The 1,153,433-nt window shown below is 42.5% G+C and overlaps 16 protein-coding genes and 1 non-coding gene across 43 annotated transcripts; 6 read left to right on the forward strand and 11 right to left on the reverse strand.

The window, feature by feature from the left end:
- Positions 1–1,297: 1,297 nt before the first annotated feature.
- On the reverse strand, positions 1,298–63,265 carry MUC2 (mucin 2, oligomeric mucus/gel-forming). Its single transcript, XM_069857122.1, has 58 exons — positions 63,196–63,265; positions 61,342–61,606; positions 59,633–59,747; positions 58,843–58,937; positions 58,353–58,455; positions 57,903–58,119; positions 57,327–57,452; positions 56,508–56,625; positions 56,051–56,189; positions 55,314–55,424; positions 54,277–54,346; positions 51,562–51,699; positions 50,822–50,983; positions 50,121–50,215; positions 49,115–49,245; positions 48,211–48,462; positions 47,254–47,306; positions 47,006–47,115; positions 46,344–46,495; positions 45,743–45,881; positions 45,099–45,209; positions 44,641–44,820; positions 43,396–43,635; positions 42,369–42,525; positions 41,590–41,718; positions 39,579–39,726; positions 38,655–38,698; positions 37,879–38,076; positions 36,621–37,106; positions 35,534–35,737; positions 33,820–34,401; positions 32,094–32,675; positions 30,367–30,948; positions 28,056–28,637; positions 25,745–26,326; positions 23,434–24,015; positions 21,692–22,288; positions 19,978–20,559; positions 18,251–18,832; positions 16,524–17,105; positions 14,776–15,378; positions 12,690–13,876; positions 11,357–11,531; positions 10,052–10,299; positions 8,937–9,120; positions 8,597–8,801; positions 7,757–7,935; positions 7,037–7,106; positions 6,145–6,245; positions 5,949–5,980; positions 5,592–5,769; positions 4,914–5,018; positions 4,296–4,336; positions 3,517–3,639; positions 2,977–3,075; positions 2,183–2,311; positions 1,721–1,760; positions 1,298–1,431 (listed from the first exon to the last, which is right to left on the reverse strand). The coding sequence occupies exons 1-58, from the start codon at positions 63,263–63,265 to the stop codon at positions 1,298–1,300; spliced, it is 14,226 nt and encodes a 4,741-aa protein (XP_069713223.1).
- Positions 63,266–94,968: 31,703 nt separating this feature from the next.
- On the forward strand, positions 94,969–166,154 carry LOC138720783 (mucin-6). The gene is made up of 43 exons (XM_069857123.1): positions 94,969–95,170; positions 121,127–121,367; positions 122,956–123,082; positions 124,054–124,141; positions 125,280–125,389; positions 127,162–127,369; positions 128,257–128,379; positions 129,319–129,439; positions 130,339–130,477; positions 130,635–130,739; positions 131,805–131,877; positions 132,137–132,274; positions 132,371–132,532; positions 133,176–133,270; positions 133,795–133,927; positions 134,822–135,071; positions 136,110–136,162; positions 136,259–136,368; positions 137,056–137,207; positions 137,925–138,066; positions 138,523–138,633; positions 140,597–140,782; positions 141,199–141,438; positions 142,405–142,561; positions 143,299–143,439; positions 143,926–143,988; positions 145,996–146,169; positions 146,981–147,244; positions 147,920–147,967; positions 149,349–149,396; positions 149,837–150,265; positions 150,836–151,276; positions 152,187–152,627; positions 153,292–153,732; positions 154,643–155,083; positions 155,770–156,210; positions 157,328–157,768; positions 158,414–158,848; positions 159,942–160,382; positions 160,985–161,425; positions 162,095–162,910; positions 165,697–165,799; positions 166,148–166,154. Exons 1-43 carry the CDS (start codon positions 94,969–94,971, stop codon positions 166,152–166,154), a joined length of 9,522 nt encoding a protein of 3,173 aa, XP_069713224.1.
- A 4,410-nt stretch (positions 166,155–170,564) lies between these two features.
- Positions 170,565–214,900, reverse strand: AP2A2 (adaptor related protein complex 2 subunit alpha 2). Of its 4 annotated transcripts, none has more exons than XM_069857753.1 (23): positions 214,719–214,900; positions 199,571–199,639; positions 191,599–191,741; positions 190,821–191,014; positions 188,992–189,121; positions 187,894–187,995; positions 186,416–186,524; positions 185,768–185,915; positions 185,151–185,319; positions 183,947–184,084; positions 182,840–183,022; positions 181,293–181,390; positions 180,893–181,124; positions 180,005–180,178; positions 177,956–178,119; positions 176,161–176,238; positions 175,165–175,247; positions 174,350–174,439; positions 173,452–173,575; positions 172,533–172,649; positions 172,255–172,324; positions 171,532–171,666; positions 170,565–170,716 (listed from the first exon to the last, which is right to left on the reverse strand). In XM_069857753.1, the coding sequence occupies exons 1-23, from the start codon at positions 214,783–214,785 to the stop codon at positions 170,639–170,641; spliced, it is 2,895 nt and encodes a 964-aa protein (XP_069713854.1). In that variant the 5' UTR covers positions 214,786–214,900; the 3' UTR covers positions 170,565–170,638. The 4 variants fall into 4 exon arrangements, with proteins under 4 accessions (XP_069713854.1, XP_069713853.1, XP_069713856.1 ...); XM_069857752.1 differs by having other exon boundaries at positions 185,768–185,918; positions 214,719–214,899; XM_069857755.1 differs by lacking the exon at positions 176,161–176,238 and having other exon boundaries at positions 214,719–214,899.
- Positions 214,901–225,658: 10,758 nt separating this feature from the next.
- CHID1 (chitinase domain containing 1) lies at positions 225,659–336,346 on the forward strand. Of its 2 annotated transcripts, XM_069857850.1 has the most exons (12): positions 225,659–225,820; positions 227,236–227,385; positions 228,214–228,346; positions 229,346–229,390; positions 230,692–230,798; positions 233,943–234,004; positions 241,931–242,023; positions 262,717–262,818; positions 266,903–267,058; positions 329,120–329,200; positions 332,509–332,551; positions 336,100–336,346. In XM_069857850.1, the coding sequence occupies exons 1-12, from the start codon at positions 225,668–225,670 to the stop codon at positions 336,196–336,198; spliced, it is 1,224 nt and encodes a 407-aa protein (XP_069713951.1). In that variant the 5' UTR covers positions 225,659–225,667; the 3' UTR covers positions 336,199–336,346. The 2 variants fall into 2 exon arrangements, with proteins under 2 accessions (XP_069713951.1, XP_069713952.1); XM_069857851.1 differs by lacking the exons at positions 329,120–329,200; positions 332,509–332,551; positions 336,100–336,346 and adding an exon at positions 276,235–276,274.
- A 21,267-nt stretch (positions 336,347–357,613) lies between these two features.
- Positions 357,614–733,970, reverse strand: TSPAN4 (tetraspanin 4). Of its 4 annotated transcripts, XM_069857861.1 has the most exons (10): positions 733,872–733,970; positions 653,055–653,139; positions 630,170–630,240; positions 562,471–562,550; positions 426,466–426,657; positions 408,124–408,198; positions 373,491–373,592; positions 365,316–365,447; positions 363,556–363,639; positions 357,614–360,818 (listed from the first exon to the last, which is right to left on the reverse strand). In XM_069857861.1, exons 4-10 carry the CDS (start codon positions 562,531–562,533, stop codon positions 360,750–360,752), a joined length of 717 nt encoding a protein of 238 aa, XP_069713962.1. In that variant the 5' UTR covers positions 562,534–562,550; positions 630,170–630,240; positions 653,055–653,139; positions 733,872–733,970; the 3' UTR covers positions 357,614–360,749. The 4 variants fall into 4 exon arrangements, with proteins under 4 accessions (XP_069713962.1, XP_069713961.1, XP_069713963.1 ...); XM_069857860.1 differs by lacking the exon at positions 630,170–630,240 and having other exon boundaries at positions 653,059–653,139; XM_069857862.1 differs by lacking the exons at positions 630,170–630,240; positions 653,055–653,139; positions 733,872–733,970 and adding an exon at positions 563,157–563,241.
- CD151 (CD151 molecule (Raph blood group)) lies at positions 612,338–849,068 on the reverse strand. 2 transcript variants are annotated; one of them, XM_069857869.1, is made up of 8 exons: positions 848,948–849,068; positions 843,350–843,453; positions 842,023–842,214; positions 836,490–836,564; positions 833,950–834,054; positions 832,923–833,078; positions 830,641–830,727; positions 827,681–829,812 (listed from the first exon to the last, which is right to left on the reverse strand). In XM_069857869.1, exons 2-8 carry the CDS (start codon positions 843,431–843,433, stop codon positions 829,753–829,755), a joined length of 759 nt encoding a protein of 252 aa, XP_069713970.1. In that variant the 5' UTR covers positions 843,434–843,453; positions 848,948–849,068; the 3' UTR covers positions 827,681–829,752. The 2 variants fall into 2 exon arrangements, with proteins under 2 accessions (XP_069713971.1, XP_069713970.1); XM_069857870.1 differs by lacking the exons at positions 827,681–829,812; positions 830,641–830,727 and adding an exon at positions 612,338–612,350 and having other exon boundaries at positions 832,853–833,078.
- Positions 805,884–810,462, forward strand: POLR2L (RNA polymerase II, I and III subunit L). The gene is made up of 3 exons (XM_069857884.1): positions 805,884–805,963; positions 806,210–806,317; positions 810,010–810,462. Exons 2-3 carry the CDS (start codon positions 806,223–806,225, stop codon positions 810,116–810,118), a joined length of 204 nt encoding a protein of 67 aa, XP_069713985.1. The 5' UTR covers positions 805,884–805,963; positions 806,210–806,222; the 3' UTR covers positions 810,119–810,462.
- Positions 849,069–866,287: 17,219 nt separating the features above from the next.
- CRACR2B (calcium release activated channel regulator 2B) lies at positions 866,288–899,376 on the reverse strand. Of its 3 annotated transcripts, XM_069857757.1 has the most exons (19): positions 899,200–899,376; positions 897,654–897,773; positions 896,320–896,575; positions 894,895–895,006; positions 891,023–891,197; positions 888,470–888,616; positions 888,076–888,166; positions 887,853–887,945; positions 883,642–883,829; positions 882,895–882,966; positions 882,418–882,547; positions 878,229–878,308; positions 875,872–876,163; positions 875,551–875,692; positions 875,245–875,326; positions 872,649–872,763; positions 870,863–870,970; positions 870,041–870,117; positions 866,288–868,626 (listed from the first exon to the last, which is right to left on the reverse strand). In XM_069857757.1, exons 3-19 carry the CDS (start codon positions 896,530–896,532, stop codon positions 868,542–868,544), a joined length of 2,202 nt encoding a protein of 733 aa, XP_069713858.1. In that variant the 5' UTR covers positions 896,533–896,575; positions 897,654–897,773; positions 899,200–899,376; the 3' UTR covers positions 866,288–868,541. The 3 variants fall into 3 exon arrangements, with proteins under 3 accessions (XP_069713858.1, XP_069713857.1, XP_069713859.1); XM_069857756.1 differs by lacking the exon at positions 899,200–899,376 and having other exon boundaries at positions 897,654–898,101; XM_069857758.1 differs by lacking the exon at positions 899,200–899,376 and having other exon boundaries at positions 882,418–882,472; positions 897,654–898,100.
- An 18,401-nt stretch (positions 899,377–917,777) lies between these two features.
- On the reverse strand, positions 917,778–947,866 carry PNPLA2 (patatin like phospholipase domain containing 2). Its single transcript, XM_069857759.1, has 9 exons — positions 947,654–947,866; positions 931,704–931,936; positions 931,438–931,503; positions 927,254–927,463; positions 926,254–926,314; positions 925,087–925,254; positions 924,521–924,653; positions 923,660–923,782; positions 917,778–923,117 (listed from the first exon to the last, which is right to left on the reverse strand). The coding sequence occupies exons 1-9, from the start codon at positions 947,838–947,840 to the stop codon at positions 922,853–922,855; spliced, it is 1,446 nt and encodes a 481-aa protein (XP_069713860.1). The 5' UTR covers positions 947,841–947,866; the 3' UTR covers positions 917,778–922,852.
- Positions 947,867–953,135: 5,269 nt separating this feature from the next.
- Positions 953,136–1,129,252, reverse strand: RPLP2 (ribosomal protein lateral stalk subunit P2). 2 transcript variants are annotated; one of them, XM_069857883.1, is made up of 5 exons: positions 1,129,249–1,129,252; positions 957,177–957,300; positions 955,414–955,462; positions 953,668–953,766; positions 953,136–953,253 (listed from the first exon to the last, which is right to left on the reverse strand). In XM_069857883.1, the coding sequence occupies exons 2-5, from the start codon at positions 957,297–957,299 to the stop codon at positions 953,177–953,179; spliced, it is 348 nt and encodes a 115-aa protein (XP_069713984.1). In that variant the 5' UTR covers position 957,300; positions 1,129,249–1,129,252; the 3' UTR covers positions 953,136–953,176. The 2 variants fall into 2 exon arrangements, with proteins under 2 accessions (XP_069713984.1, XP_069713983.1); XM_069857882.1 differs by lacking the exon at positions 1,129,249–1,129,252 and adding an exon at positions 957,654–957,763.
- Positions 955,139–955,269, reverse strand: LOC138721660 (small nucleolar RNA SNORA52). The gene has a single exon (XR_011337591.1). It is a non-coding gene; the product is annotated as a small nucleolar RNA SNORA52 (small nucleolar RNA).
- Positions 962,219–979,929, forward strand: PIDD1 (p53-induced death domain protein 1). The gene is made up of 16 exons (XM_069858389.1): positions 962,219–962,222; positions 962,323–962,694; positions 964,417–964,830; positions 965,510–965,713; positions 966,548–966,602; positions 966,795–966,996; positions 967,730–967,858; positions 968,170–968,349; positions 968,989–969,136; positions 970,157–970,292; positions 970,517–970,667; positions 972,195–972,318; positions 973,049–973,167; positions 975,942–976,052; positions 976,979–977,184; positions 977,879–979,929. Exons 1-16 carry the CDS (start codon positions 962,219–962,221, stop codon positions 978,114–978,116), a joined length of 2,793 nt encoding a protein of 930 aa, XP_069714490.1. The 3' UTR covers positions 978,117–979,929.
- On the forward strand, positions 998,357–1,048,655 carry SLC25A22 (solute carrier family 25 member 22). Of its 5 annotated transcripts, none has more exons than XM_069857865.1 (10): positions 998,357–998,377; positions 1,020,401–1,020,516; positions 1,023,783–1,023,908; positions 1,027,422–1,027,477; positions 1,033,139–1,033,229; positions 1,041,777–1,041,895; positions 1,043,597–1,043,768; positions 1,044,563–1,044,717; positions 1,045,590–1,045,665; positions 1,046,527–1,048,655. In XM_069857865.1, exons 2-10 carry the CDS (start codon positions 1,020,497–1,020,499, stop codon positions 1,046,678–1,046,680), a joined length of 969 nt encoding a protein of 322 aa, XP_069713966.1. In that variant the 5' UTR covers positions 998,357–998,377; positions 1,020,401–1,020,496; the 3' UTR covers positions 1,046,681–1,048,655. The 5 variants fall into 5 exon arrangements, with proteins under 5 accessions (XP_069713966.1, XP_069713965.1, XP_069713967.1 ...); XM_069857864.1 differs by lacking the exon at positions 998,357–998,377 and adding an exon at positions 999,328–999,348; XM_069857863.1 differs by lacking the exon at positions 998,357–998,377 and adding an exon at positions 1,002,083–1,002,241.
- On the forward strand, positions 1,052,144–1,056,623 carry IRF7 (interferon regulatory factor 7). 3 transcript variants are annotated; one of them, XM_069857836.1, is made up of 11 exons: positions 1,052,144–1,052,232; positions 1,052,324–1,052,483; positions 1,053,339–1,053,501; positions 1,053,584–1,053,687; positions 1,053,810–1,053,855; positions 1,053,959–1,054,081; positions 1,054,169–1,054,327; positions 1,054,483–1,054,608; positions 1,054,815–1,055,195; positions 1,055,374–1,055,492; positions 1,056,100–1,056,169. In XM_069857836.1, the coding sequence occupies exons 1-11, from the start codon at positions 1,052,210–1,052,212 to the stop codon at positions 1,056,148–1,056,150; spliced, it is 1,455 nt and encodes a 484-aa protein (XP_069713937.1). In that variant the 5' UTR covers positions 1,052,144–1,052,209; the 3' UTR covers positions 1,056,151–1,056,169. The 3 variants fall into 3 exon arrangements, with proteins under 3 accessions (XP_069713937.1, XP_069713935.1, XP_069713936.1); XM_069857834.1 differs by lacking the exon at positions 1,056,100–1,056,169 and adding an exon at positions 1,056,185–1,056,623 and having other exon boundaries at positions 1,052,145–1,052,232; XM_069857835.1 differs by lacking the exons at positions 1,053,584–1,053,687; positions 1,056,100–1,056,169 and adding an exon at positions 1,056,185–1,056,623 and having other exon boundaries at positions 1,052,145–1,052,232; positions 1,053,339–1,053,539.
- On the reverse strand, positions 1,056,793–1,064,614 carry LOC138721112 (malignant fibrous histiocytoma-amplified sequence 1 homolog). Of its 4 annotated transcripts, XM_069857806.1 has the most exons (11): positions 1,064,473–1,064,590; positions 1,062,589–1,063,468; positions 1,061,682–1,061,973; positions 1,061,061–1,061,247; positions 1,059,794–1,059,984; positions 1,059,206–1,059,693; positions 1,058,556–1,058,713; positions 1,057,869–1,058,028; positions 1,057,373–1,057,443; positions 1,057,173–1,057,279; positions 1,056,793–1,056,943 (listed from the first exon to the last, which is right to left on the reverse strand). In XM_069857806.1, exons 1-11 carry the CDS (start codon positions 1,064,489–1,064,491, stop codon positions 1,056,926–1,056,928), a joined length of 2,571 nt encoding a protein of 856 aa, XP_069713907.1. In that variant the 5' UTR covers positions 1,064,492–1,064,590; the 3' UTR covers positions 1,056,793–1,056,925. The 4 variants fall into 4 exon arrangements, with proteins under 4 accessions (XP_069713907.1, XP_069713908.1, XP_069713906.1 ...); XM_069857807.1 differs by lacking the exon at positions 1,056,793–1,056,943 and having other exon boundaries at positions 1,056,975–1,057,279; positions 1,062,589–1,063,173; positions 1,064,473–1,064,614; XM_069857805.1 differs by lacking the exon at positions 1,056,793–1,056,943 and having other exon boundaries at positions 1,056,975–1,057,279.
- PHRF1 (PHD and ring finger domains 1) lies at positions 1,066,519–1,098,718 on the reverse strand. Of its 2 annotated transcripts, none has more exons than XM_069857761.1 (18): positions 1,098,584–1,098,718; positions 1,091,779–1,091,893; positions 1,091,327–1,091,449; positions 1,089,601–1,089,833; positions 1,088,567–1,088,650; positions 1,086,705–1,086,826; positions 1,083,131–1,083,228; positions 1,082,413–1,082,585; positions 1,078,878–1,079,007; positions 1,078,401–1,078,528; positions 1,077,381–1,077,568; positions 1,076,469–1,076,588; positions 1,075,370–1,075,524; positions 1,071,728–1,074,520; positions 1,070,946–1,071,022; positions 1,070,061–1,070,321; positions 1,068,701–1,068,829; positions 1,066,519–1,067,486 (listed from the first exon to the last, which is right to left on the reverse strand). In XM_069857761.1, exons 2-18 carry the CDS (start codon positions 1,091,867–1,091,869, stop codon positions 1,067,352–1,067,354), a joined length of 5,040 nt encoding a protein of 1,679 aa, XP_069713862.1. In that variant the 5' UTR covers positions 1,091,870–1,091,893; positions 1,098,584–1,098,718; the 3' UTR covers positions 1,066,519–1,067,351. The 2 variants fall into 2 exon arrangements, with proteins under 2 accessions (XP_069713862.1, XP_069713861.1); XM_069857760.1 differs by having other exon boundaries at positions 1,078,389–1,078,528; positions 1,098,584–1,098,649.
- Positions 1,108,241–1,135,823, reverse strand: RASSF7 (Ras association domain family member 7). Of its 6 annotated transcripts, XM_069857843.1 has the most exons (7): positions 1,124,917–1,124,935; positions 1,124,369–1,124,469; positions 1,113,066–1,113,219; positions 1,111,944–1,112,848; positions 1,110,853–1,111,021; positions 1,110,057–1,110,167; positions 1,108,241–1,109,344 (listed from the first exon to the last, which is right to left on the reverse strand). In XM_069857843.1, exons 3-7 carry the CDS (start codon positions 1,113,166–1,113,168, stop codon positions 1,109,313–1,109,315), a joined length of 1,320 nt encoding a protein of 439 aa, XP_069713944.1. In that variant the 5' UTR covers positions 1,113,169–1,113,219; positions 1,124,369–1,124,469; positions 1,124,917–1,124,935; the 3' UTR covers positions 1,108,241–1,109,312. The 6 variants fall into 6 exon arrangements, with proteins under 6 accessions (XP_069713944.1, XP_069713945.1, XP_069713943.1 ...); XM_069857844.1 differs by lacking the exon at positions 1,110,853–1,111,021; XM_069857839.1 differs by lacking the exons at positions 1,108,241–1,109,344; positions 1,110,057–1,110,167 and having other exon boundaries at positions 1,110,327–1,111,021; positions 1,124,917–1,124,936.
- Positions 1,135,824–1,153,433: the final 17,610 nt, after the last annotated feature.

The raw sequence follows: 1,153,433 nt of genomic DNA on the forward strand, positions 1-1,153,433 counted from the left end.
AATTAGCTACAAAACTCCTGTGAGAAGTTTAGAATAATATGTATAAGTGCCATAGTCATGGTTAACATAAGCGCTAAGCTCGTGTGGCAGAGCAGTGGTTGTAACTGTATGCTTTTAAAATTCATTGCATTTGCTGAGATTTTTTTTCTGGTAAAACAGTACCAAAGTCCTGGTAAAAAAACCCCAGTGAGTTCTGGGAGCTCAACTTCCTTAGATTTCTCTCATAGTCTCAGTGCTGATGGATGTTAAATACACAAGATCAGCAACTAAGGGCAGACAAAGCCCTGATCCAAACAAGAAAGCTGCATAGACAAGTGGCTACAATGCCATCTATAATGGCATCCTGTCAATCAACTGGCTACAAGGGCTACAATTCCATGTACCAAACACTGCAGTGTTAACAGGAAGCAGAAGAAGCAGATCTTCCTGTCCTGAACTCACAGCAAAGTATTTTTTGCAGCCTTGTATTCATCAGCTTCCCAAATACCATTCCTAACCTGTAGAATCTGTCAACATCAGGCTATAAACAATGTCAAGAGCCATCTTTTTCTTACATTTGTGTGCAGGGGCAACCACAGTGAGACTCTAAGGTGATAAGGTATTTCAAAATACTATTAAACCCACTGGCTAATTGGAGTCCAATCTGGGACTAAAGATCCATTTTCACCCATGGAATGTGCCCCGTGCCACATTCAGTGATAGGCAGCAAATGGCTGGGGAAGTTAGAATTAGATTTTTCCAGTACTGTACTAGGTGTCCTACTAGCCACTTTCTTTGAGCCACTTTCCTGTAGATTCATTTTGGAGAAAAATGTACAATGAAACTACTCTACTAACACCACCCTTGAAGCATTTGTTCTCTACTTTCTTTAGAGTATAACTACTGAATCTTCCTTGAAAAGATGTATGTATATTTTAGATGTTGAGAAGCAACTTTTCAGCTTACAAGAATCAGGTCTGGCAGCTCTCTGGGCTCATTCCCATTACAGGAAATAATTCATGTTCTTTTATGACGATTTCTAGCTAAGATGGTCTGACACAAATGACAGATAAGCCAGCTCTTTGTGGATGAATGGGCCTTGTCATAGCTGTAGGAATCCCACTACAATTGAAAACACTTCTCTGCTTTGTATTACGATGAATTGACTGTTTAGTAACAGATTTTGTGATTTTGTGCCTGTGATTTGGGGAGTTTATAGTTTCAGATCTTCTACAATTCTGTAGTCTGCCTATTTATTGTTCCTTTTATGTAAACAAGCTCAGTGCCAGAAGAGTTCAAACCTCTTTGATCAGTTTACTTACAGTGAGAAGGTTCCACATGTTCCTTCACATTCAGTCATGACAACACTGTGCTCAGAACGACAGCCCTTATAGATGATAAAGTCTTTTCTTTCACGGACAGAGCATGGTGTGGGACTATCCAGAGGTGCACCTACAGGGAAAGATCAGGAAACATTCAGTGATACTGCCCCAGAAGTTCCTTGCAGTTCAGTACTCTCTGGGATTCACCTGTGCACTCAAATAATTGTCTTAAGTGGTCTTTCCGATCCAGTTTAAACTTTCTCAGAGAGATTGGATGGTGAATGCTTGGAATATCAAACATAAATACAAAAGTATATATTTAATTACAAATATACCAGCTTCTATGGCTGAAAAATAGGTTGACTTAAGAAGAAAATTTATTCTCTGCATTGTTGATTCAGGTACATTGGTATACTTACAGGTTTTGCAACAACCATTAGGTAAGAGTGTAATAGTTCCCTAAAAAAACAAAGAAACAGGAAAAAGAGTATTATTTTCTTTACATGTACTAGAGAGGCTTCTAGACCAATAACTGAGGAGAGCAATGCCTCAAAGGCTGGAAATAACAATGAATACTAGCATTGATCTGAATAAACAAAGATAAAGGTCTCTTCCAGACTTGAAATCTATCCATTTACAAAGAATTGTGGAAATAAAGATAACGATTTGAAGGAATTCTGCAGTTAACATCATACAATTCTCCCTCAGATAAAATAAAAAAATGCTTTCTCAGGGAATTCTATTCTTTTGCCTTTGGGACAAAAAAACCTCAGTGAAACATCATCAGAGCTTAGCTTAACTTTTGTTGCTAGTTAGGTGGCTGAACTAAAGTGAAATAATCTATGCACTGGGCAATGAATAAGTTTTCCATATTTACTTACAGGTTTGCATCTCTCCTCATTGAATGCTGGGCAGGTAATCTCAGATGTGGAAGAGATAAATTGGTTGCGGATATTTAGACAGCTATAAATGGTGCAGTTGTTGTAAGGATCATTTTTAAACTCTCCAGGCTGCAAGAGAAATACAAAACATAATAAAGAAAGCCGAAGGGAGTTCAGACAAAAATTTTCATGTCCTCTAACAATTACTTCCCTCTTGTTTTCCAGTTGATTGTTTTTAGGTTAACAGTCATTTTGGATACACATTATTACATGTATTGCAGTATGCCATACATGCAGAGAATCCTCAGTTTTACATGGGGATCCTTTTGGAAAAGAAAAACTCCTCTAAAATATGTAGAGTACATTAGTGTTATTAAAGTCACACATGCCAAAGGATTTTGCCTAGGGAAAGCTAAATTTTATACGGTAATAAAGAACAATGCTAAACTTTCACCATACAGGGGTGATAGAATTGTTTCATATGCAGGGTTTATTAGTGTTTTCCAGTGCACAGAAATCGAATAATATAGAAAAGACCAGGCTTCTAGGCATCACAAAAAAACTCCTTCCAATGGTATTGGATTCGTCATTCCAAGAATAGCCTTCCAGAAAATTTGATTTCATGAGTCCTCCTTTCAGGCTAAAAATCTGTAGGTGGGCTTTGCTTTAGATAAGCCTTTAACCTTTTAAGTGCAAGCCTACACTAAGCCTTATTTCCGACAAGGAAATGTTACCTCTTAGAAGGCAAGGAGTTTAGAAATTTGGGAGAGGTGTGAGATGTAGAGCATACTTACACTCAAGATGAGGTCAGAACTGCTTCCTGTATGTATAACACACTTAGTCTGCACACATTTTCCACAGCATTCACCTTTCACTGGATGACGTTCATATCCCTAGATATTAAAATGAATTAAAAATGTAAACACTATGATAGATGCATTTTTGAGAAATAAGTGAAAATACACTAAGATATTAATTAATTATGCTTTGAAGTGCACTCTAGACTTGTGCCCTTTTTGCCTTTGGATGACAAGTAGGCTATAGATAGAATAAATTAAAGCACTATAATAAATAGTACTAATAATTAAATATCACTCCATTAAGTGCTCTATAGAAATTTCCCATCTAATCCTCCCAATGTGAACTGAATAATGTAAGTCACACAGTAAAAGTTCATGCAGTAGGTTGCTCAAGGACAGCTGGTATACATATTGGAGTTGGACTCTGAATTTCTGCTCCCTGTCCTTCGCTTATACAACTCATTGATGAAACTGCTTTTCATGTATATGGATATTTGGCGTGTGAGTTTTGTTTGTTTTAAGTTTATCACTTACTGGTTCACAATGTGTGTTGCATGGAATTTGTTCACACGAGATGATATTCAGTTGAGTGCTGATGTTAACTTCATTAGTGCAGATACAATTCTGACACTTATCAACAAAGACTGAGGAATTAGGCTGTAAATTTTAACAAAAAGAAGGTTCGTTTATTAATGAGCTATGACATGTGTAGCTGACATTTCTTAATTTCCAAAAAGTCTGTAAACCAAGCAGTGGAAAAGGAAATAATCATAAATACTATTAGATATCTACTTGACTAGCCATTTATGAAGAGAATATTTTAAATACTCAATTTAATTTAACATGTTTGTATCTTGAAGTCCTGTAAAGCAATGACAAACTCAGATATTAAAATGACAAGAGTCATACAAATATCTGTTATAAAACAACTATTAGACCAAAAAGAATTCATTGGGAATCTAAGTCTGTTTAGAAAAATATTTATGTACAAGGCTTTTTATTTTTGAAAGAGAGCCTTTAAAGTGCAACAATATGCTGTCAGTAAATGTGCATCATATTTTTAAAATGTTTGCACACTTAAACCTAAACCCAAATCTGTCTCTTATCCTGAAATACAAAGAGTTCTTTAGTCTCTTTTACACACAGAAATCTTTCAGAAAACATTTAGGCTTTTTGAAATTGATGAATTCTAACAGGAATTTGAAAATTTCTAATACATTGATTGTACTAGATAAAACTCTAATTACAGTACTGATTAAGTATACCAACTGGTCTTTTAAGCATTTTCAAAGGCTATTGAAAAGGGAACTTACCAAGAACTCTGCGTTCTGATGTACACAGACCCTCTTGGGAACTGTTAACAAGCAGGGAGTTAGGTGGTTACATAGAGGAGGGGAAGAAAATGCCCAAACCAAAACTATTTTCTTCCTCAAAGTACCACAATATGTTCATTGGTTATTCCCCATTTCTGGTAGCAGATATCACAAAATAAGTTATAAGAACAAATACTGCATGTGCAAAAGCAAATAAAGATTTGGCCCAAAATATGCAGTCCAGTTCATTGCTAAGAATGTCCAGTTAACACATACAAGTAGTTCCCTGTTTCAATGATCAAAACAGAACAGACTTTGTAAAGCTATCTTCTATTTGGGATGGTTACAGTGATATTTTGCTAAATTAAACTGAGAACACAGTCTTTATTTATTCTGTATATGTGTTCATATGTACTTACAACCAGGAAAATGGAACTTGAGGTACATGAGCTGTATCTAAATTTGCAGTTGTTTGTCATATCTATAGTAGTAGTAAGCAATTTGTAGTATCTGACTGTGTTTATTACCTTTCAATACACTAATGCATACAGTCTTACTGTGATGCTAAATTATGTAATATATAATGCTAATCATTGCAATATTTTTCAAGAGACTTACCACACTGGTACACAGGACAGCACTGACCACTGGGAATATGAGAATGAACTTCAAATCCCAGTGTACACTTGGGGACTTTAGCCACGCACAAGCTTGTATTACATTCTGGAGGAAAAAAAAAACAAACAAAAAACCAAAGCCAAAACATTAAATCATGACTACTAGAAATAAGCATCTACTAAAGCATTTAGGACTTTCCATTGTTAGGAAATAGTCCAGATTCGCTCCAAAGAAACAAATTGCAGAAAGACAATACATTCTTTCCTAGTGGGTTCAGGTACTGGATTGGACAACTGCACTAGTTTATGACTCATTTTCAGGTGTGTAATTACAAAGTATTGAAAAAGTATCACAACAGCTGCTGTCTCTAAGGTTGTAGGCAACTGACATGAAACAAAAACCCACATAGAATTTTGTAATCTATTTACATTTTACTTGAATAAGATGTGGTCCTGAATTATAGATCGAGTTGAGACCCATATTTGTAAATTCTGTTATGCTGGGTCATTACAATATTAAAGAATATTTTCCCTGACACTGGACAAACTGATATTAAAAAGCATGAGGAAAGGCACTCTTTCCTGACTCCCTGCTTCGGGTCTCTGGTGCTATACTAGTTCAGTAGTCTTTTCTGTTCCTAAAAGATATAAAAATCTGGAAACAAAAGTATAAACTCACTGCAGGTGACAATGGGGCAGCAGGAATCTTCAGAATTGACTTCATTGACTTCATAGAATCCTTCTCCATCACAACTGGTCTTATTTTGTTTGGCACATTCATGAGGTTGACATACAATGCCATTTCCACCTTCCAGGCAAACACAGTCCTGACAGTCTACTGTAAACTTTTCCCCAAACTGTCATTAAAGAAAATAAAGTGAGCAATTGTGTGGATATCAATTAAAATGAATGGAAGCAAAAAAGAGAAAGGGAGCAAAAAGTTGAGAGACCATAAAAAAAGACTGCACCAGTGAGTACACTCCCCCCTCCCCACCTCCAGCTTCTACTCAAAATACAAAAGCACATGGCAGCATACCTCTCTTGGTACCTTATCCACTCCGACACAGCCTGTGAAAATATCAAAATTAATTTCCATTACCAGTCATGTTACTGTAGACATCTGTACTATATGCTGTATGAGTACTGCGTATAGTCAGATCTATGTTGCGTATATAAGAAGGAAACAACAAAGCAGAAACAAATATGCATCTAACTGAAGCAGTAAAACTCACCACAGGTTTTCACACAGACATCTATGCCAGAGTCAAACAACATCGTTCCATTAGGACAGAAACAGCCTTCCACATATTTAGTTGAAGTTTCATTTTGTTGACTGTATGAGACAAAATGTTCAGAAAGCATCATTACTGTCATAGGCATGCAGGGGAAGATTATGCCAAATAATCCTTCATTGAAGGCAAATGATCTGCACATTTGTGATACAGTAATTGTCAATTTTCCTGTTTGGAATAGCCAAATAGCATAAACAGTACAGGCACCCAGATTCAGGACCAAACTGTGTTCAGTTCTGGGCCCCTCACCACAAGAAGGTTGTTTAGGCTCTGGAAAAAGTCCAGAGAAGAGCAACAAAGCTGGTGAAGGGGCTGGAGAGCAGGTCTTACGAGGAGCAGCTGAGAGAGCTGGGGTTGTTTAGCCTGGAGAAGAGGAGGCTGAGGGGAGACCTCATTACTCTCTACAACTACCTGAAAGGAGGTTGTAGAGAGGAGGGAGCTGGCCTCTTCTCCCAAGTGATGGGGGACAGGACAAGAGGGAATGGCCTCAAGCTCCGCCAGGGGAGATTTAGGCTGGACATTAGGAAAAAATTCTTCACAGAAAGGGTGATTGGGAACTGGAACAGGCTGCCCAGGGAGGTGGTTGATTCACCTTCCCTGGAGGTGTTTAAGGCACGGGTGGACGAGGTGCTAAGGGGCATGGTTTAGTGTTTGATAGGAATGGTTGGACTTGATGATCCGGTGGGTCTCTTCCAACCTGATTGTTCTATGATTCTATGATTTGACAGTCAATTTAAGACATGACAGAAGCCTAATTTCTTTTATCCACATATGTATTAGACATGACTGAACAGTTGTATGGGCTATAACTAACAGTGAAGGAATTATTTACCTTGATTTGCAGGTTATCTCTTTAATAGGACCACATGCTCTGTATTCTTTATTTGAGGGGCATTTATAAGCTGAAATGGAAGAATAAAGAGGAGGAAGAGCTCAGTAACAATATAGTACAAAATCTGTGTTCTCTTGTGCCAAGAAATTAAACACTGACTGCTCATTCTTCTATGTATCTTTGACAATCTTGAGAAGCAAAAGGAAAAAAGCAGATATCAGACTCATCTCTCTGTATGGAAGTTTTTATGCAATTCAGCCATAGAGATGTAGCATTTACTGTGCATTAAGGAGATAAAGCCAAGAGTCTACATCTTGCCTACAATTTTTTCATAATTTTGGTCTCTTTTACACAAGTTCTCAAAGGGGAGTGTATCCCTACTCTGTCCTCCTCTTACGATAGCTGAAAATGAATGCTTATGTCACTAAATAAAGAATGATCTGCTAATGGTCGCAAAACACAAAACTCAAAACACAGAACTGCCTGTGTACAAGGAAGTATCTATGGATACGTATGTTGCTGGTACAGTCAACGGATGTGTATTTTTGCAGGCTCATTTGTCACTTCAATTGTTAAAAATGTTACCTGCAAAAATTACTTAGGAAAGCAGCCAGTGTGATTTACTGGTGTAAGCAATATAGCTTACTATTAAGACATCCTTGCTGAAAGAGTTCCATAGAAGCTTCCCTAATAGTTCAGGATAAATAACCAAACACTTACAACAGACACCATCAGTATGATTTCTCCAATCGATGCATACACCTTGATCAGCACAGGTGGCAGCATAGATCTGCAGACTTGAACATTCCAGGTCTAAGTTGGGAAGTACACAACTATCAAAAACGCAGGCTGCATAGTACTTCTCCGGCTGGACAAATTTGTGGCATGGCTCAAACACACTAGAAACAGAAACGTGTGTCATTGTTATCTACTGAATAATCCATGAGTTCTTTAGTGTGTTTACCATACCATAAAAAGGCCACAGTGGCACTTAAGGAGATGTGAGCAAGGACAGTTACAGAGAGATTTCTACTAAAAGCACTTATCTCAATTGTAATATTTAAATATAGTTTGAAGTATTCTCCCCTCACCCGCAAAACACTCAGGCACCAATATGAGTAGTAGACTACTGAATATGAGTAGTAGACTACTGAAACTATGAGTAGTAGACTACTGAATGTAGTCCAGGAGCTACATTCATATTATCAAGTGTAGTCATGAGCTACTCGTTAAAAAAATATTTTGTGTTTTTTTTTGTTTTGCTTTAATCCTGACACAACATTCCAAAAATTAAGATGTCTGTTTTGAGTTCTTCTCCATTTTCTGCTAAGTGAATGTGGGAAAAAGCAAGAGCATAATTTGGTGGAGAGCACAGACCATAGAAGACTGTGAGAACCTCAAGAGAAGTTAATGTAGTAGCCAGAGGGTCATAAGCAAACTATCACCGAAGAATTACATCTAGAAACACTAAAAGTATGGAAACAACCCACAAAGCTACAAGAAATCGAGTAATACTTAATTAGAAGATCAAAGACATATAAATCCCAGAGGAATATCTACCTTCCCAAAAGAAGCTTGCAGATGGAAGATTCTTTGCAAGGTTGTGTTGGGGTTGTGCTAGGTGCTTTTGTTGGAATTAGGCCTGGAGAGCACTGTGGTTTGGAGGGATCAACAACTTGCCAATGATCTGCCATTGTTTCACAGTTTTCTGCAATGTTTCCATTTGGCAACATGCAGTCATCTGCTGTGTTGTTATTGCAGGTACCTAAAATCGGTAAGAGAAAGAATTCAATCACAGATTTTTGTTATTTAATTCCACTTATCTTTGTGGCACGGCTGTCATTTCCCTGTTTGTTGTTTTCTAAAAGTACAAAAATTACGTAAGTAAAGTAAGCCTTACCACACTGTCCATGAGTGTTGTTACCAAACAGGCTATAAGGCATTCTGATAGAAAAGGACAGGCCGTTGTAGGTCATATTCATTTTTAGTTCAGGAATGTCCACTACACAATTTATGCCAGACTTATAGATGCTCACGCCAAATTTTTTATAAGGTAAAGCCACTGCCTGTTTGTTTACTGTCACCTAATAAATCAAAGAAAACAGAAAAGATACATCTATTTAGTTTGATTTTAGAAAACAATTGATTATTCACTACTTCGCATTGAAGATAGAATGTAAAGGCAACTAATGTGCTTTTCATTTCTAAAAGTGTCCCTGCATTTTCTTTTATGTTACTAGAAAGTGGAACTTTCCTTCTCTGAATGAAAGAAAAGGCCTATCAGCCACTGATAAACTGTTCTAAAATTCAGAGTTTAAACCAGCTAAATTCTAACAGTAGCCATTATATACCTATGGAACACACACTACTGCTTTTACTCATCAACAGTAGGTTTCTTCACTCTGTAATAAAAAACAGAGATCTGTGCATTGCAAATTTTCAACGGTATGGTGCAACCTAACATATTATTCCCAAACACTAACGTTAAAAAAAATAAACCGAAGAAACTCCACAAAAGCCTATAACTGAACATTTCTTAGAGAGTTTTGAAGCCCCAGAGCTGGGATATCATTTTTATCAATGAAATAAACACATAAGAGCCCCTATTCTGAAAAATTAAAAAGACAACACCAAAGATATTAATGATATTTTTAAAAAATGCTTAAGTCTGGTACTTTAACTGTTACATCACATTTACGTCATATCCTGCCATTCAACATTTATTCTTTTCTTTTGCTGTTATGAAAATGAATTTATTTTATATCCTTAAATGAATTTATTTTATATCCTTAACTCTTATCAAATGTCCATGTTTGTGCGTTGTAGGAATTTTTCTCCATTTTCAGAGTTAAGAAAGGGGTCCTTCAAAATAATCTTATTTTATAATCCAAACTGATATCTCATCTAAAACATAGATTCCTTTTTAATTTTTTATCCAAACATTCTGATATAGTTTTCAGGTTGATGCTATGCTAATATATTAATCAAGAAATCAGAAGTAAGATTTTAAAATACCTCTACTTGTAGAGTATTTGGTTTGATTGTTGCTATGCGCACTTCCTGAGTCTCGTGTCTCACAATAAGTGTTCGAGGACAGGACACTACATCCCGTGTATCACAATGGTAGTTATCAATGTAGACACCAAAGTTATCCACTTTCTTATCAATCTCTTCCACAAGAACATATGTACAATTTCCTTGGAAGCTGTAGTACAGTCCATCAAATGTCATGTAATGTGGGTCTCCCCAGCCAGTGCAATAGCCTACAAAAACATACAGCTAGGTTAGCTTCTAATGGCAACATGCAGAATCAAATCAGACTACAGACAAAATCTGTAGATGTGGGATTCACCTCACCTAAATTTAAGCATTCATATTTTTAAAGTGTATCTGAAGTCCAACACAAAAAAAAAAAAATCCCGAGACTGTGCCTGTAACTCCTTTTATTTAAAAAAATAAGAAAATCAATTACAATCACCCTCAAAACAGTTCCTTCTGAGTTGACACACAGCTGCATACAATGCTACCAATGTACAAAGCAGTTCTGCAGATAAGTGTCTGAAAGGCTATTGAGGAACTGTCGTTATTGCTTTCATATCTTCTACTAATATAGCATCTTTCCTTTGAGCACCAATCTGATCTTTGGGTGAGGGAGCCAGGTCTGATGAACAGGGTGGGTGCTCAAGCACAGTGATGTTATCAGCTAAAAACTGCTTCACAGTCAAAGCATTGTGGGCTGACACACACTGACATTTTCCAGCTGAGGTTAAGAAAATATCTGTATTTGAACACACATCCACTCCCTTCCCACTCTTGGTTCCTGAGCTATAGGGTTACTCTCAGGATTTTTTGTGTCAAAACTCATATGTCAATGCATTAGCTCATCATCTGGAATTCATCTATAACAGAGAAAAATAGACACTTTCAGGGTGCAATTTCTGGTAGAAAATCCAACTTATTTCTGGTAGATAATTAAGAACAGGATTAACAATACCCTAGAGATACCTTTACTGATAGTTTGAACAAGTGACTTAGATGTAGGCTTCTAGCCTACAGATGTCTCCCTCTGGATGTGTAAATCCTACCTTGGGAGACCAATTTTTTCTACTAACACAACAGTTGTGTAGAAATGATGATAATCAAATTAAGTAAGAGTCCTTGATTAGCTAAAAAGAATTAAAGCAGCACCTCAAAAAGACAAACATTGGAAGTTCGCGGGTCACAATTTTGCATTTTACTTGTACCCTAATAAATATTGTTTTCTTTGCAGCCAGTACTGTTCCAACAAGAGATGAAATATTTAACAAAATATATACTTACAGTCACACTCCCAGTGCCAACAGCATCCATCCTCATCAATGACACGCACAGGAGAAAGCCCATTGGTACACGTAGGTTTAGGAGGTGGATTACAGATTACGGGAACCACCTGGATTATATCATCTTCTATACATATTGCCTTAGTGCAGTTACAGAGCCACCATGACTCACCTGACTGTGTTTGGAAAAAGAGGAAGAGGGGGAATAGAGAGAGAATACTTAGGAAGCTGTCAGACTGACAAATTACACCTGAATGTTTTTTCCAGACTTTCAAAAGACCGTATGTTTATTGGCAAGTTTTTACCCAGTAGAAATCTGAAAATGAGAAGGAAGCACAGCAGTCAGCATTACCAAGGCCTGCAAGATAAGCTAGCACTACTGAGAGCTGCTAATTGGAAGGCATTACTTTTAAAAGTCATGCCAGTAACTTGAAGTGGGAATTGTCTTTTTCAGTTTCAGCTATCTAAAAATCAGATATTTTGTCTAATATCATCACCTAGACTCCCTCTGTAATCAACAGTGAAAGACACTGATCAATATCAGAGTATGGTCAAGCCCTTTGCATGAATACCCGGAACAGATTAACATCTAAAGCTACAGTGAACATCAGCTATTTGGGGAGTAATGTCTAAGGCGACTATGTGCACAGCTGGTGATTGTATGCATTATTTCATTCTTCCACCAGTTTTTCAGCCACACATAATTTTTATTTTTATCTGTGGATCTACTGAGCAAGTTTCTAGAATCTAAGCTGTGAGGAGGCTTTAGAAATGTACAGACATTAGCATGTCTGTGTCAGAGGTGGAGAGTTCAAAAAACCTCAGAACTCTGGGTCAAATTTCATGAGCATTTGAATGTGGTAATCTGTTTCACAATCCTCTCCTGAGACCAGGCTAGGACCACATAAGCTTCATTCCAAACTCAGACTAGTTCAGCCCTGTGATTTCTTGTCGGTCTGTACTGTAAACACGCAAACAACTTTTCCCCACTCTGGACCTATACAAAAGCAGAAAGAGAAAAGATAGTTTATCATCTCTTAGACCCTGGTTACTTCCTCATCAAAGCTATCCACAATAAAGACAAACAATGAGCTGTGATCTAACTTCTTAAAGAAAGCCTTTTAAAAACCATCCTTGCAGAACTGATGGTTGTATATAAGCTATCAAGCCAAATATCATTTGGAAGTCATGCTGAAGCAAGAATAGAAATAGAATGGAGAGAAATTTCCTTTTCTGTCTGGATTAATACCTGCTCTATATGACACTAACATTTAAATTATGTGCCTTGTCTGCACCCAAATCAGAATGCTAGAAAAATTATGAGATCTACTCACCACGTAAGATTCATTAGGTAAAATAGAACAATTTTTTCCAGGAGTGATTGGTGGTGCACTTGTAGTTGAAATTGAAGCACTGAGTGGAGTAGAATTTCTTGTAATGGTGACTGCACTTGATGGTGCTGTTGGCCCAGAAGTACTAGTTGAGCCAGGGGAAACACTTTTGAAGGTCGTGATGGTGGTTGCAGTAATTGTGGTAACGTTACTAGAGGTTGTTCCCGAACTGGTAGTAAAAGATTCTGTTGAAGTTGTACTAGAGGTGGTGACTGACACAGGGCTAGTTGATACTGATGGTGTGGATACAGTAGTGCTGGCTGCTGACCCTGGGGATGATGGTCCCAAAACTGTGGTGGTGGTTATGCCAGTTGATATTGTCGGAATAGTGTGAGTTGCAGTTGTTGTCATTGGGCTACTGGTTTCTGCTACTGTCATGGTGCTGTGGGAAGTGGAACCTGAGGATGTAGGGCCTGAAGTGGTGGTTTTGATGGTTGATCCTGTTTCAGTGACTCCAGAAATGGTGAGAGTCACTGAGCTTGTTGATACTGATGGTGGTGCAGTAGTGCTGGCTGTAGGCTCTGTGAAGGGTGGTCCTGAGGTTGTGGTGCCGATGGAGGTGGTAGGTGAGCTGGTCAGAGTAGTGGGAGTTGCAGTTATTGTCACTGGACTACCTTTTTCTGTTGCGACTGTGGTGCTGTGTGAAGTGGGTCCTAAAGATGATGTGCTGATAGAGGAGGTAGCTGATCCTGTCAGAGGAGTCACAGTCCTAATGGTAGTGGTTTTGATGCTTCTTGTTTCTGTTACCATTGTGGTGCTCTGGGGAGTGAGTTCTGAGGTTGTGGTGCTGCTGGTGGTGGTAAATGGACCTGTTGGAGTGCTGCCAGTCTCTGTGGTAGTGGTCTTAAGACTAGGTGTTTCTGCTACTGTTGTGGTGCTGTGGGGAACGGGTCCTGAGGGTGTAGGGCCTGAAGTGGTGGTTTTGATGGTTGATCCTTTTTCAGTGACTCCAGAGGTGGTGACTGTCATTGGGCTTGTTGATACAGATGGTGTTGACTGTTGAATAGTGGTACCTGTGGTAGACACTGTACTTACTATTTCTGTCGTTCTAGATGTTGGCAGTGGGGTAGCTGAAGGGGTGACTGCAGTACTCGTCTTTGTTGATATTTCTGTTTCAGGTGTTGTACCCTCTTTAAGACAGGAAGGAAACAGTATTTTATTTTAAGTAGGTAGATTGCATTTGTTATTAACTTCTTTTCATTTTCTACTAAGCAAATGGAATTCAACAGACCTAAGCATAGAGTACCTAGATAGAAATAAATCAGAAACTCTTTTATTAAGTGTTTAGGGTAACTGAGTTATTTATAAAGTCTTCATCTTCCTTTGGAAAAATTTATGTAAACACTTTATCAATAATAAATGTCAGATGGAACAGCTGTCTGTAGTGTTAAGATTTCATACTGCAGCAGAGAGTTTGGCAATCCCAAACCCAGGGGAATTCATTGAGTTTATCACTGAACTCTTTGGTTAATTCTTTATTGCTGTCATGAAATTTTCTGTGGACAAACCATGGTTCCCTGTGCTACTTTGTGTGGCTTGTTCATTCTAGCACTGGTTATGCTCAGTCATTTGATTCTACTGAAACTGAGCAGTCACTGGAGTAATCCACACCTAAAACCCAAGCTTTCAAGTTTGCTTACCCGCAAGCTATTTCAGCGTGCTACAAACACCATATTCACTTTTCTGCTTCCTCCTTTTCAACTGACCAAGCCAGTTTTAGTTAGCGATATGGGCCTTAATGGAGAATGCTTTGAAATAGCTTCTTATTAGAATTTTAGACCAGCCTCACAGCCATCTGTTTGAGCTTATACAGCATTAAGTGAGACACGTTGTAGATAGAGAAGCGTGGTATACATAATGAGACAACAGTCATAATGCTAGAGCACAGGAGGAAGCAAGACATGATTCTGATTCTACGTGAAACACATAAAACTAAACTTAGACTATAAATACACATATGATAAGGGGAAGGAAGAGCTTAGATTCTCCCATAATAAGGTAAAAAATAAAAACACATTTTAACAATTACTTTGTTGTTCTTGGGTAGGAGCCGTTGGAGTTTTGGTGAGTATTATTGGTGTTGGAAATGTAGACAAAGTAGTCTGAGCGGTGGGTAGTGTTGTGCTGGACGAAGTTGTTAACACTGAGGTGCTGCTGGTGGTGCTGCTGGGTGGCATAGTGGTACTGGCACTACTGGTGGGAGGCACTGGTGAAGTTGATGTGGGAATGGTTGTTGACAGAGTTGAAGGGGACATTGTGCTTGTTGTAGAAGAAGTTGGGCCAGTTGTGGTGGTCGGGCCAGTACTTGGATGACACTCTGGTATGTCGGGGACGCAGCAGACACTGATCTCATAGTTGAGGCAAACCGGCATTGGCTCTGTATCTCCTGGACCCTGATCCCAGTTATTACAGATGAGGCCTTTGTCAACACTGCATTCCACCTTCTGCCCTAAATCTGTGAGGGGAACATCAGGGAATTTCTCTGCTCGGCATGAAATATTTTCGGCCTGCACGCAGACCCAGGAGGAGTCGTTCTTCCTAATATTCTCAAAGGTTTCATAGTCACCACTGTTTTTGTCAGAACTGTTTGGGTAACTCACATCAATCCAATCTGTCCAGATGCAGTCACAGCCTGGGGGACGACAACAGGACCAACAATTAGAAGCAGCAGAGACAGAGACAAGAAGCCGGCATACCAGCACTTTTCCAGTGGTGCTTAGGGGGTCCACTGCCCAGAAAGGTGCCTCTTGAGCACTTCTAACAAATGTCAGCAAAAGCTGGAGGCATCAAAGCTCACTTGGAAGGGCAGGACTGCCCTTCTCTGCCCTACAAAGCATGTTAGGGCCCAGTCAGGACACAGACACCACTGAGACTTGTGTGTCTCCCTGCTGCAGCCAGGGCACTGTTTCATATAGGGCTATCCATCTGCCAAAAACTCTCCCTTAAGGGCAACACATGAGGTGGAAAATAACCAAGCACGGACTCCCGCCACCCACTAATTTTCCTGCGCCGCTCACACCGCCTCATTCAGATCACCTCACTCTCAAGGAGAAATGAAAGGCTCATGACCACTGAGGAAGCAGGCACAGGACAAGCACTACTGCCAAAACATCCACTTGCTCCCCAGCTGCATGCGTGCGTCTCGAGATCAAAATTCATGGGAAACCTAGGTGAATCTGGCTACCCAGAGCTTGGCCCACAGCAAGGGGTAACCTGCAGCCTGAAGCATTCCCCCATGCAGTAACACTAAAACCCAGTCTTCTTACAGCCAGAACTGCAGGTGATTGGCAGCAATCGCCACGGAGGCAACGCAAGGGGAGAAAGGGGAGAAAGTCTGCACAGCTGTGCCCAAACTCTGCCCAATAAGACAGTGCCACCAAAATCAAGCCCCACTCCCATCATACACCACGGGTCCCACAGGGAACATCATCTCATGCTGATTGACGAAGCCCAATATCAGCAAAAGGAATTCTTGCTCTCAGTTCAGTATCTGGCTGAGCTGGGCAGAGCCATGAGTGAGCACGAAAAGCCTTCTCTGAGCCCTGCTCAGTCAGAGAACACAAGACCTTCAACCCTGACCCCAGCACCGTTCTCCTGCCTGAAAGAGCCAGCATAAGGGCTACCTCTGGGCACCAGAAGTTTCAGTGAAAGCACAACAGTTGATCGCAACCCTGATCCCACCCCTAATCCAACACAGAAGGCACAAGTTGAGGTGCTCATGAACCTTCATTGCTCCCACAGCCAGGCAACATGTGAAAGCACAGAGCAGACCCGTACTTATAGGTGTTGGAGTTGGTAGAGACGTGGTGTACGTTGGCGTGGGCGTGGATGTGCTGGTCATAGTCTGGGTGGGTGTTGTAGTGCTGGACACAGAAGTCGTTGTCCCCAGGGTGCTGCTGGTGGTGCTGCTGGGTGGCATAGTGGTGGTGGTGGTGCTGGTGGTAGACTCTGGGGAAGTTGATGTGGGAATGGTTGTTGACAGAGTGCTTGTTGTAGAAGAAGTTGGGCTTGGTATGATGGTTGGGCTGGTACTTGGACGACACTCTGGTATGTCGGGGACGCAGCAGACACTGATCTCATAGTTGAGGCAAACTGGCATTGGCTCTGTATCTCCTGGACCCTGATCCCAGTTATTACAGATGAGGCCTTTGTCAACACTGCATTCCACCTTCTGCCCTAAATCTGTGAGGGGAACATCAGGGAATTTCTCTGCTCGGCATGAAATATTTTCGGCCTGCACGCAGACCCAGGAGGAGTCGTTCTTCCTAATATTCTCAAAGGTTTCATAGTCACCACTGTTTTTGTCAGAACTGTTTGGGTAACTCACATCAATCCAATCTGTCCAGATGCAGTCACAGCCTGGGGGACGACAGCAGGACCAACAATTAGAAGCAGCAGAGACAGAGACAAGAAGCCGGCATACCAGCACTTTTCCAGTGGTGCTTAGGGGGTCCACTGCCCAGAAAGGTGCCTCTTGAGCACTTCTAACAAATGTCAGCAAAAGCTGGAGGCATCAAAGCTCACTTGGAAGGGCAGGACTGCCCTTCTCTGCCCTACAAAGCATGTTAGGGCCCAGTCAGGACACAGACACCACTGAGACTTGTGTGTCTCCCTGCTGCAGCCAGGGCACTGTTTCATATAGGGCTTTCCATCTGCCAAAAACTCTCCCTTAAGGGCAACACATGAGGTGGAAAATAACCAAGCACGGCCTCCCGCCACCCACTAATTTTCCTGTGCCGCTCACACCGCCTCATTCAGATCACCTCACTCTCAAGGAGAAATGAAAGGCTCATGACCACTGAGGAAGCAGGCACAGGACAAGCACTACTGCCAAAACATCCACTTGCTCCCCAGCTGCATGCGTGCGTCTCGAGATCAAAATTCATGGGAAACCTAGGTGAATCTGGCTACCCAGAGCTTGGCCCACAGCAAGGGGTAACCTGCAGCCTGAAGCATTCCCCCATGCAGTAACACTAAAACCCAGTCTTCTTACAGCCAGAACTGCAGGTGATTGGCAGCAATCGCCACGGAGGCAACGCAAGGGGAGAAAGGGGAGAAAGTCTGCACAGCTGTGCCCAAACTCTGCCCAATAAGACAGTGCCACCAAAATCAAGTCCCACTCCCATCATACACCACGGGTCCCACAGGGAACATCATCTCATGCTGATTGACGAAGCCCAATATCAGCAAAAGGAATTCTTGCTCTCAGTTCAGTATCTGGCTGAGCTGGGCAGAGCCATGAGTGAGCACGAAAAGCCTTCTCTGAGCCCTGCTCAGTCAGAGAACACAAGACCTTCAACCCTGACCCCAGCACCGTTCTCCTGCCTGAAAGAGCCAGCATAAGGGCTACCTCTGGGCACCAGAAGTTTCAGTGAAAGCACAACAGTTGATCGCAACCCTGATCCCACCCCTAATCCAACACAGAAGGCACAAGTTGAGGTGCTCATGAACCTTCATTGCTCCCACAGCCAGGCAACATGTGAAAGCACAGAGCAGACCCGTACTTATAGGTGTTGGAGTTGGTAGAGACGTGGTGTACGTTGGCGTGGGCGTGGATGTGCTGGTCATAGTCTGGGTGGGTGTTGTAGTGCTGGACACAGAAGTCGTTGTCCCCAGGGTGCTGCTGGTGGTGCTGCTGGGTGGCATAGTGGTGGTGGCGGTGCTGGTGGTAGACTCTGGGGAAGTTGATGTGGGAATGGTTGTTGACAGAGTGCTTGTTGTAGAAGAAGTTGGGCTTGGTATGATGGTTGGGCTGGTACTTGGACGACACTCTGGTATGTCGGGGACGCAGCAGACACTGATCTCATAGTTGAGGCAAACTGGCATTGGCTCTGTATCTCCTGGACCCTGATCCCAGTTATTACAGATGAGGCCTTTGTCAACACTGCATTCCACCTTCTGCCCTAAATCTGTGAGGGGAACATCAGGGAATTTCTCTGCTCGGCATGAAATATTTTCGGCCTGCACGCAGACCCAGGAGGAGTCGTTCTTCCTAATATTCTCAAAGGTTTCATAGTCACCACTGTTTTTGTCAGAACTGTTTGGGTAACTCACATCAATCCAATCTGTCCAGATGCAGTCACAGCCTGGGGGACGACAGCAGGACCAACAATTAGAAGCAGCAGAGACAGAGACAAGAAGCCGGCATACCAGCACTTTTCCAGTGGTGCTTAGGGGGTCCACTGCCCAGAAAGGTGCCTCTTGAGCACTTCTAACAAATGTCAGCAAAAGCTGGAGGCATCAAAGCTCACTTGGAAGGGCAGGACTGCCCTTCTCTGCCCTACAAAGCATGTTAGGGCCCAGTCAGGACACAGACACCACTGAGACTTGTGTGTCTCCCTGCTGCAGCCAGGGCACTGTTTCATATAGGGCTTTCCATCTGCCAAAAACTCTCCCTTAAGGGCAACACATGAGGTGGAAAATAACCAAGCACGGCCTCCCGCCACCCACTAATTTTCCTGTGCCGCTCACACCGCCTCATTCAGATCACCTCACTCTCAAGGAGAAATGAAAGGCTCATGACCACTGAGGAAGCAGGCACAGGACAAGCACTACTGCCAAAACATCCACTTGCTCCCCAGCTGCATGCGTGCGTCTCGAGATCAAAATTCATGGGAAACCTAGGTGAATCTGGCTACCCAGAGCTTGGCCCACAGCAAGGGGTAACCTGCAGCCTGAAGCATTCCCCCATGCAGTAACACTAAAACCCAGTCTTCTTACAGCCAGAACTGCAGGTGATTGGCAGCAATCGCCACGGAGGCAACGCAAGGGGAGAAAGGGGAGAAAGTCTGCACAGCTGTGCCCAAACTCTGCCCAATAAGACAGTGCCACCAAAATCAAGTCCCACTCCCATCATACACCACGGGTCCCACAGGGAACATCATCTCATGCTGATTGACGAAGCCCAATATCAGCAAAAGGAATTCTTGCTCTCAGTTCAGTATCTGGCTGAGCTGGGCAGAGCCATGAGTGAGCACGAAAAGCCTTCTCTGAGCCCTGCTCAGTCAGAGAACACAAGACCTTCGACCCTGACCCCAGCACCGTTCTCCTGCCTGAAAGAGCCAGCATAAGGGCTACCTCTGGGCACCAGAAGTATCAGTGAAAGCACAACAGTTGATCGCAACCCTGATCCCACCCCTAATCCAACACAGAAGGCACAAGTTGAGGTGCTCATGAACCTTCATTGCTCCCACAGCCAGGCAACATGTGAAAGCACAGAGCAGACCCGTACTTATAGGTGTTGGAGTTGGTAGAGACGTGGTGTACGTTGGCGTGGGCGTGGATGTGCTGGTCATAGTCTGGGTGGGTGTTGTAGTGCTGGACACAGAAGTCGTTGTCCCCAGGGTGCTGCTGGTGGTGCTGCTGGGTGGCATAGTGGTGGTGGCGGTGCTGGTGGTAGACTCTGGGGAAGTTGATGTGGGAATGGTTGTTGACAGAGTGCTTGTTGTAGAAGAAGTTGGGCTTGGTATGATGGTTGGGCTGGTACTTGGACGACACTCTGGTATGTCGGGGACGCAGCAGACACTGATCTCATAGTTGAGGCAAACTGGCATCGGCATAATACCTCCTGGACGCTGGTCCCAATTGTTACAGATGAGCCCTTTGTCAACACTGCATTCCACCTTCTGCCCTAACTCTGTGAGGGGAACATCAGGGAACTTCTCTGCTCGGCATGAAATATTTTCGGCCTGCACGCAGACCCAGGAGGAGTCGTTCTTCCTAATATTCTCAAAGGTTTCATAGTCACCACTGTTTTTGTCAGAACTGTTTGGATAACTCACATCAATCCAATCTGTCCAGATGCAGTCACAGCCTGGGGGACGACAACAGGACCAACAATTAGAGGCAGTAGAGACAGAGACAAGAAGCCGGCATACCAGCACTTTTCCAGCGGTGCTCTGGGTGTCCACTGCCCAACAAGGTGCCCCTTGGGCACTGCCAAAACCAGCCAGCCAATGCTGGAGACATCAAAGCTCACTTGGAAGGGCAGGACTGCCCTTCTCAGCCCTACAAAGCATGCTCGGGCCCAGTCAGGACATAGGTACTACCAAGCCTTGTGTGTCTTCCTGGCGGCAACTAGGACATGGCTCCATATTGGCCTTCCCATCTCTAAAAACTCTTCCTTAATGGCAAAACATGAAGTGGAACAGGACCAAGCAGGGACTCCCACCACCGTCTCACCTTCTTGTGCCCCTCACACCACCTCACACTCTCAGGGAGAAATGAAAACACCAGGAAGGCTCATGACCACTGAGGAAGCAGGCACAGGACACACACTACTGCCAAAACATCCACTTGCTTCCCAGCAGCGTGCACACAGCTTGAGAACAACACTCATGGGAACCCTGGGAGAACCTGACTGCCCAGAGCCTTGGCCCACAGCAAAAGGCAAGCGGCAAATGGAAGCCTTTCCCCACGCCCTGACAGTAAAACCCAGCCTGCTTACAGCCAGAACTGCAGGTGATTGGCAGCAATCGCCACGGAGGCAACGCAAGGGGAGAAAGGGGAGAAAGTCTGCCCAGCTGTTCCCAAACTCTGCCCAATATGACAGTGCCACTAAATCAAGTCCCGCTCCCATCGCACACCACGGGTCCTACAGGGAACGTTTTCTCATGCTGAATGACAAGGCCCAACAGCAGCAAAAGCAAGTCTTGCTCTCAGTTCAGTATCTGGCTGAGCTGGGTGGAGGAATGAGTGGGCATGAAAAGCCTTCTCTGAGCCCTGCTCAGTCAGGGAACACAAGACCTACTACCCAGGACCCCTGCACTATCCTCCTGCCTGAAACGGTTTCTTTTGGGCACCAGCAGTTTAAATGAAAACACAAGAATAGATCGCACCACTGATCCCACCCCTAATCCCACACAGAAGGCACAAGCTGAGGTGCTCATGAACCTTCATTGCTCCCACAGCCAGGCAACACACGAGAGCACAGAGCAGACCCGTACTTATAGGCGTTGGAGTTGGTAGAGACGTGGTGTACGTTGGCGTGGGCGTGGATGTGCTGGTCATAGTCTGGGTGGGTGTTGTAGTGCTGGACACAGGAGTCGTTGTTCCCAGGGTGCTGCTGGTGGTGCTGCTGGGTGGCATAGTGGTGGTGGCGGTGCTGGTGGTAGACTCTGGGGAAGTTGATGTGGGAATGATTGTTGACAGAGTTGAAGGGGACATTGTGCTTGTTGTAGAAGAAGTTGGGCCAGTTGTGGTGGTCGGGCCGGTACTTGGACGACACTCTGGTATGTCGGGGACGCAGCAGACACTGATCTCATAGTTGAGGCAAACCGGCATCGATGTATTACCTCCTGGACGCTGGTCCCAATTGTTACAGATGAGCCCTTTGTCAACACTGCATTCCACCTTCTGCCCTAAATCTGTGAGGGGAACATCAGGGAACTTCTCTGCTCGGCATGAAATATTTTCAGCCTGCACGCAGACCCAGGAGGAGTCGTTCTTCCTAATATTCTCAAAGGTTTCATAGTCACCACTGTTTTTGTCAGAACTGTTTGGGTAACTCACATCAATCCAATCTGTCCAGATGCAGTCACAGCCTGGGGGACGACAACAGGACCAACAATTAGAAGCAGCAGAGACAGAGACAACAAGCCGGCATACCAGCACTTTTCCAGTGGTGCTTAGGGGGTCCACTGCCCAGAAAGGTGCCTCTTGAGCACTTCTAACAAATGTCAGCAAAAGCTGGAGACATCAAAGCTCACTTGGAAGGGCAGGACTGCCCTTCTCAGCCCTACAAAGCGTGCTAGGGCCCAGTCAGGACACAGACACCACTGAGACTTGTGTGTCTCCCTGCTGCAGCCAGGGCACTGTTTCATATAGGGCTTTCCATCTGCCAAAAACTCTCCCTTAAGGGCAACACATGAGGTGGAAAATAACCAAGCACGGACTCCCGCCACCCACTAATTTTCCTGCGCCGCTCACACCGCCTCATTCAGATCACCTCACTCTCAAGGAGAAATGAAAGGCTCATGACCACTGAGGAAGCAGGCACAGGACAAGCACTACTGCCAAAACATCCACTTGCTCCCCAGCTGCATGCGTGCGTCTCGAGATCAAAATTCATGGGAAACCTAGGTGAATCTGGCTACCCAGAGCTTGGCCCACAGCAAGGGGTAACCTGCAGCCTGAAGCATTCCCCCATGCAGTAACACTAAAACCCAGTCTTCTTACAGCCAGAACTGCAGGTGATTGGCAGCAATCGCCACGGAGGCAACGCAAGGGGAGAAAGGGGAGAAAGTCTGCACAGCTGTGCCCAAACTCTGCCCAATAAGACAGTGCCACCAAAATCAAGCCCCACTCCCATCATACACCACGGGTCCCACAGGGAACATCATCTCATGCTGATTGACGAAGCCCAATATCAGCAAAAGGAATTCTTGCTCTCAGTTCAGTATCTGGCTGAGCTGGGCAGAGCCATGAGTGAGCATGAAAAGCCTTCTCTGAGCCCTGCTCAGTCAGAGAACACAAGACCTTCGACCCTGACCCCAGCACCGTTCTCCTGCCTGAAAGAGCCAGCATAAGGGCTACCTCTGGGCACCAGAAGTTTCAGTGAAAGCACAACAGTTGATCGCAACCCTGATCCCACCCCTAATCCCACACAGAAGGCACAAGTTGAGGTGCTCATGAACCTTCATTGCTCCCACAGCCAGGCAACATGTGAAAGCACAGAGCAGACCCGTACTTATAGGCGTTGGAGTTGGTAGAGACGTGGTGTACGTTGGCGTGGGCGTGGATGCGCTGGTCATAGTCTGGGTGGGTGTTGTAGTGCTGGACACAGAAGTCGTTGTCCCCAGGGTGCTGCTGGTGGTGCTGCTGGGTGGCATAGTGGTGGTGGCGGTGCTGGTGGTAGACTCTGGGGAAGTTGATGTGGGAATGGTTGTTGACAGAGTGCTTGTTGTAGAAGAAGTTGGGCTTGGTATGATGGTTGGGCTGGTACTTGGACGACACTCTGGTATGTCGGGGACGCAGCAGACACTGATCTCATAGTTGAGGCAAACTGGCATCGGCATAATACCTCCTGGACGCTGGTCCCAATTGTTACAGATGAGCCCTTTGTCAACACTGCATTCCACCTTCTGCCCTAACTCTGTGAGGGGAACATCAGGGAACTTCTCTGCTCGGCATGAAATATTTTCGGCCTGCACGCAGACCCAGGAGGAGTCGTTCTTCCTAATATTCTCAAAGGTTTCATAGTCACCACTGTTTTTGTCAGAACTGTTTGGGTAACTCACATCAATCCAATCTGTCCAGATGCAGTCACAGCCTGGGGGACGACAACAGGACCAACAATTAGAAGCAGTAGAGACAGAGACAAGAAGCCGGCATACCAGCACTTTTCCAGCGGTGCTCTGGGTGTCCACTGCCCAACAAGGTGCCCCTTGGGCACTGCCAAAACCAGCCAGCCAATGCTGGAGACATCAAAGCTCACTTGGAAGGGCAGGACTGCCCTTCTCTGCCCTACAAAGCATGCTCGGGCCCAGTCAGGACACAGGTACTACCAAGGCTTGTGTGTCTTCCTGGCGGCAACTAGGACATGGCTCCATATTGGCCTTCCCATCACAGAATCACAGAATCACAGAATAACCAGGTTGGAAGAGACCCACCGGATCATCGAGTCCAACCATTCCTATCAAACACTAAACCATATCCCTCAGCACCTCATCCACCCATGCCTTAAACACCTCCAGGGAAGGTGACTCAACCACCTCCCTGGGCAGCCTGTTCCAGTGCCCAATGACCCTTTCTGTAAAGAATTTTTTCCTCACGTCTAGCCTAAACCTCCCCTGGCGGAGCTTGAGGCCATTCCCTCTTGTCCTGTCCCCCATCACTTGGGAGAAGAGGCCAGCACCCTCCTCTCTACAACCTCCTTTCAGGTAGTTGTAGAGAGCAATGAGGTCTCCCCTCAGCCTCCTCTTCTCCAGGCTAAACAACCCCAGCTCTCTCAGCCGCTCCTCATAAGGCCTATTCTCCAGCCCCTTCACCAGCTTTGTTGCCCTTCTCTGGACTCGTTCCAGAGCCTCAACATCCTTCTAATGGTGAGGGGCCGAGAACTGAACACAGGATACAAGGAGCGGTCTCACTAGTGCCGAGTACAGAGGGAGAATAACCTCCCGGGACCTGCTGGTCACGCCGTTTCTGATCCAAGCCAAGATGCCATTGGCCTCCTTGGCCTTAATGGCAAAACATGAAGTGGAACAGGACCAAGCAGGGACTCCCACCACCGTCTCACCTTCTTGTGCCCCTCACACCACCTCACACTCTCAGGGAGAAATGAAAACACCAGGAAGGCTCATGACCACTGAGGAAGCAGGCACAGGACACACACTACTGCCAAAACATCCACTTGCTTCCCAGCAGCGTGCACACGGCTTGAGAACAACACTCATGGGAACCCTGGGAGAACCTGACTGCCCAGAGCCTTGGCCCACAGCAAAAGGCAAGCGGCAAATGGAAGCCTTTCCCCACGCCCTGACAGTAAAACCCAGCCTGCTTACAGCCAGAACTGCAGGTGATTGGCAGCAATCGCCACGGAGGCAACGCAAGGGGAGAAAGGGGAGAAAGTCTGCCCAGCTGTTCCCAAACTCTGCCCAATACGACAGTGCCACTAAATCAAGTCCCGCTCCCATCGCACACCACGGGTCCTACAGGGAACGTTTTCTCATGCTGAATGACAAGGCCCAACAGCAGCAAAAGCAAGTCTTGCTCTCAGTTCAGTATCTGGCTGAGCTGGGTGGAGGAATGAGTGGGCATGAAAAGCCTTCTCTGAGCCCTGCTCAGTCAGAGAACACAAGACCTTCAACCCTGACCCCAGCACCGTTCTCCTGCCTGAAACGGTTTCTTTTGGGCACCAGCAGTTTAAAGGAAAACACAAGAATTGATCGCACCACTGATCCCACCCCCAATCCCACACAGAAGGCACAAGCTGAGGTGCTCATGAACCTTCATTGCTCCCACAGCTAGGCAACACACGAGAGCACAGAGCAGACCCGTACTTATAGGCGTTGGAGTTGGTAGAGACGTGGTGTACGTTGGCGTGGGCGTGGATGTGCTGGTCATAGTCTGGGTGGGTGTTGTAGTGCTGGACACAGAAGTCGTTGTCCCCAGGGTGCTGCTGGTGGTGCTGCTGGGTGGCATAGTGGTGGTGGCGGTGCTGGTGGTAGACTCTGGGGAAGTTGATGTGGGAATGGTTGTTGACAGAGTGCTTGTTGTAGAAGAAGTTGGGCTTGGTATGATGGTTGGGCTGGTACTTGGACGACACTCTGGTATGTCGGGGACGCAGCAGACACTGATCTCATAGTTGAGGCAAACTGGCATCGGCATAATACCTCCTGGACGCTGGTCCCAATTGTTACAGATGAGCCCTTTGTCAACACTGCATTCCACCTTCTGCCCTAACTCTGTGAGGGGAACATCAGGGAACTTCTCTGCTCGGCATGAAATATTTTCGGCCTGCACGCAGACCCAGGAGGAGTCGTTCTTCCTAATATTCTCAAAGGTTTCATAGTCACCACTGTTTTTGTCAGAACTGTTTGGGTAACTCACATCAATCCAATCTGTCCAGATGCAGTCACAGCCTGGGGGACGACAACAGGACCAACAATTAGAAGCAGTAGAGACAGAGACAAGAAGCCGGCATACCAGCACTTTTCCAGCGGTGCTCTGGGTGTCCACTGCCCAACAAGGTGCCCCTTGGGCACTGCCAAAACCAGCCAGCCAATGCTGGAGACATCAAAGCTCACTTGGAAGGGCAGGACTGCCCTTCTCTGCCCTACAAAGCATGCTCGGGCCCAGTCAGGACACAGGTACTACCAAGGCTTGTGTGTCTTCCTGGCGGCAACTAGGACATGGCTCCATATTGGCCTTCCCATCACAGAATCACAGAATCACAGAATAACCAGGTTGGAAGAGACCCACCGGATCATCGAGTCCAACCATTCCTATCAAACACTAAACCATATCCCTCAGCACCTCATCCACCCATGCCTTAAACACCTCCAGGGAAGGTGACTCAACCACCTCCCTGGGCAGCCTGTTCCAGTGCCCAATGACCCTTTCTGTAAAGAATTTTTTCCTCACGTCTAGCCTAAACCTCCCCTGGCGGAGCTTGAGGCCATTCCCTCTTGTCCTGTCCCCCATCACTTGGGAGAAGAGGCCAGCACCCTCCTCTCTACAACCTCCTTTCAGGTAGTTGTAGAGAGCAATGAGGTCTCCCCTCAGCCTCCTCTTCTCCAGGCTAAACAACCCCAGCTCTCTCAGCCGCTCCTCATAAGGCCTATTCTCCAGCCCCTTCACCAGCTTTGTTGCCCTTCTCTGGACTCGTTCCAGAGCCTCAACATCCTTCTAATGGTGAGGGGCCGAGAACTGAACACAGGATACAAGGAGCGGTCTCACTAGTGCCGAGTACAGAGGGAGAATAACCTCCCGGGACCTGCTGGTCACGCCGTTTCTGATCCAAGCCAAGATGCCATTGGCCTCCTTGGCCTTAATGGCAAAACATGAAGTGGAACAGGACCAAGCAGGGACTCCCACCACCGTCTCACCTTCTTGTGCCCCTCACACCACCTCACACTCTCAGGGAGAAATGAAAACACCAGGAAGGCTCATGACCACTGAGGAAGCAGGCACAGGACACACACTACTGCCAAAACATCCACTTGCTTCCCAGCAGCGTGCACACGGCTTGAGAACAACACTCATGGGAACCCTGGGAGAACCTGACTGCCCAGAGCCTTGGCCCACAGCAAAAGGCAAGCGGCAAATGGAAGCCTTTCCCCACGCCCTGACAGTAAAACCCAGCCTGCTTACAGCCAGAACTGCAGGTGATTGGCAGCAATCGCCACGGAGGCAACGCAAGGGGAGAAAGGGGAGAAAGTCTGCCCAGCTGTTCCCAAACTCTGCCCAATACGACAGTGCCACTAAATCAAGTCCCGCTCCCATCGCACACCACGGGTCCTACAGGGAACGTTTTCTCATGCTGAATGACAAGGCCCAACAGCAGCAAAAGCAAGTCTTGCTCTCAGTTCAGTATCTGGCTGAGCTGGGTGGAGGAATGAGTGGGCATGAAAAGCCTTCTCTGAGCCCTGCTCAGTCAGAGAACACAAGACCTTCAACCCTGACCCCAGCACCGTTCTCCTGCCTGAAACGGTTTCTTTTGGGCACCAGCAGTTTAAAGGAAAACACAAGAATTGATCGCACCACTGATCCCACCCCCAATCCCACACAGAAGGCACAAGCTGAGGTGCTCATGAACCTTCATTGCTCCCACAGCTAGGCAACACACGAGAGCACAGAGCAGACCCGTACTTATAGGCGTTGGAGTTGGTAGAGACGTGGTGTACGTTGGCGTGGGCGTGGATGTGCTGGTCATAGTCTGGGTGGGTGTTGTAGTGCTGGACACAGAAGTCGTTGTCCCCAGGGTGCTGCTGGTGGTGCTGCTGGGTGGCATAGTGGTGGTGGTGGTGCTGGTGGTAGACTCTGGGGAAGTTGATGTGGGAATGGTTGTTGACAGAGTGCTTGTTGTAGAAGAAGTTGGGCTTGGTATGATGGTTGGGCTGGTGCTTGGACGACACTCTGGTATGTCGGGGACGCAGCAGACACTGATCTCATAGTTGAGGCAAACTGGCATCGGCATAATACCTCCTGGACGCTGGTCCCAATTGTTACAGATGAGCCCTTTGTCAACACTGCATTCCACCTTCTGCCCTAACTCTGTGAGGGGAACATCAGGGAACTTCTCTGCTCGGCATGAAATATTTTCGGCCTGCACGCAGACCCAGGAGGAGTCGTTCTTCCTAATATTCTCAAAGGTTTCATAGTCACCACTGTTTTTGTCAGAACTGTTTGGGTAACTCACATCAATCCAATCTGTCCAGATGCAGTCACAGCCTGGGGGACGACAACAGGACCAACAATTAGAAGCAGTAGAGACAGAGACAAGAAGCCGGCATACCAGCACTTTTCCAGCGGTGCTCTGGGTGTTCACTGCCCAACAAGGTGCCCCTTGGGCACTGCCAAAACCAGCCAGCCAATGCTGGAGACATCAAAGCTCACTTGGAAGGGCAGGACTGCCCTTCTCAGCCCTACAAAGCATGCTCGGGCCCAGTCAGGACACAGGTACTACCAAGCCTTGTGTGTCTTCCTGGCGGCAACTAGGACATGGCTCCATATTGGCCTTCCCATCACAGAATCACAGAATCACAGAATAACCAGGTTGGAAGAGACCCACCGGATCATCGAGTCCAACCATTCCTATCAAACACTAAACCATATCCCTCAGCACCTCATCCACCCATGCCTTAAACACCTCCAGGGAAGGTGACTCAACCACCTCCCTGGGCAGCCTGTTCCAGTGCCCAATGACCCTTTCTGTAAAGAATTTTTTCCTCACGTCTAGCCTAAACCTCCCCTGGCGGAGCTTGAGGCCATTCCCTCTTGTCCTGTCCCCCATCACTTGGGAGAAGAGGCCAGCACCCTCCTCTCTACAACCTCCTTTCAGGTAGTTGTAGAGAGCAATGAGGTCTCCCCTCAGCCTCCTCTTCTCCAGGCTAAACAACCCCAGCTCTCTCAGCCGCTCCTCATAAGGCCTATTCTCCAGCCCCTTCACCAGCTTTGTTGCCCTTCTCTGGACTCGTTCCAGAGCCTCAACATCCTTCTAATGGTGAGGGGCCGAGAACTGAACACAGGATACAAGGAGCGGTCTCACTAGTGCCGAGTACAGAGGGAGAATAACCTCCCGGGACCTGCTGGTCACGCCGTTTCTGATCCAAGCCAAGATGCCATTGGCCTTCTTGGCCTTAATGGCAAAACATGAAGTGGAACAGGACCAAGCAGAGACTCCCACCACCGTCTCACCTTCTTGTGCCCCTCACACCACCTCACACTCTCAGGGAGAAATGAAAACACCAGGAAGGCTCATGACCACTGAGGAAGCAGGCACAGGACACACACTACTGCCAAAACATCCACTTGCTTCCCAGCAGCATGCACACGGCTTGAGAACAACACTCATGGGAACCCTGGGAGAACCTGACTGCCCAGAGCCTTGGCCCACAGCAAAAGGCAAGCGGCAAACGGAAGCCTTTCCCCACGCCCTGACAGTAAAACCCAGCCTGCTTACAGCCAGAACTGCAGGTGATTGGCAGCAATCGCCACGGAGGCAACGCAAGGGGAGAAAGGGGAGAAAGTCTGCCCAGCTGTTCCCAAACTCTGCCCAATACGACAGTGCCACTAAATCAAGTCCCGCTCCCATCGCACACCACGGGTCCTACAGGGAACGTTTTCTCATGCTGAATGACAAGGCCCAACAGCAGCAAAAGCAAGTCTTGCTCTCAGTTCAGTATCTGGCTGAGCTGGGTGGAGGAATGAGTGGGCATGAAAAGCCTTCTCTGAGCCCTGCTCAGTCAGAGAACACAAGACCTTCAACCCTGACCCCAGCACCGTTCTCCTGCCTGAAACGGTTTCTTTTGGGCACCAGCAGTTTAAAGGAAAACACAAGAATTGATCGCACCACTGATCCCACCCCCAATCCCACACAGAAGGCACAAGCTGAGGTGCTCATGAACCTTCATTGCTCCCACAGCTAGGCAACACACGAGAGCACAGAGCAGACCCGTACTTATAGGCGTTGGAGTTGGTAGAGACGTGGTGTACGTTGGCGTGGGCGTGGATGTGCTGGTCATAGTCTGGGTGGGTGTTGTAGTGCTGGACACAGAAGTCGTTGTCCCCAGGGTGCTGCTGGTGGTGCTGCTGGGTGGCATAGTGGTGGTGGTGGTGCTGGTGGTAGACTCTGGGGAAGTTGATGTGGGAATGGTTGTTGACAGAGTGCTTGTTGTAGAAGAAGTTGGGCTTGGTATGATGGTTGGGCTGGTGCTTGGACGACACTCTGGTATGTCGGGGACGCAGCAGACACTGATCTCATAGTTGAGGCAAACTGGCATCGGCATAATACCTCCTGGACGCTGGTCCCAATTGTTACAGATGAGCCCTTTGTCAACACTGCATTCCACCTTCTGCCCTAACTCTGTGAGGGGAACATCAGGGAACTTCTCTGCTCGGCATGAAATATTTTCGGCCTGCACGCAGACCCAGGAGGAGTCGTTCTTCCTAATATTCTCAAAGGTTTCATAGTCACCACTGTTTTTGTCAGAACTGTTTGGGTAACTCACATCAATCCAATCTGTCCAGATGCAGTCACAGCCTGGGGGACGACAACAGGACCAACAATTAGAAGCAGTAGAGACAGAGACAAGAAGCCGGCATACCAGCACTTTTCCAGTGGTGCTTAGGGGGTCCACTGCCCAGAAAGGTGCCTCTTGAGCACTTCTAACAAATGTCAGCAAAAGCTGGAGACATCAAAGCTCACTTGGAAGGGCAGGACTGCCCTTCTCAGCCCTACAAAGCGTGCTAGGGCCCAGTCAGGACACAGACACCACTGAGACTTGTGTGTCTCCCTGCTGCAGCCAGGGCACTGTTTCATATAGGGCTTTCCATCTGCCAAAAACTCTCCCTTAAGGGCAACACATGAGGTGGAAAATAACCAAGCACGGCCTCCCGCCACCCACTAATTTTCCTGTGCCGCTCACACCGCCTCATTCAGATCACCTCACTCTCAAGGAGAAATGAAAGGCTCATGACCACTGAGGAAGCAGGCACAGGACAAGCACTACTGCCAAAACATCCACTTGCTCCCCAGCTGCATGCGTGCGTCTCGAGATCAAAATTCATGGGAAACCTAGGTGAATCTGGCTACCCAGAGCTTGGCCCACAGCAAGGGGTAACCTGCAGCCTGAAGCATTCCCCCATGCAGTAACACTAAAACCCAGTCTTCTTACAGCCAGAACTGCAGGTGATTGGCAGCAATCGCCACGGAGGCAACGCAAGGGGAGAAAGGGGAGAAAGTCTGCACAGCTGTGCCCAAACTCTGCCCAATAAGACAGTGCCACCAAAATCAAGTCCCACTCCCATCATACACCACGGGTCCCACAGGGAACATCATCTCATGCTGATTGACGAAGCCCAATATCAGCAAAAGGAATTCTTGCTCTCAGTTCAGTATCTGGCTGAGCTGGGCAGAGCCATGAGTGAGCACGAAAAGCCTTCTCTGAGCCCTGCTCAGTCAGAGAACACAAGACCTTCGACCCTGACCCCAGCACCGTTCTCCTGCCTGAAAGAGCCAGCATAAGGGCTACCTCTGGGCACCAGAAGTTTCAGTGAAAGCACAACAGTTGATCGCAACCCTGATCCCACCCCTAATCCCACACAGAAGGCACAAGTTGAGGTGCTCATGAACCTTCATTGCTCCCACAGCCAGGCAACACACGAGAGCACAGAGCAGACCCGTACTTATAGGCGTTGGAGTTGGTAGAGACGTGGTGTACGTTGGCGTGGGCGTGGATGTGCTGGTCATAGTCTGGGTGGGTGTTGTAGTGCTGGACACAGGAGTCGTTGTTCCCAGGGTGCTGCTGGTGGTGCTGCTGGGTGGCATAGTGGTGGTGGCGGTGCTGGTGGTAGACTCTGGGGAAGTTGATGTGGGAATGGTTGTTGACAGAATGCTTGTTGTAGAAGAAGTTGGGCTTGGTATGATGGTTGGGCTGGTGCTTGGACGACACTCTGGTATGTCGGGGACGCAGCAGACACTGATCTCATAGTTGAGGCAAACTGGCATCGGCATAATACCTCCTGGACGCTGGTCCCAATTGTTACAGATGAGCCCTTTGTCAACACTGCATTCCACCTTCTGCCCTAACTCTGTGAGGGGAACATCAGGGAACTTCTCTGCTCGGCATGAAATATTTTCGGCCTGCACGCAGACCCAGGAGGAGTCGTTCTTCCTAATATTCTCAAAGGTTTCATAGTCACCACTGTTTTTGTCAGAACTGTTTGGGTAACTCACATCAATCCAATCTGTCCAGATGCAGTCACAGCCTGGGGGACGACAACAGGACCAACAATTAGAAGCAGCAGAGACAGAGACAACAAGCCGGCATACCAGCACTTTTCCAGTGGTGCTTAGGGGGTCCACTGCCCAGAAAGGTGCCTCTTGAGCACTTCTAACAAATGTCAGCAAAAGCTGGAGACATCAAAGCTCACTTGGAAGGGCAGGACTGCCCTTCTCTGCCCTACAAAGCATGTTAGGGCCCAGTCAGGACACAGACACCACTGAGACTTGTGTGTTTCCCTGCTGCAGCCAGGGCACTGTTTCATATAGGGCTATCCATCTGCCAAAAACTCTCCCTTAAGGGCAACACATGAGGTGGAAAATAACCAAGCACGGACTCCCGCCACCCACTAATTTTCGTGCGCCGCTCACACCGCCTCATTCAGATCACCTCACTCTCAAGGAGAAATGAAAGGCTCATGACCACTGAGGAAGCAGGCACAGGACAAGCACTACTGCCAAAACATCCACTTGCTCCCCAGCTGCATGCGTGCGTCTCGAGATCAAAATTCATGGGAAACCTAGGTGAATCTGGCTACCCAGAGCTTGGCCCACAGCAAGGGGTAACCTGCAGCCTGAAGCATTCCCCCATGCAGTAACACTAAAACCCAGTCTTCTTACAGCCAGAACTGCAGGTGATTGGCAGCAATCGCCACGGAGGCAACGCAAGGGGAGAAAGGGGAGAAAGTCTGCACAGCTGTGCCCAAACTCTGCCCAATAAGACAGTGCCACCAAAATCAAGCCCCACTCCCATCATACACCACGGGTCCCACAGGGAACATCATCTCATGCTGAATGACGAAGCCCAATATCAGCAAAGGAATTCTTGCTCTCAATTCAGTATCTGGCTGAGCTGGGCAGAGCCATGAGTGAGCACGAAAAGCCTTCTCTGAGCCCTGCTCAGTCAGAGAACACAAGACCTTCGACCCTGACCCCAGCACCGTTCTCCTGCCTGAAAGAGCCAGCATAAGGGCTACCTCTGGGCACCAGAAGTTTCAGTGAAAGCACAACAGTTGATCGCAACCCTGATCCCACCCCTAATCCCACACAGAAGGCACAAGTTGAGGTGCTCATGAACCTTCATTGCTCCCACAGCCAGGCAACATGTGAGAGCACAGAGCAGACCCGTACTTATAGGCGTTGGAGTTGGTAGAGACGTGGTGTACGTTGGCGTGGGCGTGGATGTGCTGGTCATAGTCTGGGTGGGTGTTGTAGTGCTGGACACAGAAGTCGTTGTCCCCAGGGTGCTGCTAGTGGTGCTGCTGGGTGGCATAGTGGTGGTGGTGGTGCTGGTGGTAGACTCTGGGGAAGTTGATGTGGGAATGGTTGTTGACAGAGTGCTTGTTGTAGAAGAAGTTGGGCTTGGTATGATGGTTGGGCTGGTACTTGGACGACACTCTGGTATGTCGGGGACGCAGCAGACACTGATCTCATAGTTGAGGCAAACTGGCATCGGCATAATACCTCCTGGACGCTGGTCCCAATTGTTACAGATGAGCCCTTTGTCAACACTGCATTCCACCTTCTGCCCTAACTCTGTGAGGGGAACATCAGGGAACTTCTCTGCTCGGCATGAAATATTTTCGGCCTGCACGCAGACCCAGGAGGAGTCGTTCTTCCTAATATTCTCAAAGGTTTCATAGTCACCACTGTTTTTGTCAGAACTGTTTGGGTAACTCACATCAATCCAATCTGTCCAGATGCAGTCACAGCCTGGGGGACGACAACAGGACCAACAATTAGAGGCAGTAGAGACAGAGACAAGAAGCCGGCATACCAGCACTTTTCCAGCGGTGCTCTGGGTGTCCACTGCCCAACAAGGTGCCCCTTGGGCACTGCCAAAACCAGCCAGCCAATGCTGGAGACATCAAAGCTCACTTGGAAGGGCAGGACTGCCCTTCTCAGCCCTACAAAGCATGCTCGGGCCCAGTCAGGACATAGGTACTACCAAGCCTTGTGTGTCTTCCTGGCGGCAACTAGGACATGGCTCCATATTGGCCTTCCCATCTCTAAAAACTCTTCCTTAATGGCAAAACATGAAGTGGAACAGGACCAAGCAGGGACTCCCACCACCGTCTCACCTTCTTGTGCCCCTCACACCACCTCACACTCTCAGGGAGAAATGAAAACACCAGGAAGGCTCATGACCACTGAGGAAGCAGGCACAGGACACACACTACTGCCAAAACATCCACTTGCTTCCCAGCAGCGTGCACACGGCTTGAGAACAACACTCATGGGAACCCTGGGAGAACCTGACTGCCCAGAGCCTTGGCCCACAGCAAAAGGCAAGCGGCAAACGGAAGCCTTTCCCCACGCCCTGACAGTAAAACCCAGCCTGCTTACAGCCAGAACTGCAGGTGATTGGCAGCAATCGCCACGGAGGCAACGCAAGGGGAGAAAGGGGAGAAAGTCTGCCCAGCTGTTCCCAAACTCTGCCCAATATGACAGTGCCACTAAATCAAGTCCCGCTCCCATCGCACACCACGAGTCCTACAGGGAACGTTTTCTCATGCTGAATGACAAGGCCCAACAGCAGCAAAAGCAAGTCTTGCTCTCAGTTCAGTATCTGGCTGAGCTGGGTGGAGGAATGAGTGGGCATGAAAAGCCTTCTCTGAGCCCTGCTCAGTCAGGGAACACAAGACCTACTACCCAGGACCCCTGCACTATCCTCCTGCCTGAAACGGTTTCTTTTGGGCACCAGCAGTTTAAAGGAAAACACAAGAATAGATCGCACCACTGATCCCACCCCCAATCCCACACAGAAGGCACAAGCTGAGGTGCTCATGAACCTTCATTGCTCCCACAGCTAGGCAACACACGAGAGCACAGAGCAGACCCGTACTTATAGGCGTTGGAGTTGGTAGAGACGTGGTGTACGTTGGCGTGGGCGTGGATGTGCTGGTCATAGTCTGGGTGGGTGTTGTAGTGCTGGACACAGGAGTCGTTGTTCCCAGGGTGCTGCTGGTGGTAGACTCTGGGGAAGTTGATGTGGGAATGGTTGTTGACAGAGTTGAAGGGGACACTGTGCTTGTTGTTGATGAAGGAACTGTTAGAACAATCAAGGACAGAGAAAATTATTTAGTACACACGAGTGCAACGGATAGGCCTTGATTAGAAATTTGGATTTATGCATGTGCTGCAAATATATTGTGATGAGCCCTATCTTAGCACAGTTAAGATGTGTATCACTAGGTTTTCATTTCCTGCCAAAGAGAGTAGGTAAGACTGGTACATGTAGTGCACAGTCTAGGTGATTACTATGTCTTCCCCGCCCTGAGACTAGGGATGTTTAATTGTTCATAATGCCCAACAATGATTAAGACATGATGAAAGGAGTGCTCTGTGACATCTTCCAGCAGTGCCTTTTTATTTGCTACTTTTTACTGTCTCATGAATTGAGAGCTGAGAGAGGAAGCTGCGGTGTGCAAAAGAATTATTTACAGGAATTTGTTCATGGCTCACTGTCATTTAATTTCCCTGTGGTGCAAAGGCAGCCCCATCACTGCTTCACAGAGCACTAGTGAATCTCAACAACCAGCAACCTTAGTTCACAGCACTTGGCAACCTGCAGAGTGAAGTTATTCCCAAAAATGTGCCAAGGAAACCCTTTCTCCCTGGACTGATAATCACAGTAATATATAGTACTGACAGAGGGACAGTGGGAGAAGAAATAGGAACTTCTATACAGCCCCAACCCAGCAGTAGACAATGTCGAAAATAATGGTACTTCAAATTAAGGCTTACTAATCTTGCACAACTAGTCATTCTGGGAACCTTCTCTCCAACAGCAGGACAGAGTGCCCAGCCTGCCTAAATAAGACTTCCTGCCAGCTCAATATCTGCTATGGAAATGACACGTTTTCGTAGGTGGCATCCCTTTATCTCTTTTATAGCAAAGCAATGTCAAGGAGTATTGGCCTGCCAAATACCTGGAGAGGTTGAAGTTATTGGGGTGGAGACCGATGGTGTGGGTTGGCTTGTCATGGTTGGCGTGGGTGTGGGCATGGTGGTAATTGTTGGTTGCCTTGTTGTAGTGGTGATGGATACTGTTGTGCTGGTGGTGGTGTAAGTTGGAGTTGATGGTGTACTTGTGGTCTCACAAGAAATTTCCTGCCACTCACAACAGTTTACCCTGATTTCATAATTATAGCAAAGTTGCCACATAGTTGCATCTTGCTCCTCATTTTTACAGATTAGTCCATATGTAACATTACACTCTACTTTCTGGCCAAGTTCCTCTAAGCTCACATCAGGATTATCTGTAGCTCTGCATTCAATATCTTCAGGAGCTTCACATATTTCATTTCCATGTTCCTTTCTTATCTCATCATAGGTTTCATAGTCACCACCACCATCTTCAGGTTTGCTAACATCAAACCACACAGTCCAATCACAGACTAATCCAAAACATGGAGCTGCAAGAAAGGAGAGATTCAGCATTTGGACCTACAGAGGACATTCTGAGAATTTTATTTTTGTATTCTATTCCATTAAGGACTACAACAATGCATCACAACTTGTCATTATTCAAAGAGAAAAGCATTTCAAAATTGGTTCTGTATTGGCAGGTTTTTCAATAGGAAGATTTGCATCACAATAAATTCACCTTTAGAAGTGTTTAAGGGTCATTCTTCTGTCTATAATTATAACACTTTTTGCAATTTTAAAAAATTATTTATTTCTGTTTCAAAAATATTTTTATGTAGCAGCCATTGTTAATTTACTCTTCCTTTAAATGTTATTTTGACATTTTTTAACAACTTGTTTTTCTATTTTAAACTTACATGTAGGTTCTGTAGGCCTTGTAGTAGTAACTAAAATAGAAAAAAAAAAATTACTCCATCATCTGCAATCTTTAGAGGGAAATAAAACAGTAGTTTTAAATACTCTAATTATATATATTTTTTTCTGATACTGCTGAGAAAATTCTACCATCCTGGCTAGATATTGAGATGCTAACGTGCTTTTCAGAATTACAAAGGCATTCTGTACATTTATACTTACAATTTCTTCCATAGGAACTAATTCAGCTCAATGTGTTTATTTCTTAGTGTGGTGTGATAAAACTATTCGTAAGTGTTGCTCTGACTGTGTCAGCTATAAGTTCATACACTTGTATATTCTATCTTTAAAGTTTTTTTCTTAATGGAAATGATTTTTAGATGTGCATCTCTGTTAAGGATTTACCTGTGGTGGTAAGAGTGCTGGTTGGGAAGGACGTTGATATGGTTGTAGGTGAAATAGATGTCGGACAAGGATAAGTGCTTCCAACAACTATAGAACCATTTTCTGCACAAACGTATGTTATACATATGTTACCATCCTGTATTTGTGCCACAGTGTCACCCACTTGATAACTCGTTCCATTGATGACACAAGGACACCCTGCAAGAAAGAGCTTTACTGTATAGTTTTTCTACTACAGGTAGGAGAAAATGGTAAAATACATATGGACAAGCAAGCTCTTATGTGAGTCAAGCATGCTTCTTTCAGAGCTATATCTAGAGCTATATCTAGAGCTTAGATCTAATACGTTGCACAAATTTATCTTTACATTTAGAGAAACATTAAAACATAACTAGTAAAGCATAAAACACTTGGAAAAACAGACTTACAACACAAGTTTTAAAATATTTTGAGAGAAACAACAGCTGCAGTTTACTATATGGCACTTTTTTATAACTCCGCATGTTCTGGGAGTGCAAACCCTTGTAGTGAAATCAGTCAATGCGGATATGGGTCATGAGAAGAAAGAAACAGGGGACATGAGAAAAAGGTTGAACAATAACTGTTACACTAACAGCAAGGTTCAAGAAAAGTGCTGCCCAGTTTTCTTTGGCTATAGCTTTCACTTGCACTGGAAAGAATTATTCCATAGCAGTAGTAAGCCTTTTTTAGAGACAGATGTAATTGTTCTATGCATTTTTTTGGTTTTCATTCGTAGGAAAAAAGTTGTTATTTACCTGGGATTGGTTTACACTCTATAGAGCCTGAGGGGCCACAGACACTGAAAACAAAATTTTCAAAAATTAAAAAGTTGCAAATGTATTATGGCAACTGTGAGCAGAGCCAAGAGCACAGAAACATAGAAATTTGTCACTTGATCTTCATTCATACTACTGGATATTTTTCTAGGCATATTTTCCAATATTGGCTATCATTATTTCATTCAAACTAAGTCGTCATTTTTGTTGTTTAAGTGCAAAATCTTAAGACTATCATGAACCACTTTGTGTTGCAAGTTGCAAGAGTGCAGTAGTAGCAACTGTTTTTCAGAGCAGTTAACTTACAGCTAGATCAGGGGGTTTTTTTGTCTCTGGTCACCATGTGGAGCATTAGATGTCAGTACTGTCATTACTAAGGCATAGGAAGGAGCAGTTAGGACTCAAATATCTCTTTCAGGTCTAGGATAGATCATTTCAGATAACAGCGATTTCGAAATATCAGTTTTAAAATAGAATGCAAGGCAGAGTAGTCCCTCTGTTCCCAAAGAACTGTGAGAATCAAAGGATTATTCCAGCGACATACTCAGATTTCATGCCATTTTATCATTTATAACAATTAAAAAGTTGTATTTAATGAATTTGATAATCAGTTATTATAATGACACTATCAACCAGAAATCTGGATTGTTGTGGGTTTGGAAAACTATGAATGAGAAGTTTAGAATCTATACATATTGTAAGTGAAGCATTTTTTTTGAGTAAGTCTCAACTGGAATAAATGTTGTTGTTCCTCTGTTTTCTATAGATGAGTGCCAGAATATACCAGCTCTTCAGTTGAAGTTGCATATTTATTTGCTTAAGGCCCAGTAAAGTAAATGGGGGGCCGAGCGTAGATAAATTCTTTCCTGAATTTCTGCAAGTGTTTTCCCATTTTTTATATACCATTCTGTACAGTTCTCTTTGGTGGGTATTTTATTCCCAGGGGGAACAGGAACGTCATTGATGTAACACCAACATTCATCTTCAGGTACACATTCCTTTGTTTCTTCATTATAAACAGGCTTGTCCTTAGGGCATCTTGGGTAGCAACCTGTTGATGAGAACAACAATATACAGGAAAAGAAAAAGTGTAAACAGTTAACACAATGATGAGATACCTTCTGAAGGTAAATGATACCCATTGAATCAAGCATAGTGAAAGAAATAAAAAACTTCCAATTTAAATTAATCCATGGACAATTTGTCTTTCCAAAAGACTTAAACCAAACAATTCTGATTGATAATACTGGGATATGAAGGATTACATGAGAGTTTAGTCAGGAAAACTAGGGAAGCTATCTTTTCCTAATTAAAGTTCTTGGAGAAACGCCTGATTTACATTAATTTCTATGGGTAGTTAGTAATTTCAAGACAAAGTAATATCCTGATTTTTCAACAGATATTGAAATGTGATCACTACATCAAAAATAATTGTGTGAAGAATACGCAAGTGAATTCATTAACAAACAGATTTTTCACTATATATATTGGAATATTAGACCCTTTTTATGTGCCTTTAATAGATGAGTAATCTCTACCCCAACCAGAAAATTTATCTGCATTGTTCCGTATCTTTAGCTAGTGACCTAAACTCCACCTGTCAATTCTTATTGTATTTTTCAGGTAAGTGCACTCTTTAAAAAATATTGTGTCATGCTTCCTAATAAACTCTCATAATATCCAATTCTTAATTACATAAAATCATCTTTATACTGTGCTGGAGTCCTAAATAGCCTATAAGCTGAATGACCATGTAATTAACTGGTACTTAAAAGTCACTCCATGCTGACAGACTGTACTAAAGATGTCCTAACAAAAATAAGTATGCTCTATATTTCCACTGAAAATAAAACCCAAAACCAATTTAGAAAGTTAGCTGGACATATAATAACCTGCCTTCTAGCACTTTCCAAATCTTTCTAATAATCTAAGACAACCCATTCCAAAACACAGAGTCAATTTTTTTTAATATTTTGGTTAATTTTGGGGCGTTATTTTGCTTTGCTATCAGCACTTCAAGGATTAAAACAGTAAAGTCAAACCCTAGGCAATTCTTTCCAATGCCTAAACTGGAGATAAATACATCCACTCCAGTCACCAAATCCATGGCTGTTTTCTCTAAACTTCATCACATGGTATACCAGAAGATATCTGTGAAGTCATTCACACTCTTGGATCACTGCAGTCCCCGTAATGTGGTATTCCCTTTCAGTTATCAAGGACAAGGACTTTCAGGTGCTAATATCATATTTCTACATATTTGGAGAGATTCAGTAGAATTTAAAAGGCTTATGCATCCTCTAAGTGGGATGGAATGCAGAATAGCCTCTTTTAGCCTCACATCTTTGTCTTAAAGCCTAAACAAAAACTGTAAATTAAATATACTGAAAAGAGAAGCAGCCCCAGTAGGTTTCTGACATGTTGTGATCTCCATTGAGAATCCTATATATAGCACCCTCAGTATGTCTGGTATCAAAGACATTTTCCATTGTAAAGGCAGGAGGATGCTGCACATTAATCTAAGAAAGTCAAGATTGATTTGATGCATAAGAAGGATAGACTGAAAAAAACCCAGCTATTGATATATTGACTTGTTATTTGTCATTTAAAAAGTGTTTTCCTTCTCTTGAAATGTCTTCAGGATGGGATGCAAAATGACAACAGTATAGCAATCTTACATGTTTCAGGATAGTCTCGTAGCAGAGACCTAGTTTTATGGCTGACAGCAATGTAACTATCAAGCACTGATATTAATAAATAATAAATTACTTTATAGGAAAATTTTATGAAGACAAATTCGACATAACAGATTTAGGAACATCTTGTCAAGCTGACTGACTATTCCACATCCATTAAATGATACCTGGACAAAGTCATATGGAATAAAATATAAAAATGGCAAGGAATTTATTACCTTCTAGGTATGGTACTGAAAAGTTGGTGCTGACATTATTAATCATCCTGCAGGTCATGATACTACTGCCACAAGGCTCATAGTGCCATTCACACTCATTACGAGGGTTGTAGTAGTCACAAAATATTGCTGATGACAAAAAAAAAAAAAGAGAAGTTGCTTAAAAACATAGTTGCCAGAATGCAGCTCTGATTGGCTCTTTAACGGTACAAGCTAAATGAATCTACATGTTAAATCAGCAAAATTACTCTTGAGGTATAGGACCTGGATTTTATTCTACTATACTAAACACAGGGTACATCAAAATTAGAGGTCAAAATTCTGGGGACCAAGATTTTTATATTAAACACTCAAATAAAAATTAGTATTGATTTCAATTCAAAATTAAGGGTAAATTTCAGAGAGTATTTTTCTTCCTAGCTGCTAGCAAACCACTAAAAACCCTTGCAGTATATTCAAAATAGTTATGTCTTGCTGTATCACTGAGTAAGAGTCATCTTCAGCAGGCCAAGAGGAAGCGTGTATGATATTATGGATGCAACTTAAAACAGATTTCAGCTTAGATGGCTATGAACAGAGGAAAGAGCTTTTATGAACTTATGTATCAGAGTCATCTAAAATGTATAGCTTCTGTTTCCCTGACTTATTACATCTAAAAACTGCAAATAGCTTTAAGTCTAAGTCAAGTGACTTTTTAAAATAAAAAATTACATTTTCAGTATTTGATCAGCTTTCAGACAGCAGCTAGGAAAATACAGTTATGTTTAACTGTTACTCACGGCATATATCAGGAGTCCTCCAGAAAACACAGGCCTGAGCCTTGGTACATTCTTGAGCATATGCAGCAACTGCAGAACAGAAGCACTCACAGTCTCCACCACTGTCACAAGAGCAGGCATCATGAACACAGGCATCATAAAAAGGAATTGGGTCCACCTGTTGGGAAAAGAAATAATGCCTTTGTTCAGCTTCAAATTACCATTTTTTTTAGTTTATCCAATGACATATTAGCAAAGGATTTCTATGTTTTTGCTTGGGACTACAACAGGAGAAACTTAGAGTGGATTTTAGCTGCTGAATCAACATAGAAAAACATATTAAGTTAATTAAATTAATAATCCTTTGTGGCTTCTCCACTGAGAGTTAAGAACAAACTGTTGTTAATATTACCCTACTTCAGGAAAGAAACAAGAAATAAAGAGGAGTGTTTTCTGTGCACTGTGCTCTGGAAGCTGTGGGGCTGACATAGCGTATGCTATCACAGTTTGGCGGTACAATACTAGTAGCTGTCTAACTAATATTAAGCCTGTCTAACCTCCGCAATGTCAGTGGTTTCCAAGAAGAAGCCTTCTGTGGGTTGAACATTACAAGGAGCAGTGGTCTCTACAACAGCCACCTTTCCAGTATAGCATGTGTATCTGTCAGAAGATGGGTCTGATGACTGCAAGAACTTTCAGAACTTTTAGGAGTGACATTATCTCAACAAGAGATGGTGCAACTGCATCAAATGGACCTGTTCAGGCTACATTTATGACGTTAGCTTGCAAAGCAGTAGCAGTGAAACTGTGGTGATAAATGTGGGCTTGTACAGCTGGGGACAGCACCACTACTGACACGGTCCCGTTACCACAGATACTGAAACTACTTTGAGGGTAGCTGAAATGCACTGATACCTGTAGCTGTACTGAAGACTTAATTGACGATCACTCTAATTAACCATTGCTTTATTAACGTCTGATGACTGCTCTGCTTCTGCATTAACAGAAAGGCACTGTGCTATTTCGTTACTTACTACCCTCTACGAACCTTGGCATGACAAATTTTAAAGACTTCACTAAGGATGATGCTGCATTCTTTCTCCGCCCAGGACTTCCGATGTGGTTTCACATCACAGGGCTTTATCTCTTGTGTGGCATCTGGGCACATAGAAGACTGTTTCCAGGAATTCCCAAACTGCAGAGCATTAGTCTCCTGCAGCCCACTTCTTGTTGTAAAGTCGTTGTTAGACTTGTCATCAAAGTTGCCACAGAGACCACACACTTTGCCCTGAAAAAAATAATAAACATACCCAGAGATTTTAAATGTACCATGGAAGCAAGAAAAATACTTTAGTAAAGTAAGATCAAAATACTGACATTTAAAAGAATAACTGTCTCTCCGTGACATCTTTTCGTCTTTACTTCCAAATCATCTGTACAGAAATTAAACCCTCATTTGTCTGTGAACTCAGCAAACTATTCAGTTGTAACGTCTTCCATCCTTGAAACTAATTATAGTGTACCTCCACATCTCTGTGGCATCCTTTCATCCAACTTATAACACTAAAGAGTAGCTAAACCTCTTTCTGCTGAGAAGAATTAATTCATTTTCCATTCTTCTTGATTCATCCTAACTCATCTATTAATATAATCTTAAGGGAATTTCAGTCTGTTCAAAACTGTTTGTAATAAAAGCTTCTAATATAATGAGCATCATTTCTTCACCCACAGAAAAAAAAATGACAAGAATTCTTTTTTTCCCAAAGAATTTAGCAAGTTGCCCACAATAGTGATTTTTTCGTAGTGTTATTTAAGGTACATCAGCCCCCTCAAGCAACAGTAAGTTCCTGTTTATACAGTCTCACACCTCCTCATTCAGGTCAATGAATTCAGTACTCTCAATGCAGATTTTTGGAAATTAGAACCGTCTCCATACATTGCGTAAGGAGTCTGGTTTTAACTCAGGGCTGAGATTGCATGCAGGTTTCCAAGCACGTATACAGTCAGTCCCCTAAATTACTTTAAATGCTTAGCTGTAAAAATTCACAAACCTTGAATGCCTTAACTGTTTAGTTTTATTGCAGCCATATGCTATGCATCCTTTGCATTACTTTGTAATGGACTGTAAGGAACTCCAGTAGCAACTCTGCAAGCTGTGATAATACAAGCTAATCATCAATGCGCAGAGGATATAGGAATTAATAATGGAGTCAGAATAAAAGAATATTGATGTCTTCTTATCTCATTTATCTATTCATACTAGTAGTTTATAAAATGAAAGACAGGTCCTAACTTTGTAGTCAGGGGTCAGCTTGATGAAAACCGTAGTCTTCTTGTCCCAGATAAGCATCAAACCATTGGTAGCCTCAATAACGAGATAGAGGCCTACTGTCCTGTTCCAATAACGCACATCTTCACCAATATCTCGCTGAATTTCTTTATAATCTTTGTTCTCCAATTTCAGTTCAGTTTTCTGAAAAATAAAAAGAGAAATACTGTAGCACAAACTTTTACGATGAGAAAAAATATTAGATGTTCATAACAATACAACTCATTCTGAAAACAATACCTCAAATTCTGGGACGACTTTCAAAGGTGACAGAAAGTGATGTAGCACTTCAGTTTGAAAGATATTTCAGTACCTTTATAGATTAATTTTATAGGGCTCCTAAACTTCACTGATTATAACCCCTTTTACGGATGTGGCTTTAGAGCATTACTTTTTTTTATGCACTAAGTATCGTTACTCACCCCTATAAACATTTTAATAGCCTTTGAGCAGGTGACTCCTGTAGTTCCACAAGGGACATTCTCTGTGATGATACTGAATGAGCCACTGGAATTTTTATCACCACAAAAATCCTATTGAAAAAGTAAAAATGAGCATAAGAAAATTAGGCATAAGATTTAATTTTTAGTTCAATATCATAATGAATACATCATTTAAATCTCTGCAATGTATAAATCATTACAGCTGCTTCATTTGTGAATTCCTGCATACAAATATCTTTACAGATGTCTGAACAGTTATATGCATCTCTGCATGCATATAAACAGTTAATACAGTCTCATGTGTGGCAAAACTTGGGAAATAAGGCAGATGACAAAACAAAATGAGGAATGTATCTTTAAATATAAATATTTTTATTTGCCAACTTAGAATTCTGATTTTGCAATTGATATTGAGCTGTTAGCACTCACATACAATTTATGACCACTGTATCAGACAAAAACCACTCACGTCTTGCCTGCACTGAAAATACAGAATTTATCTTGGTGGAATGTGTAAACACTCCAAGATAATGATGCCAGACAATAAGTAATGACAAAACTGAAGAGGAAAGTAGATCTTCAAGGCAATCAAATGTCGTTTCATCCTTCCTTATCAGCATTACCTGAGTAGCCACGTATTCACAATTTCCATCAAAGTCATAGAATTTTCCATCAAAGGTGATATAATGGCCACTTCCATATATCATACAAGTCCCATAGCACACATCTTCAGTACAGCTCCAAAATCCTTTTTGGCAGGTACTAGAAGAGAGAGAAAGACCTGAATTTCCAGATCTCACCAAGACACTATTGTTTGAAAAACTGCAGAACAAACCAAGCAGCTACCTGATACAATGTGATAATGTGAAGAATACCCATTTCAGTGTTAAGAATGTCTTAAACCTCAACTTCAATAGTTTAGCCTGTTTTCAAGCCTATGACATGTTTTTTTTAATTCTATCCAGCTACATTTTTCAGATCTGATAGCATTTATATTTTAAAAATTACTGCAATTTCCCAATGATAGATGCCTACAGAAAACAGGCACCTGTTACTGCAGTATTTTTGGCACAATCTATATTTCCTCAGATAGCAGATAATGTGCCTGAATATAAAGGTTTATATTTGCAGCCACTGCAGCCATTGTAATATATAAGCCTAGACATGACTATGAATTTATTGCATAGAATATATTCTAGAAGAGATCACAAAATTCTAACTTACCAGGTGTTGCAGTCCACTGTTATCTTCTGTCCAGGAGAATACCACTGGTTGTTATGAATGCATGGGCAGTCGTTCCTCTTGACACAGCCCCCTTTCCCATCATCTAACAGACCTTCAGGACACACACAACCTGAGACACACTCTGCCTGAAACTAAGGAATATAAAGACAAATTGTTACTTTATGAAAAAGCACTGTGTTTTTCTTCTGCTCCTTCATAAGCACTCTGGTAAAAACTGCATTTATAAACAAACAAAACTAATAAACATTTATAAACATTTATAAACAAACTATTATAACTAATAAACTAATAAATTTATAAACTAATAAACATTTACAAACAAAACTAATATTGATTAGTTTTATAAGGTTTTTTCCTTTCAGATTTCAAATGTTTTTCTTTTCTTTTTTGATTGTCTAAAAACTCAAATCATATTTCACTTGGGAGATATTACTCTACTGAATACACAGTAAAAAGAAAAAGGAGAGGAAAACCATAAGGGAAATCCTCACGAAATTTGCAACAGAATAATTGGAAAGAAAAGAAAGGAAAATTAAACCAAATAAAACTGCTAGTTACAACTGCATTTTCTGTGTTGCACTGCATCATTTAAAGAATACAGAACAAAGGAAACGTGACATGGAGAAAAACTGAATGCATACATGATCAGCTTGAGGAGTATGACAGCTAAGTTGTACAGGTGTTCGTGAAGTCCACATTGGGGATGAATTGCAGTCAAAGTAGGTCTTGTTAGAAGAACAGTCTGTTGCACCTGAAAGGTACATTTTTGGTTTAGATTAATCAAGAAAAGACAAAGGAAATATGTATGAAAGGTGATACTTACTGAGATTGGGATTGGATTTTGGGTTATGGGGGGTTTTTTAATTTTATTTTATAGACTGTTGCTTACTTTTCATTCTTATTGTCACTGATGTACACTGGACCTTTGCATTTCGACAAACACTAGAAAAGAAGTGGAAGAAAAAAATAACTTAAAAAGTAAGCTCAGTGTCTTCAATTTAAATCTAAGGATTTACTTATATAAATTCAAGAGTATTTATTGGAGATGTCCTGCATAATTTCCACTGATATTTTTAGTGAACACTATTAAAGTGCACTCATGAATTTTCACTTGATGAAAAAGTAGCAAGATTTTAGGCACAACGTGCAGAAAGGTTATATTTTAAGAAATGACAGCTATTCTACTAATACTTAATATTATGCTTTTTGATGACTCAGAAAACAGATAATGAAACTGATAATAATGATAATTCAAATCAAAACCTTAATTTGGATACACAGTATATTTTCATTCCTACTCAACTCACGCAGCAGATTTATTGGTCTATATGCTTCATCTGCCAGACGAGGAATGGAAGTATTAATATTTCAGTTTGCACTGATGAATTGTGCTGCAAACTGTTGTCAGATTTCATGGTAGAAAATGCCAGAATCATGAAAGCTGCTTTCAAAAGCCTATGCTAAATACATATTGAGGGGACTTGCCTCCAGTGGAGAACAGCAGCAATCTGTCTCTCACAGAAGAGGAAACAGCAACATAACATTGTAGCTGGACTTCTATCTTCCTTTTACATCTCTGCTCAACAAAGGGCTATTAACAGTGCAGCTTCAGAATAACATTTACCTATGAAGGGCAGTACTCACACCTCCAAATAAAGATGCATTTCTCCATTATTAATAAATTACATTTCAATGGGATTATGTTTTTCTCAGCACGAAGATGGAATGAAGGGTATTACAAGTGTTTATTAAAGCACCAAAAAAAAAGGCTAAGCAATCTATTCCTAATAAGCAAATTTTAAAAGGGCATTTATCCCCAGAAATAAGAAGACACAATAAAACATACCAACGTTCTCCATCTTTTGTGACATATTCCTCAGGTTCCAGGTACGAGCCCTTGTAATAACAAGGGCATTCAGAGATAGGCACGCAGTTATCCTGGTTATCCAAGTATGTGTTATATGGGCAGCCACAGCCATCCACAGGGGCAAAGTCTTGCAGGCAATGTTTTTCACCATCAGCAAGGGAACGACAGGTGTGCTGGCACATTGTAAGATTGTAAAGGAAGATCTGATTTCCTGGGCAGGCAGACACTTCACTAGCTGGAGGGAAAACGAGCAAACTAGTAAATAAGGGATGCACCATGGACAATTTAACCTTGACTCTTCCGTGCTTTGTTTCTTTGGCTGTGTACCATGCAAAGGCAAAATACTGCCTTAGATTTTATTAAAGTACAAAAATATCATAAGTCTCAAGTAATGCTAGCCTAACTTATTAGTTCAAGGCTTCTTTTCAATTTATGCTATTAGTTTCTACTTTAGTACCCATATTTGTTTCATATACTAATAATCAGAGAGAGAGAGCACAACATAGTCTCAATGACAGTGTATTGTTGATGATAAGCAAGCACAATGATAAAGAAAGACATGGAAAAGCAAAGATGATGTAAAAGCCATGATGGCTGGGATTGAATTAGTCAAAGACAGAAAAAGCATTGTTATTTAAGCTGGGGGAAGAAGGTGGAAGTAAAAAATATGGCTTTTTACTTTTAAATATGTTGTGAAAAAATGGCATCTAAGGAATATCATATGATTTAGTGAACATGGTAAGCTTTGTCTTTTTTTAAGTCCATTAGACATTTCTAAGATACTCCAAATGCTTTAACACTGAGATCATTGACAACCAAATTCAGAGAGAACCCATTTATTTCTCATGTCTAATTAATTGTATGGGTATTACGGTTCCACTACTTACTGCAGACATCTTTTCTCCAGCCTCCCAGTATGATCCCTTTGAAAGCACAGGCTCTTGAGTAAGAGGACAGGGCAGCACACATGCATTCTTCACTGTCTTCACAGAGACAGGTGTCGTATTTACATTTCTGAAAAAGGAATGAAAGGGTTAGTAAGCCCACAGGAAAACAATGGGCAATGGTAACTCAGAAGCTGTGAAATATCCTTTGACATTCTTCTGATGATGTTTTTATTTATTCTCATGGTCAAAGAACAACTGAAGGAATGGATGAATACTAGAGACTGCTGCTTCATTTCATATACTTTGAAAATGCATGCTTATACTAACCTAAACCAAGCCTCTCAACCCTTCAAAAAGAGACAGTCTCCTAACAAGATCTTTCTTAAAGGATTTTGATACTATTATTTCTCAGGCACAACTTAGATATGCCGATGTCCATAAAAATTAAAAATCACAATGCCAAAATATTAACCAGATTTATTAAGATTTTCACAAAAGTTGAGCTCAGACTGAGTTCCAGGTGTAGGAATTTCTTCTTTTTTGCTCAGATAAACTTCACTTACCACTCAACAGTAATGAACACAGAGGAAAAAGAAACCATGGAAATGGTGGTATGAAAATGATTTGGTGTTACACTCCAACTAATAATGGAAAATTCCTCCCCCTGCCCCGACTTAATAGCAACCAACACGTAAACGCAGGCTTGAACTTTCTGCATACACCTGCATCTCTTGAATCTTCTTTGCAGTTCAAATATCCAATCCAATAAAATGTACATTAAATACAAAACAGAAGAAAACAGAAGAAGAAATTTACTTTCTTATTCAGCAGGACTTCAGAAGAATGTCATCATGGGATATTTTGGATACTAATCCGCCTTAAAATCTTCACCTTTTATGGCCAAGCTACTTAATAATGTCTCAAATGTTTAAACAGTGATAAACATCTACAGTGGTCTGTCTGAAATAAAGCAGTACTAAAAAGAGTGCAAGATCACAATACCTTATAGTATTCTGAAGGATCAATGATTGAATGACATCTTGCAAAAGGACCTTCTGAGTTTTTCAGCAAAGAACACCAATGCTCAGCGTAATTTGCTACAAAAAATGAGAAAAATGAAATTATATCATAATATTCATTGCATTCACTTACCTTCCTTGTGTAATGTCTAGTGACATTATCACATAAAAGCAATGCAACCACATAAATGTGAGAATTGTGTGCACTTTGGGGACCAGAGAAACTACATGCAATCACTGTACATGTACTTCTGTTTTCTGTTTCAGTTATCTAGCAGCAGACATGCAATCATAAAAGCAAAAATCATACTTTACTGCTGCAATTTGACTACATGGTATTGTGACAGCCCATTCCATTTGGGGATCAGAAAGCTAAGTTAAACATAGGGATTAATACTCAGAAATACAAACTGCTTTTGCAGACAATGTATATGAATGACCTTGCTTTCCTGTCTTCCAGCTCAGGATTCCTCTATAGTCACCATCTAACTTTCACTTCAAAATTGACGGGAAAACAGTGCTCATATGTATATATACATGAAGTCACTAATTATTAATTTGACAAACCTTTAAAAACACTTCAATGACATATTACAACTCTTACACATCTGTTGCAGTAGTATACAGGAAACAGTGCTCATTCTGACAGAAGTCAACCACCTGACTTATTAGTGTGCTTACCACTTTCAATGCTGAGACTGCAGGGGTCTTCCAGCTTTTCTGCCTGGTCTGTACAGGTGGACTGAGCTTTCCATGTGTTAGCAAAGGCAGATCCTGTAGCTTCTACCAGCCCACTGGTTGTTTTAAAGTCATCACCTTCCATTCCATTAAAGTTTCCACAAAGCCCTATTTAAAAAGAAGGTAAAAATGTCAGCTAGTTATTACTCAGTCTCATCCTAAAAAGGCATAGGGAAGGGAAGAACTGATCACAAATGTTAGAAAGAGAAGTTCATACAGCTTATTACTCCTCTTCAATATTAATGCACACCATAAGCACTGAAGATTCAGGAAACTTATTTTAGATATTTAATCTCTTGAGAAGAGTCTTCATGAAGAGATCTCTGCCTCAGGAGATCACTGCCCTAACCTGTATGTTTTCTGCTTTCTGATGATATTAAAACCATAAAATGCAGAAAAAGCCTTGGGTTTTTTGGGTAGTTAAAAATTAAACTGAATACAAAAGTAAGAAATATTCTAAGAAACATTAATACACCAGCACCAGAGTGATAGGTTACTTCAATATGAAATAATAAAAAAGCATTTCTAGTTTGCCTGAATCAATTCTCTTCCAGTGTTTTGGTTTCTGCTTTTAGTTTCCTCCCTTGGAATCAGAAAGAAACGTGAATTATCATCTATGTGAAGAATACATGGTTCTTCAGCTGTGGAACAGCGTGGCTTTTCTTCCTGTTTGAATAGACACTTGCCTTGAAGTTTTCCTTGAAGTGATTGATCCACAATTGCGAACAGTTGCATGAATGGAGACAACTGGATTTGGAGCTGAAGCCCCAAAGAAGTTTTTACAACAAGGTGGTAGGAAGATGGCTTGAACACTGAGAAGCTGGCTGAAAAACAAAACATGATCTATGCAGTAAATACACACATAGGCTGCTGAATGAAACACTCCTTATTAGATTATAAAGTGTTATCCACCATGAAAATTCTGAGATCAGGATCAAATTAATAATTTTTTTTCTCTAAAAATCCATGGCCAACTAGACACAATGCTGATTCCCACTAACTTCATATGTTGATTACTAATAATGACTTATCTCTGGGGTCAGAACTAAATTCAGATTTTCTCCAAGACAGCTTCACTGCTAATGCATTAATGCTGAGCAGTCTGAAGAGCAAGAGATTTTCTAAGAAAGTATTATGCTAGTACTGTTGCATGCAATAAGTAATAGGCACGTATCTACAAGCCAGTACATAGCTAAATACTACTAATAAAATGTTAGATGTTTATACATAAATTAATCAAGCAATTATAGAGAAATTGGCAGAATTGACATACAATACCAGCATAGTGGAGGAATCAGGCTTCATAATTGGAAGCATAGAATCATAGAATATACTGAGTTGGAAGGGACCCATAAGGATGACTGAATTCAACTCCCTGCTCTTCATAGGACTACCTAAAACTAAACTAAACTAAACATATAGCTTAAAACACTATCCAGATGCTCCTGAACTCTGAAAGGTCTGGTTCCATGAGCACTTCCCTTGGGAGCCTGTTCCAGTGACCGACCACCTACACAGTGAATAACCTTTTCCTAATGTCTAATCTGAATTTCACTTGAAGTGGCTTCATATCATTTCCTATGTCCTGTTGCTGGTCACCAGAGAGAGATCAGCACCTCCCTCTTTGCTGCTACTCTTGAAGATGTTGTAGACTGCAACAAGGTCAGCCATCAGCCTTCTCTAAACTGAACAGCCAAATGACCTCAGCTGCTCCTCACAAGTCTTGCCCTTGAGACTTCTCATGATCTTGTTCACACTCCTCTGGACACACTCCAATAGTTCTATGTCCCTCTTGTGTTGGGGCACCCAAACTTCACACAGCACTTGAAATGGGGCCACACCATTAGACTGGGATGCACATAGATTGGTACAATCACCTCCCTCGACCAGCTAGCTATGCTGTGTTTGATGCATCCCAGGACATAGTTGGCCCTTTGGGCTGCCAGGGCACACCGTTGACACTTTTTCAGTTGCAGTCATCCAGACACCCAGATCTCTTCCCATGGGTCTATTCTCCAGCCTCTCATCCCTCAATTTACATATGATGCATCCCTTCCCAGGCGCAGAATCCAGTACGTCCTCTTGTTCAGTATTATAAAGTTGGTGATTGCCCAGCTCCCTTATCTATGCAGATGTCTCTACCACTGAGGGAGTCTGCAGCTTCTCCTATATCTTCAGCTAACTTACTTAATGTGCATTTGACTCCTGCATTTATAAAAACATTAAAGAACAGAGGGCATAAAACTGACCCCTGGGGAGCCCCACTGGTGACAGGTGCCAGCCTGATGTAACCCCATTTACTGTAACTCGTTGAGCCTGATCCATCAGCCATTTGTTCACCCAATGAATTATGGACTTCCCCAGCTACATGCTGGACATCTTGTCCAGAAGGATATGATGAGAGACAAAGTCCAAACCCCACAACCTACCGGCTAATCAATTTCTTATATCAAATCTATTATTATATACTATATTTATCTATTTAATCTACTTATTAGATGGTCTATCTTTTCAATCTCTCTAAACTTTCAGCTACACACTGTAATTACTTTTGTGCAAGCATTCATGAACCTATCATCCCATTAACCGTTGTCCTTTCAGATAACGAATTACTTTCTTGGAAGTAACTTGCCATCTGCAGATGGGCTGGTAAATAAGAAGCAATGCATACAGTGTTAAAGTGCTACCCGAACATATCTAAAAAGGAGTGATAAAGAGAAGTCCTATATTCCTTTCAAAAGTTACTTCTAGAGCTTAGAGCTGCTGTTGAAGAATGATCTTCCACTAGAAGTTAAGCTCTTAAATTAGGCAATCTTAGTCTCTGAAGATGTCTCTCTGAATACACAGATTATACAAAAAGATGCTGACTTCTCAAGTGAGCCGGGAAGATGAGAGGGTGCTACATAGTACATCCTTCTTCCCTGCTTGACTGACCAGAAAATACATCAGTTAGTTCCCTTCTGCTAGGTTTTCTTGCCACAGGAAAAAGAAAAAAAAGCCTATAGGAAGGAAGTTGGGTAGCACCTCACGATGACTTAAAGTCAAGACATGACCATACTATGTAGCCAGAAATGGGAAGTGCTAAATACCCTTCTTTATAGAGAGGTTGACTTATCTGCTTTACATTAAGACATGGCAATTCTTCTTTCCCAAGCTACATGCCGAATTACAATCTAGATATATGAAAAAAATGAAGGGATTTTTTTTTCAGTCATCTGCTGTATATAGAGTAAGTCTAGCTATGCATTTTCAGTGGTGACTATCAAATCACATTCATCCTCAAGTTGTTCCGAAATCTGAACAAAATCCATGGGCTTCTCTTCCACTTTTGCCTCTGTAAACAATTCCCCACATAAGAAATCAGGTGTCTGACACATGACACACAAGGCTATGTCCATTACCTGACACATGAGGCACATTCACTGTCATCTCATTCAGTAACACACTGCCATCTGATCTGAAAACCACCACCTGTATAATAGCAAATATAATCAATGAGGTTCCAGGTACTGAGAGGAAAAGGAACTAATAAAAAAAAGGTAAGTGGGGAGAGATTATGCACATTTAGACTGCAACTAGAACTTAAAATCTTTGAAAGGAGAAATCTGTCTGAAAACTGACTGTAACAGCAGACCTGTGGGATACAAATCTTGCTATTCAGTGTTTCATATACATCTCTCTAAAACAATTTATAGCAGTAATGAAATGCAAAGCTCATTTACATTGGGCCCTTTAGTTTAATGGAGTAGAATAAAATATTGGGACTTTAGGATCTATAGCAAATTCCTATTCCATGTAAAAGCATGTGTGTCAGATTCAGTGTAATGATGTAGTATGGCATGATACAAAAGCAGCTTGTTAAATTTCCTTACAAAACAAAAACGTGAAATGAAGGGTTTCTGATCTGGTTTAGTTTTGCTCTAGTTATGTTGGCAAGAATGTGGAAGACCAGACACATGGGAGAAAAAAAATGTGTACATGTATGTAAAATTATGTATAAACTTGATATTCTTATAACCAAACAGAATACTAAAGCGAATGAAAATACAAATATTTAAGAAGTTTGGATTGTATCAACATTCAAAGAGGGAAGCTTTTCTGAAAAGAACTCAATTAGATGTATGAAATTATGTCTGAATAAAGAAAATACAGTGAGCAGAGGAAGAATGGTACCATTACTTTCAGCCAGCCTGAAATACAGTGAGAATAAAAATACAGCACAGAGCTGAGAAGGGAAGAGAGGAAAATGTCAACCTATTTGAATCTCATCTTTTGTTCAGTTTAGGTCCACTCAAGACAGAAGCCTGAATTGTTTTTCAGCCTGTCTGAGGTGTCTTATCTATCCACAATGATGACTCCAGAAGAAGTAGTTATTACGCCACAGTAAGGGAAATATGATAATTTTCAGCATACCTATGAGAACCCACAGAACACTTACATTTTTTTTGTGATCTACTAACAGCACAACAGTCTTCAAACAGGTCTGCCTGTTTGTGGAGCCACAGGGAGCCAGCTCTGCCAGGAGAGCATGACTGTCATTTACAGTATCCTATAATCACAAGGAAACAAATGTCCATTAGTTAAAAAAAAATAACTCACAAGAAGATTTACAAAACAAAGACTAAAGTCATCAGTTACAATAAGAATTACTATGGAACTCAACTATTAAGACCAGCATTTCATCTGGTCCTGGAAGTTAAACAGTCTTTCAAGCAAATTCAGTAAGATCTTTGTCCATTCTCCAGAAGAAAAAGCATTAGAAATGGTACGGACAGATGAACGAAATACCTGCCTAGTTCCTTTCCCTAACTAACTTTGTCACTCAGACACAGAAACAGCTATTACAGATCTGTCTGAGAGCTTCTAATCCTGAGAACTGACAAGTTTTGCAGTGTAGTTATCCATGAAGTCAGAGTAATCCTTTGAGTTCTTTTACATGAAGCACTTCACTGGGTAATGACAGTGTACTTAGTCTACTGACTAAGACAACCACCTACTGCCCAACATCTTCTAGGATTATTATAGCCCATCCTAAACTTCCCGCTTCAGCTTTTAATATTTCTGCTTCTCTCATCCTTTAAAAATGGAATAAAATAACAATTCACAGCTGTTACATATCAGTGCCCAGATACTTGTATTTACTCTATAAGGGAAAAGCCCAATGTTACACAGTACCTTGGCCAACACATAGTAACAGTCTCCGTGGAAGGTGTATTTCTTCCCATCAAAGGTAGTAATATGGGAACCTCCTTCCACTGAACATGTGCCTGGACATGGTAGATCTTTGCATGTCCATCTGCCTGAATCACAGGTGCTGTAAATAGGCAGACAAATCATTTAAAAATGCTTGTGGATATTACAGGACCTGAGAGCACTGAAAGCATCTGCATAACTAGCAAACAGCAAGATAGCCGCAGATGCCTTAAAACTGCATCTTGAATGATTTCCTGAAGATTTCTCCTCTGCCAGATGCCATAGATAGAAGAAATTTTTCAGAAAATTTATTGTATAGACACGCAACCTAAATGTTATATTCAGAACATGTTCAGAAAGTCTCCTGTGTCTAAGTGGAAGATTGAAAAATTCAGATCCATTTACAAAGAAAGGAGTATAAAAAAATCATGGTCCTTACCATTCTTCACATTCATTGGTAATTCTTTCTCCAGGTGAATACTCTTTTCCATGGAGTTTGCAGTGGCACTGACTAACGGGTATGCAGCCCTTTTCAGTAATATCATCATATACAGTTCCTGTAAAGCACAACAGTAAACTGTACCAGCTCTTTCTGAAATAAGCAATTTCCAGAGAAGAAATTCAGGGGAAGCCTGCTCTCAGCTTGACACAGAAAGCAGATGCTGAGACTGTCAAAACTGTGAAAAATGTTGTTTCTTTTTTTTGTAATATAAGATACATGGAAAACACTTCTATCCACTTTGAAAATATAAGTCTATCCATTTATATAACTATACACAGATGAAAAGCTGTATAAATAAGTATACAAGAACAATCTCCAAATTTTACACATTTAGATTTTCAGTTCTTCTGGCACACTTTATAGACTATCATTGTATTTTTTGCTAAGGTTGACAGTAAGTTTGAGAATTTCACCCACTGTCCCTCATTATCACTTTCTGGGCAAATTATGTCTATTGTCTCAGAAGTATTCAACCTAAAAAGCATGATTTTCTATATATCAGCAGAGGTCTATTTATTGAGAAGTAAAAGACAGATTTATTATCTGTTTCTCTATTAATATGATTTAACTATAAAATCAAATATTTCTTCCTTTTTTAAAAACATCATAGTCATGCTTCCTCTGGGGGAGGGAGGACAATGAGTACTACTACTAAATTTTAAGATATAATTTGACTACATTTAATATTTTAGCTGTGCCCTCCTTTGTCAGAGCTCTTGTTTTTCTTCCATGTACAACAGCTAGAGTAACACTTGCCTTCAGGACAGAAACAACCATCCATGTAGTGTTCCTCACAAAGGCTGCTGACCTCCAAGTGTGAGCAAGTATCCATGCAGGGTGAGCTGCTTTCTTTATAGATCATAGTATCAGGGCAGGTCTTGGCTGAAATAATGAGAAAGACACCTCCAGTTATTTGCATGTAAAGTACATCATTCCTCAGAAACCAAAGATCATATTCCCTGCTTCTCTCAAGTCAGTGGTGTCACAAGCCAGACTTTTATCTAGAAAAGCATATTTGCTTCTGAACTTCTTTCCCTGCCTTTTGCATTTTCTTCTTTTGGTCTCAAATGATTCAAATTACCCCACTCATCAACAGCATCAGACCTCACAGTTTTTTAACGGGAACAGTATTTCTACTTGCTGAAAAAGATTTCTTAATATCAAAGGTAATAGTAGAAGAAAACAGGAAAATACAGTATGTAGTTCATTGCAGTATTGGTTTGAAGTTTATAATACATGCCTGCAGTTTTGTAAAGAAGGAATGGACTTCAATGTTTCATAGTGCTACATCCAAGAAATATTCATTTCTTTGTAAAATATATAGCTACTTACGGCAAAAGTGCTGTGACCTCCATTCACCCGGCCGACCACCCGCATGTGAGCACTGGCGAGAATACTCAGCGATGGTACTGCAAAGGCAGAAGGAGTCCTCATTTCCACTGCATGCACACTTGTCCTGCATGCAGGCTTGGATGTACATTTCCAAATTAAGACGTAACCGACAATCAGCAAATGCAGAGGAAGTCAGCAACCTCTCACACTCATGACGCTGAGGAAGGAGAGTAATAATATTTAGGAGATTTGTAAGCACCTGAGCCTCCAGACACTTCCTATCTTTTCATAAAAACTATTGTCTTCTGAACACCAATAGTTAATTAAGAAAGGAAGAAGAAACCATTTGCCCTGGAAGGGACAAAGTCCTCCCAGCTCCTCACAAAGTCCCCACAGCCCAAGGGTGTGCTTATGGCCATGTAAGTGGAGTTCACCACTAGGAGTACTCACATGGCTGTTACAGCTTGGAAGAGCCTGACTTTCATCAGAATCTTTACATTCAACATTGGGTTTGCTGATCTTCTGTAAATTCCCATACGTAATTGAATTGTAGCTTGCATCTGTAAGCAAAAATTACAAAGAGGGCTTGCTGGGCCCAAAAATTGACAACATGGAGCATCTTGTTGCTGGTACTCTACTGATCAAGCAAAACAGTTACTATGGCATCAAACATGTCTGTCAGACTCAGATGTCTGCACTGAATTATGTCTATTATGTCTAAGTCTGCTTAAAAATGTAAAGTGGTAACAAGAAAAGAGGGCCAGTAGAGAAAAGAACAAGATGATTCATCTGGAATAAAATAAACTTAGATAAGGAATGCAGTACTGGAGCATAATATCTATTCTAGGGCAGTCACAGAAATCTGTCAGGTGAAATTTGCTCTCCTGTGATGCTCCTACGCACAATGCTTATCAGCTCATCTTCTATATGGTGGGATGACTCACCACCATTGATAAACTCATTGTAGACTGGAATTCCATTGTAATCCCCACAGAGACCATTTGTATGGTTATTAAACTTGCTGTCCAGCTCCACCTAGGTAACAGAAAATAAGAGAAAGAACAGAAAACAATTACTTGGAGCATAAAAACATTCCAAAGTAAACACGTTTACTTGAAAGGGAAATTGCTAACTGATGGAAGTAATGGTGAACTGAAAACTCTTAGATTAGTGGCTATTATAAATGAATTTGTAATACAGTTAATAAATACACACTTAGATGCAAAAAGAAACACAGAAAACAGGAAGAAGTGACTGAAGCTTCTGTATTTCAATAATGTCAGTAACCATCATGGGAATAAAGGTGAAAGAGAATACATTCTTACAATCACAGAACTTGCCCCACTCTCCCCAGCCCTTTTTCCACTATATTGGGATAAAATCTTAGTTCAGCTATAACTTAAGAAAGTTGATAATGACAAACCTTTAAAAGATAAATGAAGGAAAACGTGCATTGTATTGTGAGGGTGCTCTAGCAAAACTATTACCTATTTCTCAGAAAACTCTTTTGTCTCCTTCTTGAGACCAGTAAGATCGTCTGCATACCATACTGCTACCTCTATCAAATTCCAGAGAACAGATTTTTTTAAATAAGTTACTATGAACATTAGTTTGATGAGTCAGCATAATACTTTAGCTCTGTTTATTTTGTGAGATGCTACTTCTGTTCAGTATATAGTAGTCTGTTCAGTCAAGGAAATATCAATAAAAAAGGCTTGGATGATACATACCATCAGTGCATCTTCTTGATTCCATATCAGAATCAGGCCTAATTTTGCATAAACCTTGGTATAAAGGTCATTGCTCTCAATGAGCACACCAGAGCTGTAGTAAGGTGTCTTCACACTAGGAAGAAAATCGAAGAGTTTCCATTAGGACAGAAATGTAAGGGATGACATGAATGTATCTAATAAGCCAAGTACCCTAATGAATCAAGAAATCAATCTCTTGTTTACCTGATCCCATCCGCACAGGATGTCTTGTTTTAACAAGGCATAAAATTCTCTCTCTCTGACCCTTAATGTGGTAACTCATTGCCTTCAAAAGGCAAAGCAATTTCAGAGGCAAAGCCTACCTAAGGGTAAGGGTTCTTTAAGACAAAAGCAAAAACATCAGATGTCTTAAACTTAATCAATGGAAAATGCATCATCATTGTGATATTAACAGAAGATACTCAAACACTTTCTAAGATTTAGTGCAAGATGTAACAACATAAACGGCAGCTTTTCTTTACTGACAGATCTGACAACAATTTCAGAGAGAATGAATGTTCCTTTGCAAGGGTCCTTCTTCTCAAGACAGAGTTCAAAAAGCACAGGGAGATACAGGGACTGTCAACAAACATTTGAAAAGAAAGGAAAATGGTGAGAGGAATCCAGTAGCTTGTTTCAGATTCCAGATGACAGGACCAAGCTTGTTTATAGTGGCAGCAGGGCATGCTAACGTGACAGAAGGTATTTTGCAGAAGGCTGAGCATAGATGTTTTCATTTGATAAGGAATCAATTCACCAGATCTCTGTCCTGTTCTTGTATGTTTGTCTTAAAGTATGCTAGATAACAAGTCACACTTCTGAACTTCATTCAACAATAAAGGGATTGGGGCAAGCAGTGTCATCCTGTACAATCTGAAGAACTACTACTGTTTGAACAGAAGCAGTGTGAACTGGAATCCAGTAAAAACAACCAGTTCATTTTCCTGCAGTTTTGCCAGTATAATTGTTACCTATCAGGATTAATGTATACCTATGCACATCTCCACTTAACTAGTTTCTTGACTGTGAGAACTGATCTCCTAATTTCCTGTCACTGGGATTTTTCCAACTATTTCTCTGAGGCATTTTTAATGTGGGACAATGACTTACACATCTAAATCCTAGGCAGAAAATCAGAAGCCATTATTTCTACCTTTGGCTGCATCATTCATCCTCTGGAAAATGAGGCCTTAAAAGATCTTTTTTTTTGAGAGGGGTCATAAAACATTGGACAGATTTTTACCTTTCAGCTATCACTGCATCAGATAATTATCTTTTTTTTTCCTAATCCTAGGATTTTCAATTAAGCAGTGGATGAGGTATCAAAAGGCAAATTAGTGCCTTTTTCTGCTTCACAGTTTTCATTTCAGTAGTGCCAAATGTGGTTTTACATGACAATGGATCAAATGCCATTTAAAGAGCAACATGGGAAATTAAGTTCTACAAAACACTAAATCCCCCATGCAGCAAAAACCTGTTCTACAAGCCTTCTGTACTTAAATAATCCCTTATGCCAATGTAGAAAGGACAATTAATACTAAAGCCCTGCCTCAAAGCAATTTTTTTGGCTTGTGGAAATGCTCATAGTCATTACCTTAATGGTATACAGACAGCTGTGTAAAGAAACAATCCTACTTTTATCTTCCTGGGACATTTCCAAAAAACACTGTTATACTAAAGGAACTTACATCCGTCCATCCACCACAGGCACTTTTGGTCTGAGGTACACCGTCAAGTCCTTGATTGTTATCAGAATATACTGGATCTCAGGGTGGTTATTGCTATTCAGACCACGCTGAATGTGGACAGAGAACTCCTTGTAAGACTCTCGAGAGTCAGAAGCAAAATTATACTCGCAAGTGCCAGGGAAGTAATAGATATCTCCATCAAAAGTTTTGAAATGGTTGTTTCCCCAAGTGCTGCAGACATAGTGGCCATGGTTTCTTGTTCTTCCTGTTAAGAGATAAAAAAGAAATAGGCATGAAAAAAAGTGAGATGAATGAGCTAGCATCAAGAAAATTTAAGTGTTGTATTATACAGTAGAAACCACTTGCTATTGCATGCATAGTGATTCCACAGATCTCAAATCTGATCGAGCATATGCCTATTAGTCAGAAAAGATCTGAATCTCTAATGAAAATCAGACACTAACAAACACTGCTGAGACCTGAATATGCCTTATAATCCTCGCTGAGGTGAAGGAACTTTTCTGCATGAGGTGGGGAAATTTAAGCCTCTGACCACTAACAAGCTGGTGAATCAGTGCAATGAAGCCACTTTGCCAAACATATTAATTTATTCTGAATTGTAGCATTATTTTTGCAATATTAAACATTTCTAAGAACTATTTTCTTCCCCTATGCAATATGTACTAGACAGGAAACAGAGTTACAAAACCAAGGAAGTACCACTCCAACACTGGAAAGCAAATAGGTTAAATGTTATGAAAGAGCTTCTGCACAATGGCAGTTTTTAAAGAATTCTTTCTTTCCCTAACAGAAGTAATGATTTCTATTACTTAAGAAGAGAAATTCTTCAGAAGATGGATCAGAAAGCAACCATGGCAGGAGAAAAAATAATTTTTTTTGAAGTAGCAAAATATATGTGAAGATGATTATATTTGTTCCCTCCCCAGCTATCTATACCAACAAATTATACAAATTAGCGCAGTATCTGATAAATTTCAAGACTATAGATTAAGGGTGAACTTGAAAGCTGAGCATACTTGGGAAACTTGCCAAGGTACAAAAAGCACACATGCCACTCGTCTTCACAAGATTTTCTCGCAGTATTTAATTTGAAAAAGCAAAACAGCCAAGGAGACCTCTAAGTAATTGTATTCTGATGGTATTGATCATAGCAGATATACCCAGTTAAGCTTCTCTCCCCAGAAGGAAGGCGCTCAGATTTCTCCCAGAGTTCACAGCGGGGATACCAAATACAGATAATGCTTTCCTCCCATCGCTGATTTCAGGATGCAGCAGACCAAGACCAAATATCCTAGACCCAATCAGTGCACAAAATTCATCACTGATTCCTCAAAAAATAGGTTTTGGTATGAGAGCTCCATTTCAACACTTCAAACAACATTGATATCAAATAGAGTAAACTAGAGCTTTTACTGAAGGATTATTGTGAATGACAAAACGAACTATGTCCAATGTTACTACACTCGCTTTTGAAGGAAGTACTTATGTTATTCCAAAATAACAGAAGGCACAATCATCCACTTCCTTCACTGCTGTTACAATGAATCTCCCAAACTCCTGTAGCTGCTTTCTGCCAAGCAGTTGCCACATCTAGAAAAGTCTCAATATATAGAAAGAAATATTTTTCAAGCACATCAAACTAAAGATTAATGCAGTAGATATAGGTGCTAACCTCTCCAAAGAGAGGAGTATTTACTTATGTTGGCTGAGCCATGTAGCCTCAGTATTTGAAAGTTTAAGAAATTTAAAGAGTCTCTATCTCCACAGTGGTATTTTAATACTCTCCCTCTTTTCCAGGAAGCAATTTGCTACGATTTCATTTCTAGCACTTACCTTTTCTTATTTCATTTGCATAGGACAGAGCCAGACAGAATATAAAAAAGCTGGCAACTCTTAGCCCCATGGTGGCTAAGATGGGTAAACTGGGAACTTCACTGAAAACTATTCTTTATATAGTATTCACTGATGCAATTGATTCTGTCACAGGGGAGGAGATACAAAGGGAAGAGGAAAGCGGAGAAGTAAAAAAAAAAAATAGGTGTGATATTTACAGAAGATAAGAAGTAAACATACAGGTATTTTTCACCATAAATGAAGGAATTTAGTATGCAGGAAATGATACAACATTGATTCAGTAATCATGCACTTTTATTGCTCTGTTTCATTTATAGGATGCTATTCTTTTAAATCCTTCAAATGCTCATGCCAAGTTTAACCTTCAATAACTCCTATAACAAATAATGAATTTTGGAGTGGCTAAACAAAGAAATATATCAAAGGAAGTTTAGTACAAGATACTCTCAAACAATGGCTTCAAGGCCAAATCATTTTTCATTTTTTCATCATCACATAAAATCATTTATGTAAAAGTTAAACATTGTTTGTGAAGCTCCTTGTAGAAAACAGTAATCCTTACAAACAGAAATTGTACACTATGCATTGTAAAATCATTTTGTAGGCAATTGTTGGATTCCTTTCATTTGTAAAGTTTAGGGAGCATGTAAAACAATGGTATAGTCTACACTGTACCTAAAGCATGCCAGATGAAGTTACATGGTAAGTTCAAGAAATTCACAGCAAAAGAGATGCTCTATTGAACATTGTCCCCATGCAACAGAAAATCCATCAAAAAGACTGTAGAGACTGTCAGAATATATTAAGCTAGGGAGGCGGGGGGGGGAGGAGGAGGGCAGGGGAAGGGGGAACACATTACTGTCCAGACTGAATAACAATTGTTTTTAGACAGAATCCAACTAAACATCTTGTTCTTGCTTACCTTCTGCATGAATGGTAAATTTACAATCTACTGTCCCACATCGGAGTCTACAAAAGCTATAGGGTCAGCTTTGCTTTGTGCAGAGAAAGATGAACAGGTTCTTTGGTAGAAGATAAAAGCGAGAAACAGAACAGGAAAATATTTCATAATGCTGCTTCAGAGACACAAGATTTCCACATGCACTGTATTTTCCTTTGAAAAATTCCTTTAAGAAGGTGTTTCTGCAACTCTTTTCAGCAGGAAAAAACACAGGCTTTTTGAAGGAAAATACACTTATTTCACAGATCTTTAAATATAGCTGCTTCATAGCACTAACAGAATTTAGTTCTTAAAGTTCCCAGGCCAGGTTCTGTATTTTCTTATCTGAGGTTCCTCAGTGCAGTGTCTGGAAATCTGTAATCCTCTTAGTTGTTCAGCATGTTTCTTACTTTCATTGCTCAAATTACAAGTGGAATTTTTTTTTTTTTAAACACCAACAAAACTCTTCACTTAGCCCTTTTGGCTGCTCTAGTCAACTAGAAACACTCTTTTGTTATAAAGGAATGATCTTTAAATGTTGTTTCCTTTGTTTGCTATTTTTGTCTCAATTACAGACAAATCCAAACACCTTCCTGTTTTCCCCCAATACATTTCAAACTGTTTTATACTGTCTGCTTTTTGTATTTGAGGATGAAGATTTGCACTTCTCTCACCCTACATAGGGTATAACTCACTCAACAATCATGACTGAAGTGATTGCCCTAATCTTCTTTGTCAATCTATTACTAGAAGAGCACAGAACTTATTTCCCTTCTTGGAAAATAAAAATAAACACAGTAACAACCAGCTAGAACAAACCACTTAAAGAAAAAACAAAAGACACTGTCTGCAGACACCTTTCCTTGATTGTTGCTTTAGCAGGTCTAATTTCTTATGACACCTTAGAGACAACTCCAGTCTCGGAATTTTCTTTCCTTTACGCCACCATAACTTTCAGTTCAGAAATGTCTCCTAAAAATACTGAAGAGATTCCCAAAGGACTTTATTTTCAGCTTTTCTCTTCTTCTGTACGGGTTTTTTTTTCAGATAGTCTCCTATCTCACATACATACGTAACTTCCATATTTTCCATTCAGGTTTCTTTGCCATGAAATTTCTAGGTCTAGAAACTACCTCATTCGTATCTGGGACTGTGAAATGTTATCATCCTACACCTAAAGACGTATTATTCCCCTGTTCAATATGCTGGTGTTTTTCTCCTATGCCTGGTAAGAGATGCACCTTTCTTTAAGTGATGTGAATAGGACTAGCCTCTTGAAATGCTACTCTTAGCCAAACACCACTAAACATTAGTGACTGATTTTCTGTGCTCCAGCACTGGCCTGCCCGTACAGGGAGCATGATTCCATCTTGGGTTATCAAGTTAAAACAGGACTCTTTTCCTTCTCCAATCTTGTCTTCTTAGAGGGACCAACAACTTCTCATTGTCCCTTTTGACATATAGTTGCTGTAGCTCGCTGTGACATCCCAAAACAGAGAATAAGGGAAAGTAACACGAATACTGAGAATACTCTTACATGAATTTACGCTCAAGTTGGTCTGAGGGGAAGTGAATACAGGTCCTTATTTTCACAATGCCCAAGTATTTGCACATCTGTTGGCGTTAGAAAGTGTCCTAAACTATACCAGCTCTGTTTCCTTATTGCCAGAAGGGTAATGATCCTGTCTACCAGCTGCTTTATATGCCTTTCAGTAGTAGTCAGTATTTGAGGGAGGCAATCATAGCCTGTTTTAATTCATGCTCAGCTACCTTGAATTTTGTTGGATTGTGCGTTTTAATCCAGAAGAATCTACTATCAATGCACGGGGAACTCTGTGTCCATATGTAGCATTAATTTATTTACTTTTTGACAGGTTTGACAACCTGAAGTAATGGCTTCATTTTGGAACAAAGATAATTCTGCTTTAGCATTAGCATCTTTGCTTTAAGCTTACATCAGTTCTCCCCAAGTTGATTTGCCTGTGGAACTTCATACCATTCTTTGTTTCTGGTCACCTTAATCAGAATTCATCTTTCTCTTTCCAATACTAGGTGTTCATTTGTCTTTAATACCAATGATACTTCTTATTCTGCATGCACTTCTATCCTCTCCCAGCAGGGATGCTACCACTGAGAATATATGGAAATGTAACTGGATAAAAGCTGTGCTACAACAGCAAATACTGAAATCCAAAGTTCAAAAAAAGAGTTAATTGCATGACAAGTGCATTTGTTATAGCAACAGATGCCGAAGGAGAGATAAAAAATGTGGTTTGAGTCATAGCTATGTCAATGCATTGACTGTTCCTTGCCCTTAAACTTTTATTAGACTGCTTCTAATCATTCTATCAACATAGCTAACTTGTAATGTTCATTTTCCTCACAGTGTAAATTTATTTTGCAGTATACTTTCTGTTAAAAAGAGAATCTACACAGAAATTTATCTTCATTCGGACTCACGCTGCAGAAGAAAATGGCCTATATGGAAAATTTATTTTATTTTAAGATACAATTAGGCAGAAACCTGGAAATGATTATTGTTTTAGGAAGAATAAATTTTTTTTAAGAATTTGGAGTCTGTTGTTGTCTGTTAACATAGCAATAGGAAATCTTACTGCAGTCTTGACACAGTAATTCCAGAATGACCACCATAAAAATACCTCAGAATGTACAAATATATTTGCTGACCGAATTTTTTTCCATATCTGCTTTTGTATTCCTGACCTCTTGGTGGGCACAGGCTGTCAAACCGAAGTTTTATTAGTGACAGTGGTCTGCAGAATCAGCCATGGGATTTTATTCTGCTACTCTTCTGCCTGCAAGCATTTCACCAGAGCACCCAAAGCCACCCACATGAAGATCCAACTGCATGATGTATACATGACTCTATTTGAAGCACAGTGACAGATTGTCTGTACTCTCTGACAGCCAGTCTGAAATAGCTCCGGCAAAATACAGGCAGATTAAAAATTAAGAGATGTCTAACTAGCAATCACAGTTCTTCCTTGACCAAAACACCAGTAGGCATTCTACAGCACACCTGGTCAAAAATTAAGAAAGCACAGAGGAAATCAGCAGAAGGCTGAATAGTGCATTAAAGAGAGTGTTAAATTGATGATGTGGAAGTAATAGGGAAACATTTCCTTTTGATATGTATGCTTACAACAGATTAACCTAAAATTATCAACACAAAAGGAACCAGTATTTATATGGATGTAAAATCAGTCTAAAATTACTGAAATTAATAATTTATGCAGTTCACATTATTAAAGAGTTAGAAACAAGTGGCAAAAACCATGGCTATAACCAATTTATTGCGCTTTCAGACTTTCTAATAGGGAGTCACAAGTTATTATTTTTACAAAAAGAACTTTAATATGCAGAATGTCCATTTAAATGTATTCAACAGTCAAGCATTTATTTAAGGAAACATTAAAAAAAATCTACATACTTTTGATTGATCCTAGGTCCTTTCTGGAAATGGGTTCATACCATGTAATTACTTATCCTGTCATTTTACCCTAAGGTATTCAATTTCTGACTGGACTAACAGTAGCTCTACCACTAATTTCTTTGCTGTGACCTTGAGCAAGTCTTTGGGGTATTTGCATTCTTTTTTATTCAACCAAATAATATTGTGTAAGGTATGTACTGGTGCTAGCTGAAGCATAACATTCTCATATGCCCTTCCTTAAATGTTTTGTTATAGAAATTTTAAGATTAGCATCCATTTTCTACTCATAATACTTTCTTCTTTTTGTCAGTAGCTCATACTCTGAGCTTAAGGTGGCAAACCATTTCTTTCTCTTGCGGTTAAGTACAAATGATGACAAATACATGACACAACTGGAGATTAGGAAAATGCATAGTAAGTAATAACTTCAAGTAGGCATCAAGGGAATTATGATCCACATTCTTATCTCTTTGGCGATTTTACACCAGAGGAGTGGGATTTTCCAAACTTTTTATTTTCTCTCTAAGAAATAGTGGGAAGAAAAATCCTGGCAAAATGTGCCTATTTCCATCTGGTTTTTGGTTTTGGGTTGTTTTTTTTTTAAATACAGCTCCCTAAGAAGCTGGGAAATGTGTTAGGCAAAGCTTGTGCACCTAAACTTGTGTTCTCTCAATGGAGAGATATATCAAGAAAATGTTAGAATGTTAGAGAGAGTTTGAAAAAGAAACAAAGTGAGCATACTTGCTTTAATTGCTATTTTCCTCTACTAACATTTTCTGCCATCGCCTTGTCTCAAAGTTGCTGATGGTGGAACTGAAATAAATTTGCATTTACTTAATATTTTCACATGCCATATGGGAAATCAGACTCACTGCCACAAACAAAACTAGAAAGCAAACACTGTTCGCTTCCTTCTTGTAGCTGTATATTGATAAGGTCTCCAAGTCAACATTTGCTGTGACTTATTTTTTAGCTTTCAAAATCAGAATTTTTGAACATCCCTCCGAATATTACACTGAATGTCTGCTCAATACAATATATATCCTATTTTATGAAATGTCCAAGCTAGTCTCTTAGCCAATAGATGGCACTTCTCCCATTTTGCTCAACTCTTGAGGGAATGGCTTACTTAATACCACATAGTCAACACTTCTACTGATCTGGCAGAATTTCGTAAATTTAATATTTAATATATCAAAGCTAAACAATATTATGAACTGTGATATAACTATGGTGATGGTTCCACAAGACACTATGGAATCTTGAATTCACTTGCATGAACATTTAGCTAAGAATCTTTTGTTTTCCTCCTCTTACCACCAAATATTTTTATCCCACTGATACAATTTATTATATTTGCCATAGTTATGGCAAACTTTAACTTTTTTTTATGTAAATAAGCAGTTACATAATTAATAGTTCCTTCTATTGTGTGTGAGAGAAAAAAAATGTCAAATGCAAGAATATATCTGACTCATATCCAAGTCTTCCAGCTGCCATGAACATTTTCTGACATTATTTTTGAATCATCAAAAAGACAACATTGTCAATACAGAGCAAAAGCAACATTGTGAGCATAAAACCATATATTGAAGAACACTTTGAGAGCTGCTACTTCCAATACAGCAATGGAGAGAAACAATTAACTAGACAACTTAAGAAATATTTTTCTTCACACGCTTCCATGATATTTTGCATAGATTTTGTTTACTTTCCATGCATTTTCAAAATTTTAATTGGATCACTCATTAAGGTGCCTTTTGAAAGGGAAAAAATAAGGAACAAAACCAGTAGGAAAACAAAAAATACTTTTGAGCTTTCCCTAATACTTCCCCTGTTCAGTTACTGCTCTTGGAAATGTCAGTTCTCAGAAGCAGATCATCTGTACTATAAAAGACCAGAAGTGAGCCTGAAAGTCCATGCCATCTAGTGATGTATTGCATCTCCTAGGACTACCTACATTCAAATTTTGGGAGGACTGGATAAAAACAATTTGGAAAAAAATTCTGATTAGAACTTCAAATTATAGGTAATTGGTGTCCATAACTGTTTCCCAGTGTATCAGGATACCTCACAGTTTTGATGTTGTTTCCACAGAAGTCCTGTTCTAATCTTTAGAGCTGCAGAACCACGGAAGTATTATACTTGGGCAATATACAGCAAGGGCTCAAAATGAGATGCACATGGCCAGTCTTTTGAACAAGGAAATGCCTGGACAAGGCAGGCGAAAAATCTCAAAAGGAGGAGTATGTCTGGATTTTAAGTCTTTTCTGTGGAACATGTTTAATATTTTCATAGACATGATTCTTCATGAACATGGATGTTTCATGCCTTTCAAAAAAAAAGAGCCTTTTCTCAAAACAATGCCACGTAAGGGCTTTTCTTTCATTCTACTGCTCTCTGAGTCCTCATTCAGTAAGGTGTGACATACCTAAATCTGTCTGGGGACTCACATTCAGGTCTCTTGTGAGAATGCTGTTAGATTATTGTTACAGTTCATTTCTAGATGAACAATTCTGTTTTAATTCATGAACGCCTTAGCTCAGAGGCTCCCTTCTCCCTTTGAAGCTCCTCAGTTTTGCACAGAATACTTAAGAGATTGATTGTTTCAAGGCTAGGAAAGCAGGAGTGGGCATGACTCTACCACGCAGAAATTAGTGGGACTTGCTACTGAGAAGAAGGAGTGTGGTTTCAGTTAATCAAACATTTGATGTAAAATATAGCTCATGTCCTGGGAATAGAAACTGTGGTATGGATATTAGCTCAAATTGTTCAAGGTCATTTACAAAGATGCTTCTCAGTTTATGCAAAGAGAAAGATTTAAAAAAAAAAAATACTTTCTTATGTGGACCTGGACATTTGAACCCACCATAGCAGAATCTTGCTGATGTGTAAGAGCACACAGAACATGGACAAAAGAGCGAAACAGCCTTTCTCTGCCTAGTCTGAAGAACAGTTATTTTTCCAGCAATGCTGCTGTATCTTATAAATATTATAGAGAAAAAGTATTTCATAACAACTCTGCAAGGGATGTTTGCTGCAAGCAAATAGCTTAATAAAAAGGCTAAATTGAAAGCCGTTCCAGGACATAAGTGATAATATCTTCTCTGTACTTTCCCAAGGTAGAGACCAAAGTTCCTAATTCAAAACAGTACTTCGTCAATACTACTTTGAGTGTTGCTGCAGTCAAGCAAACCTTTAATGATATAAAAAGCTTCTTTAGTTTCTTGCTGTGGTGAGTTAAGCTTGAAATGCTGAGATTCTCACCCAGCAGCTCTCTCACTCCCCATCCTCTGTAGGAAAAACCTTCCTCCCTCCTCTCTCTCTCTGCTATGTAGCATTTTACCGTTTCTTAAATGTATTTCCACAGAGGTGCCATTGGCTTGGCTGATGGGCTCAGCTGTGCACTGCAGTGAGACCACTGGAGTCAGCTGGCAGCGTTTGTGTCAGGAACAGAGTAGTTCTTGTCTCTTCCTACAGAGGACCCCCTTGCAGCTCCCTTGCTACTGAAATCTTACCACTTAAACCCAATACACCAGTACAGAAGTTATTACAAAAGCACCTCTTTTTTTTTTATAAATAAAAGGACATCTTGTCAGTACTGTAAAATACTATGAAGTACACAGAACTCAAGTTCTTTTGCTGTTGTGACTTAACCCTGGCTGACAAGTAGGCACCACATAGCGAATCGCTCATTTCCCGCCTGGTGGGACAGGAGAGAGAATCAGAAGGGTATAATTAAGGAAAACTCATGGGTTGATATAAAGGCAGTTTAATGGGTAAAGGAAAAGCTGCATACGTAAGCAGAGCAAGGAATTAATTCACTACTTCCCATAGGTAGGAAGGTGTTCAGCTGTCTCCAAGAAAGCAAGGCTGGTTCCATCACAATTAATGGTTACTTAGGAAGATGAAACATCACCACTCCAAATGGAAGCACTCCCCTTCTTATTTTCATGTCCTGAATATGGACAGCTATGGACAGAGATTCCTATGTCTGTCTGTCTTCTTTTCCACCACTTTTTCCATTGCTAAGTGTATATGCTATATATATATTAAGTGCCATTGAGCATAGTTTACACTTTAAAATACAATGATTTCCAATAAAAATGGGGAAAAGTTTCCAGAACTATATAGTGGTGAGATCCACTGGTGCTCCAGTACTCTATTCTAAAACCATTGGACTGGTTTTAAAGACTTTTTTTCTTAAGGGATTTTAAAATTAGGTAAATTCACATTAGTGTAAGACACAGCAGGCTAGTGGGCACAGGCATGATATCCCTTGTCATGCACCTGAAACAAAATTGCTGATTCATCAAGTAGTGCCACCACAACAAGTGTGTATGCTGAACAACATATTTAAAGCAGGGAAGTGAGAAGCATTAAGCTTTGGAAAATATTATTATGGGCTTGGTTTGCTTACCATGAAATAGAGTATTTCTTCTTAAGTACTGAAACGCTTAAATGATGTTTTTATCCTGAAGGGTATCAATCATACAAGCATCAGCAAATTCCTCAGACTTGTTCTTGTGTTTGTGACTCTGTACTTGTTCATACAGCTTTTTTTGCTGTCAAGTGTATATGTGACAGGCTAATTCTACAGCCTGACCAAAACGGAAATAACCATGTAGAGTCACAATGAGGTGTGACTCCACAAAAAAAACTGTTCAAGGTGACAGATGAAGGTGAAAATCCAGTTCAGCCTAGCAAGACATTTTCAGAGACACATGATTTGGGAGTGGTGTGAATATGAATGCTATATGAATGGAAATGTTTTAAATGCTTAAATGTATTTAAGCACAGGAAGAAGCAGCAGAACAAGGCTTGAAAGAACAGCATAGAATTATAATGAATAACATTGTTCCAAAGATCCCAGGGATGAAGTGAAATAGTGTTGTTTACATCCAGAATAAAAGATCTGCATTCAGCTATGAACACAGCACAGATGACTCGACAGTGGGAGACCCTGCATCCTGATATCAAAAGGAGAGCAATGAAGCAGCAGCATGTTACATATACCGTTCCTTTCCCAGTAGTTCACCAAGAAAACAAGCTAAAGACATATAATTCAAATGGAGAAAAACAGACAACAAGCAGTAATCAGATTTAAGATTCAAGAAAGCTGAAATAAGCCATATTCTGTTGCAAAGGACATATAACTTAACTGCTTATGATTACAAAAGGATATACAGATCTAACCAAAGTAGTTTGTCATCAACAATCAGGAAGTGAAAAAATGCAATGGGGACTTGAAAGCAGCACCTCATATCCTCAACTTCACACACCAATAATCCTGGGCATAACTGGCAAAACCTGGTATCCTATGTGGGTGTACAAGGGCAAATGAGTGAAATTCAGGAGAGAAGGAATGTAACAGGGTAAAATAAAATGGTTTAGAAATTTTGTAAATAAGTATCTGTTTCCTTTTCTAAAAGAATCCAAATTTTACTTCCTTGTACAAGTTTTCTTACACAGCAATGTGCTGCTGATTACAAACTGATTGGAAGAGGGGACATGAGTGAGGAGAAACATTTTGTAACTTGTGATTCAGAGGCAGAAAGAGAAGCACAATTGTGCACATCCTTCATGTTCTTTATTCGTTCTCTGAAGCTAAACTACGCCTGCACATCCTGTTCTGAGTTTCTTATGCTCACTGTGTTTTTCTCATACTTGGAATATGTTTTCTAGAACAAATGTCTGAACTCCTGATTTGCGGTGTGAAGGAAGAAACCAAATAAGACATCACTGAAGTAGACATGAGCGTAGTTGACTTTGGATCTGATTTAAAATCTGGAAAAATCAATTACATCTTTAACTTATTATTAAGAAATAATAAATAACGCTGCAATTTACCTAACTTGCTGATGGCTGTAGTTCACAGAAGAAAATAAACATGGCTGAGTATTAGGAGGAGTGGGAAATCAAGCAGTTTCATGCCTGCAAATCTAACAGAACATATGCTACTGATCATCCACTGAAAGTACAACCAGCAACATGTCCATGGTAAAATTATTTTTTATTAGGAATTATTTATATATTCTTCTTCTTTATAATTCATATTTCCTATCTTGGTCCTGGCCATGGTGCTGAAAACAAAAACTAGCTCAGGCAAATGTTCTTATTAGTTTCTTCACTGCAAGATTGGAGGTGCAGGGCCAAAATCTCAACTGAAGTAAAATGGTAAAGTTTATTGGACCTAACCATTCCACAGCATACTGCATTCAAAAGCCTTGAGAACGTATATTAAGCACATGCTACTAGTCTCTAGTCAGTATTCCTCTGAAGAATTTGGAATGATGTACAGTCACTTGTACATAAAGAATAATACACTGCAAAAATAAAGGCAATTCAACATACCCTAAGTACCTTATCTAGGCCATTTCTATTTATGCAACCCCCTACAGCCTAACAATAATGCTAGTGATGAAAACAGGTCCTAATGGTCTAATGTAATATTTGAGACAGTCTTATCTCGTAACAATGGCAATTTTGATAAGTATTTCTTTCATTACGTCATTTTGTCAGTAAGCCACAATACAGCATTGTAGTATTTGCAGCACAGTCTCATAATTAGTCTGTCTGGCTTGAGAATTCCCAGAGTAGATGAACAGTCTACAGAAAGCATGTTTAGTCAGTAATTATTTTTTTTTCAAACTCATTATAAAGTTTTTTGGTCTTTTGAGGATGGTGGTGATGTTCTGTCCTGGTATGTTCTCAAAAGCCATTTCATTACCTTTGAAAAAAAAAAAAAGTTTGAAAAAAAAACCAGTGCCAGTTCTTTCAAACATAACCACTGTGCATGTACACTACTACACAGACACATGCTCTCTTACTCTCTCTATTCTCTCAGTCTCTTATTCTCTCAGTCTTATCTGCTTGCTTTCCTTCTTCTGACTCTTTCCTCCTCTTTTACCTCCTATGTTGAATGTATAATAAAAAAATGCATTAACATAGTCCCCACATGTAACCAGCATCTTCCCTAAAGTAGGACAGGATTCTGTATACAGTTAGCACTGTGATTTCTGTTATTACAGTGATTTCTATTCAGTTTTAGACACCATCCAGAGCAGAAAACGTTCTGAATTCATTTTGGGATTATCAGAAACATGCATTATGTTACTATTAGGCACTTTCTTCCAAGATTGCAATTGTGAAATAAAAGCTCCAATTTGCCTCACAATTAGAGCCACTAACTAGTCCTCTCATTCTGTTGGCTTGACTGCTTATTACTGTATCTTCCTATCAGTTTTGCCATGAGATGTTACTTAATGTGTGGGTACTTGATAGACTTCTTTTACAGAGTTCATATCTTGGACAAGATTTGCCTTTTCACCTCTATTTACCTACTTCATTTAAATGCATCCCCTTTACAAACTATAATTCTTATGTACACATAGTTTTACTAGTGTATACTAGTTCCTTCTTACGTCATAAAAGTTATTTCAAGTTATTGCAAAAAAGACCAACAAATAAAAGCCACATTAAGAAAGAATGAATATAAAACTATATTTGATCAACCACGCATATGTTGTTTTTTCCAGGCAAAGAATACAGACAAATGCGATTGAAAGATACTGCCTAATTTATTTGAATGCAGATACACACACTTCTTTTTATTGTCTCTGCTCTTTGCAGACACACCTGCTTTCTGAAGTATACTTTTTATTTTCTTAAATCTACCTGTAAATTACTCAAATGATGGCATTTCCAGGAGATTCTATTGTATAATTTCCATCTCTTATTTTTGAATTCCAGAACACATTTTACTTCTTGACATCTGTAGGTTTTGAGCAAGCATTAAATTTCCCTTGGTACCTATTTACAGTTCTAGTTTTTCCTTACTCATGAGTTAATCATGCCGATACACTGGGTAGTTACGCCCTTCTTAAACATATGGCCATCTTTAGTGTATAATAAACACACACATTTGTCAGGGACAATCTAATATTCTTCATCAACTGCTGCACAACATTCAGCTCAACAGGTGAAAGACATTTCATTTACCAAAACACAGACACATACTTGCAATTTATTGTACATGAAATACTTACTTTTCATTAACTGGATTCTCAATCAAAAGACAAGGCCATTAATAGTAAATGGTTGCTCTTTGTGAAGTAAAGCATCTCTGAAATTGGATCACTTTCGTTCAGAGAAAACTCAGATCACCTCTGGGGAAGAATTCTGAAAAGCTGATGGTTCTGAATAAATATTTTTTAATTCTCAAAGTGCTGTGGTAATGCTGAGATACTGAAAATAAAAACTCTTTTTACAGTAGAGAAAGAACAGCACTCTCATTAAAGTAGGTGCCTGGCCCAAGATAAACACCCAGTAAGGACAGCCATTATTTAATTACTGCCCAGTTTCCAAAGGGAACAAACAATGAATGTTCTGGGAGGAGCTGAGGAATTAACAACAGCTGCTTGCCACAGCTGATAAAAAACAATGATTATGAGATAGCATACATATGGAGTTTGCACCCATCTTCACATTCATGACTTGACTTAACTTATGACAAGTTCCTGCTGCCAGGAAAGGGAGTTCCCATTTTGTAAACAATTGTCCTTCTTACAGCTCAACGGATATAGGATTCTACCAAACATTTCCTAAGAAAATTAGCCTCTTCCTGTAGCACAAAAGCAGACAGCTCTCATAGAAGATAACATAGTGATATTATGTCATGTTTGTATGTAACAGAGCAGGTCAATGAGTTTTGACTGTGAATACAGGTTAAAATGCCAAATATTCTGTTGCATAGTGTATTTTGTTCTAATCATCGCAGTGAAATGAAGTGACTGAAACATTTGGGTTGAAAACAGGACTACAAACAGAATATAAAAATGTTAAAAAACCACCATTGTTCGGTTTATGCTCCTAAAATTAGGCTTGATAGTACAATATATAGTCCACTTAAATACATTTTACTTAATGTATTTAAGTGTATATACTATTTTCCAACATTTTAATCTGTGCCTTATTGATATTAATTTAAAATAATTTATATTCTTAAGTTTATGCAAAATTAGCTAATATTTTTTAATGACTGCTTTGTAACTACATCTGATTGGGCAGACTTAGACCAAGACAAAGAACTTTTAAAGATTTAGCTCTCTCCTTTTTTTAGCAGTAGCACAGACCTGTCCACCCAGACATTAATCTTTTATGCTAAGCACTAAACAACTTCTCATTCTATTATATTCTTAAACTCAAAGAACTTTTAATTCAATGTTAAAGCTAATGGCATGCACCTAGGGGCAACATTTTCATTATAAATGTTAATTCATTAATCTTACAGCAACTATCCCCACTGAGTAAAAAGCAGGTTTTTTTATATTCAAAATAATCCAGAAAAAAATCTTATTTTTTTAGAAAAAAAATATTTTTCTCAATTAGGAATAAATACTGTATTTTGGTTAGATCTATCAAAGGCAGTTTAGCTGTCGTGACTGAGAGCGACAGCTGAAAATCTTCATAAATTATTCAGGAAGAATACAGCAAGAGAAGAAAACTGGAAACCCTAGGCTATGTCAGGAGCTGGGCTAGAAATCCTCCTTACAAAAACATCACCTATTTTGGAACTTCTCACATCTCATATAAGAAGAGCATTTGTCATTTGGAGGAGCAAGAATTTTGGCAGCAAAAAGTTCTCTTGACAAATTATGCACTGACTCTAACACTTCATTTCACCACTTTTCAAAAAAAGCTCTTAATGCCAATTTCAAATGACTCTTCTGTACAATTTGGCTTGAGATAGCACAGTAGAGAATTAAAATTCTGAGTGCTTCCATGTAATGTAATTAAATACCTATGAACAGGGGCCAGAGTAAAGTAAATCTTAATGTTCCACAGCTATGCTCCTACTAAAGTCCCGCTCATGTGGCACACATTCACATTTAGCCACCTGAGAAGTGTAATGGTAAATACAGAGATTTAACATGGTTAAGAAATACATTCAGGTTAATACAGAAACTAAGAAAGCTGTTTCAGATTATTTATTTATCATGAATCAGATTATTTATCAGATTATTTATCATAAACCAGAGTGCTGACAGGTTTGCAATGTCATTCAGACACTTGCAGTTATTGTGCAGTACATTACAGTCACCAATAGGCAGTAAATCCAAGAAACAGTGCAAGCTTTGTGTTCAGGGTCTCTCTGCTTCCCAGCTGACTGGGCTCCCTTTTCCTATTAGGGCTTCCTTTGATTTAGTTACTGACTATCTCCAGCTCTTTTGCCTTAGCGGGAATAGAGGGATATCACCACCACATTCCCACAATTTTGGTGGTGAAGACATTCTAAACTTTTATATTTAAAACTTCTCAGGCTGCAGCAACATTTTTCAGAGTCAGCACAGTCAGATGGAGTTAGATATGTTCACAGCATGTCAAACATACCAGTCTCTTCGGGGAGTTTAAATGCAAGGTCACTCAGTTCTGGGATTGATAGTGCAAAGGAAGGAAGTGGGCCACATTAGACAGCTTAAAGCAAAGCCACTGATTATGAAGCATGTAACTTAACATTTCTTCAGGTACTTTGGGAATTTTCTGCTGGAAACCTCAGGCACTACACAGCATTTCGGGCAGCACTTTTTTGACTGATCTCATTTAGAGGCCTCTAGGCTACTTTAAAGTTCATCGTCTCCTTTCTAATGTCATTTTATAACATCACAACAAACCTTGGTGTTATATAACTGGGTGTTGCAGTTCACCATACAAGCTCTTCAGGAACTATACTCCAACAAGTTCAGTAGTTCCAATGAAGAGAATAATCTTATTTCCTGGCCTGCCAAGAAAAATCCATTTAATATGTTATACATAAGTAATAACCATTTCTCATACTATTTTAGCAAAGTGAATGATACTAAGGATGCCCTTACTGAGTAAAGTGTCCTCTAAATGTAGGTGAAGGGTCCAGGTATTGAATATGTTCTGCTGATGTTGGATAAGGATTCACTTCTGTATCAGTCTTTTCTCCCAAGTAACAAGTGGTAAGACAAGAGGAAATGGCTTCAAGTTGTGCCAGGGGTGTTTAAGAGTCAACATATAAGGAAAATATAGGAAAAAATTTCTTCACTGAAAGGTTTATTGAGCGTTTGAATTATCTGCCCCGGGAAGTGATTGAGTCACCGTGGCTGGAGGCATTTAGAAGAGTATAGCTGTGTCACTTCGGGACATGGTTGAGTGGTGGACTTGGCAGTGTTAAGTTTATGGTTGGACTCAATGATTTTAAAAGTCTTTTACAACATAAATGATTCTGTGATTCTGAGAGACATTAACAAAACAGGAATGAAGTCCAGTAAAAAGAAGCATTTAGTCTAGCTTTGCTAGCATTGGTATGGGATATATGATAAAAGACAGGAAAATATGTAGTATCGTTTAACTGTCATTCATTCATATTAAGACATTTTGGCTGATTTTCCAACAAGATTGTCCTTCTCAGAAGATTAATGTGGGAAATCTACTCACTGAGTTTGTAGATCCCAATGTCACTGATGCTATCACTACTGTAATAGATATTACCAACGCTAAATATTGGAAAGATCCTGTCTAAACACACAAAAGTAATCCCATTAGACTTCACATTAAGGTCTCATAACCTTCAGTAAGTTAATGGTAAATGTCTCTAAAAATTCAGCTTTACCTGAATGGGAAAACAAACTGAATAAACATGAGTGAAAAGCACTAATGCAAAACAGCTGTGCCTCCAAGTGAGACAGTGAGAAAACCATCACAAAACAGGAGTAACCATAAAGTGATCACTATAAAATAAGAGTATTGGCTGTGCAAGGATCTGAGTTGCAGTATCTGTCCACAAAGGTACATGGTATTGTCAGTTTAACCTATTGAAAACCCAAAACACAGAAAGTTTATGATTAGGGGTCTTAATCACTCTTTTGGTCTATCTTTATTTTTCCCAAGTACACAATAATCAAACTCAACCCAGCTGAAGAACAATCAACTCTCCAAAGGACAGAGAAATAAGGTGATTTGGATTTTAATACAAGAGCTCTTAATATAAAATTAGGCTACGGAAGTAACCTCGGTCATTGAAAAGTCTGCCCTAGCATTCAGGGCATCCAACTTCCCATTAGCATCCTCCCTCCCAACCCCAAGTTCCAAATAATCCTTTTTGTGTTCACCTCCCCTCACTCCTTCACCTCCCTCAAATTAAGTATACATGCTTTAGCTTCCTGCTTCTACTCTGATGCATGCTCCTTTTATCCTCTTCCAACCTCAAAGACCATACGCCTTCCCCCTGGGCTTCAGTATGAAATGGCAGAAGACAGCTTTATCCCTCAACTACATACAGAGAGTCCCCTCTTCCCTTCCTGCTCTTAAAAATCTGAGAGGATGGAGAAGCAATGGCAAGTCTGATCCAGTTTCAGCCATGTGAGACAAGGAGAATTATCTTTCAGTTTCTGCATTAATCCTCTTTTCTTCTATAAGAGATTCGACAAATACTTTCTTCCAGTATACACCCATCCAAACACTAGTCTATTCATTAGAATATTGTTGGATATGCTCTGTCATCTGCAGCCATGTTAGCCAGTTGTTTTTCTCTGGAGACATGGAAGGAGGAAATCTTCAATTCAAACAATGCCTGTAACTCATGCAAAAGCTAAGATCTCACAAGATTCCCATAACCTTCAAAAGGCATGGGCTTTCAACCACCAGCATCCTGAAACGTACATAAAATTTGTGAAATTAAGCAAGATCAAAACAGGAAACTTCCTCCATCTGTCTCCTCAGGATCAACGGTTTTCTGAAAAGAGGAAGAGTACTATTATTTACTTTGTGTTCAGAAGATAGAAAGCAAGTAATCTAAATGGGACTATAATAAAGCAAAATGTATTTCAGATAAGGAGAAAGGGCTGTTTACAGATCTTAACCCAGTGAAGAGAAAGGTCAGTTACCTTGGAATTACAGAGGGCAGACTTTGGACTTTTTAGAAGGCAGGCTGATAAAGTTCCTTGGGAAGCAGCCCTGGAAGGCAAAGAAGCCTAAGAGGACTCTCCAAAAAAAGAGTGCTCTTCAAAAAAGGAAGTCCTGGTGGTGCAAGAGCAGGCCATCTCTGCGTGCTGAAAAATGAACCAGCAGGGAAGAAAGCTAGCTTGGCTGAGCAGAAAGCTTTGGGTGGATCTCAGGGAAAAAAGAATAAAGTATATAAGCTTTGGAGGAAGGGGCAGTCATCTCAGGAGGACTAGAAGGATGAAGTGAGATCATGCAGAGAGACAATCAGAAAGGCTGAAGCCCAACTAGATCTGAAATTGGCCAATTCCATGAAAGATAACAAAAAATGTTTCTACAAATATATTAACAACAAAGGAAGGCCAAGGAGATCTCCATCTTTTACTGGATTCCCAGGGAACTGACAAAAGATGAGGATCAGGCTGAGGTAACTACTGCTTTCTTTACCTCTAATAGTATGGTAAGATGTCCTCTGGGTACTCAGCCTCCTGAGCCAGAAGACAGGAAAGGGGACCAGAATAAAGCTCTAATGATCAAAAAGGAAATGGTTAGAGACCTGCTTGGCCAATTAGACATTCACAAGTCTATGGGGCCAGATGGGATCAGCCCAAGAGTATTAGGTGAGTGGGCAGAGGTGCTCACCAAACCCCTTTCCATCATCTACCAGTAGTCCTGGCTGACTGCAGAAGTTCTCCTTGACTGGAAGTTGACAAATGATAGCCCCATTTACAAGAAGGCCCAGAGGGAGGATTCAGGAGGATTCATAGGCCTGTCAGTCAGACCTCAGTGCTGGGGGAAGTCATGGAGCAGGTTATCTTGAGTGTTAGCACACAGCACGTACAAGACAACCGGGTGGTCAGGCCCAGTCAGCATGGGTTTATGAAAGGCAGGTCCTGCCAAACCAACTTTACCTCCTTCTGTGACAAGCTTACCTGCTGAATGGCTGAGGAAAAGGCTGTGGATATAGTGTACCTGGACTTCAGTAAAGACTTTGACATCATTTCTCATAATATTCTTCTTGAGAGACTGGTTGCCACTGGCCTGGACAGACGCACCCTCTGCTGGGTACAAAACTGTCTGGATAGCCAGGCCCAAAGAGTTGGGGTAAATGGAGCTAAATCCAGTTGGAGGCTAGTCACGAGTGATGTTCCCTAGGGCTCAGTGTTGGGTCCAGTTCTGTTCAATATCTTTATCAGTGATCTGGATGAGGGGATAGAGTGTACCCTTGATAAATTCACAGATGACACTAAGCTGGTAGAAAGCGTTACTCTGCTTGAGGTTAGAGGCTCTACAGAGGGATCTGAAAAGGCTGGATTGATGGATGGAGACCAATGGTATGAAGTTCAACAAGGCTAAGTGCCAAGTCCTCTACTTGAGACACAAAAAACCCATGCAGGGCTACAGGCTTGGGGAAGAGTGGCTGGAAAGCTGCCTGGTAGAGAAGGACCTGGGGGCCTTGAGTGACAGCTGACTGAACATGAGCCAGCAGTGTGCCCAGGTGGCCAAGAAGACCAATGGCACCTTGAGTTGTATCAGGAACAGCATGGACAGCAGGACCAGGGAAGTGATTGTGCCCCTGTACTCTGCATTGGTGAGGCTGCACACCAAATACTGTGTACAGTTTTGGGCTCCTCACTGCAAGAAAGACATCTAGGTGCTGGAGTGCATCCAGGGAAGGGCAACAAATCTGGTGAAGGTGCTGGAGAACAAGTGTTAGGAGGATCATCTGAGGGAACTTGTGATATTTAGCCTAGAGGAAAGGAGTCTGAGGTAACATATTATCGCTGTCCACAACTAGCTGAAAAGAAACGGTAGCAAGGTGAGTGTTCATCTTTTCTCCAAAGTCACAGGCAATAGAACGAAAGGAAATGTCCTCAAGTTGTGCCAGGGGAGATTCAGCTTAGACAACAGGAAAAATTTCTTCACCAGAAGGGTTATCAAGTACTGGTACATGCTGCCTAGGGAGGTAGTTGAGTCATCATCCCTGGAGCTATTTAAAAGATGGGTAGATGAAGTGCTCAGTGATATGATTTAATAGTGGACAGGTATGGTTGGGTTTGATGATGTCAAAGGTTTTTTTTCCAACAAAGCAATTCAATGATTCTATGAATCCTTTATTTCTCCAACCTCAGCTGGTCGTCTGTGAACACAGCACAACGAATGTAATTTCAGATATCCTCAGATGAACCAGTACTCTGGTGTATTCACAGGTTTTTTACTGTTTCTGCAATCCTAGAAGTTATATTGAGATAACAGTCAACATCTGTGGAAATAAACAAAATGGAATTATAAAATGGATCCAAGTTTGATGAAGAAGTGTGTTAAGGCCAGAGTCATTTTGCAAAGGACCAGTGGCTTGAGATAAAAGATTCAAAATCTTATAGCCTCTGTGAACTAGAAGTTTCCCTCACACTGAGAAGAGGAATGTGAACTGCTCTTCCAGTCTGAAGAAAGAGAAGCCTTAGGATTAATATGACAGATATGGCATCAGATCAGAATAATAAAAATGTCAGAAAGACAATAATGTTTTTCTGTGTCTTTCTAGGCAATACCACTGATCAGGCATACCTAAAAAGTATATATTTCAATAGCAAAGAAGAACATGAAAGCTGTCACTGAATCAGTATCTTCTTCTATTGTCCATGTCCTTACAAGGCAGCAACATAGTCACATCGTCCTGAAGAGTATGTTATGACTTCCATTCATAAACTAGGCATTAAAAGAAAGGCCAGCAGGATCTGTGGGGTCTGTTATCTTTTTCTGTTGGCTTTATTGCTGAGATGTCTTATTGAGGTTAGAAGAGTCTGGATATTCAGTTTATTATCCAGACAATAATGTAAAAGACCTCCTGGCTTTGCAGCAAAGGCATAACTTTATTGCACTTTTCATAGGAAAACTTGCATTAAGACTGCTTCATTGTTTAATTAAATTATAATGAAGATCATATTATTAACATTTTGTTAAACTCCTTTATCAATATAAGGCCAATGGGTACTCGAAAGGAAGTTTCTGTATGCATGGTTTACTGATTCAACTCTTCATAACTCATGGACCTCACACAGAAATAATTGCCTCTGTGTGGTATTTATGACTAAGATCAACGAATTAAATACGGGGGGGCGGGGGAACTAATTTGTAACTCACTAGAGTAAGACACAGGCTTTATCAAGAACCAGACCGCAGAAGCAGTCTGTCCTCAGCCAGTAGATGGCATCATTATTTCTCTTTGTGAGAGATCACAGAAAAACATCTGCTTTATCAGCAAAAGCTTTGGCTACAGTGTAGATATTTTTTCTCTTTTATTTTTCTATAAAATAGAATACTTTCCTATAAGAGCTATTTTTGTATTCCAATGGAGAGTGACAGACGAAAGTAAGACCATATACAACCTGACAACACCAGAAGGCTTAGAGAAAGAGACAGAAAATACTGAATGTCACTGTAATGGCAGACTGAAGATCTGATACCTTCTGTCTGTGTAAAAGGTGAATAGAGAGAATTTATAGAGGCTGTCCTGCATCTAATATAAAATCCACAAAAAATCCAAAATGTCAAATAATTAATTAATAATCCTCTTGTGTAGATGGACTCAGGCTCTGAATCACAAGATTTTTTAAACATTTCTTCTATTTCTACAGATGGGTGTTGAGTGATGCAATTATTCATAAATAATCCTATTAAAACAGAACTGCAGACCAACATGATACATGATGGTGTCAAGCTACCTCAAGGGAAGTTTAGATTGGGCATTAGGGAGGTGTTCCTCACTAAGAGGGTGGTTGGCCACTGGAGGTGGTTGGCCATGGTGTCTGGATTATGCTCTTAATTACACAGTTTCATTTTAGGTAGTCCTCTGAGGAACGAGGAGCTGGACTGGATGATTCTTCTGGATCCCTTCCAATTCAAGACATTCTATGATTTGATGATATGTATTAATATCTATTTAATATGTAATATTTAATGTGTAATATTTGACATGTAATATTACATATTAAATAACTACATCTCTCTATATAAATTGGGTTGCAACAACCTTCTATCATAGGTTCATTTTAATTGAAAATGTTTAGGTTTGGTGCTGTATAAAGCAACATTTTATAAAGCAATGCACACTAGAAGAGGGTTTTTTTGAAGATAAATGGCACTTCAATAGAAATAATTTGTACCTATGTATCAATAAAATAAAACAGGACCTAAGATTCAGCATGGCTATAGTGCATAAATGGCTATAGTACATAAAGTACTTCATTGTCTCATTTCAAATATTTGGTTTAAAAAGATTTCTCTACTACTTTACAGAAGCATAACTGCATATTTTAGGATAAAGGTATTTGCCAGTTTAATTGAAACTCAAAGCTTTCTGATACCTGATAGCATTTTTTTAACATCTTCTAGGTCTTGTGCAGAGAGGTAATAATCCTAAATTATTCTTGTAACAAGTTGTTAAGGAAAAATAAACTATCTGCAAGTTAGTTTCCCTAACAATTTAAAAAGGACCCAAGTTTTAGAATCATAGAATCATACGATGGTTTGGGTTGGAAGGGACATTACAGAACATCTAATTCCAACTCCCCTGACATGGGCAGAGACACCCCCACTAGACCAGGCTGCTCAAGGCCCCATCCAACCTGGTCTTGAACACTCACAGGAATGGGGCATCTACAGCTTCCCTGGGCAACCTGTGCCAGAGCCTCATCACCCTCATCATGAAGAATTTCTCCCTTATGTCTAATTTAAATCTTTCCCCCCCTCCAATTTAAAGCCATTAACCCTCAACCTTTCACTACATGTCCTTGTAAAAAGTCCCAACCCAGCTTTATTGTATATGAACACTGGGAATAGCTGATGTCTTGTTAGGGATGTGACCTTGCAGTATTCCTGCAATATTCAGGAATTGCACAGCATTGGTTAAGTATCAAACATACTTCTTCTTAGTCCACTCCATCTCCAAGAACAGGATCCAGTGGAGACCAGCACATCATTTGCTACTTTATATTTAATTTCCTTTATTGTAGATTGATCAAAGAAATTACTGGAACCAAGCCTGTTAAAACACACAAAGCTGTTCTAAAATGACTGACAGTATTGCTCTGAATCTGCTCTAATACTTGCCTAAGTCATGTGATGACCTGGGTCTGACACATTCCGTGAAAAATACTGAAGAAAAAAAAATTGTACAAAAAGGAGGCGCAGGAAGTATGGCTTTCTGTCACACTCTTCAGAAAAACATTTTATATTCATGTTTGCATCTGATTTGATCTGATACAAATTACCAGAGAGCTTTCTGGGTTTCAGCACTGAAATAATTTCCTACCTGTACAATACAGAAGATGTCTGAACACATGCCTGCATTTGAAGAAATGTACTTACAAAAGCTGAGTGCACACAGCTACAATGAACCTTTTTGCTTACACTTCATCAACATTGGGTGGGGCCAATAAATTAAGATAATCCAACCTTTTTTTAGTTCAGCTTCTAGCTTACATTTTTTGCTTTACAAGTGTATGCATATATGTATATACACATACATATTCCTGTAGAGATTTTCAATGAAATCCATTTACCTATTATATTTACCCAGATACCTGGAATTCCTCCAGTAGTACTACAGCCACTACTCTTGCTTAGAAATACGAGTATAATTATCAAGAAGACAGACAGAAAACATTGAACATTATACTTCATGCTATAAGAAATTCCTGCATTCTAAAATTATTATTTACCCACTATTGAAATATAGTGATAACTGTTATGAAGAGTACAAGCTATTTAAGCCTAACAAAAAATAATATAAAATAGTTCTGGCAGTAATACGAAAACATATAGTCATCTGCAAGATTATTGTTTGACAGTAGAACATAACACCCCAGAAGACAGAACCCTATCAGGTCTCAGAGACAAAACATATTATTTGTGATGTTTAAAGATCATTCTAGGCCAAAGGTGTCTGAGCAATCAGTTCCATCCTTGGCATAACAGACAAGGAGTATCTGCAGCTCCTCCCTAGACTTCTTGGCTCCAGTGCTGAGCCACTGAAAGAAATGATTCCTAAAACCCACACAGCCTCCTGTCTGCAAACTGATCTCTCCTGCAACCACGCCAGATTCTCTCTGTAAACTGAGAGGACACACTGCGCAGGCAGAAGCAAGAGCTGGGGCTTGCAGTTCATAGAATCATAGAATCATAGAATCACCAGATTGGAAGAGATCCACCATATCATCAAGTCCAACCATTCCCACCAATCTCTAAACCATGCTCCTCAGTACCTCATCCACCTGCACTTTAAACACCTTCAGGGAAGGCAAGACAACCACCTCCCTGGGCAGACCATTCCATTGCCTAATGACCCTTTCTGTGAAGAATTTTTTCCTTATGTCGAGCCTGAACCTCCCCTGGTGGAGCTTGAGGCCATTCCCTCTTGTCCTGTCCACTGTCACTTGGGAGGAGAGGCCAGCACCCTCCTCTCTACACCCTCCTCTCTACAACCTCCCTTCAGGTAGTTGTACAGAGCAATAACGTCTCCCCTCAGCCTCCTCTTCTCCAGGCTAAACAACCTCAGCTCTCTCAGTCGCTCCTCATAAGGCCGGTTCTCCAGCCCCCTCACCAGCTTTGTCACTCTCCTCTGGACACGCTCCAGAGCCTCAACATCCTTCTTGTGGTGAGGGGCTTTGCTAAGGGGCCTGGTTTAGTGTTTGATAGGAATGGTTGGACTCGATGTTCTGGTGGATCTCTTCCAACCTGGTTATTCTATGATTCTATGATTGTGCACATTATTAAAAAGGGTAGAAAACACGAACCTGGGAACTACCCACATGTCAGCTTCACCTCTGTGCTTGGGAATATCATGGAACAGATTCTCCTAGAAGTTATATGAAGGACATGAAGGACAAGGAGGTGATTTGAGCCAGCCAGCATAGCTTCACCAAGGGCAAGTCCTGCCTGACCAGCCTAGTACCTTTCTAAGATGGGGTGACCATACCAGTGGTCACAGGATAAGCAATGGATGTAATCTATCTGAATTTCTGTAAAGCCTTTGTCACAATGGCCAACAACATCCTACTCTCTAAAGTGAAGAGATGTGGATTTGAAGGGTGGACTGTTCGGTGGGTAAGGAATTGGTTGGATGTTTGCATTCAGAGAGTAGTGATCAATGCCTTGATGTCCAGATGGAGATCCGTGATAAGTAGTGTCCCTCCAAGTTCTGTACTGGGACAAGTGCTGTTTAATATGTTCATTGATGAATGATGACACCAAGCTGAGTGGCCACACTAGAAGGATGGGATGTAATCCAAAGGGGACCTGGACAGGCTGGAGAAGTGGGCCTGTGGAAACCTCATGAGGTTCAACAAGGCCAAGTGCAAGGTCCTACACCTGGGTCGGGGCAATCCCCAATTTCAATACAGGACGGGGGATGATATGATTGAGAGTAGCCCTGAGGAGAAGGACTTCGGGGTGCTGGTTGATGAGAATTTTGACATGAGCTGGCAATGCATGTTCGCAGCCCAGAAGGCCAACCGTATCCTGGGCTGCACTGAAAGAAGCGTGGCCAGCAGGTAGAGGGAGGTGATTCTTCCCCTCTACTCTGCTCTCGTGAGACCCATCCTGGAGTGCAGTGTCCATTTCTGGAATTCTCAACATTAGAAGAATACAGAAATGTTGGAATGGGTCCAGAGGAGGGGCAAAAAATCATCAGAGGGCTGGAGCACAGGCTGAGAGAGTTGGGGTTTTTCAGCCTGGAGAAGAGAAGGCTCCAGGGAGACCTTGTAGTGGCTGTCCAGCACCTGAACAGGATGTACAATAAAGCTGGGTTGGGACTTTTTACAAGGACATGTAGTGAAAGGTTGAGGGTTAATGGCTTTAAATTGGAGGGGGGGAAAGATTTAAATTAGACATAAGGGAGAAATTCTTCATGATGAGGGTGATGAGGCTCTGGCACAGGTTGCCCAGGGAAGCTGTAGATGCCCCATTCCTGTGAGTGTTCAAGACCAGGTTGGATGGGGCCTTGAGCAGCCTGGTCTAGTGGGGGTGTCTCTGCCCGTGGCAGGGGAGTTGGAATTAGATGTTCTGTAATGTCCTTTCCAATCCAAACCTTTCTATGGTTCTATGAATGTGTTTTACCTTGCATTGCCTCAAACTAGGAATATGATTTTGAAAGATAAGTGGATGTGGGCAAATACACTGAAATGCTGAAATTATAATAGTATATCTAAACTCTAAAATTAAGAAGAAAGAAGTTTTTCCCTGTTTGGCTCCTAGTCTCCAAGAACCCTGGTCAAACAGCGATGTCACCTGATGCACTCCAGCACACCTATCTAGCAGCTACCTACTCAGCAGTGCACATGCCTCATCTCAGCAAATATGAAAAAAACTGAGCACACGGAACAAGTAAAGATGGATAAAAAGGTTGACTGGAAGCAGGTAAATACCAAAAGGGTCAGTGTAAACAGAAATTCCAGATTCAGCAGAGAATTAACTGTGCTAGCCATCTGGGGATGAAGTTGATTAGTGGGCAGAGGAGGAGTTTTAAAGGGTTATTCTGGGTGACTCTGATCAGAGCACCCCTACTTTCCAAATGAAAAGGTAAATTCCTTTCTTACAGATATTGTCTTCAGAGACAGCTTAGTACAGAGCTTCCTTTTCAGCCGTAATGCCAACATGGTTTGCAATTTTTAATGAGTCACTTCGTCACTTCTTACAGCAAAACTAACACCACTTGCCTCCTTAGCCCTGTGAGAAAGCTTACACAACAGACAGCCTTTATACTGTGTTCCAAAGATTAAACTATTTGGATAAACATTAAACAGTAGTATCCTGTCAAAATTCACTGGCAACATATGGTGGGGCTGAAAAAATAGACATTGCACAGCAAACATAAAATAATAGGAAGGGCCTTCCCCTGGTAGGAATTTGTACATCAAAGAAAGAAGGAAAGGGCAGGAAGTCTGCGAACAGTAATACCAACCTGCACTCATCATCATGTTTGCTCCCTTTATTCCTGGGCAAGCCCAAAGAACACCTAACCAATCTTGTTGCCATAGAAGGGTGACAGTTGCCAGTCTCATGCCCTGTGTGACCTCTAATTAGCTCCTCTGTCAGCCAGTTGTGCTGCCTAAATTCCAGAATGTTGAAGGAAAAAAAAAAAGGCAATAAAACAGTCTGTGACCACCAAAAGTTTGCTATTTACTTTTCTGCAGTAATGCACATGAGCTGCTGGTTTCCCATTGGCTTTTCACTGCCTATATTCCAACATACTTCAAAGTGGGCACTCAAAACAAGACACGGCGAACTACTGCATTGTAAATACACACCATGATCCAGGTCACTCACAATAAACTAACCTGAGGTCACTGTAACTTATTAACAAACTTTCTGTCCTGCCATTGTTCACAGTTCTACAGCCACAGAACTGATGGGACCCTGTTGCAATCACCAACAACCAGCCTATATCAGGAAGTTACTTCAGAGTACAACCAGAAGGAAAATCTGGTTTACACAGATTTCTTTGAAATAAGAGTAGCATGATAGCATCAAACATGGCCTAATAAGGATCCAGAATTAAGTTGTACATGGGCTTCCCCATGTAATGATTTATCTTTCAAATTCAGCGATGTGAGACACCTAACAAGACATCTAGTGTCCATTGACAATTTGTGATCTAATTTGGAGTGTTTTCCTTAAATTATAGTATTTAAGTTGACCCAATGCATTTTTGTTTCAGATACATGGAAGAACTATGAAACTGGAAGATTTTAAATTTCTCCTCCTGCTCAACATGGTAGGCAGAAATACAAGACAGCTGTTTCCCAGAAGATGCGAACATGTCTCGAAGGGAAAAAAGGAGCCATCAAACTGTTAAAGCAAATAATGCTGTTTGTGAAAATCATGCAATTCTACTGTACTGGTTAAAGGTGATTCTGATGTTGCTCCAAACAGGAAAGAACTGCTATTCCCAGAAGGAAGTGAGCACAGGATTTATTTCTGGAATCATGACATGCCTGGAGTAGTAACAGAATGGCTATTCCAAAAGGGCAGGATGTCTACTACCACCCAATGAAGTTATAATTAAAAACCATGAAAAAATATTGAAGCAATGTGAGCATACAGAACTAGCTCACATAGTGAGCAGTAGAAGGCAGCAACACAGCTAAGCTTGAATGAAGATGGAAAGAGAATGACATAAAGACAACTTTCTACCCACTTTCGTGTGTGCTGCTTACCCTGGATTGTTACAGGCAGAAGCTACAGATGTAACAGTAGGACTAATTAATAAGATAGAACAAGATAATGTATGACACTTTGAGGAATAACTTTTTTTCTCTTCTTTTGCCGGTCAGTAAAATCTGCTGTGACAGGAAAACCACCAAGATAACTGCACTCGCTTAATTACACAAGTTTTTTTCTTACATTGTAGCCCTCAGAAACCTGCAGTTCCCATTTCTTGAGGCAAGGATTCGTGGAAAACAGATATGCATGTACAAGTTAAAACCACCTCAATTCAGAATTGTCCACAAAAAAAAAAATAATCTTTTATTGGTTTCGGGTTTTCAGAAATAAGATTTGTAAGCTTTTAGTACTTCTGGTTTTGCAAAGGTCTGCAGTGAACACAGGAATAGGGTCCCGAGTCTTCCATGAACCTTGTTCATGAACCTCCCTAGCCTGGTGTGTGCAAAGTCCATGAGGACATACAATTTAATGCTTTCAAAATGACAGCATAATATAAAATTACTGAAATAGAATATTGCGGGGCCAAATACACAAATCTCTCCACCTCCCAGATGAATGCTCTATACCAGCAAGGTACAGAACTGTGCTCCTTTTCATTTGCTGTTTCATGAATCTCGCTGCACAGTGTCAGAGTATCAATAAGGTAGGAATAAGGGATACTGCTGCACAGACTAGGAGGCAGTCTAAGGGTGATCAGTGCACCCTGGTGAAATGTAAGAGATCTGGATTTGTATTCCCACAGACTGAGAAGGGAACAGAACACTGATTAACCTCTTAGAAAATACAGATTTTCTAAGATTTGCTTTTGGACACAAATCATTTGGTAAGCAGGAAGTACTCAAGAAGGATATTGAGAATGTATCTAATACTGTCGTATGTACAGCTTGTCAACTGCAAAAGACAAACGTTCTTATCAGTGAAAAACAACAAAGTTAATCCGTGCTCAAGAACAGATTGCCCAACGTTGCTTGACACTAGGAGCAATCATTCTGCTCATTTACTAGGTGTAATCATAGTAATGAGATAAAGTGATCTTTTCTGTCTTTTCCTGCATTCTCTTCATTATTCCCAAACTGTCATCACAGACAAATTAAGATACAAATGAGAATAGAAGAATATTATTACTTTTATCATTTAGAAATGCTATTTTCAATTGAAAATGTCTGTCTCAGCTGAAGTTAACACCAAAACGATTTCTAGTCAATAGGTAATAGCATAATTCTTATTAACTGAAAGAAATCTAGAGTCTACGTTTTTCAGAAGCTGTAAACTGCCTTTTTGAAAAAAATGCTAAATAAGAATGCAGAGCACCTTGCTTGATTCAGACTCAGATTTCCCCATTTATACATGGTACACACTGAGACCAGTCTCTTCTAGGTGCAGTAAGACTGCTCATTGTCCTACGTTTGAGAGTTACTTATTTTAAATTAATTCACCTGTATTTCCGGCTCTGATAAATGAGCAGGGTATTTGTTAATCTGCTATATGCTTGGCAAGGGAGAGCCCATTCCCATTTTCCACAAAAGCATGCCACATATAGTGTGCTCATTCACACTCGGCATACAGCAAGAGTTTATCCATAAAACTTTATTACTATAAAAACAATATTTTCCTTTTTTTTTTCTTCTCTACATTAAATCAGACTTTGAAGGCTAGATGGCCAGGCTGGTTAAGGAAAACTAAAGAAATTAAATAATCCTATCCTGTTGGACCAAGAGCTCCAGTCCCAGGCACTTTATGCTGCCTCCTCATTTGGTAGTTCTGTCTGGTTCCATGCATCCAATAGTGAAAAAACCCTAATGGATAGGAGAAGCTAACTTTCACTGAAATTTTGTATTTTCTTTTCTCTAAAAATAATTTAGGCAAAATGAAAAAAATTATGTACTTCCCCTCTCCCAGCTATTTGTTTCCTTTTATGACCAGACTAATAATGGATAAATTAAAATTAAATTCAAGTAATAAATTCACTACATGCAAATTAAATTATTTGGTGCTGAGATTTCTACAAATAACTTCCTCGCTTATATATAAGCAGGAATTAAAAAAAAAATAAATCCAAGCATCTATCACTAGGCACACCTGCTCTTCAGCTGCTAATAAAGTACACAGTAACCTCTTGCTTACTACTCATCAGGAATGAACCAGCCACGTTTGCGCAGTTCTTCATCAAAAAATATAATGTATCAATATGCATAAATATATATTTAGAAGTAAATTAATGTTGCTGTGCTACAGTTGCGTAAATATAGGGAATGACTCCTATGAAGCAGTAGAGCTTATCTATGTATGGCAGGCCCATTCTTTCTTGTTACATGTAAAACTGAAAACCTGTGAACCCTTTTTTCTAAATAATTAACTAGTACATAGATTGAAGATGAATTTTGTGGCTTTCAGACTCAAAAATGCCCAAATCACTTTGTACAATTGCATATAAAAAATGCTGTTACTGTGCTGTCAAATGTGACAGCCATTCTGTACTCAGCAGTATTTCAAATACCATCCAAATGCAACCATACAAATGTCACCTCTGCCTGCGGAACTTTATAAATGAAGCAATATTAATCAATTAAGGGACAGTGGAGTGCCTGCAGAAGCAGCCAAGTCTACTAGAGGATTACAATAGAGAGTTCTGGGTGGGCAATCAAGTTTAAACTGCAGAACTGCCAAAGCACACGGATTCTCTGTACGATAAAACGGATTTCTGTTCCCACACTGAGGGAAAATGAGAAACTTTTGCTTATAGCCAGACAAAAGAAAATTTTGCTATTACATTATTTATCTATTATATTCTGTTATACCATTTACCAAATCATTGTGGCTTCTGCTTACAGAAACATGTGGTTAGGTATGTTGGAGTTCATCCACACATTTCCACTCCAAATTTCTGAAGATAGCATTTTTATATGAATTAAAATGAGACAGAATGATACTCCTTTCCAAGGCTACTTGATAAGGAAAAGCCTGTCCAAGCCTGTCTAGCAGAAATTAAGACCCCCAAACGCATGATCTAATGTGAATCTGACCAGTCATTAAGTACCATTTGAATTAGCTAACTGTTCCCAAAAGACTAGACGATTAAAATATACCTTGCTGCTTTACATTACATGTACTTAACATGCTTAATGAAAAGATTTTTTCTTTCAAATTACCTCATTTGGCATTTCAGACCTCCTACTCCCGCAATGTTAGGGGTTTACTTCTGCAGAGAGGAAGTAGCTGCTCAGTATTACATACAACCTCAGTAAACTTGCAGATGACACCAAGCTGAGTGGTATGGCTCACACATCCCATCAGAAGCAACTTAGACAAGCTTGAGAAGAAGGCCCACATAAAGATCATGAGGTTCAGCAAGGCCAAGTGCAAGGTCCTATCCCTGGGCCTGGGCAAACCCTGGTATCAATACATACTGGGGGATGAAGGGATTGACAGAAGCCTGCAGAGATGGACTTGAGGGTACTGATGGATGAAAAACTGGACATGAACTGGCACGTGTGCTTGCAGCCCAGGCAGCCATACATACCCTGGGCTGTATCAAAAGAAGCTTGGCCAGAAGGGTGAGGGAGATGATTCTGCCTCTACTCCGTCCTGGTGAGACCCCACCTGGAGTGGGGCTTCTTATGGGCTCCTCTGATTTTAACCCTCAGGCACTCAATCTCCTCATCACCACAATCCATCTCAACAGTGTCCAAGTCCTCCCTTACACAGAGGGCTACCCTGCCTCCTCTCCTACCCTTCCTGTCCTGCCTGAAGAGTTTGTACCCCACCATAGCTGCACTCCAGTTATATGAGTCATCCCACCACGTTTCCACGATGGCAACAACGTCATAGCCTCCTTGCCCTATGACAGTTTCCAACTCCTCCTTATTACCCATGCTGCGTGCATTGGTGTAAATGCACTTCAGCTGAGCTGCTGAGCGTTCAGCCCTCTTAGAGGGAATAGAGTTCATTCCCAATTGCCTGGTTACTGGAGTAGCTAGTGCCAAAGTGCTCGTATCTTCCTTATCAACCCTAGGTGTAATAACCCCCACTTGCTGTGTGGTGATGTACTGGTGGTCCTCAGAGTAGCCCAATGGAAGGCAGATTTTGTGATGGGAGTCTGTTACAGACCACCCAGCCAAGAAGAAGCAGCTGAAGAGCTCTTCTAGAAACAGCTGGGGATAGTCTCTAGATGGATGCCTCTTGTTCTAGTGGAAGACTTCAGTCTTCCAGTTATCTGCTGGAAGTACAATACAGCAGAAAGGAAGCAGTCCAGGAGGTTCCCGGAGTGTGTGGAAGTGATCCAACAAGGGAAGGTGCCCTCCTGAACCTGCTGTTTGTGAAAAAAGAAGGCCTTGTGGGGGATGTGGTGGTAGGAGGACGCCTGGGACAAAGTAATCAGGAGATGATAGGGTTTTCGGTTCTAGTTGAGGTGAAGAGGGTGGTTAGCAGGACAGTCGCATTAAACTTCCAGAGGGCAGACACTGGACTGTGCAGAAGACTGGTTGGCAAAGTCCTGTGGGAGACAGTCATAGAATCATAGAATCATGGAATCACCAGGTTGGAAAAGACCCACCAGATCATCGAGTCCAACCATTCCTATCAAACACTAAACCGTGCCCCTTAGCACCTCATCCACCCGCACCTTAAACACCTCCAGGGAAGGTGAATCAACCACCTCCTTGGGCAGCCTGTGCCAGTGCCCAATGACCCTTTCTCTGAAAAATTTTTTCCTAATGTCCAGCCTAAATCTCCCCTGGCGGAGCTTGAGGCCATTCCCTCTTGTCCTGTCCCCCATCACTTGGGAGAAGAGGCCGGCACACTCCTCTCTACAACCTCCTTTTAGGTAGTTACAGAGAGCAATGAGGTCTCCCCTCAGCCTCCTCTTCTCCAGGCTGAACAACCCCATTTCCCTCAGCCATTCCTCATAAGGCCTGTACTCCAGCCCCCTCACCAGCTTCGTTGCTCTTCTTTGGACTTGCTCCAGAGCCTCAACTTCCTTCTTGTGATGAGGGACCCAGAACTCAACACAGGATTCAAGGAGCGGTCTCACCAGTGCCGAATACAGAGGGAGAATAACCTCCTTGGAACTGCTGGTCACGCTGTTTCTGATACAAGCCGAGATGCCATTGTCCTCCTTGGCCACCTGGGCACACTGCTGGCTCGTGTTCAGTCGGTTGTCAACCAACACCCCCAGGTCCCTCTCCTCCAGGCAGCTTTCTAGACAGACTTCTCCTAGTCTGTAGCACTGCATAGGGTTGTTGTGCCCCAAGTGCAGGACCCGGCATTTGGCCATGTTAAACCTCATGCCATTGGACTCAGCCCAGAGGTCCAGCCTGTTCAGATCCCTTTGCAGAGCTTTCCTACCCTCCAGCAGATCCACACTTCCACCCAGCTTAGCGTCGTCTGCAAACTTGCTAAGGGTGCACTCGATGCCGTCATCCAGGTCATTGATAAAGACATTGAACAGGGCTGGACCCAGCACTGAGCCCTGGGGAACCCCACTTGTCACTGGCCTCCAGTTGGAGTTAACTCCATCTACCACCACTCAAAATGATCAACAATTCCTCAAAGTTGATAACACATATGAAGGTGTGAGTAGTATTTTCTATCAGTATAAAGTTGTTCTCTGGAGAAATGACTGCAGCTCTGTGGTGCTTCTCAGCCTACACAAAGGCCTACATAGCACAGACAATACAAAGCTACATGGAGTATGTGACAGAAGCAGAACACTGGAAGATAATGACTCAAAGATTGCTTTTGGCATTGATAAAGCTGCCAGTCACTCAGAGTGACAGATTTTAAAGGTGAATAAAACAAATTTCCTATAGTACAGGCTGGTGCAGAGGAAGTAGTTAGTTTGTGCTGGCAAATAGTTGATAGGGGTACCCTGAGAGACGCAGGTCTTGCCGTAAACTCTTGTTAGTTGAACAATCAGTAAAGCCAGATCAAGTCTCTGTGCTACTTTTTCCTCTCCTAGTGTCCTGATCTTTGGGTTGGCACAAATAAATATCTTCCTACCTGGCAGAACGGTGTTAACAATATAGTGCTTAGGAAGTATAAAGGAACAGTTCAGTGGGAGTGGGAGTCATGAACAGAAGAGATTGAGTGATAGCTCCATTAGTACAAAAAAGGCTGGTGGTATTCAGGTCACAGGAGATGATCGTTCTCCTCTGTTCAACAGTGGTGAGCCAGTGTCCAGGTCTGGGCTCTCCAGTACAAGGCAGATATTGACATATTGGAGGTCAGCAGCTGGCTATGAAGATAATAAAGGGACAGGAGCATCTTACATATGAGGAAAGCCTGAGAAAGCTGAGACTCTTTAGCCTGGGGAAGAGAAGGCCAAGGGATGATCTTATCAACATACATAAATAATGAAGGGAGGGTGTTTAGAAGATTGGAGCCAGACTCCTTTCAGTGGTGCTTGGTGACAGGACAAGAGGCAACAGTCACAAACTTAAGAATTGAAGGGTCCATCTAAACATGAGTCACTTTCGTACTTTGAAGTGAGTAAGCACTGGAACAGGTTGCCCAGAGTTGTAGCGGACTCTCTCTCTTTGAACATATTCAGAAGCCACAGGGACATGGTCCTGGGCAACCAGCAACAGATTTCCTTGGCTGAGCAGAGGAGTTAGACCCCTTCCAAACTTAACAATACTGTAATTCTTAGATGTTTTTATTCACCTTTTAGCATGACTTTTATAGCCTTTGTAATAGGAAGGAAAAAAAAGTGAAAAATATAAAAGCAGGAAGGAATAAGAGACATGTTGAACTGAAATTCAGAAAAAAAGTTTTGAAGATATGCTGTTTAAGATTATTCACTAAGACCTATTTGGATACACTTCATGAAGAAAATATAAAAATATTTTCAGAGCAAAATAAAGTGATTTTTTTATTTTTGTCTTAGTCCTGCTTATAGGGAATGGACCCTGAATATAAAGTTTCTGTTGTGCTGTAAAAGAAAACAAAGTATCCAATTTCATAAAGCTCATACCTTTTACTTGATAATGCCTGATAATTAGCGACATACATAAACTGACATTCTGTTTTCCTACCTATTTTGAAATGGAAGTAGAGAACTTGCCTGGATCCAAAAAGCCAGATTAACTGGCAAGACCAATTAAAAATGCCAAAAAATCCTAAGTCCTTTTGACTAGTTCTCCTTTCAGATAAGTAAAAATTTACTCTGAAAGCTCTTCTATAAGTTCAGCACTTGACTCAAAGAAATACTGCCAAAAGATGTCAAATGGTCATTTTGTCCGCATCTGCTCTGCTTCAGAGGATTCAGTTTGGTCTTTCAAACAAAATCTATATAAATATCCTGAAAATTTCTTCAGGTACTATAGGTACACGGTGAGATATATTTGGCTATTAGACCAGCAGTGTAAAAAAACATGTATGGAACTTGAAGAGATATCACAGTCTGGTAGTAACAACATCATCACTGAATGCAAATACTAAATAGTGACTCACTGACTGCTAACAATATGTAAGCACACTCTATCTATTGATTTCGTAAGTAAAGTCCTGGAAACTCAGCTGAGAGCAAACATTTTACATTTTATTGGATTACTTGATATAAAAGCGATGCTAGAGATTATTAACCTACTCAGAATCCTGGATTCCAGAGACAGCAAAGTGCCTGTTGACCCTCTAAGATTTAAAACAATAATACTTACAAACAAAATTAAAAAACAAATGCACACTCACCAATTCCACAAAAACATTGCTGATCTACAAAATTAAAAATATTTTCAAAAAATCATTCCTGTTATTTAATTCCTCCACCAGGTTCCACAGGCCTGCATAACTGACAGGCAATTATAATTAAGCATAAAAATATTTTTAATTGCCCAATACTTATGTGTCATCCACACTCCACTGCATGTGATAACCAACTAGCCAAGGTGCTCCCAGTCCCACCAAGCACTCCCGGGAAGTGTCCTCTCTGAGTGGTGGCTTCAGAGAGCTCTGACAGACTGATGACAGGCATAATGGATCACAGGGTGGTCACTGACTCCAAAAGAGATGTCCGAGGGATACACCAGGGAGCCATGGCTGCAGGGAGGTTTCAAAGCTTGGCTTCCCTGGACTATTGACAGGGGAGTGACCCACTTGCCCTTCAGTGGTCAAGAACTTCTCCCACTGACTGGTGAAAGAAATTCATGTTCAGGCAGCTCCCTGTCTTCTGACTAAATATACTCATGTATAGGAACAGGAGGTAGATTTTAACACTAATAATACTTCAGCTCATTTTTCCACAGAATGCACCGTCCAGGCTCTCCCTGGTATTTCCACAAGTGACGTGTCTAATAACAGTAGCTGGCAAGCCATGTCAACCCACCTTCCTATCCAATTTTTCCAACTCCACAGTCTACTTACCTGCAATTTAGTGTGCATTCTACAGTATTCTGCCTTAAAAGAGGGCATTGTAGAGGCATTTCGTTGTGGCAGTTGCCTCTTGTCTGAACTGCAGCCCTGAGGAGAAGCAAAGATTGTCCTGAGAGCATCTGTGCATGCACAGGGAAGGGAAGTTTCTGGAAACATGATGGGGGAAGGGTTGTATCTGAGTTGGATGGTAAGTACTAAGAGAGAGCCTGCAGTATAGCATGCATGGCACTGTTCAGAAGGGTAAGGGGCAGCTATGCCTTCCTTGTACGTCTTGAGAACCCACAGGGTATTCTGCACAGGACGGCTGAGGCCACGGACGTTTGCTGGCAGGAAAATGTTCCTGAAGTTGATGGTGAGAAGCTGTGTTTACAGATTTCTACCGTTTTTTTCCTCTGTTACTTTTTTTGGTTTTGTTTTTGTTTTTGTTTTATCAAAAGCATTCAGAACCTTATTCTTTAAAATGGTAATTGTTCTAGTCAGTCTGTCAGGAAAAATTGATTTTATTGACAAGGCTGCTCTAAGCACTCCACATAGTCTGACTCTGCTTACCATAGTTGAAGGCTGAAAGCTCAGATGGAGCTGGTTTTGGTTAAATTCCCAAGTCCAAGAGGTGAAAGCAGTCCAGTTACTAAATACACCACCCCATGAGTCACAAACAATTTTTTAAGAATGCAGTGTGTTGCAAAAGATGCTTGCAGTGAGGCTAAATTCGTAAGTCATTTCAAGTAAAACTCTACTACCAGGAAGTTGACGGTTCCCTCTGCCCCCTAAAATGAGCCTATGAATAGTCTAGAATCAGTAGAGATCTTTGATCATGGTGTTTTGATCATTTTCCAGAGAAATGCTGAAAAACTATGTGACTCATTTTATCCTGAGAAGTAGTTTTATTGTTGATCACTTCCAATGTTTTTGCAGCAGTTCTGAGTTGCTAAACATAACTTTCAGCTTACATTTGTGACTTGCATGGATGTTTTCCTTCTACCATGGTTGAAGTGATCAGCTAACCTCTTTGAGGATAGCCTGCCATAAGGGCATTTCATTGAGTTTATAGGTTAAAATGTTTTGAGCTCACCAGATGGTATTCTTAATGAGGCATCCCCTCCACGACTGCATGATTCAGCAGAGCTGTTATTTCCAAGACCTGAGTCTATTCAAATATGCCGCAGCAGCCATCTTAGCAGATTCATGCTCAATTTCTTGGCTTGTATGTAAGCCTCTAGTGAGTGATCGGTATTTAGTATAATAGTCAATAGCGTTGGGGGTAAAAATGGAAGAGTTAACTAGTCACTGTAGAGATATATCATCTTTAACACTATATTTCACTCTGTAAAAACCACAAACAAGCTACTATAGCCATAATTACAGGTTTGGGATTTTTTTTTATTTCACTGATGAATGCTTCTGTGTCTGCTTCTGTACACTTCTGTTCAGTTAGTATCACTTTTATTGGATAGTAGGTTTTCAGTGTTTCAGGCCCATTTAAGTTGCTGAGAACAGCTCCAGTGTTACATGTCAGAATCTCACAGGTAATCACTAAAAGTCATATTACAAAGGATAGAATCACATCTCAGTAATGTCTTACTGCTATTGAATTCTACTGCCTATTTTTGCATTAATATCCATAGAACTTCAAGTGACAGAGAGTTAGGGGAGAACCTCAGCACTTTTTCATAATTTGGAGTAGAAGCCTGATAAAAAATGAGGAACAAAAAAATATATAAGCCTAGTGTTTGGATTTTGACTCCAGGGCATTATGAGTTGAGTTTATCTGATCAGTCCTTAGGTGGATGTCATGTTGCTTCAAAGTTCTTAAATCTGCTCAGAAGTTTCTTTCTCACATGATCTGAAAACAGAAATGTCAACAAAGCATGGTACCATATGGAATTTTGGAAACAGTTTTCCATGGAGTACTGGGAAAAAATCACAATAAAAATAGGAATTTTGACTTGGATGTGTCTGTCTCAGACTCATGATTTCATGAGCAACCACAATGCCTTTACTGATGGTAAGTTGCTGGTAGATTTGGACACTTCATCCTGGCAAAAGCGAGAAGTTGATTTGTTAAGATCACAAGTCACAGATGTTTCATTACTGCCTTGTTAACGGAGCCTTTATAATTTCCACAAATTCATATACTGTTGTTCTGCTTTTATTTTGCTTTGGATACAAGCTGCACAGCATCATTTTGTACAGGTGAACAGACAAAGGTTCTCTGGTTCAATGAGGTATTCGACTCCATAGCAACCTTTAGCCATCAGTCTCAAGGTATGTTATTGGTCTTTATGCAAATCATTATTCTTGTCAGACCCAGAAAGTGTTACCTGGATGATCTTTTATGGCTTCCAAGTCTGGAGAAGACACCTAGGGAAATCATGACGTGTCTTTTTTAATCCGTCTTCTTTAATAATGTGGACATTTCAGATGCTGATGCTTAGCAGTACGTTGCTTAGTAATGATGAGAGTCTTCCCTCCTCACCAGTAGCCATGAGTGAATATTACCTTAGGCAGAATCAATAATCTGGCTGCTCTGAATCCAGATGCTTCAAAATGGGCTGAACATTTGGAAAAGCAACATGGAAAGAGTAGATGAGTTGCATCTTCACAATCAAAAGCAATCAAAAACCCAGATTGAACTTCCATTTGTTTATTCTTATATTTGTATCCATTAGACAACATTGCTGTAAATATTTCAAAGCCTCAAACACTCAAGGATATCTTGATGTGGTGAATCGTTTATGTCAGTGTTAAGACACCTATTGACTTTGATGCTTGCTGACAAGAAATTTAATTGCAGTCATTTAACTACCTTCTGCTAGTCTCTTTAAAATCTGATTGAGCAAGTAGGCAGTATTAAAGTGCTAAATATGATTTTTCACATATTGTTAAAAAATAATCTTGAGAATTATAATCTCGATGCAACTCAGTGTAGCAGTGGAGACAGCAATATTCTAACTGTTGTGCTGCTTTTATGTGTGAAGTTGAAAAGAGTTTTCATGCAGGGACAGGCTGTATGGCAGAATACGTGCCTTCAGCAATCTAGTAGTTTCTCTGTCTAACTTAGTGTTACGAAAGCAATTGTTTACAAATGATCGTGTAAATAATTAATGTTCTCAGCTCAGATTGTCAGGAGATTGGCTGAGATTGTTTATCTTGTTTGCTCCAAGTAAAGTTCTTTCCAAGTAAGAATCCCATGATAAATGTTGCCTTAAGCAGAGTTCCTTTATGTATTCTAGCACTGCTACGTGAAATTGTAGAAAACAGTAGAAAGCCTCACCTCCTAACAGCAGCTACTCCACTGTTCTTTTTGCTTACTGTCAGTGCTCTCACCCCAAACAGGATGTGAGGAAAGGTATCTTATGAAAAAAAAAAAAATGCATTCAGGTTTATCCACTGTGAAAACTGCTGGAAAACACTGTTTTCTGCCTCTCACCAAAATTCATCGTCATTGCAAGCATAGCAAAATAGCAGAAGATATGATTAGCACTGGCAAAAACAGCAGAAGTGTTTTGATAGTTACTAATGTATTTCAGCTTAGTAACATCTTAATATAACAGTTTGTAGCTTGCAGCCACCCTGAAGTTTTCCTTTCTGCAGAAAATTTCCTCCATTTTTCAGTATTGGCTGTAATATGTAAGTATTCTCAGACAGCAGATACTGGCTACAAACAATTCTCTATTATCTCTTCTTGAATATAGGGATATATGGCTACTACACATCTTTGCAAGCAATGACACAGCCTTTCTATTGCTTGACTGGAAGAAATAGGGTATGCCTGGACATCAAGTTTTCAGTATATGGAAAATGGCAGCCAATGAAAAACTCTGCAGACCACATTCTCAGCAGTCCATTGCAAGTATATCATACATGTCCTTTATTATCTATGCTGCCTTCCCATACAATTTGAAACACAGGCCCAATCCTCAATCTTCAGCAGACTGTCTTCTCTGAATTCAATATACTTAAAAATCTGTTGAAAATTCTGTGAAATTGTAGTTACCAGCAACGCTCTTTTAGCAAATCGTTAGTCTTTTCAATAAGCTAAACTGCATGAGGAACAGAGAGCCTTTCTAGGGAGCCAGGAAGGACTTCTATAATGCTCACTGCTTGTCACGAATCATGTGCAAGGCACTGACCCCAACATTTCTATTACACTGAATAGTGTTTCTAAAACACCAACAAAAGTGTCACTGCATGAATCTTTGTGATCTTGGTGATAGAAAAAGAAATTGAACCAATGCCTGGCAGACACATAGTCTTATTTCTCAATGTGTTACTGGAGGATATTCAAGAAAGATCATAAATGTGATACAGCAGAAGATAGGCACAGCAGTAGTAATTAGGAATGCAATATGCTATTTGAAACAGGATTTGACTCAGTCCTCAAAGCTGTGTAGAAAGCCCACCTTCCCATATGAGGCCTAGCAGAAATTAATATAGATGCTCTGAGAATTAAACTCACTTTACTGTGGTTCTTGAAGGAGAAGAAAGGGAACCACAAAGGTCCTCCCATTATTTTCCGACTCTCTATGAAATATCTGACTTTGCAATGTCTGCTTCATATTGAAAATCCAGAGACTGTCAAACCACAGAGTAACCATAAATACACAGTTCCTCAGTGAGGACAAGGAATACATGACATTTCCTTGAATCTGCACGTTTACAGGCAACACTCCACCATATTGTGTGGGGTTGTAGTAATTGGTGAGAATATATGTAAACATTGTAGGATCTACTTTTCAGTTAAGATCAATGAAACACAGATAAATTGAGTTCTGCCTGAAAATGTATGGAAGATAGATAAAGCTGGAAAAAAAAGAAAAGCTGAAATTCTGCCTTTTTAAAAAAAATTGTCTTTACATTCTGGTACATCTCAGACATGAATTTTCCACTGCTTTTGAGACTTCACAGAATAGTATGTTTAAAGTACGTGAGAGTTACATCATAGAGTTCACCAACTGCCAATATTCTTGGGCGTATTAGTTTTGTTTAACTAAAAATATGTAAACATAGGAGCAGCTCAACTTGCCAGATTTCTTACAGGCAATTTCATGTGCTTGTATACCTCATATTCTCAACAAGCAAGTACTCTGCTGATATTCTGTTGAGAAACTAAGATAAGTATACTATATACAGATCAGCAGTCACAGGCATTGGAACAACTGTGGCTTTAACTCAAATGCAATTACTGACATCACATCAGAACTATATCAGTGGAACAAAATCTGGCCCTGCATTTTTTTCACATGACTTAAGCCACATTAAGTGCTTTGATTGGTCAAAGTTTTCGGTTCTGTATAGAGTTGTCAGCAAACTTGACAACAGCACAGTTCTCTGGACTCACCAGAAAAAGTCAAAAGAACAGTATGTATATGTATGTGTATATATACGTATATATATGTATATATATACAATACGTATATCTATATACATTTGTATATTTCTATGCATAAGTGTATATAGGTGTTTGTGTACACACATACAGTTTGTATATTTAGATACATTTATATACACAGTGTTAGCAGATGGAAAATATGTTGAATCTTGTTATTGTAGTGAAGTCATCTAGCTTATTTAAATAAAATCTTAGATGCATTTAGAAATGTATGTTCTGACTTCTCAGGAAAGTATCAGCATATCGCACCATAGATGAAAAATACTTCTGGCGAATATGCTGTTTGCATTGTGCTGTACATATAGAACAAATATTAATGTTTTTGTTATTCCTCCCACTGCTTGTTATTAAAGTGAACAATAAGAAACTAGAGTTTTCAAGTCAATAATTAAAGTAGTGGAATATGAAGGAAAGTAAGTCTAGAATTAACAAAGGTGAAAACAACTCATTGAAAGTAGTTACTACTAATTTAGCAATTACTTTAACAAAGAACACAAGGGAGTAGACTTACTCACATTCACTGGTGTAAGGACTGAAATTAAGTCTGGATCCTACTTTAGCTCTGTGAAATAGAATTTGTTCTGTACATTTGCATATAAGACATGTAAGACTGGCCCCAAAGGGACAAAATCCATGCTTGAATTACTAAAAATAAAACTACATGGCACAATGCAGCAGTATAGTGTTACATTATGCTCAGTCTAAAAGCTGAAAAGTGAAACTATCAAGATGAAACTACCAAATAAAGGCAATTTCATATTTAGTTTTTGTTTTTCAACTAATTCTTCATACTTTATTATGTTTAATCTTCCCTAGGAAACTTGGAGTATCAAAAGTGCACGTGCACCTAATTACAGAGAAGTTTCAAATAGTGGTTTTTTTTCCCCATGAGAATAACTGTTTTTACTGTAACAGTGTAACTGATAATAGTATATCAATTTGATCACATTTTATAATGTACATAAGTAAAGAGCTTTCAGATCTGAAGCCGTAACAAGTATTATGGTGAAAAATGAGGACAAAAATATCAAATCTCTGTGAGAAAACATCATGCTGACATCTTCATTCTATACAAAAATAAAGCTGAAATGGCTGCGAGTCTCCTCATGCCAGTCTTAATAGACTAAATGACCAGCTGACAGAGACAAGACAGAAACAGAGCTGTCTGAACTAAGAGGCTAAGCAGCTGTAAATAATAGTTGCAATTTGCAGCTGCAGTTCCATCATGTATTTGTACTAGTCAAAAGTAGAGATAGTCAAAAATGACATAAGTTTTTCATTCTTGCTGCAAAAGAATGTGTGATTTCTATGAATGCATTCTTCTTATGAGTCTCCATATGTAGTGTTCTCTGGACATGGAAAAAATAGCCATGCTGTTCTTTGAAACTGTATGCATGGAAACTACGTTCATTAATCTCTTCACACTCTTTACACCCTTCACTTTGTTTCGTTCTCTAGTTAACTTCATTTCTTTAGAACTGGAAAGAGGTTTCCAAATTTCAGAATTTGTTTTTTCAATCTTTTCCATCAACCTAAATCCATAAAAAAGATAAATTATCAGAAATTATCAAGTAAATGTTAAACAAAACTATATGCTTGACTATTATATCTTGGCAGAAATGTTGTATTAGTATCAATTGGAGACTATCTATTCTAAAATGCACACAAATTAAAGGGCAAGTCAAACATATGATTGCCACTGACTTCCGCTTCCCAGCTTTGAATATTTGTGTAAATACAGGTTTTATTTTACTTCCTCACCAGCAGAGGTCAAAGCTTGTGCTTAATGGGTTCCTGGTTCACACGATATATTTGCTTTTCATTCTATATCTGGTAATAAAATCTGATTATTAAATGAATAGTACTGTGATGTAACAAGTGGCAAATAACTTTATTTTTTATAAATCTGGTTTGAACATTAATTACAAACTACATTTACTGATTTAGCTCAGCTGCATGACAATTATAAGTACAGCAATTAGGAGAATTTAGGCTGTTTCCTGTTGTGACTTAATGAACTGAGTTCTAACCAAGCTTGAAGCATTTGAACCACAGTTGCCTTCATGTTTAGTTCCTTTACTGTATTGTATGGAGTCAAAATGCATGCTGCTCAGGAGAACTGTTGATGTATAATTCAGGACAATTCCAGATTTTCCCTTAGAAAAGGAATACTGATTAATTGTTAAAACCTAAAACCTGAAAAAAAAGAATTGACCTTCAATTTCCTAATTTTTTGCTCCTACAACCTAGAATGAAAAAAATGTCTTAGGAATTCTAAAAAATATAAATGTTATCAAAATTTTCTATTTAGGCAAGAAGGGAGCACACCAAGTTTGGATTTTATTCAGCATGAGGTCTAACTCGTCTCTAGACTTTGGTATGAGATCATCATGAATAGTCAAGAAGTAGTAAGAAAGAATACCTTTATTTTCTCTGCTAGGAGCAAATGAAATTGAGAGAATCAGTGTCTTTCTTCACAAACCACTTAATCACTAGAAGATGAATCTGGCCTTATGAGATACTGCAAAGATTTTGTTCATAATTATACTGTTTGAGGGAAATTTTAATTAAAAAGTCATACGGAAGTAGAAAGAGACAGAAAACACATAACAAATGAAGGACAGATTTCCTCTACAATTTGTCTTTCCACAATCATATTGTTCTGTTCTTTTCTGTCAGCACTGTTTCTAAAATGACCAGAATTTAGGATTAAGTGTTATAGAACAAACTATGCAGCCCAGAGTGTTCCAGAGATCAGAATGCAAACTAATATAAGTCCAGTGTCAACAAACTGAGTTCAAGAACCAGACAAGACAGTATGGGAGACAAGGGCAAACAGAGTTTGTCTTCCCTGTTTTCCTGAGCACAGAGGATATTGTGAGAGCACACTTTCAGAGTAGTGGGCTTTTTTTTTGTTTTGTGTGGTTTTCTTCCCCTCCTCCACAGCTTTTACTCCAGAAACACTTCAAATATTTTGTCTAAGTTCGTCTTCAGGGCAGTGGATATGCTTCAGAGACTGTGGGAGTGGCAGGATTTCTCAGTCTCTCACGTTGGCAGGACACAAAGAATGAATGACAGACTGAGTTCCCCACAGCTATAGTATCTGAGTTATTCATCAACGTGAATGCCAGAGGCATAAAGCCAACACAGGGAGGTCCAGGCCATTGTCCTCAGCAAATTATATTTAAAAGTAAAGTACCAATTGATGAAGTCTTTACCACTTCTAGAGGCATGTGTTTTAAATTATTTTCTAAATCTTTTTCTTAACAACTATACGAGAAAGACTTGACTTTACAGTCATTTAAGTGCAAAAGTGCTTTTGGAGCAGTGTAAGAGTCTTACTTTTGGAAGAGTGAAAGAGTGCTGTCATTTCTTAGTTTGAATTCACTTTTCATCTATATGCACTGTAAAACAAGAAACTAAATTCTCCATAATACCTATAGGCACTGTGTCTCTGCCTATTGCCACAAAGCATTATTTACGTTGTTAAATGAAGTTTACACTTCAATATCCGTAGTCAGATCACCAAGGACAGCAGCTGGCTCCAAGTGAATGGCAGCCCTAACAGTCTACTCAATAACATTTTTTCTTTTTGTGTGACATTTGCCAGTGACAAGTGGGGTTCCCCAGGGCTCAGTGCTGGGTCCAGCCCTGTTCAATGTCTTCATCAATGACCTGGATGAAGGCATCGAATGCACCCTTAGCAAGTTTGCGGATGACACTAAGCTGGGTGGAAGTGTCGATCTGCTGGAGGGTCGGGAGGCTCTGCAAAGGGATCTGAACAGGCTGGACCGCTGGGCAGAGTCCAATGGCATGAGGTTTAACAAGGCCAAATGCCGGGTCCTGCACTTGGGGCACAACAACCCTATGCAGTGCTACAGACTGGGAGAAGTCTGTCTAGAAAGCTGCCTGGAGGAGAGGGACCTGGGGGTGTTGGTTGACAGCCGACTGAATATGAGCCAGCAGTGTGCCCAGGTGGCCAAGAAGGCCAATGGCATCTTGGCTTGTATCAGAAACGGCGTGACCAGCAGGTCCAGGGAGGTTATCCTCCCTCTGTACTCGGCACTGGTGAGACCGCTCCTCGAATACTGTGTTCAGTTCTGGGCCCCTCACCACAAGAAGGATGTTGAGGCTCTGGAGAGAGTACAGAGAAGAGCAACAAAGCTGGTGAAAGGGCTGGAGAACAGGCCTTATGAGGAGCGGCTGAGAGAGCTGGGGTTGTTTAGCCTGGAGAAGAGGAGGCTGAGGGGTGACCTCATTGCTCTCTACAACTACCTGAAAGGACGTTGTAGAGAGGAGGGTGCTGGCCTCTTCTCCCAAGTGACAGGGGACAGGACAAGAGGGAATGGCCTCAAGCTCCGACAGGGGAGGTTTAGGCTAGACGTTAGGAAAAAATTCTTTACAGAAAGGGTCATTGGGCACTGGAACAGGCTGCCCAGGGAGGTGGTTGAGTCACCTTCCCTGGAGGTGTTTAAGGCACGGGTGGACGAGGTGCTGAGGGATATGGTTTAGTGTTTGGTAGGAACGGTTGGACTCGGTGATCCGGTGGGTCTCTTCCAACCTGGTTATTCTGTGATTCTGTGATTCTGTAAATCCCAGAATTATGGACCATTTTCTCTAGGCACTGAGAAAGAGAATTCTCTTGATTTTCTTCACCAAAAGGAGAGCAGGAAGTGTGGATTTCTACTAAAACCATAAGGTGGACTATATAGTGTCTGATGGCAGAGTCACACTGGGCTTCTTTTGGCTACTGTATGGGAGTTAAGGGGTACGTAAGCAAGAAGAGAGGTGAGTAGAAAAGCATACAGAAGCAACATAAATATCAGAGGATCCTACAGGTGGGACATAGGCTGAGGATAAGGGCATGGCTGATTACGATCTTTTTGGGAATGTTTCTCAGCTGAAAGCTTCTTATTTCCCTCAATTGGAACACACTCAGAATATATGTCTATTTTACTGTCAGTTTCTTTGGAAAGCATCTTGGCAGCAGGAGCAACCAGCTGGCTGTGTGGTGCACGCCTGCCTGCCTGATTGCCTGCCAGCTACTTAGATAACTAGTCAGGAACCTCTGATGTATGCAGTAAGCTTAGCCTAGAGAAGCAGCAGTGTATGTGACTCTTTACCCCATGGCTAAATTACCTGAAAGATAACAATGAGAAACAGGCAGACAACATGGGAGATTGTTTTCTTATGTTTAACATAGTAATGCCAGTTACGTTGATTTTTAAATTTATTTTGAAATAGTGGAATGGTAATGAAATTATCTCGTGGAAGGTGAAGCACTGATGTTTCCCCATTTCATTCTGACCTAATTAGTCACTGTATACCTCTTTTCCTTCGTGTCTTACGTTCACAATACTTTTCTGGCCTTTATTAAAATAATTTCATGTGAAATACCTAATACTGACAACTTGCATTTATTTCTTTAGTTTTTCATTTAAGCTATTTTTTATGAGAGCAGAAGACCAGGATATTGAACATTCAGTATGTTTTACAGCATAGGACTATTTCCTTTTAGCTCCATTCCACTGTAGCGGAGAAATCATCTGTTGTGTCAGCTTGCTATCAAGCTGTAGCCAGTATCTTTACATACCAGAAAGAGCAAACAGACCTTACAGGCAAATTTCTTGAACACCCACAAGGCCTAGGCCTAATCAAATGCTGTATTTTGGTGTGATGCTTTATAAAGATATGTATCTAGCTATCTAAATACATGGAAGGCTGTAAAAATCATACACAAAAAAGGAATATATTACTCCAAGTGGAATGTTTTCTTAGGGAACTTCAAAAAAGTATCAAAATATTCCAGAATTTATACACCTTTAATTTCCTACATTAATTAAACTGTGCAAGATTGTCTGTTACTTAGTTAAAGTATAACAACTGTGGTTTAACATAAATTTCTTCATCATTTCAAAATCTTCCAGAAGTATAAATGATACTGGAAAGTAAAACATCTGTGAAAACTGAGAAATTACTATTGGATAATGTGCATGGCCACAATAATATCTGCTTATCCGTACAATGCCAATTTCTGTCAGTTAGTGATATCAATGTTTGTAGATGTCTGCTTTTGATTAAGTGTATTTACATCATCTTTGCATGTTCCCATGAAAATACAAGTTACTTGATGAACCATTAATATTTAGGCTAATTCAGTGAAATTCCTTCCAGGATAGCCAAAGGCAAAGTCTTTAACCTGACTTCTCAGCTAGAGTAAGTGACAGCTGAGAACATTGCTACAAATATGGGGACTGAAAACAACAGTAGTTTGGATAAGTATTTGTAACAAATTTTGCCAGTTTTTTGCATTTCATGAGTTCTTCTTAAGGTTCATATAATAGGGGTATAAAAGGTTTTGGTAAACTTAAAGGCTGCAGAGAAAATCTTGAAGGTATGTTGATGGAAGAAAATGAGCTGTTCGGTGGTATATAAAGCCTTCCGTACCTTCTCGTGCGTTACCAGTGATCTTCGTTCCATGAGGTGTCAGTCTTGTAACTTTGATAGCAAGAATGTTGTTCTCAAGCACCCAGTTCTGGACTTGAGTGAGTCATAGAATGCTCAATGGTATCTGTTGTTTTAATTTATTACTGCTTGACAGAAAGATTATATAGACATGCAAATGAAATGAAAATATCAATTTGATAACAATGAATTTTTTCTATCTTTTCTCTCAGAGGAAGGTAAATCTCTGTATGACACCATCAGTGATCAAGTTTGAGTTGTTAGACAGCACTGTGGTTTCTGAACTTCATAGAGCAGTTATTTCCTAAAAGGGTGAAAAAAAAATTCTGGTTTGGTTTTCAGTAGTAAGAACATAGAGCTGATTTGCCAGAAATGAATGTAATACATACAGTTGTGAGATCTTAATAATAATAGATTTTCTGTAGTATCAATCTAATTATTCAGGGTATCTTGAGGACTTAATATTTTTGCACTTAGATCAAGATTTTCTGAAGTGACAAATGATACCTTTTGGGAAAAGGTCCCGTTTCTTCAGAAAGTGCTGAGCAGTTATCATGCACTTTTGAAGTATATGAACTCCTGCACCCCACAAGGGAGCTACATTAAAGTCACATATAAGATTTAGGTATAGGTGTCAAATGGTAATTCCCACATTATTATATTTCATCTTAGAAGTTCAATTATTTTGACTACATTAAGGTAAATTCTGTGAAAATATTCTGCAAACAAAAAAAAATATGCATTGAGTGCAACAGAGTGAAAGATGATGAGCTTGTTCTTGTATTATCTTGTGGACTATTTAATTTTAAATGTTCATAATCCAGTCAAAACCATGGGATATGCTAATGATCAGTAGGTAGATGTGGTCAAATACTTAGTGTAAAATTCTTTCTTAAATGTCAGGAGTTTAACCAAGCAGATTATTTTTCTCATCAAATATAATTTTTCTTTATTTTGTTCATTTACTTTGTTTTGTTATAAGGCTGATGCAGAAAATATTCAACAGAAATTTTGGAATTTGGGGTCACAATTCTATTGCCAACAACCATATACTTTACCCTTCAGTTGCCGGGGGGGTAGAAAAGACAATAAAAATAAAGCAGACCTTAATTTCAATTAAAATTTATTTTTTTAATTTTGATAACATCTAGTTTGAGCCAGGGCTGAAATTACATTAAAGGATGATCACTGTCTCTCCTGTGCGTCTTCACAGCCCTTACAAGGGATAAATCTGAAAAGCCAGATAACTGGTAAGGAGCCAGTTTTTAAGCAAAAAAATGACACCAGAGAAGGACAAAACAGTGGGAAATTATGCAAGTAATGAATTACATAAAATAAGTATTGCATAGGTGAAACAACAAAATTAATAGAAGAAGAGATTAATAAAGAGATGTAATCCACACCTTTTATATTTTGTGGGGAAATTTGTCTTCTAATTTCACTATTTTTTTTCCTGTGGTAATTATTGTGCTAGTGAAAAGTGACAGGATAAAGCAAGTAAATTTCTTGCATTTTGGTCAGTTCAGTGGTGGCAGTGACACAATGAACATATCCAGTGCATTCAACGTGTCACCTCTGATGTGGAGAGATCCAAGTGCTGTGTTAGAACTGGAAGTGATCTTTTGGGATGCTGGTGGGAATGTGGAGATGATCTTGTCGGAACTGCCAGAGTACCACAGTGCAATAGCCTTTCCCATTTTGTAACACAGATTGCCCTCTGCCCTTGGTGGTGCTATGGTCATAGGCAAGAGCTTACTTAGCTCCTGTACAAGCTCAGGAAAGAACCTGTATTATTCCTGTGCCTATACCATGGATGGCCCTTTTTACTGAGGCAAAGTTTATCATTTTGCTTAAAAAGTCACACAAGGGAGAGATGAACACAATCACTCAGAAAAGCAAATAAAAGGTAATGAAAGAAGAGTTAATAAAAAAATCTAAGATCGCTATCTCCATTCATTCATGCCTTACTGTCTTTTATCCACACATTCTTTCCAGGAATTCCCAAACTCCTGTACTTTGTTCTTGCTGGTTCAATATTATTCCTCTCCTTATCAGAAAGCGATCATAATTTTTGCATTATTTGTCTTTTTTTCAGATTGCTTTTGGGTACAACACCAAATTTGTTCAGTAAATGAAGTTAAATGTGTGTGAGCTGTTACAAATAGAAGCCATTCTAAAAACCTTGTAAGAATGAGAATAAACTGGAGAAGGTTTGTGTTTTCTTTTTTCTTTTCTATCTAAATGGCATTTAGTTGTGTTGAACTTGATAAAGAGGAGATCCTGTTTGGCGGGTACTCTGTTGTTGCAATTTCTGAAAGCCATGGGAGTGAGGGAGGGCATTGCAATTCTATATATAAAGCATCCAAGCTCGAAGAGGTAATCCTAGAAAGTGGCAGCAGCAGCGCTGCCCATTTGGAACAGAGAACAGTAGTGAAAAAAACCTCTCCAGCTAGGGCATGCATCATGTTTCCAACAGTAATATTGCTCATCTTCTGCAGTTTTCTGCAATCTGCTGGTAAGTCTAAGATACCTGGCTTCCTCTTGGTACATGATTTGAAGGAAAATACACATATATTGGTACAAAGTGGGTGTCTATTTTGTAATATTACAGCTCATTAGATTCAGGTCTTTCTTTCCTTTCCCACAATCTTCAGAATTAAGTTTATACATTTTCTTTGCCTTCACTGCATCTTAACAACTGTTATTTAATAAATACATGACTGAAATAGAACAATCTGTTCTTAACTTTTTTTAGAAAGGTGGTTACTGATTTGTTGGATCATTTCCTAAAACTGGTTCCCTAGGTACAGGGAATATTTTTTTAATGGACTTGTGTTTCCAAAATTCCAAGTGCCTTTATCTTTCAGATGTTCATGATCCAATGCTCTAGTGATGTCATTGTGGAAGCTGAATGTCTTCTGCTAAAGTGATGGTCAAATTCTTTTTCCTTTGTTATGCAAACTGCAAAAAGTATTAAGTATGAGCTATAGGATAGCATTATTTTTTTTAAGAATGGTGTGATGGAAAGAATCTTACATGACTCTCCCATATACAATTGAATGTAATTCTTCAGTCTTTTAATGGGTTCTATCTTACTATTTTGTTCCATCCTATCAGAATTTCAGATGACTGTGAGATTTTTAAAAAATACTTGACAAATAAGTTCTTTGACTCTGTAGCTGCTCTGCTTTCTTAGTAATTCCTCTTCATGTAGAGAATTCAGTGGATTCTTCAACAGTGAGCCTATTTTGGCATGGTTTGTCATTGCTTAAGATAATGATTTCTTTTTATCTCTTCTATATATTCTCTGTAATTATCTATTGTTACAATTCTGATTTGAAGAACATGGTACAAAGTGCTAAAAAGCATACATGATTTAGTTTCAACAAATTACATTTATTTCTTCTGTATTGTGTTTGCTACATTTAATGAACCGTGTAGTTCAAATTGCCACAGGACATTTTAGTCTCAAATTACTCACTTAAACTGCAGCACTAAAAAAAATTAAAATATAATCAACTCAACCCTTTTGTAGACTCTCAGAGCCAATTTTTAATCTAAGCTATATTGCTATAAATGAAGTATAACTTCATACCACTGCATTAACTCCATTGTAGCCAAGATCATCAAGCACCTAACCCAAACGTGGATGCTTGCGACTTCTTAATCTTCATGACTTCATATGTTGGATGAGCAGATGTATTACTATAAATACTAATATACACAATCAAATGGAAAAATACTGTCAAGCCCTGCTCAGCCACAGGCTTTCTGTATAAGCGTGGCAATTAGGAATAAGGCCTCATCTATAAAGGTCTGTGTCATCTAGTATAAAATTTCAGCTGACTTTAAGCATAAAAGCCTAAAAGCAGAATCTAGAAAATTCTTACAGAGAGCAGTCTTCTCACTTTGGTATGTATCAACATTTTGGGGCCTTGAAATGCCATGAGGTTGGAGACCAGGAAAACAAAACAGTCTCATTCTGTCAAGTAAGATTTTTAAATCTGGGGGCATATCTGAACCATAAGAGGCTGAGCTGTATGTTCTAAAACTGGCCAACATGCAGGATGCTCATTGTTTTGAACTCTAGATCCAAGTCTTGTCTTTTTAGAACTAGTTAAATCAAAATAAGGACTCAAATTCTCATCATGGATCTGCATCCAAATTTTGTACCTTGAGTCTGTCCCTACTAGAAATCTAAATATTAATCGCAACAACATATATTTGATGTGAAGTCTGATAGAAACTGGAAGATCCACTTCCTCTCTCCCTCGATAATTCATAAAAGCAGTAAACATGAACTATCCTGACTAAAAAAAAATACAGAAGTTTTTACCAGGTTAAAACTGTTCATTTATGGATGATCATTACATTCAAATTTTTAATCTAAATCCCAAATCTGGTGTATTTGTAACATTTGGTAACTGTTTGGCATGCTTAGACTTGTGAATTTTGAGTTTGAAAAGCTCACAAACAATCTTCGTTAACCAAACCATCTGTTGTGATCTAATATATTTCTCCATGAAATATTAAACCTTTTGGTTTACATCAAGCTCTTTAGATAGATCTCATATTTTAGGCATATCTTCAATTCCTGAAAATCAAATATGCTCTGAAGGCAGCTGTTACACACCCTTAAATCCCAGTAATGTACTGTTTGTGGATTGGGATTAAACTGTAGTGGTTGCAAAATTGTTAAACCAACAGTAACAAATTATTGAACAAGTTGAGATGTCAAAATCCAGGCATTCGAAAAAAAGCAGCAGCAACTCTAGGTGTAAAGAGTGTTAGCTCAATAGTCACACAAACTGACTTTATTACTTTTCGTGGTGCATTTACTGTGATGTGTGGCTGAATAGGAAATTTGAAGGACAGAGGAAGAAGCATGCTATATTCTGGAGATGCTGTTGAGTTGTAGGCTGACCATGGAGGTTGTACTGAAACACTGGCAAAATTTCAAACCATTATTGGCTACTGCTGACCAATTATAAAGGACAAAGCAGCATGAATAGGATCTGCAATGATTCTGATGAGTGTGTCAGACAAATGTGGAAGTTCAAGTGTTGGCTCTACAGTGAGTATAGCAGCTTGCAAATCAACAGCTAGTGAGATCACATTGTGATGTTTCTTTCTTGTGGAAATGTTCTTGCTTAGTTTATCAAGTTTTATGCTAGTAACTCACTCCAGCTTAGAAAAATTATGTTATATTCTACTCTTGAATTTCAGGTTTTCTTTGTAGAGCACCATCCCATTGAAATGGACACAATATCTAGGAAGAAAGATAGAGGGAATACATCTCACTGAAGTTCTGCCTTGGCTTTTACACCACAGATAGTCACATAAGGTTTCCTTTACGCTAGTGGAGAATGGTTTGGTTTTTTTTATACGATCCATTTTTTCCGTGTTAGACACATATTTTGCAAATCAAATTGTACTCAGTAAATTTGTATTTACTTTCACAACCTGTAAAAAGAGTCTAGACAACTGGCTAAGATAGATGTCAATTAAAGCTACTAGAAGAACATTTAGGGTGGGAGCTCTTCTGTCACAGAACTTATATTCTTGATTTATTTTCCTTCTGTCTAGCTATTCATTGTATACAATTCTACTACTGTAGTGTTTTAGCTCTTAAATGTATCGATTAGTTTATCCAGATAACATCTTTTTCAGTAAGTATTATTTCAAAGAGCAACATAGAGTGATGAAGACATCTGGATCTCAGATCCAAAGCAAAGGCATATGCTGAAGCTGTTATTCTCCATATTGCCCTCTTGGGCCTTAATCTTGGTCTGGTTTATATGATTAAAGAAACCTTCTGCCTTAGCATACGTTCCTATTTTCTCTGCTGCAAAAGATCCTAAGCATGTAATGGGGAATTCTATGGTTTCTACAGGATATTTACTCCTGCTATCTAAGAAATACTAGAACTGACAATATTTAAAAATGAGTAGCACATTTCTGTAGCACATGTCCTTTTTCCTGTAGTTTGCTTTGGTTGTTACCATCCAGCTATTGACTATACGAAAGCTCATTCCATGCATGCACCACCTCTATCCCCACACAAGGGCCCACTGCTTGTAGATTGGCTGTGGCAGCCCTTTTAAACACCTATTTTACTCTCTTCATAGTTCATACAGGAAGCAAGCTGCTGGATGAAAGAATCTCTGATACGAGGATGCAGGGCAGTTGTGCAAATGCCATAGGTCTGGGCCTGTGGCAGGAGAGAGACCTTACCACATTTGTTACACATCCTTGCATTCTCATAACTAGAACAGGCTTGGTGAAGAGGTGTATGGAAGGGAGCAGTTAACAGCTTTCATCATTCTGCCTTAACATGAGCAGCACAAGCAACTTCTAAGCCTGGCAATTTACTACTCTTCAGCTACAGATCCCACAATTCTTGTGAAGAATACTTGGGTCGTGACTTTTCCCATATTTTTCTAGTTTGGCTGTTCCTTCCACTACATCTACCCAGACAGTAGAAAAAAAATCCAAAAACACAAAAAAGGTTTATCTCACATGTTTTTAATGGGGAGCATAGAATTTGAGGATAAAGTACAGGAAAACACATATCCCATAGACTTTCTGGCAGATTTTGGTAGCATTTTACCTGTTGTAGAAGATTTTTTTGGGTTTCCACAATAATTCAGTTTTGTGTGGCAGGACACAATTCATATGTGCTGACCCTGCTTTGACTGTACCACGTTTAAAAATAAATAAATATACAAATATTTAACTTGTTTGTGCTCAGAGGATAACTTCTTCCTGTTGTCTTTTTCTTTTCACAGCTTTTGAAGGAAATTATTGGTCCCAGTATTTTTTTCAAAACCAGAAAGAATCTCTGCAAAGACGTAAGTTTCTGACCTGGCATTTAATGTTCACATTGCAACTATGAGTAGCAACTCCCCTTGGCGTCAGTTCTATACTGCAGAAGACACTGTACAAAACACATAATAAAAACAAGTCCTTCCCTCAAGGACCTATTTTAAAGCATAAATTCCAGATGAAGTGTTTGCCTGTAAATAGACAGTAAAATATTGTCTCACTCTAGTAAGTTTTACACTAATGGGAAAGAGTTTAGTGTGCCATGCTGAGGTTTTGAAGCCTAAGGACAGAAACTGTGAGCAGTTTAGTAACCTTCCACATTTAGAAAGTTGCTGCTGAGGTCATTTGTGTGATCTGTTTGATTTTCATTCCTGCAGATTGCTGCTTAATAGTATCTAAAAATTTAGGAATTAATTCTTTTGATGCTGCAAAATCCAGGAAATTAAATAAAGTTGATTATCCATATAGAATAGGTCTGTGAGATTATTTTAAAGATTGCAGGCTGAAACAAATCTATGTGCAAGTGAAAGATCAGAATATGGAATTTTTCTTCCTCACTTTTATAGCCAGTAGCCAGTGGGGTGTCAGGGTATGGATGGATCTCCACTTCAACACCCAGCTGTGTCAGATGAAGCTGTTGTGGCCACAGTTCTTGTAGTTTCCCAGAAGTTTTTCTTTAACTAGTAAGGACGGTTTGTGTGCATGCAACCAAATCTGTAAGCAAAATGAAATGCAGCCACCTACTTACTGTGAATTTGTGCTAGTATTTCTGAATCTAAGAAATACAAAAGAGTAAGATACTACTGTCTTACTTGCAGAAAAATATGTGCCATGCCAAAACCCTAAATAATTAGCTCATTATAGCTCTAAAGTACTGAAAATATTAACAATCATAAGTACAGTTAGAAAAGCAGATATCAATAACCTGTTAAAATATAATTAAAACAGTAACTTCTAACAGTAGCAATAGAGGTATTTTCTGTTACAAGGGAATTTCACTTCAGAAGGAGGGTGGACAAATACTTGGAAGACAGAGAGCAAGGAGCTAAGCAGACAATAGCTATGCAAAATTCTCTGATCTGAAAATAATTGGAGACTGAAAGAGTATCTGGGGAAGTGTATGTGCCTGACCTGATGGTACTCTTCCCTTGGGCCGTCTCTTAATCACCACTGCTAGAAATAAAATGCCAAGCTATATCAACCCTCAGTCAGAACCAATAGATTTTTCACATGTTCTTTTTTTAAGAAATGTGAGCTACCAACTCTTTGATTTACATTTCATTCATTAAACATTAAGTTTTCCCCATCCACGACAAGAATGAATAAATGCCATCATGCTAACGGTATACTGTGTTTTAAAGGGTGTGAGGTTCCTTTGCTAAGACAGAATACAGAAGGGTATAAACCTTCTGAAAATGCATTATATTCACTGGATAGTTTCCAAAGTAAATATGGATATCAGTGCTGGTATTGTCAACAATTTTTCTGTCATGTTCTATTCACATTCTTCCTAGTAATCCACAATCTTAATGTTCTGTATTAAAATACTGTGCTTTACTGTTGCATACAGATAAAAAGTGACTCCATGTACTCCAAAAGTTGCTACATTTCAGTAGCTGACAATGAAATTCTTCATCTAATTTGGGGAAAATGCAGAGGTGTAGAACAAAAAGAATTATAAAAAAATGCAAAATTATCATAATGAGGCAATAATTAGGTAAAAGCAGCAGACAGTGGCTTGAACTAGATGAATTCTCATTCATCATAAGCATAGAAAAGCTACATGAAGTTAATTATAAAGGTAAAAATAGTCGAGTACCTGGGATCAATCAAAAAAGAAAAATATTTAGCAGCTCATCTCTGTCTTCTACCTATTCTTACCACAAAAGGAGCAGTAGGGCATGGATATACACAAATTAAGAGAATCAATCCCTACATATCACTTAGTAAAAACTGAACTCAAAAGACAAATATATAATATAGTTTTAAACTTCCCTGACTTATTGTCATTCCCATTTGTTATTTTTCTCTGATATGATTTAAATAAAAAAAAGTACACTGAAGGCACTCCTGTACTTGCAGAAAGGTATACCTTTTGCACTCTGACCGTTGTGCAGCCACAGGTTCCTTGGCACCGTCTGAAAAATCTGGGGGTTTCTGGTCAGTATAATTTAAGCACAGTATATTAAACCAGCTGGAAATAGGCATGAAGGATCAATGATAACAATTAGCCAATTCTTGTCTTCCAGTCAGACTTTCTGGAGAGCACAGACATATGGAAGAGGAGTACTTTTTGCCAGCAAGTAACAGCTCATCAGGAAACAGTATTTTTTACATGACTTGAATAAGACCAGTAGTTTTCTGTAGTCATTTGACTACTCTATAGGAGTAAAAAAATGTTTCAGCTTTAAAGCAGTGAATCTAAATTGCAGGTACACTTTGCTAAAATTGCCTGATACTTTGTGCTTCTAAGACATATTCTAAGATATATGAGCTTCATATAACTCCATAAGCAAAAATAATTAAAAGCTTAAAATGTAGTGATCTGAGTTCTATCAACTTCAGAGTGACTGTTCAAAAGCTTTAAGTAGGTATAGAAATATCTAACATCAGTTGCTGGAGTTGTATCCCCACTTTATGATTAATTTCAACCTTCTAAAATCTGTCCATTCAGCAGAAAAATGATTGTTTTTAAAAAATGAAAACTGATTCAAACATCTCATATATTGACAAAGCTGGCTGAAATTTTGTCATACAAACACAGAGCCAAAAATGTGTGGGCTTAGAAGTGAGGCTTTGAAAGACTGTCTTTGTATATTTAATGATCTGACTGTGCAATGAATCATGGTACAATAATGCCATAGATCGCGGCATAAATGTTGTGCCTGAGATGTTAAAGGTCTCTCCAGAAGCAAACTGTTGTCTTTGCAAACAGATCGAACAGATTGAAATAAGAAGGTAAATTGTTATATTACCCTTGATAGAGATGTAAAGCTGTTTCAGAAGGCAGGAAGATACAGAGCGTTCCTCTGCTTACAGTAAATAAGAATATTGCTCTAACTCCAACTATTCTTTCACTCCCTGACTTGAGATAAAATTTTCATGTTACAATAAAAAAAAAAAAAAACAAGAAAGAAAAGACTAGGATGTTGTTTACATAATTAATCTGTGTAGAAACTTTCTAGATTTTCCTGCTATTTATATTTGAATTGGCAATTAGAATGGGCAAATATGCAGTTAGGAGACCTAAAACCAGTTTTCTCTTATACTTTCACAGTTTTGAGCAAGGATTCCTGTTCTACCTGGGGTGGAGGGCATTTTTCAACCTTTGATAAATACCAATATGACTTCACTGGGACCTGCAACTACATCTTTGCAACTGTATGTGATGAAACCAGCCCAGACTTCAACATTCAGTTACGCCGTGGACTGGACAAAAAAATTCAGAGGATCATTATTGAACTGGGACCTTCTGTTGTCATTGTTGAGAAAGACAGCATTTCTGTCAGGAGCGTTGGGTAAGTTTCTGCAACAAATGGGAAAAAAAGAAGTATTTAAAGAAGGCAAGGAATTATATAGCAGCACTTGCACATTGTATCTAAAGTGAATTTTAAAAATTATAGAAGTTAGCACACCTGAAGGGACTCTCCTCTATTTCTCCCTTTCAAGTGTGCACACTCTCTAGTTCATTTCATTTGCAGTTATTTGAATCAAGCTTAGAATACATTTTTGTAGGTAGAAGGGATAAACCAATACTCTGAGATCAAAACAGTCCTGACATTGAAACTATGGTCTCCTACATACTACTAGACTTCTTATGCTTGTTCCTACTACAAGCACAGATGAAATGGCTTATATCCTTTAGTAGATATTAGCTGAAATTCCTGTGTTCTGTTTAGGGTGCGTTTGATTTGAGACTTAGATAACTCTGAACCCTCTGTGCTAAAGATAACAAATATATAGGGTACCAGAGAAACTTTGAAGTGTTCAACCAACAGAGAAACCCTGAAGGAGCTTACAAAGAAGTCGTACTGTATGAGACAACTGACTGTTCACATTATTTCAAGGATTACTCTGTCCAAGAAACAGCTATTTTACTGAGAGATTAGACTGATGGGAACCTTTGGATTCTCCATCATTCATTCTTCTAGAGAAATTGCTTCCATACAAGGAAATTTCTCCAGGGAAGTTTTCAGCATTTTTATCAGATGGATGATGTTGAATTTTTGTCTGTGAGTACATGGGAAATAATTGACTGTGGATTATTGTATTTTATTATACTTACCTGAGTACAATGTACATCATGGCAAAAAGACAACTTGCAGCTATACCTTAATTTAGCAAACTGCCTTTAGAAAAACTTCCTTTGTTAATATTTGTTCCAGGAAAACTATAAAAGTCTATGAACTTGGCCAATGATCTGCAGTTTAAATTTTTGTCCTACATTCACAAGAACCAAATGCCATGACTGACCTGTTGCACATAAACTTGTTTCAGGTGAAAAGCTGGCCTGGGCAACTTCAGAAAGTCCCTTCCAATCAACTTTTCTATGATTGTGTCACATGCTTACCAAGTACTTAGCAAAGTACATCTGTTCTTTTGTGTTGTTACTCTGTAGCATTAGAATTTATTCCACAAGGATGAAAACCTAATTCTGCTGCAATATTCCTGTTACAGGTTTTCTAGCCTTGTCACTTTTCAGTGGTAGCAGTAATTCCTATATTAACAGGCTGTAGTCCATAGAAGCTGTTCAGGATAATCAGCAATAGTTCTACCACACAAACCGTATTGTTACAAGTTCTTGAAGCACATAACTATACCCCAATAGAAACGAAACAAGCAAAGATGCCAAGTCCTGTGCAAACATTTTCACTAGCATAACCAGTATGCAGCCATCCTCTGGTGATTATTCTATGAACCTGCTGACACTGCTTTTGAATCAACAGAGGGTTTAATATATTTTGAACTCTTACAGTTACAAAGAAAAAAATCTATTTCATGTTGCTCCATGTAATCTGATTGTACGCATGTTGAATCTAAAAAAGATAACCAATTCCTCCATAATATTAGTACGAGAAGGTCATCTCTCTTCTTGCCTTATTACAGTGTCATTAAGTTGCCTTACACTAGCAGCGGAATTCAAATAGCACCTTATGGACGCAACATCCGTCTGGTGGCCAAGCTAATGGAGATGGAGCTAGTTGTCATGTGGAACAATGATGACTACCTTATGGTTAGTAAAAAGATCTCATAAAGCAGAAGAGAATATTCTCATTACTTGAATGACAAGGTGTCTTTAAATTTAATGGCTGGGTTTTGCATTTGTTTACTATTTGGATGTTTATTCTTTTCCTGCTTCATTCAGTCTTGAGATAAATAACTTTGATTTCTACACTTACACACTCCTTTCATTTTCACCACTGGTAGTTAACTAAAGCCACTGATGTTGACATTTGTGGACACTTTCACAGATTTTAAACTTTCTTCAGGCTATTCCAGCAGCCACAAAATTTTGCTAAAGGAATGCTGGAGCTGTTTAAAGTTGTGGAGAATTTAATAGTGTGTGCCATAGTTTTGTCATTTCTACTGCACTTCCCCTGGACATCTTTTGGTTTCAAACATATGATGCTCCCACCATATTTACCAGCATTGCTATCACACATAAAACAGGAAATGTTACTGTGATGGGTACAAACTGTTCTATAGTCAGATTATTTCCCCTGATCTAAAGTTTTCGTAATAATTCATTGATTGTAGCAGGTAGTAATATTACCAATTTACTCTGCAGAGCAAGATATAATAGAATAATCTACTTCTGAAAACAGATTTTCTTCCTGTAACCTTTAATTTCTGAAGAGAACAAGCCTGACGTTCGTGCTCTGTCAACAAAGATATAAGCAAGGAGACAGCATCATTTCCTTTTCTAATTTTTTTTTGTGTCTCCTTAGAATATTATTGCCCCACAATTCTCTACAAATGTCTCACAATCTTAATCTTTTATTAAACAAAAAAATCACAACAATCACTATTTGCTCTTGGGAGAAGTTACTGCTTCCAAAAACTTTCTTCCAGGCAAGTCACTGAAATGAATGAGGATCACCTTCAGCTGGACCCTGGAATGGAATTTGTTTGAGATGGTTAATGCTATATAAGTAATTTTACTTAGCATGATCCTTTAAAATGTTTTGTTTTGTTTTATTTTAGGTTTTGACTGAAAAAAAATTTATGGGGAAGACCTGTGGAATGTGTGGAAATTATGATGGCTATGAATTTAATGATTTTGTGAGTGAAGGTAAGATGTAAGAGCAGGTCAGATGGAAGAAGAACCAGTTAAACTGAGTCAAGGTAGAAATTTAATATTGTACTAACATTGCTCTGACTGCTCACTCAGTCTCAGAATTGAGTAAAGCATTCCCATAGGTCACCAACATTCTGTCATGTGATTATCCTACACATTATTTTTTGCTATGATGATAATATTGTGGGTTCCTCAGGCAGATGATAAGAACTTTTTTATATTTTAGAAACAGGTGGTAAGGACCACACCTTCTCTCACCTAATATTCAGAACAATCTAGATTCATAGCAAGGCACAGTGAGGGAAATGATTATGTTAGGCAGAAGCAAGAATGAGGCCACAATAAAAAGAACACAGTGGACAAGAACACTAACAAGCAATGTGTCCAAACAAGGATGGATCTTTAGAACAAAATAGTTGGTGCTGAGGACCTGACATCTGTGCTCTATGGGGTTTGGGTGGTTCAATTCAGAGTCACTCTAATCTGGTCTGCCCATTAGCAGTTGAAGCTCATTACATACGCTCTTGGAGTACCTCTTCTGGCTTGGTTTTGTCTTAAAGGACCTTTGAATGCCATGATCACTCCACAGTGGAAATAAAATTATACAGAGTGGGGATGTTCGGAAGATTTGCATTAAAAACACACTGCTAATCTGAACTACAGTGCTAGTGTGGATGCATTAAATTGCACAGTAAACCTATCTCAGATCCAGCCAGTCAGATGCATTTTTTCCAGACATCACAGAAAAGAGTTCTAAAAATATACAATATCTTTGGGGGTTGTGATGAATTTAACCCAAATGTAGGGAGAAATATAAGACTAGGGAATAAGGAGAAGAGGCTTGAATTAGCAGCTGGCAAAAGATAATAAAGGTGGCAGAAAAACGGTAGTGGCTGGTGTCATGTAACGTAGTAGGTGTGATAGGTTAGGAAATAGCTCAGAGAAATGACCAAGGTGATAAAAATTTGCTTTACTGAATAGACTCCAAGTAGAGGTAGTTGTTATTAGGAAGATTAATTAGCAGTACATTTCACAGCCAAAGAGCAGAAACTGAGTTTTGCTATATCACAGCAACAATTAAATATATCCATGTAGGCTTTTCCCTGACAAATTATAACCCTTCAATTTACAGGTAAATTGCTGGATACATACAAATTTGCTGCATTACAAAAAATGGATGATCCATCAGAGATCTGCCTGTCTGAGGAGACACCAATTTCCACCATTCCTCACAAAAAATATGTAAGAAATATCTCACTGGCTTTTCTGCAATGGTTTTGTAAAACTGACTTCCATGAAAAATGGATAAAGTAAAAACTTGTATAGTTTTATATGAGAAAGAAAAGGAGTTCTTTGCATTAAAACACTTCTTGAAAAACGTCTCATGGGAATTATTGAGGCTGGATTTATATTCCAGTGTAAACCTACCAGAATTTAGCTCACAACTTTCTGAAATTTCATGCAGAACATCACAGAAAACTCATGGAAACCAGTGAAGTTTTAAAGGACATCGTATTGAACAACTAGAGACCTGGCATTATAAGCTGTACAGACTTGAAGACATTCAATGATGCTTTAAACATATTGCCAGATAACAGCAATCATAACAGGGCCAACCACTAGATTAAGAGAAAACCAGCTTACATGAAACAGGATGCATCCATGTAACTATGATTGAAAGAAGAAGCTTGGTAGCAGCAAAGAACAATAAAGCTTTTATTTCTTAGATTTTTCAGATGTAGGAATCAAATCCTACTTAGGATAACCATGTGAAGTTTCTGAGGGTAACTCAAATTTTGCATTCCCATACAGATTTTACAAAATCATAGAATTATTTAGCTGTGAAGGGATCTCTTTTGATCCTCTAGTCCAACTCCTCTGCTCAAGCAGGGGCAGCTCGAGCACACTGTCCAGGCCAATGTCTTGGGTTTGACACTCTCCTGAATGCAACCTCCAGACTGAAAAGATGGAAACTCCACAATTTCTCTCATTGACCTGCTCTTTTTTCTACCTAGGAGGTCATAAAATCACCATCTGCCTAAAGACAAGTATTCATTGCTATCCTCTAGAAAGCATTTTGCTTTACATAGAATGATTATGCTCTTTGATTCTGTTTGTACTTCACAAGAATGCTATCTTTGCAATTAACTTTGTGTACATTATTAAGGTTACTAGTAATTACAGAATGTTTAAAAAGCTTTCCATTGAAATAGAGGATTTTTCTTGTTTGTTTCTTTACCTTAGCAGCTTAATATTTCTAGCAACCTAAGAACCTCTTATTTTGAACATAGAAACCATTCCTCCTGTTAAATAGTTTAGCATTCGTACTACAGAGCAAAAGACAGTTGGAAGCCTTCTGAGATTTTTCTTTTCTCGGAACAGAAAAGCAGAGAAACATTAGTATTGTAGCATCTCTTTAAAAAGAAAAACAGTAAGAAAGAGCACAAGTTTCTGTCTCTTCTATCAGGAGGATGCTTTTCTGAAGAAGAGGGTTGTAAATATTACTTGTATTCACACCGAGAAACTACTTTGATCTAGTAGAGAACTTCTGTTGGCTGTTAGGGTTTTCACGTTGTGTCTCTTTGAGACCTTATACTGCAGTAGGCAACATGATAGACAATACAAATATGTGAAATGTTTGCTCAAAGGGGAGTGATTTTTGCTATCATCACATTGGGGAAGTTTGTCTTGGAACTGAATGTCCATGAGACAACATACTCCCAAATATAATGTTATCAGTCATTTTTAGGGGGATGATGGTACTGAAAGAATTACTTACTTTTTGACTTAGTGAGAAGTAGAATTAATTCAACATATCAAGATCCTTCTATTATAGAATGGATTTATATTCCCTTCTATTTGTGAATTTTTCATGAGTGCTAAATCAAACACATATAAAGAAACTGAAGAGAAAAAAAGGCAAATAAAACAAGAAAATTGTGAATAGCACATATATATTGTGGTTTTCACATGAGGGAAACATTACTATGAGCAATTTTCTTACTTTTTTTTAGGCCATGATCTGCTCTCAGTTACTTAACTTGGTGTCACCAACCTGCAGCGTGCCAAAGGATGGCTTTGTCATTCGTTGCCAGCTTGATATGCAAGACTGCAGTGAGCCAGGACAAAAAAATTGCACTTGCTCTACTCTATCAGAGTATTCAAGGCAATGTGCCATGTCCCATCAATTGGTGTTAAACTGGAGAACTGAAAATTTCTGCTGTAAGTTCAAATGATTTATTCATAGCAAATTATATTAACTGTGATATATTGTACATAGAGGGAGAATGATGATTAACTGGAATTTAAACTAACTGATAGAAAAGTCTCTACTGTCTTGAATCAGTAGAGAACAACAGTAGTCTTTGGTAAAGCATTAAGAAGGAGAAACCTCAGAGGAGAGAGAAGAAATATGAAACATAGATTCTACACTACTGTCCCTAGCACTTTAAAACTGCACTTCTTTCTAAAATAATTTCTCCCCTCTTCTTCTCCAAGGTTATCAACCTTACATATATCGGTAACCTCTTTCATTCTTTGGCAGGCTTGTTTCTAATTCTTCAAAACTGTAAACTTCTCATGGCATTTTATAGATTCAAATAAATATTAGTAAGGCACTGTGTGCATTTGCAGAACTGTACAATAATTCTTACTAGTCACAGTAAAATAGTAGCCTGATTTTCTCCAAGTCATAGAATTATTCATGTTGCCAGTAGACCATTAGTGGAACTGGTAGTAAAGTGACAAAAAGCAGAGCTTCGTTTTTTAATAAAAAAGGGACTGGGAACCTTTGTTTCCCAAAATCCAAAGCTGAGAATCAAAGAATTTGTAAATTAATGCCAAATATACAAAGGTAATGAACTTCTTAGTATTTATTTTTTCTTTGCTATTCGTTGCTAAATATCTCTCTTTCCCTGCATCTCTTATTTTTACACTTTCAGATAAGGAAAAATCCCTACTTGAAATTATCACGTAATAAAACGTATTGAGGCAGGATAAGAGAATATTAGTGCCAGAAATCACAAGATACTCTCCATCCCTGGTTGTATGTGAGAGATTCTTCACCGCTTACTGTTTAAAAACATTAAGATTTTTGCTGTTTGTTACAGCTGTTGGAAAATGTTCTGCTAACCAAATCTACGAAGAGTGTGGCTCTCCGTGTATTAAAACCTGTTCCAATCCGGAGTACAGCTGTTCTAGTTACTGTACCTATGGTTGCTTTTGTCCAGAAGGTATATTTTCTGTATTCAACATATTCTAAATGATCCATACAAAAAATTTTGGCATATAACCAGTAAATTGGAATAGACTTCTTAAAAATGAAGTAGCAGTGCATTTCAGGGCATTTCTCAGGTAATATAATATAACTGGAATCTTGAATCCTCATAGTCCTCAAAGATCCTTGGTCACTATTTGCAAGAATGGAGCTGTGAAAGCATGTTCCTCACAAAACTGTGGTTCAAGATGGGATAATTATGTGCTGCCTGCTTAAAGTTCTGTACTATAACATATATTGAATAAGTTTAATTTATTTCCTCTCCCAGATAGTCATATAGCCTTTCAGGCACCAGGAAGAGCACACCTCAGAGAAATTCTGCAGTGTTACAGTCATTTCGTAAAATCCCTTTAAAATACGTCAGTATGAACTTCCTATAAAAATTGTAATTATGAATATAATTTGCATAGTCTCTTGAAATGTCAGAACTGAAATATCTTGAAAGGTTACTGTGATGTGTGTATTTGCATCACATTTATATAGCAGTCAAAAGTAATGTGTTGTGAGCTTTGTATTAAAACTAGACTTAGTACTCAAGGAAATAGAATATGCCTATTCTTCAAAATTCCCAAGTTAATTAGAGTGTCATAGCAAATAAAAAAAAGAAAAAATAACATTCAAACATCCTGTTATTTCAAATTTAGTTTAAATTTCAAATGAAGACAATTGTGTGCATTTCCATTAACAAAGTAGCCAAATGCTGATATCACTTGTAGAGAGTCAGTTTTACTTTAATAAAGACACAATGTTCTGCACATGATTTCTCTAAGTACAATCACTGGCTGTACAAGCCTATAATTTTCAAGATAATTTTGGAAGACACTCAAACTATAATATCTTTAGTGCTACATAAGAATATAGGAAGGTTATTTATTTTGTATGTCTTCTTTGGCAGGAACTGTTCTTGATGACATCTCAAAGAATCGAACATGTGTTAATATTAAGCAGTGTCCATGTACACTGAACGGGAAGACATACGCTCCTGGTGAGACAATGAAAGCTGCATGCAGGACCTGGTGAGTAGTAACAGGTACTTTCTTGTGACGATGGAGAGTATCCTCACCAAGCAATTGAAAAATTTATCTTAAATATTCAAAGAGCAGCTGCAAATGTGTTACACCATCTCTGAGGCCACCTTCTTTGAGTGTCACAAATCATACATTTGTAAATGTACCTGTCTCATTTCTTCATTAATCTGTACAAATATAAATGCTCTTTCAGGCCACACAAAACAGTAGCATTTTATCTACTCTGTGAAAGTGAAGGTAAAATTATTACAAAACAAACATCCAGTATTTACAATTTACAATCTCTCTGACAATCTCAGCATTTCTGATCATAACTCTGGACTGAAATTGTAACAGAAACTTATTTAAGACAGTAATTTTTAATTTGCTTTTTTTTGAAAAAAAAGTGGAATATTATTTTGTGTGTATGCAATTTCTCTTGCTATCATAATTCTAATAAATAAAATAAAAGGTAAATAGTGGAATTTGCTCCTCAGAACTGTAACAATGAACACACTTTTTAAGATTAATATATTACTGACAATTAGTACTGTCTATTATGGACAATCCATACAAGGGTTCAGCAACTTCAAATTAAGACAGACATCTTCAACTGATACACATAGACAAAGAAAATCAAAGCATAGAATATACAGTGGGAAAAGCAATACAAATTATATATTCCATTACTAGGAAGTAGCTGAGCTTTTAAAGCACAAAAAAAAGGAATTTCAAAACACTGGAAATGGAAGTTCAGAATGTATATATATGTTACACTATGTTCACTAATCAATTTTGCATGTTGATCAGCTACAGCAAAATCTCCAGACAGGAGAATCAAATCCTCTGCTAGTGAACAATGCCTTAGTGTAAGAATAACCTTACTCGGAATTTCTTATTTTCCTCAGCAAATGTATGATGGGTCAATGGAACTGTGAAGACTTGCCCTGTCCTGGAAGGTGTTCACTGGAAGGAGGTTCCTTTGTTACCACATTTGATTCAAGATCATATAGGTTCCATGGGGTTTGCACTTACATTCTTATGAAGGTAATTTCCTGCAGTCTGGAAACACACAATATCAAATGGATATATCTTAATCTGTCTTCGGTTTCCTATTGGAACACAAATTGAGGTTTTACTGTAATATACTTTTATTCTACAAATCATTTTTATATTGACTTCCCTTTTCTCTGTTTTCCTCCAGAGTTCCAGTCTTCCACACAACGGAACCCTAATGGCTGTATATGATAAGTCTGGTTATTCTCATTCTGAGACGTCACTTAGTGCTATAATTTACCTATCCACAAAGGTAAGTATTCCCTCCACAGGTTCTATCCAGCATTTCAGTAACTAGATTAGCAAAATAGAAACTTAAAGTAATCACTAGTAGTCTGAACTGAAAAGATATGGGGAACAGATAATAAAGATACATTCCAGTCCACAGTAAAGATCTTAGTTGTCACATCAACTCAGGAAGTTAGAGTATGTTGAAAGTGAAAACTGAAGGCAGTATGGGTTAACATGTGAGAAAGAGCTTGAATCAAATTTTTCTGATTGTATCACATAAGAGAGAAAGGCCAGGAAATACTTTTGCAATTACATGTCGTTGACAATACAGTTGCTTAAGTTCAAGAACACATAGAATCATAGAATAGATAGGGCTGGAAAGGACCTTAAAGATCATCTAGTTCCAACCCACCTGCCATGGGCAGGGACACCTCCCACTAGATCAGGTTTCCCAAGGCTCCATCCAGACTGGCCTTGAACACCTCCAGGGATGGGGCAGCCACAGCTTCCCTGGGCAACCTGTGCCAGTGCCTCACCACTCTCATAGGTAAGAAATTCTTCATTGCATCAAGCCTAAATCTGCCCCTCTCCAGTTTATACCCATTCCCCCTGCTCCTATCCCCACAAGCCTTTATGAATAGTCCCTCTCCAGCTTTACTGTAGGCCCTTTTCAGGTACTGGAAGGTCGCTGTAAGATCTCCTCAGAGCCTCCTTTTCTCCAGGCTGAACAAACCTAACTCTCTCAGCCTGTTCTCATGCTCCAGCCCTCTGATCAACTTTGTAGCCCTCCTCTGGGCCCGTTCCAACAGTTCCATATCCTTCTTATGTTGAGAATTCCAGAACTGGACACAATATTCCAGATGAGGTCTCACAAGAGAGGAATAGAGGGGCAGAATGACCTCCCTCCACCTGCTGGTCACGTTTCTTTTGATGCAGCCCAGGATACAGTTGGCCTTCTGGGCTGCAAGTGTACATTGCCGGTTCATGTCGAGATTCTCATCGACCAGCACCCCCAAGTACTTCTCTGCACATAAGTCAGTGCAGATGATTACTCCTAATTCTACTGCTTCTGTCCTTTTTTTTACAGGACAAAATTGTGATTTCTCAGAATGAACTCCTTACTGACGATGATGAACTTAAGCGGCTACCTTACAGATCAGGTAAAGAAAAGGGAATATATATATAATATCCGTATTACATTGTCTGTTTTACACATCCCAGTGTCTTTTCTCTCAGAATTGCCAATAGCACTGGTTTTAGAGGAAGGTTAAAGTTTTTCCCATTTCATCTGTCCCTCTGTGGAGAGTTTTGTGCAGAAGATATCTTGTAGACGAAATACCCAGATATGCACTGAAATCATTACTTTTCAATAATCTATGCACCAAAAATCTCTGTTTCTAAATATCCTTGCTCTTTCAGGAGACATCACTGTTTTCAGACAGTCCTCAATGTACATTCAAATGTATACCACCTTTGGGTTGGAACTTGTAGTTCAAATGTCACCAGTGTTCCAGGCCTACGTGAAAGTTGGATCACAATTCAAAGGCAGAACTCTAGGTAAGAAATCTAGTCCCCACATGAAAGAAAAAAATAAAGGAATTGTAATTTTGAAACTTTAGTACTCATCCTTTAAGGAATTTCTGATGTTATTAGGTTTATGTGGCAATTACAATGGAGACACTACAGATGACTTCATGACTAGCATGGATATTACTGAAGGGACAGCTTCCCTGTTTGTAGATTCATGGAGGGCAGGAAATTGCCATCCTGCTTTAGAAAGAGAAACTGACCCTTGCGCTTTGAGTCAGCTGAACAGTAAGTAGATGATTCGTTCATAACTGATCTCTACAGATAGCTTTGTCTGCATCTCCATAACCTTTGTCTGACACCTCTCATTCCCTCAGGGAAATGTCTCTGCTTTCCCCTCTGTATGCTATCATAGGGGAATAAGAGAGTTTGAGAGAAGCAGAGACTGAAATAATTGAACATCATGAATTCTGTCGCCAACAAGACATTTCTGATTTCTAGAATATATATCTAGTGAGAGCTTATTAGATCCCACTCTGGAGGACTGGAATTGAGAGGATGAATAAGAAGGTTTTGTGACATTTCCAGTGACATTGCAAAGTCCATGGATGTCTTGGACTTGCCTAGCAGTGCTGTGACAGAAACTCAGGCTTTGCTTTCCCAGTACTCTATTGCCATTTGTCTAAAAAAAAAAACAAACCAACAAAAAAACCCCAAACAAACAGAGTTGTTTGAACAAAAGTATATTCTCCAAGCTAAGCTAAGAATCTGCCATTTTGTTCAATTCATCATTGCGAAAAGTCAGCTAGAGCAGTGTGGTAGTAGTCCAGGTTTTTTTCCATTTCTTTTTTGTTTGTTAGTTTGTTTGTTCATTTTTTCATTTGTTTTCCCTAACTTTCTCTGTTTAATGTCCATTATTTACTTTCATTAGAAATATCTGCTGAGACTCATTGCTCCATTCTTACCAAAAAGGGTACAGTGTTTGAGAAATGCCATGCTGTGGTCAACCCTATTCCATTCTACAAGGTAGGAAATTATGATTCACCGTGTACAGAGGGAGTTCAAATATGGATCAGAATGTATTCATATACAGTTTCCTACTCACTTGAATCAGCAATGCATGGAAGCAAATGAACAAGAATGTTTTTGAAAATTATGTCTCTTCCACACTAAAAGTCTATTTATTCATAGGCACCAGACTGAACCCTGGCACTTAGAAGACATTTTTGTCATGCTGCAGTTCTCTACATTGACAATTTTAGCTATGCAAAGTATTGATTTTCCCATGTGCATAATCAAGCTCATTATGTTTGACAATCTCCACAAAACATTTTGAAAATTAAAAAATCAAAAGCAGCAAATAAACAAAGGCATTTTTAAGGTACTAAGTATATTTTACTCATGTCAATCAGACAATCTGATGGTTTTCATCAGTTTTATTTACAAAATAATAGATACTTTGCATGACTTATCTCTGCAGTTCAGCATGTTTAGCCCTTCCAAATGTCTGGTCCCCAGTAACTGAGTACTCTCCACATATTGGGTTTCAGAGATGTGTCTACCAAGCCTGCAATTATGAAGAGACTTTTCCTTACATTTGTTCTGCTCTTGGATCATATGCACGAACATGCAGTTCAATGGGTTTAATCCTTGAGAACTGGAGAAACAGTATGGACAATTGTAGTAAGTAACTGAATCAAACTTTAATAATTTTCTATCAGATCAATGCAAGCATACCCATCTATCTGTTTCCATTTAGAATATTCCCATGTTTGATTCACCTGTGACAAACTTGAATAACAGCAAGAAAGTATTTTCAGACTACTTGTCAGTCATTAGAAAATAACCACTGACTGCTCAAGTGAGCCTACCAGCAGTGTTAAAATCCATATTCCTAGGAGCTGCTGACTTCACAGATGTGTCATAACACAACAGAAAACACAAATGGTAAAACAGTATTCAAAACAGTGTCCAAATCATCTTGAGAATAATGAGGAAAGCAGTGAACAGAAAGAAGAAAGCAGAAATGGGATAACAGTCATCCAACTTTTGAATACCTTTTTAGTCTGTTTCAGAAAAGGTTTGTTATTTTAATACTACATGAAGAAGATTACTCATATGCTTTAAGGCGAGCATGTGAATGCTTCCAGGCTGATGGAATAGACAGATAAATGAAGCTATACTGTAACATAAGGTGAGAAAGAACTAGGAAAAAATGTTTGCAGATGTGATTTTGCTATTGCACAACTTAGATATAGGCACAAGTTTCACAGTTACTCAAAAATACAGTGGTATTTCTGCAAAGCTTCTCTTTGCTTTATTTTATTCCAAGACACACAAAGAAGCAATAAGATATTTAACCTTCATAAAATTTCCCAACAGCTACGTGGTTGGTGGTAAGCCACGGTCTGCAATATTTTTTGCTGAAGTTCCACATCTACAGGAAAAACAGCAATAGGAAGCATTAAGCATTGAAGCTGTTAACACAATATGCAGAACATTATGAGCACAGTCATCTTTCACAAGGAAGAGGATGAATAAATGAAGTTTAACGCACTTTTTTATCTTGTTTTACAGCCATTACTTGTACTGCCAATCAAACATTCAGCTACAACACTCAGGCATGTGAGAGGACATGCTTGTCACTCTCCAACCCAGCCCTGGAATGCCATCCAACTGACATCCCTATTGAGGGCTGCCATTGTCCTGAAGGAATGTACTTGGACCACAAGAACGAATGTGTTCGTAAATCTCATTGTCCCTGCTATTTTGAAGACAGAAAGTACATCTTGCCTGACCAGTCTACACTAACTGGTGGGATTACGTGGTAAGTATGTCAAGTTTAAAAACTAACAAGCAATAAAACAAAATGGAGATGAGGGGTCTTAACATGTCACTGTTGCAGGTTAACAACAAGTAGTTAAGCACTACTTGAGCACTTGCCTACTCTTTTTCAGCCAAATGAGGGAAAAATACCAAAAGGGCAAAAGCAAGACTTTTCGACTTCTGGGTTGAGATGAAGACAGTTTAATAATTTTCTTCATTATTAATGAGCAAAAAAAAAGCTCATTTAATAAGCAAAGTAGCATGTACAATCAAAACTAAGTAAGGAAATAATTCACTATTTCCTGTCAATAGGCAGATGTTAAGACATTTCCAAGAAAACATGACTCCGAATATCTCTCTGTCTTTCTTCCTTACCAGAGGTTTTATTCCTGAGAATGATGTTCTACAGTATGGAATAACTCTTCGGTCAGTATAGGTCAGTTGTTCTGGCTGTACCCCCTCCCAGCTCCTTGTTCACCCCCAGCTCACTGGTGGGGCAGCATGAGAAGGACAGAAGGCTTTCACATTCTCCAGCAACAGCTGAAAAAAATTAACTCTCTTGTAGCCAAAACCAGTACAGCATCATTTACTTTTAATAGTTAAGATTTATTTTTTAAGACATACTTTTTGCCCTTTCCTAAGATTCTTAAACAAACACAAAGCATTTGACTTACCTTAGGCTTGGAAATGTTAAGGAAAAAAATAGAAGAAAATAGGTAAGATATGATTATTCCTTGTAAAAGATTTTGCCAACAGCATCTAGACAGCTACACACAAACCTCAATAGGCTACCAAACCTGATAGGCTACCATAGTAGTGAATGGCCTACTACTGGCTTTCAAAGCTGATTTCACTCTATACTACAAAAAGCAAAGAGAGGTAAGTTGACTTACATTCCATTTTGAAGGATAGAGAGGAGCTAGTAACATAAATTAAACATTTCCAATAGCAAGAAATATGAAACCATTTTGTAAAAAAAAAAATAAATTCTTTCTTAGCAGAGAATTGTATTGAAAGTCCTTTTTTTTTTTTTCCCTAGCTACTGTGTTAATGGGAGGCTAAGCTGCACAGGCAAACCTCAAAATCCTGCAGGTATGGGTCTGATACAGTTAGAAACATACCATTTTATCCTGTGTTGTAAAACTGCTACTTCATAATCTCTCTAATATTTACTTTTTTTTTTCCTAGAAAGCTGCAAATCTCCTAAGAAATACATATCATGTTCTGATAGTTTAGAAAACAAATACGGAGCTGCTTGTGCCCCCACCTGTCAGATGCTGGCTACTGGAATTGAATGTGTGAGTTTCACAGCTCTAGAATGTTTAACTTCTTGAAAGAGGAAGAATGTTCTAGTTGTTACTTAGAACCTGACCATTCCTTCTAGAGAAAGGAAATATTTCTTCTAACATGATAAAAACCATGGAAGCAAAAACCTTAAATATATTCAACAAGTGATTAAATCACACGAATAATGAATTAAAATCTATTAAATGAACAGAATGAAAATCCATTAAGGAGTCTTAACTGCATGGCTATGACCTCTGGCTCAGGTACTCCATAAGCAGCCTGTCACTGGAAACTGATAGAATATGTGGTTGATGTTTCCTGTTCTGTTCTTTCACAACTATCTGCTGCTTTAGCAGCATCCTGTTGTCACAGGATGGATTTTCTTATGCTTTTCTATTAGGGAAATAGACTAATTGGAAGAATTGTAATCAGCTTCCTTGATTTAAATAAACTTCTGTTGTACTCTGTCTGAAAGATTGGTAGCAATGAAAGATAATTTTTTCAGTCTTCCATTATGTTTAATATCTCCTACTCCAGTGAAACTAGTTCATTGACTAGTAGATTACTACGAGGAAAATCATAAAACTAAAATCAAATCAAAACTAAAATTTAGCACAGGTTGACTAGACACCATTCGTATACAAGTTAAAATGTATCTCATATCTCTCTTCATTTTACAATCTGTTGATCTTTATCAGATACCTTCTAAATGTGAATCAGGCTGTGTCTGTGCTGATGGGCTCTATGAAAATCTTGATGGCAAGTGTGTTCCAGCTGAGGAGTGTCCATGTGAATATGGTGGCCTTGCATATGGAAAAGGTGAACAGATTCAAACTGAATGTGAAATCTGGTAAGAATCAGTCTTTCATTGCAGAACCTCTGAACTGTACGATTACATAATAAAACCATTTAGGTGACAGGAGAGTAGGAAATGGCAACAACTGAATGAAAGAAAATATAGTGACAAAGCACAGAGGTGATAAAGAGAAGCTTAACATTTTACAATACATATGTATCAATCATGATACTGTCCTTCAGGGATAATTTCTGCCATATGCATATCCAGGAATAAGAGCATCCAGTAGGACCTGTAAACTACATAAGGTCAAAGATTAACAGCTCCTCTATATAAAGATGAGGCACAATCTTCCTTCTTTTCTGTAAGTAAAAACAACCCTCCAAAAGATTGTTTCCACCTCTTTACCAGCATTCTCAAAGTACTTTATTCTTTTTCCAGTTACTAACTTAGCATTAGAAAAAAAACATCATCACCAAAACTACACAGAACAGCAACATCCATTCCTGTTAAGAGCAATAATAAATGAGTTTTATAGACTTCCTTTCATGGGAAAAAAAAAGAAAGCAAAAATTACTTAAGATGTCTTCTTTATCATGAACTAATTTTTTAGGTAGTCCATAACTTTCAGTTATGGTTCCTGTATTAATTGTAACTTGGTCACTGTGTACACAGGTCTATTAAATGAATGTCTTATCTATGAAAGTGCATGTTTTGACAAAGAAGCAGATTAAGGTGAAATCTAATTATGCTTTCTCTTCTTACTCCCAGCACTTGCACAAAAGGCAAATGGAAATGTGTTCAGAAATCAAAGTGTTCATCAACATGTAGTCTGTATGGAGAAGGCCACATCACCACTTTTGATGGACAGCGTTTTGTGTTTGATGGCAACTGTGAATACATATTAGCTATGGTAATCTGCCTCTTACTGCTTATTTTGGCAGCATCTTAAGAATCTTAAATATCTTAAGAAATGGCCATTTAAAATATACTGAGATGCATCTATAACAACAAAGAACTTTGTATCTTTATAAACACTTAATATGGGTTTATATTTTATTTCAATACTTAAGATGAAAAGACTTCTCAAAAGCATATTTTTTTCATGCAATTACAACCAATTTTAGATTTAATAACATGTTAAAGTAGTCATTGATATGTATGTATTCTGTACCAGCCAACTATATCTTTTAGGGAAGTGAGGTCAGTTTGACTAGCAAATCAGAAGTCATCACCTCCAAAAACAGGCAGAATGAGAGTCATATTGTGTTTAAGCTTTCTTTACTTTATTATGCTTTCATATTTTAAGTTGGAAGACTCCAAACACAGAATCTATTGGGGTTTTGTGTTTTGTTTTTATTTTTTTTAGGATGGCTGCAGTGTAAATAGACATGTTTCCTCTTTCAAAATTGTTACTGAGAATGTCATCTGTGGGAAATCAGGTGTTACATGCTCCAGATCCATCAGTATTTACCTTGGGGTAAGATCTTAATTCTGCCATTATCCAGCTGAAGAGTTATTTTAAGCCTCAGTTTCTTTCCCTTTTGCAAGGTTTAGCTGGCTTTGAAGTGATGTCTTCTAAGTGAAACTATGTGCTAAACTTAGAGCTTTGGTTTTAGTAGGTATTGCCATCAGCTTTTTATCAACTCACATGACATTGTTTCAGTTCAAAAACTTCTTGCCTACACAGAAGCCATTAAATTCAGACTAGATATCAGAAAGAAATTTTTCACAGAAAGCGTCATTGGGCACTGAAACAAGCTGCCCAGGGTGGTGGTTGAGTCACCATCCCTGGAGGTATTAAAAAGACAGGTAGATGAGATGCTTAGGAACATAGTTTAGGGGCAGGTAGGAATGGTTGGACTCAATGATCCAAGAGGTCTTTTCAAATCCGGTGATTCTATGATTCCATGAGAATTCTGTACTTTACTGAGTCAGCTGTAAATTGCTTGGTCAAAAGATAATGATTCCCTTCCCCCTCAGCCTCAGGAAAACAATAGTATAAAATTGAGGAATTCTTATGATTGACAATGAGCAAACTTCTACAAGTTTCTCTAAGTCCTGGAAATATCTGCAATTTGGGATATATACAGAGCTTACCTGAGAGATATCCATGAAACTATGCCATTGAGCAGTTATCCACAATTCCACTGCAGTGTGACAGCATTCAAAATTGGGTAAATTTTACTGCTCTCAGTTCTATGGGACAGTAATGCCCAGTAGCATCAGATCATCTTAGAGTCCTTCATTATCAGACAGAGAGAAGGATACAGACAAATGAGATTTCGTCGCAAGAAATAGTCACTACAAACAGTACAAATTTCTCACATTGCTGACTAAATTCTGACAGTTTCAGCTGGTCGGTACTGTGGTGAAAACATTTGTTTGCTTAGTTTCATAAATGCATGCTCTAGACAAACCTCTCTGTTGATTATCTAGACATTGAAAGAATGTGGTATGATAGGAGGAAAGCTGTAAGGGTAGCATGAGAGTGGGAGATAGTAAGAGCTAGAGAGAGAGAGATATTTTCTCTGTAACTTTTTGATTATTCTTAGGAAGACATGAAAACATTTCCTCTACTCTGCTGGCTGCATGTAGATGACGATATCATTTCCACCAAATGTAGTAAGAGTCCTAGCACAAGTCCTAGCACAAGAGTCTAACAATGAGTATGGAACAATGACAGATATTTTTGTTTTCAGTGAAGGTATGCATATGTATAAAAGTTATTCCAAGGGGATAAAAAAGGCTGTAGAGCAGAGAAGAGCAGAGCACAATACAATACAATACAATACAATACAATACAGTACAATACAATACAATAATATGATATAGTTTGAGTAGGAAAGGAGACCTTTAGAGGTCATCTAATCCAATTGCCCTGCAATGACCAGGGACACTTTCAACTCGAGCAGAGTTATCCAGCCAACAGTCCATTAATCAAACCCATAGCTCTTCAATTTAGAGAGAAAGATGGTGTGGGGGACAGTGTCCAAGGTTTTGCACAATTGTAGGGAGATGGCATCCATAGCTCTTCACATGTCCACTGATCCAGTCAGTCCATCATAGAAGGTCACTAGGCTGGCCAGGCGAGACTTGCCCTGATGAAGCCATGTTGGCTGTCTCAAATCACCTCCCTGTTCTGCATGCCTTAACATGGTTTCTAGTAGGATCTGCTCTATGATCTTCCCAGGGGCAAAGGTGAGGCTGCCAGGTTGGTAGTTCCCAGGGTCCTCCTTTCTACCCTTTTAAAAATGGGTGCAATGTTTACCTTTTTCCAGTCTCAGGGGACATCACCCAACTGCCATGACTTTTCAAAAGTAAGTGGGAATGACAAGACAGTCTGTAATGGCATAGTGTCTCTCATGTTCAACAACGTGACTCAGGGTAAGGAAAATAATGAAACTTGTAAAGTTATAACATGCAGATAAATTTTCTTCCAGAATTTAACATTCATACTGCGAGATGAAACTTTCACTCTTTCTGGGAAAAATCCTGGAGTACAATACAAAGTGAAAAAGAATGCCCTTCACCTGATGTTTGATATCATTATCCCAGGAAAATACAATATGACCCTTATCTGGAATAAGCACATGAACTTTTTCATCAAGATCTCCAGAGAAACACAGGTACTGCAGAACAGCTTCCTCAGTAATTCAGATTGAACTGCACATTTGATGATGGTTACCTTGACTCTATGACTGCAAAGATTTTTCAGAGATGCTACAAGCATTCCATTTTCATCATTATCTCTATAGCAGCAGAGATTTTCACTAGAGACCAGCTTTTAAGACCTTACTGCATTCAGGGAGTTTTTGGGATAAGTGCTTGTGCTTTACACAACTGCACGGTGTAAATAATGAGAGTTTACAGTTTAGAAGAGAAACAAATTCATTCACTGGTGAGCAGAACCTCATGCACAAGATGCTAAGAATGTATGAGAGAGTATTTGCAGAACACATTTGCTACTAAAGTGTCGATAACCAAAAGGAAGGCAAATAATTATAACTTGTGGAACCGACATTGCTTCTTCCATTTAAACTAGGAGACTATATGCGGTTTATGTGGGAACTATAATGGCAATATGAAGGACGATTTTGAAACTCGAAGCAAGTACGTGGCATCAAATGAATTGGAATTTGTCAATTCTTGGAAAGAGAATCCTCTCTGTGGAGATGTATACTTTGTAGTGGACCCCTGTAGCAAGAACCCTTATCGTAAAGCATGGGCAGAAAAGACATGTTCCATCATCAACAGCCAAGTCTTTTCTGCCTGTCACAATAAGGTAAGAATCGAATTTGCCTTCTTTTTATTTACAGTCATAATCTGTATACTTCCCAAATGCTCACACACCAACACTTTATTTTCTCTTCCCCAAAATATTTTAATAAAATATAATTTAAAATATGTGGCTAAGTTTTAATAAAAGATACATAAAATTTATGTCATTTAAGTAAATCTTGATACTGCCTTATTTGCCCTTCACCAGCCCTTCTGTAAGCACAAAAGCTAGATATGGCATTAACTGATTAGCTAAAAATATTAGAGTAGAAAAAGGATTAAAACTTAAGTGTCAGAAATTAGTCAGTCTGTTGATGATGCCTGCTACTGATCAATGCACTGTTTACTCTTTGGAAACCATTTAGCCATTGATAGAAAACAAAACTTAAGAAAAGCCTGAACACCCTTGTTTTCATCAGTAAATCAACAGCATAACTTAGAAGATGCAGATCAGCCCAAGAGCAAGATATCATCAACCCTCCTATTTGTTTCAAGTTGCACACTTTGTGAAAATAAAAATATCACAAGGTTCATCAGAACCGGGCCTTCTGAAGGGAAATCTCTATTTTCAGGAGGTGAAAACAAGAAAGAAATGTGGATAGTGCTGCAGTGCTCATGCATATCCATGGAAGGTGTACAGCTGATAAACAGAGACACTTGTGTCTGAATGAATTTGAGGGGTTCGGGTTTTTTTTTAGCTGACCATAGATAATATGTTCAAGACTGATATGAATTTAGAAATACATATCCAGCAAAATGTCATCAGTTTCTTGCTGATGTGGAGACACCTACATTCTTGCTAAAGAGATTTGCGTGAAGTGGGATTGAAATTGCTTTGACAAGTATTGAGAGGAAATACTAGTTACTCTCACTTAATGGAATATGTATTGTTTAGCCCAGACTAAAACAATTTCTTAACAAGTAGGCATGAAATAATCCCAGAAAATGCATTACTTCATTTTCAATGCAGGTAAATCGTATGCCCTATTATGAGGCCTGTGTTCGAGACTCTTGTGGTTGTGACATTGGAGGGGATTGTGAATGTATGTGCGATGCCATCGCAGTATATGCCATGGCATGCTTAGATAAAGGTATCTGCATTGACTGGAGGACTCCTGAGTTCTGTCGTAAGTTTCTTTAAACTCTCCTAAAACAAATTTAAGCTATTATTGTCGTTACTGTGAGTATATAGATATGTTGACACAGGTATGCTTAATACCCACCGCCTGAGTTGCGTTTTCTCTATGGGCAAATAACGTACTTCAGCTAGCAGGGTTTTGAAATACGCAGTTTTCATTTGTGCTATATTAACCAAAACATTATATCTCTTTTTTACCATGTGGTAACAAGATAAAATAATGTGGTCACTGAAGGCAGACTGTTTCTTCTGCTTCCACTCGATAGTAAACTGGCAGCTTGTCAGCAGAGGGAGCATGAAATTGTGAAAAAATATGTTTCATTTGAGCTAAGATGAAATCATCTTCTGTGTGGATGCCAAAGAAATAAAGACAGCTGTGTTGGCTGGAACACTGTGCAACAGGAAAAACACATCACAGTGTCCCAGAATATCATATACTGGAGACAGAAGAGGATGAGTGTGTTATAAGCAAATGTTATAGTTGTCATCTTTGACGATTTCTTTTCAACATTTCACTATATTATGCTTTAAAAATTGCGGAAGTGCTGCACCATAAACTTGCAAAAAAGAAACAGACTTGTCCAAAGCATCAATTTCAATTTACCTTCAGTGACAGGATTTTTTACTCAAACTGTTCTGCTGATTTTGTACTCCTTTAGTCCTTTGAAACTGACATAACATTCATTTGAAAAAATCTGATTTCTCTCTCACTTTTATCTTTTTTAGCTGTCTATTGTGAGTATTACAATTCTCATAGCCAAACAGGAAAGGGTGATGCTTATTCCTATGGCTACAATGACAACTGCACCTGGCATTACAGGCCTTGTAATTGTCCGAATCAAAATTACAAATATGTCAACATTGAAGGTAATAATCCATACTAGTGTAAACAGGAAATGGTAGCATAGTAATTATTTTCAATGCTGGCTTTTAAATCATTATACCACAGTCAAATAAGGGTATTCTAAATGATTCTATCTTTGAAGCCATTTTGCTGATCTTTACATTACACTGCTTTAAAGACATAATCAATTCAGCACCTGTACTATATCTAGCATTATATTGAGATCAGCCTGTCTTGTAGAGAAATTCTCTGACTTGCACCAGATCAAAAGAATACACTGTACTTAGTTAAGAAAATTTGTGGAGACAGCAGTTAATATTTGTATATTAACATTGTTGGAGAAAGCAAAAAAAGTAGGAAATAGGCAGACCTTTCTTCTGAGTATGACACTGGAAATGTTTACGCGACGAGATAATGTTACAATCAAAAATTGTTTAAATAGAAATGTTAGATTATAAATAGTATAAATTAAAAGCTATTCTCAGAAACATCTCTTCACTTTTACTCAGGCTGTTACAATTGCTCTCATGAGGAATACTTTGACTATGAGAAGGGAAGATGCACGCCATGTGGTAAGCAGCAACCTATATCCTCATCCTTTTTCTCTACAATAACTGGAAAAAACAATAAAACATCTGTGTATTCTCAAATAAGTTATTTTTCCTGCTGTCTCTTTAATGAGTCTTCACCCAAACATAGCTTTCATTCAAAACAACCCTATTGCTGTACTTACGGTATGTAAAACTTCAGTTAATAAATAAAGGAAATAAAAGAAATAATTAAAAGAAGGATTTAGGGTAGAGAATATTGTAATACAGAAGCTGGATGCAGTTGACTGATTTTAGTTAGCAACAGGAAAAGTTAAGTTCATTTGTAAATGTGAGTACTTTTTCAAATGGGGGTCTTCCTGAAGTTTATTGGTTTTGTGATCTACATGAGGGGCTGCTCCAGCAGAGGTGTGGGTCTCAGATATATATAACACCTTTCATAAAAAAAAACCCAGAACATATACAGGAGAATAAGACATAGCTAATAGACTCTGTCTAGTGAATCTCTTTTTAGAGTTGGATGGGGTTTTTTTTTTAATTATTTTGACTTAAAGTTCATTACCATTTGGTTTACTTCTATGAAAATCAATCTCCTTAAATAATGTTTCAGATAGACTTTAGCTGCACAGCTTGGATTTTCATGCAGATCTAAAAAAACCCTCAAGGACAGTTTTTTCTCATGTTACAGAATTCTAATCTGTATAACTAGGATCTCAGCTAGTGATCTTGTTCGCATATAAAAAACGTAATTCTGTTATCCCTGAAAAGTCAGATGTTCTTAAGCAAAAAAACATAACAAAGGTAGAAAAACGTGCAAGTATTCATTATTTCTATTAGATGTATCAATTTCCCTGTTATTAAGCCCTTTTATGTGAAGTTTGCCCCTGAAATATGTAATATCAAGCATTTTCAGACATATCTCACTAATTAACACAATTCTTCGAATCCAATTATTTGAATCCAATGAAATTTGCTTTATTTGGAATATTGTAATATGCTTTCATTGACAAACTTAACCTGTTCTACCTTTACACAACAGGTGAAATCACTACTACTACTACACCTGAAACATCTTCACCTTCAACAGGTTAGTTTACACAGTTGATCAAACTAGTACTTACTCACTGATACATGTCTTGATATTTGTTTTTAAGGTAAGTTATATCCATTTTTGCATGATACAGTAGCATCATCTGTTTCACTTGCATAAGAAGCAATGATGAAAAATCACAATTATCACAAAGATTTCCCCAGAAATATTTGTTAGACATCTTAAAAAAAATAAATTATAGAGAGAACAGTGTTTCCTGAGTATACTTAGCCACTTCCAGACATCAGTAATGAAATATATCTGTCAGTAAATAAGGATTTCTTATTTGGATGGGGCTCTGAGCAACCTGCTCAACTTGAAGATGTCCCTGTTCATTTCAGGGCAGTTGGAACTAGATGACCTTTAAAGTCTCTTCCAATTGAAACCATTTTATCATTCTATAATGTACAAAATCTCACAAAAATTTCATCATAATTCTTAGTGATGACTGGTTGTATAACAGTTTGACAATTGAAGGAGTTCTTGGGAATGTGTGATTGTATATGCCAAATCCCTATAATATGTTTCAGGAAAACAATCTGCATATGGTGATCTTAAAATTGTTAAAATTCCATCAACCTCGCTGTTGGAAAAAGTGTTACAGTGTCAGGTGTTTGAATAATAAAATAATAATCCATCTCTGCTGCTAAGCACAAGTATTCATGCCAAATTCACTTTAAACTGATGAAGAAAAATATATAAATCTTCTGCAAGAATTCCTATTTAATGTATCCACTCCATATAAATAGCTAAAGAATAGATGGATAACTTTTCTGAACTGTTTCATCTAAAAGTAAGGTAATGGTCTCTAATAGTAGTTACTACTAATAGCTATTAAGGCAATGTTTTTACTTTTTTATTTATATAGATATATTATAAATAGATTGTTAAGAATTATTTCCTATCCTTTAATTTTGATTTTTTTCTCTTAGTAACAACAGTGCAGACTAAAGTAACAAGAAGCTCTACCACAAGCACCCTAGAAACAGTACCTAGTATTTCTTCTTCTGCAGCTACTTTATTAACTGAGACTACAAATCCAACAATAACATCAAAAATCACAGTTCCAAGAACTTCATCAGCACCACATCTTGTCACAATGAAGTCGACAACTGGTAGGTTTTTAATGTTACTGTATAAAATACATAATTAAGATATCGCTCTAATAGCATTGCAAGCTGTCTCAATATCCAAGCATAAAGACTCCAAGTCATGAAGTAGGCAACGCAGACTTCCAGAAAGGAGTTTGTAATCCAGAAATGTTCAGAAGTGTGGATTGAAGGTGCGTGGAGAGGGTAAGAATATAGACACTAGTTTGCAACACAACCAAAATCATCTATGTGATTCATCTGAGAAGAACATTAGAAGTTCTGTAAGCAGGGAGTCAGCTCATCTCTGGTTAGATTTACTAGCTCAGCTTCAGCCTCTTTTCCGCAATTGGTTCAGTTATGCAGTCGTATTTAAGGAGCACTCAATCTATTAACTCAGAATAACATAAGCGTGCTCCGAAGCTTAATCACACGGTATCAAGGAAGCAGCTTTGTCTAGGATTCTAGAGCCCTGCTGTCAGGGGGATGATTCTTCCAGCATAAATTACTTTCTGATTCTATGGCTTATAGAGACTCATAACAACATGTGGCTTCCCATCAGCATGCACTTCAAGTAATAAGCCACCCTGGACCCAGCCTACCAGGGAAAGCAGAGTTAAAAAGAAGTCCTACAGGAGTCAAAACTCAACCTCAAAGGCTTCCATTGTGAAAGATGATTTGTGCACTGGGACAAGAAAAGTCCTATAGTATGATGTTACTTAGCTTTGGAATACAAATTACAGAAAGCTGAATCTGTAGCTGATGTTCAAAACCTTCTATTTTTAATTGTTAAATGAATTGTTTACTCATTTTGTATTATTTACCTTTACTCCAAAAGAACATACAACCTCCATTTTTACCACACCAAACACGGCTACAACCATCACTACCCCTTCCATAACTACCTCAACAAAAAGAACCACGACCACTAAGCCAACACCTGTAAGCTCATCAGCTGCTGCTCCAAAAAAGATGGAAAAAGAAAGGTTCACCACACCACCCTTCATTACCACTATCAAAAAGGAAATGACAACCACCTCAATACCAACTCAAACCGCATCTGAGATCACAACTTTCAGCAATCCTGAACTAACAACAGTAGGTAAATACCATTTTTTATATCTACCAGAGGAAGTCATCACACACAAAACACTAGTCAATGTATTCCAGGATTCTTACTGGTTGCCTTAACATTGCAAATAGGTAGAAAATTACAGGGATAACTGAAGTGTAATAAAAATGGAAGGACATGTCTTGCCAAAGGAGCAAGCATCTGACATCCAAATATCATCTTAAACCTAGCATTTCTCTTTAAGGCCATACTCTACACTTCCTCCAAATTTAGGTGAAGTTTCTCTATACTTCAAAGTGAGTTCTTGAAAATTCACAGATGATGGAATATGTGTTTCTGGCCATTGTAACAAATTCTCCCCCAAAAGATTAATAAAAAAAGAAAATTACGCTTTGGCATGTCACAAACTAAATATGCCAATGAGGACAATCTCCTCTGAGGCTGCATGACAACGTGAATTGCTAGGTTAGCAATTGGCACCACAGGCTGGGACAGGGTACAGGAGGAAGTCTACTGTAGTGGGAGGGCAGGTATACACTCTCTCTCAATCTGTGCATCTCCCACAAAGTACTGTTGGGTGCAGAAATCTGTGTCTTATTTTGTCAGCAATTACAGCTTCCTCTGAGGAAGTATTCCAATCCACTTTAATTAGGAATCTTACTAGCTTCCAGACTTTACTTATCTCCATTCTTCCTTACTTTATAGAGAGTGAGGAAACCCAGGCAACCACTCTGCACCACGAAGTCCCAGTAGGTGAGTAAAAGGGAACTGAGAGATACCCTTGGCCTAAGATACACTTCATTTACACCAGCTTTCCCAGAGGATGTTCTTGCCCAGTCTGGAAAGCCTTGGAGGGGAGACATGCACACCCAGAGAGGCTCTTTTTACCCTCAGGAGCAACAGGAAGAGGCACAGGCTGCTGAACTGTCAGAGGGCACCCTTCAGGCCGAGTTCTTGCCCCATATTTTTTGGGTGGGAGCCATTGGCCCATTTCTCTGTCTTGCCCAGTAAGACTCAGTGGGGTCTGGCCCTTCCTTTCTTATTTCCACACATATACCCTGGAGATTCTGCATTGTAATTACCCACCTCCTCTGCTTTCCCCTCTTGCCTTGCAACCCTCAATCAACCAGTGCTTTTCTCTCTGCAGTTGTTACCCACAGAAGACCCATACAGCCCACACCTCCCTCTTGCCCAGCAAGAATCGGTGTAGCCCAGCACTGCCTTCCTTGCACATGACCCCACCCTGGGGCTTCTACCAAACTCCTTTGCCTTCCCCTCATGCGCTCACCCTTAATGGGACACCTGACAAGGACGTCTCCAACCCCCAGCTCTTTACCTGCCACCTCAGCCTCATCTTCTTCTGCCCCTTCTTCGACTGTGTCCTCAACACAATTGAGACCACCACATCCTGGTAAGGCTTCTTCCTGCCCTTCCTGCTGCACTGCCTGCTCCTTCCAGTTCCTTCAATTCCCTCCTAAGCAGCACATCCCGCACAGGCTTCAGTTCTGGTACTTGTTCTCGATTCCCACTGCCCTTGCCATGGAACTCCTGGGACCCAGGCAGGTTCTGGGATTGGCCTGCACATGACCCTAACTGCATCCTCCTCCTTTGCTGCTTCATCGATTTGGCTCTGGGGCACAGGCCTTTTTCAAGGTACAGACATTCACAAGTTCCTATCCTACAATGAGCAATCAAGGACAAGCTAACACATGCTCCCTCCCATTACAGTGGTGTCCTGGAAATATACAGTAAGGGGAACAGAAGGCAGTGAAACTGGAAACTCATGTCCAGTTTACATGTAAGGACAGTTCTGGATGAGAGACAGAACACAAAGCATTCTCTCCATCCAATGAATTTCCAGGCCTTGGTATACCCATTATAAGTGTGGGTCAGCAAGTGCCACCTCCTCAGCCAGTGCTGACCCTGGGTGAGAAAATGTCACTACAGGAGGGAGGGCAAGAATGTGTATCATTAACTTCAGGCTAAAGTTCTCCAATTTAGACTCACTGGGCTCAAAATGCCTGTGTTGTCTTGGTATTGAATAGGACCTCCTTTGAGGAGATACCACAAGATGCTTTGCCTAGAATCCTTCCCAAGACTCAATCATTCTTTTCTCTCGTCCCTTTCTTTGTAGCAAGGGAGCCAACCAGAGCTAAGACTCCAACTAGTAAAGTAGTAACAGGTGAGTGCTCTGGTCAGGAGAGAGCTAAGTCACCCATGGCCTACGCCTGTCGCTTCAGCTCTCCCATGAATCTTTTCCAGCACAGTCTGCAGTGGGCAAATGGTAGACTACCTGTCAACCAGTGGAATTGCATGCGAACATAGAGATACCTCTTCCTCTCTTAATACCTCCAGGACAGAGAAAATGGAGACATATTGATATAGAACATCGTAAAAATCCATTAGCAGCCTGCAATTCTGAGAAAGAGCAGGAAGGGATGGGCCATATTGGGGTTAAAATCCTGACTCACAACTGTTTAAAATGAACATAATAAGTGGGACCTGATACTACCTTCCTTCCCCTTTCCCTACTACAAAGCTTTTAAACCAGACCTACCCACATAACCGAACTTCTCTGCATATACCGTCAACTGCAATTAACTAGTGCTTTCCTCCAACCAGGCTCCACTCACAAAAAGTCAACCACGCCACGCAATGCGCCACCTGAGACCGCACAGACCACTGCTGCCACTAGCACCTCCATGACCTCTGTCTCCAGAGAAGCCAGCACGATTAGCAGCACAAAAGTCCCACTGAGAAAGATGACTCCAAGTCCCAGCTTCCCACCTGTCCCCAGAAGCACCTTCACAACCCAGCAGACCTCCACCACCACTTACACTCTCTCCTCCACCTCAGTCCAAAACACCAGCCCCAAGCCAACACTGACCACCCTAAGGCCCAAGCCTTCTTCCCTGTCAACGTCTGCTCCAAAAGAGTCACCTGCACCCAAGTTCTCGACTCTATCCACAGCAAAAACCAGCCCACTGCCTTCACTTGCTCCTTCCCCGTCCTCAACTCTGTCCTCAACATGGCTGAGCTCCTCACACCCTGGTAAGACTCCCTCCTGCCTTTCCACTGCTCTGCCTCCTCTTCCCACCTCTCACGCTTCCATCTTTCCTTCTTACCTTCCTCTCTTTTTTCTTTCTGATCTGCTAACACTGCATCAGCATTAGTTTGCCAGTTGCCTTTGTACCTACTTTCCCACTTCCTTAGTCATCAGCACCTTGGCATGGCCTGACTCCGGTATGGGCCAGAGGCTCATGCCTCTCGCATGAAGTTGACGTCTGCCTATTTGGAGGAGGCAACCAGTAAGCCCACTGTATTACTTGGACGCAGAAATACAGACCCGTAACAACTCCTCTTCCACACAGAGAGAGAGGATGCTTCCTTGTGTGAAGGCAGCATTTGGGTGCTGTCCTTATCCCATCTTTTGCGGGGAGAAACCATGTGGGAACCAGAGAGCAGCAGAGACAGTTCCACAGCTTCCACGTCCCCAGTGGGATGCAGTGCAGACCAGCGCTGCCTTTCTTGAACATGCCCCCCACCCAGGGCTTCTGCCCACCTCCTTTGCCTTGCCACTCTTAACCTCATCATTAATTGACCTGTGATTTCCTCCCACAGCCTCCCCTCACAAAAAGGCAACTATGAAACACACTGTGCCACCTGAGACCACGCAGAAGAGCACCACTGCCACATCCACCATCAGCACCTCCAAGACCTCTGTCTCCAGAGAGGCCAGCACCACTAGCAGCATGGAAATCCCACTGACGAGGACGTCTCCAAGCACAAGCTCTCCACCAGCTCCCAGCACCTCCCTCACCACCCACCTGACCTCTACTGCCATGTCCACTGCTTCCTCCACCTCAATCCCAACCACCACCCACAAACCTACACAGACAACCACAATGCCCAAGACCTCTTCCCCATCAACACCTGCTCCAAAAGAGTCACCTGCACCTGAGTTCTCCACTCACTCCACAGCCAAAACCACCCCGCTGCCGCCACTTTCTCCTTCCCCGTCCTCAACTCTGTCCTCGACATGGCTGAGCTCCTCGCGGCCTGGTAAGACTCCTCCTGCCCTTTCCACTGCTACACCCATCCCTCATGTTTCTATATTCCATTCATTTTCTCTTCTGTATTTCCTACCTTCATTCCTTTTTACTTTCCAGTACTCTAACAACACAGAGACATTAGTTTGCTACTTTCCTTTTGTACCCACATTCCAAATTCTGTTGTCATCAGTACTTGGCATGGTCTGACTCTGGTATTGCCTGGAGCTCGTTCCTCTCCCATGGAGTCTGGTCTGCCTGTTGGGAGGAGGCAGAGAGTAAGCCCTCCCTGTTTCTTGGAGGCAGACACTCAGACCGGCAGTGGCTCCTTCTCCAGGGACAGGCAGAGAGTGCCTGCTTGTGTGAAGGCCCCCTTCAGGCACTGTCTTTGTCCCCTATGGCGATTGTGCCCCTGTATTCAGCACTGGTGGGTCTGCACCTCAATGTCCGTGTTGAATTTTGGGGCCCTCAGTGCAGGGAAGATACAGAAGTTATGCGGCATGTCCAGGGAAGTGGAATGAAGCTGGTGAGGGGGCTGGAGAACAAGTTGTACGAGGACCACCTGAGGGAACCGGGGAGAACCTGCCTGTTGGGAGGAGGCAGATAGTAAGCCCTCCCTGCTCCTTGGAGGCAGACGCTCAGACCACCAGTGGCTCCTTTTCCAGGGAGAAGCAGAGGCTGCCTGCTTGTGTGAAGGCCCCCTTCAGGCACTGCCCTTGTTAAACCCATTTTAAGGGCAGAAACCAGATGAGAAGCAAAGGCCAGCAACAAGAGGACCATGCCTCTCTCTCTGCCCAGGAACACTCAGTGCAGCCCAGCTTTGCCTTTCCTGCACATCCCCCAAGCCCAGATCTTCTGCCTACCTCCTTTGTCTTCGTATTCTTGCCCTTGTCCTTAATGGATCTGTGCTTTCTTCTCACCAGCCTTCCCTCACAAAAAGGAAACCACGCCACACACTGTGATGCCTGAGACCACGCAGAAGACCACCGCTGCCACATCCACCACCAGCACCTCCAAGACCTCTGTCTCCAGAGAGGCCAGTACCATGAGCAGCACAGAAGTCCCGCTGACAGGGACATCTCCAAGCACAAGCTCTCCACCAGCTCCCAGCACCTCCCTCACCACCCACCTGACCTCTACTGCCACACCCATTGTCTCCTCCACCTCAATCCCAACCACCACCCACAAACCTACGCAGACAACCATAAGGCCCAAGACCACTTCCCCATCAACACCTGCTCCAAAAGAGTCACCTGCACCCGAATTGTCCACTCACTCCACAGCCAAAACCACCCCGCTACCGCCACTTTCTCCTTCCCCATCCTCAACTCTGTCCTCGACATGGCTGAGCTCCTCGCGGCCTGGTAAGACTCCTCCTGCCCTTTCCACTGCTACACCCATCCCTCTTGTTTCTATACTCCCTTCATTTTCTCTTTTTTTCTTTCTTTCTTCCTTTTTTCTTTCTTCCCTTTTTCTTTCTTCCTTTCTTTTTTTCCCCCCTTCCTTCCTAGCTTTCTTCCTTCCTGCCTGCCTTCCCGCCTGCCTTCTTTCCAGTAGGCTAACAATGCACAGATATTAGTTTGCTACTTGCCCTTTGTAACCGCTTTCCAGATTCCACTGTCATCAGCACTTGGCATGGCCTGACTCTGGTATTGCCTGGAGCTCACTCAGCTCCCATAGAGTCTGGTCTGCTTCTTGGGAGGAGGCAGATAGTAAGCCCTCCCTGCTCCTTGGAGGCAGACGCTCAGACCACCAGTGGCTCCTTTTCCAGGGAGGGGCAGAGGCTGCCTGCTTGTGTGAAGGCCCCCTTCAGGCACTATCCTTGCTAAACCCATTTTAAGGGCAAAACCAGATGAGAACCAAAGGGCAGCAGCAAGTGGTCCATGCCTTTCTCTCTGCTCAGCAACACGCAGTGCAGCCCAGCTTTGCCTTTTCTGCACATCCCCCAAGCCCAGAGCTTCTGCCTACCTCCTTTGTCTTCATATTCTTGCCCTCATCATTAATTGACCTGTGCTTTCCTCCAACCAGCCTTCCCTCACAAAAAGGAAACCACGCCACACACTGTGATGCCTGAGACCACGCAGAAGACCACCACTGCCACATCCACCACCAGCACCTCCAAGACCTCTGTCTCCAGAGAGGCCAGTACCATGAGCAGCACAGAAGTCCCGCTGACAAGGACGTCCCCAAGCACAAGCTCTCCACCAGCTCCCAGCACCTCCCTCACCACCCACCTGACCTCTACTGCCACACCCATTGTCTCCTCCACCTCAGTCCCAACCACTACCTACAAACCTACACAGACAACCACAATGCCCAAGACCTCTTCCCCATCAACACCTGCTCCAAAAGAGTCACCTGCACCTGAGTTCTCCACTCACTCCACAGCCAAAACCACCCCGCTGCCGCCACTTTCTCCTTCCCCGTCCTCAACTCTGTCCTCGACATGGCTGAGCTCCTCGCGGCCTGGTAAGACTCCTCCTGCCCTTTCCACTGCTACACCCATCCCTCATGTTTCTATATTCCATTCATTTTCTCTTCTGTATTTCCTACCTTCATTCCTTTTTACTTGCCAGTACTCTAACAACACAGAGACATTAGTTTGCTACTTTCCTTTTGTACCCACATTCCAAATTCTGTTGTCATCAGTACTTGGCATGGTCTGACTCTGGTATTGCCTGGAGCTCGTTCCTCTCCCATGGAGTCTGGTCTGCCTGTTGGGAGGAGGCAGAGAGTAAGCCCTCCCTGTTTCTTGGAGGCAGACACTCAGACCGGCAGTGGCTCCTTCTCCAGGGACAGGCAGAGAGTGCCTGCTTGTGTGAAGGCCCCCTTCAGGCACTGTCTTTGTCCCCTATGGCGATTGTGCCCCTGTACTCAGCACTGGTGGGTCTGCACCTCAATGTCCGTGTTGAATTTTGGGGCCCTCAGTGCAGGGAAGATACAGAAGTTATGCGGCATGTCCAGGGAAGTGGAATGAAGCTGGTGAGGGGGCTGGAGAACAAGTTGTACGAGGACCACCTGAGGGAACCGGGGAGAACCTGCCTGTTGGGAGGAGGCAGATAGTAAGCCCTCCCTGCTCCTTGGAGGCAGACGCTCAGACCACCAGTGGCTCCTTTTCCAGGGAGAAGCAGAGGCTGCCTGCTTGTGTGAAGGCCCCCTTCAGGCACTGCCCTTGTTAAACCCATTTTAAGGGCAGAAACCAGATGAGAACCAAAGGCCAGCAACAAGAGGACCACGCCTCTCTCTCTGCCCAGGAACAGTCAGTGCAGCCCAGCTTTGCCTTTCCTGCACATCCCCCAAGCCCAGATCTTCTGCCCACCTCCTTTGTCTTCGTATTCTTGCCCTTATCCTTAATGGATCTGTGCTTTCTTCTCACCAGCCTTCCCTCACAAAAAGGAAACCACGCCACACACTGTGATGCCTGAGACCACGCAGAAGACCACCGCTGCCACATCCACCACCAGCACCTCCAAGACCTCTGTCTCCAGAGAGGCCAGTACCACGAACAGCACAGAAGTCCCGCTGACAGGGACATCTCCAAGCACAAGCTCTCCACCAGCTCCCAGCACCTCCCTCACCACCCACCTGACCTCTACTGCCACATCCATTGTCTCCTCCACCTCAATCCCAACGACCACCCACAAACCTACGCAGACAACCATAAGGCCCAAGACCACTTCCCCATCAACACCTGCTCCAAAAGAGTCACCTGCACCCGAATTGTCCACTCACTCCACAGCCAAAACCACCCCGATGCCGCCACTTTCTCCTTCCCCGTCCTCAACTCTGTCCTCGACATGGCTGAGCTCCTCGCGGCCTGGTAAGACTCCTCCTGCCCTTTCCACTGCTACACCCATCCCTCTTGTTTCTATACTCCCTTCATTTTCTCTTTTTTTCTTTCTTTCTTCCTTTTTTCTTTCTTCCTTTTTTCTTTCTTCCCTTTTTCTTTCTTCCTTTCTTTTTTCCCCCCTTCCTTCCTACCTTCCTTGCTTTCTTCCTTCCTTCCTGCCTTCCCGCCTGCCTTCTTTCCAGTAGGCTAACAATGCACAGATATTAGTTTGCTACTTGCCCTTTGTAACCGCTTTCCAGATTCTATTGTCATCAGCACTTGGCATGGTCTGACTCTGGTATTGCCTGGAGCTCACTCAGCTCCCATAGAGTCTGGTCTGCTTCTTGGGAGGAGGCAGATAGTAAGCCCTCCCTGCTCCTTGGAGGCAGACGCTCAGACCACCAGTGGCTCCTTTTCCAGGGAGGGGCAGAGGCTGCCTGCTTGTGTGAAGGCCCCCTTCAGGCACTATCCTTGCTAAACCCATTTTAAGGGCAAAACCAGATGAGAACCAAAGGGCAGCAGCAAGTGGTCCATGCCTTTCTCTCTGCTCAGCAACACGCAGTGCAGCCCAGCTTTACCTTTTCTGCACATCCCCCAAGCCCAGAGCTTCTGCCTACCTCCTTTGTCTTCTGACTCCTGTCCTCATCATAAATTGACCTGTGCTTTCCTCCAACCAGCCTTCCCTCACAAAAAGGAAACCACGCCACACACTGTGATGCCTGAGACCACGCAGAAGACCACTGCTGCCACATCCACCACCAGCACCTCCAAGACCTCTGTCTCCAGAGAGGCCAGTACCACGAGCAGCACAGAAGTCCCGCTGACAAGGACGTCCCCAAGCACAAGCTCTCCACCAGCTCCCAGCACCTCCCTCACCACCCACCTGACCTCCACTGCCACATCCATTGTCTCCTCCACCTCAGTCCCAACCACTACCTACAAACCTACACAGACAACCACAATGCCCAAGACCTCTTCCCCATCAACACCTGCTCCAAAAGAGTCACCTGCACCTGAGTTCTCCACTCACTCCACAGCCAAAACCACCCCGCTGCAATCACTTTCTCCTTCCCCGTCCTCAACTCTGTCCTCGACATGGCTGAGCTCCTCGCGGCCTGGTAAGACTCCTCCTGCCCTTTCCACTGCTACACCCATCCCTCATGTTTCTATATTCCATTCATTTTCTCTTCTGTATTTCCTACCTTCATTCCTTTTTACTTGCCAGTACTCTAACAACACAGAGACATTAGTTTGCTACTTTCCTTTTGTACCCACATTCCAAATTCTGTTGTCATCAGTACTTGGCATGGTCTGACTCTGGTATTGCCTGGAGCTCATTCCTCTCCCATGGAGCCTGGTCTGCCTGTTGGGAGGAGGCAGAGAGTAAGCCCTCCCTGTTTCTTGGAGGCAGACACTCAGACCGGCAGTGGCTCCTTCTCCAGGGACAGGCAGAGAGTGCCTGCTTGTGTGAAGGCCCCCTTCAGGCACTGTCTTTGTCCCCTATGGCGATTGTGCCCCTGTACTCAGCACTGGTGGGTCTGCACCTCAATGTCCGTGTTGAATTTTGGGGCCCTAAGTGCAGGGAAGATACAGAAGTTATGTGGCATGTCCAGGGAAGTGGAATGAAGCTGGTGAGGGGGCTGGAGAACAAGTTGTACGAGGACCACCTGAGGGAACTGGGGTTGTTTAGCAGAGAGAAAACCATGCTGAAGGCGTACCTTATCACTGTCTACAACTATCTGAGTGGTTGTCCTTGTGAGGTGGATGCTGGTCTCTTCTCCCTAGTGACAGGTGACAGGATGAGACAGAATGGCCTCAAGCTTTACCAGAGGACATTTAGGCTACACATCAGAAAAAAGTTCCTCAAATGAACTGTTATTAAGCAAAGGACTACGGTTCCCGGGAATATGCTTGAGTCACCCATCATCCCTGCAGGAATTTAAAAGATGGGTAAAGTGCTTAGGGATAATATATGGCAGTAGGCAGGTCAGGTTGGGCCCAATGATTCCAATCATCTTTGCCAGTCTATGGATTCTATGATTCTTACTAGGTAAAGAAACAGAAAAGAACTAGAGGGCAGCTGGAAGATACCATACCTCTATCTCTGCCCAGCGAGATTCAGCACAACCCAGCGCTGCCTTCTTGCACATGCCTCAGCCCAGGGCTTCTGCCCACCTCCTTTGTCTTCATATTCTTGCCCTTATCCTTAATGGATCTGTGCTTTCCTCCCACCAGCCTTCCCTCACAAAAAGGAAACCACGCCACACACTGTGCCACCTGAGACCACGCAGAAGACCACCGCTGCCACATCCACCACCAGCACCTCCAAGACCTCTGTCTCCAGAATGGCCAGCACCACTAGCAGCATGGAAATCCCACTGACGAGGACGTCTCCAAGCACAAGCTCTCCACCAGCTCCCAGCACCTCCCTCACCACCCACCTGACCTCTACTGCCATGTCCACTGCTTCCTCCACCTCAATCCCAACCACCACCCACAAACCTACACAGACAACCACAATGCCCAAGACCTCTTCCCCATCAACACCTGCTCCAAAAGAGTCACCTGCACCTGAGTTCTCCACTCACTCCACAGCCAAAACCACCCCACTGCCATCACTTTCTCCTTCCCCGTCCTCAACTCTGTCCTCGACATGGCTGAGCTCCTCGCGGCCTGGTAAGACTCCTCCTGCGCTTTCCACTGCTCTATTAGTCCCTCAAGCCTCTTTATTCACTTTTTTCCATTTTTCTTTCCTTCTTTTCTTCCTTCCTGCCTTCTTTCCTTTGTTCCTTCCATCCTTCAATCCTGCCTGCCCACCTTCCTTCCTCTCTTTTTTTCTTTCTGATACACTAACAACACACAGACATTAGTTTGTTGCTCTACCTTTGTACCCATATTCCAAATTCCTTTCTTATCAGCACGTCGGCATAGCAAGATTCTGGTATGGGCCAGGGGCTCACACCTCTCCCATGGAGTCTGGTCTGCCTGTCAGGAGGAGACAGACGCTAAGCTCTCCCTGTTTCTTGGAGGGAGACACTCAAACCAGCAGTGGCTCCTTCTCCAGAGAGAGGCAGAGAGTGCCTGCTTGTGTGAAGGCCTCCTTTAGACAGTGTCCTTGTTCCCCTCATGGTACAGGCAGATAACAGACGAGAACCAATGGGCAGCAGCAAGTGGTCCATGACTCCCCCTCTGCCCAGCAACAATCAGTGCAGCCCAGCTCTTCCTTACTTGCCCATGTCGCCATCCCGGGGCTTCCCCCACCACCTTTGCCTTGCCACACTTAACCACATACTTAATGGACTTCTGCTTTCTTCCAACCAGCCTTCCCTCACAAAAAGGAAACCACGCCACACACTGTGACGCCTGAGACCACACAGAAGACCACCGCTGCCACATCCACCACCAGCACCTCCAAGACCTCTGTCTCCAGAGAGGCCAGTACCACGAGCAGCACAGAAGTCCCACTGACAAGGACGTCCCCAAGCACAAGCTCTCCACCAGCTCCCAGCACCTCCCTCACCACCCACCTGACCTCTACTGCCACATCCATTGTCTCCTCCACCTCAATCCCAACCACCACCCACAAACCTACACAGACGACCATAAGGCCCAAGACCCCATCAACACCTGCTCCAAAAGAGTCACCTGCACCCGAATTGTCCACTCACTCCACAGCCAAAACCACCCCGCTGCAATCACTTTCTCCTTCCCCGTCCTCAACTCTGTCCTCGACATGGCTGAGCTCCTCGCGGCCTGGTAAGACTCCTCCTGCCCTTTCCACTGCTACACCCATCCCTCATGTTTCTATATTCCATTCATTTTCTCTTCTGTATTTCCTACCTTCATTCCTTTTTACTTTCCAGTACTCTAACAACACAGAGATATTAGTTTGCTACTTTCTTTTTGTACCCACATTCCAAATTCTGTTGTCATCAGTACTTGGCATGGTCTGACTCTGGTATTGCCTGGAGCTCATTCCTCTCCCATGGAGCCTGGTCTGCCTGTTGGGAGGAGGCAGAGAGTAAGCCCTCCCTGTTTCTTGGAGGCAGACACTCAGACCGGCAGTGGCTCCTTCTCCAGGGACAGGCAGAGAGTGCCTGCTTGTGTGAAGGCCCCCTTCAGGCACTGTCTTTGTCCCCTATGGCGATTGTGCCCCTGTACTCAGCACTGGTGGGTCTGCACCTCAATGTCCGTGTTGAATTTTGGGGCCCTAAGTGCAGGGAAGATACAGAAGTTATGTGGCATGTCCAGGGAAGTGGAATGAAGCTGGTGAGGGGGCTGGAGAACAAGTTGTACGAGGACCACCTGAGGGAACTGGGGTTGTTTAGCAGAGAGAAAACCATGCTGAAGGCGTACCTTATCACTGTCTACAACTATCTGAGTGGTTGTCCTTGTGAGGTGGATGCTGGTCTCTTCTCCCTAGTGACAGGTGACAGGATGAGACAGAATGGCCTCAAGCTTTACCAGAGGACATTTAGGCTACACATCAGAAAAAAGTTCCTCAAATGAACTGTTATTAAGCAAAGGACTACGGTTCCTGGGAATGTGCTTGAGTTACCCATCATCCCTGGAGGAATTTAAAAGATGGGAAGATTAAGTGCTTAGGGATAATATATGGCAGTAGGCAGGTCAGGTTGGCCTCGATGATTCCAAACAGCTTTGCCAATCTAGTGATTCTATGATTCTTATTAGGGAAGAAAGCAGAAAGGCACTAGAGGGCAGCTGGGAGATGCAGTGCAGCCCAGCACTGCTTTCTTGAACATGAGCCCAGCCCAGGGCTTCTGCCCACCTCCTTTGTCTTCGTATTCTTGCCCTTATCCTTCATGGCTCTGTGCTTTCTTCTCACCAGCCTTCCCTCACAAAAAGGAAACCACGCCACACACTGTGACGCCTGAGACCACGCAGAAGACCACCGCTGCCACATCCACCATCAGCACCTCCAAGACCTCTGTCTCCAGAGAGGCCAGTACCACGAGCAGCACAGAAGTCCCGCTGACAAGGACGTCCCCAAGCACAAGCTCTCCACCAGCTCCCAGCACCTCCCTCACCACCCACCTGACCTCTACTGCCATGTCCACTGCTTCCTCCACCTCAATCCCAACCACCACCCACAAACCTACACAGACGACCATAAGGCCCAAGACCACTTCCCCATCAACACCTGCTCCAAAAGAGTCACCTGCACCCGAATTGTCCACACACTCCACAGCCAATACCACCCCTCTGCAATCACTTTCTCCTTCACCTTCCTCAACTCTGTCCTTGACGTGGCTGAGCTCCTCGCGGCCTGGTAAGACACCTCCTGCCCTTCCCACTGCCCCACCCACCCCTCATGCTTCTATAGTCCCCTCATTTTCTCTTCTATATTCCTTTCCCTCTTGCCTTACTTCCTTCCTTCCTGCCTTCCTTCTTTCCAGTAGGCTAACAATGTACAGACATTAGTTTGCTCCTTTCCCTTTGTAACCACTTTCCAGATTCCATTGTCATCAGCACTTGGCATGGTCTGACTCTGGTATTGCCTGGAGCTCACTCAGCTCCCATAGAGTCTGGTCTGCTTCTTGGGAGGAGGCAGATAGTAAGCCCTCCCTGCTCCTTGGAGGCAGACGCTCAGACCACCAGTGGCTCCTTTTCCAAGGAGAAGCAGAGGCTGCCTGCTTGTGTGAAGGCCCCCTTCAGGCACTGCCCTTGTTAAACCCATTTTAAGGGCAGAAACCAGATGAGAACCAAAGGCCAGCAACAAGAGGACCATGCCTCTCTCTCTGCCCAGGAACACTCAGTGCAGCCCAGCTTTGCCTTTCCTGCACATCCCCCAAGCCCAGATCTTCTGCCCACCTCCTTTGTCTTCGTATTCTTGCCCTTATCCTTAATGGATCTGTGCTTTCTTCTCACCAGCCTTCCCTCACAAAAAGGAAACCACGCCACACACTGTGATGCCTGAGACCACGCAGAAGACCACCGCTACCACATCCACCACCAGCACCTCCAAGACCTCTGTCTCCAGAGAGGCCAGTACCATGAGCAGCACAGAAGTCCCGCTGACAGGGACATCTCCAAGCACAAGCTCTCCACCAGCTCCCAGCACCTCCCTCACCACCCACCTGACCTCTACTGCCACACCCATTGTCTCCTCCACCTCAGTCCCAACCACCACCCACAAACCTACACAGACAACCATAAGGCCCAAGACCACTTCCCCATCAACACCTGCTCCAAAAGAGTCACCTGCACCCGAATTGTCCACTCACTCCACAGCCAAAACCACCCCGCTGCCGCCACTTTCTCCTTCCCCGTCCTCAACTCTGTCCTCGACATGGCTGAGCTCCTCGCGGCCTGGTAAGACTCCTCCTGCCCTTTCCACTGCTACACCCATCCCTCTTGTTTCTATACTCCCTTCATTTTCTTCCTTTTTTCTTTCTTTCTTCCTTCTTTCATTTTTTTCCTCCTTCTTTTTTCTTTCTTTTTTTCCCTCCTTCCTTCCTACCTTCCTTCCTTTCTTCCTTCCTGCCTGCCTTCCCGCCTGCCTTCTTTCCAGTAGGCTAACAATGCACAGATATTAGTTTGCCACTTGCCCTTTGTAACCACTTTCCAGATTCCATTGTCATCAGCACTTGGCATGGCCTGACTCTGGTATTGCCTGGAGCTCACTCAGCTCCCATAGAGTCTGGTCTGCTTCTTGGGAGGAGGCAGATAGTAAGCCCTCCCTGCTCCTTGGAGGCAGACGCTCAGACCACCAGTGGCTCCTTTTCCAGGGAGGGGCAGAGGCTGCCTGCTTGTGTGAAGGCCCCCTTCAGGCACTGTCCTTGTCCATTTTAAGGGCAGAAACCAGATGAGAACCAAAGGGCAGCAACAAGAGGTCCATACCTCTCTCTCTGCCCAGCAACACGCAGTGCAGCCCAGCTTTGCCTTTTCTGCACATCCCCCAAGCCCAGAGCTTCTGCCTACCTCCTTTGTCTTCATATTCTTGCCCTCATCATTAATTGACCTGTGCTTTCCTCCAACCAGCCTTTCCTCACAAAAAGGAAACCACGCCACACACTGTGATGCCTGAGACCACGGAGAAGACCACCGCTGCCACATCTACCACCAGCACCTCCAAGACCTCTGTCTCCAGAGAGGCCAGTACCACGAGCAGCACAGAAGTCCCGCTGACAGGGACATCTCCAAGCACAAGCTCTCCACCAGCTCCCAGCACCTCCCTCACCACCCACCTGACCTCTACTGCCACATCCATTGTCTCCTCCACCTCAATCCCAACCACCACCCACAAACCTACGCAGACAACCATAAGGCCCAAGACCACTTCCCCATCAACACCTGCTCCAAAAGAGTCACCTGCACCCGAATTGTCCACTCACTCCACAGCCAATACCACCCCGCTGCCATCACTTGCTCCTTCCCCGTCCTCAACTCTGTCCTCAACATGGCTGAGCTCATCTTCTACTGTTTCTGCGGCCTCCTCCACTTTAGTCCCAACCTCTAGCCCAGTGCCTATGCCCCCCACTTCTTCCAGATTTATATTGACTGAGAGTAGTACATCTTTTTACTCCCCAAACACCACATTTACTCCACACAGGGAAACATCTTCATCAGCAGTTGCTACCTCTATCTCTGCCAAGTCTGCTCCAGCTTTAATCCCAACCGTTTTATCTACAACGGTTACTTTTGCTCCTAGTGTTACTACTGCTTCTACAGAGTCATTTGAAAGGACTTCTTTGCGAACAACAACAATTACCACAACCCATACTACATCATCTTCCCCTTTCACCTCTAGACTTTCAACTTCCTTGTCTTCTGTTGTACCATTAACAGTGCCACAAGGTAAAGTATATCCATATCATTCCTTATTTCATATTTTGTGTTTTAGCACATCTTTTCTTTCACCATTCTATTAATTCCTATATTACATATGCTTTGGTATGATACTGTTTGTATGCATTGGCTCCATCCTTTTGTCCTTCTTGCAGTTATTTTTTTGTGGATTATATTTTCTAAAGCCTTCAATTCCATAATAACAGTTTCCCTGCTATATACTGATGTAAACATTAAAACATGTGTGTGTTGAGGAGGCTGACAGGTTGCGTATCAGGAGAGTCACAGAACCATTTGTTTTTTAACCCGAAAATCTCAGTTAAGCAGTGTAAGAAAGATAACTTTTACTTGTACAGGCTTCCTCTTTACTTACCCTGCAGTCTTCCTGTTAGCTCTCATACAACTCTTTCTGAACACTCGAGCATTTTTTGATATCTCTTTTGCAGGATACCATTTTCTCATTTTTCAAGGCACAGTTATGCTTTTTTTTTTGCTCCTGTATATAATTAAAGCCTAATATGTTTTGACTGAAGATATATCACATTCTACAATTTCTGTACAATTGCATGTAAAGGGAGGCACACAAAGCAACATCTCCTCTACTGGTTTTAAATGGAACTGTCCTACATTACAATCTGCAGTAGAGGAGTCAAGAACACCCATGTGAATGGACAAGATACACTATTTATTTTTAACTGTATCCTGTATAGGTAGCAGTGGCCTAGTTTCTAGTTCTAGTTAGAAAGAGTGAGGCAAACAGATTTTATTCAATGCTTCCTACGATGTGGATTAACCCTTCTAAAAATAAACCAGAATGACATGCATTGTTCAGTCTGTGAGCAGAAGATAGATTTCCTGTGCGGTTCTTTGTTATATATTTGTTTGATTTAACCACTGATTGAGGACCTAGAGAAGAGTTAACACCTCAGGTTCAGGTAGAATCATAGAATGGTTTGGGCTGGAAGGGACCTTAAAGATCATCTAGTTCCAACTCCTCTGCCATGGGCAGGGACACCTCCCAGTAGATCAGGTTACCCAAGGCCCCATCTAACCTGGCCTAACCTATTCCTGAACACCTCCAGGAATGGGGCATCCACAACTTCTTTAGGCAACCTGTTCCAGTGCCTCACCACTCTCATTGGGAAGAAATTCTTCCTTATATCTACTCTCTATGTTGGAACTAGATTATATTTAAGGTCCCTTCCAACCCAACTATTCTATGATTCTATGTCTAGTCTAACTACTACTCTCAGATGGTGATGTGAGAATCAATATATAGTCAGCTGTAGCAAAACCTTTCATTTTTTCTCACTGTTAACCTTGTCAGCAGAGGGCAGCTTGTACAGGTCAGTTAGTTCAGCCATAAGGAACAGGAGAATTATCTACTTGCAGAGCAAGCAACTGAATGAACAATCTGTCCTTCCTCCCACTGTAAAATATGTAGTGCAGTACTGAAGAGCCTGGTTTCAGGTTTTTCTAGCAGAGAGGAGGCTCAAATTGACTGTGTAAGCACCGAAAAATGACAATGTGACCCATCTTCCTTGCATCCTCACAATTCTGACCTTGCAGAATGGAACATGAGTAGGAACTCTCATAAGCAAGATTTTTCCACAGTAGAAATGTTTTTGATGTCTGCTTTAGATTTTGTTCATATTCTTTTCCTAAGAGAAGTACTTCAGAACAGTACATTCCCAACCATACCATTACCAGGTTTGCTACTTGCAGTTAACAGGTAGTACTTCCCAGTATTTATTTCATGAGTCACAAACAAATTCTTGTCCTTTCTCTGCACATTTTCCAGCCCTAAATGGAGTAATTTCAGTACTTCTTAGTCTTGCAGAATATTAACAACAGCTTTCAGTCCAGAAAGAAAAGTTAAATAATAGCTTAGCACTTCATTTGAGATACAGGTGTAGTACCCGAGTCTAATGTCCAGTTTACAGTTGCCTTACTTTTCAATGCCAAAATCCCAGATTCCTACTACCATATAAACTGAATCTTCCCTGCAACAATGTTCAGGTTTCATCCATAAGTTTTCAAGTGGGGAACCCGAATGTGCTTAAAAGAGCACTGCATGTGAACAATGTTAAAAGTGCGTGAATTGTTTTCAATGCATTCAGCACCTTTGTTCTCCTTAACATAAGCTTCAAACACTATCTTTAAATTAATCAGAAAACTTGTGTTTTCAGTCAGTTTTTTGTTTCATAAAGTACTTAGTACCTCGCTTGAAGTCAGGAGAAAATGCAAGATCAATACCTATAATCACTAACTACAATGTAGCATTACACATTCTGTCTGGTAAAGGAAAAAAACCCTGCAAGTAGGCGTTTCAGTTGTGAACTTCTGGCTGCCTACAGATAAATAAATCCTTAAAATGAGTAAGTTAAGCATTTTTTTCAAACAAGTAAAATCTATTACAAAGTCTGTGAACTAGAAATAGTTCCACCAGAATTAGACCACTGGTTGTTTTATCTGCATCTTTGTGTTCTCACCAGTGGGTTTGATTTTCTCCTGCTAGACTGAATTTGTTCTATATTCTTAACAGGACTTTTTTTTGCTCATTCGTAATTCCAGCAACTTACATTTTCTTCTCGTCCTCCAGGGTAACTATTCACACATATTCAGCGCATAGTTTAAGACCTGCTGTTGTTGTGTTACTCACTTGTGACTGTTTAATTGTCTCATGCAATAGGAATGGTATTCCATGAAACTGCATATGGACACTTTTGGCACCTAGCAAAGCTCACACAAGAAGACTAAGATAAATCTCAGTTATATTTTTTTCTATTTCACAGAACGTTGTAGGGAACACAAATATGAAGAAAATATAACTTACAAAGGCTGTTCTACAAATGTCACTTTAAGCCAATGTGAAGGATCATGTTCATCTTCAACAAAGTAAGGATAGTTTAGAGATTGTATAGTACTGAAGTTGTTCATTTTTCTTACTTGGCCATCTGTAGGTAGTGATATTTGTTAACTACTCCTCCTTTATAACTTGCAAATAAAAATGCAGTTGGCACCTACCGAGCAATATAACATTGCAGTATAAGCCATCTAACTAGAAACAACACTAACAAGGTCATTCAGTACATAGGGATTTAAAATTTAAATAAGAAAAGCTGAATGTTTGTTGGGTTTTTTTTTATATACAGACACCAATGCTGTAGTATTTTGGGGCTTTTTTTCTTGTTGTTTTGGGGTTTTTAGTAACTGGTTTGTTTTGCTTTTGGTTTTGTTTTTAAGGTGGTAAAGGTCAGTTAAACTATGAATACCTCTTTTCAAATAGCCAGGACAACAAAACCAAGACATTTTTCTCACCTAAATAAATGATGCCACTTTAGCTGCCTCAATGATCTCCTAACTGCGATTCAGGGATATTTTATAGTTACTTCGTGATATTTCACAAGTGTAAAAGAAGAATGGCGGAAAAAAATCCTATCAGTTTTCCAGTTAGGTCAGAGCTCTAATAGCTGTAAGCCCTTTGAAAAATCAGTCTTAGGAAGGAATGAAGGAATGTAGAAGCTCAGTACACCTGAACTCCAGCAGTAGTTACCATGAAAACTTAAAATAGTTAATTGCTGCACTGTCTGTAGTTGACAGAACCATTACACTCCAAGAATTGTGTTCTTTCCTCTGTTGGGTTTTTTTTTTCTTATGGTGGAATGTTTAATGTTCAGATACTTGAAAAGCTGTAAGCCTAAAATGCTGTATTTACATCCTAACTGATCCTCCTCTCTTCTTCCAAACAGGTTCAATGTCGAGAAGATGATGGTCAGCACAGCATGTGGCTGCTGTAGGCCACTTCAGCTCCTTAAGAAGGAATTCCAACTACCATGCCCAGATCCAGAAAACCCTGGAAAAAGGCTCGTTACAGAAATAATTGTATTTAGTGGCTGTGCTTGTAACTTTGACAGTTGTATAAACTAGCCAGAGCTCCAGATGGCCTCAGATACTAATCTTCTAAAATTAAACATCAATCACAATGACTACTTATTGCTGAGACTTCTCTAGTATTGATTATAAAGGATAGCCTTGCAGTAAGGCTTCTCAGCAGCTACGTGGGGTGTCAATGAAGTTAACTGATAAATTATTCCTAATGAGGAAGGGGGTGGGAGGGTGCAGAGGAGAAAAATAAAACAAACAACTGACAGGGTGGGACTTGGGAGAGAATACCACGTCAGAGACTGTCTGGCCTTTCTCAGGGTGGCTTTAATGAGAGGCTAAAAACTGGCCTATGCACTGTGCAATAACAGAAATTTTACTTTCAAATAAAGTAGAAGGAATTGAATTTGCTAACTTATTTCTCATTATTTGACCAATTATTTTAACTGAAAATAGTATGTTAGGTTCACTACAGTTGAACTTGGATCTGTGGAATAGTGCATTGCATCACTGGGAGAAGAGACAACTGAGGTTACCTGTTCCCATTCCTTCGAAAGTGAGCACACCACTTGTGCTTGTCATACATACACAGCTGCTGCCAGAAAGCAAGGTGCTACCTGAACCAAAAGCTAATTGTGAGCTTTCTACATGCACTCTTAATGCAGAGGGACATTTCCAGAAATGCTCAGCACAAACATGTAGTGGCTTTAGGACAAAGCAGAAATCTCCAAGGCATTGCTCTGCAAGAAATCAAAGACCATACAGGTCTAACAGGACACAGTTCGCTCACGAGCAATTTCTACTTGCTCCTATTAGTGAGCATTCTTTACTACGGTGTTCGCAATTCATTTAAGAAAAAGTTGTATGAATGCACAGAAGCTCATAGTGTCCAGGTATTTTTTTCTTTAGGTAAATTTTAGAGAAGTACTAAGAATCTGAAGCATACATTTAAGTTTGAGGGAGGTTATTTAGCAGTTTAGATACTCCCCTTTTACAGTGTCATCAACCTTTTTTTCACAAGTTCTTCCTGTATGTCTAACAGGTGTGTGGTTCACAGCATCTATCATATACCACTGTTACGCCAGTTTATTGTGGCATGTACTGTTAATATACTTACGGTTGTTAAGCACTATAGGAACAAAGGTTTTACAGAAAGGGTTGTGTTTTTTACAAAGCAGAGTATTTGTAACACGTGACCAAGCACTCAAACAAAAAAAGCCATAAACAAACTTGGGGGGGAGGGGAGCAAATATCTGCAGGCCAGGCAAGACTCAACTGAACACAATCCACCAGTTGTTTGCAGGAAAGAATTTACCCATTACATATCAATTGTTGTTCCATAACAACCATCCCATGCAAGTATTCTTTACACTTCAATAACCCCAGACAAAAAAAGGGACAGTCTAGTTACTGTTCTAATGATTTATTTCATCTTAATACGTTCTTCTGATGCATATAGTCTAATATATAGTCTTCTATATGAAAATTCTCCACTTAAATCGACAGAACTTTGTTTTATACAAATAAGACAATCACCATAAATGTTACATACTGGAGTGTAGGTCAAGAATGAACATAAGCTACCTGTTTTGCTATTCAGTTATTTTCACATGTCAATGCCTGAAAATACTGTACTTAAAACAATAACACTGTTTACTGCAGAAATTACTTTGTCTGCTTGACAGGATACATCACTTCAGTAAGTTAACCATCATTCACAAAAAAATAATGAAATATTTGTCCTTAATTTGTCTACTTTTCTGCTCATGGCTTCATTGAGCTGATATTTAATACAGAGTGAACAGTCATAAGCTTAACACAGTCACCACTGAAAAGACATTATCCCTTACCCCCCTCCTTCCCCTATTTTTGATGCACGTTTTAGCATGTCCAAAGCACACCAAAGCAAAGTGAACTAACATAGTGCAGTGTTTCAAGGTGTCCTTTAATGAGGGCACTGAATATTTTTTAGGGAGACAGATACACAACAGGATTTGGAAAAAAAGAACTAGAAGCTCCTCCCCTATCTTTGCTAAGACTCCCTTTAGCTCAGCACATCAGATTTTTAACATAGCAGCCAACAGCATGGTTAAGATAACAGGACTAATAGAGACATACGGCATCCAAAGGACAAAACATAAGGTAGCCCATTAGTATTCTGCCAACTGCCCAACCCCCATTGCAGAACTGCTCATGGAGACTTTCAAAAGACAATGTTTGTGATCAAAGGGCCTTGAGTAGCTACTCGAAAGGCAATAACAGGGCCAAATGTTCAAGAGAACTTTTGCACAAAGACCAGGACTGTAGCCAAGTTTTCAGTCATAATATCCGTAGTTAACAGCCATTTCTGGAAAAAAACACCCACAAATCTCTCCCTAAATCCACACACTACAGCCAAACCTTTGTTCCTCATTTTCCACTTGCACTCAAGTACAACCACTAGCCTTCAAACAAACAAAATTATCATCACCCCATTCCATTACTTAACTCAAGATACCAAAGAAAAAAGCAAGGTACACTCAATCATGTAGAATCCCGTCTCCTGCTTTGCACTGGGCAGCATGACAGGAGCTTCATTTAAATATACTTTCAGTGTCATGACTATCACTCAGAACCTTTATTTCATGGGCATATTTGGCTGTATGTGTTGTGAGACACCAGTCCCATGCATCCTTTAAATACCCTTGAGGAAATCTTGATCTGAGGTTCATTTCTCAGCAGCTGACTTCGTTCATCATGACCTGCAGTATTCACTGACAATTGCTGAGAGTTTCTAACTGCACTACACCACCTCCTTTGTTTCAGCAGCCTTTATTGCACTGCAAGGCTTGAAGAGCGTGAACATTTTCAGGCCTTCTACTGTCAGTCTCAACACAAGCCTTCTACATGATGTTGGATATTTTTACCAGTACTGACAGGAAACTGTTCAGATACCAGTTATTCAGCCTCTTGAGTTTAAACATTTAACATGGGGAAAAAAAATATTGTTCAAGGGCCCATTTCTTCCTCTTTCTTCTTTTATAAAATACCAGATTCTGCAGTTAGATCACATCATTGGGACTATTACTTGCTAAGTCTGATGGGAAACAGAAAAAACACAGAATATTTAACTTCTCTTCGACTTACAACGAACATGCTAACTCATTCACCATCTACTAGAGAAGCTTACCTCATTATCTGAGATAAGCAGAAGAATTAAGAATAGCATTTGCGTTCAACCCATTTTCCAAAGGCAGAAACCATTACTATGTAAATTCTTACAAGCTTAATAGTTTAGGACTGGTCCTGTGACATTTGTCAAAGGCTGGCAACACTCAAGATAAAATGTTCACACGAACTGGATTCAAACACATCTTGGAATCTGCCCATTCATCCAGTACAAGACTTGTGGTAATGTTCAATTTTGTAAAGTTTTGACTCTACATTAACATACAATGAAACCTTACTGAGCAGCATTATACTGGTTTCTTCCAGGGCAGGGCAGAGGGAGTACCTCTTAAAGGTACTAAGGCAGAACATTACTAGCCATTTTCAGTTGAAATCCTCGGTTACCACATCTAAATCAAAATTCCCTTTATAATTGTAAAAGCCTGACCTTTGCAAAATAAACAGAAGCACAAGACAGCTCTCCCACCCTCTGTGTACCACATCAAAAGCCATTTTTAATGTCAAAAGTCACTTTCCTGTGCTGTACATTTCATAGTCTTAACTTCAAACAAGGGTCAAATCCTATTAAGGCAGGGAGCTGGTATTGGTTAACATTGCAGAACTCAGACAGTGATGTACAAGACATTTATTTGCAGTGTGATGACAGTGATATAAATGGGAAAAACAAAACTGCCATGGTTAATATTAAAACTGTTCTGACAGCAATTCACATAATCTCTGAGATACAGCTTCTTTACTTGTTCGTAGTGTGAGCCTATACATCTGAAAAAGAACATAAGATTATTTATTGTTTAAACACAGTCTGGTATTATATGAATGCACAGTCAACTAGTAAAAGCTACTGGTTATTTCTTATTTGTTTTGCTGTATTTGGTAGGAGAAAGACCTCAATTTAAAACATTCGGAGGCAGCCAGCCACCAAGTAACACAGCTTTTTAATGCCACAGGCTGAAGTACACCTTCAAACCTTTGTTGAGTTACCATAGTTCTAATATTTGTAGGCTTTAACACCAAGGCATTGTCGAAAATTTTTCTTTAAGAGAAGGAAATGCTGTGGAAAAAAAAATCTCAAGACTCTCTACTACCAGTTCTTCAGAAAATAGAAGGCATATGGCCAAAACTTATTTTCAGTCCTCAGTTAGCTTTGAAAAAACTTCTATCAAAATCCTTGAAGAAAAACATTCTTAACATTGTATTCACTTACTTACGCCTTCTCTTTCAGCAAGTCATTCTTTTATCAATATAAAATGGCAAAAGTAATTATACTTAATCTTGTCCATGGTGCACAAAAGGAACATTACATGTTTCCAAACATCAAGAGATGAGACTCCACTGACAATTCACAATAATACAATGATCTCTTCCAACAGGAAAGAGAATTACTATGAAGCAGCAGCTTATCAAACTGGGCCAAGACCAGCTACTACAACTTAATTTCTTGTTGGAGTCTACATCCACAATTTGCTATTACAATTGTGATTTAAAATCAATACCTTAAAGGAGTCTAGGATATACACAGATATTTAAACATATGTAGATATTTATGTATTTAAATACACAGATATTTAAACAGATACCTGTGCCTGGAGGTTAGGTTCAAGGCGCAGCAAGCATCCAATCTGAGTAGTTTTCGTATGTATGATACCAGCACCAACAAAGTTAGCAGGATTGGGATCTACCTCCTCAAGTAGGGCTGATCCAAAACCAATTATCTATGAAAGACATCCAGAAGATTTAGATGTGGGGACAGTGGGACACCAAGTCTACCCAAGCACAGCCACAACCAACTAGAAAAACAAGTAGGAGAATAATTTTTATCTGAAGTGCTCAAGACATTAAAGAACTATCCACTACCGATTTGACAGTGACCCTGAAAATGAGCTGTTCCTAAAAAGAAGTTTCTTTGCAAAAACAACTGAGAAGTTAGATCCAACATAAGTCTCTCCTGGTTTTGATAAAGGCATTCTTGTCTTACACTAGTCACTTCGAAGTCACTTCTACAAAAAGTAATTTGTTGTCCTCTCTAACACCAATATAAATTAAGGCTTAATATACCTTTCAATTCAGGTTTAAGCACCGAATTAGTACTTTCCTAAATACCTTCAAATTTCCAGCTGCTATTGAAGACCATATCTAATTCAAGACACACTGAGAAACAGTCCCGTTCAACCCAGCACTGCCAACAGTCTGTTACATAACACAGACTTGCTCTTAAACAGGATGATGCAACTGCCATATAAAACAAGACGAACAAAGTTTGCATATACACTACAAATTAAAAATACCACACTACCACTCACCTTTGCTTTTGTGATCTCTGCATCCATTGGGTGCTTTGCTTTAAAGATATTCTGTACTTCTTGTTTTGGACTGCAAGACAAGGCAAGAAAAATACATGGTATAACACATGTATTACGTACAGCTTTGTTCCGTAGCAACTAATTATACATTGGGAGAGTTTATAACTCAAGGGGTTAAGTATGGGATGGAGCACTGCACCAGCTACATTCACAATGCACCTTTTTTCTTCCCTTGAAGGAGGGAAGAAAAGAGCTGAAGCCCAAGTACAAAGTCTTACTTGCTCAGTTGCTTCCAACGCTGAAAAAAGTCTTGAGAAGACATCTCTGTTGGCTGGAAAAATTTATTCAGTGTGATGGGTAATTTTACTGAAAGATTTTGAAATGTTCCGCCATACCTGCACATGGAACAGAAAGAACATGGTATGCGCAGCAGTGTCAGCAGCCACTCAACCTAAATCAACCAAGCATTTGGGGATGAATATTAAGGTGCAATTGTTTACAATCAACTGCATGTGTTATTTCTATGATACAGTTTTAACCCTCTGTTAAATAAATTTATTTGCTCTGCTAAAATGGCACATGAAAGTGAATTGGCAGAACTTCTCATAAGGATATACCTCAGTCTCAACATAGGTTGTTATATTTCTAGATAGCACCCATCAAAGAAGTGAAAATATATCCCTGTGAAAACATACCAGTAAGAAACAGATTAGAACAGATTGTAGGCCAGAAATTAGGATTTCCCCAAAGCTGATGCTGAACGGACATAACATTCTATTTTTGGTGGCATGCATTTCCAATTTGAGTTGTTTGCAGAAATGTTCTTTGCCTCCAAGAAGGGGGAAGTTACTGAGTATATTCCTGTCAAGATTTCTTAAGCAAACAGGAAGACTGCTGTTTTATACAGAGAGCGGAAAGAGAAGTCATGGAGACATTTTATCAGTAACTGCCTCTTGATTAGTTTGGGGCTGATTTTTTTAGGTGTTTTTTTTTCTTTTTTTAAAAACAAACAACCCACATCGTTCCAAGTGGATTCCCCACCGTCTCCAGTAGCTTAAAGCTTTGTTAGATCAACTTTTCAACTAAGTCGTCTACTCCAGACAGCTTTACGTGTCCATACTGTTCAGTCAGAGGACCAGGACATATTTAACATCTTTCATCTACTGAATTCACTAGTATTTGAATTCTGTGTTTTACCTGAATTGAATGTTCAGGATTGGAGCTTCCATGAAGTCTGACACACATTCAATGTTCACAACCTGTTGAACCTGTGCACCTCCATCCACTGTGGGGTCAACAGGTTTTGTCTGAAGATTCAGGCATAAGAAGTGGTCAAGGAAACTAATCAATGAATTGATAACTTTATAAGAGAGCGCAAATTCTCCAATAAGCATTGTAGTCACTCATTCTCTATATGCTATTCAAAACTCAGTTCCTGTACAGCAAAAAAGGATTTTTTTTTTTTTTACACTGACATACCCAGAAGCAACAACCAGCACAATTCTGTTATTTGGATATTCTTAAGGAAAGATGCCCTCAAAAAGGTATGAAAGCACAGACAAACCTCACAACAACCACCACGGGACTACCTCATTTTGATGTGAACATTACAGTGACGCTTTGAGACAGATAAGCTTGATTACATAGTCCTAGAAATCTTAAATTTGCAATATTGAACGTTAAGAACGTACTATAAATTAAGAGCTTATCTTAAAGTATCATCATCTTTGTGTACATGTCTTTTCTACCTCCATCTTAAGTCTTGCTAATGCAAGACTTCAAGGACACCACATCTATACCTCTTCTACTTCATGACAGTGGAGAAAGCTATAGTTACGTTACATATTTATTCAGTGTAATTCCTCTTATTTAAACAGTAAAATTTGTGTTTGTAACCAGAGTTTTAAGGAGAGTATCTTCCATCTCTGCCCAAGACTTGTTCTTTCTACCAGAACTTCAGAAAATTATCAGCCAGTTTCTCATCTCTTCATGTTCAAGGACATCATGTCTTGATCCAGCAGCTTTATTATAATTTTATGCAGCATGAAACACAAGCCCCAAGAAAGAATGGACATGCTATTGCATTTTAGGATATTTGACTGTAAGTCATCTGAGCAGATTACTGTTGGAGTAAAATTCAAGAACTGAGTTGATGTCTTATTACCATAGAAAATGAACATACGTCCTAAAAAGAAAAGAATAAAAGACATAAGAATTTTGTAGGTATGTCACATGTAATCATATTGAGTTACTTGTGCAGCAAGTATCTAACACATTGTCTTTCTACCCTGCTTTAAAACTACTTTTAAACCACGTGATGCGTGTTTTATCTTACCGAGATATTCACAGCTCAAAACAAAGTAACAGATTAAACCAAACCATCAGACCTCTCCCACAGTAGCTGTCGCACAGGCAGTTAAATCAGTGAAGTTTTTCAGTTGCTGAAGAACATTAACTTTTTATGTAAAGATGCAGAAAGGGAGAAGGAAACAATAATAGTGCTGATCTGTGTTCAATTCCCAGATCTTTCCTGCATGTTTTCAGTATCTTGTATTAGTCAGTCACATCTGAAATGTATTATCATATTATTACAATAAGCTGCAAGATATAATAAGTGAGGAGAATGGTTCTACATAATTCTGACTGTACCAGCCTTATAACTAGGCAGCAAAATATGGAGCTTACAGTACCACTTAACACTCTCGTTTCATATCAGCTACCAAACTGACCAAAAGGTTTTAGGAAACAAGGATCTACACAGAAGCCAAGGACACACAAACAGTGGAAGATCCTAAGACAGATTACACCTGGAATCACATTTCCCTCTTAAGTAGCTAAAAAGTTAAATTCTATCCCTGGCATTAGGGTTCATAATGCAGACAGCTAACCAGTTGGCCTGAAAGCTCTTACCCAGGTTCTGTCGAAATTCAGATTTCAATCCAATTTGTAGCAACTGATTTTCAAATAAAACTCCATTATTTTTACACACAAACCTAGGAGAAGAGAGGGAAAACATGTTTTAAATTGAGCCATGTTAAATAATATTTAGAACCACAAAATTCAGGTTTTACACAGTGGATGAAGATTGTAGTTAACCTAGAGTGCATCAGTCTGTGAGAGAGACCTTTGCAGAAAACTGCAGAGTTAGAAAAGACAATTTTACAATCAAAATCACCACTTGTAGGACACTAAAAGAACTGCAATTTCTATTTGATAGGATGTCTGAGAAACTATGAAGGAAGCCACAATATGCTATACAAACACACACACACTGTCTATAATAAAGGACCAGGCAACAGTCTAGGATTTTTCTTATTCATATTCTCGACAACTTCTGAAACTCATTAGGTTGGTGCAGAATTGAAAAGTTTGAAGCTTTGACTGCTTAAACCTGAAAGAAAAAAGAATCCCTTGTTTTATCAGTTCTATATCACATAAGTCAACTTGAGAGCTGTATCTTATTTTTCTTTTGGCATTTTAAGAGGAAGCCGATTCCGCGGTGATTTCAGTCCTTTCTGTCACCCTTCACTTAAAAGTAGAAGAGGTGGTCAAACATCAGCCTTTTGCATACAAGGCACTCAAAACATAACTCCCAAGTATCCACACTTTTGACAATTTACTCTTATGGTTCTCCTTTATTTGTGAATAGTCGCAAAACTTAATATACAACTGGCATTGCCTCATTTTAGAGCAGTGTGTGATAGCACTGACTCGCAAAGGCAACTCTAACCTGCGTATTCATGAGCTTGTCATAAAATCTACAGCATCTACAGAGGTGTTATAGTCACAAGTCTGACAGCACATGTTTCTCTAGTTTCGCTGGTATTAAGTTAATGCACGCTATAGTTTTGCTTTATAACTATATCTGGAAGTTGCCCAGCCTTGCAAGGTTTTAGTATTGCTTACTTGTGAAAAAGCTCATCAGCATCATGCACAGTATCAGCTGGTTCCTCAGAAACTACCTCAGATGAAGCCAGGTCAGGGCTAGTTCAGGCAGCACAAAGGAAGAAAGGCAGTAGCGACAGAGATAGCAGGAGTTAGTAAAGACAGCTTAGTGCTTAGTTGTTTCTTTTACCTCCTTCCTCAAAAACGGCACTGCTGAGTTTAATGCATGAAAAATTTATTAGCTGCCCTAGCTGAGTACACCTACAAAGGTTTTAGGCATTAGGCAATGTTTTCCCCCATTTCTCTCCCCCACCCCACCCCTCCCTGATTGTTAGGAACCAGCAATTCTTCCCAAAGCTGAAAGTGTTCAGCAGCTTAAATCTGTACCTCTTAAAGAACCAAGACCTTTTATGTGTTTAATTGTAACAGCAAAAAGTTTTAGTTCAAAACCATAAATGTAGATGTATATTAATTACTATGAATGTGTATTTGGAGCAGAGGCCTCATCAACATTAGCGGCACTTCTAACTACAGCTGCACAATCAGTTCTTAAAAAAACATGCAAGTATTAAGTGTAGGCAAGAATATACAGGCACACAGAGAATGACTTACCCAAGTAACAGATTAGAAACAAAAGTGACAACAGCACTAAAAAGAGGCAGGAAACTGTAAATGGCAACTTCTCAGTATCATTAGAGAAGCATTTCATCATCTACAGACAGACCAAGGGGTTGGGCAATGCTATACTTTCTTCTGCAGAAAGAGAAAACTTTTTAGGTAACTTTTGCTTATGAAGCTACTACCATTGGTTTCTTTTATCACCTCTTAAAAAAAAAACCTAACAAGCCTGTGTAGCTTCTTAGAGTCTTGGTATTGCGTAGCATGATTAAACATCATTGCCTTCCAAGGGAAACAAAATGGTCACCTCTTAATCACAGCAAGCCTGCAACAACGCATTACCTAGTATGAAACAGAAGTCTCAACGATCCAGGCAGGTTAGTTTCACTAATTATGTCTTTTATAGTCAGATGCACTGCAAATTTGCCATGACATAATTTGAAATTTGGTCCTTGATAATAGTAACATGCTCCTTGGTCAGTAAAGTGACAGATTTTTAAAGACATTCTGTGATCTTGCACTATTTCTTCCCTAAATTTTAGCCAAATAACATTTGAATGTAACCATGCAAGAAATTAATAACAGATTGCACCTACACTATTCTAAGTAATGTAATTAGGAATATACTTCTATCAAATCCCTTAAAAAATGAAACAAAACAAAACACTTAAGCACCTGGGGGTTTTTCCCCCCCTTTTCACACCTGTTTGTCAGACAGCAGCAAAACAACTTAGGTATATCATAAAATTCTGAGAACCAGTATCTCTGGATATAATCCACCTCATTGTTCCAGTATCAGCTTGGCATAAGTGGAGAGAGACAAGAATATTTGAGCAAAATAAAAAGAAACATTGATATCGGGCCAGATCACTGCCAAATTCAAGGTACTGAGATGCACAAGCAGCTCGGTTGAACAAAGAAGCAAAAACTGCACAAAAACTAGGCAATACTGTGTGACTAATATCCTCAAATTGATTACTACAAACTCAAGTTTTTCCATGAGCAGAGATATTATTCAATAAAGATAGCACATCCAGCACAGAGTTCAAGAACGTCTCTTCTGCTGCACAACTACTACCCAGGAATGCATTCAATAAGCTGGAATAAAACCAAAAGTTATTGTATGTACTTTTTTCCTCTAATCTGGTTTTAGCAGACAAATTCTTTTTCAGATTCCTTACAGGGTTGACTTAATTACCTCGCAAAGTTGTCATCAGAACCAGGAGCAAGAGGTGCAACTGCAGAAGCTGAATCCGAAAATACATCCACCAGCAGGCTACCACTAGAGGACGGTGGGGGAGCTGAATTGGTGAGAGGGGCAGCACCCAGACCCAGCAGATCCGCAGATGGAGAAGGAGTAGACTAGAGAAGACAAGATACTTCGGAGTTATGCTACAGCAAACCAGAACAAAGCTGTCTCTTCTTCATAAACAACTAAGCGATAGCAAAGTGCCCCAGATCAAGCTGCAAATGGACACAGGAGACTCTGTGAATACAGTTATCCTGCTTTTCAACTTAAGATCATTTACAGATGTGGTTTTCTTTTTTCCTTTAAGGAGTTATGTCTATTTAACTATTAAATCAAAAAACATTTTTCTGCCTAGAATCAAATTCTGCAGAAGAAAGATGACAGTGTCCTTCCTCTTTTCTCCTCCCCTTAGTTTTGAGGGAAATCAAGTACTGTAGGGAATGAAATTCAAATGCGTGTCTTTTCCTTCATGAAGAATCCAGGAAGAAAGGCACTGGATTTTACACAAACCTATACTAAAATATCACAGCATCTTAAAAATTGGCTATCAGTTTTGCCTTGGGTTTTTGAAACTTGACAAAAATTAGAAACAATGTAAAACCTAGCCAGCAAAAAACCAGAGCCTGTAGGTAGTTCAATCTGCAAACACTAAAGTAGTGGTAAGACCTTCAAATCTTTTTTTCTCAAATAGAACAAACCAAGTAGGCAGGACACACAGGCATGCAACAGAGGCCAGACATATACGCCCAAGTCACATGCAAGAACAAAACACAGACTGCTAAACAAAATGTTCACATATTAGATAATAGCAGCGTACAGTTTGCTAGATGAAAGCCATGAGATGCATTTGGACTGAGTCTGAAATTTTGTTTTTGTAAACCAATTCAAAGGTATCATATAGTCTAAATATTTAATTTAATGCAGTATACCACAAAAATCCCTGTGAAAAAAATTCAGAAGCCAATCAGCAAGAACTACTGAAAACAAACAGTTGAACTCCAATTTGGAACATACTCTTGGCATCTAAGCCAGGATCACACCAAAGCCACTAATGAAGGTAACATAACAGAGTTTCTTACATGGCTGCAACTCGAAGCGAAGCTCATAAAGCACAATATCATTTTAACTTCTAGTCACCTCAGTCAACTTGGCATGCAATGAAAATTAGGCAGCTTTTCTGCTGGAGTTTTTCTGTCCCTTAAAGATACTGCACTTGGAACATTTACTCTTACATACCATAATGAATAATAGTTAAAGGATTATGCTTTGACAAACCGAGCAAGTACTGTGCTACAATATTTCATCCTTTTAGGTAATCTACTACTACATCTCAAATATAATTACAAGTTATGCTACTCATTAAAACCAGAAACGAGTATTACATTATGGGAACAACTCATCCTACCAACTCTAACTGACAATAAAATGAGAAGTTTCAGGTCAGAAAAAAAACAGACTGTGGCCTTCTCTACCAGAATTTTTCTAAAACAATACTGTCAAATAAACAATAACATTGTACTGATTTAAGGACATCTGTGTTAGGTCATTGATTTTACTAGAATTGAATTACACTTAACCTGAAACAAGGTGCAAAATGTCTACCACGTTAGACAAAGCTAAAGAACAACTGATACTTTGAGATTCAAGTTTAAAGTGAAAAGCTTTTAAATATGTTAATTTTATCATCACATATTTATTGCAATTTCACTGGCAAGAAAATTCACATTTCAAAGTTTACAGCAATATTTTTCAAAGTAACAATGTAAAAGGGTTTTCTTTTAGGCCACATACATTTACATAAAACTTATAAAGGAAAATCACATCTAGGCACCGTGATGGGGGGAAGCAGCTGTATGTTCCCCTGTTACTTTATAGCAAACATCCATAGTCTTAAATTTGAGATGAGAAGCTTTAAACCCCTAAAAAGCTACTTTAAGGAAACCACTTCTCTTACTTGTACACTGCCTAACTTGGTTAAATAACAGCATTTTAACTCACAACAGCACTGGCATTGACAGAGGCAGGTTCAGCGCTTCCATTCATGTCAGAGCTCCTCTCCTTTTTTATCTCTTCCAGGTCAGTAACTGTGCCTGGGCCTTTCTTCTTCTTGAGTTTAGCCAAAATAGAAGATTCCCTCTCTGGAAAGGGAGGCATTTCTTCCAGCACTGTAGCCTTAGCACAGAAAAAAAAAGTGTATTAGCTAATCTTACAGAAAAAGCCAAACCAGCTTCTGAGTCTTCGAAGAGATATACCCTTACAGATCGCACAAGGCAAAGGCAAAAGTAATTATCTGCACAAAAAACGACTATGCAGTTTATCATTCAGTGATGGTATAGTAGATTTGCTTTTTAAAAAGGAAAAACTTATTTAAAACTCCAAGTCTTTCCAAAGCAGTTGTTTAAGAGAACAGGTCCATATCACCCCGCTCGTACAGTGTTATTAAATTAAAAAATACCCAACTAGATCATAGCAGACCTAATGGTCCCTAAATCACATACAAAATTCCAGAGACAAAAAAAAAAAAAAAAAACAGAATTCTACAAGATCACAAGTTTCCTGCCCACTATCAAGTAAGTCCTGAAAACAAAGCACTAGCTTTTTCATATCTGAATCCTGTAGGACTCTACTATGTCAGCTTTCACTGGATTTCTAGTTCCAGATTAGCATGCTTTCACAGTCATTTGTCCCACTAAATAACTTTGATTTTAGCTCTAAATTAAAGATGACTGCAGCTGAATCAGGTAGACTAAAAGAATCAGCATCTATATTGTGGATCCTTAATTCTGCATTAAGATTTCTCAGCAATCGGGGACAGTTTAGTGGAGCTTACTTGTTGACAGTAAGCACAACTTATGAGTTCTGTGTAATAAAAAGAAATCTACCTACCAATATATCAGTACTGGCAATAGTACTGAGCCTCAAATACTCAACAGCTCTTTGCTGCAGCTCAACATCAGCATTCTTTAGTTGACTGTCACTGCGCAATACATCTTGGATTGTAGTTTTGATTTCTGGAAACAGGTTCACAAACTTGATGTAGGTAGACAGAAGCAGAGCTCGGGTAGGAACACTACACAGATGAAACTTGGAATGTAGCAAGTTGAACTGGATGAGGGGACTTAAAAGGCAGAAAAATAGTATGTTCAGTTTTTATAGACATGTCTTAGAACCCACAATGCTTTACTAGCAAGAGCTGAGTCATTTGTTTAATTGGCCTTTAGGAATACTATGTCAACATTAAATTCTTAACAGAAAGTCTTACTATTTCAATTCAGTAGTGTTTTACCTTGATCTTGGATCACCTGCTATCAGATTTCCAAATTCTCCCAAGATGTAGCCACCTACTTTTACAAGATTCTCATGGCATGCTGGAGCTTGAAGGGCCTGTAAGAACATATTAATAGTCACCAATCTTTCTGTCACTTCCATATCCAGTTTCCTACCCTTATTTCACTGTAAGAGCAGACCATGGAGTACTTAGAAGATAAGAATGGTAGGTGGTACAATTTTATAGAAGAATCTCTAACATCAAGTATTATTTGCTTAAGAGCACTTTTAAATTCATATTGCAGCACTGTGGACTTCCAAGGACAGATACAGCTACTTAGGTTTCCCCTAACATCTTTAGGGGTCTCAGAAGGATGTTATTACAATTAATCTATGCCTTGCAAGAAAATGCTAGAGTTGTCAAACATAAAACTACTGTCTTTATTGAATATGAAGAAACACATAGCAGGGATGAGCTCTGAAATTCAGCTTAAACACTCAGGGATGGGGAAAAAAAAAGGGTGGAGGGGGCGGGGGAAACCAACAGTTAAGAGCAACAAGGCCAGACATTTCAAAGTGTTCTTCTTTAATAGTTTTGAGTTCCAGTTTTATCAGATCCTGAACAGAAGGAGTGGGTATACATGCTTCCAGAAGGATCACCAAGCCATCATTTTGGGTGTTTCTGATTCTTGGATGCAGGAAAGGGGGAGGGAGGGAGGAAACAACATGGACAGACAACCCCCAGAAAGGGGGGGGGAAGGGGCCAAAAAAAAAAAATGAAAGGGGAGGTGCAAAAAAAGGAGCGGGTGGCAAAACAACGAGGGGAGAAAGGACCTCCCCAACCAAATAAACATGGAGGGAGGCCCCCCTCAAAAAGGAAGGCTTGGCAAACAGAGGCCTTCCCCTCAAAAATGGGGGTGGGGGGGAAGAGAATGTGTGTAAAACAAAAGCAGGGGTGGTAGAAGGGAGGACCACCCAAAATAGGGAGGGGGGAAGATGGACACACACCCTCCTCCCCAAAAAGGTGGGGGGCAGGACAGGCACTATCCTCCTCCAAAAGTGAGGGAAGGGAGGGACCCTCCTCCCCAAAATGATGGGAGGGCAACCCCTCCCTCCAAAAAATATGATGGAAGAGATTCAAGAAAAAAAATCTCAAAAAAAAAAAACAGCAGCAAGCTGCCCTGTAAAAGGCTTCAGTTTTTACTACATTTCAGTAGTTTTCCAGGTAGTGTAGTTTTCCTACTAATCCATCCCCCCTCTATGCCACCCAGAAACAAACAAGAATCTTAGCATAATCCAGACTGCCCTTCCTCACCAAAACCAGAACAGTTCTGGGTGTATTCTACATTATTTAAGACAGAGAAGCTTCTCAGCAACTTCAGTCTCTGGCTCTGGAAGTCTGTGATGCTAGCTTTACAGAAAGCTTCAGCAGCACTTGTCAAAATATTCAGAATCATATTTTATTCTCCTCCTTAACACGGGGAAGCACACACACTTGATAGATCATGTGGTGTTTACTTTATTCCTACCTCATTTTGAAAGCAAATTGAAAACAGTTATTCTCACCTCAAACACAGTCTTTGCCGCATACCCTTGAACATCATCCCTGTTGATGACAATCTGAATAACACGATACCACACTTCTTCACTGACATAGTCACCAGCAATGCGAATCAGATTCAAGATTGTATCCACATACCAGGTATAATCCACCGCATACTTCTCAGCTAGAATTGCAACTTTCAGAACCTGAACACATATAAAAGTATAAAGAAGGTTGACTAGCTTCTTCCATAAGCTGCGTATCAAGGTTCACTTTCATATACACGCAGTGACATCCCATGGTACCCTACAGAAGCCGCAGTTTCAGATGCATCAGCTTGCTCTCTTGCTCCCACAGCTAAGGTGAAAGACACACAAAAAGTATAGCCTAGTGTAGCCTAGTATATGCATTTATAATGACCTATCCCTTTAGGATTAGTAAAAAAGCAAATTTCATACTTTTAATCTGCCAAGTTAGATTGTCAACAGCAATACGACTATACAAGAGACAAACCAACTCACACTGTATTCTATGCAAACTTCTCTGATCAAGAAACTTTAGCACCTAACAAAGCTACATAATTACTGTAAGTACAGGTTTTAATGACCCTCATAGAATGGTAGCCAAGTATTTCAATTTTTGCATTTTCTTCCTGCTGGGAGGAAGAAGATGGGTATCACTGCCTCTCTTTTAGCTAATTATATAGTATTGGTTTTGGGAATCCTTAAACTGGAGGAATGTTCTCACAGCATAAACAGTATGAACTTCTACCTAAAATTAAGTATTTATCAAACCGACTTTTTGAAGCTATTGAACAGCTGAATAGTGTAGGATATACCTCTCAGATCTAGAGATTACATTCACTCAAGCACTGGAAAAATCCACTTCACTTTCTGTATGCAATGCCCTCAGACCAAGATTAGTTTTTAAGATTCCTAGTTTCCAAGTGAAAAGAAAGAACATTCTTTGCTATTAAGACTACAAGCTTAGGGTTGGGGTTTTTTTTGCTGTTATTGCTTTTAAATCACCATGAAAAAGAATCCCTATCTCAGACTACACAACATACCAAACAATAAATGATACATGCTGAAGTCAGCTATGAAAAAAATAAAGAAACCCAAATAACTTACAATTTCTTCTCTAATGGAATAATCAGCAGTCTCCAAGTAATTCAGCATTTCAGCCACAATCTGTTGGGCATTGCTTCGGTCACACATTGCGTACAGAAGATCTACAGCTCTTTGTCGTACACTTACATCTCTTTCAGTCTGCAAAACAATACGCAGGAGAAGGTCAAGATGATATCAAGATTATGAAAAACTCAGATATACCCTTCACATAAGCTATGAGTTTCCCATATTATTCTCACTTTCAGACACCTACAAACAGGCCACTGGAGACTGAGAGCTTCCTGCTTTTTGGCAATATTACAAAAATTCATATCATCAGGTTTTGTTTCTGTAGCATACGTATTCAAATCTGTGCAAGTACTGAAAGGACAGATGAGTTTGTACAGAATATTCCACTATTACCCTAACTAAGGTGAATGAGATTGTGGTCCACTGTGCACTGGGTAACTGGCACCACTGCCTCCAAATGCAATAATTACTGGCTTAAGTTATCAAATTGTCACCAGGCTAATGGGCAATTAGGTACCTATGGGTTTAGTGTTCAGTTTGCCTTCTATCAATAGAAGCCCAGCTAGAACAGGTATATACTTTAAAGTTAGACGAATGTATTAATATGCTATAGCATGAGCTTGGAAGAAAACAATATATATAAACACTGAACTGTTCAAGTAAATGTACATGCAAATTGGTCTTCCTCTTTCGACCTCTGCTTTTTCACATAAAAATGACCTGGGAATGTATCTTTTTGGTTTCTTGAGTTTCTGACTCCACAGTGAAAGCTGATCTGCTCTACTGCTTCCCATAAGCTACTGCAGTGAAGGAGTAGTGTCTGATATCAGCAAGACAGTAATAAAACAAAGCCTTTCCAGCATTCTCCATTTTGAAATTCTACCTTTTGAAAGAATTATTTATCTTAAACCTACATCTTGAGGCTATATGAAAGTGTTACAAGGGCCATGGATACAAATATCAGATTTACTAGCAAGCAGCAGAAATAAACTGAAGCTGACTTCTATTACTGCCAGCACAGCATGGTTTTGCACCGCTAAGCAAAAAACCTAAAGCAGACTTTTGAAAACAACTCACTTAGTCCCTTACTATCATTAGCTCAATTGGGGATGGGGAGCTTGGGGCAGTAGGGGTGAGGGTATTGAGGCAGAGGAGAACACAACATTCAAAACAGACTCCACACTTAAATATTTACCTTCAATGCATTGATAACTGTTTCTATGTGTGTTTTCACAGCCTCATGTGAGAATTCAGAGCTCGCAAGCGTGCACATGCTTTCCAGTGCTAGGTAACGCAAATTAGTTTCTCGGTGCTGCAAGAACTGACCTAGCTGGTTACAGGCACGGACTAGTAGATTTGGCTCACTGCATAGAACAGGAGAGAAGGTGAAAGGGTTAAAAGCAACACGTTCAAGATCATCGAATACAGAATACTATTTCTGCAGAGGAAATTTCTGAAAATGCCTCAAAGTGTCTGCTAGAATGCCCCGCTGGTGAAATGAAAATTCAGATACTGCGAGTAAATAATCTCAACTGGATTAGAGTGATGGAGTCAACACAAAACAACAACAAAAAAAAAGCAGCAAGAAACAAAGCAATAAAAAAATATGCTGACAGTGACAGTTCATTAATATTGTGCTATTGGATTGCTGTGGTTGCATTCCAATCTAGCAAGCAACTTCATATTCTATTCACCCCAACTTCTCCCCTCCGCCCCCACCTCGAGCAAAATTCTAGTTAATGTTCACGACAAAGCCACAGCTTTTCACTTTAAAAAAAATCCTCTCATAATGGAAGTGTTCTCACAGCTCACCTGTCATGATGTATAATCAAGCTGATTGCCTCAAACAGCACAGCATTCTTTGCATTTGAGTGTTGTACTTTTTTTGACTTTGGTGGCTCCTGTGCTTTGTTAAGAATAGTTTCAAGGCATTCTGTTAGACGACCACGTACCGCAGGGTCTTCTAGAGAAGAACAAGCCGTTGGACAACTTCATTTTGCTCATCACCCTAATCACTACTTTAGGCCTTCCACCTTGCTAAATCTGAATAAACTGAAGTATTCTGATACATTAAAAACAGTTAACCATTCCTCAGTATACAGCTGGCAAAAGAATTCTAAGCGACAGTACTATTTGGGCAAGAACAAAAGCCAAACACTACCTGCACTGAAATATATTTCAAGGCTTTAATATATAACATCAAAGAACGTTTAATTGGCGGTTGCAACTGGTTTGTACAGATGCACACTGGTTTGACACTTTGCTCTAAGCTATGTGGCCTTCTGAATTATGTCATGTTTAACAAATCTGAAACACTCAAGAGCAGAGACTTCAGTATCCTTGTCTTAAAGATAATATGCTTGCACTCCAAGTTATGGTTGGTTACACCATAACACACTAGCTCTTTGGAGACAGTGTGCTGCATACGAGAGATGACCACTATTGTGATTTGTGCATTACCTGGAGGTGGATAGCACTGTAACAGCCTCAGAAGTTTCACAGATAACCAAGGAGCAGGAACAAAGTAGTATGTATAGTCCTGAAGATCTGTTGATGCAGAAGTTACAATCTGTAAAATAAGAGGACAGCATGTCAGCAACTGAAATTGTGTGATGCACAATTATGAGAAGGATCCAAAGAATACTGTAGGCTGCCTTTGTCTGTTAAAACAATGTCACTAAATGTTTAATTCAATAGATTAATATGGTACAAGTTGTCATGCCCCTAAAAATACTAACTGCTTTACAAGGAAGTCTCTTTCTGAAAGCATACTTGCTTTTCTTAAGAATGAGGATGGCCATCTCGATCAACAAAATATTTAACTAGAAGCTGAACTTTCTTTGGTTCAGCAATTCATAGGTTCAGCTAACAAGACTGCCTAAACATAGCATTCTGGTTGACTGCTGATAGGTGAATTTGGAATTCAAACACAGAATGCTATGACAGACTGACGTAAAAAAGAAGAACCAACTAACATCTTCAGTAATATTCATACTCCAAAACGAAGAACAGGCAGTTTTCACAGATTTATGTGCATAGTAAAATGTGATAAGGATTAGATTAGGTTTCAGAGGCAGTGTTCCTGTTTGTGGACTCCCCTCATGTTGAATCTACAGTAAGCACGAGTTTGACACAAGCTTTGCTCAAAGAAGTTCTAATTCTTTCTGCTCCGCTACAGAACAGCTATGCACTTCCCCCAGCACTCCTTAGCATGAAACCAAAACTTCATATTTGAAAAGAAATTAAGTATCTCTGAACTACAAGTAATTTGGGCTATAACATCACACAAATCTGGGTCCAAAATACATTTGTGAAACAATATCCTTCCATACCTTGCATACTTTCCAAAAGACAAAACTCAAACCAAACAGTAACAAGTTTTCTGGCATGAAGACACTAACTTATAGAAATGTCTCTCTACTCCTCCCTGCAACTTCTGCCCCACTTAATGCCCTACACCCACATAAAGAATATCAAATACTTATGATTACTAATCTAGCAGCAGGTCAAGGGAGGGAATAGGAAGCCTGATCTTGTAAGAAGCTTAAACTTAAAAGTCTGGGCTGCATTTTTGAGAGTTCTGTGCAGAAGTGCATAATTGGTATGATCCAACTACTCTGGTGTTACAGTAACATAAAATGAGGACCCTTTCAAATACTAGTAGCTGAGAGAAAAAAACCTTTTTGGTCCATAGACTCGAGGCATAGCAAGGATTACACCAAGAAAGTCTGGGCGATCTACTAATAATATTTTCCGCCCTGGTAAGCAACAAGTATTAAAAAAGCTGTAAGAAGCAAAACCGAATCTTCTTCATTTTTATTGGTATACTAAACTAATCTAGAAAGCTGAATACATAAGCAACAGTAAGCTAATCTGACCTTGAAAGCTGAGTTAATTCAGCAATAGTAAAGTATTATCAGGGTTATCATTGGACTCACTCTGCTTAATCTAGACACTGCCAAGGAGACTGAAGTTTTAAACTCTTCTGGGTTCTTCTGTGCCAAAGTGGTGATCAGACTTGTAGCTGCAGTAACTACACCCTAGAAAGAAAAAACAAAGCAATATATTCTATTTTGTAACAGCTTAAGATGCTGCACGTTAAAAAATACTTGAAGTGAAAGGTATTAATGTACAACAAAACTAAATTTATCTCCATGATAAAGCCCTACATTAAAAATCCCTTTATTTGACTAGCAGCTAAACTAATTACACATCTTCAAAATCCAACAGGATTTCAACAACATATTGCCATATTTGCAGGGCATTTACTGCTATTTTTGTATTAGCATTGCCTCATGATTGGATAGGACATTTAAATAAAGAGAGCCATATTAAAATAAAGCCTGGATGCAAGCTGTCTTATTACACAAGAGAAGCGTGAATAGAAGAACTAGGATACAGCAGATTATCCACAGAGCCCAAAGGATTCTGACAACAGAACATGAAGAGGGGGCTTCTTTGTGTAACACAAACATTTTATATTACACTGCAGACGAAAGCACTCTTATAACTGCTGAAATACAGGTCTTAATAGACTTACTTTATGAAAGGGGGAAAATTTACTCTCTCATCTAGAATAACAGTTTTTGCTGAACCATCAAGACTCACAGACACCGCAAGACAAGGAACCCCAAGCATGGACAAATCACACCTTGTATTTTTAGTGCAGGTCTAAACTTAAAAGGCATAGGAAAATTAGTATTACACCTATGCAATATGACTTCACATAGGCACAAGAGTAATTTATTATCACAACGCATAAGAGTAATTTATTTACAGCCAGAGCAAACGAAGAACTTGTGCATACCACTCTTACAGCTCTAAGAAAAAGGTAAACAAAGCTTTATTAAATACTAGTATGTACAACAACTAAGAAAGGACAATTCCTTCCATTTCCTTCCCCAAGCCTGAAGAAAAGAGCAATCATACTTGCTTGAAAGACTCAAAAAGGAATAGATTTATAGTGTATTTAACAGCAGAAGTGACATCAATTCCTATACAGATTAGGCCCGAGAAGCATAATGAAGCCAGTGTACCAAGTGCTGGTCATTGAGTAGATGCACCACTCTAGACGTCCAGTCTCCCATAGGGACAAGATCAGGAGAAGTTCTATATAAACGCAGCAAGCATAAGGCAGCACTCTGCTTCACACTGTCCATAGTATCTCTGCAAGACAAATGTGGATTTAAAATACCATGGTTAGTCACAGCAATACCTGAAGGCCACCATTATACTGATCTTTGTACTGACTCAGCCTCCCTAGCCAGTTAGCAACTTCCCAAGAGAAGCTGAAATAGTCAATTCTTCCTATGTTGCATCATTTCTTGTTCTTAATTTTGTCCAGCAAATTTAATTAGTCAAGTTTTCAACCATTATTTATGTCTAGTAGCCTCTATAATTATTCTTTGCAACTTAAGAGTGACATTTCCAATCTTTTTATCAGAACTGGAAGTTCATTGTTAGATGAGCATAAGCTCAACTAATGAAAAGAACAAGCTTTTTACAAACTGACTCAAGTCAAACAGTTGAAGCACATTATTACTATGCATACAACCAAAGCTGGATCTCCCAATAGGTCCTGCATATCACGCACAAATCATTAACTACTCAACAGCTTCAGTACCTACAGCTACCACGCAAGTCACGTAGCTATCAGCACGCATACAGCCCTCCGCCAGACCTGTTCCAACAACTCCATATCCTTCTTATGTTGAGAAATCCAAAACTGGACACAGATGAGGTATCACAAGAGAGGAATAGAGGGGCAGAATCACCTCCCTTGACCTGCTGGCTACGCTTCTTTCGATGCAGCCCAGGATACAGTTGGCCTTCTGGGCTGCAAGCACACATTGCCAGCTCATGTTGAGCTTCTCATCAACCAGCAACCCCAAGCCTTTCTCTGCAGGGCAGCTCTCAATCACATCATCCCCCATCCTTTACTGAAATCGGGGATTGCCCTGACCCAAGGGCAGGACCTTGCATTTGGCCTTGTTGAATCTCATGAGGTTCTCACAGACCCACTTCTCTAGCCTGTCCAGGTCCCTCTGGATGACACCCCGTCCTTCCACTGTGGCAAGTGCACCACTCAGCTTGGTGTCATCTGCAAACTTGCTGGGGGTGCACTCAATCTCACTGTCAATATCATTGATGAAGACATTAAACAACACTGGTCCCAGTACAGACCCCTGAGGGACACCACTCGCGTCTTATCCATAAGAGAGTTTAAATACACTAATTACACTCAGACATTTCACATTTCAATATAAATTAGCCCTACAATCACAAGTTCTATTTTAGATTTGCTTAAGTACAGCTCTAGACATTCACCAGGCCTAGTTAGAGACTTCTAGCACAGAAAGTTGGCAGTGACTATTTGCCATCCCTGCTTACATGGCTAGTAGAGGAAGGAAGAAAGAATTCACACAACATAATATTCTCATGTTCTTTATGGAGTCAGAACCATTTAAATAAAAGCTTCAGTTTCTACATAAATTTGTAGTGTAAATATCTATTTATGTTCCTTTATTTCTTCTTTTCATCAGAAGAGATAGGGAAAGTAAAACATACACATTTCAGGCATGTTCACTGCCACACATTTATACTGAACAAACACAAAGATCACAGATCACAACACAAAGCTGTAAAAGTCTATTTGATGTTGACATAATCCTAATTTCCATGTTGTATTTGTACACTTACACAAGCAACTCCATGGTCAGGTAAATCAAAGTGTCTGCAGCTACTGGAAACTGTCACTGTTTGTACAGCCCACTGCTTGGAGCCCAGGGCTGTGGAGCTCTAAACACGCATTAAGTTGCTGCAAAGGTTTATGGTGTTGTACTGGAATGAGGAATGTCATACCTACCCAGCTACAAGTATTTTTGGAATTTCTCCAGCAAATGCTTCTGCCATCTCCCGGCTGCCCACGTTAGCAATACAATGCAGAGCAAGCCCCATGAAGGTGGGGTTGCGGCTCGCCAGATCATTCTTGATCGCATTGTTTATTAAGCGAATGAGTTCACTGTTAGAGTTCACTAGTACGGAGATGAAGAGATATCCCTGTGATTCCAAAAAAGAAAATCAAAGATTTACTTTAGCTAACAAAAATTATATTTTCTATTAATACCGTAAGTAATTCTGCAAGATATACAATTCTCCTGCAATATCAAACATATGGGCGGAAATAGATATCCAGATATGAGAGTGAAAGCTAGAAACATTAAGAGAAGTAAACAAAAATGAGTAAGTTCAGCATTACCCTAATTAATCGGTTTAAGTGTTCATCAACCTTTTTCAGCATAATTTCGGATGAATGTGTCCAATAAAAACAACTTAGCCTAGGAAGATTTAAAGAGGTTCTGAAAATTAAAATATTACCTTTTAATTCAAGACTCAAGGCAGTTTCCTAACAAAAGGAATAACCGTATGCTGAGTGCGCATTCTAGCTTTTATAATTTAGTACAAGATTCCTCTGCGCACAAAGGCGTTAAATTACAGAATCACTGCTAGCTCCAAAATAAGGTTTTAAGGGGTGGGGGCACAGGGGCAGGGACTGGAATGAAATGAACTCCTTTACAGACTGTAGAGCCAAGGGAGGATATTAGACAGAACAGTTTGTCTTTTACAGAGACTAAGTTACTCACAATTTGTTTCTCTGTGTATCTATTGGAACTGAGCAGGTTCACAGCCTCCATGTGACCAAAATCAATGTCATGTCCCAGAAGAAAGATGAAAAGCAGTTTGCAGACATATTTTTTCTTACTGTAACCATCCAGAGCCTTATCACCTGAAAAGCGAGGAAACAAATAAGAATTAAGCCTGTATTGTTCCTATATCTGGTTCACCTCTCTCCTCAGCTTCAGTGAAGCACCCCATCATATCTTACAGTAACAGTTGCTAGATACAACTGTAAGTCTTTAAACTGATGTTTGACTTGCTAGATATCACCCTGCTGTAAAGGAACAAACAGATGGTTCAGCTATTACAATACCTGAATTTCACAGATTTTAAATGTATTATTTCTGCTTTTATTCACCCTACAGTGATCAAAACGCTAAATGCATCAATTTATCTCTGACTCAGACTGTAAGTCTTCACATCATTTTGTGCTAACACGTTAAAGTTATCACAAAGCATCAGCAGATAATAGACAAGCAAACAACTCCTGGGTTTTAAAAAAGTTATTCCCAGTCATAGAACACATCTAGCTTGTAGCTCTCCCTAATGGCCCAAAAGAGAACAATGCGTAACACTGAAAGAGCTGAGCTATGAGTGAATCAACAAGACATTCACATAATATAACTTTTAAATATTTATCCAAATCTGAAAACTCTTTATAAAGGAAAAAAAATTCAAACCTGAAGATTTTAGTTTTAATTCCATCTACCATTGTCTATATCCTAAAGGACAGTCATGAAATAATGCTGTCATCTATTCCCTTGCTAGGTCCTTAAAGTATTTTCTTCCTAAGAGGCATTACACATGTTTACTCAATTTTTAATTGTTCTATATTTGTTAAGAGGACCTGTAGGCCTTCCATACACATGTCCTCTTATTAAACCAATTATCAAACCTTTATCACAGTAAAAGGTCTTAACAATTCCTGATGTGTACCACAGCAGAGAACTGTGGTAACAGGATAAAAACAAGACAGTCTTTTCAGAAAGACAGAACGATAGAGGTATACCCCAAAGCCTTAAAACACAACTTAAATGAAATTGCCATGGGAGCTTTAAAGTGCTTGTAAAATAAAAGAACTCACAAGTGCTTCAGTTCTAGAAGAAAAACGCACCATAAACAGGTTTGGCCTTATGTTGCAATATTGCTGTATTTTAGAAGCTCATAAAAGCTGCATGGAATAAAGTACAGCAGCTTACAGCTCATGAGGCAGACCACTTCTTTTCCTGAAGAAAAAGGCTAAATATGAACATATGCTTTTTGTGGAACACTCTCCCTATCCCAAATCAGGAGATAAAGGAGTACCCACTAAATCAGACAAGCCTGAATGCTAGAGTTCAGATTGCTAGAGACTGCAGAGAGGGCAGCAAAATTTTGATCACTGCTGCTGCCTACAAGGTTATGAAGTTCTTTAGCCTCTGCATTCTGGGCCCAGAATAACTAGTCTGTCAGATCAGTGTGCATTCCTTAATGAGAGGCGAGTTCAGCCAGAATAGCACTGCACAAAGTAAATCTTAAATAAGACATACTTAACTCATTGCCCTTACCTAAAAAAGGTCCAACCTGCATTTTGTTTTCAAATGCAGATTTCTGCAATAGGTAGCTAAATGTACAATAAAGAATCTTTACAGTACAGAAGTTTCTCTTTCTTCCTTCTGGTGAAGAGGCAGGTTAGAATTCCCAGGCTGCATGCATCTCCGGTTCATGCAGATTTCATATTACATTCACTAACTGTATAAAAACAATGAAAACCTTACCACTACAAACTAAACTTACAGTTTGTGAAGGAATGAACATTGCCATCAACATGTGAAGCCATGTAGTGTCAGAGAATCAAGAGAAAGCTTCTGGGACATTTAAGTAGGCAATCATAAAACGGTACGTCTACAAGCTGAAATCATGCATTTTGAGGGGCTACTTTCTATTTTGACACTAGAAACTTTTTATTTTCTTTTGTTTCAATGGAGAAAATAAGTTTAAGTACACAACTGCCATTTTCATATGGGCAATGATACCACTCAAAACTGAGTGTTTAGATACCGACTGATAATTTTTTTTTAAACTGGCAGAGACAGTGAATCAGTTGCCAGCAAAGGAATCTCAACCTTAAAGCTATATTTACGCTACATAAAGAAAACTTGCCTTCAGGTCCATACCATGGGAGTCAATACAAGTCACATTTTACTTGGATACATGAAGTGTTACTGAAGATAATCACGACAGTGAAATCCTGCTATACTGGATCCTGCCAAGATGCTCTGACAACTGCCAGCTCTGCAGAAAGCAGCTCAAAGACATGTTTTCTTCAAGTCAAATTTACAGTTTGCTGCCACAAGGCTATTTTCCTGCTGTGTCAGCAGTCATAAGAATCCAGGCCATTTTGCTTTACTGGACATCTGAATTAACATTAGAAAAGCCAGAGTAGAGCATGGGAGTGGGGGATGTTGTATTTCCCGACCACCCCTCCTCCTTGCAAGCAATACGGTCAGAGGAAAAACTATTTTCAGCCACGTATGTCTATCTGCTATGGCCTTCAAACCATGGCTTAAGCAGCAAAGGAATAACTATTTAACTGTTCAATTCCTCTCCCCCTCCTGTAGCACTTACAAAAAGTCATAAAGGTTCTATTTAAAACATTAGTAACAAATTTCATTGCTTAAGTATGTGGTAAAAGAGCTTCCTCCAGCCTCAAACAAACATCCCAACAAGACCAGAAGGAAATTTCACATGTTCTGGTACCCTTATTGCAATACACAATCATTTCTTTTAACTCAGCTCATTTTTAAAGGCTTTTGGGAACATTTGCAAGTACTGCAAATCAAGTCAGCAGAAACAGGAAATAGTCAGAACACACATCAGCAGATTTTGAGCACAGTGGGCATTTCAAAGGCTACTTGCTTTCCCTGGGAAGTTTATTAGTCATTGTTCTAAGAAATAAAGTATTAACAACTGGTCTGCAAGTAGTACTGTTATTAGGAAAGAATTATTATTTTCACATTTCTGTGCATCACCTCTCTACCATGTCAACAGAGAAGCTTTGGTTTTCATTGCTCATCGGTATCTTTCACACAGCCTCCCAAAAAGGAACGTTCACAAATGCATTATGAGAACCTCTGGTTTCCAGGCAGCACCTTCTGTCTCTAATTTGGACCATGAATTAAATAACAGCACCTGCTTGTGAATCTAACTCGATATACATTAAAAACAGCCTGCTGCCCAGCTGCAAGAGCCTGCCAACACCCATAGGGAGCAAGAAGGCAGTCTAGTTCCCTGGGGGGTAAAGAGTAAGGAAGCCTGACAAGTTTAGTCTCACTAGCATCCAGATGGTTAATTGCGATCTCAAAGACAAAACAATCTTGCTTTTTAAAACTGCAGTAATGGCTTATGCAATGGACAATACCCTTAAGGGTTTCTATGCATTCAGCGTGCTTCCTTCCTAGGCTGACACTGACTTAGGTTCATGCAGTTGACAGCAATCCAGTGCTATACTGTATCAGAAGGACTAGCAGTAGCTTGAAGGCTAAGAAAAATTAAGTTGCTTTTTATAAATGTATCTAACACTTTGAGACAAGGTTTGCCTTTCCACAAGAGTGACTGTCCAAGCCCTCTAAAAGAAAGGCTGAATATTTGTGGCAGACAACCCATACAAATCCATAAGCTAGTAGTGAGTTACCATACTACTACCTTCAGAACAGAGTATTACTAGAACAGCCCTACAATTCGGGTAATATTTGAAGCCTGGTTTTACTTCCAACAATTCACTTTGTCAATGAATACACTTTATTATTTTACTATCTGATTGCCTTCATACATCTCTCAGATGATCAGAAGATAGTATGGTTAACCAAAATCAACTTAAATATAAAGACTATGCTTTCACAGCCTGCCAGAAAAGCAATTCACTGTTACACAGATTCTGTTTAAAACAGGTATTTAGAGGCTTATCTTGAACATCCTGCAAAGGGTTACTAGGTAGTTTGCAACAACAGAGAAGACTTGCTTGAACTTGCTCGAAAACAAGTGAGTTGAAGTTAAAAAAAAAACCCAGAGATTATCAAGCGACATTGGGATATTTCTGCACAAGTCAAAACTAGGATTTAATGCCAGATCTGGAAAAAAGAACAAGGCTGAAACAAGCAAAGAACAAAGTTCCTTTGACTGCAGAAGCATCATACAGATTTGTGGTCAATTAACACACAAATTCCACTCCAAGAGATCAAAATTATGCAGCACATTAATAAACAAGATATTTTTTCCACTCATTTACAAAACAATAACTTCCCTGACGAATAGACTTCTAGTTTGGCTCAAGCACAGAAACAAAATCAGCTTGCAGGCTTCACACACAGAACAAAAGGAATGGTATTTTTCCAGTTCACACTGAACTCCTACAACTTCTGCTTTATTATGCTGTTGTAGCTCTCTACTACATGCATCTTATCTCGGTTAATGCAAAAGCATTTAAAAATCAACCGTCAAGGACACAGTGACCTCAGCAATGGAGCTTCCTTGTGCAGAAACAAGAGACAATCTATCTTAGAGTACAGAGATTCTAGAGTCTTTCTGAGCTGGGAGCACAGAAGCATGATCAGAACACCACACCATGGTGTATGTTGCCTCAGTTCAAGAAAAGTATGGCTGTTCCAGAGATATACAGCCTGATCCCAACCCTGTTAAGTACAGGGGTGCCTTAAATAGCAGGCTATCCTAGAAATACTTAGTCTGTCTGTAACAGTATAAAAATGCATCTCGCAAGTTACATGGAGTGGGGCTCTAGACACTGTAACAGGGTACGCCACAGAGTAGAGAGGTCGAGATTCAGGAAAGAATACTTAGGGTATACCAGTCTCCTATGCTGTCTCAGGCATGAGCATATCTGTGTCAAGAGGTACTATGGCCTGCCTTGCTTCTCACAGTCCTTTTCCTGGTTACAGCAATGCAGCCAGTCCAACAGCTGCATCTTCAGCCCAGCAATTTACCCAGGGCCCAGTATTCCCCAAAATTATTTAGCCAGAGAGTTCACCATCACAAATTTGCCTTAATCCAAACTACTTATAAAAATTTTTACAAGTCAGAGCTACATAAAACAAGTGAGTTGAAGTTAAAAAAAAAGTTAAAAAAAATTCATTAAAGCAAGAATAAAATGCATTATCAAGGCCTGTTTGGTTTTGTTCAGCCCCTCTGCAAGGAAGAAGCAATCAGCACAAAATCCACATTGAACTTCTGCAGTAGAAAGATATACAGCTATCAACTCCTCACACTCGCAAGGCCTCGAGCAGTTACACAACAAGTTGTCCAAAGTCAGCTTCTTCAAATTTGTCACGTTTATGTCTAGTTTTCCTCCAGGATACATCAACTTAATGTCTTCCATTAAGTAATATTTTCCACCTAAAATCCACACAAATTCAGGAATAAAGTAGCCATAACAAAGATCAGCTTATGGGAAGGTTTGGTCATCTTTCACCCAAGGTACTGAAGGAGCACACACTGGTATTTATTCAGAACTATTTAAATTGTGCTTAAAGGATGGAACACAAGGTATGCAAGCTGAAGTCATTGCACTGCTTTGCTGAAAGCACCTCTGCTCCCTGTTCACTGCTCAATTCATGACTCTACATAAGCAAAGTTTCCCATGACCATTTCTCCTCTGCATGACAATTAACCAGAGAATTTACTGGAACACGCAGTAGGCAGTAAGGTTCTGAAGAAGCTTACATAACTGTCATTTTTTTCATCCCTTCTGATGTTTTCACATCTTCACTGCAAACTGAAAACTTAGTCTGATGAAAGCTTCCAGTTTGACTAGTGGAAAATTGATTAGGTTTTGCATAGAAGCTAAAGCTTGCCCATCAGCCAAATCAAGACTAAAAAGGTGGTGCAGCCTAAAGTTAAGATGCTGAAAGAACTAGGTTTCTGGGTTAGCATGACTGCAGCAAGGTTTCCAGCTAAGTATTAACCTCTAGCTGTTCTTGATGACAGAAGGGCATAGGTGGAGTAACTGCTAATGTATCTACAGGGAAAGTGACACGTTGCTTTCTAGAAAAAAAAACTCTTGTCTAAACAGTTAAGAAAATAATTTAGGGGCTGAAATGAATTTCAGCAACAGCTGAATAATCCTGCTATCTGGCAGCAAGTAGTTTTACAAACACAGACCAAAAAAAACCAAGCCGTCTCTGTGGCTGTATATTCCATATTAATCAACTTCATGAAATTAGCTGAAAGATAAAGTACATGAAAAGGTGACTAACTTCTTAAGCATAATTAAAAACTGTTTAAGAAGTTTCTGTAAACTCAATCCCTTTATCTGAAAGACCCACTTAATTGTCTAGTACAGATTTGCTTTGAGATGAAAATGTTTTATTTGAAAGTTACAATTTCATGCTTAAATTTTCTAAGCAGTAACAGGATCCACTTTGATCACAGCTGGAATTAAAAAAAAATGGCTGTTACTCTTCTATGCAGGTTTCTAGCAGCTCTTGAACTATGTGCTAGTTTCTCATTATGCGTGGAAAACTTAGTATATGAGGGCACTATCTGCTGGTCACTGTCTGGAAAACGTGCACAAATGGTCACTGACTGGAAAATTGACACAAGTTCTAGATTTGGACTGAGTGATTGAGAACAGTCTGTAGAACAGACTATGCAAAGCCTGCTACTTCTAGTAATAGGTAGATCAACATCAGTTGCAATGAAAAGGAACTGAAAACCAACATGACAGCATAGGGATATGACTAAATGACTGCTCCTTTTTCTACTTACCCTACAAAAACAGCCATTAAAATTACCTCAGTTAGCCTACGACTGAAGGTACAATCCTGGATAAAGTTGGTTGAAATTTTTAAGACAGAAATGTTAGCACAGAGGTATGTGATGGTTTCTACTTTTGAATAACTTCTTAACTTTTCTTGAGAGTCTTGCACTGTGGTCAACTTTCCAAGATGTTTTTGACAGTCTTAATTTTTGCAGATCTTCTTATGTCTTTAAGAGACATACCACTTAAAAAGTGGCAACTCTTCCCTCTGAAGTTCAGGAAAGTTATTTCAGGCTTTGTTAATGCACTGAGTATTCCAAATAGATACACTAGTCTGTCAGGATAGATAATTAAGGTAAATGGGTTGAATCCAAATACAGCAAATGCTAAAGCCACGACAACCTCCACGCTGCTATGCTTTATCTAGCAATACACACAACCCCATATCTATTCACACAAACAGAATGTTTGCCACAGCCACCACTGGTAGAACTCCATTCAAAAGCATCTCAACTACCCCTCAGAATCTTTAAAATTTGAAGTCACATACACAACTTGAACACAGTTACAGCATGAGTTATACCATGTGTTGTTAAAAGTGAATTATTGCCTCTTGGAACACACAAGGATGGAATTAGTCACTGCATATTCCTTGTTTCATATGAACAATTTATATAGCTGTTGCTTATGGTAGCTGTTAAGTGCTATGGTTTCATCAACTACACATTCTTATCTTAATTCTGCCAGAAGACAGCCTAACCCAGTGCTTTCCTAAAGGCGTCAGCGGGGGAAGAGGAGGGAAGGAGGAAAAGTTGAAACAGATTCTGTTTTACTGGAAATAATTACATCCACCCATGTATCTTCAAACTAGTTCATGGCCTTCTAGAAGAAAACAGGCTGAGCAGCCATATGGTTAGGAAGTAAAGTATTAGAAAAACCTTGTGAACAGTAGCTCAGTCCACTGATATAAGATGGACTTTTCTCCTGTTATGGCCAAGAGTCACAGGACTGTCAAGAAGTTCTGCAGTTAAAAGAGCATTTTCAATAGTTACTTTAACAGCCTGCTCTAGTATTTTTCTCACATCAGCAGTTGACAAAAAAGTCTAAACATGTAAAACCAACCCAAACCCCACAGAAGAGTGTTGTATGAGGAAATATGCACAGTTGAGTATGATTAAGTCACTTACCTTTAAATTTTGACCGAATGTTTGCTAGTTCTTTATTTATCCTTTTTATCTCCGCTTCTTTACTTTTGCCTGAAATCAAAAGAATAGACGTTAGGGTACACTGCTTTGGACAGCCCTCTGCCACCCTAAACTTCTTTCCACCCAACCACGCTATGCAAACATACAAATATCAAGAGGAATTATTACTCTCCCTTTCCAGTACCTAGACTAGATGAAGACAAACATCGCAGAGGTAACAAGCATTGCTTTATAAAGCAGTTTGAGAAGCTATTAGGATCTCCCTGTTTCAAGCAGCTCTGCAGACTTCAGATAGTATCAGTCACATATAATTAATCTTATATATCCATTTATTACTAACTTCCACAAAATGCTACAGCTTTTCTACTCAAACCGATAACAGAAAACTGAATTTTACTTCAAATTTTACTATTGTGTGGACTGTAATCTGAAGAGTCTCCTAAGCAAAACCTTACAAACAGCTTTTGCTATTCCTCACCTTAAGAGCAAGCCAATTTACTGTTTCACTATTGAACGCTCATTCGGTTCAACAGCTTTAAAATCTTAACAGACACTGAAGGAAAAAAGCAGTAAACTTATGAGTAGCTCAAAGACTCGAAAGACCTCAGACAGATAGGATACATACATAAGTTCAGACAATATGTCCCATGAAACTCACTCGAAAAAACAGAAATACTTAAAATTCACTTGTTATTAGGTGACTTTACCACCTTGGGTTTCTCAGCACTGTTTGTATTTCATATTGACTTCTGATTCCAAGAACAGATACTCGGATTTCTAGTGCCAATTCAAGTTAGATATTCAGAGAAATAAGTCACAGTTTAAATTCTGATAATGCAAATTTATTTAAATAATACTTGCATACTCCAGATCAAAGCAGATTTTGGTGATTGAGATTCTACTGAGATCTGGCTCCAATACCTTATACGTGAGTGAGTGCGGTAGGATTAAGCATCCAACTCAGACATTACACTCAGTTGCTTGAAGTTTGAGGGAAATAAGTGAAATCCACTTCAGCAGCACAGAACTGGTCATCTAGTTGTGCTGGAAATCCAGACCTGTACCTACTTTATCAATGAACCGGACAACAAGATTAAGTGCATCCTCAGTAAGATTGCAGATGACATCAAGTGATATGAGAGTGTTGATCTGCTTGAGGGAAAGAAGGCTCTGCAGAAGGACCTGGACAGGCTGGACTGATACACCAAGGCCAGCTGTATGGGGTTCAACAAGGCGAGTGTTGGGTCCTGCACCTGTGCCACAAGAACCCCATACAACGCTACAGGCTTCGGGAAGAGCGGCTGGAAAACTGAAAAGGACCTCAGGGTGTTGGTCAATAGGTGGCTGAATGAGTCAGCAGCATGCTCAGGTGGCCAAGAAGGTCACTAGCATCCTGGCTTTTATCAGAAACAGTATGGCCAGCAGGAGTAGGGAAGTGATCGTTCCCCCTGTACTCCGCACTGGTGGGGCTGTACCTCAAATACTGTGCTCAGTTTTGGGCCCCTCACTACAAGAAAGACATTGCTGAAGCATGTCCAGAGAAGAGCAATGAAGCTGGTGAAGGGTCTGGAGCACAACTCTTAAGAGGAGCAGCTGAGGGAACTGGGCTTGTTTAGTCTGGAGGAAAGGAGGTTGAAGGGAGATTTCATCATCCTCTACAACAACCTAAAAAGAAGGTTGTAGCAAGGCGAGTATTGATCTCTTCTTCCAAATGATAAGTGATAGGACAAAACAGCCTCAAGTTGCGCCAAGGAAGGTTTAAACTTGATATTAGGAAATACTACTTCACCAAAAGGGTTGTCAAGCATTGGAACAGGCTGCCAAGGGAAGTGGTTTAATCACCATGCCTAGAAGTATTTAAAAGACACATAGATGTGGTGCTTTGGGACATGGTTTAGTGGTGGACTTGGCAGTGTTTAGGTTTACAGTTAGACTTGATGATCTTAAAGGTCTCTTCCAAACTAAATAATTCTGTGATACTCAAACTTTCAGGCAGTTCCCAAAACATGAACTAGTGGCAGAAAAAGATAGTTTCCTTTACTCTTCATCACATATATTTGGCTACAAGTTTATGATTAAGTTTTCTGGCCCTGTTTTACAGTGGTCCAGCCTTATGAGTAGTGCCTTGCTTCCACATCCCATTTCACCCCACACCACTCCAATCACAACTACAGTCACAAGGAGGGTATGTGTAAACGCTTGAACAGCAGATCAGAACCAGTGTTCTGAAACATCTCCAATCTCACTCCTTTCTTCCATATAAGCAAAGCAACAACACACAGCATTTAAAAGTTCTACTACATTTGCACGTTCAAATGTCCTATGTCACCCAATGACTGTTAACCACTCCCTTACATTCCATAGTTCGCCTGACAGCAGGCCAGATCAAAGGTGATCAAGTAACTCAAGGAAACAAGTGCCTCAGGATCAGTTTACAGCAAAGTATTTGAAGTTTAAGGGAATCCCATGCCACATACAGATTAATACAGATTTTGTCACTTCTTGGTTTAGACATGAAACAAGAAAATGAAGTTATGCACTTCCAAAACCAGTTCTTGCATAAGATGCAGAAAACTAGTTTATATTAATATGCCTATAATGGTCAGAAGAGTACAGACAGGTAGCAAGACTAGCACACTGTACAAATGGAAACAAGACAGGCCCAAAGTAGAAGCAACTACTTCACTTTGCTTTGTCGTTTTAACAAAACATTTAGATTTGCTTAAAATTGGATTTTTCCATTCTACAACACTGTTTTATGAGGGGTACTGCTTAAAACACTGAAGTAGAGTATGCTTTGGCAAGCACTCTAAACGGCAACTATCTGTTGCTGTAACTATGACCAATAACATCCCCCATACCCAGCCCTGAAAAATTACTTACTTGTACCTACTTGTCCACTTACTGTGCTTATTAAGTCAGACAATTTCAGAGCTCAAGAACTCATGACACCTGTTCTGAAAACATAAACTGGAGTTGCTATTTGTATGTGTCTCGTTTTTTTCAGATAAACCAGGAGTTATGTCCAGTTTTAATTCGACCCAGGAATTCCAATTAAGTTCTAGAGTATCAAGGCTAGAGATCACAGCACACTGCCTTTCCTCCATTTATAAGATGCATCTGTTGGGATCACAAAGTTTAAATAGTTTTCACTAATATATCACACAACATGTTATGAGTTTTTTTCTAATCTAACTTGCCAACCTAAATGAAGTTGGCTGTAAAGAAGTAACACTATTTACTGTATAAATAAGCACCAGCTATTACAATCTAAAGCTTGAAGTGACTTTTACTGCATATTTTAGATTGGTCTTAATTGGATTAGATTATTAGTCCTGCGCACATGGCAGAAATACTCAAGCGTTCATGCCCAAGATACTTGCCAGCATTAGGAATTCACTGCTAGATTGAAGCATATTCTATGAACAGAGGGCCACAGTAACATACCACACACCCTCAGCCTGCGTCCCCCTTCCACCAGCATGCTTGTTGAGGTTGGAGAAACAATCGCTAATAATTCAAAGTAAATACTGCAATATGCTTTCCTTACAAACAGAACCTGAAGATATAGAGCAAGGACCTAGCTTCCAAATTTAGGTAGCTAAATATCCCACTCGGGGTGGCAGTATCCAAAACTAAGGTCTCTACCTCATTAATATAAATGAAGGGCAAAATCTCCAGATTTGGTGGTAACGCTTTAATGAGAAGCGCCCTTCACTTGGTAAAAGGGAAAAGAAAAGAATGGTTTTAGAAATCAAAATTTTCATCTGGAGCAGATGAATTGATGGAAATAAAAGTGTTTTCAGGTCTTCAGAAAGTATGTTAACTCGTTAGCTTAGCAGAATTGGAGTAGTGTTTGTCTATGTGTTGAGGCCCACTTTAAAAGAGAGTTCTTTTTTCCCAGCCCAAGTAATTCAAAATCACTCAGAGGTACAGACGCACACAGTATCTTTTACTAAACAAAGTGTGGCTTTTCTTAAGCCAAGATGAAGTCAAGGGTCATTTTTTTTTTTTTTTTAAATCACCAGAACCACTCAGTAAAGCTTTCAAGCAGCATTATCAGTTACTGCTAGAAACTGGGTTCTTTGTGTCCTTGGCAAATAACAGAGCATTAGGGGAAGCCTGACTAAAATACTTCAGGAATTTGTGAAGTCAGCACCTTTGCTAGAAATGGACTGCAGCCTCAGCAACGCAAAAGTCAAAATCCCACCCCCTGTGCACAGAACTGTAGCAGTGAGTTGACAGGAAAACCCACATTAAACAGCAAATTCACATCTAAAGGTTTATTGTCTCTTAAAAATTTGCACAACAGATGAACAAAAGCCTGTTTTGAATAATTTCTTCAGGCTGTCGTACTCTGAATGCAGTATAATCCCACCTAGACCTCGACCAAAAAAATAGCATAGCAACTAGCTGGTAATAGAAGTTTAACTCCATACACTGGAAATCAAGTTGAATGATTGTCTTGTTTCCTAATTACTGATTACAGTCTATACATGCCTGAAATTGCAGTTTTAGAGAGCAGCACTAGCACACTGGATATTAAAAGTCACTGAGGATAGTCACGTAATGTTTAGGATTAACTCATGAGTGAAAACCAAGCTCAAGTATCTAAAAACAAATTACCTGAATCCCAGTAGTTATACTGCATGGGAATCTTATTCAAACTTAATTTACATTAGAGGATGACAAAGCAAAACTAAACCTCACAGTGGCAGTTATCTTCAGGTTGCTTCATGTGCAGGGAAAAAGAAAATAAAGTATGAAACACTGAGGACCAACTTTTGATATGTGGGAAGGGTTGGGGAGTAGTCAGGGGCTGTTAAAGAAAGCATTTGATTAGCCAAGAAGTTTTCATCACATTACCCAGCCACGGTAACACTCACTGAAGAATTTCTACAAGTATATTTTATTTTTACCATCACTGGAAACATTTAAGTAACCCTAAGTATAGTTAGAAATTAAGATAAGACCACAGTTGATGACAGTTGAAGGACTGCTGTGGTACAGAACTAGAGAGTTACATTTCAAAGCTTGCTGCAAGGTAACTATTCTGCTGTACTTCCCAGGTTGTTACAGAACATCCAGTTTCAAGACAATACCAGAGCTGTATTCAAACGAAACATTCTGCAGCCAAGCTACTCAACTACTAAAGACTTAATAAAGGTTGTGTCATGAATACAAACTGATAGGTAGAACAGTATTCAAGCAAGAGAACAAGATTATATTCCAAATAGGTTCAGGCCACATCCTTCCCATTATCACTTATACAGGCTTTTTCCAGTTTAGTAAGACTATGATTAAATATTCATTTGCAAGCAAATAAGTTTTGGCTGGCTATTTAATAGAAAATGTACATACTATTTATAGGCTTACAGCTCTAGTATATGACTGCTGATAGTCTTCTCCAGGATGAGTACCTGAGCAAACAGATACCCAGACACAACATTATCTGAAGTACATACTAGTGAGTACTTAATATCCGGCAGTTTGCCAGTATTTAGACTCCACTGTGCTGCCTACTACCCTCATTAGGCAAGGTAAATTTAGTCTGCAGTGCACTATTATCTTTAATTACCATCTTGTTTAACAAAGACAGACTAGTGAACATCAAAAGTCATGCGGCTCTTCAGAGCACCTATTACTATTCTTAAATCTCCTAATAATTCAGGCTGCAGTCAGAGCTTAAGTACTGCATGAGCAACACCTCCATATCTCAGCATGTGGTTCTGAATTGCAATCTACAGAACGAGAAAACAGAAGTCTCAGGAAAGCGATTTGTTGAGTCCATTAATTTGAAGAGAACGTTTGACATACCTTAATACTAACTTGGCAGCAGGGTTGCAAGACTAAGTAAATACTTCAAGGTTGGAATTAGCAGGCTGCTTGCGACTCAGTGACCTGCTCCATCAAGATTAACATGTTTCTATATTAACTGCAAACCGCCTAAGCCAAGTTTGATGCACAAAGCACATCTGTGATGATTAACTAGAAATGCTACAAGTTCTTTGCTTTCCTACAAATCACTTAAGAGACCAGTATACTTCTGACTAAGTGTACACTTTTTATTTACTGAAGGAACAGAGCAGCACTTGTTCTACACAAGTCTCTACAGAATTACCGTAGATTTCTGCAGGCAAGTTCTTGAAAGACAGGTGTATTGAGAACATTTAAAGCAAAAAAAACCCAAAACAAAACACCTTCAAAAAGTTTAGATGTTCCCAGTGCTTATGTGGCCCAAATATGCTTATGGCCAGCTGCCAGCATAATTGAGCCCACCCAATAATTAATTTGAATTTATGCACAGGTCAGAACAGCTACATTGTGTCACCCCTTAGCCTTACTCCTCCAGTGGCTATGTCACAATCCTATGATCATAAATGTGCCATTATTAGCATGAAGAACTATAAAACATATTGAGTAGAAGGCTTTATTAGCGTAAGAAAAAGCTTGCCAGTATTCTGTCAGGCTTCTTGAAGGCAAGCAGTAGTGTCAGTTACTATTTGTGGCACTACCATTTGTCTAACAGAACATGCCTCTCTGTTCACATTCAATTACCAAACCAACTTTGAAGAAAGAACAACTCTAGTTTTCTTTTTTTGGAGAGCAGTAATACAAATTCTGCCAAGGCAAAGAGCAGCAGCTTCTCCTCTGAACTTCACAGTGGTTAGGAACATCGGCTTGCAAAGAACACAATTTTTACATAAAAGATAAATTCCCAATTTTAAAGATGATCTTAAGACAGTTCCCTTGAGAGCTGCGAGACATTGTTTTCCAAAATTAAGAACTTTTCTGTTTTGCTGTGTTTTAATTAGTCTTTACACTAGGAGCACATAAGCTGACTGACTTAATACTGCTGTAGGTCAGTTAGGGAGCCAAACAGCCAAAGGCAAAATTGGTTTATGCAATATGCAAAGGGTAAATCATATCAGCTTTACTGTGATAATGCCAGCAGAATACATGACTAAGTAGAGAGCAAGTTCACCACATTCACCATCCAAAAATACTACAGTTGGCACAAAGCAATGAAACTACCCATTTTTCTATTACTAAAACAGCTTACCAACATGATGCTAAGACTACACTGCATTCTTAAACCTGTCATGGGACAGAGAAAGTAAATGATTAAAGAAGGGGGCCACATCAAAACAAACATTAGTACCACTACTGTAAAAACATCGCAAATATTTACAGGGAAATATGCATTTGTGGTAGCTTTTATAATACTTACATCTTACATCAGTAAATTAAACCACTGCTTTTGCCTGACAGAAGAACAGACACTTATGTTACAGCTCTAGAGTATAGATTAGCCATTTGCTATGCAGATTATTTAGCTTCATGAAGTAAAACACCAAATCCATTCTCCATCTCTCTAATCTCTCAGATAGCTGGTTATTCAGCACAGGAGGGAAGAATGCCAAAAGGCAGGTGGGTGACATAACAATATGTTAGAGTGGTCTGTTTGTTGTATGCCTGCCCTCACGTTATGTGAGTTCGTCAGCATAAATTCAATCATTTGGCTAAACTACCGAGAGCACTACAATAAAGGTGAAAGTTCCAGGTTCACTGAAGTATGCCTGAAAGAGGCTGCTCATGCTATTATCTACAAACTCACTATGCAACTAACCCAACGAGACAACTACAGAACACCTTATCTTCATGTTAATATGGCTTCAGTTGTTCAGAAATTGATCAGTTCAAGGCTGTAGAACAAAACTGTGTTTAATGATGTTTTCGTTCATCACAGGATGTTTATACATGAGTGCATGCTGTCCTTTCACAACACGTTTAATCAGAGGAAAAGAAGTGCCTATCGTGTTGAAGATCATGAATGGCACAAAAGCAATTGAAGACTGTTGTGTCTTGAGACATCCTGTTGTGATTAGATATCTATTACTACAGGCAATGACATCAGTGGCCTACTGATCACATTTTAGCACTCTGTAGTGCACATTTTCCAATATTCTTCACAGTAAGTGAACTACTACCCACAGAACTGACTTCTTCCTCCAGTATGCTGCTACCTTTAACACCACTTCTCATGGAACAGCAGGGAGTCACAGGCTTTACTCTAATCCAGTAAAACATTTAACTCCTTGCTCTCATAAGGGAAGGGAAATAAATGCAAAAGAGCACACTGTACCTTCCAAACCCTATCACAATCCACATACTTTAATTGCAGCAATTTAATAAATGTTTAAGAATTTTAGGTGCCTTCCATGGATTTCTTTCTTCAATTAGGCACCACAAGTTAAGAAAAGCACTACAGTTCAAACTGTGAAAGTGTTTGAGGAGTAACTAGGCCGTAGGGACTAGTTATGACCAGATCTTTCCTGAAATAATTTGAAAATTTAGAGGAAACTTGTATCTACGTGACTTCATGACATACAGAACATCTATTTGGCAGTTCGGTTGACCAAAAGACATTGATTTGTATCAGAAGAGATGCTCCAAGCTAAGAAGATACGCAAAAGCAGACATGCCAGGTTAGGCTACTACAGAAAGCAGCTCTTCCTTCTTCCTTGACTGAGCAGCACTTAAGTAGTAATTTCCTTGAACAGTATTTTCACACTATACACCAGCACTCCCTTGAACAGCTTAACAGTACTTCCACGGACTTAGCAGAAGTCACTGTGGACTCTCTTCTACCTTGGCTCACGTTCAAATAACAAAATCAGTTTGAGTCTCCTAGTTTAACTACAAATTCTAAACTACTATTTCATAGGCCTTAAAAAAAAATCCTCTATGAGCCCAATGATTGATGCAAATACTCAACAGTCTCTTCAACAGTCCTCAACTTCCTCTTACCAGTCATGACAGGCAGCATTTAGCGAAAGATTTCAAATTTAGCAGATGTTACGTTTTCCAGTGTCTCTAAAGAAGAGGCTGGATGTCACATGAGATATTCCAACTCTTTTCTACCTCTCATCTTTAAATTATCATCTTTGCATACTCTCCACTTTTCTCAGCCAAATGTGCACAAATTCAACAAGTATAAAACAAACCAATCACCCCCAAAAAATTCACAAGTTCCATGAAATGACAGAGAAGCCACAGGCAGAACACTAGTTTGGTTTTACACATCCTCCTCAGAATAATCTCCTGCTAATTGTGTTTTCCTTAAACCACTCCCTGCAGATAGTAGCAAGTGATGCAAGACTTAGTGCTTATTATAGCTCTAAGCAGCACACTTAGGACTTTTTCAGGCCAGAAATTGCTCATATAGGATGAGTGGCCATAACCTTGCAAGAGAAATAGGAGAGTAAATCAAGATGCCTTGCTTTCAAATTTCTTTAAAGATATAAGTAATCTAAGAATAAAAATAAAGAAATGCCATTGACTGTCTATTGAAGTAACTCAAGCCTTAATTTAAAACTACAATCAACGCAAATAAGAACATACACCTCAGAGGAACAAAACAGTAGCTTTAGCTTACACACTGAAAGCCATACTACTGACATATAGCACTAAAAGAAGTTGTACATCCCCAGCTCACGCACCATATGTGAAGTTTGTTTCATTGTATGGCTGTTCTCACTGATAATAACTAACTATATATATACCCCCATGGTGATTTAATTCAGGTGCATGCTCCTCCCACATACACAGGTAACACACTACATTATCTACAATGCAGTCAAAATTATGATCATTGTATGATGAACTTAATTAACCAGCCTTTTAAATCCCCACTAGTGCATCTGTAACCTGATGCACCAGTCCAAATTCAGTGAAGCAAAGCTACTGAAGTCAGACTTCACGAGGCTGAACTTTCTCCCTGTCCGGTACAAAGAAGAATTAATGCATTAAGTTCTATGAGAAGAGACAGACCTTTGTTTAATATATCTGTTGGGTTTTATTTACAGAAAATATAGAGCCCAAGGAAAAGGAACAGTATCTTTGAAGAATACATATACACAAACTATAGAGAAACTAACTATAGATAAGAAACTAAAGGAATCCTTCCTCCCTCTGTCCAGCTTTGGAAGTGACACTGAAAAGGTTAGACAGTTATCTAAAGTAGTGATGGAAATTAAAAACTGTCTTGTCTTCCAAGCCTACGGCAAAAGCAGCTTTTGCCTTTGTGTAGACCCATCTCATAAAACCAAGAGTTCATGACTTCCTCATTTTTACAGCAGAGGGGATTATCAGTAGTACACTTAATACTGTAATAGAAACTTTCTATACTACCGCCTCCAAAAGAAAGGAGAGAAACAAGCTCTCCTAGTTTCAGAGTGAACATGTGATAATACTGCTGTTGCAACTTAAAGGCTTAAATGACAAATCACTTAAAAGTACTACATCACCAAATAAGCATATGGCTATTTTAAAAAAGGATGAAAACAGACTCCTGATGATGTATCCTTCAGCTAAGATAGCTGGAGAGTTTATAAAGCACCATCTTGCATAAGCCAAATCACTTCAGCAACTCTGCAGTACGTGCACAAAAAAAGATTTAACATAGTATCTAAGAATAAGTATTTCTTGCAGAGTCCATATGCTTATAACACAAGCGGATCTTCTTGGGTTTTAGTTCATGAGGTACTTCATCCAAGCAGTTACAAAGACTCTTCCTGAGGCTGAATTCCTAAGTCTGGATGGCATCTCACCAAACCACAGGATTCAGAGCTTTCCAGCTCCACTACCACCACAATCTATTTTACAGCATAGCCACACCTTGCTGTTTTCTCAGTGAGCCACGTTAATTCCTTATTAACTGGGCTATCTTAACCAAGTACCTCAGTTCAGCTTTCAATCTATGGGTTTTGTCTCTTCTCTGGTGTCTAGGAAAGCTAGGCTAAAAAGCTATTTGCTGTACTTTTTTTCATACATGTTAGAAAACAACACAACTGACCAAGTTTCTAGAAAAGTCCATACATCTACAGGCAAGTATTAGGCATCTTAAAGGAATATTTTCATTAAAAAAACACATTATTTTTCTGCTACCTGCACTAGGACTTCTACATGCAAATCACAGAGTACGCAACAAGAAACTGCCCTGAAACAAAATTCTGGAGAGTTATCAGGAACTACAGGATAATTCATTTTCTTATGCTATTCGATTATGAAAAGTCTCTTGATATTTTATGAATAAAAGAACATTTTGCCTTGAAAGTCACTCAATATTAACGTTTCACAGAAACTAAAGTATTTTAAACAGACTGTTTAAAGTCATGTAGAAAGTAATTTTTACATTTAAAGTCAAATATGGCATAGAAGGATTTAACACAGAGATTAAGAAGTTTAACAGATAACACAAGTGCCAAAAATACACCTAACGGAAATCTAGGCGATAACCAACCATTTAACTATTAAAAAACAGACAGACTGGCAGTGTGAACTGTTTGGTCACTCACAATTAATTAAAGTTGCAAGCACTAAAAATTGCTATCAAGTAAGACTTTTTTTGAAGCCTGTTTACAGGCTGGTAAAAACAGGCAGGCAAGAAAATCAACGCTCCGAAATCACTAATATAATACACTTGTAAAAGGATGATACATTATTTAGCGCTGCAGGTTTAAGTACAAAGGCCCCAAAAGTATGACCTGATGTAAGAAGAATAAGCACTTCCAAAGTTAGCCAGTCTAAATTTATATAATTATCCCCCTGAAGTTCAGGTTATTTTATTACCTTGAAATCACATGCTTTTATTTACCAGAGCACAGTTAACTGCATTTTTATTATTCAGCTAAATCTATAATGCAGATTTCTTACCTGTGCAAAATCTTTCAGAAAAAACACATACTACGTTTCAACATTACTCATAATCTGAAAGGACTGTAGGCAAACAAAAAATGGTAGGTCCTTATGGCAGTATTACAAGGAGATAAATAAGTACAATAAAGCAAATATTAAAACTGAAATTCATAATTCCAGCAGGCATTTTGTACATCAGCGCAACAGTTGGATATTTGGTCCAACATCAAGGCTAGAACAGAGGTTAAGACCTGCACTTGGTGCCTAGCTTCTCTCCCATCTCAGAACAGGAACATTATCTTAGCTTTACAAGTCAAAAGATTCTGTTCACCTAAACAGCTGCTGCTTTTTGTTCTTGACAAATCTCTAGCTCCTCACTCTGAGGAGGAGGAAGATGGAACTAAGCCAGTACCAGTGCGCCTGCAAAGCAGAGTCTCTAGAGAGTGTTCTTAAGTATTTTTGGGAATCATCAGCCCATGGTTAGCTGGCATCACTCAGAGATTCTTTAAAGGAAAAACATTCAAATGCCATTAGACAGCTATTTGGAAGCTGTATAAATCACCTACTAGTGGGAGCTATCAGCTCTTCTGCAACTACTTTGAAGATGTAGTTACTTTATTCATTACGAAGAAGAGAAAGACACAGGAGTAAATACAGCTCTCAAATGGCTATCTGAACAAGGACAAAACATTTGAGAAATATCAGTATTTGTTTAAACAGCAGAAGCATTAATATTTGATTTGTTTCACAAGCAAGTTACATCTTTGACACTGTTGCAGACACTGAGAGCATTAGAGGTTTGTTGTCCAATCTGGACACAGAGGTGGTTGTTCTATCAGTTCCCACAGTGCGTGCATACTGGCAAGCTTGTGGGAAAATCAGCAGTTAACTTTGTTCTGTCCTACTACCCCACGTCTTGTTATTCCACATATCTAAACACAGGCTAGGAATCTAATATCTTGAACATTTCTCTCTTATTCCCTTTTGCCGAACTCCACTTGAAAACAAGAGCAGACAAATACATTAACCGATAGCAAAACATAAGAGACACTGAAGCATAAAATTATATTGAAAACAAAAATGAAAAAAAATAGTGGGTAGAAACAGCAGCAAGTCATAAATGCTATGACACCAAGTTAAACTATGCCACACATGCAGCTTGCAAATTATACGAGGGCACTGGAAAATTTTCAGTAAACAGTTGCACCAACCACACAACGCACAAGAGCATTCAGGTAACTTTGAACTGATACAAAGCACATTTTATAAGACACCTTCTACACATACAGGATTGAAGTCTGAAGAAACCTAAAGACCTGCAACTCTGTTCTAAAAAAAAAAACATTGAGACAGCTTCTGCTGTAAGGAAGATTAACCACTTCGAATTTTACATACAAGGCCCCTGTTTACAGTGCTAGAAGCCCAAATCACTTGAATTTAGTTCAAGGAAAATCTGCATTTTAACAGTCTCATTGTAGCGATAAAATTTTATCCACAGCTTTTTGTATCACAGAATCACAGAATCACAGAATAACCAGGTTGGAAGAGACCCACCGGATCACCGAGTCCAACCGTTCCTACCAAACACTAAACCATATCCCTCAGCACCTCGTCCACCCGTGCCTTAAACACCTCCAGGGAAGGTGACTCAACCACCTCCCTGGGCAGCCTGTTCCAGTGCCCAATGACCCTTTCTGTAAAGAATTTTTTCCTAACGTCTAGCCTAAACCTCCCCTGTCGGAGCTTGAGGCCATTCCCTCTTGTCCTGTCCACTGTCACTTGGGAGAAGAGGCCAGCACCCTCCTCTCTACAACGTCCTTTCAGGTAGTTGTAGAGAGCAATGAGGTCACCCCTCAGCCTCCTCTTCTCCAGGCTAAACAACCCCAGCTCTCTCAGCCGCTCCTCATAAGGCCTGTTCTCCAGCCCTTTCACCAGCTTTGTTGCTCTTCTCTGGACTCTCTCCAGAGCCTCAACATCCCTCTTGTGGTGAGGGGCCCAGAACTGAACACAGGATTCGAGGAGCGGTCTCACCAGTGCCGAGTACAGAGGGAGGATAACCTCCCTGGACCTGCTGGTCACGCCGTTTCTGATATAAGCCAAGATGCCATTGGCCTTCTTGGCCACCTGGGCACACTGCTGGCTCATATTCAGTCGGCTGTCAACCAACACCCCCAGGTCCCTCTCCTCCAGGCAGCTTTCTAGACAGACTTCTCCCAGTCTGTAGCACTGCATAGGGTTGTTGTGCCCCAAGTGCAGGACCCGGCATTTGGCCTTGTTAAACCTCATGCCATTGGACTCTGCCCAGCGGTCCAGCCTGTTCAGATCCCTTTGCAGAGCCTCCCGACCCTCCAGCAGATCGACACTTCCACCCAGCTTAGTGTCATCCGCAAACTTGCTAAGGGTGCATTCGATGCCTTCATCCAGGTCATTGATGAAGACATTGAACAGGGCTGGACCCAGCACTGAGCCCTGGGGAACCCATCAGAAACATCATCATAAAGTTTTCCAAGATGGTTTGTGGTTATCCCAATATAACGATATAGATTATCATAATTTGCATTACAAAATTCCCTAAATCCACTTTCATCTGCTAGAGAGAAAATTTTACTGCCATTGCTTTTAAAGTAGCCTCAAGTAATCCAGAGACACACAGGTGGACAAAACAGAGCTGTTACATCACACCGACCACAGTGACCTTAGCCCTTCCCCAGGCAATTTCTGCCACATCATACACTTAGATCTCTAACTCAGATTAATATTAAACTGCTATCACTTATTTATTAGTAAAAAAGGAAAACTGAGCACTTAAGTGTCCCTCTAGACAGACACCCTTCCCCCTCACAGCAACTCCTCCTCTTCGCCCCGCACACCCACGGGGACGCTTCCTCACGCCCCTCTCTCCCGTTTTTAATTACACAGATCCTAAGTGCCGATTTTTGCCAAACCAGAATTTTAAAGCCGATTTAAGCCAAGCCTGGGCACACCCGCAGAGGGCCCTACTCCCCGCACAGAGGCCTGCTCGCCATCAATGACGTCTGGAACCGAACGCCGCCCCCGGACGCGTTTGGACACCAGAGCCGCCTCTCCCCGCCCCACCACGAACCCACCCGCACCCCGGGCACCCGCCGGCTCCGCTTCAGCACCGGATAAACCGGGGCACCGACCCCTCGGCACCCGGTCCCGGCGGGGGGTGCGGCGGGGAAACCCTCCAACCCATCGCCTCGGAACGCGCAACCCGGCCCGAATCCGCGGCCGAGAGCCCGAGGCTGCCCCTCACCCCGCCCCGGGGCGCGGCGCCATTTCGCGAGCCGGGATCGCGGCGAAAGGGCGGGGAGGGAGCGCCGGGGAGCGGCCCCGGCGCGAGGGCCCGCGGCGGCGCCCGGCGCGGCCCAGGCCCCGGCTCGGCCGCGCGATCCCGGCCGCCACTCACAGTTCCGGATATCGGAGATGAAGACCGCCAGGCCTCGCATCCCATCGCCCTTCGACACCGCAGGCATCGTGGCGCGCGATCCCGGCCGCCCAGCGAGACGCCAACCGCCGCCGCTGCCGCCGCGCCGAGCGCTCTCCCCGCGGGGCTGCTCAGGCCGCCGCCGCCCCGCGCACGCGCACGCGCCTCCCGCGCCCCCGCCGGCCGCACGGCGCCAGAGCGCCCCCTGCCGGGGACCCGTGGTGCCGCCGGGGGAACGCGATCCGCAGTCACCGCCGGCGGAGCGAAAGAGGGGGGCGACTCGGATTGAGGAGAAGCTCGGCATCAGCCGGCACGCGGCCAGCCGCACCCGGGGCTGCATCAAAGGAAGCGGGGTCGAGGGACCCCGACCGGAGTACAGGGTCCACTAATGGAATCCTCAACATAAGAGCGATATGAAGCTGTCGGAACGGGTCCTGAGGAGGCCACGAAGATGAACAGAGGGCTGGAGCACCTCCCATACGAGGCCAGCCTGAGAGAGCTGGGCTTGTTCAGCCTGGAGAAGGCTCTGAGGAGACCTTATAGCGACCTTCCACTACCTGAAGCAGGCGCACAAAAAAGCTGGGGAGGGACTTTTTACAAGGGCGTGTAGTGACAGAACAAGGGGGAATGGCTTTAAATTGTAACGGAGAAAATGTAGACTAAACATTAGAAAGAAATTCTTCATGATGAGGGTGGTGAGGCACTGGCACAGGTTGCCCAGGGAAGCTGAACACCTCCCATCCCTGGAGGTGTTCAAGGCCAGGCTGGACGGGGCCTTGAGCAGCCTGGTCTGGTGGGGGTGTCCCTGCCCATGGCATGCGGGGTGGAACTGGGTGGGCTTTAAGATCCCAACTCAAACCATTCTATGATTCTTTGATTTTATGACATAAGGGGTGGCAGGCAGGTGGCCCTTTTCCATGAAGGGTTGGCAGGGCCCCTTCAACTGTTGGGTCCAGCAACTGCATGCTCCATGCTCAGAACAGCCTAATCCCTTCCTCTCCCCATGCCCCTAATCATCAAGGAGTTTTATGATTTCTGAAGGACAAATACCGGGCTTTACAGGTGCCTCAGAAGTTACTTCTGAGGCAGGAGGAGAGGGACGGCAGATCGGGAGACAAGGAAATTACTTCATCAGTAAGCTTTGAGCAGTCTTAATCTAGGATCTTCTTTCTAAAACGTGGAGCATGGGGTATAGACTCTCTGTGGTACTGTACATCGTGCTTTCCACATGGTGGACTGACAGGCTTTGCCTCAGTCCTCCAGCTCAACAGGTGCCCCAAAACAGTGCATGGGATCTACTTCTTCTACCCTGCAGACTCATTCTGAACATCTGCAAGCCCAAGAGCTACCATATGGAGAGCTACCTTTTCTCACATACCCCTTGTGAACCTGCAATCAGTTGTGTATATGACACAGTCGTTTGGTGTTACACACAGCGATTTGCAGTCCTGTGACTGCCTGGATGTGCAGGTGTGCAAACCCAGGGCCACATGTTTCTTGTGAAGGCCATGAACAGACAAAGCAACACAGTCCCACACCGCTTGTACTCCTGAGCTTGAAAACATTTCAAGGTTAAATTGTCTTAAACATGCCAAAGAGGTAGGACTGCACAGAGTATTTAATCTCATCAGCTGAAAATATATTCAAAGGGTGTCAAAACTGGCCTAGTATGCCTAGCCAAAAGTATCCTGACAGTTTTGGTCATAATGCAAGTGATTAGTATATTTAGTTGACTATGCTAACCTGTAGAATCATGGGGTTTAGAGCTACTGGAGATCAAGCAGTTATTTAATCTGTTTTCCTGTATTCTTCAAGCCATTTTATTTCACCTGTTCTTCCTCTCCTCTCCCCTCACTCCCATCAAACTCCCCCAAACTGAGCCTAGTATCTAGCTTTTAGCCACAAATGATCTTCCAGAAAGGCACTCAGTATTGATCTAATACCATCGAATTTATTGTTTTCCTGGTAGTTTGTTCCCATAGTTATTCCTACTCATTTTGAGCTTGCACTTTATTTAAATTTAACAAGTTATAGCGCATTGAAGTTAATGATACATTTTTCTGTCATAAATACAGACCTACATAATATTTGATACTACCTCTCTGACAGTGGCTGTATACCTCAGTTAGGTCACCTGTCAAGAGTCTGTTTTCAGGATACATTGCTTTTTAGGTGTGTAATTATCTATTGGAAAGACAAGCTGGCATTATGTGGTAGTCACGATTAAATCCATTTCTGCTTAGACCCATTTTGGAGACCAAGTGCAACTACAGGCAAATGTGCACAATGAGTCCTATATTCAACTCAGGTGCTCTTCATGTGTAGGTGAGATGAAGAAAAGCTTTCCTTTTTCATAGCTTTACAAACAAATTTTGATGCTTAAGAATAATTTCTGTTTACCTTTAAAACTGAAAAGATGTCATCGTGTAGGAGTTTCTGTTTCAGAAAAAAAATTATCTTTTTTAAGCTAGCCAAAATGTAGCTACTCTTAAGAGCACAGTGACACCTAAAGGCTAAGGATACCAGTCCTGTCTGGCTGTATTCCAGTCAATCCTGCAAGTCAGGTAGGTACACTTAAACTACCTTTAAGTCATGGCTTATATACTGCTAGCAGCATAGCTGTGGCAGTATTAGGCTAAGCATGGGCTTCAAATTCTGCTTGAGAACTGGGTGGTATAAATACCAATCAGTTAACCCATGGGGATCTCTCTAGTTTTGTAACCGCACTGCTAAATATTTCATTTGAAGTGTCTAAGTACGCAGTACACATACCCTGGTTACCCTATGTCAACCTCCTTTGACTGACTTATGAGGCTTTACTATATTTGTCCTTGCTCCCAGTCTTCTTTTTGCCTCAACAAAGACTTGTGCAATGGTGGCAAATGTGTAGGTATTTGTCTGACCTTACTGACTCATAATTTAGAGCTTATTAACCCATTTCAGACAGTTTTGGTAGGGAGAAGACAAGAATGTTACAAGAATAAATAGCTGGAGGAAAGAGAGACTGTAATAGTCTCTAAATGTGTCCTGACTGAAAGAAATATTGTAACGTAAGCTCAGCTGTTTTTAATACAGCACAGAGCTCACACTAGGCACAGCCCTTTACAAATGCACTGAATTAATAAATCTGAAAAAATGTTTTGGTTTAAGCTTGACATCTATAAAAATGTCTATGAAAAAAACACGACTTCATTAGTTCCATCTATCTCAAGATGTTGAGATTTTTCAGGAGACTTCTAATTACTGTAAAATCAGCATTAAAGGGGAAATAGCCTCAAGAAGTGCTTTCCTATTGCACAAAATGTTTTGCAGCGCATTTGTTTGCCAAAAAATCCACAATGTTTATCCCTTCTTTTCCAGGCCATGTAATTTCATTGCACTTTTGTACAAAGACTTGAATAATTACACTGATCTTCGTAAAACTATTACTATCAACCCAAATAGATTCAACTGGTGAGTATCCATTTGTGGAAATTACAAAAAGGGAATTGTTCCTTTCCCTTTGTTACTTCTGTCAGATTTGTCCCTTGCCCCATGAGCTGTTGTTTTTTTCTGGTCCTTGTGGTCATTCTAACCATTACTGGAAACCTGGAAGCAGAAAGAGCTAAAGAGAAAAGAGAACCAGTGGCTTCTCCACATATATACTCAATTGGGTTTCTCTACATGACATCTGACATTCATTATTCGTTAACAGAGAGTACACACTTATCAGCAATGCCTTCTGCCATGTCAGAGTATCAGAAGTGCTGCTTTTCAAGAGTAAGAATGCCACACCATTTTTATTTTCTGAGTATGCACAGCTAGTTGCCAGGCAAACAGCTCACTTCTACTGTCCCCTAGGTATCCTATCTTACTCACATACGACTTTTTAAAGAGATAAGAGTGTACCAACTGAAAACACAAACAAAACTGATATGGTCCATCACAAGCAGAAACGGTGTGACCAGCAGGTCCAGGGAGGTTATTCTCCCTCTGTACTTGGCACTGGTGAGACCGCACCTTGAATACTGTGTTCAGTTCTGGGTCCCTCACCACAAGAAGGATGTTGAGGCTCTGAAGTGAGTCCAGAGAAGAGCAATGAAGCTGGTGAAGGGGCTGGAGAACAGGCCTTATGAGGAATGGCTGAGAGAGCTGGGGTTGTTTAGCCTGGAGAAGAGGAGGCTGAGGGGAGACCTTATTGCTCTCTACAACTACCTGAAGGGAGGTTGTGGAGAGGAGGGAGCTGGCCTCTTCTCCCAAGTGACAGTGGACAGGACAAGAGGGAATGGCTGCAAGCTCTGCCAGGGGAGGTTTAGGCTGGACATTAGGAAAAATTTTTTCTCAGAAAGGGTCATTGGGCACTGGGACAGGCTGCCCAGGGAGGTGGTTTAGTCACCTTCCCTGGAGGTGTTTAAGGCACAGGTGGACGAGGTGCTAAGGGGCATGGTTTAGTGTTTGATAGGAATAGTTGGACTTGATGATCCAGTGGGTCTCTTCCAACCTGGTTATTCTATGATTCTATGATTTAAACTTATTTTTAAACTTACTTCTGCCTCTTTGAGCTAGCCACAAATGCACAGAATTAAACCAAAAGACTTCTTGTCCCGGAGCATGGCGACCCAGAGCATGGAGGAGTGTGGCAAAGAGGTGCGGGGCACGTTATTGTCACGGGGCAGTTTGAGTGGCAGTTCGAGCAGGCAGGGTGAGCAGGCAGGGTGCAGAGAGGGGCTAGAGACTAGCCAGAAGACATGGAGGACCATGGTGGCCACCTGTCAGAAGATTAAAGCCGCACTGGGTGCTGCAGCAGGCAGGATGGACGCTGCCACCCAGGCAGAGCCTCAGTGGGTGCGTGCAGCTACCCAGACCCTGGGCTGCAGGCAGTGCCCCCCTCCCACATCAGCTTGTGCCTCTGGTAGTGGCTCCACTTGTGAAAGCTGCGCTCCAGTGGGGAAACTCCTTCACATGGTGGAGGAGCTAAGGGAGGAAGTAAAGAGGCTGAGGACTATCAGGAAATGTGAGAGGGAGATAAACCAGTGGAGCAGGGCCCTCTCACTAACTCAGCGGGCTGCTGGAGCTGGTGTGACTGAACACCACCCACCTGCAGACTGCAAGGTTGGGGGGAACAAGAGATGGGGAATGGCATTAAGTTCCTGCCAGATGAAGGAAACCTGTTCCCCTCACCCAGACACCAAAACCCCAGATCCACCTGAAGAACAAATATGAAGCGCTGCAAGTGGAATCCACCCCCAAGGATGAGGATGATGGCTCCCACAGCCTAGAATCTTTCCCTAGGCTCTACCATCCTCAGAAAAACATAAAAACATCCTCCATTAATAAGAAGAGGAGAGTGATTGTCGTAGGGGGTTCCCTTCTAAAAGGAACAGAGGGACCCATCTGCAGACCAGACCCGCTCCACAAAGAGGTCTGCTGCTTACCGGCAGCATCAGTGAAGGAGGTAACTAGAAAACTTCCTTCTCTGGTCCAAGAGACAGACTATTATCCTCTGATAGTATTCCAAATTGGTAGTGATGACATAGAGAACAGAAAGCCCAAAGCCATTAAGAAAGACTTCAGGGCTCTAGGGAAAATGATGGAGGGCTCTGGGCTCAAATAGTATTTAGCTCCATTCCATTGCTAAATACAGAGGAGCAAGAAGTCAAAAAGAAGAAATTGATTAATGCCTGGCTCCGAGCCTGGTGTGAGGAGAGGGGCTTCGGTTTCTTTGATCATGGGGTGGCCCACACACCCCCAGGCTTTCTTACTAGGGATGAGACGCACATGTCTCCTAGATGGGCTAAAGCCCTTGCTAAAAATCTAGCTAGGCTCATTAACCAAGCTTTAAACTAGATGTGAAGGGGCAGGGGAATAAGACCAGGCTAGACGGGAGTGAGCCTGGAAGTGGGACACCAGTGACTCAGAGATGGTGTGCTGGTGAGGACCACCAGTACATCACCACAGAACGAGTGGGGACGATTACACCTGGGGGCGGTAAGGAAGAAACTGGCACTCTGGCATTAACTACTCCCATGACCAGGCAATTGGGAATAAACTCTATTTCATCTATGAGGGCTGAAGGTTCACCAGCCCAGCTGAAGTGCATTTACACCAATGCACGCAGCATGGGTAATAAGAAGGAGGCTATGATGTTGTTGCCATCATGGAAACGTGGTAGGACAACTCATATAACTGGAGTGCAGCTATGGTGGGGTATAAACTCTTCAGGCAGGACAGGAAGGGTAGGAGAGGAGGCAGGGTAGCCCCCTATGTAAGAGAGGACTTTGATACCATCGAGCTTGGTTATGGTGATGAGGAGATTGAGTGCCTGTGGGTTAAAATCAGAGGAGCCCAAAAGGAGGCAGATTTTGTGATGGGAGTCTGTTACAGACTACCCAGCCAAGAAGAAGCAGCTGATGAGCTCTTCTATAAACAGCTGGGGATAGTCTCTAGATGGATGCTTCTTGTTCTTGTGGGAGACTTCAATCTTCCAGATATGTGCTGAAAGTACAATACAGTAGAAAGGAAGCAGTCCAGGAGGTTCCTGGAGTGTGTGGAAGACAACTTCCTCACACAACTGGTGAATGAACCAACAAGGGAAGGTGCCCTCCTGGACTTACTGTTTGTGAACAGAGAAGGCCTTGTGGGGGATGTGGTGGTAGGAGAACACCTGGGACAAAGTGATCATGAGATGATAGGGTTTTTTGTTCTAGGTGAAGTGAAGAGGGTGGTTAGCAGGACAGTCGCATTAAACTTCCACAGCTTCCCTGAGCAACCTGTGCCAGTGCCTCACCAATCTCATGGTGAAGAAATTCTTCCTAATGTCTGCCCCTCTCAGTTTATACCCATTGCCCCTAGTCCTACCACTACAATCCTTTGTAAACAGTCCCTCTCCAGCTTTCTCGTAGGCTCCTTCAGGTACTGGAAGATCACTATAAGATCTCCTCAGAGCCTTCTCTTCTCCAGGCTGAACAAGCACAACTCTCTCAGCCTGTCCTCATAGGGAAGGTGCACGAGCCCTTTGATCATCTTTGTAGCCCTCCTCTGGACCCATTCCAACAGCTCCATGTCCTTCTTACGCTGAGGATTCCAGAACTGGACACAGTACTCCAGATGGGGTCTCACAAGAGCAGAGCAGAGTGGCAGAATCACCTCCCTTGACCTGCTGGCCGCGTTTCTTCTGATGCAGCCCAGGACACGGTTGGCCTCCTGGGCTATCCCCGGGTATTTAGTCCTTGCAAGCAGCCCATGAAATAACGAGGTTACATCAAAACTACCCCTGAAGTGCAAATAGCGGTAGCACAGCCATGTTGCAAAATATGTAGGTCGAAACAGAAGATGATAAAAACCTCAATTACAAAAGCCTGTTAACAGCCGTTTGAGATTTGACTCCTCCTCTCTGCACACCCGGGGTTAACAGTATCGCTTGCTGCCTCTCTGCAGCCTGACCCTCTACAGCTACTACGCTGATCGACGATATCTGCAGCACCTCCCCGCCCCGGCGCCGAGCACCGCCCGCCGCGCCCGGCAGGGGCGGGGCCGCGTCCACTTCCGCGGCCGGCGGCGGGCGGTAGGTGGGGGTGGCGGCGGTGGCTGCGGGGTCGGGTGGCGCGGGGGCTGGTGCTGCTGACGTGCTGCACTGCACCGGGGGAAAGGGAGCAGTGTTTACGCGGCCTGGGAGTGCGTTCATTTTCAGTCTTTTCACTCCCCGATCTAGCTTCTGTTGCTTTAAGTTAAAAACGCGTCAGCCGCGTGCTTCCTGGGCTCCCTTGGCAAAGTGATGCGGACTCCTGTGGCAGGAGTTAGAATCTAATTTCTTCTTTAGAAATAAAATATAAATATTTATTCTTATTTCCAAATAGTTATTGTGCCAGCTTAGCTTCTTTGTGATAGCCTAAGTCTATGCCAGCGTTTCTCTCTTGTAGAAGTAAAGAAACGTTTAAAAGGGCAGAGTAAAAGTACATCGACTCAGGTGGAAACCCCAGCTTAACATTTGTGACTTGGCTTAGAGAGAAACCTCAATGTTCTAAACCTTAAGTAGTCCATAGTATCAGGTGAACGAGGACACAAATAGAATCATAGAATAGTTCGGTTTGAAGGGACGTTAAAGATCATCCAGTTCCAGCCCCCCTGCCATGGGCAGGGACACCCCCCACCGGACCAGGCTGCTCAAGGCATCATCCAGACTGGCCTTGAACACCTCCAGGGATGGGGCAGCCACAGCTTCCCTGGGCAACCTGTGCCAGTGCTTCACCACTCACATGGTAAAGAGTTTCTTCCTTATGTCTAGTCTAAATCAGCTCCTCTCCAGTTTATATCCATTGCCCCTAGTCCTATCACTACAAGCCTTTGTGAATAGTCCCTCCCCAGCTTTCTCATAGGCCCCTTTCAGGTACTGGAAGGTCGTTATAAGGTCTCCTTGGAGCCTTCTCTTCTCCAGGCTGAACAACCCCAACTCTATACAGTCAATCTTGATTTTTTTTCTTGCATTTTGCTGTGATACAGGAAATAAACAAGAGTGCCAGGATCATACTGTTCTGTTCTGTTTAGTTGGTTTGTGAGGAACTAAAAAATAATGACAGAAGGTTTGCACAAGAAAAATGTGATGGGAACCTGGTTTGGTAAAGCTTGAAAAATTCATGCTTATGTTTCCCATGAAGACCATTTAAAGTTTGACTAATTAATCTTTGTGCAGTAGAGCAATGCCGTCTACTTAATTTTCACTAAAAAGTTGTTGTTAAAAAGCAAACAAAATAAGATTCCAAATGAGAGTCAAATATTGGACTGTCACTGGCAGGAAGCATTTTGCCACGGGCTCGGTGCTTCCTATAGATCTAGGAGTAAATGTTGACTTAACAGTAACTGGCAGATGGATATGATCATGTCAAGGAAATGAGCACATTTTGGTGTCTAATTAGAATTCAGTGATTTTTTGTAAACTTCTTTCTTCAACTATTAAATGTTAACTTCCCTTAAGGGAAGTGGATGCTGTTGCTAATTGTTTCTGAAAGTGAAATCAAACACCTCCGAATCAATATATACAAGCTTCTGGAAGAATTGATAGCTTGTCCAAATAGTTAAGACTTGTATTGACTATGTAGGTTTTCAATTTGTTCCTCTCTGCCGTAGTTTATAGATCCTGCCAAGCTAGATGGAACAGAGTAGATGCTATCAAGAGCAACCTGCTTTGTCTAATTTTTTAGGATGTGGAATGTGGGTTACCAGTAACCTTGACAGCAAAGTAGAAGTGTAATACCTTAACTATTAATACTAATGAATTTCAGATGGTATAGCAATCTAGCTTTTATCCCACCCTCTGAATCTAAGAAGTATTAGAAGGCTTTCTGCTTTTATTTTGCAGTCTTTATAAGACTTTACTAAAGCCTTCAAATAATTTGGTACATGAGATTTTTGATGCACTATATTCTGTGGTGCTAGAGGCTTTGTTTCTTTCAAGCACTTCTGCTGCCATCATCCTCCTGCTTAGTTCCCTAATCATGTACTCTTCTTTTTTTCCTGCAGACTCTCTAACTCCTGCAATAAATATCTCTGCTTTTTACAACTTCACAGCCAGTCATATCTAAATACGCTTACATTCATTAAGTTGTTGATCTCCTATCTGCGTTCTACTGTTGGCCTGTAGTAGCTGCTGTTTCTCTGAGTACCCTTCTGTTTAAACTTTAAAGTTCCTTCTGCTGCCATGTTACTGCCACAGTACTTCTTTAGAGTGCTCAGACTGCTGTTGTGGGATCCCATACCTGATGTTTTGCAAAGCAGCAAAATAATCAAACTTCAAGCAGCACTTGTTACCAGTGCCAACAGAATAACATTCTTGTAAATGTGACTTGAAAAAACGAGCTTTTAAGTCTTTAAAGTGGGTGGTAGAAATGTTAATTCCTCGGAGTAATGCAGGTAGCACAGGTATTTTTGAAGTTTGCCAAAACATCAGAAAATTATAGGGAAGATATCCTTTTTATTCTTCCCCATTAGGATCTCATAATTATGAGAAGCAGCCTTATAAGTATCTAGAGCCACTAGTTTATTATAGATGAAAGCTAGTCCCATTTTGATAATTAGTTCTTGCAGAATTAGTAACAGGCTGCTTTTCTTTATTCTGGTATTTTGCCTCCTTTCACTCTGGTTCCCCTAATGATAAATATTTTTTCTCTGTTTTCTTCTTATCTGCTTCGGGGAACTGGGCTGGGAAACCAGTGTAACTCCTGAATGGACAGAGGTTGAAAAACAAGCTCTGGCTCTGTTTGAAATTTTTTTTGTGAATTCTTTCCTCTGACAGAACTAAGATGAAATATCAAAATAGCACAGAACAGGAAATGTTCTCTATTCTAAATTCTTTTATCTGGAGCTGGGACAAACTGTCAGAAGTCATTCTTCTAGACCAAAATGACCCTTATCGTTTTCAATTCTGCATGTATCACTGATGTGGCAAGGAATTGAAGGCAAAGTTCTTACCGGCTAGAGTAAACGCACATAGCTATAAGCAAATAGCTGTGGTTCTTTCTGTCTCTTAATTAATTTGTGACTTGCTGACTGGGTTAGGCAGGAGCAGGAACAAATGCTTATCCCTTATTTGCTATAGAAAAGGTAAAGGAGTCCTATAATTGCTATGGGCAGCAGACGTTTATCTCTGTTTCAGCTGTAAACTATTATACTTATTTAGGGATTCTTCATAAGGGAAGCTGTATCTGTCCAATAGACTTTCTCTGGTTTACACACACTAAAATAAAGAACAAAAACCATGGAATGTAGGAATCCTAGGAATCTCTTAAAATACTCTCAAAATGTTATTGTGTTGCCAGAGCAAAAGCACTATTAGAACAGTGCTGTCTTAATCAGTCTAATTCTAGAGGGCAGAAGGTAAGATAGTTGCTTGACTTTTCTTAGAGAAGAAAAATGAATTAAACTGTTACATTCTTCTGTTCCCAGAGATTTGAACCCTTATGTTTTCAGGGCAGGAGAATCTTGACATGGCAAAAAACACCATGAGGCTTCTCTGCACTTTGCTTTCTCTTACTGTGATTTGCTGGCTAGCTGAAGGCACCCTGTCAAAAACAGATTCAAAGAAAGGTGCTACAAAAAAACTGGAAGAAAAGGTAAGAGAAAAAACTGAAATGCTCTTCTTATCTAACATGGACCGTGAACTACGTGATCTTTGATAAAAGGACTTTTATTCTGTCAAAACAGTGTTAAAAGCAATCATGCATTTCTGTTGAAGCCTGTGCTCTCAAATTAGGCTACCTGGAAGTGTCCTTTCCTTTGGCTTTTATGAGCATCACAAGTGGTTCACTCCTTGAACAAATGCAGTGTAAACTTCTGAAGCTTTATCCCCCATGCAAGCTGCAGAAGCAGAAAGTTTCTGTCCCCTCTCACATTGCTATAAGAGACATTCTTCCATCCTTTTGGAAAGCGATGGAAGGGAGCAATAGTTTGAGCCAAGAGCACTAAGTCATATACTTGTGGAAGGGAACATGTTCTCAGCCTTGCCAATGGGAAGGCTTTATCCTGATAAAGAAATCTGAAGAGCCTTCTAACCAGCAGTTTCTTTGCAGGGAGAATTGGTTGAGTCCTGTAGCAATCTGAGCAAGTGGAACCAATGTACTGCAGTCTCTGTTAACATGCTGAGCAGGTTGTTTCCTGCCTGTTTTCTTTCAAAACTGCAAGAAGGAATAGCAGTGCGAGAGGAAGGCTGTGTATGGAGACAAAGTATATTTACCAGTGCATGTACCAAGTATGTGTACTTAGTGTTGCCAAGCTTGTTAGGTAAAAACATGGACATGTTCAAAATCCTCTTCATTATAAGTATAATTAATCCTTCACTATGCAGATACATCTCTCATTGTTTGTATTGTTTGCTTGCTCAGTGTTTGCCAAGAGGAAAATCTAGTCTGCAGGTGGTGAGGATAATACAAAGTGTTAAGACAGGCCATATCCATGAAGTTCTTGTGCTGAATCAATAGGTGATTTCTGCGTGCTCATCATACGCAGTTTAGTAGGCCTTCTCACACCGATTCTGCTGCTAAAACTATTTGTGCTGTTTTAGTTGAAGCAGACCTTCCTTAAAGAAAGGCGTTCAGAAACTTGGCCTTTGGTAACCTCATTGCTGCATACTCAGTCTAAAATATATCTGGCTTAGAAATACTTTTCAAATTCTTGGTTAAGAGCTCCTACCTCCATTTTATCATTTTGAGAGTAATATGCCAGAAAGCATTGACTGGAGAGCAGAACACCATCAGCTGTGGCGAATGATGTTCTTGAGTCTTATCACTTCCTGATTTTTTGTTTGTTTTTTGATTTTTGCCTTGCAAACAAAGTAAGTTTACTGATGATGACAAGTCATTTCTGAGCACTTTCCTCTTTCAGTGTTAAATCCATCCGTTCTGCATTGTTTAAAAGGAGTCCTTGGAGTTTAATGGTTTAATGATATGATTTTCTTTCCTTTTTGAAGTCTGTTGCTATTGAAAGTGGCTGCTTCATATGGCTGGTTCTAAAAACCCTCTTCTTCCCGCAGACACTGCATTCGGATAAAAATGTGCAGGACCTGGGACTGGTAGTTGTGGATCCAAAAGCAAAGGATATTATACTGGAACATAGAAGTTATTGCTCCAAGAAGGTGAAGGAAAGACATTTCTCAGGAGATGTTCTGGGATATGTTACTCCCGTAAGTTAATAAAGTTGGTGCATCGAGTGAATATGCAGCAGACTGTGTTAATCTCCAGTCTCACATCCCTGCTTTAAAAGCATTTTTATAATAATGAGAACTTCTGGTCAAATAGCCAGGGGATTATTTGAGAGTTGGCTTGGGATTCAGGTAGTCTCAAACCCTTATTATGCCATCCATCTCGTGGAGGATGTCTAGGTCATATTGTTTTTCTTCTAACTGGTAAAACAGATGATAGTATTCTCGTGTCCTGGATGAGCCATGTGAAGCTGCAACAAAGTCAGACTAGGAGGATTACTAAATGTCCTTGTACCGTGCAGCTACTGACTTAAAACTTCTAAATAAACAGTAAAAATTTTATGCTGCTGTGAAAATGATCTCCTTTGCTATCCAGTGTTACTATTATTCAAAGCATCATTTCTTGAATAATAAATGTTTTTTCCTTTTGTTTAGAGGATGCTTTTCACTTGTTTGTCTTACACTACTCAAAAGACAAATAGGTGCCCTTTTCACGTTTCTCAAGTTCTCTTGAATATAAATGCAGAGTCTGTAAATTCAGAACTGTGTTTGAATCTACATTGCAAATTCCTATAGTTCAGATGAATTGGCACAGTTTGAAGATTACCTTATAGGTAGCTATTGGAGTTTCCACACTGCTTTCTTATTTAAATAAAAATAATGTCCTAGAAGGTTTCTTCAAACTAACAAAAGGGGATCTAGCAAATGGTTACATTTGCATTAAAGAATTTGTATTGATCAAAAGTAAAGTGAACTGTATAGCTTGCTTTTCAGCCTCTCACTTTTTTGTTTCTTTTTTTCTTTTGCAAGTGGAACAGTCATGGCTATGATATTGCTAAAATATTTGGAAACAAATTTACACTAATCTCCCCAGTCTGGTTACAAGTCAGAAGGAGAGGGAAGGAAAGATTCCAGTTCACTGGGCTCCACGATGCTGATAAAGGTGTTATTTTCTTTTTCTTTGAATATGTATTGCAAATAAGATTGACAGTCTTGTTGCAGACTGATTTGCTTTGGTAATATATGTATATGTTTTTTTCTGGCTATGCCTCATGGTGAAGTACTTTTATCTGTTATGTTTTTTGGTGGAGTTTTCTTCGGAGTGAACTTCTTTATGTCCCCGCCTGCTTTCACATGTGTAGATAGTGTGTCTGTCCAAAGAATAAGTAGAAAGTTTGACTTTTCCTCCAGGCTGTCTACAAAGACCCCTTTGAAGGAAGGAAGGGACAAAGAATATGTACAGGCAGAAATAGTCTTTGGTGGTTGCACTGTGCCGTTCGTCACCTGTTGTCTTTTTTTGCCCCTGTGCAAAAACCTTTGAGTGAATTTGTTTTGGGAATGGAAGATAAATTTAATCTGAAGAGAATGTTTTCCTTCACTGTCAAGATACTGGCAGCAAGTTCAGATTTCAGCTAGTATGTTCTTAAATAGTAACAAAGTAGTTTATGGTTTTGAACTTGATTGAAACATTTGTCTGTGGAATTTCATTAGAAACAGCTATAGTTCTGACCATATTGGTGCCTATTAACAAATTCTTTCTAGTGCAATGACAGCCAAGAGGAGTGGATGGGACACTTGGAAGTACCATCTTAAAAAAAAAAAAATTCCTCCCAAGTGATGCTTGGTGACTACAGAAGTGTTATTCTGAGTAGGCAGTATGACAGTTTCCATGGTGAGGAAGAACTGTAAGCAGCAGGGAGGGGCTGGGTATGGACTGTTGTGAGGTTGTAGTAAATGCTAGTTATGCTGTGGTGTGGGTCAAAAGCTTCAAATTTTCCCAGTTACAGGATGTTTTGTCTATGTTTGCGATGAACTAGTAGTCTGTGGCAGGAAGACAGATAGAATGAAACTATGCTGCGTTATTTGAAGAATGCTTGAAAATACGCTGTTGTTGTTGACATTTGTATTTTAAGTTTTTCTCTCACTTGATACTGTTTGGCAGGCTGGATGAAAGATGTCAGAAGAACATCCAAAAATATCAAAATAGGTGAGCCTCTGTTTTATGTTTGTCTTTTATCTTGTTCAACCGCTAGAAGAGCAAAAGAAGGGTTTGTTCCAGGTGCATATGGGAGAAAGGGAGGCAACCTTAGTGTAGTTGTATGAGGGAAGAAGTCTGAGAAGAAAAATAAAAGCAGTTAAATATAAATAGTTAATTAACTGAAGCGTTTATCATGTTGGTATCCTAATGTTTTGCCTTAAGTTTGGATAAACTTTGGGTCACAGGTCCCTCTGTGGAGGGGTACTTTGTATATAGCACTGTGTGGAGTGGTCTTCAAACTTGTTGCTCAGAGGTTGTGCTTAGTTAAAAAGAAAAAAATTCCAAATCTGAATCAGTCATACTTTCCTGCATGACAATAGAAAGGTCCTCCTTTGATTCTTCTCCTCATGAAGCTGGGAGCTCAAGGGGTGTGCCACAGTGTGTGTCTTTGGGAAAAATGACAAACATGGCTATGGAGATAATACTGTGTTAAACTTCTCACATTTCTCTATAGAAGGAATTCTGTCAAAATGTGAAACCCTTCTTGATTCAGAAGGGAGTATGAAACTTGAAATACATTAGAAAAATTGAAAGCTCAGCCAGATATCTTAAATTACTTTTGCTTCCAGATGATAGAACCTTTGAGAACTCTTTAGACTCTTCTAAAATACTGTTTTAGATCCTTGGTAGTTAGAAATGGCTTAGGTATACCTCTGTATGAGTTGTTGACTTTTCCAGTGTGCATGATTATCAACAGTTCCAATGGCAGTTTTCCCAACTCTTGTCTGACTATGTTTTTAATGTTTTAAGTGTGTTGTTGGAAAAATGAATTACATGAGCTGAAGTTTTGCAAAATAAAAAAAAATTGTCATAGGTTCTCGAGACAAGTAGAAGTAATGTAGGGCTGTGTACAAAAGAGTAAATTAGAAGTGGAATTTTCTGTCTTGTTATTGTGGTAGAAGAGATACACTGTTTATAGAAAGATTGCTGTTACATGCTAGTGTTCTTTTAAGACTGTACTTGGGGCCCTAAGTGACAGTTCAATTAAGATAGTTTAGTCATGTGAAGGTATGTTTTCTTAAAGATTTAATCACTGCTGACCTTTAAACTAAACATAAATGAAGACTCTTATACACTGTCAATTTATCTGTCCTGCTTAAATTGCTCATGGAGCAATGATCTCAGTCATGGAATATATTGTTTGGTGGTATCTGTGCTTGCCATCTGCTGTGTTCTGTTTCTGCAGAAATATTTCAGTGTAAATAATAAATTCTTAATTTTAACTACTGACTAATGACCTCACTTGGTAGTGCCTCGAATTTTGTTTGATGGGTGGACTTACCAGGACTTTGAGAGTGTTTTTGGCAGTGAGGATGAGATAGAGGAGCTTTCCAAGAACATGGTTCTGCTAGCAAAGGTAAGAAGAGGTTTTGTAAATGCTTTTAAAATAGTGTGAGATGATATTTGATTCCATTTGTAGTGAGTATTTTCTCATTTTCAGCTATTTTATATTCTACAAAACAAAATCCTGCTCAAAACAATAAAGAGGCAGAATTTTTAAGAATGTGTCCTAGTATGTGTCTAATTCCTGTAAATGTGAAGTATAGCAACACTTAAGTGCAGCTAACTACAAGTTTAAAGTGAGGCTATGTAAGTCTGATCCAGGTAGTCTTGTTAAGTTATCATTCGTAGCTGCACTGGTGACTTTTGCTTGCTGTAAATCCTGATTGATAAAACCTACTCCAAACAGCTGATAGGCTGAATGTTACTGAGGGATTAGTGGATACCTGATAAATTTCTCATGGAGGTTGTGTAGGGAGCAGAATACTTCTTAATTTTTATTAAAAAAATAAATGTATAAAGCATGGGCTAAACTGATAAGTGATGTTTATTGATAGGCAGAAAAAAGGATCACGGGTGCAGTAAGTGCTGTTTTCTGCGTTAGAGGAGTACATTCAGGCTTGGTGGCTAATGAGCCACTTCTAATTCCAAGAATAACTCGCTGGATATAGAATCATAGAATCATAGAATAACCAGGTTGGAAGAGACCCACCAGATTATCGAGTCCAACCATTCCTATCAAACACTAAACCATTCCCCTTAGCACCTCGTCCACCCGTGCCTTAAACACCTCCAGGGAAGGTGACTCAACCAGCTCCCTGGGCAGCCTGTTCCAGTGCCCAATGACCCTTTCTGTGAAGAATTTTTTCCTAATGTCCAGCCTAAACCTCCCTTTCATACCACATGATACCACATTTCATACCACATTTCATACCACATGATGTCATGCTCAGCATATAAACTGGGGGGAGCTGGCAGGGGGCAGGATTGCTGGTTGGGTATGAGCTGTGTGTTGGTCAGCAGATGGTAAGCAATGGTATTGTGCATCTCTTGTTTCATATAGTCTTTTATCATTATTATTATTATTATTTTCTCTTCCTTTGCTATTAAACTATCTTTATCTCAATCCATGAGGTTTTTTCCCAGTTCTCTCCCCTGTCCCACTGCTGGGGATTGGGGGACAGCTGTGTGGTGCACAGTTGTCAGCTGAGTTTAAACCATATCAGAGGCTTTTAAGTATTGTGGCTGTGAGTGTTTCTGATATCTATTACTGTACAGTTTTTCTCAGGTCTGATAAACCAGTTTCCTTAAAATGTTAAGAGGCTGGGGAGAGAAGGGAATTTCCTTTAAGGAATAGTCATAGTTTGCTAAGGCTTTCTGGGCAGCCCGTTAACTTTAGAGCTGAGCATGTGTAGGACTAGACAAGCTTCACTCAGTGGACATTCAGCAGTAGTGGTTGATTTATAACAGCTTTGTCAGAGAAAGTTTTCTCACTGGCTACATTAAAGAAATCTTAATGTGTGCTAGAGGGAGAAGGATGTAGATGTAAACTGAATAGTTTATTCATTTGAAACTGATACATCAAAAAAGGTACTCAAATTACCCTTTGGACAACACTGCAGGGAATATGCAGTCCAGGAGGTTCTTGGAATGCATTGATGATATCTTCCTTCTCCAAATGGCAGAAGAGCCAATGAGGAGTGGTGCTATGCTGGACCTTCTTCTCACTAACAAGGAAGGACTGGTGCAGAATGTGAAGGTCAAGGGAAGCTATAGCTGCAGTGACAATGGTGGAGTTGAAGATCCTTAGGGCAGTGCGGAGGGTGTGCAGCAAGCTCACTACTCTGGACTTAAGGAGAGCAGCCTTTGGCCTCTTCAGGGATCTGCTTGGTAGAGTAAATAAAAGCCCTGGAGGGGAGAGGGGCCCAAGAAAACTTGTTAATAGTCAAGGATCCCCTCCTCCAAGCTCAGCAGCAATGCATCTCAACAAAGAGGAAGTCAGGCAGAAGCACCAGGGGGACTGCATGGATGAACAGGAAGCTCCTGGACAGACTTAAACTCAAACAAGAAGCCTACAGAGGGAGGAGGCAAGAGTGGAGAGCCTGGGAGGAATACAGAGAAATAGTTTGAACAGCCAGGGATCTGGTTAGGAAAGCTAAAGCCCTGATAGGATTAAATCTAATCAAGGGCATCAAGAAAAGTTTCTGTAGGTACGTCGGTGATAAAAGGTAGACTAGGGAGATCATGGGACCTCTCTGGACAGAAATGGGAAACTTGCTTACCCAGGATATGGAGAAGGCTGAGGTACTCAATGACATTTTTGCCTCAGTCTTCACTGGCAGGGGCTCAAGCCACGCTGCCCTAGGTGTGGTGACTGAGGAGGCTTCATTTTGAATCCTGGGTTCAGTTTTGGGCTCCTCCACACAGGGGCTGTGACATGTCTGGAGAAGGGAATGGAGCTGGGAAGGGCTGGAGAAGAGGGGTTGTGGGAGCAGCTCAGGGACCTGAAAGAGGGGAGATACAGATTAGATATTAGGAAGACATTTTTTCTTGTGAGGTTCGTGAGACATTGGAACAGGTTGCCCAGAGAAGTAGTGGATGCCCCATCCCTGGAGATGTTCAAGGCCAGGCTTGATGGGATTTGAGCAGCTTGACCTAGTAGGAGATGTCCCTGCAGGGGGATTGGAACCAGATGATCTTTAAGGTCTCTTCCAACCGAAACCATTCTATGATTCTATGAAGTATAACTTTCCTTGATCATGCTAAATATAAATTATCACATGTGAGATTAATTGTAGGAGATGTTTGGAATCATGCCTGTGCCAAGTTTGCATTTACATCTTCAGATTTAAGAGCTCGCAGTTTTTTCCCAATATGCATGTAAATATGCATCAAATTATTTGCTTAACAACCATCTTTAATTAATGTCTGAATTTTCCCGATCTGTTACTGGTTTATCCTGTAAAAGTAGAAGTCCTGGATAACTAGTAGACATTTTCAACTTTTGCATGTTTGTTTTGTAGTTTGTGCTCTTTTTTGACTTTTTCATGAAAAGCTACATTAAAGACAAGATGATATAAGAATATAAAACATGTTCAATCTGTAATAGTATAAGAAAGACTACAGTGATTGTGTGCTTTCATACTGTGCAGTCTTCTTTGATACAACCCTAATAAGCATGGTGATTAACTATGTATTGTTGCCAATTCAATTTATTTAGGATGAAAATTTTGATGGTTTTGTAGTTGAAGTTTGGAGACAGCTGGGAAATCAAAAGCAAACGTGAGTATGAATCTCTAGGATGCAGTTCTTAAAAATCGTCTCTTTTAAAGCATCTTTTTAATTTGTCTGGTTTGATTTGAATTTGTTATTATAAATGAATGCATTTTGTTCTTAAACAACTGGAGGTTCTTCCAATTATCCTAGAATGAAACAGAAGAGTTTACTGCATTCTACGTGAGCTCCAAGGTGACATCATTATCTTCATAGTAGACCTAGCAGACCACTACTTGAGTTCTGCAAGATGTTACTGTTGAACAAGGGTGAAGGAGGTACCTCAATTGCATTCTTACTTAGATATTGGCCCTGGCCTTTATTTTATGATTTGGTTTGGGTTACTGGGTGAAGCTTGGAATCGTGGGATGCTTTCAAGATGACCAAATCTGAATTGAATAGGAAACCTTCCAAACTTTTATATAAGTATTTTTCAGACCTACTGAAACTAAAACCAAAATCCCTTTTGGAAGCTCTTCTATGAAGTGTCAGAGAGTCTGAATTTATCGTAGCTGCTAAAACTTAAGGGCTTATCCATATTAAGTTGTTTCCTGACATATTCTTATCTGTTTTCCTTGAGCCTCTTGGCTGTCTTAATATCTTAGACAGAGTGAAGACAAGGCAAACTCCAGACTGCTGCTTCAGGGGGAAAAGGCAGGACATGTAGTGTAATAAAAGATTCAGTGAAGCTATGTGAAGATTTTCTTTTAGTTCTCTCAGGAAGTTCAGGCATCCATTACCTAAAGCACAGTATTCCTACCAGTTCCCTATTGCCCAAAATATCCAGGGGAAATTAGCTTAAAAGAAAGCTCCACAGAATGTAGTCTTCATTATAGAAGACATTCACCTTTCAAAAATGGTTACTTCAGGTTATTCTGTTTAGGGCAAATGTAGTAGGCTTGATAGCACGTAATAGTTATTTCTGGAACTGTAGGTGCTGTTAATGGAGTCCTGCCTTTTCCCTCTAACATTAACACTTGGAAACAGTGAGCTGAACTGCACAATATTTGTAGCTTTGTCAGGGACTCCACCATTTGCATTGGAATGAATAATCCTTATGCTAGATGCTCTTGCTGATAATTAGGTAATTTGCCAAGTTGATCTCTATATGATCTCTGAACCTATTATAATGACTTAGTAAGACAGCCAACAAGGTGATTTAAGCCATTAGTAACTGCCAGCTAGAAGCTGGGTGTAGTGGTCAGTTTATTTACTATGCTTTCTATATTTCAGTAAAATTCATGCTTTTCCTCTTACTTACATGAATGCAAGACAGACTACACTACTGTAATTTTAAAACTCAATTTAAGCACACTAGGATAAAAGTTCTGTATTGCAAGTGACACACATGAACAAAGCATCCTTTTTTTATTAGCTCCAGGCTGAGTTTACTTGTGGCATGGTAGATACGTTACACTTTGCCAGGAGTAATGCTGGTTCAAAACTGCATATCTTGTGTGATAAGAACTGTTTGTACTGCAGGAGGTACTGCTGTGTAGTTGCTTTAGCTTTCAGTACCTGAACATTATTTAGGTGAAGTAAAGAAGCACTGCTTACATATTCACAGTCTGTATGTTATTGATAGACAAGAGTGGGAAGTATTTTCCGTAACTTTGAGAAGGAAAGGGTTTTTCTCATAAAGGAGAATGGTAACCGCCTCCTGTGCTCTGAGTCACTAATGTTTGATCATATGTGGCCATCTGTGAACAAGACTTCGGGATTATCCTAACTAAAATGTGAAAGATGATGTTTGGCAGAAAAACGTGAATAGAAATAAAAGTTATGAACTGCAGGTTTTCCTCCTCAATACCAATTTTCATTTAAGTGCTTCATTGTAAACTTATCTGTGGGGTTTTTTACTTTATTGCCACTCCCCTAGAAATGGTTAGGGTGTTTAAGTTGCAAAATAGCTTGTGTTGGGCTTGGCTCCTCAGAAACAAGCATTCTGAATAAGGCTAATCTAGGCAGCAAGCTGAAGCTAGACTTTGTGTGTAGAATAACAGTTGTTTTGTGAAAGCAGAACTACATAATTACATTAAAATTTTGTCTCGTGATGCTTAAAGGTATGGGACTGATGTCTTCCTTCGTGAGATTCAGTCGCTTTGTCTATCACTTGTTCTAAAACTGGATGGCTTGGGGGTCCCAGGGGTTTTCCCTACCACTCTTTTTGGAGTGAACAGGTGCTTTGAACAGATCTTAAGGGCTAGAATTAAGTGAACTTAGCATTTTGGCAAGCCTGTGTTTTTATTGCATGTTCAGTGGTGTTACTTTGGGATCTGTTAATTACCTTTTGAATAGCAGAGCAGAATTATTCCTGATAGACGGTGAGTCTAGCTTTTCTTGTCCCTGAATAAGGAGCAGACCATGACCTTTTTAGCCCACAGAGTGGCAGTATTGTAACACGATTCATACCTGATCTTACTTGACAGTGTGTCTTTCCACAGTCAAAACACCACTAGCAAAGCATGTTCTTGACTTTGGAAGAGTGGAGGTCAGTTCACAGTCACATCTGTCAACAAAGATGACCACTAATTATTTGGAGATGTGAAGCATTAATAGAACAGAAATTGTATATGCTCCATATAAAGCATCTGTATTCATTGTTATGTACAGAACGTAGGGTTTCCTGGTTCAGATCCTTCAAGGTCAAACATCTGAAAGTAGCTTAACCTTCTTCTAGGTGAAGGAACAAAAGATCATAGTGATGCTCCTAGGAACAGACAGTCTCCCTTTCAATTACTTTTAGAGCTGTCTGATAATATGGAGACCTGCCTAGCTAATCCAATTTCTTCATTTTATTTAGTGTGAACATGTTTTAGTTTAAAAAGAAAATTAAAAAAACCTTTTTTTTTCTGAAATACAAGGAATAGTGTCACATAACAGTTAGCTACAGGTTATAGAGACTCAACACAGGTGCACAGCAATATCTGGAGATATGAGGCAGCTGCCAGCCTGCCTTATGAAATGACAGAGTGGTGGCGTGAATCTATGGAAAAGTTATCTCACTTAGAATCCTTACGGTTTTCATTGTTCAAAACTTAAAGTAAGTGGATACGTAACTATTAAAGCAATAAATAATAAAATGACACTCAATTGTTCTAGTGCATCCTTTCATGGATCTGTGTTGAGAGGAAATCTGTGGAAATTATTCCTGTTATAATTAATAGGGTTCTGGAAAAGACCCATAATTCCATCCAGTGCACTACCTTAGTGGTGCAGGAACACCTAATGTAGCACAGTGTTCTTTATCAGACTTGAAATGATTAGAGAGTCAGATTTGCTTATGGAACATTTGTGCTTTTGTGCATTATGGAACATCTAGGTTCTTCTATTTAGATGCTGAAATACTACCTGTTCTGTCTGAAGAACCTGAATTGTCTTGGTATGTGTGTATGAATGTAAGTTTTAGGGGCCTTTACTGACCAGTTCAGGCTCCTGTAGATGTCTAATTACAGGTACTTCAGAATGCCGTCTGTAGTACCGGTACTTGGTTCTTTCCTGTGATTTTTGGGAATAGAATTATTTATATACAAATCACAGGGAGGTCAAATTTAATGTGAGATAAAGACTGCATCTGTCTGATGCTACCTCTTCTCGTACTGACAATCATTGCACAGTGAAAAAGTATTCAGCTTCCCATCTTTTATTCTAACACATAGGAAATCAGTCTCCGAACAAAAATGTAAATCAGCCAAGATATCCTATGCGGATGATACCTCAATTCTAATGCATTTTGCTGCTTCTTATAGTTTCAACCTGCTTAATTAAGTAACTGTTCTCTAGCTAAAATTTACTTGACTGATATTGCAATAAAATATTCCAAGTTTTTCATCCTATGATATTTAAGTTTAGAAATGCACATGGCAGAAATAGCGAGATAACTGAGCAAGCAAAGGTTTTCCATAGTTACTTAATAGCCAGACAGGACAATGTCTCTGTTACTAATCTCACTTCTGGGTTTATTGGTTGTGGTTTTCTGGCTCATGTTGTGAAAATGGCATGAATGTACCCATCAGAATCTCACAGCAGACATAAAAGTGCACACATTATTTTGATCAGTCTGGCATTAGCTGACAGATGGCACTGCCATCACACAGAATTGATCTGAAAAACATGATCTTTTTTTTTTCGCCACGTGCTACGGGCATTTGGTATCATGCAGAAGATGACCTTCAGACATCTTATTAATGTTAGTAGGAGTGCAGGAGCAAAAAGCTCTTCTAAAAGTTCTATCCTTCATGTTAGTTCCTGAAAAATTAATCTATTAATCAAAGATTTGCCATAATTCACTCCAGTTTTTTGGTATTAACTAGGCAATGAAATGACACAGAAGGGCAATTTCATCTTGAAGCAGACAGCTTTATTCAGTCTTATTTTCTTGACAAGGCATACATTTTAGGAAGTACTGACTACCCATTTGTGCAAAGAAGTGGTTGAAGTTGGAAAGTTGCAGAGTTCTCAAAGGTCATGTAACTGAAGAGAAGGATATAATAGCCTTATGTATCTTCTGCAAGACTTTTCAAATACGCTCACAGTCCACTCTTGTGCACTGAAGTAAACTGTGCTACAGGGTGTCCCAAACACAGTAGACCAGCAGCATTGGAAAAATGAATGAAAAAAATGAACTTTGCTGACAAAACGAACTTGCTGAGAATTTAGAGGTCTGCATCCTTTATAGGGCACAAGATACTCTGAAGTTATGAACTTTAGGAAAACTGACCTACTAAATGGTAGTGATAATAGAAGGCCTGTAATAGTAGGAATGAAGTAGACCTTAATTAGCTCAAGATAGAGTCCTAAAGCTGTCAGTGTTTTATTGGCTACTCTGAATTTAAATATGACAATGGTGAGGTCTCTGGTAAATGTTTAATGAAGCCTTTTCAGGAAGACTAATTCTATTCCTACTTTCCTGCACCTCATTATAATTTTAAAAATGTCAGTAGCTTTTCTTTCAAAATTGCTCATAGTTATATGGGAGAATATTGTGTTTAAAACACTGGAAAGCACTGTTGAGACACAGTAAAGTTTTAATTTATAGTACACAAGAAATGAGCTTTCTGCTATTGGTGTTTGGAGGAGAGGAGAAGAGTGCACATTTGATTTACATAATCAGTCTTGGCTGATAAATGGAGAGCCTAAATTAATAAATCATTAATCCTGTCTGATTTTCTAGAAGGCTTTCAGGGCCCAGAGGCCTGGCTTGACAGGTTAGTAAGTAGATGTTAATCTGAGTTTCTTGAGCCAGAATCTGCAGTTGTCCATCTACCCCTTTTTTCCTGACCTCCTCCAAGTTGAAGCTAATTATTCTTTTGGCCAGAGCTGTGCTTTGGATTTGGTGGCAGGAGGAGACGAAGCAGCTGTTTTTACTTGGAGTCCTGTTTTTACTTGGAGTCCTGTCTGCTAGCTACAAAATAAAAGCGACAATCCAAACTGCGCTCCTGCCTCTTTATCAGGCACATCACAAACCTCTGTCTTTCATTCACAGTTGCAGATTGTGTTTCTACACTATATGCCTTTCTAATTTTAAAATATGACTACTTTTGTGCAGTAACTGGTTTTATGGGTGCGTCACTGCATTTGTGGATACTTTTTCACTTCTGCTGGCTAACCTCTAGTGTCTGACAGTGCCCAGAAAGGGGCTTCTCTTGAATTTTTTTTTCTCTGCATCTAGTTTAAAATAATCCCAACTGTGTTTCTTCTTATGCTTCAAAGCATTTCTATCTGCGTAGCAAGATGTTAGGAGATGAGGCAGATATGTGAAGAGTGATATGTGAAGATGTGAGGGCGTTAGCCTTGTTTCTAAATGAAAATGACATTATATTGCTTTGCATCTATGTTAGGTTCTTTTGTCCTATTCTGCCCCTTCTTCTATCCTCTCACCTTCTAAATAATTAAATTTAAAGTCAGCAAATGTTTTGAATGGTGTAAAGATCTTGGAGTTGCTACATCTAACAAGGGCAGCCAGGCAGAGGAGAGGACTCCCTACTGACGAGCATTGTAGAATAATCTCAATGCCAGAGGAAGTGATTCTTCGGTCAGATTTATCTTATATGTAATATCTCTGACGTAATAAAGGGTGAACTCATACTGCAGTTTGGGCATAATTAATTAAAGAGGTCGCTTAGGCATGAGACACAAATCATTGGGGAAGAAGGCTTAGCTAGTTTTAATACTTGTAATAGTTTTTGATAAGATAATGTCATGTGGGAGCCATGATGTGTATGCTGAAGTCAAGAAATGTGTATTTAATTTAGTGCTGTAGTTTTTAATGAATTCCTATGGAAAAGGATTCTTCCGTGCTGTAAATGATTTGTCTGAACAGTGACATTCTTAATATGGAATGCATATGATAAGGAAATAAGAGGGAAAGCTGTTTCTTTCCCAGAGCAAGAATGTAAATGCTGCAGACAGACCAAAAGCTGATTCCTGTAATCTCATGTCTCCTCTCAGAAGAGAAATATAGGAGGCAGCATGACAGTTCATTGTCAAGTGCTGTTAAGCACAGTCAGCTCTCATATTGTAAGCACAAAATATTGATGATATTGGAAAAGCAATAAAACCTGCTTTATTTGTTTGCCAGGATTTTGAGATTAATGGCTTTTGTAGCATCCTTAGGAAGTTTTCACCAGACATCAAACCTTTTCAGGGAAAATGAAAATGCTTGGTTACCTTTGCATAGTGTCTGCGCTGTACAAGTTGAGCATCATTGCTTGTTGAGTAATTATATTGAAAGATCAGTGATTTCAGAAAAATATTTCTAGGGTGATACTGGCTTGAAAGGCATGACAGTATCAAAAGTTGTTTCTGAGAGTTCGGGTTTAGTCCAGTTCAAAAGTAGCAAACAATTTGGATGATTGTTTATATATATCCTCTCTTTCCTGCTTTGGCACGTTTAGCCTACTGGAATGGGTTGTGAAGCTTTCTACTCAGTTCAGGTTAAAGCATAGTTATGAACAGATCTAGTATTCCGTGCAAATATCATGAGTCAGCTTGCCTGCATTTGTGGCTTCACTCTGCCAGTGGGTAAATACGAAAGTTGACTTTGTTCTGAAAAGTCAAATGTCTTAAGGAAGGCACACAGAAAGGTCGTGTTTATAGTGCAAATTGAAGGTAATATTGTACTACTCTTAAGATAACAGTAGCCATTAAACTTTTTTGTTTCTGCAGTCTGTGTCTGAAGGATTTTCTAATAACATCACCCTTGAAATCAGGAAGACTAAAACCAGTTTACATGAGAGTTTTGGGATTTATTTTCCTATTGAAATGTTTAGAATATGGATATGAAAATTAGCTTCTATGAAAGTCTTTAAATTATTCATATGGAAGGTTATACTTCCAGATATGACATTGTCAAACAATTATTTTGTAGCTATACAGCAATATGTTGAGAAACAAAAGGGGTATTTACACAGAAAGAAAAAGCTGCAGAAATGTTTCTGAATACAGGTCGCAGAAATGTCCCTTGAAGAGTGCATGTCTTGCTGTGAAAGCATTTTTATGAATTCTCAGACCTTGTGTAATAACGCAGTGGTAGATTGAATCTGTGCAACAGTTCTTCTTTCAGAACAGTATTTGGTTCTTCTATTTATTGAGTTCTTTTTACTGAGTATGACCTCAAGAGGTGACCTGCTTTGATAAGCTGTGCTGGCTTTATATGCTAACTATGCATAATTAGATCAAATAAAACTAACTAGGAAACATTTTAGCCCCAAGATTACCAATTCTAAAACTGTCTCCAGTAGTTCAGTGTTCTTAGTCCTGGAAGAGGGTCAGCCTCTGATCAATGTTCCTTATTTTTTTCTTCTGTCATCGTTCACTACAAACCATGTTTGGCTCTCTAGCCATCTTCGTCTTTTCAATTACTTCTACTGTTCCTTGCCAATGTATACCACCAGTTTTATTGCCTTTCCCTCTAACAATATATTCATGTTTCAGGGAGTTGACCCACTTGCTCATTCACCTTTCTGAAGCTCTGCATGAAGCACAACTTAAACTCATACTGGTCATACCTCCTGCAGTTGCAGCAGGGTGAGTATTCCTATTTAGATGGCAAGTTCCAGGTAAGATATACTTTCTTGTCTGATATACAATATATTCAAAGCTTTAGTTATAGCTGTGCAGCTTAAATGACTAGAAATTATTTGAGTTTCATTGGTAGCCCTGTCTTCATGCGTGTTGCTCTGAATAGTCTTAGTAACTGTGCATTCATATAAGCCTTGTAACTGTTGATGTCAAAATAACTTGCAGAAGGACCTCTGTATTGTTAACCCAAGATGTCTGGTAAGAACTTCCAGGAGAAAAAGAGCAGAAACAATTTTGGAGCTTAATGACTTGTTGCCATGGAGTGAAAAGCATGTCATAAAGGAAGTGTATAAAAAATTCCTGAGCCTCTTGGCACAATTTCAGCTATGATAGATAGTAGTTATTTTTTAAGAAAAACAAAGCTATGGGAAGGAATCACACCTATAATAGGGCTATGGGGTTTTTAAATTATTTTGACATGATAGTTCATATGTACAGAAAATGCATTTAGTAAGAGGTTAATATTTAGAATTGTTAATGATTCTGTTTATTTGTGCAGTGATTTGAATCTGACAGATATATCAGTTTATATGCTTTTCTGGCTTAACAGCAGTCAGCAGATCCTATCTTTCAGTGTTTGTAGCAGAGTGTATTTACTTCCTAAGATTGTATTTTTTGCAAAACCAAAACCCATGTGGAAAATGAGAATGTAATTTTATTTTAAAGAGGAATTGGAATCCTGTGTACATTTTTACATATTTAGGAGAAGATTCTACATTATCTTTAAGTGATATACAGTAAAACAGAAAAATCACAGTTTTACTCTATTTCTAGTCATTTTCTGGGAAGAAAATGACACTCTGGTATTTCAGTATTTCAGGGAGATTGTGTCTAGTCCTTCAGGGTTTTGTAAGATCAATCAGTGATTATATTCACATAAGCAGACAGAACTGAAGACAAGCGTGGAAGGTGATTCAGAAAACCAGCAGAGTGATGTGACTTCATTATTGTCATTTTAGATTGAAATGTGGGCTATGCCAATGCTATACAGCTTTATTAGTGAGACTTTTGCCAGTATCAAGCTGCCATGTGGTAACATTTGTTCACATTATCGTGCCCTTCAAGGTCAAAATATGCAGGGTATCCTTGCATCGTAAGCATAACTTTCTGTTGTGCAGCCTTGTAAGAAGTGTTTATGGTGTACAGTAGTACTATGAGGAAATACAAGGAATATATCATGCGTTTCACAGAATTGTGGTAATCAGGGTTATCTTGTCCCAAAACCTACCAGGTTCTGAATCTCTCTATTTCACTTTCCCCTTTCCTTGTTTCTCAAAAGTAATGAGTGTCCCTGTTACACTGTGGATAGGACAAATATTAAGGTTATGCATGTCATGGGTGACAACCTTTTACTGTCAGAGTGAGAAGTTCCAAATCTCTATTAGTTGTTTTGAAAAGGTGAGGAGGGAGCTCTTGTCATATGGGACTGCAGAATAATGAAGCATAACCTGTTGTTGAGTATTACATACACAAAAGAGTCTTCATAAAGTAGTTGACTACGTTGCAGTGGGTTCTGTAAACTGCAGAACACGTGACAGATGGAACACAAGTACTATATAAACTGGGGGCAGTTGGCCAGTGGGTGATCACTACTTGGGGACAAACTGGACTTTGGTCAGTGGGTGGTAATCAATTGCGCTGTACATCCCTCACCTTGTATATTCTATTATTATTAATGTTATTTTACCTTTATTTGCTGTCCTATTAAACTGTCTTTATTTCAACCCACGAGTTTTACTTTTTTCCAGTTCTCCTCCCCTTCCCACCAGGAGCAGGGAAGGGAGTGAGTGACTGGACAGCTATGTGGTGCTTAGTTGCTGGCTGTGGTAAAACTATGACACTGGTGTCACTCCTTCTGTAGGTTAGTGATGTAACACCATCCAAACCAGTTCCTGAACATGCACTTTCTAACATTTTAAGACTGTAAGCCCAGAATAATACATAGCTGTAATTTTTTTCTTCAGTAACTGTATGAAGTCTGATTGCAGTTTATTTTCTGTAAAACTATGTATTTCAGGATGGCTTTTGTTGCTTTATATTTTTCTCTGTTGCACAGTGTTGCCGATTTATATCCTAAAAATGAAGTAGCTGGTTTATTGTGAAAATCCCTTTGTCTCCTTGTGTGACTAGCCACCAAAGCAATGATTTGAAGACTGTGGCAAAAGCAAACAAAATAAATTCAATGTAAATAGGTAGACACTTCCATAAAATAATTCCAGTGCAGAGCCCTTTTCTGTAGAGTTTGAAGGCCTCTGACAGCCTAGCTGCATTTTGAGGAGATTCCTTCCTGTCACATGAGTCCCTCTCTTTCTATCCCAGTTCTTATGGGTTTTACCTCGTGTTTTGTGAGAGACTATTCAGAGAACAGTACTAGTTTCTAGTGCATTAAGAGAGTAGATCCAAGTCTCAGGACAGCGTTAGACTTGCACTGTTCTTTTTCTCTGGACATGGCATGGCCCTTTTCCTCCCTGTGCTCCGTTTTTTAACATGGTCTTCCCATGTCAGGATACACACCTTATAATCCTGAGGCCGTTTGGCATGCTGCTGCACTCCAAATCTTGTAATGTGCAAAAAGGAATGCACTACATAAATGGGGTCAAGAATTTCTTGTTCATCCACTTAAGTTTTAATGGTCTGGTAGTCCAAATTATCTAGTTAATACAGAAAAGCCTCATTAACATTACAGTATTATTATGCAGAGCCTTCCCACTTTCTACTCCATTTCTATGATGTTATGCTCCCTGTTTTACTGTTCTTGTGGGTCCTGAGGTTGACACTTAGTATTCCTTGAGCAGAAAAATGAGTCATCAGCATAATGAGGTCTTTCTCAGGACCAACGTGATATTTGTGCTGGAGGTTTCTTTTTTGTCAGCCTTGAGTTTCACTTGGGGCTATTTCATGTTTTCATGAAACTCATCAGGTCGGTCAGACCTTTTCTATATTTTTTTTAAAGAAATATGTATTTTCCCCTTTCCAGGAGACAGTAGTCACTTTACCACCACAAAGTTATTTGAAATAAAGTTCAGACCATAAGGTGAAGAGGATTTTTAAAAGGATGAAGCTTTTAATCAGCACTGTTTCTTAGGATGAGGCAGCACACGTGTTGTAAGTAATCAGAGCTATGGGGAAGATGAGTTATTCCTTCCTGTCATGGATGCCTTTGACTGTTGGGAGCCACTTTTGTAGCTGGTTGTACTTGAGCCTTAAGAAGCCAGCTTTCTCTGTCAAGAGAAGGTTGGGAGTTATTCAGAACCACGATTTTGGCTATTGCCCTCCAAAATGCTAGTGCAGCTTCCAGTAAACCCAAGTGTTACGTAGCTTGTTGTATTAACTCATTGCATCACAGAGCAATAACTGCAATTCTTCTTTAAAAATAAAGATATGGAAATGAAGTCCTTAAAAATCTATTCCTGGCTCATGAGATAACCTTTGCAATGTCCACAGACCATTAACGCTTCCATTTCTTGCAGATTTTTCTGGAAAATTGTGGGCTGGTATGCCTTTGCATCATGTGGATGCTCAATGGTGGCCACAAATACCTTGATATTCTTGTGCTTTAGTTGTCAAAAATAATGAGAAATTACTGTGTCTTCTCTCCTGTCTGTCATTTATTCCAATCTTTTGTGCTGCCCCCTTATGATCCACATTTCATCCCAACTGATAATTCCTTTTTAAATCAATTTTCTTTTGCTATCAATTGCAGTCTATTACAGATAAAGCAAAGGAGAACACTTTAAAACATTTTTCTAAAATGCTTTATCAGTTGCTATCACACAGATGCTTTTTAAAATGCTAATGTAAGTAATTGCTGTAAGCAATGTTCACATTAAAGTGCATTTACTCCTTTAGGTGGTAGGGGAAAAGAGGAGAATAGTACAGACTTCGATAATTTTGTTATTGTGATGCATGTTGACGTTACCAGATTCAGTTTGGCAGGCAGCGGGACCTAAATCTCTTTGTCTGTATACAGTTACATGGGGGCTCTTCAGTCACGTTTTTCAAAATCCCTAAACAAGAACCGAAATCACTATAAAACTTCTGGATTCTTAAACACATTTTGTCTTGACTAGAATTTGCTTTGTTATGGAAACTGTGTCTTTCAGGACTGTTTTGCAGTCGAGCACCACACTGATATTGTGGACCTTGTGTTCTCATTGTTTTCATTTTGGGTTTTCTATGAATTCCTAAAGTTTCTGGGATTTATTCATAAACCTTTATTGCCCGGGAGAATGCATTAGTCAACATTCATTTCTATTAGTACTGTTACATATACCAGCCACCTCTGTGTGTCTTCCATGTATATCTTCCTATTGCATTAAGTAGAAAAACCACAAACTTCTTCAGTAAATAGGTGGCTGATAGTATGTTCATCAGTTATGGAAATATCCTAAAATGTTCACAATATCCATACATGCTTTAAAGCTTAGAAGTACATTGTACTTAATGATGTCAATAGGCAGAATTGTGGAATTTTCTTTCTGCCGTACTTGACGTTTTTCATAGTAGCTGTACTTGAAATTTTTTGATTTATAGGATAACAAGGCCTCAACTGAAGAGTGCGTCCCATTGTGTATTAAAAATCTCATGTTATCAAATTCTTTGTGTCTTGAAACTCACTATGGGTTTTACTGTTACAGATGGTTGAAGGTGTGCTTCAATGTGCCTTACATACTTTGTTGGAATCGCTGTAGTCTATTAATCAAAAATACAGCAAAAGGCATGAAAATAAGTACCATTAAGAATCAAATAATATTTTAGAGTTGAGCAGCTGCAAAAGGCTGATAAAGGAGGCATGAGCTGTATGTGGAATACCCTAACCAGCTGGGATACTAGGGGCTGGAACACTGGTCCTTTTGTGTTTTACCCTGATTAAATGTTAAAAAGAGAGCATAGTTAAATGTAAGCACTTTATTTAGAAATTTGTAATTTAGTCTCCTTTGATATGCATTAAGATCAAAGCAGTCTGGCAGCAAATGCTATCTGAAGGAAGACACTTTTAAGAGCTAAAAATACTGGTTTGCTTAGGGAAAAACAGTCTGGAAAATGCAGCTTTGCACATGAGATCAAGTGCATGATGCAGGAAGGAAACATTGGGCCATCTTTTTAACTTCTCCACTGCAGCTCTTGCAAAGAAGAACTAGTGAGACTGATCCTCTAGCTGAAGCTTGCTTTCATAACTGAAGGTTCTGAGAAGCCTTTGGTTTTAGGTTTGCTCATGAAATGTTCTGAGATAAAAGAAAACTTCTTGAAAAATATTTAAAAAAAAATTCAGGCATTTTATGTATTCCTTTACAGCATATTTCACATATCTGTTAACAGCATTGTCCAGAGACAGTTGCACTGGCATAATCGAAGAGTGGGAATGTGTGTGGAGGCTGACAGGGAGGCAGGAATCGCTCTTGCAATCTTTGCTGTCACAGAGAATGCATGTAGAATGCAAGTAAATGCATGCAAGTATTTCCATCCACCTGATGTCCAGGAATTGCATGATTTTCCTGCAGACATACGTGATTTTCCAGAGAGAGGAACAGCAGGAGCCAAAGCTATGCTCTAAGAAGTGTGTGTTATACTGTGATTCTCCTTTGGGATGGGAGACTTGTGGTTGTGTATGTCTGCAGAGAGGTGCTAGGATTGCTGTACTATGTAAATGGTTGCTAGAGCAGATGGTTTGAAGACTTCCAGCCCATCTTTCAACAAATTGTCTCAAAATGTTAGTGTGCTACTGATTTTAACTTGTGTGGATATGGATGCATGTATAAACTATGTGAGTACCACATCTGAAATGGTGGTGGGTAGCCAGGCACATTCTGCCCATTGAAGATGGCAGGTAACTCCATTTGCGCTGACTAATCCTGGTCTCAGTTAAATTCCTGGACTAATTTTTTGCCCTTTAGTGGTCATGGCACTGCAGAACTATAGTGGTGGAAGCTGTGTAGATGTTTTTATACTGATACCATAAGCCTCTTTCTGAATAGGATAGCTGTACTGGGGTGAATTACCTTTATAATTAACTGCACTGTTGAAAAGAAAAAGATGGCAAATGGGACTTAAAATTTGGTTGCACCTGTTCTTTTAAGTCTGTAAATGACAGGGATTAAGTTGGTTATTGTGTTTGTTTCTCTGTACTTACATGCATTGTAGTATGTTAGTGATACTTCTTCAAAGGCAAAATGTGAGTCTTTGAATTTGAAGAGTAACTCTTTCCTTTCTGCTAGTAAGTTGAATTTAATCTGACTAGATTATTACATATTTTTTTCCAGGTTCAGCAACCATTTTGTCTGTGGTGTTTCCTAGTTACTGTGAAACAAATGAGTGAAGAAAATTCTTAAGTTTATTTTAGTTGTGCTGTCATCAGAAAGAGCATCAGCAATACTCCTGTTTCCTGCTGTCCTGAGAATGAGCAAAGGCAGACAAAATGCTCTGAGGAGCTGTAGATAGGATGGTGTCTTCACGAGAATTCTCAGTCTAGCCATGGTTGCATAACCATGGCCATTTTGGCATTGGTGGCTTATTATAGACGATAGATGTATGCTGTAACTGTGTTAAGGATCAGCTTGGTATACACTAAGTTATTGAAAGCCATTAGTTTTACTAAACAGAGCATTAAATAACTCGATATTTACGAATAGTTAGTGGTCACTTTCCTTGGACTTTTATTGTCCCCTGAAGTAGAATCCTTTGCACAAAGTAGCAACGAAAAATAGCATTGGCTGTGTCACTTCATAATATAGCACTGCTCTCTTTACTTGCATTTTGATGGTTAGGATATGCACCAAGCAGTTTATCTTGTGTGATGGATAGCCCTTTAAAACGCCTGCCTTTAGGTTACAAGGCAGTAGCTGCTCCTTGAATAACAGATGATTCTTTATCTCTTGAAGTTGTATGGAATCTGTAAATGAGAAAGACTAAAATCTCAAGTAAACAAGTGAAATATCTTGACTTAATTTGACATGCCATTGAGAACTCTTTGGGAGTCTTTTATAAGGAAGATCACACTTAAGATACCAAGAGCTTGTTTTGTCATACCATGAGTATAAAATGAAGCTACAAAAAGCATTGGTTATTTTGTCACTGTTAGAATTCTAACTGTTAGAGTGTTAGAATTACAGATGGAAAGCCTGCTGCATTTCTGGAAAAAAAAATCTGCTCGAAACCTCCAAAACTTCGGAGTTTTGTAAGTATCAATCATAATTAGAATGCACGGAAGACAGTTTTAAAAGTAGATTGTTTCAATTGTGTAAGGAGCTACAGGTAACACAAGGCAGCTTTATACTTTAGTATTTTTATCAAGTCTAGTGTTATAATATTAGCTGTATATCAGACATTGATCTTTGGTTTAAGTGATAATATGCAAAATAGCTGCTCATCTTGCCTGTGTCTTGATAACATGCTTACTGATACAAAGCAGAGGTTATTGAACAGCGTGTTTTGATTTGATGTTATGGGATATGTTGTTTGGGATTGTTAGCAAGAAGGAAGCACATTGTAAACAAATCATCGGAGCTGTCACTGTCCTCATGAAGTCCTCACAGAACTACTACTGTTAAATTCCATACATTTTAGCTAGAAAAAATCCTCATTTCCTCACCAGTTTTTGATAGTATCTGTCAAAGTATTATTTAAATTAAAACCAAGCATGATTATCTCCCATAAAAGGTGCACTTAACCTCACAGTCTCATATCTGGCAGAAGGAATGGGAAGCGCTAGTGGAAATATGAAGCTGGTTCCTTGTCTCTAAAACAAAGGCTTTCCATATGAATTTGATGAAAGTGCCAGCTTACTTAAAATAGTCTGCTCTGCAGGTGTGTAGCTCTCAGTCTGGGATGACATTTCAGGTGGGAGTCATGAGCAAACCTTATATAGAATAAATAAATGAAAGTCTGTTAATGTTTTAGTATGGGTCATATCTTCTAGACCTTGGATCATTCTTCTCTGCAAAAGCACTAAATCTCCTACATATTCCTTAATATATGATTCCCCTGTAGTATCCAGCAAGTGTCCGTATGGTATCGAGCAGAATGTATAGGACAGCATAGATCAACTGTGTGGCACATGCCTAGCAGTTCTAGTATATTTTGGATACATTAGACCTGTTGTATATGCAGTATAAATATCAACCTTTGCTGATCCTCTGCGGAGGCAGCTGGATATCAGTATAATCTGGGGCAAAGTGGTAGGGCAATTTATGTCATATGAAAGTGACCTACAGCATTTTCCTAAAAGCAATCTGCTGGCCTTACTGGTTTAAGTTCATAGATGATACCATATTGGTACATAACCATTTAACAGGAGGTGATCAAATTATGAAGTTATTCCAGAAATGTTAAAAATTACCTGGGATTAATGCCATGAGATTAGATAAAGATGGATAGAAAATAGTGTTCTAAGGAGGGCAAAGTAAAACATGGAAATGCATGGAAACTTTCTGGGCGTAGCTGCCTTGGAAGGGGATCAAGCTGTTTCAAAATGCCAAGGCAACACTGCTGTGAGATGTAGGGGGAAGGAAACTTTTCATTTGAAGACGACTAGCAGTGAGCTTTCAGGATGACAAAAGGTAGTTATTCTGCTCTCAACGCTAGACAGGTCTCATGGAAAACTGAGTTTGGGGTACTTTGTTTCCAGGAGCATGTTGAAAAGTGTGTTTATGGGAAAGCAAGAAAAATAGCTAGAAGTGTAGATAATGTCGTCTCCTGAGGAAAGTTTAAAGAACTGTGTTTAGGATATTAAGAAGAGGGGAAAATTGTCAGGAGACGTAAGTCTTCAAATATGTCATAAGGGGCTGCGTAAGTAACGTTGGTGTATTGGTCTTTACATCAGATTGGAAGAAAAGGTTAAAAATCTTAGTTTGAGCACTAGAAAAAGAATTATATTGGATGGCAAAACGCTGTAGAAACACCTAGGAAAATTTTGAAATCTTCATTTGCATTTTAAGCTTCATGATACACATCTAGGTAGCAGGTGATGCACAGCTGTGCAAGGAGAAACAGGAGAAGGGCACATTTATTAATTTCTTCAAGTGGCAGAATTAATACTCTACAAATGTCTACTTGGCAGAAGAGTGGAAGAAAGCTGAGTTAAGCCAGTGGGAGATCGAAGAAAAAGAATATGCTCTGTTGTGAAACAGGAGTAATGCAAATATTCACAAGTACACCTTCCCCCTGTTCCTGTTGAAGAGATGTGGGCAGCTCCTTGTGCAGGGGATACACCTAAGACTCAAGCTATCTTTAGTCGTTTCTTAGTAGATACTACTGAAGGCTTTCTCTGTTAAGCTTTCATGCAAATGTTTTTGGTAAGCTAGATATCTAGAGAATTTTTTTCTTTTAGTTGTTATTTAAAAAAGGGTGGGTGGGGCAAAGGAGTGGAGAGGGCTGAAGATACTTGTACGTTAGATTTTGGCATTCTGTTCTTAAATTTAGACTTTATAGGCTTGCATGTAGCCTTAGAGACATTTCCAAAATAATGTGTAAAACACTGAATAGACTCATACTGTTAAATTTGTAACCTTTTGTGAATTTTCATGAGTTGTCTAAAATAGACAAAACATGCCTATGACAAAACATTCTGTACTGTGCTGGTTTGTATTGGGTTTGCTTTGGTTTTGTAGTAGTGGAGGTGAAGGGTACACAAGACTGATGGTATATTAATATATTTTTGTAATGAAAAGACTAGCTGTCCTGTTTGGTAGCTTTGAAACAGCATTCTTCATACATTAAACTGTGAAGTTTACTGTAGTGAGATATGAATATATGGAGATAACCTAGCTTCTTTTTAGGAGAATCTGAGGGCGGGTGGGGGGAGAGCGGAATAAAGACAGTTAACAGTGTTTTTAGTGTCATGCTGTTTAGGCAGAATTATTCCAAGATTGATAGTAATCTTGACACATATTTAGTGTGCTCCCAAAACACAGAGCTGAAATCCTTCCAGGACTGTATGGGGGCTGTAAAGGTTAGAGTAAACTAATCCTTTCTTTGTGAAGGAAGAAATTGTATTTCCTGGAAAATGAGACTTGATCCTGTTAAAAACAGTTGCTATGATGGAGTAGAAGGCGAAGAAAAAACTTTTCTGGAGAAATTGGGTAGTTTTTTCTGGTGTCACTGCTGTTCATGAAGATGCATTTATGTAACAGGATTTTCCACCTATTGGCCACTACTTAACTGTTCAGAACAGGTGGATGTTTGTTCTTTAGAGAGCTTGCAAAACGCTTCTCTGCTGTGCAGCAGTCTTGCTCACAGTGTGTTATTTGATAGTGAAACACATGCAGTTAAATCTGTGGTTGAGCACGTCTTCTGTTTTTCACTTTCTTAGATTTTAGACTTTGAAAAGAGCATAGTAACGCTGCTGCAGTCTTGGCAAGTAATCTACATCAAATTTGTCTGTCTTTATTGGCTTTTTGAGATGCACAGCAGTAGTGCAGCAGCTTTCATTTGAAAGCAGCAGGAATCCAAGCTATTTTTCAGATATTCAAACATAATGCATGGTCTTCATTCAAAATACAACAAGCATCCCTAACTTTGGATGTTTTTATATTTCAATTTGTAAAAATAATCTCCAGCCTCTTTTCCTGTTAGTTAAAGCTTCTCTAGGTACGTACCATCAATATTTTCAACTTCTAAACTTCCAGTTCTCCACAATGAAGATTTTAGCTACTCAGCTTATTCTTTATTCTTGCTCTAAAAACATTGCAGACTTGAAGGACTATCTTAAGTAGCTTCAGCACTTTCTTTCCAGAGCTACTTTCCATGAAAATCCACAGAATCTATTTAGTCTTCATTACTGCTGTGCAGCAGCAGTGGATATCAGCTTATTTTTGCTACCCTTCCTCTTGAGAAAGATTGGCAGCAGGGCAAATAACTTGTCCCTCCTTTTACTTTGTACTGTGTGGTGGTACAACCTGTCCATAATAATCTTATTTTCTTGGAATCAATAATACTCCTGCTGCACTCTTCTGATCTTTCTACACGTCTGATTATCTTTCTTATTTTTTCTTCCAGTTTGAAAATTGAGGTTATATAAAAGCAAGCAATTCTAAAATCATTGTGTATTCATTGTAGAGTTAGCTAGTGTATACACCAAATATGCTCTTCCATGCTTGCTATTGCTAGTAAAGAAATTCAGTGCTGGAAGGCAATCTCTTTGGGCAAGCAATATTCAGAAAATGGGACTTGGGAAGGAAAATCTGAAAGCTATAACTACGCACAGTGTCCTGTTTCTTGTGCCTAGTTGATAATAACACATTGTCCTAGATTGTTCCTGTAGTCATCAATCTTTCTGTGAGTATCCTGAATAAAAGGCATTGTCAGGAATATGGAGAGTACAGTTACATATCACAAGACTTTGAAATCGGCTCTGTGCATAAAATTCAGCACTCAAGAAGGCATAGAAATTACTCTTAATTGGGCTTTCTAGGCTCGCTGAGTGGTGTGATAGTTTTCATTGCGTATTAGAGAACCTGTAAAATATGTTTGACTTGGATCGCAAGATATATCTTGGGATATGAGTTTATATTAAAAAAGCAGAAGTAGCAGGAAAACTGGGTAGGAAATGGCCACAGACTACTGAGTAAAAGTTACTGGAGAAAATTGAATAACCTCTTCAAATTCTAGTAATGCTATTGAATCATGCTTAGAGTCATGCTGTTGGATTCATGAGTTCTGTTTCTTCCCTGTATAAAGGCTTAAAGTATAGGTCTGCCAGTTATCTCTCTTTCCAAACTGAGTTCTGTTAGCTACAGTAAGTCTGGATGCTTGTTAACTGCTCTAAACTGCATCTGTTTCCCTTGCCGATGACTTCCCTGGTTTTGCTGCTGTTTGTTGGGTGCCAGCTCAGTACCGCATGGCTCTCACTCAGCTGTGAAAGGGTTTATGTATTTTGTAGAGATTCAGAAAGGACTTGAGAGGGGTAGATCTATTCTTAGAAGTGGCTTTTTAAAGACTATGCCTTACTTTATAAAATTAATGCAGCCAAGGTCTTACTGCACTGTGACATGTGCCGGAGCAGGTGTACACATACATTTTTGAATTCCCAGTAGGGAAAATCATTAAAATAATTGGTGGGTCAAGTAACAACAGTCAAAAAGAAGAAAGAGTGGAATGTATTCCTCACCATGTCTGGCACTTGTAGCTCTACAAGTTCTGAGCCAGCTGCTGTAAAGCAATTGCTGCATAAAAAAAAAGAAAAGAGCATTTTGGTCTTTGCAAGGAGGAAATAAGCCTTAAGCCTGCATTTGGTGTGTTAATGTTTTTAATAGGCTCATATGCTCCAGGGTACAAGCTTGTTTTGCATGATGTTATGCTATTGGAGCATGGCTTGCTTGGGCATCAAGCCCTGGCATAAAAGGCACTAGAATAGTTTGGAAATTAGGAGAACCAAATGGTGACACAGTGGATGTTCATTTATGCGTAGTCTTGCTTAAATGACTCCTCTGAAGAGGCTAAAGCAAAATAACAGAAGCATTAAAGAAGAGCAGTTGGCCTCCCCAAAAATTGAAACAGTAAATACAGATTTAGAACATTTTCATGCTTTGAAAGAACTTTCTTCTTTGACATTCATATTATCTGTTTTTGTCAAATAGGTGAATTTCTTATGTTGGCTCAAGAGTCGCAAATAAAAATCTTTAAGTCAGTTGAAGACTACAGCGATGCAAAGTGGTCTGCCAGCATGCCTCAGTTCTGAGGACAGCAGTTTTCAGGCTCATTTGTCCCTGGGTGTCTGCTGGGATTTCATGCTTTGTTTTCAGGACATAGTATTGTTGGCGTATTTCTCCTTCTTGACTTCTGTTACTTGTTTAAACCAGATGGGCCACAAGTAATTAGTTTGGCTTCATGAAAACTGTGTAGGCTACTGCATGACAGGAACAGATCTCATGTTTCTCCCTATTTGGAACACAAGTACTGCAAAAGCAACAGCTGGGATGGGATATGTGTATTAAGGAAGGGTGCCAGCCCTCAATGTTCTGCAAAAATTTCATTTGGTACATAAATACAATTTTGGTTCCTGGTAAAAGTACAGCAAGTTTTTACTTGTCATTCTGTTATCATTTACAGTCCCCTAGTGATATGAAGCTCTCATACTATGTGAAGTAACCACTCCCAGCTCTTTTGTATTGTCAATCTGTAGCACTTGGTTACAGTTTTCTTGCTTGTCAAACTGGCAAGGTTTTGTTTTTAGTTTTTAAATGGCTATCCTAATCTAATTTGAGAACTTGTTGAAGAGATTCTTGTCATTAAGAAAAGTTGTGTGTGGTCAGTAATGCTAATAAAATTGGAGAAAGTCAGTTTTGGTATTTTTTAATTTTAAATTGTGATATTTTTCAATGGACAGCTGACAGATAGCTCTCATGCTTTTTGAAGGCGTCTGAATTTTATCATTTGTATCATGAAATAAGTGTGGCAGCCAAAGACAGTGCACAAGTAGGGTTGCAGGTTTTTATATCTGGATTTAAGGTACTGTGGTGAATGGTACAGAATAGTATTGGAGGCAAAATAATCTATAGCTATGTGACTTTTTATAGTATTTTATTTAACGAGCTCTTAAAATATAGCATGAATGAATGTTATTACAATGTTCCCAGACTACCTGCACCATTTAAAGGATCTTCCTAGTGCCTAGCCCAATTATCTTGCAATATTTAGGCTGTTCCAACTCATTAGAAATGAACTACTAAATTGTCATATTTCCATTAAAATTCCTATTTTTTCATTTGCTGATTCTTTCTTAATTTTTATTGGGATGATGTTTCTGTGACTTATTCATTAACAATAAAGTAATCTTTCATATTACATGATCAAAATGTGATTATGGGAGAGTTAGCTGGGAGGGGAAGAAACCTGCTTTTGTTTCTGTCTCTGTCTGTCCTATCACTTGTAGTGTGCGGAGGTGGGAGAATGTTCTAAGAGTAGAACCAGATGAAAATCCATGGCTGGAAGAGTGTATGTGAGCAGTGGTGATTGCACTCGTTTTATGGAGTTGCTGTTCAGTTTGATTTTATTTTTATTTTAAGAGGAATGGGGCTTTTGTTCAGATTGTAAAAAAAAAAAAAAATAAAAGGAAGAAATTTATACTAACTTGGAATTTGTGTAATTCGTTTTTCCCACAATGGACTGACCTCAGCATTATGGTTCAATGGACTAACATTTTTTATTTTGCCATGTATACTCTGATTTGTCATATTGATCTGGGCTTGTAGGCCACAAAATAAGATACTGTGTCTAAGCTCCGATTTAACTGACATTTAAGCTCTGATTTAGCCTCACATTCTTTTTTTGACAGCGAGGATTATAGCTGTAGTTATTGTTTGTGGTTTTGAACAGCAGTATCATGTCAAGATCATATTGTTGACTTGGCTGCTTCATCCAATATTATTGCAGATAGAACTTTATTCTGTTTTTAGCATGATTTCTGAGGAAACAAGGTGTCTGTAAGCTTTCTCTCTTCCATTCTTCATCTCCCCACAGACGGATTTTTAGCATTTGATGAGTTTCAAACAGTATTGATGTAGAGTTTTAATACTGAAGTCCCTGCCATTTAATGAAAATAGGCAGCTGGACAGATGAAGATGACCTGTCTTTTCTCCTAGGACTCAGCAGTGAAAGGGCATTGCAAATGGAACATCTGTAAGACATGAGAGAATCTGATTGCAAAGCATCCATGGAAACAAGGATTCATAGAGAACTGTTTTCTAAATACTGATAGTGGAAGATTAATGAACTGTTTTCCTTACAGCATTTTGGAGAACCTAAGAAGAGACAGGGTAGTTACAAAACTGCCATAGGATTTTTCCTGAAAAGAAGATAGTTTCAGATTTTAACTTGTTTATGCATCTAACTACTTCATTATCAATGAATTGTGTGATGCACAGTGTGCAGAACTTAGCTCTTTGCCCTATTTGCTGCAGGACAGACTGCATGCACGAGGGAATGGTAAATTTTTATTGAGTGATTGTGCATTAACTGAATTCAGTAGTCTGATTTCATAAAATGCAATAGCGTTATACTTTAGTATGACTAACTGCAAGGAGCTATGACAAGCAATAATATCTAATGATGAAAAAAGGTGGAAGAAGGGAAGATTGGCAAACCGTTGCTTTACAGAGAAAATAAATTATAAACAATAAGCAAATTAAGTCATTATTGAGAAGATGACTTCTGAAATGGATATATATAGGAAACAGAAAATCAGTCAGTTTTCCATTATGAAGGACTATTCAAAGACATGAGGATACAGCAAACTTCTCTTCTATGAGGGAGGAAGAAGGCAAGGTAAGGTAACAAGAATGCAGTTCAAACTTGCAGGGAATAGCAGTCAATTACAAGACCTTTTATTTTTCTTATTTCATTTTGAGTGTAATCATAGTGAGACAAGAAGTAACTGAGAATGTACAGAACAACAACTCCAACTGTACCCGTCCACTACTAATTCATATACATAAGCACTTCGTCTACCCGTCTTTTAAATACCTCCAGGGATGGTGACTCAGCCACCTCCCTGGGCAGCCTGTTCTGGTGCTTGATAACCCTTTCTGTAAAAAAATTTTTCCTAATGTCCAATCTAAACTTCCCCTGACACAGCTTAAGGCCATTCCTTCTTGTGCTATAACCTATCACTTGGGAGAAGAGACCAGCAACCACCTCTTTACAACCTCCTCGTAAATAGTTATAGAGGGTATCCCCTCAGCCTGCTCTTCTCAAGGCTGAACAACCTCAGTTCCCTCAGCCGCTCTTTGTAAGACTTATTCTCCAGCCCCTTCACCAGCTTCGTTGCTTTTCTGTGGACACGCTTCAGGACCTCAATGTCTTTCTTATAGTGAGGGGCCAAAAACTGAGCACAGGATTTGAGACTGAGGTCCGAATCACCTCCCTAGTCCTGCTGGCCACACTGTTTCTGATACAGACCAAGATGCCATTGACCTTCTTGGCCACTTGTGCACACTGCTGACTCATGTTCAGTCGCTGTCAACCGACACTCCCAGGTCTTTCTCCACCAGGCAGCTTTGTAGCCACTCTTCCCCAAGCCTGTAGCGATGCACAGGGTTGTTGTGTCCCCAGTGCAGGACTTGACACTTAGCGTTGTTAAACCTCATCCCACTAGTCTCAGCTCATTGATCCAGCCTGTTCAGATCCCTCTGTAGAGCTTCCCTATCCTCAAGCAGATTGACACCTCCTCCCAGTTTAATGTCATCTGCAAATTTGCTAAGGGAACACTCAATCCCCTCATCCAGGTCATTGATAAAGATATTGAACAGGACTGAACCCTGGGGAACACCACTTGTGACCAGCCCCCAGCTAGATTTCATTCCATTCACTGCTAGTCTTTGGGAAGGGACATGATCATGTAGTCCAACTGCCTGATCATGTCAGCACTGACCAAAAGTTAAAGCGTATTATTAAGGGCATTGCCTAAAAGCTTCTGAAATGCTGACAGTTGTGGGGTATCAACCACCTCTCTAGGAAGCCAGTTCCAGTGTTTGTCCACTGTCTTGGTATAGAAATTCTCCAGATGTCCTGTCTAAACCTTCCCAGCACTGCTTATTACTGAATACCAGAGAGAAGAGACCAGCTCCTCCTTCTCCACTTCATTTCCTCAGGAATCTGTAGAGAGCAATGAGGTCACCCCCCCCAGCCTCTTTTTCTCCAAACTAGGTAAGCCCAGTCCTTAGCTGCTCCTCAGAGGACATTCCTTCCAGCCCCTCACTGGCTTTGTTGAGTCCTCTGGATGCATTCAAGTACCTTAACATCCTTCTTAAATTGTGGGGCCTCAAACTGCACACACTACTCACGATGAGGCTGCACCAATATTGAATGCAGCAAGGTAATCACCTTCTGACTGGCTGGTTATACTGTGTTTTATGCACCTCCAAATGCAGTTTGCCCTCTTGGCTGCCAGGACACACTGCTGACTCATACTGAGCCTGCTGTTATCCAGCACGTGGGAGAATGTCCTGTATGCATCATGATGGACATTACATCCAGGCATCAGCTGAAATTAATGATTTATTGTACATATATAGTATCACAGGTGTTTTTTACTGCAATTAAAGTGCCATGAATTTAATCTCTATGGTGAATTTCTCCTTGTGGAGCAACTTTTGCCATCCATATAGATGTAAATTTGGCCAAAATTAGATGACAGTTTCCAAAGCTGAATAGTTGGGTTTCTTATTAGTATGTAATAAGTTTCAGACTTAACTATACTGAACAATGATGTAAAAGTCATGCAAGAACACCAGTGCATTTGAGCAGAATGTTAAGGAAACTGAATAACATTTGCTCAAGGTATTGAGATAGAAAAATACAAATGCAAATATCATATGAAGTGTCTGGCTCTTAGAACAGCAATAAAAAGGATTTAGTGTAAGCTAACATAAAAAGAATACCCTTTTCTGCTTAAATTTACTTCTTGATTCCAAATTGTTTCATATTTGTAGTGCATGTTACATAATTTCAGTGTATTTTTAGGTCAGTATGAGCAGATTTCTTTAGATAGGTTTCTATTCAGTGTTCAGCTTCACTCTTTTAACAAGTACATTTGTTAGACTTCAGATGGGATTTAATGTTTGAACTGTGTCTTATGATGAACTCAAAGCAAATTAAGTAGTTGAGAGGTCAGGGTTAATTCCATGCAAAGGGACTTTTCAGGTATATTAAATCATTTGCTTTTCCTTTTATTCATCTTCATGCACCTGACTTCTGCTACTTCATATTTGTGATATTGATAGCAAGCATATAAAGTCACCAAGGTTTTAGTCACCTGACAATTTAACAATAACCTGTCTTTACAATGTATCTTGTGCAGTGCCGATAAATGGTGATGAAGTTTCTGAATGTTCTGGAAATGGTATTCAAGGCTTATAGGAATGATGGGCTTTTGTGTTAGACCTGGAAACTTTTGTTCTCGTGGACTTTGCATGTTATGTGCCTTCCTTTGACTTCCTGTGTGCTCGTTTTCTTAACAACATAGTCAATAAAACATACCTGCCCCTGAGTTAAGTTTGCATTTAAGTATCCGAATGATTGGGAAATCTCAAATGAAAAGTATAGTAGCTGTTGAAAAATACGTAGTTTTTATCCTTGAGTGCCAATTCTCTTGACCAGAATGATTCTCAGGGCATGAATCAAATAGTCTGGTTTTTGCTCCAGTGGACAGTTTCCTGAACTGCTGGACTAGAGTAGAATTGACTGGTTTTGCTGATTGAGCTAGGAAGTGGTGCTTTCTGCTGAAGTGTGGTGATGTTTTAACTCTATCCACGAATGAACAAAATGTATTCATTGCTGCTGGATTTGTTCCAAGTTGGAAATGTACACCCTTGCTCCTCAGGTGGAATTCATTTGTAGCTGAAGGGTTCAGTTACAAGCTTAATTTGGAGAAAATGATGACGATATCCATTTTAACCTGCATTTTTTTTGTGTGATTTTGTTGTTGGGGTTTGTGGTTTCTTTTTTTCCTATTCCTTCACAGTATATATGAAAAATGTATATAGAGGACAAATCGCACATACAAGTTTCATTAAAAGACCACCCAGCTTAATCTATAGAGCAATCAAGCTTGCCCTAATATCTGATACACATTATAATTACTTCTTATGCTTTTCACTTCATGAGTAGTGAAAACCAATTTACTGAAAATGTGTTTTGCTGGAGTCTGGGGAATTGCTTTGCCTAGATATCCAAGTTGCCATGACATTGTTCCAAAGATGTCTTTAATTTTCTTTATAGAACAACAGGAGTTTGCAATTGCAGTGAATGACAAGCATATAACTATCCAAAAAACTGAGTTCCAGCAATACTTTCCAGAAGTGAAGGTTTGTTTTAATTTGGTAAAACCTCAGAAGGAAAGGGATGAATTTTTCTCCTTATGATGACAAATACTTCGCTGGTTCTGAAAACTTGAGACATCCAGAACACCACTAGGCTTCATACAAATTACAGCTACATAATCCCATGCATTTTTGCTTACATTCATTGCCCTGACTGGCAAATATAATTCATACTTTGCTCCCTTATGACATGACAGGCGTGTTAAATGATTTATTCTGCCCTATTTTGTGATCTGTACACTGTAACCTCTTTCCTAATATGATGAAACAGAAATTGTCCTTGTAAACCTATAAATGAACACCTTTATGCTCTAGAGATCCACTCGGCACATATTGTTGGATGGTGAATTTGCACACTGATCCAAAAGTGATAAGGGTCAAAATAAGTGATTTTTCAGTTTATTACTTGCATCTGTCACTAAGCATCTTTTTGGTTTTCACATTTATTATGGTACGTGAGTGGTTTTAATGTGTATCTTGTCTAGACAGGGCTTGCCTACTAATTTCTAGATTAAGTAGTTGTTTCTGATATTACTGGGGAGGCCTAGATTCTTCAGTCTCTCTCCCTCTACTCTCTAAAGGAATTTTGTACAAATGTGTCCGAAGTGGCAGAGTCACACCACAGAGCTTGCAGCTGTTAAACCACTGTTTTTTTGTCCTTTTCTTTTATAATTTTTGCCTGTGAACTCTGTTCTCCTGGGCTATTTAGGACAATATGCTATTTCTCTACCTGTCTGCCTCATCTTAATGTGCTTCAGACCGCTCCAGCTGAGAACATGGTTCTCCTGGCAGCAACTTCTCTTTTTTAGTTCAGTCCTACCTTTGCAATGTGATTAAGACTTCCTTATGTTCCCTACTCTACTGTGTTTTCTGCTAGTTTGAAGTTACAAATTCTCCTTGAAACAGATTCAGTGTTTCCAGGCAACTTGTGTGTGTTAATTGTTTTTGAGTTAAAGATTTGAGGGAAGTAAGTAGACTCTATGAGTCCAAAATTGTCAAAAATAGATCTCTCGCCCATGAAGCTAAGATAAATACTAACCCAGTACTAGATTTTGTGAATTAAGCTAAAAATGGGGGAAGTAACAACTGTGTTCTGTATTTCTTACAAAGATATGCTGAAGACATAACTAGACTTTTATCTAGAGAAGATCATGGAATGGATGTCTTCTTCCTTCTCAAAAGAAGAAATGAACATGTTTTTTTCTAAAGAAAAGAGATTTATATAGTCTTTTACTAAAAGCAGTTAATTGTACTGGCCTTCTGCTTTTTAGGAGTTTTTTGGAAAGACAATGTGTAGAAACTAAAGTGGTTTTCACCAGTGAGAGGAGATTTCTGAAGTGCAGAAAATTATTGTTCCTTTTGAGTTTAATAAACGCCTTTGTTTTCAACAGCCGTAAACATCCATTTATTTAAGTATGACTCAGACAACTTAATTTTGTAAGTATCAGAAACTGTTTGAAAGACCAAGCAATTAAAGGTTTTGTAAAAGTTTTTTAAGTTCAGTTGATAGCTACCTAAGGCAATTTGATTAGACCACAGCCCTACAATCACTATTGTTGCCGTGCTTATTTGATAAGTATGCCGGGGAAGTCTGATTCTTCCTACGTAAGCACTCCCTCAGTAGCATTGAAGTTTTTGTTTTGTTTTTTTTTTCCTTTGGGCATTTATTTTAAGAATGGCACTGAAATATCCTTTTTTCTTGGCCATCTTGGAATGAAAGGTTTTTCTTACCTGATCAAACAGTATGAAACCCGAAGGAGAGAATAAGCCAGATTATTGTAGTAATTTGTCTCTTCCTATTGTTTTTGTTTTGCTTTGTTTTAAAAGGACTAACCAGCCAGGAATGTTCACAAAGAAAGAATTTGATCAGTTGGCCTCAGCAATAGACGGCTTCAGTCTCATGACATATGACTATTCAACACCACAACGGTAAGATTCTATCTTTCTTAGGGAAAAAAATGCTGAAGGATGATCTGATATCTATTGAGATGAGGTGTGAAGCGCTTTTTTACAGCATACAGACCTGTCTGGAACCCTGAATGAATTTCGAAATACTGTGCTGTAGGATGCATCTTTCCTGTGTGGCAAAGCTACACCACGTGTTATATACCGTGTTAAAATCACAGGTTCTGTTATGGTACAGTCACACCTTATGCTTTCACTGGCACTTTAAGTTACTTAGATCTGACTTCAAGCTGCTGATCGTTTTTACTTGAAAGGAGGAGGGAAGCACTCTTCACAATGCACCCATTGTATTTGAAATAAAAGTAGGTTCTAAGATGTAATATTTAGAGTCTGAGCAAGGATTTAATAAAAAGAATTCAAATATTTTTCGCTTGAGTTACCTTTGGTTGGTCTAAGTATATGAAATACAGAATAATACGTATGTTTTCTCACAATTTTTTTTGCCTTAAAATATGAACACAATTTTCAACAACATTCCTATACTATATTAGCATATTGAGTTTTAACAGAACAGATACCCCAAAGGCTTTGAGCAGATAATTAGTGGGGAGTAGATGATGTTGATATTTATAGGACTGTGCTTTTCATTAGCATTGCTATAAAGCTTGCTCTCCTGTCTGAGACAGAAATGTAATGAGCACAGTATCCTGACACTTTTATGTGTGACAATTCGATTACTCTGTGTACTAAGGCTGTACTGTTTTTCTTAATGTAGCTTTCTGTGAAGTAATTCCTTATATAAATAAGTGTTAAACAGTCATTGAAACCTGTGTTGCTTACCAGTCACCGATTCTATCTTTCCGTAATGGTGGATTTTGTCTAAGTGCGTTGTGCCAGTTTACAATAAAACCATTGAGGATGGTATTTGAAAACAAACGAAGTGATAGAGTTTTGAATTATCATGTGGGCATTGTGCCAGACCCAGTGGCAGAGAAAATGTCCTAGGTGGAAAGCTTTTCTTTCCCACTGTAAGAAATTCTGCAAATATCATAAAAAGGTTTCGGTTGAAAGGTACCTTAAAGATCATCCAGTTCCAACCCCCTGCTGTGGGCAGGGACACATTCCACTATGTCAGGTTGCTCAAAGCCTCATCCAACCTGGGCTTATACACCTCCAGGGATGGGGCATCCATGACTTCTCTGGACAACCTGTGCCAGTGCGTCACCACCCTCACAGTACAAAGTTTCTCCCTAATATTTAAGCAAAATTTCCCTTCTTTCAGCTTAAAACTGTTACCCCTTGACCTATTGCTATACTCCCTGATAAAGAGCCCCTCCATGTCATTCCTATAGACCTCCTGTAAGTACTGGAAGGCTGCTGTAAATTCTCCCCAGAGACTTCTCTAGGCTAAACAAACGCGACTCTCAGTATGGGAGGTGCTGCAGCCCTCTCATCATCTTCATAGCCCTCCTCTGGACTCGCTCTGACAGATCCAAGTCATTTCTGTGATGAAGACTCCAGAACTGAAGTAGTACTCCAGGTGAGGAGTCATGAGAGCATAGTAGAGGGGCAGAATGCCCTCCCTCGTCATGCTAGTCACAGTTCTTTTGATGCATCCTAGGATACAGTTGGCTTTGTGGGCTGCAAGCATGTATTGCTGGCTCCTGTTGAGCTTCTCATCCACTTGCACCCCCAAGTCCTTCTCTTCAGGGCTACTCTCAGTCCATTCTTTGCCCAGCATAGATCTGTGCTCGAGATTGCCCTGACCCAGGTGCAGGACCTTGCACTTGGCCCTGGTGAACTTCATGAGGTTCACACAGGCCTATATCTCAAGCCTGTCAAGGTCCCTCTGGATAGCATCCCTTTCCTCCAGCATATGGAAAGCACCACACAGCTTGGTTTCATCAGCAAACTTATTGAAGGTGTACTGAATCCCACTGTCCGTGTCTGTGACAAAGATGTTAAATAACATCAGTCCCAGTACTGACTCCTGTAGAACTACGTTCTTCACCGGTCTCCACTTAGACATTGAGCCATTGACAACTCTTTGAGTGGAACCACCTAGCCAGTTCTTTATCCACTGAGTGGTCCATCTGTCAAATTCATGTGTCTATGATTTAGGGACAAAAATGTCGTGAAGGGCAGTGTGAAATGCTTTGCTCAATTCCAGGTAGATGATGTCAATTACTCTTCCTTTATCCACCAACACTGTAGGCCCCTCATAAAAGGCTACCAAATTTGTCAGGCATGATTTGCCCTTAGTGAAGCCATGTTGGTTGTCACCGGTCACCTCCTTATTTTCTGTGTGCTTCAGCAGTGTTTCCAGGTGGATCTCCTCCATGATCTTGGAAGGCACAGTGATGAGACTGACCAGCCTGTAGTTCCTGGGTCTTCCTTTTTGCCTTTTAAAAAATGGGAGGTCATGTTTTCCACTTTACAGCCAGAGGGAACTTCACCAGGCTGCCATAACTTCTGAAATATGGTGGGTAGTGGCTTAGCAACTTCATCCGCTGGTTGTCTCAGAACCTGTGGGTGCATCTCATCAGGTTCCATGGACTTGTGCACCTTCAGGTTCCTTAGATGGTCTCGCACTTTATCTTCTCCTTCAGCGGGCAGTTCTTTGATCTCCCAGTTCCTGCCTTTGTCTACCGCGACTTGGGCAGTGTGGCTTGAGCCCTTGCCAGTGAAGACTGAGGCAAAAAAAGTCATTGAGTACCTCAGCCTTCTCCATATCCTGGGTAAGCAAGTCTCCTGTTTCCTTCTGGAGAGGTCCCATGTTCTCCCTAGTCTACCTTTTATCACCAATGTACCTATTGAAGCTTTTCTTGATGCCCTTGATGTTCTTGGCTAGATTTAATTCTAACAGGGCTTTAGCTTGCCTAACCGGATCCCTGGCTGTTCAAACTATTTCTCTGTATTCCTCCCAGGCTCTCCACTCTTGCTTCCTCCCTCTGTAGGCTTCTTGTTTAAGTCTGTCTGGGAGCTTCCTGTTCATCCATGCAGTCCCCCTGGTGCTTCTGCCTGACTTCCTCTTTGTTGAGATGCATTGCTGCTGAGCTTGGAGGAGGGGATCCTTGAATATTAACCATCTTTCTTGGGCCCCTCTCCCCTCCAGGGCTTTACCCCATGGTACTCTACCAAGTGGATTGCTGAAGAAGCTAAAGGCTGCTCTCCTTAAGTCCAGAGTAGTGAGCTTGCTGCGCACCCTCCTTATTACCCTAAGGATCTTCAACTCCACCATTCCATGGTCACTGCAGCCAAGGCTTCACATTCTGCACCAGTCCTTCCTTGTTGGTGAGAAGAAGGTCCAGCATAGCACTTCTCCTCATTGACTCTTCTATCGCTTGGAGAAGGAAGATAACATCAATGCATTCCAAGAACCTCCTGGACTGCTTATTTCCTGCAGTGTTGCCCCTCCAACAGATATCAGGGTGGTTGAAGTCCCCGATGAGAACCGGCACTTGCCAACACAAGACTGTGCCTGTCTGCTTTTAGAGTACCTCATACATTCACTCTCCCTGGTCCAGTGTCCTGTAGCAGACTTACACTATAATGTCACCTGTCCCTGCTGTCCCTTTAATCTGACCCATGGCCTCTTGGTCAGGTCCTCATCCGTCCCCAGGTGGACCTCCATGTGCTCCAGCTCATTATTGACATAGAGAGCAGCAACGTCTCGTCGTCTCCCCTACCTGCCCTTCCTAAAGAGCCTGTGTCGCTCTGTCCCAGCACTCCAATCATAGGATCCATCCCACCATGTCTCTGTGATGCCAATGAGATCATAGCCCTTCAGGGACAAGCGCGTCTCTGGATTGTTTATTCCCCATGCTACGTGCATTTGCATAGAAGCATTTAAGTTGTGTCCCCAATGAAACAGACTTTTGTGTCCCTTCACCTCAGATATAAATCACTAATTCAAGAGTGGGCAGGCCTGTTTTGTGCTTCAAGCCACTGAAGAATGTGCATTTAACCTTTATAGGATTGTAGGTTAACTTCACTGATTTTTGGGTGCCATGGTTTGCTCTTCACAATTATAGTAGTCAAAAAGAGAAAGCTGGCAATGAATGTGTACTGTTCCTGACAACCTGTTTGGTTTTTGCTGATTTGACAGACCTGGTCCGAATTCGCCTCTTCCATGGGTACGAGCCTGTGTTCAAGTACTGGATCCTGATTCTAAATGGAGGAATAAAATACTTCTAGGGCTGAATTTCTATGGCATGGACTATTCTGCTTTGGGAGCCTCTGGGGAGCCAATCCTTGGTAGCAGGTAAGACTTCTTTCAATTGTAGGTACTTATGTATGATTCATTCTCACAAAACTGAGAAGTTTGCAAGTATTCTTGTTTAGAAATATGGATGTGTTAGTAACACAGAAATGACAAAAATGATAAATCTGCGCATGAATTAGCCATTCAACAGTAAGACCTATAACTTCTCTTCCTGTATGTAAGTGCAGAGGGATGTCATAGTTATCCTGTCAGAACTCCTGTGGAAAAGTGTTTTGTGTAATTTTCCCTCTTTCCTCTCTCCACGTTTGTACATGCAGTTTGCCATCTTTGTGTTAAAATGTTCTGCGGTGTTCTCTTGTGCTCTGTTCCATTTTGGGGGTTCATGCAGTTGACCTGAGGACTGCTTTTGTCAGCATCTGAAGCTGTTACCTATTACTTTGAAATTTGATATTAGTTTCCAACAGCAATATGCCACCAAGTGTCTTCGAGTAGAAAGAGCTGCAGTAAGCTCACCTGCAGACAAAAATCTGTAACAAGATAAAGGGAAGTATTCCAAAGCCAGCCAGAAATTTTATATTGATTCTCAGAGAAAAATGTTTGTTTTAGTTTTGAGTAATAATTACCTGTAGTAACAGTGAGTTTTGCAGAAATACAATGAGGGTACATCAAGCCAGAAGAAAAAGCAAGAAACCCACTGTGAATTTAGCAGGAAAATCAGGTTTATTCAGAGCTTTGTTATTAATTTAGAAAACAGACTTAGAAACAAACTTTTGCAGGTTACTAAGTTCATTACACCAGCATATTTCAATATAGTGACAGATTTCTTGTTAGGCATTGAAATATTCTCTGAAGTGGATTGGATAAGGTAAGAGCCTCAATGTTTTGTGCCTATGCCTTCAGTTGCACAGACAATTTGTTGTCATTGCACTTGCCTTTGCTGTCTTCCTGCTTCACCTTGGCTTTTTGTAGGGCTATAATACCGTAGACACAGTTGTTTTCCCAGTGCTGTATGGTGTCTGAACCTTGCTGAATAATAGAAAATAACTACCGGCGAATGAAGTTGCTAAGCCACTGTATATTGTATCTGAGAAGTTGTTGCAGTCCAGTGAAGTTCCTACTGACAGGAAAAGGTCTCCAACATGCCAGTGTTCCTTGGCACACTGTAGGGTGGTGCACACTGTCTCGTTGAAGCATATTCATTGAAATCTGATCATCTTTAATAAAAGAGTTGCAGAATTGTAAGCCTCAGTGGCAAACGATACATTCTCAAGTTGTTTGATGTAAACATAGTATACATTTAATTGATTATTAGTATCGCTTATACATAGGATTACATGCAGAGCGCATAAACCTTTTCTGGTCTCATGTTTGTGTTTTACTTTAGGATAGGAATTATGTGATGGAAAGAGGCTGTGAATGTAGGTAGATTTCATTCACTGAATAATTTTCAGTCTAGAAGCTCATAAAGTAACTTTCAATAGAATTCTTATTTGCATAAAATTATCTGGCAGAATGTAATCTAAAGACAGAAGGACTTGGTTACCATTTTGCTGAAAAGATACACAACCTTTCTATGTAATATCCTTTTCCTGTAAAAATTAATATATATGTGAGTGTGTAATTGTGTAAGTATATGTACCAGGATTAAATGAAAAAGATTATTCTTTTACAATACAATATAGTTTGTCTGTGGATGTTGTTACAGTAGGAACTACAGCTTATACTTACAGTAACAATGTGTTCCTCTTGCAACTTGGTCACAGGTATTGTTTGTTAATACAATGAATCAATCTCAGTAGTTATCACCCATCCTGGTGGTTTAATAAACCAAGTGCTGTTGTTGGTAGCTGCAGGGAAGCTACATTCCTGTGTATATTTAGTTCTGACAAGATTTGTATGAAACACTAATACTGAACTAATGATGTTATGTCTGTGATTCCCCAGATCACCTCTAGTGCTTCTGCCAATGTTTCCTGCCTTCTGGCTGTCAAGAATCAGGTATCTGAGCTGCTAGGATGCAGTCATTAAAACTTAACCAGTATATTAAAATCCTGTTGGCAAATAACCATCTGGTGTTGCTGACTTGCTGCTCTGCTGATCAGTTTGTTCCAGCATGTCCTCTATTGATACTTCAGCCTGGCAGTATTTCTTCTTTACCTCAGAGGTATATATCTTTGGGTAAATAATTCTTCAATATACCCCCAGACTGAAGAAATTGTTTAGCCTTTTTTCAGGATCTTTACCTTTGAGTCCTTTTTGAGACCTATAGTAGGTCAGCAAGCCCCTCAAACTCATGAGCTTCTTACTTCCGATGTACTCTTTTCTCCTTTATTTCTCTGCTCTTCAGACTTTCTCAGTCATTGGGTCATTATGTTTCAGTTGCCATAATACTAAAATGTTTTCTTTCGCCTTCTCATGGGAAGGTTACACAGCAGTGCTGTGGTTTTCTATTCCATGCCATCTAAAATCTGTAGCCTTTATGACCCTGGAGCTGATAAACTTCATTGCTAGCTGTGAATTAAAAGCAATGTAAATCAAAGACTATCCAGTGCCAATGGTGCCACTTATGTTTAACAAATCAGCTTTTTTTATTGAGCACATCCCTGATACATTTAATGTGTCAAAGACACTTTGTCTTTTTTTGTGTGGTGCTAAAAGGGGAAGATATATCTCTGATGTTCCACCTGGCCATATATAACTTCTGAATATATTCTGTGTCCAAGATGCTTTTGTTCCAGATGTAGCTGTGTGTGAATTAACACCACTGTTAGACAATGCTGCGTGTGCTTATGTTTTATTTAAAAGAATCTGAAAAGGGATTTTACTGTTAATTTTTAAACACTTAAGAAGATCAATATAATAAATGGCCAGCTGGAGCAAAGCGGAAACTAACTTGACAATGGATTGTGCTATTCAGAGATAGAAAATAAGATAGCTTGCAAGCTATGCGAGGATGTAGAGTTCTACTGGGAATTTTATTGGCTGCCTGTCATTCTGTAAGTAGCAGATAATAGAATGTGATACTCAGAAATATTAGAGGATGAGCTTTTTCCATGAGTTACCATGGCAGAGTCTCTGTTAGCAGCAATTTAAGAAGATTTGGGCCAACTATGATTCATGTTTTTTTCTTGCAGAAGGTAGCAAAATCTTGGGCAAGGGAAGCTTTTAGTCATCAAGCTTCAAGGCTTTTGCAGCATTTCTCTTTGTGCTGTAATTCTCTCAGGATTTCTATTACTTCACTGCATGCCGGGATTCTCTCTCCTGGTTGCTCATGGTTTATTTAACATTGGGAAGACACTACAGTTTCAAATAAACTGATGGACCAATTAGCTCTGTAGGATTGAATGTCCTCTTGATCTATCGTCCACCTCTCAGCTTCATTGAAGAAACTGTTAGGCTCTTTCTCCTTAAACTGTGCTGCTGGGTCAGATGGTAAAATCATAGCAATGATAGGAGGAAGTTACAATTGGGCCTGGAATCAGAAAACAGTCATCTCTATATTTAAAGTATTTAAATAATTCAGGACTGTTTCAGGAGGTTTATTCTATTAAATGGCTTCTGGGATTTTCTGTTAGGCGTGGCTTCCACATACTGAAAGCCCTCTCTCTCCCATTCTCTTCTTGCCTTTGTCTGATTTTCTGCTGGCTGAGGACTCATTTTCATGAACCAGTGGTTTTTCAGTGGTTGTGGATTATATGAGCTGCGAGCTTTATGTGTGAAATATGCTAAAATAGATAAATGTTAAAATGTGTTTCTTATTCCTAATAACAATAAAACCAAAGGCTTCAAGCTGAAATTTAATGTAAAGATAAGCTCTGAGGATGAATGCATTTTCGTATGACCTAAAAGATTTATTTTATAAATCTGCAGCTTTTTAAATTTTTCAGCTCAAGGAACATCCTATTAATAAAATTCATATACCAAAGAAATTAAAGTTGGCAAAATATTTTATTTGTAGATATTTCCAAACTCATGCAAGGAGGAACAGAGACATTTAAACAGCAGATAAATAAATGTCAAAAAACAAGAAAGATCAGAAGAATGGCTGAACTATAAACAGCCATGTAGAAAATATGACCTAGATTAGCTTGTAGTCTGCAAGCACATTTTGGAATACAGGATACTAAGGCGGCAAAATTTTATTTTATTTTTAAATAACAACTTCTTAAAATTTGCCTTCTTTTCCTATTCCAGTACAAGATTACTGAGGAGTCCTTCAGAACAAATTGTTTCACCTGTTGCCACAGACTCTTTCCTGCTTAAATCTATCTAGTAATGCACCTGGACTTTATGTTCCTAGTACACTCCTATTTATACATCTTTCTCACAGTACTGTAGAACAGATTGTAGCAAATTTTAACACGTTCTAGAAGTTCTTACCTTACATAGTAAAGTGTGCAATACAGCTTGATAATGACCGTTTCACAGAAGACTAATGGCAAATGGTTTCTTTGCAAATTATCATTGTTTTACTTCAGGCAAGCTCATGATTCAGTATTAGATTTTTGCTTTAAAAACCTACAGAATTTCAATTATTCTTAATACAGGTGCTAAATAAATGCTGTCAGTCAACTATAGGGTTCCAGGCACATCTTTACCAGCATATATCCCTTGTGGATTTCCTCAGGGAAGAATCTAGGGGAAGAAAACTCTTCATTTTTTAAGAGGTTTTCAGATCTGACTGAAATTTATTGATGAGGCTCTCTGTAGACCTGATATATAACCACCAGAGATACAGGGCATTTTTTTTTTATCTGAGGAGAGACTAAATTTACTTTACACTTATCAAGTGCCTTAGTTTCTTCTGACTTAATTTTTTTTTTTTTCATAATGCAAAGCTGGTTTTGGCCAACAGTTTCTATCACCAGACTGATCAGTTTTCTTTCATGTTTAGATTTGTGTGGAAGAATAAAAAGAACAGCTAAAACATTCTTGAGTGTAATTGTTTCTAAATCAGAAAAAGTATTGCACAGATACTGCTGTACTTGGCTATGCTTTTAAATGGAAACACTGTGTCTGCTGCCCTTATCAACTCACAGTTGTAAAAATCTTATAATCTTAGGATTGATGTCTTTGAGTAAGGCTTACAGAGACAGTTAAGATTTAGACCTTTGCAACGTGATATCCAGTTTACGCATACAGATGCTTAGAACATTGTTTTGTGGGGTCACACGTAAGAGCAATTACGAATTACAAACAATTTACCATGCATCTTTAACTATTCTGTCCTTTCCCCCGTCTTATAATTCATTTTCCCAAGGATATATATATCAGCAAAAAGAGAATCGGTTAGGAGGCCTTCAATATGGAAACTCAAGCATAGAAACAAAACCAGTGTAAAAAGGAAAAGTTTAAAAACTGCAGTCTGAACATGGAAATAGCTTTTTAATATGTAAGTAGGCAGCAGTCAAGGTCATTTGAGACATGCAAATCATATATATAACTCAAAATTTCAGTGTTGTCTGCAGAGGCACTGTGCTCCCCATAATGTTTTCATCGTGTATTGACTGGGTAATGAGGGCTCAGCAATGCCATTTTGCAGTGGTCAGATTACTTTCCCAGCTTTGGTACACAGAGATCTCCCTAAGGATGCATGTTTCACTGTTTACTCTCTGTATGCTCCTAATCCACAAATACGAAAATCTAAGATTGATTCTATAGATTATAATTGCCAAAAGCAATCGTAACTTTTCACTCACATTGTGAATGCAAAAATGTATTCCCCTTCTATATTGAGTTTTCTGAAACTGCTCATTACTATAAAATATATAGCCTAGTGAAATGTAACTATATCTAAATCCATTAAAATTAATTCTAAGCAGGGCAAGAATATGGAAAGTGACAGGTTCATTGACTTTTACCTTTCAAGTTTTATGGCTCAAAGTGATGAGCATATTAAGCACAGACCTCTAACCCACAACTACTTCTCATCTGGAAACACTTTAAGAAAATAATTTACTGGGACTCAAAGACCAGGACTCAGGGAAATTTTGCTTTCACTTAAACAGGAAAAAATTAATCTTGTAAAATACTGATGTCTCTAAATTTGGTAAGTACAAAAAAGTATTGATGATGAGGTGACCTCCTGTGGGTTTTAACCTTTGTAGTAGACAAATTTATATTCAAGATTGCAAACCCCACTTGCCATCTACACTCCCACCCTGTGTTTGAGATTAGCAGTAGGACTACCCCTTATCATACAGAAAATGGCTCACAGAATTTACAGACTCCATTTTAACCCTGTCACCCAGTCAACATCCTCACTCACAAAGTGGGGCATGCACATATCTGCTCTAAGTCTGGCAATACATCTACTTTGAACTTTACACAAAATACGGTTCTAAAGGAATTTTCTTTCCCCTTCCTGACCTCTAAGGCAGGTAAATAACAAAAGACAGAAGCTATTTGCAAAAAGTCTGCAAAGATATGGTATATGGAGAGATCTTTAGTTTTTTCAAAGTTTTTTTCTAAAATAGGCTAACAAAAACAACATTTGATTTACACATGGAAATGACATACATAAAACTGTCAGAAAGACGTAGCTACTTAGGCTATATAGATATATTTGGGGCATAAGCTTGTACATTTCATTGAATTTCCAAATAACTACTTTGTAATAATACTCATAATACTGTATTTTTTTTCCTAAAAGTAGATCAAGCATCGGAGTCTGCCTTGATTTCCATTTTAGCCATAAACAACACTATGTTCCAGGAATGTTCTGAAATGCAACTCTCCTATTTTTAGAGCACAAAATCCAAAAGCTATTTTAACTATTATTTGTTACTCAGTATTTCTAGATCTATTTTCCTAAAATAGGGATGAAATAATTGAGGGGAGGGAGTCACCTCTCTTTACTTCCTGGTGTTAATAATATACTGAAATGTGAAATATCTCTTAGAAAACATAAAGAAAACAATTATTGGACCTTATACCGCTACTGGATGTTATCAGCAGAAACCTCATTCAGTCACCTGCTGTAAACTCAAAGTGTAAACAAGCTGTTTGCACAAATCAAAAGCCGTTAATGTTGTGGAACATACTTGTACTTCTGTTACTTCAAAGACTGTGTAGCTGTGCGCTACATTATTATTTTCTGTAAGTAGTCAAAGCTTCAGGCCTATTTCTAAGTCTTATGTATTTCCATGCTGGCTCCTGACTCAGTTATCAAGTCTGAAACAACTGTGCATAAAAAACAACCTTGGGAAACATTAAAGTATTTTTACAAATTTTTTTCCACTACACTAGAATAATTAATATGTTTTATAACTTTACCTTTTTTTATTATTTAATGGTATTGTTTAAAAGCATTGTGTCAAAATAAAGGGAGGCATTTAGAGCATTTAGACTGTAGGAGTCTGCCTACATCAAGCTTCTAGTTAAAGTCAGGATTGAGCCCTTACGGGAAATGGTAATACCATACTTCATTCTGCGTCATGGAGCAGTCTCAGGGTGAAATAGATCCTGTTTTCTGGATGAAACAACAGCAGGAGTGGCACTGTAACTGCTAATGGATTTCAGTCCTTAGGACCAGACTTGAATCATCCCAAAGAAAAAGGCCCCAAAGACTCATTGCGTGAGCACTGAGTCCCCGACACCACTTTTGTGCCAGCCTGCCTTATGGCATACACATAGCCAATTCTTTTGCAGATCAGAAAAAGTAGCAAAGAACTGTGCTTTATCAGGCATTACCATAACAATGTCCCTTATTCAACAATGTATAAATGATCTCATTGCTGTCGGGTTTTTAGTAAAGAGAATAGACAGAGTCTGGCTGTAAAACAAGACAAACCCCATCTTACAGTATCTGTATTCAGAAACATCCATTCCATTATTTTTTAAGCCAGCACAATTTTTCAATCATTAGACACATTAATTAACGAAAAAAAGTGGTGTACCTCATCAAAACCGGTGCGAGGCAGTAACTTAGACATAAAACAGTTGGAGGGATGGAACGGGCATGGAAGAACCACAAAACCCCACAAACACACACACCAACTAAAATCCCAGAATGTATTTCTCTTGGGAAACAGTCAAAACCTCTCCCAGGTTAGAAATAAGAGAAAAATATCCAACTGTTTGGAGCCAACACTTAAGTCTGTGCATCCGTGTGAGTGGTGGCTAGGCCCTAGATTGACTGATAAAATTCATCTAGGCTGACGACTTTTGGCTTAAAAAGAGGAGAACTTCATGGCTTCAGGATCAGAAGCTTCCCAGAGGAATCTACACTGCATATGATGCGATGACTCAGCACAGTACACTGTGCCATTAGACTAACTTGTATAAAGACACTAAGCGTTTTCAGGAAGCCCTTTTCATCCCCAAATGATTTGCAATGGAATGACCAGAATGAGTATCTTGTGGGGGACAGTCAACGTCAGACAAAAATTAATCATTATCCTTTCAGCACTGAGCATGAGAGAGGATGGGGCGATGGGAGGTAAGGGACTGGTAGCAAAGGAATCTGGATACACACATAGCGTTCGTTACCTGTTTTATGTTGATTGTTAATCACCAGATATTTGAAGACATTCAGTCAGGGCTAGAAGTGGGTATGCATCCATAACTAGTGATCTCACAAGGCCAAATAAGGCTTCCAAAGCAATGAGTTTCTTTCACTTTACAGTGGCTGTAGACACCCACACGCAAATATATGAACATAAGTAAATTTGACTTGCAGTAAAGGTTTCTGGCTCTTCCCTTTGTTTTAAACCTCAGAAGTGTTTTTCCTGATTCCATCATTCTGTCTTTGAATGTTTAGAATACAACAATGAGACAGTAAAGAACTATATAATTATTATTTTCTCAACACTGAACTGCCTGAATATTGCCTGTAGCAAATTTACTATTGAAAAAGATCCTAAGGGACAGAAGAGTACATTTCACACTATGCCTACTGTTTAAAATGAACATCACAAATGACTACCTTTTTTTCTTAAAACAGATGCACTGAGACATACACACTCACTCACAGCCAATATGCCATTGTACAACTCAACTTCAGAACAGACCATTTGACTAATAAACACAAGATACCTTTCACTCATTTCAAAAGAAACAAGGAATGTGTTTTGCATAAAAAGTAATTATAACAGCTTTGTATTTAATGTCATATTTACAAGTTGAACAAGCTGAAATATGATGGTAATTTTACTTCATAGAATTACTTCATGTTCTATCTTCTCTATATGAATTATTTGGTCTTTCACTTTCAGCTAACAGCTAACATGAAAAGGCTGTCGTACTTTGTTCGGAGCAATGGTGAATACAGGTAACCCAAAATTCAAGAACACTGGGCAGTACAATAAATATTCTGATGTCAGCTAAAGACTTCACCTGGGCTATGCTTGTGTTTTGTTTGGGGATTTTTTTGAGGTGTTAGAAAGAACATCTGACCTCTTCACTGAAAGGAAGGGTTTGTTTTGCCTAACCTAATAGCTTTTCATGTTCTCCAGTTTATTATGTTAATCATATACATTTAATCAGTTATTTAATGAGTCCTGTGCATTTTCTCTTGTCCTTCTTGATTATTCATTCCTCTGTTTTCTCTTAAAGGTCTTCCTCCTGCCCTCACTTACTGCCTTTTATTCTGCACCTTCAGACTCTTGCTAGTTTTTTGTCTTAGTTTATTGCTAAATATAACCATAATGAATGGAGTTGCTTTGCCTTTTCACTCAGATAATTTGCCTGGAGGAGAGCTTTTTGCCAGGGAGAAAAAATGACAAACGTGTCATCTATTTAACGAGCAAAACCTCTACCAGGATTCATGTAAAGTTGCGGGAGAGGGAATCACTTTCATGGAAAACAAACTGAATTTTTGTTTCTGAAATGTGTTTCATACTGACAGTGGTTCAGGTGAATAATTTTTAGCATGAAAGTGACAGTGTAAGAATCATCTCACAAAGTGAGCCAAACAATTCAGCCTTTCTCCAGCCCTCCAGTGCATAACGGTGCAGCAACAGACCTTGGTTTGGATTTTGAAAACATGTTTTAAAAATGTTGACATTTGATACTTTCTTCTCCTTCACAATATTAACTGGCAGCCTCCAAGATTTCCTCCATTACAGCTAAACAAGGAAGGTGGTTTATAGTGTCCTCTTTGTAGTAGCAGCAGCAGATTGTCTACAAACTATGTGTTCAAGGATGGTCTGAGGATGTTATAATATTTTCATCTACTTAAAAATTACTTTGAGGACATCCAAGTTATTTGTCTTTTTTTACTTTTTTAATGTTATTGTACAGAGTAAAGGTTCTGAATGTTGTCCAAGAAAGAATAATCTTTGTTAGTGAAGGATGTGTGACACTGTCCTGTAGCAGTGCTGGAGGCCCACTGCAATGGGTTTCTTCTATGCTGGAAACAAATAACAGTTCAATAGTATTACTAGTGCTGTAAGTCTCATTATACTTGCTGTGTTGTTCTATTTGGACTTGTTATTTGATGTGTGATTTTTCACCTACTTATTCAAAATCTTTAGTACTTCTATTAGATATTTTTAATTCCTATGTTCACCTCATGGCAAGTTCAGTATACCCATACATGATCTCTTTTCTTACACTATGCTAAAGCATGTTTAAAAAAAGTTATTCTACATATAATTCCAAATTCTACATATTTTACAAACTTTGCGACATTGAAATAAAAAATTCTCATATGAGCTGATATTGAGTGTATTGTTTTCAGACAGACTTAAGCCTTCTCCCAGTGTTGCAGCCCAAAAAGGTGCATGCCAGAGTTGGAATTTACCTAACCCAAATAAGGAACCAGAGTTCATAAAGAAAGTGAACTAGATCAACATCTGAAATTCAACTCAAGATCTAGTGAGGGGGATAGAAGAGCATGTTAATCTTAAAATAAATTGAAAATATAAATCCAATATTTCTAGTATTTCAGGACTTTAGATCACCTTGACTTCCTTGTATTAAAAAAAGCTGTATTTTAGGCAAGAACAAACTTAAAAGGAAGCTTAGCAGAGATTGATAAGGAAGGGATGCTAATCATTCGTAGTTGCATAGCACAAATGAGAGACCTCATTGCTCTCTATAACTACCTGAAAGGAGGTTGTAGAGAGGAAGGTGGTGGCCTCTTCTCCCAAGTGACAGTTGGACAGGACAAGAGGGAATGGCCGCAAGCTCCACCAGGGGAGATTTAGGCTGAACATTAGGAAAAAATTTTTCAGAGAAAGGGTCATTGGGCACTGGAACAGGCTACCCAGGGAGGTGGTTGAGTCACCTTCCCTGGAGGTGTTTAAGGCATGGGTGGACGAGGTGCTAAGGGGAATGGTTTAGTGTTTGATAGGAATGGTTGGACTTGATGATCCGGTGGGTCTCTTCCAACCTGGTTATTCTATGGTTCTATGATTCTAAATATTACTACAATTGAAAAGCAGTAAGACTGGCTGAATAACTTGTGTAAAACATATTTATTTATTTACTTGTGTTATGGCACTGTTAAATTGCAGAATAGTGCTTCCAATTGCTAGGAAATGTGAAATGTATAAAAACAAATTCTAAATATTCATTGAAGACAGAGCTAAAGTAAATTATGTATTGAGATGCCAAGGAGTGATTTTTGAGCTACCAATGAAAAATAGTATCTCCTTGCTAACTGCTTGAAGTTTCACTGAAATATGTTTTCTTTTGAGGTCCTTATGCATATAAGGGTAAGTAAGCCTCGCTAACATAAACTGGTTGACAGTTGCCAGAGAATCCTTGTGAAGCTCAATTGGGAAGAGTTTGCACTGGATTATGTAGAGGAAAATCCAGGTAGAGATAGGAAATCAGATTTCATGAGTTTTGCTGTACATGGAATTTCTTACTGTAACTGTAGTCCTTGGTGTTTGGAGGGGAGAAAAGTTGTAGGAAACTTCACTGTTTTCAGTACTTAGTGTATCCTTCTGTCTGCTGTCAACTGTGTACTTGATTGGGCTAGAGTAGGTTATGTCTGTGCATGTCTTGGTATGTTTCTTTGGATGTGGATTGCATAGAATATTGCAACAGCTTTTTGATCAGTAGGCTTGGCTGATAGGATGCTTTCTGCTTGACCATACATAAATTTGGGAAAAAGAACCTGATCTGCTTTACACTAATCTGAGACTCAAAATTATTATTAAAGTGTATTTGCTGTCAATTTGCACAGCAAGCAATATTCTGCTGGTAACAAGGTATGTAAACTTTGGTTTTCTTAATACTATTTAAACTGACAGGAATGATACCCAAATCTGAAAGCCTGTCTAAATGGTAACTGGTGTCAGTAAACACATTTAAGATGACCTCAGAAACCTCCTTTATTACCTGCTCTATCAGATTCAGAGTTCATGTTTCAATGGTTTTCACTAACTCATTTTGTCTCCTGAGGAAGAGTTTTTATGTGTTACTTATGTCATCTCTTCTTGGTACACAAGCTGAGCAGAATTAATTCATGCACATGAAAGTTTCAACAGTGATTAAAAATAAAATTTCATTCAGTATTAACAATTCTGCTCAGAACAAGCCAAGTTATTTTACAAAGTTGGTTTTAAATTATAAAGCTTGTTAATGTAATATTGCTCTCATGTTTATGGACTAGGTCTTTAAAATAGTTTATTTCATAGATTTAAATGTATTTGATACATATAGATGTGTACTATTAGGTAGATATCAAATAATCAGTGTGTTTCAGGGGAATAATTTTCGATTTATGCCTGCCTTTTGTTTTTCTTTCACATTGGTAGTATGGGTCTTATTTCATTTTTGTCTTAACGAGCTCTAAATCTTGCTCTTCTTCTTATAGCCTTTCACCTTTAAATTCCACCAAAAACTTCAAAAACATGATTTCTGAATAGAGCAAAAAAATTCTTGCCAGGCTTCTATCATGCATTATCTGTACTTCAGAAGTATGTTGGAAACCCAGATGTAGACTATACAAGCACAGTACAAATTAAAAATGCCCTGTTTCACCTGTAGTGATTTTGGTCCTGTATAGATGCTTCGTTAGCCCTGAGTAATCTTTCAACTTTAGTTTTTGTTTTTTCCCCACAAGGTCTCTCTATGTTACTTATCTGCAAACTGTGACTGGATTTTTCATTCTTTAAGGAGAAGATTTCAAAAAAGTAGAGTTATTTGGGGAAACAAAAAAAAAACAGGAAAAGGAAGACTGAAAAAAGTATCACATTCAAATGCCAGATGGGTGGAGTTATCAATGAAGAATAGTACTTGGCCAGGTTACATAATTTCTGTTTATGAAAGATACCGTTCTTAAAGAACTAAGGCTATTGATGTAGTAGGTAGTTTACTGGGAAACAGGTAAAAAATAGTAATTCTGTTTGTCTCGCGTTACTGTATTCACACTTCTTTTTTTCTTATTTTTCTATCTTCCTTTCAAAACTCTTTGACAGATGCTAAGGTTAATGAATTTTAATTTTAATTTGGCCTTTTCCTTGGATTGCTGACAGTTACTTCTACACCACAGAGACCTTTCTTTTCCAAATCACTTCATGTTTCTGTAAGAAGTGGAGCATGTAATGGAAACTTCTTCATAAATAAGTGAACTCAAATGGAACACAGCCAAACACTATCAGAACTGGCTCCCTGAATCCCAGTCTTGTGTTTTACCGTCGTATGAGAGATTAGATTCATTAACCTCTCATTAGAAATATGTCAATGCTAAAATCCCATAGCATACTAGATTCAGCCTATTAGAAATCCCAAAAGGCTAGTTAATGCAAAAGAATTAATATTTCTTATTCCAGAAAATAATAGTAGATTACTCATTTGGCTCTGTTCCATTTCATTGTTATGGAAACTTGTTAGATGCTTTTTCCTTTAGAATGAGCATAAATTGTATTAATCCAGACAGAACTGTTTGATAAAAACTTTTATCATAGTGGAAATAGAAGCACTTGCAGTATAGAAGTGTTTATTTCATTATTACTTTTTCTACATATGTGGATAGAGTATATTGCATGCATAGACTATGGTATATATTTTACCTATAAATATAATAACTTCTGCAAAAATTTTCTCTGTATCAGCAATATCTTAACTTAGACAGAAGTTGCTATTTATAGAAAGATATTAAACCCTATTTGAGCAGATCCAAATGCATCCAGTTATTAAAGTACTGTGTTTAATTCCAGGTACAGTTCAGAATATGAGGTGGAATGAAACATCTTTTACATTGCCTTTTGACCTAAGGAGCTTTCTCTTCTAATGAGAATAAGCACTGCAAACTAATTCGAGTAAGGTGGAATTCATTCTGAGTTAGTCATATTACCTAGCTTCTGCTCAAGTTTGATGCAAACGTCAGTTAAAAGTCCATAAAACAAGTAGCAAATGACCCTTTACTAGCAATACATTTTTGTGTGTGTTTGCATTCATCTGCTACTGTTAGAAAATAAATTTCCATTTTGTGTAGTTATTTTAAGAAGCATGAAGTAATGCTTTTGAATTACTTAATGTCATTGCTTGAAATGGAAAGCAGTATTTTCAAAGACATTTCAAAGACATTGCACTAAGTTATGCAGAGCTAGGCTTATCTGCCACTTTTATTAGGACATTTGAGTGCTATTTCAAAGTAGGTGAGGGTTGAACACAGGGTCATTAGTAAGGAAATGAGAAAGAGTTAGAGTGGTGGAACCATGCTCTTCCCTCCCTGAGAAAGAAACGGGAACAGTTGTCAGAAAAAAACCACAAGATCAAGGGGATCTTGTACCCTCCTCCTCCTGGGCAGAAGGCAATGACTTAAAAAATGGGAGTGAGTGGAGGCAAGTCTAAGCTTGGAGCAGCGGGTGAACACCTTCCTTGCCCACCTTGTCTTCCCAGATGACACTATACAACAGGTATGAGGCTCTGGATTTGTAAAGTCAGTCAGTTGATGATGTGGATGCTGGTCCATCTATACCAGAAGTGTTGCCAAGGTCAGAAAGGACTACCCCTGGTATCATGACCACCTCCATGAAGAGGAAAAGATGGGTTAAAGCAGTAGCTCACTCCTTGCTGAGGGGGACATATGGTCCGATATGCTGGACAGACCCTCCTCTTAGGGAAGCCTCCTGCCTCTCTAAGGCCCAGGTTAACAACATAACTAGGAAACTTCCTAGCCTGGTAGAGCACTTGGGCTATTAGCCATTATTGCTCTTCCATGTGGGAGGCAGTGAAGCCACAATACATAGTCCCTGGGCAATCAAAAGAGACTTCAGGGCCTTGGGATGGTTGGTAAGGGAATCTGGAGCACAGGTAATTTTTTTCCTCAATCCTTCCAGTTGCTGGCAGCAATCTTGGAACAAACAGAGGAAGCCAGCCTGTCAGTACATGATGTCACTGCCACAATTTTAGGTTTTTCAGTAGTGGAATAGTCTACACAGAACAAGACCTGCTGGCATGAGGTGGGATTTACCTTTCTTAAAGGGAGAAGAGAGTCTTTGCTCATGAGCTAGTGGGGCTGATTGACAGAGCTTGAAAACACTTGAAGGGAGAGCAGGACAAGCCGTGGGATGACACACCAAGTCTAGAGGGCTGAGGTGCTAAGCATGTTCATCTGAGAACTTCTGAGTACACTGGAGCACACTTGGAGATGGGCGAAGGGCTTCTGAGGTAATAGGAACCAGCAGGGAAACACTGGTGAAATGCCTTAAAGGAATTACGGGGTATTCCTCTAAAAAGCTGATGCGGCCAACAGTGCAGCTGAAGTGCCTTGTATGAGTGCATACAGCATGGGCAACAAATAGGAGGAATTGGAAGCCATTGAAAGATGTTGAGGTGCTGCTGCACATCCAGAGGAGGGCTATGAAGCTGGTGATGGGTCTGGAGCACAAGTCTTACAAAGAGCAGCTGAGGGAACTGGGATTGTTTAGCCTGGTGAAGAAGAGGCTTAGAGGAGACCTTATCATTCTTTACAACTACTTGAAAGGAGATTGTAGTGAGGCGTCTCTTCTCCCAAGCAGCAAGTGATAGGACAAGAGGAAATGGTCTCAAGCTGCATCAAGGGAGGTTCGTATTGGATATTAGGAAATATTACTTCACTGAAGTAAGGGTTGTCAAGCATTGGAACAGGCTGTCCATTTTATGTTTTCTGTTAACAAACTTTCACTACTGCAGTGGAGCAGAGAGCCAAAGAAACAGTAAATCAAACTGGAAGTTTGTTGTTTTCATAGTCCAAACTAAGACATAAAAAGTAGTATTCTTAAAAAAAACCAGGTGAAACTTGTTTGATAGTCACTTACAAAACGGCTGGGGAGGCTTGAATTTGCATTTATTGGCTATATCACTTTTGAAGCCTATTTTATAAAATACACAGATTTCTGAGGTGCCACGTTTAGGTGTTAAGACTGATTTTTGTTTTCGGGGTGCATGGGATTTTTAGAATCATTAAGAAATAAAATGGAAAACACCAAAACCTTGATAAGAATCAAAACCAGATAACTTTTGAATCATTGTCTTAATTGCAAAACGAGGTGAAATTTTTCGTCTCAAAGATAAACTCAGATTATTGTCATTCTTGACTTCTTTGAATTAACTGGCATGTATGTGTATAGAATCATAGAATCATTTACATTGAAAAAGTTCTTTTGAGCTTCAGGTCTAACTGTGAACCTAACACTGCCAAGGCCAGCACTAAACTGCATCCCTAAGCACCACATCTACATGACTGATGCATTTAATTAGCTGTTAGTTATAGAGGTAGACCTGTGTTTTGACTCAGAATCTGTAATTTGTTGATTTAAGACAGAACATTTTTTTAGAGACACTGAAGTTTGGTTTGGCTTATCTTTATTTTTGCCTGTAGCAAGCTCATTAGATTGCCCTGGAGTCTCAACAAGGCAAAGTACAGAGATCCATCTCAGTTGCCTTGGTTTTTGAAACGCTGGTGTCTGTTGTGCACAACCTAGGGAATTCTTTGTTCAGTAGTTCAGAGTTTGTTGTGGGATTGTTTGAGGGTGGGTTTGCTTTGGGTTTTTTTTTTAAGGGTAACTTTACTATTATTCTTTGCCAAAAGCAAAGAACTTTTTCCTAGAATATTAAGCTGAAGAGCACCTATTCAGTAGAATTGCTCTAAAGGAACAGCTCTTTCCTGTTTGCTGATGATTCTTAATTGTATCTGTGTTTTTCAGTATGTGGAATTCCTGAACTGCACAATTTGAACGTCACCTGCGAAATATGCCTTTGTACACCCAAGTGGAACTACTATAAGTTTTGTGATTAGTTTTAACTAAACAGATTTTTGCTTTCTCTAGTGCAAAATACTAGGGAGAATGTAGTATATTGCTTAAAAGTAATGGCATTTAAAATCACGCTTGTCTATACTATTGTAATACTCGTCAGTTACTTATACATACAAACAGAAACTTCGGTTCATTTTGTAACTTTCTAGTGAATGCCATTTACCAGGAGCTCCAAGTGGACCTGAAAAGCAAAACTGCTTTTGGCTCACACAGCGTATCCTGTGGCATTGTGTGGGCAGTGTTTCTTTTCCCAGGGCTGACATGATTGTGTATATTATTCTGAATAGGTTCATTGCAGAGACGTGCTGTAATTTCAGAGTGATATTTTGTAAAGCTCATTGAGATTTGATGTTGAATGACATTGTCACTAATATGGTTTTAAGGACCTTAAGTCTCAAAAGACTTTAACTGTAAAGACCTTCTGGTGCTCTACTTCTGTACTTTTGGCACTGAAGAGACACTTCTGAATCTGATGGGCTTCTCTGTTGGGTTTTAGGGTTTCAGGATTTTTCCTTTTTCATATGAAACAGACCAACATACCGCTGATTATACATAACTTGTTTCTTACATTGCAGTGACGTCTTCTCACAAGGGGCAGTGTCTATTAGTGATACACTTTAAAAGGTGCGGTAAATATCTACATTCCTTAGTGCTTTCTGTAAATAAAAATTCTGCCTGTTTTCTACTGCATCATCTTCAGGGGATAGGTCTCCATTACATGCTAAGAGGCCAGCTGAAAATGAAAATGAAAGCTGAAAATGAAAGCAAGTCGTTCCTTAGCTCTCTGGTCAGTCACAGTTCAGCTTTGATTTTATCTTCTTTCCCCTCCAGATAGCTGGAACTCCTGGATATAGCACTGATGGCAACACATGCTGATTAAATTTGTCATGACTTCTGAATATCACAGGGACACATAATTTTCTTTCTCATTCCAGCACGTCATTCTTTTAGTGGCAGTTCATTGCAACTACAAAAGTTCTTTCACTGACGATAGTTAAACAACCAACAGTGTAATTTGTTGAAAGTTGCTGATCATACATGGTATCTGCTGTTATTAATTTCCATGAGAGCTGTGTCTGCCCTACATACATATAAATAGATATCATGACCTGTTACATAACAATTATTTAGAAAGGTTTGAGAAAGAAGAGTTGTCCTCTAGAAATACCTTTTAAGTTTAAGCAGTTGTCAGATAAATGTTTTCTTTACGTACATTCTCTCATAAGTACTAGGCAAGTCTAGAATATATTGATGTTTACAGACATGACATTTAAATTAGTTACACAGGACACTTTAAGGCACTGCATGACTAATCCATGCTAGTAAATCCATCTATGATACTAACGCTTGAGAAAGAGGTATCCCAAGACAAACTTCAGGATACTTGGCGTTCTACCTGAAGTAACAGTAAGCACTTTCTTAAAGATGTTTTTGTCAGGACCTGTGTTAGCTCTTAGCTGCTTTTCTGCTTCTGTGTCTGGTCTTGTGCAGTGATTCTGCTGAACTTAATCTTGCTTCCTTTACCTGCAGAAGAACTTGCTTTTAAAATGAGTAATCTGCTTGTGTATAAACTGTGATGGCGTAGCAGGCCCCTATGGTGTTTTAGCCTAGATGAAAGTAATTACTACTTCCTAGTTGTTTACTGTGCCTTTGATCTTTGCTTTCCAACTTTGGCAAAATAATTCTTACAATTTTGGAGCTTTATAATGTCCAGTGTTTCCATCAGTGATGGTTACTGGGTGGTTGATTCATAATCTGACAGTTGTTGCTGATCCAATGGTTATGTATAGTTTCTGAACAGCTCTTTTGCTAAGCCAAGTTCATGTATGCATACAGTCACTATCTCAGTAACCAAGTCACATGCAGTGTTTAGAAACTGATGCGGATCAGCTCTATGTCCTTTACAGCCACCAGTCAGCACATACATTATTATGTATTTTTAGAGCTAAGGCAACTCTAACCTTCCAATGGTTGCCTACAGTCTCATTTTCAATTACTTCTAAATTCAATACTCATACTTCGTAATGGAAGCTTATGTAAGTTTTCTATTTTTGTCTCATTCTAGCTGTGGCATATAAAAAACTTTTGATACTCTCTAATAGCAGTGAAATTGGAAATACACACTCCAAGGCATTTTCTTACTGAGATTGGCTAATGTTTGCAGTTCATGAAGACCTCAGTGATCAAATTGACTGTTCACCTTCTGTCATTCAGCCTGCTGTGGTGAATTGACATTCAGAAGCTTGTAGCTAATTACATGGGATAATAATATACTTCCTTTAACAGTCCTTATTAGCAGAGAGTATACTTGACATTTTATGTATTTATTCAAGATGATGCAATTTTTAAAATGGTCCCAGGGAAAGGCAGGTCAGCATTTCTTAAATGATATTTAGCAGCTTGTCTTTGAGTAATGGCAAAGGGCCGGTACTAGATGGAAAGTCATAATCCTTCTGATGAACCAGCAGGAGCATAACTGTCTCACATCAAGAGAATATTTCAAGATCCAAAAGTTATTATTAAGGCATAATATTTTGACTTCTGTAAAATGAGAATTAGCTTACCTTCAGGTGACAGGTGGTTTACAGAATACAGTAAGGTCTTATATCTGAATCACTATCTTGAAAAGCATCAACTGTGGAGTTTTATATAAACTTTGTATGTCTTAGTACATTTTGGCTTTGATTGCGCATGTGTCCAAGATGCTTGTTAGATATTCAGAGTGCTTTACAGTGGTCACACAGGGTTTTTTGTAAGTAAAGCTTTGTAACTTAGTATGTTCATAAAAAGACTCAGGAGGTAATTACCCATTGCTTTATGATTTAAGGGTGATACTTACCGCTTACAAAGAATTATTGTGTACCACATCCCTGTAGTTGCTGTGGTCTACCAGTATTCTCAGTGCTTTCTTGGCTGCCTTGACAACAATTGCACAATGCACAGATGCTTGACTACTTTTCACCAGCATCCACATCTCTTCTGCTCCTGGATTTTCCTTTTTAAATCACAGGCTTTAAATGGTTGGGTTTTGGGGTTTTTTTCCCTTTCAAACTTCATACATACAATGAAAGATGCAGCAGTCATCTTGGGGCTGAAGACAAGTGGCAGAACATATATGCCTAGGATTTAAAATAGATTCTTAAGCAGCTTTCCTCTCTGAGGAAATATAAGGTGAGTACTAGGATACTGGATGATGGAATGGTACATACTCTGTTAACCATGTATGAATGTGCTGTACTGATGATGCCAAAGCATAATATTAAAGGCCTGAGGCAAGGGACAGAGGTATACACCATTGTTTACGCCATTCTTAAAAGCTCTACAATTAATTTGAACTATTCCAGTGTTCAGTCATAGTATCATTGCAAGGTAATGCACACAATTTCCTTCTTTTTATGCTTTTGTTGGAGTGCTGTGACATTGCTGTATTTCAGTTATCTGCAGAGATTTTTGTAATCAAAGGTCAAGTTGGTGTTCTGCTGTCTGTAGTTCTGTGAGCTACTGCAAGAGCACAGTCCCTCTTACTAAGCAGAAGACTATAGTTAAATTCTTGATGTTGTTTCTTTAGCAAATCTGACTTTTTCTCTCATACGGATTTCATGGACAACATCTCTCTTGTCCATCTTTCTTTGTACCAAATACTGTCACAATCAGTCTCAACAAGCAAAGAATAAAGAGAGGGAGACCCCAAATCTGGTAATATAAGAAATACAAGCCCAGGGAGGGAGTGTTTCGTGAGTGTCATGAATCTAAGCAGGCTGTTGTGAACAGTCAGTGATTTATCTTTGTTTTTAAACAGATGTTCCGTAATTGCCTTATGCATTGTATTACCCATCAATGGAATGTTTTTGCAGCCTACGCTGATGGTGGCAGTGGTTGGTTTTTGCTTCTTAATGGAAAATTGCTTCATAAAATGGCTGATTTCCTTTACAAAAGATATTTTTAATTGGTTATGATGTTTAAATGTTTATTATGTATGTATATTATGTATGTATGCATACATACATAAATAAGCAGCCGCAGGAGATTTAAACGCGGCAAAGCCAGCAGCCATGCTCAGTCAGCGAGAGACAGCAGCAGAAATGATAAGTGCTGCAACCAGGTGCTAGATCGAGGCAGAAAACATGCTTTGTGGAGTGAGGGGAACCCCCCAGCAGGGAGCGAGGAGTGGGCGCATCCTGACTCCTGGTCCCATACATTGCCATGTGGCGGCTGATGTGGGGAGCGATCCCAGAAGCAGTTGTGGGAGATTTAAATGCCCCCTTTCTACTGTTATGTGAGAGTTGTAAAACGTTCCCTCAAGTGTGTAAGTGTGTATCCAGCTGGAGATTTTTTGTTATTTATGTGCCAATTAATGGTCAAAAAAGAAGGTGTTGTTGGTCAAGTAAAATAATTCGAATGTAGTAATTCTTAAAATACAAGGAGGAAAGGAGGTTTATTAAGAATTCATGCACCAAGTTAATCTATTTTCTGGGACTTAGAAGATAAATTCTGTGGTAAAATGCATGAAGGGGTGAACTTGAGCACTTTTTAAAGGGGAACAGGCAACCACATAGTATCTTTGAGTAGAAACTAAGATAAAGACTACTTCTGCAGGTTTTGATGTCTGCTTTTTCAGGAAGCTTAAGGGGCTCCAGTACTGTCCACTGGTTTTGTGCATGTATTTATAAATATTCTTTCAACATCATTTCTATGCTTATAATATGAGTATATGTGGCTTGCCCTGACTTTGAAGACTTTACTGATCAGCAGTTTAATGAATTTGGTGAGGAACTGGACACTACTCTTGATTTTGTCATTCGCTTGTGTAGCCTTTGGCAAATTGCCTAATATTTGCATTTCTGGGATTTGAAAAATGTTGATACTTATTCTTGTATAATGCGTCTGTGCAAAGCTAGCTTTAGAGTGAAAAAATGATGAATAAATTAATGTTTATTTCTGTATATATATTAAACTCATCAGTCTAGGGTTTCTTTTCTTCCATATTTAGTTCCTCAGGTATATGCTCAATTCAATAATATTTTCGTTTTGGTGCAGTTACCAGAATTATTTTCAGGGGACTGATTGTGATATTGAAAATAGGAAGGAGATAGAAGATTATCAATCACGTTTTTTTTCATACTTTGTTCATACTTTGTCCCGGAAGAGAGCAGAATCTAGCTCCAAATAAAGTGGTACTAATGTTTCATAGCAGAATGTCCAGAAATGCGGCAATGGAAGGAAAAAGTGATGACTCCAGAGATACACTGGCTTGAAAGTAAGAGAAGATGATTTTTCAAGGAGGATTTGAAGCCAATTATTAAAGTAATGGCTTTTGACTTTTAATTGGAGGAAAATTTGGTCCTCATGACTAATGAGCATTCATGGAAACTACTGATATTTCTATCTAAATGAGAGAAACAATGGTTGAAATGTCTCTGAAACACTCAGTTTTCCATGCTCTCTGAAGAATAACTATGTGCCCAAAGCCATGTCGTGTTTTTTACATCGTCAAAGTTAGTGGGTCTGTAATAGCAATAATGCAAGTACTTCAATATTTTCACCATAGTGTTATGAATTTGGTTTCAATAGACATATACAGAACAGCCAAAAAGTAGTTTTACATGATAATATTTTCCTTGGCTATTTCATGAAAATATTACCAATTGAAAAATGTACAACATACCTAAATTAAGATGAGAATTTAAATGAACAATTGGAGAAGTTCTCAATGCAGCACTATGACAAGTACATTTTAATGTTATGGACTACTGGTGGATGTGTATATGATACACATATATACATATACATATGTATAAAATCTATTAAAATTAACATTTCTTTGAGAGCCTTCCTTTTCAAATTTCCTGATGCTTGTCTGTTTAAAATCTATTTGAAATCACGTCCATTGAAAAACTATGACATTGGTTCAATTTCCTTTTTGCAAATAAACATAACACTAATTTTTATGTGTGTAATCCTGTAAAAGAAAAACTACAAAGTTCTATCCAATGTATGATGAAAGGAGAGGGCAGGTTTAAGAGATCTTAATCGGAATTATCAAAATGAAAGCATTATATATAGAAAGTTATTTATAATCAAGTAAGATTACACTTAAATAGATTGCACTGCTGACGAATAATTTAAATGGGCATAGTGAGACTAATTTCCAACAAATTTTGAGTCTGTAATAAAAGGTGTGGGGTAACGCTGCTTTTCTACAAATTCTATGTGTTATCATCAGCTGTTTGCAGGCTTGCCAGACTGCGTTCCTATGAATGTTTGTGAAGGCGGGTTCTCATATAACTGAGTATTTACAGAAATACAAACATACAAGGCATGGTGCAGTTCAGGATTCAGACATGTACGTTTGTGTGTACAAGTAAATCCTCGCATGTGATCGGTGTGCCTAAAAGACCATTCTAGTAAGGGCAGCTTAGAGTTGCACAGCTACTGGAGGGCTGCTAGTGAGATTAGCAGTCATCTGTCAGTGGGTTAGCCTCGTGCTGTCTGCCTTCTCCTGTAGGCTGTCATAGGACAGCCATGGTGTAAGCACACAAGCAGATGTGTCTCTCCATCTGTTTGATGTCATCTACTGCCTATGAACTGAGTTCCTTCACAATGGGAAAAAAGTAGTGAAGCAAAGCAATGGTGAAACATTTATTTAAACAGTGAGAAGATCACATAGTACAGGACACGTTCACACACATATACCTCACACATGACTCGTTACAGTTATGTGCTGTGTACAGCTCATGCCATGGCTACACCAGAGAAGTTTTACTGCCAGGCACCTTCCATGAGAGCTGATTACAGGAGAGCACCCATCTTGGCTGAGATAACCGATGAGGTTAGGGTCATGCTGACCCTTCAGAACACGATATGTGTAAAATTACATCAACCTTCTTCCCCTGGGGTTTTGATGCTGTCTCCCTTGAGGTTCTGTTTCTTCACATACATTGTGCCTGCTGCTGACTGTTCCTCCTGGGCTTTTTGGGAAGGATCTTGGCCATAATAATACAAAAAAGTTACCTAGATTAAGCAATTCATCTGTTCATATTTCATTCGGGTTTTTATTACTGCACATTTTGATGGTTTTTGCTGAGTGCATTTTATATCTGCCTTTTTGCAAAAAAATAAAACTGTACATGGCAGATAAAGAGAGGAGGGGTCACCTCAACTAGCAGCAAAATAAATTGTTAAATTTCTCTCAATCAGCTGCTTCCACCAAAACCAGCAACTGTTTCAGAGAAAAGATTACATTCTGTTTTTCTTTTATTATTATTATTTTAGCATACAAATCTCATTGCATTCAAATGATTAAAATGCTGTAACTGTTTCCACATTTCGTTGCCTAATTAACAGCAATAAAGGCCACACTAAATCAGGATGAATCTGTAATTTCAGCACTAATCTCACAAGTGTGAGTGTCAGCATCATAATGAGATGCACAAATCTGGAGGTAATGAGGCTCTGACTGTCTGGGAAATTAGAGCAAGTACTGGCGCAAATTGTACAGCAAGGTTTATTCTCATTTTATTAATTATATGCTTGCACAGGGAATTGTAACCAACTCAAATTACTTTAATTTGTGAAATTTGTGCTCCAGCTATGAACTTGACATCTGAGTATGAAGTTGGGTTTCTCATCCCTCCCCTAGTGCAAAAATGACAACAAACTCCCCCTACCGTTTTTTTAGGTGTGAAGACTTTGGCATTCTAGTGTGCAAGGATATTGCAAAGCTGATGGCAGCACTGTTGCACAATGGTACTTCAGTGGTGATGGTACTGTCCTACTATGTAGGACATCAAGGCTTTCTAAGATGGAAAGGGGTTTCAGTAATGCTGAAGTTAAGAGTATAACAAATAGAAACATTTGGGGCACAGGTGATGACCAGTATAATGTAATTTCATCTCTTACCCAGTGTACTAAGCCTCTTTCATTGATGAACTGAGAAATACCAGCTTGACTGTTCTTGGTTAAGTGAAAGGGTAGGTTTGCACTCTACCAAAACCTGTTGCTTGTTACAAACTAAAAAAAACTGATTGAAACTTGTTGATGCATGTGAGGTTGATTGGTTTTATGAATAGATCGTGCAGGTTCTTCTGTGTTTTAGATCAAGGTGATTTGTGCTGATTCTGTCCTGTGGCTGCATAATAAAATTCTCGGTAATTCGAAGGTTTATATGGTGCCTGAATCAACTTTTTGAAACATACACATTTTATATTGATAGTCAAGGATGACAGTGATCTTTCTTACACTGTAGTCTTTTATATATGGTTAATATTCAGCACACAAAACTCTCATTCTGAAAGCTACTAGATTGGTACATGATGATTTTTCTGTAACATGCTTACAAAGATCTCTATTCGTTCTATCTATAGTCCATTTTTATATTGCATTAACATTTCTAACCAAGCAATTGATATCAAATCATTGCTGCAGGATTGTTCACAAGGAGCTGAATGAATTACATTCCCTGGGCCCTTTTTGTCATGATGTTGAGAAGTTTAAAAGGTGCCAGTGAGGTTTAATAATGATAATAATGATTATCTTCAGTAGCATGATAAGCATTTTACAGGAAGAATGCTGACAGTAGCAATTGATGCACTAGATGAAGTTTGGTACTTGCAAGTAACCTTTTGTATCAGGAGTTAATAGCTAAAAAAGTTGTTCCAGACCCCATGGATTCTTCCTCTTTTCTACTCATATTGAATGCAGTGTTACTTTTTGTATCAGCCAACAATGTTGTGTTGGTGAAATTCGAGAAAGAGGTACAATTTCCAGTTTCAAATAGTTATCAACAAGAGCTGCCATGTATGACCTTATAATGGGCCAAGTTCTTGGTAAAAGACTGTATGAGGAGCCACGTTGTGTGTCAAACTGCTATATGTTGTTTTAGATGAAAACTGTCTTCACTCATGACAAAACCTCGATGCATTTGTTTGCATCTTTGATTCATGCTGGCTCGTGGTCTGCTCATGTTTCAAATCTTATTAAGTCTTTTAATTCTTTGCATTAAGGGAAAATGGTAGCCTTTAAAAACCTACAAAGGTATGAAAAGTTGCTTCTCTTAGTTTTCTTAATCAGTCTGCCTTGGTTTAATCAGTACCCTGCAGATAGTCTGTGTCATTAACCAACATGTGGGGTTTATCAAGGTACAATTAAAGTCATGCTAATGATTGTCAGTGTAAACCCCGTACTCACATCTTTATCTGGTATAACAGATGGTATTAGAAGAGCTTCACTATGGTCTTTCATAAGACTTGCTGAGTGCTACTTTAGAAAAAAAAATTCTCTGCTATGTTTCCTATTTGGCAAAACTTGATCTTAAGAATTTTGACTTAAAAGTTGAAGTTTGACAAAACCATGATTCTGACACGTACTGTAAGGCTGGCTGTTCTGTCTTGAGATGCCATCTGTCAGGATTCTTGGTTTTAGGTTTCCATTCCATGTTAGAAGATTTTGGAAATGACAAAGCTCTCGGGGTTTTTGCCCTAAAAGAGCAAGTGATAGACTGCAAAGTAAACCACAGTCAGAGCTTATCCGTAGCCTTTGATGCATAGCAGGCATGTCATCTTGACTCTGACTTAGACAAAAAACTTTCTATGGAAACTATGTCTTTTTCTCAATTTTTGTTCCTCTTCAGTTTTCCCCACAAAGCAATTAGGCGTTTTCTGAATTCAGGCTTCTCGTATAGCTGTACATCTTCTGTGACCTTTTATTCAGCTTTATGAATGCTCTGTTGACCACCATACTGCTTTGGAATTTAATTGTTGTTTGCATTCCAGTACTGATGTGCTGTAATCAGGAACTAAAACTGATTTTTTTTTTTAAAAGCTGTCAAAAAGTTCCATATCACATCAGTACCATGCACAGGATGAATTACACCTAGCCAACATCACAGCTCCTAGGAGTTTCCAGAGTTCCTGTTTATCTCAAATATGAAACTTGGATCCAGAAATGTGCATTTGAGAGACTCAGATCTCAGAGGCAGACAATATTATCTTCCCAGGTTCTTATACACTGAGTCTATGCAGAATTAATATTGTAAGGATCTTCATAAATTTGTACACTGCACTGGGGGAATTCTAGGAAATGGTCAGAAAACAAGTGAGAGTGCAAGAGGATCTGGAGTAGAAGCAGCAGCTCAGCAGTGAGAAATGGATCTTTTTTGTTTTTATCTAGAACTTACAAGTGGCAATGCTAATCGTATATCTAATTATTACATCTTTTCTTCCAGTTCCTTTGCCCTTCTGTGTAAGTAGGCTTAAAGATGCTTTTTTGAATTAAAAATTGAATGCTTATATTTATTGGTAGAGGTATCTAGCATGTATTCCAACATGTAAGATACTAAAACAGTAATATGAATTGCAGTTGAGCTGTTTTTGTGTGTCTTGATAGGTTCATATTGGCTTTGAAAGCACTCAGGCTTTCATACCATAAACTATTATTCTGAAATGTGATTATCCTGTCGAACTGTGGTTAAAATGCTTGGTTACTTCATTCATTATTCAGAAGACTTTGGGCTTAATAGTAGCTTAAGATACACGTCGTGTATTTGTAATGCATTAATTGACTTTGAGCATTGATCAACACCTAATGTATAATTAGCGAGCAGGTTTAACAATCTGCTAGAATGATACTCTCTGGTGCTTTACTCTTGTGCTCACATCTCACAAAATCCAGGGCAAAGAGAGGCCACAAGAGAAAGATTGTCATAACTGCACTGTTGTTCAACAAGCAAAGATAATGCATTGCTAGATTTCTAAGTGTGATACTTGTTCATCATATCAATATCAAGTTGGTACTGGAAGGCAATGTAAAATGGAGCACACTATGCGTAATAGTGATTTTAGAATTTGAATGTCAGGATTGATATATAAAAATAGCTGAACTTGCATCTCTCTTTTGTCTGTGTATATTTTACTATCTTACAATATCCTTCCACAGCAGGATAATTGGAAAGGTCTAGAAGGACTTGTTGCTAGCCCCCTCTCCCCTTTATTCAGCATATGTACTTACAAATAAAGAAATCCACAGGCTTAATAAGCTGTTCTCAGCTGTTATGCTGCTGCTCTTCGCTCAGAACCTTTAAGGGGGAGTACTGCAGAAATGCCTACTTTAGAGCAGTGCTTCAGGGCTTCATTTATTCAGATATATAGTGTTTTAATAGCTACAGAAGGAATAGATGAATGAATGAATAAATAAATAAACAAACACTATACGCATTTGCTTTTTAGGAATTTCTGCAAGTATATCCCTTTTTCAGAAGGCTTGTGCCTTCACTGGTGAAAGCCTGAGCACTGCTGCCCAGGATGAATTTTGATAAAATAGCCGTATTTTGTTACTGTAGATTTGAAAGCCTGAAGTATATAGAGTATTCAGCAGATTCCAACAAGCAAAATCTTGATGATATTCCATATGTCATATTGACTTTCTGGGTTGCCTGAGAACACTGGAAGAGTTGTTAATCTCATATGGACATCTGCAGTACAGCATGGCAGTCAGCTGTTCATATGCAACACTTCAGAGCTGTTTTAGTGAGCAAAAATACACTTCTGATGTGTGTAAACACATTTTTTTATATTACAGGCAATTAGAGTAAATTGTTTATGGAGAAAATGAAAAACTTCTGCATATCAAAGATGATAATTTTGTCCCTTGAAATAGAATTCAAATAAAAAAACATCGTATGTAATAACAATGGTGGAATATCATCATTCTCATAATTCCAGCTGGCCAAATATTTGGTTGCTAGACATTTTTCAGAGCAAGGACTTGGTTAGCCATGTGAGATTGTGAAACAGCTGCAATAAAGACTTGAGCAAAAATGCTGTAGTAATCCCTATACAGCCCATCAGAGGACTGGCTTTCTGAGGTCACTATTCATCAAACCAAGACATTTGAAAGGCTTTTAAGTTTTAAATTTTTTGCACATTTTAAAATGAATCTTCTGACTGCAGCTGTGACCTAACCTAGTGTTTCTTACAGGAGCTGTTAAGAGGTAAAAACTGCTGCATTATCTCAGAGTGCAAAACTGCAGTAAGAGTCTTGAGTAAGAGGAGTGTCAGGCAGGTGGTGTTCAGGTGTAGGTGCTGCTGTATACATGGGAAGAATTATAAGCATCACTGACAGCAGCAGCTGTAGCAATTAGCCAGTTAAACAGTTTTTATTGATGATCTGCAATAGCTAATAAACTTTTAACAAGCTATAAACCACCATGGATCAATCTTGCTATTAACAGGCTGGATCATAACCAGTACTTATTAATTCTAACTAACATTATTGTTTAGAAATGTAAAGATTAAGTGGACCACATGCCAAATGTAAGACTGGAGGCATCATTCTAAATAAATTCTAATAACTTAGGGAATAATTATAATTTACTTCAGCAGATAAAGCAATCTCTATGAAAAGCAGGGGTTTTAGCTTTCCTTGTCATTAAACCAAGAATGAGACCTCACAGCACAATCACAGAAAAACTGATAAATAAAACTCGGCAAGTGTGAGGGGATAGAGGGTATTTTCAATAGTTCCATATGACGCAAAACTATCTTTAGGGGAAACACCTTTCAAAAACACAGGGCTTAAGTAACTACTCACCAGTGCTGTGTTTTCGTCAGATTGGATGAATGTTATTTTTCTCAACAAAAATGGTTATTTACTATTACACACTGGCATTTTATTTTTAAGGATAAATAAATAGTAGGCTAATGGGGAGATATTTAAGGATTAAGAAATTACAGAAAGCAAAATGTTGGCAGAAAAGATATTGCTTAAAGTTTAAACATACTGTACATACTGAAGAACTCAAGAAGTATTTATTAAGTCTTGCTGTAATGGATTAAGTTCACTGATATTCCTAGAATTCCAAGTGGGTGACTAATATAAGATGTAACTGTGAATTCTTGGGAGATTCTTGCCAAATTTCCAAACAGTGTCAATGTTAATAGCTTACATTTTTAAATTTCTGATGCCACATTTACTTGTGTTTATTCCAGCACTGTTATTTTAGTGATACCATTACTGAAATCTCAGTTTAGCTGATAATTCAGATTATTTTTAAGGGAAATTGTCGTGATCCATATTTGTGCATGTATTTACATACCATTATGCGCTTAAAGATGGTAAGTAGTTTTGCTTAATTTATGTCCTCTTTTTGCTCTATACATGCAAATCACTTACATTAGTGCAGCATAAAACCCTTACATTAAGAGTTCACACATAAATTCTTGCACAAAAATTTAGGCTTCATATGTATGATGTTTTTAAACAGAGTTATTTCGTGTCGTGGAGGATTTTCCTTTATCTTCCTCATTGGTACAGCATTCTAATTGAAATTTTCTGCACCTAAAATAACTGATCATCTTGGACTATTTTTGTAAATATTTGCTTGAATGCTTTGTAAATATTTGTTACAGTCTGCAAATGTTTGCAGTTGCCACTAGAAATATTTGTAGGTATAGCTATCAGAGAAAACACTCCTAGTATGTGAAAGATACTGTTAGTCTATTAACCCCTCAGTTACCAGATGAGGAATACTACAACAAGAAAAGAATCGCATCTATAGTTATCACAGCTGTCCTGGCAAAAACTTCACTTAGGCTACAATTGTTCCTAGAAAATTACCCATTGTTTCTTAATTAAAGATATAAATGAATAAGAAGCCTGGAGAAGAGAAGGCTCTGGGGAGTCTTTGTAGCAGCCTTCCAGTTCCTGAAGGGGGCCTACAAAGAAAGCTGGGGAGGGACTTTTTATGAGGGCATGTAATGGTAGGTCAAGGGAGAGTGGCTTTAAATTGGAAGAGGGAAGATTTAGGTTAGACATAAGGAAGAAAATCTTCATGATGAGGGCAGTGAGGCACTTGAACAGGTCGGCTATGGAAGTTGTGGATGCCCCATCCCTGGAAGTGTTCAGAGCCAGGTTGGGTGGAGCCTTAAGCAACCTGGTCTAGTGGGAGGTGTCCCTGCCCATGGCAGGGGGTCTGGAAATAGATGATCTTCAAGGTTCCCTTCCAACCCAAACCATTCTATGATTCTGTGATTCTATGAAAGCCACTCTACTGAGAAAAGGGTAAGGTGAAATCTGTTGCTACAATTTAAGACTTATCTGCAGGATGAACAGAACCAATACGGAGACTATAGCTAAATCAATGAAGTAGTGGCTTCAGCTGACTTCACAGAATCACAGTATCACAGAATCATTAGGTTGGAAAAGACCCCCAGGATCATCGAGTCCAACGATTCCTGTGAACCACTAAAACATGCCCCTGAGCACCTCATCCACCTGTCTTTTAAATACCTCCAGCGATGGTGACTCAACCACCTCCCTGGGCAGCCTGTTCCAATGCTCAATGAACCTTTCCATGAAAAATTTTTTTCTGATGTCCAGCCTGAACCTCCCTTGGTAGACCTTGAGGCCATTTCCCCTTTTCCTGTCCCCTGTCACTTGGGAGAAGAGGCCAGCTCCCTCCTCTCCACAACCTCCTTTCAGGTAGTTGTAGAAAGCAATAAGGTCTCCCCTCAGCCTCCTCAAGGCTAAACAACCCCAGTTCCTTCAGCTGCTCCTTGGAAGACTTGTTCTCCGACCCCCTCACCAGCTTCCTTGTTCTGAAGTCACTATAAACACGGTGTCAATTCAAAACGGTAAAGCATGTAAAATTACAGTTGGTGGTAATTATGGTGCCATCTGGTGTGCAGTCAAGTGCTTAAACTTTTTCAGATCAACCATAACCAAATCTTTTATTTGGTGTGAGTGCTCTAAGAAATACTGGAACATGTGGTTGGGTGGAGAATATGAAAAATACATCTGCAATAGCCTGTTCCTATGAAACAGAATGAGTATGCAGGTCCTCCAGAACAGCTCACCCAGCTCTTTAAGATAAGTTGAGATGTTTATTTTCCACTTGCAGCAGTTCTAATTAATGCAATTAATGCTGTTAATGTGGTGAGTTTTCCTCAGGGATTTCACAGAAAAATTATGTGTCTGCAGTTGGGGCTTACCTAGGAAATTCTTTGCAGGAGCTGAAAAGAAAAATCAATGGAAGTGATGGCACTAGCACCACTTGATTCTGTTGTTTTGTATGCGGATTGCTGGGTTTGAAGATCACTGTTATTCTTGTGCTCATATCTTTGCGGGATCTCAGTTGATTACAGTGCTTGTCATTCTTCTTGCCTCCCTGATGGGAGGTAGATCCATATTTGTTCCAAAGTATTGGACTATATGTTGCAGCTAGCTGCTTCTGAGTTTCCAGATAAGCATGGTTTCTGCAAATTCACTGTTAGTGCACACTCTCCCTGAGCTCCTACTGTACAGCTTCCTTTTGTGATCCTTACAGAAAAGAACAAATACCCGCTGGGGCTTACTAATGGGTCCTGGAAAACAAACACTCTTCACTTTACCTAGAAAAAGAAAAATACAGAGGGCAAAATAATAAATATCTATGTATTTATTATGGTTTTACTCATTGAGTATTATTTAAAGCTAACATCAGAGCCTTAAAGAGTTCATTATACCCCTCCTGCGCATAGTTTTTACTGTCCTGATTAGGGAAAAAAAATGTCCCTTTGCTATTTTCTCCCCAAAGAGCCATTATGTAACACCTCTTTTTATAATTCCTTTTCTCTTCTCTTGTCTCTTTCCCAGGCAGCCTTGTCTGAGATATTTAGAGCCTGATAGAATTTAAATGTAAAGTGATTTTTTTCTGGTGTGGCAAGCTGTCCTCCAAGGTTGTTCCATATGAATAGCTAGTTAGCAAATGATTCTTTATTGCATCTGACCTAGGAAACCATATGTCGCTCTGATAGAGAACTGCAGTGTGTGTGCGCCCTGAGGCCAAAGTGATGCAACATTTTCATAACCTTAAGCAAAATTCATAACTTAGGGACATTTCCTGAATTGTTAGAGGAAGGTGGTGGAAATGCATCTAGAAGAAATGAAATTTAAAAGATCTATGAGTGGATATGTTCTGTGGTCTGTACTGCAGAAGTAAAGAGAAACTGCTCTGAAAAGATTATTGTGAAGTTGCTTTTGGGTAGAACATGGATAGAATAGCAATGGAAAGCTTGTTAATTCAACTGAAAGCAATGTGGTATTTGCAAAGGCATGTATGTGAAAGAAGCAAATGAAGATAAGTCTGTTTATTAGTTTTCACAAAATAAAGCTTGTCAATGGATTCTGGAATCCATTTCTGGTTAAGTCTGTAAATGTGGCACTTCATTATGAGGAGACAGACTGCGTGCATCCTAGTTTTTAAATTGCTATTAAGTAGCAAAAATGTGCTTACAAAAGCAGAAAAGAAACACGAGGTGCACTGGATTGTCCAATTTCTGGTTTTCATTTGGATTACATTTGTAAATCCTGTTTCTCTACTTTGAAAAATCTTCATTTCCTATGTTTATGTAGTTTGACAGGTGGGATGACCCTGACAAGGACTGAGTAAAGTTACGGCCTGTTAAGGATCTGAGAAATATTACGGCCTAGTAAGGACATACGGGGCTGCAAAGACACAACGACTGGGGCTTTCTAACTGTTGAAACCCCCATTCCCTATCCCCTGCCCCACACTGCTGGGGGAAAGAAGTAGAGAACTATTGCCAGGCTCACAGTCCTGGTAGATGGTCCACAAACCAATAGAATGACTACAGTTCACAGTCGACTGTGATATAAAACTTGACAAAGACCCCCTTTGAGTGGTTCTCCACAGAGCAGCAGGCTGTGAATGAAAAGCTCTCCCCTTGGATCAGGATCGCGTCCAACGTAACTTCTCTGGGATTGAGTGCCCCCACCCTCCTTTTGGTGAGTGAGTGTTTCTTCTGGATACATTCTTGAGTGAGGCTTTGCCCGCTTTGGATATGTGATTCTGTCTTCTTCGTACTGTGCACTTGAATGAGAGATTTCCTTTGGTGAGTGAGTGACTGTGCACATTTTGGGTCATCCTTCTGTTGTTCAAAATGTCAGAGTCATTACCCAGGATGAAAATAGCTGGGTAAAATCTCACACACCAAGTCGTGACATTGATTTTATCACAGTATTGTGCAAGTCCGAGTGCTCTGTGGCTTTCCACAAATCAAGCACACTTGACAGGAGCCTCCACACTCAACTTATTACAAAAATTACAAAGTGAATACATGCCAAATATTTTCCTCTATGAATGATTAATTGATGATTAAATATAGTTACAGCCGATTGCATCATACAAGTTATCTACTATACAGGCTCCGTGATTATGGGCTTGCTAGAGCTGGGTTGCTTATGGTCCTCTGCCAAACTGGCGCAGACCTGATGATGGGGCCTGATTAACATGTCGCCTCCTGGTACGAATGTCTAAGATGTATCCTGCATGAGATTCTCTGGGTACTCTGTTCTTTTAATTAGTACAAGGTCTGCTATTTTATTAATATAAACAAATATTAGTCTGTTCTGCCAATTACTTGTCAAGACATTTAGAACAGTGCACTCTCTTGCAACACTTCTAAAAGACTGATTGTGAAACAAGTTCTTAGGGCAGTTGCCTAGTAGTAATTCCTGACATCCGAGCCTGTGGCTTATGTTTGTTTATTGGAGTGCTAAGTAAATCCTCATTATTTTTAGTGACTGATTGTTTTGTGGGTGCCCCCACAACACATAGTTAGCTATTTTACTGTTCTTTTCACTTGCATGAAATGACAAGTGGCTTCAAAATACTGTAAGTTTTTTACACCTCTGTAGTAAAATAAAGAAAATTAATTGCATTGAAATCTTTCAGTTTTACAGATAAGACAGTTTTTTCTTTTTCTTATTTTATCTGCATTGAGCAATATACACAAGTTAGATAGAACTGATGCAAAATCTGTTGTTCCAGATGAAGTTTAAGGTGTAGAATGTTTAGACTGGTATTTGCCTAACATATTAGGAAGAAGAGTGATGAAAATTATTCTCTTAACTGGAAAAGCTTTGTGCTGAGAAATCGCTAGTGTATATTCATTTATCTTTTTGCCCATTTTACTTATTTTAATTGAATAACTGCTTTAGGCTCTGCCAATAAAAACTGTGTCAGTCCTATAGATCTATTTTCATTTTGGAGACATGACAAAGTAGGGTTAAATAGTCATGTGCTAGTTACTTTGAGTATTTCAATATATACCATTTGACAGATTAGCCTGACTTGACAGAGAAAATCATTTATGGCTTTATGTCTCATCCAAGTTGTTGCTTGCATTAACAATTACAGTAAGCTGAAACTTTGTGAGGTTGAACACTTACAGGAACACCAGGATTATCCTGTGCTATAGCCCAGAACTGCAAAGTGCCGAGAAATAGATATGCTTCGTGATCCCTAAAGTGTTTGTTATTTATGGAGTATTCATTATTTTCATTCCAAAAGTAAAGAATTCCCATCTTTAAGTTTTATGCAAGTTTCCAGAATTTTGATCAGTCTGGACATCTTTTTTTAAATCTCAGATTTCACAGCATCGTCACTCATGCTCATGTTCTGCAGTTGTGAAATCTCTGAAACATATCACAATGATCATAACTCCAAACATGGTAGTGTCACAGTACCACTTCTGTTTATGATACTGCAATGATTAAATTAAATTTTAGTATGCTGCAATTGCATTCTTCAAATGGTGTTTGGATTTTTGCAAAAAATGTGTTTGCTGCTTCTGTTTAATACCAGTTGGAAAATAATATTGATGTTGCTGTTTCTCTTGAATAAAGGAAGGAAGTTAAAATCATTGTAACAAGCCTACATTAACCAACATTACATTGGCACTGACTTTTTTAAGTCAATTTTCAGCAGTAACCAGTATGTTTTGAAACTTGGAAATGTTCGCAATGGGAGGACTGAAAAACATAGCAAACTATTAAAAAATGTAGCTCATCTCTGCAACTGATGTGCTGAAATACCTTAACACTGATTAAAAATAATAGCCGTTTTATCAGTGATCTTAAGTTCCAAGTATTAACAGACTTTAATTCTGAAAAAAATATGATCATGTCCAGTGACTAATTAGTGCTAGAGAACCCATATATAAATGACAAATTGGGGCTTGCTCTTCTTTTAAGGTGTTTCTCAGCGTATTTCCGTGGCATACATTTCCAAAAGGGTAATTATTCTTCCAAATTTCAACCCCCTGGATTGTTGAAATATATTTTGCATTCAAGGTGGCAGTTTATATCATTAAGATGCCTACTGCAATTAATGTTAAGGACCTGGTTCTATTTCTAATGCTTTTCTAAATACTGTAAAATCAGTATGCTTACTTAGATTTAGCTTGGAGTTTGGCATGTGTCCTGGCGGGGTTTAGGTACCAAATCAGCACCTGTTGGAATACAATTCAGTATCTCATCTCCTCTTTTCTAATTCCTTGCCAGCCCACAAACTTTTCTGGTGATTAGCAGGTTCTGTTAGTGCTTCTTCGTATATAGAGATTAAGCCATGACTAATGGAACTGTCCCCCAGACTTTTTCATTTCCTAGACATCTCCCTTGTCTGCTGCAACGGCATCTACTTGCCCTGTGGGAAACCAAAATTGAAACAGGTGCTCAAACCTGTCAGAGACTTGCTTGGCCAATTAGACGTTCACAAGTCTAGGGGGCCGGATGGGATCCACCCAAGGGTTTTGAGGGAGCTGGGAGACATGCTTGCCAACCCCCTTTCTATCATCTTCCAGCAGTCCTGGCTGACTGGGGAAGTTACACTTGACTGGAGGCTGACTGATGTTATACCCATTTACCAGAAGGGTTGGAGGGAGGATCCAGGAAACTACAGTCTGACCTCAGTGCCGGGGGAAGTAATGGAACAGGCGATCTTGAGTGCCATCATACAGCACATGCAAGAGAACCAGATGATCAGGCCCAGTCAACACGGGTTCATTAAAGGCAGGTCTTGCCAAACTAATCTGATTGTCTTCTATGACGAAGTGACCCGCTTACTGGATGAGGGAAAGGCTGTGGATGTGGTCTTCTTGGACTTCAGTAAAGCCTTTGACACAGTTTCTCACAGCATTCTGCTTAGGAAGCTGTCTGCCACTGACCTGGACAGGCGCACACTCTCCTGGGTGGAAAACTGGTTGGCTGGCTGGGCCCAGAGAGTGGTGGGAAATGGAGTTTACCTCCTCCAGCTGGAGGCCAGTGACAAGTGGGGTTCCCCAGGGCTCAGTGCTGGGTCCAGCCCTGTTCAATGTCTTTCTCAATGACCTGGATGGAGGCATCGAGTGCAACCTTAGCAAGTTTGTGGACGACACTAAGCTGGGTGGAAGTGTGGATCTGCTGGAGGGTAAGGAGGTTCTGCAAAAGGATCTGTGTAACTGGAAGTGCTTGGATGGCGTGCAGGTATTTCCCAGTGTTCTGCTGCCAGCAAAAGCAGGTGACATGAGTTTTGAGTTTTAAACACCTTCACTTCTCCTCTGGCTTAGTATTGCAGAAGGGCATGAACACTATCAGGCAAACATTGAATTAATGCATTTTTTCATGAGTGAATAATACATAAACCCACCTCTTACTGCCACCAACAATCCATGTTGTTTTGTAATGAAATATGCATTTCTTTTATATTTGAAAAATGTAAAGTACATTCATTTTACAGGTAGTTCAAAATTTATGATCTTCTTAATTTTTCATTTTAGCACTTTTTTAAGTCTGTAGGTATGTTTAAGTGACATGATAGATTACCACCCTGCCCCTTACCAGCACTTGAAATAAAATATGATAGATTGAGAACTCCTAAGGCCTGATCTTTCTCTTTTTCCAGTCAATTAAGACACGAGCTGTAGAGTCTGCTAGCCAGGTTGCACAAAGCACTTCATTCTTACAGAAGTCTTCCATAATGAAAGTTCTTTATAGAAGGGAATCGTGTAAAAATGTCTGAGGGTCTGTGCTTCACCAACTGCAAGGCAGTATTCAGGATGTTGGAGTATCAGACCTAGCATACAAGTTACGTGTTAATGTGCCATGTGCAAATCAGAAATAGCAGCATTTAATTTGTGGGTTTTGCCCTTGTATAAATACCTTTATAGGCAATTTTTTATTTATCTATTTTGACAATGGGGATTTTTTCAAAAGAACATTTATTGTGGTAATTAACATGGAGGTATAGAAATTTAGTTTTAAAAAAAAAAAACAGTAATAAATCATAACATATCAGATCTGGATTGTTACATCCAAATGATAAACAAGAATAGCTGTGTATTGCTTCTGACTTTCTTTCAGGTCTCCTGTATGAGTCCAGATCTAGGTCTTATAACTTTGTTTATTTGCTTTACAAATTATAATTTGTTGATGAAATTCTGAACAAGACACATCGCGAAAATTGTACTGACTACCATTGTGAGTAATCAAAAAGTGAGATGAAGGGATGTATGTTTGTTTTTAATATGGCTTCAGGTTTTCCCTGAGATAAATACTCAAGTATCTCTTTCAGTTACTGGCTCAGCTGGACTTGAGTCATATTATAATGTGCTCTTAGTACTGCTGTGTCCAGTGTCATTCTAGTTCTTTGTCTTCCAAATGTCTATTTGCCGAGTTCTTTCTAATGGGAGATGGTACTGCTGGTGTTCATTCTACAGCATGATTTTTCTAACTGTTGATTTTTCCAGTGTCTCATTTTACCTTTGGAATTTTTCCCAAGTTTCAAGGAAGTGTCTGGTATTCTGCAATACTAAGTTATGGATTTATTGAATTGTAATTATCAATGAATACCTGCAACAAGGTAACTAAAAGCTGTTTTGTGTAAAGGTCAGTGTTAGTCACATCAGTTTTATTGCTGAGAGTATTTTCCAATGGTTGTTAGCTTGCCCTATACATACTGCAGGGAGTTTTAAGTTATTTGACTTACACAGATAGAAGAATAGTTTGAAATCAGACTTCTGCCAATCAAGGATTGCTGCTGAATCCTTCATGGTCCTTTCCTATGTTAAAAAAACCACCATAATTTCTTTATAAACGTACATACATGAACGTATTTTATGAATGTACACACAAGTTAGACCTGAGTCTTTATGATAAGCCTCTAAAAGAACCTTGGAATTATTTCTTGTTGGTATGATATTCAGTCTGAAGTGTCAGTGCGTTTATTAAAAGCAGGTACAACCGTGTTTTGCAATGAGGATATTCCATGTTAATAAATGACTTGCCTGTAACCATAGGAGAGGTGGAGGAGCAGCAAACATGCAGCTCCTTGTATAACACTGACAGATGTCCTGTGTGCTAGATTCTGGGTCTTGCTCATTCAAGATTTACTAAACTAGTTTGATAAAACTTGCTTTCAACATATAGTTCAGCCTTATAAAATCGAGCTAGATATTAATGTTTCTTATCAGTGGTGTGGTGAAAAAGGTATTTTATTTATCTGTCTCTACAAATATAATCCATAACGTAAATTGAGTCATTTTTCATAGAATCATAGAATAACCAGGTTGGAAGAGACCCACTGGATTATTGAGTCCAACCATTCCTATCAAAATTTTTGTTCACATCTGATATGAAAAATAATTTGAAGAGTGATGATTTTGGTTTGTATTCTGTTTTTAATACATGCAGATATGTATGTTGCCTTTTTAAATACAGGTATTTTAATAACCATGCTTACTGGTATTTTAATTATTTTTCAGTCCTAATGTTTCTATGGTGGTCCCTCAGTCTCATATACAGTTCATCTTACCTTAATCTGTTATGTAATTTTGAGTCTCTCAGTTATATCCTTTCCTGATCTCTTTTTCCTCTTTCTCCTGCTGAACATAATCTCTCTCCATGAGTTTCTTCTCTCCTTGATTACCAGCTAGTAATCTCTCCTAGATTATTGCAAGTGTAATGACCTTGAGTTTATATTGTGCTTTTTTCTGCATTTAAGAGTACTATTTTTTTTCAAAATAAACTACATGCAGATATTAACTCAAAATAATGCAGTCACACTAACTGCTTTCTAAATCATGCTTAGTTTACTAATGATCTCAATTCTGAAGTTCCCCCAGGGGTTTCCCAAGACATGCTTAGTGATTTGTGAATTTTTAGCATAAAAAATGCAATAATTTTAAGCATAAGTTTGAAATGATGCACACATTCTTTGACCTCAAAAAGGCATTTTCTTCAAAACTGAAGAAACACTTGGAGAAAAATCCTCCAAGAGGTTTAGTAAAATTCTTATGAGAAGAAGCTAAAATTTTATGCAATACTTTAGAATGTGGCTGGAGTTGTTAGAATCAAACTTAATTTGATTTAAAAACAGGCAGAAGAAACAGGAGAGATGGAGGAGTCTACCATTGCAATGATGTCTATACCCTGCCATATTTTACTCTTTTTTTACAGAAGACTCAGACTAAGCATCAGCACATAGTTGCTCTCTCTGTACCCATCTGATTTGTAGAAATAAAGAGGAGATCTAAGTTCAGCAAAAATACTTAAGCATTGCAAAGGTAGAACTGGATGCCTGAAAACTGCAGGAATATTAAGGACTCCACGTTAATAAAAGAAAGATGCATGAAAGTAAGCATGTATTAATGATTAATGAGTAGTGATTAATGATTAATGATTAATGATTAATTAACTTATCAAATGAAGTTAATTTGCAGAAGTAGTTAGTAACTACTACATTTAGGCCAAATTATTTCCATCCATGAGTGGATAAACTTAACTTTGAAATCAGTAGAATATACGCTTATTTGTTTTACCATGGTGCATGACTAAGATATATACAACCACTCTTTCCCTGTGTGTTTTAAGTTTCCTAGAAATCAGATTGCCTTCCTCTGAGTACAAGATTACTCTTAGAAATTCTTCTTTGACACCTTCTGTGAAGCTTTTATTCTGAATTAGAAACATTGTTTCTTTTTGAAACAAAACAAGCAACTGACCTACTTGTTGAAGGTTTTCTTCAGTGAAAAATTGAAGTATGTATTTTTGTATTCAGGATTGTATGTCAGCACATGCATTTTCTATATAAATTCTGGACTTTGTAGCATCCAAAAGCGTTATGACCTACTGAAAATGTCCCTCTTAGTTGTGAATTGATACAGGACTTGCTGGAGTGCCTAAAGCAAATATTTCAGATGTATTACTGTATCACCATAGTTTTCTGTGTCATGTTGCCAAAGGTGAATATTTTTCTCAATCTCCTGCAATGGAGATAAGTCTGACTTTTCATCTCTGTTGTGGAGGTACCCTGAAATCTGACACCAGTTAGCAATAGCATCAAGATCTTACATGTGTATATTTAAGATACGTATCTCCTGGGATACTGGTTATTACTCAGGTAGTAATTCCTTGTAATGATTATAACTCAGTTTGACTTGACATGTGGCATATAGTGTGGCTGTTCATAATGGGCTTCTAAAAGCGGAAGAGAGATAAAGATACACTGTATATAGACTGTAAAAAAATACAACCAACCCCCACCCCAATCACTTTTCTAGTGTGAAACATTTAAAAATAGTGTAGTGTATTTTAGTTTCAATCTGGAATGCATTTTTTAATTCAGTCTTCCATATCACCTCCCATTTCTGTTACATTAATTCACACTGCAGAGCAGTCTTGGAATATACAAAATTAATTCCTTTTGGACAAGACTGAAACGGAAGCTGAACTGCACAAGTACATTTAGTTCATTCACCTTGTAAACCTTCAGTCTGTGAAACCATATTATGGCTAGTCCAAAGTAACTCCTCCTGAAACACACACTGTGTGAACACTCTCAACACCAGTTGTTTCACTATGCAAATTCACACAGAGGTAGGGAAAGCCACAGTGTGCAGGATGTTGATGTATTGGTGACAATCTTCATAGAGAAACCCTTTTCTGGGAGTGGAGGGGAGGCACCCCAAGAAAGGCAAGAGCTTTGATATGAGACTCTCCAGCCTGTCCACATCTTTTTTTGTATAGCAGGGACCACAGTATTCCAGCTGTTGCCTGACAAGTTCTGAGTAGAGTGGGATAATGACTTCTTTATCTCTGCTGGTGATGCCTTTGTTAATGCAACCTAGCATCCTGCTGGCTTTTTTTGCCACAGTATCATGCTGTTCACTCATATTGAAGAAAAATGTTAATCAAGTTGACAGTTACTTTATTTTTTCAATAATTGTATTAAAATAGTGGATTAAATATGCATCAAGAAATTATTTTTATAATAATCAGTCATTTGCCAATACAGGCCCCATTTTTCACAATGGCAGGCTTATGTTCCAATGATGATTTTTTAATACATAGCTCTTACTGGTGACACACGTTAACTTCTTTGTATTTTACTCCATGTAAAAGATGAGGTGCTCAGAAGGTTAATTGGATAATGCTAGTGAGGCATTTAGAAGATGCTAGAGCATTATGAAAAGAAGAGTTATTTCACTTGTCCTTAAAAAAATCTGAGGAGACCTTTAACAGATAATTGTTCACACTTCTGATTTTTTCATAATTTTATAGGAAGTTCTGGAATGGGTAAACTAGTTGTTACATATGCATAAGGTGTATTGAATAGTATTTCCTCCATTAGCAAAGACATTTTATGATATGAGAAAGCAGTTTCTTAATGACCAACTGTCTAACCAGGTTATTGCGCATGCTAAATCAAAACTGCAAGGTTCGTTAGCCTCTGCTGTGCTTTGGAATACATAAATTATGGAAGTTATTACTATGTTTTGCATACAGTGGTCGCATAGTTATATTAAAATACACTTTCAGTGCAGTCAAAGTTAAGGAGTCAGTTAGTGAAGTTTAAGAGGTGCTGAAGTTGAATTGTTCTGTGTTTGCTTGTGTTAATGAAAACTATCATCATAGTTATTTTCAGGAAAAAAATGTAAAGCTCCAGTTTAAATTTTTAGTACTGGCCAGTGCAGAAAGATTCTTTCCATACATAAGGACTTAAGTGTATGTGGGGGTGAGATGGAGTCCCATCAATAATAGTATCCTACATTCTAGCAGTTCTCACCTCTGAGATATGACTTTCTGTTCTTGACTAACGAATGTATTGTTTTCTTAGTGGGTATGAAAATTAAGCTAAAAAAGCAGATCATGTAGTCTTCTATCCCACTTTGAAAATACTTTTAAGAGGCAAGTGAAATAGTAGTTGATGATTTTCTATGTGGTTGTGGAAATCCTAAGCCAGTAGATTTTAGTGTTGTATGGAAATTAAAGATGTTTGTATTGTACTTTGCTGACTTATCCTTCTTTAGAATGGCGGTAACACTAGAGGTAAAATGTAATTTCCTATACACATCTGTTTTCTAGATGTGTGTATATGAGGACTGAGACACAAAAAATGGGACTGTGCCTGTGATTTTTTTTATTTAACAACTTAAGAAAATCAATAACAACTTAACAACTTTAACAACTTAAGAAAATCACCTTCAAAATATTATATTTTACTGAAATATTTCATAGACTTTATGATATGAATCTCTAAAACTCTGAAAACATTTTAAGAATTAAATAAGCTTACATTTATGTAAGATTTAAAATCTTTCAAAACCAAAGCAAAACATTCAACGTGATTTTTGTTACAGAATTAGAAAGTTATGCTTAAAAGTAGACACACAATTTGACTTGCAAATTCCCCAAGATGCATCTGAAAACCAAATTAAACAGCAAAAAAAAAGCTGTTGCTGTTTACACAATGAAAGGTAACTAATTTTGAGTACTAAATAAATATTTTGAGGTTATTTTCTATATTTTGGTTTCATTAAATGTTACTAAAATATGTTAATGTTTTTATTAATTTATTAATTTTTAATCTGGCTAAAAATGCTTTTGGAATTATTTGTGAAACCAAATGCAAGTTTTTGTGTTCAAACAATGACTAACAGTGGAGCAGGGGTAGGTTTTACCTATTTGTTCAAGGAAGGAGAGATGTGATTGATTTGATACTAGCAAAATGGTAGTTGTGTGTGGCTTTCTAAAGCACTTATAAGTCTTGGTTTGACTCACAAGTTGGTTTGACTTGCTAAAGAAGTTGTAAGGTCAAGAACAATGATGAAGGAGAATACCAGATATCAGTCAAGAATTCTTCTAATGTTGGAAGTTGCAGTTAGTAAATATAACGGAGTTCTAAAATTCTAGTTATCTCCATCAATTTGAATTATTAGAGCTGAATGTTTTCAAGAAATTATTTAGCTACTTTTGTCTTTCAGAGGAAGAACTTGTTTCCAAATAGATTCTTTATTTTAATCAGTAGCCTTCCCACCTCTATCTTAATTGCTTAATATTTACGCATCATCTTGAAGTGTGAAATGCTGTGACAATTTGATGGTTTTATGAATCATTTCAGCACTCTTCTGTTCAATGTGTTCTCATTTTATTGTGGGTACAAATTAGCAAATTGCAACAAAGTTGGTAGGTTAGAAAGTGGAGGTGCAATTCAAAACCCTTCTGCCACGGGAGGAGAATCTTTAATACCTGCCAGTCAAGTTCTTTAAATTATGTTGTTATAGCAACTGGCTGTCCTCTTCCATACTTAAAATACCTTGTGTCAAATAATTAGTACTGCTTAATTGTATGTTATTGCAAAAGAGGCAAGTAATTAAAGAGGTTCTTGCAATGTCTACAGGGTCAGAAAGGGTCAGAGACTACTTGTAATTGGAATTTATTTCATGAATATGAATTAATACATCAAATAATCAGACTCGTTGTTCCCTGGGATCCAAAATAAGTATCCAGAATATTTGAATTGCTCTTGCTTGCTCAGAAACATTAATGGATAAAAATTATCTGTTGACCCCACTCTTCTTTTTCTTTTCCTTTGTCTCTTCTTGTTTGTTTAAGGAATTTATAATGTATGTTGTATTCAGTCCTTCCCTGTTGTGATATCCACATGAAGTACCAGGTTTGGCCTTTACTGTGTGTTTCTCTGTGTGTTGCTGGTCAGTCTGGTGCTGCTGCAGGGTTTTTTTTCTGTTGTCTTAGTTTGATCCTCTTCATGGAAACTTTCTGAGCATTAAGGACAGTAATCATTGTAATCCACAAATTTAGGTCTTTGAAGGGAAAAAAAGATTATGTGCAACATAATATTTGGAATTTCAAGTCAGCAAGTGTCAGAATCAAACAGAAAAAATAATTCAACTAATCCCAGTTATGGAATTAGAGCTTACTGGAAATTCAAGAACCTGCTTTTTTTAACAGTCTGAGGAGGTAATTTTTATTTCTCTTCAGAACTTCTGGATATGATTCACAAACCATTTTTTTGATGCGAAGTACAGAATCTGTCATCAGACAATAATAGTTCTTTGCTTAAAGAAAAAACTCTGCCATCCTGAAGGGAGAAATTTAAATGAAAGAGATTCTGAAGAGGTACAATAGCTGTTTTGGTGACTACATACGATTGGGGTAATGCAGTACTGAGGTTTCTTGCAATAGCTGTGATGGAAAATGAAAGAACAGATTACAGCCTGCCAATTTATGTGAAAGTGATCACAGTTAAAATAATACCCAGCGAAAGCCTTACTAATCCCAGACATGGGTCAGTAAATCTTTCAGTGACTGCAGATGGAACTTTTTCATCTAATCCAAGCACTGTTCTCCATGTTATTCATGTTCCTGCATTATAGGGCTTTGCAGTTTTATGGTTGACAGTCCCATCTGTTTCTCTTCATCTTCTAGCTTTGCTGTCACCCTCTTTTTATGTTTTCTTTACTTAACAAGGCCATTCATACCTTATCTCAGTGCATACAACTGTAGCAGGAGCTAGTGATAATTAGGTGTGTGGGACTCAGGGAGTTATTCCCATGTGGCACCTCTGCCATATGGTTTTGAAATGACTCTTTGCAAGGAAAAGTAAAGCTTTACTTCTCACCTCAGGCATGCCTTAAGGTAGAAAAGTTGACTTATTTGTGGCAGTGAACCTATTTAGTATCTTGCCAAACTTCATTCAATGGAATCCATGTTTTTAATTAAAATGATCAAATGCTTTTCTTGAGCCTTTGAAAAAAAGGCATTGTTTAATGATGAAATCAGAAGCAAAAAAGGAAAATTATAACCTTTATCCCTAACAGTTTTTATTTTTTTTAAAAAGACATTCTTTCTTCATTCCACGATGTATCAAGTCTGTCTTCCACTATGCTTTTAGTAACTGATGCCTTGCAGGACTTTTTGTTCTTTAATTTTCATTGGGCTTTCTGGATTTACCTTCTGTTAAATGCATGTCATAGTGTTTGTTAATATTTAAATTCTTTAGATTTACAACTTGTAAGTGTTTAAAGGATATTCTATTAATTACACAGCTGTACTGGTGATTACTCCATGTGTTGGGTGACTTGTGTAGGGAATGCAAAGTGATATATTGTGAAAGTATTATTGCAATTTAATATATTTGCATATGGAACCTCTTGAGATACAAAAACGCCCTACTGTCTTACCTTTGGCAGTGTACTAGGATAAATTACGAACACTTACTGTCTGAATTTACTCACATAATTGCAAAACCCAGACTTCTATCATTCAGACACAGCAAAAGTATTTATTTTCCAGCTTCTTCAGATAGTAACAAAATTTTAGAGTGTACACAGGTCCCACATATGCTGTGGCTATAATTCCTATTTGCAGTGTTCCTCTAAATCCACAATTTCTTCAGCAAACCAAAAGTCTTTCTATATAGAGTACTGTATACCTCGTAGGGGGCTATAATTGTGGTTAATGCAAGAAGTAATGCTGTTTTAATTTTTTTTTTAATTATATACAAAATTGTTAGAGGTAAAATAGTATTCCATTTTGAAATTTCCAGTTAATTTAAAGGGTGGATGGTAACTTTGTCCCTTAATTGGTTGCTGTTTGGTTTAAGTAGCAGCTCTTTTGGAAATCATTTCAAATATATGTATGTGTATTAGTTTTTGCTTTAAAATTTAGTCTTTAATAAATTTTATCAGGTGGCACAGGTATGTTTGTTCAGTGGAAACTAAACAGGTAAAAACATGCAAATATTTGTCAGAGTTACAACAAAGATATGGAAGATGTTCTGCAGCTTTTTTAATGCTGAAAAGTGCCAGGCATTTATTTAAAACTGAGCAATGCCACATGAATATTAATTTAACTAAATGTAAAGAGATACAAAATCCTTGTTCTCAAGTATTTATTTAACTGCCTTGATGAATATAGCTTCTTAAAAGGGCATAAATCTCCACTCTCAGTGGGTAAAATACAGTTTATTGCTTCATAACACATCTTCAATTCAAGTCATGCCAAAAATGGAGGACTTATATGCCATCCATATTATTCTAAGGCATGTTAAAAATGTACTAACCCACTGAGATTTGCATTATTTATGAGAGATTAATAGTAATTTGCATGAATTTGTTATCATTCTATTTTTTAAAAAAAACAAAGGCCAAAAGCCTTGTAATAATTCTGATTTTATGATTTCTTTCATATGAAGGTAAAACTATCTGCTGCATTGAGCTTGATTATTTAAATATAATACCATGCATCTGCAACTACTTTGTGCCAAAAAACTAGCCCTGAACTGCGTTCTCTTGTCTTGTAGAAAGTGTTTGGTGATGAGGTCTTCAGTGGTTGAACTTAAGACGCAACAGGTGATAATTAAAAGACATTTTTCTGCTTTGTGAGCTGTAGGTTGAAGCACCAAAATCTAATTTACACGCAGCTAATTAAACTAAAAATTGGAACAAAAGAACACTGAACATTTTCAAAAACTACATGTGATAACCAGTAAATCCTGATTCTATCACTAGCAAGAATTTGGCAGATTAACCTCTGCTGGGTTTGGTCTTTGCTACTTCTAGAAGTCAGATAATATTACAATATGCTTCCATTTAGGAACATAATCTGAAATAGGTTTCAAATGCATTAGTTTTGAGAAACCATGGGTAACATTTATCAGCAAACTAGGGCCACAGATGAAGAGACAGTAAAGCTTTTCAACTCAGTAATTTTTTAGTGTCTTTTAGATTATCACAATTGGTCTTAAAGAATTGTAATTTTTTTGGTGAGGAACTACTTAAATACTACTATTTAAAAAGTATTCTTGCATTTTGAAAACAATTACTGCATATTTTTTGAGTGAACAGAAATAGATAGAAATAAATGTTATTTTGTTCTTGTTTGTCATACCAGCATTGAAAAATTCTGTCCTAGGGCTATGATAGCTGAGAGTATGGCCGTATCTTGGATGGAGGAAATAATACCATGAGAATAATACCTTGCAAGGCAGTGGTGAATGCTGCTTCTTGCTTCTTGGACTGTTCTTTCTATAGTTTAAGAATGAGGCTTCAGTAGCAGAGACTATGGATATGGGTATTTCCACTTTGAAGGGAGAGGGCTGTTCAACAACTGGATCACTTTTATGGTTTAGCATTTTGTGTCAGCTGTGCTTTCACAGGTCAGGTTCTACTGAAAACCCAGTAGTCAAGGGGCCAGGGAGAAGCAGGCAGAGATACAGGTAGTGGAAATGATAGGTCTGACATTATTGTCAGCTAAGAAATCTGAATACTCTTCTGAGACTACCTGGAGGTGGAGATCTATTTCTATGTCTCATTCTCAGCATCTTGTGAAGCAGATGGAATCCAAATAGCAGTCAGCTTTCTCAGGCTACAGTCTCCTATAATAGTTAGTTTTGTTCATCACCTGAAGTTCTGGTTCCTTGCAGAAAACACTGCTTCTGTCTGGCCTAAACTATTTCTCCTGTTTCTGGCGAGAGAAGAGAGTCAGCATTTCTCTCCCATGACTGTTCCTGACCTATGTTAGCTTTACATACCCAGAGTCCTGCCACATGCAAGTTTTGGGCTCTGCCTGACTAAAGAAGGCCCCCTGGGACCTATGCTTCTAGAACGTCTTTCCCTTCAGCCACAGCATCCTTCGTCCATGATTGGTGCCTCCTGCTGCTTGCACACAATGTTTATTCCCTTTTATTCTCCTTTGCTACTAAGTGCAACCTTTCCATAACTATTCCCTGCATGGGGCTTGGCCCCTGCCGATGTGTTAGCCAGGACAACTTAGCAACCCTGTGGAAACAGTGGGCTTGAGCACCTACCTGACAAAAGCCTCCTGGCAACCACGAAGGTTGTGCTCCAGTACCCCAGACGCAGGGCAGACAGGGCTGAGGTGGGGATTGGAAGAGCTGTGCTGCTCCTTTCCTGAGACAGGGTGAGGAAAAGCTGTTCCTCCTGGCTTTTGCGGTTGTTAAATCTAGTGAGTGACATTGCTATTCACCTCGTTTTTCCATTGGGATGGTTTTAATTCAGGAGTAGTCGGAGAGAGATGCAACGAGCAACTGGAAGAGTTAGTATGATGTTCACTGGCATTAAGAGCATCTGCTATTCCTAGACTGTAGTGGAAATTGATACATTAAAATCTTTGGTGTTGAGATGATACTTATCCTGGATTACGATGGAAACTACCTTCATTATGGTAGGAGTAAGCAGTGCTTTCACTGCTCAAAGCAATTCTGGCATTGCACTCTGGCATCTTCTCGTATAATCATTCTGCAACAGCATTGGTAGTCTGAGGCTTGTCCTGAAAAGAGTTTTTTTTTCCCAGTGCAGTGATTGATTACTAGATGGAGGCACCTAGTAGGATTTCAGTTTGATACAAACCTCTACATTCTGTCCTTTTTTTCTTATGCCACATAAGATCCAGGTTACAATCCCATCCAGAGAGAGAAAAGTAAAGAAACCCCACATATAGATCTATGTCATACAGAGGTGTTTTTTCAAAAGTAATGTAACAATGTGTTTTCAACTCTATTTAGAACAATTTGCACGCGTGCAGATGTTAAATATCTCACAAAATAGCACTTGGCTTTTGATCAGCCCAGTTAGGAATAACTACATTGTGCTGGTACAATCAAACACTTGAACTTTCGTATGTAGTATGAACAAGCAATATTGTCGGATTTAGAGAGTATAGAACAGGTGAAACAATTTGGTTATCAACAGAGACAGCATGCGTCACTCCAAATGTGTCTGTGTAATCAATGATGGCTTTATCAAGCCATGTGAACCAGTGAGCCTTTGCAGTGTGAAGTTTTTTAATAATTGAGAGAAAGGGTTTTCTTATTCTTTGTAGGGCTGATGGCCATTAATGTGTCCTGTAGGTTTCATATTAGATTTAATATGTTTGTGATTTGTAGTGGTGATGGTGAATGGTCTGAATATGGAGGAAAATAAGTTTCTTTTCACAGTGTGCTGCATTTTAGACCTGCAAAATATAGTTTTGACAATCTGCTTTAAATGAGGCTTTTCAATTTGTCCCTGATGTGTATAGCAGATAGAATTGTGATGGTTGATGAAAGCATTTTTAATTGTGAAATAAGAAGTGTGAAAGAGGAGAGGATCTGCTTCATATCAACTTTTAAATTATTAAATTATTTACATTAGACTCTTTTACGCATGTTGTTTTTTCTCTTTTCTACTGTCAATTTCAACTTCGAGCTGGAAGGAGGGGGAAGCTTCTTGCTTGGAATTGGGCACATAAGGAGAGTTCCATCTGAATCACAGAATCACAGAATAACCAGGCTGGAAGAGACCCACCGGATCACCGAGTCCAACCGTTCCTACCAAACACTAAACCATATCCCTCAGCACCTCGTCCACCCGTGCCTTAAACACCTCCAGGGAAGGTGACTCAACCACCTCCCTGGGCAGCCTGTTCCAGTGCCCAATGACCCTTTCTGTAAAGAATTTTTTCCTAACGTCTAGCCTAAACCTCCCCTGTCGGAGCTTGAGGCCATTCCCTCTTGTCCTGTCCCCTGTCACTTGGGAGAAGAGGCCAGCACCCTCCTCTCTACAACGTCCTTTCAGGTAGTTGTAGAGAGCAATGAGGTCACCCCTCAGCCTCCTCTTCTCCAGGCTAAACAACCCCAGCTCTCTCAGCCGCTCCTCATAAGGCCTGTTCTCCAGCCCTTTCACCAGCTTTGTTGCTCTTCTCTGGACTCTCTCCAGAGCCTCAACATCCTTCTTGTGGTGAGGGGCCCAGAACTGAACACAGTATTCGAGGAGCGGTCTCACCAGTGCCGAGTACAGAGGGAGGATAACCTCCCTGGACCTGCTGGTCACGCCGTTTCTGATACAAGCCAAGATGCCATTGGCCTTCTTGGCCACCTGGGCACACTGCTGGCTCATATTCAGTCGGCTGTCAACCAACACCCCCAGGTCCCTCTCCTCCAGGCAGCTTTCTAGACAGACTTCTCCCAGTCTGTAGCACTGCACAGGGTTGTTGTGCCCCAAGTGCAGGACCCGGCATTTGGCCTTGTTAAACCTCATGCCATTGGACTCTGCCCAGCGGTCCAGCCTGTTCAGATCCCTTTGCAGAGCCTCCCGACCCTCCAGCAGATCGACACTTCCACCCAGCTTAGTGTCGTCCGCAAACTTGCTAAGGGTGCATTCGATGCCTTCATCCAGGTCATTGATGAAGACATTGAACAGGGCTGGACCCAGCACTGAGCCCTGGGGAACCCCACTTGTCACTGGCCTCCAGCTGGATTTCACACCATTTACCACCACTCTCTGGGCCCGGCCATCCAACCAGTTTTCCACCCAGGAGAGTGTGCGCCTGTCCAGCCCAGAGGCTGACAGTTTCTCAAGCAGAATGCTGTGGGAAACTGTGTCAAAGGCTTTGCTGAAGTCCAGGAAGACCACATCCACAGCCTTTCCCTCATCCAGTAGCCGGGTCACTTTGTCATAGAAGGCGATCAGGTTAGTCTGGCAAGACCTGCCTTTTGTGAACCCATGTTGACTGGGCCTGATCACCCGGTTCTCTTGCATGTGCTTCATGATAGCACTCAAGATCACCTGCTCCATGACTTTCCCTGGCACTGAGGTCAGACTGACAGGCCTGTAGTTTCCTGGGTCCTCCCTGCGGCCCTTTTTGTAGATGGGCACAACATCAGCCAGCCTCCAGTCCAGTGGGACTTCCCCAGTCTTCCAGGACTGTTGGAAGATGATGGAAAGGGGTTTGGCCAGCACATCCGCCAGCTCCTTCAGTACCCTAGGGTGAATCCCGTCCGGCCCCATAGACTTGTGACTGTCCAGTCGGGCTAGCAAGGCTCTGACCACCTCCTCTTGGATCATGGGAGCCTCATTATGCTCCTCTAGCTCCTGGGTTTGTACACAGGCGGAACGACCCTCCTTACGACTAAAGACTGAGGCAAAGAAGGCATTAAGTACCTCAGCCTTTTCCTCATCCCCTGTCACTGTTTTCCCTTCTGTGTCCAATAGGGACTCTATGGTCTCCCTAGTCCGCCTTTTATTATTTATATATTTGTAGAAAGATTTTTTGTTATCTTTCACTGACTTGGCCAATCCAATTTCTAGCTGAGCCTTAGCCCTTCTGATTTTTTCCCTACACAATCTCACTTCCCTCCTGTAGTCCACCCAAGAGGCCTGTCCCTTCTTCCAGAGGCCATAAACATTTCTTTTCTTCTTCTTCTTGATATCCCTCAAGATCTCTCTATTCAACCAAGCTGGCTTTCTCCCCTGCCGGCTTTTTTTCCGGACCACGGGGATGGCTTTCTCCTGAGCTGCTAGGACCACCCCTTTGAAGAGCTCCCAGCCCTCCTGGGCTCCCTTGCCCTTGAGTACTGTCTCCCATGAGACTTCACCAACCAGCCTGCTGAAGAGATCAAAGTCTGCCCTCTGGAAATTTAATGTTACTGTCTTGCTAACCACCCTCTTCACTTCACCTAGAACAGAAAATTTTATAATCTCATGGTCGCTTAGTCCTAGGCGTCCACCTACCGCCACATCCCCTACAAGGCCTTCTCTGTTCACCAACAGGAGGTCCAGGAGGGCACCTTCCCTGGTTGGTTCATTCACCAACTGTGCAAGGAAGTTATCTCCCACGCACTCCAGGAACCTCCTAGACTGCTTCCTTTCTGCTGTGTTGTACACCCAGCAGATATCAGGCAGATTGAAGTCTCCCACCAGAACGAGAGGCATCGATCTAGAGATTAACCCCAGCTGTTTATAGAAGAGCTCATCAGCTGCTTCTCCTTGGTTGGGTGGTCTGTAACAGACTCCCATCACAAAATCTACCTTCTGGTGGGCTCCTCTGATTTTAACCCACAGGCACTCAACCTCCTCATCTCCACAATCCATCTCAGTGATGTCCAAGTCCTCCCTTACAAAGAGGGCTACCCCACCTCCTCTCCTACCCTTCCTGTCCCGCCTGAAAAGCTTATACCCCACCATAGTCGTACTCCAGTTATATGAGTCGTCCCACCACATTTCCGTGATGGCAACAACATCATAGGCCCCTTGCCCTACGACAGCTTCCAGCTCTTCCTTCTTATTTCCCATGCTGCGTGCATTGGTGTAAATGCACTTCAGCTGAGCTGCCGAGCCTTCAGCCCTCCTAGAGGGAACAGGGTTCGTTCCCAACTGCCTGGTAACTGGATCAGTTGACACCAGAGTGCCTGCATCTCCCTTAACACCCCGAGGTGTGTTCTCCCCCACTTTTTGTGCGGTGAGGTACTGGTGGTCCTCGCCCGCGCACCCTCTCCCAATCACCAACTCCCCACATCCAGGCTCATTCCTGTCTAGTCTGGGCTCAACCCCCTCCCCCTTCACATCTAGTTTAAAGCTCGATTTATGAGCTTGGCTAGGTTTCTGGTATTGTTCATAACTGAAGTGAATCAGGAAAAACAATAACCTCAAGGTGACCTGTTTCCTAATTTGAGAAAGAATATTGTTAATTTGTTTGCCCAGTAGCCTGCCTACTTGGTATTAACTCTGATGAATACGGAAAACAGCATCACATTTTGTTGAATACACACAGTTTTAAAGTGTGTACAAAGGCAATCATGACCAAATTAAGTTGTGTTTTTATCAAAGATTTCAAATTGATCAATGTATGGAGTTCATTAAAAAATATGTTCTAAAAAAATATCATTTCCCTGTGGAACCTCTAGCTCATAGTCAAACTAAACTTTTTTTTAGTAAGACTAGAGCAGTTACTTGAGCTAGTCCATATGGTGTGTTTTATTTCTGTTCTCTTGTGCTTTTTTGTTTCTGTAAGCTTGCCTGAATCCTGCTTTTTGTTCTAACACAGTAAACTATTCTGTTATTAACTTGTCTTCTGCCTGACACGCAGTTGACCTTTGGCCAGAGAAGAAAGAGAAGTTCAGGTGATACAGATGGTTTTTAAAGGCAATAAACTCATTTCTTTCAAGACAGCTGCCAAACCCGCTCTAAGTAATGATCTATTGTGTGTTAGACTGGATAAATCGGAAAGAAAAAATCTATATCTAACTGAACAAATACAACCAAAAAGATTGTCTGATACTTTAGCTAGAAAGTTGATACTTGGCAATGGTCAAGAACAACAGTTATTTCTGACACGAAATATGCAAAGTCAATGCATGTGAACAAAAAGCAACATAGTAAACACTTGTTATCATACAAGGTCTAAAAAAATGAGACTGCTCTTTTTATTTAACAAATTAAGAAAATCAACTGTTACCTTCAAAACAGATCTTTTCTGAGTAGACACACAGCTGCATACAATGCTGCCAACATTCAGAGCAATTCCGTAGAGCTGTTTCTGAAAGGCTGTTGAGGATCTCTGTTGTTTTTGCTTTCACATCTCAACTGACAAAAAATGGGTTCCTTTGAGGACCGTGTTGATCTTTGGGAAAAAGGAGCCAGGTCTGGCAAATAAGGTGGGTGTTACCAGCTAAAAACTGCTTCACAGGTAAAGCATTGTGGGCTGGTGCACATCAACATTTTCTGATGACGGGCAAGAAAAGATTTGTATTTGAACACATATCTATTCGTACTGGATGAAGCAATCGAGTTGAGCCTTGTCTCACTGTGGCAGGTTAAAACATGTCCTGTAAGTATTTTTTTATCCCTCCCCTCCTACTCTTGGTTCCTGAACTATAGGGTTATTCTCCGGTATTTTTGTGTCAGACCATGAAAATAATTTTTACTGGAAAAAAAAAATCACATTTTGTAGCGACAGGTGTCTTGAAAAAATGGAAGAACAGAACAAAAAAAAAAACAAACCAAACCCAAGCTGTATCATTACAAAATAAAATGGAGCTGCTGAACAGCAGTGTGTTATTGAAGGTATACAAACACATATGCAAAGCTTCTGCCTCAATCTGCTTATGTCTCTTTTGTCTGAGAAATATTTATTGGCTTAGAAATAGAGATCTTTTTTTCTGCAAGGAGATTTTCGTATGTTCCTCTCGTATCTGTCAGCTTAAGTCAAAACCTGAAATATATAAATATTCTTACCTTTTCCTGCCTTGTATTTGATTACTTCTATTATATGATCAGTATCTAAGTGTAACTTTGATTTCTCTTTTTTTGTAAAGAAACATGATTTTGATTATATTGAGGAAAGTTAGCATGCAATTGGGCACTTGCAGCTGTACTCACAGTTCCCTAGGGTAATTTGCCAGTGTACCATTGTGTACACTCTCAGATGGGTTTTTTTATTTGTAAAACCTCTGTGAAGTTAAATGAGAATAGGGGCACTATAGTGCACATAGAAATGCTGTAATATTTGTGCTCTCTTCTGTAGTCACAGGAAGGCACTGAAAGGTTTTGATGGTCACTTCTTCAAGACAAGAGCGAGAAGAAGAGTAAGTTTCTGAAATGCTTGACTGCCTTCTGTGCCTCCAGAGTTCTATAAAGTAGGAATAGTTGGCTGCCTGTCTGCCATTGCGTCCACCAAAGTATTACTGTTTCTAAATTATTTGTGAATGCTAATCAAGGTGCACTTTTGAAGGGCCCAGTGTAATGATAGAAATGTTGCTGAGGTTCTGCTTATTTTTATTGTGCTGGTGCATCACGTCAGAATGTAGGTTTGTGTGAGGTTGATGAGGAAGCATCAAAACCAGTCATCTGTCAAGTCAGTGATGAAGTATTGTGGAGAAATCAGTGAGAATAACTTCATAAAACTTACTGAAAGCAATGCACCCACAGAGAAACTACTCTGTTGGAAATCTGTTACTATTAAATATCAAAAATACTGTTACTGCATTTTAAAACTGACAGGGCAAAGGTGCAGGCAACAATGGAGAGAAGATTGATAGAGAAAAATGATGCTTGCTTGTAGATTTTTCATTCCTGGGCTGCTACTAGGATACTTTTAACAGCTTTGCCCATGACACCCCACGGTAGTTAACGTGGAACTGTTAAAGTGAACAGATTGGTGTCTCTCTGCAAATTGTATTTTGGTTTAAGTTGTTTTACCTGAAATAATCCAAAGATCTTAACAGAACTAGTTTTGAGTAACCTACCCTGCAGACAGAATAAAGAAGGATTCTAGAGTGTGCTCTCTACTCCACTCAAATGCATAAATCCTCAGAGTAAAAGCTGTTTTAATGTTAGTTTAATGTTAGTTCTTTTGATTCTCTGGAAGATACGTACTAGCTCTCTTTTTCTTGGATAACCTGTCTGCTTTTGGAAGAATTTATGAGATTTGTGTTAAAAAGATCTGGATTATTTAATGTACAAGAAAGGGTTATAGTGGTATGCAAAGTTTATTTCTATACATTGTAAACATGGTGTTATTGAGTAATGAATAGTGAGAAGAGATGAATAAAAAAGGTGCTTAAGTAATCCTGATGGGACCAGTGTGCTGAAAGCTTATTTTGTTGTTCAGTCTATTACCGACTTCTATTACTGCACACTATATAATACAATATATACATACACATATATAAAATACTCTGCAGCTAATCTTTTCATAAATTTATGCATGCTCACAAAACTAATTTAAAGGCTATATCTAAAGACTATCAAATTGCCAGGCATCTCTGCCTTTTGCAAGCTGTAATTTTAGGGATTGAGTGGGTAAGAACACAAAATCTCTGATCTTTTTTCTTTTTCAAAACTTTCTTCCTTTTGTGTTTTCATTCATTACCATTGAAAGCATCCTTTATCCAAAGTTTCATGGTTGAATTATTTAGTAGCTTATAGTTTATTCAGCAATTTTGCAGCTGTTCTTTAGAAATGATCTTCTAACAGGCAGAGGAGGCCAAAAAATTCTCTGCTTTAAAACCTTTTACATTTAAAGTTTAAAAATATCTCAAGGTTATATTGTTTCTTGTCATTTTCTCCCACTATAAAGGAGATAGTTTAAGAAAAGCCTAAACAGCTAAAATGTGAAAGTGCCATGGTAATTGAAACTTAACAGTAAGTAAAAGGGGGTTTTGACTTACAGGTTACATATATATATCTCCCCTCTGAAAAATCTTATTTCAGAGGTGGATATTTGCCCTTTCATACAGTGTCCCAATGTACACAAAGTAGTGGGGAGACTGACCAGTACTATTTGGAAGATATCCATAGGAGTACTACCATGAAAATGGTCTGGAGGTGTTTCTGTATATTTGTTTTGTGTCAGAAATCTAAGCTCTTGAGCTTTAGAATATGTCCTTCTATGTAATTTCTCTTGCTTTGATTAAGAGATTCAACTCCCGGAGAAGGAGGAAAATGGACCCTGTCTAGTTGAGTCTAAAACATTTCTTGCCATGCATAGGCACTGTTGATGGTCGCAGTTATGTAAATGCAATTCCTGGTAAGCTCAGGGTTTAATAACTAAGTTAAGTCTACTGTAATGGAAGCAGACTGAAAAGAAAATTTGTGGTGTTAATTTTAAAGCTGAATAGTATTTTTTATCCTTTGACTGAATCACTCAAGTTTGCTGTGGTGTAAGAAGCTCAATTTGCTGCAGCAGGAGCAAATTATTAGAGATCATGCTTCTAGTCACAGTTCGGTTCATGTGAGACCTGAGGAGAAAATGTAAAGTGTTAGAAAAGAGCATCAAAATGGGATGCTCAGTGGTTTCCTTTTCACTGATGCTTTTCTGTTGAAAAGCAACTCAGGACTAGTAAAGCAAAGCACCCGAGGACTAAAAATGTTAACCCTCATAAATAAATCCTCATCTAAAAATTATATGTGAAGATAAATATTTCCCTAGAATGTATATTCTTGTTGCAAAAGATATACTAGACACTTGATATTTTATATCCGTGGTTACCCATGAAGATAAATACCTTCTTCAAGGGTACTATAGATCATGGTTTTTACTGTAACATATTCTAGTGCCATACCATTTTTCATGTTTTGGAAGAAAAGAAAAAGGAACACCAGCCATAAATCCTGAGAACTTTTCTTCTGGATCCTTTATTTATTAGTTGAATGCACAGCAAAGTGTAGTGGTGTGTAGATGTTGCCATATTAATGTTGTTCATAGACAGACATCTTTGGCAGGAACTGGCTTTACAAGTACTCCATCATATGTACATTTTGGCTTCTCATTTACTTTACAGAAAGCAGTGTTTGTTTTAGTCCAGCCTGACCAGTAGGTTAGTAAACAGGAGTATGAAAGTCATAAGAATAGTAGTTGGTGTCTGTAGACCCAAGAAGGTCCTTTTTGACAGAAGTTGCTGTAAATTGCAGTAAAACACTGCAGATTTGAAGTTCTGTATGAAAGGTGTCGGGCAGACTTAAAATTGTTCCCATATGATTTTGTGTTCTCTAGCCATTTTTTCACAAGGTCTTCATTTTCAAACATTCAAAACCCAGTTATGACAACTGAATTGATACTTGAGCTGCTTGTCTATTGTCAGGAGGGAAGGATTTGGGGAACAAAAATAATGCTTTTGTTACGTTAAAACCAGACCTATTTAAACATGCAGGAATGGCAGTTTTCTGTTTGAGAACAAGTATTTGCAAGGTGACTATGCAGGTAAAATCTGCCTTTCGTTGCTGTTCCACTGCCTATTACTAGGGCAATAGAAAGCCTACATGGAACAGCTCTGATTTGTTGCTGCAACTTTTCCAGGATCTTCACAGCATCCTCACTATCTGGCTCAAAAACATGAAACTTGCCTTTCAGAAGCATTGAGTATGCAGTTGCAATTGAAGTAAACAGGAGCTTGCTGTTTTGAACGTTGTACTTTGAATGATTTTGTACTTAGTAGAGACAATGTAAAACCCAAATGAATATGACTCTAGTGGGTCCCTGTCACACCCCGAAAGGCCAACAGAGTAGGACCCAGAATTGTATTTAAACATTCAGTTTATTACCTATAATGTTACAATTCTAAGTCAAGAATATAAGCTTAAGTTTAGACCAAAATTAGCATCCTATAAGGGCTTGGGAAGGACCATACAACCTGTACAGAGTTCAGTGATAGAGTCTTTAGATGGTTCCTCGAAGCTGCTGCATGTGAAGTTTCTGCAAACGCTCTGGGTCGGTGTCCGTGGGTTGCAAACAACATCGGGGTGGGGAATGGGGTCTCAGGCCAGCTGAGAGGGAGCTCCAATTTCTGCTTGCTCCTGTCAGTCTTTTATAGTTTGTTCTGAATATCTGGGGTCCCAGTCGGCCCAGTTTTATCAGTAGTGCCAGTGGTCTGAGAAACAATGGATTGTCACGCAGCCCCCACCAGTGTGTATGAATCCAGGCAATTCTGGGGTCGTAGATCAGGATATTCCCATTGCGAGGAACTCATATATCTTATTAATAGTTTTGGTTTTGAGGGCCACTTCTGAATCTTGTTTTGTTTCACAGTTAGGATGTATATCCGCACACCTGTGTTGGTATGTGGAATAGGGGGGTCTCATGGGCCAGTTTGATCATTCTGATAGGCAAAACGAGTGGCAGAGACATAATTGCCCATTCTCCTAGACTTATATTTGCTGCACAGATGGGCTTTGAGATGGCCGCTGATACGGAGTGGCCACCAGACCTCTGTCTGGTTCCGTTCCACATCGCTGACTCGGTAAAGCAGGAGCCCACTTCAGCAACTTGGGGGGTGTTGGGGGGGGTTGGGGCGGGATATGTCAGTCCCCCAGAATTAACGGGCAGTAGTGACAGTTTTGGGACTAATATTTCTTTTTTTTCTCCAGCTCAGGCTTGGAACTAGTCTTATCATCACAGATGTGATTTGAATATGAACTTGTTCATTTTTGCTCGTACATACCATGATTATAAATGCCTAGAGGCATTTCAGGGAAATAAATTAAAGGGAAATAAATTTTCTGGTCAGGATAGGTTCTCATTAAACATGGTCCATGCCCGAACAGCTTTAAAATAATAATATACCTTATATATAATAGGCTATAATAATTGCTTCAAGTTGCAATTCTAATTTTAAAAATTTTTCATATGTATGTAGAACACTCTTTAATTGTGTTGGGATTTTTAACAAGTGAAATTAGGATTTCCAATCTAGAGTCATACGCTCAGAAATAAAGCTGTGTACCAGGATATCTTGGGTGGTAAATCTTGTCTTCTGGGCTGTAACATCTGGCCCCATGTTCTGTGTGACTGTTGCCGCCTGTCATTGTTGAAGTCACCATTCAGGAATGGGGCAAGGTGTTAAAAGCTATCCGTGAATTTTAAATATACAAAACTAGATCTCTTTGCGTATTTCTCTAGTGGGGCAAATTAAACTTTTGTATATTTTAAACAGGAATGGGCAGATTCCAAGGTTTAACTTGCATTATTTGAAAAGGTGCATGTGTGTAGTAAGGAAGAGTGCAATAACTGCCACCATGTGTTTCCCTGTGTAGATACTTACGCAGCATGCCTGGCTTGGATTTATTTGACCTAAATACAAAATGAAAATCTTTCTTAAAGCTGCTAGAAGTAGCAAGCCACAGCAAAAGAGAGAAGATACTTTCTGCAGTGCTGAATGTTGTAATTGCATTTAAAGTAATACGGAAGGACAGAATAAATCTTTTCTCACTGAGAAATACAAACTTTTTTTCCTTTTTTTTTGAGGTGTATAGTAAGGTGGCATTTCAGCACTGATGGAGTCAGGAGAGTGGCTGATAGAAATCAGTTATAACATCTTTTACATAGGAGATGGAAGTTTCTTATTTGAAAATAAAACTATTTGAAGGCAAATTTCTCCATGCAATTCCTGTCATGAGCAGAGAAATTATTAGAAGAATTATACGTTGTGGAAGACATAGTTTTGATAGATTTTGCAAAAACTGTGTTTGCCTGTGATAGCTTTATATGAGCACTGATAATGAGGCTTTGATTTCAAACTCCTGATACAATCCCCAAGGGGAGAAAAAAGAAACATGGTGCTTGACCTGTGGCCAGATAGACTCCCTAATGTTTAGTTAGGCAAGTTTTCAGCTGAGTAAGTTTCAGCCTTCTTGTTGGCCAAAGATGCAGGTTTAAAAGATGTAGAAGAGACAGAGAAGCATGTGCTAAAGACTTCTCATATTTCTGTGACACACATGTGGCCTGTTATCGGTGGTGGTTGCTTGCCATCTGGTCTTCTTACACGAGGCAGCAAGCAGCATTTTTTCTGTTGTGCAGTCAGAAATGCAGACACAAGGAGATGCTGTCTCTACACTGAGACTATACTGTGAGCTAACCAAGAACACAAATTTATAGCATACTGACTATTCCACAAGTGTTCCCTGTGCAGTTTTTTGGGTACAAGCAGTACTCTGTCCTCCCTTTGTGTTAAGGAGCATGAGATTGGTCATCCCTCATTCAAAATGCCCGTGCAAAAGAACAATGCCAAGAACCTAATGGTGGAGAAAATCCATATGCAGTTACTTAGCAGTAACTTTTCCTTGACAACAAGCTCTTTTGTAATTTCATTTTTAGAAGATTAACTAAGCGTGTTTTATAGGGAACTTTTATAATCACATAGTAGTGGTTTATAATTAAGAATTGCATTGATTAGCCTTGGAGGACACAATTCGGTACAGCCTAGGGATGACTTCAGTTCCAGTGCAATGGAGTATAGGAATCAGACTGTAGATCTTCATGCACCTTCTAGGCCTTCGTGCACCTTTATGGATTTGTCAGTTGATGAAAATTAATTCACTGCTTAAAAAAAAGCTTAAAAATGCAAACATAACAAATTTTAAAGTGGCTGAGGAAATTAGTTGTCAGCAAGAATATATCTTTGATACAGTGTTCAACATCTAAACATTATAAACCTGCTTTTTCAGAAATTTATGCAATGTAATTTCGTAACTGCTTTTTAGAAAAGTTAATTTCATTTCTATGTTTCTAATTTGTAGGTACATTGAAACCTTGAAAGAGCACAAACCGAAAATTATCTGGGATGAACAAATTGCTGAACACTACTTTGAATACAAAAAGTGAGTGACAATTATTAGCTTACTGTTCTGCAAGTATTTTTGTGCATGGCCCAATACACAATGAATTACCAGCTAACTGTAGTATGCAATTCAGCAAATGGAAATTCTGCTGTTTGTGATCTGCATGTCAACACTGAACTGCAGCATAAAAAAAGAGTGCTTCAGGCAAGAGAAGTAAATCAGATGATTAATGAAATGACATAAGCTAAAACAGTTTTTAGAAGAGAAGTCTGATCAGTCATATCCTCAGAAGTTATCTGTCAGTTATCTGCTGAGTGTCAGTTAATCAGCAGCTTTGAGATTAGTCCTGTGAACTGGTGGGTGATTACCAATAACTGGGCCAAAAATAGTTCTGAGAAAAATCTGTGGAACAAGAACCTGGTCTTACAAGTCCTACTGATAAGATTGGCCAAGCAACAGGCTTCCACTTAACAGAATGGGCTGTAGAGAGGGATAATGAGAATAATATCAAGTGGCTTCCTCATAAAGCTTTGAAAAGGACTGAGAACGTGAAGGGAAAGGGTAATAACTTCCTTTGTCATCTCTCTTTCATCATGAAATGACAAGTCAATTCCTGATGTTGTGAAAAAAAACTCTATTTAAAACAGCTTTTAACAACCCCCCAGCAACATCGTATTAAGCTTCAGTGATAATTTGCTGGTTTTGTATGCAAATATACAAAAATATGGTAAAATTATACAAACAAAATCCTACTACTTCCAAAACACTGTGCCTTGTTTATTACTCAAAGTGAAGAAGACACACCACTAAAAACAAGACTGAAACACATTTTAGGGTGCCTCAAAGAAAAAAAATGGAACTACTTTGTTATTTACAAAATACCTTCTTGATTTAAATATTTTTAAATGTATTTAAAAAAAAGAAAAAAAATGTCCTGCTATTATATATTTAGGTTAATTTTCAAGGTTTGTTTCAGTCTATAATTTTCTCCTGACTTCTCAGCAACACATATTTCTTATTGCAAATAAAAAAATGTTTACCTTATTTACCCTTATGGTTTGTATGAAACGACTTGGATCTGTGTTCCCTCATATTTAATTCTTTGGTATCCTGCTGTAAAATTATTTTGTGCCAAACAATCACAAGTTTTTTCATATTAACTAAAGAGCAATAAATTAAAAGCTTTGTTTCACTGATTTTTAATGGAGAGTCCAGCTGGAGACACAATGGCTGCTGGATGAAAATTTGCTCCGAACAGAGTAAATCTGAGGGTTCTGCTTGAATGGCATGCTTCTGGGATTCATTTCTGGAACGCATTTCCTGAATGTCTCCTTGTAAACGGAATGTGTGGGAAAGGGGTAGCTTGTCAGTAGTATCACAGCATTTACTTTTGAAAGCAAATCTTTGGAGATGCCTGTTTGTAGGCTTTCTGGGGGAATTTTGATGCATAAAGCATACTGGATCTGAAAGTCACTCTAAACTTCTTGTGCTGCACTGTGCTTGGCAGGTGGCCTTGTTGCTCAGCATGCCTGCAGTGGTTCAGCCAGCTGCAGGGAGGCATTATTTAAGGGAACTCTTTTCCAGATACCACTTTGGTTTGCAAATGTTCAGTTACATTTTAAGGAGATGGCATCCAAGCCTGAAATATGCTTCACTGGTGAAGCATTTCACCTGGAAATTTTGTGTTTCTGCAGTTGCTAAGAAATTAAATCATCAATCTTAAAGCAAAGCACAGCTAATGATTTTCATGTAGCAGGCAGAGACTAACTATTACAGATAGTTACAGAAATCTGTTGTCTCTGAGTGCTTGTCCCAATGCACTTTACAGGTAAGTATGTGTTTAAGTAAGCTGGGAGATTTTAGGAGCAATGCCTACTTGATCTGTTCATGCACTTATCATTTACTCCTACTCTAACTGATCAAGTGGTGCTGTGAGACCACTTATAACTCATCCTTCTCATTATTAGGGGTTTAAAATGCAGCCTTGGTATCTGTGCCCAGTGTAGCTTGCCCTGTCTGTATATTTTATAAAGCTAGTGTTTAATTTAACCTGAAAGATGGTAATTTGGGGAATTGGGGAAAATCTTTCACAGTCTGCATCTGACAGCCAAATGTCTTCATCTTTTTCAGATGGATATTTAGTACCTGTCTTTTGCAATCTGACATGTTTATAATCCAGTTTTAACAAGATATCTCAGTGTATTTGCTTAAATCTATATCAAAACACATCTCTGTTGTGAGATCTGTTCTTGGATCCTGTATTTTCACTGTCAGCCTTTTCATCTCTTTTATGAGTTGTCCTCTTTCAAGCACACTGGCATGGGGTAAATAAGTGTTGTGGTTTAGCTCCAGCCAGCAACAAAGTACCGTGTGGCTGTCCATTCACTCCTTCCCCTCAGTGGGGTGGGAAAGAGAATCAGAAAGAAAAATGTAAAAATAACCCCTTGGCCAACTCCAGTTGGAAAAAGTTACCTGATTTCTTCCCAAACGTTATTTAGGAAACTGTTCTGTGATCTTTAGATGATTTGAAAGGCCTTATCCTGAAGCCTGTTAAGGAATCCTTTAGATAACTGGGGATTTTCGTTACTGTAATTGTTGCATGATGCTGTGCAAAGACTCCTTTATCAGGTCTTTGACTCTATGCAGTCACGTTTTGAACTTTCTAACTTTCCAGCTACAAGCATTGTCAAAGCCCATTTAAGTAGGATGGTTTTGTTGGGAGGACCTTTCTGACAAATACTCCTGGAACTGATACCTTCAGGACAGTACCATGGTTGCATAATTGCCTTTTAGATATCTTACATACCTTCTCTTAGTGGCTTTTCTTTCCCCACCACTTTGAGTTTACGTACTGTGGTATGTTTTTATCTACAGCAAAAAAAGGGGCAGGAGTTGAAGTTCTTATGTGCAGTAGAAAAGGAAGAGAAGTACAGAAGATTTTGGCCCTACCCTGCCCTCAGTAGAATGAGTAACGAAGGTGCAAGCATGGAAGTTGATGGCAAAAGTGTCTTGATTTCAAAGACAGAGTGCCTCGGCATCCATAGTGGGATGGACACTAGGCAAGAAATCTCAAAGATATGAGCTACTAAATGGCAAGCAGTATCTGTCTTCGGTATGGGCTTTTGATTATAGCTCATGTGCTGAACGTACTGGCATACATACTGAACATACATACCTCATTTTTAATAGCAATATCTTCTTCAAAATAAGAACAATAGTTTTCTTCAGCATTGTCTATGTTTCCTTTTTGTGGGAAGGAATGCTTGGGTTTGAATTCAAGCCTCAGATAAAAATCCTATGGGAATCTATCAAAGCTATTGTGACTATTTGGTTTTACTGTTTTGCAGAAATAAAGGAGGAAAACATGCTGTCTTCTACCCAACACTGAAGGTAAGTGCCATTTTTTCAGGTCAGATGGCTGTAAGAGGAAAGAGATGTTTAATTGACTTATTTCATTATTGAGAAACTACAGAAAATGCAGAACTGTGTTTAGGTTTTGGGGAGTTTACCCTCATGTAGTTATTATGATTCAAAGCTTCAGCTGCCTAAACAAGAAGATTGGTTTTTTTCTGTCATCTTGTGCATAATGGGGTTTTGGAATCTTTGAAGATTAGCCGTGTCTAAAGATAAGACTCACCAAGGCAAACCAGTGCTCTGAGAGGATCTATTCAAGTGCATAGTTCATGTGCTAACAGAAATGCTGATTGTCGGACAAGAGCCTGAAGACATTTTCCTTCTGATCGTATTGGCAGTAAACTTGGGGAACTTTTGCTTTCCTTTGTAATGGAGTCCTGATTCTCCCTGTCACCCTGCAACACCCTGTTTTCTTTAGTTCTGTTTCCCTTCATTTTCTGTTTCAGTGAATACTGCTGACTCACAAAAGCAGGACTCTGCTTCAATCCCTCCCCTCCGAAAAAAACAGATAGGAAGTTCTAACATCTGTAGGCACCCACAATCAAGGTCTGCAAGGAGCAGCATGCAGTGGATACTGCAAAATAAACGACAAGTGCTTTTAGTGGGTGACACTCTGTTTAAGGGGCATTGAGACGCCCATTTGCCAGCCTGAGAGGGAGTCATGAGAGGTATGATGGAGTTAAGGTGTGAGATACTGCTGAAAGGGTGCCACAGCTTGTAAAGAACGGACTACTATCCATTGCTACTCTCTTGTGTGGGCACAAATAACACCACAAGCCAGAACCTGGGCAGAATCAAGGAAGCCTAGAAAGCCCTGGGAGTGAAAAAGTGAAGAGTATTGGTGCCCAAGTTATCTTTTCTTCCATTTTACAATGGAAGAGTGAAGACAGAAATAGACATATAATGCAAATCAACTTCTGGTGCCGTGGGCTGGTGCCGTCATAAGGGTTTTGGCTTTTATGACAATGGGACTATAGCCTGTTATGGAGGGACAGGATCTGCCTGTCCAGAAGATGCAAGGAAATCTTTGGCAGCAGGATGGCCAACTTGGTGAGGCAGGCTTTAAACTGAAGGACTCAGAGGATGGGGCACAAAGTGGCCAGTGCTCACGCCATTGCATCCAGCTGGAGAATAAACCAGGCTAATCAGTGCAGTGACAACTGATCTTTATTTGCCTCGCAAGATGAGAACCAGACCAGCCACCTCAAGTGTATGTGTGCACTCAGCCTTGGGGAACAAATAGAAGGAACTGGAGCTCTGCCCTCAGGCAGGAAGTTATGATATAGGAATAACTGAAACATGGTGGGACAATTAACATGACTGGAGGATCATGATGGATGGATTTAGGGCCTTCTTAAGACAGGCAGGGAAGAAGAGGAGGAGGAGTCGCACTGTATGACGATTATTGAAGACCTATCAAATGCCTGTAGGACAAGGTCGAAGGGGTCATCTCCAAGGAGGATTTTACAGTAGGCAGCTGCTGCTGACCTCCAAACCACAAGCAGATCAATGAAGCAATATTAGGGTCATTTAAGCAAGCTTTGGGTTAACAGAACCTGGTTCTTCTGGGTGACTTCAACTATTCAGGCATTTGTTGGAAGAAAAATACAGCAGTTCACAACATCTATCAATTTGTGGAATGCATAGAGCACTGCTTCCTCATATAAATGTTAGATGTGCCAACCAGGAATGAGACATTGCTGGATTTGCTACTCATAAACCAAGAAAACCTGCTTTGTAATATTTTGGTTAGTGATAGCCTTGGCTGCAGTGATCACAATATTGTGGAGTTTGGGATCCTGCGGAGCACACTGAGGTTTAGTACTAAGACAAATTTTTTTTAGATTTCAGAAGAGCAAACTTCAGCTCACTCAGAACTCATTTGGGAGTGATTCTGTGGGAAGATTCCTTAGAAGATAAAGGAGCTGGTGAATGCTGGGAAATTTTCAAGAACGCTCTCCTGGAAGCACAGAAACAGTTCATCTCCTTAATATGGTTGCTTGCAGCCTTAGTTCCTAGGAAGCCATCTTTAGATTTTCTCAAAGCTATAGGCAGGATGTTAAGCCTCTGTAGGCTTTTAATATTGGAAGGGAATTGCTTATGTAGGGAATGTATATCATATTTATAGACAATAGAGACATTTTTTGTGGTTAAACTAGTGTGACATGACCCAAAGTTTTGTTTTTCTGAACAGGCTTGTTCTCTTAAGTTCCGTTAGTACAAGGCTTTTTTCCTTCATTAATCTAATAGTGGTGGAAGTAGCAGCACATACAGTATATTAATTACCACACCTAACTATGTTCCTGCTTAGTAGTACCTGTCTTAGAGTGTTAGAAGGTTTCATTGCGAACCTATCAGAGAAAAGGTAGATTGTGCTGCACGTTGTTATGCTATGGTTTTTTTGGATTTCACCTTGCTATTGTCAGTACTAACCAGGTTAGCAGCACTCATTCCCATACATTTCTTTCATTACTTCTTCTCTAACAGATACTTACCTGTGGTGGTTGGTGAATTTACGGAAAAGGGTTTTCTTTCCTGTTTCAACAAACTTGTAATGAAATATTTTCAGATTTGTATATTGGGACAAATCAAAGAGTTGTTCACAGAATGGTGATCAAGATTGTTGGCAAACACCTAATTTTATTATCCCATGAAAAGTGTGTTTCTTCCCAATTTTAATATAATAATTACTGGCAGGTTGCTCAAAATTTGTTTGTTCATGATTAGTTAAAAACAGTCATGCAGTCATGGATGCCAGGCCCAGTGATTCTGTTAATGATGCTTTGATACTTTGTTCTGTTTTCTATGGAAATGAGGTTTAAGCACATCCCTGGTGTAAGCAGTTTAAGCATTGCAGTGCTGCATTTCAAAGGAAGAAAATTTGAAAATAAAAGATTGAAAACCGGTTATTTTTATCATCTGAATGAAACATACGCAGCACTTGAATTGTGGCAGTTTCACTTTTAAACCAATGGCTAAACTAACTTTAAATCAATGGCTGGAGGTCAAATAGGGATACCTTTAAATATTACTCTCTCAGAATCTTTTTAAAATAGAATTGTGATAATGGGAATTGTGACTCTGTCCTGGGAGAAGGCAAGGGTAGGTGAGAGATCTTGATGGCGTTTGACAAGTTGTTTTAATTGTCCTTAGTGATGAAGTTTTATTTTACCCCTGAGACATTTCTGAGAAGAGTTAGAAATTCTGTACATTGTGAAATGATAGCCTAAATTAGACTAGTCCTTTGCACAGTTCATAAATCTGATTTATTTCTGTGGCATTTTGTCTATTTAGCTGGTTATCTTTTATTAGGTCATTGAATTAACTAGTGCAAGTATATGTTTCTTACTGAATAAATGCTTGTTAACCAGAGAGTATTTGAAATACAGGCTAGGGGGTTTTTTTGTGTCTGGTTCAAGGATAGATGTTTTTTAAAATGTCTTAGAATGACATGAAGAAATAACAACATGGACCATCAAATGTGTCTGACTAAAAGGTAATTGCTTTATGTGTCTTTGTCTTAGTCCATCCAGTTGCGCTTAGAGCTTGCAAAAGAATTGGGCACTGGAATATCCATCTGGGAACTGGGACAAGGACTGGATTATTTTTATGACCTGCTTTAAAATAAGAGACTTTATTTGCTTCATGGAGACTCCACCATCTTTGAGTATCCCGGAGAGGTGATTTTAAAAACTTTTTTTTGTAATTAATGTGATATCTGTATTAAACTTGAATTTTTCCCAATAAAGAACCTTTGCTGATTTGCAACACAGATGTGATTGTTGGTATCTGATAAAATTCAGAGGAAAAAAACCTCCACAAAACCAAACAGAAATTTGTTTAAAGTTTCTGAATTCAGAGTAATTGAAAATAGACCAACGTAGCTGGGCTGCTGTTAGAGTTGAAAATACTTTCTGAAATGATTTCTACAAGAAATAAAACAGACAAGTTAGTGCATCTGATCAAAGTTTAAGACAATGACCTCTCAAACAATTACTGGTAATAACCAAAATGAACAAATAAATCCATCAGATTATGTCCAGCGAATTTAATATCTGCTGGACCCTTTCTTTGTGTCTTGTAGTCTTCTCCTAAGGTAAGTGAACATAAAATGTCAAGGAGGAGATTAATTTGACATCTTTTCCTCAACTTGAAAATCAAACACTGACAAGCTATGCTGTTAGTTCTGTTTTTTCATGTTAGTAAATTCTTTAAGTAGTTCAAAGTCAGTAATTTCAATTTATGACTTGTTTCTAAATTGGTTTTGTTACAAGAAATGCTTTGTGCTTTCTCTCTTCTGCTTAGCCTACATAGTGTCTCAGTTTACAGTGTTTAGCGCTAGTGCGTGATGCGTTAGTAGTTAGTTTGTGGAAACTGTAACATTTAGCAACATGACTGTAATTGAAATGAAATTAATTACATGGATATTCCCGAAAGAGAGAACCCCAGAGCTCTGACAGCCCCTTGGCTTAAGTAGGTGCTGTGAATGTGATCAGCATCTTTGTGCATTAAGCTGTCATTCTTCAGCTGTACACATTGGTGCTTTCAGCTCCATAATACAGAATTTTTATGAACCAAAAAGCTGTAACAACCTGTAAGTTTAAAAGCAACGCCAGAAAAACCCCTCCTGAAATGGTGTCCCTGCTTTTTGGTTTACAATATTTGTGTTTGTAGAAATACACAGGCATCAAGGCAGTTTCTTCTAAGGAACAAAGAGGTGCTGGGAAGGTGCTGGAAAGTTGATGAGGGTGTCATTGGTTACCAGCAGAGACTCAGGCAATAGATCTGTACTCCCACTTCTTCTCACCACTTAAGAGTTGTCACAAAGATAACTGCATTCCTCTGTTTGCATCCAGCCTTCCCAGTAATTAATCTCAGTAGGGAATTTATCTGCCCTTGCTGTTTTCAGCAGAATAAATCCCACTGTAATCCACCATTGATTAAAGAACTATTGATCTTCACCTCTCTGATTTAGTTCTGGCATCTCTTGACTTCTCACACTGCAAGTATCCAGCAGGGTTTACTAATCACGGTTCTTTCTTCTATACTGTTAGTAGTAAGATAATTTGTTACTTGAATCCCTGCGTTCAATTAACTTGAAATTTCTGTTTAGTACAAAAGCGATTTAAAGTCACTCTGGCAATGGTACCTAGAATACCATAAAAATTAAATTGTCTTTCACTGTTTCTTCTAGTTTCAGTGGCAATACTGAACCAGAAGGTCTCAGAAAAAATAGTAGTCTGTTAGAAATGAAGGGGTTGTGATCTGAAATGGCATCCATTTTCATTTTAGCTAGTAGGTAATTTTCAAAACTATGTGGGCAAGAAAATAATATTTCAGTTTAGCTTGTTGTTTCCTCTCTAGAAAAGATACATCATTTATCATGTTTCATAATTTCTATTATGTGATGATTCTTTATGGAATTCAAGATTCCTGTTTGTCTGTGAGTACAGCTATGTTAGATAAAAGTGTCTTTTCCTGCCTTCAAGATAGAATGAATACCTCTGTGTGTCAAAAAGATCATGCTAACCCTTGCTGCATCATAAAAAATAATGACCATATTAGAAGTACATTGGGATTTTAAGACATCCATGGTATATAGGTGCTTGAGGCCGAGGATGATGCATCATGTCTCTAAAGGCATAACATGTTTGTTGCTTTAGAAATAGTATTCCAAAAGAAACAAACTTGGCGTAATTCTTTATTTTGAAGTTCTCTATTAAAAGAAAACGTGAGCGCCAGAAGGCATGTGAACTCCAGAATGAGTGAAGATCGGCATTTGATGGATAGGTCTTACGTTCACTTACTTTTTCAGTGCATGGGAAAGTCGGGTTATCTTTTATAAGATATCAGAAGATCCACAGTGTGCCATCAGTGAGCCACTAGAAAAATAGGTTTCTTCTGCAATTTGCACCTCACTGCTTGTATGAAAAGATGAGAGAGATGCTGGTACGAAAGCGGATTCTGCAGAGCATCTGTTTTTATGACTTTCCCTCAGACAAGTGGGGAAAACTGAGCAAAGGGCAGAAGGTGGGTGGAAGTGTTGGAGTTGCACTGCTGTAAGGACCGTGGCAGGTGACTTTCATTCCCTCATTTCAAAAAAGAAAAGAAGTACTGTTTCACAATGCAAAGAAAGCATTTTTATAATGAAAAGACCCAGTTTTCTGTAAAGCAAAAAAAAAAAAAAAAAAAGTGTTTTCTTCCATAGAAGCAAGTACTCCACAAATGAGGGCCTTGCAGGGCAAGGCCAAAGATGTTGAACTTAAAAAATCAAGGGTATGACTGGGGAGAAATATATAGTATTCTATTAAAACAGCTTACATCTAGTACAGCAAGTGGTGAAATGGAAATGTGTTTATTTCAACAGAATATTTAATCATTCCTTTTAATAAGATACATCTAAGAGAAAAAAGCTGTGCTCTGTAACCTTGTTCTGTTGCAAGAAACATTTCTGTGTATCATTGTAGGATTGCAGGTGCTATGAACATAAAGGTATCTTTTAGTTACCTGATGCAAAATGGAGCTTTCTTCCAACTGACCTTTGCTCTTGTCTTTCCCTGTGTGTCACTTTTATGCATTGGCTGAGAAAAAGAAATAGCAGCTGATTCTGGTGCAGCTGGCCTTTGATATGAATCTACTGTTTCTATTGTCAATTATTGTCCCACACATCATTTTAATAGTTGCCAAAAGGTTTTTATTTTTCTGTATACAACTAAGTGTTTTATCAAGACAGAAAAGAACACTTGATCTGATTACTTTCAGGATCACGTGAACTACACTCCTGGGATAACAACATTGCATCTTATCTCAGGAAACATGTCTCTTGTGGTACATGTATCTGTCTTGGAAACTGGAGGTGCCATAGAGTCTTTGTAATCAGAAACAGTTTAAACAGAGAATTGTGGAAAATAAATTGTTTAGCCTGTCTCATTGTGAGATGCTACTTCTTCAAGGAAGATTGCTCTGATACCTTGTTTTATAGTTCCTTTTGCTATCATATCAAGGTGTCAAACTCAGAATTAACTGTAGCTTCCAGGCAAGGAATTGGGATTGAAAGAGAAGAGGTAGGGTAGACCTAAGGAGGACAATAGGAAAACAGCTTCTTTAACAACTACTTATTACTTAGAAGTTGAGCAAGTTGTAAGACATTAGTGTTGTTTATAGGCTTGGGTGAAAATATAAAATACGTTTTCTGTTCCTACCATGAGCTCATAGTAGGTGATTATTTTTAAGAGTGGGATGGTGTTTTGTGCATACCTCTCTGTGGAAGCTGCCAAGTTAATGGGCGATCGTGGGAACTGTAATTACAGTCTCTCCAGAATTTGGAAGTGTCTTTGAAGTTTACTGTTTTGATTAATATACTGTACAGCTGTTGGACTTCAGTTAAACAAGTGGCAGCACGAAGCAGATTGAGTCTACCTCTGCAGCTTAAAGAGGTTATACATCACTATTTCCTGAAAAATCTCTTTCCCACAGTGACCTCTTTTTTATGTAGTAATTGCAAATTAACTGAGCCTGAATTAGAGACTTGTAGTCTACCAGGTAAGCACTTTGACTCTGTGTGTTGGGGAAAAATATATCTTCTGTTTAGGAAAAAAAATAAAATCTTTAATATGAATAAATAACTGGAATAGTATTTGATTAACATTCCTGAAACAAAAATTTGTGAAAATAAATAGCATCACTTATCTTGTTAGTATTTGAGAAATATGCCTTTAAATGTATTCTATTAGAATGATAACATTAGAACAGAATGTTATTTTACAAAAAAATGTGGAAGACTGGAATCAAAGTTTCAAAATTGAAAACAATTAGTCCTACATTCGTACATGTGTCAGTTACCTTTTGTGGTAATGTTTACTCAGTTATGTAACTTAATAAATTATTTTAGATAAAAGACTGTAGAAAATCTTATACATGAAAAAAAATGTTTCTTACAATTTTTTAATGAAATAACCTCTTGCTCTGACTTCCAACATGTTAGAACTAATTCTCAACTCAACTGCTGAGAATAAAGCAGAGAGGCACTTTTGAGTTGCCTTCACATGGCACATAGATTATCATATTTTGATCCATCTGTTGTTTGGAGTTTAAGTAAGTTAAAATTTAGCAATTGTCTGATGTGGGAAGGCAAAATGTAAAATAAAATAAAATAAAATAAAATTCTGCCCCTCAGTGTATGAATTCTCAGCCGGCTGCCCAGGTGGGAGTAGAACTTAATCACAGGTCATTATCTTGCTCACCTGTTTTTCTGAAGAAGGGTAATGAAGCTCCAGTGAAAACATTCAGTGTAGATACGCAGCATATTGACTTCCTAGAGACTTCTTTGCTCTCCTGGTTTCATTTACCAGAAGCTGCTAATCACAACTGACATATATGTGGTAGAAGAAGAGCACAAACCCTTCAGTTTCTGGATTACATGCTGTGATTTTTTTTGTATAAGTAGCTTGCTGTAAGGCTTGCAAGATTGCTGTATTTTTCTGAATTCTTCATAAGCCAGTCACAATTTCTTGGAGCAGGGCTATCTAATGTTCCAGATCTGTCATCTTTTGCTGTGAAGTTCCTACTAAGTGTATGTTTGCAGCAGGGATTGCCTGATTGATACATCTCACCTTTGTCAAAGGTCAGTGTGTTTGGAATCGAAGTCATAAGATTATGCAGTTTCACTAGTTTCCTCCAGTAGATTTGGTAGTGGGCAGGTGTTGTTGGACTCTGCAACCTTAAAGGTTTTTTCCAGCCTAGCAATCCTGTGATTCTGTGATTCTAATATGTAAAATCTGTACGTTATGGCTACCTCTGCTGTTTATTGTACTAAAAAATATGAAATTGAATTTCAGTTTTGTTTCTTTATTGCATGTTTCTACAAGTGTTAAAGCAGCGCAAAAAACCCTCACAAATGTCACCAGTTTTCACTAAGCATTACTCTTTTTATTCTTCCATATTCCTGCATTTAGGAGTGGTATACTACTGTGATAGGAGCTTTTGTATAAAACAAGTGCTTATGTTGGTTTTGCTTTGTTATTTTATGCCGTTATGTGAAAAACCTCTGTGCCAATTCATTTTGCTCTCATTAAAACATCTGATAAATCTGGCTACGTGAAAGCCAAAGGGGCTTTGTTTTGACCTAGAGTTAGAGATAGTGATAAATCTGGTGGAGGTGTTTGGAGTTATTACTGCAGGCCAGTTCTACTCATGCAAGTAGACAAATAGTTTCCCCATAAATGGCAAACATCAGTCTTCACAAATATGTTGTGGTATGTGTTGGAACTGAAGATGAAACTTAAAATCAGACAGTTTTCAGGTAGCTTACTTGTATTACTAGCTGGAATTGTGTTTTTTTCAGTGATACCTTTAGAGTCACAGCATTAAATGGTTGTCTGCTGTATCAAGCCTTTCCATGCTGCTTCTGCTTTTTAACTCAGAACTTCCTATTAAAATTAAATTGCTTTTTATGTTAGCTTGGAATTGTTTTATATGGACTTTCTGTGTCAAACAGTGGCTCAGGATTTTAAATTGCATCTAATTCTTTTTTTCTTCTTTCATGTCAACCCTGAAGTTGTGGTTGATGTGAGGATGCAATCGCACACAAGAGACTGGCTGAGCTCATGTCTTGAAAGCCCAGTTTAGACACTTATTGACGATCTTAAAGCGCTGAAAATTAAAATATACCTTTAGTATTTGCTTTAGGATTTGAGATTACTGACTTTGATACAAGAGGGAATGGGCAGAAAGTTTTAAAAGTTTGGGGGTTTACTGAACCAGATTTTTTTAGTTATTTTAATGAGTTAAAAAAATACATGAAGTGATAGAGAGAATGTTCATCACTGCCAGCATGAAGAATTCCCTGTTCTCTCTAACATAGAGTGCTTAAAATTTCAGCATGAGCAAGGCCCCAGTTTTGTGTTCAGATTTAATCTTTTCTCATTGGCAGCAGCTATTGAGCTTATCTGCATGTGTTTTAGGAAAGCAAACTTCCAGGTGTTCAAGGAGTTAGTTAGCAGGGGCCCCTGGGAAACTGTTCTCGAGGACAAGGGAGCAGGACAGATCTGGCAGGTCTTTAAGAACATTTTCAATAGAGTGCAGGAGCTCCCATCCCCAGGTGTAAGAAGTTGGGAAAGGAAGGCAAGAGGCCAACAAGGATGAGAGCGAGAGGAGGGACAGGTTCCTGGGAAGAGTATAGGGTTGTTGCTGGGTTGTGTTGGTCTGTGGTCAGGAAGGCCAGGGCACAGCTGGAGCTGAACTTCACAAGGAATGCAAAGAATAATAGGAAGGGTTTCTGCAGGTGTGTCAGCAAGAAAAGGAAGATCAAAGGAATTGTCCTTCCACTGATAAGCATGACTAGGAAACTGGTAATATCAGATGAGGAGAAGGCCGAGGTACTCATCAACCTTTTTTCCCCAGTCTTTACTGGCAACCTCTCTTCTGACACCTCTCGAGTGGATGGACCTCAAGGCAGGGACTGGGGGATCAAAGTCCCTCCTACTGTAAGAGAAGATCAGGCTCAAGGCCACCTGAGGAACCTGAACATATGTAGGTCTATGGGATTCAATGAGATGCATCCCAGAGTCTTGAGGGAACTGGCTGATGTAGTTGTCAAGCTGTTCTCTGTGACATTTGAGAAGTCATGGCAGTCAGGTGAAATCCCTGGTGACTGGAAAAGGGGAAACATTGCACCCATTTTTAAAAAGGGTAAAAAGGAGGACCCTGGGAACTGCTGACCTGTCAGCCTCATGTCTGCCATGGAACTGATTGTGGAACAGATTCTTCTAGAAATTATGCTAAAGCAAATGGAGGACAGGGAGGTGATTTGAAACATGCAGTGTGGCTTCGTCAAGGGCGAGTCCTGCCTGACCAACCTAGTGGCCTTCTGTGATGGAATGACTGCATCAGTGGACAAGGGAAGAGCTACGGATGTCATCTGTTTGGATGTCCATAAGGCCTTTGGCATGGCAAAACACCCCCCACAACATCCTTCTCTCTGAATTGGAGAGACCTGGATTTGATGAGTGGATTATTGTGTGGATAAGGTATTAGATGGATGGTTGCATCCAGAGGGTGGTAGTCAGCAGCTTGATGCACAAATGGGGATCAGTGGAGAGTGGTGGCCCTCAGGGGTCTGTATCAGGACCTGTTCTGTTTTAGTATCATCATCAATGACATAGTGGAATTGAGTGCACCCTCAGCAAGTCTGAAGATGACACCAAGCTGAGTGGTGTGGTTGACTCACCTGAGGGATAGGATGATAGTCAGAGAGATCTGGACAAGCTCAAAAGGTGGGCTTGTGTAAACCTCATGATGTTCAACAAGGCTAAGAGCAAAATCCTGCATCTGAGTGGGGGCGGCTGCTGGTATTGATACAGGCTGGGGGATGAAGGGATTGAGAGCAGTCCTGTAGAAAAGGACTCAGGTGTACTGGTGGATGAAAAGCTGTATATAAGCTGGCACTGTGCACTTGCAGCCTGGAAGGCCAATCACATCCTGGGCTGTAATAAAAGAAGTGTGACCAGCATGGCAAGAGAGGTGATTCTGCCGCTCTGCTCTGCTCTGGTGAGACCCCACCTGGAGTATTGCATCCAGCTCTGGAGTCCTTAGGACAGGAAAGACAGGTTGGAACAGGTCCAGAGGAGGACCATGAAGATGGTCTGACAGAAGGAACACCTCTCCTGTGAAGACAGGCTGAGAGAGCTGGGCTTCTTCAGCCTGGAAGAAGAGAAAGCTGTGGAGAGACCTTACTGTGGTATTTTAGTACTTAAAGGGGGCTTATTACAAAGATGGGGACAGACATTTTAGAAGGGCCTGTAGTAATAGGACAAGGAGTAATGGTTTTAAACTAAAAGAGGACAGATTCAGAGTAGATATAAGGAAGGATTATTATTATTATTTTATTATGTGGGTGGTGAAACGCTGGAAGAGGTTGCTCAGAGAGGTGTTACATGCCCTATCCCTGGAAACATCTAATGTCAGATTGGAGAGGGCTCTGAGCAACCTAATCCAGTTGAAGATGTCCGTGTTCATTGCAGGCTGGTTGGACTAGATGGCCTTTAAGTCTCTTCCAACCCAAATCATTCTATGATTCTATGAACATTTAAGGTGGTGGGTAGGGCAGGAAGGGGAACAGTGCTTGTGGCTGCTTGAGAGAGGTGAGAGGGAGGGAGGGAACAGGGCAAAGCGATTACTTTCAGAGAAAAACACATTTTCTTCTTGTCTCCCTTCTGTAGGAGCAGCAGAGAACTGGATTTTACAATAACCCAAATCCCTGTGTTCCCAAGATTATCCCTGTGCATTTTTGAGCCTTGTCTTTCTTGGAGCTAAGGAATCTGAAATATTTTGGTAGTGTCAATGCAGTTTCCTTGGTATATACGTTTGTAAAAACTCAGGTTTCTCTCTGATGGCTTCTCCCCGTGCTTTTTATCAGAAAATTAAGTTATTGAGTGAAATTTGCAGATTGAATATTGTGAATATGCATTGCCTTCTCAGGTGCATATATTGGCATATGAATTTCAAGTGTATGCAGTATTAATTCCATTTATCAGGTATACGTGAAGCCTTTTCCCTCTCAGGAGCGTGGGATTGACAGGGGTAACTGTATTGATAAAAACAGGTAGGCTTTCCAGACTAAAGCATTAGAACAGGGCAGCGTTCAAAAATGCAGCCTGAAAGAGACCCAACAGACAAAGGATGAAGGGAAACAAAAGAGAAAATTACTTTTTCAGTGTTGAGTAGTAAGTCTGTCACAAAGTCAAATGGGAGCCAAGATTTTGGACTTATCTCCCATCATCTGGTAGCTAGACCCTGCTGCTGAGTTTAATATTGGAGACCAGAATAGGATCTTCTCAAAATCATTCGCTGCAGTGAGTTGGGATTGCGTGTCTGCTGAAGTGAACAGAGCATGCTGCCGTTCTTTGTGATACTGTGAGAAGTGATGAGTCCCTCCCCTCTCCACCACAGATTAAGGGAAAATGACATTGCTTGTACATAAGGAGACAAGTAACTCCACAAAGGATAAATGGAAATAGTAATTTACAGAGCATGTAATCAGGTGGAGAAATTAACTATACATAAGCCAGAAAGCTGCTGACAGCAGGATCTTTAAAATGCCTGAATTCTTTGCTAGCCATGAAATACTGATTATACCCTTTTAAGGCAGAATAATAGTGTTTTAGTCCTCCTGCCATTAGCTAAATTGTTATTCCCGTGAGGTGTCTTCTTTCAACTCCACAGCCCCAATATCTGAACTTTTTTTCTAGCATCTTGGCAGTTCTGCATATTCTGCATGTTACCTGGATAAGCTGAAAAAAAGGGAGAGAAGAAAGATCTGTCATGGATTATGTTTGCAGGCTAACCTTATGCTTTTTAATCTTCTTGCATATGTACTTCAGGGGATATGCTTCTCTCCTTTGACATTGTGTGGTCTATGTGTTCATGTGATATCGGAGTCAAATGGCTTCTCAGCTTTAATTTCCAAGCTCTTTTCTTTGTAAGTGAAAGCATTTTTTTTTTTTTGCTGGCATTCAGACACTGCTGGTGTTCAGGCAGCATCACTGCTTAAAGATTCCGCGGGCCGTGTTTTGTTTTCTAGGTTATTGTTTATAATTAAACCAGAATTTAGTAGTGCAGCTGCAGCTTGATTGCAGCTCTTTTAATGAATCTCAAACAAAAACGTAATCCTGCTTCATCTCCTGCAGTTGTGTTGACTTAGTGAGACTGGGAGGGATTGAAAGAAGTAATAATGCCTTTCCCCTGTCCTGCAGAAAATGTAGAACTGTTATTTGGAAGGACAGAGTAGATGCTGGTTCTGAATGATGAAAAGGAGAACAATTCTGAGAACAGCTTTGCTGTGAAGTTGTATAGCTCAGCCAGTTCTTACTGATAGTGCTACTTTTGTAATAATACCCTTCCATTCTTTAAGGTATTTCCACTGGCAGCGTCAAATAACTCACTTGAGGCTTTTCTGGAAGTAAATAGTTGCATCTGAGAGAGCTTACTTCAAATTTTGTAGCAAACCCAAAATAATGAAAGCTTTGCTTAGTGGGAAGCATTCTACAGTGCAGGTGTCAGGCACTTACTTAAATTTGGGCAGTTTCTTCATGGTGATGGGGAGATGTCACCCAGACTGACTCAGCTAGCTGGTAACAAAGCAGGAGGACTTGCTGCACTCAAAAATGTATTTGAATTTCTGGTGGTATTGGAGCGGTCTGAGCACGCAGCACCGAAAGTGACCAGCACCTGGTAAGCCCTCTGAGTTCTCTAATGGCATCTCTCCACCCTGTGCTGTTCTTTTGCTGTAAAGCTTTCTTTTCTGTCTGACAGTAAAACTTGTGATGCTCAGCTGAAAGGCAGGATTTCATAAGTAGTCCCTTGAAGGTGCATCACCCTGAGGACGGATGTTTGGTTTAGTTTCAGAATTCTGTATTTTATAAATGTCTCATCCTTTTGCCATTTCTATTGGAATAAAATAGTTCCAGTTGGAAGAGACCTACAATGATCATCTAGTCCAGTTGCATGACCACTACTGAAAATATACATAAGAAGTTATTTAGTAAAGTGAAGCTGAGGTTAATGATTTGCACAAAAGTCAAGATCCCTACAGTTCTGTGTTGAATTGCCTTTAAAAGTATGTCTGATCCTGAGTCTGTGTCCTGGGCCACGGTCTATTTCAAAATGTAAATTAGGTGTTGATAAATCTGTTTGCAGTGTCTTGGCCTGAGGGCAGGTAATGCTTTGGAGAATAAATCCCTTTTACTTCCAGTATTTGGGACTGACTGGTAAAATATGCATTTGCAGTAACGGCTGTTTTCCACCTAATTTGAACTATTTCAGCTCTTTTTTTTTCAGTTTTAATTTAAACTCTTAAGAATTAAGAAGGATAAGGAAGGAAATTATATTATGATGAGATAGGTCTGCCAAGCTTTATACTGGGACATGTAGAATTTATGGCCAGGCAAACTTGACTTACCTGTCAAGATAGGAGATTATAAAAGAATTTATTTAGAAAGAAGCTAAACCTCTTATTTAATGTCTCCACACGTTATCAGAATAATTACTTTGCATGTTTATGTAAGTAATGTTATTTTTCTTCAAATTATTTTGCACTTCCAAGCTTTTTGTCCATTAAAACGATTCTGTGTTTTGTTTTTGTTACTTCTGCATAAAGAAGCATTTGTAGGCACATACAATGAGTATTTCTAAAGACGGTTCTTATAGAATAGGTGTTCAATTGTGGAATAAAGCATCAACAAAAATAAGCTAGTGGCCACACAAAAAAAGAACTGAGAAATGAAGATCGTTTCATTACCAGATTTGATTGTTTCAAGGACTGGCCTGTAGGTCTGGCAATGGAATTTGAATATTATTTGTTTTAAACTGGTCACTTTGCAGGCCTTAACTGTTTCCATGCTATGGTCATACGGCCACTAGTGGAAGAAGGAGAGAGATCTATGAGTTATGGGTAAATGGTTTCCTCTGGGCTCTTGTGAAGGGTCGCGCTCTGCAGTGATACAGGACAGCTTCAGAAATTTAAATCTCAGGTACTGAAATTCTTATGGGTTAAAAGCTTGGAGCGAGGGGGAAGATTACACTGCAGGAGTACATGACTGAATTGAGTTTTGCATATGTAGGAGTTAACACATGGGTTACGTGTGTGTGTGAATGATACCAAATACTGTGGTTGTTGTAATCCCCTGTTAATAAAGGGATTGACTTGCAGTACAAAATTACTTAAATAATTCTGCATGCTGTATTATCCCTTCCAAGGGTTTTGAAGCTGGATGTGCTTTCTACCCCTTAGTACTTCCTTACTTTATTGCAGTACCTGCAGAACTTGTTTTTATGGAATGTTAATCATGGTCCTCAAACATGAATAATTAAGTATTTTGTTCCACACTGATGGGCCTGTAGATGACATGGGAAACACAAGGCTGAGCCTCAGCTAAATACATCTAAATGGTAACTTTGTGTTTTGAGATCTGACAACATCATGGAAAGTTTTTGAGTATGTTGATTTTGCAACTACTCTCTTGGGTCCACGTATAAATAATGTAAAGGTAATGGCAGTGCCCGTGTGCTACCTGTGTCAGAGGTGTCCTAGCATGGAGCAGGGCAGTGTCTTCACCAGCCTGTGCTGAGATCCCTGGTATAGGCGTGCTGGGAAGAACCTTAGGCAGCTGCTTGGTGTTTCACTTTGTGTTTCGCCTCAGCGGTAATCTAGTTTTGATTCAGCTCTAGCTTTGCATGTGTACACACAGATTCTAAGCTCCTTATTTCTTTCGCTTCTTGGCATCCTCCAAGTTTTGCCCCTGTGGGTGTAATGGCTGTCTATCTGACCATTTTTTGTTATTTGAGCCTGTCTAAAGTCTAGAAAGGGAAATTCAAGTTTGTATTTCTGTTTACAGAGAGGCTGCTGTGCCTGTGATTTGTGACAGAGGAGTTTCATCGTGCCAGCCCCCAGGGGAATGGTGATGCTGCACAGAGGGGAGCAGACCTGGCTGCAGTAGAAAGCTTGGGTTGGAGGGAAGGGCACAAATAAAGAAGACAAGACTATTATCTAATAGTAACAATCCACACACCCCGTGAGCTCACAAGGCTGCTTCAGGGGGCATAAGGACTGCTTGTACTGCAGATCTCCACTGATCTTGGGTCTAAGAAGCCAGTGGGGTTTCAGCACCCTTGTGGGTACCTCCCCAGTCCTTTTCCACAGCAGAGGCCCCAGACAGGACTCTCATTTGCCACTGTTTACCTAGTGACTATCTGTCTTACTGTTGATCCAGTGGAACACCTTAGCAGTATGAAAAACTAAAAATCTCAACTAAAAGCTTTCCTGGTTTCCCCTTAGCCCAAGTTGTGTTAGATCTGAAGTGACCCAGATGAAACCCAAGAGGCAAGTAATCCATCGGACTAGATGGCCCTTCCCTATTAGGTAGAAAATTATTTTTCAAAAGCCCTTGTATTGGATACACATCTAACTTATTAATTTCAGTTAGCATAATTTTCAAGCAAAAGCTATCTTGGCTGAATGCTTGTGTAAAATAATATAATGGAAAGTAGCAGAGATGAAATATCAGACATGCTGCTGGTCTTGCTTCCTTTAATCAACTGTTTATCTGTCTGCCTCTTCGCCTGTAGTGTTTCCCATCAGCATTATCAGAACAGTGTGAGTCCTGCCAAGAACTTCTTTCTAATTGCTAAGCTGGTATTTCAAGGCAGGAGAAAAGTGAGCTTTTGCCCTTCAAAAGTAAGCCCATTAACCCTGTGTCTAGACAAGTCGGGGCGGGTGTGACTGTGGGAGTCACATATACTGCTTTAAAATTAATGGATTTATTACATGCTTCTCCTGCAAGTGTGGGGACATTTGCCTTTATCTAATACCACCATGTGTATATATAAATTTCAGTGGGAAAACGTTTATCTTCCGTGCACTGTTAAGGATTTCTCAGTCATATAGAAGTACTTAAGATTAAGACCTTAATATTTAATAAGCTCTCTGTTGTTGGAGTGAGTGAGTGTGCCAATGTGAGATTGGGTTGGCAGCTCAGTGGATTAATGGAAACATAGAGTTGGGTTTAAAAGCCCTGAATCTTTAAATATGCTTAGGCATTGTGTTTGTGCAGTTTCCCTGGGGAATCGTCGTATTCTTTGCTTCAAAAGTTGCACTGAAGACATAACTGAAACTAAAGGACAACCTTCCCTACTGGCAAATCTGCTTTTATTCCTGGGGCTCAGTTCCTTCTCTGTACATTTGTACACCTGGAGTGTCATTTCTTGTGGGTTTTCACATCTTACTGTAATATTGCCACGGAAACAATTTTATGCAGACCTAAAAAGAAGAGTTTCAGAGCTGAGCAAATTTCCTACCAGGACATAGATCTTGCTTAGCTTTAAAATAAACAAATGTTGCTATTTGGAAATACCAAGGTAAAAGTAATGTTGAGGCTGTGATATGCACTTTCAATAAGGTGGCCAGACGAAGTTTTAAAAAGACTGGCTCAGCTAGCTGCCTGATTATTTTTCTTTTCTTTTTTTTTTTGTTTTTTTAAACTCCTGTCTGACACTACATGGTGCTTCTGGTTCATGTAACCCATTGCAGTCGTACTTTATTCTCTGATAGAGATCTGAGTAGTCTCACTGTAATAACAGTGTAGTCACAATGTGATGCATTTCGGGATATCTTTGGACAAATTGAAAGGCTTGAAAATATTTTCATTGTAGGAAATTGCTTTTTTTCTTATTTATATAAGAACTTAACAGTCTGAAAGGTGTCTGGACTTAGAGTTGATTTACTTGTGTATACATTTCTGGGATTTATCTCAATTTCAATTTGATTTGCCGCTTCACTTCATGCTATAAAGCTCTCAGGGAATCTTTAATTTTGGTGAGAGCTCACTAAATTGAAATGAAAATCGTCAGTACAGAGAATGATGGCTTTGTCCTGAATTTCTGTTCATACTTCACCAGAGCTGCTTGTGCAAATAAGGCACAAGGGCACAGAGTTGTTTGGTACAAGATCTGACTGTGCAGCAGAACACCCTTACTTTATGTTTAATTGCACTGATTTAACATCAAAAACTTTTTAACTTGTAGGACACTGCTTGTGACCAGTGATGCATCAGCTGTGACACACTTATAAATGTGTTCTTAATGTCATGTAACTCAGCAGTTTTCAATTGCATATAAATTCACGCCCACTGCTCCCTGGATTGATAGATACCCTGTGAGTCTGGAAGTACCAGAGGTTGGAGAATATAAGGAATGGATGTCTGTGCCCCCTGTAACTGTTTGCATCTTCCAAGTCTTTCAGCATCCTCCAGTGGCTCTGTGAACCTGCAGCACCTAGGTGGGGAGTAGATGGTATTGCACTTTGAAGAGTGCAGGAAAGCAGTTGAACAGGATGCAAGCAGGATCAAGGAAAAAAGGTAAACACAAATGTCCATAACATTTATATGTATATCTTTGGCCTTATATACACTAGATAGGGTTGGTGACTTCCCCCTCTCTCCTGTTGACAGTATCAGCTGCAGTGCCTCTGCTAGGAGGTTACCTGTATGATTTCTGGGGCTGGTAAAATCCCCTCTGTCAAGGGGTAGAGTGATTGGCCCCCAGCTGCAGCACCAGCTGGGCATCACAGCTTTTGTCATTCAGATCTGAGTCACAGCATGCTACACAGGAGAAGTGGTTTAGTCCTCCAACTGAGAGAAGCAACATCTGCACAAGACTCAAAACCTTCCAATCTGCTAAATCACAGGGGCTAGGAAGAACAGTTTACAGAGGGACTTCATGCATGCTGTGCTGCATCTGTTGTGAATGAGGTGACCATGTATTTCATGGGATCTTCTCTATTTTCACACCTTGCAGCTGGTCGCTCAGGTGGTCTCTTTTCTGTTTCTCCCGTATTTTTCATTGATGTTTTTTCATATCTGTCACTTTTTGTTTTCTTCCTCACCTTTCCTGGTACAGAATTCTGGATAAACTGGAGTCCTGTGTCATCCAGAGCAAAGATTGTTGGCATTGGAATATTCTGCTTTTGAGAAGAACATACATATCTGGGTTTTTTGTGTATGAGTGTAACTCAATTCCATCAGGAATGAGTGTGATTTACAGCAAGCTTTTAATTGTGCCAGTTTTTCATGTGATAATCCTTTTTTTTAAACCTACAAACGCTTATTTCAAAGGACCTTTTGATAATGGAGATTGCATTGTGTCAGGCTGACAAGCTGTGATGCACAGTTAGGAATAAGTAGGTGTTTAATAGGGAAGAACTCTCATGCATGGACTTCACAGAAAAGAGATTTAAAAGTTCAGTATTTATTAGCACCAAATATCAAGCAAGTTCCATGACAACAAGCTGTATTTCCAAGCTGGTGAGTTATTTTGTTAAGGAAAACCAAGTTGGTAATTATATGATACATGAGTTCAGTCTACATACTCTTTCCTGTTTGCATTTGCAAATCCATAATTCCTTCAGTTGTGCACAGGTCTGCATTCATAATTTCTGTTCTTCCCCCAAAAGCAGCAGTATTTTCAACCCTGAGGTTTTAAGACATCTCTCTTCTTGAGACACAAAGTAGCATAACTTCAAAGTAGCTGCTCACCAGGGAGAATTGTCAAGCACCTCTTGGTTTTAAGGGGAAATACTCTTACTTCTCCAAAATACTTGTGTCCAGTTCCTGCAGCTGAGCTCACAGCATGAAGAATTTTCCCCAACAGCTTTACTTGTAGCTCCATGCAGCCTCCCTATTCAACTAATGCCAACATAACTTTCAAATAAAATTAATACAGCTGCAAAAACAGCAGTCGGGGCGATGGGGGGTGAAGCGGGGCTTTGGTGTTCTGAGGACTATAAAGCTTTCAGTGACTTTGACTGTCATAAATGATTCTGGTATAGGCTTGTAAAGAATAGGTGTTCCAAGAAAGACTAGAAGCAGCACCACAGTGAAGTGCTCTTTTCCTGGAGTACTTGCAAATGCTTCATCTTAATTTAGTCTGTTAACAGCTTTAACTCCCTTGTGTGTGTGTTCAGTTCCTTGAGAATGAGAGAACTGAGAATTGCCTTTTTTATTGGTAGATGCTAGTTAGCCTGCCACAGTACAAAATGTGGGGATGCATACACTGCTCTGGTCACCTCAATAGTGTGGGGATGCACGTGAACATTTCAAAAGAATTGCAATGGCACCGTTTCTAGGCATTTTTAAGCTCAGTATTCAGGGTGCTTACTGTCTAAGGTGATATAATATCAGCATCCATGGATGATACAGTAACACTGAGTTAGTTTCCAAGGTAAATTGGGTTAAAGAGAAGTAACCCCCCCCCCCAGTACTAGTCTCTTTGAAGAATGTTAAACAACTAGTGAAAGTTTTGTTTGATAACAGTGCTCGTCTAGCCATTTGTGGGCTTCTGCTGGGGAACTGAGGACACTGAGAGCAATTCAGATATAGTCACTAGTTAGGCCTATAATTAGGCTGACATGAATTACTTGGTTACAGTAATCACTTCTCTGCTATTGTCTCCTAACTCAGTGTCAAACCTGAGCTTCACAAGGCCATGTAAGATGCCTCACTTTGGGCAGTTAAAGTTATAAAATGCAAATAACTGAATCCCCTCTGCATTTGGCAGACTGGGACCTTGATTAGCAAGGTATCCTTGTGTGCAGAACGGCAGGTTTGAGTGGTACAGTAGAAGTAGAAGGGCTGGAGCAGTGATGGGCTTAAGCTTTACAGCCAAGGAAAGATACTTGTAGAGGAGGGAGATGATGAGGTGGATCTGAATGGGCTTTCACTAACCAGTTCCTGAAATCCTTTTATTTCTATAGTAATTTTTAGTATATTTGGGATGAACGCTTGACACCTGAAATTCTTGTGCTGTCCATATGGAAAAATAAACACGTAAGCAATATGCATTAACAGTTGTTTATGCTGTACTTTGTTTTACGTAGATTTAATTATCTACAGTTACATATTTTTTGTTGGTTGTGATTTGAACTATAGTCAGTAATACCAGTGCCACGGGAATGTAAGAAGAGGTTTATAGCAGATAATGATCCCGTGCTTTTGAGGTATTCTTGTAACCATGAGTACAGGGAAGTCTCTCTTAAGAAATTCTGTAGTAACAAAATGTTCTACCTAAACAGTTTCTGGATAAAAGATACCAGAGAACAAGTTGTTTGAGAAACCTGTTTGACTGATTGGCCATTTCTTCATTAAAAACCCATGCATTGCAAGATGACTTACAGGCTTTCTGTGTAGCTATCTAACATGAAATGGTGTAGATTTTGTAGGGAATCTTTTCTGGCTGTTGGAGTTAGGAACGTAAACTGAACCGTTCTTACAGGTCAAGAAAACCCACTATTTCAAATTAACAGAATAACATAGTGTTCTATGGGGAAACAGTTCTGGGGGGTAAGGGGGAAGCAAAGCCTAGGGTAAAATGACCTTTTTGGGCAACTGATGAGATTTCAGAAAAACAGCCTTTCAAATTCTACTCACTATGTGAGATAATAATGATAGATTCTTTATTTGGTTGGGGTTTTTTTAACATATGGGAAGGTAAAAAACACAGGACTCTATATTTTGCACTTCTGATGTGTCAATTCAAAACTTTGGATGAAGTTTTACAGGCTACCCTTAAGTCTCTTTGAAAATTATCACCGTGCAGGCAGTAAGTACTTTATATTACACAGCTAGTATAATCAGCTAAGCCTGAAATTCCCAGTTTGTGTTAAGTACCTTTAAGAAAAATAGCAGGATGTCAGCTGAAATATGAGGCTAGTGATTAAAATAAACACCTCTGTCTATGCCAACATGTAATTCAAAAAGCAGAGACAACTGAATCAGGGGATAGCTGCTGGGACTTAATTTTTTTGAAACTATGTTATCCTGAAAATCAGTAGCATGCTCTGTTACCCAAGTTTAAGCATTAGTGAACAGACAAATTAGACTGTAAAGGTAAAACTGCTGCTTTGTGCCCATATATTTCTGGAAGAATATTTAAGGTAGCTTTCAGGAAGTGTAGAACCAATGGTGAATAAATTAAACTGAAAGGTAACATGCTAAAATCATTAAGAAGAGTTCTTTTAAATGCATACAGCATGATGAAATTGTGAAATTCACTGCCACAGTGTAAGGCTGAAGTGGGAAGTTTCACAAAGTTAGAAAGAGATTAAAGATAGATGTGGTTAGTGAGACCATCTAGTGGTACATATAACAGGATGAAGAAAATTCCAAGAATACAAATGTGTCTACTGAATTGATGTAAGAAACCTTCACCATTGGTTTATGTTATCCTTTATGAGGCTTCCTGCAACAACCTCTAAAATCTCTGGTTCTCCCCTTTCAGGCCATGTCTAGCCTTACGCTTTCGATACTATGCTTATGGTGGTGTTCAGAGGCAGTTTCACTCACGAACCTGTTTGACATGGAAGATACAATAGATTGTATTGAAAAAGGCAGTGTTAGACATGACTTCAGACAAGACACCTGGCTAACCAGACTTTTTCCTGATCTGACATTGTAGGAGTTCCTAGTTGTTTTATTTTAATGCAGTCTGGTGTTAATTTTCCATTTACCTGTGAAATTTCTGAATCTAAGCAACTACCTCAGAAAAAGAGAAGTCCTTTTGTTTCAAAGCTATTAGTAAAAGACAAGTTCTAAACAGAAAATCATTTGGCTTGGGTCTAAGTATTTTATTACACTTCAACCTGAGCCCCCAGTATTTTCTGAATTATCAACTACCACGTAATTTCAGGTTGCCCTTAAAAGGAAGAAGAAAGAAGTGTAAATTTACCTGGGAATGGGTAAGCCACTTAAAAAATAATAATAATAATAGAAAAATCTATAAAGAAGGATAAATTAAGTCAAAGATAAGTAATGAGAAATGACAAAAAAAGGAAGTATGTTTTCAGTTCTTTTAATCGCATACACTGTGTGTGTGCACTTGCACACATCTCCGGGTATGTATAGCTTGTAGTGTAGTTGATTATAAAGAATACAAAAGACATTCTGTTGTAAACTTCAAATAATATTTAATAATTTTTTAAAAATAAAATGTATCTTTTAAATTTTGTTCGTTATATGAATGCACAAAACCACACCATTGTACTTGGCAGTGACAAAATCCAAAGAACTACGGAGACCTGCCCACTGTGGTAAGATACCAGTGACAATCTGGGAGAATTCACAATGGTATTCAAACAATTTCCCATGGTGAGTCCTGACTTGATTTCTTGCTGTGAATTGTCTAACTTGGTATCCATGAAGATCATTCACACTTAGCAAGAGTCCCTGCAGACAGAGTTAATAAAGAGCCGGGTTTAAAATAAATGCCCCAATGAACTGCTGGTTTCTGTTGCGTGCCTCTGGTGCCATGTTTATAGCACAACAATAAAGCTAAGTGGTAAGTGAATGGCTTCAACTTTCTCCACGCTAACAACCTCCAGTCCTATCTATGAATGGTGAAGAGGCAGCTGGGAGCTGCGTGCACTGAAAGATGTAACCAGTTCTTAATTAGTTTGTGAGAAGTGAGGAGTTTGGGTGGGTCCACATAGCAGCTGTATTGCTGATGGAAGATAAAATACTTCTACAGCTTCTGTGCAGTTCCTTCCTCACCATATTCACCATATTAAACATTGTACAATGCTGCATTCAAATGGTAGTTATTAAATGGAAGAATAAACCTTTACAAGTTTGCATTTTTTGAAGGGGAGGAACAAAGAAGTATTCATAGAACAGAAACTGGAGTGAATTTCAGTGATTGTGCACTCCAAGATGTGGAGCTAAATAATTCTAGTTTACAAGCAATAAAATTTGGGTGCTACTGGTGCTCTACAGGAAAATAAACCATATTCTATTCAATATATATATACATACATCTTATTATAATTGTGAAGATAAAAAGCCAGAAGTATGTTGGACTGATTCTAAAAGCTAAATCCTGATGTTGCTGAATTCAGTAGGTAGAGACCTGCGCCCTGTGCCTTCACGTATTGTTAATTCTTCTTATTGTTAATAAGAAGAAAGAGCAATGAGTATAAATCAGGAGGGCTCTCCTTCGATGCCTTTGTTACCTTTGGTTCCATCTTTAATTTAAATGTATCAAGTTCTCCTTCGTGTTTAAAGATAAGAAGTGAAAAATAATATGAAAGGCTTTACTCAAAGTGACAAATCACTAATGGAAGCAATTGGAATGACTTCTCTGTTGTTCTGTACACATACAATATAAGTGGCCTTTTAAATGGGTATTATGTACACAGGGCATTTCTAATCAACCAGTTCAATATGAAGTTTTATGCATAATATGGAACTATCTTTTTTTGTTTCATTTTTTAAAAAAATGTTGCTGTTACATGCCATAAAGTATTCTGACCTCATCACCAGAGAAAGGATGCAATGCTTTTTAAAAGAGAATATGACAAGTCTGGGGCTTGTTATATGTGGTATGTTCAGAGGTTCAAAACTGGATTTTGCTGGTAATGCTCTAAGCATTAAAGTATGGGTTTGGTCTGTGTGAAGAGAGTTAATAACTTCAAATATAGAAAATGGTCCAGTTCAAATCATAAACAAGTTGCAGTAGCATCTCAGTTGGCAGTGTTAAGGGTACTGTTTAAAAGAATTACTAGCAGTGTGTGGTTTGGGGGTCTTTTTTTTTCCTTTTCTTTTCTTTTCCTTTCCTTTCTTTTCAGCAGTTAGTGCTGTATGTTTCTGTTGCAGTGACTGGGATTTACCAAGTCAGTATTGCTTATAGTCCCTATAGTTTTGGTTTTGAAAACCAAAACATTTTATCCTGTTGTAAAGACACCTAAACTGTAGAAAATTATTAGAGGGAACCACAAAGTGTGATTTGTATTCAGTCTCTGTTTCTTGTTTTGTTGCTTTCTGTAGATTTAGCAGAAACCTGGCAGTCTTCTCTAAGAGCTTAGATTCGTATTACTGGGAGACGCACAAGAAGAGAGTTCATGATCTCTTTTTCCCTATACCACCATCAGGCAGATTGATGAGAGTTGTCCTCTGGGAGCTCTTGTTGCACAATGATTTGCTCTTACCAACTGAGCCATCATCAGCCTGCTGTCTCTGTGTTAATTTTTAATGGCAGGGATCACTAGAAGTAGACTTGTCTACCTCTTATCTTTCTTAAAAATCAATGTTTTATTAATGTACTCATTGCTCATTATGCTTCTTTTCAGTGGTGGGAACTCTAAGCTGTCAGCTGGAGCACCTGTGTGTACAAACTATACACCACGACCAGAACTAATGGTACTTCTAAACTGGAATTGTGTCTATGCAGGCAAGAACAGAACAGAGGGCAGGGAGGGAAGGAAGGAACTTATCATTTGAAGAGCAAGAGAGTTGACATGTCAGCTTGGGCTCGGAAGCAGAGACTGGGGTGACTGTAACCGAGTAAACTGACTGTAAGCGACCCCGACTCTCTCGCTTGGGGTACAGGCCATCTGTATGTGAGCTACTCGCTCAGTTTGACCTCTGTCTTGTATTGAGGTCTGTTTAACATTTGTTAAGGCTCGTTTTTGTGGCAGTAAAATCCTTTAGTATTGGTGAGGTTGCTGTGATAGTGAGTGATTAGGAAGCTGCATGAAAGCAATATACTAGTTGCGTGCATTTTAACTTAGCTGGCAGAGCTGTGTGCCCCTTGCTACAGAGGTCAATGCATAAAGCTGGGGGGCTAGGAGTTTGGAAGATACTTGCTCTTTCAAACACTAGACTGTCCTAAGCACTTCCCAATATAACATGGGAGCAGTTCAGGTCTGAGTTTCAGAAGACTGCAGGAAATCAGCAAAGAGGAAAGAAAACCCAAAACTTAAGCAGTAAGAGTAGTATTTGTCAATGGTGCAGGTCCAGAAAAGGGTAACTTACAGGTGTTAAGGAGACTGTTCAATAGGCTGTGGGTTGATGAGTCCAAAATTGCCTCTAAATCAAACTAAGCAAAATCTCACTGATAGCTGAGACCTGCTGTTCTATGCACTAAAGTAACAGGTTACTTTTTTGCCTGAACTTAACACATGCCTCTAGTGTGTGACAGCAGGAATGGATTTCTGGGAAAACAGGGCACCACGGTTGTCTATCTGGTCTATTGTCACTGGCTGAGAGGTCCTCAAAGCCTGGCTGCAGGGAGCAAGCCAGCCGCATTGCTCTGTTTCCTTGTTCCCTGCTGCCTCCCTTCCGCTTCTTCCTGTCACACGTGCATTACCTGAAGCTGCTTGCTGATGAGGAAGTGTTTCCTTGAACAACAGAAAACAGCTGATTCTTAACCTCATCACTAGAAGGTGTGTACAGAAGGGATACTAAATGAATTACTTCAGTTACTAATGCAGGGTGGGGAAATCGGACAACTGGTAGCTGTTTTCTGGCTAAGGAAAATTATGATTTTGGTTTCTGCAGATTCCATAAAGTGTGGGGCATATGCTAGCCAACAGCCAGGTGGAGGGAGATCTGAGAGGTGACTCCAGGTGTCTTGGCTGTTGTAAGCATGCAGCTGGAAAGAAAAAAAAAAAAATAAAGCTACACAGAAAAATATCTGAAGTCTTAACTCTCAGAAAAATGAGCAATGTGCAAAAGATTTTTTTGGGGTTTTTTTCTCAGTAAGGTAAACTATCATACCTGCAGAAGATAATATCCCAAAGTAAATTAATGAAATGGTGACATTCAGGGAAGGAACAGCTGACAGTTTTGTACCCATCTTCAAGTGTGGAAAGGAATGATTTTTTGGCAGACTAACTTGAAACAGGGATCATAAAAAACCAGAATAGTAGAATGACAGAGAGCCCACTCACAAGTTGTTTACTGAAATGAAGATACAGCTGAAAGTAATTACTTGTTTCCCAGAGGTATAAGTGATAGTGCCTCCTACAAGAAATAATACTCAGTTATTTCAGTTGGAATGTAAAATGGGATAGAAATGTTTCCTATTTCTGAGGTTAGATGCCGGGTATTTTCACCTCCTTTCAGAACAGTATGTGTATATGAATGTAATATATATTACATATACAGACAACCATCTATATACCACTGGCAATTAATAAGTGAGACAATGTCCAATATTTTCCCTTAACAGCCAGATTCTGTACAGATTCTGATTCAAAGCCTGACTCTGCAGCACATAAGGTTTAAATAATAATATATTTCTGAAGGTGATCCTCTCCTGGTTACAAAATCATCTCAAGATACTTGGAGGCAAAGCTGCTTGATCTTGACTTTAAGCTGTGTGCAAACTGTAGTCAAGTTACAATTGCATTCAGTGCTAGCTACTCTGTACCTTCTTCCCATACTGAAGAACACTCATTTCATATGCCCTCTCTTCCAGACCACGAAATGCAGGAAGGCAACCTGGCAGGTTTCACAGAAGTTGCCTCAGTGCAATCAATTCCTAACTTGGCTTTGCAGATTAGCCCCTTCTAAGCAGCAGCCTCCTTTGCCTTTCCATCGGCCATAGAAAAGGAACCATTGCTCTTTGGAGGTTGTCTTCTGTTTAAAGTCAAGGCTGCTTCTTACCTGTGCCCGTTCAAGTACTGACTTTTTCTTTCTCCTCCTTCAGTGGGGTGATTCACAAAATCTTCAGAAAGATAGCATTATACACAGTTATAGTACAAAGGGGAAGAAAATAAAGGTCAGATGAATAAGCATGAAGGAGGTTTCTCCTGTGTCTTTTGGAGGAGGAGCAGAAAGACTGGGAATGGTATCTATGCACAGTAGGTGTCCGCCTTGACTACCTGACAATACATGGTCATTGCAAAGGTGAGTCCAAGAATCTAAGAGAAAAAAAACAAACAATCATTTTTTAGTAAGTAAAAAGAAAATCCCTATTTATTGAAACAAAAGAGAGAAAGGCATGCTTACACTGCCTTACACGCGGGAAGACATGTCACATACTATTTTTTCTGCTGGCTCATTTTCTTGCTTTGTTCCTAGTTTCTGTCTGCCTTTTGTCATTATTTGTGTTGCTGTTTTATAGAATGAACAGTAAGAGCATGGGAGAGTTGATCTCTCCATGAAAAGCAGACACTGGGAAGAGGTATATTGGAAAGAAATATCTGGATGCCTTGCTGAAAATACTTTATAGTAGCAACCCACAGCTGTGGAACTGTATGACTATCTCTTTGTCTCTGCAGCTATTACTTGAAAGACAATCAGGTTCATCCCTGACATAAAGTGTGCGGTGGTTTACTTCACTTTTCCAAGTGTATGTGTGCACAGGTCCCTATGGGGGAATCACTGGAGACCGTCCATGCATTAATCGTTACCAACAATGCCTCATCAACAAGGTATGTGTCTCTTGTCTGCCTATTCAAGAGAAGCAGCAGGGAGGTGGTGGTGGTTCTCACAGTCCAACTACTGACCTGCTGTGCCATCTTTGTCACTTCATCAGAAAAGGGGATGGGGAAGAAAGTCTTATTTTCCTTCCAGCTGAAGTGCTTACATGAATGTACTAAGTGGTTGTTTCTGTTCATTTGCAACAGCACTGTAAAAATTGTCATTGAAATAAAGGTTTGCCAGGTGGAAATTTTTTGTATGAATTCTATTTTAAGCACTTAATTTAACCACTTCAGACTTATTCTTTAGATAAACAGTAGTTCCTGTTAACAAGGATTTCAAAAGACTACATGAATAACAAGCATACTACTTTATAAGTGACAGCTTTACACTCATTTTTTTTCTTTATCTTCATTTCCTCTTTTTCCAAAGTAAAACAGTAAGTTCTATAGTAAGCACATGCCTTTTGGAAGTACCTCCTGAACGCTGCCTTCTACTTCCTAGCAACGGAACCCCTTCAGGGACAGCTGTATAATAAAACCTTGGTGGCTAAATTTGTTTTATAATTTTGAGCAGGCATAATTAAAACAGATATAGCAGAAGAATGTCCTTCAAGCTGTGTTACTGTATGATTCTAGCTATAAAATGGTTAATGTGAAAACCAAAAGCTGTTGTGTGGGGACAGAACAATATTGTAACAGCAGCAATAAAGGCAGCCTAATGCATTTTAGGTGCATAAAAACTTTTGTCATCAATGAGATTTAATCGCAGAGTACAGCTGGAAGACAGACAAAAAAATCTTTTGTCTTCTGAGGTATTTCTCACTTGCTCAATACTTCACAGCATTTACTAAGACTATTAATTAGCATTTTTAAATTGTCTGAATTGTTTTCTCCCATGCAAGATAGCCATTTCTTTCTGTCAGAAAAATAGTATTCTCTTCAATACCCTAAATATAATCAAGGTCTACAAGAAGGACTCTGACATAAGCTGCTGTCAGAGTAGATATTAAAATACATCTTTTAAAGATTCATTAAATGCTGAATAAATGCTCAAAAGCTGTTTTCTAAAAATATGGTAATATATTAACAGTAGTCTTACATTGTCTCTTTGTCATGTGACCTTGTGTTTGTATTTTTGCCTCAGCATATCTGCTTACTAGACCAGAAAACAAAACCAAAACTCTACTGATTTGGGCCTATGAGGAGTCAGGCATTTGCATTAATATGTTGCAGCCAATATGTGTCATATGAGAGGGATCCTGCCTGATGTGACACTAGTGGGAATGTGAGTGGAATTCTGATCCTGGTCTCTCTCTCTTGCTGCTGCTACTGGTACCATGCAGAATCATGAAACCCCATGGGTTAATCTGGAGTTAAGTGGTATTAATTAGCTCTGCAATGCCATCCTTTCTGCTTATATGTTGGGTGTGAGAAAAAGGTGGAGCTGGAAACTAAAGCTCAATCTTCACTGCATTCCAGAATGGGACTTCTGGGCCATAAATGGAGGGTTGATAGCTCTCACCTGTGTATCCTCTGCCTAAGGTTTGTGCTATTTTGGGGGATAAGTGTGGCCACAAACATGGCAAGCTGGATTAAAGACATGGGTACATCACAGACAAGGTACTACACTGATGACTGTTTCTTCTCTGATGAAAGTTATGCTGGAAATAACTGCAGGTCAAAATCTGATAAGTGAGTCTATACTAGTCTTGCCTACCTAGTTTTCTTGCAATTAAAAGGGCATGGTTTTATTGGCAAGGTTAAGTAATAATGATAACATCCCCACCTCTAACTTAACACTAGGACTGAGCATGGTGTTGAAGACTTAAGCTACTTCTAGGCTATGGTGAAGTTAGATATTTAGCCTAAGTGGATAGTCTTCTTTCTCTGGAGAAATACTGGACAAATACAAGCACCCTAACACACAATTCACCCTACCCTGACTTACCTTCTCTCTTTGTATGGTGGGGACTACTTCTCTACTGAGTCTAGTCTAAGTCTTACATAAACCACTTGGTTTACTCTTTGCAGTGCATTGTAAACCACAAAATGTGTGCAGTAATCCTACTTCTGTACATTGTACATGGCATTGTAACTAAAACATAAAAGACTTGCAGAGTTTTACTCCAATGTGATGCAAAATTTGGAATTATTAAAACAGGCTTGGACAGAGTATATCTGGTTCTATGGTTACTTATTTAAATAGGATTTGAAAACTGATATTAAACTGTACCTGCACCATAGCCGTGCACAATCCAAATATTCCTACGGCTAGTAAGTTTTCCTGGAGCCATATTTTCACTGTTTCATAGCAAGGCTGGAAAAAAAACAACAAACCCACCCAGAATATTATATTAGCCATAAACACACAGCTCTACTTCCCTGGGAATATAAAGACAGAAAAGAGCCAGATCAGACTAAGCTGCTAGGTTGCTTGGATTATCATTTCAGCACTGGAGCAACTACAGTGTATTTCTGGGTTGAAGCTTGAATACGGAGTACTAATTGTAATGACACAAAAACGTGCACACTGAAAAGAAATAAGCAGTGGATTTGGATCCTCTCTGCCTTCTAAAAACCAACTAGAAGCAGTCAGAACTTCAGAATAAGCCATTAAGTTTCTACATGTTTCAGGAAAACAAATATTCATTATTTTTTATAGATACATATGTATATCAAACTCAAAAGTTTCAATGAGGGCTGCTCAGTAGCCGCTCTTGCTGCACGTGGGCCCATTGCATACCATTTGCCATCATTTCAAATCGCAGTATGGGCACTTCTACATTTATTTTATTCCTGCTTTAAATCCTGCAGTATCTGTAACCTCATGTTCCTGGCTCAGCACAGGTGGCAGAATTGACCCAAGTGAAACCTTTCTTTAAATAATCTCTATAGAATCACTAGGTTGGAAAAGACCCACAGGATCATCCTGGTGCAAATATTTTGCTGTCTTGTAAACATACATGGCCAAGAATTATGCAACCTTTAATTAGTGGCTTTCACATATGCATTAAAGAAAAACTTTTAATGCCCACCACATGACATGGTGTTAACCTGCATGGATCTCCTTGGTGCCCCAAATGAAACAGAAGAACATTTAATTCCTTAAATTCAAAACTTGACTTGGAGCTGCTTGAGTGCCAGTGCCAATCCATGCATATGAAATCTCATTAGACCGTGGCCAAGAAAGCTTTACTCATTCATTGTCTTCACAAACCATTAGAACCAGCAAAACTTCCTTATAATTCCACTTCATCAGCTGGTGTTACTCCACGCCCCTCCTGGGTAATTCACTACTTGTATTTAGCACAAAAAATTGTTGAGCTAATTTCAAAGAAGAATTTACGCTTTGACAATATGCTCTAGAAAAATCTTGCTGAGGACTTTATGGGGAAATTATCCCATGGCATTTTGAATTTGATTACAGTGAATGCAGAAAATCATTGCAAAAAAAGTGCTGCTGGCAATTCAGTGTAACAGTTACTCTCCTGCTGTGCACTGGAAGCCCCTGAACTAGGATTCCTGGCAGGAACAGGACATTCCAGGCTCACACAGTCCTTTTGCCTCATGACTGCCTGGGCCACAATAACCTATAACCACATAACCATGGCTTATGCTCTGTAGTAGATGAGCCATTTGCCTTTATGTCTACCTGACTCCAGTAGGTGGGACATTAAAAAGGCCAATCCTGACATTTTCTGCCTAGATCTAGCTAGACTGTGCTCTGGATCAGTGTTGGAAGGTACCTGTCTGCAATGTAAAATAGCAGCTCAGAGCCTACTGAAAGGAAAGGCTTCAGCTCACAAAAATAATTAAATTGCCAGTTTCATTGGAGGTCAAAATCCACAGCTCAACATGAGCCTTCTGAAACCTTCTGATTAAAGATGAGTATGGCTACAACATACCTTATCATGTGAATAGCCCCGCAAATGACTCGCTGCCTGCCCTTTACGTGGGGTAGGGCAGCTACCGAGCTGCTGGAGAGCTACTCACCGCTTTCCACCAGGTCCCTGGGGAATGGAGGCCACAGTTCTCGCTGAATTCTAAGCAGCAGGAGTCCGGCACCCGGCTTGTATTGTACACTTCAAACCAGTCAGTGTAGTTGGCGACTCCACAGCATCTGAACTGGAAAAAGAAGAACCAAGATGATACCATAAGTATGATCTGTCACTGACTTCTACTCATTCTGACTTCTTCCTCCTGGAGCTGGACATTCAGTGCATTTCAATTACACCAGCAGAGGCTTGAAATTTTAAAGAAATACAGTATTTCCTTAGCTTTACTCGAATAGACACTTTCCCCCATTCTTTTATATGTTTAAATAGGGTCTTCTATGTAGCTAATGTTGATACAAGAAACAAAACATGTATTTGCAGTGACAGGAGCTGAAAACAGCACAAACCCAGCCAAGCAGTGAGGTTAAGAGCTGATGTGATTAAGCAGGACTATAACAATCATTTGTAACTCATTGTAAGAAAAAAAAAAAAAGATATTTAAGATACAAACACAGCACCCAAGAGATGAAAATACTGGGATGTCTATGACACACTACTTCTGAATTTGTGATTGCAGTTAATGAGGCAAATTTCTCTCTAAGCTGTTAATTACTGATCACCTTTGAGAGTTTGTTAGTCAGTAAAAGATTTATTTCCTCTTCTCTCCTTGTTGCAGTTCCTTGATGTCATCATTTGATGCTGCTAAATAGTGATGCTTTAAGTGTCTACTTACAACGACACAGTGGACAATGACTATGTTAGGTCTATAACTGGAAGGTTTGTTCCACTTGGGTAGTAGGATGAAAGGTACAGGGAATATATGTAACAGTACAGGGAATGGCTCTGTGAACATCTTTCCCCTCTGAGAACTGGTATATTCCTGTGATACAAAATAAGCTAAGACTCATTACCATATACATGCATACACCATCTGTCACTCCTGTGCTAACTCAAAAGTATGAATTTGTCAGTATTTAGACACTTTACCACTAATGAGTTAAACAAGATGACACTGGGCTGCAGAAATGCTCTCTATTATTGGCAGTACTTCACACTTTTTCAAGGCTATGCCAGTCACCTACTTAGCCCTAAAATGACTTGCCAAGATCTTATGTGTAAACTTGATTTCATATAAGCTTGTACAGTATTTTTCACATCTCTATATAGAGACCATTTCTCTTGTTTCTGGTAAACTCATAATCATGCAGATGTCTCAATCACTGGGACCAAGGACCTAATTCAGATTCTGATATTTACACTGCCCTGAGGGAGAGTTTTCCCTAAACGTCTAATAGTTGTATAGTCTATGGGCAAGTTCACATCTTGCTGCATGTATTAAGAGATCTGCCATTGAAGACCAACAGAGGGCAGAGGTGTCACGCATTGCACTGGCAGAAAGTTATTTTAGTGTTCACAGCACTGTTTTAATTCTGCCAAGCAGAAGTTAGAAATCTTTCCCAGACTAACATCTATGCCCCCAAGGTTCTGCTCAGAATTCTGATTTGGTCCATAGCAGGAATTGATCCTCAGCTTGCAACTTTTTGATTTGTGAGTTTAGAGGCTTCATTTTCTACCAACTGACTTGAAAGTTAGAAGAAGTTTGTGAGTTTGTTTTTTTCTTTTATGTTCCTATACACCAGAAAGGAGCTCTGTGCATACCGGGTCTCAAAAGCGGATAGGAGTGGCATGGAACACATGGCACGCATTTGAGGAAAGCTGCTTTATCTAACAAGAAGGTCTTGCAGGCTGTCATCATTAGAGTCAGAAGACAGCTCTTTGATAGACAGTGAGAAGTGACAGCTTGTAAATAGCAAGCATGAGAATGTATCTCATTTGTGATGCAGAGAGTGTAACAGTAAGGGTTGAAACATTTGAGTGATGTTCTGGCCAAACACAAGTGACATGAGCTCGCATAAATTGGGACTACACCCCTTCTCCCCATAATACTGCCTGGCTGAGGGTGTCAAAGTCTGACAGACTAAAGAGATGAAGATGAAGTACAGGTTTTGTAGTTAAGGACTCACTAACAGTGATGAGGATAGCTGTTCCTACGGCGCCTGTGAAGCAGAAGGTGAGTAGGCTATGATCCAGGGTTGGGACTCCAAAGGGTACAGCTTCCTCGTAAAGAACGGGGTGCAATTGCACAGACAAGATGCAGCTGGACACGCATTGCCTGCCCACGCAGATCTTCTGTATATTGTACAAGAGCCAAGGATTAAATATCGATGCTTGCCTGCCACTGCTGGCATGCATGACAAACCCAGCAATGGTAGAAAGGACTAAGAGAAGATCAAGGGTAAAAAAGAATGAAGTAGCATAAAGATGAATAGTCTTGAGACTGGAAGAAATAACGTCTGGAACTATAATTGGAAGACAAGTCACGTCTTTGTAAGACAAAGGAGGGATGTGCAATAAAATTAAGCAACAGATCATGCACAATCCTAAAGGAGAGGAGGTAATGAACACTGAAAAGTACTAACACCACAGATACCAGGGCGTGCACAAGCGAGTGAGTGAGCAGTGTTCAATGAAGCCATCATGTGAATGGCATTTCTAGGAAGCAGAGGTACTGACCCATGGCAGTCGGTCAAAAAGACAAGGAAACAAGCAGCAACAGGACTGGATGAGTCACCAGTATAGATTCAGCAAAGAAATCCAGCTAGAAGCCAAAAAGATGGGTAAGCTGAGAGCTCAGTAAACTGAGAGACCACATTATGGAGATCTAAGTAGAGACAAAGAGTGTGGGAGTGATTTTGGATCATGTGGCAAGTGACAGATTATCCTGTGTGCATGAAGCTGAATGACAAGTCATGAAATTGAGGGAGATGAGGGACTATTAGAAGAAAGGGGAATATTGAGGACCGAGACCAAATATGAGCATTTTTTTTAGAGTCACATTGTAGTTAGAGAAACAAGGTTTCTGAACAAGGAGGATGGAGAAAACTCAGGTGACATGGAGGATAATTTCTGTAACCAGCAGTTCGTTGTAGCCAGTTATACCAGACTTCATGTTCTGCCATAAAGGCTGATGTTCTGCCATTGCCAGAAAGTTAAACTGCCTGAATGCCATGAAGCCATTGCAGACCTCATTCTTGCTACCACCACATTCATTTTGTAGTCACATTTACAGTCTCGTGTTGCTCCCTTCACTAGTTTTAGACAAGGTTGCCTAATTGATCGGTTCTGTTCCTAGTTTCAACAGGGAACAATACATGTTTTTTTAAGAAATAATTACAAACTAATAGTGCTTATTTTAGGATACCCAGGCTAACGTACTTTAAAATGTGTAATCTGCTGAAAGTGTCAGCTACTGTCTTGAATAGCAGCAACTTTAAGACCCACTGACTTGGACACCTCATGCCACTTGATTCTAGGGCTTGCAGTTGTGAAGGAGCATGCATGGTTAGATGCAACTGTGCCTGCCCACATGGACAATGTGGGTACTTATGGCATAAGTGATAATCAGGTAGTAGTTCTGGGAACCCTTGTTAGTGTTTGGAAGAATTGCTCAAATGCCCAGAAGTATCTAAGCTCTTGTGCTGAAGATTTCCAGGAATACTGATTATACACTGCTGTTTGTTTCACATGCTTTATGTGGGAGGCTCTGTCTCCCGAGATGTCAAAACATGTTTTTTCCTCCTTTGTTAGAAAGAGATGAATCGGTCCCCTAGTGATTACCCATGGGGTTCTGAAGCACTTAGTTGGTTCCCAAGAGCTCAGGACACACAGCGGCTGCTCAACATGACAATGCAGTCAAAGGTGGTGCTGCTGAGGAGCGCTTTTCCCAGCCACTCAGTGCCAAACAGCACTGAGGTCTCTGTGCTATATTTATTGAATGCAAAGCTCTGCTTGCAAATAGCTTCATTTTTGTGTTAACAAGTAATTGCTTCTCTAGCATAGGATATCTAGGGCTGGTAATCAATGTTAAACACAAAGTTTTTATCTTAGTACAACAGAAATGTAAGGAGTTTGATTTTTGTATGTTTTTTACAGGCAATCTTAGTATTGAAGGCTAAGTACATTTTGTTTTCTTTGCCAAGGACTTGTAAAATCAGCTGGACTGGGATAGGGTTCATGAAAAGAAATTGGCATCCAGTCCTTTTCACAGACAGGTTTTAGCAGTTCCTGGTTTTCCAAATGTGACAGAGAACTAGGGACAGGGTATGGTGCCTTTTATACATCTCACTGTAAAAACCGGTGAATAAGATAGTTTTATTCTAAAATCATGTTTCATGGGTGGTTTGGATTGCTTCAGCAGTAATTCAAAGTATAGTTTGATCCAAGAGAATCAGTGACTGGGGTAGAGGGAAATGGGTCAAATTTTCTTCTCAGTTGCAGCGGTCTAAATAGACATGAAAGGCATTACACAGCAGGAAAAGTGAGCTGAATTTGCTCACTTTAGTGAAGCCAATGCATTTTCTGCATGCCTCTTGAATTACTGCCTGGTTAGTTAGGAGGAGTGTTCAAATATTGATTACAAAGATCTTGGGGATGAAGCAACATTTTAAAAATTAATGCCTATTTCTCATTTCCTAATGATCTCCACCTGTAATTTTAACCAGTCCTGGTTGGTAAGGAATGTAACACAGTTTATGGTAACTTACATCCTCAACTACTAGAATTTGTATGCTTTTGTAGTCTTTAGTCAGGACACACTAAAGTCACCTGCTTGTGTTTCTGATCCTCTTAAGGTTGTGAGTCTGGTTAGCTGAAGGTATTAAAAAGAAATCAATAAAGTGTTCTAATTTGAAACAGCTCCCTGACCTAGAGGCTTAATATAACTGGAAAATGCATCTAATTCTTTTCCTCTAACACACGTTGCATGTGTGCAGCTCAACCCAACTCCTTTAGCAGCAATCTGAACAGATCAGTCATGGACCAAAACTACAACTTTCTCCTTAAATACGGGCCTGACATTCACTGTTTTTCCCTTGTTCCCAGTTACTTAGGAATCACATGCTTTTGTTAAAAAGAGGAAAACAATTTCTCAATGCACAAAATTTTCAGAGAGGAAATCCCCCTGAAATAGGTGCTCAGGTTTTCACACTTGAATTAAAATATAATCACCACTCACAAGCCACTGCATGTGCACAGGGTATCCACACTCCCAGTTCAAACCTCCCCTCTGATTTGTGATCAGCCAGCATCACAGAAATGAAATGCCATCTAAATGTGGTTCTGTTTCTGGAAAATTTTTTTTTCCTCTTCTTTAAGCAAAAGTTGCCATACACAGTCATACTTAGTGAACTCAGGGTGAGGATGGTCTCTACCTTAACTAGTAGTAGAATAAATGAAGAACTATGCTACAGCTTACGCCCCTCATGTCTGAGCCTACTACTTTAACCATGGTACCATCCTTCTGCTCAAGCTCTGAAAAGTACTTCTGCAAAGAAGGGAGTGTGAACGCAGAGAGGACAATGGAGAAGGACTCCTGATTTCTGCTACTATAGTGTTTTACACATGTCACACTTTCTTCTGATGCTGCTGTTTTCCATCCACATACAGACATGGGCCATGTCTCAATCGATGACTGATGTGTGTTGGCCCCATTAGAAAAGTCAGTGCTGAGCCTCTGTCTTCCATGACAATGTGGTTAGCTCTAACATGGCAGGTTGAGAGTTGTCTTGTAGGAGCCAGAATGCAAAAAGCAAGTCTCAGATGGGACTTCCCTTCAGGAGGTCCCCTGTATTTGTCTAATCTTGCTATCAGTGATTACACTTACCGATAAGGGTTGTAAATGGTAACAATTATTACTGAACACAAAAAATAATACTTGGTATTTACATAGCACTATTCAACTGCAGTGTTTTACATAATTAACTGTGCTGGGATTGCTTTCTCTGCACCACTGCTATACTCTGTTCCTAAATAGTTTTGAAAGATACATGTGAAAACCAATTATGCAGAGTGGTAAAAATGGATCTGTGGGAGCTCTTTGCTCTTCTCCTCAGTGCCCAGCATAAGCAGCACAGAGACTTGAACACTATGATAATTTCACAGTTGCCATGTTAGAAAAGAGAGTGATGTAACATGACTGTACTTGGCTTGCGAGATGGCACTTTCGTATTATCTTTTGGGCTTCTAAGACCTAGCTAACATTAGTTTCACCTAAGAATTGTAAGGTGCTCTTTAAACTGTAATAGGTTTCAAGGCCAAAGGAACCATTAAGACAACTGAGCTTGATCTGTAGCACTACACAAACCACAGACTATTGAATCCTGCCTCAAGCGCAATCTTGTCACTGAACGAGACTGTTTCCTATGGACAAAAATCCCTGCCTTGACTTTAGAGAAAAAGAATCCACCATCCTGCTGTACAATAGCATCCTACCATCAGACAGCTACACCTCGAGTTAAAAGCTCTTGGATAAACCAAAGTCCTTTCCTTTCAAAACTCTTTTCCCTTCCTGCTGTCTTTTTAAGGACTGGAATCACATCATTACCTAATCTTTTCCTGGTTGCATAAAGCTTTTAAAATTTCTCATCATAATGCAAATTTACAAAATTCTCATTATCCTTTTACATCTTTTCTGAATCCAATCCAACTTGTGAAAATCTTGAAAAAACATGACTAGATGAAATAGACATAGTTACATCTACAGAAAATGAAGCAAAAGCACAGGGTTTATATCCCCTAAGGTCTTCATGTAATACATTTTCCCTAACCTTTGTTGTTTGCTTTTAATAGTTCTTGGGTTCTCACTGAAACTAAATTAATATTTCCTGCAAACATCTTAATAGTAGTAATTTTTACTACATTTTTACTAAGCAGAGTTAAGTCAGTGTAAAAGAGTAAGACTTTTATTACTGTGTGATATAAGCAACTATATTGAAAATTTTAGCTACAGTTCACATAACTTACTCTTGGGCTAACACCACAAAATGCATTTCTCTTGTCCGTTATTGATGTTTACTCATAGTATTGGAAGAAAAACATCAACAGTATTGCAAGATGCTGAGGCCTTTTAAACGTAACTGAAAGAACCTCCCACATGCAGTTGTTAGGATGCAGGACTGGAAAGCTTGTTTACTGGGTCTGAGCTGTTTGTCTGTCACACAAACTATAGTTGCTGTCAGCCTACTGCACTCAATACAGACTGCTCCCATAGCCCCAAAGATGCACATGGAGTTTGGCCAACCAGTTCTTCCATTAGCCACCCCAATTTTTTAATTTCTCAGACCTTTTCTTAGCATCCTGCTGCTCCTGTTATCTACCATTGTACAGAAGAGTATACATGAATCTTGACATTAACGCACTGAATGACGTTCAGGGTTTCAGCCCAAATGGCAGCAGAGGAAGTCAAGGGTAAATGAGCAGGTTTATCATATCAGACTGCTAGGTGGCCCATGAATCATCTCAAATAGTTTATATGAGGTTGGAAGCAGTGGAAGAGGTTATAATCTTTGACTGATTTAAGCAGTACAAGCACTTCTTCCTAAAGCAGAAGAAAAGTTTCCTCATTCCAGAAATAGAGGGGCCGAATTGATTGAACTGAATATAAGAAGAGAAAGACAGAGCTAATAAACCTGAATTGTCAGTGATGATGTTTCCTCAGCAAGCCAGACAAGGACAAAAGGACGAATCCAGCTATGGTGTTCACTAGTGTTTATGAGACAAACACTGGCTGAGAATCAGAAGGATGCAACAGCGGCTGCAACATAGCAAAAAGTATTCCCAGATGATTTGTGATGGTTGAATTCTGCTGGGAAAAACATACTGACTGCAGAGGAAGTTGTAAACACCATGTCCAGTTTCCATTTTGGCTACACTAGAGGAAAACAACAACAGCAACTAATGGAGACAGGACAGAAATTAAAAGGCATTGAATTGGTTCTTTGTTATTACACTATTGCTTTTCATTCCAACACAAGCGGCCCCTTTGACATTCAAGAAGTTACTGCTTGTTTCCTGTCTGACCATTTTTACTCTCCACACAGAACAGAACTATATGATATTTAGGCATCAACACAATATAAATTTTTAAGTGAAATAAGATATCTTGATCAAAGGAGAAATAAATAAAAATTACCATTTGTTACAAAAAAACCAGAGAATTCAGTTGCTATTGTGCTGATTGGGTGGGAGGAAGAGATTGGCTTGGAGGTTTAATTAGGTTCACACCCAGTTACAGAACCCAGAGGGTAAAGAGGAATCAAAATAAGTTCAGACTTACATCTGTTTGAATGATGCTCCATGCATTAGTCAGGCCAATATTTCCATCTGTCCCATACAAATGAAGCCCTTTCTTCAGATCCCGCTGAGCATACTTGTCAATCTAGAACCAACAACAAATGACAGAAAACTCAGAATTTTTCAAGTACCACATTTCATAATCAAAGTCAAAGAGCAGGGATATGTTGAACAACAGTCCATACTGAAATGAATAAAAAGTTACCCTACATTTCCTAAAGTCTTTCTTCAGTAGAGCTAGTATCTATTACAGGTATCTGCACTTTACAAAGAACATAAGTTCATGTTCTGAGTTAGTGTTCACATTTTCCATCACAGACCTCCAGAACATATTTCCCCTTCTCTCTTAACCACCAAATTACTATAGAGAGACTGGATTCAGTTTAATCAAACCTTTTTTGCAAATGCAGCCAATATATGAAAACATTCAACTACACACAGCATTTCCTTATAGCTTAATATCTTTAATTATGACCAAATACCCATCAGCATCTTCCTTATGCTTCCTGGGAGATCAACAACAGCATTAACATTGTACCAGTGCTCTGAGTTATGCTGATTGTATTGGTCAGGGTACCCCACTTCTTACAGGAGGATGGACATACTTATATTGAAGCAGCTATATATTGAATGAGCTATTTAAAGTTCAGGACAGAGAGGATTTAAGAGTTTAGTTACTAAATGGCAGTGCTCTTAAACGAAAGCATTTTTGTTGATTTAACGAAAGTACAAAGTCCTGGTTTAGAGGCTGTTGCAATTGAAGATGGTGCTTTCTCATTTAGAGCCCCTGTGGTAAAGCCGGCTATTGTTGGATCCACTGGTCACCACTGGGTAGTATCCAAAATGTTTGCCAATGTCTCTTTCCCAGTCTAACCACACATATACATTTCTACAGAATCAAGCGAACACAAAAAAATGAGATAAATAATAAATGGATATTCACGACTTTTCTGCTGTAAATGAAAAGCACTGAATAGTGCTGCTCAGATATGCCTGTATATGCCCCCTTCCCTAGGTGCTTGTCAATGTTAGAGCTCTGTTCAACATCAGAGGATCAGCAAGAAGGGTGGACAGACCTGTTCCCATTTTCTTCTCCATCAATATGCTATAAATCTGACTGCAAGATACAGTGACACTCTGAGATCTTTCTGCTGCAACAGCCAAAAAGAAAATAAAAATTAAATTCACAACTTTTCTTTATGGGGACAGTCTCTTCCATATTGGACAACAGACAGATATGGCTTATCCTGTAGTGACTGCCTCTGTGACACCAGTCATTCCTGCTGAGAAGAGTTTAAAATGAAGTAACCAATGCTAATTTCAAATTAATAGAGGGAACAAAGGTATTCTGCTTCTACCATACACTTGGATTTTCCTTCTACTTCGCTCAGTCAGAAGTGTTCTTATTTGCTCCTGGGAAAAAAAAACAAACCGTGGATGCAAAGCATCTTCCACAATGTAAAATAGGAATTTTCAACCCACTATATTGTAATTATTATGTAGTAAATGTACAGTTACTCAACAATATGACTCTGTAAAAACTATGACCTCAAAAGTTCATCATATCCAAGACATCTTTGCTGCCTATGCAAAAGGTTGTGATTGGTTTCTCCAGTTCTTTTGTTTCCTTCCTGAAAGCTTACCACCATCAAGCTGAGCCACTAATAAAACAGCTTTGGGACAGTACAAGAAAGATGTATACGTTAATCTCAGTCCCTTAACTATCACGCCAGAACTTTCTCATGGACGGCTATCTCAAACAGTAGATGCAGTGCTTCCCCTGTAATTATCATGTAAGCTCCTTTTGTCTTTACGCAGAGATTATATGTAGTCACTGGTATGTTAGTTAGAAAAGAAAACCAAAGCTGAAAACTATCATTAAATTTGGAATTAGTTGAGAAAATCACAGACAATAAATGATAAACTTAAATGTGTGGGGGGCTCCTAGACTTCATTTAAAAATAAGACTGAAATGGATTTCAGCTCTTTACTAACCCTCAGCTCCCTCTGTCTCAACTGCACCTGCTGTGGTCTAGAGCAAAGCCATCCATTAGGATGGAAGGGCATGGTTGTGTTGCTACGCTGAAAGAGGGCTTTGAAATTTAGTTACTGTCTTGCAGAGGTAGCGAGGTAAATTGTCAAAAAACTAATTCAGACAGTGACAGGGGTGAAGAAAAACAGCATAGCTGAGGGCAGGTGGGAATAGAAGTCTAGCTAGTAGATCTGTTTGCCTTTAAGACAAAAGAAAAAGGTCTATTTGAAACATGAATTAATTACACCTGAGAAAATTTGCCATGTAAAGTGAGAAAGCTATGTATCAGCCTACAGTTCACATCACCACTAATCTGGAACAAGGGAGACAAGGTCAAATGAAACAGTAATGCTTTTATCTGAAGGGCAGATGCCATGCTACCAAAAAGATGCAAAATGCAAAGTTTGCATTTCCTCATGCAAATTTTGACTTGCAAACCAATGCAGCAGCTCAGCACTACAATCCTTTTTACCAGGGTTCACAGGCCACACTTGTTAATACAATCTTCACATCCTTTTTGAGATTAATAATAACAACTACTACTACTACTTAATAATAATACAATAAACAATGATTGACATACATAAAGCACTTCAAGATCAGGAACAATGTTTTATTAGTAAACATGGTCTCAAGAAACTTGCCTCACCAACTTTCCTACTCTTCCTTTTGCCTGGAGAAGATGCACTAGCAAACAACTTGCTGAGGCAAAATGAAAGCAAGCTCCTTCTTTCTCATTAAATTAACCACTTTTCCATGCACAAAGACTCTAAGACCTTTATACTCAGAACACAACTGGCAAATTTCCATATTTCAGAAACTGAGTAAACAGCAGAGCATTACTCAAGAAAACAGACACTATGTGACCAGTTCTCTTGTTGCTGTTTCAAAAAGCCTTAACATCAACTCCCTCAACATGAAGTCATGCACATTGTGTGACCCATTATTATTTCCTGGTTTGAAAAGAAAGTGCCCGTTTGAATACTGCTTGGAAGAGGATATAAGCTTTTTATAATCCCCCAACACACATGTGTCTCAACTCCTTATCTCTCTCATCTCTGCAGGCTGAAAATCTGAAAGAGGCATACTACATGCTGTGAAACGTCATGCTTCAGATTTCTTTATTTTTTATTCCATGTCCACTGACATTGGAAGGTTTCTGGAAAGCTCACAGTTTTTTATACATACACACACACACACACAGAGTGTCACACTTGTTTGAGTGATTGTAAATGCAGGATTTTACATAGTCCTCCTCCACTGAAGTTTCTAACTGATTTCCTAACCAAGTGTGCTGTAAATACACTGAAGATTACTGTTCACTGAAAAGCAGCTGATTTAAAACAACTTTTTCAGAGAGCTGCTCCTTAAAGCATTCACACACTCCTGTTTGCTTACACTAGGGTCAAAAAAGGTCTTCATCATCACCTAGAAATAACCTTGTAAAGCACAACTGAGGCTGTGACCCTTTGGTACCAGGAGAAAGGGGAAGCAGGCACTGGCCTTTGGTCTCCTACCACTTGTGCATGCAGCTAAGGTAGCAGCACGAAGTCACCCTGGTTTCTAGCCAGTTACATACAGCCTTTTTATTAATGTGTTACCTTGCATGAATTAATCAGTCTTGATGCAGAAGTATCCTTGGACTTCTAAAAGCACAGAAGATCACTTCTCTCATTCAAACTGTGAGTAGTTCAGTGTCTACGTGCAGTCCTATTAAAAGCACATTGACCTCTGCTTGAATAATCTGTGCACAAGGTTATAAGATGGATATTTTTCCCTTAATTGAAGCGCTGCTTGAAGCTTTAGACATACAATACCCAACAGCTTTGACCAGAAAGGGATAAGTAAAACTCAACATCTATTTGTGGAGCATAGCTGGCAAACATTCCTCCAGGTCATTCCGTTTCTAACTTCGATTTTGTTTCTTCCTCAAAATATTTTTAGAATAGCAGGAACTTTTCATATGCCTTTATTCTAATTGTATATTTGATTTAAACGAGAACTCACAGAACACCCTCAGCTGTCTCTTCTGCCTTTAATTTGAGTTTTTCAGAATGATCTTTCTGAAAATGTAACGCTGCACCACGGTGATTCATTATGTCTCCTGACAAATGATCCCACCTCGCATTCAACAATCTGTCAGCTTCTCTTGTTTGTCTCTGTGCTACCAGTCCTTGGCCAGGCAAAATGTCTACTGCAAAACAGGGACTGTAAGTACTATATTAAATATTCTGCAATTTGAATCTGCTGTGTTCTCCCAGCCGCAAGCCAGGACCTCCATAAAGCACAACTCTATCTAGCGAAAGAGCACAATGAAGCATAACAAAAACTCTCATCAGGCAAACCATTACTCTAAATGAGATGCCTATTTTTAGTCATGTGGAATACCAGAGATTTCCTCAGAAGAAAGAGTTTCTGAAAGATTAGGCACTAAGAACCTTTTAGCAATGTGGAAGTGAAGCAGAGAAAAATTCTCTTCCTCCTTGGGATTCATTCATCAGACGGGAGGAGCAAGGTTCAAGCTGGCACCTCATCCATGTCAATTCTTACGTCTTCTGGCTTCAGACACATTGGAGGCTTGCTCAGTGCCATCAGATTTCAGTGGTGTTTCTACTAACATAAGTTAAACATGTCCTGTTGCTTAGTGTGGTAATCCACTAAAACCCACAACTGCAAAACCACTTCTTAGAATGAGGCATACATATTACTAGCACTCCATCTAAGGTAAGACCCTGTTCCCACTGCAATGAGCAGAAATACTTTCTCATTTACTTTCACTACACCCTAATTTGGCTCTTAATCTCTGATTGTCTTACTGAAAAGACTTCCTGAATAACATATACTACTTTAAGGTAAACAAGTCATGTGCAGAGAATTTCAGGCAATGAAGGAAACTGAGTATCTGAACTAGAGAAAAGAAAGCTACAAGAGATGCAGCAGAACTGGAGAGGAACTGCTGCAGAGGTCAGGAGAAGTGGCTGGCAGCAGCTGATGCAGTGAGAGAGAATGCGCAGGGATATATATGAGCTTCATCGAAGCTACAACTGTGACAAAACATCCCTTAAAAATCTTACTCAAGCCTGCATATAAATTCCAGCCAAATTAAAAAGTAGTTCCTTCTTAACCTGCATTCCCTTGAGATAGCTACATAAACTGTAGCAGTTTACATGTAAGGCTTGTTTTACTGTCAAGTTTGTCCCATCATTGCTTCAGAAATCTGGAGATTCCAAGCAGAATTGTGGCTGGCTGGCTGACAAGCTCAGCTGCAGAAGCCAGCATCCTTCAAAAGGACCCAGAGCTGACAGACTCTACCTTGCCTCCTTGATAAGACAACCTAAGAACAACTGAGGCCGAGATAAAAGCTGTGTAGCAGCAGCCATTACAAAACCCCCGTTTGCCACTGACACAGACATGCTGAAATCATTACACAAACATTCTGTGCTGCAAAAACCCAGTGAGGCTCATAATTATTTCCATCTCTGTATTACAGATGGGGGATTGCAATAGCCTTCTCAGTTCCTGGGGATGGTTTGACAGATTTCTCACTCTCTGTCTAAATGGAAGGCTTTGGAGTTTTATCTCCTTACTCTTAAGGCACGAAACAGAAGACAAGTACTGCTTCCTGAAAAGCACAGTCCTTTAATTTTGCTGCTGATAGGGAGAAGGAAGTGCTTTAGGAAACGAAACTTCACGAGCAAACAAGAAAGCTGTATATGTGCAGAACACTGGTATTATCAATAATTACAGCTAACATGATGCAAGACTTTGATTAAACTGAAGCTACATCAAAAATGAAAGCCAAAGTTCTTCCATTGTCACAGCAAAGTGAGAGGGAAGGGTGGCTTTGCTGTAATCCTCTTTGGAAGAAAGACCAAAAGAAGTCTCTTGAGGAGTTCCTTATCAACTCCTTTTCAACTTCCTGATAGCATGAGATGTCACTTAGATTCTGGCATGGTCTTTAGCCAAAGCCTAGAGTTAGCCAAAGATGTCCCCAGCTTTCTAACTTGCAGGTAAATGGCATCTTAATTTCAAGTCTTAGTGCTTCCCTACCACACTATGAACAAAAATTCCACCCAACAAGCCCCCTAAACTGGACAAAGCCTCTCAGCAACATTTTAATATAGGTAAGTAAATATTCCTGACCTTTCTGTTGCTTCCTCTACCTCTCTGCCTCTCCACCAAACCAGGAGAGGCTGTAAAGAAATGACAAAATATCCAATAGTTTCCCATCAGGCAGAACTTTTAATTTAATGCCTTGATAATCATTCTCTACAAATAGCAGGGAGTGGGAAATCAAATGTAAACAGAAAGTACCTAATCTATAAGGTTATTTGTGTGAGCCATCTCAGAAGAGGTGAGATTGATTGTGCCTACAGGTAAGGCTTGTTTTAAATGAGATGTCTTGAAGCCTGTCTATAAGATGAGAGCAGTATGCGCTCTCCTCACCACTGAAATCTTCCTTATACCATCTGCCTATAAACACAAACCTTCTAAGCTTTTAGTAAGTAAGAGACATTACATGAACGTTGCTCATGTTTGGCAGTTAAGGCACAATAATACTAATTTCTTGTCAGTGTCATCAGTGTTATACAGTATCTCCAGGATGCTTTGCTGAGATCTGTGGGATTATCTCTTCCTCATTTCCTTTCTCCAGAACGTAATGGTTTTGTGCAATTGCTTCCATGAACACAGCCAACCACTTACTTAGTGAATTCTCTTTCCTAGCTTGACTGCAAAAGCCTATGTCAGGAGTTAAACTCTTTATGGATCTTCGGAACATCAATAAGTTAGTTGAATGCCTGTTGGCTCTAGCAGTGTTTAATACCTAGAGAAATACACTGGCAGAGTAACTTCAGAGGAAAAGCAGAGAATACAGGAACAGAAGATTGTAGGAAATGGTCTGTGAGTGGGAAGGAAAACGAATATTTCTGAAACATGCTGGCTGGGTCAGCTGAAGGGAGACCTTTCAGCTGTGCCATAGGCTTCCTACATAGTCTTGAAAAGTCACTGTTTCTCTTGTGTTTCAGTTCACTATTTATAAAATAGGAAAAGCCTGACTTCACTCATGCCATTAAATTAATAATATAATTTGGAGTAGGTATTTGAATACCAAAACCAATCTTGAATATGAAGCCCTGTACAGAATCTGAGACAAGAAACTGAATTACTAATCTGAGAGGGTCAGTAACCCTCCTTACACCAAGGGGGTAACATGGAAGTTCATCAGGAAACAAAATGAAGGACAAGTACATATTGCATTGGCCTTGTGCAGGAAACTGGTGAAACTATAACAAGAATGTCTCACCACATGCTCCAACAAGAACCGAGAAGTTACGATAGTTTTTATAACCGAAAGCTAATAAGAAAGTCAAAGAGCTTAGGCTTTTCAAATGAGTTTTTCCTGGGTCCATGGTTTGTGTATATAATTAATTGCAGTTTAAGTCACTGCCTTCTGCCCATGCTTGTGATGAAAAGCAGGCATCAAGGCATCTGACCTGGCAGAGAGCTGAAGCTGCAAGAAAGGAGCCACTGAAACATTCCCATACTCCTGCATACTATTAAAATGCCAATGAATCCCAACACCAGCTTTTGTACTTCTTTGTTTTAAACAAGAAGTCACAAGTATGACAACTCACAAGGGTCTGCAACTCAACATTTTCATGCAAGAACAAATTCAAATGTTTTCAGTAAAATGCACCTAATATTGTCCAAATGATTCTGTGCAAGTCCAACAGAGAGATAGACATTCTATCATTGTTCCACGGAAAGTGTAAGTTTAGCTTCCTATCGTTGCTGGTATAAGAGGAAAGTATGCCTTCTGTAGCCAAAGAGACCACTGCCATCTAATCACTTCTTACGTACAGCACAGTGCATCAACACCCCAAGCTTATTTAAAGAGAGTACATCATAACTAGCTCAAAGATATGGTTAAGGTGCAGCTATGCACACTCTTTTATTACATACAGAATGAAGCACAGCTCACTGCCCTATGCATGGGCGCTTCCCAAGGAGATTGTCCTAGACCTCCTTAAAAAAACCCCAGATCTTGGGGGTTTTTAGTGAACTTAGGAATAAAAACTGTAAACATTAATTCCTGGCTTGCTATTTCTTGTTCTAAAGGAGCTTAAAAGCTGCAGCAATCATGGCGAAAGGGCTGGGTAAAACTAGCCAGGTAAATCAAATCAATTACATACACAAAAAGCCGACACTGGCAATTAATTACCATGATATTAAATCAACTCTTCTTGGGCATTATGCATTTTGAGTAACAAAAGCCTCACCAGCATGTTGGAGGAATTTCAGGTGAGTGAACACTGAAGTGCACATTTATTGTAACATATCTAACAATTTATACAGGGTTCAGGATACATCTTATGCTGATTCCATAGAAGAAACCTTCTGTTTACATATAAATAAGCTCTTCTTCAGATTATTAAACTGCTTGGGGAAAAACTGATACCAACATCCTCAACAGCAGAGACATCAGCAAAGCTGCATATCATTAACATTGCCATTTCTTTTCCAGAATGACACTCCCTTTGTAGTAGATTTTCTCCATACACTTGTTCCAAAGATTACTGGCATAGAGGAACTTCTATCCCCTTTCTCCAGTTATGTATCCTACCAACTGCTGCTTTCAGCAATGCTTCTCTGTCTTAACACATCAGCCTTGTGTCCCACAGATCTCACAAACTATCCTCAAAGCCCCATCTCATTTCAGTGCCACTCCTCCTACTCTCTTGAATTATCTTTACCGAGACATGGCCCTATAAGAGTCGTTCTTGTCTTGCATGTTACAGTAAATGGTAGTTTTGCTTTGGTATCTAGTGGCTACAGGACCACATCTGTGCCAAGATATAAAGACTCCTCTGAGCTATACTCATGTATTGAACTTCTATGTACATTGAATCCAGACCAGCAGAAAAGGGAAATGCCCATTCTTTCATATCTTTCATAGCCTATGCTTACAATGAGAATATTCCCAGGACACTTCTATTCAGTTTCTTTGCCCTTTTTTATTTAAAAAAAAAAAAAAGATAATCACTTTCATCTGTCCTCAGCAACCATCAGTATAACCTCAGATAAGTAAATTGGGAGGGATGCTAATTAACATGATACATGCTGTTGAGCCTTTGTTTGCCAAGAGCTGTGAAAGGTGGGTTGTATTTATGTTTCAAGTGCTAACAATCTGTATCTCCATTTATACAGACAAAGAAAAAAAAAAAAAAGGCAGAAAGCCCCCATCCACCTAAGGATTCATGAGTCAACAAAGCTTGAGATCCAATTAGCTGCCACAAAGGCTTCTGGACATGCAGAGGCAGATCAAGGCAGGGAGACAAGCCTTTCCTTGTAGGAACTAATGACCATTGTGTGATTATAGATTAGGCAAACCAGTAACATTGGACACAGAGTCCTTTGCAGATGCTGTGAGCTGGGAAAGTGAAAGGCAGCAGTTTATTCACAGAGGTGAAGGACTTGGCCATTTGCCCACTAAGCCATTTGTTGCAGCCCTCCCATGGGATCGACCTTTGCTTCAATTATTTACAATAGTAATTTACTTAGTTTAAAGGTGAATGAGAGAACTTTCAAACAAGGGAGAACACCACTATAATACCAAAGGAAGAGGTTATAGCAAAGGCAAACCACTATGCTCCCATTGTGGTAAGAGAAGATGAGCAAGTCCCACCAGCCATGTAAGCGTAGGCTATCTGCAGATCCAATTATCCAAGAAACCTAAGTTCATTTCCTCTTAAATTCATTACTTTGGTAGGAAAATATTACCCAAAATACAGAATTTATCCACTGCCGCAAAGTAAATACATCTCTGCAAAAGTCAAAACAATTACACCCTGACTAGATCAGGCCTCTGGTGGCACCTCAGCCTTGCCGAGGACCATGGGAAAGGTATATAAGCTCCTCACGGTTAATCACAGGCACTGCCATTGCCACCTCTTGGTGGCAGAGCTGCTCTGCTGAGCAAAGCGTCGCCAGGTCAATCGGCAACTAGTAACAACCAGGGTAAGATGTAAAGCAGTGGAAGAGAGGGCTGCTTAAATCATGTCCTCAGGGGAAGAAACTTTTCTGATTCCTTAGAACAAAGGGAACAAACGTCTACTGATAAGCCACCTTTCTCTGAGCTACAAGTAAAAGACCCATTAAAACCTAACCCAACCCAGCCCACTCAAGGGTTAAAGTCTGATACCCTGCCTGGAGAAACTTGTCTGGAAAGAGTGATGCTGTAGAAACAGACTGAATAAACTGTGTCTTCCTAAATCCAGGGAACATGAATCCTTAGGGGAAAGTGAGATTTGAACACAGCCTGCTTTATTATTCTTAAGATATGCTTTCTCTGAAATTAACTCATTTTAAATAAATAATGCTGTGAGGCAAAATACCATTGTCCTTGGAGAGAACAGACCAGCAGGCACAGTCAGGCTCACTACAGCAAACTTTATGCCTACTACGGTGTGATCTAGGTTCAGCCTGAAAGTGGGAGAAGTGCCAGAGAGAGAGAGCAGCACAAATGGTAGATCCAGGAAAGACACAGAGGGCTTTGGAGGGACATGTGGCTACTTTGTAGAAACTCAGCAAACCACTGTAATAGTTGCCTGGCTTTATCTTGAAGAAAATGAAACAGGATCTCAATATCCTTCTGATAAACATCAGAGAAGGTAATTATCTCCTTACCTATATTTTCTTCCTTGAAAATACGTTCTTTTCTCCCAATCACATAGGCATGCCTACTTGCAAGAATCAAAGTGCTATTTCTTCAGCTAGTAGAAGTCTGCCTGGCTCCACTAAAATCAGTGGAGCTGCCTGTATTTCTAGCAGTTTGGCATAGTCACACAATGTCTCCAGTGGCTCAAACCCATGCTTTTATTAGGGTACATGTAAGCTTGTAAACCATTGCCTTTCCAAAACAACATCTCTGACACTTTGGGAGTTCTGACTCTCTGGAGCTGGAATTACTACTTTTAATTCTCAGGTAGCTTTTCAGTGGAGATGTTATAAACTGGTAAATAAAATGTCTTGAAAAGTTAGCAGATAAAAAAGCAACAGAAGTGAAAAGCTATTGCTAAATGCCCCCCTTATTTTAATGAAACAAACAATTGCAGCTCTTTACCACACCTTGTCAAAACCAGATTTTATCATGAGTTGATCATCTGGGACTCAGCCACTGCAAATGAATAAACAACATGGAAATTGCTTCCCATAATAACAGAAAAAAAGCAAATAAACAAACTGCCAGCCACACTCATGTGGCACAAACCTCAAGTTTCCAACATCCTCTCTACTTCTAATAATGTCAGAAAGAAAAAAACACATTTCTCATTGGAAGTCACTCAGGTTGAGTGGAGATGGAAACATGGCTGTTTGGCTTAACAGGGATAACTGATAGTACCTTCACTAAGCAAGGTGCTAGAATACTGCAGTATTTCCATACAGAATAGAATTATATTTGCTGTTTTTTCATATGAAGAGTGGCATTTACCAAATGAACAACAGACACCTTGCTGGTGTCAGCAAAGTTGGACGAAAGGAGAACCCAAAAATCTTGAAGCAAGGTTCACCTCAAACTGCTGCTACTTGGGGAGACCTTCTGTATTGCAGAACACGGTATGCCTGGCTGCCAAACTCAGCTGGCAATTAACAAGAGTTTCAGCTTCTCTCACAGAACCCTACTGAGGCGAGCAGAGAGGACAGCATCAGCGCTGCTGGTCTGTGGCAGATGCAGTGTTTCAAACTACCTAGGGCACATGTCAGCTTCTTTTGTAATCACAACATCATGTAAACAGTGACACACAGCCTGTGTATCCAGGTTATCAGTGGCCATCTACTCCCCATCTACAGCCAGTAGAGTCAGACGAGATGGAGGAGTCTCAGTTTCTCAGCTGCTTGGTGGTCTCAAATGAAGGGAAAGGATACTCAGAGGTGCCAAGTGGAAACACCAATAAAAGCCAGCATAAAAAAATGTACAACCTACCCACATGAGCAGCAAGGGAAACTATGGTTTGAGCCACCCTTGACTTACTCTGTAAAAACCAACACACTAGTAAGCATTTGAAGATCGCATACCACATGAGCTAAAAAGGTACACAGATCCCGAGTGAAATGGAATGCTCATGTCATGACAGAAATTAGTCCCGTTCCAAATCAAAAGGAGCCACTGTTCAGGAAAGAGGAAGGAAATTTGCAGAATTGCTTCCTGTCAGATTTCCCCTCTCATAAGAACTGACCAAGGTCAGATCTACAATAATCCAGACTCAATTAGATCACTGCTAGTCCAACCACCATCTCCTGCAGACAGCAATCACTTTTAATCAGTTCTAAGCTCAAGCTGCATTTTACTTGGGAATCTTAAAGGACTTATCTCCACTGGATGATTTCGCTTTGACTTAAATGACTGCCAGTAACCTAGAGGTCACTGACATATTTGTAAAGGTTAGTTTGGATAATCTCCAAACATCTCTCCAAACATTTGCTCTCTATAACTACCTGAAAGGAGGTTGTAGAGAGGAGGGTGCTGGCCTCTTCTCCCAAGTGACAGGGGACAGGACAAGAGGGAATGGCCTCAAGCTCCGCCAGGGGAGGTTTAGGCTAGACGTTAGGAAAAAATTCTTTACAGAAAGGGTCATTGGGCACTGGAACAGGCTGCCCAGGGAGGTGGTTGAGTCACCTTCCCTGGAGGTGTTTAAGGCACGGGTGGACGAGGTGCTGAGGGATATGGTTTAATGTTTAATAGGAACGGTTGGACTTGATGATCCGGTGGGTCTCTTCCCACCTGGTTATTCTGTGATTCTGTGATCTCTGGTTTGCTTTTGAGATCAAACTATTGTAATATTGGCTTGGCTCAAACATGTACCTAGTGTTCACAACTGCCTTTAAAAATGTGCAAATTTTCCAAAGCTTATTGTCAACCAACTACAGCTCAATACCACCACTCCCTGTAGTCAGTACAAGCACGTGGTATAGGCTGTATCCTCTTACCAACCTGCTGTTCTAATCCATCTCCTTTCTCTCTCTTCCAGAAACCCTTAAGCCTTAAAAGCTTTCTGTCAGCAACAAAAACACTGCTTTCCCCTCCCATGCTTTTTCCTTTAATTTTGGTTGCAGTTTATGTCTACTCAGTGTTCACATGATTGACTCCACACAATATACAGAGAAGAGGTGCTGTTTCAAAAAGGTAGCATGTGAGCTAAGAACCTGAAATTAGTTTCTGCCATGTGCAAGTGCCCCTTCTAGGAATGACATCAAGGTCCTGGAAGTAAATTGTCGATGATGACTCAGTTTATTCAGAAACAGTCTATATCAGAAGGGTGAGTTATACTCGGAGACAAGCAGAAACCAAAGTGAAAAGTTAACTCAACTCTGCCACATATGACAGTGGTCTCAAAAACACCACAGAAGATGCTCCTCATCTGCCTCTGGCTTGTTTTGTATTCATTGCTCATGCTTCTATCTTTCAAAATGAGTCCCTCTTTCCTAATTAAGAGATTAACTTTTTGCCAAAGAGAAGCATTGTGCCAAATATCTTGAAGCTGAAAATCTGCCTTCTCCCTCTCACTCCCACTTGGATTCTCTGCTGGCTATTAATACTGATTGAGCTAACTCTGAGATCTTTTTCTCCATGGGGGATTCATCTGGGTCTCCTCACCTATCTAAACTTACTGCTTTTGACACCTCTAAAGAGCTCAAATTTGACTGAAATTTGCGATCAGGTTCAAAGTTTTCTGGGGCCATAAGAGAAAGAAAAGTCAATGCAGCCACCCTGAATGTATTTTAAAAAGCAAAATTTACAACTTAAAACTAAGAGATACACTCAGTGGGGTTTTTAGTGGGTTCTTGACCTAAAGTTATTTGTTACTTATCTCATTGCAAGGGAAGGAAGTAGAAAATCACAGCTAATGAAATTCTGTAGATAACACATAAAACTTGCTGTGCATTAAATAATCTCCTAATATCACTTGGCTCTGGTTACAGACCCTCGCAGCTTATCCATCCAAATACCAGATACTTAGAAACAAAGATGAGACGTCACACTACATGACTGGAAAACATATTCTGGAAAGCAGGAAATCTGTGGGAGGACCGAGGCAATGAAGATGGATATGCTTTGAAGGGCAACACTTTGAACTTACAGACAAAATAATCATGGATGTATTAGACACAAACTGTATAAAGATTGAGTTCTATGGTTATCTCTATATTGCACAATTGATATTCATGTTTCAAGAAATCTACTGAAAATTTGAAAAAAAAGTTTAGAAAAGAACTTCAAGAACAAACCAATCACTGAGAAGTGTGCTTCACTTCACCATGACAGACACTCTTGGATAAACTTAATAGAGTGACAAGGTTAAAAAGCAGCCTAATTGCAGTTCTCGGGTACCTACATGGAGAAGCAATTCTCAACAATAGTCAGCACTTTAATCTATCAGAAAAAGACATGAGAGTTAATGACTAGAAATTTAAGTTAGACAAATACAAGATAGAAGAAAGGCATAATTTTAACTGTGAAAAAAAAAAAAAATCCTTGGAACAAATTATTGAAGAATAAGGTGCAGGCAACAATGTCTTTAAATCAAGGCTCAAGAATTTTGCAGTTATAACTCAGATATAATTAGTTTGATGACAAGAATAATTCATGAAACGCTATGGACCATAGATGACCTTATCTGTTTCATCTGGTATTAAAATTTATTAATCTTTCCAGAAGGCTACAAGGTTTTCCAAGGACAGGGACTTTATTAGTCATGCCAGATTATGTCACCTATGCCCCACACCTCGAACTTTGCTTCAAATCCATCCTGAAAGAAAAGTTGACATAAAATCCATCCTGAAAGAAAAGTTGACATAAAACTTACTAGTCTCCTTAGCACATCCCATCTTGGAGCCTCAGACACTGCTTCTTTTAAATTGGGCCTGATGGTTTTGGGGCATGAATTCTTCTAGTTCACAGTCTAAGTTCTCTGAATGAGCTCCCTATCTGCCAAATCCACATCTCCTCACCTGTATCAACACTCAGAAGTGCTGGTTCCCGTATTGCATGGGCTGGTGCTGACTGCGTGACAGAGCAGGGGTCTCCTGAGGAACGTGTAATCCAAGTTAACAAAGCCAGCTGCTCCACAGTCACAATCCACATGCAGGCTCGTTTACCCTGCAGCACACCAATAGCATTCTTAGAGGCTGCTTTTACCTGGCTTTACATGGTGCAGTGTGAGAGCCTGCATGCACTCATCACCCACTACTGTGACTGCATGGGAGAGGCCAAGTCTAAGGAGTCACAGCTGTGCTGCATTAATGCCCTCAGTACAGGCAAACACATTTTATTCCCTCTGACATAACATCAGTACTCCCAGATAAACAGAAAATGTTCCTTCAAATATACCTTTCAGTAATCAATGTCATGTAATTCTTTTGTCAGTCCAAACAGTTGAGACCCTTTGGTTCCTTTAATTTTGTTAGTATTACCACTGCCTCTGTCCCTTACTTTTCCTCCATGATTCTACTCTGAGATATCGCAGCACTGGCTTGGCAGGGTACAGCATCACCAGGTCCACCTCCAGACCATACCCAACTAAAATTCATGTAGTCAGGGCATCAGGGTTGAATCCCAGTCTGTGTTGAACACAGAGCACAGCAATAAAGGCCACTTATGGCCACAGACACTGTGCTATTAGCTGCAGTCACTTGCTATCAATGCTTTAGCTTTACAGCATCTTTCTTCTAAAGAAGGCCCCTGTGTGCAGCCTTGCTATTCAGAATCCCATTAACTTCTTATTTGAAAACCTGCCATCATCTAAACTGTAACCATTTCAGAAAACATTGCACCATGATTAGCTGCAGTGACACTACTTGCTATTCACGACTCAGAACACAGTAAAAGCTAGCATTCATGCAGCTATGACTGTGACATGATTTCACACTTCTTTCAAAATTTGATACAGATAGACCTGATCAACAGCAATAAACCTTCTATGGGATTCAAAGAGGTTTGGAGTTGAGATCACAATTTTCTGTAAATGATCCTACAGGCTTAAAACCAACAGAAGATGCTCCCTAGTGTTGCTGTAGTGAAAATAAAATGTATACACACAGATTTGCAAAGTGCAGGGGGTTTGTGTCTTATGAAGTTTTTCTGAGGTACTGAAAGGCTGTAAGGAGTTCAGAACAATTTATATGCTAGAAAAGGCAGTTTTATCAAGAATGAAAACCTGTCTAAAACTTAGTCTGCTGTTTGCTCATTATTCACCATCGATAATTTTCTGTCAGTACATTTTATTCACTCTATCAGGAGAATTAAAAACACTCTATTTAGCCAGGATGACAAACTGATACAACCTAAATATTAAATAGCAAAGAGTCAAACAGAATGCTTTTTGAAAAACGTGCAGGTATGAAAGAAGAAAAACCAAAACCCCAATCTAAGCCAGCAGCATTAAAGAAATTGCAGGCTGGGATTAGTCTGCACTAGACACTAAACCCGAAGAGAAACCTTGTCCTTCTACCAGTATTGGCAACTTTCTGGATACTTTGAGAAGTCACATAGCACTTGCATGGGGGGCTTGTGTAAGACTCCAGCTACTGAACCCAGCAGCTACAGTTGAAAATTTTGGCTTTTATTCAGAAATGGTTTATTAAAAAATGTTGAAGTGTCATGGTTTATGCTAAAGGTTTGAAAATACAAAGCACAGGGAAGCTCGCAGCCCTCCCTGCCCCCCAACTTAGTAAGACGAAAGAGTTGTATTCTGCCTCACCTCCAGTGCTGTCTTCCACAATATCATACACTGAACGCAGGCTGTTCTCAACTCTGGTAAAGCCCTACCATAGCACCACAGGCAAGTGTTTAACAGATACTGTAGCTACTTAAACTATTTATAGTAGTTCAGAATCCAACAAAATAACCAGTACTGACTATACAGTGCCTTCACCTGATCATCAAAAAGTACTTACACTAATCACTAAAGACTATTTCCTTCTTATAATATACCTGTAATTTTTTACCCCTAAGCAGGTCTTATTTAAATCTCATTTTTCTACAAAGCATGGCCACTTTTACAAATGGCAGCAACCACATGCTCTGAGCTGTGTACCTCTATGACCAGCAGAAGCTACCTCTCCTGTGGTCACACACGGACTGCTTGACTCTGCAACACAACTGACAAGAACAGTCATGGAAGCCTTTGCTGTGCCAGCTTACACCTTTCTTGTGTTTGACTGATGGAAAATGCAATGATTAAAAAAAAATTAGTCTCTTTATCTCTGATGAAGATTTTTTATCTGTGATAAAGTTTCTTTTCTGCGGTATCTTTTCCAAAGCAGAGAAGAAAGTTACAGTATCAGGGTTTTTTTTCCCTACTACTAAACTGCTTGACATAATGTTGCTGAAAATTTTGGCATCACATCTGTGAAGACAAACAGAGCAGAAAGAAAATCCAGTGGCTCCACTTACCTTTCTAATTAACACTGAAAACTCATTGACTGTGCAATTTCAGAAGACTCCATCCGATCTAGTATTGCTTTGGGACTCAGCACTACTCAGGTCAGTGGCCAGAATCCACATCTCCAGATTTGTAAGTCATAAAGAGAACTAACTCCAGTGAAACACTGTCACTATCATTGGAAGCCTGCAGCATATTGACAATGATTAAAAAAAGAAAGCCACAACTCTCAAACCGTGTTGTGTGAAAAGAGCAAGGTGGCAACAGCTCTGACCAGAGGAAAAACTCAGAATCACTGAAGACAGTATTAGGGGCATAAATAGCAGAGTAGCCAGGCTGTACTTGAAGGGCAAGGGCTTTGAGAAACTGTGGCCACCACATGCCAGCATGCAAGTGCAAAATGCTCCACTGAAGGAGGAAGGTGACAATGTTCTCTGCTGTCAACACAGACAAGGGTCTTTCAGAGCTCATTAGCACTAGTAAGACATCTGCATGGCCTAAATGGAAAGGACCACAATAGCACTGCAGAAAGTCTTGAAACAGGTACTGGATTCCAATTGTTCTGAAACTGCGAAGGCCGCATCCTCATGAACATATTTCACTGAGCAGTAACAACTTCCTCAGCAAACAATGTCTTTACTGTCAAATGCACACAGAAGTCCATCAGAGAAGCATTCAGTCAAGAATCACAAGTGCTGTAAGGTAGAGGCTGAGCTTCGAAGAACACTATGCACCTTGCAAAAGGGAATGTTTCATCACATAGACAATTTGCCAATAGATGTGTGCTCAGAGAATCTAATCTTGGCAACAGAGTTGAAATCATGCAAATCAAAAGCCGCAGATATTCTGGTTTTGCATAAAGCAGCTTTGCAGATGAAAGCTGACACCTAGCATACACAGAGTAAAAAAGTCCCATCATCCTTAACTGAGAGGACTGGAATAAATTTCAATTACTAAACCCACTGAGTTTACTACTTTCTACAACAGAAATGCTTAGACTAATCAGCCAGGGCTGAATTTCCTCCCACCAAGACAGCTTATGCAGATGCATGGTGGGCAGTGGGTAATCATTTAACAAAACGGAAAAATGCAGTGGAAAACTGTGAAAGCTCCACTCAGTGGATGGCAGTTTCACCAAAACTATGTGAGCGCTTAAAAAACCCACAGTTTCTGAAACAATCAAGGTAAATGTTAATATTGGAAAAGATGTACCAAAAGCTCTTCTGGTTATTTTACACAGATTTAAAATAGTTTCCAAATTACATTAAATATTCTGGATTTAGGACAAGAAATTTCTCATTATCTTTCACAAATCTAATTAACTAAATGAATATGCTCCAAGCAACAGCAAAACCCCCACATGCACTTTTGAGTAAAGGGATTCTCTTCCCCATGAAACTGCAAACCAGCATCAGCAATCCTCCCTACAGAGGCAAAGTGGTTGCTAAAAGGGACAGCAAAGAACAATTAAAGCTGCAAAGAACATCCAGGACTATGAAAGTATAACTCCGTTTAGAAATGCAACGACTGAGAGCCTCAGGGTGTCATTTTTGTCCATAGCAGAACAAACATTTTGTGCAGTCTAGTAACGAGGGCACTATCCTGGGAAGCAGGATTAGAAAGTGTCGATCAAACCAATGGAAAATATAGATCGGAACTGGCACTCACAACAGCAAGTTCTGCAGGAGAATGTCACACAGAAAACACACCAACAAGAGAAAATTACTGGAGCAAGAGAAAAATTGTGATTTACTTTAAAAATAAATTCCTACAGAAACACCTCTGTTTTGACCTGATACATAATTTATAGAGGGTAAAAAATGCCACCCTAAAAATTACTTTGGCCCTGTAGATTTTAACTGTCAAAGACAATTTATTTGAAATCTAATTAATGATTTGCATGCTTCATTATGTTTTTGCAAGTACTTTTAAACTTAAATCACAATTAGCAAATCCATCATTTATTGATGCAAACATTAGGACTCTAATGTAGTGTGACTTATGATGAAACAAGATAGGAAGGGATGAGGGTGGAAAAACGTGCCCCCTTCTGCCACAAAACACCCATTTCATCAGGAAAAAAACATCAGATAGGGAAAAAATTAGTTTTTCTCCCTCCTGGGCTCCTAATAGGCAATATAATAAGAGCCTTTTAATGTTAAAATTATCTCTAAATCTTGGGTAAGAAGATACAAGATTAACTCAAGAATAAGTGTAAGTAATAAGTTTTCTGTTTTCTTCTTATTTACAGAGATACTGTAGAGATGAAGTACAGTAAAACTCCATCCTCTGAAACAGAAACATATAAATAAAAGCATGTAAAACAAGTAAAATGCAACATATAAGGCCATATATCTGTTATCAATTTAATCCCTCACCATGCTGAATTCTACAATTCTGGCTGAGGACACGTCGAAACAGTAGAAAGAGGATTATTATATTTTAATTGATATTTAAGGACTTAGAATATAGTTAGTCCAAACTTTACCAAGTGGATAGCTTTCAAACAAATGGCATTCAAGTACTTCTCAGGGGCCTGTGTGTATCTGATCCTACCAAGAAAAATCTCCTTCATGCTTTGTAGCCACCTCTCTTCAGTGCAACTTGACAGATAGTCAGGAATACATTTATTTTTAATTCGAGATGGCAGTTTTATTTAGTGTACTTTATTTATCATACCATCATTCCCCTTGTCCAGCACTTATGATTTCTCGCCACCCATTCTGAACAGATGTGATAAAAAAAACCCTTTCACTTACTAAGTTACTGCAATGCAGTTCCCAAAGAAAACACAAGTCTTAATGCAGTGCAAAAGCACTGTTGTCACAGAAAGGTGGGTGATGCACAAGCAGAAGTCCCTGCACCTGTGGCAGAATGAGGCTGTGCCACAGCAAGAGTGAACAGTGTAATGTCTGTGAGTACCTGGTAGAGGAACCTCCACTGCAATGAGATGTGAGCATGCTGCAATTTGCAAGTTGATTGACACTGCTCACAAGAAAGGATAAGAAAAAGAAAGATGAAAAAGAACCACAACTCCCTATAGTTCTAGTACTATGCAGCAGCATGAAAAATTTGGAATATTTGGTGCAATATAAGAAAAGAGGATAAGGGAGTTGCTCTCACTGGGAAAAGCTCTCTCACTTCAGTGAGGTTGTTTCTAAGTTCACTCAAATAGAATTCCTGAAATGACTGGCTGGTTGCTAAGCCAGATTTTACATATTTTTGCCCTCATCATTTTGAGCTTTGTGGGTATTTCTGCGAGTTTCTAATTTATTTTTATATATACATAATGAATAAGAATATATGTGGATAAGAACATTAAATAAGCTAAATGTAATGCATTTTAAATAAACCTGCTACTTCTTTTTTTAGATCTAAATTAAATGCAAAGTAAGCACCTTGAATGCTTGTGGCTAAATTTACCATTGGGAACTTAATGGGTGTGCTAATGAAACATTTACGTGCACGTGTTTTGGCCATAAAGAGAGAAAATCTGCACATCCAATACATCCAGCTTTACATCCAACTTCTCCTCTGCAATGATTGCCTTCTTAACATGTACAAATGAAAAAGTAAATGGGAAGAACTGGCAAGGTTCAAAGTCTAGATTTTTTTTTTTTTTTTTTTAAATTCAGACAGTGTTCAGGCCACCATCTATGAGCTGAGATTTATAAAGTTCTGCCATTCACATTTTCAGTTCCATTCCAATAAATGCCATTATAACATTTTCAGGCTAGTAATAAAAAAGCTATTAGTGTGTTTTCTTCATATTAATCAATTCAATATGGGGATTGTGATGTTAACATTACTTTATATTACTGCATTCATAATTTCTCATTCTCACAATATGTAAAATAAACAAAGGGGGTTTGGATTCCTTATAGATCCATTTTTATCTCAAAGTGAAAGCTGTGCAAGATTTGTGGCTTCAGACTCATAGCTGGTGATAAGTTTCTCCTTCCTTCCTCTTCCCAAACTAAATATATAAAGAGACTTTAACAAAATTAATTGCACTATTCAGCACTCATTAATTTCTATGCTTGTGTAATTCATTTCCTTGCAGATAGCAAAGCAAATGGAGGTCTTCTTGCTGCCAAGGTTACAGGATTCAAGAGCAAGCCTGCTCAGGACTAATGGGGAATAAGTAGAGAATGTCCCTCATCATGCCTTTCACTGGGGTCTAGCTTTTAATTGCATTAAATTACTCCTGCCACAAGTCTGCATTCCTTAGGACAGAGGGACAGCCAAACAACATATGCTGGCAAGATAATCCTGAACAGCAATTTCTGCCACAATTTGCTTCATGTTTATTAATAAACATTACTCCCAGCTTGGGAACCAATAATTTATCATCAATATTCATTTCTAGCAAAGAGTACAGCCACTCACTCAATTCCTTCATCAGCAACCCCAGTCTTCGATCCAGGCATGACATGAAGCAGCCTGTGCTCCATGAGAAAAAAGCAGTAGCATAAAATCTTCACTTTCCCTCCACCTAATTCTGCTGCTCAGAGTTGATGGCTGTAGAGGTCAGTAAAGGGAACTCATCCTTGATAAAGGAAGATCCCATGGATAAGGCGAAGCCACAGAGCACTGTGGGAGCAGTCTAGGTGTTTCTTCTCTAGTTGTAAATCAACAAATTCACTTTCAGGTGCCATACATACTTCTTAGAAAAAACAGCTTTATATACAGGAAAACACCGACCTGGACACCCTTCCAGAATCCTCAAACCCTTCTTATACTTTCTGATGCAGCCCAGACCTGGGGGGGGACATTGGTACATCCAGAAAGAATGGAACATTTTCCGACTTTTCCTAGATTTTTGAGTTGGAGGGCAGAAGGACAATTAAATTTCTTACTTTATAAAATACTTCTCATTCCCCACCCAATTTTATAAAAAAAAAATCTACTGACATAAAAGATTTGTTTAATTTATTCTTCCATTTCAGCTTCTAGTTCCTGACAAACCAAAGGAAGAGATCCAATGTATTTCTTAATATGAATGCATCTTTGTCCTCAATGGACACTCATATTTCAAAGGGAATATGAGAGGCTCAGCACTGTAGTCACAGGACACTAAAAAAGAGAATGTTAAGATTTGTTCTTATCCAAGGAATTCTTCCATTTTAAAGCGTGTTGCTGTGGTAGGCAGTGCACTGAACTACATCCCACCACTGCTGTTCAGTATCACACTACTGCAGAGATGACCTGCAGACATGAGAGGGGATTTGGGTCATCCCACTTCACATCCCATCAGGTCTAATTTTCACTAAGTGTCACAATTCAAGCCTCAAGTGGGTCAACAAGGGAGAAACACTCAAATCACTCTCAGGTTAAAAACACATTCATTATGCAGGATGTAGTTGACTGTTAAATCTCATTTTTTTTCAACATTAATTTTTCTTTTTATCAGGTTCCTCCACCACCACTTAAAAGAGCACCTAGAAATTGCATAAAAACAAAATCTGTACCAAGTGTCAAATTCTTGCCTACTTAACTCCACTCAACTCTGTTCAATCAGAACACAAGTAGTTTGTGTGCAACCTAAAATTCACACTGGATATTTTTTTTTCAAGGACAGAAGGCGAAGTGATCTGCAAGTCAGAATTTACATGAGACATCTCAATGCTTTCTTTTCTCTTGGAAGGTTAGAGTAACAAGAGTATTGCAAGCTTTTAGTATCCAGCATGAGAAAAAAAAGGCTGAAATGGGAATGTAACAGATGCAGATTTTGTCTGCTTTAGAATATACAATGCCCTGCCTGTTAGTACTTGAGCTAGTTTTTTGCCAGTGCAGTGCTTGGAAGTAGTGGACAAGAAATGGCAATATCATACAAGGCAAGAGAGGACTCTCTGTCCCACTAGAGGATGGTGAGAAATTCTTGAGCACTGGAAGGGAGCAAACAGCACTCCTCCCTTCAACATGGCCAATAAGGAAGAACCAGGAACTACAGGCCTGCTATTCTCACTTCAGTCCCTGGGAAGGTGATGGGGCAACTAATTCTGGAAACCATTTCCAAACCCATGCAGGACAAAAAGTCAGAATGGATTTATAAAGGAGAAATGATGCTTAACTAACATGATAGCATTCCACAATATGGTGACTAGCTCTGTGGATGAGGGGAGAGCAGTGGATGTTGTTCACCTTGCCTTTAGACATCTGTAGCTCTGCAAAGAAAGACCTTGGGGTCCTGGCAGACATTAAGTTGACCATGAGCCAGAAATGCACTCTTGTAGCAAAGGCAACCAACAGTATCCTGAATTGCATTAGGAGAAGCACTGCTAGTGCGTTACTGGACACAATCCTTTCTCTCTACTCTGTACTGGTGAGGCCATATCTGTGTCCAGTTCTGGACTCTCCAGTACAAGAAAGAAGTGGACTTACTGGGGTAAATCCTGCACAGGGCTATAAAGATGGTTTGACTAGAACATCTTTCACATGAGAAGAGATGGGACTGCTCAGCCCAGCAGAAAAGAAGATTCAGAGGCATCCTTATCAATGTGTATAAATAAATCCTGGGAAGGGATGAAGAAGAGGAAGTCAGACTCTTCTCAGTAGTGCCCACCAGATCACAAGAGGCTTTTTCACTGTGAGTGTGGTCAAACACTGTAACAATTCGCCCAGAAATTTTGTGGAGTCCCCATCTGTGGAGATATTCAAAACCTAAGTGGACACAGTCCTGGGCAGCCTGCTTTAGCTTGTCCTGCTTGAGAGGGCTGGACTACCTGATCTCAAGAGGTCCTTCCCAATCTAAACAATTCTGTTATTTTGTACCATAGAAAGGGAAACCTGGACAGTGCTTGAGAACACAGATGTGAGGTCAGGTTACCACAGTAGAGATTAGGAAACAAATATCCACAAAAATCTAGACTTAATTTCTCTTGGAAATTAGTGATTTTTATGCAGCCAAAGTTCAACCAATTTCTTAGCAGGCAGCAGCATCTCAAGCATTCTGCACTGCAAGATTAAAGCATGTCAGAGAACAAAACTCCCCAATTAATGCAGTTGCCATATAGTGAAGTCTCCTATACACTGTAATACACCATCTTACATACTAAAGTGAGCATTATTTGGAATGTGGGGAACAGGGAGGTGATATTAAAAATCCTGAAATTTAAGGATAATAGCTTGGCTTCATGGAAGACAAAATGCAGCTATCAATGATTTCAGTGGGGCCAAGATTTTACCATTCAGCAAGTGGTTAAGTTCTGTATTCATTCCTAATATTGTCTCATGCAACTACACCCCTAAATGGCTTAAAATGGATGTGGCAAAACTGTGATGTCCACCAGCAGACAGACATTCCAGCATCCTAGTCTTACTCATCTAATTGCTCCACACTGATGCCCTTACATGAAAACTGATACTGTGTAAAATAGAATTGAAAGGGAGAAAACTTAAGATAGGCAATCAGAAAAGGAATCTTTGTTGCTCCATACTCTTCTGCTTTAACAACATTCATTATGAAAGAGCTGTCTCTGCCATTTGTACACAAATCAGAGTCAAAGACAGCACGAACCAGGTTTCCATTGAGAACACTCAGCTGTGGGAGGCCAAACTTGACCCCTGAATGGCTACCAGTGGTGTAGTAGCAGCAAGGGCACTCCACTGACATTTAGTTAAATACCAGTCTCGGCACACTTCAGAGTATGCAACATATTCTCCTGCCTCCTTCACAGTGTCCAAAAGATTTTTTTTTCTTTTCTCAAGCTTCCAGACCTTGAAAAAACATTGCTTCTCTTTCTTTCAATGTGTTCAGCTGCTTTTCTGCAAACTACAATGCATTTCTTATTCATCGAGAAAAAAGTGGACCTTAAAGAAATCTGAGGGGCATTTTCATGTGCATGCATGTTGTACAGAGAGTAATGCTGATTCTCACATCGCTTTTAAATATCCCTTCAATAATTTCAATTCAAATCTTGTTGCAACTCCTTTGGTCCTGAATTTTTAAAAGAAAAATTAGATGTCTTCTGTGATAAATCTAACAAACATCTGACTTGAATCAAAATATTTTTCTCTTACATGCTTCATGACTTTACACTCCTATTATTCTCTAGAGAAAGAATTTTCAGTTGTTTTCTTAAATATCTTAAAATAACCTTGTGAATCTTTTCCATTTTGCTTCATTTACATAATTTATCAACTTTTAACATGCAATTCAGTTTGCATTTCAATATGCCTTTCAAGGTGACCTCTGAAAAGGTTTCCTAAATGCTGAGATTAGGATGTCATCAACAGAGGCAACATCAGCACAGCTGAAGATGATGACATGTATTATTCTGCTTTCTTGTGGTTCAGAGTGGCAAGATGCAGATGGCAAAAACATATAGCAGAGCAACAAGATCATTGGCTTATGGATGTAAAGTGCAAAATGGAGCACACAAGAAAATCAAAACATATACTGTTCAATAGCCTAGCACAGAAAAAAATCATTAGGAAATTGTATCAAAGATTTAGTAATAGCAGGGGGGGTGTAGGTAAATGAATAGTTTCAGTAAGAAAGAACTGAAGCTATACAAGAATTCTCTGCTCTCAAGGATGACTCCCCTGCAATTTAAAGGCATAGAAGAGGGAACACGAAGTAACTGCAGTAAAAAGTGAATTAAGATTATGCTATGGTTAAAACAATCTTTGTACATGCCTCATTCACTGTGAATGCTAGGACACTGTAGCAATATTGTGTTCTATTACCATTATCAAAATTATCAGAGGCATTGAAAGCATCAAGGAGAAAATGTGTGCACTCAGAAACTGTAAAATAAAGTTCTCTCTGCTTCCTGATAAGATATATCCCTTTATACAAAATTTACTCAGTCATTTACTCAGCTCAGTCATTTCCTGTTACCAAGTCAATCACTGATTTTGGTGCTCATTTGTAAAAAGATTCAGGAAGTCCAAGATTCCAAGTGATTAAAGGTAATTAATCTGTATAAAAGATGATTACAGATATACCTGGTCACTGTTTCAATGGCATCGGCAGTAAAACAGCAAGCAGGCATTGACTGCCATTGACTGGTAACCACCATTGATTATATTGGTTTTGTAGGTTTGGGAATATATTTGACAAGGTACAATGCCAGTGTCTAGAACACCTGCCGAATCTCCTTCCTACACCTGAACTTCACAGCAAGGATTCAGCCTACAGCTCTCAGCCAGAAAGACAACACTGTCTTGCAGTGCAGCAATATTTCCAATAAGAAGCTATGCTACACAGTGCACGCTTTGGTATAAAGCACCTGAACATGACTTGTGGCCTAAAAGCCAATACACTCCACCCTAAGAGAATGCAGAATGAGTAATGGTTTACAGCTACAGATCAAGACAGCTGCCTTTCCTCATTTCAACTAGGAGTCATTCTGTGTATGCCATTGTTGAGTTCAACAAAAGGAAGGAGTTGAAAGAACTTTAGCTGCAATTTATACCTAATAAAGCAGTCTATCCACCATATTATTATTCTATTGCAGCTGACAAATCCAGAACAAGGGCTATATGGTATTGGCCTGCTTACAGCCTGGTAACACAAAAAGCCATCTTCCCTTCTCTTTTTGTGTATACAAAAATTGTTAAACATTTAGTTTACTGTCATTTTCTAATGTTGTCTGAAATACATTGTGACACATCAAAAATGTTTGTAGAATGAATAAAAAATCTGCTGTTTCCATATAATACCTCAGTAATTTCTTCACATTTGCTGTTTCCTATATTTAAACGCCTAAATCTGCCTTAATTGTTTTTCTATTGCCTTTCTGAAACATTCTTTTCCAATTAAAATTGTATAAAACGCGTATCAGCAGTTAAAACAGATGCAAAACCAGGGGTCAGTCGTCAACTAAAACTAGTGATCGAGTGTATGTAAACCAGTGCCATTCACTTGCATTCTGTCAGCACTGAATACCAGCATGCGTTCAGTTCCTGATCCACCTAGATTTTGAAATAACTTCTTATTTGTCTAGTGGGAGGTGTTCCAGCTCATGGCAGGGGGGTTGGAACCAGATGGTCTTTAAGGTCCCTTCTAACCCAAATCATTCTATGATTCTGTGATTAGATGATTCCGTGATTCTATGATTCCATGATTTGACCACAGATGAGTCACAAAAAAACTTGTTCTCTGGAATAGTAACGTCTCATTGCATTCATTTAGACATGAGAGCAACAAGTATTTCATAGGAGACAGCACACCCTCAGGATTTAGTCTTTAACATTACTTCTCCCAGTCAGCAAAAGTAGAACTGAACTACTTCCTCACCACTTGTAACATGCTTTAAGATGCCTGGGCAAAAGCATGAATTTGTGCCATTTATTTAACAGCCACCATTACCGTATTCTAAAGTTTTCCTTCAGAAAGGCTGACGGAAGACCTGCACCACTCATATTTTGTTTACTATGAAACCTTAAGTTTGAGACACTGGTGTGGGAAACAAATAATTGCAAAAGCACTCCCACAACAAAGATATACTCTGATATGCTCCCGAGATTAAGAGTTAAGCCAGGCATAATGGCAGCAGCAGCTGTGTTCCATTCATCTGTACAGATCTGGGAATTGATCTCCCAGTCAGCCAGGCTGGAGGTCGGAAGTGGATTTCTCCTGAGAAAAAGCACTGTACAGCAAGGGAATATGAAAAATATTTAATTCATTGCAATATGAACAAAAAACCATACTGACTAGGATGAGACATTTACATTCATCTTAATTTCTGAACTCATCCAAAATAGGAAGGTATGTGGCATAAAGAGCTGACAGGCTATTGCATTATCTAATCTTTACAAAGAGCATTTGTATTAGGCATAGAGCTTAATTTAGAAAAGTTTGATTTTCCTTTCCCCATATCCCATCCCCAGCTAACACTTTACTCAAGGAATCAATTAGGCCTTGATCAACCATTGATCAACAGCTCCCAATGGGGAGCCCTAATGCATTTTAGCTGCAGTTATCATTCTTAAATAACACCTATTCCTAAGCAGGCACTTAATTCTTTTCATCAATACTGTACTATCCTTCAACAAGGCTGCTAATAGCATTTTGGAGCTGTGCATTCAATGAAATCCTTCTTTGACATATGAATTAGTGAAACTATTGGCATTTCCTTTGGTATATTTGCCTTTTTAGTCACACAGGCAAATAAATTCCATTCCTCTCACCACCTCCAGACTAAAAAAAAGGTTGAAGTGAGGTGCTGGAGTTCAACATGGTAAATGGAAAGCTGTTCAGAACAAACAGAAAAAGATGACGCTTTGAAGCAAACATTCATAATTTCCCCTAAATTCCCTTTGGACTGAAAGATAGGATGTATCTTTACAGTCTCCAGAATTTTTCAATGTCATTAGCATTTCCCTAGCAGTATTGCTTTTAAAGGGTACAAAAGGTACATATCAACTCTGACAAGGCTTCAGTATATGATTAAGTCAGACACATGGATTTAAGCATGCACTTAAGTTATCTGCTGAACAGGGACAGATTTAAACCTATGCCTGAATGCTTTGTTGAAAAGAAGCCCAAGCGAATTGGTTATAATGTAATTCTTTTGATGAAACTGTTGCAGCTCCCTATTGGGTGACAACAGTACTGAAATGCTAATAAAGTAGCTAAAATCAAGCTTATTACCAAGTAAAATAAACCAAGAGACACTTCTGTCTTTTCTTATTTTGTACCACCGTTTATATAACATTATTTTGCATTAGAGAAATAAAATACTTGACCAGGGCTAATGCATCAGCCTCACAGAGCAATAATTGTAGTGCATCGCAATCCAGAAGAATCTACAGACTCCTCCACATCCACCTGTAATGCTGTTCCTGTTTATCTAAGAAATAGCTTTTATCTATGTCAGCACTTATGCAAAACCCTAACTCCAGAACACTCTCGGAGAGATGCTCCATGCCAGGACCTGCTCAACCTGTGGAGAGCTCTTAAAAAACCCAAACACAAATGGAACTCTAACTGGAAAATAAAGCATTAATATACAGGCTCTTCAGAAATCTTTGCATACACATGGACTTGCACATTCTGAAGCTTGTTTTATTAATGCAGCATATCCCCACAGAAATACCACAGAGGGTTACAAATGGCCTTGTCCTCGAGAGCCATCTGCATGCCAACAAATGCAGATACTGCCCGGACAGATACTGTCCTGAAATTCTCACAGACTTGCACAGCAGGAGGAACAGCTCTGTTAATTGATACAAGGAGGATACAGGGTACCAATATTTCTGCTAACAGTCAAAAGTTTCAACAGTGATAAGTTTTAAAATGTACAACAACGGGACAGTGTAGGCAAAGTCAAATGCTGATGAAGAAACACTGACAGAACAGGCAGGCAATCTGAAGAGTGGGTGCAGGCTGACCACCCTGCCACTTCCGCAGGAATTTGCAAAGTCTGCTGTTTTCCAGTAACTCAAGACCACCTGTAAACTGCATACAATTTGGATGACCTTGTCCCTTCCCCTTAGCTTCCATTCCTCCATTTTCAAAACGATTAACATCATCTGTGCATGCACTGTGGACAGCCCTGTGTGCTAGGCTGACTAGGAGGAAGATGACATCCTGCACCATTGAAGCTCTGTCAAAGAAAAGCATGAAAAACTTTTAGGTTCTCTGGATTGAAGCTCTATGAGAAAAATGGTTTCTGCAATAGGTTTGAACTGAACTTTCTGCAAGGATAATTTCTTCAAATCGATTGTGAACTCCTTCCTCATGCTGATGAGCGGCTCAGCAGCATCAGACCATTTCTGCAAGCAACATGAGTGCAGAAAATGGAAGATAAATCATTTTTTCCACCTTGTCTTAGAAGTCAAATGTGAAAGAGGTTGTGAGGACTGATCTATACTTGAAATCACACCCACTACATTCCAGTCTGCTGCCTAAAATTTGAGTGGGACAAGGCAAAATACCAATCAGGAATTCCAGTAATTTGTAAAATGTTTTGAGAACTGAAGCAAGAAATGCATTAATCTATACACCATATTTTTATAAGCTAGCAGCAAAAGCTACAGAGGAACTCATTACAATTTACAGACACAGAAAATGAGCATTTTCATATCACATGAAAAACAGAAGTAGCCATTAATTTTCAGTCCTCTACCATGCTGTGGACCATTTTCAACACAGCTAAGCAGGCATGGAATTTAGGCTGTAATTTTCACAGGGACCCCAAGTGAGTTAATGGCCTAATCTTCATTGAAAATTCTGGTCTTAACTTTGAGTTGCCAATAGCAGTAACTGCTCCTATAATCAAATATCATAGTCAGTGATCGTTCAGTGCTTTGTTCCTTAAACTGGCTTATGTTACTCAGCTCAACATTTCAAAAAGAAAATTATGGTGGTTTAGTTATGTTCTTCCATTTGTGAGCATAAGATAGCGGCACCACAGCTCGGCCTGTAAATCAGGGAAAACACAGACAACTGAATAAACAAACCTACTAAAAAAAAAAGTAAATATGGACTTCTTTTTTCTGTGCCTCCAGGAGAATCATCACAGTAAAAATAAATACAGATGCTAAAATCAGAAGGATTATACAAGTTAGAATGAGTACATGACCGTGCATTTTATTAGCATAATTTATATTCTAGCAGGGTCCAATCTGGTCTTGCGAAATATAAGGAGTATCCAGGCTCTGACAGGATAGAGCCCTCCTGCTTTCTCTTTATCACAATAAAATTAAGGTTAACCTTATCAGTACTCCATGGATCTCTTGTAAATACATAGTGAGCCTCACATAGAAATTATGAACTTGTAAAAGTGTCAAATGCTGCTTTGTATTAATGGAATCAAAATAAAACATATTAAAGCTATAGATTGGTGGCCATTCACATTCGGACTCTGATAATGTCACCGAGTTTGGACTGTTTCAAATAGGGTCATAAATTTAGCCTAAGAAATAGTGTTCCTAGGGTGATAACAATGAACCTTAGTTCTCATAATCACACAAGCTCCACTCAATACCCAGATTTCTTGAGCTGGTATCTCTACCCTCACAGGGGAAAACTTGCATATAAACATGGACAAACACCAATAGGAGATCTTAAGTCCCTCGGGTTGAAGACAGCCATCCCTATCAATAAAAGGGAAGATGACATTCTAGGGCACAGGAGCAAGTTTGCAACTTAAAAGCTCAGAGATGCTCCTGCCAAATCACTAGAACAAGAGGTAGAGTCATTTTCTGGGCTTCTCCCAAGCTGATGACTGAGAACAGGTCAGTCTAGGCTGCCTTGAGTCCCAGTAGCCTGTTTGGTCCACCTCACAGCTGCACACTCTTCCACAGCAAAAGAATAAATGTGCTGTGCCAGAAACTTATCTGTGAATGGATGCAACGAAATTTTGTCTTCATGCTTTTTAATAATTAGCATGCTACTAAAGCAACAGTCCCAGCAATGGATACAGATAGACCACTTCAGCGCTCGAGAGCCTGGGTGTTGTGTCCACACACGCTTAGATGCACACTTACCCTGCAGCTGATATTGTGGTGCAAGCACCAAATTGCTACTGTGCCCGTTCCACAGCAGAAGGAACAAAACAGACATCATTCACTGGACAGGTGTTATCAGGTCAGCTACAATACCCATCAGCAGAGCTCAGTCTCTCAAATCCCCTGTTGTCAGCCAAACCACCAAATTCTAAATTTACAATTGGCCCCAGCTGCCAGCAGAGTCTTGGGTAACTGTCTCAGCTCCTGCATTTCCATGTTAATAGGGTAATAACACTGCCTTCCTTCATGGAAAGAGGAGAATATTGATTAAGCTTTGTAGCAGGGGATGAAGTAACTACATCAAAGTCCCTCCACTTGACAAAGTAGGAGTAAATGAAAACTGCAAGGGAATCCATTATTCAACCTTACTCAAGCCAAAATCAGAAAATAATAATTGCTCCCATTTTATCCTGGGAAGAATTTTACATGTACTCCTAATTAACAGCAAGCTACCAGGTATTTGAGAAATATGCCTGTTACATGTAAGTATACACACACACACACGTGAAAGATACAGGAGTCCTCCAAGTCTCAATCTGTAGATCCTTCTCTATTTTTGTACATAAAACTAATCTTATTCTCTTCTGATGTGCAAGTGTTTGTGTAGATTATTCCTTTGCTGATTTTCCAAGGAACTGCACTAACAGAATTACTGTGGTGAAATTGTCTGGGTTAGCCACTTCCCCACAACAGAAAGTGTGGCAATACTGTTCTTCACATCAGGAAAATGACCACATGAACCCTAAGCATGCTGTACAAAAATACTAGTTTGGGACTGCTGCTGTTTTATTTGTTCTGTGTGCAGGACTGTAAGTGTGACACAGAGGCAAAGTATTGATTTCTCAGTATAGGACCATGCATTTAAAGTGATATAGGAACATTAAGAGCCTCAAATTTCTTAACTCAGTAAAACTGCACTTGAACTGGAGCCTATATTTCAGATTCTGTTCTGATCTTATGGATAACACTAGTGTACCTCCTCCATCAACCTACAGTACATGACTCACAAGAAAATTAAATGTCCTGATCTCTTTATTAAGAACAAATAAAATCCACTGCAAATCAAGAGGCCGAAGGAGGGAAGGATTCCTTTCTGAAGCTTTTTCGCTACTTTTATGTCTGAAATGTGAGCATAAGTAACATTAAGTAACATTTATCTTTTAAACCTACTTCTTAACATTTCTGAATCTTTCTTCTGTGTTCAGGACAGGTTTTTATTATGTCATTATTTAGAAACTGCTATCATTTCTCCTCTTTAGATTTCTTAAGCAAAGGTTCTCTTTCCTCCCCTGAACTGCATCAGGGTAGTCTCCTACCTAGCAATCCTAACCATTTCTGTAACCAAAACTCAATATTCTGTTCACAGTGAGGTGAGTCCATTGATTTATACTACAGTGTGATAATATTTTCTAACTGATTCTAAATATAGCCAAGTGCTGTATTTGGGACTTGGAGGCCCATTGCATATTAAGTACGTACCTTTATTAAGCTGTCATGTATGACGTGTACATCTTTCTCCCAAGAGGTTACAAGTAATTCAGAATCCAATAATGCATACAAGTTATTTTAAATTGCCCTTTCTACTTTAATTACCTTGCAAGTTAATTCCATGTTCCAGCTACAGCATGCCGTCCAGCAACCTAGCTTTTTTCATTCCTTCAGAAGTGCATCTTACAATCACTCATAGTGTTCATTAATTAATTTGGAGCCTTTCTAGAAAGTAGTGTTGACATCTTATCCACTCCTCATCCATGATGTGGCTAAACACACTTAATACAACTAGGTCTCCTGTTAATTTTGTTTTGATATTTTGTGCAGTTATTTTTCATTTTTGTCTATTTTATGCTATTTTGAGTTGCCATTCCAGAAGCAGCTTTTTATTGGTCATGTACTTGGTGACTGATAATTCATGGCAGAATTTTGCCACCTAACCTGCGATTTTCAAGCTCCCTTAGCCTTGAGCTGTAAGAGATTTTGTTTGACCATTTTGATTCAATAGGCACAATTACACTCTTGGTTTGGGTTTATTCATGAAGGAGGGTTTCTTTAGACAAACTATTTTAAGGATATAATTCAGACATGCAATCTTTCCCTTACAACAGAAACACCAAGTCAGCACATGAACAAAGGCCAAGCAGAAGTAATATCTGAAGCCACAAGTAAAGGCTTTCTTTATTAAACTTTTATACATTTACACTGGCTTTCCACTAGAATCTAAATACACATGTACTGCAAGGAGCAAGTCGCAAAGATAATGAATTATGTGCCTTTGCCTGTGCTAAGGACACCTCCTTTGTAACAACATTAACATGGCTCTTAAATTGTAAACTTGTTTTTGAAAAAATCCTATTCATTCTGATGGGTGTCTCTTCCTACATGTTCCCAGTAAGGTTCATTGGCTTCTTTGCTTTTGTGTGTGTGTGGTTGGTGTCTTTTTTTTTCAAATGGCATATGCACTCAGCAATATCTGTGACCTTGAGTTCTACACATGAGCAAGCAAGAGAGCCCTGTCCCGCAAGGCTGTTTATGCATTCTGAGAGAGCTCCTTCTGAGAGAGGTGTCTCAAGGAAGACAGAAGCATGATGTGCATACCAAGCCAAGCGCTTCATGATTTATTTATAGGGAAAAGGGGCATAAAAATTGCTGAAGGGGAAAGAAAAATGAAGAATCTGACTTACCTTGTCGGTATAGACGAAGAAGAGAATCACAACAGTGAGCTCCAACAGAAATATAATTAACAGCATGATAAAAAACTGTCAAGAGAAGAAGGGGCAGGGGAAAAACAAAAAGTAAAAACCATCAAAATCTATTTCAGCTTTTTCTGGATGCACAATAAGTACATTTAGCCGATCATGCGGAATGGGGAGCGGGAGTCATACAGACAGCAAGATGCAAAGCTGCTGTGTTAGAGCAGAACAGAAGGCACGCAACTCACAGCAACTGGAAATGCAGGTAAAGGAAACACAACAGTATCTGGGCATGCATATGGCTCATTCATTTATTTCAGGAGAACAGCATGAAACGCCACAGCAATCTGCCCTCCCAACAGGGCACTGTACTATTTGACAATGACCCTTGAGGACACTTCCCAGGTTGTTTGTGGCCCCAACCCCCCCATATCAGATTTTTCCAATTAAGAAGATATCAGCGAAATCCACAGCTTAAACTTCCCACTGCAAAAGAAAGTAGTCCCGTGGATAAACCGTAAAGTCATAGCTCCTTTCAAGATGAACTGTGGGAAAAGTGAAAGGCACACCAAAAAGCTTGTATACCAGGCCAGCTTACAAGCAGCTTCAAGTAGCTACACAAAGCACCCACGGGTTTCAGCTGAAAGGGGCTGGTTTGCACTGAAGATGTCAAAGTAAAGTCAGTTATGTTTCTTTTTCTCCTCATAAGCTATGGAACTGGCTGAAAATCAATAGTCAAAAGCTCATAGAAGTGGATAAAAAAGTTTTAAGACAGGGATTTCAGGTAGATTCTCTAAAGCCCTCAGCTCTGATCAACTGCAGTGAGAGGAAATGTTGGCAATGCCAAACACTTCTGAAAAACCATATCCCCTCCTTTTTGCAAAGATGCTGGATATGTCTGCAGCACAGGTCTGCAGCAGCGTCAACACAGCAGTTGCACAGACATTAGAGTAAGTGCTTTCAAAGCATTAATGAAACTGAGTTTTGCAAAATGGGTAAAGGAGAGAGGGTAATTTTGGACACTTTTTGGGTTCAGGCAAAGGTCCTGCTCCCTATAACACACTTGGCGGCCTGCAAGTCAGCAACACTGACTTAATTGAAATCCTATCCCCAAGAAAAGAAACAATTACCATCTTTTCAGCTTCAACCACAAGGCTGCAAACCTATAGAAGTTTAATAGCTACAAAGCCTCATCAGAGCTTCTTCATTGCCTGGTAAGTCAAAACCAAACCCTTGAACCTATGGATTTCTGTGACTGAATGGAGGGCAAATGGTCAAGAAGGGGAAAATACCTTTCTCCACTAGTACAATTACACTGTCTACACAGCTCATTGCACTTTGCTCCATGAGAGCAAATTTTCAAATCATCACCAGCATCTTCACACCTGCCTGACTCTAATACTGGATGCTATTACTATAGAGTTTTGAATCACAGAACTCATTCACTCTCATGATCCAAGCTGATTTCTGTATCATTACAATCCAACACTTACTTTCTGTATGGCTTTGCAAACCAGTCTTGGTGCAGCTTGCTTATTTTTTACATTTATGATTTTAGCCTGCAGCATAGCATTAACTGAAACAGGACAAAGCTTATTACTCTTTGCAAAGATACACAGACACTTTGCTATGTTTTGTTTGGCTCTGGGGTACTTTTTTGGTCATCCACAGAGTCTGACTTTTTCAAAATGTACATGTGAATACTACTGTCACCCTGTGCAAATCAGTGGCATAGCCTGGATTACGTTAAGCCATTTCTGGAATAAAGAAAGGGCTTGTACCCATTATAAACAGCGATCAGAGTTTCCTACCACAGGACTCAAATTTCGTCAGTTTATAATTTTGCCAAACTTTAATTGTCTATGCTTACATATTCTGAACTTGTATCTGTTTAAAGGATAAAAGCTTTTGGACAAACTTCAAAAATAGTACTTCAGTTACTTCCAAGAAAGAAGCAGGGTAAAGGGTGTTATTCTGGCCAGGTTAAATTTCTGGTGGCTTAATTTGAAATCATCTCAGTCTGCTGTTTGGAGCAAGGATGCCTTTGAGAGGATGGCGAACTGTGGAGGACCCTGTGCTGGAGCCATGGAAAAAGAGCAAGAAAAAAAGAGTGGGAGAAAAAACAGAAACCCACACCATATTGACACCCATGACCAAGTATGATGTGTGGGGAATGGGCTGGAGACTGGCAAAGGAAGAGAAATGTGTCTGGAGGGAAGATAAGGCGTTTTCTCAGGTGTGTAATTGTCATTATGTTTCAAAACTAGCATTAATAATTAAAAGTTTATCTTAATAGGCAATAAAATACGTGAAATTTCATGACTTTAGTTTTTTTTCCTGCAACAACAAGTCATACAACTCTGCCAAAACCTCCCATCTTAGGACTGAAGCAGGCAGCTGCTGTTGCCAACTATGCCCCTGTGTCCAGCAGCAGAAGGCTATGGGGTGGGTCTTCTGGCGAGAAGGTGCTCCTGCCTTCTTCAGTTCATATGAGAGAAATAAGTATGATATTGCCAAAGTAAAAGATGCTAAAATTGTAAAGTTGAACACTCAAAATTTAGGACACTTCAGAATAAAAGTCCTCTCAATTATGTACCACGTCTAACTCTTTCCCTATATAGGCTCAGAGGTTCCTCCAAGCAATTACTTGTGGGAATTTATATGTACTGCAGATTTCAAAAATCGTACAGTGAACAAAAGCAGTGTTCAGAAATTCAAAACCTAGATAAGTAGGATTATGCTTTTTCTCCATAGAAAAATATTTTTGTTTTTAAATAAAACCTCTAGTTTTATCTTTCTTAATATTTGCATTCATTGACAGAAGGTACACTGTTATATCATGGATAACTAATATGAATTAGTTATTCTACTGTGTGCAGACAGTAGAGACATACACCATATCTTTTATTACAAAGGTAAGTTAGGTGAGGTAAACTTCAAAGTGGAGGCTTCAAATTCAGCACCAGGTATAAACTATCAGCACTTAAATGTCAGCACATTTATCATTCCCCTCTAAGAAAGAACCCTACCTGAACCCAAACCAACACATCAGAAAGTAAAAATCCAGGATTTAGATGAAGCTGGCTGCAAAGCATTGCCTGAACACTTCAGCACATCTTCTAATCCAACAGACAAAAGTGAATGCACAGACGCATGCACAACTTCGGCCTCTATTCCCATAGCACCTTCCAACAAAAGTTCACTTGCAGTTCCATCCTTAGTATCATCCCAAAGGGAATGATGACTAATTTGGGGCCAGAACCAGCTTGGCATATCCAATTCAAATTTAAAAGCATAAACATAAGTCCATCGAAGGCTCACAGCACCTAAACCCCCAACACACCTGCTAGAAGCTCTCACGGCTCTTTTTCAAATGAGTTCTTTCACTGTGGTGATAAATACAGAGAAGAATAAAAATGAGTTTTGCTTTGGTTCACTGAGGCTGCAGGCTGCTGGCATAATAAAGATTTATGCATGGAGAAACAACAATCCCAAAGGAAAGCATTCATGTAAAACTCCATAAAAAAAGATTAATCTGACCTTGTACGGAGAGATGCTTTACCACACTACTTGTGAAATAGTGGGATGTAACCTAGTAGAGGTTCACTGGAGAGGTGCATACTGCCCAGCTTTTCATAAATTACACCTGAAATAAACTCATAGAGGTTTTGATGAGAAGGGAGGTAAGGTGACACCTTTCTGTATAGCTACTACTGCTGATTTCCAAACCTTAAGAAAACTAAGGCCAGTTTCTCAGCAGTTATCTTCATGTTCTACAAAGCTTATGACTTTGCCACAGGTTCCCATTAAAGGAGTAGAGAAAAGACAGTACGCAATTGCTATCAAAACTACCTCATAGCTATGCATCACCCTCCTGATGTTTGAGAGAGAAAAACCTATTAGCGAAGAAAAGGTCCCAACTTACAACTCCATCCTCACTGGAGCTCTACTAGGCTTTTGACCCACTAGTTCTGATTCACAGATCATAGAATCAAAGAATGGGTTGGGTTGGAAGAGACCTTAAAGACCATCCAGTTCCAAGCCCCACCTCCCACTAGATCAGTTTGCTCAAAGCCACCCTGACCTTGAACACCTCCAGGGATGGGACATCCACAACTTCTCTGAAGAAGCTGCTCCAGTGCCTCTCTACCCCCACAGTAAAAAAATTCTTCCTAACATCTAACATAAATCTCCCTTCTTTCAGTACCCTTCATCCAGCCTCTTAATATCAGTGGGAGAACCAAGAACTGTTCTTTATGGACATCATTTAAAGCACATCTCCATTACAGCTCATAGAGGCACTTCTCAATAGTTCAGTTATGCTGCTCAGATTGCCCATTTCTCCATGTCAGGAGTAGCTTATCTTCTCACAGTTTCCCAAAGACAAAAGTGACCAAGTATAATGAAAACCAATCTGTGATTGTCTTATTAGCATCCTAACGTTTTGCTATGAGATTAAACATATAACTGATGGCAAAATCAAGAATGCTGTGTTTACCCTGATCGCTGAAGCAATGCTTCTAGTTTGATCAGACTCTGTCTCAGAAGGAGACAGTAAGAATTCAGTGTGCCAGACCCTCTTCTGAACTTAGTTAATGACAAGAGACAGAAGTTTCTTGCAAAGTGTTATTCAAATCTCCTTCAACAAACAGCAAGACATCCTATGTGTTCCGTCACATAATGTCTACACTGTTAATCTGCCTGTAAGGGGGACAGTTAGCTTTTTTTTGTCAGAGACAATATGAAGTAGAACACATCAGCAGGTAGGTCGCTCCAGTTAGAAGAGTTCCAGCAAGCTAACTGTTTCTGTTCTGCAGCTGCTCCCAGGATGAAGAGAAAAAGAACACCCTAAGATCTACAGGAAATCTTTCCTCTGTAACATCAATGGCAAGTTTGATAGTCTAGCATTCTGCCTCTTAGTTAGGGTGGATTACCCAGCCCTCACTGATCAGCTTTAATTTCAGTACTACATTTCACATTCTAACTATTAAGCACCTCAGGTAGAAGAAATTACAGAGATCACATTGGGCTAAAAAAGTTGGTCTTGCAAGAGTACCCTTAACTTCGTAGCCTGGGAGCAATTTTAATTTGTCTGCCTGGTACTAACATGTACATATATCACTTTGGTCACAAGAATAGTCGAGCTGTGGCTGCTAGAAGAAGGAATCTCTTAGAACTACAAAACATATCGATTGGCAATGACCCCAGGGATCATTTGGTTGAATCCTTTGCTAAAAGCACAGTCAACTAGATCAAGCTGTGCAGAGCTGTGCCCAGACATCTTCTAAGTGTCTACAAGGATGAAGATGGATAGCCATCTACAGCCTCATTGGACAGCTTCTTCCAATAACTGACTATCCTCATGACAACAAAAATATTCTGTATCTCTAACTGATACTTCCTTTGTTCTAACTTGTGTCTTTTACCTCTTGCCCAACCCCTGCGAATCCTTCCAAAAGCTGTATTTTCCTTAGATTCTACTGTAAGGTAGTTGAAGATAGTAATAAAACCTCCTTGCTTTAATTTCTTAAGAGAGAATAAATCCAGCTCTCTCAGTCTGTCCTTGCCCCATACTGATCATGGTGGCCCTTCACTGAACTCCCTCCCTCCTGGTATGTATGTGCCTTTTCTACTGGGAAGCACAAACTGGGCTAAGCACTCCAGGCATAGCCTTATATTTTTCTAGAAGGCTTTATTCCTTCTCAGTGTCAATAAATGTAACAGAATGTGGGGCTTTGTATGACCCACAACTACCCAGTTATTACGTTTATCCTTTTATTCTGCCTTAATACAAAGACACATATTGAAGTACAGGCTCTACACACATTTGAAAGGTCTCTTGCTTTTTCTGATCAAAAGGAGAAGGTCCTTTATTTTTGAGTTAAAAGGTGGATTATCAGATTGTGTTATTGTGCTTTAGGCCTAAAATATCTGTCAATTTTTTTATATTGATTTTTAGATCGTGATTTGATATGAACAGAAACATTATCAAAAATTACATCACATTCTGCACATAAACTTCTCTGCAGAGATAGAATCTTATCTTTAATATTCAAGGTACAAACAGCATCTCTCTTTTCTAAATAAATGAAGTAAAACATTTACCTACAAATTCACAGAATTCCATTAAAGTCAAAAGAATTGATAGGACTTTATAGCAGACACAGTTTACCAAGCCCCCTGAAAACTAATTCCTCAAATTTAATATGCTTTGTAATTTTCCCGTTCTCTTATCATAAACTACATCCTTTATATTGAACTAATATCTACTAGACTGAGCGAATATGTCTCATCACTATGGTTGTTACAGTCAAAATCTTGTATCTTCCCTGCAGAAGTGTAGCTTCCCCATGCTTAACGAAAGTAAAACAGATGCGTCAACGAACTTGTATGCATAAAGCTGAGCACCAGAAGGGTGCTCACTTCAGAGGTCCTGAATACTGTAAACTATTGGCAAATTTACTACATATTCCACACTTTGGAAAAAATCAAGTCACATATGATAAGTCAAAAATAATGCAAGAATTCCCACTGAGGTACTGGAAAAGAGAACTCCGGGTAATGGAGAACCACCTGCTCTTTATAGGGGTCCTGTACCTGCCTTCAGGCACCAATGCTTGCCAATGTTGGCTCTGGCATTCTACACGCAGCAATACAAAGTTCATTGCCAAACATTTTAAAAGGTTTCCCAGAATAACTCTTCTGTTACATACTGGTACATGACTTCCACAGAATAAAAACTGATAAGGTACAGATTTTATCAGCACTAAAAAAAAAATTGAAAAAAAATTGAAACTATTTTCCACTTTTGAAAGCAGAAGTGTTTAATGTATCACTAGTTCTCAAAAGAAGTTTGATGTAATATAATTCCTCAGAGGAATTTTGAACTGATATGTTAATAGGGAGTGAGAACGTTATGAAAGGCTTGCTTAGGTTTTTTAAAATTTTCTTTCATTTTCTTTTCCAAGGAACTGAGCAAGGAGAGGAGAACAGTCGAAAAAGTGCAATGGGAATTGTACTTGCATCTTAGAAATTACTACCTCTGCAACGTAGAAGACTCGAACAAAAAGAGATAGAGCAATGAATGAGAAATTAAAAGACCGTGCCCAGACCATAACAATAACTGGAATTACAGACAAAATCTCAGTGTATTGCTCTTGCGATGAACTTGACAACAAAAGGGAAAGAGCAGTTCGCTTCCAACAACTTCGATCACAGTCAACTCCGATTCTACATCTCAGTACCAAAGTTTTTCCTGACAACTGGTTTGAATTCTCCTTTTGTTAGTTCCATACCATTGCTCACACTTACTACCCTCTACAGCACCCTGCATGCTTCCTATCTGCCCATAGTTTTAGCCTTCCCAAATAATTGTAGACTTAAGTCCCATCTGAGCCCTCCTTCTGCCAGGCTGAGCATATTTAGCTCTAATAATACTTCCTTGGTAGTAAATCTCTTTAGCCTCCTGATCTTTCTTTTTCAGTGTAAAAATGATTAAGTTTGCTCATAAACTTTAAAAAGGCAGTAATGTATACCAGCAAACTTACAAAGAGAAACTTCATTATGAAAACAGCATCTATCTAAATTTGGTTCATCAGCTATTATTGTCTAAAAGCCTTAATAGTTAATTCATTGTGATTGTGACAAAGTCATGCATGCTTTATGCCTCCTGAATACATAGCACAGCCCTGTTTATGTTCGGGCTATATTTTTTTAATGGATGAGCAAAAACTCCTGCTGATCAATAAGGCTCAAAGAAAACTGCAGTAATTATTTTTGGGAAGATATACAATGTACGCAGTTTTAACACATTAACAGTGTTTCATTTTTGTCTCATTACTGCTTTCAGTTGGAATCATTCAGTCTTAACTGCATTAGTAAGTGAGAATTGAATATTCCCACACTATGTGTCATGGGATTTTAACTGGCATTTTGTTGTGGTTTTAGTCATTTTTCATCTTCTCCAAAAACTGAGTCAAAATCAATGAAGGGACATCAAATATTAGCCATCTTGCACCACCAGCTAGGTGGGTACAGGCGCATTTAACATATCACAGCTTATTATCCCTTGGCAGAAATAAAGGTCTTCTCGCCTTCGACTCTTTTTAAGGGTTCCTTCGTTTCTTCTGCAAACATAAAGCAAACATGACATGATCTGGTGTCAATCTTCATCCTAGTCAAGACAGAAACTCATCCTACTTGTGAAGTACAACACAGCTGAAGAAGAACTAAAACATTAGACTAGCTCTTACAAGACACAGCAATGCTCTATTAATAAAAAAGCAGTTGCTCAAGTCCACTTAACACAGCTAATGGAAACAGCAAATACAAGTAAATGGTTTGGCTTGGGCTTAATCCAGTATTCTCCATCTAAGGCAAAGACATGTAAAGTTAATTAGTGTCTGAACGTACACCATTTACTCAGATTTTAACATCACCTGTGTACTTAGTAAATGGAGCTTCTTCCTGGAACCTACCATCCCCAGGATATTTCTTGTCATCTGCAGCTCCAGCATGAAACACAATCGGACAGCTCAGTGCTCTGAGGGGAGGAGGAGGAGAGCAGCAGCAAGTGGTCTCCACACACTCTGCTTGGGGAGTGAGTGAGTCAGCAGGGCTGGTTTCACACTTACATTCACACTGAACGTCTGGCTGACCCCAAGTGCTGGGCAAACTGACAGAAGCTCCCCCAAGATGATACGGGCAAATGACATGACCATGCTGCTTAGCCAACTTATGATGAGCTGAAGGTGAAAAAAATTAATCGGAAATACTGTACTTCTCCCTTTACACATATTTGCAAACCCTGGGCTGAACTTGCAATGGGACCTCACCTGCTAATTACAACAATAGAAGATTTATTTTACTTCTAGAGTCTCAAAACATTATCTAGAAACTGCATGGCATGTGTAAGTGAAGTAAATGGTAAGAAGCAGGTGGTCATGAAAAGAAAAAAGGACAAAGAAGAGCATTTGTATTTAAATTCTACTGCTGGTTTTCCCTGCAGTTTGCTGTTCCCAGACATGCTACATCAGTGGTTGCTGCATCAGATGCGCATGAGTCAGTCTTGCAGTAATGAACAGCAAGTCAATTTGGTTTACCTAATTCTGCCTTTTTTCTGTTAATATTCTTCTACCAGGGAACTGAAGTATCTATAAAACCAATACAGATTTGGTTACAGTGTAGACATCACTGATTTACACTAACTAGCCCCCATTTCTTTACCTTCAGAGCTTGGTTTTTTGGAGGGTTAGGTAATTCTAATCCTTAAAGAAAAAAAAGCCAATGTTGTTCTTAAATTAAAGAAACAGTGTTAAGGTGGCTAAAATAGCAAATTAATGATTGGGAATATAAACACAGATGCTGCTTTGGTGAGCCTATGGCTTTCTATCTAAGCAGATAATTTTATTGCTAGGAAAAAGAATTATCAAACATTACGTTCAAAAGTGACATGAATGTCCGAGCTGGCAAGGAGCATGCAGGTTACTTGTACTTTACTTTTGAAATTGGAGTAATCCTGTTGCCTACCAGATCTTTCAGGTGACCCTAGATCTGGAGCAAAAGCCCATCAAAATCAGCAGAGGTAAGTTTTATAGATCAGATAACAAACACATTTGTGCAGAGACTGCAAGCTCTTGCAGAAAACTGGCTTCCTTGAAAGTGTCTCCCTGACCACTATGTAGTCTTATGCTCTGCTCTTCCACTGTGTGCTTTACTGGATTACTTAATAGTCCTGGTAATTTGATATGCAGTGAGGTATCTGTGACCCACCTCAAATACTTACAAGACTGTAGTAGGGCAAGATGAGGCTTGGTTTCTGGGTCCCCTTTTGAAATGGCTCAGAGACAGGTTTCTTTTCAAGAAACTCTGGCACGTGAGAATTGGTTGAATGCTGAGACAAAAGATGGGGTGCAGGAGGCTTTCTAAGTGATATGGAATCTTGAGCCTGCAGACACTGTGAGAGAGAGAAGCCGATGTTGCTAACACACAGCTAACAACTACTGTCAATAGATTAATCAACCAGGAGTTAAGAACTCAGAAACACTGATAGCCATTTAGACAAACAGATTAAGCCTTCAACTGATATAAATTAGCATAGCTCCTCTGGCTCCTGCCCATGGTGTTGTCACACTGTTTGACTGTCATAAAGCAGCATCTTGGCAATACAAGAAGGAATACAGGCATTAGGAAAAGGTTCTTCAATGAGAGGGCGGTTGATCACTGGAACAGGCTCCCCAGGGCACCAAGCCTGTCAAAGTTCAAGGAGCATTGCGGCAATGCTCTTAGTCATGTGGTTTAGTTTTAAGTAGCCCTGAAAGAAGGAGAGAGTTGGGCCTGATGACCCTTATGGGTCCCTTCCAATTCCAGATACTCTATTCAAAGCATATCACTTACTAGTGGTATCGCATCAGTCTATATTAGAAAAAATAAATACTACTCTACGAGTTAAGCCCTTCCTACACGTTGAGTTCAGGACCAAGTCTAAAAACAGGAGAGAAGGAGAACACATTTATGCTTTCTCTCCTCTACTCTCAGTCCCTTTGATTAATTGCTACCAGAGATGAACAAAAGAAGGAAGAAGAGGACTCAGATCCCACGTACTCCTGAGTTTCACCATCAGCCAAGCAGAAGACAAAACTGAAAGGCAATGAGGAGAATATTCTTAATAATAAAGGAGAAGCAACCAATGTAGGGGAGTTTGATGCTCAGTACTTACAGTCCAAACAGGTAGCAAATTAGGGCTTTCATGTGAAACACAGCACTACACAGAGAATACATGATGTAGAATTCTCTCAGGCTGTGCTTATGGTATCTTCCTGGCCTTTACATTACTTGCTTGCTGATGTGGCTGCTGCCATGATTTCCCTGATTCTGCTACTCAGTTTGCTGAAAGAGCACAGCCTCACGTGGTAAGCTGGAATGAGAATCTACTGTTTGGTCTGTAGCATTAAATTACTGAGATGAAGTCATTCATGGGCTATTTCTTTCCCATTTAGTTGCCTGGAAATAAATTCCCTGTCACCACTGGGGTTGCAGCTGTCAGGTCTCTGATCGGATCCAGTGATACTACTGAAAATAATAGGGTTTTTTATTCTCCTTTTCTTACCACTCATTATACTCATCATAGTCTCTACAACTACCTGAAAGGACGTTGTAGAGAGGAGGGTGCTGGCCTCTTCTCCCAAGTGACAGGGGACAGGACAAGAGGGAATGGCCTCAAGCTCCGACAGGGGAGGTTTAGGCTAGACGTTAGGAAAAAATCCTTTACAGAAAGGGTCATTGGGCACTGGAACAGGCTGCCCAGGGAGGTGGTTGAGTCACCTTCCCTGGAGGTGTTTAAGGCACGGGTGGACGAGGTGCTGAGGGATATGGTTTAGTGTTTGGTAGGAACGGTTGGACTCGGTGATCCGGTGGGTCTCTTCCAACCTGGTTATTCTGTGATTCTGTGATTCTGTGATTAATTTTTTCCTCATTTTCTTTATTGCTATTTCACTTACAGATCAGGTGGCTGAAGTTCAGAAAACTCTCAACAGCACAGTACAAAACATCACAGGCACTTATTTTCCCCTTGGACTATTCCATAAATAAGAGTCTTTTGATATCTGGATAGTCATTGAGATATGTATATAGTATCAGCTCTCCACAGCTGGTCCTGACTGCATATCAAGGTGTAATTCTGATATTATTCATTCCAGCAACTGTGACGAACTCCTCACTTATTAACATGAGGTCCTCATTTAAATTAAGCTGAACACATAGACCTATCTGTTAGTGATCACTTTTTTTCCATTTCTCATTAATCATTGTTTCAGCTTTTCTACAAAAAGAAAATCAGACTTATCCACAAATCAGTAATAAGGGGAAGGAGGGTATATCTAAGCCATCTTCTTACTTATCTAATCCTTGATCTGATGGAACATACTCACTCTTATAAGAAGGCAGCTGGCTTTAGGTAATCAGAGACAAATCAGCACCTTGTCTACCTCAAGCCCTTTTCCTTTTCTAATATAATCCTGCATGGGTAATACATGGTGAAGAATCCCCTGTGTCAATGTAGGCCTTTTAAGGCCTTAAGTTATACATAAGCAAGACTCACCTAACTTGTTTTAACTGGACTATTTGCCACCTTGCAGAACCCAACAAGTTATAGAAGAATGTGTACTTTGTACCAAATCACTGGACAATAAAAGAAGCGTTACAAAATCAGAGAGTGAAATAGAAGACTACCTATGGATCTTATTTTCTTCCTCTACATGTGTTATTGTTTAAGTTGCAGATTTCTGGAAACATAGTATGTGTACACGTGTGCTTAAACAACCAAACAGACATAAAAATCCTTCCTTCAAAAAGGGCTCGATACTGCTTTTCACTAGTCACTATGATTTCCTGGACCAAAAGTAAGTTCATTTTTGCAAAAAATCTGCATTAGACCACATTCGCATGCGCTTTTTGGCAACTTCTCTGAATGTCCTTCTTCCCATTTAACTGAAGGTAATGTTGCAATTAGTCTGATCAGCTCAGCTTGGACAGCCTGCAGTGGAGCTCATAGAAACCAGCTAATTGCGCCCATTAGGCACTATCATCAAAATAAAAATTCGGAACTAACTTTGCTTTGGGATATTTATTTATTATTTGGGCATAACATATATTATGAAATAAATAAAAATTGTCATTACTATTATGGAATCATGGATTAAATACATAAAGGTCATTGTAGCACACAGGACAGCTAGACGCGTCCTGCTGTAATCAGAGAAAGGTGGCAAAGGCACAGAATTAAGATTTAGACAATTTGGGTTTGCTTGATAGCTCTCCCACAATCTCCCACTGCAAACTACACAAGGCACTTAGTTTCACTTTGCTGTAGCTTCCCATCTGTTTAATGAGGATAATAATACTTTCCCTCTGACTTATCTATTTAGATGGTAAGCTCTACTGGTACTACCTCCTATTATCAGGAAATTTATACAGAATGAGCATTCTGATCTCATGGGCTGCCTGCAGGGGCTACTGTAATACAAATAATAAATAACATAACCCATCACGATTTAACATCTAGAGCTGAGATTTTTAAACTGGACTATCCATGTAATAATGACCTTTTTTGGTGCAAGAACCCAACTACAGATCTCTGCTAAACATGTGTGAAAGGCACAGAATTCAGGTGATTCAGTTCCTCAAACACAGATCTTAAAGAATTAACCTAAAAGAGAATGTTTACACAGACACTTAAGAATCAGCTGGGTCAACATTCGAGCACAAAAGAGAAAAAAGTACTTAATCAGGCATAAACTTCTTCAGCATGGAGAAATGGCATGTGTGTGTGTACAATATAGCACCTGCCTAAAGTCAGTACTACAATCAAGTCACTAATCATGCTAGAGTGGTACAGCAAGCTGGTGTCTCATCTTCTGCAAAGACTTGCCCTGAGCTTAAAAGCATAGGCATTGCAATGCGGTTAAGAAGACCCAAGCCAAATGTTTCGCCAAAATTCACAAAGAAGATGGATACAGCTAACAGCTCAGATGGACATTAGAACTATAACACATTTGCAAAGGTGTAGGGAGCAAAAATAGATTCCTAATTTTGTTTCAATACAGCCTATAGAGATCTGCAGTACAGCTAGATGGTTCCGCAATACAGGATCTAATACCTACAAAAAAAAAAAAATCAATGGAAGCCCATAAACTAACTTTCTCAAGCCAGACTCTTAGTTATTACCTCTTTCACCTGTTCAGGACAGTGACCCAACCCATCAGAATAAAGCTGCCATTTTTTAGTTACAGCTGAACTTGTAGCAGAGAGGTCGCTGCTACACCTTCTTGAGCAACAAGAATAGCAGAAATGTCAAAGGAATCTTACAGAAACTAGAAAGCATTTTTCTCCTGCTTCAGTCCTCAATTTGCATCTACATTCAGACGCAAGATTCTATAAGCCAGGTTGTAAACTTATTTCAAGAAATGCTAGTTGCTCTGATTTCCCCAGGGAAATTCAATGATGGAAAGGTTTATCTTCTTTCACATTGTAGCTGGAGCAAATAAGAATCACTGCAAATATCTATTCTTTTTAACCAAGATCTTAGAATGACAGCTGCAGAACTCACCTAATCTGTGTATTTTTGCAGAACGCATAGGATGGCTGAGGTTTCCTTTTAATTTTTTTCACACTTTATTTTAGATTTTCATATTATTTTATTTCTTTGAATATAGATAAATAGTAATGGGCCTGTTTCTTAGGAGATTAATGAGGCATTGTCCTGGCTATATGTTACCACTGAATAAAGAATATCTGCCAGCCCCTTAGATGGTGGACACCAGATAAATTCTTTAAAGTCAGTAAAACTGGGAAGCTTTAGGCTATCTAAACACTCAGTTCAGTGGATCACTCCTGACTATTGCACACAGCTATGCAAAAACCTTATTTACAAATTAAACTTTAGTTCGATTTTCAACCACCTTTTCCCATCTGTCCTCTGCTACTTAAAACACTTTGCCTGCCCTCCTTCCTTTCAAAAGTCATTGGTGAACGCCAGAGGTAAGCAATTACTATCATGTACACCTAATATCACAGCAGCCTAATACCAAACAACTTAATAGCTTTCCACCTACAACCCAATACAATAGTTGTCTGTGGAAAAAACAAAAATACAGGATCAGAGCCTCACCTGCCCTGCAACTGTATGAAACATAAATAGATTTAAAAGTCTCTTTGATATTGCTCACTTCTCATTCACTCAAGCAGACCCCTTAGGAGTCAGATCATCGAGCAGTAGCAAGCCAATACACAAATATCCTACTGTGTCCTCCACCACATAAAATTCTGCTCCTCCAGTGCAGGTGGGTTGAGCTAGTTTTTCCTCCTTAGCTCCCTCCTAGCCCATTTTAGGATCCCACTGGTGCACTATGCCTACTGCAATACTTCCAGTCTTCCTCCAAACCATGCATCCTAATAACAGCAGTTTATTCTCCCAACTACATCCTTCCCCATCTTGTAACTGCCACATTCTTGCCACTTCCTTCTGCTCTTAGGAAGCAAAACAAGAGGTGCATCTGTTGCATGGGAAATATGTCTTTCTAGTCCTTGCAGGTATAAAGACTACCACTAACCAATCATCAGGATGGGATACACTACAGGAGATAACAGCAAATGGAGATCCAAACTGGTCTTGGTTAAACTAGGCATGTCCATGTGGTCTCTATGCTTATAATACTATAAGTGTTTTCAAGATGATCTTAAGAGTGTTCAAGGTGACAGGAATACAGTACAGGCAGAGCATCTGGAGATTCAGAAGATACTCACATCATTTTATTACTGCCTACAGTCATACTAAAAAAACCCAGACATCCTCTCACACTGTATTGAGCAGAGGAAAGTAGGTCAGTGAAACCTGCTACTCACTCAAAATACACAGTGATGTTCTGCTCAGTGGAGCAATGTTTGATCTCATATATGTAAGTTATAACTTGAATATCTGCCATCCCACCATGATAGCATCCCTGGGAACGCCTCCAGCTTGGTTTATTCCACTGCCTTTTCTTTTTGTCTACACAAATGCTACACAAGAAGACATGGTAGTTACATCACACATGAGCAAGATAACTTATTCCATGAGCTGCTGCCACATTTGTGGAAATAACTTCTGGAGACATAAATTAAAGGAATTCCATTAAAAAATCAATCTTAGCTACTACCAGGAACAAAGCCAGATGTTAAGGAATAGCTTGGGAGGCACAGAGAGAAGTGTAAGGGCTTGGTCCTGCAGTGACTGTTAGACACACAAGGTTGCCAATGCTCAGTAGCTTTTCCTTTACAACTTAGATGGTAAATCATATCACATCACAGCTGCCACAAAACAGTCCTCTTAAAGTAATACAAAAGGGGCATTCTCAGGGGTGTTCAACAAAAAATAGATAGTTTGGAAAGAGACTATTTTCATTTTGGCAGAACACAGTGTTAGGAACACCTGTGAAATAAGAAAAGGGTGAAGAGATGTAGCAAACACACATAATAAAATCAGCCTTGGCTTGACATTCAGCAAGTACTTTCATTCAAGTATTTACTTTGCTACCTATGTTACCTAGAAAAACAGGAGCTCAGCAAAACCAAATGCCCAGGCCCTGAACTTAAAAGCACTTTGTCAAATACCAGTCAAAATATAATCAGTAATCTGAGGAAAAGAAGGCTAAGAACAAACCTACATGGTAAGGGTTTGTCCCAGAAACAGAGGCTCCTACCACCACCCATTTCCCTTCCAAACAGACTCAACAGAAAAAATCACAAGAGCTCAGAAGTCTCACTGGTATTTAATACGGGTAAGTAAGTGCTGATGCACATTGTGGAAAGTTTTCTAGACTAAACAAAAACTTAATTCAATGACGGCTAACAAAACTGTATTTCAAACCTCTATAGTTGGGCTTATTCAGAGTTAAAGTAGCTGTAATCAGATCTAACATAACTCAGTTTTGAAGAAAATTTAGTAAAACAGAGGTCACACTGAATAGCTATGGTACACAAAAGTACACGGGCGGACAGAGCAAAACACTGGTAACATCAGATCAAGATTCCCAGTTGTCCCATGCAAAGAGTTCCTACGTTAATTTGGATTAATTTGCATTACTTCACTTGATCCATCAAGTACAATCCTTACATCATGCACTGAAAGGTGTTAAATTAGTCCTTACACCATGCATTGAACGGCATAAGATTCCAAGTTTTGTGTAGCATGTGACAGGAGGAGCAGTTCCTGCAAACATTTGCATATCCCTAAAAGGATGCCTGTCTAGGGTTGGCTGAGGACATTCACCCTAGCTGCAGCAATGACAGCTGATCAACAGAAACTTTGTCCTTGCCAAAAAAGTGTTGTAGGCCAGTAAACCAGATATACAAGGACTGCCAGTACAAGGCAGTACTTCCAGTACAAGGACTGCCAGATCCTGACCTGATCCTGACACAAAAGATGACACCGCTCATTGCTGGTCACACTTGAGCTAGGACTTTAATCAAAAAAGCTCAAAATATGTGATCAATTTTGCACATAAGCTATACTACTAGACTTAGCCCCCTGCAGACTCCTGCTGTATGGACATTGAAGCTGTAATCCAGTAATTATATCTGGCTGGCCAGACACTTCCTCCACAAAGTGGGTATTTATAAGACTGTTAAAATTGTCAAGGACTATCAGCCTCAGATTCTGACTTCATTCTTCCCAGTGTAAATTTTGACCCACAAAATTGCCCTAATTTCAAGTTGTTCATTTTAGTTTCAAACCACCTACCCTCCACATAAATAATCCTTAGTAGCCTAGACAGACTAGTCCTTAATTTTACTGGTTGAAAATCAGCAGAAACAACTAATTAAGGGAGGAGTCTGGAAAGAGTACTCTACTAAGGCTTGGAATCTCACAGTCACTTAAAGATTTTTACAGGGTGAAGCGTTCTTGGGGGCTGTGTGCAGTTCTGCAGCTCCCAAGGGAGCAAAATGAATATATGATGCACAGTGAGGAGCAGCCTTTTACAAAGGAATCACCAGCTCATGAAAATAAACCTCAGCTCCACTTGACTCTGAGGTTTGCTAAATGTCACAGTAAAGTCCTGGACCTGAGCAGCAAGATCACCTCATTTCCTGGTCTTAAGCTGAACAGGACCCAAATACACCAACTACAGCAGGCACTCACTACTCATGAAGTCCATCTTTGAGTGGTATCAAATTACATTTTGATACAATACATTAGGGATGTACCTCAAGCCTCTGTTAAATCATGGACAGGTGGCACCTTATTAATTTTTGGTTCACTGCAATTTTCCTGTGTTGGCACATTTGCTTCCTGAACATCACAGACTTTTGAGATTTAATGACTGGCAAAACCAGCATTGCCAAACCTGACTTCATTTCCATTTTAAACCAGAATCAACCTCTTTACAATGTTTCCTGCCTCCACTCATCTTTCTTGCCCAGGACTTCAGGTCATCAGTCCTGCCTGGGTAGACATTTGGAGTAGATATCTAACAAAGAGTGAAAAATAGTTCACGAGTACACTGCAAAAAACGTCTTCACAAACCCCTCTATCTTCTCCAAAGAGTATAAGGAAATCCTCACCACTGCTAACCATTCCCTTCTGGCAGGTCTCCTCCTTTAAGGACAGGTTAAAAGCATGGTCAGGAACGATCTAGAAGCTCCTCAGAGCTATCGAAGACCGATTCAAACATGACTCACACTTCATCCGTGTGAAGCGGGCAGCTTCTGTTGAAATGCAGGACACTGTAACATGGATTGGAATAGCACCAGCACCTTAAAACAGCAAACACTACAACAGTATAGAAGCTTAATACTCACACTCAGCAGGAGGCACTTGTTCTCCTTGATGGCGCCTATGCAGCCCACGAAGCCGATGATCATGACAAATGTCCCTGTGACGATCAGTAGGTTGGCAGCTGACAGGGATGGGAAAGAAGAGGAGAGAGTGGCAAAGTTCCCTTGGGTAACAGCCAGCCAGATGCCTACTCCAAGGATTCCACAGCCTCCCAACTGGGAAAATAAAAAGAAACAAAGAAACTCAGTTATCATATCTGAGCAACCCCAGATATTAATCCACATCAGTACTGCAGTGGTAGAATGGCTTGGCTGAGATAAGACACAGTCACATGTAACAAGAAATGGTCTCTCTCAATGACACTTTCCATATGGGAAACAGGCAGAAGAGAAAAGAATAAAAAAAATGTAGACGGGGAACTCATCAGTAAGATGCAACATTCAAGAAAAAGTCACAGACTTCCTAAATCCAAGACACAACCAAATAGCAGGTCTCTTCCTCTCCAGTGAAGAAGCAGACACTGTGTAAAGGAGAAATTCCCAAAGATTCAGAATTTGAAGGGATTTTAAAAATCCACATCTTATTTAGGCACCTCAGAGAGCTGCTCAGAACGGCTGAAGCACTTTTGATCCTCTTTTCCTCCCAATAAACCATACCCCATCCTTGGCACATGGCATAAATAAATTTTGCCAGAGCATCCCCTGATAGCCAAATCCCTCTTCTTAGTTCTTGTCCAATGTCCAGCCTCCTTGTAAGCAAGAGAGCATTTAGAGTGTAAACAGGCCAGAGAAGGAGGGAGAATTCTAGCACAACATTAATAAAACCAAACAGATGTTTACTCTTAACATGGCCACTGGTTTAGTATACAATCTTCACAAGTGGACTCGGCTGGTTTGGAAAAGTTTGAGGGGAGCAGTAGTACAGGCTCCTCAGGCATGAAAGTAAAAAGAAGGGAGGATTCCAGTGCAGGCAGCAGTCACCACAAAACCATAAAAATTATAATTATTACATACACAAGGAATTTTTAAAAAACACAAACACTTATAAGCCTGCTGCTTATAATTGCAAGAAAGCCTGCAGAATTGTAACAATCTAAGTAAAGCTGAGCAATTAAATAGAATTAAACCAAAGGGGATTTTGCAGTATTATACAGTCACACAGCAGAGCATCACTTAGGTTTCTTTCTTTCTTGCTTGCTTTCCCTTTAAAATAACCAATTTTTGTTGAGTTTTATAATTACATTTTATTATCCAAATCAATTAAAGCTAGGAAAGAAATTGTGTTCACGGAGGGTAAGCCAGACACAGAGGCGTATCAATTAAATGCCTGCATAAAGTGAATAAGGACATAAGGGAGCTCATGGACCAGGGAAGGAAAAAGACAATGCTAATCCTGAGGCATAGGTAAGCCTCAGAAATGAAACACAGAAGAGAAACATAAAAGCTAAAGCAATTTCTTCTACTAATTGCTAAGGCTGCCTCTGCATGCCACTGAATTCCCCCTCAATGCAGGACAAAGAAGGAGGTCATGTCTCAAGGCAGGACTTCTCACTCCAGATGCAAAACAGTCTGTTTTGTTCAGAACTAAGCAGCTAAACTATACCTCATTGTAACGTATCTCAGCTGCATTGACCTGTCTCCACTGAGAGAAGACAGATTTCAGAACACAGGGACTCAGATCATCTCCTTCACCAGCCTCTTCATATACAGGCATCCCATATCACCACATTCATCCTTTCGCAAAGAACTCCCTACAAATACCACACAGGGACAGTCCAAGACCTTGACCCTACACACTGGAAATATCTCCCCTCTATGCCCACTTACAGACCATGATATTTTACACAGTCTAAAATGATTGAAGAATAACCAGGGGAGAGGAGAGGGAAGAATACCTAAAGAAGGTAACCCATAGAAAATCATTCAAGGTAACTGAGAGCATATAAACAAAAGCTATCAACATGGCCCAACAAAAAAATGGAAAAAAAGCCCGAATAAATGCCCTAAAACAGGAATAAAACTCTGGAGGTCTACAGGACTATGGAACAGCATTGAAGCAGAGGTAGCAGACACCCAAGTTAAAACTGAACTGGTCAAAATGCTGAAATACAGACAGGAATAGCACTAAACCAACTGAGGAGTGGGATGGAAAGTACAACTGTGCTTCAGCCTCTCTGGCCTGGTGGACAGTTCTGCCTCAAAATCCACCTCAGAGCCACAGGCACAATGAGACTGTGCAAATGGCCTAATTAAGCCTAATGAAGCCAGATGCCCAGCAGCAGCAGAGGCATCACCTTGCAATACCTTTAGCTATTACTTTCAGGTTTTTGTCCGGAAGTAATTCAACAGCACCAATAAGAAGCAGCTTAATTCATCGCATTTCACGGTCCCTGTGTTGCTACACTGCTTTAAGCGATACTGACACCTACAACTGTCATTTGTATTTTGGGAGATGAGTCTCACTGAAGATGCTGCTGTGCTCGGTAAAGGCAAGACCTGCTTGCCTGCTCCTCCACCACCCATTAAATTCTTCATGATATACAATGCATAATTGAGACACCATTGCCCTTAGGACATCTGATTTCAGCACCTTCTCCCTCTTCTTGTCTATGGAAACTGGAAATTCACCAGTGGCACAAAACTTAACAAAAAACAGGAGAAAGATCATGCAAAATGCTGCCACTGTGGCTATAGCCATTTGGATCAGGACTGAATATTCCAGGTCAGTTGGTCAGCAGGAGTATCTCACTATGTTGTTCTTTATTCAGAGATACTCCTAATATACATCAAGCTCTCTAGCAGCTCATTATCTTCTGATTTTTTAAGAGATGCACAGCGTCTTCTTAGGTTGATTAACAAAACCCTGAAATGCATGAAGGGATTCTTTGAGCATTAAACCATCTGACTCAAACTGGATTTCAGCAAGTGCTACTTAGGAAATGTCAGCACATACTACTGAGTGTTGCTTCACCTTACTTCAGCCTTGTATCTTTTTCTGCACCAAAATGTCCCATTATAGTCCTTGAGTAAAGTCACTAAGCTGTCACACCAGGCCCTTGGAAACAGGCTCTGCCCTTAATTCTAGTCTAAACCGCTCTTTAAAGACCACTTTACACCAAGGAGTGAAGCACACCTCTGATGTCCAATGACCACAACAACACTCAAGCATCTGGTTAAGAAAATGCTTCAGGGAACCACCCTGAAGACAGACACAGGAGCCCTTCAACAGAAGCAGAATATTTTCTTTTGCCAAATGTTCAAAATCTCACTCATCCCAGTATTCTGAACTGAATAGCAGTGTAATTCCTAGTCTAAGATCCAGGGGTTAGAGGGATCATGTTTATTTATTTTGGATCAGAGTGAAGAGAAAACTGTTGTAGTTGGTTCTATACTGCCTGTTTGTTTTGATTTCTTCATCTTGGTACCTAAGGAGATGTTAAGTTATGGACAATTTTATTTACTTATTTATGACGCTCCTCTTCCTCCACTTTTTCTCCCAACCCCCAGTCCTCATTTGTGTCAAACAGTCAGAAGCAGAGTGATAAATCCTGACAGCTTTTAGGGCTTGCCAAGGTGTGAAATGAAACAAAACCAAAACCAGCAACAGGGCTACTCTTGACAAGCTGAGGGCTTCCATGCAAACTGTAAAGCTGTCATGGTTAAAAGAGAACACATTAAAACAAAAAGATCAGCAAGAAGTCAGCAATTTGATCCTGATCTATTGGCAACCAAACATGAGTGTGTATTGAGTCCATGTGGTGAGTATAGGGTTGACTTTTCTTTAAAGAAAAAACAGACACCACCACCCCCCCATGATGTCAGGCTACTGAAAACAGCCTTTTTTTAAATTCCCTTGTGAAATGTTTGACACGCTGTTAGCTTAATCATTCGTGATAACCCACTCTCTTGCAAGCAAGGCATCTCACGGCAAAATCTGAAACAAAATATAGCTTCCTCCACCTTTTTTTTCCCAATAAATGTTGCTTTTGTTTTGTAATATCATTTATTCTAAGGCCAAAACAAGAGGACGCCATAAGGGACAGTGTTATAGCCCTAGGACTTAGGAGATTTCAGTTAAGAGTCTGTGCAGGACAGACCTCAGTGTCAATCTCAAATAATTTAGCATGTCTGTGCCCGAGTTGCAAAATCATGAGTATACAAACACAAGTACTAGGTACTTTGCGATCCCTGGACTTTGCAATTGGCTATGGAAGAAACGGTTTATTCTGCTCAAAGCAAATGGCTCCTAGGCATTTACACAGCAGAGTCAAGCAGTAAAGTGGGTGACTTACTCTAAAAGGATAGAATCATAGAATAGTTAGTGCTGGAAGGGACACTTGAAGATCATCTAGTTCCAACCCCCCTGCCATGGACATCCCACTAGGGATGGGGCTGTCCAAGGCCCCATCCAACCTAGCCTTGGACACCTCCAGGGATGAGGAATCCATGGCTTCTCTGGGCAACCTGTGCCAGTGTCTCACCACCCTCATGGTGAAGAAGTTCCTCCTTACATCAAGCCTAAATCTGGCCCTCTCCAGTTTATACCCCTTCCCCCTCGTCCTACCACCACAAGCCTTTATGAATAGTTCCTCTCCAGCTTTCTAGTAGGCTCCTTTCAGGTACTGGAAGGTCTCTATAAGACCTTCTCAGAGCCTTCTCTTCTCCAGGCTGAACAAGCCCAACTTTCTCAGCCTGTTCTCATATGGAAGGTGCTCCAGCCTTCTGATCATCTTTGTAGCCCTCCTCTGGACTCGTTCCAACAGTTCCGTATCCTTCTTATGTTGAGGATTCCAGAACTGGACACAATACTCTAGATGAAGTCTCACAAGAGAGGAGTAGAGGGGAAGAATCTCTTCCCTCGACCTGCTGGCCACACTTCTTTTGATGCAGCCCAGGACATGGTTGGCCTTCTGGGCGGCGAGCACACATTGCTGGCTCATGCCAAGCTTCCCATCAACCAGCACCCTCAAGTCCTTCTCTGCAGGTCTGCTCTCAATCACATCATCTCCCATCCTGTACTGAAAATGGGGATTGACCTGACCCAGGTGCAGGACCTTGCTCTTGGCCTTGTTGAACCTCATATGGTTCTCAGAGGCCCACTTCTCCAGCCTGTCTAGGTCCCTCTGGATGACATACTGTCCTTCTGGTGTGGCAACTGCACCACTCAGCTTGGTGTCATCTGCAAACTTGCCGAGGGTGCACTCAGTCTCGCTGTTAATATCATTGACGAAGATATTAAACAGCACTGGTCCCAGTACAGACCCTCAGGGGACACCACTAGTCACAGATCTCCATCTGGACTTTGAGACATTGACCACTACTCTCTGAATACAACCATACAACCAGTTCTTATCCACCATACTGCTCACCCATCAAATCCATATCTCTTCAATGTAGAGAGGAGGATGTTGTGGGGGACCGTGTCAAAGGCTTTATAGAAGTCTAGATAGATCACATCCATCAGATAACTGGTGCCCATTGCTGCAGTTACCCCATCATAGAAAGCCACTAAGTTGGTCAAACAGGATTTCCCCTGGTGAAGCCGTGCTGGCTGCCATTAATCACCTCCACATCCTCTAGCATAGCTTCTAGGAGGATCTGTTCCATGATCTTCCCAGGCACAGAGGTGAGGCTGACGGGTTGGTAGTTCATAGGGTTGTCTTTTCTAACCTTTTTAAAAATGAGCACAATGTTACCGTTCTTCCAGTCACCAGGGACTTCTCCTGATTGCCATGATTTTTCAGATATCATGGAAAGTGACTTGGCAACCACATTGGCCAATTGCCTCAGGACTCTGGGATGCATCTCATCAGGTCCCATAGACTTATAAATGTTCAGGCTCCTCAGGTGGTCACGAACCTGATCCTCCTCTACTGTGGGAAGGGCTTCATCCCCCTGGTCACCATCTTGCTGTCCCATGACCCAGGAGGAGTGAGGAGAGCAGTTATCAGTGAAGACTGGGGCAAAAAAGTTGTTAAGTACCTCAGCCTGACATGAGGTCACTATTTCCAACCATCAGTGTGGGTACGTTCTCTTTGACCTTCCTCTTTTGTTTGACATACCTGTAGAAGCCCTTCTTGTTAGTCTTTACTTCCCTTGCCAATATTCAGTCTCTCTCTTTGATAAGATACACAGACACATGCACTTGTTCTCTTGGCAGAAAAGCTGCCTATAGAATTAGATCTTCCAAATTGTTCTAATGGGTTGATAAGTAAAATATTCAGACTTCAGTGCGTACATTTAGAATTTATCTTACAGTATGGTAAACAACACAATCCCAAACAGCCCCAGATATATGCACGTTGTTGGAGAAAATTATTCTGAAGTTACAGCTACACGCTTACAATACTGCAGGAGAAATTGCCTCATTGTTCACGATAATGGTGTTGCTGTCTTTAAGTGTGTTTTTGATTGGTTTTATTATGTGGAAAATGCAACTAATCGAAGTGTCTCATATTGTATCTTATTAGGATCTACCCATCATACCTCCTTTTTCAGATTAAAAAAATTCCTCATGCATTAGAAAATACACTGATAACAAAATTCAAGTGTAATGTATGACCAGTTGTTTTGTAGTTGAACTAACTCATTTGGAGGGGTTTTCTCCCCTACTCTCCACATATTTAAACAAGGAGGGCTTTCTCAACCCCACTTGCTATCCAGTTACTATTTGGCGAACATGTTTCCCCCTCTAACTAAGGAGTAAGAGTATACAATGGAAAAATCAACATCAAAGCATTAAAAGTAGTGTTGTGAGCATTATCCAGCAAATGTTCTTGTAATATAAGGCAGATGCAAATAATTCTTCCTTTCAGCTAGACACATATAGGAGGTGGAAATGGAATACATATATACATAGATTGGATCAAGTGAATCAAGAATCATACACGGAAAAAGCAGAAGCATATGTGCTAATAATGCAGAGGACACGGAGCTTTAAACAAGCAGATGCAAACAACCTGTCAGTGTAGCTGCTGGCTATCTTGGAGAAAGGAGCAGCGACTTCTGGAAAACACCTTCAAGCTGACATTTCATGGCCATTAGACTACTTCTGCAGCAGGCTGTAGACATCCATCTGCATCACAACACCACTACTGACTGCTAGTACATACACTGGTGGTGTATGTCATGGAACAGATCCTCCTAGAAACTATGGTAAAGCACGTGCTTTAGTAGCAGCCAGTGATTAGTAGCAGCCAGAACGCCTTCACCAGGGGCAATTCCTGTCTGACCAGCCTAGTGACTTTCTATGATGGGGTGACCACAGCAGTGGAAACGGGAAAACCAATGAATGCGAACTATCTCGACTTCTGTAAAGCCACATGGTCCCCCACAACATCCTTCTCTCTAAATTGGAGAGACATGGATTTGATTTGAGGGCTACAAAGATGTTCAGAGGGCTGGAGCACCTCCCATATGAGGACAGGATGAGAGAGTTGGGCTGGTTCAGCCTGCAGAAGAGAAGGCTCGGAGGAGACCTTATAGTGACCTTCCAGTACCTGAAGGGGGCCTACAAGAAAGCTGGGGAGGGACTTTTTACGAAGGCTTGTGGTGATAGGACTCGGGGCAATGGGTATAAACTGCAGAGGAGCAGATTTTGAGTAGACATAAGGAGGAATTTCTTCACAATGATGGTGGTGAGACACTGGCACAGGTTGCCAAGGGAAGTTGTGGATGCCCCATCCCTGGAGGTGTTCAAGGCCAGGTTGGATGGGGTCTTGGGCAGCCTGATCTAGTGGGAGGTGTCCCTGCCCATGGCAGGGGGGTTGGAACTAGATGATCTTTAAGGTCCCTTCCAACTCAAACTATTCTATGATCCTATGATTCTATGCAACAACCAAAGACTTAAGGCCCTGTTTCTTCTTACCTATGTATCATGCGCTTTGTTTTATATCAATGAAAGAAAAGCTTATTTTGACCCAAAATTCAGAAATCTGTTCGTTCACAATATTTAGAAACAAACTCAAAACTCCTTCTCTCCCTCGGATCCAGTGGACCTATAAAAGCTGCATTTTTTCCCAGTGGGCATATGGATTCTATTCAGACTCTTCCTCTCAGCCTTCACAAATCTGGAGTAAAGATCTAGTCTCTACACACCCAGTCCAGTAGATCTTTTGCAGTTTGATATAGAATAGTTGGAGGGAAATCCGAAAACTTACGCCAATATGTAGCAGACTCTTGTGTTGGTGCAATCAACAGCTAAACTAGAAACAACACAGTGCTTACACTATAGTACATTTATTTAAAAAAAAAAAAAGAAAAAAAAAGGATTAACTTATCTAACTGCATTTCTGAAGCAGAATAAGCATACCTCCACTTGAGCTCCTCACACCCATGCACTCCTATCTCCTCTACAGTGCTGCCTTCTGCTCCCGCAGCCATGGCCCAGGTTTTCAGTATTGTTTATGGATTTGGACAGCTGCCAATAATTTCTCAGCTGTCATCATTCCAAAGAACTTGAGCTGTCTCATAATTTGCATCAAAAAATCAATGAGCACTGGGCTGAGGAATCCTCTAGATCACTGTAAAGCTTTCCTGATTTCTCACTCCAGAGACTAAGCAGCCTTTTATAGCTCGGCTGAATGCAAGCATGTCCTTTCCACCCACACTCCATCCATGCATCTTCAGCAGCTTGATTGTCAGGCTGGCTGAGTCAGCACAGTCCCCTTGAAGAAGTCTTTTCGGAGAAGCATAAATAAGGGCAGAAAAGTCTCCAATTTATTGAGTCTTGGAATATACCTCAAAAGTCTGTTGAGATTTGGGATTCCAGCAGTGGGGTACATCATGAGTTTTGTACAGAAGAGGGGGAAAAAAAGAAAAGGTAAAAAAAAAAAAAAGAACTTCAAGCCTGCAGTCTGCAAAGCCCCACTGGAGAAGGGATAAACTCAGGGAACCTTTCCCTCATCTAATTCAGTCTCATCTCTGTGCCTGGGAAGATCATGGAGCAGATCCTCCTGGAAACTCTGCTGAGGCACATGGAATATAAGGAGATGACTGATGACAACCAACATAGCTTCACTAAGGGTAAATTGTGCCTGAAAAATCTAGTGGCCTTCTGCAATGGGGCTACAGCATTGGTAGAAAAGGGAAGAGTAACTGACAACACCTACCTGGACCTGTGCCAAGCATTCAACGCTACCACACATGACATTCTTTAAATCAGAGACACGTGAATTTCAGAGATTTATCACTCAGTGGATAAGGAACTAGTTGGATGATCATACTCAAAGATTTGTTGGCAATGACTCCATGTCCAAGTGGAGACCAGCAATGAGTGGTGTTCCACAGGGGTCAGTACTGGGACCAGTGTCGTTTAACATCTTTGTCACAGATGCACCCTCAGTAAGTTTGCTGATGACACCAAGCTGTGTGGTGTGGTCAAAACTCTGGAGGAAAGGGATGCCACCCAGAGGGACCTTGACAGTCTTGACAGGTGGGCCTGTGTGAACTTCGTGAAGTTCAACAAGGCCAAATGCAAGGTACTGCACCTGCATCAGGGCAATCTCAAGCACAAATACAGGCTGGGCAGAGAATGAATTGAGAGTAGCCCTGAGGAGAAGGACTTCAGGGTACAGGTAGATGAGAAGCTCAACATGAGCCAGCAATGTGCATTTGCAACCCAGAAAGCCAACCATATCTGCATCTAAAAGAGTGTGACCAGCAGAGCAAGGGAGGGGATTCTGACCCTCTACTCTGCGCTTGTGAGACTTCACCTGGAGTACTACATCCAACTCTGGAGTCCTTAGCACAGGAAGGGCATGGATCTGTTACAGTGAGTCCAGAGGAGGCCATGAAGATGATCAGAGGGCTGGAGCACCTCCCATGTGAGGACAGGCTGAGAGAGTTGAGGTCGATCAGCCTAAAGAAAAGGCTCTGGGGAGACCTTATAGCAGCCTCCCAGTACTCAAAGGGGGCCTAAAGGAAAGATGGGGAGGGGTTCTTTATGAGTGATAGGATGAGGAGTAACAGTTTTAGTCTGAAAGAGGGGAGATATAGAAAAGATATTGAGATGAAATTTTTTACTGTGGGGGTGGTGAGGCACTGGCTTAAGTTGCCCAGAGAAGCCATTGATGCCCCATCCCTGGAGGTGTTCAAGGCCAGACTGGATGGAGCTTCGAGCAACCTGATCTAGTGGGTGGTGCCCCTGCCGATGGCAGGGGATTGGAACTGGATGATCTTTAAGGTCCCTTCCAACCCAAACTATTCTATGATTCTATGATTCTATGTTGCTCTATTCTCAGATTCAATACTTTACTTTAAAACAACACTACTCACTCTGGTACATTTTCTCAAGCCAAAATTTTGTTTTGTTCTGGTGTCATTTAATTCCAGTTTTTAACTCTTTCACTAATTTCTCTATGACTTACAGGAAGATCCCTTAAAAGAGCACAACCAATTAAAGCACAAAGCATTTCAAATGCAAAAATCTCTTCTTGCAATATGGGCTATTACATACAAGAGCAGCAGCCAAACGCATTCAAGAGCTGCATGCCTACATTCCCCATGGATGTCAACCAGCGTGATTGATCAGTCACCACCTTGATCAACACCAGCCAAGGATCCAGCCTTAATGTCACACTAGACGTCTTATTATAAATTGATTAACATGCTGTCTGCCTCTCCTTTACAAGCCACTGTCTTGTCACGGGTGCAATGCAGCGCATACCTCTCAACATGTTTTCAGAATAGCTGTGATGCATCATCTTCCACAGGCCTGAACATAATATCCTGCATGACAGGCAAGCAACCATTACACATGCATTTGTTGCTGAGGGCTACAATCCTAACCTGTGCTCTACCTGCCAGCATGACATCCTGGGTTTCATACCCTCACTGCCCTCTAACTGCACTGTAGTCTTGTCAGGTTCAAAGAAACACACTTCAGTAGCTCGTGTTGTTGCTTTTCTTCCGTTTAGAAACTTCTCTCCTATAAACAGGCTTTGGTTTAGGAAATTCTGTCCAATGTGGGAGCCTGACAAATACCATGATTTTTTTTTATCAAGCCTAGAAAGTCTACAAACAGGACTTTTGAGCTTTATGTGGGCAAATAAACATCACAAGAAGGGCATTCATTTTCACAATGTCAATAACATAAACATAAAATGCTGCTTTTTCAGTTACTCTGGTAAGGATTGAGCCTGAAGAGCTTAAACCTTAAGAAATTCATTATTCTTTCTCATTTGAGTTCCACCACTAAACTGAAGTCTCATACAACTGAAGTAAATTTGGGGACAGTTGCATATGACATCAAAAGACAGAATATCATGCTGAGACTCCACTAATGGAAAAGTGAATAACAAGTCATTCAGTTAATCCCTGCTGTTTTATAAGTAGCATTCTTCTACGCACTTGCTCCGCTAAATCATAGCTGTCTATCAACCAGAGTTACAAAAAACCAGAACTACAACATTTATGGGTTAATACATCCAATCGAAAAGTTATGTTTTCCTTTCCTAGGCTCAAAATTCATTGAAACACTCAAACTTGTGCTCAATCACATCCTCAACCAGGAAAGCATTTAAAGCATGTGCTTAACTGCCACTGACTTTGAATAGTCACTTCTGTAGTGCACTATTTTGCCCAATACTGTGAAGCCCTATCACTGAAGATGCAAAACATTGCAGAAACACAACAGGGGAGGATGACCTATGAAGGCAGCATTGCTGATATAAAAAACCAAACACAGAACATTAAAAAATGGTGATCATTAGCATAACAAGCATATAATTTGGAAACTTGCCTAAATGCTAACTCAAATTAAGGATTATGAGTAAGTACTGAGTTAATGACAACTCACTGAAATGCAGAGCAAATGCATGTGTTAGAAGAGGAGAAGGGATGAATACATGACAACAAAAAGAATATGTCTCCTTTCAGGTTCTAGTTTTAACTTCTGCCAAATGGGAAGTGTTAAAGCATTTTCATCTGCTCCTCAAATGTAATATCTAAATCCACCTGGGGTGACTGCAATGAAATCAATACAGTTGTAAAGAGGAACACATGCAAGAGGTCTGGAACCAGAATCCATCAAATGAAAAAGAAGCGGAAATGAAGGAAAACTTTGTGTGTTCTGGAGTCAATCTTCTCCCATCCATAAAATAACGCAAAACTTTTAAATTACTTTGTAGCACAAACTGGTAAAGGACCAGATCTGGAGCTCTAGATGCAATTTAAGTCACTCATTGTCACATACACAACACTAAACACTGAAAACAATAGAAGCGAATAAAATGGTAAAGTTCAGTTTTTATAAAACACAAACCCTGTGATTTTGATAGCAGACACAGGACAACCAGCTGATCAGGCCCAGGCAACACCGGTTTATGAAACCTTAGTGACCTTATCAGTGTCTACAACTACCTGAAAGGAGATTGTAGCAAGGTGGGTGTTTGCCTCTTCTCCCAAGTGACGGGATGAGAGAGAATGGCCTCAAGTTGCGCCAGGGGATGTTCACATTGAGCATTAGGAAAAATTTCCCCAAAACTCCCAAAAGGGTTATCAGGCACTGGCATGCGCTGCCCAGGGAGGTCATTGAGTCACCATCACCTGAGGTATTTAAAAGACGGGCAGATGAAGTGCTTAGGGATAAGATTTAGTAGTGGACAGGAACATCTGGGTTTGATGATCTCAAAGATCTTTTCCAACCTTGTGACTCTATATATGATTTCTGTAAAGGAGATTGTTGACAGAGAATTTGAATTAAATCATTTGGTGAGATACTGGGAGAAACTGAGGATAATGAGCATCAAATAACAACTCCAGATCCTCAGTTTCTGGTTCACCACAGACTTTTTTCATTGGATAAAATCCAGGTTATTTGGTGTCTTCAGTGCTCTTCTCCTCCCTAGAGGCATTGGGTGGGTTTAGAGTAGGAGGCAGTGAAACATTAAAATGACAGGGGTCATATAAAAAGCAAAGATCAATAAATAGCTTCTTAAGGAGTACAAAGATGACAGAGATGGTCTTTCTTTTTCATATTACTCAACAAGTTTTTAAAACATGTGCTAACAGGCACAGTCTGCAGAAAAGTAAAATGAAAAACATTTTTATATTGCCTGTTTAATCCATCCATAGAGGTATGTAGATAGCACAAGCTTGGTTGCTATAGAAACATCCATAGTGAATATAGATACTACAGATGAAATGCAAAATTAGTTGTGTATCTAAAGAGGAAAACTGCTGATACTAGAAAAAGAAATTACAACAGCTAAAGCTGGTATCATCCCTCACAAAAGCTTTAAAAAAAATAGTCTTGACTGTATAAAGCAATACTTCATTAAATAGTCTGAACAAATAATCTCCTGCAATGCACCCTGGCAGAAGCTAAACTTAATTCTGGAAGTTGAGTCAGATCACAAAGGCGTCTCTGGTTTCAGTGCTGGAATGGGGGGACAGGTGGCTTTAACTAATGTGTTTAGCTCTTTACATTCCAAGGTGGATCTTAAGAGCATCCTTCCCTTAGGTCACAAATTACGCTGATGCATTTCACTGTGATTATATTTCATTCTCCTGATGGAGGCCTTTTCAAAGTGAAATTGGGTTTCATTGCATAGGTATGATCTACACGATAGAACAGGTCTTCTCCAGTTACCGCAATAACAATACAGCCATGCCACATTCTCCCCTCCCATTCATCTTTCTGAAGTACTCAGCAGCCAGCAGCAGTGTCAACAAGGATACATAGGGTCACCATCAAATACCGCTCCTAAAACTACTAGCTGACAGCAGAGAGGTGGAAACAAGGCTCACTGGGAACATCAGCAGTACAGCACTCCCTTCCCTTAATACCACCATAGATACTGTCTCTGATCAGGTGCTGGCAACACCTAAGGACAGACAAATCTATCACAGGTACTCTCTTCCCACTATTCTCCAAGTCCTGCCTCAGAACACACAGAACTCTTGGGTTGATTCCTGGCACACCCAACCCTCCCCTTCAAGAGCCCTGCTCAGGAATTGAGCTCATCCCCAGGAGGGACAGGAGGTTTTGGGAAGAAATAAGACTTCTACACAATATTCCAGCTCCCAGATGTGGGACATGACTCCAGCACAATCCTCCCATCGGAATGAATCACAGGCATGAAAACCTTTTAATTGCTCTTTATTAAGAGGCTTCTTCATATTCATGCTTCCAGTAAATGTAAGAAACATTCCAGTCTATAACATAATAACACTACAGCGTGATTCAACAGAAGTAAAATAAGGTGTGAGATTAGTGTTGGGAATAAAATGAACTAGAAAACTACTAGAACACAAGGTGAGGGTGCTGAGGCCTCAGGAATAAAAGAAAATTGGTCAATGAAGGACTGGTTCAGATCTCTCTAACACAACTTCCCACCCTCTCCTATTATCTTTGTTTTCCCTGGCCACCATCAGCCCCTCTCTCACATTTCACAGTGAAAAACTATTAGTGTCTAGGATGCAACTTAACCCTTTGACTGCATAACAGCTCACATTCCAAATGAATGCTCACCATGCATCCAAGATGCAAATGCAAACACAGCTCCATGGAGGACAGCTAAGTATACCAGCAATAGTGACACTAATGATGAAATGTGAAACATATTAAGAGGCAGTGAGACCTTCCTTTTCTGAGGTTTAGCTTTTCACAGAGATGGTGAGAATGACCGAACTTGTATATCGCAAACGGCTTTTAATTAGAAGTCTTTTTTAAACAGTCCCATCAATAAGTGGCTCACATGGTCCTCGGAACGGTTTCTACTATGTTCAGTATTGATCCCTTGATCAATAACTATACCCTAATAACAAGCAGCCTCACATCACAAAGCTCATCTTCTTTCACTGAACACCACCAGAAAGCTGAGCAAAACACATTCTGAATCTTTTATAGATTCTTTTTAATGGATTGTTAATAATATTTGTAAAGGCAAACAAAGTATTTACTACCAGCACTAGCGCCTAACAATACCATATAAACACTGTCTTGTAACAAAACCAGCGTTATGACTGGAATAACATCTCTCATTTTAATAGTTCAAATGTCTTGTCAAGAAAAGTACTCTAATTGGGTGGGAGTACGGGAGAAAGCAAAAATTATTCCCTTGTTTTATGTTAACGCTTTCTAATGCCTGTTTATTTATAGGAAGTTTTGCAATTGCTATGCAATAGCACATTTGAGGCTTTTCTGCACTCTTCCTATTTCTATTTATACAAAATTGCTTGTTTCTCACGCCACTTCCAAGTGTGGGCAGTATGCCATCAGCAATGAATGTTACCTCAAATAATCTTTTTTTCTGTGCTATTTATGCCCATAGGGATCGCCACAGACCTTTCTTAACATCAACCAAATATCTGCTATGGAAGCATTTCAGATGCTTTGGAATAAAGATGTTTAGTTAAATACAGATCTGTGATCAGCAGCTTCATTGAAATATATGGATAGGAGAGCTCATAGAACCCTTTACTTTTACATTTTATTTTGCTTTTTCTGTTTCAGGGACCTGTAGAAATAAGCGTAAAGTCTATGAAGTAAAAAATGAGTATAAATAGTCCCATTGGGACTGTCCAAACAATGTGCTCACAATAAGGGCTACCTACAACACTGGAAGGACGGGATGTCATCCAGAGAGACCTGGACAGGCTGGAGAAGTGGGCCTCTGAGAACCATATGAGGTTCAACAAGGCCAAGAGCAAGGTCCTGCACCTGGGTCAGGGCAATCTGCGATTTCGGTACACAATGGGAGATGACATGATTGAGAGCTGCCCTGCAGAGAAGGACTTGAGGGTGCTGGTTGATGAGAAGCTCGATATGAGCCAGCAATGTGTGCTCGCCGCCCAGAAGGCCAACCATGTCCTGGGCTGCATCAAAAGAAGCATGGCCAGCAGGTAGAGGGAGGTGATTCCACCCCTCTAACCCTCTCTTGTGAGACTTCATCTAGAGTATTGTGTCCAGTTCTGGAAACCTCAACATAAGAAGAATATGGAACTGTTGGAATGGGTCCAGAGGAGGGCCACAAAGATGATCCGAGGGCTGAAGCACTTTCCACACGAGGACAGGCTGAGAGAGTTGGGCTTGTTCAGCCTGGAGAAGAGAAGGCTCTGAGAAGATCTTATTGAGACCTTCCAGTACCTGAAAGGAGCCTACTAGAAAGCTGGAGAGGAACTACTCATAAAGGCTTGTGGTGATAGGACGAGGGGGAAGGGGTATAAACTGGAGAGAGCCAGATTTAGGCTTGATGTAAGGAGGAACTTCTTCACCACGAGGGTGGTGAGACACTGGTACAGGTTGCCCAGGGTAGTTGTGGATGCCCCATTCTTGGAGATGTCCAAGGCTAGGTTGGATGGGGCCTTGGACAGCCTGATCTAGTGGGATGTCCCTGCCCATGGCAGGGGGGTTGGAACTAGATGATCTTTAAGGTCCCTTCCAGCCCTAACTATTCTATGATTCTAAGTACCCCTCTGGTCATTCAAGTACCATTGAAACTTCAGTTCTGGGCCCCTCACCACAAGAAAGACGTTGAGGCTCTGGAGTGAGTCCAGAGAAAAGCAACAAAACTGGTGAAGAGGCTGGAGAATAGGCCTTATGAGGAACGGCTGAGACAGCTGGGGTGGTTTAGCCTGGAGAAGAGGAGGCTGAGGGGAGACCTCATTGCTTTCTACAACTACCTAAAAGGAGGTTGTAGAGAGGAGGGTGATGGCCTCTTCTCCCAAGTGACAGGGGACAGGACAAGAGGGAATGGCCTCAAGCTCTGCCAGGGGAGGTTCAGGCTGAACATCAGGAAAAGATTTTTCACGGAAAGGGTCATTGGGCACTGGAACAAGCTGCCCAGGGAGGTGGTTGAGTCAGGTTCCCTGGAGGTGTTTAAGGCATAGGTGGACGAGGTGCTAAGGGGCATGGTTTAGTGATTGACAGGAATGGTTGGACTCGATGATCTGATGGGTCTTTTCCAACCTGGTGATTCAATGATTCTGAACTTCAGAATATTTTCAGACTAAACTCCATCTTCTTTTTTGAAATCCTAGAGGATAAAATGCAGAAAGATTCCACATCATTCTCCTAACTTAAGGTCACTTTTTGACATCTAGGGTGCGATTCAGGTCACCTAACTTCAGATGTCAATGTTATTAATGGTGTTTAAAATCAATGTGCTTCATCACAGTTCAAAGCCTGCCTTTCGCTGGTTGAATAGCTCCCTAGATGCCATTAATGGCATTGACCAGAACTTCCCTGACCGCAACATCAGTCCAGACGCCTAGAGTTAGGGTAATCCAGATCCCAGTAAAAATCCATCTGCCCAGACTCTCCTTTCTTTGTGATTGGAAAGAAACAGGCATCTCCAAAGGCCGCACCAGCCTATCCTGGAGTACACCTAGGACAAATAACCCTTTGGGAAAGCTACTCCATGCAGTGATTGTAGGGTAGCCACAGCAAACAGCATAGACTTAAACATGAAATCCCTCCCTTGACCTGTTACAGAAAGACAGAAAAGATGATTCTCTCTCCAAATGTCAAGTCATGAAACTTTACAATCCTCCCTGAGGTAATATTAATTAAAATTATGTATTGCTTTTTCCTTCTGTATGTTAAAAACATGCTATCACATAGATATTAAAACTCCATGCGTGTACAATTACACTCAGAGAGCATGAAGAATCAAATTATTTCAGTTTAGCAAGTCTGATCCAGTCAATGCTCATGGAAAGCACCCAGCTACACTTATATTTCTATGCTTAGTAGCTTTTAATAAAGGAGTATGACTGACACAAAATTATAGCTTTTTTATTACTTTGCCCCCTCACATTATAAATTCATGAAACAGTTGTAGTTTATTGCATTTTTATGTTTGTCAGTTTTATTTACACACTCTTCTCTTGCCATTAGAGGAGAAAAAGCTTTAGGGTTAGTGCAGATCCTCAATCTCTGCTGGGGCCTGAAATGTGATGGAAACAAAGACTTCTGGCTAATCTAAAAATAAACTGTCATCTCACACGCTTTCTCAGCAGAACTTTCCATCATAAACCGCTGCTACTTAAATATAGCTTTATAAATTATATATCTTAAGTCTTGTTCTGCAATACCTGCTAAAAAAAAAAACAGACATAAAATCTTTGCCAATGATGATAAATGATTACAGCTTAATAACACTCAAGCTGACAAAGCTGAAATGTCCATAGGGTGTATTGTAATTCAAGTGCCACAGGTGGAAAAATAAAAAGCTTTCAAATACAAATGTTACAGCCTTCAGGAAAAAGAGGAAACAGAGGGCTCTGTGACACCAGGCTGCGCACTAATCCCAGGATGTACCCCAAAACAAAATGGTGGAATTTATTGCAAATTTGATGGGCAAAAGAATGAATGAGCTTCAGGACAGAGACTGCTGCAATGCATCCGTGTTGAGTGGGACAGATCTGACTAGGAAATAAAATCAGAGAGACTTGAGAGTGGGATAAAAAGGAAGTCAAACACTGAGAAGCACACTGTTGTCCCGTCAAGAGCAAGAGGATATTCTGGATAGTGAATCAGTAACTTCTTGAGTTAACTACAAACTTAGTTTCTCTGGATAGGAAAATATAAGGCAGTAACAGAACTCTCAGAAATCTCTCAGTTGAGCTCAGGCTAAAAATCATACTTGTGAATCAATGGAAAAGTCTTATTTAATAACTCATCACAAGGCCACTTTCAGTTTGTATCTGTTCTGTAGAGAACCTGCTCACAATTAATGACCCAAAGCCACTTAAAGCTAAATGACTAATTTGAAATTGTAAACGAGCAGCTCAGTAACAAGAAAAATCTTGGGATGATTTCAGCAGTCTCCGTTCCCATTCTGTTATCCATTTAACAGGCAGAACACAATCAAAGGGACAAAAAGGAGTCTGCTTTTAACAGCTCATCTTCAGAAGATGAAGTGAATCCCCAAGGGGCATTCACTTCAGCATTTTTTCTGGCATTTCAGTCCCACCATGGTCTCTCACTCTCCCAAGGGTAAGTAAGCTTTACCTGTGAAGTAACAACAATGCTTGGTGGTTAGCCTAGAATGATGAGATCTTACCTACCACGTGGCACATCTCAGGAACTATTCTAATGCAATCAGATTTTGCCAGGACAAAAAACAACAAGAAAAAACATCCAATTTTCAGTCTACCTCCTCTCTTTCCCCCAGTTCTCTTAAGAGTGTAACATTAAGAAGATGTTCTCAAGAGAAAAATACAGGCATCAAAAGTACACAGCTGAAATACTGCAAAGGAGAAAGCATAGCAGGATCAATGAGAATCTTCAAATTAAAGCAGAAAGATAAATTGGAGAAACATGAAGGAAGATCCTTGGAATAAACAGTAAAAATACTGTCCTCAATTAGTTCCATCCAGACTCAGTGATCTGGAGGAATGCGACCTCTCCATCCCTGAACTTCATCCCAAGATAGTCTATCTCAGTAACTTTTGTTGTTCTACAGTAGCTCTGCATTCATCCCTAGTTTGAAGATTTTCTGTGTCCACTGAACCAAACTCCCTTTCTGCTCAATGACTGTGATGCCTAATTTGCTTATAGAGGGGGAATGAAAAAATTGATGGGGGAACAGGATACTAACAGGATTGCAGTATGTAAGTCAGTACAGCATCGCCAGAGGGCTGCAGTCTAGTGGGAACATTTACACTGCTCCTGGGAGCACAGAAGGTATTATCTGAAATGCTTGTACACCAATGCATGCAGTATAAGAAATAAACAGGATGAACTGGAAGCGTGGGTCAGCTCCCAGAAATACAATATGATTGGTATTAGGAAGAATTGGTGGAATGAGTCCCATGACTGGAATGCAGGGATGGAGGCCTACAGCCTGTTCAAGAGGGATCAGCAAGGCAGGTGAAGTGGACGCGTTACACTATGCGCAACAGAAGTTTGGTTGTACAGCCCCTACAGTTAGTAATGATATGCTTGAGAGCCTTTGTGGTAAGGATTAAGGGCATGGAAAACAAAGGAGATGTGGTGGGCATCTAGTACTAATCACAGAGACAGGATGTAAGCACCAATGGGTATAGACAATTAGGAGAAATTTCTGGATCGGTAGCCCTGGTCCTTTTGGGAGATTTCAACTTCCCAAACATTAGCTGGGAACATCATACTACTCTGACAAGCAAGTCTTGGAAATCACTGAAGTTCGTAGGAATGACTTCTTGTCACAAGTTTTCAGTAAGCCAATTTGAAAAGATGCCCTCTCAAACTTGCTATTTGTAAACAGAGAAGGACTCATGGTGTATGTGACTGTAAGTAGCTGTCTTGGCCACAGTGACCATGAAATGGTCAAGTTCAACATCTTCAGTGTAATAAGAAAAAAGTACAGCAGAGTTGCTACCCTTGATTTCAGGAGAGCAAACTTTAAGCTATTTGGGGAGCTATTTACCACCCTTTTAGAAGCACAGGAACAGGCAATTCCACTGTCTCGTAAGTCAAGCAGGCAGGGCAGAACACCAGCTTGGGTGGATAGAAGGAACTCCCTGTGGAGCTCAAGTGGGAAAAGAAACTGTGTTGTCTCTGGAAGTGAGGTCAGACTTTGCAGGAATTATACAGAACTGTGATTCACATATGCAGCAGGAAGATATGAAAGGCCAAAGCTCAATTAGAGTTGAAACTGGCCAGAGTTGTTCCAGACAACAAGAAGGGCTTTTTAAAATATGTTAATGGCAAGAGGAGGTCTAAAGAAAACACTGGACTGATACTGTGGACAATGCTCACCTGACTCGTAGAGATGAAGAAAAGCAGAGGCATTCCATGTGTTTTTTATGTCAGTCTTTAATAATGCTGGTGGAGCTTGGGCTGTCCAGTGCCCTGAGTCAGAGGACCATGAGTGTTGGAACAGTGATTTCCCATCTGTGGACACTAAAACTGTAAGGGGGCAACTGTGAGAGCTGAACGTTCGCAAGTTCATGGGGCCTGATGGGATTCATCCCAGAGTAGTGAAGGAACTAGATGATGTTACGGTAGAATCCCTCTTGCTCATCTACCAAAGCTCTTGGGAGTCAGGGGAGGTCCCTGCTGACTGGAAGCGAGCCAGCGTTGGTTGAATCTACAAAAAGGGTGTGAGGGAAGACTCGGGGAACTACAGACCTGTTATGAAGAGGATTATTCTGCATCCTGTTGAAAGGAATTTAAAGAACAATGCAGTTATCAAGCACAGTCAGCACGGGTTCACAAAGGGAAAGTCCTGTTTAACTAATTTGAAATCCTTTTGTGATTAGGTCACCCACCAGTGGATGAACGAAGGTGCAGGGGATGTAGTTTTTCTAGATTTTAGTAAGGTTTTTAATGCCCTCCCTCACAGGAGGGACAAGTTGTCCAGCTGTGGGATGAGTGGGTACACGATGTGCTGGGTGAAGGACTGGCTGAAGGGCAGAGCTCAAGCAGTTGTAGTGAATGGGGCTACTTGTGGCTGCCAACGTGTCACCAGCACGGTTCCTCAGGGTTCAGTTCTAGGGCCCATGCCATTCAATATATTTATTAATGACCTAGATGCAGGGGGTTGAATGCACCATTAGCAAGTTTACTGATGATACCAAACTGAGAGGTGCTGTTGACTCTCTTGAGGAACATGAGGCCTTGCAGAGGGTTCTAGATAGGTTGGAGCACTGGGCTATAATTAGTGGGATGAATTTAACAAGTCCAAATGCTGGGAATGAGTAATGCCGGGCAAAAGTGCAACTTGGGAGTGGCTGGACAACAGCTATACGGAAAGCGGTCTAGGGGTGCTGGGCAACAGCAAGCTCAACAGGAGTCAGCAGTGCCCTGGCAGCCAAGAGGACAAACCGCATCTGGGATGCATCAAACACCATAACCATCTGGTCAAAAGAGAGGATTATCCCACTCTGTTCAGTGTTGATGTGTCCTCACCTTGAGTATTCTGTGCAGTTCTGGGCCCCATCATTTAAGAAGAATGTGAAGGTCCTTGAATGTGTCCAGAGGAGGGCAACAAAGCTGGTGAAAGGGCTGGAAGGAATGTCCTTTGAGGAGTAGCTTGTCTAGTCTGGAAAGCTCTGGAAGAAGAGGCAGCTTTCTAAGACCTAGCCTCTGCCTTCCTGTCACTGCAGCAGCAAAGGGAGAGATGATGAAAATACGATGTCATTGTGCCCCTTTATTTTAAGGAAGAAAGTTGGTATTGGAAAGTTGTTGTCTGGATAATTGCTTCCTTCTTGGTCTGAAGAATCTGAGATTTGTTGCCAGTCTTCCAGGGGCAGTGAAAAGCCCATCCATTTTCTCCATTTTATCTAGCTGAAATGGCCATGGGATTTGCTCAGTTGGGCAGCATCAGTGTGAATGATTACGAGGAAATCCTAAAGCACTACCAAGACATGCACAGCACTGCCACTGCTGTCTATTAATCCTCTCTAATAAAAAAACAGTTCTTACAAAGCACAGTTATCCTCAGTTGTAATCTTTAGTAGTTGTGGCTGGTGCAAGCAGCTAGCACTAGATTCTAAAATACTTAAATACTCCTGTCAGGACCTCCAAGCAGCCATGATCAAAGTATGACACCATTTTCAGTGAGCTCAATACTGCATCAGAGTCAGCTCTCTTCAGGCTTTCTATGTAAAATATCATCCTGCTCTCCCAAGCCCAAGGACAGCACAGTCAAGCTGACCTTAACAGCTTTTTAAGTACAATTACATTACGTTCAACATGCTTGCACAAACTCACACATAGAAAGGGCAGAGTGGGAGAGATTTTAGAGAGAAAGCGGAAAAGGCTTGCCCTGCAGTGAGACCCTGTTCCTCAGAAGTGACTTCCCAGCCGCTGCTCCCACTGAAAGAAGCTCTTGTTTGGTAGAAGTCAGATACTGTCGTGCTTGCTTTCACTCATTACAGAAGTCCAGCAGAGGCTTCCAGACAATATAATGTGTTTTCAGTCCAAAGATAAAAACCTGGCTCAGGCAGGAATCCTGCTCTAAACAGATTCACAGTCAGGCCCTTTCTCCTTAAACCAATATAATTCAGGGTAAAGGATGCAGTAAGCCTGCAACGGTTACAAGTAGAGAGAACATAAAAGCGAAAGACTTAGGAGGTAGGATCCAAAATAGCAATGGTTATGCCTTCGTATCCGTTGTGGAATAAGACAAGCCAACCAGAGCAGTGACAAATGCTCCTTAGCTGCCTCTCATGACAAGAGCCAGAAGGCCAACCATCTCAAAGGTACGTATGGCTATGGTGGATCCTCTGGCACTGTAGTGTCTTCAAAGACTTACATGGAGGAATCCCATTGGTTAGGACTCTGGAAGGTAGGAAGGTCCAATAAAGATGTGCAGTACTCAAGCACTCATCTCCTCCTCCGAGATCATGACCAGTGCTTCCCTAGGAGTGAAAAATGAGCCAATGGTACAGGAGACCTGCATGGATGAGCAAGGAGGTTCCAGAAAAAAGACCAAATGGAAGAAAGGAAGCTTACAGAATGTGGAAAAAGGGATTGACAACTTGGGAGGAATATAGGAATGCTGTCAAAGTATGCAGGGATGTAACAAGGAAGGCTAAGGCCCATTTGGAATTAAATCTGGCAAGGGGCATCACAGACAACAAGAAGGGCTTCTTCAAGTACATCAGCAGCAAAAGGAAGACTAGGGAAAATCTGGGCCCGCTGCTGAATGAGGTGGGTGCCCTGGTGACAGAGGATACAGGGAAGGCAGAGATATGAATGCCTTCTTTGATTCAGTCTTTACTGCTAAGGCCAGCCCTCAGGAATCCCAGAACCTGGAGAAAAAAACAGAAAGCCTGGAGAAAGGAAGCCTGCCCCTTAGTCAAGGAGGATCTGGTTAGAGATCATTTAGGCAAACTGTACACCCACAAATCCATGGTCCCTGATGGGATGCACCCGTGAGTGCTGCGGGAGCTGTCAGATATTATTGCTAAGCTGCTCTCCATCATCTTTGAAAGATCATGGAGAACAGGAGAGGTGCCTGAGGTCTGGAGAACAGCCAGTGTCACTCCAATTTTAAAAGAGGGCAAGAAGGAAGACCTAGAAACTACAGGCCAATCAGCCCCAGTTCCATCCCTGGAGAGGCAATAGGACAGCTCATCCCGGATGTCATCTCTAAGCATCTGGTGGAAAAGAAGGTTATTGGGAATGGTCGACATGGATTCAGCAAAGGGAAATCATGCTTAACCAATCCGATAGCCTTCTATGATGGCACAACTGGCTGGGTGGATGAGGGGAGAGTGGTCGATGTTGTCTACTTCAACTTCAGCAAGGCTTTTGACACCATCTCATGTAACATCCTCATAGGTAAGCTTCGGAAGTATGGGTTAGATGAGTGCACAGTGAGGTGTATTGAGAACTGGATGGATGGCAGAGCTCAAGAGAGTTGTGATCAGTGGCAGAGAGTCTAGTTGAAAGACTGTGGCCAAGGGTTTTCCTCAAGGGTCAGTACTGGCCCCGGTCTTATTCAACATATTCATCAATGACCTGGATGAGAGGACAGAGTGCACCCTCAGCAAGTTTGCTGACGATACAAAACTGGAAGAAGTGGCTGATACACCAGAAAGCTGTGCTGTCGTTCAGCAAGACCTGAACAGGCTGGAAAGTTGGGTGGAGAGGAACCCAATAAGGTTCCCTAAAACAGGGTTCTGCTCCTCGGGAGGAATAACCCCCTGCACCAGTATATATCAGCGGTTGACTGGCTGGAAAGCAGCTCTGTGGGGAAGGACCAGGGAGTCCTGGTGGATAACAAGTTAACCGTAAACCAGCAATGAGTCCTTGTAGCCAAGAAGGACAATGGTATCCTGGGTTGCATTAAGCGTGTGTCCAGCAGGTCAAGAGAGGTTATCCTCCCCACCTACTCTGCCCTAGTGAGGCCACATCTGGAGTACTGTGTTCACTTCCGGGCTCCTCAGCTCAAGAAAGTCAAGGAACCACTAAAGAGAGTCTAGCAGAGGGCCACAAAGGTGCTCAGAGGACTGGATATCTTTCTTATGAGGTAAGGCTGAGAGACCTGAGTGTGTTGAGCCTGGAGAATAGAATCATAGAATCATAGAATAACCAGGTTGGAAGAGATCCACCGGATCATCGAGTCCAACCATTCCTATCAAACACTAAACCATTCCCCTCAGCACCTCGTCCACCCATGCCTTAAACACCTCCAGGGAACCTGACTCAACCACCTCCCTGGGCAGCCTGTGCCAGTGCCCAATGACCCTTTCCGTGAAAAATTCTTTCCTAATGTCCAACCTAAACCTCCCCTGGCAGAGCTTGAGGCCATTCCCTCTTGTCCTGTCCCCTGTCACTTGGGAGAAGAGGCCAGCACCCTCCTCTCTACAACCTCCTTTTAGGTAGTTGTAGAGAGCAATGAGGTCTCCCCTCAGCCTCCTCTTCTCCAGGCTAAACAACCCCAGCTCTCTCAGCCGTTCCTCATAAGGCCTGTTCTCCAGCTCCTTCACCAGCTTTGTTGCTCTTCTCTGGACTCGCTCCCAAGCCTCAACATCCTTCTTGTGGTGAGGGGCCCAGAACTCAACACAGGATTCAAGGAGCGGTCTCACCAGTGCCGAGTACAGAGGGAGAATAACCTCCTTGGACCTGCTGGTCACACCATTTCTGATACAAGCCAAGATCTTGGTCACCTGGGCACACTGCTGGCTCATGTTCAGTCGGCTGTCAACCAACACCCCCAGGTCCCTCTCCTCCAGGCAGCTTTCTAGACAGACTTCTCCTAGTCTGTAGCACTGCACAAGGTTGTTGTGCCCCAAGTGCAGGACCCGGCATTTGACCTTGTTAAACCTCATGCCATTGGTCTCAGCCCAGTGGTCCAGCCTGTTCAGATCCCTTTGCAGAGCTTCCCTACCCTCCAGCAGATCAACACTTCCACCCAGCTTAGTGTCGTCTGCAAACTTGCTAAGGGAAGACTGAGAGAGGATTCTATGAATGCTTATAAATATCAAAAGAGCAGGTGTCAAGAGTGTGGCGCCAGACTCTTTTCAGTGGTGCTCAGTGACAGGACAAGGGGCAACAAGCACAAACTGGAGCACAGGTAGTTCTACTGCAACATGAGGAAAAACTTCTCTCATGTGAGGGTAACAGAGGAGTGGAACAGGCTGCCCAGAGAAGTTGTGGAATCTCCTTCTCTGGACATACTAAAAACCCACCTGGACACGACCCTGTGCAACCAGCTGTAGCTGAACCTGCCTTGGCAGAGAGGTTGGACTTGATGATCTCCAGAGATGCCTTCCAACCCCAACCATTCTGTGATTCTGTGAACATCCCCAGAGTGCAGTTGATGCTCCTGGCACTTAGCACAGTGAACACACTTCAGGGCTTTCCTCCAAAAGCGCTTTCAACAAGTAAAGCATTCAGCTCCCCAAACTATTAAATTGACAAAATAAGCATACCATTACCTTAAAGCCAGCTAGAAATGGGAGATTAACTCTGACAAAGGGCACAAGAAGCTCACAATGAAACTTCTACATTTTTTCTCCTACCCAACAGTGCCTTTCAGAAAGCCAGGCTTATTACAGATAGAATCAACTCACAATAAAACTTTGCTATAGGGCAAGAAAACCAATGGCAGAGAAATAATTTCTCTCTGTGAAGTGTCTGCTTGGCAACATCAATAAAGTCAGCAACTCAAACTGCACAATTAAATAGTGGCAATATTTGTATGAAAAGGAGAAATGCTCAGTATTGCCAGTGAGAAATGGTTCTCTCTTTACATCACCCCCTACTGCTCTCCTTTATAAAATGGACAGTCTGAGGCTATAGCAAGAAAAGAGTCCAACATTTCACATTTCTTCAGGTGCCTCTCAAAGCATCGACACACACAACAGCTTTGCACAGAAGCTAAGGCAGAAGTATTTGGATGTGTGATTAATCAAGTGTCAAACTCTTTTGCAAGCCCGTCGTCACCTTTTGCAAATCACTGGCCACAGGAAAGCAGGAGGCTGTCCCAGCTCTGCAGCTGGAGTGTGAACCAAAGAGTACTTGTTGCCTGTCTCCACTGTGCAATATCCATCCCCACCACAAATGCTCACTACAGTCTGTTCCTGATGGCACTGACTAGGAAAGCTCACACTTGGGGGCCAGAATAGCTTATCACCACCTGTCCCACAACTAACAGATTGATGCAAGGGCAGCCAAAGTCCTTCTGGCACAGACTGGCAGAAAGCTATCAGCCAGGCAGCATAGAGGGAGCCTGCAGTGCTTCCAGCCTCATGTGGCCCATCTGAGAACAGGTTCAGCTCTGAGGAGATGATTTCTATGTGATGCTGGATGGGCACAGTGAGAGGCAATAACCACTTGCACATGATGCTCTGCACCAACACATACCATCTACCTTTCTGAAGACAGAGCTTTTTTTTACAAGCATGCTATTCACAGCTAAATGCCACACAGGTGTTGCTCACACACTCTGCCCCCATGGGGTCTTTTCTGGACCAAATGCAGATGAGGTGTTTGTGAAAGACATTTTTTTGCATCCACTCATTCTGTTCCCTGCCCAGATTTAATGCTGCCAATGTAGTGGCATTAATACATATACAGACCATAAGGTTTAGAGCTTTCTAGATAGACTTTGATTAATGAAATGCCTCTTCCCTGGGTTTGCAGCTGGTTCATAAGGGGTATGTGGCAGGATTTGAATATGCCCAGGAAAGTTTATCCAATCCTAATCTGCTACCAGTGGTCTCTGCTGTCTGTGTTATAATTTGGTAAACCTGCAGTTGGGCAGAGCAGACGAGAAAGAAATAAACTAGTTTAAGACTGTCTGTGCTGTAGAACACATCAGATAGTTCCTATGGTATCACACACAGCTTTAAGAGAAAGGAAAAAGAATTGCTACATCCACTAGAACAGAATGACTTGCACGCCCTCATACATGCCTATTCACATGCGTGTGATACACAGCACATACTCCTAATAGGGTATTCACTAAATCTCTGGTGTAATTTAAAGCATTTCAGCTGTCTAAAAGCGTGAGTCACATAACACAGCCAAACTCCTCTTCTACAAAACAGCACAAACCCACAGACATCTACAAAACTATGCTAACATGCAGAACCTTTTCCTCTATGTCACATATCCCCTTTCCACCCAATGCATAGGGAACACAGCAGCTAGTTAACATAGAAAAGTAAATACAAACCCCTCAACTGTCTTCAGTTAAAAGAACTATTGGGAATTTCATACAACTCGCTAACTTTCTGCACATAAGCCGGATAAGTTAGCAGAGCATTTGCAGCAAGATCAGCGGTTTGGAAAATTTGGTCAACTCACACAATCACAGCCTGTAAACAAGGAGAGTCTGAAATGGTGAGAGAGTCTCTCCAGTGCTCTCCAGAGGAAGGAGCAGCAGCAGCATGAAGCGTAATGAAGCCAAAATAATTGAATCCTCTCTTTTGTTTTTAAATTGGACTTTCCAAGTTCGCTCATGAAGAATACCAATCCAAAACACAGGTCCATTTTATAATGCCAAGCGTAAAAGCGGCAGTGAGGCTGGCTTCTGATAAAGTTCTCTCTTTTGAATGACTCCTGCTCGGATATGCCCAAGCACTGGTCTAAATGGAAAGAATACAGCAGTTCTCTCTCTTTGCTCACATTATCCTCCCTCAGTGTTTCAAAGCAGGTGTAAAAAACTGACACACATACAAATGACATATCTGAGCCAGCCAGGCACAGCAAGTATGAACAAACCTTTTTGGTGTTTTCCAGCAACTGTGCCTCTAACTGAATCACTGACTTACAAAGAGAGGAGAGGAGGAAAAGGCAACATTGCCACTTTCAGGACTCTTTCATATCATACTGCAAAACTCCGTAGCAGAAATCTTACTTTTGACAGTTGTGGCAATAGTTGACACCTTACAGAAATTCTAACTGTAAAATTTTATTTCTGCGACTAAACACATTTTTTGAAGAGGGATGATAAGAGCATATTTTTTTGTGCACCTGGGTGTGTCCTTCTTACCCAGTGCCATACTCCCAGCTGTCTTTATGGCCATAATCCATTCCCAAACTTCCTCTAATTTCAAGGAGTTCTGGTTCAGGGTGCCTGTCATTTAACCTTACCGAAGCTTTATGATCCTAACATTGCTATATAGTAAATTCAAAGCAACCTTTTTAAAAATAAAAGGGTGACACTGAAGGCAAGTTCTTTAATTCTGGAGAAATTCCTTGGTTTTGAAGAAAACTGCTTGAAGGCCTGCCTTACTCCCTCTGCCACTGCAGACATTTTCAGCTGCTAGGGCTGTTTTCCAGATATACAAATGTCTCCAGATAACTGAACCGTCAGGCTCCTCTGAAGTTTTTTTCTGATTAATACTCCCACCATCAACAAATTATTGTCATTTTTTAATACAGAACCTATTTGTGCATAAATACGCAATGTTGAAGCACTTCATGACTATTTACTGGTTGCTATAAAACCAGATGGGCCCAGAAGCGTGTGTTTTCCCCAACTAGCAGGGCAAAGTCTGTTCAGCCTTGGTTCATCTTCTCTTTTTGAGGAATAGAGAGCAAGAAGGAAACAATCATGTAGTTTTATTCCTATTCACTATTTTTTATATTGCTTCTAACATTTCTGGAGAAAGTACAATTCAGTAAGGAAGGGCAAAAGGGCTCTTCATTTTGTTGCCACAACGATGGCATTTAAAAAGATAAAAATTTCCAGCAAAACTGGCAACTCACAGAATATTACCTGAAAATAAAACACCAAGTGAATTCACCAGAATCAGAGCTGAGATACAGCTTTTCTCTGCACACCTAAGTTTCACAACCTAGTGCTCCTAAAGACAGACACCAGCATCACTGTGCTGTGAAGTCCAAACAAACAGTTTTATGTGAAGAAAGGTGTAACAGCTGAGTGAGTCAAAGGATCTTTCACACCCTTGGACAAACTCCCTACCACTCAGTAAACGCCACGCTCTCAGAAAATCCTCTAATGGTATATTATAGAAACCAGAAGCTTGAAATAACTGTGATATTATTCAAAACATAACAACACAGAAAAACAGAAAAGAAAAATACAGAAAAGGAACAAAAAGTAAGAGAAAACCCGTATAACATAAAAAACATGAAAACTTTGCCTGTTCACAAATGGGCAAAAGAAAAACGTGTACATAACAGGCAGGATCTTCCACAAGCATAAACTACACAGCTTCATGAACTTCATCAAATATGGGTCTGGCACTGTTGTTCAGCAGCTCCCCTTCACCAAAGGTTTCTATCCCAGGCCCATACATTTTCCCTTGTCCATCAAAGTGAGCAGTTCTCAGCTGTACAAATGAGCTTTCCCTGTCATTTCCTGTTTCCGTACCCTCTGTAAAGACAACTATTGCCTCTTGGCTGTTACGCATCCTGTTGAATTCTTTTGTGCTACCTGCATCTTCCTTACAACACTGCTCAGTTCCCCACACCCCATTAAGGAGAAAAAACAAACAAAAAAAAAAGGCAAAAAAATCCAAACTCTTGCATCATATTTAACTGCCTTAATCACTAAAAATCATATTCACCTTTTCTCATTCTGCTATTCTTAAAACTCTGATCACACCCTTCATATGAATAGTCTTCCCAAAGGATTTAAACAAGTGTCCACCAAAGATGGATGTTTACTTGTTGTTATTCTTAAAATCCCTTTGTCCCAGTACATGACAGAGTCTTCATCAAGTAATCTTCTATGCTATACATCTAGGGAACACTGTCTGTCAAAATTACAAAGGATGTCAATCAAAGTTGACAGCATGTATTCTCCAAAAAACTCCAACATTTTTTATCAACCATATCGGAAAGCCAAATGGTTGTCAAGTGATTGCAATAGGTGAAACTGCTGCTCTTCACAGTGGTCACATATGATGCAAGGGAATGCTACCGCTGAAAAAGTCATTTCTGGGAACTAAAAGAAATCAGCCTGCTGTAGCTGGCCAATGCTATATTGTGATAAAGCACCTCTCTACAGAACACCTTGCTCTGTGCAAAAGGCCATTTGAAGACAGCCACATAACTCAAGAGATCACAGCAGAGATGTTCTACTGACAGTCTGGTTGTGCTATATAACTTGTTGTTTTGGCATTTGATGGGTGAGTGTACTCGTGATGAAAATCTTGAGATCCTTCTTTTCTTGCTCTGCAAGTTCCTGTAATTCTAACCGTTTCATCTGTCTGAATTTATTGGAAGAAAACTGTTCAACAGGAAGGTCAGGAGAGCAAAGAGGTAAATCAATCTAAGTCTGAAGGCTAACACATCCACACCTTTCAGTGTGCTGCACTCTTCTTGACCCATGGTATAACTCTTTCTTTTATAACGGAAAACGACTTACCTTAATTCTATTAAATCTCCGTTTCTATTAATCATTCACCTGTATAAATAAGAAGTTACTCTGCTCATTCGTAAAAGAACTCTTATGTATTATAACACCATCTCTATCTAAACTAATGACTCTCTGACAAAGTGGGGCATCTGCCGTTTGGCTGCAAGACACTTGATTGCCTGGGATAAACTGAGATTAAAAAATGCAGGCTACAGATGCTTGTCTGTTCTGAAGCCTGTCTCAGGTCTTGTAATAATTTCTACTAGCTAACATATTTACAGTGGGTGCAAAGGTTAACTCTTGCCTGCCTAGAAACCTCAGTATCCCAGGATGTTACAACTCCAGGAAATAACAATTGTGGTTGCGTTTTTCTAGTGAAACATCTGAACTAACTGCAGCACATGATGGGACAAGAGAGAGATGAACATGTTTTATTAAGTGTTGGCACAATAGAATAATAGCTAGATAAGTACAGGGAGAGAGAATGCTGCAGAATTAGAAGCAATTTTCCTTATCAGCTTTTACTAGTAGAATTTCCTCAGGGACCTGCAGAAATTAAAAACTGTTTTCTGAAAAACAGAGGTGAGCACACATATATCCTAGCTGTTTTTTCCAACATCCAACCTATTGCCTTTTGGAAGAGTTCAACTCTGGATCTTTTTCTCAGGCAAGCAGCTAACAGCATAAGCTGTCTCAGTAAAGGCCTCAGAGTATAAACAAGAAACACAGATTTGCGAACAATAGTATTATAGCAGAGAAGCAAGCCCAAATGTATTTTGATGCTAAATGGAAAGATAGAAGGGTAAGAAAGACTCAGATCCACTGCTGCAATAATATTTCTACTACAGTCCATGAAGAGGTCTCCAAGTCATTTTATGAAAATGAAACATCATTGTTGTCTCGTGGATTGTTGTGGGGTTTTTATTTCATTAAAAATAGATTTGTTTATGAAATGGTTTTGAATTGTTATTGCTCATTGTGGGATGATTGCATTTTCCTGCAGAGAAGTATGAGATACATTTATCCAGGAGAGGCACAGGTTACATACATTGCTATGCAGTAAGATATCATAGCAATTTACCCACCCTAGCTCCCCGTCTCTACACTACAGACATTGGCAGTAACTTTAGCTGAGGGCCACGAATCCTGATGTAGGGGACCCAATGAAAGTGTAAGCAATGCTTAAAAAGCTTCTGAACAACAAAATCAATGAAAAAAAAGCCCCATACACCACATGCAAGATTTGTATTATTGCAGATGAATGGAGGATGGAAAAGATACAAAGATAAAGTAGAAGTGGTAGAAATGAACACTAAACTCTTGATTGCTGTCTGATACCTCATCTACAGGGCTGTTCTACTCTCAAAATGTTGTAGCTACAGGTTTGTTCAGCATGATCAGGCCATTTCCATCACTCCCTTAGCCAGGTAAAGATTGACACAATACAAACTTAAGGGAGTAAGTTCAGCTTCTAAAATCCTTTTGTCAATGAAGATTGAGTAAGCCTAAAATAACATTATGTTGCAGGTTTTTTGCCAGCTGTTAGTTGGCTGGGAGCTGAATGGGAATGAAGCTAGTTGAACTGACAGAGAAGATGTCTAACATTGATTTTTCAACAGATTTCACTAAATTGTTGTCCACACAAACCCCAGTGTGGACACTCCTGAATTGGTTTAAAATTGACTTATAATGATTTAGCTTCTGTTGACCCTATTGACTCAGGCTGTGGCCACAGTGGCGAAGAAAGGGAGAGGAAGAGGAAAGGAAAAGCATTCTTTGTGTCAGAATGCAGTGTGTTCTGCAAAACAGCTTAACAAGTAGAACAAGGTTGCCTAATATACGCTCTTATCAACATCGAGGTTACAATTTGCCAGAGACAAGATGTAAAGCCAAGGGGATGCTCATATAACTGCAAAAGATTCAAAGATTGCATTTTAAAGAAAATAACTCAGTTCATCTGGAAGTCACTTACCCTCAACTGAGGCAGGGGAGTCAAATGTGCGCACTCTCAGTCCCAGCTGTTAACTTCAGTTTGCCCATTTTATTCTCTATTTACTGGATAAGCAGCATTTATGCTGGTTGCCATCACATCCAGATGAAGGACAGGCACTTCTTAAAATATCCCATTCTGAATGTTTCCAAGCACTAAGGCATCAGGAGATGCTTATGCTGATTTATTGTGCTTTGAATGACAGTCATTCCATTGTGAGGAAGTCCTGTTATATCACAACACCAAAGCCAACTTTACAAATCACTTACAGAGTGGACAGTGGCCAGGAACAACCTGTTGGCTCACATCAAGCTAAACAGCAACCTCAGTGGCAATGCTAGACTCCAAACAGTGGCCCAGCATGGGAACAGCTCTGTGACTGCTCACTAGCGGAAGGTGGCTCAAGAGTCCTGTAGCAACATAAACTATTTTCATAATGGTTGTGGAGCATCAGAAGAGTGCTGGGCATCAATGTAAGCTGGTGGTTATGGATCAAGGAGAGTTTACTGACTGATAGATATGCTCTATGCTGACAAATATACTGAAAGAAAAAAGAATGGATACTTGCCTTTTGACAGCAGTAAGATCACAACAAACCTAGTTCTTGACACAGGCCCAAGTATTCAAGTTTGCTCATGCCTTTTTGACTTTGAAATACCCTCTGTACAGATATGTTTGCTTTTGTAATTGCAGATGCGAAATTAAAATCTTCCTCCCCATCCCTGGACAATCATTTTTTTCCTCTCCGCACAGTTTATAGGAGCTCACTCTTCGATTCTTTTTTAATAACTTGTGTTGTGTCTGGTGCTTTGGGGAGTGCCTGTGATGGAAAGCACTTTATTATTTCTCTGTTTGAGTTCACTGCAGAGCATTCACCAGGCCCTGTCACCAAAAGGATGAATCTAGTCAGCAGTTTAATCAAGCACTGATTGAAAAATTAATGGTGGCGGTGATTAATATGGATTTAGGACTTCTTTTGTTTGAATGAGTTTTAGCTAGAGAACATGGCAGTTGGTTTTTTTCTTTTCCCCTCTGGAAGAGAGAGGCAGGTGAGAGGAATAACACAAAGGAAACATCTTTAGGCAGATTATTTCTCTACCCTTAGCGTTCAAATAAAAGTGAAGGGAAGAGGTTACACAGTGCTGCTTATTATCCTTAGGTAAATACCCATGTGCAATTTCAGCAAACACAAGCACGCTTCTGCGTATAAGCAAAGATCCAGCAACATATACTTGCACCAGCGCCAGAAGGCAAAAACTCTGCCCAAGACATGAACAAATCTTGAGATTGAATCACCAGTCCAGCTTATGATGAAATAAGTACTTTTTAGTAACCAGAAGCATATACAAAACAAATGCAGTTAAAGTGCTTTATATTTAAAACCAAGGAAAGAAGACCTTTGAGAGCTGATAAGAAACAATGAAGGACAGTCACATAAAATGAATATGAAGGTCCAGCTCAGATGCAGCATCCCTGCCTCTGCCCACTTAAAGGGACTTTTATAGACACTGACAAATGTGGAGATACGTATCTGTACCTCCCTTGTAGAAACTTGAGTATGCATTCACTGCTCCCTTGCACATTCTGCAACCATTTACAACAGTACAGGAGGTGGAACGTACCACCATGGTTTGGATCAGATTTCTAAAACAAATCTCTGCAGGGTAAAACACATTGGTAAACCTAGCTGAGGTTATAGAGATGCCTGAAGTTTTGTCAAACTTTTTTGTATTGCCCCCACTTACACAATACTATTATAAATTCACAGGATAAATTCATACTGAAGTTGACTCTAAGTTATTGTGTTTAACTAAGCGTAAACACCTTTGTGCATGCACTTACTTTAATTTAACCACTTCATAGCACTTCAGATCATCTGAGGAATAGGGACGAGCCAGGATAAGAATGGCCATGCAAAATTTCCTTCAGAATCTCAGCCAAACTGACACAAGTTTCTTACACTAGCCTTCATTTCTTTCCCAGCAATGAGTAGCTCCTGCCTAGTCATCTTTGCTAAAATGTCAGACACACCTCATCATCCATAACGCCTTGAAAAAAATTAAAAGAAAACACAAAAGAGCACAGGCAAGCAAAGAAGATTATTTGTGGAATAGTAGGAATATTAAGAAAAGCCTCGTCCGAACAAATTATCAAAGCTTTCACTTCAGCTAAAAGACTTATTTTTCCCAAGACTTATTTCCCCCTTTCCTTTTTTTTCATGCTTGGCCAGAGTAGGCAATTTGCATTTTCCCCAGATGTCTCTTGTCCTAGCACACATCTTCATAAGAAGTTGCTTGAGCGGAAATCTAGAGCCTGTATTCAAAGCACTTAGGTTAATAAAAAGAAAAGTTAACTACAAAATGGCTCTGGAGAGAAGTAAGTTTGTATGCAACTTCAGATTTTTTGCTAACTAACACATAATTGCCTCGTTGCCAAAGGATTAATCTCATTTAACTATGGATTGTCTGAAAGAAAGTAGGTGCTGGTAGGCACAAACCTGGTAATTCAATCTCATGTGCCCCTGGACACAAACATAATTGTATTATAAAGAACTTCTGCCAAAAATGAAAAAAAATTAAAGCACAATATATACTTTACGGCTTACAGTAAAAAAGGGTGGTATCATTTTTCATGTGTACCTGTACCAGTAAACACAAAATATAACAACTCAATGAATCCTTCTTGTAAATTCAGTAATGAGACACTACAATGTCAATGTGTATCGAAAATGTTCTATATAGTTAGAATCAAAGTTCTACCAATTCATTAACAAGACAGCTCTAATGTGATCAGTGTTCTTTAACCATTTTGTTAAACGGTTAAATTAACATTTTTAACATCAAGGATATCTGTGAATTGAATATCTGCAAGAACCCAGACAAGAGCAAAGAGCTGTCTCTGACAGTGCTGGAGTTTCTCCTCTCTTCTGCATCTAAGCATCGTATGACTGGCTGAAGTAAAACATAATCTGCTTGTGCTGCTTATGGAGATTAGTCAGAACAACCACCCCAAAATGTGAGACTCAAATACACAACTTCATCACGCAAGGGATTCTGACAGAAGCTGGGAAGACAGGGCCAAGGCAAACACAGTCATGGGGACACTGTTTATTCTACAGAATAAAAAGTATAAAGACTAATCTATGGTAAAGCAGCTGAGCAGAGAAGTAGGAATCGTAGCAACGTCCAGGATTCCTACTAAGCCCTTTAGCCCAAGAAAGCCTCTTAGGACAATGTTTTTCAGAGCAGACTCCCATTTTGTCTCGTATCAAATGCTTTCCAGCTTCATAAATGCCAAGAACTTTAGCTGATGCCCAGAGAGGCTGCATATGATCGGTATCTCTGAAAATCCCAGGAAAGGTCTGCCTCCTAATACAAGACACATCTGAAAATGGACAGGACTTTGCTTCTCTGCATATCTGTCTCTCCATCTGCAAACGGAGCATGAAAATATTCTCCCACCATGAACGGGGTAGCACATGGCTTCTTCACTGCTTGCAAAGCTCTTCTGAAAGGGGAGAAAAACCAAAACTATAAAAAAGAAAAATCATCATTACTGCTATCCAGATGCTTCATAGCACTACAGCCCACTTTCAATACCCCTGCGGACCGCCTCTTCCTAGCAAAGGGTTCAAAATTATGAATGGCCAAAAATAAACCTAGAGGGAGCAACAGAAGATGCAGATCTGGTTGAGAGAGGACCACAGTTACAAGGAAATCCAAGTTTCTACTACTGCCACTACCAAAGAAGTAGATGCCTGATAAATATGAGGTGGCAACTCACCAGCAAGCGTAGAAATTTCTTTTTGCTGCTGAATCACAAAGGGTTGGAGAAATTCTAGGGTACTTCATTTTCTGGCAGATCACATGAACCAGTTACCTATGAGGCATTACCTCCACAACTCCTGACATGCAGTAACTTTGTAAGGCACGCACAGCAACAGACCTCATGTTAAAGCACTACAGAGTGTTTACTCCTTTGTTTTCATGCAGTCAATTTTTACCCCTAATGAGATACTTTAACCACTGTTTCCTCTTTCGCTTTCCAACTTTCCTTCACAAACATTGCTTCGCAACCCCAGGTGGCACATACCGCCTGACATGATGCTTTTGGTGTCCGTCTTACTGTCCCATTACATGGTAGACTTCAACACGCACACACTGGGTCTGTCAACCTGGCAGCAACTCTGCCACTCTTCAACACAGCTCTCCAAGCAGCTAGTGGAGCTGAGGTATCCTTCCTGCCTTCTCTTCCCTTTTCCCCTGCTTTGCTCAAAATAGGTCTTCTGCTCCCTGCTGCCAAATAATCTCTCTCAGCCCCTAGGGGCTCAGACGAAAAGCCACGTTGTTCATTCTCAGCCCAGCAGCCCACATTATTGCTTCAGTATGAAAAACTACAGCTAGTGTATGGCGTAAATTTTTACTATCACTCCCTTCCTCTCATAAAACAGGCAGTGCCGATACCAGACTGCTGAGCTTCATGCATAATTCATCAGGTTCCTTAATGTGCAAAACTCTCCTCTGCAGTTCTTTTCTCTGCATTAAAGTTATCTGTGGGGGAAAAAAGGGTCTGTCCAGCCCCTGCCTGAGGTATTAAGAGGACACCTGGATTTTAAAGTGTCTGTTGGCTTCTTTAAGTTACCATAAAAACAAACACATCAGCAGTGTACCTATGACCACAAGGATCCACAGAAGGTGTCACAGGGATGGATGTAAGACTGAACTCTGCCACAGGAAATACAGCTGTGCCTGTACTGCTTGGCACTTATTTCTGTTAAAAAAAGAATCCTTCATAAAGCCTCTAAGCCTGAAAGCCTTTGCTGTCAAGATACACAAGTCGATGGAGAGAGCAGTGCATTCCTGGCAGCATGCTCTGTGTTTTTCCAAAGGCTCCACTGGAACAATATTGTTATGCAGAGTTACTACATGACAGTACTGTATTCATAATGACTCCCATGAACTTTTAACTATTTTTAGTCTTTGGTAGAGTCTCAGATTCCTTTCAGAGACTGGCTAACCACCTACACACCCAAACGACAATTTCCAATTGCTTCCTTCTACTCACCTGTTCCACTCCAACCAAACACCATACTATCTTCATGTCTGCCCTTGCATGCGTGCAGTCTTCCCATTCCCTTCAACTGGAAAAGCCTGGATGTCCCTCCGATTCTTCATCCACCACTTCTTCCACATCTCTCCTTCAAATGCATTTCCTCCAAAAAGCCCTAAATATTCTGTCTCCTTCCAGTTGCTGCAGAAAACCTGAGGTTGCGGGGTGATGGGGAAGGGACAGCTTTGCTAAGACCTCTTTAACCCCTACCCCACACCTTTAAATTTCCATCACTTCAGGATCAGCACAAAATATATTAAACTATTCACTTAAACTATTATTTACCATAAATAATATCCTGTGTGTCTTACCAGCACCATAGTGCTTAGATTCATACACAACCACTGATGCTGCCTTCTCATGCCATGCTGTTACAGAGACAGGGCCAACAGTCAAACAAGACTCCTGCAGGAGATTATATATCAGAAACCACTAGCAACTAAGAAAGTAAAGGCATAAACAGAGCAAAGAACCCCATAAACATCAGTACTTCCACTCAGAATCACAGTTCAACCAGCAGTGACTAGAAACTGGCACAATTTCAGCTGTGCAAACCTCCAAACTACTCTTCTGCAGTCTCTTAATCTGCCCTAGTGCAACCTCCCCCACCCCTGCCTTTGTAATTGTGAAGCTGGGTCATTTTGGCTTACACCTGAGTTTAATATTGATAGGTTTGTAGACGCCAGCTGAGGGCAAGAAGCAAGGCTCTTCCAAAGCTGAGGCAATTCCTCAGCTTCTGATCACTATCATACAGTCCTTTTCACACTTTTCTTGCAGCAAATAACTGTAAGAAATGTTCACACAACAACAAGGTGGGAAAAAAAACAACCAGCAACATGAAAAAGCAACGTGACATCTATTCCTAGAGTAATGAAACAATTACTAACTAATAAGAACCAAACAAACCAAGCAGGACATGCAAGGAAGCATTTTCTAATAAAGCTTCCTGTTTGCTGAAGCGGAAAAGGAATGTGTCCCTATTTCCCTTTAGAAATGTAAGATAAAATCTTACACCTGCTGTAGAAGAGTTCACTAGTTTGTGAGATTTTGCTCTTGTCCTGATACTTCTAATTCAGGCCATGGATACAGTTCTGTTTTACATGCAGGAGTGGGCTGAATGCAGGAGTTTACAGTCTTCTCCCTTCCACACCAACCCAAAAATTCAAGAAGAAGATGGAAGATGGAAACCTAAGAAAGAGCCAAGGTCTCTTCCACTCAGAGGGTTGAGAGAGGACCTCCAGCTGCCACAACAAGTTGTGATAGAACACAGCTGCCCCAAGGCTGAGAAGAGCGGTGGGGTTCTGCTACCTGCTGAGAGGAGAGCTTCTGCTTCTCATCTTTGCTTAAACTATATCGGTACTAAGAAGAAACCTCAAGTGGCACTCCACTTGATTTCAAAAACACTGATATGGTGTAAGTCACCACAAGACAGATGAAACAAAGGGCCTGTTGTGCCCACTAATACAATATAACCCACTCAACACCCTGTATGCAGTTACACGGCAGAATTCAGCAAAGCTAACCCTCAGTGAGATGATGCGGGCACAGGAAGCCTGCTACACACAGCTACAGCATTTCAATGAGGCAAAAGGTCAGGTTTTTTAAGAAAGAAAGTTACTCAGAGGAAGTATTTCACTACCACAACTGTACTATTCCCTGTGCCTCAGTCTTGGAGAAATCTCAGCATTATACCAGGCATGACCTTTCTAACTGGCTACAGCAGGTACTCTTCCTTTTCCAAACAACAAAATCCCACAGCATATAAACCAGAACTGGACTTCTCACTTTTCTGCTACTTATTTTTCCCCTTCTGCAGCAAATGGGATGCTTCTCCTCTGGCCCTCAGACCAGCAAACATGCATTAAGCAACAATACTCTACCCACCCCTCATGAAACTTTCTATTTGATTTTATGGTCACTCCTCCCACTCTTACATTTTTTCTTGAACAGTTCCTCTCAGTCTGTGTGCTGGTTTAGGCTGAAGCAGCACATCTGTCTCTGACTTTTCAGTCTGATGGTTATCCCCAAGGTAATGGGCCATTGGTGTGCAGAGACGGCTGCTCACACGTATTCCTGTGAAATCAAGGCCACCAAGAGCTGCTGGTGAACCAGGCTGAGCTTGCCAGGAGAGGATGAACAAGACAGGTGCCCCAGCCTGGACAGAGAAGTATTCCATGCTGTACACGTCATACTCAGTATAAGAACTTAGGGATCACGAGGATCATAGCTCCTCTTCTTCAACAGCCGGAATTCAGGGAGGACCTCATCTGCCTGTCTGCCTGTGAGCCCATCCACCTGTCCCTGAGTGCAGCTCCCAACTGTTGGTCCAGTCTGGGACCTTCCCTGTGTCTGCCCTGCAGCTTCAGTGGTGACTGGTGAGTGTGGTTATGGCATAGCTGGAGTTGGAGGTTGGACACTTGTATATATTTTATTATTTTCTCACCTTCATTATATTATTGTTATGGTATTAAAGCTGTTTTACTCGTATTTTCCAACCAGCAAGTCTCTCTCTCTCATTTCCATTTTCCCTTTCCTGGGGGATGAATTGGGACTAAAAGCTGCTCACTTTAGCTACTGACCTTGCCAGGGTGGGGTTAAACCTGGGACAAAAAGGTTTAGCTCCAAAAGCTGCACCTCCAGCTCTCTCCTGGCATTTATCTCCTCCTTGGTAGTTTGCAGCCCCTAGTTCTCATCAGCTAACTGCTTCCAGCTGGGGGAAGTAGCAGGCTCATCCTTAACCATTTCTGGTACACCACACTGACCACTCAGTAAGCCCAGCAGAGGCAACACTGGCATTTGGTTTCTATTATTGCAAATACAGGAAGGGGAACCTTTAGAAACTCAGAGCGTGCTTACATCATCGTGACCCATCACAAACCTAAAGCCTACATGAAATAGTGTGGCATTCTGATCCTTGCATGAGGTGCAACAATATTGGAGAGGCTATCATACAGAGATGTGCCAGGCTTGGGAAGGAGCAGACAGGAAGAGTTTGACCCTTTGGACCCACAGACCTTTGCTCAGTTAGTGAGTATGCCAAAAAGTTGATTTCTTTTGCCGCCAGCCATCCTGCACCTAGAAAGGTCTGCAGGACAGAACATGTATTGCTTTACAGGCAGACTGTCAAAGCCTGTGACTGGGTCTAGGCTGAGCATATGGTCCCCATAATATATGTAAGAACCAGCTACTGCCTAGAGAGAGGAAAATGACTTAAGCCGGAATAAGCAAGCTGCAATGCCACCGAGTGATTTTGTGCCCTGTGGAGGCAGAGTTCATTTTAGGCAATTATCTCTTATGGTCCCTACCAACTGCTCTCCTCAGTGCTGACGGGCTGCAGTCCACACTAATGAAGACAATGGAAGTGGTCTGGACACTGGAGTGATTCCAGAAATAAATTCCCATCTCTCCAAAGAGTGGAGCAATCTAGCAAAGAAGAGCATCATGCAGCACATATGGCATGCCAGGAGGAGAGAGCTGGAGCCAATCTATTTCATCATCTATGGAGGAAGACGGAAAAGGAGCAAGAAAAAGGAACAAACATTTTGTTATGAAAATGCAAGACAACATTTCACATTGTTTAGGATGACGTACTGGGTGGTGCAGGCATGACCCAAATGATGTCTTTCACCTAAAAAACCAGTCAACTTTGGACAATAAGAAAAGTTACCTATTTCATAAGCCTGATCACTTGCTTCAAGCACAGACTGAAATATAAAGACTTGTCTGATTCTGAGCAGGGGTTATGTTTCTGTTGCTAATGGATGCTAAGTTATACACATTGCCTCTCTATTCAAATCAGAATTCATAAGGTCGGATAAGGAACCAATTCTCCATAGTTCTTTTTGCCTCCGCCAGAAAGTTACATCAATATGAACCACGTAAGCATTTGGCTTTGCCCGAGCATACATGTGCAGATGAAAATAAAAAAAGATTATACGTTTGAAACAAGTAGATGTGACAGAAGTGTTATTAACTTGCTTTGCAGTGATTTGGCCAGTCTCCTTTTCCACCTTGTCTTGTCTCTGTAATGCCAAAAAAGCAGCAAGAGTGCACAGAGATCATAACAAGATTAGATGCAGGAGGAAACCAGTATCCACAGCCAGACACAGGGAGCCCTGGAGGCAATGCAGCAGTCAGCAGGTGAGTGTCTGCAGGGCTCCTGAATCAGTGCTTACCTTGGACCAGAGCTCACTTTCACCAGCTGTGATGCAATCATGGGACACCTTGCTCAGATTTGCTTTCCTGAGCCATCCGGTGTCCTTGCATGGCCAGCCTATAGAATTTATTTCTCACTATAGTTCTCTTCTATTTATATTATATATCTCCCATTCCTACAGTCCTGCAAACACATGGGGTGGGAAACAAGGCTTTAGACCTGAGTTTTACCTACATTTAACCTGTTCTATAAAGGGGCCTTAACCAGTGCTACTGCTTTGTTTCATTTATTTCCCATTGCATTTCCAGCTTTACATAAAAGTGCCTCGGTACACACTGGATACAAGCTCTCCATTTCTAACATATAAAATTCAGCGCTTAACTTGCATGGCTCTTAGCCATACCCCCAGTATTGGTGCTTTTCTTTAGAAAACTCTCATGGAAAAGGAATACATTTAGGTGGATCATGCCCAGTTCTGTGAGGTTTGTACTAAGTCCTAAAAAAGGGTACCTTGTTAATTTTTTTGCCAAGTTTAAGTTACATTAAATATGGTGGACCTGTGCAGGTTCCTGCTAAGATGCTGCTAATATTCATTTGTCTTTTAAATGACTGGATATGTTCATGAGCATACATAAACCATCCCCCTTCCTCACTCACCCCACAAACTTCATATATTATACAAACATATGGATATTAAAATTATACATGACTTTTAAAGTAAGTGGTATCTGCCTTTGAGACATTAGGCAAGTAAATTACAGCCTCAGAGACTAAGGAAAAGATTTGAGAACTATCAGATATATGGTGCTATGAACATCAAAAGCAGAATAAATTAAAACTGAGGTAATTTTAAAAGTTGGATACTCTCCAGTTCCTCTGCAAGAAAGTCAAATGGAACAAGGGCACTGGAACAGAATGTCCCAGTGGGAACTGAAAACAGAAGAAGCTTGGACACAGAATCTGCATTTAGTTTATTATTTTGTTGGTACTTAAACTCTCAATCTAACTTGGCTGTCTGCCTCCTCAAATTAAAACAGCACAACTTTACAACCTCATGGCATTGCCCATCTCTAGGGATCTGTTGCAAACATTTGCACCCTTCTGAGAGCTAACAGAACATGGGGCCTGCAGCTTTTTACGGTGACGATATATCTATTCATAAAAGCTTGTGGTGATAGGACAAGGGGGAACGGGTATAAACTAGAGAAGGGCAGATTTATACTAGACATAAGGAAGAATTTATTCACTATGAGAGTGGTGAGACACTGGAACAGGTTGCAAAGGGAAGTTGTGGATGCCCCATCCCTGGAGGTGTTCAAGGCCAGGTTGGATGGAGCCTTGGGTAACCTGATCCAGTGGGATGTCCCTGCCCATGGCAGGGGGGTTGGAACTAGATGATCTTTAAGGTCCCTTCCAACCCAGACTATTCTATGATTCTATGACAAGGGTAACAGAAAAGGAAAACAATGCTTTGGTACTACTTATCTTGCCTTTTGTTAAATTCTCTTAACATTTCCAAATAACTGCAGAAACTAATAGAACGGATTTACCATGTAATGTAGTTGCAGTCATATATATATCCAGATGCAATCTTGTGTGTACCTGGTGCTGTGTGTAGGGTTGCCATGAAGCAAAGGGGACAGCATTTAAATCAGAGAGCCCTGCCCAGCTGGGAGCCCTCCTGCAGTGCCACTGAGGACAATGGCTGAGCAGCACCACTTCAAAGAACTACCAAATGACCTGAGTTGGAAGGGACCCACCAGGATCATTGAGTCCAGCTCCTATCTATGCATAGGACAACCCCAACATTTGCACCATGTGTTTGAGTGCGTTGTCCAAATTCTTCTTGAATACTGCCAGGCTTAGCACCATGACTGCTTCCCTGGGGAGCCTGTGCCAGTGGTCCACCACCCTCTGATTGAAGAACCTTTTCTTAATATACAACCTAAACCTCCCCTGGCACAGCTTCCTGTCATTCCCTCTGATCCTATCACTGGTCATCAGAGAGAAGAGATCAGCACCTGCTGCTCCTCCTGCCCTTGTGAGGAAGCAGTAAACTGCTAGGAGGTTCCCCCTCAGTTCCCTCTTCTCCAGGCTAAACAGACCAAGTGACTTCAGCAGCTCCTCATATGACTTCCCCTCTAGACCCTTCACCAACTTTGTGGCCTCCTCTGGACATGCCCCAGTAGCGTGATATCCTTTTTATACTGATGCACCCAAAACTACACACAGTGTTCAAGGTGGGACTGCACCAGTGCAGAGAAGAGTGGGACAATCACACCCTCGACTGGCTGGCAAGGCTGTGCTTGATGCATCGCAGGGCATGGTTGGCCCTCTTGGCTGCCAGGGCACACGGTTGCCTCATGTTCAACTCGCCATCAACCAGAACTCCCAGATCCCTTTCTCCAGGGCTGCTCTCCAGCCTCTCACTCCCCAGTATGTATGTATTCCTGGGGTTGTCGTGTCCCAGGAGCAAAACCTGGCACATGCCCTTCTTAAACATCATGTGGTTGGCAATTGCTCCAACTTGTTTGGATCCTCTGTTGCCTCTTTGCCTTCAAGAGTGTCATCAGCAAACTTTGTTAGTAAACTTTTAACTCTTGCATCCAGGTCATTTATGAAGATATTAAAGAGTCTGGTACTAAGATGAATCCCTGCAGAACCCCCAAGGACTGGTCACCAGCCTGATGCAACTCCACCTCCAGTATCATAGGTGCTGCTGGGGTTTAACTGGTCCTTGAGCACTGAACACCATTTTTAGTTCCTCTATTCTCACAGGATCTGCTTCATACTCTACCCTGCACACTCCTAACAGCTTTGCTTTTTTTGTGTTTTGAGTTGCAGTCCATGTGCTCAGGGGAACATCAGACCAAAGCTGTTTCACTTTTTGCAGCATAAGGACCTCTATTCCTCCCCACTTTGTCCTTTAGTAATTCCATGGGGCAGAAAACAGGGATGGAGATATGGATTAACTTATACTTTATGTGTGAAAAGATCCAAAGGGTTCTCTTTACAGACAGTTCTGTAAAAAGAGCTTTTAAAGTAAAAAAAAAAATAAAAATAAAAGAAAGCCAGGCCTTGCTGAAGTATAAAACAGAATAGTTAACATCTTAATTAAAAAAAAATTTTAAAAAGACTCTTGCAGAGAAAAAAGCAAGGAAAATGGGTTATAACTAATGTTCCCTTCACTCATGGTCTTTGCCCCTGAGTTTTATTCCTGCCATCAATCACTTTCTGAAGCAAACTGTGCCCACTTCTAAAGAATTCCTTAAGATACATGGCACTTAAAAAGTCTTCTCAGTTTGCTGAGTGGCTTCTCTCAGCCTCATGCAGTGACTCTCCTGCCTCCCATACTCAACATCTCTGAAAGTCCCTTCCCTTGCTCCTTCCCAGCTGGTGCTCAGGGAAAGTGTGATAACCCTCCCTTGACCAAGGGGTTCCCCTGACTCAACCATCCTATTTACAGGAACACAAGGAAAATAGTTGAGATCGCACAGGTCAAACACACAGCCTGCAGCCTGACAGAGCCCACAACTGCTATGTTATTATCCTGGGAAACTAATGAAAACTCTTGACCGCTTCTTTCAAACAACCGTGGAAAGTCTGCTGTGCAGTGGACGGCATTCAGAGGTCTTTTTATTTGGCAAACAGAAATACGGTGAAATTCCAAATAAATGTGAACTGTGGGATCTGAACATGGTGTCATCCAATGCCTTCATTTTTAATGATGTGGTATAGCCTATGACAACTTTATTCCCCATGAGTGCTGCATGAGCCTCATCACCATGACCTTCCCTACTGGTGTAACAGCTCTGCAGTTTATGGCAGTAATAGATTGTGCTGCTGGCAACCCACACGGAAACCAGTAACTAACATCCACAGAGCACATATAGATACAAGGTAGTTGTAGACACAGTACTAAAAGACAGAAGCAATGACAGGCTGCACTTTTGAGTCCCCTTAGCTCTACTGCAAGCCTGTTTGGGATGAAGAAGAGAGAAGAGGAGAAGAGGAGGCTGAGGGGTGACCTCATTGCTCTCTACAACTACCTGAAAGGACGTTGTAGAGAGCAGGGTGCTGGCCTCTTCTCCCAAGTGACAGGGGACAGGACAAGAGGGAATGGCCTCAAGCTCCGACAGGGGAGGTTTAGGCTAGACGTTAGGAAAAAATTCTTTACAGAAAGGGTCATTGGGCACTGGAACAGGCTGCCCAGGGAGGTGGTTGAGTCACCTTCCCTGGAGGTGTTTAAGGCACGGGTGGACGAGGTGCTGAGGGATATGGTTTAGTGTTTGGTAGGAACGGTTGGACTCGGTGATCCGGTGGGTCTCTTCCAACCTGGTTATTCTGTGATTCTGTGATTCTGTGAATATGCTTTTTCCAGCCTTCCAAAGACTGATGTTTTCTGTGGCTCCATTATCCGGTGCCTAGCAAATGTGAGCCCAGTGCTCTGCCCTGCTACCAGATACCCTTCACCAGTGTTGCTGATGGGCTCCGCTGACTAGCTATGTCCAGCACATGGAGGCCACCGCACAGAAGAATGTGACGGGTTACAGCCAGCAGCTAGGCGTGATTTCATGGGACTCAAAATGCAACCTCACATCGAAACCTCTTGCCATGATGATGAAAAGGAGAAAATTGCCCTTGTTATTTTGTCTTAGCATGCAAGAAGCCTTACATGGGGCAGTAAAAAAAAAAAAAACCAAACAAAAAAACTAAGAAGCCTATTCTGTGACAATGATGACGTTGCTGCAATGTGAAATGGTTTTGCAAGCTACATGAAACCTCTGACGCAAGAAAGCATTTAAAGCAGAGGCAAGGGTCTGAACAGAAATGATAAAAGAAACAGGTGAGAATGCTTAAATCACAGCAGTATCTTAATTCTGAATTGCCAGGGAAGGAAAAGGAGGACCGTCAAGCACTGCGCTAGGCTCAATGACACAAGGAAACCCTATTGCCTGAGTAGGTGAGAAAAATCAATTGATTTAGGTAGGATATTTTCTCAGTGGTAGATCAGTGTGTAATGCTCTGAGCAGGTTAGCATATGTAATTCAAAATCACTTTTCTCTCCATCTGCAGATTCAGTGAAGCTTGTAAGGGTTTCCTTATAAGTAATTTTAAATATTCATGTAGTGTTCATCAACCATGTGTCCCAGTAAACCTACAAGGACAATCTTAGGCTTCCTAGGCAATTCCTCCTCAAAAATAGTACTCTTGCATGCAAACGTTTGCCTGCATGCTGCAATGACAGCATATGCTGCTGCTTACAACATTAAGCATTATTCAAAGGAATAGTGTTAATGCCATTAACCCATGCTGTGAAATGCCTTATCCCTTCTCCTAGAGCCAAGTGGATTTTGGAACTCTGTTATCCCCTTTCCTTAAGTGTTTTGTCAAATAGCACCACTCTAACACCATCTTTCCTTTTTGTTCATCACATCCAAAGAATACCCTGCAAGGATTCTCTGACTCCTAACAAGTCTTATTTTGTCAAGTCTTCATCTTCTGCTGAGAGCTGAAGATGTCAACATTGTCTTGCACCTTATCTCTAGTGCCTTGCTGTAGAGGAAGAAGTATCTCCATTATGAAGAGTATTACATATTCTCAGCCTGACAGTAACAGATATAACTGTACTGCTTTGGGTAAATTCCATCAACTTCAACCAGACAAGGGATATATCATAAAATATGAAAAAAGGCAACCATGTCTTTAGGATTTGGGTTTTTTTTCAAAAAACTATTTTCCTTACATCACAGTTGGAACACATTGAAAAGAAACAGAAAATGACTGTAACAGGGCATCAGCTAGAAACTAATTTGGATCTTGTGCTTTGCATAGCACGTGCTACTAGACAGTAGCTATCCAAAACCACTTCAGTCTGAAGAGCTTATAGTCTTACATGTTTGGGTTTGTTGCTTTTTTTTTGTTTAGTTTTCATTTTATTTTGTCATGTCTTTAACATTTTGTTGCTTGCTTCTTTTCCATCAGGCCCAGTCATTCTCTGTGGCCCAGTCTGAAGCCCACTGAAGTCTGTCTCATGATATTAGAAGAGTCTGTTACTCAATTATATGCAAGGGGGAGGAAACAGCTTGTGCAATTTGATAGGAATGGTTGGACTCGATAATCCAGTGGGTCTCTTCCAACCTGGTTATTCTATGATTCTATCTACTACATGGAAACATTTTACTGAACTGATTGTCTGTCCACAAAATACAAATAAAAAATTTTAGTAGCCTGTTTCATACACTTCACTCTTTTCAACCACACAAAACTGAACTCTTCTCAATGTTTTTGTTAGTATCAACTAATTCCTAAATTATGTATAAAGATTAGCTAATAAAACCATGAACATAAAAAAATAAGCATTTAGAACAAGAAGTACTTTAACTTAAGACAGACCAGTACCAGCAAGAAGACTTCAAAGAGAGCTGGCTACCCCTTTTTGCTCTCAGCCTCTATTTGTCTACCCTCCTCAGTCTTGCAATATGACATTTAAAGGTGCACTTGGTATTAACTGTTCTATGAAGTCTTATCTGCAGATTAAAATCTGCCCTTGAGACAGGTATATATTTAATTCACTGTTGTGGAAAAGGATCCATGTGTTTTGTGAATCTTCAAAAGTATGTGGATAATGCCTCTCATTTACAACAGGCCAAGTTAAAAACAGTAACAGTGCAGTTTTCTCTGCATCTAAAAAAAAAATTTTCTGTACAGTCACAGAAAATAATGCCCATTCTGATCTCACTAGCTCCATACTCAGAGAAGAACAGAGAAAAGCACTAATGACAATAATTTTACAAAATGAACATTTACTCATTCAATCAAAATTAATAAGTAGGCATTAATGACAAGGGCCATTTTGTCTAAATATTCTGCTTCTAATAGAAACACACTTGATTCAATAAGCGCTGCTTCAAAGCAAGGGACATACAAGGGTCAGCCAAGAGCACTCCTGAGCAAACTATAAATGGTCTGCATAAATGAGATTAAAGTTCATTCTTAAAGCAAGCAAAATAAATAAGACACCAGCACTGTCCAACTTGATTCAATCTACCATCAAGTACAAAGAAATGCATCTTAGGCACAGGATAGTTTTGAGCACTTCAAGACAGTTTTCAATTATTTAAAAATATGTTACTTCAGAGTTTTTGGTCTGGTTACAATATCAGTTGTTCCAATGACCAGAAACTTCAGCTGATTTATTTTGCTAGTACCCCCATCCCTTTCAGTGCCACATATTGGCCCAGTACTCATCTCTACTACTTTACTGAACTTGATATGGGAAAAAGGCAAAAAGAGTAATTAAAGTTATCTAAAATACTGCAATGGAAGAAGCTAAAAAATACATGCTTCACTTTTTTTGTTCTTCCCCAAAAACTAATTTGAAATCTGCCTGACTGTTTTGTTTCACACCTTCATTGCTGATGACTCTGGGCCTGCACAGTTCTGGCAATAATGCTAACGAATCAGCAGTTTATGGCTACACCGAACTGGAGCTGAGAGGTGGGATGGAGAGACATAAAATATAGCTGATCTGGTATATTTTCACTAATGCAGTGTTGTAACATCAAGGAAAAGTTCTGTAAAATGTAATAAACCATTATTGCTGTACCAAAGAAAGGTTTTGGGAGACAAAGTGTGACACTCTTTGCAAACTCTAGTCACTGCCAGTCCAGGTCTCTACGATCACTGATGAGTTGTTTGTGCTCGTGGCTATGTGAAAGGTTCCCAAACTATAGTACACAAACAGGAATTAAGATGACCATCTTTTTTCTCCTGAGAAGACTGAGTACTGCCTGAATCACTAGCCATCTGCCTCTGTGCACGGCCTGATACGGAGTCAAAAGCTATTTGCAGCCACTACTGATGTTACTGCCACCTGGTACCCCATAATCGCTGCCTTTGGTATCTCAGCAAGCTGAGTATGCAAAATCCCCAGGCTACACTGTTTGTACAGTGGGATATAATAAGAGGATATCAAAGATTACGAGAGGACATTTCAGCAGCAGTTCCTGACCCCTGAAAGGCAGAATTAGGTACGAGGAGAGGTTTTTTTATGCTGACTGGTAACACATCAGAAGAGAGAGAGCTACTGCATGCTGAAGTAGCTGCCCAGGCACGAACAACCCTTGTGATACTGAAAAATGAGTGAACCGTGATGCGGCACAGCAACGCTCTGAATAGCAAAAATCCCAGAATTTATAGATAAAGCAGCTAATTCTCCTGGTGCTCTGCAAGGAGTCTTTGTTTCTTCTCTAGCACCAGAAGTCCATCGTTGTATAAAACAGGAGTGCAGTGCTCTCTGGAAGCTGACTTACACAGACTGCTACCCATCTGTGATTAACCAACATAGCAGTAGCAAGCCAATGCCTGTACTTTCCAGTGAAGGGTTTACATGACAATTGACCATGACTTTTCATCCAAAGGTACTAAGAACACCTAAGCTAATACAGTAACTTATTTAAGAGAGCAGGGGGGTTATATTTGCTTAGTTTGCCAACAAGGACATTGCGCCAAGATCAACAGCAAAGACTGCACTGTTCATGACACAAACCAAATCTTTCGTAGTTCTTGGCCCCAGAATCTGCATTTCCCTTCCTACAAATGCGATTAAATCTAAAAATGTTTAATCTTGGTATCTGGAAAACTACTCCGTCTTATGTTGTAAATTCCGCAGCTACAGTAAAACCAAAATAAAACAAAAAAAAATACTGTCCCCCTACTCTTTCCTATGGGCTTCTGTGGAAAAGTCTCCAAGAGCATATACTTATACAAGTGAATCTATAGTGCTAGGCAATGATCTCTCCAGTTGTGAGTTATTTATATGTAAAGTTGCCACAGTAAAGCACTGCATTAGTTCTGCTCTATTTCAGCATTCACTGACTAATGCAGAGGTGACAGCATCAGAACAAATACCTGACAAGAGCAGTTAATTTCAAGAACTGGTATTTTGAGAAAAGTCCTTGCCTCAGCCAAAGCATATGTGATCCAGGGCTGAATTATGACACTGGGTCCAAATTCTTTGAAATTAAATGGTTCTGCCATAAATATTTGCTTGGTCAGATGATTTCAGGCTTTTGAGGGGGTGTTGGTACACAGGAATATGACAGTCTTGGGAAAAGGGGAGGCGTTATAGGACAAAACAGCAAGAACAATAATACAAACCCTTTGGGCTGAAAGGAGTTTTCAAGGAACACTTGCTTACAATTTGTTGTATTCATGACCTTTAGAAATACACCATTCAACTTGCAAACTTCTCTAAGCAAAACCTGTTACCACTCATAAAGGGGAATGTATTCACTATCCTTTAAATAAAAAAGGCACTTTTTTTACTCTTCTTGATTGTTTTTCCTCTGTTGTCATTACAATAGGAAAGCATAACAGCTTTGCTATTATAAAGCCAATTACTGTTGTCTCCATCTTTGCAAGGGAAGAGAGAACTGATACAAAAATACAGCGAATACAAAGTAAACTTCATCTCAGGCTCCTATAGAGCTACTAGGCACATACTGATATGAGATTACCCTAAATGGAAGTGCTTTATAAAAGGTGATGTAATACTAGCAGACTAAATATAAGAATGACTTATTATAAAATCTGCGTTTTCTTCCTATTAAAGAAGTTCTGTGTTGTTTCAAAGCAGCTCTTCCGAACTGAAACTACAACCACAGAATGCCCATTTTTAAATGGATATTTCCCCAGCAAGCTTTTCTGATGGGTGTCCTTGAAATTTTGCAGAGGCAAACAACTGCAGCTCTAAAAAGATCATTTGGCAGCTTGTTGTTGTTTGCTGAATCTCTCCCTGAGCCTGCTCCTCTTTTGTTTTCTTCCCTCTATAAGAATGATCTCATAAAGCATGGCTATCTTGGAGACTGCAGTATGGAACTGCAGTTCCAAGGCTTTTTTCCTCCAAGACAAAGAGATCTTTGCTTAAAAACCTCCATTCAATTTAACTCTACTGCAGTTCAAGTGTGAAAGCAAGTGCACCTCAATAACAGCGGGTTAGGAAACTCTATTTGTTTCAGACTAGAGCAAAGTCTAGATTTAAATGCTCCAGAAATCTGAATCTGATGCTGTCTCCTCTAATTTGCACTGCAAAAGCTCTGACACTATAAAGTGTGAGGGGTAAACCACTTGTCTTCTTTAAATGGAACAACCATAAAAGCTTTTGCTTCATTCCCTTTACAGTAGCTAAGTTCAAGTGTTAGAGAAAACTGGTCTACACCTCTTGCTTATAGATATTTATCAGGAAATGTGTCCCTTTAAAGTTGTTTATCTGCTTCTACTATTTATCTGCTCACTAAATTTACACAGAGCTTTCAAAAAAAAAATCACTCTTTGACCCTCTGCAATAACTGACCAAGCCAAAACATTGCTGAAAAAACTGTCTATCAAATTTCATAAATTGTGTCTTTTCAACCTGTCTAGTTCCATCCTACTGATAACTGAAAATACTACATTACTTTTCAGAAACTAGTCAGGTACATCTTCAGTGTTCAACCTCACCATTTTACGAAATATACTAGTCCTTACCATTTACTTCTGAGACCTGCAAGATGCATACATGTTAGAGAGTCTGGGGAACCCACACCAGTTCCTGCCTCTGGTTTTTACCAGCACAGTACGTGTCTTGGATCTGCAGGAGGGCCCACTGGGAAAGCTTTCAGGGTCATCAGACCCATTTATTGTGTTTCCACTGCTGAAGAGGCAATGCAGAAACTAAAACAGAAATGGTCGTCTCAAGGTATGTTCTGAATACCTGATAGTATATGTGCACTATATAAAAGTTTTACTGGCACTTGTTAGGGATGACATACATAACTTGGTGTGGATGCAAAACTTGAGCCAATAAAATCTGTGGCCATAAACTTTTTCTAATAAAAATCTTCCATGCTATATCATCAAATATTTTATCTTTCTCTAATTATATAGATTTGCAGTAATGTGATGAATAGGTATATATAGATATAGGCCAGTATAAGGTGCTTCTAACTGCAATAAATCCCAAGTTACAAACCTGTATAGATCTGACTGGCAGTAAGTTAGGAAGGTTTAAAAATTATCATGGCGAACAGATTACCACACAGGAGTTCTTGCCTGCTGTCTAATCAGTTTGTTCTCTAACTAGCCCATGGCTTACAGGCATTTTGAAATGATGTAAAAAACCTAGAGAAGGACAACTACTGCTAACAGAGAAGCACTCTCCATTGTAACATGCAGGCCAGGAGAATCCTGTTAGTCCTCTGGGCAGAGACTAATGCCTTCAGAGCTGAAAAACCTGGTTTACATCCTGCTGCCTCCATTTGGTGCTTTATGTATACAGCTGGCTAATAACCATGTTGTATTATGTATAAAGCTATTTACTGTGATATGCTCATGTTCTTAATATGCTGCAGAGTATTTTTGCTCTGTTTAAGGGGCAACTCTGGGAAACATTAATGCTGGATGGTATGAAAACAAGGGCAATACCAGACCAGACGGCAAGAAGAAATCAACAAAGTAGCCAGATATTTCCATCTGCTCAGTGAACAAAGACACTTTCATGCCACAATTTGTCTTATGATGTGAGCTGACACCACAGTGAGAAAGGAAACCTTGCATTTGTAGGAGCCATGCTGCTGAGTGCCATCAGTGATGCTTCCCTTGGGTGGCCTACACGCTGTTTGTCCCTCAGTTCATGCATGAGGCTTTTACACTGTTTTGAGCGTAATACAGCAAAGAAACCGTTGTTTTGGTCTGTCCTGCATAGTTAAATCACCTCAGAATCCCAGGATTGTTTAGGTTGGAAAAGACCTTTAAGATCATCTACTCCAACGGTAAACCTAACAGTGCCACTAAACCACATCCCTAAGCACCACACCTACACATCTTTTAAATACCTCCAGGGATGGTGACTCAACCACTTCCCAGGGCAGCCTGTTCCAGCGTTTGACAACATTTCAGTGAAGAAATATTTCCTAGTATCTAGCCTAAACCTCCTCGGACACAACCTGAGGCCATTCCCTCTCGTCCTATTGTTACTTGGGAGAAGAGACCAACACCCGCCTCTCTACAAACTCCTTTCAGGTAGTTGTAATCAGTCATAAGGTCTCTCCTCAGCCTCTTCTTCTCTAGGCTAAACAACCCCAGTTCCCTCAGCCACGCCTTGTAAGACTTCTTCTCCAGCCCCTTCACCAGCTTCACTGCTCTTCGCTGGATGCGCTGCTGGACCTCAATGTCTTTCTTGTAGTGACAGGCCCAAAACTGAACACAGTATTTGAGGTGTGGCCTCACCAGTGCTGAGTACAGAGGCAGAATCATCTCCCTGACCCTACTGGCCACACTGTTTCTGATACAGCACAAGATGCCTTTGGGCTTCTTGGCCACCTGGGCACACTGCTGGCTCATATTCAGCTGGCTGTCAACCACCATACCCTGGTCCTTTTCCTCTGGGCAGCTTTCCAGTTGCTCTTCCCCAAGCCTATAGCACTGCACAGGGTTGTTGTGGTCCAAGTGCAGGACCTGACATTTAGCCTTGTTGAACCTCGTACTATTGCCCTTGGCCCATCGACCCAGTCTGTCCAGATTGCTCTGTAGAGCCTTTCTTCCCTCAAGCAGAGCCACACTCACATCCAGCATGGTGACATCTGCAAACTTACTTGAGGGTGCATTTGATTCCCCCCATCCAGATTACTGTTAAAGATATTAAACAAGAAACAGCCCCAGCCCTGAGCGCTGAGGAACACCACTCGTTACCAGCCACCACCTGGATTTAACTCCATTCACCACCAGCTTTTTGGATTCTCCTGCTGGCCCTTCTTGTAGAATGGTGTCACAATTGCTAAACTCCAGTCAGCTAAGACCTCCCCAGTCAGCCAGGATTGCTGAAAAATGATGGGAAGTGGTTTGGTGAGCACTTCCGACTGTTCCTTCAGTACGTTCATGAGGATGTCATCCAGCCCCATAGACCTGGTGTGTGGTGCAGCAAATTGCTAACCATTTGTTTTTGGATTATGGGGGTTCCCTTCTGCCCCCCGTCCCTGTCTTCCAGCTCAGGAGGCTCGATACCATGAAAACAGTAGTCTTACTGTTAAAGACAGAGGCAAAGAAGGCATTAAGTATCTCAGCCTTTTCCTCATACTTTGTCACTATGTTTCCCCCTGCATCAAATAAAGGCTGGAGGTTCTCCTTAGCCTTCCTTTTGCTGCTGATGTATTTACAGAAACATTTTTTATTGCCCTTTATCTAAGTAGCCAGATTAAGATCTAGTTGGGCTTGGGCCCTTCTAATTTTCTCCCTGCAAAACCTCACAATATCTTTGTAGTCTTCCTGAGCAGCCTGCCCGTTCTTCAAAAAGGCCACAAACTCCTTTTTTTACTGAGTTCCAGCCAAAGGTCTCTGTTCAGCCAGGCCAGACTTCTTCCCTGCTAGCTTGTCTTCTGGCATATGGGCATGTCCTACTCTTACACCCTTAAGACTGGTTTCTTGAAGAATATCCAATCTTCCTGGACCCCTCTGCCCTTCAGGGCTGCCTCCCATGGGACTCTGTCAAGCAGGCTCCTAAACAGCCCAAAGTCTGCCCTCTGGAAGTCCAACATAGCAGTTCTGCACCTCTGGAGTCTCCTCATCCTAAGACACTCTTGTCTGCTCAACATATAAGCAATGACATTCAGAAAGCAATGTACGCTTGTTTTCTTCTTGCTACAACTTGTAATTACATTTTTTCCCCTTTTTTTGCTGTTTTTGCACTTTCACTGATGCATCCCTAGAGTACTCGGTTTGAAGAGTCTCTTAGGGAACTGAAAATATTAAAAAGCACAATAAAGGCATCTTAGAGAAAGCCTCTAGTGATGTTGTTCCTTAAGATTCAAAAAAATTATAGTTGGTACTTAAGATGTATGCATCCACTAATGGCTCTGCCAGCATAGAGATGCAGCGCACTGTTTTGTTGCTCACAGTTAATATCTGAGTGGGAGTTACACTGTTAGTATCAAGCAGCATAGAATGAACTGCACTTGGTAAAATTCCCCAGCCATTTCCTGGCCTTCCTCTTCTCTACCTTCCTTCTGAGCAGGATTGTTTTCCCGAATGAGCTTAACAACAGTGATGGAGGAGCTCTGGCTCTCTGAGGTAGCCAATCTACTATATCACTGATGCTACAAAGACAACTCAGCAAACCTTACTGCTACCTACTTCAACAGAGAATGCCCACACTGCCTCTGGACTCCTCCATCGCTTTGCCTTTCTGCTGGTGCTGAGGGATGCTGAAACTTGCACCACATGGAAATGAAATGTTGCTGACATCAGGGCTTAGTTTATGTGAAAAGCTTAAGTCTTTAAGTCCCATTTTAATGAAAAGTAGTATTTTATAAGATGCCCACATATTGCCAGATGCCCAGGTACTCTTTAGCACCCCGTCACCCTTTGCTGTGCTGCATCCGTGACACCATCTGTTTGCAGCACTAACAAGGTCAACAATGCACTGCAATAATCAATACAATGTGCTGCTCACAAAGGCCATTCAACAATTTCAGCTCATTCAGAGTGAAGCCATCTGTTAATGTTTCTGCAGAGTCTCCATTATTCCTTCAAATTTCTGGATATGTGCTGCCTTCCAGATAATTGTGCTCTGCTTGGATTAATTTGTCTGATAATTTGTCTGTTGGCTTGGGCTGCTGATCCATATATCTTATTCATACAAAGTTCAAAGATAATCGTCCCCTGCTATAGTTCAGCAGAGACAGGAATGCGTTTATGGGTTAGAATCCCAGGTAATGCAATGGGAGGTACAGCATGCTGCAGCCTAAATCACTGTTTTACAGGTTTGCCACAAAGACTATTTTTTCAGGCAGCTACCAACAGAGAAAGAATGCCTGGCATGTATTAATCCTTATCAGGGATAGACAGACTTAAGTATATTTGTTTATAACTGTGTTAAAGCTTCGTAATGTATTTTAATAAGTAGGTAAAAAGAAGAGGCTCTCACAGTTCTTCTTTGGTGGAAAAAGGAGAAGACAATCTAAATTAGATATGGTTTTGTACACAGAAAATAACACAGTGTGAAGAGCTGTGATATTTTTCTCTGAATAAGATCCATAGAAGCAGACTACATTTTATGATGTTACTCTTGCTCTGAGGATAGGAGATGCTTGTTATCATTTTGCAGGGTGCTGTGAGGAGTTTTTCTGTGAAGTTTTCTCACTCACTGATCCTAATCTACGCAAGAATCACTATAAGGCTGCACTTTCTATCAGGACACTAATAGCATGAGTAGGCAAAATAAGTTAATACATGACAGATAAAATCTGGAGGGTGTACACAGCATTTCTTTTTGATACACGTTTTGCATCTCATCATACACAATGATGACAATAATGGCATTCATGTTTACATATATTTTTAAGCTGTGACAACTCATTCCTAAAGAAATTAAGATCAATGCTTCAGTTAAAAGTAAACTCTATTACAAGATTTGTCAGGACATTCTAAAGCCATTGTTCTTTGCAATATTTTTATTTATGAAAATGTTCTGGTGATATAAATTGATTATTTTGGCACCATATTTTAGTATCTCTCCTGTCTGGAAGTGGAGATTGCTAGCACATCAATTAATGAATTGAAAGTTTCTCTACTTACACTGCTGTTTCACCATGCACTTCTCTTTATTCCCTACTGACAGTCCCCACGGCTCCTCTTAGTGAATCACAAACAGTGTTCCTACAGTGATGTTGCCCTAACAAGACTCTCCTCTCTCTTCCACCAGTGATTAAAAAATGCCAGTGGCAAAGTCTAACATGCAGCCTAGGTCCAGTTTCTGCAGGACATCAGACTGAAGCAAAAGCTTGTCTAGAAACAATATTGAGGATCTACCAAGCACTAGAAACTGACAAAACACACACAAAAAATTGACAAAGCACAGTACTATGGATTCCATTATTTTGAGCTTTTGCTTTAACATTAAGTTACAACTGTAAAGACAATCACCATAAAATTTATTGGGGCCTTTACCAGCCATTTAGGTTTTTTATGTAAATATTGTAGATTCAGAATGGTTTTGACAGCAGTGGCTGGTTCTGCCTGAGGGACACCACAAGTACCAGGATTACGACACTCTGTAATGCCCAACGCCAATTATTGCACAAGTGAGACTGCTTTTTTACCAAGCATGAAGTGTTTTATATAGCCATGGCTGGAAGAGTTACTTTATATTCTCCCATAAATATGAAGAAAATATCACTTGGAGAATCTTCTAAGACAAAGCTGCATGAGCTGAAGCAGCCACTTTGAAAGAGCCATCTGTAAATAGAGGTTGTTACTTATTATTTGGCTGGTACACAACCACTTGATCTTCAAGCAGGCTATTGCAGAGGCAGATTAGAACTAAAGAAGAACAGGCAGCATATAAAATACATTACTGTTAACGGCAGACACTGTTCTATGAGTCCCCTGAAAACAATATCATCTCATATGAGCGATCATATTTATTTTATTGTACTTGACAAGATACTGCAGCTAAAGAGTTTTCCAAAGTAAAGAATATTTGTAATTTAGGATGCTTCATAAGTAGAACTTTGTGCAAACAACAAACTAGGTCAGGTCATCAGACTCAGACTGAATGACATGCTTTAGTGCGCTGTTTGTCCTATTCTTTTGAAATGAAATATTTATTTAACTGAAGGATGACAGAGATTTGTTTTGCTTTGATCTTACTTGGAACATAGGGAATGCATACAGTGAAGACACAATGAAGGGATGCCTGAGTAAATTAGTATATCCTGAAACATTAAAATATGTGCCCTTAAAATCTGATTTTTACAAGACAAATAGATCTTACCCTCCCCCTCAGTTTATTTACACAGGATAACTGGCATTTATTTTCAGCAAAACATTGAGTGCTAACACCAAGGTAGCTCTGGCATAGCGTGCATGTACATATACATGCACGTGTGTAGCATAGCTTCACTCTAGAACAGAGTGCTGAGACTCATTGCAGGAGGCGCCCAAACTAAGAAGCTAACAGCTATGCTACATTGTTTCCGTAATGCAAAAGCAGCCTTAGCACAACAGGCATACGTCCAATGTTAACTCCTGAATTACAGTCCTGAGCAGGTGATAGGTTAATTTGGTTGGGAGGCTTTTTAGTACACCATTTCACTGAATTCGGCACGGCTGTGGACACCTACTTCAATACAGATAACCTGAAATGACTGAGGTTCATCTAACGTTTAACTTCATTAGACTGAGAAACAAGAGAGTGAGCCAGCAGTTAGCAATTTAAATTTACATCAGTTTCATCAATGACTAAAAAAAACATCTGAGATACAGAGTTCAGGTACCTCACACTTAAAAGAATTCTGATGTGGCCTCTTTCTCTTTTGACCCATACTTTATTTAGATACTTTAGACAGCTTTCCTTCTTCATCAATAACCCAGAAATTTCAAACAGGTCACATGTATGGAAATGCTGGAGGAACTAATAGTTTAGAAAAGAGATGACTCAAGGGGAAGAAGATCACAGCCTATAAATATCTTCAAGGCAATAACATAAATGTATAAATGAAAGATGGGAATCAGTCACTCTCAGAAGTTGGTAGGTAAGTTGGCAGCATGAGTTAAGGAAACGAATAACTGGTAAGTGAACAGCATCTCCAGGGAAGTTGGCTAGGAACCATTACTGAAAATATTCAAGAACAGGTAATATCAGATACTAGTGGGAAAGATGCATTAGGCAGACCTGCAAGATCCCTGGAGCTAGACTAGATGTTTCTAAAGTGTCTTCTCTGCTACTGTTGCTATCCACAACATTAGGGTAAGACTTAGACAGAGAAAAGAACACACTCACCAAACTAAATGTGGCTGGTTCAATTACAGTTATCTGTAATCAGGTGTTTCATTGACTCAGCACCTGCCATCTAGTTCCTAAGTCATAGCTTTTATGACGTGTTAATGTAGAAACTACTACACAACATCGATAGAAATCCAGTTGCCAATTATACTATTAATAACACTGAACCTATCTGCTGCTAATCTTATTGATGTAAATAGTATTATTAATTCCATCAGGCGTCAGCAGTGATGTTGAATGACACTGTGTACAGTAATTTCCCTGAATGACTCATTAGGCTCCCAGAGAAATATGACCTCCTTACACAGCCGCACCTGGCTTGCCTGAAGCATTAATGGCTCAGATGTCTTTCTTTCTCATCAAAATATATTTTTCTCATCAAATATATTTTTATTAAATTAAAACAAACCAGAAAACCCTCCAGCACATGAAAGCTAGGACTGCAAAGCCAGACAATAACAGGTTGCCTGTCACATTTCAGGTTTCTCTCCAGTGTATGTGCATTGGGATGCACTGTCAAAAAATATGTTTCCATAGGAATTATGTTTCATTTAGTGGCTCTATAATCACTTGGTATTTCTTCTTAGCTTCCACATTCAGTATATTGCACCACATCTTATTTCTGAAAAAACCATAAAACCTATACCAATTGCATTACACTTTGAGTTCTTTCTTTGTTACATTAACTAACACCAGAAAATTTCTCCTTTTGCCTAGATATTCCAAAAGCATTTGGAATTATTACAATCTTGGTTTGGCAGACATGAAGCTAAAGCTAGCCATGAGTAAAGCTAAAGCAGCTAAAACTCTACATTCAAGGAACAAACTTGGGATCCCCAGTGTGTGATTTGCTAAAGTAAATATCATTTTTACAGCACTCCATACATGCAAAGCACAGATCGAAGTGGTTGCACTTGCAGCTGGGAACATTCAGCATTTATGTAAATCTGGCCTAACATTCATCCTACCAAGTAGCCACATAATTAGGAATGTGCCAACTGCTGCTCAGAGTATTTTGGCATTGTATAACCTTATCCTTTGCCTGTCAGCAATCCCTGGCCATGTTCACTGCATAGTTTCCAAACAAGATAAGGGGCCTATGAAGATCTGACTCATTCCTTACACAACCTTGCAACTTTCCTGCGTGTCCTGTATTAGGAAGGTGCTCTGTGGAGAAAAACAGTATGTGAGCACCTAGTTAAAGTGTGTATCATAGTGTATGAACACAAAGAGGGTGAGTTAAGACTGATAAGACAACGAATCAGAACTCCCACGTCTACTACAAAGGATGGCTTCACCTATTAACTTTATAAATGACTGCCACTTTTGAAAAAAGCAAAATAAGTGTATTTTCCTAGGTAATAATTTAAGACTGATCTTTACTAGATATACAAAAGCACTATCCTACAGTTTCTTACAATTCTTTAGAAACCTGCAAACATTGGATGACATGGTAAATATGTGAGGATGCGTGGGTTTAGCAATAACCAGATAATGCCTCCTGTATCCTATTCAAAAATTCAGAGATAAGTATGAACTAGCTTAACCAGCCCATGCTTTACTCCAGACCTGTGACCATTCTCTGCCACTCCTACATCATGAAAAGATCAAAAAGTTCTTAGCACAGAGATATTTTGCTCAATGCTTATATTAAAACTGGCAAACTATAGTTCATTTCTGCTTCATCACTGATTCCAACCATGTGTTAGCATTTCATAAATGATGCTTATATTTTTGGGTAAGTCAGTTTGAAGAGTGATTCGTTTTCCTATCTGCTAAACCTATAAACGTTTGCTATGCAAATGTGTATGACTTCTCATCCCAACTATTCTCCGCATTATTTCACCTACTTTTAGTAATTTATACATATATTCTGGGCAACAGCCTTATCAAGCATCATGCAAGTGCATTTTTTCTTCATGTTTATGCACTTGAAATGTGTGTTGCTTTATATTTCTATTCTTACTATACTTCATTCCCTACATTGATCCCAGAAGAATAACCAGTTAAATCCTCACCTAAGCCAGTTGCTAGGGAGCCCCGCTCCAGGCATAGAGGGAAGCAGACAGCTCTCCCAGTCTCACTCCCAGTGAGGCTTTCTCGTTCTATTTGTCCATGCTTCCCTTCACTCTCAAGCTCAGCACAGGCTGTCTTCTTGGGGCAGTAATTTTGCCTAGACTGCTGAGAACCTTGACTTGCCCCTAACCTAAATAAATGGTCACTACTCAACATGACTAAAGTGAACACCCTCCAGGAACGCTGTGTATATGAAAAACAAATACAGCTACAGCAGTATCATGAGGGACCATCTGCAGACATAGTAATTACACAAAGAACTCAGCCATTTTAATATATAATTATTACACAACAACCTGTGGGAACAGCACACTTATAAAAGGGCAACTTCAGCCCTAACAACAGTAATACCCAGGGAAGCAATTCCTGGCTCTGTGTGTCCAGCATTGGGAAGACTGTTATTAAACTGGTGTGTGCAGTTCTGGGCTATAGACAGCAATGCGCCTGTGAGCAACTTAAAGTAAGAGCAAAGCAGGATCACAGAAGTGTCTCAGGAACTGACAGATTTATCCTGACAATGTAAGGACTAAGAAGCTTTTGATGTATTTAGGATATTGAACAGTAAACCTAGAGGTGGTGTGAACACCATCGAACACTATTTTCATAGAAAAGAGGTCAGATAGTGTAGCCTTTCTAATTCTGCTGATAATAGCACAGCAAAATCTATTGACTGTAAGCTAAAGTGAGACAGATTTAACCTTGAAATAAGGCAAAATTTCCTAGAGAAAGGATAATTAAGTATTAACACTGGTTACCACAAGAGGTGATAAGCTTGCCCGGGATCTGAAGACTTCAGAACATAAGTGTTCTTAATGCTGCTTCTAGGAGAAATGTTATGGCCTAGGCAGTTGGGAAAGAAGAGAAGAAAGTTGGCTTAAAGGCTCAAGGAGAATCCTCCTGACCTTGACCTCTATAAATTCTCCCCTCAAAGTGGACCAAGTTTATTTACTTCCACTGCCCGCATCTTGTAGGTCTGTATTGCAGCATGAGTAAAGTCAAACATCACTGCATAGCCTTGGGTGCTCAGTGGCTAGAATCAGAAAAGATTTTTCCACTCCATGAATACCCGACCAGGCACACTGTGGCTTTCCCTTGTTTGAATATTCCTTCTTTCTCCAAGGCATCAGAGCAGCTGCACCTAGAGCTACAGGCCCTGGATGGAGATCTGCTGCTGAGCTATACAAATGAGTACTTTTTTCTTGAGGGCTGGCTGGTGAGTATTACTTGGATGCTCAACAGCATGGAGATCACTTGATGTGAAGTTAAAAAGGAATTTTCTGAGGGCCTCGGGGGACTTTTTTTGCCTAACTCCCCTACACAGTGCATAGCTTGCCTGCTAGAAGCACATGGACTTATTTCAATTAATACATTTCTCGTCTCTGCTGCTCTCTGCCAGGAGCATAGTTTAATGCCCTGAGAAAACAACTCCTTAGACTACCAGAAACCTTGACTGATCATCTGAGTACAAAATTATTTACATAATATTTATTGTCTCTCTTTCCTTCTGTGCTCTTGAGCATATAAATAAAACTCGATTTACTACACAGCCATCACAAACCCCAGACAACAGATTGGCTGAGTAGGATCACTGTCTCACAATTCAATTTATCCATATCCTTTTGGGTATTTTATTTGTTCTCTGTATTAACAGAATGTGTAGGAAGAGTAAGAAGCAGTTACTCAGATCTGATGTACTAATCACACAAGTCTAGAAGGTATATCTGTTTTTGCAGGCTGGCAATCTCTTTTTTCCTCATAATTCAGTCTACAGATTGAAACACTGACCTTCCTGGCCTACCTGCAGAGTGGTTCACACTGCCTGGCTTTATGTATGAAAGTGCTGAAGTTTAGTCTTGTAATCATATGTATCCACCATGATTAACTCTAACCTTCCCATATAAAATCATCTCATCTCATAATGTGTATGCACACACACGTATTTGTGTCTATGGCTACATGTAAGTTCATGAGCTTCAGACTCCTGGCTACAGCACACATTCATACCAAGACAAATGAGAAGCTCAAAGCTATCACAGACGGGTTTGGTGCAGCCAAAACCAGGAAATACAAATTAAGGATTCAACTTTCATTTTTCATTCAGGGTCTCAGTGTCTCTTTCATACACACTTTCTGGAGCTGCCAAGCTTTCCTGATGTAAGTTCTCACCAGAAGATTTTTCTGTGTCATTATTTCCCTTGTGACTGACCGTCTGGCAGCACTTCCCCTAAGAAGTCTGGCAGCATTAGGAATGCTCTCACCTGTGGAGACCCCAGAGAGCTGCCTTTACAAAGCTGACAGTTCTGCTGCGTGGAAGAGCAGGCTCCGCTCATTACTGGCACAGTATAGGGACCAAAAAGGAAAGACAAACAGCTTTTCAGGGAATGCTGGATGAAAAGATGCTAATCCTGCTTCAATAAAAGAATGAATTTGGGAGAAAAAAAACACAGGGTGTGGGTGATGGCAAAGATAAACTAGAATGCTACAGAACCAAACAGAAAAGACATTGTTTTCTTTCATTCTTAAATTACAACAGTACACATGAGAGGCAAAACCCAGGAGATACAAGTAAAGTTTGATTCTGATTTACGTATTTGGAGGCCTTCACTTAGACTTTTCACCTAGGACAGCCTCTGTCCTGCAAGCATAGGACCCTAAGTATTTTCCCTCTTTCAAGTCTTTGAGCACTTTCAATGGATTCGCACTATCCAAGATGCTCAAAGGCTCTCTCTAGCCTTGCTGCTCTATGTACACTTCAAAGCATCCCTTCTCATGCCTGCCCACAATCTGCTAAGCTTCAAAGCTTTGTTCCCATTATTGATATTCATGCCATGTATACCTCCACCTGTTTGCTCATAGTGGAGACTCAGTCCTGCTCTTCCTTGCACTACCAGAAGAGGTTTGATGATGTAGCTCACTTAGAATGAGAACAAGGACACACTTACCAGGAAATAGTTACAATGCATAAAAGAATACTCCAGCCCCCAAAATACTGTCAAACACATCATATTAAAAACAAACAGAAAAAAAGGGCATTTTTAAAATGCTACAAGATAGCAGTAGGAAGTAGACAGTGAGAAGGTTTTGTTAGTCAAGTTTCAGAGCAGAAGCTCTGTTTTGCACAGGTAGGCATGACACCAATAGATCTGTTTGCCCACATCTCTGGTTTCAGAAAGAAATGTTTTCTACAAAAACATTAAAATTAAGTTAGGGCAAAACCAACTTCTAGACCACTTGTATCTCGCCTTCCCAGAGGAGAGGGGCACCATCACAGATGTTTATCAGTGCTTCACCAAAGACCTAACCCATCCCCTGGGGTTCAGCTGCTTGAGACTCAATACTAGATATGGTACAGGACCACCATGAGAACCTGGCTTAGCATTATTGGAAAAAAATCAACTATTGAACTGTGAGACAATCCATAAGCTAAAGGCAAGCAAGACAGAAATTAAACTGTTGAGATAGTACCAATAGTCAATGATTCAAGAGAAAAAACACTAACATGAGAAGCTATAAAGCTCAAAGAAAAAAAAAATAGAGAATCGGAGACAGCAATTCAATACAAATGGTCAAACATCAACTTGACCGAAGGAGCAGTAGAGGCCAGCGCGTTCCCACCTGACTGGTGGCTAACTGGCAATGAATGTACCACCTATTATGTCTCCGCATTAATGTTCTGCTAGCCTGGGAGTACTTTTGTCCTAGCTGACTACTATATGCATTAGTCAATAAATTAGCAGTACGTACTCTTCAGCTGCATAGACCCTGCTTGCATGATCTCCCTGCACGCAGTCAGAGATGCCCAAACAGAAATGACTCACTAGACAGAGGGTTATAGAGAGTCTCTCAGTCTGCAAAAGCAATTTGCTAGCACACTAAAATTATACACATCCCAACCAGACACTTCCATGTGGCTGCAAAGAAGAACCAGATAACAACACTCTTTATTTTGTTCATGGCTTGACAACATAGAGGCGGGCAACATGCTGATACAGACACATGAAGGTAAGTGCACTGGTTCATTCTGCCTTTTTGAACAGCATGCCAGCAGCAGTATAATCTTTCTCTGAACATCCAATAGGTATCTGAAAATGATAACCCAAAAGCACAGTAAAAGGGTCTCAAGAGAAAGAAAAGAACTGAGTGACAGCGTTGCTGCTGCTGCTGCCATTGCTGCTGCTTACTCTGACGTGTGATGCAAAAAGAAAAAGCAGACACAGATAATAGCTGTTTTAGAGCCAAGGCCATCAGATCAGCTCTGTTTTCCACAAAGCAGCAATACATCTGCATTTCTGTGCCCCAGAAGGGGCATCTGAGAGAGGACTTTCCAAAACCTCCACTAGTTAATTGTTAGGTACCTCTTTAGGTCACAATCCACAAAGTTATTGTTTCATATCTAGCATGATCAGACTGCCAGCAAAATCAGCAGTAACTAATGCAACCACTTCAAGATGTATTCTACTTGACTGCCCTGTTGTCTTCTTTACAGAAGCTACACATTTTCATTTCTCCTGTGTCATAAAAACTTAAATGTTTTAAAAGAACATAAAGTCTACGCACCTGTTTATTGTATTAGAATATGGACAAAATACAAGTCAACATACTGTGTTTTTTTCATCTGGGTATTGAGAGGAAGGATGGAAATAACGCAATAGGCACCTATTAAGGAAGAGACTTGATAAAGCAAACCAGAATAAACACTGCGAGCTTGCTGAAATTAAAACTTGTTTTGAAGTCCTGTGACACTACCAGGACTTTAACACAAGCTGAAATAGGGTATAGGTGAAAACCGTACTGCAGTTCTGAAAAAATCACAGAATACAGCAACATTACCTTCAGACCCGACTGAAAAAAAAGGTAGAATAAAATGAAGTGGAAATGATTTCCTTATTTTTCTCCAGTGTTGAAAATCTGTACCAAAATTGCAAGTGCTTCCTGTCTCATTTGTGTAGGCAAAGAGTGAAGGATCTTTAGCATTCACCCTCAGTGGACTTCATTTTTCACATCACATTCTGCCAATGTGATGCTCACTGGGACTGAATATGTCAAAGCCATTGGCAAAAGCAGAACAAAACGTTGCACTTCTTAAACCTCTGTAAACAATTTTCAGATATGAAGAAAAAAAATCCCTGTTAAAGGGACCTTTATGTTCATACGTGGGGACAGAATTCAGCACTATGCATCCCTGCATCCCTAAGAGTGCACTGCATCTCTTACATCAGAAAACAGGAATGACTTGATTTTCCCTTGGTCCCAAGCACCCATTTCTATATGACCACATTTCTTTTTAACAGCTGAAAGAAAAAAGATTAGAACTTTATAATATATTTATTACTGAATGTAAACAATCATACTGCATGTATGAATTAAAACCAGACTCTTTTTGGATGGGATTCACCTCTGTCTTCTCCCCTATACTCTGTTGTTTACTGAGATTTTGCTCCTTTCTGCACCTTCTCTCTAACCCTAAACAGAGTCAAGAGCCAGTTCACCCATCACTCAGTTTTAGACCTTAACAAATACCTGTGTATCACTCAGTTCAGGCATGTTCCACTCACTTTTCCTGTGCTGCTTTATCACTTTTCTTCCCTCTCCAGGACCAAAGCCCAATTTCCCTGGTCTCCATTTCCGATACTTATCCTTCTTCTAGCTCCAGGGCAGTGCATCCCAAAGGGAACAATCACCAGGGAGTTATGGAAAACCCATCAGGTCAGGAGGAGCCAAGGCATGAGAAAGCAAGCAACTGGAAGAGAAGGACTGAGCTGCCTCAGGTGCTTTCAGATAGACAACCTGAAGAGCCAAAAAGTGAGGACAGGGACAAGGCATGGAAGCCCAGAGATTACATTAGCTCTACATTGCTGTTTCAATGTAGTGGAAACATTTCTTCTTGAATTTTTGGCTCTCCTTCCACTTGATAGCATGTCATATACAGTCATTAAATCCGAGTGGATTTTTATAGCTGCTATTAGAATTGAATTTTACCTTCCTCCAAAAAGATACCCTGCTTAATAAATTAAATTTCAAAGGCAAAAATAATCACTCACTGCCTTGTACATTCCCCCATCTTCACTAGAAAATGAATTAAAGAAAAGGAAAGTTTTTGTGTGATAATCAATATCCATCAAATTCTTAACTTCATCTTCAAGCCAAAGGCTAGTAATAATATTTGGATTAATGACACACAGCAACATATCCTTGTTCTGCCACGTCTGAGGACCTAAGTATTTGCATGAATCACTAATGCACTGAATTGCTGATCCAGATCAACAAAGCTTGCAAATGCACTGTCTTGTTGATAACTTCTACAAAACACAACTGTAATTCAAAAATGCTGACCCACACTAATGCACTTACTTCCCAGTACTTCACCATGCAGTCCAATAAAAACATTAATGCACTAGAAGTGCTGATGCAGTCCCATTACAGCAAGGTTTCCTCACCATAGAAGCATCCTGGTTTTATTCCCTGTGAGCTATGCTTTCAGTAAATGTTAGGCTGGAACATTCAAAGAAGAAGAAGAAAATATTAAACAGCTCTGTCCTTATCAGTCAGACAAGGTTATGGTGATTCAGAAATGATGACGTACTTCTTGCCAAAGAGGCAGGGTGAGAGAAATAGGAAAAAACATATCCTGGTAGATGAAGGACAAAAGAGACAAATGTTGAGGTAACTATATCTGGGATAGAAACAATTTTCTTCTGCTTTAATTTGACTCAATCTGGGATAGAAACAATTTTCTTCTGCTTTAATTTGACTCAATATGTTAGGTTGTAGGTCCTACAGGTCTAGAAATAAGTGATTCCCCAGGTGTGGGGAAGGAAGGAACTTGGTGGTTTGGGGAAGGTGGTGAACTACTGCCAATGACCTCAGCTGATGTGACACACACTGGCTCACTCCCTCCTCTCTGCCATAAAAACTGTGTAGTACTGAGAACAGTTTTTTTATTATATAAATCCAGAGCACTGTTTCAACCACCGCAGTCAGGCACAAGATGCTAAACTACAAACATGGCTCTTACAAGATGGCCTTGATATAGCTTCACAGATATGAGGAATATATTAGGATATATTAGGAAAAGGACCCCAGAAAGACATTATATGTCCTGTCATGATGACATGGCAGTCATCTCTGAAGACTTCATATGTTATAACCAAGATCTCTACTGAAAAAAAAGCCTTCTGAAAGAACCTCAAGAAGTTAAAGCTGCTCTCTGTGGTTTAAAATATACCAGTAGAAACTGGGCTGTCACATTTTCTATATGAAAGCAAGACTGAATGCAAAATATTGTTTTAGTGTAAACAGGTAGATACCCAAGAGGAGGCTTGACACAACAGCACAATATAATCTATGGTCAGAATAAAATACATGTTCTTTATGTTTAGAACATGTCAACACTGCCAGGTGAAACTCCTTAAGGTCAGGATGTGAAAAGCATTTTATTTACAAAACAGTTTGTAATTAAATTACCACGGTTTAGTCAGCTTGGTTTCCTAAGAAGATGAGGCATATGCAATGACTGCACTATCTACCTGTCCATCCACACATCTCTTTGTTTCTCCTCTCCATCAATTTCTGAATCAATTCACTTTATGAGCTCTCTGTCTGTCAAATTCATACAGCAAGTGTAGATGTTTCTAGAACAATAAGCTTCTTATAAGCTTTGTAAATACCCACAGCTGCAATGAGGAGAGAAAGTCATACCTGTGGTGGCACTGAAGGAAAGGCAGGAAAAACAGCCATGAGTTTATTTTTTTGGCAGGAACTAATCAGTACATGCATATAATGTGCATACCAGATAGCCAAAAAGCATGCATTTAGCTCTTAGTTTTATCAGATGTGGTCTCTTGAGGAAAGGCAGAGCTTTCTGCTGCTCTCCAGCCTAGTCCTCCCACTTGTACAACCCACCCACATGATAGGAGGGCAGGCACTGTTTGGGGATTTACTTATAAAATCACTCCAAAATTTTATTTGCTACACCGCTAATGCCTAGAAATCAGATAAATGTAGATGTTATAAAATATCAACTACTAGTTGGAAGAATTACTTGAGTCCTGAATCTTTTAAACTTTGAGATTATACTGGGTTTGTGTGGCAAGGTTTTGGTAGCAGAGGATCAATAGGGGTGGCTCTCCTAGAATCTTCCCTTTGGTCTGACAGAGATAACGTCAGCCAGCTCCGAGATAGACCTGACACTGACCAAGGCAGAGCCCATCAGCGATGGTGGTAGCACCTCTGTAATAACATATTTAGGAAGGGGGCGTGGGGGGAGTTGAAAAGTGTGCAATTGCAGCCAGAGTGGGGAGCGAGAACATGTGAAAGAAACAATTCTGCAAACACCAAGGTCAGTGAAGAAGAAGGAGATGCTCCATATACCACAGCAAATTCCCCTGCAGCCCATGGTGAAGACCATGGTGAGGCAAGTTGTCCCTCTGCAGCCCAAGGAGGTTAACAGTGGAACAGATATCCACATGCAGCCTGTGGAGGACCCCATATCAGAGAAAGCGCCTTGGAGGACCTGTGACCCAATGAATAGAGGAGCCCAATCTGAAGCAATCTGCTTCTGAAGTTCTGCACCCTATGGAGAGGACCTGTGCTGGAGCAGTTCTTATAATCACAGAACCATAGAATAGTTAGAAAGGTTTCTTGGACTGAGTGAGTTTTGTTGTGAATTTTTGTTTGCTTGTTTATCGGAACTTCTCTGTACTAGTAGCAGCTTTTACACAGTTTCATTTCTATTGCCAGAATTGCTTTTCTGAAAGAATTCATAGAATCGTAGAATGGTTTGGGTTGAAGCGACCCTAAAGATCATTCAGTTCTATCCTTCCTGCCACGGGCAGGGATACCTTCCAGTAGGTCAGGTTACTCAAAGCCTCATCCAACCTGGCCTTGAACACCTCCAGGGATGGGGCATCCACAGCTTCCCTGGGCAGCCTGTGCCAGTGCCTCACCACTTTCATCATGAAGAAATTCCTCCTTATGTCTAGTCGAAATCTGCCCCTCTTCAGTCTATAGCCACTGCCCCTAGTCCTATCACTACAAGCCTTTGTAAACAGTCCCTCCCCAGCTTTCTTGTAGATGCCCTTCAGGTACTGGAAGGTCGCTATAAGGTCTCCTTGGAGCCTTTTCTTATCCAGGCTGAACAACTCCAACTCTCTCAGCCCGTCCTTCTATGGGAGGTGCTTCAGCCCTCTGATCATCTTTGTAGTTCTTGAAGAACTGTAGCCCATGGGAAAGACTCACAATGGAGAAGCTCATGGAGAACTGTCTCTCATGGGATGGACCCCATGCTGGAGCAAGGGAAGATATGAGGAGTCCTTCCCCTGAGAAGAATGGAGCAGTAGAGACAACATGTGATGAACCGACCACAACAACCCCCATTCCTCATACACCTGCATCACTGGCAGGAGGAGGTATAGAAAATCAGAAGTTAAGTCCCAGAAGAAGGTATGGGGAAGGTATTTTAACATAATTAAATTAAATTCACCTTCCCCAAGTCGAGTCTGTTTTGCACATTGACAGTAATTTGTGAATGATCTCTTTCTGTCTTTATCCCAACCCACATGCCTTTTATTATATTATACTTTCTCTCCCCTGTCCAGCTGAGAAGGGGAGTGATAGAGCAGCTTTGGTGGGCACCTAGCACCCGGCACCACACATATCCATTTTCACAAAGTCACCTGCATGAGTATTGCGTGTTCCTGGCAAGACACTAGCAGTGGAGGAGGTGCAGAGCAGCCACTGTGAGAAGAGGCTGGGGCTGCTCCATGCTGGATAAAGACAGTTTCAGCTGTTTCCAGCTGGCTACACAACAGACACGCCACAGGTCACAGTTGAGCCCATGAGCCAAGATGGTGGCACCTCTGGGAAAAAAACATTTAAGAATGGGCAGAAAACAGCACATGGCCAAAGGAGGGCAGAACAAAAGGAGTGGGACGCAGCAGAAGGAGCACCAAGAACTCCATGGTGGAGCAGATAATTCTGACAGCTTGCAGAAGACCTGTGCTGGAACAGATTTTGCTAACATTAGCAAAGCCCATGGAAAGCCTGTGGAAAAGCCCATGCTGGAGCAGAGAAAAAGTGTAAGAAGAAAAGACTTGCAGAGAGAAACCACTATGTACCGACCATACTCTCTCTGTGCCACTTGGCAAGGAGGAGTTGGAGTCTGGAGTGAAGTTGAGCCTGGGAGAGGGGGGACAAGAGTTGTTCTAATATTTGCCTTTTTGTTTCTCAGTATTCTAATGTGTTGTAACCGGCAATAGATTCGTATTCCACAAGTCAAGCCCGTTTTGCTCACAACAGTAACTGTAAGCAATCTCCCTGACTTTATCTCAACCCTCAAGCTTTCTTATTCCTATTCTTCCTATTTTCTTGAACTCTCCCACTGAGGAGGTGTGACTGAGCGGCTGGGTGGGAGCTCAGCTGTGAGACCATGTTAACTGACTCCAGAATGACTCCAAATTTCAATATGTAGCTTTCATAGGCATTTGTAGCGTAAAACTGACTTCATTGCAACAGCCTTCGTGCCATCATTTGGCAAATAACAGACTACTTTCCAACTGGCTGGATGCATGTGGTACACTGAGAATCCAGCCCTCTGTCTAGTATTAGGTTGAGTTTTCAGGTAGAAGAGGAAAATAAAAAGTTAAACAAGAAAGTAACAAAACCACAAAGTAATCCTTATGTTAAAAACATTTTACTAAAATGAATCTTGATTATGCATTTAACTGATAATGGAGATTTATGGGCCTCCTGCCGTTAGGTAGACTATGCCTGAAGGCCCTTAGGAGGCCATTTATAGTTCTAACAATATACTGGTCCTTCTCACAGTACCAGTTCCCATGAGCAGCAACTGATGGTCAGAGGTAGAATATACTCTGAATAAAGGATACCTACACACACAAATATTTATTTACCACACTTTTTCTGTTTCACTACAATACTACTCATTCACTTTTAAATTAATTCAGAATAATCACCACAAAACTCACAAGCCACTAAAGTCCCAAATTACACTGGTTTTTGAGCATGCAGGGGAAAACAGATGGCAGTATGGCCTTCCACCTAAGGCTGCCAACTAACCTCATAAGACAGGATTCAGAAAAATCATTACGACAATTTTCAATTTTAGAGGCCTTTGGAAGAAGTAAGAGTTCTTTTTACACCAGATTCAATGAAGGGTAACTACTGTAACACTTTATCAAGAATGACTACATTACCGCACAAGTACTAGAGAACACTGGATCAAAAATGAACAACACGTTCTAACATTCAACTTGGGCTTCTTATACAGAACACAAGTTAGTAAGTTACTCCCAAGTTATTAAACTACTTCATATTGTAAAGCACAGAGGGGGTTTCTGCTATCACTATACACGTATGCACATCAGTTTTCAGCACATGTCTGTACCTGCTGACCAAGGACAATACCCTCCCCTGAAAGGAGTGTAAACTAGTCCTGCACAGAATTCATGCTCTACATTTAGGAAAAGCTCAGAAACACAGAGCTGAGAAAAAGGCTACTACAACAGGCACAATTTATGGGCAATCTGACCTTGTATTAATCCATTCCAGTCTGTAGAAGACAAATTTGATTTTACTTGACTGCAACTGAAAACTGAACCCCACTGAAACTTCAAAGTAATGCATTTATGGACAAATAAAGTACCTTTACAGCTTTTCATATAAATTATTTTCCTATGTAGGTTATTATTAAATGGATAAAAAGTGGGAGCACACTTGTAATTACTATACACAAGTATATTTTACTTTGTCAAATTTAATGGAGTTTCTATTGAAACTGATTTATTGACATTACAATTTGCTTCACTGACTGGGTAAAGACTGGCAGGATGACAACTATATTGTTATTTTACTTTTTTGATGCATTCAAAAAAATCTTAAAAATAAAACTATATAATAAGAGATGGTCAGAAGAAAACTGTAATGTCACTTTTTACTCTTGGGTAATCATACCATGCAGAAGAATATACAGGATTCTGCTGGATAGACAGGAAGGAAAATGGACTGTGTTCCTAGAGTAGGCTCCTAATTAAAACTTTTCTCTTCTGAATGGTCCCACAAGCACAACTTCTCATTCACAGTACAGTAATTCCTTTCAAAGGAAAGCCTTAGGAGTACTGTATAAGAAATAGCAAATTTTGTAGCTCATGTATGAGAATCGGTAGTGATAAGATTAAGAAAAAAACAACCCTAAAAATCTTAAGATGAAAATAAGCATTGTCAGTCACTCTGTAGGTGAAAGAATTTCAGACTCCAAGTGAAGCTGAAGAAATTAAGCAGAAAGAATATGGAAGAGAGTGTTTAGAAAAAAACCACAATGCAGTGCTGAAAATAAGGAAATAGAGCAAATGCAGGTATGGGAGATGGAAATACGAAATTACTGCCAAATAGTTCTGATTGTCCTTTTTCTAACTTCTTTATCTAACAGCATCTGTTGATTTCACTGTGCATTGCACAGGGTGGACAAGAAATCACTTTTTTATTCCAGATTAATTGCATAAGCCCTCTGCAAGACCTCTGGTCTATCAGGCAAACAGTAGATGTCTTGGAGAACAGAGAACTCATAAAGGCTAAAATGATAGATTTCTGTAGAAGGCCAATGTGATATTTAGCCTTACATATTGTGACAGCATACAGTAGCATGAGTAACAGCTCTACTAAACAACATTTGCTTTATTAAACTATGTCTGCCCTATCAAGTTGACCTCTGACAGACAATGTCAGCAGCAGCAAGCTCAGAGGGACTGATGCTGGAAGGTGACAAAAGGCTAACATGTACAGGCCAGGCCTGTTTCTAGCATCAAAGAAGAAAACATTCGAACTTCAGAGACCTCAACATACTACGAACATGCTTCTGGCTTTGCTGTTTTGGAAAACTTCAGTCTCAGCAGGTCAGACATGTCCCATAATTAGATTAGAGAAAAATACATTGTTTTCCTCATATTTAAAGAAAACAATAACAATGTTTTCTTGAAGAAGCTCTAGGTCAGTAGTGTAGAGGGGCAACTTAGCAAAGAAATAGCTTTCCAAGAATTTGGAAATTTCTAATGGCTTCTCAGAAGCCATTAGAAAAACTGGAGCCAAGTCCTCCTTAGCAATGACATTCAAGTTTGTTGCAGCTCACTTTGCTGAAGACTATTCACCCTGAGCAGGCTGCAGCCAGGGCTGCAGGAGGACAGCCAAGGCTTTCCTACAAGAGCAGATTTCTCACTCAGCCTTAGCATCAAAAGCACACAAACAGTTTCTTGTTTCTCTCTAGGTTCTGGCATGGTATTAAAAAACTACATAAGGTATAAAGGTGTAAGAAATGGCACAAGAAGGTGGTCAGCTTGGAAAGCAGAGAAGCATCCAAGTTTATGAAGATGAAATGAAGCAAAAAAAAAGCCCTGGACCACCAAAGTCTCGAATGAAATCTGAAATATGAATCTCAACATTTCATAAATACCCTTCTTGGAAGGGAATAGCTAAGAAGCATATTTGAAAAGGTATTTATTATTCTTATTTCCATTAAAAGCCCCAACCTACTATTATTTCAGTTACTCCGTTAACAGAATTAGTAGAAAATTGATGGGTAAATGTGAAACATCTTCCTCACTAATACATGATAAAATTGCCATTATTATAGGATACCAGTATTATATATTTGCCTTAAGTTATTTAACACAGAAATGCCAAACTAACACTCCACAGGTAACTCTAATTGTGGTATGTAATTTTAAAGAACTCTGGAGTTTTATTAAGATTTTTTGGGGATTGTTTTCTGACACATAAATACACATGGATATTGTTGGTATTTATGAAAAGTTTTATGATGATAATGGAAGTATCCTGTTTTATTTTATTGTAAGACTGGGAATACGCACCAAAAAAAAAAGTGTCATTGCAGTTCAAAGAGCAGGAAATTAAACAACCAAAGGATTGTAGCGTAAGCCAGCACTCAAATAAAAACTATGGAACCCAGAAGATCTTAGTGCTTTACCTCAAGTATTTACAAAATGGAAAAACTGGCTACTTCTGACTTGTCTCCAGCAGATCTGACACCCAATTCCTAAAATACGCCAGTCATATGTACTCAAGTGTTTAAGGTTTTTACACCTAGAGCTAACGTGAAAGATGCTACTGCTGAAAGCCTTAACAGCAGGAGGTGTGAAACAATAACAATGTCACATTCTGAAATCACTGTTCATGCATTAGTTTAAAAAAAAGGAAAAAAAGAAATACTCGATTCCCTACCTTTTACAGAGGCTTGAAGAGTAACTTCCTTTAACACGCCTCCAACCTTGACGAAGCTCTTAGCAGTTATAAGTACTTTCATGGTTCCACATATGTATATGAACACTTGCAAGTACACTGACAATTCAGTGCTCTAATGTACCTACACAGCTACTGACTAATACTTTATTATGTAGACATATTTTGAAACAGAGAGGCCGGATGAAATGTTGTTCCTATCTCATGTGTTCAAACAAGCATCCTTTAACAAAGATCTTCAATACAGAGCACCTAATATTCAAAGGAACATAAATGATTGAAGTGGTTCAGTTACAAATGTGTTTTTGAAACCACTTACCTAGTGTGCTTAAGTTATGCTCTTGCAGTCACCGCAAGAGATTGTATATAAATACAGTCGACTTGGTTTTCAAATGAAATCAACATCTAAAAGCTCACACAAAAACCTCTGGTTTTACAGCTGTTTATTTACTGTGGAAAGACACCTACAGTTGACTAACAGCCAAGTTTCTGAGAAGAAACATTGCTTGCTGTTCAAGGACAGGAGAGATTCTCCTGGTTTTTGGTGCCTCCCTATGAAAAATGTTAACCAGGACAAATCTGGAAACTGAATTGATTATGGTTTGATCCAGAGAGCTGATTTCAAGCTGGAACCACAAAGAGGCAACTGAGGTCTGGAGAGGAAGGTAGTAAAGTAGTGTGTCTACTGCCAATCCTGTTGGCCAGGTGGTTGAAAAAAGTATGCACAAACCCCATCCCTCCTGTAAACAGCCCTCTATCCTGAAATGTAGATATCTATAAACAGGCAAAAAGCCTTGTGACTCTTTCTCCTCTTATGTAAAAAGAGTTTAGAGAGAAGACAGACTACAGTCCTTTGCCATAAATAGCTGTCATCAGAAAGGACAAGTGTCATCTAGGTATCATCAAGACTTTAATGGCTGCCCTGTATGTATTGCAGTTTTGGTAAACACAAAACTGTATTCCAGATGTCAAATCATTGTACCTCATACAATTGTACTTTGCTCAGTTTTATGCTGCGATACCAAACTTGTTCAGACAAGAAGGGTCCTTGAAATTACTAACGAGGAAACTTCGAGCTATAAGGCAAGTCCAGAAAAAACTCACTGGTCCTCTCTTCTTGCCTCCCTCCCTTCAAACAACAGATTTATTAAGGCACGGCCCACCAGTCTAGGTCAATTACTGGGAGAAGGCCAGGGCATGGTATATCAATTGAAAGACTTTCTACCTCAGGTGAAAATAAAAGGGATTTGGGCAACAGCAGCCTCTTGAGCATTTGCTGATGGGATCTGAGATTTGCTATTGATTTTCCAAGTGGAGGCATTTTGTTCTCCTTACAGTTCTGAAAGGACATTTTGTCATTAAAATGAATGAGACAAAAAAATCCGCTCCTCTAAACCTCAGTCATAGTTGAAGTTTTAGGGGATACAGCTACCTGGTATTAAAACCTCTCTCTTATTGACTAGTGCTTTTACAAGGCTTTCCATAGCAATCTTGCTTTTATTGGCATACAAAAGTTAGGCAGAGCATAAAACCCACGTGACTTCCAAACTGCAAGGTAGTCTTGCACTTCAAAGTCAACTAAATCTAATAAAGTTCTACAACTGGTCTTCTAATATCTCATTCCTGACCTGCCCCAATTAAGCACATAACATATAACCCCATGAATAGAATTACTTACATTAGAGACCACGTGCTGAAATAAACTAATATACAGGGGGAAACATGTATGTCAGAAACAATCAGAAAAAGCCTTAAAGCAGACAACAAGCAAATAAGTCAGAATTTGAGGAAGTAAAAGCATAAACATCCAGAAACTCTTATTTCCCTGGCCAGAAGCACTCTTTACAGATCCTCCTGTCCTGCGGAGACAGATAGACCATCGTTCCAATAAAGTTCCCTCTGAAAAACACATGTAGCATTTTTGTCTTTGTGACCTCTGTTACCATAAAGCCAAGGCATTTTCCTTTAGAGCATCCTATGTGTATTCAGAACCTGCATATTCCTAAGCTGAAGAAAACAGCAGAAGTACACAGCATGATACCATCAGTCCTGTACTGCACGTCAGCCCATCAGCCAAACTGCTGGTCTAAACTGTTAATTAAGAATACTTGAAAACCTCTACAGAGCAAAACCTCACTCTGCTGGGCCATCCTGGAATACTTTTCTTTCATATTTATTTCTAGTTTCTTGTTAATTCTTTTAAAATAATACTTTCGCTCTGTTTCTGTTCAATTAATTAGAGTATGAAGTTTCTGGCACAAAAGAGCATGCTCGAGCATAAGCTTAGCAACAGATACAAGGCAAGCTATCAGGCATTACTTTTCCACAGACCTAATTAATGAAGACAAATCCAAACAACATCTAAACTTGTTTTTTTAAATAGCTAAGACAATTACAATCTTAAAAGAAAACATAATAAGAAAGGCAACCACTGAGCAGAAATATGCCTCGCTCAACAGGACCCGTCAGCTATCTTGGGCAGAAACAGGAAGCTTCCTTGCAGCCCTTGGCACTCTCAGGAACACCACGCGTATTTTTCTGGCCTAACTTCCTTCGTCACTACAGATCTAATTTTAAAAAGAGGTCAAATGATTTTTGTGGTATTTCAAATTCAGAGCAAAAGCTAGTACATGCCATTAATCAAGGAAATTGCTAACGTCTCATTCTGCAAAGCAAATTACTTAAGTTATATCCCTTTTCATGTAGATCTGGTTAAGGACAGAGAAGATAAATGAGTTTTCAGCATTCAAAAAGTATAAAAAATATATTTTTCATAATTCATATGCTGAACTAGGAGGATGGGCTGGATGCTTCATTGCTTTTTAAAAGGTCATGCATAGAAGGGCATGCACCTAGTCTGCTACCCCATAAGCTATCCTAATTCTGAAGTTCAGTTTACAGCTAGTGTAGCTCACACAGTGCATCATTATCTGATTCCTTAGGAATAAAATCATCACCAAAATCCACAAAGACACATCCATTGTTGAAACACCCTTCAAAGCTCAGTGCAGAAGACTTGGCAAAATGCCTTTACATTTGTTTGAGGTTTCTCAAGTGGACGAAGGGCACTTAGTGTTCAAATGTTACTAATGTTCTGTAGGAGCTGCACACCTGTAATTTTCTTGAGATTAGTCAACAAGGCTGTATTTAAAACAACAGCATAGGAGATAGCCACGTTATTTTTCACATACAAGATAGCTAATATACTAAGATAACAGAAGGCTGGAAATTTTCTTACTGACCCTTACACTGAACCATGCTTCTTGACTGTGGACATGCTTTACTCTTTCCCAGATACACATCATAGCAGACAACAGCAGATTTCAAACTTCCAAACATACTTTGATTTACTATTCTAAATTGGCTGCTGGAGACTCCTCACCTAGAATGATCCAGAGCACTGAAGGAAGCCAGTCAGTCTTACCCTACTTTAAAATTAAACAGAATTTACACATTTTCAGGTATAATTTGGGACAACAAAACCTCTTCAAACTTCTCCCAGTACTAAATCCAGAGGATACCTGTTCATAGTAAATTATTCAATCAGAGATTTTATGCAGACACACAACTTTGTATACAGAGAACTCCCCTTCTTCATCTGTACCTGGAAAGGTAAAATGTGAATCTGCATGCTAAAACAGTTTGACAAAATGGATGACAACCCAATTTGCAACTGAAGAGTTAAATGGATTTGAAGAGTTTACTGTACTTTCAAATGAAAAGAAGCTTGACCCTTTTCCCCTCATGTCAAACTTGAGTAAAGAGAGACATCTGTCAGAGCAACTTTCTGTCGCCAGAGGCTGGGTCTGCAGCAGCCTTTCTTGCCCTCCAAAAGTAATGGAATAGTCCACTTTCTCCAAAACAGCTGGGACTTCTGCAGAATTAGCCAAGGGCAGGTAGTGAGTGGTGAATGAGCTGTCTTATCACTACCCTAAACACTAGTGATGTCAACAGGCTAACATTACAAGTAGAAGTCTAGACACCATTTTCTCATCCAATTTAATCTCTGTCAGCCCCTCCACTTCTTTCTCTCCACTCCTTTGCTCACCTGCTGCCTCTTCTCCATAATGTAGTAAGTACACCATTAAAATAACGAGGCATAGGCTCTATGACCATTCCCATCTCTTTGCTTTCAAGCCTGTCCCACCTCTGGCCCATGTGTTTCAGCAGAAAATAAATTCTATTGATACCACAAGAGAATGAAGCAACTGATAGGAATTTTTAGTTGCTATCAAACATTTGTAAAGTGATGGACAAACAAACTAAGGCCACCGTAAATATATGATCCTTATTGCTCCTGATGGATCTTAAAGCAAGCAGGAAGAAGCACAGCCTAAGTATGAAACAAGTTCAGAGACTAAGATATTATAAAATGAATCTTAAAATGTATCAGTTTGCACACCTCTTTGAATAAAACACAGAATTACTTTACAAACTTGCATCTGCCTAACATGCACAGCCCAATGTGACACTATTTCCAGATCACCAGCCACTAACATCATAAAAATAAGTAATAACAGTAATAATACAGAGGGTTTTGGAACAGCAGGAAGGGAACAAGCTGAGATAGATGTCCAGGAAGAGCTCTAGAAAGTTCTGCAGAGAAAACTCAGCCACCTGCTGAGAAACGTCTTAAGAGGCAAATACAGTCAGAAAGCCAGTTAAGTGCAAGTTCAGTAAAAGAGAAGTTTTCTTGCCTTCTACAGACCTATAAATATTGCTTCCATTACTATCCTAACCACTACCAGACAGGCAGGAATCCTTCAATTCACAAACATTTGCAAGAGACAGTATATAAAATCTAATAGGAACATATGTTCAGACCTTGAAATAGCCTGAGCAGTTCCTCTTCTTGACAGCAGTGATAGGCACATCCAACTAACAGCTTCTCTACTGCTAAGGACATCCGTCCCCATCACTGTCAGAGACAAATCAAATCTAAGCAGGTTAGAGAGGAACTGCTTAGCTTCTGTGAATGCACAGAGGCCCAGCTCAGTTTGTGTCTTAGGCAAGGAAAAAAACATCAGCAGTAAGAGAAAGGGAGAGACTGAATGAAGGAGACAAACGGAGAAGAGGAGATGGATACGACATTCATGGGTTCTATATCGAGTTAGTGCTGCCCATAGCTGGCTTACAGACGCAGTCACACCTGAGCCTTGCATCCCTCCTCACAAGACAGTGCTTCAAGGTGTCCAGCAATATTTATCAGGTACCAGAGACGAGATGGATTTTATGGAGCTTTGAAGGGAGGTTGAGAGGGCACGAGGAAATGAGATGCTAATGCTGATCATAACGAAAACTGCTGGAACCAGCCATAATGGGACAGCGGTAGCGTGTCTGAAGTGAAAATGAAGGTGCTGAAGGATGTACCACACTACATCAATGTCAGAGACTGTCTGGTGCCTCTGAGCAACTCAGAAATGGAAATATGCTGTGATTGCCCATGCACGGCTCTTTGTGGTTATGGCAGCTATCTGCACCCCCTCAAAAATTATTATAAAGATAAATTTTTCATATTAATGATATAATTGTGTGGCAAGGTTGTAGGAAGTACAGTCAGAAGACAAACACACACTTTGTAAGAAAAGCATTCTCTTATTTATCAACTTTGTTTCTCATTTTCACTTAATATATTCTAACTGAAGGGGACAAAGCTAAAGAAGAGGTTAGGAGCTGTGCTTAATACAGCATTTCCCAAGCCTCAAATGACTCATCCCCCTTCAGCAATACAGAACCAAGATATATACTCTCCTCTGTCCCACCATTTGTTTTTAAATGCCCTGTTACATGTACTTATACTCAGCTCCACAGCCAATCCTCTTTCAACAGGAAGGTAAAGAGAGATTAAAGAGGTAAAATAACATTCCAAGTAAGTGAAATGGTTGTTTCATAAAGCTTGGGCAGTGATTACTGTTCACTGGGTAACTTTCATTTCTGTTTAGACTAGTTATCATTTTTGTTATTATGCTGAACTAAGGGGGCAAAACCGTATTTGTATCCTATCCGTCAGGCAACAGAGGACGTGACCTGGCAGATCTGCAGCAGACCAAGTCCCTCTGCACTTCTGAAGAACTTTGAAAAACACCTTGCAATAGTTGTGCTTCTTCAGGAAGACAAGATCTCTGATGCTATGCAGTTCTGCTTTGCCCTCTCTAGTTAGTGCATACTGCTTACAAGATGATACACTATTGCCAGGAGCTAAGACTGTAATTACATGGTATCCACAACTACTTTTAGGGGATGATGCATTCCATCAAAATGAGACTATTTAATCTTTTTACAATGTTTTTGTACTTGGTGGGATAGAGTAGATAAACATACTGGGTTAATACTTTACATTGAGAGGAATACATTTTCTCAAGTGTGTGTATGTGGCATAGCCCATTATCGAACACACAGTCACAAGAGACACTGGTTCCTAAACATTTGTTCACTTTCAGAGTCCACATGCCATTTTTTGCTCACCTACTTACTATGACACCTAACCACATCACAATGGGACTAGATGCTAAGTAGAAAGCACACAACCCGATCAACGGTAAATGCCAAGTACAGCTGAAACATCATTCCGCATTAGGAATAAGAGGTTTTAAGTTGCAGTGAGGTAACTAACACCCTACTGCCCTAATGATGAGTTTCTAACAGCCCTTTATCATAAAACACAGCACACCATAGCATAGGAACTGGCATATACAAACCCTCGAGATACAGAAGAGAACTGAACTTCAGAACCCTACGAGGAGCTGCAACCACAAATTCCTTGGGTGAAAGGGCTGCAGACGCACCACCACGCAGTGCTGGGCTTCTCTGATGGGTGTGTTCCAAGAATGCAGTTTGCGCTCTGTTTAGACTATAGATTCTGCTAAGTGTAAGCTATGAAGTAGGCTATGAAGTATAAAATATTGCTTTCATCTCTGTATTTCTAATAAACATTTCATCATTACACCAACATTTTATTCCCTTCATGAACTGCTCTTAATTTAATAAACTGAGCCTCAAAAATTTGCCCAGGTAGATACACTGGTTTTCTGATTAATGCTACTTGTACAACTGGTGGCACGTGGAACTATAATGAAGTCTGGAAAATGTTTATTTTGCTAATTCTAAAGGTGAAGAATTAGTTAAACAGGTTTTTTTTTTCAAAACTAGGCAATTCCATGCATTAAGATGACTTTAATGCAACTGTCACGCCCAGCCTTTGTAGTCACTGAGAGTTACACGTGTTTATTTTATCTGAATAAATATGATATGAGTGCTCTTGGGCACTGCCATAAGGTTTATGTATGCTTGGGTGGTACAATCTGCATTTCTATATTTTGAAATATTTAGGTTCATCAATAAAGCTAAAGGGCAGTGAATTAAAAATCAATACAAAGGCAGACTTCTCAAGGCAACAGAGAGGGAGTTCATGGAATACATAATTGCTAGAATACATTAAAGATAGGTGCTGGTAATGAATTTTAAGAAGGACCCAGTGTTATCATTATGCAACCTCACATAAAATGGGTAGTAAAAAAAAAAAAATCACACTTTGGAGTATGAACTGGCAGATACAACGGTGATGAAGTAACTCCTCTGCCTTTTCAATCTTAAGTAAATTACTGCACAGTTGATTAGATAAATTCCTGAAAGGAGCTGCAGGTCACCTTGAAACAGCTCCATCGCTGAGACAGGCGGTGTGCTGATGTGCCACAGGAGGCAATGAGCTAATTCAATACGGCAAAGACTGCATTAACAGAGTATTGTTTCCTGTTATGTTCCTAACACAAGGAAGCTTGAAAAGCATCCCTTATCCTTCCCAAAACATAAAAAGGAAAACAGCACATTTGTGTTTGCCTTATGAGAGTAGTGACCTTGGACAACCTTCAGAAAAAGGAACTATGCGCAAGTCTAAGAATACCTGTGACATAACGGTGATGGAAAGAAATTCCACAGACTTATGTTTGCAGAAGACAGAAAAAAAATTTGAACAAGAAGGAAATCCTCTGCTAACACAGCAGTGACAACCACATTTCATTTCAAATCAAAACAGCCTTTTAATTTCATCTGGAAATCAGTGCCAGCATGACACTGAAAGACAACTTTAAACAGAAAGACTGGACTGCAGCTAGTTAAGGGAAATCTCATCTCAATTACTCATGGCACTCTGAAAATCTGTTAGGGTTTTTTTTTATCCACCATCCCCTGCGTGTGTGACAGCCTTTTTTTTTTTAAAGAGAGAACACAAAAGCAGCACCTACAAGAGAAGTACAAAAAATTTAATGAAATCTCCAAATACTTCCCATAATACATTCATAGGAACAACTACAGTAATACCTACGCTAAGCTGCTTAACAAGGCTAACACGAATGAGATAAAAGCAAATACCTAATCAGGTGGTAGCTGGTTTTGCCAGCCTCTTCCCTAACCAGTCTGACACTGGACACTTATTACTTTAAAACCCTGTTCAGTACAGCGCTGGAGGGTTTGACTACCCTCACTATCCAAGTACCCTGTCCAGCAGGCTTTTTAGGTTTCTGCTTATTGTATATTAATGAGCTGTAGATCTCAGAAGGCAAGGGGAAACTGGATAGTACTTAGAGAAGCCACACAGCAAAATTTTACAGGGTTTGACTGGTACATTGTACATGCATCAGCACAGAGACGACCTCAGTCACTGCATGAAACTCGTGGAAATACAAATTTTAGAAATACTAGAACTCACTAAACAAATACGCAACTTCACAATAACAGTGTTTTCCACTAGAAAACCTATTTGCTGAAAAAATACTAAATATTATGCTTATCACCATCCAAAAAAAATTAGCCGAAATACCTCATTAAAGAGTTCCTTGCCCCAAAGATTTGCAGAGTGCCATGAGGCTTTTTTTACTGTGAACTAACCCAAAATGTTTCATTGAACTTGGATTAAGAAACTACTGAATTGCATGTCCCTAACAGCATGTTGATTTATGTAAACTGAAGTATAGGCCCATATTTTATAACATAAACAGAATGGCCCAGGAGATTATATTTCCTATAATGCAATGCAGATCTTCCTCTGAGGGATCTGTATGATATATTATAGAAACTGTGCAATTTTGAATAATACCTGGAGATGTAGTCCAGAAAAGCAGACCAACTCAAAAGGGAAAATGGGAAATACATCACATTTCTTAACTACAATCCCCATCTTGTATGTAGCTTAAACATTAAACAGGCTTAAAATGAAATATTGCAGATCCAATTAATAATAGAAATTAAGCATTTTCAACCTGAAAAGTGTTAAAATATTTCATTTTTTATTAAAGAAAATAAAATTGAGTGTTTTGGAATCCCCTATGTTAAAATGTCCTATTTCACATTTTACACTAATCTGGATCAAACTCAGAAATTCAAATGCCGGCATTCCCACTATGATGGAAACTTCAAACTTTGCTTAGGTCTATTCACAGTTAATTCCCTTCCTTAATTTCAAAGGCAATCCTGAAGTCATGTGTAAGAAGTGTAATTTGCTCTGTTCCTGCAGGTTTTTTATCTTTTAAAAAAAGTCTCGATTTTCTGACATGTGAATGAGTCCAGTGAAATTTGTAGAGATGTTATTTAGATGCTAGTTAAATGTACATGGACACACCAAGGCACCGAGCTCACACAGAAGTCAGTAGGTCGTCTATAGAAGATCAAGCCACATTAATGAGTCATATTGACATTGATCTATGTAAATAAATGCTAACACTTACTTGGAAAAATTATTATCAGATAGTTCCCTTGGACTGCAGAAGACAACAAAGACAAATTTCAGTGAAACTATGACACACAAATCCTCCTCTCCTGAACTGTCTGTGCATCACCACTCATTGAGACAAGCTCTTCTGTGTACATTACGTAGACCCTTCCCTTTTTGTCCCATGCACGTACATGAATTTCTCTCAGGTACCAACTGATTTGGTATTTGCAAACATGCAACAGTGACACACAGTCAAGTTCACGCAGCTAGGGAGCCAGCATCAGCAGCAGTGTGTGACAAGATGTACCTAATAAAACATTCAAGTGTTGATTTCAGGGAGGAAAACAATACTACATGGTTCTCAAGGGCAAGAAGAGAGAGATGCCAGCTCCTCAAGCCAGCGACCCATCTTTTTGGCTTCCCACATTGCTAATAGCACAAGATCTTTCAGCAATAAACAGAGTTTCCTAAGAGCTAACCAGACTCCATCATGTCCACAGCAGCTTATGATTACTCTTACATGTAAAGACCAAAAAGCTTCTGCTAGTCTCTGTCTTTCACCATCATGCTCCTAAACATTACATTAATCCCTCTTTCTTGACCTATATTAGTCCTCACAAGTGTTTAAAGGTGATAAGCTTGATGCCACACTGACTAAAATACAAAGTTGTAAATCTAAAACTTTCAGTTGTGCAGTATTTAGACTCATGTTCTATAAAGGTTTCTATCCTCAGAAAGTTGTGGCTTACTTGAAATTTCTTCTTAGTATGGCTTTGGAGGTAATACAAGATTTTAACCTCCCTTTGGTGGACACAGAAGAGGGATATGAAAACAAAGAATGACAACTTTTGGCATCATAGGCCATTCCACAAATACCGTCACAGAGGCATTCTAGGCGCTCATTGAGTTCTGCATGGTTATGCAACCTACATAATGTATAGGTAAATCCAGCAAGATGAACAGGATTTGCCATAGTTTTTTGAATTTGGCAGAACACAAGGCATGGTCATGCTAACAAAATAGGCCGTACATCTATTAACCATTCCCTCTTTCCATTAATTCACTCGCTAAACATCTATAACAACTACCAGAGCAAAAAGCCAACAAGATCACCCCTACCATCATCATCATCACAGCCACCAACCCAGCTTTCTTCCTCCATCTATTAGTTGTATGAGCTCCAGCCATCCTTATTCCTGCATCCTTATCCCTGCCCACACCAGTGTCAGCGTGCTGAGTCAGCCAGTCCTGCACTACCTTTTGTCAAACAGTCCTACTAACCTGCGGGGGGAAGTTCAGCCTGATCCTAGCTGTTAATCAGATTATGCTCTGATGTATTTATTTTGCTAAAGTTCACACTTTTAAAAGTGGTTTGAAGGACCAGAGGACAGTTCCATTAATAGCCTGTCACACACTCAGTGGCTTAAGGAAGATTTTTCTTCTGGCTAAAGGAAGTTTACCTTTTGGGATTTTAATGGCTGTGTAGCACATTCCTCATTGCACATTTCTGCTGACAGGCTATGCTCAGAAATGTGCATCACAAAAAAGAGTATTGCTCCCCTATCTCCATTTACTCACCTATTATAACCTAGCTGTGCTGCACTAACCACATTTACCTTTTCCAAAAAAATCCATTCCACACAAAATGGTATTGCATGAGCCACAAGAGGACTGGAAAAGCAACAAACTAAAATTGGAGGCAGTCAATTAGCAAGAGCCGACAGTGGCTCTTACGTTTTTCCTTACCTTTTTGTAATGCCTGGGGGAAAGGCATGAATCAGGCTGATAAAAACAGGAGCCACTCACCTTTGCATTACTGGTAAAAACTAATTCCCAAGCCAAAACCAGCAAAAAGTGTTTGCTATCCCATGAAGGTTGTTTGGCAGTTTGTAAGAAACTGGATAGAAGTAAGTCACATTGTATGGAGCATTTATTTGCTGCCAACTAAATGTCCATCCAAAAGTAGGACTAAAGCAAGGACAAAGCCCGTGGGACCAACATACCATCATGGTCGAGCTACTGGTGAGATAGCTTTGGTACAGAACAAGAGAAAACCTCCTTCTGAAGGAGGTGGCATTGCTGCAGGAAACCTTAAGGCTGCTAAAATTTTCCTTTTATTTCTTTTTAGATGTGTGACAGCTGCTCCTGTTTGGCTACTTTCTCACAGAAACATTTCTATTTTACAACACCCTTCTCCTGTATAGTTTTACTTTGATTTATTATATTTGTAGTCCCTACTTCTCCCATTACACGGTCACTGGACTTTTCCAGCAAACATGTGGAAAAATGCATTTCCTGGAAATAACCATGTCTTTATTGCACAGCAGGAAGTACAGTTAAATGACCTACACCCGCAAAGGGAGGCATTTAGCAATAAGCACTTTAGACGCTGTAACAGCAACGCTAATAATTATTGACAGGCAACTGAAGCAACACCTGAATGCAGCAGCTATGTCCCATATTTGAGGAACGTGGGAAGTTCAGAGGCTCAGGAGTACAAATGCAGGTATGCACCCATGGACAGGAAACCCTGATAAACTTTATTTTCACCTGTTTCTTGAGTATGACACTTATCAAGCACAACAAAGGCAGACTGTGGTATGCCAGCTGCAGCAGGGTGTTGCACAACACAAGCTTGCACTGGACAGTAGACCAGCGCAACCCAGCTAGAGCCAAACACAGCCCTCGATGCCATCCCATTGCATCTCGGAGGGATGGGCAGAGCAGACTGGGGACACCAGCAGCTGCCATTGGCCATCCCTAATGATACAAGGTGATGAGAAAAACCTGGGGTCAGTTCAGGGAGTCCAATTAGAGCCTGCAGGAGATGTGCTGAAGACAGGGCATCCCACTGGGCTACGCTGAGGCCAAAACTGCTACCAACAGCACCCATACAGGAAAATCAGCCCATCCCAGGCTGAACATTGGCCTCCTTGTGGGGTGGCCGCAGCCAAAACGGGGCTATGTGCTGGGCAGGGCCAGCAGAGCCTCCTTGTGCCCTCTGTGCCCACCCAAATGCCTTGTGCACAGCTGCAGCAAAGCACTGGAGCAGCTTTGGTCTCAAAACAGCACATGACAAGGACTTATTTTAAATGCTTCCCTCCATGTTTTGCACACACACTGAAAGGTGGTGTTAAGATTTTGAGCTTTCTGTTTAAACCAGACAAGTGCAGCAGTGGGACCAGAACTGAAGGTTGGATTAGGTGTTTAGTAACTCTCCTTATTGCCTTCAGCCATGTCAGAAAATTGTATTACATTTGCAGGGCACTTCTCCTTGGCCACTGCTTGCTCTGCCACGCTGCAAAGAATCCACACTGCACCTCAGCCTCCAGCTGGACAACCATCACATGGGGCTCCGCAAACCTTCACTGGGTGTTAGATTTGTCAAGGGTACTTACCTGTGGAGAACATTGTAATTTTTACCTTGCCTTCATCTGAACTGGATCAATTTCAAACACCTTGTTCTCCCCCAAATACTTAGTAAGAAGAATTCTGTAATAATCAATTGCTAGCAGACTTGTTTGCATTCATACTTCCATATCAGGTTTCCAGCCGGACTGCTACCCCCGCTGGCAACAGCACACTCCCCCTCAAAAATCCATTCACAGCCCTTTCTTTCCAACCTTTTCTCTCCTCCTTCTAGCTATCAGCATTACACACAATATTGATGACCATAATTACTCTGTCTCTTAAGAGCAGCTGTCTGTGAAAACCATAGAACACTGATTCTGTATTTTACATTAATAAGTCTCATAAATAAACCTAACTTAATTTACAATAACTGCTTTCTCAGAAATGCAAAACTTCCAGTCCAGTTTATAATTCCTTGACGGCTGTTTAAAACATTGGGTTGTTTTTTTCATACTAGTGTACATATTTTTTATAGTTACTGCTTCATACCACAACAAGAAAAGAAGTAGAGAAAAGGCTTGCTTTCCCACCTCTAATTCAATAGTAAGAAGAGTTGAAAGAAACAGAAGTGAACTTACACTTGCTCCCATTATTCTTGCTCCCATTATGCTTTGAAAGGCATATTAAAAAAAGCCTTAGATGCTTTACTCTTACTCATGCTACACAAGAATAATTTCTAATACTGTGTCTCTCTAGTACAGAATTAGCTGTGATGACATTAACAATATTTTGTGGTTAGAGAACTGGTCTGGGGAATCAGAAAATTAAAACTAGGGCTCAGTATTTGATGGTTGTGGATTTCCTGCGCTTTGTTGAATACAGAATTTCATCCATCAATCTAATTAGTCATCTTCCACTCAATTCCCCTGTCATCCATACTGAGCAGCCATATAGCTTGTATTGTAGATAACCAAACTACCTCTTGGATTATGCTCTCGCCTCACTTCCACAAAAGGGCTCACCTATAAATTCAAAATGCAGGTAACTGTGTTCACATTTCCCTATGTTTCTGCCAACTGCATGTTCTTGGTACTGGGTCACCTGGATCAAACAGCTTGGATGCAGCCTCTCAGCGTTCCTGAAAACCCACCTGGTACATGGCCACTGACCAGCAACCTGTCTGGCACAAGAGTGTTTCTAAAGCAGTTCACACCTTTTAATCCCTTTGAAATCATATCCTCAATGTCACTTGCATAAAGGGGTTGGGATAAACATTCAGGTTTTCTAAAAAGTAACAAGCACATAGTGCAGAATCACCAAGTGTGATCCAAATGGTAAATTTGTTCTACACCAATACAATAATCAATGGATTACTATTTAAAACAGATTTATTTGCACCCTATTCAGTGGATTGCCTGCCAAGAATCTCTAAGAGATTTACATTCTAAGAGATCATACATTCTAGTGATGTATTATTACATTTCAGTCTTTCACGTTTTCTGCTATCTGAAATGACTCCACAGTACAGCATTTTATCTCATTTACTTATGAGATAGTTTAGGTTTGCTTATGCCTGTGAGATCTTTCCTAATTCTACTTTTTTTGAGAGGACAGTTAAGTTGCCACCTCTAGTATTCAGTCACAGTTCTGGGGCACCACATGCAAATCTTTCTTTCACCTGAACACAGAAAGACTGAGATCTGAATGGATGTCTTGGTTACACTCATCATTATGCTACGGCATCCAAACAACAATAATTTCAGTTAGGCCTAGAAATACAAACTCAGAATCTCTCTTTGGTACAAATGACATCACAGAAAACAGTATAACAGCAATTGAGTCAGTTACAAAAAAGTCGCTCCCATGTAAAGGGATCCACACATGATATAGGGTTGGCATCGCACTATCTGTGTGAAAATACCGATTCCCCATTTCCAATAACTTACAAAAACAAGTACTTGCAGCTTATCAGCCTTATTAACATCTGCAAGCTGTTTAGTGTTCTCCTTACACTGGTTCCTCCTGGAACCCCAGATAACAGCAGAGTCTCAGCTAACAACAAAAATTACCCATGGTCATGGCTTCAAAGAATAGCTTGAAAATTTGAGATTTCTAAGACTTAACAAAATCAGATGGGAACTAAAGCATCCAGATCTCTGTTTAAAGTCTCATAATTTTCTAAGTAGAGACTACAATGCTTGCCTCCTCAAACGAGTTGAGCCTTTGCTCATCACTGTAAGTTAAAGAAAATGCAAGGTAAGCTTTTGACCAACCTTGCCAAAATGCACATTTCATCAAGCAGAGAAGTATAAAAGGACCGCAAGTTCCACTTGCTGTATCTTCAGATCTCAACATGCATTGTAAGGTTTATTTTATTATTTTATTAAAGTTCATATGACTGGAAACACTAACATTTTTTTCCTCCAGATGAGACTAGGCCTTTTTCAAAACAATAGTCTATTTCCAGTACTACAAATTAGTTGCACTTCACCGATCTACTGAGACACAAAAATCCTAACTAACCTACTAGACAAAGGAAAGAGGAGAAAGCAAAGCAGCAGGCAATTTTTAGAATTTTTTTTCCAACAACATGCTAGTAATGCAGTCATTCTAAAACCTAAGTAAGTTTTAATACAAATATAATAAATAGGTTTTCATAGAAGAACTTCCATTTAAGCCATGAAAGCTCCATCTAACATTTAAAGAAAAAAATATGAGTGCATAGTGATGTGCAATTTTTAGTTTTGCCACTTGCTTCCTTTCCTGGGACCATTTATACTTTAGTCAGAGATGCTGAAGTAGGAAGTAGAACCATTAGGTATATAATTATGTGCCTTACTAGACACAGTAAACACTGGAATATGATGAAAAGACAAAAAACTACCTGTGAGAAGCAAAAATCAGGCACTGAACGTAGTCCCATTCTGTAAAGACAATATAATCTTCAAAAAGAGCTTTGCATATTAAATTTAACGGATGTGAACAGTCCCACTGACTTTCCTGGTGCTTTTTAAAAGTATGCTTCACTGCTAGTGTTTTGCTGAATGTAAGACTGAGTGCTCAAATGGAGGCACAGCACCCCAAATACCTGACCCTGATCTCACAGCAAACTGTATAACACAAACCACCTTTCTGAAGTTAGTGGGTACAAATATCAGCCCCTATGAATTAAGCCGTAATAGTTCCATTCAGTCTAGATAGACACCACTCAACTGAAGTAAAAAAAATGTGAGAGAGAACAGAAGCAGACTTGAAAAACACAAGCTGTTTCTCAATGAGGTAGCAGACAAACTGTAAATGAGCTTTTGATATTTCTCCCTAATTAGGCAAAGCAAAAATGTGAAAGATAAATCAGTCATAACTATTAGGTCAAAATTAAAAGAGAAAGGTGAATACTAGAAGGTTAGCCATTCCTGAAAATGATTTAGCATTTTCTTCTGGTGAGTTGGAAGGTAATCATTTCTGAATAAATTACCCTTTCTAAGTCTTGATTCACGCTTCAGCACTTTTTTTTGAACATGGGCTTAAGTTCTGTTGATAGGGAAACTTATTTATTCACCTGCTAAAGTACTTTTCTAAACTGAGACCTAAATCAGCATCTATAAAGCTTTGTTCAAATCAATGGGAATCTTTCAACAGACCTTACTAAGTGCTCTGTCACTCACTAGGTCAGAGGAGACAGAACCAAGAACTGTTTCTCTTGGAAGAATAAGCCCCCAAACTTCCGTTCTTAGTAGTAACTTTCTTTCATCCTGTAATATTAAATGAATGCACTAACAGTATGCAATATAAAGTTATTAAGCATCTAGACCAGAATCTTCTAATTAGTCTTCTGCAATGTAATTAAAACAAAACAACATTAACTCAAAATTGAAATCCACTGCAGTTGAGATTAGCAAAGCCAAAGAATAAAAGTTCATTAGAATTAGATGAAATTCATATCCAGATTAGTCTAAACTTGGGGTAATTAGCTAGAAACAGCTTGGCATTATCCAAGGAGGATACGGGTAATTGTGTTCAACATCCCTGAAGATCTGCTATGTTTCTTACGACAATAAACCACTGCTGCTCAGAAGCTACTTCCCAGTTTTCTCAATCAGACTCATCTGACAAGGGCTATTGACCTGATAATTTACTTGTCAAAACTTGTTAGTCAAGGCACAACAAAAGCAACAAGGCTTGTGGTTAATCCAAGAGATTAATTTCTTGTAATGACTTTCAGGGATCCTAACAATTATAGTGGAGATCAAACACATGTCTGAAAGGGTTTAGTCTAAGCTAGGGATCATATGGTGGAAGAAAAGCAGTCCAAGAATTATTATATTATTTCATCCATGGTGGCTAGGGAAAGATAAAATTGGATGCAAAGTACACACCCAGCAAAGCACCTTATCACTTGACTTCAGACTCAAACATGCTTCACTTTATCAGTTATGTAGTTAGAATCATGGAATAGTTAGGGTTGGAAGTGACCTTAAAGATCATTTAGTTCCAACCTCCCTGCCACGGACAGGGACAGTTGACACAAAGTAATAAGAACGAAGCCCTGAGAACTTCCCATTATGCCCAAAATGATCTTTGGGCAATCCCACCACATCTGACAGTTTCTTCTGATTTATAGTTGACTGAGCTCACTATATTTCTTAAAATAGTGTGTTGTAGATACAGAAGGAATAAATTCCAGCTCAGTTTAATACTGCCAATTTTATGGATACAGGAATCAAACTTCTAAAACTGTGAAGCTAAATTAAAATGCAGGATGCATTTTTTTTATTAAAAGTTGGAAGTCTGAATCTTCCAGAATATTTGAGCGATTCTGGGAAGTCTGACATTTAACTGACACCTTTTCTTCTAAAATGAAGTCACAAATGTACATGCAGAAAAATGAAAAGGGATATTCTGAAGTTTTAACATGAATATAAAAGTTGGGGTTTTAGGAAAAAACAGAAGATATTTTAAGTACCATGAGAAAATTTTATGAGGACAACACAGTCATTTTGCAACGCTGGTCTTGTAAGGATAACAAAGGTAAAAAGAAAAGAATGTCTCTTTGTATTCAGCAGCAAAAATCCTGATGCCACAAGCAATGTGCTCCAAAAAGTACAGCAATGCACCTTTTTCACAGCTATTTTCCAGAAATGTCAAAATGCTACATGAGAGGGCCAGCACAGCTGATTTTATCAGCTATGTCACCTCCTCCAGCACTACCCTTGGCAGCAGAAAAGGGAAGGACTCCAGAACTGGAAGTCACCTGGGCTTTCAGTGTGCAGGGTTGCAAGACAGTCAGTTTTCGGCATGCAGAATTCAATCCTACTCCACATTCACAAATCCCTCAAGCAGCCTCTCATTCACAAGCCTGCTCTGCATCTGAAAGTCTGACATTCACAGAGAAAAGGCATCAGGGGAAACAAAGAATAGCAAATCAAATATGCAAGGCCTTTTGCATCCTACTTATGAGCAGATATCACCAGCTAGAGCAATAAAAATGTTTTCTTTCCTGCATGCACAGGGGGGAATGAAGCAAAATTTAATTCTAAATGCAAATCCCAGAAGAAAAAAGTCTTGAAGAACGATAAGGGCAATAGGGAAACCCTAGAAACAAAATAAGGAGAAAGCATATGAGAAAACACATATAGAAATCATTGATAATAGCTCAAGGATTTTTGCTTGGTTTTGTTATGGGTTTTAATTAAAGATTTTTAAGTTTTCTTTTCTTCACATGGCTCATTTCTCCCCTTCACATCAACCAGCAAGAAAACTGGCCCTCAAGGTTCTTTCTAGTGTTGATAAGGTTCATCATCACTTTTTCCATCTCTGAGCTCTGGTTCCCAGTTTCTAGTCTCCATCTTACTGGGAACACTGACTGGGCAGCATATCCATGATAATGCAGTCTTATTGTCAGTTCAGACAAAAAGTTGCATGCTAATAAAGTCTTTGTACATGAAACAAAGAACCAATAACTCCATAAGCTAAAAATACTGTTATGCAGGTTTAACAGGTAATGTAATTGAACAGGTTTAAAAGCAGATCTATTTTAAGTCATGTGAAAAGTGAAAGCCAAAGACTTCAGGGTTTGCTGAACATTCTTCAAAGGACAGGGAAAGCAAGTTGCTGAAATGACTAAACAAGAACAATAAGAAATTACAGTGGCTGAGAACATTAGATCAGGTATCAGTCCTTTCTGTGGGCCTCTGAGGAACTTAAAATACAAGTCTCCTAGGAGACCTCCCATCACGTTTCCTAAGGCACTTCACAGCTAAATTACAGAAACACAAGCTCAAGGTCAGACTACCTCAGTGAAATTCTTCAAGGTGGGATATACAGGAGATCAGATTAGATGATCCACTGTTCATTTTTTAATTCAGTAAATACGAAGCCATCAACAATTACTTCAAAGGAACTCCAAACTGTGTGACATGCAGGACAAAGAACTTAAGCAATTTGCCCATAATCATGGGGAAGGTTCTCACAGTATGAAGAGAAGAATATTCTGCTTTTGCTGTCATTGGTATAAGGTGCAAGAGTTTTCTTCTCTTTTAACCACATACATGATTCTGTAGAATGGATGGGAAAAGAATACATTGACATCCAAGCCCTTTTCTCGACTCTTCCATCCAATTAAATGGTGACAGAAGAAAAAGACCATTTTGCAATAACAAATTAGTAAAGATACTGTGAATATTGTGACATTTCCCACTGCCTAGTAAGCCACCTTGTTACTACTTAACAGAAAACGGTGAGAGCAAGAACAGTCATTCTGTTCTCATTAGATTTTCAGATATCTTCAACTAAGCTTTTCTGTTGCATCATTCTTTTTGTAGTCATGTATTTACTGAACAGAAAGAGCAATAAATGTGTCTGAGAGTTTTCAACCACTGGAGGAGGTCCACGGAAAGACTGAGGAGTCTCCATCCTTGAAGATACTCAAAACTCAACTGGACAAGCACATGAACAATCTGATCTACTGAGACCTGCTTTCAGCTGGCCTAATCATCAGAGATACTTCTGAAACTGTTTGAGTCTGATTCTGCCACTGATTATCTTACGTTGCTCTTCTACAGTCTACAGGGAGCACTTCTTCCTCAAGCAATCAGCTTCAGAGTGGCAATGCAGCTACTTCAGCAGGGGAATGCAGCTGTCACTTGTACTGATGGCAGCCCTGAGGTTGCCTCCATTCCATAAATCAGATCCTACAAGAGTCATACAATTGCCTCACAGAGAATTCAGTTTGACCCAGATCTGGTTCCCTGAATGACTATGAAATCTGCTGGTATGAAATGACTATGAAATGACTATGAAATGACTATGAAATCTGCATTAAAAAATCATTTTCAAAACCTGGGTGCACAAATAAAAAATAATAACACAAAAATCCTAAAACCTCATAGGCATAAGACAGCATGAAGCCCAAAATGCTGAATCAAAGAATTTATACATAGTGTCTGAATTACAACTTTAAACTTCAAACTTCTTAGATATATTTTTTGTCTGCTAAAGCAAAAAAATGTAGGATTCTGAACCTTACAAGCATGCAAAACAACTTCTAAAGAATGTAGAGTAAGAGCTTATGCAAAGCAAAGCTGTAACACCCTTCCTGGTGTTATTAAGAAGTATTTATACTCTTAGTAGAGTGACACCTCTTAGACATTTTTAAGTGCATGAAAATTCATTAGAATTCAGTATAAATGCAAGTGCTAATGTGACATTTTTAACACAGCAGCAAGCACATCTTTGGAGTTTGTAGAGATGGAGAAGCATTCTCAGACTGGGACAGCACTAAAATGCATCTAATGAGCTGGGAGTTATTTTAAGTTACCAGATCTATAGAAGGTAGGTCACAACATTTCCGAAAGGAAAATGATGTACAATTATTGTTACCTCTTCACAGAAAGGAAAGATCCAGTACCCTCAAGTCAAAGTCAGAAACAAAGATGCAATTGAGAAATACTTCTTATATGTAGTTAATGAGTTATATATCTTTGATTTGTTTATTCTTCTCTGAGACTTGACTACTGCTTTCATTTTGAACTTCACTGTTGAACTGACTTTGCACAAGCTATTTAACTCACCCTAAGTGACTTCTCAACCACTACAGAATTGTTAAGTAAGATAAGTGTTAAAACACTTTATCTCCTAGTCATCCGGCTCCATATGACTGTAGAGGCACCATCTAGATTATCATAGATGAAAAGGAGATTTTTTTTTTCCCCTAATAACTTGAAATTTCTAAATCTCATTTATTTACTGCTAAATAATTCTTTTCCCTCTTTTTTCATTTTACTCTCATGTCATCATGCTTGATTTCCTCCACTATATTCTGCCACATTCTTAAATCATGCTGCTTACAACTACCACTATGCTTTTTCTTACCCTCCCATTCCTCTTCTGTAATTAACATACAGTACTTGAACCCCTAATGGTATTAAAGGATTCCAAACCAAATTTGATAGATCTTATTTGAAAGGCAGGTAAAGAAGTCCTCACTTTTGGTTTGGGATATAATTTATGCAACAAACCCAGTCTGGTCTAATGAAAAAAAAAAATTATTAAGAAAATAGAAAAGCTTCACGGAGGACAACAGATATAAATTATAGCAAGCTTCTGCTTATCAGCACTTACCTACATTTCTCTCAATTATTTTTAATCCAAGGAATAACACTGTAGCAAGTTGTCCACTATAACACAGATACATTTATTTGTCTTTTCCCCCCAATGCCATCAAACACACAATACAGAGTTAAAAAGACCTAAAAGGAAGACACAATTTTTACCATCATGACCTCACCGTAATCAACCAAGCTATGGAAGTTTATTCAAGCTGAGAACATGGTCCTATCTATTTTTGTTAAAGATACATTTTATCTTACAGTACATTAATAGCCTAACTAACTGACGACACATTTTGCTTGAGCTTAAATTGCCGGTCACAAGCACTATTAAATACTTGAGGCACAACCATGCTGAAGTAAGGCAAGGGGTTCTGTTAACCCTAAGCTTGAAATATAGAGTCTCTTGGAAGTTTCAAGAAGTACTAAAAGATCCAGAAAACTTTAGAGACAGAATTACAGAAACCAGTTTATCATGGCCAGCAGAAATTGCTACATATCAGCTAATAACTCTGTACTTTTTAAAGCCCAGAAGCAACTCAGCCCTTTGGTATAGAAGTACAGAAATTAAATTGGGGGTGAGGAGGGGGGGAAGGTTGGAATTTAAACATTATTTAAAAAACAGATTTACTTAAAAGAAAAAAGACAGCTGATGCAACAGGTGGAAGCAAGGGCACACTGTCAGATGAACCAAGGGAGTCTGGTTTGATATCGTCTATTTTTAGCTTAGCGGTTTTCAGTGTTTAATCCAGAGATAGCAACAACTGTGGCTTGTGTCAAATAAAATGGTGGGAAATGCCAAGACAGAAACACACACACCTTCACTTTATTAACAACTGAATCAATGACCCACCTTTAACAGCTCAGTACTCTGAGACCAAGTCGAGCATTAGTCCAGCAGTGCTGCTCCCCATGTCACCACAGTTCTCTAGATAATGGGGCTGGTCAGAAGCCAAGGCGTACACAGACCTGCAGAAGTGTTGGTGGGCACTCCATGGGACTTTGGCCCAACGCTGTTCTCCAAGAAGGACTACGGCCAACACTAGATCAGCTCAGCCACGGTTTGGTCTATCTTAGTCTTGAAAATGTCCATGGATGGGGACATATCTCCAAGTACCTTATTACAGAGTTGCATTGCCAAACAAATGAAAATGCTCTAAGTAGTTTGAAGCTTCCAAGCTGCAACATTTGGCCACAGCACCTTTGACATACCACTTGCAATTACTGGGAATGGTTTGGCTGTGTCATTTTTGTTGCTGCCTCCACGTAGTTGGAGGTTGTTGTTAGATGGCCCCTTTGCTTTCCCTCACCAGAGGGCACAAAGCTATTTCTCTCAAACTCTGCCCATATTTCATGCTCTCTCAGCCATCCCAGCAGGTTTTGTGTAACCTGCTTTGCTTTCCTGGCATCCTTCGTGAAGTGGGCAACCCAAAGTTAGACCAAACATACCACATAAATCCTTGCCAGTCTAAGAGAGGGATGATAATTTCCTTCCATCTGCTGGCGACAGTCCTCCGTACGCAGCCCGGCACGTAGTTCACTTTATCCACATACAGAGTGCGCTGTTGGTCAACGATCGCTTTGCGTCCCTCATAACTTGCAAGGCCTTCATAGGAGGATTGCTACTCAGCCACTTGGCTCCCAATCCGTACAGATACACAGGGCTACTCTACTGCAAAAGCAGAATTTTGCATTTCTTGTTAAGGGGTCTGCCTTGGAGACCACCTTCAGGCTTCTCAAGATGCCTCTGGGCTCAAGCTCTCCCCTCTGGCACACCATCAACAGAAGCACAGAGTTTTGATCCCTCAGGCTTTGCAAGTAGAATTGGTAACAGCTATAGTTTTTCCTTTTTCTTTTCCTTTTAAAAAATGGATCCACACTACAAAGAAAATAACAGAGCTCCAGCAGTATAACTGCCATTCCCAAATATGAGGTGTTAAAAAGTGCCCCAAGCATCCTTCTCAGGAGCAAATGTTTGAAGGGAGAGTTATTTTCCCAAGAAACAGCAATATTGCTGCTGTGAGCAGAAAAACATTGCTGTACATCTAGCCAAAGATTCTGCATCCAATTCAAACAGCACATGTTATAAAGCAAGAAAAGCTACACACACTAGCTGGTATCTAAAGTGTGGTTTGGGATGCCTCTGAAGTATTAAAGAACCTCTCCCAAAAGATAATGTATTTCTGCTGATAAGCCCTAGCTGTCACTCCAAAAGAGCAAAGACCTGCCTATTATATTCTGTATCAGTATAGCTTTTCACAAGTACAAGGTATCTTGGGCTTTGCAAAACTGAGTAACACCTCCTCCTGAAACCACTCAAATCATGTTCTGTGCAAATAATTTCAACATAACCTTATATTTTAGAAACTTTGAAAACATTACTGTCTGACTCTCTGCATTTTAGGATACCCGGTCATATCCCAAGAACTTTTACTGCCTTCCTGAGTAGGTAAAGTAAAAGGTGCCCTCCTTCAGATTTTCTTCTGACGTAATCAACAAAACAAAAAAAGTGCTGATTCCACCTTGGTTCACAGAGAGAAGCTTTCCCATGATGCTTTGCAAAGATGCAGAGCTTCTTTGCTATCCTGAATCAGGCAATTTAAGCATTAAGTATTTGGTTAGCCAGTAAACGCATTAACCAACGATAAAAGCAGGGGACTGTGGCAGAATTATGCAGTTAAACCAGAATGATCTCAAGACCCTGAAGGAATAGGGATGGTGCAAGTACAGTTCTTACTCAAGAATATCCCTCTTTAAGAGACATTTTATTTTAAACTGCAACTATAGAAAAGGAAGGCGGTCTAGCTCTTTATTCCCTATGAATAGCTAAATTAGACTTGGAATAGAAATCCCTATGGCAACCTGACCTCTGACTGTACCTGTACCATGACTGCACTGCCAAACATTACTCATTATCAGGTTAGAGCTAATGCAATGTGGACTTCACTGCACACTTAATTTTTGTTAAAAAAAGTATTTGTAAAACACAAGAAAACATCTTTCAGATCCACTATGGATCCTACTCCATTTCATCCTTCTCCATCTCCACATTAGATGTCAGCAGACACTTGTCTTTGGTTTCCCTCCCTCCTCCTTTAATTCAGATGGAGGGTTTTCGGCTTCCGCCACCAGGCTCAGAGAGTCAGCACACCAACTGCTGTACAGTACATGCTATGTGAGATGAACTATTGGTTCAGCTCACATTTCTACCTGACAAGTCTCTACATTAAAAAAGAAAGGGGGCGGCGGGGCAGGGGTTTGCCTTGGTAACCCCAAGGACAGATTGCAAAAAGCATCGAAGACCAGAAGCTCACAGGCTAACACTCTTCCCTAAGCTCCTCTATTTGCCCACTGCCCCTTGAATCACATCCAAACAAACCACTGAAGGCAAATGAGATTTGTTGGGGGATACCAGAAAAAGTAACTTGTTTAAGAACGAAGAGTGGTGAATGTAGTCCAGCCATGGGCTTGCAGGTAGCACAAAGGAAGTTGCTGCTGACCGACTCTTTTAAAGTCATCTGTTTGACTGCAGTTTACTTTCATCTGAGGCTTGTAAAACCTGTGCAGACAGCTCCTGAGCAATGCAAAACAAAATGCACATCAGCAATATGTCTCTGTGCTACAGAAACAGTGTGGTATAGTGCCTGCTTTCTCACTCCCCTCCAAGATTCTTTGAAAAAATTATGCAAAAGCAGCTACTTTGTGAAAGGAAATCAGGCAATCTAAAGCTGATTTATCTCTGTCACACACCACTTATCTGGAGTGCACGTTTTCCCTTTCTTAGAGATTGAACGGGATGACGATACTGAATGGCTCTAAAAAAATTCAAGCTAAAGCCACTAGCTCTTCAAAGTCAGTCAAAATAGTCATCAGCATTTGAAGTAAAATGCAACTACTGGAGGTCCCCAAGCAGGCAGCACACACGTACACTTCCATTCAGCCTACCAAATTCCCCTGGAGCGAACCACAGAAATGCTGCTTCTGCTGCTAGTGCAGAGCCTGAACTACTCATTTGAGGGAAGGATGAATGAAAATATCTGCAGCAGTCCGTGAAGGCACGCCAAAGCTAGGCTCAAACACCAACTGACTGGACAAGAGCTCTGTCAGTCCCATTATCCCAACTATAGAAAGAAATCAAAAAGGTTTTGTAACTGTTTTTTTCCCTATGAAAGAAGCAGCATCTTACTTATATCAACTTCCAGTTGACAATGCAAGGTCCATTTCAGCCAGCAGAGCTCTTCCAGTTCCCTGATGTGGCCAGATCATAAGCTATGTAAGGGATCCCTTCCCCAAACTGAGTAGTATTTGCCTCTCATCTACACCACTGGGGAGTTTGTACCAATTGCAGAAGTCCCATAATTTGCTTTTAACTTTTCTTCTTCCTAGACAGAGATGCAAAGAGAGCAAGAAATACAGCTTTTCTAACACAAATTACTGCAATCGAAGTTCAAGGCCAAGATCTAAGTGATCTTGACTCCCCTAGGGCCTTCCTCCACCCCTTCTGCCCCAGGGGCTCACGGTAAGCTCAGCTCTGAGCCTTCAGTCACTGCCTCAGCTATCATAGAGATGTGCCTATCTCCAGCTCCAGGCCCTGTCTGTGTCTGGTAATGGACCTTCTTCATCAGGACACTGCTCTGCGTACTGACTTCCCAGTTTGACCTCAGACCTGCCTCACTCACCACTGTAGACTTGCCTGGTGTCACTACATGTGGTCCTGACCCTGACTTGCGTTCTCAGCTTGACTTTGGACCAGCTTCATTACCACAGATGTGTTTCATAATCCAGACTCTCAGCTGACCCTGACTGCCATCCTCAGCCTGGCCCTGCTTGCTCTGCTGGGGCGAAGTGGAGATGCACCCTGGCCAGCCAGACCCTGCCCTTCCTGCCATGCTACTGTACTCAGGTGCCAGACTCTCATCTCTTAAGGAACACAGCCAGTTCTCACGGCACCCCAACATTCATGTAAGAGGTGACATATCTTCAATTTACTCATTATATGAACAAAACAAGCCCAAGCTGTGTACTGAAAAAGAATAGATAAAATAGACATTCACGAGGCAGAAGGTGAGAAAGAAAACCTCTAGTACACTTCAGACATGATTTTAGCACTAGAAGGAAATTCTCAAATGACTTTGTCCTGTGAAGTTTCTGTGGTGAATCTCACCTGTAACACTTGCTCTTCTCTGGCTTGTAAGGAGCTGGTAGGGAGGCAGTCAGCTACCTTAAGCCAAGATGCAGTCTTCTGCCAGAGAAAACTACTCACACCTTGAAGACCTTGGGGCTTCCTTAGAGAACCCTTGATGTCTCTAAGATTTTGATGAACTGTAGAAAACACTCATTTTTGTCAAAAGCAGTAGCTTAGCAGCTGACGGAGGTTCCAGCTGTGCAGGTCTCTTATAATAACTGCATGAGCTGACACTCATTAGCCAGCTGTACAATAATACAACCAGAAATAGAGAAAATAACAGCCTTCTCTTATTCAAAAAGTGCTCGTCCAGCATGCAGCTACAAGTGGCAGATTTTGCATAGCTGAAGAAACTGTGGAGCAGATCTTTAGGGACTCTAACCCAGTGCAGGTCAACCTTACTTCCAAGGAACTACAGAACTAATTGCAGGAACTTGGGTTTCTAGGGTCAGGCTTTGCCGGATCAACAGCAGAGCAGGGCGACATAAGGGAATTCACCCCACAGCCATAAATATCAAAGGGAATATCAATGTACTTTCACTTTCTCTGTAAAAATATGTCCTTTTCATTTGCCTCCACTATGCATTTTATACTCATTGGAGGAAAAGACGACAAATCTTCAACTTGTCAGCACTGGAAGAATATGCTCTGATTATTCAAGTAAACAAATGGGGACTTTCCAAGTTGTGATTGACTGACATGTTTAACATGCTTCTCTCCACCAGAGCCTAATACTTGATCTCATAAACTTCGATGCCATCTGCCCTGCTGTCTGTGGAGTTAACAGCAACTTTTAATTGCAGTCGGTCACTTGCCTGGCCTCAATTACTAGACAGACTCCCCTTCTTGGCTTCATATTGGCTGCTGATGCTATGCAGGAAAGCTCCATTAGCACGAGGGCAAGCCAGGCTGAACAGAGCTTCGAACTCTCCCAACAAGAGATAGAGTAACCGTCCCTATCCGCTTTCCACCTCTCCTGTTTGGTGTTTGCCTAAAGGTGTGAGAACAAAACAAGTTTGTGCTTTGCCTATTTTAAAGGAATTGCTTTTCTATTTCAAAAGATACTCCTGTCATCAGAGAGCGCACACACATCACAGCCAGCAATAGCTTCACATTTAAGTCTTCAATCTGACTGTATAAATATGTATACTGTGGAACAGAAAACACTCTGACAGTTACATAGGAAGCCTGACAGGATAACCACTCCTCTGCCTACGTGCACTAAGCCATCAACTAAATAATTATTCAAGCTCATGGGCTTTTTTCTTCCTAAATACATTCTATTTACTTGATCACCTGTAATGACTCCTCTCTGAAATAATAAAGCTCTATCATGGAGAATCATATTTAGATGGATTTACACTTACACTCATATCAAAAAACAAGATGGCATCACTCACCTAATCGTGTTACTTGGCATAAATTATACTCTTTTGCTCAAATACTGGCTAAATTCTAATCCTCATGCCTGCAGCAAATAATGCCTTAATCTACAAGCTAACCCATATTCCTGCAGCCAGGCATAGAGCAAGGTTATATTCTTTACAATTAATGCTCTGAAATCTGGCATTTTATGGCCTGAAGTGCAAAGAGGTTTTTGAAATCTATATTTTTTGTGCCTGAATGGAGATGTTTTTACACAGCCTCTTCCTCAAGAGGTAAAAGCCCAATATTTTACTCAAAAATGGTTGCATCAAGTCAGAACAGACTTCCATCCAGAACAGAGGTGAATCTCCAACCACACCCTATGCCAGAAGAAAGAAAAAGTGTAAGGAGAGAGGCAGCATACAGGAACAGTCGCTCAGAGCCCTGCCTCCAGCTCCAGCTCCAGCTCTTGGACGCTTTCTGAGTCTGAAGAGTCTTTATGTTTCATAGCCGGCAATAGGTTTTATTCCAAATTTTCTCATTTTTGAACTCGTGCTACCTACAGTACAAGGTCTGACCAAAATTAAACAAGACTGTGCCTGTAACTCTCTTCGTTTATCATATTAAGAAAATCATCCATGGTCATCTCAAAATAGTTCCCTTCTGAGCTGACATCATTCTGTCTCGAACTTCACATAGTTTGATCAAAGGTGGGGCAAGTTCTCCACACACAAAAATGTCTTTGGACCTCAATGATATTAATATTCATCAATAAAACTCTTTTTCAGTTGGATGGAAATGCCAGTTGAACACGACCCCAGCCTTCTTACAGCCAAGTGGCATGAGATAGCTTTCAAGGAAGATAAACTTCAGGCTTACTCTCACCACTATTTTCAGCAGCTCAATTACAAAGATTGCCAATAGACATGAAATTTTTACCTCCTTTCAGGAATTTCAGCAACTTCAATGCATCAGTGAGTATCACAGACCATCTTGCCTCTAAAGTAGATTTCTGGCTTTGATTGCATTTCTTCTGACCTCTCGTTCCCTAGGAATGTACGGTATTCTTATGTTTTGGAAGCTGGTAACAGAGAGAGTCTCCTCCTAAGAGCCCAGGACCAGGCAATTCTGGGATGCCAGAAGTCAAGCAGGCAAGACAGAAGGCCAGCCTGGCTGAGCAGGGATCTTCTACTTGAACTGAGCCATAAAAGGATGGTGTATGGCCAGAGGAAAGAAGTGCGAGTGACATGGGAGGGCTATGGGGATGCTGTTCACAACTGCTGTGCAGAAATTTATGCAGCCATATCTCAATTAGAGTTGAAGCTAGCCGTCATTGTGAAGAACAATCAAAAAGGTTTTTTAAAATATGTCAATAACAAAAGGCAAGCCAGAAATAACAACTCGCCTGTTACTTGATATAAGCATGGACACCTCATAAACAGAGATATAGACAAAACAGAGGCATTTGATGCTTCTTTCACCTCTGTATTCAATACCGATGATGACCTTCTAGCAGTTTACTGCTTCCTCACAAGGGCAGGAGGAGCAGCAGGTGCTGATCTCTTCTCTCTGGTGACCAGTGATAGGATCAGAGGGAATGGCAGGAAGATGTACGGGGGTGGTTTAGGTTGTAGGAAAAGGTTCTTCAGTCAGAGGGTGGTGAAGCACTGAACAGCTTCCAAGGGAAGTAGTCATGGAGCCAGGCCTAACAATATTCAAGAAGCTTTTGGACAATGCACTCAGACACATGGTGTAAATGTTGGAGTTGTCCTACGCAGGGACAGGAGTTGGACTTGATGATCTTGGCCCCTTCTAAGTCAGGTCATTCTGTGATTCTGTGTGACTGCATCTTTGCTGGAAGGACTAAAGGCATACTCAACAGGAACAAAAAGGTAGCATAAAAAATGGGTTTTTAAAATTTAATAATAACAAGAGGGACATATTAGGACACCTGCAATTTAAAAAGCAAAAGCTTGTTAAGCTTGCTTTAATACTAGCTTAGTTCATTAATTAGAGAGTGACAGGGAAAATAAAGGTAGAGGAATTGTCAGTGATGCCAGAAGTCTGTACTATATATTTTGTAGTTCCTAAACTCATCATTTGCTCCTAGTCCCCTGATTTCATATCAAATTGCCAGCAAACAAATCCACTTAAGGGGAACTGTTCAGTTCCTCTTCTGTTGTAGTTTAATTAGATTCCACCAATAAGTCTGTGAAAGCAACATAATTTCTTGTCTCAAAGTAGTTAGCTAAAGCTTGTTCTTTTCATGTGAAAAAGGTCTTTGTCATCCTGCCTCCTTCAGCTGAAATACTAGACAATGGTCCACAGTGCTCTGGTACAACCTGCTTCTTGCTCAGTGCCTTCCATGGTTGTATGTCACCATAAGCTCCTACAGGTCAATGCTTTTAAACCTGCTAGTCCAAAAACTTACAAGGCTTTTTTCCCCATTTCTGTTAGGGATGCTGTAACCCCCTGCAGTCACTAAAGTGAAGTAGATTTTGGGCGACATATTGAATGCATTTCTAGAGAGTTCTGGTTCCATTCAGCTGGTTTCCAAATCATCTACAACAGTGTTTTGTCCGGTCTGAACAATTTCAAGTGTTGGAAATGGTGAGAATTGCAAGTAGAAAACTCTTCTTAGGTGATATTATCACATGGTAGCTATTTTATGCAGCCAAAGACGCTGCAAGAGGCAGCACTGTAAGACTGTACACTCCTGCTTATTGATGTCAACGAAATGCTTTTTCTCAAATTCTTTTTCCTAAGGATCCAGTCAGCGATGACAATCCAGACAACGCAGAAATTGCAAATATACATACTACAAGGTCAGCATGTGAAATACTGGAAATGTGTTTTAACTCTGATAAAGGCAAAACATTTATGAGAACAGGCAATTTGCTATCAACAACAGAAACTTGCCAGCCTCTGGAGGATGTTCACCTGGAGCTCTGTTTTTCCACTCTCACACATAAAAAAGCCACGCAACATGCTTTGGGAGGATCAAAAAATCTGCTTTACACTGACAGGTGATTTAATGCTTGAGGCTGATTAAAAATAACAGGACTTGACTCTTAAGTGCAACTCCATGCAGCTGCTCCATTCACATCTTTGAAACATCACTGCTTCACGAATGCAAACAAGTCTTTGTTCATAACATGCATTAATGCACAGCTAAATATCACAGAATGGTTGGAGTTGGAAGGTATCTCTGGAGATCATCAAGACCAACGCCCCTGCTAAAGCAGGTTCACCTACAGCAGATTGCACAGGAATGTGCCTGGGTGGATTTTGAGTATCTTCAGAGACGAAGACTCCACAAGCTCTTTTTACAGCCTATTTCAGTGCCCCATCAGTAAAGAAGTTTTTCCTCATGATCAGGTGGAACTTCTCTCTGCTCCACTTTGTGCCCATCACCCTTTGTCCTGTCACTGGGCACCATTGAGGAGAGTCTGGCCCCATCCTCTTGACACCCGTCCTTTAGACATTTATAAGCATTGATAGAATCCCCTCTCAGTCTTCTCCAGGCTGAACAGACCCAGGTCTCTCAGCCCTTCCTCATAAGAGAGATGCTCCAGTCCCCTAATCATTTTCATGGCCCTCTGCTACACTCTTAATGCAACCCAGTATATCATTGTCCTTCTTGGCTACAAAGGCCCATTGCTGGTCTATGGTTAACTTGCTACCTACTAGGACTCCCTGGTCCTTCTCCACAGAGATGCTTTCCAGCCAGTCAACCCCTAATCTATACTGGTGCAAGGGGTTATTCCTTCTGAAGAGCAGAACCCTACACTTGCCCTTGTTGAACTTCATTGGGTTCCTCTCCCCCCAGCTTTCCAGCCTGTCCAGGTCTCGCTGAATGGCAGTACAGCCTTCTGGTGTATCAGCTACTTCTTCCAGTTTTGTATCATCAGCAAACTCAGTCCCCTCATCCAAGTAATAAAACACTCTCAGAGCAACTGGATCTTCTTTCTGCCTTACAAATTTCTGACAACTCCTTAGCTGAATTCTGATGACAAAGCCATTAGGAATACAATTTTGTAAGCAAAATTGTCCGAGAGGACAAAAATGTCATCCCACTGGAATCATCAAAATGTATACCTCCACCAAATGAGCCTACTCCTGTAATAATGCCACTCCAAAAAGTGCCTGGTATTAAAATGTAATCTACTTCATTTAAAACGAGATCATATGGTCTTCAGTAGTTGGTAAAGATCCCCAAATGCCCACTCATGCCTTTTTTCATTATTTAGGAGAATTGTACTGTCATAATGGGAAGCACTAAAAGGTGTACACAATCTCAAAGCTATGTGTAATTGTGCATCCACTGAAGCATTTGAAAAAGATCCTTGAAATCATTGGTGTAACATTAGGTTCCAAAATATCTTCCTTGAGAATTCAATGTAAGAAACAGAAACCTGCCTTCCTGCTGGCAGAGAAGATGCTCTCTCACCAGACACTTCTATGGAAGTGTGCAAACACACAACTAGTTTTATTGATTTGCAGGATCGAAACTTTAAAGTACCTGTTCCAACAGTTCTAGAAAATATGAGCAATCAATTAAATAAAGTAAAACAATTGTCTTTGAAGTATTCACTGCACGCTTGGGAACAGACAAATAAAGGAAAAAGAATGAAGTGGTTTACATAGCCTTTATTTGCAGGGTTTCAGCAGAGGTGGCAAGAAAAGCAAAACACCTCCTGCAAGTTTGTAATCATAGAATCACCAGGTTGGAAGAGACCCACCAGATCATCGAGTCCAACCATTCCTATCAAACACTAACCCATGCCCCTCAGCACCTCGTCCACCCGTGCCTTAAACACCTCTAGGGAAGGTGACTCAACCACCTCCCTGGGCAGCCTCTGCCAGTGCCCAGTGATCCTTTCTGTGAGAAATTTTTTCCTAAGGTCCAGCCTAAACCTCCCCTGGGAAAGAAGAGGCAATGACAATACAGACAATTGGGGACAGGTATACACTTGCAAAGAAGAGAGAAGAGAACAAAATCTGCAAGGGCTTTCCCCTACCACTTGTTATTTAGTAGATAGGTAGCCTTGGAGAATGGCCTGCTGTATAGCTAATTAAGACAGCTTCTTTCCAGTTGTTTTAACTGGCTTTTGATAAGGCTTAGCTTTGAGATCTTTTTATTCCTAATAAACAGGATCATTACAGTAGCACTTGAGGACAAACCAAGAATAAAAGCCACCGATTAAAGTACAATGCAAAAAAGAAAAAAATGTGTAAAAAAGGAAACAGATTGGAGGGTATTTTAAAACGATCTGCCGGTTTGCCACCTGAAAGTCAGGCATGGCCAAAGGAATAGGAAACACTTCTGCTCTAGGTGTCTTATGCTATTGAATTGCTGCTCAGAGAAGCTCTGCAATGAATGGTGTTGGACATAAAGTAAAACACAGTCATTGTGATCTTCCCCATTGCCTGAAATTGCACAGGCAGGTAAAGGATAAAAGCCTATGCATTTAAACTATGCACTACAGTCTTTAAAGAGCCTGTGTAATCTGACAGAGCAGTCCCAACGGCTTCCACTTACTGCAAGGTAATACAAAGTACATCCTTTGACAATATCACAGAGGAAAAGTGCTTTCAAGGGACTTGAAAATATTTACATGCCAATCTCTCTAACCAACAAGAATAAATAAAAATCTATGATATAGCCAATGAATTTTTAGTGAAATTCTTCATATGTCATGCGACTTCGTGTTGGTTAAAATATGCATTAAAGAAGCCCCAAGGCATTCTTACTTCCTACTGAATTATTGGCCAACAGCATGGCAACCACTTGTGAAGACCTCACAGGAAATTATGTTGTATCTCAAGAAGGGAAAAATAAAAATTAAAAAAGGAGTAAGAAATCACAGTGTGTCACTGTAGAACAATGCCCCAGTCAGATCTAATCAGAAAACTAAAAAAAAACTGAACAGAGTACCAGAAAAGCTAGAGAAGATTAGATTGATACCTAAGTCAAGAAAAAAAACTAGGAGACAAGAACAAAATCAATCCACTGTGCAAAGAAATAGTTTGCTAGAATCCACAAGATCTTACCTGGAGTGGATAAAAATGCACTCACACTAGTTTTCATTTTTGTACAATAGAATAGGTTAGAAGGTGAAGAAAGAATGCAAAATTGTAAATAAACAAAAACAACCCACGTAACTCAGACTGTAGAACAGAACGCAATTAATTTTTATATAGCATATTCATTGCAAAGCGCTGCAAATCACCTCACTGCAAGAGAGTCAATAATGATCTAAGGGAAAAATAAAGTTTTACACTAGGATAAGTAGAGAGGAAAAGGCTTAGAGAGGAGAGGGCAGAAAAAGTATTGGGAAAAGAAAATCCAACAATATCAAACATGACAGGGTTAGTTCAGAGTAATAGGGGAATTAAGTGTGTGAGTTAAAAATCGAATGCTTGAACACATCTTTATGTGGAGATTGAAAGTTTTTTCCACTACAACAATAAAAAATATCCAACCAGATGGAAATAATCCAATGGCATCAAAGTATCAACAGAAACAATTCTATCAGAATGGAACACTGCTTTCCAGCTCCCCTTCCCTTCTACACTAGCTGGCCAGTATTAGAAACAGTTATACAGATTTAATTTTAAAGGTCAGAACGGGCCATTACAACCACCTAGGACCTGAACTTGTGTGTAATGCCAGGAGCAGAGTTGTACTCTCCAAGGTTCACATCCACAGACACCATGCCAGCTGTGTTAAAAAAAAGAAAGCACTGAGAGCCTCTTGAATTCATTCCAGTGCTTGCCCCTGAATCCTTACCCAAACCCATACCTTCACATACACTCGTATCCGAGAAGACTGAAGCCAAGTCCTCTATAATAATTAAATAAAATATTGAGTGTCAGACACTAGGTGGTTACATATTCAAATCTATACTGCCTTATTTGTTTAGCCCTTAAACCTACTGACATTGGAATCCACAATCCCATCTTTTCACCCTGCAGAGCACACTCTCCTAAGCCATTTCTTTCCTAGCCACATCAATGTGGTCTGTAAATCCTCTTCATACCAAGACACTTTCTCTCCTCATCTGTATTCACAGCTGCCTTCACCTGAAGAGGGCTGCTGCACATCACCTATTGATTTCTGTAGGCATCAGCACTAAGTGATTGCTTATTAGATGGACAGGGGAAAACTCAAGTATGTGGGCAGCATTATTTATCATAGAAACTATGAGTTTCACAATGAGAAGTGAGGCCAGAGAGGAGAAGGAAGGGGAGGAGTTCTGCCAGGGTTGAAGGATGCCTGCACCTAGGCAAAGCCCAGGGTTCTGGAAGGGCAGGTAAAATCAACTCTTTGCAATGGCTAGATTCCCAGAGAAATCATCTTTAAGCTCAATCTTTAACCAGAGACTGAATTTGGCCTTCATGATTAGTGGGAAGCAACAAAGACAAAGATGATGTTGGATTATCTCTTATCCTTTCTGGATTAGGTCGGTGGTACCAAAGACTGCACTAGAGCTCAGAAGACAACTCTCACAGAAGAAACACAGTAATTACAGTCTGTAATGAAGTTTAATGAACTTAACGAAGCAGAAAACAGTATCTTTCCTCTAGATAGAGACACAAACCCACTCCTTCCAGGTCTGTGCAAAACTACAGTATAAGCAATTTTCTTTCTCCCATCCATGAATAGCTTCCCAGTGGCTGAAAACACCAGGGTGTCTACAGCTGTTCAGTGGTTAATTAAGTAATTGGAAGGCATCATACTCCTTCATAAACACCTTGAAGAGTCATTTGAGTTTGTCACCTTTATAGGAGAGTTCCTGTCCTGGAAATCAAATCACCTACCCTGGAACGGCAGTCTGTAGAGAACAGTGTCACAGAAAACTCTTATGTGCTACAGACATAATTACACTCTGGTAGCCTACAATACTTCTGATCCTAACAGCATCCAGATCAGTAGCAGAGCATTAACAAAATGAAATTAAAGAAACAGAAATACCACCACAATCACTTAAGAAATTACATTTGGGATATCAGGGGACACATCCTTAGTAAGATGCTTCACATTCCCCTAGGCTGCCTCTCCTCTGCTTTCTTATACACTACCCTATCATGGAGAATAAATTGGTTCTGATTATTTGCTAAAAATAGAAAACATCAATAAAAGTCACTTCCAACTTCTTTAACCACTTCATACTGCAGAAAATGTGCTGTTATTGCAAGAAGGATTGAGCATGCAAGTCCACTTCCATCTCTTGGTCATCTCCACCGTCACAAACACTGAAAACACAGGTGGTAACTCCTGCAAGACACCATTTTAAATCAGCATCACCATTTCTCTCACATTGTGCACAAGAGCCCTCACAACTAATTCAGAGCAAAGCATCACTGCTTTCAAGACCACTACAGCTGTGCATATTATACATTTGGCTCCTCTCATTCTTTGTCCAGATCAGAGGATTTTTTGCCTTCTTCTAAAATAACAGGGATTTTTTCTTGCTGATTCCTCACCATAAAAAAGAAACAGATTTCTTTGAAGTCTGAAGTATTACTTAAGTCTGTAATCACTACTGGATAATAAGCATCTTTCAAAAGTAAAAAAAGTTGCGTATGTGAAAATAATTATGTGCCTATAGATATAAATAGATACAAGGATATCTACTTTATATTTTAGTTCCTCAACACCTTTAAGAACCTGGCTTTTTCTCCCTTGGGCATCCAGCACAAAACTGGGCTCATTATCCTTTTTTTTTTTTTTCTAAAAATCTCTTTTGCAGCAGCAACCTGATATCCTGGTGCCCAGCAGCAATATTAATCATTGAAACACTCTTCTGCTCCCCTAGCTTCTCTGAAGCTGAAAATCTGTTGTTATGTAAAATGAGTGGAGATCACAGGGCAGCTGACAAAACACAGTTCTTATAGCTGCATGAATGTCAGACTGAAATGCTGCTACCTTTTCTCCTTGCTGCCCTCCCCTTCCTCAAAAAAAAAAAAAAAAAGTTTTCACAATTCTTATGTTGCTAATCCAAGATGTCATCTAGGTACAAAACGAAGTCCAGAGGCAGAGAAAGGAGAGTTTTGAACTGGCCTTAATTTTATTTTATCCTATAGGCAAACTCTGAATACAGGAGCATCTCTGGTAATCCTTTCTACCTGCCAACTAGTGCCTACACCTGTTTAGAACTACAGCCAATGTCAGATAAACTCTCTTCTAAATGGGTGATAGGGAAAGGAACACCAGAAAGTCAACACCAAAGAATACTACATCACATTTTTTTCCACTGCCTTCTCCCATTTCTTTGTTCCTGCTTACTCTGAAAAAGGTTGTGCCTACATCTCTAAAATGAGTGTCCATCTGGCACCTCTTCCAAAAAGCAAAGGCAAGGTATTGCAGTGTCCAATACCCGATCAGCTCTATTACACTTTCTCTGTGGGAGGATTAAAAGCAAATACTATATTAAAAGCAAATATTTCATTAATCGATACTTCCTAGCAATTTGCCAAAGCAGGAAGAAGTGTAAGCTTACCTAAAGCTGAAATGGAATCCTGCTTGCACCTATTCCATGGAACAAATGAAGACAGTAACACAAAAGGAATGAAAAAATCAGTCATTGAAAGATACAAGGATCCCAAAGTCCTCGAACTGTAACTGTATCATACACTCAAATTCATTAAGGATCCAGATCATTCTTTTAGTAAAAAGACTGTCAACTTAAGAATCTTTGAAAGGTCCTAAGCTGGCCTTATAATTTGGCCAAAGCATTCACTTCTAATGACATATTTCCCCCTTCCCACCGCCAAACTGGACACTTCATAGTATCTACCTCATCAGGATGCCTCTGCTTGTGATATTTGACACTTCCTGACATCCTTCCCGGCTACTCCAAATGAGACTTGGTTTGCTGGCTTAAATAGCGGCAGAAACGGTGCTTCTATTAAATGAGATTTGGTGAATGTTTGTGTTAACATTGTTCCCACATAAAGCTCTGGGAAAAAGGTTGAAAAAAGTGAGCACCACTTTGCTCCGAATTCTGGTTAGCAAGATACAAAGCACTGTGGGTTACTCAGTACACTTCATTTTAAACAGAGGGTTTGCCATCTGTTCTGCCCTCTAATTACAAAATATAAACCAAATATAACTCACTACAGAATCATAAAAAGTAAGTATAGGAGATTAAAATTCATAGGGAAAAACTCTTTATTTAATGTAGAAACCATGTGCAAGGTTTTTCTTACATCATCTTTCAGGCAGTAATCTAGGGAAAAGCGAAAGGAGAGACCTTCTCCAGGATACTGTCAAACATGCTTCTGGCAAACCTGGTCCCTGGGCAGGGGGAGCTAAGCTTCAGGAAAAAGATGCTGCTGCAATTTATCTATCTAGGCAGAAGTAGAGGTATTATTACAATAAAATGGGTAACAGTCATAATAGTCTAAGGACAGAACTAGGGAAAGAATGTAAGAAAAGATATCAGCCAAAAAAAAAAAAAATCAAACGTTCCTCACCCCCCAGCTATTTTTTGCCTATGCAATTTCTCCATTAGGAACTTCTATGAAAAAACGTCTTGTTCATTTTTGCTCTGACTATATCCAATTATCAGACTACAGTATTTCAGTTTGTTGAGCGACACAGAGTCTCACTGTAATGGGAACACATAGAAGGAGCAGCTGAAGACAATAGTGGGGTTTTAGAAGCTGGAAGCCCTTTTTGGGAAGAGCAGCAAGAAATAAGGACTTCTCTATTACCCAGACTGTTGCAGTTACACGCAGCACTGGCACCTGAGGTTAGCTGTGCTCCAAAATTCTGAAGACCCTTTACAACACTCCTGTGCACTCTGACACACAGTTTCTTCACAGAGTGGGATGTGATGAGTACTGACAGCTGCCACAGGAAAGTGGCCCTTGCGTCCCCCCACCATGTGACCAGGCATAATGACAACACAGGCTGCTGCCACGGGACTGGCAGTCCTTGCATGACCTAGAATTCTGAAGACATGTAGCACTTCGCTTGTTGCCTTCCCAGATAAGTCCGCCTAATTGCTGTTTCCTGAATTAGAGACATTTAATGAAGATGGAGGAGTTGGGAAGGAAGAGGCAAACATAAAGAAACATCTTTGGATTTTGAAGAGTCAAACATAACCACTGCTTACACACATCTCAATACCTAGCATCCTTCACTATAACTGAGCACACCAAGTGAAATCATATCTGATGACAGCAGGGAAAGTCTGACAACAAAAGCCTGTATGGACAAATGCCTGCATGGACCAGCTCACTTACAAGTAAGAAACTACAACAGATCAATCACGCACATCCCTACAATACCAAGGGCACTGACCAAGCTAAAAAGCGTGTGGTAATTGGGTGCACTGCGGACAATCTTCCCTGACCTGACTCTCATCAAACCTCAGATTTAGACTAACCTTGGATTTAAACTCCAGAAACAGGGAATATACATCAAATGAGGTTTGATTAGTTTGAAGGTGAGCAATGTAGCTACTGATTACACCAACTGAAGGATGGTTCTGACAGATAAACCAGTCTCCAGTTCTTGTGTTTACCAGCAAAACAGCCTTCACTAAAGGGTTGATCAAACTCCTAGCACAGGCAACGAACAGCACACTTCCAAGGGCCAAGTGGGTATGACATTTGAATGTCTTTACAGGTAGAGTGCCCTGTTTGCCAAAACATTCCCCACTAAGCAATGTTACAGAAAGGACAGTTTCCAAAATTCTGAGCCAATAATCAAGAGATAACTGAAGATAAGGACAGAATACATACCTGCAAGTGACCTGCAGGAAAGACACCCCAAAACAGACGAGGCATTTTCTGGATATTTGCAGAGTATTAGTGGCCTTGATTTTTTTATTTTTTCTTTCAAAGAGTTCATAGAATCATAGAATAACCAGGTTGGAAGAGACCTACCGGATCATCGAGTCCAACCATTCCTATCAAACACTAAACCATACCCCTTAGCACCTCGTCCACCCGTGCCTTAAACACCTCCAGGGAAGGTGAATCAACCACCTCCCTGGGCAGCCTGTTCCAGTGCCCAATGACCTTTTCTGTGAAAATTTTTTTCCTAATGTCCAGCCTAAACCTCCCCTGGCAAAGCTTGAGGCCATTCCCTCTTGTCCTGTCTCCCGTCACTTGGCAGAAGAGGCCAGCACCCTCCTCTCTACAACCTCCTTTCAGGTAGTTATAGAGAGCAATGAGATCTCCCCTCAGCCTCCTCTTCTCCAGGCTAAACAACCCTGGCTGTCTCAGCCGTTTCTCATAAGGCCTGTTCTCCAGCCCCCTCACCAGCTTCATTGCTCTTTTCTGGACTCACTCCAGAGCCTCAACATCCTTCTGGTGGTGAGGAGCCCAGAACTCAACACAGGATTCAAGGAGCGGTCTCACCAGTGCCGAGTACAGAGGGAGAATAACCTCCCTGGACCTGCTGGTCACGTCGTTTCTGACACAAGCCAAGATGCCATTGGCCTTCTTGGCCACCTGGGCACACTGCTGGCTCATGTTCAGTCGCTGTCAACCAACACGCCCAGGTCCCTCTCCTCCAGGCAGCTTTCTAGACAGACTTCTCCTAGTCTGTAGCACTGCATAAGGTTGTTGTGCCCCAAGTGCAGGACCCGGCACTTGGCCTTGTTAAACCTCATGCCATTTGACTCTGCCCAGCAGTGCAGCCTGTTCAGATCCCTTTGCAGAGCCTCCCTACCCTCCAGCAGATCGACACTTCCACCCAGCTTAGTGTCATCCGCAAACTTGCTAAGGGTGCACTCAATGCCTTCATCCAGGTCATTGATAAAGACATTGAACAGGGCTGGACCCAGCACTGAGCCCTGGGGAAGCTACTTGTCACTGGCCTCCAGCCGGATTTCACACCATTTACCACCCACTCTCTGGGCCCGGCCATCCAACCAGTTTTCCACCCAGGAGAGTGTGCGCCTGTCCAGGCCAGAGGCTGACAGTTTCCGAAGCAGAATGCTGTGAGAAACTGTGTCAAAGGCTTTACTGAAGTCCAGGAAGACCACATCCACAGCCTTTCCCTCATCCAGCAGTCGAGTCACTTTGTCATAGAAGGCGATCAGGTTTGTTTGGCAAGACCTGCCTTTTGTGAGCCCGTGTTGACTGGGCCTGATCACCTGGTTCTCTTGCATGTGCTTCATGATAGCACTCAAGATCACCTGCTCCATGACTTTCCCTGGCACTGAGGTCAGACTGACAAGCCTGTAGTTTCCTGGGTCCTCCCTGCGACCCTTCTTGTAGATGGGCACAACATCAGCCTCCAGTCCAGTGGGATTTCCCCAGTCTTCCAGGACTGTTGGAAGATGATGGAAAAGGATTTGGCCAGCACATCCGCCAGCTCCTTCAATACCCTTGGATGAATCCCATCCAGCCCCATAGACTTGTGGGTGTCTAGTCGGGCTAGCAAGGCTCTGACCACCTCCTCTTGGATCATGGGAGCCTCATTTTGCTCCTCTAGCTCCGGGGTTTGTACACAGATGGAACAACTTTCTTTACAATTAAAGATTGAGGCAAAGGAGGCACTAAGTACCTCAGCCTTTTTCTCATCCCCTGTCACTGTTGTTCCTTCTGCGTCCAATAGGGACTGTATGGTCTCCCTAGTCCTCCTTTTATTATTTACATATTTATAGAAAGATTTTTTGATATCTTTCACAGACTTTGCCAATCTGATTTCTAGTTGAGGCTTAGCCCTTCTGATTTTTCCTCTACACAATCTCACTTCCCTCCTGTAGTCCACCAGCTGGGAGGAGGCACAAGCCCAGAAATAGAAGCAATAAAAGGGCCTGTATACCAATATGAGAAGCTCAAGTGCTAAAACAGAAGAGTTGGAATCTGCCAGTAAAAGAGGGTTTTAACAAAAGAGGCACTTCTGAGCATGGCAGAGTGACAAAAATCAATGGGATGTCATTCAGGAAGGATAGATTAGGTCATAACCACTGAGAAGGTTACTCTACTGAAAGATACCTGTAACCTACCAACACAATATTATTGACTGAACAGAGGGAAATGTATCTTCAAGTCTATAGAGCTACAAAGTCTCCAAACTATAGTACTACCTGTCTTCTGGAAAAATTACAATCTTAACCTCCAAAGCCAGAACAAATTGCCAAAAAAATCCAGATCTTACTGGAGTTTGTGGAGCCTCTCACACTGGTTTCAACAGAACTGAAACACCATTCTGGGTTTTAAGTATATGGCCTTAATGTCCCCAGTTATGACAACCATAAATGATCTGGAATAATCGATCATTTTAGGTTTTCTGCACCTTCTCCTGAGGTGTCTGGCACAGGCTTTGTATTAGACAATGCTTGTCTTATCAAGTGCTGTAATGGTTGTGTGATGAAAAAAGGAACACCAAATAAATAAAAGGAAAAAAGCTGAGGCTATAGCTGATGTGGATTCAGAACAATCATAATAACAATGATAAAAATCAGTTGCAATAAAACCATCCAAAGGAAATGTGTAAATCAACTCCTGCAGACAAACAGAAGGGAGATATTCAGACGGGCAACCACTTCTGCAACAGCAGAATCACTAGCAAACTTTCCTTATAGGATCTTTTCCCTAAAGTTAAGGAGAAGCCGAAGTCAATAGGGAAAATGCTGGGAAAAAGGTACAGAATCAAGAGAATTCAAAGCAGTGAGCAGACTGCAGCAGTAGCACTTGTTCTGCTCAAAGATGTGCTGAGAGGAAATCACTGTGCAGGCAAGAGCTGTGATGAGTAGGGTTGATGAAAAGTTTGCAGATATTAAATAAGAACGGTGCAGCATAAGACATAGAAATAAAAGTTTCATTTCCCATTGTGAATGATACATGTAAATTCCCATACAGATCCTCCCTCCTCTCAGTAATCAACAGTTGTATCATACGTGCAACTACAAGAGCACAGCCTGGTATCACAGTCCTCTCCATGGCACTTCCACCCTGGAAGAAAAGTCCATAGGAAATGGCATTTTAACCCTTTGAAATCAAGATAGATGCTTTTCACAACCAAGTGACTCATTGCTTCTAGAATTATACAAATCACACAGAAGGAGGGAATGGAAGCAGCCCCAGGCACATCATCCACCACTCTGACTTATGGGGAAAAAAAAAGCAGCACCTTGCAGTCTATTAATGCTGCCAAAAGATCAAAATTAAGCATTTGTTAGAGACTCACACCAAATATGACAGTGCTGCTGCCTCTGTCCCTCCGTCTCCGGTATGCTGTTTAATATGCATGTGTTCCTCAAACACTACATTTGAAGTGGGGACAGCAATAGCAGAGACTTCCAAGTTTATGCTTCATTTTTATATTGTTTCTGTAAAGCTGTTTTCACATTTTATTAATTTAGTCAAATAACTCACGAGTAAACATTTTGAATAGCTTATTCAGCTCTGCCTGATACCAGAATTAAATTCTCCCATTTGTATGATTCCTCTGAGAGGCTTACAGGTAGTACATTAGAAACTTAGAATCAAAGGTAACTAAATAAGACTGTGATATACAAACAATATCTAGATCACTGCATAAACTTTTCAGAGTGTCAAGGGCAGCTATAAAGTTCAAGCCAATAACAGAAATTCTTGCTTAATTAACATTTTTAAAAGAAGCCGATAGCATGTTTAGGGCTTCCTAGAAGAGTGCACCTACCAATTACAGAGACAATCAACCAGGGCAGAGTGGAAAACTTAAGAGACAGCTCATTAATAACACTTCCTTGGTGATAAAATCCTTAGGGCATAACAAAGGTGCTCTGGCTCACTGGCCTCAGGTGCTTCTTCTGAAGGGTCAGGGAAAGTAGTCTATAAAAATTAAGTAAGAAAAAAGAAAAGCAGAAAATCCCTGTCAACACTATCTACACAACTGCAACATTCATTCAAAGAACGAACCCACAGTGTGTATCTCCATGGGCAGCATAAAAGACAATGTAAATTGCCAACAGAAGCAGAAGCGTAAAAACTGCACCTAGGAAGTGCAAGTCCCAAGGCAGGGGTTTGTGGGGGGGTACACAGATGCCTGCCAACCCTGCAACACCCACAAAAGCAGCGCAAAAGTGGTATTTCTCCATTGTAGTCATTCTGTAAAACTGCAGATCTATTCTTCTCAGATTATAAGAGTTACTCAAATTATTCAAGACACAAGAAGTCTGAACCCTCTGCAGCTGTTTTTTAAGCAGAGTCTGTTTTCTAGTTTTCAAAAAAACCCAATCCCAATATGAGGTGCAGCAGCAGGCCCAGAGGTAGAAGCTGAAAACTAAACGCAATCTGCTAAAGGTTACAAGAAAACTCAGTATTGCCGTGACATTCTCAGGGCTTTGCTCACTGTGAAAAAAAAGGACTTGATCAGCAAACTAGAAGCAGAGCATCTAAGACCACTGAAATTACTTCAGCCTTCTGCCTTTCACACAAATCTTAGATTATACGACACCACACATGACATGGTTAACACTTCTGCTCAGTCTTGACATTTGCTGAGAATCACAATTCTGGAATATAAGAGCTGAGGACCCATTTTCTTGGATCCGAGTCACAGACACCTTGTTCAAGGGCAAAGCTCCTCCTGTCTTCTGCAGGCAGAAGTACAGGGCACAGACTGGAAGAAGTTGTAACTGACTGAAGAGTCTGAAGAGACTTGGAATAAAATTTCAAAAGACATAAAAGGTATTCAGCTGTAATGGAAATCAACAGGACAGGGATATTTAAGTAATATCAGTCCTTTTGAACACACCAGGCTCAAAATTGTCATTATCATAAAAAGTTTTGGTCATTCCAAATCATACAAATTATACAGTAATTAATGACCAAGCACTGACAACTTCTTGAAGAATTTAAGAAACACATATGCTTTTCAAACATCCTCTTTTCTCCTATCATATGTATGTAACTATACACTCTAAATGTCACAGACCCAAAGCACAACTCTTTCGGGATCCCTTCGCTTCCAGCTATAACATTCAACAATGTTTTTTTTCTCTTCCAGCACACCTGTTTACCACCTAATAGCTTGGAATGGCTGCTATTAGATAATTGAGTTCGTAAGGAGGTCTTGTTTTTCAAAATATTAAAACTTCTGCTCTGCCAAATATTTTGACTTTTTATAGATCAGCAATTTTTCAATTGTCTTCAATTTCAAGTAGAAAGGTAAATTAAGAAAATCTTATAAATAAAGCCAGTATAAAATTTTACTAGATTTCATTTTTGTTTAATCCCTCTTCACTTTTTTTAAAAGCAACATCTGTATTAGACAACACAATTTTTACAGCATCACACCTAATGACACGCAGTTAAGCAATGTGACACAAGACAAATGCCTCTCCAGTGAGGGAGATAAGCATCAGGTCCTGCAGCACAAGCAAAAGTGGTGATGCTGGCTGTATGGAAGCCTAAATTGAGCTCAAAGTATTGGTTTTAAAGCAGCTATATAGAAACAAGGATTTTCTTGGATTATATTGCTTAATGGTTTTCTGAGAATAAAAGTATTTCCATGTCTCACGTACTGTTTTTAAGTGGTTAATGTAGGGAAACTGTTTATTTCAAACCTTTTGAGATTTCCCCCGTAATGTTAGAGATACTCTTCTATTATATCAAAAAGAGTTTCAAATATAGATCAACAGTAAGTAAATAGCCTGGTTTGTGTATTCCTTCCCTAACTGGTAACCTGCCAAGAAAGTCTACTGAGACTTTTTATTCTATGATCGGTGGATCTCAGTGAAGTAATTATTTTGTATTGTAACCCTCTTATATACATGGTGTTTCTTGCAACTCTCATCTCTTATCTTGTACTATTTATTTCAAGAAAATTGATATGATTTTGTGTTAATATCCCTAAATATTCATATAACTTGATGTATTGTTTCCCCCTCAAATAACATATGCCTGTCCAATATATACACCTACTGTTCTGGTGTAATCTTTAAAATTTCCAGACTTGATACATCTTTAAGTCCCTCAGCTGTCACTTGCTATTTCAAATTCTAAGTGAAACAGGATCTTGTTAGCCAAAATTGAACACCCACTCACAAAAACTCAGTTATCTCACTCTATCATACACATGCACACACACATGCAAGTAATGATGAAACCATTCAGATAAAGCAAATTATTCTACTTTCCACACAAAACAAGAGTATGTCTAGGACAAACAGCCAGCTATTATTTCCTATAGCTCTTCATTTTTCTAAGCATTTGCTATTCCAGCTCAGGACAAAGTTAGCAGCAGCACTGAACTGACAACAACAAAGACTTTGTAAACCTTTTGGAAGGTGTTGGTGATCTCAGAACACGCATCTAAGACTGATAACCTTGCAAAAGCTTTTTTACTATGCCTTTTATAAACCCCAGCTTTACCTTATTAATCCTACTTCCTTCTACACTGGAAAATAGCCCCATTGCATGATACCTGCATGCACCGGTACACACTACTAAATTCCCCCTAAAGCCTCTCAGTGCAACATTAGTGCCTAGATGAGCCAGATTGTACTTCAGCCTGTGCTTAAAACACCACAGAGAGGCTCTGTTTCCTCTCCTTCTTGCCATCACCTGTGTGGATGTGTCAGTCCAGTTGGCACAAGGATGTGGCACCAGCTTGAAATCCACAACATATATACACCGCCTTCCACAGCAACAGCACAAGTTTCTACCTGGTCCCATTGCTTCTTTGTAGGCTCAACTGAGGGTATATAAGGGTCGCAGAGCCACTTTAGCAACGCTAGCATCCCTGCTGCCCCACAACAATCCCTGCAGCAGAAACCATAAGGCACCTGCACTTGTGGCGCAGGAGCTACAGGCTGGACAACCCTGTGCAGCACAGTGACAGGCTTTTAAGCACCATCTGAGCCCTCTGGCCCTGCAGCAGAAGCCACATAAACCTTGCAGCAGAGTCCATGGGTAGCTGAGGCTTAAAGGTTTGTATCTAATTAACACACCACAGCTACTGGGAAACCAACTGTGCCCCTGCAGCTTCCCCACTTTATGGGTATTGTTTAGAAAGAACGGACAAAGCATTTGGCAACAGGGGCAAAAACCTAATTTGGGAACAGAAAAAGGCAGAGTGCAGCTGCAGAGACTAAACCAAAATCAAACTAAAACTACTCTGTGCAGCACTACGTCTGTGAGCAACCTGCCAAGCAGTCAGAAAAAGGGTTAAGTTGGACTGATGTTTGGGGAAAATGGACATGTTTGGTAATTCAGTGGTAGATTTGACACCTCTATTGAGGGATTGAAAAAGCACATAATAGCTAATGATATCTGTGATGAGAAAAAGATGGCTGTTTTACTGAGCATAATGGGGACTAAAGCCTATAACTTGCTGTGCAACCTAACAGATCCTGTTGTAACAACAGATAGCGAAGCATGTGCCAAAACTGTGCAAATCCTACAGTCACCAGCCCACAGACACCACGTGGCCACAGAGCATTTTCACTTTTACAGACGTGATAAAAGGGGGATAGGGGACGGACCCCAAACCTCAACATGTGGCTAGAATAAAATAAATTAACAGAGCATTGCCAGTTAGGACAAAATGAGATGATGCACAAAGAGGATTAACTTGCATGCAATAAGCAAAGGGAAGCAATCCAAACTCAGGTACTGATGGCATCAAATGTGACTCTACAGCATCAAGGACTGGCTTGGATCTCACTAGCAGGATGGACCATCTGTGTAGTTTCTTGGTGCTGTGGTGGAGGCAAGCACATATGCTGCACTAAATGGTATACAGCACAACACCTCTTATTGCTATAATTTCCATTTTCTTTCTCTCCTTACTAGCTCTTCATCCTACATATACATCAGAAAGTTGTAGTATCATCATTGAAATATTCCCACCCTCACATGCATGTTTCCCCCCAAAAAGCATGCTAGGGAGAAAACAACGCAAGGGTGTGATTTTGGTGTCACAAAAAACTTCACATTCCAAATGAACCCTGGGTAAAAGCCAAATTCCATAGGGAACGAGAAAAACGGCAATGTTTACAGAAGTTGTAAAAACATTGTGAAACAAAAAAGAAAATCATGTTCTTTGAAAAGAAATAAAGTGACGTGAAAAAGCACAATCAGTTGGAAGAACATGCCAGAGAACTTCATTTATTAGTTAGCAAGACCTGTTTACAGTCCATGGGAAATAGGGTACAAGTGCCCAGCACAGGGGACACTGAAGTACTAGATAGATAGATATACTCTTCCAGGTAGCAGGGCTAAGATTTAAAATAAAGGGTCTTCTCCTGTTTCCCCAATTTCACATCAGAATTATCAAGTTACTAAAACAGATTAGGTTGCAAAAGGGAGTGCTCCTAACACACGCACAGGGAAACACACACCAGTATTACAGAGCAGGTGTCATGTAACTGTAAGCAGCTTGTGCTAAAAAGCCTGGGTGCTCCAGGCTGTGACATCAAGCACTAATTCACCAACCACGATGTAAATAGAGATCCCTTATCACATCTGCCACTGGGAGCGGAGGGCAAGGGCACACAAGCAGAGCAAGATGCTACCAGCACGTTCTCCATAGTACAAACTGATTCGCGACACTGACAAAAGACAGGCAACAACAAAAATCTGAAAATGGACTCTTGCTGGTTCTAACACACACAGCTACAATAAATGGACTCATGTACACTCAAATTGCTCCTGGTTTTCTTTGCACTGAAAAAACAGCCAAAAAGCTTTCAAGTTTGTCTCCTTTTTCACTTTACAGACTGCTATGGCTATACAGTTTAGGCTTGCGAACATCAGAGAAGTACTAGCAACCATAAAAGTGAAAAAGTCTTGTGGTTGGATATCATGAAGTGATCCATGAATAAACAAAAAAACAATGTCTGCTTTCTCATGCCCAAAGATGCTTCAATATATCCTTTATTAGTGGGAGCATGTGTATATAGGATGTACTAGAACATTTCTGGGTTCTTTATTCCAGTTTGCAAAGTAATTCTAAAACAATCAAGTACTGTGCATGGATATAATAAGTACAAAGCAGGTGGTGGATGTATTAAAAACTCTGGCCTTCAAGGATGGGAGCTCCTAACAGATTGCAAGTGGCAGTGGAATTCAATTCACGGCCAGAGTTCCAGTTGTTCTGCTGAAGAAAATGGTATCAAACATGTCACCTCAGCTCTCCTTCTCATGCTGCCACAAACAGATTAGTGAAAAAATTTATTCAGACATGAGGAAACAATTTGTGCTACAACCCTGGACAAATGTCAACTAGAAAATAAAATTATGAATTTTCACTTGGACAATGTGAAGGCAATCCCTCTACAAATGTCTACAAACTTGACAGGAACAATGTGGAGTATAGGATACAGCTTCAGGTCAAAATTGTATCGTGTCTTTAGAAGAAAAGTAATGTAATAAAATAGCCATGAATAACGACCTCTAAAAGCATAACTTCCACCAGTGGGTAGGGGATGTTAAAAAATTTTACTGAAAGACAAACAAGACTGGGTTTTTTTTAATGTTTAAATCATTCAGGACAAACTGGAGCTCTGTTTTATGTTTTATAGAAGAGCCACAAATCCATCTCACCCAGCACATACCTTCATAACAGCCAGTGGTGAATACTGAAGGAATGAAGAATATCAGCAATGTCACAGAAAAGCTCTAAAGAAGGCAACCTACATAAAAATCCAGATGCTCACTAGAACCAAACATTGTCACGTATGGTGCTTCCCAAGGAGACTTGTTCTCTTGCTGCTACTACAGGACTCCCAGATCAAGAACTGCAACAAGACCAGAAATTGCAGGTACCACTACAGGGAGACCACAGCATGAGAGGGGAAAATCCCTATAGGACGTCTGAAGCCCACAAGATTGTCTTCAACGGAGGAAGACATCAGATAAGCCTTTCTAAGCATAGCAGCACAAAAAGGTACCAGGTCTTGGTGCTCGTAAAGAGTGAATGAGCATGCTTACTTAGAATTTAGCTCCTTCTCTGTGCTCTCCCTTCTAAATATCATGTAGGCAGCAAAGAAAAAACAACTGGCTATTAAAGAATGAAGGAGGAGATATAAAACAAGCTGGATCCACTACCTAATTTAGCCACAGCAGCTGCTGTCTGCGATTAAGCTCTCACCCTTCATTTCTGCTCCTGAGGGAAGCACCTTGCTCACAGCTCCAGTAGTAGCGCCTTCTCATGCTGTTGCACAGTTTAAGCTTACAGACACTGAGCAACAACAAAACCTCATTTTCTACACCAAACATTCACTTCCCTTTTACTCAGCTCCATTCTGCCTCTTCAGGTCCAGTGCTGTCTGACAGCAGCACAGAGAGAGCATCACCATCTTTAAGCCCTGTGGGCTAAAAAAAAAATTGCCAGCATATTATACCAACAAAGTCTCTACTGAAGGAACAACTAAGACTAGTGAAAGCACATTTTGCCATTACAGCCTACATCAGTCTTCTCAACAAAACAAGCTCTCTTGACGCAAGCACAATTTTCCTGGGGTAACTCCAGTTTACAGGAAGATTCTATACTCCCACCACAGGCCTGCCACACAGTTGTTAGTCAAGTCAATGAGACTTTTGCTTCTAATGCTAAGCCTGTTTTAAATAAGAGACTTAAGTTGTTTAATTCCAAGTATTGTACCCTGTGCTGGCTGTTTGATCATAAAGTTGGTCACTGTGACAAAGAAAAGTCATGCAGGAAAAAAGAAAGTGGACTTCACATGGAAAAATAAAGTGTAAACTGACATCTGCATGAAGGGCAGGTGGTTGGTTGGATTTCCTTTCTCAGAGTATAGTTCTCCTCATTCTCCAAATCTCAAACTAAATCTTATTAGGAAGACAGCTGTATTTTAATGGAGTGGGAACAGACACTTGGTAGGTTTACCAACAAAGCATCCACTAATGTCTGCATGCAGAAGCCAAAAAGGCTCACTCCCACCATAAGTTATGTCCAGAGGCCTCTATTACCATCAAAGTCCTCATTGATATAACCAGGAATGAGAAGTTCCTCTCTGAATACCTCATGTAAAGAATGTGTAAGCATGGTGTGCTGAAGGAGGTAAAGCATTAAATAAGAGCCAGCACAGATTATTCAGTACATGCAATGAACATGTAATAAACAAAATAAGCACAAGTAAGCCACTATCGTTTTGATCAGATGTGTTTAAAGGTATTGCAGTGGGTGATTTCTAAAAAAGGAGCTTACAAAATATGGCTAGAGGGAAAAGTGAAGCTTTAGTAACTAGAATTTTTCCTGCAAGGACAGATCGGGGTGAAAACATGGAGATACTTGTAAGAAGAGCAGATAATCAAGTATGGTGTAATGTGCAGAGCAGAAACAATAACAGACAAAGCAATACTGTAAAAAGACAGTACAGATCAAGCTGATCTGGATTTGGAGCTACCCCTAAAGGATACAGCTCAGAGGGACTCCAGCAATATCTGCTGCTGCACTATTTTGAAAGTAACTGAGAAGAAACAAATGTATGGGGGTCAGGGAAAGAATAAAGAGAGCTATATTAGCAATCTGGAAAAGCAAGCAGAAAAATAAAAACAAAAATAAAACAACAACAACAACAAAACAAACACTCAAAAGTCTTGAAAGTCTGTGTATAAAAACTTACAAGACCAAGCCATTCTGGTCCTTTGTCCTTGTACATCAACATTCTGTCTCATCCAAGCCACTATTTCAAATGTATGGCATCTTCAGAACAAGAATGGGTTGAATCACGTTAAATTATAAGGCTCTGCATGCATTCACACTTGAAGCAGGTTGGGAGGGTTTGTGTTTTTTTGGAGGGTGTTAGTTTTTCTATTGAAGGCAAATTTAAGATGTGTTACAGTATGACAGTCTAATTACACACTGCAATTTCAATTTCATTTACTTCTGTTGCATCTTGTGATGGTTTAACATTTTGTGGAGAAACAATTACAGGACAGTACTAAGAAATAAAATTTACTGTCTCAAATCTGCATGAGTACACAGAAGTCATTACATCCAACTCCACATTTCATTTCTGAGCTAGTAGAGCTCACTTTATGCTATAAATACCACAGAGCAGTGTCTTTATGTATTTTATATAGATACTGTATATTATTCATACAGTAAGTTGTACAGATTTGCTACCTTATCCAAAAGTTATGTTCTAAATAAATAAATCACACAGCAGTATTAGTAGTTGTCATGTTTGAAACAGTACTGTCTGGAGACAAACTGAGACAGGGATTTTGTTCTTCTGGATACCAAAACCAAAAGGTTTATATCTTAAAATAAAGACCCAAAGTGAGTGAAATCTGGGCAGAGGGAACTGTGAGGTGACAGCATATGATGTGGCGGCTACTCTGACTTTCATCATAGACCCCATGATGAGAAATCCTCAAGAAAGAAGCACTGGCTAGCCTTCAAAAATCTTCAACCCCAGGTATGGGGGAGGAATAATGATGGAAATGATCTCACCTGTCTTTTATCTTCCTCTATATTGTTCAAAGTATTGGCCACAATAGATTTAGTATCTGTCATTGTCCAGAAGAGAGAATAAAGTCTGCAGCCATTTCACTCATTGCTTCAAAAAGCCCTGTTTCTCCATAACTCCAATACACCATATCCTGTGGGTTTATCCACTGATGGGCTTCCTCAGTTTTTTGTACTACCAGTAAATGTGAATTAGGCACAGTAGATATACTTGACAGCAAAACTTATACAGCAAGGTGCTTAGTCCTTACCAATATTCACGGCCAAAAAGCCTATCTATGCTAGCAAACCCACCTAAAGCAATGAAGCTACTCTTTGACATGAGTAACAGAAGCAGAAACTGGCCTACAGTGAGCAATTTGAATATATTCTACAGTCAACTTTAAGGCAATTATTTCTCATTCAGTAAGTCTTCTGAGACTGGTTTCCTAAGGAAAAGAAGATTATGAAATTGAACTGGCTGAGTGTCCCACATACAACTCAAGTCCATTTGTCACTGTTACCCTTATTTGACAGACACACACTCCTTCAAAGTCATTAACTTCCTCAAGGTTTTCAGAAGGTACACATTTAGGTAGCAATTGTAGACCTTAGCAATGCCTTCATCGGGAGATAATACTCCAGCATGATCCTTAACCGCCATTACAGAGAATCCAGAATGCACACGGAAGGAAAGAGACTGTATCAATGGCATCACTATGGGAAAAGCATGCTGGTGCCCATGTAAATTAGATGTCTATCAGGTAATACAATCATATCTCTCTCTCACACTTGATATCAACCCTCAACAGTTCTGCTTCTTACAGAAATGCCTTTTTTTGAAGTCTGTAATTCCCATATTAAATGGCTCTCTTTTCTTTAAAAGCAATGCGTCTTAAAAATACATCCCCTGAGAACCCTCACAAAGTCAGAGGCAGAGAGATGTCAATCAGAATGAGCAGTTTCTGGAGAAGTTAAGTAACAAAGGAGAATTAGAGATTGGAAGGCAGTTGGAGAAAATGACATTTTGGGGTAAACTTCCTATGTTTGAGTTACATGGAAGCAAAGTCATTTTTGTTTGCCATAGATTATAAACCTGCTATACATGTGTGAATACACATCCTGTCTTTATTTCTAATCAAACCATCTTCTCCGAGCACCACCCAGTTGATGGGCTTGTGACTGTCTCCCCTGCACAACAGCTTGTAGCAGCTCCAGCTGCTAAGTTCAGCTCCATGGGATGTGTGGCAGCCCTTGCCCATCAGAGGAGAAGATGCACAAATAATGATGATGAGGCAGCGCACTTGCTTTTAAAATGGCTTACTGCTCTACTGGTAACATTTTTTCCACCAACTTATATTTGCAGCCAAGTACAACTACAAAATGATTGCTGTCCTCAGCCACTAACAATCTGTAGAGTTTCAGGCTATTTTATCCATCTATCCCATTCAGCTGACTGATGAAGGATGGAGGATGCAGATGAAGGACAAGGAACCCAATTCAACAAAATCATCCTCTTCTCTCACAAAATTCCACAGTCTTGGGAATAAGCTCAGCTAACAGCTCTCCTCTCAAGATATAATAATGAGAGATGGTTTCCTAAAGGTGTAAAGAAATGAAAACACACCCCTCCGCCTACTCCCTCCAGCCAAATTTGGACAGAATCACTCAAAGACTATCCAATGCCTCATGGTGCATTTTCACTTTGTGTATCCAAGATACATCATTCTTAGGGCTGTATCAGTTGGGAATTTTACATGAACAAAACAGCAAAACAAAGCAAAGTGCCTTGCCTCACCCCTTTAGGCAGGCAGGTGGAAAGCAGAGCTCCAGATGCTCATCCCAGCACTAGTGTCTCCAGCAGATAGCAACTCCGGAGTTTTCAAGCTACTGGAGAATATTTCCCTGGCTCCCTGGGAGCTGACCCACAGGAATTAGAGTCTTCACATATCATTTTGAAGACTTTGCCTTCCTTTTAGTACATGTAACTTTAGTATATTATAACAAGGAGACACATGCATAGAAACAATTAATGCTAAGTTTGATAAACAACATTGTCTCCTTTCTTTTTGTTGCTATCTCCTCTCTATAACTAGCCTTCTAACACCAGCAATTAGCAAATTCTGTGCTTTACTGAATTTCTCTGTTCATTAAAGCATTTCCTGAAGAGTCAGATAGAGAGACTCAGTTCTTTGATGCGCAAATTGCTACCAACTTAGCTAGCATTCTCTATGTAAAGATCTACTTCTTTATTTGCATTTGTCTGTACATCTTAAACATCTGTCTTGGTGCAAGGCTGTGTGTGACTGGGGCTTGGTGCGGTTTGGCAGCAGCAGAGGGGAGGTGCAGGACCCAACACTGTTGTCCCCATGTGTCATCCCACCCCCCAGCCTGGGGCGGGGCTCCTTAGTGTTCACCAAGCCACTGTGGCTGAGGGATCTGCGCACTCTGCAGAGACGGGAGCACCCTGATTACACATACACGCCCAAAGGGTTCAAGTAGTGATTTTTCGGACAAGGGTTCTTTGAGCTGCCAATGACTCCTGGAGTGCCCAGCCCCAATTCAAGAACTTTCCCGAAGGAACTTCTGCATGTGCCCCAGTTTGAGAACTTTCCACACAGATACCCCTCCTCATATAATAATAGGCAACAGAGCTCCTCTATAAATAGCCTGTGCCAAGAAGCTCCATGCATGTGTCCTCTGCCCTGTGGATCACATTTCCCAAAGAAATCTCTGGTGGATTAACTATGGTGGTGATTATTTTTACCTTATGTTCCTCATTTTCTGCTACTTCACTTCTTTTTCTCTCCCTGTCCTTATTGTCTCTTTAAATCTACCTCAGTTTTTATTATTTTCTCGGCAGTTTTGGATGAATTTGGTTGTATCCAAGTTCTTGTTGTGAACCGTTTGTTGTCTTGACTGAGCTCTAAGTAATTGTTGCTTTAAGTTGTAGATGCTTTGACTGAGCTTGAAGTAAAGAGTTGTAACTTTAACTGCATACAAATTAAAAACTGGAATTTTGAGGAGACTCCTGGAGGGGTTGTCATTGCTCTGGACCGCCTCACAAACATATAAAAGGAAATTAACCCCTGCAACTGGCTGAGGAGGTCCATGGGGCTGGGTCATAACACTCTAGCACAGGTTCTCTTAAGGAAAGCCACAGTCATTGGAAACACAAGTACACAAGTAGAGTTCTGTGTCAAAGAATGGGAATGCTGGCATAAACCAACGTGGATTAAGGAGATAACATTTTTCTTTCTATAGCACTCTCTCAGCCCTTAGGATATGTCCTACCTTTTTTTAACAGAAAAAGAGAAGGCAAGCAGAGACTTGGATTACAAGCACAGAGTGAAATTAGCTCATTTTACTACATGTCATAAAGAACCTCTGAATATCTGGAGGACAGAATGCAGAAAATAAATGTTCTCCCCTGCATGTTTCACAGTGAAATACAAATATTTCATTATGAAATAAAAAATACTCTGCTTTGCAATCATCTGAGGTAATCTTTAGTCTCAAGAGTTCAGAAATTCAACAAAAGAAAATCAAAGTCTGTAAAAATGAATGAAGTCAGGCAAGTATTATGTATCAGGTGACAGAGGTTATTTTGGGAACTTACAAACCAGTGCAGTGATACAATCCTGGCCCCTCTCATCTGGCAATATTTCAGGAAATGGCCTCTGAATGGCAATTCCCATTAGAGCAGCAGTGCTGCTGCCTAATAATGTATTGCCCATGTTTCGGTGCCTTAATACCTCAGAGGAGTTGCAAATGCACCAAAAGCAATTTGTGCAGGATTCTTCATGGAAAGAAGAGCTATTTCAGGACTATCAGATGTTTTTTCTACATTAATAGCTGCTGGTCTGCTGTACCAGTGGACTGATTCAGCACCAACTCTCACACGGTGCCTCAGCCTCGGACACTTGTGAAGGAGCTTTGTGTTCCCTTCAACCCCCAGAAAGGGAAGGAGAATTTTGATCTGTTTTCTTAGTTATGTGACAGCTTTTAAAAATCTTTCTGCTTGAGCACTAAACCTAATTCAATAAAACTTGCCAGGAACAATTAAAATCAAGGCCTCTGAGATTCTGTTTCCTATAAATTGATCAGACTTATAAGAAAAGGGTCTTTTCCTCAGAAATGCAGTACTAATCCCATCAGAGCTGCACAGGGCTGAGGACTATTTTTCTGCCACACTATGGGAAAGATAATTGAATGTACTAGGAAACAGGCTATAGGGATGGACAAAATGGACTGGAATTAATGAATAAGAACAGGAAGAATAAAACGACAATAAGATTTCCAAAGGAAATAAATGCATTCGCTCAAAATAGAATAAGTAGGAACAACTTATAACAGGCTTTTAATTAATTTAATGCAATGACTGTACATAGAAATAACTGCAGTTTTTATTTGGAGATCAAAGCATGAAAAAAAAAAAAATCTTTTCCTACTTATTTTTGTTCATCACTAACAAACTACCCAGAGAAGGTTAGAGGGGAAAGGCGGAGACAGCGAAACTTCCGTGAGCATGTATGCAAAGAGAAATCCTGTCTTCTTGCAGAGACGCTTCTTTAATTTCACAAAGTAAAACATGACACACAACTGACAACAACTTGAAAAACAGAACAGCAGCATCGACCTGTAATAATACCATGATTTTTTATCATAAGAAATAGATTGGGGGGTTTTCCACTTTTACTAGAGATAGGTTAGCTTAAGCCAGTATTTTAAAAAAAAAAATCACCTCTTTTTAGTTACTTTCGCCACTGTGAGAAGATGAAGACTGCATCTATTATAACTACATGCTGTGCAAACCTCATTTGGACACGATTATCATCAATCACTCCTGCTGTGCAGGTAGCATGTGAAAAGGAAACAAAACAAAAATCGTGCTGCAGTATTTGACACCACCCACTCCTCTGCTCATATGCTTTGGTTCACAAAGAGCCCAGTTGGCCTACGGTTATTCTCTCTTTCTGCGACCCTTTTCTTTTCTCTCCCTCCAAGCGTTTAAGAATAGCTTTGACAGTTTCAGAAGAAAGGAAAACGTTTCCTTCTCGCTCAAAGGATCAAGGCTTTCCTACAGAAAAGCATGTCAATTATTATATGCCATCTTGCCTTTGTAAATACATACACATTAGCTGCAGCAGTACTACTTCTTATCATATGTGTATCCTTCAGCGGAAGCCAAATAGTGTAAAAGAAATCAGAATGCAGTGAGTATCCTTTGTGGCAGTGCCATGTATAGTTCTGAAAAGAGCTATTAACACCAGCATCCTATTGCATTTCTCTAGCACAAACTTCAACTACTTATCAGTGCTATAACCTCAACAAGAAACAGTCAGTAGAGGTACAAGGCTCAAAACAGCAAGAAAGATAGTGTTTATCTTTTTCAGAAAAGTCTGAGCAAGCTGCAATAAATATTAGACAATATTTAGGAATCTAGAAGCAACTAGAGTCAAGAGTTGAAAGGCATACTGCAGTCTTATCGATACTCTTTCTAGCAGCTTATATAGGGTGTAAAAAGAGTACCCTCCTTGTGCTTCACAGCTCTAGTTAGTACCATGCCAATTCAGTGGACTTGCACTAGTTTATCACATCCTGACTCTTGGTATGACTCGCGTCAGCAGAAGTTGCCTGCACTTCATGGTTTCTGATGCACCAGCACTGCAGAACGCCTGCTTTTAAACAGCTGTACAGCAGCACACAGCACAGAACAGCCGTTTCCATCTCACTCACAGCCTTCTATGTACCTCTGACAATTCACTAAAGCACAATCAGTAATACAGACATGGTAACATTCAACTGCAAACACAGCTCTCCTCCTTAAGCGCCAGGACAGAAGCAGTGTCACTTCACAATATCCCTTACTATGCTCAGCGTGTTAATAAATCACTCTGGAATAATGAGGCATTTAAAGGCACCTCCTGAGGACCTCGCAACAGACCCTCCCCCATATGAATCTGGACAGAAGACTTTGAATGAGAAATCACTTCCCCTCCTCCCCTAGGAATCATGCTACTCCCTTTTTTTTACAGGAAAAACAGCATCTGTAACCTGAACCTCCCACTGAGCTTCTTTGCTCACCATCTACAGCCCGTGTTCCATCTCATAGCAGTGAAATTCCCAACACCCCTGCTGCTGACAGCCACTTCATTTATTCAAAAGATGATGTGAAGATGCACGTCCCATCACAGTGTCCTGCTGACACATGCATGCCTTGTAGTGATTTGATAAACTCTTACCACAAGAGCAGCAGCCCCAGAAGCAAGGAGGGCTCTGGCCTCCATCCAACTTCCAGAGCCACATCTTCAGGAAGGAATCCCAGTGCTAGGACCCATGACTGACTGGGATGGATAATGATCACCTGGAGACTTTAATGTTGTGATGTATCGAGTGTGCCATCAGCAATACAGCAATAGATGTAAGCATGTGCTCAACCTTAAAATCATGTGAGTTCTCTAAGACAACGCACGACTTTTGAGGCAACAAAAGGAGCGTACAGCTCTCACTGGAGCACAGTGATGAAAGCATTCATGCAACTGGCCTCTATAAACACACTCTTCTGCCTCGTATCATGGTTTTGAAACACAGCTCAAGGACAGGAAATGAGAGGGTAAAGGAAACCCTCAGTAAGGTGTCCACATAAATTAATGAGGCCATAGAAAGAGTAGACCAGGTATCACTTTGTTCAACTTCCAAGTTCAAACTTCTAAGCTTAAATTTAGCAGCAACAAGTTCACCTCCCATCATAGTAAGCAGACACAAATGTAACCTTCTCACAGTTTCAAACAGGTACTCACCCAGAAGAGCAGGTTGAAGACAAACATTAGGTACTTGATACACTGCAGGCAGTTGTGAGCCATGCTGCACCTCTTCAGTTCTAGGAGAAAAATAAACGAGAGATCCAGGTAAAAGACAACGTACTTGTTTCCCTTGGGGGTCGTGTACTTAGCCTTAGTGGCCTTAGGGCCTGGGTTGGTGTGGAATCCAAAAAAAGAGTTGCTGGTAGCCCCAAACTGGCCACCGTACATGCTGCTGTAGCGACGGAAGGTGCCATTTGGGAAACTGTAATCCTTGCTGTCCAGGGAAGGGCTCCTGTGATAGGTCGACTCATCGGTGCTAGACCTGCGCATGGTGGCTTCGGCTCGTCCTGTTGCAACTGCTGCCCTGACAGTCGTCGGATGTCAACGGTGCGGGCGAAAGGTTTGCAATTTTCTTTCCTCCTCCTCGCCAGGAATCCCCTATTGCTTTCCACCGGCTGTTCTTTTGTCTGCCATCCCGTCAAGGAGTTATACGTGCTGCAAGCAGTGAAGTTGGTGAAGTGAAGTCTGCTCCGCCAGGAGTTAGGGACCAGCGTGCTCCCACACGGGAGAGACTCGTGCACAAGTAAACATTCCCTCCGGTGACACAATCGTCCCTCCCTGCCCCCCCGTTATCAGAGAAGAAAAAAAAATAAAAATTAAAAAAAAATAGAGATATACTGTACCCAAGGCAACGAATTTTAAAAAAAGGAAGCGTGACCTCGCTCGGAGAACGAACGCCACACAAACCCCCAGCTCCACATGGCACAGGCGGACAAGAGAGCGCCGCAGCGCAGAGTTATCCAAAAGGCAGGCGGCTCCCGCGGCCCCTCGGTCTCCGCCACATCGCTGCGCCCCGCGCCGCCGGGCTCGCTGCCCGGCTCTCCGCGGCCCCCCGAGCGCCGCCGCTCATTCATCCAGCGCGCGGGCGCCGCTCGGCCGAGGCCCCGCCCCGCGCCGCCCGCGGAGCCGCCCGGGCCGCGGGAGGAGCCGCCGCGCACCTCGCGCCGGTGTTTCCCCGGTTCCCGCTCGGCAAACGTACGGGCAGCTCGTTCGCTTCTCGAGCAGCCTCACCCTCCCCTGCCAGGGAACTCGCGCGTCCCTGTAACCGAGCTAATCCCACAGGCTGGTAATGAGTTGAAAATCTGCCACGCAACTTTTTCAGAATGGAAAAATCCTGACTGAACCCGGAGTAACGACCGTATTGACACCCAGGAAAGCAAAACGCATTCACCGTCTTTGCCTCAAATTCCCTGCGAGAGTAACTCAGTTGTGTCTCCGTGGGTGCCACTATCTCATCTGTAGAATAGGGCGGCCTGCCTCTGCCTGTCTTCTCTCGTTCCGTCTGCCCTGTGATTCTGACTGTAAAGTGGAACTAAGTGAGAAGATGTCTGGCTAGTATTTTTTAAAAAGTTTGCCCCAGCAGAGAATTAATCAAGATGAAAACAGGTCTCTTGCATGAAGCATCTTGCCAGTCTCAGCACAAATCAAGAGACATTAGCACCAATTAATTACAGAACAAATTAGTAAGGGTAAAATGAGCTGGGTTTGCATATAGCCTGAGCAGTTCACCCTTGCAAACCACCCTCTAATTCTGTTAATTCACAAACTGCAAAGCTAGAGTCTAATTATTTCCCTTCATTTCCTCTGCAAACTATAAATACACCTGGCATACCTGCTGCAAGCTTTAGAGAAAAAGAAATCGAACGCAAACACAAGAGTAATAACTCCTGTACCATCTGTTTCAACAACTTTGAATGACTCACAACTTTTCTAGTTTTTAATTTCCCTAGCTTTAAGAATAGAGATACTGCACAGCCACAATGGAGCTCACTGTTCTACTCTTCCTCCTTCACTTTGCTGCAGGTATAAACTTTGTCCCTAGAGAAGAGTCCTGCTTTCCTACGACATAAACATGGTGCTATGCAAGCAGATCTGTTCTTGATCCGAGTTTCCAATACACCATTTTCTTTCTATGGCACCAAACAGTTCTGCCTCCAGTCTTCCTCCTTGTCTGTGCAGCAACCAGACCAGTTTGGCAATGGAAACCCGAAGGTGATTCAAGTATTTTCTGTGTCCCTGTCAGCAAACAGAAATGCCTTTGCCCAAAGCTCCATGTTATATGGTAAAAAGAAAAACTGGTTCAGCTTTTCTACATAATTATGTAGTGTCAACTAAAAAATGATTATTTAACAGCACTGTTCACAGTGTTGGCAAGCACATAACAGAGGCCAATTTGCCATATTTACTGTAAACTAGACATCTGAATGCTCAAAACAGCTCACTCACTTACTGCTATCTAGATAAGAAAAGGGGTAGAAATCACTTGATTTCACTTTTCCTTAAGGCAAGAAATCATCCATTCCCAAGCAAATTCCGTCCTTAATATGAGTGGAATGGTTTATAATGCCAAGATGTGTGGTAGAAGGGAAGGGAGAGTTTCTAAATGCTGGTTTTAAATAAAAAAACAATTAACACTGAGACACAGTGGGTATATTTGAGACAGATGCAGAAAAACACTTGAGGAGGGTGGAGGTTACACATGACCCCTACTATAAATGGTACTTTTACCCTAGCTTCCTTTCATCACCATCCTTTAACACACCTCACTGAAGGCACAATTTTGCTCTCAAGTTGTTGCAGTTCTTTCTCACACCAATATCAATGTCTAATCAGAAACAGAATAATTTGGGATACAGACATGATACAGCTCCAGAATCATTCTTTTATTGCTAGGAAACCCAGTCAGAGTCACTAGCCTAAATGGGAAATCCTTGAGATAGCAATATTGCACCAGCAGGATAACCACAGCTTGGATTACATGCTTATATGACAAAGTAACACCCTGCATGGGAACTGGGGAAAAGCAATAAAAAGAGCAGGGTTGATGTACTCTACTTTTGTCCATCCCTGGTGGAAACTGGATGAAAGGGGTAGGGACATGCTGGGACCCATGTTAACATTTAAGCCATTACAATAAAGTAATACTTACACAAACCAAGAAGAATAAACCTTGCAAGCATTGCATTGCTGGACCGTTATGTCCACAGGTATGACTCAAGTGCCAACTGTATTAGAGCAAAAATTATTGTTAACAACTAAGCCTAAAATCACCTCAACTTAGTGACCTCCTTTCACTTCAGCTTTCCATCTACTTTTTCTCTCCCCAACTACATTTGTATATTTTCATCCTGTGGCCAATTCATATTGATTCCTCCACACAAGAGAGCAAGCACGCTGCAGCCTTGCCAGCAGAAGTTCAATTTGTATTGATGTGGGGGGCATGCTACCATTTCTGTTTTAACAACTCTGTCCCTGCCGCTTGGAGTGGAGGACTACTAACTCTGGAACATCTCCAGCCAAAACCCTGGCCCTGAAAGGGGAGAGGCAGCACTCTAATGTCAGATGAGCTCCAGGCAACAGATAGAAACTGCAGAAAGTCTGGGCATCAGCAGCAGATCTGTTAACTGTAGCCCTCACACCCTTTGTCAGAGGAGCCTCATTCAGGGCTTCAGCTATCACCTTGAAGGCATACACCTACTTGTTCAGCCCACAGTTCTCACCTGTCACCTCACTCTGCACGTGCAGTCACCATGCGCCCACCCCCCTTGGCCACCTCTGCTCTCCATCCCCTCACCTGTTCTGCTTGCTGTGACAGGGACTCCCAGACCCCGCTCCACACCTTGTGGTGCAGGTGGCCATTGCCGGTGGGTGGGCTGGTTACAGTCCCACCCCTCTATTTAAGGGGCCCCGAGCACCCAGGCCAATCAGGATGAGCTGAGTGGTGGGACAGGAACGTGGGAGCTGGCAGCAGTGAACCCCAGGTGGGCTGAGACTGGGCTGGTGCTGCTGGGCCCCGATCCCCGCAGCAGAGACACCCCTACTGCCCAGGGCAAGTGAGCTTTGGGTATGTACTCTGAGCTCAAGCGATGGCTAATGTTCAACTGAGGATCCCCAAAGTACCTGGCTGCCCCCATACTCTGAATGAGAGCTTCTTTCCAGGCCTCTCTGGCCTGCTCAGCTCTGGCTCCTCTTTTGGTGCACTGTGACTTTCCAGACCCAGCTGTTTCTTTCCCTCTTCCTCATCCAGAGCTTACCCTCCTCATGCCTCACTGTGTGAGGTGCCTCTGAACCCAAAGAAACCATCAATTGAAATCAGCAGGTACTTCAATACCCTTAATGGATGAGGCCTTTTTTTTATCCATTCCGAATACTGCTTTCTCTTCCTGCTCCACGATTTAACTCGCATGGTCACAAAACACCATTCCCTTAAAGTCACACAAAATACAGCCACTAATTCACCTCCTCATTAATTTAGCCTCATTAGTCCTTTAATAAGGTGGCACTGGCTTTCCCTCTACCAATACCTCTTGTCACTGTCTTCAAAACTTGGCATAGTTGCTCCATCCTCCTGATGAAATAACCCACTTCGCTTTAACTTCGGTAGCCTGTTTGTAAGCATCTCATAAAAACTGTTAGAAGTGATCCACAAAATAAAATATTTTTTAAAATCCTACTGGAAGGTTATTACTGAAATATGCTATATAAATACAGAGTATGTACGAGACAACTACCCCTGTTCTGCAACAGCAGGGTGTGCAAAGGCATACACATCAGAAGTGATAGGCTTTCCTGGCAGTTTCAGCAAACATGTCTAAGATCAAACTGTACTATAAAAGTGGGACTTTTAATCTTTATATGGATTATTAACTTTGCTCCACACCACAGCATTACATCAGCTACGGCAGATCAATTGATAAATACACTCCCAATGGTTAAATTTTTAATTCTGGGTACATACAGAGATCACCACATAAAAGGATTAATCAAGATTGCTTGGTACAGCCTGCCCCCTTCTTCAAAAACAAACCCAGTAAGCAGCCCCTTCTCTTCCTCACCACTGCACTCTTTGCAGCTCCCGTTTGACTACATTTGATTCACCGATGCAGGCTTTGTAAAAGAAGTACCTCTTCCAAAGAATAATGGAACATTACCTGTTCTGACTGGAGGGTGAACCAAAGTTCAGGGCCAGACTGGCTGTTTTGGCTAGGAAAAAAAAAAAAACTAAAAACCTTGTGACAGAGTTTTGATTTGTTTGCTTTTGTATATTCATTTTGCATGAATATAAATGACTAAAAGTAAGGCAAAAAGGAGTGAGAATATGATTTTTAACTTTAAAGCCTTACACTGCTATAGGTGTCCAGTCCCTGCTCAGCCCTGGTCAGTACTGTTCATTACATTCATTAATGACGTGGATGGTAGGATTGACTGCACCCGTATCAAGTTTGCAGATGACAACAAGCTGACTGGTGCGGTTGATATGCTTGTGGGTAAGATGTCATTTAGAGGGACCTAGACAAGGTCAAGAAGTGGACCCATATGAACGTCATGATTGTCAACATGGCCAAATACAAGAGCACGCACCTGAATCAGGGCAACCCATGCTATTGGTACAGGCTAGGGGATGAAGGGGTTGAGAGCACCCTTGCAGAGAAGGACTTCTACCAGGGATCCTGGTGGACGAAAAGCAGGACATGAGCCAGAAATGTGCACTTGCAGCCCAAAAAGCCAACTGTGTCCTGGGCTGCATCAAAAGAAGTGTGGCCAGCAGGTCGAAGAAGGTGATTCTGCTCCTCTACGCCATCCTGGTGAGACCCCACCTTGAGTACTGCAACCAGCTCTGGCGCCCTCAGTACAGGAAAGACGTGAACCTCTTGGAGTGGGTCCAGAGGTGGGCCACAAAAATGATCAGAAGCATGGAACACCTCTCCTATGAGAAGAGGCTGAGAAAGTTTGGGTTGTTTAGCCTGCAGAAGAGAAAGCTCGGGGAGACCTCACTGCAGCCTTTCAATACTTGAAGAAGGCATATAAGAAAGACGGAGATAGGCTTTTTAGTAGGGCCTGTAGTAATAGGATAAGGGGTAATGGTTTTAAACTAAGAGGGTAGATTCAGAGTAGATATAAGGAAGAAATTTTTTCTTTCCAGTGATGATACACTGGAAGAGGTCCATCAGAGAGGTGGTAGATGCCCCATTCCTGGAAACATTTCAGTTCAGGTTGAATGGAGCTCTGAGCTACCTGCTGTATTGAAGATGTCCCTGTTCATTGCAGGGAGGTTGGACTAGGTGGCCTTTAAAGGTCCTTTCCAACCCAAACCATTCTGTGATTCTATGACCATAACTGGGGGACTAGGCATTGAACCAGCACTGTACAATTGCCTCTCTGCATCTCCATCCATAGGCTAAGCAATGCAGAAATCTGGTGACAGTGTCCCCGTATGTCACCCTTCTTCTGACAGCTCACACAGAGCAAAGCAGCAGCAAGTAAAGGGTTTCCTCCCTAAAATATCATGGTGTGAAAAGCCTGTGCCATCATATGTTACCAAAGGCTTTAGGAGAGGTGTGAGTAGATCAGACTTGGAGCCATAAAACCAGTTCATGAACTAAAAGCAAGACATGTTCTATGATTCTATGTTGAAGTAGCCCCCTAAGAAACAGGTGAACAACCATCAGTGTGACTCTAGGCAGCAGGTCTTCCAGCTCAAGGAGTATTACCATGGGGCTGTAAGCTGAGGATCTCTCAAGAACCTTTTGCTGTAGAAAGAACTACAAATATTTTTTTAAGAAGGAGAAGAGAGCATATTTCACTGAAACTTCACACTTATCATATGCATAAGAAAATCCCACACCTTCCCTTTTAGTTCCAGGGTCCTTGCTTGTCCATCAGCAATTTTGTAAAAGGCTATATTTGCTGGAAAATGGTTGAGCTATGGATTGTATGGGCAAGAGGAGAAAGTCAGATGTTCTAGAGATTTCCTCAGCTAATACAAAGGTCTTCAGATATTCACAGTTGTACCTTCAACTCTTCTAAAGATATACTAATGCCTTCAACAAAAATTCGAAAAAATATTCCAGTCAGAAGCAATTTCACTTATACAGCAGACTTCTGGTTTGGTTTTTTTTTTTGCTTTCTTTCTCTTTTTCCCCATTATAAATAAGGAAATTTGCGTGAAAAAAAAGTATCTTTGATACTTAATAGCTCATCTCCTTCTGCTCACATGCCACCTGAAGTCATGATCTTTAGTTTATAGCATAATTAGTTGCTATGGAAAAAAGATAATCATAGACACAGAGAAAATTTTAGATATGATTTGCAATGTTCTTTATTTAAGCCTGTGCACAATTTACTTTTGCAGAAACCTCACTGCTTTTTATGTGCTCTTATCTGCATAATGGTTTTCATCACCTCTGCCTGTGCATTCAAGTCACAGTGGTACGTGCACTACCCGCACTAATGGCATTTCCTTCACCCATATTTCACTAGATATGTGTTCAAAAGATGATGAGAGTAAACATTTATGCAGAAGGGATGATGCCAACCCAGACTAAAAAAAAGTCCCTTTAAAACTGACATGGGATTAGGCCCCAAAACCCTGTGCACCACAGAGTTCCCTTGCCATTTGTGCTTTCTGGGCTTTTGTCATTCTCTTTGTTGCTAGTGATTCCTTTTGTCCTCTGTAAAAATTTTAATTAAAGAGATTCACTGCTTCCTAGCAAATTCTGTGTATTGAAGCGCTGGAAAAGCAGAAGTCCTGTTCCTCTGTCAGTGCCCTCAGTAATAAAGAATGAAAGAACAGAAATAAAGAATCCATCTGACACCCTCTACAAGATGAGTTGTGGCCTAAAGAAAATCTTTGTCAAGGCCTATCTTTGCAGTGTCAGCAGGTCTTAGCAGCACAAATGCAATTTATGTGCTAGTTTTCTTAAAATCAGGTTACTTTCTCTAACCTGAGAGATCAGCTGACGTTCAAAGAAATACCACTTCAAAGACAAACGTGGGACTCAGGATCTTTCTGTCAAGTATAAAGCAATCAATCAGACACAAAAATCTTTAAACTATACAGTTCTGATGGTTTATGAAAGCAGGTATTTTAAAGCTGAAATAAACAAAACAAAACAATGACTTAGAAAAATATTCTTTAATGTTCCCCAACTAAGATCTGCCTTTTAATATCTTCATGGATTTTTTTTCCTTGAGGATTCAAAATGGATTCTCTTCTTGTCTTGTATCATTAAAAACAGTGCTAGGGTTTTGCAAGCATATAAGCATGAAGCAAAGTTCATATAACTATATTTTAGCCCCATTTCCAAAGTGATGAAGGCCCAGCAGCATTCACTGACCTCACAGCGATCCAAGTGCTCAGCACTTTTGAGAAGTACTCAACCACAGCTTTCACTGCATTGACATATTAATGAACTTTAATAGTAAGCACACATTTACATGCTTTTGTGAGTAGGATTGTACATAAGCATGAGAAATGCAATGTTTAAAAGGCTGCAGATCAAGCTAGACTCTGTATACAGCCACTGTAGTGGAAGAAATTACTCCCTGAGCACCCATCTTAGAGGCAAGTGCTTTGCAGAGCTGCCTGGGAGATGCCTTCAGCCAAAACAAGCAAAGTTATTTCAGGTGGTTTGAAATGGGTTAAGGAGCTCTACTACTAGCAACTCAGCCACCAGATGTGATTGAGCACACCAAGACTCCAAGGGCAAGCCAGAGAAGTGATGTGATTGATCTCTGCTGTTGGATCTCAGCCTTTCTCTTCATAGCCAGAACACCTCCATTTGCTCCTAACTCCTTTAGGCTCCTTCCAAAATCATGGCTTAAAGATAAATATACTTTTTCTAAAAAAGAACAGAAAATAAAACCCCTAAGTGTGTAATAGATGCCCTTTTCATCTTGAAAGAAAAAAAAAACTTCTTGGAATAAGCAAAAGGACCAAAAAGATGTTATTTTTTTACGACGTAGAAGTTCTGTCACACCAACTGAAAGCCTTTCTTACAGCAAACTGTGCTGGAGAGAGCTTAAATTTAAAACTGAAGTAGTAAAGAGCCTGCAGCAAATTAAAATAGTATTTGAAAGGGAATAATAAACACAAAAAACTAGGTGATGATTAAATATTGGTACTAAAATGGAATGGACATGTACAAAGAAAACGCAACTGGCCATTTTTTTGTGTGTTTTACATTATCAGCTATTATTTATTTTCTTGATATTGTAAGGAATCACAGGGCTTGTATCATCCTACACAGTAGAAGTAAACAACAGTGGATGGTTTATCCCTGACAACTATGTAACTATTCAAGCAAAAAAAAGAGGAGCTTCTGGTATCAATAAAAAACCCCAAAACTGGGTAGGACACAAGCTTTGGCTTTCTCCTTTGCCATTCTTAGCATTCATGACAGTGAACAGTCGAATATAACTTCAGAAGTGCTACCAGCAGACATGCTTTCAAATATATTTTTTTAACAGATAACACTGTAGGTAAACAATTTAAAACAACAGCCTAGGATCCATACTCTCTTATTTCACACTTTCTTATTTGATGGGGAAAGAAAACCTCCCCAGAAACATCTTTCTTTTGCACATATTTTCAGGTATCTGAAGACAATACATATTAAGTTTCTGTCTAGCTCTGCTAGTGCAAGTGGTATTTCTCACAAATAATGCATAATTATGAGCCTATAAAACTTCAATTAAGATGCTTTATTGCCTTTTGTAAGTGTCATCCAAACGTACGCTATAGGGTAAACTGTACCTTTAATTACTATTTGATATATTTACACTGTGCAAAGAGATTCATTACAGTAAAAGCTAGTTATTATTTCTTAGAAGATGACACAAATTCTGCCTGGATAAAGCAAACAAATAATCATTTTTGTTTGCTTCCATTTTGCTCGGAAATAGAAAAGCTAAACAAACTGTAATACAACTCTACCAATTCCAATAGGGGTCAAACACTACAAAACCAAAACCGTAGCTCTGCAGCTTTCCTCATACCAAGAATCAAGATGCTGAAGATATTTGTAAGTAAAAAAATGAAAGTACCCAGAAGGCAATTATACTCTCTGCCTGGCTCAGACAGCATATCGTGTTTGGATCCTGATCCAAAACCCACTGAAATCATTGCAACGTGCTCTTCTAGTTCAACATCTCTAAGTTCTGACTGCTCTTAGTCTGGGCAAATCTTCAAGTAAGCTTGTGTAGATACTGTTGTGGGCAGAGATGCTATAAATTGGTCATACTCAGATGAGATCGCATTAAACATTTTTCATGCAAGACAGAGCAAGAGGATTGAATCCAGCACTCCCTTCACCACTGTGAAACGTGGTTTCTTTATTCATCTGTTTAAGACAGGATAGGTATTTTAAGTATGACAGGACAGATGTAATAGGGCATTAAAGGTCCATGAACTGGGAGGGGAGAAGGGCTGACATCCTCACCAGAGCCTGTGAGCGCTCCCTGCTGGCCTGCCAGCCCTATGGGTCAGACAAGTGGTTCCAGAGGCATTCTGGACACTTGCTCCATCAGCCAGGTCTTAGACCCTATCCTGTAGTGAAATGTGCGGCACCTTTCTTGCCTCACAAAATAACCATGGGAACAATTTCAACAGAAACCTCTTTCAGAAAAATTCTTAGAAGTGCAACACAAAAGAAACCAACAAACATCAGCTTATCAATGAGACAGCTGAAACTAGAAAAACATAAAATCTAGCAGTGTGAAACTCCCCTGGTGTGGCACAGCAAGGGGACACGTTTTCCACTCCTACAGCGCCTGCAAAACAAGCAGGACTCACCACTGCAGCATGCTGCATCTGGCAGTCTGATTGCAGCTATTAGCCCCGTTAAGAGTCCTGGCATAATCCTGGCCTGGCCTTAGCTGCTACTCCAACAGTAAACTCTGCTAGAAAGGGAACCAAGCCAAAGCTGGCTTTGGCAAGACAGAGGTGCAAATCTGATTTTCCTTCATGGATTAAGTTACAGATCCTGCAAACTCATGCCTCATGCAGCTGAAAACTGGCAGCTTCAGATGAGAGGAATTTATCATTATTATTTTAGTACGAGAGCACCTCACTGATTGCAGCTAGACAGCTTGAGTTAATTAGTTGATGAAGGGTCTGCTGCACACTGGCTGTCTCCACATCTGTGGACAATGACACAATCAGCAGAATGACATCCATTCTTAAAAGGTCTTTGGTTTTTAAATCCTAAACTACAAATCACAAAATCCACATAACAAAACCTGCAGATCAAAGGAATTACACAAGAGATTCCCCTTTCCCTGGCCCTCAGGACAGTCTGGTCTCTGCTGCTTATTGAAGCTCATAAGCAGACAGACGACTTCAAAAGCATCCCCTTTTCTTTTTGGAGTCCCAGTGGTTCTCAATAATAAGATAACTGGTTTGAGCTCAGCTTGGCAATGTTCCCTTATGGCTGCTTACCCCAGAAGGGAAATACCAGCTTGCAGGTTTTCCTCTACTCCTGCCAAACAGCAGGTGGGATTTACCCACCTTGTCAAAAAGATTATGTCAAGATCATCTAGCCTCACCTATCAGATCAATGCACAGACCCCACATGCTATTTTGCACCCACATTTGCAAAATGTTAAGGTTCTTACTAAACAGTCAGCTAAAATAGTATGTGAGGCCACCATGTCCCAAGCTCCTGAGAGGCAGTGGAGAAACAGGTGGCAAGGAAAGCTGGTTGGGAAGTGATCTACATGGGGCTACAGCCACTGAAAGCCACTAAGCAGTGACGGACATGGGAAACACATTACCTATTGGGAAAAAGAACAGGCCATTGCTGGCTGACCAGGAGCCTTGTATCAGTGGGAGCTACTGCAGAAGTCCAGCCAGCCCTCTGCGAGAGTCCACCTCTATTTACATGGTGTAGCTGTAAATCTCTCTGTGGCCCTCACTCTTAGCACAGAAAAAAAAGCTTTTTTTTTCCCTCCTCCTTTCCTATCCACATTTTGCACTTATCAGTGCACAGCCTGCTCTCATCTCCCTTTTTACATATCATCTAGGAAGATAAACCCTTCCAGATGCTCCCTTAAAACAAATCAAAAGCAAAAAAGCAAACTCCAGGTGTCACCAGGCATGTCTGAAATGTGGTCAGTCAGAGGTGGCTGGAGAGAAATCAAGACAGAGGAGATTGCTTCCTTCAGAGGAAAACAAGCAATGAGCACCCTAAGCAATAAGCACAGCATGTAACTTAGCAGTCATCTCTCCTGGGCCTCCTGGGTCCCGAAAGGGGCTGCAGAGAAAGGTACACAGCTGTAAGCACAGGAGCCAATATTTAGTAAGACAGAGATCTACTACAAGGCTTTACTAGCTTAATTCTGGCACAGTTTGGTCTTGTTTTATTCATCCACACAAGGACTCTGTTGACAGAGTCTGCAGCCTTCTAACAGAAATATTTCAGTACTGGATCTCTGCTTTTCTACATTTCTTGAAGTACCATAAAAGCAGATGAACATTTTGTTTTGTTTTGTGTTGTAGGACTACTTCCTCCCAATTTGAGAACAGTTCAGAGGAATTGGCTTCAACAACTTTGCCATGATTTAAGTTTATTTTTTGACTATGCTGAGCTCTGACAGAAGACAGGCTCCAGTGAGAGCCATGCTTTATTCTGCCTTCGCTAGGATGCTATTGGAAATGTTAGGATAAATCAGGACAGGACAAATGCTGCACACAGAGTTTAAAAGCAAAACATTCTGCAGCAATAAAGTCTGAGCATTTAGGGGACTTCAAATATTATTTTTTGTTATTACACTCTAAACAAAAAAACCCACTTTCCAAGTTGACATTAATTTCTATAACATGGCTTTAAAAACAAAACAATCCCAAAAATTCAATAGACTGCACCCAGGATAGCAATGCTTCAAAATTAGAAGCAGCTTGTTGGCATTTTTCCCAGAAAAAAAAATATATACTTGTGTGTGTACACACCGGCACTTTTTATTTTTCGCAAGATCAGTGAAGCTCTGGAGCTTATTCCCACCTCACTCAGCCTGAAGCAGGGACAGGCTGGTCTTTGCAGTGCATGAGCACTTAGGCAGGAGAGGGAGTTTGTTTACTCAAACAACTGTGTTTGTGCATCAGATGTAGTAAGCAGCATTGCTGTCTCAAATCCATGATGCTGAAGCCTTATCCTTCCTGTCCAAGACAGAGACCTTAACTCAAGGGTTGCTTCTCTCATCTCAGTGCTTCGAGGACAGAGTTATTAGGCTATAATAAGCAAGCTCCTAGCAGCAGCTTGATGAGACTGAAAGAATCCCTGTGGGTCATCCCCAGCCAGTTGTGAACAAATCCCCGCAGCAGCATCAAGGTTAGCTAGGATTTTTCTGTGGGATCAGGTTATAGAAGCTCCTAATCTTAAATCCTCCACCAAATCTACTGCAATGATGTCTGCAGCTCTGTTTAAACCAGCAAGAAGTGTAAGTCAATTCTTGCTGTAATAGGGCAGAAGAGATGCAGATCCACATGAACACTTAGGCACTCTTAAAGAGGCACCTGAATGCTGTCCAAAAATTAATTACATGGCATGACAAGCTCTGACAATTAGCTAAATAGAGTGCTTGATGGCTAGCATTTTAAATAAGGATCTTTCAAGGGGAAAACTCTGGAACAGGCAGTGCGACTGTCATAACAGTCTGAGCTGTCATGTAAGCGTAGCACCAATGAAACAGCCCTACCGGCTTCACGACTGCAGCTGCAAAGGAAGGAGAAGATCCTGGGGGAAAAAAAAAAATTATTTAACTGCACCTGTACCCCACATCCATCATCAGGACATCCTCCCTTCCAAGAAGGCTGGAACAGAGGAGGACTTGGGTCTTCTCTAGATTACAACTGGCCCCCATGAAGTAGCAAGGGAAGCCAGGACCACCACTTTCTCTCACTGGAAGAGGTGCCCTCCATCATACCACATTGAGCAGAGATTAGAGGCAGTCCTGCAAATACAGCCAGTCCCTGTATAGTGTGACAGCAGACCCAGCATCCTTGATATTAGGCAGACTCAAAAATGGACTGCCTCCAAAATCCCCACGTATCCACTCCAAGCAACCCTGAAGGCTGTTGCTTCTTTGCCGCGTCACTGAAGGGAGTTTTGGCATAGGGCTTTTGCTCCCACACAGTTTATGCAGATTTCTCTGATGGCTGCTCATAGAAACAAGTGTTTCACTCCAGCAGCCCTCACTTCTTTCACATAAGAAAACAACACTCCCACCTTCTCAATTTTCTCCCTCTGTATGCAAAGGGAAGGGATGAAGAGGCAAGGATTTCAGGATAGTAAATAATCAGAGTGACTTGATGGCATGTAAATCAGCACTTCGAAGTGTTCGGGGCAACGGCTTCTGGCATCACAAGAGAAGAAACAGTTCAATACAAAAAAGATAAACCATGATCTTGTATTTACAAGGCAGACTTTCAATGCAGCAAATTACTGCACGTGTAGTGGTGACTAAAAGTCTTACATTACTATTTACAGATCCTCTATGAGATGACTGGGTTTTACTAGTGTATCATTATTTATGAGAAAGGATCAGAGAATTAATTAAATGAAGAAGGTGGGTTTCAGTGGAAGCTGGGTGCCTGTTGCTTTTCTATACATGTGAAAAACTTCTGCCTCTTTACAAATATACTTCTGTCACTTATTTGTTGTAAACATTTCAGTCAGAAAAAAAGTCATTTCAAGGATTTGCTTCACAATTTGCTGTTCTCCAATACAATTAGCTACATTAGGGAGCAGTTTCCTTTCCCGTACTGGATTACTCACTGGGTCTTTAGAAGGTTGCATGTTGTTTCCGGTACATAGACTTATGCTACATATCTATATTAATAAGCAGTGTATACACTTTCACAGAAAATCAGAACCTTGAAGAACTTCACTGACACCCTTGAGAAGTGGGTAATTTCATGCTTTTTATGTGTATATTAAAACTTTTAATTCCTGGGTTGGACTTTGTCAGGCTTGAGCTGCTACCTGCCAATTCATCTTTCTTATTTAGGATCAAGGATCAAGTCTCTATCTGGATAAGCGTATTGAAGCACCGTTCACATAACTAGATCTGCTTTTAACACCATATGCTAATTGACCATTAGGTTTTGATATGAATCCCCCAGAGGCTCACACTACTCAATCATGATTCAGATGTATAAGCAAGATTCTCAGCTTCTGCAAAATAACTTAACTACAATGAAATCAGAAGCACTGGATGGGTTTACACTAATTGAGAATCCAGCTAACCATCTCAAAATTGCAGAGGCTTCTGCTCAGGCAAGCACCGCCACTGAAGTATTTTCCCTTCATGTATATGCTGCCTCTTTCATCCCTGTTGCTGCTGTGGAAAATATCAGCAGCAGCACTTCTGAACTGTACCCTGGGATTTGCTCACATTTCCCTCTTTCTTTAAGTAGAGGCTCTGTTTTCTCGATTCAGTTAAGCCATGTGTGCCAAGGCTCGCACAGTTTATGCTGCTACAGCACAGGTGAGATGCCCTTCCCTCAAGCTGTCACCAGTCTCACAGGAGAATCAGCTGCCAGCCAGGCCTCTGCATCTATGGAGGAACCTCATGTGTGGTGATGTTAGACTCCCTCCTGCTCCTCCATCTGCGAGCACGGCTGGCTCCTTTCTCTCTCAAGGCAAATAGCCAGTAAGGGCTAGAAGTCACTTCACACCGTTATTTGCTACTTGCCAATCCACATACCCAAGCCAGCTTCATTTGAGAATCTGGTGTTTAGATTTATATTTCCTTCCAGGTAGAGAGGTAGCAGGACACTGCTGCTGAATATGTTTTGTTACAGCCTCCCATTGCTGCTGAATGCTATAGTTTACTCTGAGACAGGCTGTTCATCATAGTACTGGTTTATGTTTTCCAAAGTGCTTCTGGAAGATGCATGGTCTGAATGAAGACTGCCCAATTCACAGACACAGTGCAATACTGTGTGAAAATTTCCCAAAAGCAGAGGAGAGGAGACAAGAAGGCAGAATGGCTCCCTGGGGTAGGGACCCATGCAGCCACAGCAGTGAGAAAGCTATTGCGATTTATCAGCTCAGCTACTGTTTATTACAAAATTCAAATGTTCTTTTCCTTCTTCCTGTGTGGGCCTATCCAACGCCCACTGAAGTCAGTTAGTTTGACGAGCACAGAAGCAAACTTTTAGAAAACTTTTTCATTTATAGAATAATTTAAAGCCATCTCCCTGTAGAATGTGAAATAGCTAAATATCAGATATCTGCAGCTCCTTTACCGATAGCTGTCCTTCTACACTGAGCCTGTAGAGTACAAAAAACTTGATGTACCTTCTGTTGTGCTGAATGAGAGGATTAGATCTAGTCTCTGGCTAGAAGAAGGAAGGTAAAGATAGAAGTCAATCTGCTTTGTGGATGAAACCAAAAAGGACTAAGATTTGTCCATAAAAATTGAGTAGGTTTTCAGACTGAAGCCAGAAACAAAGTTTCCATTCCACCTGTAACACAGACCTCTAGTGCTAGGTAGGTCTTTCAAGTTTCAATTCTGTTCCCCAGCCCCTTTTTTATCATATCATCTCTCACCAGCTTGTTGAAGTTTGTAGGTATCAGTGCAAGACTGCTGGCAATGGATACACTCTATGACAGTAGTAATAAAAGCATAATAGTAATGATTAAGATAATGAGGACCTGTCCAATACAAACATGAAATCCAACTATGGGCACAGGGAACACAAACACAAACTCATCAGTACATAATGTATGCTACAATGCTTCTTTAATGGTATCAGCATGTACCAGGAAAGAGCTTTTCTGAGCAAGAGACCAACTTTATCATTATAACAAGTTCAGGTTTTCACTAAAGCAAGTGCAGTATTACTTACTCTGTGCTTAACTGTTACACTGGCTGGATGAAAACTCACTTCAACCACAACAAGTATTACAACTGATGTATTGACTTGAGTCCTCCAAGACAAGACTGCAAATGGAAAGCGATGTCTGCAACATTTCTAGTAATCTTGGCATTATCTTGAAATAGTTCACTAACAGGTAGTATTCAGTAAAAGCAAAGAAAGCAGCCACGGGAGATTTAAATGCACCAAAGCCAGCAGCAACGCTCAGTCAGCGAGAGATGACAGCAGGGCAAGTGCTGCAGCTGGGCACTAGATCAAGGCAGAAAATGTGCTCTGTAGAGTGAGGGAACCCCCCAGCAGGGACCGAGGGGTGGTTGGCTCCTGACTCTCGGTCCCAGCAGTTGCCACATGGCAGCTGACATGGGAGCAAACCCTGGAAGGAGCTGTGGTAGATTTAAATGCCACCCTTAGGAGCGCAGTGAGCGGAGCGCTGCGAACAGGAGCGTGCAAACAGGGGCCAGCCTCATCAGAAGGGCAGGCTCAGCAGTTTGCGAGATCAGTTCACAAAGGCACAGCCTCCATGCTCAGGAGGCGACTTCAGTCGGTGAGAGGGAGCCCAGCCATGATGTCCACCTGGCAGGAGGCTGCATCCTTTGCACCTACCAGAAGGGATGCATCAGCCCAGACTGAGCTCTCAGGAAAACATGCAGCCATCCAGGTCTCTGGCTGCAGGGAGTGCCACCAGCTTGCACTGGAAACAGAGGGCAGTAGGGGCAACAGCTGTGTCAGGTGTGAGCAGGTGGAAGATCTCCTCAGCCTGGTGGCAGAGCTGCAAGAGGAAGTAGAGAGGCTAAGGAGCACCAGGGAGTGTGAGCAATAGATAGACTGGTGGAATCACACCCTCAGCTCCCTGATGCAGGAACAGAGACAGCCACCAGAAAAAGCTCTGCTCAAGGGGATTTGGTATCCTGCCCCCACCAGGATATAGGCAGGGACTTGAAGGTATGTAATGAGTGGAAGCAAGTCCACCAACAAGGCAGAAAACAAATCCCTTCCTTGCCCATGCCTCCCCAGGTGTCTCTGCACAAGAGATATGAGGCTCTAGCTGTGGAAGAACCATCAGAGGAAAATGTGGATGATGACTTGTCTACATCCTAGGAAGGGCCAAGACCAGAGTGACACACACCTCGTCTTACTGCAACTGCCATGAGGAGGAAAAGGCAAGTTCAGTTCTGAAGTCCTCAGCATAAGGAGGATACGGAACTATTGCAACAGGCCCAGAGGAGGGCTACAAAAATGATCTGAGGGCTGGAGCACCTCCCATACGAGGACAGGCTGAGAGAGTTGGGGTTGTTCAGCCTGGAGAAGAGAACGCTCCAAGGAAACCTTACAGTGACCTCCCAGTACCTGAAGGTGGAAGCACAATAAAGCTGAGGAGGGACTTTCTACAAAGGCATGTAGTAATAGGACTAGGGGGAATGGCTTTAAATTTGAGATGGGAAGATTTAGACTAGACTCAATGAGGGCGGTGACGCACTGCCACAGGTTGCCCAGGGAACTTGTGTATGCCCCATCCCTGGAAGTGTTCAAGGCCAGATTGGATGGGGCCTTGAGGCCCTAATCTAGTTGGAGGTTGGAATTAGATGATCTTTAAGGTCCCTTCCAACTCAAACCATTCCATGATTCTAAGACAACAGAGAAATGGGAAATACAGTATGGACAGGTGGTGATAGTGAAAAGGAGTGAGACATACTTCATCACACAGGGAGTATTTTAGCTTTGCTTAAAGAAATCACATCTTGCATACCAAAAGGAGCTTCTGGCCACACAGTCAGAGCCAAGAATTTTGTTGGATTTGGGCATGCAGTACTGAATAGTTTTGCCTTTCCTATACATACAGTTTTTCCATAGTGGCAATCATTGCATTCCCATTGTGCTGATAAAAACTACAGCACTGGACCCACAAATCCAAGGTCAGAGTAAATTGCTTCCCTTCCACCTCAAGCTCAGCTCACCCTTCCCTCTCCCAACAGCCACTCTCTCAACTTATTCAAGCACGTTTGCAAGAAGGCAACAAGTTGCTTTTTTCAGCCACAAGTATCCACAAAGGAAGAGTTCACTTTTGTAGCTGATAGATATCTATACAAAAAATGTGCAAGCAAACACCTTTGAAACCAACTACCTAAGTGCTAATAATCAAGTTTAGGGGTTCTACGAGTTATTTCAACTGAAGTCAATGAATTCCTCTATAATGTATGCATGTGGAAGAACAATGCAATGTGAGTAGGTACTGCAGTACAAAGTAATATTCACTAACAAGCTAGTGTTTTCAAAAGGCCAAAGGAAATTTCTGCCATAGTGATACACCAAAATATAAGGGCATGTAAGGTGGATTTTGTTAGCAGATGTTATAGCAATTAAAGTATATATGAAATATATATCAATAAACATATCTTTCAGTTTCTCTTTTTTACTGTCTTTGCTACTGACACTTATATTATAAATCAATATTTTTTTGGCTCCCAGAAAGATTTTGTTCCATCCACTTTATCAAGACATACTTAATAAATCATATTTGGCAGCATAAATGAGATTTACAGGAACTAATCTTCAAATGTGGATGCTTAGCATGTACAATAAAGCCACCCCTTATATTAAAATTCACATCCGCAATATTTTAGCATGCATGATAGCAAATGAAGAGACCACAAACAGGACCACTTCATGCATATTTGCGCAGCTTAAAAATTATCTTTCCCCAAGTTTCATTAACATGGAATCATAGAATCCTAGAATGGTCTGGGTTGGAAGGGACCATGTAGGCCACCTAGTCCTACTCCCCTGCAGTGAGCTGGGTCATCTTCAACTGGATCAGGTTGCTCAGAGCCCCATCCAAACTGACCTTTAATGTTTCCAGGAACAGGGCATCTACCACCTTTCCAAGCAACCTCTTCCAGCATTTCGCCACCATCAGTGTAAAAAAATTCTTCCTAATATCCAGTCTAAAACCTCTTCTCTTGTAGTTTAAAACCATTAGCCCCAATCCTATTGCTACAGGTCCTGCTAAAAAGCTTTTCCCCATCTTTCTTATAAGTCCTCTGCAAGTATTGAAAGGCCACAATAAGGTCTCCTTGGAGTCTTCTCCAAACTGAACAACCCCAATTCTCTCAGCCTCTTTTCACAGGGGAGCTATTGCAGGCCTTTGATAATTTTTCTGCCCCTCCCCTGGACCCACTCCAACAGGCTCATATCCCTCCTGTGCTGAGGGCACCAGAGCTGAACACAGTACTCCAGATGTCTTCTCACCAGAGCAGAGTAGAGGGGCAGAATCACCTCCTTCAGCCTCCTGGCCATGCTGCTTTTGATGTGGCCCAGGACACAGTTGGCCCTCTGAGCCACAAGCACACACTGTCAGCTCATATCCAGCTTCTCATCCACCAGGACCCCCAGGTCCTTCTTGGCAAGGCTGCTCTCAATCTTTCAATTTCCCAGCCTGTATCAATTCTGAGGGTTACCCCAGCACAGGTGCAGGACCTTGCACTTTTTGAACATCATGGGTTTTCACCAACCCACTTCTCCAGCTTGTCAAGATCCCTCTGGATGGCATCCAATCTGTCATAGGTGTCAACCTCACCACTCAGCTTGGTGTCATCTTCAAACTTACTGAGGGTGCACTCAATCCCACCGTCTATGTCATTGATGAAGATATTAAACAACACTGGTCCCAAAAGAGACTCCTGAGGGATGCTGCTCATCACTGAGTGGTCAACATTTTTACAAAGAGTTAAAAAAAGCTGAAAGCCTTATTAGCCTCACAATGCTGGAGCAATATATCATATTGCAAAGCTGAGAAAAGCACTTCAGTTGGTTTCACAAACACCCCCCACATTTTAGCAGTTCACTCTGGCTTTCAAAGAAAACTAATGAAGGCCAATTTCTGACTGGAATGAAGCAGAGCACATAAAGTTCATAGATCTGAGTCCTACGGCCTCTTCTGCTGCATACTTTACTAGACGCTTTAGGCAAAATGCAGTGAAATTTTCCCATGGTGCATATGGGTTTAAGACCTAAGCTAGATCTGTTTCCATCTCTTCAGACCTCAGTCTGCAGAACTGAAACAGAAAGGGCTAAACTAGTCTCAAGGTTTAATTCTGTCATCATTTTGTAGACGCCTTGAGTTTGTCTTTTAAGAAGTCTGGTGTAAATGTCTTCAAGAAAGTTGCTGCCAGAGCCTCAGTCAAAGCTGATGGATAGGAATGAGTTGATTCAAAGCCCCAGAACAGAAAAATATTATTATTAAATGTTCTTATGGTTTAATGCCTTTGCATTAAACATTTGCTCAATGACTTAGGCTTTAACAACAGCTCTTTCCAAATGTATTGGTGGAAGAACTGTTCCGTATTGCACCATATTACATACCCCAGTGCGAATAACAAATCCACGATCCACAGAAATGCAACTGCATTCTTGGTCATTAATACATGCTTATATGAGCAATTTTCCTGGTACTCAAGACAGAGTATTGGGCTAAAATGGTCACTGCTTAGAGTCTTGTGCTGATGACAGTAGGGCAGAGAAGGTGTAATAAATATCTGAATATGGCAATTCATATCAAGCAATCAGGTTCCACTTTAGATTGCTAATTTACACCTAACAAGCACTGGAAAAAAACCAAAGAGAATACACTGTTTCTTCACTTCCTTTCTCCTGGACTTTTATCCACCTTGCACCCAAATACTCCCTCCTGATTGAAGCCAGAATTTTCTGGCTTTCTTGCTCAGTATTTCTGCTGACTTAGAAATTACTCAGAAATACATATTTTATTGATTATATTCTGTACATTAACTAGAAGAACCCAGACCTCTAAGTCTTGCCTTCACCATAAACCTGTACCAACACAGAAGCCCCCAACACTGCAGGACATCAGCCTCACACAGAAATTGCACAGGGGTTCTAATCAATAGGAAGAGAAATGAGCAGAAAAGCCAAGTTTCCAAATGCCCTCTGCTGGCACCTGTCAATATTACTAAGAATTTTACCCTGTTCCTAACCAGCCATTCAGAAAATTAATTTTGAAGGTTTATCATCTGAAGATATCTTGGGTTTACGTTTACACTGACAAATTAATCCTCTTCTGGCTTTGCCTTAATACTGAAGTTTGCTTGGTTTTAACAAAGCACAGCAGAAACTCAAATGCTGCAGTTCTTCTTGTAAACATCAGGGTAGATTGTAATTTTTTTAAATCCAGTAACTTCTAGGGATCATCACCCTCATTATTTTGACCAGTTGCTTTTCAGAAAGCTGTTGTGAAGTTTTGGGGTTTTTTTTACCTTCCCACCAAGTACCAGGGCTACAGAAACCCAACCATCCTCTTGCTGCAGGATCCAGGGGTGGATTGCTCAGCGAGTTTTTACCCACAGTGATGTGCTGGCACCCAATACACAGCACAGCCAGGACAGTGCGTGCCACAGCTACTGCACAGTCACAATCACACTGCCACAGCTACCAAGGCTGCCCCTCCTCACAGGCACCAGAATCCCAGCACTGGATCCAGCACAGGGCAACACTGTAACAGCATGAACAAAGTGACAGGCGTTTTTCAAATTATTTTCCTGTTTTACACAAAATAACCTCAATATGTGGATTTCCAAGCATGACAGAATGATCACCTTATTTCCAACATTCTCCTTAACCATCCAACAGGAATTTGAAAAAGTCTTCAGAAACTTGTAGAGAAGAAAGCCAGATTACAGCTCCTTGATATTCTGGTTGTGCATTACTCTTCCTTTACTACTAACTTTCAGTTACGTCAGGACACTGTGTCTCACAATATTTTAAAGTTATGTTTCAATTCCACATTAACAACTAAGTCATTGTATCATAAGAAACCAACAACTAACAACACAGATCAGGAATACAGATCCCAGAGCAATTGCTGACTTCTTGAAAGAGATGACTACATGTTTGCATGACAGCACTCACTCACAGGAATAGCTGCTGAAGACACAGGCCTGGCTAAACAACCTGTTTTCCATGAAGCTCTTTAAGGGATGAAAGCATTTCAGGCATGTTTGTTAAAAAATGCTGCTGGGAGAAGAGAACGAAGAGTCCTGCCTCCCACAATGTGCACAGAAAGGGTCTGTATAATAAGACACCACTAGCTAAAAATGTTGAAACCTGCTTCATGAAGAAACAGTCATTGCACTCATGAACTGCAGAGGTGAGACATGGCACCAAGCTAATTTGGGACAAAGACTAAGTAACTACACCCTGTTGGTAGTGTCCTCCTCAGTGCTCCCTTCATTGAAACACCACAGGACTTTAGGAGGAGGCCTTGCTAGGGATACACTTCTGCTTTCAAGGCATAAATTTTAATGAGTCTTTGCCTATTAGTTTCACATTACTTCCTCTGCTCTTTGCAGGAAAATGGAGACAAAGCTCCAGTGCTCTCCATCCAGAAGCGAAGGTCAACAATGACATTTCTGCCATCTACTAGTCAGGAAAAGAGACACTGTGTACAACACCGCTCTTGGTGTTGCACCTCTGAAGTTAACCTTAATAGGATAGTATTTATTATGTTTAAGAAATCTTTGATGAACCTATAAAGGACCTATAAAAGACTTATCAATCGGAAGACCAAAGCTGTCAAATCATATCTGATTAATTGAAATATATATTCAGTAGAACAGATTGTACTTACTACTCTGATTCCATGACTAAATAAGGCTTTTAATAACTCTTTCTACGTAGGTGGGTAACAGAATAAAGTAGTTCAGAGTTCATTATGGACACAGCCCTTAGTGGAAAAGACTGTTAATATGCCTTTTATATATATATATATCTGTCTCTAGGCTGGCAAATTGAATTTCCATAACTTGTCATGACTGCAGCTCTGCTAAACTTGGTTGGGGTTTTAGTGCATGCAGAAGTCAGCTTAAGTTAACTCAGAAAACAGGGTTCTAACAGTAAAGGTGGGTCCCATATTTAGCATATGGATGGAGCCATATAAATCCTGCTTGTGTAATGTATCATACCATGAGTGACTCTCCCGATGACAGACCATCTCAGTCTGCCAGAGCTTCAGGATCAGGAACTGACTTGTTTCTTTGCAGACTGTGATTTCTGTTCTTGCAGTTGACCCATAGTGTGGAGAATGCTGTTGGGGAAAAATAACCCCTCAGGCCGTCCATGAAAAGCTGTTTCAGTCTAGCGTTTATTGTCACTCGTGTGGAATAGATACAGTGACTACTGGATTACTTTTTGGCTTTGCACTAGTTTGGCATCTGCATGGATGACAGATTTAAATTTTTTCATGCTTTGTCATATTTACTTTTAAGTGATTTTTGGATGGTATAGGGAAATAATTCTGTTTGATATAGAAACCTGAAGAGTACCTTCCAGAGGGGAAATCAACTTGACCTTCACATTCTGGTCAAATGGGACCCATAATTATTAGCACAACACTAGAAAGACATCTGGGTTTTGACATGGAAAATGTCAGGATGCAAGGGATGGCAGGAGAGGAAGACCTGGCACTTCAACATAAGAACAACCGCATGCTTTCACTGTGACACTTAGAAAATACATTCCAGTTTAGTAAATACACCAGTGGTAAAGCAGAATACTAACATCCTCCAAGAAAGCCTGCAAAACAGTGTTTTCTACTCAGGGACAAAAGTTGCTGCATTGTCAAGTCTTCCTCCCAGCACAGTGATACCATAAGTTACATTTCTACAAGCAACACAGGGAGAGCCCCTAGAAAAAAAGGCTGAACTGACAACTGGAACATTAAAAAGTCATTTGAAAATAAGAGTTCGAACCTTTATGAAAACGTTTGCTTAAAGCTTTTTCATCCAAAAGCTGGTTCTAAAGCAGCACCATGGTATTCTCTTTCTAAAGCTCTTCATGGAATTTCAAATCAAATAGACTCAATTTTCAAGAAGAGTATCTTATTCCCTAAATCCTGTAAATTCATTGTGGGAGTCCCAAAACTCCAGCTGAGTTCCCTCCTTCTTTCCAACAGATTTCAAGGAACTTGCACAGAAACAGGAGGGTAGAATTTAGGAAATAAACACAGAAATGAACCATAAGTTATACCAAAATTTAACTCGCTCCTCTAGTTCCATTTGTTCTCCTGTGATAACAAAAGGGAGGGGGAAATCTCCAGCGAAACCTGACACTAAGATTCAGTGCTGTAGCTTCAAGACAATTTTACATATTCTGTAAAACAGGCCCTAATGAGTTGTCTCATCTTGAGCTCCAAATGTTAAGAAGCAGTAGTTAGGGATTTGCTGATACTGAGCTTTGCAGAATGATTAGTACTACCTGGAACATAAAGACTCTAAAATAAGAGAATAACAACTGTTCTGGATATTAAAAGTGTTTACTAAGCCTTGGGTTTAAAATGGAGATGTAAAGAAAATAATGCAAAAAGGAACATGGGAAAATACTACTAATCTCTTGAAAACAAAGTTCAGAAACTCAAAATACAGTTAAGACAAACATACAATACCATCCTATTATAGTCTGTATGATTTACCACAGTAGATTATTTTGCAGCCAACTTTAAAGCCAACTGGCTGGAAAATGGCTTTGCGGAGAAGGACCTGGGATTCTAGTGGCCAACAAATTAAAAATAAATCGACAGTTGCCCCCAAGGATGAAAATCAGCTGTGTACTGGGCTGTATTAAAAGAAAGAAAACCTTAAGATCAATGGAAGCAATTAGCTTGCTCCACTCAGCTCTTGCAAGACTGTGTCTGCAATAAGGGGCCCAGTTCAGGGCTGCCTGATACAAAACAGCTATTGACACACTGAAGCAAGATGAATGGAGGGATGGTTAAGAAGTTAAAGCAGGTGATAAAAGACAGGCTGAGAACTGGGCTGGAGCAGTCTTAACAGAGGGTTAAGGGATGATGGTATTACTGGCTTCAGCCACATAAAGGAAAGGGAAGCCACAGTCTCTCCAGAGCTACAGAGTAATATAATGAGAGGCAACAGCCACATTTGTAATAAGGGAAATTCTCACTAGATGTTGGCGGAAGGTGGAAAGAAACACTGTGAGGTTGTCCAATATTGGAACAGGGGCTCCGAGACATGGGGAATCTCCATCTTTAGAGATGAAGACAAAACCTAAGACTTAAAAAGGCCCCTAGTGACCAACCCAATATAATTTTAAAGCTGGCCCTGCCTGGCACAAGGTATTAGCCAGATGACCTCTAGATGTCTCTTCCAACATGAATTATTCTGATTCCATGATCTATAGGAAAGTTAGTGCTGTGTAACGCAGTGATAGAGTTCAAACGGGCTGAAAGAAAGCAGGAGGTGAAACACTACAAGAATCACAGTGCTTTGGAAGAAGAGTATGAAAAGACAACACGCTGCTTCAAAGACAGAAGATGGACCTACTGTGTCTCAGACTGCATTCCAAACATTAAATGGGGAATATTTTTAAATAAGAGTAAGTTACCTGAGTGACAAGAACAGATACTTTGGCAGACCTAAAAAGTAGGGGGAGAGTATACAGAGGCTTTTTATAAAAATTCATGGAAATGTAGTTACAAATTATAAGTGGCTTGTCACAGATGGGACATAGAAAGTTTAAGTATAGCCACACGGGCATAGGCTATTGACACGGTTATGTTAAAAAAAGAAGATATATGGTGTAAAACCTGAGCACCCAGAATGCAGGATGAGGGGCCAGGCCCAAAGGACAATCAATCATATTACAAATGGATGTACTTTAGTTGACCTGAGATGTATCTAAAGTACAAACTGACATAGTTACAAGTATTGTGCACTGATAGCTCTGTAAAAGTATGACCCATAAATAGCGGAGAAGTAATACCATCATAGATCAGAAAGAGTTGTAAAGGAGAAGAGCATACAAATATCACAGGATGTTTCAGCCATTTCCACTCCTGAAGCATCTGTAAAAGACCAGACACAGAGATCATAAGAAATGGAAGAGAGAGAATGTTTCATCATAAACTCTCCTCTTCCATTTGGTGAAAATAAAATGATTCAAAACACAGGAAAAGGCTATCAGATGCGACTGACTGGGGGCCTAAAATCACAATGACAGGTGCTTACAAAGCACTGAAATCTTCTGGAGAAATATCACAGTAGCACAATACAAATTGGTATATTACATGACCTCAAGTCCTCAAAGAAGCACCATGGACAAGGGAGCTCTAAAATACTTCAGAAGGCATTTGAAGTCCCTGATGCTCATCTTTCAGGTAACAGCTATGTCTTCCCTTCTCTCACTCCTGGCCTGTGGTGAAGAAAATAATGTATATCCTTCACTAGTATAGCCCAACAAGCTTTAAAACAGAGATTATTGTTGTTATTGGCATCTGACAGATAAAAGCACTGAAGCACAAATAAAGAAAGATTACTCAGCAGAGCAGCGAGAAAGATAGGAATGGAGTTGGTTCCCTGTATCTCAGAAGCATTTCTTTTTCATTAGGTCAACACACATTTTATTGTTCACTGCATTGTCATTAGTCTAGATCCACGAAGAACACAAGACAGTTCAAAAACAGCTTACCTTTTTGGCTTCCTAAAGCCGCATTTACATTTCATTCAATGCATACTGATGATTTGTCCCACATGACGAGGCTCTTTCCTTTTCTGCTGCACTGATATGAAAAAGCTCTATAGTAGATAAACAACTCCATATTTTTACTATTTTTCCTGTAACACAGGAACCACTTCCACCACAGGATGCTCAGCTCTCATTAATCCATAGACAGAACCTGAATATCCCTCTTCATTTGGCTTAGGCTCCCAGAAGGAGAAGGAGGGGATATACAGCTAAATTTCGAGTGACTAGCAGGAAATGCTTTGATGGCAGGAGAGAATAACAGAGAATAGCCTAACCAAACAGTTTCACTGTAACAAGCAGGAGGCAGTTTCACATGCCTGTGAGCTTATCTTTTAACTGCCTTGAAAGCTTGAGGCTTGCAGTTAGAAAAGTGATTGCAATAAAGATGGTCTTGTTCACATGCATCCACCACACCCTTACTGATTAAACAATGTAAATCAAGGGAAGTGTATGACTTCTGGAAATAGATACTGAGCTACATATTAGTTTACAGAGTCTAGAGAATTCGAACCCAAAAAGGCAAAAGTAAAAGAATTCAGTGCTGTTTCTGACTTCTAGCATTAAGTAAGGAAACAAATTTGGTAGGCAACGGTGAAATACTGTGCATCTGCTGCCCATAACAAGAGTTTTCTGGTGTTAATACTTGGTGCACAGTTACTTCCATTTAAGAAGCCAAATGGAGTTCTGGGATCTCTACAAAAGCATGTTTCAAAGTATTGCAACTGGCTACCCTTTAGAGCTACTATTGATCTTAAAATCCATGTAACATAAGCAACAAACCTTCCTCCAGTCTTACCCTTGCAGCAGACATTTCTGATGGTATGTGGCAGGGAAGGAGTATTCCCCTCACCAGTGCTCCCAAGGGGCACAAGCTTTTCTGGGAAGGCACTTCAGCCAGACAGCATGTTTCCATTCCTTAGCAAGGACAAATCCAGTGTTTCCAAATTCATCAAAAGTATTTTGCTTTCTCATAAGTAACTTTCTATCTGCTCTTCCATGCAGCTACTTTGAATCTATTGCTATTGAAAAAGCACCAGACTGATAGCCCAGACTTGGATTTTTCACAATGTACCAAGGCAGTCCCCCCACCCCAGCAGCAGTAGGAGACACCAGCAAACAGGAAATTATTGATCCTACCACCTAACTCAGTTCTTCAATGTCATTTACTCACAGCAGTACTATCCTCTGTGTCTACAACCCATGTAGTACTGGCAGCCACGGTAGGAAGCTCCTACTCCATTATCTGTCTGTTAAATTGCCTCCAACTTGGTTTATCAAAATCCCTGTTGGTAAAGTAAGCCTCATCCAGTCTGATACAGCCACTGGCATACCTGCTAAGCCTGCTACCCGCTAAGCTTGATTATATTGGAGCATTTCAGGAGGTGAACACTTGATTCACTACAACCAGCTAGAAGCCATTAAATTCATTTCACATCCCCAAAGACACATAAAATCCAACAACTGATTTGCAGTGCCTTCAAAGCACCTGAAGTAAAAGACTTTCTATTTCATTATAGGTTGCCTAAGTCCATGCTTCTCCACCTCTGGCCACACAGCCTTTACTTTGGACTGCACAAATAGATTAAGGTCATTGTCAAAACAATAGCACAATGTCACCCTGGACAAGCTGAATAGTGTCAGCAACTAAGTGGTAGCTGCATGACACAGTAGACAGCAGCACCTTACTAAAGGAGAAAGCAAAGTATTTTTCACAAAGGTGAAAATGACTGGTTATGCTTATTATATTAAGAACCCGAGTGGTGTTGGATGATTTAGGCTAATCAAATGGACTGCATTAAAACTACTTCAGTATTCTGCAATGGAACAGAATAGCACAGTGCAGAGGCCAGCCAGCACAGCTCTAAGCACTCACAATTACCAGTGCAAATTAAAACATGCCTTATAAAAGGAATCTGGCTGGTTTTCTGTATTTGTTTTTGCACCAAAATAGAAAATTATTGGCCAGAGCAGATTATAACTAGTAGGTTTGTGATTGCCTAGGATCCTTGCTCTGTGCTTGTGTTACTGTCTCATACATGACATTACTGAGCAAAAATCCCAGCCCTTGTGCATCTGAGATTTCTGCTGTGACAGACACTTGGAAACCACAATTCAGCAACAAAACAAACTCCACTATTAGGCTGCCAAAACATGAAGAAGTACAGAAGAAAAATCCGCTTTGACACAGCCATGCTCAATTAACAATTTCATCGCTTCTATATGCCTGGTATGTGCATATAAATAAAGCTTTTCTGAACGTGATGCCTTCCTGAAGTTCAGCAACAGCAAGGCTTAAGTGTGCACAGATAGACTTCCACACAGGTTTGGGCGTTAGAAAGGTGCATCCAGCAGCTGTGATGCTATAAAGCTCTCTCCTTGTAGAACCCTGCTGAAGTCTATCATGCCCCATGCAGCCATCGTAATCACTTCACAATCTTCTGCACCCAATTTTATCCCTTCATTCTCCGCTTTATACCTACAGCAAATGGTGAGGGAAGAGTGACTTCTTCATAACACCAAAAGAGCAAACTACTATCTTCCATTGAAATACTGGAGAAAGCATTGCTTTCAGAAGCTCAAATAATGAACCCAGTGATTTCACAGCTAGATACTCTGACCAGACACTACAAATGTTTTAGGTGGATGAACCCACACATATGTGCACCAAGTGTTGTATTTGCTACAGTAGATAGACAAGAAAGTAACTCAATAATTAACAAAGACACAAGGTCTGGTCTTTCATAGGAAAATTAAAAAAAAAAATATGGTGGTACGCAATGCTTGCAAGTATGTGTGGGAATCCCTGCATGCTAAAGTGGGTCAAGAGATCCTTTGGAGCTATATTACAGAGTGAAGTCCACAGACATCTTGGTTCCCAGGTATAATGAAGTCTTAATACCAGTGCAGGGCACAGCAATACACTTTCTTGCATAATAAGCAATATGGCAGGGACCTAAACAGAAGGTTATTTAGACAAGATCCTGTGAACAGAAGTGTTATTTGTGACCTGGATCTCAACCAATTATGCTCTCTGAGATTACGAGTCACACTCAGACACAGTCAAAGCCATTAGCAACAGCCGGGAAGGTGGAAAAAATGAGAAACCAAGAATCAAAATAGGAAAGATATATCCTGTTTTTCAACTGAGAAAGCAGCAAAATGTCACAAAGGAACATCACTCTGAAGCAATGATGTGTATTTTCTTTTGGGGGAGGTCAGGGGTTAGGAGGAAGGGAACTGGACTGGCAGGACTACCTGAAGTGTCTGGGAAACTCAGCTAGCCACAGAACATGAGAGCATGAACAAGTCTCCCATTCTGCAGAGCTGGTGCTGGGAGTGCTGGGAACCGCTGTTGCTGGAAGCCTGTTGGAGAGAGACGAAAGGCAATGGCTTAGTTTGGAGGTAAAGAACAAGCAGGGGGACCACAAAAGTTGTGGAGAGACCTGCTAAGGGACAGGGGGAGATTCTGATAGATTATTTCAGTCCTTTGTAGAAAAACAAAAAAAAATACTTGTACCAAAGAACCACACCCACTAGCCTGATGTCAAATTAGCTTAGCACATAGCTCTATTAATTCTGCCCAAGTATTTTCTGTTTGATGACAGACTGAATCGCTGCTCACTGAACCAGGTTTATCTCCCTCATGCATTACCAGCCTGGCAATCAGAAGAGAACCTGGCAAACAGGACTAAGAACAAGGACAGAGCAATCTTCTTTCTGAGGCCTGCTGCCAAGTGACAGAACTGCCTGCCTGCCAGAAGCAGCACTTTCACCGGGGACTTGGTACAAGAGTTTCTTTTCCCTGCAGGTAAGCATGTGTCACCTCAGGAGCAGCCCATCTGCTAACTTCACCTCATGATGGACACAGAGGGGGATGCAGAAGGGCAACAGCAGGAGCTAAGAAAATAGCTTTTTGTCTTGTCCCCATCACCAGTGCTCAGATATGCACTCCCAAGTGCTGGCAACTTCAAGATACAAGGCGACAGGTGGTCTGATAACGTGCTCTCCCTACCCTGCCGCTCCAAGCATCCATCCCACACTGTAAATAAGACTTAGCGCTAAGTTCCCAAGGAAACTGGAGCTCCCTGATGCTGCTGACTGAGATTTTCCACTTAATGCAATGAGGGCAGGCTAAGTTAGGTCAGACTCTGTAAGAGACCTGATGAAACACCATCAATTACCAGGATTGCTCCCAGAACTCCTGAAGAGCTGACAGCTCAATGGCTTGGCCATTATGCTCTAGGCTCACTACTAACTGCACCATAAGACTTCATTGCTGTCTACCACTCCCCATAAGTGGTTTATTCAAATACAGCTGTGTGATCTCCTAGTGTGGTTTTCCTTTGATGCTGCATTGTGTGTCTCAAGAAAACACCTGGAGAGAGTGCAGTAGGGTGAAAAAGCCAGAAAACTGCAAGCATATAATAAACCATGGGTGAAATTTCACACAGGAGCTCATTGATATCTGTTCCGCGGGCTTTGAGATATTCCATGCTGGTGGTAGAATAACTCACTAGAGCTTGCCAGAGTCCTTACACCCATGCCCCTCTGTCATGGTTTAGCTAAATTTGGCAGCTAAAAACCATGCAGTTGAGCTCGCAAATCCCCCCCACTCCCGTGATGAAAACGGAGAGAGAAATGGGAGGAAAAAGGCTTAAGGGTTGAAAACTAAAACTCCATCTTTAATGAAATTATAACAATAACAATCACAATAACAACAACAACAATAATAATTAGAAGGTAATAAAATATATACAAATACATGACACCACCCACCCACCCCACTCCTCTATGACTATACGTCACCACAAATGCTGCAGAGCAGACACAAGGGAATGGGTCCAAAGTTAGGAGAGAGATGGACTAAGGAACTGAATTCAGGAACACACAGATCTGAGATCAGGAACAACCAGACAAATGAGGTCCTCACCGGATGTCAGCCATGGCAGAAGAGAGCAAGACCCTCATGATCTCTCAATTTTATACTGAGTATGATGTATATGGGATGGAATACTCTGTTGGTCAGCCCTATTCACCCCTCCTCACAGGTGTGGCCCTTCTCCACCAGCTTGAGGATGGCCTTGATTATGTATAACCATTGGCCTTTTTGCGTACCAATGCCCTGTGTTATCACTTTAGAGAACACTGTCTCAAAAACATGCAGTTAGTTTTCAGAGAATGAAGTTACTTACAGCAACCAAGTTAATCGGAAAATTGACTCTAATTTACCTCAAACTACAACACCCTCCAAAGGCCAAGGCCCAAACTGTTTCTCAATATCAAGGAAACCTGCTACTTCCCAGACAGTTGACACCTGAGTACCAACTTTTTCTTCCCAGAATGGGTTATATATTCAAGGATACTGTGCTAAAGAGCAGAAAGTTTCCCTCTAATGCTCATAACATCTTAGTTCCTTTCCCAGTCTTTCCTCCCACAGCCTCTGGCTGCTTCTTCATCTTATGCAGAAAAGGGAATCATGCATGCGTTCCCTCAAATCAGGTAGTCTGGGGCAGCACCCCCCTCAAAGCTGGTATCTCTAGTACTTATTTAACCCTCTCTGTGCTAGTTGTGTTACAGAGACCTCATCAACACTGGGTTTGCATGTCAAAATAACTTGATTTCTACATCCTCCCCACTGCCAACTCTTGAAAAGGCAGTATTTTTCATAGCCACCTACAACATACAGCATAAGTTCTGAATTATGCAAAAGATTGGTTTTAGCTTGGAAATGATAGTTCTAAGTGACTGCAGAACATTTTAGCAGCTGCTTTCTGCCCCTACCCTCATTCCCCCTCATCTTAGTCCACTGGGGTGTTTTGGACTTTTGCTGAATACTCAGCTGAGATGGAGGAATCAAATCAAGTTTTAATCAAGCATTCAAATCACTGCAGGTACGCTCATTCGGCTGCTTCAACAATCAAGCACTCGTGACAAAAGCCATCGATGCATGAAACTCACATATGCTGTGCAAAATCTCAAGTACTAATGCAACACAGTCACCAGGGACTCTCCACAGAAAACTACTAACTACAATGTGCAGATAAACTTAGTATTAATAACTGTAATGCACCACAAGAGACACTAAACTGGGGAGGAAGAGGGGGGGTGGTATAGAAAATTTCCCAGAAGCCTAAGGTTAGTACTTCTTTCCCATATGCATGAGTGAGGCTCACTGAACTGATTCTTGGAACCAAAATATTCTTGAGCTATGCAAAATCTTCTTGAGCTAGTTCTTTCCAGCATTGCTGTCCTGCATCAAAATACACTCTCTTCCAGGTATTCTCTGGAGCTTCAGATAACCAAGGTCATCTCCTATGGTTAACCAAGGGGTAAAAAAGCTGAATGTGACCAAGAGGTAGCAACCACGCAAAACAACTTGGATGAATAAGCAATCTGGTGCTGAGCCCTGAAAGCACAGTAACACCAGAGCAAAGTTCACTTCTCTGGAGGTCTAAATCTTTCTGCTAAGTGTGAAGAAACAAAGTTGTTCTTACGTTAGGAAAGTATGACAACGTGTGCCACATTTAAACACTGTCATACAAGAATGGATTTTCAGTTTCAGGCCAAAGCCTAAATGCTCATCTGTGCTCATACAACACTGTTTCTAGAACTACAGCAGGGTCATAATGATTATTTTATCTAGTCCAAATTTGACACTGGGGATGCCTCCTCCATTTGGGGAGAAGTGTGATACAACCAGATATCTAAAGAGTTAATTTTCCAAAGTCCTGAGCACTAACACAACACTCACTCTCTCTCTCTCTCTTTGACATCCACAGGAATTTTACTGCTTTCTTCAGTGCCTAAAGACTTTGCATAACAACAGGTGCACTTAAAAATTCCACCTGGAGGGATTTTTACAGAAATATGAAGAATGGCATAAATGCAATCTGAACAGAAATAGGTAGGTGCAAGCATCAGAAGAACCAGAAGGACAAAGGGTCAAACTAAATGCCTGTATTGCTAACAAAGACCACACCAAGGTTGTGGCAGTGTCACATCCACTACTCCTATGCTCCTCAGCCTACAAGAAAAATAGACAGTGGGTGGCAATCTGGCCTAAGATTTATGGAAGATGGAGTAAACAAGACTCTGCAATCACCCTGCAAGTGCTGCTGAATCCTAAAGGGCACAAAAGACCTGTCCATAGAAATGCTTGTTACATCAGGAAGAATCCTAGAGACCTTGTGTTCAGAGCACCTCACCATTCTTGGAGCTGCTCGGGCCACAGACTCTCAGGAGGTTATCCTAAGTGTGAAAATTCTCCATCAAAAGCTACTGCAATACTTCATATGGATGTTTTTTACAGCTCAGGTAGTAAGGACTGAATGTTTAGCCCAAGGATAGACAGGATAGACAACTGTATAACCACTGACAAACTATCTATACCAACACTCACCACATTACAACCACGGTTTAAACTTTAACGAAAGAAGATTTTCTCCACTTAGGGGAAAAGAGAAATGCTTCCAAATCAAATCGTACTTCTAGGCAACTTAAACCAAATTCTCCATCTAACAGGGAAATTCTGATACCAACATGTGTGTCCTGTTTTTCATTTATGATAAAATACAAATCACAGCGGAACAGTTAACAAGCCACTTGTATATGCTACACAAAGGGTAGATGTTGCAGTGCCAAACATTTTAGTGTCTGAGCCTGTTGAAGAAAATAGGTTTATAATTCATATGTATTAAAAAAAAATCTACACTAAAAGGGAGACCAGACATTGAAATTCCCATTTCCAATAGGTTGACTGAAAGCTATAAGGCACCTCCCAGCCCAGCCTCCATTAATAAACACCCAGCACAAGAATTGTATCCAGCTTGTGTTGGAATGATACAATTCCTCCTTCCACTTTCTTTTCTTAACAAGATTAGTTTGTGGCAGTGATGCATGCAGCCCTGGTTCTGTGATAAGCAGAGCCTGCAAACCCACCATGCTGAATCCTGCCAAACATCAGCTCACGTGAACTAGATTACAGGGCTTTCTGCTGGTTGCATTGTTTATCTAAATTATACCAGGGAACTGAATTTACATCTCCAAATGCTACTTTGCTTCCTGCATTTCAAGTTGTTCATTCTACTTTATTTGGCCGTAAGATTCCATTTAGAAGGAACAGTAAGCCCCTCAAACTCTGTCAGTATTCACATGCAATCTAATGTAGGGGAAAAAAAAAAATGAAACCCAGTGAGAATCTCAAAGAGAATTTGTAACATATGTATCACTTGAAAAGATGAACTCATGTAAAGGTCAGTTTCTACCAGTGGATGAAAAATCCTGTCCTACCTTGTGGATGAACTTAACATTAAGAACGCTGTTACTTGCCTTAATGAGACACTCCTGACATTTGATACACAGTGAAAAGACGTTAGGACACTGATCCTTTTCAAGTTCCATCTAGTCATTAATAGAACTTGGGGCAAGAATAGTATACACAAGATCAAACAAATACTACTCAACACAAGACCAACATGTTTGAAGTTCTAAGTAGCCTTCAAAAATAATGTTCCACTTTCAGGAAACAGTAATTAGTCACTTCATGCTGCTCTGACAAAAGAAGGTGTTCTCTCACCAGTGTCCTTTATGGAAAACAAAATGTTGAGACTGGACTCTTGGGCCCAAAGTCCCAGATATAGGTCACTTCAGGAAACAAAATTTTTCCTGAAGAAACAACAAAGACTATCATCTGGTGGTAAACATCAAACCACCTCAAACTACTTAAGAGCACAAAGAAATCAGGAAATCAAACTTTATTCTATGGGGGATCCTGTGCTTCAAACACAGTAGGAAACCAGTTTCCTAAAATACTGAACAATTTAAAATTCCAACCTTTGTTTCATAATTCTAAGTTATTGTGCTGATAGCCCTTTCACTTTAGGGCATGACAAAATCAATAAACAAACAATTTCCATTGATATTTCCCAGACTTCCCAATTTCCAATAGGACCAGGAAAGATTATACAAAGGACAAGGAAAAGAACATTGCACTGGCAACACTGTAGAATTTAGAACAAGTTTGGCTATGAACAGGAATTAAACTGGGTTATAGTGTTTGAATCTGGTGCCCTGAGAATAAGCTGATTCCTAATTCAGCTACAGCCTTGCACAGAGAGTGTGGCAGACTTGCAAGGTGATACGGTTTACATATTTCCCGTGAAGGACAATCTAATCATTGTGTGGTTTACCAATATGATCATACTGCAGGTCCTGAGCTCTTAACTGCATTAGTATATACATGCCTGAGCATTTTGTCCCATGAAACACTCGTGATGCCTCACCATTTATGGTCACTTTTGTTTGAATATCCATCTTATTCCTCGCTTGGCATTCTCTGAACAACTCAGCACAATTAATCTGCTACCAAGTACATTTAGCTCACACTCAACTTCTCAGATGTTTCACTGCTGCTGTGTTCTGTGAGTAACAGTGTTGATGTAAGAAAAAGGCACCTCAGCCATCCTTTCCATAACACAGATGCTTCTTATGTGTGTGGCTCCATGTTGAGATGGAACGGCACAGCCTCCCAGCTCCTAAATTTCTGTTTGTCCTAGCATTAGGATCTACATTGGTTTTGTACATTGTATATTTCTAACCAAAGGGACTGTCTGTATATGTCCACACCTCCATTCATACTTGCATACTTCACCCTCATTTTCATGCCTGTTGTTGATAATATCTATTGCTAGCTATTTATTGTTAATTCTATAACTGTCTGCTTTGTATAATTTTCTTCTCCTGTAGATCAGCTCTCTGCTAATAGTTCCACCCTCTTGTGCCATAAAGCATCCTTTGTCAACCATTTGTCACTTTAGCATGAGCACACATGCTCCTGGGGTTTCTTTCCTACAGCTCCAGGCTCCCTTTTCCCAAACCTGACCACCTCCTGTCCAGCTACACATATGTAAACTCATGATTTCCACTGGTCTCCAGACCAGTCTTGTCAATACGGGGCAGAAGTTCAGACATAAAATCTCAGCAAATCTTGCTGCTCACCAGTTAGTAGGCATCAACAACGATGAGTAGTAAAGCCAAAAATTTGATGGGGTGGGCTAATACAGTTGCCCAGTACAATCTGCAAAGCACGGTGCACTGCTTTTAAAGCTGCCTGCCAAGGGAAGAATGCAAATATCCAGCCTCTGCTGATAGCATGACTAAGTTGGCAGCACTTCAACGGAAAAAAAATCCCTATTCACTTCTCATCGTTGTCCTTCCTCCAGTTTATTCCACCTTGCCTATCAGATGGCCCCTTCATGCTGAACTTGTGCTTCCACCTCCTGCTGAGACAAGGTGCCCCAAATTCGATCCCCACCACAAAGAGGACACTCCTGTTTTTTCACACTTAATCCTCAACAAAGCAGAGTTGAAAAGCTCACCTTTCCCACTCGTTTGCCAGCATAACCTCATCCCCTCCCACAGAGTGCACAGTTCTTTATACCATCTCCCACAGCAATAAAAAAGAAAGGCTTTAGCATTTCTCAGCAATCACATTAACTGTGATGAATTGTCTGGCAGTGGCACCTGCTGCTAAGGATACAGATGTACAAGATGAACTAAAAGGCATTTCTCCATAAAGCAGATGATATCTCTGCAGACATGTCACTGTACAAATATGTATTTTTCCTCTCATTTGACCAATGATTTTTGCTTTGGCATGAGCATCACTAAAACAGCTTTGAGGGACAAACAACTCCAAGCAGACTTTGCAGAAATCCTAGTAGTGAAACAGAGAATGTAAGTAAGAATTTCACTGAGAGAAGCTGTTTTTCATTTTGAGTAGAAATTTGCTGTATTTAAAACATCATTAAATACAGCTCCAGGAAAAAGGAAAACAACCAACCTGACATGTATTTCGTAATAATAACTTGAGTATTATTACAATTGAGCTGTGCTCCGTGACTCCCAATCCTTTCAAATGGAAACACACACACACATAGTATTAATTCAATATCAGGAAGGCAAATTCTGCAGGGAAATTCCATTTCAGCAAAGCGGATCAAAATTCAGAAGGAATTAGTGTGCACCAAGTACAACATCCTGCAGAAAAATTTTCCATTCTGGTTGGGAGTTCAGAAATAACTACAGTAGAATAGCCACTAGAATATTCATTATAAGATATATGCAACACCCAATATGCATTGCAGACCCTGGGGGCATATTTGTCATCTCCATAAGGGCTATCAAGGGAATTAAAAGTGCTGTATAAAAATGGGGGGTTGCCTTTTTTTAAAAAAATTTTATTTTATTAACCTTCAAGATTAATTTTTCTCAAGGTGGGCACTCAACGGCAACACAAAAAGTCAGTTTTTCAATTCCTCATCTGACTGTTTTTGCTGTTCAAAATACACCAAGTAACTACAAAGCTGCTATCAAAACAAGTTGGGGATTTTCCAGCACCAGGCACGTGCTGTCCCAGGCAGCACCATTCTTGTACAGATGGTCCAAAATGGATATAAGGGCTGCTGAGGGCAGGGATAGGCAAGCAAGGGCCAGGATGTGGACAGAAGGGTGTGCTGTTCAGGTGTGTTGAATCAAGCAGTCTAGGATGAGATCCCACTACAGGTACTAATTCAGAAAGCATTTAAATTAGCTCACGGGCTGCCCTGAGTTCTGTGAAGGATAAAAATTTCTCCTGTGCAGCATCAGTTCCAGCTGTAGTTACACCATCTAACCACAACTAAGGACGTTCCATTCCAAGACCTCTGCAGGATGCACACTAGGATTGGACTTCTATGTGGCTCATAAGAACACTTGCACTTGTGTTAAACAGGATTTTAAATTTTAAACCAAACCACTAAATGAGTGGCTTCTAAACTATGCAGTATTGGCCAATATCCAGATTAGTTAGGTCAATGCATTGGCCTGGTGTGGTATTTTTTTGTCATGCCTATGAAGCACAGCCCCTTTTTGAAGTTGTTGCTACTTTTTAATTCAGAAGATTTATAAAATTACTTGGGAATCATCTGCTTTGAAATCTGCTAAAGAAATGTTAAAATCAATGTTCTCTTTTTCCAATTTTAATTTCAGGAATCTTTTTTCAGGGTCTGTAGATTATAGAATGCTTTTGCTTTCTCTAAAAGTTTGACGTTAGAAAAGTAGATCAGAGGATCTTGAGACAATACCTAAAAAGACATTAACAAAGTTTTGAGGAGGACTTTGCAAGTATACATTTTTTTTTACTTGAAATGATGATTTCTAACCATTACTCTAGGCCAAGTACAACTGCCCTAAAATGCAGCCAACCCTCAAAGAACTCTTGCTTCCTATAGCTTTGTTCCAGACTTGTAAAGGTATTTTTAGCTTCCTAATAGAAGAGCTAGGTATCACAATACCTTTCCAAATCTAAACACCAGGCTTTTAGCTCACTGATTAAAGCACTGTGCTCTACAACTAGATGACACTTTCCCATGTCAGTGTATACCACACTGGGTACAAAATGGCTTGCATTTTGTTGGTCTAAGGACTTCTTATGTGGACATTATTGTGCTGATTCCCATTTTGTTATCAATCTGCACACTGTCTGCCAGTAATGTTCCCTCTAACGATGTGCTCCAGCAGGCTGACCCATCAGACTCTGTTCTGTTACAAGGTGAACACGACCACGGGTGCTTAGCCCTTGTTATGGCCTTTCCTGCCCTTGTGTTCATTTACCAGACAGACTCTGCCATTGTACTCTGTCCTATTCTGTAAACGCTTTGAATTGTTTGCCCCACAGGTAAAATTCATAGCTGTCAACACAATGGTTTTAGTGTTAGCATAGGAAAGCTTATAGGCAGAAAAGCACCAAGAGCTTGCTGCTTGCATGCCACCTCCTGGTGTATCAATCACACACAGTCATGTCCTCACAACACATAATCGTAACAGAAAGGCAAAATGTCAGCTACAGGAATTATTTTAGGTTCATTCACAATATCATCCTGCTAAAGACAGGGCAATTTTGTGACAGAACAAAATTGAGACATAGTATTTATGCAGTTTTTGTCTGACCTTGCTCACATACCTCTTGGCTATTTGCAATTCCTCCTATAAGCCGTGCCAAGCTTCATACTCAGAAATGCCTCTCGTGACAGGGCTTCCTAAGTTATCCTTAACAGCAAAGACTTGAAACTTCACAGCACAGTTCTGGCTGGAACTAATCTAGGAAACACATGCCCTGAAATTCTCAGCAAAGACATAAGAATGTCCGATGCCTGGGACTGGATTTTTGCTGCCTCTTCCCACTCCACCCCAGTTGTTCCACTGCGCTTCTGGGATTGAAGTGGGAGTTCTGACAGAATAGTTCTTGGATGGGAACAGAAGTCATCCCAGTCAGGGCTCTTCTCAGATCCTGACAGGCAAAAGGCTATTTTAAATGTGCTAATTATCAGGCATGTGGATGCTTCCACAGGCTGTGAGAAAGAAAACTCCTTCAACAAGTTTTGGACCCAGCTTTCCCTTCAAACTCTGAGAGACCCCATTTGCAAGCACCAAGAGTATAAGAACAGGGCACAAACATAGCAATAGCCTCAACAGCATACAATGCCAAGCTCCAGCAATACGCCTCTCAGGAAATTCCTGAGCTGGAACCAGTATATTTAAGTTTAAATGCTTTAGACAGGTCTGTTGGCACAATATTGTCTAATTGCATTTGGCACCCAACGCATGCAACAGCGATATGTTCCTTGGGTTAACTAAACACAGCATGAAAATGTCCTTCCCTGTTTTGCAGTTACTATTTGACAATTCAAGTGGTTGTCCTGCAGATTTGTACCATGAAAAACCGAGAATAACCAATGATTCCTGACTCATGTCTCCATGTTGTTTACATATCCATCCAATTCTTTCCCTCTGCCCAGCTACTATTATCTATAATAGCATCAGTCCTGATTGCAGGAATAGGTTCTCTGGGAGACACTGAGCACAATGTCTGTTGCAGAGGATTAAAGATGTTAGTTTTGAACTCATAGCATATAATCATGCAGAATTATAGAACCATAGAACTGGGAGAGACTTGAAAAGATCACGTGGATGACAGCAGAACAAATCATAAATACGCCACCCCAGAGAGAGATCTACTTCACCTATTAAGAAACCCCTATCTTATATTCTGTGATTGAAGCCTATTACTTTTTACCCTACACCTACAAAGAAGAGCTCTTCCCTTCCTCTTTCCAGCAGCCCTTTGCACATTTGCAAAACATTGTTAAATATCCTTAGAAATCTCTTTTTTACGAAAGAACTCTCATTAATGCAATTTTCCCCATAGATTTTATTTTTACCTTGATTATTCTCACTGCACTTGTATCATATTGTCCAGTTGATCCCTATCTTTCATTTGCAGCTCCCAAAATCTGAATTGTATCCCAGCTGAGACGGTACTAAGTACTAGAGATGGATCATTTCACAGGTCTCATAGACAGTATGTTCTGGTTTTGCACAGCAAGATGGCTTTGCCTTTTGAAGTAACACAACATTCCTGTCTTACATTCACCTTATGAAACACAATAAGCCCCAGATCTTCTCTTACAGGCCTATTTGTACTTAAGCAGTACATCTTGGCTACCAAATGCACCTTCTCTATTTTCCACTCCCTCAGAAAACCAGATCAGGACTGAACACTACTTCTACAAAGTACATGGGGGTGCAAAATCTTTCAGATTCCAAGAGCATTTTTTAAATCAAGCTATGAATCAGGTTCTGAATGAACTTCAAAATAGCTCCCTTTTAGTATCACAGGTGCAGCTCATCTCTAATGAGGTTTCACAGAATAATTAAGTCCAGACAGCCTGGGCAAACATCCAAATCTTCAGTTATTCACCTTAGCTGACAAGTCTGGCAAATAGTTTGAAGTGTTATAATTCCTAACAGAAAGGGCACATATTATCTTATCTGGGAGCACTGCCTGAATATTTGAGATACCTCTCATTGCTTTATCCGCAGTAAGTGAAAATGGCATTAGATAAAGTGCTGCAGTTAGAAAGGACTTACTTGTGTTCTTGTTATTTTAGGCAGCTCTGCTGTTGGTACAATTATACCAACAGTTTTGCCATGTCACTCCTTTAAAAAACCCATTCAACTATTTTTGTGCAGTGCTGATGGCTAATTTAGTGCCCTGCAACATACTTCTAACTCTTACTGAAGCTCTCAAAAGGGAAGATACAATAAGGCCAGCACATAGGACATGGGTAGACAAGATTACAGCATCTATTCTTGTCCTTGGACTTTTTACAACTGTTTGAACATCCTTTAAACCATCTGCAGTCCATATTCACCCTCTGTAAAACAGCATTAGTGAGAAAAACAAAAATCTCCTGTTTCAGAGTGAGATGAGCATCCCAGGAGTGGTGTATTGGCAGTTAATTTGACAGTTCTGAAGGAGTAAAGTTCTTACATTACTGATAAATAGATTTTATTCCCATAACACCTCTGTTGCAAAATCATCCTCATTAAACAGATTGGGAACTGAAATCAAGAAAATTAGGTGACTCGGTTCCATCAGCAAGGCTGAAATAGAATACAGGCCCTGCACCCAAGACCAGTGCCTTACACACTAAGATGTCTCAAGTAAAATAAAACAATATATATTTTAAAATGCCTGATGTTTGCAAATCATCCTGTAACTGTACGTGACACCTCACTAACTTAGCTTGCAGCATGGAACTACTTTGACCTCAACAGTTATACTCCTCAGAGTAATGTGCTTCTCACTTTGCAAAGCTGTTTTTTCATGTGAGATTTCCCAAATTCACTTTGGTTCTCTATTACAGATCAGCCTTACAATGTGCGAATTGCATGAGGAAACAATAACCTCTACTCTGAATATCACAATGATCAGGGAGGTAAGCTGTGCCAGTGCACTAGAAGGGAAAAAAATGTGATGCAAATAGCTTTGGCAGTTCATTTGCTAAAGCAAGATCACTGGTACATAGTGCCATGCTGAGCTATCAAGCTTTTCTAACACAAGTTCATCCAGAAGTACCTGGGCACAGCACAGCTGTAGGTGCCCGTGGTACGTGTAAAGTGCCAGCAAAGCAAAATGTAGGTGCCCTCAGCTGTGCCAGGCACAGAGGGGCAGCACAGAACAGATTCGCTCAGTGTCAGACAAGCGCCCATGGCTCCATCCCAGAACCAAGAAAGGAAGCGGATGAATGCACTTGAATGCGGTTGCTGGCTGCGAGGTTATTGTGTGTGGATTTGCATAGTTTTGCCCTAGGCACTAGCAGAACAGACAGTCTGCACACGGGGCTGGTGTGGGTACTTCTAGTAACACAAAATCTAGCAACTTGCTCTGGAAGGAGGATCATACAGTAATTCAACTCATAGGGTATGCCAAAAACTGTAGGAACAGCAGTTTCTCGAGGTCCTAAGAGCAATGGCTTATAGACAGATATTTGAAATGTGTCAGGGATAAAAAAAAAAAAAAAGCCTAAACAAAAAGGCTTTTGTTTACCACTTTCAAAGGTAATGTTGATCACAAAACATCCTAGCAACATTTTCAACAAAAAGGTCCTGAATGAAATTACAAAATTCACTCTTTCACAAAATTGTTCCATGTTTTAAACCACTGAGAACAATCATCATAACTCAGTCAAAATAGAATTTAAATAGAGTTTGGAGCTTTAGAGAGATATTTGAGTTAAGCATCCATGTTTTAGGTACCATTTTTAAAAAGCACTATTGCATGAAGGCTTTGAAAGACTGCCACCTATTAATGTATATAAATTCCCATGAATTTCCAGGCTAGAAAATTTCTGGAAAAATCTGTCACCCAAAAATCAAGGAAAACACTCACATGAAACAGTGTTCAGGTGGGAATGAGCAGCATGCCCTTCCAATCACAATATATCGTCCCAGGTCTCTGGAATCTTGTAAGGTGTGAAGCTACAAGTCTCTGTGAAGCTGAATTCACACAGAACAGAGACTTTTAAGAAGTCATGTTTGGCTTAGTGGGAAATTTTGCACAGTTCAGTAGACTTTTAAGTATTCACACTCTAGTAACCACACCTATACTGGAAATCAAAAAATTAATACAATAGTACAATACCTTGCTGAGAATGTATAAGCAACACAGGTCCCTCCCAGAGTATCAGAGGTGCTGGGCTCAGACTCATCTCAGCTAGCTGCTCCCCTCCTGTGTCTGTCTGCAGAGCTCTCACAGCTGGTCTCACACACAGCAAGAGCTAAGCCCTGAATCATGATTTCAGGCTCCAGCCATGGAATGCAGCCATTGAAAACCCACTACTATTTTTACTCCTGAGCAGCCGCAGCATTGCTGCCCCATAAAGACTTCTAAAGCTAACGCCTTAACCTAAACAGTCACACCCCCTGAACCTAACCAGATAAGATGAATGGTTCACTGGCATTTAGTGTGGTTTTTAAACTGCACAGTTGCTATCAACAGGACAAAGCAGCTCAGCCCCTGGCATTATTGTCAGCTCTCAGAAGTCAGACATTTGATCCCAGTTGTCAAAATCAAAAATTCCCCAGAAATGCTTTGCTCCAAGAGACAAGATTAGTTTAGAGTAAGGACTGTCCATATGGTTTGTCTTGTACAGCCCCAATCCCAGCCTGCATTTAACAAAGATATAATAACATCTTCCACTGACTGACAGACTGCACAGACAAATAAAAATCACTACATGTCAAACGAATCATTATGCTTTAAGGAAAACAAAAAGGCCAAGGCAATCCCCCCAAAAAATCACAAAACAGACAACAACAGCTTTTTACATCCAGAAACATGTAATTATCTTTACTAAATAATTAGAAACAAATCAGAGCTGGACACCTGAACTAACTTTTCAAGATTATGCAGAGAATACTGACTGATAGAAACTTTTATTACTGTGCCATATTGAACCTACAAGATTCTACAAGTGTACTTCAGAAACAAAAAATGCAATTAGTGTAATGTGAAAGAATAAATAACAATAAAGAAGAACTAATCGGATTTTTGCACAATCAACTATAATCCACACAATATACAAGTACTTTGGCAGAGAACAGTCCATAAGCAAGTGCACAGCTGAAAATACACAAGGGGTCCAAGTACTTAAGAAACAGCAGACTCATTCATTGACTTAGCTTGCTCATATGTTGCTTCAGACAGTGGAAAATAACTATTTCTCAGAAATACATGGTTAAAACACAAGAGGCTCAATACAAAACTGGTAAAACTACCAGCAACAGTCAGTTATTAGTTCTTAACCTGCGGACGCATGAGGAGGCTTAGGTAAGTATTAACAACTCAACAGTATCAGTATCCCTTCTTACATTAAAAAATGATCCCTGCCATCTAGAGTTTTCAGGATGATAAAAGGGGCAAAGGGTGAGACAGTCAAGTTTATAGGAAGACAGTTACAATCACCATTTAGCAGATGCCATAATCTACCAAGCTTTCCAGCCAGTTTTAGGGGCAGCAACCCTGTAAGACCCCTTACAATGCAGCTGCAATGGAATCGATAGTACACATGTATACCTAGTGTAACCTTAACACTACGTGTAACTGAAAGACAAATTCTGGACCAGATATACTCAAAGCAGCGGCAATTGGCATTCTGGAGATACTCTATTTATGAAAAAGCAATGGAATAATTAAAGGAATATTTCTTAGATCACTCACAGCTGCGTACATCTAGTATCATGCAGACTGATCCTACAACTCTGAAGGATCTGTCTCTTTTAAACAAGACCTTGTATCAGGAATCTACCCTTTGCTGTTTCATAGCTACATAGGGTCTATTAAGAAAATATACGGGGGAGTGCATGGAAAAAAAGCAATGAGGACACCTCTTAGGGTATAGCGATCTACAATTAGAGCATGTAGAAGAACATGAAACATACCTTAAGTAGGTCAGACCTGACATCAATGACCTAAAGCTCAGCTAAGGTGTTAAATAAATAAAGGAGCAATACAAACTTGTAATGTCCAGAACACTGAGCCACTTTAGCCTAGTGCTGTGGGAAATAAAGCAGAAGAAATGCTGTTGCTGTGAATTCATGTCTCTGTAAGAGATTATTCTCAGTGAACAGCCTTCTGCTATTTCCACAATGAGCTGACTCTCCACAAGTTCCTTTCATTTGCAGTGAGGTGCCATAAACCCCAAGAGCTACAAAAAACCAAGAGAGAGTAAGCCTAACTTAAAAAGACTCCTGTGGAAGTAGCCTCACTATTTCTATCACTTTTCACCTAAGAACTCGTAAGTACTTGTATTCTCACTGCTAAATTATTACCAGTTCAAAAACAGACAGTGCCTCAACTTATTTGCTCTCCTAAGTGAGAGAAGGTGTAAAAGACTGGCATAAAACCCATTCTTTTCTAGCAGAATATTTAAGGTTCTCCTTGCATACTACCAAATAGAATTCAAAGAGAAAAAAAAAAATACCACTACATTAATAGAAACCTGAGGCTGTCTGATAATACCTTCTGCTTTAAAATCCTTATTTAGCAAGCTCCAAACCAGAAGGTGAAGAGCCAAGATAACTTCCATGAATTTTTAACCAGCCTCCTCTGGAGATGGCCAACACCAGGAAGAAAATCATTCACCACTCTCCCAGCTGTACCCACTGCTTCATAGTGATGCTGAGAGATGGTCACAGTAGTGCCTAAAACTGAGAGTAGCAATATTGGGCCATCTGTGAAGGCCTGAACATTTGCCAATCCATTCCTAAATGAAGAGTTTGAAATACTTATTTACCCGCTTGCTTTTAAAATACAGTCTTTTCCCCTCTGTCCTTGATTTTATGCCATACAGAATTGTTCTGGGTTAATGGTAAAAAAAAGAAAAAAGAAAAAAAATACCCCACACAAAGAGTTTTTAGGTATGACAAGAAGAAATCACCAAAAGTAATGCAAGTCACCATGATAATCACCAAAGAGGCTTTAATTCATAGGAGAGGAGAAAGGAGATGAAACAAATGAAAAAAGTAGCAATTTAGGGTGTCAAATTCCAAAAAGTTTTAAAATTCTTGTTCTCCCAGAAAATCCACACTATTCATCTCACTTTTGCGAACTAGTGTCATGCAAGGTATATTTTAAGACATTTTAAGCCACGATTATGAAATCCTAAATCACTTCTCCATAAATATCCTATATACTTATAGAAGAGCTATAATGAAACTATCGATCATGGGCGTTAAATAGTCCATGCAACTAAAGACCAACATAAAAAAGAATCTGAAACCAATTCATCAATTTGATAGTTTAAATTTTCAAGGAGAATGTAAAATTATTATAAAGAGCAGTTATTATGCAGAAACACAGAGGCATCTCCAGGTGTTCCTGTAACTTTTCAAGAAGTACAGACAGGCTGTAGTTCCTGCTTAAACACAAAGTGAGGGGAATGACCTGACAGCTGATACAATTGCTGCCACTTTCTAGCACTGCTCTGCTGAGATTGCACAGGAAGGAGGGGAAAGTAAGAGTTTCCTAAAAAGCAGGTTTATTTTTAGCTTGGATCCCAAGCTAACTGCCTGATAAACATTTTGCACTTGTATGCAGACAGAAATCAAAGACCAAAAGACACCCACACATGCAATCTCTTTCCTTTTCTTCAGCAACGTCAAGTGCTACTAGTCATAAATAGTTATTATCACTATCTACCCAAAATGCACATGAATGAAAGATCCAAGCACCTGAACCTACAGCCTACCAAGAGCCAGGTTTGCAATCACAGTGCCAGAAAGTTGCTAACTGCAGGCTTCATTTGTGTTCATGTTATTGCAACGCTACACCCAGCGCCATCAGAAGCCTTACCCACTTCACAGCGGTGAGATATTTACAGAATCAACACCTCCCTGGAGGCAAAGGCCAGGAACTGATCCACCTGCATTGGTGCAAATCCAGATTGCAAACAAGGGAAAGCTCAAGTTCTGACGTTTGCATTTACTCCTGTTTCAAAGACAAAAATTGAAAGTAGTATCTCTCAGCCTTTGCTTCAGGCTTGCAACAATGCAGCTATATTGCACAAAAGCTTTCAAGTACAGTCAGTACACTCAAGACTTATCACTATATGTTTTATTTCTTATACCATTTCCAAAATCATTTGCTCTGAGCTACTGTTGAACAAAGATACTGTGCTAATGTTGCTCTGACTCAGAATTGCTGTCCTTCTTCAACTCAAGACCTTACAACACAGCTATTTAAGAGATCTGTAAGTACTGCCAAAAACAGGTGTATCTATTGAAAACAAACGTGCCTGTAACATTAAAGGCACTCATGTTTGAGCATGAAAGCATTGTCAATGAAATCTGAGGGCATATGTGTGCTGCTGCTGCATACGTTAACAGGAAAGCTTAATTCTTCTTGCAATAGGCAAAAACTAATTATTGGAAGAATAAAATGACAAATCAGAAACAGCAACCTAAAATTCCAAGATTTTGAATTCAGTACTGAAGCCCACCTCCCATGTGTTTACCTTTACTTTTGGCTCTTTTTATTGTTATATGTTACTTGTTAGATAATGCAAAACGCATCAAATCAGGGGTTCTTTCAGAAATTCTTGTAGACACTCCCTGTAATTCTTTTTTTCTCAGATCACAGCTTGTTTTTCCCCTGTTCATTTCTTCTCTTATCCCTTCTCTTTATTTCACACTCCTGCATCAGGAGCTAAAATGTCAGCAACCCCTGTAATAACATATATATACAAGTAAGGAATGTCATAGCACCTGCTAAAAAAAAAAAAAAATCTCCTGTGTTACCACATTCATGTAACTGCTCCTAGACCAGTTCCTTAGAATGCAAATTAGGAGGAAATGGTGGACCAAATATAATCTTAACAAGACAGTAACATAAATGTGCAGCATTTTTTAACTTTTCTAAATGGAATCACACATGCAGCATTCAACAGAAAACAAAGAAAAATAACATTTCTGCCTCAGGTAATTCAATTTTGAACAGCGTATGTAAAAATGCTGCTTATAGCTTGTATGACTTGTAGCCAATGCCTTCCTTACCATAAAGACTCCTTTTATAAGTAGCAGTGACTATGCTAAAACATCTTCCAGCACTTCCAGGCTTTCCAGAGAGGAACATTATGCAAGCGATGCATGTTTTTTCTGTTTGTGAGGATCAGCCAATGATTCAGCATCACATTTCCATACTTCAACTGTTCCCCAGGTAAACACACTAGAATATTTCATATTTACCCAGGGCTGCCGCACACCTGGCAGTCCTACTCATATCCAGTACACACAGTAAGTACAGCAACATGCAGTTAGCCCAGTATTTTTGAGTGCAGGCTAGAAGACTGAGGAGAGCTGTTACTGTGTTAGCTCAAAGCCACCACTTTTCCGTGGCTTATTATTTATGCTTCTACAACAGGACAGCTAACACCCTCAGTTCTGACCAAAGGGTACCAGAGCACCCTGGTGCAAGATGCTCTTATCTGGGAAAGCTAAATGGTTCATGTGCAGAGCAGAGATAGAGATCAATTACTAAAGCTGTGATCAATGGAGGCAGTTGAGTCTTGATGAATCACAGCAGGACATCTTTTATCTGATGGATCAAATCTGAAAAGGGTATCTCTCCAAGTGGATAGGCTGGTTCTCGCCGGTTTCTCAGCAGCATATATTGTAACATTTACTACCAAAGAGAGGTATTTGAAAGATACATCCAGTATTCTGCAGCACTCTGCAAACGTCTGATCACCTAGAGGTAGGCTTCAAGACAGATCCAATAGCAGTCAGGTTAAGTGATCAGACAGGCAGCTGCTACCTGAAGATACCAGGTCCCTGGAAAAGGGCAGCTAATGGGAAAGGCAGATACTGGAAGGAGTACTTAAAGGTCAACGTCACTGCACACACACTACACGGTTACAGGGCATGACAGCCTTACCTAGACAGACGCTGTAATTGCCAGCAAAACAGCAGCTTAAATGCTATTTATTCTGACATGTGTATGTACTCACTCTTGTCTTCCAAGTGTTTACCACCTACGTGAGTGTTCTTAGGAGTCCATTTCTGAAAGTGCTCATATCACAATCAATCTCCCCTGATTTCTTTTTCCTGAAGTTTATCAATTCTCAGAGATTGTCTTTTTTTTCTAGGTGGATCAGCTGATTTTCTAAAACATAACACCCCTCCCTGTAACTCTTCCCTCACATATGTCTTTAGACCACCAAATCTACCAAACCACAATTACAGAGGTCTTACTAGTAAACACTATTACTAACATACGGTTTCCAAAGGAATCATTTGCAAGTTTCGGAAAAGCCACTAAGAGGAATAAAATACACATCCAATTTCCTTAGCTTTTGCAGTCATATGTCTTCTCTGCAAAAAATATATCATTTTCACAGGAGTGCAGAAAATACTTTATTATTATTATTATTATTATTATTATTTCTTCATTAAAGTAATCTACACAGAAGGCTATGGAGTCAGAAAGGCATTTCAGCATATGCTTAGCTAAGCAACTGAGTAGTTCCATCTCATACACAGCCCTGCAAAATAAGTGGTGAAAATCAGGAGGCTCTTTGTTGCTGCCTGATGAGGCAAACCAAGGCTATGCTTCAGTTATTCCTCAACTGAGACCCCCAACAATAAAAAGCAGGATATTTCCTGGTACATTGACTACCTGTAAATAAGAATGCTCCTCTAAATGAAATTGCTTTCTAGAGTAAGAGGTAAACAAGCAACCTCTATCAAGTACTAGCAGTGCACTATTTCTGGGGTGTCCTGAATACTCAGCAACACACTCCCTACAGTTACAAAGATCATAATGCCACTTCAGGTTCTGTGTGGTTCTTGGACTCACAAAAAAATTAATTATTGTTCTCCTTTTATTTCAGAATAAGCAAAAATGAAAAGAAAGTAATATTCCTGCAGGCCAGTAGAAGAACTTCCAAACACCCATGTTTCTCCCTCCACTTAAAAATCCCATTAGAGATCCGTGAAAACATGCCAAGGAGTATTCAGCCTCTCTTCTGGAGAAATAAGAAACAGAATCAACAAGCAATGAAAGCTGGAGCCATCCAATGTTAAAGTCTCTGCTACTGAGCCAAGTTTCTGCTACAAACTGAAATCACAGCTACACGGAGGCAACCACAATTTCCCACTGTGTGGATCATAAATGAACAGCATTAGCCATTTTGTCATTTGGAATAAAATACTTCTGTGCATTTTCTCAACTACTATTTTTCTATCATTACCACAGAGGCTGGTATTTAAATTTTCTCTGTGTTCCTTGGCATCTAAAAAAGATCCGTCAAATGTAACTTCTGGTCATCTTTCACAGTTCAGCATTAACCTATACATGCTTGATTCCTTGTAAACACCAGGTTTTCCTAAAGTAGTAATTTGCATCAAAGATGCATCATAATGCTCACTCTTCAAGCACTGTAGATTGGCACAGCTCCAGCCAGTTCTCTGGAACACAATGGATTTATCCCTGCTGAGGAGTCAGACTGTATTTAAAGGCTATGAGGACTGATAAGCTCATGTATGCATCACTCCAGCAATCAAACTTAGTAATCCACTGCCACGCGCGGTATCAAGTGTTTCTTGAGAGAGTTAGACACACATACATATCACAACAAATGAGCTTGGGAGCAACATCAAGGTGGTAAGTTAAGAATTAAAGTGGATTTCATAAACACTGCCTACCTTTTCCTCTGGCACAGATAAAGACTCACTGCCAGGATTTTCTATTAAACCCTTACAACACTAAGATCTGAATGTGCTGGAAATAGCCCAGTGCAATGCATTGGAAAATTGTTAAGCCATAATCATTTTAGCTAAGAACGGCGTATTTATGACAACTCCACCATTTTTATTACAACTTTGGCAAACATGGAAAGCTTTTTCCTGCCCATTTAACAGCTATTTTTGTCAAGGCCAGCATTGCTATTAATACTAGAATATTAGAGGTTCTGGCTGCATTTTAATCAGAACTAGTCTCTCCTTTTTTATTTCAGGCAGAAGAAAAGTGTTGTGACCTACCCGTTTGGCTGGCTGCTGCTGCTATGAGTGCACAGAGTGCACTCATCTGCATCCAGAAGGGCTGCAGAAGAAAAAGGCAATTTGATCTGTGGGGTTTTACATATTTTCTCTCAGGGCAACAAAGTACCTAACCAGGTAAATGAATCTGCAGAAACTAAAAGGCGAAAAATACAACAATCCCTGACTAACGTGATACATCTGCTGCAAAAAAGACCCGGCAGTTAAGTGGAACTGGAGGTGATGCTGGAGCCCCTTTTGCTGGCTGGCTGTAATTTCCTGCCTGCAACTGCCATTTGAACAGCATTTCTCCACCCAGCTGACAAGAAGGCCACACAGTTTTTAAGGTTTGTTAATCACAGTAAAACATTGATTGTCAAGGTTGGCACCTCCAGCATGTCTTCTGGGGACTCTTAAATGACAACATATAGCTTTAGATTTAGGCAGCACACAAAAGGATGCTCCCGCATAGTAAACAAAATTCAGAAATAAATATTGTAAAAGGAAGGAAGAAAGCTAAGTGGAAAACCAGCTGTTGATTTCTGCCTAGCTAGAAATCATTGGTCACATCCATGTTTAAGGCATCAGATGAGTCGTCTTTGTTTCTATTTGCCTCTATTCCCTTGTCCCCCTTCTCACATTCTTCAGTGGCTCCTAGTAGCAACTCTGCAATAATATACCCCTAGTTGATGCACATACATCTCTTTAGCCTGCTAACACATACATAATGCAATACTACAAAGCCTAATAACACAATCAGTTTTAAGATTCCTATCCTCCACAACACAGCACTAAGCCAGGAAATATGTTCTTCATTCTATAGTCAGAGACATTAGCAGTGATATAACTATCGTTATCCCACTATGTTCTTAGAATTGGCAACAGCTGATCCATACTACTTTCTCCTTCCCTCTTTTTTTTGTTTTTCTTTTAACTACAATTCATGAAAATCCAATCTTTATCCAGAAATTAATCTGAAATGTTTACAGATACCTTGTTTACACAGGCATGCCGTACTAAGACAAGACTTCACGTAACCTGAAGCTTTTAAAATATGGGAAGCATCAATTTTCAGATGCTGGGCTGCCTTTGTAAATGTTTTCAAGGAGATGCCTTTACATCATCCTGGCATACCACAGTAGAGAGGGGTCTGATAACCATGCATTATCTCAAACAAACAACTACGAGGAAAAAAAATACCAAATTCAAGACAGAGCTAGAAAGGCATATCTTGTCAAAGGGAAGGGAAAGTATTCGCCTCTGCTTCTGCTGCTTGCTTATGCCTTGCACTATGTTCTATGCAAACCTCTGTGAAAGGATGGGAGGAAAGGAAAGGAACTTGAAGGTACCAGAAAAAAAAATATGCCACGTAAGAAAATTCCAGATACATCTGAATATATGTTTAAGCTTTGTTTGCCTGAATATCCACACTGATGTGAAAAGTACTTAAAAATTATGGCCATTAGGACCTAGTCCCCAGTTTGAATTCATGTATGAAATACTGCCATTTCCAGCTCTGTTTGAGAATAACTGCAGTCAGATCCTTTGCTGTGTCCTACAGCTGTAAACATGTATAGCTTACACCTCAGGGTAGGGCAGGGGAGTCAATGCCTTCATGCATAATGCAGTCGAGACACAAGGCTATCACCTTTTATGAAGTGATGCTATTTTGAAGACTTATTTCATTGGCCAAAGTCCTCTGAAAGCTCTTTGGCAAAAATCCTGCCAAAATCCCAAACCAAGGGAATTGGGAAAAGATCACATAACCACAGAACCACGTGGGTTGGAAAAGACCCTTGAATACATTCATAAACCTAACACTGCCACATCCATCACTAACCACATCACTAAGCATCACAGCTACATAGCCTTTAAATACCTGCAGGGATGTTGACCAACCACTTCCCCGATAGCCTGTTCCAATGCGTGACAACCCTGTTGGCGAAGGCATTTTTCCTAATATCCAATTTAAACCTACTGCAGCACAACTTGAGGCCATTGCCTCTCATCTCATCACTTGTTACTTCAGAAAAGAAACCAACACCTGCCTCACTACAACCGCCCTTCAGGTTATTGCAGAGAGTGATAAGGTCTCCCCTCAGCCTCCTTTTCTCCAGACTAAACAACCCCAATTCCTTCCTCGGCCGCTCCTCATAAGACTTGTGCTCCAAACCCTTTGGCAGCTTCATTGCCCTTCTGTGGACATGCTCCATCACCTCAATATCTTTCTTGTGGTGAGAGGCCCAAAATTGAAGAGGTGAAGCCTCACCAGTGCAGAGTACAGGGCCACAATCACATCCCTACTCCTGCTGGCCACACTGTTTCTGACAGAAGCCAGCATGCTATTGGCCTTCTTGGTCACCTGGGCAAGCTGCTAGCTCATATTCAGCCAACTGGTTCCCCTTGTCTCAAGGAAGCCTGGACTTACTGTCTAGTGTCTTTAATTTGAGTTTCCAGGAACCGTTTTTTATTAATGTGCAGGAAATGTTCCTAACCATAGACCTTAGACACACCTACATATTATTATGCAAAACAGAGAAAGGGGCTGAAAACCTGCAAGGGGAAACAGCAAGGCTTGAATGCAGTTTCCCTTCACAGAGACATTCCTGAGCATGTCTGGGGCTTGGGGGCTTGTTTTCACTACAAGAAGTTATTTTTAGTGGTAAAAACGGTGCCATTTTGAAAGAAACTGTATCATCTGACACACTTAGTGGATGAGGGAAAGGCTGTGGATGTTGTTTTCCTGGACTTCAGTGGGGCTTTTAATGCTGTTTTCCACAGAATTCTCCTAGAAAAGCTGACTGCTCATGGCTTGGGTGGATTTACTGCGTGAAAAACTGGCTGGATGGCCAGGCTCAGAAAGTTGTTGTAAATGGAGTTAAATCCAGGTGGTGGCCGGTCACAAGTGCTGTTCCCCAGGGCTCAGTGCTGGGGCTGGTTCTGTTTAATATCTTTACGGATAATCCGGATGAGGGGATCGAGTGCATCCTCAGTAGGTTTGCTGATGACACCAAGTTGGGCGGGAGTGGATCTGCTTGAGGGAAGAAAAGCTCTGCAGAGGGACGTGGACAGGCTGGATTGATGAGCTGAGGCCAGTTGTATTGGGTTCAACAAGGCTAAGTACCAGGTCCTGCACTTGGGTCTCAACAACCCCGTGCAACACCACAGGCTTGGGGACATGTGGCTGGAAAGCTGCCCAGTGGAAAAGGACCTGGGAGTGGCCTCCAGGAGAAAGGTTAAGCACAATTTAGCTAGTAGTTTCCCAGCTCCAGCTTATTGCTGTCTCATGTCCACCTCCAAACAGGGAAAACAAGCCTTCTCTAACTTGCCATGGTGCACAGGCTTCTTGCTCCACAACATCACAGCAGCAGAGGCCATTCAATAGGAAAATATGAAGAATCAGCTTTCTTAGGAGACAAGCTTCCCACTTCTGTATTTTCACAAACAACCAAAGCTGCTGATAAAGCTGAGGAAAATGGTCAGGGATCTGCATGAAATACAGTCTGACACGGGATTAGTAAACTGAGAAGAAGCATTCAAAATGAAACTGCCATCTCCAGCAATGTTCCAGCAAGAGGTATGCAGAGCAAGGCCTGGCCTTCTTTTCAGCCTACAGGATTCAAGGTTTTGAATGTTTCTAGAAGTACAAATTTCTCTTGACAGTCATATATTCATTTAAAGAGTGATGACAATTAAAGAAACATCTGTCACACTGCAGGGTTTTATTTTACTTGATATTGCATTCATATATATAGACATATACATAAGAATGAAAAGCATATTTTGACATTTAAAGCCATCCTAGATTGTCTGTGCCACACAGCCCAAGCTGTCAGGAGAAATGTGGGAGTGCTGCAAAGTTTTTAGATAAAAACTACTTCTAATTAAGGGATGAAGTTGAACTTTTATCAAATTAGAGTACAGCTTCTCTAACGCAAACGCAAAAATGAAAACCATTTGGCTAACATTCATTTTTCTGGCCAATCACTTCCCCAAACCTGCAACTATGACTGACTGCGGGCTATTTTTCTCTCCAGAACAACAGTCTACTTGGGAAGCTAGAGCACCAATCTGAGATTTAGATGATTATTATTCAAATCCTGGTTCAGACAAAAGCCACTTCTTTAACTTTGGGTAAATCATTTAACTGACAGGTTTTCTGTTTCCAAACTAATCTGCAAAGTCAGGACAATCCTGTTTCTTTTTCTTACACTTTAGGAATAGGGTAGGATACCTTGGATACCAGAAATTATCTTCAGCAGCACATAGCTCTCTGGACGCTAATTTCACCATCCACAAAGAGCTCCTGACAGTTTTTGAAGCTGCTTGCACTTTTCTGGACTTCTAGTGATGCTCATTCTCCTCACCTGCTAGGATGACCACCATCGCTGGATGGTTCTCATCTTAATAATTACCAGTGTACATATTAAAACCCTTACCAAACTTGTACAAAACTTCTGTTGGAGGAAGCTGTGGACATTTATTCCAAGGTACATTCTCCAAGGATACAAGATGGAGGACTACAGTTTTGTAATATGGATTAGAGACCATGCACAACAACCACATTTCCTAAACTGGAAATGTGACATACTTGTCTGATGAGAGTATAAAATGCACATCTGAAAATCATCGAGATAATCCCATACCTGCACAGCTGCAAGAATACAACGGCTATCACTTGCCTGCCCCCCACAGACAGCATCTGCAGGACCCTGCACAGCTACAGACATTCCCTTGCCTGCAATGTGAAGCCATTCATAACAGTTCTTTCCCTTAGGGACACCTACAAGGAAAATGTTTTCTTTGCCCCCATCTCTTCCCTCATTCTGAAAACTAGCAGTGTGATGCACATCTTGATACTAAAAACCTGAACAATGTGATGTTTCAATACCAACAGACTTGTCAGCATACAGAATTAAGAGGAGGAGTCACAACCACCCCAAATGCATAATTACTGGGGGACCAATTTTGCTGTTAAAGAAAAGAGACTTTCTCCAAAGCACTTCCCTCTTTATACAGACATTGGCAACTTCTCCAGCCTCATCCAAAAACTACAGAATTTTTGTTTAAGGGGATTCTGTGGGGTGGGGTTTCTGGTTGTTTTTGTTTGTTTGCTTTTTACAGATGACATTTACCAATATTTACACTTTACAGTGTTAAAAATATAGCTTGGATTTCAGCCCATAGCTTGGGTTCCAGCCCACAATACAACAGAGGTGTAGGGATTAGGGTTTTAAATGCATGTTTCAGCACTTGCAATAAACTAACTCCTGAATTGAATTGGGTGGTTCACAGCCTTAGGATACTGACAGAAATCCCCTAAAGAAATGAAATAGCACTGAAGGAAATTAATCTGTCGGTTGTTCTGCTATTAGTCCAAGGGCACTATGAGTCTGTCCAAAGTCCCTGCTCCTTCATTAGCTTTCCTGTGTTCCAACTCAGCAGTTCAATTATGCACATACAAATGTCTGCGGGGCCACAAGAAAAACTGTGTCACTTAAAGATCAGAAGACCTCTTCCCATTTCTGACTGTCCATCATTTCAATGTTCTGGTTCCATGATGCAGCCCCATTTACAGCCACACTGACGCAACTGGTAAGGCAGCAAACAATAGTGTAAGACCCATAAGTGCTCCGGTTGGCTTCTTTGCTGATACCAATATTTATCGTGGCTTTTAGAATTCATAGTTGTCTGAAGCCATGCAGATGCAGTGACACTTCTATAAATCAGAAGCCACAGCCTAACCCACAGACAGTGATTTCATTCTATGGAAACTGTATGGCATTTACAGGAGAGGTGATTTTCACCTCACAAACTCTGCAGCCAAAGACAATAAAGCTCAGAAAAGGTCTGAACAGTGACAGCAGTGTGTTAAGAAGTCTCCTTTTGTCTCACTTTAAACTAGTAGAAAGTAACAAAGCTCTCTTTTGTCAGCCTTGGGTTGTCTCATTGCAAATTAGCAAATTAAGAGATGAGCAAGAGAAAATACCCATGGAGGGATGGGGTAGATCTGTTTTAACAATGGCTTTTGTTGCATGCAGCAACATGGAAAGGCAAGATAAGGGGTTTTATTACCCAGAGGCTATGGGTTATATTGCACTCAGAACATGTGTGTAAGTCCCACTAATGCTAACAGGTGCTGAGCATGCTCAGCAAGAGCAGAACAGAGTCACTGCATTTTCATAGTGGTGTTTATGGACAGGAAACACTTGCTATCTACTCATCTTCCAACAGCTTCAGGGATAGTCTTTTACTATGTTCACTCAGAGAAAATAAAATGGAACAGAAACACAAGTGCTAATTAGCTGAAACCATTAACATTATACCATCGTTCAACAAGTCCCATTTGTATCAGTATTAATGCAATGCCTCAGTTGGCCCATCCGAACACAGCAAGCTGACTATATTGAAGTGATAAAAATTTTGGTTAAACCTCTGCAAAATTTACTTTAAAAAGGATAACAGCAGCAAAATAAGCAATCTAACTTATATCAGTGACACTGCACAAGGAAGTGGAAAACTGGCTGAGAAGAACCAGGAGCATGTGTCTCCTGGGGCACAGGACAAGCATTCTCAGCTAAGGCACGGACGCATGCCCAAGATACCAGAAAGGCATGGCATAATTCCTGGATGGTTAAGACCTTCATGTGGAATTCGCAGCAGCTCAGCCTGTCCCAGGCAATATTTGATGCATGACATCAGGAGGACACTGCTCTCACCCTGCTTTAGCCCTCAGGATCTCACATACGTGTCCATTACGCCTTTCAAATGCCAGAATAAACACCTTTTAAATGCACCCAGAGTCAGATGCACATTCACCTAAACAGATCAGAAAAAGCTGTCAAACTTATAGGGCCAAACTCTCATTAAATGCCCGTTGTAGACCGTAGAGTTACATGATCAGTCCAATACGACCATCTCATTGTTCAAGGGATCATTCATTGATGATTGCATGAAAAGGGTCTCCTCCTCAAACCAACTCTGTCTATGAGTTATCTCTTCCTATTCTCAGACCTCCACTACAACAATCCTTCTCTCCTTCTAGCTCCTCCCTTAATAATACAAACAAACTTTCAATGTTTTGGTTCCTTTCATCTTGAAACATCCATGCCAAAACATATAAGCCACTCTGAGATCACTACAATAATTATCTAGCATTCTTTTCAAAGAAATCCAGCCTAGAAACATCTTGTTTATGCTCTTACAGTGAACAGGAACAACTTTAACAACTTTACAACTTCTTTGTTAGACCCTTCAGTAGCTCTGGCAATGCTCCTGCTGTTTCTTTTCACAGCTTTAGAGATACCACTCCCTGAAACCATCACCTAGTTCTCAAAGTACTCCCCTCAGTGTGTCCTCTGCTGAACTCTCCTCATACTCCCCAACTTTCAGTTTTCCCCTGTAGTTCCATTGGCCTCTGTCCTTTTTGTTCCTTCTCTTTCCCTTCCACATTTCATCTCATTTGCAAACACAAATTCAGCTATGCTGATGACTTACAAGATGATACACCTGTTAAAATGGGAATCTCAGCTTGTTTCCTTTTTGTGTTTAACAATTAACCTGAACTCACTGTGGCTAAAACAGTTATGTCAATTTTTTCCCAAGATTGGCCTGCCCATTATCCTCTTCCCTTGCAACTTGTGAACAATAACAGCATTTTGTATTACACCAGCCCATAACTCGAATATCATCTTCATCTTGGTGATTGGTCTTGATTCTTGTATCTAAGCTATACCTCAATGTGGCAGATGGTTTCCACATACTGTCACCAATAGGTCATCCATGGCATCCTCTCATTGGCAGATATAAAACTCTCTTGACAATGCAATCTTTTCCCACTGCTACTCATCCAAAATGCTGCTTTAAAGGCCATTTTCCTAGACCATCCCTTTGGCAATGTTATTACCTCCCACGCAAGCCTCTGCTCACTCCCTTCTCTCTTTCATACCAGTAATAAGTTACATACTGTTGCTAATTCTTCCAGTTTACCCACAAGTCTCTCTCACCTCTTCTTCAATATCAAAAGATCAATTTCTACCTCTGTTGTAGCCCCAGGGATTCTATCGGCTCTAGTCCAGAGTTTGGAAATGCTTTATACTCTGGTGAGTGGCTTCTAGCTCCAGTGCAGTCTGTGAAAAGTGGGGGCCGAGATTTTGTCTTAGAAATAATTTCTGAAATCAGTGAAATTATTTGCAGTATGTGCCTCAGGCAAGGTCTACTTCAGAAATGGTTTGCTGGTATCATTATGCAAGTACAACCCATCTTGGCACAACTGAAGCAGCTACTTCTGTAACAGTCAGAGCCTATAGCAATGACATTGTCTTTTGTTGGTATGATTTATATTAGTGCACAGATTTTTTTTTAGAAAGTCAAACAAGCTGAAAGAGGGCAGACTTAGATTAGATATTAGGAAGAAATTTTTTCCTGTGAGGGTGGTGAGGCAGTGGCACAGGTTGCTCAGGGAAGTTGTGGATGCCCCCTCTCTGGAGGTGTTCAAGACCAGGTTGGATGAGGCTTTGAGCAACCTGACCTAATAGAAGGTATCCCTGCCCATGGCAGGAAGGATAGAACTGAATGATCTTTAGGGTCGCTTCAACCCAAACCATTCTACGATTCTATGAATTCTTTCAGAAAAGCATTTCTGGCAATAGAAATGAAACTGTATAAAGGCTTCTACTAGTATGGAGAAGTTCTAATAAACAAGCAAACTAAAAATCACAACAAAACTCACTCAGTCCAAGAAACCTTTCCGACATAATCTCATTTAAGGTTTTTCTAGGACTGGAACATGGGTACACAAAAATCAGCCAAATGATAAAAACTAAACCAAACACATATGTGTATGTTCTTTGTATGTGTGCAGATACATAGAGATTGAGCTAAAAAATACAAAGTTTTTCTTGAAAAGTATTTCTTTCTACTGCTAAAGTTGAAAAATTGACAGCTCAAGAAAAAAAAGCAAACATATAGAATCATAGAATGGTTTGGGTTGGAAGGGACCTTAAAAGGTCATCTAATTCCAACACACCTGCGATGGTCAGAGACACCTCCCACTAGGTCAGGCTGCACAAGGCCCCATCCAACCTGGCCTTGAACACCTCCAGGACGGGGGCATATAGCTTCCGTGTAGACTAATTCTTCACACTAATGCATAAATACATGTAAATCAGGACACTAAAAGATACATCCAAGATGAGAGGACAGCTTAGACATGACATCATCCATTGGCTTCTCCTGAGACTATAAGGAAGACTGATACCAATGCTTATTGCCATAATTACTCTTACAAATAAAGCACCAGCAATAGCATATACATAACGATGATGTAGAAGTGTCCAATTCATCGGTTAGACACTGGCACTAGAAGTCTACAATGCCAAGGATGTGAAAAGAAGTCACAAGGCTTTTATAGCACTCTAATAGTGAAAAGTTTCAAATACAAAATATTGTCAATGATGGACCAAAATATCAAAACTAATCCTAACACTAAAAGTTTAGCTCTGAGTTGGTAAGTAGGACCACTATGCTTGTTTCCATTATGTTATACTTACTTCACAGTACTGCATCTTACTGATCTCAGTAGAATTATATTAGTATAAACTTTCATAATATACTAAAAGGATGAGAATATAATTTTTTTTTTCCTGGCTAAACTAACAAATTACTGGGAGACAATAAATATGAACCATCTAGATGTCATTGCAGCTACTTTTAAAAATTAAAGCTTCTCTTTAAAAGCACTTCCTACCAATTTGCCGTGTCCACATGCAGGTCCCTCTAGAATTTTCCTTCTTTCGCTGATGAATCTCAGCTTTCTGACGGTTTATAATTTTCCCTGATAAAAATGACTGACCCAGCATGCCCCGCTGGGTAGTTTCTCACTCCAGTGTATGACATTGCTCACAACTTCCACATGAGCCTCAGTCCTTCAGTTCAAGTCTGAGACCCACTTTCATCATTGCACTTACTTAGTCTCATTCTTCCTGTTGCTATAGTAAATACAAGTGCAACAGCTACAGAAATGTTTTACGACTTTGCTTTGTAGTCTCACTTTAGTAGCATGCTAACTTTGCATGTTTACACTGATTATTTTCTTTCAACCCAGCATGAAGAGTCATGAGTAAAAGTGAAATTATACATTCCCAGAGAGACTTTCTTTTGCTTATTATTTCCCTCTTTTAATGCATTCATTAGAGCTTCTGAATCAACAGTGGCAGATGCAGGCAAAGAAAGAAAATTTTAATTTTGCAGATAATAATGGATTACCATACGTTAACATTACTGTAAAACCCACGAAGTGGAAGTGCTCAAGGGAGGTAGGAGCAATTAATGTAGTTAGTTTATTTACCTAACTGACACGCTGTTGGGGCATTTAGAAGCAAGTGGAATTGTGTTTACACAGGCAGACCTATACGGCTTTTTCAACATCACAGACAAATATCCTATTTAGGGGAGATATCAGCTGCTTCAGGCAAAAGAAAATATAAAAACATATACTGAAGCAGCAACTTTAAACACATATTTAAAACTTTAAAAACAGATCTTCTCCATTAGAAGAGTAGGCAGGGGTAAGACTTTTAATAATAACACGGTATAAAGATAGATATTACCTCTCAAAAGCTCCATCTTTCTTGTATTCTGGGATATATTCTGTACCAGTTATGAACAATGTCTGTTTATTATACACTTTTATCATTTTAAAAGAAAAACACTCAGAAGAAATAGGCTAAAGGCAGAAATAGCTGTCCACTCAAGATAAAATAGATACATATAACAGAAGTGTGTAATTACGGGAAAAAAAAATCCCACTACTGTTGGGCTTTTTCAGCAGTAGTAGAAAAATTAGCAAATGCCTCATTTAAATGCAATGACTATCTGTACCTGACAGAGCTGCCTCCTGCGTATTTCCACTATTGATTAAAAGCCCCAACTCCTGCCACAGTCTATGCATTAGAAACAAAAGTATTCAGCGTCATTGAGTGTCTAGTTCTAGTTTTAGTGGCAACCACCCACGAGAAAGGATTTAAACTGAAGGACTCAGCGTGGGGGTCCAAAACAGCGATCTTCATGCCATCATATCCATTGTGAAATAAGCCAGACCAAACAGAGCAGTGACAAATTCTCCTTAACTGTTTCCCATGGCAAGAACCAGAACTCTATGCACCAGTACAGATTAGGGGTTGACCTGCTGGAAAGCAACTCTGTGGAGAAGTACTTGGGAATCCTGGTGGACAAGTTAACTATGAGTCAGCAATGTGGCCTCATGGCTATTAGTATCCTGAGGTGCTTCAAGAAGTGTGCAGCAAGTAGGTCAAGGGAGGTTATCTTTCCCTCTACTCTGCCCTAGTGAGGCCCCGTCTGAAGTACTGTGTCCAGTTCTGGGCCTACCAGCTTAAGAAAGACAAGGAACCACTGGCAAGAGTCCTGTAGAGGGCCACAAAGATGATTAGGGGACTGGAGCATCTCCTTTATGAGGAAAGGCTGAGAGACCTGGGTCTGATTAGCCTGAAGAAAAGAAGATTGAGAGGGGATCTTATCAATGCTTACAAATATGTAAAGGGCGGGTTGTCAAGAGGATGAGGCCAGACTCTTCTCAATAGGGCCCAGCAACAGGACAAGGGGCAACTGGCAGAACCCGGAGCACAGGAAGTTCCACCTGATCAGAGGAGTGACAGAGGAGTGTAACAGGCTGCCAAGATAGGCTGTGGAATCTCCTTCTCTGGAGATATTCAAAATTCACTTGGATGTGATCCTGTACAGTCAGCCGTAGGTGAATCTGCTTCAGCAGGGGTATTGGAGTAGATGATCTCCAGATGCTCCTTCTAACCCCAAACATTTTGTGATTCTGTGATCTGAAAGACAGGGCATCTTTAGAACTCCCAAAATTAAATTATTCCAAAACATGAGATTCATATACATCTCGAATTTAGCATGTCCAAATGAAGGCAACAATATTGCTGACAATTTAAGAGTCTGTTGTTACAATCAAAATGGATTAAACTAACTTTAAGTCCAGCCGGACAGCCTCTGTTGATAGTTGAAAGGATGAATACGCCATCCCATACTAGCAATGTATGCACTGGGAACTACTTTGTAGCAAAACTCCAAACCTTCAGCTAGAAAAATAAATTAGCAACAAAAATCAAACCTCTCTAGCAGTAAAAAAGACAAACTATCTCTAGTTGTGACTAGAGAGATACATGCCTTGATGGATTTATTAGGGAATTCAGATGACCCCAGAAAATGGTGAAACTGAAGTCTGGCAAAATGGCCAAGTAAAAGTCTTGAATGTCTTAGAATGACAAGGCACAGCAGAAATCTGCAGCAACTGCAGTCACTAGCAGCGCCTTCTTCTAACCACCACGAATGGCCATCATTAGACACAGTAAATCCAGCAGCAGGTACACGCTCTGGAGTAAAGCCAGGCGAAAGTAGGCTTAAATGGCAATGTTCTCATTCAGTGTTGGGCAAGAAGTCAGGAGGGTACAGAGCCAGGACAGCTGACTTCAACTGACCAAAGACATATCACATATTTGATGACATCACACTCAGCAATGAAAGCTCAGGGAAAGGAAGATGAAGGAAGGCCTTTTACTGTTGTGGAATTTGTCTTCCAAAATAAGTATCATGCTTGCTGAGGTCTTCCTGCCTGCCTAGAGGAAATGGCTAACGTCTGCCTGCCAATGGGAAGCAGTGAATAAAGTCCTTATTTTGCTCTGTTTGCACGCAGAGCTTTGCTTCACTTATTAAACTGATTCTTTTTCACTTTTGCTCTTCAGTTCTTTCCCTCCACTGAATTACGGGAGCAGCGGGCACTAAGCAATTGGCTGGTGAGTGTTTAGTTATTGGCCAGGAAATGGACTTCAATGAACAATATACATTTAATTGACCAGATTTTCTCTTGTAAGAAAATATCATGGACAAACACACATAAAATGTATTTAGAATACTCCCATTAATCTGCTTACTCTTTCCATCTGCTTTCACAGAATCACAAGGTTAGAAAAGACCCACTGGATCATCGAGTCCAACCATTCCTATCAATCACTAAACCATGCCACTCAGCACCTCGTCCACCCGTGCCTTAAACACCTCCAGGGAAGGTGACTCAACCACCTCCCTGGGCAGCCTGTGCCAGTGCCCAATGACCCTTTCCATGAAATATTTTTTCCTAATGTCAAGCCTAAATCTCCCCTGGCGGAGCTTGAGGCCATTCCCTCTTGTCCTGTCCCCTGTCACTTGGCAGAAGAGGCCAGCACCCTCCTCTCTACAACCTTTTTTCAGTTAGTTGTAGACAGTGATAAGGTCTCCCCTTAGCCTCCTCTAGGCTGAACAACCCCAGCTCTCTCAGCCGCTCCTCATAAGGCCTGTTCTCCAGCCCCTTCACCAGCTTTGTTGCTCTTCTCTGGACTCTCTCCAGAGCCTCAACATCCTTCTTGTGGTGAGGGGCCCAGAACTCAACACAGTACTCAAGGAGCAGTCTCACCAGTGCCAAGTACAGAGGGAGAATAACCTCCCTGGACCTGTTGGCCATGCCATTTCTGACAAGAGCCAAGATGCCATTGGCCTTCTTGGCCACCTGGGCACACTGCTGGCTCATGTTCAGTCGCTGTCAACCAACACCCCCAGGTCCTTCTCCTCCAGGCAGCTTTCTAGACAGACTTCTCCTAGTCTGTAGCACTGTACAGGATTGTTGTGCCCCAAATGCAGGACCTGGCATTTGGCCTTGTTAAACCTCATGCCATTGGTCTCAGCCCAGCGGTCCAGCCTGTTCAGATCCCTTTGCAGAGCCTCCCTACCCTCCAGCAGATCGACACTTCCACCCAGCTTAGTGTTGTCCACAAACTTGCTAAGGGTGCACTCAATGCCTTCATCCAGGTCATTGAGAAAAACATTGAACAGGGCTGGACCCAGCACTGAGCCCTGGGGAACACCACTTGTCACTGGCCTCCAGTTGGAGTTAACTCCATCTACCACCACACAGCATTTCCTTACTGTGAGCGCTGCATCTCTTGTTTCACTTCCTACAACAAGCTGATGTCTTGTTTTAATACTACGAACATGGTTTCCTTGCTGGATGCTACAGTGAAACTTTGAAATATCCTTTATTTCGGTTTTTATTGCTTATATAAAGTTAGCTGGAAATGACTTTTATTTTTAGCCCTCTTTCATTTATATTATTCTAATTTCTATTCAGAGGCCGTGTTACACAGTTTGAGTGGAAATGCAAAAAGAGAAGTCTCCAATTCTTCCACCCAACCAATGAAAGAAGAAGAAATCCAAACATTTGTTTTAGGCAAAGGAATAAGGAAATTTCATCCACATCCCAGTTTCACAGATCATATCACTCTCCTCATTACACCAAAGGGAGTTTTCCCATTGGTCATAGACTTGCTGCTCCTATTCTAACTAGATACAATTGTCCCTTTTCCATTTTCAGAAGTGCCTTATATGTCTGATTTTCAGAAAGAAGTACAGCAGTAATATGTATCTCTGTTCTGCATGTATAGTTTCACACAGTTTATGGAGTTCAGCTTTTGGAAATACTACTTCCTTTCCTTTAAAAAACTACGTCTCATTGAATAGATTTGGGCAAAGTGCCAAAATAGGTAGATTTTTTTTTTAAAGAAAAAAATCTCATCTTCAAGGCCCTCAATGACATTTAAGTCTGTTAATTCCACAGAATACCTATATCAATATCTATACATATTGCAGTATCTTCATAAAACTGATCATAATGGGCTATAGAAACCCAGCACTAACACTTAAAATTTACATAGCTCATTCAGAATTTTCATCCAGTGAGAATGTTTTCATTATTTTTTAACTGTCTTTACAATGACTGGCTCATGCCAGCCTGAAACTGAAATTCTATTTCCAACTCATGTTTTTCCTCCCATAAAAGGTGCTTGCAAATGTATTGGCCAAGCTGCTCATTAGAACTCCTGTATCATAACAGGGTCTAAAGAACAAGCAGCACTGAAACAGTGTTTCACTGTTTTAATACCAAAATAAAAACCAGAAATAAAACCCGATCTAATGGTAACTCTGTGCATTACTTTAAACAGAAGTACTAAACCAACTGGACCACACTTCCTACTGTAGTTAAATAGCCATGTAAGACCCGGGGGAAAGCTAAAAATTGATGTAGCAAGGCCAGTTAGTAAAGCAGTCAGCTGGATGTAACTTGCCAACTATTACAAGCATTTAACCTCCACAAAATCAGCAGGTGAGAGTCAGAAGTGACTCCAAAAAAATCACTCTAATAATGCTTAGTGGTGTTATTTTTGTCATTTCCCTATTCCTATGTAAGCACCATCTCTTAGCTATGATCAAATTCCAACACATCCGTTTGCAGCTTTCCCTGTTCTCGCCAATGCCCTGCCAGCTCTGAGTGAATGCAGAGGCAGAATGTAAGACTGATGATCTTGTCTCGCTGTTGAACATTCAGCTCTGCAATTCCAGTAATAAAACTGCTGAAGTGTTAAGCCACTTCCACAACCTGCTACTAACATAATGCAAGGTCCTGTAATGACTTGATCCACACCAGCCACCTCAATCCTTGTTGAAGAACAGGATGACTTCTTCACAGGGAAAACAAATTTCAGTTTGTTTGTCATTTGTTGATGTACAGGCGAACAGGAACAAAGATATTCTGCAGCATTTCTCTCAGCCATAATGTAAGAAGGGCCAGAAGTGAAAACATGCAATGCAAAGAAGTCAGTCATGCAGGGCACTTAGGAGTGCCCTAGTCATCCTTCTCAGTATAAAGTATTCTTGCTGTCGCACCTGTGTTGAAAGCTTTCAATCTTGAGATAGACAAATAGATATTTAGAGTAGAAGTGGAAGGATCAGATATTTGTGCAGGATGTAAACAGATTTTGGATGAAAATGAAAGACATCCCTGCTAAACATGAACAGAGAAGAGCTTTCCAGTAGATAGCTTGGTAACTAAGCTTATGCAAATACATAAAGTTTTCACTCAAATTCCCTCTCATTTTATTAAGGTTTTATTGTTCTCCCATAGGAGATGAGTAACTCCTGCCGACTTCTGTGGAGGAAGGCCAGAGTTTGCAGTAGGTAAGATAGCTGCACTTTGTTCCCTAGGAATACAAAACTGTCACTCTCTTTAGAAAAGCTGCATTCAAAATGAGTAATCGGAAGTGCAGAAGTCCTGATTATTGTCCCATAACATTAAATACAATGAAATCACAGCACAGTCATGTATTACACGCTACAGAGCCTGACATTTTCATTGCTAATGTCACCTACAGCTTAAGGCTTTTTTTCTCCATAAATAAAGCAGGATATTTTTTTCTCCCTTCAAGAAAAAGTCTAAGGGCTATATTTCACAAAACAATGCCATGGCTGTCACACACTAACCACAATCATTTAATAAAAAAGAGAAGATTCTTTGATCCGAAGCAAAAAGCTGATCCTGAGCCACATGCACCACCCCTCTCTATCACAACTTCATGCTTACTCACCTCTTCTTCTGTGCCGGGATTTCTTTTTACCTCTAAAATAACGCTAATCTTAAAAAAAAAAAAAAACAAACCCAAAACCAAAAACCAAACAAACACCCCAACCAACAAACATCTGAATAATCCTGAAAAAAATTATTTCCTCCTTATTTCAGATCACTTTTTGTTCCTGTTTTATTCTTTAAAATAAATCATTAAACAAAACTGATCACCAGCTGAGGAATTGTTTCTCTTCTCCAAAGCAAGGAAAGAGGGATTAAGGTGTAATGACCCTCCAGCTCCCAGCTGACCTCATCTCTATCAGACTCCTACATGCATCAATAAGCTTTGCTATACAAGGCATGGTGATGTTTTCACATTACAGTCCAACTCTGGCAGATTGTTCCATACATCTTCCTTTACCTTTGTCATTCCACTAAAATCACTGGATTTTTAACCAATGTTAAGACACACAGCAGAGGAAACAATAAATTATAACTCTCTAGAAAATGGATATTAAAATAAATATTGAGGATGAGAAAAGGGGAGAGTACCATTGTTTTCTCAAAACCATTTGCTGAACATACATGGTTAAAATGGTTGAAAAGATTCCTGCCTCCAAGAAACCCTGATCCCTCATGCCTCTGTGGTACACTCCGTTAGGACACAGGTTTGAACAATTCATTTAATGTTTCCTCTAGCCTAGCCTTCGTGTGGGCTTATGGTTTGAAGGCATTTGGGTGGCTCTCCAGATAAACAGCATGTTTCAAGGATTAAAGCACTAGACTATATTTTCTCAAACCATTCTCACCTGGTGACTGTGCATGTTGCCCCATTACTTTTGTATTCTTTTTACATCTTTTAATATCTTAACGATGTTTCAAAAAACAGACAGGGTGAGTCTCCTGTCACCTAACTTCTGATGTCCGGTCTAAGCTTCTCCCCACTCTTCCTCTTCTCAGTAGTGAGAAATAAGCACCTTTCACACAATTCATCAGATCTATTCTTGATACTGTCTGTAAGAGGAGGGTTAATATCCGAGGGGTACAGAAAAGAATAGAGTGTTTTGGTTGGAAGAGACCTAATATGATCATCGAGTCCAACGGCCTGACCGACTTAGGGCTGACTAAAATTTAAAACATGTTGTTAAGGGCATTGTCCAAATGTCTCTTAAACACTGACAGGCTTGGGGCAACCTGTCTAGGAAGCCTATTCCAGTGTTTGACCATCCTGTCGGTAAAGAAATGCTTCCCAGTGTCCAGTTTAAACCTCCTTGCCTCAGCTTCAAAACATTCCTGTCACCAGACACTAGGCAGAAGAGATCAGCACCTCCCTCTCCTCAGGAAGCTGTAGAGAGCCATGACATCACCACTCAGTATCCCTTCTTCTACAAACTAGATGAGCCCAAGGTGCTTAGCTCAAAGGATGTTCCTTCCAGCCCTTTCACCAGCTTTGTTGTCCTCCTCTAGACACATTCAAGGACCTTCACATTCTTCTTAAATGATGGGGCCCAGAACTGCATAGAATACTCAAGGTGAGGACACATCAACACTGAATAAAGCAGGATAATCCTCTCTTTTGACCAGATGGTTATGGTGTTTGATGCATCCCAGATACGGTTTGTCCTCTTGGCTGCCAGGGCACTGCTGACTCCTGTTGAGCTTGCTGTCGCCCAGCACCCCCCGGATCTCTTTCCACAGAGCTGTTGTCCAGCCACTCCTCTCCCAAGTTGTACTTTTGCCCAGCATTACTCATTCCCAGATGCAGGATACAGCATTTGGACTTGTTAAATTCATCCCATTAATTATAGCCCAGTGCTTCAACCTATCTAGAACCCTCTGCAAGGCCTCCTGTTCCTCAAGAGAGTCAACAGCACTTCCCAGTTTGGTATCATCAGTAAACTTGCTAACGGCATGGGCCCTAGAACTGAACCCTGAGGAACCGTGCTGGTGACACGTTGGCAGCCACAAGTAGCCCCATTCACTACAACTGCTTGAGCTCTGCCCTTCAGCCAGTCCTTCACCCAGCACATCGTGTACCCACTCATCCCACAGCTGGACAACTTGTCCCTCCTGTGAGGGAGGGCATTAAAAACCTTACTAAAATCTAGAAAAACTACATCCCCTGCACCTTCGTTCATCCACTGGTGGGTGACCTAATCACAAAAGGATTTCAAATTAGTTAAACAGGACTTTCCCTTTGTGAACCCGTGCTGACTGTGCTTGATAACTGCATTGTTCTTTAAATTCCTTTCAACAGGATGCAGAATAATCCTCTTCATAACAGGTCTGTAGTTCCCCGAGTCTTCCCTCACACCCTTTTTGTAGATTCAACCAACGCTGGCTCGCTTCCAGTCAGCAGGGACCTCCCCTGACTCCCAAGAGCTTTGGTAGATGAGCAAGAGGGATTCTACCGTAACATCATCTAGTTCCTTCACTACTCTGGGATGAATCCCATCAGGCCCCATGAACTTGCGAACGTTCAGCTCTCACAGTTGCCCCCTTACAGTTTTAGTGTCCACAGATGGGAAATCACTGTTCCAACACTCATGGTCCTCCGACTCAGGGCACTGGACAGCCCAAGCTCCACCAGCATTATTAAAGACTGACATAAAAAACATATGGAATGCCTCTGCTTTTCTTCATCTCTACGAGTCAGGTGAGCATTGTCCACAGTACCAGTCCAGTGTTTTCTTTAGACCTCCTCTTGCCATTAACATATTTTAAAAAGCCCTTCTTGTTGTCTGGAACAACTCTGGCCAGTTTCAACTCTAATTGAGCTTTGGCCTTTCATATCTTCCTGCTGCATATGTGAATCACAGTTCTGTATAATTCCTGCAAAGTCTGACCTCACTTCCAGAGACAAGACAGTTTCTTCTTCCACTTGAGCTCCATAAGGAGTTCCTTCTATCCACCCAAGCTGATCTTCTGCCCTGCTTGCTTGACTTACGAGAGTGGAATTGCCTGCTCCTGTGCTTCTATTCTAAAAAGGTGGTTTGTAAGTCTGAGCAGCACTCATGGACTCCCAAGTCCTCAAAAGCATTTTCCAAGAGTACTCTGCTGAATAGTCCCCCAAATTGCTTCGAGTTTACTCTCCTGAAATCAAGGGTAGCAACTCTGCTGTCTTTTTTTTTCATTACGTTGAAAACTTTAAACTCAAACATTTCATGGTCACTGTGGCCAAGACAGCTACCTACTGTCATCTTGCCTGCCCTGACTATCCCTTCTCAACAAAATGCTTGCTTACTTTGGCAGAGGCTATACAGATGGGCTCAGATGAATTCCATTCTGTTGCTCCAGGAGCATAACGTCCTTGTTCTAAATCACACAGCAGTCCAGGAAATCATGGTATTAGATTTCAACTCCATTTACTCACTTTGTCAGTGTCTTCATCTGCTCACAAAATGAGATCTCTGAAGCAAAGCCCTTCCATAACTGTATGTCTGTACGGTCTCTGGTACAATAGTGGCTGGCACAGATGAGAGCTACAGCTGTCTTTGTAATCTACAGGATCAAAGGCTAAGAAGTTGACAGATGCTTATGTAGACTCAAGAACACAGTGAGGTGTGCTTCATTCTAGAGATCACATGTATTTAACACAAGAAAAAGATTGCTTCTGGTCTTATTGTCATTCCAAATACCCAAAGTGACTTTAGTGACTATGCTGGGACAGAACATATGGTTTGCAGAAAAAGCATCTATTTACTTTGCCACCTCCCTCACCTTCACTCTGCCCACCAACAGAGATCTTTCCCTGCAGCTGCATCCCCCAATTTTAGTCCCTACACAACAGAACAGTTCTTCAGCATGGCACAGTAAGAGTTACCAGTGAGCATCCATAACACTAGGAACCAATACAGCCTATTATCACAAACCTTCTACCCAAATCCATTCTCGGAGAAACAGGCAGAAACACCAAATATTTTAACTTTTTTTTTTTAAAAAAAAATGTTGCGGTGAATCTACTACTGATTTGTGGTGGCTATCTGAAGTCTTGTAAATGTTTTCCAAGCCTCACAGCAAACCAACAGAAGAACACATAACCACTTTTTAAAGCACCTCATGTAATCTTCTTTCAAACACAATGAATGTATCACAAATTAATATTTCTTTCCTTACTCCTCTCATCCCATACTGTTAGTCTATTAACAACAAACCCACTTTGTACTTTCTATATCCTCATCAAATCTGGAAGAAGCTGCCACGCTCCAGAAGATGTACACAATGCTAAACAAAAAAGCAAATTAAAGCCTATATTCTGATCCTTATATTAAATTTTAATTTGCTAGGGTAATCTCCATCAGAAGATCAAAGTGGCATCGTGCAGGATTGGAGTCTTACTTTTCACCAAAATCTACTTCACGAAGGGTCTTTTGTATCCCTATTTTAAGTCCTGTTTCACTTCTCTTTTTCAGTGTCACCTGCACCCACAATGATGCTACATTTAGATTTCCAACTTGCAAGACAGAGCTTGAAAAACACCTTCCCCCCTAGTGAGTAGGAGGTTTTTCCTGCTGAAAACAGAGGAATATGAGGTTCAACACACACACAAAAAAGAAAAAACCATGCCTGTAAGTCTTTTTGTTTAACAAATTATGAAAATCAACTACAACCACATTCAAAATAGTTCCCTTCTGAGTTGATACACAGCTGCATATTATGCGCCAAAGTTCAAAGTAATTCCGCAGATCAGTTTCTGAAAGGCTGTTGAGGACCTCCATTACTTTTGCTTTCACATCTTCTACCAACAAAAAAAATGATTCCTTTGAGCACTGACTTGATCTTTGGGAAGAGGCCGAAATTGCAGTGAGTCAGGTCTGGCGAACAGAGCAGGTGCTCAAGGACAGTGACGTTGTTATCAGATAAAATCTGCTTCACAGACAAAGTGTTGTGGGCTGGCACACACCAATATTTTCTGACTGAGGGCAAGAAAATATCTGTATTTGAACACGTGTCCACTTGTACGACTGTTGAGATCAAGTTGAGCATTGTCTCACTGTGACAGTTTAGAACATCTTTGTTCTCCCCTTCCACTCTTGGTTCCCAAGCTATAGCGTTAATCTCAGGGTTTTTTTGCGTTGGACCTCATATATCAAAATCAAAAGTTTATCTAAACTTCCACTCAACACTGTTTTTTTCCCATTTCTCTCCCTTTTTGTCTGATTTATTTTGACTTTTTAATTGAAATCTAATCTTGTAAAAGTGTCATTTTAAAAACATTATTGGAATTTGTAATGGAACCACCTGCATTGCAACTAATTACTCCTTACTTGCACGTGGGGCTATCACTGGTGACCAGACCCTAAGGAGGCAAACACTGGTGTACAATCTTTGTCCTCAGGGAAGCTCTGTAGTGGCCAACCTGGCCTTTTATAGGTAAACCTCTCATTTAACTGTAGAAATCAATACTTCAAGGAATACAATTGGCAGAATTAGCGCACTTGCATGAGTTTTTTGAGGCAGATAATGACTCCTTACTCAGCTCCTGCTCAGGTTTGGCTTAATGCACAGTTCACACCAAGGCCTGGCACATGCTGGGAGCAGCACCATTGGGTCAACGTGAGAGCAACACACCTGCTGGACACAGCAGACAGAAGAGTTAAGGGCTGATCTGACAGGCAGTGTGCTACCTCCTGCAGCTATCATCTCCTGTATCTCTGTGAAGTAGCTGCCTAGCACTTTCTTCAAAACCTCCTAACTGATGGAAATGGTAAAGACCCAGATTCCAACATGGGAGATATAAATGTGCCAGCTTACCAAAAAAGCTTTTGATACAGATGCAATACTGCAGTGGGACTGCTGAAGCTTAAACAAACCCCACAATAACAAAAAAAAACCCCAAAACAATATCCCAAAACCCTCCCCTGAAAAAACAACCAAACAACCAAAACCACACACCCCACACCCCCCCATCTCATGTTTGTAAACTTTGCCTGCCATTACTGTTCTGGCTCAACAGGTTAATGAACCTTCCCAAACTTGTGGGGTTATAGTTTTAGTACTCAAAGCACTATGTGAAGACTACAAGACAGAATATTGTATCTCAACCCATTATATCTTTCTCAACATTCATCACTTTTTATTTTGCCTTCAAACTAAATTGGAAACACCCTCAAATAGGACCAGCATTTGGTCTGAGATATACTATGAACTATAGAAGGAGGTTTTTGTAGAGAAAAGAGGAATGTGATCAGTTAAAATTCATCACTCTCCACATCTTGTAAGATATTCGTTTTAACATCTAGGTTGTAAGTCCTTCCTGTAGAAAAGTCACCTTTATGGGCACCATTATTTTACTCTAGGAGATAAAAGCAGCCTTGTCACGCAAAGGCGACTTCTCTGCGTCATTTAAATACGTGTATCTGACTTCTGGGCTTCACTGAAGCCTCAAGCCTCAGAGAAACTGGTGTTCATTTTGTTCAAAGTTAATTCCATGTGTCTGACAGTTGGTAAATTGAGTCTCTCTTGTTTGCTGGGCAGGATTTCTCAGTCGTTATCTTTCAGTGCCTTGAAAAAGATTGCTTTCAAAATTGAACTTGTCAAGTCAACCAGTTCAGTTCTGAACAATCTTTAGCATGTTCACCTTCTGAGTCAATGCATTTTCATTCATTCATTTAGAGCACCCTGAAAATCAATGCTATGGAAAAAACACTGGTAGCCCACTCCCAAATACAATGGTAATTCTTAATGTGGTAGAATTGTGTAAGCATTTAGTACGTATGCATACAGGTTTTTAAACACACATATATGGCTATAGGCCTATAAAGGCCTACGGTTGTCATTACAACTGGCAGACTAGGTGTTAGTGAATCTGAAAGGAAACCAGAAAACTAGACAAAGCATAATACAGATCGTTCAGTGAGATAACTGGATGACATTTCTGTTGCCAAGCCAAGGATTGACATGGCAGTTTCTACATAATCCAGAGTATTGAGCACAATGGGACAAATGCAAGAGTTGGAGTCTGCCTGCCTGACAGATTCTGTCATTATTGTCCAAAGCCTGCAGTGGAAGACAAGTTAAAAAGCAAAATTAAAAGCAACCACCCCAAAACTTCCCTCCCCCCTTATTTTCTCAGAAATGTAAGCTCACAGAAAAGTATGACTTTTCCTTAAGTCTACTAAGAAGTCTTACATTCCTTCGAGATACTGGGTTTTGGGGGGAAGAAAATTAAGTAGAAATCTGCCTTTCAATTCCGCAGAGCACTTAATCTGATTTGATAGGCACTCAAACCCACAAGCATGTTCATAAAGTTAAATGCCTAGTTTTGTGCTCTATTAGGGAAGTACAAGTTTAAACAACAGTTCAAGGTTAAGAAATTGCATATACAGCTTCACTGAAACCCAGATCTGAAGCCACAAAGATTTCAAAATTGTCTAGAGACTGAGCAACAGCAAGTCAAGTGAGCTGTTAGCTTGTGGAGGGCACATGAGAGACTGACAAAATCTGAAGGAAGCTTTATTTATGTCTTCAGTGAGCCTACTATGCCCAAATGCCTAATCACACTAACAACTGTAGGTGGACAGGGATGAACAGGAGATGCTCCCTGGGAGGGATCTAAACCCCACTCCAAGCACGAGATAGGAATTAATACTATTCACAGAGATAGAAACACTGCAGCTGTGCCCAAGGGAATGAACTAGTCAGCCAGAATGTGGTATCAGGAGCTGTATTTCCCTTCACATTCAGGACTTTCCCCAGAGGAAGCTAATACTGGGCAGGAGACAAGCATTTGCAAGTTATTAACCATTAGCAAATGCAATTTTGTAGGTTTCTTGTTAGTAAATTAGATGTAACAGCAGATTATATACTCTTCATAGTTCCACCTTTAAAGGCATTTCATATGGGGGAGGGTATCAACTTGCTCAGCCACATCCAAATTCAGGCTTCATCAGGCCTCCTGAAGACATTTACTGCAAAGCATCTCTGTACTTGCTGCTTTCTTTACACTAGGAGATGCTGGAGATCTTCCTACTTGGAAAGCAATTCTTCTGAATTGGAAAGAAGGCATGACACCTTCCCACCATCCTGTCATATTGGAGTTTGAACTCTTTTTGACACTAAATTGTGTCAAAAAGGAAAAAAAGCAAACTGACAGCTTCTGCAAAGCTCAGGAACTTTCTCTGAAGTCAATTAATCTGTTTTATAAACTATCCCATAACACTGTCTGACACAAAGCAAAGAACAGAGGCTCTGAAAAGGAAAGTGATTGCTGCCAAAGTTGCCCTTTGCTCCTCTTCCTCAGAGGCACAAAAGAGAGGGGGGAAGAAACAACACATTCAATCCCATAAGGGGCATAAGGGACCACTGTACTCAAGATTTCTAAGGAATGAACATCATGTTTTCACAGTCTGCTTTTCTACAGGAATAAAGATAAATACACACAGACATGCATGAATACAAATATATTACAAGAAAAGCACGCCATCTTACATAGTTTTTTCCACAATGCTTGCTTGACTACATGGGCTGCTCTCCAAGGATTACCCATGAGCTTTGCTGATTTCATTGTCCACGTGCACTAGGTGAGATGAGACAATCTGCACTCTCTTAAACATGCTGTATCTTCTGCAACCTGGTGAATGCAAGAGCTCTCCCATGGCTGGAAAGACTTCCTAGCAGTGAAAGTCTTTCTTCCCATGACCTTTTCTGTGTCATGGAATGAAGGCATGGTATGAAGATAGCCAACAATAAACACTCCCTGCTAAATAATCTGGCCATCCTTTCTTCTCTTTCTAAAGAAGAGCTATTCCCCTCCTTCAGCTTTGCTGGTGGGTCACTTCATTTTAACCTTGGCAATAAATACTTCTAAAATTACGGAGATTACCCATTGTGGTCAGGACATAAACATTATTATTTACATTTTTGGCAAGAGAGGGGGTAGAGAATCAGTGACCGACCAAAATATGTTAACAACTCTGAGGACATTTCAGTTTAAGTCCAAGGACTTCCCAGATGTACATCAAGAGACGTGGCTAGTATCTGTCAAAAGAATCTCCAGATTTGTATCCCTCCATATTTGTAACAGAACTGCACAATGGCCAAATTGCTTGCATTTAGCAAGACCTTGTTACTCAAATTGCTTTGGAGAATATTCTTTACACACAGGGAAAGCTTCATAACATTCCTGCAAGTCTTTAGTTTTCTGTGTTTAGGTTTGAATATTGCATCTTCTGCAGAAATACTACTATAAAAAAAATAAAAAAGAGGTCAGCAACTGCTAAGCAGAATTTCATTTGCTGTCATTTATCACACCAGGCTGCTTTTCAAAAAGCAAAATGAAATCAAGCTTGTTGAAATTCATCCATATGACAAATGCCTATTTCCCGTCTGCTTCAATTTTATAGTGACATGCTTGCTCTTATTAGATTTAGTACCAGCTGAAGTCAAAAGAAACTTAAAGAAATTCAAAATGGCAAAGAAGATTTAAATCTCTGCCACGTACATGTCTAGAAAGCCTAACTAAGATCTGACTAAATACCAAAAACCAGGGCAACCCTTCATCTTAGATAAAGTATCTTTCACTTGCACACTATGAAAACTTAAACAAATACTGTTACCTGAAGATCCTTCAGGAAGTTTCTATTTAACTATAAAGCTCCCTGGTAAAATTTGTCAAAATTAACGAAAAAAACTCCAACAGCTCAGAGAAATTAGAAGCACTATCCAGTCGATACAAGGGAATTACATAGATTTAATCTCAAACTATATTTGAAACACCTCTATAGCAACAGAAAGACACATTCAGGCTGAGCCCATAAACAGTCCTTTCATCTTCCAAAACCATTACAAACAGCATCTTCACACTTGCAGAAAAGTTAGGCTTAAATTAATAAACTAACAGAAATGTAATATGCACTTGTACTATGGAAAGTACTTCCAGACTGCTTACTTCCTTTTCTAATTCCACTGGCAAGAGCTAACTAGCTTGTGAATTCATGATATGGAGTATGACTTGCTCTTTGCCTACTCTTGGTGCTCTCATGTTGATAACTCTTAAGATCATTTTCAGATGAGAAGAGCTTTCATAATTATGATATTCAGTGTGAAAAGCAGGGGGCGGGGTGTAAGTTAAAGTTTACCAGTCATATGAGGAGCTGGTGTAAAATTGTGTCACTCTATTAAGGCTGGAGTTCCACATCATTTTACTGACAGCACATCCGATTTTAGAGGGCAAACTCTCTCCTTCAGTGCAGCTCTGCTCTCCTCACAGCAGAGTCCACTGTCACCTTACTTACACTGGTTCAGTTACTTGCATTGCCATGCTCTAAACCAGAGCTGTAAAATCAGGCACCTAAAATAATGCAAACATAAATTAATGAAACTTTAATGAAGTTACGGTAACTTCCACCAGTTTCAAATCTGACCCTATGTTGTTCGTGAACTATAACTACTTCCCGATTTCAGGAATTTGGTTTTCTGTCATTTGAATCTAAACAGTGAGCGCAGGGAGACAGTGTAAACAGACCACCACGTCCATCAGCTGCTCACTGCATACAAAGTGTTGGAGATGTTTGGTCAGTGCTAGAGTCTTACCTATATGTATCATTTTTCCCCCTTAGCATAAATAAAAGGTGAGAGTGAACTTGCATCTGTTTGCAGGCAGTTAGTTTTAACCACCTTCTATCCAGCCAAACAGTCCTGGACTAGGGAGACACTTTCAGGCAATCAGAATTGAATACGGATTAATTAATTTCTGTTGACTGCGGAAAATGGAGCAATATCAAGCCCCTGAGGCTGACCTGAAGCCAAGGTCTTCAGTGAGAGACTAAGTGCTCCATTTTCCACCTGGGGTCAAAGCAGATCCTCTGAGAACTGACCACAGACACCTGCACACAGCCAAGCTAGGTCAGCTCTTGGCCAGAAGAAAGATGCTGGTTCACCAAAACTGCAGGCAACAAACCAAAAGCAAACAGAATGTCAAGATCATTGGGAAGAGGCAGTTCAATACACCAAAGAACACTAGGTTGTTCATGAGCTCCATGCAGAGGGAACATTTTTTTGATATAGAAGCAGCTATGCACGCTGCCCAGGAGAAGGGGCAGGGATCCTGTGCTCAAGCAAGCTAAAGGTTATCCCTAGATTTTGTTTATTCAGTAGGTATTTGCCTTTGGTATATTTCTCCATCCTTACTGAAAACAGCTGAGCTGTCTCCTCAGACTTCTGCAAAGCTTCATCCAAGCAATGATAAAACTATAAGTTCCTTAGATGAATGATAACAGAGAGATGAACACCATTTATTTTTTTCAGTTTTAAATATGGCTACTCTGCCCATAGCCTTGGCTGCAGTGCAGCTGAGGGCTGTCCCCTTCCTTTGGGGACCGTGGAAAGAGGTGTGGGAGTTGCTTTTAGGCTTTTTGGGGGCCAATATGCTACCACTTGGCCGACCCCAGCTGAGCTACAGCATCAATCCTGGAGCAACAGCAGAGCTCACACACTCAGTCGTTAGTGCCTTTAGACAGGCACAAATAATTTACAGGCCAGTGAATTGGGTGGCTGTGACAGATGACAACCTCTGAGTGATGAAGGCCAAGTTCTCTGCTGAAGTGAACTGGGACAGCACGGCAGGGAAGCCAGCAGAGCTCTAGGTCTGAAGAGTGGGGAGCCCGGCCTTTCCAGAATCACTGAGCAATTCCTGGGTATTAACAACTACCCATTTCAGTTTCATCAGGATCTTGCATCATTTTCCTGCACTTTCTCCTGTGTTACCACTCCCTTTACCTCTGTTTTTCCCTCCTTCAGTATTCTTCCCTTGTCTTTCTCCAGTCTTTTCCACTGGATGCATCCCATCTCCTCACACCTTGCCTCATACGATGCACCGACCTCCTTCTGATTTCCTGAGGCAAATATCCCCATCAGACTTAAGAGGTGTTTTCACACTTATACCCTACTGTTATGAAAGAGGTGGAGGCAAAGGGTGGGAGTTTTGCAGAGTCGGTACACAGATACGCAGTGCGGCGTTTCAATCTGTGGTACTCATTTTTAGATAAAGAGTTGAGAAGATTGTTTGTTCCGCATAGTTTAAATAAAATGAAATAACTCTGAACCTAACTCATTACTGGGGACCCTCTCTGAGCTACTTCAAGCAAGCAGTGAGGTACAGAAGCGATGCCAGCTGTAATCACTGTAGGTCCTGGTGTGCTTTAAATGAATCAAAGTAACTACTGCAGAATAAATACTTTCAAGTGGTTTCAAGAGTTCAATTTCTACATAGGCACTCTTACTCCTGAACAAGTGTCCTTATAGGGGATTATATCTATATAATTAACCTAAAATAGTTTATCCTAGGACAAGTCCAGAAAGAAACAGATATTAGGATTTAGCTGATCACAGAGAGAAAACTTTCCAATCACTTCCCTACAGCTCTGCTCATTTTGTTTCAGTTTCAAGTCTTTACTGCCTACTTAGGTCACTTCCACTGCAACCTGTGATCTTACAGAGGAAACCAGAGAAAGAAAAGTGTTCACTGCATTGTGGAGAAATAGGGACAGGAAAAGGCAGAGCTATAAAAAGAATACAGGATTTCCCCCACCAGCAACCAGCCATAACAGTCTGAGAGTTGAAGCCAGAGGAAGATCTCTCATTATACCAGACAAGGAGGTAATGAACATACCTGTAACTTGGTGGTGTTAAACACCAGGCAAGCAGAAGACAGTGTACACTGCAGGGGCATGCTTCAGTATAAAATTATTCTAATATCTCTTTTTATTTTCCTCAAGTTGGCCAGCCAAGGGACATGCAGCAATTCCAGGCACCCAGAAGAGGGGGCCACCCATTTAACAGACTAGGAACTGAGCTGGTAATTTTTGCCACATTCTTCTAGAGACATAAAACACATCATCCTAAGTCAGAAAGCAAATATTCAGTACCATCTCTGACCATATAAAGTTGTTTCTGTTTTCAGTGTCTTTATCCACTCCAAGCAAATATTGTCAACATTGCTTTCAGAAGTCTGATTTTATCTTTTTATCACGGCTGCTACAAGACAGCTTAACTGCAACGACCATGTTTGTAATGAAATCAGTTCACCCAGGGAAGAAGTTATAAGACTGCTCTGGATTAAAAAAAAATACAAGTAAATGCTCTCTCTGACTGTAGGTGGTCCATGCTAAAATGCTGGAGCAGGGACTGATCTGTAAAAGACAACTGGAACAAAGGTCCCCTGGTTCTGCAAAGTTTCCTAAGCTTTACTAGATTTTCCACACTTTTCAGCATGTGAATGACCTACTTAAGAGAATGTAATTAAAAAAAGCAGGAGTGCAATTATCTTCGCTTCAAGAAGGTCTAAAGTTTCCTATTTTTTTCTCAAAAAGCAAAAGCTTTCTTAAACGTTGTAGATTAAGACAAAGCAATTTATTTTTGCAGAGCTCAGTTTTAGATTCCTTTTAGAACTGCAGATATTCATTTACTCACACAAAACGTGCTTAATAATATACGCCTGATCTACTTGCTTGTTTCATTTACCTTACAGTCTTCTCTAATACAAAGTACAAAGAAAGCTCCTTCATAGAGAGATGGATTTTTTAGGTGCCAAACCCAAGACCTACAGGAGTCCAAAACCAGGAGTGGCAGGAAGATGTGCCAGGGGAGGCTTACGTTGAATATTAGGAAAAGGTTCTTCTTCACCCAGACGGTGGTTGAGCACTGGAAAAGGCTTCCCACAGAAGTAGTCATGGCACCAGGCCTGACAATATTCAAGAAGCATTTGGACAACATCCTCAGACACATGGTATGATTTTTGGGGTTAGAGCTGGACTTGATGAACCCTGTGTGTCCCTTCCAACTTAGGTAATTCTATGATTCTATGGAACACACTAACAGCAAATCTCTTCAGCCAGGCTTCTATTATTCAGATGCTTTTCATCATCTTTGACTCAAAATGACAATGCAAAGTAAAACAGTACGCTCAAACACAGAAAACTTCAACTCCTCACCCTCAATAGGTTTTTTGTTTCTGATCTGAGTCTCTGAGCTTTTTCCTAGCCACTCAAAAAACCCTTCCTATTTACAGTGACTCCCAAAGATCATAATCACATCAAATATTTAACTTGTGTTCCCAAATAGAGAGTTTGTGTGCATGTATGAAGGTGAAATCAGGAAATCATGAAGCATTGCAAAGAGGACTAGACATCAGAATACCATTACAAAAACACCCCAAAGTAATTTAAGAGATTTCAACTGATGTGAAGCATCTGGACTGTCTGAAAAAGAAACAAATTCAGTTTAGAAGACAGCCACATAAAATTGACCGTTCCTCCTTCAGGTAAATGTTAATATATTACTCCTTGTTAACATATTACAGTTACCATTACAGTTCACACTACTAACTGTACCTATCCAGCAGCAACGTCAGTGAGTATTTTAAATCACATCTGTCCTACTGTGTGCAGCTATGTCTCCTCTGGGAGTAGCAACCCAACTTCACTGCAGTGTGCCCATTCACACTGACTGCTGATGCTGGGATGCTGGCAGTGCTAGAGGAAGATAAAGCTCAACCTGAGGTTCACATTTGAAAGGCAGGATGTGTAGGGCTTAAAAATGCTTTGTAGGATTGAGGTATAAGCAGCTCACCACAGAGTATCTGGGATTCTGTTTGTAATCATCTACATATCTTTAGCACAATTTTGTCCCAATCACGAGCCCAGGGTTCCCCTTCACTGCAGAGTAGATGCTCCACTCAGAGTTCACATTTTATAGTAAAAAAGTAAGGAAAGGAGCTCCTGTATTTCCAGTTTAACATTTCAGCCTTCTCAAGGTTAATAGAACAAAAACTCCCCACCAAACCAGATAAGTCTGACAAATAAAATGTCAAACTACTTTAGAAATAAGCTAATCAACATAATAGAATAAATCTCTCAGGGAGCCATTAACTGCATTCCTTTATGTATTTGGCAAAAATGCTTCCAGAGGACACATGATAGCTAATACAAAAGGATGTCCTATTTTTGTATCTCCTCTTCAAAATGAATTCAGTGCTGAAAAAAAAAAGATATTTGAATAATACCTGGGGAACCTAAAAACCTTCCTGCATCCTTAAGAGGAATAATACCACTGACAGTTCCATCAACAAACCAAAGCAGAGGCTGCATGGTTGGACAGAGGGAGCCCCATGCTGAGTCTCCAGGGCAGGAATCCTCATCCTAGTTCTCCTGCCAGCCAAGTGACTATGGGGGAAAATTTGTTTCTCTGTTACCTATCTACAATGTGAGTTTAATCACACATCATGACACATTGAGATCTATCAGTGCAAAGCTCATTGCAAGAGCTCTGTATTTTTATTACCACCAAATTACCTAGCTGCATCCATAACATAAAGGGAATAAAAACTCCATATCAACCAAATAAGCAGCTAAGTTGTGAGCAAAATAGCAATATGGGATACAGTCATATTTATTCACTTGCATTGCTTCCTGCAAAACAAAGATGACAGTATGAGCCTACACAAATAGTTACTCGCCATCACAAAACAAGAACATATCAGTTAGACTTAACTTTTCTTATTATGCTTTTCAAATTACTTGCCATTGTCACCATAATACAGTATTAAAAACACAGCATTCCTCAGCCTCTATTTTTTTTATTCACCAGGTGCTCTGGGAATTTCTGTCTATCCGTAATCACAAGTAAAAGCTGTTAATCCTATTTTCAATTTGGCTTGCTGGCAATTAAGTCTATTTGGGAAAAAACAACTTTTTTCTTCCACGGAAATGTTTTACTTGTTTTTAAAACTAAAGTAGACCTGTTAGGTTAAAAACCTAATTCTGATAACTCCTTCTGTCTAGATGTTATTAATGAACTTTCCTCATCTCCCAGTGACTCTCACAAGAGTTGGAGAAATTCAGCACCTCTCAGAAGGTGAGTGGGACCTTTGGAGAAGATTGCAATATGGTAATGAAAGCTCTTGCAGCAAGTCCCGTTTCTGCACTGAGAACACAGGGATGTGCTAAGCAAAGCTCCAGCTTATAAGCTCTCTGCAGAAGGAATTTTTGAGGACTGTCTGGCACAATGTGGTTCTTTCTTTGAATGAAGTGCGCACAGATGAGCAAACAGAAACTCTCAGTTTGCAAATCCTTTCCCTGAGCTCAGATCCCTGGTCCTCTGCTTCCTCAGTTTGGTCTAAATTCAGAGTTTCACCTTCATGACTTCTGCTGTCATTTATAGTTGGAAAAGGGCTTCTCAAAGTGAGATTTTTCACTTCTTATTGATTACAGCTGTCAAAAAAGCCTGTAGGTTTTCTCAATCCTGTCAGCCCCAAGGTGTTTAGCATGGCAAACCAGTTTCCCTGTCAGTAGTGAAGCAAGAAATAGGAAAAAATAAAGAAAACGAAAAACCAGTGTGGAAAGCAAAGCATTGCTCCATTCCACAATGACTCCACTCCTACCATCAGGCACGTGAGCAAAAAGTCTTTTCATGGCACAACATGCATTTTAAATCTCTCAGAGTCTACAACCTAACAGCTTCTGGTCTAGCCTCCTTGCCCACGTATAAGTGCTGCACAGACACAGGCAGACATTTCCCTCCCTCTCTGACAGTGAAAGAAAGACAAGTGTGCCATTTTTCCACCACTCTATCTCCTCATCTGTACAGTAGAAGTGATTGCTTTGGCTAATTCTCACATCCCAGTAATGCTACACTTGAGATGACAATTCATACTGTCTGACTGCAATGCTGAAATACTTCTTGAGAAACTCACGCTTCTTTGATGTAATTTAAATACAAACACTTCACTAGCAGCCCAAACAGATGCCCCTAGCACCCATTCACTGTGTTTCACTAGAAGCCCTTACACTGCAGTAAAAAAGGGGTTGTCCTCAGTCTGTATACACAATCTTAAAGACCCAATATAAAATCTCTGTGCAGAGAAGCAGATTTTGTTTGGGTGTTTTCCTGCACACTTAATACAGCAGTGCTGTGCACAACGCTGTTAGGATGAGGGAGTAAACACAGACCCAGGAGATGTATCATCCACATTATATGGTGATGCTATGTGAATATTTACAGTAACAAAGCAAACAAAGAAACCTACTCTTCTCCTATCCCTGCCTATTGGAAGCTCTGCTTGAGTTAAAGATACAATTACATAAAACCAAAAACACCATTGGCAAAGCAGAAAAAAGGGTCTGTCCCAATGCTAAAAGCCTTGCCCTAAACCAGTAAGTTTGAGAACTGAAAGCAAAGACACTGAAGTTTTGAAAGAGTAATTCAGAAAATAACAAAAAACTCCTGGTTACTGACTCAATTTTTAGGGAGTAAATTACAGCCACTGTACCAAATCAACCTGCTCAATTAAACTGTAAAACCTACATAAACCTACACTGTCCTTCTGAAAGGCCTGTAATAACAACAGATATTTTAGCCTTCACAGACAAAACAAAGGGTGAAAAAGTGACACAAAAAAAATTATTTTCTAACCTAAATCACTGATCTTTAATTGATTCAAAGAAAGTCATCCAAGGTAATGTTAGCTATTTCACACAGATCTTAATTCTAGTTGTAAATAACATAGAAGTCATAATTATATATAAAAGCAAAAAAAAATACCTTTTCCTGCAAAGAAACAGAGAGCTAAGAGCTGGAGATGGGTCACTGAAAATCAAGCAACATGAAAATTCCTGATAGACACCAGCTTTTCAGAGTATGAGAATACTTGAGTCAAAAGTTAATATCAATTAACATTAGATGTCCGACTTCAATTCCATTTCACACCTTGACCAGGACCTTGATTGGATCCTCAGTTTGCACATGGTGCACAAGCCCACAAACCTATGTGGATTTAAATAATCACCTGCAACTCCCAGTTAAAAGGCACACCATGCAGCGGTGATTGTTTTTCCGAGTATCTCCAGTAGCTTGTCAACAGTGAGTGCTTGCCATTTCCTATCCTGTCAATTTTTGTTTCAACTGCAGCCCAGAAATGATTTTTCTTTCCAGATTTCTGACAAAATGTGACTATCAACTGGAGCTTGGAGCTAGCCACTATGTCCACTGTAACTGTCTAAAGTAGACCAAAACATGAAACATTTAAGAAAAAAAGAAAGGGCGAAGACTGTCTGTTTAAATACATCACTGCTTCAGTTCCACCCACCCGGAAGTTCATGGAATTACAGTGTTTTACTCAGAGCTTTGATCGTCCAGAAGATTCAGTAAAACTTTTGCTAAATGCCCCTGATAAAGCAGGCTCACCAAGAGCAGGTTGCACAGGAATGCATCCAGCTGGAGTCTGACTACCTCCAGAGAAGGAGATTCCACAGTCCCTCTGGGCAGCCTGTTACAGTGCTCCATCAGGTGGAACTTCCTGTGCTCCAGTGTGTGCCCGTTGCCCCTTATCCTGTTGATGGACATCACTGAAAAGAGTCTCACCCAATCCTCTTGATAACCCGTCCTTTAAATATTTATAAGCATTGATAAGCTTCCCTCTCAGTCTCGTAGTCTACAGGCTAAGCAGACTCAGGTCTCTCAGCGTTTCCTCATAAGAGAGATGCTCCAGTCTCCTAATCATCTTCGTGGCCCTCTACAGGAATCTCACCAGTGGTTCCTTGTCTTACTTGAGCTAAGAAGCCCAGAACTGGACACAGTACTTCATATGCGGCCTCACAAGGGCAGAGTAGAGGGGGAGGATAACCCCCCTCAACCCACTTGCTACACTCTTATTAACAATGCACCCCACTGGTATCCTACAAATGGCCTTCCTGGCCACCAGGGTACATTGCTAGGTCACCGTCAACTTGTTATCTACCAAGACTCCCAAGTCCATCTCCAAAGTTTCACTTTCCAGCCAGTCAGCCCCTAAACTGTACTGGTGCATGGAGCTGTTCATCTCTAGTGCAGGACTCTGCACTTGCCTTACTTGATCTTCGTTAGGTTCCTCTCTGCCCAGCTCTCCAGCCTGTCCAGTTCTTGCTGAATGGCATCACAGCCTCCTCAGGTATCAGCCACTCCGCCCAGTTTTGTGTCATCAGTCCCCTCATCCAAGTCACTGACGAATATGTTGAACAAGACTGACACAGTACTGACCCCTGAGGAAAACCCCTGGCCACAGGCTTCCAACTAGACTCTGTGCTACTGATCACAACCCCCTGAGCTCTGCCACCTATCCAGTTCTCAATCCACCTCATCATCCACTCATCTAACCCTCACTTCCTAAGCTTACCTATGAGTACGTTACCAGAGACAGTGTCAAAAGCCTTGTGGAAGTTGAGGAAAGCAAAATTCACTGCTCTCCCCTCATCTACCCAGATAGTTAGGCTATCATAAAATCATAGAATAGTTTGGGTTGGAAGGGACCTTAAAGATCATCTAGTTCCAATTGCCAGGCACGGGCAGGGACACATCCCACTAGATCAGGCTGCTCAAGGCTCCATCCAGCCTGGCCTTGAACACCCCCAGGGACAGGGCAGCCACAACTTCCCTGGGCAACCTGTTCCAGTGCCTCACCACTCTCATCGTGAAGAAATTCTTCCTTACATATAGTCTAAATCAGCCACTCTCCAGTTTATACCCATTGCCCCTCGTTCTATCACTACAAGCCTTTGTAAACACTCCCTCCTCAGCTTTCTTGTAGCCCCCTTAACGTACTGTATGGTTGCCATAAGGTCTCCTCAGAGCTCAACAACCCCAACTCTCTCAGCCTGTCCTCGTATGAGAGGTGCTCCAGCCCTCTGATCATCTTTGTGGCCCTCCTCTGAACCTGTTCAACAGCTCCATATCCTTCTTATGTTGAGGATTCCAGAACTGGGCACAATGCTCCAGATGAGGTCTAACAAGAGAGGAATACAGGGGCAGAATCACTTCCCTCGACCTGCTGGCCACACTTCTTTCGATGCAGCCCAGGATATGGTTGGCCTTCTGGGCTGTGAGCACACGTTGCCAGCTCATGTTAAGCTTCTCATCAGCCAGCACCCCGAAGTCCTCCTCCATAGCGCTGCTCTCAATCACATCATCCCCCATCCTGTATTGAAACCAGAGATTGCCCTGACTCAGGCACAGGAATGCTATCAGATTGGTCAATCATGATTTCCCTTTGCTGAATCCATGTTGACCATTCCCAATAACCTTCTTTTCCGCCAGATGCTTAGAGATGACATCCAGGATGAGCTGTTCCATCACCTTTCCAGGGATGGAACTGAGGCTGACTGGCCTGTACTTTCCTGGGTTCTCCTTCTTGCCCTTTTTGAAGATTAGAATGACACTGGCTGTTCTCCAGACCTCAAGCACCTCTCCTGTTCTCCGTGATCTTTCAAAGGTGATGGAGAGCAGCTTAGCAATAACATCTGACAGCTCCCTCAGCACTCACGGGTGCATCCCATCAGGGACCATGGATTTGTGGGTGTCCAGTTTGCCTGAATGATCTCTAAGCAGATACTCCTTGACCAAAGGACAGGCTTTCTTTTTCCAGGCTTTTTCTCTTTCCTTCAGGGTCTGGAATTCCTGAGGGCTGGCCTTAGCAGTAAAGACTGAAGCAAAGAAGGCATTCAGTAGTTCCGCATTCTCTGTATCCTCCTTCACCACCTCATTCAGCAGTGGGCCCACATTTTCCCTAGTCTTCCTTTTGCTGTCCTTCTTGTTGTCTGTGATGCCTCTTGCCAGATTTAATTCCAAATGGGCCTTAGCCATCCTCATTGCAATGCTGCACGCTCTAACATCACTCCTGTAAGCCTCTCAAGTGGCCAGTCCCTTTTTCTACATTCTGTAAACTTCCTTCTTTCATCTGAGTTTTTCAGAAGCTCCTGGCTCATCCATACAAGTCTCCTGCCTCCTTTACCCAGATTCTAAATCCTAGGGAAGCAGTGGTCTTGAACCTGGAGGAATAAGTACTTGAATACTGCCCAGATCTCTTGGACCCTCCTCCCTTCTAGAGGGTCCTGACCCACGGGATTCCTCCAACTAAGTCTTCGAAGATGATAAAGTTAGCTCTCCTGAAGTCCAGGTTTGTAATACTGCTTATTGCCCTGCCTCTCCCATGCAGGATCCTGAACTTTACTATCTCATGGTCACTGCAGCCAAGGCTGCCCCAAACTTCCACACCCCCAGCAAATATTTTTTTGTTAGTACACGGTCCAGCAGCACTCCTTTTCAGCTTCTGCGTCCCTTGTGTGAAGAAGCTATCATCAGTGCTCTGCAGCAATCTCTTGGACTGTGTGTTCTTAGTTGTACTATCTTTTTAGCAAATATCTGGCTTGTTGAAGTCCCCCATGAGTCCCAGGGTCTCTGATCATGATATGATGCTACTTCCAGCTGCCTGTAGAAGGACTCACTGACTTCCTTTGCCTGATTAGGTGGCCTGCAGTAAACATCCACAACAATGTCCCCGGCATTACCCTGCCCTTTAATTCTTACCCATAAGTACTCAACTCATTCCTCATCCAACACTGGGCAGAGCTCCACACGTTCCAGTTGCTCCCTTATATCAAGGTCAACTCCACCACCTCATCTTGATGGACAGATTTCACACATGAGTTTTGTAGACAAGATTGCTTTTATAATTACTATTTTTACTTAAGCAGTGACATCTTATAATATATAAGCCTTCATCATAAAAGGAGACAAATTGAAATGCCTTGGAAAGAACAGAGTCACTCTCCATATTCAGGTAAACAGTACTCATATCATTTGCAGTTAGGTTAGTTTGCCAATAACACTAAGAAAAAAAGAGGACCCAGAGATAGTAATTCAATACAAACCTCAGTCCTCTTACCCAAAGGGCTTAGCACAATGACTTTCCAGGCCACCCCACACTGAGGGAAACAAGGAAACATAATACACATCAGCAACAAGCAACATTTCCATTACCAGCCTGATCCATTATACGAATTGTAACAGCTTCTGTAGATTGCCTTTTCTGCTCTTGATAAAGGCATTCATTGAGGCCTTAAATTCAAATGCAATTATCCACTCAGAACTTTATTTTGGATCAATAAATTGTTCACAGCCATTCACTTACCTGATGCAGGAATGGGAGCTCAGAGCACTGATGTGATCCTAGTTGAGAAGGTGTCCTCTCTGCAACCAGCAAACCAGGGACCTGCAGAAAAAGGAGCCCGTGTGTCAGACACCACACGTCTTTTGCAGAACAGAAGGAAAACAACTCTCTCTAACCATGTCTTTTAGGAAGGGGGGGAAAAGACCCCTCTCATTAACTGAACTAAAATCACTGAGTCAAAATAGAGAAAAACCTGGCAAGGTATGAACTTTCATTAGTATGACTGTAAAGGGATGGTGCATGAAACCCATAGCTTAGCTCATGAAGTCATAAGACTGGCAACGCCCACCAACAGCAGCAGTAGCACAGCACAAGGGAGACATTGCATTCTCAAACTAGTAGGATCAGGCTCTTCACCATCAATGGGGCTTAAGCTCTTTTCTCCTATGGGCACTTCTGAACATCCCAAACAGCATGTTTCTACTGAGGCATTATCAGCTTCTTTGCATACTCTAAATAATTTTAAACGCTGGATCAAGTATGAGCACTTCATAAACTTGAGACTCAGAAAAGATGCATACATAAATTCTTCACATCCTGAATATGTAATGCCTAAATCCATTGCTTTGGGGGGAATATGTTCACTGAAGAACAGAAAATGCAAGAAACTTACACTGCCAAGTTAATCTAAAGAAAAATAAGAAATCATCTTCCTAAAATCAAAATATTTTTCCAAAATGCCGAGCATTAAAACCTCTTTATTACCTAATATTTTGGCTTTTTAGCAAGTTATGCTTTTGATCTTTTTTCTCTATAACCACAAAGACTAATTTTTTATTATATGTTTACATGAAAGTGAGATGTCCTGAAAAATCCCATGCATACAGAAATTGGAGATTTTTAATAAATTAAAAATAAAAAAAATAAAAAAGAAATCAATAACATGGCAAATGCTGTCATTAGTGGGACCATACTATACAAAAGAATGAGATGACTGCACGTAACCCAGGAGCAGACAAGACAGCAGGAAAACTAAACCTCCATCCCAGGTCAGGTCATTGTCCACATCATGATACTCTGTATTAAAACTTAGCGTCACAGAATCTTCACCTGGTCCAACTATCCTGTTCAAGCCAGTTGCATAGGATCACGTCAAGACAGCTTTTAAAGATGTCTAAAGATGGAGATTCCACAACCTCTCTGTGCAACCTGTGCCCACTGCCTCTTGTCCTTTCACTAGACACCACCAAAAAAAAAGACTGGCTCTAATCTTCTCTGCACTCTCCCTTCAGGTATTTATACACATTGGCAAGCTCCTTCTCGAGGCTTCTCTTCTCAAAGCTTAATAGTCTCAGCTTTCTCAGCCTTTCCTCATATGAGAGATGCTCCAGTTCGTTAGTCACCTTCATGGCCCTTCACTTCTGTCACAATAAGACTCACACACAAATGCACGCTGCTTCTAAACTATGCAAGAAATCTTCTCAGAGCCCACAGGGCACTTGGCAGGTGCAGATGTTAGACCCCGTTCTATGAAACAGCCTGGGAATCAACGCTGCCATCTTGCTACCAGCAGGTTTTAGTAAAAAAGTGGCTTGGTGACACTTCCCTTCTCCAGGAGCCCAGAGAAGTTGAGAACAAGCAATTTCTCAAGTGCTATGGCTCTGTTCAGCTTTGCCCATGCTCCTCACCCCCCATAACCCCTATTACTAACTGGCTGAAAGGCTTTGAAGAGAAAGCTTTTAAGCGGAGAATGTTATAAGCAGAATAACAACAAATTTTTTTGCCAATGCAATGACTGCAATAGTTATTGTTTAAGGCAGGATTATAACTTGGAGTGATAGAAACCAACAGGAACAGACAATTAAGAGTTCAGACTAATCCTCAAAGACAAGATGCTTAAAGACCTAAAAGCCTGACTAAAATCAGTGAGATCAGAGAGTCATTTAACTCTTTCAAAAGGCCTACAAGACCTTTGATGCTTATTTTCCCAGTAGGCTTTCCTTGTCTTCAGTTCAAAGTCATCTGAAAGAGTGAACTTCAAACACTTCTTTCAACTGAAGACGATGGCACAAGAGGATGTGTTTTATTCAACCAGACAGACTCTACAAAAACATGCATGGATGTTCAGCACTCCCATCTTCTACTTCATGAGCTTTATTTAAAACAAAAAAAAGTAAAAAATTAATATGTATGTTCTAATTACTGGATAAATGAGATGGACAGAAAAAAATAGGGCCATTCCTTCCCATTTAAATGCAGTCTCAGTTCAGGAGAAGTATTGAGAAGAAAAAAAAAATCTATTGCATAAATTAAACAATTCAAGTACATAAGATCTTTCAAGTAAGAAGTAATCATATAAGAGAAAGGAGACTATGAACCACTGATTGCACTGATGTGTCTTTTCCCACTTTTGAACACTTCTGCTACTTAAAAGAGCATTACTGCATCAGTTACAGAGCTTAAAGTGACATGCAAGATACAAAATCTGCTTCCCCCATGTAATGTCTTCAATCCGAAGTGCATCAATAGTACAGGAACAGATTATTTACAACTGGAAAAACGCATTCAAACTCTATTTCCCAGCAGCTCTCATGAGAGGTTTTTATAGATGTGAGGCATGAACAGGAAGATATTTTAGGAGAACGCTCTACACATTAAAAGGACCTAATTGGGACAAATGTGTCTTCCTTTTCATTTCCAGCTTATTAGGAAAAAAAAAAAAATTCCATGTTTGTTCCAGTTTCAAATGGCAAAAGCAGCAAAACCAAGAAAAAAAATCAGTAAAATTAAGATTGTTTTCAGTACAAAAAAATGCTTGTGTGTCTTATGTACCACTTGATCCAGTTTAACTTATATTCTTAGACACAGACTTTGCTCGACTTGTATTCTTAGGGACCACCACAACTTCAACTCCTCTGCTGTAAATCCTTTTGCATTTTAGCACAGAGATCTAGACATAAAGATACAACTGACCAGGCACATAGCCCAGAAGTAAACCTAAGGCTTTTGCCCAAAGCAGAGGAGCAGCTCTACTACCCACCTAATGAGACATATCTATAGAGATAACATTATTAAAATAGCTTCCTCCTTTTTCACAGTTTTTAATCTTTTTGTTTCATGAACTGAATTTTTCATGTCTGCCAGAAAACCAGACTAATAAGGAATGGCATCATCCATTTCACATAAATTGTTAAAACCATACTGGCCCCAATAAAATATTGACCACAAAGTAGTTCTTTAAACGTTTTCATTTTCACAGGGTGAAAATCCAAGACCTCTTTGTTGCAGTCATCTACATTTTTTTAAACCTGGATGGTTTGTTAGCCCATTACTATTGCTGTTGATTATTCACTGAGGTTAACTCACATTATTGAAGATAACAAGTTCTAAGCCCCAAAAATGTCAGGCTTACATGACATCGATCACACTGTGACTTTTCAAACTCCTGCTGTAGAATTTCCCTTAAACAGAAACTAAGCCTCTGGGATTACGATTATGTATTCAGCCTAACTAACCCCAATTAAAGCAAGAGATGCAAGATGACAGTTCAAAAAAAATGTTTGTCCCCTTCCTTTGCTTGCTGTTTGTTAAATTTCTGCCTGTCCTAGAAGGAAGAAAGTGCTGAAAATGTTTTCATAAATTAACTGAAAGGTTTTATTAAATACTACTGCACACAATACTTCTTTTAATACTATTAAATAATATCCTTAAATGATTTCTTTCATGAGAGTCTCAACAGCATTCTTAAAAATGCGTACCCCCCAGTGCTGACACTGAAACACACTCAATCATCTTAGAATCATAAATAATTTCTTTAAAAGCCTGGTACAAAGAAAGAATCCATTGCTTTTCAGCAGCCACTCCAACTGATGAAGCAAGATCAGTTTGTAGAGGGAAGAAAAAAGTATCACAAATGCAATGGCAGTACAGCTAAGGTTAAACCAATTGGACTAAACAAATCATATTTCCGTTGTGCCCTTAGGGAAACTAGCAGGGCACTTTCTCTCCTGGGAGGGAAGATACCTCTAACTCAAGGCCTCCCTGCCCTGGTACCCAAGGTTCAGCCTTGGCCAAAATCACGGATTAAGAACAGATCTGAGCCAGCTGATGGGAGCCAGACAACTGAAAGAAGTCAAAAACACTCCAAACCTGAATTATGAAATATCTGAACATCAGAAACGTGAGCCACAGTCCTTGCCCTTGCAGTTGGAGAGAAGCTCTAACTAGCAGCATTTGGCAGGTAGCTCCCACCTGGGAACGTGTCTTTAAGCAACAAGGATTGTGTACCACCACCACCTGTCTCAAACACACAGACACTTCTAACACAAAAACGGGATAGCCATTTCCTCCTCATCTCCCGTGACGTGAGAGACTCCATAGCAAACAAAGGCCTAGCAGAAAACAACGTTTTTCACCAGGGTTCAAAATGCATACTTCTTCCAGTCATTTGTGAAATTATTAATTGTATTATTTTCATTTCAATGGGGTAACAATTGACAAAATCATAGACTCATAGAATCACCAGGTTGGAAAAGACCCATCGGATCATCGAGTCCAACCATTCCTATCAATCACTAAACCATGCAAAAATGCTCCTACCATCAATAAAGAATGATTAATTTTGACATTTCTGTGGAAAAAGTGACTATCAAAAAAGTCATTTTGGTATAAGAACTTGATTGCTCATTGACAACACACCACCCACCCCCACCCTGTGTTCTTCGAAGAGCCCACATGGTGCTATTTACTGCCTGAAGACAGCATCCTCTGTAAGGCTTACTACCAAAAGAGGGCTTAAAGCCTGCGCTATCAGAAGTCAATTAAATTCAGAATTCCTCAAGGTATGGCATCCTGTAGCTGATTTTTGCCTTCTCTATATATTCTCATCTCACTCTGCAAAGATCCTCAGGGATCACATTTCTCTTCTCTGCATCTCTGGAGCGCCAGAGCAGAAAGAGAAAGGGACTGACTTTTCCTTCCCTTCACAGACGTGCATCTACTCCTGATGGGCTGCATGGTATCAGAATCCTGCAATCTACTGCAAAGTCAGAAATTATGAGCTTTGTCAGCTCCGAAATCCAACATAGCCATCTAAATACATTTTCACTGCATATTAGCTTGGCATAGAATTTTTTTATGTTTATGCCATATACAGATTGTGCACAAGTAAACAAGATTGGAGCTGAGGCTGGAAGACTCATTATGTAAGTAATTTCAGTAGCTCAAACAGAGATGCAGTACTATGGAGCATAGGACAATATTGATTGACAAGAAGACAGCTCCACCCTCAAGCAACTCATATAGGTGAGGTATTCCAGAGTATAAAGCCATATTGGATCTTTTCGTGTTTCCTCATCAGACATAATTTGGTAGCAGGTATGCCTAAATCACCCAGAAGCCAGCAAATTCCTGAGGAAAACAAAAGCTTACATCAGGTTCCTGTAGCTTGCAGGACCAGATACGGAAATGAGACTGCAAGGAAGTGATGATATTACTCCCATTCACAGAGACCCAGCAGACATCAGAAAAATGACAAGGGCCTTTTGCAATACATTAAGCTTTAACATGTGAAAACAGAAAGATTACAAAATGTCAAGACAATCCATCTTTTGCTTTTGCTTGCAAAGAGCAATCCATTTATCTAAAGAACATTCAATGGGTTTTGATCTTAGCTGATACTTAGAAGACATTTAAAATAACAAGACAAGGCCGGTAAATCCTGCCCTCCGGCACATTCTTTCAGACCTCTGAGAGCAGGGACAGATACACAGGTGAGAACAAGAAAATTAGTGGAGGACCACTCTTGCTCTCCTCTCCAGCTTCCACTGACAACTAAACTATCGTGATTCTTCCTCAATAACAGCAGTGGCAAGGACAAAAGTTTCAGGAATTAACCAAGCATCAGTCCCACAATACCCAGCACCACTGCTGGCAACAGGACGTTTCAGGGAATTTCTTAGACACAAGGCACTGAGAAATGAAGGTTTTAATTCTTTTTGCTTGTGTCAGGGGGACAGTCTTCTAGCTGGCCTCTGCTCAGCAAGATTGCAGATAAAGTTTCATTGTCCCTGCGCTGCTCCAGCTATGCCTGCTTCAGTCGGGCCTTCTTTGCTCTGGGAATAGGTACAAGCATTTCAAACAGAAAATTTCAACCTATGGTTGAATGCAGATTTTTCACTGGCATTACAGTACCACATGAGAGAAGAACATATTTTTTCCTATAATGACACAAAATACTCACAAAAATTGAAATAAAAAGTGGGGTTTTTTTCATTTGCCTGGATTTCATAGTTTTTCCAGCTTCAGGTTGGAATTTCAGGTGTGGAAAAGGAAATAGGAAAAAAAGAATCCCTGCCAAGAAGAGCCAAAGCCCTGATGAGATATTAATCGAGATATTCATTTTGGAAGTAGAAGAGAGGTTCAAGCCGAGACATACGAGGAGCACGAGCAGACTCTTTGAATGCAGTTATTCCAGACTCAAAGAGTGCCCTGAGCAGCCTGCCACTGGCAACATTTAATGAAAAGACTGTAGTGCTCTTTTTCTGTGTGTGAAAATCTCATAAGTTTGGAGGGTGAGGTTGGGTTTGAGGGGGTAGGGGGTATTTATTTAACCTGCAGAATAGGCTCTGCAACCTCACTTCTTTCTCCTCACGGTCTGGCTGCCCATGCTCAAACCCACCCCTAGAACAACATAACCATAAGCTTAGACTAGACTGCTGTGAAACAGCTAAGCATGGCAAAGTTCTGTGAATTACCTCCAGCAGGGTCCTCATCCCTTTGCTACCAAGCTGCACTGAAGCTCAGCCCTTGGACCTTGCCTGAGTTCAGACAAGCTTGTGCCTGGCCCCTCTACCTTATTGATTCTCACTGCAGCATCCTAGCTTGGCCTTGGACCTGCCTCATGTCTATGCATTAGATCAAGACACTCTTGGCCAGCACCGGTTACCACCACTGGACTTGCCTGCTCCTCTTGTTTGGGTACAGCGGGATTTGCCAGGTTGGTGGTCAGGGCACTGCTCTGCCTGCGTTGCTTGGTTCCCTGCTTCCTGTACCTTGCAGAGCAGCCCACACTTTTGAGCTTGGAGCCAAGCATCATAGAACCTGGACCTGAATCTGCCCTGAATCAGAGCTGGCAGTTAAAATGCTCACAGGCAGTAGGCAAGAGGCTGCGGACTGCTGGGGTGCTTTGGGCAAGGACACAATCTTGTATGTGCATTCAACTTTTCCAAGTTTTAAAAGCTTCTTGAGATTAAGAAACCCTACACTCCCTCCCAGCTCTAACTGTATTCTGCCATACAATTTTGCAGAAGCATAAAAGCTTTCGACACAATTCTAATATGCAGCCACGCACACTGCAGACTGATTCCTTTTAATCAGTTGTTCCACAGCAATATTTCCCAGTGCTTTCTTCTTTGCCACAAAGCAAATCACTGAAAATTCTGCCTCAAACCCACAATGGTTAAATTATCAACTTACCTTTAATTATGTTCAGCTTAATGTAAGGAATTATTTAATTGGTATGAACTGCTGTTCACCCACATACCCCTGTGGAAACACTTTGGGTGACACACAGGCCCATTACCTCCTGAATTGCATACCTCATCACAAAGTTACTAGGTTCAGCAAGAAAGTTCCTAGACAGCACAAGGCTCTCATTTTCAGAAAGCTGTGACGCCAGTGGACTGAAACTGAGAAGGATGACACATACAGCTTTGAAACAGCTGCCTTTACATTAAATTGGCTTAACCAGTAGAAAAATCAATAAAATATTTCCTACCTTCCCCACTAGAATTAATACCATGACTACTACTGATATGGGCATAGTGCTAGACAGGATGAGATTGCTGCTTTAGTGAAAGCTGACTACTCACACACACACCCTATGGGCTTCTCCTGGACAAAAAAGGACAACCAGATGGCATGAGTCAATCACTAGACACCACTGAAGAGGACCTGGACCATCTCACTAATAAAGAGGGAGAGGTCAGCCTGAGGAGCCATTGCCTGTAACTAGACAGTGAGCTAAGACGGTGCACTGCCAGACTAGGAGGAAGCCTGAGTTCCAGACCTGGAGGTGTGGAGAGCTTCCAGAGTACTGACACGAGAGCCAGGGACACCTAAACAACTGTCACACAGTTTCCCATGAAGAGGGGCTATAAGATCCCTTAATTTCAATGGGCAGGGAGGAGTACACAGGTAAGTCATGGCCCACACAGCACCAAAGGCTGTCAGAGCTCAGTGCCTCGGGGCAACCAGAAACCAGAGTGCTCAGGGAATAGAAGTCTCCAGTGAGCACCGTAAAGACAAAGGCATCCATACGTAACCGATGCAACCGATGCAGCAGGTCACTGAAAGGGGAATGGGTATTCATGTCAGGCTGGGAATCATTCGAGGAGAAATCCTGCAGGTAATGAGGTCTTATCTATACAGACACTAAAGATAGTTCACTGAAGTTAATGAATTTTGTTAGGGAATTACTTTCATTAATGCATTTAAAAAGAGATTTCTCCTACCCTGTGCAGATAACCACGCCTAGGAGGTTTGTGTCGGCAGATACCATTTAAATATCACCCTCTTGAAAAACAGCTACCTCATATGAGGACAGAACAGACAATGAAAAGCTGAAGCCTAATCTGGCTGGAATTCAGATTGCCAGGACGCAGAATGGCTACATTTAGAGATCAAATACAATTCGTCAAAAATAGATCCCCATGGAAAGGCTAAGATGTTTATCAAATTCGTCCACTGCCCTTCACAAGAAATTATAACCAAATCAAAAGACACAATCTTTGCCTACTTACAAGCAGAACAAAGTCCCACGTGATGCTGATGCTCTCACCACCCTCCTTCAAGGATGATCACAGCATACAACATACAGAGCTGCAGTGGGCCCGCTGGGTGATGGGAAACCCATGACAAATGAGCCAGCGCCTCATTTTTAGAGGGCTGCATATCAACTAAGGATGAAGTGGCAAGGGACTGCCAAAGTTTAGAGCCTAATTCATACTACTTGTTTTCCAAAGCAACTCCTCAAACCTTACTGGTACCTTCTCATTAGCCCTTAGTGTTCGTTTTCTGCGAGCACGCAGTCATTTTGCATTCCATACGTGCTGAGTACAAAGCTCAAAAAGTCTCAGTCCCTGAGAGTCCGTGGTCTGATTAGATGACAATACTGGTGGAGTTCCCAGATCGTGGAAGCATTAGATAATGGGGAGAGCATAAGAATTGTGATAAGGAACATCAGAATTACCAGTTACTAGCCCTCCAGACTTAAGCCAAGTAATCCACAGTAGGAACATCAAAAGGCTGCCTCCCTTTTGTTTTCCCCTCTTTCCAATGCTTAAAATGATTTATAGGCATTAGCTGGCCTTCAAGTGCTTGCTCTAAACAGAAACATCTTTACATTCCTACTAAAATTACAGAAATATCAAAAGTGTAGGTGTGCTGAAAGCACACAGAGGGTGCTGAAAAAGAAAAATCCTTGCCTTCATCACTGTGAACCCAAAATATTTGTCACACCAAGTGCGGTTCTAAAGATGCAGACAAGATAAGTTGAATAACATATTCAAATGGAGCATATCACTAAAAAACTACAGATATATCTGAGCTTTAGTTAATTGACTAATAAGTGATTGAAGATCTGGGAAATGAAGGCCAGAATGGAGAAATTTCTTCTCTCATTTCCTATCCCTTTCACCAGCACGTCTTCTAACAGTCCCAGGGTTGCGTTTACAGGATACTGAAAAAGGAAAGCAGGCACTTGGAAATTTCTGAGGAGCCAAGGGAACCTACTGAGTGCAACCTCTCTCATTTCATTCCTCATGCCACTGGCATAAGTTGTGTTCACAGTTTGCTCCTGCACTCTACAGCCCTACGTATCTTGCGTTCACATATCCCTACCTGTCTGCCAGTTTTTAGTACTATTTACCAACATTAATTTCTTCTCAGCTGCCCTTCTTCCTCCAGGATTTTCTCTACAGCCCTAAGGCAACTCTGGAAAACACATATTCTGTCATTTCTGTTTATGTTCCCAGGTCCTTAGTATAAGGCACTGCACTTATCTTTCCCTAGGCTGAAGAAGACCAAGTGGAACACTCTCCATTTGTAGGCTTAAAAGGCTGCTATTTAAATTAGGATGCTACTCATTAGTAATAGAAGTGACTTGCTGGTACCACCAAGGGCTCAGGAGCACAAAATGAAAGGTTAGTCAAAGCCAAGTCTTTTTTCCTATACAGGAGTGCTGTACACAGGAATAAGGCCAGAAGGGCTGGGTTTTTTTAAGAGATAATGATGGTAGAAGATGCAAAAGTGTTTTTTCCCGGCAAGTATTTGTTTTTCGTTTCCTGGGTTTTCTGTATATGTTCTACAGCATTTAAATCAAGCAGCTGGAGCCTCAAAAGCACAAAGGTACCTAATACAATATTCCTGTAAGAAATGCCTCAAAGCCACTTGATTGAATGAAGAAGCAAAAACGTTTACCATCAGGTGGCCTTCTCAGCTACAGAAATCTGCACCACAAGCATCAGCACTCTAGTACTATTTGCAAACGGTAAGTCTGCCAGGGCTGAAAATAATATTCAGGAGCAATAAAAACTACTACTGTTGCTCACAGTGAAGGCAAATCTTTTGGAGAACAACTTCAAGCCATAGTTGAGAAGCCTATTCCTGTATGGCACTAGTCAACACTTAGTATGAACAGCTGAGAGGCTCTGAGGAGACCCACCTTTTACAGAGGTATCCACTGTGCTGTCCTCAAAGCATGGGAAAAAAATGTAGCAAAACTGAACTGAAATGTAAGGTAACAAACCAAAAGAAAAGTGAAGCTCAAGAGAGATGACCACATGACTTCCTAACACAACCAGGACTCTGGACTCTCTGCTAGGTGTTATACACATAAGGAAATACAAAGATATCAGCAGACGAAACAGCTTGTAAATCTAAGTAGAGCAGCAAGCAAAACTTGTCAGACACTTTCTAACCCAGAGGCTAACTTAGACTGGGGTTATGTGACTTGTTTATATTAAGAAAAGAAAGTAAGGACAGATATGGTATTTCCTAGATAATGTTTATTCACAAAATAATACTTAAAAAATCTTGTTTCTTCAAATAAAGAAGAAACTCAACAGCAAGAAACACTTGTTTAGATTCTATCTCAGTTTCAACATCCTTTTCAACCTGCCCTATTCACAAAAGTTTGTTATCGTTTTTTCCTGGAGCGTTACTAAAAGTAAAGACCTGACTGCCCACAGCTCTTCTTGCCAACACAGGCTTCAGAAATGTTTCTCATTATTTTCCTCCCTCAGACATTCTTTCAAATACTCACTCCAGCAACACATCTCAGACTTCAACTGGCCTCACACAAGGTGCAAAGTGTTGGATAAGGCGGTTCTGCAGTGTGTTCAGTGCACCACCATAATGCCTTACAAAAGGCACTTAACTACTGCACAAGTAAAGTATCTTGAGTCTAGTATTAATACAAAGGGCAAAAACTGCTGTCCTGGGCTGGAATAGAGTTAGTTTTCTACAGTATCTCACACTGGCTGGCCAATGATAGGGTAGGGAGTGCACAGGAAGCTGGGAGATGACACAGCTGGGAAAGTCGACCCAGGCTGGCCAAGAGAATATTTGGTACTATGTGACATCATGTTCAGTATATAAACTCTGGGAGTTGGCTGAGAGGGTGGGGGATCGCTGCTTGGGAAGAGGTTGGGCATCAGTTTCTGGGTGGGGAGCAACTGCACTGTGCATTACTTGCTTTGTATATTCTTTTAATATTATTGTTATTATTTTACTCTTCCTTTGCTGTTCTATTAAACTGCATACTGTGTATCTTCAAAGTATGAAGTCACTCAAGTGTTTAAAAGCACTCCAAGAGCACTAAGTCCTGTTTTGTTCGAAAATACTAACATCTTTAATTAGACTCTTAAAAAGTAACCAGGATTTTACAAGGATAGACTCCTACCATTACTTGAAATTAAGACCTTTTAAATAATTTCAAGTTATACATTATTAAGCTGAAGTATTCAAAATCAAGGCAGAGAACAAAGCACAGAGAGATAGTGATCTGCCCAAGGTCACGTGAAAATTTTTCTGAGAGGCAAGAAGAAAAACTAATTTTTCACAAAATTGTATGCCCTGACCAGAAAGACACTCTTTATTTCAACACTGTATCTTGGGCTGATTAAGATCATATGCAGGTACAAATATGTATCCATTTAAAAGCTACATTCCTCCCAGAAAAAAATGCAAGCAGGTTATCTATGAACTTAACCAAGCAAACAATATACAATAGCAAAACCTAGTTGTCCATAAACTGGAACTGAGCCAGTTCAGTGCTAAGGCTACGCTCTGTCCCTAAAACAGCATACTATCTTGAGAGGAAGAGATGTCCCCATTACACTTATAATGATGCTAATCAATTTTCAGATTGTAGAACAACTCTGTCCACAATTTTGATTAATCACATGACACATTTTCCAAGGACTTTATTGTTAAAGTTGCCTTTTTTCACTGGAATTTCAATAATTAATCATGTTTTGGGATAGTTTTATTTATGTGTGGCTTATCCTTTGATGATCTAATTTACATTTATAATGATCTATTCCTTCATGGATTAATTGCTCATGTTATTTTCTCTATTAATCAGACATCAACATTTGCATTACAGATGACTGTGTTATTTTCATACGACTAAACGTGGCAGCATGGTACTGATGATAAATACTTTCCTCAGTTCTAGGGGTGAATTAACATCTTGATTCTTTTAAGCAAAGGCATTATTAGGATCTTGCCACTCTTTTGAAGTAGGCTGGTAGGTTTGTGGTATTAACCACATTATCATTTACATCTAAAAATTTACTTTTTTTCTGCAAACTGTGAAGGCACAAACATTTAGTTCATCCACTACTGTCAAACAAGCCCTGAGAGAAGGAGAGAGGATTATGAATCTGAGGCCATAACATACTTCTTTCCTAGATCCCCACTAGCTTTAGAAAAGAAGAGTTTCATATCATCCAGCTCCTTTACAATTAGGAAAAATAAATTATCAGTGCTGGTATAAAACAGCAAAAATTGTTGACCTGAGCTAGGCAACTTGTTTAGACCAGGGAAGCAGTAAACTTTGGCAAGTGGCTGTGGCCAGTCACCTCCTTCCCAGCACAGCTAGGTTCAAAGGAACATTCTTGGGCCCTGGAGGAACTGTTGTCTGCACCCCTGCTCCCAGATGGATGGCATTACATCTAGCCTTGATGGGTTGCTCATGATCCATTTTCCCAGATGTGACTCAGACATGCAAGCCAAGAGGAGAAGAAGGAAGAGCCTAATTACCCCACATTGCTGCTGCATCCTCCACTTACTTGTAGAGAATGAGAAGCAACAGCAGCTCCAACGATGCTCTCCCTGGGCTGCCACTCTGACATGGAGGTTTGGGCATAGTACTAATATATTTGTTCTCTGCATGGGAGCAGTGGAGCCCTTCACAAGTCCCTAACAGTCTTAAACAGTACAGTTAACGTCACACTACATCAGATTATTAAGAGACATGCTGCTTCTGCCTAAAAGCTCCCATGGCACCTTCTGAGTTGGCAGCTTCAAGAACAGACTTGGTATTCTCTGAGTACAGACTTGCCAAGCCCTAACAGCTTCCACATTTACCATGGTAGAGAACAAATGGGACATGTAAAATACGTTAGTATTGGAAGCACAAACAAATGGTACATCACAAGCGAATGTGGTGGAAGCCATGCTTTTTATAGCATGAGAAAAAATTCCCAGAGGATCTGTCAAATACATCTGAAATTCCCCAGCTGCGGGCTCTCTCTTCTCCTTAGTGTCCTTTAACCAGCACTACAACCACTGCCTTGAAATCTGTCAAAAAGGAAGCAGTTCTGTGTTTGACACAAATGTTTCCAAGCCATTTTTCCAGTTTCTCACAGCATTCTGCTTGAGAAACTGTCAGCCTCTGGCCTGGACAGGCGCACACTCTCCTGGGTGGAAAACTGGTTGGATGGCCGGGCCCAGAGAGTGGTGGGAAATGGTGTGAAATCCAGCTGGAGGCCAGTGACAAGTGGGGTTCCCCAGGGCTCAGTGCTGGGTCCAGCCCTGTTCAATGTCTTCATCAATGACCTGGATGAAGGCATCGAGTGCACCCTTAGCAAGTTTGCGGATGACACTAAGCTGGGTGGGAGTGTCGATCTGCTGGAGGGTCGGGAGGCTCTGCAAAGGGATCTGAACAGGCTGGACTGCTGGGCAGAGTCCAATGGCATGAGGTTTAACAAGGCCAAATGCCGGGTCCTGCACTTGGGGCACAACAACCCTATGCAGTGCTACAGACTAGGAGAAGTCTGTCTAGAAAGCTGCCTGGAAGAGAGGGACCTGGGGGCGTTGGTTGACAGCGACTGAACATGAGCCAGCAGTGTGCCCAGGTGGCCAAGAAGGCCAATGGCATCTTGGCTTGTATCAGAAACGGTGTGACCAGCAGGTCCAGGGAGGTTATTCTCCCTCTGTACTCGGCACTGGTGAGACCGCTCCTCGAATACTGTGTTCAGTTCTGGGCCCCTCACCACAAGAAGGATGTTGAGGCTCTGGAGCGAGTCCAGAGAAGAGCAACAAAGCTGGTGAGGGGGCTGGAGAACAGGTCTTATGAGGAACGGCTGAGAGAGCTGGGGTTGTTTAGCCTGGAGAAGAGGAGGCTGACGGGAGACCTCATTGCTCTCTACAACTACCTGAAAGGAGGTTGTAGAGAGGAGGGTGATGGCCTCTTCTCCCAAGTGACAGGGGACAGGACAAGAGGGAATGGCCTCAAGCTCTGCCAGGGGAGATTTAGGCTGGACATTACGAAAAAAATTTTCACAGAAAGGGTCATTGGGCACTGGCACAGGCTGCCCAGGGAGGTGGTTGAGTCACCTTCCCTGGAGGTGTTTAAGGCACGGGTGGACGAGGTGCTAAGGGGCATGGTTTAGTGTTTGATAGGAATGGTTGGACTCGATGATCTGGTGGGTCTCTTCCAACCTGGTTATTCTATGATTCTATGATTTTGGAATGGTTAGCATTTCCTCCATGAGACTCTAGTCAGACAGGGATAAATACCACCACTCTGCCCACTACTACACGGGAACCTTATCCCTACCCCAACAAATTAAAAACCCCATTTTATCTTACAGCAGCCCACACTGTACTGCCTGCACAGGTAGGACTGTCAGTTGTGGATTCCAATAAGAGGCTCTTGAGGAAGAATCTGGAAGACGCACAGCAACACTGGCAGGCTGTCTTACAAGGAAAGACACATTAAAGGAGTTCTATTACAACCTAAAGTGATTAAACCCTTTCTAACACTTATTTGGTTCCATACTCAGCTCCTGCCCCAGGGCCAAACTACAATCTATTCAATTCCCTACAGCATTACTTTCTTCTGCAGACCTAAGGAGGGCTGCTCATGGTGTAAAGTACATTTTTAGGTCAGTAAAGGTCTCAAGATGGTGAGAACACCTTCAAATGAACCAGCTCAACATAAGGCACCTGCCGCAAGACATGAAGTATTAAAATTACTTCAGTAACCCATTCATGGAATGCCCTCATTTCTCAGCGCATGAGTATGGCCCCTCCCTTGACTTCATGATCTGGTTAGTAAAGTTCAGCAACTTTATTAATTTTGGACAGAAATAATACTTTCACATCTGCTGGTAGATGTTGTGCTGAAGGCTGCTCATTTTCACAGCACGAAGCCTTTCATACATATCTCATTCTTTATAGCATATTGTTGGGTTCTGTCATTCCCATATTGTATCAGTTCTTCCCCACCTCCTCACACCCTTTAAATTACACTGTTGGTCTTGCATCTTATTCCTAGGGTCATTAAGTACCTGGGCTATAAACATGTTTATTCTCTGCCACAAGAGATCAAGGAGAAGATTGCACAAGGCAGGTCAGAGTATCCCCCTCTAACAAGAATTGAAAGCCTGGACTTATGCACAGCTCCAAAACTTGTGCTATTGAACTGCCATAATAACATACCACATCCCATTAATCTGCAATCACACACTGACAGAGGCTGTCAATCTAATACCATATCCATTCAGCAGAACTAAATGTACCATTTCTGTCCCTAACACTGTTCCTATGACTAAACCTCTTCAAAATAAAGTTAAATGTGGGATTTAATGGAGCGGTGAAAAGTCCAAATTCTGAACTAAGGAGGAGAAAGATTAGAGTGTTTATAGCCTCACCACATCTGTGACTGAAAGCCTGAGAAAACAAAATGACTCTGCAGGAACATGTGCAAGCACAGAAATCATCTGCTAATGTCCATAGTAAACTTCTAGTTTGTTCTCACAATTCCCCAGTAAAACCAACTTCTTCTTGTCTGCATGTGCTCACTACAACTGAGAAAGGGAGTTCTCCTCAGTGCTACCCTGTCTGAAGTTGTCCTTGGTACAGATTATACCTGCCCCTAAAGCACGCCACATTCCCTGATGGTTCATCTTCCTCAGCTAGGCAGAACAAGAGAGGTCAACACTATCATGCACCGACAGCTGAAAGACAACTGTTTTAACATCACTGGAGGCTTAAGATGAGACACAAGCTAGAGAACAGCACAGTCCAGTGGATGGAAACCAGGCTGAAACTCCTCATCTCCTCCATTCAGATTGCAGAAGGACGTTCCCTTTACATCCTGTAGTGCCACTGAAGATACTGTCTAGCGCTTGCTGTCTTCTCTCTGCTGGTTGAAGCATCTGTGCAAGCCCTGCTCGGGCTCTGTCCAATTTGATTAAAATACATCAGGACAGATCAGACCAAAAGCTACAAATTGTTTACAATAAACTGATAGGTTCAGCTTCCCACAGACTCCTGTCAGGTTCCTGTGTGTATGTCACCAGCCCTAAGAAGCAGTGACAGGTAGTGACATCCTAGCTGACACTGCTGGAGCCAGAAACATCTGGTAAGCTGGAGACCTCGTTCCAGGAAAACATGCCTGCTTGGGGGGAAGAGAAGGAGGTACCCAGTTGTTTTTCTGAGTCGAAATTGTATCAACCAGAGCACACAAATGCTATCTTAAATGACACCATGAGGCTGCAAGCTCTTCCAGACTGTGGGGCTGCCTCAGGGTTGAACTCGGACATAGCATCCAAACTAGTTCTCTATATATCCTGCAGCCAATCCAGACATCATCTGAGCATGATCTACCCACCCTAAAATAGGCATTTGAAATAGCTGGACTGAAGTGTTTTCTGGCCTAGATGATTTAAGTTTAGACAGCTAGAGGCAGATGAGACGAATTCCACTTTGAACTGAGCCCTGCTGCAATAGGATTCATCACCCAGGACTGCAGCAAAATATCTACATATACTGAGTGATTTCAGGTTCCTTTCCCAAAACTGTTTTAAAATGTATTATGGCCTTCATTTTCAGTGCAACTCAACAACTTGCACAGCTGTTTCTGTTTTGAAAGTATTAAAGAATTTTAGAATTCAAACAAAATAGGGAACCACAAGCACAAAAATGACCACAATATTCTTCATAACGTGCCACTTCTGCAACATTACAAAGCACAACTCCAGAAGAGTATGGGAACACGTAACCATTGTAAACCATTGGGTTCACGAAAGGCAGGTCTTGCCAAACTAACCTGATCGCCTTCTATGACAAAGTGACTCGGCTGCTGGATGAGGGAAAGGCTGAGGATGTGGGCTTCCTGGACTTCAGCAAAGCCTTTGACACAGTTTCTCACAGCATTCTGCTTGAGAAACTGTCAGCCTCTGGCCTGGACAGGCGCACACTCTCCTGGGTGGAAAACTGGTTGGCTGGCCGGGCCCAGAGAGTGGTGGGAAATGGTGTGAAATCCAGCTGGAGGCCAGTGACAAGTGGGGTTCCCCAGGGTTCAGTGCTGGGTCCAGCCCTGTTCAATGTCTTTCTCAATGACCTGGATGAAGGCATTGAGTGCACCCTTAGCAAGTTTGCGGATGACACTAAGCTGGGTGGAAGTGTCGATCTGCTGGAGGGCAGGGAGGCTACCCTTAACAACGTCAAGGTCACCTACATCCTTGACCAGCCTTTCTTGGAGTACTTTGACAAAATACATGCACATCTCCATTTGTTTGTCCTTTGTTATAAAAAGAAAGTAAAGTTGTCAAACTAAAAGCCCTCGATACTCCTTCTGCAATTCACTATTAATTCTCTATGAGGTCACACAGCATTGCCCACTAACAGAGAACATAAAGGAAACTAACACCATTTGCTGGGACTCCAGGAAAGGCAATGCTTATAAAGCTTATTATAATGCTTATAAATGTTTATATTTTATTTCTATATATATATACATGTTAAGGCTACATTATGTAACTAGCTGCCTGACTTTCATGTCCTTAAAGAACAGCACACAGCATAGAAAATGAGGATGTAGAGCCTAAAGAGATTCACTTTCTCCGGTTCTCATACCAACTATCTACTTTCATTTATGTGATTTCATTTCATCTTCATTTTTTGTCTCACAAAACCCCTAGATCTGTAATGTCCGTCTGCCAAGGAGGTTTTAAGCCATTCAGGTATTCCTGTGTCTTGTAGTCATGGTCAAACATCCCAAGAGGATGAGTGGCATAGAAATCTGCTGGAAGGAAATTCAAGAGACATGTTTTTCAACAGGAAAAATAGTTTAAAGTACCTTCTAAAAAAAAATCATTAAAAAAATCTGATGACCATTAGCTGTACTGGAAGCCTGTGAAGCACATTCTCCTCTATGAGGTTTTCAATATTAAGGTTCATAAACTGTCTAACTTACCAAATATAATCACCTATATAGGAATGTGATTTCCAGCAATGGAAAGGAACTTTTAAAAGAGTAGAAAAAGCACATTAAGAACCATTCAAGCTAAATCTAGGCAAAATGTAAACTGAAGAAAAGCTGAATAATTTATGACAAACAGTAATTAACTGCTGCCACAAATTAATAAACCACACGGTGTTTTGTCTGTCACTTCAAATCCTCAACAAAAACTTGAGTCTTCAACTCAAGTTAGCCAGGAAAACTGGGTGATCAATAACACTTCCTCCTGAAAATCTATTAAGCCTGCCTGTGTTTTTTACATCATAGAGACAGTCAACTTCTACTAAGAGAAGCAAATCCTACCAAGCAAATCAGTACATTATTATCAGGAGAGACCTATCTTAACATACAGAAGATAAGGAATCGGCCTACAATGGCCCTGATTCACAGTTTACAAACAAAATCAAAGGTCTCCCAACTCCTGGCACAATGTCATACTGTACACATTAGCATCAAGGACAAAGACATTCGAGCAAATGTATTTTTAGAACTAGTAGACTCTGCTAATTGAGTGCACACTTGCTAAATCAACATAATTCACTGGAGGAAAACGAAAAAGCAACGCTGTATTTGGATGTGGATGATGTACATGGTTACTTTCCCCTGACAGCAGGGTCATGGCTGGAAGATGTGCCAGGAAGTCTAGAGATCAGGACTGATATAAACACTTAACAGCACCACCAGGTCTCACAAATAAACCACAGATCACAGCACTTAGCACTTGCAGAACATTGCAAAAGTCTGTGAGTAGCTCCTCCAGCTCTGTTATTTTTAGGCCTGCTAATTCAAGTTTAGTTCTGTGTAGGACTGTGAGGCAAAGAGCTCCCCAACTATATGATTCGGGGTTTTTTCTTCCTCTACAAGGGATTGACGAAGATTTTTTTCTTCCATGTTAAATCACACCTGTGCTCGCCACATTCAAGTTCTGTCATTTCCTGTTCTGCAACTTCTAAACTGTTATCAGGTTTTCTCCAGCATAATTTTCTACTCCACATACCAAAGATATACAGAAAAAAAAATGCAAAGGCAGGAGAGGAAAAACTCAAGATCATAAGAAAGGTAGGTGGTGCTTATTTTAGCAGTGAAGAAAGAATACTGGAGAAGTCACTGTCTCAGCACACAGGAAAGTCTATGAAGGTGAATGCCACACCTTCCCCCCTGCAAACACAGCATAAAAGCCAAAAGATAAATTAAATTCAAGATAAATTTGCTCGGTCTTTTAAGAAAATATATTGTTTTAAGAATTTCATGATTTGGTTTGATTTGACCTCTTGAGATCAACAATACTGTTTGGAGTCCAACAGACATCTCGAAGTAGCCAAGGATGGCTTCTACTCCTCCTTCATATAAAAGGAGGAATAGATATTTCGTACCAAAATATCTGGCTGAGATGCGTCCCTTCTGATTGCATCTAAGCCAGCAGCAAGTTCTTCTCTCCTGTTTGCAAGTACAAAAGACTACAAGTCACCCATCTGCATTCAGTATAAGACCTTTGCAAGAAAGATAAAGTTTGCACATACATGACAGAATACCATAAGGAAAGCTTAACAGATACAGACACTTGCAAGTTTTTTGTATTAGCATTGAGATGAGGATGAAGGCTGAAGGGGAAGGCTGCTTTCATTAGAAGGTCTCTTAGAATGCTGGAGAAGCAACTAGATGAAGAGAGACATGGACAGCAGGACTGAGCGCACCCTCTGAATGGCATCCTTGGGTCAACTGCACCGCTCATCTTGGTGCCACCTTGCTGAGGATGAGCTCAATCCCACTGACCATGTTGATGACTAAGATACGTGGTCAGTACACAACAGTTTCTCTCTGCTGCTCCTTCCCTCTCACACCTTTCCTCTGTTCCAGCATAGGTTCTCTACAGACGGCAGTTCCTTTGGTAATATTCATCTTTCCCTGCATGGGTCAACCACAGGCTGCAAGTAATACCTGCTGCATCATCTCCTCCTCCTTCTTCCCTGACCTTGGTGCTCCCTCTGTTGTTTCTCCTTCCTCCTCTGCCTGTGTAATGGTTTTTGCCCTTTCTTAAATATGTTTTAACAGAGTCATCACCAACTTGGCTGATAGGCCCAGCTTTGGCATGCAAGTGCTCCCCTGAACATCTCTGGTAAGCAAATGTGATAATACCAAATAAAGCAGCACAAAACAGGCAGTCAAAAAGCATTCTAAAATATTTTAAAATAGTGAAATATTTCCCTTCAAAAAAAAAAGTGCCGTACTTCAAATTTTGTAAACGTCAAGCAAATCAGTTTTACCACTGTCCATAATCAGAATGTGGCAAGTATAAAGCATTGACTTGCAAACAGGATTTAAAATAAATACAAAGAAATTACAACCATATTTTTCATTTCAGGAACACATCCTGCCAGAGGACTACAGCTGTTCAATTGGCTCAGTCCAGATAACTGAAACACATGGTCCCTGCGACACAGACCATTGTCAAGCCAACACAAAGCACTGTGGCTAACCAAGGACCCATCAGCACATAAAATCCAAAATGCTTAACACTGTCATTCATTCAGTTAAAACTGCCCAAAAATAATTAACTCACAGAATTATTTTTTTCTAAACATCTTTAATTAAATTCTCATTTGAAAAAGTGTTCCTGTGCTCCACCCAGCCCCTGTCCCCATAGGAAGACTGTCCACTCCACACACTGTAATAGTGCAGAAAGGTAGTCTCATCAAGCATAAAACCTAGGCCAGTGCTGAGGCTTGCCCCCTACTTGTCTCCTAACAGCAAGGCTACAGCTGTTCCAAACAATTACAACACATCACTGCATTCCAAAGAAGCAGCAACTTAAGGAAAATCAAAGCAAGAACCTTTTCAAACTCACTCCATTTTTGCTTGCTTAAATTCCCTATAGTCCCCAACCACGCTTAAAGGTCCCAAGCTGTAGAGGTGAACCCTGCATAGGAGGCTCAAAGCTCACCTAACATGACGCTATGACAGAACCACCATTAATGGGAGGGCTATCTAGAGAAAGAACCCAGTGAGTTTGTACTTTGTATGCTCTTCCGCTATCAGACATCATGACTGAAACAATGAACAATATCTACAGAACACTGCATTTAAATGCCTCTTTCTCTGCCTGCTCCTTATCTTCATTTTTTCAGCACATAAAATAATTCAGAATGCAGTCTTCAGAGGTTTTGACACCACCATTTAATTTATATCAAAATCCTCAGCCATTTTGGCAAATACTTGTATGTGTGAACAGACCATGTCAGGAAGAGCCCAGGGCCTTGAATCAGCAAAGCATGGCAGAGAACGCTTAGCACCTCTCAACCTTCTGCTCAGGGATTTAGTGTAGGACTTGAGCATCCCTGCTTCAAAAGACTCCATCTGACTGGGGGCAAGTCATTTACAGAATTATAGAATCCCTAGGCTGCAAAAGGCCTTGGAGGCCATCAAGTCCAGTCATACCTGTCCACTACTAAATCATATCCCTAAGCACCTCATCCACCCATCTTTTATATACCACCAAGGATGGTGCCTCAATCACCTCCCCGAGCAGCATGTGCCAGTGCTTGATAACCCTTTCGGTGAAGAAGTTTGTCCTAATGTCCAATCTGAACCTCCCCTGGTGCAGCTTGAGGCTGTTCCCTCTCATCCTATCACCTACCAGTTGAGAGAAGAGATCAACACCCACCTCTCTACAACCTCCTTTCAGGCAGTTGTAGACAGTGATAAGGTCTCCTCTCAGCGTCCTCTTCTCAATGTTAAACAACCCCAGTTCCCTCAGCTGCTCCTTGTAAGACCTGGACTCCAGCCCCACCACCACCTTTGTCTCTCTTCTCTGGACACACTCCAGCACCTCAATGTCCTTCTTGTAGCAAGGGGCCCAGAATTGAGCACAGGATTCAAGGTGCAGCCTCACCAATGCTGAGTACAGGGGCACAGTCACCTTCCTGGTCCTGCTGGCCACGCTGTTTCTGACATAAGCCAAGATGCTATTGGCCTTCTTGGCCACCTATGCACACTGTTGGCTCATGTTCAGTCGGCTACCAACCAACACCCCCAGGTCCTTCTCTGCCAGGCAGCTTTCATCTCCCACATATCTCAGCTCCTCATCTGTAAGACGGAAACACTGTAAGACGGAAACTGTTGAGGCTCTGGAGAGAGTCCAGAGAAGAGCAACAAAGCTGGTGAAAGGGCTGGAGAACAGGCCTTATGAGGAGCGGCTGAGAGAGCTGGGGTTGTTTAGCCTGGAGAAGAGGAGGCTGAGGGGTGACCTCATTGCTCTCTACAACTACCTGAAAGGAGGTTGTAGAGAGGAGGGTGCTGGCCTCTTCTCCCAAGTGACAGGGGACAGGACAAGAGGGAATGGCCTCAAGCTCCGACAGGGGAGGTTTAGGCTAGACGTTAGGAAAAAATTCTTTACAGAAAGGGTCACTGGGCACTGGAACAGGCTGCCCAGGGAGGTGGTTGAGTCACCTTCCCTGGAGGTGTTTAAGGCATGGGTGGACGAGGTGCTGAGGGATATGGTTTAGTGTTTGGTAGGAACGGTTGGACTCGGTGATCCGGTGGGTCTCTTCCAACCTGGTTATTCTGTGATTCTGTGATCCCTTCTCACGCGCTGGGTTGTTGCAATAACATATTGAAGGCTGGACATTACTTGGACACTATAAAGATCCCATGATAGCAATTAGGAAAGACATTCAGCAAACCCTTGAGGAGGTAAAGAAAGCACGTCTTTTAAGCACCTAAAAAGATTAAAGAGCACAAAGTCTGACTAGGAGCCAAAAGGAACCACACTCTTAAATCTTAGGCACTTCTGAAAACCATTCCTTGACTCAAAGGTTTAAGCACCATTTCTCTGGCACTTTAAACAAGAAATAGTACTGAAGAGGACTGAACCCACTACAATCACAGAATCACAGAATCACAGAATAACCAGGTTGGAAGAGACCCAATGCAGCATTGCCTAGATATCTACTTAAAACGCAACTTTCTGTGCAAGGATGACAACAATTCAGTGAACAAGCAAATACCATCAGTGCAGATAAATGATGAAGACATTAAAGAAAAGTATTTTAAGAATCCTACACATCCCTCTTTTTCTCAGTGTAATGCTAAGAATTTAGTGTCAAATGTCCAAATGACCAAAAATTGCAATTTTGTGAAACAAATAAAAACTATTACTCTGTTTGCAATTGGCAGATCAGGCCTATAACTCTGTGGTGTTCAATTAACAACAGCTTTGAATAGGTATTAGAATCCATAGCATTGCACACAGAACAACACTATTAATGTTCTTACTATGGCACAAGGCTAAAAAAAAGGCAAAAAAAAGGAGCGGGGAGGGATTTGTTTGTAAACAGCCTTCAAATTGCTTCAACAGCATAAGCTGCAGCATTGACTCTGCAGTAACATCGAATCCCAGCTCTTTAGAGTGTGATCTAGGTCCTTGTCTATTCACAAGAGACACAAGGTCATTACAGCCCTTTTAGTTTGTGGATCTTCGGGGTCTGGTTTTTTCCCCTCAACAAAAATTATCTGCAAAACACAGCTCAGACTAGAGGCTCTCACTAAACGCTGGAGTTCAAGCTCTGGTGTCAGCCAATGGACAGCTCCCCAAGCAATGAGAAACATGAATAGTCATAGCTCCTCTGAGCAGCTCGCTAGCCCTGAAAATCAAAGATTTCTGTTTAAACACAGGCATGGAGAACATGAGCGCTGACAAAGCCTACAGGAGAAAGAAGAGACAGACAGAACAAAGCTAGGTTATATTATGAAGATCTGACACATCAAAACTGATTCCCGCTGTAGCATCTCAAATTGGGGGTGGAAGTAGGGATGGAGTAAAGTTGGTACTAATATCTTCCTTCCACAGTTTTCACGTGACCTTTAGTGGACAGCAGCAGACAGCTCTCCCATCTATGCTGGATTCCATGTTCCTTTCGTGTCTCCAAGACAGCCAAGCAGGGAGAAAAGCAGAAGTCAAAACATCTGACAGCCTACCTACAGAAAAGAGTGACTTTTTGCTTTAGACACCACAACACCACAAAAACATTGGCAGGAGGCCCAGATCTGCCAGGCTCTGTAGCTGGCTGAATGAGAGGGTCAGATCTGACAAGGGCAAACATTTCCAGGACACTAGCTGCAAGCACAATAATGGGCTTGGGGGCAAAAACCAGTCACCCAAGAATTGTACTGAGCAATGGGGGGACAACCCGAAAAGGGAAAGATTAAGCTGCAGCAAGATGAAAGGGAGCAGGATGGTTTGAGCTATGCAGCACAAGACTGGCAATGTACCTGGGGTTTTTAAATTAGCCTTATTCTGATTTAACCAGCTTTGACTGCATTTCAGTTCTCAAACACCCTGGATGCGCTTGGCCAAGGACAACCCCTTCTGTGGACACATAAATCAGACAGCAGCACTACCACCACCTTTTCCTCCTGCCTGTCACCCTGCAGTCATCAGTCTCTGTGCTGGGCCCAATGCACATCAGCTCCTGCTGGAGGACATACCCAGAAGCAAGAGTGACCAGAGACAAGGCTGGGGAGGAGGAGAGGGCCAGTCAAGTATTTGGCTCATCCTACATCCTCCAGGGTACATTCTCACTCCTGATCAATAGGAAAATCCCCTACATGCCCTTCTCCCTCTCCTTGCCAGCCATGATCACAAATCAACCTTGTCTGAGTGGTACAAGCAGCCATTCAGGCCACAGTACATTCATCTGAGTCCATGCCAGCTCCTGTATATAGAAAGCACTGCTAGTAAACATTAAGAATAAAAAGATTGACCTGCATATGCAAGGACTAAAACATTGAAATAGCAATTTTCAGGCAGTAATGCATCCCCCTCCCTTCCCTCTTTTCTCCTCCAGCCCTGTTCCTGTTGTATTTCCATGTGTCTATCACAGCAAACAAAAGATACACACCAAGCTAATGAAGTGTCTGAGCTGTGGCATGTGGGTGTATAAATGAGACAACACAGCCCCTGTGTGCAATGAGTAGCTGCAGGAAACACATTTCCAGACCTGTCAAGACTTATTTCTTTTAGAAGGAATAAAAGATAGCTGACTTATTTTTCCCCTTAAAGCAAGAAGGAAAAAGGAAAAAAAAAATAAAGAAAAATAAAGGAAAACGTATTAATAACTCAAGTAAGGAGAAATTTCTGACGGGTGCCCTCCTTCCTATCGTTGTTAGTGTAATGGATGTGCTGGGGAACCCCAACTACTCATACCAGCTGGTGCTGTACTAACAGAGGTCACAGATGCAGTCCCCTCCTGGCAGTACGTCAGAAGCAAACAAGAGAAAAAACAAACATCCAAAGAGATGGAGAGACCTGCCCAAGGTGGCATGACAGATCTGCAGCAGAGACAGAGATCCTAGCCACAGCCTTGATATTGCAGTTGTGAGACTCTCTTGCTTTCTTGCAGTTTCTTCACCAGCTGCCTGATCTTGTCACAAAGGCTGTTCAAGGAAGAGCGGCTGAGAGAGCCAGGGTTGTTTAGCCTGGAGAAGAGGAGGCTGAGGGGAGACCTCATTGCGCTCTATAACTACCTGAAAGGAGGTTGTAGAGAGGAGGGTGCTGGCCTCTTCTCCCAAGTGACAGGGGACAGGACAAGAGGGAATGGCCTTAAGCTCCGCCAGGGGAGGTTCAGGCTGGACATTAGGAAAAAATTCTTCACAGAAAGGGTCATTGGGAACTGGAACAGGCTGCCCAGGGAGGTGGTTGAGTCACCTTCCCTGGAGGTGTTTAAAAGACGGGTGGACGAGGTGCTAAGGGGAATGGTTTAGTGTTTGATAGCAATGGTTGGACTCGATGATCCGGTGGGTCTCTTCCAACCTGGTTATTCTATGATTCTATTCTATGATTCTATGATTCAAGCTCCTGATCACACTGCAGAAGCTAAGAGAAGAAACATCCAAGCCCTGGTGAGGGGCAGCGATACACTGTATGTCATTCAGGTATACACCCAAATTCACCTGTAAAACCAAATGATTTGGCAGGCTCAACTGTCATTTACAAAAGCCATGCAGAGTCTTCCTCAGTGCTCACCGGTCATCAAGCAATTTGAGGGGGGCATACTTTCATAGAATTATAGAGTCATTTAGGTTGGAAAAGACCTTTAAGATCATCGACTCCAACCATAAACTTAACACTGCACCCCTAGGTCCTTCTCCATCAAGCAGCATTTCAGCAACTCTCGCCCAGGCCTGTGGTGATGCATGGGGCTGTTGTGACTGATGTGCAGGACCTAGCACTTAGCCTTGTTGAATCTCATATAACTGGCCTCAACATTCCTGCCCAACTGGGTGTCATAAGCAAACTTACTGAGGGCACACTCAATCTCCTCATCCAGATAATTGATAAAGATATTAAACAGAACCAGCTCCAGCACTGAGCCCTGGGGAACACCACCTGTGACTGGCCACCAACTGGATTTAACATCACTCACCAAAACTCTCTGGACCCAGCCACCCAGCCAGTTTTTTTTTACCCAGCAAACATTATGCCTATCTATAACTGATCTTAAGAGGCAGTGGGCATCTCTAATCCCATTGGAAAGCACTGCAGTTTTCCAGTACATCTTCTGCCATTTCAGGGCCCAAAAGATCCTCATGAGTCCAACACTTCTGCTCTGCACTCTCTGCATGTGGTCAGAGCACACGTCGGGTCTAAAGAATGGTCTGTCACCACACTAGCTACGCTTTGGCTTAGACAGGGACTATTCCTGGCTTGCAGCTCATAGAGTTCAGGTCAGCATATACTCCACCAGAAAACAGTGGCACCTGGGATGATGAAGGTTTGCAAACTATGATCCAATCAAGTCTGAGATACAAACTACCCAGTGCCTTGGGGCTCCTTGTTCTTCTTTAGAGGATTGTCTGAACACACTTGCAAGTCTCTAGCGAATACACACATATTCATTTAGCACAAACAATGCAATTTTTATTACTTTTGATCCAGAGCTCCCTGGTTCATTTCCCAGGAACACCTCCACACAGGGATGTGTCTTTGTTTAGGAAGAAGGAAAACTAACAAAGACCACATCCATCTGTATTTTATGAAGATCAACTACTTACCAAAGCTGTGCAATGAACTAGTCAACTGGAAGATTTATTCTCTTCTGAATTAATTTCACAACGGCAAAGGATTTTTTTTCAGTGCCTTGAAATGTCGGGTTGGGGTTCCTGTTGGCTTTCTAATAACTGAGTAGATCATAGTACTTGTCAGACCTAGGCTTAAAGCAAGCAAGAACTAGGATAGCCTCAGCACAAATTAGTGAAATCAGACAGTCCTGACCTGCAGAAGTACCTGCTCCCCATTATCCTGGGTTACTCAGACAGTGCTGCACATGTGTTTCACTGTGGACTTAATGTCACCTACAATTACATCCCTATTTACTGAAGATGCTCTGGGATTCACTCTCAGTATTGATCCATAGATCTATGCACTGCCATTTAAAGCTTCTGATCTTTAACCCTAATGACCAGTATATGCTCCCTTGCAAGTCATCACTGATGCTGTCAGTTTTTCCCAAGATGCAGCCAAAAAGCTAGGACTAACCAGAATAGTAAACTGCATATCCACCACATGTGAAGAGCCAAAAAAATAAATCCTAATCCAACACCCTTGGAATTTTTTCAACATTAGGATCAACTGCTGGGGAGCCACTCAGCAGCTTTCTTTTCCTTTGCTAGGGTTTTCCACAGGTTGCAGGGGACTGGTTTACAGAAGCCTCCACACCTAACTTTAATGAGGAATACAAGATAAGCATCTACTTACTGGCTCAGGCAAAAGCTTTTATCTTTGAATACTTCACCAGTTTCAATATTATCCTATGTCCACCATGTGGAGTAGAACCACTTACCTCACCTCACTCCTGCCCACCAGAGACACAGAGAGGCTATTTGACTTATTTAAGGCTATAAAGGAGAACCCAAGACAACATGAAAATGTTACAAAGTGTTCCTGCATCATCACTACTGCTTGTTCTCCTGAAGCTGTGTTCTCTATTAAGTAATTCCCACAAAGGAATTCCCTGGTAGCAAAGACCTATATAAGTAAGAAAGAAAATTTAATATTTAAGATGTGGCAGAAACATAGAACTTCCATCCAAGTGATAAATCTCCAATGAGAGGATGATGCTGTATGTTCTCCAATAGGAAGTTCTCAAAAGAGGTTTCTTCAGAGCCCAGGAGTCGAACCCTGATACACCAACAGAACAAACAACACAGGTTTCAGTCCAGTTCCCTCTCCACTCCACACATGCTCTCATCCAGTCTCTCACACAGATACATTTAATCACTTTTCTTTCAACAAATAGAAAAAAAACCACAAACAGCCAGAGTTTTCCAACAATGTTAACAGAGGACACAATATTTCTTTTAAGAAGGATCAACAGGTCTAGCATAACCAATGGTACAACATCTCTTCAAGAGCCTGATTTGCAGATCAGCTGGACTACCACTACTCCAGCAGGTTTCCACCGGAGATAGTGGATGCTCAGTGCTTTAGGAAAAAAAAAAAGTTTTATTTATTCCACAAGGTAAGCAAGGGTGGAGCCCAGTTTAATAGCTTTATTGTGGCTAACTTCTGTCTACATACTTGACTGGAAGTCACAACTGTCATCCCATTTCTACCTTTGTCAATTATTTACTGGGTAAACACCTGAACTTTTCTTCCTCAGTTTCATCTGCAGAAGAGAAGCAATTGCATCTCTGTCACAGAATTACCACACGTGTAACTCCCCTGAGTTCACAGCACTCTTTGAGCTCTTCATATCAAGGATGCTGGAAAGGACACAGTGCTACACAGTTACAGGAGATGCTCTTGCGTGACCACGTGCTGAAGAGCAATAAATCAACTAGGGAAATGGTACTTTCCTGACTCTCTTTTCCTTTAACATTTGCCACTTTGAACAGAGTCTTGATCACATTTCATTTGTATCCTCTGCCTTCCTTCTGTTCCTGTTTTAAGTAAGCACTTAGGTACAGCCTTTTCTGATGAGAGCAAAGTGTCCTCATTTCACAGTGACCTACTATCCCAGTCAGCCTTTGCCAGCAATCTAATCATTCGAGGAAACACAGGAAAGCACTGCTTGTACCACTGCTATCGGGGAAATAAGCACCAGCCTTCAACAGCCACAGGGAGGATAGCTCCGAGAACAAACTAAACTGTTTCTACTGTACACATTAAACAGAAGAACATTACAGCATATTCTTATGTTTGAGCCAAATTCTATGCCTGTGGGTAGACCCTACAAGGCAACAAAACTACAAAGAAATTGAACATTGTCACCATGCCCAACTACCTTCGTTCCAGCTTTGGTATTGCAGGGATTCCTACAAAGCTGCTTCTTTCACCTACATGCAGGAAAAACAAGACACAAACCAGGCTTGCCTGCTGGTCTCCATACTTTGTCCTCTGCAAACTTAAGAACGGCTTCCATCAGCACATGGAAGTCCACATGTACGTCCTACATGTATTTCTGGCCTGAGAAGTGACAGTATTTTCTACCTTGGTTATAACTCAGCACCTCCAATCAAGTTCAACATTCATTTGGGTATGCAAATCTTTCTCTTGGGTTTTTTGGTTTAGTTTGGGTTTTTTTGTTTTGGTTTTTTTTTAGAAGTGGCATAGATGCATTCCTCTCTTTGGGGTAAATTCTTAAAGACTTAATCAGCCAAGACAGAAAATGCAGCCCAAAGTCATCAGGTTACAACATGTGCTCATTCTTAGCAGATTAAGGTCACTCCCTGGAACCAGGCTATTCTACTCAACTCCCTGGAACCAGGCTATTCTACTCAACTCCCAGTGCTGAAGATTGCAAACTTGACCAGCTTTGTAACACACTGTCCAGACACACAAAATATCACAAGACAATTCCACAGACTTCAAGACTCACTATTTATGAATTAATATTAACTTAGTTAATTAGCATGGTTAGACAAGCCAGAACAGGAAAAAGGGTAGAGGAAGAAAAAGCATGGAGAAAGTAAAACTACGGCAAGTCTGACACGACTCAGCTGATAAATGTTCCTGTTCCAGAGAAAGAATTCATAAAAAACACACATCAAAAGCAAAATAAGCTACAGAGGAGAAGGGAAGTTTAAGGCCTCTCAGATTGCTGTCTCCCTTCCACAGGCACCTTCTACAATCAGCACAGAAAAAGGAGTTGCAAAAGATTCAACACCTCACATTGAATAGATAACCCCTTCCTTCTCAGTAGCAAAAGGAGGCAAGGGCAGCGTGGTTACTGATTTATCTGGCTAATCCAAGAGACTAAAGTTTGGTATCCCTCAAAAGAACAAAGGAACAAAATAAAAAACAAAGCCCAAATCTAGTCACAAGCAAGCAGCGGCTGCATTTCCAAGGTACCACATGCTCAAATATGTGAAATTATTTAGGTTGAAAGGGATCTCTGGAAGTTACCTAGCTCAACCCCTTGCTCAAAGCACATCCAGCTAGATCAGGTCACCTTACAGATTTTGTTACCAAGCCTATTCCTCCTTGGCTTTCTTGCCTGACCTATCCCTAGTTAAGGGAGGACTCACTTTCCTTGATCTTGTCTGAGACAGTGGTAAAGGAAGTGGTGGGTCCCCAGCTTTTTCACCCTTACCCTGCTGCTTGCTGGCAAGTGATCCTGGGAAGTCCTCTGTCCTGGGAAGCACTTTGCCTCTGCCAGCGGCTACCATGAGGAGATCCCAGAGCATTTCAAATAGGGTACGACCTGCTCCCAGGAAGGGTCCTTTGAATCCACAGCAGCAAGACTTCAGCCTAAACTCTGAAACCTGAAAGACTGTATGACTTGCTACAGTATTGGTGTGCAATAGCATAACCTACTATCACCTAGCATGCCTGTTACCCGGCACTGCTCAGTGACTTTCTGGGTCCTAGTTATTTGGACTCCTTATCTGGCAAAGAGCTTTAGAGGTCAGCTGCTTTGCAGGGCTATGAATTTCTTTAAGTCATTTTCTAGTTCTTTATCTTCCCTGACCGTTCCTTTGTGTCAGGTCATTAGGTGCCTGCATTCATCCCATTTACTTTCCTGATACCGTTAATTACTGTCTTCTGCTTTAACCAGATCCCTTCTTACTTGTCCTCTTAGAATAACATATAAAATTTCCAAGCCTACCACAGAAGGCTTTATTTCTTTGCTTGCCTTTTTAGCATGAGTATGAGCTTTGTGAGAAACATTAGCAAACTCTATAGCAAGGTAAAGCATGCTTCTCCACTGCGGCTTCCTGGAAATTAGTTGCCAAATTGTGACCTGAATTCGTAATGTATCATGAAAGGGGTGTTATTTTGGAATTTTTTATGCACATTGAGAACATAAGTGAGCACAAAACCCAGAAAGAAATCTGGGGAAGCATGACATTCTGGTTTTCTACCAGCTTAAAAATTGTCATCATACCACACTCATCCAAGAAGCAAGCAAGAGAATTGCCTCTAAGAAGCAACACAGTAAAGCCCAGTGCAGCAGAATCCACTCACAATTTGCCCCACTTTCATGGAGAGAAAAGCTATCCTTGAGAAAGAGGCAGGATGATAGTTCAAATGAAAAAAAAAAAATCCAAGGCTGACAATGAGTATTCTATCCCTCTGTGAGGTACTCTAATCCCTTTGAAAAGAACAGTGACTTTCTGAAAGCAAAAAGAGGAGGAAAAATATTTGAAGACTCCTTCATACTCCATCACGATGAAAGGCTGCTGTTGAAAGAGCCACTTGATAAAAATTAGTTGGTGCTGCCTTATTCTCAGCTGGGAAGCAGACCTGGAGTAAGGCCTTGAACTTAACACTCCCCTTGTGTGCTGGGTCACAACCTTACTGTGCTCTGCTGCAGCGCAACGCACCCTGCTTCTCATGATGATTTTTTTCTCCTCCCTCATTAAGAAGTCTCAACAGGGGAAAGACAAAAAGGACTACTATGAAAGTTGACAACAAAGAATCCTGACTGCTCTACGCACTTAGTGCTGAAGTACTACCAACACTGATACAGGTTACAAAATTAGGCTTTAGTTTCCTGGTACAAGTCACTGCTTTTTGAAAATGCTGGCTTAAAACTGTTTCTCCACAGGTATGGCCTGTGCTCAGCCCAGCCAACTCCTCTCAGTTAGTGCTAGGTAAGCTCTTCACAAAGCCAGGTAGCAAACAGGATCAGGGAACTGAGGCAGCTTTAGGAAAACTGCCCTCCCACCATCTTCCTCCCCAAAATGTGTATTCTGTTGTTTTTTCTCTAAAAAGGTGAGCCAGGTTGGCACCCTGAGTGGGGTGGCAGCATGTGCAGTTGCAAAGAACAATGAATGGAGATGCTCATTTGCCTTATGCTGCAAGGTAGCAGTGGCAGTAGCTAAAATATTGCTGTCAAAAAAACTCTATCACTGAACCACAGCTTTAATAAAATGGAGTTTTGCACTCACGTTGCAAAGGGTTTGATGACTAAACAAGTGGCAAGACCAGGTACAAAGACTACTTGTCCTCCTTTGTCATGATGATTGATGATAATGTTAAAGTTAATGTTACTTTATTCACTCATCAAAATATTATTCCCTCTCGAGAGGACAATGTGGCAAAGACAAATGAGGAAATGAGAAGTACAGCACTGTATATTTGCTCCTCAAGTCTCCTGATTTATGCTGCACAGAAGGGATGCCTTGCATTGAGCTGATCTGTGGCAGTCATGCATCTGTTCGGTTATTTCAAATAGTTCAAAGACAGCTGCCTGAGCCATCAAAAGCACCCGCACGTGCCCCAAGAGTGTGAAAGGCCACGTACATATTAAACAAAAGTGCATGAAAAATATCTGTTAAGGGCATCACATCAGTTTTTGCAACAGATTATTTTGTGTACACAGGAATCTGGTGAAAGCACATTTAGTAGGATTTAAAATTACTGGTCATGTTTTTCACTAGTGGTTAGCAATTAGAAACTTCGTAGCTTTTACAAAACCGTGAAGGAGCCAGTCATATTACATTCCAAAAATCTTTTCCCCATAATATTGGCATGAAATGAGATTTAAAGGGGAGAAAAATCAAGTGTCTGCAGAGTTCTCCACTGCTTAGAAAGCACTGACTGGCCTGCCTTATCCCAGCACTAACTTTCTTCACCTTCCCAGCCCAGCAGATTAGAGGAGTTACAGGAACTTGGTCAGTCAGCCTACTATCATTAATCATCTCCATGATGACCCTCATTACAAAGAGAGGTACACTTGTAATACTTATCTTTATATTGCTAATATCTCCTTCATTGAGGAGTCAGGTTAATCTAACTACTGTCAACAGCGAAGCCTGCTACCAAACCACATCTGTACGTGTACAGTAACCCTGGTCAAAGCTGGTAGGAAAACTGAACAAATCCTTATCTACGGTAGTTTCTACACCTCAGATAAGTGTTGATTGACATTTTTGCACTATAAGAACCATGAGAAGAAATAATATTAAAAAAAAAAAAGAGAGAGAGAGAATGGAAGATCTATTAGAGGTGCCTAAAGGCAATAAAAACTGTGTGAACTGTTCAGATTCAGTTCTCATCACTCAGCACCCAGGAGGGCCCATTTATCTTGCATTAGGTTTTTATGGTTCTTTTGCCTTGAGCAGGACTTCTGAGCTGTGACTATCTGAACGGGGAAGATTTAAATTTAAAGAAGAGAGTGATTGTAAATGTGTCACTTAAGTACTTCGCAAACATTATTGCTAAAGGTAATGCAATTCAGAAACTCTTTTCAATGAGTACAGATGGTAGAAGCCAGGCAAGCCCACTCCACTATTTTAAAGCTTTGGTACGGTAAGCAGGGAAGCATCCCTCCATAAAGCACAGTATGTAAATCATAAGTCTCAGCTTGCCTACCCTCAAGTTCACCCCTTACTGTCCTTACTGGAGTTGTACATCTCAACAACAATCTCATCCCAGGGACATCTCAAACAAGTCAAGTTTAATGTGTGCTCTAGTGTGTCCAATATTAGATTTCACAAAACAAAATGCATAGATAAGATGTGTGCTGATTTTTAGTGCTTAGGAGACCTTGTAGGTATTTCAGCCATTTGCTATGTCCCAAAGCTGAGGTTATCAGCTCTTTTGGGGCGCTTCAGAGTTGGCCTTTCAAAATCCAAGCTCACATCCATATTTTCCACATGCAGTACGCACTTGTTGGAAAGAAACAACACTGATCTATAATTATCACTTATCTTATTAACAGTGGCAATAACAGAAATCATTGCACTTGTTGGAAAGAAACAACACTGATCTATAATTATCACTTATCTTATTAACAGTGGCAATAACAGAAATCATTGCCCAGGAAATAAGCACTCCATGAAAGAGGATACATAGTCAGCCTGAATCTGGACACAGAAGGAACAGGTGGATATGTCCTCGCTATGTTTATAATAAAGAGCCACATGTTAAAGTTGTCATAGAAGCTCTAAGCCTTCAAAATGGTTACAAATCAAGAATTAAAACCAGTACTGACTATCCCTAACTTCAGTTGCATTGTTGATGATAAATATGAAATGCATCAGACCTAGAAACCAACCCTGCCAAATGTCCCATTTCAAACCAGAGAGTCAGCACACATTTTTGCTCTCTAAGCCCAGGAGATAGCAGGCTAGTAAATGGTGCTAGGAATAAAGACAAAGAATACCAGAACGCATCACAGCAAAAATACATGGGAAGGGTCCAGATGTGTTGGTCTCACACGTGTGATACAGCCCTGGCTGCTGGCAGCAGACAGTGCTGAAAGCCCATCACAACTGAAAGGCATTGGTCCCATGTCCTGATTTGCTCTCCAAGTACCAGTCCCCACCTTCTGTTTGCTATTTCATAAAGACATTTCAGTGGTTACACATCTCAAGTGAGAGACAAGGTGAGGCAAAAGATCAGTCCTACACCAGTAAAGCATTAGCATCTGGAAGACTGCAAATTCTCAACATACATTATCCTGTTTAATGTCTCTGCTAAGGACACTCGAAGAAGAAATATCTGTGATAGGTAGCTCTCAAGAAACTGCAGAACCAGTTCAGAGGGAATTTGCTGTGATCATTACCTGAAAACAGCTATTAAAGGCAACCCAAAAATAGGTGAAGACATCAGCTCAAACGTTCCCTATCTTTTGAGATCATTCCCTTTGAACAAAAGCATGCCTTTTGCTTTCAGTGAGGATTTTTTTCCCATTTCCTTTTCCCCCTCTCCCCATAAACAGACCAGATCATTACTGACTGCTACTATAGTCAGTATCAGTGAAGCTAAACTGCTCTAGTCCAGTTAAGCATAGAGGAAATAAGCCTTAGATTTTGTGTAACACTTGCAGAGTGACTTCTAGCATATGATTTTTCTGTGATCTCCACTTTCCATGCCTTACAACTTTCCCAACCCTCTCTTCCATCTCAGGTTACGCTGACCTGAACATAGATGAGTTAAAAAATAACAAATTCTCTGAGATTTAGGAAAAGTCAGGTTAAATATACAACATATTTTTACCAAATAATCTGAGTATGAGAACTTTAATCAAGCATAGCATGCAGTTGTGAGATGTGAATTCATATCTTCCATTCTTGGTACAGTACAGTATAACAAATATTTCTCTATTTGTAATTCAGCAACTGTACAAAAATGCAAAGTTAGGCAGCAGACTATACATTTGGGGTTGATAAAAAGTGGCCCTGTTTCCTACTCCTTCCCACCCCAAAACCCTTGCTCTTTAACAGTCAGGTATGTTGCCCACTTACCAGAATATAAACTAAGGTTGTGGAAAGTGATTCTGTCATTCTCCCCAAAGAGGAACACTGTGCCCTATAATCTTCCACTATGACAACACATCACAGAGTGCACACACCATCCCCAAACGGATGCCAGCCTTTCCACAAGCCCTAATCAAACAAGTCCCTCCAGTTCAGAAGTACTCTGTGTTTGTGAGCTGGCATGTTTTCCATCTAATGTTCTGGACATTGAAGTTGCTTAATTTTCTTATGGCAAGTTAGGAAAAAAATCTTTCTATCTCTGCTGCTTTCTAGTCAATGTTTAAATGTCCAGGTATGCTGTATCAGTGATGAGATTGTGTCTCATAGGAATGACAGAAGTATATTAACTGGGAACAAACACTGGCTTACAACAATCACCAAGCAACTACAAAAAAATAAAAAGTAGAATCATGTAAAAAGTCTGAAACAGAGAAACAGGCGTCCTGTCTCCTGATCATATGTGCTTACACTTATTCCCAAGGTAAACTGTCATACAAACACCATCCATACACTCACACTTTTAAAAACCACCTGTATGTTTAAAATGTTGCCCAATGTTCCTGAGTTTCTCCACAGGAAAAAAATCATCTACTGGGCAGATACGTACGATTTCACCATCATCACTCACTGCCAGCGCTCCTGTGCACGTCACACTGTATTTTTTCATACTTATTAAAGAAAATAAATATATAAATCACAGTTCCCATTCTGTTTTCTGTGATGGACCATAAATTCCTCTGTCATCAACTGATTTATTTGTCATCAGCAACACCGCTGTGACTTACAGCATAACAAATAACAAATCTATGCCACATAGGGAATTCACTCGCTTAGATGAAAAGAAACTTGTCACCACCTCTGCCACTAACATCACCCATCTTTAAACTTAAGAGGACTAGAAGACCTCAGCATCAAGGGAGAATCACCACCAGTTAAAGGCAGATGAAGAGAGATCCTTACAGTTTCACCAAAAACAGTGAAGCAACATTTTAATGAAACAGTGTTCATTAGAACTGAAATAGTTAATATATTAGATACAACCATGTCTGCAGTCTCTGAGTTTTCTGAAGTGCAAAGTACACTTCTGCATCCTTGTCAGAGTTAAGCACATACATCAGTCCAGCACAAAGCCTGTTGCAAGCTGAGGAGATATGAGTTATCCAATAGCACTCTAGGACTGCCTTTCATGAACCACGTACCCTGTCAGCATAAGGTAAGTTGTGACAGCTATTGGCACAGCTCTAAGGAAAAATCGGAGCTTCCTCTGGATGATGCAAAAAAGGAGATCATGACAGGATGCAACACAGGTGCAGGCATGTCCATCTGACCTGGTTCAAACAACATGAAGAGGAACAGCCTCCCTTATCTGGTAGAAATCTAAAGTACACAACACTACTGGATATCCCAGTCAACTCAAGTAGAGCACCTTCTCAGATATTCTGTAGTTGAAAAAGCTTTAGGTAGCGAATTCAGCTGTGGCCACCAAGGGTCTGCAGGCTTATATAGGACTACAGTACACTCGTCCAAGGAAAGCACCATGAAGATGTGCTACGTGCATCATCCTCTCCTGCTCTGCTGGTCTCAGGGAACCACAAAGTTCTCTGGTGAAAACAGGGCTGTGGGAAAGGAGCTCCTCTGTAAAGAGAAGTGTTACAGGGGTCAAGACTATTGGCCCAAGAAGGAATCACAGGACATGGCACAAGGAATTAATTTGATGCCTGGTGGGATATTCTGATCCTATTGTGCACTTCCAATCAAAAGGATTCATTAGACCTACGCAATGGTGGCTTGCAAGAAAGAGATGTAAAATAAAAGGATTGTATAAAAGTGAGATGGGGAAAGGGATAGGTGAATCAGCAAAGACCAAGGCAGCTATGGGAAGCAATTTGTGGTGTGAAGGAACCGGCTGGAGGAAAGGTGCGGCTGAAGATCACAATAAGCAGAAAAGTATGTTGGCCTGCAAGAAGACAAGCATCCTGCAGAGACAGTGAACTGGTAAGCGAACACTATCCACAAGAGGATCAGATTTTTTTGCTTCTATTGTCTTGATGATATGAAAACTTCTTTGCAGGTGTCTAAAGCAAAAATGCTAGTAATTCTTCAGCTGTCCAATCTTTTGTGCTAAGATATCAACATTCATTTTACAGCTACCTCTACTTTCCTTCATTCTTCTCTTTTTCTTCCTAAGCAGCTTGGACAAAAACCAAATGGCTCAAAAGTGATGAGCTGGGAATACTATTTAACCAAAGAATGCTCCTTGAAGTAAGTAGCCATAATTATTTCCCTGCTTTGAATAAGTCACACCAGATAAAGATTAAAGGTCTACTACATTTTCAGAAAATTTATTACTACTTAGCGCACAACTTCAGGCATTGAAAATGGCTACAGTCAGGAAGTTTTAAAGTCTGTGCTCTCAAAAGCAAAGCCACTTAAAACTGCCTTTTGCACATTTAGGACAATACCAAAAGCGCACTCCATGGGCTATTGATTTATTCCAGTCAACTGCAACTTTAGAGAACACATCTCATTATAAAATGCTCGTGGACGTTCTCCTAGTTTGTGGTTCATTTACAGATGATAATAGCACTGTTATTTCATACATCAGTGATTCATAATAAACAAAAGCATTGCCCTGGAGGGTCCACAATTTAATCGACATTTGTTCCAGTCATGTTGTCTTTGAAAATGTTGAGAAACTGCAGGAAGTCCCTCAAGGACAACAGGCTTACTAGGGTACCCTATCAATTTTATTAAAGTCCACACAACAATTTGTCCATATGAGGCCAAATGATGAGTTCTCCTCCCCATAAGAGAACTTGCAAGGTACAGTGTGTCTCATCATTTACCTGTTTCTTTGAAAGCTAAGTTACGCAGGGTGATTTCAAGCACACAGATAGCTGAAAGTGAAACATCCCATTTGACAGATGCCAAATTGCCAGCTCACATTTGACCTCAGCTCCCAAACTGACTAGTTTTATGGTTCACAAGTTCTTCTGATGATTCCTTCCAAAAAGTTTTAAGCTTTTTCACTAATGTCCACACAGCGAAGTGTAGTGCTGGAGATTAGGGAGTTCTAATGCTTTTTAGGTGGTAGTGATCACCACCGAGAGCTTTGGCACAGGTGCAGCGTGCAATTCCTGTTCCAGCGTGTTGGAGTGCCAGGAGCAGTGCTGTCACGTATCATCTGTCCTTAGCACAGCAGGGAAATAATGCCTAGAGAGATTTTACCTAGGCTTATAAATTGCAGTGGGGGTGGACCACACGTCCCCAGAGAAAGAGCCATCCTGGTCGACATGCTCTGTGACCTATGGCAAGACATCCCCTGCAAATTAAATCAAAAGTCTTGACCGCCTGTTAAGTGTTTTTTCAGCCTGAGACAACAAGCATTACATAAATATGAAGGATTCATTCTGTAATTAACATATGCACCGTCCTATAAAAGCACTTCACATCACTAAAAGCCCAGTGAGTTCACATGGACAATTATTTTTTACATGACCATAGGATTTTAAAAATTTTATCTTGTTTAATTTCCATCGAAAGCACTCCTTCCATACCCATTCCGTATTTTAATCGTTGTCTAAGTGTTATTTCCAAGATGCAACAGATTAGAATGTTAACTGGTTCCCTACCATACAACAGCATAACTCATGTGAAAAATAAACCCAACAAAATTACAAATTCCAAATGACCCAGTTGGAAATCACAGTTCAAAACAGAACACAGGTCATCCTCACAGGCCTCTGTGGACCCCTGCATTGGACCACAGCAAACACGCACATATTTTATAGAACAACACAAACAGCAGCTTGCAATACAAATCTCAGACAGCAAAGTCCTCAAATTCCTAATGTTCTTCCATGATCCAACTGCTGCAGTCAGCTCCAGCAGAGAGAATTTAGACTGGAATGCAAAAAAAATTGTAGCAAAAGCAATAAGAAAACTAGCACCAAATTATAAAGTGGTAAGGCCCTTGTTCTTCAAGCCTGTTTGGGAGCTTTCCCAGATTATTCACACGGCTGCTAGTCTGGTGGACAGGCAGATTTTACACTTGCCTAAAAGCCCTCTCTAAATGTAGCTTAGTAAGGGTGGATACATGCAGGCCAGCTCCAGGACTGCCTAAATTGGACTACATCACAATCAGTTAGCACTACCATTCAAGAATGTTAGAGGAAAGCATGGATTTTTATTGAAATCTTTCCACAGTTTTTTAATATCAATACAGAGTTCACATACGCAAGTGCACACCAAAGCACTGCTGAAAGCGAGGTCTGAAATGGTCTCAAGAGTTTTTCTGTCCAGCTGCCAGACAATGTCAACACAGGTAAATGTGAGAAATCATATACTAAAACTGTATCCTCAGATAATAGCAGTAACAGTAAATCATCGTCTTGGAACACCATCATGGATCTTCAAGTCTTCTTTGCAGCTCTTTTTAAATGTCTGAAATAGGGTCCCAGAAATCATGGCCCCAGGAATCACCATTATGCTATGTCTGTGTCTTTTCTGTATACATTTACTATAATCTTTAGTAACATACAGATCAGAGAATTATAGAATCATAGAACAGTTAGGGTTGGAAGGGACCTTAAAGATCACCTAGTTCCAACCCCCCTGCCATGGGCAGGGACACGCCACTAGATGAGACTGCCCAAGGCCCCATCCAACCTGGCCTTGAACACCTCCAGAGATGGGGCAGCCACAACTTCCTTGGGCAACCTGTGCCAGTGCCTCACCACTCTCATAGTGAAGAAATTCTTCCTTAGGTCTACAGATGTGTTATACACATTAATTAGCAACAACTTACTTTTGAGGAGCACGAACAGGTTGAAAATTTCATAGAAATGCCTTATCCCTATGCATCCAATGAGTCCATATCTCCACTCTCACTTTACTACGGTTGGATTCAAACAGTTTAAACACAGCTTCCAGTGACGCCACATCATGTGTTAAGTGTTACACTGAGCAGTCAGAAGCAAAGAGATAAAGAAGAGGAGGAGGAGAAGGAGGAGATGACACTTGGCTAGAAAATGAGCCAGGAATCAGACATCAGTGAGGGAAACCAATAGACTTCTGCTGAAGAGGGATTTTTTTTTTAAAAAAAATAAAGATTAAAAAAAAGCAGATTGACTGAAAAATGAACAGGTGGTGACTATTTAAACACTCTTTTGAAGTACAGCCCAGGTTCAAGAACAAATAGCAATGATTGCCGAACAGTAAAAACATAGCATAATCATCAGTTATATACATCAAAATAACAGCTCTCTGTGAACTTTCACCAAGACATGGTGATGTGAAGAAGTCTATTGCAGCAGGCAGATGTCTACAAAGAAAACCACAGATAATAACAGGTTGTGACCTGATGCTAAATTTCAGCAAGCTGGTCTCTATGAATTCTAATGCGCCTTAAAGAATATTTCTTTCCAAACCTCTCTGTATGGAGTGATGAACTGGGGACCAGTGCCTGCACTTTTCTTCAAACAGGACAATGCTATGGTCAGATCAGCAGTGCGGGAATTTATATCTCAAAGTGATGACCCAAATATCCAAGAGTGAGACCTAGGTGTCCTGGCAAAATCTTCCATTAAAAAAACTAAGATTCCACGTAAGCTGGAGTGGATAGAGGAGGTTTTGTCTTAAAATTTCAGTTTGATCAGTTGTGAAATAAGATGCCCAGTGCTCATATTATTCAGGCTCTGAGGAGACAGATACGCACAGGTTGAATAAAGGAAGGCTATACATGACAGACCAGCAAGCACTGAGCCATTCTAACCACCACGGGTCACTGTTGATTCACTCAGCTGAGGAAACAGTGGGGAAAGTACTTTCGATTATAATAAGAAACTGACCTCCACTGAGAAGATTCTCAAATCCCTAAGATGCCTGTCAAGGCTTGATGTGCTCTCCTAGGATACTTCCCATGGTAATAGTACTCTAGACTGCAGCACACAGCCACTAAGGCAGGATGCTGGCTGGTTGGCTGCAGCTCCCCTTCAGTTACAAACTAGTCCTCAGTCATTTATGTCTCACTCAACAAAGCGTGCTAGCAAGATCCTTAACTTACATATGCTCACAGACACCAACAGCAACTTGAATATCTGACCTGTCATCCCCAGGCATATGCTAGCCAGTAGTAAATCTCAACTTGGAATCTCTAAACTTTCATTCTTCTTTGCGCAGGCTAAGAAAAGGTCAGACCTCTCCTCTCTGCTGCCACTGATGAGGACAATTCCCATTTTCTTTTTTCTTGGGAACAGCCTTCTTGCCGGCTTATGACTTTTTTCCTTCTTTTAGGATAGCCCTCAAAGGTCTGCCTACTAGGCTGATATTAGCTGACTTCACTACTTAGCCTTACGTTATCTTCCTTCTTGTCCAAAGAATTGCTATCATGTCATCATCTTATTTACCAAAGAAGGAAAAGATGATTTTAGGCACCAATTAATTTACCATATCTCAGCCCCCTGTCTTCAAACCGAAGGGGAAGAGGAAGAACTTCAGTGTTAAGACAGTGTGCTAATGCACACACCACTGCTGTGTTACCACAGAAGGTGGCAGCACATCTTATGTATAAGTAGCACTACAGCCTTTTTTTTTCCTTTTTTTTTTAAAAAAAAAAAAAAAAGCACAAACACCAATGTGCAGCCCATAATCATCCAAATGTGACTAATTTACACACTCTGGAATAATCCAGCTGCTATCCTGCAGCTTCATACATGCAATTGTGTGCTGCAGTCTGTATAGGCTCTGCAAACATTCATTAAGCTTTAAGATATCTCATACCTACAATGAGTTCAGCTGCAGTGAGCTTGCAGCAGACTAGGGAATTTGAATTTGACAGGATGCTCTGCAACAGCAGCTCCAGGTTGAGCCATATCAGGGTCTCAACACTGCAAAGGTAAGAGAAGCATACAGGAGTATATGAGCTTCCCCCTGTTGTCATCAAGGCAGGGAAAGAGGCATGTAAACCAGACAAAGGAGTCAAGCCTCACTCTCAGAGAAAGACAGGAAGGTGAAAAAAGATACAAGCATTTTAGAAGCTTGTACAGGGCAGTGAGGATTAGGGAAAAACTAAAATAAGATTTAAGGATAACGGCAGAGGGAAGGAAATTGCAAAAGGCTGGGCAAAGGCAGGGAAACTCATAAGAAAATACTGAATTTGATGGGGGCAAGAGAGAAACTGTAGGTTGAAGGTACAACAGAAACTGCTTAGTGATTAAGGGCACAGTGGCTGAAGGACAGCTATACGGAAGAGGCCTGACACTGGCTGTAGAACCACACTGGGAAAAGACAGGCTTGGAACAAGAATAATCTAGAAGAAGAGGCAAAAGAGCCTGCTCCTGGGAAAATGGGCACATGCATAAATCCTGCACTCCTGACCAGAGTGAATGTTTCCTGTGTCTCGTTACTTCTTTGCTGTCAACAAAGTCACACGCAACCTGCTGGCAAAGCATCCCAAAAAGAGCACTCCGTTATGTAAAGACGAAGAAGATACAGAATTTGTATTTTATACTTTTGCCGATGTGAAGTCATTCACACAGGTCTCCATCTCCTTCAGTGGACAAGTGGCTATTCAACTGCAGCAAAAGGCAGGCAGTATCAGCCTTTAGGAAACCTGCTACAGGAACGGGTCTTAGTGTATATGCAGCCACCTGGGATGGTCGCTCAATCAGGAAGATTGGCTGGATGAATGTTCAAAGCCTAATACCCGGAAGACAGCAGGTAACCAAGCCTCCTTTGCTGTAAATCTTCAGAGGAATATGAAGGCAGCAAAATATTACATTACACATTAATTAATTACATTAAATATTCCCAGCACATTTTAGCTATAACCTACATCACTTATTTGCATCTCTGTTGAATTAGAGGATAATTCACTTATGGGTCAGGCACAAAATAACATTTACCCAGCATCGGCATGATAGCAGCTTTACTTGAGACCATCACTTAAGAAACAGTGCGGCATGTTAACAACGGGGCTTCAGCACACAGCAAGTCCCTGCCCTTCACACATCCATGGGCTTGCTTAATGCCAAGACCCTCTATGGCCATTAACTGGACTGCTCGTGAGAGGAAACCAGACATATGAGTACAGACCATATAAAAGCTCTGTGGAGGTGAAAAAAAAAGTAAAAAAAAATTAAAAAAAAGCCAAGTAGCTGCCTGATAAAACAAACACAAAAGTACAGTCTTGAAGAGCAGTCTCTCATACGGACTCACACCCGCAGTATGAGTATCAAAACTTCCCTCTCCAGAGAAAGATAGCTGGCTACAACCTCATGTTCAGAACTGGAGAGGTGCCTGAGGTCCACATGCTTTCCATCTGAACCCCTGCTGTGGCATCTGGTCTGCATTGCATGCACACCTGCAAAACTCTGTCTTGGATTCAGAATTGCTCAGTAACAAAACAATGCTTGAAAAGGACCTCTGAGCCTGATGATTGACCATATAGACAATAAACTTTGCTTTAGGAAACAACAAAATGAAATGTGAATAAGAAAAGAGCAAAAGCTTAATAAATTTGTATCCATTTACTAATGACAGACTATTAGTACCGTGCTGGGAGCCTCCCTTTCATTTAACACTAGAGAAAGGCAGAGTATTTCTGACCTGCTGACAAGCTTGCAGATGACGACAAGGACCTAAGCAAAGGAAGGGAAAATACTATTTTTGCTGTTATCACAAAGACTCGAAAGGTCATAGTCCGCAGCACAGCAATACTCTGAAATGTATGCTACTGAGGGACCGTCACCATAGAAGTTTCAGCTGTAAATATAGTCTTTACAGTAGCAAAAACAGAGACGTTTTTTGTTCATTACCCAAATTGAATTTAAAAACCCCAAATATCAAACAGTCAGGCTACATACATATACACACAAACATGTACACAAATAAATCTTCTATCATTTGTGAACTTTTCCAGCTCTTTATATCATGTCTTGAATTAACACTGCGGTTTCTATCTCTCTCTGAGTTACCCCAAAGCTCTAACAGATTGCATAACGCTTGTGTTAGTACCCACCTGGAATGAACAGAAGGGGAAGGGAGTGAGGGAAGGATGGCAAGAAGCATCGCAAGCTCACAGAGGTTTCAGTAACAAAACAAAAAGCAACTGAGGCAATTTGACTCTCTCACCAACTGCTGCTACTCCACTTTCGCATAAGACTGGACTAAATTCTGCCTTTGCTGTCACACATCTACAACTCTTCATCTTCACTGAGAACAGTTCACATGTGTATGAGGACAAAATTGAGCCCAAAGTGATCCAGAATGGCTGTGCCAGTGACTCAAAGAAAATGCCTGGGCATATAATGCTGAAAGCTCCATCTGAAAACACATCAGCTGCCCAGACCTAGCTGCCACCATCCATCCAGTCTCCTACTGACATAATCAGTTGCAGCCTGCTATGAATTGGTTCTCAAAACACATCTGAAAACAGAAGATCAATGAAGATGCAGAGTGAGCAGCTTCTGCATCTGCACCAAAATTCATCAGCTGAAACAAGGAAACACACGCCAATCACTTTCTATAATAGAAAGAGTCACCTTAATAAAGCTTTCTCGCAGCATCTATATCTCTTGCTGTCAAAATAAACACTGATAGTCTGAGTGCCCTTTATATAGCTAGAGACATCAGCCCCTGACAGTATTTGATTCTGCCAACGTTATCCCTTAAGCTTATTTTGGATTTCACAACACACCTACACTAGAAACGCAAGTACCTAGCAACATTATCAGCTGTTCTGGTGAGCACTACCTTGGTGCTTTCTATTGAGGGAAAGAAAGAGGGGAAGAAGTCCCATACATTTTATTTGCTTTAAAGCTCTGCAGCAGTTGGGCAATCTTCCTGATAAAAGCCAGTAAAATGTGCATCTACTTGGATGAAAGAAGAATCTCCACCTCCCAGTGTACATTATCTATGAAATTATGCCCCAGCATTTATTTACTTGGAGTAATAATGAGAGTGCTGAAACAGAAATGAATGGAGGAGTTCAATCTCACTTCGAGATAAAAAAAAGCATTTTCTAAGGCTCTAGGAGAAAAAAAAAAATAAAACCAACAACCAATAAATCAACAAAACAACACACACCAAACTCCAGCCATGCACCTTTCCCTGCTTCTGTGCGATTTTGCCTAAACAATTCAGTGATGTTTAGGGGCAGTAGCTCACCAACTTGAATACAGAAAATTGCTGGTTGTCGAGAAAAATAGAGTACAAACAGCATCTCTTTTCTGTTCTGTTCCAGTATGTCTGAAACTTGTCTTTCCTTCTGCAAGATGTTTCTCCAGTGTAAATCACACTCCAAGCTCCATTCAGCTCATGGACCTTCTGCATAACATAAGCCATCTTAACTAACAGATCATGCCTCCTTAAAGGACCACAATACTACTACTTACATTCTTAACACATCTCCAGGTGATTAAGGTAAAGAAATAAGAATGACCTCCTTACTAAAATCCCTGTGAGAAACAACACACCGACCACCAATTCATTTATGGCCCTGTGACGCAGAGTAGTAGCATGCTCTTTCTAAATAAAACGATCACCAAATGTGTTCATGAAGGCCTTGTATCAGGTGTTGGGAATGGATAACCCTAAGCTGCTTAAGGGTAAAATGCATCTGAACAAGAGAAATTTGAGACTAAAATCTGCTGCCTGCTAAGCACGAGTTGTTTCTCCAGCAGAGTGTTTAGTATTACTTGAAGCAATACCTATGCACACACCAAGGTGGGCAAATGCCTATGCTTACTGAGTGCCTGTCAGAAAAACGTACTGCTGGTTATCTCCTGGGCCAAATTCTGATTCATAGAACTACAAAGCAAAAGTGAGCAGTCAATATCCCAGAAAATCTGTGAATGAGAGAGATTAATGTAAGTCCAGATAGACCTGGGGGAGCCATGTAATTGCATTACAAGTACCAAGATTTATATTAATGCCTGGAGCTGACAAGGTCTCTCTTGTTATTTAATTGCCCACTCATGACTAAGTTAAGTGAGTCCACATGGGACCATGAGGTAGAGATGAGTGGCTTTGATTAGTCTCAACACTGAATGCAATACAACACTAATACAAAGAGGGAATCTCCCAAGTACAGATCACTATATTATCAAGCATTTGCTGACAGATAAAATAATTCAATTTGGGGTGGAAATACACCTTGCAGTGCACAGACACACTAGGCTCTGCACACTAATCTGGCAGTGACCTTGGTAGGAAAATTGCTACTGAAACCTCCTCCTCTCCCTCTCCCAATTAATGCAATCTTGTGCTATGTACATTTGTTTAAAAATACTGCTGTAGAGATTCCTCCCCAGCTTAAAGCTACAATCACAGTAACTCTTATGATTCTCTCAGTCACTTGTTCTTATGCTGAACATCCTTCCTGGCTTCTCACCATGCTTATGCTCTATCACACCCTGACCTCCCAGCTCCACTATACTAATATATCAGTCTGCATCATTCATCTGCAAAGCTTTTCAGGAACCAGTTTTATCTTCTCCTCGCCCCTGGCAGTGCCTGTGTGTGCCTTTTAAAACTCCTCACCACCTCCTCCTGGCATCAGCCCTTTTATGGGGTAAAAAGGCCAAAAGGTAACCACAAACAGCAACGTATTTTTATATTTCTTGTACTCCACTGCCATGTCCTCCCCATTCCATCGCGTTCTTCATATCCATTTATTGCTTCTGACTTGACTGCAAGTTCTTTAGGGCAAGGACTCCTGGATAATAAGCCTTTGTGTAATATATTATTGATGTCTATGTGGGCTTCTAGGCACAATTGTGATACAAATCCTAAACGACAGTGCTAAGACAACTACTGGCATGAGCTTAACAGCCAAGCTGAAACCTTAGAAAAGTCTGGCCCCAGTGATAAATTTAGGTTTTTAAATAACCCATAGTCCCAGAGCATTTGAATGACTCATCTACACCAATTAATTTATTCTTACAACATCTAGGCTAGACAGGGAAATTTAAGCTCCTTCAGTTAATAATTTTGGGTTTCCAAAGGATGCACAAAGAGAGGGACTGAATGCAAGTTCTGCAGCCTTTGATCTTAACCACAAGATTATGTTTTCTCCCTTTGGAAACTACAGCCTGACTCTCGATCTCAAGTCACCCAATGTAATGCTTAATGCACTCTCCTGATAATTAAGAAGTAGTATGAGCAAACTGCCTCCAAAGAGCAACATCCTTTCTTACACTTACGAAACAAGGGAAAGGATAATGCATTTAAAATGTGTGTTACTCAAATCATTATTGGGTAGGTGTGAGCAAAAATTTCAGATACAAAGTATATGTGTAATACTGGGAGAGAGGGAGGAAGGGAAGATCGGATCCAAAATATTTATTTTCATCTTTATACCACATTAACTCTTCCTGACACAGCAAAAAAAAAAAAAAATTAATCTCTTAACTTATCAGTATTAAATAGGAAAATTTTAGCTCTGCTTTACAGATGAAAAATTTACATATTACTTCATTAAAAATAAGAAAGGGAAACATCCAGCAAATCAAACAGCATATCTGGCTGATTACTTTTTGAAGCTATGTAACAAAATGAAAAAGCAAATAACCACTGAAGGAACACAAAGGGGAAATGCCTACCTCAGAACAGCCAGGAGCTCCGTGCAAAGGATGAGCTGCCTTGACCCTCAGCCCTTTGCCAAAGACTTAGAGCTGGGTCTGCCACCTTCCCACGAACTTGACACAACCACACCATTTTTAGAGCCCTATTTCTGAAAAGTGTATAACGGTATTTCCTGCCAGTCTTGCCAACCTAGATGCTAAATGCTTCAACATTACTTAGAATGTGTTTGTAGGCAGCACAATACAACGAGACCACCAAACCATAACTCAGCAAGCATGGTAATGCCTACAAGCCAAAGTGACAGCAGACTTGCCCAGTTCTCAGAACTGTCTAGGTGCATAGTTAGAGATACAGTGTATTTGCACAGTCCAGGTGTTTGCCCAAGCATCTTTTAGGGTTAATTATAAGCTCTGCATTAAGGCAGCGTTGCCTGCACTCCCATTCCTGCTGTGTATGAGTGCTATGAAAGTCTATGGCACTTTTCAAGAAGAAACTGGCATTTGCAGAGAGCAAGTATGGATAATATCCAGATGATGTCATAATCGGGCATCTTGGAACTGTTCCTAGGTAAACGCGCCTCTGATAACAAGAGCCGGCAACAGCATTTAACTTGCTGAATACCATTTAGTAATATACTCCTAACGGAAGTTTCCTAAACAACTCAGAAGAAACACAATGAAGTCATTTATTATAAGCAGATTCTTCACAGAGAAGAGCTAGAAATTAGGAATCATGAGTATTTACTTAAAAATTTATAATTCAACAGGACTGAATAACAGGCAACAGTGCTGCCTGGTACGTGTGTACGAGACAGTGAAACACTTTTTGCCAGCACAGAATACCTACACTAACAAGAGAAACAGCTGCAAAAAAAATGCAAGGGTCATGAATCCTCTGCAGTGTGTAAGACTAGCCAGAGAAATTTTCACAGATTACCCAAGAGATGCCAGTGCCACGTAGGAGGGGGGAGCAGGCATGCGCAACTAGTGAAGCCCCTTGTCCACAGACCTGTGATGTACAGAACTAGACAGCCTCAGGAAAACATCACCTTTTTGTTGGGCACATTAAGCCATGTCAGTAGAGAGAGAGAGCCACACCAATACAGTGACATGGCCTCCAAATCCTGCACTACCTTCATCCAATGCCAGCTTAGTTCATGCCACACTACTGGATGCAGAACTCATGGTTCAGCCCTAAAGAAATTTGTATTAATTCTGTCCTTTCTTTAAACACAATGCCCTGGAAAAGGAAAAAGAACTCCAACATAAAACAGAGCTCCCCTTTACAGGCAAAACCCACAGGAAAAATGAACTCTGGGATAGAAGAAAACCTTCTGTCTTCCAGAGAGCGTCAGCTGGCACCACAAGGCTAAAAAGATTGAAGTCCAGAAATAACAGAAATAATAGTCTAGTGGGGCTGAAAACTGCCACTGTAGGGGACAGCACCTTTGAAGAGTCTTCATACTCAACTCCACCATGATGCTGAGGAAGTGAATGAAATTGGTGGACTTGAGTGGCAGATTAATTTTCATTTATTTCTAAACCAGATATAATTCCTGCCTCTTTCTGACTTACACACATGGCAGCTAGACTCCACAGTGAAGGAACAAAGTCCAACAGAATGTGAAAGAGGAAAAAAGATACATAACAGAAGTGAGAAACTGGCATTTAAAGCAAAGCCCAAACAATCCCAGAGAAAATCACTTCATCGAATACCTAAAAACCAAAGGTCTTCAGCTTAGCAGAGAAAGCAGAACCTTGAATCACTCAAATGAAATCCTCATATGGGCAAAGTTCACTGTGGTTTTGTCAATGACATCAACAGGGTCACAATTAGCTTCTCTATGTATTGAAACACACTAACCTTATCAAGATGCTCTTCATTGTAAGGATTCTAGTTAGTGCCGTGAAAATCTAATCCAAATTCTGCCTCCATGCATCACAATAATGTAGTGGTAGCAACAGCAGGAAAACACAGCATTTCAGAAGATCCACAGCATTTCAGAAAAAGTATTTCTGCTGCAATCTTAGTGTTAAATAAAATCAAAACAATATTGGCAATATAATAAAAATAAAAATACAGGATACAAGTCATTCCACCTCACATCAGTTCCAGAAGAAAGATGGTTTTGTTCAGTTTTAATTTTCAAACAACCATCCCTTATCTTAAATTCCCTGCCTTTTTTTCCTCCATATTACATTTACCCTTCAGATGTAAGAATCTAAATGACATCTTTCAGGTTTGAAATCTGAAACAAAAAAATAAAGACACTAAGTCAAATATCTTCCCATGCACACATATGAGGCTATGGAGCTTTCCTTTATGTAGTCTTTCAACATTTTTAGGTTTTGCTCCATGTCAGCAGCAAGAACCCTCAACAAATTTCCTAATGCCAGTGGAAACTGACCTTCCGTCCTCCAAGCTGGTATTTCCATGTCCTTTTTCATCAACTGATTTTAAACAAGGATTGAGGGAAAGAAGGGTGGGCCAGTCTCTACAGGTAACTAAGGAGAAACCCCAGAAATAAAAAATTTAAAGGTGATTTTTTTTTTAATTAACGGTACAACTTGAAGTCACGCAGACAACACTACATACTGAAGAGCAGCATCCAAGGCTCAGATGACAGCAATGCAGTTTCCCTGAGTTGAGCAGCCTATGAAAGCTCCAATGGGAAATGCTATATTTAACTAAATAAACAAAGCTGGCAACTGTGAAATGAGAATGCTTCACATTCAAGAAGAAAAATTTAAATTAAAAAAAAGCCCACAACAGTAAAGTTAATCAGCTAAATGTAAAATTTTGTGTTACATTGCAAATGGTCTGTCTCAGTGATGACTGTTTGCATCAGGTGGCAAGTAATTAGGACTGCAGCTAGTAGCGAGCATCTCAACAGCTGCTGCTTTGTCCAGATACACATTGTATAAATGCCCACAGAGAAACACAGCAGTGTTATCGCAAGCTGCCTGTCTGTAAACATCACACCTATACACTCAGTGCTCCCATTCAGACATGGATTATAGTCACACAGATTGACAAGTAACCTCAGTAGACAGTGCAAGATATCACATCATGTTTGCAGTCAGCAGAGCTACAGCAAGAGCCGGTTCAAAGTAAACATCCCTGAAACATACACAAATGTGGGTGTTGAGTCCCTTAGCATAGTTCTGTTCTACAAACCCACATCGATGAAGCTGTTCCATTTCATTTTATATATATGCATATATAAATTCACATATATATATACTCTTAAGATAAATACCTAAAGAGTACATGAAAGGCATTGTTGGAATCCTCTAACGTTGAGACCTTGAAAGCTGGGATTCAATGTGCTTATCACTATTTTTACGTGATGCACGAGCACTGTAATGAAAACTCATTAATCACATGTGCAACAACTTTTTCTTCCTAACCCTAGCACACAGAACTAATCACTAATCTCAGTATATGAGCTTCAGTCATAGAAAACACATTTATACAAATTATTAATTAATCCCTTCTTAACATCTACTGTACCTGAAACATCTGGCATTTTGCTCTCTTAAGCAGCTCAGTTCCCACAGGGTTGCCATTTTAAACAGTTATTTTAAATAACTCCAATTGACAAGACCAAATCATGCTTTGTGCCTTCAGATGGCTGCAATTATAATTACTAGAGACAATCCATCAGTTGTTAACTCCTGAACGTGTCTATTGAGACACAGAGGCTCAGAGAGGGCATGCACTCCTCTGTTCCTTGCCATCTTTTGCACGCTTATACAGGTCTGCAGGACTGCTATAAAAGAGCAAAGATAAGTGCTTGAAAGCCATCATGAGGTATGAAGTCACCCGCTTTATACAATTCAGTGGGCACCATGCATACAGACTAACAAAAAAAAAAGTCTTCTTCCTATTCCTTGTCTGGATATAAACTCCTGATAAAGGGATCACATGCTGTAAGAATTCCTGTTACATTTTATTCTCTATTACCAGAGATCAATCAGTAACGGAAGAAGGATGAACTTTCCCCCCGCCCCCCTCAAGATTAGGTTTCCTGTGGGTCTGGGAACTGTTACCATGGTTCAGAAGAGAATTTAGTGCATATATTTTTCCAGTCTGGTGTTTCAAGCAGACCTCAGGCCCTGAATTAAGCTAGTCCACTGTGTTCTTTGTTCAAGGTGAGAAGCAAGAAAGGCAACCATATTTGAGAAATGCTGAGGAACGACCTGGTATCCAAAACGCTGTAAGAAGAGAGCTCCACATCTCCAATTGGACAGGGACATCCCAGGCTATGCTGGAGACTTCAACCCCAAGATAATTTGTCATAAGAGCGATGGCTTACTAAGCAACCAGGAAACATGTATGGCAACAGGAGGACAATGAGAGAAAAGGCAGAGCTAGGAGCTGCCAGGTGTAAAAGCAGGTCACATTTTAGAATAAAAGGTAGATACTGTCCCAGAGCAGAGAGGTCAGGAGCTATATCATGGGTGCTGCACCCACAGGTGATGTGGAACAGTCTGACTCCTGCATTTGCATGAACACTAACAGGGTGCTAGGCAGTCACAACATCCAGAGCCTGTAACAGAAACAGAAGTGTTAAACTTTCATGGACAAAAAGTTCTCCCATGCAGTATAAAGCCGCGGTGCTTTCTAAAGCTCCCTCTGTGGGGACCTTGATGTTGGCCTTTCCATTACGCACAACAAAAACTGTTTTCTCACCTCTGACACTGAAATGAGTCCTATTTCTAAAACAGCTGTCTTGCGCCATTTGTCACTTAAAAGAAAGCCCTAAATAAATGGAGAGTACATTGACCTGTGGCTAAGAAAAATGTTGCTAAGACACACAGCTTAATTGCATCTGTCAAAAATGTATTTGTGCTCACTACACCTGATGAATCATCACCACACGCTTTCTGACTGCCAGACTGAACTCTTTAAGCACAACAGAAGTCTTGGAAATCAGCCACCTAGAAATCTTTAATTAAACATCTATAAATAATAACAAATGTATTATTATATGGGTCTTCATGCAGGTATCTTGACAAAGTACTTGTCATGGCACTAAAGCCATTATGCTTACAGTCTCCCTGGCACTTCACGGAAGGGTCTCAACTTCCTCTTCCCCTACTTCAAACTTGCATTGTGTCATCCAGAACGGTTAACATGCTCCCTCTCCAACTATATTTCAGCTAGAACATTAGCACATTTTATTGACTTCCATTTACTTTGTTTCAGGTTCAGTTAATAGTTGTGGTATGTGATCAGTGATTTTGTCTGCAAGACTAGGAACATACAACATATCATCTTAGAAATAAACTACGTTTCAGTGAATTCATGATGAACTTTCTTGTGGAAAAAGTTAACTTAATGCTTAAAATATGACAATTCTTTGAATCTTGTAATGATGTTGCAATGGAGTTTTGCATAAGTAGAGCTCACAATAAGGAAAACCACATATGCATTTGTCAGCTGCTTTGACTAAATGTTTTAGTCAGAATTAGAGATACATTCATCACAGCAGAACTCCAAATTACTTCCCTAAGCAAGATTTGACTTTCCAGGTACAGCTTGGTAAGCAGACTGTCACAAAAAAAAAAAAAATATATATATATATATACATACCAGAATACACTGACATAGCAGGGACTTCTGTTAAGATTTTAATTTAAGTTTCTTTCAGTGCTGTCATCAATTTTTTCTTCTTCCTTCTCTCTTCAATCTCATCAAGGTTTGCCTATATCTTTCAGAATCTATACCAGTATATAGACCTCAGCTAGACAATCTCCAAATCCCTTTCTAATGTCTCCTTCTGGGATCTTACCTAAGCTTAAAGGCAGGTTGCGGCTACAAGTTTCCAGGGGTTTATGTGAAATGCAATTACACTTCCATGAAGGTGAAGGCATCTTTTATGTTTTACTTGAAATACTTTACAATGTGCAGCAATTACTCAATTCTTTTCAACCAGATCTTGTCAAGCTACACTTTATCACTGATCTAACTGCTTTCAAGTATCCTGCTACTGCAAATAAGCCATTTCATACACCATGTTGATATGGTTTACACGCTAAGGCAGGCTTTAACCTGTGTTTTAAAAGTGCCCCTATACTCTTGTCCAAGGAAAAATGTCTTTCCTTAAGAACCAACAAACAGTTCTACTCTTTTATTGATGAAAAGATATCTGTGCAAGGAAGAAGTGAATTTATAGCCACAGCTCCTACATAAGACACTTCAGTTCTTCAGGGGAAAGACTTCTCATCAATGAACAAGTTTCTAAAACTCATATTCCAGCTACAACGTGTAAGACTTTGCTCTATCAGTTGTAATAACTGATTGCATGTATGGAATGACCTCCAGCATTAATCATAGAATCCTGATCAAAGAACTCTGCTTTGGTTCCTTGAAGATGACTAGGGAAAGCCATTTGACTGTTCTGCATACCAGTCACTGTAAAATGGGAGATACTGGTGTTTACTTCCTCATAAGAAAGTTGAAAGCTTATTAAGCATTTAAAAATTGCTAGATGACAGATGCTAAGTATTTTCAGTAGGATTTCACACTAGCAAGATTTTAATTACTGTGGTTCCTCATTTGCTGGATTCCCTGATGAACTGATTGGCAGACTCTCATTTATTCACAGCTCAATAACCCAAAATGTCAACTAGGGCTGAGATAGTCTTGTACACAACTTCAACCCTGAAGTGTGCTACACAACTTGGTTTTTTTCACACACACATACAAACACAGCAGATCATCTCTACTTCTTTATGCAAGAGAGAAGAGACTGATCCCATATGAGACAGATCACCATGAAGTACTCGGTTGAATTATATCATGCTCACAGCAAAGCCTTGAGCTAAACTACTTAAGGCTAATGCTAACCTTTGCAAAAGAAGAATGCTTTAGGTGCATCAGTCAAGGAGATTGGGCTCATTCTCCTGAGAGTTTAACTACAGTATATTAAGATACACTTCCATTTGACTAATCCTGCAATCGTGCCCTATCAAACTAAACAAACATCCAGAGTACTGGACAAGCTGGTAAAACCTCCCTCAATGGTACTGCAACTTCCTACGCTTCTCTCACCTTTCTGCCACGTTATCTAGATGCTGTTTCTGCAAGAACTTGGTTTGGAAGACTTAACTGCTCCTCAAACTTCTCCTCAAAGTGAACCTCAAGCTTTAAATGTAGTTAAACATCTTCACTTCGGACTTACTCTCAGATGAAGTTGTTTAGTTTGCTATGTACTTTATTCTCTAGGTTACAGTGACGCAGGAATTCTTCACTTGAGCTCAAAGTCTGGTTGTGATAGAATTAAGTTTTGTGCAACTTAAAACGAAGAATCAGTGACAGAGCTGAAGGACCTCCTCCAGGTCAGATTACACCTGTGTTACAGGCAGTACTAACTCAGCTCCTGAAGTGTTGGTCTTGGCAGCAGCACTCTCCTCTCACATGCCTGCAGGCAGGTGCAAGTTGTGTCATGCATTACAATTCACTGATCCCTGCCTCAGACTTCTTGTCACTACAGGAGACATGACATAAGCACCTAAGAAGTCACTGTCTGGAATCTCTGATTTTATTACAGAATGGCTTGGATTAAGGAAGCCATCAAATTGACTAACAAAGATTCTGAGCTGTGCAACATAAACCATGAGAACGGTCACATTTTATGAGTGCAGTTATTATCTCCAGACAGGGATGTTTCTATCTCAGGAACTTGTTTCTAAGCATTGTATAAATTTGGGTTTCTGTCTTTTGCCCTACAGCTTCCCCAAAGCTGGCCCAGAGCAGAGCATCAGGCCTCATCACATGCTATTTGCTCACATTACAGAAAATCCTCCTCACCAAGGCAACAGCTACCAAAAGCTATCACAGATGCTGCTTGTACGGGATTACTAAATACTTCCTGAACAATGCCCTTAATGAGAAGAGGTGAGACTTAATTAAAGCATAAAATAATTAAAAGGCAATTAAGAGCAACAAGAAGTTTCTGATCATTTTCCTCTACATTTAAAAGGCAAGATATTGGAGAGGGGATTGCCCCATCTCCATGGTTTTCAAATGGCTTCTAGAAAATGAAAGAATTCAGAAAATACTAGACAAAGATATGTAATAAGGGTTCCAACACAGCAATCAAATTATGAACTGATATAATAGAGATTAAAAGGCACACATTTCTCAAGCAAACAAAAATCCCCATCTCACTTATCTCAGTATATAAATGAAACTTAGTAAGTCTGAGCTTCAAATATGCATAAATGCCCTGCTCATTCGTTTCAAACAATCACTTGTTCCCTTCATACTCATTTTGATGGCCTGGGCTCATAGCATCTCCAAAACATAATTATTTAAAAGGAAACGGATAGCTAAAATAGGAAGCATTCGCTAACCTTGAAAAAAAAACACCTTGAGAGCAACTCCATTTGAGCTGATTTTCTTTCCTCCTGTTTAGGAGGAAGAGTGAGAAAGGATCGAACAATACTTTTTATTGAATTTTATAGCAATAACTCAGCACTTTTACTGTTATAATTAACATGTCATTGATACACAAATCCCTTCAGTTTCATTACACTGAAAAGGGAATTTTGATGAAAATAAAATATCCTTTTCTTTAAATCCTGAAAAATGGGAGGGTTTTTTTGGTTTGTAGGTGGGGTTTGGGAGTATTTTTGTTGTTTTGGTTGTGGTTTTGTTTGGTCTGTGATTTTGTTTGGGTTTTTATGGTGGGTTGTTTCTGCTTTGGTGGTGGCTGTTCCTGTTTTTTTGTTTGGTTTGGGTTTTGTTGTTTTTTAAATACAGCTTCACCTGCTACTTAAGCACTGAGAGACTGGAAACAGCAATTTATTTGTAGGAATAAGTGTATGCCGGACCTTACCAACCACGTAATGCAGGCTGCTTTGTTCTGTATTCGATCCTTGTGCACGTGGTAGAGCACATAAAGGTATTTACAAAGCAAGCATGCAAGAGCAAGATAAAGGGACATCCCAATTCCTCTTGCTCACCAACTCCATCATTGACTTCTAAAAATCCTTCTATAAATACCACTTGGGGCACAACAACCCTATGCAGTGCTACAGACTAGGAGAAGTCTGGCTAGAAAGCTGCCTGGAGGAGAGGGACCTGGGGGTGTTGGTTGACAGCCGACTGAATATGAGCCAGCAGTGTGCCCAGGTGGCCAAGAAGGTCAATGGCATCTTGGCTTGTATCAGAAATGGTGTGACCAGCAGGTCCAGGGAGGTTATTCTCCCTCTGTACTTGGCACTGGTGAGACCGCTCCTTGAGTACTGTGTTGAGTTCAGGGCCCCTCACCACAAGAAGGATGTTGAGGCTCTGGAGCGAGTCCAGAGAAGAGCAACAAAGCTGGTGAGGGGGCTGGAGAACAGGCCTTATGAGGAGCGGCTGAGAGAGCTGGGGTTGTTTAGCCTGGAGAAGAGGAGGCTGAGGGGAGACCTCATTGCTCTCTACAACTACCTGAAAGGAGGTTGTAGAGAGGAGGATGCTGGCCTCTTCTCCCAGGTGACAGGGGACAGGACAAGAGGGAATGGCCTCAAGCTCTGCCAGGGGAGATTCAGGCTGGACATTAGGAAAAAAATTTTCACAGGAAGGGTCATTGGACACTGGCAGAGGCTGCCCAGGGAGGTGGTTGAGTCACCTTCCCTGGAGGTGTTTAAGGCACGGGTGGACAAGGTGCTAAGGGGCATGGTGTTTGATAGGAATGGTTGGACTCGATGATCCGGTGGGTCTCTTCCAACCTGGTGATTCTATGATTATATGACTTCTACCTCAAATGATATATGTTTGCTGAAGCCAAAGCATGTAGAGACAGGAACACTTTTTCTTTAAGAGCCTACAATGAGGCATCTCCTGATTCATCTTCTTCCACAGAGCCAAGGCAGCCCATATTGCCTGCACTGATGAAACAGCTCTCAGCAGTGGTTATCTGCATCATACCCAGGTATTATTAGCCAGATTTAAGCTTGCACCTCTTTACAGAGTAGGGCAGGCCAAACACAAGCCTAGTAGAAGAGAAAAATCACAAGACAGGCTTACCAGTCATCAAAACAAAGGACAAAAGAATTTTGCTAAAATGATGAGAAATTAAAAGCCAGAGTTGTGGCATGTTTGCATTTTCCTGTGCTTTACTCAGACTGTAAACTCTTCAAGACAATCAACAACTCTCCCTTCCTAACTTCACAGCATCAGGCACCAAGTGGTAGAGAACATAATTTGTTCAACACAATACTACCTCTAACACAAATGATAAAACACGTGTGCTCTGAATATGAACCTGTGACAAGCAAGGCTAAAGATGAATAAAGAAATAAGATGCTTATCAAGTCCATGAATTTATTCTTCTTCTCAAACTCATGCTGGCTTCGAATACAAATACCAATGAAATAAAAGCAGGCAAAACATTCACCTGTAAAACAGTTTATACTTACAGCGAACAAGCACCTGCATTTTTAACTGAAAGAAACTAGAGAAAGGAAATCATCCCAGAAATAAGCTGCATAATGCCTTTACAGAGCCCCTTCCACTCAAGAAAACATTGATAAGAAAACTAAACCCAAGCTGACTGAGGTGGTGCCATAACCTTTTCATTCTTCTGTAACTTCTCCTCACAACCATTGAGATCATTGCCTCTCCAGAGACAGGAGTTGCCACACAATATGCACACATCAGCTGACACATCAGGCCCCCAGGTTTGGACCTTGGACAATGTGCTGTTGAGAATAATTATTCAGAAAGCCAAAACCCACAGAATATCACTGGCAGAGGCTGAAATCTCTTGGATTTTAACAGATTCCTATCAACATGTTTCAGAAAGACTCCATGGCAAAATTCGTCACAGATAATTGGTATTTAGGGCGCAGGACATCATTTTTACAGAAGCTAAGAGCTCAGATTGGTCTTGAAATAAGCTTTAAAACAGGGATCGAGTGACAACTAGTGGAGATTTTTCAGAAGTGCATCCTCATGGATTTCTCTGCATGATGCAATCTACATCAAGATCATACTTCATTGAAATAAAACAAATGCAATCCAATTAGATAGAAAAGCTTTCCAGAAAAAATGTGCACACACGTGAAGAATGGGGAAACGTGAATGTTCTCACAGGATTCTAAGCTGTTTCTTACCAACCTGGCAGAGCTGCTCAGATAGAGTTACACAAACCCAGTAACTAGGAAAGGAAGCACAAGGGTAACCAGCCCATCATCCACTCCCAAAAATAATGAACAGGTGTGAGTGGAGATGGAGTCAGAAGTTAGGAGAAGGTAGTATGAGATTCCTCCTGGCACATCCCTTTCCTTGAAGTGTTCCAGCTGACTATTTGAAGCTTATGGCTCCTCAGCTAGAGGCTGGGACTGAACTACTCTGTTTAATAGCCCATGCTTTTCTCCTCCATGAATTTCTCTAGTTGTGCATTCTCTTAGCCTCAACAACACGATGTAGCAATGAGTTTTTCATTTACTTAAAAACTACTACTTATTTTATTGGATGGTTTCATTTATGAGAATGTGAACAGTCTTTCCCTAATTTATCTTCCCTCCCTTCTTCATAATTTCATTAGCTTTCTCCTGCAACCTCTCATTTCCAGGCTAATGACTCTAGAAACTGATGAACTCATGCACAGTAGGAAAAAAAAATTTTAAAAACCCCATTTTATTTGCCTCTTTAATAATTTCTGAACATAGAGTTAATGCTTCCATAGAGTTACTATGAGCAACTTTCCCAAAGCAGCATTAGTTGAGGTGTAACTCATCATCACTATCCTCAAGTACTATGTGGAGTTTTTGTTAGGTAAGGGTAGATGGTTATGTTCTTCTTATATGCAACACTTTGCCTTCACTGATGATGTATTTTATCTGTCGCTCCATCACCTGATCACTCAGTAGTGAGAGAATCTCCACCACACTTTACACTGCTTTTAAATCTGACTGTGCTGATTATTTTTATAACACTACAATGTTTTATTACTATCAGGCCCTAGTACAGTACTACAGCTCTAACACAGCCATCAAAATATTAGGAAAATAATTCTCACACACAAATGACTAGAATTAAACGAGGACAAGAAATTGCACCAGGGCCTTTGAGGAAGTTTTTAGAATTTAGCCTGCTGAGGTTTCCAGTCCAAAGCACTGTGCTCCTGGTGCACAAACACTGAGAAAGCAGTGTTTGATGTTATTACAAGAACTTCTGAAGTTGATAAAATGAAAAAAAAAAGTGGAAGATGGGAGAAAAAGTGCCAACTACACATCTGTTTCACAAATCCTCAGTTAGCATTATTCATTGCTTGTCACAGGGAGCTGTTTCTTTAAAGTGTTTTAAATCACAACTGAATGAGCACAGATAGCTGTAGATCTGTCAACTTTAACTGGTATTATAAGTTTCCTCTTAAGCATAAGTGCCCTGTCTTTAAAAAAAAGTACAAAACTAAGTTTCTCCTCCTCACTGTAGAAGAAAGCCTACCAATAGTAACCCTAAATGTTCATAAAGCAGAAGACAAATTAACACCAAAACCAAACACTGTGAAATAACCTCTCAATTTAAAAAAAAAATAATAAAAATCTCCTGCTTTTGAAGGCATGACTCATCATTTGAGTGCTTGTGGATTAGATGTATCATTACAATGAGACTAGGAAATATGTCAATTAATTTATTAATATCTGCAGTTTCAATTTTTATGGCAGGCATAGACATACAAAATGCTGCACAAGAACACAATTTCATCTCTCTCCAGAACACTTCATGTTTTTAAATCATTTCTCCATTCAACTGACATACTGAATGTGGCCTGCCCAATATATAAATGCAATAAATTAATGTTAATGCAGGCTACAGAAAAGATTCAGATTCTGCAGAAGTTCAACTTTCTGAAGAAATAAAGGTTTCTTAGCTACTCCATGAGATGCCCAGAAATATTTTCTAGACACAAATCCAAGCAGCAAACAATGCAGCATTGTTCCCCTGGACAAAGACACAGAAAAATGTACATATGGGCATGTGCTCAGCCCTTCCAGAAGGTAATGATGTCACTACAAAGTCTCGGTGAAGATAGCACCAATCAGCTATCACTAGGCTCAGTTCGTGATGTGGGGCAGTCACTCAGACATCACTGGGCGTATTTGCTAGCACAGGGGAAACACAACGGCAGATTTGGAAGATATAATGACTGCAGCTACTGCTCTTTCACCATGAGCAGTACACAAGGGTATCTGAAGATAGCATTTTTGTTCAGATAGAGGCGTTTGTTCAGGAATCATGGCAGAAAATTTGCAGAGGTCCAGCAAGCAATCATGCAGCCCTGGTCAGCTCATAGCTAGCTGCTTTTAACACTTTGCATTTCACAACCTAGACTGTTAACTAGAAGTAGAGGGTTATATGAGTGAATGCCTCATGTTCAAATCAGGAGCAAGGACCACAAAGCACATGCCGCTGGGTCTAGGTTCTGCACCATTGCGTTTGGTCTAGCTGCTTGGTTCCTCAGACCCATCAGGCTACAACCTGTTCCTGTGAATGCTCACTGAAACAAGTGCCTCAATTGTGACTACATTAATGAACCACCCGGATACAAATCCTGTCCTGTAATCTTCCTTGGGGCTGTCAGAGAAGACTCAGCTGATTATCCTTGTCTAGCTGGGTGTACAACCAAAGCACCTACTCAGCTCCACAGAGAAGGGCCAGCTGTTTGTCCAGTGCAACAGGAGATAAAAAGCCATATAACACCAGGGAGCCATATAGAAAGTGATATTCATATAGCTGGGAGTAGAAACTACTGGAAAAAAAATGGGACAGAAAAGCCAAACACAAAAAGAATTTCTAAAATCTCAATGGGACACAAGGTAGACCAGGCACACAGAAAACCCACAATAGTAACTAGGAATTGAAAAGGAAAGACCGTAAAAGGTGGGCAAGATAACCAAAAGGTTATCTTTTGGGATGACAGGTCATCCCTTCACAAAGGTAATATCACAGGAGTTTTGATGTAGATTAAGGGCAGCCACAGTCACCCATTTGTATCCTGGCCAAGAGGAAAATGCAAGCTTCATGGTCCCATGGGCACAAAGGTTCTGCACTAGAACAGCTCTGTCTGCTAGGTACAGCTCACGCTGCAGCACTCATTAGCATCAGGCTGCTAAAATATAAAGTGATCGTTGTACGGGAGAAAAATAGGAAGGCTCCTGGGAATACATCTCACAAAGGAACAGAATGATCCTTATCTCATCAAGCAAGGTAAACAGAGCAGCACAGACTCACCAAGAATGATAGGCAATTAGAGGTACAGTCAAAACCCATTGAAAATCAATGGAAAGATTCAAGCGGATTCTCTATCAGACCCTTAGCTGTGATAGACATACATCAATAACAGAGCTGGATATATCATTTTGCCATACTAAAAGTAAGTAATTCCCAGATTAGTACAGAAATACAGTCAGCTAAACAAAAAGCATTAGAAGCAGCTTCTGCCTCTTCTGGGGGAGTACAAGCATTGAGGAGGAGGGTATAAGACACTGCATCCTGTAAATAAAGATAAAGAAAAAAAAAATGTGTGAAGCCAGCCATGAGAAATACACGGGTCCAACATTAGGATGTTTATTCAATAATTCTACATTAGAGGCTTTATAAAATATACAAACAACTGAGGCATATAAAACACGAAGAGACAAAAAATAAGTCCATAAAATTGTTTGCCAAGAGAGAAAAATTCTCTTTTAGGGAGGTTGTAGTTGCTATTAGCACCAAAACCACAGCTGGCACCACTTCTCACATTGACAAGTAACCATGCACTCCCTTTTATGCAAAATTTACATATCACTTTACTTTTGAGGGACAAGAGAGGAGGACAGAGATAAATCAAGCATATTCTTACTTGCAGTGGAAGCACTGAAGGAATTGTGCATTTAAACCACAGCAGCACCTTGGAGCTCCTGCATACTTTACTAAGTTCCTTACCAAACACAGCAGGCACACAGTTATGGGGACATAGTTACTGCACCAAAGGGCTAGTCATCTATGTCCTCGTGAGGGAGGTGCATGAAGGAGACTGTCATGACAGCATCACTTGCCAGATGCAGGCTTCTTAGGAGGGTAGCACTTACTGAACACCAAGGAAAGCTGAGCAGAGGCAGTCTTGCTGCTGCTGGAGGAACAGCAGCAGAGTGGCTTAGAAGGGACCACACCAGCCCCAACAGGCAGTGCTCTCCCACCATCCACACCAAGCAGCAAAAGGGTACTGATGTGCATAAAGAAAGGGGAACATGGACGGCTCTTCTGCAACTGTCGGCAGCTTCTCCCTTGAGCAACTGCTTTCAGAGCCATGCCTTGAGCTGGCTCTGCAGGTATTCCCTATGCAGCAGTTGTCTCATCATCTCCTAGGTTGTTGCTGGCCAAGGAGACAACCAAGGAAAGACCAAGAAAAGTTGTTAGCTTTGTTGACCTTTAACCAAGACTCCTGGATACTAAATGTGACATGGAAGAAAACATGCAGGAGGCTTTGTAGAAACACACACGAATGAGCACTTGAGACTGATAGAGTAGATCGGGGGGTGACGTCTCAGTACTGCACTGGACAAGATGTACAGGACAGGAGTAGGATGTGAAGAGCTGACAATGAAGATCAGTGCTTTGCACTTGTGTGGTGGAAAATGAAGCCCTGTGAGGTGGCAAAAAGTTGTTCAAATCAATAAGCTAGAAATCCAGTATTTGTAAACACATTCTTGGAATAGGATAAAAACACGCTGCTCTGACAAACAATGAACTGTTTCAGGAGCCACACAGACTAGAAGGAACTGCACAGCTAGAAATTTTACAGATCACTGTGGTAGAATTGTGTGCTGGAGCGTTAACTTTGGAAAACCTAGGAAGATTGCATTTTAAGTTACATCTGAGCTTGCAGCCAGCCAGCCAAAATGGGCCAGAAGGGCATAGCTGCCTTTCCAGCAGCCAGTGACAGCATTTAAGTTCTTTGTTGTTCTTTCCAGACACAGAAAAGAAACCAACCTACTTTCATCTAATTAGCAACATTTGGTCCTCAAAGCTCATGTTCTGGCCACTATTCCCCCATGCTCCCTATTCATTTCCCAAGCCACCCAAGGCTGCAAAGAGTGAGGTTTAGCAATCCATCCATCTGACTCTAAATTCAAGAGTCCTTGGTCAGGATGGGACACAGCTCAAGAAGCACAAGAACAGCAGAAAAAGAGTATAGTCTTTCCTGATGCTCATTAGTGACGTGGCTACCAGATCTTGGCAGCTCTTCATCCAGAGATCAGCAGACCACAGATTCCACAGCAGTCCTGCTACCAATCCTATTTCAGAACCCTGGCATAGAGACCTCTAGCTTAGCTAGACCTTAATCCCAATACCACGCTCAAAAATTCTCCTCTAACTGGCCACAAGTATATGGCACTGTTTCACAACAAATTTGTAGCAAATTGAAAATACTCAAAACCAAGAGTGAATGTATTTTAATAGAAAAACAATTCTACCCACTAGCACTTGTTGCTTGCTCCATACCACATACTTCATGCAAAACCACTGTAAAACTGCTTGTTTCCACAGCAGCTCCAGAGCTTGCAACACAATACAGAAGCAACAATCCAGAGTTCCAGACCCATCAGCAAATTCCAGTAAATCAAGCAGGTTACAGCGTGCTAGCTGTATTAGAGCACCTGACAGTAGTTGTTCCACAGGTGTTATCTTTACCTGCTGCGATCACCGGAGGTTTAAGCTATGTAGTTATGGACTTTCACAGCTGGGCACAAGAAAATTATTACCACAGCTATGCCTACAACATGCTCAATGTCAAAGTTGCACAGAGACTGCATTTCACTCCTCAGAAAGCTTTGCATTATACACCACCCAACAATGCCACAACAGAAATGATGTGGACCATAAATTCAATAAAAGACATAAGCACAAGTTATTCATTCACTATTTATATTCAAGATTTTTCATGACAAAACATCTATCCTAATAAGCACAAGGTAGACCAGTTAATTCTACACAGATTGATGAAATCCCCTCAAATATTTCAAATACACGTACAGAGTGAAAAAAAAACCTCATAAGCATGGGAATAGAGAAGGAAATACACAACACATTCTGTACCTCAAAGAATGCTAAGGTAGATAATTTGCTTCAGGACAAAAATTAGCCATCATATCAGATGATGAGGGTGCTAAGTTTAATTTACAGTAACAATGCTGGGACAAGACTTTATTAGTCACTGGGTAAAAAGCAAGTTGTACAGAACAAAAAATACAGACCACAAGTGGGATTAAAATCAGTTTCAGCAACTGAAAAAGATGAGTTCTGTGAGCAGCAAGGTGATGGCAACTTTCTACCTTCTGAGTATTTGGAGTATTTAAACTTAAACCTAAGCTCTCCATTTCTTACCACTATAGCAGTCAGTTTTATTAACTGGCAAAGCCAACTGCAAGTCTCCTCCACAAGTGTCCTGGGAATAGACATCGCAAGTTCCTACACCTGACTTGGAAAGGATACTGGAACTCTGAAACATGAAGTGAACATGAAGGAATAGGAACCTGAATAAGAAGTAAATTTTACAAGTCTCAAAGCACTGTATGGATCTGACATTTGGAAATGCTGGAGAAGTCATCATTTTAGCAGTCTTCCAGCCATCATTGACTCTTTCAAAGACGTATCTGTTCTTCGTGCTCTCTTTATCCATTATATGATAAAAAAGTTGCAAGCCAAATATTTGTTTTCTATGACAAATCACCTATAAGTTTATAATCTATCCTAACACCGGGACAAAGAGTTCATTTTCAAGTTTAAAGTTATTCATTACTGAGCTAGAATCTGAGCTGCACCAAGAATAAATGCATTTAAGAAATACGTAGTTGCAAGTACTTACACAGCCATTTAAAATATCTAATGCAATCACACAGTCCTGCAGTTTGCCTCCACCAGAAAGGCTTTTGCATTTAGATTCATCTCTGGGAATTGTCCTACACTACAGAAAACCACAGAGCGTTCAGATTATTGATTTGAAGATACTTTACTTTGAGACTCTGACTTTTCACTATGTGCTTGAGCAGAAACCTTTGAGTGACAAATCTGTATTCTGACATACAGCAATAACTACCCTGTGATGAGAGCCACAACTGAGAGTGTGCTCCCACTGTTTTAAAAACAAATCCTCGGGATAAATCCCTAGTATCTTTATACAGCCAGGCTGGGGAGTGAAAAGAGGAGGTAGTATTTTATTGATTTTTGCAAGACGAGAACTGAAACGGGTAGAGTTTTGACATACAAAACCATGTAGACACGTAATCCTTTTGAGATCAGCAGGAGTTAAAGATCTAAACGATTTTTTTCAGATTTGGCTACAATAGATATGTCCATAGTCACACCAATGAGATTTATGATTTCCTCAGCAGCTGGAGAATGTTCTTAAGCCTCAGCTCCGAATCCCTAACTCTCAGCAACAACCTTAACAAATTGGATGGCTCCAAAGGCTGTGAAGCTCCACAAGTACAGAAGGACTGGCTCATGCTACTGTTTTGCCCCTCTCTGCAGCACAGACAACTAATCAGTCCCTGGCTTTCAGATGATATGCATGATAGTTGCCAAAATCTGTACTAGAGCCTCTGAACTCTCACCTGGAAGCTTACATGTGCTCTTCTCATACACATTTTGGAAAGCTGTGGGGCACTTCACACTTAATAAACAGGCCACAAGAACCTAGCTGCCTTCTTTACTCTTAAGGGGGAGGCAGAATAGTTCTAGGTCAGTATTAGGCATACAAGCAGACTAATGTGGGCAGAAACTGCCCTGTTATCATCCATTACATCAGCTATGTCAAATCTCCTCATTTTATCTATACCTGACACTTGACTAAGCACCTAAGCTTTTAAAGATATATCATTCATTATACAAAAATTACTCTTTTATTGAAGGTTATCTTTGAGATACAAGACACATGCAAATACTTCAACAAATGTCAGTGCTCCTGTATGTGTACCTTCAGCCTTCTTAGCCATTAAGTTCTTGTCACATTGCAGAAGATCACATGAAAACATTAAGATTAAAATTCAAAAATGACAATCTGATGGTAAGTGCAAACACCATTAAAAAAAAGTTAAGAAAAGAAAATTCTCATGGCAACATCAGAAAAAACATACGCACCGCATGGATATGTTAATGTGCTGCCTTTCAGCCTCACAGGCTGGGCTGGGTGGTGGCAGGGGTAATCTTTTTGTGCACGTTTCAAGAATAGTTATGACTTTAATAATAATTATTTCTCTCTAGCTCTCCAGAGTTCACTCCTGGGATTTGCTGCCTCTAATTTTTTTTGTCCTCAGAATCTTAACAATGCTATTTCAAATAATACAATGTTAAGGTTGTTATGTTACGAAAGATGCTGCCTCCACAGATCTGTAAACTGAAGTCTTCCCTACAATAGCTTCAGTCCAACCACCAAATTACACTGCGCTTCAGTCACTTTTTGGTCTAATTTAGCATTGAAGGCGATTTGGCTCCTCTTAAAGATCATCAAACTGTTGACCCATCACTAAACTTCAGACCCAGTGTGGCTGTGCCAGGTGTAACACAATGTGCCAACCAGCTGGCCCTGGCATCACAGCACTTCATTAAAGTCATTGAAGAGCTAGGACATAGCAGGATTAGACAGCAATGCCAACACTGACTTTTAGGACTGGAAATCAGGATAGATGCACGAGTTTCTCTGGAAAGTACATTGTCACTAAAAAATAAAACACGGCACATAGGTGGGGAGATTTCATGCTGCAGCATTTAACTCTGCCACTACCAGAAGCTCCGTTCCCCCTCCAGCCTGGCACACAATAATACGAAGCACTGAGAATCGCCACACTGATAAAGGGTGCCCAAGTGGCCCTGGACCCTCCAAGCTCCAACTCGGCTGAGCAGCTGTGAAAACTCCCCTACATCTCCTCACTTGTGTGCCCTGGTCTGTGCTACGGAAACAGTCTCTGCATGACATTCAGCCCCAGTTTGACTGAATTGACAAAAGCAGTTTTGACTGTAGATGCTAGTCCATTATGAAATGAATTTTGCAGCAGACAGCCAAACAGCAACAGGCAGCAGTAATTTCAGAAAAGTACCACTCCAGTCCTCGTACTGACCATGTACTCAATATTTAAAGACTATGTGGCTGTGTCTTTGATTGCTCTGTTCAACACAGCTCTGAAGAACAAGTGCAACATTGCTTAACCTCAGTTGAATCTTCATCCCACAGTCCCCAGAACCTATAAATAGGAGCAGTTTGATTTAAGTCCCCTCCCCCAAGCCAAGATTCATCATACCCAGCTTAAGGGGAGGACAGAATATTTGTTCTGTGATGAAGCTCCTGGGACTTGGAAGACAAGATGAAATGGAATTTTTCTTCTTTTTTGTTTTAAACCACGTTTATACGACTGGTATGAGCCAGATGAGACAAGATGGGTTCTTAAGAGTCTAGGTCCCCTGGTACAGAGCACAGACTGAACGTTATCAAGATGGTACATGCCAGTCATTACGATGCTAATTGGCCCCGACAGGGCTCTGGTGGCCGAAGTGAACATCCTAACTGTCACTACCTGGAAGCATTGCTTCAGGGAACAGCCCTAAGAAGCCTAAAGGAAAGCAGTAGGTGTGAGTAAGCGGAGATATAGGAATTGTTTATATCTTTCTACAGCTGTCTGCACCACATATTTAAACAAGAGTAAAATACTTCTTTCTTTCTACATCATGCTGCTAAAAATTCCACTTAAAAATAAAAAAAAAAACCAAAACGACATGGGGTAATTTACATTTAAATGCACTTTGCACGAAAAGCAGATTATTTTGTTAGTCATGTTTTTAACTACTTTCCCGCCCCCTTTCCCAGGACACCATGACTCTTGTCTCCAGTACCATCTTTTCTTTCCCTGTCTCCCAACCTATCCAATTAAAACATCAAAAAGAAATTAACTTGTCAGATTTCCCCACCACCAACTCTTTCCTACTGCTCTCTTCCAATCAGAACTTTACTTCATCTTGAAAAATTCTGTTGCATTGAGTGTTGTTGTTTGCTTGCTTAGCTGGCCAGATTTGCCATCTATGCACTAGATTTCCAGCACTTTCAAAGTGGAGAATCAAAATTCCTGAACAGTTCACTAGTCATTAAGAGTGGTCGTTTCCAATTCTGGTTGGACAGCACTGCTGTAAGCCTGGGAGAGCACCAATGGGGAAGTGCAAAACTGAGACTAGAGTATCTATAAATTAAAGAGAAGACTGAGAGTTATCAAAATGCTGATTGCTGAAAAATAAATGTTACTTGAAGGTGTGTTTCATACATCACTGCAAAAACCTAACAGCACCAAGTGAAGCTCTTGAGCCAGTGACTAAGTGACATAACACAGCCTGTTATGCCTCATAAATGTCAGTTTTGTGGTCAAAAAAATCATCTGTGGATTTGAAGATCCTGTCAGAAATTAAATAAGAGCTTCCACATTTGAAAATGCTGATAAACACTTGCAATGCAGGTAAGTCATCTTTCCTCCCTTGCATGCTATGTGAATTCATACTCTTCTAAAACATGGATACAATAAGGTTGTGTCAAGACTATATAATTAAATGTGATGAGGGGAGGGGAGAAAATTAACATGAAAACTATATTCAGCTAGTGGAACTCCAACAGCCTCCTAAAATAGCTGTAGAACACAGAGGGAAGGGAAAAAAAGGGGTGGAGGGGCAGCAGGGAGAATTGGTAGGTGTAGAAGTTTCCATGCACTATCTTTCATACTGGCACTGTAGGAATCAAGTTGCTTCTTTAAAATAGCTTGTAGTGCAAGAGGAGAATGGTGGGTGAAAAAAAAGACAGAAGTGACAAAGCAACTAGGATTTCCACTCCAGGAAAGCACCAGATGGGAGAACAGGACCACAGTTCATTGGCCTCTCTACTCAACTGAACCCTCTCCAGCTACCCTGAGCACAACCCTTCCCAGCTGGCCTGTAAGCTGCAAGAAGGATCTTGGAAAGCCATAGAATTTGTGCCTCTCTGCTGCGTGCTAGACCTCATCTATGAAATAAACACAATTGGACTGCACGTGCTTCCTACTGTCACTTTATAAAGCCCCCGCAACCGGCTTCACTTGCCTTTATAAATAGGTTTTGTTGCTTCATAAAATGGATGTATTAGTCATGAATAAAAAAAACAAAAAAAATTACTGGGGAAGGAAGTAATATTCTATGTACCATGGCAAAAAGACAGAAGAAAAGAAAAATATTAGCTGGAGAGTTTCAAGAAGGTTAGCGTTAGAAAGAAACAAAATATTGGCTCTGACACAGAAAAACGCTCTTCTGAATACCAATGTATTCCATCCAATGACAAAGAAGCTATATCTACCTCAAAGGAGATTAAGTAATATACCGTGGTACCTCAGGAAAGGGAGAAAGGTGGAAAAGAGGCAAGTAAGCATAAACACAAAGAGAATAAGGCCCCTGAAGTCTGTTTCATATAGCTTCTTCTACTTCACAAAGGAGATTTATATCTTTTCCTTGGAAATTCAGCATTCGGGAAAGTGGACTTAAAAGTATAACTCCATAATAATACACTCTTTTCCAGTCCCCAGGAAACTATAATACTGATTTATTGGTCAAAGAAATAAATGTGCCTCAGAGTTCCATACAAGGCACTTCTGCATTTCTGAAGCTAATCCAGCTCTAAGACGGAAAAGCAAAAGGCCAACACTAGTGGAAAAATACCGCAGAAACTATTTGTGTAGATAAAAAGAGCTTTCTGAAGGGAGTGTTCCTGTCATGATGGAATAATTTTCATACTTTAGATAAAGAGCTGGAGAATAAAAGTAGAAGAAGCTAAAGCACACAACCTGCTCCCTGGGTGCGCCAGGACATTTTTGCTGGTTGGGCAGTACACTTTACTGAAAATACTTAATCAATCAGTTAAATTTAAAACTGGAATTATTTCATATGGGATTAATTTGCACAAATGTTGACATCAACATCTGTGCTAGTTAACACAACTGTCACTACAACCAATGGAGAGAAATAGGCCCCTGCAAGCAGGATTCATCTGTTTCTAAAGTAGTTGTCTAAAATAGGACCAGATAAACCAAGTCCTAAAATATCTACTTCTCTTTACTGACTGGAAGGGTCCACATAACTGAGTCACATGTAGCAGCTAGTTTAAAGGCATCCAAAGCTAATGGTGGCCTCACTTCACCAAGCATTAAAATTATTGCATCACCTCACCTGAGACTTATATAAAGATATGGGGTTTGCAAAAAGTAATTCTTACTATAATGACTGGAATACTTACTCTGGAGAATGCAAATGCAAGTTCTGAACTTCCATACAATCTACATTACCAATTAAAAATGAATCAAGATGCAGCCCTTGTAGCTGCAGAGGTAGCCTTCTAAATGCAAGCAAAATGCAAGTGGAATCAACACACTATTCCTGAATCTGCAGATTGATGCAAACGGGACTCCAGTGATGCTCAAGAGCAAGAAAAGAGCCATTTGAGGAAAATTCACAAGACTGACAATTTTGCTTTTACAGAATAATTCTCCCTCAGATTCATGTCAACAGAGCTGTCCTTCAGCTCCTAAATCAGGGTTTAAACTCAGCTTTCAGGAGCAGAGGGGAAGATGATAAGCCCGAGATTTCCATTAAAACAATTTTTTTATTCATGAACAGGGCAATTGAGTCCTAAAACAGAACTTAATCATGCAGACTGCAAGTGTCCAAAACTGGCAAAAGAGCTCATATAGCCCTAACTGACCAGTCCCTGACTGAAGGGCAACCTTAAGCTGTTCCCTTACCCCTCTCCTGCCAGGTGCTGTTTTGTTCCACAACAGGTGGCACGGAGCAGTTTGCAAGAACAATCCACACAGCCCAAAGCTCCTCTTCCTGTTCACTTGCAAGGGGTTCTCTGGGAAAATCAAAGGCAAGATCGGGTCACCTTCAGCAAGAGGCCAGCAGCCTACTGCTGGTCACTGACTTTCTCCATGGGCTGCTTAGGGAAGAGCATGCACAAGGAGAGTGCGCATGTTCACAAGTGAGAAACACTAGACAACTAATAGAGATAGACCTATGTATGTAAGAAGTACAGTTCTCACCAGCCTGTAGCATAAACTATGTGTTCCCTCCATCTGGAAGGGCAGAGCTAGGATGAAGTCTTTATTCAGGCAGGAGCATTTACTAATGCAGCAGCCATTAATACCACATGGGCTGAAACCTTTCTGTTAGGGACCATTTTGGGGTCCTCAAGTTGTATACACAGCATGAGTTGCCAGCTGGGGCTCATGAACATTGCTGTGATGCAAACAAATAAAATCAGCTTGATTTAGATGCAAATCCAATGTAGAAGCTTTGCTTACACTTGCCCACATGCAGGATTAAATTCAGGAGGTTGGGCTAACCACTCATTTCAAAGTAAGACAGTGACCTTCTCCTTTGGCAAGGACAAATAGCTATACGGAAGCTGCCACAGGACTCAGCAGCAGTCATTTATTAAAATGGAGAGATTCTTTACTCCTACCAAGGAATAAAGACAAGGGGACTCCAAAAAACTTCTGCAGCACATGAAAAACTGTCCAATGTTAGCCTCCATTCTAAATGCTATTTACTTTTAAGAGTACTCACCTGAACTATTCCTAGCTTCCACAGATGACAGAAGAGACTGGTACAGAGATCTTCATCTTTTCCTCTCTAAATTTATATAAATTATGTAATTGTAATTTTAAAGGACTGTAGCAAGTGACTAGAAGAGAACTGCACAATGAACTAACACGACATGTTAGGAAAGCATAAGAGCTCAGCTAGCCCAAACTGTCACTGCTCTCCAGTTTAAAGGGGGCTTGAAACAGGCACTGACTGTGCAGTTCCCTCACGGACAGCTAGAGTGCCTGCAGCTCAACCAGGTAACAAACTCTAACTTTGTGCATGGCAGGCTATGCCTTGCTCAGAACCACATCCCACTATTCTTCAGTGCCTGCAGAAGGAAAATGGCATTACACCAAACAGTGGGAGAAACCCCTCAAATCCACTTAATATCCAAAGCCTGAAAAAAATAAAAAGAGCATTATAGAAAGATTTAGTTTGCATGAAATCAAACATATAAGCCAAAGATTATTCACAAAGATCAAGGCAACCTTCAAAGAAGCCAGAAATCCAGAGGGAGGCCAAGTATTTCCACATAGTTCCACTTTCCTCATGCAAACCAGGGAAGCTCAGACAGAAGGTCATAAATAATGGACTTTATTTTCATTCTTTGCATATACTTGGTGATGGACTCTGCCCAGTGTCCTCCAGAGATGGAAGCTGATAGTGAACCATTTTTGGATACTTAAAGATATCTTAAAAGGGATCTTTTCTGTGAATAGGAATACTCGGTTTCTGAAATTCAAACTCTAGTAATTTACTAGTTGTTTTATATAGTCTACAAATATAAGCGCACTTCTAAGAAAAATCAAATTTTTTGCCTCTGTAAACTAACAACGAAAGGCATTTCATGATACAGTGGCTAAAGGTAGATATCTAAGGTACTTATTTAAATGTCAAAATAACCAACCATTGACAAAATTTCCCTAGATCCAGAAGAGTCACCATTACTTGATATCATCAAAGCAAGATCAGAGGATCCCTCTCAAATATATGATCTAGCTTAACCTACAGTTAATGGTCAGATGTAGAAATTAGTACTAATGAAAGCACCCCTTTCCCAGATCCTCTTCTTGAAAGCAGTTCTGGTCCCACCAAAATTCACTGATAAACTGAATCGAGAATATGTGCACAAAACTGCTGGTAAGAATAAGAGGGCTGTCTCAGGAAAGCTTGGCTTAAGTTGGCAAAACACAGCCTAATAAGGGACAGGATCACAACCTGCAAATACACTTGAGGAGGAGAGCGGCAAGAAAGGAGGAGAGCCATTTAAACCATAGGATTATCTTGGTCCAGAAATGAGATAACCCAACTATGAACACTTCTAGGCTGGAGACCGGAAAAGTCTGAGTGAGGCGCAGCTGTGATCTGGAGAAGTCTTTCAGTTGGATAAGTGGAAGAGGAGAATAAAGTAGATAAAGAGAAAACCTAAGAGTCCACAGAATGTTGATTCCCTCAGCAACAGGGAGTCTTCTCTGGGACTGAGGCTTGGAAAATCAAGTTGTTCTTGCCAGCGCTGAGCTCATACACAGTTCAATAACTCAGTAGCCAGTTATTACGGAAAACAGAAAGATTTACTTGGGGAGGGGTTGCTGTTTATTTCTAAAACAGAAAAGTTTTTATTTTCTTTAGACACAAATAAAACCTCTGTTTTTCAGTAGTTCCCCAGCAGCTCAGGAGAACACACAACAGAAGCAACACATGGCAAGAAGAGATAACTTAGGATCCAACCTTGAGTAGCCTGTGCAGTCAGACAGAACAGCATGAGTGGCTCTTTTCACCACCAAAGGTAGACTTCACGCATGTTCTAATGTAAAGATCCTTCAGCTCTTATCAGAGGGAGGGGAAACTAACAGGTACTGAAGAACCAATACTAAAGCTTAAGAGATTCAGAGAAACAAGAAAAGCAACAGTGCTCTGCAGTGGCCAGGTAGCACCAGCTGCTGGGTTGTCAATCAAAGTTCGCATCCAACTTTCTACAGACTAGATTCACAGGATTCAGCAGTCACTTTAGATCACTGGATTCAGCAATACTTTCTGCAGTACATCTAAGTCAGTAATCATGTGAATGTTAAAGCCAGTGTCACTTCAATCTAGTAAGAAAGCTGTTGGACTTGCTCTTGTTCTCTCTACTTAAGAAGCAGCTTACCATAAAACCATTAAAACATGTATATTAGGGACTCAGGAGAACTTGGTCTCAGGGAGAATATCTGTCATTAGTGGGTTAGCCACATCTAAACTATCTTTCTACTTATACTGGAATCCTCCCTTTCATCTTGCAACACAAGGTATTTGATGAGAATCAGAAGCTGTGAGAGCAAACTATTACCAAGCTGCACCATTCCCCAGAAATGACACTAACCCTAACAGAAGTAACCAGAGATACTCAGCAAGCAAAAGGCATAAGCTTTCCATAACCACTTCATTGTCTCAGAGGCTCTCACCCTTCCCTCTCTGAATGCAAAGCTTCCCCCCTCTTTAGAAAGCGTAAAGACTCTTGTGTGCTCAGAATTATAATGCAAAAACAAAATCGTTGATGATCTTGAAATCAATTTAATGAAGCAGTTTCAATTCCACCCTTCCTTCCTCTCAACTTCACCCTCTCCTCTGACAGAGGAATTTGTTTGGGTTAATAAGGAGGGGGGGAAAGGCAAGCTAAAAATAGTCTCCTTTTTGCCTTAAAGAAGTTAAAGCTATGAATAAACAGTCTGAAACAGGAATGCAATTAATCTGCCCACCAAATTCCTACACTGCTTTCTTGTTCAGTTCTTCAAAACATTTTCATAAGGATCAAATATACAGACTTATTTCTGCAGAGCTAGTGGTATCCCAGAACTGCCCGCTTCCTTTCAGTAAGGTAACTGGCTTTGGCACAAGGAAGAACAGGTTATGAGACTGGATGAACCAAAAATATAATCCAAAATTGTTAAGTACCAGAATATTTGAGCAATATCCTTGCATCCTAGGAACCCATATGAAAAAAAATAAGAAAAACACACCAAGAGAACACAAAAGCATTTTTGCTGTTTCCTTTACTGTGGAACAGACAAATTGCACTACCTGCTAAGATTTACCTTCCCACTAAAAAGCACTCATGCTGTTATCCCTATCTTAGACCCAAGTCACATCTGTCCCTGACAGCAATAGCTGTCAGCACTGGAAGGGCAGGATGATCAGCCATCCTTTCCACCCTGGGCTGGGTGCCAAAGCAAGGTTGGCTTACATATTTGCAGTGCAGAGCCAAAAAAAGACTTCTCTCATCTATTCTGTTCCCTATGCTATGCCATTTGCAAGCAGGCAGATCAGACCTCAGGGAGCATCCTTGCAATCTGAATATTTGAACCCTAACTTGATTTAACCCTATTCCTTTTCCACTGTATCACCAGTGAGATTCAGGTAATTCTGTAAGAGTCACATGCACTATCCTATCAAGGCAGACAGAAGCCTCTTGGCACAGCTACCTTTCTTTGCCATATTCCCAGTTTCCCACAGCATGAGGCATCACAGTATGCTGCCGTGGAGTGCTATAGGCACTGCTAGGATACCTGATATGAGCTAGACTTAAAAAAAGAAAACAATCTTCCTCTTCTTATGGCAGACGAGCCTTCTGGAAGGAGAAAGGAACTGCCTCACTTTCATCTCAGAGTTCAGAGGGAATGTTTTATACCTGTCAATCCTATCAAGATCTTATTGACTCACTGGGGACAGCAACTATTTTGAGGTAAGGCTGCACAGCCACAAAATAGCCAGGTTCTGAAAAGAACTTTGCCCGGTGACATTTGGGAAGCCAGGCATAAGACTTTGCCGTGACCCTGAAGTAAATGCTGAAAGCCAATATATAACAGCCAAGTTCAGCAGATGTGACTACATAAGGCAAAGCCACATAAGGAACAAAGCAGCACCTGCCACTGGAACACCAGGTGAGGAATGTGAACCCAAGCTGTTTGCTGCTTCTTCAGGTCCAAGCAAGCGCTTTCATTCAGAGAGGTGAGACACACTCAGTGACCAGAGTGGGACGGTGAATGCTGGGATCTCATACTTACACCTCAGTATCCCTGGCAGGGTACAGAACCTTCCCCCTGAATTTTCCATCCATACTGATTGCTCATCATCTCATATTTGACTGCTAAAAAGACTTCAGGAATACTATTTGGGCTATGCATAAATATTAGCAAAAGAAATCCTGGTTAATACTTCAGTTACTTCTTCAACCGCTACACTGGAGCATTCACCGGCTCTACGTTTACCCTCAGTTCCCATCCATATGTCCTTTAACAGAAAGGAAACTAGCACAGAGATTATGTCATGTTACTGAATTCTCAGAGGGAATCTGCAAGCAGACCAGAGAGCTGAAACTGGACTTGCAGAGCTCTAAATCAGCTACCAGATCATTCTCCTTTCAAGTGGTGTACCAGCCAGCATGCACTTGCACAGCTCACTTGGGAAGTCTGGTGGCCAAACAAAAGAACAAGCAAGTTAGAGCAGAAAATCATGGATGCAGTGTGTCAAGGGGAGAAGGAATTGCATCAGCAGTACTGCCAGTGCAGCATCTACTGTGCATCCAGCATCACACCAAGGCTGATCTGCTCCCCAGAGAGCCTTGCTCAAGCAAGTACAACTGCAGAGTCCTGCCTACTCAAGGGTGCACTAGCCAAATATCATAGCACAGAAAAGGCCTTTGACACCACTAATCTGCAACCTCATCCTTCGCTGACAGCTAGTTTTAACAGATGCAAGTGGAAGTGACTTCCACAGATTCAGCTTTCTCAGGACACTGTAAAGAATCAGAAGGGAAGGGACATTGACTCAAGAGAAACAGAAAGCAGGCTTAAGTGTGTCAAAGCAATCCTGCTTTTGATTTGAAAGCCAAAAGCTTCAAAAAGCAGCCTAGGCTGTTTCTTTGCAGAAACACAAGGATTAGGGCTCCTTTACAGCACTCATCTCAGTGTATCTCAGATTGTGCATACAGTCACTGTTCCCAGTGACAACCCTTTACAATTACATTTGAGAAAACACTCCACCACAGATTATTTCTGTTAGCATTCCTGACAAAACAACCAGCATGTCTGCCACAGCCAGTAGATTCAGCCAAATATTTGTCCATGTACCAAGAAGCTTCTGCTTTAAGCAGTGTTCTCTGTCAGCTGACACAGGATACGTCTCATTTAAACCTCTCGGCAAAAAGCCTGCAGCCAAGATCAAGGATCTAAGAGACTAACAAGGGAAGAGAGTGTCGGGGGAGATATCCTAGACAAACTCTGACTACATGATGCTGCCTCCAGCAGAAACAACGCTCACATTCAGGTTTACTAGAGGGGACCACAGAAGAGACTATAGAGGCCAAGCCACGGCTTTTGAGCTTTGAGTTTAAAACAGTCACTTCTGCACATTAAATCAGAACAAAAGGGCTAAGCTAGTAACCTCATACAAGGCCAAGCTCCCCACCGGACCCACCATCTGGTCACAGAGAAAGAGTAGAATTCAAAGGAGTAAGGAAATCTTGGTCATAATGATCAGAAAGAATAGTGCTAATGCAAAGTACAACCATGGCCTTGATCAATATTCCTAATACATAAAATATGAATCTCAGGGCATGTCTGCAGCAGTGGAAGCAGTCTTCCAGCAGAGCAGTTGTTTCTTCCTTTCACTCAGCCTCACTTTTAACTACTGTTGATTAAAACAATTACTTTCACTCAAAGATCAATTTCTGACAGGCATTATTCCCTACACACGCTGCAAGCTGGCTCTGTCCTTCCAGGTAAAACACAATAACTCTCCAGAAGCAAATTTTTCTTAAGTAATTTATGCCTCCACAATATTGACAAAGGCTAGAAACACACATTGTGTGTCCAATTCTCTTTCCTATAACCTTGCAATAGAGATTTTTGGGGCTTTTTCCTTTTAAAGTGTTGATTCCTCCTGCTATTGCCATTAGAACTTAGGAGAATGAGTTATCTGATCATGATTACTTCCATCATGCCCGATCCCTTAACCCAAAATCTACACTACGTCAACATTCAATACCATTTAATTGTAGACATGTTCTATGCTCCCTTAAGCACTTAATATTTTTTGTCCATTGAGTCCTCAAGTTTTCCTCAAAGCAAACACTTGCACATGCATAGATTTTCTCCTGCCCTTCTACTCTTGCAGCTGGATTCTGCATAGGAGATACACAACTGACATATTCAACTCTCCCAACCAGCACAAAAAGCAGGTAAATAACTCTGAAAACCAGAGACGGCTTTGCAAACAATGCCACCATTTCAAAGGGCGTGAAATATCAAAACCACCCGAGTGTGTTTTACTGAGTTACTGGCAGAAGAGAATTATTGACAAAAAGAATCACAGTCAAGTTCCATGGACAGTGACAGACAGCTGGCAGGAGCAGGGAAGCATTTTATTCACTGTATTTTGTTTAGGTAGAAATAAAGAGAGTTTGAGGGAATTAGTATTTTCAAGAATTTTCATTTGATATCCAAATAGCTCTGAGTTAGCTAGCTCCTCTTTATACTGCTAGGAAGATTCCAGCCTCTCATTTTAAGAGTTTACCTAGAAACAGACTCAGGAACATTCCAGCATTGAGACACCATCTCCTTTCACCTGCCACCGCCTATGGCTAGATGCCACACTTGTATGATGTGTTTGTTTCTGGCACTCTGAACAAGTAGGGAAGTTTAAACTTCTTTGCTCAAGCAGTAATTTTGTCTCCTCTTTTTACTTACATAATATTCTTTCTGAAGCTGTTCTCAGAAAAAAATATTTTGTCCAAGTCTCATCTTGGCCATTGCATGAATAATCAGAACACACACTCAAAGCGTGTCTTCTGTGTCTTCATAGTCTTCTGTGTTCCCCTCACCACAAACCCCAGCACAAGGTGTGCAGGTGGCCAGAAAAGAAGAGTTTGCAATGCTGAGCTTCCAATGTGAGGTTTTGGGAGCTGAGAGGGAAAGTATGTATCCATTTGGCTTGGGATCAGTAAATCAAATCTTTTTGCAGTAGTAAGTGAGCTGAGAAAGTATAAATAGAGAAGTTTAGTATCACAGATTACAGCTAACAAATTCTCACTGGGGAAAATAGAATATGTGTAGGAGAAACTCACTGTCACTAGTGGTTTTGCAGATGACACACAATATGGAGTTTAAGTAGCTTTTGATCTCCCACTGCAATAACTGCCAGCCCTTCAGCGCTGCCACTGCAAGACACAAAAGAACAGATTCATGAGTAAAACAGGCAGGTAGTGATCACAAGTCACTTCAGGAACAAAATTCTCAATCCAAGATAACAGCTCCTTGTTTCACAATCCCCTATCCTCCTTTCTATACCTCCCTAAACACTCTTCAACTTCAATCAAGTTTGTTACTAAAATGAAACTCAGGTTTCTATTTAGTTATTATTTAAATTGATTTATTGGAGAAGCTCTCTTCTTGCATACTTCCAATACAGAATCAAAAAATGTTTAGAAGAGGTGACTTTTTCCTCACTGAATCCACACACAAACTTATAAAGCAAGAGTAAATGTGCAATGGCAAGAGACATAAGTCACGCCGGGCATGCAGAGGGAAGTCCAGGTAGAGAGTGCCTACAGAACAGCACCCTGTAATTTGTGGTCCACCAGCATCTTGAGAAACAAGTTTTGTTGTTCCTAGGAAACAATGCACAGAAAAAATGCAGAAAAAAGCACAAACTCATGTTTCCAATACAGGCAGAAGGTCATGGCAAAGGGGGGTAAAATTGATAAATATTTCTAATCACTCAAGTTTCTGAGACTGACAAATGCCAATGAAACATCCTCAGCAGGTGGAAGCAGTTTATGCAAACAAAAAGCACCTCCTCCTAGGAGTGGTGAAACTGCACAGTGTTGCTGCACAGGGAAAAGTAGGGTTGTAGCCATACTCAGTTGCACAGTTAATATGCAAATGCATAATCAACCAACAGTTTAGTCCTGCCTATAGAAGCAGCAGTAAGGTTTGTACTTCAGACAAACATTTTCAAAAAAACCCAACCCCTTCTTTTTCCATTGCAGCTTTTGTTGTTATAGTGGATTAACATTTACACCACTGTTCTGTGCCACAAGATTTTTGCTAGTGCATTTTTGCTCCTTAGCATTAAGTTTGGAACTGCAGATAGATTTTAGTTAAGTGCAATGCCATTAGCCCCACTGTAAACTAATTAATGTTAAAAAAAAAAACAACCCTTATAAATTAACTATGACATCCTTACTGACCAGAGACAACCAAGACTGCAGCTTATCTACCCACTTGAAAGACCTTTGGTCAACAGACCAACTGTGCCTGGTTTGCCTAGTGCTTAATGCCACTAATTTCCAGATGGTCTAGAAATCCAGTACAACAGAAAGCAGGCTTCATCCTTGTTATGTGCAGGAGTGTTTCTGTCTGATATTTCACTGCCACATAAATCAAGCAGGTCTCAAAGGAAAATCAACAATGCGCTCCCTTAGCATTGCTTTATTTTGGTTTTTCTAAAACAAAGAACGAAGGAAGTAGATACCAAGTGTTTCTTGAGAAGGTAGAGCTGACTGATGATTTTTAGATATTTTTTTTTCCTAAACTTGACAAATACCAGAAACAACATCACCTTTTAAGGTAAAAGGCAGCTGAAAGCAAAATCCTTCTTTAAAGCTAGAGTGACTCATAACAGCAAAGATTCTTCCTAGAAAAACAAATTCAACCACGAAGCAAGAACAAAGTAGAAGCCTTAGTAATAACAATGCAAACAAATCTTTCTTTCCTTCCCCATGACTTTTGTGGACTGGTAATGGCTGATTCTGCAGGTGCTGTTGGCTACTGTGAAAAGAACAAGCGAGACAGCCCACTGGCTTGACCCAGTCTTACCATTCATTTGCATCCCTAGAGAGAGCAGTGCAGTAAACACAAGCGCAGATGCACAGAACACATTTTGTCTTATCTTTTCTACAGGAATGCAGGAGGAAATACATATCTAAAGCTGTATTTACACTGCAGTCACACGTGTTTTAACATAGTTGACAACCAGCTCAAGAGATAAAGCAGAGAAGATGCAGAAACAAGCACACAACACTGCCTTCAATGAGCCTGTGTAGTCATGTATAACCCTGTACCACCCTCTCTTCATCACGTCTGTAAAACATTAACAAAAGCTAGGTCACATGTGGCTATTCGGGCTGCAATCCTGCCTCCTGAAACAGAGGTTGTAGCTGCCATCAGATGTGGCAGGATTACTGTAATGAGAGTATGTGATCTCAGTAAGCTGCATTTAAATCTACTCTTCAAGTCTAGAAGACACCCAAAATCCTCTTCTTTGAGTACCATAGCCGTTGCACTGATTTCCCTTGCCCTTTTCCAATACGTGAGCCCAGGCAACTACCATTTCAGCAAAGGTGCTGGCACCAGCGGCAGAGAAACCAGGTCTCTGCTTCTCTCTCCAAAAATGACTTCTTGTATTACCCCAGGCAAAACCTTTTGTCTGCTTGCTCCCACTTTCTTTCATGGATTGTTTTCTTTCTTTTTTTTTTTTATTTTGGCTCCTTTTTTGACCAGGGACTACATTTTACAAGATGTTTATGTCTTTTTATCATGAGTTGCTAAGCACAATGGGGCCTCTAAGCATTAAATTTAATAACAACAGGAATGTCAGCTGCAGCGTAACTCCAATTAGTTCTATAAGGTTCCCCACAAACCCAGCTACACCAGATATTCTGCTCCAGCGTCCAGAGGCTTGAGTTTAATTTTTCTGTCCTGACTTGTGTCAAACGTTTCCTAGCTCTCTGGGTGCACCACACAATCTGGAATCCATCTAAAAAGAATTCTCTGACAACTCCCAATCATTTAGCAGATTTTTTTCAGGCTAACTTCACATGTGCTTAAAGGAGCAAACTACAGCTTAGCAAGAGAGAGCGAATTGAGTCCTAACACCTAAATTCAAACTGCCTGATTAAAGACCTGCCACAGAGAGCTCAGCGTGCTGGTTTTGGCTGGGATAATTTTTTTTTTTAATAGTAGCTACTATGAGATTGCATTTTGGATTTGTGCTGAAAACAATATTGACTAGCAATACCAGGATGTTTTAGTTATTGTTTAGCAGTGCTTACACAGCGTCAAGACACCTTCTGCTTCTCGCACTAACCCACCAGCAAGGAGGCTGGGAGGGGACACAGTTGGGGCAGGCAACCCCAAGCAGCCAAAGGGATATTCCGTACCATACAACATCATGCTTAGCAATAAAACACTGGGGTAAAAAGAAGGAAGGGGGCAACATTCTGAGTCTTCCCCAGTAATCATTATGCATGATGCAGCCCTGCTTTCCTAGGGATGGCTCAACACCTGTGCCTGCCAATGGAAAGTAGCGAATGAATTTCTTGGTTTGCTTTACTTACATGTATGGCTTTTGTTTTACCTATTAAACATTTAACAACCCACAAGTTTTCTCACTTTTACCCTTCCAATTCTCTCTGCCATCCCACCAGGGAGGGAAGCGAGTGAGCGGCTGTGTGGTACATAGCTGACAGCTGGGCTTAAACCATGACACACAGCTTTCCAGGAAAGTGGATACCCTCAGCTAGACAAGAGTCCCGATCTCTAAATTTCTTGCTTTGAAACAACTGTACTTGCATTCTTGCTCTCCCCACTCTTGCTTTCTTCCCTAGGCATTGCTGTCAGCAATAGAGATCAAAGTGACTTTCCGCTGTGATCCAGGATAGCTGTTTCTTGAACTTATATTTCTCTTCACATCGATCAAGGAATCTGGTTTCTAGATGCAGGGCATCTCTCACTGCCCTAGTGCTGTACAGAGTGCTGCTACTTCACAGAATGAGAACAGTTTGGGTCAGAAAGGACCTTAAAGATCATCTGGTTCCAACTCTCCTGCCATGGGCAGGGACATATCCCACTAGATCAGGTTGCTCAAAGCCCCATCCAGCCTGTCCTTAAACACTTCCAGGGAAGTAAAAAAAATTCTTCCTAATATCTCATGTAAATCTCCCCTCTTCCATCTTAAAACCTTTACCCCTCATCCTATCACTACACTTTCTGATAAAAAGCCCCTCCCCAGATTTCCTGTGGGCCCCATTTAAGTACTGGAAGGCCCCTATGAGGTCTCCTGGAGTCTTCTCTTCTCTAGGCTAAACAACCCCAACTTTCTCAGCCTGTCCTTGCATGGGAGGGTGCTCCTGCCCTCTGATCATCTGGACTCTCTTTGACAGATCCCCATCTTTCCTGAACACAGCACGCCAGGTGGCGTTTCACAAGAGCCAAGTAGAGGGGCAGAATCACCTCCCTCGCCCTGCTGGTCACACTTCTTTTGATGTAACCCAGTATAGGGTTGGCTTCCTGGGCTGTAAGCACACATTGTCAGCTCACATTCAGTTTTTCACCCACCAATACTCTCAAGTCCTTCTCTTAAGGGCTGCTCTCAACTCACATCCCTCAGCCTGTAAATATGTTTGGGATTGCCTCAGCCCAGGTGCAGGACCTTGTACTTGGCCTTGCTGATCCTCATGATGTTTGCACAGGCCCACCACTGTGAAAGTCCCTCTGAATGGCATCCCACCCCTCTAGAGTATCATCCACACAATTCGGCTTGGTGTCATACACAAACCTGCTGAGGGTGCGCTCAATCTCACCATCCATGTTCCCAACAAAGATGTTAAATAATACTAGTCCAAACAAGGACTACTGAGGGCACCACTTGTCACCGAACTCCATCCAGACACTGAGCCATTGACCACTACTCTCTGGATGGAACCATACAGTCGATTTGTTACCCAAAGAATCATTCACCTATCAAATTCATGTCTCTCCATTTTAGAGACAAGGATGCTGTGGAGGACAGCATTAACAGCTTTGCACAAATCCTCATAGATAATACCAGTTGCTCTTCCCTTATCCACCTATGCCCCATTGTAGAAGGCCATCAGGTTTGTCAGGAACAATTTCCCCTTAGCAAAGCCATGCTGGCCGTCACCAGTCACCCCTGTTTCCATGTGCCTTAGCATAGCTTCCAGGAATACCTGCTCCATGATCTTGCCAGGCTTACAGGTAAGACTTATTGGACTGTTTAAAGGCACAGAGCGAACTCGGCAGTTAGAAGACACTTAGTACCATGGGATGCTAATATCACCTGAGTTTTCATTTCTCTAAGCCCAGTAAAAATTTACTTCTTTTTCTTTCCCTTTAACCAGAAAAATCTTCACCCTCCCTATTTTGAGGCAAGACCCATAACATGATAAGCACTGACCTGCATACATTTGGGAAGCAATCCCAAGAAACAGAATCATTATCAACAGAGACATCATCAATGGCATTGAATGGTGAACCTAAACAGGAGGAAAGGCTTTGCTTTATGAGTCTTCCCATAAGGCATTACGAAGTGGTCTCTCTTTGCCAGCACTCACACAGATAACCAAGGCTAAATATTACCAGGGACAACAGGTAGAAGGGAATTGTCCTGATTTCTGTCACGACAGCACACAAGACATACATGTGTGGAGCAACTCAATTTCCCTGTCTTGAAAAGACCATACAGAAATGCTTTGTGTCACATAGATTAGGCACAGCAAGCTCCACCAGTGACAAGCAGTATTTTTTCAGTCTCTGCTCTGCTTTCAACTACTGCAGCTCTACCAGGAAATTACTGAGTGGCTCTTCTCTTGCATTAGTAGCCAGTACCTGTAACAACAACAAAAAAGGCTATTCCTTGAAGTCCTACTAAATACAGAAGTCTATGGAAATTAAATTTTAAAGCAGATATGAACACTGCTTGTTCTTGTCTTTAAGAGAAAAATACCAAAAAGAAACATTAGCAAGTTTCATCTCTCCACCATCACCCACAAGTTTCCCACCCACTTTTATTTTATTTTATTTTGGTAACATTGCATTTCTTCCTCACATGCTCTCCCCTCAAACAGAAATGCACTTGACAACTTTGAATCATTTTGTTCATTTGAAATCTCTTCCTTTAATTCCTACTTCTTACTGCAAGCTCTCCTGCCATGCCCATATCCATCACCACGTATTCAAATTCCAGCAAATCTATCAGATAAGCAATCTCCAGCTGATACCTGTGCAAGCTTCAATACTTCAATTACCCTCTTAGATTCCCCCATGTGTTTATATATAGTTATATATTTAATATGTTTTTATATATACAGATATGGGAATATATAAATAGATACTCCCTTCCCACTCCTATTTTCAGATTTTCTGAACTTTATGCTCTTCTTATCCTCCTTACATCAGTATTAACTCTAACAACCATACTCCTGCAACATATGCTTTGACCTTGTCTCCAAAGACTACTGTATTGATTTTACTACTTGAAGTTATTCTTTATACCAGAATATGGTACTGCAGCATACTTGCATATCAGCTCTTAAACTGATGAGAACAGGTAATTTCCATTAAAAAGTCTGTGCAAATAGCAAACCACCACTCAGGCACTCCACCCTAAACATCCACTTGCACTCTGCATCCTCCATGCGAGCTCTACTGCAAACCTATTCAGAAAAGCACCATCTTTATTGACTCTGCCCAACACCTCAAAAAGCTCTTGAGTAAACACTAACTCCAACAAAGCTCAGGCTCAAAGCTACATCCCCTTTTCCAAGAAATGATATAGATCTGCAAATATTATTGGTGAACTGTGATCTTGTGTGCTTGAGATCCATGTACAGCTTACAACTAAAGAAATCTATCTTCTGTCCAAGATCAAGGCTCCAGGGAATATTATTTCACCTTTGCTATACCAAATTATAGTTATAAAAACAAGTAACTAGACAAGTGTTCCTGTTTATTCAGGAGCAACCAACCCTAAGCACAGCTACTTGGCTGGCAGATTGTCAGATATCTGACCCCTTTCTAGTCATTAAATTATATATATGTATTATATATATTTAGTTCTGGGCCCCTCACCACAAGAAGGATGTTGAGGCTCTGGAACAAGTCCAGAGAAGAGCAACGAAGCTGGTGAGGGGGCTGGAGAGCAGGTCTTACGAGGAGCGGCTGAGAGAGCTGGGGCTGTTTAGCCTGGAGAAGAGGAGGCTGAGGGGAGACCTCATTGCGCTCTATAACTACCTGAAAGGAGGTTGTAGAGAGGAGGGTGATGGCCTCTTCTCCCAAGTGTCAGGGGACAGGACGAGAGGGAATGGCCTCAAGCTCCGCCGGAGAGATTTAGGCTGGACATTAGGAAAAAGTTTTTCACAGAAAGGGTCATTGGGCACTGGAACAGGCTACCCAGGGAGGTGGTTGAGGCACCTTCCCTGGAGGTGTTTAAGGCACGGGTGGACGAGGTGCTAAGGGGCATGGTTTAGTGTTTGCTAGGAATGGTTGGACTCGATGATCCAATGGGTCTCTTCCAACCTGGTGATTCTATGATTCTATATATAATATATATTATATATATTTATTGTATTTATTATATATTTTTTTTTACTGTAATACTATACACTTTCTAGTACTGTAGTAAGCAACATAACCATCTGCCATGTGTTGTTAAATCTTTTAGCAGCATTCTAGAGAGAATTACATGGACTGGAATATTCACTTGACAAGGTTTTGTTAAATACTTGCATCCTGTGTTCCTGCTTGTAAAGGCATCTGTGCTCAGCTTAGCACTGAAAGCCACAAAATCTATGACCCTCCTCTGCCTGTTCCAAGTCTCAGGCTGACCCATGGGAAAGTTCCCTCTTCTCCTGCAGAGAAACTTTGCACTTTTGTCACTTGTATTCCCAAATATAGAGCAGAGAGACAAGGCTTTAAGTTCCCATGTACCCTGGGCACTCTAGAAATAAACAGCAACACAATTCATCCTTTCAGTTGCAAGCTACCTAGCATTTGCAACTCCCAGTCAGTCTCACAACTTCACATGTTACCTGTCACGGAACCAATATTGCTGAAAAACTTAAATGACAAATATTCTCCCTACACCTGCAGAACACACTATAGCTCTCAAAGGTTATCCTGACACTGCAGTGAACTCTTTTTTCCAGACAATTAAGCCATCGATTTCCTTTGGTTTGAGCACTTTCATTTTCCTTTAAAGACCTAGCCAAACCTGCACTGGTAAATACCTTTTAATTTAAGTGCTATTAAACGGTTAGGGAAAGTTTAAATCTTAATCTGATTTATCATTATTTCAAATTCACCTTCAGAGGTTTCTCTTCAAAGAATACATTTAAATTCATATATACAACTGTACACACACAGAGATATAGACACAGCACTGTTTAAATGCATTAATTCTAATATTTGCCCAGTGCTTCTTGAAACTACCCCAGGGCTCCCAGAAACACATGGTATTTTTAAAATATGACAGGTACTTAGCTCCCAAAATATATTCTCAGTGGACATAGCCAACTATCTTTATCTGTAAGCCTTTGAGGAGAGATCATAGGTATTTTCTAGAGGAGTTGCTCCAATTCCCAAAGAGCCAATATATCTCTTATATTATCACAATATTACATACTTTTCTTCCTCTATCATCCTTCTAAGCACAAGAAGGACAATCCTTCCCATGCTGTGATGGGTATGGACCTGAGACACTATGAGGATCCTCCCCACTCTCCAAGCTCTCCCTGAGCAGCACCACCAGAGCTAACTGATGTTTAACTAGGTAGGTCCATGGTCACACCACATTCTTTTAGAGGCCAACCTAATATTGTGGCATGACATTGAGTCACAGTGACTTCAAGCTGCCCCAAGATCATCCACAACAAGCCGGGAGATCAACCAAGTGCCCTCATACACTCAGTGAGCATCCAGCTCCAAAAGGAGCAACAGCTAGGCAAATGCCATCCCACAAGCATGCCCTGAGCAAACACTGAGAAGCACCTGTGGAGGAGTAAGGCAGACAGGAAAATTGGCCAGTGCAGGCAAAGGAAATTCTGGTGGTAACAATAACAGTTTATATGTCATTTAATTTCCTACACCAATCAATCAAGTGAAGCACTTAACAGACACAGCAACTGTAAGCTTTCCAGTGCTGTAATTTATGCAAAGTACTGACTTTTTTTTCCCTTTGAAAGCTTTTCAGCTTTTCCCTTTAAGCTAGTGACTTAAAATGACAATTATCTTAGTTTTATTGCTTAGTTTTATTTACACAGAGACACACATTTTGCTCCCAGAAAATCTCCAACACAGTAAACTACATCACACAGTTTTAACCACAGTCCTTCCAGGGACAAGATACACCTACCCTATCTTTGCCCTTCATGGTAACTTCAGAGTTAAAACAACACATTCTCAATTTTAAGTAAAGTCTAGATCTTTCAGTCTTCTAAGCCAACCAACCACACAAAACACACAAATCAACTAAGTTTTCCACCAGTTCCAGCTGAACATTAGAAAAAAATTTTTCACAGAAGGGGTCATGAGTCACCTTCCCTGGAGGGGTTTAAGGCATGGGTGGACAAGGTGCTGAGGGGCATGGTTTAGTGTTTGATAGGAATGGTTGGACTCGATGATCCGGTGGGTCTCTTCCAACCTGGTGATTCTATGACCCTATGATCTTGGTAAACCTAGTAATTCCCTCTGCTCTGACCCTCCATATGGCCACGGGCCCTGGTGCTGGCACAGCAATATAGCATCAACTGTAAGCATGTCAGCCAACTATTAAAAAGTCACACACTTTTGCTGCATCAGAATCGCTGCAGCTGTGGCAGGCACTTTCTGGTAAACAAAGAGCTGCTGTACAGTAAGTTAAGAGCACTGGTGTTTGGCAACAGCGCCAGCAATGGATGCGACCTAGTCGTTGGGTGAAGTTAAGCACAACTCTCATCCATCTGGGCCAGGACAGCAGCATTCACCTTGTCCAAAGAGTTCTCCACTTTCACAAGCATTACTCTAAGCAACTTTCTGACAGTCTTAACTGTTTCCCCATGGACTTGTAGCCCCATGTCCCCTTCTGTCTAGGGTGAGCACTCAGATTCTGTTTGCTTCCAGCTTTAGACACATGCTTATCCTCTTCTTGTCATGGAGCATGCACATGGTACTTCACAACCAGCTGCCTCGTCCTTCTCAACTCCTGCAAAAATTCAGATGCCTTGGGTGACACTCCCAAGCATTGTCTAAGTGACAATGTAAGAGGTGCATTACAGGACAACTGTGCAGTGTATACTGAAAATTTATTTGTGCTCTACACAGGACTCAAATCATCACCTTTCAGGCAGGTTCAGTAACAATTTTCAATCTACATTTATTTGCAAAATGTAGAAAGCATCTAAACCAGTACTAGACACTAGACATCTACATCAAAGATACTAAACAGCTACACACGTTGTTGTTACCTCTAACAGCTTTGGTCTAGAGAAGGATTTAAGAAATTCCTTTAACAAGATCGTTGGCACCACTAGGCCCCATGAAAACCAAATGCATCTCATGAAGAATCAAACTTGCTTTCCGTGTTTGCTTTAAGTCTTGCTGTAGAAATAAAGGCTGGCTTAAACCATACCAAAATATTTTGGAATATTTTACCCTCACTCACAAGTCTCTAATTTGCCTCAGAAGCGACATCTTTAAATTATTTGGAGGTTTTCAAAAGTTTTGTGCTAAGTCAGTTATAGTAATGCCACATCACACCCTATAAGTTAAAGTAGCTTGACAGCAGATACAGTTCTTACCCTCCTCTCCAAATCCCTGTTATACAGGCAAAGCAGTTATCAATGGGACTCAAGCCTTTACTTCTCTGTCCCTCAGTTCTCACACACAATAGAAAGAACATTCCAACTAATTGGTCCATCTTGAGACCAAAGTCTCTCCTTTGATAACATAAATAATCTCTCACAATACCTCTGTCTAGCTCAGGACATTTCTGGGTTTGTTTGTGGCAGACTGGGCACTACAGCTTACAAATAATTAGTAGCTTATACTTAAAAATGGGGAAAAACAGGAAAAAAAAATACATAATATATACAGAAATAAATGCAAAGTTCCATACAAGCCTATGACAAGATAGAGAGATCATCTTGGAGCTTCAGAAATTTATAGAAGACAAAAAGCATCCATCCCCAGGTAGGTTGAAAGCATTTCACTTAGATTGTCCTTCTGTCTTGTGTCTTGCTACAAACAAACAAGAGTTGGTCAAGAAAATTAATGCTACAGGTGGAGATTAAACTTGCAGGGATAAGACATGTTCACAGCCCATTGGTATTCCAACAAGTCAATAACAACTGCAATGTCTTTCTTTACCTCACTCCACCAGTTTCTGCCATCTGCCTTTGATCTTCTGTCTCATCTGCAGCCTAGTATAATCTAAAACCACACTCTAGTTTATACTTAACATGCACATTGTTATTCACTTTGCACAGCTAGTGGTTGCACTTCCTTGTAAACACAATGCTTGGCTGATGCCCATCCATTACAACTAGCATGCACTACTCTAATGAAAACAAAATGCCTCTTAGCCAGAAGCAAGCAAGCAGGCACTTATGGAAATGGCTGCTCATAGAGCACTGTAAGCAACACTGATGCACTACGGTTGTCCGAAACCAGTGACTTAGCTGGTCCCTGCCCTGGGCAGACAGCCAACCAAAGCACAAACTTAATTTTCAACTAAGAGAAATGCTGCTGTGGATACCTACAGTGAGACTATACCTAAAAAATATGTTATGGCTGTATCAAAACTTTGTATCACTTACGATGTAAGTAAACTCCTGCTATGAAGATAACATCTTCTCACTTCTGGTCTGCTTTAACTTCAGGCAGTCCATGGGAGATGGGTCGATACCTCACAGCTGGATGGGAACCAGAGCTGAAAGTCTGCCACAGGAAGACAAGCAAAGCCTGAAACTAGTTGGAAGAAAGTAATTCCTCATTATGGGTAGGCTGTGAAGTATAAACTGATAAAAATTGCTCATGTTCTACAGAGTATGAGTGAGGCTTAAGAGATGACACCTGATCTTACACATACAAGGCGGTTTTATGTGTCGTCCACAATTCCCACAATATGACAAAACCATAATACTCCCAACACTAATCTAGGTACATAATTTCATCACCAGTCAACACAAATCCAGCCACAAGTTCCACTATCCCTTTTCTATACCTTAATCTCTCAATGTAGGTGACACACATCAACTATTACCTGTTCCCACTTAATTCCACTTCTCTGCAAATATGACTAAGATGCCTACAATTACATGACAGTTCCTAACAGAAAGAATTGATATTTCTTCACTACACAAACATACACACAGCTGTGTCCTCCCTTCATCAGTCCACCTGAAAGGAAATCAAACCACTAAGGGAGCTGAGAAGGAAGGGCGTGTAAAAAGAGGAGGAAGACACTCAATCTTGAAGTCATCCTCCTTCCCAGCAAAGGGAGCACAGATTGCCCTGAAGATTTCATCTGTGCCAATCCAGCACCTTAACAAAGCTACTAGGGATCTCAAGCTTCCCCGCAGCCCTTCACAGCCCTGTCCTGCTCACTAGGACACAGATACTCAGTGGGGTGAAATGCATGAAACTCCCCCCAGTTCCATGACGCAAGGCCAGTGCATACTGACTACTGATCTGGCTCAGTATATCCAAGGAACTGACACATTCCATTATCCTAAACAGCAGGATATTAGAGTAAATTACAACAGCTGTTATGTGTAGCTTTTCAAAACTCTTCACCTTTAAACACACCTAGCACTGGAGATGTCCTTTTCTAGGGGGGTGGTCGTGGAGAAACCTATAGATCAGTGCCCACAAAAAAGTGTCTTCTCTTCAACAAGGAGAGTCACAGGAGTGAAACAAAAAGGTTGCAATGAGTGCAAGAAATAGATCTTTCAGAAAAGCATCAATATGTTTAAATAAAGATACTAGGCTTAGGAAGAGCAAATAAACTGCAGCACTTCCCTTCAGATAAGAAATAAGCAATGTTTGATCAGGGTAGTCATTTTGCACTAATGGAGTAAGTCCAACTACCAAAAACTAACGTTTTACTAAAAAAGCTTTCTAGCTCATAGCTACTGGAGTTATTATCCCAAGGTAAGCATGTCTGATGCTGGTACAGTTTCTACTCCTACAAGAGAAAGTTCGAGTAGTACATTTATATTACTCAAACAGAGATAGTAAATGTTATAATCTATTCAATGAAGTATTTACACTCCCCCTCAATAACAGATGTTATCACCTTCACATACTGTGGGACAGTCACATTGCCAGGCAAGAGAATACTAACCCATGTAGATTAAAAAAGCTGTATTCCAGAAAAGGAGTGGCCATTGGGGAAGAGAAGAAAACATGCTTTAACATCTGCTTCTCATTTTCTTTTTAAGGAGCACGCAACTTCTATGGATATTGCTGGTGGGAACATTTTGTAAAGCAGAAAGTAATTCCACTATAGATTTCTCTCTCTCCTCTGCGAACTCTTTCTTCGTAAGATCAGCAAGTAAAGTTCCTGTAAGGTCAAAATTGGCTTTTCACCCCCTGGAGATACAACTGGTCTTTTCAAGCAGTTTAATAGCCTTTATATAGTGAAAACGGTTCACTTGTGTGGGTGGTTCCTCTGACTCCCCTTTTATCATAGATACATCTACGAGCCCTGCAGAGAGCATCCAGCACACATTAGACAGCATAGTCACCAAGTGACATTTTTCTGTTGAATATAGGTAGATTACAGGAGCACACGTCAAGAGTAACATCTATCCTCTAATGCCTATGAAAGCTAAAGGGGACTTTGAACTAGCCCATAAGGAAGCCAGGCTGATTCTGTGACAAGATCCATGGAGCTGTCAGCTTTGCTCCCACTTTTAGGCACATCACAGCACGTTTTCCAAGCCTGTTACGCTGGCTGTCAGCACCTTCTTCCATGCAGAGCCAGCCCTGCTAGGAGTACCAGAGAGGTTCTCAACTGAACAAACTTTCACCTCAGTAGAAGCAAAGTCTGGAAGTTCAGCAATTAAAGACATTCACTGGATAACAGGACATCTCTGTTCTGTATGTGTCTTATGCTCCCATGAGGCCAGCTTTAACACAAGTCTACAATGCTTCATTTATTTCATATTGCAGTGAAGAAAACAGGCACAAGTGTGGAAATATGAACTGACAGCGTGCCCATTCAAGTGTATATTTGTACGCACATATTATTATCATGTCTTCTTTATTACAGGTACTACACAGAAGATCAGTAGCAAGAAAGAACATGACTTCACTTCACAAGGCACTATATCAGTCCACCTTTAACATGCAGGGGTCACTTTATACATGCCTGAGCCACAAGTTATGATCTCTGTATGTCTTAGTCTTTACTGCACACTTTTTCACCTGTGGGACATATTATGAGGATCTGAAAACAAGGATATATTGAATCCTGTGTTCAGTTCTGGGCCCCTCACCACAAGAAGGATGTTGAGGCTCTGGAACGAGTCCAGAGAAGAGCAACAAAGCTGGTGAAGGGGCTGGAGAGCAGGTCTTACGAGGAGCGGCTGAGAGAGCTGGGGTTGTTTAGCCTGGAGAAGAGGAGGCTGAGGGGAGACCTCATTGCTGTCTATAACTACCTGAAAGGAGGTTGTAGAGAGGAGGGTGATGGCCTCTTCTCCCAAGTGACAGGGGACAGGACAAGAGGGAATGGCCTCAAGCTCCGCCAGGGGAGGTTTAGGCTGGACATTAGGAAAAAATTCTTCACAGAAAGGGTCATTGGGAACTGGAACAGGCTGCCCAGGGAGGTGGTTGAGGCACCTTCCCTGGAGGTGTTTAAGGCACGGGTGGACGAGGTGCTAAGGGGCATGGTTTAGTGTTTGATAGGAATGGTTGGACTTGATGATCCGGTTGGTGTCTTCCAACCTGGTTATTCTATGATTCTATGATAGCCACATTAGCACAAGGTTCAGCTTCAGAGTAGACCATCCACTTTGATTACTTACACTGTCTCCAATGCTGGTTTGCAATACTACTCTGCTGGTACAAACTCGATCATCAATACAACTAGTCTGAACCACATACTTCAACTAGCTCAGTGGTACCTAGGTACAGCTAAGAGCATACAGATACAAGCCAGGAGAGCCTGGGCCTGAGGGACTTCCATAGTCACTTTAATCAATGTGCACAATGCTGCTAAAAAGTCAATCTTGCTTACACTCACCTCCACCTACCGCCTCTGTACCTGTCTCCTTTTTCATGCATTCAGAATCAGCTGTGAAGCTGGTACCTCTAGGGGTGGGAGGAGAAGGTCTGGCATAAGAAAAAACAGCAAGCAAAAGACAGCCACGGGCAAGAAGAATTCAAGATTATCCCTTTTTGCAGTATTCTAGATGTATATCGCAAAAGCAATATAAGTTCATTACAAAAAGCAGTTCCTGGAGCTAAAACCCAAGCACATTTTCAAGTTTCCTAGACAGAACCTACATGAAACTTCAAATAAGGCTTTTATGGATGGGTTAACACACTTACATCTTATATAATCAAGAAAAAATTATCACAATCCCTAATACATAAAGGTTATAATCCAAGCATGCAAGCATTAGATTATGAGTACTCAGAGAAGACAACACACTTACTATCAGAACTGAGTCAAAGCATTACTTCAGATTCAAAGCTAGTGCTAGACTGTTTCGCCATTGACACTACTTGAGATTACAAAAAAAAAAAAACAAACACGTACATTTAAGCTCTGTCTCCAAGAATTTGCCAAACATTTTTTAGCAGATTAACAAAAATCTCAGAAGTGGGTTATGCTTTGCACTTGCCAGCCCTACCAACAACCCTTTTAAACAGCATCAATAACTATTAGACACAACAGCAAACTAATCATGTTTAATTCCTGACATTTATGATAACAGCATGACCTTAATGGACTCATTTAGCATTTATAGTGTCATTGGTCATTAATTCAGCTACAAAATTTCCCTTTGCAACTGTAATATTAAACATACCAATTGATGATTATAATATTGAAATATTACTGAATTTTCCTACACTAAACCTTACAATTGAACTGAAAGAAAATGGGATTTTTTGGTATGTATAAAGAGAATAGCACAAAAATTTTGTTCCACCTTAGCCTTAAAATACCATGCAAAAAAAAAAAAAAGTGAAGTGAAATGGGAAAAAACACGTCTTCAATTAATCCAGAAAATAATGAAGCCCTTAGAAGGCTCTGAATTAGATAAACAGCCTAGGTTCAACTTTTCAACTTTTGTGTTCTTCACATCCATTAATACTTTTGTTATCGTATGCAGTAGAGAGATCCCTATGTGCCTTCCAGGTTCCTACACATGAGCTGCCAGAAAGAAGACTGAAATCTGTACCCATACGTGGAAATTATACTCCCTGTGCATCTCTTCATTGTTTAACTCCCTCTGGTGCTGCAAAGCCAAGTAACCCACCAACCCAGCCCCTCTGCAAATCACAGTACTGATACCTTAGTTCCCTTCTTTGCATTTTATACATATTTTGTGGATAAGTTATACCTCATCTCTTCTCTGCCTAAACTGTATGTTGTCCTGGGACAGGGACTGGCCCTTCTACATGTGGCAGTTCAGAGCTCCTAAGCCGCTTGCAATTCAAATGACAGGAACTTGAAAACCATTGGAAAAATGAATAAATGCCAGATTTACCCCAGAGTTTGAGCTAATGTACATGGCTGATGTAGTGCTTTGTAGGGGTCACAAGTGCTCCCAGAAGGAGTAATTTATAAATTAAATCCAAAACATTAACAACTCCAGAGCAAGTACAGCACAGCCATGGCCAATGCAGTGCCCAAGCAGCCCTTCTAGAAGGAGCCCACTCCTCCAGGCTGGCTACTCCAGATGATTTCTGCATCTCACCCTTTAAGCTGAAAATGGTAAGTGGCTTACTCCTAAGAGAAAATCCCATACTGTTAACATAATCAAATCCATCCCATGCAAAGAACAACTGTTTACTGTAAGATGAGCTGAGGGCATGAAACACCTTGAAGGTAGATCTGTATCTTGCTGCTTTCTCTGTGCTAGCTGTGTCTGACTGAAGCAGAACGTCAGTCTTTCTGCAGCTCTGCCTAACACCACTTCCACAACGAAGGAATATTTCCGAAGAAGAGGGTCAAAAGCTTAGATTTTAACATGCTGTATCAAAGACTGATAATTGAAAACAGCAAATTGAATTCATCTGGTACAATTTTATGCAGCTGGCAAATGAAATATCCTTTCTAACACAAATCTGGATAGTAAGTCTTAAAAATAAATTCTGCTGCTTTCTGTACAAGAGGTTCTTTTCCCAAAACCTCTCTCGATTGTCCCTTTTATTGTCATGCATTGTTAACACCAAAAGGCAGGTTCAAAATCTCCAGTTAACATGCAGGGATAAAAAGGAGAAATACTTTTTACTAAGCAGACACCAGTTATGCAAAGAAGCAAACAAAATCCTTCTGATGCAGACTTTTCTGTAACCAAGTCCAACAACTGGGAGATCTCAGAATTACAGAAAATCCCAAACTACATTAAGGACAAAATTTTGTGATCCAAGCAAAAAAAATTTTATGAGATCTACAGAACTGGAGCAGTACAAGATACTACCTTTGCAGATCACATCCTGCTACAGCCATTGTGTGTGAAGCGTTCTAACTGTATTACAATGAAGTATTTGTCCCTGCTGAGGACCTTTTACTCAGTGCAGCTTTGATTTGTCCCTACACACCTTAATGGAGCCTGAAAAATACAAATCAGCTTCTCCCAAGCTTATTTGGGTGTTTAGTATTTTAAGCTCTAGGTACCTCAAAACTTTAAATACAGCAAAATTAGTTGAGTGCCTCATCTCACTTTCTGCTGATGGCAGAAAAATATCCTAGAAACCCATTTCCTCACTTAGCTAATTCATCTTCCCTGTATGGCCATACAACAGCAGAACAGCATGCCAGTGACAGGCACTGATGCAGTGGCTTTTAATGTTGATTTTGTATATCTTGTTGGAGTGCAGCCATAACAGAGGCATTTGTTATTCCTTCCCCTCCCAGCTTGGATGGAAACACAAACAAACAAGGTCTTCACTGTAAGATGAGCAAAATACAGTTAGTTGATTTCCTTAAAGCAACATGAAGTATCTTTGCTGAATTCTTCTTTTTAGAATGCAAACCTAGTTTTAATTTAAGAGGATTTTTTAACAGGAATTATGTTACAGTCTAATTCTTCTATATTCTACATTCAAATAAGCATTCGAGTATGACAGAGAACAATGCCCATCCCAGATTTCAATGTTAGAAGGTTCTTTTTAAAGTTGTGGGCATAGCAGAGCTTTGACTTTTGAGGTTAACTCAAGCCTTATAAATATAGCACAGTGTCAAGTAGTGCTTTCAGTAAGTACCAAAGAGTGAATGCTCCTATTTGCATTTTCCTCAAATGTCAATACCTCACTTGAAAAACAGAGAGCTGAAAAATCAAGACATGTTGTTTCTCTTTCCTGCTCTACAGCCACAGACAAAATGGAAAAGTCAGAAATCTACTTGTTCTAAAAGTCTAAATGTCACAGGACCTGTCTTTTCTTTAAATTAGTACCTAACTGCATCTTTTAGTGTCAAAATATTTTTTGCAAGTCAAGCTCACAGTGACCAGAAACAACCACCTAGTCACAGCTCTGTTTAAAAATTTAGTTGATTTTAAATGCAAAACACATGATGATAAATCTGCCTTCCTTCCAGCCTCCTTTTCTTAACTGGCATTCAAAATATGAAAGGCAGGGAAAATAAGTTGAAGTGAGACTAAAAATTCAAGTACTGTATGGCTATCATTTCAGTCTCTGTTTTCTATTAAAAGAAAAAGCATACAATACAAAATTTAAAGAGGTTGAAGTTTTTCATTTGCCCAAGATCAGAGTCACAACCAGAGATCTGTATCTGTAGCTTGAATTATTCTCAGCACCACAATACAGCTGTATGATTCACATTAAAACAAAGGACAACCGAGGGCCCTTGCAGGATTGGACACAGTTATCTTTTTAAAAACATGCACTTATCCCATGGTTGCATAACTAGGTACAAACGGACCTCCGTTTCCTGTGATTTCCCTGTTGCTGCTAACATCTGACAACTCTCCCAAGCTAGACACCAGGAGATGAGGAAACAAATGCAACATTTCAAAATATGCCTCATCTCCAAAGTCTCCAGGACCAGCTATACAGAGGACTACGATAGGTGAACTGGCCCCCACCCTGCAAGCAGCTTGGCTTTGTCAGACACTAGTGATTTGGCAACCTCTGTTTGTTACCACTGAGCTCCACAGTCTGGGATTGTTGTTTACCTATTGAGAAATACTTAATGAGCACCACATGTTGCCCCGGTGTTCTGGGATATAACAGAACAACAACAGCACAACAGAAAAGCAACAGAGCTATACAGACAGTTTAATAAATGGCAATAAAACCATTCTGGCTTTCATACGTGTCTTGCAGTAAAACATTCAGTGACCCATACTCTCTGACAGCTTTGGAGAGTGCCTCTGCTATGAACATGACTGATAGCATTGACAAGAGTACATCTACTACGCTAGCTGGGCCGAAACACGCCCATCTTTACAGCTGGATTAAGGTACACAAATATCTGGTACTGCAGGACACATGCAAAATTTCTATGCGTACTATGAACATATTCAAAATGTACTTAGGACTTCAAAAAAAAAATCACTTGAAGAGTTTTGAAATAAGGCCTTACAGAAAATTTACATTCAAAGAGAGCAAGCATCCTACACCTTAGCTCACAGCGCAAGTTAGCAGCAGAGTTCAAAGTCTCCTCAGCCCTGCAAACCACCATTCTCACTGCTACAGCTGCAGTTATGCAGAAGACACACACAGCCATATGTATTTACAGCATTACATAATAAACCAACATAAAAATCACTGCCAGGTTACATTGTGGGAAGTGTCAGCCAGACGGCAGGAGATCTCGAGCTATTGCTGCAGGCAGCCAAGAAAAAGACCCTTGATGAAGGGACGCTGCCCTGGCAGGCAGATGAACTAGAATAGCAGCTCTACAGCAAGGTGTAATGTGTTGTATTAGAGACAGCCTGCAGGATCCTAGAGTTGTAGTCCTGGCACCAGGATTTGAAATCAAGGCATCTCTGCGGAACAGTTCAAGGTAGAAGGAAGTGAATACAGGAACAAGATAAGTAGTGTATTGTACAAATTTCAGACCATTATCTCCCAGCAATCATTTTATCATTTGCAAGGTTTTACTCCTTTGGGTTAATAGTCATCTTTTTATTACATAAACAGAGCCCTGCAAAACACAAACCGCTTCTAATGCGAGATGCAGCTTCCTTAAAGCAACAGACCCGTTCCTAGCTGTCACACAAAACCTCATTGCACTCAGTGTGTGGCATGGAGTATTTCTTGCATATTTACTCTGGCAATCTCTTCCCAAGCATACTGAGGCTAATGGGCTTCAAAATCAGGTTATAAAATGGAGTTGGGTCCTAAAAGGAGCGCTCAATGCAAATTAATCAAACAGAATATTGTGTGAAAAAAATCTAGCAAACTTTTGTTCTGCCTGAAACTTAAGAGCTCTTTACCACTGAGCTATCATCACAACAGGACTAATTTCAGCTCTGAATCATGGACAAACATTTCAGAGTAATCTCAGCATGCATGTTGGATTTTCAAGGATAAATTAGTGCATTTTTTTTGCATTAGCTCTGCCATCCACCTCTGCTTTAAGTTATTCATTTAAAGGGCAAGAAACAGATCCAAACACTAAGGTGCATCCCTCCCACTAAAATCTGTTTACAATCATGTTTCCATTGACATGCAAAAGTAAGGTTACAATTAAGTGCAAGCTGTATAATGCTATGAATCAGTGTAAGTATATTTTGACACTCAAGTAACCTCTCTTTTATACAAACTTAGATGAAGAAGGGATATTCTCAAATCACGAGACCAGAATCCCCTCTTTGCAACAGGACAGAATACAAAAGCCACAAGCTCTTAAAGAATTTTTCTGAGAACATCATATACCAGCACTATCAAGGGTCAGATTTAAAACTGGGATCCAGTTACAGTTACCATCAGCTTCCCCATCTCCCAGATGCAATACTTACACCTACAGAAATAAGGACAGAAGGCAGAGACGTCCTTCAAGTCCTGACTACTGAATAATGAGCTCTAAGGATCTGCAAATTTATTGAGGAAGCACCTAAGCAAGTTTAAAGCCTTTGAAAATTTTACTAATCAGCTGTTTGCAACTTTAGAAACTTAAACACATATTAAATGGAACCCCAAGAGCATATTAAAATGAATTCAATCTCAGGAATTTCACAAGCATACTAGACCTAGTATTCTCCAAAAATTATGTTTATTCACGCTTTTCTTAGTCGAGGAAATCTTTTTAGATGTCTTTTTTCTAGACTGCCTCGCATGAAAGAACAGGAAAATGTGAATGAGTGATGAGTCTAAGAACAAGTAAAGACGGGTCAGTGTAGGGGACAGCATGCTTAGCAGGAGTTCAGAAGAAATGTAATCATGAAATGTGACCTAGGCAGTCATTTTCCCCACTCTGAGCCATAGTCCTCTCAACATTTTTCAGCCTAGTGAGTTGACGTGTTTTTTGGGGCAGAGAATCTCTCTTACAATGACTTGTATGACAGTGCATAGAGCCATGGTGACGTCCATCAATGTCTTTAAGCACTGCTGTAACTCAGATATACACAACCTGATTTCTAGATGACGGCCCTTGAGCGTTCCCAGCCCTAGACTCATTTTCTGATGAGAATCTGGTTAACCACACAAACATTTAGAACAACCTGAGCCAACTACTAGCTACAGTTTTTCCATTTATGTTTGTATATAACACTACTGTTCAAATTAAAGGTTCCTTAAATACTCAAAACATGTTTAAACACGTTTAAATTTGTTTTCTTTATATAGATATATACATATAGACACAGAAGAGTGCGAGCAGTAGGCTCTTGAGTATGTAATTGGCATTTTACAAAGGTCACCTTTTCACGCAGAAACATAAATGAAGGTTAATTAAATAAATTCTACATTTATCCAAACTCTCTAAAGCAAGGACTTTAATAACACCCTTAAATAAAAGCCTGCATTTTTAGAAGAATTTTGAGGATACTATGATCAGATAAGTCTAGGAGCAAGACTGAAAAAATCAGCTCCACTGTACATGTTTGATTTCTCAATTGCCTGAGAGAAGTTTGTTGTGGGGTTTGGTTTTTTATATTTATGTTTAAAAAATATGTTGGGACTAGCTTACTACTTCTACTGTTACCATTCCAAAACCTGTGTCTAACAATAACCATTCACTATTTAGCCTACACAGGCTTCCAGATGACAATGACAACATCTTAGCTCAAAATTCAGCAGAAAAACACCACAGTAATAAAACGACCAAAATCCTGTCAAAGGCCAAAGTAATTTCAACCACTGAATTTCTGGATGCTCGCTGCGAGCATGTAACAAAATACAAACAAGGTAAGGCTCATCACCCCCTTGACTTCAAGGCAATGCATAAGGCCTAGCATTGTGACTCCATCAGTGTGCTCTATCCTGTTTGTGCCTATTTAGGCCCCAGGGTTGTCACGCTCTCTGGACAGGGTGCTCTTATTCCTGTAAACTCCCACAAAACCAGAAAGAAAAGTTAGGGAAAATGCCCTGTGGGGGCATCTGCTTCCACCAGGCTGGCAAAGCAGAAGGATCAGCTCTCATAGTAGTAAGGAGAAATGTTACCTACAGGGTTCTGCACTGAAAAGTTTAGAAGATGCTGTCACTTCCCCCATTTCCCGTACATCACATGTGACAAGTTAACACTGGACAGCTATATTTTTTAGTCAGACTCTGTTAAACAGCGCTAATTCTGATGCATTTGCTATCACCAGATCTGCAAAATGACACAAGGAGACAGTGCCCCACGCTGACATCAGGACAAGAAGAGAATCTAAAAATGTCGCTTCTCAATCTTGCAATTTGAACACACTGTTCACAGAAACAGAATGAAGCAAAGGTAACAGTCCTGTGTAAACTCCTGTAAAATAACATTTTAAAGTTTCTTGCTCTGGACAAACCTGGCAGATAACCTACAAATAGAACAGCAAGCAATGAGCAGCGACCTGCTTCAGGGTATCCTCTCCAACAATGCTTGGGTCAAGCTGTAGAGTCAATGGTTGAGATGGCTAGTGAGCCAGAATGTTCCCCCCCTTTAGATTTTCTTATGAGCAGCATACAAAATGGTCCACTTTCATAATAAACATCAGAGGAGCTGGGCAGAACAGCCACAGCCTTTTATCACCTAGAGAAACCCTGGTAACAAGTTGTGTTCTCAGCCACCCAGCTGTTCCTACCTAACAAACACACACAAAAAGCCCATCAGGCTTCTATGCTCTGTATACAGGGCTCAAAGTGTGTAATTATTGTTACATCAGCCCTGTTAAAAATACACTACTTATAAATAACAATTCCTTACCACTGAATTAAAGATAACAAAAAAATCTTTCTACAAATATATAAATAATAAAAGGAGGACTAGGGAGACCATACAGTCCCTATTGGACACAGAAGGAACAACAGTAACAGGGGATGAGGAAAAGGCTGAGGTACTTAATGCCTTCTTTGCCTCAGTCTTCAGTTGTAAGGAGGGTCGTTCCGTCTGTGTACTAACCCAGGAGCTAGAGGAGCATAATGAGGCTCCCGTGATCCAAGAGGAGGTGGTCAGAGCCTTGCTAGCCCGACTAGACACCCACAAGTCTATGGGGCCGGATGGGATTCACCCTAGGGTACTGAAGGAGCTGGCGGATGTGCTGGCCAAACCCCTTTCCATCATCTTCCAACAGTCCTGGAAGACTGGGGAAGTCCCACTGGACTGGAGGCTGGCTGATGTTGTGCCCATCTACAAGAAGGGTCGCAGGGAGGACCCAGGAAACTACAGGCCTGTCAGTCTGACCTCAGTGCCAGGGAAAGTCATGGAGCAGGTGATCTTGAGTGCTATCATGAAGCACATGCAAGAGAACCAGGTGATCAGGCCCATTCAACACGGGTTCACAAAAGGCAGGTCTTGCAAAACTAACCTGATCGCCTTCTATGACAAAGTGACTCGGCTGCTGGATGAGGGAAAGGCTGTGGATGTGGTCTTCCTGGACTTCAGTAAAGCCTTTGACACAGTTTCTCACAGCATTCTGCTTGAGAAACTGTCAGCCTCTGGCCTGGACAGGCGCACACTCTCCTGGGTGGAAAACTGGTTGGATGGCCGGGCCCAGAGAGTGGTGGGAAATGGTGTGAAATCCAGCTGGAGGCCAGTGACAAGTGGGGTTCCCCAGGGCTCAGTGCTGGGTCCAGCCCTGTTCAATGTCTTCATCAATGACCTGGATGAAGGCATCGAGTGCACCCTTAGCAAGTTTGCGGACGACACTAAGTTGGGTGGAAGTGTCGATCTGCTGGAGGGTCGGGAGGCTCTGCAAAGGGATCTGAACAGGCTGGACCGCTGGGCAGAGTCCAATGGCATGAGGTTTAACAAGGCCAAATGCCGGGTCCTGCACTTGGGGCACAACAACCCTATGCAGTGCTACAGACTAGGAGAAGTCTGTCTAGAAAGCTGCCTGGAGGAGAGGGACCTGGGGGTGTTGGTTGACAACCGACTGAACATGAGCCAGCAGTGTGCCCAGGTGGCCAAGAAGGCCAATGGCATCTTGGCTTGTATCAGAAACGGCGTGACCAGCAGGTCCAGGGAGGTTATTCTCCCTCTGTACTCGGCACTGGTGAGACCGCTCCTCGAATACTGTGTTCAGTTCTGGGCCCCTCACCACAAGAAGGATGTTGAGGCTCTGGAACGAGTCCAGAGAAGAGCAACAAAGCTGGTGAGGGGGCTGGAGAACTGGCCTTACGAGGAGCGGCTAAGAGAGCTGGGGTTGTTTAGCCTGGAGAAGAGGCTGAGGGGTGACCTCATTGTTCTCTACAACTACCTGAAAGGGGGTTGTAGAGAGGAGGGTGATGGCCTCTTCTCCCAAGTGACAGGGGACAGGACAAGAGGGAATGGCCTCAAGCTCCGCCAGGGGAGGTTTAGGCTAGACGTTAGGAAAAAATTTTTTACAGAAAGGGTCATTGGGCACTGGAACAGGCTGCCCAGGGAGGTGGTTGAGTCACCTTCCCTGGAGGTGTTTAAGGCACGGGTGGATGAGGTGCTGAGGGATATGGTTTAGTGTTTGATAGGAACGGTTGGACTCGATGATCTGGTGGGTCTCTTCCAACCTGGTTATTCTGTGATTCTGTGATTCTGTGAATTCATTAGCAGCAGACATACTAGTAGAATCAGATATCTTCTGTCTAGATCAATTAAAAGCAATTAAAAACTCCGTTTCTGCAAAGAACAACTACAGAATCTCTAGGAAGCCTATCTCCCTCTGTTCGTTCAGCCAGTGTAGGCCTGATCCTATTATACAAATTACTGAGGGTTACCGATTTCACTGGGAATCTGCCAGTTTACACAAAAATGACAGCAACGGAAGTCTCTCATCCCGCATGTTGTTACAAACATTTCCATCCTCCCACTATCTCTATGTATTTGATTAGATCCCTCAGCATTGTAAAGGAATCCATTACAATTCATTGAACTTCACATGGTGAAGACACCATTATCTGGCGCCTGTTTGCAACAGGAGAAAACAGTCACTTCCACAAATTGTTCCCTCGGACTTGCCACTCCTCAAATGATTCAATGCTCTTTTCAATCTGGTGTGATCTATCAGAGAGTTTTTTGGCATACAACAGATTCCTTGCAAATGCAGGAGCGGGTATCAGAAGTTATCTGCATACCTCCCAGAATACCACATGTGTATATATAAATCTTCACAAATACCTTGTGATTTGTAAGGAGCAGAAGGTGATTCATCATGCTAGTTGGTCAGATTGGGTAGAGAGAGGAACAGGACACAGGTAGTATCTGTGCTCTGCTGAGCTTAGAGTCTTCAGCTACAGGTCAGCAGGGCTGACCAAACACATTAACTTCATTATCAGGTATCAACTCCCAAAAGTATAAATATTTCCTACATTTTACAAAAGCTGAAAATACAGTCTCCTTTAACTAGAGGTTGGATTAGTTCATTAGACAGGGCTGCATTCCACATGAATTTGTAAAGATTTTTTTTTTTTAATAATAAAAACAAGAGCATTTGTGAAGAAATAGAAATCCTCACCTAGTATTTTCTAATACATACATATCAATAATATAAAAACATACGCACATTCATAAGTTTACATTTGTATTACCCTGTGCATATTTGTCAATCTGTTTACTTGCCTGGAAAAGTTAACATCGGACTTTCCATCTGAAGAAAGAAAATTATCTCAGGGGATCGTTGTCAGAAGTTAAGGATGAGAATTCTTGTTATACCCTTTGTGTTCGTCTTCTTAGAAGCTCTCTCCAGAGAAGCACAGAGACAGCATAATCTCTCAAGTTTTAGGCAATGTTTCCACCAAAATAAGGTGATGTAAAACCACCTGACTAACCCAAAACTACTAATGCATTTAAGTTTAATTTGCCAGGCTTAGTTGGCTTAGAAAAAAACAAGCACCAGGCAACAGAGCTTCCCTCTCTGTCTCTGTTGTGCTTCGTAGTTCAATTCTTAAGCATATCAAAGACTGAGCTCCAGCTGATGCTTTTCCTGCAGGCAGGACAGTGAAAACATCCAAGTCCAATCCTTACTAGATCAACACAGAAAGGATTTAAGCCAGACTCTCCCACAGTTTAGGAGGGTATTGGGCAGTTTGGAACATGCCTCACAATCGTTCCCAGAGAAATTGTGCTGTTTAGCATAAGCAATTCTACACTTCATAGCCAGAGGAAACAGGAAAGAAAGAAGAACATGAGTACATGGCCAGCCATCAGGATGTTCATTTGCAAGGTAAGAATCCACATTGCAATCTTTGCCATGGATGACTGCTGTAAGTTGGAGGGAGATGTAATTTATGCAGCTCTAGTCAAGCCCCTATTAGAATTTAAATTGAATTTGTAGCACCGGATCCTCACATCCAAGAAAAAAAAAATATATCCATTTGATCCAATAGGGCAACACTTAATACAAAATTTGTAGTTATCTGTTTGGCTAAACCAAGACCATCTCTGTCTTCCCTGGAGCTCTTGATGTTTACAATACTTAGGCAGCTGACGCTTCATTTTCTTCTTGGGTCAAAAAGTATCCCTCAAATACGTCAGCCACATTAGTCTTCAACAAAGAAGACAAAACAATATAGCTTCCGATGTTTACGATTCATCTTCATGAATGTATTAATACAATACATACCCATATTTCTACTCCTTACCGAGAATCCTAATATCACTCCCCTGAAAACCCTGCTTCACCTGCAGCAAATGCTTCCCAGTGAGTTGTGAGAACACAATTTGATTTTAGAGGGATTGTCAGTCACTGGCATTTTGGCATAAGACCAGTTTGCCTGTTAACTAAAACACATACAAAGGAAAGAGGATCAAACTGCACAAAGCCGTCTGTTAAGTTGTGTTACTTCACATGACAGTGGATGCTTAGATAGTACTGCCATGGTTTAGCCCTAGCCAGCAGCCACGTTTCTGCTCACTCACTCCTCACCCACCCCTGTGAGATGAGGAGAAGAATCAGAAACAAAGAAGGTAAAACTCATTGGTCGAGATAAAAACAGTTTAACGGGACAGCAAAGGAGAAGAAAAACAATAACTGCAATAACAATAGAAGAATATACAAAGCAAATGATACACAGTGCAAACTGCTTACCACCCAGAAGCTGACATCCCATGCACTCCTAAGCTGCATTTACCAAACCACAAAACCCACTTCCAATCAACTACCCCCCCTTACATACTGAGCATGGTGTCATGGTATCAAATAACCCTTTGGCCAGCCTGGGTCAGCTGCCCCAGCAATGTCCCCTCTCAGCTTCTTGTGAAAACTAACTCTATCCAAGCCAAACCCAAGAAAACTATATTGACAAGGAAGAAATAGCAAACAATAATGCAATTACTTTAAAGAATAGAATCGTTAAGGTTGGAAAAGGCCTCCAAGATCATCAAGTCCAACCATCAACACATCACTATGCTTACTAAACCATCTCCTGAAGCATCACATCTAAATGTTTTTTGAACTGCTCGAGGGATGGTGATTCCAGCACTCCCCTGGCTAGCCTGTTCCTGTCCTTCAGTAAAGAAGTTTTTCCTTATATCCAATATAAATCTCCCCTGGCACAACTGAGACCACTTTGTCTCATCCTGTTGCTTGTCACTCACTACTACCTCCTGTGAGGTTGCTGCAGAGAGCGATAAGGTCTTCCCCTCAGCCTCCTCTTCTCCAGGCTAAACAACTCCAGTTCCCTCAACTGCTCCTCGTAAGACTTGCCCTCCAGCCCCTTCACCAACTTCATTGCCCTTCTCTGGACACACTCCAGCACCCCAACATATTTCTTGTAGTGAGGAGCCCGAAACGGAACACAGTATGGTGTGGCCTCACTAGTGCCAAATATAGGGGCACAATCATTGCATGATCCTGCTGGCCAAACAATTTTTGATACAAGCTAGGATGCTGTTGGACTTCTTGGACACCTGAGCACACTGACGGCTTAAGCATTCAGGCAGCTGATGACCAGCACACCCACATCCTTTTCCACCCAGCAGCTTTCCAGTCACATTTCCCCAAAGCCTGTAGCATTGCACAGAGTTCTTGTGACCAAAGTGCAAAATTTGACACTTGGCCTTGTTGAATCTCATTCAATTGGCCTCAGCCCATCAATCCAGCCTGTCCAGGTCCCTTTGCAGAGCCTTCCTGCCCTCAAGCAGGTCAACACTCCCACCCAAATTGATGCTGAGGGTGCACTCAATCCCCTCATTCAGATCATTGATAACGATATAAAACAAGACCAGCCCCAACTCTGAACCCTGGGAAATATCTTATGACCAGCCAACAACTGAATTTAGGTCCATTCACCACAGCTCTCTGGGCTCAGCCATCCAGCCACATTATACATAACTACAGGGGAAATCCCAAAACGACAAACCCCAGCAGAGCCACCATTTCATTCAATGTCTTCATTTTCTTCAAATACATATGCTCTTGTAAAGACTGACTTCTTCACTTGCATTTGTTGCATCTCAAACATTGTCTGAGTGCAGGGCTGCATAGAATCACAGAATCATAGAATAACCAGGTTGGAAGAGACCCACCAGATCATTGAGTCCAACCACTCCTATCAAAATATGTTGGTTAATCCTGGGCCTCTGCATCAAACTGTGGAATTGGGATAGGAATAAAGAGACAAACAGCATACTGAGAGCACACTAAGCACGATCCAGTTGTGAATGCTCCTTAATCTAAGTTCTAGTGCCATGATTTTGGAATGAACTTCCCTCCTCTAGTGTTTAGCTTTAAAGCGAGTAAAGAATGCTAAATTACATGCAAGTCACATTAAAAACAATCAGTCTCATGTAATAGGGAATCTAATAGTTCATAAATAAGATGCGCCTAAGGAGCTTTTCTGTGGCTCCTGGTTAACAATGAGAGGGAGAAGCGTAGAAGCAGGCACCACTCTCGCCCACGACCTTCACCTGCTAACAGGGCATAGACTTGGCCTATAAACAGTGCCTGCCAAGAAGGCATGGAGTGCACACTCACCACCCCATGGAACTGGCCTGAAGAAGTGCTGCTGGATGGACCATGTTTTTCCTGAGGAACAGCCGTGCCTCACTGGAGTGGTGATAATTTTTCTTTTCCCCCTGCTACTTCTCTTCTCTTTCTCTGACTTATCTTACTGTATAGTCTTTTCTTTCTTGGCACGATGGTGTACTGGATCAAATCCAAGTAGTGTTGTAGTTTATTTTGCAACCTTGGCTGTGTTCAAGGTGTCAGATTGTGATCTGAACAAATTGGGGTCTGTTTCTGCAACTTTGAGAAGTTGTCACTCAGAGTGCACCTGACTGTTCTAAGATTTTAGCTGTGACCAAAATACATATTGCATTTGAATTTAACCTGGGAGATTTGTCAGTCTCCAATTTGCCATGCAGGTATTGAAAGAACTGTTTTCACCCTCCCTTTTCAACTGTGCAGGTCAGGGTGGGTCCTCACACTGCTCGTGTCAGGAGCGGGGTATAAAAAGCAATCTTTTCTCCTTTATCACATACTCGAGACATTGGTAAAACTCAATAGCTAGCACACTACTCCACTTAAGCTCCAAATCAGAAAGACATTCAGTCTTCCCTTTAAATACAAACATTTCATTGTTCCTCTTTCTATACTCAAATTAAATAAATTCTTTGGGCATTTTATAGAGGAGGCTTTTTAGTAGGATTTTTTTTTATGTAATTGTAAGAGTTTCACCTTTACTGGAAAAGCAAATATCTTTGTGAAGTGCAGAAAAACTAAAAAATAATAATATGGGGGAGATTAGTGGGACACACGGGGGATGGAGGAAGCACACAGAATGTTATATGGTCAAACATGGTTTAACTGACTGAAGAGAAAAAACAGATATAAACAACAGAATCATTCTAAAAGGTTTTCAAATAACAGAAGGATAGCCCTTAAGCACTAATGAGTTTGAATGCTTCAAAAGGTGAGAGTCATTGGAGGCACACTCAATACACCACCTTAAATTTTGACACTATCCTGTTAAGCTCATAGGCCAGACATTGTGCCTGCTATAGAATGGCTTCCAAGCTTTTAACTTTCACTTCAAAACTTAACTATGAAATGGCATCTGATATTTAGCAATGTTATTTATGAAGTTATTTTTTAAAAATCTAACTACAGCAACTTTAGTATGGTTGTATTAATACTCTCATCTGGTTAATATCAGAGCACAGAGCATTAGAGTAAACTAACAAAGCAGGCATCTTGTTCTAAAATCAAGGATAATCTAGAAAATACACTACACAGTTCTGTAATTCGTCTTTTCAATTCCACTCATTTCAAATAGCAGATTATAATAATAGTCTCAATACACACCACAGTGCTCAAAGCTGAGGCTTCACTGGCAAGGAAACAGATGTACGCGGTGAATTGTTAGACAGGAAGGAAGGCTACTTTCTAGCATTGTATAGTTTAATTTATGAATAGATTATAAGCCTTTGAAAGCATAATATTGTTCTTAATAAGAAGACTATTCATATGATGAATAATACTTGGAGAGGAAAATAACTCCCAAAAAATCTCACTTGGTGCAATCACATGTACTCCTCCCACCTATCTTTCCTCTACTAAAAAAAAATAGAAAAATAAAAATCCACTTGCTGGTATCACAAGCCACAGGTGCAGGTGGAAGTTTTCTCAATGTACTCAAAATACAAAGTGATCCACCACCTGGAAAAGCAATCTTATCAAAGCAGCTTCCCTACGTCTATAGTTAAACAAGCAGGAATCCGATATTCTCAATTCTACTCATGGCTCAGCCATCCACTCACCTTGACGCTGGGAAAGTCACCTGGAACAAATGAGCAAAACATTTTGCCACAGCACACCTTGTGGAGGCTTGCGAAGAACCAGTTTCCCAAAACTGGAATGGGCAAAGGCACTTAGAAAACTAGGCCAAAAGAAAGCACAGCAGCACTGTCATGTCCACCAATCCCAACTGTAGAAAAAACACGACCATTAGAAAGGGTTTCAGGTGTGCTGTCACTTCCCATATGTCTCCAGATAAAGAGTTTAACTCTAGGTTAAACTAGGTAAGGTCAAAGGCATCTTGCCGTATTAGCACAAACAGATGTAATAAATAAATCCATTTAAAAAAAAAGGGAAGTTGGTATTAATTACCCATTTACTAAAAGTGCAAGACCCAGAAAAAGCACAGATGCATCATTCCAACAAGCCTTTCTTCATGACATTTTTCACCACCCACACAACACTTCTGGACCCAATACACAGTAAAGCATAAACAGTTGTGTGTGCTTGTAGCAGGCACTACAAGAACTTTGCAGTGGCACCCGGAATCTCTCAGTCAGACACCCGGAACATATTCTAAGAAAAACTAGCTACTGGACAGTACTGTGCTTCTGCAACCACATTAGCTCACTGGCACTGTAAATACCTTGAAGTCTATCAGCACTTATCTGGACCAAGATATAAATAAACTCATACCTCTGGTATACACTTTGTCCTTGCATCCTCTCCCTACAACAGCCTGGCCCTTTCAAGAAAGAACAAGCACAAACTGAAGTTCTACTTTATTTAAACAGCAGAGAGCCTCTTCAATATAATGCTTCCAGATCCAAATTCACAGGCAATGCTCGGTGGGCCACGCTGTTGGGCACAGGCAAGCCTCACCACCTTCAGAAAGAAGCACTTCTAGAACACCACAGAGATGGGTATAGGCAGCTGAGTTTAGTCTCTCATTCAAGAAAGCAGAAGATGCCCCATGCAAGTGAGTAGGTGCCATGCAGATCTGTGCCACAACTATGCCTGCAGAAAACTATCAGGAACTTAAGGTTTGCTAAGCAGCCACTGCATGACCATCTGCCTTCCTCCCTACAAGCCAAACAGGCAGCAAGTTATTTTGCCCTGGCAGCACCTCCTATTTTCCATAGTCACCGCAATTCAAGGCCATCACAGGACAAAGAGCATCACCGTACACAAGCAGAACTAAGCGCTGCAAGAGGGCCTCTGCCAGTGTTTCGTACTGAGGATGAAGGGGAGCAAAAGTCACCAGGAGTCATGTATGAGGGAAGCAGGGAAACCCCACAAGCGAGATGAACCTACTCTCCAATAGCTTCACCGTAAAAAGTCAAACAAGGCTGTAAGTGAAGGCACTTAAAAAACAGCCAGTTACGTTTAACAACTTTCTGCAGGTCTGTGCGGCTCAGCCAGAAGGAACAACCTTGCTCCCATCTCTGCTTTTGAAGGCTTACAGCACAGCAACCACACTGGCATGGAAAAGCCAAGTCTTCCTGCAGGTTATATGCAGCTGGTCATCCTTAGACACCGTGGAACCTATGAGCACACTGGGAATCACCCAGACCTCCTCTCTCTCCTCCAATCCCCAGTTCATCATTTCAACTGCATTTATACTCTCCTTCTCCTCCTCTCACTCACAGAACAACTGCAGCTTGAATTCTCAATGAAGACTCAACAGACAGCGCAAAACAAGGGTACATCCAGGTTTGCTGCCCTTTACGCTCACAGGAAAACATAGTCCTGATGACAGTACTCACAGTTCTGTGGAGAGCCATCCCTCTCACATAAATGACAGCACACAACTATTTCTGCATACGCTGAGTGTTGGCCTTTAGTGCATTAATCTATTGCATACATCCCCAAGCATGTGTACAAAATCTCTGTACCTACAGTCAGGATCTCCTATTCAAAGGACAAAAACCCATGAAGCCAGCATTCTCCCTCTCCCCTTTCTATGTTCTTCAGTTCTACAATCCTTTTACTTTCTTTTCCTTCAGAGGGTGGAGGTACAGTACATACAGTCTTTACACAAAAAATTACGATTCTAAAGCAAGCCTCATAATTACAAGCAAAGTTTAGAGCTGCCTTGTTCATCTCACTTTCACAAGTTGTACATGAAGATGGTTTCACAAGCAGGCCTTGGCGAACTATTACCTTGCACCTCACCTCCAGTCTGACCTCTAGTCTGAGTTACTGCACCTGTAAACTAGGAACAACAAATGATTAGACAAAGTTATCGGGCACGTAGCACCACACTGAAATCCTGCATGACAAAACCAAAAAGCTCAGATGTTAAGTTTTGAAATTCCCACCTCAGTAAGTTTACTGTCAACAGAACAGGAGCGCTCTTCACATCATCCTTTCATTCAGACACAGGTCTGTGTGTACAAGCCATAAGGGGCTGGGGGCAACTCTCTTCACAGGGACAACCCTAAGCCTAACCGTAACTCTAATGGCTCCCCAAGGAGAAATGCCCCTGTGGACAGTTGTCCCTTCCCAAGCCATGAGACTTCAGCAAGGCAGATAGTCTCTCAGAAAACAGCTGGCCGCACTGTCCATTGATGGCATAACACATGCCACCTAATAACTACAGGGAGAAGAGTACAGTAGGACTTACTGGGTGTTACGACAACAAATAAGACAGAGTCAAGGACAAAGTACAAGTTCTGTCCTGAGTTTTAAAGCTATTACTTTAAGTAGATGCTCATTATCACTAAACTGAATGATGTGTCTGAGAGGGCAACCAGTGGCTTTTTAAACAGAGGTAATATATGAATTTTACAAGAGCTATTATATAGATCCTACTTCCATTTAGCATTCATACGGTACATGAACTCTGTTCCTTTCATTTGTACAGTTCCACTGCTAATGGTAAACAGAGCAGGCAAACAATACTTCATGATCCTTCTCGCACACAAAAATTCCCATGTCTTTCTACTATGTAGTTGACAGTAAGGAGTAAGCTCCAAGAAGAAATAATCCATTTTGCCATTTGCTTTAGGTTTACTACATTTTACATGTGCAGTTTACATCAGTCTTTACAAATAGCTTAGAAATAGCTCCATTCCTTCAAAGGCAGATGCATGGATAACTCTCTCCTCTCCCCATTTCTATGAATGGCATCTTCTAGTAATATAAGATACTTATTCTTAACTTTAATGGACAGCTACACCAAGTTGTTCCAGCTGAAAATACATTAGCTAACATTGTGTAGTGAAGAAGCCTGGAAAATGACATATGCAGGAACAAGGCATAGAAAAAGCTCCTGAGGGCTGAAGAGGCAAGTGTGATGTGCTGTTCACTCACTTTTCTATCAGGAGAAATTGATGGCATTTGGCTGACCTAGAGAATCAGTCAATCAAAAGTCAGTAGAGAAAAAGCAGAGGGAAAGGGGGAGAAATTAAGCTTGAGCGGCAGCAGTCATTTGCAGAGAAAATTATAGTTGAGAAGATGGTCCGATCTTTTGTGGATGCCTGCCACAAGTTGGCTTGGGGCAATGCTGTGGGCCATCCTCTGTTCCACCTCACAGAAATCTCTCCTTCTTAAAGGAAAAGGCAGCAGCTTGCAGGTAAAGCACCAAACGTGCATGTGTGTGCCAGAAAAACAGAACAGGACTGGCCCACAGCTGAACCCCTGAACTGCATCACTAGTTCATGCCTGTGTTTGTTACAACCATCCTATGTCTATCTGAATCCCTGGTCTTCCATTACAATATTCATTTTAGAAAACATATGTATTAATACCTACCAAATTATAACTCATCTCAGAGTTAAAGATATTAATCTCTTCTCTCTGGAAGTTTGTTGCTATAGCTCTACTGTATTATCTGGAGTTGTACGCCTCATTATAAACCACTATCACATGTGCCATGACCACACATTCAAGGCTGACTTGTGCAGAAAGATGGGACAACAGAATCACAAGAATAAAATAAGCCATTGTTAAATAACTGGTCAGCGTGTTTCCCCTTGCTTTCCCTCACCCTCAGAATTAGCTGCTTTCAAACAACTGATGAAGACCTGCAAAACTCTTGCTACACAGACAGCTGAACACAATGGCAGTTGGTCAGATACCGGAGCCTGAGATCCACTGAAATCTAATCAGCTTACAACTCCAGTAAGCCTTGGATCAAGCCCAACCTCCAAGTCTCATTAAACTCATTTTTATATAAAAATCAATAGCCTTTTTGCCTCCTCCCTCAGCTAGGAGGGAAACAACAGAAGCACTTATTACAATTAGACTTACATCTTAAAGAGTAAAGACCTCCACAATGACATTAATCAAAGTGAATGAGTTATAACAGGATTAAAAATAAGAGTACATTAATAACTGTTCCCTTGTGGTAAATAGAGCAAAATTCCTTACCCAATACTGAGGCAGAATTAGCTCTGTAACAATATGAACAAGCAAGTGATCAGCCTGGACAGTCACAGGGCAGGATGGAAAGGCGCTGTAGAATTCAACTCATCCATCAAAAACCCAGGAGAAGAGAAAGACACTCTTCTCTTAGAAAAGTGATCGTGTTTCCTGATCACTTAAGTGCAAAGCTCTGTTTCGCTGTCTATCATCAAGACATTTTGCACTGCCAGCACCTAGCACAGTAAGTGGAACACGACAGTCTCTGAAAGCGATCCTTTACCCACCATTACTCCAGGCCTAACACACAGAACTCCAGCATCCAGCTGGAATGAGCCATGAGTGTTCAGAGCAACTCATTTGTGACACCAGCAGCTGACAAGTGTCCAGTTTTCTTCTTCTGTTCCTGTGAAAAAAAATGTGTCGTGACAGTTCATTCTTTGCTGTCTTTGTCTTGGGTCAGGAAATTTGCCTGGAGAAACTCAAGTCTCCCACTGATCTTTCTTTTATCAGCTTAGCAGCCTATAATGCTGTGATGCTCTTTGAAATTTAAGAAAAAATGCAAAACAAATGAAGTTTCATCCCTATTCCAAGTTATAATTTGCCAGGGAAACGTTTTCAGAACTTTCAAGTTAAAACACTAAAGTGGGAGAGGAGAAACAGAAAGCAAGATTGGCTGTATTCAACTTCCCACCAGACATTCTGGTTATATAGGAACTTGCAATACCTTCCCCTTCTCCATCCTCCTATGGGAACCCAGGATACACACTAAAAATCCTGACTGTACTTACCTGCAGAAGCCCCTTGGACATAGCTATCTTCATTTCACAGACAGTAACCAGTCTGATAGACAAGCCAGCTTAATCCGAGAGTCTACAGCTTAGCAACTGCCTGAGACTGAATTTTGCTTTTATTTACCTACCATATATAAAATTTGAGGAGGGGAAAAATGGATGAGAAGAAACAAACCCCGCACCATTATGGGAGAAGGAAAAGCCCACAACAGAGGCTGAAAAGAACATTCTGAACTTGTTGGAGCCTTTACAGCAGGGCCCCTCATGCACCCTTTAAGCAGGTCCAGCACATGAGACTTGAAGTGAGAATATGTCCTCGGTAGAATGGCTAGGTAACCACTCGCTGTCATAACTCATCTTCCAAATCAATGACAAGCTACAAGAATGCCAGCTGGACCCTGAAAGGTCTGTAAAGAGTTGGACAACAGTGGAATTACTCAGTGAATTCAGGGGAGGAAAACTCACTCCAAAACCCAGAGTTGACTTTCAGCTCCAAAACTTTTGGTTTCACATAACGTAAGCTCGTGTTTCAAAAAGCCCTTTCTTTTCATTTAAGATGTGTTTAAGAACAGTTCCCTTGATTTTTTTAAAAAAAAAATTTGTTGCACTGACCTGACAAAATCCACCATCCATCATTACTACAGTAAGCAGTTAACTGTCCAAGCAAACATACTGAGCTTCTTCCAAGCACACTGCAAAGTCTTTGCAAACACTGTGCAACAGGAGAAGGAGGTTCTGAAACCAAGTCTCCTTCAGACAGCTAAATACATGTAAGCTACTAGATGAGAATCCCACAAACTGTGCATCAGTCACTGATGCAAATACTGCCTGATCTCAAGGTAAACAGTCTGTTAAAAAAGTCATTATTTGCTTTAAGGACTATGCTTGGGATTCAAATTGCACATACAAGCACGTGTACACAACCTGAACCATTTAACTAGCAGATGCAGTCCAAGCGGGACATCTTGGCTCCCTAAAAAGTCAAAGGAAAGAAAAAGCAATTCTGATATACCCCATCTTGAGGTGAGCCCTACTTGGGAGAGGGAGATTCATCCTACCTAGAGCTCCCTTTCTCTTTCTTCTCCCCTATCATCTGCAGAAGGAAGCTTTAAATGACTGGTTAGGTGTTTAATTCTTAAATAGCTTTAGTTACACAGAATTAACATAATGTTTTTCTTGAGCAGAAAAAAAATCAATTGCTCCAGAGCTGGAGTAGCCCCTGTAGCAGTCACGCATCTCCTTTGCAGGAAAAGCAAGTTGTTGATTAAAAAAAAAAAAAAGGTACATAATAGGCAAAGTACAGCTTTAGGCTCTGTAAAGACACACTTTTTTACTTGTATTTGCTGTGTCTTAATCATTGTCTGAGTGCAGGGCTGCCTGTGCCTGAGGGCTTTTCCTGTGGTTCCTGGTTAACAAGGAAAGGGGGACATGTAGGAGCAGGCACCACTCTTCCCCACCTCACCTGCAAGTGGATTAACTGTCCTGGGACTTCGAGGAGGGGAAAGAGGTGTAGCAGCAGGTGATACCCCCACCAACATCACCTGACTGAGCATGTGCACCAAAGGATTCACACAGAGGTTATTCTGGCAAGGGTCTGTTGAACTGCCAGTGACCCTGAAGCCTCCATCCCCAGTTCTACAACCTTCCCAAAGGAGCGTCTGTCCAGGTGTGCCCTGATTTGAGAACTTTCACAGCAAGATCACCCCTCACCTGCTAACAGGGCATGGACTTGACTGATAAATACTGCCTGCCAAGAAGGCACAGAGCACGCACTCACCACCCCATAGAACCAGCCAGAAGAGGTGCTGCTGCCCAACTGGCCTGAAGAACTGCACGTTGCTGAAAAATTGCTGCTGGAGGATTTGCTGCTGGATGGACCACATTTTCCTGAGGAACAGTTGTGCCCCACTGAAGTGGTGATGATTTTTAACATTCCCCCTGCTACTTCTTTCTCTCTCCTTCTCTGACTTACCTTACCATACATTCTTTTCTCTTGGCATGATGGTATATCGGATTGAATCCAAATTTTGTTGTAGTTTGTTTAGTGACTTTGGCTGTGTTCAAAGTGTCAGACTGGGATCTAAACAGACTGGGATATGGTTTTTGCAACTTTGAGAAGTTGCACCTGAACATCTGTTTTGTGATTTTGGCTGTGACCAAAATACATACTGCATTTGAGTACCCTGGGAGATTTCTTGGTCTCCAATTTCCCATGCAGGTAACAAAAGAACCCTCTTCTACCCTCCCTTTTCAACTGTGCAGGTTGGGGTGGGCCCTAACAGGAGCAGGGTGTAACAGACTCTAAATAAAAAAGGGATTTTCCTCTTAATAACAAGACTGCTTCTCCATTCCTCCCTCCAATGAAGTTTCCAGATTTAGATTCAGAACATTAAAATAAAGGTCTGGGCCAAGTATAAATATGATGTAATGCATGGAGTTTCCTTGATCTTCAAAGATTTTACTTATTACCTCAATGCCTTATTTGCCCAATTCACATAACGAAGGTTTTCAAAACACCACTTTGTTCTTAAGTGATAAAAAAAGCAATCACTATAAACAGCATTCTCAAGTGCTGTTTCACCTACTGACTTAGATGCCAATTTAGGTCACAGGAAGCTGTAACACTTCAATTTCCATGTACTATGATATTTTTACCAGGTTGCAGAGATTACCTACATAATTATCTCCATTTTTTAAACCATAAAACTAACTTCTGTGATTTTTATGTGATGTCTTGAACAAAGCTTTTCAGAAGTAAGCTACTGGAGCTTATTCACACTGTATTTCTCATTGATTCTATCATTTTTATGTTGTCCCTCCAGCACAGCTGAGAAGATCATACAGTGTCCCAGTTTAAATGCATGACTATGACCCTTGAAGATGGGTCTCCATAAAGCAGGGTCAAACAAAACAGAAAGCAGATAAGAGTTATACTGCTGCCTTGTTTCTGCACACAGGGCAGGAAAATAAAGGCAGGAATTTATCCAAGAAAAGCATCTCCAGGTAATTGTCAGTTTGAAGACACTATCTTATTTTATGACAATACTAGCTTCAGGCCTCAAAAAGAAGTAAAAGTCTCTTTGAACCACATATAGGGAGGAGCCTGTCTTTTGACAAGAAATTAGCACAGGAATGTGCCCAAAGCAAATAACATACAGTGCCCATGCAGACATGATATTTAAAAATGCTAAGTTTCTTAAATTAAAACAGTGCTTCTAAAGCTTAGTCTTTCATGGCTAGGATTCTAAAGTTCTCTGCAAGGCAACCTTTCAGAAACTAATTCAAACAATCAAAGGGCCAAATTGAACAGAGTAGTTTTGTTATGGCAAAAGAAGAGGATGGAAAAGCCATGGACCTCTCCTGCTGTACAAAAAACTGGATAACTACAGTTGATTTCAGAGTAAGCATGTGAATCAGAATAGTGACCAAGAACCTGGCATAAAAGGCATGTACACTCCAATGCTGGCACCTCAGCAATTTCAACATACTTTCCGCAGCTGTCAGCACATTCTACTGCAAGTCCCAAGCCCTTCTTATAGGCATTGTGGAGACAACCTCTTCCCTAACATAGATAAACAGTTGATACATAAGCAATCCATTCCTCTCCCTTGCCTATAAGGCCTCATGAACTGATATATAGTATTGCCAGCATCTTCAGAAGGATGCTCCAGACCTGCTCCAGATACCTTCAAAGAATCAATGGTCGTGCCCCAAAGAAAGTCAGTGACAAGCAGGTTCTTTGGAATTTTGAAAAGTTTTGGAAAAACTTGTACTACTGCTTCATGGATTCATGCATTCTTTGATCAGCAAACAACACTGGGATAACAAGAGCTTGCTACACTGGGGTTAGTTATCCTGGCAGAGATGTCTTGCCCCAGTCTTAAAAAAGGCTACCTCCTTACTTTCTTGCATTTGCTGGAGCCACAAAGTGCTCTAGCTATAGAGTAGTTGGGGGCTGTGGAGTAAAAATACTTAGGCGCTTAAAAATATCCGTGTTAAAGAGAAATAGTGTAGTGAACCTCAAACATAATCTGCTGGCACAGACATTCTCTTCTGTGCTGCATTGCTTGTGGCACTGACTGTATCACTGTCATATCCAAGTGCCTCCCAGAAGTGCACTAAGTGCTGCAGCTAATATCTGATGTTCAGTTTATTCTCTCTCTTCCCTGAGGGAGAATCATATGCACCATGGTATGAATTGTTTTGAAAGGGTATAGGTTTTAGACAGGCACAAACAGCTTCTTTTTGAAGCTGAAAACACGTGTTCTGAAGGAAAGGTGCTTAGGCATCCATGTGCAATGAAATTTCATTTCACAGATAAGGGCCAATATCTTCCTCTCCCTTCCATTAAAACAGTTTCTTCTACAATGTGTGGCTTTATCCTTTGGAATGATGTTCTGCTGAACCAAAAGCCAAATCAACCACTATCCTCCCACAAACATCCATGGAAGTTTTTATAACACATACTAGTGCTGAAGTACACCACAACTGTAACATTCACTGATGCTTGTAAAGTATTTTGGAATTCCTAAATAAGAGGAACTATCAGTTTATTATCCAGTCTAGGATACCAGTCTGATTCCTCCCTGTTTTGCAGACTCTCATTTTCACATCACCTGCACCAAATACTTATACTCTCCTTTAACTAGAACAAATCTTTTCAGATTCCTTGGCAATACTCTACTTCTCACTCTAATTTGGCTTCCTCATCTGTGCACATCTTTATCCTTACATCCAGTTCCTGAAGCAGGTCTGCCTAGAATATTTGATTAAATCTGAATGAAATTGCTTGAACAGCCATGTGATTATGAAAACACCATATCTCTAGGGAATGCTACTTAAGTTTTCTTATAGCGTGTTCACTTGATGGACAGAAAACACTTCCTCCTTGTAAATAAGCAAAACAAATTAAACAATTCCAATAACAGGGGAACAAATAATTACATTTTTCAATGCAGAACTTTTGCATAAGGCAAGAATTGTTTCCAGAAGTGTTCAAGAGCTTTGTTATTGCTTTTGACAAGTCATCAAAATCTACAGACATTAATACTAAAAATCTTTGTTCACAGAATTTTTTCTGTATTGAGAAAAAGTCAGAAAAACCCCAAAAACAATTATAAGAAGATTCCTACAGAGAGGGCACTAATGAGTTCTGCTTAAAAAGAGCTTTCCTATAATTCCCCAGTGGACCTACAAAGAGCATCTGATAAAACAGTTCCTAACTCTCTGCCTGTTGATAATTTCTTCTCCATGAAGTACTAAGAATCCATACCAGCAGCAGCAAAGAAAGTGGGGGAAAAAGGGTACAAGAAAAAAAGACAACAGCATCCCTGCAGTCTTAATATTTATTGTTGAAAATCAGAAATAAAGTCTTCTAAGAGCCAGAAAGTCACGTTTGAGTCCCATATGTAGGTCAGAGACAAACTGTTCTTTCTATAAGAAATTAGCAATTAAAATCTAGAGATTTAATTTAACACAAAAACGTTTCCAAAGAAGCACATCTGCAATTCTCCGCTGTGCTGGTTGTCTGAGATGCTGTGAGTGTTAGAAGCACTGTCAGCAGAGGGACCTAGAGATCTTGGAGGTCTAGAGCTCAGTCCTCAAGCTGTTAAATCCAAAGTCACTGAACAAGTTCTGGTGGAAAGCAGATGTTTTAAACTGCAGGAGTTCAGCATGAATAACCATACAATTTTCATGGATGAAAAATCAAGTCTAAGGTGCAGAGCACACTGCTCTTATCACAGTGGTCTCCTCCGTGATAAGAGAAGCACCTCCTTGTCTCAGCTGAGGACTTTTTTCAAGTATTACAGCAAATCAAAGTGTCAGCCAACACAAGCAGGGCAACAGAAAATTATGGAAATATAACACGTAAGGAAAAGAAAAAAATCTTATTGGATTTTGATGAGTGCACTATATGAATGGGAAAGAGGTAACTCAAAAACACTACAACCAGATAGAACAATTCCCAGGGGGAACCTGTGTCCCAAGTTGAAATTCTTCTATCTGTACCCACTTCAAGCTGTCTGACTTCCTTGCCACACTGTCTTCTCTTATCACAGAGCCAGTTTGCTTTCAGAAATGCATAATAACAGGGAACAGTTACGTTCCCACGTAAGTAACAGAAATGCTTTTCTTCAAAGAAATATTCACGATCTCAAACCTCCGCAAAATGCTACAACAGAATTTGCACACATCACCTAGTTCTGATGGTATGACAATCCACTTTGAATTGGCTCCCATGGTAACGGTAACATTAAGGTCCCTAGAGAGCCACCTTGCACACAACACAAGATTGGAGGGAATGCGTCTGTAGCCTTGCAGTTGAAGAGATAGGACACAAACTTGATCCCACGCAGGGGTCTTTCCACAACTGTACCCTCATTTCAGCTAACAGGATTCAGAAAGGCAGCATTTCTCTCCCTTAGGAATGGGATTCAGCTCATGTCTTCATCAGGGCTAGAGCATGTACTTCTCTTGCTACCCTCTTCCCTCAAATACCAATGCAGCTTAACTGTAGCACATGTACTTACATAATTTCAAGAGGAGTTTTTTGCTCCTCATCAAGCTCCTGCTTTGTAATTTTTCGAGTTGGGTTGGTGGAAGACTAAGGAAACCAAGAAACAAAGCTCTGCATATCTTTCAGTTAACTAAAGAGATCTAGCTGCTCTACAGAAACACTGTGGTATAGTCAGCCCAGAGATGCAGCCCAAGGAAGTCTCCTCCCCTCCTCTGTCATACAGTTGACTCCGACGCTCCTGAAAGCAAAGGCGTCCTTTGCTTACTCACATATCATTGGATTCCCCTTTCCAAGGGCATGCCTCATCTCACAGTTTCAGCTCCCTCACTAATGATTTTTCTTAACTGGCCAGTGGAAGCTGCTGCAGGATGATGCAACATCATGCTTTGCAGCATACTCTGATCCCAGAGCAAGGGAATGAAATACATCTCTCCTAGTTCATCGTCTTGAGAACATGGAGTAGCAATGCCTGGACTGCAAGCAATAAGGCAGCACTTTCTGTTCCATCACATAACTGGGCTGTTCACTACCAAACACACAAAGACCATCTCTTTGATTTCTACGTGCTATGAATAGCATTTCACATAAGACTTGGTCTAATCAGAACTCAAGAGTTCCTCAAGAAAGGGAGCTGATTTAAAAAACAAAATACCATACTTGCACCTTTTGGTACCTTTCTGACCTCTGGGTTGCTTTAGGGTATACACTATGAATGGCATCATAGATTTTAAAGCAAAAAGCTATTTGTGTAAGAAACATCCTTTTCATGGAACATCCCTTAAAAATTCAGATAAGCAGCCCTAGAAAAAGTACTTTCACAGCACACAGCATCCCGCTGACAGAAAACTCCATTAGTGCCCCTCCTGTCCAGCCCACTGTGATTTATTACAGTGTCATAATTTGCAAACTCAGACTCTAGCAAATCAGAAAGAGCCAGGAAAGTAGTTTGAGCAAGACCTATAGCAATGAGAAGAAACCGTTTCTCAGGAGAAACCCCAGGAAGTGAAAATTCGCTCTTTGCCCCCAAAGAGGTTATGCTTCTCAGCAAATCAAACCATTTTGTTCATCTTCCAAGCATATTTTGGCTGAGTTTCCAACTTCTAGAAAAGAGGCAGGAAGGAGCAAATGAATTACAGTATCATTAAAATGGTAACAGTACAGAAGTTTATACAGCTTTTATTTAAGGCTTCTGTTGAAAATAACGGGAGAGTTTGTATATTATTTGCTAAAGTTGTTCCGATTTATGTTTATAGAACTTCAATTACTTACGGATAAAAACAATGCACAGTATCCAATGACAATTACTAGGAACACTACACTTCCTTTGGGAAACCAGCTTCAAGTAGATGAGCTAGAGATACTTACGCAAGCAACAGGTATTTTTGATTCAGTTTCTCAGAAGTGAGAAACATAAGAAAATTTAAAATTCCTGCCCATTTGGCAGAGCACAGGGCTCTTTATGCCTCCCTCTCTCTCTCCAGCCACAACATGGTAATTCACAAAATGAATTCAAGTCCTGAACGTATCTGCTATTTTACATCTGGTTCCTGTTATTTTAACCTCAGAAGCAAACTGGAAAAAAAAAAATATCCAATTTCTGCTGATTGCATACACTTTCCTGAAGTTCCCTTCCTTTGTTCTATCATCCAGGTTACTTAGAGGATATTACCCTAATCCAACAAAGAACTTAAGAATATGAATATTTCCAGTGAAGGCAAAAGCTCCAGTGGATCAAATGCTTTACGTTAGAGTTCATCAGCTCTTGCTTCATATTGTAACTAATCAACTGAAATATCCTTACAGTTTCGTTATTATGCCTGATACATTAGTGATAAGTCAGGCATAGAGCACTTAAACTTAACTCAAGAGTTAGTTTTGCCTTTCTAGGGGCAACTTTTCACACATCAACTACCAGAGTCCTCTTCCTCCAAATATTAACCTTAGCTATATACAACTGACACTGGGCCAATTGCCTCTGAAGAATGAGCATTCAGAGTGCACGCGCAACATCCTGTCTGCCTAGGGGAATAACAAGAAATCTAGCAGTACACCACCTTTATACGAACCAGACAGTTTCCTGTTGCTCCCTGCTCTCAACACGGTCACGACTGCCCAAAGCAAACCTACCATCAGATAAGCAGGACCAGGCTTTCCTCAGTTACTGCTCACTGGGATTCACTCATTTATATCGGAATAGCATACAACTTTGACTACAGGCTTATCCAAAGTATTTAGAGAGCAAGATCTGCAAGGAAGTTAATTATGAGTTTGTAAAGGCATGTTAATAACTATCATAAACACTGCTCAAGGAAATTCCTACTGCTTCATTTGTCGTATCTTGTATTGTCTGACAGAAGACCACGTGAATTAGCAGCAAATGGCATTAGCATTGCAACATTCAAGAATTCAAGAGAAATGGAAGGGAAGACAGAAGGGTTGTTCTTGCATCACTGCTTGCTTGCTGCGTTTCACACTCTCAGCAGTTCCACAGAACCTGTTGTATTCTACTTTTGCTCCATTCCCATACCAGGAACCTGTTGTATTCTACTTTTACTCCATTCCCATACCAGTTACCCAGCACGCAGGCCAAAGAAACATCACCTCTGAAATATAGAAAGGGGAGGTGAGGGAGCGAAACTACATACTCCCCTGGCACCATCTTTCTCAAAATCATCTTGCAATACCACCAGAGTAGCCTCTGCTTTTTGTCTCTGTAAAGAAAAAAAAGCAAGCATTACTTTTGCTTGTGGATATCAAGGAAATAAAGATGAACAGAAGCAAGATGCATCCTCACACGAAATGGTCTTGTAAAAAGAATAGTCAGCCATTAGCATGGGGCAACCTGACAGGGGTGGAAAGGGTGGAGGCAGCAGCAATACATCTCCCCCATGCAGAATCTTCTAAAGTAAATCTACAAGTCCACAATTCAGCAGCAACACGTAGATATCCCCAAAGCTAACAAACATCTGCCTCTTCTCATAATCCTCAGGTTCCCCTATGTTTTTATGTTACAAAATTGTACTTCTTTTCTCACATGGGAAAGAAAGAGGAACCCAGAAATGGAAGAAATGTATTAATGCAAAAAAAAAATTTCACTGGGTTTTTTTGGATAATCAATGCATAATTCATATATTGGTGATGGAGTGAGAAGCTACCAAAATATATCTGTGCCCTTCTGTAAGCAGGAAGACAGCATCCATTTTTTTCCAGCTTGTTCATTCAATCCTAGGCAAACAGGAACTTTAGATATTTTTCAAGCATTTCATAAAGTAATAGCAATAAAATATCTAAGAAAGCTGCTTTACATTAAATGTGGGGAAAAAAATGATAATAACCTCGACTTCCTAGCAAAATGATTAAAGTATGCAAGTATGGAGGAAAGGGCAAGGAATGGGATGTGACATACCACAGAGAAGTAAAACTATTGCATATTTACTTCAGTACAAGACTTTAAACTTTCAGAATCTGATGGGTTTAGAAATAACCATCTTCCTTCCCTCCCTTCCTAAACATTTCCTCCCCTGTGATGTGGGGCAGGGGGCACACTACAACATCTCACTTCCCCCCTCGAAAGACTGCTGCCTTTTCCAAGGGGGACTGTATCCCAATTCTGCAATAACATGCCAAGCAATTTATTAGGCTCTTCTCATCCCAAAACATCAAAACATCAAAACCAAAATCCCACACTTTTCCAAAGCCAAGAAAAACAAAAAGACTTTAATCTTAGGAGTCTTTACTCCTGTGTGTCCCATTAAGCTTGCAAGTGATTGGACTTGTCCACAATAGGAAACACACAAACCCAGCAATTCCTGAATTATTTGATAGCCCCCATTGATCTGGCCTCAGTGCTGGACTACACACATTGTCTGTTGTTCTATGGACATACCAGTCAGCAGCCTGGAAGAAAGGAAACTGGTAGTTTACATCCATGAAAAGCAGAGAACATTCCCTATCTTGAGGAAAAAAGGGAGAACTTCATTCACTCAAGGCAGCACAAAAGAGACACTGTAACTCACCAAAGCAGCTTACAAATTTAATCGATCCTGGTGTGAGTTCTGAATAAGAAGACATTTTCCTCCCTTTTATGCCAGACCACTGCCTAGAATTTCTCATTTTCACCACAGCAGAAAGAAAACAAAGTTAAAACACTGACAGAAGTATTGCTTGAGAATTTCAAGTAAATGCAGACTCAGAGCTCTTCCTTGCAGCCACGACTGGATTTTGAAAAAGGGATGAAGAGGAGGGGGGAGAAGTCACACCACACATTCACAGAATGTGACTCTCATCTGTTTGAAGATCAAACAGAGTTTGAAGGCCAAACAGAGTCTCTCCTATCCACAACACACAAGGATACTCAGACCTGTTAGGTTTCCTATGCTAGCACCAGCGCATTGAAGTCCACTCTTTCACAAAGGTAAGGATAGAAGAAGAGTACTTAGGTGAGAAGGTGGGACGTTTTTGATTAAAATTGCCTGACAGAGTCAAACATTATCAGCACGTGTCTAACAATCTCACATACAGCATGATCATGTAAGCTCAGTTTTTCAACTGTAGTAAGGAAACAAGGGAGGGAGATGCATTTTTATTGGCACTCCAAGCAGAGAGAGTTTAATCTGGCACCCTTCACAAATACTCAATTAGTTTCCAATTCAAGAACAGAAAAGAACAAATTAATTGACCAGTAAAGGCTGGTACTGTGCCATCAAATGGAAATGAGGGGAATCGGCCACAAACAGCCCTACTGCAGGCATCCAAGCTCCTCCTCTGCCAACACTTTTCAAACGGGACACCTTTGATTCTCATCAAAAAAGCAAACACAGTAATTGCAAGAAAGACAGTAGATTTGAACGTGCGTACCAAGAGAATTTCCAGCTGTCAAAAATCTATACGCACAAAACCACATGCAGAGATATGTACGCAGATCAGACCAGCAAGTGGTGTAGCCTACACAAATGCTAACCAAAGCACAAATCAGTACTGCAACGTGCTAAACAAAAGTGGATGAAGAAAGCCAAACAGCTGCATTCTGAAATCTGTCTTTACACAGGAGGTTAATCAGGACAAGTGAGTGAGCGCTTTCATTTGTGTGTGTGCAATATTCCCTAGCGGTTTAGTCATTACAGAGAGAAAACAAGCCTTTAAAGATAGATCTGCCCAAGAAGCTGAACAGTTCAGAGAGAAAAAATTAACTCGGTGGTTAGCTTCTCTCCCCAAAGAATTACATTAGACAATTATCTACAGGAGTCAGAATCAGGCCAATGTTTAAGGGCCACAAAGGGAATACTACAATGATTGCAAAAGAAAAAAAGCAAACAATGGCTAGGTGCTCCTATTTGTTTAAGTCATATACACAGTAGCATTCATAATGAATACTAATTTTTAGTTCTGCTTTATAAGGCATATTCCTAAAAGGAACTTATTTTCTAATTATGAGCTCCAGTGACCATGCACATTAAACAATGAAAATAAACAACAGCAGACATTAACATTGTGACAGCCCCATTATCTTTCAAGCAATGCGTGAGGATGAAGCTGTTAGCCACCCTCACAGGCAAAATTTACTTGAAATGTCATTTCTGTCCAAGTTCCTACAGTTGTCACCTTACTCCCTCTCTGTCAATACCAAAAGGAAGCAATTAGAGAAAAATCATTTGAAGATTAAAATGCTTACTTACCAATAGTTCTTACTCCAGTAGCTTGGACATCATGTCCATAAAGTGTTCTTGCTAGTTTTTTAAAAGGAAAAACCAAGACAACCACCCTCAAAAGAGATTGGGAAATGACTGGAATTTTTTCCTTCACGATGTTGAACTTGTAAGGGATTCCCGGCTCACTGTCCACTTTAAAACTGGAGGGGCAAAAAAGACTTGATCTTCTAGGTTACGTGTTCTTCAAGCATGAGACACTGATGGCTCGCCACAGAGCACTTAAGGCATCTAACAATACCTCAGTACCTCCCTAAGAGACTTCATTGGCAACACAGCAGTACTGTATTTCTCAGCTGAAAGGCTTTAGGAAGTATCTTATATGTCACTTCAAGGCCCAGCTGAGTCTAATAAGCAAAAGCAGAAGTTTGACACTCAGGAACTTCAGCATAAACGCAGCTCCTTAGACAGGGTTTTATTTCTTATTTTACTAGATGAATTAAGCAAGAAAGAGAGGCATGATAGTTTGCAAAGAGGTTCACTTAGAGCTTCAGCCTTGCAGCAGGTGAATTTCAAAGCAGAAGAGCAAGAAAATGCCACCTGACTGAGAAGTGGCAGCCACCTATGGTAAAGTTAAAACATTCCCTTGTAAGACAAAACCATATTACTTAAAGGTTTTGTGCCTGCTGCATTACTGCTTTCCTAGCACCACAATGATTCCAGACAGACGTGAAGCCCATAAGCAGAATAAAAGCCCAGAAGTCTCAGAGGAGGAAAAACCTACTGGTTTAAGAGCGGTATAACCTATAGGTTACTTCCTAATGCAGCTTTTAGCTTAAACATGCAATAAGTGGCACAATACAAAGGCTGAAGCAAGAAAAAAAATTAAAAAGCTACAAGACTGCAAGACTGCAAGAGAAGTCACAGGCTTCTCCCAGGACAGACACATGGACAATGAAGAGTTGTTTGGAAGACATTTGAGTTATCCCAACATGCAAGCAAGACACCTGCGCACTGAAGAGAGCAGCAGCTCATTTCAACTCGGGAAGCAAGACTGCTCCATCACTCCTCAACATCCCAAATGTTAAAGATTAACCTCAAGCAATTCTCTCAGTGATTACACAGAACAGGCTTTGAAGGACAATTGCATGTGATGAAAGAATATTCAGAGACAAAAGTGTGAAAGACTTCTTCTTTCTCTGCACTGTTGCATCCTCTCCCCAGGATAAAGAATGCAAGCTGGCCCTAACCTTAGTCTGAATTTCTGAATAGAGACTCAAATAGTACCAATACAGGCGCAGGCTTAAAAAGAGGATTCCTGTGCTGATTCATATTGAAGCTAGGACAGAGAATGACACATTCTACATAGCACATTTCAAAAGTTTCGAACAAGACTTCCAATTTACATTTCCTTTAATAATAATAAAACTGCTTTATTCAGAATTGCTGCTATTCCTATTGTAGTTTGTAAGAAATGCAAATTCCCAGAAGAAAAATGCATTATTCACTTCCAGTGTGTGAAATCAAGAAAGATTTGCATACATTAGACTGACTCAAAGGTGAATTCAACTAATGCCAGTCACATAAAAAATTAACCGAAGGATCTACTCATCACAAAATAAGTGACTGACATCATTCAGCAAGAGAAATATTTTTATCTATCAGATGACACTCCCAACATATAAGCATTTATATTACCATGTGAGCACACATATAACCTAACAACAGCCAGAGCCTATACCCACTTATGCATGCATCTGACCCCAATAAAGTACATCTTTTGTCCCAAACCCTAACAGTTTTTTTCTGGCAGAAGGTAGTAAAAGAATAGTATTCCCAAGAAAAATATGAACTACACAAATAAAAACATTAAAATGGAGAAATGAATTCCATTAAACTAAAAGTTTTGCCAATTTAGTTTTTACACCAATGTTCTCTGGGTGCTGCTTCTTATCAATAAATAACCAAAACCATTCCTAACTCCAGGAAGGTTTACTGGCAATTCATTTCAAGTCCAGGATTGTGATCCTGCTTTTTGCCTCGTTTCCTCCAGTAGGAACCTAAGCTCTATCTCATATATTCACTGCAGCCCAGGCTGTACCCAGCAATCTATCGCAAAACAGTCTTCCTTGTTTCAAGTATACGTGTAACCAGAACACCTTCCACTTCTGCTCTACACGCCGCTTGTTTCACAGCGCTTTCTTTCCCTTCATGTTGCCCCTCACAGACACGGTCCAGATGAGCCATGCTAGCCTTACCCAAGCTATTCCCATCAACCAGAAATAGATGCAGGCTGCCTAAACATAGCACAACAAGAACAAACCTGTAAAGCAAATAAGGAGACTGAAAAAAGGTTCTTACGGGTCCCCATCACCTAGATCATCAGCATTTTGGGATGGGGTACTTGGGCTAGACAGGGAGCGTCATCTGTGTTCCTGGAACACAACTTCTAGTTTAGTTTTACCCAAAAAGCTACTCCATGATTCTAATTTAAGTGCAGTAAACTGGGACAGAATTAGCTTCAAGAAAAATGCACATTAACTGTCCAACATTGGTGCATACACAGAAGTCCGTAGCCTAATTCACACTATATTTGTTGCAAAGGGCCAGTACTGCACACTTGGAAGATACAAGATGCTCTACAGGAAGCAACCTGGGTCAACTTGAAACCAAGCAAATCTCATCCTAATTCCAGGAAGTTATGTATCTGTTCAAAAACCCCAAACCCAAATGGCTTGGTATCTCTTCCAAAATGCTTGATTAAAAGCAACTGAAAGAAATTATATCAAGTAGTATATTTTAATTGTTCTCCATCAGTAGCATCTAAATAATTCACATTATTAAGACATATAAGCACTTGGTTTTGTAACACTTTAAAGGAGCACAATCAGATTAGAAATAAACAGGCGCATTAAATAAAAAGTCAGGCTGAATAAAGATACACCTTTGGCCACCAGTCCAGTATTTTACTTGCAGCATTAGGCAACAGTATGGCAAGCACAAAGATGTATACACTAATATACAATGCCCTGTCTTCTAACCAGACATAATATATAGTTCCCTTCAGGAAACTCAGCCAAAAAGTGCTTTAAGGCAAATGCTAGTGTTTTCTGTGTGCACTCTGACTAGACAATAAATGAATATTAACATACACTTTCCTAACTATCTGGACCTTAAAGTTATTTAGAAAAATATTTTTGTGTATACATTGGGGAGCAGCATTTGTGCTCACATGTACAGCATTGAGTGTTATACAATAAACTAAAAGTCAGGTAACTACTTCCATGCTCAAAGGTCAGGTCCTCACTACCTACTGGACAGATTTGCACAACAGCTAGTTCCAACATATGGAGTGCTTCTTAAGTTACCTACTTGAATAAGAACATCCACTTTTGAAAATCTTAATGTCTCAAAAAAGCAAGTGGCTGGTTTTATGTATGCATTTTTAGACGAGGAAAATAAGAATGAATGAAAAGCCTCATCCAGTAAGTATAGTTCTGTTTAACCAGATGTCAAGCTTGTCTGCTATCTACAGATGCATAACTTTGAGAAACAGTGAGAAATACCAATTGTAAGCGTAATTAACAACTTGCGCTAGCTGTTTCAAATGCTTTGACCCATTGCCTTAAGAACCTACATAGTCTAAGAAATGAATTGCTGGTACTTTTCAAAAGAAGCAGCTGTAAGCCAAGAGGGTAAGAAAAATCCTTTATGAGGTCTTCTTCACCCTACTCTTTTCTGGTTTTCCCCACTAAATGCATAAGGAAAACAGATATCAGCTGCATTAATGGCACCTCTGTATGGGAATTCAATACCCAAATATATTTTTTTAAGAACAGTCAGATCTACAGCCTGGGGCAATTTTGGAAACCTAAGCAAGGCATTTTTAAACCTTCCTCCTCCAGATTTCATGTCAATCCACAAGTATCAGGAAGGGAGAATGCCAGTTTCTGCTGGGAACTTGTGTTCTTACTTATTTGCATTCCATTTATTTGCGCTCAAGTTCAAAAATTCTTCTGAACAGCCACAACAGAACAGTTATTTCTAGAGAGTAGCAGCTAAAACATATGACACAAGAAAGGTCAAAAGTCAACAGGCCAGCAAAGAGTGCTACACAAGCCTATGTACCCATCAGTAGTTGGGAGGCTGGACTAAGTGCTCAGGAGACTCAGGCTCGATTCCCAGCTTCAGCTATGTTAGACATTTCCTGCCCACCTTCCTCCATTCCGAGGGCATGTCCCTGAAGATAGGAGCTCTCTTTCCCTGCGCAGTGCCTTAATTCTACAGGGTCTCCGATAACCAGCAGAGCAAAGACTAATTCCCACCTCTTTCTGCCTGCAACAGGAACAGGCTGACACAAAGTTGCAAGGCATCAGTAACTGTAAATAAGAGAGAAAAATACATAATTGAGCCAAATTAGATTTGGAAGAGAACACTGAAGGGAAAGGAGTAAAACAGCACTCTTTATCAGCCGAGACATCACTTAGTCATGATCTGGAGTATTCACACCTGCTCCGCTCTGTCGCAACACCCACAGCTCTGAAATGCATTCCAGCAGCACCTCGACACCTCACTTTCTGCCAAGCCTTAGCAGCATAACAGGATCATTTTGTCGTTCAAGTTCCCATTTAGTTAATCGCTGTAACACCTTCAAATCCCTACAGTGTATTTCAATGCAGAACATCTATGCAAAGTACAGCAGCCCTCTGGGTCTGCCTCCACCAGCCCAGCATAAACTCTTGAGCTGCTGGACACAAGGGTGACCTTGCCACTGCGGTGGACTTGGGCACCCTATTTTATCTTCTGCATACTTACATAGTCATTTGGGCCCACCAAGAACCCTGTTCTGGTCACAGTTTCCCATGATTCTTTTTTTTTGATTCTTTGTATCATAAAGGCTGCAGGTCAGAGAAGTACTTTGACACATGCTCTGCCTTAGTTAAGCCAGACCAATGTAAAATTGGTCTCAGAGTCAAGGTGTTTAAGGAAAGAGACTAGCAAGGACCTAGGAGAAAATTATCCACATACTCTGCAGGTACAGGGCATCTATTGCTGCTCTCTGTGCCTTCAAATACTTGAAACCCTTTGGAAATGCACCTCCGAATATTTAGCTGGATAGAGATTTGTCAATACTTGGCTGAATAGGAACCCAGAGTACAGGAGAATAAACAATACAGGATCTTTATTTTCTGTACCTGGAAAATCCCTTCCCAGTTCCCCTTTCAGCCCTCAGCAGTAGCTGTTTGTCTCTGTTACATCCACATGGACCTGTTTAGTCCAGCTCCTATTCCGCTTCCATGGCTTCGGCAGGCGATACAAGGGATGTTTTTTGTTGTGGTAAACATTCTTTGTCATGATGGAATATTTTCAACCATATAAACAGAAAAGTTTATATTGCACCTTCCACCTGCCAAATCAGTTCTTTATTTGAGACCCAGTGGTGACAAGAAAATTCAGCAGTGTAACCCTTCTTTCCCAATTACAGCTGCTAACAGCCTCATGGGTTGGTGCCAGCAAAATAGAAGCCTCTGCATCCACAGAAGTGAAATAACCTCTATAAATTGGAAATGGAAGAAGAATAAATGAAAACAAACATCAAGTCTTGTAACTCACATTAGTACCTGCATGTGGTGGAGTGTTGAAAGATTCCTAGGCAAGACAAGGGACAGATTTAAAAACATCTTTTTAAAACTGCCAGATTCATGGTTTTCAAACCTAACTGTTTCAGAAGTCCTGGGTTCCTCACCTTATTTGGTCAGACACCATCTTCTGACTCTGTAGTATGGAAATGACAGCATTATCATGATTCCCAGTTCCTGGTCTTCTGCTGCAGACTGTGAACCTCTATCCTACACCCAAAAAGGTCTGGACAAGTACAGAACCACCCCTCCTCTATTCAGAACGAGGGTATTTACTCAAGTCAAACACTATGGCTGTCTCTAGGTATCAACTCCTAACTGAGTTTGTAACAAATCTTTGGCAAGGCCTGCTGCAAACATTACACTTCCCCACACATTATGGCTAAGTGCTAAATTTACAGATAGAGCTCCAGAGAATGTTGCTGCTGCAAGCCTAAACTCCATACACAAGCCACCAAGCTGACCAGAACTACATTACCTCTGTACAGTGAGATGATTTCCAGCTCCCACACAACTGTAAAGCATGCTGCTCTGCATCATATAGCAAGTTATTACCCAGCAGCTGATTTGCAGTGTACTGTTTCTACCCACTGCAGTAGTTGAGTGTTGCCACCAAACCAATTCAGAAAAAAATAACAACAGTACTATGATTCAGCCTTGAACATAACATAACCACCTCCACTCATCTGACTACTATCACTGCCTGAAATCTATAAAATCACTTAATTCCAAGTCTGGGTCTTGTTCCACCAGACGTCACTCAGCAAAGCATCTGAGTAACATCCTGACTACCACCAAACTTACCAATACCACCTCACATCAGGCACGGTTAAATCTCAGCTGAAGTCCAGCAAAACCCTATCTCACCACATACATATCATATGTACCATTCACCACTTCCATACCAATATGAACCATCCATACCCTTTATGAACCATAAAGGTGAAGTCTGCGACAAATAGCACACATGCAAGTGATATGACCAATGCGCCCAGCTGCAGGTGAGTTTACTTATTTAATGACAAAACACCATTCAGCACAACCAGGTACCCACTCAAAGCCAAGTCAGCGGGAAAGAGCTTCTGGGTAAGAGTCAGTTGTTTCACCAACTATTCCATTGCAAACCTTCCATCAGGTACGTTAATAACAGCAAAGAAAGCTCAACATGGATACCATCACCTGCAAACCACTGAGATGCCAACACTCCTAAATGCCTGTGAGATGGAAAGGAAGAGGGAACGACCCTACAGCCACAGACATCCATATTTTGGGGTTTTTTCCCCCAACCTGAATCTATGAAGGCAGTAATTCAATTATTTTTCTATACTGCTGATTAAGCACTGACAATACTAGTGACTAACCATCCAAACGCAAAATGCTGACTATTACAGCTGTATTCTTTTTCTGTCTTTCAAAAGATATTAGCCACAGTTCAGATATTTAAGTGTATGAATTCTGTCAGGCATGTTTAATGAAAGCTTTACCTTCTATCATGGCATTTTTAAAACAGAGAATAGGCTACCTTTTACCCTTCAAGCATCATAATGAAAAAATAAGTCTTTCCACGGAATTGAAGAAAATACTGTGGCTAGCAGAGCCCTGTTGAGAGATAGATCAATTACCTGCTTGAGTGTGCATGCAAGAGCAAGCCTATTACAGCTAAGGGAAAGAGAAAAAAAGCCAGTCAGTTAGGTAAGGGTAGCAAAGATGCTGTGCTTTCTCCTTCCTTAGACATTCTGCACAGCTCAGTGTCACGAGAGGTATGGTGTTCAGAAACAGCAATAAAGCAAAATCAGGCTGGGGAATTCACGTCCCTTTGAAAGGCACAACACAGGTACTACTCACAACCTACAGTGCTGTCTTACCACACAGTACCACTTCCAAGAGCAGGGAAGCCATATTCCAAGTGGTCAGCTTAGAAAGGAACAAAACTGCAGCCTCAAAGAAGTACAAGCCTCTTTGAGTGCCAGCCTTCTAGGTACTGGGTATTGCCTGGAGCTCTGCATAGCCCAGAGACACCCAGTGGTTGAATTGTACATCACAAGCAAGTATAATGGAAAGGCTGGGAAGAGCATCCTCCCAGTTCATTTATTTAGTACAATCTCAAATTGACATGATGCTTCTCTGCTCACCTCCAGTTCTCAGACTGGGAGCAGGAACAGACAGGAAGGGCTAGGAGGGAGAATTGATTCTGAATCAGTAACAAATGGCAAGCAAGTTCAGAGAAAGGAGGAATCTGCAAGGTTGCACACCAAGCTTTATAGACGTTACTAAAATCCTCTGGCCCTTCCTGTACTCCACCATTCCCAAGGAAGTCCCTGCAGACAAGGCTCTGCTTTATTTGAGGTCTTTGCCTGAGTTTGGTTAACTGTTACCTGGAGTTTGAGATGGGGCAAGCACAGGAAGGTCAAATGACGGCTAAACGCTCCTTGCTGAGCTGCTACCATTGCCAGAAGCAGCTACACTTCCTGGCTTCCTGGTTTGGGGCTGGCACATAGTTAATCTTCCTTGTAGCTGGCACAGTACTGTGTTTTGCATTTAGGATGAAAATCACGTTAGCAACACACTGCTAGTTGTTGTGAAGCAGCACATACACCACGTCAGGGACTTTTCAGCTTCTCATACTGCCCAGCCAGTGAGAAGGGTGGAGGTGCACAAGAAGCTGGGAGGGGGCACAGCTGGGTCAACTCACCCAAACTGCCCAAAGGGATATTCTATACCATATGACGTTATCCTGAACAAAAAGCTAGAGTGAGCTGGCTGGGGAGCAGTCACTGCTGTTTGGGGACTGGCTGGGCATTGGTCAGCAAGTGATGAGCAATTGCATTGTGCATCACTTGTTTTGTATATTCTTTTATCATTGTCATAATTTCCCCTTCCTTTTCTGCCTCCATCACACTGTGGGGAGATAGGGGGGAAGAACAGCTGTGGTGTTTAGCTGCTTGCTGAGTTAAACCACAACAAGGAGTCTTAATGGCCCACAACAACTAGCTAAGATACGTGTGCAAAACTAAAGTAAGGCAACAGGCTTCACATTACAAGCAGTATAGGACTAAACTCTATACTTTAAAAAAAAAGAGAAGGAAAATAGATCCAACTTGAAACAAGTTTTGAGCAGCTCTACAAAAGTATAAGCAGAGTCTCCTTTAACCCAAAGGCTGCAAAGCTGCAAAAGGTAACATGCACAATGGGTTTCATGCATTGCATGGGCTCTCCAACACTAGGCTTGACTCCATCTGACCCAGCTTTAGACACTTGTGAAATACTCAAGTTAGGCAGATCATAATGGCTTTCTCTAAAGCCAACAGAAACAGATGGACACCATCCCACTAAGATGGAAGTCATCTTCTAAACATAAGCATCTCTCTACCTCTTATTTCAGACTCATCAATTTAGTGGCATGAAACCAAGCCAAAGCATCTTAGCTGGACAGCTGGATTACATGGGTCCAACTAAACAGGATTAATACTATGCTCCTTACATGGCCTGCACTATTGTTAAATCTAAATAGCAATGCTCAATTCAGATGAAAGTAAAATGGTGGAAGCACAGTAATTTCCAGACACAGAAATTAGTATTTCAAGCTTCTTTTTGTCTTCTCTAAAACAGCAGGGCAAACTTTGTTTACAACCCATACCACGTGCACAAAGACAAACACAAGATTCACCCAAGCTCCAGCAAAGACAACTCTCTCTGTTCTAGAACTGAATTATCATTTTTCTCAGGAAACTATGCTTTTTGGAAACAGCAACTATATTGTAGCAAGGAACAAACATCAGAGAGAAGTAATAGGTCAAGTGCGTGAATGGGTGACCTTACCACAATCATTCTACCGTAAGAGACTATTCTCTAGTTTCATTCCCTGCCAGAAAGCTCAGAAATGCAGCAGCACCAGTAACCCAGAAACACTATGGTGACCGACTTCTGCTCAACCAAGTATTCACTTAGATGCTCAGGGGAAACAACAAAGGCTTTAAAGAGGAGACAGGCTAGCCAAGTGGATGCAATATGGGAGCATAACCTGGACTGAAGGCAACAGCACCTTTCACTGACTTACTGGACACCTTGCTTTCTGCCTCAATTTTTACATCCCATAAAATAAGCCCCTCTTTCAGCAGAGGATTGACCTACAGTGGAATGTTACTGAAAACCAGTAGCTGTTCTCAGAATACAAGCTGCTCATGGCATACTGATGACAAAGAAAACAGTACAAGGAGATTTCATGTCTCAATACCCCCAACCCATACTGAACACAGAGAGGAAGCGAGGGAAACACCCTCGGTATTGCAGGAAAACTCACAGAGCTGCTATATAACCAAAGAAGAGGGCAGGCAAGGCCGATCACTGAGAACAGCAGATGACTAGTGTGAAATAAGAGAGCATAAACAACCTTGAAAGACTTGAGTTCTCTTAAGCAGAGGGGAGGCATTCAGGACCCTGCTAGCCCCCTTTAATCACACTCGGAATGGGCAAAATTTGCTATTCTGATAGCTCCCTTCTCCCAGCTGCTCAGAGCTCCAGCTTCCAGTATTTGCCTCTCTCCCACAGCCCTGTCCATGCAATCCCCTTCCAGCTATCCCCCATATTACTCAAATTTGAGGCACCTGCTCCGCACCACTGTGCATACAGAGACACTGACACACAACATCCTACTTCATCAGTAACACTTACAAGCAGAAAAAAATCAAGAGGGAATATTTCCTCTCCCTCCTGCGTCATTAAAGCCTCATCTTTTGCTCTTCGAAGCTTTTAAAAAGCGAAAAACAGATCTGAAATGAAATGGGAGGAGTGTTAAAAGCGTCTGGAACAAAATACCATATGTGCAATGCCTCTTTCTCCCATTCTGTGAGCTGCAAAAGGAAACAGCACCTTGCTTGACAGAAGCAACAGGGTTGTCTCAAACAGGGATGAGGGGAGAGGAAAGAAGTGAGAAAAACACATTGTCCATAGTTTGGAGAAAAGCCCCTTCCAGCAGCCATAAGTAAGAAAGTTGCAAAAGTGACAGCTTCACTGCCTCCCTGCCCAACTGGCTCTCGGACTAGCCTGGAAGCAATATCCAACAGCACAGGAAGAGCTGGCTTTGTTTTCGACACTGTTGGCCGGTAGCCTTATACACAGGATTACAGAATGCTGTTTTCCTCACAAGTTATGATGGTGCAATTTATTTTCATTGGCATAAGCAGAGGAGAGCGAGTCTCATCCACTCTGCAGCAGCAGGACACCATGAAAGGCGATTTTATTTGTGTACATCATACAGTCATAACACAGTACACACTTTACACAGTCTTAGAAGGAAACTTTTCAAGAGAGACCTTCGACTTCTGAAGATAAACTGAAGCATCTACAGTCAGAGTCTTCAGCCTTCAATCCCCATCATCCATGTCCTGCTATGAAGTAAAACCCTGTTTGGACATCCTTCATGACTTTTAACTCCCTATTCCCTTGAATTTCCAGAACTGCCTGCCCTATAAAGTCACAAGAGGATTTTCCCACCCTGTTGACATCATCTCTTCCTTGATACACCCAGTCCAGTCCATGCCACTTGGCACAAACTGCAGGCTGAGTGCTGGGAAAACAGTACCAGATCCATTACACTCCAGTGATCCTTGCTGATATTAAAGCTCACAGGTAGCTATTACAAGTCAAGGCCAGACTAGCAAGCAGCAACTTTCTGTGTGCCCATGGTGATGCAAAGTGTCATACAGTGAATCTAGAAACTATTAGCAGTCACCACCCTGCTCTCATCATCTGTGCACACACACATGCACTTAAACGCACTGGTCCTAAATAGCAGCCTGGGTTTTTGCATCCTCTATGACTTCTTCACTCCCCAAATACTCAATTTTTGTGTCCACTCTGACCCTTCAGACTTAATGAACACTAATGCAGTTTAGCACATCACATTTTAGAAAAGCTTATTCTTCCCCAATACTTGCAGCTTTCATTCAGTCCCTTACACTCCAGCTCTTCCGAACTGTGGCTCAGAAATATGTCACCTGACTTGTTTGCCAACATCCATGCAGCTGACCAAATGCTTAGCTCTACTGTAATGCTACCCTACGTAAATCTTCAGATAATATGAATCAAAACAAGGAGTTTCAAATAAAAAAACAAACAAATGCAACAACAAAAAGAACACCAAACAAATTTAAAGGGCTGCTAAAATCATCAGCATGTCAACTTCAATAGCAGCATTTTGGAGAGGATTTTTCTGGGTTTTTGTTATTATTATATCTGCAGAAGGCAAGCCAAGAAAAGGGAGACATAGACAGAATCAAGCCCTACATCCAAGCAAGTTCTCTTCAAGCAAATGCAGACACATTTCAGGGCTGGCAGAACATTGTGCTGATATTAAGTGGTGCGGGTTCTGATGGAAACAAAATTTTTCAGATCTGGTATGAAATCTGTAATGCATGCCACTGAATAAAAGCTTCCATAGGCTGTAGAGCAGCACCTAAATATTTTCTACTGCTGTTCATTCATAGCTGGCACACGTTCAGAGGCTGCAAAGACAAACCAAAGCTCAAACTGACTTTTCTGCCTCCAATTTGCATTGCACTTTTCCCTCCAGGGATCTCACATGGTTTGGTTTGGATTCCATCCCAGCTCAGTCCCAGAGAGAGGTATCAAACCATTTCAATGCAACATCACATTTCATTTTAAATGTGAGTATTTGAAATTATTTTGAATGCACATTCTTGACATTTCAATACTAACCTTTTAAGTGGTTATAGTGCAGAGCAATTGGACTAAACTAAAAACAGAAGAAGATTGTACAGAGAGAGACATCCACAGAGTGAAAGCTGTTCGGGTAGAGTACCACTTTCCCATGGGAAATGAATACATCAGTAGCTATTCCAAATTTGGTTGTACCAAACACTGTCCACCGTTAAGCAGGAGAAAGCCATAAGCCAGCTGGAAAAAGATGTGGGCAAATATGCAGGGTCAAAGCCAACTCTGCAACTTACACAAAAGCCCACTAAAGTGACAGGGTTTGATCAACAGGCCTAAAACAAAATAGGTGACCCATAGATGATTTGTATTGCATTGCTACGTGTACTGTTTAATCTGTAACTTCTTGTATTGCTATTATCAGTAGAATAGTGCTGTGCTATTTTTGTAAGGCATAGAGCATGAGAAAGTGCATCATAGTCACATTATTATTGTGTCCCTGCCCATGGCAGGGGGGTTGGAACTAGATGATCTTTAAGGTCCCTTCCAACCCAAACTATTCTATGATTCTATGACTGTCAGTAGAATTGGGCTGTGCCACTTTAGCTGTGGCTTCTTCAGTGTGCACAGGATGTGAGGGGGAACAGAGTGCAGATGGGCAGCAGTCCCTGGGCCATCAATCCCTTGGCTGACCAGTCCGCATGAAAACCGTGAAAGGAGAAGAACTGTGCAGGAATGCAGCACCTCAACGGCCTCCTTAGTGCAAAGATAAGGGACATTCGGCCATTCCCTTGATAATCTTTCCTGGGCCCTGCCCAACCAGGCAGCTGAGACCAGAGATCCCACATTTTTAGAATTATGCAAGTTGTTTATTTAACAGTATAAAAGCCTTCTTGCAGCAACTTTCAAATCCTCACCTACAACTGCACGCGCTGTGTAGGAACCCCCTGCTGTTAAGAGACAGGCTCTCCAAAACCCTCACTGCAACAGGCACTCCCCAGCACCTGCAGATCTTGATGATGATAACAGGACAATTGGTGATGGATCTTTCTTACTACTACACTTATTCTCTTGTAGTAATGACTAGACACATTGGCTTAAAGCTGCTATTGTTAACTCGTTGTTAATCATTGGTTATCTTTCTTGTTTTAATAAGTTAAGTAAAACTTGAAATCACATAGCATGAGAGTTTGGGCCTTTCATGCTGATTGTCCTCTGTGGTTTGCACACCGTGGTAAAACACTTGCCTAACAGAACTAGTTACCAACAGGTAAAGGCATACGTACACTCTCTGTGTGTCTAAGCGTATAGTTACGCACACACTAAGGAAATACCATAAGTGCTCATCAAACCCATTTTACTCACTGTAACAAATAACTTAAGCAGCAATAAATGACAGCTGGCTCATCCACTGCAGCGCCTGCCATCAGAATCAGTACTTTGCATCACAAATGGCCTTCTAGTTGCCAAAAGCTACAAAAAGTATAAAAGCAGTGATTAATCAAAAATCAGACTCCTAGGACTGAACCTGCAACAGGTGAACTGCGTACATGGAGAAAGAACCCTAGAGAAAGGGGGGGGGGGGGGGGGGAAGGCAAGAAAATAAACCTTATTAAACTGTAAATGCTTTGATACAGGGAATCTTGTGTGTTCTTACACTGGCCAAAACAACAGCCTACAGTACAAAGGAACATGAAACTATCATTGTCTAGCACTGGCTCATCATGAGTCCCATGAATAAAGGACTTGGCACTAAACCAGCAGGCACAAGGCTTTTGACAGCTTTCTCAGAAACTTATGAGAATTTGACTTCTTTCTAATAACTTCCTTAACTCCCAGAAGAATCCCCAAACAGCTTTTCAAGCCCTAGGAGTCAGGCCAGTTGACAGCAGAGAGGAGACCCAAAAGGCGCTGCAAGGACAATCCCACAGCAGAGCAAGAATGCAAGCAAAAGCAATAAAACTGATGCTAAACAGGTCCACAATAAACTAGCCCTAACCACAATTTAAACAGTAGGGCACTGCCAAAATTAAACGGTCATTGACTGACAGAAGGAACAAAGAAACATAAAACTTCAATAGAACAGTAAGAGATCACGGACAACTTTCAGAAAACAAATGTTTCTCAAGCCTACCACTGCATCCAGATCAAGAAATCTCTTCTACTTCAGAGCATAGCTGTGTGTCCTCATCACTAGTGGGATCCCTCTAGGGGAGCGGGATCTTCTGGGCAGTTCGTGCTTTCTGGTATAAAAGCATTCTATTATCCAGTCGCCAAGTAAGAAATTCTCTCATGTGTGACAAAAATGTCCTAGTCATCCCACAGTCCCTTTCCTTCAGATGTCCTGACTCACTATGACAAAGACAGAATGCCTAAGCAGCAGTAGTAGTAGTACAGGCAGAGCCACTGCAGCACAGCCCCAGTCCACTACCACTGTGGCTGAAGCTAGGAATGCTTAAAAAAGGTATCTAATTGGCACTTCTCTACAGCAGGGGTAGGTCATCTGTGCTCCACATCATCGATTCATAAAGTGGCTGCACATGTGCTGGGGGGAAAGCCATTCTTGCACTCACATACCATTTAGTTATGCAGGACAAAAGGTAAAGTGTATTTGTTCAGCATGTATTTTAAGATGACAGAGCATCTCTGCTCTAAGTTGACTCCACACACTGGAGTTGTAGCTCAGAGATGCAAAAACTATATCTTCTTTGCAGAAATGCAAATGCATTCAAAATACAGCTCTTTCCCAGATGCAGACAGGTGGCATCCCTTGTGTAACCCTGCGCATGGCCAACATTCACCCACATTACAGAGACCGGTGCAGAATTCAGTAACTACAGAGCTAAGCAGAATCCACACACGTTCATCTTTGGAGGTTTCTCAATACAAACAGAAAATTTACAGAATATAAACACTTTCTTAATATTAAGCTTTCTAGCATCTCTACAGAGAATGGAAAATGTCATAAAATCCAGAAAAGAAGTGAAGCAGCTTGACAAGGTCATACAAAAGGCCTGTGGGAAAAAGCTCTGGCTGGAGGTATATCTCAGGAAAGAGAACCCATATCCATTTGCTTAGCATGTCACTTTGCACCATGGAGGTGGAAAGGTGAAACGATGTCTTTGTTTTATTCCTACTTTGAAGGCAGTCAATTTAAGGAATCAAAATAATTTGATTATTTATGTCAAATAAATTTGATTACTTGATTATATTATGTCCTCAAAATACTCAGCCTATCCTAAAGGAGATGGGAAAAGTGTTCCCCAAACAGTTTCCAGGAGAGCTCAGTACATACAATTAGGATACAGCTAAGTACTGTTTTAGATAAGGCAGGTATTTGAAGGCAGGCTGCAAACAAAACTGCAACTTTGATCTCAGTGTTCTTTTTACTTAGGCCAAAAAAATGAAAGTAAAACCCTAACCAAACCCATCAGTCCCCGGGCACAGCTCAAGCAGTCTGAATGTTCTAAAAGGACATAGCAATCACTATTGACAACCCTCTCTGATCAGGTCACATGATTGAAGGTTTTACTTTATTATTCCCTCACACCACCACCAAGAAAAGCGGCAGCAGTGTATCAGATCAGACAAAGGCACTGCTGCCCTTCAGAACAGACTCCTGAATAACCGCTCCCTGACGTGCACGTGTGTGTGATTCAGCTGCACGCAACGGGAATGCAAAAGTAACATCCCACATGTGCCATTACTTACCAAGTTTAAAGAGGCAACACAACCAAAACCAACCAGGACATTCGGAAGTCAAGTTGGTCTTGCATCTTGAGTTTATTAAAACTTCATGACTATTTAACCTGGTACGTTGCAGCATTCCCAAGTACTACACACATGCTGAAGTGTGCTAAAAATACTGGGTAGAGGCGAGAGATGATGGAAAGCTCAGTGAAAGCTAGCTCTCCACAGCAGTCCAAGCTCCAACATACTGTTTCACCAGTACACAGGCCGCAGGGCTTCTCCACAGCAAGCTGGAGTTCCCCCCTCAGCTTTCTAGTCCTAGGGCTATTGCAACCCACAGTTTCCCAACCCTCTGCTACTCCAGTAGCACTGTGTTGTGATTAAAATGCTGGAACTGGCTCTTGACTGAAAAAGAAATTTACCTGCAAGCAAAACAGCTTCAAAATCCATATTCATAAAGAATGTTTGAGAACTGTAGAGGCTTTTCTCCCTCTTTACCCACTGAAACGTAACAGTTCTTGGTCTTTCATACAAAACACACTGTAATTTCCTGCTTTCCTGCAGAGCAGTGCATGTATCTACCACTGTATTACTTCAATTTTTTTTTCTCTAAGAAGTGCTTCTCTAACAAAAAGAATTCACTTGTACAAAGGAAACCCTATTACTTCTGCAAATTTTCATTTGAGAATCCAGTCTTAAAGTGCAGGACCCCTGTGGTTACCAGTTCTGCAATGTGATAGCTTCAGCATCCCTTGTGAGACAAAGCATGTCACCTCAATGCACCCTTAAGGTAAGGGAACAACCAAACTGATTGGCTTCATCACCCTAAGGACACACGAAGTTACACACTTAATCTGATGAGGGACACTAAAGCAGTGTCTCTTAATATTTTATGAAACATTTGGCTGTTTTTAATTTTAAAAACAGCAGCTCAATAAACAAAGCAATGAAACGTTGGCTGTGGCTGGCACAATTACAGACACAGAGCAGCCCACTCATGTGAGTGATAACACGACACCCAATGCATCAACTGTGTCCTCCTCCCTATATCCATGCTGGAAGCTTTATATACTGGGAGGTCTCAGGCTCTGCACACCAACAGGGACTTTTCCAGAAAGAGTTGTCTTTCACCAGGATGTAGCACATCGCAGGGGCAGCTTTGGAGCTAGTTTAATACATCCGCTTCCACACAGCACCTTAATCTGGACACAACAGGTTGACATGCCCAAGCTGAGTAAGTGGTTTTAATCAGAAAAATTGCATTTTCTTCCCTACCTGGTCAGTTCTAGAACACTACTACAGTTACAGACTTCCATGAATCATAAAATGTAAGCATCCCACTATATTACTACGGCATACATCCTTTAAGCTCACCTGCTTCCTTAAGTAGCCACTACTGGCCACTGTCAGAGACAAGGTACTCAGCAAGATGGATCTTAGCTCCTTCTTACAACAACCACCATTTACCCCGACTTCCATGAAGGCTTACAAGACACAAGACCAGCCAGAAGACAGATGGAAGGAAAAGCCCTAGCATCAAGTTTAAACAGACATAAGCATCCCCATTAAAGCCCAAAGGGTAGCCTTTGGCAGAGCCTGCTCTTTAATTCTTTGTTCCAAATACATCTATCACCACTTACAGAGCCTCAGAGACAAAAGTTCAAAAATAAGTTAGAAAACCCCTCCTTTCCTTTCAATTGGAGTTCAGGGACTCGGATGCCAGGGCAAACTACTACAAGAGGGCTGCATTGCTACAGTCTGTATAAATCTTGATGGGAAAGGACCTGCTTATACACCTGAAGAAAAAAGCTCCACACCAAAAGCAGGAGAGATGCATTAGCTTTTTAAGCCCATCAGAGACAAAAGCACATCCATCAGCTTTATGGGAATGCACATACTGCTTTCACCATGTGAAGACCTCCACCTTGGGGGCCTTCTCCTTCAAGCCTTAATTCTTGCCGAGTCTTGGCCTCACCTGAACTTCATAGTCCAACCTTTACTCTGGAAGGAAATATTCCACAGAAATTTTAAGAATTATCCCAAGAAAGGGACAGTTGCATGGAAGAGCAGAGCTGATGGGCAGCTCCTGTGATCTTTCTGATTAAAATGCTGCCTCAGGATATTACTCTCCTCTCACCCCTCCCAACATGAAACAGTCAATTAGGCTGTGATATATTCATGTAACAAAGGCTTTTTCTTATAAAATATGTCAATCCAAGACTGGCAAACATTATATTCTTGCCTTGAAGTGGCCTCACTGAGAAAAAACATATCAGACAAAACCAGCCCTAAACGAGTTAAATGCTGACATCTGAGGAAGCAGAGAAGTGAGGGACCAGACTGATATTTTTTCTGTTCTCATCTCAGTGCTGTAAAACAAAACAAAAAAAGTTTAAAACAGGGAGTTAAGGATGATAAGCCACTTCCATGAAGGGCTATCTTAACTTTTCATTGTTTATTTTTCATACATGTACATATATGTTGTACCTCTACAGGTACAACAGCATATTAAACTGAATAGCACAAAATTCTGTTCATGGCATCAGACACACTGGTGCCTGATGAACATTATGACAACCATCAACGGACAATTCTTGGACCAGTCTCCTACACAAAGGAACCTTTCACCACTTTTAAAAAGTTATTGTTAAAACTAGAACTGCCTTTGTGGAGCAGCCATCCCTAGCTGGAACACCTCAGCTCTAAGCACAACCAAGATCACTCTGAAAATACAGATGGTCCAGCTATGCTTCTCCATAGCAAAACCCCTGCCTCCAAGGGCCCAGTGCAATTGGGAGAACATCTGAAATGGCACTAACAAGCAGCAGGGAAGGCTCCATAAATCTTAGAAAGCTACCAACCACCACCACCAGTCACCATCTCCTCCCAGTTCACTAGCAAGAGCAACCTCTAGATATGCCACAGAGATCATTAAAGATATCTTTATGCACACACGTGCACTGTCAGAGTCCCAAGCACAATGCACCACCCCAGCATCCTAACTCCTGTCCAGTGAAGCAAAATAAAGTCTCTGTCCCACAAAAATAGCAAGATAAAGTCTCTGCCTCCTTCTCAAGTAACAGGCTTTTTATCTACAACAAGGCTACCTTAAATCATTTTATGGAAAAATATTTGCATTTTTGGATGCATCTACGGGACTTCCTCATGCACTCTATTTAGCAGAGACATCTGTTACTCAATATATATATATTTCATGTAAATCTCACCCTCTGAATCCCTTCCATTGGTTGCCAGTAATGAAGCTTTGTGTGCAAAACCAAGTGCATTCTGCCCCCATTAGGAAGCCAATTACAGCAGGAAAAACAAGCAATTAACAAGGTGTAAAATAAACACCCTGCCACCTGCCTTTTAATAGCAACCCCACTTCAAGCTAGTCACAGTCTCAGCACAGCTTTCAGAATTGGCAACTGATATTATACATGTATTTATGCAGCAGCTGCTCTTCATCGCAACAAATATTACAGGCTTACCAGATAAGGTCAGCATATTTAAAAAAAATATATATAGCAAGTATTAAACCCTGCTTTGAGGCCCAGAATGTTGCTTTTAATGAAATCAGCTGCATCAGGCTTGCCTGGTATTACAGTGAAGCTGCAGTTACATCCCCAGCTTAGAGAGGTTTCTCTTCATTTCTACTTGTTTAGCAGCTTCTGTATTTGTTTCACTAAATCCAGGGGCCTGAGCAGCTATTAAACAGCATGCAGGGCAACTAAACAATGCAAAGCTCTATAGAGTAGACTAGTCTTTCCTCCTTCCATCACCCCTGCCTCCCCTTCTTGGCTTTCTCCACCTCCTCACCATCACAAATAAAGCTGTACCCAATTGCAGGAAGGGGAACAGGGCACATAATGGGGCAGAAAGCCACCTACTCCAAAAATCAAGGGGAAAGCAAATCAATATTCCAGCTTATTCTTTGCTCCTTGAGCCTGCAAGCTTTAGAGAGAAAGGAGTCCTTCCAAAGTCACACTAGCTAGCTCAAAAGGGAGCTACTTTTCTTTCCCTTTTGTGGAACAAGATGAATGACACACTTCTGAGTTGTTAACCAGGATTAGAGACAGCCCAACAGTAAATCTGCAGGATTTAATAGACTTGGAGTAGAGAATGTGCCCAAGAAAACAGTAGCCAAGCTTCATCTTGCATGATTTTTTTTCTTATCTTCCCATCTTGCTCCCTCTCTGTGCTGCTACATATTTATTCGTTACTTCTTCTGTGTCACATTTCAGTTCCTGACTAGTGTCCCATTTAATAACTCATTTCAAGACTCATGCAAGCCTTTTTCTCTTACGGTTCTTCTCTCTCTGGCTTGTTGAAATCCAAGGAGTACAATACTGAACATGGTAGCACCAACATTTGTAGTTATATCCACAATTCTGAGGTGTTACTCACAGATAAATTGAAACATTCTTTCTCTAAATGACCCCAGGAAGCAAGAGGAAACCGAGCTTTTAAGTCCAAACAGAGCCAAAAGTGCTCTCCACAGGTTTATAGAAAGTTGCAAGTCATGATCAATAGTACCAAAACATTCCTTCACTGAGAAGTTGTTGTAGAGAGTCCTGAATTTAAATAACAATTTACTACCCTTGAAAACAACCGCTATCTAACTAACAAATCAGATCTTCCAAGACCTAAGTCTTCAGTTCTGGTTATTACCTATGCAGAAACATAGTCAGAGTAAGGGGGAAAAATCACAGAAGGTGAAAAGCAGCAAAGTCTCCAGATTCCTGAAGGTGCACATCTAAACTTGACCTACTGCAAGGCATAGAGCAAAAATTAAAAAAATAAAAATTCTCAGCCACTGGTTTCTCAGGGTACCAGTACAGAGTGCACAGATCCCATGACTCCTTCCTACAGCCCTAATTACAGAGACAAGGTCACAAAAGACACAGTCTGACAACATGAGCCGCAGGAGGTCATATGGCCACCCAAGCTATAGAAGTATTTTGAGCGTAGTTCAGTCAGGTCACTTAACTGACTTTTTTGAGTTTGTTTTTTTTTGAGCAAGCAGAATTATTTTCCCTTACATTCTGTGGGTAGGAGGATAAAAAATAGGATCTATTCCTTAGTCACCAATCTAGGTTTTCAATACTCAATCCTAACAGCGCCATGGAGCTATCGTAGCCAGCTGTATTTTATACATCTAAATAAAATTTTAAAAAAAAGCCCAGGACAAGCCTCAACCCAACAGCAATGGTAGGACAGAACACTGGCAGCTTTCAAATGTTGTTCAGTTCACAGGAAAAAGTCCTGTACCACATTAACCACGAAGTGGGATATAGTATCTGCAACGCCCCACATAACAGAAGCTGCTCCAGAAGCACAGCAGAAAAGCAGCGCATGATTCTCAAACTTACTATAGTGGATTACTAGGCCTCTGAAGGCCCAAAGAATTAGCAGTTTGGGGACAGCTGCTTGTTGAAAGTGTCAAGAGACCAGAAATGGGTCAGGAACTTACTATGAGGAAGATCCATGCAGTTCTAGGACTAGTTCTAGGAGATACGACTCCAATTCTTGCAAGTCATCTTCAAAAGGATGCTTAAAGAGACCTAATTCTCCAATTCTTACGGTTTTCATTCCTCTTTAGAAGGTTGGTTGAACAGACCAAATCAGACTAAATACTAAACTGCAACAGCCAAGTGTCGGTAGTGCCAGCTTACATGAAAGAGGAGTTGAGAGGTGGCATCCTCAAACAGGGGCTCACTCCACACAATCAACCTAATCAGCCCATAAAACACTGATGTTGATTCCTAAGACATGTGTGCACAACTCTTCCCCCCCACACCTCTCTTTTAAGCAGACTTCTGTGGCTTAGCAAACAGTAAGATTAAGCAAAGGATACATGAAGCTGAGCAGAAAATTTTCTTGGTGTGTAGCAATCTCTCCAGGTCACAGATCATAAAAATCCCTACATTTTCTAGGATCAAGGAAACTACAGCCATAAAAGACCTATTAGCTTGTTAAGCCCATCACTCGGCCAAAGCAGGTTATCCAGAAAAGACATGACAAACTTGGAGTAATACTTTGAGAACAAACTGAGTAAATAATTCTTTGAAAGAAAAAAAAAATGCTAAGCAAAGTCAGACACGAGAACTAGTTCTAAAAGTTAAAATTCAGTTTTGGTTTTAAGAAATAAGCACATTTCTACAAGATAGCCATAAGATACTGCCTCACATCTAATGACGTGCCTCTGCCACGAAGCCCCTGTGACAGCCCCTCTTTCTCATTCCCAATCCCAACTGCAAATTTCCACAAATGCCTTTCACAGCACAGTTAGTAAGAAAATTACTTTGGAGCCCTGGTGCTGAAAATGCATCAAAGCACAATCTCCAAATTCTCAACCCCCCCAAAAAAAGAAATCAAAGGAGTAAAAGAAAAGACACAGTTTGACTCTCATTGGCCTGCAGAGATGATGATAAACTAGAGGTTGCAGAAGGTTCATCCACCCTCCACGCCAGGGCAATTCACTCCATTCACAACCGCGTAGAATGGTTCCTGAGAGTGCAAAAATTACTGTTTTTTTCATGAGCAACCAGAACTGCAAAAAACTGCTTTCAAACAACCTTAAACGCTTTTTTTTGTTAAAACAAAGCTATCTGCTCTTTCACGGTTCAAGTCAGGTCTGGTGTTTCTGTGCAGAGGGTCCATAATCCAGTTGTTCAGAAAACATCCACGAAAGACGCATTAACATAAGCTGCGCATTAAAACATAATTATTTATATGCCTGACAGTAATGGCACCGTATCAACTCACAGATAGTTCAGCAGGAAAATAAAACACTTTTGGAGAATTTCCGCTCTGCCCAAGGACAATCAGCCGAACGCCGCTGCTGCAGCGAGAGAACAATACGGGCTGACAGCGCTCAGACTGACGCTGCAGCCCCTGAAGTTTGTAGCCATCGCAGCGCGGTTCCCTTCGCTGAGCACCCCCCGTTCGTGCCTGACGCTTCCCCCGACCCCTAACGAAACGCACACGAGCGGTTTCAGGGTGAATTACCCTCCGCCGCCCCGGAGCAGCCGATACCCGCTCTGCCCCCGCTCAGCCGCCGCCGCTCCGCTTCAGCCCCGCGCGGCTCCCGGCGAACCGGGAGAGCGCCGAGCCCAGCCCGACCCCGGAGTTCGAAACTCGAAGGAGTTCGAAACGCGAAGGAGCCGCGGCGGCGCCCCCGGCTCTCGCCCCGCAGACACACCAGTTGCGCTTCCCGCCCCGGACGGCTCCGCTACCTCAGCCGGGACGGGACGCGAAGTCTCGCCGCGGCGAGAGCCCGTCCTGCGGCGCAACAAGTGCCCACCCACCTGGGAGCGAGGAGGAGGAGGAGGAGGAGGAGGAGGAGGAGGCGGCGGCGGGAGAGGAGCCGGGGCGCGCGCCGCCGGTGCCGCCGCGCTCCCGCCGCCCGGGCTGCCGCTCAGGCGCGCCGCACGCGAAACGCGAACGCGAACCCGTCCCGCGCGCGCGCTCTCTTGAGCCGCCCGGGACGCCGTAGCTGGGCCGGTACCATCGCGCCGCCCCCCACCCCCCCCGCCGGAGCGGTGGTTGCGCCCAGCAGCGCGGAGCGGCGGGAGGGGTAAAAGCCGCGGCCTCTCGGGAGCGAACCGGGACCGGGCGGCGACAGCCGCCTCGCCTGTCTCCCTCACCGCCTCCGGGCCTTCCTCGGGCCGCCCCCGGGCCTTGGGGAGCCACTCCGGGCCCACCGTTCCTGGCCCCGGCGGGGAGGGGGGCAGGCCGCGAGCTCCGCGCGGCCTTCCTTGTGCTCGCGCGCGTCGTTCGGCTGCTTCGCGGAACTGTGACGCCCTGTTCTTTAACGTTGCAGCCACAGCGCGGAGATGATCATCCCAGTCCGGTGTTTCACGTGCGGCAAGATAGTTGGAAACAAGTGGGAAGCCTACCTTGGCCTTCTGCAAGCCGAGTACACGGAAGGGTGCGTGTTGTTTCCAAACGTTCTTCGACTCGTGTTTTACATGGAGTTGTGATGATACCGGGATCACGGCGTTACAAAGTAGCTGTAAAGAGGCTAGAGCCTACAGATACTTTCTGAGGCTGCTTAACCAGGGCCTAGAAAATGTAATGGGCGAGAAAGTTTCCCTCCTGAATCTTTCCGGGTAGTGCTGTGGAAGTTGCTAAGTCATAACTTTTATGCCCAAAGCATTAGCAAAAATAATTTCATGGAAAGGGTCATTGGGCACTGGAACAGGCTGCCCAGGGAGGTGGTTGAGTCACCTTCCCTGGAGGTGTTTAAGGGATGGGTGGACGAGGTGCTAAGGGGCATGGTTTAGTGTTTTATAGGAATGGTTGGACTCGATGATCATCCCGTGGGTCTTTTCCAGCCTGGTGATTCTGTGATTCTGTGTTTAAATGTTTAACTTTGTATGGAGCAGGGAGGAAAGAAATAAGCAGTACAGTCTACATTGATGCCAATTTGCGGGGTTTTTAAGGGGAGAGAAAGAAGAAACTATGGGAATAAGAAGTGACTAGCATTGCTAACAATATACGTACCTTTTAGATTTTCTTAAAAGCATTTCGTATTCGCTACCTAGAATTGCTAACCCTATTTGAAAGCACCAGTTTGCTGGGGTGAAGCAGAAGTTTAACTGCTCTACACACCTGACTGATAGTCCTAACAATTCTGTTTTAAGAAGTTTGCCCTTGCTTTACATAGTCAGAATTGTCTTTTAATAGCTTAAGGAGGGTCTAGTTGTGGTGGGACTACTTCAAAAGCATTTGAGAAGGTAACTCTTGAGAAATATTTACATTGCTGTAAAGTTTAAGTATGAAAAAAAAACCTACAGATTTTTGCAGTTCAAAAGAGTGGAGGGGGGGGAAGTTTGAGAGGCTTCCTGAAATGATGTTGAAACTGTCCAGTAGAAATAAGAGTATTTGTGTTGCATTCAGATGGTTAGCGTTACTAATAGGTTTTTAAATGCACTTACGCCTAAGCTGTTAGAAGAGTGTATACTAACACCACAGATTTCACTGTGTCTTCTCTAAAGTATATCTGAATTTTCTCATGGTTTAGGATACCATTTGTCTAACGTTAAACAGTGGAGCACAGAACAGGCAGAGGAGGAAAGTTTTGTCTTTTGAGCATTATCTGAACTTGTAGGAGGATGTGACTGATGCCTGTGGTTCTCACTGCTTGATGTGGCATTTGCAGGGGAGATATGTCCTATCCCCCCGCCTTTTATCAGTTTCATTAAAAGCTGTCCAGTGAAAATCATTCAGTTATTTTCTTATAACTCGTTACTTCTGTGGGTGGCCTTTTTAGAGTGCACTTGGGTCCTAGAACCCATCCAACACAGAATATTGTGGCTGCTCAACCAGAGGTATTTGGAAAGCTCCTACTGAAAAAAACCTTTTCTTTCACTTGTGCAGTTAAAAGCATTCAAGTAATATGGGTTGTTAATTATTTATATTTATAATTACATTTATCAGAGCTATTCTGATAGCAATTCTGACTTATTTTCCAAGTACTACATTTTCGTATTTTTTCTGTCTTCAGTATTCCTTTGCTTTTCTGTGGGACAGGAAGATGTGCGTTGTTACTGATAAACACTCCCTTGAAAAGGATTGCTGTGGTCGTGGATGTGAGTCTGGGATGCCTATTCAAGCTAATGCAATTATGCTATTGTAAGATTAGAACCCAAGTTTAGAGATATTGAACACTTAAAATCTTACAGAATCACTAACAATGGTGTCTGGAGAAATGGATGGACAAAATGGAGGAAATAAAACAGAACAATTTGTGGTTTAGGAAACTCCACGTGTTTCTGTTTGTCCCTTAAAAGTGCTGCTCTTCTACAAGTTTTTGGAAGCTAGAGGAAAAGAGAAATATGACTGAAGTTGTTCTAGCTGAAATGCGTAATATGGCTTCTAAAATTATGGTTAGTGTTAGTATTTTGTGTCTCTGACAGCTGCATTTGAAAGTTCAGAACCTTCCAGATATCTCTTAACTTAAATATCTACAGACAATAGATGCTCTTGTTCTCAAGTGTTTTGGAAACTTTAGACAGCATGTGGTACCTTTTAATAAACATTCTTTTTAAAAAAATACACTGCTCGTATACTTCTCTTAAGTTACTTTTACAAGCAGTAGTCTTAAAATAAGTAGCTCTGCTATTTAAGCTCTTGAAGAACTGTTGATAGGTACAAGGACATTTATGTCATCAGAGAAGCTGCTGGAGTTTGACTGCATGTAGTTAGACTGTACTGCTTGAAGCCAAACAGCCTTTTACCATGGTCCAGCTTATGCAGAGGCTTCCTTTCAGTTATTTTCACTTTAGAAAAGTATCCATCTGCTTCTTCCTACAAGGGAATTACAGTTTTCAGGAAATTGTTTCTTTTAAGCAAATGCTGGATTGCTGCATCGTATAGATCTAAAGACCTGAGTTCAGTCATATTTCATGAATGTCAAATTCTGAAGGAGTATCAGACTGGCATTATGGTTAATAGGTCGGTGCTAAAGAGCTTGGGTAGCATGACTTACCTTTAAGAGGTCTGATAGTGATAGCCATTGAAGATACATGCAGTGGTTTAGGCTAGGATGACTCATATGGTCTTTGCCCAACAGGAACAATCTCAAACAGTCACTCAGAAGGAATTAAGTGGAAAGGCTGTAAAACACAACTTTCCTCTTGAACAGTCTGCACATCCTTATTTGTGTATTTATGGGGAACAGGTTGTATAACTGAATGCCTTCTTACATGGGACTCAGAAAGGATTTTCGCCTTCCTCAGAATTAGCATCCCATCCACATGTGGGGTAGTTTGCATCTTGAGTTATTTTAGTTTCCATATATCTCTTGCCCTTTTAGTGTGGCTTAGATCACAGATATATCTCGTAAAGTGTCTTCAGTTATACAGAGGTGTTGGGTTATAATGGTGCTTAGAGATGCTAACAGTAGTATGGGTAACAATGCTTAGAGATGTTATTCCTACATCTGTTTACATGCACGGTTAATTATGAATTGTCTGGGATTTTAAGAGGAGTGAAAATTACTTACCATGTTTCAGAACTGTGTTTCTTTTATTATTCACACCTCTTGATGATCAGGTTTTTAACCAAATCCAGTTCTCTTTTCTATGGATTGGTGTTTGTAAAAAGAAGACCGAGTTTCTGGAACTAAATAATTGAGGTTAGAAATGTACCATATTCCAAGTCTCTTTCCAGCTGTGAAGACTAGAATTGTATTTCCAAAACCAAAATGCTTGCATCTCACTTAACCTTGCTGTTTCATAACCAAATATGCCCTCATGAGTAGGGTAGTTCAGAAGAGGAAATTCATAAGAATCTGTTACAGTTCTGTTCCTGTGGGAGTTCTGCGGGCTTAGCTCTGAAAGCTTGGCAGTTGTGTCAGCTAGATGCCATCTTCAACAGAAGATGGTGTGCTCTTGCAGGCCAGAGGACAGGCAAGCACCCTGTCAACAGCAATAAATGGAAAAGAATGTTAACAGCACATGCTAAATTTCTGTTTCTTAGTTTGAACTGCAAACAAGTTTTCCTCTATGACTAAGCTGAAAGTAGTTGTAACGTTGCTTAGGAACAGCTACAAGTTGTTCTGACTCACTTTATCTTTTTTTTTTTTTTTTCCTTGGTTATTGCTCTCACTGTTAATAGGGATGCCCTGGATGCCCTTGGTTTGAAGAGATACTGCTGCCGCAGAATGCTTCTAGCCCACGTGGATCTGATTGAGAAGCTTTTGAATTATGCACCCCTGGAGAAATGAGATGAAAAAAGTACCATGCTGCAAGCCACGTGGAACATATCTCATAATTCTAAGCTTGAAAATGGACTTCAGGCGATAAAGGATGAAAGACACATGTAGTACAACCCTGGAGAGATGTTTACCTTCTGGAGAAAATACTGCCCTGAGCCACTAACTTCTTCCAAGGAGACAAAGTCAAAACAAAGTCCACTTAACCAAGATGTGGATCTTAAATTTAAAGTTCGGCTGCTTTTTAAATCTGTTCAGAGCTGGTTTTAAATGCTTCTGCCAGCAAAAATGTTTGCTCGTGTAGAAAAATTATTATATTTCATGCAAATGTTGAAATAAAGGAGGTTTTCCCTGTAGCCTCCCTACAGTTTCTGGGTACTTAAGTGTATGCTTGGTTTTTGCCGTTTGCTTGTGCTGGTTACTTGGAGATGAGGGGTAGTCTTACGTAATCAATTCACTGTTTTGTGCTACGTAGGCAAGGGGATTAGAAACATGGGACTGTAGCTCAAGGGTCTAGCAATAGGGAAGTGGGCAAGTTTGGTGAGAAAGAGGTGCTACTCCTGGAAGCTTCTGGATCTAGCAGAGTGTGCTGTCTACTCCAGTTAAAGTCAGCTTGTGGTCTCTACTTCAGTTCTTCTAAAACACTGGGGCTGCTCTATTATAAAAAACCCAGTGAATCAGATGGTTCAGTGCCCTTCATTTAGGTAAAATGTATGAGTGTTCCCACAGAAAGCACTGGATGTGAGAATTTACACATGCTGGTGTGAACAGGAGCAAAGTCTTGATCTTGCCAAGCACCTGCACCACTCTAGCTGGTACGCGTGGAAGCTTTCCACTTGTTAGCCATTTCGTTGGCTTCATGTTGTGCTGCGCATGAAGTATGGTACTGCCCAGCCAAACAGAATTCTCTGTGCTCTTGTGATGGAAACAAAACACTGAGAGGTCAGCTGTGTGCAGGGCTCATGCAGGTTACCTACACTGAGAGACAGGCCCTGACCCTGCCAAAAGGTCTCACCTTCCTGTCCTGCAAGCAGCTCGAAATCTGGACCACTTTTTACACTGTTCTCTGAGAAAAAGCATCATCCTGTGTGGTGTGTGCACAGGGAAACACACCCACCCTGCCTGAAAATTAAGGAGGCTAATTCCTACATACATACACACTCAGATTCTGTTTACATGCAGCATTAGCATGTGTGCAAATGTAGGACAGATCATCATTACAGCAGCCTTGTAGAAAACAGGCTGGAACGGATGATAATCCCTTAACTTGCAGTCTGTTATTCCTTGGTACAATCAAACTTCTGGCACTTGCATATTGGCTGCTGGAGAAGTATCGCTGTGGATTCTTTTTGTAGTTGAAGAACTAGAAAGAAGTTGGTGTGAATGAAAACTGGGTTTCTGGAAATGGTAGTGATTTAATGTGCTTACTGAGTCAAACTTGTATGCACCACCCTTAAAACCAGATTGTCTCACATGATAAGGGGCAGGACAGCTTGCCTTTGGCTATCTCTCCACCAATCTTTACACTTGAACTTGCTTTTCAATTTAGTACAAGGCAATAGTAGATGTTTCCCATACTCGGCAGTTCTTCACCAAAGACAGTTTAAAAGCATATGCTTTATCCTAATGCAGAGCAAATTAGGCAATTAATTACAGCATGTGTGTCATAGTTGGTTGAATAGCTTATGTTCTGCATGCCTGCTGTATTAGCCAGCTAAATGCACTTTTAAAACAAAAACCAACCTTCCCTTATCTTCCAGGCTATTTTTTTAAACGGACACTATGAAATATAAGATGGCCTTTCCAAACTGAAGTCTTGTAGGACACTTATCCATGTTTGAGTGGAGTGTTACATGGAGAGGCATGCCAGCTTGTTCACAGAAAGATCTAAATGCCGGGCCAGGCGCTCATTCCGTGAGCTGCACTGAGAAAGCGCAGCAGCACAGGCTGGTATGTCTGGCAGAGGCAGCCGTGCATTATGCCGTGTGGAAAGCTGTCCTGCATCAGTGCCAAAGAACTGGATTAGACGAGCTGACAGGACTTTTGTTTCTGTCTGCAAAAGCAATTTTCTAATCTAGTTTTCTGCTTTAGAATAACATGTTTCTTTTCAAAGCTGTTGCCAAGTTGTCCGAGATGAAAAGCTATGGCTCTTAAATACTTACAATGAAGATACAATTTGCAAAAACACAGCAGGTCTCATTCAGGAATTCAAAGGAAGACAAAAAGCCACCTTGGTTGCACTCATTACTGTTTGTCATACAGAAAGTAAAGTGCAGTGGAATCCAATGACAATCTGGTATCGCTCTGTCAGACAGATGTTATACAGGAGCAGAAAAAAACCTGAGTGACAAGTCTAAGTCACAGCAGGCATTAATATTAGCTCGTGCAGCACATGACAACCTGTCTGCATCACAGCTTTTCCTTCAGAGTTTGCAAACGGAGCATTGACCAAAAGAAAGCCATTTCTGTAATGTAGTGAAGCAAACACTTTTATCATGTTCACATGAAAGGTTGTCTCTGGAGTTTTGTCCTTGGGAGGGTTAGGAGCAGAAGCAGGGTTTAAATCCTGCTCCATAAAGAGTCAGTGATTTTTTCAATGGATTTCTATAAATCCCAGCTTTCACTTCTGTTCTTTGGTAACTAGGAAAGTAATTCCGTTTTCGCTGTCATTTCTCCTGTGCTTGCTTCTGCAGCTGTTAATAACATAAGCGTATTGGATCTGCTATCTAACCTGCCAGATCTCTTTGAGAAGAGCTACTAAATATGCTCACAACCACCATACTTTTTAAAGCCAATGTAAAAGACACAATGTAAAAGAAGGTGGGGGGAAGCCTCTGTTTTCCCTGAACCTTAATAAAAAGGAGCCCTTAGCAGAAATCAACAGATAGGCAGAAGAGGCAAAAGAAAAAAAAGAGAAATTGTGCTGAATATGCAGCCCTTAATTGCATGTAGAAATACATCAAGTGGAAGATCACTGAAAAAAACCAAAAATCTCACCATTACTCTGCAGTCAATTATTCACTTTATATATAAGCATTTAGGAAATTTTTCAAGTCTTTTTTTGAAAAACTTGCAGGGATCACACTAACCTGGTGTCCGCAAAGCAAAGAAACACAATCAGAAGCATAATCAGAAGAACCCCCCGTCACCCAGGCTGCAGCTTCCCTGGGGCCAGGCAGCCTCAGGCAGGACTTACTTACATGCATCACTGTCATATAAAAATAATGAAGTAGTACCTGAGAAGCACATGATGGAAGATAAGGACATGAAAGTACAGAGAAATCCATCTGCTTGTGGAGTCTGGCATCCTGCTTCTACCTGGAGCATCAGCATCAATGCGTATGCTTGGAAAGATTTATGTTACTTGAAATGACAGTTTTAAACAAAAAAATCCCAAACCCTTAATCACAATTCTGAGTCCATCTGTAGGAAGGAAGTGGAGTGCTTTGTGCCTCCTGTAAAGAGCCTCAAAAGACTTCGAAGGCGTTTTGCTCTGAAAAACCTCCTCTTGTGAGGGTCTCACCCCAGGGTGATTTACTGAGAGACATATGCTGGGTTTTTGTTCTTCCCATGACCTTTCCCTAAATGCAGCCTGGAATTGTATACTATAGTCTGGCTTCTGGTATATGCTCCTTGTCTACACGAAGCAAAGGAAATGTCTGAAAACTCTGATTATGACCAGAACACAAAACCCATAGCTGTAGTTTCCACGAGATGCCTAACGAGCCCTGTGGCTACAAATCTACATTTCATGGTGGTAAACCATAGGGATCCAAGAACATGAGCTACCTCTTTCCCTACAAACAGCAAATAGTTTTAAGGGGAAGAACACCCTGCCTCACAAAACAAACACAACCAAAACCACCACCAAAACCAAATACTTGGCTCTAGAAGCAGTTTAATTCTAAACAGTTTCTAACTTCAGTACTGATCATAGTTAGAAAATAGCGCTTCTACTTAGTCCTCTCTCTGAGCAGACCCATGTACATCCATTTGAGCTTAACTAGCCAGCAAGATTTTCTTAATCCTGGAACTTCTTGGTTGAGACATCTCCAGAATAATGTTGTTTCCACATGGCTCTGACTGCCCAAATGATGAACACAGCTTTGATTTCCCACTTCAGTGCATTTGCACCATGACTTACATTGTGGCTTTGTTTCCAGACCCACTTTTTATCCAATTCCTCCAGCCAGTGCAAAAGCATTTTTATTGTTTAATAGGGGCAGCAAAATAGAGGCGTTTAAAAACCAAGGACAGGAAGCACGTGGCTGAGAGTTTAGCTTTGCTGTACTGCGCAGTTTGATGTGTCGCTCACTGAAATCTGTGGGACTCTTCATGAACTTCAATGTGATTTAAAATGTGGTACCTTATACCACTCCAGGATTAATTGATTTCATTAAGTCTTTTCATGAACTTTAATGTAACTTACATGTGGTACCTTATCCTGCCAGGATTAATTTCATTAAGTACTACCAAGAAAAGCCATTTGAGGTGCCCAGGCCCTAGATACTCAAATCACTTCGAGATCTTGCTGCAGATTTCAGCCATGTGCACCTCCAGCTTATAAGGCCATAAACCACATAAAAGTTAAGACATTATTTTTGGTTTCAGCAACTCCAGCCATCCCAGGTGAGCTGCAAGGCAACCAGCTTCACTGTGGATTAGCACTTGGAAACAGCACAACACTGACATGGGAGTAGGTCTTATTTAAACTCTCATCTCTTTCTCCTTGATACTCCACTACCAAAAAACGTAGGAGATGTAGAGCCAGGTGATGCAAAGAGCATTAGGTTTCCTACCCCCAATCTTATTGCTCCTTCTCCACAAATGCTTGTCTTTCAGACTTTGTCAGTCACTCGTTTTTGCGACCTACACCTTGTCTTGTGCTTGTAGGTCACATGTAACTGAGATGAAGAAACAGAGCTCCCAAGCACCACATAAGTTTCTATACAATTTCCTTCCTGACATACATGCTCTCATATCCAACATTTTGTCTTATAACAACCGAGCTAGAAAATTCATGCAGGGAAGACCCTTATTTATCCCTCCCAAATACAAAGCAAGTATTTTAATATAATGGGTTCATTATTTCCTGCTTTCAGGAGCTGAACAAACAGTGATCAAAGAAAGGCATAGAACAGCAGACAAAAGCTAAAAGCCTGTAAACTTCGGGGAGTGCAAGAAATCAGCATTTAACAGCAAACTTCAAAGCAAGCGACACTAGCTATGGTTAAGAGGTAGGCATTAATGACTTTTAATTAACCTATGCCCCACCCCAAGGGCTGCATTTGGAGCTAGGAAAAATGAATACTGAATATCCACTCTTTAGGAATCAGACATCCCTCTTTTACAGGCAGGTCTACTCCTAGAAAGGAACTGCTTTTAAAAATATTCAATGTATCAGTAGGACAGCTGTGTTCCGCACTCACCTTTAGGTGCTGACCTTTCTCAAGCTGCTGCCTTCTACGTTTTCTAGCGGTTCACCACAGTGATATCTACAAGCATTGAATTACTTCAGACATTAACACAAATTTCACTGTCCTTTCCAACATCTCTCCAGAGACCTGATCCAAGTGCATGAAACTCAATGGGAATCTTTCCTCCAATGCTGGTCCATCTCATTGCACACTCTCTTTGCTTTCTTCAGCTGGTTACATCAGCAAGACTAACTTTGCCCATCTCCACATAACATGCTCATGTCTTTCAAAGACAGAAAAGTGTGTCACCTTAAGGCGTATATGTAAAGACAGGCTTGACAAGAACTAATAGGCTTGTTACACAAGCTTTGGGCAAGCCACTGGTGCAGTGCATTGGTTTCCCTGCCCGTACTCTGAGCTGGCACACGTCAGAAATAATCAAAGATGGGCAACAAGGAGAACCAGTGATGTCTTCTTACCTCCCTGTATCCAGGACCTCTATCATATACTGCCCTCAAAACCTAATGGAATATCTTTAGATAGATTTTAAAGGTGAGTTTTGACTGTGAGCAGAGCCCAGTACAGAAACTGCTGATGTAAAGCTGCTGCCTTTAGCTTGTGCACAAATTCAGAGATCAGCGGCATCACTGTCCCCAGGAATCCAGAAGGTACGAGAACATAGCTCAAGCTCAATTATCACCAGCTACCTACTCAAAGGTGACCTAAAGTGCTTCCCCTCCCCCTTTTCTTCTCCCTTTTAATTAAGTCTTCCCTATGGTAGCACGTGTGAAAGCCTGCTCCTTCTCAGACAGTGCCAGGAGGGAGAAGGGAGAGAACATCTACTTAATGGAAAAATAGGGTAAATGGTAGCAAGAACAGCGTGAACTACTGCTGACATACGATGTGCTCCTACCAACATTGATCAGTCACTACCCACCAGCTGACAAGGCTCTGCCCACATCTTTATCAATACAGTAATGGTTCACGATATAGCCAAGCCCTCAAGCCTCCCATTTCCAAAGACAGTGGAAATGCAGAACTTCTGTAATTGACTTTATAAATTTATACTCAGCAATGGAATCGCTAATGCTTGGGCTGGAGGTATAACAACAGGGTGTGCTGAACTTCCTCCCAAAAATTTAAAAACAATCCCAAGATGAGTGCTGCTCTCAGCTTTAGGCCTTTCCTCTTAATGAGCTGTGCAGCTGAAGCAATTACTAACTTTAGTTTTTCAAAGGAGCAATAGCAGTTTGACCAGGAGGTCTTCCTCCAGGAAGGAGCTAATAAATGAAAGCATTAAGTTAATAAGGGCTTGAGTGCTTCAGATCATTACAGAGACAGCCTACAGCTCCACACTTCACTAACCTGATTTTTTTTATTATTATTATTATTGTCAAAACAGCTTGAAGAACCCCCCACCCCCCATGCCTTTGGCTCCACTCAGCATTCAATGCAGCCTAGACAAATAGCTGCTTTCCTCCATTAGGCAACATTTTTAAAAGGCAAAACGTAATAATTAAATTCCACCAGTGAATAATTACTTCTAATAAATAAAGAGAAACAAACACCATTGGCCTCAGCAGCTTTCATGTCAGCTACCTGAGCTGCTACGGAACCAAATGAACATCATACATTGCAACATCTGGGAGCAGCAACATGGAGAAACTCCAATTTCAGCTACAGCAGAAGATGTGTCAAGGCATGGCTTTTGATAGTTAAGCAACAGCTGAAGCAAACAGTCGTTTCTGATATTCCCCCAACCACCCCACAGCCCTATACCAAGCACAGTTAAACCCCTTTTGTCCTGCCCTTGTCTCAATCCATAGATGGACAAACCTATGTCTGAGACAGATCTGTGGTTATTTAGAGCAAAGCTGGAGCCTTAACCCAGGATCAAGGTGTTCATGCACCACCTGAGTTAAGGTCCTTCATGGAGGCTGCAGCCACAGTGACCCAGACTCACCAAGGCAGTGGTGTTTACCCTCACTTTCTGCCAGTTCAGCGTGCCCAGGACACCAACAAACTCCAAATGCTTCCACATCTCAACACAGGGCAGATTTTCACAGAAGAAGGTGACTCCTCCTGAAAATACTTGGTCAGCAGAACTCTTCCTTCTATTGGAGGTTTCTTATAAATTATCCTCATCATTTTTCCCTCCTAACCCACTTCCCCTGGGTATTTTCCCAATTCAAAACATCTGAAACTTATTCTAAACTCTGAATGCGATTCGCTAATTGTAACCAGAGAGAGCTTTGGGCCTTTGCTCCCTTCTGCACCTCCACTTCCAGGGGAGCTCTGTGAGCAGAAGCAGGGAAGCAATATTCCATGTGAGGTTACCGCAATATCACAAACTTAAGCTACTTATTTCTTTCTTCTCTATTTTAAAAGCTACAATATTCAGGTAGCTCAAGGAAAAACAACCTTTGGATTTTGTCTGCTTATAAATCCATCACAACAGCTTGGGGGAAAACAGTAAATAAGATATTGGAAGAAGAGCACAAGAGGCAAAAAGAAGAGTCTCTGCCTCTCTGAATGTGCTGTTTGCAACTGAAACCAGGTATCAGGCTGTGATATTAGTATGTGGTATTGATTTGTTCTTAATCCAAAGAAATGCCCCTGTAATGAACTCTGCTGTGCCCTTAATGATTTCATATTGAAGGATGTTAGGTGCCTTGCTCATAACAGAGTAACAGCAGTTCCAAAAATAGAAAGCCTCATAATAAAATGTTATTGAGAAGCCTGAATTTCAATATAAAAGGGACTCTGCTGTACTCAAGGGCTTGCTAGATACAAATGCATACTTTAAAAAGTTGTATTAAAGCCGTGTCAGCGCCTGAGTTACAGAGGCAATGTGAGATGCTACTCCAGGGAACAGCTGAGCCCCAGGTCCCCAGGAAACTTTTAGGCAGACATGGTATAGGCTGGATTTAATGCCACCAGATGACTGGGGCTGGATATCTAGAAAGTGCTGAGATGCTTTTGAGACTTTCCCTCAAGGGTGGAAGAGAGCAGCCTTGATACTCCTCAGCAACAAACAACAGGGTACTGGACCAGTTGCTATGTGCCTCATATCCTGGCTCCACCAGTGACACCCAGCCTCAGGCAGGAGCCTCCCCAAGGGCCACCAGCAAGCTGCCACCACAACTGGTGGAAGTGGGCTTGCGAGAGAGGACGGCCACCACCAGTTTATCAGTGGGAAGAAGCCAGCATCCCCATCAAGCTCAGGGCTACTGCAAAGATCTTGGAGTTGGAAGCATCAGCTTTAAGGTTGACCTCACTTGCAGGTGAACCCTAAGCCTTAGCTTCATCAGTGCAGTGAACAGCAGTGCCAAATTAAACCTGCTGACAGGGCTCCTCTGTCTCTATCACCATGGACCTCAGCTTTTAGGCTGGCCCAATCATTAGGACTCCAGCAGCTGGAGAAGATGGTAGTTGCCCATCTCCTACCACATACTGAGGCAGCAGAGAGTGAAAGCTGATGTACAACCTGGTGTCACAATATGCAGTTGGCAGTGGGTGTGAATCATGGGGTGTATGCATCTATAAAAGCAAGACATAAGCACCTGTGGTGAGGAAGAAGGCATCTTCCCAGCTTCAGGGGGTTGGGTAACCTTTCCAAAGCAAGAAGGGGATGATCTCAGAGGGTTTGGCTAAAAATACATCTGGCCTTGGGGAGTTCTGGCTTAGAAGAGGTCAGAGATATGGAACATGCCACTCAACTTCATACCCAACTCTGCCGAAGGGCACTACCAGGACCCATTTGCACATTAAGCCTTGCTCACACTCCTACTACCCGGATACCACCTATTTCTACTGTCTTACTCCTGCCCATAATTTTGGGCTGCTGTAGCCCGGGATGCAGAGCAAGTGGCCCCCAAGGTGTTCCAGGACTAACAGAAGGGAAATGCAGGGAGGGGTCAGCACTGCTCCCCTTCAGGATGAAACTCTACTCTTTTCCCAGCGTGACTGCTCCTTTCACAACCTAGTTTTTCCATGTGCCCTTTTCCAATCCAGTTTCCCCAGACCTGTTTGGAGACACGCCCCTGACTCTCCTAGTTCTTCTGCACTGTGGTTTGGGCTACAATGCAAACAAAACTCATGGCTTCGTTTCTCCCATCCTTGGGCCTTTGCATTGGCAGGCAGCCCTGCATCCAGCCCTCAGTCCAAACTGCTCTCCTGTCAAAGTGCATCTCCTCTGTCCAGTGTGGCTGGGCAGAACTTCTGGGCTGTCCCAACACATCTGTTTGGGCTGGTGCTAAAACCGAGCCCTGCAAAGAATCACCTAGGTGCCCCTTCAGGCCTTTACCTGAACCCTCATCTCATGCACCAACTGGCTTTGGTGAGAGTAACTCGGGGGTATCTCCCGACACCTCTGGTGGGACTGGGGACAGGATTAATTAGCTGGAGGAAACAAGGGGTGAACATTCACCTCCTAAGAGGGAGCTTTGAGCTTGGCTCATAGATTATCTGGGAGAGGGGATATAGACAGGAGAAAATAAAAAGACATCAGCCCAGTTATCCCTACTTTAAGGCACAATTGTGTCAATTATAGCTTACCCTTTCTGACCAGTGCCCTGGAGGTGGTGTCAGCAGGGCTCCCCTTGCCTGCCATGTCTGTCCACAGGGCAGGTGGAAGCATCTGAGAGAGATGCCTCCTCCCTCCAGGACCCTTTCCAGGCCAAAAGTAGCATTAAAAACTGGGCAGAAAAGTGAATCTGTTTCCCCAAGCCGGATCGAAGTAGGTGAAGCAGGAACTGCCTCCCTCTCCCCAAACCCTATACTCCCTCTCTGCTCCAGCCTAATTCCCTTCTTAGTGGGTCCCCTGGGAGATGACAAACATCCTTGGATCCAGTCTCTGGGAAAGGCTTTAAATCCTAAAGCGGTGAAACAAGAGCATCTCTCCAGCAGTGCATGGAGTGTGGAAGTTATTTGCGTTCACATTCCAGAAACCTCTGCCTGCAAGAGCAGAATCGAGTTTACTCGAAGCTCCAGGCTATGCAAAATTATAAGAAATTGCCAATGCTAAACCAGAGGCTGCAGTTCAACGTTGATTTGCATTTCCCATTGTTGGTTTCAGAACAGGAGTGCCAGAGTTCAGCAGTTTTGTAGGGTCAGAGAAATATTTTTGTTGTTATTTAGATTACAGGCAGCACTTGACTGCTGCAGCTGTATCTGAGGCTCTGTGGGCCTTGGCACAACTTGTACAGACACTAGAAGGAAGTTTTCAATCTGAGGTGACAGGGGAAATATTAGAAGGGGAAAAGAAACACTAATAGGAATTAATTTGTCCATACTGCTTGGCAGCCTCTGGCAGTGAGCTCACAGGTGCGGAGGAGCTCAGCTCTTAGTCTAGCAGGACTTCTGAGGTGCTGTGTGCTCATCTGCTCCCATCCAGCACCAGAATCAATAACATCCGATTATCTGGTCACTTTACTAAACGAGTCGTTGAACTCTGCTAAAAACCCTGATGCAAGAGGTGCCCTCAAAGCTCCAGGCAAACTGGGGATGATACGTAAAGCTACTGTATTTACAGTCAGCACCTTAATCATATCCTCAGTGATGCACTGCTCTGCTTGGGAAATGCTGCCTCTTCTTGCCCACCTTCATTTACATTCAGTTCACTTCCAGAAGGCAGGCTTAGTTTTTTTGGTGAACAGGTCACCAAGAGCCCACATGTGTAGGGACTGTTATATGTCCCGACTGGACAGTCACAAGTCTATGGGGCCAGACGGGATTCACCCTAGGGTACTGAAGGAGCTGGCGGATGTGCTGGCCAAACCCCTTTCCATCATCTTCCAACAGTCCTGGAAGACTGGGGAAGTCCCACTGGACTGGAGGCTGGCTGATGTTGTGCCCATCTACAAAAAGGGCCGCAGGGAGGACCCAGGAAACTACAGGCCTGTCAGTCTGACCTCAGTGCCAGGGAAAGTCATGGAACAGGTGATCTTGAGTGCTATCATGAAGCACATGCAAGAGAACCGGGTGATCAGGCCCAGTCAACATGGGTTCACGAAAGGCAGGTCTTGCCAGACTAACCTGATCGCCTTCTATGACAAAGTGACCCGGCTACTGGATGAGGGAAAGGCTGTGGATGTGGTCTTCCTGGACTTCAGTAAAGCCTTTGACACAGTTTCTCACAGCGTTCTGCTTGAGAAACTGTCAGCCTCTGGGCTGGACAGGCGCACACTCTCCTGGGTGGAAAACTGGTTGGATGGCCGGGCCCAGAGAGTGGTGGGAAATGGTGTGAAATCCAGCTGGAGGCCAGTGACAAGTGGGGTTCCCCAGGGCTCAGTGCTGGGTCCAGCCCTGTTCAATGTCTTCATCAATGACCTGGATGAAGGCATCGAATGCACCCTTAGCAAGTTTGCGGACGACACTAAGCTGGGTGGAAGTGTCGATCTGCTGGAGGGTCGGGAGGCTCTGCAAAGGGATCTGAACAGGCTGGACCACTGGGCTGAGTCCAATGGCATGAGGTTTAACAAGGCCACATGCCGGGTCCTTCACTTGGGGCACAACAACCCTATGCAGTGCTACAGACTGGGAGAAGTCTGTCTAGAAAGCTGCCTGGAGGAGAGGGACCTGGGGGTGTTGGTTGACAGCCGACTGAACATGAGCCAGCAGTGTGCCCAGGTGGCCAAGAAGGCCAATGGCATCTTGGCTTGTATCAGAAACGGCGTGACCTGCAGGTCCAGGGAGGTTATCCTCCCTCTGTACTCGGCACTGGTGAGACCGCTCCTCGAATACTGTGTTCAGTTCTGGCCCCTCACCACAAGAAGGATGTTGAGGCTCTGGAGAGAGTACAGAGAAGAGCAACAAAGCTGGTGAAAGGGCTGGAGAACAGGCCTTATGAGGAGCGGCTGAGAGAGCTGGGGTTGTTTAGCCTGGAGAAGAGGAGGCTGAGGGGTGACCTCATTGCTCTCTACAACTACCTGAAAGGAGGTTGTAGAGAGGAGGGTGATGGCCTCTTCTCCCAAGTGACAGGGGACAGGACAAGAGGGAATGGCCTCAAGCTCCGACAGGGGAGGTTTAGGCTAGACGTTAGGAAAAAATTCTTTACAGAAAGGGTCATTGGGCACTGGAACAGGCTGCCCAGGGAGGTGGTTGAGTCACCTTCCCTGGAGGTGTTTAAGGCACGGGTGGACGAGGTGCTGAGGGATATGGTTTAGTGTTTGGTAGGAACGGTTGGACTCGGTGATCCAGTGGGTCTCTTCCAACCTGGTTATTCTGTGATTCTGTGATTCTGTGATTAACAGCCCCATCCAGCTCCATGGTAAGTGAACTGTAAAATATGTTTGAATAACATTTAGGAGGTTTGGTTTGGTTGTTTTTTTTTAAAAACATATTTAGCACATATGCAGCCTTTGCTCTCCTATGATTTAGGAATCCACTTCCTGCTCTGAGGTTCAGCAGCATTCGACTTGGAGGTGTGGAAAAACCTTCAAGAGAACTGTTTATTTTTTAAATAATTCTACCACAGCTGCCAGACAGAACCCAAACAACTGACTCATTTATAAGCCCCTCCACAGAGCATGAGCCATCCAGCTAAGAAAGGGCAGGTCAGACTTCAGCTGACTGCAATTAAAAACTTTTATTAAAATGCTGGAAGAGCATGGTGGGAGAGGGAGACAGAGGAAATAAATAACATCGATCACATTTGTGGATTGATGGAGGAGGATGGATGGAAAATGCAATGAAGGACAAAATGGGAATAGCCTGAGATACCTTAGAGAATAGGGCATATTTAAGTGGGATTTAATGAAGATAAAAATGAAACAGTACCTGACAATGGTCAGCATATAACAGAGGAATAACATGTGAGAGAGGAGCTGCAAGAGCTGCATGTAGAGGGACACATCTTCAGCTATCATACCATAGTGATATTAGCTGTTATTTTGGTCCTGGGGAAACTGAGCTGACATCCTCCAAGAGTTGAGACAGCAGCTGAAGCCCGAGTCCCTAAACCTGAGCCTGCTGCCTCACGTCTCAGCCCACCACTGTTGCCTGAGCATCACATTGGCTTAACACTGAATCCCAGAATGGGCAGCAAGAAATCAAAGCCTGTAAAACAACCTGGGAAAACAATGAGTCAGTAAAGACTGATTGGGATGGTTAAAAGAGGTTAAACAAGCAGCATTCCCAGGAAAGAGGAGGTTTTGTCAATACTTAAAATATGTGCTTTAAGTACAGCATGCTACTGGGTGGCGCAGGCAGCTCTCTGCACAGACACCTCCACACAGTGGCTACCCCAGAATCCATCACAAAACTTGCTATAGAAGCATGGATGAGCTTTTTGGTACTGTTCGTGTTCCCTGGAGTACGATGGTCGTGCTCTGATGTAGCCACCTCCCGCCACCGAGTTGCTGTTAGGCAGGTGCCTGTTAGTTTACGGCCATGGCATGCAGGAGATGTGCAGCCAAACATCAATGGGGCACTGCTAGGTTAATGAGAAAGCCATTCGCTGTGTGGTACAACAATTCACCTCGGTCCCTTACTAATCCAGAGCTCGGAAGTCATTTAGAAGAGGGGAGGCTGGGGCTATGACCGATAGGAGGTAGGGAGCATCCCTGGCTGCCAGCTGACTCACCATGGGAGAGCACATCCCTCCCCTGGGAAGAGAGGGGGTGACCATGACTCCGGAAGGACCGAGCATGTTTCTATCATGGCCGGTTTCTGGAGTAAAGGAGATTCAGTATTTCTAAGCAAAATAAGATACATAAATCTCACCTGTAAATGTTCCCGCAGGCAGCATAAATCCTCCAGCATGGCAGGAGGCAATTTTTAGATACAGGTATATACGCATACACACACGGTCAAAGTTGTGAAGCATCACTCCACACACCCTGCACCCTTGGGTCAATGCCTGGTTTGGATTGGTTTCTAAGCACAGAGGGGTGCAGGGGGCTCAGTGTACCCCTCCCACTCCCCCCGTAGCTGCTGGAGACACATGCTGCAGCCATCGAAGCCACCTCGGAGACTGCAAGGGGGAAGAGTTGGGGTTTGCTGTCCATCAGGGAGGACACAGCAGCTGCTGGCAGGATCAGGCCCTGCTGAGGCACTGGTCTCTCTCCACACTCTGCATAGGCAGGAAATGCTCTTCCCTTGCCAGCAAGACAATTCACTACTCAAAGAAATTAAGCCTGGAAATCCTTGATGCTCAGCAACTCCTTTTCTGCAGACAGAAGCAGTAATTAGGAGAGGGAAAGCTGCTGCTTTTAACGCTCTCAGCACATGCAGCTTCCTTTCAGCTAATGCAGGCAGCCGAGAAAGCAGGAGGAACAACCTCCTTTGTGGAGTAAGAGAACTTCAAAACCTTGGCGTGCGTGATGCTCGGCTGTGAGTCACTGAATTTGGTGGGCACCAGCATCCCTGCTGTTCATGAGATTATAGCTCGTTTGAGAGCATCAAGCCCCCTCCCTACAAGGAATTTGTCTTTTCTGAAGGCATCACATGAATCCGCTCCCCATTGCCTCCTTGGCCAGCTGGGCAGTGTCATCAGTGCAAGTGCCACCTCTCCTCCCAACCAAACTTTGAGGCAGGAAACGACAGGCAGCACTGGGGAGACACGGTGCAGTGCGGCCAGCAGCCCAAAGAGCCACTCGGCTCCCACACATAGAACGGGATGCAGCCCAGGACCCTCACAGCAATGCCAGCCAAGCCAAGAGAAGCTGTCAGTCTCTGCTCACACACACCCGTGCCTCAACTCCACAACATGGCTGCTTGAGGCACCTCTTCTCACTGCTCAGCGCTGTGTGATAAGGAGCAGCGCAGAGCACTCGGCATCTTTTCCCAGGGGTGCGTGCACGCACGTACGTACCCATGGAAACCTGGGGAGGTTTCACAGCAGGAAAGGAGAGAGTATTCTCCTTTGTCACTTCTCAAAAGGTGTATTTGTCACATCTCACCAGGGAGGAGAGCATCACTGCCTGCTCCTCACCTTTCTCCCTCCATCATCATAGCCCTGCTCAGCCCCAGCCCAGAATGATAACAAGGACATTGCAGCCTCTGGGGAAGGGACGCTTCATAAATGGCTCCTTCATACAGGAGCACCAAGGCCTCCCTGGCATTTGGAAATTCCCCCCAGTTAAAGGGCAGGAGCAGAAAGGGCAGGTTTGTGAACTGGCTCGGAGTTAGAAGCAGCCCTGCAGGGGAGCATGAAACACTTGGGTTGTTTGAAACCGCAGGAACAAGGTGACTGCTCAAAGCTGGACCCCTGCAGAAACTATTTACTGCTTGCTACATCTGTTTTCCCTTTTAATCCTGCGTGAGTTTTACTGACTGCCCAGGCACCTAAGAGAGCAGACCACTGACTGAGCTAATTGCTGCGAAGAGGGGAGAAACCCATGTGCTCACCTCGAGAAGCAGCAGCACCCAGGCACCTGAAGCTGTGCAGCCCGTGGGGATGCTGTAAGATAGTAATGGCACCTTGATCACAGATACTGCAGAAGTCAATCCAAAGAAGAGAAATCACTTTTAAGCAATTGTTTCATGCTGAAAGAAACTGTGCATCAGACTTCACAGATGCCTCCCCATGAGTCTTGCAGAAGGGGGTCTAATTTCCCTTTGGGTGTGGGAAAGCACAACTGGAGCCACACTGCAGCCCTAATGACACAGAGGAGAATGGGAAGACACACAAGGAGAGGAGTTGTAGGCAGTTCTTTTTCTCGTGTGGCTGAACAGCCAAGGGTACCCTGTTCGGGAGACATCGTTAACACTGAGCCATCCATGCCACCTTCTGCACCCTTGCTGCAAGTGTGCAGGCAGGAGCCCATCCCATCCCACCCCTCCAGCTTCACCCCAGTAAACAGCTCTCCATGACAAGCTCTCTCCTTCTTTGCTCACGCTCCATCTGCAACTCACCTCTTCTGAAAACAAGTAGGCAGAGCCACATGCAGGTCTTGGGACAAGGTCTCTCAAATGGATGCAACCACATCCCTGTCTTACCCAACGCATCTCAGAAGTGCATCTGCCTTCCTCACAGCAGCACTGCAGCAGTGGCAGTGGCTCATCTTGCCACTACTGAGCCACTCAGGTCTGCCTCTTCAGCATATGTCAACACATTTGTGGAGGGATTTTTTAGCAGAATTCCCTGCTCTGAGCGAAGTGCCGACCAGGTCAAGCCCTCAGCCTCAGTCTTGCATGACCAGTGTCTCACTGCAGCATAAAAATCAGGCAGGTTGCCACGGCTGGAAGGAGTGACCTTCCCTTCCAGGCAAGGGAACACCAGCATGACCTATACTGCACTTCCCTGGGGCTTGGTGACACCATGGCCCTGCTGCCCATAGAACCAAGCAACTTGAATCACACTTACTTGAATTACAGGAGCTGAATTCACAGCTCACTGCACTGAGCCCCAAGAGCCACCGAGTGGCCATGCACATTAGCTGCAGGCAGGCATTTCCATCAGGCTGCGTACAGGCATATTTGAAACTTGTAACGTGTAATTTTCAATCTTAAATCACACAGGGTAATAAAAAAGGGCACACATCTGCTCCCTCTTTTTGACATGTCTGCGATGCTCCACAGCACATAAAGCAAATACTCAGCACACAGCATCCATACACACCCTGCTAGCCAGTCCACCTACAGTCAAGATGGAAAGGAGAAAGACCTCCACTATCTTGGGGCTGAGTGGAAACAGTATAGGGGAACACAGCAGAGTCCTGAATGCACCCTCAAATGGTCTTAAGCAGACCAGACCGACAATAACAGGCAGCAACTGGGCCAGCAAGGTGAAAGTAAGTTACCAAATGACAAAGACCTTGTTCTGTCTGCTTCGGCACTCTGCAGGTGACAAGAAAGTGTAGAGTGTGACAATGCTAAGAGATATCACTAAGCATCCGAGCGAGTGCAGCCGAATGCACCATAGACTCTGGAGCAGTGCCGGGTGCACACACCTCCACACACCCACCACAGCTGACACGAAGTAGCTGGTACCTTGAGGTTCTGCAACTCCAGCCCTCAGGGTGCCACACGGAGGAGCAGTCTGCAGTCTCCAGCACCAGGCTGGCAAGATCAGAGACACGGAGTGGATTGTTCTCAGCCTGGTCTCTCAAACCAGCTTCTTCTTGAGGAACTGGCTCCTCAGTAGCAGGATGCAAGGAATCCATATAACCCAGCCAGCTAACTGTACCCCTTCAATTTTGCTACACGGACGAAGTACAGAATCTTAAGCTTTATTTTTCTATTGGCCAGCAACTTAAACTGGGTTAAAAAAAAAAAAGCAATGAATACTATTACACAGACAAAAAGTATAAAACAGCTCAACGAACACAAGCCAACTTACTGTTCACATATCATTCTTCCTGGCCTCTCCCAACCCTGTACAATATGTTTAAAGGGAATGGGTAAAGGCGGCTATGAAGATATGCTTTAGAAATTAGAAATATTGCTTCAAGCAATGTGCTCAATATTTTCCTCTTAGTTAGTAGTCAATACTTGTCAGGACCTTGATTACAAAACAAGAAATAATTCAGAGATGTCTCCTTTAGATCGTTACGCAATACTTTAGACTTCTTTCCCCTCTTTCCTACTGTCACGGAACCAAGGATACAACCCAGTTACTTCATTTCTCTTTCTGCATTAGTTAAGGATTAAATGCACTGATGCTGATGGGGGTTTCAGATTGACTTGATTTGAATTTTAACTTGTCACCCTTCAGTGCCAGTCCAAGATTTCTGCCCCAAGAACTAAGACCCCACAGTGCTGCCAGATCCTTTAGGGGTGTGGGTGATTTTGCTCGTGCTAACTGCTGGCAAGGGACAGGGGCCAGCCAGCACCACTAAAAAGCCAAAGGGAAGAGACTTGTTAGTTTATATAAGGGCTTGTCCTCACTGTTTAGAAACATCAAAACCCCACAGCCCTTTCTGCTTCATGGGTGCAACAGGCATACCAGGAAGGTGAGAGCAAGATGAGGCACACAAGATCCTATGAACTCAGACTGAGACACTGTTGGCATCACAATGGCATTAAGTCCATGGCAGCAGTGAGGTTTATATATCCTGTATGTATTCAGGATCCCAGTGCAGGGAGAATATTTAATTAAAACCCATTCCTCTGCAGCAAACAGACAGTTAACCCAGCACTACCAATTTACCAAGTCGAAGCTGACTATCCTGACCTTGTGGGCAGTAACCAGTAAAGTGGGCTTCCAGATCTCATTAAAGCCAGAAAACCCTCAACTGACTGATGAGCTCTTTGGAGGCTGATAAAACGTCTTTATATATTCACTTCTGCCCAGGAGACAAGCCTGGAGGTTTTAATAAGAAAAATCAAGCCAAGGGCATCTATGTAAGAGATGTGAGAAGGCATTTCTGCTAACCAAACGAACCAAAGGATGACAGGATATGCCAGCTCCACAGACCAGTTCTTCACCAAACCTCAGCAGGGGGCAAGCATGAGGAAACAAAGCACTCCTACTCACACTGGAAGCCATTCAATAAAACAGATTAGACCTTAAAGAAATAGAAAGTAGTCCATCATCTTTGCTCCAGAATCACTAGGAGGCAAAAGGCCTCTTGTGGCTCCTAATGTCACCATGCTGGGGGAAGCTTGAAAGAAGAGGAGGAAGAATTGCTGAGAAATTCTAAGGCACCCACATCTTGGCAACATCAGAGTCACGACAAGATTTCAACAGCACCAAGCTGAGCTCCCAGTCAGCAGAGAGTAGCTCCTGTGCCACGCCACCAGGCAGGCAACCTCTCAGGCAGTAAACAGCTGTGTTAGAACATTGGTGCACACTTGTGAGGAGGGAGAGAAATCTTCCATGTATGAGAATCAGCTCTGGCTCCAGCTCAACACAGAAACATCATCTGTCCTCACAGTCAATACCTGGTGCTGCTGAGCCACTTCTCAGAGAGCAAACCATTGTTCTTCTACAGCATTCTGATACCTTCAGGCTGGCTCAGGAAAAGCCTCAAGAGAAGTGGCCCTGGATAAATCTTGCTTTGTAGTTGTATCAAGGGACTGTTTTGCTAAAGCTTCTAGAAGAACCACAGCTCTTTTGTTTCTTGACAACAAAGAGGATCCGCTGAACTCCTGGCTTCCTTGTACACAACAAGAAGGATGACTTCCCCCAGAGGAGCAGGTAAGGCGGTGCGTGGTTTGAGAGGCATTTAATTACAGAGCCATGTCCTCAGGTTACAGACACTTCTGTGGTGGTGGGATAGAGTCTTTGGGTTGGCAGGCACTAAGGGAAGTGGCAGAGGGGTAGTGACAGAGTTCCCGCAGCTATTAATATGGTTCTTGCTTTAAACTCTTGTACAAGCAGCAGGTGAAAATCATGCCAAAGATCTACAGGGTGTAAAGAGAAAAGAGAAATGCAAGAAAAAAAAAAATCAGAATGGATGCAGTGGAGGCAGCATCTTGCAAACTCTGTTAGTTTGCTGGATCCAGACTGGAGAGAGAACTCGCTCCTGCCTGGGAATATCACACTCCAGCTTGCAATAAGCAGCAGAAAATAAAATAGTCTGTGCTAATCCTCATAATTAATCACCAGCAGCTTCTCTGGGGCACAATTTGGCTACTTGCCAGAAGAAGGGGAAAGATGAGGAACTCCCAGACAGATCTGCATCTGGAAGAAAGAATATCCCATGCTGTCCCCTCTAAAAGAGGAGCAGGGGGCATCCAGTCCTATCCTCTCCTAAATAATTCATCACCCTCTCCCAAATAATTTGCAGACTCACAGTCCTGTTCTTCAGTATGACACAGCCAAGGGAGAAATTCTGGATGATTTAACACAATCCTAAATAACCAGGGTAGGAAACTCCTCCAGGCTGGCCCTTCAGATGCACAGGCAATCACAGCACATTTCCACAAGAGGTCTCTCTCAGGCTGCCAAACTGCCTGCCACGGTAAGCACTGCCTTTCCCACAGCCTTTTAGCAGAATGCTCTCTCTTGCCCAGCTGGCTGTGCTCCTTCATCAGAAGGAAATTCTACAGACCAGCAGAAGAGGCTTTTACTTTGGAGCTAGTGAACCCTTAGGTCCCCAAAGTACCTGACAACCTCTCCTTGACAGGCAAGGAAGAGCCTAAAACATCCCATTTACTGTTTCATCTCTCAGGCTCTGAGGTTCCTTTGACTTCTGCCCAGCACTTCCAAACCCCACCCAGCCCTTTTACCTGCACACAAGCAATGCTGATCCCCACTGTCCCGATAATTTTCAGATGCTCTTGAATGAAGTTTTCCAGCTTGGTGATACAACCATTCTGTAGGGTGAAAGGAGACACGTGGAAAATCAACTTCATTTTAACCTCTTGTTCACTTCAATCCAACAGTTGCAAACCTTGAAAGCAATGCTATGAAAATCAATATCTTCCCCTGATGTCACTGGAAAAACTACACAGATGGTGTAAACTGTATCGTGTTTTGTACTGCTCCAGAACTACTGGCTCAGGAACCACCGAACATACCAAGGTGCCTGTTTCAGGGCAGTAAAAACAGAGAAGAAGCACTGGCCACATCACACCGAAGGATTATGTCATTTTTCTCTGAGATATGTGGAGAAAGGTTCCCTCACTACCATATGCCCAGGAAGCGTGTTTATTCCCATCAGACCAAAAGCCCAAGAAAATGTTGCTTGAGTGGATCCAATACCAAGACCTCTAGGATGACAGGAGCCCTTTAAAAGTAAATTCCTCCCATTGCTATTTATGACAGCACTGAGCTTCAGTGTGGACCTGGAAAGCCAAGTTCTGCTTGCCTCTGTCTTGCAACTGCATTCCTGGCTGGCAATGTGACATTTTCCTCTCTGTTTCAGCCCTAGGGTTTTTTTTTTGTCATAACGCAAAAAAAAAAAAATCAGTAAGAGCATTCTCTGCTTTGGTTTGGGTTTTTGTTGGTTTTTTTTTTTTTTTTTAAGAGTTCCTTTTAAATAATAAAACTATTTTATCTGTTGAAGCAGGTTTTCCATGGTAACATCAGGGAGATTTATCATATAGGCTACAGCATTGCCCCAAGGGGGCCCTCCTCTCCCAGGAGTCTACAGTGAACAGACACTTATGTGCATGCAGGCAGAAGGATCAAGTAAGCATGCAGCCCTCTAAGGAGGGGTGGCAAAGGCCTCACTTTTCTCATGCCAGCATTAGGTTTTAGCCCCAGCTGCCCTGATATGAAGCAGTTACTCCTGTTCTCTGATCTGACCCTTTTCTAGGTTTTTTCCTCCCCAAAGCCACTAAAATGCTTTCTGACTCTGAATAAGACCTCGTATCACGATATGCAGCAAACGCCCCCTTACAGCTTTTCCCCCTCTAGAGCTAGCCTGATACATTCAACTGCCTATGGGGCATTTCAATAATGCAGCTGGGCAGCCACCTCCAGCTTCACACAGCACAGAGAGAAGATGGGAATTGCCAGCCCTATTCCTCAAACCGTTGTAGGTTTCCACTCTCAGAAACACTTCATCAGCCCTTGGACTCTCTTCTGCACTTCTTGCACAGGGTCTTGCCTGGAAAGCACAAACCTTATGGGAAAGCCTTCTTCCAGAAGAGCAAAACCCAGCCAAGCGAGTCTGGCAGATCAGAGACTCCCTGTTTATGTCCCAAAGACAGATGGTTGGTTTCCTTTTAGCTGTTTGAGTTGCTTAGCTTAATGGCAGATGCACACTTCACTTCTGAGTCCAGCTCAAAGCATAGACTGTGATAAGAATATCTGCTTTGAAAGGGCAACCTCTTCATCCACAGCCCTTCTTAACTGTAATGGGAACAGGAACAAGGTAAAAAGCTCCAGTTGATGCTCCGCAGGCTCAGTACAGCCAACTAAGGTGTTAGTTTCACTGATGAGAAAAAGGACTATGATGCCCTCTAGAGAGCTCACAGTGAGCAGGTTAAAGCCAGGACAGGAGGGTGCAAAAAATTAATATAAGAACTTTTACCAGCCTTATGCAAGCTGGATAAATACATAATCTGAGTGCTACCTGTTTTCTTACTCAACTAGTCTGGGATTCAACTTGCTTCTTCTAGAAAACAGGCAAGTCCCTCTATCTCAACTCCAGCCTTCTTTTCAGCTCAAACAGCAGCCCACTGGAACAAGTCTAATTTATCTGCTACTGGGCCCTCTTTCCTCCCCAGACATTGTTTCTTCGTGCTGTTGGTCAAATCCCACTACCTCAGTCAAGGACCAGAAGTACCATTTGCACCTCACAGTAATACCAGTAACAGGAAGCTGTATCAAATGAAGGGCTCAGATCCAGGTCTCCTGCCAGAACCAACAACCTCTCCCACTTCCCTCTATCACTAGCATAACCTGTAGCAACAAATATAATTTACTATTTTTTCTTTCTAAGGAATCCTACTGACTTTGAAGCCTACCCACAGTTTGCAGCACCGATCCAACACCCTCACTTCCTGCCTACCTCCTTTACATAGTTTGTGACAGGTGGCTCTGAAGGCCTTTTGCTCTTTACCTCCTTGTAGATGTTGGAAGGATGGTCTCTTCGGCCACACAGGTCGGTTATCGTCTTACAGCAGCTGTCTGGGACTTTCCGTCCACTGGCCTCCTGAGATCTGATCCACAGGCTGTCAGCCCAGTCTGTGTAGTTGTTGCTCCCACAGCACTTGAACTGTATGCACACAGAGCAAAAGTTGAGCCTGCAAGCACTGCAACCTCCTCCTCCATCCAGCCTCCCACACCAAGCCCAGGGCCTCACCCTCCTTTGCAGAAAGACTTCAGCTATCACACAGGCTTTCCTATTCTCTTTTGGGCTACTATAATTATTACTGACCTCTGTGCTAAGAGTCCCCAAATGGCCACTAATTATCAGCTTCATCCATCTTTCAGCAGCTGTGACTTTTGGTTATCACTGGGATGAACTGTAACCAAAGCACCCCTGCAGCTGCCTTGGCTTTTAACCACCAGACTGGAGAGTGTTAATGGTGATAACAGGATAAGTTTAACTATCAGTTACTATTGCAAAAGCACCTGCTGTGGCAGTGTGTGTAGAGCAGGCCCCACGCTTTGAAAGTGTGCACAAGGGTCCCTTTCTGTAGGAAAGCCTGCAGCAGCCCCAACCTGAATCACCCCTGTGCCAGGCACAGGTAGCATTAGCAGCAGGAAGGCTCTTCTTTCATTGTATTTTGCTCTCTAGGGTACGGAGGAGTTTAATGAAAAATTTCTCCAAAGCTGTGAAGCAGGAGGCGGAAACAGCTGTCAGAGTAACTCAGCAGCTCCACTGCACTCTAGGAACAATTCAGATGTTGTTCCCCAGTGTCACTGGGTATGCAATTCAGAGATCACACCATGCTATTCTGCCAGTTGCATGGCTCAGGCCCTGCACCCCATCCAACCTCCTTTTGAATCAGAAGCAGCAGAAGATACACTAAACATACAGAGAAACATCTGTATGTTGGATGTCAAGACCCCACAATGCCTCTCGTGCATTTGAATTTAAGCCTGCAATTGTACTAATTCTCCCTGCCTCTAGAGATACCCACCTCCTGCTGCAGTTTGTCTACTGCGCTGGTTACACTCTCTTCTCCTGCCTGCCGGTACTTCCGGGTCATGGTGTTCTTCAAATTTTGCTTCAGTTCTATGCTCAGCTGAATGGAAGAGACAAGTGAGATGAAATCACAAGGCAATCCTACCCCTCAGAGCAACTTAGAGGCCTGCATACACTTCACTGACTCTACTCCAAGAGAAAAGCAGAGCACTCAGTGGAAGCTACAGCTTCCTTCAAGATCACCCTCCTAGGTTCTACTGGACAGGCTTATTACCAATTGATTACAGATCATGCCTCTATTTTAACAACTGGAAGATGCTTCAGGACCAAATTTCAGCCTGTGCTACACATCGCCATATGGTTCTTCACCTTGAATATGTAAGATTGCCAAGACATGCCGGCATCAAAGAGAAAACAAAACTGTGCCTGCTTAAATACGAGTGTGCCTATGAGACCAATGCAGTCTTCTCCCTCTGAAGCCTGTGACAAAGTACTAAAATCCAAATCACTCTGTCCAGGAGCAGGAAGAAATCACAGCTCCGTGCACAATGGACTGAAGCCACATAGTCTGAAGAGCGCTTGTACCATCACCAAAAATGATGCCATAGCAGGGAATTCAGTGTGTGATTGCAAAAGTACTGCAAGGCCTTTCTTGATAACAGTGACAGAGAGATAAGTCTGATTTTGGAAGCACAGAATTTCTGAAAGCATTGTCAGAAACCATTGGCATGTTTGGGTGACTGAATTCAAACATTTATTCCTGTGGAGGCTCTTTTAATCTAGCAGAATTCTTTTCACCTATCCAGGTGACAGCCAAAAAGTGCCAAAGAGCTTCATCCTTTTCTTGACATCCTGGTTCATACAGCAACACTGCTTTAGTCCAACACCTATAAAACCCTAAGTTTCCTATGCCAACAAACATCATCCATGTGCATTTAGATGGGGCCAAGGAATTAAAACAGGTGTGTAGCCTCTGTATACATCTTTCATTCTACCCATTAAGTAGTATATAAGACGTCAAGCATCCGGTTATGCTGAACTGTGTGAAATACAATCTGCAGTTTATTCGCTCTTTGAAACACTTTTTTTGAACCTGGGGACACATACCTCACAGAGATAGTAAGAGGCTTCGTTCATTACTATTTGCAAAATGCTCTGAGATCCTTAGGTGGGAAGCTCTACAGAAGTGCAAAGGACATAGCATAACTAAAAGAAAGGATAAGGTTCAGCAGCTGGAAGGCATCAGAAGCAAAGAAAGAGGAGAGCCTATTAGCAGAATTATTACTTGGGAGAAAAGCAGTTACCTGTGGGCTCACGGGGAAGTACTGCAGCATGGAAAGAGATAACAAAAGGACAGTTTAGACACACACGCAAGCCTTAGGCACCAAAGCAAGGGCTGAAATAAAAACAGTGGCAAACAGAGCAAGCAGCCTGCAACCAGGAAAGAAGGTGGATTTGTCAGCCAGAGGGCAAGGGAAAATGCAACTATTGATTAGAGACACCTTTAAGCGATCTAAAGCACTCAAGGGTACTGCTCTGAATATGATGTCCCTTAATTCAACCTAAGGATCACCTCCTCTTCAACTACGGTTATATAGAAACCTTGTGCCTTTGCACAGATGGATGAACCTTGCCTTCTTACCATGCCTGCCAGGATTATCCTTCCCTGTTAAATACACACATTCATGCCAACTGATCTCTCCTGGTAGGAACCAGTACAGTTCTTTGGCTCCTCACAAACTGTCAGTGACCATCTTAGTAAGGCAAAGTCCAGAAGGCCCAAGAGTCCTGGCAGTGAAGCCAACAAGTTGGTATGTCCAGCTGCTTTTCAGACAGCCACTTGATAACAATCCTAATATGCTGTTTCAAATCAATTTCCAGACATGACAGCAACTTCCCAGGCTGCTTTTGCTTTGGTGGCTACACTCCCTTTGAAATCAAAATGATGACTTAAGCCTCTGCTCTCTGCAATTGCAAAAAGTGCCAAGCTAGTACTGCAGCTGTTGGGAGCCTGTGCCTCTCCAGTACCTCAGCTCAGCTGCTTAACTAAAGCTCTGAAAAATTTCTTGACCTGAAAGGACCTCTCAACTGAACCATATATTAATCTCTGTCAGTTCAAAAGTATGGCAACTAGCTTGCTGGATGCAGCAGGAGCTCTTCTGATGTCCTGAACACACTAAATTGGACTAATGTGATTTCAGTTGCTTGCACTATGCCTTGAAGGGAATTAGGAGAGTTCCTAGATTTACAAAGCCTCAAAAATGGTCTTCAACAGGGCTCTGCCGAAAAACAGTGCACAAAGGTGAACTGCAAGAAGGAGCTGAGTAGCAAGGCTGAGTAGCCTCTCCAGAGTAATCACCACCATGTCAAGAATAGTAATCCAAGGTCTTCTTTATGGCGAAAGGAGTGAAGAAAGTTGAACTACAACCACACCCTAAGTCCCAAATCTCCAAGGCCAATTCTGGCTGGAGAAATGGGATGATAACCCATTTTTCTCTCCTAGGTTTGAGTCTCTAAGGACTAATGCCCACTCACCTGCTGGTAGTAGACATAGGCGAGGATTCCAGCAATGATCTCCAGGAGAAAGATGCACAGCAACAATATGAAGTACTGTAAAATAATGGGAATAGCAGGACATTAGAACTGAATATAAGGAGATGCTGGGAGCCAGCTTTTCATTAGCTTGTAAAATGCATTACTGTCTTCACTGATGCTTTTTGCAGGAGCATTCAAAGGCAGGGACTGGGATTAAGACCTCAATAGGGTAGGAAAGGAACAATCTCATAGGTTAAGAAAATTCCAAACCACAGGATAACTGAAGACAAGCGGCAGCAAGTGTGAATGTAACTCACACAGCCAGAGTGATGTAGAGAATGGAAAAGTGCAGGCAACTGAGATAAGATCACTGGACAAAAGAAAGTGATTGCTGCATAACCTGATGACTATGCTCAATATCACAGAAAACATCTGGTTCTGACATCAATACGGAAAAAAAATACAAAACTTTTGCTTGTTTTGATATCGTTCAGGGCATTTCACCAACTTACTAACCAGTAATGCATGTTACAGTGCTGATTCAACAAAGCAACAAAGGGCCCATTTCACTAAGGATAAAGCAGACCACCTAAGCATAAGCATAAACCATAGATTTATGTTCCAAGTGACTTCTGTGGGGCTCAATCACAGGCTGGAGGACAGTATTGAAGCAGATGGACTAGCACTGATTCACACTCAGAACATTGACTATATGTTCTGCTGAGCATAGAGGGAACAGCTCAGAAGAGCTCTTAGAAGCCTAAGTGGAGAACATGACTATTTCTTAAAAAGGCTTAATGCCAGTGAAATGGAAAGGATGTGCCCTGCCTACCACAAGGGGAATCAAATGGAGAGTACAGAAAACTCCTGGAGAGCACCATTCATACACACAAACAGGAAAGGAAGACAAGACTATGAGGAGTAATATGTATAATAGATTAAAAGGACTGGGCAGGCCTGAAGACAGGGGTTGATGTGGCCACTTCCTCCATAGGGTCAAAGAGACCTTTTCAGGGAGAACCCTCGTCCTAACACACAGCCCCTGCTTTGCTCCTGGTCAGCAGCAAACAGTCTCTTTACAATTCCAGGCTGTTCTATAACCGCTACGAAATTCATCTTGCTGTAAATAAAGCTGAAGAGATACCAGTTCCAGCCATAACAACAGCCTCATGCAAAGTCGCTGTAAGAGCTGGCCTCCCATTTTCTATTTTACCCATGACCTTAAGATACTGCTGGTCCCAAGGGATGAAGCAAACTGCTCTCTACAAATGTAATTGGACATCAAATCATCTCTCGGTGGCACCAAAAAAGGACAGCAATTAACTGGACACAGCAAGCTGACCTACACAGTACAGATGCTTTCTGTTGCATGAGGGATACTCTCCCAATGTGCACCATACCTCACTAGGTACTTCTAAGCCCCTTTGCATGAGTAAAACAACAAGACACAAACACTCGAGCTTTCACTTTCACCCCTGTTGAGATTCAGCAGCTGCGAAGGATGGACAGCTGGGTTTTATCTGCAGACTGGGCTTTAATCTGAGCACACAATCTCGGGCTTTCACTCCCCAGCCCCACACTCTCCCCCGGCGGCAGAACACCGACTGTCTCTGCAGACGCCTGTACAAGGTACCTATTCATACCAGGGGAATGAGTCACCCAGCAGAGTGTGGGATGGCTAAAGGCTGGTCCCAGCACTCACAGGAGGTTGAAAGGGGGCAAGAAAGAATTGGTACGCCTTGACACAAAGGCTGCCGTTCTTTTGTTGGGACCTAGTTATGCCCTAACTGCCCTGACATCAGCTCTCTGCCAAGGAGGAAGTGGGAGGGTAGCAGGATGCTGAGAACCACCAATGAACTGGGAAGTTTCTTTCATTTTATTTTTTTCCTTTATGTCATCATGGCAGAGGCATTCAGGTAGAGCTGAGGTGTGTCACCACAGATCGTCTCATTGTGTCGGCTGACAGTGGATAGAAAAAAACATATCCAGCAGGCCTTAAAAAATTTGAGTCACAAGGCCCTTGTGAAACCTTGTAAGGAAGATTAGTGCATCTGCCATCCATGCATCCAACCTGTCTCTGCTGATACATTGCATCACTACCCCTATGTCAGTCTCACTGTTCCCTCAGAGCCACTTCCACTTCATGCTGAAATAAGGGAGCAGCAGCTTTCACTATGAACAAATACAGAACACGGGCTTCTCTCCATCCTCTTCATGAGGAATTGCAGAGTTTTCTCACACAGGTCTGCTCTGGGAGGAGTAGGACAGCTACACTGTGGAGCTGTGGGGACATGCCCTACTTGCTTCTCAAGAGGATGAGGAACAAGTCAGAAATGTGATATCACCCAAAGCCCTGAAGCAGACACATGCCTGGAACTTGGGTGGGCTCTGGGCAAAATTCACTCCTATTTTGGCTTCAAGCCAGAGTCGGGGCTGTCTGCTGCCTCCTCCAGATCTACAGGATTCAGACTTCTTCCATCCAGCTTCAAGTGCTTGAGTGAAGTGCCAAGCTTTTGTGTTTTTCCTCTGAATAACCCGAAGAATGGCCCAATTCATCTACAATCCAAATTGCTCTCTGGAGAGATCATTCCTCTATGTGAAGAGGAGACATACGGTAACTGTACTTCGCTATCTACAATCTCACTTCAGTGGGAGGGCTACAGGCTGAAACGTAGCAGGTACAGAAATCATAACCAACATTTTCCCTTCTCCCTATCCAAGTCAGCTAACTAGAAGTGGCAGTGTGAAGGACCAAGCCTGAAGAAAGCCACCTCCTTTCTTTATGTGCAAAGTCTTCTATTTGATGGGTCCTTTTCTGAGACTCCTGCTTCCATCCTTTTGTGTATGAAAGCGTGTCTCAACTGAAGTATAATACAGTAGTGGTCTGTGCTCTTGTAAAGAGCTGGAGTGCAGCATCACAGCCAGCCAGACTGCAGGTCCACTGCCATGTCTGATCACAGGGCCAGAGAAACTGTATGTGTTGCCCGAGTCTCAGCACATCAGTTGGCTAAGGTGGGACACAAGGAAGGCAAATAAGCAATGACACACACACAAAAAAAAAAGTAGCACAGCAGTGAAGTACTATGAAAAGCCTTGAAGTGGGCCCATAAAACTTGTACACAGGTAGAAAGACAGATAAAAAAACCAGCTTCCTAAGCCTTCAGCAGAAAAACAAACTAAAAACCAGATAGGCATTTTAGACACAGCCCTCAAAACTGTCAATAACTGATTTTTAAAAGCACCAAGAAGGCACTGAGGAGAGCAGAGTGCTGGTTACAATGATCTCTCCCATATTTATGTGGGCCTCTGGTACAGAGAGAAATTGGGACGGGCTGGCACAGACCCCTGGGCACTGACTGTGAAGTTGTCATGATTACTGTCTGAGCTCAGAGCTGGCAAAGGTGCCCAGCCAGGCTCACCCAGCCCTGGCAAGCACAGCCCTGTCTCTTGTGCAGATTACTCACCAGCAACCAAAGCAGAACACAAGTAAGAAAAGACAATAGGCCTGTCGTGATCAGCCACTCAAAAGGACATGCGGTGTAAGGATACAGAGTGACTTTTTGTTCCCAAGAGACAATTATTAGTTTTCTGTGGCAGAACAACATAGAAAACCCCACCAGATTTTTATCTGCAGCTTCTGACGGACGCAAAATGACAAGGGAGATCTCTTTGGCATGGAAAGTAAGTGAAGCAAGGCCAAAATGGACTGCTACAGACCAGAACCCTAATGAACAAGCACCAGTAATGCACACAGCACATCCACCTCTGTGTTTTATTCTCCCTTCCTGGCCCTACTCTGCCTCTCCCAGGGACTGCTAGTCTTCAAAGACGTGGTACAAGCATCAGGCTTCCTCCTGACTCCAATTTCTGCTCCTCCATCCAAATGAAAGAGGTGAAATTGGACAGGTGAATGAGGACTGGCAAAGGAAGGAGCTGGTGAAGAGTTGTTGAAGTATCTGTTTCTGTAACTGTGAAAGCAAAGAGCTGCTGATTATTTCAGTCACCAGACACACCACTGTAGCCCAGATACTGAAAGGGATTGCCGATACACTCCAGACTGAGCATAAGATTTCAGAGGAAAGAAGTGGAACAGAAACCTTAAGGCTTATCAAAAACTTCAGTGTAGGTTGGTGAGCAGGGAGCTCAGAAGTAACACAAGGCTCTGCAAAGGGATCTGAACATGCTGGATCAACGGGCAGAGACCAGTGGGATGAGGTTTAACAAGGCCAAGTGCAGAGTCCTTCACTTGGAACACAACAACCCCTTGCAGTGCTAAAAGCTTGGGGAAGAGTGGAAAGATGCCTGGCAGATAAGGACCTGGGGGTGTTGGTCGACAGCCGACTGAACATGAGCCAGCAGTGGCCCAGGTGGCCAAAAAGGCCAATGGCATCTTGGCTTGTATCAGAAACAGTGTGACCAGCAGGTCCAGGGAAGTGATTCTGCCTCTGTACACAGCATTAGTGAGGCCACACCTCGAATACTGTGTTCAGTTTTGGGCCCCTCACTACAATAAAGACGTTGAGGTCCTGGAGTGTGTCCAGAGAACGGCAATGAAGCTGGTGAAGGGGCTGGAGAACAAGTCTTACGAGGAATGGCTGAGGGAACTGGGGTTGTTTAGCCTAGAGAAATGGAAGCTGAGGGGAGACTTTGTCTACAACTACCCGAAAGGAAGTTGTGGAGTCAGTGTGGTTGTTGGTCTCTTCTCCCAAGTGACAGGTAATAGGATGAGAGGGAATGGCCTCAAGTTGCACTAGGGGAGGTCCAGATTGGGCATTAGGAAAAACTTCACCAAAACTGTTGTTGGGCACTGGCAGAGGCTGCCCAGCGAGGTGGATGAGTCACCATCCCTGGAGGTATTTAAAAGATGAGTAGATGAAGTGCTTAGGGATATGATTTAGTAGTGGACAGGTACAGTTGGACTTGATGATCTCAAAAGTCCTCTCCAACTTCTATGATTCTATGAAAGGAGTAAAAAGCAGCAGAAAGAGCGTGGCATTTTTGTGGAAGCAAAACTAAAATTTATTTTTTTTGCACCTAAAGCAAACATCAATTGGAAATGTTTTCATTTTTGATAACCAAGTAAAAAAAGCATGTCTATTTGTCTTGGACCTATATCATTAAAAGCCATGTTTCTTTAATCTTCCTCTCTCTTCCCTTCCTATATTCCAAAAGGGAATACGGCATGGGCAGGGAAGAAGGAAGAGTTAAAAGCCACAAGATTTTATTTTGAATAGTTTCAGATAGATGTTCTTAAACGAAGTATAGGTATTACGACTATACTTTGCACTTTCGAAACATGCAGTGGTAAGCACATTCTTTGAGTGGATGAAAGGAAATGCTCTGCAGTAAAACCTGTCCCCTAGGACAAGGACAGCACTGCTCTCAGGAGATGGAGGCCTTAGTGGTATTTGCTCTAGGACAAATAAATAATGTTGGTGCAGAGCACGGCCACGATGCTTCACTTCCTCCCAGTATGATTCAAGATAAAACAGGGTAAATCTTCCCTCGAACAAAAGAACCAAGCAAAACTTACCACTCTTAGCAAATTCCGACGCTCTTTGAATGTAGCACAGCAACCAAGGATGCCAGTCACCATGACAACAACTCCAGCCACCACCAGAATATAAGCAGTTGCTGAATATGTGCTGGAAGAGAGCAGGCTGATGTAGTCACTCTTCTCAGCTAGGGTCCAGATGCCTACTGCCATCACGGCCCCGCCAGCCAGCTGGGTAGAGAAAGAAACAAGCAAATGAAAGGTATCTGATGTGTGAACTTCCTCTCTTCCTGGAGCAGCGAGACTGGTGTACCAGGCATACCTCAGCTCCATTAGCTGAGCCAAAGATGACCTAATAAAGGAAGGCCTCCCAGAGGTCTCACTGGGACCAGGAGCAGGCCCCAGTGCAATGGGAGGGGGTAGGTTCAAGGCGCCCAATTTTGCACTCCAGGCAGGGAGATGCAAGCTATCTGGAGCATCTACCTGTGCACAGCATTTCATACTTGAACCAGAGCTCTCCCAAACGTAGCCACACCATAACTTGGGCAAATACAATTACATATCAAATCTATGTAGCAGTAGAGGGGAAGAAGAAAACAGCACCTTTCTACTGCTTGTCAGGAAGCAATACTCCCAATAAATGATCGCCATGCCCAGTATCTCCTTCCTAGATAATACATCTAAGGATAAAGCAGACAAGGAGCCAAAAAGCCTGGCTGGTTAAATTCTTGCCCTTGCAGCAAAGAAACATGGAGAAGCCAAACTCCTAGGAGTCCATTCCATCTTTGTAGGCGTTGTGTTTCTGGAGCATTTTGTGCCGATCCTAGTAATCTCAGACAGAACTTTCCTTAAAGGTTTGACCTGGACACTCCAATGCTCTGTCCTAGGCAGCAAATGAAAAAAACCAGTCCTTTAGCATCACTAGCTTTGTGATGGAAAGCACAACTCTAAGAGGCTCTACTGTGGACCCAGATGCAAGAAGGTGTTTGTTATCCTTGCTCTAGCTGTCTCACTCCACTGCCAGGCCTCCTTCTGCCATTTTGAAAGGAGGAATGCAGGACAGTGGAGGCTCCCCAAAAAAGCAAGCCAGGTGAAAAAACAAAGCAGAGACACAGCATGTTTTCAGGCTCCCTGTTTTTTCCTGTACTTAGTAACATCACCTAGAAACAGCCAGAGACTACAGTGTCAAACTGTAACTTCTGCAGCCTGGGCAGACAAGCCCAAGGGATGAGATTTAACCAAATAGGATGAAATCTGTCCCCTACTGATGTCAGTGCTTTTTGCCAAAGACCTCATCAAGCCCAAGATTTCTGCACCCCCAACACCAAAACTGCAGTACTATCTCAATGTTTCTGAAGCTTCTTACCCAGAAAAAAAAGTTGAAGATGAAGAGCAAGTACTTGAGACAGATGGTCCCACATGTTTCCTTCTTTTCGGTATACTCACGCATCTTTCTGGCTCAGCAAGTTCCTGAAAGAAAAAAAATCAGAAATACTTGAGTCAGTCAGTCATCACACCCCTCCTCCCAAAGGCCAGCATTACTACTCTCCTCCTACTAGAACTCACACTTCCTACCTTTTGCTGAAGTGAGCAACCCATTGAAATGACTTCAGGGGTGTTGAACACAGTGCTTGATAAGAGCTCTTGTGTCCATTTGGGTGACCTACACAGCCTGAGACCTTTCACAGTGTGAAAGGGATGCAGATGGCACCAGCACGTGGCCTTCCTGTACTGCCTATCCTTCTTCTCTCTCTCCATCCTGTTGTCACCTCTGGAGACTCAATTTCCTTTAGATCAATACTTGCAACAGAGGGATCAGACCTACCATTGTATAATTGGCCGAGCTGAAACCACGAACTGCTATCAACTTCATGCTCATCATTTCTTCCTATATGAACTGAAATAAATTAAATCCCAGACCTGTTACCCAGAAAAATCCCAGTACCTGACTGCGGCCCACAACCACTACTTTTGAACATGGTGACAGAAACCTCTGTCTTTGACATTTGCAGAATAATCTGTCTCCAAACAATATTCTTTCCTCACTGGCATTAATTACAACTGCCTTAAATAGATCCCTCTCTAAATCTGGGGTATTTTCAATCTTTACAACTGTATCTGGAAATGTACTTGTTAACCATTTAAATGCCCTATCCTTCTGAACCCCAGTAATATGTTGAGGGAATTAATTCTCTTCTTCACTCTGTTTTTTTCTCATGGCCCTTCTCACTGGCCAGTTGTCTCCTAGAGCTGCTGTCCCAGCTACTGGGGGCAAGAAACATATCCCATTGGCTTCAGACGATCCAACAGCATAAAACACCACTGCAGATACGTAATGAATGGGAGTTCATTGTGGGTCAGTCCCAGTGCAGTGCTACAGATCCTCTACGCTCTTCAACAGATTTCTCAGCAGTAGGTGTGCATCAAGCACAGCTCCATCCCACTTCACTGCCTCCTGTTGATGCCAGAAGGTCTGAACCTCACAAAAAAAAAGTATTCCCACCACTGCCTGACCAGGCAGACAGGACAAAGGCACTGCCTAGAGCATCACTCTGAGCATCACCTGTGTGAGGCAGCTTGCACACATGCAACCAAATCCACAGCACCTCTCCTGCATTCAATTAAAATGTCATCCTTTCCCTCCTCTACCAGCAGTGGGGAATGACGCAAACAGCATGCACCAATATCAGAGCAAAATGCTTTCCTATATCAGCAATTTCCCTGGAAGCAGGCAGGGAAGCAGTCTCTTCTCTTTTCCAGAAGCATGGAGTTCACACTCACTTAGATTACAAAACTTCCCCTGAGGATCTACTGCAGCTGCAACCAGTCATGCAGTGCAGACACTCATCTATCTTGGCAAAACACCTGACAGTAAAGAAAGTGAGCGACGGGTGCACTCAGCAAGGCTGCACATCAAGTGGCTATCAGGCTGGGTCAGTTAATCAGTATTATCTTTGCTGTGACATTCTTAACATCTGCATTTTGACCCAGATGAACCAAGGCTGGGAACAGCAGATGCCCATCCTGCAATCACTGAAATTAACAGGGAAGGCAAAGGTGAGAACATGTCAGCGGTCCAACTAAAGCCTGTGCACTGCCACCATTTCACAAGAAAATGTTTTTCTCTAGAATAACACATGGCAGCAACAGCTGGCAGCAGAAAGGTGTTTCACTGGCAAAGGGAGCAGCTCTGAGATGGTGGCATATATCAAGCAGAATAACTCTTCGGAGGTATCTTATCTTCAGAAAAAATCAGAACCTTCAGTAATGCTCAGGTTAATTACTGTGCTGCAGCACAAAACAGCCCTGGGCAGTGGGGACAAACGGATGCTGTTGGCACCCTATGAACCAAACAGATTTGTAAATTCTCAGTTCTGAGAAGACGCTCTATGAATGCAATATTCATGGAAGATGACATATTTACAGCTCCCAGACACTTCATTTAGCCACAGAACAGGAACAGCAGCAGTAAGTCTGGCTCCCACAGTCACAGGTGATTCACACAACCCAAAACAAGTACCTCAGCCCAGACCTGAGAAATGCCCTCCAGTAACAGACTCTAAGGGCTGTGCTTGGCTTTTTGCCCACCGCTGCTAACATCAAGGCCACAGGCAGAGGAAAATGCACCACACATTTACTGAGACCGACCATGCTTCATACCACCGATAGCCAGGGGTCAATAACAACAGAATGGCTTCTTGGCCCAGTTTACCTCTTGCTCCAGAGGATTTCAGGAACCATTCCCCTTCCCTTCAGAGTATGTCCCCTGCAAAAAATTGCCACTAAAGGCATTTACATGTTTCACAGCAACTGCTGTGCCCTAGCAAGGTATGCTACCTTGTCCTTCCTTCTAACCTGAGAGCTTATAAATCCCAGACTGAGCTGCATTTTGTTCTGGGTGAGGACTGGACAGACACACAGCTGAAACTGTACTTGCCCTCAGATGACAGCCTGAAATTCCCAGGTCTGCTGGTTCTGCTACACTGAGTGCTGTGTACAGGCTGTTCAGGCAAGCTTGGCTTGGCCACTGGAAGGAGAAGATCTCTCTGCTTCCAGAAAGCTGGCAGGGAACAGCTGCAGGTTTATAAAGCTGGGTGATTCACACAGGCCATGAATCAGAGAGCAGTCAGGGCTGTCTCCTGTTTGATCTATCCTTCCTAGCCAGAAGCAAGGCTGATGGCACTGGCTGCCTCTGCACACTTAATGACTCACCCAGCGAGCTATTCAGGGAAAGGCAGCTCTCTCTAAATTCTTTTTTAGGAAGTCCTGTTTTTGTGCTCCTTGCCTCACACAGGGCCGCCTGCTGCCTCCCATCACCTGTAAAATCAGAGTCGGGCTACAGGGAGCTATAGGCCTTCAGGGAAAGCAAGCAAGCACAAAGGTACCAGTGAAATGCCTTTCCCAAAGAGCCTAGGCAGTGGACAGGCAAGCCACAACCTGCCTCCTGCTCCCAAAAAGCACAGAGGTCTTGATCTGTGCCAAAGCAGTGACTAGGGTCTCTTGGCTTCAGTCTCTTTAAAAGACTCTGAGAAGTGACAGGAATCACTTTTGAAACCAGGCAAAATGAAGAAACATTAATTAACAGGCACAGTTACATTCTATTTTAAAACACAGAGGCAAGGGTCTAATCTGCATCACATCACTAATTACAAACAAGCTCTCCGGTGGGCAGAATATAGCAAACTATGCCACAGGAGTATATTTACAAATGCATAAAAACATACTAATTAGACATCAGCTTCATAACAGGAGACACTTTGCTAACTGGAAAAGTGCTTAAAAGACCAAAATCACTTCCACAATGAAGTTCACTTGGTCCAGTTCAATAGACAGTAGCTTCCCCAGCAAGTTAAATTTAAACAAGCAATGATGGAATACAGGCCATAAAGTTTAGTGCTATGAATGAAGACATGTATTTTTAGGTAATTCACCAGAAATCAACAACAGGTTCTTATTATATCTACACAACTTGCAATGTAAGTGACAAGGAGAAATAACGTTCCAACTAATACAAAACACATAAAGATGGGAAGTAAAAACAAGGATAAACTCAGTGTGACACAACCTGCACTGAGGGTAAGTCATAAAGTTAATTCAAGAACCTGGGAGTTGAACAGCTTTAACAGTCCTCCACTCTGGCGCAAACTTCCTAAATGGCCCTTGGCAAGTCCCTTAGTCTGTCCCTTGCTCTGTTCTTCCTCCTCAGTGCAGGACCCTCATCTTTCTCTAAACCCAGCGATGTTGTAAGGATCTGCACTGAGAACCCTGCTGACAGAGGAGTGCCAGCTGTGAGGCATGACAGGCCCCAGGTGACTGGTGTACTGTTAAAAGCCCCACAGTGACACAGTTTCACTGTCTCAAAAGTGCTTTTGCCAGTAGAGGCTACTTTGGACAGTAAACTGGAACTACCTCTTTTGAAGTCAGTAAAATCCATCCTCTCATCCATAAATGAGAAAATTGTCTGGTAAAGCAATTTTGGCAACCATTTACAAGGCATGCTGGCTCAAATACATCGAAGTCTGTGAGATGCTAACAATGAGGCACAAGGGAATGAAGTAATAGTGAAGCATCTAAATGAAGAGCAAGGAGGAAAGGATGATCCACCTATACAAACATCTCAGAGAAAAAAAAAAGAAATAAATAAGAAGAGAATGAGCTCATCCCACCTTGTCTGACTGCAAGCCACAACTTCCCAGCTGAGTAAGAACAGGCCATGCACGACTGTCAAGCAATGCAGGGCTCACTTCAGAAGTAAAACCATTCTGTGGCCTGATTTTCTTGGGCTCTCATCCGACTAAGACTGAACCCTTAGGACAAAACAGACCACAGAAATACACCAGAAGTTGAACAGTCTGGCTCCAGTTCTGGGTGCCGAGTACCTGTAACACAAGCACTGTGCAAAGAGCTGTTTTGTCGTGTTGAGCCATCAAAAAGTCTCAATGACAGGACTTGCTCTGGTTATCCCACATCAGACCACTATAATTTTATTTGCAGGCCCAACAGCACATACAGGCATGAACACACACCCCAGCTCAGAAAGCACGTAGTATGCACACACACACACACACCTGCTGGCTAGACATTCATTTAGTCATCACAGACATTGCTTAGTACGTTTGCCTCAACTTGCACAGTTACAGCACTTAATTAAACAGCAAAGAAAGCCAGGCCTGCAGGCTTTTTCTGTACAACCTGCCCTAAAGCAGCATCTGATGGATGAGGAAGAAACAATGCCAAAGCAAATGAAATGGCTCCCAGGCCACTAAAAGCATCATTATTTTTAAGCATTGATTTTTGAATGATAGCAAGAAGATTGGTATCCAACGCATCAGTGACGTCTATTTCATAGATAACTTGTATGCCAGAAGTTAGATAACTTATAACATCTTTGCCAACACACACAAGAAAGACTTGCTGCAGGAAGTCTCACTGCACCTAAGCTATTACGAAAGCACAGCTCCCAAAGTGCTGCAAGTCCCTGCCAATACAGACACCTCATGCACCCAGCGAGCTTGCTACTGGCCTGGAGTAGAGTTCAGCTACACTGGACTCTATCTAAGTTGGGCCATATAACCCTGGCCCTGAGGCAGCTTTTAGCAAACAAAGCAGATATCCTCCCTCCAGGTATTTTCAACGTCAAGTGTGGGCCAACAACCTATTACCTTCAGCAAACTGACTGAAGATCTTCTCCAGCAAGGCTGAACTCCAGCCTTTGAAAGCGTGACTTCTCAAAGTTCAATCTCTGTAAGATGAGAATATTACCACTGCCACTTTACCTACCGCACTGAACATCCTCAGAAAAGGCCCCCAGCTGCTTATCAACTTGCCAGCACATCTCACACAGCCTAGAAAACAGACAAAGTAAAGTCCTCCCAGAAGAGTAACTGCAAAGCTCTGATCTACACACCTACGGAGTGCCATTATCCACCTCAAACTGAGAGCCAACATGGGTCTTTACACTGACCTTTCACCACCAAAGCAGCTCACAGCACCAGTGCAAATGTTCAGTTCTCTTGAATTGCTTTGTTCCACCTCTTCTCTTCCTGCTGGCTCTGGTCCTCTGCTGGATGCAGGAAAGCAGAAAGCTGAAAAGGAAGAGATGCCAAGAATCATGAACTATGTCAAAAGATTATTCTGAGAATCAATAATTGATAATAAACTTTGCCACCAAATCCTCCTTTCAATAGAGAGCACATATTTCACAATACAACTTATGTCCTGGTAAGTATGTCCTGACTTGACTCTTCACCTGACCCATGTCCCTCAGGACTGTGAACTCTACCAATGTGTGATCCCTGCAGTCCAGGCTGCCTCCAATCTTGACATCATCATTTACCAACAGTAAATGTGATTTACTGTTATCAGTAAATGTGATTAAAAGTGACCAACAGGCTCAATATTGCATCCCCTCTGGTAGGGCTGTCTATTACCTGGCTTAAGAAGTTATCCTCAATGAACTCCAGGAGCCTCCTGGTTTGCCATGCTACTTTTCCAGCAAATGTAAGGGTGGTTGAAGTCACCCAGCAGGATGAGAGCCTGTAAGCACTACGCCTTGTGTAGCTGCAGTAAGAAGAGCTCCCCTTGACTGGGTGGCCTGTACTGAACACCAACCATAAGGCTCCATTAGTTGGCCTGGTCTCTCTATATATTCTTACCCATAAGCTTCCAAATTACTCATGGCTATTCTTCAGAGACAGCTCTTCACACATTATCCATTTCTTGACATGGAGGGCAACCCCTCCACCCCTCCTTACTCGTCTGCCCCTACTGAACAGCCTGCAGCAACTGATAGCAGCACTCCTGTCATGGGATTCATTCCACCAAGCTTCAGTAAGGGCAATTGGATTGTAGCTTTCCAGCAGTGTGGCACTTCAGCTGAGCTGTTTGCTGCGTCAGCTTTTTAGACCAACACCCTTTGAGGCATTTCACTGGAGTTTCCCTGTTGGCTCCTATTACCTCAGAAGCCCCTGGCTCCTCTTGGTAAGGCTTCAAATGTGCTCCAGTATACCCAACATGTAGCAGACCAACGCGGTAAGGGCGCTTGCTAACACCCCACCCTTCTAACCTTGGTGTGTTGTCCTATGGCTTGTCATTTCTGTGGAGGCTGAAATGTGGAAAATGACTTCAAGCATCTCCCCTGTCACCTGCTTTTCTAAGATATGGCATCCTGAACTTTTGGCAGTCTGCCACATGCTCAGCCACCTCACCCTCATCACAGCAGGCAGGTTCAATTCTCCCTGCAACGTTTTCATTGGCATTGCAGGCAGCAGGATGAAAAGGGGAAGGGAATAGTACTTCCTCATCCCTGACCTGTCTGTTTGGATACTGAACAAATGCTCTTTCGATCTACACCCTGACACTAACTCAGTCCACAGCCTAGGGCTCAAACTCCTACCTATTGCCCATAATGGGATATGGAAGCAGTAAATACTCCCTGACTCGCCTGGGTGGGATAATAGGATGTTTGCAAACCACCCTGCAAGAGAAAAAAGTTACTTTTTATTAGCGGATCAAATTTAACACATTTCATAACCGTTTAAACTTCCTATTATCTTAAAGGAGAGATTCCTGCAGGCCTTTACCTGGCATAGTATGGGCGACACACCTTCATTTATAATCAGCTTGGATTACCTCTGCTTCCATTCCTTATGAACAGGAATGCTCAGGTAAGAACTAGAAACTTGTTTATTCACATTAATATGTAGCCTCTAGACCACAAAAACATCTCCTGAGAGCAACAGTGGAAATCCCAGCACTGGAGCCATTGAGAAGCAGAGCAAACAGAGCCCTGCAATCATTAATCAAAAATCATACAAGGGAGCTTTCTTAGGAACTGGAGAACGGAGGGAAGGCACAGGCAGTGCAGCCACCTGCAAAGCAAGCAATAGCTTTGGAGCATCCTCAGTCCTAAGGCTGGGTCCACACTGTCCTCAAGCAGCCATTGTGTCCTACCATTATCCTTCTGCTTCATGGTGCTCCCACACTCCTGTCCTTTCAGAAAGGAAAGTAGACCCAGGATGCAAAGCTGAACACTTTGCTTTCCATCTCAGCATGTTGGAACGCGCTAGAAAGTCAAAGTACTTGTGCCTCTAGGGCTGGGGAGAAAGCAAAGCACAAGACAGACATCCAGTGAGGCAAAGATGTTTCTTCTTAGAAATTGTCGTGTATACTTATGCATGGGGCAGACACACAGAACAGATTTTGGTCCAAAACTCTCCTCCCTGACCCCTCATTGGGAAGCTGAACTCATTTAACACTGCTGAATTACGCAGACCACAGCCTGGAAACTTCATTTATCTCCTGCCTGTTGTCTAAACTGATTATGTGTTCCTGAGGGCATGGAGTCATCTTCCTCGGCTGTACAGTACCTAACACAAAAGGATCCCCACCGGAGCCTTTTAGGGGTTGCAGAGAAGTGAGGAATACAAAGCAACATTTTTGACCCATATCTCATGCTCCTACCAGGAATGTGCATGGTGTTTCTGTGAGATGTGGAGACAACTCTGCCATCTGCATTCAACATGAAGCAAGTTTTCTTGGCCGTCTTTGGCAGATCCTGCTTGGTTCTACCTCTCAACTGGGAGACCTTTCTGAAGAACTTGAGGATAAGCAAGATCCCACTTTGGGAAGATCTCACCCCAACACCCTCTGGATCTAGGCATCATCCCCACAGGCACACCACAGCTCTGCTGTCACCCCTTGGGACACCTGACAAATCCCTCCCTTCTTCTACCCTGACTCAAGCTGCTGCGTTTTTAATAGATTCCTCATGGGAGATGTAGCTGTCTGTTCTTCGAGTCAAGAGCTGTCTCTCAAGAGCTCTTACCCCTTCCGCTCACTTTGTCAAGACTGTTCATTCCCCTGGGGAAGGACTTACTGAAGCATTAATAATAATAAGTATAAATTTCAAACTCAGCAAGAATTTAATATTCAGCACCAAACACCTGTCTGCAAATAAAGTGTTTGGGGATTGGGGGTAGTCACATCTGGGTGAGGTGATGGCTGGCTTTGGGATAAAAGAGACTTCAGCATAAAACCAATTTCACAGCCATTAAGAAAAAGAAAGTGTGAGAGAGAAAGAGTGTTCCAGCATGCCCAGGACTGCGTGTGTCTGTGCTCTAGCATTGTTCCAGCACAAAGCAAACAAAAAACCCTAACAGGGCTTTCTGGTCCTAACAAAACATGCAGCCAGCCACATCCTGAGAACAGAAATGCCCTGTCTGCTGCTCCCAGAAGTGGATAACCAGGTAAGCAAATGGCCCCTCTAAGCACCCAGTCCCCATCAAGAGCTGGAAGGCAGATCAGAGACCAGCATGCACCATGTGACCAATGGGAGCTCCTTCTGTGTCAAACAACACACTCTTGTATTCCATAAGGCTTCCTTTATCCTGAAGGATCCCTAAGCACTTTACACTATTCATACACAAGAACCACTTCACTAGTCATTGAACTGAGGACAGGAACAATAACCGTTTCTTTTCTGTCACTTGAAGCACCAGAAACTAGTGCCTGGTATGTGTTTGCAGAGAGCTCATAGCAATGAGGGTTTGCCACTATGAGGAACAGTAGTTCACATAGGCCAGGGTGAGCTAACAGACAAGACAAACTCTTCAGTGCAGCCTGCTATTGATATTTTAAATAATTCTATTTTGCCAACTGTTCAATGGGCATTGATTTTTTTTTTAATTTTTTTTTAAAGCAGGGCTTTGTCTGCAGTGGAGAACTTACCAGAAGCATTAAAACACATTTCTAAATAGAACAGTTTGTGCAGAATCAGCTTTCAGCCAGATCCCTTCCTATTCATTACATTCATTTTCAGCTCTGCTCTCAGAAGCGAAGCTGCTGGGTCCTCAGTGTTTTGAGGGAGTGCTCACAAAACGCCCCCACCCTGTAGCCATGCCAGTACTGGGACCAAGCCAATAAGCCCTAAAAAATATGGGAGGATAAAAAAGCTCCCAGCCGCCACAAACTCTATTCAGGCAATTCTGTACACTAATTCAAACCGCCCTCCAAACAATGCCACCATGATAACCATTTGTTCACTCTCTACAAATAGCTGGGGTTTTAAATGGTGGTTTGAGCTCAGGGCAAGAACTAACCTAAGAACTCATGCAGCATTGTAAGTAGCGCACAGCCACTCAAAATTTGGCTGCAGTCTCATCGCAGAGGTATTTCCAGTTTCATTCTCTATAAATCTCTGCAGCAAAAGGGTGATTAGGTAAAAGCCGGTAGATTTTCTACCTACCGACAGTATCAGGTGCATATCAAGGCAAGCCATCGTCTTCACCTCACTCCGCTCACAAACAAACTTGGTGGACCTTAAATCCTGCTGTCAAAAATACGAGCGGCAGTTTTTGAGAGGGCAAGCAACTGATGTGTCACCAGAGTTAAATTTCTAGACTTTCAATGGTACAGCGTTTTACAATCTCACCCCCTGAAAGACCTTTTGTCTCATCAAATCATCCCTACAAAGGAAAAAAGGTAACATGTTATAAAAAGAGCACAGAGACATCAAGTGACTCTGCCAGCAGTGAGAAGAGGTAGATTGCTGTCCTCCCATCTCAATACCCACCCTCCATCCACCAAGGTGTCCTATCCCGTGAAGACCATTGCAGAACACAAAGCTGTAAAAAGTAAAGTTTTCAAGCTACTTGTTAGCACTACCGTGCCTGTGTCTGAGACACCTGACTGCACAGTGCAAAGCAATACTTGCACAAAAAGCTGACGCTAGCTTTAGCTTTTGTACAAAGCTCATTTTGCATTGAGTAGGCAGCTCCTGTTCACAATTTCTGCAGTGTAAACAAGCAGAAAGAGTCAGCCCACAGATCTCAACTGAGGCAGGGTGCCTCAATTTCATGTCCACAAAGATCACATCTTAAAAGCAGCTGAGAAGGTACTTGACAGTGGAAATTAAGGTTAATGATCTTATCACTTCAACCCTGTTGCTGATTAGCTCAGGAGTGGTGCCAGCCATGCCAGAGAAAACATCTTGGCATGTCAGCAACGGTATCTGTGGTCCTAGCAGTGGGGCAATGTACTCCGCTGCACACCAACAGAAATGGGAACACGATACAGCCACATAACTGAGCAACAGCAGCTCTCACCTCAGCATGGCAGCTACAGAGATGTCCGTGACATCTTCAGGAGCCTCCCTTTTTACCTATGGCAGCCACCTCAAATGGGAACACTCTCACACGTGGAATTACCCACTTCACTAATAGTAGTGCCAGGAATGGCCAAGAAGTATCTTCTGACCATCAGTCCTTATATATCCCTAACATCCATGCCTCTGAGGTTGTTTTGGAGATATCACTGAATGCTTTGAGGAGTATTCCTCTCCAGAGCTAAAAACACTTTACTAGAGTCAGATCAAATATCAAGTACAGTCAAGGGCAAATTAAATGACATTTCATTTCCCAGAGCTGTGAGACCAAGTTCATAGGAGCTGTCTCCTGTTGCTATAGGAGCAGTACTGGAAACAACACTCAATCCATGCTGCTAAAGGCTGCTTCGAAAAGGAGCGCTCTTCCCATAAAAATTAAACAACCTCCAGCCAAAACCAAAACACTCCTCCCCCTTCCCGGTTCTTGTGTAGCAGGTTTTAATGACTCCACCAAAGCCATTTATGCAGCTGTTTTTAGACCAGCCTGCAAACTTGACAGGGAGGCACCAGTACGTGAATAAATAACTGGGAGGCAAGAGCTGTCCTCAAGTCAATTACTTGCTGACCCTTCACCAGAGCTGGGGACAGGAGGAAAGAAAAGAAAGAAGTCCCTGACCCCAGAGCACACACCAATAACCTCTAAAAAAATCTCCCAGCCCCAGTCTGTCCTTCACTTCCATAAAACACCTCACGCCATGGGTCTGCATACAGACCTGCACAGAGGCACCAGGTTCCGGGCTTGCTCAGGTCCTCTCCACTGCTTCAGATAAAACAGGCAAAAGGCAGCTCTTTGTGAGAGGTAGAGAGCTACAATCCTTACAGAAACTTTGGCAAGTCTGTCTCAGTGTATCATCCGCTTCATTTAGAGTTGACAGAAACAAGTAACTGGACAAGGGCTCTGTAACAGATGCCAGCACAAACCAGCTGGACTTTAAACAAAGCCAGGAAATCAAGCAGTGGATTTCTCCACCAACCCACGCCCAGGTTACCTTAGTGCTGTATGAACAAGCTTCATTAAAGGAAAGCCTAAGAGAAGTTTGAAACTTAATACTCCCAGGGCCTCCCACCCTGCCTTGGAGGACAATTTTCAAGTCAAGAGGGACCATGTCATCTGATTGTTATTTTAAAAGTTAGCATTTTGAAGACTAAAAGCAGTCACTTCTACAGCTCTAGGATACCCTGAACTAACCCTCAAACGCCAGGAAGATTCAAGAAGACTTCAGGAGATGGGAAAAAACACATATTTTGTTCCCTTTGGGAGCCTCTCTGAATTTTACTGGCACATGTTCAGCATTCAGACTACTTCTCTGAGCTCTGCAGAAAGCTGCAGAGCATTTTCCTCTGCACGTAAGAGACAGAAACATGGCAAACATCCGGTGTTGGGCGCAGTTATTATCCATCTCTCAATGCACCCCAGTCCATTAGCGAGCAGGAGGGGAAAAGCAGTCCGCAGCATGGTTCACTTGTTGGTTAAGACACTTACTAAGTCCTTAAGCATTAAAAGCAAAAAACACTCAGAGAGAATCCAGGCACAGCACAGCCAAAAGTTTCTACAGAAACTGAGTAACTGCCTTCACTTTGACCCCAGTTTCAGGGAGTACTGCATGCCCACTGTGAAAATGAGGTTCCTCTAGGATATCAAGGGACAGAGGAACCCAGAAGACTCTAACTTCTTGGCTTTGAAGAACTGAGACAAACCCCTAAAATTCACACTGGAAGTAACCAGGGAAATTCTGACACAGAAAAAAATCCTCTTACTGACCTCAGAGAAAAGAGTGTTTCAGCAGTGATGGCTCTAGTGTCAGGGCCACCTTCCTGCCACTCAGAGCTAACTCTTCTGTGCAGTGGTATATGCGCATACAGCAGCAGCATCTGCCCTGATAACCACTACCATCTGCACAGACACAGGGAAACTGAAAAGATATTTGGCCAGGGTAATACAGCGAGAGGGGACCTCGGTTGCCCAGACAGGGTTATCAGTGTCAAAGATTGGATGATACGGCTGATGGAAGTTATACGCTTTGTACACAGGGAAACCAGCTTCCCACCAGCTTCCCCCAATAATTCAATTTGGATACCCTCACTGCTTTAATCTAAATTGGCTTATCCCTCTCTTCTTTTCTTCTTAAGTATTTATTATAATTCCTGATGAAGAAGCAAACAATAAAACCCCGTTTTTCTACAAAGCAGTCTTCTTTCACATGGAAACAAATGCAGCCAAAGTAAAGCTCATTACCCCATTGACAGAGCTTTTCCTCTGCAACTCTATCAGCTTTTCCCTCCTTCCAGGCTTCTGACAGCACACCTATGAGTAAAGATCCATGCTTCTCCAGTATCTGACCAACTCTGAGGACAAACAGCCCAGTGAAGTGCTGCAACCAGGATTTTTTTCCTGGTGTAAGTACAGGGGTTTAAATTACCTTCCTCCCTGTCTCGGTACACACTGCACACATTGGAGGTTAAGTCCTGTGGAGCACACAATGGACAGAGCAGGCTTTTGTTAGGCTCTCCGTCTGTCCAGGCTGAGCACAGCCTCATTCCCCACATACAGCACAGGAGCTCTGCAGGATGCTTGTACTCCTTCCCCACACAGGAAGGAGGAAAAAAAAACCAAAACAACAAACTGGGATTCAAAGGTGTACAAACCAGTCTGACAGTTCCTCCTTCCCAAATACATACACAGGCCCTCCCAATAACAGGAAATTTGTCCTTCCAAAAACCCCTAAATGGTCAAGGTAAATTGAAGAACACATCAAATCTCCCATCTCACCTCTGGCAGACCTCTCACCTAGTCTAATTCTCCTGGAAAGATGGAAGAGCACTATCACATATAAGCAAGGGGTAGCTGCAACTATCCACAGCCTTCAGCTTGCTGGCATCTCCACTCCCACACAGGGGTGGACTCATCCCTCCCATGCTACAGCAGCTGAACCCACAAGCATTAAGTCTAACACTTCTCTTTACACACCCAGTACCCCTCCTTACTCCAGAGCTGGCTGCTCCGAGGTAGCGCCTGCCGCACACGTGTCTGGTGCCTGTGCTTCTATGCTTGCCGTACACCACTGTGACTGCACATGCAGCTCCCCATCAACTCCCTGGGAGCTTTGCATGCAGCTTACAGCAATCACAGGAGAAAAGAACAAATCACCTCTATTTCCAGAGCAATGTGGGAGGAGATAAGAATTCCTCCCTTCTGGATTCCACCAAAGCTACGAAGAAACACTGACATTCACAAGCCACTACTCAGGCCTGCCTCCTCCGGCACTCCAGAAGTCCCACTTACTGGCTGGCATGCCAGAAATGCCAGCGTGCCTGACATCTGCCAGCTGGCTCTGTTAGCATATAAATTTGACCAAATGTGTCCTTCCCCTTATTTTCTTTATAGTTGCAGTGTGGTGGTCACTGAGGAACACAGCACTCCCTGAAAACAACCACGCATGCATGTGGCTTTTGCTCTGGCAGATAAAAGATCAGTAAGGCTCAAAAGATGATCCGCTTCATACAAAACAGAATCCTCTCCCCGAGAAATGCCTACATCAAACCACTCTTGGTCCTAATTTTAACTGGATTTCATCAATGAAGGAGCAAAAGAAATCATTGTTCAAACTCCAGCTACAACGGTAAACGATAGGCTTGTATCTAAAGAGCTGCCACGGGCCCTTCACTAACCTCCACAAAGTCTAATTCCTGACAGTCCTTCCTTCTCCCACTAGACCAGAATCATTCCCCCACTAGCAGCTACTCACACCTACATTCTTCTGCAGAGGAGCCAGCTGCCCTTTTACTCCTAACTGCACTTATTGTACTACTGCCTGAAATGCACCTTCTGACCTGTGCAGCATTTTACCAGCTCAGGCTGCAGAGCCACACATAACCACCTGACTTAGGTTAGAAATGTGGACCAAGATGGTCATACTCAAACTTGGCTCAGGCACCAAATCACTCCTCTTATTCCACCACACAGTAATTACCTGCTTGGTCTTCCTCCTGCCTACTTCTCCCCTACAGGCTCTAGGACAAGATGTCAGACGTACCTTACCCAACTGCACAGCACAGCCAGATCTCACACAGCATCTCCAAGGTGCCATTCATTCCTCTCAACCTGTCTCTTTCTTACAGCGTCAAAGACATTGGGAAAACATGCTGCAGATTTCAGCCCAACTCCACAGCTTCTTAGGAGTGTGCACCTTCCACTTTGCAGCTACAGGGACAAACTCCACTGAAGCATGGGTACTTAAACAGAGCCTCACAACTCTCCCCACTGCCCCTGCTCCCTGCTGCTCTATTTCCTTTCCTATAAAAGGAAAGAGAACCTAAGTTGGAAAAGTGAACTTTGCTCCTTTTGCTTTGAGATCTGGTACCAGCAACAGATAAGAAACAACAGTCATTGCCAAACATTTTCTATCACCCCTACTTCTGGCTCAGTTTTTCCTTACGAAGCCTCATTACTGCTGCCAGGAAAAACATGTAGGTCTGAGTGACATCCCCTCTCACATCTCCCACATATCTCGTTTCCACCTCTCTTAAGATACCATGCCACATTCCACATCCTCCACACTCCTTCACTGGGATGCCCTCACCTCTTACACACATGCTCAGTAAGTAGAAGAAGTGACTCCTCAGCCACCTACGTGGATGCAGGCAATACACACACTGTGTGATCTGCACATGCTTGGCTGTACGCTGCTGACAGCAGCTGTAGGTCAACACCCAAATGAATTTAAATAGCTGTCAAGGGCCTTCCGTTAAACTCCATAGAATGTAATTCCTGATGTCCTTCCTTATCCCACTAAACCAGTATTCTGCCCCTACTAGCACCCAACACTGCTGGCATTCAAAACTGTGCATGAAATATACACACACACGTATATGTAACAAATAAACATACATATATTGATATATCAACACCAGTAACTTCCGAAGACCTCAGCTAGCACCTCATGGCAGCTACTTATGTTTATACCCTTCTTCGAGCCAGCTATAGTTTAAGTCCCAGGTCAAGCTTATTGCACTACTGTCTGAAATGCACTATCAAACTGTACAGCACTTCTCCAGCTTGGAATGGAGAACCTTAAGCAGCCGACCTGCAAGAGGAACTAAAGTCAGAAACATGCACGGAGAGGCCATACCAGAATGTGGCGCAGACCCCAAAACACATTTCTTATTCTGCCATGCACTAACAGGAATGCAAAACAGTAATTATTCTCCTGTTCTCACCAACGAGAGTTTTATTACTGTGCAGCTGTAGGACTAATAGGACTGATTGAATTCACTGCCCGGGATGCCAGGCTGCTGAGATCACAAGCAGAGGAGTCTGGCAGGCGGGACAGAGCAGAGCACTGGCAAGGAAGGCGCCCATCAGCAGTGCTGTTATTACAGTGCTGATGCTTGCCAAGAGGGCCTTGCAGTGAATGGGGTTTGTGCCATGGGGAGGGATAGTGCTTTCTGCAGAACTTACAAAACGTTTCATCTCCATTCTGCAGCCCTGACATGCATCATTTCTCCCTTCACACCCTGGCTTCAGGCATGGGGTAGCAGGGAAAAGCACATTTCTCACAGACTGGGAAAATCATCACCATCGTGGGGGAAAGCTCTGCCAAAGTGCACATGCAAAAGAGAATGGGAAAAGGGCATGATTTTACAGAGACACTGTTCACTTCTTTTTGGCTGTGGAAAGTAAAAATCACGTTCAGGGTCTGAAAGGAAGGATGAGTAAGCGAGACAGAAGGAGACCCGCTCTTCACCTTCTGGATTTTGAAGGTTTTTAAATAACCAGGGAGACTAGGGCTTCTATTCCTCACAGCCAGGGAAGCTGAGAGGAGTTGTGATTTCCAGGAGTCACTCCCTCTCAGGCTTCCCAAGACCTCAGCTGTCAGTGGACATGCTCAGGAAGAGGAGAGAACCCAGTGTCAAGCCCAGGAGCAGAAACTAGGCCTGGGGATTAAGAGTGCATTTTCTCAAGGGGTTTCAAGAGCAACACTGGCAAGGCCAGTAGGGATAGTAGTAGTAGACTGGGACATGAAAAAGCAAAGATCCCCCTTTTTGTTTTTCAGTCAGTCCATCTACATTTTATCGTTGCAAGCTTCTGCCTTAAACAGAAGGTACAGGAAAAACAAAGGGACAATATGATTGCTTTATAAGTGACCAAATCACCTGGAAACATCAGACAGGATAGTTTGCCACACACAAGCATGCATGGTCTTAGAGATCTTACTTGTACAAACCATATGCGTAAAAACATTTTCCTCCTGTGTGTAACAAGTAGCCCAATGCACTCCTTACAGCAGAGACCAAACTTTGTGGAAGGAACAAGTGAATTCACCTGTAGGACGACCCAACTAGAGGAGACATAGCTCACCAGTCAACCCCTTCAGGGTTGTTTGAAGACCAAGGCAGTTGTTGTCTAGTCTGTGTTTGTGCAATGGGAACAGCTAGAGTTGTGCTACAGCCAGAGTTGTGTGTGTTTAATACGACTGCTGGAAACTTCCTAAAGGGGACAGAAAGCACTCCATCAGCCACTCCCACCTAGCATTTTTGCTTGACAAGGGAATACAAGCAGCTTTCTTCCACTCCCTTGCTGAAGAATCTCTCACACCCATCCACATAAACTTTCCAAGGCTGCACTGAAAATATCTTTCACATAGCCAAGATTTTGGCTGTGTGTGCCTTACTGTACTTGGAGAGAACACTCTGTGCCTTGTCCACTTCCAAACTGGCACAAGACTTCCCTTATGCACAATGGGGCTGGGAAGCTAAAGCACGGGAGAAAAAGCTTCTTGGACTGGTATCCCTTGCTAACTAAGAAGATGATTTTTGTATTAGATCCAAGAAAAGGAGAACCATGGCCCCAAGTAGGCTGTTTGAAGTTCTCTTCCACTGCAGGCGAACTCCACAGACAAGATAAGCCATTATTTTTTTAAAAAAACAGAGGCCAATCAACATATCTAAGAGTTTAGAATAAAACATGATTTTTGCAAATACACAGTATATGGACAGAAAGATGTCCAGGACAGGAACTCAAAGACATCATCAGGAAACTACAGAGTAAACATGTGACCTCAGGATATTTACATGGAGGAGCTCAAAAGCTGCCAACCCCTCCCAACTCTCAACCTAAGCTTTCAGGAAGGACATTCAACCCAAAGTACAGGCACCTAAGAATAGCTGTAGCATACCAGAGCCAGGACCAACCTATGCAAGCCAGCGTTACACCTTCAATGGGGACTCATCACCAGATATCTCAGGTAGAGCATCAGTGGTACTGCCTCAAACACTACTCAGCTTCCAACAATTTTCAGATCGAGGACTGCTTGTCCTACTCGGGCACACGAATCTAAATACACTGAAACTTTTGCATCAGCTTTTTTAATTTCTGTTGAGCTCAGCAACAGCTCAGAAGAAACATGCTCTGCTCACTCCATCACAAGCTGCCTTTGGTAGCATTGAGTGTTGCGCAGGACTAGGACCTCCTGGACATACGACACGCTGGAAGACTCTTCAGCTTCGACAATACCCACGGGTAGATGTCCTATCATAGCAACACCTTCCCTAAAAACCTAGGCAATGGTCTCACAGATGGCAAAGAAAACGCATTTTGGCAAAGAGGACTCATTTAAAAACTGTTTCAACAGAACGGACACCACCAGCCATTACCTCTGAAAGGTGCTGCCTTTTTAATCAGCCCTCGTTCTACCAGATACCACGAGAACTCTCAGAGCAAGCCAGAAAAGGCGGAAGGGGGGGGTGGGGGCAAGGAAGGGAAGTAGCATAATTGAAGGGTTGCTGTAGGGTAGCATAAAATAAAGGTAAGTCGTTGCTACAAACCCCCGGCACGCTGCAGTAGCCCGATTACAGAAACCCTCGGAAGAGTCGCGATTTTTTTTTTTTTAAATTTACAGCGTTTCACGTTTTTGATGAGGTAACACAGAGCAGAGGCAGCTAGGGAAGACTGATGGCAAGGAGCACCCTGGTGCGGCAACAACCCCCGGCCAGCGGCTTCCAGGGAACGAGAGAAAGGGAGCATCGCCTGGATCCGCGGCGAACGAGGGCTCGTTCTCCCCGTCCTCCAGCTCCCACGAGCTCAGTACAAAGGGCAGGTCTCAATTCCACAACGGGGAGACCCAACCGAAAGCAAGGCAGAGGCAGATAAGCACGGCTTCACAAGTTTACGGCGGCGCTCAAACACCTTTCCCAAAGCAAAGCCTCCCGCGGCCCCCGCAACAGGTTACAGCCCTTCTGAACAGGGAACACGCACCCCGCGAGAGCCGGGCCCTCCCGGAGCCACCCCGCGCCGGCACCGCGCCGATCCCTCCGCGGGGCGCAGCGCCTCCGCCTCCCTCCGCGTGCAGCTCCGCGGGGCGCAGCCGTCCCGCCTCACCCGCCGCCGCTCCCTCCGCGCGCAGCCCCCGCCGCCTCCGCCGCTCCCTCCGCGCGCTGCACGCCCGCCTCACCGGCCTCCTCGCCGTCCCCAGGCAGCGCCCCCGTGCGCAGCCCCGGCCCCGCCAGCGAGGGGCGGCTCCCGCACGGGCGGGCGGCGCTCGCAGCTCGGGTCCGCGGGGCGGCGCTTGCCCGGGGGCGCCTGCCTCGGCCCTTCGGTTTTTTAGTTTCGTAGAATCCTAGAATCACCAGGTTGGAAAAGACCCACCGGAGCATCGAGTCCAACCATTCCTATCGATCACTAAACCAGGCCCCTTAGCACCTCGTCCACCCGTCCCTTACACACCTCCAGGGAAGGTGACTCAACCACCTCCCTGGGCAGCCTCTGCCAGTGCCCAGTGACCCTTTCCGTGAATTTTTTTTTCCTAATGTCCAGCCTAAACCTCCCCTGGCGGAGCTTGAGGCCATTCCCTCTCGTCCTGTCCCCTGTCACTTGGGAGAAGAGGCCAGCTCCCTCCTCTCCACACTCTCCTTTCAGGTAGTTGTAAAGAGCAATGAGGTTCCTGCGGAACGGGAGGTTCCGAGACCCGGCGAGGTGCGCGGCTGGCGCTGTGGGGGCCGGGCCGCGGGGACCCCTCGCTCCCGCAGGAGCCGCTCCACTTCTTTCTCTTTTTCCTTTTTTCAAGGCCAGACCGGCTCGATAACGAGTTTTCGGCGGAACAGCCGGTAAATGGCAGTCGAGCCCCGGCCCCTCCCGCTCCCTCAGGCGGCTCCTGAGGGGCTGGGTGGGAGCAGAGACCTGAGCAGGCAGGGAGGGAAAAGGCCAGTTTAGGACCTTCCTGGGCGCTTTGCCTCGCCTGTGACGCTTAACCTCTCCTGCCCACGTGCCCAGCTCAAAAATCGCCTCGTCCTTCCCAATGAGTAAACCAGCTGCCCTCTCCTCAACCCACGGGGATCCCGTCTACGCTTTAGGTCAGAGCTGCTGGAGTGGTTGAATAGGGCCCGTGGGGAGCAGCTCTCAGCAGGCGTGAAGAGATGTCTTGCACGCAGCGGGTGGCAGACGCAGGAGGCAACAAGAGACACCGGCTGCTGCCTCAGGTCCCAGCCTTGCAGAGTCATAAAATCATAGAATAACCAGGTTGGAAGAGACCCACCGGATCACCGAGTCCAACCGTTCCTACCAAACACTAAACCATATCCCTCAGCACCTCGTCCACCCGTGCCTTAAACACCTCCAGGGAAGGTGACTCAACCACCTCCCTGGGCAGCCTGTGCCAGTGCCCAATGACCCTTTCTGTGAAGAATCTTTTCCTAATGTCCAGCCTAAATCTCCCCTGGCAGAGCTTGAGGCCATTCCCTCTTGTCCTGTCCCCCGTCACTTGGGAGAAGAGGCCAGCACCCTCCTCTCTACAACCTCCTTTCAGGTAGTTGTAGAGAGCAATGAGGTCTCCCCTCAGCCTCCTCTTCTCCAGGCTAAACAACCCCAGCTCTCTCAGCCGCTCCTCATAAGACCTGTTCTCCAGCCCCTTCACCAGTCCTGGGTAGCCACACCACCTTCTTGCCGGGTCTGTGGATTTTGTGTACAAAGAGTAGAGTAACCTCCAATCCCAGCAGTTTCGGGTTAGGGAAGGTGCACAATCAGGCACAACTGCAGCCTGCGTGGCTAGTTGTGTGCTTTGCAGGTAAATGTAAGATATACCGCAGGACCCTCGGCACCTCAAGCCTTGGCTTGTTACTGGAGTAATGCATATTTGCTGGAGATACGTGTTGACCTTGAAAAAAGTGATTTTATCTGGTCAGGTCTTCCATGGACCAGTCATTTCAGAAGAAGCGCACAGCTGCACTTGTGCTTGCAGGATCAGGATCACCTTATTAAAACGCTTGGCTTGATACCCACACGAAGCATGCCCTGAAGAGTCTGGACCCAGATTATTGTAGCTGTGCCAACCGAAGTTTCTGTGTTGCTCGTAAACAGCCAGATAAGTAATGAGCAGACGGACAGTGGCTCAAAGAACTAAAGAAGCTCTGAACTGCAGAACTGTGGCTCTATTGGCACTGAGCAGGAGAGTTCCAAATAGAGCACTTAAAGGTGCATAGCGTGAGATATGTTTATACTTGGAGCTTAAGTACTTGGTCAATATATATATACGGACTAAGCAATTAACAAGAGCATGAAAAGACACAAAAAGAAGAAGAGGCAGGAGTGAAAATAATGCACAAAAGGCTGCATGATTCCTGTAGCTGTAACTGATGAAATGTGTACAAATGGTAACTGTCCCTTGGAGTTCATGCTGCTGGAATAAAGAAGGTAGAAGAAAATAACATCCCAAACCTTTGCAATTCCTGCATTTGTCCTGTGGGAAAGCTTTAAACTTAACACTGTGGCTTAATGCTCTCTCTTCAGTCCTGTTTTGGTGTTTCAAAGAAACGATGTCAAGCTTGTCTTGTTTTGCTTATCCTTAGCATATTAACATGAAAAAAACAAGAGAAACACATGGAGAGTGGGGTTACTTTGCCTGCATGCAGAGCTTTGTAGGACTGTGGCTGCTTGTCAGAGCAGCTGGTTTTTTCACCTTTGCCCTTGAATCTGATTCACAGCTGCACTTTTGAATGTGCCAGGATAGGCTTCCTGGGCTGCAAGAAAAGTACTTCCGTATGATACAGTTCCAAAATGGTATACATATTATGTGCAGAAAGTCACTTGTCCACTAAGTGACCGCAACCAATATGGCATAGGAATAAGCCCCTGGGCAGAGTATATTTTGCATCCTCCCTTGTCTCATGCCACCCCAGGATACTCCCATTATTTGATTTTTATGTATGCTGCAGTTTATAGCAGTTGCTTGCAGGGGCTGGCTGCTCCTAGAGCTTTTGATTAGAGGCAGGAGGATTCCGACAAAAAGAGATGGTGTAGTAAAATTTGGAATTTTGTGGACAGTCTGGTCTAGCTTGGGTCTAGTATCAGAAGGTTTTTAAAACTAGCAACATTCCCCTCTAGACTGTAAGCATCTGGGTCTTCCAACAGGACATTTAAATATTTTGCAAAGTGACAACAAAGAACATTCAGTAATAAAACCCACACTGGTGCTCACTGTTGTTCAAGTACAGCCTGCTGAAACGTTGTGCCACTTTGTCACGGCTGAAATGTAAGTCCACTCTGCGCCTGCTAAAGAAAGCCATTACAGCAAACTGCTTCCTGGACTATCAATTTATAGCAGGGAAATGAGTAATAATTTCTTTGGTCAAAGCTGCAGAGAGATTAGTTCTGTAACACACAATATACCAGCTGGAGACATGCCAGGGCATAAGGGTTAAAACCAACCAAATTCCTAATCCTGGTGAATTAGGGCATTATTAAAATACATGTCTAGCTGTACAAATCTAGGTACAAGGGGACAACGGGACCTCTCTGAGAGCACTACACTGCCCCCAGACACTGGGGAAGCTTCTCCTCTTTTTGTCTTCCCTCTTTTGCCTTCTCTGATTAGCCAGACTCCAGATGCTTTAAAGAGGAAAAAATGTAAGACTACAGATTAATTGCTCCTGCGCTGTCCCCAAAATGTGGGTTCCTGGTCAACTCACTATTTACAGACCTCCTGTTTGTAGTGCATGGGGATCAGCCTTCTCAGTGCTTCCTCAACAGCAAGAGGGGGGGGTAATACTGTGACCAGAGACTGAACAAGGTAGGATGGATCTCCTGCAGTGCTTGAAAAGATATCTCTCAACACAATCATTTTTAAGACATCATTTCTTTATTGCCTGTACTCTACTTGCACACTAAGAAAACATGCCTGTTGTACATTAAGGTTGTACATTAAAAAAAGAACAAACACAGGGTAGTTATTGCTATTGCAAATATGACAGCACTGATGAGGGTAATACATAGGGTGGCCTGTATTTGTGTGTCAGCTGTGTTTCACACCTTTGTCTTTCATGTGCTCTGTACGCAGTGTGGGATGTACATGTTCAGGGTACGTTTGCAGATTTAATACTGCTCTGTCTTCCTTCCAAATCCTGCTGTTGCAGGTAAGTAAACGTTAGCATTGCTGCTGTGCCCTGACAAAAGTTGTCCGTTAATAGTCAGCGCCACTCCTAATTAACCTGCCATGGTGAATGATGCAGAGGTATCACTGGCAGCAGCTCCCCCAAGTCGTGTAGTGGGTTTGGTCTGTTCAGTGGGTGATAATGTCTGTGCTCCTTCATGGCCACGCTGGCTGGAAAGCCAGAAAGCCACATTTGAGTGTAGAGTACAGGTGCTTTCTAAAAACAGAGAGCATTTCCCTTCCCAAACGTTTTTTTCTTGCAAACACGGATAGTTTTAGTGGCAGCACTGCTGGTGTTACTCTAGACTCCACACCAGCAGCCCTGGTTCTTTCAGAACCTCCTCCGACTTTCCTCATTTCAGTCTCTGGAAGGCATTACTGCAGTTAAACACAGCACGAACCACAGCCAGCCAGAGGTAAAGAGTCAGTAGGAACTTAGCTTCAGCTATTCCTTTTAGGCAGGAATCCTGCTCTTCCTGAGGAAACCGTCCTCTTTCCATCAGAAGTAAAGGGCACTGGGTAGGGGACCATGGAAATTCTTTGTAACACTGATGAGCCATAAGTGACTCAGAGCACTTTTCCTGCATGGGGTATTCCAAGAGAAATTTGCACAATGACCAGACATTCAGAGTAATCACCTTATCCCAAGAGAGGAAAGACAGTGAATAAACATACGCCTTCCCTGTGTTGCAGAGTTGGGTGGACTGCTTCACAGCTGCAATATCACATCTTGCACCTAAAATGTCAAACTCACATGCAGAAACAGGCTCAAAGAAGAAAGGGAACAGGGCATTATAAATGAAGCTTATTTGGTCCAGCTTTAAGAGCAACAGAGCTACAAAACAGAAAGCATCATGCCCCAGAGAACAGCAGGGGTTTCATGTCTGGGCACAGCGGCAGCTACGCAGAGAGACACACTTTTGGGGCCAGCTCCTACCTCAGCCTGTGCCTTCCCTTTGCCCTGCTTTGCTCCACTCCTCGGTGGCAAAAAGGGCCCTTCTCAACAGGAGCAGGTTTAGTCCTGCTTCTTCTCAGGCCTTTCACCACACAAGTGAGGTTATTACACTTCGCACAGGCAGCATTGCTTCCAGCCCTGTGATTAAGCTAGCAGGGTGGGATCTTTCAGTATGGCAGATAAGTCTGTTCCCAATTACTAGAGAGTTGTCAGGAAGGGATAAGAGAATGGGAGGAAATGCGAAACATTCAGCCTCAAAACAGGCTATAAATGGCTCCCCCAGTATGTACAGCCCAGCTCCTGCAACGGATTATGAATCAGCAGCACATGCCAGTGCCTGTGAGTCCCAGGGCAACTGCTCTGTCTTCTGTAAACAGTGAGAGAGAGGGACAGTGACAATGTCTATTAGGGTAATGAACTGAAGAAAGCCATGAGCGTAACTTGTTTTATCAGGTCATAATATATCCACATATGGAATCAGTTAACTACAATGCTGGCAAGTTAAACCACATTTTGCAGTAAATACAAGGCCTGATCCAGATCCTACAGGAACCGATGAAGGTTTCCCTGTGACCACAGCAGGCTCTCAACTGGGCTCTGCTCTTACAAAACCAGGTGGAAATGCTGCTCTTTGAGATAGATGCGTCACTACCTAGAACTAGCCCAAATTTAGAATAATTTATCTCTTACAATAAAATTCTATTTAACACAGCACCCACTATGTCCTCCACTCTGCTGCTAAGGCACTTCTTTTCCAGAAAGAAAGAACAAGACTTCAAGATCAAAGCAGCAGAGGTTTTCAGAGACCAGGGCTGTGTGCAGAGCTGGGAAATGAAACAGTGCAAATCATATGCACATTCTGTTGTGATTTAGTGCCTTGAAATTCCCAGATGACAAAACACTGCAGCTTCCCGAAATATCTGCAAAGCTGATAACATCAGATTCTGCTTGCTCAAGAGGAACCCCAGCTTCATGAAACAAGAGACACAAAACACTTCTCTTGCTGACACACCGTTGTGCCTTATATGCAGCACCCTTTCCTCCTGCTGACATCTTCCAGATGCAGGGCATTCTCCCTCTGCCTGTCTTCTTGTGCTGTCAGTAACCTGGAACAAGCAGCACAGAACAAGAACACAACCTGATTACTGAGATCTTCCTGTCAAGGTATTTGGCTCTGCCCTTTGCTCCCAATCAGCCAGTGACGTTTAGGATTGTAAAAAATGAGTGGGCCAAAGACCAGACTTCTCTGGAAGCTGGGCTAGATAAACCATACACAGAAAACAAGCATGAATTTCCAGGGAACAAGGAAAGAAACTGGACACATACAAGATCTCAGTACATAATAATGAATACTCTTTATCATTCCTATCAGATGTAGTGAGGTTCAGAAGAAACCTCATTGCTCTCTATAACTACCTGAAAGGAGGTTGTAGAGAGGAGGGAGCTGGCCTCTTCTCCCAAGTGACAGGGGACAGGATGAGAGGGAATGGCCTCCAGCTCCGCCAGGGGAGGTTTAGGCTGAACATTACGAAAATATTTTTCACAGTAAGGGTCACTGGGCACTGGCAGAGGCTGCCCAGGGAGGTGGTTGAGTCACCTTCCCTGGAGGTGTTTAAGGCACGGGTGGACAAGGTGCTAAGGGAAATGGTTTAGTGTTTGATAGGAATGGTTGGACTCGATGATCCGGTGGGTCTCTTCCAACCTGGTTATTCTATGATTCTAAGAGAGGACAGCATGGCTTAGTAGTCAGAGCACCAGATCGGGGCATGAGTGGGCTATGCCTTATTCCCAAGCTCCCACATGGAATCCTGGGCTGTTTGTCTCATCTGTCTGGGCCATCTTTGGCAGCAGCATAGTAATAAACCACGCTGAAGGCACAAGGTATGGGAGATGTGATTTACCTAGCTAGTAAGTAAATTATTCCAGCTCATGAACAGCTAAGTGCTGCTGTGAATTTAACAGAGATGATGCAGCAGCAAGTGAAGGGATAAAGGCAAACAAAACGGTATTTTTCTTGCAAGATTTCAGAGACTTTTATCAAAACTACTTGCTTTTTTAAAAGCTAAAAATCTTAGAGCACACTTCTTTCAGCCTCACAAAGTGTTTTATCTCCCTTTAAAAACATTGCCACCAAAATATCACATTCTGTATAACACTTCATAAGATAAGGAAATAAAAATCCTTACAGGTGCATGCAGACTTCAAACTGAAAATACCAACTTAAAATCTGGGTTAGTACACAAGGTTTCTGTAATTAAATATTCAAATTAAACTCCCAGTCTTTCAACAGCTGCCTCTACCAGATGAAGCTTTGCATGTGATAATGTCCAGTCTACATTTGGTGCTCTCCAGGCACAGAAGACCAGCATCTGAAATAAGGGGGAAGAGCATATTGCTCCAAGTCTCTTTTGTGACATGGCAGAAAGACAACTACCTCTTATTGCACATTCCCCAGGAAAGACCACAACAATCATCCCCAGCTGGGGAAATATCCCATGGTGACCATTCCCATTTACTGACCTGGCCATGTGCAGCATGGGCTCCATGATGTTATGGCCTGTCAACGCACTGCACTCGTAGAAGACAGCCTTGTATTCCTGTCAGAGAGCACAGCAAGTGTCCATGTTGGCTGCCAGTTCTCCCCCACCATTCGCCCTTACCCCTGGGAACTGGTCCACCGCTGCCAGTGGGAACTCTGAGAGCAACTGGGGCCAGGAGAGCGGCTGTTACCACCCAGCTGGGGTGCACACTCTGCTCGACCCAGAAAAAGAAACTGCTTTTCAAGCAGTGGGGGCCCAGCCAGACTTTCCAAAACGGAACACTGGGGGAATTACTAGGGAAGAGGAACTTCTGCCCAGATTACTTGGATTCCCTTCCCTTTCATACTGCGGAGTCCGGAAGACGGGGAACACCTCTGAAATCTTGCCTCCCCCCACCCAGGGGCCAAGGTACCAGTGGGAATGCAGACAAGAGAGTGAGGAAGGAGGCAGGGTGATTTTACAGAGCATGCATTAGGGGAGTTCTCAAATGGGAAAAGAGCCACGCATCTTGCCCTCAGAAAGACAGTGTCACTGTAAGGAGGCATCAAACCTCAAGAGAAATGCATGCACGTGCCTCAAGAGCTATTATCTGCCACATATCGGTCACGACAGTCATTCTCCCTGGTACCAGAAGGACCTCAGTACATGTTTGCACTGGGGAAACAAGGGCCAGCGTGGGGGGAGAGGGGAGGTACCGTGCTGGGAAATGGCTCCAAGAAGGGCTTCCTGGCAGCCAGGCTGCCCTGCTTACAGCTGGGGGGAGGCTGCAAAGTAGGTCGAGCAGCAGAGCACAGAGTCACACCTTTGCCAGCCTTTCCCCCTCCACCCTGGGTACATTCCGGGTCTCCCTCTGCACAGCATCCATTTTATTTCCAAGTAGAAAGACCACAGCTCCATCCTCAATACCTTCCTGCAATAGAAACAGAGTACAATATGCTGGAAACTCAGATGAGGGCAGGAAATATCTTTAAGCAGATCACGTTCCAGCTTATGGAAACAAGACTTCCAGTGGCAGCAGGATCAGGCCCTTTAGTTCATTAAAGGGCCATCCCTCAAATAGCCCCAGGGATCTGTGGAAGGAAGCTTAAACTATGGGAATGCATTTCAAATGTTCAGTATGTACAATTGGGATGCTGAGAGAAGGGAGACAGGACCTAAATTCTTCTCTGGGAAATAACAAACCTGAAGAAAGGAATTTGCCCCATAGGCTGCTGGAAATTTAAATTCAGGCCGAGCTTCTTATTAAGTTTCATAATTTTTGTGTGTAAGTGCGGTACCGTCTGTCTGATGTGCTGTCCTAAACTCAACCATTCCTTGCTGAAAATACACTAGCCAAGCAAGCTAAGCAACTTTAAACTGTTGTATAGGGTCTCTGTAGGAGATGTTATTCCTAGGTGACTCCTGGAGCCCACTACCTTCAGTAAAACTCCCTCTAGTTCCACTGGCTCACTAGAACATCACTGGAGTAAGGAGTGCAGAACAAGGCTCGGAGTTATTTCCACATTTGACTGCACTGGATGACTTATAGTACCTGAACAGCTTCAAAGCAATATAAATGCTAAGATGGGGAAAGGAAAAGAAGAGAGATCATTAAAAGTTACAGATTACAAGTGCTTTGATTTTCTGTGTGCTCAGCTTAGCCTTCTTCGAAGAAGGGAGCCTGATTTTCAGATGCTGGTTAGTTTTGAAAATCTTAACCTTTGATCTTTCAGAATCCAAAGAAATTGCTAAGTGTTTGAGTTCCCTCCCAACAAGCCTGTGGAAATTAATAACATTAGAAAACTCCAATTTATGCTTATTCATTTCACTTAGATCTTGATTTTTGAGACACAATCAAAGCAAAAACACCCTTGACACTTTCCACTCAGCTCTGAGTCATCTACACACAACTTATTTAAACTCTACAAAGAGTCGTATTTTTATCTCCCCTAGCAGATACAAGCCTCTCTTTTCCTGAGTTTGAAAATAAAAAGCAGGGGAGAAGAGTACAGCACTAATGCATAGTCACCAAATACAGAAGAAAAGAAAGAAAAGGAAAAAAACCCAGCTGTTAAAGTTGAAGAAAATGAGAGGAAAAAAGCTACTACTGATATTTCAGTCTTATCTAGGAATTTCAAAGCAGAGTAAGGATGCAATAGTGCAGAGTGCTGTGCATGCAGGCTGCAGGTCTGAGTCGAAACACACCAGGGCCATCTCTCTTTCCTGGGCATAGGCTGGACACTGGGAGATCTCCTTGCCTGACTGCAAGTGTGACGTGACCACGTCTAGGAGATGTTGCCCATGCACATGCACTGGTCACAAACATACACTATGATTTTGGCACGTCTCATCACTTTCTGGCGTGGAAACAGCCATCCCTGACTTAATGGGCTACCATTGGATTTGGTATCTTCAATAAGAAGCCTCGGTCCCAAACTGACTACCAAAAGCAGGACCCATATTATTTGTTTTGATTGTTAATCTTCCCAATATCAACAAGACCTCCTGAGGCAGTGGAGTATGTTGCTCCCAGACAGACACTTGGAGCTGGCCTGGAGTGAGGCAGTGGCACCACCACCTGCGTTAGAGAGCTGAGGCCCCGCTCTCACCTGGACGCTGCTCATCCAGTTCCTCACTGCCATGAAGGAGCACTCGGCTGTAATGTCATACATCACCAGAATCCCATCCGCCTTCCGGAAATACTGCTTGGTAATGCTCCGAAACCTGAGCCCAAACAAAACCAAAGGCACTCTCAGAACCATGCCTATGTAATGACAAGAAACAATGGTATTATTTGTCTTTTAGTGCAGGCTCTCTGCAAGTCCTGGCAGCCCTTGTGTGAGATGTGTCCCCAGGGGATGATGTGCACAGACCAGTCAGAGATAGGTCAGATCCTTGCACCTTTGAGGCAGGCCAGGCAGCCATGGGTAAACAGAAGGCTTTCCAAATGCATGGTGCTGAGAAAGCAGGAAGGAAGATCTTCGCAAGTCAGAAGGAAAGAAACAGAACAGTCTGCTTAGGTGGGATAGGAAAAGGTAATTGTCTGTGAAAAGGGAAATAGATGGAAAAAACATGACCGTTCTCTGGAGTCTGGAAGAATCTGCAGACTAAACTGCACTACAGTATAAACCAGGCATGCATAATGTTTGCCCCAGTGTGGTCAAAACAGCAATTAAGTTCTCAGCATCAATACAGCAAAATCTGTTTCAAATTTTAAATCTATAAAGCAATACCATCATGCATAAAATGAGCAGTTAGGCACGATTTCCAGGAGAAACTCCCACCAGACATTTACTTTGCCCTGTGGGTACCAGTAAGAATCACAGACTTGTATTTTGGGAATAAATTCCAACAAAAACCACACCAAACTTAAAGTCTGCAAGCAGTTTGTGACAAGGGCGTGATATAACCACATTGATTGCAAACCAACAGAAGTAAAAGCAACACAAGTACTGAGATTTCATTGGAGAGCACAGGATAACAAGCTCTCCTATTCTATTAAGAGCCAAGAAAAACTACAGCAAGTAGTGACCCTCCTGAACTCTTCAGATGATTGTCTGAAGCCTGTTCTTTCTCACTACAATAAAAGTATAGCATTCAGGCAACTACACAACAGAGAAAGCACAGACTGTCTTTGGCAATCGAAGCGCACCTCTGGAACTACAGAACAGAAGAAACAGAAGAAACATCAAATATAGCTTGGACTATTTTCAGGGAAGTTGCCAAGGAGTTCTCCTTGCACACTCCTCTATCTCTTCCATAGGGTATTCAGAGTTGGACACTTCCAGTTAGAAGTAATTAATATTTCTTTAGAGGTAAGAGAAGTTTTTGCTTCTTCCCAGGTCTCCTATTCAGTATCATGACTATGCCAAGTTCTTTGTTGCAAGTACACGTCTAAGATCTGCTAATGCTGCAGGGGCCTATCCTAAAGGTTCTTCTGCAGAGACAATACATTGAATTTGGCCTCTAATGAAATCTGACCTTCGTAAAACATCACATTTTGGGTCATAACTCCCCTTACTTCTCAGTTTCAGCAGTGATTTAACCACAGGAGTTTCCTCAAATAAAAATTACTATTTATTCAGCACACAGCTTGATTTTGGAAGAAATAGTTTGTTTTTCAATAATACTCCTACTTAGTACATTCCCACCAGGTCCACATGATGTGGCTGACTGAGGCAGCTAGCATCATTACTCTGTTGGCACAGCTCAGGATTACAATATTCCCATGACCTTGGCTGCCTCCTGAAGGCCTGCCCCCATAACTTATTTAGCCAAAAATTCCAAGTACTTATTTTCGCCAGGCTTTTGAGGTTAACGGCCCCCTTGAAATAGCTTTTCATCATCAGCTTCAAAATTCATCCTAAGTGAAGTGTAATTCATATAAAAGGAGTGGTGGGCCTTTATCTCTGGTTGCAGATAAGGGTCCTATGTTCCTCACCAACTGTACTGATAACATCCAGTGATGGCCCAGGCATTGGAAACCAGAAGCCTTCAAATGGGGAACCTGTTTTCACTGTTGCAAAAAGCTACACTGCCCCTCTACCAAGGGTTAGGGCTTCCGCACATCTATCAGCAGAACAGAGTGGAAGGGGCCAAGAACCCTATTGGCAGAGTCCCCCAGGACTGTTCAAACCAACTTCCCCACAGATCAAGGTAATTCAGCTGGCTTTGTCTAAATCAGATCTGGAAAGGTTCATACACTCCTTTCCACCCTCTGAATAGCAAGTGGTGTTTATCAGCCGGAGACAGCAGTAGCACGACTGAATCTGAGAACAGGATGTCTATCCAGAGCCTTTTCTTCTTTCCTGATCTGCAGTCCTGTCCTGCAGTTTTTCCCAGAAGCTGACTGACACAGGAGAGCTTTCAGAGTTAAAGGAGCTTTTAACTCCATGCCGTATAGTGATTTATGGATAGACTATCCGTAGCCACAAGCATGCACGTCAGACATATGGAAAACTACTTTTCTTCCATCAGTACTCAGAGCAATTTCCCTGAGCCCTGCTTCACAGCCACAGCTTCTGAAAATCCCCAAAACAGATCTTTGCTGAAAGTTCGGCACTGGAAGAGCTACTGCGACCTCTCTGGTCCTTCTGAAGCTAACAGTTTTCTCAGAGACAGAAACCAGGTGCATGCATTCTTTACCTTTCCTCCTGTTTTCTACACTGAGCCTGGCAGTAGGGCACTGTCACAGAAATTGCTTACCTTTCTTGTCCAGCTGTATCCCACAGCTGTAAGGCTACCTGGGTGTTATCCACCATCAAACTTTTCACCTGGTAATCGATACCTGTCAGGAAGGTAACAGTGATTGGATAGGGAGAGAGCAGCTTGCCACTGCAAAGCCAATGGCCAGTATCAACACTATTTTGTTCAGAGAAATTCCAAGATTAATTTGAAATTGGGCAAGGGATCATCTTTATCTTAGCTGGGGTAAAATATGGGCAAAACCCATGTGTCCAGGCTGACTTTCCACCCTCCATAGCCAGATGAGTCAGGAACCCTATTACTTACCAATGGTTGCATTGAGCTCAGCCAAGAATCTGTCATAGCAGAAGCGGTGGATGAAGGAACTCTTCCCAACACCAGAGTTCCCTACAAACACTACTTTAAAGATGCGGTCTGGGGAACAGTTGGCTGGTTCCACTGCCTGGAGCTACAACAAAAGAAAGGAACACAGTTTTGAAAAGCCCAGCTTCAGACTGTGCTTTGATTTCGGCACTGAACCACTGCACTATAAACCTATGGAGCTGGAGTTAGATGGGAAGAGAGTCAGAAACCCCCAAGCGCCTGTTAGCAGGTGTTTGAGGAAAAAACTCAGGTTAAAAGACTCACCCTGGTTTCAGTGCCAACAGGCTGTCCTCTAGGAGGCAATGGAGCATCACCTAATCCATCTGCATTTTTTCTATGGTCAGCGTCACCCTTCAAAGTCATCTTCGACCGCTCAGCATCTGCTGCCAATGACCATCTCTCCTTGTCTTCGCTCTTCTCTCCAAAGTTTGTGCTGCCTCCTTCTGTCTTCAGCCATGTCCCACTGTCTGGGAAGTATTTACAGTTCTTCCTGTTAGGTTCTTCCACTGCCACATCCACAAGGAAGGTGAATGGAAGGTCTGCAGAGGCCAGTTGTCTGTCCACAGGCACCACAAATAGGGTGGAAGGGTAGTGGGGGAGAGGGGAAAAGAAGGAGGTTGCAAATCCCCAAGACAACCAATGCGATGCAGTTAGTGCATATGCAACACTTGCAGGAACTCTACTTCATACATACTCATACTCCCTGTGACTAAAGCATCAGCAGCACCCCTAGGGAAGGAGAGGCAGCTCACCTGAGCTATGCTGTACTCATATGTGCTGACATATGCTTCATTAATTGTAATAAAAAAATCCACCTTCCACATATTTCAAGGTTTCTTTGCCCCCCACTACTGAAAAAGAGGCAAAGCATACAACGGTAGCAAAAGGAAAAACATTTAAAAAAAGAAAGGCAACTACTCTGCCCCTCTGAACATAAGAAGAGATAAGAAAGGTTTTGAGGTTAGCAAAATCGGTTTTGACTGCAGGCAATAGAGCGAGGGCTGGCTGTTCATCCTTGGGAGGCCACACGCAGTACGCACGCATGTTACAGCCTTCTGCTGAAGGCATGCAGCCACGCTCCGGGAAACAAGCCCATCACTTCCAAACTCTCCTGTAGCAGAGTCTGACTGAGCTCAGGCAGCAGAAACCTGGGGCAGGTGTGCAAATGGCAGTGAGCATGCTCACACCAGGGTCACTCTGCCTGAGGTTGGCTCTGCTCTGAGCTGCATCTATGCCTGGCCCAAGATAAGGGAGAAGAGAGCTAAAAGCTGTATGCTTTATAAAGCTTCTAGCCAGTCATACCATACTCTCAATGGCAAGAAATCCCCAGGACCAGGCTCTGGCAGTGGGGAATAGGTGTTGCACTGCCTGTGACTACACAAGAGCAGGCTGATGCACTTTGTTCATTGGGATAGAGCTGACATGGTGATTGGAGAAAGTCTTCAAAAGAACAGCTAGAATAACTACTGGAGTAATTGCCGAGGAGCAAGGGAGCATCTTAATTTTGCTTTGGCTTTTCATGGTTAAAGAACTAGACAAAGGGAGTAAGAAATCTTAGAACTCAAAGGGGGTTTATCAATGTGTAACTCCATTGCCTTCATTGGCCACCAGATTGCATTTGAAAGCAAATTAGAGAAACCAGAGGATTACTACAGTTGGTCTCTTCAAAGGCAGCACTTCCAAACTCTCTCAGCAATGTTTTTCTCTTGCTACTAGGGCAGGAATCAAGGCAACAACTTTGCTCTCTCACTCCTGCAAGTACACCTCACCAGGGCTGCAAAATTCACCTGCTACCATGTCTATGCTTTTTCTGTGAGAAAGAGCTCACATTCATGGTTGTCCTCCTTGCATCCACCCCAAATGCCTTCCCAGAGCCAGACCAGCTGGAAACTCTCTTCACAGAAAATAGACATCCTCCTAGGCTCAGGCTCAGGGAAACAGCCCCCAGCTCCCAGGGCAGGCAGGAGTAGCAGCAATGAGAGGCTAAGACTCAAAAGCCTCTTCTGGGGTTAGGGGAGAGAAAGGGACAAGCACGAAGTTTTCTGAACAGTGACAGACACATTTGCTTGCCCCTGGCTAGTGTGCCAGGTGTCTTCATAGGTGTGGAGGGCGATGGGCTCGATGAACCCACTTGGAGCTGGGCCCTCTCCTTGAGGCTTTCAGCTGCCAGAGAGACCACAAGCCTTTTGCAGCTCCTGCCCTCTCCCATGGCCCAGGGATCTGGGCACTGGCATGGAGTGTCAGTGGGCAGCGTTTCTGCCTGAGGAAGTGATGATCCAGTAATTTTATCAGGGTTGTCTGACTCCATCAGAGGCAGCCTTCATGATTCCCATTCCATGAGCACTCCCACGGCATTGAGGTTTGCTTGCCCACTGCTGCACGCAGAAGCAGCCCAGAGGGGTGCCACTCCCTGTGGAAATTGGCTAACAGCATCCTCAGCTTCATGCTGAGCCAACACCATCTGATGCCAAGAGGCCACAGTCAAGCTGCACCCCACGCATCATGCTCCCAAAACCAGCCAGCACCAGTGTGGGAGAACTAGACACAGGACACAGCTCGACTGACAGGGTACTCCAGAGAGCAGACTGACACCACAAACACAACACAGACGTTCATCTAACCGTTTGATTGGCTTGTCATCCAGTGGATAACTGCTAAGCACTGACCCCTTCTTCAACAGGAGCTTTTTGCTCTGAGGTGCCTGGAAGTTGAAAAGAGAAGGGATGAACAACGCAGTTAGGACCCAGGAACCTCACTAGCCCCAGTTCAACCACTCGCCACCTCCACAGACCACCCTGAGGAGGTAATGCTGGAGCCATGCAGTGGTAGTGCCCCATCAGCACGCTTTAACAGGGGTTGCTTTGCTCAGTTCAGCTCATTTAATTCATACAAGAACGTAACACTTGCTGCTTTCCCCTTTACAACAAAATCCATTCAACATGGGGAGGCCCCAAACCGAACTCTTCTTTTAGCCAGCCAGAGCTTTTGTTTCTGTGGCTTTTTCTCCACTTGGTCTCACTGCTGAATCTCTTTCCCCACCTGCTGTTTTATTATGCTGACGTTTTGTGGGACAGACAAATTTCTCCTTCCTCAAAAGGCACCAGTGCCCCTCCTGCACCAGGACTCATCCAGAGCTGCAGGTGTACCATGGCAAAGGAAGGACATCACTCTGCAAAGGACAACGCACATGCTCTGCTTTACACAAATGTCCCTCTCTGTGTTTTCCTCCTACTTACCTCAGGCCACACAGTTCACGCAGCCAGTGTTTACTAGCTCCCTAGAGAAGGAAAAAGGAGGAAAACTCTTCTTCCAACTCTCTTCCACCCCCCCCCCCACGCAGCAGCTTTGTCATCCCCAGCAGAGTCAAAGATGAGCAACTTGCCTGAGATCAGGCAGGAAAGCCTGTGGCAGAGAAAGGACTGACATGTCAGCTCCCCCAAATGCTGTGCTAAAGCCTAGACCACCATCAACTCCAAATGGACTGGCTAACTGCTCTGACCACACACAAAACAAAGTGAGAGACTGTGTGGCAAGGTGTCTGCTGCCTCAGCGCTGGAGGAAAAGGGAGATGTACTCACTCTAATGCATCCTCACAAGTTATTTCTGGTGGGGAAAGAAGTGTTTGCAGCCTGTCAGATATGCAGCAGTTTTGAACTGACCAAACCCCTGCAGCTCTGGACAGTCTCCCTTCGTGCTGCCCACAGCCCAGGGGAGGACTATGAAGATTATTTCTCCAATAACTCCTGGCTTATTTTAAAAGACAAAAAATTGAAAAGCTGCTCTGTTGGCCAGAACTCCCCAGATGCCTTTACTGCAATGCAGTCCAACAAATGGATATAGTCTGGATTCCACAGAGGACCTCACCCACCTAGGAATTTCGAGGGGAAAAAAAACCCCAAAACCCCAGAACTTTTTTTTTTTTTTTACTTATAAAATTGGCGGTCAAGAGAAGCCCCACCCACAGAAACAAACCAGCACCAAGAGGCTCACGACCATGGAGCACATATCTTCCAAGGCAAAAGACCGCCAAGTGCATAGCAACCCTTTGGTAAACATTGATATCAGACTATGGTTCAGCCAAACAGTGGTTCCCCAGTGAGGATGGAGGAGGAACTTTTCAGGGTTTGACTGGGTTCACTCAAGGGGCACTCACTAGGCACACAGAAACAAGGAAATCAGGTCAAAGCCCACTGGAGCTGAGTTGCAAGCTTCAAGTCCCCTGCAGCACAAAGGGACACCCAGGCAATCTGCTACGGCACCAGCCTACACGTAGAGGGAACAGCCTGAGGAGTACGTACCTGGGTAAGAAAGAAGAAACAACGGGGCATATTTTGCCATTGGTTCTGCCATGCTTTATTGGCCTGACAGGTGTGTGTAACATTTGGCTTTTTATGGGGATGGTAAAGGGACAGAAGTGACATTACAGCTATACAACACACGATGGCAAAGATTCCACAACAACAACAGCACAGCACATGTACAAACATTTTTGATGGGAAAGATTCTGGTTCATCAGTGAAATACAAATATGTGTCCAATTTAGTCCAAGTCCCAGAACACTCTTCATGATAAGCAGACATGAAAATTGCTCTGTCAACACGCAGCGCACAAGCATAATTCCATGAACAAATAGGTGTGAAACTGAACCCACAACCCTTGGGTCTTAAAAGCACCCAGCAGTGGTTTGCACACAGGCAGAAATAGTCACACATTGCTATCTGTGACCTAACCACCAAACAGCTCCCCACAGTCCATGGGGCCATAGTCTTCCCAAGGCCAGAAGCTCTTACAAAGAGCAATGTATTAAGCTGGGCACTGAGAAGTGCAAAGGAGCAGCGCCTGGCTTGCAGCAGCCTCTGACAGCATCTGGGTTGCTATCAGCTGCATATTGCCCAACTCCTCTTTCCAACCACTTCAAAATCTTTGCTATGAAAGAGCCACCATCACACCTTCATTTCACAGAAATAACACCACTTCTTCCAGCACTAACAGAACATATTACGGCCTTGGGTTTCTTTTTAGCCTGTAAAAGCCCTGATAGTCTCTGGCAGACAGCATGTCACATGCACTAGAGATCCCCATCAGAAGGCTGGACTCTCCTTTTTGCTGCTGCAGGGAAGTATTGCTATTTTTTCTCCCCCTTACACTGGGACAGGCTAGACAGCAGATCTGCTTGCGTATGATGATAGCAGCATCTCTGTGATCCCTTGGAGTTCTGCTTTCATGTGGACTGAAACAAGAGTGGCCAACAAGATGTCCTGGCTGACAAAGGAAATAATCCTTACTCCAGTCCAGGCTTCATCTGCCCAGCATAACACAGCCTTGCCAGATAAGCAATAGTGGTAGGGGGACTTCACCCTGCTGACCCATCCCTACTGCCACCACAGAGAGAAGGGAGAAAGCTCCTCTATACTATGTCTCTCTGTTTGGTCCACCTGTAAGTGTCATGTTTCAGAGCAGCATTGAGCAGGTCCTAGCAGGGGAAAAGGAAAGAATAGAGGAGAAACAGGCAAGCTTTGCACACACAGACATACATACCTGAACCATGGTCTCCATGGGCCACCTGTCCCACCCACAGGAACCCAGAAGCCGAAGAAGCAGTACGCATGTGAAGAAGAGAACGAACTATTTCTTTTGCCCGCTTGCACTGGACTCTGCTACAGAGTGACTGTGTTTACTACTTTTCCAAGACAGAGTAGGAAGCTCTGGTGCACACACACATACTTAGCAACTTTTAAAAATGCAGAAAGAGGATGGAAAGAAAGAGGGGCTTGGAAAGAAAAGGCACTGGGAAAGAAAAGGGGGTGCGAAAGAAAGGATAAAAAGGTAATCTTTCAGATTTCAGAAACACAAAGGCATACACCTCACCTCAATCCAAAACAGTTACTGAAGTTGTTTTACACAACTGCTGCTCCACTTAGAAAACTCCAGCCTCTGCCCAAACAGGTTGGCTCATCATCTATCTGGGCACCATCCCTGTGCTTCCTTCCACATTCCCTTACACACCGACCCTCTCACCGCCTACCACTGCCTGTCCTCACCGCAGACTGCTACTTCCAGACCTCCACGCAGGGCATGGCAGCACAGCAGGCAAAGACACCTGGTGGCAGGGATGGGTCCAAGAAGAGCACAGAGTAGCCTTGCCAGTGATATTTGGGAACATAAAGACTTTTTCATTAAAAAACTCTAAGAATTAAAATAAGTCACATATTTGTACTTATCCTGGATACTTAGAAAGACCAGAGGTGGAGCTGACTGTTCAGATGCCAGGGATCCCCTGCTTTCTCCTAGTCCTCTGACAAAAGGTTCACTTCTGCACCTCCACCCCAGCAGAGTTCACAGGAATGGGGACCTGCCCTGAAGGAACAGCTGAAAACATCTGCTACAAACTTAAGAGGTCAGAGAAACTCCACAACCTTCCCATGCCCCTCCACCCCGAGTCAGCTGGCAGCACATCTGGGCATCCATCTTCTTCCTCACCACCCAGCTCCAGGAATGAATCTAGCTTCTCTCCCCTCCTTGCCCAGTGCCTGTCGCAATGCACAGACCCCGTATCACACATGGGGCTGCATGACAGTCACAAGCTGATGTGCCATGGGTTAAACCCAGACAGCTGGCAACATCACCCAGCAGATCTTGTCTTCATCATGGGCAGAGAGGTGCTGCGAAGTCTGTATTAGCCACCAAAAGAGTCCTTGTGAGCTCATGTCATTGCCCCCCGTGGAAGTGACAGGCCCCTGAGTGGTGACAGCAACAGCAGCAGATGAAAGCAGGGCGGTTGGGTATTAGGATTTTCTTTCTTAGACTAACCGGCTTCTTGGCTTCAAAAGCCTCTCGCTCATCTCGAAGTTTCTTGTTCATCTCTCTGCTCCAAAGGAAGACACAGAAAAGACACAATGAAGCACTCATCAAAAATGGAGGAAAGACCAACATTTGAAAGCTAGAACAGAAAGGGAGCTTAAGACACAGATAAAGATGTTATTTATTGCCAGATATGTTGACATTTCCATGCATCCCAGCCCAGGTAACAGGTTCCACGTAGTCCCCTTCGCCAGCAGGAAAGACTAAATTCCTGTAGCAGAGGGATTACTTGGTGAAATAACACAGCCTGGTCTCTGCCAGAGCTGGCCAGATAGCACAACTCTCTGTGGACCTAGAAAAATAAGCAGTGTCTGAGCACTGCTTGGATACACTTCCTTAGCTTTCCGTGGAGAAACGAGCACAGAGCTGAAACCTCAGCCCCTTATATGCACAAGAGCTCAGCATTTCCCCCAGCTCTGTCCTTACCTGAGGAGCTCCAGCTGCCGAAGGAGGCTTTGTTTCTCTTTCTGCATGTTCTTGGAGACTCTAAACACATCCCTGAGCAAAGGGGATTTTAAAAGGGGAAATAATTACTAGGAGAAGAAATATAAAGATCCCTTTCTCAGGGACACCACTGATATTCTTAAAGATAAGTGCCTGCCTTATGCTAGGAGGACTCAGAGGAGGCAGCACTGCCACAAGAGATGGGATGGCTGGATTGTGCCCCAGCTCTCCCATTCTCTTCCAATGTGAGGGCAGGCAACCCATTTTCTCCTTTCACACTCCATTTTCTTCAACTGCTACAGATGGGAAAGATGCTCACTGCCATCTGGATCTGAAACATCCCAATCTTTTAGCTAAGTATTATTAGATTAAGCACAGAAACAGGAACACAAGTGATTAGAGGAAGATCTCTAGGGACTTTACAGAAGCAATGGTGAACTGGAAAATACATGGAGAAGACGCCTTCTTTAGGCTGAAGGACACATGTATTTTTTACAGTGCTTTTCTACCCGAATATCAACTAATACGTCCATCTCCCACTAAACACAGGTGGAAGTTAGCAGTATCACTCGCTGTTTAGGCCCATGAGACCTGTAGGATGCTACTTTTCCTCAAGAAGACAGGCAATCCTCTGATGAGATCAAGGCCTCTACTTCTTTAACTACCTGCCCACCCTTCCATCTCTGCCTGGGTCTCTGCCCTAACACTCTCTTCCCTGCCCATTCCCACCTGTCCTTCTGCTCTTGATCAAGCTTAGCATCTTTCTGGAGCTTCTGTAGTTGTCCCTTAACTGCCTCCAGCTCCCATTTGCTTTTCTCCAGCTCTTCCAGCAGGTTTTCATTCAGGTGCCGGAGCCTCTCATTCTGTACACGTGCCTCCAGCTGCTCTGAGTTCAGAGACTGTAGCTGATGTTCCAGCTGCAATGGGAAAGGAGAAGGAGGGGTTATACACAGAAAGGAAGGGTTTGGTGCTGCAATCAAGCCTGTAAAAATAGGCTGAAAAGGCAGATGTAACCAACAAGGTGGAAGGGAGGTAAAACACAGCTTAGGTCTACCGGACCACCAGTGGGCACCAAGAAGGTGAACTAGAAGCAATTATTTCTCATTGTGCCAGCACTGGGAGCAAGCAATGCAATTAGGCAGCCACAGTTGAGGAAGCACTTCAGGCAGCATGAGGAGCTCGCTGCTGGCAGGCACTGTAGAAATCAGAGTGCAAACAACGGTCAAAGGAGAACTGGAAAAATTTGGGTGGAAGCAGAAGTGTGCCTGTTGGGACTTAAGTACAGTTGTTGAAATGCATTCTCTAGTCTGGGGGCTTCCTGAGCCCATGGCAGATGAAAGAGCTATATACCGAGGTGCTAGGGATATCTTACACTGCATCTGGAAAGTCAAGTGATTGGGTGACCTCACTACTGTTGGAGACAGGACATCAGACAAGAGATGTTTAAATGCCACTGGGGCACAACAGCACTCCAGGCATCACAAGATCCCAGCACAACTAGCAAGCCTGATTTGAGAAGTTCAAAGCCTGCTATTGTGTATTCAACCAGTGATCCATTTCATAGAATCATAGAATCACCAGGTTGGAAGACACCAACCGGATCATCAAGTCCAACCATTCCTATCAAACACTAAACCATGCCCCTCAGCACCTCATCCACCCGTGCCTTACACACACACCTCCAGGGAAGGTGACTCAACTACCTCCCTGGGCAGCCTGTTCCAGTGCCCAATGATCCTTTCTGTGAAAAATTTTTTCCTAATGTCCAGCCTAAATCTCCCCTGGCAGAGCTTGAGGCCATTCCCTCTTGTCCTGTCCCCTGTCACTTAGGAGAAGAGGCCAGCTCCCAGGCTAAACAACCCCAGCTCTCTCAGCCGCTCCTCATAAGGCCTGTTCTCCAGCCCCTTCACCAGCTTCGTTGCTCCTCTTTGGACTCACAGATAGCTCCTCACAAATAGCTGGCACAGCCTAGGAAAGAGTCAAAGACAGATGCAGTAGTCAAACCCATCCATCTCAGAAGACAAAAAGGGCACCTCAGGAAGGATCATAGTGACACTTCAATATCTACTCAGCCATACAAGCTGAGTAGGGCCCTCTGCTGAAGCTGGTGCTATGCAGAAATTATGGTGCCTATCTGAGAACTTACAGAACCAAAATGCTTGCAGCCAGAAGGGAGGACCAGGAACCAGTTCTGACAAGTGCACTAGGTGGCAGAGTCAGCCTCCACACTGATACCATCAGCTTGTCTTTTCATAGAATCATAGAATCATAGAATAACCAGGTTGGAAGAGACCCACCGGATCAAGTCCAACCATTCCTATCAAACACTAAACCATGCCCCTTAGCACCTCGTCCACCTGTGCCTTAAACACCTCCAGGGAAGGTGACTCAACCACCTCCCTGGGCAGCCTCTGCCAGTGCCCAATGACCCTTTCAGTGAATTTTTTTTTTTCCTAATTTCCAGCCTAAATCCCCCTGGCGGAGCTTGAGGCCATTCCCTCTCGTCCTGTCCCCTGTCACTTGGGAGAAGAGGCCAGCACCCTCCTCTCTACAACCTCCTTTCAGGTAGTTATAGACAGCAATGAGGTCTCCCCTCGGCCTCCTCTTCTCCAGGCTAAACAACCCCAGCTCTCTCAGCCGTTCCTCATAAGGCCTGTTCTCCAGCCCCTTCACCAGCTTTGTTGCTCTTCTCTGGGCTCACTCCAGAGCCTCAACATCCTTCTTGTGGTGAGGGGCCCAGAAACGAACACAGTATTCAAGGAGCGGTCTCACCAGTGCCGAGTACAGAGGGAGAATAACCTCCCTGGGCCTGCTGGTCACGTCGTTTCTGATACAAGCCAAGATGCCATTGGCCTTCTTGGCCACCTGGGCACACTGCTGGCTCATGTTCAGTCGGTGTCAACCAACACCCCCAGGTCCCTCTCCTCCAGGCAGCTTTCCAGACAGACTTCTCCTAGTCTGTAGTCCTGCACTTGGGGCACAACAACCCTATGCAGTGCTACAGACTAGGAGAAGTCTGTCCCTTTGCAGAGCCTCCCTACCCTCCAGCAGATTGACACTTCCACCCAGCTTAGTGTTGTCCATTTTCTCCCAGCCTACCTTCTCTCCTTCTCAAAGAGAAAGTAAAGGAGCACAATGTGGCACAAAATGAAGTACTTTTTTCTTGCTACCCTGCTCTCTGCCAGAACACACATGTAACAGTTGTGAGCAGGAGTGAACAGAGCTGACCTTTCCCAGTCCTTTTGATATCATGGAAAATTTGAGCATGACCACGTACAGTGAGCAGTGGAGTTGAGACTAAGGATCAGCAACTGCTGCCTACAGCCTTTGGAGCTTTCAATAACCAAGGGGACAGGCTTTAAGTAAAGCGCCTGCCCCTCCCTAATAAATCTCTGTCACACACAACTCTCCCATTTATGTGATATGAACATGGAACCAATACCATAGAATAGCAGGATCACAATACTGGTCTTACACCACAAGGGGGACCTGATCATCCACATAACTCTGAGGCTCCTCTATGGGCATCAGAAATGTCCAGTCTCATGAGTGTCCACGTAGCCCAGTACTCTGCCTTGACCCATAGCAGGATGATGTGCTACCTAGGAAGAGCATGCCTGGACATTCCCTGTCTATTCCCCTCATACACCTGCAGCATCTCTGGTCCCTGGACTAGGGATGTTAAAGGCCACATCCCTGACTATTCCTCCTTTTAACAAAAATGTTGTCTGTTTGTTTGTCCAATTTGCTTTTGAATTGCTGATACTGCCTGCCTCCTCTGGAAAAAAAAAAAAAATCCAGAAGTTCACTAATCTCTGTGTAAAGAAGTATGAGAAGTATGTTTTTCTAAATCAAATTCATGCTGGTCTCACTGACTGTCCCTCACCTCTGCTGTTGCAGGATTTAGGGAATAACAGTTCTATGTGGACCTTATCCATCACCTTCTTGGGTCCATAAAGCTCACTTATATCCCCCCTCAGTTTCCTCCTCTCCAAAACCAAGTCTAAGGCAGATGTTCCATTTCCTTAATCATAGTTCACTCTACCTTCATACTCCAGAAGGACACAGCAGAGAATAGAACTGCACACACAAGTTAAGGCACATCAAGGGTGTGGGCAGCAGGAAAATTACACCCTCCATCTTATTCTCAATATCCTTCCTGATGGTACTTAACTTTTGCTGACTTCTCCAGCTGCTGCACAATGAGCTGATGATTTCAGAGAAGTCCTATTTCATTCACATTGCAGCTAGGTATCCAACGTGGATACCCTCAGTCACCAGCACCTCACAGGTACCTCCCATGATTTGTTTATATGGGAGTCACGTCTCAGTTCTTCAGACAAGAGAAGAAAAAGATATCTAGAAGGGACCATCCATACAAATGTCTATGTCAGGGCCAGCACACTAAAGGAAAGTTTCTGCTTTGATCTTCTCTGTGACTGATTAAACACTATGTCATTAGGTGTGGAAATACAAATGTAGAGTACGTACAGCTCCAAGTGTTACAAAACTGTTTGCTTTAGGTTATTTTGGAGCAGCCAGAAAACACCAAGTAGAGAAATTTTGCTTTTATATGTACATACACAGCTTTCCTACACAACACAAGAGGCTCCAAACTCACAACTGCCAAATTTTTATCCCGGCTTCCTTGCCAAATAGTTATTGTACAACTGAGAGGAAGACTGTGCCAAGAGAAAACAAAGCCGATAAGAAAATGTGTGGACAAAACATTCACAGGAAGAGATTACAGTTGAAAATAAACCAATCATTTGACAAACCACTTCTACATCTTCAGAGCCAGAAGAGAACTAGACTAGCTAGTACCAGACCAGCTAGTTCCAGCCCTCAGCAGATGAAAGCCATTGTCAGTCAGAAAAGTTCTTAGCAGAAAGACAGGAGAAGGGACCATGCTTCCTTAGGAAGGATTTGGGTCTTGTTACCTTCTTCTGGCGGTAGAGAATTTTCTCCAGCTCCTGCTCTTTGTTGTGCAGTTCCTTCTGGAGCAGGTTACTTCTGTCATGTCTCAGTGCTTCCTGCAGAGGTAAAGATACACAACTGTGCATACAAAACCAAGCATGGTAAGAGTTGTTTCTTAGCCAGATGATCCACCACCCCTGCTTCAGACCACGGAAAGTTTGGCTTCAGCCAAGAAAGATGAGGTACCTGGCAGGTCAGCCTGTCCCTTTCTGCTTTGATCTGTTGCTCCATTTCTTCATAAAGGCACCGGACTTCTCGGTCATGGTCTGTCTCCTTCCTACAAAAGGCAAGGTCCACACAGGTCAGGAGTGAGAAAAAGAATACAGAAAGAAAACAAGAAAGGAGGGTGGAAACAAATTCCCACTAACAGCTGCATGGCATTGAGTTGGATTTTAACTAGATCAAATGTTATGGGTGGGCACTGGCGCAAAACAAACCCATGTGGATCAGATCAAGATAAAGAGTAAGTTTATTACAGCAAGAAAAATCACTGCATCCTGTAACCCAGCCTCTCCTTGCATTTGAGGCAGTATCCAAGCATCAGCTGTTTCCTAACAGCAAACAGCCATGATGTTCTTACCGCTTCAATGCTTGTTCCATAGACTCCTTCTCATGATTCACCTCCCTTATGTATGATGAAACACGCAACAGAAACTCTTCAAAACTGGGTAACAGCTCTGGACGCTCCTTTCGCAGGCGAGCCCAGAGCTCCTGAATCTCATGGGGACTGCAGCAAGCATACAAGAGAGAAGAAAAGAAAATGAGTATGTGATTCTATGATTCTGTGACTCTATGGTTCTATGATTCTATGATTCTATCTGTGTCATCTTATGGACTGTTATTCAAACTCCAACATGCACTTGAGACAGACAAACTAAACCAAGATGTAGTCTAAACCAACACTTGAAGACATGAACATTCAGCAAATCTGCTGTGAGCTACTGTCAAAAAGCAAAGAGTTACAGCGCAGGGATTTTAGCACACGTCACACAGGTGTTATTATCACACAAGACTGTACTGTTAGATCCTACTGTCCCTGTTATTTACTTTACAGGTTTGGAAACTGAGGTGCAAAGAAAGTAAATTTGCCCAGGTATCACATCAGGATAATAATGGAGGAAGCCCTGGAAACCCAAAGTCTTCTTTTTCAGAACCTGCAATAAACATTACACTATTTTGGCATTTAATTCATTGTGACTTGAACACAGCATTTATAAACTTACTCTTTCCCAGAGAGTCTTATAAGCGAGCAGACATCACTTCATGCTTCTTGGAGAAGAGCTTTTTATTCTTTTTATTTCTTAAAAAAAATCCATTAAGTACTCTGGAGGAATTGCCTTGAAAAGTACAGAGTAATTATGCCTACAGATATTATACAAACAGGTATTTTTTCTTCGTCTAAGTATTTGTTTTCCTTAATGTTCTTCATGAAAAAAAAACCAAAAAACCCCAAACAAAACGGTCTTGATTCCCCTTGCCACTACAGTATGACAGACTCCTTTTTCTTTTTCTGTTCCAAGCTGAAAAAGTTATTTACACTTCATCAAAACTTCATGTTTTAGATAACAGAACATATTGAATCCCATTAATAAACAAAGTCGTTTCTTTCTAGCAGAACCAGTGAAGATAGTTCAGACTCCTGCTCCAATCCCAATTAGCTTCTGGTTTATATCACTTCTTTAAAACAGCTGCCTTGGCACACAGGCATGACATGGAGTAGCTGCTGAACTCATTGCATAAAACTGCAAGTAAGTGGTCAAAGTAAAACAGAAAAAATCCACTTTAAGACCTGATGCTTTTCAAATGAGAATTGTAAACAGCAGAAGCTATTTTTCCAAAATAATAATATGGCCTTTCATGGTATTATTCCATTATTGGAGGCATAACAGCTTTCCAGAATTTTTCAGGACAGAAGCTGTTTAGCATTAAAAGAAACATGCAGGTGCTTCCCATCACAATACAAATGAGAGGGAAAAAAAATCTATTTCATGACAGATGCAGCCCTGAAAAGAGCAAACTCCTTCACTCTCAGCTTCTGTCTCCAGTCCTGTCCCTCTCTTGCCCTAACTGGGCTTCTCCCAGCAAACTAGCAGCACTGTTGGACTATGATACTTGAAAAAAAGGGCTGCCACAGATGCTGTTGGGCATCCCAGCCCCAGCAGATGCACATCAGTAAGAACTCTACAACTCCTCTACATCCTCTACAACTACCTGAGAGGAGGGTGCTTGCCTCTTCTCCCAAGTGACAGGGGACAGGACAAGAGAGAATGGCCTCAAGCTCCACCAGGGGAGGTTTAGGCTGGACATTAGGAAAAAATTCTTCACAGAAAGGATCACTGGGAACTGGAACAGGCTGCCCAGGGAGGTAGTTGAGTCACCTTCCCTGGAGGTGTTTAAGGCACGGGTGGACGAGGTGCTAAGGGGCCTGGTTTAGTGTTTGATAGGAATGGTTGGACTCGATGATCCGGTGGGTCTCTTCCAATCTGGTTATTCTATGATTCTATGATGCTATGATTCAACTGATTATGTTTCATTTGGGAAGGCACTGAAAAAAACGCTGAATGACACTGGGGCCAACAGACTCTACTGGTGCCACACACATATTAATATCAAAGTTCAAGGCTCAGGTGAGCATCCTTTGCCCAGTTTAGCCTTTCATATTCTTCAAGATCAACACAGTCCTAAACAACTCTTGAGCACAATTCCTTCACAAAGACTCTTAGAACTAGGATTATCTGAACATATGCGAACAGTTGCCCACTGGAACAGAGAGAACACTCATCCTCCTCACCTTGTCTAACCCTCACATGCTTCTATTCATTTGCTGTGTGCAGACAGGCTTTCACACCACCAGCTGCTACGTTTTTACAGCTGTGGTATAAACTCTAGTTTAGGAAGCTCTTTGCGAAAAGCACTGTGCTAAAGGTTATTGAAAACTAATGGGGAAACCCAGACTTCACTGTATTTTTTACCAAGCACGTGAAAACCCAAGACAGCAGAACAGAAAGACCAAGCAGTGCTTCAGAAAGCAAGCAGCTCTGTTCACCTATTTGGTCTTTGCTGGTATTCTCAAGTTTTGGTATTTTAAGATCAAAACAGGGCAGAAGTAATGCCATGCAACTCTCCTACTTACTCTTCAAACATGTGGGCTGCTCCAAGCTGTTCCATCATAGAACAGAATCGTTTCTCTTCATCATCATCATCTGCCGGGTCCAAGTCATCTGACCAGCCTGACTCAAAAGTCTCCTCATGTCTGGAATGATCCATTTTACCAGCCCCTTGACACAATTCAACCCCTATTAACTTCCCTGGTGAAGGAGAAGGGAAGAAGTAGAATAAAGAAAGTCAAATTGGATGACATTTAATAAGCTGCAGTTTAAGTGGCAGCCCAACAAAGCCCCATGAGAAGCTGCCTGCAAGCTGCTGGTGTAGAATACAGCTCCTGGTCAGTAAAGAGCCGCTGTTCTGATGTCTCAAGTGACGTCTGCATCCAGTCTGCAATGCCGGGACTGAAACTGGCTCCCAGTCCAACAACAGACTGTTAGGACTCTGCTCACATCTGCATGAAGATGATCTATCGCCCACAGTCTTGGATTCTCAGCATGTGAAGTGTGCAGCATTAGGTCACTTCACTCCCATGGAGCGGTGCTGTGGGTTCACTCACCACTGACGCTACAAGCTCCCTCTGGGACCACAAGCCCAGCACTGAATAGCATCACACCTCAGTGCCCCAGCTTAAAAAAAAAAATAAAAAAGTGAGGAGGCCATTGCCCTTCCCTTCTCATGTGCTGCATCTGTTCTGATTCAAGTGCTACAGGACAAGGGCCGCCTCTTGCTGGGATCACGTAGAGTGTCCAAACAAAACACACTTACTCTTGGAACAGCCCCTCCTGCCTCACCCCACGTATGGACAGCTTCCAGCTGTCTGGATCCTGTTCCATGCTGGGACAGTAATGCCATGAGAACTTCACGCTATGCAAGGCACATGACAAATACTGGTACTGGGAACAAATTCTTCTCAAAGAAACAAATCAAGCAATCCTATCCAAAACGCAGGCCCCTATCCTGTATACAAGAGGTCAGACTTCCACTAGCAGCAACTCTTCCTTTCCAAAACACATCTACTGGCTTCAAAAGGCAGAATGACATCCCAGCTACAGGGCCAGGAGCCAAGGATGTTCAGAGCACAGATGAGAACATGAAGCTGCTCTAAGGGGAAAAACATCCACTATTTGTGTGCCTCAAATGACTTAACTCGACCACTTCTTAAGCTCTGTATGTCCAGAGCCTAGCTGCTTCTCTTCCGCTCTTAAAATGTGCTGCAAAAAAACTTTGCAGTGTGGAGATACAGGCCCTACTCATCTTAAAATCTGAGGCTCAGACAGTTAATTAAGGAGATGGGCATAGATTAGGCACTTTGGATGTCCGCTTTAAAGGAAGAGTCATTATCATTCATTATGCCTCTTTTACAGCTGGGAAAATCGAGGTAGAAAATTATCTGAAGACTGTTTTGACATCCTAGAAGGCTCTTGGATTGATTTAAATGGAACATTTTAAAAGGATGCTCTTTTTTCAGTTGTACTGGTGTACCCTGTACCCTCTCAAAGGCAATGGAAGGAACCCTCTCAAGAAGCAGAGCTGATCGCAGCTTGAACTGTTTCCCTTGATTTCCACCCCTGCACACTCCAGAAGGAGGAGAGCAACATGCCAAGCCACACTCACGAGTTAGGGACGGTCTGAAAAGGATTTAAGTAAAGCCAGAAACAAACAACCATAAAGAAAAGAAATGCCAAAATCAAGTGTTTTCCTAGAGTGGAGCAAGTTCCACGGAGCCAGGATACCAAAACATGGTGATACCTGATGATGGGTGACTGACACAAAGAGGAACGTTGCTTATCTCTGCCAGCAATGGCACTGAGGCAGGTACCCTCATTCTGTCCATCTATGACAATTTTATATGCCTTAAAAAATGAGATTTGGGAATAATCATGTCTATACAGAGGGTGCTGTCGATGCCAAGGTGCCCAAATGGCACCTATTCACCTTCTACACAACACTGGGCAGGAGAGCCCATGCTGCCAACATGACTCTTGCTTCTGGCAGAGGCAGCAGAAAAAGCCTACAAAACTTCACTCCCACAAGCAGGGACACAAGGCAGAAATTGGCACAGTCAGCAAGCACTCAATGGGTTAACATATTCCCAGAACAGGCTGGCCCAATAGACAGCTTTACAGGCTTATTCTGAGGCTTCTCCTTTCAGGGCTAGCTGTTTCTGGCCATTCAAATTCAAGCACCAAAAAAGACCTACCCTTCTCCAAGCTGTCAAAAAGCCTTGAACAACCACAACCTGAGAAATCAGGATACTGTGACTGAAAAGCCTCCTCAACTACTTCTGAAAATTACTTCAGGGGTCTGTACTAGGACCAGTGCTGTTTAATATCTTCATCAATGATATAGACAGTGAGACTGAGTGCACCTTCAGCAAGTTTGCAGATGACACCAAGCTGAGTGGTGCAGTTGCCACACCAGAAGGACAGAATGTCATCCAGACGGACCTGGATAGGCTGGAGAAGTGGGCCTCTGAGAACCTCATGAGGTTCAACAAGTGCAAGGTCCTACACCTGGGTCGGAGCAATCCCTGATTTCAATACAGGATAGGGGATGATGTGATTGAGAGCAGCCCTGCAGAGAAGGACTTAGGGGTGATGATTGATGAGAAGCTTGATATGAGCCAGCAATGTGCGCTCACAGCCCAGAAGTCCAACCGTATCCTGGGCTGCATCAAAAGAAGTGTGGCCAGGAGGTCAAGGGAGGTGATTCTGCCCCTCTATTCCTCTCTTGTGAGACCTCATCTGGAGTATTGTGTCCGGTTCTGGAATCCTCAACAAAAGAAGGATATGGAGCTGTTGGAACAGGTCCAGAGGAGGGCTACAAAGATGATCAGGGGCTGGAGCACCTTCCCTGTGAGGACAGGCTGAGAGAGTTGGGCTTGTTCAGCTTGGAGAAGAGAAGGCTCTGAGGAGATCATATAGCGACCTTCCAGTACCTGAAGGGGGCCTACAAGAAAGCTGGGGAGGGACTTTTTACAAAGACTTGTAGTGATAGGACTAGGGGCAATGGGTATAAACTGGAGAGGGGCAGATTTAGGCACTGGCACAGGTTGCCCAGAGAAGTTGTGGATGCCCCATCCCTGGAGGTGTTCAAGGCCAGGTTGGATGGGGCCTTGGGTAATCTGATCTAGTGGGATGTGTCCCTGCCCATGGCAGGGGATTGGGGACTGGTCCCTTCCAACCCAAACTATTCTATGATTCTATGACCCTATGAAAACCCTGGATGCCCCTGTTCCCTTGCTTTGACTTGATCCCATTAACACATCTACAGGTTCAAGGAAGGGTGCAGATTTTCTGAGAGCTTACAACCACCTAAGAAAACTAAGGTTATTAGTACTGTGGAGGTTCCTCCTCCTTAACACCTCTTGCACTGCTTGTGCTGCTGGATGACAACTCTGATATGGGATTAACAATCTCCTAGTGTTTGGAAATGCCAACAGTAAGAGGAAAACCAAAGCTCATTTGCCAGTACGCTAGCCTACTAACAGGACTCTTCCTAATATCCTTGAACAGCACTGACTAAACCAGCTGGAGGCAGTTGCCAAGGGGCATATTTCTGTACCCTCATCTGACAAGGGTCCTTATTCATATGAACAACTGTGTATCCCATGGCCTACAGGCTGCAGAATATACCATTCTCCAGTAGGAGACATTCAGAATCTGACTCTATCAGACAGGCAGGTAATGGTTGTGGAAGAAGACGATGCAAAGCCTCACAAAAGAGGACAGCAGTATTACATACACGCTTTTCCCAATAACATTCACTTAAGCACAAGGCAATGCCCTGTACAGCTGGTACAGCTTCAGCAGAACCATTTCATTTTCTTTCTTGCCAGCACGAAACTTCATGTCATAGCTGGGCTTTTTCCTTCCTCTGACTCTGGGCAGACCTTACCTAATCCCACGCTGAACTCCACAGGCGTCAGGTATCCATTATTGTTCTGTTCCAAGCTATCAAAAACAGCCTCCAGCTGTTCAAGTGTTAGGGGGAGTTCACTCTGGAGCCGCTGCAGAGACAAAAGAACGAACAAAACTAAGGCATGACTCAAGCCTTCCCTGTGCCTAGCTCCTGTCCCTGCTGTCCTCAGGTTGGCCCACAGCAATGTGTCCTTTCAGCAACGCATCCTGGCTGGGACGCGACAGTCTGCCAGTACAGCTGAGAGATGGAACAAATGCCTGTTTGGACCCACTGATATGACAATGCTTTCCATTACTGGATGATTCAACCAGGACTGCAGAGAGGGAGCTTCAGGTTATTCTGTTTGGAGGGAGCTTAACCCTCTTCCCCCCAATTTCAGACCTGCTGCCTCCCAGTTCACTGTACACCCCTGCCCAAGCCCTGCCCAAAGGTGGCTGCCCTCGGGCACTGCCACCCTCCGGTGACCACTGCTGTGTCCAGGGGAGCTCCCTATGGGCACATTGAGTACCAGCTCCATCTCTTTGGCCAGAGAGGGAGGACAGATTTGTGGGTGTCTGGATTCAGTTCCCAGCTCTTGCAGGAAATCGTTCAGTCCATCACAGCTTTCTTCTGCCTGTTGGGACTGTAACACCATCCCCACAGCACAGACAAGGAGCAGAGACCTTTCCCTCCGTAAGACGTGTAGAGCACCTACTGTGAAGGGGCACTCAAAGAAGCTTCAAAATAAGAAGAGGTGCAGACTAGAACCTTATTATTGTCCATTAAATGTGCATGTTTAGGTAAAAGCTTAATAAATATATATTAATGTAACTATACAAAATTAGGAATTGCACAACCCAGAACAAAGTGAGTCAGTAATTAAACCAGCATGCATCTGCCAAATATTAATTATAGATGGAGGGAGAGATGAGACAGAAGAAAAAAAAATCTGCATGAAACCTTCCTGATAAACCATTAAAATAAAACTCACAAAGAACTATAGATTCTATTATCAAATATTGGTTTTAACAGAAAGCAGGAAAATACACTATTCTACAGCAAATTTATAGCTTAGACCTGAAGTGACTTTTTGAGATCAGGCTTTATCAATGACTGAGACAAAAAAGTTATACAGCTTTTTTCAATAAGATGTTTGTGATTTTTTTTTTATTTTGTGGATTCCTCAAAAATTTGGAATTGCTGTCCCACTTGTCCCAGAAATTCCCTGCAGGTCCAAGGCCTTCCTGGGATTTTTGCTTCCTAGGAGCCAGCTGTGGTAAAGTTTGGCTCCCAGAAATCTGAGTGAGACAGAGCCCACGTGCACATCCACACTTCACAAAAATAAAGACATGCCACATGATGAAAGATTCTGCCATCTATGACTTTTCCTCCCAGGAAAAGGGAAGGATTCTTTTCCCTCACCTGCATGTCCACCTTGGTGATAAAACCTTTCTTGTCCTTGTCACACAGCTGGAAGAGCTCCCTTGCTTTCTCGAGCATTTCCACCTGCACATCTTCCATTTTGCTCATTTTGCTGGAAGGAGAAGCACCAGGAGCCATCCCATCCTCCTCATGTCCTTCCTCTTCTCCTTCCCAGAGCACATATCCCAAGAGCACTTCCCTCTGGTTCTCCATCTTCTCAAAGTCTTCTTCCTCAGGGCAGGGGCAAATACAAGAGCTGCAGGGCAGGAGAGAGAAATCCCAGTCAAACATGACCCTCCACTTCCACTCCACACATCATCTAGTTATGTGCCTTGTTGGTTTGAAAGAACAATATTCAGCACTTGTAGCTGTTACCAAGGGGAGGGGGGAAGACAGACAGCATGCAGAAAGTGTGCACCATACATACATACTATACACAACACAGGCATAACCAAGCCTACAAACACAGCTGTAATGCTCCACACTGTGATGGACTTCAGACCCTGCACCAAGCAATGAAGCTCTTTCACCATTTCCCCTCTGGCTTGGACCTACAGGGCACTCAGAGTTCCCTGCTGCTGAAAGCCAGGTGCCAAGAGAAGGTTTCAGCAGAGATGAAAGGATAGGAAGGGAACATTAAAGCATGCAGATAAATCTGCATGGGAGCACAGTGATGTCCCACATTAGCTGAGACAGGGTAATCAAATACCACAAGCAGGGCCACCTCCCAGCTCTTGCACAGCTCCCTGGATGCCCTGACCAAGAAGCTTCTCTCTGGTCTGGGTTCCTCTGGTAATAACGCGGTTTTCCTCCTCCTGTTGCTTTTCTGCATCACCTTTGAGTACCAACTGCACCACAATTGCAAGAATGCAGAGCGGCAAGATCCATGTAAGTGACAGAGGAAAGAGAAGAAGGAATGTCTCTCCCACCCCTCCTGTCTACGTTCACTGGCTGGTCTTCCACCTCTTATATTTTCTTGTTAACATTTCCCAAAAAGCAACTCCACCTCCTTTCATGTTACTACAGCACAAAAAAAAAGTCAGGCAATTCCTACACAGGGAAAAATTTAACAAGCTGGGCACTCCTGCTGCCTTTGCCTCCCAGCCTCTGTTTTGAGAGCCTGCAAGCTGCCAAACAGAATTTTAATCTGAAATGTTCACCTTTATAGGAAGGAAACCACATGACTATGGGGACATATCAGAGGCCAAAGAAAATAATTCCCATTATTATTCCCATTTGGTACCTAAACCAAAAAGGTTAGGAATGAGAGCACTTCTTTAAGCACAGCACTGTGATTGTAAAGATGTAGACAACACATCCCTACCTCAACTCACCTTACAACTTAGTGATGCCATGTAAGACTCTCCAGACAGCTTTTCTTCAGCAGCAGCATCACACTTTTTAAGCCTTGTTGCACTGATTGCTTTAGACTTCTCCTTCTGCAGACCTGTGTTCTGCATTACAGGGCAGAATGAGCTGTGCAAGCAAGCTGAGAGATTTAAACAGTACTAGACAAGGAGGTCCTGAGGGTTGTTTCATTTCTTTTAATCTCCAAGAAATTTAAAGCCATGTACAGATGCCATGATAACAAATAAGTTGATTCTGTTTGCACTATTATTACAATGAGAGGTTAAAAAACATGATGGCCAGGAAAATGCAAGAACTACATGAAACTGACACAAAGGGAGAATGCAATTATGCACCATACTATCCAACTGTTCATTACTGCTGGTTCATAAACCAGACGGTGGTTCTGCTTCAAAGAACAAGCAGAACACTCTGCTACTCCCTTTCAAATCACTGGGTTTTTTCAGGGCACCTCCATTTAGCAGCACTTGAGAAGATATTTATGTGAAACTCTGAAGAAAACTCCCTGTAAACAGGTACTATTATATGTTTCTAGTCAAGCAGATATTCCTTTCAAGCGATGGAAGGACACTAAGCTGGACAAAAGCTTTGGGGAACACTACAGAAAGGAGGGAAGAAAGCATGAAAAGCACAAAGGCAGGGTGTGTCTTTCTCTGTTGCTCTTTATCAGTCAATCCCTCCTACCAAGCATTCTTTGTGTTATGGAGCCAACACAGCAAAATTTGGAAACTAAAACTTGATGTTGTCCGTTAGCTGAACAGTTGCTTCTGATGGCAAGTCTATATGTGTTAGTAGTAAAGAAGTTGGAAAGAATCTCAGCTTGCTTTTTTATTCAAGTCAAAGTTGCAAAGCTAGCCTTGAAAGGAAAAGAAGAAAAAAAAAAAAAGACCCAAATATGCTGCATAGATTTTACAGGTGATTGAGCTGAGAAATCACATAGCCACAGTGATGAGTGATAATTATTGGCTGCTGTAGGCCACTTGCTGAAGCTGTTTGCCAGACCATTTGCTTCTGTGAAGACACAGTCTCAGCACAGCAGCTCCCCGTACCAGACAGTGAATGATGCACGTGGCAGCAGGGGAGAAAACAAAACCATGTTCAAATTAAGAGACACGACAGGATTGCAGAAAGCAGCCACAATACAAAAAAGTGCAAATAAGAAATATATTCCCTGAAACATCCCTCTAGCTGCCTAGACTTCCCCAGAAGTAAAGATAATCTTACTTTCTTGTTAGGAGCGTCATCGTTTCTATCTCAAAAGCCAGAGCAGCCCAGGCAGACGATGTCTCCTGAGCTCTGCTGCAGCAAACAAAAGGTTATACGAGGAGGATGTTCTCTCAGAGATGAATTTGCTAGCTGAAATTGGACCCACTACATTCCTACCGCTAGCAACTCCTCATTTTATCAAAAGCCCAGCTATACTGTAGCTCCCAAATACTGACTGAACTAAAAGCCTTGTAATTAGAAGAGCTGGGAGCCTGACATGGACAAGTCTGAATGGACTTCACTCACAAATAAAAGACCAATCCCATTAATTCAATGTTCAGAGTGGAGTGTCCCTTGTTCTAGCTGCTTCATGTGGCTTCAAGCCAGATGTGGCTCTGTCAATGGCGAGACAGCACTTGTCGCAGAACAAAGTGGCAAATGAGAGAGAGCCCCAGTAAACAAAACACACTGCAGCTCTGACAGACCTCTGTTTCTAAGGGATCATCCCTTCAAAATACCATGGAAGCAGCTTCATCAGCAAGAGGAAGAACATCACTGAAGGACAACTTTGGAAGAGTCTGGGATCACTACAGTACTAAAACTGGGGAATGGCACACAAAAGTGAGGCCAGCAGAGCTGGGTTGGGTACAGAAAGATGAGCTTGTGAAGATTCATACTTGCCTGATGCAACTGGAAAAAAGGGAAAAAATACCTATGGGTAAATAACACTTTTGGTCAGACAAACCTGCCAAGTTTCCCCAGTGAGATGCAGCCAAACCACCTCCAGTGACAAAGCCATGGGTCATTACCAAAACTTCCTGACAGGATTAATTTTTCCAGATCTCTTCTGCCAGGACAAGGTAGTCACTGAGTCAGCACCAGTTAAGAATTCATTTCCACACCTAGTCTGGAGTCAGGATAACCTCTGCATCTTGGGTTGTTGATTTCCATAATAAGAACATCTGCAAGGGATCATGACAGAGTTCATCTAGCCCAGCATCTTGCCCGCAACAGTGGCTAGGAACGGCTGGTGAGGGAAGAGTAATAGCAGGGCAAGCACAGAAAAGGCTTCCCTGAAGAGATCTGCCAGCCTCTAGGCACTGTCAGCCTGTGTCAACTCTTGAGTCATGTGGTTCCTCCTTTGTCTTCCAAGGTATTCGTCCAAGCTCCTTTTGAGCCTGTATGAAAACATTCGTTGATCCCATGAATGTGGCAATAAACATGGGGCACCTACTGCAATCACTGGGTGCTGACAAAGCTTCACAGGACTCTTCTGTTTTTTCTGGGTATATAGTTTGACCAGCACCCACTCCACAAGAGAGATGGTCCCAGCCTTAGCTCAAACAAGTGCTTCCTGCCACCTTCACACCTAGTAACTGTGGCATATTCCAAAAAATAAGGCAGGGAGATCTGGAAGCACCAGGGACATGGGGGCACTAACAGACTCCAAGTACCCTGGTTAACCTTGGTGTGTAATATTCTTCTGCAGCCCCCTCTTCTTCCACCCCAGGGGTTTAGCTGATTGTGCTCAAGGTCAGCTCTGATACGGCACACTCCAGATTTGGGCAGCGTCTAACATCTGAACAACCTGAGCTCAAGAGAAAGCCAGTCTTCAGGACCTGTGGATTACACCAGATACCTCTTGCCATGTTGTATGCTGGGGCCCAGCAAGCAAAAATTCAGCTGCTCCTGCAAGACAGCTTTCCCAGAGCCTGGAAAGCAAACGGATCTTCTCAGACACAGCACAGAATGGGAAATTCAACTGCCACTAAGGACAGCTACCACCAGGTCTTGCATTTCTACAGAGCAGTAACTCAGACCAGTCTGGCTTGCACATTTTAACCACCTGAGGCACAAATTGCAGTTTGCCCTGTGCAAAACTGTGCCAGAAGGGTGGCTGGATCCCATAGGCATGACATTCTTTGGGGAAATTACAAGACCTGAATTTTAATCCTAACTTAGTTTGCCATATGGCTCTGGGTAAATTATGTCACCTGCCTATGCTTATAGATTGTCACCTCCTCCAATTTGATTCTGATTCTTGTGACAGCTGGCACTTTATTTTAAGACTCGGTTCCTGAAGACTGATAATTACATGTGAATGCAAGCATCAAAATAGTTCCTGAGTCTCAAAGCTGAAGAATGAAAAACTTGAGCACAGAACTTGAAGAAACTGCAGATTTCAACAAACTGAAGAACAGACACAGTGTGCTTTTCCTGAAAAAGGTAGTGTTACACTGTCATAATTTCCAGTTTATTGTCTCAAAAAGCTCCTTGTTGTACCAGCAAGCAGTGTTGAAAAGGTAAAGAAAAGTGATAGCTAAAATACTATCAACAACCAAGTCTTTATCTATGTGACTGTGATCACCGTGTGCACATGACAACTTTAGTTGGTATTTTTTTCCACTGCCTGATGACAAAGGGGAAAGGAAAGTGGGGAGCACAGCCAAATTTTCCACAGCTGGTCCTCAGATGGCCCCAGTCACCGCAGGGCATTGTACACACACTGAATACACAACATTCCTAGCAGTACTACCCCAATGCAAGACAATGAATCAACAGTTAATGAAGGAGGAAAAACTAAGCACAGCTGGCCAAGGGGCTTACCTAGGATTACAGGATTCCAGAGCCAAGTGCAGCATTTGGGTCCTGTGGAGCTATAAGGGACAGCAGGTTTCTGCTCTCCTGTACCACTGAATTTTTGGTGACGTGGTTGTAAAGGGGAAAATTAAAGAAGAATCTTATATGTACACAGTAGGAGCCCAAGGTGTACCACAAACTAAACTGCTCAGATACTTGCTGGGAAGTTTCCCAAAAGACATCCTCCTCTATCTCTGCCTAAGACAATATTATTAGAAATAACAAAAACAGCCCCATACTAAAGCTAAATATTTAAGCCATTTCTTTAAACAGAAGAACACTCACCCTTTCCTTTCTACTCCTAATGCAGAAAAAGTCTCACAACTTCAAGTGAAGGAATTCATTGAGTGTTTAGGTGTGCATTGATCATGCTCAACACACATGCTGAATGAGACAGGTTTGATCCCAAGCATGAGAGACCACTACACAAAGAGAAGTAGATAAAGGGCTGGGGTATGGAATCCCTGCAGCAGAAGCTGTTGCTTGAGTAAATTACAAACACACAGCAGGAGCATGCCAAGATGCTGTAGTACAATGTATTTGTTGCTTGCTTATGGAATACAAGCCTCGCTTGGGAGCAGCTAAGTATTGGAGAGGTTTTAAAAGAAAAGGGCAGCAAAAGCTTTACAGGTTCTTGCACCATTTTATATCAAGTATATGCCACTTGCTTCATTTGTTCAACTTTTCTTTCTCTCTTCATGTTTTGAAAGTCATTAATTACTAAAAAAGTACTCCTTGTAGGACACAGTCATATCTACAGTTCTCAGATTTTATAGTACTGTGAGATTCAGTGATTAAATACACATATTTACAATTATTATCCTAGTTGCATGCAAAAAAAGCACATATTCTAAATGCATTGACAAAATTACAACCATACAAATCTAACCAGGTGAAAGCAGAGCAGAGATCCTGCCAGGGAATGACACAGATCCTCGTGTCAAACAGGCTTCCCCACAGCTGCTCAAAAAAATTTCCAAAAGCTGCTCAAAGGAACTGGGCACCCATTTGGTAGAAATTGTTTTAAAAGACTCTGCCGTGGTGCCTGAGAAGGCTAGGAGGAGAGCAGAAAGAAAGTGTTATTTCTCAGTGTACTTTGTTTGAAATTAATTTTACTCTTTTCCTTCTCTAGGAAATTTGTTTCCATTGTTTGGAATTTGTTTGGGTGGTTGTTGGGTTCTCCCTTCCCAAAGGGAATGGCAGGGAAATAAATACACTGAAAAAGTAGGAAAACACCAATTGTTTTGCAAGGGTTATTTTACTTTTAAAAAAAACTAAGAAAACCCATACACACCCTGGACAGAGAGCCTGAAATCAGGTGTAATATCTAGAGCTACACTTCACTCTCTCTTTTTAGTGCCTGCACTTGATTGTGTCTCTTTAAGGAAACAGGAATGAATCCAGGAACCTTTGTGTTGTTTATTCAGCAGGAGATTAGCCCAGCTTGATAGCCCTGAGCTAACCCATGCTGCAATAATGCTGAATGACTTCATCACGGGATATGCCAGTAAAATACAGAGGTATATCCCAGAAACACGGACAGCTGCAAGGGGCTCTGTCATTCTCAACAGTATTTTAAAAAAGGGGATTTGCTGCAACTCACTGTTCCCTCACCAAAGTTCAAACAGGAACACTGCTTTACGACTTACCACGCCAACTTCTTGATTTCTGAAAAAAAATCTTGCCATAGAGAAACTCGTTTGATGCAGAATCTATGCTCCTACCCGCAGCCAACTCAAGACTGAGTTACAGTTCTCTCTTTTTATTCCAAGTGACCAACAAATAAACTTCTTAAAATTGCACTCACTGATGCTTTCTGATTCAACAACACAACAGAAAGCACTGACACATGCTCAGAACTGTCAATGTAATAAGTCTTCAACACAGACAGGTATTCACAACATACCAAACCAATATTCTTTCCCCCAGAAACTGCCACAAATCCTCCATCACACCCACTTGCCATTCTCCAGCCGTGCCCATCACAAGCCAGCAACACTTGAGGTTCTCTCACACTGACACAGTGTCACAGCGCTGGCACTGTAAACAGTGAGGACGCGTATTTGCACTGGAACTGCTCCTACTAATCAGGGTTTTGGCTTTGTTGAGTTGTTTTGCTTGGGGAGTGGAGAGAGAAAGCATCAATTTTTCCTCTAATGATATTTGGGCCAAGAGTTAAATTCTCAGCAATTAAAAGCAAAATCCAAACCACATTTTTTCCATAAAGAGCCAATGGTCTTGGATCTGTCAATATAACTAGCATACGTGCAATAAGACATAGAATCATAGAATCATAGAATAACCAGGTTGGAAGAGACCCACAGGATCATCGAGTCCAACCATTCCTATCAAACACTAAACCATGCCCCTTAGCACCTCGTCCACCTGTGCCTTAAACACCTCCAAGGAAGGGGACTCAACCACCTCCCTGGGCAGCCTCTGCCAGTGCCCAATGACCCTTTCGGTGAATTTTTTTTTTTCCTAATTTCCAGCCTAAATCCCCCTGGCGGAGCTTGAGGCCATTCCCTCTTGTCCTGTCCCCTGTCACTTGGCAGAAGAGGCCAGCTCCCTCCTTTCTACAACCTCCTTTCAGGTAGTTATAGAGAGCAATGAGGTCTCCCCTCAGCCTCCTCTTCTCCAGGCTAAACAACACCATCTCCCTCAGCCGTTCCTCATAAGGCCTGTTCTCCAGCCCCTTCACCAGCTTTGTTGCTCTTCTCTGGACTCGTTCCAGAGCCTCAACATCCTTCTTGTGGTGAGGGGCCCAGAAATGAACACAGTATTCGAGGAACGGTCTCACCAGTGCCGAGTACAGAGGGAGAATAACCTCCCTGGACCTGCTGGTCACACCGTTTCTGATACAAGCCAAGATGCCATTGGCCTTCTTGGCCACCTGGGCACACTGCTGGCTCATGTTCAGTCACTGTCAACCAACACCCCCAGGTCCCTCTCCTCCAGGCAGCTTTCCAGACAGACTTCTCCTAGTCTGTAGCACTGCACAGGGTTGTTGTGCCCCAAGTGCAGGACCCAGCACTGGGCCTTGTTAAACCTCACGCCATTGGACTCTGCCCAGCGGTCCAGCCTGTTCAGATCCCTTTGCAGGGCCTCCCTACCCTCCAGCAGATCAACGCTTCCACCCAGCTTAGTGCCATCTGCAAACTTGCTACGGGTGCACTCACTGCCTTCATCCAGGTCATTGATAAAGATATTGAACCAGGCTGGACATGACTAATAGCATCAGCTAGTTTAAAACCAACTCATTTTACAAATTTCTTCACTTTATAGAGCCTTACAGGTTTCTTGAAACTTTTTTTTCAAAAAGAACAGACTATCTCATAAATTAACGTAAGGATTCATCTTATATGGAATGGAAAAAACAGCAATATTGTACTCTTTGGCTTTAAGAAGAATTCGTGTAGAAGAATTTCCATAGGCTGGAGATCATGCTACATATCCACAAAGGACATGGTTAGCCATCAGTAAGTAAATAAGTAAATATCTTTTGCTTAGTCAAGTAGAAAAGGCTCTGAGCAGTATCAAGTTTCTCACTGATGCCACTGCAATTAATGTTCTACCACAAATACGCGGTTGTCAGAGGACAGAGGCAATCAGCTCAAGAAAATAATTGAGAGAGACAGGTTATTTTAGCTGAAGAGATAATACAGCCTTTACTCATGTTAGGTGACAACTGCTAGGAGTGTTGTGAAGCTGAAGGTAGATGCTGCTTTGAGTTCAACAGTCAGTAAGTAGATTACACCCACATAACACCAAATATGTTGATCACAGAGTAAGTGCTCTGCCCTGTTGGTGAGACCAACTGGCACGGCAGGTAGGCAGGAGACAAACAAACTTTCTTTGCCAGCTCAGATGTGGGAAAAAGAGAAGACAGAGGACTTGGCACTTGACATCTGACACACTGGATCATTTCTGATTCAAAGGGAATACTGAGCCCCGAGAACTCAGGCAAATGAGATCCTTGCTGTCTTCTGCTTCTCTCTTCCAGGTCTGGTGCGTCAGGCAGCAACACCCCATAAGGAAGACAAGCTCCAGATATAAGCTGGCATTCAAAGCTCTTAAAATAGTCTTTACAAGAAATTACATAAATCCAGGGCAGCTCCTCAGGTTGTTTAATTGAACATCACTTGCAATTTTCTCCTGCTTTACTCTAGCAAAGTGGGAGCACTTGCATGCAGAGCAGGTTGTAGCAGAGACAATAACCAGAAGTCAATGCGCTTCTGCTAGGGCTCGTGCCAGCAGTTACTGAACAGCTGCCATCCAGGAACACTCGACACCTGATGAGCACCACCTTGGCTGCTGCAGCTCAGCAAGGACACGTCAGCAGAAATGCTGCCCTGGAGACTTCTTTCACACATAGAGAGCAGCAGAGCCACCGGCACACAAAGCTCTACCCCTGCCCTCAGGAATGTGACCCCACTTGGTGTCCTGCAGAGAAAATTCACACTAAAAGGAGGCATCCCTCTGTCCTGTGCTGGTGGAGAGCTAGACACACTCTGTCAGTGTCCCTGAAGCACTTCAGAGGCAAAGTTATTAAGCAGAAACAGCCATTTGTTGAATAAGTGGATAAAAGGTCCTCATGGATATGCAAAGCTTCAAATGCAAAAACATCCTTTTTGTGGAGTTGCTTGTGTAACAAATCTCCAAATGGACATAGCGAAGAATTGTCCTCAGTCACTGTTTTCTTTAAGAAAAGAATCCAGAAGTTTAGGATAAAACTGGGTAGTGGCAGTAGCACATCAAAGGAGAAGGCAGTTCTCTGCAAACCCTGAAAGTATGAGTGGGACTTACTGACATGGGATGTTGAGGATCTCACAGGTATTCATGGGCTGCAGATGTGTCTGGTTTTTTCTTCCCTGAGTTTGTCCATAAAAGGCTATTATACAAGATACCTGTTTTGGTGAAAATTTTAAGCCACAAACTGTCAAAAGAGCATACTAGGAAAGTATCATTACACATTTATGCTGAGAAGATGTGGGAATCTGTCATAAGCTGCTGCCAGACACACAGTGTTGGTTCAGCTTAGCTGTTCCTCAGCATGAATAGAAGCTGCTTTCTCATCAGCAGGAACCACCCTTAAAGTACACAGTCTTCCACCAAAAGGACTACAGCATTTGTTGCGTTTTCACCAAGGACGGTCCTATGAATTGGACTTGGGACTCCAACAGCCAAAGGTCAGCCTTCTTCCCACAGCTATCACTGTCATCAGACCCATAACTTTGGTGCCAAACTCAACTTTGAGTCCAATGGGATGAGGTTTAACAAGGCCAAGTGCCGGGTCCTGCACTTGGGGCACAACAACCCTGTGCAGTGCTACAGACTAGGAGAAGTTTGGCTAAAAAGCTGCCTAGATGACAAAGACCTGGGGGTGTTGGTTGACAGCGACTGAACATGAGCCAGCAGTGTGCCCAGGTGGCCAAGAAGGCCAATGGCATCTTGGCTTGTATCAGAAACGGCGTGACCAGCAGGTCCAGGGAGGTTATTCTCCCTCTGTACTCGGCACTGATGAGACCGTTCCTCGAATACTGTGTTCATTTCTGGGCCTCTCACCACAAGAAGGATGTTGAGGCTCTGGAGCGAGTCCAGAGAAAAGCAACAAAGCTGGTGAAGAGGCTGGAGAACAAGTCTTACAAGAAGCGACAGAGAGATGGTGTTGTTTAGCCTGGAGAAGAGAAGCCTGAAAGGAGACCTCATTGCTCTCTACAACTACCTCAGAGGAAGTTGTGGAGAGCAGGGAGCTGGCCTCTACTCCCAAGTGACAGGGGACAGGACAAGAGGGAATGGCCTCAAGCTCCGTCAGGGGACGTTCAGGCTTGACATCAGGAAAAGAATTTCATGGAAAGGGTCATTGTGCACTGGAACAGGCTGCCCAGGGAGGTGGTTGAGTCACCTTCCCCGGAGGTGTTTAAAGGACGGGTGGATGAGGTGCTGAGCGGCATGGTTTAGTGTTTGATAGGAATGGTTGGACTCGATGATCCAGTGGGTCTTTTCCAACCTAGTGATTCTGTGTGCGATTTCTTGGAGTCTATAAGATGCATTTAAGGGACAACAATGATTTGCAAATATGAACAAGTAGTAATGAGTACAGAGAGGATTTCTAGGCACCACAACTCCCTGGAGAAGCCTCTGGATGGCTAGCAACGTATTGGTTTTGCCCAGGAGCAATGTATGGGAACCATGGACAGTTTGACCTTTCCGCAACTGCTATTAGAACAACAAACAGCACAGAGGCAGCTGGGTGCAGCCAATTTCCAGGAGGACAGTTAACCCATTCTCTGCCTCACAGAAATGAAAACGGCCGTATGCATAGGTTCATGGCACTTGGTTACATCTCAGCTAAGTGTCCATCCTCACAGTGGGTACAAAGATGTACCTCGTACCCTTCCTGTGAGCTAAGGAGGTGCTGGCTGTTCTACGTAAAACACCTTTCCTGAAAAGCCAGTGTAATCTGTGCACTGGAAAGGGATGAAATCCATGCCCTGTGTAAAGACAACTTTTGGCTGTCAGACTGTTGAGGGTGTCACAGGTGAAGTCTTTGATCCAGGGAGTTGGATCCCTGGAGAGGATTGGTCTGTATGTCCAAGAATTCCAGAATCTCATACAAGATATCAGAAATATCCTCTCCCTTTCTCATACAGGGGGAACAATTGCAACAAAATACTAATACCCTCAGACTTCTACCAGATGGAAAACCAAAGAATGTTTTAAGCAGGCACAAGTCCCTCCAGAAAGCAGGATAACACATGCAGCTAAAGGGAACATTTTGCCTCCATACCAGGCACAGCTTAGTGCAAGGAGTAATCAATGTAAGGAACAGCATTTGAAGCAAACTTAGAAGCAGATGCTGTCTGAGAGGTACTTTTGTTCAACCAGTACAACTGTCCTGAAAAAGATGATATTAGTAGGGAAGGGGAAATATTCTGCTCGGATAACAGCTATCCCTGAGTCAGAAGCCCACAGCAGCGACACTGACAGGGAATTACAGAAAAGGGAAGGGGGAAAGATAAATAGGCTTATGAGAGATGGTGGAAAATTTCCCAACAAACGCTTTTAAAGAAAAAATTCTAAGCCTTCACAAAGTATGCAGCAGAAAATCGTTAAGTTTTAGTCTAATCAGCTCAAAACATCCATTTCATAAGAAAACATCACAATCCCACATATTCTAAGCACTTACTTTTCCCCTTTAATTTTGAAATTGTAACTAATATAGCTATTACTCTAAATCAGCAGTTTTCCAAATAAATGAGTTACTAGAATTAGTTAAGTGATTTGCAGAATCACATCAGAACTGAGAGCAAGTTTCCTCAGTTCAACATTTGCAAAGACACTGTGTGATCCAAACGGAAGCATTAACCATCTGTTAGTTAAGCACCTCCAGCTCTTGAAAACAATCAATAATTTTTCCCTCTTTCACCAGGGAATAACAACCTTTTTCTGCAGTGATATGCAATGCCACTGCATCCAGCAGGTCTCTGTCCCATTTCTACTCTGCTGCTTTAAAGCAAAAGCAGGAAGTCAGAACAGAAAGTTCCTAGGGAGAAACTGCTGAGATACAGCAACTCACAAACTTGTTCCGACTTCCTTCTACTCAAATAATTCCTCGCCCAGGAGAAACTTTCTTCCCTTCCCTCCAACCCATTATACAATCTCATTTTCTTTCTCTGCAGGTGCCCCCAAATACCTTGAGCAGCAGCAGTATCACTCCCCTTCCCTGGAACCAGCAATATACTCCACAGCAAAAAGCTATCAGAGAAGGAACACTGCCACTGTAAACAGACTATCAGAGCAGGTCCAAGCTAGGAGGTGTGGTTTGCAATGCTCCCTACGCATCTCATCCCCTTTCCAACACAGGCTGGTAGCCACTGGTTCAGAAAGCAGCACAAGAAAACCTGCCAAGGTCCCAAGGAAAGGTCCTTGTAATCCTGCCTGGCACACAGCTGTGAAGGAGAAGGGCTTGTTTCTGAGCTGCCTTAGGCAAGAGGGGAAGAAGTGGTAAGAAAGCAGATGATCCCTCATATCATGCTGAGCTCACCTTCCTGGAGAAACTCTAGCTGTGTTTGTAGGAAGCTCACTGTCTATCTCACATCCAATTTGAACAAGGGCAGGGCTAGAAACTACCCCTGTGAATCCTGCCTCAGCTCTAATCCCACTTTTGTAATACTTCGCAACTTGTACCACAAAGAAAAGTGCAGAGAGCTTAGGAAAAAAAGTGAGATAAAGCACCAGATGACACTGCCAAGAGCATCTTTCCAAAGCATCATAAAACATACCCCAGGGGTGAAATGCACACCTCAGAACTTTCTCACTAAAGCAGTCAGAGATGCCACCTTCTATCTTGCCACTGACCAAAGCATTGCCCTATCCCACAGCACCACCGAAAGGAAGCAAAGCCACCCCTGCTCGCTGACAGTTGGAGATGCTGATGGAGGTTTGTTGTGCTCACTGGCATCTCCAGTGCCTCAAAGCAGCACAAAGTTGCCCTCAGCTGTGTCAGCTCCCACTAGTCAGGTCTGAGGACTTCTTGCAAGCTGACAAAGAAAAAATATATATAAGATATCCTAGCAGGCTGGCTGTTTAGAACCCGGTATGGTTTTGTCCCCTTTGCTCACACCCACCCTAAATGCCTCTTCGTGTCAGCCCTCAAGGATAATATTTGCCCTGCAAACAAGCTCTGCCGTAAAAGTCACAAGCAGGCAAACCCAGCCTCTACAGAGAGGTTTCTCCACAAATTCCCACCCAGGAGTTCCCATCTGAACAACAGAGAAGTCATCAATCTGCAAACAGAGTAGCTACAAACAGCCCCATTCTCACAGCAGCAAGAGATGACTGGACCTGCAGAGAAGAAAAGGTAAAGGCGGGTCCTACCTGTATTTTAAGATGGCTATTTCAAACCCCAGACTAAAAGATGGCTATGAGGACTAGTACAAACCATCACGCTTGTCTTTAATACAGGTTCAACAGAGCCATCGAGATCCTCTGGGCCATCTGGAAGGGCTCTGTGCTGCTAGAGGGCAGCTCTGCTCCTCTCAGACCAGGGCGATCACCTCTACACTCCTCACAGGCCCAGCTTTGCGTCAGACCTAGAACCACACATCCTTTGGGGTAGGCTCTAGTTCTGTAGCTGAGGTAAATAAACCCAAACTCAGACCAAGTGAGTTACCTGGCTCTGAGCAGAAGGATTTACTCACCATTTTCTTTATCATTGCTACAGAGGTGATGCTTAACACTGAACCATGGCCTCGGCTGGGATGCTGCTAGAACAGCACAAAACCTGCTCTTCTGTGCCTTGCAGCTTGTTCTGCCTCTAATCTCTTCCTGGGGTCCTTTATAAAGCTTCTCTTAGTACCAATCAGACAAAAAAAAAAGCTTATAAAACACAAAATAGGATTTTGGAGCCACATTAATGAATCCTTAGTGTTACATGGATAAAGGTCAGGAAATGCAAAAAGTTACAGTTCCCATAGTAATGCTAATTCAACAATAATGCACATCCTGTGTATTTAGTGGTATATGTTGAAAAGAAAAAGCCTTCATCTACCGATGCCAGAAAGGTTTTTGATTCAGTAGAAACACTTGAATTCCACCTCCTGCAACATCAGAGAAGTGGATTTTCAGATCAAATTGGATTAAGCCAATCTAAGCATCATTACAGTTCCCCATATCTTGGGCAAAAGCAAGAGCTCTCAAGCATGAATATAAACTGAGTTATCTGCCCAACGTGAATAGAGGAAAGAGACCCAGGCGTCAGAGCAGGCTGAGTCACCAAATCGCAGTCAGTGTTGTTTCTGCACTTGATGCAGCAAGCAGAGTGTAAGGAGAGAGAATAACCAACCAACTCCCCCCCACAACCAGTAACTGTTAATCCATTTCTAGAAACACTCATTTCTTTGATAATGACAGCCTCAAATATTCCCCTGCCTTGTATCACACCTCACAAGTCCAGAAACAGGTTCCAAATGAGCCACAGCCATGCTGACCTCTCTTCAGCACAAATCTGTGTATTGCTCTGCTCTCCATGCTATCTGCACACTTTTCATAAAGCCCACACCACTGTTCCCAGAGAGGACAGCTACAAGCGCTTCATTTGCATTTAGCTGCTTCAACTGAGCAACCAGATTTGCATGGGAAGCAAAAGACTGGGTTTGTGCCATGGAAGCACATTAAATCAAAGGGATTTGTGCATCCGTATCAGAGCAGAGGATTACTCCTCTGCCTATCTGTCTGGGTGGGAGGAAAAGTAGATCTTGCAAACTCCTTTAAGAGGCAAAGAGGGTAAGGAGGTGGGTAGGCAGCTCTCAAGCACAGGAGCAAAGCATGCAATGGAAGAAACATGTTTATTTGTGGGGATATCCAGATATGTCCTTTATCCCTCCAATAAATCTCAATTCTTTTCCTCGTTCCTGTGATCTCACACGCACAGTGCAGGACAACAGACACCTTAGAACTTCAAAAACCTGACAGGTGAAGAGAGAGACTCTGGCAGCTCTGCTGCTAAATAGGTCTTCAGCCCTGATAAACACCAGGACACCCACACAGCCTTTCTCATAGGGCACTGAGCTGATGGAGCTGCTTGTGGAACAGGAACACACAGCAGAAGTCTTTGTGTCCACAGGGCTACTGCAAAGCTGTTTCTTCACTCACGCTCCTCAAGCCCCTGTTGCCATCGTCCCTTGGGGTGAAACCACCTTCCCTTTTGGGCTGCAGCATCAAGTCTCCATGTTTTACAGAGGCTCTGCAACCCTCTCCACAGAGGCAATGCCTGGCCCTTCCTTGGAGCTGCACAAATCCCAGACAGCATCTAGCTACAACTGCAAAGAGTAACAAGGTTTTGGTCATGCTTTACCTTATCTACACAACCATGATGCTCATCTTCCTTCTTAGGCAAAGCACAGCAGCTCTGCACTTGCCAAGGAAGGGAGCAAGGCTGAGGCCAGCGATTTACACCAGATCAGAATGGCTCTGCTGGCCTGCCTGTCCCACCCCACAACCAACCAGGCATTTAGTGCACAAGCAAGCATTATGGGGAAAATAAGGCTCAGCAATATTTAAACATGCCATCTCACCTTCACCTCAGTTGCTAGCACAGGCGTACAGCTCACCTTCCCTAGACAGAGTGCAGCCATGCTAGTCCTTGTCGATAAGCCAGTCAGTTTTATTTTACAAGGAGTCGGACTATTTGTCTGAAGAGAGAAGAATTCAACATCCGTCATGCTGTCAACCTACAGGTCACCTACAGCTTAAATTCCCACCTGGAGATGAGCTCAGTTGCATCCTCTTCATTTTACACAGGGGAAACTGAGGCAGGTAAAAGCACTCCTCTTATTCAGAGATGTTTTGCTGAATGAGATGGAGAAATAATCAGCTACAATAACAGTGAGGGCCATTAGGTTTTCCTTCACTGCACGTTAGATGTGCCTCCCCACACCTGAACCTCTCCCAAGTTCCTGCTATGCCCAGCCAAGGGCTTGCAGCTAGTCTGCAAGCCTACAATCTGCTCCTAACCCTCCTTTTCCAGAGGCTGGACTCACCTAATTATGCCCAGATATAGCTGGACTTTTTCCCAAAAGGTTTGCTTTGCATAGCCTAAATGACATATTTAGACATTCCACAATTTTATTCTTAACACCACACTGCTACCAGTTCTACTCCTAAGGTCTGAAGATATCCTGCTTGTTATTCTTTTTAAGAGCTTGAGCTAGTAAGCAGTAAACAGCTAGACACTGTTATTTTGATTGCACAGATACAAGTGGACTCCATATTTTTCAAGCCTTCAATGCATTGCTTTAGTCCCCATCCAGCACACGTGGTAAAGGCTAATTCTTTCAAATAGCTGCAAGAGAGGTCTTAGGAGCTCTTCCCTCACCCATACTCTCTTCCCCTCTTCAGAAATGCAGGTTGCCTCAGTGCTTGATACATCATGTACTGTGAACAGTGACATCTTTGCACCTGCCAGGATCACCACAGCAGATGTCAGGAGGTTCGGGGCTCATTTTTAGAGGCCCCTGCCATCCTCAGAGCAACACAAATCTTTTTGCAGTGCTTTCAGGTGTATGTAATCCTCAAACATTCTTCTGAATCAGGCAATCCATTAACTGGTGTAGAAAAGTGATACAAAGTCTTGTACCAGCACAGAGATTAAAACTACAGAAACAGGAACAACAACTCCTCCTTCAGGTGACATCTCTACTGAATTAACTGCAATCACACACTTCACTAGACAGAACTAAGGGAAGTTACAAGCCTCTTTCCTCTCAATCTTATTACTTGACAGATCTTCCTCCAGTTATGCCAACCAGATGAGAGCACTGTATCCTTCCAGAGCATTGTACCATATCCCGTTTCCTCTAAAACAAACCAACGATTAAAGTCACAGCCCCTAAGAGCACAAGACACATTTCTTTCTGCTTTAGTGCTCTGTGTAAGACACATGGTTAAGAGAAAAACATTTGTTTGTTAAGTCCACAATCAGGTTTCCCAATCATGTTACCCCAACCTGGACAAAGCACAAGAAAACTGACCACAGCTCCAGACTTCATTTCAAAGTTCACAGCACCACAACCTACAACAACTATTAACCTAAGCTTTGGTATCATTTCCCCCAAAAGCTCACAACATTTGCTACCCTACTTGAGGTCCCTAAGTCCTGCGGTCAAGTGAAATACTGAGATTCAAACATTCCTGGCAGCTTATACAGACATGCAGAAATCTCCAAGACAATCATAAATCAGCAGAAGAAAGCAAATTAAGAATATAATTTAAAAAAACAAAACAAACAAACAAAAAAACCCAAACAAAAACTACATCATTCTTTGGCAATTTCTGGTTTGGTTTGTTTTTTTAAATCTGTGGCTGGCTGATGGTTTTTAAAAGCTTAGGGCTGGCAAATCTTTTGAATATATGGCCTGAGAAGAGCACACTGTACTCCTTGCCCCAGCAGCAGCACTCAGGGAACACATACAGAATCCACCACAGTGCTCTCTGCACAGCTGCAGAGGTCATCTTTGCTTAGCAACATGTGCAACTAGGTCCATGGATAAGGAAATCCCCCTCAGTATCAGACAAGAAATTAAAGCTTTAGGATGCAGATGGGGAAAAGAGAACACCACTAGAAAAATATTAAGAGGGGTAACCAGAATATCAACAGTGTCTCCCATTCAGGGCTATCCACGCCTCAAGAGATACACAGCAGCAAAGGACAGAAAGTCCTACTAGTTGTTGCAATTCGGCTCTATTGATGAAGAACAAAATGGATCATCATCCTGAGATTCAGACATTCAAAGTAAACCAAGTATTTTCACCTCAGAGTTTTTATGGACAGTAAGCAAAGGCATCTGGCAGGAACAGGGAAGATGCTGCTCTGCTCAGTGGAAGACAACACATTTGCTGCAGCTGAAGTTTTCTTGTTGCTGTATTTAAATTGGAGACAAGCTCCTGCAAGCAGGTGAGGAGAGGTGGGAGGATTTGGTCCCCAGAGCAGCCTTATCAAATCAAAGATTTAGACAGCAAGTAACACGTAGGTTACATAAAACCAAACCTAGTTTATTATACATAAGGATCAATATCTGCAAAGCTCTATGACCATGAAGAACATTGTGCATGGAGCTGTGTCCATACGATCTATGGGACTGTCAATTGCCTTCATCCCATCAGTTTGTTCTCTGAGGCTGCCCGGCAGTCACGCAGACCCCAAGCAGCGCCTGCGTGCTGCTAAAGACACCGAGTACTCCTTTATAATGCAACCTTCAGAGCAGTAAATGGTAGAGTCTTGATTAATTAGGTGCATCAAATTGGGGTGGGGGGAGAAATCTTCCTATTTAATGGGGACAAAGCAGCCAAGCAGACTTTCCAATTAGACAGTTTATGCTACCCAGCTCAGCTTGCCTCAGCACAGGCCAAGAAAAAAGTGATGCTCTGAAGAATAACATTGTTTGTCCAGCAAGGTAGCTTCAGAGACAAGAGAGGTCTTATAGAGGATCCTAAAACTTTATGTCTCGGCCCTCACGCATGTCTCTGTGTAGGAGGAAGCCCTAGCAAAGAGAGAATTCCTCCACTTCATCCCATCAAAGCTTCTCAGAGCCTCCCCTGAACTGGCAAGAGACAGACTAGAGTGATTATCTGTTTGATCTATCAAAGCAATTCTGACAGCCCTCAGTAGATGTGTATATATATTCATCTCTATATTCACGTTTATACAATCCTCAGAAATAAAGATGAAAAATAGAAGATGAGAAATAAGATGCAGTTGTCCCTGAACCTAGGTAAGGGAAGGCTATAAGTTACCACTCTGCTGAGATCATAGAATCACAGAATAACCAGGTTGGAAGAGACCCACCGGATCCTCGAGTCCAACCGTTCCTATCAAACACTAAACCATGCCGCTCAGCGCCTCATCCACCCGTGCCTTAAACACCTCCAGGGAAGGTGACTCAACCACCTCCCTGGGCAGCCTCTGCCAGTGCCCAATGACCCTTTCTGTGAAATATTTTTTCCTAATGTCCAGCCTAAATCCCCCTGGCAGAGCTTGAGGCCATTCCCTCTTGTCCTGTCCCCTGTCACTTGGCAGAAGAGGCCAGCACCCTCCTCTCCACAACCTCCTTTCAGGTAGTTATAGAGAGCAGTGAGGTCTCCCCTCAGCCTCCTCTTCTCCAGGCTAAACAACCCCAGCTCTCTCAGCCGCTCCTCATAAGGCCTGTTCTCCAGTCCCTTCACCAGCTTTGTTGTTCTTCTCTGGACTCGTTCCAGAGCCTCAACATCCTTCTTGTGGTGAGGGGCCCAGAACTGAACACAGGCTTCAAGGAGCGGTCTCTCCAGTGCCGAGTACAGAGGGAGAATAACCTCCATGGACCTGCTGGTCACGCCAGAGCCGGGGTTACCCCCCCGCCCGCTCCCCGCGCTGCTTCCCCCCTCGGCCGCTTTCGGGAAGCCCTGCGGGCAGGACCGAGCTCCGACACGGTCGCTGCAGCGCGTCCCGAGCGCACGGGACGTTAAAGGCGCTGCGGCCGCGGGACACCGAGAACTCCGGGGTCTCGTCGCTGCCCAGGAGAAGCAGCGGCAGCGCTGCGCGGCCGCGGGGAGCCTCGGCACCTTCGCTGCGCACCCGGGGCGCGGCGAGCACCGACACTCACCCAACGGAGGACGGTAAAAAAGAAAGGGGGGCAAACAAAGCGCCTACGTTCAGGTCCAGCAGGCGAGACCGAAGCCCCCGGACGCGAGAGCGGCGAGGGGAGAAGGTGGAAGGGGCGGCGGGTCCGGCTCCCGGGGGACGCGGCTGCCCCGCCGCCCCGCGCCGGCAGAGGCGGAGCCGCCCGGAAACGCGCGGCCGAAGCGGCGGGAGGCGCGGGCCGAGCCCGGTGCTCCCCCCGCCCGTGGAAGCGGGGAGCGCTCGGCGAGTACCTTCAGAATAAGTTCTTCCCCAGGAGAGCTCTGAGGCACCGGCACGGGTCGCCCAGGGAAGCCGCGGCTGCCCCATCCCTGGGGCTGTTCGGGGCCAGGTTGCACGGAGCCTGGGGGAAGCCTGAGATGGTCTTTAAGGTCCCTTCCAACCCAAACTATTCTATGATCCAAGCTAGGACGTTTGGGCTTTGCTGCTGCTGGGGGTGATGGAGCCGCTCACTGTATAACGCTCACTGCGTTAATTACAGCGCATAATTAAAGGCAGAGCAGTGCACCTGTCCCGCAATAGCATCAAAAAAAAAGTGGTTTCTCTAGACTTCACTGCTATCAAAAAGCAGGAAAATAAAAGGTCACAGCAGCCCCAACCCTGCACTTCTAGGCTTCCCATTCACACTAGAGATCCCTTGGGATGCAACAAGAGCCAGCACCAGCTCCTCTGCCCCCTGGGGAACAGAGAGTGTTCGATTTCACCAAAAGTTGCCCCCAAATTAGTGCATTTTTTTTTACCAGCCCTTTCACAGATGCCAAGCACACCCAGAAGACAGTGCTCAGTTCCTTCTTGGAAACCAGGATCTGCAGCAGAAGCCCCCCAAAAAACAGAGCAGTATCATTTTGGGCACTAGGGCTTGAAGAAGTCAGAACTGAGCCAAACGCCCCATTTTTCACCTCTGCATCAATGCCCCGTTCATAATATGCTCTGTACGTTTACCCCAAGAAGATTTTGAATGGGCAACAGCATAGGGCCCAGCAAAACAAACCCACATGGTGCAGCACGTTCAAAAATATTTAATAAACCTTTAAATGACAAAGCAAGCAACCTACCCGAGTCAGGTAAATACAGTGAGAAAGTTTTTATTAAAAGGTATACTTCTGCCAAAATAAATAGTTACATTTCCTTCAGCAAAACATTAGAAAATAGAAACAGAAAAAAAGCATTAACAATTATTTAATACTGAACTTTTAAAGTGACTGTGAACACTACTTAGTGACATTGCTGTGTAAATACATGACTTGAATATGCTATTGCTGGTGGAGTTGCTGCTCTGACATCAGTGATTTCCACAGGATCTCCACACATGTTGTGTGCTTAAAGGTCTTCTCAGATTTAGTGACAGTAGCAGAGTCCCGTGACACACAAAGCTCAAAGTGGTGGTTTAGATACTGTTTTCAAGAGCAATTAAAAAAAAAAAAAAAACAGAAGAAAGAGGTATTTATTTCAGAGTTACAATTTTAAGTCTTCTGTTTGGAACTAGGGGTTTCTCCACCCTGTGCAGGAGGGCTGATGTGGATCCACACATTGAAGTGAACACAAACTGTCCTAGTGGAGCTACCTGCAGACTGGAAACAGAGCAATGTCCCAAGAGTAGGCAAGGGGAAGGAGGAAGAGGAGGAGGGAGGAAGTACTGCTACATTTGAAGGGCAGACACTACAGGGACATAGAGGGTGGGCAGGCCAGCCAGAGCCCACTGTCAAGGCACAGGGCGTTTGGCACAAATGAACTGCCTGACATGGCAGCCAGCTGAGATGGTCCGTTCTCTCATTAAGGGGAAGATTAAACAAAGTTTAAGATAACTGTTGGTAAGGCCCTCTAACTTTGGCAATTCTCAGCCTTGCCACCCACCACATCCAGCATGCATTTAGCAGAAATGGACCCCTAAGGGAAACACAGTTTCAGGTATTTCTCCCACAACCAATTTGGCAAAAGTGAGATCTCTTCTCCCAGAGGAAGGAGGGCAGTACTAGATTTATTTTTTTTTTTTTAATGGACAAAAACCACTTGGAAATCTACAATAAGTACTAGGGACACCACAGTGCTAGCAAATCAGCAGACCTTTTATTCTCTGGTCTGAACATTGCATGTACACAGCCCTCCAAAAGGTCATGAGAAAACAATTCCTAGGTCCTATAGTGGTCAGAAGTGAAATATTTTCTCTTATGCCTTGAAATTCAGCTTGCCAACAGTATTATCAGTAGGGTAGGCAGCAAACCAAATCCAATGTATCACACCTAGTGGCTTACAGAGTACGCCATGGATACAGACTGTTGTACACAACATAAACCAACTCTAAAGCGTTATATAGGCTAGAGGCTGGTTAGATGCACAAGCTCACCATTAGTCTTGTTAAAAGTAGCAAAGTAGTATCTGCACCAAAGGAAGGAGGAGGAAAAAAAATGCACAGAACCTTTATGCGAAACAGTAGAAATGACAAGGGTTAGGACTCTGGCAGAGCTGAAGCGGATGTCATAAGGACAACTGGACATGGACTGCAAGATGGATTTTAGGTCCAGGAACTTGATCTCCCAGCCACCACATACTGGAGAGCAGGCAGGCCCTGGCAATACCTGCTGGGCTGCCCAGCTACACATTTTGCTGAAAGGACTAGTTGCTACAGATAACTTTGTTCCTATTAACTTGACAAATGTAGATTAATTAGTAACTGCTGCCCTGATAACAACACATGCCACAAGGTACAGGCAGAACAAAGACTTGAAGAGTTCCAGTTTAGCATTATTACAATAAACCACTCCATATCCAATTTAGAGCCTACCACAAGGTTTCCAGGGTTTTCGAAGTGAGGTCTGATCTAGACAAGGTAGCACTGCATAACAAAAAGCTACTCTTAAAAAGCAGCCACAGCCCTTTTTCTGCATCAGTGGGGAAGATCTTCCCTACTTTCTCAATCCTTTGCAACCTGTGATGGTTGAGTAGCAAGAATTTCAAGCAAATGCATGAAACTTCTCTTAAGGAAGGAGGGTAGTTTGAGTATTTTCTGGCACATCTGCAGGTTCTTTATCAGAACTTAAATCTATAAAGCCAAACAGTTAACACAACAGCTATCGCATCACCTGGGGAATACATGCAGGCAAAGAAAGGGTTAATAAAGAGTGGTACTTTCCCAGTATCCATTCACGCCCTGCAAGTTAGCATAGGGAAAACAGTGGTTTCCTCCCTGAAGAGTTAAGACCTTTAAATATAAAGCCAGGCTTTGGTTTGTGGTTACAGTTTGAAGTGGACAAACCCTACTCTTTCAGAGGTTAACATAAACTAAATACAGATGAGGTGAAACAAATGAAACTCAGGCCTTTTACCAGGCACAGCAGTTAGTCTCTTGAAATGCATGGACCAGAACCAGCAAGCCTTCGGGACCAGAGCACTAGAAGACAGTGGCACCATCCCAGTCAGTTCTGATGTAAGGAGAACAGAGATCCAGGGTATAAGGATACCAAGCTGGAGTTTCTTAGGGCACTCTGATGCCAAAAGAATTTTGTTTCACAGCTTAGTGGCTTACTTAATCACTCAGTGGTTTTACCAGTGCAGGAAGAAGAGATTAAAAATAGTTGCATCATTTTCCCCACCCATATATTAACACAAACAAGGCAGAGTCAAAATGGCAACTGCTTCTAAGCACAGCATTTTGCAGTAAATATCTATGTTCTTGCCAATTGCTCTGTGTGCATTAGGGACAAGAGATATGTATCTGGAAAACAAAGCTGTGCCTATGCCACTCCCTCAAACAAGGTACCCCAAAGCAATGGAAATAAAATCCCACTCCAAACCACAGAATCTTTTATCAAAGGAAAATATATCAGGAGCTGGTTTTGTGTCATGGCATGAGGACTTAACTTTGAAGTGGTAAGGGTTGGGACTCTTGCAGAGCTGAAGTGCATGTTATGAGGACAACTGGACACAGATTATAATTCTAATTATCAAATTCATCCTGCTCCCACCAACTGACAGTAGCTTGTTGCTGGTTCCCTTTGATTAGAGTTGGATTCCATCTAGCAATAAGCCTTTTCCACAGGCTTCTGACAATCACAAGCTTGACTTCTTTTATAACCCAATATTCCTATTCTGTTTTCAGAACCCTCCAATTTTTTCTCTTCCTGTAGCGACTGCCCTGTTCCCCAATTGCCTTAACCATGCAAAATTTAAGACTAAATCTGACTGCGTAAGTGCAGGCCTGCTTCATAAGTTATGTGGGCACTTGCTAGATTACAGCCAGGAAGGCCAGTGGAGCAATATGTTTAAGTCACAAGTCCATATTTGCACTGACATCTCCTGGGCAGTTGACAGGCACCACAGCTGCCCAGTTTTACCTCCCAGCCTGCAGCGGCCACTGCAGAAAAGTCCTGATGCTTATCACAGCCTCCACCACAAACATTCAAACCCACACCCAGTGCACAATTGTGCTGGTAGGAAACAGCACCCATCACCTCACCCACATTGCTCACATAGATGTGATCATGCAGATCCACTACTTTCTCCAGCTATTAGTAGAATTTGGGGGGCTATTTTCCCTTCCTAAAGGTGCGAACGAGTATTATAAACTGCTATTCCACATAGAAGCTACGTAAATCAGCTTCAGATACCCTGTCCAGCTCACATTTGCTTTGGCTAGTTACATACTGGTTGGGCTAGGAGACGTAGAAGAGTCCTCATGCAGCCAGACATGCTGCAGAAAGACACCAGGAGCTGGGTTTGTCTCATACTATGAAGACTTATGTGCAATCCCCGCAGGAAGCCATGCCTCACCCTGTGAGGAGCAGAGTTTACACTTCTGCACAGCAAGTCAAAACCAGACCACCACTGAAAAGGCAGTGTCCTGCCCTGCTGCAGACCCACTAGCTCTGGTGTTTTAAGAGACAAGATAAGAGCAGCCAATTCCAAGCAGGCTGCATGTGCACCAACTTCACTTCCACTTCTCATATTCCTACTGTTTCCAGGTGCAGAGCTGTACTTGTAAGCCACACTGAGACATGCAAGCCGTGAGGCTGGTTTAGCTACAGGCCTAAATCCTTCTTACTCCAAAGCCCCAATGTCCCAACTCTTTTAAGGAAAAGATGGAGCCAAGCCCCAGTTTGGCAGGAGATCCCTTCTGTATAATCCACATGGAATTTCCTTGAGCTGCAGTCCCTTAAGGAGCAAGGCTCAACCCCTGACAGAGCCAGCTGCTTCCCCAGCACCTATTGTGATCCTCCACCCAGGCCACTCAAACTAACATGCTCTGCACAATTTCACCTTCCTACAAGCACTTCACATTGCTTCAGCTGCTAAGCTGACCCCAAGACAGTCAGGCAGAGCTTTTCCAGGGCAACCCCACACTAATTCCATTCACAGTGACAGAAATGGAGCCTCAAATTCAACAGGTTTCCCTGGAAAAAAATTGTCAAAATTACTTCTTTAGAATAAGCTCAATGACTCACTTAGCACTCCAAGTTCAAGCTGCAGCAGTTCCAAAGACAAAAATCAAAAAGAGAGAGACCACAATAACGTGATCAGGGTAAATACATACACTTTCTATCTCTGCAGTCCCAGTGCAGTCTGCAGCAGGGCCAGCTCTGGCTTCCCATGAGGATGCAGTTAAGGGACAGAGAAAAAGACAGGGCTTCAGCAAAGAAGAAAGTCAAGAGGAGATTTGGAAGCCATGAGAAAAATTGGTTTGGCAAGAGGCTACTTCATCTTTCAGTAGCACAAAGAACCAAGGGATGTCAGATTGCTTAAGAGAAAACAAGACTCATGCTTTAAAAGCAAAGGAAGCTAAAAGCTGTATGAACTTCAGTGTCATCTGTGTCCTGATTATTTGGTGGTAAAAAGCCAACGGCAATGCAAAGTGCATTATTTGAGAGAGCCCAGCTGGGTCAGCATCAGCCTGGCCACAGACAATGGTTAAGCCTCAACGCAAATCTAGAGCAAAGTATCAGCCCACATGTGTCTTTGAACAGGGAGAGCCCTTGCCTGGCCCAGTGGACAAGAAATGGCTACAGTCAAATTCACCAGTCTTCATCCTGGGGAAACCCTCTTCGCAGCATACTCATGAGCACAGGGCAGCCTGCTGCTTAGAGATGAGACTTGTCCCACCCTATGTCCACTTCCCTTCACACCCACCCTCATCCCCTCACAGCAGCAGGCTCAGAAGAGTGGCAGGCACTCTTTTGCACAGTCTAGAGATGGAAGCTTTATCTGAAACCCTTCCCGAGGGAAGAGGGAGGCCTGCATGTCCACGTTGATGCAGAGTAAGCCCAGCATGAGCTGCCTCTGGTACTCCTCCCACTTCATCATGACATCAGACACAGAACGGTTGCTTCTCATCCACATGGGCAGTGCTTCACCACAAGCTGGTGCAGAAGGAATTGGGAGGCTCTGTGGCCTTCCAATCTCAAAGTGATAGTAAAGCCTGAAAGGCAAAACACATGCAAAAAATCAGTATATGGTAGACTTGAGCAGGTCACCAGACCAGAGCTCTAGAACCACAGAGCATTTTATTCTACCCTTGACTGCATGATCTTAGGTAGAATCCTGTGTCTGCCCATTCCACACACACCCCGCCCCCATCTCTCAAACATTATTTGAGTAGAAGTACCTCTTGGAATGCTGGGTCAGCAAATGCCACACAGACAAGCACCTCTGTTCTACAGAGAGCATGGAATAAGCTAGCATGTTGTTTTAATTTGATCTACATCATCTGCCCTATTGCTATAGTGACAGCTCCATTACAGGGTCTGCCCTGTAATGGGAAGAAGGAAGGAAACCATGTACTATCCAACAATTAACGAAGGCAAGAAATGATGGATCAGATTTGCAATTTAGAGTGGGCAGTAAATACTTCCGGTCAATTTGTGCCTTACTTGCTTTGCTCCAATGGAATAAAGTCTGTAGAGGTGAAAGGCGAAATGGAGGGGTCCTTGAGAACAGTGCTGTGGAGGAAAACAACCATACCTGGCTGAGAGATGGCTGCCTAGTTTCTTCTTGGCTTTCTTCACAAGATAGTTGCAGATTTCAGTCATCTGCTCCCTCATCCATCTAATATCCTCAGGAATATCTGGGAGCCATTCCAGCAACCTGGGAAGAGACAGGCGACAACCATTAGCTGGGCCGCAGAAAGGACAGGATGGAAAAAACGCCAGTTCTGCCTCCTGTCAATGGTTACTTATTTTTAGTGACAAATGCATAAAGAGTCATTTACACTTCCATTCCTAGAATTAAGAGGGAGAAGCTGTGAAGGACTATAACAGCCCGGGAACTCATTCTTTACATTTTGCATTTTCACTTTCCCTATTTTTCATCCATTTTCAGATTTGGAAAGTTTCCCTAAGCCTTTCCTACCACAAACTATTTCCTTCCAGAAACTTTTCATAGGGTACTTTGTACTCAGAACAAGTCTGACAAACCCATCTTCCCAGCCATTTAAGTGTAGAGCTGGAAATGGCTGGGACTACTATATCCCCAACTCCAGAGGGAAACCACTTCTTGTGTGGTTCCTACATTCACCCCTGCACTTCCAGTTCAGAAGTCTCTCTCCCGTCCAAGACTTATCAACGTTTTCCAGGGCAAATTCCATCACACAGTCATCTTCCTTCAAGGTGGAATTATTGGCTGCAGCTAAATGACATACGATGGTAGGAGACGCTTTGGGATTTTTTCTACATCTGGTATGCAGCAAGAACGCTTTCCCCAGGAACATTGACACTGCAGAGTTAGAGAGGCTCCAAGTCTCTGTTCATTCATGCTCCACCAATTACATCAAACATTTTGCTGCACTAGGAAGACCACCACTGAGGGAACCAGCCAGAGGCCTACCTGACAGTGAATGAAACTGCAGACTCCAGAGGCAGCATGTAGGGGACCATCATTGCCGTGGCCACACGTATAGGCAGCATGTTGGTGATGCCAGTCAAGAAGCTTCTTCTTTCAGCACAAGCCTCCAGAAGAGCTGAAGGCAGAAGAGAACACAGCTGAATGCCTGCAACAGGGCTATCCCTTTGCTTGCCACACCCCAGGAGTTACCGGGTCTGAGGTCTCCACTTCTTAAGGAGTATTGCTCAAGGTAGTAATTATCTGAACAAAGCTGAAAACAGCAGCTTTTAGCTTTAGACTCCCAAAGGGGCAAGCAACAAGATTTCCTCCTCTCCTTACCATGCAGAACACTGTCAAATGCATGAACCTCTCCCAGTCAAGTCTCCACAGGGCAAGCCACAATTTTATCTAAGAGGCCTCAATTCCATTTAACCATCAGAGGGTGCCAATTCAATCCTTAGATGGGGCCTGAGCCCAGCCACAAGCAACACCCACACATCCCATCAATGCTCTGAAGCAGGTCAGGCAGCACAGGAAGATTGCCTGGGCTCTCTCCCTTTGGATTATACCTTGATTCAGTTTGGGAGGCAAGTGTTCAAAAATGTGCTCTTCAACAACAGCAAGGGCAGTATTGTCCTGTGGCTGGTCCTCAGCTTCTGTTTCTTCTTCTTTCTTCTCACCTGGGGGCGGTTCTATGGCAAGGAGAGGATGGGCAGGACTTGGACGATGCAGGAGACCTGAGAATGTAAGTCATACCATACGGATGATTATGGTTGGACTCTATGATCCAAGAAGCCTTTTCCAACCTGGTGATTCTATGATGATACAAACTAGCTGCTCTGCCTTGCCTGGCCTTTAGAGTGTTAGTCCTCACTTCACCTTAACCCCTCCTCAGACAGAAAGACATCATACCCAGCCTATTTAGCTTACATCTATAGTTATTCTTACCACAATGAATTAGAAACACTGTTGTTCTAAGATCATCTTTTCTTTCCCCAACAGAAATCCTGTTTTTCCCCTCTTAAGTACCACAGGATGCTGTTTGGCAATGTTTTGTTGCTATAATCCAGCAGCCACTGACCTTGCAGGCAAGATTTCCCTCCCACAGCTTAATCCACAAACACAGCTGCATGACTGCTTTTATCCCAGTAAGGTACACATCACAGCAAAAAAAAATGTGCTCGATCTGATGTAAATTGACACTAGGTGGCATCAAACAAGCAACCTGCTACAACAGGTGGAGACAAGGAAGTCCAGCACTTGCATTGTAGGAGAGTGAAACAGTAGTGTCACACCACCAGGCACTTGGGGCTGCTGAGGGCATAACTGTACTCTGCACCGTTGTGGCACATCAGACATACTATAGCTGCACGTAAAAACAAGCAGAGTATTTGCAAGGAGTCCAGACAGCACTGGTGGCTAACAACTGTGTTAGTACAGCACTGAGCTCATGCTAGAGTAGCTTCACCTCTCAGTTGTGTCAAAACCACCACTCTGCTGTCAGAGTGGTTAGAGTCCTTCCGCATTGCACTAGAAAGGTGTACACTTCAGCCTCTGCTTCCTGAAGTGCTAAAATAGACTACTTAATGGAAATTCCATATTCCAATAGCTGAGGCACAGCTTACTTCTGCCCTTAGACCTTTCATATGCACCACTGAGCACCCTCAAAGCCAAGCCATCAAGCTTGGCACAGAAGAGGTAAGTCAGCGCACCCCAACAAACACCCAGAACCTTACCATTCTTTTTCAGGAAGTGCAGTGCATCCCGATAGCCCTGCTTGCACATATCCCGCAGCACCTTTGGGCAGAAGAAGGCAAGAGTAAGTCATTTGGAGATTGTCTGGCTGAACGTGTCAAATACCCAGCTCAACATTGGCTTTAGGGGAATTCTCCTGACTCCTGAGCTACCCCAAAGACAAGTCTCATCCTTGCAAGCTCTTCCTAGGCTTTAAGCAGGAATGTGAGGGATAATATGAATGCATTAGATATGGGAATCAGGACAATCTACATTGGATGGGAGCACCTGGAATCCTATCTAAGTACAGGTTTAGAGTTGCAGCCACTTTATTTCCCCATCTAGAGCTGATGCTGCTGCAGGCAGCCTTCTGCAAGTCACTCTGGCAAGCAGCCCACAACACTTCCCAGCAGATGCCAGGAATGCCCACTGCGTTTGCAGATAAAGAAGCTGAGACTAGGGAGGTGGTGGGGAAAAAAATTGGACAAGTAATTCAGCACATGAATGCATGCTTATTATGCCCAAATACCAGTGCTATCTGAAGCTGTATTTACTCAGAAGCATGCAAAGCTATTTGCAGTGCCACCTGCTCTACTGGCACTTTTCAGGAGACAGTTGCTGGCTGCAGACTGACAGCTCCACCCCGACCTTAAAACATTCAAAGCACATTGGTTCCAATGGCCAATACATGCTTGTTTACAAGCGAGCCTGACTTCCTGGCAAATGCTACTCTAGAGACCAACATGATGGGAATACATTCCAAGCAACTGCTACCACTTAAATTCCAGGTCTCCCAGTAGCAAAATAAAACCAAGCCACCCATACAACCTTGTGCAGATGGTCAATGTTCTGCCAAGTCACTAGGTTGGTAAGGTCAAGGTTGAAAACAGACAAACAAGAGATACAAAACTAAAAGTGTCTACAATCACCTTCTGCTGAAGCGCATGAAATAGCCAGTGCCTATTGACTGTCCCCAAGTCCTAGTACTGCCAGGAAACTCACCTGTGGCTCTGGAGGAAACAGGGCCTTTGAGAGGCGGTAAAGATTGCGAAGGTTGAACTGGATGCTTGTGTTGGTGACTCTCAGCTCATGCATATTTGTGGAACTGTCTCGTGGACAGATATCACTCTCTCCTGAGAATGGAGACACTGTGATTGTGTTCTTCAGCTCATATCGTGGCAAGTTGTCAGAAATCCCTCCATCAACATATCTCTGAAATCAAAACAAATGAAGCACTCTTCATTCTCCTAACTGATCAAGTGGCTTTTTTTCACTCTGTGATCCTGTTCATATTTGTCCCAACAACTTGGGATCATACGGAGTGCATTCACTAGCACTGGGAGTCAAAACAAGGGATAGCACAGCTAAGTTGTCTATATTCTCCTTTTTCTATGTGCTTTTCTTCCTATGGTCAAGTGTGTTGCTTACAACTGTTCAATGAGAACAGAATATTCACTTGTGTAACTGCAGACTTATATCTGTGGGCTTTAACTGCCATCTGATTAAATAATGACACACAAACAGCTCTTTGCAGTGCAAATTATCACTGATCTAAACTGTTGGTGTGACACTGTGCACTTTTCACCTGTGTTTAAAATGAATAAGCTCAGACATGAGTCTCCACTGGCAGAAGGCTTGTTATCCAAGAGTAAAACCAGCTGATTTGTTGCTAGGAGGCTTATCAAGCAGCAACCCCAAGACATGCATGCATAATTGAAATCTACTTGCTGTAGTACAATAACAGAGTACAAGGGACTGGGGTTTTGCTCCTTACAGGCACCCTCTTATCAGAGAATGTTCTGTACCTATGTACCATAAACACATTTGCACTACCCTTGTAGGAAGGGCAACCCCTGTAGCATATACTCCATGTATTCTTTGTACAAGGAGTTGAGCAAGACAATCCCTATCACAGGCCTTTGGCAGAGCAAGCAACATGCAGAAGATAAAAGGAAGGGGATGTTGATCAAGTCAGAAGAACAGGAAGTCCGAAACCTTTGCAGACCAACAACTCAAGCCCTCGTGAACCTCTGCCACAGAAGAGTCCTACTGATTTCATATTAGGGTTGATCTTGCCACTTGCCGCTTTGAACCCTTCCCTTTGGATGTGTTCAAAAGGGAATCATCATACAGGGGCTACACAGCTCTAGAAACAGCTGCCGACACCTCTTTCAGCCCTCTGCTGCATTAGGAGTTGAGCTGGCAGAAACTGAACCCAGGCACAGCATGGAAACGCTGATCAGAAGAGAAGGTGTTCTGTTCTATCCTACACCTTGGTTTGCCTTGTCTCACAGGCAGACTGACCACCAATATTGGCGGTCTTTTGCTGAACGATGCCTAGAAAAATGCCAGTTGCTCTGCCTGGAGGGTGCTCTGCACTTTGCTCTCTCTTGCTTTGGATTGCAGACAGGCAGAGACCTCTTCCAGCAGCTCCTCTGTGCCTTGGGAACAGTTCATAGGCTCTTGCACTGAAAGCAATGAAATTGAGCTAAAGGAATCCAGTTCCCATCAAGGCAACAGAATCAGTGTTGACTGCACAGCAGGTTTCTTGGGGGCAAAGATCTCAGGGCTACCTCTGTGTACAGCCTACAGGTTAAAGGGAGATGGTTTCCGACTACAGTCATAGGCTTCAGCAGCACTAACTCATAGCTTAGGGCATTTTAACCTCACATCAGGTCTTGTTCACCAACACAGTATCAAGTTAGAGACTCCTGCATCACCTGGGTTTGAGCAGTGAAGAAAGTGGAAGGAGAGCATGGATTAAACTCTATGAGAAGTACACCCTCTTGGAAACAGGAACATTCAGTTTGCTTACAGGATGCTTTCTAGACAGAGGTGTCAAAAATCAATTGAAACCCTTGCTCTTTAAAGTGGACTTCAATTTTCCCTAAGGCAAAAGCAATTATAGCAACCTGTCATTTTTATCATCTCCCCAAAGCTGCCACACTGAATGCCAGACCAGGTGCAGATAGAGATGGAGATATTTGGCCAACTCCCTTAGCAGGATGAGATCACAATAGGCTGAGTGGGTAGAGGACAGAGCAAAGCAGGCATCTGTTTTTTTTGAAGAAGATAGAGGCAACTGTTCTGGCCACTGAACTAAGACACCACTAGTTTTGCGTTAAGGATGCAGGAACGTACGTTTCCCTGAGGATGGCAGCAGAAGTGCACGGATGCCATCAGAAAGCCGGCTTAACTATAATGCAGTACTGCTGACAGGAAAAGCCTTCTCCCTGCATGGAGATCTAGAAATACACGTGCAGACCCTGCTCTCCGGTCTACCATTCCCCAGCTAACGTCGATCACCATTTCCTAATGCCAGCTGCCACTTGTTGGGATTCACCTGAACTACCAGCAACTCAAGCCTAACCACTCTCCAGCAGAACTCACTCTGCCCCTAACAGCCCAGAGCCACAGGATGGAGCCCCAAGCTGCCTGCAGGCATGAGCAGCAGAAGCTTTTGGCAATAGGCTTGGGTTTTTTTCTGGGGTGCTCCATTGCATCCCTTTATCTAATGTCTTCCTGTGTACAGGGTCCCTCACCCACATAAGCTGATAATTTGCCTTTGGACCCTTGTTAACAGTTTCTCACCCATGTGCCACAGACAGTTCACAGCTAGATCATGTGTTGACAGGTCAGCATTTCTCCCTATGTGAAAACTGGGGTTTTTTAACACCTCCCTCCCCAACTTCATCATCCACCCGATGGGGCTACCACAGCTCGGAGAAGTGAGCACTGGAAAAAGGAAGAAAGCAGAAAATGGATTTTACACCTCGCACACATTGCCTTGAAAACTGGTTCTCATGCCAGGCTTATCAGTCTGTCCTGCAGCAAATACAGTAATTGCAGGGATTGCTAGGAACCATGCAGTCTGGTTTCAAAACCACTCTCCAGGATCATACTCAAAGCTAATTTTAACCTCTCTTCTTGCCAGCTCCCCTTCAGAGACAAAAAGAGCCACCATTTTCTGGTGAAGAGACAGGAATTAATTTCCTCATCTTATGTATTCCCTTACCACCTTTCCCCATGAGGAATCCCAACACAGTCATCTCTAAGTGTGCCAGAACAGCTGCACATTCCAGAAATCCTGATGCTGTACACAGCTTTGGAATTCTGAGATTTGGCCTGATGCACAGTGACCTCAATTAGCCTCAAAGAGATGTCAGGGAAGAACCACCATCAGTGGGACAAAAACCCTGCCTGTAGTCAGTAAGCAAATGCCAAACCATCACTGATCTGTCACTTCTCTATGGGCTGGACATTGAACGTTTCTTCTAGGTCATTTGCCTGCCCAACATTCTTGCACTAGACAAAACCAGCCAAGCTGTATATCATGCAGGAGCAAAACTGACCTCACTTTTAGGACACAAGCAGCAGTTGGAAGGAGATTTGATGCTGTCACCTGACAGACTGACACATCTTGGTCAGGTCACTTACAGGAAACAAGGGCACACATACATTAATAGCAGTTTTCCCTCTCCCTTTTGATTATTTAGTTAGCAAATAAACTGCTTTTGAATATGTGCATTAACCTAGGTAGCACAAGGGGAGTCCAAGCTCAACTGAGGCCTTTAATGTCTACAATATTCAGAGATGCTCCAGCCCTGCACAGCTTTCAAAAGTTTTCATTTCTAACATGCAAATGCAGAAGGGATAAATTACTCTGGACAGCCTTGGACAAGATGTTAAAGCAAGCTCTAGCAAGCAGAAAAACATTATTCTCAAAAGAAGGACAGTAAGAACTCCATAGAAAAGAGATGAGATCTCAGCCCCGCTAATTAAAATCCCACAAAAAATGTCGGGCAGAAGAACTATACTTATGACTCCTACCCTGAAATCAAATTCTTTCCACAGGCAGAGGGTTGGAACTTCAGTGGCTGACAGCATTGCACCAAGGAGCCAGGAGAACTATCTGCTAGGTCAGCCAATGCTTTCCCAGATTGCTATATATTACTATCATGTTAAGTCCCCTCATCTTTAAGACATTTATAGCCAACTGCAGGCAGCAGTGGAAAGAAGGCATACCCACTGCTGGAAACTGTTTGTTTGAGAATTTCTCATGCCTCTTCAGGATAATCGCTGCCGGCAGACAGGCAGTAAGACTGCCAAAACTGAGTACCACTATATCTGCTTCCTTATTCATCAGTGTATGATTTAACATAGGGGCATCTTAGAGTCTTACTTACCACTCCACGCAAGGTTGGAGGTATCAGCCCACAGTAGACAGGGATAAAGGTGCTGCAGACACAGGCCTGAGGGAGAAAGAGGTCAAGAACATAAGAAGCAGATCAAAGCCTATTGAACGTATTGCTCTTCTCGGAAGATCACACTGGCATTTACTCCAGTGTACTGGCTGACAATTATACTCCAGTACTAAGGACAATTGGAGATAAAGGCAAAACAAAGCTGCGTGTAGTTCCTCCCTAGCCCCCTGCAGTAAGTTTCCATTCACCTGGATCAGCTCTTCCTTGGAATTGAAATCTGACAGTATGACATTTTCTCCATCAGAGACCCGTGTCAGGGAAATACCCAAACGTCCCGCTGCAACCTCATGCCCATTCTCTGGCACAGTCTTGGACAGGCAGATCCGAATGATCTTCACCAAGTTGAAAGATGGGTGGAGTGGGCCCAAGAACCTCTTCCGGGCTTCTTTTGATACTCTAATAATGCTGGCACCAGCCTCGCCTGCAACAAGAGAGAAAAATACACCATGAAATCCTAGGAAGAAAAAAAAGTTAGCCCTTACAACATAAAGCACAGAAAAGCCTTACTCAGCTTCACGCAGAAGTTTCTCCCCATTTGATACGTAACTCAAAATGAAGCTATTGTGGGCAGTGCTATAGAAGTCTCAGAAGTCTCCTGTCCTGGCCCTCATATTCCTCCACTGCAAAGACATACCCTTATCTTGCCCATGTTTCACAAAGCCAAGGAAGACCCCATGCATCTGGCTACAGCCTCATTCTTTCTCAGATCCTGCTTCACCACCCAATGCAGGGCTGGTGAAAACACAGACTAACAAAGAAAACAAGGCAGATGTTTTAACACTTTTGAGCTTACGGCTAAATCCACTACAAAATGTGTTCCAATAAAACTTCTCTAGTAAGCGTCTTTTTTTCAGACATGGAAGTCATCTGCCTGTAACCAAAACCTGCCAGAAAACAGGAACGTTAGTGCTTTCCTGCTGAGTGATCTCAGCTCTGCTGTGAATGTCAGTCACATCTCAGGTGAGCAAGGCAGACACTATGGTCCAGTAGGGAATCAGTGACTTAGTGTCACCTACAGAGTCTTTGATGTCCCATTCCGTCCATGTCTGATTCCACAGAATTATACAAGGCCCTGTTGGTAAGCAGGACTCACGCCTGCTTTACCCTCTCACACAGTGACCAGCAGGGTTGGGAGGAGAGGAGACATCCCATTTGCACAAAAGGGATGGCATCTGCTAAGCCCATTATCTCAGTCACCAGGAGTCCAATCTGGCGAGAGCATTACAGCTTTCCAGTGGGAAAGGAGGGATGGGAGAAAAAACATCAACCCAAGCCAAACCCTCAAAACCCAGCATACTGCCCTTTGCTCACAGTGAGTGCTGCCTCCAAACACATCTCCTAGCCATAGTGAGATACAAGACAACAGTTCCTCTGAGTACCAACCAACCACTGCACTCCCAGGGGCATCATGAAGACACGTGCAAGAGGAAGAATTATAGAAACTAGGAGAAGGGACATGCTTTCACAAATTAAGACTCCTCTCCAATCAAATTGAAGTTCAGATCCTGGAGAACAATGAAAGACTGAGTTCAAGCCAACTGGAAAATCCCTCCATTTTTCTCTCCACCCAGTTTTGCAATTGCAGGAAGAAGGCAGCAGAATGAAAGAACCCATGTTAGGCCCAGGTTAATAAAGGTAAGGGAGATAAAAGCAACAACACCCACAAAGCTATGTTGACATATCCCACTCTTTTGCAATATACATGTGCCAGTGACATGTTTTCCACCAACACTCCCTGGGAACACTATTCCATGCTTAGGAAACCCATCAACACCAGTAGCTCAAGCACACACTGAACTGGACCCTTGAACATGACCAGAGACTCTGTCATGGGTTTTAGGCACGCAAGGTAGCAACTTAAAAAATCCAAGTTATCCATTCTGAAGCAAATTTTTAGCACTATATAACCCCAGTCTTTTGGTCCGTCCTAGAACAATGTTTAGCAGTCTAATTCTGTTCTTACTTACTCAATTAGCATTAATACGCCTTCAGATCTAATAAGGGAAGAAAAGACTCACCAAGAAAGCACGATAAACTCAAAAAAAAGTCAAATTAATCTCAGCCCAGCACCTTGACCACACAATCCCAAGAAACTCCACTGTACTGAGTGCCTTATAGTGAGATGCTTGTTTAGCAGAAAAACCCAGTGGAAAGGTGGGTGTTGAAGGTGGTACAGCCACATGGAGACAACCTGTGTGGAAAGCAAAAGCCATGCTGGGAGCATGGGGTGTTACCCAAGAGATAATGTTTAGAGAACAATAATTTCAGACTTTGCATTTCAGTACACAGAAAGATTCAATAGCAATACTGAAAACAACTGCAATCAAATTGAGCTTATAACTGTTTGAGCTAAAATGTGAGCTGGAAGACACTTAAGAAAAAAAACAAAACAGCAAAGTCAACCACATCAGGAAACAGACTGCCTCAGGATTTGAGGGGAGTTCAGACAGCAGGCAGCTGCCTGGTCTATCAACATTTCACAACCAAACAAGGCAGGGGAATAAAGGATGAAATAAGAATTATTGCTAACCAGCAAGTTCATTCTTTGAATACTTTCTGAGGATTTATTGTTCTGGGTTGTTTTTATTTTTCTATATACACACACACCTGTGTGCATACACATATACACACAGGACCTTCTGAAGTATTCTGATTTAAGAGCATCTCTGATTCTGTTGGACTTGCTGGCCCACTTACACCAAAGCTGAGCACAGAACAGCTCTGCAGGAAGAGACAGGCACAGGGTGATCTGCAGCATCACCAGCTTTCCTGGAAATAAGACTAGCTGAGGGTTCAGCCAAAGGAGTCAGGTTTACATAGCTAGATCCATGACAGCTGACAAGTCCTCTTGGAAATAAATTTGGGAAGAAAGAGTAGAGGTGAGTGTTTTAATGCCATTACTACCAGAAGTGCTATTCCAGGAAAACCAGTTCAAATTCTGCTTGCAGCCTGCCAGAGGGAGCAGAGGAGTCCTACAGAGCTGAGCCACAAGCTGTCTGTTATTACTAGGACTAGCTCAATGCCAAATTCAGTCCACAAAGAAATTTCTGATCGTTTTTGACTGATCTGGTGATTCAGGATAGAGTCACATGAAAAAGCTAAATTAAGTTCTATTTCCCTTATTGAGCTACATACCAAGGGGTAGACACAACCTCTTACAGTTAGTACTGCTTGCTGGGAAAACATTTCCCTCTTCTCCCAATCGATCAATTCAACAATTCTCCCCATGCAGATTTACTAAGCCAATATTCCTCTAGAAATTATATTAATGTATGCAATATTCCATTGTCATAAGCAAAATCATATCCCTCCTCTTCCCTGTCCCTACCACTGCCCCAGGGGGTGTGGTTATACAGCAACCCAAGTTCTGCAGGGCCATCATCCTTATCTGAATTTCAGTTGTGATGACACAAAGGAGCGCCAAACAGTTGCATTCTGAAACATCTCTTGCTAGACAAGGGAGGCCAGCTGCTCCATCTCTTCCAGTTCATTCTGTGATCCTTCTGCAGCAGCTACAAGGGGCAAGTTATTGTTACCCAAGGGAAAAGATCTGAAGGCAGCTACTAGTTTACATTTTGTTTTCAAGCTATATCAAGCTAGCTTCACATTCGGTTATTGATTCACCTAAAGAACTGGGTTTCACTCCCACTAGTCAAGCTCGACTCCAAAATAAATGAGTATTTAAGTCTTTACTGCCCTGCATCCCCTGAACTACCCTTCTCCAATCTGAAAAGCATTCAAGCAGCAGCATGTGCTATTTACAATTGTACACAAACACCACCAGCCACAGCAGCCTGCTGCTGGTCTGCCTCTGGAAATGGAAGGGGGTTAAAGAACAGTCACTTAAGGCTGATGTCAGCTGGGCTGCTAAGAAGACCCTTAACAACATCTAAGAGCTCTGAGACAAAACAGAAAGGCTGCTTCAGGCCTGTGAAATGCATAAGGATGAGAACTATTGCAAAGGTTAAATGTCGCATGGCAGGGGGAGTGAAGAGTGGGGAAGAAGGGCCTCTTCAGGCCCACATCTTCAGCAGCAGGGCTTTTTCACCAAGGGCAGCATGATGCTCACCTGCTGACATTAAACCACACTGATATTCATTTGCCAGCCAGCAAAAGGACAGCTGACACAAAGTATTTCAAGGCAGGGGGAAGCCCAAGACAAACAAAAATAGGAGCAGTGCAGGCTGAAGAGGGAGAGGGGCATTCCGGACATTCAACCCAGCAGCTCCTGTGACTATGGTCCACCCATGACCCTGCAGCTCCCTCTGGAACAGCTCCATGTTGGTACAAAGATCACACTCTCTGCCAGGGACATTCTTGTTCCCCAGCTACTGTAGCAGTAAACAGGATGCAGGCTTGCAGGAAAGGTTCTCCAACAGGGATGGTGAATAGAGGATGGCACAGACAGTGGATGGATGCCGAGACAGCACCTCCTGTCTGTGCTGGTAGGAGGCACAGACAGATAGGTCACATGCCAGACAGCAGATGCCATACCTCACCTGGACTAATGCAGCAGGCAGGGAACTGTGCTGATCCCTGCTAACCCTGCTTCTCATTCAGCACCAACGAGAACTCAAATGGGCTCCTTCCCACACAAAAGCAACACAAGGCACTGCTGCTCTCTCCTCAGTCTCATTACTCAGCTAAGGCTACAGACTGAACAGACACACTAGCATCAAAAACTTTGAAAGAAAGCAAGCTAGCAGAAGAAAGTGCAGATGTGTTTGACATTTCTCCACCACCTGAAGAGCCCAATGACTTGTTAGTTTGGGATGGTATGCCCAAGATATTTTGACTGCAAGATTTTCAGGACAGGAGCCTGCTCCTGCGTACCATAGCCAGGGACCTCATTCTGAAGCTGCTTAGGTTCCGCTTAGCTATCTATTGGAGCGATGTTCGCATGATGCTCAGCAGAGGTGCCCCCTGCAACAGCCCCCAGCCACAATCTTCACACAGTGCTTTCCATTCAGATAGTTGCTGAACATCACTGGAATTCTCATGTTTCCCATTGGTAGAACCCAGTCTAGACTTAAATTTAGGAACAGGATGAGTCAGAAAATGTACTAGTATGACCTCCTTCAAGCTTAAAATAGCTTGGTTGCCTGCCCCCTGCTCTTTCAGCTTTTTCCGTACCTCATACATAGAGGAACTAAAAGCCAGTTTCTAACAATGAGGTGGTAGAGAGCTGTCCTGTGTTCTTTCTGGGCACAAATTCCCAAGCTGCTACAGCTTAGCACACAGCTCCTGCACCTACACTTCTTCAAATACAGACAGCAAGCAATGCACATGCTTTTCCCCATCTGCCCTCTCCCAGGAGAGGATACAGTCCCGTTATAACACAGTCCTGTCACCAGCCGAAAATATAAAGCTATAAGCAATTGGCACCAAAACAGAAATCTGCAAGCTGACATCTAGAAAAAAAACTGACAAGAGAACTTTATCAGATGTTTCCTCACAGGTAGCTCATACTGTAAAGAAGCACCTGTCCACTGACCCCAAGAAGCAGTGCATAGCAAAGCACTGGTGACCCAAGAATAACCCCAATTCTTGTGGGCAGTGATTTCAATTTGTGAAAGTTTCCACTGCTTGGGTGGAATTCTGGTCCTCTTCCCACACCCACACTGAAACAACCTGGTTTCCACTCATTTTTAAACCAGACAGATATTCAGCTAAACTAAGCTGAACAAAGGCAAATTTGTGCTAAACAAACTTGATCCAAGATGTTCTCTGACTGCCTATCAGTAAGGCCAGATAGGTATCAAAGGAGGGACCAAAGACAAATTAACGCCAGCAGGAAATAAAGCAAGAGCAATGTCTTATGATCTGGCATTATAAGACATTTTGAGGTGACAGGTGTACTCCACAGCTGGTGATAGCTCTTTAGTTTCAGTGTGAAATCCTAGACAGGTGCCTAAAAACACTGGGTATGGAAAGGATACCTACCCCTCAACTTGCCAGAAGTTGTATAATTCCCACTGTTTAACACAGAAAATCTCCCTATTTTAAATATTTGAGGCTGGAGATGTCAGCTAGCAGTGGAGCCTCTAAAGGCTTTTAAAATTCTTTTCACATTGGTACACATCTTCCTGCAACCCAGTAATATTGAGAAATACCATGTACTAAAACAAGCTGTTCTTTTCCATCTTCCTTAATTTTTGTTGTTCTGGGGTTTTAAGGTTTTCACTCGATTCTTCCCTTAGTATTTTGCCATCAGACAAGAAACAGCTCAGCCAACTTGGGTCCACATAAAATATACAGGAAGAAATCTTTTATTTTGGGGGGATGATACACAGACAGCAAACAACTCTCCCCACAACACATCCCCAGTCAGTCTGCAGACAGCCCTGCTGCACAACTGGCTGTTCCCTGTGGCAGGCAATCCTTCCCCATCAGGGGCTCTGTGTAGGGATTCAACCTGAGCTCAACAAACAAATGATTTTGCAAAGGACACAATGTTCTTCCTCTCCCTTTGCTCAAGAGTAAAGGGCACCAATACATTTCCTATTGTAGGAACTCCTAGGGATCCCTATCAGGCTATAAGCAAGATCTACTTAGACCTTAAAGGTGTGGCAGGTGGAAAAACTGACAGGAAAGGACAGCTTTTCAAGCAGGGCCAGCTCTTGCAGCCAGAGACAGATGTGTCAAAGGAAGGACTCTGCCCACAACATCTTCTGGCTCAGATTCTCAGTGGTCATCACTGCAAAGTCTAGACACAAACAGTGCCAAGACAGCCTGCAGAAGAAGAGCTAAGTAAATCCAGGTCACCTGAAACTGTTTCAGAGTTAGAAGCCTCCCTCTTAACATGTTTGCCCCCAATATGTTTACTTTTCTATTTCAAGTAAAATTTGGGGAGAAAAAAAAAAAAGCAAAAAACTTTTGGTCACTAGCTATTCAAATGAAGCCAAACTGAAAGGAGCCACTTTTCCCCTTTGGGTCAAACGAAAGTTATTTTGTGTGCCCTGGATACCCATTAATAGATGAACCAGAACTATTGCCACATCCTGGATGTGGGAGCATAAGAATCCTATCTGCTTTTTGAGTTGCCTCATTTTTGCCTCATGCATAAGGCAGCTCATCAGGCAGCCCACAGCAACTGTCGCCTGCCTGTCCACTCCTTGGTACCTACAGCGTAGGATGCTCATGTAAGCCAAAGTGCAGATGCATAATTCATATCCCCTCCTCACCTTAAGGCAGGCTGCTCTGCTTTGTACAGAAACATCAAGGCTTTGAGAGAACAGGAACAAGAGCTGCCAGGCTTGATTATGTCTCAAAGACAAACATCTCCAGTGAACTTAATGTAGTGTTGGCATACCAAAGCCTGACCAGGGAACTGATGTTCTGTAAGCTGAGGCTCACTTTATTTCTGAGGCCAGGACTGAAGCATTTACTCTTGCAACACAAACCAGAAAACACAGCTGCCACTGCAAAACAATCAATACGAAGGCCAAGAGGCAGCTTAGTTCAGGCAGGCAGCCAGGATCACACTGTCACAACCACAACAATTCTCGCTAGCCTAATCTTTCTCCATTGTAATTCCCCAGTACAAGGCTTAACATCACATTTCTGTTCACTGCATTAGAGAAAATTAAATAGTACAACAGCACATTAAATGGAAAGGTTGCTCAGGACTCCAGGCAAGCTGTACTGAAAGGCATGTCCTGCCCTCATCCATCCATCAATCCCTGCCAAAGCTACAGCGCAACTCAAATTGCATAGGGTAACACCAAAAAGGGATTCGCAGAGGAAAAGAAGGTGCAGCACAGATCCCTGCTTGCTCAGGGCAATGCTGGATTTTGAGTCACTTTTTAAAAGCAAGTACTCAGTGAGAAAAAGCTAGCGGTGGGGAGAAAAACAAAAAACATGCTGCAATAATGCAAATTTGCCTTTTTCCTCTGCCCAGCATAGAGGCAGAAGTGGAACCACATGGAACTCTCACTTTATTCATCTGGGTGACAACCACTAAGAGAAAACCTCCAGCAGTTGTTATTCTGAACAGGAACTGATACAGAAGGATGAAGTCTCACCCGCATGCATGATGTAATATGCCACCCCTACTCATTTCTGAAGCTCCATTTGCAGGATGGCACCACACACCCACAGAAAGAGCAGTGTTTCCACTTCACAGTGGAGGCAACACTAGAGGTGAGATGCTTTGGAAGAACAGAGACCAGTGCTACAGGGCAGTAGATACTTTTGCCAGGTATCTGCACCAGAGACTGATGAAGACAAAGCAGAGTGAGCAGTTACCATTTCTCTTTCCAGCAACTGAAGAAATTACTGCTATGCGAGCATCACTTCAGCTTTATCACACATGAGCCTCAGCTGGCTCACCAACACCAAAGCAAGGCCCATGCACAGCTTTTGTTGACTTCCAGTCTAATACCTGCTAAACAGTCTCCTACAAGCTTGCAAACAGTGGTTGTTTTGTGTTCAGAGGTGTTACCAGAGACATGCTTGACCGTCATGCAGAAAAGGGGAGCCCATCTTCCTTCTTGCCCTTTCTCACTGTACACTGGTGTGACTGTTAAGAGTGCTGTCTTGCCCTGGCACAAATGAAAGGAATAGCTCTGCATTCTTCCACTGACCCTCAGCCTACATCATGCCCAGCTCTCACATGCTCACACATCTAGCTAACTGCTCCAATCCATGCCAAGTGCCTCCCCATGCACCTGTGAGCACACTGCTTGCTGTGCCTGCTCTGATTTCCATCTCAAACAGGCACGTTAAGTGTCCCCTTACAACCTTTTCCCCACTAGCCATGGCACGAGCAGAGCCTGCAACGAACCAAGAATGAGAAGCTTCATCCCAAAACAGTCCTCGGAATAAACATGGAGATTTAATGCTAAAAGAAAATTCATTTTCATGACAAAGTTGATTTGGGAAGGATCTTTAGTCAGACCTCAAGGCAGGCTATGCTCCTTTGGAGCCATGACAAGATATTTGGAGACTGACATTACCTTCCTTCCATGTACAGCAGCAGCAGTTCCTCAACCACAACTCCCAGGCATCAACATGATTAGGGGTCTGAAAGCAGCCACATGAGCAGGACAGGATCTGCTCACAGAGGGTTTCAGCAGACCCCTGCAAGGGAAGAGCCTCTGCTTAACCCCTCCTGCATGGCTGAGCAGTGCACAAGGAAGGAGGAGCAAGACAGATGTATCATTGTCCACTTGAAGCTCTCACACACAACTCTGTTGAGAAGTACAGTTAGTAGTTAAAAGGTTAGTTTGTTCCTATAAAGAAGTTTTTACCAATCCTACTGTATAAGAACACTGGGTTAGATAATGCTATGTAACCCCTCTCACCCTCCCCCATGCACTAACCGTCCACTATGAAACAAGCTCTAACTTTCTTCATATATGACATAGCTACGGCAGCCTGAATCCACACCCTGCCTCCATGATACACAGGAATATCTTTTAGGTCAAGCCCTGAATCAGCAGCATTGAATGAAGCCAGCAAGAGCAGCTCTTGTAATTAACAAAGCCCTGGGTTCTACCAAAACTACCGGCTTCCACACCTGACATCCCAGTCACCAAGAACAAACTGCTCACTGCCTGCCTGGACTCGTTACCACAGGGATTGCATGGAGCTTGGCTTGTTCTGAGCCTTTTAGCTAGAGAGTCCCTCTTCTCCAGGAACACTAAGGTCAGCTTTACCAGACACACCATACCACAGATTAGCACAACCCCAGGGACAGGATCAGGCCTGTCACAAGCAGCTACTCTATCAAAAAAAGCCAAAATCTCTTCTCCCTTCCTCAGACCTTTATAGCCAAAACAGGCAGGCAGACCTACATCAACCTTCTGCACCTTTTCTACACTTCACAGGCTCACGAGTTCCCTCCCTTTTATGTGCTCCTTGGAAAGCATTTTTTCTACCATCCTAGATTCTGCCACCACCAGGACACATTCTGCCTTTTCCCAAAGACAGACTCATTTAGAACCACCTACACAGTCATTTTGTCTACTCCTCCTTTTCACCAGCTCTTACTTTCTCTGGTGCCTTACACCTGCTTGACAAGACAGACAACCCAAGGCAAATACATATATATGAGCTCCTTCAACTCCCAGAGCTGAATGCACATCTTGACTTTCACCTCAAGTCCCAGAAAGAAAGAAGACAGGTATTAGAGCTGGGCAACAGAGGCACAGGAGTGCAGCTCCAGAAAGTAGGAATGCTGGCCAAACTACCATTTCTCCAGCCTTTGCATGGTCCTCTTCAAGTACAGTACAAAGCAGGCATAGCAGAGTCGAAAATCCGCTCCAGACAGGCTAGGGAACATCTCCCTACTTCATTCGGGGGGGCACAGAGGGAAGCGTGGAGAAGCCTAGAGCAAGCCAGAGGCTATCATCAGCATACAGTGGCTCCCAAGCCCACCATGCTGGAATGCAGCACAGCCCTCTGACAGACAGGAAACAAACACCATCAGCTAGAGAACATACAGGTAGAGCTGCTGTCACCAGTACAGCAGAAACTTGGAATTTGAAGACAAGGCAAAGAGTCTGAAAAAAGTTTAAAGAGTCTGAAAAAAGTTTTTGATTTATCAGTACTAAACTTGATACTGAAATTATGGGTCAGAAGTACCATGCAAAGACCACCTGTGCCACTGCCACAGCACAGCTGCTGCTGCCACTGATGAAGCAAGGTCTGAACACCAAGCTTCTATGCACACCTACTGTCTATTGGGGGTGACAAAAGAACACACATGCATTGCTACAACTACGCTTTTCACAAAAAAATGACAGCTTGGCTTCCCTTGCACTCATCTAATGAGATGCTTGCAAGCACACCTTTCCTCACAGGAACTTCCTTACTTAGAGCCAGGCAGACAGCAGGAACAAGTTCTTTCTCTTCCAGCAAGGGGTACTGCAGAGTGTTTTGGCTGCTTGGCTGCCAGCTTACTCTGGATACCCAAGCCTGCAGCCCTGTGACCACCAATGGCACTGATCCAGGCACAGCAGCTTCTCCACCAAGCTAGTGAACATTTCCAGCTGTATCAGCACAGAACATCCTCCTGCCCCCACACCTCTATTTTCCAGCAGAGAAAGAAGCAGCAGCTTTATTGCTTCAAGGGAGAACCATGAAGTTCCTCATGGAACAGGCTGCCCAGAGAGGTTGTAGAATCTCCTTCTCTGGAGATATTCAAAACATGTTTGGACACAATCCTGTGCAACCAGCTGTAGGTGAACCTGCTTTAGCAGGGGGGTGGACTTGATCTCCAGAGGTCCCTTCCAGCCCCAACCATTCTGTGATTCTGTAACTACACCCATGTCTCCATGTAGGTACATCAGGCTGCATCTGCTTTCGTTGACTGGGCTGGGCTACTGAGCTTGACAACTTTTTCGCCAGCTAGGGTCTTTGAAGGAGATACAAATCATAATCTCTTGTACACTCCAGTTTTGAGAGGTCATGGAATTTTCCTTCATGTACCTGGTGAAATATATAGATCTCTTTGCAGAGCCACACAAGACAGCATCACATACATTCCCCCTAGCACAAACTTCAGAATTCACACTTTGACCAGCATAAACTGGCATTGCTCCAAGGACTCCATAGAGACTAAGCTGATTTATTCGCTCTCTCAATCTGGGACCTGGTGTTATACTCCACACACAGAGAGGAAAAATAACCTCCATGACCAGCCTTTAAGCCTTGGCATGCACATAATTAAATTTCCAATTGCATAACATTTAAGATACTGCTATTGTTCATTATCTCAACTTCAAAAGGGGTTGGTTATTTCGTTTCCCCCTCTCCTGCTACCCAATGCAAAAAGAGCCTCTACCATAGCATATTTCCTGATGGTCACATGGTGACAGCTGACAAGCAAGCCTGAATGTCAAATAACTGTTACTTCATCTCAGGTCAAGCCTCAGACAGAGTCCCGGCTAGAATATTAGTTTTAAAAAAAAACAAACACACACAGAAAAAAAGAACAAACACCTCCCTTCTGTATTCTTAAAACAGCCTGCTTTATCATTTTCTGCTGATGTTATGTTTTAGGAGAATACCTAGCTCCCATAGACAAAGAGCAGATAGCCAGCTTTGCCTCTGACAGTGGAGCCTACATCATCTTCCCCTCCCCCCCAAAAAAAATTAGTAATTCAGCAGTTCCACCCAACCCTCAGATGACAGCTGTATAGGACAATATTCACATGCTACACAGACAAAAAGAGATGCTGTTGGTTAACCATGAGTCACAGGCACAGTCTGGGACCTTAGCATCATCTCCCAAACAGCTTTTCAATGATGACAGGTTCACTGCTCATCATTCATCCAGGCTGCTATGCTTCCAAAGCAGACACACCAAATTCCAGCTCACTGGAGTGAAAGGATTCAAGACCCTTAAAAATATATCCCCTACTCTGTACTGAAGATTGAAGAACCTGTCATTGGCTGCATTTTAACATTACACATGACTGAAGAAAGTACAGTCTCTTCATGTCACATAAACCTGTTTCACTTATCCAGGCCCAGTGACTTAAGGATTTATTCAGAGAGGTAAGCATTCTCAGAGCTTCAGGCCTACACTTTGTGAAAGGAGAAGACTGAAAAGCCAGCAGAACAGGACTTCTCTGTTGCTTGGCATATAAAGGTGCATTTCCTGGTGTGCTGGACCTCCTGCAGTCCCAGGAGAAGACACAGGCACAACAGAAAGCCATTTCCCAGACAACCCTCAGGACAAGAAGTGATTCATGCTACAACACTGCAATATGCACAATTAAGTAACTTGTAAACACGTGAGACACTGCCTGATACACCCTGATAGCCACACAGATTATTCTAGTGGAAAAAGAGCAATTTTTTTTATACCAGTGACAAAAGAACCTCAGAGCTGGAGAGAGCATTTCAGATGCGAGACAATATCACTGTTGTAGCCTTGGAGAATAAATCCAAGATCCCTACAACTTAATGGTAAAGTGCTTAACAAGAGCTAGGCGAGGTCATACTAGACCATAAATACCTCCTCCTAGTCTCTTATTTAGAAATAAGGTCCTCTGACCTGTATGACCAGCATTGTTTTGCTTGGTATTCTTAAATGTACCTCAATTCTACAATGAGCTCTCAAGGCTGCGTATCATTTGGTCTGAGATTTCATTTCATTGTTAGTCCATCGCAAACCCTTACTGCCACGTACAAGTGATGACAGTATAGTCTTAATTCAGGTAGCAGGCAGAATCGGCTCAGAGATGAGCTGAACAGAGGCAAAGGCCAGAAGGGAGAAAAAAAAAACCAAAAAAAACTCAAACCACCAAAAAAACAGAAAAGAAACCATTAAGTGGAATCTTACACTCTGAAGTCCAGTAAAATTTCTGTTCTCCCTAAACAGAATCTCAAAGGATTGGAACCAAAGGAAAAAAATCCCAAAGGGAAGAGGTTTGGGGTTTTTTTTTCCACTGCTCCCTATATCTTTGAATAGTAACTTCTGAGTTCAGAGCCAAGTACAGGTGGCAACTGCCATAAGCCTCAAAGCCCACTCTCAAACAGAAACCACCTAGACAGTAAATGCAAGATCCTACAACAGACTGTACTAGGATGAACTACTCTCCTAGTACAGACTGCAGCTGTACCTTCTGCCCCATCCCCTTCTTCCTTATGATTTCATCCTAATAACCCCTGGACCTCAGACTGGAACCTGCACTGTCAGGAGCTTTTACGACAGGGACAAAGTACAGCAATACCATGCCCCAACCAAGCACTTCATTTGCTTTTACTTTCAAAGTCAGCTCTGAGGCCTTACTGCTGCCCTCTACCCAAGATAGATATCAGCAACATGGGCAGAGCCAAAAGAAAACTGTCTTAGATTTGACTTCACTGGGATAGAATTTGAACACTTGAAAATCCATGCTCTGGCTGGCTTTAAACAGCTCAGTTTGCCCTCTTTCAGAAGGGATGTTGCCCCTAACTCAGTCCTCTATGTCGCCTCCCCTTGCATCTCAAAGAGTAGAAAAACCTATTCTAATCCTCATTCACATACAGCTCTCAACCAGGCTGGGTAACTCCCTGATGGCAACACCTACTGCATTGTGGAGACTCTGAACTTATAAATAGCAAGAGCAAGGGAGATATGACGACAAACTTGCTCAGCCCTATAGTGGTAAAGAACTACCACCAGTCTGTCTCATGTTTGCGCCACACCTCCCAGTCACACAGGGACGGCTCAGTTAGGGAACTAACTGGGCAGGCACTTCTTCCACAGAAACAACAGCAAGTAAAACAATCGAAACCCTTGCAGCTATCAGCAAATGGATCCCTGCAGGAGAAGGGATTACAGGAGACCTTTTCCTATGTCCACCATAAAAGCTGGCACCATGGCATGACTACAGCCTTTGAGATCCCATACCGGGAGTTGAACAGCTAGTAAGAGCTTCCTCTCAGGCTCCAGAAGCAATGCTAAGAAGGAAGAAAGTTAAAACTTAATACACAGAAAAAAACTAACTTACACTGCATGAAGGCTAGATCTCAAAGATTTGTTTGTCCCTGAAGAATAGGGAGTGTCATGGAAAGACACCTGTGATCAAGGTGAGAGAGGAGTTTAAGCAGTAAACAGCTCTGGTTTCACTTGGCTCTAGGAGAAACTGAGACTAAATAGATACACCCAATTCTCTCACACTACATTCAAGTTTAACAAATAGAGAACAGTATCTTATTCTCAAAAATAAGAGCAAAACTCCCAAGTATAGAATTTTGTTGACTTCCCACAATACGCAAAACAGCTGAACTTGAAAACAGAAAAAAACAGAAGACACTACATATCATTCTCTTCATCTGTTCCCAAGACATGCCCGAAGCAGGGACAGCCTACATACTACCTACTTCAGGGATAACTTAAGGTTTCTTGAGGTAACTTGAGAGAAGACACCACCCCTAGCTAAACTGAAGGGAGGAAGAAAATTCCACAGTGTCCAACACCCCAGGAATAACCCTCTTCCAGAAATAAAGATACTAAGAAGGAATAAAGATAGATTTCCTGGTTACTCAGAGATGCTGTTCCATTCCGCTGCGTACACAGGACATGCTGCTCGGTGTCTCCATCTCCATTACTGGCCAGGAAGAACCGGCACCCCCAAGGCAGGGGGCCAGCTCCTCTCCACCCCAGCAGCACCACCAGACACACGCTTCAGCAAGCCAGACCCAAAAACCGAGCCCACACAAGCCTACGTCGCTACGGTGGGGGTCAAAGCCAGGACCCCTGCGCTGACTTCTCCTCTGACCCACGGCCCCCTCGGCCCACATGGGTCCCCCCGACCCCAGCAGCACAGCGCACCCCACAGGGAGCCTTCTCACGGGATCCCTAGGCCAGAAAAGACCTTTAAGACCATCGAGCTCAACAGCACCTGCCCACTACTAAATCATACCCCAAGTCCTTCACAAAACCATCTTTTAAACACCTCCAGGGACGGTAACTCAACCGCCTCACTGGGCAGCCCGTGCCAGCGCTCGATAACTCTTTTGGTGAAGATATTTCTCCTGACGTCCAATACGAGCCTCCCCTGGCCCAGCTCAAGTCACAGAATCACCAGGTTGGAAGAGACCCACCGGATCATCGAGTCAAACCATTCCTATCAAACACTAAACCAGGCCCCTCAGCACCTTGTCAACCTGTCCCTTAAACACCTCCAGGAAAGGTGAATCAACCACCTCCCTGGGCAGCCTGTTCCAGTGCCCAATGACCCTTTCTGTGAAAAAACATTTCCTAATGTCCAGCCTAAACCTCCCCTGGCAGAGCTTGAGGCCATTCCCTATTGTCCTGTCCCCCGTCACTTGGGAGAAGAGGCCAGCACCCTCCTCTCTACAACCTCCTTTCAGGTAGTTGTAGAGAGCAATGAGGTCTCCCCTCAGCCTCCTCTTCTCCAGGCTCAACAACCCCAGCTCTCTCAGCCGCTCCTCATAAGGCCTGTTCTCCAGCCCCTTCACCAGCTTTGTTGCTCTTCTCTGGACTCGCTCCCAAGCCTCAACATCCTTCTTGTGGTGAGGGGCCTACTCCCTCTCGTCACTTGGGAGGGAAGACCGGCACCCGCCTACCCACAACCCCCGCTCTGTCACCTACGCGCAGCGCTGAGGCCTCCCCTCGGCCTCCCTTCCCCCTCAGCCCCTCGAGACAGGCGGCAGGAGGCCCCGGACCCGCCGTTACCGAGGCAGGCGCCGCTGACGAGCGCGGTGGCGGTGAGCGCCCCGGCCGAGGCGCCGTACACCTTCCGGGCGTTGGCGACGAGGAAGGGCGCGTGCTCCTGCAGGCAGCTGGCCACGCCGATGTGGTAGACACCCAGGAAGCCGCAGCCCGCGAAGGAAATGTTCCAGGGGGAGTCCAGGGGGAACATAGCTCGGCCTAGCCGGGCCGGCGATGCGGCTAGGGCTGGGCTGCGGGCGGCCCCGCGGAGCTTATATGGGCCCGGGGGGCGGGGCCGCCGCGCGCCCGCCCCCGCCCCTTCCCCCCGTGACCCCGCGCTGGGGGCGGCCCGCGGGGAGCCTGAGGGGAAGGAAGCGGCCCTGCCCTGTGCGAACAGGGGGTTAGGTACAGCCTCACTGCGAGAACCATAGAACGGTTTGGGTCGGAAGGGACCTTAAAGCCTATCTAGTTCCAACCCCCCTGCCACGGGCAGAGACACCCCCACTAGACCCGGCTGCCCACGGCCCCGTCCAACCCGGCCTTGAACACCCCCAAGGATGGGGCAGCCACAGCCTCTCTGGGCAACCTGTGCCAGTGCCTCCCCACTCCTATCATGAAGAAATTCCTCCTTATGTCTGGTCTACATATGCCCCTCTCCAATATACCCATTATAACACAGAAAGGCAACCTCTTTACACCTTTCTGTACCAGGAAACTCACCAAAACAGACACAATTGCTTGCCTTCGTATACCTTATATCAGCAGTTTTCTTTACGTGCATTTAACTATTGAGGTCTCCTTCATAGAATCATAGAATCACCAGGTTGGAAGAGACCCATTGGATCATCGAGTCCAACCATTCCCATCAAACACTAAACCATGCCCCTCAGCACCTTGTCCACCCGTGCCTTAAACACCTCCAGGGAAGGTGACTCAACCACCTCCCTGGGCAGCCTGTTCCAGTGCCCAATGACCCTTTCTGTGAAAAATTTTTTCCTAATGTCCAGCCTAAATCCCCCTGGTGGAGCTTGAGGCCATTCCCTCTTGTCCTGTCCCCTGTCACTTGGGAGAAGAGGCCAGCACCCTCCTCTCCACAACCTCCTTTCAGGTAAGAAGCTGCTACAGCACAAGCTCTTGGCAAGCCCCCGGCACACAAGCTCACGCAGGGCAGTGCTGGGCAACAGGCCACTAGGAGATCAGAATAGTTGTCAGAAGCTGGAAAGATCCCTTTGTCATAAAAAATAGAGACTATACATAAGCTAAGTGCGAGAGTTTACAGGGTCGTCAAACGTATCCGCACAGAAAAAAAAGCAGCTGCTCAGATCAAAGCCGCAGAGTAATAGCAGGAGGGAAGTTTGGGGTGTACAAACAAAAAAAAGGCATAACTAGCTTTTAACAGTCAACATGGGGCAAAAGCAGTTTCTACCAAAGTTAGAAAATTACTTAATACTTGTTAGCCTAAATCTATTTGCATTACTTTTCTTATAACTGATTAGAAGTTTCTCATTTGGGGCAGTTATACCTGTCCTTAGCAGTTCTCAGATTAACCAAACCTACGCCTTCCTCCCCACAGGAATTTCACCAATTATGTTAGTGGAGATCATCCAAGTAGACCCTTTCCTGTTTGTTGCACTCCAAACGCCTTTTCAAAGCATAGGAGGGAGGCTGGAACCCTCCCCTACTGGGAGGGTTCCCCTGGGGACCCTAGGGGCCATCCAGGCTGTAAGAACAGCCGTCTAGTAGTGCCTCACCGCTGGCTGAGGGAAGCAACCGCACTTAGCAGGTAACTCTTGGGGAAATCCAACATTTGAGCTCAATTTAAGCCTCATACTCCAGCCTCTAAAGGCAGAGTGCTTTTTTAGTAAATGTTTGCACTTTCCTTCTATCAGACCGGCAGGAGTCCAGCCAGTCTTTCTTCCAGGTCCTACCCTGGAGCCCATCACGTCACCTAGCTCTCATGAAGTACCCTTGATGCATATTAGCTCCATCCTGGAGCACCTAAAGATTTAACATCACTTATCTCAAGTCCTCTATTTATTCCCCATACCTACCCTCCTTTCTCTTCCTCTTGTACCCATGCTTGCTTTTGTAATTTCCTTCCTACTCTGTGTTGGATGTGGTTACCTAACCATTGCCAGCCTCCATCTCCTCCACTTGAAGAGCATTGGCACACCTGAGCCTTGACCCTCTTAAAGGCCTTTGACACCAAGACAATCATAGTTCTTTCAACTCGTGCTTATGGTGAAGGTATCTCCATGTAGCCAAACCTGAAGAAAACATAGTTTCTTGCATTTTCCAGAACAGGAATGGCACTGCAGAAGAACTGGTCAATGGGCTGTGACTTCTGCAGAAATCTATGGCAAAACTGAATACCGAACTTTGCTTGCAGATACTTCCCTAACACTTGTAACCACAAGAACAGCTTAATTCTCAAGCTAGTGCTGCTTCCTCTTTTTTTCTTTTTCCCCCGGCATTTCACAAACCTTAAGGTTCCTACTATGCCTGAAAAATAGAAAGAACAACGTCGGGGTTAGTTTCACTTGACAGCAATCAAGCAATCTCATCACCAATCTCATCTTGAGTTGCTTATATCACTCTGCCCTTGCCTTCCAGTTTACCAGTTTGAGGACATTAATGCTGCCAGCTGAAACAAGTTAATGAAATAAAGGATGTGAATAGTAACCTCTTGCAGAGCGTTGCTTAGGTGGTGGCTCTGTCAGGCTGACAGACTGTTTTTTTTCTTAAAAGTAAGCTATCCCCCCAAACTAATATTTTTCCTCTCAGTAAAAAAGCACTGCCATAATCCTGCAATTACTTGTGATCCTGTAATAAGACAGGTCACCAAGATTTACCCAGCAGCTTTTCACATGTATCAAACTCCTATTAGAACACTGCAAGTTCACTTATGCCCTTTGTGGTGCCACTGAGGCAGCTTCTCATGCAATCTCTTTTTGCATCTGTTTGAACGAATTGCATTCTAATGAACGGTGAGCAGTTAGTATATATGGGATAATAACTTACAAGAAAACCCTTTGTTTGTTTAGGTAAGGCCTTAGTTGTTGGCAGCCAACAGGAATTAATTTTAAAGGAAAGCTGAGAGGCAGTCTGTTATACTGTTTTTTTTTCATCATGTTAATGTAGTATTATTGCCTGTAGCCAGCATGACCTGGGCACTGGTCGTTGCAGCCCAACCTAAGTGCTATTAACATCACTGGAAAGCCTGACTTTAGTGTCTTTTTTCTCACCTGCAGTGTTGGCATATATCAGACAAGTCCATGGCAAACACCTCAGACTTGCTTCATAGAAGCATCTCCTGAGGCAATGGAGCAGTCCCCTTGTCCTGCTCACTTTGTCCTGAATTGTCCTTCCAGGAAAGCTGCTAGAGATATCCCTACCCTACGTAACTCAAACATGCTGAGTGTAGTAGGGCTTCCTTCATGTGCCAGCTTGCAAAATTGGGCTTTAGTAGTAAGAGTGAAACCAGTTAATTTGACAGTGGCCCCAGGGAGCCATTCCTTATTACTGTTCAGTAGTGTCCAGGATGTTCCTCCTGCTTTCCAAGTAGTGAAGATGTCGTGCCACCCTTCCTGCCCCATGGTGTTTGCAAGGAATGGTTTTCAGTCAGAACTGATTTGAGATGACGCAGCATTTGTGTCCCAGTGAGGAGACCTCAGATATTTCCATGTCAGGTCTACAGCTAAATCATTCTCCCCCGCCATCAATTTAATAATGATCAGTTACTGGTGTAATCTCCAGAGATTATGCTGTCCTTCCCTTTCCCTTCAATGCCTTTGAGACTTTCTTTATGAAGAAGTCAGGAAAAATCTGTTAGAGCTAAGATTGATTCTGCAAGGGGACAGACTAAGCCACCACTCCAAGTGTTTGCAGACACTAGTTTTCTGAGAGCTTCACGGAACAGAACACATCCACCCCGCCCCTACCCTTGCCTTTGGAAATCGTTGCTAAGTCTGAAAAGGCATCAATGACACTTGAAAACTCAGAAGAGCAGGAATAGAGATCCCACCACCTTCATTGCTGAAGCTCATTGAGATCAGCAGAACAGAGTGATGATCTCCATCCAGGGCACCAAATAAGTCTGTGATAGACTTCCAGGCACATCACTGCTCGTGTACAAAGCCATCAGGAGACAACTGTTTCATAAATAGGTACAAGGGAAAAAAAGCTTAAAATGCTTCCAGTGATTACAGTCTGACAGAGAACTTAGAAGAACATGAGCAGTTTTCATTACCACCACAAAGACGACTGTACTAGGACTTATAAAAAGTAGATTAAAGGTATTGGCAATGTGACCTGTAACTTTCTTGCAGCAGGCATAGGAGGGCAGCAAAGGTTAGTTGCTTAAATCACAACCATTTGGGGGTCTGAGGATCTAACTTTCAACTGCTCTCTCCCTCAGCTACTGTGAAGCACTGGACGATTTCTCTCAGTACACCACAGGGAGAATTTCCTACTTGGGATTTCACCTCTCCTCTCAGAACTACTTGCCATGCTTTATCAGCTAAAGCGGTTTTTTTTCCAAAACTATGCTAGAAAAGCGTCACACAATTTTCTGCTCTAGGATGCCTCTTTATGACGATACCTGTGGAGACTTGGCACAGGATGATCGCATGTACTACCTGTACTCTAACCACTAAGCAACAGCCAGAGACCACTGTAGAAGTCACGCTAAGTTACCAGCCAGAACCATCTCCTAGCAGAAGACGCTTTATAAAAGCAAAATTTACTGTCCTGCCAAGCTGATGCATTCTTCTGGGCACACAAGAGATCAGTTTCAGTTGTCCAGAAATACCATTCTCCTCATAAAATACTTTTATTTAGATCAAGGTGATTCACGTCCTGATAGTCCAGCCACCCTCAGAACAGCCATTCAGTACAAAGAGCACCTTTGCATTGATCTCGGGTGTTTCACAAAGAGCAGGATGCAATATTTTTTTGTTGTTGCTGCAGATTCTGTGTTAAGCATATACATATGAAATCCAAGCATAGTCAAGCATTTTATTGGCATCCCTAAATTTTGGAAATCTGTGCATTTAGATATTTACAAAAACTAATGACCATAACTAGGTCTGAGATGATAGTTTTGGGACTAAATGATAGTTTCAGACCTGCTGTCCACTCAGATCCATTTATTTTGGAATTGATTAAACAAATCCTGAAAAATAGTCCTTTTATTTCTGAATAGATGGGACTCTCCTGAGCGACTGAGATGGCAAAATAGTATGGAGAAGGTGAACTTAAGCTAAAATCAGGTAGATTCTGCTTCCACACACTGTTTCAGAAACAGGAGTGTCAAAGCAAGCATCCAGGTTCACACAAGCTTAGCCTTTTCCCAAGTACTTTAAGAAAGTTGAGGCCCATGGTTTGTCATAAAATTCACATACCTGTTTCAGACAGAGATAAAAATCAAAGCTTTGTTAGAGCCATGTTAAGAACAGCTGTCTGAATCCAATAGCACTTGTGTGGTTATAATAAAACTCACAAAACATTTAAACCAAAGAATTTTAATAATCTCTCTATAACAAATAATTAATCAAATAGGCCGAATCCCATGTCATCGTCAGATTCTTCAGATTCCTCCTTCTTCTCTTCTTTCTTCTCCTCGGCTGAAGGGAGAAAAGGACCAAGACAAGGGTCAGTACTTACATTTTTTTGCACCAGAGATTTTCAAGACACACATTTTGGTGTTCTCAGCTTTCTTATTATTGGTATTTCAGCCTCCATGGTTCATATCATTCCCTTTCAACAGCTAAACACCAAGGGAACATAGACACCACTACTAAAGAAATGTGCTTTACAACACACTGAAGTCTGTCCGACTGTTGGTTCTAAGCCAAATCAATCTTAAGGAGGATAAAGAGCAAATGCTTCTGATTGCCCAAAGGAAATGTAACCATTCAGTTTCTCCTTCAGTCACATAGTGAACTGCAAACGCCTTAAAATTTGGACTTGATTGTTAAGATTTTAACACAGGAAAAATGGAGCTATCCTGTTAACAGTGCCTCTCCACCTATACTCACCGGCAGCAGGGGCAGCAGCTGCAGCAGGAGCAGCAGAGCCCCCTCCAGCAGAGACTGCTACAGCTCCCCCAGCTGGCATGCTGGCAAGTTTTCCATTACCTGAGTGGGACAGAAGAGAAGTATTTAAACGCTCACTGTAAACGCAGAAGTAAGGTGAAAAGGAAGATAAATGAGACTGCAGAAAAACAGATTCAATGCCTCATGGACTGAACCTCATGGATTATTAGCTGAAACAAACAAGAGGCTGCATCCATGATAAAAAAGTACAATCTGTTCTGCAAAAAAACCCTCAAGAGTTAAAGATTCATAAAGGCTCATCTCAAGAACACTGACAGCACATTAGTAAGTTTTCTTCTGTACATTAAGTCCCCTACTTTCCCCCGCCCCACAAACTATCATATAAAAATAGCAACAAACACATCAATTTTACACATACAGGAAAAAATTTGTTTTCCTAATTCAGTGAAATAGCCCAGAAAATGATAACTTCAGTATACCTCAAAAATAACACATCGGCAGCACTGGCTTCCCCCTTCCCTTTCCTTCTACTCTTTTTTTTTTTTTCAATGGTAGAGAGAACTGTGAGGGCATGACTGGATCACACAGGACAGAAGGGAGTGGGGGACAAGATGTATTTATGGCAAAGATTACAGTACTTTAAACAAATTCTCCAGCACTCTATGAACCCTATTGCATCTCCTTTGAGATTAGCAAACTGACTTCTGATTTATGCTTGTCTTTGGAAAGCTAGCTAGTTCTCTGGCATCTGTCTTTCATATACCAAGGCTCCCCTAGCATTCAGAGGTCACGAACAGAAAATGTTTGCCTGTATTCCAATTTCTGGGAACCAGTTTCTAAATAATTCCCTGTTACTTCAAGCCCTGATAAACTAGCCAAGTAAACAAACATGTTTCATATGCATGTCAGTATGTTCTAAGAAACAACTTATTTAAAGAAAAAGTATTACAGGAAGAAATAGAAGTGTGTTGTAAGTACATGCATAATGGCTCTCTTAGGTCTTCAGACAACATGGATAGAAACATCCTGTTACTGCTCATAACAGCAAGGCCAAACAAAATCCTGGCAACTTTTAAGCAAATATATGCCTATAGTTCCCTTGTGCCTATATACTTGCAAAACCCCCAGAAATTAATTAATCAGAAAACTCTGCGCTACCTCAGCTCTGCTTTATTTCAGCCCCATGACCCAGTAAATTAATGTTAAAAGTTCCAGCTTTGGTAAGAGCCCAAGCTTGTGCAGAAACCATGATTCAGACTTTCTTGGGGAGCTCTAGCAGAGATGTGTATTGGAGAGGCTTGCATTAATTGCAGAGGGTGTAACTGTACCTTTACTGTGAACCGACACTTATTTACATTTAATAGTCCGTCCTCCCTGTTTTATATAATTTATGCATACAAGTGGGAAAGTGCAAAGAAAAAAACTGAAGGATGGCTAATTCTTTCTCCGACCAACATGTCCAGAAAACTGTCATGAGCAGACTACCAGTAAGCTCATACATGCTTAAGTTTTCCAGCTTAATGTGGTCCACAAGCGAAACCCAGCAGGTACTGGCACCAACCTGGAGGGAATTAGAATGGACCTGGATTCAGTCATTTCAGCTGAGATCCATCACTGAAGTCCTCAACTGCAAAGCTAAACTGATGAATAATTAGGGAGTTTGCAGCAATTCTATGCTCTCAGGTCTACATTATCAAATGAGACTGTCTCTCAAGAGACTGTACTTACCCTGAGCGATGACATCCTCAATGTTCTTTCCATTCAGTTCACTAATAACCTGTGTAAATTAAGTTCAGAACATCAATAGTTTTGAAACAGGAGGATAAGCTACATTGAAATAAATACTGATTAACCATTGTGTTCAATGCCTCCATCCTGCTGTTTACCCAGCCCCAACATTCCTTAATTCTCAGTGGAAGGAACTGGACATTCAACTTAAAACTTCAGCTAAATCTTTCATACTTTTCTGTGAAAGCTTTTTCATGAAATCTGTTACAATAAATTTATGATGAACCCAAGGATCTTGCAGAAAGGAGGATAAACAGATGTTGTGGAGCCAATGAGGAAACCCCACTAATGGTCTGTTACTCACTGAGGGACTGTTAACACATCTTGCTTAATACCCATGGGCAGGCTCTGGAGCACTGGGGCCTGGACCAAAACCCACAGGATCCTGTTCCTAGCATTATCAAAGTTGCCTATTGTGTGCTTGCACAGGAACAGTGTGTTCCAACTTCAGTCTTACTACCGTTGTTGTATAGCCAGGAACGTGGAAAGCAAACACAAAACCAAAAACTGCTAAAGCAAGCAAACACTTCAGAGGAAAACTAAGAATGTCACAGACCTCACTGGTGAGCCCCCGTCAGTGCTGAACACTGCAGAGTCACCAAAGCCAAAAGGTTTTAACCGAAGCACCTCCTGCTTACAGAACATGCGACCTGTGAAACGCTGTGCCTGTGGGCTTGGTTCATCTGGAAGGTAGGGTTTTTTAAGACCTCATGAGATTTACAGTGGCATAAGATAGAGCCAAAGCAAATAAAGAAGGATTAATTAATCATGACCAAAACAAATTCCAGAGAAGCCTTCTGGATATTAAAGAGTCACTAAAAACAACTGATTTATGAATGTATTAAACAAATGTAAACAAGACAAGGCTGAAAGACCTGGTGTTCAAATAGGAGCACCACAAGTTCAAACAAACATCCTAACATAATAAGGATGCTGACAGCTCAGTCAACCCATCGTTTGGTTGGGCCTATGGTAAAACACTGTCTCCAGCTGGGAAAGTAATTTGTTTTAAACTCTATCTCTCTGGAAACACTCCATGTATGGACTAGGTGATAATTTCCTTCCATTGTCATTCAATTTTAAGTCCACAAGGATGAAAGTTTATTACATTACAAGAAACATTCTATTTAAGATATTTTCTTCTTAAAATGCTTGTTTCTTAATGCAACCATTTCTGCATTAATGTCAGCACTTCTTCCTACCCATTAATTAATGTCCATGTTAAAATTTGCCTGTGTTTCTTAGTGAAGGAAGAAATACCTCTTTGCACTGCACTCAGTAAGAGTCTATTATGGAATACAAGCCTTCAACGGCACTGGCTTTGAATCAATACTGACCAAAAGCCAAAATTAATCATTAGGTGCAAGCTATATGTTATGTCAGCATGGGACTTATTTTCAATACGTGCTGATTTGTAGCTCCATCCCATTAAATTATTAGACTGAAAACCAGAAGTCAGCAGCAACTGGCAGAGACCTCTGCAGAGGACAGGTGTTAAATAAGAAATGTTAACAAATGTCGACAATGTTTACAAAAACATTGTAAGAATAGTTCCAACTGGTTAAGAAGTGTTTCACAAACCACACACACAACCACCAGTGAACAAATTGAGACTAGATTGGCAGCTAAACAAACGCTGAAAACAGCTCCAATATCTGATGCCGACTGGGACGTGAACGTCTGGGATCTCCGGGCAACGCCACCTTGTTCATGCGTTCATCGTCGGTCTCGATGCCAACACTGTCGAGGATCTTTTTCAAGTCTTTTGACGTGGGAGACTCGTTGCCGCCGAGGACGGCCAGAAGATAAGCTGCGACGTAACGCATCCTGCAAGACAAGAGCACCGGATCCTCAGTGCCGGGGACCGAGCCCCGCGCGCCTAGGCCTTCCCCCTCCCGGCGACACCCCTCTCGCCCCGCTCTTCAACGGGACCCCCGCGGGGCTGCCCGAAGGCCCGAGCCGCCGGCCCGGCGTCCCCGGGAGGAAAGCGGCGCCGCCCCGGCTCCCCCGGCCGGGCGAGCACGTGGCCGCCGTGTCCGTCCGTTCCCCCCCCCCCGCTTCGGCCCGCGGTGGTCTCGTCCAAGCCCCGCCAGCGGACACGGGCGGGAGCGGACGCGCCGGGAGCGACCATTCCCGCGGGGAAGGGGGGGTAGTGGGGGAAGGGGCCACCGCGCGCTTACTTGGGAGGAGGCGGCGGCGCGGCAGGCAGGCCCGGAACGTGCGCTCGCGATGGCGGCCGGGCAGCGAAAGGGAAGGGGCGGCGCCTCGGCAACTCCTTCCTGCCACCGCCCCTCAGCGCCGCGCGCCGCCATTGGGCCAGAGCGGCGGGGCGCGGGCGGGCCAACGGGGAGCCGCGGGAGGGGGGGGGGTGGGGGGGCTGCCGCGCTCACGGCGCCGCGCGTGCGCAGGGCAGGGCTGCGGAAAGGGGCGGGGCTACGGGAAGAGGGCGCGGACGTGAGAAGGGGCGGGTGGAAAACTGGTTGAATGGCGGGCCCAGAGAGTGGTGGGAAAGGGAGTTAACTCTAGCCGGAGGCTGGTCACAAGTGATTTTTCCCCAGGGCTCAGTGCTGGGTCCAGCCCTGTTCAATGTCTTTATCAATGACCTGGATGAAGGCAGTGAGTGCACCCTCAGCAACTTTGCAGACGACACTAAGCTGGGTGGAAGTGTCGATCTGCTGGAGGGTAGGGAGGCTCTGCAAAGGGATCTGAACAGGCCGGACCGCTGGGCTGAGACCAATGGGATGAGGTTTAACAAGGCCAAATGCCAGGTCCTCCACTTGTGGCACAACAACCCTGTGCAGTGCTACAGACTAGGAGAAGTCTGTCTAGAAATCTGCCTGGAGGAGAGGGACCTGGGCGTGTTGGTTGACAGCGACTGAACATGAGCCAGCAGTGTGCCCAGGTGGCCAAGAAGGCCAATGGCATCTTGGCTTGTACCAGAAATGGTGTGACCAGCAGGCCCAGGGAGGTTATTCTCCCTCTGTACTTGGCACTGGTGTGAGACCGCTCCTCGAGTACTGTGTTCAGTTCTGGGCCCCTCACCACAAGAAGGATGTTGAGGCTCTGGAGTGAGCCCAGAGAAGAGCAACAAAGCTGGTGAAGGGGCTGGAGAACAGGCCTTATGAGGAGCGGCTGAGAGAGTTGGGGTTGTTTAGCCTGGAGAAGAGGAGGCTGAGGGGAGACCTCATTGCTCTCTAGAACTACCTGAAAGGAGGTTGTGGAGGGGAGGGTGCTGGCCTCTTCTTCCAAGTGACAGGGGACAGGACAAGAGGGAATGGCCTCAAGCTCTGCCAGGGGAGATTTAGGCTGGACATTAGGAAAAAAAATTTCACAGAAAGGGTCATTGGGCACTGGAACAGGCTGCCCAGAGAGGTGGTTGAGTCACCTTCCCTGGAGGTGTTTAAGGCACGGGTGGATGAGGTGCTAAGGGGCATGGTTTAGTGTTTGATAGGAATGGTTGGACTCGATGACCCGGTGGGTCTTTTCCAACCTGGTGATGCTCTGACCCTATTCCATGTTTCCATGGAAGGGGCGGGGCTGCAGGAAGGGGCCGTGGCCGCGGGGCTCGTTTCCCGCCCCGAGGGCCGTTTCCCCCGGTCCCTCCCGCCGAGCGGCGTTGCGGGGCCTCGCCGGGAGGGGCGGTGTTACCGCGCGTGTCCCTCCCGGTGCCGAAAACGACGGCAAATAAAGTCTTAAGACTCGTTTTGGAGTTTGAGAAAAGCCGCACCCTTTATCGGGCCCGGGCGACGCGAGGAGCGGTCCCCGTCAGCCGCGTGATGCGAGACGAGAGCTGGGACGGACGGGTTCCCACTCGCGTGCATAAGTGTGAACTTTCCCAGGAATCTCACGCACATTGTATCGCTTTCCAGGGACAGATTTTACTGTTGTTATGATCTTGGCCACAGGCAGAACTCCGTCTGCTTGGGAGCCGGCTCCAGCTCAGCCTGAGCCGCCTCAGGGAGGGACCCGCGCGGCGCAAGCCCCGCTCCGCCCCGCAGAGTCGACGGCGTCAGCGAGAACGCCGCCCAGCGGGGAACCCGCTGCCCGAGGGGCGCTCCGTCCAACTTCCGAAGAAGGCGACTCCTGAGACGAAACTTCTCTACTTCGGCTTAAGTAAAATACATCCCCCTTTCGGCAGCGGTAACGGCTGCCGTCTCGGCCCGGGGCGCGGGGCTGACTCCCCGCCTCACGCTCCCCGCCCCGCCCCAGGGAAGTTCCTCTCCCGAACTCGCCGCGCCGGCCTCTGCCTGCGGGACGAGCCCCTGGGGCCCGCGGGAGCCGCGACGGATAAAAAACTCCTCCCGTGACACCTCGGGCGTCCCTGCCCCGCCGCATCCAGAGCCTCCTCCGGCTCGGGCCGGGAGCCGGGGGGTGAGAGCGGGGCCGGGGGCGGCGAGGGCAGCCCGGGCCGAGGGGGCCGCTGGGAGAGCCTGTGAGAGCCCGTGTCTGTGACTGTTCATATGTGTGTGAGTCCGTGTCTGTGTCTGTTCGTAAGTGTATGAGCCCGTGTCTGTGTCTGCTCGTATGTGTATGAGCCCGTGTCTGTGTCTGTTCATGTGTGTGTGAGCCCGTGTCTGTGTCTGTTCATATGTGTGTGAGCCCGTGTCTGTGTCTGTTCATGTGTGTGTGAGCCCGTGTCTGTGTCTGTTCATGTGTGTGTGAGCCCGTGTCTGTGTCTGTTCATATGTGTGTGAGCCCGTGTCTGTGTCTGTTCATGTGTGTGTGAGCCCGTGTCTGTGTCTGTTCATGTGTGTGTGAGCCCGTGTCTGTGTCTGTTCATGTGTGTGTGAGCCCGTGTCTGTGTCTGTTCATGTGTGTGTGAGCCCGTGTCTGTGTCTGTTCATAAGTGTGTGAGCCCGTGTCTGTGTCTGTTCATGTGTGTGTGAGCCCGTGTCTGTGTCTGTTCATGTGTGTGTGAGCCCACGTCTGTGTCTGTTCGTATGTGTATGAGCCTGTGTGTATGCACATACGTGTGTGGCTTTGTGTGTTCATGTGTGCGTGAGCCCATGTGCATGTGTGTGAGCCTGCATCCATCTATGTGCACATCTGACCTTCTGTGCATGTCTTGAGTGTGTGTGCACATGTGTGTGTGAGCCTGTGTGTGTGTGAGCGTGTGTGCGCACATGTGTGAACCCATGTGCATGCATATGTGTGTATGAGCCCATGTGTGTATGTGCACATGTGTGTGTAAGCCTTTGTGTGTGAGCCCATGTGCATGTATGTGCATGTGTGTGAGTCTGCATCTGTGCATGTGTAAATGTATGTGAGCCTGTGTGTGTTTATGTGCATGTGTGTCTGGCCATGTGTAGGTGAACTCCTGTGTAGGTACACATGTGTATGAGCCTGTGTGTGTATGTGCACATGTCTGAATGTGTGTGTATGAGCCCGTGTGCAGGTCTGTGCATGTGTGTATGAGCCTGTGTGCATGTGTATGAGCCCACGTGTCTGTATGTGCACATGTGTGTATGAGCCCGTGCACATGCATGTGAACATGTGTGCATATGTGCCCATGTGTGTGCATGTGCACAGGGCTGCCTGCCTATGGTCTCTGTGCACACCCAAAACTGTTTGTGGTCTCTGAGCCTCTTCAGCCTGGCCAGTTCTAATCTGCCCTCTGGGCTTTTTTTCACCTTTATAATGCTGTAGCAGATGGTCTTTTCGTTATGCCTATCTGCAAGAGAGTTGTATATTTCTTCCGTGCAGCCTTTTTGTAAGAACTATTTTATACTAAACCAGTAGTTTCCATTTACCTGTTCTTCCTGTCCTTATGTGCCTGTGACGTTTCTGCTCTTTCAGGGAGTCCTCCCGACTGTGCCTTGGGAACATCAATGCTGCCACATCCAGGTTACCAGTAAAAGGTGCTGCTCCTCAGGGTGCTGTGGGGGCATTAGCTTGCTTCTGCTGGCCTTGGAAATTAAAGCCATTACAAGTTTTTTGTAGTTCTGCATCACTCGCTCAAAAGAAACTTTTATTTGCCTATTTGATCCCAGGCAAAGGTTAAAAAGAACTGATATTCACACTGTTTAATTGCCAAGCTCAGGAGGAGTTGCAAAAGGAATTGGAAAGAGCAGGAAATGGGAAACATGAAATTATGTGACTGCTGGTATAAAAGCAACCATGGTGCCTCATCTTTGTGCTACCAGTGTGCTATGATGGTGGCTGACTTTGAAAATCCTAGGTAGATGAAGGCTTCTTCACGCTAGGAAGGCAGAGGAATGATTAATCTGTTCAAATTTCATATCTCTGCTCTTTTACGATTCAAACCTTCTTAGCATGCTGCATTTGGTACCTACTTTTCCCCTTTCTCTTTATCTGTGGCAGGTGCTGTTGGAGTAGGGAGCAGGACTAGCCATGTCTTCATGCACTGTTTTCTGCTGCCTCTTGCCCATCTTCATCTATGCTCACTTTTATCCTGCCGGCACCCAAATTCACAACTGAGTTCAATGAGGACCCATCCCAGCCTGTGAGCAGCCTCTGGGCTCTCTGGTCTTGGCTTGGCTCTCCCTGCCCTGGTTTCCCCCTCTGCTTGTAAAGCTTCTGGCTAAGGCACTTCAAAATCTGCATAAGGCATTTACATTTATATATTTTAAAGTTAATACTGCTGTTTATTCTAGTGGTGGGTAATTGCTCCATTCCCTGCCAAAATGTCATCTGCGAAAACTCAGAGGTTTTCCCTAGAAGGAGAAACCTGTGGCATCCAGCACCTTGCATTTCTGTGCTCTTTGACCACAAAGCTTTCAGTAACATGCGTATAATCCCTTCTTCCCTTCTGCTGTGACTTATAAACTGTTTCCAGCATCTCTGGGCGGGGGCAGGAGGCCTTCCTCATACACTTGTGTTCTCTTTCAGAGCCAGCTTTCCTCCTCCTCCTTGTCCCAGCTGCGTTGTGGTGCCACTGGTGCCTGCCTGCCTGGCAAGTCAGAGCATGCCTGGACTCTGTGGACAAGGTGCAGAAGATGGCAGAGCTGCAGGGGCTTGGGGATGAGTGCGGAGAGGGGGCTTCAGGGGCTCCTGCGCTTGCTGACTCCTGCCTCGCAGACAACAGGCTGAACCTGGATGTTTATCCTGACGGCTGCCACCGGTTCCTCCAGCTGTTCAAGGGGCGACAGGGAGAGGTGCTCAAGGTGGAGTTCCTCCGGCTCAGCAGCAACGATCGCCTCCTTGGCACCACGCTGGGCATCCTTTCTGGTCTGAAGCAACTGAAATCCCTGGTGCTCAAAGGTAAATTCCTAGACGCGTCACCATCCAAATTTTCTAGGTTCAGCTTTTTTTTCTCTTAATTTTATTTTATTCCTCTCTCCATGTCTGCAGGACAAACTGTCCTTGGATTTTTTTTTGTTCTAGTGCTCCTTACTACAGCTTTGGCTGTTAGCCTCTCTCAGAGCTGCAAGATCCAGCTTCAGGGCTCTTATTTCTTCCTTTGCTTCTACAGCTGCCTGGGGTCTGCATTTTTTGAGTCTGGTTGGGTTGATGCTGCAGTATTTTCTTTAGCCATCCTCTAGAAGAGCAGCGCTTTTTGCAGTTATTCAAGGAGAGGGGGATTGAAAGTTGTTGGATTTTTTGGTAAATGTTCAGCTCCTCTTTCATGAGCTGTCTTTGCTGTGTTTCCATCTGAATCAATACTCGTTTAATCCTTGCTTACTGTCAGTGAGCATAGATTCAGCAGAGTTCAAGACAGACCAGAAAAGGTTGCTCCAACATTTTATCAAAAGGATGGCTCAGGTTGTACACATAATTTGGTGAGCTGTCATAACTGTTAGACTTACAAATATTAGATAATTCTTTGACTTTCTCCTCTGTTGTAGGAGGATGTCAATACAAATGGTATAATTTCTGTATCAGACTCAATCGTTTGCTCCTTGGGAGGTAGAACTTTAAAAAGAAATGAGAGAAAAATGTCAGGATTTTGTGGCCGGAATTCAGTATTCCAGCTGAAAACTGAAAAGATTGAGGTTTTTTTCTATATCTACCAGAGATTTCTCACGTAAATAATTTCGTTTGTCTTTTCCCCCTTTAGTAAGGTGAGGGTGATGGCAGTACCCTTCATCAGGGTTGCTTTGTGAGATGTACACACGCCTTGCGCATCCTGAAGTGCCATAAAATAGTTGGATAAGATTTCCTTATGTACAAAGTGCAATGTGGTTTTGATTATTAATTTTGATTATTCTCATTTTTTACTGTTATGCAGCATAAAAAATGTTTGATGCCCTCTGCTGTATGTGTATACAAATAGACAACAGTGGAGGGAGAATAGGAAACTGAAGAAATGGTGTGGTTGGGCAGTTTCCATTGGTTTGCTCAACTTATTTTCCATGGGTGTAGCCCTTCTCCAGTCTGAGTGTCTGACTGGGGTGGGCAACTTGTATCTTTCCTTCTCTGCACTGCCTGGCCTACACAATATTGATTTACCTGTTTGTTTTTTTTTCCCCACATTTTCACCACTTTCCTCACATCTGCTTCTCAGTCTTGCAAGGGCAGAACTCAGTCCTCAGGGCTGTTTGTCCCTCAACAGCTTGGGCAAAGCCTGGAGGGCAAGGAGTGTCTCCTTGGTCCATAGTGTCGTGTATTGGACACTGGTGCTCGTGGGAAAGAGGTGGAGAAGGAAAGTGGCAGGCTTAAAGGAATATGGGCCACCCTGCAGAAGGCGGGTAGATGCATGAAATGTCCCAGCTCTTTCTGAGTTTCAAGTCCCTTTGTACTTAGCAAAGCTTTACTGGTTGACTGTGGCATCTTTTGATTGCATAACATTATACGCCTTTTACTGGTCAGGAAACTGAGGCAAGGAGCAGAAAATCCATTTCCATATGAGTACTTTGTAATCAGTTCTGCTCATTCTGATCAGTAACTCCCTGTCTTGGTCTCTGTGCTAAGGAGTCTCATATGAGGCTAATGGGGTATCCCCGTAGCATATTGACCTTTTCCTCCACTTCCCTCCACACCAAGGTGGCCATGCCAGGGACGAATTTGGTTCATGTCAGCATGGCTCCCTAACAAACTTGCCACCAGACGTTGGGAACCTGAGGTGTCTCACCCACCTGGATCTTAGCTTCAACAACCTTTCCACCTTGCCCAGCTGCATCCTCCGCCTCCCCAGCCTCAGCGTGCTCCTGGTGAGCCACAACAGCTTGGTGGCACTACCCAAGGACTTTGGCAGGCTGAGGAAGCTGACTTTCTTCTCTGCTATGAAAAATCAACTAAAAGAGTTGCCTCAGAGCATTGGGGAGCTGGCAGCACTGCAGGATCTGGATCTCTCAGAAAATGTTTTGGAATTCCTCCCCGAAGAAGTTGGGAATCTGCAGAACTGCAAAGAGCTGGATCTCTCAGGGAATTGCTTATCGAGCATTCCAGATTCCTTAGGTAAGTATTTTCTAGGAGAAAGGAAGGACATGGGTTTGCTGAGCTTTGGGTACAATCTAGGACTCCTCAGGCCTTCGGTCTCTGTCCCCAGAGTTATCGTCATAAACAAACTGTTATATTAGAGCCAAATGGAAGGGATATCCAGAAGAAACATACATGATTCAGTCAGTCCCTTTGAGCATTAGTGATTCTGGACAATGCTTTCTGCTCCTGTGGATCAGCAAGACTGCTAAAATTTCAATCAATTTACAATAGCCAAGTATCTGGCCTGGCTGATTTTGGGTAGCACCCAGGACTGGAAACAGAAGAGCTAGGGTTTAATAGGGTGCAAGTCTGGGCTTGAAATCATGCTGTCAGATGGGGACTAGTCCACAGAACTGGGCTCTGATTTCTGCTTCCAGCTTCCTGGCTCTTGGGTCCTGTATTACTTTGTGCTCAGGGTTGTCATTGATGCTGTTGTGGAAGCATCTTATATCTCTATTTGTAGCTGGGTGCTAAAAATGCAGAGAACAGAGGGGGCTGTGTTGCCTTTCAGCTAATTCCCCGGACCCGTTTTATTTTGTGAGCTAGAGATGTTGGGCTCTTGTGCTTTTCCCTTATTGAGCAGCAGGGGGTTAGAGCTGATGTGCAATGCAATTAACAGCATGGATAGGAGGTCACTTCTTGTTCTAACCTGCAGCCAATTTGAAGTCTCTGCGGCAGCTGCATCTCCACAGCAATCTCCTGGTGACAGTCCCCACCTCGCTTGCCAGCCTGCCCAACTTGTCCAGACTTGATCTGCAGAACAACTGCCTCCGTACCGTCCCCCCGGAGATCCAGACCTTGCCATTTGTGCGCCTCCGAGGCAATCCCATAGGAAAAGCTGAACCGTTCCCACTGGCGGGTAATTGCAAGGCTTCTACTGCTCTGGGTTTTGTCCAGCTGTTCCTTCATGCAGCCTAGATGGTGTGGATGGGTTTGGATTAGAGAAGACAAGCAGCAGAGGATCAGATCAGTATTTGTCTGGAATAATTATTAGGTTGTAAGGATGCAGTCAGTACTAGTTCTGTTTTTACGGGCCCAAGGCTGGCCTAAAGGGCTTGGTGGCCCCTGGAATGGGGCTTTCTAAAATGAGATTCACAGGAAACAGATCAGGAGAGGCCCCTAAAGGGGTCCAGCCTTTTTAAGAGAGGTGGGCACTAATTCCTGGACTTGCTGCATGGCTCTGAGTCTGTGGTGGCTCATGCTAGAAGTGCAAATAGCAGTAAGACTTCATTCTGCTGTGCAGGTACCTCCTGCTTACCTGTGGTTCCCTAGCTGCAGAGGATCAGCTCTTTGTCCAAGATGAAGGTGATGAGTGAACAGGAATCTGAGCAGGGTTTCCCAATGGTGCTTACATTCACGAAGGCAATTACTGATTTCTAGGCATGGCCCCAGGCAATCAAACACAGCCCTGAGAGGTGCAGGCATGGTAGATTGAAATATTTTCTAATTCCTCCTGCTTCTGAGTTTCCCTGGGGGAGAGTTATTGTTTACAGTGTGTCTAGGGATCCATAGCCCTCTTCCTATCCTCCTGCTGTTGTTTGATCTGAAGACAACTGCAGCGTGGGCAGGTTTCTGTTAGCAACTTCTGTCAGATTAGGATTAAGCCAAAATTAACATGCAAGTTCAGCCTTTCTTGTCTACCCTGATTTAAGTAACTTTTGTGTCCTCCTGCTACCCAAACCTGTTGCTGCAGATGAGTCCAGTGCCAGAGGGCTACGAAGACTCTTCCTTGCATCAGCAGATGACAGGTAGGCCTCTTTTAGTAAGAACTTACATTACAGTGGTATAACAAGGGCAAGATTGGTGCATAGTGGGTAATGCGCATGTGTATAGGAAATGCGCGTGTGCCAGTCAAACACAAGGTAGGAGATTCTTCTATTGTTTTTTTGAGGGCTGAAGTCATTGCACAGTGTCATATATTAATGCATTTTTCATGGAAGCTTTACTGTGACCTCTGAAGGCTGCAAAGTGGTCCTGGCTTGTGGCATCCATTTCTGCTTTCCACCGGGGGCTACCTCTGACGCTCTGCAGATCTGCTTCCGAATCCTTGCACCAGACCCTCAAAGGGTAAAGCTGAGACACCATGATGTCCTGCTGAGCAGAGTCCTGGAGCTGCAGCCTCATGGGGTGGAATTCCAGCAGGTGAGAATATATGCAGGCCCCTCTCTTGAGCAAATCTTCCTCTGCAGTAGCTCGGCAGAGTCTTCTGAGAGAGTCTTTTGGGACTTCTGAGATAGCCGCTCCCATCTGGTTGGACTTGATGGTCTGATGGGTCTTTTCCAGCCTAGTGATTCTATGATTCTATCACTGCTGCTTTTAAATAGCTACAGGAGTGCCCTTCAAAGAAGCCCCGTTGCAAAGACTTGGAAAGGACACATTCAGCTTCTCTCTGGCACTGTGGTGATGTGGCTTCTTTGTCTTCTCCCTGTTCCTGCTTGAGCAGAGCTGTAACTTCACTGACAACCCTCCTCCTGTGCCAGAGGATAAGTGCTGTTCCACCATTTTGGCTGTAGCCTGCAAGGAGGATGGTTCATATCCTTCCCTGAAAGTGTGATTGTGTGGTGTTTATTTGAGCTGGTGAGTACTTAGACCACTAGCCCTGTCATGGCTGACAGCAACTCATGGCAAAAGTTGCTTTGCCCTTTCTGCTCGAAAGCTGCTAAACTGTCCCTGCCGTCACACTACAGACCGAACACCTCCTGTCACCTCCCTGGAGGCTCCAGGGCAGAGCAAGTTCCCAGCTCCTCCTCCACTCCCTGTATACAGGCTGTGCTTTGCCCTTCCTTCTTCTTGTCTGCACAGGAAACCACAGATTGGAGATAGGCTTGGTTTTATCCTTTCTATTGGTGTTGCATGGAAATGCTTTTTTTGCCAGGAGGTGCAGATCTGGATGCCGTATGTACCCCCTGAAACCCTTCACCAGCGTGAAGTGGTAGTTCGGACCTTCAGTGGGCAGAGCTGGAGTGACCTGAGAACAAGAGTGGAGCAGAAAAGAAAATCAACGGTAAGCAGATTGGAATGACCAGTGACACACATCTTTCTTGTTCCCCTCTTTGGTTTTGACAGGCCAAGAGTGAGCCCATTTGAAACATCTCATAAGCTGTGTTTTGACCAGCTGCTATGAAATGTAGTGGATTTCAACTCCATGTTTTCTATCTCTTCAATGTATTTCTCCTAAAGGGGATGAGTTGTAGCCTGCCCTCCTGTTCTATTACATTTCATTTGCTTGGCTGTTACTGGCACTTATTTTCCTGCTGTTATTGTGTTATGTTATATGCCTATATATCTTCTCTTCTTCCCTGTCTTCTGTTATAGAAGCATGTGGCTCACTGTAGTGTTCTTCACTTCTCCTGGTTCCTCGTTGTGTCTCGACTTGTGCAAAATGAATGCAAAGTGCCAACAGAGGGAACATTGCTCTTTTCCAGTGTGGATCCAAACATCAAAGTGACCTTTCCTCCTGGAGTCACTGAAGAGACTCGCAGTGTCAAGCTACAGGTAGGTATGCTTTAGAAAACAAGCTTTGGTAAGCCACAGTGCAGCTGCTGTCCTCATGCCAAGTAGGGGGGCCGAAGCTGGGGTGTCCACCCAGGGGTAATTAATATCTGACATGGATGTCTCATGGGCTGACCCACCTCAGATCACCTTCTGTCTTAGCTTCCCTGCATGCCAAATGGGCTGTGCTCAAGCTGCCTTGTGTGGGAAAGGGATCTTCTTGCTGTTCTGCCAGGGGTCCCTCCAGCAGATCAGCAGGTAGCTGCTGTGAAAGGAACACAAGGAGATTTTGCCTCATGTTCCTTTGCAAAACATACCAAGAATGGCAGAACAGCTCAGTGAATAAAGCTGGAGGGGAGTTATTTGTGGATCTAATTCTATAGCCTCCCAACTAAAATTATTGTTCTGTAGAGTTGCTTGATAGTGCTAAATTCTATTGTAATAACTTGTTATATCCCAGCTTGCCACGTTGACACCAGTGTTAGATTAGAGTTCAGCCAGAGTTCATTCAGTGTGCTTCCATTTCTTACTAAGCCCTGAGTCAAATGCAGCATGTCTGCTGCATGCTGGGGGAACTGAGAGAGTGGTGTGGGAACTGGGGTGCTTGATTGCTCCGCTCGCCGTGCCGTCTTCCACATCCAGGTGCTGCCAGTCTCTGCAGAAGAGATAGAGGAAATCACAGACAATGCAGGGTGCAGAGCCAGTCCCCTGCTCTGCCTCTCCCAGGACTCCTTAGTGGATTTTCTCAGGCCAGTGAGAATTCAGCTGCCCCTCCCACCCGGGGTCACAGGTCAGTTTATTTCCAGAATTGGCAAAGAGGAATGTCATATGTAGAAAACAGTGATTGACAGGCTGGAATTTTTGTTTGCCTCTCCTGTTAATAATAAAGCTTGCTACTTTTCCTGCAGGAACAGCAAGGTGTGTCTGCTGAGTGAAGGGTGGTTCTGGGTGGTGGCAGGTGAAAGTAGTTAGGTCCAACAGATCAGCGCTGAGCTTCTCATACCAGCAGCACAAGCTGGGAGAATGGCATTGGCAAATGGATTTCTCTGCTGAACTGCATGTGTATTTAGATTGTTGGATTTGATGTGGTATGATGGCACTCTTCCCAGCTGAGAAGATACCTTGTAAAAGGGCTTTGATTCATAATTGAGAATAGCTTGAAGCAGGTAACAAACATGCTGCCTCCAGGGGTCTGCCTTCTCTCTTACTTCCTTGCTCATGAATAAGGTGCTAAGCCACTGCAGTTAGAAGTGTACAATCATACACTAAGACATCTCCCATTCTGAATATTCCTGTAACAGCCTCAGTCTTGCTAGGGATTCCTGTGTTTGCGTGCTCAGTACCCCGTGTCTCCTAATTCCTATTTCTTTGACCTTTCCTGGCTTTCTTGTGAACAAGTAAAATCTTTTTGGGTGTGGCTTGCCTTTCATTGTAACACTGCCTGGTATTTGTATGTCTGAAGTGCATCAGAATTGAAAAGTCTGTGGGATGTATGTTTAGAAAGACATGGAACTTGGTTAATAACCCTAGATACTGGTGATGGGAATTGTCTAATGAATCTATTGGTGGAAATCAGCACATCATCAGTTTAAGTCTGCATATTCTGTCAGAATATCCTGGAAGCATTAGGGTAGTCTCATCCTTTTATTGCTGCTCTTCTTTGAACAAATTCAGTCCTGTGTGCTGAAGGCCATGAACCTTAATTTGGTGCGTTTAGAAAGTGAATCATTCAAAACTGTGTCTGGGTTTGTAAAGCCATGAATAAAAGCTGCTGCTGCATATAGAATTTCTTGGTCATTGCTGTCTTTAGGGCTAAATTTGGATCAGTCAAGGCTGCATCTTCTCCATGGTGACCTGGAGGGCCAAACTTGGGATGACATTACCAGTCAGGTGGTGCTGGAATTCACCCATCTTTATGCAGTGTTTGAAGTCACCCACTTCTCCTGGTAAGTTTAGGATTAGTCCTAAGGAAAAGATGGGATGTTCCTCTGCCTTGCTTTTCCTACACTCTGACCAAGAGTCATGCCATTAACCCTACCTGTTCCCTTTTCCCTTTGCAAGGTGATTAGTGCTTTGTCTCTACCCATCAAGTTTACAGTCTCATGGGTGTGACACTGGCTTCTCTTCCTAGGCAGGATCTCTGCTTTTTCTTATGTATCTTATCTGCCAGGTACTGGCTCTGGTACACCACGAAGACTTACATTGGAGGCATTGCCAAGAAAGTCTATGAGCGGCTGCGTATGTACCAAGTGAGCTTCATTGCTCTGCAGAGGAAGAAGGACCCGGAGCAAGTCCTGCTGCAGTGCGTCCCCAAGCACAAGGTCAGATCTGAGTTGCATTGCCTTGCTTCTGAGCTTCCTGGGCATCCCTTCATAGGATGTAAGGGAGACATGGTCCTGGTCACTGCCCCAGGGTCATGGCTGGGGTATGCTGCCACCACATCCTTAGGAGTACGATACAGGATAACTGGGAGCTGGGGGAAGAAGGAAAACTCATTTTAAGCAGCAGTGGATGCCATGCAGTGATTTCTTCCCCTGTGAACCTTGAGGACTGGGCTGCTAAAAGCAGCTGAGCTGCTATAACTGGCCATGCACGTGCTATTAGTGTGCAGCAAACATGAGGCAAAACGTGCTGGCTTAAACTCCAGTGAAAGGTATTAGAGTTAACATGTCACTTGTGTGACGCAGGCTAGTAGTGCAGGTAGAAGCGCTTCTTTGGTTTCAGCTGGTGTAGTTAGAAATGGTACTCTTCCTGATGTTCCTTGCTGTTTACAGTTTAAGCAGTGAAACAAAATATGAGCCCTCTTTAACTGTTTCAGTTGCAACATCAGGTTAGTTTATGCTATTAGTTTGAGCTAATCTGGCTGGTTTTGTATGGATGGAGATGGCATGTGCTCACACATTCTCTTCTGCCACATCTGCCCTAGGGGTATCAACCCTCAGCAGCATTTAAAGTAACTGTGCATCTGTGTTTGTAGAGCATGTACCTTGACAGACAGTGCAGGTCAGTGAGTTGAGGGTTATTTTATCAGTCTGCCAGAACTGGGCTACATAACCAGCTCTCTGCATACTCCTCTGCACTGGTTGCTCCTTTTTTTCTTTTTTCTTTTTTTTTTTTTTTAATTTGTTCTCCTGTATTGAAATGACCTGTAGGCATAAACATCTGTAAGGATTTTTATATCTTGGGCTCTGGGCTAGAATTCTTTCCAGGGGAGGCAGCAATGGCTGGAGTGTCTGCATTCCTGCCAGGGGTGGTCATTGGGTGAGAAAGAAGGTTTACTGTTACAAATAGAAAGAACAGGCACCTCAGCTCTAAGCTGACTCTTGCATTGCCTCTGAGATCCCAGTCCTGACAGTGTGATCACAGGCTGCAAAGCCAAAATGAGCTTTCTGGTGTCCTCAGCTGTGTGCTGTTGTAGCATGCGATTTTATGAAGAGAAAACGTCTTTTAATGGTATAATGTGAGGGGGATAAGGCATCAAGTAAATCGCTCCCTACCTTTGAAAGTTACTGGCCTCTTAAAGAGATAGAGACATTGCTGAAAATCCTTTTTTGTAATGGCAGTTTGGGATGGCCTATCTTTGTTAGTCCACATAGGCTTTTCTACATTTTACTTGAGAAAAGAAATAAGGAAGACACAGAACTCAGCACCACCTCGTTGTCTGTCGTGAATGTACCTGGGATTGGTGGGGGGTGAGTGTTTGTTCATTTGTTTACATCCTTTCCATGTGAGATCAACTTTCCCTGTTGAAGGTGATTGAAAGGAACATCATGGGCATCGGGTCATGCCTGTAGGAGGCAGACTTGCTTCAGACCAAACATGGGATCCCATGTTGTCCTCTTTGTCAGGTTGACCCGGTGCTGAAGAAGCTGCAGGACCGCTATCGAGGACCTGAGCCATCCGACATGGTGGAGATGTTTGAGGGAGAGCAGTTTTTTGCAGCTTTTGAGCGAGGCATCAGCATCGATATGGGTATGGTAATACTGGGCTCCTTTCTGCTTCTACCTCTTGCGCTTCTCTAGACCTAGGCGTGTTTCTGGTGAAGGGCTGACCTCCTCCATGGCATTCCTCTCTGTCTGCAGCTCACCCACTGCTCACAGCAGCCAGCCCATGGACATCGAACCTGTCACGTTCCCTGGTCACCCAACTTTTGTGTCTACTTTTCCCTATGAAAGTGCAGACTTTCATTTCCTCTCATGCTGTTGTAGCATTACAGAGAGCAATAGCCGAGTGTGTTTATTTTATGATGGGACTGCTTCTGCAGCCAGCTATGCCCTTTTCCTGATGTCTTAGACACCACAGTGCAACACCCATAGTAATCTAAGTAATGTTGCCTGTTTCTGAGAGAACATATGTAAGATAATTTTTTTTAAGAAGGTATTTCTGAAATAATCTAGAGCAAAGAACTTCCCCTAAGGGAGCCATTGGAAGAGAATGAAAGAGGGAGCAGGACCAAAACGCATGGTTTTTGACTCATGATGCAGGCTCCAGTATGTCTTGACCTGTTACAGCTGCAAACTGAGAGATCTTCTGCCTTCTGTCCTGATGTAGGCTGGACTGACTTAATTTCAATGCTGTATATGTATTCATACATAGCATCACAGGATGCTATTGCAGCTGATTGTATCCTGGGCTGTTGGCCAGGCTTGAAAAGCTGCGCACTTTTCTGCGCAAGTTGAGTGTTTACTGCTTCTCTGAACAGATCGCCCTGACTGCGTGGATGGACGTCTCTCGTTTATTTTTTACTCCCACTTGAAAAACATGAAGGAAATCTATGTCACCTCCCCTGTAGACAGGAAAGGCCAAGCTGTAAAAGGCCAGGTGAGCAACCAGTTACACTGACTTCTTGTTTCTTCCTTCATTATCATCATTGTTTTTTCGATGCTCCTCATAATAATCTGAGTGCAGATCATGATTCTTTTCCTCCCCTCTTTACCTTGGCTTTGCATTTAGAATCATAGAATAGTTAGGGTTGGAAGGGACCTTAAAGATCATCTAGTTCCAACCCCCCTGCCGTGGGGCACCCCCCACTAGATCAGGTTTCCCAAGGCCTCATCCAACCTGGCCTTGAACACTTCCAGGGATGGGGCATCCACAACTTTCCTGCGCAATCTGTTTCAATGTCTCACCACTCTCATCATGAAGAAGTTCCTCCTTATGTCAAGTCTAAATCTGCCCCTCTCCAGTTTATACCCATTGCCCCTAGTCCTATCACTACAAGTCTTTGTAAAAAGTCCCTCCCCAGCTTTCTTGTAGGCCCCCTTCAGGTACTGGAAGGTCGCTATATGGTCTCCTCAGAGCCTTCTCTTCTTCAGGCTGAACAAGCCCAACTCTCTCAGTCTGTCCTCACAGGGAAGGTGCTCCAGCCCTCGGGTCATCTTTGTAGCCCTCCTCTGGACCTGTTCCAACAGCTCCATATCCTTCTTATGTTGAGGATTCCAGAACTGGACACAGTACTCCAGATGAGGTCTCACAAAAGAGGAATAGAGAGGCAGAATCACTTCCCTCAACCTGCTGGCCACACTTCTTTTGATACAGCCCAGGATACAGTTGGACTTCTGGGCTGTGAGCGCACATTGCTGGCTCATATCAAGCTTCTCATCAATCATCACCCCTAAGTCCTTCTCTGCAGGACTGCTCTCAATCACATCATCCCCCATCCTGTACTGAAAACGGGGATTGCCCTGACCTAGGTGCAGGACCTTGCGCTTGACCCTGTTGAACCTCATGAGGTTCTTGCAGGCCCACTTCTCCAGCCTGTCCGGGTCCCTCTAGATGACATTCTGTCCTGGTGTGGCAGCTACACCACTCAGTTTGGTGTCATCTGCAAACTTGCTGAGGGTGCTCACAATCTTGCTGTCTGTATCATTGATGAAGATATTAAACAGCACTGGTCCTAGTACAGACCCCTGAGGGACACCAGTAGTCACAGATCTCCATCTGGACTTCGAGCCATTGATCACTACTTACTGAATACAACCCTCCATCCGGTTTCTTATCCACCGAACAGTCCACCCATCAAATCCATATCTCTCCAATTTCGAGAGGAGAATGTTGTGGGGGACCATGTCAAAGGCTTTACAGAAATCTAGGTAGATCACATCTGTTGGTTTACCTGTGTCTCCTGCTGCGGTCACCCTATCATAGAAAGCCCACTAAGTTGTTCATACAGGATTTGCCCCTGGTGAAACCATGCTGGCTGCCATTAGTCACTTCCATGTCCTCCATGTGCTTTCGCATAGCTTCTAGGAGGATCTGTTCCATGATCTTCCCAGGCAATGAGGTGAGGCTGACAGATCAGTAGTTCTCAAGGTCGTCTTTTCTGCCCTTTTTAAAAATGGGCACAATGTTACCCTTCTTCCAGTCACCAGGGACTTCTCCTGATTGCTGTGACTTCTCAAATATCACAAAGAGTGACTTGGCAACCACATCTGCCAATTCCCTCAGGGCTCTGGGATGCATTTCATCAATCCCATAGATTTATATATGTTCAAGTTCCTTAGGTGGTCACAAACCTGATCCTCCTCTACAGTGGGAGGGGTTTTACCCCCCTGGTAACCATCTTGCTGTCCCATGGCCCAGGAGGGGTGAGGAGAGTGGTTATCAGTGAAGATTGAGACAAAAAAAGTTGTTAAGTACCTCAGCCTTCTCCTCATCTGTTGGTACGAGGTCACCATTCCCAACCATCAGTGTGGGTACGTTCTCTTTGATCTTCCTCTTTTGATTGACGTACCTGTAGAAGCCCTTCTTGTTGGTCTTTACTTCCATTGCCAAGTTTAGCTCCAGCTACGCCTTGGCCTTCCTGGCCTCATCCCTACACAACCGGGCATTGTCCGTATACACTTCCCAGGTTCCCTGTCCCTACTTGCACTGGCTGTGCAGTTCCCTTTTCTTCTTTAGTTTAACTAGCAAGTCTCAACTCAGCCACACCGGTCTCTCAGAGGACCATGTCCCAGGGGATCCTACTGAGTAATTCCTTGAAGAGCTGGAAGTCTGCTTTCCTGAAATTTAGTGTCCTGACTATACTCCTCACCTGTCCCATATCCCTCTGGACCTTGAACTCCACCAGTGCACGATCACTGCAGCCCAGGCTGCCTCTGATCCTAATGTCACTGATGAGTTTGCTTGTATTGGTCACCATAAGGTCCAGCATTGCTCCTCCTCGGGGGTTGGGGGGGGCGGGTCCTCTATCATCTGGACTAAGAAGTTATCCTCAATGCACTCCAGAAGTTTCCTGGACTGCCTACAGCTTACCGTGCTACTACATCCTGACCACATCCTGAATTTCCTGACTTTTCATATTTTCCTGACTACGTCCTGGATAAACAAGAAGAGTAGTCTGGAAGGATCGCTCATCACTTAACTCTCTGACTTATCCTGCCATTAACTCTTGGGCTGTTGGCAGTGAGTCCAGCCTTTATGGCAGAACCTCAGTGCTCCTCCGAGCTGCGTTGAATTGGGAGGCCATCTTTATGAACTGAGGGTAGGTGAGAAATGCTGGCATAATTCTTTCCTAGACAGAAAAGACATGATGCAAACAGGCTTGGCCAATGTGCTTGAATCTGAGCCTCACTGCATGCTTTCTGTTTGCAAAGGTCTCTTTCTACAGAGGGGCAGTTCCTGAGACCATTCCTGAAGATGCCAGCAGGAGGAGGAGGAAAGGACCAGACTCCCCCTGGCTTGCTACTCTGCCCATCAAACTACCTGTGAGTTGTTTTGGCTCCTAGGGAAAAAATAATCTAGATGGGCTAAGAGCACGACCTTCCTGCTCAGGAGATTTTGTCTTCCTGCCTGAGAAGAGATGGGATGAATGACTGCAAGAAATGGCTGCCCAGCCACTCCCCATGAGCACTTCTGGAAAGTGAGACACAAATAGCTGGGAGTGGTTTCCATTTTTCATGCTTTTAGATAAGAAGCGCAGGCTTGTTGGATGGGTCAGCGAGGGTGGATCCTTTGAATGAATGAAGGAAGTAGAGCAGGAGAATGCTTGCTGTAATTAAGGGAAGTGGTTTGCTTATGATTTTTTTAGTCACGCAGCTTACACAGCAGGAGAAAAAGGAAGGTCAAGGACGAAGTAGTTAGGCTGTATTTGAATACAGGCATTGAGTGTAAGTGTTTTGGTGAGCCACTGGCATTTAAAGGTTAGGCTGTATGTTACAGTGAGAAATGCAACTTTTGCTTATGGAATTTAGTTGATTTTTGAAAAGCTTAAAACCATAAATACCTTTGTAGACCGAATGCTTCCCTTCATGTCCTGTGCCATGATCTCAGATCCCTTTCTGACACATGTCACCTCAGATCTACACCACCTACAAATCTAGACTGAGGCAAATAAGCTTCGGAGAAATTGTTCATTGAAAATGCTTGGTAAAGACAAGAAAGGCAATTTCCAGTGTGAGCTATGACTGCGAGCACTATGATTTGATATTTTTCAGACGCAGCGTGCACTGGTGGTCATTTTCAGTGTGAGTGCTCTTTGCTTCTTGCAGCTTGACTGTTCAGCCCTAAGATCTTCCTCCCTCCCTTCCTTTACCCAGGAAGGAAGCTTCAGTGAGGAAGTTGAATGGCTGGACACTGTCCTCTACAAAAACCCAATTTGTTTAGTATGTTTTCTCTCTTCTCTGTGACACAGCGATTGAAACCCCACTGGGGTGGGAACCCTGGTCCCCTGAATGGCTTCTCATTCCCTCCCTTGAACTTGGGCAATGCTGAGACTGGGTACCTGACACAGGCAAACCTGCTGAGCATTGCCAGGCGTGTGGGAGCTGACTGGCAGACCATCGGCCTGAACCTGGGCTTGACGTATCAGCAGATTGAGCGAATAGGATACAATAACAGGTGAGATAGGGCACACTGATCAACTGCAATGCGAGTTATCTCCTTGTCTGTCTGCAATGTAATGATACAAATTAATGCTTGGCTGGATGAAAGTTTTTTCACTGAAATTGTTTCACTGGATAAAGGTGGGTTAACCAATGGTTCTTCTCAAAACATTGGGTTTTTTTATAGCAAACTCATTATTTTTTTAAAACAAAGCTTTATGTTTGAAAATACAAAATTGGGAAATAACAAACCTGATGAGCTTTGTACTTCAGATGAATCACATTTGGTTTTGTTGTGATTTGGTTTTCTGGCCAGACTCCATCTCTGACAATGAGGTGAGGTCTATGGCATTAATTGTGCATATCATCTTTAGTCAAATAGAGCTTGTGGTACATCGTGAGACATGGAGTCTGACCAAAAAGCCAGAGTATTAGGAGAGAATGAGGCTTGTTGTGACCAAACTGATGTTGCTGTGGGGGATTTACATTCAAAAGCAGAAAGTTCTAATTTTGTATTCCATTCTAGAGAGATTTTAGTGCAGGAAGTGCAACTCCAGTATGATGGGTGGGAAAGATGCAGCACCACTGAGTGTTTTGTGTGTCTGGATGGCTTCTCTGGGGCTCCACTCAAGGGTTAGGACTAGTTAAGGCCTCTTTAGTTTGCCGGTCAGGACAGTGTTAGTTACTTCTGTGCTTCCTCCTTTCTTCAGAGATGACCTTGATAAGCAGATCCTGGACATGCTTTTCTCGTGGGCTCAGCAAAACTCGGAGGATCCTGACTGTGTGAGCAAGTTGATCACAGCCATGAAAGAGAGTGGCCGCCAGGACATTGCTGATGAGATTGAAACCATCGTTGAACTGGGACAGCAGAAATACAGAGAGTCCATCCGCCGGGTGGGCTTGGAGCAGGAGAGCAGCACTGAAGACTCTGCCATAGCTATGACATAGCACCTAAAAGAAAGAACTGGTTTTCGTATAGGGTCCTTTTGTGTATCTGGAGTGACAATGTCTTTGGGCTGCTTACAGCCACCTCAAGGGCCAGTGTCTTCCCAAGGAGCCGGACATTAATTTACTTGTGAGCAGACTACTGGGCTCTCTTAGGTCTATGCTCGCATGCCACTTCTGCCAATCCTAGGCAGTTTAGGGGGCATTTATGAGCCTTTTCAGTACTTCCACTTCTTGATTTTGAGCTTTAGATTTCAGAAACATGTAGAGATACAATGTCAGTTGAGAATTGGTTAAAGTAGTCTTTAATGAATTAATACTCATTTAATATATATTTATTCATAATTTATTCTTCCAACTGTGTTCCGCTGGAAACAAAGCGTAAGCATTTGAGTCTGTTTGCGCTCCAGTGGTTGATGGGAAAGTGGAGGTGCAGTTGGGTTCTGAAGGCTTGTGGAGCAGTGGGGACTGTTCAGCTATTTCTGTTAATTATGTGTTTTGCTCACCTGAAAACGTGAACTATATTCTCCATGAAAATGTTTTCTGTTTTCTGCCAAATCTCTTCCAGTTCCCTCGAGCGCAAAACAAAGCCTAAGTATTTGTGAGGAAAAATGACAAAAAAAAATTTCTAGCAAAATTGCCATTGTTTTTTAGCTTTGCTCCAAAAGCTATTTTGGAACAAATAAAATTTCATGTTGTCCCTAGGCTGCTGCACCTGCCAGGATTTTTTGATGTGATCTATGGGCTGATGGTTGTTGACAGAGTTCCAGGGTTTTTTTTACAAATAAGTTAAAAAAATCCACAACCCTGCTGTTTTGGGAGAGACTCTTAAGTGAAAGTAAAATCTCCCTTGCAGTTTCAAAGGGATCCTCACATCCACTGAAATATGCCCATGTAGGAGTGAAGGTGTGACAACTTGTGAAGTTTGGTGAAAAGTATGACATAAATTTGCATTTTAAAAACTGGTCTGACCAGCTGTGAGATAGGCACTGTTCTGGGGTTGGCATGAACTCGGTTAAGCTAACCTCCCAGTTTTGCATTCTGAACAACTTCTATAGGGCTGGATGTTTATAGCTTTTTAACTGCTCAGTCGTTGACTACTGAGGTGCCCATCTCTTGCTGTTTCCCAGCTCATAATGGGCCTCATCTAATGACCTGCTAATGACTGTGGGAAATTTCATGCAAACTTTTTGAAAGACTAAGGTTGTCTATGTAAATTCAACTCTATTAGAACAGGTTTGGATTCAGTATATCCCACTCTTTAAGCAGTATTTAAAAGGCTGTTTATAGTCTGAAAAACAAAAGTCTGTATAAAAATGCCAGGTTGCAACACCCAAAGTCAACCTGCAACTCCAGGTCTGGGAAATCCTGGTGTTTTCCTCCCCCTGAGTGAATCATCGGTGGTTTCTCTGATGCTGTGTTTCAGACCTGCCACCAGTACTATTTAAAGAGAGCCATAAAATCATTCTGCTTTCTTTTTTTTAGGCCATTTTAACATTTCAAGCCACAGAGTGATTACTGTTCAGCCCAGAGCACTGGACAAGGACTTGCAGACTTGACTTGTTGGCCCTGGGCATGAGGAGTTCCCCAGATCCAGTGTCTTAGGCCATGCTGCCCATCAGGTCTCATGTTGGGTTCAAGCCAGCAGTTCTTTTCTGAATGTATGTTTTCTCTGGTAGTCTGTGTAATATGTTCTTGTCTGAAATTTTTATGTATACCAATGAGGTATTTGTTCTTTCCTCCAGTTTTGGAGAGATGCATTTGGGCATATTGCTGTTAGCAGAATGACAAACACATAACCACACTAGGAGGTTATATGTAGTGCTTTATTTCGAGGCCCCGGGAACCAGGGCTACGCACCCAGATCTGGTTCCGAAGACCATCACATCGCGTCCGCTTTTTATTCTCTAAAAGTTTTGCAATCTAATGTATATTCAACAGGTTACAACATTCTCTAATACATATGCATAGGTAAGTTGCTTCATCGCCTTATTGCGACATCAGTCTCTATTGCGCCTGCGTAGCCCCCTCTGGTGGTCGTCCTGATGAAGTAAGTAGTCTTCCTCAGATGAAGTAAGTAGTCTTCCTCGCGTTGTCCTTTTCACCTTTTGTTCTTTTGGCAAACTCGTCGATTTTTCTTGGCTGGATCTGCTCTTATCTTCACTTGACTGCTCAGGTATATCTTTCTTGCCTCCCGAAACTTATTCTTCTGTCTTCTACAAAATTTATGATGGTCTCTTGGCTATTGCAGGTGTATGTTCTACTTGGGTAGGGTAGCTAGTACATACTTTTCCTAAACACACCTGGATCCTATTTATCACATGAGGTCCTTTGAACAAGTACCTTGGGGTCTGTTGCTAGGATATATTAAGAATCAATAGAATCATACTGTTTCTACATTCAATCCTAGTTCTTGATTAATCAATGATCAGTATTTCTATTATATTTTAAATGTAACATTTTCTAACATTTCCCCCCTTTGAAAATACTTCACTTTTGCAAGTATTTTCATTCTATGTAACTGTTTCCTGCTGGGGGTATTGGGTGCTATGGATATTCTCGTGTTACTGCTCCAATAATTTTGTGTGTCCAATTTTGTTTACAAGTAATCTCTGTTCGGATGCACAAGTACACCAAATAGATTGCGAGGAAAATAAACAAAAGTGTGAATATCGTTTGAATGAGGGAGTGTATCCAGCCAGTGAGGTGGATGCCCAATCTATCAAATAATGCCCTGACCCAATTTTGACCAATCTCTTCTTTCTCTTTTTCAGCCTCTTCTTCTATTTTTCCCAATTGCGAGATATCATATTCCACATCAGCTGTGACATTAGGTATATGCACACAGCAGTGATCAGTTCGATCTTTGAGATATCTACAGACACCATGTTCTTTTAACAAGAGCATATCTAATGCAATTCTGTTCTGCAAAGTAATTTTCATTGTTGCTTGTAACTGGAAGTTTAAATCTCAAAATCCTTTCTTTGTTATTCTAGCCAATCTTTCAGTTTGTCCAATTAGTTTGTAAATCATTTCCCTATTACGATGTGCTGCTATTTGGGCAAAAGGGGATTCTAGTGCCCATCCTACTTTAACTCCTGTTTCAGGCTCCTGCCAAGTGTCATCTGTATCTTCAATATCATTATTGATGTCTCTTCTATTCCAAATCTGCAAAGTTTCTAATTTACCTCTGAAAGGGGATCGTTTCCAAATTGGGCACAGAGTGGGCAAGCCCAGAGTTATTTCTTTAACTGGGCCCTCCATTGATAAATGTGTGGTCCAAGTTCCGTCATTAGTTGCTCAAACAAAATTGCCCATACTGTGTACTGTTGAATATTTACAATCTATTCCATTAGCTGGCACTTGTATTACCTTTTATTATATACCCCGACCTTAAATTCCCGACAGGCACATCCTGCCACTAGAGCTATCTTAACTGGAGGTATAGTGATCTTTTCAGGGTCTAGGTCACAATCTAAAATTTTATCACAATTCCACCATGGGACACTGTCAATAGGATCCCTACTGATTGGACCATTTATTGGTAATTTCTCATTACTTTGTTTCTCTGTCTATTTAAAACACCAAGATGTTTCTCCTCCGTATTGGAATTTTTGTAAAATGCTTGTTGACCAAACAGTATCCCATTTTTGTCTTGTATCATTTCCTCTTTGACATACCCACTCTATTTTATTTTTCCTTTTCACTATTTCCTTCACCTCATCATATGTACACCAACCCACAGTTTTAAATTGCCCGATAGTTGTAAAATCAAAATTTGGTAATTTTTCACAATCGCTTCGACTTCCCGGAGATTTCCACTGTTTTCTTTCACTTATTTTCTGTTTTTCTTGTATGGGTGTTATTATCTGCTTACATTCGGTTTTATTCTCTTTTACCTCTGGAAGTGGGAAAGTCAGTATTTCCCCACTTATCGGTTTTTCAGCCATTTTTGGTAAAGGCAAGCATGCTGTAATTCTGCTTGTGTTTTGCATTTTAGCAAAATCCTTGATTAACCCAATCATCAAATTTTCCTCAGGATCTCTCTTGGGAATATAAATCTCCTGGGGCACCTGGGTTGGTTCTATGGCTCGTTTCGCTCTGGCTTCAGTGATGTTAATTTTGCTATACCCAAAGGTAGTGGCATTTCGATACTGGCATCTGTAAGTTCCCAAATCGGATTCTTTTATTTATGGTCCCCTATCGGACAATAAACCTAAGGGAACCCCAAACCTAGGGATAATTTCCCTCAGCAACCATTTCACTGTTTCTTTAGCTTGATTGGTGTGACAGGGAAAGGTTTCTGGCCATCCAGAAAAAGCGTCGACCCCGACTAACAAATATCTATACCCTTGAGCTTTAGGTAATTCTACAAAGTCAATTTGCCAATAATCTCCTGGTTCCGTGTCTACTCTGATATGTCCCATTTCTACTCTCCTCCTAACCACAGGATTATTCTTCAAACAAAGTTCACATTTCCAATTTACTGACTTTGCCATTGTTAACATCTGTGCTGAAATTATGCTTCGTTTCAGGTAAGTCACTAATGCTTCTGCTCCCTAGTGACACTTTTGATGTTCTGCCTGTAAGATTGCTCGCATAATGACAGGGGGCACAATTATTTGTCCAGTTGCTGTTACATACCATCCTTCAGAATTTAGATTAGCCTTCATTAAGTTGGCCAATTTCTCATCCTTTTCCGAGTATTTTGGTTTCTGTGTCAAGTAATTTTGTAAGGGGCTTACCTTGGTAGGTATCAAGGCCATCACAGTCTGTACCTGTCATGCTATCCGCCGAGCTGTTCAATCCGCCAATGCATTTCCTTCAGCCACCTTAGAGTCCCCTCCTTGATGTGCCTTGCAATGCATGATCGCTACCTGCTCAGGTAATTGCACAGCAGATATTAAGCTTAAAATTTCTTTTTGGTATTTTATATTGGTTCCCTGCGAGGATGATAATCCTCGTTCCCTCCATAAAGCTCCGTGTACATGGACTACTCCAAAGGCATATTTTGAATCTGTCCATATATTTACTTGTTTACCTTTGCTTAATTCCCATGCCTTTGTGAGGGCTATTATTTCTGCCCGTTGTGCTGAGGTCCCCACCGGCAGGGCCCGTGCTTCTATTACCCTGCTCCGTGTGGTTACGGCATATCCTGCATACCATGTCCCATTCTCCATGAAGCTACTCCTGTCTGTGAAGAGCTCTTGATCAGGTTGCTCGAATGGAGTATCTTTCAAGTCTGCTCTCATTGCATATGTGTGTTCTATAACTTCTATGCAATCATGTTCCAAGGGACCGTCCTCTGTTGCTGCACCTAAAAAGGCTGCTGGGTTTAACAGGTTAGTTGTTTTCAAGTTTACATCATCCTGTTCAGTGAGTATGGCTTGGAACTTCATCATTCAGCTAGAGGAAAGCCAATGCCCCCCTTTTTGTTCTATAACTGTTAACACCATATGAGGTACATATACTTCAATGTTTTTCCCTAGAGTCAATTTTCTGGCTTCTTGTATCAGAATTACAGTTGCTGCTACGGCTCTCAGACAGGACGGCCAGCCAGCACTAACAGGGTTCAACTGTTGAGAAAAGTATCCCACTGGTCGTTTCCAGCTTCCTAATTTCTGTGTTAAGACCCCCAGTGCTAACCGTTGTCTTTCGTGAACGAACAACTGGAAAGTTTTCATTAAATCCGGTAAGCCCAATGCTGGTGCCTTGGTCAAGGCCTCTTTTAGTTTCTTAAAGGCCTCCTTTTGAGGTCTTTCCCAAATGAGAGTAGATGCTTTCTGTGCCTCATACAGAGGTTTTGCTATAAGTCCATAATCCATTATCCACAGCCTACACCACCCTGCCATTCCTAGGAATGTCCTTAGTTCATGTAGGTTCTGGGGTTTTGGAATTGCACAAATTGCTCTAACACGATCCATTCCCAACCTCTGTTGTCCCTGTGTTATCTCACATCCAAGGTACAATAGGGTTGTGCATGCAATTTGAGCTTTTTCTTTCGAAACCTTGTATCCATTTAGGCCTAGTTGGTTTAAAATCTCAATAGTCACCTGTATGCATAGTGATTCTTGTTCTGTTGCAATGAATATGTCATCTACATATTGTAACAAGAGATACTGTGTTCTGGGTACCTGAATTTTTCCCTGCGTAGTCCAAATCTCCAGTTCTTTTGCCAGTTGGTTTCCAAAAAGTGTTGGGCTATTCTTGAATCCTTGCGGGAGCCTCGTCCACGTAAGTTGTGTCTTTCGTCCATTATATGGGTTTTTCCATTCAAAAGCAAAATGTTTCCTGCTATCTTTGTCAAGGGGAATGCAGAAGAAGGCATCTTTTAAATCAGTTACTGTAAACCATTTATATTTTTCTTTCACAGATGTCAACAATGTATATGGATTAGCTACCACTGGATGTATATCTTTCGTAATGTTGTTGATGGCCCTCAGATCTTGTACTAACCTATACTCCCTGTTCGGTTTCTTTACTGGAAAGATCGGAGTGTTATATTCCAATTCACATTCCTCTAATATCCCAAATTTTAAAAAATTCTCGATGATTTCTACTATTCTGTATCGGGCTTCCATTTTTATGGGATACTGTTTTATTCATACTGGCCTTGCTCCCTCTTTTAATTCCACTATTACTGCTTGAACAGTCTTTGATTTTCCCAGAATACTTGTTTCCCAAACTGTAGGGATCACTGCCTCCTCTACCTTCTTAGGTATTTGGGTTTTGGGATTCTCCTTTACTACTAAGATCTTTCCTACGTTTGATTCTGGGACTTGCATAATCAATTCTCCATTTTCAAAGCTAATTTTTGCATCTAGTTTAGATAACAAGTCTCATCCCAGAAGAGGAACCGGGCAGTTGGGTACATATAAGAATTCATGTGTTAATTCCTTTTCTCCAAATCATAATTCTAAGGGTTGCATGAATGGTCGTATTTCCTCTTTCCCTTTGGCTCCCACTATTGTAATTGTTTTATTTCCTATTTTTCCATACAAATCATTTAAAACTGAATATGTTGCACCAGTATCCACCAAAAATTGCACCTCTTCCTCCCCTATCCTTATCTTTACTAAAGGTTCACCGCTATCTGATTCGAGTCAACTTTGATTTCCGTAATCTCCCAGGACCATTGCTTTTGCCACTTCAACATTTCCGAATGAACTTCCTGTCTGTCTTATTCTTTGTGGACATGCATTTTTCCAGTGTCCTTCCTGCTTGCAATACGCACACCGATTGATCCCTAATCTGACTGAATAATTAAGTCCAAATCCTCTTCCCCGTCCGCGCACCGTTCCTCCTCCTCTACCTCGGTTTCCAAATTCATTCTGACCTCTACATTGCATCACCGCCAGCAGGTGCCGCTGCTGCCTTTGCGCACTATCTCTTTCACGATTGTTATAAACTTTCTAAGGTATTTCTAACAATCTGTCCAAGTATGGCAACTCCGCGCCCTCTAATTTTTGCAATTTCTTTCTAATGTCATCTTTCGACTGTCCTAAGAAAATCAGAGCTAACTGGGCTTTAGCTTGTTCTGTCTCCATGTCCAGATTCGTGAATTTTCTAGCCACTTCTTTCAATCGCTCTAAAAATGCAGAGGGAGACTCCATCTTCTCCGGGCTAACGCTATACAGCTTTGACCAATTAATTGTTTTGGGCATAGCGTTCTGTACCCCAACAACTACCCATTCCTGATATCTCCTCAAGTTCCTCATTCCTCCCATAGTATTATAATCCCACATGGGATCTTCAAGAGGAAAATTCTGATCAACCGTCCCAGTGACAACACCCTAATATCTTCCCTGACCCGCTCACGGGCAGTTCTCAACACCATCTCCTTTTCTGTAGAATCCATCAAAGTGTCCAATAACACCTGAATATCATCCCAATCAGGATTCTGAGTCTTTAGAATCATTTTTACTACCCTAGCTACCTTGTCTGGGTTTTCTCGATAAACTCCAGCAGACTGTTTCCAAAGCATCAAATCTCCTGGCGTAAAAGGCACTTTAACATATACCAGACCCTCCGCTCCGACCCCCTGAGGTAGCGGCGCTAGTAATGCCCTAGACGGCTGATGTCCAGCCTCCCTCCCCTGGATTTCTCTTTGCCGCATTCAATGAGAGATCGGAGTACCCGGATAGTCCTGCTCCTCCTCATATTCGCATTTTCTGTCCGCCCTGTCTCTGCTCTTCCCATCATTACCTGATCCCCCCTCTCATCTACAAAACAACATTAGTTGCAAAATCGTATTGTAATCTAAAGTCCCATTTTCCGGCCAAAGGACCTGGTCTTCCAATTCATATTGTGTCCACCAGACATTACAATATTCAAACAACTTTTCCTTTTGCATATCTTGCCCAAATCCTCCCTCCTTCCAGTGACTCAAAATACATCCTAACGGAGATGACTTAGGTATCGACGACATTTTGGTTGAGATATTACCACAAACAGCTTAAGATAGATTAGCTAGATAGGAAAGTATAGATTACTGAGAGCAGGACAAACAATTGAATTACACAAAGCACAGACTACCAAAAATACCAGAATTCTGGAATTAGCAGACCAGACCAGACCACTGATGCCAAACCTGCAGAGCTTTCGCCACTGTCTTACGGACGGTGCCTAGGCTTTCCGTCGGAGCTCCTTAGCCCAACCAAGCGCAGCTTTCGCCACGTCTGACAGGCAGGCTTTACCAGACCCCAAATGGTACCATTCCTGATAAAGCACCGTGTCTTACCAATATCCCTGGTCTGTCGGGAGCAGTGGAGGTTGGTCGCGGTCGATGGCTCCCCGAGAATCACTCGGTGCCGGCTGGAGCAAGATCGATGCGCGAGCCGCCTCAGCAATGCCCGCGAGGTCCCACCTGGGTCGCCAAAACTGTTAGCAGAATGACAAACACATAACCACACTAGGAGGTTATATGTGGTGCTTTATTTCGAGGCCCCGGGAACCAGGGCTACGCACCCAGATCTGGTTCCAAAGACCATCACATCGCGTCCGCTTTTTATTCTCTAAAAGTTTTGCAATCTAATGTATATTCAACAGGTTACAACATTCTCTAATACATATGCATAGGTAAGTTGCTTCATCGCCTTATTGCGACATCAGTCTCTATTGCGCCTGCGTAGCCCCCTCTGGTGGTCGTCCTGATGAAGTAAGTAGTCTTCCTCAGATGAAGTAAGTAGTCTTCCTCGCGTTGTCCTTTTCACCTTTTGTTCTTTTGGCAAACTCGTCGATTTTTCTTGGCTGGATCTGCTCTTATCTTCACTTGACTGCTCAGGTATATCTTTCTTGCCTCCCGAAACTTATTCTTCTGTCTTCTACAAAATTTATGATGGTCTCTTGGCTATTGCAGGTGTATGTTCTACTTGGGTAGGGTAGCTAGTACATACTTTTCCTAAACACACCTGGATCCTATTTATCACATGAGGTCCTTTGAACAAGTACCTTGGGGTCTGTTGCTAGGATATATTAAGAATCAATAGAATCATACTGTTTCTACATTCAATCCTAGTTCTTGATTAATCAATGATCAGTATTTCTATTATATTTTAAATGTAACATTTTCTAACACTGTCACTGGGAATAAAATGGACTGGAGTGCTGCAATGGGTGGCTATAAGCTCTTCAGAAGGGAGAGGCAGGGAAGGAGTGGTAGTAGTGTGGCTCTGCATGTTAGGGAGGGCTTCGATTACAATGTAGAGCTCAACGATTGTGGTGGTAAGATTGTTTGCTTATGGGTAAAGATGAGGGAGAAGGCCAACAAGACAGATACACTGGGAGTCAGAAAGTGGCTGGTAGCAGTCTTGCAGTTGCTATCCCTTGTTCCGTTCGGGGACTTCAACTCACCAGATATATGCTGGAAGCACAGCAGAGAGGAAACAGTCTAGGAGATTCCTGGAGTATGTGGAAGACAACTTCCTGACACAGCTGGTAAGAGAGTCTACCAGGCGAGGTGCCTCACTTGACCTGCTGTTTACAAACAGAGAGGGACTGGTGGGAGATGCGGTGGTCAGAGGTTGTCTTGGGCTTTGTAACTATGAAATGATAGTTTTTGATTCTTGATGAGGTAAGGAGAGGGTCATCCAAACCACTACCATGGACTTCCAGAGCGCAGACTTTGGCCTGCTCAGGTCTCTTGTTGAGAGGGTCCCTTGGGAAGCAGTTCTGAAGGGCAAAGGGGTCCAGGCAGGCTGATGACCCACCTAGGGGATGAGGGAAAGGCTGTGGATGCTGTCTTCCTCAATTTCCATAAAGCCTTTGACACTCTCCCACAGCTGGGTAACAAAATGTTTTTGTTACAACAAATTATAACAAAATTATAACAAAATTCTTTTCTGGGTAACAAAATGTCTGGATGGTGGAGCCCAGAGAGTTGTGGTAAAAGGATTTACATCCAGTTGGTGGCTGGTCACAATAAATTTTCCCCAGAACATTGAAGCCAGTCTTGTTTTATATCTTTATCAATGATCTGGATGAAGGGATGGAGTGCTTCCTCGGGAACTTTGCAGATGACACCAAGTTGGGCAGGATTGTTGATCTCCTTGAGGGCAGGAAGGCTCTGCAGAGGGACCTGGACAGGCAAGATTGACGGGCTGGGGGCAATTGCATGAGATTCAACAAGGCCAAGTGCAAGGTTTTGCACTCTGGTCACAACAATCCTGTGCAATGCTACAGGTTTGGGCAAGTGTGGCTGGAACGCTGCCAGGTGGAGCCAGTTCCCTTTAAACCTGCTGGCAGAAAGACATCTTGGCTTTAAACCTTGGCTGCACAGGTATGGGAGAAGAGCTCTTGTTTGGGTACTGCACAGGACAGACCGTAGCTGAGTTAATGGTATCCCTGTAACTTGGCTTTGCTGCAGTGAGACTAAACTGGGAAACCCAACATTCAGGGCATGGGTTTGAGTAGCTGAGTGTGTTGCAAGGGCTCAAGTGGAGCGGGTCTAGGCAGCAACAAAGCTAGTCTAGAGGAGACAGTGAATAGGCTTAGCCTGGCCTCCAGCGAGGGCGCAGGAGGCTTTTGGCTAGGCAAAGCTTGGCTAAGGAAGCCTACAGAAAACGTAGGGTATAATAGCAGCCACAGCTACAATGGGATGAAGATAGGTTGCACTTAGCTTTTTGTCTGCAATGGCCAGGCAAGAGCTGAGTTAGGCAATGCTGATATAAGGGTTGGGTAGGCTACACACTGTGGAGGGCTCATCTGGGTGTCACAGAGCTACAGCTTTTCCAGATAACAGATGTGCTAGTAGAGAGGGAGGTTAGTGACAGGTGTTTAGGTTACTGCAGGTCTACAATCAGGCCAGGAGACAGGAAATACCACACCGTAAACAGTATCATCAGTAGAACAGCTCTTTAGCATTTGGACTGATACCTTAAGGAAAGAAAGTTAAGTAACTTCCCCAGGCAATTATTGTTACCTCCAGTCTTTCACTGCCAAGTGGCAGGCACTGGACTAGACCAGTTGGCAGCTGGTTTTCTCCTTGCAGTGACACTGGAGCAAGCATCCAGCTGAGGATACAGATGTGCTGGTGGGAAATCAGAGCAACCATCCAACTGCTTTTACCTTCAGCTGACTTGGCAGCAAATATTTGAGCTGGATGAGAATCAACAGAAAGCATGTTATTTCCAGGTGTGTTATCTTTACCAATAATCTCTTTTAGGCACAGTAACTCCTTCATGAGCCTGTAGGTGCTCTGGCCAGAAAATGCTGATTACAGTTGCAGTAGATGGTTGAAGCAGTGAAAAACCCAACATGACATTTACCTTCTGAATCTAAAGGTTGCTTTCCTTTCTGGTTTCTTTCATGCAAGTTTGCAGACGACACTAAGCTGGGTGGAAGTGTTGGTCTGTTGGAGGGTAGGGAGGCTCTGCAAAGGGATCTGAATAGGCTGGACCGCTTGGGTGAGAGCAATGGCATGAGGTTTAACAAGGCCAAGTGCCGGGTCCTGCACTTGGGGCACAACAACTCTATGCAGTGCTACAGACTAGGAGAAGACAGACTGGAAAGCTGCCTGGAGGAGAAAGACCTGGGGGTGTTGGTTGACAGCCAACTAAACATGAGCCAGCAGTGTGCTCAGGTAGCCAAGAAGGCCAATGGCATCTTGGCTTGTATCAGAAACGGTGTGACCAGCAGGTCCGGGGAGGTTATTCTCCCTCTGTACTCGGCACTGGTGAGACCGCTCCTTGAATCCTGTGTTCAGTTCTGGGCCCCTCACCACAAGAAGGATGTTGAGGCTCTGGAACGAGTCCAGAGAAGAGCAACAAAGCTGGTGAAGAGGCTGGAGAACAGGCCTTATGAGGAGCGGCTGAGGGAGCTGGGGTTGTTTAGCCTGGAGAAGAGGAGGCTGAGGGGAGACCTCATTGCTCTCTAGAACTACCTGAAAGGAGGTTGTAGAGAGGAAGGTGCTGGCCTCTTCTGCCAAGTGACAGGGGACAGGACAAGAGGGAATGGCCTCAAGCTCTGCCAGGGGAGGTTTAGGCTGGACATTAGGAAATGATTTTTCACAGAAAGTGTCATTGGGCACTGGAACAGGCTGCCCAGGGAGGTGGTTGAGTCACCTTCCCTGGAGGTGTTTAAGGGACAGGTTGACGAGGTGCTGAGGGGCATGGTTTAGTTTTTGATAGGAATGGTTTGACTCGAGGATCCGGTGGGTCTCTTCCAACCTGGTTATTCTATGATTCTATGAATTTGTCACATACTGGAATAATTTCTTTCCATTTCCAGCTATCTGGCTTTTCTTTGTGCCTGTTAGGCACCTCACAGGGTCTTACTGATGATCTGGCTGATTTTGTAGTTTTTACTGTGCACAATCCTGCTGCATCCAAAATCCCCCCAGATAAATTTCAACCTGGAAAAGCTTCCTTACAAAAAAAAAAAAAAAAACCAAAGGGAGAAATTGTTCATGAGTAGAAACATTTTTTCCCTTTTTTACTGTAACATCTATACCTCTTTAACTCTCATAACTAAACCCTTTTCTACCTCATAAACTTGCAGATCTCCAGCAGAATGACCAAGTGGGCCTGGGAGGTGAACAGTGTGTTCACAGCGTGCAGTGAATCTCCACTCTAGGTTCTGCCAACGATGGCAATTCTCTAGCTGCCAGGAGACAGATTCAGGTAAGATGCTTCCAGCCCCTGCAAAGATTAATAAAAGAAATTGCTGAGAAATTAAAGCCCAAGCAATGATCAGCTCAATTTATTAGTTCTATAAAAAACACAAGGCAAAGCCTGACTGTATCCCGCAGGGTGTTTAACTGTTTACACAATCCTAGCCGTAAGATGCTCTGTAGTTCCCAGTAAAAGACGTGACAGAAATATGAAAGTGGGAGGGACCCTGGAGGGGCTCTGTTTATTTGCTCTGTTTACCATTGCCAGACAACAATACAGTAAAACTCAGCACATCCATAGGATTGCTCTGATAAGGGAGAGGAGATACTTGTGGAGCATTGAGGTTCAGCCATGAACCTACCAAGCTTGATACAAAACTGACGGAGAATTAGAATATACCCTCACAATTGATAAGATTTCTTACTGTTTGGTTCCATGTCTAATAATTGACAGTGCCATGCTGCTGTTGCTTTGAAGAGGGAAAGGAAATCTGATGGTCCTTAAATTCACTATTTTTCCCTGAAAGGAGGATCACAGCACGTTTTCAGCCTTGAAAGCCAAGAGTAGCTTTCACAGGGAAAGATGTGGGACTGGTTTTCAGACACTGATGCATCAGAACCCCAGCCAAGGGCTGCTTTGAAGAGAGCCCACCAATGAAGAAAAATGAAGAAAACTGCCTTCACTACAATAAAACACGTCCATTTCCTGAACTCTGCAGAAATAAAACTTACGTTCCTAAAGCACTGTTTTTCTGTAAATACGTGTGGCTTGAAAATCAAATGGGAGTGTTTGATGCTTGTTCCAATTTTCAGTTGCCTTGAAGGAACTTGGTGACTGGGAAATGCAGAAACCAGGTAGGCACCATGATGATGGAAAATTTAGCCTCTACGCTTCCTGCCTTGCAGTAGGTCTTTTAGGTTGAACCCATGCAGAAGTTTCCTTTGGGAGATTGGGACTAAGATTCTTCTGTTTGGTTTGCTTATTCAACACCAGTGTGGTTCTTGTCTTTTCCAAACAGGAGACAGTGGAACTGGAATATGTGCAAGGGGAAGGAAGGAATCACAGATATGAGTACTACAGAGTATTTATAATTCTTTTTACAGTATATTATTGCATCTCCTGGGAAAGATTGAAGTCTGTGAATAAACGGTGCCATCTACTGTTTTTTGGCTAGGTGGCACCAAACGAAATAATCCAGCGTTACCTGCAAATAAACAAAAGGAGGTACTTTTTTCCCCACTGTGCTAGGTCTAACGCTGACTCATTGCTGTGAGACGTTTGTGTTCAGAAAGTAAATGCTTAAACTGGTGGGGAAAAGATCCTTTAAAAAGCAGTTCTGGAAACCTGAATGCATTCCCACATGGAAGGACCGGGTCTGCCCTTCTCAGGCAGATGAATAAAACAGTAAGCAACAGAGTACGTGAAAAAAACTAGTAGGCAGAGGAGGCAGATAAGACATCACTACTTGCTTTCTCTATAAAGGCAAGATGGTTGCAAGTCTTGCTTCTACTGACACAGAAACTGCCCTGTGGATAAGGGGAGACCATGTTTGTGTGGGTCGGAGGCATGTGTTGCCTGGACCCCTCCTTGCAGCTGTGTGGCAGGGCTTCCCTTCTGGATTGAGAATTTCAATAGTGACCCATAAACTGGGCAGAACAGACCAGAGGGAGAGACAGGATTTCTACCCTGGACACATTAAGATTGAGAACATCCACTCTGCGTTGTTTTCACTGTGTCTCTGCAGAGAGTTGCAGCTGAAGGTATCTCTGGAGATCTCCTGGCTGGGTACACAAAGTCCTACACACTAGGTCACATCTTCTATGCACTGCGTCACCAGATGGAGCCACATCTTGGGGCAGGCCCTGTGTGGCTATCGGTTTCTGGGTTGCAGAAGGACAACAGGGAATATAGGTCAGTTGTGGGGATTACAAGACAGCCTAACATGTCACAGAGAAGTTGGGCAGGTCTGTTTTAGCTAAGGGGACATGAGAGCTCGAGGGATGCTACATGCAGACATTTAAGGGATGACTTGGGAAAACAGCAAGCTAATATTCCTGATCTTTTAGTTGCTTAGGCTGCTTTAAATTTCCAGGCTTTCACCACCTTCTCAGCCCTCTGCTTGAACTAGTAAGGGCAAACTGTGATATTTCTAATAAAAGAAAAATAGCTTGAGAAATTTTTTATTTTTCTTCCTTCTTAATGCAGAAAACCTTTTTCCTGATAAAAAAAGGTGAGAGGGTGCTGCAGGTCCACCTGTGGGATGGCTGCAAGGTGCTGCAAGTCAGCACCTACAGCTCAAATCTTCAGGTATGGACAGGAGGTGGCAATATACAGTGATCAGAGTCACTCAGATCTGAATGTCACGTGATAGACGTATCCCAGCAATGCTGGCTCTGCCAGGTCTCTGACATGGGCCAGATCTGATCTTCTGGAGGTGTTCAGTGTCAGCAGGTTTAGAAACAGCAAATCTGCATGTTCAGGAGAGAGTGGGGCTCACACAGGGGGTGGCTGCATCCCTTTGCCTGTACGGAGTAAGGCATCCCATGTAGATGACCATCTCTCCCCACTTTGTGAAGAAGGGACCTAGCTGATGAACCTGAATGGTTGTGCTTCTACTTATGCTTTGTTGGGTGGATGAAGAGAACCTTTAGGTTACAAGGAAAAGTAGGACAGGAGAGCTGGCAGAGGGAGGTGGTAACAGGATAGCTGGGGGAGGACATGAGCTTGGATACAAATATTTGCCTTGCTGCTTCTTCAGCCCAGTCCTCCAAGGATTTTGTTTCCTCTGGAAGTAGCAATGGCTCGGGATGAATGGTTTTGGTTTTCTTAGAGAATAAGGAAATCCTTGTGATTCTTAGCTTCACCCTAAGGCCAGAGCGGAGAAGAAGCACAGGTTGTGACACTGGTTGTAGCTGCTCTCTCCCAAGACTGCACATTACTGGCTCCTGGGGCCTGGCACATCTTTCATGCACTACAGGAGCACCAGGGGTAGTGACACTCCCAGTGAGGCTTTCATCCTGGTGTGCTGAGAGAAGCAAGAAAACACAATGTCTCCCCCTCAAAAATCCCTAACAACAGATGATCTGGGCATAGCCCCGGCAGAGAAAAGAAGACCCTGCTGCTTAAACAGGCTGCTTTGTAACAGCTGCTGTGCATCAATGATGGCTGGAGGGCAGAGGCACTCACAAATGGATCCATGAGCTTCTTGAGGTCCCAGAATAACATGGCTCCGAAGGAACTGGTAGCAGCTCTTGGTGGGCAGTGAGTCTGGGAATCTGCGACTCTCCTTGCACATCAGGCCATTTCATTTTCACCCATAGTAGGATAGTAATATCCTCAGAGTCCACTTGAGCCTCCAGCCAGGAGGCATGGAGCCATCTTACATTTCTGCCACTGAGAAACAGTGAAGTGGGTTAATGCAGCTGTAGATTTCCCTTAATTGTTTGCTGGTGCTGGAAGGGCAGATGAAGGGACAAGCTGTGGAGAGTGGGGAACACTGTAAAATCCTGAAGCAAATGACACCATTTGGCATTGCTTGGCCACACTCCCCAGAGGAAGGGAGTGATGCTCCCTATCCTGCAATGCCTTCACGGGCAGTAGATGTGGATGGTGGAATGCTGTGGGGCAGTTTCTCCCTGGGATGAGAGGGGAAGCCCTATTGAAAGGCTCCTGTAGCAACAGGCAGCTGCAGCTGCAGGATCCCTGCCAGGAGCTGTGGATGGAGTAGGATCTTGAAGCCAATCTTGCAGCCAAAACAGCACCATTCATCAGCACTCAATAAACAAAAGTGCCTTGCTGTTTTATCCAGGAGATAAGAGCGCAGGGCATGAGATTGCTTTCCCTTGCATGCTTTATGCTGAGCGTGGGAGCCTGCATTGGCTGCCAAAGGAACCAGAGTGCTGCTGCTGTGGGACGTACTGCAGAAAGGCACACAGGAACAGGGGCTGCTGGGTGTCAGACAGCTCCATGAGGCCATAGCTCCATAGGTGCTGGGCATGGCAAGATGCTGGTGCTTACTGGAGCAGTCCTGCAGGATGTGTTGCAGGAACTAGGCCATTTTGCAGGACAGCGCATGACACATTACCCATCAGCACTACAGGGTGAAGCCTGAAGCTCTACAAGTCAGCTACAAAGGGAAGAAAATTCTACTTTTATGCCTTTTTGGCTTCTTGATGATCAATGTTGGAAGCTTTTTGCTTGGCTTGTTGTTTGTTTTTTTGGTTTGGTTTTTTTTTTTTCCAGAGACTAACATTGCTGAGCCTTGATTTCCCTGCTTTTGCTGGAGAAAAGTAGCTGGAGAGTTTGCTGGTAGAAATTGAGGAATACATTCCTCCTGCTATTTGTTAGGCATTTGAATTAAATAGCTGCTACAAAGATGTCTGCAGCCTTCTGAGGAGGAGTGATGGCCAGGCGGGACAGACAGACCATCTATGCTGGTTCACCTGCATGGTCTTGCAGCCTTGAGCTCTCAGGGGCAGCAGAGCTGTGCTTGGGGTAGACCTGTTGCCTTTCCATCCACTTCAGTCCCTGGTTGCATCCACATCCTCTCTCACTTCTGTAATGTCACGCATGTGCACAGAAAATGAAACCAGACTTGCTGAGTCAGTGGTTTCTAGATGATTCCCAGCATCCAAGCTGAGGGCCGGCTGTGAATCTGTTCCTTTTATTCCTACTGTTTGGCTGTACTCTCAGCAGCTGGATGCTGGATGCCTCTCCTACCGCCTCTGTGCCATCACCTTTAGGGATCCATCCTGTGGTCCCAAAGGAGAATGAGATCAGGCTCAGCTGAGATTCTTGTTTCCAGAAAACAGTGTTGACTGATGCTAGTTATACGTTACTGCCTCTTCAATCTTGATCAGTTAAATTGTCTGCTAGCCCTATGATAATCACTTCCTGGATGGTCACCAGACCAAAGGAGATGTGACCAAGCTCACCAGATTTGCCTCTTTTAAGTGTTGATTTAATACTCACACTTATCAGGCACTTGGGGATTCACTGGCACTCCACAATTTAATAAAACAGAAAGCAATGCAAATGGAGAAGGAAGCTGAAAAACATTACCTTATGAAAGCCTCTTTCTTTGCTAGCAGACTGAACTTGACCCGTGTCCTTGGCAGGGCTAAACCAGCCCACAGCTTCTCTGGCAGCCAGGCTGAAAGCACTGAAGGATTTTGAAACTCATGCAGGGGATGCTTTGTGACAAGCTGAGCACAAACCTGGTATAATGCTCCCAAGTGTGCCATGAAAACAGCAATGTTGCCTCATACAGGAGGTCAGGAGCTCGGCTCTTCACCTTGTATCAGATGCCAATATTGCTGCTTTTGAAGCTCTGCTTTGTACCAAATGGTTTCGAATCTCTCTTGCGTCTGTCATAGAAAAAAAATCTACGTCTGACAGCACAGGAAACCTTGACAACCTGACGCTCACTGAATGCGAACTTCCTTCCTCTGTTCTTTTTTTATCCTCTCTCTTAAGGGCTGCCAGTAGATAAAGGTCCTTTGCACCATGCAGGTTACAAAGAACAGTTGTTTTTATGCAGCAGAAACAAAAATAAAAATGGGTGATTGCAATCCTCTTAAAACTCAGCATTAACCTTGTCTTTGCCAGGGGACAGTACTGCCCTACCAGCACATGTATGAGATGTCACACTATGATAAATAGTAAAATCTATCTGCCTCTATCCACACTGGATTCAGTTCAGCTTTTGTCTGAGTGAAACCCACCAATGTCTTTGCAAACACAGCACCGTGGGGACCTGCCACCACCAAATAAGGGGGTGGGAAGAAGTTTTGTAGCTGGGGAGTGACAGGTGGTAACCACAGCTCCCTTGCCCTCTGTTTTTCTGTTCTCAAAACTGAGATGCCCAGCTTCAGTGCCCACCAGAGCAGCCTGCCTGCAACCCATGCCTTACTGCCCACTTTCCCAAGGAGGTGGTGGAGACAAGGTTGTGTGGTTGGACAGAATATGCAGATAATTCCCTATCCACAGCACCTGCTTTTTCTTCCTCTGATGGATGCTCATCCAATACACACCAAAAACATGACCGTGGTGCACAGGTCTCTTTCCTTTGGTCAGGCACCACCTTTCTCAAGCGAGCTTTCCACCTCCGGTGCTGTATCTTCCCATGCTTTGCCCAGCACAAGCTGAAAAGCGCACAAACTGCTCCCTTTTTCGCTTACATCTGACTCATTAGCATTGGCTTCTGATGCTTCACCAACCTCTGGTTTACATCTTCTCACCTTGGGTTACAGGTCCCTGACTGTGATAACAAGCTATCACTTTCAGGTGTGTGCACAGCTCTGATGTTTCTGAGCTGTTCGTCATTCACTACTCTGTATAATTCTCCTTTCTGTTCTGTGTGCGATGTCCTTGTTAGCCTGACATGCTCCACCATCCTCACAGCCCTCTTTGTCCGATCATCTCTGATTCATCACACTGGCTGGCTCCATATTCAGGCTCTGTCGGCCGCTAACCCCACACTCGCCGCACGGGTGGGGAGGGACGCTCTTACAGATGTATTCCTCTGGAGAGCTTTCCCTTTTCCTCGGGAAACCTGTGGGTATGGTTGATAGGAATGCTTGGTAGGAATGGTTGGACCCGATGATCCTGGGGGTCTTTTCCAACCTAGTGATTCTGTATCAGTCAAGAGGCAGAGAGCTGGCTGGATGCCCCCGTCCTCCTCGCCTCCTCCTTTAGTTTGCAAAGCCTGCTGAAACGGTCTCCGTGGCAGTTTTTGTATGAGGACCGAGGACCCCTTAAGCTCCCGAAGCGACAATTTAGCCTTTGAACCTACACGCGACGCCTGCCCTTGGCCTGGAGGGCAGCTGGCAGACCTTTTAACTGTGAGAGCGGGGAAGCAGATTGGAGCAGGTTGTCCAGAGAACCCTCTGGGGGCGTTCGAAGCGAGGCTGGACGGGGCCCCGAGCAGCGTGAGGCGGCGGCCGGTGACGGCACCCCCGGAGGGGCCGTGCCCGCCCCCAGACCCCTCACGGTCCCTCCCGCCCCTCGAGGGCCGCCCGTGGGCGGGGCGCCGCGTTGCCGTGGCGACGGGGGGCCGGGCGCGCGCTGCTGCGCCGGGCGCGGTCGGAGGGGGCAGAGCCGAGCCCCGCACCGCGCCCCGCACCGCGCCGGCCCGGCCGGACCGCGCCGAACCCGGTCAGTGCCCGGCACCTCGCGGCCGCGGGACCCGCCCCCTCCTGCCCCGGGGCTGCGGGATCCCCTGCTTCCCCTCCGCCCCGCCTTCCCCTCTTCCCGTGCTGACCCCCTTGCGGCTACGGGCTTCCCTGGTCCCCCCCGATTCCTCCCCCGGGGCTGCGGGCTCCCCCCGTTCCCCCATCTCATGTCCCCTCCTCCTTCCCCGTTCTCCCCCCTGGGGCTGCGGCCTCCCCCCTTCCGCCTCCCCCCCCGCCCGCCATGTGTCCCCCCGTCCCCGGGGCTGCAGGCTCCCCCCGTTCCCCCCCCCGGGGCTGCGGGTTCTCCTGTTGCCCCCCGCGATGCCCCTTCCTTTTCCCTATTCCCCCCCGGGGGCTGCGGGCTCCCCTGTCCCCCGCCCCCTCATGCCCCTTCCGCATTCCTCCCCCCCGGGACTGCGGGCTCCCCCTGTTCCCCTCTCATGCCCCTTCGCCTTCCCCATTCCCTCCCCCGGGGCTCGGGGCTTCGGGCTCCCCCCATTCTCCCCCCTGATATCCCTTCCCTATTCCCCCCCGCCGGGGCTGCGGGCTCCCCCCGTTCCCCCCCTCCGCCAGGCTCTGTCGGCCCCGCCGGTCCCCCCGCCGGTCCCCCCGCCGCCTCCGTGCGGAAGCCGAGCCCGGGGGTCGGGCCCGTGCTCCCCGCGGGGCTGGGGTCGCCTCGCTGGGCGCTGGGGCTGCAGCCGCGTCCCCCGTCCGCTCCCTGCCCGTGGCGGGGGAGCTGCGAGTGACACGTGCGATTTCCCTTTTATTGCCCCAGCGCTGCTGCTGCTTTTTATATTGAAGGCGATTTGCGTGTTTCCCCTGGGCTTCTGAGTGCTGGGGTGGTTTGTAGGGTTGTAGCCTTTGGCCACCCTTCGGCCGCAGGGCAAGGTTCTGCATCTAAGCCTCTCCGAGCTCCTTCCAGGCGCCCCTAAGCCAGATCTGTGCCTCTTCGAGGTAGGTCAAGGTTATTGCGCTCTTCCTCCCGTGGATGGGGAATGTGGAAATGTGGACAGGCTGTAGGATTTCCTCAAGGTCACCCTGGGAATGGGACCTCAAGCACCCTCTTCTCTCTTGCTGCACCCTCGGGGGTTGCTGGGCTCCTGCTGGGCCACTGTCCAGTCGTGGAAATATTTTTTTCCAGTGCCCTAGGCCTCTCTCCTGCAGGGCTTTGAAGATTTTAGTTTACACTGGCTATCAGAGTAACAAACGCCAGAGCAGGATCTCAGCTATATTTATGTGGCCTAATATCTCTTAGATATTAGGTTTTTTAGTTTCAGGCTGGATGATTTTACCATAGCGTGTTCATTTCTCAGAGTCTCACTGCTCTTAGAATCTGACCTATCCTGGTGTGGCTGCTGCTGTTGGAATGGTATCTGCAGTGATTTTAGCCACTGCAAGTCACTGTGGCTTTGCCTCTCAAGAACTTACTTCTTGGCAATGGCAAGCAAAAGGCAATGGAATTGGAGTGGTGCTTCGCTGATAACAGTATATGATGTGGGACTGAGTGGCAGTTGTCTTCTTGTCCTTGGCTTGTGTTTTGCTTTCCAGGCTGTTACAAAGGTCTAGATGAGGTTTATTACCATGCGATGCATTACTCTGACATCTTCACCAGAAAATAAACACCAGTATTTTATGAGGATTTACCCTTTGAATGTCTTGCCTGTAAGATTTTTAACTCCTCCTTCTTGTTATTTACACAGGTACAGGTTTTCTCCTGGTGCTCTGTGCTTGGGCTCATTTGCTCACCGAGTGCCCATCGTAGTAAGGCACATTATGCTTTGAGGGTGGTTGATGGCAGAGATGGATGGTTGAGTTGGAACAGGGAGCAAGTCTGTGTCATACATTGGAGCCTGGCGCTGCTCTGAAGGAAAGTCTGCAGTCTTGTTTGATGCCCAGCAATCTTGTTAATGTCTTACTAGGATGCCAGGGCCCTAAAAGATCCTCCTGCTGCCATTTTAAGAAGGAGTAGTGTGCTGTATTAAGTTACTAGAAGGTACAAATCACTGACAGCCTGTCAGGGCCGTTTGCTCAAGATTTAATTGGCAAGACAGGGAAATACCTACCTGGCTGGCCAAGGTGGCAGCAGCATGAACATGTGGAAGCACTTTTGTGTCAGGTTTCATGTTATAGGTCTCTGGCGGGGCAAAAGTGTGATGGAGAGAAGGGATTGAGACACAGTGACTGGTGTTTGGCATGACTTGAAACTTGGGAGCCATGAGGATTTGGAGCTCTGCTCTGATAAGGGTGTTATAATGGGGAAAGTCTTGCTTGGGAGCTGTAAGCATTTCGTCTGCCTATACAGTTGCTCTTGCATAACTGTTGTCATACTGAGAGTTGTGAAATAGTAGGAGGAAGAGATTTTCTGGAGTAGGGCAGCAGCATTTTTAGGTGGATAAATGTGCTGTGTTTAGCTAGAGTAAAACACATCTAGAGCCATCATCCCTGACTGGGGAACCAGTTTTGCAGATTCACCCAAGAACAGCTTTTCCATGAGAGTTAAAGCCTGATCTAGGAAACGGGTTTTTTTTCAGAGTGTGTGATGACCATGCAGTGCTGTGAAAATAGTTAATTATCCCTGGCACTCTGGGGTTTATCTGAATAATCTGCAGCCAGGAGGCTGTAAGAGGAGTGACGGATTAACCGCTGCTTCTGTGGTGTAGGGCTATGTGGTCTCCATCTCCGGATAGACCAGAGGGCTAATCTTTGGGTTTGCTGCTGGCCTGAGGGTTATTTGTTTTACAGATGTTGGCAAACCTCTGGATCCTATCTCGCCCCACTGTGGGAATAAAATGCTCTTGGAGGGTAATTGTCAAATTCACAGTAGCTGCAGGAAGGTGGTATGTCCATGTGAAATTTGAGGGGGGTGAAAGGCTTGTGTGGTGATAAGAAAAGTTTAGCAGTGTTGTATGTAGCCATGGAGGGGTTTGTGATCCTTGGTGCTGTCTGGCAGCAGGTCTGCCTTGTTCCAGTGAGAAGCTTTCTTTTGTCACTTGATCCCTGGGCTCACTTGGGGGCAGGGAACTGTGACTCTTTCGCACTGCCAACTTCCCAGTGCCAGCAAGATGCCCTGTGCAGAGTATTTCTCTTTAATATGCTGTTTCTGTCTGCCTAAAATCACATTGTGCTGCCAGAAAGACATAAAAGAGCTTTGAACTAGGCCTCAAGGGGGAAGGAAAGGGGTAGAAAAGTGCAAAATGTTTTTGATTGGTTGTTAGGAGATCCTGTGCTGGGAGATGATGTGTAACCAAACCCAGTTTGGAACGCCTGGGACAAATGAGTTTCCGCGTGATCCTGAGTGCTGCAGTCCATGTGTATTACGATAGGATGCTAATGTCCTGTGAAGGGAGTTTCTGCAGTTTCCCCTTTTCTAGGCTGTTTCAGAACAGAGAGGCATTTCTGCCTGAGCCTGCCGCCTTCTCTCTTTTTCAGAGTGTTTTTTTCCCCTGTGTTTTTTTGTTTTGTTTTGTTTTTCCCCAGAATGGAGTTTCTACACAGCTGCTGGCAGGTCAGTGGTGTCCCAGAACTGTGCACCTTCGCCCTTGACTGGAGTAAATTGATGTAGCTCAGGCAGAAGCAGTAAAGCAAATTTGGTTTGCACCCGTTGAAGCTGGGCCATCATGTGGGAGCCCTTGAGCTACAGGAAGAGCCTGGCACACAGCCTGTTTAGCCTGTTGCTTACAAGTTTTTTAACATCCTGTTAGGCTTCCAGTTGGACATGGTTCTCTCCCAGCTGCCTCTGTGTCCCTGTTTAAATCTGCAATACTGTGTAAGGACAAGTGCTTGCGCTGCTTCTTCAACAGCAGCTGTGCAGGATGGGTAACAACCTGCCTGGTCACAGCTACTGCAGGTACATCAGGAATGGCTGTTATTTGTTTTACATCCATGTATGTGTTCACCTAAGTCCTTAACTGTGTTTTCCAGAAAGGCAAAAGCCTACTTTGATGCCTGTGTTTGCACATTTGGGCTTTCTTAGAAGCACCCAAACATCTGTGCTACCAGGAAGTTGGGATAATTTGAATTACCAATTACTTAACATGGCAAACAAGCTATGGATCCTGCCTGTGGGAGCCAGTGCATTGTTTCCATTTTTTGCTCTTGAACACGTGCATATGTTTCATTGTGCATTTCTCATAAATGGCCGCATGGACTCACTGAAGCCAGTTGCCTTGTCTGTCTGCAGTGAGACAGTGGGACGTGACGGCGAGCATCTCCTCCTCTGCTGAAGGGGTGCGTGATATCTAATAGGACAGCGTGTTTCAGCTTCCCTGGCACTGTGATTTGATGAAGCCTTTCTTTTTCTGCAAGGCTGTGTCCCCTGTCCTGTGCCTGATTGGAGTGGGGACCATCATTTGGCCATAACCAGCTAACAGTGCAGTGGGTTGCTAGAGCTAATGCTGTGTTGCTCCAGCTAATCCTAACAGCAGAGAAATAACTTCTCCCTCTTTTCTTCTATTCACCTTCCACGCAAAGGTAGTGGGAAGGAGGAGGTGGATTGAGCTGTCCAATGTGAAACTGGATGTTGCTTTAACCTTGCAGTATTGATTGCCAGTTAGTTCCAATTGTTCTGAAGATAAAGTAATAGAGGGTACAAAAGCTTTGGAAAACAAGGCAAAACCTCAGACAAACACAATGAAAAGACCTTGTAGCTCTGGGTGGTTTGGATTTCTGTCTGGCAGTCTTCTCTTACACATCTGCAAATACAAAAGCTTTGAATACTTGCTGTCTTAGGAGGGCTGCCAATGGCAGCTTGGGGAAGGGGAAGGCACCTGGACAGCAATGCATGTTCTGTGTTAGGAGAAATGCAGGGTACCATTTAATTTGTGGGGTCTCTGTTGATTTAATGCAGGCTGTGGTGAGCTGCTTGCAGGAACGCTGTCTTATGTTTATTTTTCTAAAACTTTTTCATAAGTGGTTCTTGTTCTCATTCTGGTTCTGCTGTTGTGGGTGGGTAGCTATGCCTTGTCAAACTTTCTTGTGCCCTGCTCCTTCCTTTGGCACTGATGCTGGTGTGTGGCCAGTCAGGAGAGCTTTTTTCTTGCCTGGGTTTGTGGTGCTTATCCACAGGCCAGGATGAAAGAGACTGATTTTGATCCAGCTGATTTTCCCAGAATGGCATGAATTTGAACAGCTGAAGATGACTGAAGTCCTGTCAAGACTGTGACTGCCCCATCTGGAATTTGGCTTCATGATTTGTGGCTAATGCTCTCTATTTAAAGGCCGTCCTAGCTATGAGGAGCTTTGTGGACAATGTGGGGGACAGGAAAGAAGGAAAACTTCCCTTCTCATACAGAACAGTGATGATGCTGCTGCACTGAGTGACTAATTGGCTTAGAGGAGGCCTTTGAGAAGAGAGAAGGTATGTGTTTTTCTTTCAATTAAAGCACAGAAGATATGGGACTTCTAGCAAGGCATTTTAGTAGGGAAGCGATGCTGTACGAGTGAGCTATACGAGTGAGTTTGGATCAAGCCAGAACATGGTCCAATAACCATGATCCTTCATTTCTGAATGCAGCTGCAGCTTCCAGTGAATCCTTTTTTCTTCAACAAGAGGCTGTAATGTGAAAGCTCCTAGCCAGGGTGAGTGCTGGCTTTATGCGGATAAACTTGTGGAAGGAGGTGGTAGCATGTGGTGTGCTCAGTCTGGAGCAATGCATCTGTCATTCTGTTGCTGCTGAGTACTCTGTCCTTGTTACTGTAGTCTCTGACCCCTTTCTACCTTTAGTGGGTATGCTGCCTGTGTGCCTTGGCAGCGGAGGTGACGATGGTTCCCCGTTGCCTGCCAGGTGGGTTGGGATGGAAACACCTTCTCCAAGGCCATGAGCAGACTGGTGTCTTGTTTGGTGCCCTGTTCAGTGCTGTGCTCTCTGCTCTGTGATAGTTAAGGACTTGTAAAAAAGAAAAAAGAAGGAAGCAAGTTTTAGGGACAGGATATGTCAGGGGCTAACTGTGAATTTGAGTACTACTTTCTCCTTTGCCACAGATTCAGAGCACAATCTTGGATCAGCAGTAAAATGTCTGTCTCTGACCCTGTCCTCCACAGTCAAATATGGACAGCAGAATTTCCAGGGTTTTGTCACTTGTATACAATAGCAATGGCTGCTGTTGCAGAAGGAATGATCTGATGTAGTCATTGGTCTCTCCTTCTGGATGCCCTGTTTTCCTTTTTCATATCGTGTTGACTTTCTCGAGGATGGGGTAGCTTTCTTTTTCCATGTCCTAGGTAAGCTGAACTCTTCTTTGTAAGGCAGTGGGAGCACTTGTTGATTCATCCCATCCTTTAGGAGTGGCTGTTGTTTATGAAGGCTATTTTCTAAAGCTAGTGGTTCTTTCAAAGAACATGAAACACATTGTGTTTACCTGACCCCTTTCCCCAGAATTGTCCTGCTCGCTTTGTTAGCAGCTAAGTGTGTGCATGACCTGAGCAGCTGTTGTCTTTTTGATGTTGTTTTTGGGTTTTGGGGTTTTTTTTTGGTTGTTTTTTTTTTTTTTTTCCAGAAACTTACAATGCAGATTCATCAATGCCCCACTCTGGTTCTTCAAAACTAATAGAGAGCTTGAAGGAAATATCTTGGATACTGAAGTGATAAGTGCTAGAGAAATGCCAGACGCTATATAAACAACTAAACTCAGCCCCCAGCCCTTCTGAAAGAAGAATGATTTGCAGAAATATTCCAACAGATGGTTTGAATTCGGCTTTCAAAAGGAGAGAAGAAATGCCAGGCTGCTGCTGAGCTGTGTGTCGGCGTGTGCCGTGCAGTGTGCTGCCTGCCAGCACGCTCGTGGGGCAGCTGAGCAGGCTGTTCCCGCAGCCTCTGTGTGCTCAGGAGGCATCTGTGCACTGCTGACTCAATTTCTGTGGCTCTGCCAGGTCCCTGGTGTGGAGCGAGCTCCTGCGTCCCCTGCGATGAGGTTCGACTGCGCCTGCTTTCTGGGCTATTCTAGTGGAGGTGAGCCATGGCCTGTTTGTGGGGGGGCAGAATAATCTTGTGGGAGAGAAGCTGTGGAGCTGCCATGTAGCTTCTGAAACGCTGCTTGGCATGCAGGTGAGATTGTGGGAGAGCTGCAGTGTGATCTACTGTTGTCTAGGTTGTCTCTTGTGCTGATGCAGATACCTGGGACCTGTGACACTAGAAACTGAGGTGGTCTGGAACTGGAAGCAAATAGATCAGCTGTGGGAAAGGGCATGTGCTGTTTGGACACAGCTGTGCATACATGTGAGCTGACAAACTTGCTGGGGGCTTGAAAGGACATGGGATGTTCAGGGGCCCTGATAAACCCTGGCAGAGCTGGCTGTGATGGCCAACTGCCCTGCTCCCTCTCTTCTGAGGAGGTTGCTGCTCTTGCTTCCTCTTTTAGACGAACACTGTTTCCCCAGCTGGTACCAGACCTGGGGTCCTGACACTAGCCATGGCAGCAGCAGTGTTGTGCTAGCTCGTGTGTGGGTTCTGCCATGTGGCATGGCAAGCTCTTACATCAGTAGCCACAGCTTGCTCCAGTGGGGATCGTGGATTGGAGCTCCGAAGTCCTTGTCTGAGGACTTCTGGAGCAGAGCAGCGTGTCTGATTCTCATGTTGCCAAACCGTTGTCAGTCTCCCAGTGCAACAAGCTTGTCATGCTGCTCACTGGCACAACAATTCATTGTGTCTAATGCTATTTGCTGTTCCTGCCATGTGCTCTTTGGCAAGGCAGTGCTGGTTGGTAGTTAGAGCAGGGCTGGGAGGTACTTCAGGAGCGATTATTTTTTTCTTAAACTTTCTGAAAACAGGTCTAATTTTTAAACAATGCAAGATCAGTCAGTTTACTGAGGATGCTTAATGTGTCAGGCAAATTCTTTTGGATATCTGTGGTAGGTAGTGATGATATACACTTGCCTATGCAGAGTAGCCAGGTAAGACATTTAATACCTAGAAAATTACTTTTCAAGTTTGACTTATTTCACTCTTTTCCTCTCACCTTTTTTCCTTTTTTGTGTTATCCACCTCCTTCTGCTCTGTTCAGGTGAGCAGGACTGCGTGTGTTTTCATTTGCCTATAGCCTCATGAATATATTGTCTCCCTGCTGGGAAGGCCTTGCCTGCTTTGCAGCCTGCTCATCCACAGCACTCGGGATGAGCAGGGAACTGGTGGATGGATTATGCCAGACTCCTGAGCTGTCAGGCAGTGGTTGTAGTTCCCTTGGCAATTCCTCCACTTGTTACAGAGTGCATATGAGTTTGCCTGGAGGAGCTGCTAACCTCTTTAGGTGCAGCGTGACCTGTGTAGGGACGCTGATGTGTGTTTAGGAAGGAACAGTTTTGTTTGGATCTGAACAGCTTTGGCATAAGCAAGCAGCTGAGGTGGGAAGAGAGAAATGCAGTTTGTGATGCAGCATCAGAGCAGGTGTGTTCACACAGCAAAGGGACTAGCAGCAGCGGTGTCTTGTGTTGCTATTCGTGTGGCTTAGAGACAAGGAATATTGGTTAATAAGACATTTAACTGGCATTTCTTTAGTGTACTGGGAGCATTAGTCACATTCTGCATTCAGCAGTGGGAAGTAATGGACAAGCTACCTTCCTTGGAAAGGTCTTGACCTGCTGTTGCAAAGGGTTTGGGAGGCTGGAAGATGTCTGTTTGTTGTCTTGTCTACTCTCTGTGTCTGGTCACTGCTACAAAAGGCAATACAGTCTTGGCTTTAGCGAGCACCTGAGCTTGCAGTCTACACCAGTGTTTACATGCTGGCATGGTGGCTCTTGCACAGTGTTTGTCTGTCACCTTGCCTTAGGTGGAGCCCAGCTCCTGACTCCAGAGAGTGACTGACTAGGAGGATTTGCTTTCTTTCAGATCCTTCGAGTCCTGTTTCATTAAGCTGTGATATTTTAGCATTGGCACCCACATTTGGGCTTGGTTATCTTGGAGCACTGTGGCTTTGCTACAGAGGCAGAGTGGGGAGTTTGCTGGACACATTGCTGTTCTAACCAGGCTCACACAATCCTTCTTTGGGACTCTGAGTGACAGCTGTGAGTTAATGTATTGCCCCACAGGGTCCTGGATTTCCAAGTCTTTTAAATCATTTTATTTAGGTCCCAGAAACTCTTATCTCCCAGGCTCTCCTGGAGGGATTCTTGTTCTATTTTTTTGTTATTCAATGGGGTTTTTTTTTCCTACTGCCTGCAGCAGTCAGGCTGCAAGCTGCTGCTGACAGGGGCAGTCCTCAGCCACTCCTGCCTCTCTGTTTTTGTGCTGGCACAAGCATTTGTGTGTTCATAGTTACGCATTGGCCTGGGAATAGGCCTGGTCCAAAATTAATTCCTTTAGTTGCTGGAGGAAGGAAGAGTTCCATCCTTTTTGGCAGGTAGCCTTAAGTTGTGCTGGACTAACAGTTGAGTAACCACAGCCTCTGCTGAGGAAGAGAATCATGTGGCTTGAGGTGCACTTCCCAGGGTCTAAAAATCCCCCGTATGGTTTCCTTCATGAAAGTATCTGAGTCTTCTCTGCCAGCCTGGTGGAAATACTGCATTGAGCCTGTTCCAGTGCCTCTTTGTGCAGGACACTGTATTATACTACCCTTTCACAGCCCCGGGTTTCGCCTGGTGCGTGACTGTATATCCCCTCCTTGAGGGTGAGAGTCAGTGTCATGTGTTTAAAACACCATACAGTTCACGTGGCATAGTTCTTCCTGCTGGAGAAAGGCAGCTGCGTTTCAGGCCTTCTGGGTACAGTCCTGAGTACCACAAGGTGCACGTGGTATAGGAGGAAGTGGAAACAGAGGGGAAAAAAACCCCATGCATTTGCTTTGCTCTGGCACAGTCCCCTAGTGCTCACAGGAAAAAGCACGTGCTTCAGAAAGCACTCAGTGCACACAAGACCTTGTATATGCAAAGGACCTCTTTTCTCTTGCATCCCAGGAGGTGGTGGCAGTGCCTAGCGGACAGTAAGGAGCCTGAGCACAACTGATGCCAAGGAAGGCTTCTCACCAGGGATGATAGGGGTGAAGGATCTCGTTACGGTTGTGCTGAGGGAGACGAGAAGCTCCTCTCTGAGCGTATCTGAACCTTGCTGGGATTGTGTATCTCTTTTCTGCTGTCCTTCTGCTTTTCCTTGCCACAGCTTGTTCCCACTTCTGAAGGTTCTGTTCCTGTTGTGACATGGGAGGTGAACATGGTCCTTCCCGCATTGCCAGGTTGGTTTAAGGAGTCAGTTGGGATTGCCTAACTTGGTCACACTGCAGCATGAGCACAGTTTCTTTGCACTGCCTGCCTGGTCGTTCTGTCCCCGTCTGACTTTGAGGATGCGGAGGAGACAGGTCTGCATGAGAAGCGTTGGGTAGGAAGGTGCTGGATGCTCCCAGCGCTGCTCTGTGGCTGGAGGCTGCCGGTGCCGCGTGGTCCCTGCAGGAAAGGGGCTGAATGCAGGGTCCCAGGCTCATGGTCCCAAAGCGTCAGGGTGTCATCCCAAGGCTTGCAATATGCTCTGGGCCATAGAGATAGGAAGGGACAAGCTTACTGGCCCTTTGGAGAGGGGGTCCTGTGTCTATCATTGCACTAAGCACTATGTGAGTGAAGAAGGTTTTTTGCATATTAACCAGGCAGCTGGGTTGCGTGAGCTATAGGGCGCAAGCTGCAGTGCTCCTATGCCTCTCCTCTAAAAGCCATGTCAAGGCAAGTACTTTTGATTCTCCCTCAGATATTATGAAAGAGCCTGGGTTGGCTGTGCCCTTCTCTCCCTTTGCCCTCAGGGCACACAGGGCTTGTTTGAATTAATGTAATTAGCACATGCCTTATTAGCTCACTAAGGCACAAAGAACTCATGTATATTTGTAGCCAGGTTAAGCAGCCCATATTAATTTAATAACCGTGTCCTTCTCAGTGCATGGCAACAGTTGATCACTGGTGGTGACTCAGGATCAGCCACTATGGAGGGAATTTGTGCGTAGTGTATATGTATGTGGTTCTCTTTTGTTGTGTGGTGTTTTTATTAATGATCAGAGCTGAGAAGGGAATTAGCAGCAGGTGCGGTGTGTGGAAGGAAGCTTTCGGTGCAGGTTGACTTGACAACCAGCCCTGGATATTTCCTATGCCCTGTACTGTCTGTAGAAAAGAACTCATAGAGTGAATCACTGTGATATGACCAGACGAGGAGGTGGAAATACACAGAAATAAATTCTAGCAACCCATGTTTGAACTCTGCTCCAGTTAGGTTATGAACTAGCTACTAATAGTAATTTTGCTTCATTGTCTATCCTGTCTCTCCTGCTGGATCCTGGGACAGAGGAAGTGGCTGATGTATTCTGGTGCTGCTCTTAACTGAGACTGTGAAAGGGCAAGGTTCTCATGAAAGTTCGAAAAACAGTTGTAAGTAATTTAATTCTGTGCTGTGCTGTGGTCCTTGATCCCTTTTGCTGGTCTGGGTCTTGCCACACACAGCTTAGCTCAGTCCTGTGGGATGCTGCCAGGATGCTTGCCACCAGGTTGATGGGGTTTGTTTTGTTGTTTTGGGTTTTTTTCTGCAGAAGATGCAAGTTATAGGGGTGAATGCCAGTTCGTGTTCCACCATCCTGGAATGATGCAGTCTGCACATCCAGGATAGTGGTATGTGTCTCTGTTCATGTGGTCCTGCACATGTTTCTAAAACCAGTGACTTAAGCATTTTTGGAGCTCCTTTCATCAGAGATCATTGTGCATACAAAGGGCACTTCTTCACTTCCTACATTTTTTCTCTTTTCCCCCTTCCTGCAATAACTGTGGGTTATGCTCTTTGTGGTCAGCGTGAGCTGGAAGTAGGAGTGGGAAGAATGGTGCTGGAAAGCAGCTGATGTGCTTGTCCAGTCTTGGTCAGGTTTTCTGTAAGCATCTGTTGCAAGTGAGATGCAGGTATCCTGCCTGCTCCCTCTCCCTCTTTTTACTTTTCTCGTTTGCTGTTTCTCCTACCTTGCCACTTAAGCTTGGGCTGTCAAGGCCTGAACTATTCCCACTCATTGTGAGCTTGGGCAGGAGCATCATGGAGATGAGGCTCTTATAGCTGGTGGGCAAGGGAACCGCATGAAATTGGACAGAAGTGTGTATGTGCTTGTAATAATGTGCCCTCTTGCTGCAAGTGGTGGGGAGATGAAGTCCCCAGGCTCCAGCAGAGGCAATGAGCTCTTCTTGCTTGCATCTGCTGAGGACCTGGCCCTCCTGGGAAGCATAATTGGAAAATAAAAATAGTTGTGAGTTCTCTGTGGAGTGACAGGGGATGCATACAAGTCTCTCTGCAGCAGGCTGGAGCAGATAAATTTATTTCTCCTTCCTTAGAGCCCATTCCTGGGACAGCCCAATGCTTGGATGAAAGTACTGCAAGTGGTTAGTGAGGTGAGGAGCTGCAATAGTGTATGTTGTACTGGTGGTACAGGGGTATCCATGTGCAGCTCCTAATAGGTACATTGCAGGGAAGAGAAATAATAAAAAATTGTGGAAATCTGCAGGAAGAGAAATATTTGCTGAGGTACCTCAGACGTTGGTGAGAAGCGATGATTCCTCCCCTCCTCCCCTTTTTATTTTTTCCTCTATTTCAAGGACAGGAAGGGGCACTGCTTGGTGTGGTGGGTAGGAAACTTTCTGTGAAGGATCAAAGCAGCCTGCTGGCTTATAGCTGTGGGTCACATGGCACACACTGAGACGGGGCATTTTCTGGGCCAGCTTTCTTAGGCAATGAGGATGTTTTTCCCATCTCTCTCTCTTTTCTCTCTGTTCACTGGCTTTGAATGAGTTTGGAGAAGGAAGGAACAGCCTTGACCTGATGGAGTTGAACCCAACAGCTTCATTGGTCTCCCTGTGTGCTGTGCTGTTGGAGCAGCCATGTGTCAGAGCGGGTTCAGCAGGCCCCTTTCTGGCTGCTGAACTGGAAGGGATGGAGCTTAACTTATAGCTCTGGAGGAGCTGAAGCTGGGGCTATTTCTGGCACATGTCTTGTTCAGCATCAGCCTAAAGGAATACAATGTAGAGCAAACAAAATTGGATTTGTGCATTTTCTTTCTTCTCAAAAGAGAAGAGCTTGTATTTTCTCCCCATTTCAAGGAGAAAAAGCCTTTTGTAGGGCTGCATGCAGCATTTTGAGAAAAAAACATACTCATTTTGTGACATGAAGATGATGGTCACCCGTAACAATCATTTCTTGACACGGCTCCTGCCAAGCTGCCACAGTTGTGGGCCATCATCAGGGTCCTGGAGATGTTAAATTGCATCATGTCCGTCCTGTGCACCCTGCTAGCCCCAAAGCAGGAGTGCCAGCTCTCAGTAGGGGGTCTGCAGCTGGCACAGCACTGACTTGAGCTGTCAGTCCTGCCCCTATGCAACCTTGGGTTTGGCTGCAGCAAGCCAGCATCATTCCACAGGAATACAGTTCAAGACACTGAACAGGAACAGGTCTGTGGGTGTTTAGATGTTGCTCTTAGTTACTGCTGCAATTTGGCCTGAGAAGATGCTTATTTTTCCCAGCAGGGCCTCTGGCGCCCCTTTCTTTCAGAGGCGATCAGTCTGCTGAGAGCCAAGAGCCCTGGTTTTGTTGCTGGTGGGGAATGAATGGTCCTTTTCATGGCCCAGGACCTCAGGTCAGTGTTCTGACTCGTTCCTACTGAGTGAGCTGGAATCCAACCTTCACTTTCTCTTGGGTGTCTTGATTGGTTGTTTTTAATTACTGCTTTGTGCATGATGATTGTTTTAAATTGAGAGGGAAGAACCATTTTTTGTGCTCTGCCAGTCTCTTGGCAGAGCACTTAAGTGAGGGATTTGCATCATTTAGCTTCAGTGGCAAGTCCTTCCAGGATTGGCCTGTCATTATCAGTTGGTTCTGCCTTTTCTTGACCACCACAGGTTATAGAAGAGAAAATGCTGTACATAAGTTATTGTTTGTTTTCCCAGCTCTCTCTCCTGTCTGCCAAGCTCCAACTTCTCAGCAAAGCTGTCCTCTTTTTCTAGCTAAAGCTGCGTGTCTATGAAGCTGTAATTTCATAAAAACTGGTATGGAGAACTCCTTCAGAGGAGGATGGGTTTAAAAATAGTTGGAATCACACCACTTCAATGCATGACTACATGATTTCTCAAGTAGCACTTGGAAGGGGACGTCACTGGCAATAAACACCCACTTATCCAAGTCTGATTATGGCATCATCCAAGGACGTCATGTGTGGGCAATTTTACTATCTGTTAGCTTGTGCTTCCACTGTTGGCTCCAAAATAATGTAGGCTATTATAAATGTAATTTAATTTAGGTAATAATTTTGAAGTCGACACATGTATTTAGTTTAGTGTGTTTGCGTATGATGCAGGGACTTGGAGGTCTCTACAGACCAAAGTCTGTGGTCCACTACTATTTTCAAGCAGAATGCTTGACCTGAATTTTTACTCTGGCCATGCTCTGACCTGGTATCACTGCATCACTGAAGATTTCATGATGAGACGCATGGAGAGGGTTTTTGGCCCTCTGGCTCCTGAAACTCTTGGCCCTGTGTTTCTGTCGAAGCCAGGGACAGCCAAGACTGAGTGTGTGCATGACTAGTTGTCTGTAATTTAGAGGCTTGTTACTTGTGTTGTGACTGTTCAGAAGAATGAGAGGGGGAGCAGAGCTGTAGCATGCTTGATGTGGCATTTGTACAAAGCAGAGGAACCAGGTCTCTTGAGACTCGTTGACTAAACCCAAGTCTTGCCAAGTGAGCCTTGGGTGAGTCGTTTCTCCTTGTAACGGCTGTCTTCACTCATCTTGTCTTGCAGTTCAGCTGCAAAACCTCCAGGACACGGCCTTGTCTTGACGAAAGGTCTGTGGAGTCCAAGGTCTCTGTTGGGGCCTCTAGGTGTTCTGCAGGGCTGATGCCCTAGGCTTGCTTTAAGATGAGCATCAGCTTTCAGGCTCTCAGTCTGGGGCAGTTTCCCAGCACATGCAAAGTTGAGGGCTTTATCTGGTTTTTGTTCCAGGTTGGCACAGGCCTGTTCCTCAGGTCTTTTCAGTCTGACTTGAATGCAGATGGCTTAGCATTGAATGGTTGTGCTTTGCAAGTCTTTCTGGCTGGCCGAAGTGGGATCTGCTCTGGTAACTGGAGTGTGACCTGATGTTAGGACCTATGAACAGAACTCTGTTTCTCAAGACATCCTGGGGTAGAGCTAGGGGGCAGGAGACTCCTCTGGGAGAGAGATCACGTGTATACAAGGAGAGACCTCCATGGGACAACTCCTGTTAAGCAATAGGGCAGATGGCTTCTGCACTAATCTAAGTAAGTTGTTGGTTGTTTGATCTAGAGAAGCTTTCCAGGTAAGGAAGGCACTTATTTTGCTGTTCACAAATGCCTTTTGGAGGCCTTTCTCCAAGCCTTTGCTCTCACAAAGGTAACAGAAGATACTTGTTGCCTTGACTTCCTGCTTAAGGTGTCTCAGCAAAGCAGGCAAACTTGTATGACACTGTAGGGGGAGTGTGGGGTCAGCCTGTTATTTCCAGCGGCGGGGGGAGAGCATCAGAAAACTGGGCGTGTTCCTCCTGCTCTAACTGCCCACAGACAGGAGATCCCAACCTCCTTCTCTACTCTCTTGTCCTCTTCCTTTCAAGTAATACCTGCTGCTCCACTCACTCTGGTCCTTGCTTTGGAGTCAGCAGCTAGAGTGTGTTTTCCATTGTGGCTGAGCGCAAGCAGACAGTAGGACTGCTGGTAGGTGCAGTAAAGTGGCGGTATGATGTCTTCAGTAACTCTTGGGCTTTGCATTGAGGTGGCCTTGATGCCTGAGGCCAGCGGGCAGGTCTGGAGACAGACAGACGGTGATCACGCCGGTGAGTGAGCAAGATTGAAAGCTGCCTGCAGCACATGATGAGACTTTTGTCCCTGAGATGGGAAGGTTGGCTGGACTGGCCTAATAGAAGCTCTCAAGTGCTGAATCCTCTTCCTCCATGGAGAGTGGTGGAGGTGTCTATGTTTCCACAGCTGTCTGTTTTGTCTTTGTCTGCAGTTGTGTGAAGGTAAAAGAGGTCTCTCAATTTCCTGTAACCACAAATAAATCCCGTGAGAGAGGATAGTTGGAACACTGTGCATGTGGTATCAGAGTACAGGACAGAGGCTTGCAGGATTGTTCCCTGTGACAATTCCACCATGGCCTTGTTGTGGCTCCTTTCCTCTTCCATGTTGTGGGCAACTATGCTGGTCTGAATGGGTAAAGAATGTGGTGGGCAAGTGCCTCTACTAAGATGTTGGACTATTTTTTTATCATGGCTTGTTTTTTCCTGAGCTGGAATGTTGTCATGGGAGTAGGGTGTTCCTCAGACTGACAGTTGTCGTTGGAAATCCTCTCTGAAGGTAAAGGGCAAGTCAATGACAGAGCTGGAATGAGAGCTCAGGAGCCTTTGCTGCCAATCAGGAGTTTTGGTCCTCCTTTTCACCTCTGTGGAAATCCAGGTAAATCTGTACTGCCACCACTTGTGTTTGCAAAGCTGAGCACCTCTATGACATGTCCTCAGCCTGGGGACTGTCCTGCACTGCCAGGAAACTTGGCTATTTCTTTGTGGCATGAAGGAGGTATTTTGAGGTGTTCTTCTATGATAACAATATCTCACAGTGTGGAGAAGTTAAGGCTTCCCAGACTAAGTCCAGATTTCAAGGAGCATGGAGGCTAGGTACAGAGACAAAGTTTGCCTCATGTTTTGTATGGGCACCAGCCTGACTGTTTTCGCTGCAAATGTGCATTGGCGTTTTTGGCTGTAGATAGGACGGTGCTGGGGGACACCTATCCCAAGCAGCCGCGGAGAGGGAAGGCACGCAAGGCAGAGGTAAGTTCTGGAGGATGGAAGGGGCTGCAGGAGCTAAGGGCTCTTGCAGGTGACTGTCAGGAAGGAGGAACAAGTGCCCTGCATATTGGGGCTCAGCATCTTGCAAGCTCAGCAGTGCTGAGCTGTGCCACTAAGCCTGTCCCCACAGGGGTGCAGGCAGCCAATGGTGCAGGCAGGTGGCGTGGCACCTCCCCGCTGGGACTTTGGCCTCACCTGAGGCAAGGGGGTGGACCAGCCCTGAGCTCGGCGCTTTTAAAGCCCAGTGTCGTATGGGGATGGTCAGCTGCTGACAGCGAGGCAGGTGAGTTTGCATCTGCAGCCCTGAGGCTTCTGCCTGGTGTCAGAACGGTAAGAAGGTGCTGCGCTGTGCTGCTGCGCAGCCAGAGGGGTGACAGTCTGTGACTGTAGGGGGGACATCCACTACTGTGTTCAAGAGCTGCTTTGTGTTTTTGAGAACTAATGCCCTGCTAGGTGCTGCAAGGACATTTCCATGGCAATCCCTGCTTTTGAGACCCTAAAGGCAAGCAGGCAGCAGAAATGAAACCACCACCAATTCCCTCCATTCCCTCTATTGCAAAATGTCCTGAGCAGGTCAGAGCTAAGTCCACAGCTTCCTCTCAGCTGAGATCTTCTGATCCTGCCCCCCTGTTGTGCTTCGTGCGGCTTCTCTCAGGACGTATTTGCAATTCAGTTTGTCCTCTTGAAACTTTATCTTTGAGATGGCAGCTTTGCTTCAGTTGTTAGCAAAACTTGGCAGGGTGTCTGCGCCTTCCAATGTATTTATGCTGTGAAGGAAGGTGATGTGCTGATCCAAGAGGATTTCTCCTCTCCCAGCACGTATTAGTTGCTGATTTCTTCCCCTCCCACTCCCTTTTCTAACTGTTACTGATTGCAAAGCTGTGTCCTGTCTACACAGTGGATGTTGGCATGGCATTCCTCCCTCCTCTCATGCTCTGAGCCCTGCTTCTTGGTTTTTGCTTCTCTGGCTGGGGCACTGAATTTGTCTGCTCTCCAGACAAATGGGAATAATGTGGAAGCAAGTCCTGCCTTCCCCTTGTGCTGTTTATTTTCGAGTCAAGGTTGTAGTGTGGATGTTTGCTTTCAGTGACAGCTCCAGCATGTGCTGGCCTCCAGTTCTGTCTCATCCCTGCCTGACCACTCTGCACAAATGTTTGTGCTGGCATGAAAGCAGGGATGGGAACACATGTCTGGGTGTAGGGAGAGGATGAGATTGCTTCCTTTGGTCATAGTGCCAGCTAACACTGGCTGAAGATCTGCTGTCAAAACAGCAGCCTGTGTGTGCTCAGATAAATTGGCACATCTGACAGTCTGTGCATGGGAGGCTGTGCTCACTGCAGAGTGGGGCTGCTGGTGAGGGGAGAGCCTGGAAATGGGAGGGCAGAAGTGAAGAGCCAGCCTCTAGGCAGGGGCTGGTGGACTGAGTGCTTGCAGCTGGTTTGGAGGATACCAGTAGTGGCTCTGGCCTGGCAGAGGGAGAGCAGAACAAGGAGGGTGCTGAACTGCTGGAACCCCCAAGGTGAGACTGTGGGCAGAGCAGTGGCATCTAGGGGTAAAGGTTCTGGAGAAAATCTTACCATCTTTGTAGCGTAGGTGTGTTGTGTGTGTGCGGTGTGTGACAAGGCAGGGGGGCTGTGAGGACCATCTACATCCAAAGCTGGCTACTCTATCGCGCTCTGGAGCTGGGCAAAGGAATAGGCTGGGTTGAGGAGGCTCCTAGGCTATCTACACACTGCAGTGTGAGCTTTGGGCTGTTTGCATTGCTTTTCCACCTAGTGCAGAGGTGATTTTGTGGGCTACAGTGCGTGCATTGCTGCTCTGAAACTAATTTGCTTGATCATTTCAATAAATGTAAGAGGGACACCCCAGTGTGCAAGTAATGGGGCATTAATCCACGCCTAGCTGTGTTAACAGCGCTCCAGGCAGGAATTAACACCATGTAATTCATCGCCCTTGTAGCTCTTGCTGTCTTAATTATGGGATGTACGATTTTTTGGTGCCCTCTTCCGTGAGGGCTGCTCAGCCTCTTTGGCTTTGAGGTGGGTCTCTGGCAGGTCTTGCTTCCCCTGCCCACCCACTGTCAGTTTCCTCCTGGCTTCTCTGCTCCTTGAGCCATGCAGGTTCCCATTTCCAGCAGCACCAGTGTCCACTGGGCTGTAAAGGTTTAACTGTATGGAGACTCTGAGGCATTAGCATCTTCTTGATTCTGCTGGCTTGTCTGCTGCCCTAGTGCAGGTGCTGATGGGAGGTTTCCTGGGCAGATGCAAGCCTTACTCCCACAGGAAGCCCTGGAGCTGCAAACCAGCTTGGGTGCAGAAGCTTTGCTCACCTGCTTTTGTTTGCATTTTTTGGCTTCTGAGAGCACCTTGTTCTTGGGGAGATATGTTTGGGTCACTGCTTCTTCTGTTTCCTTTCTAGGTTAAATACATAACGTTGTTCTGAATTTGTTTTTAAATATCCTATAAAACTGCCACCATTCTCTTTCCAGCTTGTGTTTTTCCTCCTCTCAGACTACAGGATTGTAGCTGTTTTTCTGCCTTGGGAGGGACTGAGGTCCATCTCTGACCAGAGGGTCCCTTGCCAGGGTGCTGGAGGCTTGATGTCATTCACCATCGTTTAAGGGACTCGGTTTTTAAGGTACTTGGGAAGTTTTGTAGATTATAGCAAAGTGCTCAGATAGAGTTCACTGTGATTTTGGGTTTGTTTTGCGAACGGTTGTTCCCTGTAGCTCTGTTTAAACAAACAGAGCTCAAATAAGCTTTCTACTTCAGTGCATTAAAATCCCTTAATGCATTAAAATCCCCTGGCCATGGACATTCAGGCCTCCACTGTGCCAGGTGCTGTGTAAACAGTTATCAAGTGCTGGTGTCTGCTGTAGAATGGTCACATCGCTTGCTTCCCCTTGTTTTGTCCACGAGTTGAGTAGCTTTTGTTAGGGGGGATGATACTAGTCCTGGCATTTGCTGGCTGTACAGCCTGTTGTCTGGATGGATCTTTACACCCTAAGGAGGCCTATAACTTTGCCTGGTTTTAAACCCAGGAAAATCCAGTTTTACCCCATCCTGATTTGCAGCTGCAGCAGGCACATCCATTCCTGCAGCCGTTTTCCAGCTGGGGAGGTCAGCTGTGTAGGGCTTTGCAGTTACTGGGCAGATGGAGAGCTGAAGCAAAAGACAGTTCCCAGGTTGCGCAGGAAAAAAAAAAAGGGAGGAGAGAGTTAAATCCAGCTGTTCCAAGTTCCTTTCAGTGCAGTACTGTCTTCTCCCACTCCCATCACCCTGCTTGTGTCAGCAGGTAAGAAACAGCCCTGTGGTATGTTTGTGTGTCCATCTCGATCTTTCTCACTCTGGATTACTTGTCAGTGATGAATATTAGCGGCATTGCTGTCTTCTCTTGCATTGCCCCTTGTGATGGGTGCCTGGCCTCCTGGATGCCCCTCCACATGGAAGACTGCATCGGAAGCAACAAGGGGGAAGTTTGCCAGAGCCTGAAACGGGCTGTCAGGACCACTCAGTGTATGTATTTTGTCAGACCTGCTGCCTCAATAAACACAAATATCCTATTGAGAGTATAGATGTTATCAAGTGAGTATTCATGGCTCAGGGCTTGTTTATACCAGGGTTACAGGCTTTCAGCAACTGATGTCCCGTTATTTTTATCTTTTGGTATTATCCTGATTAAACTGATAGACAATTAGCTTAGCCTGGAATGGTTGTGGACATGCATGTGAAAGCACACACAGTGAAAGGTGTGATTTTCCACTTGGAAAGTGCAGACTTAGGTGATCTGAGGATTTTTAAGATCTGCTTCGACTTCTTAGTTGAGGTCAGGTGAACTGTCTGAAGACCTGTCGCAGAAGGGATGGAAGGTGCAGTAGTGTAGTGGGTGAGGTTTGCGTGCAGAGATTTGCATGCAGTATATTGGAGAGGAGTCCTTTTCCTTAGCAAGCGCCTTGTGCTGGCCTGTTATGGCTTTGGCTGAATGTGGAACTCCAGAAAAGTCAATTCTAGTCTTGTGTCATCCAAGTATGGGACTTGCTGCCCTGTCTTCCAACTGGATGTAACAGGGAGGGGAGCAGGTCAGTGCTGGACTGTGTATAGTCTCAACCTCTCTCCTCCCCATACCTGTTTGCACCATTGCCAGCTCTTTACACTTTTAGGGACCTTTTATTCTCAGGGATCTCTCTGGCCCTCAGGTTGTACCTCCAGGGCAGGTGTCAGACTGAAAGCCTCCTTGTTGGGTGCAAGATTCTGTGTGACTTAGGAAATATGCAATTAAGGGGCAAATTTCATTCCAGAGGGAAAGGGCAGAGATATCTCTTCTGCTCCTGGCTTGCCACCCAGGTGGCAGCTGGAACGGGAGAGGGAGGAGAGTGGCTGAGTGCTACTGAGATGCCTGATGAAAGCATAGGGTACCTGATTCCCAGGTTGGAGGTGAGGAGGAGACAAGGACACCTCGAGAAAACTGAAGGTTGTGGCCACTTCTGAAATGTCCATATTTCTTTGTGTGGCGACTTCTTCCAGCTCTTGTTAAACAGTAGCAAGTAGGTGTCTTGGAATGAACTGTTTCCTGTGGACTTGGAGCTTCGGTGCTGTGCCAGTGTTGAGCTGAAAGGAGTGGTCCAAAGGGCAAAGCACATCAATAGCTTGGGGAGGGAGGCGCTACTTAAAAGGCAGTGTTGGCACGAGACTGAGGCACTGGTTGTCCTTTGGGGCTGGAAAATAGAGGAAGGATTGTAACCACTGGAGGAGCAAGTTTTTGAAGCCTGTCTGTTAGAAACAGCGTGTGTGTGTTGGAGGGAAGTACTGAAGAAGTCTTGCAAGGGCATATAGTTTTCTTGGGGTGGCTGTGTGGACCTGCAGATGGTTGGAGGTCCACATGCTGCATGTGTGAAACACTCCTTGGATTTTGAAAGGGCTGTGACAGGTACTGCTGTCCTGGATGCTGGGCAGAGCACATGCACTGCCTGGCTGCTGCCCTTCCTCATGTGCTGCTGGAGCCTGACAACACTGGTAGCTCTCCCTCCATATGTCTTGTATGTTTATGTACTTACACATATTAATAAGCCTTCCTCTAGAGCTCAGTCTCTTCTCTGAAGAAACCAAGTGCTCCCTGAAGTCACTTGTTCCTTGGATGGCCTCACCCTGCACGCTGCCCAGTAGGACCTGAGATTCAGGAACAGTGCAAGTGTCTCAACTTTATCTCTTTGGTGCCTTTCTTTCCTTTCCCAGGAAGAAACTGAAGTGAAAAAGAAGTAACTGGAAAAGAAAGTAAAGGAGCGATTTGAGGAACAGAATAATTTCTTAACAAGATCAAGCTTTAATTAAATGGCTGATAAACAGATCAGGTAACTTTTAAAATTATTTTGAGTTGTTGTTTGTGCTTTAGATTTTTCTTTTAACGTCTTTCAAGTTTAATCCCTTTTGTGATACAGGAGGATGAAGGAAATCACATGATCATGTCTTCTGGCTTTAAACAGTTCTGATTCCTTCTCTGCTCCTTCCTTACCTGATTTTTTTCAACCTTCTCTTATTTTCTGTCTTTGTCATGTTGTCACATCTCTGCTTTTTCAGTTCTTTTTTTCTCACCACCTTTTTCTTTCTGCTCTCTGCTTTTTACCCTGCATGAGTCTGTTCCTTATTGCTTCCTCTTTCAAAGGTCAGCTTGACCTGCTGACATCAGCTTGCTGACATCAAGAGTAAAGCCATCTCCTTGACCAGCCGAGGATGCAGTGCTTGTTATTACAAAGTCTGCGTAGATGCAGCCTTGTGCCCTTCTTCTAATGCCAGTGATTGCAGGAACCTGAAGTTCCAATAATAATTAATAACACGTAAATGCACAGGAGGAACTTGAGAGCATTGGTCCTGGCATATGCAAAGGATGGATTTATGTCCTCCCTGGAAATGAATTGAGGTTTGTTTTCTGGAAAGAGACAATTTTACCCTTAGCTTCTTAAGAGCTGTGTCAGATGGATCTGTACAGTCCTGCATGTGGGTTTAACTTTTTGCTGCTTGTGAAGTTGCCCCAGATAAATGGTTTCTACTTGCTGTGGAATTCCTGTGGATATTTTTGCGGTTCTCTTCTAACATTTGCTTTTCCAAATCTTTTTAAGCTTGGAGCATGTACTGAACCCTTGCAGCACATATTTGTCATATCTTAACAAAACAAGATTGATACCAAAAGACTAAAATTCACAGCAGTGGCTTGCTGTAAAGTGAGATCAAGGGCATTGCATTTCTGCACCAGTGCACCTGGAACTTGATCTCGGCACCTCAGCAGTTGTTGCTGAGTAGTCTGTCTGTACTAGTCTCCTTTTGCAGTCCTTGTTGGGGAACCTGGATGATTGGATTCAGGTGCGATGGGGATGTTGAACAAGGGTTTCTCACTCGCAGACAGAGTGAGAAGCTCTGTGCAGCCCATGTTGCCCGAATTTTTGGCTTATTCAGGCACATCAGACTATTCCCTTTTATTGCTGGGGTCTGTGCTGAAACTGGGGAATCTTTTGCATTTACAGTGCCAGCAGGCAAGATGTTTGCTGTGTGTCTGTGTCTCACTCCCACTTGATAGAAACCCTGTGATGAGTTCACTGTTGGAACAGGTTGAGAGAGGCAAGTGTCTGCCTGTCCCGACTGTTTCAGGGACACTTGGAGAAGCAGTGATAATGCTGAGGCTGGAAAGGGGCACTGGTGGTGCTTTACAATCTGTGACCTGCCAGCAGTGATTTTGACACTTAATTTGGGAAGGCTGATGTGATCCTGTCTTGAAATATCCTCCTTCCCGGTGGTGCCTTCATCTTGATGCACTTTTACCTGGTCTCTAATCTCCTCTTTCAGTGTGACTAGGGGGTTAGATAAGGAGAGAGCCAGGATGTAAAGCTTACTGTTTGAAATTTTCTCATGTCCTGAGAACAAGTTGGGCATAACATTTTGCAGGCAAATCTATTCACTTTTCAGACTGTGGTGCAAAAATACCTGAGGCAACAGAGTCTTGAACTGGTGAGATCTTGCAGCCTGGCTCTGTGCTGAGCTCATGCACTGATATGGACCTGTCTTCCTAACGTGCTGTGCTTGGTTTAATCTTGGTCAGCACTGCCTTGTTTCAGGATGTGGGCTGATGTTGACCTCAGGTCTGTTGCCTGTCCTTGGCACCTCTTCTTCCAGCTGTGCTAGCTTTGGGGCTGCATTTGTGGGTTGTATTGATGTGGGTGTTGAGGAGGAAGGAGCTCTGGCTGCAGAAGAGCGGAGGCTGGAAGGAGTGTCATGCTTAGCATTTGTGGGCAAAGACTTTTATCTTTTTTTCCACTCTTCTTTTGTCAGTTTCTGCCAGGGAGACCTCAAGTTGAAGCCCTGAATCTCCACATTCTGCCTTTCCCTCGAGTCTGGAACTGAGAGGCAGCTCTTTCAGCCTGGCTGCTTATTGATCCTCTCTGCAATTGCCCTTCAATGCAAAGTGCTTTGCAGTGCTGCTGGGGGAGGGACATGTTTGCAGAGCTTCACCCTACCATGTCGTGGCTGGCCTCACCACTGCTGCTTCCAGTGGGTAATGCAGTCTGTGCTCCTATCTAGAGCCTCATGTCACACTCGTGAACGGCAGCATGCCCGTTCCTCTTGTGGGTGGCCTCAGCCTTGCTGGCTCACCCAGCTGCAGTCTGGGACTACCGTCAGTCATCAATTTAATATCCAACACATCCTGTGTTCAGGGAGCCATATCCGGTGCTTTGTTGGTGGGGGCTGACTCAAACAGGCTTCTTTTGTTTCTGTGCATAGTGGTTTATTGAGCATATAAGTGCTGTACGTTTTTCGTAATTGAATTTGCCAGGAACCCATGTTTAGCTGATCCGGCTTTCACTCAGTGCCGCTTTGCAAGAATTGCCTGTGCGAACACAAAAGTGAGCAGAAAAAGTCCCATGTTTTGGAACAACATACAGGCAGACAGGTTTTGATTTCCCCAAGAGATATGAGCTCATGTCTCTGCATCTGCAGCTGTGCAGGCTGCCAGTCTGGTGGTTTTGTTGGGCTATTGGTTTGTGTGTGTTCCCTTCACCCCGGGCAGTGGGTCTGGAAACAGTTTCCTGGAGCTGCAGCCGTCTGCTTCTTGGCTGCCAGCTGGGTGCTTCTGCTGGGCTGGTTCCCACATGATGGTAGGAGCTGGTGTGTCATGAACATCTCGTTAGATAAATGTCTAATTGTGGGGCTGTAAAGCATTTGCCAATAAACCTGCTGGCATGGATTTCATGAGGTCCCAGCTAAAGTCTATCCATGTGGTAGGCAGTCTAGCACTCTCTCTCTTCTCCTCTAGGGGCAACAGAAACCCTTGGGTCCTGGGGAACAGGGATTTTCCTTGCTGTCAGCGATCTGTGGCTTAACTGTTTATCTCCACTCCTCTCATCAATGGTTTGTCCTGATGCTTTGTGCTGCTTTCCCTTCCACCCCTGCGTGTACAGCAAGGGCCAAGCTTTGCCTTGAGGCAGAGCTCCCTTCATGCTGGCAGGGGATAGCCTTGTCACACCACAATGTGGTAACACTGGTCAAGCAGTGGAACTCAATTGTTTCTCTCACGTGACGTTATCCCAGTGCAAAGACTTTTGTTTCTCTGCATCTTATCCCTGTACAGTTTACCTGCCAAGCTGATCAATGGAGGGATAGCTGGGCTGATCGGGGTCACCTGTGTATTTCCCATTGACCTGGCAAAAACTCGCCTGCAGAACCAGCAGAATGGCCAGCGGATGTACACCAGCATGTGAGTATTGCCTGCACAGGCAGCATTCCCTGGGATCTTTCACAGGGAGTCCTTCCACTTTGTTACCTCTTTCACACAAATGCAGTGTTTCTAGGAACTGAGCTGTCCTCAGGAAAGCCAGGGACAGTTTTGAACCCAGCCATTCTAGAGCAGGTAAAGCAAATAAAGCAGTTGTTCAAGCTGCTGAGCCCAGCAGGTGAGGTCTTTGCAAAGGGCACATCTGCTTGCATCCCTTGCTTGGGAGCAGCATGTTTGATGCTGTCAGGGCTCAGGACCGAAACACAAGGAGCCCTATCTGGTTCTCTACTGGGTCACAGTCAAGTGTATGAGGGAATTTCTGCTTCATATGTTTTTATGACTTTCATGTTGGAGGTTACTATCCCTTCCTTTTCCGTGTCAGTTTTAATAAGAGGGAACAGTCACACATTGCCAGTCTGGAAGACTGCATGCAGACCTTTTCACAGAATCACTAGGTTGGAAAAGACCCACAGGATCATTGAGTCCAACCATTCCTATCAATCACTAAACCATGCCCCTCAGCGCCTTGTCCACCTGTCTTTTAAACACCTCCAGGGAAGGTGACTCAACCACCTCCCTGGGCAGCCTGTGCCAGTGCACAATGACCCTTTCTGTGAAATTTTTTTTTCCTAATGTCAAGTCTGAACCTCCCCTCACAGAGCTTGAGGCCATTCCCTCTTGTCCTGTCCCCTGTCACTTGGGAGAAGAGGCCAGCTCCCTCCTTTCTACAACCTCCTTTCAGGTAGTTGTAGAGAGCAATGAGGTCTCCCCTCAGCCTCCTCTTCTCCAGGCTAAACAACCCCAGCTCACTCACCTGCTCCTCATAAGGCCTGTTCTCCAGCCCCTTCACCAGCTTTGTTGCTCTTCTCTGGACTCGCTCCAGAGCCTCAACATCCTTCTTGTGGTGAGGGGCCCAGAACTGAACACAGGATTCAAGGAGCGGTCTCACTAGTGCCAAGTACAGAGGGAGAATAACCTCCCTGAACCTGCTGGTCACACCATTTCTGATTCAAGCCAAGATGCCATTGGCCTTCTTGGCCACCTGGGCACACTGCTGGCTCATGTTCAGTCGGCTGTCAACCAACACCCCCAGGTCTTTCTCCTCCAGGCAGCTTTCTAGCCAGACTTCTCCTAGTCTGTAGCACTGCACAGGGTTGTTGTGCCCCAGTTGCAGGACCCGGCACTTGGCCTTGTTAAACTTCATGCCATTGGACTCTGCCCAGCGGTCCAGCCTATTCAGATCCCTTTGCAGAGCCTCCCTACCCTCCTGCAGATCAACACTTCCACCCAGCTTAGTGTCATCTGCAAACTTGCTGAGGGTGCACTCAATGCCTTCATCCAGGTCATTGATAAAAACACTGAACAGGGCTGGACCCAGCACTGAGCCCTGGGAAAGTTGTAGTTGAGTGCAGATCTGCTCCATAGCCAGTTGATGTGGGATGAGGCACCATTAAGGAATGCATGGGATTAAACCTCATGTTTGAGCTGATTTCTCCTAAGAGTCTGCGACAAAGCCTGGATGTGAATGAGTGTGGCTGGAGATGATCCCATGGCATTGACAGTAGCTGTAGGGAAAGTGAGCTTGGACTGCTGGGGATAAATGAAAGGGCCTTTTAGGAGCCGAGGGGCCAGCAAGGACAAGGACGTGATAACACATCCACTACATAACATCAGGCTGTCCTGTGTCCTACTTGAGCAAGCAAGGGAAAATGCGCAATGAGGATTCTGTTTGAGGATGCATGAAGCTTTCTTCAGAAACATCTTTAGGTTTAGCTAGTGATTTTGGGAGGGCTCTCATGTTACAGGGAACTTCAGCAAATACTGAATGCCTATCAGTACCAGAACTCAAAGGTGTCTCTTCAACATAAAGGAAAGCATCAACTTAATTTGATATGTTGATGGTCTTGCTTTAAAACAGCATGCTTTGCCTCTGCTCAGTTTGAGAGATCTTTAGCATCAGGGAAGCTTTTCCCTTGAAAGAGTCAAAAGACATATTTCAGCACCCCTAAGAGCTGGGCTTTTGGGCTGCGCTGCCCCAGCTATGCTGTGTATAATTTTATTTGGCTATTGGCTCCCGTATTCCAAGGAGAGAAAGGAGCTGGGCCATGGCCTTGGCTCCATCTCACTCTGCTGGGACAGGGAGTGATGTGTGCCTTATGGTGAGGCAGCAGTGCTATGTGAGTGTGGTGGAGAGCAGCTCTTCACACTCCTCTCTGCTGTGTCTTGTTCAAAGCAGCACCACTGGCTCAAAGAAAATGCCTAACCTCCAGCATTGTAGTGGAAGAGCTCAGTGTGGAGGGGATAGGAGAAAGCCCCGAGATTTCTAGGGTTTGCAAATGTGTTGGGGAGCTGCTCCCAAGAACGAGATGGGTGCATGCAAGCTGCAGGAGATGGGGTGGGGTGTGTCAATGGCAGGGTCCCAAGGGATGCAGGATGTCCCAGAAGAAAGGGAGAACTCACTGTCATGACTGGCAGCAATGCAGGATGGGCTCTTCACAAATAACACAGAATACCCTCAGTCTTGACCCAGGCAGGGCTACAAAGCCCTCAACCGAACTTTCCTTCTCTCCTACCTCAGCACTTCTACAGAGCAGAGATGAAGTTTACTCCCTGTGTTGCTGAATCTATTGGAAATATATTCTTGTTTTCAGCAGCTACATTTGCCTTATTACTACTTAAAAGAGTTGTTTATTCCTTAATTATGAGTGCATGCATGCATATACACCTCTCCCTTCCCCATGCAGCCATGGTTTAGAGAGGGAAACTCTGTCAGGGATTCTGTGGTGCCTTCCTGAATTGCACCTTTGGATTTGTTAGTTATGTGTCTGTGCCTTTGAAAGGCTTTGAGCCATTCCAGCGCTCTGCGTAGTTTTCCCCTTTGCAGTAAATGTAGTTGAAACAAAGAAGGTGACAATTTTCCACTTGAAGCAGACCTCCCTGCCCAGGATTCTCCCAGGGCAAGAGCCTGAGTGCTTGCTGCCTGCTGTGGGACCTGATGTGTTAGAAGTAAGTGCTTTAATCTGTGTGGGAGGTCACAGATGACTGAGCGTTCAGGTCATCTTGTGTTTGTGTGCCTTGTGTCAAATTTCACGGAGTATTCAACCAAGTCAGTGTTGAGGATTTTGGCCCCACTTATCTCCCTTCCAGTGCTGGATTTAAAAATATGTGCATGGAGATCTGCTTGTTAGAGCGTCTCTTGCGTGTTTGCCACAGAGGACCCTGATAAACAGCCCTTGCAGTGACATTTTTCTCTTTCATGTTTCTAGAAAGCAGACAATGCATGTGGGGCGAGGTGGGGGTTTCAATACCCCTGTGAATTAGGGTCTGCAATCAGACTTGGGCCTGAGCAATGGTGCATGCAGTGGCTGACGTGGTTCCCTTCTTGGCTTAAAGTTTTGCTGACAGATTGTAAAAGAAAACTGCTCCAAGGGATTTGTTTTGTTTTTCTGTTACTCACCTTTTTGCTTCTGTGGTTTCTCTCTGTTTTGTTTGCAGGTCTGACTGCCTCATTAAAACAATTCGGTCAGAAGGCTACTTTGGCATGTACAGAGGTAAGCGAAGCTGACTCAGGCATGGCACAACTTTTGTTTTGGATGCACTGGTCTGTAAGTGGGAGGAAAAGCCCATATACTCTGGCTTATAAAGTAATAATCTAACAATATTCTATGAAGTTGAGAAGTGCAACTGTTTCTTATAATAAATTCCTTCATACCAGACGTCTGCTCAGCTCCTCACCATTGAGGGTTTGAGTCCTCTCCATGGCTGTTTCGGTGTTAAACCTTACCATTTCCTAAGTTCATCTTTCCTAACTTCACTTGGGTGAAGCTGGTGGACCTTGTTTCAGGTCTGTATGTGTATTGCCCAGCTTAGGCGCAGCAACTTTTGTCAGAGAGGCCGTAGCAACCTTCTTAATGTGGCTTACTTTGTGGTTGATGGTTGAATATACATCAAAGCCCACCACCAACATGGTCAGTCTAGTCCCATCTGATTGGTAGCTTTTCTCCAAAACCAGCTGTCTCTCAAGCATGCCCGAGTGCTTTATTCAAGTATTAAGAAAAGCTGCAATTAAAAAAAAGAAAAGGTAAAAACAACCTGACCCCAGAAAATACTCCGTTGATGGGAGTAAGAAAACCAGAGATTGGTTCATTGTGGAGCTTCAGCTATTTGGTCATTGTGTGCTAACCGGCCAGAAATCTGGCTCCTTGGCTTAGGCCATCTGTTGCAACAGCAAGTTCCTCAGCCGACATTATACCTTTTCTAGTTTTTAAACACAAAATCTTTCAAAGCTTTTAAAGATTTTGAGGAGAAAGGAACAGTCCAAATTCTGAGTTTACTTATAGCACAGGAAAACGTGGAATGCCTTCTTGGCTTTCAGTACAGTCAAACTGGCTTGGTTGACACTGAACTCTGGCTCATTTTATAAACTGGTATTTAGTTGCCTCAATATGCAGGTTTTATCTTTGAGGCATTGAGATAGCATTCTTTGTGGCACTCATTCACTGATAAAGTGTGATAAAAATACTGTTTTTTATTAAGTGAGTCCTTGCCCTTTGTTTTTTCAAGCAAGAGTCCAGAGATGCTGGCACCTTACTGCTGTTGCCCTTGCCACTTCTTCCATAGCTTCTAAGGAAACACAGACAGTGGCCGGCTGGCCTGGGAGCAGGCACTGACTGCTGAGGCAGCGTCTGTTGCCCAACTTGCTGGTGGGCGTTTCAGGGGAGTGGGGTGGATGCTGGGGATGGATTGGCTGCTTTGCACCAGCTTTCCTGGGAGCAGGCAACAAGACAAATAACCCTGAGGAACTCTGGCAAGCTCCATCTTCAGTGCTAGCAGTGACGCATTCCCCCTTGATTTTTCACGGAAGCTCGCTGCTTCTGTGTTCCTAGCCAGGAACACAGCTTGCATTAACTTTGGCTACGAATATGCAGTGGCAGGCTGCTTGCCGGAGAGCAGAAGGAACAAGCTGATCCTGGAGACTGTAGAACCCGTCAGGGCTTTTGGGAGGGACAGCTCAGTACTGTAAGGTGTAGGGTTGATGGAGGGGGTGTGCAGCTCCACACCACTTTTCACTCTGAAGCAGAAATCTCAAATAGTACAGAGGGTTTTGCTTAGCTCTTAGTTTTCCCAGTCATAAAAGTCTAGTCAGCTTGGTCTGTATGCCCCTAACTTTGTGCCCCTTCTGTTCAGGAAGCCGATAGTGGCTTGAGTTTACTTGTCACCTCTGACTATTAAATGGGGAGCTGGGATTGGAGAGGGCTTTTGTGAATAACTCCAGCTCCTTCCAGAAATTAACAGATACTTCAGTATGGCCAGGGTGCCAAGGTGTGTTGTCCAAGTACAGCAATCCTGGTCTCTGTTCCTCAGTTCTGTGAGCTGGCAGTAGCAGCCCTTCCCTCTCTCTCAGGGGGAGCATGAGTGCGTAAAACACATCCCAGATTCGTGAAGAATGCGAGTACTTTTCTGGTAGAGAGACAGCTCAGCCTTGCAAACAAGAGAAGATGGAATTCAGAGGATTCCTGCTCCCTCCATCTGTCCCAGTTCCCCAGCAGAAATTGGTATATGACTCACAAGCTTTTATTTTAAGCCTTTAAGCTGAAATTGGGAGGCTTATATGTTAATGTGCTAAAGTGATGGCTGCTGTGCCTCATGGAGGAGTCATGAGCACGTCAGTCATGCCTGCAGGGCACTTGGCCTCCCTCAGAGAACAGAAAGGGTCTGCTTGGGTGCAGTCATTTCCATTGTGACTTCAAGTGTCCTTCACAAGTCAAAGCTCCTCAGTGCAGACAGGAGAGAGGCTTGAGCCTGTAAGATGCTTTTCTGCAAATCATCTCTTAATGGGTGTGTGTGGGCAATCCTAACTCTGTAGGAGTAGCCCATAGTGGGTAGCAATGTGTAAGGCAATCCCAACATTTCTCTTGAGTTCTTCCCCAAAAGTTACAGAGATTCTTGGGTTTGTTTGGGGGAGGAAGAAGAGGGTGTTTTTTACCTCATGTGTTTTTATGTAACATCTAGGTAGTAGCAAGACGTCAAAGCTGTGTGGTGCTGTCTAGTCCTGTCTGCTCAAAGAATGACAGTGTGCTGATGTGATGCCAAGCAGATGAATCCATGACGTTTGTGAGCTTGTGGACACCAGTGGAAAGGAACTATGGAGAGGTGCTCTCTCCGCTTCTGCCGCAGTTCATCTAGAACCACCTATAGATCCCAGCACAAGTCTTGGAAGATCTCATTGCTATTTGCAGACCAGCCATTTAGCCTAGCTGGTGGGAGCCAAAGGCTGGAGAAATGCCCTTTGCAGTTGATGACATTGGAAGGTTAGCTGTGGTTTAGCTAAACAGTGGTGTGACGGCTTTCCCTGGCCTCTGCTAATACTACCTCCCATGTGCACCAGTGCCTCACTGGGGATGACTCAATCCCCCTGTTATGTGGGTTGCTGGTGGTGGGTAAGGCCTTCTATGGGAAATGTGTTTTAATAAGAAAATGCAAGGGTCAGTGAGAAGAGGACACTTAAGTTCAGTTGGCAAGCAACTGGTTTTGGTTCTGCTTGATTTCATTCTTTTAGTCCTTTTGTGCTTCTTTTCAAATACTTTTTATTTTTTAACAATTGCAGTTTATTTCTGCATTCTCTTTGTCTGTCATTGCCTCTTGTATGTGGTAACATTGCCTATAGGCCAAGGGTAGCTTTCATTAGGGAAATAGTCATTGGCATAGCTAGAATTGAAGAGCTGTGAGATTCTGTAAAAACGCAGAAAACACTGTGGAGAACATACAGTCAGCATCTGAATTATCTAATGTCTCCTCTTCCAGTGAATTGAAACTGTTATGGATTATTGAGGACAGGGATTATCCTTTCTCTGCTAAGCAGCTTTGCTGAAAACATCGATGATGTAGGAAAAAAACCAGGTTCATTAACTTTTCCCTGTATGTTGTGTGGTTTTACCTTCTACTTTATTTGCAATTGAAGGAGAAATTGCTGTGAAAGCCTCTTGGTTCCTTAAGGACGTCAGCAGATGGAAGCCTACTTCTTGTTTCCCCTTCTTGCTTGATGGTTTGGAGTTTATTTTCTTTCTTTCAATGAACCCTTTGCACTGGTGTTAGAGTAACAGATGTCTTCTTTTTTCTTTCTCTTTTTGTTTTTCTGAGGAAATAGTAATTCATGCTGCCTGTCAGTAATGTACAAATGTTTTACTTTCTAGCCATGACTAGTGAGGTTGAAGTTGTCCTCAACTTGGCATTTGAGGAAACACTTCATGGGTAGCCACTGCTACTTGAAAATTGGGCTGTGTGGATTTACTTCGTAGATCCTGATATAATTTGCATTAAAAGGTGGAGGTAGAGTGTGAGAGTTGGGTCTGTTTGGCTTCTCATCCATGTGCAAGAGCTATGGCAGGGGGGACATGAAGTAGAGGAAGTATATCAAGCTGAAGCAGCGTAACACTGGTACACTTCAAAGTTTACAAGAATCTAGGAGTGTGAGAGGACTGCCCTGTTCCCTAGATGGTTAATTCGGCTCCTGTAGAAGATAATGGTATTTATTTGATATCATGGCTGGTGTGGAATGAATGCATTGACTTGGCTTGCTGCAAGGCAGCGTTACTCTGTATTTTCCGCAATGTCTGAACCTGGCAGTCAGAAGGGGTGAAAACGTATTGGGCTGCCCAGCCCTGCCTAGCAAAGGCTATCTACTTTCATACTACATGGTGGAGATGTGTCCTCTGAGCAGAGGAGGTGGAGCCAAGGATTCCTGTGTCCTGGTCCCGGTTGTACTGGCCCTTGAAGTCCTTCTTGTGACTTTGCTTCCTAATCTGTGAAAAATCTCCCTAAATCTATGACTTTCCATGTCTAGTTTAGGAGCTCTTTAATAACTTTTGGAGGGAGGGGGTTCCATCCTGAAGAACAGAGTACCAAGTTGCCTTTCTTAAGGTGCATTGAGCCCTTATATCTCCTGTCAGCTTGCGTTCAAACCAAAATAAACCCCTCCAGGTCTCTGGAGCCTAGTGGGAGCACAAACTTCTCTGTCTGCCTCTTTGGAAAACGGAGCTTTGGGACAGAAAACATAAATGCAAAAAGTATACCTTTGTGTTTGTCCTTGCAAAGATGTTCAGAGGCCGTTAGCAAAGCTCCTCTGGAGGGCTTAGAGCTCAGTGTGCTTCAGTGCAGATGGGGAGAGCTTGCTGTCATCCAATGGAGGACTTTTTTAGCTGTAAGATTTAAAGGGAGGAGAATATTCTGGAGCATTAATCTAATGGTGTAAAACCCAATATGCTCAGAAAGGACTGGCTTCCATCATCCCGTTTCCCCCAGGGCAGCTTGACAGCTGCCTCTCAGCCACTGTGTTGCACTAATGCCCGTGTCCATGGCCCACAGCAGCCTCCCAGGCCACGCAGACCTTTCATTGTGGCAGGCACAATAGAGGGATTTGCTGTTTGTTGCCTCTAACAAAAGGGCAGTCCAGCAAGTGCTGCAGGAGCCAAGGTTTTTTTTACACCTCAGGTCCTGTTTCAAGGCATGGTGCTTGGAAGGGAATTTCTCCATGCTGCAGCCTGTTGCGGACAAAAAGCCACTTCAGCTGTGGCTGTTCTGATGGTGACACCCAGTGGTGATATACAAGGGAAGCCACTTAGCCTCAAGGGTTAATCTAGAAGTGGCTGACTTATATGCAGATGACCCAGTTGAATTCAACCAGCCTGCAGGTCTTTCAGTGACTCTTCTGGCCTGCTTGGTAAGCGAGCTGCTCTGCTTTTGGTGCTGGTGGGGCAGGGACACTAGCAAGAACATGGGATGTGGAGCTTTTGCTCCTCAACATCACAAAATATTTACAAAGGAGTTGTGGCTGGTTATTAATGCAATTTGTACGCCTTTCCTGAAGGTCTGATATTCATCCTTCTGAATTCATAGGAATGCATCCTTGGATGAGGGAAGAGGATGCACGTATGCATGGTGGGAGGTGGTAGCTGAAGCTAAAGAAATTACAAAAAGCATACTGGAAATGGAGTAGAAACACATTGTGGGGATGTTTTCAAAAACCAGAAGTGTTGGGAAGCAGAAATCCTATTAACTTGCATTGGTGTTTCATGTTTCTAAACCCATTTGCTGCGTTGGTAGCTCTCTTTCATCAGTCCTCAGTTTTGAGCAGGAGTGACAACGTGTTTCTGAAAGATCCAGTTTCTCATTCATCAATGGCTGTCTCCTCTTTTCCTTGGCTTTCCTTGCAGGGGCTGCAGTGAACCTAACTCTGGTGACACCAGAAAAGGCTATCAAACTGGCAGCCAATGACTTCTTTCGGCATCACCTCTCCAAAGATGGGTGAGTAAGTGTTGCAGACGTTTCATGTTAAACTTAAAGGACACCAGCTCCTGGGACAAGCCTGGTGAGACATCAGCATAAAGGAGGAATGGGGTGATGCAATGATTGAAATATGAGTTGACCTTGAGCAACTCAGCAAGCAATTACATTCAGGCTAAGGATGTAATGTCTAAAATGGGAAGTGAAAAGCACTCCACTGGATGACTACTTTTTATTCAAGCTTCTAAAAATAGTCCAACATCAAAGCCAAGGTTAGCAGATCCAGAATTTGTAGGCAAAATATTTGAGAGGAATCCAGTGACATTGATCACTGCTCAAACAGCTGCTGGGAGGACCCTTGTTCTCAGCGTCCTATTGGTTGCTGTTATGCTCTTTCTGGCTTGAACAGATGGCAAGTCAAGTTCTGTAGACCCCAAGCTTAGCAGCACTCTTGTCCTTTTGTGCTTGAAAATGGTTTTAGACAGGTGGTGAGTCTGAATTGACAAAAGGAACTTGCAGTGTTGCCCAGCTGACCCGCAAATAAATGCGGAAGGAAGAAAATCATCTGTTTAGCTTGCAAGTGAAGGTTGGTCCATGTGAATTAAATGTGAGTAAATGATGCTAGCTGAGCAGCTGAGAGGGGCTGGATTCTGAATATTTGATGCTATTTTCACTCTTGCAATTTGGTGAACAGTCGTGTCTCCCTTCACCCTGTGACCCTTCTGCAGAGACATCCAGTGATGGGTGCTGTCTCCAGTCCTCAGTGGCAGTAGTTAGAAGACAGCCTGCTTCGATTATGATCCTGACTCTTCTCATCAGCAGTAATGGGGTGAAGCCTCACTGAAAATGCAAAACTCTACCATGATTACTTGGTTTAACAACTTTCCAGAACTTACCACTTCAGTCTTGGCTGCTGCTGATCAGTAGCTCAGCAACTTCAATGGAAATTGTGGACTGACAAAGCTTGAGGATCTGTTTTTTTCATGTACCTATTTTATTTGTTCTTGGATCTTTTAAAGTAGCAGCTAACATGCGTCTGTGTGACTCATCAGTTCACCACTGTTCGTGGTTCTGTGTCTCTTCAAACACTGTCTCTTCTGTCTCTTCTCAGACCGTGGGTGGTAATGATGTCCTCATTGCTCCTTGATTCTACCAAGTGTTTGGTCTTATCCATACAGCAGACAACACAGCAGGCCCTGGTGTACTGCAGTAGACAGGAGCACAGCTAGCTCTTTGCCAGCACCTATGAAGTGAGGGCTTAGTAGGTTTGTACAAGGAAGATGAGAGGATGTTAAGCTGCCACACCTTGTACCTCCACTGGGAGACAGTAGCCCGTGGAAGAAAGCAGACCAGCAGTACAACTTATTTGGTGTTCTGTGAGAGCAGTCACTGTTGTGATGTTCCAGCCCTTAAAACATGACATGCCTGTCATGACATAACATGAGAGGTAAAGACTTCCTCATGGGACAAATGTATGTCTGCCTCCCATTGCCGAGGCAAACTTTGAGCAGCCGAGGTCTTCATGCAGACCTCTTCCTGTCTGAATTGTGGGTTCCTGGCTGATCTACACATGACATGGGTGATGTGGCATCATTGGTTTGGAATAAAGGAGCTAGAGTTTTGCCAAGAGCAAGACACCCTCTTCTCCTAAAATTTATGCGCTGATGGGACTGGCACTGCAGTGTCGTGGAGCAGGAGTGTGCTACCACTCGGGTAGTGGGGAGTTGAGAGGCAAAGGTTTTCTTTAATCCCTTAGAGAAACTTCAGCTTGACAGAGAGGCAGAGCCTTTATACTGCTGTGATAAATGGTTTAAGGTGTTTCTAGATAGAACTGTAAGTCCAAGGTGTGATAGGAAAGAAAATGCCTTGCAGGTTGGTTGTGGCTGGTATAGGCTATGGATCTGGGATCCATCCGGAAGATCTGGTGCATGCTGTGTCATTGCTTAGTGCATGAGGAGCATGAGTAATGGAAAAGGCCATGACATTACCAGTGAGGATAAGGGTCCTCAGAAACTGCAGAGTAGCTGCTTATCGTGGGATCTTTTTCTTCCATGCAAGGGAAATCTCCTGCCTGGGGATGGAGCATATAACCTGCCAGAGGTGTTGTGCCTGGCCATTCTGCAGTTGTTGCATTCTGCCTTGCCTTTGGCAGTCCACAGGATCTTTTCTGATGTGTAGCATGTGTGGCAAGTAGAAGTAATGTTGAGGGGCCTTTTCATTGTGTCATGAAGCTGTGTGCCCCACAAGGGTTTGCCTTGCTCTTGCTTCTTCTTTCCAACCTATTTGTAGCCTGCAGGTTTCTCCCTTGAGATGCTTCCCAGTTGTCTTTGTTAGACAAGGCAAGATTAGTAGATCCAAATGCCTCTCCTACCCAGGGCAAAAGAGGGTACATACCTGCTATTACACTGCAAGGCTGGGTCACCTATTTCACAATTCCAGTCAAAGCCTAGGTATGAACAACAAAATATCCTGGGATTAGAAAGGTGAAGATTCAAGCTGCCTGGCACGTCAATGTGGTTTTATTTCTGTATATGTAGTTGCAACAGTCAAGGTGTTATGTGGTGTAAAGTGCAGCTGAGGGAGTTAGGCTCAGTATAAGGCATGGGGCTGTTTTTTTCATGGTGAGCCACCAAGATCTTGGTTCAGCTCCACCAAAGTCCTTTTTGCACCAGCCAGGCTGCCTGCAATACATTCAAAATATGTTGTGCTCTTAAGCCAGCATCCCAAAGTATGCTCTGCTGCTTTTCTGACTCTAAGCTGCAAAAGCCATCTAAACCTGTTTGATTTTGAATATCTTTGTTTCTAAGCTTCTAGCACATGTCTTGGTTGAAATGGGTTGTATGAATTGGAGATCCTTGTCTGATAAAATGTGCGTGTTCTGTCAGTATTTGATGATTAAAATATGCTGAGTGTGTCCTCCCTGTGCAAGTGTAAGAAGCACGTGTGGACCAGAGAGAGCGTGGCAAGCCCAGCATGACCCGAAATAGCCTCAAGTTACAAAACTTTTAGTGTGCATTATTTTTTTTTTATCCTTTGCAAAACTTCTTGTTGAAATGAGCTTGGTTTTAAACTGCTAGGAAAAAAACATGGCATAAAGCCTATTTTTGAAAGGCCAGACTGAAAACAACACCAGTGGCGTAGGAAGCTCCTGCTGCAAATTGCTAGAGGAATGTTTTGGGGATGTATCCCTGCAGATTTATGCTAGACTCCCTTTTTGCTGGCTGTGTTCTTGGATGCTTCTGGAGGTAGGCTGTTGGGGCAGCAGGGACTCATGTGGGACGCCATGCCTTTATTGGTGCACCCTTCTCCCTGAGACTGGAACTGTCTGTTCCTGCAGCCCTCTCCACCCTGGGACTGGCTCAGGGGGCACTCTTTTTGGTGCAGGAAGATTGTGTACTTACAGGCTAGGGGACTTGATTTCTGCTTCTTTGCCTGTTTCCACTTTGCTGTCAAGACCCTTCTGACAGCCTACTGCTACAGCTTCTTGTTTCATGAGAAGACACAACTGTCCTGCCAAGCTGTCCTGGTCATTTAGGAACAAGGGAGGGGGAAAGGAGGAAAACCAAGATACTGAAAAACCCGAAGGACACCCAATGACTCTAATTCGGAAAGGCCACAGGGGTCCCACATTGTCCTGTGATGATTTTGGCCTGAAGGCCTCTGCTTTTCCCAGGAGAACGAGTAGAAGAGGTGATCCAAAGAAGAATCTTCAGGCAGGTTCTTGTTCCTGTGGCACCCTGTGCTGGCTGGACCACTTTTGTCTGCTGGAAGCAGATGGGGTGTTTTTTTTCCTCTAGATTTCTGATGCTGGATTAGTTGAGACCCATAATCTCACAGCTGCTGTTAAAATAGCAGCAGCTTCATTATCTGGAGCAGAGGATGTGAGGAGTCACTAAGGCTAAGAGTGAAGTACTTGGGTATGAAGCTAAGAAAACAATTTAAATTGGTAGTGAACCAGCATGCCTTTTAAGTACATATTTGATTTTTGGGTGTTCAGTGTGTAGGGCCTCTTTGATACATGTAAGTATTACTGCCTTTTTATGTCCTCTTTGAATTTTGGTGTTAAACACTTCATAAAAACCAGTCCCTTTAAAGTGTCCTGCAAAGTTTCATGTTTATCTCCAAAGTGTTGAGTCCCAGACTGCTGTTGTGATTGGCATGTGTTTGCCAGGTTTTGTTGTTCGTTTTTCAGGTTCTTGGTTAAATATTCTGCCTTGGCTGTGGTAAAAAGTGTCTCATGGCTTCTTATAAAAGAGATTTCTTGCTTGCAAAAACTCTCCACAGACACTGGATGAATTTCCTGCTGTTCTTCTTCAAGGTGTGTTATTCCCTTATGTCTCCTGCTTTCTTTAATCTTGACCTTTGTTTTGTTTGCTGTTCTGGAGCAAAGGCTGGCAATCTGCTGACTTAGGAGTTTAGATTCCTAGGAAGACCAGCACGATTGTGTTGTGTCTTTGCTGATACCAGCAGATTTTCTTCCTTTCTGCTTCCCCTTGCCTTGTAGCTTTGCTCAGAGGGGAGAAATAGCCACCTGTAATCCTGAGACAGGCAAGGCACTTCTTCTGACCCATATGGATGCGAAGACTGGAGCTTGTTGTCCGTTTTATTCCCAGCTGATACATCTTCCCAGGGCTTCTTCCTTCATCTACTACCCTTTTAGGTTCTCCTAAAATACTCAGATCATCTCTTCTATGGCATCTATTTAAGTAGCCATTGCAGGGCCTGGTTGATCCTTGAGCTGCACAGTGCTCATAGGCCATCGTGTGAGGCTTGCTGCTGAGCTGCTGTGTCACCTTGCATGCACTGCGCTTTGGTCTTCCTCGGGGTGGGGACTTCTGTGGGCCAAAGCAGTCTCTCCTGTGGTTATCCCCTGGATATCCAGATGCTTCAAGGCAGAGAACCCTTATCCAGCCCACTGGGACTTACAGGTAGGGGAATCCAGCCCTTTCTCTAGAGAATGAGGCAGGTAAGAGCGATAATCTCACTGTACCTATTCAGGGATGGCTATTGGGCTTGGGGAGCTCTCATTTAGCACACAGAGGCTCAGGATGTTACGGTGGGTTGAAGTTGTAGCCATCAAAGATCAGCAAGAGCTGACCTTTTTTCCAACTGTTAATCTAGAGAGAGGTAGAGGTGGGCTATTTAATCACAGAAGACACCTGTGAGAAGAATGTTGCCCTTGTCTCCATTCCAGGTGCATGAATTGACATGACAAAACATGGGATGTGTCCATTTTCAACATGCTCAGATATGTTGCCCTGTTCATTGTTAAGTTCCACAGACATTCTTGTTGGAACAAAACGCTTGGCGTCTGCTGCTAGGGGAAACCTGATGTAATGAGTGCCAGCACAGAGTCACCTTCCTCTTAACTTAGTCCAAACAGGCAATACAGAGCTCTTGCAGCCAAAGGTAGGTTGTACCATACCTGAAGTAATGTTTGCCAGAACAATATTTAATCCAATGGCGTTACTTTAAGGTTGATCTGTCTTGCATTGATGCTTTGTTTTGCTTGTCTGAGGCATTTTTGAGCTGCCATGAGGAGTGAGCAGGAGCTTATAATGGGAAATTTCTTGCTTTTACATTTCCCTGTATCATAGCTCTAGCTTTTCTGAAGTGCGGTTGCAGTAGCTTGTTGTTCCATCTTGGAAGATGAGGGGTTGGGTTAAAGGGACTGACTGGCAGTTTGCGTGCATGCCCCTGTGTGGCTGTGGCAGACACGTTGCCCCCCTTTGAAGGGCAACTGAATGTTGATCCCCCAATCCATATCAAAGACCTACTGTTTAAATTATTTGACTAAGTGGTTTGAAACTCTTGGAAAGCTTTGTACAATCTGTTGGATTGATAGGCCAGATGCAGATGTTATTTTCTGAGTGAGGAAGGTGATGTCCAAACTGAGACTGTAGCCTCTTGGGTTGCAGATAGAAACATACGGCTTTGAATGGATGTTTCCTCAAGTCAAAGATTTGCCATCTTTGGAAATCTTGTCATCCTTGTTCCAGAATGTCTGGGTTTGATTCCTGCCAAAGCACAGTAAGTCCTACAGGGTCAAGATTTTTCAAAAACTGAAAAGAAAAAATCCAACTCTGCTCCCATGTAACATCGATATACCAATGCTTTTAGAGACATCCTAACTTTGGACTGATGCCGTGCTCTTGAAAAGTCCTCCATAAACTTCTAGTTCTTGCTTTTTGGCTCCCCTTCCCATTTGACATTGTTGATTTTTTTTTTTTTTAATGTCTTTTAAAAAGGAGGAATGGCTGGTTTCTGCTGGTACAGAATTTGGGGCTTTTGTATATACGAAACCTAACAACTTCTCGCTGTGATAAAAGATGGTTTCTGTGTTTGTAGGACCAGATCCTTGCTGGTGTTGTAGCTTTTGAAGTTAGTTGAGATGTGCCAATTTTTGAAAAACTGACAAGGCCTTCAGTATTTTTAAACCCCTTCGTCATCTAGAGATGAACCATTTTCAAACCTTCTTTCATGTGCAGACTGGGAAGGTTTTGCAGAGGAAGCTTGACCCCTGTATGGCAAATTTTAAACCACTTGACAAAAGATCTGCTTATCTTAGTCTATTTTTCTTTTCTACTCCCCTGGTTCCCATGATGTGCAAACCAAAAGCTGAAATCCCTTGTTCTAGATTCTTTTGATGTATCTGGCTTCTCTAAACTACACCTATGCACATACATCCTTTGCTGGGTCACACTGGCATGTCTGACAACTTTTGTTGTCTGGTATGATGGTCCACAGATGAACATGTAGGGCAAATCTTCCTGGTTGTTTGAACTTGATATCAAAGTGGTTGGCCTGGGTGAAAGACAGAAGACATGTACTTCAGAGCTTTTGCTAAAACCTGGAGGTCCTCTGCTGTGCCATAAAGGGGGGCTGGCAGCCAGCTCCTTTGGGTAGTTTGCTTCCTCCCACGGCCAGGATAGGAGTTGTACAGCCTTGCTGCTGACTGTATTGAGCCACACGCAGACTGGCACTGTGAATCATGCCACCTAAGAGGCATAAGTTGGCCACATCCAGTGTCAGAGCCGGAGGGACCTCTGGATTTGCACACCCTGACACCTGCATACCTTCAGGAAAGCTTACTGCACACACTTCAGTGCCTATGTGGGTAGCTCCGTGGGAGGGATTGTTCTTTTCAGCTTCTCATCCCTGGGGGAATGTGTAAATGGGAGACTGTGAAATACTTCTCCTTTCAGCCTTGCAAGAGAACTCTATATTTAGTCACTGGTAATCTCTGTTGTGGCTCTGTGCCTCTAATTCCATGGTCCAATATCCTCTCCGGAGAAGATGAGAGGTGGAGAAATTGGTCTGGCTTATGCAGTGGGTCAGCAGGATTATGGCACATCTCCCCTCCCTTTCCGGTGAGCATTGAAATGTCTTTGCTGGCCCACAGTGCCATGGCTGTGCTGTGTGTGCCTTTGTATGAAAACCCTAGTGAGGGAGTGTGGCTTGGTTTTGCAGGGGAATAGAGCATATCATTGTGGGATTGTTTTTGCAACAGTGTGGGGACTTGCCTTGAGTAAGTTAAGATGAGGTAGTGCTGCAGGAGCAGGGCTAGGAGGAGCAAAAAGAGTGTTTAAACCAGAAAAGAGGAGGCTCTTTGCCTGTGGCTGTAATGTATTATTTTTTCTTTTCAGAAAAGAACAGAATAGATACACATTTTTTTTTTTTTTAAATCATGTCAGTGTTTTCTTGAGCTAAAGGATGAGTTTGGTTTTTGTTTTGTTTTTTTTTTTGCAGGGGAAAACCGAATCAATTTCTGAAAACTGAGGCTTTGTGAGCATTGGCATCCCGAGTTCCTCTTTTTAGTCTTAGCTGGGCTGTCTCATGGTTTTTGGATGGAGGGAGTTATGAGATGCTGCATTTTGTTAAGCAAGAACATGTTGCTGATAATCCCTGCTCTCTAATGTAGTGGAGGCGCAAAGCTGCATTGCTGGGGATCCATCCTGTCCCTCAAGCAGGACCAGTTTAGTACAAAGGCTACTTTTTCAGGCTGCTAACCACAGAAGCTGCCTCCCTGACTCTGTGTTTGCTGTTGGTTTATTTTCCTTTTGTCAAAGAACTCCAAAGCAGCAGCAGCTCAGATATTTTGCCCCTGTTGCTTCTTGCTGTGTGGTCTCTGGTTTTTTATGGAGATGTTGATGGTGTTTAAAGGACTACGCTGGCAAAAGGAAAGCTGCTTATCCTTAATGCTCAGCTCCTCGGCTGCCCTCTGAAGCGATATCCATTCTGAAGGCTGTGTCCTGACTGGGGACGATGCTGGGCTGGAAGAGAGCTGTAGCTCTGTCTGGGGATGGAAAGGGTTGTGTGCTTCCATCTGGGGGTGGTTTAGCTTAGTTTTTTATGACTTTTTTCTGAAAGTTCTGAGGCCAAAATGGGTCTTCTCCAGATCAGATGATGCCAGCAGAGATGCCAAGCCTGGGCTATGCTGAACTGTCAAGCCTAACAGGTTCCTCTGTCCCTCAGGCTGCCTTTACTGTAACCCCCAGGGTCAGAGGTATGCCTTGAGCCACTGAATCCAGACCAGCTCCTTTAACTGACTGTCTTTTCTTCGGGCAGGCAAAAGCTGACACTGCTGAGGGAGATGCTGGCTGGCTGCGGCGCAGGTACCTGCCAGGTGATTGTCACCACTCCCATGGAGATGCTCAAAATCCAGCTGCAGGATGCAGGGAGAATTGGTATGTGAGCTTCTCTTCCCTGTGCACTGAACAGGCAGGGGGAAAGGGCTGGGACTGGGCTGTCAAGGCAGAAGGGAAGGGAATTAGCGGAGAAAACCTGTTTCCTTCCCCCTGCTCTCCCAAGTCAGTGGTATCTCAGGCTGTAGCAGAAGTTTCTCCTCTTCCCAACTCATTTCCCGCCACACTTTACTCACCTAGGTTTGCAGAGGCCCTTGCAGTTACAAAAGGTGATGATTTGGTTTTTTTGTTCAAAGCAAATGACTTGGCAAGTGAAACAGCAAATGCTGCTGATGGATGGAGAGAGACAGGAGAGATAACTAGGTGGTCAGCTTGTGAGTGATTAAAACTTGTTAGTTACTGTGCACCCAAGAAGGAACTAGCATCCTCCAGTGCTTTTCCTGTGGTGCTTCCTCCATCTCCATGTTTTCTAGTGTCTGTTCTTCTACTCCACCTCTAGCCCCTCCCTAACATCTTCCCAAGGGCGTGTCCTTCCAAATGACTTGTCTAGCCTCTTACTGTCTCTTTTTTTCCTCCTGACAAAAGCAGCTCAGCTGAAACAGTAAATAAAATTCTCCTGCTGCACTGGATTTGTCCATAAAATGATTGACCTCTGAATGTGCTGGGATCTTCAGTCTGAGTGTTGGAGACATTTGGGATCAGACTGTCAGGGTTGTGGACAGGAGGTGGCAGGCAGAGGCGGGGAGGGAGTGCGAGCCTTTTGGCTGAAACATTGAAAGGTGCGTCTGGTGGGAATGGAGACCAGAGTCTGGCACGGAGACTCTGGGGGAAAGAGCCGTTTGCTATCCCCTTAATCTCTTTCGGAGGTCAGCCCAGGTTATGGCCTTGTTGCCCAGGAGCCCTGTATGACACTGTTAGATGCCACATTTGTGGCCCTTCCTGGAAAATGGGCCGATTTGTTCTTTAATCTCTCCTTTGATGTGACGTTCCTGAATAATCATGGATTTACTTTTTCTTTCCTCTCTTTGCTGTTTTTAGTGCAGACCTGATCCTCTTTGTGTGTATTATTTTAAAATGTTTGAAGGAATTAAACCATGGTTTGGAGTTTTGAAGAGTTTTTTGCTACTGTGAAAAGCCTGTTCTCTGTGTGGCAAAAGACCTGTGATGTGCTGGTGGCAGCCAGAGGTTGCCTACAGGTTGATGTGCTCTCCATCTTCTGGCCAAACAGCAGAAATGCATCAGGTTGAAAAGGTTGGGAGAAACTAGGCTGCGTTTATAAATGTGGCTGAGGTTAGTGATTGCTTTCAAGGGAAGTAAGCAAAGAACAAAACTGTTGAACATCTCTCATTTATGAATATCTTTTCTTTGTTCTACTGAAGACTTAGGGATGTAGCTGGAAGCAAGTACTAGCATCTGCTGCACAGTAGCTGTTTAACTCTGCACCTCAGAGGTAGTGTACCACACGCTGCTCCTGCTTAGGTAAAACCAGTCAGTAAGACAGTGCAGCAGACCACGTTGTGGTGTGGCAGCAGTCAGCTCCATGGCTGGGACAGGCTGTGTTGTCTCAAGCTGAGGGAGACGGGCAAACAGAGAGCCAAAGCTTGCAGGGCACCTGGCTGGCCGTTGTCTGCATGTTTCGGTGCACCTGGAGATCTGCCACTTCCTCCTTGTCCCATGGCACCAGGCAGCAAGAGACTGCTGTTGAGCATCTTGCAGACCAGTGCTCTCTCTGCTCCTCCCCAGCGGCGCAGAAGAAGCTGATGGCAGCACAGGCCCAGCTCTCCTCTTCCTCTGTGGCGGGGGCAGCAGAGCCAGTAGTGGAAACACGCACCACAGCAACACAGATAACAAGGGAGCTGCTGCGGAGCAAAGGCATCGCGGGACTCTACAAGGGCCTGGGAGCCACACTGCTAAGGTAGGATGGTGTGAGCTTGAGCACAGAGCACCAGCGTTTCCAGTCTTGAACCTCAAAGTGCCAGCCATGCAGAGGATGAGCCTGCAAAAGAGGTGTTGGCTTGGAGGGGCGTGGGTTTGATTTGGTTTGGATTCCATGCACAGATTTTGTACATTAAAGAAGGGAAGGTGAGGGAGACTGCCTTTTTATTCCTGGAGGATTTTGTTCTGCTGCTTTCTGTGGAAGGCTTTTGTCTCCCAAATGGTCCATATTTTAACACTGTAGAGAAGTCCTTGTGAGCTGGCAAAACAGAACTGTCAGCCTCTATCTTCAGAATGTGAAGCGGGTTCTGGCCCATGGAGCATGTTGGGTACCAGGACTGGTGCCCACTCTGATGCTTTAACTGGGCTTTCACAGAGTGACTCTCCTCTTGCTTTAACAAAGGCAGAGATAAAGCAGTGCCCAGTGGGATGAGGAAGAGGATGTGAACCTCTTGTAATTAAGAAAAGTGGACAAAGCAATTGACTTCTGAATGTGCTGGGGTGTTCAATTTGAGTGGAGAAGTCAAAGTGAGGCTGTTGACTCTGCAGGGCTGCATGCCTCCCATGGGCCTGTTGTCCGTTGTGTGGTCAGATTTGCCCCTGCTGAGCTTCAGCTCCTGTCTGCATTGCAGTCGCAGAGCTGGGATGTCTGTGTTGCACTCGTGACCGTGCAGACAAAGTGTGATGCTTGTAGCCCTTCCTTGGATGCTTATTTTGTTGGTGTGCTGCTTTGACTTTACATCCTTGTTCTCCTTTCTTCCCTTCCTGCTGCAGGGATGTTCCATTCTCCATTGTTTATTTCCCGTTGTTTGCAAACCTAAACAAGCTGGGACAGAAAGACCCCAATGTCAAGGCTCCGTTCTACGTGTCCTTCCTCTCTGGATGTGTGGCTGGCAGCACGGCTGCGGTGGCTGTCAATCCCTGTGATGGTGAGTCCCAAGTAGCCTGTGATTTTGGCCTGGCACCAAGCTACAGGAGTCAGAGGCCCCCGAGTGGGCTAGGCGAGGAGGGGGACCACGCCAGCCTCCTCACGGCATTAAGTGCACAGGGAGGTACAGGAGGGGAGCTCTGCTGTCTGAACTGCCTCCAGTTCAGATGGTTTCCTTCAGTTTAGCTATACCTTTGACTGCAGCTTTTACACAGAGGTTTATAGTACTCGCAAGGTAAGTCAGGAAGAGGGTGTAATTCATTTCAGTCATTCTTTGTGTGAATGGCTGCAAACGTGCCCCTGGAAAGGCACATTTTCATGTGGAGTGATAGCATGCAGACTATTTACATGCATATAGTCATGGACAACCTAGGGGAGCCTCAGCTCTGTGGTCTTTTCTCCTACTCCACAACATCTGCCTTAAACACCACCCTGGTTTCTCTGTTGTGAAAAACACTAGAAAGTAACTGCTCTTTTCCCAATGTTCCCTCACTCTCTAAGATATATATAGATATATATATATATTTTGAATACTTCTTCCAGAAGGAGATGAGTATTTGAAAATCAGTTCCCACTGCAAAAATATATCTAAATTTGGAAGTGTTTAAAGCTTAAATCAGCCTTGGGAACCTTGGTCACAGTGATGGGTGTGAGTTGGGTTTTGGGTGGCTGTGTTTTTCTTTTGTCCGTTTTTAAAGGAATAGGTTTGTTTTCACCTGTGTTGCTCATAAGCATATGAAAATGGTCTGTGTTCTTGATCGTCTCTTTTTGACTGTGTTTTAAAGGCGTTACTCTCAGGATGGCTTTTGCCTGCTGAAGAGCATGCTGCATTCCCAGTGTTCACCACTGCCTCTCTTCTCTCTTTCTCCCCAGTGATCAAAACGCGGCTGCAGTCCTTGCAGAGAGGAGTGAATGAGGACAGCTACTCAGGAATCCTGGACTGCACTAAGTAAGGCTTCTCCTGAAGCAGGACACCACACCGATGCACAGCATCTGCTGGTGCCTACTGCCAGGCAGTCATTGGAGTTTCTAGACCTAACCAGCAGCTTCTCTGTTTTAAGTTCTCTCCAAACCTGAGCTTTTATCTATCTATCTATCTATATGGATAGATACATAGATATATGACCAGATATATACTGTTCATATATATAGGTATATGAAAGAGAACTTCTTCCTATTTTGAGCAAAGTAAATGTAGCATTTGTGTTCAAATGTTTCATCCAAATCCTAACAGTTGTAGCACTGAGCTTTTGTTTCTGCAAACGGAGGCAATGCCGTGGTTGTCTCTCTGAAGGCCCAGTTGTCTGAAAATCCTGCGGGATTGTCTCATATTCCTGACAGGACTGTTCTGAACAGCAGCTTCAAGAGCGCCCTCCGAGTGGGCTGTCTCTGGCTGTACTGTCCTCTAAACTATACTCTGGCTGCTTCAAAACATGCAGAAGTTTCAAAACACTACTGCTCTGCTTCTGTATTGCTGTTGTAGTCAGAGCCCCTTGCCATCTGGCTGCCTGCCGTACTGAGGGTGGAGATGGCCCCAGCTTTTGAACAGGGGAACGTCTTGATGCAGGCACGGGATTGTCTTAGCTGTATACCCAGACCCGGGCAGATGCTCCTGCTCTTGGCCAGACATAGGGATGGGGAATTCACGTGGGACATAGTGATGGTCTGCTGTGGAGGCAGTGCCAGGTGACAGCGCTTGCTTGGGTTTAGTCTCTGGAGGGAGGCAGAAAGCCAAGGCATGGCCAGAGGCTCTCCTGGCATGGTAGAGGGGTGAGATGGACACTTACCTGTCTGTGCCTTTTCTCTCCAGGAAGATCTGGCAGAAGGAAGGACCCATGGCCTTCCTGAAAGGGGCGTACTGCCGAGCCCTGGTCATTGCTCCTCTCTTCGGCATTGCACAAGTTGTCTACTTCATCGGCATCGCAGAGTTCCTGCTGGACATGCTCCCCAAGCACCGGGCCTAGCCCCAGTGCGCCCTCCTGCCCTCTGCAGTGCTGAATTCATCCTCGTGTTCATCATCCGTGTCAGTTGATGTCAGAGCAACAGCACAAAGGGTTCACGCAGGGGCGCTGGGGGGATATGGTGTCCAGACAAGGAAACACAGGGAGGGAGAGAGTCCGTTTTCTGTCTCTGTCTGGAACCTGCCCCTTCCCGCTCCTTCCATGGCCAAACCCAATTATGCATATTTTTTTTCCCCTTTCCCTTTTTTTTTTTTCATTTTTTAAATTGTCGTTCTTAAGGACACTGGTAAGCACAGACTGGGCTTGCAGACCCAGAAGTCTCCTCCCAGCCTTGGGAGGAAGAAGGATGGGAAAGACCCTCATCCACCTTAGTCCTTCTCTTTCTTCCTGGAGTTGCCAGCTATCTGAGGTGGAACTGGTGGGGCAGGTGTGTCCTCTTGCCCCTCCTTGGCTCTGCTTGCTCCTGGTCAAGAGCAGGCACTGTACAAAGGGGGCTCATCCATCACCACTGGAGGCACAGCAATGGGGCTGCTGGATCTGGCAAGTTCCTTGGCCTAGAAGTCCTCACACTTCCCTTCTCCCTTTCTCAAAAATGAGCTGCACTTAGAGGAACTTCCTGAAGGTCAAAGGAAGGGAAAGGGGCTCATTAATATTGATTTTTTTTAAATTATTTTTGTTTTAAAGCCAGGGGTTGTCCCTCCTAACTAGGTGTCATGGGCACATCTGGGTGAGGTGCAGAGATGAGACGTCTGCTCTGTAGAGAATATATCTGTGGGATCACACAAATTTCTGAAGCCACTTCACTGCTTGGCTACAGGCAGAGGAGGGAGACGGACTTGGGATCAATTTATTTTTGTTATGGGTGAGGGGTTTTTTTGTTTGTTTGTTTTTGTTGTTTTTTTTTAATGTGGGGGTTGTGGGAAGGGAAAACCAAACAGCAAGAAACCACTTACATTCCTTAAGTCTGCCCATTCCTGGGGTGAAAAAGCAGTGGCTGCAAGTGTAGATTAGCTGATTTTTTTTTTTTTTTTTCCCTACCAGCCTGGCCCCAGGTGTATGAAAGGAGGCACCTGCTCTGCTTCTGCGGTGCCCAGCCTTGGGGAGCTATGCTAAAAATACCATGCCTGTGTGCTCACCTTGCAAAGTGAAAACACAAGTTCTGGTTGTACTTTGGTGTTTGACTTTGGTGTGTTTGGAGCCAGCTAGTGTTGAAGAGGCGGAGGTTTTCCTCACCCTGAGCGAGGAGCTGTTTGAGTGTAGGTGACTATGGGACCGAGTCCTTTGGATCACAAAACCTTGTCATCCGGCTCGTGTCCGGGGTTGGGTTCATTGTTGAGTGGCAGGGGGCACATCCGTACCTACAACCTGCTTTGTCAAAGAGGTGCTGCTCCAGCTAACATCGCTCGTCAGAGGACTTCCTCATTCAGTACTCTCCTGGGCTATGTGATTAATTCTAGTTTAAGTGATGTGAAGTGTGAGATCAACCACCCGAGCTTGATTCTCTCCATTATTTATTCCATTTGATGCAATCCTCCCAACTTTGGTGTTTAAATTAAACTGGTTGAATTCACTTTTTATTCCTCCTTTTCACTTTGTTGTCCAGGCAGTTGCTTGGTGTTTGTGTTTAAGCATATTTAACTTAATTAAAAAAAAAAACCAACTGGTTTTAGTGTTTAAAAGAAAACCACCTCTGTTTCAACATTCTTGAGTTAGCTTTTTGCAGAACCTGTATATTGAGGGCCTTCTTCCTTGATGCTTCCTTCTTCTCTTCAAAAAAGTTGTTCTGTGGCTTTTGTTTTTGTCACTTTGCATATGTGAATAATTTTCTTTATTTTTCTTATGGCTTCTCTGTGTATCTGCAAAGGAATCTGTGCAAAGCTGATGGTAGATGTCTGTACTGTGTGTAGTGCTGTGATGTGGATCTTGCTCTGGATTTCCTTTGAATGGATTAAAAGAGAGATTTTTTTTTTTTAAATTTTATTTTTTTCCCAAGGTGCCCCATTCCTTGATGCTTTATGACTTACAACGTGGGCCCCCAAAAGAAACCTTGCCAATAAAACTCTTTGGGTTCCTGCTTGCCCTTTTGCCTGCAAGGATTGCCCCCTGAACCTGGGTGACTTGTGGCTGCAGGGGTGGGGTGTATTTATAGCATGAGGTTAGGTTTGAAGGACCAACTTTTCCTCCTGCAATCTCTAGCTCCTCTACCACCATGTTGGAGCTGGTGACCTGAAGGGTCCCTGTTGGGACATATCCCTGAATCAATAGGTGGTAGGAGGTGGGGACTGTAGGAGCCCTCCAGGCAGCCAGGCTGCCACTGCCCCCAAAAAATAAGACTTTAAAATGGAAGAATTGCCATAAACTTAAGTAACAGAAACTCTTAAGTATTGATTGCAGTATTGAGGAATAAAAGTAAATAAATACACTTAGAGAAGCACACCTCTTCCCTTCTCTGTGGGTGTCATTTGTCCCAGGGCAAGGGACAAGCAAGCAGCCAGCACAAGACTCTGGTATAAGGTCCTCCACTAACCCCAGGCTCTTTCCAGTCATACATTGTCCCATGTCAGCCCTGTCCCTTGTTCCTGCCCTGATTCTGGATCTTGTAGGTCCTGTTTGTTTGAGTTTTGTGGTATTTACTGCTCTTAAATACCTTTTTGTGGAGGTGCCATATGCCCCTGTCATGAGTTCAAGCAGGTGTGTTGGTTTAGGCTGGTGCAATGTTCTGGAACACAACGAGGAATGTTCCTGAAGCCCTGGGGGGAAATTCATGCAAAGCAAAAGGGAAATTTCCTGCAAACCAATAGTGGAATTCCTGAAAAACAAAGGGAAACCATCCTAGACAGCTACAGTAAAATATCCTTGAGAGCACTGAGGGAATGCCTCAAAAGCAAAAAGGGAAATACTCTGGAAATTTGTAGAAAGCAATAGGGCAACTTCCTGGAAGGCCATGGTCGGGGGGGGATAGCCTAGAAATCGAAGGAGGAAAATTCCTCAACTCCCAGGGAATTCCTGAAAAGCAAAAGTGACATTTTTTAAGAAAGCAACACTGATATTTCCTAGAGGGGAAATTTCCCAGAAACCAAGGGAAGAACTGCTGGAAATCAAAATGGAATTTCCTGCATGGGAAGAATGAGATTTCTCAGGGGAAAAAAATTCTTGCTTTCCATGGGGAAATTTCCTAGAAAGCAATAGAAGGCCTCTAAGCAGAGAGAAAATTTCTAGAAAGTAATGGAGGACTTTAAGAGGGCACCAAGGAAATTTCCTGGGAAATGATAGGGGAATTCTTGGGAAGGAAGGAAAGAATTTCCTGGAAAACTGTACAGGAGGCCCTACTAAAGAGTAGGGAGAAGTTCCGGGAAGGAAGGGGGAAGTTTCCTGGAAAACAAAAGGCAATGCCCTGGAAAACTGTACAGGAGGCCCTACTGAAGGGCAGGGAGAAGTTCCTGGAAAGAAGAGGAAGTTGCCTCAAAAACAAGAGCTGTGGAGGGAAAGATGCCAAAACCCCGTGCTTCAGCCCTGATGACCACTCTAGTCCTTGGGTAATAAATGTGTGAAACTCCTGCAATCCCAGGGATTTTTGGTTTGTTTTACTGCTCCCCACAGAGCTCAAATGGCCTCCAGTCCCTGGAGGTGTTTAAAAGATGGGTGGATGAGGTGCTGAGGGGCATGGTTTAGTGATTGATAGGAATGGTTGGACTCAATGATCCTGTGGGTCTTTTTTCCAACCTTGTGATTCTGTGACCTCTGAGATCACCAAGTCCAACCATAACCATCTGCCACTAAACCATAGCTTTAAGTACCTCATCCGCCATCCTTTAAATACCTCTAAGGACAGAGACTCCACCGCACCGATGCCCCATGACCCTTTCGGTGAAGAATTTTTTCCTCATGTCCAATCTGAACCTCCCTTGGCGCAGCTTGAGGCCATTCCCCCTTGTCCTGTCACTTGGGAGAAGAGGCCAGCTCCCTCCTCTCCACAGCTATTAAAGCCTTTGACACAGTTTCTCACAGCATTCTGCTTTGGAAACTGTCAGCCTCTGGCCTGGACAGGCACAAACTCTCCTGGGTGGAAAACTGGTTGGCTGGCCGGGCCCAGAGAGTGGTGGGAAATGGTGTGAAATCCAGCTGGAGGCCAGTTACAAGTGGGGTTCCCCAGGGCTCAGTGCTGGGTCCAGCCCTGTTCAATGTCTTTATCAATGACCTGGATGAAGGCATTGAGTGCACCCTCAGCAAGTATGCAGACGACACTAAGCTGGGTGGAAGTGTCGATCTGCTGGAGGGTAAGGAGGCTCTGCAAAGGGATCTGAACAGGCTGGACTGCTGGGCTGAGACCAATGGCATGAGGTTTAACAAGGCCAAATGCCGGGTCCCGCACTTGTGGCACAACAACCCTGTGCAGTGCTACAGACTAGGAGAGGTCTGGCTAGAAAGCTGCCTGGAGGAGAGGGACCTGGGGGTGTTGGTTGACAGTGACTGAACATGAGCCAGCAGTGTGCCCAGGTGGCCAAGAAGGCCAATGGCATCTTGGCTTGTATCAGAAACGGCGTGACCAGCAGGTCCAGGGAGGTTATTCTCCCTCTGTACTTGGCACTGGTGAGACCGCTCCTTGAATCCTGTGTTCAGTTCAGGGCCCCTCACCACAAGAAGGATGTTGAGGCTCTGGAGCAAGTCCAGAGAAGAGCAACAAAGCTGGTGAAGGGGCTGGAGAACAGGCCTTATGAGGAACGGCTGAGAGAGCTGGGGTTGTTTAGCCTGGAGAAGAGGAGGCTGAGGGGTGACCTCATTGCTCTCTACAACTACCTGAAAGGAGGTTGTAGAGAGGAGGGTGCTGGCCTCTTCTCCCAAGTGACAGGGGACAGGACAAGAGGGAATGGCCTCAAGCTCCGCCAGGGGAGATTTAGGCTGGACATTAGGAAAAAATTTTTCACAGAAAGGGTCATTGGGCACTGGCAGAGGCTGCCCAGGGAGGTGGTTGAGTCACCTTCCCTGGAGGTGTTTAAAAGACAGGTGGATGAGGCGCTGAGGGGCATGGTTTAGTGTTTGATAGGAATGGTTGGACTCGATGATCCGGTGGGTCTTTTCCAACCTGGTGATTCTGTGAACCTCCTTTCAGGTAGTTATAGAGAGCAATGAGGTCTCCCCTCAGCCTCCTCTTCTCCAGGCTAAACAACCCCAGCTCTGTCAGCCGCCCCTCGTAAGGCCTGTTCTCCAACCCCTTCACCAGCACCTCAACGCCCTCCTCGTAGCGAGGGCCCAGAGGGGCGCCCAGGGCCGGAGGTTCGGCCCCCCGGCGCGGACAGGGCTCTGTCCCCCCGGCCTCGCCCCGTTCTTCCCCCCGGGCCGCGCTGTAGCCGCGGGCGGAGCGGGGCCCGCACGGAACGCCCAGAGAAGCCGCCCCAGCGACTACCGAGCGGGAGGGCGGGCGGAGCCTCGGCGCGAGGCTCCGGGGCGCCCAGGGACGCGCTTTCTCTTTCGGGACGTGACGCGGGTTCCAGGAACCCGCTGGGAGCTCCGCGGCCCCGCCCGCCCCGCGCCATGGAGGCGCCGCACGGCCAGGGGTAAGCGACCCCGGGACCCGGTGGTACCTAACGGGACCCAGCGGGACCCCCCCGGGACCCCGGGGCCCCGCCGTAACCAGCCGCCCCCCAGGGACGCCCCGAAGCAGCGGTTCGCGCCGTGGCTGCTGAGCGCCGTCGACAGCGGGAGGTTCCGCGGGCTGCGATGGACCCAGCCCGGGCGAGCCTTCCGCGTCCCCTGGAAGCACAACGCCAGGAGGGACCTCACCAGCGCCGACCTCGAGGTGTTCAGGGTGAGTGTCGGCGGGGGGGAACCAGCACAGGCCGTGAGGTGTTCGAGGTGGGTGAGGTAGGGACACCAGGGCAGACCTTGAGGTATTTGAGGTGGGTGAGATGGGGCACCAGGGCAGACCTTGAGGTCTTCAGGGTGGGTGAGATGCAGGAACCAGCACAGACCTTGAGATCTTGAGGGTGGGTGAGGCGGGGGAATCGGTGCAGACCTCGAGGTCTTCAGGGTGGGTGAGGTGGGGACACCAGGGCAGACCTTGAGGTGTTCAGGGTGGGTGAGATGGGAGCTGGCATGGGGTGAGCTTAAGGTCTTCAAGGTGGGTGGAATGGGAGCTGGCAAGGGGTGAGCTTGAGGTCTTCCAGGTGGGTGGGATGGGAGCACCAGCAGCATCCTGGAGGTCTTCAAGGTGGGTGAGCTGAGGGCACCAGCACAGACCTCGAGGTCTTCAGGGTGGGTGAGGTGGGGACACCAGGGCAGACCTTGAGGTGTTCAGGGTGGGTGAGATGGGAGCTGGCATGGGGTGAGCTTAAGGTCTTCAAGGTGGGTGGAATGGGAGCTGGCAAGGGGTGAGCTTGAGGTCTTCCAGGTGGGTGGGATGGGAGCACCAGCAGCATCCTGGAGGTCTTCAAGGTGGGTGAGCTGAGGGCACCAGCACAGACCTCGAGGTCTTCAAGGTGGGTGAGCTGAGGGCACCAGCACAGACCTTGAGGTCTTCAGGGTGGGTGGGACGGGAGCTGGCCAGCAATGAGCTCAGTCTTCAAGGTGGGTGGGATGTGGGAATTGGGTAGACCAGGCATCCCTGAAACCTTCGTGCTTGTGGAGCCATGATCCTCAGGCTCATTCTTCCTGTTTCCCCTAGGCCTGGGCAGAGGCAAGTGGGCGGTATGAGGGGTGCCCTGAGGACCCAGCCAAATGGAAGACCAACTTCCGTGGCGCCCTGACAAGTACTGGCATGTTTAAGCTGCTAGAGGACAACTCCAAGGCTGGTGACGACCCACACAAGGTCTTCACCATTGTTTCAGGTGATCACGCCCTCATAAAAGGCTGTGTTGGACATGAGGTGAGTGATCTCAGGGTGTCTTGCTTACGCCACTCACGTTCCAGCTGTCCTCTGGCATGGGGAGGAGGAAGATTTCAGCAGCCCTGACCCTGCAGTGGACCAGCAGCAGCTGCACCACTGTGGGGTAGTGCCCACTACCACTGCTTGGGTATTGCACTCCAATGTCCTTGGGCTGCTCCTGAGCTGGGGCCCAGCACCCAGCTGAAATGTGGGGGAGGCTGAGTGCCTCCCATCCACATTGGTAAGACCTCATCGTGCTTCCCTTTCCAGCTGGAAGTCAACCCCGAAGATGTACCCTCAGAAATTACCCTTGCAGGTAGGCACTAGTCCCCCGGCTTTTTGGGGGTGCTACCCCAATAGGCTCAGCGGGGGCTGGTTTTGGGGTTGTGAGGCCTCCCACCCACTGTGCCCCTACTCAGGCAGCACCGACCCCACACAATCCCCAGTGCTGGAGGACATGGAGATATTGCAGCAGGTGCTGCAGCTGTGCAACATCTCCAGCCATGACCTAGGGCCACCAACCCCATCCTGGGTGCCTGCAGGTAAGAATGGTTCCACTCGCAGGGTGAAGGGTAGGTGACCCATGAGTGGATGATCCCAGCTCCTTCCCACTGGTGATTTCTCTGCAGGGGACATCCCCCACCAAAACACCCTGCTCCAGCCTCACCCAGATCTCATCCAAAACGACTGCCTTCCCCTGCCAGCGATTCAGCAATGGTTGCCCACGGTGGAGCAGCCCCTGTTGGGTGCCTACAGCCACCTGGACCCCATGCTGATGGAGGAGAAAGGTGGGTGCTGTGGGGCAGGATCCAGCCCTGGCCGTGGCAAAGCTCTGGCAGAGTGGGAAGAGGTGAGGGTGCTGCCACGTGCATCCCATGCCAAAGTGATTCCCACCCAGTGCACCCCAAATCACAATGTTGATGTTACCCCTCTCCTGCCACAGGGGCCATGCCAGCACTGTGCCACCCACCAGAGGCCACAGTTCCCATGTCGTCCCCAGGGGAGGCAATGCTCTCCGCCCCCACCACCAGCCCTGTGCCACCACCACAGCCACCAGAGGATAACACAGGTGAGAATTATTAATGTCTATAATTGTTAGCAATAAATACGATATATAATTGTATATAAATGTATAAGTATAAATAAGTATAATAATAAATAAGTATATATACGTATATATATAAGCATAAATATTATTTAAATATTATCTATAATTGTTATTAATGCCTGGGGAGGGAGTTGGGTGATGTCGCTGCTGGTTACTGCCCTGTACAGATGGCATCGTTCCAATCCTGGACATCAGCATCTACTACCGAGGGAAACTCTTCCACCAGGAGGTGGTGAGGGGCAGCCAGTGCCTGCTGGTGTACCAGACCTCTGACCCGGCCGTGGCCCTGCGTCCCGGGCGGCTGGTGCGTTTCCCCAGCCCCGCTGAGCTGGCTGATGGCAAGCAGCGGCGTTTCACCGAGGAGCTGCTGTGCAGCGCAGGGCTGCAGCTGGAACAACGTGGCTGCAAGCTTTTTGCCACCCGCCTGAAGAAGTGCAAGGTCTTCTGGGCCCTGTCCCAGCAGCTTGAGGGCGTTGGAGACCCACCACCCAACCTGCTCTGCCGGGACCAGGAAACCCCCATCTTTGACTTCAATGAGTTTTTCACAGGTGGGCAGGGGTGTACCGTTATGGAGTGGGGGCATCCCATGTCATCCCCTCTCCATACCGCATCCTGGTTTTGGGGCTTGTGAGAGCCAAGTCCAGGATGTTGCAAGCATCTGAAGCCTCCCAGCCTTGTGGTGTCCCCTAGGCTCACGCTAAAACTGAGCCCTGTCTCCCCTTGCAGAGCTGAGGGACTTCTGCAGTGGCCAAAGGAAACGGTCGCCTGACTTCACAATCTACCTCTGCTTCGGGCAGTCCCTCTCCAAGCACAAGCCCAAGGAATCCAAGCTCGTTCTGGTCAAGGTGCAGAGGCCAACACTCACCACTACTGCCCAGGGCAGGGGGAGACTTGGGGGGCCGGAGGAGGTGGGGCTCTGGGTGACCAAGGAGGGGTGCCCTGGGGGTTGAGAGAGATGGAGGTCTGGATGCCTGGGGAGGAGGAGGACCCTCGGGGGGCCAAGGGAGACAGGAGTTTCTTGGGGGCCAGGGAGTGGAACCCTCAGGGGCCAAGGTTGATGAGTGGGTGCCTGAGGAGGGAGACCCTTGGGGTCCAGAGCAGATGAGGATCTGGAAACTTGAGGAGCTTTGGGGGCTGTGAGAGATAAGAGAACTGAGTGATAGGGGAGACCAGGATGGCCAAGGAGCAGGACCCTTAGGGAGGGGAGCATGGCGGGGGGTGTGCCCAGGGAAAGAAACCTTGGGGAGCAGGGGAAATATGGGGGGCAACTGTCTGGGGAGGGAAGTGTGGGGGGACCATGAGTGCAGGGAGGGCTACCCTAAACAGGGGGCAGCTGCCTGGGGGGCAGCTTGGGGGCTGGGCAGGATGGGGTGGGAGGCAGCTGCCGAGGGATGGGGACCTCCGAGGTTTGAGGGGATAGAGTGCCACACACACCTCTTTCCTCCACTCCAGGAGGACAGGGCTGTGCAGGGCATTGCAGCCACATCAGGCAGCTACCCCTAACCCTGCCCCTAACCTTGCTGATTTGCTGCCGCAGCTGGTGCCCAAGTTCTGCGAGTACTGTTATGAGAAGGTGCTGCGGGAGGGAGCCTCCTCCCTCGACAGCGGCACCATCAGCCTGCAGCTCTCTGACTCATTCAGCCTCTTCGAACTCATTGAGCAGTACAACATGCAGACAGACTGATCCCCCCCAGACCTGCTCCCTTTGGCCCGGAGGACAGGCACCAGCGAGCGAGGGACCACTGAGGGCCATTATAAACCAGCATCCCTCCAGTAACACAGTGGCAGGTTGACTACAGTGCAGAGCTTTCCTCCTCCACTCCTCCCCACCCCAAGGAGAGCTTCACCAGCCGGTCCTGGAGCTAACAAATTGCTTCTTCCTTGCATCAGCTGCTAACTTGTGTTTTTGTGGAATGTAATCATTTATAGATTTATTTTCTTAAGTGTTCTAAGTTTAAATATATGTGTAGAGAAAAGTGCTTCATGCATGCTGATGTTACCCAGCCATCTGCCCCCACTATCAGTCTGAGACCTCCATACACTCTCACCCCCTCCATCCCCCAAAGCCATGGCAGCAGGCTTGTACCGGAGCACTCGTCAGCACCTCCTCCCCCTTACATTTGTGTAAAAGAAGTGACTTCCCACGCAGAAAGGGGTGCATTTATTTCCATGCATTAAGGCAAACATGAGTTGCAAACAAAGCCTGTTGAGGACAGCTTGGGTTTGGCTAAAGAAAAATAATTCTTTCTTCAGTGGATGCCTTCCCATTGACCCAGAATTACTCACTTGAGATGCTCTGGAAAAATAAGGCGGTGATTACAACACTTAAGCACTCAGAGCTCAGCTCTCAGGTGCAGAGGTTGTGGTATCTCAGGGAGGAGCATGGTAACCAGAGTGCTGCCTGAAGATTGGGTGTCCCTTCCACTGGCTGGAAGCAGCTTCAACCCCTCATTTCAGGAGCAAGGGGAGAGGATGAGCCTGGCCAGCAGTGTTGGATGCTGGGCAAGGGGAGGTGCTACCCTTACCTGACGGTTGATATGGATGTTGCTGGGCCCAAAGGTGGCAGTCCCATAGCTTGTCACATAATAGTGAGCAGAGGGCTGTGCCGGGGGCTCCTCTAGCTGCCTGGGCACTGTGGGAGTAGGGGGACACCATCAGCACCCCAGCTCTCCTCCCAGCCAAGCACTGTTGCAGCACAGAACAAACCCAGCACCGTTTGGCTCACCTTTGGGCAGGAGCAGCTCTGTACCAAAGCGGTGCCCGCACGTCCCACAGGTCTTAATGTCTTCCTTTGTCCTGTGGAGGAAAAAGCCCAATGAAGAAAAAAGAGCAGAAGCTGCTCTCAGCACTTCCCGTGGAAGATGGTGCCAAGCTGATGCAAGAGGCCTCCCTCTCTATATCCCGAGGTCCTGCCATTGGTGGGACAACTGCTGTCTTCCCAGGTCCCTAAACACCTTCAACTCTTCACAAAGCAGGAGATATGGTCACCTGACCAGAATGGCCATTATGTGCCTGAGCCCCAGCCTCTCAATGTTTTCAGATTTCTTTCTATGCTTTAATTTCTCATATATGTGAATGCTAACGCTACGTAGGACACAAGCTGCTATGGTCAGAAGGGCAGTGTAGCGCCCATGAAGTTTTGTAACTAATTTCACATGGCTTTTAGAAGCTGACCAGGCCCATCAGCATTGTCAGCTTGGAGAGGTGCAGGGCATACGTACATGGCATTTGTGCCATCTGTGTCCGGCCAGATGAGCTCTGCGGGACAGCCAGCCGTTCGACAGGGCGTCTTCACACACATGTGCAGCCCCGGCCACTCCTCAGCAAGCTTCTGAATGATGAACACGACTGCCATGAGGAGGTCCCAGGCAAACTGGAAATCTTCCAGGTAAAAGGAAAATGTCTCACTTCTTACAGCCATCCAACCACAGCAGCCCAGGAGATGCTGTGGTGATGCAGGCACTGCTTCCTGCCTGCCAGACCGTAGACAGAACAGTTGGACCAGCTCCGTTTCTCAAGTTAACCAAGGCCAATCAGCATTCAAGGGGAATTTAAAAGATATGTTGGAAGAGCTCCCCAGCTCATATGGCCCTTTTGCTTATCCCTTGGAGACCCAGCTTGAGACTGTACTCTGCTGGGATATTATGGGTAAGGATGACACATTCTCTCCATGAGAAGACTGAAAACTTGACTTGCCACTTCCATGTGACACCTTGAGAGGAATCCTGACCAGATTGCATGGAGAAAGGGAAAATCTTTAATTGAACTGCTGGTGGACCTTGGCCAGACTTGGATGTGTGGCAGAGGCTTGTGGGACACACTGCCCAGAGGGAAGGAGGTGGTGGAGGGGTGGAGCTAAGGAGAGACATGTGATTGGGAGTTAGGAAATAAGGATCAGGCATCCTTACCTGTCCTTCCTGCTGGCTTTCTGCATCGGAGTTCCAGGTAGCTGTAGGCCCTCTGGTTATTCTCTTTGATTAGCAGAGGTTTGCCATTACATATGAGCAGGCAGGTTGCCTTGGCCACCCAGTATGTGGAGCAAAAGGAGCAAGCTTTCACCAGGAACCTGCAAGAAGATTGTCCGTGGCTTTCACCACCTCCTCCCTGCTTATCTCTAACACTGGGACAAAGCATGGCACCAGGTGGACTTGAAAATATGAACCCAGTTTCAGCAGAAACAAAGGCAAACACCAACACAAGGACAGGAGACCTTCCAGAAACTGGAACAGTCCCAGCACCTATCAAAACTTGATCATCCTCAGGTAGGACTGGGAGACCTCTGACTGCCTGGATGGGCACAGACTAGCCAAAAAACACCTTGGATGAAAAGTAACCAGGGGGAGCGTGGTCCTTACTTACGTTGGCGCAGCAAACATCAAAATGGTTCATCTAGGGCATCATACATCTGTGGAAGAGCTGAAAAGCCACCCTGGTCTCCTGAGTGCTGGCCTCAGGTCTCAGCTGATACGATCTCAACAGCTAAAGGTTTGCTGACAGGTGGTGCGCTGAGCAAACCCTGAACATGCTAATTCATCAAGGGCTGGAAACCACCACTTACCTCTGAAAGAAACCCTCTGGTATTTCAGGTGAGAAGTAGGCACGGATGTGGAGGTCCTCAGGGTGATCTCCTCCCCACACCTCAGAGACCTCTTCGGTCTGGTTCAGATAGGTTGGGAACAAGTACCAGGTCTCGCCTTTGCCCCGTGTTGTCTCCCATGGCTTTCCAGGCACAAACTCACTGGCCTGTGGGTTGAGCGCTTTGGCATTCCTCACCTCCAGGCAGAGCTCAAAGTGCTCCAGGAGGCTGAAGAGCTTCCCTCTCCCTCTGTGGGGCCTGTGTCCCATGATTTCCTCAAAGACATCCCGCATCCCTTCTGAGCAGAGCTGGTGCTTCACCAAGGCACGCACGGCCTGGTGGCACAGCATTGCCTTTGACTTGAAGGTCCACACCCAGTTAGACCTGTCTCTGATGGTAGCATGTTCCCCAATCAGCGTGTCCACAGAGATGCTCTCAAGCTGCTGGACTAGGCAGTACCTCACAAGGAGCTTGGCAGGAAGAGGAGAGAAAAGGGAGCAATGAGAGGAACCCAGTAAATGCGCAGAGCTTGCGCTCTGCTAAGAAGAATATCCTGATCTCCACACTCACCTTAAACATAGTTATTAGAAAAGTAGGCTGGAGAAAAACAGTGCTTTCCAGGTGCTTGATTTCCTCATACCACACAACAAGCCCAATGCGGTGGAGGTACCGCAGGACGTCTTGGAGAAGCTCTTTGCCCAGGTTGGCCAGATGCTCACACTGGGAGAGTTTGCTAAGCAGGTACTGGAGGTCCATCATACCTAGAGGGAGACACGGAAGCTCAGCACACACCTCTTGGAGACCAGCATTCCAAGGCATATGCTTTAGAGAGCCAACAAACACCAGCAGCACCCAACATCACCCATGCTGTCCGTGGGGAAGCACCAGGACCAGCACAATGCTCCATGGCTGTGGCCCAAAATGCTTTGCCCATCCTCCGCTGTCCCACTGCTACCACGCAGCTCCCATGGTATTGTCTTGCCTCAGTGGTGCCAACAACCTGCCAGGACCTCAATGGAGCATCTGAAAAAATGAGGCTAATACAGAGCTTTTTCATTGTTTGAAAGAGCAGGTTTGTTTCCAGTCAGAAAACCTGTTTGCCAATTAAACCTCATGTTGTTGTTTAGTCATGCAGCAAAACAGGCAACAAAACACAAAAGAAAAGCATTTAGAATCATAGAATCACTAGGTTGGAAAGGACCCACTGGATCATTGAGTACTTTGCTCCTCATTCTCTAATCCTACAGAGGCCAGGGGAGTCAGAGACAACACCAGGTGCTGGTGGTGTTCATATCTGCTTTAGGTACATGAGTGAGGAGCCAGGGATGCCTTCTTGTCCTGCTAAGTCACAGTAGACATGGAGGAGGGGATAGGGAGCTATAGGGATTATTAAATAAAGTTAGCAGGACACAGGCTTGGAAACCACACAGAAGCATTGAAGCTATGGACCTCCTTCCTGCAGGACTTTTTAATTGCTTATAGAGGGCAAGGGAGAGAAAGAACTGTGTTACTGGAAAGAACCCAACAAGACAATGTGGCCAGCTCAGGGTACCTCCAGCCACAAGCTGGTAGATGTTGGATGAGCCTCCTGGTGAAGACCCACTTGGTCTTTTTTCCTACGCTTTTCCCCAGGTGCCTGCCTTGGGGGCAGATGGTTGTAAACATAGAGCTAGGTAGGAGGAATTAATGCTCCAGCAATAACACTGCAAGGTCTTCAGAAGTGACCCCACCAGCACACAAGCAGGCCAGAAGGTGCAGCAAGCACCAGACATCATGTCCCAGCTGCAGGATGGTAGATCTTCTCAGGAAGGTGTGGCGGGGGTGATGGACCACTCACCATGGTCTGCCATCTCCTCACTCTGTGCGATATCCACAATGGCAGCTTCCACCTGCCTGTAGACAGGAGGCAGCACTCGGACAACCTCGGGGAAGAGTTCCTCTTTCTTCACATGCTCCAGAATTACAGCTTCAAGCTTTTTGATATCACGGTGATCCGTGCAGTTGACAGCAACTAGGTTTAAGATCTGGAAGACAGAAAGCACGCACCTACCAAAAGCACATCCAGAGAAGTCTTTTAGCCTGCAAGATAAAGGAGGGACCTAATGCCAAGGAGTTCACCAAGGAACATGCTGTTGGCTCAGCTTCAAACAGCACTTCCTTCACACTTTGGTTTTGCAACAGTTTCTAGAAAATCACCCAGAGCTGGTAACTGCCCCATCACCGTCCTCCCCAGGCACTTACTACAAGCCACAGGAGGAGCTGCCTATCACCAGGTAGGGACAAGGACCCAGGAGGTCCCAGCCAGGGGTTACTGCATCTACCCCAGCCCTGCGGAACAGGCACAGGAGCAACCTGATGCATTAGCACCAGGTCACCATCACCAGTGGAACACCAGGCTGACAGAGACAACAGCGGGGTGACCACAGACAGCAAGGGACCACAATAATCTCAGCCCTACGGTTAATGTGCAACTCTCCATCTCCTTCAGCCTCTCCCACTGGTCCACATAAAACTCGGGCTCCTCGCTGCCTTCCAGGTTTGTGATGAAATGAGTGAGGTTGCTTTTTCTCTCTTCCAGCATGGCTGAGATCTTGGCCATGATGTTATGCCTCTTCTCCTCCACCTCCTCCTCCCGGCAGCAGTCCACATGAGTTCCCACGGGAAGCACCACTGAGTTTGGGACTCTCATGAACAGGTTATTGATCCAGAAACCAACGAGATCCTTGAAAGTCTTGTCATTAGCTTGGTACCTGGGAAAGGAAAGAAAGAAAATCCCAAACTCGCATCTAACCCCCTGGATCTCCAGCCAACAACCACCAGCACTGGCCTGACCATGCACCCTGCGGTGTCCCATGGACATAGTGGAGAAAAGCTAAGATCTCCTAAGCTGTCATGGGCCATGCCCAACCTAATCTGTAAGTTTCCCATCCTTAGGCTAAGCCAGTTAAAGCTATGGGGTGCAGCAGAATCTGTCCTGGCTGTGGTTGGGAACATCCCTCTGTACCACAAAGCCCAAGCCTGATGCACCCTCCACGTTTAGGGAGCACCACAAGATACAGGAGGGCTCATAGAGGTATTTCCAAAGCAGAAAGCAAGACCATTTAGATGGGGATCAGTTGTCACATAAGGAGTTCATGCTCATCTAACCCTTCAAAACAGGACTTGAGTGAGGTGGTGACGGATCTAGTGGCTTAATTAAAAGAAAGAGTGATTTGTAAAAAGGAGGAGAGGGAGAGCTAGCTACTCCAGTGGTGAGAAGACCATGCAGGTCCAATGGGAATGGTGTGAGAGCACACAAGAGAAAGCTTCCCCAGACTCTATTCTTCTCCCACTCCACTTTGAATCCAAACCAGCTCAGCACTTACATGTGGAGATTGATGACAAGAATGACAAGTGCCTGTGGGGTGATGAACACATGGTGAGTCATATAATACTCCAGCTGGCCAGCAAAGTCCCAGAAGAGAAACGTGAAGTCCTCGATCTGGAACTCACTGATCTCTATCCCAACTGTTCGTTCTTCCTTGGGCACCAGCTTGGTTTGCCTTTGCTTCAGGCTTTTGCAGATGGTGGACTTCCCAGCCAGTGAGGCCCCCAGGAACATGGTCTTGACCCTCTTGTCCTCCTGCCCCAAACCATGTTGAAGCTGGTTGAAGTAATTCTGGATCTGATGGATGCCACCAGCACACACTTCACTGGGTGGCTCCCGGAGGGGGTTCCCATTGGCCTTGAACATTTTTAGGGATTGCCCCTGGAAGAGCTCCTTAGGGAGCTGGCGAAGGCCATTATTCTGCATGTGGAGCTCCTGTAAGTGTGCCAGCTGCAGGATAGGCTGGGGGAAGGTCCGGAACAGGTTGTTGGAGATGTTGAGGTACTGGAGACTGTCTTGACAAGCTGCCAGGTCCCTGGGGAGGGCACTGAGACGATTGTTGTTCAGCCTCAAGTGTTTAAGCCTGGGGAGATGGGAGAAAACCCCCTCTGGGATGACCCGGATTTGGTTCTGATTCAGCTCAAGCTTTTCTAAGCGGATCAGGCTCTGGATTTCATTGGGAAAGTCAACGATCTCATTCTTGGACAGTATCAGCTTCTTCAGATTGCAAAGCTTAGAAATACCACTGATGCTCCTGAGTTTGTTCCTGTCGAGGTCAAGGCTCTCCAGCGTGTGGTTGCTCAGGACTGCTGGAGGCAGCACACGCAGCCTCTGGGTAGAGAGAGCGACTTCACGCAAACCATCCTCCTGCTCCTGACCTGGACACATGAGACGGGGAAGGTGGTTAAGAGAGACTTTCGCCCTTTGGCTTGCAGGCCATATCTTCCCTTGAGCATGACTTTAGGATCATTTTGGCCCGCAAGAAAAAGCAAAAACAGAGAGAGAACACAGGACACGGTTGAACAGCACAACCACAACTGCTGCTCGAGCAGCTCCTGTGTCTTCTCGAGAGAGGAACTAAAGCCAAGATGCAAGGATCTAGTTGGGCCTGAAGACACGGGTAGAAATGGGGGTCACCAGATGCTGCCCTGTAGCCCAAGCATCTTGTTAACAGCTTTGCTCAAGTACTGTGAGAGCTCCAGCCACAGATGCATCTACCCCAAAACTGTCAGGTTTCTGACCCCAGCAGTGGTCTGGCAGGCCAGGGCTGACATCAGGAGAAAAGCTGCCTGCCAAATAACTTGCCCAGCCCACTCCCCAGCTCTCAACCCAGCTAGGAAGATGAATTGAGGCCAGGGTTATCAAGTTCAGATGCTTCCTCTCTCACATCCTCTCTCCCAGTCCAGATGCATGCTCCAGTTCCCCACAAAAATGCTCCCAGCCCCATGAGACCAGGGGAATAACACAGGAACAACACGGTCTCCTGTAGAACAGGGACTTGGGGATGGCTGAGAACATCCCCAAAAGGAGGGCATTTAGAGCAGAGGTTTCTAGACAAGAAGAGCACCAGAATGATGTGGCAATGGGGATCGCACGATACCAGCACAAAACATTGTCAGATCTGCTACTCTCTTCCTTGTTTCACTTCCTTACCAGAGGATGCCTAGCATGGCAGCCCCTTGCGCAAGGCACCCTGCTCAGGACCGACTCATCATCAGTTCTCAGCATTACCACCTAAACCTGGGACAAGCCCAGCAGCAAAGCAAGTTTTCACCCTCTCCCAAATGCCTGGTCTCTCCTCTAGCCCCATTAGCGAGACAACCCAAAGGGCTCCCACCACGGCTCTGAACCAAAGCAGCAAAGAGCTGAGGCAGCTACTCACAGGCTCTGGGCTGGGCCATGGACCTGCAGCAAGGCACCAGCTGGATCCTCCCGGTTGCTCAGCCTCTGTCCTTTCATTTCCTTCTCTATTTCACTCCCCGCCTCCCTAAGCTCTGCCTTGGAACCCCACCCTCTCTTTCTCCATCCATCCTCAAAGCAGCTCCCACCAATCTACACACCTCTGGCCAGGGACAAAGGCCATGGGTATGTCCCAAAAGCTCTGGAGGTCACCTACAAGAAAATATGGTGGCAGAGTAGCTCCCTTGTTAACTTCTTACAGTAGCATCCCTGCCTTTGCTAAAGGAGCATTTGGTGTTACCACTGTTGGGGAGGAGGGAAAGGACACCAACAAGAGGTTATGCTACTACCAAACTGCTGCAGATGTTGAATTAAAAAAGATTTACTCCCTTAAAACAGATGGCAGCATCCTATCTGAGAGGTTCAACCAGAAAGAAAAAAAAAAAAGCATGCAAATAGTACACACAGAATACTAGAAGAACTGTTTCCTAGAATGTCAGAAAAGGTGTGTTTCTCATAGCCCTTTCCTGGGTGCAGCTTCCAGTTTGCTGGATTTATTGTTAACAGTAGACAGAATGAAATGGCCGCTGTTCTTGCTCACATAACTTCAGGGGAAGCACATGCAGAAGGTGTAGTTTACAGCTTCATGCCTCCTCCAGGCAATGACAAATGCAGAGGTCACTGAAAGGTAGCAGTGGTAAGGTACTCTAAGGACTAATTCACAAATAATGCCAGCCAAGAATTTGAAGCAGTGAATCACCCTGAGGAACAAAACAGACTGACGTTGTCTTCTGGTCAATAGTGTAGTTGCTTCTATTATTTGATTAAGCTTTGTTTTTCACACCGCCTACCCTTTTTCACTTGTGCAGACAGGTTATTCTAAAATTCTTCCTCCGCTGTATCCAAAGGTGTCCAACCTGCAGCCTCAGTGTATCCATTAACTAGACCACATTCCCTCACTCTTAGGCCAAGAGTGCCATGCAAGTTTCTGTACTCTGTCAAGAAATCTAGCTGCGGTGTTTGCATTTACAACCCCACACCCTTCGGCTAGGTAGATATTCTAGCTAAAAGTTTAGCTTTAAAACTAAAGCTTCTCTACCAGCTACTCTTCTACAGTTTTAGCAAGCCTTTGTCCCAAAATCTTCAAAGAAAGCCCAAAGTTATCAATCCCTCATACTCCCTCAAGGCTGCACTTTCAGACAGGAAACAAACAGAGCCAAGGAAGATAAACTCCCAAAATGTTCAGGGCTCGTCCTCACACTCTGTAGAACTGTGAATGATGGGAATGAAGCATTTTGCCAGTCCAGACAATACTAGCATACAGGCTTATTTTGTTTATATAATAATACAAGGATTAAAGGTCTTGCTCTTTGTGGGTTTTCCTATGCTCAAAAACCCCCAACCAACACCCCCCCCAAAAAAAAAAACCCAAAAAGCTGCAGTTGTTTGTTTTGTAAAACTTATCCCAGGGAGCTTAGCTGTTTTCTCTTTGAAGACAAGCAGCAAGGCTGTCCTCGAAGACAGAATTTTCCAGGTGCACTCTAACAGCTTAAGAAAACCTTCACGTGAGATGCATTCTGCCATTTGGTCCAACAGGCCATGTACATTCAGTTACTACTGAAGGTAAAGCCAGTTTCCAAGTCGTAACTTACTGATTTTCTCTCCAGCTTCCCTAATAAATGTCTTCTCCCTTAACCATCAGATGGGGAATGATGCTTTCTGTCATATTCAGCACCCTCAAATCTGTTTGTCAGTGACTGTATTTCAGGTGATCGCTTAAAAGATCGCTCTGCAGCACATGTGGAGCAGACTGCTTTTAAAGAAAGCAAGATGAAGTCAGTATGTGTGCTGGACCCCTTTGCTTCTTGATAGAAAAACCAGTCCTCCTACAGATGAGGAGGAACAATTATTTATCCAACTCCCATCCTCTTCTAGAAACACAGTATTCCTTACAAAAGAGCCACGCATGCAGGTTTAAACAGAACAGCCAGGGCAAGAGGCAGCTGTAAGAAACAAATGACAACTGCTATAGGACTAGAACCATTCAAAATAACTTTATAAATTCTATCACATCTCTGCTTTGTACATCAGTTCAACCTTATCCCTCCAGCTTGTTCCTGGAAACTCACGTTTGCTTTTTGTTTTGCTTTTTATCCTGAAAGGCAGACACAAAACCAGCCATCAGTGCATTATTTACAGAAGTGCAACACAGTCTCCCACTCCGAAATTAGACCAATCACTAACAAGGTACTTCCAACAGAATGTAAATAAACACCACGGCCTGAGCAGTGTTTCTGAAGTCACTTTATAAAGATGAACTCATTTCTGCAATCCCCAAATTAAAGAGCGAGTAAAGCTTCGCTCACCCTCAAACACGCTAAAAATACAACATTTCAAGTATTAAATCAGAAGTTTCTAAAGACAACCCATATTTTGATAAATAAACACAAAGGGAAACAGTATACAGCTCTTAATATACTGCATATGAAAAGTGATGTCCAGTTTCAAACTTTTAGCAAGACAGGTGCACAGCCCAAAAATGTGATCAAAGTAACCCTGAAAACCGTAGCAATCCGGGAGTCCCAAACATTAATCTCTTCTGTGTTTCCCCTCGAATTATTCTGCTGGTCTGAGGCATTTGACTGGTATTTAGTTCTACATCTGTAGGTAATCCAAAACCCCAACTTCATTCCCATATGGAAACAATTCAAAAAGAAGGTTCCGCAGATAATTCCTATTATAATCTCGCTTCTCGGTCCTTTATTTTCAATAAGATGCAACTGCAGATCCCATTGTTCTCTCTGGCATAGTGCTCGCAGCCAGAGTAAGTTCAGTTCAAGCCATGCTGGCTGTAGCTTGCTCTCAGTTTTCCACTTCACGCGTATCTTCACTGTCAGATTTCTTATGTTTTCTCATATGTTTGTATTTTTCCACATATGCCTTCACCAGATTAGCTACCTTCATGGGGTTGATCTCTCCGCTTTTGCTGTGGCAGATCTACAAGGGAGTAGAAAAGGCATTTCGTAAGTTAACAGTATTACAGCAGTTTGGGCAGGCAACAAAAGTGATAGAGAAGACCTAAGCTTCCTAGGGAACTGATTCCTACATAGGTCCTCAAGTCTCAGAGCAGGGTATAATAAAGCAGAAAATTCAACAACGCTAAGAGTAATATTTTACTTCAAGCATTCCAAAAATAGCCCAGGGCTTATCTACTTGAGTACCCACTGAATGCAGAAGCATCTCTGAAAGATTTATTAATTTTTACTACAGGCTTTTCCATCCAGTCACTTCTACACAATACATGGTAACCAAGGAAGCTGGTTTCCCATTATTCTTAAACTGAGCATCACTTCCTCAAAATCATAAAAGAATCTGCCGGTTTTGAGGGCCTGATTTGAGACATAAGAGAAAGAACGAATCATACAAAAAAAACCCCAACCAAACAAAAACCCCACTTATCAGTGTTCAGAGAAAAGCTCACAGTGACTTCAGCAGCATTTGGTGTTGCTCAGCTCTCCTATAAACCACACAAGGTTTGTACGGGTCATGTAGAAGATATGAAATTGCAGCCATTATCTCAGGCATTTTGATTTATGATGGAATTTCTCAGTGGAAGAAAGAACACAGACGGAGCAGACAGTTCTCTGGGGCACTACTTAACTGCCTTGACCACAAGAGCATTAATTAGTCTCGCAAGACAACGTTTAGCTGCCATTTGGGTCTTTTTCTTAGCCATGATCTGGTCAGCAATAAAATTTAAGACAAAGTAAACATTGGCCAAATTGCAAAGCCCTCCTTCAAAGTTCACGGACACCATGGGTGCTCAAGGAATTAATGCACCAACTATTTTCTCACTCCATCAACAACCTGACGATTCTGGCTGAAGCGATTAAAGAGATAGTGTGTGCCTCGAGAGAGAATGGTCAACTCTATGTAACGTTTCACCTCACAGCTTAACCTTAGCAATGTTCTGGACCACTGAAAACACTGTCTTCTAAAACGAACAGTCTGACAGCTTTCATCAATGGCACCACTCAGTTCTGCTTAAAGAAACTACTGTTTCACCACAAGACTGTAGAGTGTGAGTCAGAGTCCAAAGATTTTTCTACTCACTCACAGCATGTAATTGTTGAAGTTGGCAAATGAAATCCAAAGTACTGCCCACTAGTTTAACAATCTGCACAGATCCTCCTCTTCATTTCACCTCTTACCTTTTGCACTGCTTTTCGAAGAATGCTCTTGTACTCCTCCTTTGTAATCTCCCTCTTCTGGTAAAAAGGTTTAATTGCAAGTTTCACTTCTTCCACAGCCCTTTCCTGCATGTGAAGCTTCTTCATGTACTGCACAGCAAACAGAAACTCATTACCTTGTGCTTTCTTGGGAATGGTTTCTGAATCTATTTTTCTTAGTAATACTTTAACAATGAAAATACTCACTTCACAATTTCAGCGAAACAAGTAAGAGCTAGCCTTAAAGTGATTTCCTTTACTGTAAACTGCAGAAACAAATACCACCACAGTTCGTGCTAGGAGGAACTCTTGTCTTACATATATTTATTCTGCCTCTTGCAGAATGTGTTTTAAGCAAGGGACGACAATATCTGCTTATTAATTTTGGTCTCCTCCTTCCTTTCAAACAGCTCTGAAGTAAATATACATCCATCAAAAGGCGTCATAGCATCACCAGGTTGGAAAAGACCCACCGGATCATCGAGTCCAACCATTCCGATCAAATACTACACCAGGCCCCTCAATGCCTCGTCCACCCGTCCCTTAAACATCTCCGGGGAAGGTGACTCAACCATCTCCCCGGGCAGATTCTAAAAGCAGCAACAGCAGCAAATATAAAGCTTCAGTGAGCTCTAAAGTCATCGTGACAACTGTCTATAAACTAAGGATTACACATGACACCAGAACATAACCTATCAAAACAAGTTCATAAAAACTGCTGCTCAAAAATGGAGGTTTGATGGGAAAATTATCTTTCTGTTTGCTTTTGGGGTAGAAAGTAATGGGCTAAGAAACTCTCACATTAACACCCACTATTCTTAGAGCAGGCAGTCTGTACAGAAAACCCAACCCTCAGCAGCAGGGACCAGCACTGTAAAGTCTCGCAAGTATTCTACTACCTCCATATTTTCAGTGCTAATAAGCAACAAGATGCAGTCCTGCCTCTCTATGGGACTGTTACAAGAACTGACATTAACTTCAAAGCCGGAGGGGAATGGAGAAGGCTGAATTGTTGGAGAAAATTGGACATTCTGGCTTCTGGAAAGCCCCTTCTCAACATTCACTAAAGAGTTTCAGAAATTTAAGAACGTATTTTATATCTTTAATCCCTCTCTGTTTTACTGCGATGAAGCAGTAGAAAGTGGAGTAAATCCCTGAAGAATTCAAAGAAAGAACTGCCTGCCGCTCCTGGGTTAGCACAGTCAGTCACCAAAAAAAAAAGCAGTAACAATAAGGGCTAGGAAAATACAGTGCAGAGAAAGTTAAAGCCCCACAAACTTTAGAAGTTCAAATAAACAGCCCATTAATGTTATGCATTTGCTACTTGCTAGCATTCACTCACTTCCTCGTTTTTTATTTTATCCACTGGAGGTTTAGGTGCTTTGATCTCTTCTTCTGTGTTTCCAGCAGAAGGAGCTTGAATTCCCGGTTCAGATCCAGTAGCCAGGCTGCCCGGCTCCAGAGTCAGGCTCCGTCCTGCCACGCAGCCAAGCGCTGGAAGACTACCCTGCATTATGAACTGAACCGTGGGCTGGCTGACAGGGGCATAGGGGGGAAGGCTTGAGGGCAGAGGTGGCATCAAAGGTGTGTTTTGACCGTACACCTGTGAAACAGATAATTTTGTAAATGCTTGTACTTTTTCACAGCATCAGATCAGGACTTTCAGAGTACCTTTTACCCAAACAGGCACATAATTGGTAGGTTAAATCAAGGAGGCTAACATCCCAGCCCTCAACTAGGTCTCTGTGCACAAGGAGCTAGCACCACTCATTTAACTGCTGGACACCACACATTGATGGCACAGACCAACGCCACCAGGCTAATTTTTACAGCCCAATTACAATCAAGGAGAAGCTCATGGCACTATCTTCTGCAAGTTCTGCTTCTCAAACAGCAATATCTTTCCACAGGTAACCGCTGAAAACAGAAGCTGCGTGTACAGCGCACAACTAGAAGAAAATGTGCTTCTTCAGCCGTAATGACCACCTAAGAGATTAAATGACTAAAGGATTGTTGAGGTGTATGAGCTATATGAGATATTCCACACGCAGAGGAAGGCAAACTCTGCCATGAGAGAAGAGTGTTGCACAACGAGGGCACAGATGAAGTGGGATGCCTTTCATGACACTTGGGTGCCAGAATAAGAACCAACCTGAGAGAAATCTAGGTCAGGAAACATAGGCTCAGGAAGCATATAATTAGTTGGAGGAGGCTCATTTAACTGCACCTGATTTAACGTTTGGTTCAAGTCCTCTGCCTTCCAGGCCCCTTCTTTTGCTCGCTGAAGTTTGTAAAATGGCATCCCTAGGTTCCCCAAGAGAAGAAAAAAAAACACATTTAAGAACAAAATAAATCTAATGGGTCATAGATTCAAAGCCAACTACATTAAGAAAAAAGTAAAGGATCTAGCAAACCTAGCTATAAAAGGATTTTTATTTAGCAGTCATCAACATTTTAAAGCTTCCAATAATAGAGGACTTCTCAACGCCTTGAGCAATTCCTTTTTACTGGGTTTTCATAAGGGTGACCAATGAGACCCACAGAAGAAACTGTCAACACACATAATAGAGTCTCAAGCCAAAATGTTTCTAGCAGCTTTGGTTTAGCAGAGCTCACATGAGCAAATTACATAAATTTTTCACGCTCCTCGGTTCCAAAAAATATTTGTAAAATTCTGAAGGCAAAGCAACCATCCTAGTTAACTGCAGAAAGGGTGGAACGTGGGCTGCCAGTCCAGAGATCAGGTTGCAATGCACACTTTGCAGCCAAACAAGCTGCTGCTGGCTAGCTGCAGTGCTGACAGCATGTCCTTTTTGATTCATCAACACAACTCGCCTCACGATTTCAACAAGTGCAAGATGCTACCTCTGAGGATTGGAAACCACCGGATCACCCCAGCTCAGATTACAGCGCTGTTAAACTACAACCAAGGCTATAGCCAGGCACCAAAACCCTAGGCCTTATACAGCCTGCTTCAACTACTGTTCATTTTCTAAAAGACAGACTTACTTGGAGCCTTTCCCACAGACAGCGTGCCGCTGTCTTCCTCTTGAAGATTCCAGGTAACTCTTTTCACCGGTGCTTTTGATTTCAGCACAGAACCCTGATGTACCACCTCCGGTTCAGGCTTATGGAAATTACTGGTTTTCTCATTTGACACAAGGCACTCCTCTTTAACTTCCTTCACACAATCCATTATTTTGCTTTTGGACGAACTTTGAATTGGTGCAGCCTCAGTCGGAGCATGCATGATAACTTCCTTCTTTGGGGGTGGTTCCATCAGAGATGGACATAATGCAGTATTTTCTATTTTAACTGTAATCTCAAGGTTTGTATTGCTACAGCTACGAAGCACTGCTGGATCACTACTAGTCATTAATTCTGTTTCAGCAAAAGAATCCACATTGCCAACTGGAACACCAACATTCGTGATCTCTGGCACAGAGAATGCAGTTTCACTGGTCACTTCCTGACATGTGGGCTCTACCTTTATAGTCTCTTGGACTTCTCTCACTTGAACTGGGGTCTCAGCCTGCATTTCCTTTAGTCTGACATTTGGTTGGATAGTTATGGAAAGCTCTTCTAGTACTAGCTCCTCCTTGGCCTCTTGTTTGAAGGAATGGGGTTGCTCCAGATACCTGGACACATTTTCAACTGAAGGCTTTTGATCCTTTTCTGGTAGAGAAGGAAGAGGGGTCTCTTTTGACCTGCGTTTTCTTTCTTTGGAACGTGATCTTGATCGTGGCCTTTTTTCCTTTGATTTGCTGCTTTTGCGCTCCCGAGATGGAGATGCAGACCAAGATCTAGACCTCCACTTTCGCCTCTCCCGAGACCTGGATCTTGATCTCTTTCTGTCCCTTGACCTCAAGCTACTATCTTTATCATACCTCTCATAGCTTTTCTCTCTCCTGTGTTTCCGTCTTTTAGTCTTCTCAACGCTATTTGACCGGGAACGTTCCCTCTGTCTCGATCTCGATCGAGATCGTCTCCTCTTTTTCCTATTTTCATAAAACTCAGAAGTACTTCCAGGACTACCTGAACATGACCGAGATTTCCTTCTCTCCCTAGACCAAGAAGATTTTGCTTTTTTATCCTTGGTTTTATCCTTAATTTTTTTTTTTTTAGATCGTTCATGACTGCTAGAACGGTCAGTAGAAGACCTCTTGCTCTTCGGTTTCAATGTGTGTGTTTTGCTATGCTCTTCTCCGCCTGACCAAGAGGTAGACCTGGAGCTTTGGTCTCCTGAGCGTGCTCTCTCCCTAGATCCTGATCGGGACCTCTTATACTCTTTAACACCTGACTTTTTCTTTTTCACCTTCTTCTTGTTTTGGGAGCTGGAGTTAGAACACGGCCTGGAATGCGATTGCTTGTCTGTTTGTTCTACCTTTTGGACTTTCTGCTGTTCATCACTCTTTGAGGGACTACCTGGTTCTAGTTTTACATTAACATTAGTTCTAATCAATTCCTCAGCATTAAAGAGTACATTAGGGCCTTCTCTGCTTTCCTCCTTTAAACATTCTGTGTTAGAAATCTGCTTAACAGCAGACGAAGTGCAAGGACTGCTGAGAAAGTCTTCCTCATCCATATTGCCTCGTTCCTCTGTATCAGAGATCTGTTCTACAATCCTGCTTTCTACTGTCACGTCATCATGAGACACTGTATTACTAGATGGTATGTCAGAGTCAGCCCCAGATTCGAATATATTTTCTAACGTGTAAGAGGTGAAACGACGGACAGTTTGAAATGTTTGAACTTTTGGATTTTCAATGGAAATAGTCCTGGTAATATTAGTTAGCAGGATCCCTGAGCCAAGCCTTTCAGGACTGCTGCTTGCTGAACTTGAGTCTGATCCCGTTGGCTCAAAGGGATCATATATTTCACTTTTGACCTGCTTCTTTTTAACTGAGAAAAGAAGTGAAGGACTCTCTTTCTGTAGCTCTTTATCATCCACAGGGCGGAAGGTATTACAAAATCCTGGGTTAGACAGTCTGCTGGGATGCCCTGCATTTCCAGGAATATTGATTTTAAAACTCTCAAAAGAGCTTTGGCCTTTGCTCCTCAAAGTGCCCAGTGGCGATAAACTGCTATACACGCCTGTATTGGTAGAAAAAGACACCCCGCTTGTATGCGTTTGTTGCTGAGATTCCTTGACATTTGACTTCTGACTTTCAACCCTGCTACTCTTTCCTGGCTGATTAGTGCTCTCTTTGCCAGTCAACTGGGTTATACAGGAGCTGGGGATATCACAGTTTTGGCTTCCTGTGGGTTCTGGTTCCATCTGTTTGCTGCTGGTTTCCTTTTTAATCTTTGGTATCCTGGGAAGGTCAAAGATGTCAATTCTCTTAGGAGGTGGTTTTAATGGCTGCCTCACAGCTACGGCTTTAGAGCTAGAACTCACGTTACAGGTCAGAGGCTTTGAAGATGAGTCAGTGGGTGAAAAGTTTTTAGAGCTTCCATTAAACCTGCGCATTTCATCTAACTTGGAGCCATGCCTGCTCTGGGTACCTACATTTTGTGTCTGAACAGACCTCGGCGTCATTGAATATTCTGATTTTACAGTTGCTTTTTCTGATGTAGTCTGTGCAGTGTTTGCTGCGGGCTCAATCCTGGTTAGTGAGGGTGAAGGCGATAAAAACAAGCTTGAGGAAGAGGGTCTGGTGTGAGTGTTCAGCCATGGGGAAACAGAAGGTCCAGCAACGGAGCTGCTTGCTGTGGTCTCTGAGCACACTGTACTCAGTTGAGTGTTATGTCCTGAACCATCATCCACTCTCGAGTCATTCACTGATTTTCTGTGAAGTGGAGCTACGGCATACAAGCAAACAAATGAGCTTTTCAGTACACATCTAGATATTTTGCCCAAACATTAAGAGAATTACTGAGCTAATTATTTCAATTACACTTTGGTTTGGAGACATACCACACAGTAAGACAATCCAATAGTTCTTATCATCAGAGGCTCAAGCTTTAATACCAGAAAACTGCATCTTTGAGGTGAACATTAACGGTATGGAAATAAAATATTCTGTTTCCTATCACCAGAATCATGTTTATTATCCTGTAGTCACTGACCGATAAAAAGGACAATAACAGAGGATGTTACAGGTACTTATTTTAAGAATAAAGCTCTAGTTTCCAATTGAAGAGATTCTTCCAAAATCATACCATGCCAAGGGAAGACACAGCTCAAGATGCTAGCAGGTATTCTAGAACTCTACTATTGCAAAGAAACTTCTTGCCAAGGCCCTTATCACTGCTTTTCAAACCGAAGTACAGTTCCCAGGCACAGCAGCAGGGCATGACAAATGCCAGAAGAACTGGGTAGTAAGATATCTCTGTTTTGTCCAGTCTTTTATTTTTTTAAAATAGAGCATGAAACAACAGTGCAATGCTTCTGAATGAAGAAGACCACGTATGAAAACAAAATCATCCAGTAACATCTCAGCTCTGCAATTAAAACACAGAGAAGTAACACTATTTCAGAGCATAAGAATCTTACTAGACAAATTACTGCTGGCAACTACTGAATCTATGCTACATATCCAAATGTTCAATAAGAGTATGCCTATGTTTGAAGCTATGCAGCCTGCAGAACCAGGGCAGAGAGGGATGAAACTAAGAGGCTACCTGCACTATGAAGTGCCAGACCCTTACCTGCCTTCTTTGCCGTCAGTGAGCCATCTCTGTTGATAACCACATCCGAACTACTCATCATGAGAAAGCTCTGTCCAGACAGGATACTTCCCAATAGATCAGGCACAGGAGCAGCTTCTGCTTCTTGATCAGGACTCAAGGCAGGTACACTGCTTCTGCATGTTTCAGAGGGTTATATTTCCTTTACTCTTACAGCACTTGTTCTATACACACACATTACATTAAAAAGAAACCAAAATCAAGGGCATAAACAGAGGTCAGCCAGGGAGGCTCACTTTGTAGTTTTGGCTTCACTAGATTCATTCAGCTGCCATTTCCCTCTGACAAACAGAAGGTGAAGCTTTTACTGACTTCCCACAAGAACATCACAGGATAAGGAAGAGTGTAATCATACCAGTGACTTTAAGTAAGCAAATGTTTTTAATCTCACTCGAGTCATGCTCACTGTGCTGTGTATCAAGACTAACTTTCAATTGCGTTTAAAAAAAATCATAAACTATACTTCCATCCCAGCTGCCACTCTTCCTGCCACCAAATCATTATCACAAATGTTTTCCCCAGGCCCACACTACTATCTTAATAATGCAACTTAAACCAGTGTTTAACACCAGTTGGAATACACATAGGTGCCTCCTGGTAGGGTAGCTAAGAGCATGGCAGCAGAATTGGGTTGGTACATCCTTCAGCTCCTACTCGGGATGGGCAATTAGGTTCCCCCAGCCCTCTCAAATAAGTAAGTGGCTTTTTTAAAGGTTAACGAGACTCGGATTTAAAACATACTAATGGGTTGCTAAACATTCCCAAAACAGCAAGCAAGAAGAGCCAGATTAGGGTGCAAATATCAATTGGACATTTCCATGCAATAGTTAGAGCTTTTATGAAATAACAGGCATGTGACCTTCAACATAAAAAAAAGAATTATTGCATAAAATAGCGTGGTTATTTACCTACACCTGTGCAGGCACACGCATGCATGCACTCTTTCAAAACACTCGGAGTAAGAAAAGAGTTAGACCAGGATGTTCACCCAGTTCACTTTTTTGTTGGGGTCATTAGACAATTAAGAAAAATAAAATAAATAACTTCATGGGTTTTTTACCTGGGAATTCCCACAGAAATAGGTCTAGCTACAGGACGGTGAGATCTCAGTGCTGACTGGGAGAGAACTCTTCTTTTGGCACTCACTGGTGAATCTAGATCTGCTGGAACCTCTTCATTACTGTGAGCAAAACAGACACGAACCCTGAAACTGTCTGAATGTTTTTAATATCAAATAGATGATGCTTCCTCACCATATCTGTCCCACTAGTATTGTTTGTTTTATTATGATACATCCCAAAAAGAATTGTGCAAAATAATTTTCTGTGGCTACAGAAATGGAACAATGTAACCCAGCTAGAGATTCAAACGCAGAATTTTATTTTAAAATATTCAAATGGGTAACTTCCTTGTATGAAAGGATCAAAAGGACTCATTCAGTGGAAAGTTAAATTTCACCAGCAATTTCAGATGCCCCCTCACTTTCTAAAGCAGAAAAGTGATACCAACTATGGCATAGTAAGATTCCACCTGAATTTAAAGTATCTGGGAAAGTGAAGATGGGAAAAGGAGAAACATGGAAGATTCCACAGGTCTATTTAATTCTGGGTGAAGTCACTGTTTATTGGATACCAAATACACTAGCTATCTTTACTAAAAATAAAGAAATACAAAATTACTGCTTAGGATCTGGCTCCTTCAGATTCAAGCCTTTCAATAACCCCACAGATCTTAAAAGCTTTCAAGATGCTTGTTATCTCAGCAAGCCTCTTTAAAGATTCTTTAAGAGCTCAGTAACTTTGCCAAATAGGAGAGAAAGAACAGGTTAACATGTTATTATAAACTATGTATCCAAAGTTGTCTTCAGATGTGAGATTTACACTCTGCAAAACGTCAAATAACCTGAAACTTGTACAAACAACCCGACACTTGAATTTAGCAGGTCCTCGATAATAATCCAGAGGTATTTTACCTTTCAAAAGGATCCAACTCATATGGATCTCCAAACACAGACAGAGAAGCTGCACCAATATCTGCTCTCATCACACCAAGCGAGGGCTCTGTTGGTTTGTATATGGAGGGAAGCGAGGCCCCACGCGCAGGTTTACTAAGACCAAGAGTTCTTGCAATACGGGAGCGAGCAGTAACCTCATTCTTCACCTGCACAGATAAAGAGGCTGTGTTATTTGTATGTTCAGGCAGGAACATACCCTGGGTTTAAAGCCCCACATTCTTCCCTTAGGCTAAGTTCAGTCATTGGGTTACTACTGTTAGTAGCAGAAGCGGTGTGCATTTATTGTCCCTATTTTTTTAAGCATTTACTAAACTTCTACCTATGGCCTAAATGCCACTTCGTACAGAGACTGCAGATACCAGATTTAAGTTACCAGACAACTTAAGTTTCTAAAAATCTTCAATAACGCCACTCAAAATTGTCAATTTCTTATTAAAGGCAGGAGAGAGATTTCTGTCTGTACGATATAAACTCTAGTTAAAATAGCTGAGGACTAAACTGAGGCTGGGGTAGCGTATTCAGTGTTGTTCACACGAGAGAACAGTATCCACAACTGAAAGATTTTTGAGAGCCCTTATGGTCGATTAACTGGGTTTGCAGCAAGACAGATGCAAATAACCATAGCCTATTAAAGAGAATAAGTGGTGGCAATTTTAAAAGAGATTGCATCAGTACCAAGTAAACACTACAGCTGAATGGCAAGGCATAACACCAAGTCTGCAGGACATGCTTTACAGCATGATTCCTGCATTTCAGGTAACAGGATTTGTCAGCCTGCCTGGAAGCTGCAATTTGTTTCCACATACAGTATATTTCTGGAGCACAGCGGACACATCCTGCACATACTATCACCAAAAAGTTAACTGCTATGATTAAAAAGCAGTATTTTTTTTCACTGATTCCCATGGTATAGCACTTTTACACGTGGTTGGAAAGTGCTAGACACTGACACTGGCAGAAACTCACATTTGATCTTACTCTCATCTTTTTGCCCCTTCTCTTCTTTATCAGACGCTTGCGTCTCTTCAGCTGTGTCCCCGAACTCTTCTTCCTGACAGAAGATTTTGTCTGAGTTCTTTTTTTGCCTCTTACTTTCTTCCTCCTACCTGACGGGACAAAAGACAACCAAGTATGTGGCTAAGCGCTGGCACTGAGTTTTACCCGGTATTCCTCTTTTCATTCCCACATGGTACACAAAACAGCTCAAGGAGACCTCCAAGTGAGCTGCAACAGTAAAAAACAGCAGAGCAGAAAAAGTAAAATAATTAGGAATCATTTAAAAGCAACCTGGGCAGAGGAAGTATGGGGAAAGAAAAAAAATACATGTATACTTCTGTAGCTGCACAGATGTAGCAGCATACAGCTGAACTGGAGCATTTTGTATTATTCAGGCTTATCTTCCCAAAGCTTTTATTCTTGCAGATGGGAACCACAGAAGGCATCCAACATCCTTACCTGTTTTCCTTTTCTGCCTAGTAGGAGCCCGCGGTGTAAGAGGACGCTGGTAGATGGCTGTGTTTAGGCCTGCTACAACTGCCTCAATTGTTTCATCCAGAAGAGAGGACATGAGGTACCTTGGCACATGCTGCATGAGGGATGAGAAGTTACATGATATAGGTATCTAAAGGTCAGTTATAAGAACATTTAATGAAAAATGGATTTGAGATTTGAGTGAGAAGCACTCATGTCACCAAACTGCCAGTTAAGCAGTTATGTCATCTTTCTCACCTATTGACTGTCATATTAAGGAGAATATGACCTTGCTCTTTAGCCTCCCTTTAGCATTACAAGTCATGGCTAGTCTAACTCTGATTCTTTAAATGAGAACAATCCCTGAGGCTGATATTTCCTTAATGAAAAAGTCCACTCAAGAATTTTCCCAAATCCGCCTAACTGACCTCTGGCTCATCACACAGCAAAGAGCAACGAGCAAAGACTGAAAAGTCAACACAATACAAGTCTCCTGTCTTAAACTCCTTGTTCTTTAGTGTTTAGATTTACCAAATGCTGTGAAACATGTCCAGAAGCAGCATTTCAAACACACACCTTGGGGAACTCACTGAAATGGCAGGTGTGAGCCTCTCTCCAGAGTATCACTTCATTGCAATAAGCAGGGGCTACTCCTACAGGGTTTGAATTCCTCTTCTCTATACTCAAAGGTCAATCAAATTTAAACAAACGCGTTTGAAGCACACAGATTCTGAACCACCAGCCTCAGAACGTGAACTCAAAGCTTCTTTGCTAGGCAAACATAACACAGGTTTGTTCCTTCCTTCAGTTGGACAGACATTAAAGACAAGTTTCTCTCAACAGCTATGTTAAGTCAGCTATGCCCACATCAACTATATTCCTAAAATATCATATAATTGTTTGGGTTGGAAGGGATCTTCAAAGATTTAGTCCAACCCCTTGCCATGGGCAGAGAGAGATATCTTCCCTAGCCCCTCTCCTTTCTTCAAGCAACTATAATATATCAAGAATTCATAGTTTCATAGGAGCATGGCAGATACAAAGAGGCCTCTGATGTTACAGATGATTCACTGTGATTACCTGCTACCAGAGCATATGCATCAGATGCTTGTACATTTATAAAATGTGGTGCAAACAGCAGAGTGGAATGGCTTTAGGGTATCTTGCAGTTGCAAAGAAACTTCAGACTGCAAAATGTTTGAAAATAGAACACATGAACAGAAATATATGTTTTAACTCATCTTACTATGAAAGTAACTTTGCAAGATTCTCTGTTAGTATCACTAATGCACGGTCCAAACTATTTTATTGAGCTATTTTCATTAGAATGTCATTGTTTTAAGTATCATGGTGCAAATAAATACTATATAAGGTTCTCTGATATGGAGAACAGGATGGAGTAAGAAAAGCCCTGAACATTAGGCTAAACATTTATTTTTCTGGAGGACCCTGAAACAGTGCATCTAGTTAACCATCACTACTTCAGACACCTACAGAACAGGCGAATTACAAAAACGGCCTCCCCAAATACTAAAACGTCCCAAGGATCTGAAATTACCATCTCTCTATGCTTTGAGGACAACAGCCTACACACTCCTTAGCCAGTAGAATTAAGCTTCAATCGACTCAAGGTATGAGCTAGAATAAGATGCGCTTTTTTTCAGAAACAAAGGGAATAAAGCAATAGTGCCTCTCTAGGTATAGTTTGTAATCAATTCTGCAGATTGAGAAGTGGAGCTAGGAATTGCTTCTTGAATGGAAAGTACTGGGCTCTCAGGCTTACAGTACAATGTGACAGTAAAGTGCCTAGGCACCATCTCTCTCATCTGCAGGAGATAGCTACACACTATTGCTAAAACAGGGACGGAAAAGCGATTATCTTGCCCAGTCTTTGATGTCAAACAACTCTCTCCTATAGATAATTTTTTTACCATATAGCCCTGACAACTCAGATATCATCATCGCTTAACATCAACGCATCAAATCATTCATAAATTTTTCTATTTTATTAATTCTTCTAGAGTTGAAATTAAAAGGCCAGGGTTTGGAGACAGGGGTTGGACAGCCAAATAAGACGACCTCCATCATGGAGGACATGATGCACTTAAGGGCTGCTAAAGCACTCTGGGAAGTCCTTATATCAAGGGAGGGGAAAGAAAAAAAAGAAAAAACAAGAGCAGACCCAACCTGAAATCCACAGCCAACTTACCAAATTAAAGAAATACTTAGTTGAATCCACTCTTCCCTTCTTATAATTTTCCTATCTGTGTATTATGTCAGTTTTCTTGCAATCAAATCCAAACTGGCATCTTATCACCAGATGAAACCAAGTTTATTTTCATATTTTCATATTATCATAGAGTAATTCAGGTTGGACAGGATTGTGGAGAGTCCCTCAGAAGGGTCTGGCTTTCCTATTCCACTGGTCAGAACAGGTTGGTTAGGCCTTTCTTCAGACAAGTGCTGAAAGGCACCAAAGAGATTTCAAAAACTGACCAGACAGCCTGTTCCCAAGGTCGACCATCTCCAGGGGAAAAACAATCTTCCTTATGTCAAGTCAGATCCTCCTATTCCTTTCAAAAGTTCTTGAATTTCACACATTTCAATCAAATCCAAGAGCAGCACTAACAAAGAACCAATTAATGTATTACTAGTCCCCTTGGAGGTTATTCACAGGTTCTGCTTCCACGTTAAGTCACCATATGCTCCTGTGCAGTTTAAGACTTTCTATATTTATGCAAGTGACTGGTAAAGTGTCTTAACTAAAGCCAGAGAAGCAGGGAGGCAATCCCCAAATTTGAAAGTTCTCAGTTTGCAGCATACTAATTGTTACCTAAAGATTAGTAACTATCCCAGTCAACAGAAACATCCAGAAACATCTCGGCTGCAGTCACCTTCAGTAAACAGGTTCAGTGAGTAAAGAGTTTAAGGGACTGTGGGTATTTGGCATACTTTCCTGCATAGATTCTCTGGTATCTGTTAATGTGGTTGAACTCACACTGCCACATCACTGAGAATACTAGTATCTGGGCTATTTCTCCTCAAAAACAGGCCAACTTTCACAAACAGAATCCTTAAGAATACTATTTTTTTCCCTTCAGTTTGGCTGAAAGTGGCCAACAGGTTCTCCTGCTACAGTAAAAGGGGTAGGAGGACAAATGAGCTAATACACAAATGTCAAATAAACATGTGCTGTCCCTGCAAAAAAGCATGCTAAGAACACAGAAGCGGTGCACAAACTGTACTTTAACAACCACTGGGGATAAAAATACAGTTTTGCTTACAGCTGAGGTGATAAAAATGCAGCTTGAGAGGAAGCTACTGCAGATTTCAAAATGGAGTGTGTTGGTCATATGCTGCACTCAGTTTGCACATGTTCTACATCTCACTTTAAGAGATCTCTATAACTACTAACCACTACACAGTCACAGACAGCTGAGCTACTTAAGGGGGGGTACGACTTATTTCAACTTTTCCATAACATTCTTCCGAAGTCTTATTAGAAAATTCTCCTAAATACCTGAATTTGCTGCGCTGTTGTTATCCGGTTTCTGTTCACTGTTGCCCTAACTCGTTCGCTCTGCCGAGTTCTGGCAATAGCTCGGGTTCGTACTTGAGGGCGCAGCCTACTGGTGGTAGGAATAACATCAGCCATGAGGGCAGCAACCTCTTCTTCACTGACATGATCTGTATCTTGAAAGAAAAGATGCCCATATCACTTGTCTTTCTACAGGTGAAAGGAGTCAAGAATTTTGGACAGGAAAAAAAAAGAAAAAAGAGTATTCCCTTTCTTTAACCAGTCACCTCCAAAGGCAGACATCATTCTCTAAAAGAAAATGAGCAAGACAACTGCTTCAGACTGTTACACAAGACAATTTTCTAGGTAACAGAAATTGCTGCTGCCTTGGAAAACCAAGGGGCAGGATTCTAAAATTCTTTCCAGTGTAATACAATGCAGTTGCACTAAGGTGCTGGGCTTGCCTCAAGCAGGCTAAAGAGTGTTTATAAGAAGCAGCTCCACAGATTGTAACTACAGATGAAAATCTTAATAAACAAGATCCTTTCATCAGTCAAGAGTTCAAGTTAACTCTTAAGGTTTAAGAGAGAATGCCTATCAAAACAACTATTTAAAACAGATAAAAACCATGATTAAACATATCTTCAAAGCAGCACATGCTTCACATCATCTAAGTCAGGAGAAAAATATTTACTTTGACTGGATATCACAAAACCCTTACCTGCAGCAGGACTGACACCTGTGGGGGCACAGGCTGGACAGAACCATTCATCAACAGGGACTTCGCTCAGAGGTGGATTAAGGCATTCCATGTGATACCTTGACAAAATTAAGAAAAGGTAAAATAAAAACCAAACATTATGCTCCTTACCAAGGTAAGAGAACCTTCCACCTCTATCTGCACAGTACCTAAGGCACATACATTTTTTTAAGCTTGAAACTATGGTCTATGCATCTGCTTCTACCAATCTGCAGAGAAACAGTATCACAGACTCATTTAGATTAGAACAGACCTTTAAGATCATTGTAACAATAATACATGACAATTATATACGGGTTCATTCTGCATAGTAATTTGATCGCTTGAGGCTCAAAATATCTCAGAAATGCGACTGTTTTTTTCCACTGTGTCGTATCACTTGCCATTTGAACCCAAGTCACAAGAAACATGCAGATCCAAAACTGATGGTGGCAAAGAGAAAGCAGAGAAGTATTGCAATGGTGGGGAGACAGGCAACCATGAAACAAGTTTCCTGCAAACCAACATAATGTTAATGTTACTGGTAATAATGAGCATTTTTTTTTGCATGACTAGACACAGGTCAACTGTAATGCCTCATTATGTTGAATAAACGCATTGCATCCCACATACATCTGGCAATGTTAAGACACCTGGTGATAAGGATTTCTGCATAACTGCACAAGCTAGGTTGCAGAGGATTGGCTAGTCATTGGCTTCACACAGCTGCTTGCAGGACTGACTTCCAAACACCATCCCACTGAGAAACATGTTCATCCTTACCAAATCTCAAAGGGAAAGAAGAGAGCATAATGCTCCCTTAGGTAGGGCGTCTGAAGTGTTCTCTACCTCACAGGCCGAGCAGCTAGACTGACCAGTCTAATCAACCACTTACAGAGAAGTTGTTCAGGAAAGCCTTTCAACATTACTCATCTTGGGTTCTGTAATTTGTTCAATTCCACTTTCAGCAATCAAAACTTCGCCAAAATGACACATTGTAGCAGCACAGAATTTTCGAAGGAACTCATGTTCAAGTTACGCTGCTTAAGAAGAACTAAAACGGATTTCTCAAGTGAATGAGATGTTTCTCATGAACACTAAGTGCTTAGACCATAGGAACATAGGGAGAGCACAGCCTTCAGGCAAGAGTTTCAGCTTTAAATTAGCAACACTTCTATGACCAACTTTGTTCTTTTCCTAAAAGGGGAAACTCTACTGTTATTTCTTGCACAGTACAGTGTTTAACCCTGAAATAAGTAAAGGGGAAAAAGTAATGCTTTCTGTTTCACCTTCCCATGCCGAAATTCACTGCCTGATAACATATCTCTGCGCCGGGTCACAGAGTAAGGAAAGGGAAGGAACATCCATATGACACTGATCTCATTTAAAACAATACAAAAATATCCAGAGGTACTACAGTTAATCTACCTTCCACCCAGCTCCCCAACTTCAGATCATGTCTTTCAAACCTATTTCTAACCATGCCATGATGAACTGCTTTGCAGCTAGACTGCCAAAACTGCCAGTATTATGTTTATACTATTTTAATTGTCAGTACAAAATGGAGTATCATGTCCTTCTCGCATGAAAAGAGTACACTTGAGCAAATGAGATTTTACGCTCTTGCAGAGACTTAATCTTAAATTGAAAACAAATGTTTGCAATAAATCATTACTTTAGAACTAGAGTAGCAAAGTACTTTCCTTCTCTGGGAAAGGAGAGTTCATTTTCCAATTGCCAGCTACCAGGAACAAGATCACTTCCCCAAAGTAGTAGTATGACAAATAATATTTCAGGCTAAAGTCATAACAAAAGTACCTGTGGCAAGAACTTCACTACATACTTTTTAAATTATCTCTGGGAGTTCTGAAGTTATGACACGGTTTCAGCCCTAAAACTGCGGGCACTGGAAGAACCTATGGCAACAGCTATCTAGCGTCCCTTGGACAGGGAAAGTACCTCATCAGAGAAAATTATCACAAAAAGCCTCAATGACGGATCTTACAGGAGGATAAGGTGATACTTGTCTCTGCTTTACAAAAAAATTAAATGACTTTACTCACTCACTCTCTCAGGTTCATTTACTTGCACTTTTGTACCCACGCACTCACAAGTGGAAAGACTGTGCGCCTAAACGGTCTTGCCAGGATCACTGGTGCGCCACACAGAAGGCAAGACACCCAGACTATCTAGTCCTCAACACATCTCATGGGCTCTGTGACTGGCAGTCACTTCCTTTATCTTAAAGGAATTAATAGGATTCTTCTGAGGACATTCTGGCTCATTATTTTGGCTTAGTCCTCACAAACAGTAAGAAAAATGAGATTTATGAAATTACGGAATTCTGGTTATGGATGTGGCCCTGTTCTTTCTTACTGACACCTATTTACAGATCAGCTTTACTGTCTTCTTGCTACTTGGCAATCTGAATGAAGTCACAAATGAATAGGCTGCACCATTAATACAATTAACCCTTTTCCTACTGTTCATCAAGTGCCTAGACACATGCAGTTTTGTATTGGTATTCATACCAATCTTGCATAGTTCAGAAAGTTAGGTTGTCACATTCCAACAAGTCTTGCCAGAAGCACCAACTCTAGAAGTTAAGCATTTATAAAGTACTTATTTTAGGAAAATGAGATAAAAATCAAAAATTGTATCAGATTTGAAGAAAAAAAATAAACCAGAGGAACTACTGAGAGACCACAAAAGACAAATCTGAAGCAGTGTTCTGAGTTCAGATAAGGCTTATGATAGTTCAGAAAGAACTGAAAGACACGACTTCAGATACAACCTATGAAACACCGGTTAAGGCTAAGTATTTCTTAATTCTGTTCCAATGACACGCTTGACAATATCTAGTGCTCCTAACTGTCTCCCTTCCAGAAGATGAATCAGTGTATACGGAGACTACAGAGCACAAAGACAAAATTAGACTTACTAAACGTCTATTTAGTCTGCCAGAAGTAATTCTGGAAAATTAATTTAACCTATTCATCACAAGCATCTCTTTGCTCACTGGATAACTTCTGACATCAACCTGACAATGCTACAAGGCTGATTAAATAGTATGAGCTTTAAATTCTAGCAGAAGATTGTAGGTCCAAAGTTGTTTCCAATTGTCTTGATGCCTCTAGATAAACATTTATTTTATTAATCAAGGAGGGAATAAAAGCCAGATAAAAACCAAGAAGTCAGGCACCCTTTCATGGGGACAAAACAGATTTGTTTTTAACGCCCATGTACCCAGATGTTGCAAGAATGAGCACAGACATCATCACTTGAAGGCATGGTCACCTGTTTTGGTGGTCTGCAGCACTGATGTCTGCTGGACTCTCCACACATATGCTGCTACATGATCAGAAAAGTACCCACAGCATCATGGGCATGTCTGCGCTATAAACACATGGATAACACATCTGGCCACGTGATAAACCTGCAGAGAGCAACAATGGGCAGCCTACAGACTGAGTAGTGCCTGCGGGCCAAACACCGGCCAGCCCTGCAACGCTATCCACAATCACATGGGTGCTACATTCATTTCAACCTTCCTTACCCTGCATCACAGCCGTCACACAGCAGCAGGCGATCCTCTCGGTCACTTCTGCCACACACCTCACAGAAGGTTGGATCATCTTCTCCATCATTACCCTGAGTTTTTGTGTTCTCAACGGGAATCTAAGTAAAAGAGGGATTCGCATTTTATGCAGAACATGGCACTTGTTAAAATCCATTGTCAAATGAACAGTACCTGACTCAAAACTTAAAAGTGAAAGAACCAAAATAGCTGTTACCTGCCAGAACTTACATTTAGTTAATTCCACATATCTAGGACATATTCAAATGCTTGAGAACATCTACTGAACTTGCTTACTGTCAAACACCAACAACTATAGAAAATTGCATTCTAAAACAAGTGAAACCAAAATTCCTGCATAAGTTCAAACATAGTCAAACAAACAAACAAAAACCCAAACAAAATAAGAAAGCAAGTTTAACATGATTTAAATGTTAATTTGCACTTCTGCTAAAATGCAAACAATAACAAACCATCAGTTTATGAAAACAGAGCAAACACTTCAACATCCCCAGAAAATGAACATTTCTGATACTAATAAAGAAAGGGCAATGACAGCTTTTCAATATCCTTTCATGAGAGACAACCAGCACACTCAACCTATGTCTTTAAGAGCTCTGCTATTGATTCATGTGTCTCTCCCATTACAAACTCAACTTCTCCACAGTATAGCTGCTAGCAAGGCATGAGGAAGATATCATGTATAATCTACATTATTCCCATTCATATTATAACAGCACTTGCAGCATGCGGGACATTTTCCCCATGTGGACAGGCTTATCAACGCAGAACAGCTTAGAGTCAGATGTCCCTTATGCAAAAGGGGCAATTAAGAAAATTACCCTTTTTGCCATCAGAAATGATAGCACACTTCAATCCACACACAATACTGCAGGACACATGCTTAAGGAGGAAGAAAAATTCTAACAGTTCCTGAAAAAAGCAATCTCAAAACAGAATGATAATCCCAGCTTTCCTGTAGGCCCCCTTTAAGTACTGGGAGGCTCCTATAGGTTCCACCAGAGCCATCTCTTCTCTGAGCTAAACAAGCCCAACTCTCTCAGCCTGTCCGGCATGGGAGATGCGCCAGCCCTCTGATCATCTTTGTGGCCCTGCTCTGGGCTCACTAGACCCACGTCCTTCCTGTGCTGAGGATTCCAGATCTGAACACAGCGTTCCAGATGGGATCTCACAAGAGCAGGGTAGAGGGGCAGAATCACCTCCCTCGCCCTGCTGGTCACACTTCTTTTGATGTAACTGCACTTTGCTGACTCTCGTTAAGCTTCTCATCCACCAGCACTCCCCAAGTCCTCCTCCGGTCTACTCTCAATGCGTTCTCTGCCCAGCCTATATTTGTGTTTGGAATTGCCCTGATCCAGGTGCAGGACCTTGGCACTTGGTCTTGCTGAAAATGAGGTTAGCACCTTTCAAGCCTGTCAGGGTCCCTCTGGATGGCATCCCTTCCCTCCAGTGTGTCCATCGCACCACACAGGTTGCTGTCACTGGCAAATCTGCCAAGGGCACACTCGATTCCGCTGTCCACATTTGTGACAAAGATGTTAAACAGCACCAGTCCCAGTACTGATCCCTGTGGAACACCACTTGTCACCAGTCTGCACCTGGACACTGACCATAGCTCTGTTGAGTGCAACCACCCAGCCAATTCCTTATCCACCAAGCGGTCCACTTGTCAAACCACATCTCTCCAATTTACAAAAAAGAATTTCACGCAAGACATTCATCCAGACACCAAATACCAGACAAACATGCCAGATGTGTTAACCTTTAAATAGCTACTTTGTGGCAATTGGCCTTGTTGTTTGCTAGAGCAGAATGCTTACCTTTTTTAATATTTTACCACCATAATGTGCCCGAATGCTGATGTTCTTAAACAGGATTCGATCCACTGGACAGGAGTTTGCATTCTAGAAAGGAAATAAAAGTTTTACTCATACAGTTAACAAGCACATCTGGATTCAATTTTTAAAAATTAAATCTCCAATTACTAATTAAATACTTACTACATGCATGTAGTAATCATTTTAACAGCTACTGGTCTTGACATTTTAAGTATTTAAATATGACTTATTTGATTTACAATCAACCTATTGTATCAGAAAACAAGCATTTTTAGAAAAGCATCTAACATACCAAAGTAATTGAATTTATGCAATTGTCAAATCAACATCGAAGTTCTTCCAAACACTGCTTTGAAATAGTGGTGATATTCTAGGGTGTTCTCTTTCTTTTGGAAGAATGAGTAACAGGAAACAGCTTACAAAGATATTCAGAGTGGTTTTTATTTTAATTGTTTGTTTAGTTACCACTTGTACTGCCACAAGCAAAGTAAGTTTTGCTGTAATTCTAACTCAGGATTACGATTATGGGAACTACACGGTTAGCTGGCAACAAACTCCGAATTCAGTGCAAAATGCTGATTTACTCAGTATCCTTTTGCATCTTTTCTATGTTTAAACGTTCAGTCACAACAGACCCCCATCCAACACCACAACACAGATTTCAACAGGTGATAACAACAGATACACAGAAAACCACACACACACACAGAAAACAAGCATTAACGGTGTCTTCACTTGAAAAAAAAAGAATTTTAAGAAGCCTAGAAACACACTTGCTTATGACATTACAGCTTTTAGAGCACAGATCAGGATGAGTACAACAAAAACAGATCCACACTTCACAAACACGAATCCCGTCAAATAGAGCAGTAATCCAAGCCCGTGTAAAAAAAGCTTAAGAAATCAAATATAAATATTACAGTATTTAGATCTCATTACAGCAGAACAGCATGATCAGAGGGGAGAGAGCAGAGCACACCAGAAGCGCACACAACATCAGGGCCAAAACAGCTTACCTTAGACCACTCTATGATGCAGTCCAAGCAGAAGTAATGGGAGCAGTTCTCAGGAGTCCCAACAGCCTGATCCCTAAACGCATTGAGGCAAATGGGGCAGTTTTCGCCATCCTCATCAGAGGAAATGCTCACTCCATTCATACGTGGCTCTAGTTTCAGAGAATCAGTCATTACCCCCCCAGCCACCTCAGTGTCTTCCTCCTCTTCCTCCTCTTCATCATCATCTTCACAATCTTAAAACATAAAAGATGAAAAACAACTTGAGTGCTGCAGGGCTTCAGCAGCCAGGGCAGAGGGTTTGGGCAGGATAGGGTACCAGTTCACAGAAAATTCCAAATAAGTGTATTTTATGGAGCTGCAAGGGACAAACAGAGCTTCCTTAGTGTGAGGCAATAATTTTCCCTGTTTTCTTTTTTCCTAAATCCCTTCACTAAAATGCAAAGGATTACTCCAGCAAAAAATAAAGCCTGATAACATGACTACCCTTGCAAGAGATTAAAAGGACAGACAGCAAAAAAACCCCAACAGATTATCAAAACAACAAGAGAGTAGGGTATGGTAGGCTACCACTGAACACTGAATTTAAATAATAAAGTTATCATGCAGTTAACTTTTGTTGTTTTCTTTTTTGTTTGGTTCGTTTGTTGTGGTCAGAGGACAAGAAGTAGCAACACGCTCATCTGCAGAAGAAAGTATTAAAGATTCCACCAGCAAATCATGATTTTGAGGGTCAAGGGATGGGGTGCCTACCTGGATACTGCTTAAAGAAGCTTGGTTTTGAGTAAAATTAATTCTAAACACTCAGTATACATTGTTGAAAGCTGGTTTTATTTTTAGTACAAAATATGGAGATGTGTGTTAATCTTTCCCTAAAACCTGTGAATTACATTGACATTTTTGAGAAGTAGTGAAAAGTTAGGTGAAAACCACTCATTTTTGGGGCGGCTAGAGAGGTGGTTGTTTTGGTTTTTGGTTTTTTTTGTGGTTTTTTTTGTTTTTTTAAAATAACAAAAATGAGGTCCTTGTCTTTTATCTCTTCTATTGAATTTTCCTGTCTGGACGTAACAGAGATTACCCAAAATAGCAGATTAAAGCTTTTTGGCACCTGGTATCAACTTTTTAGTCTGTGTTCAAATCAGTCTAGAAAGTAAAACTGCTCTTGCCTTCTCAACAAGCTTCCAGATGTCACAGAAAACTATTTTTATCTATCCAAATAATAACTTGGGTGCAGCAGTTGCAGAAGTACATGAATCTACAGAGTACTTTTTCCAGCAAAATTAACTAATCCAAGTAATATCCAAGAAAAATTAGTTAAGTCCTCCTCCTCAGACTTAACAGCAACAGTAATTTATTTCCAAAGCTGCCTATCACAACACTCACTTTAGAGCCCCATGCTAAAGCAAACATACACGCTCTTCACAACTGAAAAAACAGCAGGAACTATTTTGACTTTTTCCTTCTACTCCTGCTGCAGCAAAGTTCACTCTCATTGACTCTAACTACACCACTTTGGCTAGTGATCATCTTCAAACACAAATGCTTTAAAGACTTAGAAGTCAGGAAATATTACTTGTTTATTACTGCAGGATTTGGGCATCTGCTTGAAACAGCAGCATCTGTGGATTTACACTTAAAACTCATGGTTAATTTCAGGAGGAAAAGCTTTCATCCCACCTTTCCTCCAATTATTAAAAAATTGTCTGCTAACACACATTAACAAACCTACCTTCTAATTCTTCATCTTCACTTTCTTCCTTGTCCTCATCAACTCCCTCTTCCTCAGTGTAATCATCTTCCTCCTCACTTCTGGTACCATCTTCTGAATCACAGCTATTTCCACCATTGCTTTCTTAAAAAGAAAAGAGATGAAGAGAATAAATACCTATTTGATACAGACGCACAGAACAGTGAAGGATACACCAGAACCCCTGTTCAAGAAATTATATATGAAGCAAAACCCCAGATTTCTTCAGTGGTATCAAAGTTGCCTGTTCTGAGAAATTCAAGTGCAGCATGCCAGCAGTTTGAGATACATAATACAGGAAACAAACAGAAAAATTTCTCAGGGAAAATGAAATAAATGGTCAAAAAAATATCTTTACTTCTCCTTGGAGGTCAAACCAATAGGTTCTCCAACCTAAAACTAGAAATGTGCACATGTAGAGAGGCTGCATTTACCTGTTTCACTGAGGAATGCAAGACACTGTCTTTTTCCCTTGCCTAGTGCAGCATTCTTGTTTATCAGTTCATCCTGGCTGTCATCATCCATGGCAGGGCATTGGGAATCCACTCCCTGCAAGAAGGCAGACTTCAGTGAGGCAGTGCACCACCTACACAAGCAGAGCAGGCATCAGTCCGGCAAAGAGCATCCATGGAGATGGGGATGGTAAAAGGGACATTGCTCTACAGCAAAGGCTGCTCACATCATTGGCTTTCCCAGTTTCAAGTCAGAGGTGGCTATAGGTGAGCAGTTATTGTTATGTGACACTTCACCTCCCTGCTGAGCTAGATGAAACCAGATACAGATATACCTAGGTCTCCTGGATGACAGAAAAAGGTGTAATTAGAAATCCCCATTGAAAATAGCACTAGAAAACCTGCAAACACTGAAACAATCCTGTGGACTAGCAATAAAATGCCAAACTGAAAGGGACCAGAGGCCTTTTGAGAAAAAGCCTAAAAGGATGACAATTTGTGTTTCAAATAAAAATACTGTATCTTGCTTAACTGAGAAGAAACATGAGGAAAGATTACATATTTTAGGTCTTTAAAAAGGCCTTTTCACAGCTTTGTCATGAAATAAAGTCTCAGGCCTCACAACCATTATTCCTCAAAAAGGAGGACACTTGATTTGGTACATATTAATGCAATCACATTAATTGCTGTGCATTAGCACAGACTGGCAATAAAACTGACAGGGAGATGTCTCATGACCCAAATTCATAATGGCAATCAAACCAGAGCTGTTAATATATAATGCTATAAAGCACTCAGAAAGACATATCCCTGCAAGCTTCTGTAAGCCGTTCATGGCAAAATATAATTAACTGACACTTCATCAAACTAGACATTGTATATCAATATGAAAAAGTAATTGTATTCTTCTACAAGTGTGGCAAAGAAGTTTCAGTCAGGTGCTCTTCTCCCACTCTCCCTGTCCCACATTACATATCTTGCACATTAAGAGAAATTTTGGAACAAAACATTGTTCAAGTGCTCTTCATGTATATCTTCACTTGCACACTCCCTTTCTGAGCCACGTAGCACAGCTCTGCACTTAATAAGTGTTATAAACTGCAGACTTTGCTAAACCAGACTAAACTGCAAGTTGTCTTCAATGCTCAGGGTTAAAAAAAAAAGCTAAAAAGAAAAAAAATCAACCTTCAACACAACCTAGTTCTTTGTAAAGATTTCTCCTAACTTCAGGAAGGATCTTGCCTAAATAGACATTGAAACTTTTAGCTAAATTTGAGGCTGTGAACAGAAGTGTGTTTAAAACCAATTTATGTTGGCTAAAAAAAACACAGACTCATCAAAAAAGTCACTCCACAATGAAACTGAAAAATAGGAAGAAACACTAAGAATTTTTCAAGTTTTAGCAGTGCATATATATGAATTATTCAAACTGAAGCTCAATTGCAATACTCTCCCAAAAGCTAAATTAGCTACAGCAATGCTACATTCATGGTGACATTACAGCTAGGATATACTGGAACAGGGACTGGCAGCACCAGTCTGACAGCAGGGGATTGGCAGGCATATTTGTTACATACATAGCAGGAACTTATATAGCGCACTTAGATTTTATACAGAACCTCTGCCTGTATCACCTCTCCATCGGCAGCTTGTGAGAAGAGAGCTGACTTGTCACTGCTATGCCCAGCAAGGTATGGCACTCCCAGGCCATTGAGGACAATGGAGGTCAAAGTGATCGCAGGCACAAACCTGTGGATATGCCTCCACTTTCCTACTACAATGACTTTCATTCCCCTGCTCCCCAGTTCTCCTTCAGGCAAAGCAATAAGCACAGTGAGAAAAGGATCATAGAATTGTTCATCCAGTTCCATCCCCTGCCATGAGCAGGGACACATTCCACTGCATCAGGTTGCTCAAAGGCCCATCCAGCCTGGCCTTGAACATCTCCAGGGACAAGACAGCCCCAGCTTCTCTGGACAATCTGTTCCATTGCCTCACCACCCTCACAGTAAAAATTTTCTTCTTAATATCTAATCTAAATCTCCCCTCTTTCAGCTTAAAACCTTTATCCCTCATCCTATCACTGCACTCCCTGATAAAGAGGCCCTCCCTAGCTTTCCTGTAGGCCCCCTTTAAGCACTGGGAGGCTCCTGTAAGGTTTCCCCAGAGCCTTTTCTTCTCTAAGCTACACAAGCCCAACCCTCTCAGCCTGTCCTCATATGGGAGATGCTCCAGCCCTCTGATCATCTTTGTGGCTCTGCTCTGGACTCGCTCTAACAGATCTATGTCCTTCCTGTGCTGAGGACTCCAGACCCGAACACAGCGCTCCAGGTGGGGTCTCACAAGAGTAGAGTAAAAGGGCAGAATCACCTCCCTTGCCCTGCTGGTCACACTTCTTTTGATGCAGTCCAGGATATGGTTGGCTTTCTGGGCTGCAAGTGCACTTTGCTGGCTCCCACTGGGCATCTCATCCACCAGCACTCCCAAGCCCTTCTCCTCAGGGCTACTCTCAATCCATTCTCTGCGCAGCCTGTATTTGTGTTTGGGATTGCCCTGATCCAGGTGCAGGACCTTGCACTTGGTCTTGCTGAAAATGAGGTTAGCACAGGCCCACCTCTCAAGCCTGCCAGGGTTCCTCTAGATGACATCCCTTCCCTCCAGTGTGTCCGTCGCACCACACAGCTTGCTGTCATCGGTAAACTTACCAAGGGCACACTCAATCCCACTGTCCACGTCTGTGGCAAAGATGTTAAACATTACCAGTCCTAGTACTGATCCCTGTGGAACACCACTTGTCACCAGTCTGCACTTGAGCATTGAGCTGCTGAGTGCAACCATCCAGCCAATTCCTTGCATAAAAAGCATCTTTTTATTTCTAAATGCAATTCCCACAAACCACAGTTTCGACCAACATACACTTTTAATCACATTTCCAAGCAGCACACATTTCTTCACTGCTGTGGAACAGAACAACCACCCATGTTATTTTCACCCTGCTGCACCATGGCAAGATATCCTTTAAGCACAGAGGCAAACAAATCAGCACTTGTGACTTGACAATCTAAACTGACATATTTATGGTGCAAATGCAAGCTTGTACTTTGCTCAGAGGCAAAATTCAGAGTTCAGGAAAATCTAGTACAGCAGCAAACAATCAAGTCTCCAGGACTTGCCAGCAAAAAAGGGTTTTGTGGATAGCTGGGAAGAGACAGGGAGAAAACAAGCAAGATTAAATGAATTTGAAATTTTAAGCATATCACAAATCTTATTTTACGATCAACCTTTTCCAAACCGAGTAGCTGTTCTTATGGAAAAGAAGAAGGAAACCAAAGTTGACCGTACTATACACCTAATACGAGAGCTTGTTCTCCTATTTTAAAATCAATAAGCATCACTTCCAAGTTTTCCTTCTTGTGGGAGACAATTCAAACATATTACCACTGTGAAACACAAAACACATTTATGACACACTTCAGAGAGCTCATCCACCTGTACAGAAGAACAACTTTCATTCCAGCACTTTCCACATCAGAATTTTTCTAGGAACCAGCAGAAATAAAATAGATAGGAAGTATTTTTACTATTGTTATGGAAACCAAGAAGTTTGGTTGAGAATGGGATTGTTGTCATTCCTCTGAGGCAAACCTTAACTATGCACTTCTGTTACATAAAAGCACAGACTGCTAAAAAGCAACTAGTTAACCCTGAAGGCCATTTGACTGAGGCAGCTACAGCTGCTTTCAGTTTTGGGGGTGCCAAGGATCTTCCATGACCGCTGCACCCCTCACTGCTTGCTCACTTCAAAAATCCCATTGGGTGCACTACTCTGCACACCACCCTTCAGAAAAAGAGGCTCTCTTATCTGCCAATCCCCTCCTCTTCTGCACCCCATTTTGAAGAATATACTGAAGACAATACCGAATACTTTAGAATACGTCCCCAGCAGGCAGCTTGCAAACATAGATGCAGAGTAACCTGGCCAGAGACCTCTAGTCTTTGGGCTCAATACCACTAATGCACGGCACCACTGCTTACAGCAAAACCCATTTCAGTTCCCGGGGCAGGTGCACCATTTACACCTTTACAGTCTGCACACAACACATGCAGTATTTGAACTAGATGGTGCACACTAGGTCTGCTAAATCAGACACTGTACTCCTGAACACGCCTCACCCCCCCAACCCCCGTTTACAAATTCTCGTTCAGAAGAATCTCACAAAATTTTAATAGAACATTGAACTCCAGCAACGATGAGTGCGTGACAGGCTTTTGATCACCGTACATGCACCAGTGCTTTTCCCAGCCCTAGGTTCCTTTCAAAGGCAGAACCTCACCAGTGCCAAGTCAGGTTCGCACTGAGCACTGTGTGCCTATCACAACATGGGCTCTGCTGCAGTTTAAATTGCAAGCCTGGTCTGTGCTATTAAGACAGATTATATTTTTACACTGAGCTGCCTTAAGTCATTATTTTAACTGTACAATCCAATAACAATTACAAATACTTTCTTCAAGCTACATTAGCAACAGGAGTTTTCTGTTGGCTTCAGTGACAGAGAAGTGTTACTGCCAGAACAAGTGTTTATCAAATAAACCCTTCAACAAACATTTAGTTTTCTTAACTAAGATCCTTATGCATTACCACAAATCTGTATTTTAATGTACTTTGAATATGTTCCAGCTAGAAGGAAAGTGCAGGTTTCCAACTGCCAGAGGAGCCAAAGTCTGCAAAACAGAGTCAAGCTCCATGTCATTTGGACACAAAGCTGATGAACGAGCCACCCACAACAGCAACTCTTCCAGTCAAACATCCCTTCCTTTCCAGCACCAACTGGTTTCCTCCATCACCAACTTCTTATAGTAGTTTCTAGTTTTCAGGAACAGCAGAGCTACTAGACAAGGCACTTACTTTAATCTGCTTGGGTAACATTCGGGATTATACACAGGCAAAGAAAACAAGTCAGCTGGATTTTCTCGCAAGGTGGTTTTGAATGCTCATGTAATTTCATGGGCAATTACTGAGCTGCCATGTTCCAAGGAGCACTTATAAGCAAACCTAAGTCTATTCAACATTCAAACACGCGAGCTCTCAGTTCTCATTGGCACATCTCCTTTATTTGTTGTGGGTTTTTTTTTTTTTGTTTCCAAATTGACCACATTATTCAGTTTCCTCTGGAAAACCAACATCACCCATCAGAAACCATTTGGCTCTGTTTCCAATTTCATATGTTACATTTAAAGAAAATAAGAGTTGTAAAAATCATGGTTGAACCCAGTTGGAAGGCATCTGGATATTGTGTGACCAGTATCTGCCACCATCACACACCAAAGGTAGAAGTAAGAAGAACCAGGGAAAGTATTCAGATTAACAAGAGACTCACTCCTACAGCATAGGGCCATGCAATACCAATCTAGCATGCACAGTGAGCTTTAAAAAAGCCCTGTAAATCTAAATTTAGATCTAACTTTCCCCTGTTTAAGTTACAAAAATATTAACTCTTAAACATCACTGTAAGAACTACCCATGCACCAATTTAAATAATGGAAGGGACTAAGAACCTAACAGATAAGGCACAGAAAATTAATTCCAGGGTAAGCAAGGAATCACTTATCTTTCCCCCATCCTGGCCGTTCCCTAAAGTTAGCCATCCTAAATCCCAGGACCAAAACTGTCCATCATAGCTACCCCAGTAGCTAACATTGCACACTTTGGGGAATTTTTATTGCAGACAAAACAATGCACAGGTTTTGCAAAAGCAATTTTGAAGCGTGGCATCACATCCAGAGGAACAGCTGAGCATTTTGTACCTCTGTATTCAAAGCAACAGCCAAGCTCTGTGCAATTTCCAGCAGCCACTGGCTGTTTCCAGCTGTGAATTAAACAGTTCCCAACACCGCACAGCCTCCTCTTTCTAAACAAGCTTCTTTTTCACTTAAAAGTCACCCTTACTGGTGAGTTTCCTTTCAGCATGTCTTTCACACCATCTCGACCTTTAACTACAGCTTTCCTTGCTGTTTACAGGCATGGTTGGAAAAAAAACAAAACCCCAAAATGAAAAACCAAACTGAAGTCTCCTGCTATTTCCTTTTTGCACACAGCCACGACAAAGCTTACCAAGACCTACTGACCTTCGAGAAAGGAAATAACAAAGTAAACACCTCCTCAACAGATCAGCAATGCACCCATACAATAACCAGGAAGAAAAACATTAACTAAACCTATAAAAAACATACCCACCCAACTGTTACTGATGAGGGGCATCCAATGAGGGGCTTAAAAAACTATCAGTAAGCACGTGTCCCTCGAGGCAAAGTTTGTAAACCTAGGCACGCTTTTGCAAGGAGCTAACGTACGCTTAATAAACGCATAAACCCCTCGTTGACACTTCTTAGCCAAGAGGCCCACCGACATCTGTACCGAGGGCTGAAATTATAACTTCTTCGACCACGCTCACGCGTGCGCCACGAACAAGGGGGGGGGGGGGGGGGGGGGGCGGGGAACGGACACCGCTCCAGACACTCGCGTTTATTCAGCGAAGCCCTCAGGAGCGGCGAGGGCGCTTCACTTCCCGCGGGACCGCCCCGCGAGAGCCGCGGCTCCGGAGGGCCGGCAGGCGGCCCCGCCCCGCCTTCCCACAGCGCCGCAAAGCGACAAACCGGGCCGTTTATAGGAACCAGGCTCGGTAACGGCGCCGAGCACGGCCGGTCGGGCCGAGGCTCCGCGCGGCGCCCCCACGGCCCGGCCGCCCCCAACCCAGCGCCCGCGCGAGGAGGAGGTCGCAGCGCTCACCTCACCGGGCCGGGCCGGCGTCGCGGGCAGCACAGCCGGAAGCCCCCTCGCCCCGGAAGCACTGCGAGAACACTTCCGGGTCGTGGCGGCGCCGGCACCGGCGGGAGCAGCCGCGGGACCGAACCACTGCGTCCGCGTGCGGGGGGGGGGGGGAGGGGGCGGGGAGAACCATTGGGAGGGCGGGGAGAACACCGCGGGGCCGCGGCGGGGCGGGGCCGCGCCGCTCTGACGGGCGGTCCCGGCGGCCCCTGATCGCCCCGCGGAAGCTGGGCAGGCAGGGGCGTCCCACGACAGCCTCGGGGAGTCGCTGTCTCTTCGGTCGGTGTCCCCAAGCTGTGCGAGGGACGCGGGGCTCGCCCGTCGAGGCTGTGAGGCGAGCGGGGCTCGGCGAGGCTCGACGCAGCCCCGTCCCTCCAGGGTCTCAGCCCGTCCTCCCAGGTCGCAGCCCCGTCCCCCCGAGGTCTCAGCCCGTCCCCTCCAGGTCTCAGCCCCGTCCCCCCCAGGTCTCAGCCCCGTCCCCCCGAGGTCTCAGCCCGTCCCCTCGCGGGCCGGCTCGGCGGGGCGGCCGTCGTGCCCCCGAGCGGGCAAGGGACCGGGCTTTGCCCGGTCCCGGCAGGGCAAGGCTGGGCGCTCGCTGCCCTGCGAGGGGAAGGTGTCCGTGCGCCCTCGGGGCAGCTTTAACCATCTCTTTAAGGCCACGCAGATCGCGGCCAGTTTTTTTTCCCCGCTGTAAGTACGCGCGGCTGCTCCCAGCCCGAATGTTCCCGTTCCTGTGGGTGACCAGCGGCACGTAAGGAGGCGGGGCTGTTCCCGCCGCCGGGCCGCGCTCCCTGGGCTCGGCCGCCCGCCAGGAACGGGAGCGCAGCCCCGTCCCCGCTCGCGACGGACGTGACTGAGGTTAACGCGCGTCCTCCCAGACACTTGGGCCATTGTCAGGAGTCAGACGGGGGCCGGGGAGGGGGAGAAGCGAGGTCCTCGTTGCTGCCTCCCCTCTCGCGGCTCTGGGAGAGGGACCGACCGGGGGTGAAACCCCTGGTAAAGCTGCAGCCGGTCATTACGAAACGCCTCGTGTTTGAAAAGACCCGATTTGCGTTTGGTTGCGAGGGCAACTTGTTAACCGCGTCCGCCGGCCCGCCGGGGGTAGAGCTGGGGCTTGTTCCCGGTGCTGACGGCCCCGGTGCCGCGCCCAGCCCGGCGAGGGGCGGCCGGCGGTGCCCTCCTGCCCCCGGCTCAGCCCGCCGCCCGTCCGTGCGCGCATCGCGGCTCTGGCACCGCCGCGGGGACTGCGAGCCAGCTGGGAACAAAGGGAAGAGCTGCAGGGCTGGGATAAGCGGGGGCTCTCCCTGGGGCAGCACCGGCCGCGTCAGCAGAAAAATTCATCCCAGAGATCAAGGGCTGAACAACAAGCTGATTAGGAGCTGGAGCGGGAGCAGGGGCTGAGGGCGAACGGCACCCGCCAGCGCCGCTGCAAAGCCCCCTGGCCCCGAGCCTTGCCGGGGCGGTGGCGGACCGTCCTCTGAGCCTGGGACGGTCTTGCTGTTCATTTACAGACGTCAATGGTGGCACCTCCAGAGTGAGCACCCATTGCACCCTTTGCTCGGGCTGCAAGCGAGCGCTTTGCCTGCTGCTCGGCTGCCGCTTGGCTGGTGGCCCTGCAGCCCCGCTCCGTGCTGGACGGGTTAGGATGGCACCCGGGGAGCTCGGAGCACGCAGGCAGCCAGCTGTGCAAGCACCGCTTCCAACCACGCTCCTTCCCTGTGTGCTTGCAGTCAGGGGAAGAAGGATTTTTTTAAATTTCTTTATTTTTAAATAAAACTTCAAATGTAAGGCACTACCTGGAAGAAGAGACTCGGGGCTTGTTGGAGCACAGCAGCTGACAGCACGCGTGGTCTGTGCCCCACAGAGCAGCCCAGCAGAAGCAGCAGTGCTGGCAGGGAGGTGTTGAGTAGTACTCAGCCAAGTAACTTCTCACAAAATACCTTTTTTTAAACAAGGCGAGTATTTCCCAAGGCCATCCCTCTTTTTTTGTGTTGGCTCACCCTAGAGGGTGCAGGGCCCAGCCTGTTCCACGGTTGATTTTGCTGCAATCCAGGAGCAAGCCCTTGTGCTGGAAATGCAAAATACGTGCTTTTCCCCCCTACAACTGCTGGGTGAAAACAAAAAAACCCTGCATGGCACGCATACAGGCTGTCATTGTGCAGGCTGTCACACAGAAGAGGGGCTGTCCCTCCATCCTTTCTCCACCAGCAACCGAAGAGTAGAGCCACAAATGACTTTGCTCCAGTAAAAAGGGAAATTCTGCTGCCAGCTACAAGGGAGATAGCACTACGTTTTACTTCAAAATCTTGCACCACACCTTGCAGGAGGAGCACCAGATTGCAAAACTGCCATCAGAGCTGTGACAGCTGATGCCGAGGAAGTTTTCACAAGGGATGCAGAGCTCACGTCTTTTACGAGACAGTGCACATTATCCATTCAGCAGGGATGGAGTGCCTGGCCACTGCCATGTTCACACTCAAAGTGTTTTTCCCTGAACATCAGCAGTATGGATGAAGCCAGGGTTCCACCAAATATGCCTGCTCCCCTGGACTCACTCTGGTTTCTGGTCTGTTTGAGAAGGGTGTGTGGCTTCAGGCAGAGAGGGGCCAGCCTGCTGGCTCAATGCCTGACTCTCTGCGTGTCTCCAGACAAAGCTCTTTGCCTCTGCAGGACAGTGCTATGCTTATCCATAAAACACTGTCTTTGGTGCTTAGTAAATCCTTGTTGAGGCACCCTGAAATTTTCAGTGTTTCAACCATTTGCTTCAGTGCCAGCTTGTAGGTGAGAAGGAGCTCTCCCAACACGGAGGTGTGCACTGTTACACTGAGGGTGTCCAGAAAGCCTGTCTTTCTTGGGGGAAAAGAAGTAACTCGAAGCAGACTCCTGGGTGCTTGGGCTTTTGCCCCTCGAGGCCCCCGTCCTGGGGCACAGTGGAGCCTTTCAGGCTGAGGGATGCCCCGCAGTGCCCTTCGGTGCCAGGTCTCTGCTGCCCACCCGGCACGCTCAGAGGCTGTTCCATGCACCCAGCCCACTGGGATACAACGGGGTGGAGGCGAGATATCCATTTATCGTCCGTGTATCTATTTGTCATGTCTCCGTGTGTCTGCCTGTCTGTGTTTCTATCTATCATCTCTATTTGCCTATCTACCTATGTATGCATCTATCATCCCTCTGTGTGTCTGTCTATCGTCTCTATGTATCTGTCTATGTACGTATGCGGGTGCGCATCTCCCTCTCACCACTCCGCGTCTGTCCCGTCTGTCTACGTTCCCGCCTTTGTCTCTCTCTGTCTCTCGGCTCTGTGTCCGTCTGTCCGTCCGCCCGCCGCGCCCGGGCACCCCCTGCGCCTACGTGCGCCCCGACACCGCGCCGATGGCCCGGCTCCGCGGGCCGTACCAAGGGCCGGGCGGCGGCGGGGGCGGCGGGGGGCAGCGCGGGTCCCGCGGGCGGCTCGGGGCCGGGCAGCGCCGCCGGGGCCGCGGGCGCCGGGCGGGGCCGGGGGTCGGCGGGGCGGGGAGAGCGGCGGGGAGGGGAAGGGGGAGGGGGGGTGGGTGGGGGCGGGCAGCGGCGCAACAGGTACAAATGGTTCCTCCCCGCAGCGGCGACGTGCAGAAGCGAACGCGCCGCGCCCGCCGCTGTCACCGCCGGGGTGGGGCGGAGGGGGGCCGCGCAGCCCGCCCCGCCCCGCGGCCGCCGGGGGAGGGCGGGGCCCGGGCCGCCATTGGGCGCCGCGGCTCGGGGGCGGGGCCGGCGCGCGGGCGGGCGGCGCCGCGATTGGCGGGCGCGGCGCGGGGGGCGGGGCGGGGCCGCGGCGCGCGGGGGACGGGCCGGGGCACGGCGAGAACTTGGCGGCGGCGGCGGCGGCGGCGGGATCGCAGGTGAGCGGGGCGGCGGGCGGGCGGCGGGCGGGCGGCGGCGGCTGCAGGAGCGCGAGCGAGCGGCGGGGAGCGGGCGAGCGGCGGCGCGGGGCGGTGGGGGCATCGCGGGCGCGGGTGAGCGGCGGCGAGGGGGACGCGCATCCCGGCGCGGAGCCGCCGCGCCCTGCGCGCTGCCCGGTGTGTCCCGTGCCGCAGGCGGCCCCGCCGCCCCGTCACCCTCCAGGAGCAGGTGAGCCACTGACTAACGCACATTGTGCTCTCCGCGACTCCACTGTGCGTGTGACAGCGGCTAAGCTGCTCCTCGGATATCGCTGTGCGGCGCCGAGCCTGCCCTCCGGGACCCGCGGCGGCTGCCCCGCACCGGAGCCGCGCGGGGGGAGCCGGTGTCCCGCGCGGGCTGCGGCGCCCGGGGAGGGGCCGAGGAGCGGCCGGCGGGGGCGAAGCGCGCCCCCCGCTCTCCCCCGCGCTCCTGCGAGGTAAATAAGTGCCGGTGGACTCCGTACCGAGTTAAGGAGACGGCTCGTCCCGGCCGGTGACGTCTCGATACCCGGTCAGTGACTAACCGAACTGCTATTGCCAAGGGTGTGTTAACAGGAGAGACCGTGCCTGGCGTTACTCTGGATGAGTCACCTTTATGGGGAGACTCTCCGGTCTGTTAAAAGAAAAGCAGAAATGAGCCTTGCTTTCCTTTTTTGTTACGGTTTTGCTTCCCATCCCACCCCTCGCCCTTTCTGGCCGCTTTCCGCTTCTTGCGCGAGGGCTCTGCCCTCAGCCCTGGCTGGTTGCTGGCAGGCGCCTTGTGTGATCGTGCTGCGATGCCACTCGAGGGACTCGGACTTCGTGGGCCGGAGGAGCAGGAAGGCACGGATGCCTCTGTCTGCCCGGGGTGCTTGTCACCTAAAGAAAGTGATGATGCAAATTGCTTCTCCTACAAAGTTGTCTCTTGCGATTTTTGGGCTGGTGAAGAAGCTGAAGAGTTGACAAGCATCTTCTTTGCTTTAGCAGCAGCTTAAGTTCATCATAACCAGCTAGGACGCACCGCAGCCTGTAGTTCCTTGAAAGGGCTCAGGTATTCTCCTTCTTGCTTGGGCTGCGCATGTGTCACTATGAACTGTTGTAAAGGGTTGATCTGAAGGAATCGCCAGTACGCTGGTTAGTAACTAGTTAATTGCAAGGAAGGCAGAGCAAGGTCCTCTGCACGGATAAAGTCTCTCACAGAGAAATTTTGCCTGTCCCCATCTCTCCCGTCTATGTTCATTTGTTGTTTCTTCCTCTCTTCCCATCTGCTTTTCCACAAGAAAAATAAGCGCCCTCTGTGCCCTGCACAGACTGAGTGAGGGTCAAACACTCTGGAAACACAGGAAAACCACCTGAATTTACCAAAGCTGCTTTCATGCTTGTTCAGAAGCCAAATGGGCCTTTTTTTGGATGGGTGGGAGTCTGGAGAGTGCATGGAGGGGGAACACAGATTCTCAGCTTTCTCAGCCCCAGAAGGCTTTCCTCCTCCCTTGCTGCACCTGCAGCATCTTCCCTCTGCTGGTCCCAAGCAGGCAGGAGCACAGTGTCACTGCATAGCAGGTAGAGGGGGAAAGCTGGTGCGAAATACACCTGTGTATGAATGAGGCTACAAGCTGAGACCATTCCATCTCATAGGTGACCATGCATGTAACAAACCTGTATCTGAAAATGAAGACACTCTTTCTCTTTGAAGAAATAGCTCTGCATTTGGGACTGTGCCTGATGACTAACCCCTGGAGATGCCACTGGCAGAAGCAGCTCCATGGGTCACCTGGCAAGACTTGTCCCAGTTCCCGTGAGCAGCACGGTGGTATGAAGGCTTCCTGCTTCTCGCTACCTATGGAACCATCCTAATGAGCTCCAGTAAGCAAAGGCAAGGGTTTGAAGTGAGGTTTGGTTTCTGGGTTTTGTTTTTTTTTGTTGTTTTTTTGGTTTGTTTGTTTGGTTTTTGTATTTTTGTATGGTGTCTCTCTACAGTAAGCTGGGGGAGTGGGGAACATACAGCTCAATTCCTGGTTTTGACATCCTTGTGGCATGATTCAAAACTAACCTGCTGTGCTGTCACCTGAAGACTTCAATAAATAGTGCAAAACCAATGTTTGGGTTCTTATTACTGTAGTCCGGGGCACCAAACCAATTGAAGAGGAAGTCTGTGCTTTCTCAGTGACACAGCTGATGCACATTGCATTCCCCGTGCCTCCCATCTCTTATTTTGCCGTTGTAGCCAGTGAAAGTGGCTTGAAAATGAGAGTGGAAGGGTATGACCTGGTTGTCCATCAAGCGGAAACACCAGCATTGGTGCCTTTGCCCCTGCGCTAGCAGAAGAGCCCTAGAGTGCTCCTGAGCGAAGAGAAAATATAGCAGTCAGGGCTAAGATGCCCCTTAATTTCATGTTTGTCAGTAGCTAATACACAGATTCGTAAGGTGATGCTTAGCCTGGTAACAGGATTAGTCAGGCGATAAAAGCTCTCACTCAAAACTGATGCTGTAAGATTTTTGGGGAGAGGCAGCGGATGGATTCCTTACAGGAGGGGAAGGTGCTGAGTATCAGACCCATTAAGGTGAAAGGATTCTTTGTGCTCCTCAAACATTTTTGGTGTCGTTTCAGCGCTTTGCACAGGACTGTGAGCAGGCCTAACGCTTCAAGTACCACATGGGAGGTGCCTATTGTGTTCTGTCTATAAGCGCCAGTGGCAGGTCCTACATGGTGATCCTCACCGAAGGAGCAAACTGGCCTGTGAGGAATAGGAGTACATGAATTGTTTAAGAGGAAGTCAGTTAGTTAAATGCAAGCAGGGACTTACATAATACATCCCTAAAAAAAAAAAAAAGACTTATGCTGGCAGGAGGTTCCATTGGGAGAGAAACTTGCTCATCCATACACAAGAAAATTTCCCGGCCTCCTCTAGTGCTTTTTAATTTTTTTTTTCCAGAGCAAGGTGGAATGCACTCTGTCCTTACCGCGAGACAGAGCAAAGAATTGTCATAGGGACAGCAGATAACACTCCCTGCATGGACACGTGTGCCAGTTGAAATAGTTTCTCTTCTCCATCTGCAGTGAACTACCCTCGTAGGAGCTGTGCACCCTGGAGCAAGCAGCACAGCATCTGTACACCACTTGGGGAGCAAAACCAACAGACATTTTCTCCTCCAGTCATTCACACCTTTCCTTATGTAACTAGTGCCGAAGCATGTGCTGTAAAAGCTACTTGCAAAATCCAGGGGCTGGGAGGCAGCACAAATGCTGCTAGCACTCTGGATGAAATTTAGGGAGGGGAAAAAAAAACAAACCCAAACACTGAGGAACTCATGCAAATCCATTACTGAGCATTGGGGGTGTTTCAAATATTTGCAGATATGCTGCCCTTGAGACACCGTACTGCCCTGGGGCAGTGCTGATGCCCTGATCACCATCTGCAGAGGATGCCTGGCCTAATGAGCCGGTGCAGCCCAGGGTAGATGAGTGAGGAGCTGGGAGCCATTTTTCTTATGCAATATTAAAAAATAAATAAATAAATTAAAGGTAGTGCAGAGAGAAGAGCCCCAGGGAGGATGGAGGGGCCTGAATTACTCTCTTGAAGGGTGTCTTGTGCTGACAGAGCCTGCAGGTAACTTGCAGAATTGTTTTCTTAAAAATAAAATAAAGCAAAATAAAATAATGCCACGACTGTTCACCAGTGAAAAATAGGTATATCCTCTGCTTCATGATTTTTGGGTGGAGCTGGTACTGAGAAGGATCCAAGGAGGGAGAAGCCCTGAAGCCTGTTCCTGGCTGCCGCAAGGAAGGAAGAAGCTGCCGTGCAGTGCCCTGGGGGACACAGGGATATCGCTCCCCGCTCATCCACACACAGCATCCTTGAGCCACCCAGTACACTTGGAACCCTGCCTTGCCTGCGAGCCAGTTGTTCCCTCTCCAGTACGCGCAGCTTTTGGTTTGTTTTTTAAGGGGAAAAAACCAATAATTTATTTGCTTTGTTTTAATCTCATAACAATGAGTAATTCCTTCCTACTGCTCTGTAGTGGCCTAGAAAAGGACAGCATCATCTCCACTGTAGCAAGAAGGCTTCTCCCAGGGCATAAAATTTTAATTAGGAACAATCATGCAGCCTTGAAATGGGAATTGCAAGCAGCAAAAAAAGTCAAACCATCAATAAAATATTCAATGGCAGAAATGTATTATTGACACAGCCTTTACAGCAGATAAAAGCGGAAAGGCAGGGGAGCCAGACCGGGTATCGAGCCTTGCTCAGTTAAATAACGCACAGGGACCTACATGCTCACTGTGCCATTGCACGCCCCCCCATGTTGGGAGGAATATAGGTCACCCATGGGTGAGGAGTTTCCTAAGTTAATAAATGAGTTTGATTAACACCTCCCCTGCACCCCCCCCAACCCCATGGGAGAGGCGTTAATCAAAGTGATTTGTTACCTCACAAAACACCACTGGCTTTGCAGGAGCTGGGTGATGGTTTATGGGACAAAAAAATGAAGAAAATCTGCAGAATACCACAGCCTGGAGCTGAAAAAGTTTGCCTCAGCCACAGCGCTCTCCCAAACCCCATGCCTGATTCTCAGACCTCGGTGGGGGACACAGCTGAGTTCCCCATCCCACACAGCAGTTCCAAATCCTGAATCCTCATCAAGGGGCATCAGCTGCAGGGTCAAAATCTGCCATGATAGATATTTTTGAAACCCTTATTTCCCTCCCCTTCCAAGAATGACTGGCACTGGTTTGGCCTGTCAGATCATGACAGAATGGAAATAACCCACAAAAGTAATAATCAAATAATATCTAAGCAGAAGTGCAGGACAAAAGTCCCATGCAAAAATCAAATTAATTTTCTGCCCTGTTTTTCTTTTTTTTCCTTTTTCTTCTGCAAAATAAATAAATAAATAAATAAATAAATAAATAAAATCCCATTTATTTTGCAGAAGGCATAGCCACAAATGTAGCCCCAAAACCAAAGATCCAGTTTTTAACTTATGGAGGTCAGTTTTTCAGGACACATGGAAGGCTTCACATAACATCCCAAAAATGCGGCCACGTCCAAGGCAAGCAGAGTTTCTGAACCCGCTTTTTGGGTGGTTTTCCCCCAGGCAGCATTGCAATGCTCTTTAAAACCTCCATCACCCTCCACTTCTCTCCTTAGTGAGGTGGAGTCTCGTTTTAAAAGCAAGAGAGCCCATAACACAAGCACAAGAAGCCCCAAAACCAAACAAGCAGGGAAACGCTCTCCCCGTGAAGCAAACTTTCAATATCACTTGACCAAGCTGCTGAGCTGCAGCGGGACCTCAAAAATCAGCTTTGATAGGGGCACATCCCCAGGGACCACAGCCCAACAGGGCCTCATGGGAGATGCTGATGGAATGTAAGAGCTGGTGTTCTCACTTGTGCTTATCCAGGTGCAGATGGAGCGGCTTGTAGGCAAATGGGTGGTTTCGTCCTTATCCTCCTGCTCCTATCTGCAGTCAAGCGCCACCCCCTTCGCCTCCTGTCCTAAAATGCTCTGAGCTGCTGCTGTGCATTATTAAAATGCTGCCACGTTTCATCCCAGAGATGGCCACCTTCTCATTGGAGACAAGCTTCATCCACTGATTCTAAAGCGTTTTTTTTTTTTTTTCCCAAAAAAAAAGAGCAGCCTGTGCATAAGATGTGTTTGGTCATAAAATACTTACAGCATTAATTTGGTGTATGGAAAGAGATGGCTTGCAAACGAAAGAGGTGTGCAAACTACTCAGATGTAGCCGTTGGGCACTGGACCAGGAGCTGACAGGGATGGCTCACCCTGGGCCCCAGCAGCACGCTCACGCTCACTTTGCTCAAATACTTTCCCAAAGATTTATTGAAAATTGAAACTGTGTCATACAGAATTACATTCATATGGGGAAAGTGGGGTTTTATTGCAAACACTGTGCCCAAGTCACATTTTTCGCATATGATGCATTGAAAACAGGCATGGGGACCTCTGGGCAAACCAATCCTCTATTCAAACTGCTTTGGTTTCACAATTAAAATACAAGGTGACCCACTGGAACAGAGGTACAAAAACCGAGAGTAATTACTGGCCATCGAGTAAAAACAATCAATGGAATGTCACCAAGAGTGTTTTGGTCCTGCTCCCCACCCATCCCACCATGAGGAAAGGGCTCATTATGCAATATTTCATCTTAAAAACAAGTTGAAAAATTACGTGGATTTAAGAAAAACAAGTCCCCACTGTATTCCTTGCTTCCCTGAAGCCTGATCCATGGCACCGCAGAAAGGGGTTTCTACCGCAGGCTTCTTACAAAAAAAGAGAAGGGGCAGAAATTTGTCTTAAAGCTGCTCTTGTGCCTCCCCTGCAGCCAGTGAAGAGGCTGTTTGTCATGGCCTTGCTGGCTGCAATGAGATGCTGCAAAATCTGTTAACTTGCTCCATCCAGGCGAGCCTCCAAACTGGTCTCTACCGCAGCTTCACTCCCCTAGTCACAGGAGCAAGGACTTTTCCGAATGCATGATGGGTCTTCTGAGGAGGCTACACGGAATGGGCAAGCTGCTGTTTTCTGTCAAATATAGAACACGCTTCAAAAAACAGAAGGGGGTCACTGCCCTCTGCAGGGGAAGAGGGTCCCTTTGTGTTGTCTGTCTCTGGTTTTATTTTAGAGTCTGTAAAAATACTCTGTCTGGCCATCCACATCCATTCACGATATAAAGCAGTAAAAAAAAAATAATTTTATATATATATGTATATATATAATGGTTTATTTATACAGTTACACTTGCAAGGCAATTGATCCTCGGCTGGCTGGGCCCTTCTACCTCCAGCTGCTCTGCCTGGTTGATATGACTGCAAGATAAGACAAAAACAACCTGAGCAACCCTGTCATGGTGGGCAAGCACTTGCAAAAAGGAAAGGGGAATGGAGAACAGGACATACATGAACACAAAGCCTGAACTGAGAGATAGATTTGCAGATGCTGTAGCATCTGGTGAGATGGGGATGGACGTTTCAGGCCATGAAGAGGATGGCAGGAGGGTTTTGCTGAGGGGACAGTGGTGTGGGTGGGAATGGGATGCCAGGATGCAGGCAGCATCGCCATGGCAGGCAGGGACATCACAGCTTCCTTATTCTGCACCTGAAAAAACGGTGCAAGGTGGAAAAAGGGTCACAGGAGGTGGAAAAGGTATTGGGGCAAACTGATCCTCAAGTTGGAGCAAAGGTGACTCCTGTAAAAGACGAGAGCCAAATCCTGTCTTAGCCCTAGCAAGTTCTTAGCCCTGGGGAATGCGGGGTGGCAGAGGAGGGGATGAGGAGCATCCTCTGCAGCTCCCAGCAGGGCAGACAGCCAGACCGCCAGCGTGTGAGCCCCTGGCAGCAGAGGCTGCTGGGGTGTAAGCTTTGCTCTTCCTAATGGAATCTATAAATAGCTCTGGCCTCCTGCTCCTAGCACATGCTCGCTCTCTGCAGTCCGTTTTGGGCAGCAAAAGGCTCTCCCTCCTTCCCATGCATCCTCCCCAGGCCGGCCCATGCTCCTGCAGTCCTGCCAACACGTACGCACCCTCAGGATTCAGGCTGGACACCAGGGGCTCCGGCAGGGTCCTGGGATGGCTGAGGAGCTGCTTGGCGCTGGCCCGGGGAGGTGACTCAGTGGCGGTGGTGGGAGGAAAACCTGCAGGATAGGGAAACATGCCTGGCTCAGGCAGGGCTTATGCTTCCTGTGCTCACCAGGCACAGCTGCAGCAGCACCAAAGGGCAGCTACATCACCCTCTCTGCCTGCTCTGGAGCACAAATGACCAGGTCCCCGTTTTTCCCCCATTCCCTTCCATGAAAGCCCCCCACCACCTCCTCTCATCCCTGCGAGAATACGGATGTGGCTCTGGGCACCATGCCCACCCTTCTCTCATCTAGCACAAAGAGGTCATTGGCGGCCAGAGCCATCCCCACCAGCCCACAGCCCCGGGGGGCTGACACTGGCCCTCAGCCACCTGCATTGTGCCACCACCACAGTGGCGGCGTGCAGCAATGCTGCAAAGGAAAGCTCCCTGCAGCCACCCCGCCCCCAAAAGCAGCAGTGCAGAATCTGACCCCTGAGCACAGCTAGGAGCAGCCCTGAGGCTTCAGTGAGGAGCAAGAAGGAGCCCAGGAGCTGGTAAACCTCAGAGGCGGTGAGCGACTGTCATGCTGGCACTGAAACTCCATCCCTGCTGCCTACCCTCAGCGCCCAGGGCAGAGCTGGCTGCTTTGGGGCCACTCATGTTGGAGGAGGGGCTGACTCCCTTGGAGGGGGAGGCAGGGAGCGGGCAGGGATCCCACGGAGCAGCCCCCGCGGCCGAGCCGGCGGTAGCGTGCTGACCTCCGTTTCTCCGGCAGGCTGGCAGCTCGCGCGGGCTCGGCTCCGGCTGGGCATCCTCCTCGGACCTGGCCTGCAGGACGGTCACCGTGGCCCCCGTCTGCTGAATAAACTGCTGCAAATTACACTGCCTCAGCTCCTTATTTAACTCCTCCAGTTCTCGGGTCTGGGCCTGCAAAACACACACCGAGGGCGAGGGCAGGGTGAGCCGCGTGTCCCCGCCGTGCCCCAGAGCAGCCGGCACCCCAGCTGGGGCTCACCCTGCCGGGGTACCGCTGCGGCAAGAGGGTGCCCGGGTGACGGGAACGAGGAAGGTGGTTGCTTCGGGAACAGCCCTGCTCTGCTGCGTCTCCACAAGAGGGTGCGAGCAGCCATCAAACAGTGGCTGCTGCAGCGCTGGGAGACGCGAGATGTTGAAGACGAGATGCTGGAAGCGTGGCAGTCCTGGGGAAGGGCAACTACCACCACCTAGATGGGCAAAAACCTCTCCCCCTTTTGTTCCACCGAAGGGGAGCCGCTGGGCAGGGGGTGGGTGTCACACAGTACCTGGACCCTCTGACGCTGGGGGAGGTGGACCAGGATGGGTGAGCTGGGGGGCATCATGGCTCAGCCCCCCAGCTGACATCTCCACACCGCACAGCCTCCCGCAGTAAGCCCGAGCTCCTGCACAACTTTCATAATCAAAAGACACAGGCACCTATGCTATCCCCCTTCGTGAATCCTTTTCCCAAGATGATACAGATTCTTGTGCCAAGGCCACTGACTCCACACATGGACCTTTTGCTCCAGCACCATCATACACGATACTGTGTTCCCCATTCATCAGTCAGCAGAAGTTCCAGCCCAGGTCCAGCTTCCACAGTGAGTGATGGGTGTGGGACCCTGCACTGGTTAGGTATAAGCAGTGGTGTCCCCTTCAACAGCAGTCACTGCCACTGAGCTGCCTCTGTGCACCGAGGCGCACCCTCAGTGGCCAGCTGGGGCAGGACCAACCCCACTCAACCCATCAGTCCCCATGCTGCTGGAAAGCTGGTTCCATTCCCTGTAGATTGTCCCACCACTCCAATGGGGCTGCTCAGCCCAGTCCTACTCACCTGCAGGTTCCTTTCAGCTTCTTCCAGGGCCTTCTCCACACTGGCCAGGTTGCTCTCCAGCTGGGTGCCTTGCTTTACCTTGGCCTCCAAGTCCCTTTTCATCTTGGCAGCAACGTCCTCCAGCTCTGTGGGGTTGGGCACAGTGGTCTCCTTCCCCCTCTTGGCCCTCTCAGCCATCTCCCACTGGATCTCATCCTGCAAGGCTTCGGTTCGAGCACTCAGCTCATAGATCCTCTGGGTGTACTCCTCCAGGCTGGCCCGTAGACTCCTAAGCCGCTCCTGCCGCTCCCGCTCACACTCCTTCTCTAGCCGGAGCTCACTCTGCCAAAACTCCTCCTCACCCAGTTCTGCCTCATTCCTCCGTACCACGTGCTCCAGATAGAGGATCTCATCCTCCTGGCCAGTGAGCCGGCTGCACTCCCAGAGCCGTAGGTCTGTCTCCAGGGTGTCCCTGTGGGCCTCCAAGGAATGCAGCTGCTCCTGCTGCTGCAGCACCCTCCTAAACAGCTCCTCCTTGGAAGGCTGGACAACCCCACCACCCTCCAAGTCCATTCCTTCTCGTACTTGATGCCTCCAGCGGCTCACAGCAAACAGGTCGCTGGAACATGTAGAACCCAGGTTGAAGGTCATGGATTTTTTTGGCTCCCGGGAACGGGGTGCATCTGTGCCAATGGGCCTGGGCTTGATGGGCAGGCTGGCCCGGATGAACGTCCTCTCAGGGGCTTGGGGAGCGCCCTCCGAGGAGGGCCGCTCTGCCACACTGGGACCCGTCCGCCGCAGGACAAATTGCACGTCATTGGCATACTGCCCGCACTTGGCCAGCGACTCCAAGGGGCACTCCAGTGGCAGCAGTTGCCGCTCCTTCTCCCGCAGCTTCTGCACCAGCACATAGCGGCCCGTCTGACCTGCAGGAAGAAGTGAGCAGGTCAGATGAGGAAAGCCAGGGCCAGCCAAGGCTGCTGCTCCATGGGCAGCAGCTTGCAACATCCCCACCGCCCCAGAACAAGACCCCACCCACCTAAGGTCTTTTTTCCCCTGGAAACACCTGCAGATAAGAGCATCCCCTCAGCAGATGCCCCCACCCGCAAAGGGGCATTCCCCCAGCAGACGGAGATGGCTCACCAATGGCCCGTGCCAAGGCGATGACCACTTCTTGGCAGGTGGTTTGCTCCGAGACACCACAGACGACCCTCTGGATCCCATCCACCCAGACCTTCAGCTCCATCCCCACGGTGGCTGGGCCTCAGGCGTATGGGGTCATCGCAGGACAAGCTGCCTGCAGGGAGATGAGAAACCAGGTTTCCATCCCAAGCCGTTAATGAAGAATCCAAGACACTAAGAGCAGTGTAATTAAATCATCTCTAACGCCACCATCCCAAAAGGTGCATCTTAGGCCAAGTAGTTGCTCACTGCTGCCCTCGATCTCTGCAGCTCTTCTTGCACAAAGGATTGCATTTTTGTTGATATTACTAAAACACTGATGTTCATCTGCCAAAAAAAAACCCCAAAACAACAAACCCACCAACTTTTTTTTTTTATCGTCTCATGGCTGGGTAGTGGGTCCAAATCTTCCCATGGTAAGAAGTGATGTGGTTCGACTTTCACCTCAATTCCTCTGACAATTTAGCAGCATGGCACTATGGGATTTTTCAAACAATACTGGAAAAGGCAGAGAAACTGCCAGCTGTCCACCTTCTCAATGGGGTGTTGAGGGAAGGTGTAATATTACGCCCATTTAAATCTATTTACTTCCATGTCAATTTATCAGAGAAGGATTAAGAAGTTATAGCAAAGCCACTTTCTGCACAAAAATGTGACCAAAGGTGGAGTTTGGGAGAGGCAGCAAGGCAAGAATACCCATGGTGAAACCTGGGCTCCTGGAGGATTCTCTGCTCCACACCAGGGCACAGTCTGACTCCCACCCAGCGGTTATTTCTTCTGCATTAAAATAACACCCACTGGCCTCTTGCCTCTTCCAGCAGCTCAACAACTGCAACAATCTTAAAAAAAAAAACAAAACCAAAAACCAAATATGCACAAGCTGTAAAGAACACAAATATTTGAGCTTCCAGTGTTTCCAAACACTGCAAACAAAGATGTTTGGTTTTTTTTTTTCCTGTATAACACATTTTATTCTAGCATCAGACTTGTCTGAAAGCTCCAGACAGACAAACACATACAGGAGATTTCCAGGCCCTCTGTCCAGTGGGTCCCAAACCACTTCCCCAATCTATCCGAGCTGGTCACAGCCTCTCCATTCCTCAGCCGCAGCTCTCTCATGTTTGCAGCTGTGCTGCAAGAAAGCTTAACCTCTGGTTAAACACCACTTTTTCATTATTTTTTGTTGCCTGCTTGAACAGTCAAAGGGAGGGCTCAAAAAGTCCTGCCTCCAGTGAGAAAGGCAAGGAGAAACCTGATATGGCTTGGTGATGCCGTTCCCTGTGGGTGCCGGGTCCCGTTGGTGCCACCCCCATGTCCACCCCTGAAACACAGGCAGAGAGCGGCTGCTGCAAATACCTCAGCACTGAGCTCATGTTTGCTTTGGCTGGGTAGCTGGGGAAAACCGGAGGGTGTACAGGGTACCTGGGGCTTTACCGAACCCCGGTGAGACCAAAACCACTAACATTTGGACCAAAACCACTAACATTTGCAAGGTTTAATCTAACTTCTTTTCAAAGCTGGCTTTTGGTACTGCTCCCCCGACCTCATACTTTCAAGGCTACAACCAGACGCTGGCACGGAGCGAAGTCCAGGCGCCACCGTGGCACCACCCAGCTCACCCAAAGCACCGTGTTTCCCCCACCATACCACCCTAAAGCCCAATGTGGGGCGACAATACCTCCCAGAGAGCACTGTCTCCACCATGGCCACAGACCTGGCTAGCATCAAACACAGCTTCTCCTACCTGGGCCCAAGGAGCTTAAAAATAAATAAGAAAAAATAACCCAACCGGTTGAGTTGTGTCGCACAGCCTCACCTTGCCCAAAAAATCCAGTGACTGCCAAACACTGCTGCGTGTGGGAGCAGGATGGGTGCTGGCACACCAATCCCAGGCACCTGTTTGGGTTCAAACCCGGCACCAACCTCCGGCCCTGCATTGGCTGGCCACCCTGGCAATCATTTACCAGCAGCCAGCATGCAGCACACTCCTGCCAGAGAGCTGGGAGCAGCAGCAGCCAGCTTTTCTCCCGATATGGGGACCCTCCTCCAAAAAGCAGCTGGCACATCCTTCCCCTTTGCATCACTCCCTGCTGCATCCCCCAGCACCCTAAAATCCAGTAATTTTCATGATTATTTCCTTAAATCGTTGCAAGTGCAGGGGGTGTCCATTAACCAATTGCTTGTAACCTGTGGGGTTTTTGGGGGGCTGCCATCCCAAGTGTGCTGCCCAATATGGGATGTTATCTGCTTCCTTGCAAAGGGGTGGTAAATGGGGCTCGGGGCTGCTCCCTCCTCTGTCTGCCCTCCTTGCCCCTTTACCAGGGCAGGATCAGCTCCCCAGCTCACCTAAAACCAGCCTGGCTGCCTCTCCTCCCCCAAAGCTCTGGGCTCATGGAGGAGCTGACAGTAGGTAGGCAGCTTATCCTCATCTGAGAGGACCAGTGATGCTCTTTGCTCCTCCCAATGCCTGCTTAGGGGGGACACACCACAATCTGCATGCAGCATCTCATCCCCAATATACTGCTGTGCCAGCATGACGTTGGTTCAGAAAAAAAACAACCAAACAACCTAAAAGCCACCAGACAATATCCTAAAATAAATCCCTACCCTTACCATCACCTCTGCTGTAGCCATGCTGTGCTCCCGCCCCAGCTCTTTAGCATCACTCTTAAGAACATCAGCAGGTGCCGGGTGGTCTCATTGCTCCACTTGCAAACATGATGCTCCTCTCCCCAGCTGCACCGCAACACCCTTCTTTAATTAGTGGGTGCCTCCATTACACTACCAGGCAGAAAAAAAGGGCTTTTTAGGGGTCGAGAGTCACTTTCCTTGGAGAAGAAGCACTTCTGGGTGAGAGGCCAGTTTCCAGCTGCTGGTTTGTATTCGCTCTAGGAGGACACTTTGATCACAAACCAAAAGTGCAGGCAGCTGCCAGGCCCTGCCAGTGCCCTGAAAACAGCACAGGGAAGTGAGCAGGTGGCTGCAGGCACCCGGACATGTGATGGCCACTCCCAAAAGCCACTCTCATTTCATTCTTATTTCCCCTGCCCTGCTATGGATTTCTAAATAATTTTTATCAGAAGCAGATTAACAAAGTGACTAACTTTCTGCTCCCTTCCCCATGCAATGGGTTCTAAAATTGAGGGTAGGGATGACTCATACAACAACTTTAACAAATCTCCTAACTGGGAGTTGGAATTTCAAATGCTGATGCTATACTAACTTATACTAACTAACTAACTAATCTCAGATCTCGCAGCTTTATTTTGTTTCCTGGTACTGCTTCCTCCCAACCTTCCTGAAGCTGTCAGGCTGAAGGAAGTGGAGATGAAGGGACACTTCTGCACATGAGGAGGTTACATGCTTTGCACAGGTCCTGCAAACCACTATCCTGACGGCTGCCAGGACTTGGAAGGGCTCAACTATCTCCCTGGGCCTGAAAGGATACGTGGCCAGCCAAGGAAACTGGCCTTACAGAAGCAAGGACTGCCACCAATTTGCAGGGACCCCATCATTGTCTTCCACAGGAATTCTCAGAAACTGAGAAAGCACCTTCCAGCCAAAGACCGCGAACTGCAGAAGCACCTTTCTCACACTTTTTGCCACACACAAGAAAAAAAATATCTGGTTAGGAAAAAACCCAATTTTGCGCTCAACATCAAGGCCAGCTGCAAACCAAACCCCAAAGTATCCCAAATGGCTGTCAGCTGCACCCCAAATGTCTGTGCCAGAGCACCTAACAGGCACAGTCTGGGACCAGTGTGAAGGTTCTGCACCATACATGCTGCGAGCGATGAGGTTTAACCCATTTCAGGGGTTTGCTTGCCTCCTCCTCCTCAGACTACCCCTTGGCAGATTGCTGGGTACATGGCTGGGAAGGCAGGAGAGCAGCAGCACAGGTAGAGCTTCCCAGCAAGCCTAATTAAAACTGCAAAAAGCCAGAAGACCAGTCTTTTGGGTCAAGATTTAGGCTAGGGTAGAGTTATAAAGACTCATAATTAATAAATAAGGATGCATTTGTACTTGAGAGCAGGCTGTGATAAGCCCACTATGCAAGGAGGACCAAGGTGTCCATGGAGACCAGTGGCTCTGCATCGCCTTGGATGCGCTCTGGGAAGATGCTGACATACTCCTGGTCATTTTATTCCTGCTTTGAACCTGACTCTCTTGCTCTCCTGATGATGAGAGTGCGGTACTTGTCCGAGCTGCATGCAGACACACAAGTTAAGAAAAATAAACAATACATGAATAAACAGCCAGCAGTGAGTGGAGGAGTAGCCCTATGCTACCATCCTGCATGCTGGAGCACTAGCAGGCTGGCCGTGACTCATCGCCCTGGATCAGCTGCTGTGGTGACACATCCAGCAGCAATTTAATGCTTCCTGAGGTCTCTTCCTGCCCAAAGCACCAGGACCAGCTCCTGGGCACCAAAGGGAAGAGATGGTACTTGCCTGTATGCTGAAACTCTCCAATGATACAGAAGCCTCCTCATTACTCAAGCGTGGAGACATGACCCAACACAGAGAAGATCAATGGGGAACTGAAGCCTCCTGGTGGGGCTCATCTTGCAGCAGGTTGGACAGGACAGGCCGTGGTTCAGGCTCCCCTCCAGCCCATGAACAGTGCCCTCCCACTTCAGCTCCCTCTTTTGGAGTAGTATTATCTGCCCTGGGCTGGGGTGTTGCAGGGATAGAATAAGCTCTGCTGGGCTTTCCATGCCACGTTTACCTCAGGCAAAGAGATGCTGCAGCCAAAGGTTGATTCAGTGGCAAAGGGTTGACGCAGCTGGCAGGTCCAGTGCTGGGTGGAGATGATCGGCCATGGCAAGGTTGATGTGGTGGCTCTCCCTGGGCTCACAGGTCCTACTCTGGGTGGAGATGATCATCCATGGCTCTGAACGTGCTGTCCCTGCAGCAGACTCTGGTGACCACCGACAGCCCCTGCCACTGCAGCCAGGAGCACCAGGCAAAATCCTGCCTGCAGCCACATGATGCAGGACCTTTTCACAGTGCCATGCTCATCCTAAGGATGCTGGCCCCAGGATCCTGAAGGGACACCTTCTTCTGGCCTTGTGCAAAACAGCCAAAAGGGCCACCTACCAAAGAGGTCGTTGTCCTCTCCTGTAGCACGGGGGCCATCAGGCTGCAGGCAGGACACAGGTGCCGGGCTGCCGCCCAGGGCAGCAAATGAGTTACCTTCAGCCTGGTGCAAAGAGCTGACAGGGGTTAAACAAGCTCAAGAGGTGACAAACAAGTCCTACCAGAGCAGTTACAGCCCAGAGAGGCAGCTCCTCATCCTTCTGCCAGCACAGGGAGGGTGTGCAAGCGTCACTCACCCCCCAGGCCTATTTAAGCCATCACCTCTTGTGCAAAGTGGCTGCAAGTACCCAGGAGCAAGGAAGCATCAGGCACACGGCTCTAATTCACACCAGAGCAACTTATTTAGGGGCAGACACAATAGTTCTTGCATCCTTGGTCCACCCATTATGCCCTGTCAGCTTCTTGCTCTGTCACAGCATGCCTGACAACAAGTCCTAAAAATCAGCAAATTACTGATATATGTAATTTCAAAACAGCATAAGGGTTTTGTGGACTCTGCTTTTCTCTTCTCCTTTGGCTGGAAAAACTCCAGCTGGGGATAGGGTAACCACTGCAAACACTACCCTGAAGATGCAGCTTTACCAGAGGTGTGTGGATGGATGCCAGCCCACACACACTCCCAGGCTCTGTCATGCTTTTACAGCAAGTGGCTCCTGCCTGGGTGGGAGCTTACAATATATACGTGCACTTGGCATCTGCAGAAGTTACATCCATGTTTCAAGGGCTTTTTGCACCCAAAGGAGCTCAAAGGGCCCAGACCAGCAAAGTCCTGTGGCGCTTGCATTGCTCAAGAGCTGAAGCATCACTTGAGACTGAAGCCACAGATGGCCGCCAAAGTCCCACAGCACCTCGAGGGGAACACGTCCCACATATTAAGATCTTGCAGGACCTGCCTAGAGAGAAAGACTTCTGGGGAACCACAAGCACCATGACAGCAACCCCGCATTAAGAGCAAAATAGAGGCTTGGGGATTTTCTGCTCCACTTCCTCCCCAAAATTACAGACCTATGCTAACATGCCTGGGGAGCACCAGAGAAGCTGGCCAATGCTGAGCAAGGCAGGAAGAGATTGGGTCAAATCCTGCCCAGGGCTGCAATAAGGAATGGGAAAAGACCTTGGGGTGATGGCCTTCAGCAGGGATTGAGGTGAGGGAGGCTCACAGCCCAGTCAGTGTGGAAGCTCAACTCATCCCCGTTCCACCTCTGTGGATTTCTCTCACCCAAGCTTCTGTGTCTGCTACAGCATTGCACTCACACAAAGGCTTCAGAAACAGCACTGGCAAGGAGCTGGGGAACCATTTTCCCCTCTTAAACAAGCCAAGATTTGTAGCCATGGTGAGCCAGCGTCAAAAGCAGCGTTGAACACCAATGATTGTGGGCAGAGATGACATTTCAGGGATGTTTACTAGCCAGTCCACCCTGCAGATAAGCACCCAACCAAAAGTTCATTATAAATTAAAAGCAGCAAAAAATCCCCTCCACCTACTGCACACACTCACTTTACAGTGTCTCAGCCTGGAAGGGGAAGTATCATCTTCCTCACCTTAACGCATCACATTTCTCCCTTGCAGCACTAATGCTTACCATCCACAGGGGTAGGAGAGCTGGCAAGGTTGGCTAGTAAAGCCAGCTGAAAAGATGAAGGTTCACAAGGGAAACACTAGCAGCACTGCTATTGTTACTGTACCATCAACGCCAGACATGCAAGTGAAGAGCAACTTCATGAAAGCAGCTAAGAGTAAATTGTTTCTTCTCAAGGGGGTGAAGCAAAATCGGCAACATAGATACCAGGGGAAAGAGGAAAGGCTCTAGTACTGCCACAGTCTTTTTTCCCTTGTGCAACTGAACCCACCCACGCACTGAGCCCAGGACAGGCTGGGGAAATATTCAGGTGTCCAGTTCCCAGCAGAGGGTCAAGGCTGGGTCTGGGTACCTTTGGGCTCTAGGTTGACCTTGAGGATTAAGGGTTGGACTCAAAAACCTTTCAGGGTTGAGTCTGCCCCCCAGTTTCCCCCAAAAAACTATGGATACTATTTTTAATTAAATAATAATTTGTCACTTGCTCTTCAGCTATCCATGCACCACTGTCCCTGCAACCACTGCCCAGCTGCGAGCCTCAGTGCAGCAGTGCCAGGATGCCAAAATGCCTGTTGTCTTCAGGGGAGGACTCACAATCCAGCTCTGAAAACTCAAGCTCTGAGGGTTATCAGCCAGAGCATTTGCACATAAACACAACCCTGGCACGCATCTGCCAGCATCTCTGCTATTTCAACTTCCACAGCAGTCATCAGTGAAATCATGATGTAGATTGTGAATATTCCCCTTTTATTACACATAACCCGTTCCCTAAGCCAGAAAACAGCTTCTATTTCTTATCATGCGGAACACAGCAGGAATGCTGCCAATCTGGTGATGCAAGAGCCTGCTCAAGCCATGGAAATACTCCGAACTACCCAAAGTACTTGTTTTCTCCTTCACAGCCAAAAGGGAGTGTTTCAATTTCCTCCAGATTTCCATGTTCTTTCTTAAAAGTGAGACCAAAATGGGAAAAACCCTATCAATGTGCTTTCTCCCAATGCCTCCAGAAGAGCCAGAAACAACCCTCAAAGTGCAGCTTCCTTATTACGCTCACCTTGTCCAGCCCAGAGGATATGCACCTTGGTAACCCAGAAGGCAAGCGGAGGCAGGCACTGACCTGCTGATCTCCCTGTTTCATCTCAAAGCTACCGAGGATTTCATTTCCATTACAGGAAATTTCAGGCTGGGCACTTCTCCTCTGAGTAGGACCAGGGACATAAAAAAGCTAAATGACCTATAAATATTCTCCCCCCTAACCTGCCTTCCAGCCTCCCTCAGAAAAGCTGGCATCAGTCACCAGCAATCCTCTTTCCACTCCAATTCTCATCCTAAGGGAGAGGGTAATTAACAAATCAGGAAATGAAAAACTGGAGATAAGCCTTCCAAATTTTACTTTCCATTTCTAGAACAACTCACAGTTTCCTACCCAGCTTCGGAAAGCAGCCACACACCAAGGACATGCTGCTGGCTCTCTAGAGGAGAGAATGCACTGATGAATACGTAGGTGCATGCTGCCACAGATTTTTACTTATAACTTTGTAGGATTAAAAAAGTCTTTAAAGATCATTTGCCAAGAGCTGAAATAATTTCTTTCTTTCTCTCACACACAGAGATGCCAAGTCAAATAAATAAGAAACCCAGAATTAATCCAGACTTAAACCTTTGATAAGGCTCTTGGGTATTTTAGAAGTCTGTTTCATACTACCTGGCACGTGATTCATTAGGGAAAGGTGATATCAATCCCCCCTGAAACAACCCAGACACAATAATCTCTTTAAAGCACTACAATGGAGGCACATCTCTGGAGAGACAAATCAATCCCTTACCTGTCACTAAAACGCCAGGGTCTACAATGCATCATGGAGTACACTCCTCTTCAACAGAGATCATGGCTGGATGACCAACTTCAATCCCTGAAACTGTCTTTCTGGGAGGCAGTGAACCTCTGCGTGAAGGGGTTTCGATGCCAGCAAAAGCCTCCATCTCCTATTCCACATGTAGGTGTCCTTCTCCCAAATGCTAGGTCTCAAGGACTCCACTGGCATTCATTGATACCCAAAGGACCAGGATGGGATGGGAAGCGGTGCCAGGGACCACTCCAGCCCTCCTGCCTGCACAGAAGAGTTTGAGCATGTGGCTCCTAAGACCTAGAGCTCCAACAGTTCCAGCATTGCAGCAGGATTAATGAAGCAGCAGGGGAAGCCTTCCCAAATTCAGCCAATGTTGAACTGTCCCAAAGTTTCCAGCTCAGGACTGACCCACCCATGTCTTCAGGGAAAAGGTGTTGCAGGTTTTTTTTTCTCCTTTTTTTGAAGCAAGGAGTTATTATAGATAGCTCGCCTGGGGCAGCTGGAAGCACTCCAGCCCTCAAGAAAATGCTGACTCTAGCCCACAAAAAGCCAGATGATCAGCTGCTTTTAGAAGCTTATGAGTGTGGCATCTGAAAATGGAAGGACATAAAATTGTTAGCAGTCATTTACAATAGCAAGATTTTGTTAAAAAACCTTCCACGAAGACATGCTTATACCTTAATTTGACTACACAAGTTTACAAGTGTATAGACAAGATAGAACAGATCGAGGAACATCCCTTAAGAAGACACTCTTAAAACAATACATATACACACAGCTAATACTTAAAATGTCCCTTGTGCCTTTGTTTAAACTTGGGCACAGAGCAACCCATCATCAAGCAGCACTTGGACTTCTTCCTAGCTCACCATAGCACCCACCATCAGACAACTCAAAGAAGTACTCTGATTTGAAGCCCTGGCATGCACATCACAGCCTCATGTCCAAGGAGGATCAACATCTTGTCAGGATTTGGTCCCAAAGCATCACCTCTAAAGTCCACAACAGAACATGGGCTTGGGTCACCTCCAAGCCACCACTGGAAGTTTTTCCCATAGCAGAATACACAAATGGGGCAGAGCTGAGAGATGTTGAAAAACATGGATGAGATGAACCAGCAGAGACTCTAGCAGACGCAATCTGGCAGTGTTTTTCTGCAGCACGTGGAAATGCTGAAGGCAACCATGACAAACACCTCCACTGTGGAGGTGGATAACACACACACATTGCTGAAACAGACCAGCACCCACCCCATTTTACATCCAGTCCCCCAAATACTTTGGCACAGAAACTCCTCTGTTTGCCTGGGCACAGCAAGTCCCTGTATTTTCAGTGATTGCTCCGTGCTACCTTTTTTGGCCAAGTCATATTTCAAAGGGCGGGGAAGGAAGCACCCTGGGATGATTCAAACCAGCCATCTCTGCACCGCTTCGGCCAGCTGCCACCTGCTGCCAAAAGGTTTGGTCAAACCTGGCAAGCTCCCAAGCATGCTCACTAGGGCTTGCAGGTACCTGAAGCTACGAAGTGCTCAAGTGCAGCTGTAACTCGCTTTTCTGAGGTGTAAGGGGAAAAAAAAAATTAAATAAATCAGACTTAGTTGTATTATCTCAGAGTTATACTGCTGGTACTCCCCTTCAAGCCCTGAGTAGAACTAATTCCCATGTCTCTCTTGCACTCTTTGCAAATGAGTTTTATTTTTTAGAGCAACCAACATCGCCTTGCCAGGAAACATCAGAGCGTAGGAGACCTCCTGGACCTGCAGTGCTCAATGCCAACGGGTGTCAGGTGCCTGCAGGTGTGGCAAACCACGCTCCCCAGCCTCACAACTTTCTATCAGAAGGTGGAAGAAAGGCTTTAGGAAAATATACCCTTGGCAGGACACCTCTCAATTTCCACACTATTTCTTTCAAGAGGGTGCAGGGAAGCCAGAAGAGCTACGATGAGAGAGAGACCAGTCACCATGCTCAGACTCTCCCAGCAGATAACTGAGATGTGGGAGGATTCCTAGCATTCCAGCAGTACCAAGAGAAGGCAAAAGCATCCTCCCTTCCTCACAGTCCCTTTCTGAGCAGACAGTACTGGCACTGCCCGGTAAGGAAGGCAAGCAGCATTCAAGACCCTTCACAACCATAACTGCTGCACGTACAGCGTGCACATACACACATTTGCTCTCTTCTCCCTCACAAGAGTGACAATTCTTAACGCACGAGGAGTGTGACCCTATACAGGTACCCTGCAAGGTGAGCAGACGGGCACACGTAGCGTTGCTGCCTCATCCCACCTGGATCCCGCACTCTGCCATTTGACAGCGGAGCTCCGGCATTCGTGCTGCCGCACGTTCCTGGGGCCAAGCGCCTGCCTGGCAAGTCTCAGCAGCACACGGGGCCACGGCCAACGAGCACGCTGTGAGCACCAGCAACCCTGTAAGCCAGCCCTGGCTTACCGCAAGGATCAGCCAAAGCTCCCATCTTGCCTCTTTGGATGGTTCCTCACCTGTTTCCACCTGCCTCTTCCTAATGTCTCCTGCACTCAGCCGTGCGGAGGCAACTGCTGAGTGAGGGTGCACGGTCACGATCCCTTCCTCCGTGCTACACCACCCGCAAGCCCACGTTTTGAGCTTTAGCCTCCAATTGTGTTTTTAACATGCAAGTACAAAGCGCTGTCGCAGGACAGAGAAAAACCGGGGAGGGGAGTTTGCTCTCCCACCCGCGGCTGAGCAGAGTTACGAAACAACCTACCCGGTGCTGCCGGGCTCGGCCGAAGGCATCAGAAGTATGCAGCGAGGAGCAGGCGCTTATCGAGGAATTCAAACCCTCTCCTTGGGGAGCCGGAGACGTCTCTGAAGAGAGAAAGAACAGAGCTTCAGCCCCCGGCTGCAGACCTTATCTCCAGCGAGGGGAGCCGGGACCCCGGGCCACCTCAGCGGCTCCTCGGCCGTGTTGCGGGGTGAAGCGGGACAGGGATGCTGCTCCTTCAGGCAGGGCCGCCCCGGGGGCCGCGGCGGCGCCGGGAGCCGCCGGTACCGGGAGCTGCGGGGATGCCGGCGGCGGGAGGCGATGCCGGCGGCGGGAGGCGAAGCCGCCGGCGCTCCCCGCTCGGGTCCGGCCAGCGCGGCGCTTGCGGCAAAGGCTCCGGCTCCCGGCGCCGTCCCGGCCGCCCCCCTGGCTAAGGCAGCTCCGGTTTCCGCTCGCGCCCCGCCCGCTGCCGTCCCGCCGCTCTCCGCGGCCCCGAATCCCGGGGCTCCCCGCGCGGGGTCACCCACCCGCCCCGCCGGCCGCTCACCCACCTGCCGCCCGCTCGGCCCCCGCGCTCCGCTCGGCAGCGCGGAGCCGCCGCCCCCCGCCGCCCCGCCCCCAGGTGAGCCCCGCCCCCCAGGCCCCGCCCCTCCAGGTGAGCCCCGGCTCGCGGCCCCGCCCCCGCCGATGGTCCCCGCCCCAGGTGAGCCCCGCCCCCCGCCCCGCATGCGCCTCGGGTTTGGGACAAAGTCTGAAATTCCTCTTTGCGAAAACGCCTCGCAGTAATCTTTTTAAATAAAAACGCTTACTGCCTTCTTCTTTAAAAAAGTCTTAAATCCTCCTATTGTTTTTGTTTTAAAAACAACTCTCAAAGTCTCACTTTTCTTAAAGTCTCAAGGTTCCTTTTTAAAAAAGAATTCTTAACCCACCCCCACTTAAGAGTATTAAATTACCCTTTTATTTTTAAAAAAAGTCTTAAATTCTTTTTTTTTAAAAAAAGTTTTGAATAATAATTATTTTTTTAAAAGAAACCTTAAATACGCCTTTTTCAAGCCCCGTCCCTCCCCACCCCCGGCTGGGTGCGCTTACCCCTGTCGGGTGGCCAGCGCCCAGGTGGGACAGAGAAAACGACCCCTTTTCGGAGAGAAAGAGCTCGGCCTGGGCGGGGAGGCAGCCAGCCGAGACTCCAAACGCCCCAAAACTACAGAGAGGCAACGGGAAGGAGACAGGTTCGGCCGGTTTGGGAGGCAGCAGCAGGTGCCTGCTACCATGCTAGAGGCTTTGGAAACTCCTCACCACCTCCCTCTGCCTGCTTTTCCCCTCCTAGCTCTCAGGCAACCTACCTGAAAGCTCCCCCACCCCATACACTGTTTTTCGTCCATGGTGAGCAATGAGGCGGCATCAGCCTCAGCGTCCCATCCTGGTGGTCTCCACACACAAGAGTTGCTCCGGCTGTGCCTGTACTAGCGCAACCCGCCAAGCATCTCCCACAGTGGGGTGGACACATGGTTGCTTTTGTATTTCTTATTCCAGAAGCTCTTGTGGAACATTCTGCGGCTCATGAGAAAGGATACCCCACCCATCAGGCTACAGGTGCTGAGGTGGCTGCTCTAGTGTGATCTCAGGGCTGCTGCTCTGTCATGAAATGTGTTAACTTTTACCTAGAGTCAGAAAAAAACCCCATCTCGTGTGACCATTGTCAGGTTTCCAACATCCTTAACTACTTGCTTCTCTGCATCAGAGCTGCTGGGATTAGGAGGTGATGCAACATGCTAAAATGTAGCTGCCATTCGGCAGCTTTAATTGGGTTTTTAAATGAAGTTTTCTGTTGTTCTGGCATATTCCTCATAATTATGATCTAAAATCAGATAATACATCTGGTGCTTCCCAACGAGGGCCATCCCCTGGAGACCTTACAGCACTTAAGGAACAAAGATCTGTATAAGAAACAACAAAAGCTGTTCTCAGGAGATACTTATCTCATTTGTTAGCTTGGATACTCCTCCAAGATCCTAATCAGACACAAACTGAGCAGAGGTTCACTCGCCATTAGTGAGGAAGGTTGACTTTTATTATTAGAAGAGATTTTGAGTTTTAAGTGTTTCTACCTTTAGCAGCTTGTAAAGAGATGAAAAATCTCTTTTCACTTGCCCAGGTAAATCTATTACTGTGAAAAATAAATTTCTAACTCTGCACCTGCATATCTATATGATCCCTTGATTCCCCACACTACAGAGAGTTCTCCATGCCTTCCATCAGCTGAGATGAATGAAAGCGTCCCAGGGATAGTTTTATGCTGCTAAGCTCTTCCAGACCGGCTCCTCACGGACTGAGGTGCTCCTACATTTGCAGTGTCCCACCCCATCTCCAGATTCATTGCCGAAGCTCAGAAGCTCCTGTAGTGCCAAAGCCATCTTCAGGGACTGACCCAGGAATAGTGATGAAGATGATTTCTGTTGGTGCTAGCTAGGTCCTCAATGGGTTTTCTTAAGATGTATCTTAAAGGTTTGAAAAAGTCACATTCTTATTGAACACTGAGCAGGTCCTTTGGTCTCTCCAGCAGCTTTCCTATTGCAGATGAGAGAGTTTCCCCTAAGAAACTGTCTTGCTGACATGCTCAGGAGTGCAAGACTCCTTGCTCTGAGCCTTCTTAAGAAATATTGTATGTTCGCACAAAGTAACCCCAAATGAGTACAAACATACCATGCACTAGCAGCAGGTCATCATTTGATGACCAGCTATAGCTTCTCAAATGAGCACTTTTCCACTTGAGACAACCACCCAGGCTAGCTCGAACACAGCAGTATTAGCCTGTTCTACAATATGACACTGCATGGTCAGCCTGGGAGATAAGGGGAAGCAGATTTGAGGCATCAGAATCTGCAGAGCTGTTGCTTTGTGCTGAAAGCCAAAACCCTCTGAGCTGTTGTTGAGAGGGGAGAGTTGAGGGAATTTTCATTTTCAGGCCCATCTCCAAAGGAAAAGAGCGAGAAGTCAGATTTTCAGAAGTATCCCACATCCACAGGGGCTGGATGCAGTCAGCATCACGGTTCTTGCCAGCATGAAGGTCATCTCTTATTTCTTCATTGCCCATCAAGCACTGCTGGAGGCAGGAATTGCAGTCCCCTTCCCCCGGAGTACACAGGCTGAATGGTCCCCACGGTCCTTTTCTGTCCTCCTCCCCTTGCTGTTAACTCCTTGAGACCTAGGGAATTTGGCCCTGGACCCAGCAAGCCTAAAGAAATCTGTCAGTCACCATCCCTTCCTGACACAGCCAGAACATTTCACGTGCCATGCAGAAATTACCCAATGCATCCCTTGCCTGCCTCACTATACAGAAGGGCACATTTCCCCCCAGAAATGAGCTTCCCTCTCAAAGACAACTGCCCACAAAATCCTGGCTTTTTCAGGGGAGCTCTGGCACTGGGAGACAAAAGCGTCTAGTACTAGGTGGCATGCTGACTTTCTCTTCCAGCAGACCCCCTCTACCGCAAGAGCTGTAGTTCAAAGCCAGAAGCGAGGACCTACACGTATAAATATACACACAAAATATATAAGTATATTAATATAGATTAAAATATTTATATAGATAGTGTATATATATATAACAATATATATACACTATATGTATACTGGAAGAGGAGTACTGCCTCCTGTTGCTCATCATATACCCGTAGCAGTGTTGGGAAGTGTCTATTGACCATTTTGGCACTCACAGGACTTTGGGAAAGTTTGGAGGGTGTGAAGTTTTTCCAGGTTTATTTGGAAGGTTTCGAATTTACAGTTGTTTTTCTGGCAACCATACACTTTTTTTTTTCTAGGAGACAGACAATACTGCCTCGAGAGTAACAAAAGGGCTTGTCCTCAAGAATCCCTTCCTCCATTTCTATGACACGAGACATAAGAAAGAAAGGATGCTGCAGCATCATAGGAAAGCTGAACTGGGGCTCAGAAGCGCAGAGCCACTGAAGCTGACTGCCAGTGTCCCATGGACCACAACCTGCTGTTCCTACCCACAGCCCTGCATGGGTTAGAGAGACCTTGGTCTGGTGGGAAGACTAGCCATTCCACTTCAAGGACAGGCCTTATGGCCTCTAAAACCTGATATAGTTCCTATCCTCTTGCTTTATTCAATGAAGTATTCATTCTGCTTCTGCAGCAAGTCTGCAAAAGTTGCTGACCACTTGTCTCTTGCAGCTGCAATAGGAGTGGGGATGGTCAACAGCAGCCTGCAGGATTGCAGCCCTAGACAGTAAACTTTATGTCTGCATTGGTCTTCTTACGTATTTGTATTGAACCTTGTAGGCTTACAGCACTTTTCTGAAAGGCGTGTCTATCTGCTTTCTACACCTACAGTTGTGGGAGCATAAAGGGAGATGACCTGCAAAGGGTCTTGTGAAAAGTGGTGCCCAGGAAACTCACAGTGCAGATGAGTGGGAGCCAAGTGGAAAGGCAGTGTTGTAAAAAACTTGTGATGGGCTCAGACCCAAATCTCAGGTCCCTACATCCTCCAGAAACCTGTGTTGCCTGCTCTTTGCTAAAACAGCTCTTGCAAAATGTCCAAATCAGCAAAATCTACTTTCAAAGTAGAATTTAATAACTAAAAATGGGGCGCAGGGCTTCCACTTACCCCTTTTGCAATAAAAAGTAGGAAAAAAAAGGGATGTTATTAGGTTGGAGCTCCTGCATACCCGTTCAGTGTCCCCAGGGCAGAGTATGTATGGCTGGGTCATTACATCTTCATTGCCATTCCTCATTTCAACAGCAGGTTGAGCCATGTGACATAGGGAACAGGGGTGGAAGAAACAGCTGAAATAAGAGTGGACAGAAGTGAATAGAGAGAAAATGGATGGTAGAAATAGAAAAAGGGAAGGGGAACTGTGTTGGGAGGCGTAAGGGTGCCCAGAGCACACCCCGCAAGCTTGTATTTCCTGTCCAGGTGCTGGGTAAGATTCTCAAGATCTTTCACCTAGGAAATAGCCCCATTAATTATGGCTGTTGAGCATGGGAACAACAGCTATTTGCCTCTCTGAGCCATTCCGCTTTCCCAAGTATTTTGGAGTGTGGTCATGCTAATTTAATGCGGGTTTTTCAAAGGCTTGCTGGGAAAAGCTCTCTTCTTCCCAGAGGCATCGAAAGTTTTGACCTCCTGACCCCCCTTTTACTAGAAGGTTCAAAAGCAGCATTGCAGCTGTTAAAGTTTTTCTTCACGCCTCAGTGATTCTCTGATGAGGGACCAAGCTGCTGTTTACCTAGGCTTGACCTCTCTTCTTTGGGCCCAGAGATATCTCTTTCTTGCAGTGCTACAGGCAGGGCAATGCTAGAAACCTCCCTGCCTTGTTATTCATTCCCTCCCTGCATGCAAACACACTGGTACCCATTACTAATCCATCCCTCATCAGGAGCTGGGGTTCCCAGCAGTGATCCCATTTGTCCATCAAGCAGCAGATTAATTTTCATTTAATCCACCGTGACTTGTCTAGGAAACATGACCCTCCTCCTGCTCTGATGCTGGTATCCATTTGGCTTCCAAAAGTCAACTCTTGGTTTCTGACAAAAAAAATATAAATCCCCTCTCAACAGGCTACCACCAGCCTTGCACATTCCTTGGGTATCTCACCATCCCCTCCACTACCAAGACTCATTATTTTCAACAGATATTCTCCCCTTAATTTACATCTTTATTACACGCTGCAATGGTACCAGACTACTTTTCCCTCAAGGACCAAGATTCATCAAAGCATTTAAGTACAGTTTAAACGTCAAGCATCTTGTTTCAGGATAGCACTATATGTGTCACATCCCCAAGCTAAGAGGTTGGAGGTGGGTGGCCTGATTAATTGCAATTGTATCCTGGATATTTACTCAAAACCGCTTGATTTCCAATGGAGGACGGGGTCAATGCCTTCTTTGAATGAGTTCCACCAACCCATCCTGGCACGGGAGCATTGGGTTAGGATGAAAAGTGAGGTGTGAGGAAGCCAGAGAAGAAAAGTTTTTGATCTGCCAGTCCTTAGAGCTGTGGGATTAACCACATTCACACCAACAGATTAGGGTCATTAACATAGTCATTAAAAGAAGGGATAGTCCTACTAAGAATAATGACAGGTGCTTCACACTGGCAGGTGCCTGGTCCCAGTGGTGGAGAATTAAACATGGTGAGATAGTGATAAGCACTCTGTTGCAGACATCTCCAAGTCAGAAAGAGCCCTCACGCTTTTTACACCTTTCCTGCCATCTGAAAGCAACGATAAACACAGAAACGTGCATGGCTGAGGACCTGAATTACCCTGGATTGTGTTCCCAGCACAGAGGCTGTAGAGCCCTCTGCAGAAAGGTGCCTGTGATAGAAGCTGGGGAAGGGGTCTGCTCTCTGAGCTTCTGCATCTCTGCTCAGTTATTATCTCCTTATGTAAGCTCAGCTTTCACAGATGCAAAATGGGGATAATGTTTACTTTGCTAGCAGGGGTGTGGAGGAATAATTAATTAACGTTTATGAAGTGCTTTCAGATCCCTGAAAACGTGAGGTGAGATAAGCAGCTAAGATTCATGAGGCAGGTGCACAGCATTCTGATAAATTATTGCAATTCAAAGAGTAATTGTTATTGTGGCCTAGTAAGCAGATATAGATTCCTCCGTCTTCCCAACAAGAGCATGGTTTCACCCCCACTACTCACACCTAGTTGACTATAGTAATCCTATAAATCATATGGGGCTGACCCATCTTGGTCCAGCTTCTGGTGGAACGTAAAAAGTCTTTGTGCAGCCTGCAGCCAGTCCTGATGCTAGTATGTATAAGAACTGCAAAGGGGCAGCTTCAACTTGCACCGCTGCCATGAGCTTCTCACCTGTGATGGCATCTGGCTCTTCCTTTGCAATGGGGAGCGTCTCCAGAAACTGACTCCTGTCCAGCTTAAGCCAGGAGACTAGCTGGGTGAGCTTTTTCAAAGCCTGTTCCAGGTCAGGGGGTGCAAGCACCAGGATCCCACTGCCTCTGGTTACCACCTCTCCAATGGGCAAGAAAACATGCCTATGTGCATGCCCCTAGCCCAGTATTTGCTAAGAAACGCTTAAATCGCCAATGAGACCTTGCACTGGTGATGGGTTAGAAGAACGTGGAGGCAGTGACACAGCAAACAAGCACGTGGGAGCTCAAACCTGCTCTAAGATGGGCTGAAAACAGTCTTTAGGCAGGGTGGCCATTTCTGCCTTGAAACCAAAGCAAACGTGACCTGTTTTAAACCAGTGTGAGTAATGTGAATCCCGAGCTGGTGTGAGCAGGTTTTTCTGGTTCTCAGTGCAGCCTTTCCCTCTCCTTCCCTGCTTGGGCTTCCAGTTTTGCACTAGGAAGACACCCAAACCTGGAGAGGAGCCTTCCACCCTTCGGGATACCTTTTCCTACTCTCTACCCGTGCTGTTCCAATTGGTCCCAGATTTCTTTTCCCACACTGTGCCTTTAAAGCCACCTGCCAGCCTGTGCTCTCAGAAAACACCATGTTACACACAGCCAGCCCTAGAGTCCTCTCACACCACCAAAACCAGAGGCCCTCTCCCACAGCCTCATTCTGCTGTGGCTGCTGTTGCCAGGCATGGCAGCACACCACAGTCCTGCTCTGTGCTTGGTGGTACAGAAGATTTTTCCTTTCCTTCAGTACCCAAGTAGGGACTTCAGGCAGAAATCAGGAGGGTGTCAAGCCTGAATTGCTTTGTGTATTGACTTGGACATCTAAGACCACCTCTAGACACACACCTGCAAAGAACAAGCAAGTTCCCTGGTTTCTAATTGTCCTGTATTATTTTCATATTCAAAACATTCCCTGTCCCTCCCTACTTTCCCCAGCTAGGAAGACCAGAGTTATGTACGAAGGCCCCAGTTCAGCAAGACAGTTACACCTGGACTGGAACCCATCACTAAAGACTTAAAATCCTGCAGGATTTAAGCCTGGGTTTCAGTCCTGTGAATGAAAGCTCTTTGGTGAACAGGGATCAATGAAGGCCAGTATTCACACCAGGTAGGGGCCAGAGGCTGGGGGTTGTGGCGTGGTTGGCACATCCTCTCAATTTGTCTGTGCCTCCCTGGAAATCCTGGTGTGTTGGGAAAGCACTCAGGCAGCTGTCTCTTGTATAAGTACAATGAAGACAGGAATACTTATCCTTAGTCCTAAGTGGGTCCTATATGGACCTGAAACACCAATAGAATAATACCAAAGAGGATCAGAAATTTTTTTCCCTCTCTTTGATAAAATTTTGCAGTTTTTCTTCTAATTTTAAAGCCTATTTGTTATTCTCTTCAAAGGACTATTTTCTAACTAGCTCTTGATTTTACATGAAGATACTCTTTGTTAGGATACTTTATTTGCTCTCCATGTCCAGAGTACTTGAGTAGGTTACGTAATGTATCTCAGTCAACAGAAATTCACTTGGAAAGCAGAAAAAAATATTATGTTTTGTTACCTACTATGCTAAAAAGAAATAGTACCTGATGCCTACAAAGTATTGATGAATTCTTAACTCAAGGTTTTCTAGTAACTACATAAATCACACAAGCAGCACGGTTTTTCAATTTGTATGTTAGCAGCACAACTGAAATAGAAATATCAACCAACAGATGCACATTCAGCATGTATCTTCCTTTCTATTGGGAAGTCAGTAAATTGGCTTTCACTTCCATAATGCTGAGCTCTTGGCAATTTTTGAGCATAGCCTTACTCACACATGGCAGGTCGCTCTAATGACAGGCAATACAAGGAAAAAGGAGGATTTAAACTGCCCTTGCTAGCCAAAATTTCCCACCTCTTCATAGGCAGGAATTGCCTTTAGGCTGTAGCTTAGTTAAGGAAGTCAGGGGCAACTCAGCACCAAAGGGGTTCTGCAAAGTGCTGCTCATCTCCCACACCTTGCACCAACCAGCATAGCCCCAAAACACACACAACCCCGAGAAGGACATGCCATGACAGACGTTTCTACCTCCAAACAGCCCTCCTGCGGGCCCTGTTTTTCCTAATAAGCATCCCCCCTTTATCCCACCAAACATGGAAAATATGCCTAGCTGGCATTCAGAGAAAGCTTAAAGCAACTGAGCAGCCAGAAACTTTAGACAGGATGAAGCCCCGGAGCATGTCACCCCCAACAAGGGAGAGTTTTAGAAAACACCACCTTTGCGAAATCAGACAGAGAAGACAATACAGAGCCTGGCACGGGCAATGAAATACATATGTTGTTGCTTAGGACCTCATCCAGCCCACCCCAGCCACTGCACCCTTGCCTTTGCATTCAAGGGGCACTGGATCCCATCCAAAAAAGATGCACGGGGGAACAAAAGGTAGCCCTGGCAACCCCATTAAGGGCAGGCAGGAACAAAGAGGACATGCCGGCTGAATTGGTTTCCATTTTTAATCCTTATCTACACCCACCACCCCCATGCATGGAAAGAGGCTCCTGGTATAGATTTGCATTGCTATGGGAGTTTGAAGTGATGAAACATTTGGCCTGCCCATTCAGAGGCAATTAGTGATTCAAAGAAGCCCGAGATATCTTAAAGGGGACTGGTTTTCCAACAGGCAGGTGCTCTGAGCTGACATTGGGGGCAAACTAAGATTTTTGGAAAAAGGAAGTCACTGGCTGCTTGAAAATATGGTTCCTTCGAGTCTTAGTAGAGAAAAAAAATATTGCACAGAAAATTCCAGCTTTGGCTGGTAAAATCTGAGAGGAGGTGGAGAGAAATGGCTTAATTTATAGTGCTGGTAGAAATAATGCTTTATCTATTTATTGAACACATAAATTATATGTTCCTTTTCTGGGTTAAGTATTTCACCTCCACCACCGTGAGCAATGCAGGCACAGCTATCTCCCACTAACGCCACCATCCCAGCAACCCTGTCCCAACACAACATCATCCCTGAGCCTTAATTTCTCGCCCAGATTTCCTCCCAAATGAGGAGGGTATTTTTTGGCCATTATCGCTCTTACACTTTTAAATCTACCTAGGCAAAAGGGCAGCCTAGCAGCCTCTAACTTGACTGCAGGGACCAGCATGTCCTTGCTGCTGCTGTTGCAGGGCAAACCCAAGGGAAGGAACGAGACCTGCACCACAGCCTATGCTGTTACAGTCTAGATCTAGGAGGATGAAAAGCCCTGGAAAGGCAGCCCAGGGACGACTAGTTCCCAGGGTCCCTGGGGGAAGGCAGGAAAATCCATGCCAAGGGAGAGCTTACCCTTGCAGAGACATCAGGGCAGGGCAATCTGGTATAGAAATGTCCAATGCAGAGAAGAATGCATCCACCCTTCCCCGGGATGAGTTGTCCTATGGTATCCTCCCCATGGAGCTCCTTTTCTCCTTCTGTAACCACGAGACATTCACAGGTGCCTGCAACAGGCAACCGAGAGCAAGGCGAGGCTTTTGCTTAATGCTTCAGAGGGTCCATCTCCCCTCTATGCCCACAACACCAAGGTGTGCTGACACCACTGCTGAATTACCGGATCTAGGAGAAAAAGGGGAGGAGGAGATCGCTAACTTCCATCTGGAGGCGTCTTCTCCTCCACACTGTACTGTGTACAGCACCTGAGCTGCTTGCAAAAACATCGCAGTCAGCCAAAGCTGTTTCCACTACATGTGCCAGTTGCTTGGGGGGCTGCTGCTGAGGCTTTGCCAGGCAGAAAACAGCAGGGGAACGCTGCAGGAAAGGGTGGAGCTGAGTTAAAAAAAGAGGGTTTGTTTCAAGAGAGCGCTTGACAACTTCCAGGGCAGAGGGCCACAGATGGCTGGGGATGCATCTTAAACAGTTTTTTAATCTGAGAACAGACATATCCATCCCTGTCTCTTAACATCTGTCTGGCAAGTATGATGGGTGAGGGCAATAATCTCTCAGGCTGTTACATGCAGCCTAGGAGAGAAACCAGGCAACAGATAAATTTGGCAGTCCTCAGGGGTTTCCAAGGCAAAACACCAGATGCAAATGGATGCTACTGGGCCCCAGCAAGTAATAGTGGAGCACACAGTTGCTCAGATATCCCCTTCTCCTCACAGTGCTCTGGGAATGAAATGCTCATCGGGGAAAAATTTTCCTCAACTGCATGCAGTTCTGCAAGGTTTAGAGACCACTTCAGGCTGCTTGGCTCCACAGCTGGTTTCTTGCAATTCAGTAAAAGTCTTCTGCCGAGATCAGAGCTTGCAATATGCACTCGCACACATGCAGGGACAACTGCTACCCCAGAGGATTTCAGGCTGGAGAAGACTAATAAAAGGAGAGAGAAAAGACACTTCTTCCTATTTCCAAAACAGACAACAAAATTCTCAGAACTACCTTAAAGCAAAATAAACAGCATGCATCAACCTGCATTTTTAGGTACTTCAATGTCCTCATGCGACTGGTCCCTGCTGATTTTTGCCCAACCTACAAATTATCAAAAGCAAAAGGTGTGAACTGCAACCACTTACCCTGATCCCAGGCTGCTAAACCTGCCCTTCCCTGCTCATGCAGAAAACCGTTGCCAAACTCAGCCAAAACAAGGGGGTAGACCTGCAAACCTATCCCAGGTGGCTGCCCTTCAGAGAGTGATATGCTTGCAAGAATAATTTAGATTTAGGACAAGGTCATAAATGTGTGTGAAATGCAAGAAGTGGCAGTGAGGAGAGAGCCACAGGCATTGTGGAAGAGGACCAATACACCTGGCTGAGGATGATCTCAGAAGATCCCTCATAGCATCTGCTGTGCTTCTTGTCACCACAACAGTAGCTATTAAGTAGATATCTCACTTTTCTTAGCACATACACATGCACCATCAGGTTTTAACTCCCGCTGTTGCTAAGACACGTTAGAAGTGTGATCCAGAAATGCTACAAAGGTTCAGAAAGCAAAGCATACCCACAATTTATTTACTTCTTCAATCTTACACTGTGAGGCTGTGCTGCTTTTTAAGTTGACAGACTGGTGTGGGACCAACAGAGTAGAAAATATGAGATGTTCCCCCCAAAACTGATTGTCAGAAAGGATAGATGGAATTCAACAGCAGCAACAGGAAGGACCATCCTAGATCCTATGGGACCCTCAATCATATAGCAATCACTTGGAAAAACACAGCAGAAAGAAACAAGAGGAGTTAGAGCAGAATCTGTAGGTCTGGAGATGGTCCAGGAGAGACCATCTCCAACCCACTGCTCACCTCCTTCCTTCCAGAGGAAATTTCTGGCCATTTCATTTCACTTGTGTGACAAGTTTTTTCTCTCCTACCTCTGCTCAGATGCGACCGTGTCAGCTGTTTTTCAGCCAAGAGGATGCTTCACACTGAAGGGATCTGGAGACAAACCTTGTAATTAGGAGGTGGCTGTCACCAACCAGGTAATCCTTCCTCCTTCCTCTTTTAGCCTATGAGACATATAGCCAGGTTTGTCTATATTGCCATACAACTTATCATTTATGCATAATGTTTTCTCTCTTCAAAGCACTTAAGCAGGTTTTTTGCAAGCTTCTCCCCAACCCACATATGACCAAGGTTTTGGAAAAGGGATAGAAAGGGAGCAGGGCAAAGGAAAGCTAAGTAATTTGCCTTGGGACAAAAAGAGTCAGCAGCAGAGCCAGGATCAACACTCAGCAGCTCCTGCCTTTGAATCTTGTGCTCTGATATTAGCTGCACCTCCCTGCCGTCAGGTTCAAAAAGGGTATTGTGAGGCCTGGTGCCTACCTTGGTACCAGAGAGGGATTCACTTCAGCTCAGCACTCTTGTGGTCACAGCCACTGGATCACATTGTCCTGGATCAGTGATTAAATGAAATAATTTCAAACATCTTGCAGTGGTTAGTAAAGCCACAATCAGCACTTTTCCCTTAATAGCACCACAGGAAAGAGAAGGGAAAGGATCCATTCATGATCTCTCATCCCAGCTGGTGTTTTGGGCTGGTTAAAGCAGGCAGCGGTCGCCTGACAACCTCTGCTGTGCCCTCCATCATGCCAGTGCTACTCAGTGCAGAGAACTGGATCAAGAACTGGCCAATTGCAGAAAAAACCCCGGGGAGACAACGGTTATTTTTTTCTTCCAGACAGTGCCTATGCATCAGGCAGTCAGGGAAACACTCATGCCAACAAAGAAGAAGGTGGAGGGGTGAGTGCTTGAACCAGGCTGGGGGATAAGAACAGCTTAAACCCCTTTTCCCACTGCTAATCCTAGCAGCAGAGCAGCTCCAGGCATGTTGGATGGAGTTACAGTGATCTAGACAAGCACCATCACTTGTATCGGCCTGTACCTGGAAACGTGTGGCATAGTTGCCTCAAATTCATAATAAACCTGCCACAGCTTTATCATTCGTACTCATGATTTCCTTAAATAATTGTTGGGCCAATAACAGGCCCTCTCCCAGGTGGTTCTGAGCCCACAAGCTACTTATTTTCTCCCCACTGCTGGAACAATCTTGTACTGAAGACTGTTTTGCTGGTTTTCCTGCAACTTTTCTCTCTTACTACACAGAAAGAGGAAAGCTCATTAAAACAGAGAAGAGACTCCCTGTGTTTGTCTCTTAATCACAAAGCAAAATGAAAAGGCTCTAGCAGATAACAAGCCATTCAACCAGAGCATTCCCAGTATCAGACCCACCACAGGAGAACACCATTATCAAGCCCCTTAGCTCTGCTGGGAAAGCCCCTACCCAGATCTGGTGTTTGCTGTCCTCCTGGCACCGTGTTTTAAGGCTCTGCCCCTTGCTTCACTTCCATCCTCCCAGCCATAAAATAGATGTAATGGATATAACATCTCTCCCAAAGCCCTCCAGGACCTGCTGATGAAGACTTCAGAAGCGCTACAGGATCAGTGTCACCAGTGCTTTGGAGATTACTCGTTTCTGGGGTAAGAGAGGGTGGCAATTAGAGAAACTGAGTCTCCACCTCTCTCCTCCATGAGCAGGGAGGGCAATGCAATTTTGGCTTCCTTACTGATGGCTACGCAGAGTGAACAAAAACAAAGTGCCAAGGCCGGAGACCACAGAGGCTGGGGTGATGCAGAGCTGGAGGTGGCCCAGACATGAAGTCTAGGTGAGGAGTACCAGTTCTGCGTACACTCAGGCTGAGTAATATCCCAAGGAGCCCAAACATGCATGGAGACATTTGGGACTTGGGAAATCTTGCAAGTGACCACTCTAGCAAGTGACCACACAAACTTCTGCAGATCCAACATTCATTAAGAGTAAAATTAGTGTCTCCTTTCAATAACCTCATCAATGATCCTAGGAACCAGGATTACTTGGGACTTATGTCTATGGAGAAGATCTGAGTTTATGCTGAAGCCTCTGCGTGACTGAGCTTTGCCAGGGTCCCTCTGCTACAAGGACTCCCTGGTGTCAAACAAAGGTTGGGTCTGTGCCAGGCCTTTGTAGGGACAGTGAGTGAGTCTGTCTTTCTCTCAAGACTAATTTTTGGGACACTCGTAGGTGCACCAAAGCAGAGAATATCTACTTCTAAACAGGGTTTAAAGGTAGTGAAGAGAAAGAAGGGGCACAGATCGACAGGCTCACAAGTTGTACCATGAGTGTTTCTTCTTTGAGAAAGCAAGACAAAAGAAAACAGATTAGTTATTTTTCTTGGTAAGGAGAAGGCATAATATCCTGCTCATGATTCAGTGCTGTCATATTGAGTCAGTCACTGTCCTTTATGCATGTCACAGCTTTGCCTTTAAAACACTGCTCATGACAACACACCTCTCTGGGCAAAGTGCAATTACCTGGGAGTTTACTAGCTCTTCGCTAGCAATTACCCTACTGCCTTGTGTCCCATCAACACACCCTAATCACTACATCATCTCTACAGCCCTAAAACTGGTAGCTCCTACAGTCAACAGTAAATACCATAATTAAACATCTGGGAGTGAATTTACTACCAGCCACAGAGGGATTACTTGCTGGGGTCATTGCAAACATGCAAACTGAGCAGAAGGATTGTTACAAAATATGATCCCACTCAAATAAAAACAGGTGCTATTAGGGAGCAACAGGCAGTGTTTATTTCATAAAACACCAGGGAGGACAAGTTATTTAATGACTATCTGGTAAAGTCCTGCTCCACTGGGGCTAGTGTTCACACTTCACAAACCACCTCGTCAGAACCGTTGGGGGATACAGAAAGAGCTAAATTTATTCCTGCATATGGCCTGCAAGTTGCGAGTATGTTTTTCTCTGATACTACTGTTCATGGGTTTAATAAAGCCTGAAGACTGTACTTCTCTTTCAGAGAAGAAAGGCTCACTTGTATTAACTGGAGCAGGGAGAGATGTTGGTCCAAGAAGGAGCAGCATTACCCAGTCTGAAGTTGTTGAATTTTAAGAACTGGCTCTAAAAAAGAGGATTGTTGAAAAAGTAGTACTAAAAATACCTAATTAATTTCATTCCTATTAGGATTCTGAATTTCCAGGTTCATGTAGGTCAAACCTTCCCAAACTACTTGGGACAGATGTTTTTCCTTAACTTTTATTCAGATACAAACCCCATCGTTTATTCTCACAGATCCATTAACTGGGTCTTCTAGGCAAAGTCTATACTGCTCTAAGGGTCCTCCTAAAATTGTGTACTTCAGCAACACTGCATGATGCAGGTTTTATTTTTTTTTTGAAACTGACAACTTGTGCTACATTAACGTAGCACATTTAAATGGGAATAAATTTAAACAGTGAAAAATTATCTATGTAACAGGCATGACTCTTTCATTCTCTCTAATCCCACCCCCAGTCCTGGGATGCGCTAGCTATGCTAATCTTACACCTTCAGGTTATCAGTGCAAATCCAGGTCAGTAAAAACCAGCAGTTTGTTTTCCATCACATGGCTACTTGATGACTGCATCGTTGCAATCACCTTTGGCAGAGGACTCCTTTGTCAGAGGAGGCTTCGTTATGTCCTGCTCTCAAAGTCCCTGTGCCTCTGCACAGAAAATGGTCTGGGATGGATCTTATGCTCCATCACCCCACTGCCCGGACAGCTACAGTTGTGACCTGGCTAGGGGGTGGAGGGGAACAGTTGTATGGATGCAGTCACTTGACCAATGCACGTGCCCTGTGTCAGGTGCGCTCCCAAGGGATCTCTGGATAAAGCTTCCAAATACTGTTTCAGGGATGGGGCAAATCAAATATGCCCCCTCAGCCCAAGGATCACCCCTCCTGCTCCAGTTCTGCTTGACATGCCTTCAGCAAAACCCTCTCTGCTCATTTTATGACTTCTGTCTGCCCTTCCCTGCCACCAGAATCCTGAGAAACTGCTCTTCTGCTACAAGCATGATGCTAGGAGGGATCTCCAAGTCTCCTCGTGCCTTTGGGTCTATGGGAAAAGCTTTTTCAGGCAGCCTCCAGCCCTGTGACCTGATAAATAAGACAAGTCATGAGCTGAAAGGTCTTGGCATTTCCAGCCCACTCTGTTTCCCACTTGTGGCTCCAAGACTTTTCTGAGTTGCGTTGTCACTTTTCAACACGTGACACTAAATCCATGCAGCATACCAGCCCTTCTGCAAGCTCACAACTCGCCACTGAGCCACGAGGCTCCTCTGTGGAGGGGGTTCCTTATCTGGGACCTGTCCCATGATTAATGCCTGGCATGTGGTTTCACATGTGTGGCTCTGCCGGTTTTGATGGATGCAAAATGCGCTGTGCTGAGAACTGCCCCTCTGTGCAGCCAAGGGTTCTTACATCTCTGCTCCCACTTCACAAGTGGAGGGAAAAGCCCCTTCTTTACGGCACGGCCCCACCATGGCCTTTGCTCCCCTGCCCACAGCTGAGCCCTGGGGGACCCTTATCTTCTCCCCTCCCAGCTCCAGGGGACACACAGGCAGGTCACACCAAGGAAAAAGCAGAGCAGCTCTCCAGCAGCAGAAAAAGCCCTTTCATTTCAATGGAAAGCCATCTTCTTCGAGCACAACTCCTAACCCCGGGTGCCCTGCAGTACATTTGTGAGTTTGATTAATCAGGTGAACCCCAGCCTACCAGAAACCACCCGCTCCACCTTCTTGGACTCACGCAACAGTCCGAAGGCCCGTTGGCTCACTTCTCCCCGCGCGGCTCCTCCACGAGCATCCCTGCTGCAAGTCCCACCGAACGGTCACTCTTGAGGCACCCCAAAACCCAGAGATTTCTCCCACCCTCCCGCAACTTCAAACGAGCTCTGGGGCAGCCACGTCTGTGCAGGAGCAACAGGTGCCAGCGGAAGGATGGGCAAAGCCAGCGCTGGCGGACACCGGACAGCCCTGCTAGGGGAAATCCATCCCAGCACCAGAGCTGGGAGAAGGGGCACCTGCACGAGGGGGAAGGGGCACTATAGGGGGCACCTGCAGGAGGAGAAGGAGGAGGGAAGGGGCACTATAGGTGACACCTGCAGGAGAAGGAGAAGGGGCATTGTAGGGGGTACCTGGAGGAGAGGAGGGAATGGGCACTATAGGGGGCACCTGGGGGAGGAGGAGGGAATGGGCACTGCAGGGGGTACCTGGAGAAGAAGGAGGAGGAGGGAAGGGGCACTATATGGGGCACCTGGGGGAGGAGGAGGAGGAGGGAATGGGCACTGCAGGGGGTACCTGGCGGAGGGTCCGGCGGCCCCGCGCTCGCTTCTCGCCGCCCTCGCCGAGCGGGGCCGGGACAGTCTGGCTCCTGCGCTTGTCGTTGCCAGGACACCTCGCCGTTCAAACCCGAGCTGGGACCAATCAGCCCCGAGGCTGGGGAGCACCAGCCCCACCTCATCCGCCGCCGGCGTTTAGTCGAGGGGAAAAGCGTGACGACGGCCCCGGAGCCCTCGGGGAGCTGCCTTTGTGCGGGTGGGCTCTGCCCCCACCCCGCGGGGCTGCGGGAAACAAAAGAGCCGCGGGGAAGGGAAGGGAGAGGAGGGCCGCTCTCCGGCCGCGGGCAGATGGAGCCAGCGGCACGGGGCTTTCTGCCTGGGACACAGTCACACGTGCACTTTTCCAGCCAGCCGGTACCTGCGAGATGTTTTCTGCAGGACCCAAAACTGGACCCCTAAGCCCTTTGTGAGCACAGGGGAGTCGGGTGCACGAGGCCGACAGAGTATCCTTGGTGCCGGCTGCCGAGGGGCCCACCAGAGCCAAGCAGCTCATCAAGCACCGAGCCAAGCAGCCGCCGTCATCATTGCCTCTTCGTCATCATTGCCTCTTCGCTGCCAGTGGCAGGAACGGACAGACTGTGATTGTCCACAGATGGGGCCGGTTAGACTCACCAGGGTCCTTCCCAAGGTGCAGTAGGTCCAGGTGCCTGGGTAGACACCGAAGAGAGGCCTTCACGTCACGTTTGTGGTGGTGGTGATAGGGAGAATGGATGACAGGGATTACAAAAGGGTCTTGAGTCTCCTGGCAAAGCTCCTTTTCTCAAGCCCCTGACACTCTCCAACTCGGGCATTTATATGGATCTACCTCCTGCTCATGGAATAACATCCTCCATGCCCACAGCAGATGCTGAGCCTCTGGGAGAAGTGTACCTTGTTTCTGCTAACCCTGCTGCCTGTTGTTTATTCTCCCCAGCAGAGGACAGCTGAGGTTTTACTAGCTTCCAAGGGAAGAAGACCTGAAGTGTGGTGTGAGCACAGTGGAGGGAGGAATTGTAGGATCAGCTATGTGTGGTGATCAGCTTGACTCACCCCTCCATTATACCACCTCCCAAACATTCATTTCACTCCTTTAATTAGCTACGCTACCAAGGTGCAATCTGTTCCAGTGGCTGGCACTTGGGCTGGTTTGCTTGCCACCCAGTGCTGACAACAATTAACAAATCCAGGTTGGCTCCTCACCCTGCTCTGCTTTGCAGGTGGATGCCAATGAGTTGTAGCAGCCTTTTCCCAGTGGATCCACTGTTCCTGCACTGTTCCAGATACTGTTCCTTGTTCAGCAACAGGCACCTAGACTGCATTTCTTGTATTCAGGCAAAATGAGGTATGATTGAATCAAGGCCATTGTTTCTGCAGGAGATGTCCCATGCAAGGATGTAAAGGACTTCAACTCATTCTCTTTCAGGATATACCTACAGTTAATTTGTGGTGACTTTATGGAGTAGACAGACACACACAAGAAGGTGTCCGTGTGCTCATCCTTGAGGTTGCTCTGCTCATCCTTGGTATCAGCCTCCAGCAGCACTGGTAGGACTACAGTTACAGAGGTCCCTCATTTGGGTCAAATTTCTCCATTGACTCAACGTAGAAGGAGAACAACAATCAGAGAAGGTGATGGGATGGATTTCCCCCCCTCATTAGCTCCATCATACCAATTACAAATCTTGGGGAGTGTTGCACCTGTCAGGTGGGGCTGCATCTCCACCAGCACATACAATGACATTTCTGGGAATCTTCTCAAAAGGAACAGACAACATGGGAAGAAAGGATGTGCATATCAGCATGGAACCAGCTGGGTATAAAAGAACATACTCGCCAGTGCTGTTAGTGCTTTTAATAGCAGGTGATAAGGGCTGAACAAAATTGCAAAGCAGTAAGACCTGGCTGGTTGGGCATTGTGGTGCTGTAGCAACACATGACAGTGAGCTGCAATGTTGCATTCATAGAAAAGGCAGATGGCCAGCCCTGGCCAGTGGTGGGGCCTGGGGATGAGGCTGTCAGGAACACTGAGCTGGGGTTTTACCAGCACTTCTCTGGTGGAGAAAGTGCCATATCTGAACTTTCTGCACATGATTTAGAAGTATTCTCCTTTATCCTTTTCTCATCTGTCCCCACGCAAGCCAGGAGTAAACTTCCAGCCCCCTGACTCACCATTTCTTATCCAGGTTTTAATGTAGGCAGCTAATATTGTGTCCCAGACTCCTGGGGAGACTTTAATTCAATGGAAAAAACACACTTGAGAGCAATTCCTCTCTTAGGTGGCTGACAGCCCCTGGAGGTGCCAGGAGTCTGGTATAACCAGGCACAGTCAATTAGCTCATGTTAGATGGAAGACTAGTCCTGCTTCCAGGCAAAGTCAAAGGATGTGAGATACCAAAATACTCCAAAGGACCCAGGCCTCACATCTTATCTAGAAGTCACCACCAGCTAGTCCCACACATTTTTTCCAGACATGAGCAGCACTGGTGGATTGGGTGAGTGAACTCAGCTCCTTCCTCTAGGACTCACCAGCTCTTTTGAGAGCTGAAGATGCTGCAGCTGCTGCTAGCATGGAGAGGGAGCACAAAATCCCCTTCTGCGCATTTCTCCTGCAGCTGAGCTGTCAGCAAAGCTGTTTCCTTGCTGGACAACAGACATCCTTTTAAACAGATGGGACACTTGACCAAGGACCCTTTGAGAGGGTTATAATGGAAGAAGGTCCCAGCAGAAATCTCTTCCACCACATTACTACAAGTGTCATCACATGGCAAGGCTAAAAGATAGAAATGATGTGGTAAACTAACTCAGTGCTGGGGCAGAGTGGACTCAACTAGTTAACCATCCAAAGCAGCAAATGGGCAGTCTTTTCCAGGGCCCAGTGGCTCAGTTTTGCTCCTTCTTGCTTCTCCAAGCAAGATCTGCTCTGCCTGTTACCAGTGCAGACATCCCATCCACAGCCACAGAACATCACACACACTGGTGCAGTGGCACAATGGGATAAAACCATATCTGGATGCAGCAGCACAATGTGATTTCCCTTAAAGCAGTTACTCCTTTGGGAGCTGCCCAAAATCCCCAGCTAGCCACCAGCAGAGCTGGTGGGTTGGTGGAAGGAGAAAAATAAATCATCTGTGTCTGGAGGGGTTGGAAGAGGGCCCAGCAGCTATTGATTCAATCCTTCATTCAGTGCTTGTTTGAGTGAAGCAATTCAGAACTGTCCCATCAGTTTAAACTTGCATAATAACATTAGCCACAAAACTCAGGAACTTAGTCTATCTTTTCTAGCAGATCCATTATTCTGAGTCAGCTTCTAAGTAATAACAATAAAGTGATCCTGGCCTGATGCACCAAAACCAAACCCCTTGAAACTCGAAAAGCTGAAGGTTTTGCTATCGCTTTTCTCTGGACAAGAATACCCTATGGGAATGTGCTAAAGATCCAATTCTCCATTTCTCCATTACCTCAAATAAATAATAATATTAAAAAAAGCATATAGTAAAATTAAGAAAAACATAGATTTGATAACTACATCTAAAAAAAAAGAGAAAACCTGCAAACCCCTTTAGCACTCAGATCAACTAGAGGCCAGGAAAATGCTAGGAGTGAGGAGAAACTGCCAATGTGGGAACAGCGTACAGGAAGGGAACCATGAACCCCACTTTTCCACATGGACACTTCATCCTTAGAATAGGCTTGGCTTCAAGCTATGTATTTTCTTGGTCCAACAATACCTCCAAGAAACCTATGCCCATCTCTGCCCTCCTCATATCACCCGCTTTCAGGTGATCATCTCTTCTTTCCCATAATTTTGGCTTAGCCTGTGTCTTTTTTTGGACATACTCTGTCAGGGTGGTGCTCTCCCCCTCTCCCCACTCTTCCTGAAGTGTTTTCCTCCCCCATCAGTTTTGTTTTTCAATGTACCCAGAGCGTACTTGAATGAGGGTAAACATGCATATTCATGCACAACTCCATCTTTATATCTTATCGTCTCCCAGGTAAGATGCAAAGTCTTCTGTGAATAACAGCATAAACCATGGCAACACATTGCAGCATTACAAGCAGGAAAGGACCGGGGGTGCATAAAGGCTGGAAAAAAGTGTGAAAGCAGCAGAGGAAAAAGGTCCATCAAGGCCTGTCAAAAGGTAGGCACTTGGACCTGGGTTGAGCAGCCATGTGGTAGGGATGTTGGTAGCCCTTCTCCTCCTTTTTCCTCCCTTTGGGCTTACATCTGAGCATCTTGCAAAGTGGATATTTTATTCCACTACCTCTGCAGCCACTGGGCTTGATTGACCTGGACTAGTGGTTGCTTCACTGTGCCCTGAGTTGTAATAAAGATATGCTACAAGCAAAGATCCTGGCTGCTTGAAAATAACAGTGCTGCCTCACCGTGTGTGGCCTGATGGAAAAAACAGACAAGTGGTCTGATGCCATCGTCTCAGCTCCATCCTCCTCCTCTGAGATGAGCTGCCTGGCTCAGGCTATGATACCAAACAGCCCCTTCCTTGGATATGGGATACCCAAATCCCCTCCATGCCAGACCCCATCACCACCTCATCTGTGCTCATAGGACAGTTTTGAGCATACCTGACAACTGGATAAATCAAAACATAGTTTTCACAGGTTTGCACTGATTTACTTGTGGAAAGGACAGAGAACATTGCAGGTACGGAGGACAGAGATCATTTTAGCTGTACAGAAAACACCTGCAACGCATTTGGATCATTTTTGGGATACTTGAAGTCTCCAGTAAAGACCCTGCCCTGTTAAATGAGGCACTGCATAGGCTGTCCTGCAGAGCTTCCAAGCCCAAAAGGCAAGATTGATGGGAGATGAAAGAAAGCATGTTTTATGACCTGCATTTCCAAGGAGGGTGTAGAGGAGTGAAAGAGTTGAGCCCGTGGCAGAGCCGGAGGTGGATGCAGCCCCACTGCTGTATCAGCCTAGTGTGGCTTTTAACACTCTTAAGACACAGCCAGAAATACAGGATGACACCTGGTCTTGCTGGACTGGTCTTTCTTCTCTGAGATGAAAGGTGAATCTGTATGAAGCAGCAGCCTTTTGCTAGCCACAGGTAAAATTTTGGCCCTAGAGTGACTTCAGATCTCCTTTTAAAGAGTGATGTGTGTCGTTTTGCTTCTTCTCTGTTAAAATCCAGCAAGTCTTTGCAACGTGCAAAGAGTGAAGGAGATGGTGACGAAGCATGCTATCTACACACAGTGAGACTGGAGATGACAGCCATTGCTTAGGAAAGTTGTACCCATACAAATCAGGGAGAGAAGATAAAACAGGGCAATGTGGGGTAGCAGAGCACCTTCAAGGGTAACTGGTTAGTGAGGCAGAGGGGTGCCGAAGGGTTAAAGGGTTTTATTGAGTGCACAGAAGAGATTAAGTGGATCAGAGAGTAAAAACCCTGCTCAGAGATCTAACAGGAAGAAGCCAAGCCATGAAACAATAAAGATAATAGTTTTAGCTGCCAAAGAAAAGATTAGAGCTGAGTCCTGAAAGCAGATTTGTGGTAGAGCCAAGAGGAAGGAAAAATTGCAGGAAAACAACATACCTTAATGTAACTTAACATAACAAAGAGTCATTATTCCTCAAGACAGATTCACATTACAGCATCACCTGCAGCAAAGCTTGTCTGGGGACCCAAACTGTGGGGCTGATTCTTGGATTTAAAATGGGCTGAATGCCTTCAAAGAATTTTGATGTTCCAGTTTGAGTCCATTACTGACTTATTTGCATGAAATAAGGTAGGAAAGAACTGACCACAGTGTGGTTTGTTTGTTTGCTCTACTATTCAGCATTGCTGTGCATATATGTTTTACCTGGGATAACAGCAAAGAGAAGGAGCTGGTACAGCACTACATGTGTTCCTTTCAGCTCCCAAGCAACACCAGGCTCTCACCTATGGTCCCTTACACACCATCTGGTCTTTGCAGGAAACTCAAGCAGATGAGCAGATGTGACACTGGGAGGCTGGCTTTGCTGTCCGGAGACAGCCCAGTGCTCATGAAAACACCAAGACATCACCTCTGCTCTTCAGAGGAGAAAAAGTCTTGGATAAAAACAAACAAACAAACAAACCATGAGCAAACAGGCTGGTTATGCATGGTATGCTGTGCCAATTACTTAAGCAAATGTGATCACAGGAGCTGGCACAACTTGTGGCCAAGAAACAGCAGCATCTGGGGGGAGCAAGTAGCTGCGGGGTAGCCAAGCCAACGTGCTAAACTGTGCCCTAAAAAGTGCCTCTTTGCAGCCTCAACACCAGAATATAATACGGCAACATGGAGAAGGGAATAAAGGAGGATCCAAGGTCTGGCAGAGCTTCCTTGCAAGCAATGACTTGTGCGCTCAAGGACCCCTTCAGTGATCACTGAATAGGTTCTAGTAGAGGGCTATGAAATCATGCATGGCCCAAAGATAGGGATCAGCCTTGCTGCCTCTTCCTGGTGCAAAAAATGGTGCCAATTTCAAAGCATGCAGCATGCAGGTCCTCATGCAGTGGGAGACAGACCTGGGGAACTCCTTGCCCAAGGATGCTCATAGTTGTGTGAATTTACATGGGTTCAAGAAGAGACTGGACAAGTTAGTGGGGAAGAAATCATTTGGGTTAATGAACAGAGACACGTGCTTCTGAAAGGAAGTATGTAGGGCTGTGCTCTTGACCTGAGTTAGTAGAGGATGGTGAGGGGACATACAGACCATGCTCTGCCTAGGTGGGCCTCGGTTCTGGTGGAAATGACAAAGGGTGGAAGTAGAGGGGTTGCTACGAAACATGTCCTTGGGTGCACCGACTGCTCCCTGAAAGCTCCCTAGGATGCTCAGCAATTCAGATCCTTGGTCTGACCTAGTATGGGAGTTTCTCCTTACTCATGGCTAAGCAGCCACATGGATTCTAGGTTAGTCCCATTAGGTCTTCCAGGGTCAGAGTTGTCCTACAGCTTATCACCAGGAAATCCTGACTGCACATGATTTCTCATGCTAGTGCATGTCCTCAGCTGCTAGCCTGCATCAAAGAAACCAAGGCACAGCCTCGTTGCTAAAGGGTTATCTGTTATACTTGGCAGAAACAGAGGTCCTTCCATTGAAGAATCCCATGAAGCCTACAGAGTATCATTCATCTCTTATAGGATTGAAGCTCCATCACCAAGCTTGTGCAATCATATTCAGCCCATGACCGTGTTTCTCCATGAAAATCACACCAGAGCATCAAGAGACAGCACCAAGACACCCACCTCCCTCTTCCAACCTGCTTGTCAGATGGCAATATGCTTTTGCCAGTGCCAGCTTGTAGTTGGGAAGAGGAAACCTTTGCCATCTCCATGCGAACACCTAGGGGAGTGGGTCTTCCTGCCAACTTGATGTGTGTTGAACTACATGTAATATTTGGTTGCTCAGGCAAACATAGAGCTTAAATGTTTAATGAAGTGAAGTCTGCACAGGCATGGGTGTAGGAAATGGCTGGCTTAAGCTCAAGATGCCAGTGACCTTGTTTTCCCTTCTGTCTGATGTTTTCCTTGACTGTCCCTCTGACCTTCCCTTTCTCTATATACACATGATGAGGGAAGTGATGGCAAGCCAGACACTGCAGCTGGCTTTTATGACCTCGTGGGATTGCTTTTGCCAACAAAGGGTGTCAGATACCAGCCAAACCCATGTTTGATCTGTGTCTTGTGCCTGTTGGGAACAACCTAGTCTTAGCCAAAAAAAAAGACCATACAACCTCATAGAAAAGTATTTTCCAGTTCTCATGAAGCCAAAAAATGCCAATGGCTCTGCCTGGCTTACATTTTGCTAGCCAGTGATCACCTCGGGGACACCATCCCTACCGCACAGCGCCGCAGAAGGTGATAAATGTCTACACTGTTGAGACATCCTGGGAAGCACTATTAAAACTGGAGCTGCTGCATTCACAGTGCAGGATAAAAATCTTGCTTAAGCCAAATGTTAATGAGATGGCACATGCTCTGGGCAGGCTTTGTACTTTTTTTCCTCCCAGATTAAGCAGCATGTGAGGACCAGCAAGTTGAAGGGCTGACATCTGAAGGTTAACATCAGGTCAACAAGCCCTTTTTCTCTGCTCAAGACTCCAAGGGGGGGGATGTGTGTGCTGCCTAGAGCAAACATTTTTAAAAAGGCAGTTCTGTTTTTCTTCCCAGCCTCTTTCCATTTCTTGTAGAGGCGTTTCTTGGTTTTAAAAGCCAGCTTGGATGCTGCTTTGCAATGGCAAGCCATGGCTCTTCTCTCATCTGAAGTCCCAGGGTGAGCTCACTCCTACACATCCAAGTGTCTGCACGCACCTGAGTTGTGAGCAAGCTTCAGCTCCTGACTCGGCAGCTGATTCCTTGTGTGATGCTGGATGGGTTGTTCACAGACTGACTCAGCCACTCTTGGGTTTCCTTGTATTGCAGAAGTGTAACTGAGGTCTGGGCTCCCGCATCTCTTCACCAAAAAAAAGGTCATCACCCCTCCCCTCACCACCCTCATAGTATGTGCCAAGATGGTGACATCCCCAGTGGAGTAGTGGTTTCTGTTTGATATCTGGATGGTACCACAACTGAAACACAATAAGTGGGTTGTTTCCCCTGATCCTGCTGCATAGATCTTTTTTGCAGTATAGAGTTGGAGGAATACGATTACTATACTCCTTTCAAAGCGGTGACCTAGCAGCTGTACTGGATGGGGCGGCTCCAAAAGGGCTTCACCTGCACAGAAAAGGAACTTACAGGTGCTGTTTTCCAAAGGGATCCAGCTAGGCAGTGGAAGAACTTCAGAGGGCACCATGGCTGTCCAAACTAAACCCAGTTGTGTACGCTCTGGGGATGAGAACATGGTCCCCTACCTTCCCCACTATTTCTGCTTTGGGTGCATCAATCCTGCGCAGTCAGAGAGTATTGAGCAGCTTGGAGAGGGGAGAGAGGAGAGGGAATGGAAAGAAAAACAGATCATAAACCATCACAGATAATTCTGCTGTCTCCTTCTGGCCACTGCTTCAAGAATTGTTAGCATTCACAAGTTGCACTGATTTAAAGCTTTTGAAGTAATTAAACTAGAACAACTTTCACAGTCATTTTTTTTGCACAAATACATATATATACCCCTGTAAAATTAAAGCAGCATCCTTTTCAGTGGCATAGATGATTCTTGCTGGGAAGGAGGTACCAGTAAAAGATGCTTAAGAGATGTGTTTATATCAGGTGTTGTACTCCTTAAAAAACCAGAAATTTTTTCATTTTCAAAACATGTGCCACATTTATACCAATAAAAATGTCATGTGTGTTCTTGGAAAATGAATCCAAATTAAGACTGCAAATTGAGAGTAGTGGAACCACATTAAGTCTTTTTGTATAAACTATCATTTGCAATAAAATCTCTTAATTCAAGTCAATTTCTAATTAATCAAAAAAGCCCTTAGTTAATTGAAGGGGCCGTTAGTCCGCTAAGTTCCAAATTAGACTGTCAATACAGGTCTTGGCTGATTTTATAACGCCTGTCATAATTACACCAGAATAGAAGCACTTGGTATAGTCCCTGGACAGCCAAGAAACCCTCACTGTCTGTGAGGAGATCTCTGGGATGGTGATAACACATCTAAGCCTTTCCTTCAGCCCCAGCGCTATGAACAGAAGTACAACTGCTTGAGTAGAGAAATTGCCCTTTTGGGCTCTTGGGCCTCCAGTCTCAATGTCTTCCCACCTCCCTGGCACCTGTCATACTTTCACGGGGCTTAGGAAGGGAATTGCTCACTTCCTAAGTGTTTGGGGGGAGGTAGCCCACCCTGTATCCCCGTAGAGACCCAGATGTGTGGGGATCAGTTGTCAAAGTTCGTTCAGAAATGAGTAGAAGCATATTAAGGTTTGCATGTGCCCAATGCTATAGTTTACCCTGCACATGGTACATATGCTCACCAAAACTGTGCCTTATCAAGTGCTGCTTAGTGGCCCATTGTGACTTACAAAGCAATACAACTTCTCCCTGAAGCCAGCATCAGTTTGGAGTATTTCGGCACCCCAGCCCAGCCAGAAACAGGAATGGGGCAATCACCATCTGTGTCCCACAATGCTGGAGAGGAAGAAGCATGGCTCTGCTCCAGCCTATCACTCCACAGCAGCGGTGGACACAAGAGCAGTGAGTACCAGCCCCAGCTCAGTGCATGAGCCTTCAGGAGAAGGGCTGAGCCCAGCCTGGGCCACACATGGGGCTGCAGGGACTTGTGAACCACCCCTCTACCCATAAACCTGCATTAATATCCTCCTCCTCTTTTCTTATTTTACTTCTGGTGACAGACGTGAGTCCCAGATAAGAGTCAGGGTCTTTCTGCTAGTCCTCCTCTGAAGGTATTTCAATGAGAAATTGTTTAGGCTTCTAAATTGCTTTTCACTGGGCTTTCTTCTAAAACAGTTTTGCAAAGCAGGTCTGCTCCATGTGGGAAACTGAGGAGTCTGACAGCTAGGGTTGTGCATCTGGAAACGATGCTGAGATGTAAAGTGTCAGCTTTTCGCTGAAAGAGCCAGCCTCCAGGGACAGAAGGAGAGATGAAGGTTATTGATAACCAGTGGTTACTGCTGACATCTGGCAAGAGGTGCCAGACAGAGGGTTGGGGAGAAATCCAAGGGGACAGCCACACAGAGGATAGCCTTCATCTTAACTGGGCTATGCTTATTTTTGAGATCATGCACCAGTTTTGCCTGGCAAGGAGGTGCTGGTGTTGCAGTGAAGCGCACAAGAGACTGCGGGGAGATGCAGTCCACAGCAGATCTCCTTATTATCGCACACCACTAGCAAGGCTGCTCAGACTCGGCATGACGCACTGGGCTTCTTTCTCATGCAACCAAGACCATACACTGAAACACCAGGTGGACAACAGCCCCCATCGCTCATGTCTTCTGCCTGGTTCTTGCTTCTATTCCAGCAAGTGGAACAAGTGTAAACTATCCCCTGCCATCACCAGCTGGGATTTGTTCATGGTGAGCTGTGTCAAATGCATCCAACCACTTCCTTCAGTGGAGCCACCAGCTTTGAAGAGAGGGAAAAATCTAGAGACAACATATTTTGATGTTAGCAAGACTTTAGCCATAGTTATGGATGATACATTCACATAGGAGGAATGATTGTAGAGATGAAAAATACTACGCAGGGAGTGCACAGAGTGTATTTATCGACTGATGAGGTCAAAACAGAGAGGACCCCAGGTATTCAGTTTAGAGATAACAGCAAATGGGAGGAACTGCTAGCTTACCTGAGAAAGGGGTTACAATTCAAAATGGTCTCTGAGAAACCAGAGAAAGAATCTGGAAAAAAAACACAGAACGTAACTCAATGGAGGTGAGGGTGAGGTGAGATGGGATAATCAGTTGGACAAATGTACGATGGAGAGGAAGAATTTCTATAGAAAAGGTACTTTTCATCATAATCCATCATATGGCTTATTCATGCCATGTTGGATGGTGTAAAACAGGTCTGTTGCATAGTTATCTCGGCTCTGTACTGGTAATGTGTTTCGAGAGAGGTAAGAA

The sequence above is a fragment of the Phaenicophaeus curvirostris genome, chromosome 5, assembly GCF_032191515.1.
Source record: "Phaenicophaeus curvirostris isolate KB17595 chromosome 5, BPBGC_Pcur_1.0, whole genome shotgun sequence".
Taxonomy (NCBI): Eukaryota; Metazoa; Chordata; class Aves; order Cuculiformes; family Cuculidae; genus Phaenicophaeus; species Phaenicophaeus curvirostris.

Bases quoted from the DNA above. Each gene is read 5' to 3' on its own strand.
- TSPAN4 (XM_069857859.1), bottom strand. From the start codon at position 562,803: ATGCGCAGGTCTAGCACCGATGAGTCGACCTATCACAGGAGCCCTTCC. The intron at 408,199-426,465 runs GTGAGTATTAAG...TTCTCTTGACAG, and splicing joins ACAAGTGCCTCCTGCTGAGT to TTTTTTATCATGCTGTTAAT. The intron at 363,640-365,315 runs GTGAGTAGCTCT...TTTTTTTTCCAG, and splicing joins CAGGGACCTGGTGGAAAGCG to CCTTGCTATGAAACAGTGAA.
- PIDD1 (XM_069858389.1), top strand. The intron at 968,350-968,988 runs GTAGGTATGCTT...TTCCACATCCAG, and splicing joins CTCGCAGTGTCAAGCTACAG to GTGCTGCCAGTCTCTGCAGA. The intron at 970,293-970,516 runs GTAAGTTTAGGA...CTTATCTGCCAG, and splicing joins GAAGTCACCCACTTCTCCTG to GTACTGGCTCTGGTACACCA.
- SLC25A22 (XM_069857865.1), top strand. From the start codon at position 1,020,497: ATGGCTGATAAACAGATCAG. The intron at 1,020,517-1,023,782 runs GTAACTTTTAAA...ATCCCTGTACAG, and splicing joins ATGGCTGATAAACAGATCAG to TTTACCTGCCAAGCTGATCA. The intron at 1,045,666-1,046,526 runs GTAAGGCTTCTC...TTTTCTCTCCAG, and splicing joins GGAATCCTGGACTGCACTAA to GAAGATCTGGCAGAAGGAAG.
- CHID1 (XM_069857850.1), top strand. From the start codon at position 225,668: ATGTTTTCAGGGCAGGAGAATCTTGACATGGCAAAAAACACCATGAGG. The intron at 229,391-230,691 runs GTGAGCCTCTGT...CTCACTTGGTAG, and splicing joins ATCCAAAAATATCAAAATAG to TGCCTCGAATTTTGTTTGAT. The intron at 332,552-336,099 runs GTAAGTGCCATT...TCTTTGTCTTAG, and splicing joins TCTTCTACCCAACACTGAAG to TCCATCCAGTTGCGCTTAGA.
- LOC138720783 (XM_069857123.1), top strand. From the start codon at position 94,969: ATGGATGCCTCTTGTTCTAGTGGAAGACTTCAGTCTTCCAGTTATCTG. The intron at 128,380-129,318 runs GTATATTTTCTG...CTTCTTTGGCAG, and splicing joins TGGTTGCTTTTGTCCAGAAG to GAACTGTTCTTGATGACATC. The intron at 138,067-138,522 runs GTAATCTGCCTC...TATTTTTTTTAG, and splicing joins GTGAATACATATTAGCTATG to GATGGCTGCAGTGTAAATAG.
- CRACR2B (XM_069857757.1), bottom strand. From the start codon at position 896,532: ATGGAGAACCAGAGGGAAGTGCTCTTGGGATATGTGCTCTGGGAAGGA. The intron at 888,167-888,469 runs GTAAGAACATCA...TGCCTTTTGTAG, and splicing joins ATGGAACAAGCATTGAAGCG to GAAGGAGACAGACCATGACC. The intron at 872,764-875,244 runs GTAAGCAATTTC...GTTTGGGCTCAG, and splicing joins GATACAGCTGGACAAGAAAG to GTTTCGGAGCATTACCAAGC.
- POLR2L (XM_069857884.1), top strand. From the start codon at position 806,223: ATGATCATCCCAGTCCGGTGTTTCACGTGCGGCAAGATAGTTGGAAAC. The intron at 806,318-810,009 runs GTGCGTGTTGTT...CACTGTTAATAG, and splicing joins CAAGCCGAGTACACGGAAGG to GGATGCCCTGGATGCCCTTG.
- PHRF1 (XM_069857760.1), bottom strand. From the start codon at position 1,091,869: ATGGATGATGACAGCCAGGATGAACTGATAAACAAGAATGCTGCACTA. The intron at 1,078,529-1,078,877 runs GTAAGGATGTTG...TTGTCCCGTCAG, and splicing joins TAGGCAGAAAAGGAAAACAG to GTAGGAGGAAGAAAGTAAGA. The intron at 1,071,023-1,071,727 runs GTAAGTCTGTCT...TGGGGAACCTAG, and splicing joins GTCTGTGGGAAAGGCTCCAA to GGATGCCATTTTACAAACTT.
- RPLP2 (XM_069857883.1), bottom strand. From the start codon at position 957,299: ATGCGTTACGTCGCAGCTTATCTTCTGGCCGTCCTCGGCGGCAACGAG. The intron at 953,767-955,413 runs GTAAGTACAGTC...TGTCCCACTCAG, and splicing joins TGAGGATGTCATCGCTCAGG to GTAATGGAAAACTTGCCAGC. The intron at 953,254-953,667 runs GTGAGTATAGGT...TTCTCCCTTCAG, and splicing joins AGCTGCTGCCCCTGCTGCCG to CCGAGGAGAAGAAAGAAGAG.
- RASSF7 (XM_069857842.1), bottom strand. From the start codon at position 1,113,168: ATGGAGCTGAAGGTCTGGGTGGATGGGATCCAGAGGGTCGTCTGTGGT. The intron at 1,112,849-1,113,065 runs GTGAGCCATCTC...TTCTTCCTGCAG, and splicing joins CGCCTTGGCACGGGCCATTG to GTCAGACGGGCCGCTATGTG. The intron at 1,111,022-1,111,943 runs GTGAGTAGGACT...TGTGTTTTGCAG, and splicing joins AAGCTGAAAGGAACCTGCAG to GCCCAGACCCGAGAACTGGA.
- IRF7 (XM_069857834.1), top strand. From the start codon at position 1,052,210: ATGGAGGCGCCGCACGGCCAGGG. The intron at 1,052,484-1,053,338 runs GTGAGTGTCGGC...TGTTTCCCCTAG, and splicing joins CCGACCTCGAGGTGTTCAGG to GCCTGGGCAGAGGCAAGTGG. The intron at 1,054,328-1,054,482 runs GTGGGTGCTGTG...CTCCTGCCACAG, and splicing joins CATGCTGATGGAGGAGAAAG to GGGCCATGCCAGCACTGTGC.
- AP2A2 (XM_069857752.1), bottom strand. From the start codon at position 214,785: ATGCCTGCGGTGTCGAAGGGCGATGGGATGCGAGGCCTGGCGGTCTTC. The intron at 191,015-191,598 runs GTGAGTAACTTA...TTGGAATCACAG, and splicing joins GATACACAGAGAAACAAATT to GGATATCTCTTCATCTCCGT. The intron at 173,576-174,349 runs ATATCCTAAAAT...ACCACTTCTTAT, and splicing joins CTCAGATGACTTACAGTCAA to GCCTGAATCTTCAGACAAAA.
- CD151 (XM_069857869.1), bottom strand. From the start codon at position 843,433: ATGCGTGAGTATACCGAAAAGAAGGAAACATGTGGGACCATCTGTCTC. The intron at 833,079-833,949 runs GTGGGTATCTCT...GTGTGCATACAG, and splicing joins TAGACAAACTGCAGCAGGAG to TTCAAGTGCTGTGGGAGCAA. The intron at 830,728-832,922 runs GTAAAGAGCAAA...TTCACCCTACAG, and splicing joins CTTCCAACATCTACAAGGAG to AATGGTTGTATCACCAAGCT.
- MUC2 (XM_069857122.1), bottom strand. From the start codon at position 63,265: ATGGGGCTAAGAGTTGCCAGCTTTTTTATATTCTGTCTGGCTCTGTCC. The intron at 45,882-46,343 runs GTAAGTTAGAAT...TCTCTCTTCTAG, and splicing joins ACAGTGGACTGCAACACCTG to TACCTGCCAAAAAGGATTTT. The intron at 26,327-28,055 runs GTACGGGTCTGC...GTCGTCCCCCAG, and splicing joins ACCAACTCCAACGCCTATAA to GCTGTGACTGCATCTGGACA.
- PNPLA2 (XM_069857759.1), bottom strand. From the start codon at position 947,840: ATGTTCCCCCTGGACTCCCCCTGGAACATTTCCTTCGCGGGCTGCGGC. The intron at 931,504-931,703 runs GTGAATGGAAAC...TTTCTCCCTCAG, and splicing joins CCAAGGAAGAGCTGATCCAG to GCCTGTGTCTGCAGCACCTT. The intron at 924,654-925,086 runs GTATAATCCAAA...TTCTGCCTTCAG, and splicing joins GCCTCCCAAACTGAATCAAG to CTCTTCTGGAGGCTTGTGCT.
- LOC138721112 (XM_069857805.1), bottom strand. The intron at 1,058,714-1,059,205 runs GTAAGTGGTGGT...ATCTTCTTGCAG, and splicing joins CCAGAGGGTTTCTTTCAGAG to GTTCCTGGTGAAAGCTTGCT. The intron at 1,057,444-1,057,868 runs GTACGTATGCCC...TTTCCTCCACAG, and splicing joins ACAGATGGCACAAATGCCAT to GACAAAGGAAGACATTAAGA.